The sequence below is a fragment of the Vulpes vulpes genome, chromosome 3 (genome assembly GCF_048418805.1).
Source record: "Vulpes vulpes isolate BD-2025 chromosome 3, VulVul3, whole genome shotgun sequence".
NCBI classification, from domain to species: Eukaryota; Metazoa; Chordata; class Mammalia; order Carnivora; family Canidae; genus Vulpes; species Vulpes vulpes.
The window spans coordinates 12,652,612-13,646,993 of record NC_132782.1 but is presented as its reverse complement, the minus strand read 5'-3'; the positions used below and the strand labels follow the sequence as shown (position 1 = coordinate 13,646,993).

General features: G+C 36.3%; 3 protein-coding genes, 1 long non-coding RNA gene and 3 pseudogenes across 7 annotated transcripts; 4 read left to right on the top strand and 3 right to left on the bottom strand.

The window, feature by feature from the left end:
• Positions 1-20,198: 20,198 nt before the first annotated feature.
• B3GALT1 (beta-1,3-galactosyltransferase 1) lies at positions 20,199-524,805 on the bottom strand. Of its 2 annotated transcripts, none has more exons than XM_072751846.1 (4): positions 524,533-524,805; positions 352,232-352,335; positions 58,275-58,400; positions 20,199-25,147 (listed from the first exon to the last, which is right to left on the bottom strand). In XM_072751846.1, the coding sequence occupies exon 4, from the start codon at positions 24,916-24,918 to the stop codon at positions 23,938-23,940; it is 981 nt and encodes a 326-aa protein (XP_072607947.1). In that variant the 5' UTR covers positions 24,919-25,147; positions 58,275-58,400; positions 352,232-352,335; positions 524,533-524,805; the 3' UTR covers positions 20,199-23,937. The 2 variants fall into 2 exon arrangements, with proteins under 2 accessions (XP_072607947.1, XP_072607948.1); XM_072751847.1 differs by lacking the exon at positions 524,533-524,805 and adding an exon at positions 523,176-523,547.
• On the top strand, positions 184,796-185,856 carry LOC140598179 (uncharacterized). The gene has a single exon (XM_072751845.1). It carries the CDS (start codon positions 184,848-184,850, stop codon positions 185,760-185,762), a length of 915 nt encoding a protein of 304 aa, XP_072607946.1. The 5' UTR covers positions 184,796-184,847; the 3' UTR covers positions 185,763-185,856.
• Positions 261,446-261,562, top strand: LOC112916602 (U2 spliceosomal RNA; annotated as a pseudogene).
• Positions 524,806-525,019: 214 nt separating the features above from the next.
• LOC112916442 (uncharacterized) lies at positions 525,020-532,187 on the top strand. Of its 2 annotated transcripts, none has more exons than XR_003234305.2 (3): positions 525,020-525,351; positions 525,699-525,763; positions 531,201-532,187. It is a non-coding gene; the product is annotated as an uncharacterized lncRNA (long non-coding RNA). The 2 variants fall into 2 exon arrangements; XR_012000305.1 differs by having other exon boundaries at positions 525,874-532,187.
• A 20,875-nt stretch (positions 532,188-553,062) lies between these two features.
• On the bottom strand, positions 553,063-906,711 carry XIRP2 (xin actin binding repeat containing 2). 2 transcript variants are annotated; one of them, XM_072751844.1, is made up of 11 exons: positions 906,541-906,711; positions 837,609-838,019; positions 654,908-655,061; positions 602,619-602,779; positions 597,159-597,296; positions 575,030-575,140; positions 574,580-574,652; positions 573,527-573,657; positions 563,409-572,889; positions 561,345-561,462; positions 553,063-554,962 (listed from the first exon to the last, which is right to left on the bottom strand). In XM_072751844.1, the coding sequence occupies exons 2-11, from the start codon at positions 837,999-838,001 to the stop codon at positions 553,456-553,458; spliced, it is 12,267 nt and encodes a 4,088-aa protein (XP_072607945.1). In that variant the 5' UTR covers positions 838,002-838,019; positions 906,541-906,711; the 3' UTR covers positions 553,063-553,455. The 2 variants fall into 2 exon arrangements, with proteins under 2 accessions (XP_072607945.1, XP_072607944.1); XM_072751843.1 differs by lacking the exons at positions 654,908-655,061; positions 837,609-838,019; positions 906,541-906,711 and adding an exon at positions 627,278-627,458 and having other exon boundaries at positions 561,345-561,478.
• LOC112916526 (cell division control protein 42 homolog pseudogene) lies at positions 648,666-649,242 on the bottom strand (annotated as a pseudogene).
• A 72,082-nt stretch (positions 906,712-978,793) lies between the features above and the next one.
• Positions 978,794-981,889, top strand: LOC140598407 (conserved oligomeric Golgi complex subunit 1 pseudogene; annotated as a pseudogene).
• Positions 981,890-994,382: the final 12,493 nt, after the last annotated feature.

The following is a 994,382-nucleotide window of genomic DNA, read 5'->3' as shown; positions in this document are numbered from 1 at the left end:
TCAGAGCAGCGGTGTCCACAATAGCCAAACTGTGGAAGGAGCCTCGGCGTCCATCGACAGACGAATGGATAAAGAAGCTGTGGTCTACGTACACACTGGAATATTCCTCGGCCATCAGAAACGACAAATACCCACCATATGCTTTGACGTGGATGGACCTGGAGGGTATGATGCTGAGTGAAGTAAGTCAATCGGAGAAGGACAATCATCATATGGTCTCATTCATTCGGGGAATATAAAAATTAGTGAAAGGGATTAAAGGGGAAAGGAGAGAAAATGAGTGGGGAATATCAGAAAGGGAAACAGAACATGAGAGACTCCTAACTCTGGGAAATGAACTAGGGGTGGTGGAAGGGGAGGAGGGCGGGGGGTGGGGGTAAATGGGTGACGGGCACTGAGGGGGGCACTTGACGGGATGAGCACTGGGTGTTATTCTGTATGTTGGCAAATTGAACACACTAGGCCCATCTGTATCTCCGCCCCTTCTCTTTCCTCCCCTCCCCGCACCCATCCACCCTGGTGGCCCTTCCCTCCTTATCCCTCTCCAAGGCACAGAATACTCTGCTAAAAACTGGCAAAAGTAGGAGAATCACTGCATGCTGGAAGATCAGTTCATGGCTGTGCCTCTTTTCACTTGTTTCTTCCTTTCTCCTGGCTTGAATACTCAATACCGATTCTCCATCAGTCATGAGGGGAGGCCCTGCCCCCTTGCTCCATGTCTCCTCTCTGTGCAGCTGCCCTGGTTGGCTGCCCCAGGGCCCACTGGTTCCAGACCTGGCCACCATCTGCTGTCCTCGTGATTTTGCCTGCACTTGCTTCTCTCTCTTCATCGTGGTCGGTGTGCCCAGGGTCCCAGTCCAACTGTGCATGGGGTGGAGACAAAGCCCTTACTCTTTGTCTCTCTGCTTCTCCCTTGTGGCTACTGGGCTATGGCAGCTGCTGTACTTGGGGCTTGTTTGCTTAAGCAACAGCACTTATGAGCGCCCTGGGTGGCTCAGTCAGTTAAGTGTCTGCCTTCGGCCCAGGTCTTGACCCCAGGGTCCTGGGATGGAGCCCCTGGTCATGCTCCCTGCTTGGCCAAGACCCTACCTCTCCTCCCTCTGTTATTCCCCCTGTTTGTGCTCTTTTTTTTTCTCTCTCTCTCTGTCAAATAAATAAATAAATAAATAAAATCTTTGAAAAAATACCCCACAGGATTTAGGAACAAATGTCCTTTAAAAATATTGTTCTGTTTCTTTTCTTCCTTTCTTTAGTTCGATTGTCAAATATACTTTTTACTGCTGTCTCTTTCTGCCTCCGGATCTGGTGGATGTTTCTTAGTTGTATTTTGCATGAAGTCAATTGACGTTTATTAGCTTAGAACAAGGTTGCAATGAACCCCTTTAGTTTTTACTTCCTAGGACCCGTTCATGCTCCGGCTGGAGACAGTTACCCAGTTTATGTCTGGGAAGCTGCCCTTTCCCTATCCTCCATTCATGTTCTTTGGGTTGAGCTCCCATCCTCTGGGGCAGGTGACTCAGGTCTGGGCAATCAGAGCACTGTTTTGTCCTGGCCACAGTGCTTGTTTCAGGGATCAGAAACCAATGATACCTTTTCTGGCACTGTTAAGGAATGTTCTTTTCCACTGGACTTGTGATGGGAGGATGTGATGTGGGACCTTCCTGCATCCATCTTCAGTCACAAGGGGACAGCATGCCTGAGAACAGAGCTGATATGCGGGGATGTGTTAAGCGATGGATGGAAAGATAACTGGAGAATAAGCTACATGGGGCAAAGTATCCCTGCAGCCAGCTCCACACTTGAACTTTTCTTTTTTAAGATTAAAAAAAAAAATTCATGAGAGACACAGAGAGAGAGGCAGAGACATAGGCAGGGGGAGAAGCAGGCTCCCTGCAGGGAGCCCCATGTGGGATTCGATCCTGGGATCCAAGGATCACGCCCTGAAGGTAGACGCTCAACCGATGAGCCACCCAGGTGTCCCTGAACTTTTCATTTAAACCTAGTAAACTCTCTCTTCTTAAGCCCATTTGAATGAGATTGTCTCTCACTTAAAATGGGAAAATGTGCCTACTAAAGAGAAGGAGTTCAGTTCCAAGATCTCTCCTTCAGTTTGCCAGAGTTTCCGTCATTCAGAGTTGGGGCCCATACCCAGTTCTTCATAAAATGGTGTTATGATTTCTTCAGATATTGTTCCTTGTGCTTTTATCTTCCCTAGGGTATTGCTAATGAGGCAGGATTTGAGTGTTCCTCTTTAGATCCATATTTTCAGACCAGACTGTGGCCTCTTCTATTTAGGCCTGGGATCCATGTTGAGTTAATTTTTGTGTACAGTGTGGAGTAACAGTCTAAAATCATTTTTGGGGCAGCCCGGGAGGCTCAGCGGTTTAGTCCCGCCTTCAGCCCAGGGTGTGATCCTGGAGACCTGGGATCGAGTCCCATGTCAGGTTCCCACATGGAGCCTACTTCTCCCTCTGCCTGTGCCTCTGCCTCTCCCGCCCCCCGCTCTATGTCTCTCATGAATGGATAAATAAAATATTTTTAAAAATTAAAAAAAAGATTAAAAGAAATAAAATAATTTTTGTTGCACGAGGGTATGCTACTGTGGCAGATCGTTTGTTTAAAAAGACTTTTCCTCCTATTGACTTGGCACTGATGTTGAATATTCATGGACCATAAATGTAAGGATTTTTGAACCTTCAGTTCCATTGGTATATGTTTCTATCCTTACACTAGTACCGCACCCATCATCTTGACTTGCTTTTTAGTAGGTTTGGGAATTGAATGATGTAAATTCTCTGGGTTTTTCCTTCACAATTATCTTGGCTACTCTGGGTTCTTTGCATTTCTGTATAAATCTTAGGATCAAATTGTCAGAAAAAAAAAAGCCTAGGGATTTGGAATATTGAATTTTCTAATCCATGTACATGGAATGTCTTTCCATTTATTTAGATCATCTTTATCTCAGTAATTCATTGTAGTTCTCGGGGTATAGAACTTGCACTTCTTTTGTTAAATTTATTCCTAAGTATTTCATTCTTTCTGATACCTCTGTAAATGAATTGTTTTTAAAATTCCATTTTTGAATTGTTCCAACCTTATATCTTCTAAACTTATTAAGAGAAGACAAAAAATGTATATAGGTTGTTAGTGGTCTTCATGTCTTTCTGTAGAATCTCCTTAACATCTGGTGCCATTTCCTGTCATCCGGAAGGGCTTTAGTATTCTTATAAGGAAGGACTGCTAGCAACATGTCTCAGTCTTTGTTTATCTAGACATGTTTTTATTTTGTCTTCATTTTTGAAGAAAAGTTTTGCTGGGCATAGATTTATTTACTGACTTTTTCTTTTCTTTCTTCTTTCTTTCTTTCTTTCTTTCTTTCTTTCTTCTTTCTTTCTTTCTTTTTTTTTTTTTTAATTTTGAATGTCACTGTAGTACTACCTTCTGGTCTCTACTGTTTCAGATGAGAAGTCAGCCATTAATAACACCGCTACTCCAAGAACTCCCTGTTGAGGTTCTGGATCATCTCTGGTCACAGTAACCCCCCCAAGTAGAATTGCAACTTCAGGCTACTGGAGCTCCTGACTGCCTTGGCAGAGCTGCTGATGACCAATAATGCTACTTTATTGATAGCATAAGGAAACATAGGTTTTCACTTTCTGCTCCAAATCAAGTCCATTCCCTCCAGCAGTAAAGCTCTTCTTTTCATGGCTACCCTCGCCCTGGCAAGGTTAACTCACTGACTGAGCTTGGGGGAGGAGAGGAATGAATGGGAATCACCCCAGGCAACGAAGACTCCCTTGTGTTCTTAAATAGAGTTCTAGCAGCTTTTTAATGAATAAACATTACTCAATGAGTTGTTTGCCTTAAGTCCATTACCAGAACCCTGAAATGGATGTTTATGAAAATTTGAGCCAGTTTTAGAGTTGTAATTTTGGGGAGAGGATTTGCCAACCTCTTCACTCTCCCACAGGCACTTGTTTGGTGATTTGAACTGCTACAATAATATGCACTTATACACATATTCTTATCTTTTATTTTCTTTGACCATTTTTAAATCAATAGGAAATGCCTGTTGGTCAAAATCTTTCTGTTGTAATTGTGTAAAAGCTTTAAAAATTTGGTAATTCTCTATAATCCACTCACCGTAACACTAATCATACTAAATGGAAAATTGCCTGATCAATGATCCTTAACCTTCACCGAACAGTAAGGTCCATTTTGGTAAGGGCTACGTCTTCTTTGTTCATCAGCTATATTCCTAGGACCGAGTACAACCTGATGTATTACAAGGTACTTAGATTTATTTATAAATATTTGCTAAGTAAACAAGTAAATGTCCCCTACTGTTCTTCATCTTATGTTGGTGACATTGTGCTGAGGTAACAGGGAAGGGTCTAGGAAATGTAGAAGTCATTTTAACTAGAATTCTATAGCTAAATAATTAGTCACTGGGGTCTTCTTTGTTTAGGAAAGCACTGCTCTGCCCTCAAAATGAGTGATCATTTAGCTTATTTTGGTGAACCCTACACTTGTTTTTGAAGGCACTTAGCAGGTAGCCTTGGTTTTAGGAAGAAAATATAACAGCATGGGAAAATTAGGACTTGGAATTTTGATTTGCCTCTGTCAATAATTGGTTGAATGTCATCTCTGGAAATCCATTTTCTCATTTAAAGTGAGAAACCTGGGCTATATTTTATTGGTTTGTGAACATGACTGAACAGAAGAATCACCCATTAAAATTGTCCCAACTTTAGAATTTCCAGGGTTAAGGTGTGGTAACCTATATTTTTAAAAGCTCCAATGGTAAGGGTTTTTTTGTTTGTTTGTTTGTTTGGTGTGTGTGTGTGTGTATGTGTGTGCTTGTAGTTACCTAAGCTGGCAAATGGATGGCATTTGAGAATCGCTGGATTCTCTGCAACTCTCTTCGGACTATGTACCCAGAGTGATCCCAAACCTCTGTAGGGAGGGGAAGTCTTTGAAGATGTAATTCACTCAGGCAGCAAAAGAAAAGACAGGTTCTGGCTTGTTTTTATGGAGTCATAAAAAAACTTTGGTTGCATGTGAAATGGGAATTGGATAAAGGGCGCTTGTATCTTTTTTGGCTACTTGACAATTGATATAGGTAGAGAACTGCTAATTATCTAATAAGTGAGGCTGGCAGGGTATTTTGATCACTTTTCCCTTTCTGAACCTGCAAGTGACTGTCTGCTACTATCTCTGTCATCTCTCATCCTTTAGGAAAGCAACCCTTCCCAGCATGAGTTTATTTTAAAATAAATTGAATAAGACTTTACAGGTAAAGAGGGTGCATTGGGCCCTGTGCACAGGTCTCTTTTTCTTGACCTATTCCACAGTCTGTTTTCCTGGGAATAAAATGAAATAAACTTTGAGAAAAGTGTGGCAGGTAACTGCCTTGACTATTAATGTTTTTGCTCAAGCATAAGCATTTGATTCCTTTTTATCTGTAAGAAATAAAGAGCTACCTAGGTCCCTAGGAGGAAAGCTGAGATCAATGTGATGGTCTAAAATGCTGTGCTCTCTGTGTTGCTAGAAGAGAATGCTTTCTTTAGATGCCAAAACCCAGTATTTGCTGAATTAGATTTTCACCAGGCAAACCTAAGTGTGTGGTAGAATGACTGCTCCCAAAAGTACCAGAGATATGCTCTGTTTAGGGAAGTACACAGCCTATATTTCCCTATCCATGGATCCTAGTGAACTGGGTGCTTTTTCTAAAAGGTAGAAATTCTATCTTGAAAGAAGAAAATAATAAATAATTTTAATATACAATTTCCCAGTGATTTTGTCTTCTTGGAACAAAACCACTTTGTTTGACAGAAATGTCTGATCGTGGTAGTCATGTTGATTAAATTGTAATATGTGCCCTAGCAGAAATGTAATCTATCTACTAAAAATAATATATACAAAGAGAAGAACAACATATAAAATGTTTATAGCTTTACATAGTAAAAATAAGATTCAAGAAAGTATGGAAAATAGTTAATATGGAGAAAGAAACAGGAAAATTATTTGAAGGAAATATATAGAGTAAATAACTGTATTAGAATAGTGGAATTTTTTTCTTTTTCATACTTTCTGTAAGGTGGTTTAAAAAATTAAAATATAATGATAGTTAATTAAAAATGAATGCTGGGGTGCCTGGGTGAATCAGTTGATTTGGTGTCCTACTCTCGGTTTTGGTTAAAGTCATCATCTCAGGGTCGTGAGCTCGAGCCCTGCATCAGGTTCTGCACTCCATGCAGTCTGAGATTCTTTCTCCCTTCCCTCTCCTTTTGCTTCTGCTTCTCTCCCTCTCTCTTAAGTAAATAAGTAAATAAATAAAATCTTTAAAAAATGAGTGCTAATTGAATGAAGATCATCTAATGGTCTGAGCCCCTCTTCCACTCTGAGTTCCATTTCCTCATATACCCCTTCAATCAAAAAACAAAACAAAACAAAACAAAACAAAAAACAAATGGAGGGAACAAGTGCTCATTTTTGGGAAAAAGAGTTAGGGGGCTAAGTTATCTCAAAAATATGGGTCTGACTGTCCCAGGTTTAGGTTATTTAGGGGTGATGGACCACTAACCTACATCTAGACTATTGTACTAAGTATGAGAGCATCTATATTACAAAGGGTGTTGACCACTTATGCTGGCAAGGAGGAACGCTGACAAATGAATGCTGAAAACATTGCTCCATCTGCTCCCTCAATCTTGCACTTAAGTAGCCATCTATACCTAACCCAATCTCCACTGCCACTACGTTGAATACCCCATTACCACTACAAACTCTGCTTCAGAACCTTTCGGTTACATCTATATTCCACAGCAGCTGCTTTCTAATACTATTCTTCAGCCAAATGAACTTTCAAGGCATTTTTCTCTTCTGTCTTTGCTCACACCATTCTATCTGGTGTGTCTGCACTCTTCTTTTTCTTTTTAAGATTTGATTTATTTATTTATTCATGAGAGACACACACACACACACAGAGGCAGAGACACAGGCAGAGGGAGAAGCCGGCTCCATGCAGGGAGCCCGATGTGGGACTCGATCCTGGGTCTCCAGGATCATGCCCCGGGCTGCAGGCGGCGCCAAACCCTTCTGCCCTGCACTCTTCTTTGATTAGCTTTTAGTCATCCTTCCTTATTTAGCTTAGATGTCACCTATTCTACAGCACTTACCACAAAGCCTCCACAGAGTGATGTGCTTTCTCAGCTATGCTTTTAATATATTCTTTTCATACCTCTGTTGCATTAATAATCACATTATATCATCAGGATTTACTTCCAATGTTTCTTCCCTCTGTACCTACACACTCAACTCGTCTGAGAGAGTAACCTTGCCTTATTAATTTTGGCATACCCCTACTTAGTAATTTTTGACACACATTGAATAACAATAAATATTTACTGAGTGAAAAAACAGCCATTTATCAGTTACTATATGAATGAGTGAATGAATCAATGAGCTGTCAACAATCCTTTTCCAGAATAGTAGAATAGGAACCTCTGCAAATCTGCTCCTCGATGAAAACAATGAGAATATTGGAAAAACTGTCAACTGTCACAATAAACTTTTTCAGAACTCTCTAAATAAACTAAAGGTTTACAACAATCTGAGGGTTTATTTAAGAAATATGATTGGATCTTTATAGGAACAGTGAGGTTTGTGGGATTATAATTTGCCAATTTCATCCACCTCTTCCTAACTCTGTAGTAGTATTGAAAAATGGCATCCATGGAAACCAGCAGCTTACAAGCCATGGGAAGAGATGTGATGGAATACTCTCAATACCCCATTACCAAAGAATTGTCACTGTTTAACCAGACAACTCACCGAGGGGCTCCATTTTTAGGGCTTGCCTTTATTGAACCTGACACAGTTCTCACTCTGTAAAAACAGTCCTAGCCACAGAGCATTTGTCCAATGCAATCAGTGGCAACTGTTTAACATTGCAGCTGCCTGAGACAATGTTACCAGTTGGGAATAATAAGAAACTGACCAAATTTTTATAATGAAAACCTGGAGATTGAGATATCCATAGGAGACTTTGAAAAGTTCTGGCATATTCCTGGAATTCTAAAGAGTCACACACATACCAGACTATGCACATACCCAGGAATGACCTAAGAAGGTCTGATGGTCATAATTCTGGCTAACTTGGAAGCTCTGTGTAAACAGGGAGTAAAGACTAGGGTGGAGTTGCAACTGCTTGTCAGAGCATTTAAAACATGCATGCTCCCACATCCCCCCTACACAGCCCCTCTACAAAGACTGGAAAACACACTGATTCAAGGCATTTAAAGACATCTCTATCCAGTTGCTAGCTGGTTGCTAACCTCACTGATTAGAGACTTCAGTGGCCACACATGATAAAGAATATAGATTTAATAAAATCACTCCAGGAAAGCCAGTAAACAAACAGTTAACAACCACCATAAGAGACAGCAGTAATAATAGACCCTGGGGAGGGGACAGAAATCGAATATCTGGAATTCACAAATTGTATTATTTAAAATGTCCAGTTTTCAACATAAAAAGAACAAAAAACAGGAAAGTATTTCCCATTTAGAGGAACAAAACAATCAATAGAAACTGTCCCTAAGGGATCCCTGGGTGGCGCAGTGGTTTGGCGCCTGCCTTTGGCCCAGGGCGCAATCCTGGAGACCCGGGATCGAATCCCACATCGGGCTCCCAGTGCATGGAGCCTGCTTCTCCCTCTGCCTGTGTCTCTGCCTCTCTCTCTCTCTCTCTGTGTGTGTGGCTATCATAAATAAATAAAAATTAAAAAAAAAAGAAAGAAACTGTCCCTAAGGAAGCCATGTTGAATTTACTAGATAAAGACTTTAAACTAGCTATGATAAATACATTGAAAAAACTAAAAGTAACTATATCTAAAAAAGGAAGCAAAAATATGGGAATAATGCTTCACCACATAGATAGTATTAATAGAGTAATTATGAATAAGAACCAAATAGAAATTGTTTTTAAGAGTACATGAAATATTTTCCAGGATAAGCAAAATACTTGGCTATTAAACACGAATTATATAAATTTAAAATAAATGAAATATTTCAAAGTATATTTGTCAACCACAATGCAGTTTAGTTGGAAACCAACAATAGAAAGATATTGAAAATCTTCAAATATTTGAAAATAAAATAATACTCTTTCAAATAATATAGGAGTCAAAGAAAAATCACAGAAGATGTTAAAAATATTTTGAACTAAATGAAAACAAAACCAAAGCATATCAAAATTTATGCAATACACCTAATGCAGTGATTTAAGAAAAATATGTAACCCACAGAAGCCCATATTTGAAAAGAAGGAAGGTGTAAAATAAATAATCCAACCTTCACCAAAACAACAACAACAGGCAACCAGCACCTTAAAAAGATAAAATGAAGCAAATAAACAAAACTAAACAATAAGCAGAAGGGTGGAAATAAACCAGACCAGGGTGGAAATCAATAAAATAGGGAAATAAAAGCAACAGGGGAAAAAAAATCAATGAAGCCAAACCTGATTCTTTGTAAAGATCAATAAAATTGATAAGCCTTTATTTAGATTGAGAAAAGAAAGAAGACACAAATTTCCAAAAACAAGAATAAAAGAAGGAACACCGCTATCAAGACTGCAGGAATTAAAAGGTATTGTAGGGAAGAATATGGAAAATTCAGGTAAAAGTGGTATATCCATAAAATAGAGTGTTTATCCAAGCACAAAAGAGTGAAGTTCTTGTATGTGCTACAACGTGGATGAACCTTGAAAGCATTACACTAAGCCAAAGAAGCCAAACACCAAAGGTAACATACTTTATAGTTGTATTTATGCAAAATGCCCAGAATAGGTAAATCCATAGAAATAGAAAACACAGTAGTAGTTTCCAGGGCCTGAAGGGAGGAGAATGGAATGTGACTGCTGATGGATATGGGGCCTCTTTTTGGGGTGATGTAACGTTTTGAAATTGAGTAGTATTGGTCAACATACAACTATGAGAATATACTGAAGGCCCTAAATTGTACATTTTAAAAGAACAAACTTTATTATACATGAATTATTTGTTTTTTTTTATGAATTATTTGTTAATAAAGAAAAAATGTACATGGCTGTAACAGAAAACTGATTGGGAAAATGATTTTCCCATACCTCCACCCCCCAAAAAAGATGCCCATGGTTTTCAATTTGCTTCTCTAGAGTTCATTTTCTGCACAGCACTCCAGATGGTTAAAACTTAACTCAAGCCATGTTATTGCCCTCCTCAAAACCCTTTGAAGGTTCTCCAAGTGTGATCTGTGGCCCATTTGGGATTCTTACTAACATTGTAGATTCCTAAACAAATTTCTTGTTAAAAATACAGATTGTTAAACGCTTATAATCTCTTTGTTAGAATCTTTGTTTTTCAAAAGTCTTCTCTTTCAGTTTTCACACGTGGTAAAATTTAAGAACCACCGAATTTGATGTCAATCTAAACTAATTTGGCTTCCAGGGATTTGTATGATTTGGTTCTCCCTCCCATTCCAGAATTATCTCTAATTCCACCTCCAGCTCACCATGCTTCATCCACATCAGGTATCTTTCATTTCCTTGTATGGTTCATAGACAATTTATAAGCAAATGGCCATGGCTGTGCTCCAGTAAAACTGTATTTATAAAACAGGTGGTGGGTCATATTTTGCTGACCTCTACTCTAATGAATAAAGATGTGATATTTCAAAAACAGGGCATAGAATAAATCACCTTCTGAAAAGTAGCCAAAAACTCAGTTTTAAATATTTGTATATTATTAGCTTGAAATTTGTCTCCTTTAATTAATTTAATTTAATATACACTCTGTGAGAGTAAAGATTGAGTTTACTTTGTTCAGTAGTATATTCCCTGCTCCTAGTGCAGTGCTCAGTATATATTTATTGAATTAATGAATGAGTTAAAGAACATATACTATCAGTACTATTGTAAGAATTGGCTCTAAAATTATGAACAAGGGGAAACTAGAGAGTATAAGGGCAAGGATTTTTTGAATGTTTTGTTTATTGCTATTTTCCCAGTGATAAGAACGGTCATGGTACATAATAGGTGCTCAATCAAAATTTGTTAAATAAATGCAAAACTGAGTGAATAAATGAATAAAGGTGGATGCAATCTTTGCCTTTATGGAACTCTGGGGGGAAATAGAGATAAATCAATGGATAATTACCATGAAGTAGGATGATCATCAGATTTAAAAAGACAGGGTACATTGAAAGCAAATAGAGTATAGCTCAGAGTTGGTGGAGAGGGGTGTCAAAGAAGGCTTTTAGAATGATGGTCTTCTGAGCTGAGGATGAAAGATTGGGAGCAATTATCCAGATGAAGAGGTGGAAAAATAGCAGAAGGAAGAGGGAGGAAGAGAGGCTCAAGCAGAGAGGATAACGTTAAAAAGCCCAGAGATAAGCGAGGGAATGTATGGAGTGTGGCCAGATCACAGAAAAGTGAGAAATAATGCTTGAGAGGAAAACAGGTTCTGGTAAACTTATTTCTAAAGGTATTTAACCTTCATTCTGCAGCCATGGGGAACCTTTGTGTTGGGATGAAATAATACGATCAGATCTGTGTTACAAAGATTACATAAGAAGAAGTTTAAGGAAAAAGAAAGGATGAAGGGACAAAATGATAATTATTTTCTAATAGCTAAATCCAGTGACCTGTCCAGGAAGGGAATCAGTGGCTTAGGAATGAATGAGCTCCCTGTATCTGGAGTTAAGTAAAGCAAAGTGGGATGAGCACTCATCTGAACTGAAATTTGTTGAATTAGGACATAGAAGCCTCTTCTGGCATCTTAGATTTTATGATTTATGACCTTTATCCTATCCATCTTAAAGGATGAAATAAATTAAAAGAAAACTTAGAATAGGGGAAAATTAATTATATTTTGAGATCTGTTTGAGACTTAGGAATTTTCCTTGAGGTAACAGAAAATTTAGTTAATTTAGTTATTTATTAAGTGCTTACTGAGTACCTTCTTTGTCTGACTCTGTTTTGGGTGTTGAACATACAATATGGACAGAGCAGACACCATCCCTGCCTTTATGGAGACTATGGTCTGGAGGGGGATGTAGATTAGAATCAAATAAAGCTGGTTCCCAGATTTCCAACTTGAACTAGAGCTAACAGGCCCAATTTTAGAGGTGGGAAAATTGGAAAGGACCAGATTTTGGGAGAAGATAAATAATGTCTGCAAAGTCTAAGGTTGGTAATCATTGTTTTTGATCCATTCTAAAGGAGCTCATCTACTCTTTAAACATGAAATGTAATGACCCAAGAAATCCTCTTCTTATAACAATAGATTGACAGTAGGTGGTATTTGTGACTTCAGCATTATATTTGGTGAAACTTCTATTTAGAGAGACTATATGGTCTAATCAAATGAATTTGTGAAGGATTTTGTATTATGAGGAGCCCTACCACTCTCATACTATGGTTGTCCATACCTGCATGCTTTTTTTTTTTTTTTTTTTTTTGGCATGCTTTTTTTTGAGTTACGAAGGGGCAATAAAGAATATCAATCACTAGCATTTGACTTGAGTCTTGAAGGTTGAGTAAAATGGAGGTATAAGGTGGGGAGATCACCCCAGACCACGGAGTAGCTACCTTGAAATAGGAGAGAAGACTTTATTTTTAATTTAAATTCAATTAGTCAAGAGGGGGGAAGACTTTAAACAAGCCCTTGTTGAACATTTCTGTAAAGTTTAGAAAAGTTAAGTGAGAGATGCCTTCACCCTAGTTGGGCAATTGCTGAATGGTCTGGAGATTTCAAACCATATCCAGTTGCCCATGCATACCTGTGAATACAGACTGGATATGGCTGCTGATTCAGGATAGGGGGCTGGGACAGGTTTGCTAGCTTATAGCTTTTCAGCAAATTTTATTGCCCATGGTGCAATCTGTTTTTCTTAATTTCATAGAAATATATTTTAATTCTAAATTATTAAAGCTATTTAGAGTTTTGTATAATTTTCCATTTGTTTGAAAAAATGAAAGTATCAGTGCATAATATAAGTGATATTACTGGTTTTGGGTTGGGGTTGGGGCTCAAACACAATTTACATTGCAATAAGAATGGATTTAGTATTTGAGAGACTTAAATGTACAGAACTACATACACGTTAGTACGTTTCTTTTCTGGTTAATAGACACTAATCAATCCTATTCTAATCCATTAGGTTTATTCATGAAAGAATAAAATGCTGATTCCATGGACCAAAAATGCTGGCTTGGAGATCATGGGATCACAAGTTCTTCTATAGTGAACTAGTTCCCACTAAATCATCCAGGGATTAGAAATTCTAAGAAGCATATCTTGATTTTAAACAGCAAGGAAGCTTGGGCTGTTAGGAATATTCAACAATCCACTCCTAAATGTGTAAACACTTGGTACTAACATTGTGTCTGATTTCTGGTTAGCCCTCAGGAAATACATACTGAATTAATAGTTGAATGAATGAATGAATGAATATGCCTCCATGGACTTCCATCAACATTCTACCATCTACCCAAGAGTAATAAAGCAAAATGATAGCTTTCTCAACTGAAATTGATCTTATAGTTTATCAGAAACCTCATGTGTATCTTTTAATTTTTCTTTTTTGAGTTTTATTTTAAGATTTTATTTATTTATTTATGAGAGACACACAGAGAAGCAGAGACATAGGCAGAGAGAGAAGCAGAGAGAGAAGCAGATTCCACGCAGGGAGCCTGATGTGGGACTCGATCCCAGGTCTCCAGGATCAACACCTGGGCCGAAGGCAGGTGCTCAACCACTGAGCCACCAGGCTTCCCTTGAGTTTGATTTTAAAGCTAGTCTTTAAAGCGAGGTTGCCTTAGGTTGTGCCTGTCTTCCAATGTGGAGAGAAGAGTATCTAATGATCGCTTTTTCCACTGAAAAGGTTTCACTTAATCCGCGCCTGTGGAAATCCAAGCAAGTCCAACCTCTGGGATTTAGTTATAACACACCTGCAAAACTTAATGTAAAAGACTGTAGCAATTCTGGTCCGGGTATCAGAGCCAACTGAGAATAATTATAAAGCTGAAGTAAGGAAAGGAAAAGAAACTAGCAAAAAAGGAACCTGATATACAAGAAAATGTGAATTGATAAATATCATCTTAGAAAAAAGCACAGAGGGGCAACCGGGGTGGCTCAGTGGTTTAGCGCCACCTTCAGCCCAGGGCGTGATCCTGGAGACCCAGGATTGAGGCCCAGTGTCAGGCTCCCTGCATGGAGCCTGCTTCTCCCTCTGCCTGTATCTCTGCCTCTCTCTCTCTCTCTCTCTCTCTCTCTCTTATGAATAAATAAATACAATATTTAAAAAAAAAAAAAAAGAAAGAAAAAAGCACAGATTGACAACTGCCTCTGCGGACTCCCCCTGTTTGAAACTTCTCTACTTAGAAAAAAATTTGATGAAAAGTGGCTTGAAATCTCTGATACCTAGATACTTTTCACAATGGCAAAAGCAAAGTAACGTTGGTCAACATAATCTGAAAACAGGTGTTTTCTTCATCTTCACCCCACTCTGAATTACTGTTCTCTGTTCTCTTACTTACTTTCCTTCCTTCCTGCTGCTCCTTGTTCACGGTCCGTTTCAGAAGTTCTTACTGTCTTTATTGCTGACTCTCTTCCTTTGTTGCTGGAGTCATTTTCTCCTTCTTCCATTTGCCCTGAAAATAAAAAAAGCATGTGCAAAGCCTTTGCAAAGTGTGCCTGTGTTCTTGTTGAAAAACATGTATTTCTTTTGTGGCTACATCTGATGTAGGTTACTTCTAGATTCAAAGTAGAGGTACAATCCTCCCTCTGAGGAACCTGTAGACAACCTTGCTCATGGCAGTTAGTTCCTGAATGAGGATTTCTGCCAGAAAAATCCAGTTCTCTTTGTTTTGCCATTTAATATTAAGTAATTCTGATAGGTGTTCTAAACTTTTTTTTTTTTTTTTTTTTTTTTACTTTTGCCTAGATTTTGAAATTGTTATATCAGCTATTTGTACAGTCTTTGGGCGGCAAATTTGGATTCTGGATCTCTTTTGTTTTGTGTTGACTTTCCAGACTTGTTTGTTACTTAAAGCGTGGACTGTCCATTTGGCCTTGGGTACACTGCTAATATGACCTTTAATGTGTATATACTTGAAAGCCAGAGTTTCCCCCTCTTTTGTTTTAAAAATTGTGAATGGTATGGAGAGCAGTAGGATATAATGGAAAAAGCATATGAACTCCAGTCAAAAGATCTGGGGACTGAATACTATCCGTCTGGTTATCAACTGACAATTTCTCCAGCTCCTATATTCCTCAACCTCAAAATGGTGCCAACAATATATGCTGGATTCCTCTACGGGAGGGACCCCCTAGTTTCTGATATCATGCCAAAAAAGCTTCCTTTCTCTCACCCTGATCATCGTTTCTCCTCAAGAGGTCAGATTACTTTTTTTTTTTTTTAATTTTTTTATTTGTTTATGATAGTCAGAGAGAGAGAGAGAGAGAGGCAGAGTCACAGGCAGAGGGAGAAGCAGGCTCCATGCACCGGGAGCCCGACGTGGGATTCGATCCCGGGTCTCCAGCATCGCGCCCTGGGCCAAAGGCAGGCGCCAAACCGCTGCGCCACCCAGGGATCCCAAGAGGTCAGATTACTAATCTGAATGGTCATATTCTATGATGATGATTAGTCACTTTTATGCCTATGGGGGAGGGTCACTATTTGTGGACAGATGACATATGGGTTTCTCTCTCTGCTGCTTTCCTTCTGTTTCTCTTGTGTCCATGATCTGGTAGCAGTTCTGTAGCCTGCCCATGCATCCTTCCACTCTCCTCTCTGTGGGCTATGAAGTCTTCCTACCTTAAGCTTGTGTGTGATTAGTGGAAAAGATGAAGCCATCTTTCTTTCACCAGGACCTAAACTATGAGTTCCAACTTGTGTTTTTTTGTTTTTTGTTTTTAGAGAGAGAGCAAGCAAGCGAGTGAGAGCATGAGGTGGGAGAGGGGCAAAGAGAGGAGAGGGAGAAGCGGGCTCCCTGCTGTTCAGGGAGTCTGATGTAGGCCTCAATTCCAGGATCCTGGGATCATGATCCCAGCCAAAGGCAGATCCTTAACTGACTAAGCCACCTAGGTGTCCTGAATGCCAACTTGATTTTAAGATAGAATCCTTTATTGGGCTAATAGGCACTGCGTCAGCAAAATAATAGTGTGATATTTTAAGTAGATTGTTTTGCCTCTCATTGTTTTTGTTTCTTGGGTGTGTATTGCTTCCTCTAGGACCTTAACCTTCTCCCATAAGGTCTTAGAGGGAATATATACGAGAAAGAAAAAGAGTTTTTAACCCAAGACGGCACTAGAAACTCAAACCTCACCTTAATCCTTCATACCTTTTAAGAAGTTTTTCTGAAGATTTAGAGGCAATATGTGAAAGCCTTTGGTATGGTCCATAATAGATGCTTAATGAATGCTAGTATCTCCATCGAGAATCTAGCCTTGAATCTCGATACAAGAGTATCAGCATGGTCGGAGAGCTTATCAGAAAATCAGAACCTTGGCTGTACCCTGAACTACTAATCTGCATTTTAACAAGATTCTCAGGTAATTACTAGGCACATTACAACCAGGGAAACATTGCTGTAGAGTGTATGTGTCCCTCATGCTGTTCCCTGTGCCCCCAGGCTCCTGTTTGCTCCCACAGCCCTGTTGCTTCCAGCTTGGATTGCCTGTAGGAACCGAGGAGCATATTGTTACAAATAGCATGCTTTCCAAGTTAACTCAGATACTTCTGTCAATAAAGTTTGAAGAGAAACCTGTAGTTGTGAAGTTCTCTTTTCCTAAAGGAAATGTGGAGTAGCATATGTTGAAGAGACCAACAGATGCAGAAATAGAGCTTGTCTGAGTGTGGTTTGAGACCAGTGTGGAGACAAATCCCCCAGTGCAGAGAGGGCTTGCCTTTTTAATGAGCTAGCCAGTGATGGATGCCTCTCCAGAGGATCCTTTGCTTCCAAGAGGGGAAGAAAGTATAATTGAACTTATAGATTGTTCTTTCTACTTTACAGAAATGTGTGTGTGAGCTCTGAAGAAGTTCTGTTAAAAGTTCCTCTTGAGCTGAGCTAGACTCTGAGAGAGAGGGGTTATAGATTTTTGACTTGCACCTTCCCACTACTATGCATTAGATTTGGATATTATCCAATCAATGGTGGTTTATTTTTAAATTCTGGAATTTTTACCTGTGTTTTCACATTAATTATTATTATTATTTTTTGTTTAACTATTTCCTTAAGCTTTTTTTTTTCCTTTTGTCTTCTACTCTCTTCCTTTCTGGTTTTTCCTTTTCTTTGTACTAAATTGTCAGAATAGGTTATCTGAAGAAACTTTTTCTAAACATTAAGCATTATATATGACGACTAGTGAATGAAATGCAAATCATGTAAAATAGAAGTTTGGAAAGAGATCAGTGCCTGCCAGGGACTGGAGAAAGGGGCTGATTATAAAGGGGCAAAAGAATTTGGGAGGTGATGGAACTGCTCTTTGTCTGGATTATGGTGGCAGGTCATCCCAAATGTATCATTTGTCAAAACTCATAGAACTGTACACTTAAAAGGGGTGAATGTTAAAGTGCTTAAATTATTACTCAAGCAAAGTGGTGGTGGTGGGGGTAGTTCTAATCTGAAAACAAATTATAATAATTACACAGGTCAGGGTGATGGGGGTTGGGGTATTTGTTCTTACTTTCAGAAGTAGCGGGCTGAGCTGGTTATAGACACATACTTTAGAGCCAGGGTGCCTGAGCTCACTCTGTAAGTCACATAATTCTCTGTTGCCTCAGTTTCCTAATCTATCAATTGAGATAACAGTAACACTATCTCATGGGGCTACTGTTAGGATTTAACAGCAGACCAGAGGAATGGACACTGAAAATTTAAGGCTTTGTAATGGGAGAAAGTCTCTGGTGTGTTCTTTTCCCTCACCTCTCTCTTGGTGAGGTTATCCTTGTCTCTGCTGAAAAATAGTCTTCATCACAAAACCCCCACACGTACCACTGTCCAGACTGCCATATCAAGCAGCCACTGCTGACTAAACGCTCTGGAATAAACCTTAGAGAATAAATCACCTTTCATGCCATGCTCCCCCCAGGTGAGGACTGAGGTCATTGCAAGAGGCATAACAAATAGTCGACATAATGTACCAAACTAATAGATTCTATGAGGAAAACTAAATGGAAAATTTTTCTTGAGTGCGAGGCACCTCTGGCTGAAGAGACAGTGGAGCTGGTGTTATTATAGATGTAGTTGAATCAATAATACTTTTTCATTCATTTCTTTTTCATTTCACAAAAATGCCTATTTTAACCAGCAAAGAGGTAAGGAGATATTATCAAGGGCAATTTTTCATGCTCACATGGATTATATTCTGGGACACATCGTTCTTCTAAATAGCCCCATTTTTTTTTTCCTCTCAGAAATGTATTCAATTCTCTTCCAGCATTGTGAATTTATCTGGAAAGCTTTGACAATCAATTAAGTAAATGAGAAAATAGAATGCTTGTAATTATGATAATCAAGCTATATGAAACCCACCCTCTTAGGTCTAATACCACACATCTTTAAGCAATATATTAATTAAGCTTTGGATAATTGTTACAATTAGAATCAAGTTTTTATAGTTTTTTAAAATCACCCAGAGAGAAAAAGGAAATATTTAAAAATATATGCAGCTGTTGGTTTTTGACACAATTCATCATCATGACTACATTGTCATTCTCCTGGCTGCATGGAAACAATTCCAGTACGCTTTATTGATGTGACTTCTCACTTACAATTGGAGGAAATTTGTACGTAACACCTTTGTCAGATGTCTCTCTGTTTCTCTAAGTCAAAGATTGGCAAATTTTTCCTGTTAAGGACCAAATGATAAATACTTCAAGCTTGTGGGCTAACAGGGAAAATTGAAGATATAGAAATGTACTGAAATAACAAGAAACAGATTTCCATAGTTTCTGTATTAATGAAATTAAAATATGATAAAATAAGCATGTATATAACAAGAAACAGATTTCCATAGTTTGTATTAAGGAAATTAAAATATAATAAAATAATAAGTATATATATATATGCAATACACATCCACTGAGAAGAGTAGAATTCTTATTGTGGGGAAAACATGTTGCTTAGTTGGGCTTCAATGTTAGTGTCTCCCCTCATGGAATCTTCGCAAATATTCACCCTGAAACCACCCTTAGCCTGTGGGCAGCAGGTTAGACGTGGTTTGCAGAAGGTAGTTTGCCCGCCCCCAGCAGCATTCTCCACTTTTGTGTGCCGAGAGTCACCTAACCGGCTTGTTAAAATATATTGGGAAGCCACACCCTCAAGTTTCTGGTAGGTTCCAAGAATTTGCATTTCTAACCAATTCCGACTCAGTGCTGATGCTTCTGGTCTAAGACTGTGCTTTTACAACATTGCTCGTGATGTTGGTCCTTCAAAAGAATCACTCTGAATATAAATCTATAGGTTTTATGTTTTCATTGTTAACTCATGTATTTGAGCTCACCTATTGGACTTAACTTTTTGAACTCTGAGGTACAGCAGTAGTAAATCTGGTTAAATTTCCATTAAAAAGTGAAGACCTATTTAAGCTAATACAGGGTTGATAACAGGAACTTTTGTCTCTTAAATAGCTATTAGTCTCTTGCTTACAAAGTCAGGCATCAGCAATCAGCATCTATTTGCCGTAAAGAATGCCTGAATAGCATTTTTCCAGTCTGAGCAAACTTTTAAAATAGTATGCCAACATTCTAAAGGATATATGTGGATGACTCATAAGAATGGCAGTTTTGCTTTGACCTTAATATGTCCTAATTCACCAACCGCATTATCAATATAATGCTCTCTGAATTGGAAGAAGTTGCCATGTTCAACCCATAGGATATAAAACAGAGGCTTTCCTGAGGCTGCCAAGGGGCAAGGGAGATATCCGTTTCCTAAATCTTGGAGCAGCCCATGATCTACTGGACCAAACCATCCCTAAGTTGACTGTTAAGCTGCAGTGGGGCTCTCGGGATGAGCTCTGAACGACGTGAGCTCTAATCAATGTTGAGGTTGTGGAGAAGGTTAATGATAACAGGGCATTGGCTAATTTTAATGATCACATTTCACCAAAGAGATTTTTTTTTTCATAAAAGAAGCAAACTGGAAAATATCTTCTCCTTCTGTTTATTTGTCCCAATGGTTTAAAAAAATCAGCTTTATGGAACCATAATCTTCCTTGTGACAGATGGGCTTATACATTGGCATCGTGCTTTCAATCGACAGTTTACAATTCAAGAGGAAGGTGAAGAAACTGAATGTAAAGACATCTTCAGCATCTATTTGTCATTTTTCAGTTTTATAACATTGATACAAAAAATAGTATTCTGATTAGCAGCTTGATTGGCAACCCATGTAACCCTAAATAGTACTACAAACCTGGAGAGTGCACTTTTACAGACAATTACGTTTGGCGAAATAGTATGTACAATTCTGACAAATAAATACATAAATAAACAATCATTCATATATAACGATATACCTAAATGTCAATTATCATCAACAAGCGTTTCTAGTAAATTACTTCTTTCATTCACAAGTTACTTTGTTGCTTATAAAAACTATCCTCACCTTTACAGAAGAAATGACATAATCAATTCCCCCCCCCACTAAACCCACATATTAGGAAAGGTAGAAAAGGAATCCCAGAAGCTTTATGTAAATGTTCCATTGTCTTTTGATAGAAGAGATTTTTGATTGAAAAACTTCTTTCTTAGCTTCTCTGTCAGGAGTTTGTTTCCCCTGTATCATCACACAAAGGGGTTTGGTTCTAGAATTTGATCCAAATCGAAAATGATCTTCATTTTTTGATTCTGGTTATTTAAAAATATGATATTATGTATTGAAACTGGCATTTGGTCCGATATAAGAAGACCCCAAAGCCTTGCAAACTAGCCAGCAAAGATCAAACTTTTTTCCAAAAATAAATTTTAAAAAGAAATTCTAAGAATACAGACACTAATTATTGATACATTTTGTTATCCAATGCATAATGAACAAAACAGGTCGGGGGACAATCAGAAGGTTTTTATAAAAATTATCTGAACGACTCCTGGTACAATACTGTCTGAAACATTATTTTATATAAGAGAAATGAAAATACATTTAAAAATGGCTTAAATAATTGAAACCATAGTTTGGCCAGTGTCATAAAATTAAGAAAAGTAGAAAATTAGAGCTTTTTTCCTGATCACGTGACTTAAACTTTTTTTTTTTTTGAACATTCAAAAAATGAAGGGCAAACATGCTTTTGGCTATTGAAACACTGGACAAATGGCTTTGCCTCACCAAGCTCCATGCAGAAGAAAATGTACATAACAAGCAGATTCTAACTATACGTACAGGGGAGAAGGAAAAAAATGCCTTTAAAATATATACATATGGTCTTTGATGAATATTTACATGTTTGTCACATGGGCACTACCTAGCATAAAAAAGTTAGGAAATAGTTCTTTAAGACATATGATTCTCCAATTTTTGCTCCTTTTAAAGATTAGGGCTCTATTTATAATGTACACACATACACACACACAAAACAATTCATAGATGTACATATGTGATGTTTATAATGTGCAATCCCTTGACACGAAGGTGGCTTGACTGAGCATCAGGTAAATGCAAGATGGTAGTTAGTATAAGACAGAGGCTTGATTCAGCTACGTGGTGGAATCGCGAACCAAGTACAGAGTCGTGAGACTTTTCCAATGACTGGAACTCACAGCAGTTGAGGGTTGGGGGTGAGAGAGGGGCTCACCTTGTGTTGATCCATCTCTCCCCAAGCTACCTAATGCTGTTTTCCAATCAAACTCGGCAGTCCAGCTGACTGTTTGATGAAGATGTATTGGAGGACAGGAAGGCCTGTCTCATATTGCATTCTTTTGGACTGGGGATAAGAGACCCAGTGTCGTCAAGAAATAGGCCATGACTTCATTTGTTCATTTTGTTTACTTGTTTGCTATCAACTTCTAGGGGGAGCTTCTAAAAGTTAGATTGAAAGAGATTAAAAGTTATATTCTTTCAGTTGCAGAGCTGTCTTTGAATGAAAACAAACAAGTTTTTTAATGAGCAGAAGCTGTGCAGTGTGTGGGTTTGCTGAATGCCTATTCTTCTGATAGAGGGGGACTAGCTCTACCGGCCCTCAAAGTTCTTATTGAGAATTCAGATCAATGTTTCCTGAGATCTAAGTTGATGGGATATTACACATTTTGCAAAGCATGTGATTCAATTATTGTAATTTACTTCCAACCAGAGGCTCCTCCCCAAGGAAAGGCAGCTGCCTTCACTTTCAGCACCCTGGGAAATCAAGGCAATGCACCGAAGTAAAAACTGATTCATTGAAACCAGAAGAAATGATAGAGAAATTGAAGCTTCTCCAAACACCTAAGATATCCAGGGAAAAAGTCAAAGTCTTAGGAGAATCGGATGCACGAATAGTTTGTATTCGATCTTTATTTTGGCATAAATTATATTTAAGGTGGATGTTACTACTACTGATGATCATGATTGTAATTAATTATTTTAGCATTTGGCATAACGCATGACATATTGCATTAGCACCTTTTAAACTAAGGATCTCAAAATACTTAGCAAATGCAATTTGCTCTCACAGCACCTGTGAGGTAGGTGTTTTTTCCATCTATTTTATAAATGAGAATACTGAAGCACAGCAAGGTTAAGATGCATGCCCACATGACCCAACAAGTGTGATGGTATCAAGAGAAACTGACCCCAAACTTCTCTACTCTTCCTTCCTGTGGACCTTAGTCACAGAGCTTCCAGAACACCTCCTAATAGCATTGCTGCTGGAGGTACTTGGATATTTCAGACGTTAGAATATTACTGTAGGGCTAAAGCACTCAATGACATTGGTACCCACTGAAAGATGATCTCACATGCTTTGCAAATATGTGGGAGGGGCATCTGATATGACTGCTAAGCTTGTTTATGTTAATTATGATGTATATGTAAATTTGCATCTTCTCCGTGTAATTTATTGTTTTTCTACCCTCCTGACTTTTTTTCTACACATGTGCCTTCCTGAGCCAGAAACTGTAAAATGCACTTAGCAACACCCTATGGAGGGAAGCAGGTGAGATTACATTTGGCAAAATCTCCTTGGAGGCACCAGGTAATGTTTGTTCTGAAAGAACAACAACAACAACAAAAAAGCCCCCAAAAACCCCTCTTGTTTATTTTGTTATGTAGCATTTTATATACATTCCACCGGATGACCAGTTTTAATCCTTGGATGAGCAAGCAGAGTTGTCTTCCAAACATACAGAATATTTGATTTTCAAGTTTAAATTTCGATTTATTTAGCTGTAGCCTCCCTGCCAGGCCTAAGTTCATTTCTTGGTGGAACCGCAAATACTGTACACATTACATGGCAATAGATGTAAAAATTCAATGTAACAGCACACACAATATTAATAATCACATTGAGTGTGTCTTCCTGACTGTGCATTATTTCTGAAAAAGAGTTATTTACTTTTATTTTTGCAGAGATGATATGAAGACATTACCGCGAGTCTCGGTTTCCCAGAACCAGATTTTTATCTCAGATGCACAGTATGTAAATCCTAGCAGTTGTTAGGATGTTGCTTTTTGAGATAAATGCAGTGCCTCAGGACCTGAGCATGAAATCTGGCCCTTCTAACTCATGTATTGTTTCTATGACCAGAGCCTAACACTTAGAAATTGGTAATCCAAGAAAGAAACTAGGAGAGGGAAGAAAAAACTTTACAAAACCCCTACGCCAGTTCATTTCCCCTGGTGACACCAGTAAAATACCAACACACTAGGCCCCATTTCTTAAAAAAGAAAAGAAGTGTATTTACATCGGTAAAAATCCTAACATCTGAGATGTTTCTTGCTTGACATGTCATTCCAGATTCTGTGCATTTCTTCTGGAGAGATCTGATGCACGGTGATAACTCGGCGATACCTACACAAACTGTAGGCCATTTTCCAGTGATTGAAGCCACTGTTCTGGAAAGGATGTATGCCCAGTTTTCGAAGACAGAGTCCCACGTATACATCTTCAAGGTGAAGCAGCCTTGTATGGAGTGAGGTCTTATAGATGAGCTCGGCTACATCAGCTGAAAAGATATAGCCAGTCCCCGAACAGAACGGTGGGTAGTTACTGTCAGGGTACAAATCCCTGGGCATGTACCACTTACTGCGGACGTCCCGGATCGGCCCTCCGTTGATGACATAGCCAGTAAAATACCTTCTTCTTGGCTTGGTGGAGGGTTTTAGTAGCTTATAAATCAGGTTGTCCATGTTGACAAAGATGTCACTGTCGGTTTTCATGACATACTTGGCTTTTGAACAAAAAGTGGCCACCCATCTCATTCCCATTAATGTTTTGAGGGTAAGGTTATGGTAGGAGTCGATGAAGTCCTCCACGATAATGTCGTGGAAGATCTGGCTCTCCTGCTCCACCATCTGATTCAGAACGGGATCGGCGTTCTTGCCCAGGAGGAAGAGAGTGGCTATCTTGATACCTTTGAAGTTGTTCTCGTCCCCCCACGTCTCTCGGATTGCCTGGCGGGCATCGAATTCTTTGTGGGTGGTGCTGATGAGGATAACCAGGAAAGGAATGCTTTTCTCACATTTGTTGGGCTCATTTATGAGGAATTCAAAAGAATGTGGGTTTATAGGTCGAGTTCTTATGTTGCCAAAGGTGAAGTTTTTCCTGGCAACTGTTAGGTGGCTGAATGGCTTGGAGCCAGTGTAGGAGGAAGTGGGACGAGTTATACTCAGATACCAGAGGGCGCTGGCCCAGCACACAACTGTCAAAACATATAGACAGGAGACCTTTGAAGCCATTGTCTTGAGAGCACGTCTATGCCAAACACCGAAGAATATGCCTTCTTGGCATTAGTTTGTTTTCATCTTGCAAAGGCAGCATATTACTGATAAATCTTAAAGTTCGATAAAGAAGCGTGAGTACGGGATTGTCCATGGGTCTTAGTGGCGGTCTGGCATCTCCGCATTCCCTCTACTTTCTTCCAAACCCGATGGAAGGTTCCATGTCTCATAAATCTTCCTCTAAACTCTGCAAAATCAATAAAGTACAGTTGTAATTCAGATTTATTTAGTCAGCTTACATCCTCAAATAAACAATAAGGGTGTTAGAATTACCCGCGATGACTAAAATCATAAATGTATTCATTCATTTCCACCACTACTGAAAACTTGCTGACACCGCCATCCTCCCTTTCCTCCCCTGGACAGAAGTGATTTATGTATATTTGTGCCAAATTAACAAGTCTTAGATTATAAACTCTAGAAGAACATGGAGTAAACTGAACATTGGTAATTAAAAAAGAGTTTCCCCTCTTCACAAAAGGACCTCTTTGCTGTAAAATACCTTCTGACACCACAGGCTTCTTTCAAGCACAGGGCCTCCTAGCTCTTCTCCACGCTTCTAAGTCTGAGCGTTTGTTCGCTCGATTCTGATGAAGTCGGTTCTCAACATCCCTCTGCTTTCTCTAGCCCTGAATTTGAAAACGTGTGCATGCACGCTGGAAAAATCTCTGCTCAAATGGTCTCTCTGGGCTCTGCCTTACAAGTAATTCCTTACTTTTTCTCACTTTTTCTTAATTTTGGCTCTCACACATGTTAGTCCCTAATTCTTAGTTTCCTAGGAGGCCTCAGATGAAGAAGGGCCTTACCCTCGGGCATGGACACCAGCACCCAAGTGTCTTTTCAGACAGCTGGCAGCATTCATTTTGGAGGCCATCTAAATGGCATCGCTTTTTGTGGTTTCCAACAATTCATCCTGATGTTCCTTTGATGAAATTAAGCTCGCCCCTTTCAATTCTTTTAAAGTAAACAGCAGGAATATAGTAAGAGACACAATTGAGCTTGGGGCCACAGATCCAATGAAGATGGACAGAACCCTTTAACTGGTGTTCAAATTAAAAAGCCGTTCTCCAGAACTCTAATCCTTTCTAGGACTTGAGCTGCTCTCATGCCAGTAAAAAAATTTATGCCAGGATACGACGTCCATTCATGTTAAAATTTGTCTCTTCCTTCCCAGTTAGAGCAAAATGTGGTATCCCTGGAAGCCAGAGATAGTAGGTAATGGGTAGCAACTTCAACAAAGTCTGCTTTAAAGAAAACTACGGGCTTGAACAGAGAGAGACTGTGTTGAAAAAACTTAACTGGGATTACAGATTGAATATCAGGCTTCCAACCCGATATTCATAATGAAATGAAGAGACACGATGGGCAATAGCAGAGATAATACACATCCTCTTGTCAAAGCCAAGAGCTGACTGTGAATATATGATCCATATGAGACCAGCAATAACTCAGTGTGGTTACGGTCCTAACTAAATGAATATTAGAATGGCTTCAAGCAGCATGACTCAAGGCATAGCCAGGCCTTCATCCAATCCATAATAAGTACTCTCAGTAATAAGCTCCAGTATCCTTGGCCCCTGAAGGAAATGTCCGCTCTAAGGTGCAGCATGGCTGATAAAAGGGACGTGATGTGCAACAAGCTTTGAAACTTTAAATAGCAAGCGAAATGAAGCGAGAAGCCAGCCATAGAGTTCAGAAAAGGGCTTCTCAACTTGGGATATACAGACAGCGGCTCCATTTGAATGCCAAAGGGATGTGAGTGAGTCTCAAGATGGTACTAGAAACCACATTTTCTCTGTCATTGTTCCAGATGCTTATAAGCCTATCATTAACCATCACCTTTGTCACTTTTCATACTTTCCTACTAAATTAGAAAGTCATCTTGTTACTAAGCTGGTGTACCGAAAGTGGTGACTGGAAGAGGCACCTCTCAGGTTCTCTTCTCGAGACCCTACTCACATGGGTGCATGTGAAGTATTGGAAAAATGGAAGTAGAGCCCATACTCCTCCTCGTCTAGGAGGAAAGACTTCATGGAAACAAAACAGAGAGATGAAAAATTTCATCAGGAGGCCACTGGAGTACACAGAAGATGAGAGCTGGTGGACAGGGCATGGGCGAAGCAGGTTGTGTGGGCAACTCCACAGGGTGCCATTCCTTTTTTTTTTTTTTTAAAGATTTTATTTATTTATTCACACAGAGAGAAGCAGAGACACAGGCAGAGGGAGAAGCAGATTCCATGCAGGGAGCCCAGTGTGGGACTTGGTCCTGAGACCCCAGGATCACGCCCTGGGCCAAAGGCAGACGTTCAACTGCTGAGCCACCCAGGCGCCCTGGAGTGCCCATTCCCATAGACTGTGGTGCGAATCGTACTCCCCCATCCCACCTGGAGTGAAACAATGAGGCTGCCTTGGGGAAGGTGCCATGCAAAAGTTTTCTAAGCTGAACCTTCAAGGGCAAGTAAGAATGATCTGGATGAGAGCCAGACATTTGAGGTAGAGGGATCAGCATATGCGAAGACAGGAAATGAGAAGCACGTGTGTGCCAGGACTACCAACAGTGGAGGAAGGGAAGAGGATGGGGTGCTGGGGAGGAGGGTGGTGATGGTGCAGTTTCCGGCTCTCGAGATAAGCCAGGGTGAGTGGTGCTCAGAAAGTGTTCTGAGCTGAATAGCTTGGCACCCATCTTTGCAATCCAAAGGGTGTTAAGGGAGGATTTCACCTTCACCAAATCCTGTCCACTGATTTTGGTGGCAATTTCTTTTTCCATATTCAGGATTTCTTTCTCCCATAGTTCTATGTCCCAGGGGAATAAGTGAAAAATTGTTTTCTCTGATACCTTTCTGTGTGGTTTTCTGGGGGAAAGGACTCCATAGCGAACAGGTACTGGGGGATTTAGAAAGAGCTAAACGAGGGAGAAATATAAGAGAAATAGGTGAGCACGTAAGTTTATGTATTCAGAAACACTTTTCATAGAAGAATGAGCATTCTCTCGTGGACAGCTAACAAACCCGACACTCCTTCCATTGTTATTACAGGTCTCACTTCAAAACGTGTGTAGTACGCCAGGCGCTGGTCCATGCACTGTGCGCTCCAGGGCCTGCATTTTAGAGAGCTTCACCTTACGGTGTTACAGGAGGGTATTGTCTCCATTTTACAGTTGAGAAGATGGAAAATCAAGAGATATTAAGTAGCATGCTCAGGATCACACAGCTAGGGAGTGAGTGACTAAGCGAGCCGTCATCTGGAGCTTCCCAAGGCCTGTGAGGACCGCACGGGCGGGCCCAGGGTGGCAGAGGAACACATGCTGCTACACTCCCCGCGAGCTGTACCTTTGTTGTCTTAGGTGTGTGTCCATTGCTGGAATTTTTGCCTGGTCCATTCTGGTTGGTTACCCACCGCAAGACACCAGTTCTTTGGGGCTCCCTGATCGTCAGAAAATGATGACTTGCAAAGAGCAGATTCAAGCTGGGGGCGGAGGAGAGCTGCAGCAGTTGAGGAGGTTCAGGGACACTTTGCAGTTCCCTTCCTCTGAAATCCTGAAACACGCACATGCACTCACACTCACACACAAACAATCACTCCTTCTACTGACTTTTTTTTTTCCCAGACACGAGGACAAAAGTAAGCACGGTACTATTACATCTCGGTCACCAGTAAATGCAAGCTATCACCAATAAAAACAGGATTTGAAATGGGAAAAAGAACCAGCCTAGAATCTGAAGCAAGGCCAAGGATAATGTGTAGCAATGGCGAGGGGCACCAAAAAACAGCCTTTGCGTGTACAGCAACACAGGTTTCTCAGGTGGCCAAACACAAAAAGTTGCCTCTGGAACACAAAGAGCAATGTGAGCAAAGATGAGAGAGAACAGTGGATGCTGCTTGTAACTCGAAAGCGTGATTTACGTATGCTGCTTGCAGTAGTCAGTGATGGGCCAGACATCCATGCTTTATTCCTTGAGTAATTCTAACTTGCTGTGTGGCTTTCTGTGCCTCGGTAGCCTTAAGGATGAAATAAGGGGAAAAATAACATCTCTATTATCTCTGGCGACATTACAGGTATTAGTGATCATCACCAGCCCTCTGGGTTTCTGGGGGAAATGCTGCTGTACAGGCAGATAGTATGATGTAAAGAACAGGTTCTAATGGGGATGAGGGGTTTCTGTCAGTTTATCAGTTCTTGATTTGGGGGTCCAGGGCACATAGGTCGATCGATTCTTCTAAATAGGATTGTGGTCAGTTTTTTGGTGTAGGGAATACACTACAGATTTCCTGCCAGAGAGTTCTGTTCTCTTTCTGGAAAACACAAAGGCAAAGGTCCACTAAAGAGCAAAGAAAATGTCAGCTGAAAAGTTCTAGGGAGGGAGCTGAATGTCACAAAGCAAAATCCTCTGGAGGGTTCTTTCCGTTTCATGAAATTTAAAAGAGTCCCATTTAACAGACTCGTTAATGTACTAAAATACAAAGTTGCTCACAGAGCATTTGTCATTCCTTTTAGCGGCCCGACTACAACCACAGATGCCTCCGATGACACATTCACTTGTCATCCATTAAATACAAATCCCTCCCAATAGAAATATTCCTCTCCTCCACTTGAAAGATTTCCTCCCCAGAGGCCGTCCTGGATTGCAGATTACCTTGTTCACAGAACCCTTCAGTAGCTAGCTATCCACCTTCACCTTTCAGCAAGTTAATGGGGCAAAATTTTCAATTTAAGGAGCGCAGGTTTCTCCCAGAAATCACATCGCACAATCTGGTATTTTGAGTCATTTATTTTTTAAAAGGCCCCTACATTTGCCCAAATTCTTTTCTCATACGTCTCAAAGTAAATCCAGCAGCAAGTGGGTAGAACCGTGTATAGTTTGGGTGTCAAGCTCACGTCCTTCTCCATCATGGTTCAGGCAAGTACAAGTCAGTACTGGCTTCCTACGCCCCAGTTGCCACTGGGTTGGCTTGGCAGTCATACCAGCTTTCCTCACCCATGGCCAAGGCTGCACAGGCCCCCTCTGCTCCCTGGTGTCACAAGGAATATAGTACCTCCAAGTTCTGATTGCTCTTGGATTTTCAAATCTACTTCATTTGTCCATCAGAGATGCCCTGAACGCCTGTGAGAGATACCAGGCACTGCTCTACAGTCTGGTAAGACAGATGGGGGCTTACTTTGTAGGAACTGTAGGGGGAAGATAAACGTACAATAAATGAATACAAAAATAATTTCAGGTAGCGATAAGTGATGTATGCAAGTTGGGCAATGGGATAGAGGCTGAGTCGAGGCGGGAAGGGAGCAACTGTAGATGAATTGGTCACTCTCTGAAGGGGTGACACTTAAGCCCTGTGATCTCCAGTCTAGTCATTGCATCTTTTACTAATGTTTTGGTTCTTTGCTTGCCTCCTTGGGATTAAAGCTTCATCGGGAGCATCTTTTGGTTTTTGATCTCTGCTCCTGTCTTGTCTTTGGGTAAATACCTACTGGTATAATTGCTGAATCATAGGGTAACCCTATTTTTAACTTTTTAAAGAACCGCCATACTGTTCTCCAGAGCGGCTGCACTGGTTGGCATTCCCAACAACCATGCAAGAGGGTTCCCCTTCCTCCACATCCTCATCAACGTCTGTTGTTCCTTGTATTGTTTCACAAATCTGAAGTCTGGAAGTCTGAGAAGATGTTGGCAGGGTGGTTCCTTCTAAGAGCTGTGCATGAGAATCTATTCCCTATTTTTCTACTTTTCTCCTAACTTCTGGTGATTTGCTGGCAATCTCTGGCACTCCTGGATTAAAGATGCATCAATTAGATCTCTGGATTCATGTTTAGACAGCATTTTCCCTTCCCTGTGGGTATCTGCGTATCCAATTTTCCCTTTTTATAAGGACAGAGTCAGATTAGATATGGGCCTACCCTAATGACTTCATTGCAATTTGATTACTTCTGTAAAGATCCTATTTCCAAAGAAGGTCCCATTGTGACGGATTGGGGGTTAGGACGTGAACATGTCTTTTGTGGGAGGAGGATACAATTTCATCCGTAACATCTACTTTCCTGGTTAGCAACAAAATGAAATACTTGGCTCCCCAATACTTCATTTCTTTACATTTTATTTTCTTGATTTGAGCAGGTTAAGTCTTGGATTTGGGGAAACCAAGTTTTAAAGGATGAAAAATTTGTAATTAGCATTCAAAGAAGAATGAAACATGAATGTGTACAGGGACACAAAGTATGGCTTATTTTTAGGTTGAAAAAAAACTAGTTCATTTTTTTTTTTTGTAAGACCACATGAAGAACATAACATGGCATAGTTTTATTTTTTAAAGATTTTATTTATTTATTCATGAGAAACACACACAGAGAGAGGCAAAGATGTAGGAAGAGGGAGAAGCAAGGTCCCCCTGGGAAGCCTGATTTGAGACTCGATCCCAGGACCTGGGGATCATGATCTTGGCCAAAGGCAAGATGCTCAACCACTGAACCACCCAGACATCAGGCGTGGCATAGGTTTAAACAGTCCTATGCCTCTGCCACTTTCTCTTTCCTTTGAGATATCTCTCTCCACCCACACAAAATTGGCCCTTCACTATTTGGGAAAGTTGAGGTAGGAGGGTGGCAATTTTCCCAAAGATTGGAGTCAACAATTCGCAAGACACTGACTTGGTTTGAGAATAAGGACGATTCTCCAGTGTCACCTCAAAACTACCAGCATTCCTATTATCCAGAAACAATTCTGAATATTCAGAGACCATATGGCACTACAAAAGTGGTGTGAACATTAAAATCCATGTAGTGACTTTAAAACGTGGTACAAACGACAAACCAGTTGAAAAAAAAGTAACCCAATCTTAACCAGTTGAGAGAGGAAAAAAAGGAAGACAGAAATTCAGAAAAATAAAATAAAGAAAAGAGAAGGCAGGGAGAGAAAGGCTAACCACTCATGTTTATGAAAAGCTCTTGTAATGGATGAGAAGCTCACTGTACAGCCCATCATGATATCGGGGAGGGGAAGAGAGATCCTGTCTGAAAAATGTTTTGATCTCAAATGACTTTCCTCAGAGCTGGTGTATGAGTGAAATCAAAGAATCTTCATTCTGTGGGGAAATACAAGAACTCAGACCGCAACAGAACTAATTGATAAACGAGCCCCAAAGGCCAGAGATTCTTCTCGGCTGCATTAATTTGGCGAATGGTTATCCTGATGCCCAACCCCCCCTTTCCTCTCGCTCTTGTAATTATGCTCTAAATAAGCACAGGAGAGGAAGAAATAAAGCATTATTAACACTAGATAATGGTCCTTGAAGGAAGAATTTCATAAACCATTATGTTATACAGCTTGCTAACTTATTATCGCTCCAAATCACAGAGGGCTGGCTTTCTCTCCTGGCCTTTCTTTGAAGTGAGCTGCCTTGGCTGTGGAAGGCACTGTGCCCCCAGAAGCTGAAATCCCTGAATGCTCATAGGAGTAAGCGTTCTGACTCCGCTGCCTCCGAAAGACAAAGAGCTAATTTGAGCCTTTAAAAAATTTAATTATGAATCCTTTCAGAGACCCCGTAATTGAACTCGCCCAACAGATCATTTGCAACACAGAAGTGGCGGAAAGCAAAAGGGGAATATTCATCATGATTGGGCAGTTGAAATCATTTCCCTCCCAAATCTGGAAGAGATGATTTGAACCTTTCTCCTTTTAGTTCAATACACCTTGAAATCTATTGAAAAGGTCTTTATAAATTCCTGCACTCAGAAGAATGGGGCCAACTTGAAAGAGGAGTGGGCAGGATGAGGATGTCTTTGTGTGGGCTTAGGGCTCTTGCTATTCTGAAAGCCACACTCTATTTCATTGCAGAAAAAGTGCACTTCAAATTAGCGGAGAAGATTATAGCTTTCTTCAAATCAATGTGTTGCCCTAGTTCTAGAATTCAGAGAATTTTTAAACATCGCTACAATCCTCTCAGGGAAAAATGAAAATGAGGATGTCTCATTATTTTAAATAAATGCTTGGCTTCCTTTGCAGTGATGGATATGGTGCCTTGACGGCCATATATGAGACACATTTTTAAAGATGGGCAGAGCTATCACTTATTTAATCATGGGAGCCTGGGAGCCTGGTGGTGTAGTCGGGCCGTGGGTAGGGCTTCTCTGCTGGGAAAGAAACGCCAGGATGTTTTATTACAGATGTGGAAGAGGATGAGAGGAAAGACATCCTACTCATAGAAACAGCAGCTGGGAGAACTTAAAAATGATGAGCTATGCGATACCAAAAAAGAGTATTCATTTGGCCCATTATTTTGGGGAGGGGAAGCCGATATAAACGGATCTTATTAGAAATCAGGAAGATGTTGGTGGGTTGCCATCTAAAATTTACAGCATCTAAGGAGATATTTCTTAGCCCATCACAGAGAGGTGCTATTTTAGGTCATATTTCAAAGAATGATATTAGTACCATGAGGGAACTGATGACATCATATGGAAAAGAACTTGCAATTTTTATTTTTCCTTTTGTTTCCTTTTCTAATGTCAATCCCCCTTTATACCATATCAATTTATCAATACATAATAGAAATAATTTTGTGTAGCTGCTGTCGATGGCAATTATCTCGTAGGCAATCTTAACGGCACTGGAAGAGCTGGATAAAACTTTCAGCTGTTTAGTCATCTGCTCTGGACTCTGTGCATCCCTCTACCTTTGTTTCTCCATCTATAAAATGAGAATGATAGCATCTGGACATACTTTGCAGGGTCACTATGGATCAGCTAAGATACCGTGTTTGAAAATACCTTGTAGGTTATATACCGCTACATGAATGAAGAATATTATCGTTATTAATATAAACACGATAAATAAAAGACAAATCTAGAGAGGATCACCTTTAAAATGTTTCACAAGCACCAGTCAATACATCTTTTTTTTTTTTAATTTTATTTATTTATGAGATACAGAGAGAGAGGGAGGCAGAGACACAGGCAGAGGGAGAAGCAGGCTCCATGCAGGGAGCCCGACGTGGGACTTGATCCCGGGGCTCCAGGATCATGCCCTGGGCTGAAGGCTGCGCTAAACCACTGAGCCACTTGGGCTGCCCCACCAGTCAATACATCTTGACTGGTACTAAAGCAGATTTCTTACTTGGCTGATACTCAAAAGGGGGAAAAAAAAAACTTGGCAGTTGACTGTTTTCATAAGAAGATTCAATTTCATTTTATAATGTGTATATTAAGAGGTTTTGCACTTCTGTGAGAAAGGGGTACACAAACTAGAGGAAATATTATGATTATTATCAACACTGATATGATGAAGAACTAGATTTTTTCTTTTTTTTTTTTTTTTTTTTGATTTTTTTCTAATATAACTTTAGAATATAAAAAAATCTACCAGATTTAGATGTCCCTCTGAGCAGCACTGACATAGTCATCATTAATGTTTTTTTTTTTTTAAGACTTTTTAAATTTATTCATGAGAGACATAGAGAGGCAGAGACATAGGCAAAGGGAGAAGCAGGCTGATGTAAGACTCGACCCTAGGACCCTGGGACCATGACCTGAGCCAAAGGCAGACGCTCAACCACTGAGCCATCCAGGCGTCCCTCATCATTAACATTCTGTGTACATACTAAGTCTGAAACGGCTATCCCATGATTATTTTGGAGATATTTAAGACAAAGCCAAGTCAAGATTTATCATTTTCCTTCATAGACTGGTCTAGGTTGTAACAGAACCTATCCGGAATATAATATTACACGGCATATGGTCATCTCATCACTTAGCCAAGAGACTTCTCAATTTCCACACTAGTATCAGCGTTGTGAATTGCTCTAGAAATGTACCCAAATGAAAGCCTGGGTGACAAGGAGTTTTGTTTGGCAGAGTAGCTTTATAACCACACCCTTTTGTTTCTGAAATCTGTGATCTTGCATATAATTTTCTCAAATTAGTACCTACTGGCTGGTCAGGTGAAAAATACTGCCCTTGGTTGCCATTCCCATCCTCGGTCACCCATGTTGGCTCTTCACAGTCCTTACCTCATTCAATCCCCAGCATCGCTCCCCACAAGCTATTCACCAAACACTTGCTCAGTTTCACCTCATCAGATACTATTTGGGGCTAGAGATTTACCCTCTTATACATCCCCCCCCTTTTTTTTTCACAACTTCCTTTTTGTTTAAGATTCTTATTTCTCCAATGGTTAGAGGCCCAGGCTGCCAGTGTTCATTCTCCTGGAGCCTTGAACTCTTCACCACAATCCACCTTACATAGCTCTTGAATCTGTTTGAGGCTACACTGGACTCCTCTAACTTGGATTCCACGGGCAGGGCTGAACGCCTCTGAGACTCCATTCTCGTTCCCGTGTCACTGCACCATTCCCCCTTCTCCACCGCATCAGCTCTCCGCAATCATCTGCCATCTTTATTCTGACTCCTGAGTCTTTACATTTTGTGGGGTAAGGTCTCATTGTCATAGAGACTGAGACAACTTGGTCTCCTGGACAAAGCACAGGATTGACTGTCAACAGAAAAAGATGCAAGTGGTAGTGCTGCCATGAAGGCTCTTTGGAGACATTTTCCTCCTCAAAAATTTCTTAGTTTCACAATTGCATTAACTTTCACTGACCAGAAATTCCTCACCCCTCCGTGATTCCTCAACCCACGTGATGGACGGCTCTTCTCTGCAGTATCTGGCATTTCCAGTCTTTCCATTCCCATTGGCTCTCTTGTCTCTGGAAGGGCTTTGAAAAATGATGGGAATAACAGTAACAAAACCTCTTCACGCTGGCATCGTTTTCAATTATTGTCATATTTTTCTCTTTCATTTCATATCCCGAGCCCCTAAAGAAGGGCTCTCTCATGCTTTTCTCTATTTCCCCACCTAGTAACTCTTGTGATCTATCCACATGGAACATGACACCATTCTGAGTAAAGCTGTGAGACCTGCCCTGACACACTTAGGCACCCTCTTCTTCCAACTCTTGCCCAGGGTTCCTCCTTACTGCATCCTCATGTTTCTCTGCTCACATTTCTGGTGGTCTTTGAGGTTTCTTCTCGTCACCCCTCCTCTTCCTGCTCTTCTCATTTTCCACACTGGGACTCAGCCCTCCCTCCAGTCTCATTAGCATGGAGAACTAGCTCTCTTGAAAAAGGCTTCTGCTGTCAGCTTTCTAGCAGCGTTCACTGGAAAGGTGGGTCAGGGACCCATGAACTTGCCATCCTTTCCCATTTTCAGCACAGTTCTCTCTCAGGGTAAAAATGTAAGTTTATACCAAAGCAGAAGGATATTTGCTTTTTCTTTTCCCTGTAGAAAATAGACGTCAGAACACATGTTTAAATCCAAGTTCTTAAGCTGGAAAGTTTGTATCAGAGGCAAACCCTAACAGGTGTAGAGGACAGGTTTGCTAATGACAGCACAAGGTAAAAAATGATTTTGTGCTTTTGTTCACCTAAACATACGAAAGTTCCACTCTTCTTTATGTTGGAGATGTTAGGCTGTTTCTGAAACTGTTAAAATGTTGTAAAGTCCCATTCAAAGCATATTTTTACTTGGCCCATTAGAGATAGGTTTCCGTGAAATTCTGAGGCTACTTTTAACTTTTAAGACTGCATTTTAATAGTCATTTTTTTCCAGTAATTCCTAAACAGATGGTACAGGTGACTTTTAAAAGAGATATCAAGCTATTTGCTTTCCCTTTCCCAATTATATTATTTGAAAACCATCAGACAGTTTGAGTTCTATAAAAGTAGAATTTAGGAAAGGTCTGTAAGTATAATTGGAAACAGGTCAGTTGTGGAAGGAAATAGACTTTTTTTTTTTTTCAAACACATAAGCCATAAAAATGTAAAACCATCAGAAATTAGAGGAAGAAAATCTTGTCATTATTCTCTATCATACCTCTACAGTCAAGAGTGTAGCTACTCCCATGATGAACCCCCACGTCTACAGCCTATGGACAAGGACATGAAAGGGGTCTTCAGAAGGTTCTTGGGGGGAAAAGATTGACTATAGGATGTGGGACTGAGGGGAGAGTAAATAAATTAATATTCTGGATTGCCTAAAAAAAAACAAGTGCAACCGTTTTTATGACTGGATAGACTAGCATAGCATTTCATTTTTCAAATTTGTTAAATCAAGATTATGACATTACTTATTTTGAAATAATGCTTTAAACAATAGTTTCTATTTAATACTATTTGCTAGGACTATATAAAATGCCTTACAAATCACTATTTGTACATGTAATTTATATATTTAGAGGACACATCATTGCTTCTCTGCCTCTACTCACACTTAGGATGTTCTCTATAATTTATGTAGAATCTCAGTAACAATTATAAGAAATAGGCATCCTTGTTCCCATTTTATAAAAGAGGAAACTGAGGCCCAAAGAGTAAACAACTTACCCCTGTGTCACACAGCTAGCGAGTGATTCAATCTGGATGCAGTGATGCCAGGTGGCTTAGTTGGTTAGGCCTCTGGCTCTTGATTTTGGCTCAGGTCATGATCTCAGGGTCCTAGGACTAAGCTCTGTGTCAGGCCTTATGCTCAGCAGGGAGTCTGCTTCTCTCTCTCTCCCTTTCCCTCTGTCCTTCCCCCAGCTGCCACATGTGATCTCTCTCTCTCTCTCTCTAAAATAAATCAAATAAATCTTTAAAAAAAAACCCCAAACATGGATATGAACTGTAATGTGGTTCTATATGCCACATCATACATACATTTCACTTTTTACATCAGTCAGATTAAAAAAATTTTTTTTCTCCTACTTCCAAGGAATAATGTGAACATAGGGAAAATGAACTCACAGCTGCTGTGCATCTCACCATGGCTCAAGGGTCTTTCTGGCCCTGAGATCTTTAGTTCCACAATGTAAATATGTAGTTATTGTTTTTTAATGAGAACTTGAGAAAGGATGAAGGATTCAACTCCATTCATAAAGCTACTCCCTTCACAATATTCAGATGTCTAGAAAACCATACCAGTAATGATTCTTAAAGCTCAAACAATTCTAGGTCAAAAGAAACAGTTGATCTTAAGGGATATTTTAACTCAGCTTTGAAGGTCAGATGAACTACTCATCTCTACCATAATAAAGCAGTCATTCTATCTTGGGCTGAGTATAAGACTTGGCATCTGAGGCTCTGGCACTTATTAGCTATGTGATTGGAGTCAAGTATAATTCTCCATTTAGGGAAGATTTGGTAGTTTAGCTATTTCAATCTATTTCTATTCCAATTCCCTTTTAGCTTTTCTTCCAGGAAAAGGGCCAGTTGTAAAAGAAGCTCAAGTCCAAAACTGAATTTCCCAGGTCCCTTTTACAACTTGGATAAAGGCATATGACCTAGTTTCCACCAATCAGATGCCTCTGGGCAAGACACAGATGATGGACTGAGCCACATAAGATGGCAGCTGCTTTCCAGTGATTTGGACTGACTGGAAAACACATGGAGTGACAAAGGTGTCTGGTATTGCTCGAACAGCTGTGATAGAATTTTCATTCTCCAGATGTGACATCATAGGTGTGAATAGAGGCAGTGGAAGCAATGCTGTGCCCCCTAAGACAGCTCCAACGAATTGTCAAGCACTGTTTGGGCTGCACTCTTCACGGCCAAGCTACTCTGGTTGGTTAGTAACCACATGGGGGTGTTGCCTCCCAGAGATTCCATGAGCTACTTAATGCCTTTCCATAAATTTCTTTCTCTTTTGCCTGGTAAAATGGCTTCTGTTTTTGGTAATTAAAAACCCCAAACCATACTATTCTCTCTACTTCTTTAGGTATAAAATGAAATGATGATAATCTAATTTTCAGGTTGGTTGTGAGATACATAGAAAGTGGCATACAAATTTGTTATTATAAATTGCTGGACATTTAAACATTGTTTGAGTGAACTACCTACCACCATAAAACGATGCATCCCTGCTATATTCATCTTGGAAAATGCTATATAGCATTGCCCATGTAAGGAGCAGCCTTTTGAATGAGGATCACATTTGAAAACTCTATTTTCTCTCTTAAAGCTATCTAAAAATGTATGGCATGTGTCTCTTGGTTGGATGTCACATGGCCCTGTTGTTGTGATCTTGCTCAGGACAAGATGCCCTGGATGACAACTGAATATCTCTTTTAGGAAACTCTTGTGTACCTTTTTTCTAGGTGAATTCACTGAAAACCATGCAGCCTTCATTTAAAAATAGGCCACCATAAATACACTCTCAAAAACTGCTGAAAATTCATTTGCTTTTTTTGTGATGTGTTAATTTTACCTATATAATTACACTCGGTATCATACAGGTGCCTACTCCTAAGTCTGAAGACATGCTGACAACTCATTATTCTCTGTTCTTTTTTTCTTTGGAAGGCAGGATTATTATTATTTTTTAAAATTTTCTTTATTTATTTGAGAAAGAGGGAAAGAGAGACTGCACACATGCAGAATGGGGAGGAGCAGAGGGAGAGAGAGAGTCTCAAGCAGAACCCTGCAGAACATGGAGCCCACAAGAGGGCTTGATCTCATGATCCCAACATCATGGGCTAAGCCAAAACCAAGAGCCAGATGCTTAACTGACTGAGCCACCCAGGAGCCCCTGGGAGGGAGGATTACTGAGAAGAACCAGTATGCTTTTGTTTGCATTTACTCATTCATTATATTTGACAATCCCATGATTAAAATTTATAAATGTTACAATAAACAAACTAAAATGCAAATTCACTACCTCTAAGGAGCTTAAAGTTATATTAACTATAATCTATGTGGAAAGAAATAAGGAACAGATAGAGTTACGGTACTATAACTGAAATAGTTCATTTTTGATGTAGATGATTGGGTTACCTTCATGTAAGAAACAAATTTTGACTTGGATCTCAAATTTTAAAAACCGAATAGATAAATCTCACTAGGAGAAAAATTGGTTTTGGGGAAGAGACATTCAATGGTAAGAGAAAAGCATCTGCAAAGAAACAAAGATGTTAAATTGATTTACTTGGGGAATAGGGAGCTGTTTGGTATGGCACGGTGTTGGATTAATGAGAGAATGTAGTTGAAATTAAGTAGGTAGAGGTAGTCGTTGCTCATGAACTCATTTTTTTTTCTCCACCACACTTTCATCATTTCTTCACTTTCAAAATACTTTGACAACTTTACCACTGATCACATTTTGGGTTGATTGTTTATGTCCTATGGAAAGACCCCTCAATCACTAGGCTGGTTTCCTCATTGTGTCTATTTGATAAACTGTAACCTATATAAGGACAAAGATTTTCCCTGACTTTATCACCATTTTTACTACTTTTATTATTATTTCTATCTTTATCACTATGTTTAAGTATAATAGCACGGTGCAGGAGATACTGTACTTGATAAACGAATAACTGTTTGAGTGAATAGTTTCCGGATAGATAGCCATCAACAGTTAATCTGTCATCCAATAAGATGGCATCAACAGGAGAACTTGTTGAGGGCTCTTGAGAGCTGAGATATCATAGATAAGTGGACTGTATTCCAAAGCAAGCATTTATGTGATGTGCTAGAAAGATACATCAAAAGGTGTTGTGTAGTCTGAGTGTAAATCTTCTCTCATGTCTGGCCATTTTTTTTTTTTTTTACTATGCCATTCATGGCAAACCTCTGTCTCTGATTGAATTCCTGAACTCATGACTTTGTTGTAATGATTCTAGATTAAAAATAATTTTTCTGGATAAAATATATATCTGTGAATGACAATAAACACACACACACAAACACACACGTGCAACTAGCCTGGCATTAATAAAAGAGAAATTCAGAAAACATAATAGAGAATCTGAACTTTTCTGGGGTGAATATTTTTAAAAATTTTCCACAAGTTGTCAACTGTCAAATCCTTGAATTACTCTTTCCTGAATGTCTTTCTGAACCAATTTTTTATACATTATCTGGCTTGCTGTTATGGTGGGTCATTTGTGATTACATCCATCTTGTCCAGTTACAGCAGTAACATGTGTAAATTGGATCTCTAAGGAGTGATAAAGTGATGCAAATAGTGCTTTTCACCTTGGGTTACCATAGCCACAGTCATTATTTGCAATAGCTACTGTACTGTGTTCTTCTATGAAATCTCCTAACAAGATGCTTTACCTCATGTCACTTCCAAGCTACTGATAAGAGTTTAAACATCGAAAAGTTTGGAGCCAGCATAACTTCACTGCTAAAAATGCCCTTCCAGGAAATTACCTTCAGAGCTATTATTAGGTTGGTTTTTGTATGCTTTGAGATCTTTACAGTGGCCATATGTTGCCAGATTCAATAGGCAAATATGCATTTTGGGGTAACAGGAAAGGGGCAAAGAATAACCTCTAATAACCAAAGTATTTTCAAGGCATGAAGTGCAATGGTAATAATGATCTCCTTGGTTCCTGGGTATGTGTCAGTCCCAGGAGACTATTAGAGAAGTGCCAATGCTTCTGGGTGCCTGGGGAGCTCTAGGGCACGGCTCTTGAAGCAATTGTCAGAAATCAGGATTATTATTTATCTTCCAGTTGGGTCTGAAAGCTAAACAAACAAGTAAAAGCCCAATAGGAGTAATGTATTCATGTGGTATGAAAGAGGTTTTTCAAAGTACTGCCTCGTCACCAGACTGTATTCCAATATACTTACTGCTTTGGGTTGTGAGATGCTAATGGGCAGAAACACTGGGTTAAATGAAATTTTCACATTAATTTACTGCAGGACTGCTCAGAGCCTTTAATATGATCTATTCCTTTGAGAATCTCAAGACAGACATAAAATGGTTCACTAAACTTTGTTTTTACTAAATGCTTTCTAGCAGCACAGTTCAAGATGCTGTGTGCTATCGGACAGTTAAGACGCTCTGTGACTTCCCTTTTGGGATTGTAAATGACTGTCATCACATTATTGTTACTGCATTTTTTGTTTCTTAAAAAAGAGGTCTAAACAAAGGCAGACTGGTCACAGACTTTTGGTTACTTTATGGGGTGAGCATAATCCTATTAGAGTATCTATTTTAAAAGATTCTTGTAAGCCTAGTATCTTATAACTCTTAATTTTTCTAACTTTTCTCTTTCTAACACTGTATTTTAAGGCCATATTGCTTTTGAGAAAGCTTTTGTTTTACTTGTACAAAAAAGATACATACTCAACACCCTCCCCCAAAAAGGTACATACACAAGACAGAAAATTTAGGGGATCAAAATAAACAAGAAAAGAAAACCCACCCATAATTCTATCAAGCAGACACAAGGACTGTTGACAAATAGATCTTTTCTTTATTCATATCTTATATTTTTTAATTATAAATATAGAATCGTGTTGTAATGACCTTTTCATGTGGGTTTTTTTTTTTAGCATCATCAACAGCTTTGTATGCCATTACCTATCCTCACTTTGCTTTCAATTACTACTGTATTTCATTTATGTAAATCATCCCTCCACTGCCAGATATTTTAGTCTAACAGATTTCCCGTGTTTCCCAATTTTTTTCTGTGAGCATTCTCAGAGACTCCAGGCATGTGAATATTAGAACAGATGACAGTGTTCTTATGTTCTTAACCGAGGTTCCATAAGCCCTGTCCTAGAAACTTCACATGTCTCAATTGTGGTGTCAGGGAACAGAGGCGCCAACAATGATCTGCTGACTGGAGTCCCTGAAACCATACTCATAGTGCTGCTGATAGACATAACTTCCCAACCTGGCTCATTAATCTGCAACTACAACTTATTCCCAGGCTGCTAATATTTCAGAGGAACAATACAAGCAATCAAAACCTGCAATTTATGGGTCAAATCCACAGAACAGTACTAAGTCAACCCTTCTGGCTCTTGGGATGAGAATAGTATAGCATCTGGGGGCTTTTATGAGGGCAGCACGAAACGGCTCCATGTTTTGTTTGAAGTCTTCCAGATTATTTATCCTGAAGCTCATTCTATAATGAATGCTCATATCACTTACACAACACACAGTATCGTCAGCACAATAAGGGCAGTTATTAAGAGGCCGAAATTAGCACAACCTGGTAGTCTGTCTGATGAGCCAACTCCAATCATGATTTCAGCTATCAAGTATTGAGGATACCTATCTGGAGATTGTCCATCAAAATTCTTCTGGGCATTAGGTCAGGTATGACATGAGGGAGCCTGGTGGACTAGATCTCTCTGGTCTAAGGAGAGCTCCACACCATGTTGTAAGGATTGAGATCTTGATTGTCATTCATCCTAGTTGCCCTTACTGTGAAGCATCTTGAAGTAATATTTCATAGAAAGGGAGTCAAATTGGACTAGAAAAACTTTGGCTATCTCTGTCAAATAATTGTGAAAAGCAAAACCAAAACAAAACCAAAAACCAAGAGGCAATTGTATTTTAAAGGAGATATGGCATAATATGGAAACATATTATAGTCATTAAAATGACTTTAATCTATTAGCCTTCCATCTTTATTTATTGTGGTTTACCATATTTTCCCCTCTCTCTGAGATACGCTATTGGCAGCAAATCGAGAATCTCAAAATCTATACTTACTGAAATGATTTGGATTTTTTTTTCTTGTATTTTTGTCTGGGGCATTTTACTTTCCTAATTAGGAACATGGCTTCAGTGGCTACTGGCTAAAAAGCATCCAGGTATTGCTTCTCACCCCCAGTTAGGAAAAAGGGGGAGGCTGGAACAGGCCTTTGAGCCTCATTAGACGGCTGATACATTTCATTTGTACATTTTGCAGAAGCTGCTCAGACAAGTGTGGCAATGCCACTGTGGCCAGGTTTGCTAATTGGGGAATGTGAAAGAATATCCATATAATCTCAATATCTTTGGGGAATTTGCCAAATTGGAGGTTTAATCCCATTGTTTTTCTTGTTTTTCTTATCCTAAAGGCACAGGAAGGCACTATCTCAAATTTCTGGTCTCCCTTCAGATACGAATGTGGCTCACAATGATCAGATGCCATATGTGAATGAACCACAAAAGCCAACCTTCCTTCTGATGGGTGAAGACCTAGAGCCTATCCATACTGAGTTATGAGACTGGATGGAGGAGATGGCTCCAGAGAGGCTTCCTAAAAAACCTTTAAATCTTGAAAAAACCTTTTATTTTGGGATGCCTGGGTAGCTTAGCAGTTGAACATCTGCCTTTGGCTCAGGTCATGCTCCCAGGGTCCTGGGATCAAGTCCCACATCGGGCTCCCCTCAGGGAGCGTGCTTTTCCTTCGGCCTGTTGTCTCTGCCTCTCTCTCTGTGCCTCTCATGAATAAATAAATAAAATCTTAAAATAAAAACATTGTCTTTTAAATATGAGAAATAGCAATGGATCAGGACAGAGGGCAGCTATACTTGTGGTGAGTACAGCATAATGTAGGAACTTGTTGAATCATGTGTTGTACACCTGAAACGAATGTAACACTGTGGAGCCACTTTTTAAAAACATGTTTTTAAAAAAAAGCTATTCGAGGTGGTTTTCAGTATTACACAGGCACGTTTATCAAGTTGTCATTCTCAGTGAAATGTGTGACAGCATGTAAGGCAGTAGCAGTTTCTGTGCTTGCCTGAAAAGGATGTCAGTGTTGATAAGCATGATTGGTGTACAAATGCCGTCACAGCACCTTATAAGGACAATGTCTGTAGAGTGATTAGCCATTTGTAACCAAAGTAAAAGAACTAGTGGAATCCAAAGCTAGAACTTGGGTCTCTGATCCCATTAAGAGACTTGTTATCTTCTGGAAAGAGAACACACTGTGCCTTTTAGACAAGCCAAGGTTAAGCTGATCTTTTTCTCCACCTTCCTATGAGACATGTACACTAAGAAGACAATTATTCAGACAGGGCTGGCTATTTTCTAAAGAAAAATCTAGACTTCGTTTGGGTACCATCGTTTTTGACTTCAAGTTTAGTTTTCTACTGGGGGCATGAATGTTTACACGGAACACAGTGCCATGCACTCAGCCTTCATACAAAGGTACAAAGTGGAGGCTCCTTTTAGTCCGAGTCGATTTAAAGATCCTATGACCCACAAGAATACCATTGCCCTGACCCAGTTCTTTTTTATTTTTGAATTCTGACCTGGGTTAGAGTGCTTCTGAAATGGAGATCAATATACCATATTTTGTTCAGAAAAGTTCTCTTTTTAGTTAATCATTACCACAGAATTAACCCTTCACTGATACAGAAGTCCAACATGGAGCTTGATTTTGTTAAAAATTCTGATTTAATCCTTACTCCTTACAGTTTTTTAAAAAAGATTTTATTTATTTATTTATGAGACACACAGAGAAAGAAGCAGAGACACAGGCAGAGGGAGAAGCAGGCTTGCAGGGACCCAATGTGGGACTTGATCTGGGACACCAGGATCATGCCCTGGGTGGAAGGCAGGTGCTGAACCTCTGAGCCATCCAGGTGTCCTCATCCCTACAGTTTTAAATTCAATGTTGGAAGTAGTCTTAAGAATCATCTACCCCAGGGATCAATCATAGCATTTTGGATACAGATGTTTCTTAGGAGCTATAGGAAGAGACTTTTTAGAATTTCCCTTGGGAGTTTGTACTAGGATCTGATCATATTCACTTAAAGGTATCATTTTTCATGTACAGATCTGCTATTCCTATAATTTCAGCACATATCTTCCAGTGTTACCCTGGGACTTGGTGGGAGACGGTCAAATCAATTTCTTTTATAGTATTTACATGAAGACAGATCAGAACTTTCAGCTTTCCTTTCTCCATATTAAGACATGTCCTTTTCAAAAAAAAAAAAAAAAAAAGACATGTCCTTTTCAATGGTGGCACAAAAAAGTTTATATCCCACATAGTCATTCCATTCATTGTTCCAGTGTCACCTTTCAATGAGCAAATCAGAAAATAGTGACCTTTGGGTATGGTTTTTACCTGACTCATTGGTGCTGACACATCGTCAGGATCTTTCTGAATTTTGTTTAAAGAACTGAATTTCTCTGAGAGCCTCAATGTTTGATCTGCAAGGGTCATTGGTCCTTCTATTTTTGTTTCTGTTAAATTAATTTCCTAGTCTGGGAGTTTTGAGCTCATAACCTCTGCAAGGAGACACAGCCATCTGCCATGTAGCTTAGCCTCTGAGCTGTGGGGCTTAGAGGAAGCTATATTTCAAGGACAAGGAAGCCAAGGAAGGAAAGGGGGACATGCTTATTTTCAGTTTTCACGGACAACAGTGGGAGTGAATCGAAACTCTGGCAGGAGACTGCGTTAGGTGCCAAACTGCGACCGTCATTTGCATAATGTGTAATCTAAGGTGTTGATTCATCTCTGATAGACGGGCATGTTTAGTGAGGGGAGGCAAAATTACACATCGCCCCTCTGCCTGCCCCTTAAGAAACCAATCACATTCCTTCTCTCCATCAACTCCGCAGAGGCAGAGACCTTTCTGCTCCACTGAACTTGCTTCTTGTCTCTACTTAGCAAATTGACTGATGGCACTGGCTCTTCCCCTGCCGCCACCTCTGATGCTGCTAAGTGCAGCTGCTCCCCCCCACTCCCACAAAGGAAAGAAACTGATGATGACGATGGTGACTGGTTGGTTTGGCGTGCGTTTTCTTAACTTCATTTTTGTAAAATTGCATCCCATCCCTTGATAGGACGTACCCTTTGAAGACTGTGGAGGAACATATAGCTTGCAGAGCAGTATGCTATTAAAATTGAACCGCGTTAATGTAATTGCAGAGTCACTTGATTTTAATATGCTGTTTCTTGAAGGTGGCTCTTTGGCACAGAATTTTGGTTTTAGAGACTGGACATATAACTGCATGTTTACGAGAAGCATCGAATGTCTTTTCCAACAAATGGATCCTGTCATTTTAATAAAATCCATAACATTAAGTAGTTAGTGCAATTTTTTCTCCCACTCTTGGTCCTCCCAGAGAATGTACTAAGCAACACCATTCCTATACAGTGGGCACAGCAGCAAAGTTAAGACAGTGTTGTAATTTCTATTTTAAAATACAGTGATCAGAAGGGAGACTCCCACAACTTTGACTTTTGCAATATTGTTTTTTTTAAAGATTTTATTTATTTGTTTGTTTGTTTATTTATTCACAAGAGACACAGAGGCAGAGACATAGGCGGAGGGAGAAGCAGGCTCCCCTTGGGGAGCCCGATGCAGAACTCAATCCCATGACCCTGGGATCGCCACCTGAGCTAAAGGCAGATGCTCAACCACCGAACCACCCAGGCGTCCCTGCAACATTGTCTTAGCTGATATTGTTTAGTACACTCTCTGGGAGGACCAAGTGTAGGACCTTTCTACATTCCTCTTACTATAAACTTTTCTTTTCTTTTTAAAAAACGATTTATTTATTTATTTTAGAAAGAGAGAGTGTGTATGCATGTGTGGTGGGGGTGGAGCAAAGGGTGAGAATCTCATGCATTCTCCCTGCTGCCCATGGAGCCCGAGGCTGGGGCCCAATCCCATGACTCTGTGGTCATGACCCGAGTCCAAATCAAGGGTTGGATGCCTAACCAGCTGAGGCACCCAGGTGCCCCACCATAAACTTTTTCTAAACATTAACATGGATGTTTGTTATAAACATCTTCTGACAACATTCTTTCCAATTCTCAATCATCCTCCTTTTTAGCAATGAAGAAACTGGAGCCTAGAGTACCTAAGAGATTTTTTCCCATTCTTTTTGGTCAAACCACATAAAACTTCCACCACCATGTAGCTTAAAAATAGTTGAACTCAGTTCTGCAGCTTCATATGGCTCAACCCAACAGCTACCGGGGAGATCCAGGATTCAACTGAGTCAGCCAGGGTCAAAGGCGGCCTTCCCTCCACCAACTGTGATGCTGCCTTATTTATTTATATTCTGTGTTGTTACGAGAACATAGCTTTGTATGTATTACATACTCAAAGTATGTGGCTAATAAATATCTATTGTTTGGCTTTTTAAAAAGTGGATTTAGAGGAAGCACCATAGAGCCATGTTTTGTAACCAGTCAGTATACTATTAGATCTCAGTTTTTATTATTTAAATCTGGGTGGTTATAAAGGACTGTCAGGGGCAGCCCTGGTGGCACAGCGGTTTACTGCTGCCTGCAGCCTGGGGTGTGATCCTGGAGACCCGGGATGGAGTCCCACATCAGGCTTCCTGTATGGAGTCCGCTTCTCCCTCTGCCTGTGTCTCTGCCTCTCTCTCTTTGTCTCTATGAATATATACAATCTTTAAAAAAAATTAAGGACTGTCAGATACTCTCTCTTGAATCATTAATTCCTGTACTCTCTACATATGGTACAAGTTTCCTAACATCCAAATAGTGTCCAAAGAGTGATGGGCTCTTCTCTGAACAGGTGAAATCTTGCATCTCTGAACTCTCTTTTTCCTGTGATTTCTCCTGCCAGCAAGGCTTAGCAATTTCACAGCTCTTATGAAATGACTGAGAAAGCACTTAGATAATTTGCCTTCAAAATATCCCTCCCCTTTCTTTCTCACTCTATTAACGTCTCCTTCCACACTTTAATCCCTTTCCCTACAGCACTTTATCTCTTCTAGAGATAATACTCTAATTTTTGGGCCACAGGTGTTTAGCTCAAATCCTTGTATTGACCATTTTAAGAACATATCTGCACATTTTGGAAGAACCCAGGTGTTTTTCATATTGAGTATGTCCAAAAGATATGAATTTTGAGAGCAAATCAATGACTGCACAATTTATAGTGTAATTACATAGTAATTACTCAATTTGCTGGTGAACACTGACTCTTCTCCATGGGTTTTAAACAGATGTCACAGCAGATGCACTTCATTTAAAGGAGAATTTCTATTAACTGCAGCAGTAGTTGGGCTTATTATTGTCAGTAGTGCTGAATTAAATTGGTAAGAGAGGGCACTGCTGAAAACTATTAGGGAATATGACTCAGGAGAAGGACAGGAATTGTCACACACGGGAGTCTTCCCATGAGTAAGTGCATCAAATATAGTGTCAGTTTTTCAAAGGATTGATGAATATTGGGCTTTAGGGTTATGTGACAGTTATCGATAGTAAAAACTGAATTTTGTACAGAATTTTCTAGTGTGCAAGCTTATTTCTACCCACGTTATCTCATTTGATTATCGCTGGAATTCAGGATGTAGGTACGAGTGTCCTGAGGCTCAGAGGTCACCCAGATTCTTACGGGTGTGTGTGTAGTGGAGCCCAAACCCATGCCCAGGCTGCCTGGCTCCCAAGCCACTTCTCTTTTCATCACACCATGCTGCCTCTTCAAGCCAAGAGTCAGTGCAGTCAACAAATCAATTAGGTGGTGCATGTGTCTTTAATCAAATTGACGTCTTGATTTGTTAATTTAAAATCAAAGCAATCGAATCTCTTGTTTGTGAAAATAAAGGTTAAGAAGCGCTTGTTTACTTTTCCTTCAAACCCTTGGTTTTAATGGTATATATTTTCAAACAGCTACAGTTTGAAAACAACTTTTTGTGCAACAAAGGAGACTGCTAGATGTGCACCAGCCTTTTCAACTAAATCCAGGTATATCTAGGAAAATCACTACCGGCAGCATCCTCTTCAGATGTGTAGAACAACGTACCCATATTGATACGGATGGTATAAAACTATGGGTAAGTTGGAAATCAACGAATATACAAACTCCTCAGTTGAAAGAAATCTTGATAGCATTTCACCGAAGGCTGGGAATCACTTGCATATGTTTATGCTCTTCCTTTCTGACCAAAATGTTTATTTATTTGCTTTTAAGTGACTTGAACCCTACTCCACCCCATTCCAGCTTCATATATATCCTCATCCAAATCTGGGCAGTGGTAGGTTTGGCTAAGGGCCTGCCCACTACTGACCCCTGCTCTCTGCTCTGTAAAAAAAGCCTGGCCTTGGTGAGGCTTGTCATTCAGGAGGCTGCTCAAGAGGCAAGGGCTCCAGAGAATTTCCTTTGGCTTAGTCCTTGACGGCATTTCCCTGGGACAAGACTTCCAGGTGGTGATTGATGAGAACAACAGAGAGAAAGGATCTGGTTGTTTGTCAACATGATTCCCACTCAAATGCAGAGCTTGGCTGGAAAAATCTTTTTCTTCATATAAAAAAAAATCATCAGCACTCTCTAGAGATTTCTTTCCCATATCCTCACCTCCCCAAAGACTCTGCAGGCCCTATCTAACCTGTAGCCCTTTCTCCTACCTTTCCCATTTTCTCACCTGAAGGAGCTGGCTGTCCTGCTGTGCTCTCTCCTTGCTCACCCCTCAACCACTCACCTCTTCCTTTCTCCTGCTTGGGATCTCTACCTCCCTTCAGAACACTTACTTCCTATATCTTCTCTTTCTATTTCCTGTTCTCTCTTGCCTTCCTCCCTCAAGGCTGAGGATGGTTCTCCCAGACCCACTCAGTCAATGGATGAGTCTCAGCTGGGGGACTGGTGGCCGTGAGGCTAGTGGAGAAGGAAACAGAGGAGGAGGAAAGGCAGCAAATGAGACTTGAGTAGAGTGGGGATGATGAAGGGGAGGTCAGAGGCCTCTGCAGCCTAAAAGTGAAACTAATCAAGTGGGGCAAGACTTGGCTCTTCTGTTCTGCTCCAACTTTATACATAACACTTTGTATATCTGTTACATTAGAAATCTAATATGAATGTGATATAAATAAATTAATATTAGAAATATTTTAATCAGGGCAGCCCAGGTGGCTCAGCGGTTTAGTGATGCCTTCAGCCCAGGGCGGGATCCTGGGGACCCGGGATCAAGTTCCACGTTGGGCTCCCTGCATGGAGCCTGCTTCTCCCTCTGCCTGTGTCTCTGCCTCTCTCTCTCTCTCACTCTTTCTCTCTCTCTCTCTCTCTCTCTGTGACTATCATAAAAAAAAAAAAAAAAAGGAAAGGTACAAGAAGCCATTTGTGGGATCTCATGTAGATTTTTTCAGTGTAGAAAGATTTGTTGACCATATCATATTATAGGGCATTTTCTAAATAAATGCCTTATTACTTTATGGTTTATGCTAATTCATTTGACCAACATCTATAGAGTACCCCCTACTTTCCTGCTCTGTCCTAGGTGTCAGGGAGCCAAAGATGTGTTACACATGTCACAGCCCAGTGAGAGAGCATGGCGCCTTGCACACAGCTGAATAAATATTTGCTGAAGCGACTGGAAAATATGTCCTTACTTAATCATACTCAGAGAGCTAAGAACAAGCTAGCCTAGGAGGAAAGGGAAGGGAGCAAGTACTCTGGATAGCCACATGTTTGCTGTCTGGAAAAGTCTTTATTGTGCTTTAAGATCTCTCTGTGCTATCTCTCCAGGGCTCAGTAGAATTTACTGAGAATACTTGCCCCCAAATCCCAGGACAGAGCACTGTGAGGTGGCCAACCCTAACCCCAACTCCTGCCCTTAGGACTTCTCTTTTTCACTCTTTTCAACCAAACATTGTATAATGTTCTGGTTTCCATCCTAGTCTGTTCAGTGGCTAAAGCACAGCTCAGGAAGGCCTTTGGTTATAGTGCATCCAAGGCCAGAAACAAACACAGCATCAGAAAAGCAAACTTGGGCAGCTGCCATGCAATGAAGGGAAACTGCCATTCTGTGGCCAGAGAGAGAGCAGGGGCGAGTGTCATTTGCAGAGAGCATGCCTGGCTCCCTGCTCCTCAGCCCTCCACTGTGCACAGCTGGACCTACTTAGCTCCATCTTGTTCATTCCATCTCAGCTCGGTGCCAGTCTAGGCCAGTCCACTTCCCTAAAGGCTCCTAAGGTCACAAGGCAAGTCAACCACAAAGTCCGCACTCAAACCCAGGCTATCTGACTCCCAGGTTCACACTGTAAACCACAATATAAGCTGTATTCCCAGCACCTAGTTCAGAACCTGGGAAATAGTCACTCTGTCTGGTTTTCCTTTTTACTTTCATGTTTTTGTGATGGTTAATTTTACAGGTCAACTTGGCTGGGCCCTGGTGCCCAGATATGTGATCAAACATTATGCTGGCTGTTCCTGTGAGGGTGTTTTAGATGAGATTTACATTTATGCCAGTGGACTTTGGGGAAAGCAGATTTGTCTGTAATGTGGTGGGGGATGGGACGGGGTAGGGCTCCTCCAACTAGATGAAAGCCTGAATAGAACAAAAGGTGCATCTTCCCTGAGCAAGAGGGAGTTCTCCAGCAGACAATTTCAGACTTCATCTGCACTGCCTGCTACTTCTGGTTTTCCGGTAGAATGCCTGGGGATTCCAACTGTAATTCTTTCCTGGGCCTACATCCTGCTGGCCTCCCCTCTTAGATTTCACTCACCAAGCTTATACAGTCCTTAAAATAAAATCCTCTTATATATACACCCCCCTTTTCCTTTCAGTCTAAGTTTTGCCTATTTTTTTTTTCTTGAGGAAGAGAAAGTGGTAGTGGGGGAAGGGCAGAGAGGGAGAGAGGGGATCTTAACCAGGCTCCACGCCCAGTGCAGAGCCCAATGTAGGGCCTAATTTCCCGACCCCGAGATCATGACCTGAGCAGAAATCAAGAGTCAGATGCTTAACCACTGAGGCACCCAGGTACCCCTTGCTTATTTCCTAAGCAAATTTTTCCTGCCCATGGCCTAAGGTGCTAGCCATATGCCAATAACTCTTAAATTTACACTCTAGCTCAGATATACTTATGAAACTCTGGTCCCAAATATCCAACCATATACTTGGCATGTGTTCTTGGATTTCTGAGGAGCATCTGACTGTTGCATGTATAAAGGTAAATTCATCATTTTGCAATCCTGATCCTCTTTCAGGGTTGCCTATCTCTCCCCAATGTTTCCACAACCAGGTGAAAGACCTGGAGCCATTCTGAACAGTGCTCTCTTCTTTATCTCACACCTAATCCATCACCAATTCCTGCCAGTGTCACTGCAGAAACTTCTCCTAGCTTTACTTCCCTCCATCCCCACTACTACTGCCTGACCTCTCTGTGCGTATTCTTAGTTTGGTCCTACAGTCTTTCCAGAGCGCATTCTCTGTTTCCCTTCAATCTTTTTTTTTCTTCATAGCCACAGTGATCTTTCTAAAAGACATAGCTGATCATGTCATTCTATGCTACAACCTGTTTGAAACCATTCAGTGACTTTCTACTGCACTTAGGAAGAGACTTAGATGACTACAACAAGGTGGTTCCCAAGGCTTAAATTATCTCATTCTGCAGTGTTTCCTCCTCGCTCTCTATATTCCTGCTACTCTTACTCTTTTTCAAGTCTTTATTTTTTTAAAAATATTTTATTTCCCGGGTCTCCAGGATCACGCCTTGGGCCAAAGGCAGGCGCCAAACCACTGAGCCACCCAGGGATCCCTCTTTTTCAAGTCTTTAAAAATGCTTCCTCACATCGCTGGTCCTTTGCACACACTGTTTGTATTTTTAAAAATGTGGAACATTATTCCCAGCCTCTCAACTCTCAGGTTAGGAGTCACTGTGAAGAGAAATTGTGTTCCATATACCTTTCCCTCAGTCTGCTCAGATTTTTTGTTATATAATCTTATATTATTTACCTAAACCAATACAAATAATAATAGCTAAGATTTATTGAATGTTTATCAAGTTCAAGTGTCAAGCATCATGCTTGACATTTTATTTAAATATTATGTAATTAAAAAGTACAAAAACTGAGAAGCAAGTAATATTCTTCTTCTTTTCTAAAGATGAAGAACCTGAGAACCTGGGTGGGAAGCTGAGTGCTTCTTCAGTAGTGTGAAGACTTGGTGGGTACTTGGTCTCCCACTGGACTGTGTACTTGGAGTGAGATGAGGCCAGGTCTGTTATTGATCAGCACTGTGAGAAGACTGCATGGCATATAGAATGCATTTCATTCTACACTCTAGTTACCTATGAGATAATTTATGAAAGTCCTTACAGTTGCTTGCAAATGAGAAAATGGCATCCCCAATGGTAGAGATGTTTCAGAGTACCCTCCACTCTTCATTTTGTTGACCATCTGCTCCATTTCTAAATAAGGCAGCTATTTAGTTTAATTTTTCTCACAGTGAAGGATGATTGTCTTTTGTCCCAGTCCTTCTAGGGCTTCTAAAACAGAGGGAGTCACACACACATAGACTCATGCTTACAAACATGCACACACTGTGTTAGGTAAGCCTATATAGCTGCTATAACAAATAAACCCTAAATATCTGAGCCTTATTGATAGTTATTTCTTATTTGTGTAATGACCTAATGGGGGTGTTCCCACTTGGCCAGATAGCTTTCCACCTGGTCATCTAGGAGCCTGGCTCCTCCCATCCTTGAGGGCCCCAGACAGCATCAGGGGAGATTAAGCAGGGAGAAGGCACACCTACTTCCTTAAAATCCTGGTCCCTAAATGAAGCACATCACTTCCATTCATATTCCATTGTGAGAAAGTCACCATGTGGTCATACCCAATTCTAAAGAAGAAAAGGAAATGCTGTATAGTTATATGCCCAGGAAGAAAAGAGAGAAAATATATCTGAGTGAGTCAGCAGCCATCTTCATCCTAGCTCCATCCCCATAATACAAAGCAGAAACATGCTTTAAGATTAGTACAAAGTGCCCTGGCAGATGGGAAGATGAGAGCTTAATATTAATTTTAATTTTAATGGTGAATATCATAAAGACCAGTGGGGAAGAGGATTTTGAGTGGATCTTAAAGGAAAGGTAAGTCCTTAATAGAAAGAGATCCTAATGGTTTTAACTGAGACCAGTGCCAAAAATGGTGATGTGAGAAGCCAGGATAGAATGGGGGTATGAGAGAAATATATGCCTGTGCCTTGGTCTCTGTGTATATAACTCAGAATCAAGTAGAAATTATTTTTTTAAAGATTTTTATTTATTCATAGACACAGAGAGAGAGAGGCAGAGACACAGGCAGAGGGAGAAGCAGGCTCCATGCAGGGAGCCCGATGTGGGACTCGATCCCGGGTCTCCAGGATCACACCCCAGGCTGCAGGCGGCGCCAAACCGCTGCACCAACAGGGCTGCCCAGAAATTATTTTAATAATCTCTTTTTCCTCGTTTTCCTCTACTCCTTCTATAAGTAATTAAATAACAAACAGAATTACCTCCCTCCACCATGAGGATCTTATCCCTAATGTGAAAATATGAAATAATTAGAGGGTGTGCTGTGTAAGAACTTTAATGTAATGGGAAACTTCTATTTTCAAGACTGTGCTAATTATACAGGATGAGGCTGAACAAAGGGAAGATGTACAATTAGCAGAGCACAACTTATTACAACCAGCTCCATTTAGAGGCTCTTCTGAATCTAGATATGTAATAATTGAAGAGTGATGCAGTATATATCTTTTAGAGCACAACTCTGGAGATCATAGAAATGCAAGGCTGGGCTACTTTGGACATGACTGTGGTGATGGTATAGGGAGACTTTCACACTCTAGTCTAAGTAGCAGAGAGGAAAGAGAAGGGTCTTTGGAGGGGAAAAACTCCCATCCCTTCCTTGGTCTTCACTCATTGGCTGGATGATTGTAACCTTTCAAGGCTACTTTCTCATGTATGGGGATAATACTACATATGAAAATACTTAGCACTGAGCCTATTTTAACGACCCTGTTTTTATTTTAGATCCATTTCCCTTCCTTTCTCCTGCTTTTCTTTTTCTTAAGCAGGATTTCATTCACCTCAATAAAAAAATCCTTAAGACTTTAAGAACTGTACAAGAATGACTCTAATATCAGCTGGATGTATTTCCTCTAAATCTACCAAACTTCAATAAAGGCAGTTATAATATCTGGGGCTCTATCTGAGCAGTGTCAAGGATAAAGAAATACCTTAGTTGTCAAATCCCAGGAGGGCTGACTCAGCTCTTCTTTTCTTCCAAAGAAGATAAACTGCATCTCCGGCAATTTGCTTTTTGCTAAGGGGTTTTTGTTTTGTTTTCGAACAAGATCTTCAGTGCAAAAGACAATCTCTCATACATATACATTAAAGGAGCTATGATGAGTCCCATGAAAGTTTGGGCTTTTCCCTAGATTCTGTTGCCAGAATATTAGAAATTGATATGAAAAGCTGAGAGCTTAAAAATCACACAATATTACATATGATTCAATTGCGAAATGCCGTGGGCTTCCCATCCCAGGCCTCAGCTCAGCCATGAATGGCCTATATACTCAAGTGCATCTTCCAACTGACTGAAAAGATAGAGGCCTCAGCTCCTGAGAGGGCATTAGGATTGCATTATCATATCAATAGCCCACATGCAAAGTTCTTGATAAAAAACGATCATAATCCAGAGGCAAGAGATAAACTATGAGAGTTTGATTTGTGTAAACAAATCAAAAGCATTTAAAGTCAGCTACTTAATCTATCTCCAAGCATTGCCAGGAATATAAATATCAGAACGGCTTTAGAGACAGAACAGGCAAGAGTTGAGAGAGTAGAAGGAACTCTAAAGATTATTTGCTACTTCTTCCTGACTTACTCTAATCCAGCCATATTGACCTTCTTTCAATTCTGTGAACTAGCCATGCTCAAAGCCTCTTGTCTTAAAGTCTCTATAAATCATCTTTCTGCCTCTTTAGAAATGCCTCTTGTAATAGTCAGGATTGTCCCCGTTAAGCTATGTTAACAAAAAGCTTCCATATCTCTGTGGCGTAAGAAATTAAAGTTTGTTGTTTGCTCATGCTACATGCTTGCTCATGCTACATGCATGTCCAGTGTGGGCTGGCTGAGGTGGCTTTGTTCTCTGGGGTCACACAAGTCCCAGGTGAAGGGAGCCACCACATCTTGGACCACATCCCTGGTCAGAATGCCACAGGGACAGGGACAGGGAGCTAGAGTAACATTAATTAGATGCTCCAGCATGGAAGAGACACATGCTGTTCCCAAGCACAAGTGATTGGCCAGACCAAACCCCATGACCCCTGGAATCTCCTGGGGAATGAGGCAATGCAATCATGTCACAGGCCTGGAAAGGGGAGGGACTGGGAGCAGCCCTCTAGCCTCCCACACCTGTCCTGACTACCTTCTAAAGTCAGGTCTAGCTCTTCACTGTCTGAGCATTCCTTTTATTTTTCCATAGTGCTTATCACAATTTGCAATTGTATTATTTGCTAATTTCCTGCTATTGTTCTAATCTTTTTCTTCCATTGAACTATAAGGCCCCTCAGAGGAAGGACCACAATGCGGGCTCATTCCATGGAAGAGTTCCCCTACATGGTCACTCTGCCTAGTATATTGAAATACCAGATATATTTGTCCTGAGTTTGGGGAATCCTTATGGTGTTAATGTCACATCTCTTAGTATCCTTTTTGGCTGTGTGCTGGTGCCTCTCACTCTTTATCAGAGGATCCTCTCCCTGCATTAACAGCCGAGGCTAAGGCTAAGACAAACTCCGTATTCCTTCAAATGCTGTTATGAAGCGAACTGGAAAACTATCCATTAAAATCTCATAGAAATCCCCAAAGGTGGTAAACCCCAACACACCCAGTGCCAATTGCTGTAAGTTTTGTAAATAATGAAAAGAAGAAAGGAATTCAGTGAACTGGCATTTTGTTGAATTTGCTTTAGGCAGATGACTTTGCAGGGAATAAGCTTAAAGCTACCCCCCACCCCCACTCACAGTATCTCATGGTCAAACTGAGGCTAGCATTTAGTCTGAAATCTAGTCTGAAATTCAGGCAGTCTGAAATCATGCACAAGGAAACTGTAATTATCATCCCAAAGCACAGAGGTGATGGTGGAAGAGAGAAAAGTATGATTCAAGTCTCCTGGTGCCAGTGTGGGGCTTCTTTCCCTGAGTCACATCCAGGAAGTCTGCAATCATTTCTATAGACTTATTAGCACTCTATTTAGGGCAATAAGCATGGAAAGGAATATTCTGAGTATTTGTCTTGAGTTTATCACTTTAAATAAAAATATTTTAACGATTACTTGTTATTTTGGACACTTTTTATAACTATTCCATCATTTTCTATATAAAAAGACTATTATTTTCAAGCGAAATAAGAAATAATTGAAGCACAATTGCCTGTGGGACAAGGTTATTTCGGCAAAGAAGTTTCAAGAATCAATTAGCTATAGCCTTGGAGAAATGGATTTTTAAATAGGCATTGTCTCAGGTCACCTAAGGCATATATTTAGTTCCCCGATGTTTCGTCTTAAAAGAGGCCACCACTAAAATCAGTCAAAGGTTTTGTAGGCACTTGTAAATATGAATTTTTTTAAAAAGGCCATTCTTTTTTTAGCTTTCATTTTTTTTTCTCCCAGATCATACAGGAACAGGGGTTACTTCATGGCTCATGGCAAGGGTAATCACATGGTAGAGCACATAAACAGAAACGAAAGCCCCAAACCACACTTTTCTCTCTCCTCATTAGTCCTTAGATGTTGATTTCTGCTTTTATAGAATTGCTGGTATTTTCCCCCAGGGATGGACTGCATAACTGAGCAATGCCTTCTCTTACCTGTTGGGCCAAGCCTGCTGTGGACCTCTTCTTAATGCAGGTGCAGGGCGCGAGGCATCGTCTCTGTTCGTCTGATTTGCGGGGAGTTGTGCCAGGAGAAGCTGCTGCTTAGCAAACCGCAGGATCCTGTGTAGATAGCCCGAGGGGAGAAAACTTTAGAAACGATGGAGATTAATCAGCCTCTGAGAAATGCAAACCAAGTTCTGCCCCTTAAAAGCCAAAAGGCTTGTATGTAGGCTCTAAGTACAATACACAGAATGGTGTCTGGGTGAGCACTGAACACAGGTGGATCACATGAGAAAAATATGAATAAATGAACAAAGGGAGGTTTAGAGCTGGTCCTAGGATGGCAGCCCAGACACCTACAAGCCCAGGCGAGTGGCACAGATGAGGGGCAGGCCGGGGGTGGGACAACAGGGAATGGCAGGGCTGTGGAAGGGTTCCGGGGGGGAGGCAGAAGGACTTCAGGGGGCCAGGGACTCAGCTACTTAGTGGCAGAGCTGGGGCTTGTGTGCTCAAGTATCTGACCTTTTGCTCACAACCTTTCACGTTCACGGTGACCCCTGAGACTGGCTGAATCTGAGCAGATCTTTAAATGACACACTGGAGGCCAGTTAGAAGCAGCCTTCAGTTGACCTGAGTCTTGGGTCCCAAGCTTTATATCAAGAGGCATAATTTTCTGTTCTCACCGTTCATGTCCTGGGATGAGGTCTGGGTAAAGCTGGGTGACTAAAATAGAATGGTCCCTCCTAGGAAATCATACTCTGATTGTAGGTGTGTTTGGGGTGGTGTTTAAGCGGTGTGGCCAGATGTGAAGAATGGCAGTGCTAGGGGTATGGGCAGAGGCATGAGGGGGTCCCCCCAATTCACCTGCTGGCTCCTGTTGCTGCTAAAAGGCTGCTCTGTCTACACAAGAGGCAATGTTGTGTGGCGGCTAAGCGTAGGGAATGGGCTGTAATACAGACTCAGCTGCTTACCGTGCCTTAAGCCCTCTAGGTCACATGTATAGAACAGTGATACCACTCCCTGAATCACAGAGGTGTACTGAGGTGTAAATGAATCAATACAGAGAAAATGCCTAGAGTGGTATTTGCACAAGGTAGGTGCTCAGTAAATGTTAGCATCTGTAACACATACGAACATTTCTTGAAGGCCTAACATGCACTAACTTGCCTACATTTATTATCCGTAAGCATCACCACAAGCCCCTTCATCTGATATTATTATCTTCATTTTAATAAAGAGTAAACCATGACCTTGAGAGACAGTCTCTGGTCTAACATCCCCCTGGTAGGTAGCAGAGCCAGTGTTTGGAACTAGGTCTAGCCATTTTTTTAACCCACCTCTCCAGTGCCTTGCCAGGTTCAACTGAAGATACTATGTAGATCTTTGAAGGGAAAGAAAGCCAGCTTTGGTCAAACACCAAAACCTTATTAAAGGAGTCCTAAAGCAACCAATCAAAAGCATTGGAATGCTTGATAAAATCTGCCTTATATAAAAACGTACTGTTTAGAATGGGAGTGTATCACATGGCTGGGAGTAAGACAGGAGAGTGTGTGGTCAATTGTTAGTGTGCATAAACTCTCATGCTTAACTTTAAAATGCTATGCCCTTAACAGATGAATAGTGGTAAACCTGGGGGCACTTGGCTGGTTCAGTCAGTAGAGCATGAGACTCTTGATCTCAGGGTCATGAGTTTGAGCCCCACCTTGGGGGTAGAAATTATATAAATAATAAAAAAAAAAAAAAAAAGAAATTATATAAATAAAACATAAGAAAAATAGTGATAAATCAAATTCCATGGAGGTAGCTCTTAGGAATTAAAACACATAGTGGGTATTGACATTGGGAAAATAACACCTGAAGATTTTACTTTAGCACCTTAAAAAAAATTCCTTATTTGTATAAAATGAATCTTTTTTTTAAATAAAGATTTTATTTATTTATTCATGAGATACACACACACACACACAGAGGCAGAGACACAGGCAGAAGGAGAAGCAGGCCCCATGCAGGAAGCCGACGTGGGACTCGATCCTGGGACTCCAGGATCACGTCTTGGCCCAAAGGAAGGCACTAAACCGCTGAGCCACCCAGGGATCCCCCAAATGAATATTTTCTGTACAGAAAAAGAATGGAATAAAACGTAAGTATTTACTGAAGTATATGAAGTGTTAATATGAAGCATCTTATATAAAACATTAGTGAAGAAAAGGAAGCAAGGAATAAATGAAATGAGCAGTTACTGACGGCTAACATGAGCCAGATCCAATGCCAGGTAACTTTGTATACAATTTAGCATTTACTGAGTGAAAAATGACCAAACCAGGTCCAAAATAGGTGTGGAAAATGTGTATATGGCCAACTCAATTTTCCACGGGCAGATATTTGCATTCATACATCTCAAGTCTTACTGGGATATAACTCTTTATCTTGACCACTTATTCTGTTTAGTTTTTTTTTTTTGGACATACACATAAAATATAAATATAATTAACTTTAGCCAAGCAAGGGCAGAGAGGGAAGCTGTCCATTCAACCAAAATATTAAATTATCATAGGTGCTAGGAAAATATAAATAGGAAACACATAGATGCAAATAGTCTTTAGGATGAATGTAACATTACCCTAAGGGATAAGATCTATTTTCAGCAATAATATAGAAAGTAGGAAAGTACTATACAAGGCAAGATGAAGAATATAAGCCACTTTCTTCCATCTGATTTCTAAAATATAATTTTAGTGTTTAAGTTTAGGCATAGCAACTTTACAGAATTTAAAAAGCATCCACATCCAAATGTTGGTTTTGGAATACAAAACAATATTTCAAAGTCAAATAGAAATGAATTTGTTCATTATCTACTCTTTTGGATAATTGCCATTATTGCTATTTCTCCTTGGGCAGATAATTGAAAATTGACTATACAAATTGTGTTTTTCTGGAGAAATTGCCTAGACTAAAAATTTGTCACTCACCTCTTAATCTAAGTTACAATTTTACCAGGCTTAAAAATATAGCTACGCTAGTATATTATTCTATTATATCTCATTAATATCTTCTCTTTTTTTTAGCTTTAAATGGCAAAAAAGAATTCTGGGGATGCTTGGCTGGCTCAGTGAGTAGAGTGTGCAACTCTCAGTCTCTTGTTCTGTGGACAAGTTGTGAGTTCAAGCCCCACAATGGGTGTGGAGCCTACTTAAAAAAAAAAAATAAAGAAAATTCTGTCCATGCCATTTTTGTCTGAAGAATCACATTTGCTTTGTATGTCTCCACATGAGAGTTAGCTAGCAAGTATTTTATGACAAAATAGGATAAAGTAGGTAGATACTATCTGGATATGGGGCTCTGTCTCCCCAGGTTTGCTGCAGCCCTCTTTGCAGCAATGAAGTGATTTGCACCGTGAATCTCTAATGTCAACATCTGGCCACATGTAATCCTGGTTTTTGCGTGGTCTGTCTGCAACCAAGGACTTGAATAAAGACTGACAGAAGAAAGTTGCCTATTAACTTACCAAGGTAATTTCTGTGAGTTGTTCGGGAACCAGCTGGAGGTAAGAGGTGATCTAATTAGTTAACGAATTTAGGAGACAGAACAGGGTTCTCACTCTCTAAGTTTCAATGATCATGAACTTAATTTTCCATTTCTCTTCTCACAGGCTGGATTTCTGGGAAACAGACCTTGAGACTCTGAGATATCTGTGCAGGAAGTTTAGTGGGGTGTATTCTGGGGACTAACACCCATGCCATGATGAGAAGGGAAGGAAGAAAGGGTGGGAGAGGTTGAGCTGTGATGCAGTCACGAGGAGGCCTGAGCCCACGGTGAGGCAGTGCTGGAGCAGGGATGGTTCCATGTGTGCCACCACCAGCTTGGATTACTGTAACTTCCGCAGGCTAGGTCTTCCCTATTCTACACAGAGTACTATTCTAACCCCAGGATTTCTAGCCCTGCTGCGTTGTCAGTGATCTTTTTTGTTGCCTTTCTGAAAGGGGCAATTGAGCTCCCTTAGAATCAGAACAAACCCTACGAGACACTATTCCCTGATATGACCGCCAGAGCCTAAGTGACAGAGTTGTCAAAGGAGCAAGCACTGACAATGATCCAACATCTGGGATAAAATACTTAGAAAAAACAAAACAAAACAACTGAAATGATTTGGTTTAAAAGTACTTCCATTTCTTTATACGTAAACATGGTCATTCATGCTAATAAAGTAGAATGATAAAAACTGTGGCATGTCTTTGTTTAATGAAGTCATTAAATATTTCTGGAGGCAGTTCAGGATGTGTACCATAAGGTGGGAAAAGACTTTAAGTGTATTAACCAAGCCACACGAAGAATTTCAATTAAAAGCATTCCAGCTTTTTAAAAATGGTTACTTTCTAGGAAAGATGAACTAAGCCAATTTCTGTTCGCAAATACCAACATCATTAGGAAACTCAGAGAGTAGTGTGAGAGACTTCACCATTGGCTGAGGTAGCAGAAAGTTTCAGGGGGACCATTCTGTACAAGGCTGCATATCTATTGAAATTTTTTCTTCTTCTAGAGTCCTTTACCAGAAAAAGATTAGGGAGACACAAGATTTGACAAGCAGAGACAGATTATACAGAAACTCTTCTCAGCTTTGCCCCTATATCCTACACTAAATCTTGTTGCCACAGATTTTGCAAAACACCACTTAGACATCTGATTTAGGAAAGAACAATAGACTTCAAATGGAGGAGAACTTGTCATGATTTTAGTGCATGAGGCTAGAATTTTGAAACTCAATAAGAAAAGTGTGGATGATTCAAAAATTCAGTGATTAAAAAGTGACTCAGTATCGACTATCTCTATTCCATCGTCTATCACACTTCTGTAACAGGCATCAAAGCAGAGAGGAAGTGAGGTTTCCGAAAACCGTTCTTTCACGACATAAAATCACTGGGCACACACTCCATCTTACACATCACAACTTAAGCACAGAGCCTTGTACTTGGTAGGAGCTCAGTCTCTCAATACCTTGATCTTAAAAAAAAAAAAAAAAACCTTGATCTTAGGTGAACTGATAAAATACAGCTATGGCCACACTATGGATTCTAGAATCAGCTTCTTAATTCCTCTCCTGTAATACCTACTGTTTCACTCAACAAAACTACTTTGAGTATTTTCTATTATTATGGTATTCTACTAGGAGCTGGAAATACAAAAGAACTCATATCCTTCTTGAGAAAGATAAAAAAAGTCAGATAACAAAGTATAGTAACAGAGATACTGAAGCATAGAAGATAGATGCTGAACAGCGTGTGGGTGTGTGTGCGCGCGCGTGTGCACGCATAGGCCTTGGTGTGTGATCAAATGCATTTTTCTTTTGATGACGTGTTCAGAATACTGAAAATTAAGAGCAATAGCTCTACTAGTTCTGACTGAAAAATATGAATGCAGTTAATGTTTCTGTTAATCAAACAGGGGATATTGTGAGGATAAAGGAATTTAGCACAGAGCCCCAAATTACATGGCCTGTTTTTTCTGATTTTAAGCTGAAATGCACGTGAGCCAGTCTTTTACCAGTTCAACAATATTTTTATTTTCCTTTTAAGAGCAATTCGCATACTAGGTCTTGGGTATTTAAAGAAGAATAAAGAAAATCCAAGTTTGTCTTCAAAGTCTTATTAAGTAAGAAATTCCAAAATTTGGCACACTATGAGCTTTTCAAAAGTTTGATATAACTTCATGATACTTTTCAGGAATCTCAAATGTCCTAGTGTATGTTTACTTTAAAAAGTTTAGCCTGTATAGATGAGTTGCTTCACAAATGATTCTGGTACAACATGAATTTACCTTTAAAAGAAGCAAACTGAGAAGAACGGAATAGATCCTTGTTTAAGTTTGGCTGTCAAACCTTTTAGCTACAGTGTTTTTCTCTGCCTTTATGGATGCCAAAGCTGATTCTGAAAATTAAGACCATTCCAAAGTTTACCCGCAAAGAAATTCTGCACAGCTTGCATACTGACTGAGTCAACTACTGCCTTGCTGGAGTTTTTCAGGTCATGCTCCACATATCTTGCAAATACTGTTATAATAAATCATGCCATGTAAGCTCATGGAATTTGAACATGATTGCTGGTTTTGAACATGACTGATTTGAACATGACTGCCTGCAGCCAGTTAGTTCCAGTGCGAACTGAGTGTGACCCATCTGTGGGTAGTTGCTTTGCTTTTTTCTTCTTTTTCTAGAGGCATTTTATTCTAGATCAGTCTTTTTAGGAATGGATATGGAATCTGTCACTAGAGATAATGGTTGAAAGAATAGGCCAGTTTCTGCACAAATACATCACCACTATTAAAAAAAAAACAGCAAACAAAACCAACAGTCTAAAATGCATGTTCTATAGACAATCAAAGCAGCAACAGCACCTCTTAATTCAAAGGGTAGCATCTTGACTTGACATGTCGGTGCAAAGTGATCTTCCTCCTGATTTAAGAGGTTCCCGACCATACCCAGGCACATGTAGTGCAGATGCCAGCAACCATATTGACCAGAGAGAGTCATGACAGAGAACCTATGGCAGCTTCTGCAGAGGGTGGGGACTTACAGAGAGGTCACTTTTGCTCTTAATGGATCATCCTGAATGGAGATTTCTATATTCTTTTTTTTTTTTTTAACTTTTTAACTTTTCATCTTTTTTTTAAATAATACATTTATTTTTTTATTGGTGTTCAATTTGCCAACATACAGAATAACACCCAGTGCTCATCCCGTCAAGTGCCCCCCTCAGTGCCCGTCACCCATTCACCCCCACCCCCCGCTCTCCTCCCCCCCCTTCCATCACCCCTAGTTCATTTCCCAGAGTTAGCAGTCTTTATGTTCTGTCTCCCTTTCTGATATTTCCCACACATTTCTTCTCCCTTCCCTTATATTCCCTTTCACTATTATTTATATTCCCGAAATGAATGAGAACATACAATGTTTGTCCTTCTCCGATTGACTTACTTCACTCAGCATAAGACCCTCCAGTTCCATCCACATTGAAGCAAATGGTGGGTATTTGTCGTTTCTAACGGCTGAGAGATTTCTATATCCTAAGATCAGCAAGACGTGCTGAAGTTGTGGCATGGCAAGCAACAGGTCTAGGGTGGGAGGAGTCATTTTTTTCTTCTGAAACATAAAGCTCTTCTCTTACCCTAGGTTTGCTGGGTACTTAGATGTGCAAAAACAAAACCAAAAAACACAAAAAGCCACACATCTGTTACTTCTAAATTGGGCACATTTTCCTCAGCAGACCTTCCAAAAGAATGAGGATTTAAACCCACCCCTGTGAAAGTGTCCACGCTTTGGCTAACTGGTAAAAGAAATCTGTTTAGAGATGTCAGGGAAACAGAACTCATGTTAAAAAACACAAGTCTTCTTATTTGGAAAACAAAAATAGGTGAAGCCTATAGACTAATGATCTCATAGAAAGACTAAATTTGAATGTCAGACACCTAAAGAATAGGTTCATAGGAGAAAGCTTACAATTTTCACTACAACTATGCTACATGAATGCGGTTTTATTCTAGTACTTTGATTAATGCTAGTTTTTTTTTAAGTTTTAATATCCATAATGCCCTGCTCCCTAAAGGTCCTGGAAGCCACCTACACCTCATGCCCTTGACAGCAATATCACCTGGGCTGCATACTGTTGTTCTTTTGCCTTGAACTTTGATATTTAGGCAGCCCACTCTGTCACTGAGAACAGGGTGGGCGAGCTACACCCTCATGTTTTCTTCTTGTGTTACTGTTTTTGCCCGATTTTCTTTTCAAGGAGGAAGCTGTACATTTTAACTGGACAGATAGAGGAAAAGAAACTATTTTTCTTCAAAGATAACAATCAACGACCTTTGGCAATATGTGCAGAGCTCTCTGGAATTCTATTTAAAAATTATCTGATAAACTGCCTTTGGATCTATGTGTTATTTTCTTTGTGTGGGGCAAGAAGTGGGACCTACTGAGCTTAGCAATTTTAGCTGGATGTTACTTAAACTGTAGGCAATAAACAAATATGTGCTGTGTAGTACACAGATAGCTGGAATGATCAATGTTACAGTTGAAAGTTACATGAAGAATCACCTGGTTCTCCCTGTATTCATTACACTTAGTGCAATAGTAGCTAGCCCCAACGATATGGTACCTTATGTAGTCCATCTATTCCTTCCATTAAACACCTCTCAGGGTGGTTCCTAAAAACCAATCCGTTCATTTTTCTCTTTCAATGAAAACTAAAAAAAAAATTTTGAGAAAAGTCACTAATCACGGCAACTGTGCATGTACTCCTTGTAATACATTTCCCCTGGAAAAGAATGGTAATAAGTACCAAAAGGACTTGTGAAATATGCCTTTAAGGCTTCATATGCTTTAAAGCAAAAAAGTTCTTTCACAGGCTAAATGCTTGCCTAGAACTGCCCACTACTCCAGGATCGTGACACATATGATGGAATGAGGGTGTAAACAGGTCACTCTGAGTGTACTTTTTTTCAAAAAAGGTATTCCTTGGGGGAGTTTTGGTTAAATGAACTGTATATGCTTTCATTTCTTAAGCGTTTGTGCAGGAAGCGAATGAAGCTAACTACACAGGTTTAACTCTGTGTAGTTAGCTACCTGCTAAAGGTCAAAGAGCTGAGTGAGCTGCCACAAAACCCCCCTCTCCTCACCCGGCCCCATACTCCCTGGACAAGGTCCTGCTAGGGGCACAGACATCAGCTCTTTGTCTTCTCTTCCTTACCTAGAAGATGCAGTACCTGAAATTATGCAGATTCAAACAACGTGTGTTCCAAAATCGATAGAGCTAAGTACATTGTGAGGTCTCTAGGATGAGAAAACACCACATATGCCCACACTATATCCCCACCACAGCAACCGTTTTTATTTTTGTAAAGCAATTATCAACTTATGTATAAGTGATTACAGTATTTGAGATCCAAGATCCTTGGAAAATCTGATGTTGCAATCAAAACGTAATTGAGCTATTTTGGAATAGAAAGCCTATTTGCTCTTCAAAACACATAAATATCTAAAAATTAAGTGATGACCCATTTAGAACAGTGTTGCTTCACTGCAATCTTTTAAGGATTTGTTTTAAATGAACTTCCCTGCTTGATGGAGTTTCTATAGTCTGATGCTGTTAGTTCCCAAACTGAGGGGTGTGTGTGTGTATGTGTGTGTGTGTGTGTGTGTGTGTGTGTTTGGGGTTGGTGGACACGTGGGCAGCAATGATGAATTAATTTCCTCATGTGATCTGATCTGAAAATCCATCTGCACACCAATCATTGCAGCCTAAATAAATCATGTCTTTTACATGTAGGTACTATTATTTTTTTCAAATGTGTACATATGACTCAGTGATGAGAAAAATGTGAGTTCATTTTAAAGTGTCGACTTCACTGTAGATTTTTGTTATTCCCATTTTTCAATCCGTGGATTATAAAGTCACAGCAATTACCTATGGGCAGTCACATTATAAATGTTAAGAAGTTCTTCTTCGGGGGGGATCCCTGGGTGGCTCAGCAGTTGAGTGCCTGCCTTCGGCCCAGGGTGTGATCCTGGAGTCTGGGGATCGAGTCCCACGTCAGGCTCCCTGCATGGAGAGGGAGCCTCTCCCTCTGCCTGTGTCTGCCTGTGTCTCTGTGTCTCTCATGAATAAATAAATCTTTTTTTAAAAAAAGAAGTTCTTCTTGGATTGGATGCACTGTAGTAATGTATTTCAAGAGTTGCTGATAAAATAGTTATAACAGGGACTTACTAGAGATAGCTAATATATGGGGATATGATAGATATAATTGAATTTCAACTATGAATGAGTCCCATTAGAAGAATCATTAAACCATTTGGTTATATTAAGTTTAAATGTTTAAACCTAACCCCCAAATCAAATAAGAAACAGTTAATAGCCATTACCTCTACGGACAGAAGTGGAATGGTGGGAGCAGACTGTGCAAAGGCAAAATTTACTCTATTCTCTATACCCCTAAATTGCTTCCATGGTTTACAACCGATATGGATTCAACTATTTATATTTTAAAAAATATTAAAAACATCCACACATAATAAGATTAGCAGTCTCTCTGAAACCCAGTGAGGTGCTGGCTCCTGTGTGCCTTTCATACACCCATTCTTTTCCATTAGGCTCGCATTAGAAGCCTGAGAATTTTTTCTCATTTTTCATCACTTGGGAGGCTTCTCCCAACTTGAGAGTCATGTTCATCAAGGTACTGGGCTGCATACTACATGAAGTCAGAGCTCACACTGAGGGCTACAGGGCAAGCTATGTCAATACATCCGTGTGTTTGCGGGCTACAGCACTACAGAAAATTCCCATCCAATGGTGTCTTATTGTACAACTGCCTATGGGTGCAGAGAGAAAAAGGATTATTGATGCTTGCCACCAAATGTGTTGGGATGCTCCTGGAAGAATTTATAAAATCTCACTTTGTCCTATACCAGGAGGAGACTACAACTGGCTACTCCATAGTGTCTTCTCATGATAACCCTATGAGAGCTGGTATTTGGTGTCAGGGACACACAAGGATCATGTGATATTTAATGCATGTAGACTCAAAAAGCGGTAGCAAATTCCATGCAACACTTGCTAATATGGCAAATTAATCTAAAATACTTTAAAGTCTGTCCAAAAAAATGCTGTCATGCTGAATTACCCCAGGTTAAGTATTGTCATGTTGCATTATGGCATGACATTCAGGTGGCTCATTGTAGCAAATAAAAACATTTATATCCTTTAGGGAGATTTCATGGAAAGCAGACTGTTATTTTTTTCTAAGAACTATAGTCCAATTTTAGAAATGCATATGTGAAATGGATAAAACATCACAAATATAAGATTCCAGGTTTTTTTTTTTAATGCGTAAGCTAGACCTTTAAATTTTAAGTAGAGTCTTGGGGAAGTGAATTATTTAAATCTAAGTTTCACATTTTCTCTTCTGTCACCCACGTCTACAATGACTTTCCTTACTCATTCAAAGGGAGGACAAACAAGACGGGGTGATTTTCCTAATTGATGGCTTTTTTGATTTAGGACCAATATATACCAACTGGTTTTGTTTTTACTATTGCCCTTAAGACTTAATCAGAGCCTCAGGCCCTGATCTTTGTAGAAGAGTATTGAAAAACATATAATATAACATAGTACAATATAATATATAGTATAATATAAATTATATATTATAGTTTTATTCTCTTTCCATTCTCTCCATAAGTCATATATATTTTAAGATATATAATTACATACATAATATTATTACATATCATTTTACACACACACACACACACACACACACATATATATAAAAGATCACATAATCTAATCATGCATTGCCAAGGAGCCAGCACACCAACTCCCTACTCATATGTTGGCTGTTTCACCTTTCACCCTTTAAATTTCTGTTATATAGAAATAACTTGCAATGAATATATGTGAGTGGCTCTTTTGAGTCAGCTTTTCATGTACGGTTTCTAAGTTCAGGTCCAGGGCATGCCTCCTTCCTGCAGATGCTCTCTCTAGACTCCAACACTCAAAGCTCGGTGAGCTGAGGGCCTCTAGATTAGGACATAAAAGGTGTGCACCCCAGTTCTTCCTGGTGTGTGAGGGCTCATCAGGCACAGGTCTCATTCACACAATTGCCCAAACCCATGCGCAAAGACAAGGATCAACAGATTCCTTTGTTCCTCAACAGAAGCCACTCTTTTGTGAGGGTGAAAAGAGGAGTTATTTAAAGTTGTTTCCAGAGGGTTTTTCAATATTAAGGAATAATTCCAAAGTTTCAAAGATAAGGGTTAGGCAGGGAAGCTGAGTTGCAGATGATACTTTTAGTGTATTTATTGCTTTCATTTTACTTGGGACTTTTACTTGCATATTTATACATTTTGTTTTGCTTTTCCTCCACTGAGAAAGTTTAGGGGAAGAGTTTGAATGAGAGTGGGGTGACAGTGGGTTCTGGGGGAGGATGATACAGGTGGTAGTTTTCCCTTCCTAAACATTTGATTTAATGGTTAAAAAAACAAAGGCTCTAGAGGTTGTTTAATCATGGGATTCCAAACTTTAGAAGGCGCCACCTAAGGGGCCCTGGGTGGCTCAGTGTGTTAAGTGTCTGCCTTCAGCTCAGGTCATGATCTTAGGGTCCTGGGATCCAGCCCGTGTCTGGCTCCCTGCTCAGCTGGGAGTCTGCCTCTACCTCTCCCTCTGTCCGAGCCCGCCCCACCTTGCTCATACTCTCAAATAAATAAACAAAATATTAAGAAAAAAAGAAGGCACCACACAAGAATGCTCACTGCTGACTATCCTTGGAGCTGCTTGCATGTCCCATTTTTACTCCTGGGATCCCTTTCTCAATGATTTTATGTACATGAAATCAAATAATGGGAAAAATTAGTTGGACTGAAATAGAGCTAATAATGAAATGCTATCATTCCCTCAGCACGCTATTTTTATGTTCATTCAACAAATGTCTAATGAGAATAGATATATGTCAGGCAGTATTCTTGGTACCTGGAATACATCAGTGCACAAAACAGATAAAAATCCCTCCTTTGGGGAAGCTTATTTTTTAGGGGAGGATCTAAATGTATATATACTTTGTGTGTGCGTGTATATACATACATATGTATGTATATAATTCATCAATAGAATTCATTTATTCATTTATTGAAATCAGACAGAAATTTTATTAAAACTAAGAACCTTTGTCTGTGGGTCTTGTACACATCTCATATTTCATAAAGTAATTAGATTGCCCTTTAACATTTGCTTTAAACTTTCCCCCTCATTTCTTAATGAGAATACAATCTCTTCACAGCTTGACAAGAGCAAGCACCAGACACAAGGAATATAAAACCACAAAGAAGCATTTAGACTGTTCTAGAAAGCTAAAAGCAGGTTCAAAACTAAAAGCAGGTGTAGTGATTTGGTTTGAAACAATTTTTCAAACTCTCTCTTTACATTTGATGGACAATCATTTTTAGCAAAAGCTACTGAAGTAAAAAAAACCCTCAAAATATTACATTAATTTTTCTTGGGTTTCTGAAACTGACGGCTTGTTTTCAAGAGTTGATTTTGATACATTTCATCAACATTGAGACAAATGCTTGGATGTAGGCTTCTTTTAATCTGATAATGACCCATTCACAGATGAAACGACTGGAGTCAAGATGCAGTATCAAGAACCATATTTAGGAAATGGTATCTATGGCAACATAAATTAAAGTGTATTCATTGAAATCATAGGATTTAGAAAGCACTTTGAAAAATGTCTTCACACAGGAAAGTCAATGAAGAGATGAAAACTCACTTGGCATTCAAAAATATTTATTGAAGCCCTACTATGGATCAGATATTGCATTATATATAGGAATGACTAAATCATGGGTTATATTCTCGAGAAATCAAAGCTAACAAGAGCAAAGTCAGAAATACGACGAACTAAGTATAACTCAGTATACGTCATAATGATGGGATATTTGAGGGGATGTAAAAAAGTTGACAAAACTGTCCTTCATTTCATGGCCTCTCAAAAATGTTCCTTAAGTCTTCCCCCTACCTTGCTAGAGAAAAACCTTTATTTTTACTAATGCCTACTTAATGTCTAGTGTAACGCACCATGTTCATTTCTGTTTTACCCTGTTTTCATATCTAATTACTATTTCCCTAATGAAGCCTTTCATATGTTTTAAAATTTGAAAAATTGTTATGCTAAAGTAAGAATATTTTAATTGTTGAATTTACTCATATGCTATCTCTTTCCAATAAAGATTTCAGGGACAGGGATCCCTGGGTGGCGCAGCGGTTTGGCACCTGCCTTCGGTGTGTTTACCGAAGTTAAAATCAAGTCCAGTAAAAGGAAAGGCCAAATATTAACACGACTTAGGGAAGGCAGCTCCAGAAGGAAGCGGATCATTATGATATGAACACATGCCACACATGCCTCAGGATATAAATATATGGATGGAGTAGGTATTCAACATTTCTCCTCAAACCATTTTTTCAGGGGACCACTGGGTGGCTCAGCAGTTTAGCGTCTGCCTTCGGCCCAGGGCCGAATCCTGGAGACCCGGGATTGAGTCCCACATCGGGCTCCCTTCATGGAGCCTGCTTCTCCCTCTGCCTGTGTCTCTGCCTCTCTCTCTCTCTCTCTCTCTCTGTGTCTCTCATGAATAAATAAATAAAATCTTTAAAAAAAAAACAACACTTTTTCACCCGGCAGTAGAGATATATGTGCATGGTTTTTGATTCAAGGGCAACTCTCTCTAAACAAAAAAACAAAACAAAAAAACAAAACAAAACAAAACAAAAAACAAAAAACCCCACCCAAACCAAAAAACCAAAACCAAACACCTTGTAAAACCTTGGAAACCTGGTTTTCTGTTTTTTTTTTTTTTTTAATATTTTATTTACTTATTTGAGAGAGAGGACAAATGGGGGAAGAGATAGAGAGACAAGCAAACTCAATGCCAGGCTCCATAGGGGCTCGGTCACAGGACCCTGAGATCATGACCTAAGCCGATGTCAGACACTTAACCAACTTAGCCACCCAGGTGCCCAAGAAAGCTGGTTTTCTATAATGCTAACTGATGGTGGATGGATGGTCTCCAAGCTTTGGAATTTAAGTCAACCAGTGGTAGGATTGCCAGTTTACTGTTAGAGGTGTGAAAACAAAGCAGCATAGATCTCTGCTTGTTCAGAATATGGGAGCACTGCATCCTAGCACAGAAATGAATGAAAAACAATCAGGATTTTCCTTAGATACAGTATTGGACTGATTCTAAGTCTTGGATAAAAATCCCAAATATTACCATAGAAAAGAAAAGCATTTAATGGAGGAGTTATTTTTAAGACAGATATAAAATAAGCAATTATTTTTGTTAATTCAGGCAAATAAAAGGGCCATTCTCCCCATAGAGCAATGATGACTCTAAGCAGGACAAGCAACCCACAGGCAAAAGAGAATTGTTCCAGGCTTTTTTTTTTTTCCTAATTAAAATTTCAAAGGGTGTATTGGTGTTATAATGGTCTTAGAATATTCTTCCCATATGTTTCTGTTCTAAAGCAATACATCGAATTGTTTCTACCTTTCCTTATCATTTTGGATTTCTTTTAATGATTTTTTAAAATTAAATTTTTTATTCTGAGGCGACTACATACAGTTTTAACTTTTAATAATTTTTTAATTCCCTTAACTACGCATCTGCTATATAGGTTCTTGGGAAAATACAAATCATAGTGTGCCAATGGAATTTTAATCTAAATAATCAAAAAGCCAAAGAAAGGAAGGCTGAGTTTCATAGTAGAAACCTATCTGGGCTGTCCCAGTGCTCACGGAGACTGCTTGGTAACCAGGTTACGACTCCTCCTTAATCCCTTATTCTTTGTTCAGAACGCATTGTTTTCGATCAGAAAGCAAGTACTTGAGTACCTGAGGCTCTGAAATTTATTTTACATCAATCCATATATAATTTCAAAGGTGGAAAAGGAAAGCTATTTCTTTTTTATCTTGATATTGGTAATTGGAGATCTGTGTGACTGTTTACCTTCCATCTTCCATGGAGGCAGTGAGATTAAAGTGAGGTGAGAAATAGCTTAGTCTTTGATCATTTGACTTTATGGAATTGGGTGACCAGGATGAAAGTCACCAGTTTATCACATTAGTGCATTCCAACTTAAACATTTTAAAAGCAGGGAATAAAAGGACTTGTTCAATAAGTAGCATGTTAGAAAAACAGGGACAATGAAGTTAATTTGACCTTTCAGTTACAACAAAGGGGTTTTACTCTTTTATGGATAAATTTTGAGGTGTAGGAAAATAACCAATACACAGCAAACAAAGCTTTCTGGTTTTTGTTTCTGTTTTTTTGTTTTTGTCTGTTGGTTCATCTAGAGAAGGGTCAAAATCCTAACCTATTAATAAACTGGATGCCTGCTAAATGAGGGAATTTTCACCATCTAGTTTGTTTATTAAATGCTCCGGTTAATGTTACACAAAGTACAACAAAGGAGCTGGCACTCTTGCTACGCTTTTTTACGCAATGGTGATTCAACAGAAAGAATTTTATTCTTTTACATTATGAACTAAGGCAACGTGTTCCAGAGAGTGTGTTTCTTTATTAAAAACATCAAATTCAACCAGACTTATTTGAATAAGACATATATTCATTAGACTCACCGTAAGGTTTTAGTTTATTCAATGATAATAAAGCTGAGAAATAATTGAGTTGGACTAGTGTTAATCACAGGAGAACACATTTTTGTTTCAAACAACATTAGCAATATTTCTAAGCAGTTAGAGACAGAGCTCCAGAATGTAGAAGGACCCAGAAGACTGGGGCTATAAGCTGCAGAAAGTGTGTAATATGCCTGCTGAAGTCTCCATCCTCCTAAAATACCTAGAGAAATTCAAAATTTCTCCTTTTTGGAAAAAATCCCATCTGAACAGTGGGCTGGTTTTGAAGTAAAAAGTGTATCAGTTGACAGGTACAGTTTCAGGTCAGGGAGGGAATAAACAGATTGTATTTAAAAAGGGAGGAGTTCAGGGGATTTATATAAAGATACAGTCTATAGAGCCTGTGAAATCCTCCCATTTGAAAAAGGGGCGAGTGACTCTCCATTATTCACATGTTTGCTAAGCCCCTAGGGCTAGCTACCATGCAGGTCAAACATCGCATTGGGGGCTGAATTTTTCATTTCTGAAAACAAAAATGATGCAATATGTCTGTTTTATCCTCTGAGTCTGCAAAAACATTGATCTCCCTCTCTCTCTCTCTCTTATTTGTATTTGGGAAATTCTACTTTGCACCTCGCTTTTACAGTCAGTCTTCCCCGACATGCCTTGCCTCCACAACTAGACTGGAAGAAAAGAAGCCAAATGAATCATCTTCCCTGTAGCAGACAAGGTTCATTCCTACCTGGTCCTCATTGTTTTCTGACTCTTCCTCAGAGACAGGATTTCGCTCTGGTCTGTACCCTTCCAGCGCTCCAGGAAGGGCAGACACCGGCCCCGGCTGAGTCATACTGACCTAAGCTGCTCAGTGGTGGCCTCGTTCCCTCTGTCAGTGATGGGGTTAGGCAGGGGCATTTGCCTCAGTTCTGGTCATGAGACTTGCCAGGAGGTCTGCTGAGGGTTTCTGGGAAACGTTCCTTCACTCTGAGAGAAAGGCATCTAGTGGTGTGTCCACGTGCCACGCTTGCACCTGCGAGCTAGCACTATACTGTGACTGTGAGCAGTATAGGGAGAGTGGAGAGATGGAAGGAAAGGGAATCTGGATTCTTTTAAAAAATTTTAAAAAAGATTTTACTTATTTATTTCAGAGAGAGAGAAATTATGAGCAGGAGGAGGGACAGAGGCAGAAGGAAGCCCCCATTGAGGACACTGGGATCATGACCTGACCCGAAGGCAGACTCAACCAACTGAGCCACCCAGGTATCCCAGGTGCCTTGATTCTGATGGACTTGGTTACTTGACCAGTCCTGGGCTTACCTGATGTACACACTTGTGGTTATTGGAGATAATAAATTCCCTGAAAGCTGATACGTCTGTATCCGCTACACAAGTGGGTAGTCAGCTTCATTTCTTTCCCTTCCACATCTTCCAATTCTATGACTATCCATCATCTCTCTATCCATCTATCTATCTACCCGTCGATCATCTAAATTCTGTCCTCCTCTCTTCGTTTTGTTCCTAAATATCTTTCTTGTGGGCTCTTATAATAATCTCTAGTTGACCTCTCTGTCTGCAGCCTTGGTCTCTGGAAACACCCCGGCAGACTGTCATCACTCTGATCTCTCTAGAAGGGAAACTAAATCCCATTATTCTTCCACTTAAATTCTTCAATAGTGTCCCACTACTAGGAATAGTGACTACAAGTCCAAACTATTTTCACATTTACAAGATGTTCTATATTCTGGTTCTCGACAAGTTTTCTATTCATTTCAGGTACTGTGCAACTGGCTCCTACTCATCCTTCAAGACCTAGCTAAAAAGAAAGAAAGTCCCCTCTGAGCTATTGCCGACCCTTCTGCCCCTTTGTGGCACCTCAGTCTTTTACAGGTGATTTAACCAATACAGTATTGGAATACAGTATTCCTTGCATTTGTTTGCATGTCTGTCTTCTTCAGTAAACCACAAACTTCTTGAAGCCAGGAGCTATGTCTTATTTTTCTGAATCTCTAATGCTCAATACAGTGATTTGTGCATACTAGGTACTTAATAAGTATATTGTGATTGATTCTAGAAAGAGGCCTATGGTGCAAAGCTGGGAAATTTAAACTCAGAAGAGCTTAAGTTTCAGTACAAGAAATGTATATAGTGTCTCTGCTGTCTTTACCTTGGGCTAATAATGACTATGTAACGATATGGGGGAGATCAATATTACAACCAGGATCCCATCAAAAAGATTAAATTATTTTTGTTGTTTTTCTTCCTTTTTTTTTTTGATTTGCATTTGTTTTGGAAAATCATTCAGGAAGTAGTGATAAGTGGTCTCTCAGAAGTCATAAATTGCTAAATAATGATCAAAGTATGAATTGTTCAATAGTTCAATCCATAAAGAAGTAGTTACTGCCTGTCCATTGCATGCTAAATTTTTAAAAATATTTTTTCTTTTTAGGAGCATCTCAAGTGATTGTCAATCTTTGTGAATTCTTTTGAGAAACACATAAATACAAGATCCAATGATCTAAAGGTCAAAAAATGTAATTTTTATCCTCATTTACAAGGAGAAAATATGATTTTGGTTAAGGGTGTATTCATATGTTCATAAAAATATGGCAGCCTTGATCCCTGCCCACTTTATGTGGAGATATTTTATGGCGTTTCCTGTAATTCACAAAATGGATTCCTTATAGGACCCTCTGGACACATGTGCTTTGCATTAGAGGTCTGATCAAATGATTATATTGACTGCAAAATCAAGTGGGGAAATAGAATTCTACCAAAATTCCTTCATGTTCACCCTTCAGAGACGGTCTGAGTAAATCCAGACAAGCAGACACATTGAAGCCAGATTTTGGATTTATAAGACTGCTCTGAGTTTGAGATCTGCCAAATTGTGACTTGGAAAAGCCACTCAGCTTTTTGAGAGTCCCATTTCTTTTCCACATGTAAAAATGACAGAACCACCTACATTAGGAATTTCTTTCAGTAAGATAAGAAATGAGAAAAAGGCACACAACCAGAGAAGATGCACTACTGGTTAAAACATGGTCCCCAGAGCAAAGCTGCCTGGATGTGAATCCTACTACTCACTGGCTGTGTGCCCTTTGTTGAATTCCCTACCCTCTCTGTGCTTTCATTTTTCCCACGTGTAAGTGGGGATGACAATAATGCCCACCTATAGGGTTGTCACGAGGATTAAATGTGCTAATGTTTGTAAAACACTTAGAACACTGACTGGCACCTAAGAAGTGCTAAGTGTTTAGCAGATACACAGTAAATTGTATTCATCTCCTGACACAGTTCTGGCAAATAAAAATCTAGAGTGGAGATCTTTGTATTTATGCCATATCTACATAAAAGGGCAAGTAGAAGAAAAAAATGTAATAATGTAACTAGGAGAAGAGGGAGGCACCTTGTTTAAGACCTTAATTAGGTCAATATGAACAGTAATTTCAAAGCTTTGGCTGGGCATTTTTGTAGTTGAGGGAACAGCCATTAAATTTTTTTTAAAAAAATCACTATTTTAAATAATTCCTGATAGAACAAGGATTGGCATAATTAGGAAAAGGAGGAGCAAGGGGTTGATGGAAGAAGCTAACCAGGCTTTGTACAACAACATTGACGTGAACCCCATTCTGAGGAGTGGTGGAAAAGATGGAATCTTTCAGGCAGAGAAATGCTTTGCTTCCTTTGTATTAATTTCAAAGTCCTACCTCTGAGTGCGTGTTTGGGAAGTATGCAGTTGTATGGATTACGGCTGTGCTGGGGATAGTAGTGAAGATGAGTGGTCCCACAGCTTTCTGTTTAAGATTCAGAATAGGAAAGCATGGTCCAGGCTTACCCAGGTGGAGAGATCTCGAAAGGAGCCTGACTCACAGTACTTATCCTGACCTAGCAGGCCAGTGGACAGAGACTATCCAAGTGTACTCTAATTGTCCTCACTGAGCTCCAGTGGAATGCTAGTCTAGACTGAACAACTCAGCTCTGGGGAAAGATTCCTTCAGAAAAAGGCACTAAAACCTCAAGTGGATAGAATTAGATTTCCCAAAAGGTGGGTTGAAATGTTCTTAGCAGATGTGCAAAAGTAGTGGTAGGCAAACCTGAGTTCTGCAGAGCAAGACTGGGAACTTGAGTGTATCTTCAAAGGGATTGCAGTGAAAGGATTAATTTCTTCTGGAGCTTTTATTGTAATAGAGGATAGTCTGATGAAGTATATTTTAAAGAAATCTCTGTCTCTTTTGTGATTTTCTTTACCTGCTGGTAAGCCACAGAGAAGTCTGAACTACTTCTTCATTCTTGCATGGTTGTGGTTACGTTGTGTAGAAAAAAAAGGAATAAGGTGAAGAAGTGGGCCTGTCCTACCTTCACCATTCTGTTTGCCTTTGTGTAGATTTGATAACATCATTTCAAGGTGCCTGAGACTATAGTTTCCACACTGTAACCACTAGACACAGAACAACTGCCTATCCAAGGTAGAGCTGGGAGCTGTGGGAGGAGCAGGGGATATAAAGAAGCATTGGAGAGGGATGGAAAACTCTGGAGGCATCTATGACATTTCTCTTCCCCAACATATACTAGAGGAAAGTATACTTCTGATGTTGAGGCAATATATTTATTATTACGCAATAGTAAATATGGCAGTTTGCTTTGACAATACCCTTTCAATAATAATGGTCATTATAAACTCAACACCCAAAAACAAATAATCCAATTAAAAATATGGGCAGAAGACACAAATAGACATTTTTCTATAGAAGACATCCGGATGGACAACAGACACAAGGAAAGATACTCAACATCACTAATCATCAGGGAAATGCAAACCAAAACCACACTGAGATATTGCTTCACACCTGTCAAAATGCCTGAAACAAAAAACACAAGAAATAACAAGTATTGGTGAGGATGTGAAGAAAAAGGAACCCTCACGCACTGTTGATGGGAATGCAAGCTGGTGTAGCACTTTAGACAACAGTATGGATGTTCCTCAAAAAAGTAAAATAGAATTATCATATAATCCAGTAATTTGACTACTGGATATTTACCCAAGTAATATGGAAACACTAATTTGAAAAGCTGTATGTACCCCTATGCTTATTGCAATATTACTTAGCAGTAGTCAAAATATGGAAGCAGCCCAGTTGGGATATAGGAATATATAAAGAAGATGTGGTATACACACACACTGGAGTATTTATTACTCAGTCATAAAATAGAATGAAATCTTGCCATTTGCAATGACATGGATAGATCTAAAGGGTATAATGCTAAGTGAAATAAGTCAGAGAAAGACAAAGATCATGATTTCACTCATTTGTGAAATTGAAGAAACAAAACAAAGAGGAAAAGAGACAAAAAACCAGACACTTAAATATAGAGAACAAACTGGTGGTTGCCAGATGGGAGGTGAGTGGGGGGCATGGATGAGATAGGGAGGGGGATTAAGAGTACACTTGTGATGAGCACTCTAATGAGTAATGCATAGAATTGTTGAATCACTATATGGTACACCAGAAACTAATATAACATTGTATGTTAACTATACTGGAATTAAAAAAATAATAATGATTATTGTTGTAATCATCATCATTATTATATTAGAATCTGTCATTATTGAGCTCTTATGTGCCAGGCATTGTGCTGAAGACTTTATTTACATTCTTTCATTAATCCTTAAAACAATCCTATAAAGCTGGGGCACCCAGGTGGCTCAGTGGTTGAACATCTGCCTTCAGCTCAGGTCATGATCTTGGGGTCCTGGGATCGAGTCCCACATCGAGTCCCCACAGGACTGAAATGGTCTGTGTCAGAAGAGCCCTGATATCATTTCAAGTCATTTGTACACTTAGACTCTGGCACTGACAAGGAAGCATTTGACCCTCAGGAGGAAATATATACAATAATATGATATGAGCTGGACTGGGTAGGATGTAGTCATAAAATACTAATTTTTCTCACTTTATTTCCCCCTATCTGTTCTATTGGTTCTCCCTTTCCCTCCCTTGATCTTTGTCTTGACTTCGTCCTATAGACTTTTTCATCACTGTGAGGCACTAGGAGAGCTTCATTTTCAAGTCATTGGAATATCAGGTGTCATCTAAATCAAAATTGCAAACGCTCATCCAATCTAAAGAAACTATTTTCCAGCTCAGGCCTGGCAGGTCATGGATGGCAGGGGTGGTGGCACGGCCTTTGGTTCACGGTGCTACATCACTCTCCTCTCCTTGGCACCCTGCTCACTGTACTCCCCCTTGGCTGCACAGGGGAGGGATGAGAGGAAGACAGCAAGGTCTCACCTGCATGGGGCTACTGGAAAACGGCATCAGTATTCTTTGCAGTGGCAGATGCTCAAATGCTGGCCCTGTGGCTCAGTGTCAAGTTGATGATTTCTTCAAGTCTCTGCCTATCACCCCATTCCTCAACACCTGGACCTCCTAGTACAGCACTCCTTACTGATAGAGGTGATTCCCTCTCCAGCTGACTTCCTCTCAGCTCCTGATCTTTGGGCTAAGAAGGCTGCCTGCTCTCAAAGAACCTCCTGGGAAAGATTCTTTAAAATGGCTCTAGCTGGGATCCCCGGGTGGCTCAGAGGTTTAGCGCCACCTTGGCCCAGGGTGTGATCCTGGAGACCCGGGATCGAGTCCCACATTGGGATCCCTGCATGGAACCTGCTTCTCCCTCTGCCTGTGTCTCTGCCTCTCTCTCTGTGTCTTTCGTGAACAAATAAATAAAATCTTAAAAAAAACTTATTTAAAAAAATGGCTCTAGCTAAGCAGTATTTAGCAACATGCCGTGTTCTGGAATAGGGATGGGGCAAGGGATCTCAGAATCAAGTTTTCTATACCTTGGCATGTTTTGCATGAAATATGATGGTACATGATTCCTAATGGGCTTTGAAGCCTCAGCAGAGACTCAAGACAAAAAAAAAGTGTCATTGCAAGAGAAATATAACTAGATATATAGGACCAGGAAGTTTTCATTTGATTTAGCTGGTAGAAACTACCTCCTAGTTTTAGCGTTAAAGTATTTTTTCTCACCTTCTCTATTCACTTTGCTCACTGAGAAAATAGGGACCTTGTTTGTTGCATTAATTTTCAACAGAGCTATCATTTTTAGTACCTCCTCTACGTGTATTTCTTGATAGAAGCCTCACAGCAGCCCTGTATGATGGGTGCTCTTCTATTCGCATGCCAGATGAGGACATGGGGGGCAGATGGCTGGCTGATGGTAACAGAATGGGGCAAACCGAGATTTCACTCCTTGCTCATTCCAAAGCCTGTGCTTTTCTCAATATTCTTCATTGCATAGTCCCAGCTGAATTTAGGTAGCATGGTGATGATGGCCTTCTGACTGGCCAAAATATGGACTGGCCAAGCCATAATTATGGCTCAATGATTTCTTAATTCTAGTTAATTAAAATGTAAAACCTGATTCTCAGCCTTACTTATACATTTGAATCATGAGGGGAGCTTAAAAAAAAAAGATATGCCTGAGACTAATCCCCAACCAATGAAAATAGAATCTCTGGGGCTGGAAATGGGCTTATATGCGTATTGTGCCCAAGCTCTCCAGGTGTTTCTAATTGTGGCCAGGGCTGAGAACCACCCATTTACACAAAGAGATAAGTGTATGTCTGGGTTGTAGGTGAGAATCATGGTCTTTAAGAAAGTAGACAGTAGGTTTGAAAAGGAAATATTAGTAGATACTTTATATATAATCAACAGGGAAGTTACAAAACAGTGCAAGCTTGATAGTTCAGTTATAAATACTCCATGTTCCCGTGGAATAGGAACTCTACAGTAATAGATGTGATGAAGAAATGAAGATACATTTACTTTATCTATTAGTGCTTGCCACTTAACTTATTTCAAGTTACCATTTAATTTACTGAAATACTTACAATCTGAGAGAAGACCAAAAACAGAGAAGGAAGATTTTTCTGGCGACAGTCTGAGATCATATTATTAAATAAGTGTTGAACAAGGTTAGGAAGAAGGCAGCCAACATAGAAAATGAGCAGGCGAGAGGCACCTGGGTGGCTCAGTGGGTTAAGCATCTGCCTTCAGCTCAGGTCATGATCCAGGGTCCTGGGATTGAGCCCCCCATTGGGCTCCCTGCTCAGTGGAATGCCTGCTTCTCCCTCTGCCACTCTCCCTGTTTGTGCACACACACTCTCTCTCTACCAAAACAAGAAATAAAATCTTAAAAAGAAAATGAGCAGGTTAACTACCAAAACACCATTCCTTTAAAGAGAATCAAATAATGCTGTGCAGCTTAATTACCATTTCCCCATTTGTTTATTACTATTCCATTTGATCCTTGTACATTCCCAGGAGGAAGTGATGCTATTACTCTTGTGTAACAGGTAAGGGTCCTGAGATTCTGTGTATGAACAACTTACCCAACGGCGGGGGGGCTAAAACCCAGGTTTCCTGGCTGCAAATTGTCCCTTTCCACTACTTCACACTGACGGGAATGATATGGATTCAACGAATCTTTCGTGATATCAAAGCCGATCCAAATTCACAGAGTGAGAGACAGACCTGCCATTTGCATCTGTGTTGATTTAATAGCTATAGTGATTCAGAAAAGCTGACTAGTGAGAATGATTGGAAATGAGCAGTGGAAATTGCTTTCAATGTAGCACCCATGAATCAATGGTTCTTGCTGATTTGAACAGTTGGGGAAAGTTTACTGATATGAAATCGGAAAAGCAGTTGTAGAAAAGCCCTAAGGGTGAACAGTGCTTTGTCAACGTTCACAGAGGGCTTTTGACTTCTCATTTAATTTCATGAAGAGTGAGCTGAGTGAAAAAGAATACTGCTCCCTAAAGCAGAACACCCCAGCAAGAAGGAATTTGGGGTTTGGCCACCAAATTCATAAGGAAATCCTTACATGAATAATTCTAGATCCAAGCACTCCTGTTAAATGCTCAGCAAAGCATGACATTCAATTATTTTATGCATTTTGTTCCAATTAGCTACTTGATTTATTCCAGCAATAGAAAATAAGATATTTCTAATAATATGACCTAGACCAGTGCATTATGGTGTCCATCACTAAAAATTACACTGTTTATTTAGAATTCAGAATTCACATGCCTTCTTAACTGCAACACAACTTGAATGCAATGTATGTGACCTCTTTCTAGAAAACCTAAAATGGGCTTTATCTATGGGGTTGCTGTGTCACTGTCACCTGAAATCTGAAAATAAGGGCTAGGGAGAGTAAAGGCTGCCCCTGGAATGACAAAAAGCCCTTTTTGTGATCTGCTTCTAAGCTGATTCTTTATATCAATCTATGCATCTGGCGGTTCTCTCTCTGTTCTATGCCCCATGATCCTGACCATCTTCCCATGAATTTCTCACTTGACCTTTTAGGTCAGATCTGGTCTTCTGACTCTGAATCCCCCTTCAGTTATGAAATTCTTAACTTTGACTTATATAATGACTATTTGAAATAGGTGACTATTACTGAAAGCAGAATTAGCACTTACTTTTAGGTAAGGCCAATTATATATTGTTTAAATGCATTGGCTTCTCTACAGCCACCAATTTATGTTGATCCTGTGATATAAGTCAGAAGTCCACATCTATGAATGGGCAGACTAATATATGTGGATGGTTTCAATGCTTTTTGAACTAACGTCTTTAAATATTGTATTTTAAAATATGCTTACTGTTTTATGTTTTAAAAAAGCCAACTTTAAAATACCATAAAAATACAAAGTCTTCATTCACTCTGAGTACTAATTATAACAAAAATGTGGTCTTTTTTGGTCTTATCATTGTACAGACATGGTTTTCATGTTGTCATAATAATATTTTGCCATATTATGCTTGGGATAGTGTGTGCTCTCCTTTTTAATATAGCACTGTTTTACATAGGCTTTCTAAATATTTATATAGTCCAGATATCCACCATTTTTGCCATAGACTTTATCATATTAAAGTTCTAAAGTTTGTTTAATCACACCCTAATTGTTGAGCATTTGGATTGTTTCCAGTTATGTGCTTAAGGTAGCTGTAAACATCTTTGCAGAAGAAGGCTTAAAAGATATTTTCTTTAGATAATACCCCAAGATGAGGATTCTAGCTCAAAGGGCACGATCATTTTATTTAGCTCTTGCAGTGCCAGAATGTGCTCTAAAAATAACATATTAATTAACAGTGCCACTGACAAGGTAAGAGGGCACCTCCATTCTTTTTTATCTTCATGAATGTTTATACTATCATGAAAAAAGTGACATGGCCTCAGATCCCTACCAAAAGAATAAAAAAGATTTTCTGCAGCCAAGTGCGCCCACAGGACTCCTCAGAGGCACACAGGTTTCCTTGCGGTTGGCCATCAATCTGCTGACCACTCGGCCTCGTGCCCTTGTTGGGTTTTACCTGACCTGCTGGAATTCAGTACTCTGAGCACAGCCTGGGAACAGAAGCCGGGAGCAATGGTTTGGAGTTTGTGAAGGAAACAAGCTAGATAAGGTGGCTTAGAATCCTCCCAGCTTCAAATCCCTCATGCCATCTATGTCCTACTCATTTACAGCTATCACTGCGGCTTCCTCCCCAGATCCACCTTCCTACTGTGGCCATCGCAAATTGTCATGCTTATTTCTGCTTTATGCAGTCATAAGCCCTGGCTTCTGCCAGAGGTTACTGGCCTAGAAAAACTGCTTTTAAATCTAATAATATGGGTGTTGTCCTCAAGACAAAGGAAGTTAATGACCACAGCAACTTTGCTGAATTCCACTTCACCTGACTACAGGACTTGGCATTTAAAACCAAGATTAGCTAGAAGGGCACATTGCCTCTTTGACCTCTATTCCTTCCTTGCCCAGAGTCGCTGGGGAGCCACGTGGACAGGATCAGAATTTCTTTCCCCTCTCCTCCACCCATGCTAAGTAGTCACCTTGTTCTTCCTTATTATTTGCTCTTAAAGGCATCAGCCCTCTTGGACAAGAAAAAAAACAATAAAACAAAAAACCAACCAACTAGCTTCATGATAAGAAAATGTGTGGAAAATGACTATACTTTTTTTTTTCTTTCAGATTCCAGAAAAATAACTGCTACTCTGCTGGTAGAAGCATCACATAGTGACTCAGAGTCAGGTGTTAGATGGAGGTGGGAAGGGAATAAAATGGATCTTGCACCTCATTTGGCTCAAGGAAATAATAATTGCATGGACTCTCAGCTTTATCGTCTTCTCCCTCCCCATCATCAGTTGTAGTTGACACAGAGATAAACAGGAAAATATTCCCTGACGGGCCATAAATATTGGGCAGTAACTTTTTCCTCCATATACTCCTGTTGAGTCTGATAATTAAACCTCATTGAGAGGGGTATTACATTTTATTTTTGTACTCTCTTTAATCTTTCTAAATATTTTTCCTTTTCTTCCAAACTTTACTTGTTTGGTATGAGATTGAGGGCATAACAGAAAGCAGAAGTGGTCAGGTTAAAATTGTCTACCTTATTCCCCCATGAGTGCAGAACTGCAGTATAAAGCCTACTTTCTTGTTCTCTGTTGACCCACCATAAACTAAACATCCCACCAGACTCTATGCCCATATGGGAGAATTCTCCAGTAATCAGATGAATCATGCAGTCAGAAGGTATGTCTAGCATTTAACCTAAAATGTTTATTTCTATAACATATTCTTATTACTCTCTCTTTATTCTTACTATTACAATAAATTCATGGCAATATATTTTTTAAAGATTTTATTTATTTATTTATTTATTCATGAGAGACACACAGAAAGAGAGCAGAGACATAGGCAGAGGCAGAGGGAGAAGCAGGCTCCATGCAGGAAGCCCGATGCGGGACTCAAACCTGGGTCTCCAGGATCACATCCTGGGCCGAAGGCAGACGCTCGACCGCTGAGCCACCCAGGCGTCCCACTTCATGGCAATATTACTATTGTTTTCAAAGGGACTTTGATAGATTACATAATTTTACTCATTCAATTTATAGAAGGTTTCAAAACAATTCCAGAATTTAAAAATTATATTTAGAAAAAAAATACTTGCATACTTCTCTACTGAGAATCTTAAAGTACACGCTCTGTTAAAATCATGTGGCCTCTAGGAGTTGAGAAGGGCGCATAATTCTTTTATTTATGGGGTAATTGAGATCACACACCACATTCATTTGGATAAGCAGATTTCTTCATTGTGTTGTTGTATTTAAAAGTCTAGAGCTGATCGTGTTTGTTTATTTTTTATTTTAAGTAGGCTCCTTGCCCAACGTGACCCTGAGCCCAAGAGTTGCATGCTCTACCAACTGAGCCATCCAGGTACCCCTAGAGTTGATAATGCTTAGAAAGGACTAGAAAAGGATGTTTAGAAAGGATTTTTGAAAGGTGGTATATGTTCACTATTTTGCTGGAATATTCAGAGTTGTGCCCCGTCTTATCAGACAAATGCTGACATTTCTTGACGTTTACTTAGAAGATGCCATGACTTGCCTCCTGGCCCTTTTGCTGGGTCTCGGAGTTCCCCATGTCTACACTCCTGGGCCTTTTAAATGAGCCATGCAGGATCCCTGGGTGGCTCAGCAGTTTAGCGCCTGCCTTTGGCTCAGGGCGTGATCCTGGAGACCCAGGATCGAGTCCCACATCGGGCTCCCTGCATGGAGCCTGCTTCTCCCTCTGCCTGTGTCTCTGCCTCTCTCTCTGTGTCTCTCATGAATGAATAAATAAAATCTTAAAAAAAAAAAAGAGCCATGCACATCTACCCAGACACATGTAGGGATGTCAAACAACATCACTAGGGGCATCACCCTTCCTCTTCAGAATTTCTCCCAGCCACCTTCACTTGCTTGTTCTGCTGGTGCTCTCTCATTGTGCCAGCTTCTTACTCAAGCCTGGAATCTGGGTTCCTATTCTCCACCCAGGCCCAGCATCATGTGGAAGTAAATTAACACTGGGGCTTGAGCTGAAATCTTTTAGATTTTTAAGATACTTTGTATTTTCATCTTCTTTTTTGGTTCCTGAAGCTTTGTGCACAGATCTTAACTTTCAGGGGAATGACAGTGTGCCTTATTAAATGGAGTGTTGTACTCATATGGGCAGACCTTAATTTGAAATAGAAACAAGAGACAAATCCCTAGCTTTAGGAAAGAGCTTTGTAAAGAAACTAAAAAGATTTTGCCAGAGGAGAGAGGGTGCCACTGTATCTTCCAGGAGGAGTCACTGCCTAAAACATTTTGAAAAATATTATTCTTTGCTTGATCCCTCAGATTGTCACACAGTGGTACTATTTCTTTAGCCCTAAATGTAATATTATAGAATCCTGAGCACCAGAAATACTAACACGGCCTTAGTAGGGCTTGTTTACATTCATTTATTACAGATGACTGACAAAGTTTCTTATGTTCATTTATTGAGGGCTCTTAAAATAAAAAACTTTTGTGTGTATAACTTTGATTTTTCCGAGACATTTTCTTCATTGACTATATGCTTGACCAGGTAGGCTCTGAGCTCATTCTGATATTGTATTCCTCTGATTCCAAATGTGTGTGTTTAATTTTTTAAATTGAGGTGAAATCCACATAACACAAAATTAACTGATTTGAAGCAAACTATTCAGTGGCACTTAGAACATGTAAGTGTGGGGGATCCCTGGGTGGCTCGGTGGTTTGGCGCCTGCCTTTGGCCCAGGGTGCGATGCTGGAGTCCCGGGATCTAGTCCCGTGTCGGGCTCCCTGCGTGGAGCCTGCTTCTCCCTCTGCCTGTGTCTCTGCCTCTCTCTCTCTTTCTATGTCTATCATGAATAAATAAATAAATCTTTAAAAAAAAAAAAAAAGAACATGTAAGTGTTGGGCAGACCCAGTGGCTCAGTGGTTTAGCGCCGCCTTCAGCCCAGGGTCTGATCCTGGAGACCTGGGATCGAGTCCCATGTCAGGCTCCCAGCATGGAGCCTGCTTCTCTCTCTGTATCTCTAGTAAATAAATAAAAAATCTTAAAAAAAAAAAGAACACGTAAGTGTTGTGCACCACCAACCCTACTGACTTCCAAAATATTTTCATCACTCCAAGAGGAAACCTGGTACCCATTAGACAGTCATTCTCCATTTCTCTTCCCTCCAGCCCAGAAACCAGCAATTGGCTTTCTGTTTCCATGGAATTACCTATTCTGGATATTACATATAAGTGGAATTCATACAAGATGTGACCATCTGTGTTTGGCTTCTTTCACTTAGCATAATGTTTCTGAGGCTCATCCACATTATAGCACGTGTCAGTACTTCATTTTCTCGTGTTTTTACTAGCATAAGACTCTAATTCTTCTTTCCAGACATGACTTGCAAAAATAAATGCAAAGATAATAATCCAAAGGGTCATGTTTCATATTTAACTTCTAGAAAGAAGTACTATGGAATACATAGGTTTACCCAAGATTGGTAGGATGCTTCCCTCCATCACATGGCATCCCCATTTTTTGGGACATTCTTGGTGTTACTGAGAGAAATGAATAGCCTACAGACTGTTGGAGATCTTCGACTTTGAAATTCTTTAATTTGAAAGAACCTCCTTTCATGGTCTTTAGCTCTGTGATTTACATATAAGAATAGAGCAGCTTTTGTGGGTAATGTTGCTGCCTTTTGGTATATTCTGCTCATGACCATACAGCGATACCTCCTACAGTCACTCAGGCTGCCTGTCCAGTAGAGCTAACACCTGCAGAGCTGAAATCAACTTAGAGTCTATCACTGAAACTTCAGCATGGATCACTTATCCGGTTTCAAAAAAAGTGGCATTTTGGTAGTGTCAGGAAACAATTCCAGGGGACAACTGTGCTTCCAAAATACAGCAATCTGGTCAATGAGTAGGGCTTTGCCAACAAAGTATGCATCTGTGAGAGTATGTCGAAATGGGCTAACAAAAAGATGTAAAAGAGTCCCTAGAAGCTTTATGAGCTGAGTACTGTTGCTGGAACTGAATGCCTAGTTGGAAGTGCTTGGCGATGGACAGCTGTGTATAGATGTCATCATAATAGCTGCCTTCTTTTTGTTAGCGAGTTCTTAAATTTTAGTGGACCTTGCAGAATACAAAATGCTTTTCTTAGAGCATGATTACTACAGTTGATTGTTGAAAGCAGCACTCTTAACCTTTTCGATGCCAATATACACATGGGAAGTAATATTTCAGCAGCACATTGGGGACAATGATCAAAGCTGATCATGTGTGGAGATGACTGGACCGGAGATTCTGGACATTCTGGGCCCCACGAGCCACCCGTAGGGCCAAAATTCAGCATCTCAGCACACCAGCCTGAAGACTCTAATCTAAAACATTGTGTGCAATGCAATATGGTCCATAAGTATTTGTCATTCAAGATTCTGTTAGTCACAGAAAATCTGTGTTTGCAAAAACTGCTTTGAAATCCTGATTCACTGTCTTGGGGTACTGTCTTGAATATGGTGGAGGTAAAAGAGCAAATATGAAGAAAATAAACTCTTGTGTTATTTTCCTGAACCTGTTTGAAACTTGCCTGAGATTTTTGAACCATGCAGCAAGATAGACCTTGGTAGTTAGCAATCAAATAATTTTCCTAACATTCACACTGTATTTTGGTAGAAAATTTTAAATGTTGAATGTTTTTAGGATATGTGATATTAAGAGAAAGGGACTACATATGTGGTAAATCTTTCAATAGTTTCCCACAATTCTCTGAACATGGATAGGACTCTATCATCCAGTGATTACTCTGAAATTAATAACAGTTATGGGTTTGAATGGCACTCCGAGAACAATACAATATGGGATGCTCCAGTTCTTACTGTTCTTTTTGATCGTTGTTTTCAAAACAGACATTCAGATTTGGCCTTGCCTGCTAAGCACTGAGCCACAGAGTCCCTGAAGGCCTGAAATGACCAGTGCCTACAAATTAGGGAGAGGTACTGACAGCCCCTCAGAAACGCAAACCAAGAGGTTTATATCGCAACAGTCATTCTCAGTGTAGTACCTTTGATCAATAAACACCAAAGAGTGAAAAAAATGCTTATTGATCAGAGCTAACTGCATCAGAAAAACAGGATATGACTATGGATGTATTTTATGCAAGGCAGAGCCTTCCGACAATAGAAAGAAAATGCACCTATATCATAGCAGGTATCTTAAAGAAATCTGTTGATCTTAAAATATTTACCAGCCTGAAACATTTCCTCTACCTTCCTGATGAGAGCCTGCCATTCCCTTCTCATCAGGCAGGTCATTAAATTCAGATTATTTGCACATGGCAAGCAATTCTGCGTGGCTCCAAATGCCTTTCTTCTGCTATGTGGCTTGTTTCAAAAGCTTGAAAAAAATGTGTAGATGGAGGGGACGGTGGAAGGATGGAGGGAGGAAGAGAAACATGAAGTGGACACGCTATCCAAATAGTTCACTTATGTCTGACATGAATAGATGAAAAAGTGAATGAATGAAAAAGGATTTCTGCCTCATAAACTCCTCTTAATGCTTACGATTGCCTGAAAGCCCAGAAAAGCGAATGTCAGATCTGGGGTGTGGACAGGGGTCTCCTAATTCTAAGGTCAGGGCCTTTCCTTTACTCCAGGTTAATTTGCATGGAGAGATGGTTGGGGGGAAAATGGTGTGGAGTGTTCCCCACAAAACACTCCCTCATATGGTCTCCATCTCAGATTCCCTCACCATTCACAGCGATGTTCACGTGACTGACATAAGTGCTCAAAGATGGGAGAGAGAGCAGCCAGGTTTGGAGGTGCCAAGAGTCAGCACAGGGGTCACAAAGGTCTCTGTGAAGGTCGTAGAACGTCTTAGATGCTTGTAATTGTGTCTGCGTGTGTGTGCATGTGGGGGCACACTTGCATAATTATCTATTTCTCTAGTTACCTAATAAATTTTCTGACACTCTTTTTGTACTCTGGTTTCTTTCATTTGATTACAGACCCCTGATGGGTAAAGACTCTGTTAATGGTCTCTCTTGGGTCTTTTGACAGAGCAAAAAGACTAGACTAGACTACTTACAGAGCTCTGTATGCGGCGAAAGCACATTTCCTATTATTGCCTGATTTACATAAAGACATTGCTGGTCATGCAAAGTAATTGGTTGTGTAGAAATTGGTAATACACGCAGTATTATTTCTTCACATATTTGTATACGGAGGCACCTGTTTAAGTTTCATGAGATCCCCATGAATAGCATTTAATTAAAAAATCCCAGTGTTGCACAATCTTATTGCAGTATAGACAGCAAGAAATTTGGGAAATCTTCAAAATATGCTACTTAAAAATTCTCTTTGTTACAACATTGCTTTTACCAGAGTTAGAGATCACCCACTGGAGGAGAGGTCCTTCCTAAAAATTTATGAAATAATTCTACCTAATAGTATATCTTACAGTCTTCCTTTGAATTTGGTTATCTTTCTACTTGTGTATTTTGATAATTTTAGACTTCATGCCACTTGTTTATATAAAGCTGGGGTTTCATAAGCTAATTAAAATAATTGTTTTATGATTCATATGTTGCAAATTTACCAGAGAAAATCCAGAAATTATAGAAAAGTGTAGGAAAGAAAGAAGTATCATCTATATAGTTCAGGGATATCCACTATGACTGTTTTGAGTGCTTTGCCCTACCGTCTGATTCCCATAAGCATAAGCACATACAATTTTTCTTTTTCTTCCTCTCTCAGTCTGTGTGGGCATGTGTCTATATACTTTCAAAAATACATTGCAATTAATTACACTCTTTATAGTTTCTGTTTTTATATAACATTTTACCCTAAGCATTTCATAATTTTTTGTAAACACACCTTTTACTGTATAAAAATATGACATCATTTATATGCATTAAAATTTAATTTCATAGTGTGCACATTTAACTAGCTTAAAATTTTTGTTTCCAATAACTAAATAATTTCCTTATTCACAAATGTTTGCATCTATATTTATCTTGCTTGTTATAAACTTCTAGAACACAGAATATTGGGTAAAAAGGCAGAAAGCCTTTTTAGAGAAGGTTAAATTACTACAAATTGTGCATGGGAATGATTATCCAAAGTAAACTCATCAGCATTAAACATTATCATTTAAAAATTAGTGCTTCTGCTTTGAGAGGCAAATGATAATATCCTATCGCTATTTTAATTTGCATTCCTTTGACTGTTAGTTTGATTTTTAATAAGTTTATTAATATAATTAAGAAAATCCAGTTCATTAGCTTAAGTTTTAAGAATAAACACAGGGAAGCTACAGAAGCCAGTATCCAAAGGATAGTGGTCTCTCCAGGTTCATACAGAAAGATAAAGCTTTGAGGTGCCTGGGGGCTCAGTCAGTTAAGTGTCTGCCTCATGATTTCAGCTTAGATCATGATCTCAGGGTCATGGGGTTGAGACCTGCATAGGGATCCCCACTCAGTGGGGGTCTGCTTGAGAGTCTCTCTCTCCCTCTGTCTCTGCCCTTTCCCTTGCTTGCGCTTGCTCTCTCAATAAATAAATAAAATCTTTAAAAAAAGAAAGATAAAAACTCTTAGAATGATAACAAAAAGGGAAAAATCGTTCTTCAATCTTACATGTTTTCAGTAACATTCTCATTTTGATATGGGTCATAGATGCTTTCCCAGGTAAAGACATAAGAAAGGGAGGGGGCTTTGGCTCCTTAATCAATATTTATTCTGATGCTCACTAACAGTAAATACTCAAATGATGATTACTATAGAATTGGGTCATACAGTTAGTTTATTGTAACATGGCATTCTTGAACCAAAGAGAAATTACCTTCTCAGTGACTATATCATCACCTGTTTAACAGCCAAAGGATACTTCAACAAGTAAGTGAGCATTAGATTGAAAAAGGTCCTGTAAGTTTGGGCACAGAGAGTATTCTTTCAAATACTTTGAAAAACTGGGACATCATTTCAGTTGGAATATCTGAAGCATGGATCTTTGATTTGAGCACTCAGAATAACAAGCTATCAGTTTAATCTTTCAATTAATGCATTAGCAATATATCCAAGTATGGAGTTTGGCCTCACCTTGTCTATGTCAGAAGAATAAGTATTCTCCAGATTCGTAGATGGCAGGAACGAATGACCTGTTAGCGTTGGTTATGCTTGTTCCCATGCTGTTTTACTTAGGAGCTAGCTAACAAGTATGCAACACAGAGATGAGAAATCAAAATACATGTGATTGAATGTGGCTCCACTACCTTTTGGAATTCTGTCCAGAAACACAAGTATAGTACTTGGGCAGCCTATGTGGAGTAAGAAATCTGTCAAAAGAGCCTAGAATTATGTGCTCACTGACTTTTGCAACATTAGCCTGGGGAGAGTAAGCTAGAATTTATGTTCTGACCACTACCACATAGGCAATGTCTTGCTTTGCTACAGTTAATTTTTTTCCTTCTATTTTTCACTTATCATTAGGCCAGCAGAAGGCCCCAAACCTAACATGCCTGCTACTTGTGACTTCTCTTCTTTTATGCATCTTTTATGAGGTGCCTTGTAGAGGTGATCTAGTTTATAGAAGACCATTTAGAAGTGCCAGTCATGGAGACAAATTCCTGAGCTATAAACATAACATTGTGAAAACAATAGGAAATTAGGGCAAAGGAAACTTGATGTTAATGTTTCCCTTAAAAAATAGTATACACAAACATATACATAGATGACAGGATATTTGTGTTTATACCTTGGAATATAATGTATGCATTATTAAAAGTTGCTTCTAAATTACCCAGTTCTAAAATTCATGCTCAGTATGCAAAACTATTGCTCTAAGAGCTAACAGATTGATTAATCAATTAATAATTAATCAATCCTAAAAATATTTGAGTTAATATTTGCTGATAGACCATTCATTCATTCATCAGCACAACAAACATTTACTGATTCTCTCCTCAAAGTAATACATTATGCCATGGTGAATAAGATAGGTGAATAAGGTATTTTCTTTTTCCTAAGAAGCACATAGAAATTTTTGATGACAGTTATTTAGAGGTTCCAGATCTTCCCTGCCTAACGGGTTAAGAGAATGTTTTCTTTTGGCTGGGGGGAAACTCTGCATTTAGGGAATTGGGAAACATTTGGGTAGCTCTATTAAATGATAATTACCTCTTGACAGGTATCCATAAAGTTTAATCAGTGTCACTGCATATATTTAGATGAGCTTGAAAAGAGTAACATACTTGGTATGTTATGCATTTGAAAGTGCTAAAATATTTAGGAGATTAATAAGGAAACATAAAACTGGAGTGACCTTTAATCTTGTAATTGGGAACTGAAATACATATGCACCTAATCAAAGGGCCCTGTGCTGCGTATCTAAAAGTCAGGAACATTACTGATTCATTGGGTCTCCAAAATAGAGACTGCATGTTTGAGAGAGCAACTCTACAAGCTATAGCCATGTAAGATAAGGTGATAATGTATAGCAAGCAGTTAAAAACAAGGCTTTCCAGGTACACAGGCTTGAGTTCAAATTCTGAGTCAGTCATTTATCAGTAGTGTGACCTGGCACTGGATCTCACCTAAACTTGCAATTTCCTTGTTCATAAAATGAGGAGAATGATAACACTCACTTCACAGAGTTGTTATGAGAATTAAATTAGATAATGTATAGAAAGCCTTAGGGACACTGCCTGGAATTGAGCAAGTGCTTAATTAATCGCAATATTGTCAGAAAAAAAAATATCAACATGATTTTCTTTTCAGGTCACGTCTCAAAATAACCACTTTAAGAGCACTTCAATATATTTCACTAGCCTGTGTTTCTCAATTATGCAATTTGGGACGTTACTGTGTAGCTCACCAATGAAGCAACATGATTATGCAGTTTACCAACTAGTGTCTGGGATTAAAAACTTCTTTTGGTTCCCTCAGTCAGCCATTAATGGGCTAGTGTAAATAGAAATATCCTTTTGCTTCAATAAAAATTTAATAATAAAATGTAGCATAACTTGCATTTGGTAAGTTATTAGTAATGACCTGATAAGCAACCCATGAGCAAAACCATATTTCTCCAGTTTGTATTTAATTATTAGTTAGTGAATCGATGACCAGGTTCTGATTAAGATTGCCTTGCCAAATTCCAGTATGCATGAGAGGGGACTCCCACATGAACACTGAACTCTAGAATTATCCTTGGGCATACTCCCCATCCCAATTTAGTCCCTTTTCATTCCCTCTGCTGTGTGCAGGACAACAGTTCTAAGGAGAGAACCTGTAGAAAATGGCCACACAAAACCATGTTAGTCATCTTTGCTGACAAGTCAAGCACACATGAAAGAATATATTTAAACAGCAGATAGGGAGGCGATTGATTCACAGCATGTAGCAGTTTCAATTTTTCAGCACTGGAGTCGCCTGGCTGTTAAACACATGCATATTCAGGACTGGATGGAAAAAGTAAAAAGGGAGAAAATAACTCTTCAAGAGTTTCCAATGTATGTCAGGTACCGTGAAGACACTTTCACATGGTGCCATACTTCATTCTCACACAAAATCTCAGAATGCATTATTAGCCCATATTTTTAAGTCAGGAAACCCTGCCCAAAGAACATAAGTAAAATGTCTGCCCCAGGTCATGGAGCCAGCAAGATGTGGAGCTGTAATGTGAATAAAGAGCTGACCACAAAGCCTATCCTTCTTGTACTATGCTACACTGAAGAATCATTTCACTTTTCTGAGAAGATTGATCAGTTCTTAATAAGTGTTTATTGAACACCTAGCTGCTGCCATGGGTGGGGCTAGGGCAAGGCCCGGTGATGTCACTGTGAGAAGCAGAGTTAGACTTCAAGGAGTTAACCATTTCTCTGATAGCTTAAATTTTCTATATCCATTTACAATACACAGAATTCACAGAGTACTTAATGGTCTCATTAAAAGGGGACACCAATGTAAAAAAAAAAACTATAAACCTTTTAGGGGAAAATACAAAAGAAAAACTTTGTGACCTTGGTTTAGGTAACAATTTCTTAGGTTTAGTACCAATAGCATGATCCATGAAAGAAAAAAGGTGATAAATTGGACTTTATCAATATATATAAATTGTGCTCTGAGAAAGACACTGCTAAAAGAATGAAAAGACCAGCTGCACTCAGGGAGAAATTTTCTGCCAGCCACACATCTGAGAAATGACTTGTATCAAGAATATCTAAAAAACTCTTAAAATGCAACAGCAACCCGATTAAAAAATGAACAAAAGATCTGAATGGACATTTTGCCGAAGAGGATATACAAATGGCAGCTAAGTACATGAAAGGATACTCAATCTCATTAGTCTTTAAGAAAACGAAGATTAAACTCACAATGAGCTATTGCTATCTACCTATTAGGATGGCTACAATAACACTAAATAAAACAAAAATGCAGACAAAACAACTGGCAATACCAAGCGAAGAGGAGAATATAGACCCACTGGAACTTTCATGCACTGCTGGTGTGGATGCAAAATGTTAACAGCCACTCTGATTAATTTGGTAAGATGATCCAGAAATTCCACTTCTAGATATTTCAGATGAAGTAAAAACCTATATTTGCAAAAACAAAAAACAGAAAACACCAAAAAACCCCTAACCTTGAATATATCATTCATACCTGGTCAAATCTGGCAACAACCCAACGTCCCTCAGCTAAGGAATAAACAAACGGTGGCACATTTATATAATGAAATACTACTCAGCAATAAAAAGGAATAAATAATTGATAAATGTGAGAATGCATATCAATACATATCATGTATAATGCATTTGGATGAATCTCAAATGCAATGTGCTAAGCAAAAGAAGACAGATTCAAAATGCTCTATGCTGTATAATTCCATTCATCTAGTATTCTGGAAATGAGAAAATTACAGAGACAGAGTAGTTCTGTTCTCTGTTAAGGATGGGGGGAGAGTTTAACTAAAAAGGGGGTAGCATAGTGGATTTTTTTGGTGACTAGGATGATGGAACTATCCCACGTCTAAATTGCGGTGGTGGTTATAATGACTTTATATTTGCCTAACCCCAAAAAACATAAACCAGAAAGTGAATCTTAATTGTACATAAATGTTTAAAATATGAAAATGAAAATTCAGAACAACAACAAAAGAGGCACTGGGATTTAGGAAGTTCAGCAAAAGACTATTCTTGTCTACCTAGCCTTGTAGGAGAGTGGAAGGCACCTGGATTTGGCTGCGCTCTTATTTCTTGCAGCAAACCACATCTTGTATGCTCCAGGATTTGTGCGGGCTAGAGTTACAGCTACAAGGTCTCAGAACTCAGAGGCCTCTGCCCTTACTGGGACTGGCCAGTAACTCCCCAGAGTTGCTGAACTGCCTGTTTATGGGCACCTGCTACCCCCAGCTAATTTGGTGCAGTTTCAAATACGTTTTTCTTTCTACTGCCACCTCGCTCGTTAATGGTAGATTCAATGGAAAAAATTATTGTATGAGTTAATTCTGTAAAATAGAGAAAATAAGGCAATTCTGGAAGTATATTATCTTTTTAAGATGACTAGCATTCTGTTAAGCAATAATTTCCTAAATGGAATAGCAAAGATAACAAGATTCTAATTTACAATTAAGACATTAGTAAAAACAAACAGGATTCTTCTAAGACACCTTGACTACTCTTATAATCTTCCCACAGTTGCCACCAAGCACAAACTTTGCAATTTCCAAATGTCTCTCATGTACTTCAGGCAATGTTAAGTACATTTTAAAGTAGGGAAATTTTGGGTGTCTGGTTGAGTTGTTGGTGACAACACCAAGAAAAGATGCCTTTATGAACTTTGTCAGAGGCAAATATCTACTTGACACATTGGGAATAACCTTTGTTTTTCCAACTGTCAGTCTGAATATCTAATATTTTAATTTATGTTCTGATATCTTTGAGAATAAATATGTTCCTGTCATCAAATAACTGCATCTACTTGGAGAGGAATTTGTAACTGCATAATTGTTCCCTATTGCCTAATCTGGAGTGCATATGCCATACGGGTGAGTGGGCTTTCGTCAGAAGGTAATGTCACAAATAGTAAACGGGGAGGGCTTTTTGCCCACCATATCGCAGACTGCAATGATTTTATTTTCTTTATGAAAAAAAAAAGAAAAAAAGAACTCTAGTTAGATGCAAATAAACCCAGTCCCACTGTTCAGAGTAGAGAAAGATTTTGGTTGTGGGGAAGCATGAAGTGAATATATGACTATGGTGTCTAGAAGTTTCTTCATATACTTATGAAGAAATGCCTTCCAAGTTAGAGCTGTAAAGATGTATCAACTTTTTTCACACAACTTTTTTCACACAATTCTCCTTTTGAGAAGATATTTTATAATAAAATTTACTTCATTACAGAAAAGTCTAACTACATTGTTTGCTTTTTTCCCCTCAACCTTGCAACTCAACAAATATTTGTGACTTTGCTACATGACTGAGGTTTCTAGAGAAAGTTTTATTTCCAAGTTTTTATCTTATTTCCTAGGAGTAATGAGTGGAAGCAACACTAGGAGAGTCATTCTTTGATGCTGGTTCCAACTTTAATTTCCCATTGATAGGTTTGTCAGACCCACTCACATGTACTTGCCTTCTCTGGATACAAATCAAGTAGGTAGAAAGAACTTTATTTTTGTAATTTAAAAAAAATTTTATTTTATTTATTTTTTTGGTAGAAAGAACTTTAGAGCATTAGGAACCTAAGGGGACCAAAACCACTTTGCATCTAGCCTGTGTGAGTGAGTGAATGTGTGTGTGTGTGTGTGTGTGTGTGTGTTTGTGTGTGTGTGTGTGAGGGGGATGATTATTTAAAATATCTTGTAATGTTTAGGAGAATTCTACTCAATAATCATCTCACTGCCTGTTATTGGACAGGGGGGCTAGCAAATGAGCTGGCACATAGGTAAAGGAAGTACGCTTTTACTTGGTTACAAAGGTGTTATTCACTTCTCAGGTAATATGTTAATAAATGGCAACAGAGTTTGAATGTTCCTAGAAGATCCTTAGCCACATTATGAGGTATCAAAGAGGTATAAACTTATTATGGTGCTACAAGCCTTCAGTAAACAATACATTTTGGACTAGAGAATCAATGTCCATGATTCATTGGTTCTGTCTTCATTCAGAGAAGGAAAGGCATTTTCTAAGATACATTACCTGAGTTTAAATTTAGAGTTTAGGAACACCTGGGTGGCTCAGTGGTTGAGCGTCTGCCTGCTTCTCCCTCTGCCTGTGTCCCTGCCTCTCTCTGTCTCTCATGAATAAATAAATAAATCTTTAAAATAAATAAATAATAAATAAATTAATAAATTAATTAATTTAGGGTTTAAAGCACTTTTCTGCATATGTACCACCTAATCAAATCTGGTATCCCGTTACATAGTCATGAAAATGTATTTGCTCCTTATACAAGTGGTATTTTTTGACTTGATACATCAGAGGCAAGCCAAGTAAGAAAGCCATTTGGCTAATGGGCACATTCTAGTTATCAATCCAATCGTTTAGAAATAACAGCTATTCTGAATTAACTTGGATCAAGAACAAGAGATTTATTGATCATTTCTATTTTCCCTCTAGGAACATGTCTTACGTTCTAACCAACCTTGACAGAACTTACACCTCTGGACTCCCACATTCTTTTGAACTCATAAATTTGCTATAGCTCCAAGCGGACCAAAAAGAGAGAACGTTCTCATTAAACTTTCTACTTAGGCTTCTGTTGCCTGTCAGTGTAACTGTTCATCTTCCACCCCCCCGCCCCCCAACACACACACAGCAGTGACTACACTCAGCCACCTCATAATTCCGTAATGAATCACGAATCATGAGGCCATCTAATTACAGACAGGAATCATGCTCACATTTTGCTGGATCTCCAGGGGGTGTTTTTAGGTACACATAGTCACAGTGATCAAAGGGTGATACGAAACTAAATCTGATGACCTCAGCACTGGATGGGATCCCAGTTCCTTTCAAAATGCCTGGGGGAAGGGTTTTCTGAAGTGGGTCAAGGTTCTGGCCTCCACATTATCTGGTGATGGTTCACTCAAAGGCAGGATACCCAAAGAGATCCCACACTTGCTTTCTCTGGCCTTTGTAAAGCATGGACTACTAAGCCTTCCTAATTCACCCCCAAGCGGTCAGTCTTGCACAGACCAAGATCCATTACTTATTTTACCTATTTTCATGTATCCATGTTTTAATAAATCTGGTGGTGAAGGAAACCAATATGAGGAGTCTTTCCTGATTTGCATTCATTATTCGCTCTGTTATGTTTTGGGCCCTTTAGGTAATTTGGAACAAATCAGGAAATAATTATTTTTCTTTTTTTTTAATCAAAAAGTATGTTTATCTAGGAATAGAATTATAAAACTCATTAAATCCTCAAAATGTGTTCATTTTACATATTTATAAAAGTGTATTCAAGATGCATAAATAAAAATGAATGCTTTTTTTTGTATTTATGCCAACCTAAATTAGAAATTTGTAAAACATTAACAAAGAACTATTTGGGGGCAGCCCCAGTGGTGCAGCAGTTTGGCGCTGCCTGTGGCCTGGGGTGTGATCCTAGAGATCCGGGATCGAGTCCCACGTCGGGTTTCCTGCATGGAGCCTGCTTCTCCCTCTGCCTGTGTCTCTGCCTCTCTCTCACTCTGAATAAATAAATAAATAAATACATCTTAAAAAAAGAAAAAAGAACTATTTGGGAGGACTAACCCAGTCACATCTTTGGGCTTCAGAAGGTATTGGCAATGCCTACACCTGAGTGTGGATGCCTTCCTCGGCTGTGCAGACAAGTATGCTTCTATTATTAGTCACTCTGTTTAGTGAAAAGCATGCACTATACTACATAATTGAAAGGGAGAAGCCAACTTGGAAGGACTGTAATCTACTTAGGGTTAATTTAGGAATATGATGATGGGACCTAATGCTAGTGAGGTTATTTGGAATTCAATGACTTGAGTAGACCAGGGTTTTGTAAAGGAAAGGGGCACTTAGGTTTAATGCAGGCTACAACACCATTTGGAACTCCGAAGCCTAAAAAAAGAGAATGTTTTCATTGCAGCATACCTTGCTGTTGAAAACTGAGGTAACTGTGTATATAATAAATGCAGGTATCTCTTCTCATGCACTTAAAAATGGAGTTTTTTCATTCCTTATCTTTTAAACACAGAGTGATTCCACTTCCCAAAGCATCTCCTCTACTTCATGTAATTTATTTTTGGTTGAGTTTTATTCCAAACTATTGGTCCTATATGAGAACTCATCAGCACTAGTTTCATTGTCTTCAAGGCTATGTTTGTACTCCTGTTTTCCTTTGTTCCTCTTAAGACTATTTAGTATTTTTCTTTAAGGGTTAGAGATGACTCCAGTGCCCAATAGTCTTTTATTTTTGAACACAAATACACTAGCTTCTATTTTCACACCTGAATAGTTTGCTAGAGTTCTCAGAATGACTCTGTTGGACATGGAGCTGGCTACTGAGAAGGAAAAACAAACCATAATTGGTCTCCTCTTTTGTCTCCACAGATGCTGTCCGGTGTTATGCTTGGTTCAAAATATGCAGTTGTTATACACATTCCAAAGTGTTTATTTACTTTTTTATTGACGACTTCATTAAATCAAAGGTGTTCCTTTATGGCCTTGTAATCCCTACTAAAAAAAAAAAAGCCAACTAAATATTGAAAGAAAACATTAGTTTCCCCAATCTTTATTCTTATGAATATATTCAGCATTTGCTTTTATAGTTCAAGACAGAGTCTGCATAGTTATCCACTTACAGTATTTTCAGAGTACCTAATATCATTCTATATACAACCTAGGTACTTGATAAGTGTTCATTGTTTTAAATGGTTTAAACCATAAACACAGCTTAATTATTATGAAATCTAGAGGTCACTTACAGAATATATATCAGTACTACTATGAAGAAAAAACGCATTTTATTAACAGATGTAATTTTACTACATGGCTGATGAGTTTTGGGTTAATTCCTAACCCTCTGGGCCAGAATGATAACAATTGTTTTAAAATCATAACTCTAACAGAGTTCTTTTTGTGCTCTAAAGCAAGCATTTTTGGCAAAAGATTAGTTTTTGCAGAAGAAAGAAATTTGCCTTTGGGATCATATTGGTTTTCTCACTATTTCAACCTTAACTTAGCTAAATTGAGCCACTTCTAAAATCCATCACATAAAATGTTCAACCTTAATTCTTCTCTAGCCTCTCAGGGAAAATTTGGTGGAGTTCTTTCTTCAAAAAGACCCTAGACATATCCCAAACTCTACGTGTGACGGGGTGTCAGCTCAATCAGCACATAAATAAATCATTAAGCAAGAAATAGCTGTCTTCTTAAATTTTACCTTTGCACTTCATTAGGCTTTCCTTGGTCCAGATTTCCTTTGTATTCACAAAACATTTTCTTTCTTTTAAAATGTCTTAAGACCTCCTATGGCATGTTTACCTGAATGGCAGGAGTAGAGGCCTGCTCCAGAGGAAGAAGACCCATTTTCTTTCTATCTATCTTTTTTTTTTTTAATTTCTGAAGTTATCTTCTCAGCATTGTTATAGGGATGGGCACGTTTGCTCTCAAAAGAGAATTGCAACTGCAAAGGAATTAGAGTAGGGAAAAAAATAGTTCTCTTTTGAAATATCATGTTCTTGGTCTAGCAATCTGAATTTTGTGAACTGATAAGTCATTGTACTAAGAACTATAAGGAATAAAAGTAATCCATTTTGAATCCAAAATAACAGGTTGGAAACTACTAGGTGGTGGTGAAGAGGGTGTTCACTTTTTAAAAAGTCACTTGTTAAACAGTACATATGTATTCTATGTATCTTTCTCTGGGTACTTTTTTTTTTAACTAGAAAAAGGGAAAAGAGATGTTGGAATCTGATCATTTCCTTTTCAAATCTGGGCTTCCTCATCCTCAAAGTTCCCAACTGATTTAAATAATTGATTGTGTGCCTACTATCTGTTCCAGGCATTGCAGTGGGGAATCATCACTGAACAAGAGGTAGATTGTTCAGAACGTGGATATTTAACAGATGTGAGAGTCTATAATATTTGACTCTGTCCTTAAATATGCATAGATTAAATGTCTTGGTTGACTGTATTTGTAGGAGTCAGAGATTTTTTTTAACCTATGGAGATGTTGGGGATGAGAGAGATTCAATTTCTTATCTCTATTTCCAGTTGTTGAACTTCATTGCTTTGGAAAGATTGAACCTCTGAACAGAAAACCAGAAGGAGGCTTAGGAAAAAGCAGGAGTTTCATGTGCCCTGGCCAGTTACAAATCTATGAGGTCCTGGTCCACTGCCCTGGGTTAATGCATCAGAGCTCTCTTAAAAAAAAAAAAAATTTGAGAGAGAGAGAGAGAGAGAGGGGAAGGGATTGGGTGGGGGGTTGGAGGGACAGAAGGAGAGGGAGAGAGAATCTTCAAGCAGACTCCCTGCTGAGTGGAGCCAGATGCAGGGCTCTCTCCCACCACCCTGAGATCACAATCCCAGCTGAAATGGAGAGTCCCACAATCAACTGAATGAACCATTCAGGTGTCCCCATATAAGAGCTTTTTCAAACAATCTCCACTCTTCTCACACTTCTGCTTCCCTTTAAATATCCAGTAAACAAATTTTTTAAAAAAGCCTTGATTTTAGAGTGTCACTGAACAATAGTCCAAGAATGAATAAAATAAAAATAATTACACACATAAAGAAAAGGACATGCTTTGAATCCACTGATTTGAAATGCTTCTTCCTGGGAACACCAGTCTAACCTGTAATTGTATTTCTAACTTTTATAAATGGATTCTTTTTTTCACGTGTGCCATTTCTCCAAGGATGGAGCATGGGGGTGGGGGATGGAGGTCTGGTAATGGCAGTGTTCTGAGGGAAATGATGCTTTGTGTTAATCCAACATCATCATCTGAAAATCTATCTTTTGCTGCAGAAGAAAAAAAAACTATCAAAATTCAAACTTGAATTTGTTTTGATTACTACAAAGAGGGTACTGATAACAGGCTAACCGATCCCGAGATGACCATTATTTAGCCATTTCACACTATTTTCTATTACTTTTTCACTTGGAAAAGTTATCTAGAGTCTTGGAACAATGTTGCCAAGAAATGCCCTGCTGATGAGAGGCTGCTCGCAGAGAGCTGAAGGTCAAATAGGCCCACATAATACTGATTTATAAAGCCCTATGCTGCATTCCAGGTCCAAATATGCTGTATCCCAAGCACTGTCTCCAGGTGCACACAATGGTATATAGAGTGAAAATATAAACACTGTAAACCCAAGTGTCAAAGATATGGATGACATCCTTTATCCTCTTTTTCTTCTCTTTGTAAAATGTTCAATTATTATCACATATTTCTTAAGCATCCTAATGCACCAATGATAGGAAATAAGAGCTATACTTATTAGGTTGCTTAAGAAACTACTAGAAAAGCCAGAGGCATGCAAGTGTCAACTGCTATTCTTTAGATCAGCCTATGTCTTAATAAATTCATAAGGTAAAATAAATCTGGTAATGAAAGATAATTTCCTTATGTCTGAAAGGAAGAGGATAAAAACTAGAAAAAGTTCACTGTTTCATTTGATCTCAGAACGAAAAGGGTGACTGTGATGCTGTGGCCTGATTTTTAGCAGGTCCTTCTTGTCATTTTAATGCATGACACTGTCCTTGACTACCCACTTGCTCAGCATGTTGCAGGTAGTAGGTTGGCCTGATTATTACGGAGGACAATTGCTGCTGTGATATCTAGTTTCTTCATTCATCAGAGCAATTCACTTTCCCATACCCAGGGCCCTTATACTCTCAGTGACTCACAAAAGTGTCACTGTCATTGTAATTCCAGGCATGGTGATATTATAAATTGCGGCCTCTAGTAAAAAATTAGTTTTCTTCATTTAGTATGAAATGGGATCCTTTACTTTAATCAGAAAGTTAAACAAGTATAAATTTTCCCCTTCTGGTCTAAAACAATCGCATAGCAGAAACAAATCTTTGTAGTTCTTACTTTTGTGTTTAATTCTTCATGTGAGGTAAACTAAATATGGTTGTATCCTTAAATGAACTCTCAAGTTCTTCTCTAATGACCTTCCTGGCTGTTAATTAGACTTTCAAACTAGTACCTTGGGTTGGACTCCAGTGATGATAGAAAAACTCGAGCTGAATAAATCCAAGAGCGCAGTCAGTCATGTATTTTTCATACTATGCTTTTCCCAGGAGCAGTTCAACTTAAGTAAACAAACCCTCGAAATGGTGTCTCAGTTATAATAACATCCTCACAGGCCTAGATGAACACAAAATCAATGCAAATCTATAGAAATTCTGCGCTCTCCCATTATAACGGGAGATGCATTTTGCAAGATAACAGAGTAGCTTATTACAGACAGGGCCACAGATGTCCCTTTGCGCACTGGCGTGCCTCAGTTTCTCCCTGCATGGTTGTCTCTTGCTCCCTGTCAGGATGGAGAGAAAAGATGCAGCAGCCCAGGACAGCACAGCAGGGTAAAGGTGCCCCCTGTACTCCTGGGCTGCAGCCATGGCCCTGCCAACTCGCTCTGAACAACTAGCTCCTGGCCACAGCTCCTCCGACCTCCACTTTCTCTTTTTTTGTTTTCCATGGTACTTTAGGGATACATTCATTTTAATATTTAGCTTGCATTAGAAAATCTATGGCTATTCTTCAGTAAGATCTCTAAGTATGCCAGGCACTATGCCAGGTGATTTACGTATCATAACATCATGCAAGTAAAGAATTACTACACCCACCCTGCAGTTCTCCACAGAGCACCAGGCTGTGTGGTGCTGAGCCATATTCCAAGGACATCTTTCCTTCCTTCTATACTCTCACTACAAAGTGGTACTTTAACAAACAAGGAAACCGAAGCCTGGGCAAGTTAAGGTTACTCAGATAGTAACAAACAGACAAACAACCATTCAAGCTGGCATCTAAAGCCCATACTCTTAGCCACTGTCATATGCTGCGGCTCTTAGGGGCACACATTCTGTCTTTGGCTACTAGTCTGTGGGCACCGTGGGAATGGGGACAGTGATTCTAGGCAATCATTGTCTCTCTTGTGTTTTGCACAATGTTGGAATTTAGCAGTTACATTATATGCATATTCTTATCTTTATGAAGAATCTATCATCTGCTATATGCCCAAAGCAAAAGCCCAACCCCCTCAGAATCAGTTGGCCATTTAGAAAACATTTTTGGGGGCTTATTCTTCTTTGTCGGAGAAAAGGTGCTGCGAGGCTTCTCTATCTCCAGACTAAAGCTTCTCTCTCTCCAGACTATCCACAAACACACTATGCTGAGGGGGACAGGTTTTGTTGCAGGTAACGCACTCACCCTGGGCCACTGCTGACTGAGCCCGGCCATCAGCCGGGTTATGGCTCTGGGAGATAAATCAATGTGAGAGCCCTATGGAGAGCCAGGAGTGGAGGCAGCCAAGTCAGTGAGGAGGGTAGGGTCACTGGGTGGCCCACCAGAGTTGCTGGAGTGTCCCCATCGAGGACCAGGAAGGGCCAGGGTGCAGAATGCTGAGTCTACCTCCTGGACTTCCATTGAATCCCCATCACTGTCTGAGAGCCTGCTGCTGAGTCAGGGAGGAGGGGGAGTAAAAAAAAATGGTAAAAACACATTATCTCAATCTTTAAGGAACTATGATCCAATGAGGCAGATGCAGGTGATTATAACCCAAGACTAAATATGCCTTGATGGGCTGGACTCTATATCAAAGGACTCTCTAAAAGGGGCTCCTGGGACATTGTCACATATTCTCATTACAGGTCTATATGACAAAGCTGGGGATGGGGTAAAAGGAGAGGAAGAGAAAGACAGTGGAACATGGGAAGACTAAAAAAGCAAAAACTTATTATAATTCTATTCCCATTTGAGTTCACATATTTGAGTAATTGCCTACAGTGCTAAGAGAACCTAACCTTTTTCTTAATTTCATGTTTAATAAAAACTATCTCTTAGTATATTTTGAGTGAGTTCAGTGCTCATTAGAGTGAGGGACAACTAGCAAATGAGTTATAGCACTGCATAACGAGGAGGGGCACTGTGCAATGTCTTCAGCCCTGAATTCACTCCTTTCCTTCATCCAAAGCTTTATAACATGCACCCTGGATGTCCCAGTGCTGGATCTGGCCCTCAGCTACAAAGTAAATAGGAAATCAAATCAAATCAACCACAGGCTTCCCTTTGTATAGACAAGACCTGCATAAGAAGGGGACCTTTTCTCTTTTTCAGACTGTGGTCAGTCCAGACCTAAAATTACAATGGAGAAGGCCATATCCTTCCAGAAACTTAACTGGTCATTTTTTTCCCAGCCCAAGACCAAGCTGCCTATAGGATGGAGGTCACCGAAAGACAGCTATGAGCAATTGTATATCTTGCCCTTCTAGATTTCCAGGGTCATAAGGGCTGCAGAACTGGCCTATAGTGTGGTATTTTGTCTGGATAGGTAGACCGGATGCTATCACACATAGTCCATTACTACCCTGAACTAAATGGCCACAAAAGCAGATTATGTCCCTGAACTTAATAACAGCTTACACTTCGTGAATGTTCATGGTGTGCCAGGCCCCTTGAAGGCATGTCTTCTTCTTTACCACTTCCTCTGAGGTAGTGGGTGATAATAACTATTATTAGTCCCATATTACAGATGAGGAGAGGGTTACTTGAGAAAACAAGTTACTTGTCCCAAACAACATGGTCAATGAGTGGTGAAGTGATGAGATTTGAACCCACTCATTTGGACTAGAGATGTTGCTCTATTTATTGCTTCAGTACACTGCTTCCCAGCATTAGAAAGAGTATTTTACTCTCTTTCAGAGAGAATGGAGTGAAACCAGAGTCCCTTCTATAGTAAGTGCCGGTAAACAGCTCGTTCTTTTGGCAGATTTCTACCCAGGCACCACGATTTTCTTGGATATCTGTATCACGTCTTTCTCTTTCCACCTCTGGAATTCTCCTGCAGTGATTATGTGTTTTTGTCTCTGCAGAGGTTCTCTGGTTGAAACTCATTGTCAGAGAGCAATGATGTGAAATGACTTCCTCTGCCTTCCAAAGCTTAGCCATTCACTAGATCAGTCCTCAAGCAAAGCAATGCATATTTCAAATTCCATCCCCTGAGTAGCCACAGTCTGCAGTTTTAGCCTGCTGAGCCAAATTAATTAGAGATGAATATCATAATAGGACAGCATTGATCGTAGCATATCACTGAGAAGTGCTGGTCTGTGTTAATTAACATGATTTGCCATCAGCACTCAGTATATTTATATACAATCAGCACGGGCATTTGTCCACATAGACCAATACATTCTTCAGTAGAACTCACCTCAGAAATGCTCCATGTGTTCAAATGTTTGTCCTACCTCTGCCCAACACACACACTGGTGGCCTAATTGCCTCTATTTGGCTGTTTCAAAACATAAAGGTGCAACCTTTGGAAAATCTGAATATTTGATAGTGGAGAAGTAGAAATTGTGGATATAAATGTGAGAAGCATCCTGGGAGATGGACTAAGAAAAGATTCCTTGGCAAGTCCAGCCTGCCTATAGAAAGAATCTGAGTACTTCTCTTATGTTCATGTAGTTCCAATATTGATGCTACACTTGCCATTTCCATGAATAGAGCTTTATTTAAAAAAAAAAAAAACAACTTAAATAGCCTCTTTTAAAAGGCAAATATCTCCTGAAAAGCTAGGGGTTTATAGGTCATTTATCTACTTCATCAAATTTGTCCAAATTTCTTTTCATTACATTTAATTCAGAAAAACTGAGTTTTGGGCTGCGACTTTTGGCTGGGGATGTCCGGGGAGGGTGGTGTGAATTTTGTAGCACTGGGTCATCCCCAAATGTAGGAAAGAGATACAATTCTTCCTTTCCTCCTCCTCCTCCTCTTCTAGAGAGCTTCATGGGGGCATCTTCCCTCTGCAACTCAGCTGGGTGATAATCCAGACCCAGCTTCAGCTCTGCCATAGATTCAAGAACCTTCTGTGAACTGGCTTGAGCAGTTAACCAATGCATGTAACACGGTTTCTAGAGGAAACTGCTTTGAATGTTGAACATCTAAGTTACGAACCAACCTTTGGAACAGAATCTATTTGAAATTGGGGACTCTCTGTGCCTGCCTCCAGGCTATATCTTCACCCTCCACCTCACGACACACTCATCAGACACTGACTGTTCAAGCATGGCAATCAACGCATGTCAAAACAGAAGGCCTGAATGCAGTACATGGCTCCGCACACAAAGCCAAAATATCTGGATGAACTGTAGACTAAGTAAGCTATTCAGATGTTTTAAAATAATTAGTGGGGGAGACAATACATTTGTGTGATTGACGTTTTTACCTTTTAATATATATATAACGTATTTTATATATATATATAAATATAAATATATATTTATATATATAAATACTATATATAGTATTGAGTAGCCCCAGTCATTGTAACTGTAGTCTTGCTTGCTAAAATGTGCCTTTATTCCTGAGAAGTTGGGAGTATTGAACTCAGTGGGTGCACTTAAGACTATAGGGGATTAGCTCTGTGTTGTCTTGTAAGATGTGGACTTGGTGTGGATCAGGTAAAGGGGAGCAAGGTGAGTGGCCTGGCTATATATATTCCTTTTTATCCTCTCCCTCCCTTTTGGCAATATACTCTGGATCGGAGGCTTGATCTCTGCTCTGATTTCAGCTATTTTAATCCTCTTAACTTTCTGTCCTCTTTCTTATATGTGTCCCGTGAAATCTGATTCAAAAGCAGGATGTACTCTATCGCAGTTCTTCCCAAAATACTATCAGGGCCACAAGCATAGGAACACATTGGATATTTAATGTGAATTCCGATTCATAGGCCTTCTTAGCTCTTGTGACTCAAAGTTTCTGGAGGCTACGTGCTGGGAATCTGACTTTTAAAGAAACTGTCTAGGTGAGTGTAGTGCAGACTTATGAGGATTGCTGCATTATAGCCTGTTCTGATTATTGTGGCTCACGAAACTTTCGCTCTTCAATTTTATTAATCTATAGAATCTAGAAATCAAAGTGATGGTGGAAAAGGTATAAATCGAAGTATCTAAGTGCTTCTGAAAATGGAATGTAAGCAAGTTAGGAACTTTATAACCTTTCATCGTAGATACTTGCTCTAGAATCTATTCTTAAGTATGTTGGGCATTTTTCTATCTGAAATCTGATTTCCATAGGAGATCAATAGGGGAATATTTACACTGCCAATATGGTAACCATTTATTATTTGATTTTTACAAAATCCTTGCCTCTAAGCACTTGGCATTCAAAACAAATCATTCCTTCATTAGCCATAATGATACTTTATTGCCTTTGTTCTGAAGTATTCATTTTATTTCCATTATCCCTATTGTATAAAGCAGGCACAAAACTAGCAAACACCAGTTTATCACAGTGGAAATTGAACAGAGAAGCTAAATAAATGCAATCTGAGGAGTTTCCCCTCAGATTAGCAACCAGAAGCGTTCATCTTCTCTAAGAGCCCCCAAATTAGTCTGTGGGGTGGCAGTTTGAGTTACGAATGTCTAGAATGTAGAGCTATAACTCTTCTAAAATCATTGATAAGCTTATTTATTTCTATTAAACCAATTACCAAGTGAGTTGTTTGGCATCAAAACAAACCACCCAATAAGTGAATTTTTTCCACATTTTCATGGGAGGGGTAGAGGAGAAATGTAGAGACTGTGGGGACAGAGTACACTTTAGAACCTCTGGAAAATGCTGGCTCAGTGGAAACACAGGTACTTCTAGGAATAAGAAAAGCTTCATGAAGGTGTTTTTAGTGTCTGAACTCAACTCACCAAGAAAATGGGAGGTTAAACAAGTTGCTTAAGGACCAGGAACCTCAAAGCTAGACCCAAATTTTACCCTGCATAGTTGGGTTTCACCTGTCAGTCAATGATTCTCATAGCCTGGCATGGCTTTAGACCAGTGGCCTGCACCCATGAGGAACCTGGGACTTGTTAGCAGTTTCTGTAAAGGGGTGTGGCTCTGGGTATTCCTCTAGTCTGGATGTGTGTGAATGGCCTTTGCTACTACTTAGTTTTCCCGTTTTTTTTTTTTTTCTTTAGTTAATTGAGTGCTGCTCCCACTCTTGTTTCAAACTCAAGTGTTCAGTTGGATTTAGGCTCTCAGTTTCCATGAAATGGCCCCTCTCTCCAATGCTCTGCATACAGAAGGACCTTCATCGATGCTGGTGGACTGTCTAGCATATGGTTAGTTTCCAGAATCAGGCTTGGGTGCATAGGATGGCAGATATTCTAACATGGCTCCAGACCCCACTTTTCACATGTAGAATTATCCTGGATACAATTAGCGCTTGTGTCTAGCTGTCTCATCTCTCCTGGCTCACTGAGGAAGCATCTCATTTATCTTATCTTAAATTCAGCAACTCTATTGTCAAATTGTGGCTCTCTGAATGTGGTTGCCAAAAAGTCATGTGACTATGAGGTCAGTCTTACAATTTCCAATTATTGTGAGATTCTGAAGTTTTTTTTTTTCCTTTTTAGAGTTTTGTTCAAAAGATGTTAATTTCTTAGAACTGAAATGCACTTCCCTTTCAGGCAAACCTGACTTACAGAAGCTGCCAATTGAGAAACTACAAGGTGGCTGTTATTCTCCATCGGTGACAAAGCCTGCAGTTTATTAAAGGACAAACAGACAATCTTTTTCTGGAAATAAACTTACACAAATGGTATACAAAGTCACATGGGTCTCCCCATGACTATAAAAGCAATATACTTTACATTTACACTGCCTTCACATGATTAATATCAAGCATTCTTCTTTACTTTTATCTGTAAGTACACTTAAATTCTTGTCATAAAAAGTAGAAATGTTTTATGAGTGTTTAAATATACACATAAAGCTTAAAAGTATTACTCTCTTTATTTTAAAAAATTTTCTTCAATACAATAACTCATCTCAACTTGAAAGGTCTACCAAACATAATACCTATTATGCTGTTCTTTGTTTCCACTTTTCATCCTGAAAATGCTTCCATTTCCAAGTAAAATCCTCACTGCATCTTTTAAAATCTTTTTACAATGTAAAAAGTCTTCAAGTGTTTTTTTAAAAAAAAGGTAGACAATATGACTGTGAGCAGCTAAGACTCTCATGGAACAATGCAGTGTGAGGCAGAGGGTCTGTTTTCCCTCGGAGGTATAAAACAGACTTCATAAAGAAACAGTCCATTTTTGGACCTTGTAGCTTTTGTCCAATGTAAGCATAAATGCCTACAGTCCTAATTTGGTCAGTAGCTGTCTAGGTCCTGGGTTTGGACAACCCCCTTCTCCAGCCTCTGCAGTGCTTTCTGCAGACATTTACCTGATCTTAGATCAGAAACTTGGTCACACACTCCTGTGGTGCCTTAATTAAATCTTGCAAAATACTCCAGGAATTACGTTGCTGAGAAGGACTTGGGTATCTAAAGTAGCTGCCCAATCACGTAAATTTCAACTTTTCTCAATATCTCATCAAGCATTCTTTGCTCCTTCCCTTGCCTGCACCCCCACTGGCTGCCCCAACAGCCCCACTCCCACAACATGGATATCTTTGATCAGTCCCTGACTGGTGCTTACCAAACAGTCCAATATACCTACTGGGATTTACTCTTTTCTCTGAACTGACTACTGCTGTCTACTAGGCTGCAGCGCCATTATATTGATGACCCCTACTTTCTCAAGCTCTTGGGTGGATCTTTGTCTGAATTGGACACACTGGCAAGAACAGTATTTGATCTGAACTCCTCCCCTGGTCAGCTTCCCTCCCCTTCTCTCACTTCAATGCACCCTACCCCACATTATTAACACCTGGGAAAACATACTCTGTCCAGGTCTCAGAGGGTCCTCTTTTGCCCTTTATTCAAGCACTTGTTGCCTGGGTCCCTACAAGCCTTGGCTAAGAGCTTGCCACTGTTAGGACACATTTTAAAGAACTTGTAAGTATCCAAGGGAACTCCGATACTTTCTCTGACTGGACAAGCAATGCAAATTTATGTGGTTGCTCATTCTGAAGTCATGTGCCAAAACATGATCCCCAGGGAGTTGGCACCCTATAGTAAATTACAGAACAAAGGTCCAGTAAATCCCATTCCCTGTTCTTGTGTGTGTGTGTGTGTGTGTGTGTGTTTGTGTGTGTGTATGTGTATTTTAAGATTTATTTATTTACTTGAGAGAGAGAGAGAGAGAGAGAGAGAGAGAAATAGAGACAGTAGGAACAGGAGGGGCAGAGGGAGAGGGAGAGAAAATCCCAAGTAGACTCCAAACTCACTGCTGAGCCAACATGGGGTTCCAGTCCAGGACCCTAGATTATGATCTGGCCTAAAACCAAGAGTTGGACACTTAACTGACTTTGACCCCCAGGTTCTCCCTCTTCCCTTTTTTGTAAATAAAGTTTTATTTATTTGTACACAACCATGATCATTGCTTATTAATTTACATGATGTTTATACCTGTTTTCCTCCTATATCAGCAGAGTTGAGTAGTTGTGACAGAGACCGTATAGTTCACAAAGCCAAAAATATTTGCTATTTGACCTTTTATTAAAAAAAAATTGCTAACCTCTGCGTTATGCTCATCCATTACCTCATCTCTGTGCTCGGATCCTAAATAGAGCTGTACTTGAGAGGCAAGTACTCATTACTCAGGAACCAACTTGGTTGATAGGGATGAAACCTGTTTTCAAATTAGTGACATCTGATGAAAAGCATTAGTATTTGTAGAGGACAAAAAGCCCTCACAAAGCTAAACTCAAAGACTTCTAGAAGAAATTACTTTAAAAAATGCAGCATAGAGAGAGGCAAACTTGAGATTAATTATTAACAATTATTGCAGCCCAAGAGGAACTCAGAAATCCTGATCCCACTCCTTAGCTGGTGCTCTCTTACCAGCTCATGTACTCTGACCACACCCTGCCGCTAGACAATTCATCCTGTTTTGGAAAGGGAATTAGCATTGATTTTCTCCCATTAAATAAAATATTACAAAGGCATGCTTATAACTGATTATATCACCAAGGCTTGCAAATAGACAAGATAAACATTTCTTTTTCTTGAGCTCATTTGCTAAATTGAACCTGATAGAGAGTAAAATTTCATGTAAATGAAAAAAGCAAAATTTCTCATGTAAATCAAATGACTAGATATGCTGACATTTCATTTCACAAAGGTTGTCTTTCTACAAGGTTACACGTGTGACTACTCAAATTTAAAATGGCTGAAGGAAAGGGTTTTACACTCTATTGTGCTAAGTTGTAATTTTTTCCTCTGCATTGATTAAAATAAAGGAGTTGTCGTGTCAATGGGCAGAGCCCGTTACATTGCTTTTACCGAACGCAAGGAGGTGTAAATACAAACTGTAAAGTAGAAGAGAAAGATCATGACTCACTGTCTGACAGCAAAGCTATTAAACATAATCAAAGACTCAGAGAGAACTCACGTTGCCTTTCAACACATTGCTAAAAAACCCTTTCTGCTGTAAAACTAGCATAAAATGTCACAATCCTGACACTGCTATTGGAGAAACTTGGTTTAAGGCATTTAAAACAACTTCAAGACTGCAAATGAAGGCGAGTTACTTACCAGAGGATAAGTCACACTGCATTTAGTCTGGACACAGGGCCCCTCAAGCTGTAATCAATAACTGTAAAAAGTTGATCTTTCAGGGCATTATAATCTGAAATTTTAGGACATGTATTGGTAATTAAAATATACAGTTTGTTGAATGAACTCAGGCTCACATATGCTCACAACAAGGTCAATATTTTCTTTTATTAAATACAAGGACAATGATTTATTCTCAGGAAGTCAGTTGGACCATGAGGTAAGGCACATGGTTCTATATTGAGAGGTGAAAATCCTGCGCATGGTGTAGGATTCCCAGATCTTGAATGAAAGGAACAGATGGGCAGGTGGATGGGACATGTAGGTGCAAGAGAACAGATATGACAATATACAAGTGCCCTGAGCACTACCTGAAGAGAGCCTACTTATTTTCTGCTCATCTATCTTTAAAGGTATGTGTCCTCAAAATCCACTTGTTACAGTACATCAGTTTGTGAAAATGACTGTGAACAAAAGGGCTTTTATGAGTTCTGTAGGAAGCTTAAACATGACAATTTAAAAGCTGAAGCTAGTCTTCTAAGGCCAGTCTCTGGCCAGCCTTGCAAAAATATATGCAATTTAGCTCTGTCTGGTTTACCAGTATTTTATTCATGCTCTTTGGACTTAAGGCTCTGAAGCACCAACTACTTTCACTTGACTCTCCATGTACACTCAGCATGGAACCTGGAACACACTATTTACTTAATAAATGCATGTGGCCTGGAGGACTGCAAGAAATAATTTTCATCACTTTTTGTTAAGCAATGTGAAAACACAAAGACAGAGATGGACCTATCCAAGGAAGACTGGCTTTGGTTGTCAATATCCACTCAACCTCTGACCCAGTAACTCTGACCTCAAACCGTTCTCCTGCATACTCCATAAAAGTCACAAACACTAACATTTATTGTAGGGTCTGATGTGACCAACTTATTAGAGAATTCAGGCTTCATACTCTGACTTCAATACCTGCCTCTAGCTCCTTGTAATTTGTTGTCCATGAAGTTTCTCCTTCTGAAATTCTGGATTGTGTAATTCCACACAGTGGGTTCACTTTGAATCTTCCCTTAGCCTTGGTACCTTCTGCTACCTCAGCTCAGAAAGTCTCTGCTTTCACATCTAACGCCTTGGCACCTCCTGACCACCAACCCTACTCTACTACGACAAGGAGGGAATCTGACCTGGAAGGAATAATCTCAGGAAGAACTTCAATAGATATTTTAATTTCTGTTTCCTTCCTTGAAGCCTTGTGGATCTTTGAGAATTTTTAGCAAAGGTAGGAGCAGAGACTCTTGTCTCAATGGTAAATACTCAGAATTTTCTAGTTAGTGCTCATGTTAGTGGGTAACTGATAGCTTTTCTTAGGTGATCTGCATGAAAGGAACTATCACTTCCAACTGCCAACCTTTATAGCAATGGCTCAACAGGTTACTTATCATGAAGGGGTTTAGCATTATCTATCTAGCACTCAGCATATACCATATTGTGCTTCATCTGTACTTTTGGAAGAGCTCACACATCACTGCCTACCTTGTGTTATATTTATTGTTTTATTTCCTTCTTGCAGTACTTTGGTAGGTAACTTAGGACAGCTCTTTTGTTTTTCTTACTCATTGTATTCCCCAGAACATAAGCAATGAAACTTGTACAAATAAGGACACTAGAAACGCCTACTAAAAGTAAGAAGAGAAAATGGGAGCATATGCAAACATATGCCATTCTAGTTTGGTGAAATGAACATTTAACTATTGGAATTAATGAGATTTTTGATTAGTTGTTGTGCCTATTTTAATAGTCATTATCAGAATTACTTATGTGTTCTAAAATCCTATTAAGACAAAAAATAACATCTACCCCCCTACATCTACCTACACTCTTTCACACTTTTGATCACCTACAAATTAATTTCTGTTGATGCTTCCCACTTTCTATTAAACTTGTCTAATGTGATCCCAAATGAAATTATAGTTTCCTGCTCTAGGTTCTTAGGGTTTTCATGTGGATGTTTTTTCTTTATTTAAATATATTATACTTGGTAATAAGGATGGGCAAAATGGGAATTAGTTGAGTTTCTCTTAAGCCTCTTCAACCTTTAGGTGTTCCTTCTCTGCCTGCAATGGCCTTCTACTGCTCTTTGGATGTTCTATGACCTCATTTAGTCCCAAATCTCAAACTATGTCTCTCTAGTTCTCCTTACAAAATATGTTCTTAGTCTAGTTCTGCTGGAAAGTTTCCACTATATGAATTAGTCATATGATGTTAATGAATGATAGCAGCTTAAGGCATTTTTTTGGCCCAGAGGGATTTGCATTTTGATAAGGGGCAATGCCCTAACCCAAAGGATGAAATTACTAATGGTAGAACTTAAAGTTTTCAGAGATAGCGTCAAGGGGTCAGAGAGCCTTCCAACCCCTATCATATTGGCTGCCAGCTCTAACAGTGCAGAGGACTTCCACTCCCACAATGCAGTCCCCTTTTATCACCATGAATAATCAAGAAATTATATTCTATGTAAGTCCCAACTGCTGACACTGGCAAATGCTGAACTTATTAAAAAGGGAAAAATGTCAACACAGTGGTTCCAAATAAGTTTTGGACTTGGTGGGGAGAGGAGGGGGAAGAAAGGAAAACAAGAAGGGAAAGAGAAAGGCAGGAAAGGAGAAGGACTGTCAACAATGAATGAAAGAAATATCTCTTTAATCTGAGTGTTACTATAATATATTACTAGATTTTTAACACACTTCTGAAATTAAATTGTAAGTATTAATCCAATTTTTTATGAAATAAAAAGAAGATTGATTTATAATCTGTGGGGAAAGGGAACTTAAAAGACACAATAGATTTGAGGGCCATTAAATGTAATGTGTTTAAATTTTAAAATGAATTTCATAACTGTAACTCTCTATCTTAAGCTAGTGTATAATAAGTAATACTAATTTTGACAAACAGGTGTCTCAAGGCTATTTACCCAATTGTTATTAATTGAAATGAATGACCAATTTGTCATTGCTAAGAATGGTGGAAAAGGAATTCTGTACTCACATATTTTTGAAGAAAGTAAGAAATGAATTTGCTCAATAGCAAGAGAATTCAGCTGTATTTGTTGAACACATGACTTTTTTTTTTATCTTTTTGGAAAACAAAAAATCACGCACTTGCAGAACATGGTGCTGGCCTTATGTGAGCTCAAGCATACATACCCTTTTAACAGATGTGGGTAGAGTCAGGAAAGGACTTGAAAGATGAACCCATATCACAGACATCAATGCAATGTGTTTTCAAATGTGTTACTGTGCTGACTCTTAAGTTTCCTTTTTTTAAAAAAATATTTTTTATTTAAATTCAATTTAATTAACATATACTGTATATTAGTTTCAGAGGTAAAATTTAGTGATTCGTCAATTGCATACAACACCTAGTGCTCTTTACTTCAAGTGCCTGCCTTGATGCCCATCACCCAGTTACCCTCTCCCCCTCACTCACCTTCCCTTTAGCAAACCTCAGTTTGTTTCCTGTAGTTAAGAGTCTCCTATGATTTGCCTCCCTCTCTGTTTTCATTTTATTTTTCCTTCCCTTCCTCTATGTTCATCTGTTTTGTTTCTTAAATTCCACATATGAGTGAAATCATATGGTATTTGTCTTTCTCTGACTGACTTGTTTTGCTTAGCACAACACCCTCTAGTTCCATCCACATCTTTGCAAAGGGCAAGATTTCATTCTTTTTGATGGCTGAGTAATACTTAAGTTTCTTAATTAAACCTTGAAACTTTATAAAGATGCCATTTTATTTATCTTTTAAAAAGAAAAATTAATGAAACAATTGGAAAGCTAGGAGTTACAACTTCTTCTAAGGTGAAAAATTTAGGTAATTGTGCAGCATGAGTTTTATAGAAATTCTAAGGCAAACAATAATAGTAATGGTTATTAATTTAAGTTACTTGGGAAAAAGTAATCTATTTCCTGTATCTCTGAAATAGTTCTACCATTTCTTCTTCTTCTTTTTTTTAAGATTTTAATTTTTTCACTTGAGACAGAGAGATACAGAGAGGGAGAGAAAGAAAGAGAGAGGGACATCAGGATCAGGAGGAGAGGCAGAGGGAGAAGGAGAAACGACTCCCTGCTGAGCTGGGAGCCTGATGCAGGGTTTGATCCCAGGTCCCGGAGATCACCACCTGAGCTAAAGGCAGACACTTAACCTTCTGAGGCAACCAGGCACTCCAGACTATCACTTCTTAAATGATCATTTGTTTTTCAATTTCTATCCATAAACAATTTTGAGATACTGCAGATTAGATGCAGATGAAGACTTAGATCTGATATAATTATATATACACAAGAAGATGGAAATTATTAGGGAGAATTTAAGAGACATGGAGAATAATATCAGAATATTAATCATATACATATACAATTGTAATTCAGAGATAATGGAGGTAATATGATAAACTCTTTTTGGTTGAAAAAATTTTCAAAATTGATGAAAAACATTACTGCACATATAAAGGAAGCACACAAATTGTCAACAGAATAAATATTTATAGATCTATACCTAGACAGATCCAGTGAAACTGCAGAACATCAAAGATAAAGAGAAGGTCCTTAACATAGTCAGAAGAAGACAGAACAACTATAAAGGATAAATATCTAACAGTAAGATTCTCAATAATAATGGAACCCATAAGCCAAGAGAATAAAATCTTCAAAGTGCTGAGAAAAAGAATTTTCGATATAAGTATAAAAACTACCTTTAAAAATGAGGATAAAGGGGATCCCTGGGTCGCTCAGCGGTTTAGCGCCTGCCTTCGGCCCAGGGCGTGATCCTGGAGTCCCGGGATTGAGTCCCACATCGGGCTCCCTTCATGGAGCCTGCTTCTCCCTCTGCCTGCATTTCTGCCTCTCTCTCTGTCTCTCATGAATAAATAAATAAAATCTTAAAAAAAGTGAGGATAAAATAGGCACATTTTCATTTAAAAACAAACAAAATAGAGTTTCTGATAATAGGTGATCATAAAGGGAATACTGAAGTTTTATACTCCTTAGAAGATGGCAAATGATCTCAAAGAGAGATTCAGAAATGCAAGGAGCAATGGTGAGAACAAACTGGTTAATAAGCAGATAAATCTAAATAAATAGTTTATATAAATAACCATAATCATCATTATGGTTAGCATACTGTTTAATATTAGACCTTACTAATATATTAATAAGTACGAATAAAGTATGAATGTTCTAAAATTTTTAGAACCACTAAAATAATATAAATAAAATAACTTCCAAACCAGTAGATGGAAAACAAGTAAGAAAAAAAAAACCTATCTTTTAATTCAAAACATAAAGGCTCAAAAGGAGAAGCAACAAAGAGGCACAGGAAAAGTGTAAAGCAAAATGATAAAAAAAAATTCAAGCATATTAGAACTACAATAAGTGTAAATGATCTAAGATTGTTACTAAAAATGGAGATATTAGATTAAATATGAAAACAAAACTAGTCATGTTCAGCCTATAAGAGGCATGCCCATAAGAAAACAGAATAAAAGGATGGAGAAGGCAGACCAGGTAAACATTAACCAAGAAAAGGCTTGGGAATATAAAATATTCCTTAGGATAAAAAGCCATAGGAAATAGGAAGGGTTACTACATAACGATAAAAAGGGTCAATGCACTACAGAGCTATCATAATAGTTGTAAACTTGTGTGTGCCTAATAAAATAACAAACAAAAATAAAAGGAAAACTAGAGCTGCAGTTCTAGTTAGTGCTAAGGTATTAGAATTACAAAGAGAAGTCTCTCATTGTAACAAAAGATTTCAATGCAATCCTTTAAATTATTAATAGATAAAGCTGATAAGAATATGAATATATAAAAGATTTGATAATACAATTTACAAGCTTTATTTATTTATGAAATCTTTATTTAAAAAATTTATTTAAATTAGTTAGTTAACACACAGTGTAATATTAGTTCCAGATGTACAATACAGTGATTCAACACTTCCATTCAACACCCAGAGACAAGCTTGATTGACTGAATTCTGTATACAACTAGTGATATTTCATTTTTATGAAGAAACATGGGATATTTATTTATTTATTTATTTATTTTAAGAGAGAGCAAGCAAGAATATGTGAGTGAGGCAGGGAGGTGCAGAGCGGAAGAGAGAAAGAATCTTAAGCAGGCTGCATCCCTATTGTGGAGCCTGATGAGGGGCTTGGTTACAATCCTGAGATCATGACTTGAGAGCCAAAGTCAAGAGTTGGGCACTTAATGGACTGAGCCACCCAGGTGCACCAAGAAACACGGAGCATTTAAAAAATTCACACACTAAGCCATAAGGCAAGTCTCAATTTTGGAAACTCATGCACATGGAGTTCTTTTTTCTAACTACGTGCACATGGACTTCTTTTTTCTAATTACAATTTAAATAAATTAGAAGATAATATAATCAAAAGAGTAATGAAAATCTCCATGTAGTTGAAAGTTAAGCACACACACAGGTGAATAACTAAAAAGTCAAGACTTTTTAATGAAAATTAAAATATTTAGAAGGAATGATAATATTATACTGAAATAGTACTCAAGAAAACTTTGCAACCTTATCAAATAAAGAAGTTAGGAAAACAGAGTAAGTTCCAAAAGGCAGAATAACAAAGATGGGCTTTTAAAAATAAGGAAAATAAGAAACAGATTAAAATAGCTGGTCAACAAAGCCAAAGTTGTTTCTTTGAAAAACCATTAAAATAGACAAACTGGTGGCCAGATTTATTAAGAGAAAAAGAGAGAAGATGCAAATAAAAAATATTTGGAAGTGTCTGTTCATGTCTTCTGCCCATTTCATGACTGGGTTGTTTGTTTCTTGGGTGTTGAGTCATATAACTTTTTATATATTTTGGACACTAATCCTTTATCAGATATATCATTTGCAAGTATCTTCTCCTATTTAGTAAGTTGTCTTTTATTTTTCTTAATTGTTTCTTTCTCTGTGCTTTTATCTTGATGTATTCCCAATTGTTTATTTTTGCTTTTGTTTCCCTTGCCTGAGGAGACATATCTAGAAAAAAGTTATTCTAGCCAATGTCAAAGAAGTTTCCACCTGTGCTCTCTTCTAGTATTTTTATGGTTTCAGGTCTCATATTTATGTCCTCAATCTATTTTGGATTTATTTTTGTGTACAGTGTAAGGAAGTGGGTCCAGTTTCATTCATTTGCATGTAGCTGCCCAAATTTTCCAGTACCATTAGTTGAAGAGACTATGTTTTTTGTATTGGATATTCTTGCCTCCTTTGTCAAAGAGTAATTGATTCTACAGTTGTGGGTTTATTTCTGGATTTTTTTTATTCTACTCAATTGATCTATGTGTCTTTTTGTGCCAGTACCATACTGTTTTGGTTATTGCAGATTTGTAATATAACTTGAAGTCTGGAATTATGATACCACCAGTTTTATTTTTCTTTTTCAAAATGGCTTTGGCAATTTTATATGTTTTGAATCAGTTTGGGGAAGAATATGTTTCCTGTCAGTTTTGTCTGAATTTCCAGGTTATTGCCATAATTTCTCTAAGTATCTTTGCATTATTTTTTAAGTCTCCAATGCGTCTATGGTTATGTCCTCATATATATTCCATACACTAAAGGAAGTAAGTCAGTCAAAGAAAGACAAATACCATATGATTTCACTCATATGTGGAATTTTTTTAAAAGATTTTATTCATCCATTCATCACACACACACACACACACACACACACACACACACACAGAGGTGCAGAGACACAGGCAGAGGGAGAAGCAGGCTCCATGAAGGGAGCCCGACGTGAGACTCAATCCCGGGTCTCCAGGATCAGGCCCTGGGCTGAAGGCGGTGCTAAACCGCTGAGCCACCAGGGCTGCCCCCTCATACGTGGAATTTAAAAAACAAAACAAATAAGCAAAGGGAAACAAAAGAAGAGAGAGAGGGAGAGAAACAAAGAAACAGACACTTACCTATAGAGACCAAATTGATGGTTATCAGAGGGGAGGTTGGTGGGGGAATAGGCTATCTAGGTGATGGGGATTAAAAATAGCACTTGTCATGATAAGCCCTGGGTTTTGTATGGAATTTTTGAATCACCATGTTGTACACCTGAAACTAATATAATACTGTATGTTAACTACACTGAAATTAATTAATTAATTAACTAATTAATTAGTAGAGCACATGTTGGGGGAGAGGGGCAGAAGGAGAGGGAAAGAGAGAGAAACTTTTTTTTTGGTATTTTTTTTTATTGGAGTTCAATTTGCCAACATATAGCATAACATCCAATACTCATCCCATCAAGTGTCCCCTCAGTGCCCGTCACACAGTCACCCCATTCCCCTGCCCACCTCCCTTTCCACTACCCCTTGTTCATTTCCCAGAGTTAGGAGTGAGAGAGACAATCTTAAACAAGTTCCACAGTCAGCTCCAGCCCAAGGTATAGCTCTATTTCATGATCCTGAGATTATGACCTGAGTCAAAATCAAGAGCTGGATGCTGAATTGACTGAGCCACCCAGAGGCCCCCAACTACACTGAAATTTTTTAAAAAAGGTGGCTCACAGAAACAGAAATCTTAAGTAAGAACTGACAAAACAAAGACAGCCTACTGAATGGTAGATGTTTGTAAATGTACATCTGACAAGGAGTTGATGTCCAAAATATATAAAAATGTATACAACTCAACCCCCAAATCCCCAAATAATTCCATTAAAATGAGCAGAGAACTTAACTAGATATTTTTCAAAGGAAGTCATACTGATAGCAAGCAAATACATGAGAATATGCTCAACATGGTCATTAGGGAAATACAAATAAAAAACACAAAGAAATATTACTTTGCTTCTGGCAGAGTGGCTAGAATCAGAAAGAAAGAAATCATAAGTGTCGGCAAAGATGTGGAGAAAAAAGAACCCTCATGCACTGTTGATGGCAATGTAAATTGTTATAAACATTGTGAAAAACAGTGGAGGTTCCTTAAAAAATTAAAACTATTAAAAAATTAAAAATTAAACCAGGTAATCCAGTAATTCCACTACTGAGTATTTACTGAAAGAAAACAAAACACTTATTCAAAAAGATATATGCATCCCTATGTTTATTGCAGTATTATTTATAACAGCCAAATTATGGAAGGAACACAAGGATCCACTGACAGAGGAATGGATAAAGAAGGTGTATTACACACACACACACACACACACACACACACACACAGAGGAATGTTATTTAGCTATGAAAAAGTGTGATCTTGTCATTTGTAACAACATGAATGGACCTAGAGGGTATATGCTAATTGAAATAACTTAGATAGAGAAAGACAAATATCATATGGTTTCACCTATCTGGTGAATCTGAAAAAGCAAAAGAAAACAAAGAACAGAAACAGAGCCATAAATAGAGAGAATAAACTGATGGTTGCCAGAGGTGCATAGGGTGGGAAGAATGACAAAATGGGTGAAAGGGAATGGTAGATATAGGCTTTCAATTATGGGATGAATAAGGCGCGGGAATAAAAGGCACAGCATAGGGAATATAATCAATATTATAATAATAGCATTGTATGGTAACAGATGGTAGTACACTTGTGGTGAGCACAGCATAACAAACAGACTTGTCAAGTCACTACGTTGTACATCTGAAACTAATATATGTAACATTGTATGTCATCTCTACTTTAACAAAAAATAAATAAAATATAGAAAATTAAAAATGTTTTATAGCTATGAAAATATTTCAATTGAAAAATGAGCAAAAGAACAGACAAGTCTTAAAAGAGACATAATCCCATATAAATATATTAAAAATGTTCAATTTCATTGGCAATCGGGGCGATACAGATTAACACTAAAATGCCAAACATTTTGTTGTTTCCTCGTTTTGCAGAAAGAAGTTTGACTCTACTAAATGCTATTGCTGCTCAATACTGGCCAGTGTCTAAATTGTTTTAGCAGCTTTAGGAAAAATATTGATACTATTTTATAAACTCGAACTTCAGAAACATAACTTTCAGGAATTCCTTTCCTAGGTATACCTGAGAAACTCTTGTTATGTGCATCAGAAGGCACTGCTTGTAATAAAAGATCTGGAATGTCCATTAGCAGAAGTATGGATAAATAAATTTGACATACTCACATTGGCATACTAGACAATGATGAAAATGAATGAAATATAGTTATAATAATGACTGCACACTGATACATCTAAAAATAATATTTGCATAAAAAGCAAGTAATGAAAACGATGTGTAGTATATAATTTTTATAAAGCTCAAAATCAAGGAAATCAAGCAATATATTGTTTAGGGATATAAACATGCTAAATATTTTTTTCTTTATAAATGGCTAAAAGTAATAAACAAAATTCATTATAGTAGAGAATTTTGAGCAGGAAGTAAAAGGCAGGCGAGAGGTGAAGCAAAGTACACAGGTAATGGTTTTAAGATTATTTTAATTATTTAAGTTGGATGATAGTTTCATAGCTATTAATCAAATCATTATTCATAACTTAGATATTTCAAATATTTTTTTGAATGTTCAAATATTATATACTATAAAATCATAACAGATTTATGTAATTTCTGTGGTCAACACTTACCTACCAAATAAAGTTCCAAGTAATTGGCATGACGTTCTAGATGCAACTTCTTTTTGCTATGTTCCGTCATCTTTCAGCAACGTCAGAACAGATTTCTTTCCCTCACATATACTGCCACATATGCTGCTGCTTTACTGTCCTTTAAGAGACGTACAATACATTTTCATACTCTTGTATCTTTTCTTAACCTGTTCCCTCAGCTCTCAATGCCTTCACTTTCTCCCTTGCTTAAACAAATTTTTCTCAGCTGTCAGGATCCAGCTCTTGCTCATCTCCCCAGTGAGGACTGACTGAAGAGTGTCCCTTTTCCCAACCATATTACCTGTACCTACATCGCAGTATAATCTGTATCCATCAGATAGGAAATAGCCAAGCTGTAATGGTAAAGCAACTGTCATACTACAATGGAAAAAAAAGACTACATTTAAAGCAATCTTGGAGCAAGCAATTCATCAGAAAGTAAGAGTATGAAGGCCTGATTGAGTACAAGGGCAGGACAGATTGCTGCCAGGATGGGAGATGTGCAGAACAGCGTCAGTGGACTAAACTACCTTTGTAGGAACATCTAGAGTCATTCAGAGTCATTACAGTCTGTTCTCGTAGCCACACCTGGCTGAGAGATGTCATCAGTTCCTCAGCAAAGACAAACCGGAGAGATATATATGAGCTCTCCACTTCATAGCATGAACATTTTGTAGCATATGATTTTCTTTACCCCTTACGTACCTTCATATAGTTTCAGTAAGTTCCTAAGTTGCCTTTATACAGTAGTGAATTAAACACTCCCTATTGCCAACATTATTATAATTAGATAGCTTTACTCCATTATTGCAATCAAGATTTTGGTTCCTATCAGTCAAAGAGCAGCATTCTTTGGAAGCCTTATTTCTGTAAAAGGTGAGCTTCAAGCTACAACAAGGTTGTTTTACTTAGGTGACTCATCAGTAGTCATTCAAGCACAGCATACAAGGTTTGGGGTCTGAAGAGAGTGGTCCCCCAGCAGGGAGGAGTATTTTATCACTGCACTGACATTATTTAGAATTGACAGTGCAGGGCAATCATAAAAAGACTAATGTTTGGTCAATTGTATTATTTTTAAATTCCCTTTAAACAATGCACCCCCTTACTTGTCTGCATCTGTGATGGACCACTCCTACTGTGTCACTACTTCTTGCTATTTACTTTCTGTTTCTCCTACCAGATTGTAACTTCTTTGAGGGTATGAAAGAGATCTTAATTACCTTTGGATTGTAAAAACCTAGCATTTAATAGATTCTTAACAGATGTTTGTCGAAGAATGGAATTTGACCTTGTTAGGATGTGCTTGGTGACAAGTACCCAAATACCCAACTTACACTGTTATTAACAATGAAGCAGATACAGTGACTCACGAGACAAACTTGGTTCGGTGACTCATCTACGTTGGGTCAAACACCCACTTTCTTTTTGCCTCTCCAGTCTACCTTCTGGAGTGTTAGATCACTCATACAGATACAAACTGGGTGCCAACAACTGCAGAGGCTACAGAAGTCCCCATCCACAACCGTGAGAAATAAAGAAGAGGAATTCCAGCAGCATCCTCACAAGAACAAGGAAGCTTCTATTCTCAGTCTTATTCTTCATTCTCACTCCTCTGGCCTGGGTCATGTTCTTAGTCCTCGATCAATGACTTCTAGAGCCAGGGGAGAACAGGGCTTCTCCCAGAGTTGGGAAGGAAAACTAGAATATTGTTCAGGTAAAGAGGAAAATGGAAATTGTGAAGCCATCACAGTGCCTGCCAAAAGAATAAAGTATAATTGGTTGTATAGTGGGTTGGAAGGCAGGTTTTGACTCGGAAAAAGGTTTCTTATATTGGCACAACCTAAAAATGATTAAATGTACATCAACTATTTCTTTTTTTTTAAATTTATTTATTTATGATAGTCACAGAGAGAGAGAGAGAGAGAGGCAGAGACACAGGTAGAGGGAGAAGCAGGCTCCATGCACCGGGAGCCCAACGTGGGACTCGATCCCGGGTCTCCAGGATCGCGCCCTGGGCCAAAGGCAGGCGCCAAACCGCTGCGCCACCCAGGGATCCCACATCAACTATTCCTAAAAAAAAATTATTGTTTACATGTTTGGTTATTTTACTAATGTCTTACTTTTCAGAGTATTTGCAGAGAGATCTTACCTGTATTGTGTTATTGCCATTCAGAGAAGTAACCAGGAAAGATATTTCTACTCTGGGCTCTTTTTGATCCAATTTACTATGTGGGCTACTCCTGTAATGCATTTAAAAAGTAACTGAAAACCTAAGGCTATTCATTATTATGCTGTAATAATACTGTTTTACTTGCCACATTTGACTTTGATTATGAGTAAGTCCACAATAGTTTTATTTAGTATTGTTTTGCATCCAAGTCAAGAATGGCAGACAGGCCAAAGGCATTTCACCATAAGGTGTTTTCACTAGTGTTCAAGAGCAGCGTATACTAACATTCCTGGAAAGAAACAGGCCAAAGAGCCCTGAGAATTTTATACTTATACATTATAATATATGCTTCACTTTTTGGCATGCAATTAAAGAAACTGTATGTACCATCCATCATTCCTGGTGCAAAAAGTGGACCTCTCAGAGAAGCTATTAAATGTATTCCATTTACCCTAATCTGAGAAGTACCAGACACATTGCTTTATAAGTTTTCCCAATAGAATTGCTTTTAACATACTATAGATTATAATAAAAAAGGCTGTCTCACCACTCATTCATTACTTTACTTCACAAATTTTTTAAAGCATTTTATTTATTTATTCATGACAGACACAGAGAGAGGCAGAGACACAGGCAGAGGGAAAAGCAGGCTCCCTATGGGGAGCCCGATATGGGACTTGATCCCAAGACTCCAGGATCACACCCTGAGCCGAAGGCAGATGCTCAACCACTGAGCCACCCAGGTATTCTTATTTCACAAATATTTAATAAACTCTTACTTTGGGCTAATCGTTGCAATGATGGGAGCTTATAGCTTGTGATATGGAGGCTGATAATAAACACATAAATATATACTGTTAGGGAAGAAAATCACCATGGAGAAAATAAGGTAGGCTAGACTTAAATATGTAGTTGAAGAAAATACAAATAATTTTCCCATACTTTTCTAAACATGAGAAATAAACCCATTTGGACCACAATCTTTCCAACTGCAGCTTACAGAAAGAGTTCTTAGTCTATCTCACTGTCTTCTCTCATGCTTTCCTTTTGTGGACCAAGAAAGCTAACACATCTTATGGATAGCTCTCTGATTTTTTATTTTAAAGGATTACTAAAATTTTCCATCACTACAAGCTCTCTTGTAAGTTATATCAGAGCTATATGTGAGTCATAAATTTAGAAATTACACTTGCTTAGGAAAAAAGTTAAAACAACAATTTAAAAATGTCTCCATTTGGTAAAGTACAATTTGGAATGATAGCTATTTTATCCTTCAACACACTTCCTCGATTGTTATAGCTTAGGCAGCAGAAAAGAAATAAATCCAACCAAGAGCAAGAAGGGCAGGACGAATGAAATCTGGACTGGAATTAGACATCATGAAACTGAAAATTAGGGCAGGCTGAGCTTAGGGAAATGGAATATTTCACACCTAACCATAAAGGAATGCCTGCTTACAATACAGTCTTAAGAGTTATACATTTCAATCCCAGAGCTTTTGAGGGAAACCTGGAAAGACAGTGAATGTCAGAACACGGAGAATATCAAGGATACATGGAGTTCAAAGGCAAATGTTTCTTGATTTCAAATATAGACACAAGCTGGTCTCACAATGGAAAGTACATAAGCAACAAGCCATTCAGAAGGGTGATTTTGACTTTTCTCTGAAACTTCTAGCTATTCTGAAAGGCTAAGAAATCTCAAGGTATTATTTGAAATCTTTTATTTCAAAGGTTTGAATTATAACCCTGTCTGGAGAGGGATTCTAAACTGTTTTGTGTTTGTGTATCTGTACATGTGTTTCACATAGAAGATATTAGGGGTATTTGAGATTGAAAGAAGACATAATATAAAAAGAACACCACTATAGTGACTTCTTCTTTAGGAAAATATCATTTGAGAAAATGTAAAGATGAAATTGACTCTGGCTTCAGGATATTTGTTGAATGGGATCTATCATTCTCATTGTATTCATCATTAAGACTGATTTTTTTGGGCTTTTTTTCCCCCCAACTAATCTCTATATCCAATGTGGGACTTGAATTCATGAGTCTGAGATCAATAATTGCATGCTCCACCAATTGAGCCAGCCAGGCAACCCAAGACTGATTTGACTGAATTTTAAAAATGGATTTGATTTTAACAATTAATTTGAATTTTTCATTCATTAACTTATATCCATATATAGTAGTATTTAACCAAGAAAGATTCCCTATCAATTAGGAATGTTGTCTAACTTGTTGATATTATTAATAATCTCTAAAACTTGAATTGGATTTTGTTCTTTTCAGACATTTTCTTATGAGTTATCCGATTATTTCTTGCCCGGATTTTCTTTTATTTTTTATTGTGGTAAAAAAGCAAATAACATAAAATTTACCATCTTTGCCATTTTTAAGTGGATAGTTGAATAGTTTCAAGTATATTCATATTTGTTGTGCAACAGATCTCTAGAACTTTTCATCTTGCAAAACTGAAACTCTATACCCATTGAATAACAACTCCCCCTCCCCTCCTACCTCCAGCCTCTGGCAACCACCATTCTACTTTCTAAGACTTTGACGACTGTAGATGCTACATACAACTGGAATTATGTAATATTTGCCTTTTTGTGACTGGTTTATTTCATTTAGTGTAATGTCCTCAAGTTTCATCCATGTTGTGGCATATGACAAGATTTTATTCTTTAAAAAAACTCTGAATAATAACGTATCATTGTATATATACCACATTTTGTTTTTCCATTCATCTATCAGTGGACATTTAGGTTGCTTTCACCTCTTGGCTATTGTGAATAATTACATGGCTTTTCTTACAACCCTGTCTATGTCATTTTAGAACTCAGATACAAGAGTTGAGAGCTGATACTACTGTCATCATAAATTCTTCTCTCTAGTCTTCTCTTTCTACTGGAGGCTACTTGAGATGAGCAGAGGGAACACAGGATCTCAGGCTTGGGAAACTTAGCACATTGTTTGGGGGTTTGTAATCACGAAGACTTTATGTATCAATTCATGGGTTCTCCAGGCTGGAAAAGGCATCCAGTTTAATCAATCGCCCTATATTTAAATTTCCTTTCCAAAAGTCCTGCCAAGTATTTTTCTGATCTATGCTACAAATTGCAATGATGGCATAAGTCTAAGGCATAACTACTGCCATTAGATTGCCCTAGTAGAAAATTCTTCCTCAGGCTAGACTGACATGCAGTTTCCATAAGCTCTACCCAACTATAGAGTGAGTGTTTGTGTCCCTCACCAAATTTATATGTTGAAACACTAATGATATGGTATTGGGAGGTGGGGTCACTGGGAGGTAATTAGGTCACAAGGATGAAGTCCCATGATGAAACTAGTGTCCTTATAAGAGGAAGAGAACTATTCCTCGGTTACCTGTCACGTGAGGATACAAGGAGAAGATGGCCAATAGCAAACCAAGAAGAGTGACTTCACCAAATACCAGTTCTGCTGGTGCTCTGATCTTGAACTTTCCAGCCCCCAGAACCACAGAAAATAAACATTTGTTCTTTAAACCACCTGGTCTATGGTATCCTGTTATAGCTGCCTGAAATGACTGAGGCATACTTCTTGGATTATCATAGAATCACAGAATGTCAAGAAACTTTGGAAATGACTCGTCTCCTCTGGGCCCCTCCATTCACAGGCTTATTTCACTTCCTTCAGGGCAAATCTTCAAATATCTGAACATAGGACCATACTCTTCCATTCTCCTGCCTAAACATTCCTGGCTCCTAAGATCCCCTTTTAGCTGAAGTGGTTGTGGGCCCTTTGCCCTTCAAGTTGCTCTTTTCTGAGCACACATCAATTGATCTGTATTTCCTTTAAACCCAGAAGTGAACAACACACAGCCCTTCCATGCTGACAGTGATCCACACCTTTGAACATGATCATCTGACCAGCTATGAATTCAATGAATACCGATTAAGAGCTCAGACTCTGTAGCAGAAAAGACTTTCTAGTTAAGTGACACAGGAAAACTAATCTCATTAAGCCATGGTTTCCTCATCCATTTAGTAGAGATTATATAGCACCAACTTCAATAACAGAATGCAAGGAAAGTACCTAGTACAGTGCTTGGCACACAGTAAATAATTAATCTAAGTTCTTGTAAATCCATTTCCACCTATTCAAAACTGATATTGTGAGAGACAATGAGATATAAAGAGTTAAAGCGGAAAATAATTACTAGAATAATATTTTTAAAAATCTGCATTACTTAGGATAGTTAGCAAAGGAAAGGGTAAGCATAAAAAATTGCTTTAACCCTATAAAAGGGATTTATTACAATGAGTTAATTGGTTTCATTCAATTTGGAGCCATAACATCTGGAATTTATTCTAGCTGAGTGCATGCAACCCTTTGAATTTATTAATCCAGTTCATCAGCAATCTGCTAATTTTGCATGAGCGATACAGTTAACCGGATGTGCTGACCCTGCAATTTTAAGACTGTTTTCTCTTCTCACCAGTACTACCTTGAACCCCTAATGGATTCTGAAGAAGGGGTCCTACATGTACTGCAGTGGTGACAAGATGTTGATGAACACTTTCTAGACATGCTGAATTACTACCTTTTGACATAAACCTTTTACTACTTGGGCTATATTAGCATGCTATTCACATTTTAACTAAAACAGAATCTCTATTTTTCTTAAGTATGGCACTAAAATATATTTTTGAAGCTGAATTTCCATTTCAAATGTCTCTAGAGACGTGGCTATACAGTGAAGAGTATGTGGACTTGGAGTTGGCTGTGAGGAATCGGAAGTCAGTTGGCTATGGTTCAAATCCTGGAGCTTTTACCCACTAGCTCTGTGACTTGAACAAATTATTTTAACTATGCTACCCTTTCAGCTCTTATCAATAAAATGTAAGTAGGAATATAGCTACTTCAGAGAGTTGTAAATGAAATAATGTATATGAAATGCTTCTACAGTATAAGGTCTGTCTCAATAAATGCTCCTTCTTGCTATTCTTCTTCTTCATCATCATCATAATCTGGATTCATAGATTACATTATCGTTTGCTAGGTGACCATTGGCGAGGTACTCAACTCTCTGATGTCTCCATTTTCTTAACTTTTTAAAAAGGTATAGTTGTAAGTACTTCATAGGATTATTGTAAGATTAAATAAAGTAATATATCTAAAGCACTCGGGACAGAGTAGAGGCTCAATGAATTTTCCTGTATTATTTCTTTCCCCTTCTGTTCCCAATCCTTTCTTCATTCTTCACTAATATATATCTGTATCTACATTGATTTATATTTGTAGTAATATATTTAGGAGAGATATATTTGTTTTCCTGCTTTTGCATAACTTGCTTTGAGCCAGGGGAAATGTTTCTCAAACATTATGCTACATATTACCAAATATAAGCAGTCTCTGCTCAGATGGCAAGGGCAGAAATAGATTGGAATTCACACTCTCATTGCTCTTGCTCTGTGGATGACCCATTGAGATGTTTAGCTGCTGTTGGGGCAAGAGGTCTCTAGACAGTCTATTGGAATTTCATCTGCCAAATGCTGGAGTTAGCAGAGACCAAGGAAATATATTAAAAAGGCATGGCTCCCAGAATTTACTGGCAAGTCCAAGGTAATAAAAAAGCAAAATTTGATATAACCAGGGGCTTTTCATACTATCATTTTTCACCTTTGCCGCATCCTCTCTAGCTGACCTAAGCTATTTCTCAGTAAGGTCTTAGAAATCAGAAAGGGGATTTAATGCCTTGCTTGAGCACATTTTTGCTTGGCCCAGTCTGATTTATATTTAAGATTGTATTCTTTTCTCCAAGGATAGTTGGAATATTACTGGAGTGATTGTTTAAAAATATAAAAACCATGAGCAAACTCAGTTACTTGAAGAGAGAATGAGAAGATGATGGTGGCAGAGGCAGCAAGGGGAAAGAAATAAAATACTGAACATACTAAAAATGAGAAGGGACAGAAAAGTGGCAATTAGCAATGAGGTACCCGCAAACAGTTGAGAATTAAGCAAAGAAAGATGGATGGAAAAACACACGTGAAAGAAAAAAACTGGAAGAATCGAAGATGCAAAAACAATATGCTAAAAAGAAATCAACTGACTCTGAGTACATCTTTCTGTTTCTTCTTTATGTTATCTGCTTAACAGAAAATGAGTCCAGGAAGTGGATTGTTAAAGAGAAGAAAATTTTAAAAGAAAAACCTTTCATAATTCATCCTCACTCTCGCGGATCCATGGTTGAGTATTTTTTAAGAGGGACCCTTGTGGCTATTGGGACTGTCTGCTACAGCTTTAGTGCTTTCAGGAACAAATGGATCATTCTGCTGGTTTCCTGGCCCAGGACTCACATGGTGCCTGGGACTCTCACTCATATAATTCACTTTTTGATGCTGTCTGAATAATCTCTGAAGTTTTCAACACATTCAGGCCATGTTGACAGCATCTGGAAAATTACTATTGCCTTAGAGCAATAATGGCCTGGAAATTGCTTTTAACTTGGTGTTACAGTAGCAGCCACAAGCAAAGAAACTTGTAAACTGGTAGGAAATGAGATCAAAGACCACGGCTACTTTTTTCCCCCTTTTATATCCTGGTTGGGTGGTAACTAATGATTGGATTGACTATATTTACTTCCTTAGTGATTGGCTCTAGAAAATATCATTGGGGAGTTAATTCTGCAGATCATTCCCTGGACTCATGTTTCTGAATCTTTGTAGCAAAATAATTTTTATAGACCCATAAAATAAGCCTCTCACATGTCAGCAAACCAGTGTGTGAAAGGTTGCCTGTGCACAAGGAGGAGAGGCATGTTGCTTAAGGACCTGAGCAGTCTGGCTCTTCTTTCTGATTCACTCTATCTTGAACTTCCACTGCCTGCTTCTTACTTCTCTGGCCTTGTAAACTGAGTAATATTAGGTTAAACCAAGAAATGGCAAAACTCCTGGTGCCTTCAAGTGAATTTAGTCCAATAATGTCACCATGTCAATGGCCTTTGCCTAGCACATTGGGGATGACAAGGTCTCATGGATTCTAGCAATCACCACAGAAATTCTCAAAAACCATTAGAAACATGATGAAACACCCACATTTGTGGAAATCTGCACCAAAGGTGAATGGCTCTGAAAACTAGTGAGTTAACAGAAGAATGCTATTCCTGAATTCTCATACTGACTTTACCAGCAAACAGCTTTGCATTCTTGGCAAGTCATTTGAAATCTCTCTGCTAGATGTAAAATGGGGAGAATATGCCCTACCGGATTGTCACAGCAATCAAATGGTATCTGATTGGGATGGTTTTAGAAAGTTAGGAACTAGTTGCACCTGGGTGGCTCAGTGATTGAGCATCTGCCTTTGGCTCAGGTCGTGATCCTGGGGTTCTGGGATCGAGTCCCAGATCATGCTCCCCTCGGGGAGCCTGCTTCTCCCTCTGTCTATGTCTCTGCCTCTTTCTCTATTTCTTTCATGAATAAATAAATAAAATTTGAAAAAATTAGAAACTATTTCAACAAATAAGGCACCAAGAGGTAGGTCACTATGATGGTTTCCAGCATACTGGAGCCAAACTGCCTGGATGGGAAACACCCATGATGTCATCCATCTAACTGAATGTGCAGGTGCCCATAGACTCCCCTCATGTGCCTGTCTCCGGAGATCCTGCTAATAAGAAAATCAGGTTCTCCTCCCACCCTACCAACAACTCTCCTAAAACTTCCCTTGCAGGCTTACAGATAAACCTCCTTATGGTGAGATCTAGCAGACTTTTAAGTACAGCTCTGCCACTTACGCTGTGTGTTCTTCCTTTGCTTTTCTTTCTTCTGGTATAAAATGGAAATAAAATAGTTTCCAATACTGGTAAGTACATGCCATTATAAATTCATCCAAACCCACAGAAGGTGCAGTATCAAGAATGAACCTTGGATTTTTGGATTTCTAAATTATGTGCCAATGTAGGTTCACCAGTTGCAACAAATAAACCACTCTGGTGGGGAACGTGGACAGTGGGGGAGGGTTTGTTTGTGGGGGGATGAGGATGTAGGGGGCATATCTGTGTACTTTCTGTTCACTCTTGTTGTGAATCTAAACCTGTTTTTAAAAGAAAAGCCTATTTAAAACCAGTATCTATTCCAAAAGGCATTATGAGGATTTAAAAGGGTAGCATAGCTAAGGAGCCTATACAATCCCCAACATCTAGTAAACATTCAAAAAGTGTTGGCTGCAGGACGCCTGGGTGGCTCGGTTGAGCGTCTGTCTTTGGCTCTGGTCATGAGCCCAGGGTCCTGGGATGGAGCTCTGTGCCTGGCTTCCTGCTCAGTGGGGAGTCTGCGTCTCCCTTTCCCTCTGTCCCTCCCCCTGCTCATGTGCTCTCTCTCTCTCTTTCTCTAACACATAAATAAAATCTTTAAAAAAAAAAGTGTTGATGCTGCCACAGCATAATTTTCATGAAACTCCCAGTGAATGTTCTTTGTTCCCTTTTTCCTTTCATTTCATTATCTTCAATGTAGGGCCATGACAGGATATCGTTATGCCAGCAGAGTACCAATACTATACGTGTAAGAGCAATATCTTCCATTAAAGGACATTTTGTTTTGTTCACATGAAGTAACTAATTCAACTGACTCATTCCTTTCCCTTCTCTATCACTTTCCCCTACTCTGTTCAGTTATGAGTGTGTCACCAAACTGACCATTACTTCAGTCCTATGCAGAGACACTGCGACGTCCAATGGAAGCCACCATCCTGCTGAAGTCACAGCCACACCACTATCAGATTTAGCAGTTTACACCCCACTAGCTTACTTCCAGGTGAAGTTCAATCCTTGCCAGTAGTAGATCTTACTGTGTGCTGGCTTCACTGCTGTGGAAAAGGCTCACTAGGACTTAATTCTGGCCATCTGCTAAAAGTTTAAAGCTGTAAGTATCTTCAGTGAGTACTGTGACTCCAAATAGGTTCAACTTCTAATTATCTCAGTGCTACTCACCACTTCTACTGATTGATTGATTGATTTTTTACTGTGGTGCCCCCAAATGAGAAGATTTGACACAAAGTTTACCATAACATTTTATAATATCAATAAAGTTATCCACATGTCCAATTTAGAATTTTATGCCTCGTAATATATTCTACTTTTTGTTACATTGGCTGTGTGGATTGCGTTTACAGAAATGTTCAGATCAGAAAATGTCTCTACCAATTAAAAGCTTTTTGCAGTTGTCTTAGAACAATGGGATCAGGTTTGACTTGAGCTTTCAGTTCTTGTTTTTGAACAAATTCATATAGGAAAACATTATATAAGTTGCAATACTGCGTATAAAACACTGCCCTTCCAAGTGAAAGTTTGCCAAGTAACTTTTGTGGGCTGATGAATGGGAAAAACAATATCTTGGGAGAAGACACTTGACAACTAGGGCAAAGGGGCCTGGAAACAAATCCACTTATGTGTAGAGAACCATCAAGCACTTCTGCTCTGCCTTTGAGGCATCAGCCCATGATCCAGTCTATAATCAGAAAAGAAAGTGGAACAGAACAAAAGAGGGGCCATTGACATGGAGGCCTTTCATTTTAAATCATGCTGTGGAAATGGGAGATGTCTGCAGTGAAATAGACTGGTTTCCATCATGCACAAGAGAGGGTGTCCTCAAATGGCCCTAGAAGAGTCAAACACACACTGGCAATGTGAAGAAGGAGGTATCAGGAGGAGACAGGATGGTAGTAATGGTGCAAAACAAAAGATGCTGGAGTTACAAGCTTACTTGAAACAGCAGCAACAATACCAGGCTTAAAAGTGAATTGTTCCAAGGCAGGACAGAAGGAAAGGGCCTGGTTAGCCTTGGACATTGGTGATCTTGGAGGCACAGGAGAGATGGAGGTTCTAAAAACTGTATGTGCAGAGAAATAAGAGTATGGCACACATAGTTGCTTTTCCACATATATTTCAGAAATAAGGGCAGCCCCGGTGGCTTAGCGGTTTAGCACCGCCTTCAGCCCAGGGTGTGATCCTGGAGTCCTGGGATCGAGTCCCACATCAGGCTCCCTGCATGGAGCCTGCTTCTCCCTCTGCCTGTCTCTGTCTCTCTTTCTGTGTCTCTAATAAATAAATATAATCTTAAAAAAAAAAGAAATAATGAGCACTGGGTGATGTATGTAAGTGTTGAATCACTAAATTGTACACCTGAAACTAATAATTACACCGTATGCTAACCAACTAGAATTTAAACAAAAACTTTAGAAAAATAAATGAAGTAAATGAAGCTGTGTGTAACCACAGTAGAACAATACTAGCTAATAATTATTGACAACCAGGCACCAAGTTTTTGATCATTTTACAGATGGAAAAACTGAATTCAGAGAGATTAAATATCTGCCTAATTTAATGCTGTTGGTCACTAGTGCAGCTAAAATTCAAACCTAAGGTTGATTACGGAACCAGACATCTTAATCCCTATGGTTTTGTGGTTAAGAATGTGCTCAATGGAGGGGCACCTGGGTAGCTCAGTGGTTGAGCATCTGCTTTTGGCTCAAGGTCATGATTCCAGGGTCCCACAGGGAGCTTGCATCTCCATCTGCCTATATCTCTGCCTCTCTCTGTGCATCTCTCATGAATAAAAAAATAAAATCTTTTTTTTTTTAAAGAATGTGCTCAATGGAGACATTTTTCCTAGGTTCAAGTCTCTATTCCACTACTTATTAGCTTGAGTGACTTACATAATTCCTTACAACTGTTTCCTCATCTACAAAATGGGGATGATACTGCTTGATATGACTGTGTACTCCCTCCCCAAATTCATCGTTGAAGCCTAATCCCCAATATGATGGTATCTGGAGGGAGGGCATCTGCAAGGTCATTAGATTTAGATTAGATCATTAGGTCAGAGCCCCAATGATAGGATTAGTGTCCTTATAAGAAGTAGAAGAGACCTCTCTCTGCCATGTGAAAATACCGCTAGAAGCCAGTTACTGTGAACCAGGAAGAGGGTCCTCACCAGGAACCCACCCGTACTGGCACTCTGTTCTCAGACTTTCAGCCTCCAGAACTGTGAGAAATAATTTGTCTTAGCCACCCAGTCTATACTACTACGTTATAGCATTCTGAGCTAAGACCCTAGTACTTTCTTTGTTGTGAGAATTAATTAACATAGTATTTGGAAAGCCCTGAGTATAGGGTAGGGCGCATCATAAGGAGTCAATGAACATAAGCTATTAAAATCTTTAAAAGCGCCAGCTACTTACTGCTTTTGTATGTATTGCTTTTATGTCAACGGGCATAAAATGACACATTTTGAGCAAAACCTACACTAGGAACACTAGGAACATCTTTCTAGACACTGAGCTTTATTCTCCTACCTATAAAATAATAACACACATTTGCTATCCATATTTTCTAGTGTGAAAACACACGGGCGGGCACTAGGTAGGCAGCACCATGTGATAGACAGGGCATGACATTTGGAGCCGAAAGGCCAGTTTCAATCACAACTCTGTTAGTAGTTGTGTAGCCTTTGACAAACTAGTCATATCTTCAAGTCTTAGTCTCTGCCTTGGAAAAAAGAGTTACAAATAATACCACCCTCTCAGGAGATTATGGGTTTGAAAGTATTTTGTAAACTGTAAAGTACTGTACAAATATTAATTATTATGTTAACACAGTGAGAAGGTTTGAGAAAAGCAAGAAAACAACACATTACTGGTGAAGTTTGAAGGGCTTTCTAATTTAGGAATTGTTGCAGATACCATTGAGAACTGAGACACACTGTACTAAATTTAGTTTAAAACAAACAAAAAATGAAATGTGATTCAACCTGGAAAAAATATAACTTCTGAATCTCTGAAACAGATTCACAGAAACCTAGAGAGCAGCACTGTGGCCGAGCGACCCAGTGGTTGTAGGAAGTCAGAAACCAGATTGGAGCTTTTACAATGTCATGCAGCATTTGAAAGGGCAGTTCTGTTTCAGGCTTTTATCAAGAGACAATGAGCTTCTTTCTTGCTTTTGGAGCTGGGACAACACTGGCCGAGCATCCTGGGCACTGCAGGTTAGCTATAAGGCCAGGTTGCCTCATCTACTACACACATACACACACACACACCCACACACCCCATGGGATTCTGACTAGGAAGGAGAAACAGATCTAATTGGAGAAGGAAGACTCAGGGAGGGCTTCACCACCTCCCACAGCATCACAGGCCAGCGCAATGTCCTTTAGCTCCTTTCATGGTTTCCCCACAGGGATTTTGTCCACTTCACTTTGGTTTTTTTTTTTTTTTTTGTCCACTTCACTTTGTACACGATTCCTTTGGATCTGTTTGAATCTGATCTGAGTATAAGTGTACAGAAAGCAGGTAGGAGAGAACTGAGAACACATTAGATAGGATAGAGGGGTATGGCGATTGACTAAAATAAATCATAACATTTGGTAAGGCAACATGTTGAAGAAGAAAACCAGACTTCATTTATTAAAGATTTTTAAAGATTTTTTTTTTAAAAAGCCTTAAATAATAGGCAGAGGGAGAAAATATATGGATCTGACAATTTTTACTCTCAGCAGAAGTTTCCATGGGTGGCCCTGGGGAGGTATGTCCCTGTCCATGATTCTAGGCTATCACTTTCCTCTCATACTTAGTGATACAGTGACTGAGCCAGTGCCCTCCATTTTTCCACAGCTCTTCCCTAATTCCTTAACATCATTCTTATGTTCACTATTTCCACCTGCCATTTCACAACAGAGAATGGGTAGTGGTAAGTATGTTAGAGTTTGCCTGTTGTTCAGTAGAAACCCTAGGGCATATTAAGAAGTAGGCAGTGTTAGCTTTCCTCCATCCTCCATTCATTATTCTTGTTACCTGTCATCATCTGCCCATTCAAGAAGGTCATCTCCTAGTGATTCTCAGGCAGCCGTCTGAGTGGGCAAGACTGACCTCCACTGACACTCACTCATGGTCCAGGCCTTCCCTTTCAATCTCTCCTCTCCCACTGTCACCCCTGCCAAGTCCCCTTCCTTGGGTCTTTCTAGTACATTAAAACTGATGGAACATGTCGATAGATAGGTATATATATCGTAACACATATGATATATGTGATATATATTATACATAAACACACATAGGTATATATCATTACATGTATGATATATATAATATATGTATGATAACATATTACAACACATATATATGGTGATAACGACTGATAATGACTTAAAGAGCCCCTGATCAATTCATTCACACAAAGAATACACTAGAAAGTTAAAATAAGGGTGAAAAAGAAAAACAAATAAGAAATTGAGAAAAAATGGTATTTTCAATTGCATATCAGTCCAAGGTATCTTCTTAATTGCTGTTAAGATACTTTATGGAATAAATGTTAAATATCTGAACTCCATTTCAGTACCAGGATATTTACTGCAAACCTCAATTACAGAAATATCAGAAACAAACTAAGTGTTCAATAAGAAGGGCAGAATTATAGACATTCACACAATAAAATAATGTGAAGCTATTGGAAATGATATTGTAAAATAATATTTAATTATATGGAAATGCCACATCACCTTAAGTCTAAGTTATACATGGTTTGCTTTTAGTATTTCTGAAATCAGAAAGTCTCTCACAACCAATCTTTTTTTTTTTTAAGATTTTATTTATTTATTCATGAGAGACACACAGAGAAAGGCAGAGACACAGGCAGAGGGAGAAGCAGGCTCCATGCAGGGAACCCAGTGCGGGATCTGACCCCGGGATCACGACCTGAACCAAAGGCAGATGCTCAACCACTGAGCCACCCAGGTGGCCCCTCTCACAACCAATCTTAAAACAATTACTAAGCAGATGAGTGAGTTGTGACTTAATATGTTGCCTTCGTGTGCAAATGTAGCTGCACATAAAAGAAAGGTTTCTGTCCATTCATATGTTACCTCTGAGTTATTTGTAATGGTAGGAACACATATGTCGAATTTTAACTTAAGTTTGCACTTCTAATTGTCTTTTAGTTGTCATTTTAATTGTCTTAAAATACATTTTGATATAGCTTTGACATGAAAAATATTGTGTATGCAGAAGATTGTATCTGTCACATGCCAGACAATGCAATTAACACACTAGAAATAGCCAAATCTCCAGGAATAGATTACAGGATTTTCAAAGCCAGGAGAGCTAGTGTGACTGATTCATACATCATGAAAGACTCTCATCCAGACACCAACATATCAAAAGTTTCTGGCTGACTTTCAAGAGAAGCTGTTTAACTTTCATCCATTTTTAATATAATTAAGCAAAACCCCCCAAATTGAATCTAGCACTTCCCCCCTATCCTCCTCCCAAAAGCCTTGTGAAGCTTTTCTGGCCCTTTGATTTGCCTTAAGATTTTAAAATCAACCCCACAGGTGGGAAAATGTCAAAATAGAGATCTTGTGTTATGAGAAGTGACATGCCCCTAGGAAGCAATGCAGAACTGTTGATGGGCAGTATGGCAAGCAAAAGCTTATACGTAGCGTAGACTGCAATTTCATTTTTTCCTTTTGGTAGGGTAATGTCTATAACTGTTATCCTATGCCTGTCCCACCACTTTATTTTGGAAATAGATAACTTTTTTTTTCTAGTTTCACAGATCTATAGGTGTTAAGAAAATGTGTCCCATGATGGAACATACCCAGACTTAGACATACTTGATTTATGTAACGAGATTTAGGGCTTCCAACCTAATGATATTTGGATGAGATTTTTGGCTTCAGTTGATACTGTAATAAGTTGAGATTTGGGAGGATGCTGGTAATGGGATGTACCATGCACATGGGATGGATGTGAATCTTTGGGAACCAGAAGATGGATTTGGCAGGGTGAAAAAAATGCCATTCCTCTCCAAAGATATGTTTTCTTTTGAATCCTCATAGCCTGTAAATATCTTATAGGGCAAACAACGTGATTAAATGAAGGATCTTGAGAATAGACATTTACCCTAGATTATCTGAGTGGGTCCTAAAGTCTAAACACAAGTATGCTTATGAGGAAGAAGTAAAGAGCGTTTTGAGATAGGCACACACTGTTGCAGTGGAGAAGGTGTTATGAAGATGGACACAGACACTGAAGTGATGCAACCACTACCCCAGGAGCATCTGCAGTGTCCATAAGCTAGAAGAGGCAATAAACAGTTTCAGCCTAGAGCCTCAGTAGAAAGAGCAGTCTTGACAAAATCTAGATTTTAGATTTCTGGCCTCTGGAACTGAGAAGCAATAAATTTCTGTTGTTTTAAGCAAGTTTGTGGTAATTTCTTTCAGCAGCCCCAGAAAACTGAAGCAGAAGACAGAGGCCTATAATAGTAAGGTGTGGCATTATCATGACTGATAAACTACAAAAGGTTAAAAATACACTATAGCATAATACTATTTTAGCTGAAAAGCAGTAGCTATTAACAAATGAATAAAGAAATAAAGAGATGTATCTAGAAGTCAATATGTCTTAGTCTGCTTGGGCTGCCATAACAAAATGCTATAGAATGGATGGGCTTCAACAGCAGAATTTTTTTTCTCTCACAGTTCTGAATGCTGAAAGTGCCAACATGATTGGGGTGTGGTGAGAGCTCTCTTCCTGGCTTGCAGTCTTCTTAACTGTGTCTTCACAGTGTGTAGAGAGAAAGAGTCTGACCTTTGTTCCTCTTCTTACAAAGACATCCATCCCATTAGGAAGGCCTTACTAGGGCAGCCCAGGTGGCTCAGTGGTTTAGCGCCACCTTCAGCCCAGGGCCTGATCCTGGAGACTGGGAATCGAGTCCCATGTCAGGCTCCCTGTGAGGAGCCTGCTTCTCCCTCTGCCTGTGTCTCTGCCTCTCTGAGTGTGTGTCTCTCATGAATAAATAAATTTTTTATTTTTAAAGGAAGGCCTTACTCTCATGACCTCATCTAAACCTAATTACCTCCAAAAGGCCCCACCTCCTAAGACCATCACATTGGGAGTTAGAGCTTCAATACATGAATTTTGGGTGGGCACAAAACATTCAGTCTATAATACTACCTATAACATGGTATTTCTGGTAACTGAGAGTTTAGGTGATACTTAAACATATTCTTCTAAATATATTTAAGGGGATACAAATATTTAACCCATTGTTGATATGAAAAGAACTCTTTCCCTTGGATTGATCATGTGGCCCATTTAGGCAAATATAATTCTCTCCAGCAAAGACCACAGGCAATTGTCTTAGAAAAAGACTTCATACCCCTAAAGAAGGGAAAGCATTTTTTTTCTATTGTTAAGGATGACAACTCTGGTTTTGATAGCTTTTCAAATGTTTTCAGGTAGTCCAAGAATCATTAGTGATAAGAGAATAGGACTTTGATGGGAGGGACTAAAGGGATGGAAATACGAATAGAGAGGAAGGTTAAGGAAAAAGAGTAAAGGGAGAAGGAGCCCAGTAAGTGGTATGATAATGGTTATTGCCAGCGGACAGCGCTGACCCAGTGTGGTAAAAGTGTGGTCAGTGCTTATAAAGGGACACTGTTTTAGGTTCCCATGGGCATTTTGGGTCAGGTCTAAATACCAGACTACAAGATCTTTGGGTGGGTACTTTACCACAGGAGTGGGAACCATGCTCATTAGGTACTAAAAGTCCCTACTCCTCCAACCATCCAACAATCTTATGAAACTCTTAGGCACTTGAAGAGTAAAGGGGACCTTCGGGTACTAGGGTGATGAAGACAACCTCTGACTGCTATCTATACTTGGCGGTTAAAATGAAGTCCTCAGCCTGGGATAGAGGATGCCTCTTTTAACATTTTTTTTTAATAGTGAATATGCAATACTTTAAAAATAAGAAAAATGAATACAAAAAAGAAAATAAAAGCCCTATAAATGAAGTAAAAGAAGACTCCATACATCTACGAAAAAACCATTTGTTTAATTTTAAAAGAAGAAGGAGGAAAACTGTTCAGTGGTATCATCTCATGGGTTAAAATACTAGCTGACTGGTCAAGTGAGGGCTTGGCTCACAATTCTCTGAGCCTTGGGACTGTGGAATTAGAAGAAGCTGATGAAGAAATGAAGTTAAAAAATGAACTCTAAAAGTGTGAACAAAAGCTGATGGAGATAATCACATCTAGGTCTCAAAGGACAAAGCTTAAATCCATCACTTGCAAAACTTTCCTTCATGGGGCTCTGTGGGGCTAATGGTATCTCGAAGCTCAAAGAAAGTCCAGATGTCTTGTGCTGGTCAATGAGCTTCTGGCCTGGAACAAACCACTCTGATTTAATTGCCTGTTATCTGGTACAGAGGAAGGGATTAGATGTTTATGATGACATGGCTTTGCACTTTCACTCATTCAGTTGGTTTGTAAAGAACATAAATTCTCCCTACCCTCAGTCAGAAGTGAGTGAGCATGTGACAAAGAAATGATAAAGTGCCTAAATCAAAGAGATATTAAAGGCCAGATGTCAAATGTTGCTTACATAAAAATAAAAATGAATTTAAGGATGCCTGAGGTTCTTTTAGATTCCATTCTGCAAGGTGTAAATGCGCTGAGTGCAGAGTCAGACAGACAAGGATGAAATTGCCTCTGCTACACACAATTTGTGCTAAACTGGATATGGTATTAACTTCTTTGAGTCCTTGATCTCTTGACTATAAATTGGGGGATAATGATACCTATCTCAAGGGAGTGTTGTGAATTCTAATTATACAAAGTATCTAAAGTATTTAATCCAGTGCCTTATATAAATCCAGTTACTATTGTTCTTTGATGTTATATCACCAATGTGAGCTTTGTCACACTACAAGTCTATAAGGGGGGATGCTTTGGGGCAAGGCAGGTTTCCCAGTTATCCTTAAATCGTTCTTACTTCTTACTCTTAGAGTGAGTCTTGGTCACTGCCCCATCATGTACCTGGGCCAATGGAGTTCAAGCCAGGAGCAGACACAGATGGGCAGATTCCTGACAAATATAAGGCTAGAGAAAAGAGGGAGATGAACATGTATGGCATAGGACTGGCAATATTAACTTGCAGTGTAAGGTCTCTGGGTATAAAAAATATAGGCACTATGTCAATAAATAATCATAGCAAATCTCACAAAGAAGCTTGGTGTTCCAGAAATACTTGGAAGCAGGGCAGATCTGAGCTGGCAAAGCAGGCCAAACAATGATGCCCTGAGATGAGCACTATGGATAGCTCCAAGGAAAGCCATTTCTTCTCTGAAAAGGAGGCAACTCAATTATTCAAACCATTTATATGAGGAAGCCAACATTTCTCTGCCTTAAAGAACCAAAATCTGTTAAGGCATATTTGATCCCCAACATCAGAGGAAATGTTTATCCATTCAATATTTCTAAATAGAGGTCAGCAATAGCTAATATCTGGGCAAAACTATTCAAAACTGGTTCTCCCTGTAGAGAAAAGGAGATCTGATGTGACCTTAATTGGTTTGACTAAGGTTGCTCAGCATTCTCAGAGATCCTAAACTAATTCATGGCTCTGTTAAGAAGGTCCTTGCCTCCCTTAACACTAATGCCATGTTGGAGTTTGGGTTAGTGGTGGGTCAACTGTAGAATGTTTCAACCATAAGAGGTCATAGGTGGGGATCCCTGGGTGGCGCAGCGGTTTGGCGCCTGCCTTTGGCCCAGGGCGCGATCCTGGAGACCCGGGATCGAATCCCACGTCGGGCTCCCGGTGCATGGAGCCTGCTTCTTCCTCTGCCTGTGTCTCTGCCCCTCTCTCTCTCTCTCTGTGACTATCATAAATTAAAAATAAATAAAAAAAATAAAAATAAAAAAAGAGGTCATAGGTGTGGGAAAGGGCTCCCAGGTGTATGTTCTAGGGCCATATTTATTCCAGTCCATTAGACAGTCTAGCCACACTACTGTTAAGAATCCATACAGGAGTAGATATAAATTCTGCTCTACTTCCTGTGTACCCCTGGGAATGTCTTTTGGTGCTTCCTGGTGTTTGTTTTCTTATCTGAAAGATAAAGAAATTGAACTATAATATCTTAGGGAAGATAAGAGGTTCCATTACAAAAGATAAAATAATTTTCGGTATTTGGCTTGAAATTATTAGTTCAGGGATTCAGGAATGCAAAAAATATTCCTGAGGAAAAAGAAAATAGCTGTAAAGGTATGTAGAATTGAGACTCAGGCAAGCACTCTAAGGCGGGCACACACACACACACACACACACACACACACACACTTAAGGAGATAAGGGAGTCAACGTGGTTGCAAAATACTATGGTGTCTTAGAACTGGAACAAGGGTGGAGTAACCCCTCAGATCTTCTAAACCAGGAATTGGCAGAAATAAGGGTTTACTTTTTAGTTTTGAATTGATAGTTGTTCTCCAAGTTTTGAGGCCTCCAGATAACAGAATGCAGGGTTTATTATATTGTCCATAATGTCTGAAGGGCAGTGGCTCAGACTACAGGAGGGAGCTATGGGGTAAAATGACCCTTTTGGAGCATGGAGGCTTTGGATTATAGGAACCCCTCCAATAAAGCAGTGTTTTGCTGATGGGCTTTTATGTTTCTCAGAAAAAGGAGTCTTATTGTCATTTCTGAATAATGATAGTGGGGCTCCTCAGTTGTCATGTTCTCCAAGTAATGGATGGAAGAAAGCCTTGCATTTTTTGGAACTGAGATTCTCAAAGTATTGTTCTTGGACCTCCATGTGTCTCTGCTACCATTTTTGGAGGCCTATAATATCCTTCCCTTTCCAACTACATATCCCCACAAAACCTGATTTTCTTCTTATACTTCAACCAAAATGATGGATCACAGCAGTTTGACTATAAAAGTAGATATGAGAGCCCTGTAGTTGTCTGTTGGGCCAGACAGTAACAAGATTTGCAAAAATACAAACTGCCAGTGTTCTTAATAATTATGTTTTGGAAAATATAGTTATTGTCTTTAAAAAACATTATTTTTAATACATAATTACTTCATTACATCTTAAAATTAATTAAACAAAAATGTAAATCTCCCAGTTTTAATCTCTAATATGGCAAATACTGGCAAAAATAACCCTATAATAAAAAAATTCTTTGGGAATCTTCAGTAATTCTTAAGAGTGCAAAGGGATGAAAATATTTGACAACTACTGTTGCAGGGGCATCAGGATTCAAGTTTTTCTGAAGTCTTTTAAAGATTTTATTGATTTATTTGAAAGAAAGAGAGCACAAGCGGGGTGGACAGAGGAGAGCATATTCCCTGCTGAGCAGGGAGCCTGACATGGGGCTTGATCTTAATCCCAGGACCCCGAGATCACCCAGGTGCCCCTGAATAGTCTTTTAATAATAGAGCAATACTGAGCAAAAACTTGGTTTCTGAGTTTGTATGAGATGTTATATTGTCTGGGAAATATAGAGGCTGCCCTCAGGACATTTAGAAGTTTACCTGGGTTGGATATGGCATGACACATGTGAGGTTGCCCCTTCATGGCTTTGAGTTTCTCCACTTTGTACTGGCTTTGAGCTTGATAGATAATACTAGTTGCCATTACATTATTCACTTAAACTTCTGCTTCTAGAATACCCCAGTGATGAAAGAAAGTGTTCTGCAACCAGGTATAATTGAACTGACTGAAGAAAAACTAAATATAAGTGCAAGGAAAATCTCTCTATTGATGTTGGTGAGAAATAATTCCATTTTAAAATATCATGTCTAGGGAACTGGTGGAAGTTTCATCACTTAGACAATATCAGATGCAAAAGTATCTCTCAATATTTTACTGTTTTATAGAAAACAGTAAACAATATTGCTAAGCTTTACCTTTGGAGCAAAAGGATTTATGACTGTGGGCAAACCTCAGTAAACTAGGCTAATTAAAATAGAGTCCAAACAAATTACATAAAAATACATTTAGAATGGAAATACTTTCAAATGAAGCACTAGAAGATGAAATTTTAATGTTCTGGAATATATGTCATATTCCCACCTAATATATAGTGAAATTTAAAAACGATATATATATCATTGGATTTACTTTAAAGAAAGCAAAAGTACTGCTTTGTGTTTTGGGCCAGTCATTTAGCCTCTAATTTTTTTTACATCTACTAAATAAGGAGAATGCATCAATAATCACCAGCTGTAACATTCATTCATATGTAGGCCATAAACCGAGTAGGTGTCACAAGCGTATTTTACTCTCTAAGGTAGTATAATGTGTCATCTGCTATTTTATATTTTTTTGTTTCTTCTATACACTGTTTTTACTATAAAGTTCAAAAGCAAAGTTCATCAAAATCTTAGATCAATTATCATAAAATAGTGAATGGTGACTCAGTTCAGTGACACTCAAGGCCATCTTCATAGAAAATTATGGTATTTCAGGCAGGAGTAGAATTTTTACCCTTTAAGAATTTAGATATTTCAATAAGATAATTTTGGATTCACTTGATTACTGGGTATTCTTTTTCCTTTATATGTTTTGCTGGTGGTGGGAGTGGGGTAGCAATCGAGGTGAAGGGAAGGAATAATCCTTGGGCCAGTTCAATGATTATTTTTTTGGTTCACTGAAATTTGTGTCACTTGATTCAGGAATTTCAGTTTTTACTACCTCTGGGTTTTATCCAATTCTAAACAACTTTTTCCTAAGTTTATGATTCCCAAGGCAGTGGAATAAAAATCATATCAAAGACAACACTAATTCAAAGTCATCAGCTTATAGCTTGTCTACCATGCTACTGCATTTTAAGTAACCCATTATTATGTAAAACTCTGGCTTTAGTGGCATTAGGAATATGCAGAAGTCATGAACTCTGTATGATTATAAAAAACTTGAATCTTCATTAAAGAACATAGAAAGCTAATTAAAAGCTAATTAAAGGGAATGAGGATTTTTGAATATCTGATATTCTCTACTTATTCAGTACATCTAGAAAGTTGCAAACTGGTCAATGTCAGGTAAGACACTAAAGTCTTTCTTTTGGGGGTAATTTCAGCATCTTGGCATTTGAGAAGAGGAGTCAACTGTTTATGTTACCTAATCCACTCAAATCGGGAGGAGGAAGGAATACTCAGTCTATAATGTATATCATAGATACGTTACCTTCAGAGTATCTGTGCAGGGAATTCTCTAACACAAGTGGAATTTATATTATAGGACATTCATACTATAGCCTACATCAAAGACTAAGATTACTATACAAAGATTCCAAGTAAACAAGTATTGGAACTACAATTAAGAATTTGAGAAGAGTAATTAGTTGACTCCTTTATCCTCTTTACACAAAATAGCTTTGTTTTTTAACAAAAGCAACAAAGAATACCAAAGCCAAGGGTAACATTCATGAAGAAGACAATCAAAATGAATGAAAAAGATAATATTTATCATTAAAGAAAGATCAGAGGCACATAAGCCTACCCCAAAAGAGGTCAGAAATTGAAAATAAAATAATACACTAATATGGCAAATGCCAGTCCCTGCCTGCTCTTCACTATAGGACTGGACTTCATCTGCCTGCAGGACCAGCCCTGCCCAGACTTAGAGCCATTGATTCATGCTTGATGGCCATTGTGTGTGTGTGGAGCTGAGTCTTGAGATGTGTCAGCCTAAGGTGGATCCCTGATATTGTACCTTGATTTCCTTTTCTGTTCTTTCCTGTTTTGAAAACTTGGTTTGAGCTCTGGCATTCTGCAAAACTATTTCATTTTCTCCTTTCTTCTCCATTTTAAGGTCTGATTCTTGTCCTACAAATTCCTAGTTGCTGCTGGATTCTTGTTCCCATAAGTTGCTTGTTCAGAAAACACACACTGTTCTACTTCTTTTTAAGACATATCTGTTGTTCTCTGACAGAGAAAAACTTCTAATTCTTTTGGTGCTATTTTCTGCTTCTATCTTTGTCTGTCTACAAGAGGAATTTCTATAATGGAGGATGATCAAAGGCAGTACAGACCACGAGACAGACAAACTCTCCCTTTTCTGTATTGCTTTAGCTGCTCACAAATTGTTTGCCTATCCTCTGCTTTAACTGCATGCAGACCTGCTAAATTCTTTCCTGTTGTCTTTAGCTCCTCTTGCTCCAACTAGAGGCTATGATCAGATACCAAAACTTCCTGGTTGCATTAAATAAATTGTCTGTAACTGTGTATTTGCTCTAGCACATAAACTAAATTGTCTGTAACAGAGTGTATTTTCAATGATGAATAACACCTGCACAGCATTTTCTGGTTGAAATGAGAGAGAGGAGGAGAGGGAGAGAGGGAAAGACAGAGAGGATGCCCAACAATAACAATAGCAAAATAAAACAGAAAGTTAATCCTACAGGATAAGATGGCTTACGTGAACACCTCAGTACATCCTCCAAGTGGATGATGTACCCTTTGCTCCTCTTCTCTAGGTAACTTTTAGAATAATATATTTATTCTCAGTGTATAAAGGGCAGGAACCTGCCACTCAGAAAGCCCTGTATATTTGGTCAAAGATTAATCAAACCAAAAGTTCAAGAATGGTAATAAGGAGGGTAGATGTGTAGCAGAAGAATTTTCTCTGGGAGAAAATTTAAATAATGCCACTCTTAATGCATTGTTTCCAAAGTCTGGTTTCAGCAGCATTGCATATACTTACTGGATAAATGAGCAAGGAAGCAAATGAGTAAATGGGATGAATTTACCAAGAGAGCCAAGAGCCAAGAATTCTTAGGAATTCCATGTCCTGTTCGTGGAATTTTTTCTTGGTGACTATACAACTGTTTAGCAGGTTTTTGTTCTGAACTCTCCAAATGGGATTCACTTCATGGATGCTTTACAAGTTGAATGAACCCTAATACTTTAATGCAAATGGTGTCTACTGATGGCGATTGAGTTTGGTATCATTTATAGTCATCTGAATAGAAGTTGAGAACAATTTCCAGTGTCCAGATGTTTGGCATAATAATTGAACGTTTACCCTCCATTCAGATGTTTTAGTTGGTAAGTACATAACATTCCCTCTGCCAGCAAAGACCAAATAAGTGAGTAAATTAATAGAACAGTCAATATAAAACTACAAAAATAAACAAGAACAAACATAAAACCAATTTTACTACAAAAAAACAATTTCTAAATAGCAAATGTTGAGATAAAACAAATACTATTTTTATCAAAATTATCTATCCTGCTACATCTCCAGAGTTACATTACCAAGAAAACCTACTTTAAAAAGTCACATTTTAAGTACAAGATGGAAAAAGGAAATAGGGAGCTAGAACTTTAGACATGGGATAACATTGCTGTTTTTCATGCATGAGTTTCAATCATGCAGTTGTATTGATAAATGTACCTTTGGGCAAAAATCAAGCAGAGAAATACAACTCATTTTGCCCAAGAGCAGTGGCTGCTTCTTCCCATTCACTAAGGAAATTATCACCAAGCCCGGGTTCTTAAGACTTTCTTATCATCTCTATCATCCAATACTCTGATAAAGACCCAAGCCTCTCAAACAAAGCAATGTTAAGTGAACAAATTTTTCTTCTGTAGGTAAGAGGTAGGGCCTAGGATTCTGTTATAACAGATGGTAATCACAGAAATGAATCCTATTTTCTATAGATTTGATAAGCTTATGGTAAATTATATCAACTTGAGTGCAAGAGAGGTACCTATAATCACTTAATGTTTATTATTACTGCTATAGCATATTAAGAACAAATTCACTGAATCTCCCTCTACATCAAACATATTATAAAAGTAATAACCAAAGTAGCAAAGCTTATTTATATGTCATTTAAAAACATCTCAACACACACACACGCATGCGCACACACACACACACACACACACACACACGACAAGAAGACCTAGAGAATGACTAAAATCAAATTAAATTATAGTCAGGTAGCCTGGGATAATTTCAAACTCTCTCTGAGTAGTAGGGCCTTGGTAGTCATATTGAAATGGCACTGTTTTACTTGGCTTTGATTGCTCTAACTAATGGTACTATTTTTAAAGTTGTTTTGTGTTTTGATAATTAATCAACTACTAGGATGACACTGCATCATACGTTACATAATTTAGTTTATACAGTCATCTGGAAGCTAGAATTCTTGTCTACATATTCTACATTTAAATTTCAGTGATTGCAAAAACTAACAAGGACATTCTAAAACAATGCTTGTTAAGAATACATTTGCCATATGCAGAAAGATATGAACATATTTTTATCACACCTTTGTTCTGGAGTACAAAGAACATAATTAATTGTTTCATGAGTCATGAGGAAGAGAGGAAACTGGGGATTTATTACTTTTTTGTTATTGATGAACCACTGTGGATAAATCCTATTTAAGAACTGTTAATTCACATCTGACACAACTCTTGAAAGAAAAAGACACTTAAGTCTTGTTGAGGAAATCATTTTCCCTTCCCTGACCTCTAGGATTTGGTCACAGCTTGATGTGTATCTTTGTTTTCTGCCCTCCCCCACTTGTGTACTCTATAACCCAAACAAATCCACGTACTTTGCATTTATTTTGTGCCTGCGCCTTCATCAGTCTGTGTTTTCTGTTGAAAAGACCTCCCCACTACTGGACAAATTCATTTAAAAATTGCAATAGGCCATACAAGAAGGGGGAAACATAATTACTAGCTAACATGTTAAAATGATCTCCCTAGTAATCGAATAATGGATTGAAAACAAGAATAAAATACCATTTTTCCCTATTAAGTTTCAAAGAGACAAATTGATAGGTTATCTCTTTGCTGATGAAGTTGAAGTGAATCTGGAACCCTCTTATATGGCTGGGAAAGGATTATTTTACCTTTGTAAAATAACTCAATATAGTATATTAAGAGTTATAAAAAATTTTTGGAAGCAGGGATCTGAAAATCCCACTTTTACAAATTTATTTTAAGGAAAGAAACCAGAGGAGCTGAAAAAAATCTTACCTGTGAAAGTGTCGACTTCAATATGTTTTGATATTGAAAAGAACTTGAATGTCAAATAATAGTGGAAATATTAATTAAATTATGGTAAAGCTATCTTATAGAATATTATGTTTGCAATCCAAAAGTGGTAATTATCAGGATGGTTATGGCAATAAAGAAAACACTTTTGATAAGTAAGTTTAACAGTTTTTAAAAGCTATATATACAATATGAATATCAATATATAAAATATGTACACATATGAAAACATGCTTGAAAGACATATAATGCAGATAATAGGTTTTTAAGGATGATGAAATTATGTCTGTTTTCTAGCACATTTTTCAAGCACTCTATAATATTCTCATGTCATTTTTTATAATAATTAGAATTTACTTTTAACTCCCAGTCCAAATAGACCTCTTCCAAGAAAACTTTTATAAAACCTTATTTACATCTTATTTTTGGAATTTAGATATATTCTTTCATTGTAATTATCAATTTCCTTGTATTAAGTTAAGAAGCTGCACATTAATTTGGGCTTAGAGTTTGTAAATGTAAAAAACTCTAATAAAAAACATTACTAGTAACTACTGTGGTGAAAATTTGAGGATGTATATACTCATTTTATATTCTGCTTAGGAGGGACAATAATTGCTATGTGACATCTGCAAAATTCGTGAGGCCTCCTTCTTTAATGACTAATTATTATTTAATATTTTCATATGGATATACTCTATTCAAAATGATCACTAATTTCACCTCTTGATATGGTTTTTTTTTCTATCAACAGCAGAGAAATTATTTACTGCAGTTATTTAAACAAAGTTGACTTTGAACACAATATTTTCCTAAATCTCTGCTACTAAAGATGGGGTCACTCTCAACACAGAGCAACCCTTTTCCTAGAATTGAAGTGGAGACAAATCTGTCCCTAACTCATGCAACCTTAATGGCTCAAAGAAATGCATATGCATATGATCTGGTTGAACAGGATTTGGAAAACAAAAGTGAAAGGGTCTTGTTTCAATTCTGTTTTCCCAAGTAAGCACAGGTATCCAATTTGCTAGAAATGTAGTCTAATATGGCTAGTGAATTTGTACTCAGGCACCTTTATTTTTTTTCTCAGGCACCTTTAGATTAAAAAGAATTACATAAAATGTCTAAGTGCAATTTATCTCAGGTATGTAAGGCTGATTCAACATTTGAACAGCAATTAATGTAATCCACATCGACAGCCTAAAAAAGAAAAATCTCATGATCATATCAATAGATCTTATCTATTGGATAAAATCCAACAGCATTCATAATAAAAACTGGAAACTAGTAATAGAAGCAAACTTCTTCAGCTTGATAAAGAAAATATGCAAAAAAAAATCTACAGCTAACATCATACTTAATGGTGAGAAATTTGAAGGTTTTTCATGAAGATCAGATGCAAGACAAAAATGTCCCTCTCACCACTCCTGTTCAACATTGTACTGGAAGTTCTAGCTGATACAATAAGAGAAGAAAAAAAAGTATACATATTTGAAAGGAAGAAATAAAATTATCTTTTTTTGCAGATGACATTATTATCTATACAGAAAATCTGAAAGAATTGACAAAAAAAAATCCTAGAACTTACAAGTGATTATATCAAAATTGCAGGATGTGAGATTACCATACAAAAATCAATTGCTTTCCTAATTACCAACAATGAACAAGTGGAATTTGAAATTAAAAACACTATACTGTTTACATTGGCACCATAAAAATAAAATCTTAGGTATAAATTTAACAAAATATGTATAAGATCTATATGAGGAAACTATAATACTCTGATCAACAGAATCCAAGAACTAAATAAATGAAGACACACACTCCATGTTCATAGATGGGAAGACAATACTGCCAAGATATCAGTTGTTCACAACTTGATCTATACATTCAGTGTAATTCCAAAGTTCCAGCAAGTTCTATGGGTACCAACGAAGGGATTCTAAAGATCCAAAAGAGACAATGCATTATAATATTGAAGAGAATGGATGCCTGACACTACTCAACTTCAAGACTTACTCTAAAGCTACAGTGACCAAGACAGTGTGATATTAACAGACGAATAGACAAATAGATCATGGAACAGAATAGAAAGTGAAGAAATAGACCCACATAAATATTGTCAACTGATCTTTGACAATGTGCAAAGGCTATACATTGGAGCAATCCTTTCAACAACATGATGTTTGTCCTTTCAACAAATGATGCTTGAACAACTGGACATCCACATGCAAAAAAATAAAATGTATTGAGACACAGACCTTACATCCTTCACGAAAATGAAATTGAGATGGATCATAGACCTAAATCTAAAATGCAAAACTATAAAACCTCTAGAAGATAATCTAGGTGACCTTGGGTATGGTGATGACTATTTAGGTACAACATCAAAGGCATAATCTATGAAAGAAATAATTGATAAGCTGGATTTCAAGAAAATTTAAAACTCCTGCTCTGCAAAAGATACTTTCAGAAGACTGAGAAGGCAAGCCATATAGACTGTGAGAAAATATCCCTCATCTGATAAGGGACCATTATCTAAAATATACAGAGAAACCTTAAAATCAATAATAAGAACAAACATCCTGATTTTTTTTAAAAAATGGACCAAAGGCCTTAACAGAAACCTCACCAAGAAGATATATACGTGGCAAATAAGAATATAAAAAGATGTTCTCATCATGTCATCAGGGAAAAGCAAATTAAAACAACAGCGAGATATATCACTCCACACTTATTAAGCGGCCAAAATCCAGAACACTGACAACACCAAATACTAGTGAGGATGTGGGGAACAACAGGAACTCTCAGTAATTGCAGATGGAAATGCAAAATGGCATAGCCGCTGTGGAAGACAGGCAGTTTCTTAGAAAACTAAACCTACTCTTAGCATACTATTTACCAGTTGCATTCCTTGGTATTTACCCAAAGGAGTTAAAAGTTATGTCCACACAGAAACCTCTATATGTATATTTATAGCAGCTATATTTATAACTGCCCAGACTTGGAAGCAACCAACATGTCCTTCAGCAGGTGAACGGATCAATAAACTCTAGTACATCCAGACAATGGGATATTACTCAGCACTGAAAGAAATGAGCTATCAAGCAACGAAAAGACATAGAGGAACCTTAAATGCATATTACTAAGTTGAAAGAAGCCAATCTGAAAAGGCTACATGTTGTATGATTCCAACTACAGGATAACTGAGAGGGCAAAACTATGGAGATGATGAAAAGATTCATTAGGGTAGGGGTAGGGGTAGGGGTGAATAGAGGGAGCACAGAGGATTTTTAGGGTAGTGAAACTACTCTATGCTGCCATAATAATGGATACGTATCATTTATATTTATTCAATCCCATAGCATGTACAACACCAAGAGTGAACCATAATGTAAACTATGGACTTTGAGTGATTATGATGTATCAACGTAGGTTTATCAGTTGTAAAAAAAAAACCCCAAAGTACCACTCTGGTGGGGGACATTGATAATGAGGCAGATCTGTGCAAGTGCAGGGGTGGGGACTATGAGAAATCTCTGTACCTCCCCCTTAATTTTGCTATGAACCTAAAACTTACCTAAAAAAAAATTAAGTCAATTTTTAAAAAAAAGCAAAAAAGAAAACTCATAAACTGAAGACTAAAGAAGCATTCTTTTAAGAATGAGCCAAGCTGAGGTTCATGCTTCTCAGAGGAAGTGCTGGCAAAAATCCTGTGTTGTGCCTGCAGTCTGTGGTAGGACTGGTTGTTGTGAAATTCTGAATGTGAGGTGCTACTTGTAGGTAGGTGGACTCTTTGGATTCCACATCATTTTTATTCCATTTCTTCATCTCATTTCTTAATTGCCTGTGTTGGTTTGTACTTTGGAAACATTTGGGAGGCATCATGGTTATTTACTTTTGCAGCATATTTGGAGGCTTTCTTTAAAATACACATTTTACACGTAGGTCAAATCAAGGAGACGAATCCATGTTTGGGATCCTATTTCCTTGATCTCTTTGTTTGCCCACTAGCCCATTATTAAAAGTTTGGATGAAAAGTTGGGAATTGAGGCACGATCAAAAGCCATAAATATTCAGAAAGGACTGTTTCTTAAAGGTTTAAAGGAAGGGAGAGATAAAAGCCAAAAATATAAAAATACACTGAACGTTGGGAAAAAGTTCTGTACAGAAGAGCTAATAGGTTTTTACATTATATTTCTAACCAAATGTTGAAAGTTTTAAAGATTATTATTTTCATTAACAAGATTTAGGCTACTTATTTAGATCTGGTGGTGACACAATTTCTTGTCACTCAGAAATTGTGTTAGTAGTTTAGGCTTAGGAAAAAATAGGAAGTAAATTCACTTCAGTCCTTAAATCAGAATACCATTTAGTGCTCCAAATCTCTTTCTCACACATTCTTATCTGTCTGTAAGCCTCTTTAGCGACTAAGAGGACTCTCATGTACCAGCTTTTTACCTGTACTGCCATTCATTCATTCATTCATTCATGTATTCATTCTCTTGTTATTTACTGAGCATTGATTGAACATCTCATACTGTAGGTGCTGGGATTACAATGATAAACCAAGCAGATATATAAAACCTAGAGATATCAAACGCTAAAATGATAAGAAAACAGAGATATGTGGCAGAGTGGACTAGGGTCTTGTTTAGATTGGACAACTGGGGAAGGCAGTTTGAGATGACATATAAATGAAGACGTGATTGACAAGTAAGTAGAGAAGAGGGACCTTGGGAGAACATTCCAAATAGAAGCAACATAGTATAAGGGCCGTAACATAGGAATAAACTGGGGGTATTCGAGGAAGAGAATAAAGGCAAGAATGGCTGGAGCACAGGATTGGGTGGAAGATGGATGGGAAGTGAGTTTGATAAGGGAGATGGGGGCCAGGTCACATAGGGACTTGTAGGCAGTGTGAGGCATTTGGATATTATTCTATAGGCAGCAGGAAAGGGTAGAAGGCTTCACATGTGGCCACCACAACCCGATGCTGCCATGTGGGGATGAGATGGAAGTAAGGAGAACAGCTTGGGGGGTTATTGCCTTAGCCCAAGTGACAGATGATGTTTTTGATTTGGGTGGCTGATCTCTGAAGAGTTGGGAAAAGGGTGTATGGACTTGCCTTGTGTTTTATTTTTTTAAAGAATTTTATTTACTTATTCATGAGAAACACACAGAGAGAGAAGAGGCAGAGACACAGGCAGAGGAGAAGTAGGCTCCATGCCAGAAGCCCGATGTAGGACTTGATCCCAGGACTCCAAGATCATGCCCTGGGCCGAAGGCAGGCGCTAAACTGCTGAGCCACCCAGGATCCCCAATCAGCCGTGTGTTTTAAAGACAGATTCATTAGGGCTTGCTGGTTGATTTGATGGGACGAGGGGTAAAGGAAGAGAAGATTCAAGAATGATCACATTAAATAGACTTTTAAAAAATCAGCAAAAATATTCCCAACTTAATGGGAAATAGCGAGCTGCACTTGAAGACATCCCAGGGAAGTGATATCTGGACTGCATTAGGCATATGCATTTCGTTTCAAACATTAATGCCCCCGGCGGTTGGTCTGCTGTCTGCTGAGGACCCTACACATATAACACTTAGAGCTCTGCAACCAGTCCTGAGAGGCGGCCGCGTAAGCTCCCAACAGAAACTCCCACAGCAGTTTCACCACCCGTGGGTAGCTTTGGTGCGCTGCTAGAAGTTAGGCTGCTTCCAATTTAAAATTTCTGTTAAAATCCTGCTGGGTCTATTCCAGGGATTTTGAATGTATAAGCTGTACACAATAAGTAAGTTACAGTAATAAAGATACTTGAGCTGTTTTTTATTGTTTCATACCTCTACTTAATTCCGGATTAAAAAAATTGTTTGATTTGGTTTAGTATTTATAGTCCTTCTGAAGTGACAGCAAGGCTAGTTCTTTTTGCTGGATTATTACGTCTAGCCTTTGCGCCTGGGACAAAACTATATATTTTCTTTAGAGGTACATAAACCCTAGTTGGAATGTTTCTCTTTATCCCAATAAGCATTTTTTTCCCTTACAGAATCAACTCCCCGGAGTAGAAAATACATATAATCTATACTTATGCACATATTCGTGTAACATATATTTGCCATTACTGAGCATATGGTCACACATTGCTTCGTGGTAAGTGATTTGGAGTATGATCTTATTTAATCCTCACAACGAGAAAGGGGTTTGTAGATTTATCCCATTTCACAAATGAGTTAATTGAACCTTGGCATGTGGTGGAACGAGGATTTCAGGCCAGTTCTGCTAAGACTCTTTGGCCCAGGCGCCTCCCTCTAAGGTGGGGTCCCCCAGCTGTTCCCAGTTACATCCTGCTGTGCAGCCATCACTATGCCTTTTATGCTATTTGAGGCTTCAGTCCTTCTAAACTTCTCAAATTATTCATAACTCTGCCCCGCTAAAATTTTCTATCAAATCTGACTACCTCTCCTTAAACAAATATTAACACAATTTTAGTATACACAAAACTCCAGTGACTTCTTGAGCCCTCTGGCACCAGTTAGAAGAGGGTATACGCTCCACCTGTGGCCTTTGGGAAAGGTTTCTTTCTCTCCCTAACCACCCGTCCTTCCCTCTCTTTCTCATCTTATCCAAAATTCAGCAGAAGTCCACAGGGCACAGAGCTCAGAATGTATTATCTGGTTATTAGTTTTTAATTTTCCTTGGAAAGTCTGAAGTGTTCTTGCAGACTCTGGGTTACATCTGGGCTTGTTATCCATCCTGCCTTTGGCACCACGCTGCTCTGGGCTGAGGCCAGCTCCTGGCAAGAACTTCCCCTTTTGTTTTTCAAGCACACATTACCAAGTACTTTGCCGTGTGGATTAGCAGCCTCCTTGCTTGGCTTGCTTTAAGGTCCGCTTCTTGGTCTCTGGGTCACAGCAGGGCATGAGGTGATGAGGAGCAAAAAAACCCAGAAAAGCATTTATCCTGAGATCCCCAGATCCCTCAATTCACAAGATTTCCTAATATCAGGTACGTACATATGTCTTTGATGCTCACACAACTGAATGTAGGAAAAAATATTATTTTAAAACAAAACAGTGAGCTTTGCTGCCTTCCAAGGGGGTAGAGGGAAGTAGTGGTACAGGTATCCCCTGCTGTTCGCAAGTCTGCATTACACTACTTTGCTTTTATGAAAGATGCACATGGGTACCTGTTTTTGGTAACTGAAAGAAATCCAAAGAGGATCTTTCCTTTTTTTTTTTTTTTTTTTTAAGGTGAAAAGTGAAAACAGCAGTCAGTGGTCAGGGGTCAGCATTTGTTTTGCAGAGAGTGGTTATAGAGTGAGTGTGCACCCTGAGCTGTGAGCAGGACTTTCTGGGACTCACACTCAGCCTCTCAGCACTGAACCCCCACAGTTCTGAATTGTGTCTATGAGCACTCGTGCTTTATCTCAATGTATTTTGTGCAGCTATTAGTGAGATGTGTCCTAAGGTATCAGAAAAACCTAGAGAGGTTATTTTTTGGGTCTTGGAATGCTTACAAAATTTTTCCCCTATAAATTAATGCTAAACACTTTGCACTGTTTGGGCTCATCTCAAAGATTTCTTTCTTTCTTTCTTTCTTTCTTTCTTTCTTTCTTTCTTTCTTTCTTTTAAAGATTTTATTTATTTATTCATGAGAGACACTGAAAGAGAGAGGCAGAGACACAGGCAGAGAGAGAAGCAGGCTCCATGCAGACAGCCTGATGTGGGACTCGATCCCGGGACTCCAGGATCACACCCTGGGCCAAAGGCAGGCACTAAACCACTGAGCCACCCAGGGATCCCCGATCTCAAAGGTTTCAAAGGCACACTGTACTTCTGGATAACAGGGGAAGCCTGGATTGTTTACATTACTCTGGAAAGAAACCTTTCTCTTTCCTTTCCTCTCATGGACATTGGTGAGGGAAGGAGAAACGAGAAATAGGGCACATCAATGAACTTTGTGTTTATAATAGGAAGCCTGGAGTTTAGTTTGGGGTCAGAGGCTGGAGGGGGTCACCTCGTTCTGCTTGAAGCAATAAGATATCTTCTTTTGTTTTGCTCCAGAAGAGAGAGCTATGCCATGTGGGGAGGATGACCTGAGTCGGCTGAACTGACATTTGAAGAGAATGTTTTAGTAAAGTGTATCTTGAAATGTCTCCTGTGATGTGCCTCCCTTCTACTGCCTCACACTTTTAGTGAAATCTTTCTGCATGTTTCATTTTTATCATATTTGGTTTGATTTGCTTTGCTCATTTGTGACAATCCAGGAAAGGATGGATGCTGTATCTAAGTGAGATATGGTACAGAGCAGGGACACTACGTGTGGGATGGTGAGAAAACTTGACAAATTCATAAACTTGACAAATTTAGGAGTCATGGGAATATAAAAATAGAGGTGACTATGAACAATGTAAGCCATCCTCTCCTCCACCAGAATTCCTGGCATGATTGAAAAGACTGTGAAGCCTTGACTAAACGTGATGTTTGTACCAACTGCACTTAGATCTCAATGGATGAGGTGCCTCAGCCGGTATCTCTAGAGGCCACTAACCAATGTAACAGTTACTTTAAAACTATAATGCAAATTTCATTGATTTTTGTCCGTTCTTGTAGTAGCAGAGTAATGCATCCCCCAAAGATGCCCACATCCTAACCCCTGGAATCTGTAAATATATTGGGTAACATAAGATGGCAAAGGAGATTTAAGGTTGCAGGTGCAATTAGGTTTGCTTATCAGTTGGCCTTAAAGTGGAGATTTTTCCTGGATTCTTTGGGTGGACTCAATGTAATAACAAGGGTCCTTAAATGTAGAAGAGGGGAACAGAAGCAAGGGGCAGGGAGAAGCTCTGAGAGCAGAAATCCATATCATTTCTGGTTTTCAGGATGGAGAAAGGGAGGCATATGCCAAGCCTTTGCCTCCCTTTCTCTAGGAAGAGAGGAAGAGCCTCTTCTCTAGGAAGAGGCTCTGGGAAGACTCTAGAAGATGGAAAAGCCAGGTAATGTTTTGTCCCCTGGAGTCTCCAGAAATGAACTCAGCCCTGCCAACATCTTGATTTTAGCTCAGTGGCACTCATGTTGGATTTCTAACCCTACAGAAAGGTGAGATAAATTTGTTATTTTCAGCCACTAAGTTTGTTATGGTAGCAAAAGTGTATCTGTATCAGTTATCTATTGCCAAATAATAAACCACCTAAAAATGTAGTGACTTAAACAACAATAATCATTTATTTTGCCTGTGAATTGGCAATTTGGCCAGGGCTCAATAGGGCAGTTTGTCTCAGTTTTATACAACATCAACTTGGTACTTCTTTTGAGGGATGGAAAGTCTACTTTCAAGATGGCTCATGCCCATGGCTGAATAAGTATCAGCTGTTAGGTGGGAGTCTGCTAGGAGCTCAGCTGGGGCTGCGGGCTCTGGAACTCATTCCCTTCCCACACGTGTCTCCACATGGGCTGTTTGGGCTTCCTCACAGTGTGATGCAAGATCAAGCATCCCAAGAGAACAAGGGAGAAGAACAAGGTGGAAGTGCACGACACTTTCATGACTGTGAGTGGGGGAAGTAACATCACTTCTCTCCTGCCACACTTATTTGCCTGCTCAGGCCCAACGGGAAGAGACACAGACTCACCTCTTTTCACAGAGGGCAAGTTTCTAGTAGTGCATGTGAGGCGGAAGACATTAGGGAAGCCATTTCTGCAAGACATGATGTGCAGGACTCACTTAGTGTGAAATCTCAGCCCTTGGTGCACTATCTCCCAAGATGATTTCTGGAAGATCACAGCACGTTTTCCATATATGTTTAAAATACGATTTGTATTTACTACCCGGTTTATTCTCCTTCTCTTGCTTCCAACCCTTGTTTCTTGGCATAGCTATGCCTTCTGGATAATGGGTGGTTTTTGTTATTCCCACTGCACTACTACTCTTGAGGAGCCAAATGCATATGTTAGGCTGTAACACCAGAGGGATGCCAGCTTCTGGTCTCTCTGCTTTGGTGTTCCAAATAGGACACTATTTTTTAAATATGCAAGTGGAGTGTAGCAAGTCAAGACCTAATTAAACTTGGAAATATATATGTTAGGCTTGTACTCACAACAACAGAATTACTATTCAGATAGCCTTTACTCAAAGTACACAATCCCACACAGTTTAGCTGATTGGCAATGACAAGGATTAAGGTCTGTTCTGTCTTCTTTACTAAAATATCTTTTTAAAGATTTTATTTATTCATGAGAGACACACAGAGAGAGGCAGAGACACGGGCAGAGGGAGAAACAGGCTCCGTGCAGGGGGAATCGATCCCAGGACCCCCGGGATCCCAGGATCCCAGGACCCCTGAGCCAAAGGCAGATAGATGCTCAACTACTGAGCCACCCAGGTTCCCCTGCTACAATAGCTTTATTTCTGTCTTTCCTATTCAGAAGACTAAGCTTGGCTGAATTATAGGTAACATAGGTAAAATGACAACTGTTAAAATTTCTATAATCTCTGCTTTTTTATAGCAAATAAAGTAGTTTCCATATGGAGATCCTATTCTTTATAATTGCCCCCTTTCTTCTGGGCCATTCCCCTTTTGAAACAAAAGCTACAAAATTTTTGCCCCAATCCCAAGTGACTTCAGCCACCTGACTGTCAGAGATGAGTAATGAATGTGTCCTCTTGCCTATAGTTAGTGCTGTCTGATAGATATTTAGTAGTGAGGAAAGGGCTCCATATTTGAGATATATGGTAGCCACTAGTCACATGTGGCTATTAGGCATTTGAAATGTGACTAGTGTGACTGAGCAACTGAAAATTTCATTTATTTTATTTAAAGGTAAATAGCCACATGTGGTTAGAGTTACCATACGTGGCTAGTATGACTCTAAAAGATGGTATCCTAGTGTGACTTCCAGGTCCTCAAGTTTCTGTAAGCTCCCTTACAGCTAAGGAAGGAGATTTGAAGAAATCAGAGCCCCAGTAAGATTCGGGAGCATGTAAAGCTTTTACATATGGTTATAATTCTAAGTGAGAAGTTCAACGAGACTCTGGTTTTATCCCTCAATAGTTTTATTTTATAAGGTTAGCTTCATTCACCAAAGACACAGTTATACCGATTATCTTGTGACCATGCATATAATGTCTACTTTTACTAGAAAGAGCATCCTGATTCTTCTCACAAAGCTCCTCAAATCTTGCTCTGACATTGGCAAAGTCTGCCTCAGGTTAGCATCACCTTTCTCCTAATTTTTCCAATAGCTTAGCAGAGTCCAAAAGAAGAGTTCTTCAGAGCTTAGAGCTGAGACAAATATTTATTTTGGATCAAGTATAGCTACCAATAAATTAACTATTGCAACCATAATGCTGTTTAACAAATAATTAAAAAAAAAAAACACCTCAGTGGCTTACAGCACAAACAAGTATAGATAGGTTGGCTGGGTTCAGCTGGTCAAGGCTAAGTATAGATGAGTTGCCTATAGGCTATAGGATAGGTTCAGGTCTGCTCTATGAATTTCAGGATATGTTCTCATAGAGATGTTAGAAGTTCAAGAGAAAAAGCCCAGCCTTGAGAGCACAAAGCTCAGATTACATAGGCTAATATCCCAATGGCCAAAAGCAAGTCACATAACCAAGCCAAGAGTTAAAAGGTGGGAGGTTTACTCACCCCACTATGAGGCCATGGAAAAGGTATGGATGTAAAACACTACTTATATGGGGGTGGAGAATTAAGACCATTAATTTAATTTACCACACTTATATTAGACTCAATCTCTCTTCCTCTTTCTCATTCTTGCTCTCTCTCCCCCTTCACACACACACATTTCTGTTAGTGATAACAAAATCAATGCTTTAAAAAAAACCCTTTTTATACCTGGAAAGGCAATGCTTTGGCTGCTGTCTTTTTTACTTCCATGTTGGGAAAGTTTTTTTAAATCACATTTCTATGGCAAATATATCAGCAAATTTAGTTATCTGGAAACCAGGTTCCTAATTGTGCCTATAATACCTTATTTGATATTCTAAATGTGGTGTGATAGAAGAATTAGTCTCAGCGCATCAGTTCTGTTACCTTTTCTCTTTTTCTTAAAGCCTTTGGTGTTCATTTAGTTAAAAGCAAACCGACTAATTTAGCACCCAATCTCTTTAGAGCTATCCCACTTGGAGCTCTATAGCATCTGTCTAAAATAATTCCAGCTTAGTCTAAACCTTCAAAGTTTTTAGAAGCCAAATCTTTAATGTTAATGATATATTATTATTTTGAAAAGTAGGTTAGAGAAAAAAGATAGATAGAATGATATTATTTATATTAATAAATATTTGTGTTTTTATGTGCTTAAAAGAGATCAGAAAGACTTGGTTACCTCTGGGGAGAGGTAGTGATGTCTCATTTTCACTTTAAACTTTACATGCTATTGTATGTTAGATTTTTATTCAATAAGCAGGTATTATTTTTATGACAAAAAGTTGTTAAAAATAAAAATCATATCATTGTACTTTAAATATTTTGACAGGCTGTCACAGTTGGCAGGACAGAAAGAAATTTCCTATTTCTATTATTTACATGTTTCTAATTTTGAGTTATCTTTTCAGAGGAGGAGAGAAAGAGAGGTGGGTCATTTTAAGGGGTCAGTAAGATCCTTTCAGGGTTCAGTATTTTGTATTGTTCTAGTTCCAGTTTTTCTTCAGTTTTTGATGTCTAAATATCTTACTCCAAAAAGATCTGTCCTTGTAGCCATCTCTAAGCACTGCAGAGCTCAGCTTCTCTTAAAGATAAATTACTTAAAGAGAAAGTGACCAAGAGTTTTTGTTTTCTTACGAAAGCTCTGTGGTCTCTGTAGCATCATCTTGTGTCACCTTAAAATGAATTGCAGCCAGGCAACAAATGTAATCTATTCTAACAGTAAAAGCTCCTTTTTGCATTGTTCAAACATTCCTGTTTTTACCTTAAAATAATCTTGATCCTTCAGTACCAACTCTCTAACAGAAACAAATACAAAACACAAATTTCCCAGGAGTGGGCTCTTCCTGGGTCACTTTAGCATGTGTCAAGATTTCATAAATCAAATTCATGGCCATTCAGGGAAGTTGGTCCCCCCACTCCTGCCATTTCTGGGTATCTAACGGTGTGGAGAATGGTCCAGCAGTTAGAGGAAACCCTTTGATATCCGAGTTTGAAACCTGGCTGTTTCCATTAGTACATTGCATAACCTCCGGCAAATCACAACTGCTTTATTATATATACTACTTTTGTAGATTTTTCTATGTTATTACAGAATATATATGTGATTGTGTAAAAGGGGGCAGAGAATTCCTTGTTTTTGACATGAAAATCCCTTTAAAACTGAAATTAGAAGGCTATAAATCATGTAACATTGTTTCAATTTTATTATAATGTACTTGAGGGAATGAATTTGATTTTCTAAAATATTTCAAAAGGAATAGCATCATTTTTCACTTTGCAGGGTTCTAGCTATATTGAATTACACATCACCACATAATGTTACCGAATTTTATTTTCATATTATATATTATCCCTCTGAAATCAATATCTGGAACATTTAATTCCTGTAAATGGGAATTTGCTTATTAAAAATGCATAGAATGTAAAACAAACTGATGACTATTTCATCTATATTGTGCAATACCTTCCCCTGCCCTTCAACATATATGCACATTATTTTAATCACACTCTCCCAGAAATTGAAGATGGAGGAATATTGCTTCATTGAGTAGATCATTTTTCAGAAAAAATAATGCAGAGAAAACATACAATATTTGGTGGATAAAAGATTGGAACTGACTTAGGCTTAACAAGTGAAATCTTTTCTCTTCTGCCCTGATTGCTTTTTCACAGTTGCTAGGTGAGTGACCAAGAAAGATTGTGGGCTTTTGGCATGATGGGGTAGTCAGTGGGCTAAGCATTCCTCAGGGAGCCACCAAGGGGGTGACAAGGCAGGGGGGCTTCTGGGATAAAAGAGGACTGAATTACACAGAGATTCTTAAAAGCCACTGCTATGGAATTCAGTTAAAGAACTGCAGGTCTGAATGTTATGAATGTATAATGTTTATTCTGCAAAGGATTCTGAAAGGTCTCAACTCCTTTAAAATATAGTCATAACACAGGCTAGTAGCTGACATGCCACATTTTAGTGGACATAATTTGAAATGGATGAGAAATTATCACAGGTGTTGGGTCCAAATGCAATGCAATAGTAAAGCACCAAAGCTCTCACAAAGGACTTGAGAGAGGCTTGAGGTGGTGTATTGATGCCTGCCAAATAGCATCTGTCCTTCAAATGCCTGGCTGAAACACTTTATGCCAAATTAAAAGTGTATCTGAATTTTAGTCAAAGAAAAAGATAGCCTTGTATACTGCCTGTTACTTGCAATGATCAGAACCCACAGATTTATATTCTAATTAATTTTTGATCCTGAACATCTGCTTTGGTAAAAAACGGAGGAACATAAAGAAGTCCTAAGATCTTAAAACTCTTTTCAGTCTAACAATGCTTAGGGGGAAAAATCAAGTTCAGGATATAACTTATTTTTATTGTTATGAAACCCAGCTTCCATTACTCTTAGGAAACTTTATGACCATAATAGATATCTTCATAGAAAGCTGCTACTTTTCTTAAGATGTTGCTGGCTTTGACTAGTATGTGCATCAGTGCTTAGCCTCTATTCATAGGCTATTGCACTGGAAGCCTTCAATTAGTTTCAACCACAGCAAGTGCCTAGTCGATTCCTGAGGAGCTCCTTCTTACTCACTGTCTCTGGAAGCCATACCTCTCATCCTCCCAAGAGCAAAGGTGAAGTGTTAGTGCTTTAGCATTGCTACATCCATGCCCCACCAGCCCCTGAACACTTCTGAATTTCCACTGAGTCCCAGTCTTGTTAGAATTCACTGCAGTAGGGGACCTTGCCAACCAGTGTGACACTTACTCGCTCCTCTCCCTAATGGTGGTTCCCTGTCTTGTTTGTTTGTTGCCATCCATAAAATAAAGACAACAACAGTGTTTCTCTCATAAGGTTGCTGGGAATATTACATTTATATAAGCACAAAGCACAAACTGTGGCACATGGTAAACATTCAAGAAGTTATTAATATGAAGGCAGGTGCTAGGATTTGATTCTAAGAAAAAACAATTTGAAGGATCACAGTGCTACACAGTATTTGGCTGCAGTTAGAGCTGCTTTCCTGAATTCTGTTTTACCACTTCAGTCGTTGTGCCTTCTAAAATTTATCATCATCTCCAAAAAAAAGATTATGTCAAAATGAGCAGTTAGACAACTGCATGTGAGGTCAATTGTTTTGCAAGGCATATGCAATCAAAAAGTTCTAAGTGTCTATTTACCAATAAAGAATGTTTTCACTGAAAAACAAACAGGTATATGGAACCCATGTGACTACAGGTGTCACACTTTCTTGGAGATACTTTCTTTGGAACTCCTCTTTATTCCTCCTGCTACCTCTGGGTGAACCCTTGGGATATCAGTGCTAAACTGGACCAGGCTTGGTTCCTAATTTAGCTGTAGATCACTGTCCTTTTTGTCTCTTTACTAAGAATCCATCATGCTTTTTGAACGCATGTGAGTTGTGACAATGGACAAGTATTCTACTAATTTATTCCCTATGTTTCTCTTTGAATAGATAAATTTTTATGACCCAAGTAAATTCTAGAAACTCATCCATTAAGAATTAGATGTTAAATCTTAGAAAAATGTGTATTCTTTTTCTAGCACATCAGTTCCCAAAGCTGTTACTTCAAAGAGATCATATCTTTTACATGGGTAATAATAAAGATATATTTTTGAATGAAGTGTAGTTATTTTTTCTAGGTTATTTCTAGAGTGATGACAAACTAAGAAAACAAAAAAATATAAATGATCAAAAAAACTAACCTTTCCCATATTAATTTTTATGCTGTCTAATGTAAGATTTGATAAGATATTAGGTAGTAGTAACTATATTAAACTCGAATAAACATTTGTCTAAAATACACTGGCTCATAATCTTGCCTAAGGTAAGTGTACTGACTGTTCCCTAATATTTTATTGATTATCAAGATGCTATAGTGACCAAAAGTAACTTTTGTGAAATTCAATCTTACTCATAAAGATATAGACATAGAGATTTTAGCGGATCAAATATGTTGTTGTAATGGTATATTTGAGGAATTTAGTTAATTTTTTGCAAAAGTTTCCATTTCACCTCTTTTAGTCATTTACTTTCCACCTAAAAACAGCTGGATCATATGCTGGTTAATTGTGGTTTTAGTTAATAGAATTTTTAAAAATTAGGAATAAAAACAAAAACAACAAAACATGTATGTATTATGCCCATCCTGGCAACAACTTTAGTAAGGCAATATTATACAAGTGATGCTTACAGATTTATCCTTATACATATATGACTCTATTAAATATTTTTTTAATTGTGTGAAAAATAAAAAAATAAATTTATCTTAATACCATTATAAACACAGGAAATGTTTACATCTAAGAGGGGAAAAAAATCCAGATCTTTGTATCTTTGTAAATTCACAATAAGTCTATGATATGGTATTTCTCTCATAACTGAAAATATTAGGGATTCCCTTTCCTCTTGGTGATTTTTTAAATATACAATAGAACAATTTAAAAATTATTTTAAAGCAAAGAAGAGTCCTTTTAAAAAGATTTCTTTACTCTTTATTTTCACTCTAAAAATTAAAGATGGATTCCCTTTGGTGTCAGAAATTCCACAAACTATCCTCAGATGATTTATTGTTTATTCAAAGACCAGTGGAGAGAGATATAACCATACTGAATGGACCTAAATTCCTGCCTTAGACCATGTTATGGGTCTACACAGTCAAAATTGCAAATGCCAAACCTCCAAAGGCCAAAAGATTTATTTAACATCAGTGTTTTCTTTGTTAGTTATTTTATTGTGAATAATCCTCCTTTAACATTTACATTCCAAGAAGATTTTTTTGGAGTGGTTTACCCTTGAATGAACTTGTTAAATCTTGTCCTTCATACAGCTTTCAGAAGCTCTAAAAATAATAGCTGTTTTACTTTATCTTTTCTTCTTAATCAGGAATGATGATTTGGTGTGGGGGAAAAAAAGGCCAGTAGACTGGTAGGCAGTGAACTCAGTGGTTCAATTTCTGCCCTTGCCTGGATTGGGTAGGTCCCTTGGCTTTGAATTGCTGAAGTAATTTGTAAAGTGAGGGACTTAGAAGGACATAATCTCTAATGTCCCATTTTTAAAATATCTCTTTTTAATCTAAATCCATTTACACACTAATGGATTGCAGAAAAGGAAGGAGATGACCTTAAAATAAGTGCTTTAAAAATCATTTTCCATTTTTTCCTCACTAACTTTATTTCTCAGAGTGTTTTTGAACCTGAAAGCATAGCTTAATGAGCCATAAATAAAATTCAAGCCGCAAAATTTCGAGTTGCTTATAAACAAAATATCCACAATGACCAAGATGTTTCAAAATACTTTCCTTATTTTCATAAAACTACTAATTTACAAAACCATATGGTTAAGTAATGTAACTAACTCCCTCTAAAACTGTGAAGCTAAGACCAGCTCAGAAGCTACAAAGCAGGAATAAACATGATCTTTTAAAAAATTCAGTTATGAAGTACAATCATGATAATACCAGCAAATAAATATATTTTCCATGCTCCATAATTTAAAAATTTTAAAGCTTTTCCCTAGAAGACAAAGCAAGACTTATGGCACAACGTAAGTGTTTCTGAAGTACATGGATTGATACAGATCAGTGACATATCAAATTTAAGTGGTAAAGTGGTGTCTTCCTAAGGACCACCAAGCTAACTTCCACTGGAGGGTGGGTGGGTTTGTTTTTCAGTGTCAATCTAATCAATGCCTTGACTTATCTCCTTCTTGAACCAGGCTCTTCTGGAAAAAATGTGGGGTACCTTGCCTCTCATATTCTATTATAACATCTGTAAATTCCTTGGTGGCAGGAATTACATTTTAATTTGAATGCCAAAGAGAACCTTTGTTAACCAGACAAGGAGATCAAATTGGACTCAGTGAAAAATGTACTATGAAAGATAGCAACTTGTTCTGTTATTGGGAAGAATCTGTCTGTGTAGGGGGCTTAGAGCAGTTCTCAAATAGGAAACCAGAGACAGTGGGTTACCTCACAGAGCAGGGACACAACTGTGATCGCCACGTAGCCATCACACTGAAGAGCGAACAACTGTCCTGGCCCAGATGTGGAGCTCTGTTGCTAGGAGGAAACCGTCAGTCAGTCCCTCACAATTGCATCGCCATTCAAGGCACAGTGTGCTTCCCCCAGCTGACCAACTCCTTGTTTACTCATCTCTATCAATCCTTTGATCATGACTTTGATGATCATATTTAAACTTTGCAAACTGGTATGTAATTGTTATAACTAACTTCATAATATACTTATTTCCATTTAATATGCTCAATTCGATTTGATCTAGGGCAATTCTCCAGTTTTTTAGAATCTCTCACACCTGAATCACTCAATTAAGGCAATATCTGTTGTGAGAGCAATGCACAGAACACCATCGTCAGCAGCAACAGTTGCTCAATATTATGAAGCCCTTACTGTGCTCAAAACACCATGCCAAGTGATTTATGTGCCTTATCTCATTTAATCCCAGTGTATGAGGAATCCCTATACCTGATTTTATAGTTTTTATAAAACAGAGACCCAGAGATATAAGTAAATCCCCACAGTTAACTCAGATTAGGTAACCATCATTGCCAAGATTCCTCATCTCTTGATAAAAGAGATGGACAAGTCTTCCTGAAAGTGTTAATGTCTATAAATGCCTGTTATACAACATTGCTTTTACTTATGTTCCCATTCACATCACGATGTTGATGTTTCTCAGTATTAAATAAAAGCCTATAATATGGATGATATTCTTGTCTCTTGATCCTAGATTGTTCAACATTGACCTTGATTATAAAAGTCTGACCAATTATTTTATTACATGTGGGGTTGTACAATGTGGGGAAAATCTATAGAACAAAAATATTACATGGTTTCTGTTTTTAGTTGAAAAGACAAATGTACATAGGAAACAATGGAAAATCTGTTTGACAACACGTTTGATCGCTGTACGTGTGAAACCTAATGTAAAGACAAGAGATTCTCTGAAGGCTGAGACACTCAGCAAGTTTCATTGAAGGAAGTAATACAACATAATCACCATAGTAACTATCATGTATTCAGCACCACCTACTACGTGTCAGATGCTGTGATGGGTGTTTTTTTTCATAATTGAAATATCTTTATATACAGTGAATTAGCATTATGGTAGGTATTTGGATATCACAGCTAAGGTAGGTATCTGGGATGCCCCAATCAAGGAGGTTCACTTAATCCAGTGGAGCCTATATCCTTGGTGTACTGACAGAAACACTAGTGACACAGCTTGAGGCTGTATTTCTGTATCAGACTGTGCAGGTTTGAGCAGATATGGCAAGAATGAAAACCCAGTCAAATCTCCTTGGATGGCTCTAGTAGAGCTGCTGGTGATCCATCTTGCTCTTGGATGCAACGAGGCCAAAGGTATGATATGTTTTTTATATGCACAGTCTTCTCACTAGCCTTGACAAGTAAATACCATTTTTCACATTTGCCAGTGAGACTAAGTAAGGTTAAATCATTTGTCTGAGGTCATATGACTAGTAAGAGGCAGAGCTGGCATTTGAATGTTGCTCTGTCCAACTCCAGAATATGCTAGGTTTTGAAATGTGTAAATAAAAGTGTGGGCAGAGACAATGTCTTATTCCTGATGTCCATTTTCTCCTTCTTTAGGAATAGAAACCTCAAATTGTAGTTGAGCATGTGGATACCAGTTAAGTTCTACTTTCCTTTGTCTCTTTGCAACAAGATATGGCTATGTATCTGTGGGGCATGAGCTAAGGGATGTGTGCAATTTCTTAAAAGAGTAAGTACGCAACCTTCACTTCCCCTGCATCCTTTCCCCTGGTTAGAATGTGGACATGATGGTGGGAGCTAGGGAAGCTATCTTAAGCAATGAATGAAAGCTGCATGTGGAGAATGGCTGGGAGGAAGAGAGGTTTCCAGCACCACCAGCATTGCAATATTAGCTCTGAAATCATGTTTTGTCATTATGTAAGAAAGAAATAGCTTTTTAAAAAAATAAGTCATATCATATCATACTTTAGTACTACAGGGCTCTGTATTTGAAAGAATTCATCTAGTGGGCCAACCAAGGATAAAAGGCAAAGCAGTGATGAACAGATGGGAAGAAAAATTAAAGCCAAAGGTGCATTTGATAAACAGAAGGAAATATTCTTTGACACATAAGGGGGTCAGGTTATGAAAGGGTTTCCTTGGTGGGGCTGAAAATATACATTTTAGGAAAAAGGAGCAATTGAAAGGCTTTGAGCAGGGCCTTGTATATTTATTAACCCATTAATACCTTTGTTCAGCAAATACATGTTGATTATAAATTCTTGTGATATAATAAAAACTTTTCTTAAAGATTAACCATTGATTAAATATAACCAATAATTAACTATTTGGGGGAATAACTAGTAATAGATAGCCAGGAAACAGGAATGAAAGGTAAGAGATTATTTAACAATCTAGATTCAAATTATATCTAGTAGGAGGTACACACGTTAGAAACTTTCACTGCAGAGTGAATTCAATTCAAGAATAAGAAAGAAGATGGCATATTATTGTAGTTTATAAGATAAGATGACTCTGACTTGGATAATCAAAGAACATATACTAGAAGAAACAATGCTTAATTTGGGACCTACACAGTGATTAGAAGTCAATGAAATGAGGAGAGAAGAATGATATGGGAGAGAATATTTTGAGCAGAGGTCATGAGATAGGTTGGCTCATTCTGAGCATGAAAGCAATTCAGTAGGGTCAGAATATAGAAAGTGTTGGGCAGAACTTGAAGAGCTTTCAGATGAAGTTCTCTAAATAAATTTAGAAAAAGAGAAACAGAGAATTAAGTTCCAACTTTTCAACAATAAAAATAGTTACTGATTAATAAGAGAGAGGAATAGATGGATGAGGTTGTATTAAAAAAATATTAAAAACACATACTGCCAATAATATGTAGTGGAAATGTCACTGGAGGATTTTTAGATCTAATATCTTAGAAGGTCTTACTGCTTTCATTTTTTGTCATCTTAGAGACCGACTCCACCATGGCTGATACCCTGGTGGAAAGAAAGGTCAGATGAGGTTCCAAAGATGTGAGTAAGGCCAACTTGGATATTCCAGTCTCAGCTGAGATCATAATGAATATAGCCATATAAGGAACACCAGCCAACATGACAGAAAGCAAAACAAAAACAAAAACAAAAAGCCCCCACACAACTTAGACCAGCTAATTATAATATTGGGAGAAAGAATAAATTGCTGTTTTAAGCCTCTGTGTTTTGGGGTGGTTTGTTACACAGCAGTAGCTAACTGATACAGTAGAAGAAACTAAAATCTAGGAGAAGTGGAGACAAATCAGAATCATGTATCTTATGGAATCAGAGGAAACACTTCATTTCAAGTAGAGACAATCTATAGTACTGAATATGGGAAAAAAATCAGACAGCATCTCACATTAGAAATTATAGGCATTCTCTGTGGTGTCAATTACCAAAGTCAAGTATCTGAACTTGTCATTACTGTAGTCAGTTTGTAAAAGGGGCATTTTCTTTTTTTCACCTACTGAATAAGCACTGCTGTGAGAATTCCTTTCTCCCAAATTATGATACTGTTTTTTTTTTTTAAATATTTAATGTATTTATTCATGAGAGACACACAGAGAGGCAGAGGCATAGGCAGAGGGAGAAGCAGGCTCCCTGCTGGGAGCTTGATGAGGGACTCGATCCCAGGACCCTGGGATCCCAACCTGGGAGCCAAAGGCAGACGCTCAACCACCGAGCCACCCAGGTGTCCCTATGACACTGTTTTCAAAAGAGAATATAAAAAAAAAAAAAAAAAGAGAGAATATAGATAGAGCATCCTATAGCAGACAGTCCTTCTCCTTATTTGCTACTCTTTATAAAGCTAGATGAAGCCTAGAGTTCTATTGATTTCCTGGTCTATTCAAGGTTGCTCAAGTTCACTCATAGTCTTCCACTAGGGTCTTAAATAAGGGATAAGCCCAAGGGTCTGCGCCTTTTAAGTATCAGGTTTCTGCTTCCTATACTTACAGACTATCCTGCTCATTAGCAGCTGGTGCAACATCTACTAATATCTTTTAGTTAGTTTGTTTCTATCTCCCACTGATTCAACTGGAGTCTGGCTCTTAAAAAAAAAAAAAAAAAAGCCTCTTGAAATGACTGAGATTAGATAAGCATTTATCCGTATTCTCTACAGGGTTTTGCACCAGGACCTTGGGCACTCTTGTGTTGTGAATTCTCATTTGGCTTTCCAACATCTCAATGCACCCACTGAGAGCCCCAGACAATTCCATCACGAGTTCAGCAACCCCTTATGTTGCTCTTGCTTCCCTAAGGGCTATAATTTCACTTATCGTGCTGCCAGTCTGCACCCTTGCAGACTTCCTTCCTCTTCTTGGCTCATCAAACTTGTTGGAAATTGGCCTGAATTGCATATCTAGGGAACCTGAAAGAAGAGCCCATTTCATCGGTTTTCTCTTGGATTACCCACAGGCTATGATGTCTTTACAAAGTTAAAATAGCAGAGCACAATTATTAAACAAAGCAAAGCAAAACAACAACAACAACAACAATAAAACTAAGATATTTTCTTTTAGTATCATTTATCCATAGTTATGTTATCAACTAGATGACACTTGGTATTTGATTTTTATGATTTGGGGTAATTTTAAAACTCTTGAAAAGCTCTATTATTTAAAAATTTTTACTAATCAGACCTATATCCAAGCCCATTAAAGTGAAAATATCTAAGTGCAAAGAAAGACATAATATTTAAACTACAGGACACTTACAAAGCTTGTACCAACTACATTCATAATAAACACACTTTGGTTCCCAAACCATCTTACTGGGAAGAAACAGAGGGGATTTTGCTCAGCTCCAAAATTTAAAAAAATGAGTCTGTATGCTCTTTTAATTGTAGAGTAATACATAGTCATATATACTAATATTCTGAGAATTATGCCATATGGATATGAAGCGAGGTAGGCTCTAAGTACATGATTAAGTAAATTACCCCAAAGACCATGGAACAAAAAGGCTCACAGACCAAAATATGATGCTTACATCACTCCAACCATTAAGTCATTGAAACGCATAGCAAACAGAAAGAGGCAAAAGATTTAGCAGGAGAAGTGGAAGTACAGCGGGAGGCTTCCGCCTGGATTCTGGGTTATATAACGTGATACGCTATCTTTCTGCTGCTGCTGTGGTCATGAAGAGCTAGGTGATGTTTGAGCAAGAGCTTGGCAGATGGAAGGTGTCTATACCAACGCACATGTGCTCTATAACAGAAGCAAGTAAACCTGGCCATAGTTAAAGGTTACCAATTAGCCTGATGAATGGCAATAGGATTTATTTGTCAGAATGTTTGGCATTAAAAGGTGGCTAACTTAATGCATCTGAATGTTGAGTGCCCCATATACCTCTTGTACATTTACCATATGATGCATATTAGATACTTAGTATATACATGCTTTACTTACTTTATCCATAACCAATTTGTCTCATAGGTAACTAACATCTATATCCATATCCACATCTGCTTGTTCGTTCCCTTTCCCTAACATAGTTTCTGAATTTTGCCTATGCCTTATAAGACACTAAGTGATTCAGTATCGCTGCTTAACCTATCCATCCCATTTTCTTGTCTTCCATAGCAGATTAAGTATTCTCAAATACAGGAAACACATACCACACAACATTTATTTAGCAAATATGTACTGAACACGTACTAGGTACTAGGCAAAATTCAAGTGCTGGTGATACAGCAGAGAACAAAACAAAAAATTCTGTTTAAGCAGAGAACAAAGAGACGACAACTTCTAATAAATTCTCAGTGCTCAAAACTTCTTATTCATGGTGATACTGCAATATATATCTAAATTTTTTTCTTGTAATGATCTTTATTTTCTTTGTATTAATTTTAACTGAATGTGGAAAAATACAAGTAAGTCGTTAGTTACATTGTGACCACCTTTGAAAACAAAGTGACTGACAGTTAAAATAAAATGTAACTTTTCAAAATGACCTGTAGGCAATATAGGAAAAGGTAAACTTGCAGATGGATGTGTAGCTGGGATTAGGAAAAAAGCCCCTCCCTCACATGGGAAGGATTAAATGGGCCATTCAGAGCCAGTTTAAATTCATTTTTTTAAAAAAGATTTTATTTATTCATTCATGAGAGACACACACACAGAGAGAGAGGCAGAGACACAGGCAGAGGGAGAAGCAGGCTCCATGCAGGGAGCCCGATGGGGGACTCGATCCCAGGTCTTCAGGATCACGCCCTGGACCGAAGGCAGACGCTAAACTGCTGAGCCACCCAGGGATCCCCCAGTTTAAATTCAATATACTTTGGAACAAAAGTGAAACTGATACAAATATAATGGTAAGCTCTGATTAGCTCTAAGGAAGAAATAAAATGAGACAGCAACATGGTCTTAGACCACCACAAGGACTTTAAAATTTAGCAGTAATTACTTTAAATGATACTATAACAGAAAGTTATTTATTAGGAAGTTTAAATATCAGTTTTCTACATTCAGGTGTTCTGGTATTTTGTGCTATTTTAAAGAACTGAAATTCTTATATTTTGGTTGGTATTGTTATTTCAGATCTTTAAAAAAAATCAGAAATCTGACTCATTTCTATCTTAAAATTCAACCAGTTTTAAAATGAGTAAAATTTTATATAAACAAGGTGCACCTGTTTAGGATGCATTCTTCCATACGTAAATAATTTCCAAAAGGAGAAGAATGATGAAAATTGACACAGCAAAGCTTCTACTGCACAAATAATTCTTGCTTTGGTTCAAAGACTTTCTGAAAAGTAGAATACCCATCTGTAAGTGATAAAACTAAAAGAAGATAAATTGGTAATATATTCTTTGAAACACAAATTGCAACTTTCACTCAATAAAAACATTTCAGCTTTTGGAGATAACAAAAAGATATTTTAAAAAGTCTTCAAAGGTATCAAATAAGGCACAGAATTGTTTGAAAATGAGAGTCAAAGGAAAATATTTGGAATTGGTTTATAATTATATCCTAATTTTCCCCAAAACCAAGGCTCAGAAAAACTTTTCTTGGAAGAGCTAAAAAATGTGTGCAAAAAAATATACTCAAAACTCACCTACCCAAAGAGGTAAAAGATCTATACTCTGAAAACTACAGAACACTTGTGAAAGAAATTGAAGGTAATACAAGGAAAGAAAAACATTCCATGCTCATAGATTGAAAGAACGGATATTGTTAAAATGTCTATATTACCCAAAACAATCTACCCACTTAATGCAATCCTTATCAAAATGCTACCAGCATTTTTCACAGTGCTAGACAAACAATTCCAAAATTTATATGGAAGCACAAAAGATCCTGAATAGCCAAGGCAATCCTAAAAAAGAAAAACAAAGCTGGAGGCACCACAATTCCAGACTTTAAGCTCTATTACAAAGTTGTAGTCATCAAGACGGTATGGTACTGGCATAAAAACAGACACATAGATCAATGGAACAGAATAGAAAACCCAGAAATGGAGCCTCAACTCTATGGTCCACTTATCTTTGACAAAGCAGGAAAGAATAGGCAATGAAAAAAAGACAGCCTCTTCAATAAATGGTGTTGGGAAAACTGGACAGCAACATACAGAAGAATGAAACTGGCCTACTTCTTAGACCATACACAAAAATAAATTCAAAATGTATTAAATACTTAAATGTGAAACAGGAACCATCAAAATCCTAGAGGAGAACACAGGCAGCCACCTCTTTGACCTTGGTCATATCAACTTCTTCCTAGACAGTTGCCAGAGGCAAAGGATACAAAAGCAAATGTAAACTATTTGGACTTCATCAAGATAAAAAGCTCCTGCACAGTGAAAGAAACAATCAAGAAAACTAAAAGGCAGCTTGTAGAATGGGAGAAGATTATTTGCGAATGACATATCTGAAAAAGGGTTAGTATCCAAAATCTATAAACAATTTGCCAAACTCAACACTCAAGAACAAATAATCCAGTTAAGAAATGAGCAGAAGATATGAACATTTCTCCAAAGGAGACATCCATATGGCTAAGGGACACAAGAAAAGATGCTCAACGTCACTCATCATCAGGGAAATAACAAATCAAACCATGATGAAATACCACCTCACACCTGTCAGAATGGCTAAGTTAACGACACAAGAAAAAAACAGGTGTTGGCAAGGATGTGGAGAAAGGGGGACCCTCATGCACTGTTGGTGGGAATGCCGACTGGTGCAGCCACTCTGGAAAACAGTGTGGAGGTCCCTCAAAATGTTAAAAATAGAGCTACCCTTCGATCCAGCAATTGTACTACTAGGTATTTACCCAAAGGATACAAAAATACTGAATTGAAGGGGTACATGCACCGCAATGTTTATAGCATTATCAACAATAGCCAAATTACAGAAAGAGCCCAAATGTCAATTGATTGATGAATGGGTAAAGAAAATGTGGTATTTATATACTATACTACACAATATCACATAGCCATCAAAAACATGGGTGAAGCTAGAATATGTTATACTAAGCAAAATAAGACCGAGAAAGACAAATGCCACAGGATTTCACTCATATGTGGAATTTAAGAAACAAAACAAGAGGAACACAGGGGAAGGGAAAAAAAAGAGAGGGAAGCAAACCATAAAAGACTTAATTGTAGAGAACAAACTGAGGGTGATAGGAGGAGAGGGTGGGGATGGGCTAAATGGGTGATAGTTATTAAGGTGGGAGACTTGCTCTGATGAGCCCTGGGTGTTATATGTAAGTGATAATCACTAAATTCTACCCCTGAAACAAACATTACACTATTAGTTACCTAACTAGAATGTAAATAAAAATTTGAAATAAAAGTCAACAATGACATCATTAATACTCTTTGTTTTTTAAGGATTTCACATTCTGAAAAATAAATATCTTACTTTCTTTTTAAAAATTATTGAACTTAATTCATTTTTACACTGTGGATAGTTTGTAATTTTTGAGCATTTTATTGTAATTACTTTTGCTTAGTAATTATTTTCACTGGAATGTTAATATATGCCTCCCATTCATATTTTGTGGTTAATTTTTATTTGATGCTTTATAATATTTATACATGTTCATATTTTGAGTGTACTAAATATATACTTCCACAGTTTTAAATTCTAAACACTTTTAAATGCAGTTTTGTCATTTTTCTCTTGTATCACATCATTGTGTATGAATCCCTCAATTCCTAGTTAACAGTTTAGATATTTCCAAATCTCCAAATTTGAGGATGGTACCAATACACAAACAGATAAATGCAGCTTTTGGGATGTTTGTATGAGAAGATGATCAAGAAGTTTAAATGTTCTAAAATTTTAATTTTCATTGGCTTATTACTAAACTCATGATCTTTCCTCACACCTGCTCCACCATTAGCCCTTTCTATCCATTGATAGCACCCAGATGCTTCCAATTGTTGAGAACAAAACTCCTGGCTTTGTCCTTGATGAAAGCGTTCCTTCCCTCTTGCTATACAATCATCAGTAGCAAATCCTGTTGACTTTACCGTCAAAACATATTCAGGCATAGACCACTTCTCATTAGCTTCTCTGCAGATGCCCTGGCCTAAGGTCTCCATCATATCATTCTGGATCACTCTGGTGTCCTTACAGCACCCAGGAACATCCTTTTTTAAAGATTATTTATTTATTCATGAGCGAGACACAAAGAAAGGCAGAGACATAGGCAGAGGGAGAAGCAGGCTCCCTGCGGGGATCCTGATGTGGGACTTGATCACAGGACCCTGGAATCATGATCTGAACCAAAGGCAGACACATACCACTGGGCCACCCAGGTGCCCCCTCAGGAACATTCCTTTAAATTTCAGATCCAATCACATCACTCCTCTGCACCAGACCTTCCTAGAGCTCCCCATAGCTTTTGGAGTCCAGATGTCCTTACAGGGAGATCAGCCCTCACCCCTTGCTCAAGACCGAAGAGGAGAGGGAAAGTCTACTGGATTTACTCATATTTTTGTTTACCACGTAGTTTCTTCCTAATGCTCCAAACTTCCTCCTTCTATTGTTACCTTTCTGCTTAGAGAACCCCCTGTAAGCAATTCTGTTTAAGTCAGGTCTGTTGGTGGCAAGTCTGCTCAGTTTTCCCTCATCTGAGAATGTCTTGGTTTCCTCTTCCTTCCTGAAGGATTTTTTTTTTTGCTGGATGTGGGATTCTGAGTTAATTTTTTTTCAGTACTTTAAAAATGTTGTACCACATACTTCTGGCTTCCATGGTTTCTATTAAGTCCCTGTCATTCAAAATGTTCCCCTCTTAAAAAGTAGGTATTTCTTGCCTTTTTTTTTTTTTTTGGTCTTTATTTTTGAAAAGTTTGACTGTGAAGGTTTTTAGTATAGGTTTCTCCTCTTTGGAGTTTGCTCTTGCTATGTTTATGGGGTGTGTGTGTGTGTGTGTGTGTGTGTTTGTGTTTTGGTCAAATTTAGGAAACTTTTGGCCACTTTTTCTTCTAATACTTTTCAGTACTGCCCTCTTTCTCTTCTCCTTCTTATACTCCAATGATATGGGTGTTAGATCTTTTGTATTAGTCCGACAGATCCCTGAGGACTAGTCATTTTTATTTTTCTTAGTCATTTTCCTCTAGGTTCAGAATGAGTAATTGCTATTGTTACATTTTTTTGGCTTATTGATTTTTTTCTCTTTTGCCTCCTCTATTTTTTCTAAGCCCATCTACTGAGGTTTTGAAATTTTAGTTATTCTACTTTTTTGTTCTAAAATAAACTGATTTTCCATTTGGTTTTTCTTTATATTTTCTATTTCTTTGCTGAGACTATTTTTTCCATTAGTTTTGTGTTCATAATTGCTTATTGAAGCAGTTTTGTGATGGCTGTGTTAAAACCTCCGGCAGAAAATTCTAACATTCTGTCAGATTTGTTTTGGCACCTATTGATTGTCTTTTAAAATTCAGTTTGATATCTCCTGGTCTGACAATGGTCCCTTGCTGGAGGCGCTTCTATTATGTCTTTTTTTTTCCATATAAGGGAATGAAGGTTCAGATGGGTCCCAAAACATACCTTTCAAAATAGGACTGGGAGCTGAAACTAGAATCTAAGTGTGTCTGATATCAAAGCCAGGCTCTTAAGCTCTCAAATTATAGACAAATATGTATAGTGCAATTCTATTTTTATAAGAAAAAATGTACAGCTAGATATGGATTTCTAGCATAGAGAAAATTTAAGAATAGACTTCAAAATTTTAGCTGGTATATTTAATGATTATAATATTTAAATGATTTCCATTTTAGTCTTTCTGTGTTTTAAATTATCCATAACCATCTCAATTTAATCACCTGTCCATTTTATGATTCTGAATAAAGTTCTGGATATCTTACATATTTGCTTAAATTAATTTAAAAATTGTGTTGTTCAGGCTTTATTTCTCATGTGACTAGTCACAAATTATGTGCTCTAAAAGCAACTCATTTAAATGTTAAAATAAAAAAAATTACTCTTTACTTTTAGACTCTTATTTGCAGGAAGTAGATTTAACACATTTTTGTTAAGGCAGAAAATTTGTTTTCTGTTTATTTTTTTCATATTCTTTAATATTAATTTTGTAGTTAAAGTTGTTTAAAATTTAAATCAGATTATTTTCAAACCAGCACTTTTTGGTAGTGAAAATAATTAAATTCCATGATCTCTCCATTCTCTCATCCTCTTCTTTTTTTTTCCTCTTCTACAGTCAGTATCTAAAGTAGCAACAAAAACCTTTGGAATGATAATATATTTTTGTCTAATAGACTTGAATGACATGGTATATTTTCACATCATGTTGCCATGACTACAAAACCCTTGAGCTCATCTTCATTTAAATATGTTCACTGTTAAATTAGAGATGTAGCTTAAGCAATTTGGGATACTCTATAATTTTTGTTTAAAACATTGGTTATATGGTAAGTCTTAAGTTCACTCTGTCAGTGAGAATAATGCTAGCATGTTGCTGCCTATAGAACACCTATTCTGTTTCATAATTCTTCCAACAGCAGTTAAAAAGAAAAGGCCAACACTTGTCTAGGAGAGATTTTCAAGTTCTGTCTAGGAATTTGCCACTCAGGTACAGAGCAAAATTTATGTATGTTGTGAAATAAATCAGAAAGCTTTTCCTAAATTCCAAGATGTCTGCACTGACATTGAGACTTCGCAAAAATACCCACAAGCCCACACCAGAATTGCTGAAAAACCTTCAAATGACAACAAAGGTCTTTCCATGACTGATTTAGAAGTGTTTGTCTAGATACAGCCCCCTTGAGCCCCTCTCTGTGTGAAGGTGTGGCTGTTGCACATTGCAGGGACTCCACACTGACTTGCTAGTCAGGGGTGAACTTTGCAGAGAAAATAAAGCAGTGGCCCTAAATGAAAAATAGTTAGCACCTGAAAATTTATATTTGGTTACCTCTTTTCCAGAAGCCCCACATATTAGAGAATGAAGATATGAATTTACTTTGTGTGAGTTTGTGTGCGTGTGTACGTGTGTGTGTGTGCACGTGTGCAGGCATGTCAGAATAAGCATGGTATCAGACAAGTACACAATTTTGCACACTCCAGATTGCTTAAGTACTATTTTTTAAAAACCTGACTAGCTTTGAGGACTTTAATGTCATTCAAATACTTTTCTTTTCAATTGAAAACAAAACCAAAATCTTTAAATAAGTAATAGTATAACAAAGAGAAAAAAATTGGTTTGACCTTGATACTCTTAGACTTGATCTTTAAAATGATATTTATTTAAATTTTATGGAATTAAAACAGCAACAAATATATCTAGATTCTTCAAATGGCTACTCACAAATTCATATGAAATACTAAGAATTACTAAATTTTCTAATATCATATTTTATCCTCTATTAAAAATCTATTAGGATGAGGCTTTGCCTAGGCAAAAAACACAAGATCAAATTCTAAATAAGGTGCAGCCGGCAGGGCGGCGAACTGTCTGGCCTGTAGCCTTCCTCCTTGGTTGAGGAAATGACCAACCAGTACAGTATTCTCTTCAAACAAGAACAAGCCCATGATGATGCCATTTGGTCGGTTGCCTGGGGGACAAACAAGAAAGAAAACTCTGAGACGGTGGTTACGGGGTCCCTGGATGACCTGGTGAAAGTCTGGAAGTGGTGTGATGAGAGACTGGACCTACAGTGGAGTCTAGAGGGACATCAACTGGGCGTGGTGTCTGTGGACATCAGCCATACGCTGCCCATCGCTGCATCCAGTTCTCTTGACGCTCATATTCGTCTCTGGGACTTGGATAATGGCAAACAGATAAAATCTATAGATGCAGGACCAGTGGATGCCTGGACTTTGGCCTTTTCTCCTGATTCCCAGTATCTGGCCACAGGAACTCATGTGGGGAAAGTGAACATTTTTGGTGTGGAAAGTGGGAAAAAGGAATATTCTCTGGACACGAGAGGAAAATTCATTCTTAGTATTGCATATAGCCCTGATGGGAAATATCTGGCCAGTGGAGCCATAGATGGGATCATCAATATTTTTGATATTGCAACTGGAAAACTGCACACGCTGGAAGGCCATGCTATGCCTATCCGTTCCCTGACATTCTCCCCGGATTCTCAGCTCCTGGTCACTGCATCAGATGATGGCTACATCAAGATCTATGATGTACAACATGCCAATTTGGCTGGCATGCTGAGTGGCCATGCATCATGGGTGCTGAATGTTGCATTTTGTCCTGACGACACCCACTTTGTGTCCAGTTCATCTGATAAAAGTGTGAAAGTTTGGGATGTTGGAACAAGAACCTGTGTTCACACCTTCTTCGATCACCAGGATCAGGTCTGGGGAGTAAAGTACAATGGAAATGGCTCAAAGATTGTGTCCGTGGGTGATGACCAGGAAATCCACGTCTATGATTGCCCCGTGTAAACACCAGAGTCTCGCAGGCTGGTGTGCAGGTCATGACATTCCGTACCTCTCTAGCTTTAACAAAACAGAGTGTTTATTGGAACAGAAGCTTAAATTTTGTAGATATGGTATCTGTTCATACTTTAACATAAAGTGTTCATAACACACAAAAAAAAATTCTAAATAACTATAAATCTATAATTCCCCATATATAATTGTGGATAAATGTATTGGAAGGGATGACATTCGGCGTATGTTTTTATTAGCAAACCTAATTCTGCATAAAGTATTAAGAGTTTTTATAAAAATGAGCTGTTCATAAATCCTAATGCACTGTCTAATCTTCCTACCTCCAGTTTCTTTCAAAATGGAATACTAAAAATAATTAACAAGTCAAAATAGAGAAAGAATCTAATAATCCAGAATTCTAATAATCCTTCACTTTGATTTCCAGGATCACAAACTGACAGTCACTACTTATTGCAAATGACCCCTGGTCTTATTTTGGTTTTCAGTAAAGCAAACCAATAACAAATAAATTAGAAGTGACCTTTTCGTTTAAGTGAAGCAGGTAGAGTAAAATATTTAACAGGTTTAAGAAAGCAAATAAAAGTGTGTGAACTTAGTTGGTTTAAATTTCCCTGAAACAGGGATCCCTGGGTGGTGCAGCGGTTTAGCGCCTGCCTTTGGGCCCAGGGCGCGATCCTGGAGACCCGGGATCGAGTCCCACGTCGGGCTCCCGGTGCGTGGAGTCTGCTTCTCCCGCTGCCTGTGTCTCCGCCTCTCTCTCTCTCTCTCTCTCTCTCTCTCTCTGTGTGACTATCATAAATAAATAAAAGGAAAAAAAAATTTCCCTGAAACAGTCCTTGTCTGCTTAGCCTTTTCTTCTGAGGGGAAAAATCAGCCTAAAAGCAGTAGTTTGGGGTTCCTGAGCATGTGACTACATTGCTTTGGAATTTTCCAGTGGTGTTCCACTGCATAGAATAAAATCCAAATTCTTTCTCTTGGCCCCCATCACTCTCTTTGACTCACATTCTACCTCTTGTGCATCATTTTCTATTTTCTAACCATAGCAGCCTATTTCCATCTTTCAAATATACTAAGCTTATTTCTGCCCCAGGGCCTTTGCATCTGCTTAGGATACTCTTCCTCAGGTCTTCACAGCTCTTAATTCAAATGATACCTTTCAAGTCTTTCCTGAGCTTCACTGTGAAAGTAGTCCCCTCAAATGCTCTGAAGATTATTTTAATAGTTTATTTAATTATGTGTTCGTTTTATGTTCAGTCTATTGTTTTCTGTTTAGTCTAACTAGAATAATGGACAAGTTTCTTTTAGAACCATGCCTAGATCTGTGTCTGACACATATGATGTGCTCAATAATATTTACAGACCGAGTGGCCTTCAGGTTACTTCAAAGGTGGGGTCTGTGACAGTCTAATTTTGTCTAAGAACTATCATTTGCATTTTACAACTCACAAAAATGTCCATGTACAATATCTCATTATATTCTTAGACCTTTATGCAATCTGAGGAAGTTAAGGTGAGGTGATATTGTCCTCCTTTCTATAGAGTAGGAAGTGGCCACTTTGTGACTCATATCCAGATTTCAGTGGTGTGGTTGATGCTGATATTGTGTCCTTCCCTGTCCTTCCTCCATTTTTCATGAGCCCCAGATGGCTGGGATGAAATGATGGGACTGGAATCATGCACCACAGCTGGCTGTCTGGACTCTGGTAGCCAGTCTCCCCACATTTGGCATCAGTCCTACCCGACCTGACCACTCAGCTATTGCTATCACCAGTAGGCACAAAGTCACCTTTTCTTCCTTCCGTATTAATTTTACTTCGTATAGAGGAAAATAAACGCTATTTGCTTAAAAGCCACAGGGTCTTTATTAGTGTTACAAAACATCATCATGAAAACTTCTATTATACCCTAGGAGAACAACAGAGGCTTATGTTGTAGAGGTATTTTCCCTGAAATATAAAGAGTTTCTTTTTGGAACTCATGGAATCTTTGGGTTAGAAGTTAGTTTTTGTAGGTGAGAAAATAAGCAGAAAGGCATAGTGATCTGTTAAAGATCACTTAGCTACTTAATAGTAGAGCTAGGACTGAATCTAGATGGTTGACCTTCCAGTTTACATGATTAATGCCTCTTTGGAAATTAAATCAGTAGTTTTGCAGAGCTTGAAAGAATGAAAAACAAGGAAAACAAGAAAAAAAGTAAGTAATCTGTAGGCTGTGATGATACCCAGTGATTTATATTGAGTAAATACATATAACATCGTTAATTTACTTGACAAATGTTTATTCCATGCCTATCTTATTGTAGGCTCTATGCTAGACACTAGGGGTATAATGAAGAATATGATAACATTTCTCTCTTCAAGAGCTCATGGTCAAGTGGGGAGACTAGCCAATATTAAATGTGCAATTTTGATACACAGCGTCAGGTGCTACGATAAACACAAGCACTTGGGAACACAGAGATGTGGCAGCTAAGAAGAGTAGTTCCTGGAGCATACTGTTTCCAAACTAAGATCTAAAGGATGAGAAAGAAATATGTGTACAGAGAGGGAAAATGTTCCAGGCAGAGAGGGACACGCATGTCAATACAGATGCATTCCCATCCAACATGACCAAAACACAAAAATAAAATAATCATTATCCTTATTCTTTTGTCATCTTTTGAACCACAGTTCTTTGTGAGGAATCACACATGGTACTCCAATACCTGGATTGCCTCGTATGTGTTTTTATCTAGACTATCACTTTATAACAGACTCAACATCCTGACAAAGTGGGTTATAGTGAGACCCCACTGGCTGGAAGTGCAGAGGGGCAGGGCTTTATGAATTTTGAAGAAGGCCAGATTCTCATTTATCTAGATCACTTGCACCTACCTTGGAAAATCTTTGGTGTCTACCTCCACTATGTAATTTAAAATGAACATATTAAGGTGGCATTGTGCCCGATAATATTAATACATTGTCACAATGAGCAACACAGTTTTATCCTTGGGCTAACTGCCTTAGGGCATTTAAGGATCTATGCCTTTGTAAATTGACAACCCTGAAAATTAAAATTGTTTTTCTTAAAATCTACATGTTTAGAACCATCTTGCCAATAATTATTATGAGTCATAAATTAGAATTTCCTCCTCTAAGGATAATCAAAAGTAGATGTTAATCAAAACAAAAGCTGAATGCTTTCTTTTATTCTTTGACCAACTGATGACTCATTTCAGATACCTGCCCAAATCTCACATGTTTCTGATTTTATCACCTCAGGCAGAATGATTTTGAGTATACATTTGTTTCTTTTCCTCATTTAAAAGTAATTATGGAGAGCCATCCATTTCCTAAGCATTCTGCTAGATACTAGGAACACGGTTTGGTTCTTATCTGTAAAGAATTTATAACAATAGGAAGAGACTGGAGGGAGAGTAGAAGTAGAGGAGCTGCCAGCAAGGATACTAGGAAAGAAGGCATCTGGGGCGAGAACTACTGAATCAGAATCTTTGGGAGGATCTGGCCTCAAGAATTTGCATTAAAGGAAAGAAACAAAAACCTCAGGTTATTCTCATACACATTCAAGTCTGAGAACTTTTGTTTTGGCAAGGGAAGGTCACTTAAGAGTTTTAAGCAAACAAGTAGGGTGAGAGGTTAAGTGTTTTAGGAGGTAGCTCTATGAAGCAGGGCAGGGCATTTGAATTTTGTAATGTAAATTGGATTATTTTGATTATGTGGCATCAACTATGGGAGGAAGGGTGGGATAATATACAGAGGAGAAATAAATTTAGGACTTGGATGAAGAATTAGTTTCACATGTTATTTAACAATTTTAATTAGTTGAAAGTTTCATATTTTACTTATTTTGTCTTTTTGCAAAAGCATATTCCATTTGATCAAAATGCCTTAGTTAAAAAATATCAAGTAATGAAGGTGATAATGAATTGGAGCGAGGCAAGCACAGAGACAGGGAGGGTGCAGTGATAGCTAAAGATAAAAAAGATGAAAACTATGGCAAGAGGAACAGGATGGGGAGAAGGGAGTGACATCACAACAAAGGAGAAATTAAAGGACTTGGTTTCCAGTTGGGTGGAAAAAACAAGAAGCAAATAGCTGTGACTTAAAAAAAAATTCATTATTTTGTAATTATTGGATATGGAACTGAGTCAATATGATTTACCTTGATGAGATCACTTTATGGAAGTGGTTCGATGGAAAATAGGCCAAAGAAAGTACAGCTTAGCATCATCCTTCACTGTTCTGAAAACAGCTGCACTGATGACAGTTTATGCATCATCTTTGGATTTAAGACTTGCTATTCGGCTTCCGGCCCCACCATGCTGTGCTGCAATGATGTCCTCATGCGCCCGCTTCTTGCACTGTGCTACGAGCACTTCATCAGTAGGATCCATGCTCTTCTACTGCTACCGTGACCCACACATAGTAGACCCTCCGAACTTGGTTTTAGAATACACAAACTGATTAGTTGTGGTGCTGATTGGAAGTAGCACTTTCTGGCTTAAAATAGCTTCCAGTGAACCCATAGTGGGTGCCTCTAGTCTTCAGCAAGGCCACCTTGTCCTCTGGCACTACTCTTATCCTGGAGAATCCAAATGAAAGGTGTTGCATTCAGTCACACAGAGAATTAGGATCCTGTGTGTCCTATCAGGGAATAGCTTGAGTCTGAGATCTCCTGTGTGAACCTTAGCAGATGGCTTTCCAGATGTTTTTCTTGGTTAACAGCTGCCATCGGTTTGACTTTGCAGAAATAACTGGGGTTTGTCCATAGTCTTTCAGATTAAAGTCTACAAAAATTTTGCATAAAAGAGTGAAAGTACTGCTACTTGCAAATGTTACAATTATTTAATAGAAATTTTAAGAAGTGGAATTTTGAAAGCTTTAGATTTGCTTTCAACTTTAGTTGCTAACCTCCCCTAGTTCATGACAATTCTAGAATGTTAGGGCTGAATAGGACCTGGAAGATGATTTACTCCAGTCCCTACCTTAGAAATGAGAAAACTCAGACCCAAAAAAGCTGGGTGACATGCATAAAGCCTGTGGCTCACTGGCAAAGAGGTTTAGAATCCAGCTTTTGTGGTAGTTTGCTTAATGTATAAGGATTCTGTTTTAGGTTTATTTTGACTAATTGCTTATTTTGCTCCCCCATTTATACCAATTGTCCATTTCTTCTTAAATTCCTTTTATTTCTTTGATGTCTCTCTTTATTTTCCCCATGATTTGTGGTTAATGGAGTTCAGTCAGATGGAGTAACCCTAATACAAACCACCAAATATTATTATTTTTTTCACCAAATATTATTATTTGTTATGTAGTAAACACCAAGTCTATTTCTATGTAAATCAATTGCGCTCATGATATATAATGAAACAGAGAAAGAAATTTCTATGGTCCCATGAAAATGTCTATCCACTGGGTTTCATCTTGAGTTAGTGAAAAGCTCTGTAGTTACTGTTTAATATCAATGGTACCGTGCTAAATCTTTCACATATGAGGTAAGTAAGGTTACCCTCCCTATACACTTAATAAATTGATGCTCAGAAGTATTAAATAATTTGCTTAAGTTGCACCACTAAAAAGTCAACTGATAGTCTGGAACAACAGCCCCTTATTTGGAAATTCCTGAGCAGCGCATGAGCTGCCATGTGAATCTTATCTCAGCAGGTTAACAAAATTCAGGGAATAGTGAGAGGGTTGGGAGGTATCTCACAAAAAAGATGGTTTCACAGACTATTTGAGTCATTAAAACAGAGACAGAGAAAAAAAATTGACTCAAAATCTCTGTTTTATCCAGCAGAAATTGCCAATGTAAAATACATTTTTGGGATGGTGGGAAAACACTGCATTTGGTGGCTGCAATTTCACTCCTTGAAAGCCAAATGCTGTGGTCAGGGTTCATATTTCTACAGCACGTGGCCCTCTCTCCAGCTGTGTGCTTGCCACAGTGCCGCTGTGTAGACCTCTTCTCATTTTCATTCCATTCCCTTCGTAACCTCATTTCTGGTTAAGCAGGCAGGGCTCTCTGCTTACGTCATAGCCTTCATTGTTGTGTTTGATGCTTTCAGGTTAAACAACAGCAACAACCATGCCATTATAAATTTTAAATTAATTACTTAGCTTTAGAATTTTTTTATAGGACTGAAAACATCCACAGAAGAATAAAAGCACTTTATTTCTATATATTAGATCAGATTTCTGCAAATATGTGCAGCCTACTTTGCACTGTATTTCATTTGACTTTATGCATTTTATTTTACCAGAAGTATAATGAGAAATACTTCTTAATGCTTTCAGTTCATAGAAAGAAGTAATTGCACACCAATAATGAGGGAAGATATGAGGAATGTCTCCAAGTCTGCGTTCTAGCTCTGCCCCTGACATTTTCTATGGCCTCGGTTTAGGTGAATTCCTTTAACTTCTGGAGCTATTTCACTCACTAAAAAAACATGTGAATCATAAATACCTAGTTCTTTCAGAATCTTTGACGTAAGAGGATATTGGAAAAATATTTAAACTACATAAAAACATGTAGGATAAAAATGGAGTGAATAGGCTTTTATTCCCCTCCCCCTTTAAAAATAGCCTCATCCTGTGACTTGAATGCTTTGGAGACCTGGTTATTTAGTTATTAAGCCATTAGAAAGGCTGCCTTCCCACCTGCTCCCATGCACTAGACAAACCACCATCAGATTTGGATGTGTGCTTATGAGTGCATGCAAAACACTATTCCCGCTACAACCCGACCTTCACTCCCCTGCCTCTCTCTCTCTCTCTCTCTCTCTCTCACTCTCTGTGTCTTGAAATCTTTACTTATGAATTTTAACACAAAATATCTGAACAGACTGACTTGTTGTGACTACCTTTTTACCTTTCAATCTCCTTAACTGGAGAAACAGAAATACCTTCTTCCTGAGATTTTTACAATCTGGCGACTCTAAATCACTTATGTTTATCTATAAACCTGTTCCTCGCATCGAAAAAAGGCTTAGCTTTTTACATGCTATTTCATTCACAAAATATTTAGGTAAAACTAATCCTTCATTTAAAGAATGTATTGAGGGATCCCTGGCTGGCACAGCGGTTTGGCGCCTGCCTTTGGCCCAGGGCGCGATCCTAGAGACCCGGGATCGAATCCCACGTCGGGCTCCCGGTGCATGGAACCTGCTTCTCCCTCTGCCTGTGTCTCTGCCTCTCTCTCTCTATCTGTGACTATCATAAAAAAATAAATAAATAAAAAATAAAGAATGTATTGGGATGAATTACCAGAGTGAGAAAAGAAAGCAATTAGCATTTAGAAAATGCCAGGTCCAAGGTTTCACCAAGGAACAGAGAAAAAAAAGGTAATTTAGACATTGATATGGTTTATTAAGTAGAAGGAACTCATATGTTTATGAATTAGCAGACAAATCTCAGCAAATACATTCTATCAGTAAAAGGAGACTAAAAAAGAAATATATGCTACTTGCCACAAGGGAAGTGATAAAGGATACTCAGTCTGATAGAAAGTTGAGATACTTTTAAAATACAGCCTCTTCCCTCAAAATAAATATGAAAGTTAAAAATAACTAACATTTACTGAGCATTTTGTATGAGCCACTCATTGAGTTAAGCATTTTAAAGATATTGAGCTAAGGACAATTATAATCCAGTTTTATAGGTGAGAAAATGGGTGCTCAGAGATGATAGGAAACTTTGTTCAGTGTCATCCAGCTAGTAAAAGGCAGAGCCAGCAGGTGCTGGAGCCCAGGACCCATAGTTGGAACTACTGGAAGATCTGAAATCTCAAGATCTGTAAAATTCTTAAAGAATTCTACAAAGGTGGGGCACCTGGGTGGCTGAGTTGGTTAAGGGTCCAATTCTCAGTTTTGGCTTAGGTCCTGATCTCAGAGTCCTGGGATCCAGTCCTGTGTTGGGCTCCATGCTAAGCATCCTCTTGAGATCCTCTCTCTCCTTCTTCTGCCCCTCCCACTCCCATTCTTTCTCTAAAATAAGTAAAATCTTAAAAAAAAATCTAAATAGGCCTCATTTAAGAAGACAGGTTGGGAAGAAGGAATGTAAATGAGTAAGTGGCTAAGTAAGAAGAATAAGTACAAAAAGGTTGGAAATGTTTAAAATGAAACTGATAAAAAAATTTAAAAATGAGTATTTAGAAAAAGAAAAATTCAATTATTCCTATGAATATATACCCCTATAAATATATTTTTATGAATTCCTATGAGTGAAAGTGTTCAGTAGGCACAAACTTCCACTTATAAATAAGTCATGGGACTTTAATGTACAGCATGGTGACTATAGTTAACAATGCTATGCTGTATATTTGAAAATTGTTAAGAGAGTAGATCTTAAAAGTCCTCAATCATGAGAAAGAAAATTGTAACTAAATATGAAGGGTGTTAACCAGATTTAACATCTATCCTGATCATTTCACAGTATATACATATATTGAATCAGTATATTGTATACTTGAAACTAATATAATGTTACATGTCAGTTATATCTCAATAAAAAAGTTTTCAAAAGATATAGAGATCCCCTCCCCCAAAAGAAACATATGGATTCCTTATTTTACTTAAAAAATTAAAAAAATATTTTTTAAGTAGGCTCCATGCCTAGCATGGAGCCAAGGCAGGGCTTGAACTCAAAACCCTGAGATGGAGAACTGAGCTGAGATAAAGACTTGGATGATTAATGGACTGGGCCACCCAGGTGCCCCAATTCCCTATTTTAGGAAAGGAAAAAAAACATTTAAGATAGCAACACAAAAACTACATATTACATGAAATACATTCCTTATTTAGTAAGGGTGTTTAATGTATTAACATAAAGTTTGTTCAGAAACAATTATAAATCTATTAATTGAGTTACTTTTAAATATTTTCACTTTCTACTACCATTTGAGCTGCATGCTACTGCACTGTGGTCTAACACTGTTAGGGAGCTGCCGGCGTAGAAGACAGCAAACGTAAGAAAAATAAATAAGGTGTGGCAATCTGATCAAGCTGACTTCCGAAATTCTGACTGTGGTGTTTCCACTTCCTGGTCGCAAACAACCCTGGAAAAGTTGTCTAGTTCTTCGGAGGGGCCTCAGTTTTCTCATCTGTAAAGTGGATGCATGATTACTCTCTCTATCATCAGGTTATAATGAGGAAGAGTTGTGTTAAAACGGGAAAGGGATCAGAAAAGCCCCTGGTACACTGCGAGCCATCAGCCAGTGTTAGCTGCCGTTACGACACCTGTGATGAGTGGCTGAACAAGTGGGGTGGGGACCTAGAGACCGGAGAGGCTGATTACCTCGTGGTGTGAAGGAAACATCTCAGATCATCTGATTGCGGTTATGAGCTGGGTGCTTGGACGCAGTGCCTGCCTGGCCCTTCCCTAGTTCTAACCCGAGCAGAACTGCTTTTCTGTCTTTCATACATTGTGTTTTCACCTAAGATTTTTATTTCAGGAGATGATCTGCTCCTTAAAAATTATTTGAATTTTATTTACTACTATTATTATTATTATTATTATTTTTTTTTTTTAAATTATTTGAATTTTCACAACAAGATCCACTGAAGCTTCTGATCAAGGAAGAAATATGATTGGATCTGAATTTTGGAATAACTTTGGGAATACTTCTTTAGTTATTTAGCAAAGATTACATCGCACAACGTAACAGAAACTGTTCTAAACCTTTTATAAATATTAATTGATGGAAGCTGGGGAGGAGGATACGAAAAAATCAGACAAGGGATTTCCCCCAAAACTCAGCACCTATAGTACCGAGAGCCCTCTTATATTCACCTTATAAACAAGCCCTTCACTATCAGTTCTTTTTGCTTCTTCTAAACTTAACGTTTTTTTCTTCATATAGTTGTGAGAACTTATAAAGAGTTTGGGGATAAAATTTTTTTCACTACTATGCATGTTGGACTTGTTAGGAATTATTCTGATAGACAGGAACTCACTATGGGCAGAGTTGAGGCTCTCCTAGGATTGGGGTGGGCCGGAGTGATGAATGATCACGTGCTACGATGAAAGCCAGGCATAGCTCTCCACACCACTGGTACCACTCGTTGGCAGGGAGGTGGGGGTGGTGTTCTGGAAATCTTTGCAGATGCTTTTGGTTGCCATGAAAACGAGGTGCTGCTGGCATTTAGTGGGTGGAGGCCTACGGATGCTAGACATGCTGCGATGTACAGAGTAGTTGCTCATCCTCCAAGGCTTTCATATATGCAAGAAAGTAAAACACTTGAGTATAACTGCAGAAGCCTGTAACCTGATGCTTTTACAAAAGGTAAAACACATAGTATTTTGGTATGGTTTTAATATATACTGAATTTATCAGGAATGGAACTACCGCATGTATGGAGGAGAGACTGTATCCTGTTCAGGTTTTTTATTTGCCAGGAGTTGTTCACTGTTTTGGAAAATAACATCACAAAGCAGTAACACTGCTCTTGGCATGAGTTTCTGATCTACTCACCTGAACAGTCAGCCTTTGTAGCTGCCACATTCACCAGGAGCCCATGGTGGGTCTACCCCGGGGCGGATGCAAGTGTTTGATTACTTCATTATGTCACCTGCTGAAGTTGTGCTTCAGGGCATTTATATATTTTTCCTTTAAATCTAGGGCATCGTATTTGTTTCTTTGAGATAGTCTGTGCAGATAGGTTATATTGAAATTTCTTTGAGGCAAATAAAGATGTCTCATAAAATATCTGCTATAAAAATGGAGCTTGGAGTATGACTGGGTTGAGAGTCAATGTGTCAAAGTAACACAAAAGCACTTCCAAACCACTCGGTTTCTCTTATTCTATAGTGGATAGGGAATCAATTTCATTTCTTGATTTGACTTTAACTTTTCCGAGCGGAGGCCACTTTTATTCACACGCTGTGGAAAGTGGAGGATGATAAAGCACTCGAAAAGCAAGAAGACCCTTGTATGTGTGCCACGCTGGGCCCCAGCCATCAACGTGCAGGGGATTCAACTGGCAGGTCCACACCACGGTCCTGGGTAAGATTTTTGAGGTTATTGTTTATGTGTAATTTGGGAAAACACACTTCCAGCATCAGCTCCATGCTAGCTGCTTGTCTTGATATGCAGCGAGAAGTAATTCAGGAAGTGATACATTATAACTCGTACAAAATATATTTTGTACACATACAATAACAAAAATGCAACTAGTCATTATATATCACATTTCCCAGCATGGAAAAATAGTCAAAACACACATTCTTCTAAAATACTGCTGTTCCTTAAAAAACAGAAATCTTGATTTTCTTCTCTGGTCTTTCATCTCTTTGGCCTAATATTTTCATCAACTTGTGCCAGTTTATCAATAATGCACTTGTCAGCATATCATTTACATATGTCCAAAGCAAGATGTTGTAGATTCTTTTGAGTCGACCTAAGTCTATATACTCTGAAAAAATTGACTCACCATGGACTATTTGGTTACTTCATGTGCTAGTTATTACTTGAAAAAAGCTTCTCCAGAGACTGCATCAAAATATTTTTTAGTCCAGATGTGGCCCCATGCTCATTAATCATTTTATATTATAAGTACATTTTTAAGTATTAATCTTTTGCTTAAACAAAATAAATGGAAACATTTATTAATTTTTTTTTGCAAAGAAAATAAAAGATGGTATCCATAATGGGATAGAAGGAAGGGAGAGGGAGAGGAAGAAACCATGCTTTCTACTCATTAACTTTCCACTCATAAACTAAGATAAATTCTTGCTTTATAACTCTAATGGGTATTTCTGAACAGCTTGTTGGCAGGCACCATCTTAACAAGTAGAAATATTTGATTCACAGTTCTAGAGGCCCTGAATATGAATGTAAATTTCTTTCCTCTTTTAACACCAATATTAGCTGTATCTAATATATACTAAATCCTGGTAATTGGTAGTTCACATAGATCCTGGGACCACTTATTGCTATTTACTGCAGCTGTATCTTTAATTAAAACAATAATTTCCATGAATAGATAGAACAGCAAAGCTTAATTCAGGACTAGTTAATACTAACTTCTAATTTACCTATTAGGATTAATCACGCAAAGCAAATGTTACAATAATCAGTCATTACTTTTTAATTTTTGTTCAGCAGTATAGTAAGGGGGACACATTTTCTGATTATTCAGAGGTCCTTAGAAAGGGTTCACCCCAAAAGTCCTTCCCAGATAGCTAACTAGATCATAATATCTAATTATATCCTAATTATATTCTAAATATCTATCTAGATAATTCTGAAGTAGATAATTCTTGTAACTATTTAGAATTCTAATTAGACAATTTGGTATCTTGAAAAAATGTTAGACCCTTTTTGGGTTCTCAATATAAGGATTTTTCTCTTGGTTTTATAAATTGGCATTTTCAAAATATTTATTCATTATGAGCAAGATAATATGCAAGGAGCTAATCTGGTTCAAGAGTATCCCTAAGTGCTGGGGTTATTGGGAGTAAATGGGAAGGACTACAGAATGTCATCTGATTAACAGCAGTTACTCTTTCTCAGGATCACAGAATCTACAAGTATTACTCTCATCTCCCATAAGAATTAGTATCAGTTCCTCTTACTTTAGGATCTAATTATTTTCTGCCTGTGATAGTACTTTTTCTATCTTTTAATTTTCTTTGTACCCCTCATTAAAATACAGTGCCTTATTTTACCATTTATGGGCCATAACAAGATAATTGAAAACCTACTTTTTCATTCATTTTCCTCTTGCCCTCTCATACTCTAAGCCATCACCTAGTCCATGAAGCATATTCTGAAGTCTTCCATTATAAAGGATCTTTTTCCCCTAGATGCTCCAGACATCCTCCCATGTCTCTTTACAGGAATCACCATATTTGATCTAGTTTTATAATTATGTATGTGTATTTCCCGACAGCTAACTGTTATGCTTCTGAGGGCCGGGCTACTTTTATTGAGTACCCTTATTAGAACCCCCACCGACCAGACACCTCTACACATGCACACACACATACACATATACACACACTCCTAGCCCATTCTCAATAGTATCTATTTGTCTTTTGACAAAGCTTCCTGAGAAATTTTAGGTTAAAAATTTTCAGATGTATTATTTAATTTGGAAAATTATAAAATATCAATTTCCATTATAAATTCATCAACAATATCAACACCATTTTTAGACTATTATATCCTCAGTAAGTTTTAGGACCTATAAATTAGAGTTTGAAATGTAAGCATGTGAGGACATACCAAAGAAAGTGTGACATTTGTATAGGCATGATTAGATGAGTAGATATCATTGGTTTCTTTATGTGCCAACAGCTTTCAAAATTCCACTGGGAACTTCAGGCACATCCACTCAGTGACATTTATGGCATGTGTTCTGATTGGTTGGTACCTAGGGCTTACTAGCTGTTAAGTATTTTGAACATTGCCACATATATATTGACTCTTGCTTCAGTGTCAAGTCATGGTGTCTCTTTCCCCACTCTGATGGCTGAGTGTATTACTGAGCAATATAGAGAAGAGACTAAGACTTAGTTTTCTCTGGAGGGCTGAGTTAAAGCAGCTTACAGTGACTCCAACACCAAGGAAGTTCATGAAAAGAACTCTCAGTTGAACAAATAGAACACGGAAAAGAATATGCTTGTAGAGAAGCTGAGCTTTGTGTAGTTCTGAGAAAATCAAAGTGGTGAGAATATGTTTGTTTGGGGGCTGTTACATTCTTCCACATATTTGACTGTCATTGTTTCAAGAATGTAGTTCCGAAATTTGTAAAATTTATTTTCAAACACTGTTTAAAAGTGAAAATGACATTTAATAATATAGAAGCCCTCCTTGAAAAGAAATGTTACATTTATACCATTTTTGTAAGGATACAGAAATGCACTCATAAACCTCCTTGGAACTTGCATTCTTCTTAAAATGGAGGGTTTTCAACAGAGAAACATGTAGAGAGTTTTAAAAATATATCTTTTTGACATTATCCCAAGAATTTTTTGAAATATTTATTTCTTTCACAGAATAAACAACATATTTCTTTTTCTTTTGAAGGCAATGGAAATGTGTAGAGTTTTATTCTAAAGTCATTATTAGAAAAAATCCTTAATACTTAAGAAATTATAAAGAAATGTGGAACACAATGTGGTAGTACAGTTTGTGTTAACTGACTGAACCACAGTGTGTCCAGAGGTTTGGTCAAACATTATTCTGGTGTGTCTGTGAAGGTATTTTTGGAGGAAAATAGCATTTTAACCTGTAGACTGGATAAAGCAGATCACCTCCCTAAAGTGAGAGGCCCTCTTCCAATCAGCTGAAGGTCTGAATAGATAAAAAAGGCCAACTCTCTCTCAAATAAAAGGGAAACCCCTTTTGCCGGATGGCTGGGACACTGATCTTTTCCTGCTTCTGGATTATAATACTAAATTAGTTATCCTCTCATAGTGTGTTTTTCAGTAAATAAAATATTAAAAGTATTAAATTTTAGATTCATCCCTTTTTCCTCACCTTGATTCAAGTGATAATAATCTAATCACTGGCATTCTCCACAAAAATTTATTTCCACTTTGGAAACATGATGATTTAAAAACCATCTAATATATTTCATATTTAATAATGAGAAATTCTTTGAATTATAAATTATTCCTTCCCATGACTAACTGCTGTTTTGTAAGGGTATAAGGATTAAAAACAGACCACATCAAATATAATTTGAAACTCCATTTTTCAATAAAACTTGAGTCTCAAGAAATCTTGAGACCTCATGGTCTTTGAATTTATATTTTGAAAGTAATTTTGATTTTCATATTGATTACTTATTTTTGTAATATAGATTTCAGAACCATACATATATCAACAACTTTACCAGGCTTTTGTGATATAGTAGGAGATTAAATAGTAAAAATCTTTTCCTTCATTGAATTTTGTTTTTGTTCTCAGGAGGAGTGGAGAATGCAAACAAGAACAAAAAGAAATTAATATATTAGAAAGACACATGCTCTGGGGAAAAATCAAAAAAGAGGAGAGGGAGAAGGGCAGTGGGATGGAGAAGGGTATGAGACAGCAAGTTTAAATAGTCCGAGAAACCTCACTGAAAAAGTGACATTAAAGCAGACTTGAAGGAAACGAGGGAGTGATGCATATAACATGCATGAATAGTCCTTGGGAAAGCACTGCAGGCAAAAAAGCCAGCAGGTACAAAATGCCTAAGATAGATCTGGTGATTTCAGAACACTGAGGAGGCCAATGTAACCGGAGTGGAGTGACCAAGGTGGAGGGGAAGAGAGTATGAAACCAGAGAGATGGGACCTTGCAGACCATTCTATGGCCTTAGCTTTTACCCCAAAGTAAGAGAGGGAGCCATCAAAGTGCTTTGCACAGAGGATTTACATTATTTCAATGATAGTTAACAGGATTGCTCTGTTATAGTGGAGAGAATAAACTTTAAGGGGTAATATGGAAGAAAGCAAGGAGACCAGTAAATGAACTATTGCAATAATTCACATGAGAGAGGATGCTATTCCATGTTAGTGCCATGGGAGCACTGATTGTTGCAGGTGTTGACATACTTGGCTTTTCATACTATGGCATTAGCATCAGTACTTTTCTTTGGCAAATTCTTGGAGATTTATTTCTATATGTGCAAAACGAATGCAGTTTTTGTTTTGACATATTTTTTAAGACAGTTATTTTATTTTTTAAAGATTTTATTTATTTATTTATTAATGAGAGACACACAGAGAGAGAGAGGCAGAGACACAGGCAGAGGGAGAAGCAGGCTCCCTGCAAGGGAGCCTGACATGGGACTCGATCCCAGGACTCCAGGATCAGGCCCTGGGCTGAAGGCGGTGCTAAACTGCTGAGCCACCTGGGCTGCCCAAGACAGTTGTTTTAAAAAGAAATCACAAGCAATCATGGCTGTGAGTACTGAATTCCTAAAGAATACTAAAGAATAAAGCCATTTATATACAAAAAGATGTACTTCTGGGGAAACACCTAGGTGACAAATATTTTCATGTGGATGGAAGCAAAACACTAATTAGGGTAGGAGTAGGGATCCCTGGGTGGCGCAGCGGTTTAGCGCCTGCCTTTGGCCCAGGGCATGGTCCTGGAGACCCGGGATCAAATCCCACATGGGGCTCCTGGTGCATGGAGCCTGCTTCTTCCTCTGTCTATGTCTCTGCCTCTCTCTCTCTCTCTGTGTGACTATCATATAAAAAAAATTAGAGTAGGAGTAGTTTTATTATAATAACATTTTCATTTGAATTATACTACAGTTTGTTATTTTTCTTTGTCTTCATTCTTTATGAAAAACTTTTAATTTTTTACTGCCTCTTAAAAATATATATAGGATCAAACAGTCTACAATGAATAACACTGAGTTGGTGTGCTTTTGGCTGTTTTATCACATATCTGAAAGTTTTGTTTTTTCCCCTCACAGAAATTGTGTGAGAGGGAGAGATGTCTATGCCATCATCCTGCCTGTCTTAAAACCCACCCTTGACACTAAATTATCTCATAGTGTAGCTTCATGCTGCAATTTTGAATCTATAAGCTGAAAGCATCAGCTTTTCTGGTTTATTTAATTCCTGGCTAGTTCATCCTTTGGTTTTACATTTGATCATTATAATTATATGGGTGTGAACCAATTCTGGAAATATCAGACCTTATCCTTCCAGGGCATCTCTAGCTTAAAAAAAGAGCAATGTAGAGCAATGGTTCTCAGCCAGGTCAATTTTGTGCCCCAGGGGTCCTTTGGCAATGTCAGGAGATATTTTTGATTGTTACTTTTGTAGAGAAGGTACTTCTAGCACCTAGTGGCTAAGAGTTCTGCTGAACATCTTACAGATCACTGGATAGCTCTTGTTGACATAGTCCCAAATGTCAGCAGCAGTGAGAAGGCTTGCTGGAGAAGAACAACTTAGAACCACTTGATCAAGGGGTGGATGGCATTCCAAGCAGACAAAACTCTCCATCGGTTTGAAGAAATCAGACTGTACAACTTGGTTCTCCTGAGGCTAGAGAGAGTTAATGCGCCTCCACAAGAGGCTTTTTCATAGAGTAACTCAAGCAGCAGTTCAGCACCTGCCATAGTATATTATAGAGATTGTTTTGGGTTTAATGAAACACAAAGAGCTATAAAAGCATCTTCAATAAAATACTAGTGAGATTTTGCACATTGTAATTGAGGGATAAGAGGGTGACAACATTGCTTCCCTGACTTAAAGGAATATTTTCCCACTTTTTCAATTAATTTCTTTAGTAGCCTCAGTGATGATGGTAAATGTCCATTCTGCATTGAGAATTTAAGCTCCATTGCCCGATGGAGAAAATCCAGAGATTACAGCCTACCTTCCATTCTTTTCCTTCCAGTTGATCAAACACACATCTGAAGGCTACAAATTGCATTAGCAGTGACAAACCATCAGGAACAATTCTTCAAAGGCTATTTATCAAATCTGTAAATGAATGGAGCAATCTAGGAAATTCTCCCTCATTATGTTATTTCATCAATGTTAGGTGTACATATTTTCACTTTTTAACCTTTCTGAAACAAAGTTTACCTGACGGTGCGAAGCGTTATGCAGTCACCGACTGTCAGCCAGGTAGCAGTCATGCATCAGTTATGTAAAAATCTTCTGATAAGATAATGTCACCATCAGTGTATCCTTTATGTAATAAAATAAGGCTGAGTCCCTAGAAGTCTGCTAACAGAGGCATAGCCCACACCTTCTGGCCACAGGGAAAGTCACATGCACAGTAAAAAGAGGATCCAGACTCTCACAAACTGTATTTTGAAAGATTCTTCATAGCTATTAATTCACACAGTTCCTCTATGAATTATTCTAGAAACAGTATGCAAGCAATTAGAATATGGAAAGCACTCCGGCTTCTGAGACCAGAAAAGCCAAATCACACTAATAGAATCTATTCTCAAGATACCTTTGGAATTGTAAAGAATGGCAAGTTTGTTCCTTTTACTGAATCTCACTTGAATGTATCTGAACTGTGTTAACATTGTTCTCTGACCTACTGGAGACAGGCCAGGTACCCTCCATGGTACCTACCATTACTCCCATAAAGTAGAGTACCACACAAGTAAGAGAGAAAACAAAACAACAATTAGACGCAGTTTCCTATAATAACTTCCAGGGTTTGCATCTTCGTTACGACTTAGGAATAGTTATAAGAAGAGAAAGGTCTAAATGCTCAAGTAACAAAATCTACTTCTCAAACAAGCTGCATCAACTTCAAATTTCCCTGTGGAAGAGCACTGCTATGTTTATGAAATGTCACTTGTCTTACAAATAAGAGGACCTTCTACCTGGAGATGGGCCAATGATATGGAGGGCAGTGGTATGCCAAGGGCTTTTTCCAAAAAAACAACTTTCTTGGGAAAGACCAGACTCAGAGCAAGATAGACTTTCTGAAACTGGGATAAAAATTAGAATTGGGTACCTCTTACTTCTGGAATTGAGAAACCATCACTATTAGTCATTATTCACAAGGAAGAGCAGCTGAGACTATGGTTCCAGGGTAGGACTGAATGTTTTCGTCCACTGTAGGAAGAAGGGAGGAGGTCATCTCTCTCTAAAGTGCCCAAAGACTTAGCTGTTGGTAAGTTATCAGCTCACTCATGTCTCCCTGTAAAAAAGCCCTTACATACACAATCCATGTCAGACTATAGAAGTATTTTTCACCTGGAGTGATTAAAATGCTCTCTGCAGAAACAATCCTCTGCCTTTACCGTAGGCAGGAAAGAGAGCAAGAAGACATAATTCCGGAACAAGTGCACTTTCCAGTATTTGCATCCCGGCCCTACAACTCACTGAAAACATTATTTTGCTTTACATTCCTCCCCGTCGCCCCCTTGTACAATTGTGCAAATGTCTAAGGAACCAAGGTCTTCTAAACAGTGCTGAAGAAATAAGAAGTAAAATAAATGTTTCACAATTGGTACCAGAAAATTTCTAATATACATAGTGTCAATTTTTAAAGTTTCCCTCATGGTTTATTTTGGTAAAATTTCAATAGTTTTATCTAGTATGATTTCAGTATTGAAATTTTTGTCTGACTCGTCACTTGCCAAAAGGGTTCTATTTACTTATCCATATTGAACTACCCTGTAGTACTTGCATTGCAACTTTGAGCCAAAGAACAACTGTTGACAATGGCCAAAAATTAAAATATTAAAAGAATAAATTATAAACAAAAAAGCACACAGAACTAGCCTAGGATACTTTTCTAATTAAAATTCTTATACCAGTTCCACAATTTCAACCATTTAGATACACCTCTTGTCCCCATATCTGATTGGTTCTTTTGTTCTTCTAGATTGCAATCAAGTTCTAAATCATAGAATTATAGATTTTTCAAATTGCTTAGCAAACAATTGAATAGTAGCGATAAAAATGAAATAAAATAAGAAAAATGACAAGTGAGTCTTATATCTACAACTCTGGGAGAAAATTTGTAAAGTTTACAAAATGAGTTAGAATTTGTTGCTCCTTAGCAACATTTTTCCAATATTATCATATATTCATAGAGTGGGTGGCCTTCCAGGATCATCTAGTTCAAACTTCCACCACATACAGGAATCTATGTAGCATCCAGTAACAGCAGCCATTCAGATTTTATTTAAATACCTCAAGTGTCTATACCTCTCTGTGGTAACTTTGCTTCATATTTCACAGAAGCAAATAGCAGGCAGGAATGCCTTATCTTGTGAAGATGAAATATAGTAGCCTATTCATACACTTTGCCAGTGATGTGCTGGTAAATGTTTAGCAAATGTTAGCCCATGAAAAATAAAACCCTTGATTTGTACCATACACTTATTCTTCTCGTATAAATACCAATGTCAGGTCCTGTGACAGTGGAGTTGCAAAGAGATGTGCATGATCTATTCTCCTTTCCTTTGTAACTTTGATGAGATTTTTGTGTAAAAGGCCAATCCCTCGACTTTAGTTCCATATCCAATTCTGTCTTACTTTCTCAAAACTTCATTTATAGCTAAACTTCTTTTCTCCTAAATCATCAATTTATTCATTCCTGGAGGAAAGTTACTATTAGCATCTAACATGGTGTGCATGATCAGAGCACTCATTTTTTTTTTAAATTTTAATTCAATAGCACTTATTACTATTTGCTAGCTTTCCTTGTATATTGTACATTTTTAATTGTATTTATATTCTATCTCCCTCAATTGGAATGGAAGCCTTACAAGTTCAGGGTCTTTTTTTTTTTTTAAACTCTTGTCCACAAGCTTATCTCCAGAGCCTAAAATAGTTCTAGGCACATCATACAAATTCAACAAATAGTTACCAGTTTCTGGGAACAACACGAAACTTCACCGTATAGCTTTTGGGTTTTTGATAGCACTTACTGTTAGAAATTTCCTCTTTACATTGGTGGGGATGAGCTGTCTCCTAATTCTACCTGGCGATCCCAGATGTGCACTGATTTATATTAAGACAAGAGAATCAAGTTTGTGTGCAGGTGAAGGATAGTGTATACATGGATCATCAATATACTTTAATCAATTACTTGTGGAAATTATATCAGCTTGAAAGTAATAAAATACATGCTTACTTATTCCTACATGGTCATATAAAGTATACCACATTAATTGAAATTGCTGTTTATTGGTAAACGTCCTGACCACCAAGGTTAAGGAAGGGTTCAAAAAACCTTGATAGTGTTCCTTGGTTATAACTCTTGATAAGTGAATTATAAGATATTTGTCCAAATTTAATGTATATTTTCACATTGCAGATAATATTTAAATGATAAAAATTTTACATAAATTCTAAGCAGATGGACTTTCTTAAACATTTTCGTAGCAGATGACTACATAACTCATCAAGATGAACTCTGCTCCCTTCTTGCTGTGGGCACATGCTGGTTTGCATCTTTCAGCATTGATATTTGGCTCTCAGGTGGTTGGGCAGGCTTCCCCACCCTAGTCACTTCTTACATATTAGTGACCTTCACGGTTTCTTCCCTGGGCTCTCTCCTTCTTTCTCTCTGCACACTCTTCCCTGTTGATCTCAGCCAGTCCTGAGATTTCAAAGATCAAAGCTGACAATTTCCCAGATTACTCTCCAGCCCAATGTCTGTTTTGAGCTTTGAAATATGCAGACTCCATTGTCCCATCCATCTCCATTCGAATATCCCAAACAGGTACCCAGCTGAACTACCTTCCTCCAATTATCTGTAAGCATGCTTCTATCTGCCAACTTTTTTCAAAGAATGAGACCACCCTCTATCCAGCTAAAAATAATTTTCTCCCATAACATAGACCTTTACCGTACTCATTCTGAGTTACCTCTTAACTCATGAGAGGGTTAGCTCCATCCTCTTCACTGTGGAATCTCCACCATGCAGCTCTGTACCTAACCAAATACAGGTTCTCAGTAAGCATTTATTAAAGTCTATTTTTCTCTAGGATATTAGAGAAAAGATCTATGGACATTTGGGCTTCCATCCTTCTCTAAAATCCAGACACTATATTTATTAAAGAAGTGCCAGTTTTGAGTATTTATTAAGTGAATGTGGTCAAATTCTGTATAGATTATACACTATAATCAGTTTTCCCTTTGCTGCACCAACAATAAGCTTTAGGATGGCTAATCCAGTATAAGTCACAACTTTCAAATATGCCAGTTCAATGCCTGAATGCCTTGTCATTATTCTCATTTTTGATGCCTTTTTCTTTCCAATTACATGCTTGAAGCAGAACACATGAAGTACAATTCTTTTTCCTTAATATCATAGTGGTTTAAATTTAGACTCCTTAGAATTTTAAGGGGGAATGCATATAGAAGAGGATTGAAAAAGTTGTTAATACTTCACAAGAAAATTCAACTCTTCTAAGTGCAATTCTAAAAGAAAATAAAACCAGACCCTGAAAATTTCTCTATTCTACAATGTGCTTTATACTTATATTTGTTGTGGTTACTTTTGCTCTTTGTCATAAGGTCTCCATGGATCCACTGTGTAATTAGAACTAAGGGCTGAACCATGGGCAAGACTTTTGAGTGATTAACTTCTCAAATTCAAACTGGGCTTCACTGTAACCTGGAGACGAAACCATTTGAATGGAGAAATTATGGGGAGGAGGAAGAGTGGTAAGTGTTTGTCAGTCTGAAGATCTTTATTGTTTTAGAAAATCTAACTTTCTTCCCTCACATAAATCTAGAGGGGATGAGAATAGAGGACAACTGCAGGGTTATCTAAGTCCACTAGAATGTCATTATGATATCTAAACTGACAGTGAAACTCACTGTCTGTGCTATCAGGGGGACAGGAGCTCCAGAATGGCTGCCCCAATGTAGGGAATCTTTCTAAAATGAGTAATATATTTATATGAATGAAAATGTTAATGGTGTGTGAGCATGGATATTTATACACTCAAGTATTTTCATTACTTTGCTGACATTTGATCAGATATTTAGAAGTCTTTTGAAGTGACTAACTCACAAACCTACATTGTCGATTTTCACAAGTAGTAGACAATATAAAATCAGTCTTAATAACAGCTTTGACAGGATTTAATAAAGCAGACAAAGAAAACTTGTAATTTGCACAGGCTAATTTACACATATGTATAACTGAGAAATGATTTTGGAAGATGTTAGCTTCCCATCTGTACCACGCAGAGAAAAAAAATGAAAAAAAAAAAGATTTACCAACTGTCAATAAACAATTTTAAATGCATTCTCATGTTCCCATCCCAAAATAAAAATTTCAGTGCCCAAAATATATTTTCTGAGCTCCCTTGCTAAGGTGGTATTTTATTTCCATGTGATTTTGTAACTTCTATACATGTGTCATAATATGTTGATTTTCAGGACCTAAATTATTATTTTTTAAGACTGAATAATCAAATTCAGTCAGGGGAGCTTGTGGTTGAGAAATAAGAGAGTGATTTGGCCAGGTCAAATGCATGTGATATTTCTTCAGCTCTACTTTTCTTCTGAATTTTTGAAATCTCACCTTCTTCTGTTGAGTTTATAATTTCTACATCCCTGAGTTATATTATGAAATCACAATGCACACCAGCCTGCCTTAGGCTTGAATGTTGAAATTTCTAGATTACAGAGCTAAATATTCTTTGTTAGTCTTCTTGCTTGCTTTAGACTCTAACTTAAAAATATGTGTAGTCAATCACTTGGTAGCATTCACATAGGATTTGTGTATCTCATTGAGTATGGTAAGGTTTTTTAGGATTATGTAAGTTTGAATAAGATATTAGCATAAATTTTGGGGCAAGAAATATAGTTCCAGATATATATGTCAGAATATTGTTTCCGAGAAAGGGAACCAAGTTCCTTTGCCCTCCTTTGTTCATGGCATTTGTTCACCATTCTACTATAGAGGCCTTCTCTATCTTCCCCAGACAATTAGAGGCACTAATTACTGATCTAGTAGGTAGTTACTTCGGGTTGAAGGAATATGAAAGATGTCATTATAAGACCTGAGAGTGAAAAAATAACAAAGTAGTAAGCTAAATAAGAAAAAAAAAAAGTTGGTCCAAGTAGAAGAGAAAAAATTCTGATGTAGACTTACAGAGTAAATTTTTAGCTGCCACTTCATTCCTGGACTGGGAGAGGTGGGACATAGAAAGACTAGCAAAGATTTCATAGGATCAGACCTCGGAGTTCAGCTTGAACAGCCTGCCAACAGAGCAAAAGCTGGTAATGAGATAGAAGACGGTTTGTTCTCAGTTTTATCTGACGAAGTTAATACAGCTAGTATTGTTATCAATTATTTCTTAAATGCCATGTAGTCTACATGAGTTATGAGTATTAATTCATTTAATCCTCACAAGAATCCTACAATAAGTACTATTATTAACTCCATTTTATGAAAAGGGAGGTGGAGGCACAAAAAGTGAGATGTCCAAGATCACACAAGCAGTAAGGGCTGAAACCAGGATGACAACCAGCCAACCTAACTCCAGAGACCATATTCTTGATTACCACTTACTGCCCATCCAAGTAATCCCCCAGCAGAAGTGCTACCCAAGAACTTGCCCACCAACCCCACAGACAAATGAGAAAGTGTTAAGTTGTATCTACCATCTGTAGATAATAGCTCCCATTTCAGTGGCCCAGGATAACCATTCATAAGCCTCCAAGAATGCATGGTGGGGAACTTGGATAGCTGGGGGGTGGGGGGGGTTCGGGGTGGTGATGAACTGGGCAAGGAGCCACTAGATGGAGCCAGTGGAGGAACTCCCACAAGGACACAGAAGTAGCGGCACACACATTTTGATTATGCAAATAGTTTTGATACTTTGATTCATGTAGTTTCAAGGACACTCAAGAATAGACCCCCAACACTGCATGCAAGCTCTGGGCAGCTACCGGGGACACCTATTAGGCTGAGCCTGTCTCCTGTGTCTCCTGTGAATCACCTGGTAGAGCACATGAGACACTGGGGAGGGAAGCTGAGCCTGCTGACTTCTAAAGCCTTTGTATTTCAGAAGCTTGATAATTCTGTAATTCCAGAGAGATATTGCTGTTCTTTCTGTAGTTTCTATCTTTTAATGTTGGCAGCTCAAACAGGTTCTGGGATGCTGAAGTAAAGCTACTTATTAAAAAATAATTAACAGTGAGATCACCACGAGCGAGGCTGGGTTTTAACAAAAGAGCTCATGGAATTTTCAGAGTTTTAAAATTGCTATATGGGAGCCTGAAGACTAAAATTAGCAACAATGAATAGAAAATGAGGCACAATGGTTAATGTCCACATTGGCCACAATTGAGTAACTGTCTGCTGTTTTGAATTCTAATCTGTTTAGACGTACTCATATTAAATACTTTTCAGGACATAAATATATACATAGTCACAGGGATTAAATGACTAGATTTTATTTTTGAAGCATAGTAGTCTTCTTCATATGCATTTACTATTATCACCACTTAATATATATAAACATTTTTTAAAGTCCCATTTACAGGCATTCTCTTCAATAAATAGAAGAGGTACTCTCGACAAATCCTTAGCATGTACGGACACCCAGCTATTAATGAACATGGTGAGGTTTGCCATTTTCTACACACAGACACATACACAGACATGTACATAAATACACATGTTCATACACAGATACACACATAAACTACTTCGCATTTTTATGATCTGACTTTTCAAGTGAAAAATGTATGGAAATATGGCACAAAGTGATGGAAGAGAGGCATACGTAGTATTAAATTTTATCAAGTACCTACTATGTGTAAGAAGTATGACATCCCTGGGGACAAAGATGAATGAGATGTGGGACTGATTCCCAAGAGCTTCTAGTATGGAGGGGGCAGAGGTAGGAGATGTGAAGGAGACGGATAAATACAACCAATATGTGATAAGGGCATCATCAGGTATATTGCATTTAGGCACAAATAAGCCACTTAAAAGGCCTCTGTCATGAAGGCATCCGCATCCAACATGAGACTTTTAACAGCAAAAGACCTGTTGGAACTTAACGAGGAGTACCAAGGGATTCATTTGTGATGACTGAATACATGCTTCAAAATAAAAGTAGCTGTCACTTATTGAATGCCTACTTGATATTCATTTTCTCTAATTCTCACAATCTTGGAAGCTTGTTTTACAGGCAAAAATCTAAGCTTCAGAGGGGTTCAGTGACTTACACAATGTCACAGCAGGAGAGTGGCAAAGCTGGAATTCAACGCTAGGTCTAGCCACAATTTCATACCACTAAAGCAAGAACAAGCTTGTCCAGCCTTGGCTCTGCTGATGTTCTTTTCTGTAGCCAGGGCCACTCTTTTCCCAGGGTGTCTGTTCTGAGACCAGCTGCTTCCTCATTTCTGCATTTTGAGCTGTTGGTAGATTATCTTACATTTGGCTGTGGAGTTTGTGTTGGGTAAAGACTGCATCAATGGCTTTACGGTTTTGCTTCTCCCCCAATATGCTCAGCAAAGTGTTGGCTTCCTACTTTCCTTGTTAACCCCTGGTGTGGCTCTTGTTGGTCTGGTTGATTCTGCAGCTTTCTGTCTATTGTGAGCATTCAGCATTCTCTGCTGGATCAGTAGCATTGGGCAGGCTGGGGCAAAGGGAAGGGATTTATTCTAGTCCCTTTGGCAAGAAGAATTGCTTCTTTGTTGAGGTTAGAGTTGCAAACAGATGCCCCTTTGTACAGTGTCATGATACTTCCTGGGTAACACCATTAAATGTTTCCTGGGCAGCAGAAGCTCTGGGGTCACTGCTGAATTACCATTTAACTTCCAGTGGTATGTGAGCCTCCAACTGTTTCGTTCAACTGCACTACTGCACTCTGCACGTGATAACAGTAGGATTCTCATGAACTGGATCTTTGACAAAAGGAATCATGACCTGAATCTTTGACAAAACAAGCCTGCTTTGTTCAAACTATGTACTTGAAGTACCACATAATATATGCATCATACATAGTAGGTGTTCAATAAATGCTTATTGAGTAATGAAGTTCGAGAAGCAGCTGGTGTTTGTGTTTGTGTATGTGTGTGTGTTTCAGCAGTGTTCCTCTTTCCCCTGGAAAAGCATAATAATCTATGCTGACTAATTAGACTAAAATAATTTAGGTGATCAGATTATAAGAGGTAACAGTTATATAGAGAAAGCAATACAGATATCGGTTATATCCGAAGATATTTTGGGGTAAGGGTAATACTATCCTAACTAAACATTGCCTCCTATCAGAGTGACTAATAATCACCAATAAAATGGCTATTTTACTCTTTCTTTCTCTCTTACACACACACAGACACACACACACATCCTTTCAGCTATGTGAAAACACATAGAAAGCTGATACACAATTTCCAGGAGAAGCAACATGACAAGAGGATGGGAGAAACTGTATTTTGAGTTCCCTAGCAAAAGTTCACTGGATAAAGTGTTAAGAGTATTCTCCTCACTTAGAGCCTCAGGGCAATTTACCTTTCTAGAAAAAAAAAAAAAACAGATCTAGTAAGGCTTTGAGAGGTCAAAGTTAACATGTTTTCCTTAGAAATTTTGTTTCAAAACGTAGGAACATATAATGAAGGGCACTCTATTACATGGAAGGTGGAGACATTTTCTTGTCTCATTTAGTTAGTTTTGGTGAGGAAGCTGGCTTAACACTAGTTACCACATTTCCATTTGGATTTACTTTCAAAAGGGGAATATTTTTCGTTTCAACTTTATTTAACCTCTGAAAATGGAAGGAAAAATAAAATGTGATTAAAAAAGGTAAGAGATCCAAGAAACATGGAAACTACCAAATTGGCTTAAGGAGAAATAAAAAATCTTAACAGACCTATAACAAATACAGAGATTGAATCAGTAATCAAAAACCTCCCAAGAAAGAAAAGCCCAGGATCAGATGCCTTCACTGGTAGATACAAGGGGAATGTATAAATTAGCATGGCTTAAAGATGAGGGAGATTATTTCATATGGTAAAGGATTTATATTGTATTCTAAGGAATGGGTAGGCATTGGTTACAGATGAGATGGTTAGAGGTATTACTTACAAGTAAGGAGCAAAATGAATTGGACATAGCAGGGAGGACAGATGAGACAGTGACAACTTTGTTAAGTGTAATAGTTTATGTTGTACAGGGAAAGAAATTAAGACTGGGTATGTAGCTTAGGACCAAACAAATGAAGTTCTTAAACAATGATGTGAAGAGTTGGACTATTACTCTAGATAGGATCTATTAGAGGATTGTGAACAAAGCTATATTAGAAAAGCAGATTTTTAGAAGATAAACTAAGATAAACTTAATTGTATTCACAATGAATAGAAAACATGGGAGAGCATAACAGAGAGATGACTGGTTGGGAGGTCTTTTTTTTTTTTTTAAGATTTTATTTATTTATTCATGAGAGATACACAGAGAGGCAGAGACACAGGCAGAGGGAGAAGCAGACTCCATGTAGGGAGCCCGATGTGGGACTCCAGGATCACACCCTGGGGCAAAGGCAGGCGCTCAACTGCTGAGCTACCTAGGGATCCCCTGGTTGGGAGGTTTTGATGATAATTCAGGCAGGATTATCATGGGGATAGGATGGTTGCACTGAGATTGAAAGAGAATGATTATATGGACATGGAAGCTTAGTGGCTAATAAGTATAAATGATGGATTCTAGCTGAAAATTTATTAGACGATTCCACAGTTTATAACATGAAAAACTAGAAGGATGGTGGAAACACTGTCAGAAATGGAGTGATTTCGGGAAAAAGAACCAGATCTGGGACATGAACAATGAGTGCAACTGGACAGTCAGAGTTTGAGATCCCAGGAGGATATCAGGGTGCAGATTTCCTGTAGGGCAAATATCCAGGACAAGATTTTAAGAGAGAATCCAGATTTGCAAGTCATTGCTTGACCACTTCTAGTACTCTCCCCAAAGGTTTCAGAGAGCTGTAGATAAATGACTTAAATAGTATTTTAAATCATTATTTAATAGAGGGACTTCTTTGCCTTCCCTGTTGCATTTTGTGTTCCAACTAGAATGAAGACAGAGATGTGCGATGAGATGCTGAGGAGTGCACCCAGCGAGTAAGCTGCTGCTTCTCTTGAATGATTCTCTTCCTGGGCTTCCCTTATTTCCTGTTCATGCTCAGCTCAGCTCAGTTCTAAGGACTTGGGGGAAGTCTTCTGTGTAAGATTGTGTTTGGTGCTGTGAGAAATATGATCTATGTAGGAAATAAAAACTCAAATGTATATAGTCTAGTTGAATTTTCAGGAAAATTTATGTGTAAATGTGTTTGTGATCCCCACTTGCCCCATTACTGAAGCTGTGTGGGGTGCCTTCATGTAGAACATTGCCACTTTCTCTCTGAGATGTACATTGAGTGTAGTTGAGAAGGTTCGTGTCCAATTGTAAGCTGGCTCATCTGGCAGAGGTCTTGAGAAAAATCTATTCTATTAAAGGCAGTTTTCCATGACATAAGGACACTGAGTGTCAAAAGCAACACAATAAGATCAACTAAACTAAGACAAATGAGCTGTACACTTATGCCTTCAAAGAGATTTCTAGAAAATTTCTCAAGACCCAGTGGCACAATAGGTTCTACTGAGTGAATCAAGACCAAAAAATCAAATTTTTATATTAAGCTCTTATCAATGATGAAAAAACACCCCATTCAAATCTGTTAATAAAATTCACCACCTTTTCACAATTCACTGTCAGAAAAGTGTTATATTTGGCTAACAAATGATCACTGACCAGCGTAATGTTATTCCTTCCTTTCCTTATCATTTTTATTTCTTTGTCTTCCTACAAGGCTGAGTGGGTCCTCACTCACCCTCAGTGAATGAATAGCTTTGAGAACTGTGCCAATTCAGATTTGTTTGTTGAATACATTTTTATAAGTATCTGATTTTCCACTGCTATGATTATAGGTTTAATTGGATCATGTGTTGATAGGTGACATTGAACTGGGAAACAAAGCAAAAAAAAAAAAAAACCCTAGAAAATAGGAACTCATGAAAAGGTAGCTTCAGTTGAGTCAGGAGCTATACTAGGGGGTTAGACAAACAGAAAGAGGTGGTCAGGGACAAGGAGCAGATGGAAGATAGTGTGGGAGGGGAACAGAGTAACAGTAAAATAGTTCTTTCTTGGTCCCCCCACTCTGGGAAAGAGCTCCTCTTTCAGAGCAAGAAAACTTAGATTCAGGCAAATGTGGCAGATACCTCAGATTCTGCTCATGAGAGACCAAAGAGTCTAAAGCAAGGATGCCTTCTGTTCCTTTACCCAACCTGCCTGGTCCACTTAGAACTCCTTACTCCTTGCAACCCTGTGGTGACTCTTCTTGATGTTGTTGTAGCTTCTCACAATATAACCTTTGAAATTTCATGCACTCTTTGTACCAAACCATATCTTTTCATCAAGCCTCAGGTGACTTTCTGTAATAGGAAGAAGTCAAAAGAGATCATCTCTAAGCTTTGTTCCAACCTTAACATTCCGTGATTTCAGAGAAGAAACAGAAAACTCTGCTAGGAAAGGAATCCAGGCAGATATAATTTACTCACAAGTCATTTCTGCATTTTCATTGATAGTTTTTGAAGCCATTCTCCTGACGGTAAATCACACAGATATTTCACAACTGCTATAAGCCCCCAATTATGAATTTTTGCTGGTAGTGGCCAAGAGTAGAACAAGTACAAACACTGCTAACACCACTGAAGCATTATGAAACTTGTTGACAACTTAGTTCTCAGTGTAGCAGTGCCTGCTGTTGCTGATAATGTCCGCAGCATTCCCCTTCTGAGCTCATAATTTGATAGTTAAATACTATATCTTGTCTGCATCACCCTGCTTCTCCAAAAAGCTGTTAGTGACTTTTTAGAGAAGAATGTATACAAAACATTGCTAAGAATTTTAAACATTATGTTTCATTATGGTAATTTCTTTCTTCCTTTTTCTTTTTTTCCTTTCCTTTCCTTTCCTTTCCTTTCCTTTCCTTTCCTTTCCTTTCTTTTCTCCTTCCTTCCTTCCTTCCTTCCTTCCTTCCTTCCTTCCTTCCTTCCTTCCCTCCTTCCTTCCTTCCTTCTTAGTACTGCTAGAAAAGATCTAGAAGAACCATGAAAAGATAAATCAGGGAGATGAGCATTCAGCGGTCCTTCTGCAGGCAGCCTTTCCTAAACAGCAATGGATGGCTGAGTCCAATTCAAGTCAGCCTCTTAAACCTTACTTGCTTCAATAGGAGTTTGCTTAATGATAACAAGAAGAGTGGATTATAGCAGAAGATAAAGAAAGCCATTGGCCTGGTGCTCTCTGTCGTTCTGTACTCAGAATAAATGGGAAACATATTGGAAAATATTCTGAAAGGGGAGTTTCAAACTTTCTTCAGCAAATACTGAGTTGCAATTAAGCACTTTAGGTGAACGTGGCTCTGAGTCTGAACATTGCTAAATCTTAGATAACAAAATCAATATGGTAAATTCTAGAAAGAAGGCTCCTGTGTGGAAGTGCAAAAATCTATTAGGAGTATATTAGTCAGAATAAAAGCCAGTGAAATGTTTTTTAAGATCAGCTCAATAGGTGATCCTCAAAGATTTCTTTTGGTTACTTGGGGTACAGGGTCTTCAGAGAATGATATAAGTCAAATTAATGGTGATACTCCTTTCAAGTCTAGAAAATAGTCTCTCCCTTTTATTTAACCAGATAAAAAAGGATTTTTATTTGTTTTCTACCAAGAACTTGTTCTCTCATCTGAAACATGTCAATTAAACTCATTCATACACATTCTTATTTTAGATCTTTCTGACTTTTCCAGGTTCACTCCAAAATTGCCATTGCAATGGCTGCCTATGCCTGCCAGTATCAAAACAAATAATCAACACAATAAAAAATAATGTTAGTTAGATTCAGGGGGCTATAGTGTCACTCAATCTCATTTGCTGGACCAAATCTGAAGAGCCCCTGAGCTAAATGGCCCAGACATTGTCCCAGGTAGGAGGAGCAAGGGAGAGAAAATGGTAGCCATTTTTACATTGTTTTGTATGGTATTTATTGATTCAAGAAACAAATGCAAAATTCTGAATAAAATGACATCAAAACTTAAAAAAAATAAAAATAATTATTGCTAACAATTCCAAACGCCACCTTCAGAACTGTCAACTCTGGACTCTGGTGGTTATTTTGTGCTCTTGTATCTTATTTTACACTTCAGTTTTAGGTTGTATTTTGTTCCTCTCTTCTCTTTTTCCCAAACAGATAATCCTGCCCAATTTATAGTCATTGGCAGTGGGTATACATGAAAGAGAGATGAAGGTAATGACAAGACAATTCAAAACAACTGCTTCAGTCTTCTAATTTACTTTGAACCAAGAACTATAACCAGAGATAACCACCCCCACCCCCCACCCCCGCTACTTTTATTCAACATAGTACTGGAAGTCCTAGCCACAGCACTCAGATAAGACAAATAAATAAAAGGCATCCAGACTGGTAAGGAAGAAGTAAAACTTTCACTATCTGAAAATGACATAATACCCTATATAGAACCATAGATAACTTCTATGATAATACAGACCAGTCTACACATGGCACCTGAGGTTCGTAGTATGTAAATATGTTGCCAGTTATCCATACCTTATAAACTTGTAAGCAGATAAAGTTCATTTCACATAAACCTCATGAAAGGGAAAATGTGCTATATTTGGAAGAGTTAGGTATGAGTGGGGATCTCTTCCATTTAGCATAATGATGGTGGGGAACAGGCTTATGGCATATTTGTATAAGACATGAGTAATTTGGCATCGTTGCTTTTTTCTTCCTTTCTCTTCTTCTGTCAACAGTTGCCTAGGTCAGCATTCCAAATTTAGGTTTCAGTATGATCACTCCAATTCTCCATTGGCAACTTTAATTTCATACTTTTTTCTTTCCTTGTCTCTATTATTTTACAAGAGAAGGGAGCATGACATTGCAAGTCATACCCATGCACCTCCCTGGCCAGCAAGGCCATAGATGGGTAATGTTATAAACCATGGATATCATGGATTTTGATCTAATCCCAATTATATTACATACCACTTATAAATGTGATTAATGGCAGCCAAAATAGAGATAATATACCAATAATATTTGAATCATCAACAAAGAGTTGCAGATAAGGGATGCCTCGGTGGCTTAGTGGTTGAGCATCTGCCTTTGACTCAGGGCGCGATCCTAGGTCCAGGGATTGAGTCCCACATTGGGCTCCCTGTGGGGAACCTGCTTCTCCCTCTCCCTCTCCCTCTGTCTCTCTCTCTCTCTGTGTCTCTCATGAATAAATAAAAATCTTTAAAAAAAGTAGCAGATAATCTCTGAATTTCATAATCTTAATGTAGATAAATCATTTCCCCTTAAATCTCAAAGACAGATTTAACGTACATTTGTTTCTATTTTCTTTGTAACTAAGAATTTTAGAAATGGTATATACACAAAACTTAGTAGCTGAAGAATTATTTTCATATGACCTAATCCATTCCATGTTTTATAAGACGTGTTTGAAATACACTGTAAGTAAATTGCAGCTCCAATCAAGTCTATAATGGAAGGGTTCTTATATCCTTATACATGACTATAGCCTTAGAGTCTCATGTGGAGAAATAACGCAGGATGAGCTCTTTGACAGCACTCATTTGATTATTCACTTTTCACGTTAATAGCATTCATTAATTTATGTGTTTTCATACTGATTTATTGCATGCCTAATGTGAGTGAATGTTTTAGGTGCTGAACGTATCACAGGAGCAAAAAATATGAAGCCCCTCTTCCTGTGGAGCTTCTATACTTGGGGAAAGTGACAGATAACAACCACCACCACAACTGCAGTGACAAACAGCTCAACAAATCAATATATAATAAATAAAAAGACAAATAAAACAGGGAGAGCCAGTACAATGTGATGAGTGCCATTTCAGATCAGGTGTCAAGAACAGCAGACACTTGAAAGAAGGTCTCAGGAAGGACAAGTTTGAGAGTCACTGAAAGAAGGTTTCTCTTTTGCTGAGCTATATTTACACCACACTAATCTAACAAGACAATCAGGAAATAATATTACATCAACTATGTAGTCTAATAGACATAATCCAGCAAGTGATTTGTCCTCTGAATTCTTCAATCTTTAAACCAGCTTTTTTATGGTACATGAATACAAAATAAGATATAGCCTTAGAGGGGATCCCTGGGTGGCTCAGCGGTTCAGCGCCTGCCTTTGGCCCAGGGCGTGATCCTGGAGTCCCGGGATCGAGTCCCGCGTCGGGCTCCTGGCATGGAGTCTGCTTCTCCCTCTGCCTGTGTCTCTGCCTCTCTCTCACTCTCTCTCATGAATAAATAAATAAAACCTTTAAAAAAATATAGCCTTAGATTCACTAGTTCTCAGGGCAAAATAAAATCCATAGGTAGAGTCTCTGATGGTGCATCACCTTTGGTGATTATCACTCTTTTTTTATTCTAGAATTCTGGCAGTAAGTGATAAATCCAGATAGTAGTTGGAAGCAGTGATTGCTGCTGAATTCTGTCTCCCGGAGTCTGTAGTGAGTAAGTAGCTGTCACATACCAGCAGGGATGTCAGCAAACTAGATGGTGCTCATAGCAATCATTCAACCAATAGAGATGTATTGAATGATTTGAACTTAAAAAAAAAAATCATTCTGCTGCTTTCTGGAGAATGGACCCTCTGGAGAAAGAGTCAAAATTGGAAAACAGAAGTGTGAAGGGAATCAGGAGTTCAAGTTGGAGATACCTGATAGATATGTTGAGAGGACACTTGGATTATGCATGCCTAGGGTTTAGGGACAAAGGCAGGGATGGTGACATGTCATGGTCAGGAGAGCAGAGAAGGCCTCTAAAACCAATGATTAGATATGATTACAATGGAGAGGGGCACACAGAAAAGAGAAGGAGGCCCAGTACCAAGCTCTAGAGCACTCCAATATTTGCAGATCTCACAAGGACAAGAAACCAGCAAAGAAAACCAAGGCTAGTCACAGCACAGGGAAACCAAGAGAATGTGATGTGAGGAAGGGCAAACCAAAGGAAGAAAGTGTTTCAAAAAGAAGAGAATGCCTATTTGTGACAAATACTGCTTCAAAAAAAGACTAGTAATTGTAGAGACTAATAATTTAACAGTAATCATCATCATACAAAAAGCTAATGTGTTTGTACCCTTATTATCTGCCAAAAATTAAGAGTTCAGATGGATTTTCCCATATAATCCTTACAATATCCCAGGCAATCCATCCTCAGTGGATTATCTCATACAATCAAACAAGGTGGATACTGATATTGTCATAATTTTACAAATGAGGAAACTGTGAAACAATATTAATAATAAATTAATAATATTAATGACAGAATATTAATAACCTAATTCCTGATTAGGAATTGATTTAGGAAGATGGAGACTGTTGATAGTCCTAAACAGACTTGTTTTGGTAGAGCAATGTATGCTCTGGACTGACTGGGGTGGTTTGAAGAGCAAGGGGCAATGAAAAGTAGAGACAGTAGATACACACACACATACAGCTGCTTGCCTAGCGCTTAGAATATTCAGTAGTTGATGGCTATTATTAAAATAGTGCCGATAACATTTTATTGCAATTATTCTTTCAGACAGCTGTCTTTTCACTGAACTGTGAGCACTCTTTGAGGGTACACCTTGTATTTTTTATCTCTGTATTTCAGTCCTCACTCCAATCTCTCCAATTTGTTAAGTTCAATTAATGTTGATTAGGGTTAGGATAAGGAAAAAGTTAATGGAGGAAATTCATTTTGGAATGGCTTCATAGGTAGAATTTGAACAGATAGAAAGGTCAAGTATAATATCACCAAAGATGCACAGGCTATTGCTGAGTTCAATATATAACATTTTATGAAATATCAGTCAATAATTTGTCCAAAATGTTCATTTGTGGGATGATATAGGTCTATCTAGATCAGAGGTCCAAAGCTCAAAAGCCTACAGAGACCATGCTGCAATGGAAATGAGTAGACTGAGCCAGCTGTAAACTTTGGAATAAGATTGGGGCACACCAGAGGGAAGCCAGAAAGCTGGAATTCTTATATATAATCTTCTCCATTTTGTAATGCAGGCAACTAATTCAATTTTTTTGATAATACTGTTAAGTGTAAAAAAAAAGACATCTATGGGGTGCAAATGGTCCAAGGGGCACTAATTTATGACTTTTTGGTCTGGACAATGTCAATCCAGCTAGTCAAGAGTTGATTCTTGGGGGAGGGAGGGGAAATCGATCAAAGAGTAAAACGAGTGAATTAAAGACCTTTTTGACATAATGTATCAGAATTTTATATAGCAGGATAGCTGCTAGTTTAAAAATAAAAGTTATAGGAGAAAAACATATATTTCAAGTCCTTCAATGAGAGTAGAAAAGAAAAGCATAGGCAACCTGCCATAATTAATATTTAAAGCAGATCTGCCTGAAAAATTGTGTGATCCAAGGAAAATCCAGATGCACGGGGATGGCTCTGAAGATCATGGTGTGGTATACAGTATAGTATATCTTTCTTCCACTTTGGGTGACAGCCTGAGGCAGCATTCACAGAAGTGGAGGGTGTGAGGTCATCTTTATCTAAGGGAAAAATATCTTCTACAGTTAGGTAAATATTTTATAACTGCTTGGCACATCTCCTAGCATACTGCTTAGATCAAAAGAATGTATCTACAGAGATATGTGGAACATTATATTATACAAAACTATTGCCTGTACAGTGCTGACAAATAATATTCTAATCCATCATTTAGTCTTAAATGATTTTCTTTAGCAAATCAAATTACACTGTCTCCTAGGTAACCTCAAAAGAAGTTTTCTTTCATTCTCTTTTACACATCACACCATTTCTCCTAATGGGGTCTTAGGGGTTTGATATCAAGAGAGTGTGGAACTAAAGTGTTAAACGCAGGGACCAGCTAATTCTTCAATGATTTGGATGTCAACTAAATTACTTCTTTTGATCAACAAGGCAGCAAAGTGCTTTGTTGTCCGGATCCATAGAATGATGTATCATTTATACACAGATAGATCGAAGAAAGATTACGTAACCTAAATTTTTTTAATGCAATATTGGATTTTTAGTGTATTGGTACATGACAATAAGTTAATAGGAAGCTGATTATCCATAATACTATCTATCCTTCTATCTAAATATACAGTAATTGTTTAATATATAGTTCCCAGATTGAATTGAGCCAATTACAGGACATGAGCAAATAAACATGGGATGTAAATTTACAGATTTTTTTAATGAATAATCGATATTTGAAGAAGTTACCAAAAGAATAGGCTTTCTTTCTTTAATGTGTTTATTTCAACTGAATAGTCTTTATACGTTTTTTACTTGAAAGTTAAAGATAAATTAGTTCGTTAAGCCTCAAAGTTTATTTATTTTTTTTTTTAATTTTTATTTATTTATGATAGTCACAGAGAGATAGAGAGAGAGGCAGAGACACAGGCAGAGGGAGAAGCAGGCTCCATGCACCGGGAGCCCGACGTGGGATTCGATCCCGGGTCTCCAGGATCGCGCCCTGGGCCAAAGGCAGGTGCCAAACCGCTGCGCCACCCAGGGATCCCAAGCCTCAAAGTTTAAATTAAAAATGAAAACTGATTACTAAAATACAGATCAATTCTCAAATCATAGATAAACAAGGTATTAGATACCTAGTAAAATACTGTGAAAATAATAAACTTTGCAACGTGACATTTCTTAGGACTAATATTATATACAATGGCCCATCAAGGTTTACACTATGTAGCTTTGTATCTTATCTCTCCCAGAGAAACTATTATGAGATAGAATACAGATACATATGGACTTCTTATTTGGGTTCCTGTGAATGCTTCTTGAGTCTAATCATTTTTAAGCATTGGTAAAACTTATGTCTTAATTAGAAATTTAAGCCTGCAAAATTATTAACTAAGCATACCCTTCTGCTCTCACCACAGTCAGGCCAATGGAATTAAAAAGCTCTAACTATAGAATGTGAGAACGGAGTTGTTATCAGGCCAGGAAATCGAAGGCCAAAAAGTAACTTGCGTAAGTTTCTACAGGTAATCAATAGGGGGGTTGCAACTAGAATCCTAGATTGGTGTTACTTTACCTTATTAACTTTCATAATTAAAAGAATGATATTCAAGAAACACCTGAGAACTATAAATAAGATTCTACTTTAATTTTTAAATTTGCTATATGGACATTAGCCCAACCATTCTTTTTAATGAAGGCACAAAAATATAAAATAAAATAATAAAACTTAATAGATCCAGTAATAATTTCAAATTATAGATCAAAAAGCAAATGTTTAGGATCTTACATCACTATTATTTTGGAAGATGTGTAAATTATTCTACACTCAGTTCTAACAACCATATTATGCCTTTGAGCCATGTAAGTATTTATCTCCTGCCTTTTTTCCTTCTCTCTTTGTCTTATGAGTCTTCAAACACAAATCTCGTTGCTTGGTACAGTGAAACATGAAACAAGACAGCTGCTGACTATGGAAAGCCAAAGAGCATGGCAGCTTGCTTTAAATAAGATCATTTAAAAATCAGTTTGCTTTAAGTTCATAAAATGTCATTTCATTAAAGTGTGTTTTCATTTATGAAATATGACTGCCATGCCAATGCTATTTTATTTGTGCAGTGAAGATATAAAAATGTCTCTTTATTATACAGCAGCACAAAACACATTTTATTTACATTTTGTTGAAATTTTTAGGAAATTATAGATCCCCATGGTTAGTTTTTAAATCAATTAAATAAAATCGTATGGGTTGCTCTATCCGTGTATCCACTTCGACAGCATATCTACAGGCCTGGAATTTACAGATATACTATTCACTGCCCTTATTCTCTATCCAAAGAAGTATTATATAGTGTCCAGTGCATGATAAATACTTGTCACAGGTTGTTTAGGAAGCAGTCTGTCTGATTCTGACTTCCTTCTTGGTTAGTCTTGCTGCTAAGATTACTGGCCCAATGACCATGGGTAGAGATTGTAGAGAGGAAGGTTTAGAGGAGGCATGCAGACCAGAATCAATGAAAAGGTGGAGGGTCTGATTACTTTGTGCATCAGTACGGTGGTGGTAGTGGCTGGGACTATCAGGGTACTGGCGACAGGAGAATCCCTAAAATGTTTCAGTCTCCTAAAAATTTTAGGCCCTTCTGTGCCACTCAAGCACTGTACACATCACAAACTAGAAAATGGAGAAGCAACAGAAATCCTTCTTGATTCAATATGTGAGTAGATGTCTGAGGACGTTTCCCATGTAATTCCTGCAGGCAGGGGAAGAGTCCAAATGTGTAACAAGATAGAATTGCTTGAGCACTAATCAATGAGGGTGGGTGAGAACAGTCCCAGTGGCATACTTCTGAAGAACCACCTTGCCACAGAGAATGTCTTCAATTTGGTATGAAGAGGGTCCCCTCTGCTTTCCGAGTGGGCTGGACTGAGCTTCTCCAATCTACTGCTCCAGAGGTGCCTGTTCCTGCCCTGTCACACTCCAAACAGACAGAAGAACTAGTGATGATGGAAGGTTAATACTGCCCTGAGAATCTTAATCCTTTCAGCTGCTGAAAAAGTTGTCTCAGTCTGCCTGTTACTTAATTCCATTCAATTTCTTTTTTGATCATTTTGGGAAAGGAAAGGCATAGGGTAGGAATATGTAAGCTCTGCTGACTCTAAACAAACTGAAGTTCAACTGAAACAGCCAAGAAAATATATCCCAAAAGGACTTTTAAAAGTTGCATGTTAATAGTGAAAATGACCATCCAAACAATGCATATTTTTAAAGGCAATTTGTAGAGAATAAAGAGCAAGTATTTGGATATTTCTTCTATTCAGATAAATGGCAAGTTTGTACTGCCAACAGTTTTTCTTCTTTGGGTCTCTGCATCCTGATCCAACCTTCATTTTCTTTATGGTTAAGTCATTATTTCCACTGGTACATTGCGAAGAAGCATTGTTTTCAGAAGATGGTACACAGACATACTCGAGGGAAGATTGTAATTCAGTGAAATACTATTTTGGTTAAATAGCTAAGAGTAATTACTTAAATTTTTTTGCCTGTGACTTTATTTAAATATTAAAAAATGTAGTTAAAACAATATGTGAATGTGGTAAAAATTCAAATGATATTAACAAAATAAAATGAAAAGTAAAATCTCCTTTCCTTTACCTCCAGTTCTAGTTCTTTTCTGTAAAATAACTTATGAGGTACAGCCTCTCATTTATTCTTCGAGAATTAGAAGAAAAAGAGGAAAGAGGGAAGGAAGGAGGGGAGAGAGGAAGAAAACAAGATACATACACCGGGATTATTCTGTACACTCCTTAGCATGTGGGTTTATTTGCTCTATAGTATACCTTGGAGCCCTTTCACTATTTAGATAATTTTTAAAAAGTTTTTGCTATGGGAATTTTATACAGAAGAGTATAAAGTTTGATATAATAAGCACCAAATTATCTCCATCAATTAAAATTGTTAACATTTTGCCCAATTTGCTTATTTCATCTTTCAATCACCTATCTCTATTTCTTTGCTGAATCATTTCAAAGTAAACTGTAGATATCCTTACACTTCATTCCCAACTGCTTCCGGACTCATCACTTAAAATGAAGAATATTGGGCAGCCAGGGTGGCTCAGCGGTATAGCGCCGTCTTCAGCCTAGGGTGTGATCCTGGAGACTCGGGATCGAGTCCCACGACGGGCTCCCTGCATGGAGCCTGCTTCTCCCTCTGCCTGTGTCTCTGCCTCTCTCTCTCTCTTTCTGTGTCTCTCATGAATAAATAAATAAATAAATCTTTAAAAATAAAATAAATAAAATAAAATAAAATAATAAAAAAAGGATATTATCCTGTATGGCATTCTTGTACAAACAAAATCAACAATAATTCTCACATATAATCCAATATCCAGTGATTACTAAAATATCTCCAATTAATAAATAAAATAAAATAAAATAATAAAAAAAGAATATTATCCTGTATGGCATTCTTGTACAAACAAAATCAACAATAATTCTCACATATAATCCAATATCCAGTGACTACTAAAATATCTCCAATTATTTCCCAAGTGCAATCACCAGATTTTTTTTTTGGGGGGGGGAGGGTGGACTTGTATTTAATTAAGAATCACATTTTGAATGTGGATGTCTAATCTTTTAAATCTCTTATAATCTAGAACAATGCCCTGCTCCACATTAAAAAAAGATTGACTCTATGAAGAGATCAAAATTGTTTGGTTGTTTCCTCAGGGTGTTCCTTGCTCCTCTACTCACTCATCCTCTTCATTAATTAATCAATATGCTTACATTTCACAAACTGCAATAAATGCATTTTATGCATTTAATCTCACTTAATCCATAAAACAATCTTAAGACATTAATAATACTACATCTATTTGATAAGAAAATGGGAGTTAGAGAGATTAACTCAATTCTCTAAGGTCACATAGCATTTGTGTTTTCTTCCCTGTTCTTTATATGTCTCACATAGTTTTGTCTAGTACTATACCAAAAAGACTTAATTTTACATAGAAGAAAAAGAGGCCCAGAGAGACCCAGTTGTATGATATGCCTAGTCATGTAATTATTTAGTACATAATTTTCAAATGTTAAAAGCATTTAATGAGCTGGTGTCACTAGGGAAGGTCAGCTGGATTCTCATAGGGTGGCATTACATTTGTAAATCTGCCAAGGTACAGAGCAGTGTTTACAAAGTGTGATATGCAAGGTAATTTCAGTCCGTGCATAAGTAATTTTTATATTTGCAGTTATTTATTTTTATGCATTTTAGAGAAATACTGTAACTAGTACACTGACCTCAAATATTTTTTAGCCTGAGGCTCAGTTAAAAACAAAGCTAAGTTAATTTAAAGTAAATGTAAAAGAAAAATGTTAGGAAAATAATGGGACAGAAGGTATACAGTTAGGGGAAAGACATCATGATGATGGAGAGGAATGACTCCAAAGAGGAGGTATCTTTTAGGATGAGGTCATATTAACCTAATTCATGTCTGAAACCAGAGTGTTAATGTATTAATTCATAGCGAGAAATAAAATAGTTGTGTATACTGAAATGCACATCCATCCACGTGACAAGTAAATTATCTGCCTGTAGGCAGAGCTCAAAATTAAAACAAGGAAAGTTATTTAAATGATTCTTAGGCTTAATAACTTCAGGTCAAATATGCCGAGTTTATTCTTCTTCAGAACGATGCTGGCCTTGACAAAGGGACCTTTACATTGAAGCTCCGCTGTTCAAAATTTCCTATTTCTTAGGTGTTACAAGATGACTGATTCTCTCTTCTGGATGATTAGATCTGTTCACGTTTACTGGACAGCCATACCTGGGAGGATATTTTGCCTTTCCAAGGAATCAGTAAATATCTCAGCTCTAATCCATCCCCTGTCGGATATACAAAGTAACTTAGAGGTTATACTTACTTCTCTTATGTCTAATTCATGGTAGGTTCCAAACACTAATAGCTGTTGCTAGCGATCATGGCCTTGACTGCTGGCTTCTTGTCTCCCTATCCTGTGAGTATTCTTCTATACTACTTAGCACTGAGTAATTTTCTCAGAATAACATTTCCCACACTAAAGAATCTGAAACCCACAAAATCCTTCATAGCAGGTCAGCATCTCACTCTGAACATACTTATAGTAATTAAAATATATCATAAGTAAAGTATAGGTTCTTACTGCATGTACTTAATACAGTGAAGATGGAAACACAGTAATTTGCTACCAAAGTTCCACAAAGCTTAAATAATTTGTTTCTGGCTATCTTTCCTTCTTCTACCTTTTGTTACATTTTCCTAATTCAGTAACAGAGGAAACAGGAGGATTTTGAGTGAATTCTTATCACTATTTATACTCAGTCAATGTATCTAAAAATGAAAGTTGTTAAATCTATTACCCAGTTTGTCCTTTATTTTTACCATTCTAGGTAAGTGCTGCTGGCTTGAAACCTCGAGGCCAGGTACATTCATCTTCAAAGGTTGGCCATATGTCCACCTACCTTCAGGGCAGGGATTAGAGACACATTTGGAGTTTGGATTGAATAGTACAGCAAGCCAAATTTCCAAAGAAGGAGAATAATTATAGAAGCAACTATCTCAAGTCTGTCCCCCAAAAGTTTTCCCTTACATATTTAAATGAAGTTAAGGTGGAATCAATATGTGTACTGACATGCCAGGGGCTATCTCTGCTAAAAGAGTTTTGGTGCATTCTCTCCAACTCACGACTGGATATCATGTTAGGAAAATCATTTGGGATAAAAATCCCAGTGCATACTGTTAAGAGAATAAAAAGTCATGCTGTGAAACTGGGAGAAAATATTTGTAAAACACATATATCATAAAAGACTGCTCACCAGAATATGTACACAACTATCTCAATAATAAGAACACAATCATCCCGATTTTTAAAAAGTGGGAGGAGCAAATAAGTTAAACAGAAACCTCACCAAAGAATGGATGCAGATGGAAAATAAGCACATAAAAAGTTCTTCAAAATTATTGGCCATTAGAGAAATACAAATTCAATTCACAAGATACCACCATACACCTATTAGAATCTCTCAATTAAAAATTTTGACCACGGCAACTTCTGGCAAGGATGCAGAGCAACTAAGATTTTCCTGGATTGCTAGTGGTGGGAACACAAAATAGTACAGCATGTCAATGGTTTGTAGTTTATGAGAAGTTGAGCATACACTTATTATATGACCCTGCTATTCCACCACTAGCTATTTAGCCAAGAGAAATGAAGATATATCTACACAAAACCTCTACATAAATGTTTACAATGGCTTTATTCACCATTGCCCCAAACAGGAAACAATTCAAATGTCATTAACTAGGGAAGGGATAAACAAATTGTGGTATCTCCACACACTGGTATACCACTCAATACTAAAAAGGATAAACTTGATATATAGAGCAACATAGATCAGTCTCAAGTGCATTATGCTCGAATAAAGAATCCAGACCCAAAAGGCTGCATATTATATGAAATTCCATTTTAATGGTCTTCTGGGAAAAGATAAAATGATAGGGAAAGAAATCAATTAGTGGTTGTCTGGACAGTGCAATGGAGGAAAGGAGGGGATTGATGATAAAAGACTAGGACAGAAATTTTTGGGGTGATGGAAATATTCCATATCTTGTCAAAACTCATAGAACTATACATTAAAAGGGGAAAACAATATTGTATAAAGTATACATAAAAAACTTGACAAATGCAAACACACATGCAGATACATACACGCATCACAGATATATATATATACTTGCCTTATTGAGGCCTGAACCTTACTGACTCCAAACCACAACTAGATCAACAGCATCTATGTCATTTTTGGCCTGAGATTTTATTATTTTCTGGTCTATGGGAGGGCTACTGTTTAGTGTTAGGAAAGGAATTCGGAAAATGTCACTAATACTTTAGGTTCTTTTTCTTGCCAAATGGATGAAAACTGAGGAGGTCCTACTAATTAAATGAATGTTTACTGAGGACCTACTACATTCTATGCTCTGCTTTAATGCTAGTTGGCAGAAGGAAACTGCAGACACAAACCTCTGCTTTCATTGGAAAAGATTTTTAGTTAGATTTTTAGTTATCATCTAGATAAAATAGGTTATATGTCAGATGGCCATAGTTTTGATGGAGGAAACAGAAAAAGCAGAGAAATGGTAGAGAAAACCAGTGGTATGAAAGGTGGGTGGGTATTGTAAAGTTAACCATGAAGTCATTAAATATACATGTGCTCTGTATACTATGCTGGACACTGATGAGGAAAAGCAAAGTCTTTGCCTTCCTGGATCATTCATCTAGGAGAGGAGCGATATTAACTAAATGCTGTATAAATGTGAAAACATTCACTGCAATAATTGCTTTTGAAGAAAATTGAAAGGATTCTATAATCAAATAAGTCTAGGGATGTTATATACCATATGCAACCCTTTCCACCCCTTCCTTATTAATATATTAACGTATTAAGAAGCCCAAGAGTCTCCCTAGTGACTATAAATGTTTAATGTATATATACCAAATGTATCTGTTTTGTGGAATAATTTGTCTATTAGCATCTTGCAGAATGCTCTATTGAAAGAGACACAGGAATAAATATTCATAGTATATTTTTTAAGTCTTCGAACTTTCTTCATTAAATGGTTATTAATAGAAAGATAGAGGGTAAGCCAAAACCACAAAGGAGGAAAAAAGTAGTTTTGTTCAGTATTTCCTGTTTTTTTGGTCTCTGAATAAGAGAGTGAATCAGGAATGAAAAAGAACTGTGTGCTTTCTCCAGATCTATTTCTCATAAAATCTGCCTGTTTGGCAACATTTTCAGCTTCCAAATATAATATTCATACACCAAACTTCTTGACATAGAACTATAAGGAAATACTGACTTTTAGCTACTCATTTTGTTGTGATGGCATATTGAGGGATGGAAGAAATGAGTTAATATATTGATACTATTGAATGCAAATGTTCTTATTGTGAGATAAAGAAGATTTAAATACTTAATGAGGGAAAGCAGAAGAGATCCATGTGGGTTTGGATTAGAATTAGAGCTATGATTATGAAATTATAATAAAAAAATTCTTGACATGGCTAGGGGCCACTGTCAGCCCTCCCAAAAAAGGGGGGTATTTACTAAAATATTTCTTATTCTACTCATGACCAGCTTTATGTTTCTTTTCAAGTTACCTTCTTTTTTCTTTTTCCTAACCCCATTGTTGTAGTTTCAGCTGAGCTGAAAATTGTTCCCTTCAAAACAAAATTGTTTTGGAGTTTTCAGCAACTACTGCCATGGCTTAGATTTTGAAATTTCTGAAGTGAAAAAAATTATAAAGGGGAAACTAGACCTTGATTTTTCTGTTATCTGGGTGGTTTCTAATTTATATGACCTGGCTTCAGAGAGAAAGCAAATATTATAAATATCTCTGTACTCATTGATTTCTATAGCCTCACCTTAATTTGTCACACCCAGAGATAATTTTGAAGTCCATAGGCAGCCACTATATAAGACAGAGAAATTAAATGCGAGAAGAAAATAAAATAAGTTTCCAAAGATTAAAAGGCTGAAAATTAATTATAAGCAAAATGCAGAGAAGCTATAGTTTGGAGTGAATCATGTCATACGGTTAATTATAACACAAATTTAAAGCTTTCCTTTGACATAGAAAATAGATATTAGTGGATTTTTCCTTTTGAACATAAAAATACAAATTGGTATATGGGTTGGTTTAGTTTAATGTTTAATATCCAATTTCTTTCTCTGATATTTAGGCTTTTGGGGTTTTTATTTTACTGATCAAATAATCATGTTATATAACAGTTATTTGCTTTATAGTGCTCCACTAAATATGATGTTTGATTAAAAAAAGTTTTAACCTAGTGTATGATATTTAAAAGCACTTCAAATAAGGGAATAACAAAGCTGTTACAAAAGGAATAAACTGGTGAAGGCCAGAATGATTGTTTCCAAGTGGGCACTGCCTCAAAGGTTAGCAATCCTTTTTTCTTTTGTGTCCTTTAAAGTTGCCCACTGGTCTGTACTTAAAAAACAAAATACACGACTTGAATTTGAATTGTTTGAAAGGAAAAGATGGAAGGTTTCATACTTTTCTATTTTACTAGCACTTTAGTGTGCAGTACTCCAAACTTTTTCTGAAGTTCAAGGCACCTCCATGACAAGTTATTTGTAGAAAATAAAATAAAATCTATATTCCTCATGATGCATGCCTGAGATTTATTCTTCAATTAGGCTTGGCCCTCTATTCCTTATGGAATGAAATTTGGCCCAAGGGAACAGTAAATACTTAAAGTTGATAGAAAATCACTAGCTGGTTGATCAGCTGGGATTGACCAATCTTTAGACAGCTATTCAGTAATTTTTTAATGAAATAGGTAATTATAGGTTATTTCCTACTAAGAAATACTAGATATTCCTCATGAACATTCTTCATAAGTAAACTAAAGCAAACAGGACTTTGCAAAAAAGAACCAATAAACTAAATAAACAGAAAAATACTTCTAAACCCCTAACTGAAAGAGAAAAACCCCTCCAAATCCCTTTTCCAACATGGCAAACTAAAGAGCTAACTCTGCTATTTAAAGCCATGTTTGAAAAGAGATTGGAAGTAAATAAACATATGGATTTAGTGAATGTAAATTCAAATGTTAGGGTTAGATGGACCTGGAGCCAAATTCCAGCTCTATTTCATAGCAGTTTGAACTTGAGCAAGGTACTCAAATTCAATTTTCTCACAAATAAAATGAAGATCACATCTATGTCATAAGATTGTTTTGTACATTGAATATAATAATACATAAGATGTTTAGCACAGTGCTGACACATGAGAGAATTGTTTTGATTTTCATTTTAATTATAACGAATATGATCGTTTGGTTGTAATTTCCTTTCTGGTTCTATACTGCACTGTCCTGAATTTCTTGGGAAAACCATAAGGAAGCATATTAAAGAAAGTTGAAGGTCCAGATCTTACTTTTGAGGAATTCCAACATCAGTGTGAGTGGGAAGGTGGTAATGGTCAGAGGTCAAAGATTAGAATTTCATTAATAAGTCTTTCTAGAAGACCTAGGTAAAAGATCTTGTTAGTGAGCATACTTCTATCTTAGCCCACCTGTCAACCATCTCCCATTATTCTATCCACTTTAACATTTTATTGGTAGACCTCACTATTCCTGGAAAACACTCTAGCCACTGTAGGCTCTGAGTTTGCTTAGACAAGTTTCTTTCTTTGGAATATTGTTGCCCCAGTTCATCACGACCTATCTAAATTATACGCTTATTTCAAGATTGAGGTCAAATGATCTTTCTCCACAAATACTTCCCAATACCATAGTACAGTATACATTTTTACTTCATTGGCGTTCATTTAGTATTTAATATCATGACTAAATCACTCCTACGTGTTATAGTTACCAGTATGCATGTCTTATCTTCCCTAAAACATTATGAGTTAGTAGATTCCTCTCCTATACCCAGTGAAAACTTCCTGTTACACAATAGTCACTGCTGGCATTCAATGATTGATGTTCAATTAATCAGAAATGATTGTATTTTCAAAGCAAATAGCTATATTGTTCCAGCAAGAGGAATGTTAATCATATATGTGAAAATATTTGGGAAGAATCAGAAGATATTATACTCTACTGTTTTATCTTGAATTCACTATTATAGTTCATACTCTATAGTTATATTTTGTGGATGATACATTATTTTGTTTTGGATCAGCTTTAACATTGATTGCCTTAGGTTCTACCCATGGCCAGATGCCTTTGAATGTCACCAGGGCACCACTGTTTAATATAGTGCTCTTGTACATTTTAATGTTGAATATTAAGCTTTGCAAGGAAAAAATTCCTTTAATTCACTGAATTCAAGATGCTATCAATTGTAAGATGAGTTTCTTTTCAGAGATATTAAAATGTGCAAATATATGCATCTTACAATGGATAAAGTGTGATACAATAAACTCCTTAATGGTGGTCCATATTAGGATGCTTTTGGTTGCAAGTTACACAATTCAAATCCAAATGAAGCAGAAATAATAATTAACTTCAGATAATGAAATTTCCTCTATAGGTGTGGTTAATTAAGTGGCTTTGAAGTGATATCACATACCCAGGTTCTTAACATAGTTCCTTAGGGCAATAGCTTTGGTCCTCTGCTTGAGCTGCAAGATAACTTACACATCTGGCACCACTGATACACTTAGGTCCACACGCACAGACATGTTGCTTTCCATACAGCTCTTTTTATCAGTGGGAAAACCTTTCTCAGAAGGTACCCTAGTAGCCTTCTTCTCATGGTTCTTTGGGCAGAGTTGAATCTCATGGCTTTTCCCACGTCAATCCCTGGCAGAGGGGATGAAATAACAATCATTGGCTAAAGTGGGTCAAGTTCCAAACCTCTGGTGCTGGTGATAGGATGGTCTTTCTGGAGAACATGGATGTGAGAAGAGCACATGTGTCACAATGAGCTGCTGCTAACAAGAACAAAGCAGGTATCTACTTGAGTAGGTGCCCATGGCAATCTATTTATGCCTCTGTTTATGTATATACTTCTAAAGCCAATTATTTGCTAAAGTAATATTCTGGCTGGATCGTTTAATCTTTATAACTGGAGCTCTTAGATTCTATTTGAAATAAAAAGAGGTCTCTGGTTGGTAGCAGAATGATTCATTGACAACTACTTTTTTTCTCAGAAACCCTTCTAGTCAAGTAAATTAAGTTCAAAAATTAACTAAATTGTTTGATAACTCATAAATATATAAGATATGGACACTCCATAAATGTCACAATTGTAGCTAGCATTCACTATTTTGCCCCAAATTCCAAACCTTCCACTGTGGAAAGAAAACCACCTTCAACTTGATAGTGAGGAGAGGGGGCTACCTTTTTGAGGCTCTCTAGATAATGATAAGGTAAAAAAAATTGCTTTAATAGGCTGGTTACTATGAATATTACAATTTGAAGAAGATGACATTCCCTAATGGAGAATGATTTGATAGCTGTTAAATATATGCCAAAAGAATAAATTAATTAAGCCTATGCTAATTAAAAAATGGTATCAACCACAGTCTTATGAAATGGTCAGTATTGGTAACATTCTTTGAAGGATTTTTAATTGTATCCTATTTAAATACTAAGTTAAATATTTAGTTAAATATTAAGCATGCATCTGATTAATTTATAACATAATAGCTATTATTATATAATGAGAAATTCTTTGAGCAAATGGGCAGCAGAGCCACGAGTATTTCTGGGCATCTAAAGAAGAGAAACTGACAAAGTTAAAAACAACCACCACCACCACCTTACCCTGGAATTTTACCTCCAGTCAGTCTTAGTCTCTCAAATTTGTCTCCTTATATCCATATCCACCAAAATCCCAGGACATGTCACCTTCCTTCATTTCCCACATTAGCCACTGAAATATTTCTTAATAGGGCTTCCTACTTCTACTCTTGTCCATTCTCTATACTCCATACTGCTGTCAGGGCAATCTTTTACACAGCTCTAGTCAATTCTCAGTATTTATAGCAGTTAAGACCTATAACATTGCTGTAAACACCGAGTTAGCAAATACTGAAGAACTGCTCGTAGAGGACATACAGGACTTGGTTACTCTATGCCTCTGGTCACAATATTTTCTGCTAATTTATCAACACATAACCTTGTCTAATGTGTGCTTCTATTTAAAGACCTCTTATTTAATATACATTGCTAGCTTTTTAACACTAAACGTATAGCTACAGTGATATGACTCATGCCTGAATGAAACTTACCTAACACATGTATGTTCTCCATAGGCACATGACAACCTTAGGAATACTATGATTATATATAAATATATAATTGATAATTATGATACGTACTAGAGATTAAATGAAAAAATGCTAAGAGGGTGTTCAATGGTGAGGGAATAGGGAAAACCAAAGATCTTGTGAAAATCATCAAAATCTAGGTGTGTGTTAAAAGCCACGGGAGAAGGTAGGTCCTAGATATGTAGGATAGAAAAAAATTAAAGCAAAAAAAAATTCTCAGAAGTACCCAAGGGAAGATGTTGCTAGGCCTCTAGCAATTGGATTGCATTATTCTAATACCATCTTGTTCTAAAACTCTGTGCACACACAGCACATGGACAGGAAGAAAAAAAATTTGATCTACTTATCTTTAAGCTGAATTTTCATTAATCCCGTCTCTTTTTTAAATAGAAATATCCTTGGTATATAGTAATAATGAAGATAACATCTACAATGAACCAAGTTCAAAGCCAGCTCTTTACATGCAATATATCTCACATGGCAATGCTGTCTTTCGGTTTGGTATTTTGAGATAGTGTTAGGTGCTGTACACATTGAATCATTCTACCATTTGAGTGAGGACTCTGGAGTTGAGAGGAGGTAAGTAATTTACTCCCAGCTTACATGGTCAGTAAAAGGTACGGCAGGGACAGGAATCCACCTCTTGCAAATATCACAACCCACAATCTTCAGTAATTGCCATAAATTATTAATCATCTGAAAATTGGGATGTGTGTGTTTACATGAGTGCTGAATTGCAGCTGTCAACATATCATCAAGAGTTATGAAATTGAGGTTTTAATAAAAGGTGTGACAGAGGAAGCATTTTTTAAAAAATATTTATTTATTTATGCATTTATTCAGAGAGAGAGAGAGAGAGAGAGAAGCAGAGACACAGGCAGAGGGAGAAGCAGGCTCCATGCAGGAAGCCCGACGTGGGACTCGATCCCGGGTCTCCAGGTGGCGCTAAATCGCTGCACCACCGGGACTGCCCAGAGGAAGCACTTATTAAACTATAGTTCAGTAGCTTTAAGTTAAAGGATTTAAACAAAATTGCAATGTTGAGAATTTGAAAATTAGTTCTAAAAGATATTATTATAAAAGTATTTTTAGAATGAGGACATCTACATAGGGTGTTCCCCCCACCTCATCTCAACTATTCATAAAATTTTATTTTTCCTGATATTAAACAATAAATATCTAATTTACATATAGGTACATTTCACTTGGCTCAGAATTAAGAGCCTACTCTATTTGAAATCATTGCTGGATCATTTACTGTAATGGAAAGGATAGCAAAAAAATTTTTCGACTGAAGCACTGTTGCATTTTAACATGAAAGATTTAAAAACAATTTTACTTATACATTTTTTAGTAGTAAAGGAAGGCAATTCTAAAACAACACTGGGGAAGTAGAAAATAAAAGAGGGACATTAGGACAGAAATTTTATCAGTTTGATCTTCACATGCTGATAAATGAAAGGTGAAAAATTAGAAAATATCTTAATAGATTCAGTGCTTGGGACTGAATTACTAAAATTTCCAAACTAAGGTCTATAAGACATGTCTGTTCATCTGTCCTATCCCATCCATCCATCCATCCATCCATCCATCCATCCATCCATCCCTTCTAAACTCTATCCTGTGATTTGACACTATGGAATTTGTGGAATTCTAATTGTTGTGCCATAGAAATTTCTACAAATAAAATTTTGCACATTTCTTTTCTCATTTAATTCATTGCGACTTTTCCCTGAGTACTTTCACTTAAGCATTATACTATCATAAAAATTTCAGTTGGTTTTCTGTTGGTATGTTATACTTTAAAACTATGAAGAGTGAAAGTTTGACTTCTTCCTTGACAATTTGGATGCCTTTTATTTGTTTTTGCTGCATGATTGCTGAGGCTAGAACTTCCAGGACTATGTTAAATAACAATGGTGAGAGTGGACATCCCTGTCTTGTTCCTGACTGTAGAGAAAAAGATCTCAGTTTCCCCCCACTGAGGATTCTATTAGCTGTGGGTTTTTCATACATGGCCTTTATGATGTTGAGATATGTTCCCTTTATTCTCAGTTTGTTGAGGGTTTGTATTAAGGATGGATGCTGTATTTTGTCAAATGCTTTTTCTGCATCCATTGAGAGGATCGTATGATTCTTATCCTTTCCTTTATTAATGTGGTGTATCACATTGATTTGCAAATATGGAACTACTCTTGCAGCCCAGGAATAAATCCCACTTGATGGTGGTGCATGATTCTTTTAACGCACTGTTGGATTCAATTTGCTAGTATTTTGTTGATAATTTTTGCATTCATGTTGACCAGGGATATTGGCCTGTTCTCTTTTCTCATGGGGTCCTTGTCTGGTTTTGGGATCAAGGTAATGCTGGCCTCGTATTATGAGTTAGGTAATTTTCCCTGCATTTCTATTTTTTGAACAGTTTCAGAAGAATAAGTATTAAGCTCTTTAATGTTTGGTAGAATTCCCCTGGGAAGCCATCTGCCCCTGGACTTCTGTATGTTGGAATATTTTTGATTATATATTCAATTTCTTTGCTGGTTACTGGCCTGTTCAAGTTTTCTATTTCTTCCTGTTTCAGTTATGGTAGTTTATATGTTTCTAGGAATTTATCTATTTCTCCCAGATTGCCCAATTTCTTGGTATATCATTTTTCATAATATGCTCTTATCATTGTATTTCTGTGGCATTGGTTGTGATCTCTCCTCTCTTGTTCATGATTTTATTTATTTGGGTCTCTTATTTCTTTTCTCTTTTTGGTAAGTCTGGCTAGGGGTTTACCAATTTTATTAATTATTTCAAAGAACCAGCTCCTGGTTTCATTATCTGTTCTATCATTTTGTTGTTGTTATTGTTTCTGTATTATTTATTTCTGCTCTAATCTTTATTACTTCCCTTCTTATACTGGCTTTAGGCTTTCTTTGTTGTTCTTTTTCTAACTCTTTTAGGTATAAGGTTAGACTGTGTTCTTGAACTTTTTCCTGTTTCTTGAGGTAGGCCTATATTGCTGTATACTTTCCTCCTATGACTGCTGTTGCTGCATCCCAAAGGTTTTGGACTGTTGTGTTTTCAGTGTCATTTTTTTTTCCATGTAATTTTTTTAGGGTTTCTTCTCTAATTTCCTGGTTGATCCATTTGTTCTTTAGTAGGACATTCTTTAACCTCCATTTATTTGTGGTCTTCTCAAATTTTTTCTTGTGGCTGACCTCAAGTTTCATAGCATTATGGTCAGAAAATATGCATGGTATGATCTCAATATTTTTGTACTTGTTGAGGGGATCCCTGGGTGGCGCAGCGGTTTGGCGCCTGCCTTTGGCCCAGGGCGCGATCCTGGAGACCCGGGATCGAATCCCACATCAGGCTCCCGGTGCATGGAGCCTGCTTCTCCCTCCGCCTGTGTCTCTGCCTCTCTCTCTCTCTCTCTCTGTGACTATCATAAAAAAAAAAAAAATTTTGTACTTGTTGAGGCCTGATTTGTGACCCAGTCTGAGATCTATTCTGGAGAATAAAAAAGAATGTGTATTCTGCTGCTTTAGGATGAAATATTACAAATATATCTGTTAAGTCTATCTGGTCCAGTGTGCCATTCAAAGTCATTGTTTATTTGTTGATTTTCTGCTTAGATCTGTCCATTGCTAAAAATGGGGGGTTAAGTCTCCTACTATTATTGCATTATTATCAATGAGTTTCTTCATGTTATTTATTTATTTATTTATTTGGGTAAATTTATTTGATAAATAAATTTATTTGATATAATGCTCCTTTATTTGCTATAATGCCCTTTTTCAGCTCTTATTGGAATCTTTGGTTTAAAATCTAGTTTGTCTAATATACATATGGATACTCCATCTTTCTTTTGATGCCCATTAGCATGATTCATTCTTCTCCATCCCGTTACTTCCCATCTGTGGGTGTCATTAGGTCTAAAATGAGTCTCTTATAGGCAGCATATAGATGGGTCTTGTTTATTTTATCCATTCTGACACCCTATGTCTTTTGATTGCTGCAGCTAATACATTTACATTCATAGTGATTAGTGATAGATATGAATTTAGTGCCATTGGTATTACTTGTTAAGTTGTTGTTTCTGGAGATTTTCTCTATTCCTTTCTTGTCACTTTTGGTCTTTCTCTCTCACTCAAAAAGTCCCCATTAATATTTCTTGCAGGTTGTGTTAGTGGTCACAAATTCATTTAGTGGTTTTTGTTTGGGAAACTCTTTGTATCTCCTATTCTGAATGACAGCCTTGGTGGATACCGTATTCTTGGATGTATATTTTTGCCATTCACCATGTTGAATATATCATGCCACTCTCTTCTGGCCTGCCAAGTTTCTGTGGAAATATCTGCTGCTAACCTTGTCTTCCCTTGTAAGTTAGGAACTGCTTTTCTTTTTGCTGCTTTTAGGATTTTTCTTTATCTTAATATTTTGCAAATTTAACTACGATAGGTCTTGATATTGTCTTGCTTTTGTTGATTTTGATCGGCCTGTGCCTCCTGAACTTGGATGTCTGTTTCTTTCCCTAGATGAGTTTTCAGCATGCTTTCCTCCAATAAACCTTCTGTTCCCTTTTCTCTTTCATCTTCTGAGACTCCTATGATACAAATGTTATTACACTTTATGGAGTCACTGAGTTTCCTAAGTCTGCATTTGTGATCCAATGTATTCTTTCCTCTCTTCTTTTCAGCTGCATTATTTTCCATAATTTTATCTTTTATAACACTGAGTCATTCTTCTGCATCTTCCTTCCTTGTGGCCATTACATTCAGTTCATTTTCATCTCAGTTATAGTATTTTTAATTTTAGTTTGACTAGTTTTTAGGTGTTTTATCTCTACAGTAAAGGACTACCTGGTGTCTTCTATGCTAGTCTCAAACCTAGCTAGTATCCTTACAACTGTTGCTTTAAATTTGGGATCAAAAATATTAATATTACTTATATCTCTTTCAATTAGCTCACTGGCTATGACCTTTTTTTCTTTCTTTTGGGATGAATTCCTCTGTCTTGGCATCTTGTCTAGGTTTCTGTCTTCTCTGTGTTAGGAAAGCCTGTTATGTTTCCTGTCTTGAGAGTAATGACTTTACAAAGAAGAGGTCATATATTGTCCAGGGACTGGCACTTCAGGAAGTGTCTCTGTTGTATGCTGTGTACACTCTGCTGCTGTGTTTTCGCTGCTCTTTCCCTCATGTCAGTCCTTGAAGAGTTTTTCCTCATCAGCAATGGGGAGTGTGTGGACCTAGGCCAGAGTGTGGTGAGTTTTAACTAGGTGTCCTCTGTTGTGCTTGTTAAGAGACATGATGGTATATCCACCAGAGCTGAAGCTTTGCAGTACATTATGGTGATAGATGTGGTGCAAGGGAAGGAGGTGCGGTGGGGAGGTTGTGCTGGTCTTTTGGGGGAGGGGCCACTGCTCTGACTCAGGCACACTTGCCCTAGAAAAGCAGCACCGGCAGAGTGCAGGGCCGTGGGGTATGGTGTAAGTAATTTAGGCCACCACTGTTGGCACTGTGCTGCTCAGTGAATCCAGGTTATGCTGAGGGGTAGGGGACAGAAAAGGCACCAGCCCTCTCCCTCATCCTAGAGAGGGTAGTTCACACCAACTGCTGTCCAGGAAGCAGCAGGGCTGCTGTCCAGGAAGTATCCCAGAAAGGCAAACAATCTCTCCTCATGTGTCTCAGGCTTCCCTCAGATTCCTGCCTTCACCAACTGTGTCTAGGCCATCTGCCCACCTGGCAGCACAGTGCACCTGTGTTCTATCCTAGGCGGCCTAGGATATTTATATTAAATACATTTATTTAATATTTATATTATATTAAATATATTTATATATGTTTATGTTTATTGGACCTGGTGTGGTGTGTATTTATGTGGTCCTCTGGGGAAGTGTCTTGCACTCTGGGACTGATGCAGATCTGTCCCAGAAGGGCAGTCACACCAAAGCACAAGCCGGTGGATTTTGGAGTAAAGCACAACAGGAGTCAGTGTCCGGGTTAGCTGCCCTCAACAGGTGTCTCTGCACTTATGCTGAAGGGCAGCGATGGTAATGGTGCCATTCACCTGGCTCTTTTGTTCTGAGAGACAATTCCACTTCTCCCAAATGTGCTCCAAGGAGGGGTAACCATTTCTCCCAATGTGTCCCAGAGTATCCTCAGATAGCACCATCTGCCTCAGGGCTGTCTTGCCTCCTTCTCCACAGGAGCACTGCAGTGTCCTCAAGGACGCCATACCTGCTATGCCACAGACCTCTACAACTCCAGTCTTTGAGCCCCACTGCTTGTAAAAATTCACGAAAATTAGCCCCTCTCATTTTCCCAGTCAATATCTTTGGGGAAATGTTTTCCTTATGAGATCCCCTGTATACTACTCTCTCTCTCACCTCTGTGACCAGGGATCCCTCCTCTATACAGCAATCCTTTTCTCCCCCAAATTACATCTCTGTACCTCCTCCTTTCCACAATATGGCCTCTTCTCTCCCTCTAGTTGTGCATTTTGTTCTCAGTCCTCAGACTGATTTCTTGGGCATTAGAATGTCTTTTGAGAGAAGAGGTAAGCCCAAGGTCCTCATACTATTTACCATCTTACCTGCGCTCTGCCCTCCAGTCTGGTAGTACTTAAGTGGGAGAGATTTCTTTTTCATCCTCTTTACTACTGATGGTGTGAGTAACATATGTAGGGAGGCAATGAATTTTTGTGTAATCAAGCATAGCCAAATTATTTTATAAATAATTTTATTAAGCATTTATTTGCTGGCATACTTAGGTTTTCCTCAGTGTACACTCATTTCATCTATAAACAGTAATTTTGGCAATTTTGCCTCTTATTTGCCACTTACACGTTTATCTATTATTGTTGTTTTATTTTATTTGCTAAAACTTTCAGAAAAATAATGAATGATAGTAATGTTAGGGAGACCTTGGTCTTTGCCTCACCTTTAAAGAACACTATTCCAATATTTATTTGTTTCTCAGTTTCTGGTAGATTATAATTTCAAGAAAAAATACCTTTATTCTTAATTTACCAAGAAATTTATTGGGAACAAATGTTGATATTTTTATAATTATTTTAAAATATCCATAATGATGTAAATTCCTAGAAACATATAACCTACTGATACCAAATCAGGAAGAAACAAAAAATATGAACAGACCAATTAGCATTGGTGAAATTGAAGCAGTAATTTAAAAAAAACTCCCCCAAAACAAAAGTCCAGGACGAGATAGCTTCAAAGGTGAATTCTATCAAACACTTAAAGAAGAATTAGTACCTATATTTCAAACTATTTCAAAAAATACAAGTGGAAAGAAAACTTCCAAGTTTCTTCTATAAGGCCAGTATTACCCTGATACCAAAACCAGATAAAATAAAATAAAAGAGGACTATAGGCCAAGATTTATCATGAATATAGATGCAAAAATCCTCAGCAAAATGTTAGCAAGCTGAATCCAAAAATACATTAAAGAAAATATACACCACTATCAAGTTGGATTTATTACTGGAATGCAATGGTGGTTCAATATTTACAAAACAATCAGTGTTATACATCACATCAATAAGAGAAAAGATAAAATCATATGATCATCTCATGAGATGCAGAAAAAAACATTGGTCCAAGTACAACATCAATTCATGATAAAAACCTACTCTCTGCAGAGTAGGTCTAGAAGGGACATACTCCAACGTAACAAAGGCCATATATGAAACACCCAGAAACAACATCATACACAATGGTGAAAAACTGAATGCCTCAGGTCAGGAATAAGACAAGGATGTCAATTCTTACCACTTTTATTCAACATGGTACTGGAAGTCCTAGCCACAGCAATTAGACAACATAAAGAAATAGAAAGCATCCACTACTTGCAGGTAACATAATAGTATATACAGAAAACCCTGAAGACTTTGCTAAAAAACATCTAGAACTGATAAAAGAATTCAGTAAAGTCCTAGGATACAAAATCAAAATACAGAAACCTGCTGCATTTTATACACCAATAATAAAGGAGGAGAAAGTGAAATTGAGAAAACAATCCTATTTACAATTACACCTAAAACAGACACATAGATCAAAAGAACAGGATGCCCAAAAATAAACTCATAATTATATGGCCAGTTAATCTAAAAAAATAAGGATAAATGAATATACAATGGAAAAAGATAGTCTCTTCCACATATGGTATTGGAAAAACTGGACAGCCCATATAAAATAATCAAACTAGCCACTTCCTTTTAACCATACACAAAAATAAAATCAAAATGGATTAAAGACTTAAATATGAAATCGGAAACCATAAAAATCCTTTAAGAGAGCACAAGCAGTAATTTTTCTGATATTAGCCATAGCAACATTTTTCTAGATGTGTCTCTGGAGGCAGGGGCAATGAAAGCAAAAACAGACTTTTGGAACTAGATCAAAATGAAAAGTTACTGCACAGTGAAGGAAAGACTCAACAAAGCTAAAAGGCTACCTAATGAATAGGAGAAGATATTTGCACATGACATATGTGATAAAGGGTTAGTATCCAAAATACATAAAGAACTAATGCAACCTAACACCTCAAACCAAATAATCCAATTAAAAAATAGGCAGAAGACATGAACAGCCATTTCTCCATAGGTCCAAAGAGGACCTATAGATGGCCAACAGATACATGAAAAGATGATCAAAAGTACTCATCATCAGCAGGGAAATGGAAATCAAAACTAGACCTGACAGAATGGCTAAAATAAAAACTCAAGAAACAATGAGTGTTGGTGAGGATGTGAAGAAAGAACTGTCCTGCACTATTGATAGAAATGCAAACTGGTGGAACCACTGTGGGAAAAAGTATTGAGGTTTCACAAAAAAATTAAAAATAGAACTACCCTATGATCCATTAATTGCACTACTGGATATTCACCCCCAAAATACAATAAAACACTAATTCAAAGGGATACATGCACCTCTGTGTTTACTGCTGCATTACTTACAACAAAACTATGAAAGTAACCCATTTCTATCCATAGATAAATGGATAAAGAAGGTGTGGCACAAATACACACACACACACACACACACACAGAGGAATATTATTCAGCCATAAAAAGAATGATATCTTCCCATTTGCAATGAAGTCAGTCAGAGAAAGACAAATACCATATGATCCCATTCATATGTGGAATTTAGGAACAAAATAAATGACCAAAGGAAAAAAAGAGAGAAAGAGAAAGTGAGAGAGAAACTGAGAAACAGATGCTTAACTGTAGAGGACACATTGATGATTACCAGAGGGGAGGTGGGGGGGGGGTGGGCACTGGATGAAATAGGGGATGGGAATTAAAAAGTACACTTATCATGATGAAAATAAAATAAAATAAAATAAATTTTTAAAGTTGAACATGAAGAATATGAAAAACCACAAAAATTTAAATTGTCCTTGATGCTTAATTATTTTTAAATTCATGTAAGACTTTTTTATATAGTAAATAGTTTGAAAGACAAAAATTATAGATAAGTTTTGCAATATCTTGACCTGTTTTTATCGTGCCTCCCACAAGTTAACACTACAAAAATTAGTTAATTGCCAATTATTGGTTCTATCAAATCTGGGCTTCCTTTCCAACATATCTGAAAAGATATCCTCAGAGGAAAAGAGTTTAAGAATGTTTGTAAAACATTTTTTCCTACAGAAGCAACATGTCTTCATTACTTTTAAAACTACAAATTAAAAAAAAGAGAAAGACAAAAGAAAAACAAAAGCTCCAATGCTCATAAACAGAAGATAATTACTAGTCAATATTTGCTATTTGTTTTTCACATATTTTCTTTCCTCTAATATGTGTATAAAATGCATTAAAACAGTTATAATTTAATATCCTGCTTTTAAAATAGGATTAAGAATAGGAGTTATGGGGATCCCTGGGTGGCGCAGTGGTTTAGCGCCACCCTTTGGCCCAGGGCGCGATCCTGCAGACCTGGGATCAAATCCCATGTCAGGCTCTCCGTGCATGGAGCCTGCTTCTCCCTCTGCCTGTGTCTCTGCCTCTCTCTCTCTCTCTCTCTCTCTCTCTCTCTCTCTGTGAGACTCTCATAAATAAATAAAAATTAAAAAAAAAAAGAATAGGAGTGTGTAACAAGTACAGACAGAAGGTTCAGGATTGTTTGTGTTGGAAAATCTTCATAAATTTTTCCACGATCCATTGTTAGAGTTTGGCATTATTATCAATACTGTTACTCCTTAATGCAAATAGGATTTAAAAATTTTTCCCATTGTATAATTCACACATAAGTATTACAAACTAATTGAAACATACCAAAAATTATTTAAGTTTTAAAAGCCAATGAAAATGATAATTTTTTCCTATCAGACTTGAAGACCTAAAGACAAGCTGGACGACTTACCTTGTGCAAAGCAATAGAGCCCAGTGGATTCAGTGTTTTACTGGGAATTACAACATAGAGGATTATCAGAGAACTGATTAGATTGCATTGTGAAATTCTATGCCGATTCATAATGCAAAAACATAGTGATCAAGCTGTAGTAGGAAGCACACTTCACCACTACAAGGAAAAAAAAAGACCCCAATATTGTCTTTTAAAACCATTTGACTCCTGGTTTCAGGCAAAGATTTTAAAAGGTTAATGTCTCATTTATTGCAAACATATTACCATAGGGAAGAAAATATTGAATTTTTAGGTCCACTATTCATAAATTAACTGTTCAATGATAAAAGCTTCAAACTAGATCATTCAAAGAAATTGGTAATTTTCTTAACTGCCCTTTAACAATGAAAGATGGATTTGCATACAGCTTTAGAATGAAGTAAGTTAATTCTTTTGTTTATCCACAGGCTATCACCACCCCCCTAAGAAAGTCCCACTGTTAATGATTATATATAAAGACATTTTTATCAGCCTTCTCCCAGTAATGTCAGGAACTAAAGCAATTCATCAACAGGCCACTAGTTTCCTTTTTCAAATTAAACAATCTGTTAGATATTCTTTTCCATCAGAGAAGAAATATGATGGATTCTATTTCCTGGACTGTAAACGATTTTTGAGTCTTCTTGTCTGAAATGTTTCTGCTTAAACCTGACAAGGGGGAAAAAAACCTTTCATAAGGCAAAGTCATCCTTAAGGTTAGAGTAGATGTGCTGCAGGAGCACAAGTCCAATTTCCTACTGTGGCAATGGAATATGAGAGAGAAGTAGCAGATGGATATTAGATGCTCATTTTGGAAACCATGAGTTTCAGACATTAAAAGATTAGGCTTTACTAGGTAAAGAAAATTGCTTCATGGTAAACTGCACATCTGTGATGCTGTTGTTAACTCATTTCCACAAAGCTTTCTCTTACTTGACCAAGATGAAACTGTGTGACCCAAGGGCACTCCTCTATCTCTGAATTTGCTTGGTACACTGAAATTCTCACAGAACCCCCTCTTACTGAGCACTGCAGGCCAGCTCATTTCTTAGCGACAAGTCCCTGGCAATGTCTATTTACACCATAAATTATTTATATATATATATGTATTTCTACAGAAACCAGCTATCTTTCCAGGGCCTTAATGCAAAAATGACTTTTCATGTGACTTTTCAACACTTTCATAAGTGAAACTCCAACATGCAGCCTGGATGTGGCCAGAAGGGGAATTCTGATAAAATGAAAGAAAATGATGAAGGGCCAGAAAGGACAGCTTGCTATAACTTAACAGGAATATGATATGTTATATCATAAAAAGCCCAGTTTTTTTTAAAACAAACATATTTTGAGACATTGTACATATGCCTAGGATTACCCTATATAGGCAAGGCAATAGGTAAGTTCTTATATGGTAAATTATCTGTCATAAAAATCAGATGCTTGAGGTCTCAGTAGTAGGCTTCCTTTTTTTAACCAAATGAACCAGGAAGACAATTTCCTAAAAACTTTTGCTCTGTGGTTGGCACTACGACCCTCGATATCTTACAGTTCCCTTGGTTTGTGACACAGATTTTGATCCCTAGATTCTGTCTTGGAATTAGATACAGTTTCCTCTTTGGTCCTCTTCTTAGCCACAGATACTTGTTCCAAACACAGGAGTCTGCTCTGTTGCTTCTATTTTGAAGTCTGGCCTGGTTCAGCATTAAACTTGTTAAAGAGGCAAGCAATTTGGAGTGATTACCACTACCAGGTGTGGTTTTTATTTCCCACCTGAAAACCTTGTGGTTATCAATATTTCACTATGGCCTGGAAATTCCTCCTTTGGGCAGGGGAATTTGTCAGTCTCAGAGGGCTATGTATTGACACATTTGAACAGTGATAGTATACATTTTGGAGCTGGTACAAGCACACAATTTTGACTATGAAATGGTAAATCTTTCCCTGGAAACAGAAATCCTCGAAAAGATGTGGAGATAGGCTTTTATAAAGAACATGCATTTTCCAATGTACACAGGAGAAGGCTCATTACAGCCTATCACAAGGACAAGCCCATCGATTTTAAATACAGTTGAAATTCTAATTATCTATACTCTGCCTAATTGTAATGAACCATGCAATATGTCAACCTTTATATGGTTAAATCTTTCCATATAAACAAAATACATCCATAGAAATAGGATTAATAGGTTAGTCTTTCTCATATGTAACCCTTACTCTAAATCATGAATTAACATTGAAAGATAGTATTGTCTCCTTATTTTTTTGTCCTCTTTGAGTAGAACCTCTTCCTTTCAGAAAAATACAATATTGTCTATTAAAAATATACATATTTTCAAAAGTTTAGCATCCCCCCAGCTTATGAAATAGTTCTCGCCTATCTTTAATTTGTCATTTCTCCTTCTCTTTTAACTTCACTATTTTGTTTGGCTGGTATTATCTCTTTCTAACATTGTGTGTCAACTATATTCAAAAATTATCAAATAAATAAACATAAGAAGAACAGTGCATGAGACAATGATGGACAATGAAGTACAGAAAGATGTGCGCTAGTGGCCTCTCAGAACATTCTTCCTATCTCTCACTAGAGAATAGTTGAAACTAAGCTATTTTCTTCTTGACTTGAACACAGAGTATATATTTGCCATTGGAAGTCATTTTAAATCAAAGGAGAACCAGCCTCAGCATGAGTATAATACTCTGGATGGCAGAGCAGAGAGCCCAGAAAAAATCTAGGACCTAGGCCATTATTGAGCCCCTGGACCCACTGCATCTTCACTCTGCTTCTTTATTGCTTAAATTGACTTGAGTTGCCTTTTCTGTTATTTGTCATCCAGAGGACCAAAACCAACACATTTTGATCTGTATATTACTAGCTGTAACAGTAAAAACTATTGCTTTGGTAAAGAGCCATCCAGTGGAAGCTAGGGCTTTACTTCCTTATAGTTTTCCTTTATTTTTTTTAAAAGATTTTATTTATTTATTTATTTATTCATGAGAGACACACAGAGAGAGGCAGAGGGAGATGCAAGCTCCCCGTGGGGATCCTGATGTGGGACTCAATCCCAGGACCCTGGGATCATGACCTGAGCTAAAGGCAGATGCTCAACCACGGAGTCACCAAGGCATCCCTATAGTTTTCCTTTAAATCTAAGTCACAAAAAACACAAAAGAGAATAGATTATTATTGGTCTCTATGTCTAAACAGCTTAAATATCTAAAATTACTTCTATGATCATGACAATTGGTCAGCTTCTTGTTAGGCTGACAACAACAAACTAGGCAGTAACCATTAAGTTATAAATATGTCATGGGTCCTTTTCTCAAGAAGCAACATCCAGGATGAGAATGGGCAACATATACATCAATAAGTATATATCTGTTGCTTTAGTGAACTGCTCTAAGATCTTTAGAAGCCAATCTCATCATAGAGTCTTTAAAGGGCTTTCACCAGGTACTTGAGACCAAATCCACGTAGACTACAGATGATTATTTTATATTTATGAAAGAGATTCTGGAATAATGGTATTGATGCAAAAGGGGCAGTTTTTAATCTCAAGATTATGGTCTTTTATATTTATTATTTTTAAAAGGTTTATTTATTTATTCGAGAGAGAGAGAGAGAGAGAGAGAGAGAGGCAGAGACACAGACAGAGGGAGAAGCAGGCTCCATCCAGAGAGCCTGATGCGGGACTCGATCCTAGGACTCTGGGATCACACACTGAGCCAAAGGCAGATGCTCACCCGTGAGCCACTAAGGCGTCCCAGTTATGGTCCTTTAAATCTACTTATATCATAGATATAGGCTGTGTTCATATTTAATATTCTTGGAGCCATTAGGACTATTTCAAATCCAGTATTCTGGGATGAAACCATTTCTTGTCTATCGATCTGAACACTGCTAAAACTCTTAAAGGCTTTAAATTCTAAGATACTAATTTTCAGACCATTTACTTAAGAGGCACCTTTATTCAACTAATTATCTTTCCTACTTACCTATCTTTTAATATGTAGGTATAATTATACATATACAAAAACTCCCTAATACAGGACTCTGCAGGGAATCAGAACATGTCATCCTCAAATATGCCACTCTGGCATATTGATTATTTTGAGCTCTTGGTGCTTGAGAAATAACAACTTTATGAAAGGCTCTCTGGGCTCTCTCTTTCTACCTGAAAGTAGGGTACAAATTTCCTATGAAGAATACACCCTCCCTGTACCAGGAAGAACAGTCTTATCACAAGAGATGGAAGTTGACACCAAGAAGAAGCTGTACAGACAAACCTACTAAAATACCCTTATTTTCCATTATTTCCCCCATTTTCCTATATAGAAATTTCTGTTCAATTTACTGCTCTAGCTCAAACTCCCTTTTCCACTGTCTTGTCACATCTCCACAACCTACTGTTCTTTGTTAAAATGGTATATAAACTCTCAAGCCTACTTGCTTCTTTGGGCATTCATTTCCTATACATGAAGGCTTCTATGTACATGTAAAAATGTTAACAAATACAATCTGCATGATTTGCTCCCATCAGCCTGTCTTGTGCCAGTCTAAATAGTAGGCCCAGTCACAGAACCTCAGACGGCAGAGGAAAAAAAAATATTCCCTCTACGATACCACTCATTCCAGCAAAACCATGGCTCTTTGTAAACCTAGAAGTTTCTCTTAAAAACTTGATGTTTCTATATTTCAAACCAAAACACTGGGAAAATTTATTTATGTAAATAAGAAATTCATTCTGGTCATTTGAGATTTAATGTAGTCTTCTAAATATCAGATTTTATTACTTGTTTTCTGTTACATTTGATATTTTCCATCATGCCAGTAGTATAAAGATTGGAAAGAACTTAAATATCTGATCAGCATCTCTTACAGTTTTATTTTCTATATTCCTTAATGCCAAGTGAATAGTTTAACAATAAAATTCACAGTAAACTCAAAATCAGAGATAGACATGTTAAGAATCTGGAAGGGAATATGTTATATAACTACTGACAGATTAAACATACACATTAAAATAAAATTTAGATATCTGAGTTATTAAAACACTAATTTAAAGGCAGAAGTTCAACCTCAAATACAAATTTCAACCTTCTAAGGTAATTAAGCCACCTTATGACTCTAATGTCAAATTAATTTAAATCTCAACAAATTATAAATTATGTTATAGGCCAAATATGCCAGATACTATGAAAAAAACACAAAACTTGAAATGCCTCCCACGTGGAAAAATAACTACCCAAATATCTAGTTACAAAGCAACTTCCTCTCCTCTTAGTTATCCATTTACATTTGTTTAATTTTGATGGATGAAAAGCCAGTGTTGTTAACTTCTCTTTCTTTTGTCTCAGGTAGTAGGTAATCATAATATTAACAATTTATATGTTTTGCTACACCTTATTTAATTTACATGGGCAGTTAGACATATCAGCATGTTGAAATGCCTTCTTTTCATAATTTTGTCTATGGGAACACTGTTGCATAAATCGTCTGCACTAGAGGTAGCCATGGGTGAAATGGCCTTTCTTATTAAATGTCACAAGATTTAATGTCACAGTATAATTGGGATGGAAGGATAATTGCACTAAGCTCAACATGTCTTTTTCTGCTAACACATTATTAATCCACAGGAGTGTTAAAATATGTTTAATAAAGGCCCCATTCACATGGAAATTGTTGGCACTTGCTAAAAATTACACTATTTCATTGCTCAGCCCTAAGAATTTCTAGTGGAATTCACAGCAAGTTTGATTTTCAAGAGAAATTATAATGGGAATCCACACTAAAAAAAAAAAGACCTTCAACATTTGTCCTTAAAGTATATTTTTTAAAGGATTAAAAATGGTCTTGTGCTTGAAACACTAATGCAGTCTAGTATTACATTGGCAGTGCCATAGTTCATGTTTCACAAGTGCTTTGAAAGAAGATGTTTGGATCTGTTCTTAGGTTTATTTCTTTTTATCCTGCCTACACACACACACACACACACACACACACACACACACACACACACCTGAGCACACAGCTAAGTTACATTGCTAACTACTAGCTTCCTTTGAAGGAAGGCAGGGTCATATGACTGAGCTCTAAGGAGTACAGGCAGAAGCCATGAAAACCTGTTCCACAATTCTATATGGTCTATTCTATCCTACATCCATGAAACAGAAGACCCAGGACAAGACTCCAAATCTGATGCTTGCTGAATATCCATACTGACTTATAAGCGAGAAAAAAAAAATTATACTGTGACATTTCTGAGACTACAGGACTGAGTGCAATGCAGTTAGACCATCCTGACTTTCTCCTTTCTTTCCTTATTCTTTCTTTTTTAAAAAAGATTTTATTTATTGATTCATGACAGACACACACAGAGAGGTAGAGACACAGGCAGAGGGAGAGCAGGTTCCCCAAGGGGAGCCTGATGTGGTACTCGATCCCAGGACCCCAGGGTCAGCCCTAAGCCAAAGGCAGACGCTCAAGCCCTGAGCCACCCAGGCATCACTCTTTCCTTATTCTTTCCTTTTGCCTTTTACAAAGGGTTAAACCTACCTACTGAAGAAAGAAAGAAAATCATCTTCTAATACTCCATGTTTTGTTATCATTCAGTCAACGACCTTAAGCTACTTTTTGGGCTTCACACTCTCAGTCATTAACCCAAGGATATATACTCAAGCATTTCATAAAATCATAATTTCGAAGACTTTTTACAGACAAACTCCTCCATCTCCATGCTTTCCTGTAGGATCTGTCCCCTCAATGCTACAGACTATATGAGAATTTTCATTGTTTTTAAAGGAACTTATGGTAAAAGATACTGTGTTATTATTCTAATCTGGCATTTGCAATACCATTCTTGGTAAAATTTACTTGTAAAAAGTCTAACCGCCCATAAATGTCATTTTAACACATTTGTATTTGTCTTACTTTCAATAGAGTATAATTCCTATAAGTGAGAATACCCTGTTTTCCCCAATCTTTCCTTTTCTAGGCTAAACTAAATCACATTGGCCTTTTAATCTTTCCTTACAAATGAATCTCAAAATTTCAAGCAGTTCTAACTTTTTTATATTTCTTTTTCATAACCCACAGTCACATAATTGATCTGTTTGGTGGAAAAGTAAACTGAAGCAGAAAAGAAATCCATCCACCCAGCTGTTTATACAGACAAAACTACTTCTGATTGCATGTACTTTTATTTTTTCAAATAGTTTTTATAGCCTAAAAGAACAGAATCTGAAATTGACATAATACTCAAGGAAAACTGTAATAAATGAGCTTAAGGGAATAATTTTTTATGGGTTTAAAGTGTTAGATGTCTATGCATATTTTACAGTACAATCCGTTTGGATTTAATTTAGTTGTAATAATAGTTATTTTCATTTCAGCTAGGCACATTCCCCACAGGTTTCTATCTATTAAATATATTTGATCAAGCTAGAACTGGACATGATTGAAAAACTTAGAGGCATATTTGCCCTAATCTATCTTTGTGACCATCCAAGTGGTAAGAACTCAACACACTCATTTATTTGTAAGAACCAGGAGAAGCAAAGTGAGCTAGAATAGAAAACTGTGCCATGGAAATTTTTAGACCATTTAATTAACATAGCTTTATAGGCTAAAAAAATCTTAATAATTTTAAGATAATAGGAATGGAGGAGGGAACTCAACCAACAGTTTAGGATTCACTAATAGAGCAATATAACTTACCTAAGAAATGCATAAGCAATTGTTATTGCCATACTCTTTCTCTGTGGCTTATTGGAGCTTTAGAGACAGATAGACTAGGATCAAAATTCTACTTCCTTCCTTTATTAGCTCTGTAATTTAATATTTCTGATCAACAAATTTCTAATCTGAAAAACAGGATAATGATATTTAACCTCCTCTGTGGTTCTGAGATTTATATAAAATGCCAAGGGATACAAGACTTACCACAGTCCCTGGAATATAGTAGGTGGTTGTGGTGAATTACAGATGGCTATCCACCCCTCACTACTCCTTCGCTACACACTTGGCCATCCAACAACATCCTCTTCCCACCCTGAATGTGGGCCTTTTCTGAGACTTGCTTTGATCAAAAGAAGGCAGTCATAATATTGCTATCTAACTTTCAAAGCTGGGCTTCAAGAGATATGCAGCTTTCCCTCTCATACTGGGGATGCTCCTACTTTGAACACAGCCACCAAGCCAGGAAAAGCTCAAGCCACAGACAAAAACCATGTAGAGAAGACCCAAGGCACTTGAGTTGACAGCCTCATGTCTGCTAATGGTCAGTAAGTACTACACACCAACCATGTGAGTGAGCCATCTAGGATCCTCTAGGCCATTTGGACCTCCAGATAACTACAGCCCTGGGCGATACTACATAGAAAAGGATAATCACCCAGCTGTGCTTAGTCAACCCATAGACTCAAGAGATGGTAGTTTTACTTTCTTAAGCCACAAAATTCTAAATTAAGCCACTAAGTTCTTAAGTTTTGGATAGTTTATTACATAGCAATAGATAGCCAACAGTGTGTACAACAAGCAATTGTTACTGTTTTTTTCCCAACGATGAGGGAAAATAGCATATACTGGTATTTCTTTGCTCTACTTATAGATTTCGAGGTCAATGTATTCTATATTGTCACTCAATATCAAAGCATTGGGGAAATAAAAAGTAGATGAATTGCCAAACATTTTTTTAAAAAAGGAAAATTTCACTTATACAAAAGACCTCTAGAAGGACTACTGTTTTTGTTCCATTGTAGTCTTCACTGTGGTGTGAATCCTCTCATTTTATCACATACCTGTGAGTTCTTAAATGACTATAAATTATAGGACAGAGACTATGTTTGTCCTAAAGTCAGATATCACAGCCTATTTAAAGGGTGCAGCTCTCACTCACTATTCTCTGCCTATGGCCTTCCAAGATTTACATTCTGTTTGCCTCTCTGCTCCTTGTCCCATCTACCTTTGTAGACATGACAGAGTCAGCATCTACTTTGCTTATCTGCCCCCATTTCTTACTTTTATAGACTTTCTGTACCTTCTTTATAGTTTTTAAACTTCTCCGTATGCTTACTATCTCTCTCCCTCCTGCACCCTTGACCTTGACTAGTTATCTCCCTACAGCTATTACATCTAATGGACACTACTTTTAGATTTCCAATCTTGGCCTTTCTTGTCCTACGCTGAATCATTATTGCTATGCCCAGTGAAGCACTAGACATGGTATTATCTTAATTGCAGGTATATAAATGCACAATGTCTTCTTTCCTCAGGATACAAATGAATGAAAATTATAGTAATCTACAAAACAAAATGGTTATGTGATTCTAGGTAAATTTCCTAATAGAGGTGATGGTATCAAAATATATAACTGCATATTCAGTGACAAGTCATATTCTTTGCTTTCAATATATAAGCAAGCTCCTAAATCCCTTGAAAGTTTCTACTTTCAGGGGTGCAAATTCTTGCCATCTTTGGTAGGTTTTGTCATCAAATATAACATGGGGGCAAAAAAAAAATAAAAAATAAAAAACATGAGAGCAACTGAGCAATCATTATGACATGATCAGTACATTAAAGTCATCCTGTTTTAAGGAGCCACCTTTCCTTTACCAAAAGAGGCCATGACTAATTTAGGAACAGAATATATATTGTGTATCTGCAATGTGAAGAAAATGCTTATTGTAGATTATGATATAAGATTTTACTATGAATAATACATTTTGTTCAGGAACTTTCCTCTTAAACATAGTAATTATTTTAATTATTTCTTCTCTGGCAATTTTTCAATTGAAATTTTCTCATTGTGTTGTTTTAATTGAGAGAACTCAAGCCACAGAAATGTGAAATTATTCAAAATTGCAGCAGTTTTCATTCTATGTGGATTTGAAAAAAAATTCTTTTAAAAACTTCATTTTGAAGAAATGTTTTACGTATTTACTCCTCAGCTATGTGTTTCTTGGCTGCCTTGATCTACCTCCATCTACATGGTGGCAGTACTTTGTATTTCATAAGAGTAGATATCCTAGTGAGGACAATTCATTCAGACTGCAAAGAAAACAGGGAGTTGAGTTGAGATCCTGAAAGCCAAAAGTAAAGATTGTGCTTAGAAACAACTGGCTATCAAATATGGACTTGAACAAGGAGGCAGAGAAAGCAATTCTAACAACTTGTTAGTAGCATGGATAGAAATATTTAGATGACTAGCATGTAGGGATCACAGGTATGGTGGGAGGGGCTTCCTAATGAGGTTCCTTTCATTTTTACCTTTGTGTAGTAATGTTTAATTTACAAAGAACTTCCATGTCCTTTATCTCATTCAGTTCTCACAACAAACACATGAGGGAGGCTGGCATTGTAATGTTTTTCCCTTTTTCACCTATGGGAAAGGAGGTTCCAAAAAGATTATAGATTTCCTAATATCATTAGCTTCCTTAGAAGGTAATCCAAGACAGCCAATAAGAGTTGTCGTTATCTGTGTCTTCTGACTGCTGGGCTCAGGTTCTTGACTGTATGATTCTGTGGCTCAAATTTTGAGATGCATAAAGTTGTAAGTAGTGATAGATAAAGACTGGAAATCACATGAAAGATCGTATCTGCCCGATGCTAAGGAAGAATTAGAATTGGTTAAGAGGATGTATGTTCAGTAAATACTTCTTTATTAAAATCTTTATGATGTATGCACTGAAAATTATACCTGTGTGGAATTCCTGTTTACTGTCATGAGAAAAGCTAAAGAAGCATTCTAAACAGGAAATCTGTGAATAGTATCATTTCATCTGATCATGCTAATTATTGACTACTGTGGTGACCTCACTCATGTGGGTGTGCTGCACAGCCAAACCAAAAGGATTCTTACTTAAGGAATATTATACAAGAGGTGCTATTTACCTTATCTGACCTACTTCGTGGAGCTGCCACCTCTAAAAATACATTTTTTTAAACTCAAGATTTTGTGAAGGCAACAAAAAAATTAAGATGAACAAATGATTACTATGGGCTGTGAATTTCAGTAAACGGTTAAATATAATTTGCATTTGCAACAAACTATAGGTAACATGTCAATGGTTAGAATAAGACTTTTCTCTAGAAATTATGGAAGCATTTAGCGAAATGTACTCAAAAGAAAAGATTTCTCATCAAGACCTAGTACTAGTATTATACTCTTACCCTTGACCATTGATCTATTTTCTGCTTGTTAGGAGCCTAGACGGGTCTATAGTAGAAGGCTATTTCCTTTATCAAGGCCTGTAACACAAATGGCAGATCATCCGGAAATCCTTTGTTTTCCAGTTTGCATTTATTTGAAAATAGAGTCTTAGCCGTATTTCTAAACTGGTTTTTCTTTCCATAAATATGCTTTACAAATTGCCCACGATTAGTTGTTGATGACTATGGAACTGCATTTGTGTGGCACTGCAGTTCTGTCTCTCTATATGCACTCTTTGCTGGGAGCTCATTTAGCTCTGAAAATGATAGCCATAGCCTCAGTCAGCTCAGCTGCTGGTTCTCCAATCTGCCTGATGTCTTTTACTTAGCTACTTCAGGGTCCGACGGCAGTGGGAAGGACTTTGTTAGTTCCTGGCTATTTTCAAGAAAATCAAATAACTTTCAGATCAGTCTGCAATAAAATATAATCTGTCCTGAATGCAGACACTCTATGCCAATGTTTTCAAATTGTGGTTAGAGATCTACAGGTACTAAAAACCGAATCAAATATGAATATGTGATTGAGATTTTTGTTTATAACTGGTAACTGAGTTTTGATGTAAGACATATTTTTAAATTTGGATCATGATTTTAAAAACTTTGAGGGCAGCCCCAGTGGCTCAGCAGTTTAACACCGCCTTCAGCCTAGGGTGTGATCCTGGAGACCCGGGATCAAGTCCCACATCAGGCTTCCTGCATGGAGCCTGCTTCTACCTGTGTCTGTGCCTCTCTCTCTCTCTCTGTCTCTCATGAATAAATAAAATCTTTAAAAATTAAAAAATTAAAACTTTGAAAATTACTCTCCTTTGTTATTTAATGTGTAATAGTACATATCCAACTATTGGCAGATGTTTCAGATTTTTAACTATTAAGCTTTTCATGCTTGCTGTTGGGTCATATCTATATTGAAGTGAATTGCTGAAACAATTACATAAGCGCTGTGAAGAAAAATCTTTCACTTGGTGTCACTGATCAAAGATGTCTCAATATGGGACAGCCTGGTATGTGGGAACACAGGCTTCTGAGCTGGTTGGCCTTTGTTTCTAATCTGTTTCTATAGCTCCTTAGCTGCAGGCCTTGGGTAAGTCACTTAGTTTCTTTGAGCCTCAGTCCCCTCACCTGCAATTTGGGAATATTCATCTCACATGGTTGTTTTAAGGATTAGAGAAATGCATGCAAAGCACCTAGCATAGTACCTGCACATAGAAAGTTCTCATCATATAGATACTATAATTCTAGCAGTGGAAGGATGGTTTATAAGAAGTGTTAAAGCAAGTTATGGAGATACTAGAGCAGTTTCAGGTTAAAGTAAATGTGACCATAGCAACTGATTTTAAAAATCTGAAATATTTAGGGGTGCCTGGGTTGCTCAATCAGTTAAGAATTTGACTCTTGGTTTTAGCTCTGGTAGTGCTCTTATGGGTTGTGGGATCGAACCCTCCTCAGGCTCTGCACTCAGTGGAGAGTCTGCTTGGGATTTTCTCCCTCTGCGTCTCCTCCCACTTGCTTTTACTCTCTTTCTCTCTCTCTCTTAAATAAACAAACAATCTTTAAAAAATCTGAAATATGTAAAGAATCAATACTTTCATCTGGAATTGAAACAAAGACTAAGTAATCTTCTCTATGACCTGAGAGTAAACTATAAAGAAGGATCTAGTCATCTTTCACAGAGGTCAAAACAAGATAATCTGACAATAAGAGAATCTAGTTAGATACAAAAATTAATTTTTTTTAAAAACTTAAAAGTGGCCAAATAATCTAGCAATTGCAATCCCAAGTATATAAATACTCAAGGAAAATGGAAACAGAAGTTGATGCAAAAACTTGTATATGAGTGGTTATACCAGCATTATTTATAATAGTTGAAAGTGGAAACAATATCTTTAGAATGAATAAACAATGGGTTAGATAAACAAAATGTCATGTATCTGTATAAAAGAATATCATATAACTATGAACAGAAATGAAATACTAAAATATGCTATCAATGAATCTAGATGAACCTTGAAAGTATTATGCTAGGTAAAAGAAATCATTACAAAAGGCCATGTATTATATGATTCCATTTATATGAAATGTTCAGAATAGGCTAGTCAGTAGAGATAAAAAATAGATTAGTGACTGCTTAGGGCCAGGGAGGCAGGGGGATTTGGGTAATATTGAAAGGGTATAGGTATCTTTTTCAGATCATGAAAAGGGTTGAAATCTGATTATGGTAATAGTTGCACAACTCTATGAATATATTATAAACTACTGAATATCCTTTAAATGGGTGAATTATATCATTTGTGAATTATATTCTAATAAAGTTGTAATATAGTGGCTAAACATTGGGAAAAGCCATAATAGCTATGAAGCCATAATACTTATGGGGTTGGGCTATCTCAGTAACATAGTGGCCATGGAGTTGTAAAGTGGGGTGGTAATGACTGATTCTGGAATGTTGCCATTATGGGGGGTATTTCTTAATTTTTTGCCAAACTTTATCCTATTTTGGTTTTGAAGATCATTTCAGTCTTGATCATACTGGTAGAATTTTCCTCCTTTAAGGATTTTTATTATTCTGAACTGGCTCTCTCAATACAGAGGAGAAATAAATAATGCATCGAGTAACACAAAAGTAGATTGGTAATGTATAACATCAAATGCTTGCAAAAGCATGCATCATATGGAGACACATTTCTGCTATATACAGATAAAAATGAGATAAATGTCCCATTTTTTTGCTTATTGCTGTCTTTTTCCATATCTATAATTAATGATCAACAACCAAGTGTTTAATACCCTGGATACAACTAACTTTCCCACAGAAATAACCTGTCAGAAATGGGGGGGGGAAAAAAACACGTGCAGTTGGTAGTGCATCAGAATTGTTTAATTCTGTAGCAATAACAATTTTAGCCATAAAGCAGTATACATTGTGATAAAGGATCTGATGTTAGTCTACGTTTATCTAAAGTTAGGAATATATAAGATATAAAATGAAATGTTCTACTACAAACTGACACATAGTTTGGTGATACACAACAAAAATATTTAATTTGGGGATATTCTTATGACATGTGGGAAAAAAACACCCACAAAATCACAGCTTTCTCCAACACATGCATCTCGAAAAATTGCCTGTCTCTTGCCACCTATGCTATGTGAAGTCTAATTTATAACAAAGCTTGTAATGGGCTCTTAAATGTGCTGTACAGATGGAGATTTTGATAATATCACTGGAAACCAAAAGCAGAAATGTGATCTGTCTGTTTTTTGGATTTGTTATCTTCATAAAATGGAATCTCATTATTTTTCATTTCTTTGATTATTTTATCTTCTATTATGGATGAGTTATACTCCAGACTCTAAAAGTCACACAAAACATAATGAAAAAGAATGAAATCCTATTCATCATAAAATATTATTAGTTATAATAATTTCTGAATCAGAGAGAACTGAATATTTTGCATCTAATAACTAGTATCGAGAGCAAATGCAGATACAGGCAACTTGGGGTAATAGTAAGAATTGTGAACTGAGGAATCTTAATTGTACCTGCTGTGCAGCTCACTCATCAAACCTCATTCTTCCCATTTGTAAAGAAAAGGCCAGTTGGACCATATGACCTTTATCTGTATAACATTTTTTTAAGCTTTGGCAGTTTATGATTCTTTGATATGGCACTGAATAGTCTGAAAGAATGGCAGAGAAGAGAATTGTATATCTTTCTCTACGACATCTAAATTAAGCCACCTTTATAACAAATACAGTTTATCTGCTAAGAGTTTTAAGCAATTATGATTTTAAGCCAATAAAAATAAAAAAATTGAAGCCAGTTCAGATATTGTTACAAGGGTGTCTAATGTATATGTAATAAACACTTAATCTAGTAAAGGAAACTCTATTCTATAAGACACACAATCCAGTAGACACACCATCTGAGAATGTGTTTAGGAAAAACAGTTGAGGGGCAGCCTGGGTGGCTCAGCGCCACCTTCAGTCCAGGGTGTGATCCTGGAGATCCAGGTTTGAGTCCCATGTCAGGCTCCCTGCATGGAGCCTGCTTGTCCCTCTGCCTATGTCTCTACCCCTCTCTCTCTCTCTCTTTCTATTTCTGTGTCTCTCATGAATAAATAAATAAAATCTTAAAAAAAAAAGGAAAAACAGTTGAGTTTAGTTCTTCAGGGTAGACCATTAATTATATTTGATCCTGTATCTGATTTTTGGTACAAAATTTTGCTTTTGAATCACTTCTCGGCCTTTTGGCTAAGATCAAGTGGAAATGTTGCTTTTAAAGCTTTTTTTGGAGTAGAATTTTCTCTTCATTTTATGAGTACTGTTCTTTATCAGTGATAAACCTCAATTCTGCATAACATCTGATTATGTGAGGCAATTTACATTGAATCTAAGCCAATCATATTGGCTATGTCTCCCTAACTTTGAAGAACTAATAGTTTAATTTAGAAAATTTCTTGAAGTATTAAAACAAATAAATACATTCTATAATATGTAGTATGTAAATTCAAATACATATACTCAAGAGTGTATATATATATGTATAATATATATGCATATATTTATATAGATATATATGAATATAAATATACATATATCTATATCTATATCTAGAGAGAGAGAGGAAGAACACACACAAAACCAGAATTGAGCATTTGAACATTAAGATAAACTACATCAATTGATTTACATTAATTTATTTGATTATTTCAGTTTGCCTCAAATTTTCAATAATGAAATAAATGTAATCTCAGTGTCAGTCTACATCCAAAATGAGAACTGTTAGAATTGGCTAGTTTGTATTGGCGGCTTTCAGTAAGCAGGACTATCTTAGATGCTAAATCTTAATATTACCTATTCTCTCATGTAAATGTCAAGAAATCTGATGAGATTTAAGTTTCTGAAGGTAGTCTGGGGAATGCTATTTGTTTGTTTGTTTGTTTGTTTATTGTGAATGCTAACTATTTGGACAGAGGCGAAATCGTTCTTAATATTCAAAGATAGCATTATTTGACTTTCATTTTTATGTTTTTCCCCCCACAGCAGAAAAGTGACCTCAACATTTACCCATAAAATGGATGCCTAGATTTGGGACCAAGTTTTTCCCCTGAATGAAACTACACAGCACTAGGGTTTAGCTTCAAAAATACCTCATTCTAGAACAGTAACAGACAATGCAAGGTAATGGCTTTACAAACCAGAGCTAATTCTGGTAAGACAGGTGATGTGTTAATATGGAAATTCCACACCTCCTTCATTTATTTAAGACAGAACCAGATCTTCCTCATTTGGTGGCACTATTTCACAGTGATTTTAAACCTTTTACCCATTTTGTCCCTAAGTGGCAGGGCATATTAGAGAACTAGAAGGATATTTTGTCCCATTAAAAACATGGCAGTGGACACATATTACCAACATTAGTAGATGATACTCTGGTCACTAAATCTAGAGTTTAGCTTTGCCACTCACTGCTTGCATGCACCTGAATAAGTCTTATGTTCTCTAATTCTTACTTTTACTATCCTTAAAATAAGGGATTTCAATGGACTCTCAAGTGCCTTCCATAACCAACTTGATATTTGACTTTCACAGCACACAAAATATTTCCACAAATCTTATGATATTTGTTTCACACAACTCTGTTGGTTATTTATGCCATTCCTATTTTATATATAATTACACTGAGGCCTCCCCACAAAAAACCTTGTAATAAATATGTCATCCAAATTTCTTTTAAAATTATTCAACTGCTGAGGGCACTAATGTGGTCATCTTAATGTATATTATTTAAATGTATAATGGTTTTCTACAACAGTCCTGTTTTATATTTTCATATTATATATCACAGGGGACAAAATTAAAGGGCAGAAAAATTAAGTGGATCTTAATATTACCAAAAATTCTATCATTTTTTGAAAGTTTACTATGTGGCATATACTACTGTGTTACATATTATTTTTAATTCAACTATCCCTGGACAAAATTAAAGGGCATAAAAATTAGGTGGATCTTAATATTACCAAGAATTCTATCATTTTTTTGAAAGTTTACTATGTGGCATATACTATTGTGTTACACATTATTTTTAATTCAACTATCCTTCAAGTGTATAGTAATATTATCTCTGTTTTGCTTATCTCTGTTTTGCAGATGAAAAAAATGAGACTTGGAATGTAGGTACATATTAATAGTTGTATAACAAGTAAATGGTAGAGCCATTTGGAACTTAGATAACAGTTACTCCCAAGATGGCGTTCTCTCAACTATAGCACATAGCCTCTCTTTCTCTTCTTTTTTCTTTAAATATTTATTTATTTTATTTGAGAGAGAGAGACAGAGAGATCAAATGGAGGGAAGGGCAGAGGGAGAGAGAAGAGAAGCAAATGCACAGGGCTAGATCCCATGACTCTGAGATCATGACCTGAGCAGAAATCAACAATTGGATGCTCAACCGACTGAGCCACCCAGGTGCCCCTATCCTGCCTCTTTCTTTCAATAAAATGAACAAGTATGTAAAAATGCAAATATATATATATATATATATATATATATATATATATATATATCCCAATGTTAAATCTAATAAGTATAGTTAAATAAGGCACTTAACATCCTAGGTACTCCCTGTAATAAGTGGCGTTCTCAGCAAATGACCTGTCATTCTCTGAGTTTAGGTTGTTCTCATTCCATTCCCCTCAATAGATGCTTAAGGCATTGCCCTAAAGTCTAAATACAATGAACACATTCACAAGATATCTATGCTTTTTTAAGCTAAAAGGGAAAAATTTAATTTCCCTCCTCAAGAGACCAAACTGCAAGTGCACAAACTAATTAACCATCACCAACTGACGTATTTTACACTGCTGAGGGAGATCAGGGAGTCTTGCACAATTATCTCTTCTAGGAGGGCTCCTAGGACCATTTCTTTCTCCTACAAAACAACAGTATTAGAATGTAAGAAGATAAAGTCAGAAGAATTGAAAAGCCTAAATCACTCTGGAATGAATGAGAATAACCATTACATGAATATACCAACACAGAAATGGACAAAACAGCCCTCTTAATCTCTCTCACTAGGTCTTTGATATTTTAAGACTGAGAAACTACTTTCATTTTTATTCTACCAAAATACATAAGCTTACATTTCAATTCACATAAGTATTGAATTGTGTGCTTGTTACATTTTGGTGGGATTAATGTTGGAAATTATCATTCTAAAGTGATTAATCTCTTTCCCTTTCCCTCACCGTGAAGTCATCAATGAAACACGTTGGCCAGTGCTAACAAGTTTCCGTGGTGTTTTGAGTTTGGGACTCAGTGATTTCCCTGTTTATTTTTTAAATGTAAAGCAGAATATTTTATTTTATTTTATTTTATTTTATTTTTTTTAAAAAATTTATTTATTTATGATAGTCACACACAAAGAGAGAGAGAGAGAGAGAGAGAGAGAGAGAGAGGGGCAGAGACATAGCAGGGAGAAGCAGGCTCCATGCACCGGGAGCCCGACGTGGGATTTGATCCCGGGTCTCCAGGATCGCGCCCTGGGCCAAAGGCAGGCGCCAAACCGCTGCGCCACCCAGGGATCCCAGAGCAGAATATTTTAATAAATTATGCACACAGGTGGATTAAGACACAATTTTTCAAAATATTCTTGGGCAATCTGAAGGCCTCATTTGCCTGTGATTTAACAGAATCATTTTTGCTTTTATAGTGTTTAAATCTAAGAAGAATAAAATGGCAAAATAGATTAATGAGAGCACATATGTTGTAGGTAGGTGGTCTGGAGCAGACAGCTATAAGTGTGACTTATTCTTAGACGATTTTACTCTACAATCTCTAGGGAGCTTTACAACCAGTTTTAGCTTCCTACTGTTGATCTTTCATTATCATCTCCATCATAACTTTTTCTTTGCCCCTCACACGTGGGCACCCTGTCCATCTGCCCACTATGTCCTTCTATCTTCCAACCTGCTGCATTCTCTCTTGAATGCCTAACTTCCAGCTCCACCATTAAAGTTCAGAGTAAGTAGCTGCCTACACCTTTGTCCATTATCCATGTTTTTCATGCAAATTTGTAAGGCAGAGCTATGAAAGCATAACAAGTTAAGTGGCAGCTTGATTTAAGAAAGTTTAAAAACAAACAAAAAAAATTTAAAAAAGAAAGAAAGTTTAAGAACCACTAGGGAAAAAAACTGTCTTGATATGACAACAAATCAGGTTCTTATGATATACATGAAATCATAGTTTGGTTATGCTATCAGGAAACATATACATTATTTTATTATATAGTCCTGTCATTTTAGTCTTCCAATTAGTCCAGAATATTATTTATAATGATCAAGTCCTGACTGAAAAGTAAATTATGGAAATATGCAATATATATCCAGTAAAAGCAAATAAATCTATGATTTATTGAGCACTATGTACCAAGGACTTGCTTTGCATCGACATGTCTAATGCTATCTGAGTGGGAAGTAGCAAAGTCTATGATGTTTGACATTTACACTCGATAGCCGCTGAAAGCAAAACCTTAATGTTTTCTTGCAGTTGTCCTGAAACATGAGTGTTATGCCATGGACTCCGCTGGGGGTACTTTATTTCAGCATCAGCTTTCTAAATATTAACATTTTAATTTCACATATATTTCTTCAAATAATGGGAGCACCATTTGGGTCATGTGGATTTTTAAAAATAGCTTGGTGTCAGGAAATTTGTAAAACTGTATTCATTGTAGTGACTAGTGAGTCACTTTAAATGGTCTAGAACAGTGGTTCTTAATCTATATAGTTACGAATTTCTTTGAGAATGTATTGAAAGCTTTTACTTATACTTTGAGGTCATTTCAAATGGGGTAAGATGGTTAGCAGTTATAAACACAATGCAAAAGATGTTTTAAAATAATCAAGGTAGGCAGTGGAGACAGAAAAGAAATAAAAATGGGAAGAATAATGAAGTTTAGGGTTGATGCACAAAATGTATACCTTAAAGCCCTGTAGATTTGTTGGAGGTAGACTCAAGTTTTGTCGCTGAGCTGTTTATTACTCAGAGCATTATGACTTTCAATGCTAATGAAATAAAAATAAAACCTCTCTACATTGTGCTATTAGAAAACTGTGTTTTATTGTATCTGTAATAAAAATTTTAAGTAGGTTACAATTATTTTTTCCCCAAAATAATATATAATTTTAATGCAATCTAATAAAAATCCCAGTGACTGGTACTAGTGTCAGGATAGGAAGACAGATTAATGGAATGAAATAAAAGGTTAGAAAGAGATCCAATTACATCAGAATTGTGTGATAAAATTGGGATTTTACGGTTGTGGGCAAAGTGTAGATTATTTAAGAAATAGTACTAGGAAAAGTAGATAGTTATTTTAAAAATAAAAAAAATTTGACCCCTACCTTATACTTTGTAACAATATATTTCAGGTTAAATTTTGAAATAAAATCATAAAACAATTATAAGTAATGTGCACTTTTATTAAAACTTGGGGTAAGGAAGGCTCTCCTAAGCATAACAGTGAAGGCCAAAACCATAAAAGACTGATAGAGGTCTAATTGCTTATAAATTTAAAACTTCTATATATCAAAAGCATAAAAAATATTTAGAAATTCAGAAAATATTTAGAAAATATTTAGAAAACATGTATATATGGGGATTCATATATAGATGCATATATATGTGTGTGTGCATATATACATATATACACAGAGATTACAACTGAAAGTGAGCTTACAAATTAGTAAGAATAATTTGAATAGCATAATAGGGAAAAAATGGCATAAAGAAACAATTCTTCCCAAAAGAAATTCAAATGTCAATAAACACATGGAAACATTCAACGACCACAGTAATCCAATAAAGGTAAATAAAATACTGAGATGCCAATAAATCTGATAAAAATGGAAAAATAACAATGACTGTAGCTATGGATCTTAGAAACTGGTGCTCTTACATGCTATTGTGGGAGTGTAAATTGGTTCAAAATTTCAACACAGCAATTTGACATTATATATAAAAAGCCTAAAATAGTATTTGTTCTAGGACATCTTTTAGCATTTAATACACATAATACTGGTCAATTATACAAATATATGTGGAGTCTACATTAGTATCTTTTTTCTTTTGGTTTCATGTACATAAAGGTTAATATTTGTTAGGAAAATTAAACAGGAAACATTTACCACAATGTTATCAGTAGTGATTGTGGGTTTTTGAGATCTCAGGTAATTTAAATTAATTTTCTATTTGCGCGCCCATGTTTTGACTACAGTCTCCAATTTGGAAACAAGAGGCATACATCCCTGGGTACAGTCCCGAGATGGTTATTTTCAGAAGCAGAGTGGGGTTCCTGAGCACATTTAATATGCACAGCAAAGAGCAAAGTGTGTTTAAAGAGGTGCAATGACTTCATCAGGATCAGTGAGCAAATTCTCATCAGTGCCAGTCAATTTCTAGTCCTCAAATATTTAACAGTGCTCTACACTTCCATCTAATGAGGCTTTGTGATACAACACGGGCAGCTATTCAGCTGACTCCACAATGGGACCTGAATTTTGTTTCCAAAGGGCAGTCAAAGAATTAGTAGAGATTCCCTCTTCAATTACACTCACAAGGTCATAGACTTTTTTCTAAGAAAACATAAACACACCACAGTACTAGACCAGAGAATTTGCAAATGGATTAATTGGTGGTAAACAGTTCAACATTAGTTACAGAAATTTAGGAATAAATTTTGATGATATAATTTAAATAGTCTTGTGGAGAAAATACAAATTCAGTATGTAGTGAGAGCAGACTTCATGTCCCATAGCTTCTGAAGTAAAGAAAATTTTGTTTTAATTAAGAAGAAGTCAACACCTTAGAAAATGCTTCAGATTCTGGAAGCACGTTGGAAGCTTTTCTACTGCACTATGCTAGGCCCAATAAATAAACAAGAGATGGCATTAGGTAGATTTTAAAATTTAGGTCAGGAGCTCCTACACTTACTGTGTGATACCCTGTGTACACATTCTGTGTACTTCAATTATCTGATTCATAAAGCAATAATAATAATAGCAATTCCATATGGGTTCTACAAAGATGAAATTAGTAAATGAGCATATTTAACATGTAGCATCTAAAAACAAGCTCTGTTTTAAAAGGTTGTGACAAATAAGTATCCCAAAAATAAAATATCAATGAAATGACAATATGTTTTATATATTTATTTTTTTAATAGATTATTTATTTACTTATTCATTCATTCATTCATTCATGAGAGACACAGGGAGAGACATAAGCAGAGAGAGAAGCATGCTCCATGCAGGGAGCCTGATGTTGGACTTGATCCCAGGACCCCAGGATCACACTCTGGGCCAAAGGCAGATGCTCAACTGTTTAGCCACCCAGGCGTCCCGACAGTATGTTTTATAAACTATAAACCAAAACATTTTGAATATTTAATATGCTCTGACATGGCAAGTTTCCGAAGCAGGCAGGAAAACATTTTGAAAAAAAAAAAAAAACATAGATAGAAACATAACAACTGGAGTTGCATAGCATATAATGTGGATTGATTAAGTGATAAAAATCTAATTGAATAATATCTAATTGAATAATATGAATACTCCAGGAATAGTAACTAAAACTTCTTAGAGAAGGTGGGGTGTAAAATACGCCCTAGAAAAAAAGTACGATTCATTTTGCTAGATAAAAGGTAGGGGTATGAGATATTTAAAATTTGTAGCGGAAGCAAACGAAATTTTATTATCCAATTTCGTATGTGATTTCCTTTTCTGACTCTTTTTTGTCCTCTTCTGTGGGAATCCACTTGTAATATAATTTTTTTTTTTTGTTACTGAATAGGTAGATCCCGTGTTTTTCTTCTTTAAAAGAACTTTAGAAAAATTTCAAGCATATACACAAGTAGAAGGATCATATAATGAAATCCCATCTTCCTTAACTCAGCTTCAAACTGGTTGTCAATATTCTGACATTCTTATTCCATGTTATGGCTTAATTAGCATATACTTTAAACACTAGACTCTTTCTTTATAACCAACTTTTTAAATTTTTTATCTTTTTAAAAGATTATTTATTTATTTATTCATTCATTCATTCATGAGAGACACAGAAAGAGAGAGGCAGAGACACAGGCAAAGAGAGAAGCAGGCTCCATGCAGGGAGTCTGATGTGGGACTTGATCCCGGGACCCCAGGATCACGCCCTGGGCTGACAGCGGTGCTAAACCGCTAAGCCACCGGGGCTGCCCCTATGACCAACATTTAATGTGTAGTTGAGGTAACTATAAAAATATGACTTTTTTTCATTATTGTGCAGTGCCCCAAAGGGGCCTTCTGGACTTTGCTCATCACTTCCTGGAATAAGGAAGGATTAAAGGATTTTGTTCAAAACAAATAGTCTCCCATAAGTTGAATAACACTTTTAAGCAAACTTTTAAAAAACTGAATAATATAAGTACAGAAAACCATGCAAATTGAAAGTATACAGCTGAACTGGTGAATACTCCAAGTGAGTATGTGTGTGTAACTATCACCCACTTCAAGAAATAGTCTACAACTTGGGTACTTCCCTTGTGCTGTCCCAGGCATCATCTTCCCCAATTTTCACCTCTCACCACAGATCAGTTTTGTTTTTGAGTTCTTGCATACATATATTATGCATTTTTTTGTGCCTCCTCAATGTGAACAACACTATGCTCAAGACAAACACCCATATTGGTTGTAGTATTACATATCCTTCTATGGTATGGATATACCAAAATTTATCTAGTCTATTATTGATGGATATTTGACTTGTTTCTACTTTTTAAAAATATTACATATAATGTAATAACTTCTTACATGTGTCTTTTGGGATTATTCATTGCTATTGGGTAAAAATCTACAAGTAGAATTACTGGGTCACACTGATAAATATTCAGTTTTGGTAGATTTGGCAAAAATAGGTTTTCCAAAGCAGATAAACTAAGTATATTTCTTAAATTTTAGCCACAGTCTGGTAGTTGTCTCTAATTTGAACTTAATTTTCAATTACCAAATAACCAAGGAAATAATGAGATGAGCATGTTTCTCTATGTTTACTAACCATTTGGATAGCCTCTTTTGTGAAGTGCTTAGTCAAACTGGTTGCCAATATTTAAAGGAATTTTCTATTATTTTTGTTTAATTTATTTACAGGACCTACTAAGATATTTAGGACACGAGTTCTCTGTACATTCTGAATATGGGCCCTAAACTCCAATTTCAGTTTGCTTACAACCATGACAATACCAAGAGCTGAGCTCAGCCTTTGAACTTAGTTATTGGCAAATTCCTCAGTGGAACAAGGGCTGAGGTCTCTCTTTCTTTTTCCCAGGAAGTTCTGGCATCACTGCTACCCTTAATTCCAATTTTCATCCCTGGCCTTATTAAAGTGCCAGTTTACCACATTCTCCTTGGCCTCTCAGCCCATGTCACTTAAGCAATGGCAAACGCTTTGGGTTGAAAGGCAGAATAAACTTCCAAGTTCACTTGAATGCATTTCCTTTTTCTGCTGGATCTTACAAATCCCACTGGCTGTCTTGTTTGCTCTCCAATACCTCAGACAACTTGGTATTTTAAAAAATCATTATTGTGTTATTGTAGCTCTTTTTAGAGAGATGGTTAGTTTGATACAAACTATTCTGTGATGTCTGAGAACTCACTCTAATGTAGAACTTAGAATCTGGATTTGTTTTTTAAATTTAAGCAGAATTTTGCATGTGAAAATACTTGGCAAGGTTGGAGGGGTGTTGCAGAAAATCCATGATTTTTAATCATTCTTAAAAACATGCGACTAAAAAATCTATTACTACTGTAATTTCTAGGAGCCCAAAAGAGGCTTAAAAATGTGGAGTATTGGCAGGAAGTAGAAAAAATAAGAATCCACTTTTGTGGATATTTAAAGTAACTCATCCAGATCCTACAAATTTCATGTATATGATCCATACTGTAGGGGTAGAAAACTTTCCTTTTATTAATTCTAGGTTCTTTGGCTAGTCTAATAATTAGATTGATTAAAGTAGATTAATAAGAGAAAAGCAAACACATGTTGTGTATATGGCAGCCCCATAAGAATATGAAATGCAGAAATCAGCCAGATGATTGAGGCTTCTGTAACATCTTGAGCCAAGGAAAGGGGTGGGAGTCTGGGAATCCAAAGAGAAGGAAAGCCATTCACAGGAGGGCAGAGGAGGCGTTTGGAAAACAAAATTGACCTATTATACAGGTAAGTTTCTTAGGTAAAAAAGGTATCTCTAGTAAGAGTTTTCTTCCCAGGACAGGCCCCCTTTCCAGTGTAAATTTAGGCAGGTGGGTGGTGGGAGAGTGGTGGAGAAGTAGTGTTTTTCCTGAATGTGCTGAGTTATAAATACATTCAGATCAAAATAATCTTTATGCCAAAGAACCATATTTTGGGGTAGCATACTCTACTCCCCTTCAATAATAAAAGAGTTCAGGGTATGCTGCCCTAAAATCTGCCACTCTGACATAAGGGTTATTTTGAGCTGGATACAATTTCAAAGAACCCAACATACACCCAAAAATTACTGACCTCCCTCTGTCTACCAGGAACAACAGGATGATTCTTCATTACCAGAGGAACCCCGGACTCAGACTACAGATGGCATCAGAATAATCAACATAACAAAACTTATTAACTAGCTGTTATCTTCCATTAGTTTCCTCACATATTTACCTTTTCAGTTTACCATCCCTTAGAGTGGAAACCCCTTTTCCTTTGTCTCATCACTTTTCTAAAAAATGTATGGTTCTTTGCTCCTATACTATAAAAGCCCCAAGTTCAAAGCCTTTGAGATACTCAGTACTGAGTTCTCCCACATGCATCTGTGATACACGTGTTAACAGACTGTGCTTGTTTTTCTCTTGTTCATCTGTCTTTCATCACCTTATTCTGAAGCCCCAGCTACTGAACTTAAGAAAGTATAGGAATTTTTTCCTCCCCTAATTTTGGCAAATAGATGAGATGCCTGGGACATCTCACTAACCCCAGAGGCTACAGTAAATCTTAGGACAACTGACCAAGCAAGTAAAAGGTAAGAATTCTTAGCAAAAATAAGCTTTTCTGATTTCTGTTTGTAGGATCCAGGCAAGAAAGGATGGTAACATTTCTCCTTTCCAAATTAAGTTTAAAAGCAAAAAACCTTTGTGTAAACTACTTCTTTGGGGATGGGGCATTTTGGTCAATTGCTATTGATCCGTTTCCTTTCAGGTAGTCATAATTTTCCTTTGCCTTTATCTTTTGTGGCATTTGTCATAAGGAGACTCATAGGGTAAAACACAAGCATAAATCCCATAAGCCTATTGTTTGAGCTGGCCTCATTGCCTGGTCAGTTTACAGTTCTCACCAGGCCAGAGCTTGTTTGGATGACAAACTTTGCTGTGGGTAACCAATTAAAAAAACCAGATGAGATTCTTCTTCTGTCTTGTTTTATGTCTTGAGAGTTTGGCTTGAATCCAGTGAAAGCATACTCTCCCTGATTCCTCTGCTTCCTGGGAGATATAGGTTCTTGGACCTGCATCTGCAGATGGCCATCTGTCAAGATGAGGACCTGAGATATGTCCCTACTGTCTGTGCCAGCTTTCAGGGGAATTTTTCCAAATAAGATGGTCTCAGCCCATAAGGACCTTTATCATCTTTTCCCTATGTTGCCTTGTCAGTGCTGGAAAAACCTCATGCCTCAATAGCCTACCAAGTATCATAGATTAATGGCTCGGTGATTGAGGCATCTCATTTTTGTGGGAGACTGAAGTTTTCTTACTATCTGGGGGTGAAGTCTGTTTTCTTTGATTATCTTTGGAAGTGACCTTTCTGGGTCATGGGGGCAGCATCATTGGCACCCACTCTAGGGACACCTCTTGTATCCATGTGAGCATTTATTCTAAGCTTGGAAAGTTGCTTCTGGGTCTTTCCATGAAAAGGCTTTCTGGTTTGTGTTGCAATTAGAATAGGTATACCTTTGGTGATCCGATGTGTTGAAGGCTTGACAATAGATCTTTGGTTTGAAAAAAATATATATTTGGAAAATATCTAAAAGGATTTTTAGAGAACTCCCATCCTAAACAAACCTCTTATTGGTACCTATTGGAAGATCACACTAAACATAAAGGAAAAGAAAGAGAGGGAAGAAACAGGAGAGTTCATTTCCTGGTTAACAAGATTAGAAAGTAGAGTTCAGATTTAGAACAAAAAATCGAGCATTGCAAAAGGCACTCAGGCAGTTGTAAGACAAGTACTGATAGCCAGGAAATAGCTTTAGTAAAGGTCCTGGGAATACACAGTAAACCTATGTTTACTGTCCCTTATTCTATAACCAGACTCCAACAACTTCAGGCCTTCTCATACAAAACTCTTGGCAAATATATTTTATATCTCCCACCACAAAGAATTCACTGGGCTGTCTACAGTTAAGGGAAAGAAAGACTTCAAAAACAATTGCCCTAGATTTTTGATAATAAGCAAATATGCCCCTGAACTCCTTTTTCTTATGACTTTTTGTTTAAAACATTACTAGTTTAATAAGACTCCGTTCTCCTTATGACAGAACACCATTGAAAACATTGGTTATATTACCAAGACTTTGACTGGAATTTCATATTTAAGAATGATGTTCATAGAATCAGATAGGAACAGACAGATTTAATAAAGTAAGATTTACTTTACAGAGCCAGTGCTTGCAGGGTCTCTTGAAAAAACTGGTCTCATACCTGACTTACAGGTTCTCAGACTTACAGGTGAGGAAGAAAGATCACTTCCTAGCAGGCCCACGAATCTTAAAATATTTTGGGGACCTCAAGAAGAGAGAAATTTGCTGAATCTATATGTATTAAAGGAAACGTCTGATAGCTACTTCTTAGTTTGACTTTCCAGCCTCAAGAGGCTTTTAAAAGTCGAGTCTGAGATTCCCTAATAAAAGTTCCAGTCAAGGAAAATAGTGTGGAGGTTCCTCAAAAAATTAAAAATAGAACCACCCTATGATCCAGTAACCATATGACTGGGCATTTCCCAATACAAAAACACTAATTTGAAAGGACATATGCACCCCTATATTTATAGCAGCATTATTTACAATAGCTAAATTATGGAAGCAGCCCAAGTGTCCACTGATGGGTGAATGGCTAAAGAATAGTCAGCCATAAAAAAGAATAAAATCTTACCATTTGCAACAATATGGGTGGTTGGGAATGTAATGCTAAGAGAAATAAATCAGTCAGAGAAAGACAAATACCATGCGATTTCATTCATGTGTGGAATTTAAGAAATAAAACAAATGAACAAAGGGAAAAAAATAGAGACAAACCTAGAAACAGATCCTTTACTATAGAGTACAAAAAGATCATTACCAGAAGTGAGGTGGGTGGGGGGACAGGTGAAATAGATGATGGGGATTAAAGAGTACACCAGTGATGAGCACTGAGTAATGTAGAGACTGCTGAATCACCGAAACTAATGTAACATGGTATGTTAACCATACTGGAATTAACATTAAAAACCTAGTAAAATAATATTTATTTAAAAATTTTCCAGTAAAGCAAACTTAAAATAAAAAGAACCTATATGGCCAATCACTAGTCTTGCTGCACTTTTTAAAAAAAAAAAGATTTTATTTATTTATTCATGAGAGACACAGAAAGAGAGGCAGAGACATAGGCAGAGGGAGAGGCAGGCTCCATGCAGGGAGAACGATGTGAGACTTGACCCCGGCACTCCGGGATCATGCCCTATGCCAAAAGCAGATGCTCAACTGCTGAGCCACCCAGGCATCCCTCTTGCTGCACTTTAAAAAAAAAAAAAAAGACTTTATTTATTTATTTGAGGGAAAGAAACAGAGAGAGACTATGAGTAAGGGGGAGGGTCAGAGGGAGAAGCAGACTCTCCACTCACCGGGGAGCCCCATGTGGGGCTTGATCCTGGTACCGTAAGATCATGACCTGAGCTGAAAGTGGACAACTAACCCACCCCCTTGCTGCACTTTTGTAAATAACCAGGCCAAGTTTAATGAAATTAGGCTCACAGCATAAACAAAGTAGTCTTACTTTGGTTATCTTTTATAGAAATGGGGGTGAGGTGATTGTAGGGAAAAATTCTCTGTTTCAATGGAAAATTATAACTTCTTATGTATGTTTAGTATCTTTGAATTATTTTCATCTCTTTGTAAACTGGATCTTGCATCTTTCTGCATTTTGTCAGTGATTAAGGTTTCCCATTATCTCTCATCCTTTTGGTTTAGTGTCACTGAGAACTAAAATCCGAATGCCCAGATCCTTATCTAAAAAAGCCCTGAAAGCTGAAGCTGGATGCATCCATGGTCTGCTCTGAACAACAGCCGTGACTGTGACACTGATGTATACGCCATCAGAAGAGACACTCAAACTACAAAACAGGAAATTCATTGGATCCCCACTATTTGTTTTCACTTTATCATCTAAGAATGTTTCAAGACTTTCATCTAGAAATCTTGATTCCCTGACTTCTGGATTCAAAAATTGAGTTTAGAGTTTGTTCTAACCATTAAACTTTGTTTTTATTTTCTTTCCACAGAAATGCCCCCTCATTAAATGCTTGAATGCTCACATCCTATCAAGGCCTCATTTAAGTGGGTGCCCTCTTCTCAACTGCACCACTGCCTCCAGAAATGAGACACAATTCTTTATCTGGACTGACCTATTCCCAGGACTGAGAGACTGTTCAGTAAGATATGGAGCAACGTACTTAGATTTGTTTTTTCTGCTTTTTCCAATCTTTGTTTTTTGGCTCCTTTACAGATCTCTTATCATACAACTTTTAACTCAGATCTCCCTCCCTAGCCACCAACATGATTTTTAATATACAAAGCTTCTTAAATTTTCAAATGGGGGAGTGAAGGGGTTTGGAGTATGCTACCCTCAAAATATGCCACTCTGACATAAGGGTTATTTTGAGCTAAAGGCAATGGAAAAGAAGCAGACACACGTTCTCTCTCTCTCTTTCTCTTTCTCTCTCTCTCTCTTCTTTCCTTCTCTACTAGAAAGGGAAGGGTGCTTTTTAATCATGGGAGATAACTCTAGGCTTTTATCAACTCAGAGACAACACTGAGTGGAATCTCCATAACAAACCTTACTAAAAAAACCCTTATCTTCCATTAGTTTCCCTATACATTTATCTTCCCACAGTTTGCCACCTCTAAGAGCTTAAGACCCCTATTCCTTTGTCTTGTCACTTCTTTAAAAATTTATTCTTTGTCTAGATATTATATAAATCCCAAGATCTAACCACCCTATTGGGTTACTCATCACTTAAGTCTTCCACTGCACGTATTAAGAAGATTCTGTTTTTCGTGTTAATCTTGTTTTTATCAGTCTAATTTCCAGAGATTTAGTTAGAGATTCTCACAGGGTAGAGGAAGAATTTCTTTCTCTCCTACAATTCCAAACATAATGTCTGAAGTATACTGACAGCAAGTTTTAAAACATTGAGAAATCCAAGATAATATTCACACTCTGGAAAAATGAGTAGTTTGAGGTACTGATATATAAGATGGATATTGAAAATAGAGTAAGGTGAAAGATATAATATTTGTAAATACATATTGGTGCATTGCGATTTATCCTTTAGAAAATATTCTTTTATCCTTCTAACATGTCAGAGAAGGGGCAACTATCTGATGCTTTTAACAAAAATAATGACCTTGACAAACAAGAGAGAGCAGGGAAAGAGAGGAAAAGGAGGATGAAAAAAAAAGAGAATAAATTTATTAAATTTCTTTAATATATCAACAAGAATGCCTAATCATGAAAGTGACAGATCATAGAATTTCTTCCTTAATGTAGAGAAGATGTTTCGTTTTCAAATACATCATGAAGCTTGGAGTCATATGATAGGAGGAGGAAATGGCATAGAGAAATAAAAGAAAAGCCTGCTCCTTGTCATTTAAGGGATAGTAAAAAAAAAAAAAAAGTAAAAAAAGTAAAAAAAGTGGAAAAAACAGTAATAAAGATAAAGATGGTAGAGTGTCAGACTCCTGAGCCCAAATCTTGCTTCTTTAGCTGAAGCTGCAAGTGTGCTATAGATATTTAAGGCAACATTGAGAGAAGAGGGATTCTTGTCTCTCTCCCTGATGGTGCTCTGAGAAAAGCACGTAGTGTGAAACACGTTCTTTCCAACGGGGAGCTGCTGCATTCCAGGGTGGGATGGAATGGCCAAGCATAGAGTATTCTCTAGCCTCAGTGCCCACATGGCAGGAATGCTGGTGGAAAACCCGTGGGCCACCTTGGTGAAAGTTCAACATGAATATGAGACAGGTTAGCCATCATCCCTGCGCCTTGATAAAGACAAGAGAAGTTAGACCAAAGACGTAGGAGGTTCTCCAAGTTCTACAGGAGGTCCTTGTAGAATGCCCAGAGATGGGCCTGCATCGGTCATTTGTTTGTATCCTCCTTCCTGCCAGTACAAACCCAAGGATTAGCAGGGTGCCTGGAGAATCTCTCCTGGCCAGTGTACAAGATCCTCTAACCCTTCAATAGCCCAAACACCATCTAAGGAAGGGTCAAAGTAAGGAGAGAAAATGAGGAAGCTAATTTTTTTTTTTTTAAGCAGGTAAATCTAGAGAAATTAAATCATTGGCTCAGGCTGTGTTTGGACTAACTTTAGTATGTCTGTACTTTCTACTACTTAGTATGTGGAGGCTAGTGAAATAGATAAGAGCTGTTTTATAAAATAATGGCATTACATTTGCATGGCACATCTGAATATACTGTGAGGCCACTGAAGTATTGACCACAAAGCCAGTTGCATAACATTTATTACTACTGCTAAAACATACCAAGTCTAAAAATGTATGGTAGGCAATGGCACTCAGTTTTCAGAACCATTTCAAAATTTTTTGCTTTGGGGTAAGTTTGGAGAGAATAAAATCTCAATGTTGGCTAAAAAGAGAGAAATCTAGCTGGGTTTCAAAATAATTAAACTGGTCAACCAGCTCTAAGATATTAACAGCTGCTATTTTAATCACTAATGAGATAGTCAGTTCCTATAAACCGGGAGATGGACCAAAAAACATGGGCTTGGTTTTCCTTTCATTTTAAATCAGTTCACTGGAGAAGGGCTATCCTCTATCTTAGTGCCGTCACTCTGCAAGCTGCTGATAACCTGTGGCAGACAGGGAACACTACTGTATCACCGTGACACATATACACAGAGGAGGAAGCACATTGAGTTTAATGGTTATTAACAAAAACAGACACAATGCAGACCTAAGAAATTATTTCTGGGCACTCTAATTTGCAGGACTCACCTGACTCCTAACAGATAAATACATAAATAGGAAGGGTAACTACCTTTTGGATATATTTGAAATGTGCTCCTCAAACATTTTACAAACTCCTTTATGGTTTTTCAAAAGCCATGTGTTCCTGAAATTAACATTCTGATCTAATGGATGTGACGTTGGTCTTGCAGTACAGTTCTCTGTCATTACTTTTTTATTCATTATTTTCACTTGATATAACTGCATGAATGGCACAGGAGACTTGGCAGGGCTCGAATAATAAAATACCCAGTTAACAAGAACTACGCAATGTAATGATGTCTAAATGTATCTCCTTTTAAAGCAACAGACAGTCCAGCAGAGATATTTTCGTCTGTTTCAGTTGTATTCAAGGCAAGTTTATTTTCCAGTGGGTTAAAAATCTCAAGGAAGAATAAGGGAACAATTATAAATTGTTGACTAAGTTAATAATAAAATAGTCAGTTGGAGAAGTATGATTCTAAGGATTACTAGCAATTTATCCCAGCGTTTCCAAGGCATATTTTCTTTAAATATTTTGTATGTACCTCTACTACAGCAAATAATATATTATATTGAAATTACTCATTACACAGCTGTTTCTATAGGTAAATGTAGGCATGTTTTGGACAGGGACAGTTTTTACAGTCTTATGATGATGCTGTCTGGCATTCAATCAATGCTATTGAATGATAACGAATGATATTTTACTCTGTTAGAATGGAAAACAACGAAAGTGAATCAAATTGGAATACTATTGCATAATTTTAAGAGCTTATTCAGATAAAAAGTTTTGGGATAAATAGAATATAGTATTTCCTAGGCTTGAGCCTAGAATGGGATTAATGGAGAAGAGTACAGTTTATAAAACATGATTTAAGAGGCCATTTTGATTTCCTCCCCATTTTTAAAATCAGATATCTCATAATAAAAACTGTAGTGAACATATCTACAGATCTTCCTCTGTAGTCCCTTGCAGTTTCCTCCCTTATTTTGCCTCATCATTACAAAGCTAGAACACTCCTGGAGAGGAAGACCTCTTACTCTACCTTCATCTAGGACTATTCATGCATGCTCAAAAAAATACTGCAGAAATTTGAAGGGAAAAATCCAATCTCTCCCCACCCGATTCCCTGGATATTAGGAAGCTTTTTTTTTTTTTTCCAGCTGAAATGAAACTAAGGTAATTGAAAAGTAAGAAACTTTGCAAAAGCTTATTACTATAGTGATGTAGAGACAGGCCCAATAATGAGTACTTTGTGTTTCTACGGGATGGTTGGTAGGGAGGCTGCCCCGGTTCTGGTCTCCCTGAGAAGTCAGATACAATTTTGCACTGGGGCCGCAGTGGTTTTCTCTTTGGGGTCCCAAAGCTAGGGAACAGCATAAGAAAAGGTAAGAGTGGAATCCGGCCTTTGAAGACTGAGAGAAGGAAGAAGGACAGAACAGGTAAGCGCCCAGTTGGATAAGAGAACTAAGGGGATGGAGACAGGGTTGGGTTAATGGGCTACTTTTAACAAGTGGGTTTTTAGAGGAATTAATGCAAAATATGTTTCTAAAAGCATTTTTGTTTCACCACCTAAAGAGATCACACATTTTAGTATCATACTTAATCTATGTAAAAGCAGAAACATATTTTAAAAGTTATCCTTTCATGAGCCCATCTGTGGCTTATCAGAGGACTTGCCTGACCGCAGAAGTAGATGCAGGATGATACTGAGGAACTACATCAAACTATTTTAATTTTATTCAACACTATTTTTCCCCAAATTGTGAAGATGCTGCAAAAATGAGCAAAATTTATGAAGTACTAATCTGTTATGTGCGACAGCCTAAATTTAGTTTTAAAAATTGAACTTCACTATTTTTCAATCACCTATATAAAGCCTAGGTACTTGAAAGAAAAAAAAATATACATTTAAAAAATCCTCTAGCCTCTGCCCTTCAGGAGTTGGTTTTCAACAATGTATTAGGTAAAGGCTAGGAACTTGAAAGGCAGAGATATAGCCCTCTAGGAGTGAGAGAGAGACAAAGAAAGCAACAATTATGATAAAATAGGATAAGCACTATGATAAAAGAAGCCCAAGGTATTGCAGCATCAGGGAAGAATGGCTTCCAATTCAGCTAAACTCCTTTTTTTTCTCAGCAATGTATTAAAATGCCAGTTACTACATCTTATATAAAAAGCTTCCTATTTTTGAGGATTTGAACGCAGAGGTTATTAATTCTCATTGAATGTCAGCATCCCTTGAGGACATTTTGAAAATATAGCTATGTTCAGACTCTCAGGTGAGGCAGAAATCTAGAGATTTCTAGAAATTTAATTGTTCTTGGGTCAAGACAGAGCATCAACACTTAAAGGAGAAAAAATAATCTGCCAACTGTTTTTGCTGTGCAGTTAAGGCTCAGAACCAGTTCCTTCTCCAGGTTTTCCTGATTATTATGCAAAATTTTAAAAGAGAATCATTGAGGGTTAGAGTTGCTTCCTATAAAATTTCATTTTAAGAGATGAACAGATTGAGGAGAGGGTCCTGAAACCAAAATTGGGGTCACGAGGTTAAACAAATTCAGGATAGGACATGTAACATTAACAGAGAAAGGCAACGTCATGCTGCAACTAAATTCATTCTCTGAAGACTTATTAGCAGGCAAAGAAAGTCAATGAGCAATGTAAAAAATGATTTAAGCCCTGCCACTGCCATTCTATCTGGGGGCAAGCTCTGTCAAAGACTATTTAGTGCTTCGCCCTAGTGCCACAAACTTATCACCATCTGTTCCTTTTGTACGTTCCTCTCGTTCTGCTGAAAGGAAATGCTTCCCACTATATTATTAGGTTTCCTATTATACACATCCCATACTGTGGTTTGAATATCAGAGTTTTGCAAGTAAAAAGCAGCATATTTGCCCTCCAAATGTCCTCACAACTCCCAGGACTTGTTAATTTCCAGAGCATCACTGATTTTCAACTTCTGGGATTTCCCTGAAACATGTGGAAATGGGAGAAAAGATTTTGCTGAAGCTCACAAGCATACCTACATTCTGACCCAGACTATTTTTGTTTCTACACCTCTGTCAGGACACCTGTTATGATTTTAAGAGAACTCTTATTAGAACATCTGTTTCAGTTGCTCTGTTCTCTGGAGAAAATACATTTATTAGAGAAGATATCTGTGTTTGATTTTCTTTTTTTTTCAGATTATTTATTTATTTATTCATAGAGATACAGAGAGAGAATGAGAGGCAGAGACACAGGCAGAGGGAGAAGCAGGCTCCATGCAGAGACCTGATGCAGGACTTGATCCAGGGTCTCCAGGATCACGCGCTGAGCCGCAGGCAGTGCTAAACCGCTGCGCCACCGGGGCTGCCCCTGTGCTTGATTTTCAAAGTTGAATTTTTTCTCCCACAAAATGTTGCAAGGAAAATTTTGAGTATATTGATGCAAATGGGGAAAATCCTGGCCTCATACTTATTTAGACATCATTCTGGTGGCACTCTAAAATTCAATTTCTCCTTAGAGAAGTAACACTAACAGAGAGAACACAGGTCTGGGGAACCCACAGTGTGGGCACAACCTATTGCCAGCATTGCATTTTGTTTTGTCCTTGGATAAAGTATAATTTTTCATTAACCAAGCTTCCACATCTATAATTGGGAAATTTTTCCTTTTATTCCACTGAGATGATTTGGGAGTCTTCTTGCCACAAAACTAGGCTAAATAATATTGGAATGGCCCCTTCCCTAACTCAGTGCTATGCTTTACAAGCATACAAGACTGATTGCTCACATGCCAATATGATGATGAGTACTCATAAACAGAAAAAAAATGATAAAATGTATTCACTAACATTTCTGTTGCTTAAGGTTTATGATAGATAATAAATCTCTGAATAGAATTATGTGAGATAGAGAAAACACTTGACTGCTTCATTTATGCAGGGTTTTTATATACTCATTTTCAAAGGACAATGTGAAAAGTGAAGTGTCTAATAAGGTTACAGGGGCAGATTTTTTGTTGTTGTTGTTCACTAGGAAACATCTTGTTTGACTTCTCTTAACATTTTTCGGTAGATTACTATGGGGATTCTAAATTAATTTTACTAATTAAGAATGCTCTTGAATGAAGTAACCTTCACCCGCTGCTTGATATTTCTCTCAAAACATTTCAGGACCTGTAGGAAATTCATTTCAATGTGTCTAATCCCGGAAGCCATATTTCAAATGAAAAAACATCCCTATGTTACATACAAATCAGAAATATGATTGAACTAAAAGAGGTACAGGTGAGTCAAGAAAAGAAATATATTCATTATTAAAGGCATCACAAAGCATAGATTAAGTGGTCAATTAATGCATATGGATTGATTAATTGAAAGCAATGCCTCATTGTTCCACCAATCTTAAACTTTAGCATATTATTCCATCACTTTATACAGATGTTGATGATCAGAATAACAATAAAGGTGTTTGTTTTAGTTGATTGATATACCATTATTAATCTAGTGTCATCTTTCCATTTTATAAATGAGATTCCTGACACACAAAGAAAGGACTTTTTTCAATGTAACTGAGATCCTGTTGGTATCAGTATTAGAATTCCAGTCCTTTGGTTGCAATTTTATTGTCTCCCTATCATACAGGTCCTTCTATGTACCAAGCATTTACTAAATATTGTGGTGGGGTAAGTAGGGTGCAGAAGGTGGTGAAAGTATATCATAAAAAGACAAAGGAAGAGATTTCATGATTTGTCCCTTGAGGTTATTAAGATTTCATATTCACTGGTAGCAAAGAGCCATCAGTTTCACAAGCTGTTTGTATGACTAAGTGGTTGCCTGTTCAAGAAGAGAGTACTGGGCAACCCAGGTGGCTCAGCGGTTTAGCACCACCTTCAGCCCGGGCCTGATCCTGGAGACCTGGGATCAAGTCCCACATCTGGCTCCCTGCATGGAGCCTGCTTCTCCCTCTGCCGGTGTCTCTGCCTCTCTCTCTCTCTCTGTCTCTCATGAATAAATAAATAAAATCTTAAAAAAAAAAAGAGAGAGAGAGAGTACTTAGTGTATGTGGAGAGGAAGAGGAAAGGGGAGAGCAGACACTGACATGGTGAAAATCCCACATACTTTAAGCCTGATGCTTCTGGGGACCAGGGATAATGATAGGAAAATCAAAAGTATGATTAGTTTGTTGTTGTTGCTCTCACCAGTAATTCCTCCTTATAAACTGTATGATTTAAGGATGGGTACCATTCATTATATAAGGACAGTAAGGGAATTTTTATTTATGGGGTTTAGGAATTTAAGAGACAATTATATATAGTTGAAGGGGTAACTGAAAAACAAAGAGATACACAGATGTATTTCAAATATACCCTAGAAATTAAAAATGTGAACTCCTATTTTTAAAATATTTGGGAAACCATTAGAGTCAAGTTATAATGATGATAATAATAATAATTAATTATTCCACTGGTTCACCCACCTTTGTTCTTTGCACATGGGAGATATAGATATAGATAATCTGCAATGAATGAGTTAATTGAGTAAACCTATAGGTTATAGATTATTTACGTAAAACTTCAATTAAGAGATGATTCGGAGATAGGCATTGTTGGTTTCATAAAAATGTATTTCAAAAGGCTTTCCACAATATGTGCCATGATATTCTCATACACAAGATAGGGAGGTGTGAGCAGAATGCTAATCTGGCTAAGCGGAGGCAAAGCTGGTTGAACTACTGTATAAAGAGTGTGAGATTAGTGGATCAGTTTCACCCTGGCAAGAAGACCTCTGTTGGTGTGCCAAAGAGCTCTGTACTCAGCCATGTCTTGCTGAACATTATTATGAATGACTTGTATGAAGATGTAAAGAAAATCCTGTCATATTTGCAGATATTATAGAGCTAAAATCTATAAAACAGCATTAGAGTCTTAAAGTAAATGGACAGGCTGGAATGAGGGGCTGAAACTAATAGGACAGGATTGGTGTTCCGGGAAAGTCCGTATCTAGACTCAAGACAAAATTATAGAGTCAGCCTTTCACCATCTAATCCTGGTGTAAAAGGAATAAAGTCAATAATAACAGTGACAATTTTTATTTTAGGCCTTCTAAGTGTTTCTATGGTACATTTGATGCTTAAAATGGGGCTATGAAATAGTTATTATCATTCCCATTTTATAGATGAGAAAAATGAAAGCAAAGAAGTAAAGCTGCTTTCCGTGAGTCATAGAACTGGAAAGCAGAGAGGAGGTCAGGATGGAGAGCACAAGCCATCTAACTCAAGATACACTGTAAATTTACACAGAAATTCTGCCCTTAGGTTTCAAAAACCAAATACAGAAGCACAGGTTGCTAGAGGAGACATTGTTTAAAGGTCCCTAAGTGAAAGATTTCTGTGACAGGGTTCAACATGAGGTATCAGTGTTGCCAGAATGGTTAATGGTACCTCTAGCGGCACTTGTGGAGAAATTTATCTAGATCAAGAGAAATAACATTCTTGTTCTTCCATATGGTGTCATCCTGCTTCAAATTCATTCATCATCTAATTTTATGCTCTCCACACTTCCTGCATTTATATTGACATTGATAAAGGTACTCAACTCATTAATGAAGAGACAATAACGTAAAACAAAATACAGCACAACTTGAGTGCAATACACAAAATTTGAGAAAATTTGAGCAGTTATTCAATTAATCGAGTTGAAGATCGTAATCTAGATAAAGTGAAATTGAAGCTTGTGAACTGGTCCATTCATTTCTTTTTCAATCATATTAACATACAAGTACCACACTGTCATTCGGATCAACTGGATGATCTGGGATGACCTTCATGTTTCCCTAACAACCTGACCTTCTTTCCACATTCACTTCATTTGATCATATATAGTTCCTGTTTTTTTTTTTTTTTTTCTTTTTAGTGGAATGCTACTGGTTCAATTATTCAATTAATGGGAACTGGACCTACATTTAGTTGGCTTCCAAATACTCTAATTATACTAGATTAACAATTTTATCAGTTTTAGATTTGAATTTTAAATTCAGACTAGATTTTTAAATTCTCTGCAATCTACTTTTTAAAGATATTTTTAAATGCTCAAATTGCCCTGGCAGACTTTTCATACAAAATTACGAGGTTAAAAAAAAATTACGAGGTACATAGCTCATATTTTATGACATCAAACTTAAATATGTATGCTTTCTTAATATTCTGAAGATTGAGGGAAACTTCAATTCTGTAAACAAAATAATTTTAGAAGCTAATTTAAAAAAGATTCTGGAAGAAGAGTAAAAAAATTGAAGGCTCAACCCTTCCAACAAGAAAGTTGTACTACAGTCTATTTTGCCACTCTTATATATCTTTATTTTTGTAAACTAATGACAAATTATTTATACAATAGGAAAAGAAAACTTAAATACAGTGTTAGATTACTCATAGTATGCACAGAAGCTTCCTCTCTTGAATCATGTCTCAAGTTGTTTACCTTCAGTCTTTGTTCCCTCCTGATAAGCCAACAGTCATGTTCAGTACACATCTTGCAGATATCGGAACTAGTTATTTTTGAGGCCCATTCATTTATATAATGAACTTCAGAAACTATACATTAAGCAGAAAAATTAAGTACAATAGTCTATTTTTAATCATGAAGACAATACTAATTATAATTCTCCAGATAAACATACATAATTATAGTAATTACAATTCAACAATAACTCACTGGTACTTACTATTATAAACTCATAAACTATTATTCAGTACCCTATAAAATTCAAAATCTAATTGAAAGTGCTAGTTTAGCATAATTCCCACAAGCCATCATTCTTTAATATTCTGGAATGAATGAGGTTTTGGTTGAGCTATTAATTGATACTGACAAGCAATAACCACTGGAATGAAACTGCAATTATGAGTGGCAATTAATCACATTTGCTGTCATCTCTGGTGTCAAACAAAATTCAATAATATTCTAAATAGTTTTTAAAAGTTTATACCTTTTATGTTTCAATTTACTTAATGGAAACCAAAAGCAGTTTCCTGGGATAATCAAGTGACACTCAAATTGTATTTATGTAAAATATGAATATTACATTTTCTTAGTTTAAGAAGCTTTTGTTTTCCTTCTGAAATTATTTTCAGCATTAATCTGTGTTTTTGCAGGCTAGGAAAATCTCCTTATGCTCCAACCCCTACCTGCATTATCCCAGCACATCTTTTTGACTCATAGATCACCTTTGGACATGGCCAAAATTGCACGTGTAGTGAAACTCCTGGGAGCAGGAACTTTAGTAAGCATCATTAAGAACTTGAGATCATTTGAGAGGGATCTTTTAGAAGGTTCAATTGATCAATGTCTCTTTGAATTGGGGAAAGGAGGTAGAAGGATTTAATTTCCTTTCCTTCATTTTTTTTTTCTAATTAACACGGCAACTAGCAATGTTCTTTCTCTGACCTATAGCATTCATACACAGCATCATTTACCCAAACCTGTCTGTTCAAAAGTCACTGGAGGGCTCCTTAGGCACTAATGCTGTGACCTTCGGATTGAAATATAGCAACGTATTTGTTCTAAACCAAGCAAGATCACCTATTAGATGACTACTTCAAGGATAATATTAGCAACAAAAGAGCCAATCCCAGATAAATGAAGCACTTTAGACAAAGTGGAGGTTGTGACCTTAACAGGCAATATCTACCAGATATTTAAGCAGATACACAGGCTTACTTCAATATTCATGAATCCCAATTCTTGTTTGCTCAGTGAGAAATGTCTACAAGGAAAAAGTCTTGTTTCGTTTTACATGCTTACAGTTTGTGGCAAGTTTAATGTACTGAGATAGTTAATCCTCAATAAACTAAGAAAAGAAATAAAGCATCTGTTCACTCTAAGCTCCAAATTTGAAAAATGTTTTCTGGAAGGGTCTTCCATAAAGCTGAAAATGCCAACAACTTAAAAATAAAAAAGGATTTATGTGCTATAATTAAAAACTTGAATAGACAGAGCAAAGTTACTTATTTAGAAATATTTCTAAATGCATAGCATTTATATATGTTTCAGAGAATGTTAGTAAAGTGAAGGGACTTACTAGCAAGCAGACACTTAGAGAAGAAAAGAACATTATACTAATTGCTGACACTTGCTAATAATGTAAATAGAATGACTTTCACTTTAATTATTCTGTTTTTTTCCCTTTACTTCTGTTTCTGCTAATTGCATTTATGCTCATTATTGACTTACAATAACATAAAGAGGTAATGGTCAAGACTTAGATTTCATGCTGTTCGAAAGCTGCCTCAATATAATATGACCTTTTCTTCCTTGGTATTTACGGTTCTGACACAGCTATGTTCTGGCATCTTTTTGTTTGTTTCTTTCAAAAGTTATTTAAGTTCTACTCTGATTTTGGATTCGTTTCTTTGTCTTCCTTTTTCCTGCTGTTTTCATAATAGTAGTTTTATAAAATTTCAAGTGTATAGAAAATTTCAAACTACTCAGTTAGCAGGTCAATTATTTTCAGTTGTCTATCGTACGTCTTGACTAACTCATATTGGTAGATTTTCTACAAAAAACCTTGTTTAAGTTCAGATGTGCAGCAAGAATAGTACTGAAATTCTTATTGTTAATTAGAATTGCAATTTGCTCTTGATCCTTGAAAAGTTAGGGTTAAAAAAAAATCTTGTTCCATAGCTTGGAACTTTGGTATCTGAACTGAAGCCTAATCTAAGTACATGCTCAAGGCCCATATGCTTCCAGAAGAAACTTTGCAGCACATCTTTGTGTTAGGTGCTCTGGTTAAGATCCAAGTAAGATTTCTCTTCTTTCCCACTTAAGCACCAATTATGTCTTTGTCTGACAGTTGCCCTTCAGTCAGAAACACAGAATTTTCACAATAGAATCTTCTATTTGCCCTCTCTAGGCCTATTAAATGCCTGCCAGCAAAAAGTGTTATTTAATAAATAGCGTTAAGGGAAATCCCGTTCCTATGTGATCTGAGCTCCAGTCTTGTGTCAAGTTACATGACTGGAAAGGTGCACATCTGAATGATATGTGATTCTCCCACTATAGAATCACTGATACAGAATTACACTTTCATGTTACTGCAGAGCAATTACAAAGCAGATACAAGAAATATTATGCCAAGAATTCTTTTGTGCTTTCTGTTGAAGCTCCTATCTGCTATGTTGTTTAATGTCTCCTATAAAAGTCTCTTTTCCTCCTATGGTGAATTTCTTTTACACTGTGATACCTAGGAGAAATGAATCTCTTGAAGAAATAGAATGCTTCCTTTCACGGGAATGAGAATTATGTAACTTAACATTTTCTAAAATAGTTTTAAAAGAAAATTATTGTGGAGGATGTTATTATGTATGAAAAGTGAAAAAGTCTATGCCTGTGAATCTAAATTTGTTTAACAATTGAACCAAGATTCAAAAATTGAAGAGGTTTCTTTTTTAACTGTAGGATGTCCTCAAGACTTTGATTTGCTAATATGTACTCTGAGTCTCTAACAGGGAGATTTAACAGCCACATATCCCAGCTCACTGAAACATATAACCCTTGTTTTCAGAGCACGATTAAAATCTTTCCACATAATTAAAGAACTAAAGAAAAATCTAAATGAATGCCATTTAGATTTGAATGCCAGGATCACACTTTCTTGCATTCCTTTTGACCTAACTGCTAAGAAGCAGAAAGCTAAATACACCACTCAATCACAATATCCAAAACACCGCTTTAGTTAATATAATTCCTCCATCACATTAAAAATTATAACGCTCTTATCATTATCCACTACAAAATCTTAGAAGCAATAAAGTATAAATGCATGAAACTTTAACATTTATAGCATTATTGAAAACACTGTGAAAAACATGCATAGGGACAGTGGTTTTCAAAAATCAGTTTACTCATCATCACTGTCACTATCATTTCACTTTATTTAAAATATGAAACTTCAAGAATGATCCCTTTGTTCAAGTGATAGGGGGAGCTTCATACATCCTTGAGATGGCCTTGGATTATTAAAACCAAATAAAAATTCCATGCATAATAAGAGACAACTCCTATATTTAAATCAAAGGGTTACATTCTTTGACCATTATTTAAAAAAATAATCAGGTATTATTGTATTGTCTATAGTCTTGCAGATTAATTCTAATTCTTATTTTTTTAAGTTGTAAAATACGGTTTCCTAATCATCAAAGCCACTATCCTAATATCAATTTAATATTAGCCACACTCTTCAGTTTAAAAAAAAAAATCAGATTTTATTCAAGGAAGGGGGCACCATTCCCCTTTAATTCAGGCTCTTTACAAGTACTATTTCAAATCTGTGTCCACATAAATCACCAAAGAGCTTGTTAAAAATGTAGATTCTATGGGTCATTTCCCAGAGACTCTGATCCAGAGTCCTGGAATCTCCATAGTTAACAAGTACCCCCAAGTGAGATGGTGGTTTATATTCAAAAAATTGCTTTTGAAGAGATTGCTGCCATGTGAGAGAAATTTTAGTTGTACTTAATTTCCTTTCCATTCCAAAAGGGCCTAGACACTAGTGTTACTTGGGAAAGGACTTAAAGTTCACTCAGTACTTCAGCACAGGAATGCCCGCCCTTCCTTCTAACTGCCAGTCCGTCCACACATAAGCAGTGCATTTAGTTCAGCCTGGACATATGAGTCTGGACCCAGCAATGTTGTTAACTAGTCGTGTGGCCCAACCAGCAAACCTCATAACTTTACTTCATGTCATTCAAATAGAAGACTGGATTACATCATTCCAAAAATCACAATCAGTTTCAAAGTTCTGGCAATCAGTAAACTTAGATTTTTCTTTTTTCTTTTCTTTCTATGTTATTTTTTCTAATCTGTAGGTTTTCAAAATGAGCTTTAAGGGTAGGTTTTATTACTGTTGTTTTGTTTTTGTTTTTGTTTTTTTTTTTCTGATAACCTGACTTGTCTTTTTCAGAATACCACACATTGTCTCCATTTTCTTTCAGAGATAAGACATAAAAAAATATAAAAAATTTGAGAACATTGTGACTTCATCTGGAACTCAGTATTACTCCTCTTGACCTCACTTGGTAAGTCCACTGGGCCAGACTAAAAGGTTTACAGTTCGAAGCAACAAACATAGCAATAACAACAAAGAATGTGATTGAATGTATTGAGAGTTTCCCCCCTTTTTTCTTGAACTGGCAAAGTAACTGAATGTAGGTACTGCTTTATAGTTTGCAAAAGATGTAGACTGAATATACAACTACTGTGAAAGTGACACCAGCAAATAAGGTTGATTCTTCCTTTCTTAGGATGAAATTTTAACACATGCTCTACTTGGCCTCCAGTCAAGCCAGTGATCTCTGTTTATGTGGAACAGAAAAGTCCATAATGATCCTTTGTTTTAAGTGAGTTAAATAAAGCAACACTTTGTCTTCTATACCATCTTTGAAGAAAAAACAACAAGCATCTGTCACCTGTGGGGTGAAGTGTTGTCCACAATCACCTTGATAATCAGTGTGGGGCTATGGCTAGAGCACAGGCTTCTCTGCTCCTGTGTTCTGTCCTCTAAACAAACAAAACAACAAAACAAAACAAAACACCCCAACAAACAAACAAAACAGGTGCCGCCCTGTGTCCTGACAAGTATTGGTTTGTTCTTGATATCCAAGATAAAATGTTTCTCTGTTTTACTAAAACTTTTAGACCTAAGCAATTTAGGTATTAAATAATACATATAAAATCTAACATTTCAAGCAGGTATAATAACTTCCATTCTGTAGCCACGTATTTTATTACTTTGCATTAAGATGACATGGTTTTAGGTGAGAAGGTAAAAATATCCGTAACTTCTTACTAGAAAAGGTGAAATTCTTGGCAACAAAGAATACTTGTTGATCAATATTTGTAATTCATATAAGTATACAATATAAGGTGTTTAAAATGTCTTCAATCCGTCTCCAAACTCACTTCATAATTGACTTTGGTATACAAATAAAATTAGAAAAAAGGGAGAAAAAAGTCGTGTATGTTATATAGAGAGCTAGCTTATACCACCACCGATTCTGGAAGTAGATTCTACATTATTCTACAATTAGAGTTATCTGCAATTTTTAGCCAAATGGCTCATTTTAAGGGATGAGCTCTAGAATATGCAGAACTGAACCTTGGCCTAATCCAAGAGCATATTTCCTCATTCCTCCCTAAGTGTCACCTGTAAAAGTGGCACACTATTACCTACAGAAACCTTATACCCAGTAAGGAGTAAATCAGTTTTGCCACAAGAGAACAATTATTCCTAAATGGCAGCCTGAAGAGAAGCATACCTATAATAACCATTCCTCACTGAAATTGCAGTATAGGAAAATGTCCCAAGTACGGGCATCATGGATTAGTGAAGATGAGGATGGCCAGTCTATTTACTGTCTGTTTCTGCAATGCTTTCATGATTATTCCCTCACTGTCTTCCCTCTAGACTTGAAGAAAGCAGTGAGATTTTTGAGTTTAAATATTTTGATCACAATAAAACCATTTTTATTAAAATAAAACTTTTAAAGACTGGAATTTATGAAAGATTCTAAAAAGACTTCCTTATGCTACTGTAATCTCCCCGTGGCATCCTTATATTACATTTTTAATATTTCCACTCGCATGCTTGACAATAATTGTTTCTAAAAAATTGTACTCCCCACAATCGTGCATTATAGATAGAAAAATTTAGAAGTAGAGCTTTTTCACATTAAAGAACTTTAAATGCTTTATTCAGTTCTTATAAGAATGGTTAGCTTCTTCTATTCCACTGCCTCATTTGTGCTAAATTTTAAGCATTGTGATTAAACCATATTCTTTTTATCTAACCTCTGAGTAGGTGAATCTTCCATAATTATTATTTAAAATATATTCTAGATTATGTTATTGAGCGCTTCCACATAGAGAGATTTTTCTTTTCATTACTTTTCCCTCAGATTACCAATGAAAATGTAAAAGCTGCATTGTATTATGTTATGAAAAATGGTGATTTACAAATAATTGGTATTTGGCCTTGGTCCCTTCCACACTGTCCCTGGGAACCATGGAATAATCCTTGGAGATTCCATCCTGTTGAATTAGTTCATATTTGACTGATGTCAATAACTAGAGAATGGCTCAACATGCATTCAAAGAGTCTGGTATTTCATTATCGTCACGGAGTCATTGTGCATGGTGGTATAATCAAAATCCATTCAGACTCAGATGATTATTCAATACACTTTCGAAGGATTCCTTTCTCCTTTCATCCTTTGTACATTTCCCAAGGAAATAGGATATATCAACACACCATATGGTAAATGGAATCAGTCATAGCACCACATTGTATCTTCTATCATATGCTATTTCACAATATGACATGCTCAAGTTCTTTTCTGATGAACACTGTAACTCCTAATATAGATTTGGCAATAGCTCTTGCTTCTTCCCCTTTCATAGTCATCCCTGTCATTGCTATTAGCCTATTTTTATGTCTGAATAAAAGCCTGTGTTTCTTCCTGAAATGCAGCTTTTTTATAACAGTGTATAAAAGTAAAATGTAAGCAAAAAGATGAAATAGCTCCAGATGTGGTAATTCAGTGACAAGTAGTTGAGCTATACACTGGTAAGAAGAAAAAAAAATGCCCATAAAAGATTGGATTTTACTTTATCCTAGAAACACATAGTGGAAACAACGGGGACTTTGCAGTTCTTTCATGGCTTATGACTCACTGTGTGACCTGGGGGGATGTTAGTTCTGAAATTAGAAAGATAAGAACACTCATTCCATGACACTGCAGTGAAATTTATGTAAGATCATGTGTGTAAAGTTCCCAAAGCACAGTGCCATGGCACAAAATGTAAGTGTGCTACACTCAATAGCTTTCTTGTTCTTATGCCTTCTACACTTCCTATGCTTCCTGAAGATTTCCCAGATAGATTGGATATAAAATGTGAATTTGAAAACTGAAGCCTACACATAAGTCTTTCATGTACTGTCATGGCATAGTTCAGTTAGTTGAAAGATAAGCCTGTCATACAAATAATCACTCAGCATGTTATGTTATTATCATGTCACCTATTTTAAGGTAGAAGATTCAGAAGATAGGCCTATGCTTCTTACCCTATGCTTCCTTGCCCTATACCATGCATGTAATTATTTAATAAAAGTTATATGATGAGTTGCATATTTTGTATGGTGACCAAATGACAGAACACGTAAAGAAATATTATTAAAGAACACAAGAAATTAGCTCAGGGTACTAAAGGTACAAAATACCTTTCAAGTAAGTCAAAGGAAAATTTGATTCTCAGTATAGTTTTACATTTTGATGAGGAGAAAATAGAGGATAGATCTAAAGTAATCTTCAAGCAAATAAATAAAATGTCTTCTATGAAAGATTTGCTGTGAGCTTCATGGATTAGCAATGAGAATCAAGTGTGAAATATAACTTTCTAAAATATTACATATTCTCATTTCATACACTCATTTTCTTCACATCAGCCTTATAATCTAAGGGGAGAGAAAAGGACAAAACTAAAGGTATGTATGTCAAGGGGGCAGACCACAGGAATATTATTTGCATTATATCGGTTCCTGAAAGTACTGGTTTTACAATTCTTAGTGTTATCTTGATCTGTTATCTAATCATTTAACACTCGGTTCATCCAGCCACTATGTCCTGAGCATGCCTTCAGTGAGCTGACACCAGGCCAGGTGCTTCTCTGTTTAAGGATATTGTCTTTCTTCTCAATCACTCTTACAGGTTTATTATGAACAGGGTGGCATGTTCCAATTATTTAACAACTTGTACCAAGTAGGAAATAACTATTTAGAAAGGATATTTCTTAAGCATTTACTACATATTAGGAATGATACTAAATGTTTATATACATTAGCGTCATGTATTCCCTTAACCAGCACAATGTAAGTACTACTCTTACTCCCATTTCAAACCGGAAAAAACTGAGATTCAGAGACATCACTTGCTCAAAGTCATATATTTGCAGGTAGAAGGGCCAGAACTAGAATCTAGGCCAGTGACATAGATCCCACAGAAGAAAATCTGTACTCTGGTGAGTCATGGTACAGCTTTTGCCTCATGGATGCCCTTATTTTTTGACATTTTTCCTGCACAGTTGTTGACTAAATGTACCATATAATTATGCCTCTCATATCTGTCCTTTTACCTTCTTTTCAATCACTAGGAAAAGTGATTGCAAAATTTGTTTTCTGAATTTCAGAAAATTGCATCAGCTTAAGTGTTCAGAAAAAATGCCTTGATGATTAAGAACTTCATATCCATAGTTATAGTTCCAAAATTATAAGTTTAAATTGGGCCTGAGGAAAAGATCTGCCAGGGAATTAGAGCAATTTAGGGCCAAGAAAGATGGAAGTCCTTATTATTTTATAGATGAGGATGGAAAGCCCAGAGGATTCTTAATTGTTCCCAGGGCCCAGTGTTAGCAGAGCCAAGAGAGGAATGTAAACATAGGACTCTACATGTTTTCTTGGAGGTACAGAAATAAAAGCAAAAAATGACCAGTAGTCAAGGGTTTCCTAAATCCAAGTTCTGCCACTAAATGGCTATGCTGTCTTTGGGTAGTCATTCATACTTTTTGGGTCTCAGTTTCCTAGGGTGAAAGAGCATCTTCTTATTTTTGCAATTTTAGTTTGTTTCTAACTCTAACATTTTATTATCCTGAGTTTCATTACATCATGATCAATTTTGTTACGTCAGAAAGACATTATTATTATTCATTCATGTTTCAGCCTACCACCATTCTACTTCCAAATGCAAATACTGCCCTCATTTGCTCTTTTGAGACAAAAGATTTTATGCTAAGATTTAAGTTTTGTTTTGGATTTGGTTATCCTTAAAGCCTTAAAAAATATCTACTAGATTAGCTTAAGAATTCTTTTCTGGGGGCACCCCCGGTGGTGCAGAGGTTTAGCACCGCCTGCATCCCGGGGTCAGATCCTGGAGACCCGGGATCGAGTCCCACGTCAGGCTCCCTGCATGGAGCCCGCTTCTCCCTCTGTCTGTGTCTCCGCCTCTCAGTCTCTCTCTCTGAATAAATAAATTAAAAAAAAAAAGAATTCTTTTCTGTATAAGGATTAAATATCTTAATAATGATGATACAATAAATATTTGATGATATATTTTGGTCACATAATGAGGGATAAAATAATACAATCCTGAAGATGTTTAACAACACATTCAAGTACTGAAGCCCTGATTAAGACTGCTTTTAAATAATAAGGAATCTAGATAAAGGTGACCAGTGGAGAAATTCAAGGACTTAAAACACATTTTAAAAACAGCAAAATGTGATATACCATATGACTAAAAAAGAAACTATCTTGCCTGGAAATCCAGGCCATTTTAATACTCTTTGTCCTTTTAACTGGCTTTCTCTTAAAAAAATTATTTCAGTAAGGGCTCATTAGTGTCCTTATAGAAGACCAAAGCCAACTAGAATAAGGGGACCTGGAAACACATTCCAAACTTTACTAAAATGCAACTTTAATATAAAAGAATTTTATTTTACAGTTGGACTATTTATAATATTGGTCCCAGAGGGCAGCCCCCATGGCGCAGCGATTTAGCACGCTTGCAGCCTGGGGTGTGATCCTGGAGACCCAGGATCGAGTCCCGTGTCAGGATCCCTGCATGGAGTCTGCTTCTTCCTCTGCCTGTGTCTCTGCCTCTCTCTCTCTCTCTCTCTCTCTGTGTGTGTGTGTGTCTCTCTCTCTCTGTGTCTCTACGAATAAATAAATAAAATCTTTAAAAAAAATAAATAATATTGGTCCCATGGATGAAAGAGTATTAATAATAGTAATAACAACATACACTTAAATTGTGTATATTGTGTGACAAATACTGTTCTAATATATATATGTATATATATATGCATACACATTAAATTTCATGTTGTACATTTATTTTACTGTTTATCTGCTTTATAGTAGTCCTACTGAGTAGTTTACAAGTTTTAAAAAGATATTTTACTTTTATATTCTAAATAAGTAGTTTTATTTAATTTCATTAAAACTGATAAATGTAAGGTTGTACATTTCTGGGTTTCTTAATGTTTATATGAAAATATCTTTGTCTAAACGGTTGTGCTTGCTATGTACCATAGAATCTAGAAATGTCAGAACTAAAAAGGAAATTGGTAATCACGTATTCGAGGAGTCACCAGTACACATGAAACGAGCATTTTACAACTGAGATAATGCAGGTTCAAAGATGTGAAAGACTTCCAAGGTCATCCAATTAGTTAGGGGTAAAGTCAGATCTAGTTCTTTTTGCTTCCAGCACTAAGAACTTTCTACTACAAGCAAAATCCATGTAGCTACAAACTTAGCAGTAACTAGCAATAAAGATAAAGTTCTAAGAAGAAAAAAGAGCCTTCTTACTACAAGTTTTAAAACCCTAGGACATGATAGAAATGTTCCATAGTCTATTTAAAATACAGGGAAAAGAAGCACTTTCAAATAAAATAGTAAAGTTTTAATATAAGGACACAGCTTAGGGAGTTGAGAACCCTTCTCCAGTGTCCCTTCCAGCGTATCCTCAAACCTGCTCATAGGGGAGGCACAGAATTACTTCTCATATATCCAAGTCATGATATGTATCTCATATATCTGTCCAAGTCACCCCTGATCTTAGTAGGGCCACTGTTAGCTCATATGGTGCTTTGAGTAAATTTAGGAAAAATTTCTTCCTCTGGATGGTTAAATTAGAAAAAGATACCTCATATGGGTAATCTGTAGCCCCTCAGGCACAAGATGGCTTTGTGCCAAGAAAAATGTATCCTCTTCCAGGAGTGTGCAGATGTCCCCAGAGCACACTGCTTAGAGAGTCAACCAATGGCTCTTCATCTCCCCCTGCTTTTATGGGATACAATACACAAACTACACAACTCTGTGTAATGGTCTTGCTCTTGGGCCTGCTGTCTGTCTCATGAATTCCCTTGGAGATTAAAATGAAATGTTGTGGTTGTAGAGCCCTCCACTGAATGCCTCTTATCACTTTGTCTTCTAAGTCTGAGAATGTGTTCCTCAACTTCTTGTTTAAAGGCAACATCTCCACCAATGCCTTCTATCTCATCTCCTTCTAACTCAATCAAACGGCATATTTTTGGCTTATCTATTTTCACCTTTTTCTGTATCCTGACTCCTTTACCATTTATAATTATTCTAGCTAGCTGATCACTAAAACTTTCCTTTTCCTCCTGGGCACACACATAGACCACATTTCCCAGCCTTGCTTAAGGTCAGGTATGCTTTATGACTAAGATCTGGCAAATGGGCAGGTGGATGAAAACAAAGAAGCTGCATGTGGGCCTAGCCTACAACACTTCTCATACAATCGATCATGTTCTCCATTGTTTGTCAAGTAAAGACGATTCAGTAGTTCTGTGGGTTTTGGGAGATAGTATGGTCATTACACCAAAGAAACTTGGTCCCTAAATAACTGCAGAATGGACTACTCATGCCAACCCTCACCGGACTGTAATGGAAGTGAATACATTTTGGGGGGTTAAGTCACCGAGATTCGGCAGTTGTTTTTCACCGTAGGCCACTGAATTCCACTACAAAATGTACCGCTTTCCATTTGTCAGGCTCTACTGAAGAATCAGACCATCACTACAGGCAGCTATCCTTTATGTGGTACAGGAAATTCAATGATACCATGCCTTCTCACTCTACTTTCAAAGACTTCAAGCCTTTAGGATAATGAAAAGTAACTTCAGCTTACCCAAACATGTGAGAACATCAGTAATTCCCACCCTTCCATGCTGATATTGTAAAACTAACTCAGCCTTTTGGGTTTGACACACCTTCTCTATGATTGAAAAAGGACACAGGGAATTTGGTTATTTTTAGTCATACTACTACAGGGTATTCTTGAAAGAAAAGTAAGTTTCCAGAGACCTCCTGCATTTTAGATCACAAAATCCAGTATGTCTGCTTTAAACTCTATAAATTTCCCTCCAAGTACTCAGGCTCTCATTTAAATGATAATAAATGTCATTAATCATTTTTTTGAAAATGTATGCATAATACAAAATTACCTCATTATCTGAGATTAACTTGCATATTCCTTTTGTTTTCTCCCACTCCCTTAGTGGATCTTAATGCAAGGAGATGACAAGGATGTTTACTTTTGAGATTAGAACCACCTGTTATATTTAATTTCAAGTTGGTGGTAGGATTAGTAGGCTCAAAGCAAAGTAGAAAATGGAAGGAAATATTACTATTGATCATCAAAGACTAGAGTAGAAAATTAAGACCTGAAACCTTAAAAAAAAATATTATGGTGAATATATCAAATTGCAAGGTAGGTCTAGCACAGTTGTTCACCAGAGTGAAGAATAAGAGCATAGAGTATTTTTGAAGTACTTTTTCCTTGGAATTATTTCTGTTTTAGAAACTTAACATAAACACTAAAAGGGAAAATGGAATTATGAGCTTTTAACAATATTTTTGAGGCTAAAATCAGGTTAAGAGAAGGAGGCAAATTTCCTAAGCTTTTTATATCATACAGATTCATATTCTCTGACTATATAAAATACTAACTGATTGATGCTTAGGTCAACTACAAGGTCCAGGAAAACATTTGGTCCCACAGACCACATGGTACTGAGATACAGAACCCCAGTGACAAAATGGCATCACGAGCAAGGAGAGAAGCTGGGTTCTGCCTTCCAGTGACAACCCCACACTAGGGGAGTGAAGTATGCTTGTTATGTATAGGTAAGTCACTTTTGCCACCATCCCAAGGATATAGTTGAGAGTAGAACATAACAAGGGAAAAAGGGTAATTATTTGCTAATTTGAAGGAATTATCTATTAGTGATTTTAGTGGCTAGCTGCTAACTGGCAGGGACACCATTTAAGTATGGTACTGCATTTCAGGCAGCAGGAAAACTGGTATGGACACCATTTAAGTGAAGAGCATAAAGTGATTTGTTAATTTAAGGCAGCAACATGCAGTGGAGAGTCTATGTTCTGAAGGCCATGGTTGGTTCTAGTTCAATCTCTTTTAAGATGAGCATTCTAGGAAGGTTATTATGCAGGTTATGAACTCCTTTGATTCTGTTTCTAGTTTTGGAAAATAGGATACTAATACCTCCCTCACAACTTGGTGAGCTATACACACACACACTGCTGGTTTTAACTATTATAAATAACTACACTGATAACAAACATCAATAATTCACTTAACATAGCTCTCTAAGTATTTACTGAGAGGCTTGTACATTTTCAGTACTGAGTTGGAAACTATAAGTGATTCTAAGAAGTGGTTGGACCTTAGTCTCAAGGAGATTACAACTGTTTGGGGAGTAAAGATATACTCATAAAGCAATAAATATTAATACACAATCATATGTTATTAAAAGTGAGTGTGGGGATCCCTGGGTGGCACAGCGGTTTGGCGCCTGCCTTTGGCCCAGGGAGCGATCCTGGAGACCCGGGATCGAATCCCACGTCGGGCTCCCGGTGCATGGAGCCTGCTTCTCCCTCTGCCTGTGTCTCTGCCTCTCTCTCTCTCTCTCTCTCTCTGTGACTATCATAAGTAAATAAAAATTAAAAAAAAATAAAAAAATAAAAAAATAAAAGTGAGTGTGTTTTTTAGGTGATGAATAATAGAAAATGAGAGGTAGGCCTTGAACTGGGTGAAATATATTCCTGAACAGGAGAATATTAGTTATTAAATAGTTTAATAGTATAGTTTAATACTTATAGTTTATAGTTATTGAATATTAAATATTAGTTAAGAAGCAAAAGACAAAAAAAGAAAGCATCCATTCAAGTTAAGTCCTTTGAGATTTACCTTAATTCTAGGAATTTAGTTGGATAGGTTTTGCTGCATATGACAGAAAACCAAAATAAGAGTGATTTAATTTCTGATTTAAGACAAAAAAATATCTCCCTTTCTCTCTCTCCCCCACTTCCCTCATCCCTTCCCCACACATCTGGAAAGACAATCCCAGGCTAGCATAGCATCGTCTCAGAGTCAGACTTCAAGTTCTTTCTATCTTGATGCATCCCCTTGCATGGTACTGCATTTCAGGCAGCAGGAAGGAGGGGAGGGTGGAGAAGGGCTCACTTCACCTCTTTTAAGAAGACATTCTGGGCAAAGAAAAAAAAAAAGATATTCTGGGCACCTGGGTGGTCCAGTCAGTTAAGCATCTGCTTTCGGTTCAGGTCATGATCCCGGCCCACAAGGGGCTCCCTGCTCAGTGGGGAGCCTGCTTCTTTCTCTCTCTGCAACTCCTCTTGCTTGTCCTTTTGCTCTTTCTCTCAAATAAATAAATAAAATCTTTGAGAAAGAAGAAAAAAAGAAGACATTCTAGATATGAACTATATTTCCTTTCACTTCTCATTTTCAGAACTTATTCTTATGGCCATATTGAGACATAAGGCTCTGGAAACTGGATTCTAAGCATTTATTAGAGAAAAAAGAAAGGGCATAGATGGTAGAGTAGGGAGTAGTAGGGACAATGAACCTCTAGTAGGCTTGGTTTCTTTTCATTTTCCTCCTCTAGTCAGAAAACTAACACTCCTAGAAAAGAGTGGGCAGAAAGAGAGTAGAACTATATTCCCTTTCCAGCACTTTCACTAACTAGGTAAGGGTGGTGCCTCTCTCTCCACTTCCTTTCTCAGCTGTAAAATGAAAGTGAGGTCTTGTAACTGATCTGAAACTCTCTAGATCTATCATGGGTAAAATCAGACTGATGGAGCTGGAACTGGTGACTTTACAAATGAGGAAATGTTCAAGAGTTTAACACTTAAAAGATTAGATTAGGTTGCTGAACTAGAAAAAGGTTTATAGTCCCAGAGTCATGAAAGAAGGGGTTTCCTTCTGCAGCGATTTTGGTTCTGGTACAGAGAACCAATGGAAATTCTCATTTAGAGGTTGCTGATTTGATGCTTCATGAGCCTCAGCAAGCACAAAATTTCATGCAGCAAAGTCTGCTGGATCTGATTCTTTTTGGCAGGCAGCTGGAGGAAAAAGGGGAAAGAAGTTAGAGAACCTTAATTCCTGTCCTGATGTGGTCACTCACTACCACTGGGACTTTCAGCCAATCATCTAATATCTTTAGGTCTCAGTTTTACTAACAGCATCATCTTTGTAGATATCCCAACAAAATAACGTAAAGACCCAAAGATCTCTCACCTTCCTACTCAGTGATTTGACAAAGATGTTAATGTACAGATATACAAGTTAGGCTGCCTATGTAGAAAAAAAGGACCCCAAATAATCCGATGAAACACATGGCTGCTCTCCAAGTGGAAGGTTCCAGGAAAAGCCGGATGGCATCCAAGGTAGAGCAACTCTATATGGCACTGAGACCAGGGATGTGCAGCAGTGGTGGGATCAAGCCAGTATAGCTAAGAGCCCTGCTTTCTGAGCAAGTGAAGGATTTTTTCCAGTAGCCTATGTGTCCAGCTTATGGAGGCTGAAGAGCACAATCCAGGAGGTGATGCTGAATGCTGGAGAGCAGCTGGGGACCATGGGGGCATGGGAGTGAGGGAAGGGGAAAAGGAACATGAAGAATGAGGATACATCTTGACCTTGAAGAGGTTTGGCTCAATGCAGAAACAATGGTGAAAGGACATTTATTTTCTAGTGCTAAGAATGCATCATGCTCCCCCAGGTTGGTGTTTTGAGAAGATGTTAAATGGTACCATAGGAGAAAATATGGGTGGCAAGAAAATTTAAGGTCAAAAAAATTATAGCAGTGTTATGGAGAGGGATATTCTATATTAAGCAAGAATCTATCACTGTACATGGCTGACACATCTGGATGCCAGAATTATATGAGAGCTGAATCAGAAGTTCTTTTTCAATTTCCTATGAGTAGTGAAGGATAAACTTTAACCCAAAGAGAGGTCTGGCCATTGCTCTTTGCTTCTAGAAGGTGATATCTAGGGCCCTGGGATATCCTGCCTAATAGGAGTGTCTTTGTTTGCCTGGGGACTTTGGTCACCAGTCTAGCAACATGATATGTGATGAGGCTTAGAAACCACCATATCAGGGAATCCCTGGGTGGCTCAGCAGTTTGGCGCCTGCCTTTGGCCCGGGGCGCGATCCTGGGGTCCCAGGATCGAATCCCGTGTCGGGCTCCCGGCATGGAGCCTGCTTCTCCCTCCTCCTGTGTGTGTCTCTGCCTCTCTCTCTCTCTCTCTCTCTCTCTCCCTCTCTCTCTGTGTCTATCATAAATAAATCAATCTTGAAAAAAAAAAAGAAAAGAAACCACCGTATCAGTTTTGACCTCTGGAAGAACTAGAAACTAAAGTTATTATCCCTAATTTCCAGGAGGGGGTAGAAACTAGAGGTCAGCCATGTGGGCAGTCTGTGATTGAGTCCCAGCAGAAACTCCAGATACCAAAGGCTGCACTGAGCTTCCCTGGTTGGCAATACTCCTTGAGTTACTGAGTCTCGATGTTGAGTTGTTCATCATAGCTGGAAGAAGGCCATCCATTACTCCTCAGGAGAAGATAAGTGTTTTGTGCTCCAAGAAAGAAGAAGCAGCTTTGTGTTTCAACCCTGCCCTGGCTTTGCTATGTCTCTTTCTTTTGGTGGTTTTAACTTCTATCCTTTTACTATAATGATAAAACTAATTTTAACTGTAGCAATTTTTTTTTGAGCTCTATAAGTCATTCGAGTGAATTACGGAAGCCAGGGGAGTCCACAGGGATCCCAAACTTGTAGCCAGCTGGTCTGGGTAAAGGGAGGGTGGCCCTGAAGACTTCTGAATTTACGACTGGTGTCTGAGATAAGGGCAGTCTTGTGGAGGGCTGTGCCCTCAGACTTGCTGTTTGCCAAACTCACTGCAGTTGGTGTCAGATGTCTTCTGTCAATTTGGCAATCTGTGGCCTGTACCCTTAACTTTGAATGTGAATAACTCTGGATACCCCTCCTCTAAAATCTCCTTCCCCTCTTGGGTCAGCTGGATCCTTCAGATTGACATTGGCCATTCAAAATCCATTGTCCTTCTCTTGTTATTTTTAAGGGTAGCCAATGTACTTATCTGGGCCAGGTACTGGATCAAATTTGGTCAAAGTCAATCATGACAATTTTGTGTTCTGCTCTCCCTTTAATATATGAGTCTCCATGTGACCCAGTTCTGACTATTGAGCCCTAAAAAGATTTCTGCTGGGGGTGCTGGTATTCTGGAGGAATAGCAGGAAAAAGCAGGAAGTTTTTGCCTTCCTGATGAGAGAATGCATATAGCTTTTCTCCTGTTGCTGGTTTGTCTGCCTTGAATGTGACATAATGCCTAGCGGGTGGACCATAAGGCTACATAAACCTACAAGACTAGGAGAGTTAGATTGAGCCTGGAGCACTATTAATACGTTTAAGCCACGGCAGCTACCTATTTCAGGACTTCCTGCTATATAAGAAAAATACACTCATACTTGTTTATAGCCTGTATGTATCTGCTTCTCTGTTGTTTGTAGCCAAATGCATTTATGATAGGTACAAAGAAAGAAGAAAGAGGTCAACCTCCATGTTCAAAGTCATAGGTGTGCCAAGGCTCCCATGACTTCCATCCCAACACCTTCCTCCATACTCCTTTATGCCCTGTTTTGTCCCTTATGAATCATAATGAGCTTAATTTCTACATACTATTCTATATAGTAAATGAAATAGCCTTCTAATTAGAGAAAGTTAAAATCATATACAGCTCAATGTTCCATTATCAGACCCTTAAAACATTAAACTGAATGATCAATTTGCTTTTCTAATAATCTTTATTTTATTTTTTTAATATATCTTTTCCCCTTGACTTTCACCAACTCCCAATCTCAGTGTCACAGTGATTTTGATATGTGGTGCATAATCATGTCATAACCATTCATGTTAAAACTACTTTATTATAATCCCATCCATCAAAGCATTAATACTTTTAAAGAACTTCAAAAAGTTTATTGATATGATCTCAGCTGACTAAAAGCATCTATGTCGCCCTTGTTCAAAATAAATTTATTTCTTGCTTGATTTAAAATAAACGTTAAATTCACTTTTTTTCTAAGTAAATACTAAGTAGACTTTTTCGACCATATTGTTTATTTACAAAAACCAGCATCTGAGTTCTGGAGGATAATTCCCATAAATAAAAACTCTCTGTTATTGACCAAGCTGAGAGCATAATTAGTATATATTTTCCCTCTAAAATGTCTGAACTGAATAATGACTAATAAATCAATCACTTCTGAGTCTCTCTAATCTCTTAATGTTTAATTAGGAAACATTAAGACTATTTCCAGTGAGAAAGTACATTTTCTACGAGACTTCTATGAAACTATTTCCAGTGAGAAAGTACATTTTCACAACAAGAACTTTATTTTTTTAAAAAGATTTTATTTACTTATTTGAGAAATAGAGTGCACCAGCAAGGTAAGAGGCAGAGGAGAAAGCCCACTTCCCCATGAGCAGGGAAACCCACACAGGGCTTGATCCCAGGATCCAGAGATCATGATCTGAGCCAAAGGCAGAGGCTTAACTGACTGAACAATCCAGGCGCTCCTGCACACTGAGAACTTGAAGCTCCCCTTTCAAAATGTTTTACTCTGGAATATTTTTCTAAATGTATGGTGTGAAAATTATGACAGTATACATGTGAAGAATGTCACTGTCAGTCTCAGAACCTACCTTTCTTTCCTTTCATCTTAGAAAACAAAAAGCCTTAGTATCAAATCATATATAGATCTCTAGAATAGTACAGGACTAAAAAGACTTTGCCTACCCTATATAATCCATGCATTTTTTAAAAACAAGATACAAAAAGCAGAATTCCACTTTGCAGAGTTGATTTTCCATCAACATCCTGGTCACATCTTTAAGAATAAAGTACGTTTATACAAGTAGACCAGTGATTACTAGATTCATTTAAAATACTCTTCTATTCCTTTGTAAAAAGCATTCTGCTGAATTTATATCTCATCTTATGGCATAAAAACAAGTAAAGGCTTCTAAATCACTATATATAGTTTTGTCCATAAGGAAGAAACTATGCCAGTGCTTTTTCCTTCTTCCAAATATGGAGATATTCAGGTGGAAAAGATAGACCCTGACTTGCCCACATTTTAACAGAACAAGCGTACAGCAAAACCACCATCTGGGTTCCCCATCACAGTTATATGGTTCGTAGGATACCTCACAGCAGAATTACTTCTTAAGGCTTATTTTAAATCTTGAAACTTATCTTAGGAAATTGAATACAACTGAGTTAAATTGTTGAAAACGCAAAAAGAATAGAGATAAATTATGAAAGGGCAGATCCTTCCCTTTTTCTTTTATCAGAGTAGGTAGAAAAATTATCTCACATCATTTATACAGGATTATCAGTGAAATACATTTGTCTCACATTTTAAAGGGGTATAGAGGCAAATGTAAAGAGTTTCAATAAAAGCAGTATAAAACAGTTAACAGTTTGGGTTTAAACATTAGTTCAGAAGAACTTATAATTTTTTCAAAGATTTTATTTATTTATTAATGAGAGACAGAAGAGACAGAGAGAGAGAGAGAGAGGCAGAGACACAGGCAGAGGGAGAAGCAGGCTCCATGTAAGAAGCCTGACATGGGACTCGATTCCGGGTCTCCAGGATCAGGCCCTGGGCTGAAGATGGCGCTAAATCGCTGAGCCACCTGGGCTGCCCAAGAACTTAATAATTTAAAATGAAAAATTTAATGTTTTTTTTCCAAAATATCCCTCTAAGTTCAGTGTCATTTTGTTAATATTGCCATTAAGTAACGGAGCTCAAGTAGCTCCTTCGGGGACATCAGTCAGCAAACAGATTCAGGAACAAAAGCCTCATGTTGTGACCTCTAAACCCAATTCCATTTCCAGTAGATGATTTGTCTTTTGGGGTAATAGGTCATATTTGAGAGATTAACCACTATGGAAATTCAAAGCATAGGTTAATTAGGAATAACAAGCTACATAATTATGCCTTATGGAGCCACAACTAGAAGTATGATAAGCTGGGAGACAGTCATGGAGAATGATATCATCATCACATGTAAAAACCTCATAGACCCTCAATAAATGTTCTGTAGGACTATTGCAGCGATTGTAGAAATATCTGTCCATAGGGATAGAAAGGAAGTAGAGAATTGAGGCGATTTCTGATTAGTTCAGGCTTTTCCAAACATCCAAACGGAAACATCTAGATTATGCTAAAAACACCTGAGTTACTTCAAATCTTTGTCTACTTCACTATCTGTAGTAGGTTTAAATCCTTTGTGAGACATTGTAAAATGCCTCTAAGAAAGAGGTATTTTATATTCCAACAGGGAAAAGGCCACCCACACTTTTATAAATTTGAGCTACCTAAAAAGTGTTTTTAATTTTCATTTGATAATTGCTTATATGTAACTTGGTTGCTATAAAATAAATTAGTATTTAGAGATTAGGAGGAGAATGGAATGAAAGAAAAGGGTTGAGCAAGCAGCAGCATCTTTAATCAAAATAAGTCAGAAAAAAAAAAAAGAAAAAAAATAAGTCAGAAAAGCTAAGAAGTCTATCCTCTTGATCATCTAATCAGTGTCAAATCGGAAAGGGCAATACAGCTTTTTTTCTACCTTAAAGGGAGGAGTGCAGGTAAGAATGCAAAATGAGTACCCTGTGTGAAAATCAAGGCCTTGGAATTTACTCTTTAGTAAAAAAGCGCATGCATGAAGTCTCTCTAAAAAATAACTTATTAAGTATAAAAAAAATGCTACCATTTGGCAAGAACAAATAATTCTGTTTTAAAATAATTTCAGAATTTTACCCAAACAAAGCATAACTAATGCTTTTATTTGGGGTTATTTTAATGACTGATTTGCATGTGCCAAAACTGAAAAGTAATCATTTCAATGATTTTATATGAATATCCACTGTTGCCATTCAGTTGGCAACCTTGTTTGAATGAGATCATGTCATAGTCTCAATCTCTCTGCCTCCTCTTTCGAAAGGTTTGAGAAGGAAAATAATTTAATTTTTCAGAATTAGATGTAATGGGGAGTAAGAAAAATCTAAGAGCAGATTTAATGGTATGTTAGAAATGACAGACATGTGAGTTGAAACATACTTATCCCCCAAAGACAACCGAAAGCATAAGGACAATAAAGCAACCACAAAACCCAGATTGGTTAGTTTAACACCAGTTGGCATCTCTAAAATGCAATAGGAAGTCAGCATCTGATGTTCAGCATAATTTAAATTAAAAAGGCATGCTACCTAGTTTCAATACTTAAAAGAAAACTGATGAGGGACGCCTGGGTGGCTCAGTGGTTGAGTGTTGGCCTTCGGCTCGGGGCATGATCCTCGAGACCCAGGATCAAGTCTGGTATCGGGATCCTTGTGGGGGGGCCTGCTTCTCCCTCTGCCTGTGTCTCTGCCGCTCTCTGTGTGTCTCATGAATAAATAAATAAAATCTTTAAAAAAAAAAAAAAGAAAAGAAAACCGATGAACATGAGGCTAAATACCAGAAAGAATGCTCAGGCACCAAATAAGTAGCCTAGAGCAGCACTTCTCAAACATTAACCTGCATATGAATCATCTAGAGATTTTGTTACAATATTGATTCTGACTCAATAGGTCTGAGGTGGGGCCTCAAATTTTTGTATCTCTAATAAGCATTCCAAGAAAGAAGTATGCTGCTGGTTTAGAAACCCTTTGGAGTAGAAGGGCACTATTACATATAGTAGGAACAGGTACAGGTGCTTTTTGGGCTCATGAGTTGAAAAGCATTGAGGCAATCTGGGCAACTTCTGACCTAAACAGTTCTCTTTCTTACTGAAATCATCCTAGGGTGACTGGACCACCACTAAACAAATACAAAATCAGCAGGATTCTCTTGGAAGTGAAAAAGTTGACTAGTGTTCTACCAAACACAGGACTGGGGAAACGACCATTTTGTAATTGCTTTGGACTGATTTGTTTCAGTGGATTTAACTTGTTCCTAATAAATAAAGTCTGAGTCAGGGCAGCCCAGGTGGCTCAGTGGTTTAGTGCCGCCTTCAGCCCAGGGCCTGATCCTGGGGACCTGGGATCAAGTCCCACGCCGGGCTCCCTGCATGGAGCCTGCTTCTCCCTCTGCCTGTGTCTCTAACTCTCTCTCTCTGTGTCTCTCATGAATAAATAAATAAAATCTTAAAAAAAAAAGTCTGAGTCATATTCAATATGCCCTTTCTTCTGTACGGAAAAGAGTTTTTTTTAACAGTTGGAAGAAGGGAAATTCATTATTAACTTAAGTATGATCCAAGGTTTGAAAAATGGAAAAGAATTAGAGGATTTCCAAAAAGTTGTTTGAATTTAATTTAATTTAAAATTGTATCTGGGGTGCCTGGGTGGCTCGGTTGGTTAAGTGTCCAACTTGGTTTCAGCTCAGGTCATGATCTCAGGATCCTGACACTGAGCCCCATAGCAGGCTCCCTGCTCAGTGGGGAGTCTACTTAGGATTCTCTCTCTCCCCCTTTGCCCCTCCCTCTGCTGTCTCTCTCTCTCATCTCTCTCTCTCTCTTTAAATTAAATAAAATATTTAAAGAAATAAAATTATATCTGATTTTCTATTTTTATTCATATTTTGTGTAAAACAAATTATATTATCTTTGTTTCCATTTACCTTGATCACCTCAGAAATAAAGATGTAAAAAACAGAATGAAGGCTAGTTTTGGTTCACTATGAACAGAGTTATATAAGAAGAGAATGGGTACAGTTTTGGCAGTGATCTCACCATAATTCAATTTCTGCATGCTTATATGACCTACAGTTTACATTATAATGTCAAAGAATAATCAGCACTATCCTCCTGTCTTTACACAAAATATATCAGTACCATAAATCATATCAGATTGAGATTCAAAATACATTACTTTGTTTAAAGAGGGCAACCTATCCTTGCAAAGTAATGCATTGTTGTGATTTATTTGGGATAATGAATAATTTTTGTCTAACTTTTGCTGGGTGTGTACCTGACTACTTGGGGACATTACTAATATCTGCATATATATATATATATTTTTGTCCTTGGAGGGCTTATTCATCTGCTTTGTATTGCAGCACAAAGATTTTTTTTTCATTGATAAAGCTAACTTTGGTCTTGCCTAAATCTTTTTTAAATAGAAAAAGGAATGACTATATTCTACTTAAGCTCTTTTTAAGAATTCCAATCATGTTTATACTATTGGGGAAAGAATAGAGGCTGCCATAATTTATGTGGACTTAAGGAGATTAACCTACTTTCGTTACTCTTATTGGACTGCTTTCATTTGTCATTAATTTTTAGCGTACTGCCTTTAACAATTAACAACAACAACAAAAAAAGACAAAAAAAAAAACACCCACACCTAAACAGTATACTTATCTTTTCACCATTTTTACATTAACAATTATAAACTAAGTAAATTAGATCCGTTGCCTTTGGAATCTTTTTAACAATAATAAGGCAGTGAGTTGGAGTACAAGAAACATTTGTCACATAGATTTTGAGGTACATTTGGTCTGGTGAATAAACTAATTTTTCTTCTGTCTAATATCAATTTTGTTATCTATCAGTGCTCTAGAAGCAGGTATAGATTTTTCATGAAAGCTAAGAAAACTCGGTTAAGTATTTTTAAGAAGTTCCTGCTAAAAATCTCTTTAGTTTCATATTTAGTTCAGCAGTTTCTATGATTTACATAATGTTCTAAAATACTATTCGGGTTATACAAGGATGAACTGAAGTTATTTTCTTTTCTCATTTTTCATGTTGGTGAGCGTAGAAACCCAGTTTAGAAATAATCAAAGCTGCCTTCTGTGAACAGTGTGGTAAGATCACTGCTCCATCCAGGGTGACTCAAGGGGAAGGTACTCAGTAATGTGTTAGTCTTAAGCAGTCAACTCTGCTACAGAGGAGCAAAAGAGCGAGACAGCACTTACAGACGCGAAAGTGGCGCCCTTCATGTATTCTCACCAATACTGCAGGTTTGATGTCCTCAACCATCCTACTATTTGCAAGACTGTAAAAACATACATATGTTTTTAAAATATATGTATTTATACATGTATATGCACAAAACATACATATATGTGGTTATACACACTTTAAAAACATCTAGATATGTTTTCATATGCATACATATACCTGTGTGGTTTACTCAGCTATGCCAAATCTTTTTATTTATGTTTTTTTAAATCTTTTGTTTGTTAGCAATCCAGTATACAGATACAGCATAAATCTTTGTATATCTGAGTTTATATGACATGGAATTAGAGAAAGTATTTGCAAAGGCAAGAAGCTGGGAGCATAGCTGACTTCAGAATATGCATCCAGAAATTGAAAGAAAAATGTTTGGCAGGGGCTTCCAACTGCTAGAAATCGTAGATTTTCGATTACTTTGGACCTCAAATAGGTGCAGAAGCAGGGAAACAGTTTAGATAGGTGGCGAGAAGAGGTCAGAAAGGTCAGAAAGATCAGAATTTGCTGATACTTGGAAATGGGGTGGGGTGGGGGCCTGGAGAGGGAAGGAGGAATTTGCTAGACTGATGTTTTGGCTTCAATCACTCGCTGGATCATTGTTCCATTTACAGAAATGGGGGCAAGGGTAATTGAAGGAAGAATATACATAATTAACTACCATCTCCTTAGATTTTAAGTCTTTTTTTGGATTGGATCCCTTCCGACTATATCTTCATCAGTTCTCTCAGAGACAGATTGCATATATAGATACAATTTTTTCTCTATCTTGTTGGTCAGTAAGTCAGCCTTCAGTTACTTGCAACAGGGATCTGGGACTTTTTTCACTCTTTTAGAAACCCAAGTTTAGCAAGAAACAGGCAGATCAAATTTACCTCCCAAAACATGGTGTCAGAGTGTTGAGGCAAAAGAGCAGCTAAAACTCTCATTTTTCCTGCAACTTGACTCGGCCAGTTTCTACTTCCTCAGTCCTTGCATTAGGGTGGCAGGGAGGAAGGACCTGGGTGTACTGGTTCCTAAAGGACCCTTAACTCTTCTGGACTCTTCTGGGAACAAATATTGTATAAAAGGGACCAGAGATGTTTTGGTTTTTCTTGCACATCTTCTTTTCTCTTGTTCTTCCGCTCAACACAAAAACATATCCTTGTCTCTAACAGTATAATTGCTTTCTTGAGGACTGAGGCATTGGGAGGAAGGGAAGGGTGTTCAAATACACGGTGGAAGATTTTATAGAGCACTGATGAATAAGATTGTGTGTGTGTGTATTTATCTATCTATCTATATAGATACACACAAATTACTTTAGGACATTGATTAATTACTTTAGGATAAAATGTTTTGCAGGATGCTTTATGAAAACCAGACTTTCTTTTGAAAATTTTATTTATTTATTTGAGAGAGAGAGCACACATGGGGCATGGCAGAGGTAGAGTAAGAGGGACAAGCAGACTCTGCACTGAGTGTGGAGCCCAGCTCAGGGCTCAATCCCAGGACCCTGAGATTATGACCTGAGCCAAAATCTAGAGTTGGATGCTTAACTGCCTGAGCCACCCATATTCCCCATAAATTATGTCCTTTTAAATGACAAATACCTCAGTTGATGTGATGCCTTTTGAGAATATTTTTATTTCTGGGGTGCCTAGATGGCTCAGTTGGTTAGGCGCTGGACTCTTGGTATTGGCTCAGGTCATGATCTCATGGGTCATGAGATCAAGCCCATGTCTGGCTCCACACTCAGCAGGGAGTCTGCCTGAAAGATTCTCTCCTTCTGCCCCTCTTACACTATATCAATCAATCAATCAATCAATCCTTTTTTAAAAAGAATATTTTATTATTATGTATATCACTCTTTTTCTCTTATCTTCTTTCCCTCCCTCCTTCCCTAATTTCATTCTTTCCTCTTACCTTTCTTCTTCCTTTTCTCCTCTTTTCCTCCTATCCTTCCTTCCTTCCTTCCTTCCTTCCTTCCTTTCATCCTTCCTTCTTTTCTAACATTTTAGAAACTGGGTATCTGGAATGAATTGCAATATCTAATTGTAATACTGTTACACTGAACGAATTTTGTCGAGTGAGACACTTTTGAAACTAGACTTTTGACCTTGTATACTATTAAATGCAAAATATACTTTGACTCATAATGGCTCTTATTATTCTATTCTGTATAATAATAAAGTTGTCTAAGAGAAATGACATAAACAGCATCTTTCTTTTAATATAAAGAAAAATTACCTAATCTAATTGCTGTAAAAACATAATTTATGCCAAAATTTATTCCTGTGAAGTAACATAACACTGGTTATATTGGGGGGATAACAAGGGATGTATCTCCTTCAAATCCCTATGCCTTTTATTTTGTTTTTGCCTTCTTCCCAGACTACACAAATTCAAAGGATAGAGCCACCTCTTTCTAGTAAAATATGCTATCCCTAAATTAATTCAGTCAACTGACCAAACTCAATTTTTCCTGATTCCACATCCCCTCCTCTAATGTCTTCCTGGAATTATATTGCAGGTTGCATGTCATAGCTTCGAAGACTAGATGGCCATGGTTTCCCCACAGTGGGCAGCTGCACTATGTAAGGTGGAGACTAGAGAACTCAAGGAAGCACCATTTTCATTACATTTCTAGAGATGTATAGAATTCAACTTGTGCAGCCATGCTCTGTGGCCTGAGAGCCAATAAATCCCTACCACAAATAGAAGTCTCCTCCAACACAAAATATATCTATAATTCTAATTTCCTGCTTTGACTCTTTATACCCTATAGCTACTTAATCTGGGAAAGTTGAGTCATCTTTTTTCCCCTTCTTCCTAAGTGTTTCCTTGATGATGTGTGCGATAGAACCTACAATAAAATAATAGCATGGTTTTGTGAAAGATCATAGTCCTTGGAGTCAGACTTGGGTTTGAATCTGGTTCTACCAATTGCTAGCTTTTTTTTTTTCTTTTAAGATTTTATTTATTTATTCATGAGAGACAGAGAGAGAGAGAGAGACAGAGACAGAGACAGAGAGAGAGGTAGAGACACAGGCAGAGGGAGAAGCAGGCTCCATGCAGGGAGCCTGACTTGGGACTTGATTCTTGATCTCCAGGGTCACACCCTGGGCTGAAGGCAGCACTAAACTGCTGAGCCACCTGGGCTGCCCCAATTGCTAGCCTTATAGTAACAAGTATCTATGCTCCCTGAATTTCTTCTTTTGTAATATGAGGATAACAAAACTTTCCCCTCGGAACCACTGTATGTCTTAAGTGTACACAGTGCTTAACACAGAATATCATAAATCCTTAGGAAATACTAATTTCCTGCTTCCTCACATTTGCCAGTTCGGATTTGATTACTTAAATTGTGGGAGAATGAAGTACTAATAACACATCACAAATTACCCTCAAGATCACCCAATTTAACTGTAGCTGTGTCCCCCAAATATAAATATCTACATACACATATATTTTCTCTGTGTGTTTGTGTCATAGGTGGCTTAACAGAGACACTGAGAGGGTCCTTAAGGTAGCTCATGAGTCAGCTCAATTACTACTTTGGGGTCTCTCTTTGAACCATTCCCTATAATATTCATTCCATTTATACCTTTTCAATTTAGAAAAAGATTTTTAATTTTACAATAGCTTATAAGTTTTTTTTAAATTAAAAACGCACACCTTCATAAATATTTCCAAATAATATATTTAAACACCTAAAAACAAGGCAAATCCTGAACAAATTCCTTTCTATTCTCTAATCCTGGAATTAGAATTTCTCTGATTCCATGAAGATAATTTCATTATCTTCACTTTTACTTTCTCCCCAGAACATAATCTCTTTATTTTTAAAAAGAACACTAACATAGGCATTTTATATATAAGCATAACATACATGTGAATATAAATGCTATTTTAATTTTCCTATTTTTTATTTTCCTAAATAAATGAATGGGAAATTTGTGTGTGTTTGTGTTTATAGGTGAGAACATAGTGAATTAAGAAAATATAGGAAGTGTGGACAAAGAAACAAACTTTACTTGATTTGAAACAACAGACAAAAAAAGATTTAACATATAAAATAAACCTAAGTAGATCAGTATTGCCTATAAATAAATGATTCATGATATTTTATTTAGAAAAGGTTTGAATACATCCTAAACGGGATATTTTTTAAGTGATTATCTAGCGCTTGGCCTTAAACATTTCTTTACCATTTTGTGATGTTAAGTTAAACTGTTAGCAGAAAAATGAAGTAGATCATGGACTAGTTAGTTTTGTTCTGACTGTAGAAACTGTTTACTAAAGAATGTAAATACTAGAGCCCAAATAGTAAGTTAACATATTTTATGAAAAGGTCCCCAAAGAAGAAACACAAATGGCTAATAAACATGAGAAAGTGTTCAATATCAATAGTAAGCAAAAATATACAAATTAAAATAACAATGAAATTCAATCAGCAATTTAAAATAAAATTATGAGGAATGCATGAGAGCAAAACATTCACTTACTTGTAGGAAGTTAAGTTTTCATTTAATTTTTTAAAACTTTTTTAAAGAAGGTAAGATTTTAGAACATTTGCTCCACATTCTTCTTTATAAAAAAATAACTTATCCCAAAAAGGTAATTCAAAAGTTTTGTGCAAAAAAGCATTAAACTGAATGTTAGAAGTAACCAAAATATTCACAATAAGTAAATGGCTAGGTAAATTTAACATATGTTGATATATTATAAGATATTATGGTATGATTATGAAAATTAGACATTTGTAAGAAATGGACATAGCTTATAATATTAATAAAAACTATGATACATAATTAGAGTATAATTAATATTATACTCATTAGCATATTAAAATATGCATAGAAGGAAGCTAGGAAGTGCAAAAATATTCGTAACAATCCTATCTAGATGGTACTTTACCTTTACCTTTACCTTTGGGGGGTGCTTTACCCTTTTGGGGGGAATTTTTTGTTTTTACCTTTTTTTTTTACAGCAACATATATTACTCTTATTTTAGTGCATTTTTTTATTTATTGGGAAGTAAGCCATGCACTATTTGAAGAAAAAATAATTGCATTACATTTTCTATCTCGGAAATATGCCTTTGTGACTGGCTTCAATAATGCAGTCCCCAAAGAGCAGCCCTATTCTCACTGTTGGCTTAAATCTTCATATCTGATAGCAGATCATTTATTTGGTTCTTAACACATTATGGAAAAATAAAAATAAAATGACTGAATTATAATGAGGTTCTAACCTCTCCTTAATCTTTTTCAAGGTAACATAGAAAGTGACCATCAATTTCCAGACATGACCTTTCTTTCTGCTCTGACCCCCTTGATTTTCCCTGTCATCTCTATCCCAATTTACCCCCAAACATTTATGTTGAGTACCTCACAAGCCAAATAGAAGAGCTGTTATTTAAAGCTGTAACACGACATTGAGATCAACTATTTTTTTGATGTCCAAAACATTGGGATTATTGTTTTAAAGTTAATGTTCATTTGCTATATGAACTTTTGGTGTCTGTGTTTTTAATAGGAGAAGGAAACACAGTATATAAAGCTGAACTACAAAAATAACTAAATGAATAAAAACAGATGTCATGATAAAAACCTTAAAGTACTTAAAATGGCTAAAAAATTCTTTCTTGTTCACATATGATTAATTCAACAACATTTGAGCATTAGCGTTTCCTACTATGTATCCCTACACTGAATATGCAGGCTAATCTGCTTATGCATTTTGTATGCAGAATTAATTTTCTATTTTTCTAGGAGATCTTCCCCCAAAAAAGAGTTTAAACTTTTGTGATCAAATCTGATTTAACTTAAATAATAGATGTTCAATTGAAAGAATAATTAAATATTGGAAAAGGTTTCCCATCAAGGTTGTAAAACACTGGAAGAGCAGTAAGAATGAGACAAACATTCAATAAAGATGGACGGTTGCCTGAGTGCTATGCAGGCTAGAGGGTGGTAGCTGATTCAGATGAGCTTTTGGGTTTTCCTCCACCCTTGTTCTTACAATTTTAGGAGCTGTTTCATAGTCTCACTTAAAACTAACATCAAATAGCAAGGAAAATGGGTCAGTCTACTAAAAAATTAAAATTTTATTTGAGGAATTATTATAGCAGCATGTATATAATACATCTGTACAGAGGCCATTCATCCTTTCATCCTTTACTCTAGAAGATGTTTAGTAGGCCCATTTGGGTGCCAAGCACTGATCTAGGAGTTGGGAAATCATAGAACTCCTATGTCCTCACAAAATATATATTTTAGTGGAGAAAACATACAAAAAAATATAAACAAAATTCATAATAACCAGGTACTGTTAATAAACAAAACTGAACCCAGACAAGAGACAGAGAAAGACATGAGCACCACTGTAGTTAGCACTGTGTAGTAGAGAGGGGGCTGTACCTATGTCGAGGGGATATCTGCACAGATACCTGTATAATATGTGACGGAGCAAGCTATGCAAATATCTGAAGGAAGACAGTTCTAAGCACACAAAACAGCAAAATCAATGTCACAGAGACTAGATGGGCTTTTGTGGACAAGGGAGAGTGGAGGCAGAAGCCAAGAGGGACTAGATCAAAGAAACTGTCATGGGGCACAGCAAAGATTTCGGATAGCATAGACTCCACCCGAGAGCAAAGAGGAGGAGACTGCCATAATCTGTTCTATGATTTAAAAGAATTGCTTTGGCCACTATATGAAGCACAGACTTGGGAGTTTGAGAGGACACAGGGTGACTGTATGAGAGGCTACTGAAATAATCCAGGTGAGAAACAGTGGTGACTCATCCCAGAGTAGTAGCAACAAAATAGAAGGAGAAGTATTTGGATTCTAGATATATTTTAAGGTATAACCAAACAATTTATCAAAAGATCAGCTGAGAAAAAGGAAGTCAGGGAAGATTCCAAGTTCTGGCTTGAGCTACTAGAAGGATAGAGCTGCTACCAACTGAGATGGGGGCAGCTATTAGTGGTGCTCATTTGGAAGGAGGGAGATCCTTCCAAATGAGTTGAGTTTTGAATCATGAACTGAGTTTAGGTCGTCTATTAGATGTCAAGGAAGCAAATGTGAAGGCTGTGGCTTCTGTAGATGTTTGAGTTAGAAGTATCAATTTGAGGCTTGTCAGCGTATAGATAGTATTTTAAGATATTTTAAGACAAGGAAATCACCTAGCAAGTAACTGCAGATATAGATGGAACCAAAGGTTTACCCTTGATATGCCAGCATTTAGAGTTAGGGAGATGAGGGGAAAAAAAATCCTGGTAATAAAAATGAAGAAGGAGCAGCTTGGGAAATAGGAGCAGATTGAACACTGCTCTATGATATGGGTTTCCTGGAGACTACTGCAGACATTGATTAAAGCGGTTTCAATGGAAGGTAGGAAAGAAAATCCAACTGAAATGGGATCAAGACATAAAGGCAGATAACAGGGAGGCAGACAACTCTTTGTAAGGGTTTTCCTGTAAAAGGAGTCAGAGAAGACAGAAGTACATTGAGTCAGGAGCACAAGACTGGAAACAGGAGACTTCATAGGAATCCTAGAACTTTATGTTTAGAAAACAAAAACAAAACATAACAAAAGATAGTCCAACAATTACTGCCTTTTGATGGAATAAATTTTCTCTTTTGTACTCTGCTTTTGTTCCACAGACCTGCATTAACGAAAGAAGAATTAACAACAAAAGAACTCCACAAAGTATGTAGTTCTATTTCATGTAGTTCATCTCATATAAGAGTATTTGGTCAAAGATATTTGATGTGTGAAAAAACTCAGGCACAGAGAGAGTAAGCGACTCGTCTACTGGCATACGACTATGAGCAGCAAGTAGAATTCCATGTAGTGGGGGGATCCCTGGGTGGCTCAGCAGTTTAGCACCTGCCTTCAGCCCAGGGCCTGATCCTGGGGTCCTGGCATCGAGTCCTACATCAGGCTCCCTGCATGGAGCCTGCTTCTCCCTCTGCCTGTGTCTCTGCCTCTGTGTGTGTGTGTGTGTGTGTGTGTGTGTGTGTGTCTGTCTGTCTGTGTCTCTCATAAATAAATAAATAAAATCTTAAAAAAAAAAAGAATTCCATGTAGGTTGTCTGACTATAGTGTATACACTCTTGACAGAAATCAATGTTGTCTCTGAGAAAGAGTGAACAGGGTTCCTCCCAGCTGATTATGGAGAGTGCCGTGAAAGACAGCAGCAGGGCAATGTGATAGTGGATGACAAGAAGGAGAAGAGGCACCATTAGACTGTGGCCAGAGACTCCAGAGGCACAAAACAGATCTAAGGATAAAAAAGAGCCAAATACATAGGGGCTAAGGGTAAAGTTCTCCAGATAGAAGAAATGCAAATGCACAGCCCTAATACAGGAAAAAAAAAAAAACTGATGTCTTGGAGTAGAGCGAGGCCAGCTCCGGGAACTTGCAGAACAGTGATAGTGCAGTGAGGGCTGGAATGAATGGGGTTAGAGAGAAGGATAAGGGCTGGATCCTGTCTGGCCTCATGGACCACAGCAAGCAGTGTGTCTCATGTCCTAAGCACAGCTGAAAGATCACATTTACTTCTTGGTGCTGGCAGCAACAAAGCTCAAAGCCAAATGTCTGGCCCACCATTCCATGGTATATAGTATTTTACAACATGCTTTTTCTTTTTCTAACTTCCTACCTGACTTAATCTTAAACTCATCCAGTTTCCTCTTCAACTTAAAATAAAAAAAGAACAATTTTTTGAATTCTTTTCTTTTTAAAAACAATTCTGGGAATAACTTACACACACACACATCTTTAAAAATATTCTTTTTCTGGTTTGAGTGGGCAGACTTCAGGTTCTAAACTTGGTATTGCCACTACATATGCAGCTAATCCTGAAAGCCACTTGACCTTATAATGTCTAGATTTCTTCAATTATTAGATGAAAAACCACAACAAGGATAGGCAGGGGATAGGATGGGTGTTTGAATGAAAACTAGTTTTTAAATTATATGCAAATGAACACTATTACAATTATTATTGTGTTATAAAGCATTATGGAATATGAGGTTAAATCAATTTTGTTTGAATGAATACACCTGTAGTTTGGAAATAAAGTTCTATTATTTACGGTTTTGTGAAAAGGAAGTCAATTAGTTTGCCAGTTGAACTCATCTGAATAAATGAATCTTTTTATTACTAAATGATAAAATATGATCTTCAGTTTTAGTTTGAAAAGTCATCAAAAATTTATCATTCTTTTTCTACTCTTATAAAGTGAAGGTGTAAATCAAAAAATGAAGACTTACTAACATCAAATATAGCAAATATTTAATATCCTTAATATGAAGAAAAAGGATTAAAATCAACCAAACACTGAAGCTCTTGTAGGAAAAAGTGATAAAATGTATACTAGACTTTTTCAAGATCATAACAGTGAGAGTATTGTGAGATGGACACCTTTTAAAAACCATTAGTATGATTGCAAATCGAAATTTTTGAAGGAATAAAATCTTGTAGGCTGTATCAAAGGACATAAATCTTTCATACAGTTGACCACAGCAATTTCACACTTGGGAATTTCTCCCAAAGAAATCAGAAATAGAAAAGTAAAAAGAATGTGAATATCAAATCATAGGATATGATTAAATAAATTATGATAAATTCATAAGATGTGATAAAATTCAATGTAAAGGAAATATTTTAGAAGTATTCAAATGATCTTTGCTTACCATTGATTAGAAATTTTATAATTTAATAAAGAACATCTGAATGTATATTCAAAGAAAATTTTTGGAAAGAACTACAATAAAATATTAATAATGACTACCTGTAGGTGGTAGAAATATTGGTAACTGGTATTCTATTTTATTTTCTAAAATATTAATAAATACCATAAATTGTTGCCAAAATAACAAAGCTTATACCCTTCATGTAAAAAAGTAGGTATTTCTTTATTTTGTATTAACTACATTTGAAAATCTATTATAGTTATGGAATGAAAACTGTGGAAGATATGTCTGTAATATGTATTAAGATACTTGTCAAACAAGAAATCTCCCACTGGTTCACCACAGCTTAGTCCTGTTATAATAAAAATTCAGTGCCATAACAGGCATAGGACCTGTGCTATAAAGTAGAGTAACTGCATTACGTGATTGAGGAGCAACTAATTTACAGAAGATGCTGTGGTTGGCCCTGAGAATTAAGTAATTATGTGTAGAAGAAAATTTTACAAATGAAGACTGTCAGATGTTTTCCCCGTAGAAATGAAACTATCTCATTACATGCTTTGAGTTAGGTTGGTTATAACGTTGGTAGAAGGTTTCTTTAAAATAGCTTTGCAGAAATTTATTCTCTTACTAGGATATATTCTTATAGGAACAGAGTCAGTAAAAAACAAAATACAAATCAGCCAAATACCAGTTCTCACATACATAAGTGAAATTTTTGGACACATATATGAAAATACAAGATTTGGGTATACAGAAGAAGTGATAACATCCTTTTATATTATTCAGTTTGAAAAAAATATGATAAGCTCAACCATTTCAGAGGATTGTGCATAAATTTATCCCCTAAGTGGAAAAAAATAAGTTAAGAAAAAGTTTTATCCAGCAGGCATACAAGATTGCTATACTCACCTTCATAAAACAAAAGCATTTGCATCGAGATATATATATATCCCAATTAGAAACTGGAAAAACATTTGAAACTCATATAATGGACCAAAGGCTGGCTAATTTCCTTAATGTAAAAAGTAATTACAAATGGATAAGAATTAGTAATAACTCAATTTTCAAATGCACAAAGAATATAACAGGCACTCAAAAGAAAAGCAAAATCAAAGGTTTCTTAAACATATGAAAAGATTTTCAATCTCACGGATAATATTAAAAATGCAAATCAGAACTACAGCAACAATTCTAGTTGGTAAATTTCTTTCTCATATGGATATAGGTTAATAATTTTGAAACTGCTTTAGATGTATACTGGGGTTGAACAAATAAGTAAACAGATGGTGGGTAGTGAGAGCCAGAATATTCACACTGTCAGAGGGGAAGTAATAGATAAACAAGAAAGGAAGACTTGAACGAACCCTTCACTGCCAGATTAGAGCTGGAAACATGAACATAAATTCATGTTTAACTTAATAGATGTACAGACAGATAGATAAAGAAATAATCATAGATATATGAATATACATATATTACCTAATTTGGTCCACTCAGAGAGCCCTGAAGCATTGATACGCCAATAACAACAAATATACTCTGTGACTAGACCTTCAGTTTTAGACAGTATCTTCTATTGAAGGAACCAAACTACCTGGAAAAATTACTGTTTCGAGGCTGGGGCAAGGAAAATACAAGATGATCCCGGAGCATCTTGTATCAGAAAATAAGAATGTGCTCAATTAACAAAAGATTGGGGCTATGTCAAACGGACCCAGGAGCCAAACTGAAAAAGCTCCCCATGGCTAAATCTGGAACAATTTGAGTTAAAAAGTAAATAATGTAGTGCTGGATTACATTCCAAAGTACGATTGGCCTAAAGTGTCATAGAGGACAACTTGGCAACATATGTCAACTGAAAATGCACCTACTAGTTTACTTAGGAATTCTAATAAGCTATACTTTGTACATGTGGGAAATGGCACATGCACATGAAAACTCACTGCAGCATTTTTGATAATATCCAATGTTTGCAAATATCCCATATATTAATCAACATGGACTAGAATACTACATAGCTGTTTAAAAAATGACATGACGTGGGCAGCTCGGGTGGCTCAACGGTTTAGAGTCTGCCTTCGGCCCAGGGTGTGATCCTGGAGACCCGGGATCAAGTCCCGCGTCGGGCTCCCTGCATGGAGCCTGCTTCTCCCTCTGCCTGTGTCTCTGCCTCTCTGTCTCTCTCTCTGTCTCTCATGAATAAATAAAATTTTTTTTAAAATGACATCACTTTATATATACTGATATAAAACGTTGTTTTGGAGAACTTTTTATGTCTAGCGGAACAAATGCAAGGTGCAGTAGTGTGTCTAATTTCAGATTCTAAAAATATGTTTAAGTTTCATTTGAAAGAAACTTTAAAAAAATTGCTAATTGGTAATATATTTTCATTTGTGAATTTAAAACACAAGAACACTGGTGAATTGGGTAATCTTTCCTCCTTGATCAAATATGTCTTTGGATAGTAATTACGTACTTTTAATGGAGTATGTTTTTCATCACAAGAGAGCAAAACTGGGAGTAAAAGAAACAAACCTGGGAAATATGATTGATTATGGAAAACAATTTGTGCATTTTGTTTGCCTTCTCAAAGAATCTTAACAGATTTTCAGACCTGTCCTCCAAGAGGCTGAATATACTTAATGACCCTACTCTTTAGTAAAAGTACCAAAAGTTTGTCTCATAAACGTTAGATTGCTCTTTCCTTTTTAGAAATCTTGTGGTAGAAGTCACATTATAATCCGTCATTTTTGTGGTACAATGACCATGTTAATAACATTTAATATATCTCGGCCAACATTTTAACAATTTCACCTTTTAAAATCTTCATACATGTATCTCATGTGGATAATTTATCCATATTCAATGATTTACAAAAATCTAATATTACTTTGTGGTTAGGATAGAGCTTTCTAAATAAGTGTATGGTTTTGGTGCAATGAAATAAATATACCTGAATTACATGTTATTTAAAACATAAATTGGCCTAGAAATAAAGGAGGGAATGGAAAGCAGATTCTAGGAATTATATAAAATTCTAACAATTGATGATTTTATTTTTTTAATATATTTATTTATTTATTCATGAGAGATCCAGAGAGCGGGGTAGGGACACAGGCAGAGGGAGAAGCAGGCTCCATGTAGAAGCCTGATGCAGGACTCGATCCCAGGTCTCCAGGAACACACCCTGGGCTGAAAGTAGTGCTAAACCACTGAGCCACCCCGGCTGCCCACAACTGATTATTTTAAAAGGTAACAGTAGATATGGTAAGTAAGACCATGAGGAATTGGGTGCCCGTATATTCTGCTGGGGGCAGGATAAATTGGGTAATTTAGAGGGGAGAGAAAAAATTTGATTTGTGAAAAAAGACTTGAAAATATTCAAACTGTTTACTCTACAACCTCAGTCTTAAGACTATCTAAAGAACCAAGGTAGACTATTTCGTCTACATTGGCCAGATTTGTAGACAAAAATGTTCACTAAAGCGTAATTTCTAGTAATGAAAAATAAGAACAACCATAAATCCTAAGGTTTGGATACTAATTAAATTATAGTATATACCTAAGAGGAACTGAATAGTTATTAAAGTAGTGTATTTGAAGAACATCTGATAGAAAAATGGGGAAAAAAAAAAACACTCTGGATTTGCATGTATATTTGATTCTATTTTTTCATACTGATACTTTTTTTGTATAAAAGGAAATAGTTGTGTTTATTGGGCTGAGATTATGAATACTTCATATATCCATTTTATCTGAAATTCTATATATTTTCCAAATTCCCTACAATGACCACATATTTCTGTTAAAATAAAGCTAGAGAGTTTTAACTTAAAAATAAAATAATTGCAAGTTAATTTAATATATTCATAACAAGCCTAAAATGAGGTTAGGTTTTTCGATTTTATCATTAATACCCCCAACAGCTGGCTCATACACAGAAAGCATATGGCACATATAAAATATACTCACAATATCCATGTTGATTAGCTAAGATTTGCCATATCAGAAACAAACAGGATAAAATAACATTCACTATAAGTACTTATCTTACTATCTGTATCTAGTGAAAATATAAATATTTTTCAAGTTGGTATTACTCAGTTTGATAGAAGATATACAGCAATTAAAGAATAATTTTTAATAATTGTTCTAGCAGGGGATCATTTCTGAATTATTCTCTTCATTCTGGAGCTCTGATCTGTGTTCGGTATTTCCACTGATGCTAAGTGATTTCCAATAGTGTGGAGCTAAAGGAGAAATCAGCTGAGTCCACACTCCATTGAAGTGTCCATTTAAATAATAATATATATCCTTATGTAAAATGATAATGCTATTGTCCAGTTAACAAGCTATGTGCACTAAATTATTTTAAGTTTTACTATGTGTGTTTTTTTTTTAGCCCAAACTTGCTTTGCCATGAATCTTTTACAACTCATAACTTGTTCTCCTTTCATAAGAATTCACTGGGGATCAAAATTCTGGCCTTTGAATAGCTTTTTTCCACATAAGACTAATTGCCTATATGGGAATCAAACCTGCAATTTTAATCTCATTAGCACCATATTCTAACCAATTTAGCTGATTCCTATTTACGTATTCAAAAACCAGCAAATGGAAAATTATTTTCTTAAGCTTAATGTAAATTCATACTACTCATTTTATCCTTTCCAGCAAAAGGCTTGTAATAATGAAAGATGCTGAATTTATTAGACCCTTTCACATGCAGTTTAGAGTCTTACAAGAAATAAAGGTACAAATTGATTTAAAGAATACTGAATGAGAAAAGAAAAATCTTTGGGAAATTAGAACAAAATGTGACAGAGATGAAGCAAGTAAGTACTGAGTATTGAATATTTGCTTTCTCTAAGAGGTAACAGTAAATCAAATGATTGCTAATAGTTCAGCATTCAGAATGCCCATAGCAACCTGGGAACCGTTTTCATGTTTCACCTCTGTTTGAAAGATGGGTGTCTGTTATATTCAGATGAAAATCCAGAACAAAATCTCATGATTTGCAGTCCATCAGTCAATTTTTCACTTTCTACTTGTCAGCATTTCCTGGTGTGTCAACATGGTACTATGCACTTGAAAGAAAGAGTTAATGCCTGTTTTGTCTTTTCTAACAGATGTAAACTTTCTCCCTGCCCTAGGAACTTATCTTTTCCTGCAAAGTCACTTAGGATCAAAGTTCTACTGAAGGGGGAGCACTTTGTATCCTCTGACCAGTAAGTCCAATAGCAAGGAGAGTTCCCAGAGACTTGGATCAAATGAGATTATATTGGTATAATAAGATAGTTTTTATAGACTTGAGTGCCACACAATTGGAGGTATGGTTCATAAAATTAGAGATAACGATTTTCTCCTAAGATTGTTTGGGACTATGCAATAGACTAACATTTTGAAATGCCTGCATTGCTTATGTAAACCCAGCATCGAGGTATTTGTAGAATTATTCATAAATCTTTGTTAAGTAATGTAGAGTGGATAATGATGGTAAATGGCAGAAGCTTGTATCCACTACAAAACTAGTTTAAAGTTTCATTTTTAGTTGCCTGGTGACTGTTGACTCTTTAGAGAAACTTCCAGTTCACCTTAATTAAATTAGATAATGTAATTCATGGGTTGTTTCTGGACCACTGCTCTTCGTACTATAACGGAAATCAATGAAAAAGTAAGAGGCTTACTTATAAAAAAAGAAAATAAAAAGTGCATATAAAACTTCAGAAAAGCAGTTCTTGATTATATGGGCAGTATACTAACTGGCGAGAATTGTTAACAGTAGAAATTACTTCAGTATAAAATCTGCAGTTTATTTAACTCTTTCTAGACTGATAACTGTTTTACTTTGAGAAGATTTTCTTATAACTCCTATGAGCAAATAGTATCTCCTTTAGAAAACACAAAATCTTACTCTGTAGGTGACCTAGGGTTGCTGCTGCTAATCTGTTAGCTCTGAAAGGAAGGCACCTTCTGCATATTGTGTAATTTTATTTCTCTGTTAAGTGCCAGAAAAAAATATCAATAATAACATCTTAAAGTAGAAAGTGCTAATGTCATGTTTTAATAAAAACAAAAGAAAGAAAAAAAAAGAAAGAAAGAATATTCTTCTTTGTCTCCACTTTACAAAAACAATTATTCAATTATTTATCAAGCCCCTAATACATATTGGCTCCTGTCCTATTAGTGGTACACAGATTTTTAAAAATCTAAAACAATTTCTCCTTCAAAGTATTTATGATCTTGTAGCATAGACCGTCAATACATTTTATATGTATAAATACATTTGGGTGTGTCTGACGGGCTCAGTCAGAGAAGCATGCAACTCTTGATCTGGGCCCTGAGTTTGAGCCCCACATTAGGTGTAGAGATCACTAAAATAATAATAATAATAATAAAGAAACTTAAATAAACAAAGAAATAAATACATAGATGGCATCCAAGACAAGCAGGTAACCCATATGAGGAGTGGTCACAGGGTTGAAAAATGATATAAAGAGCAGGAGAAAGTTATAGACAAAGGAATGCTCAGAAACTATGATCAGTGTGCCTGCAGTATAACTATACGTAGGCTTGATAAAACTGTGATAGAAAAATAATTTTAAAAAATAACAGCAATAACAAAATAATAATAGATGAAGTTATATAGTTTCTCCTTCATGCCAGGCACTGTTCTAATCATTTTACATACGCTACCTCATTCAATGTCCTCAATAATACCTTCTCATTAACAGTACTATTACTTCCAACATTTCACAAATGAGAAAACATAGGCCCACAGAGACAAAATGACTTGCCACACGTGAGCCAGCTACCTAATTATTGAACTGGAATTTAAGCCTACTCTGACGCTTTGGCCAGAATTCAAGATTAGAGTGGTAAGCATGGCCTTGGATAGCACAGTAAAGTTTGAAACTAGTTCTGAAAGTAATTGGAATCACTAAAAAATTTTAAGCAGAAAAATGTTTAAAAACCAGACTTATGTATTAGAGAAATTTCTCAGGCAGAAGTGTTGAGGATGACTTAAAAAGAAGCAAGACACCATCAGAGCAGTCATTAAGGAAGTTCTTGCGTCAGTCCAAACAAGAAATAAGGGCCTGACAGAAGGCAGAAGTTTGACAACAAATGTCCCCTGACGATAGAAAAAGTTCTATTGGATTTTCTTGAGCATAAGAAATAGAATCTTCTAGCTCTGTCTAGAGTCAGAGGCAGTTATATAAGGTGGTCATAACAACCTAAGTAGGGCGAAAGGGAAAAACCATAAATGGGCAAATATGACTAAAATTAAAGGTAAATAGAAGTTAAAGTCCATTCTGCCTAAGTTTTGCTTCAGAATAGAAATTGCTAGAGTATATTAAATACATACATAGGCAAGCCTTGAAAATTTATGTGGTTTGTCTTGTGACCTAAAAAGGTTGGTTTTTAAAAGTCACTTGTTTGATTAGAATATTCTTTAACCATATAACATAAACGTTACTTTATAATTAAAAAAAAAAACCTTGATTGCCCAGAAAGACTGAGAAGACTCACTAGATAAATGTGTCCTAAAGAACATCCAAAATCCAAGCCAATTATATCATAAATTTTAGAATAAAATTTTTAGGCGATCTTGCTTTAATGACAGGTTTAATTTCCCTGGGAAAAAAGTGATTGAAGGTTATAAGATCAAAAACAAAGCTAACAGAAATATTATACCCCAACGAACAATAATGGAAGTGGCTTCACATCCTGTAGAAAGATAAAACAATGAAGAGCTTCACATCATCCTTGAGACATTAATCTGTTTGCAGAGACACTTTTGAGCATTTTGGTTTATGCTTCACTATCATCTGATTGCTCATCTGATGCTTAAGCAGTAGGACTGTGTTAGCCAACACCATTCAGTGGCACATTGCTAAGAATTCTTTTGTAAACTCCAACATATGTGAGCACCTTCTCCATCTCAAGTGTGTTTCTTTTAGGATGCTTGATTGGCCTTACACATACTGAAGGAAATAGTAACACCTGAAGTAGATATGTACATCAACTCTAGAGGCATCTAGCCAAAAATCTATGTATCTTCTTACCTTCAGAGGAAAATTTCTCTCGTATCTTTAGATTTTCCAAGCTATATTAGGTTGGCTCAGGCTGAAGACATTATTTTTGTCCTCAGTATTATTTTGATTGCTAAATGTAATATCATTAAAAGGGATAACTTAAAATGCCTGAGTGAATGACAATATTAAAAATAGTAAATCAGTTACTAAATTATCAAAATATTCATGTTTACCTTTAAAAATAAACTCTTGGTATATTTCAAGTTAAAAATACAAATCACAATGATGATAATGTTAGCAAGATGATGATAATTAAAACATTATAGCAGTTTACATTTATTAACCAGGCTACTAATTTACATTTCACCTTTTCTTCACAAAGGTGAAGAAACTACCTTATGGAGTAGATATGATTATTATTCCCATGTTATGGATGAAAAGACCATGGCTTGGAAAGTTTCAGTAATTTTACCCACATGTCCAGGGGGGAGCTAGGGTTTAGCTGTTTTTTAAAAGTCTCCATTATTAATTATTATTCTATATGGTCAACATTATTTGACATCGAATAAAAATAGTACTAGATTAAACTTTACCACATAAAATAACAGATATTCTGCTTTCCAGTTATATTTATTATAGCTCAGCCTGAAATTTGCTCATTTATACTCAGCTCTGTGAAGCTGGTGCTGGGACTCAGAACTTTATTTCTCCTTTGCCCCATGGCTTCCAATTAGATTTTTTCAATAGGACACATTAAAGAGAGATGGGAAGGCAGAAAGAAAAGAGAAAAACAGCCCTTGTTCCCATTTCCTACAGGGAGCTGTTACGGGCTGACAATCCTCTAATGTTCAAAAATAAATATTTTTTAAAACTGCCATGATTTTGCTCATTCAGTTACATTTATTTTTTTCTTTTGCGAAATTGTTGAACTGATATCCTTTTTAAAATGTGGTTAAAATCTCTTTAAAAAATAGCTAATAAAGTAAATAGGAATTTTGAAATTTTTCTCAAAGTTTAAAATAAACCATGTATAGTAGGGAAGCACAGGTATATGAATTCATAGTAGCAGTAGAATTAAGATGGAAGAAAAAACTGTATATTTGTAAGCTAACAATGCCTTTTTATTCTTTTTCCTAATAAAAATGAACTCTTGATGATAGACATTTCCAATATAGACAAAGATAAAAAAAAGATTATTATAATGAACCTATCCATTAAATATAATCTAGTTTCAGCAAGTTTGTTAAGTTTGGTTCATCTAACACACTTCTTTTTATTTTACTAACTTCGCCTTTTTTCTGAAGCTTTTTTATCCCAGAAACCATGAAATTTCACTTGAGATCTTTCAATATGTATCTCTAAAAAGATCACTTTTTAAAACTACAGTAGCTCTAATAAAATTAATCATAATTTCTTAATGTTTTCTAATATCCAGTTCACGTTCAAGTTTCCAGTGTCTCAAGATGTCTCCTGCTGTTGATTTGTTCAAATCAAGACTCAAATACAGCCTACGCTTGCATTTGTAACTAACTGCTCCTCCATCCATTTCCTTCTTTCTGTACCAGGTGGTAGAAAGTACAATTTGAAATAGAAGCTGTGATAACAGGATTTCGGTTTTTCACCATTAAATGTGATGAAAAAACGAGGTCATTTATCCTTTAAATTTCCTGTTATTCTAAATACTGCTGATTACTTCTTCATGTGTCATTTAACTTGCTCCTGGATCTCCTAAATTTTCTGTGAACTGGTAGTTAGAGCTGAAGATTTGAATAGATTCCACTTATTTATTTATTTATTTTTAGCAAGAAAATGCTATAGATGGTCTGTGAATTCTTCCAAACATTTAAAGAAGAAATCATAGCAATTGTACTCAATTTTTCTCCATTGAATATAAGTACACTTAAAAATTAAATGTAAATATGTACATTTATATAAATAACATATACAGATTTATAGGAATACAGTTTCACATTTATATTATATCCATAAAATATTATTTGTGTTTATATAATAAGTATAAACCAAAGTGGGTTTATTCTAGGCATGCATTTTCTGTTTAACTTTTGAGAATTATGTAATGTATTTTACCACATTGATAGAATAAAGAAGAAAAACATGATTATCTCAATGAATACATAAAACTTTTGATAAAATTCAAAATTCATGATAACTCATAGAACATTAGGAATATGAAGAATAACCTATCAGCAATAAAATGTCTACAAAACCATCTATAACAAACATCATTTTTAATAACTGAAATATTAAAATCTTTTCACCTAATAGGAATAAGAAAAAGATTCTTGCTGTCATACCTTCTATTTCCAATTGCACTTTTAATTCAAACTGTGTCATCAGTTTAACAACTTGCCCTCTATCTTGCTTCTTTTATCCACATAGTACCCATCATTTCCTAACATATCTTACGTTTATTTTTACATCTCCATATTGTCAAAAAGTGAGCTTCGCAATGGAAAGGGCTTTGTCCTTTGTGTTTAGCGCTGTATCCCTTTGCTATACCAAGATGGGTGCTTAGTAAGAAATGTATTTTGAGTGAGTAAAAGTAATAAGTTAAAAAGCGTACACTTTATTACTATTCAAGTCCGTGTTATTAGTTGTCCTTATGTTTTTCATGTAATTCACCATTTCCCTCTTTTCAGGTAACTTTTTCCTCAATATATGATTTATGTTAGAAAATTTAGAAAGTACAGAAAAGTTGTAAAAGGAAAACCTATCACTCAGCAAAAATTATTTGCTAACATTTGGAAGACTCTGCCGATTAAAAAGAACTACGCAAAAATATATTTTGGTCTATCTAAAATCATGTAGATTCTAAATCTATTGTACTTATTTTTATTTTCCATACACTTATTCATTATTTTAATGGGTGAATGAACATAATATTTAACTATTTTCTATCATTTATTGTTTGTAATGTCTTCCTATTAAAATAACACTACAATATTCTTCTGCATTTCTATAATTATCCTACACAGCAAATTACTTAAACTGAATTTTCTGAATATTATTTATTTTTGCCTTCTCATGAAAGCCAATCACAGTGTTAACAGAAAAAGAGTAGACCTTTAAATTTGAGATAATTTAAAATCCTGAAAACTAGCTGGTATTTATCTTCACGGTTGCTGTATAATAGTATACAATATCTAATGCTGAGGTACCTCCAACTAATACCAGGATATGGATTTTAGGCTAGACTTATATCCACGCCAATTCAATGTTCTATGCCATTTCAGGAAATGATTACCACTAAATAAATAAGACCAGCTAAACAATAGCAGACAATCTATGGGCTTGGCACAGAATTAAGAAACTTCATTATAATTCAAGTATAGCTTCCAAATTCTGAGAGTATTTTAACTTCTTCATGATTGGTAGCAATTAATCTGTTATGGGATTGTAGCCACTGCATATTAATCTAGGGAGCCAGAAAATCCTAGTGATGATGATACAGTAATTCTTTAGCTTGATGGTTATTGCTAAGTTTCTGTTCTTTTTTTTAAAAGATTATATTTATTTATTCATAAAAGACGGAGAAAGAGAGGCAGAGACACAGGCAGAGAGAGAAGCAGGCTCCATGCAGAGAGCCCAATGTGGGACTCGATCCCCGGACCCAGGGATCATGCCCTGAGCCAAAGGCAGATGCTCAACCGCTGAGCCACCCAGATGTCCCTCTGTTCTTTTTCATTAACTCAGCAACATGTATTTATTGAACAACGAATATGGGAAAAGCACCTTGACTTCAAGGATTTAAAGATAAACTATCCCAGAATATAGAACAATTGTGTAAATTGAATTTATGTACAAAATTATGAAAACAAAGTGCATTTGAAATTTTAACACAAGGAAGGCAATCACAACCTTGTAAATGTCACCAAACAGATGGGCATCCAGAATACAGAATGTTATTAGGGGATTTGTATGATTTCTAAAATTGGAATTGAGATAAAAAATTACCCTGGAGTGAAGTGGTTAGGGATATAAAGACCTACTAGGCTTTTTAAGAAGAGAAATTGGAGGAGAGGAGCTTTTCTTGGAAGTGAGATAACTTAGAGTACATTAGGGGAAAAGTAAATGAACTACTTTGGCCAAAGCATAGAATTTGTGTCGGGAAGTAGTGGGTGACATGCTGTAAATGGAGGTTGGAGATCACATTGACTATAAAGAGTTTTTAAAGCTAAGCTACTATATTTTGACATTATCACATAAAATACATCAGCTATTGGAAGCTTTAAAGAGTCTAACATAATAAAACTTAGCAGGAGGCTTTTTCACTTTTTTGCAGGTGTTCAAGAACCAGCAGTAGCCTGAGTGGCAGTCAAGTGAAGGGAAACCTCATGGCAGGTAGATACTTTGCAGATTTTGATTTGAAGTCTATAGCCCATGAATTTCTCACAAATAATCACCCATGAACACCCATCAGATCTATTCACTGCTTGTAAATACTTTTGTAATAGTTGAATCAATCCATAAGGTTGGTAAGAAGAATTGTGAGGAAAAACTTAGAAAGTTTTAGTGGGCAGTATGTCAATAATCTTAACTTTAAAGTATCATAAAATAATCTATATGTCATAAAGTAGTAATTAAAATCCTATGCAATTACATTTATCTCCCTCGGTTTTGTCCGGTTCTGTCCAGGAAATACCTAATAAATATATACCTAGAACACGAAGGTTGCTTTACCTTTAGCTTTCTCCTGGAGATTCATGGCCTCTCTGACTATGTTAAGCCATGCTGTTATATACATCTTGTTCTTCTCTTTATGGTGTTTCTCAAAATGGCATCTATGGATAGATAGGTGATGTGTTGTTTAGTATATATCTCCCCTATTAAATTGTAAGCCTTTACCACTTGTTCACTGCCTAACAACAACAAAAAAAGACATTCAGTAAATGTTCCTTGAATGAATGAATAAACCACCTATGGTCCCCTGTCTTACGCATCAATAGTAAGAAGAATGGAATGTACAAGTGATATAAGACACGTTTATTTCACCAAGACACTTAAAACTTCAAAAGATTTAACACTTTAAGAGTTTAGAGAGGAAATGAGACTCTAGAGTCTTGCCATAAATGTCATATGTAATTCATTCATGTACTCGTCTCAAGCCAACACTACTTTGAAGGCTAAATGCCAACAAATAAGCAAGCACTTCAAGGTAAAGTCCAAGGTACATAATTACTGCAAGAGTTGCACACTAGTGGCTCAACCTCATTGATATTCTTTTACTGCTGCAGATGAGTGAATTAATATTTCTGAGAGCTGTCTTTAGGGGCAAAAGTTTTCCAAATTTGGAAAACATCGAATTAATTTTATATTTACATTACAACTAGGAAGAAGCTATAAACTATTCCATAAATGTCTAAAACCTTGGTTTTGTCTTATAAGCAAAAGTATTAGTTTTTTTTAATTTTCATTTATTGCTTTAAAGTTTGAACTTCAAGGTAAAATCAGGAAAATATTTTTAACACATTAAAGAGCTTGATTGAAAAAAACTGAAAACTTGACATTTGAAAACTAGAAACAGCTGCTATTGGCTGCCTTATGTATTAATTTTACTAAAACATAGTATAATTATAACTATAAAGTAATATTAATGTAAATATTTTTGAGTTAAAAGATGTTATATTTGTTTTCATTTATTATTTAAAAGATATATTATGAGAAAAAATAGTTAAAAATATCCACTTTAAGATGTTTTCTAAAGCCCATTTTCATTTATTTCTATGACATAGTACCTTAGAACATTAGTAGTTAAAAGGACAATAATTTTATAATCACTGTATTTTAATTTATTAAAATATATCATAAAGTTCTTTAAATGTCAATGGCTCTTTAAATGTCCATTTTTAAAAGATGTCCCATTACTCTACTTTAGGAATTAGCAGCAAATTCATGGAATAGTTCCACTATCCCAGATAGTACGATAGACCTACCAACAGTAAAGGATTGGGGTTCAAACAATCAACTATTATTAAAGATCTTAGAATTACCTCATTGGGATCAATCTCTTCCTATGAATCATTACTCAAAAGATTTTTCTTTATTTTTTTTAAGATTTTATTTATTTATTCATGAGATACACAGAGAGAGGGAGAGAGAGGCAGAGACACAAGCAAAGAAAGAAGCAGGCTCCATGCAGGGAGCCTGACGTGGGACTCGATCCAGGGTCTCCAGGATCACGCCCTGAGCTGGAGGCAGCGCCAAACAGCTGAGCCACCCAGGGATCCCTCAAAAGATCTTTCTACTCTTAATCCAGAAATAAGTTAGAATCAGCAAGTGAATCGAAAGTTCCAATAACATCATCCAAGGGATGTCAGCCATATTCATCTTTAAATCCATGTACTAGCAATGTATTAAAGAATTATTAATGCTCACAAAAATTAAGCTGTGGATAAACACTCTTCCATTTATAACAAGCACAATATGGGCATTTTCCTCCTTTTAAAAAGTTGTCTGGAGTCCTAGTGTGACACAGAACTTCTTAAATGCTTGCAGTTACTCTAGTGATGGATATAGTCAGATCCTCATCAGATATGGTAAAGTCAAGAGAAGATTCTACGGGTCATAACACAAATAAAGAGCAAGAGAATTTTCTCCAAAGATCCCAACAATGGCACCCCTTGGGATTTTTTTCCAATTAGCTATCATTTAAAGTAGAGAAATAGGGATCCCTGGGTGGCGCAGCGGTTTGGCGCCTGCCTTTGGCCCAGGGCGCGATCCTGGAGACCCGGGATCGAATCCCACATCAGGCTCCCGGTGCATGGAGCCTGCTTCTCCCTCCGCCTGTGTCTCTGCCTCTCTCTCCCTCTCTGTGACTATCATAAATAAATAAAAAATTAAAAAAAAAAAAAAAAATAAAGTAGAGAAATAAAACTGGGGCACGGTGAAGCCATATTTTAGAAGTGCCACTGAAGAAGGTCAACATGCAATTTTCAGGTCGTTATTTAACAAGCATTTTAACAATTTCTGAAGAACTGTCCTTGCCTTCTATTCTGTATAACTGATGGTTTGGTAATAAACCCATCAAATTCTCAATCTGTTAAATTAAGATTGACAGAGGCTGCAAAGGCCTTTGCAAAACTGTATCTTCTATCCTGAGAGTTCTTACAGGCTTTTAGCAGAACTACTGAATTGTTCCTGTGAGGCTATTGTGACATTAAGTGGATGTTTTCCTCAGAAAAATTCAGATGCAAGAAGGTGAAATGATATTTCCAAAGCAGCAAAAACCATCGCTAGTGTCAAACCATAAACTTAAAATATAATCAAATATCTTCCTCTGTTCAGAACTCAAATTCTTCCATCTGAGCTTGTTTCTGAGTTTGTATTTTGGACTATTTCTCTTACAAACACACAAACACACACACATCCTGTCTCTTTCTGTCTCTCTGTCACTCTCTTTCTCTCCTCCTCTTACTCCCTCCCCACAATCCACAAGATTTTACTTTAACTATTCTAGTAGAAGACAGATAAATGAATTTTACTTTAATTACTCTAGTAGAAGGCAGATAAATGAATATAACTAGAGTATCTCCAGGTTCTAATCCAGCCTTGCATTCTTACATGGTTCACTTATTTCTTCCACTCAAATGTTCTTTTGCTGCTCTTTGCTGCAGAAGGGAAAACATAATTTCTTTCATCTTTTAATGTAGTGCTTTGGAATGTTTTGGTAAAACCTTATTTTCTCCTTACTCCTGTTAAAATAAAAAACAAATGAAGACCAACCTTGAAAATTCTTCGATCAGACAAAAACCAGTTAGTCATACAAGCAAAGCTTCATTTATCTTAGTTCACAGGACTAACCTGATCTGGGGCATTTCTTGCTTATACCCCTGGAAATCATAAGCAAAACTTGAACTGTTTCTCAAAGTTGGTATGAGGTTACCACTGAGCAATTCCCTATTGTTTAAGAAAATTTTAATATTATAACCAATCACTGTGAAGAATAAACAGTCTCTGCTTCCTCACTATATAAATTGCTTTATAACAATATATCCCTGAGCCTCATTCCTTATTTGGGTTGAGGGCTTCCGGTTTGCAAATATGTCTTTTTGGTGTATATATAATAAACTTGTACGAATTACTATTTTATTATTAAAATAATACTATAAATACTATTTATTATATTATTTATTTTATTACTATGGTTCATTGGTTCTACTTTTGTTATTTCTCAACTTTTGACATTCCATGGCATCAGAAGTGGGATCCAGAGGAGGCGCCTGAAGACTCCAAGGCCTGTAAGCAAACAGGTGCTGGTACCCACAGAGCTCACTGAGCAACTTGTTTTCTTGCCAAACCTGGAATTTGAGAATAAGTCTTTCTTGTATCCAAGCTCTGTTTTCTTTGTATTTTGGGCTTGTGAATAACTTGTGCATTAAGCATCTTGTGCATAACTGTATTTTGTTTAGTGAAGCTTCTGGTCCCCTTCTGTTCAAAAGTGACTCCCTGTGTTTTGGAACAGTTGTTGGAAAACAGGACTCCTCGTAACTAAGATGTCTTAGGGAATCTAAAGGCAAAGATGGGTTTGACCTGGTCTATGGACCAGGATCTTGTGCCTTTTAAGAAAATGTATGATCTTCTGAAACTGTACTGGCCAAATTAGAGAAACTTTAACTTAGAAAGTCTACCGTCGGGGGCACCCTCAAAAGATTCCAAACCTCTTGGAGACAATGGAGTGCATTCTTTGATCGGTATTTAGAAGTCCTAACAGACCAGATTGCTCTGAAAATAGCTTTAAAAAGACCCTGGCAACATAGAAATGAAAAATCTTTAGTAAAAACTCTTTGGCCCTCTGAACAGGTAACTGTAGCTATGTCTACCTGATGTATGTTGTAAATATATGATATTTTTCTACCTCTGAATGATATTGCCAAAATTAATTTATAAAGAGATCTATTTAGTTGGCATAAAGAAAAATAAGCACTTTTATAAATTAAGTATTCCTAAGACTCAGAATTATAGAAATTAACTCAAACATTTTTCAAGTTCTTTTTTTTACATAAAGATTTTATTTATTTATGAGAGACACAGAGAGACAGACAGAGAGACAGAGACAGAGAGACAGAGAGGCAGAGACACAGGCAGAGGGAGAAGTGCTCCATGCAGGGAGCCTGATGTAGGACTTGATCCTGGGTCTCCAGGGTCACGCCCGGGGCCGAAGGTGGTGCTAATACCAATATACCAATATACCAATATACCAATAAAATCTTTATTTTTTTAAGATTTTATTTATTTATTCATGAGAGACAGAGAGAGAGAGAGAGAGAGAGAGAGAGAGAGGCAGAGACACAGGCAGAGGGAGAAGCAGGCTCCCTGAGGAGAGGCAAATGTGGAATTTCATCCCAGGACCCTGAGATCACGACCTGAGCCAAAGGCAGACACTCAACCACTGAGCCACTCAGACGTCCCTCCTTTTGACTTTTTAATTTTTTTAGAGGGACAAAAGATACTTGGGCCTAATAATAAATAATGTTTTATGCCACACTGAAATATTTATTATGAGGAAGACTCTATTTTCAGAAATTATGAAATGTAAATTATAAAGTTGTCAGTCCACAATTGCTTACTTCTCAGTGTTCACTAAGGATTCTAAGAGTTAAGAATTTTATTTAATATATGTAATTAAAACTACTGAAAATAATAAGGGTGAAAGCAAATGACTGTGAAAAGTGGGTTAGGTGAATTGGGGGTTAAGGAGAGATATGAAGGTCACAGAATTTCTTTGGTTTTTGTTTTTTTGTAAAGGAAAAAAAATAATTTTGTCCTAAAGTAATATAAATTGTTCTAGAATAAGAAAGGAAAAAGGACAAAAGCTGGATGGATACAGAAAACCGTAGGTTTGTGAAAAAGAAATCTTCACAAAGAAATATACGTGTAGTCAAGCTAATACGAGAATGGATTCAAGTTAAAAAGGTAAAAAAGAAAAGAGGAGTTATAATATCAAAAGTATACTGGGACAAAATTATAATTTGCTTTTCTTTCTGTTATGATGACGAAGTTTATCTTAAATCATCAATCTGCTCTTAATGAGAAATTGTAAACAAACAGTTTTCTTTACCTTTAATGTAATCTTCCTAGGAAACAAAGCTTCTGTGCCTTATGAAAATAATTTCCTGTGCTTCATGTTGCTTTATCAGGTCTTCAATTCCTTGAAGAAAAACATGGAGTCTTCTCCATTAAAAGAGCGAAGTTCTACAGTTGTACATTCTAGTTGTATAACTATGTAACTTTGTTTTCAACCTTTAACATCTTTTAATTTCACTCTGGTTGAATGGAAAACAATGTATTGTCTCACAAAGACCTATGATCCTATTTGATAAGCATTTTACATCTTTCGATGTTTAAAAAAATCTTTTTACACAAACTTCGTCAAATCAAATCTGAATGAAATAAAAAAGAAGTTTATTTAAACTTATTTGATATATTAAATTGGATGAAGGAATATTGTCAAATAATAAGTAATGTTTAACTTTCTTAGATCATATATATATAATTTAAGGGACGCCTGGGTGGCTCCATGGTTGAACGTCTGCCATAAGCTCAGGGTTGTGATCCCAGAGTCTAGGAATCAAGTCCCTTATTGGGCTCTCTGCATGGAGCCTCCTTCTCCCTCTCCCTATGTCTCAGCCTCTCTTTCTCTGTCTCTCATGAGTGAGTAAATAAAATCTTTAAAATAAAATAAAATAAGTAATTTAAAATTATTTGGAATTCTTTTAAAAATTTGGTTTTATGAGTCACAATTCTAGCTATTACCTTAAAATATTGTAAATCACAGAAAAAAAAAACAAACTTACTGATCAATTGCATTATTTTCGTGTGTGTATGTGTGTGTGTGTGTGTGTGTGTGAGAGAGAGAGAGAGAGAGAGAGAGAGCTCTCACTAGATCTTTAACAACACAGTTCTTTAAAAGTCCCTTATCACTCACAATGAGTCATTGTTTTACTTCTCTGAATGCATTTACAATCAACTATTTGGCAAACCTCCTTCATCCTCAAGATTCATAGAAAAGACCCTAACAAGAACTCTAAATTACAGGTTTATGATAAGTTTAAGGTCATAACACGGAACAGGTAAGAATTTCTAAAATTCTAATGAAAATCTAATTGATTCATAAAGTTTCTAACCCAAGATGAAGCAAGAATCATACAACATTGACAAAACTGATGAAAATGATTATAAATTTGATGACTTCATTTAAAGTATTGCTAGTTCTTTAATATTTTGTTTCCAGATTTCTAGATTGGTTAAGTATATTCTTTGCAACAAAGATTGAAACACATCTTTTTCTCCCTGCCTGATTCCTCCAAAATTCAGAAACTCTTATTAATTATTCTTATTTTTCATGACAGTAGATACAATTGCATAAGTTCATTCAATATGAATCTCTTTTCTTGTAACAGGACACAATTGGACAAATCCTTGGCTTGGCTTCCTAGCCTTGAGAGGCTTTTGAAATCTAATCTGAGATACCCTATGAAAAGTTCTAGCAAAGTACATTTAAAAGAACTATATGGTCAATCGCACTATTTTTGCTTCCCTTATGCAAATAGCCAGGCCAAGTTTATTGAAATCAGATGTAATTTACAAACAAGTTAGTCTTACTATGGTTATCTTTGATAGATATTAGGGATAATTATAGAGAGAAAAATTATATTTTAGTAATATAATAGTATATTACTAAAATAGCATGGATATCATATTCTTGTGCTGTTCTTAAGGTTTTGTTTTCTACTTATAAACTGGACTGGATACTCAATTCTTTCAGTTCCCTCTAATATTTGGCTAGAATTTTTCACACTAACATTTCCAGTTTTCTCACATTCTTCTGATTTGGAATCACTATGAAACTAAAACTGTCTTTTTCTTGAAGCCACTCAAGCTAAAGCAGGACAACTTGATATAAACTTCTGAGAAACTACCATAAGGGCTGAGGTGTGGCCAACCTTCACGTCCATTACTGTGTGGACACTCAGAAAGATCACCAGAGACGTTCACACTACAAACCAGGAAAATCTGTCTAGAAATAGACATAACTGGCTGTTCTCACAACAGGCTGCTCTCCAAACTCAGAAACTGTATTTATAAACTACTCAAACTATTGAGCTTTTTCCATAAATATGCCTCTCATTAAATAACCTGTTTGCTCATCTCATATATAGGCCTAATTTAGGTGGAAGCTCACCTGGAACACAATCTCCTAAAATTAAGCATCTTTAGTATTCACCTTGTCCTAAGTAAGCATGAGGATGCTTACTAATACATTACCTTGTGCCCCGGCAAATAACTTTTAAAACATTATAACCTACTCAAGACATTTAATTGGTTAAACCTTATCTCATGAGATGCTGTCCTCTGGTGAATTTTTAAATCATTTGCTCTTTTTCCTCCTTATAGTCACCATACAGACCTCTCTAGGTGCATTGTATCACCTTGAGGGTTTTAAATGCCTGTTGGTAGCCACTGACTTGTCAAATGGTATCCATCAGGATCAGACAAATAGATCAAATCAACAATAACCACATAAATAATGAAGCAGGTGACTACAAGGCCCTCAGGCACGATGAATGCAAACACTGAATGTGTGATTCTTCACTCTGATTACATCGATGGTAGGTAATAACAGAGAATAATGCTATACTACTTGATCATACTCTCAGCCTGCTGAGAGAATAACCAAAAGGGGGAATGGTTAAAAAGAAACAAACAATAACAACAATAACAACAACAACAACAACCAAACAGAGATCAATCTTGTCTTGAAGATTTCCTGAACAGACAAAACTAGTTAGTCATATAGGTACAGCTTCATTTAGCTTATTTCACAAAACTAACCTGACCTGGGTCATTTCTTCCTAATATTTCAGGAAATCATAAGTAAACCTTAAACTGTTTTTCAAAGTTGGTATGTGGTAACCACTGGCCAATTCCCTATTGTCTAAGAAAATTCTATTATTATAACCAATCACTGTGAGGAATAAACAGTCCTCACTATATAAAATGCTTTCTAACAATATTCCCCTGAGCCTCATGTCATGTTTTGGTTTGAGGGCTCCCAGTCTGCAGACTGTCTTTTTTGTATGTGCACAATAAACTCGTATTCATTATGACTTTAGAAATACATTGGTTTTACTTCTGTTATTTCTGAACTTTTGACACTCTGTTTCTATAAAGCATTTATGTGTTTGGAGATATTATAGGATTAAAAAACTATGCATTATAATATAAAAATTAAGAATTCTGTTATTGATACAATTACAATAATTCAAATAAAAAGCTTTAGGAAAACTTTTATTTCTAAGTAACCACTTACAGTGTTGTTGCCAGATTTGCAGTCAAATACAGCAATTCAACTCTCTTCCTCTTAACAAAATATGCCATTTTTTTTCTTCAGTAAAGATTTCTTTTTACTGCTAAATCCTTGAGACTCATAATACCAAATATACTAGATTACTATCTTACTATTACTCTGACTGATGTTTTTCTCTTCCAAGAAATGAAACCAATGATGCTACCCTTTAAAAAATCATTTCTAGGACAACGCCTTCAAGGACAAAATGGTGATTTTTATCACAGAATATAAAATCTAGATTTTAAGATTTTTCTCATGTGAAATATAATGATGGAAGCATCAAACAGTACATGAGAAAAGCAATATGCAACTAGTGTAGTTACAATTTTTTGTTTGTTAACCAATTTAGCCAAATTAATTGTGGAGTTAAGAAAGAAAAAGGCAGGTTAATTAAAAGCAATGAGAATCTCATCATGTTGCAATTTTGGGAACTATATAATTCCTTTGCTATAAAACGCTAGCAAAAGCATATACAAAAATGCAACTATCAGGGATGCTGGGTGGCTCAGCAGTTGAGCGTCTCCCTTTGGTTCAGGGTGTGATCCTGGAGTCCGGGATCGAGTCCCACATCGGGCTCCTTGCAGGAAGCCAGCTTCTACCTCTGCCTGTGTCTCTGCCTCTCTCTGTGTGTCTCTCATGAATAAATAAATAAAATCTTTTTTTTTTAAATGCAACTACCAAATCAAGAAATTACCCATAAAATTTCTCAGGTCTTTCATACAGATCTAAGCAGGCTGATTTGTAATTATTTCCTTTTATTTTTACAGATTTTATTTGAGAGAGAGAGAGAGAGAGAGAGAGAGAGAGAGAGAGAGAGAGAGAAACAAGCAGTGGGGAAGGCAAAGAGGGAGAGAAAGAGAGAGAAGCAGATTCCGCTGAGCAGGAAGCCTGGCATGGGGCTCCATCCAGGGATCAGAAATTATGACCTGAGCCAGAGGCAGATGCTTAACTGAGCCACTCATGCGCTCTGAGAGTTGGTAAATTTTTTAAATGGAGATGCAACTTTCCTTCCCTGTTTAAAATGTAAATACCCTTGGGACAAGTAACACACTTAAATTCATATGATGTTATAAAAGACTGAGAGTGGATCATTTTCTGAGCAGATTTTAATAGGTGCAAGGTGATGGGAATCTGGAAGAAAAGAGGCAAGAAGAGAATAAGGGCAAAGGGATTGGCCTTAAATATAAATATGATCTTCAGAAGTTTCCTTAGTGTCAATCCCGAAATTCCAAATAACTTACACCACCTATCACATCAACTTGAACACACTTTCCGTGTTTTCCAGAGTAAAAGTCCATCTCTTTTCTTACATTAAAAGATGTTTCTCCATTCTTTAAATGGCTAATCTCCCACTGCTTTCAAAGCACTTTTTCTGAGAAGCTCACTACATGACATAAAAAAATGTCTTAAAGAATGAATTCTAGGTCATAGCACAGGAAGCAGGAAGCATGGCTGCCTGTACCACTTTTATAAATCCCTGACTTCTGTACATTTTTTATTAACATTCTAACATAAATGTATTGAATTATTACTTATTGCTGTATCTTACTGTTCATAATCTTTTTAAAAAAATTCCAATAAGGGAGCTATTGAAAAGGCTACCAAATATTGACAGGCTCCACTTTTAACCCTAGGATAAGCATATGTTTCTGTTGGCCTTTTAAAACCAGAACATCACTGCATCCTAGAAAAAGACTTGATGCATTAATAAAATACAAGCTTTGGTGAAGACCTGAGGAAAACTACTCAGGTCAGAGAATTTCCGCAAATTGAGCAATGCTGCAACATCTCCCCACCAAAGGATGTGGAGACTTCAATTCTCTAACATGTCAATACTGTGCCTAGTTATGAAATCAGAGCAGATGGGAAGAGCAAAGGGGAAGGGGAAATTGCATACGTCCTTAGTTGGAAGCCTAACACATTTCATTTTACTCTTTCTAACTTGTCAACACTTTCTACCAAAGATAGACTTCAGAACATTATTAAAATGTCTTTAATGGATTGCTGAAAATCAACTCTAGGCAACTACCAATTCTTTAACAGCACAGATTCCCCATTGTTCCTGGTATAGGAAAAATGATCAGTTAAGTGTTTTGAAATCCCGTGTTCTTAATTAACAGAGACTGCTCTCTCTTGGGTCAATGGCCTTCATAATTTCAACACCGCTTCTCTCAATCCCATTGGGTTGTTTTTTGTTGTTGTTGTTCCTGCAGTCTGTATTCTCTGTAATCTTTTTGCACCATTCAGTACCTGGGCATCCCCTTTTCTTGGCCAAGCCCTCTTTCTACAACTCTAAGGACAGATTAGATCCTGTTTTTTTTTTTTTTTTTTTCCTGACTTCTATCTCCTTCATTTTCTCTCACAGACTTCAACTGCAGGCATGGTCCAAGGCTGACTCCCTAATTCACTCTTCTATTTCTTTTGTCCTTTTGAAATTCAACCCATTTTGGCCTGAGGCAGAACTGCAAAGGAAGAAGATCCTTCCTAGTAGCAGAATCCTTTTTTTCAGTAGTTGGTGAGGGGTACATCTGAGCATCCTGCCTTGGGATACATTTTAAATTCAAAACGTTTGGCTATTAGTGACACATCCCCACTTTAGGGTCCTTGCCCTTCCTTTTCCTTCCTCCTGAAAGGCTCTTCCCTCAGGGTACTGTTTCACTCCCACCTTCCTCAAACCTCTGCTCCTCAGAGGCTTCCCCTGACCATCCAATGTAACAGTGCAGACTCCTGCCCTTCCCTGCCTTACTCTGCTCAAAGTTTTCTTTTTCTGTAACATCTAAGATTTCCAATATATATAGTATATTATTTATTATATTTATTAGTTATTGCTACTTATGTTTGTCTTCCTGACATACATATGCTCCATTTTGTTCACTGATGTCCCAGTGGCCTCGAACAGTGATTGGCACTTAGTAGGTGATTAATCAGTATTACTCTAATTGAGTTGAAAAACTTTGCTGTTATCTGCCTTCTTTTTCTTTACACTGCCAACAGCCTGGTCCAGGTTTCTTCTCATGGTAATTAGCTAATTAGCATGCTAATTGTGTTTCCTGTTCTTCCTCTCTTTAATCCATCTTCTTTACTGTTGGCTGATTTTCTCCCTCAAAACTCACATTTATCCTCTCATTATCCTTCTCAGAATCCTTCACTGTAAGGCCAAGTATAAATTCCTTAGTGTAAGACTTGATGCCCTGCTCAGTACCAGTCATGTCCAGCCTCACCCATGCCCTTTCCTCAGTGGACTCTAGTCAAGCTGCTATTAGCTTTTTTCTTTTAAGAAATAATTGTTGACCTCCTACTCATAGGTCCCATGTGGCATAAAATGAATTTACGGTCAGTTTAGGCAACATACGCTAGAAGGATATAAGCTTAAACAATAGCATTTGTATTAAAGAAGAAATTAAGTTGACAGAAGAAAGACACTTGGCTGACTCGGGTGTATGAGGTCCCCATCACTGAAATGACTCTCAACTGCACCTTTCATGTTCTGGGAAAGCAAACCATATCTATTGGTAAACGTTCAACTTCATCTTACTCTGTGATTAATTCTCTTTTAACAGCCATAATCCCTTAAACATAAGTAACAAAAATTTTGTCTTTGCACAAATATTCTGATGTGCCTTTCCTCACCTTAAGAAACACTGATTTATAGGCTTCACATGCCTTCCCATCCTGGAGTGCTGAAAAGCCTCTTCAAGCAGGAGTCAGCCCTTGCCTCAAAACCAAGATCCAGCTTGGGAGGAAAAGCCTGAATGGGCCCTGGGCCTCTCGGGGGAAAGGATGCAGAGATTGGATTGATGAAAGAGCTGGCATTCTCAAATGGGCCAACTGTGTTACTGACACCTCCAAGTGTCTCACAGTGTCATCACTCTGCATCTTAACATGAAGGTTGCTAAGATGATGACAGTTCTGCAGCATTTACTCTATCTCTGCCACCAACGCTTACAAGGTTCTTGTTCAAGAAGTCCTCCCATGTGAGACAGAACATAAAGACTCCTAACTCGGGGAAACGAACTAGGGGTGGTGGAAGGGGGGAGGAGGGCGGGTGTTGGAGGGGAATGGGTGACGGGCACTGAGGTGGACACTTGACGGGATGAGCACTGGGTGTTTTTCTGTATGTTGGTAAATTGAACACCAATAAAAATTAATTAAAAAAAAAAAGATGAATGGAAAAAAAAAAGAAAAAAAAAAGAAAAATAAAAATGGGACCTAAATAAATAATTAAATTTAAAAAAAAAAAAAAAAAGAAGTCCTCCCATGTAATCCTCTTCATGTTATTCTTCCTCTCCTCTAAACTTCTACTTTATTTACTATGTTATATACATGAAACATTCTAGAATTTGACATTATTTTGACTTGCATTTTTTGGTGATACATTGATCACTGCAGAAATTCTTGAAGACATAATTGTCTTTCCCGTAACAGTGGTCACCAACCTTTGCTAATCAATAAGGCCATCAATACAGTACTCAAAAAATTCAGAATCCAAAGCTAAACTCAGATCTGCATAAACGTGATTACTTGTCCAGAACCTAAGGAATCCATGTTTTCAAAAAGTCCCCCATACAATTCTAATAACTGGCCAAGTGGGGGTATCACTGCTTTAGCTTTAGAGTTTACCTGGAGCTTATTAATAACGTAATTTCAAAATACCTTTTTACTTAAAAATTATTTACTTTTTTGTTTTTTGATTTTTATTGTTGTTGTTATCTTGTCTTAGATATTTCTTTGAGGGAAGCATACCGCACTTCTACTCAACTAAAAGAAACATTTTTACGGTCCAGAGGTTTTTGTTTTGTTTTGTTTGGGTTTTTTTTGTCACTTATCAAGCCATGGATTCATAGGGAATGGATTCCAGCAGCTCAGGTTTCTTTCCATTGGTTCTTACAAAGTGTGCTTCTCTGGAGGGAGCAGGCTGGCACTTTAGTTGAACCCAAGTACGTTTCTCCTTGGCTTCCTTCTTTTTCTAATCATTTTCCTTCTGATTACTCAGGAAGCTCTCTAGACAGAGGGCTTTATATGCTCAGTAGATATGTTAATTCTCTTGACTAGAATCTTGCCCTTAACTTGTTTGTTTACAATGCCAACAATATGCAGTGTAACACTATAGACTCTTCGAGTCTTGCCATGGTAACATTTGTAGGGTATTCCTTTTTGAACAGTGCCATTCCCTTGATATCTAAAATATCACCTTTCTTTTTTTTTTTTTAAGATTTATTTATTTATTCATGAGAGACAGAGAGAGAGAGACAGACAGAGAGAAAGAGACAGAGACATAGAGGGAGAAGCAGGCTCCCTGCCAGGAGACCGATGAGGAATTCGATCTGGGATCTCAGAATCACACCCTGAGCTGAAGCCAGATGCTCAACCACTGAGCAACCCAGGCGTCCCTATAATACCACCTTTCTTGCAGATTGGCATGTATACAGCCAAAGGAAGCAACCCTATGTTTCCTAAAAGACCTAGAGCATATATATCAGGATAGACACCTCCCTTTGTATTGGTTATTTCAGTAAATTACTAGAAGATGGTGGGTCTGGCCAAAAGTAAAAAAATTATTTATTTTAAATAATATTATTTAATAATATTTTAAATTATTATTTACTCCTAACTATTAAAAATAAAAATTCATGACCAAAGCATCTGATTCCAGATATTATTGGATTCTAGTATTTGATTTTGTGACTAGCATATAATACCTAAGAAAATTTTAGAATTCAAAACACATGAAATATATATACAAACATATATTATGCATAAACAGTCATATCCTTTCTCATTTTTCTTTTTATATCACATATGTTAGATACTTTCTAAATAACATCATTCTTTAAAGCAGTGAAAATTATATTACATTGGGATAGTGATACTAATTAACTTAGTCACTTTTGGGCTTCTTGGGTATTTATCCTTTCCCCTATAATTACAGATATCATAACTTATATCTTTGAAATAAATAATTTGTTGAATATTGATATAATTGTACTATATTTTATCTATTTAGAAAATATTTATTCTATTAACAAAATATGTATTTCATTCTTTCTAAAAATGTTCTAATCTTGGACATAGTTTTTGTGCTGGTGTCTCTGATTAGTTTGCTCTCATTTTCAGACTTGTAGGACAATCCTCCTTCAACCACACCAGTGTAAGGGGCCATGAAATTAATCTTGCTGGCACATTCTTTTGGTTCCTATATTTGGGCTGATCTCTCTACCACCCTCTTCTCAGGGGGTACTTTCTAACATCAACCACACAACAGGGAGGAAAATTGTAAATGGTACAGATCAGCATTCTTTAAAGCACAGCCCACAGGTCCTTGTAACAGAATAACCTGGAGTGCTTGTTAAGAGTGAAAAATCACTGATCCTTCAAATTACTCAGATACTGTGGTGTGACGCCTAAGAGAATAAAATTTAAACAAAGACTCATGGTAATTTTTATGCATGCCAGTGTTTAGAAAATCAGGTTTCCATGTACTACAATGTCAATGAATCTGCAATCTAGTTTTAAAGTTGAGCCTAATTTAGGGGTGCCTGGATGGCTCAGTCAGTGAAGCATCTGCCTTGGGCTCAGGTCATGATCCCAGGGTCCTAAGATGAGCCCTGCATCTGGCTCCCTGTTCAGTGGGGCTTTCTCTTCATCAGCCCCTCCCCCTGCTCATGTTCTCTCTCTCTCGGTCAGCTCTCTCTCTCTCAAATAAATAAAATCTTAAAAAAAAAAAAGTTTAGTCCAATTTAAGGTACATCCTAGGTTTAAGATCCATTTTATTCTATTTCTCTATAAAATTTGTATATATATTTAATCTTTGTCACTAATACAACACAATTCTTCCCTTCTCCCCTAACCCTCCTCCACTAAAGTGTATTATTTTTAGAAAGTAAGAACATGTCTACTTTATCTGCACATTTCTGTCATCGTTAAGATTCTGCTTTGCACTTAGAAACTGCTCATGTATATTAGTCATTTAATTTTTTAAACAGATCCATGCTCTGTTTAATAGCTTACACTTGAACATTACACAAAATTATTTAGATGATTTAAAGAGATCTTCCTCTTTTGTTAAATCATAATGCCTGCCTGTTGTCTTTAGGACTTTGTTAATAGATTTCTATAGTATTTGTTAGAAACACATCTATATAATACCATTATACATGTTCACTAAAATTCTACTAGGTGTCCGGTGACAAAGACTGTGTCCTGGACCAAAGCCCTTCTCAACTAAGCTCTGATTTTGGTTTCTCTCTTTGGCCTGCTTAGTCCATTTTTAGCAAGAATACTGCGGAGTTCACTTAGTGAGACCCCTCTTCCCTTGGTATTTGATGATCCTTGATATTAGATCAAATTTATCCTCCATCCTCTGTATCTTAGCCCCCTGGCCTGCCTTCAGTGAGAATCCTATGGTTCAGTCTAGTGAGAATTTCCCTTGCCTCAGCAATTTTCTATCCTCTAATCCTCACTCTAATCCTTGGCTCTAGATCCCTCCTTCTCCTGGTTATATTAGGAATGGAAAAAAAAAAAGAGGAATGGAGCCCCATCTCTGTCCCCTTTGCAAAACTCCACTCTCCTTACTTTAACAAGTATTGTGAAGATTATTTCTTTGACACAGGCATTGTGCTATGTTTTAAAGACAGAGTTACGGAAGGAGTAGTCCTTGTACTTGAGAAGGTCACCCTCCAGACTGGGAGTTTATCTCCTCAGATTTTTTTCTAAAGATTTTATTTATTTATTCATGAGAGATACAGAGAGAAAGAGAGGCACAGACACATGCAGAGGGAGAAGCAGGCCCCATGCAGGGAGCCTCATATGGGACCCGATCCCAAGTCTCCAGGACCAAACCCTGGGCTGAAGGCGGCGCCAAACCGCTGAGCCACCCGGGCTGCCCTTATCTCCTCAGATGTATTTACAAAGCCATATAATCAAATCTGAAGCATAAACATGCATCATGCCCACAGAAAAATTATTGTAACTTGGAAGGACAACGAGGAATTTCTTCCTATAGCTATATCTACATGGGGGGACTTAACGGAATGAAAAATCTAGGAATGCCTAATTTGAAATGGCTTACTCATGCCAGAAAGCTAGCTTTATATTAACATCAAGCACAGTCTGTTATAGTATCAGGATCTATAGAATACTCATACTTCATTTTTAGAAACAAAAATATCTTTGATTTACTCTGTATATTTTCATTTCAATGGTATATTATTAGAAAAGTCTTTGCCTATGATCTCTTTTAAGAAAAATAGAAAATAGTAGACATACAGATACACAGATACACATAAATATACACTTGAGTGTACATACACTTTCATCTCATAAAAATACATTATCACAGTGGATGTTACCATGGGAAAACCCATATTATTAATCATTTTCATCACCAAATGAAAACACTAAATACTAAAGAAATTTTTAGGGGCTAAGTGTTCAGAATATTCTGGGCAATCACGATCTCTCTTGTGATACATCGTATTAAAAACCTAAGACAATAAGAAAACACTACTCATCTATTAGAATAACATTCAAACGTTGACAATACCAAATTCTGGTAAGGATGTAAGGCAACAAGAGCTCTTGTTCATTGGGAATGCAAAATGACACAGCCATTTTGAAAAGCAGTGTGGAGATTTTGTCACAAAATTAAAGGAGCTCATACCAATATGATCCAGTAATCACACTCCTTGAAATATACCCAAATAAGTTGAAAACTTATGTCCATGCAGAAGTTTGCAGAGAACTGTTTAGAGCAGCATTTTTTTTCATAATTGTCAAACTTGGAGGAAACCAAGATGTCCTTCAATAAAAAATGGATAAACAAACTACGGTACATTCATACAATGGAATGCTATTCAGCAAAAAAGGAAACGAGCTATCTAGCCACAAAAAGACAAAGCTAAGTGAAACATTGCTAAGTGGAAAAAGCCAGTCTGAAATGGCTGTCTTCTGTATGATTGCAATTATATGACAGTCTTGAAAAGTCAAAATTCTGGAGGTAGTAAAAGGATCAGAAGTTGCCAGGGTTTTAGGGAGGGAAGGGAAGGACAAATAGGGAAAGTACATGAAATTATGGGCGTGGTCAAAATATTCTGTATTTTCCATTTTATGCCCTATATAGTACTAGATGATACACTCACTATATGATACAGCAACAATGGAAATACGTCATTATACATTTTTCAAAATCCAAAGAATGGACAATGAAAAGAGTAAATTCACACAGGTAATGAACTTTAATTCATAATAATGTACCTACCAATACTTGTTCATTAATTATAACAATGCACCATATTAATACAAGACGTTACTAATAGGGGGAATTATGTGTTTTGGGGAAGGATATGTAGGAATTCTCTATAGTTTCCAATTAATTTTTCTGTAAACCTAAAACTACTCTAAAAAAATTGTTAACTAAAATTAAAAACAAAACAAAACAGCAAAGCCAAAGACACTAAAGGTTTTAAAAACAAACCAAACCAAACCAAGGCAAAAATCCTGGTAAGATAAGACAACTTCTAATATTGTGACTAAACAGTATTTTATGCCAGTCTTTCATGGTGACAGAACTGGGCATCTCATCCCTGTTGTTACCACTTTATTCTTGAAGTCATAATTATGTTGGTACCTGTGATAACATTGGAATAAGGAACAGAAGAAATACCAGAGAGTATCCATGTCCCATTAGCCTGAAACCTATAATTCTACAATATTCAGTCTGAGTTTGAATCAGCCTCCCAATCTGTTGAACATTTGTTTTTCTTTTTAAATAATAACTAAGACAGCTAACAACCTTACTCAACCTAAACCAAATACTGAAGTGAGACCTGAACTATGCACATCTCAGACTATGGGGAGCCTTCGTGACTGTTAAGGCAGATTTTTGTCAACTTCCCCAGAGCCCTAGGACAACAAGGCGCCTTGCCGGAATTGAAATGTACCTGTGGATTCTCTAGGGGAGAGATTCTTTATTATTGTACTAACAGAAAGGATGAAGAAACTATTTTAGGTTCAATTTTCTTGATATAAAGTCAGGGATATTGGTCAATCTTTATTTAGATCAAGTTAACTTCATATGAAAATTGGGGACCCAGAGTTTTGTTTTGTTTTTTCTGTAAAAGAAACTCCTCTAAACCCAGATTCCAGTCATTGAGATGCAGACAAAGCTGGGGACACTTTAGTGTTTTCAAAAAGGATAGAGCTCCCCCAAATAACGGTTTACAGACGTACTGAGATTCAAACCCTTCGGCCCTGGAGCTGTTCTGGGTCTGATGACCAGGGCCAGCAGTCTCTGGTAGTAAGCAGCCTCTGCAGTCTATCGCAGAAGTATTGTCCTTTTCTATGTGGGCATGATAAGAAAAAGGCTGAGAAGCACCTGACAAGAGAATCTCTGCTGATAGTGTTTTAATCCAAAATTGTTAGATTGGTGTTTTGCAATTCCCATTGTTTCTACATGACATCCTATTTCAAACATAACGATGATACCTGCCCAAGGAATTTTTTCTGAACATATTTCACACAAAAGGCTGTAAGGCACGAGCTACTACAAAGCTATAAACAAATTCAGAGCACCCTACTACTTCTGTGAATACCGACTCATTTCACCATACAATTTCATTAATTTTCAAAGACAACAAAACCAAAAGTAGGAATCATCTCTTACCCTATAAGGAAAACTTCTGAACTTGTCTCAGGGTAAAGTGTCAGGGTCTTTGCACACTCCCTCCACTCCGGGATTAAGCAGTTCTTGAAGTGTCTCTACCGGGTCTGAGGGGGAAGAAAAATACATTAAAAATAACCTTGGTACGCTTCAGCTAATATTAACATTCTTTTTCAAGTTGTTCAGATTCTTTTTTTGCCATTTCATGAAATTGCCACATATCTTGCCTCAAGCCATCTTGTACAAACTAATCAGCATTTACAGAACACTTAACTTGAAGAAGGAATTCTCTTCCTCTCAAATCATTTATAATCTCCCCCTCATCCAGCTTTGAATGAATGGAGTCTTTCCTTGTTATAACATCATATTTACTACTTTTCATGATTATTTACTTCCTTTCCCTAGATCACGATTTTATTCCTTGATCTTGTTAGTAATAGCAAACGTTTCTGCAAAAGAAGTTGAAAATTGTTAGGCTTAGCTAGTCCTGTCTGAGGCTTTGCTAAAGCTGTTTCATTGCTCTACTCTGATGAAATAAACTAACACATTTTGGTCCCTAATCTCCTATGCCTAATTTTTTTCTGACCTAAAGATCTCTACCAGAGCCCTAAGTATTCCATCACGTCTGTAACAATACTGACCTGAGCCAGTGAAAAAGTGCTCTCTGCCAGTATGTTCTATAAGATAGCCTTCCATCACCACAAAGTTTCAGTCATTTTTTTTTTTTTTTGGAATGAGCAAAGAAAATAAGCCGTCTCTGGCAGTTGATCATGGACTGCTCTAATTCGATGAATCCATTTTCTACAGGCTTCAGTTGGCAAGCCTCTTTCCACTGCCTGCAAACTGACTACAGTTCTTTGCAAACCTCCTTTGCAATTCTACTCAAACACCATCCTCTACGCCACAAAGAGCTATATATTACTGAAAATACATCTTAAAGAAGACTTTTAGTGGAAATACCTAATTTTGGAGCTCTTTCTTAACCTCTCCCATTTGTTACCCATACGTATGTTTACCCATAGAACTGTCTCGAGGATAAGTGAAACCAATGGTGTAGTGCTGTGTAAAGCTCAGAGAAGTCAGGAAGACAGGCTGCATTCCCACCCCTAAAATATGCCTCTCTTGATCAGCTTGATTTGTCAATCTGTGTAGAGAGGCCCACAGTTACAATAATATAAGTTTGATGGTACTTCTGAACTCTACTTCTAAGAATCTTATTCTGTATATCACTGAAATTCTTTTTCAAAAAGATTTTATTTATTTATTGAGAGGGAGAGAGAGTGTGTGAAAGCATAAGCAGGGGTAGTGGCAGGCAGAGGGAGAGGGAGAAGCAGGCTCCACGCTGAGCAGGGAGTCGGACATGGGGCTCCATCCCAGGACCCTGGAATCATGACCTGAGCTGAAGGCAGATGCTTGACCTATTGAGCCACCCAGGCACCCCTATCTTCGAAATTCTTAAAGAGCAAATGGTTAGAGAATGGGAAAAGCAGGACAATAAATCCTCCAAGTAAGAGGCATACAGCAGCTTTTTAAAATAGCACAGCCCTTCCTTATTAATCTTATTATTACAGACAAAACAAGTGCATACTTTATTCAGTTATAGTTATATTTATATGAAGCTCCAGAAAAGGCAAAAAAGAGGTTATGATGATAATCAAAACAGTGTTGTGAGAGATTAACTGGAAAATGGTATGAGAGCACTTTCTGGGATAATGGAAAAGTTCTCTATTTCTTCTTAAGATTTTATTGGGGGGGGGGAGAGCAAAGGGAGAGGGACAAGCAGTCTCTGCACTGAGTGCAGAGCCCAAAGTGGGGCTCGCTCTCACAACCCTGAGATCATGACCTGAGCCCACACTGAGAGTCAACTGACTGAGCCACCCAGGGGCTTCAAAAATTCTGTATCTTGATTGAGATAGTTGCTTATGTAAGTAGACACATTTGAAAAAACTCCATGGACCTGTGCCCATAAAATCTACATTTTATTGTAAATTATATTATAAGTAAATACCTTAATAAAAAAATAAAAAACAAAGGGACTCAAAGAGACCTCTCAGTTTTGGAGTGATTTTCAGAAAGCACCTACTTTGTAGGAAGGAGTCTTCACCTCCTTCCTGGCCAGTGAAAAGTAATTCTTCATTCTTTCATTTATGGATCTACTTAACAAAGATTTATTACACATAAATATATCCAGAGTTAGCACAATGGCAGCATGCTAGAAAAAATGATGGTTAGCAAAAGAGATACAGCCTCTATTGTAGAGCTTAGAGTCTGGTGGAGGAAAAGAGACAATTAAAATGGACAAAAGAAAGAGTTATGGCTGCAGCACTGAGAGAAGGTCCATGTTTTAAGTAAGAACTTGCATCAAAACAGAATGAACTATTTTATGCTAAACCCCAAGCTAAGCTGAGCTGAAAATATTGGTGTTCACTCAGTCATTAAAAGCTGTTAGAGTAATCAGACTAAAGCAAACTAAATAATGTTTTTCTATTAAACCAAGCCTAAATATTCTCTAAATTGACTGAATCAAAACATCAAAATATTTTTCATGTCAAATTTCATTTGGACATTAAAGTCTTTTTTTAAAACTGAATTTAGGTCTTCCACACCCTACGGCAGCTTATACATACAGCTGTCCATGAGGACAACATGGTGTTAAATGACCCTCTTTCCCATGAGCAAATCCCAGCTGGGAAGACAGGTGCATCTACTTCTGGTGACTCTGCTGCCAAGGAGGGATTTGCAGGCTCTCCCAACAACAGCATTATGCATACTCACCATAAATCCAAGCTTGTGATAGGTACAGTATTTGATATACAAAGTATAACCACGAGCAAACTATAACTATAAGCATTCCAACATAAAGTACTTTTAGGTAAATGCCACTCCCTTATCACCACCCCTGACCACACTTTTAAATGAAGTCCCTCTGTGGGAATCCAATTTTTTTAAAGATTTTATTTATTTATTCATGAGAGGCACAGAGAGAGAGAGCCAGAGACACAGGCAGAGAGAGAAGCAGGCTCCATGCAGGGAGCCCAATGGGACTCCAGGATCACGCCCTGGCCTGAAGGCAGGTGCTCAGCTGCTGGGCACCCAGGCATCCCGACAATCAAATTTTTAAAGCATATGAAAATTTTCCTTTGTCTAACTAGTATAAAAAAATCATCTTGTTCCTTTTTATGGTTTTTTTTTTTTTTAGATTTTCTTTATTTATTCATGAGAGACACAGAACGAAAGGCAGAGACATAGGCGGCAGACAGAGAAGCAGGCTCAAATGCAGGGATGTGGGACTCGATCCTGAAACTCCAGGATCACACGGTGAGCCGAAGGCAGGCACTCAACCACTGAGCCACCCAGGCGTCCCTATGGTTTTCTAACCTAGTTGTCCAAAATTCTTTCCAAAATGAGAGAAGTCATTTATAAAATCAAAAAGATGAAATAATATAATTTAAAAAACAAATAAATAAAACATGAACCATATAATTATTGAATTTCCAAGCCTTCTAAAGAAGACTATTTTTGTTATTGATTTGTGAAACTATCTAGAAGAAAACCAACATGATTTTTTAAAGATTGCTTTAAGAGGAAACATGCTAGAAATAGTATTTAAAAAATTAGCCTTTGAATGAGAAGTGTACTTTAAACCAAGACCATGATGGATAATGGATGATTTGTATTTAATTACACAGACATCCATAACCTCTTACTTCTACCATCTTTCCCAGGCTCTGACCAGTTTAGGGTTTCAGTTACATTCTCCTGGCAGCACCAAGAATGGCCACTAAAATTCTAAAGTAACTGGAACTCTAATTAATTTTCTCAAACATGAGACCCATTCCATATATCCACAGAAAATATTGTCAGATTGTAAGTTCAAACTGTCAAATGACACTTTTATTATTTTCTAACTCTGGTCAGTGACAAATTCAAAAGAAATCCTCTACTGGTAATTAGGAATTACAGTTCCTGTTTATGTAGTTTTAACATATTTAATATTTAAGAAATGTGTATATTTTGACCAAGTAATGCATTTTTTAAATCCCATGTTTTATTTTTATCCCCCAACCAAATAGCTTGATGATTAGAATAGTTAACACAATGGAACATTTTCCTAGCATTTTACTTTAATTTTTCCTTCTCTAATTTTCACTCTACCAATCTCACTTTAGCTTGGTTGCTATTCTTTCTTTCTGCCAATGTAAATATCAGCTCCCTGTGTTCCCAGTTCCTTAGTCATTCTTTGATATTCACTGGTATTTTAAGAAATACTTTAAAGAAAGAAAGATGGTGTTGAGTTTGGGAGATTTGAGGAACCTTATATATAATATATATACTGGCACTCAAGACTTTCTCAATCTCAATCCATTAGATATATAATTGTGGTGCAAAATTCTAGATGATTTTTAAATGATTTTTTGTATTGTCACAGCCTCCTTCCTCATTAACTCTCAAAGAGATGTCACAGCATGGCATTCTGTTTGTTGGCTTGTATCTGATAAGACAAGACTTTCATGTGTTCTTAGAGCAAATTTTAAACATCTCCAGACTCAATGGACTTATTAAATACTGAAATCTATATAATAACACTGAAATATTTTGAAAGAGGAAATAGAATCTTTGGAATTAGTGATTAGAACTGAATTATTCTAGCAGTTAAATTTTAGGAATTAGCTTTATTGTATATGCATACCTTAGACAAATTCGAAGGTATTTATTTAGCTGCTAGTATGTGCCAGTCAACATGCAAGTCACTATAGGTACGTGAATAAACTTGGCCCTTCTACAGCAATTCACAGTTTAACGATGGTAAGAACACATAAACAGATAAAAAGATAATTTAATACCATTTGGCAAGCATTGTGACAAATGCATACACAGCCCTATGAAAAAAATGTTAAGTTGGACACTCAGTTTCCCAGATGAAGTGGGAAGGACTAGGATGTGTTCCATAAATAGTGACTGAGATTCTAACTCTGGGGCAACATGTGTCATCTAAGTCCTTAAGATATTATCCTAATTATTATTACAGATCTCATTAAATATACATTTGGTTTTGCCCTGTTTTTCATCTAATAACTTTTTCTTTAATATTTAAAGTGCGATTAGTTCAGGGAGAATTTTCTCGTTTCATAAAACACACATACCTATAGGCTTATTGTGATATTTAATGAAATATATAAAATACTTAATGCAGTACCTGGTATGTGGTAATTGTTCTCCCTGGAAGGAAGGAAGGAAGGAAGGAAGGAAGGAAGGAAGGAAGGAAGGAAAAGAAGAAATGAGAAGAAGAGAAAGAAAATTCAATCATTCTTATTGAAAAAAATTGGCTTACCATTGTAACTCTGCCTCTGGACAAAATTTTCACATATAAAAGATCTGGGGTTAGTTATCAGAATTCCTCATCCTTTAAAAGTCACTCCGTTGATCCAAACAGATTGCTTGGTGTTTATATTTGAATGGAGAGCTACAAATTCCTTTAAGACTAAGGGCTTGATGGGGCATTCATCTGTAGCTAGAAATCATTTCTCAAGAGGGATAGCTGAGCTGAGGAGATCTCTAAGATTTCCATAGAGATCCAAGGAGGTTCTATAGGGTCTGTATATTCTTCTTAATTATACTGGCTGGACAAATTGTTAAATGGACCAAAGGAAGACTTAGCATCTTTTATGGAAAGGAGACATTATCTAGCATACACTTCTTGGCTGATTCTTTTGGAGGGCAATTTGAATTATTTTATAAAGCTGTAAATTATAGATTACTGAGAACAATTAAAATGATACTTATCCAAAGATGTGCAATTCCATTTAGTGGAGGGAAAACTTCCCCCAAGGAGAAAAGGCCAGTTTTACATCTATTTGTAGATTCAACATTCCTGACCCAACTGTGTATATGTGGCATTTTGAATTCCCAATTGAGAGAGTTCATAACATCTTATTAATTTCCTCATTAATAATTGAATGAACGAATCACCTTTCTGACACTTGTATAATAGTTTTGACTTCGCCCTTTTAAAAAATTATCCTTTAACAATTTTTTTATGTTTGTGTTTTTATTTCCCACAATAATTAAAGAAATAACCTAAGTGGTTTTTGGGTCTTCTAGACCTGTATTTTACAGCCACATATTCATATGAACCTAGTGTTCATGTTTGTAAATACATGGTACCAGGAATTATTAATAAAAACAGAGTTAGAGAAAAAGACAATGAAGATACTATCCCAAAAGAGTTTCCCCAAGCAAAATATTAGAAGAATATTAGAAGAATATTTTACTGCACACCATATTGTCATACTAGATACAAGAACCTGTATGTAACAAGCCAATGCCATTTTCACGTAGTGAACAAATATTTCATTTTAACCAAACATTTCCTGCTACGTTAAAAACCAATATTGTGAAATTGAATTTCTCATATTTGTAGATTTGTTTGTGTTTTATTTGTAATTATGTTTCGTAAAAGATATAGGCATAAATACCTTATATTTAAATAACAATTTAATAAAAATGATTTAATATCTGAGGCACAAAGAGAAGATTTTTGTCCTTGTTTTTGCTTTTCCCTTAAAAAGACACTATATATTATGCAGGTTTAGGAAAAACTGACCTAAAATATTGTGGAAAATGTGTGTTTCAAATTTTGCATTTGTGGAAACGTATTTTCTAAAAGATAAAGTTCTGGTGTCCTGAAATAGTTAATTTATTTAAATTTCATGATCATCTTTAATTCATCCGGATTTCCCATCAGATGATGTACTAAAAGAATAAAGAAGGCTTAAGAAAAATGTCATTGTTTAAAAACAAACCAAAAAAAACCCCACCTAGTCCTTTGAAAGCTCACTTGTATAGCTGCAAAATACCATTAATCTTTTCAGGTTTTGATATATTATAAATTTCAGTTTGGAAACATTAGAAATTAGATAGACAATAGCCAATCTCATTAGACTATGAGATAATTTTACTAGTAAAGGACTGCAAAGAGAGATGAATTTATATTGTATCCAATTTTAAACCCAAGAAGAAAGGAAATATAAAAAATTTCCGTTGTTTAAATTTATGAGTCATTTCCTAGTCTTCTAAAAACTAGTTGCATCTTGAGAAATGATAGGCATTAAGTGGGAAGTAAGTTTTAATTATTTAGAAAACACCTTTCTGCATATTATTCATTTAAAAGAGCCTTCTTTTTTAGAAATCAGTCTTAAAATTGTGTACTTGAGTCAACTCTTTTGGGGATCTAACAGTACTCTCTGTAGTGGTGAAGGAAATGCCAAATACAATTAACTCCACCACCAGAGACAACAAGTGAAGATTCAGGTGTGGCTTTGAATACCTTGGAAAGGTAGGGTTTGGGAGGTTCTACACAGTGGGATGTAAGTTTGAAGATTTTTGATGTCCACTTGGTGACTGAGAAATTCCCAGCGTTTAGTAGATTAGCATTTAGTAGAACATGTCCATTGTTTTTCATTTATTTATCCCCAGTTCCTGGCATATAGTAGTAAGGAATTAGGACAGTTGGAAGAAAGGCAGGCACGGACAAGCTTCCCAACCCCCAAGAGGAAACCACCCTTAAAAGGATTCTACACCAGGCTGGAAGGAGCCCTTCACCCTTCCCATGAGAACAACTAGGTTGACCAGTCTGTAGACAAAAACTTGATTGGGTGGCAGCTCACACCAAAGAGCCCATACAAAACCCCCTAGATTTAAATGCCAAATTGGCAACCCTCTTGGGTCCTCTCCCTCTTCCGGAGCTTTGTACTTTTGCTCAAAAACTTGGCTTTGCTGCCCACCACTCTGGTCTACCTCTTCATTCTTCAAAGCAGTGTAACCAAGAACTTTAGGCACTAAAGAAAAAGAAATTCTGCAACAGTAGGCATTCCATATATGAATTGATGTTTATAGCTAGAAGTATTCAACCAAGACATCATGCTCATGTTCAAAGATTTTTAAAAACAGTCTGTGATGATATATGCTGCTCATAAACATTATATATATAATATGCATATATGTCATAATATGTGTATATATAAAACACACACTCATATATACATATATATGGCACATTTGTTGCTTTGTTTTTGTTTTACCTTATGGAGCTAGTACACTTATTTTATTTCATTGTGACTATCCTTCTGTAGTAGGGTACTTTGCTATTAAACTAAGTGTTGATTTTTTTCAATTTCTTTTAGTTCTATTTTTCTACTATATTTAAGTAGCAAAGAATACTTTCTCTATGCCTCAGGGTAGGGTTGATTCAGAGAGAACAAAGAATCACATTTTTGGCCTTTGAACTATTAATTTGACCTTTGTAAGTCAACAGTGCAGACAACAGTCTTTAAAACCAAGGCTTTGAATTGCAAGTACCAGCAGCTTGAAAGGAAAAAAAAAAAAAAAAAAAAAAGCACAATCCAAAAGCTTGGATTTAAATATCAAGAGTCAAATCCTAGAGGACTTGGAGTTAAGAGTTTAGGTCTTGGAAAGAGTAGGAAAAAAAATAAGTGATGCCATAGGAGCAATTTTTCTATAAAACAGAGAAGTGATACCAATAAAAATCCCTTTTGGACTAGAAAAGGAGAATAAGAAAATATAGCTGGCCTATTCCCTGAACCTATATTAGAATTGAAATTCTAGAGTTCGGTGACAAATATTTAGTGACTCTTGCACTGGTGACTCCCCCACATCTACTCTAGAAATTGAGAAAGAAACAAACTTGGTAGTTACCCGTCACCAAACTAGTCAGCTGTAGTAGGTAGAAATGTCACCTAAGCAGATCTAGATAAAGAGGCGCCCTGGGACCCCTGGGTAGCTCAGTGGGTTAAGACTCTGACTCTTGGTTTTGGCTCATGTCATATGATCTCATAGGTCATGGAATCCTCACCCACCCTCCCACCCCGTCCCTCTCCATGTGGGCACTGTGCTCAGCACTCAACAAGGAATCTACTTAAAATATTAATGGATATTTTTTAATAAATAACTGAAAAATAAGTTAAACATTGCCAATACACATCTGGATAATAATAATAAATGTTAACATTATTGAGCATTTGGTTGGTACTAAACATTTGCCTGCACCACCTTATTTAATCCTCACCTATATAGTAGTATCATTATTCTTATTTAACAGAGTAGGTAGTAGGAAATTGTGGCTTGTGGAGGGAAAAGATGATCTGCCCAAGGTCCCAGAGCTAGCAAGTAGCAGATCTGGGATTTAAAGATATACAATCTGAAATGCTGCAACACTGAATATTAATTTAAAAAGCTGTTTTTGAATACTGGAAGCAATTTTGGAAAGTTGGTTCCACATGACTTTTTGCTTTTATTTGTTGTTTACAGTTTTTATTTTAGTGCCCTCACTTAGCCATCATAGCATTGTAGATCTCGAGCAGGGACACTTTATGGATCATCTAGTTCAGTCACCTATAACAAATGATGGAATCGACTCACTCAAGGGCAGAAAGCAAACCAGTAACTCTTGCTTTAGGAAAAACCTCTTTCTCTCTCCTCTTTTCCCTTGGATTTTTTTTTTTTACTGACCCATTTTAGTAATTGTCAAAAAGAGTTGCAAAGGTGAAGGGTAGTGTATTTAGGATCATAAAGGATGAGGACAATGAGATCAGTCAATGAAGGCTGAAGTTAGAACTGGTAAAGCAAACTCCTTTGCGTAAATACAAAACTACAGACAGTATCTAAAGCTATGCTTTTAAAGAGCTTGCTAAATCCATCCATCGTAAAGGAATTCTTTATAAAGGCATGCACCTCACTATCTCAGACCTCTAAGTTATTTTATTGCAAAGCAGACTTTCCTATTTTGAAGATCTATTTTGTATATACTCGATTTTAATGTTCTAGGCATAATACCCAAAATGTAAAAAAAATATCATTTCTGTTTGAAACAATAGACTTTCCATATGCCATTCACACACTGTTAGTATTTTCTAGTCTGTCATTCAAAATGTGTTTTTGTTGTTTACTTTTCAATCAGCTTACTGAAAAGGCATGGGTGGACAAATAGAGGTACTCAAAACTGATGATTCAATGGACTGTGTATGAGGAGAAACAATATCTTTAAAACGTTGAATAGGGTTCACAACCATCTATTTTTTAAAACTATTAGACACCAAAGCACATTGACAAATGGGTCTAATAGTTTCTCTGCAGTGGTCATCACAGAAGAATTGGTAATGCACTCTATTATTTTGTTAGACATGCACTTCTGGTGACATTATAGTGCCCATAAAATGGTCTGATAACTTACAATCGGGATAAAACTAAAGTAATACATTATAGACTTCATAAAAATGTTTCTCTGGAACTTACTCTCACATTATTATAGGATCTCACTGCATCATCTTTCCTTTCTTCTGTCTAATCATCTCATTTCATTTTTCTTAAGAAAGAACGATTACAACGATTTTTCATGTAAAGACTCAGGCACCATTATTGTATATGGTCAACATTGCATGGCCCGCAGCAACAAATGTGAAGGCCAAGGATGTCATTTTATCCTACACCTCTAGCTCTACTCGCTGACATGACTTTTTAAGCACCTTTAATTTATGTCCTTCCTTCCCTTTTTCCAAAAGGCTAACCCGTCAACCTCCTTCCCACGTATGAGGTTTAAATCATCCCAACATTTAAAAGCACATATGCTCATAAGTGGGAGAACTCTTAAACATAAAAAGCATTCGCCAGTGTCTTAGCTTTTGCTCCTCCTCTTGAGTTATGCATTAGGATTCTTTGATGAGTCCTAAAGCTTGAATAATTAATGAAAACATGGATGTGATCAAACAGTTTGAAAGTAATTGGCCAATCTGCTCCTTTTATCTTTTGCAGACAGAATTATTTACGGAACTACAATACTTACTTAAGAGAGGCTTTCTAAAAATCAGAAGAAAGTCTTTTTTTTTTTTTTTCTTTTCTTCATGTTTGGCCATCTCCCTTTATCTTTTTTCTCTTTCTTTGTTGCTGCATCTTCATTAATTTCCTTCTTTTTTCATGATTCCATTTCATCAATTAGCATTAAACATGGATTATAGATCATGAAATAAATTGCTCCATGTTGCTCCAAAAATTAAGGAAGCCATTATCTCAGTGAGAGCATACAATTTGGAATTTCAAAATTTTGTTTTGAGTGGGATATATATGTTTTTTATTGAGGGAGCAGATTTTTGCATAGAATGTTTTATTAGGATACTACAACCCTAAAAAGTTCACAGAACTTCAAAACTGTTCATATTATTCTCTCCTTAAAGGAAAACCCAAAAAGCTGTCAAAGTTTAATAGGACAAGAAGGACAGTGTTGTGCATCTTGCTTTTGTAAGCCTGCAGGTGCCAGAATTGAAATGTGACTTGAGGCCACAACCTTATGGGCCAGATATGATATTATCTGAACTCCAGACCATAAAAACAATACATTCTTATAACTGTGTCCACTGACATTAGAAAAATGCTCAATACTGATGCTGGCTGTGCCTAAGGTAAATACCTAGAGCTGCTAACTTGGATTCTAAACTACTGGCCACATTAGAAGCAAACAAACTGCATAAATGTCAGTAGTCTTTCCGATTTATTTACTGTTATGGTTGCTAGGGGTTAAATTGTGTTCACCCAGAATTCATCGGTTAAAATCCTAACTTCCAGCATTTCAGAATCTAATCCTACTGGGAAATAGGGTTGTTGTTGATATGATTTGTTAAGATGAGATTGCACTGGGGTAGGGTGGGCCCTTAATGCAAAATAATCGGTGACCTTATAAAATGGGAAAATTTGGACACAAACAAATAGAAGACCATGTGAAGATGAAGGCAGAGATCAGGGTGATGCAGCAGAAGCCAAGGAACAAAGGATTGCCAGCCAACCCCCAGAAGCTGTAAGAGAGGCATGGAACAGATTCTTCTTCACAACCTTCCGAAGCAATCAACTCCACCAGCATCTTGATCTCTGCCTCCAGAACTGAGACAACAGATTTCTGTTATTGGAGCCATTTGATTTGTGGCTCAAACACTGCTAGAGAAGCCTTAGCAAATTAATACAGTTGTTGAATAAGAAGATATATAAAATCTGATTGATATTTACAATGCATAGCATGTATATTTATTTGTGATTATGAGGAAATAAAATTTTCCATCATCCAGTAATTATATCTGAATTGGCAATTCAAAACTTTTAGAATCATTTTAGAATCACATTTATGTACTCCTTTGGAGAGCAAACCTCATAATGAATAATTTAGATTTTAACATCTGGGTCAAAATCACATCAAATTCTAGGCGTCTACCAAACAGTGACAACAAGAACCTACAATGTAGCTTCAAGAACTGATTAAAGTACTGTTGATGGCTATTTCAACTTGTGCCCCATATTTTGTAGCTGAGGTCGGCTAGGAGTAGATCCAGGTTTCTATGCAGCCTACATCTCACACAACTTTGGGATCCCTAATTAAGAAAAGAAGACAGGATTACAAGTTAAAAATTAGATCATATAAAATGAGCCCATGTAAGTGACAAGCCCTGAAGCTTAGCCTTGATTAATTTCACCTGAAATCCACTTCTGCTGATAAGATAATGATAATAGAGCCCAGAAACAATACAACCAGTTTCACAGGGATGAAGTAATGCTTATATCAACACAATTTTGCTAGCTTGTAACCGTGAAATAGAAGTGGAAACTACAGGGAAGGATAGACAATGATGCTGGAAGATACTACAAACGTCCTACATAGATCAATCCAGTCTAATTTTAGGTCACCATTTTTCGACAGACAACTGTACTGTATAGATGATGAGTAAAACTGTCAATGAAAAGTCAGTTCAGTTAGCTGCCACCTTGGCAGTCTAATGCTAACAGTGAGTCAAAATAGCTATTGAAGTATGAACGAATTGGCTAATTAGAAAATTTTCATATTCAAGTGGTGTAAAACACAGCTTCATATACCTATATCTCCATCCTGTTACATTCCATTTCCCTCTGTACAATATTCAGTACCAAGCTTTTAACTATGAGCTCAAGAACCTATGCTATGGCATGTGTTTATGCCCATGTCCATTGTGGTTTCTCTTTCTGGTTATCTTCTCTGTCTTCCCAGTAAATGTCTTCTTACCTTTCTGCCTCCTGCCTCCTATGTGGTTTAGCCCTAGAGTTGAAATCAAGAGTTGGACATTCAACCAACTGAGCCACCCAGGTGTAGCCCCCTTTCACTATCAATTCATTAGCGTTCCTTTTCTTTTTCCCCCAAATCTCTGTATCTTTAACGTATTATACTTATGTTTAAATCTATTTCTGCCAAGGATTATAAATTTCTTAAATCAGGGACTCAGTGCTTAGCACAGTGATAGGCACATAATACATTTTCAGGTAATGTTTATAAGAAACTAAAATACGTACACATATTTTAAAATATTTTATTTATCTATTCGAAAGAGAGAAAAAGAAGGAGAGGGAGAAGCAGACTCCCCACTGAGAAGGACCACAATGTGGGACTTGATCCCATGACTCCAGGATCATGATCTGAGCCGAAGGTGGATGCTTAACTGACTGAGTCACTCAGGTGCCCCGAAAGTAAAATATCTACATATTACTCCCAATGTGTCTATTCCTTGGGGTCATGTTTCTTTACAACAGGATAACTGGAAATGAGGCATGCTATTTTTTAGAGTGACTGGCATATAATAGTTACTCAATAAATGCTAATTGACTAAAGGAATGAATTACAAGATTTGGGTTTCTGAATAATTAAACTGCAAATAGACGTTTTGGTCCTAAGTAGAACTTTGAAGATTTCTGAACACAGAATGTGCCTGACATAGATTTCTTAATTAACAGAAAATGACTTAACTATCCTTCATTTTTTTCACAAAAATTAGAAAGGACATTTAGACCTCCCTAACACATATATATAGCAATTTGCCACAAAGAATTCCAAACAAATGGAAATACTGACATCACTGCAGGGAGTTGCCATTTTTCACCATGTTTCACTTAATATTTGACAGTTCTGTTCCTTTGATGCTACCAGATAAAGACTACTTCAGTTACAAAAATGAAGAGTGAGGAAGAGCAAACAGTGGGCAGAGGGAAGAACAAGCCAAAAGGCTTTGAAATAGGAGGTGCTTGGAAAATTCAGGGAAGAGTAAGGATACTTAAATGTTTCACAGAAAATAGAGAAGGTTTGGTAGACTGGGATAGATCTGTGTAGGATCTTTCAGACTATGATAAAAGGTTTGAATTTTATCCTAAAGTTTAGTGGGAAGTCACTGAGGTTCAGCAGGGTGTGAGACAGCAAGCTGAATTCAGTGGACCCAAAGGATAAAGACTATAGTGAGATTAGATTTTATGGGAAACACTGGATTAGATCCATGAGTTAGAAGGGTGCTCAGATGGGTTGGAAAGGTCCAATATACTTGGGGTCAAGAGTCTTTGGCAGAGATTACTGTTCGCTCATGTTAATAACTTCCACCTCCAACTCTTACTCCACACCCTCCCAAATGCACACACTGATTAGCAGGACTGAGTAACCGAAAATATGTGTATGTATGAATTCTGACTTGAAGTCCCATGGCAGCATCTTATCAGCATCAACATATAAAGATTGCCTAATTTGTATATCCTATAAAATCTACAGCCAGATGTGCAGGAACAGCAGAGTCAAATATGCACTAATTATATTTATACAGTGAAAACATACTGAAACACACACTGAAACACTAAGCACTCTGAAATTAGGTGGCTAGGATATAGCCAATCATAGCAAGGAAACAAACAGCAAAACCACTAGGAGGACTAGTTACAAAAACAATGGAGTTTATAACCTACCATGGAGTTTAGTAACCCTGAGCTTTCATGGTCTTCTAGCACTCTCTCCTACTACAGTGGTTCATACAATCCAACTACTCTTCCAGCAGATGGCGGAAGGCTCTGGGCCTCTCTGAAAGCCCTCACACTGGTTATTAACCATAGTTTTGCCTAGCTAGCCACCATGAAACAAAGACCATTCATAGCTTTATGGTGACCATGTAAGGCACCTATCAAGGGTTTAAAGTATTATGAACTTTTACTATCACTTCAAATAGAGTATGTGTATATTAATAGCAACATTAATTCTAAATATACTAGGTAACACTACCCTGGAAAGCCTTTTGTAATACTGAATAATGCTGTAAGTGATTTGGAAAGACTACCTCTGGTCAGTTTCCATGTGCCACCTTGAAACCAGTTCACCGTAGGTGTTAGACACTCTATGGTTTTGATAGTGATCTATCCAAACTCTGTATCAGCTGGATTTCCCCAAAGCTCATTAGTTTCTGATGGGGCTGCCAAAATCTCAGTTTCTACATCTGCTCTCTTAAATCGTCAACTCCAAAACCCATCTTTCATTTTCAATGGGAGTAATTTAGAAGATGAGGTTTGATATATTGATTTTTTTTTTCCTTCTCAGCTAACTTCGAAGGGATAAAACTATTCCCTCTATGAAAGGATAATTTGTATATAGGAATATGTCTCCTACCAAATCTTAGTTCTATTTATGTGGCATAAATGAACCAAATATCAATTTTTTTTTCAAAATGCGCAGACATTTAATATGTGCTAATTAATTAGCAGGTCCTCTTCAGAAATAACAATTCCCACAGGCTTTTTCAGGAAAGAAACCTAAACAAGAAAGGGTCTCTCACTGTGTTTACCCAACATTCTGCTTATCTATTTTTAGCAGATTCTTCCTCACTTTTCCCTATTGGACAGGATCAAGGAACTGAAACTACATTATAATGAATCTCTTCAATCAGCCTGCTCTTTCCTCCCTATATAAAGGATAACAAAATATCAAGCTGCCAAAAGCCACAAAGCCTATTTTCTACGTAGAATAATGAGTCCTTAGGACAGAGGCTCTGAATGCTCCCTTACAATAGCTAAATGAAATTGATCAAGCTATATGGAAAAGTAGGTACATATTTTATTTTTAATTGTACATTTCCTCAATGCTTTTCAACATTCTTTAAATAGAATAAGCTCTTAAAAACTGGTCTACTATATCTCACAAAGTAAAACCAAAAGACAGGTGAATATAATCTTATGTAATATGGTAAAGACTTCCACATGGGCTAAATGGAACATGATACTGTGCAGTCAGTAGTGCAGGAGTGGACTGCAGAAAAATTGTGGGTGGGGGGCAACCTCAACTCATAAAGTGAGTTACAATCCCTTCCCTCTCCTTGTTTACAACTGTGATTTAGATATCAGCATTTAAAAAAAAAAAAAAAGAAAATGGAATACTTAGTAACTTAATACTTAACACTATAATAAGTATTTAAAATCCAAATCTTTACAACATTTCAATAAATTGCACTGGATTTATGTCTATATCTACATATTATTTACTATTAAAAATGAGGATACTAAGACTAAAATCTATTTCTCAATAAAAGAAAAGGGAGAAAGAACACATTTAGACTATTTCTATTTAATATTTAATTGCTAGGATCCAGAAAAATGAGTTAACCAATTTTTACTATTTCTTGGATTAATCAGAAGGAAATGATCAGTGGGTCCATTCTCAGGAATGACTGACTACATCAGTGAATTTAGCAGACATTCTTGGTATTATGAAACTAATGGTATCAAATAAACTCCCTTTGGGAGAGAGCAGGAGTCAAATAGAGAGACACTGGGTTTGAAGTTGGAAGATGTACTGCTGAGCCCTTCATTCTGGAACTCATGAATATACATCAGGATTATGGTTCAGAGGAAAGCTACTGTGATGGGAGTTTATTTTTGCAAGTGGACAAAATGAACATTCAGAAAAAAAAATAACAATTTAATTCTTAAGGATCAACACTGTGGGAAGACAATCATTTGTTGCAAATCTCACAGAAATAATTTTATATAATTTGCTATTATTAATAAGGAAATACTTGACAGTTTGCATACGTTTTTGAGATATAAAAGGCTGGTCAATTTTTAATGCTAACAATAGTTTTTTCTTACATGTTATGAATTTTTAATGATTATACATATTAATTAAAATCATGTGTTATCTAAAAATATGAATGATAACTAGAAACTGCTTTCCAGTCTAGTTTGATGTTTCTAGAAAGACTACTACAGTTTGATAGTATGTTATCAAAGTCTCTTTACTCTATATAGATAATATTTTTAACTTTTTCTATTATACCATGATTACAAGTATCTATAGTGACTGAAGATGCATTTTATTAGGATTTAGAATGTGTTCTTATCATGGACACATTTGTTCGGATGTACTGCTTCATGCTTAAATACATCTATGTACTGGTTTATATAAACTTAGTACAAAAGAAGAAAATCACTTTAACTCTAAACATGAAATTTCAAATTTCCATAGTTCAAATTTGGTTTGTTTCCCCAAGTTAATATCTATTTAATAAATACATACCAAATATGCAATAAATATATACCAAATATAAATGCACATTAATATTTATTAAATATATATTAAATGAGCACATATGAAATATTCTGACACTATTAAAATATTTTAGAAGCATCAACTTATATAATTCTCAAAACAATCCCCTAAGAGAGATAATATTATCTCCATTTCACAGATGAGAAACTGAAGCACAGAAAAGTAAGTCATGCAAAGTTACTTGGCTGGTTTGAGCTTTTACACTTTGGTAGGCTGGCTCCAGAGTCCACAATTGTAACTATGATACCATGCTACTTCTCAGATACCACTAAGTAGTTTGTCTTTCAGATTTGGCTTCTACAATTCTCTCAGTTGTAGAAGGAGTGTTTCTGGCTATTTTAGGAATAGCAGCACCACACTCATTCTACAACTAAGAGATATGGATCTCCTCACATCACCCTTTACCTCTTTCTTACAAACAGATAATCATTATTCTGGTTTCTAACACCAGTGATTAGTTTAACTGTTCCTTAACTTTATGTATGGATTTGTCATATATATCTACCTAACATCTATTTATTTGTATCTCTTGTTGCTCCAGTATCCTCTTCATTTTTATTCCTATTCCAATGCATGAATACATCCATTCCACTATGTGAACACATTAAAAAAATATCATACTGGGACACCTAGGTGGCTCAGTGGTTGAACATCTGCTTTCGGTTCAGGGCATGATCCTGGGATCCCGGAATGAGTCCCACGTCAGGCTCCCTGCATGGAGCCTGCTTCTCCCTCTGCCTATGTCTCTGCCTCTCTCTCTCTCTCTCTCTCTCTCTCTCTCTCTCTCTGTGTTTCTCATGAATAAATAAATAAAATCTTTTTTAAAAAATTGGCTTCAGGGTCCAGAGATCTTGCGAAATTCACTTACTAATCTAGTAATTTTTCTGTAGAATATTATGTCCTATTTTTATATATACCCCATGTCCCCTTTTTTTCTAATCTCTTCACATTCATTTCTTTTCACTTTATTCACTGGGCAGTTTCTGTAGTACAATATTAGATGGAAGCATTTATACTGCTATCCTTGCCTTGTTCTTGATCTTAAGGGATAAATATTAAACATCTAATTATTAAACATAATGTCAGAAATACTTTGTCAGACTGGGAAATCTCATTACTAGTTTCACAGTTTTATTTTTTAATTCTGAAGAAATGATGATTTTTATCAAATTCCTTTTCTGGGGATCCCTGGGTGGCTCAGCAGGTTTGGCGCCTGCCTTTGGCCCAGGGCGTGATCCTGGAGTCCCGGGATCGAGTCCCACATCGGGCTCCCTGCATGGAGCCTGCTTCTCCCTCTGCCTGTGTCTCTGCCTCTCTCTCTCTGTGTCTCTAATGAATAAATAAGTAAAATCTTTAAAAAAAAATTCCTTTTCTGTATTTATTGAGATGAACATTTCTTCCTTTTATTTTGTAAATGTGCTAAGTTATATTGATTTAATTTTCAAATCTTGCATCATAGGAATAAACCCAACTTGATCAATTGTGTTATTCTTTTTATATATTATAGAATTTGGTTTGCTAGTTTTTTGAGTAAGAGTTTTTGCATTTATGTTATAAGAAACAGTAGTCTGTAATTATCTTTTCTTTTAATGTCCCTGTTAGATTTTGTTTTTGTTTTTGTTTTCCCTGTTAGATTTTAATTAGATTTGATTACAAAAGCATCTTATAGTCTATGCTTAAAAGCAATTTATGTTGACAATTATTTATCATAGGCCTAATAATACTATGTCCTTTAACTTATGAAAATCAGTAGTCTACAGAATCTTCCTAGATAGGCATCATTCCAGAAGGCTAAGGTCTTTCACAATTCATTGCCCTTGAATCCTCCAATGAACAAGAAAAAGCATCACTACCTCTTCCTCTCGGGCCCCTTATATTTTATGTATCTTCTAAGCACTTATCACCAATTAACATATTATATGTGTATTTGTTTAGATGTTTATTAAATGTCTTTTTGCCCACTGGACTTCAAAATGCATGAAGTATGTCTTTTATTTTTCCCAATGCTATAAACAGTGTCTAGCACAAACCAGACAACATATATTTGTTTAAAAAATGGAAACATCAGGGCAGCCCGGGTGGCTCAGCGGTTTAGCGCCACCTTCAGCCCAGGGCGTGATCCTGGAAGCCCACGATCAGTCCCACATCAGGCTCCCTGCATGGAGCCTGCTTCTCCCTCTGCCTGTATCTCTGAGTCTTTCTCTCTGTGTGTGTCTCATGAATAAATAAATAAAATCTTAAAAAAAAAAGAATGGATACATACTATAATCTTTAGATTGTTTATATATATATGTATATATATACACTATATATTTTTACATATAATTTTATATATTTTTTTTTAATTTTTTTTTAATTTTTTATTTATTTATGATAGTCACAGAGAGAGAGAGAGAGAGAGAGAGAGGCAGAGACACAGGCAGAGGGAGAAGCAGGCTCCATGCACCGGGAGCCCGATGTGGGATTCGATCCCGGGTCTCCAGGATCGCGCCCTGGGCCAAAGGCAGGCGCCAAACCGCTGCGCCACCCAGGGATCCCCATAATTTTATATATTTTTAAATTTCATATATTTTTATATAATTATATATATATATAATGTATCCAGTTTATACAATGTGTGCTAAATTAATTTTCTTGTTTTTCTTCTAGTTGTGGAAAATAAATATTTTTTTTAAATTTTTTTAAATTTTTATTTATTTATGATAGGCACACAGTGAGAGAGAGAGAGAGAGGCAGAGACACAGGCAGAGGGAGAAGCAGGCTCCATGCACCGGGAGCCTGATGTGGGATTCGATCCCGGGTCTCCAGGATCGCGCCCTGGGCCAAAGGCAGGCGCTAAACCGCTGCGCCACCCAGGGATCCCCGAAAATAAATATTTTTGACAAAAATACAAATGCTACACAACATGGCATTTTGAGTTAAAAGCCAATTTATTAATCTTCTCATTATCTTTATCTTGGAATGGCCTTCTGCCCCCATCCTTTACAAGAAACACAACCCTGTCAGTCATATGTCATCATGTCAAAACTCTGGCTGACAGGGCAAAACAAAGACTCAACAGCTAACAGCTTATAACATGGGGTTTATGAACATGCAGGAATAATAACAAAGAAATAAATAGTCTTCTTTTGAGAATCTTCATGTGACATTCTTGGTCTTTACTATTTGCTCTGCTAGGTAATGTTAGAGCTCAACTTGGTTGCTGAGGACTATGAGTTATCAAAAGCAATGTCTGCGAAAGGCCCTACATGAAGTAGTAAGCCAAGAGAATACCTGGATTTCTGTATTTTTTCTTTTTATTATTTTTTCCAGAGAATAAAGCATAGTTGTAGGTTAGCTCAGATAAAGATACATTATATTGATGAGGCCTTGAGTGGGCCAGTGGGTTTTACTCCTTTCCTTGCTAAGTATGCTGCCCTTCCCTTCAATTCTGCCTCTCTGTCTCCAGAATATGAATATTGTCTCTCCCTATTGGTCATTAGATTGGCTAATGGGAACTGTAAATGAATTTGCGTCCATCCAAAGGCCTACTGCCACAGCACAGTGGGATCATTTTTTTAATATAAAGGAACATGATAGTAGTTGATAATTACACAAATAAGGTGCATAGCTTGCTAAGACCAAGTTAACAGTATTTAAAAATTTTTAAAAAGCCATCCTACTTAAGATATTTATAAATAACATGCATGTCTTTAATATATGCTGCATATATCCATATATGATTATCAAATTTATTCTTTTTTTTTGATATCTTAGCATCCATTTCTTTTCTTAAAAACAAAACAAAAACCACACATTTCTTTGAACATATCAATGAAACTAGAGCCATAAGTAACATTTCCTTGGAGGAATTCATTGAAGTATAAATCTTCCCTGATTTACAATGGGGTTACATCCTAACAAACCCTTTGGAAATATGAAATATTGTAAGCCAAAACGCATATTGCTAGCCTGGGAAGAAATCAAAATTCAAAGAACAGTTTCTACTGAATGTGTATTATTTTTGCACTATCATAATGTCAAAAAATTGTTACATCAAATCACATGAAGTTGGGGACCATCTGTATTTCAGTCTGACTCTAAGGGATGGGGTTGCATTTATAGGAAGGTAGGCTTTCTGAAGATCGCACGCTGAGGTGTGATTGAGAGCAACGTGTTTTCTTGCCTTGAAGCAAAACCTATGACTGACTTTAGAAGCAGCAGATGATATTTCTGCAGGCAATGTCATTGAGCTTTTTTTTTTTCACAAAGGTCATTCCGAGAAAGGCCCTTGGAGAGGGAAAGAAATAGCCTCAGCGAAAAGGGGGGGGGGGGGGCGGGGGGAATCCAGTCATATCTTCACTCAATTGTCCTCTTTTCCTTTAGGTGATGTGAAGTTATGTTTTATCATTCACTGCTATTCTATTGTATAATTTGATCTAAATTCTTGGGGAATGTTTTAGATAATTAAAAATAATGTACATTTGTTTTTAAGAGTTCTTTTTGAAGTATACTTGAATAGACAGATCTTTGGTCATGTTATGAACACTTTATGCCACATTAAAAACACACACAAGGGGATCCCTGGGTGGCGCAGCGGTTTGGCGCCTGCCTTTGGCCCAGGGCGCGATCCTGGAGACCTGGGATTGAATCCCACATCAGGCTCCCGGTGCATGGAGCCTGCTTCTCCCTCTGCTTATGTCTCTGCCTCTCTCTCTCTCTCTGTGACTATCATAAATAAATAAAAATTTAAAAAAATTTAAAAAAATAAAAACACACACAAAGTTTCAATGGACTTATTTCCTCTCTTAAATACTTTCCTCTTTCTCAATACTTAATTAATATTTCTTAAATTCTTTTCTCTTCACCTTCCAGAACGGAAAGAAAATCTTAGATTCATACAAAGGACTAAAATAGAATAGTTAGCAGGTACCTCCTAAATAATTGTAAGAATATGTAGTCTGGAAAATATAAAGTGTCTACCTATCTATGCTTAAAAGACTTTCCCTTTGAAAAACCATTTGTATACTTTAAAATAGTATCTTATTTATGTCAACACATAAAGGATTGAGCAAAATGACCACTATGCCAATTCAAATTTGAAAAATGTTCTTGGGATCACTTATGCTGTGAATAATATATGAATGAAAAGCAGAATGTTGACTTTACATTATATCATTGTAAATTCAATTTATTTCACTTGGCACCTCATGTCTGTTAGATCATCTATTTCCTGCAATGATTCCCTGTGTCAATATTTCCATTCATATCCATGTCAGATATTTGGAAGTGGGTCTTAGGAAAAATTAGGTAGCTGAAGGTTGTTCAACTAGTAATCAAAAAAGCTGAGTTTCTAATTTAAGATTATCTGACTCCAGCCCTTACTGCTCACAGGCACTATCTCGTGTTGCCTTACTCTATATTAGATGAATTCTGATTCTGCTACACAGATAAGGACTGGACACTATCAGCACTCAAAAAATTATTTTTCCTAGAAAGAGATTGGATTATATTTTTCGTCTTATTTGGAATGTCACAGAACTTTCAGATGATCCAATAAAATCTGTGGCAGGAAATGGCAAATTTAACTTCTTACAAGAAGAAATTACTCTAAATAATTCTTCTAAATAATATAAAGAAAAATGATGGGACACCTGGGTGGCACAGTTGGTTAAGCATCTGACTCTTGGTCTTGGCTCAGATTGTAATCTCAGGGTCATGAGATCAAACCCAGGGAAGGCTCTGTGCTCAGCGCAGAGTCTGCTTAGGACTCTCTCTCCATCTCCCCATGCCCCACCCCTGCCCAATAAATAAATCAATAAATATGTTTTTTTAAATGATATCTTCATTGAGGCCAAGAACTTGCATTTCTGTTGTCTTTATTTTCAGGTTATCTCCTTTAAGAGATAGCTGAAGCAGTGCAATAGTGCATTTAATGATTACCACTTGATCCTTTGGGATTTTCAAATCATTATTTTAATCTTTTAAAAAAATCACACAGGATTCTTGGTTTCAAGTATTAAGTTCCTTATATAAATCATTTAACTATGTTTCAGAAAGCCTTTTTTTTTGTTTTTCTTAGAAATTATATTAAAGATTAAAATGGAATAATTACGTTTCTCAGACCTGAGTAGGGCAGAGTCTTAAAGAATGGCGCACCCCAAAGTTCAGCGTGTCGTAGCTCTTGCTCAGGTCCTCTAGGTAAGGTCTTGACAAACACATAAACTGTAGTTCTAAAATGTTACATCCAATCTTACAAATGCTTTCTGTCTTCATAGTAAACTTTCAATGAATGACTATAAATTTCTTGGTTTTTACTTCCTAAGGAGCTCAAATCAAACTTATTCTATTCTCATACTTACTCATATATTTGGTCCACACTTACCATCTTCATATCACTATTGGGTTATATTTAGAGAACTTCCAAAACTCTAAATTCCATTTTTACATAATCTTAAGGGCACTGAAGTCCATCAGTATTAGAGTTTTTGTTGGTAGACTTTTGAAACGTTTAATCATTTCTATATCTGAGATGGCAGAGTAATGATTGTGGATGCAGATTTTCAACCCAAACTTTCTGGATGCTGGTCCTTAAACTATACGACCACGGGATAATTTTCTTTCTACTACCTAAAGTTTGTGGTAAGAATTACATGAATAACCCATGTAAAATACTTGGAATGGTGCTAGTATTATTAAACACTAAATAATGATACTAATATATTATTAATATTATTGGTGGGAGCTGATTGTATAGACCCATGTGTAGAACCTTACACTTCTTTCTAATAAATTTTAAAAGGCACAGAATACTACTATGTTCCTGATGCTGGTAGAGGTTACAGAGGACAAAAAAAGTATAAAATTTTGTTCTCATGGATCTTAAAATTTAATGAAGGTAAGATGGTATTGAGAGAAAAATGGCTTTCTAATTCTGCCAGAAAGAAAATATGTATAATAGATACCAGAAAAAGAAAAAGTAAATAAACTAGGGCAAGTCATTAGGAATGATTTTGCAAAGAAGATAGGACTTAAGTTGTGCCTTAAGGGAAAGGCTTATGATGTTTTCCAGCAGCTTAAGTGGAAATTAAATTTCATTCACAAATAAATTTGCATTCATTTTATTATTAATATGCTCAAAAAAACTCTGAGGACAAGTGCTACAGAAAAAACTTACATGGCAATTATCCTCTTGTCATATTTGAAATTTTGTTCCCCGAATAAGGTTCTTCCTTTGATAACCTTTACATGAAATACTAGAGATAATATGTAGGTAGAATGGATTTAATTAGTATTTGTTTATTTTACATACTATATCATCATGAGCTTAAAGATTACTAAGAGAAAAGCCTATATTAAAGAAATCCTTAGAATGGTGAACATGATCCAGCCAACTGCACTTATATTATTATTATTCCTGTCTCTGCACTGAAATTAATGACACAAAATTACACCAATCTTTGGATATCAGATGGTTTTCAACTCCTTTCTTCCCTTCAGTGCCCAAATCCAATTCATCAGGTATATTAGTTTGAAGATGGATACAGTTGCCAATTTTTACAGAGAAAATAATTTGATTATGGAAAAGAGGAGTGGATGGAAATCAGATTTTCTTCTTTTAATACAGAAATTTAGGTAGTCCAGAGAAAGAATAAAGGCTTTGAAATGGCTTATTACATTTGCCATTTTCTCTCAACATTTTGAGTCAGCAGAAAGCATGGGGAATGGCCTAAACCACTGGCTTTCAAACTTTCTGACATGGTCTAATTGTGTGCTTGAGCTGGCTCATACCAACTCATGAGAGCTGATTATTAACTTTTCAGCACTGTTGTTAAAGTTGGCCATTATTAAACATTACATTATATAACTTAATATCAAATACATGTTAAAAATAAAGGTAATAAATACTTGAAACTGAGCAATTTCTAATTACTACATTTTACTATGTGCTCTTGAGGCTATTTATATATACCTTTATGATTGAAATATATCATAATGTCGGTACATCTTGTCCACATCTACCTTCAGTGGAGATGCACTGATAGCCTAACATCTGCTATAGGCAGGTGGCGCATATAATAATTACACTATGCAAACTGACAAACTGTAAACCAGAACACTTTGCCCCTAGACAGTTATTAAATATCTTATATTACAACCTGGTAGCATACACATATTTATACATATACATATATATGTGAATCAAAATTTCACATTGCTGTACTCTACTTTCTACTATTTTATTCTATTAAATCTAATACATTAAAGGTGCACCTGGGTGGCTCAGTCAGTTAAGCGCCCAGCTCTTGATTCTGACTCAGGTCATGATCTCAGTGTCACGATCTTAAGGTCGTGAGATGGAGCCCTGCATCAGGGTCCATGCTGCTTAAGATTCTCTCTCCCTCCCTCTTCCTCTTACTCTCCTCTCTCTCAATCGATTTAAAAAAATACATCATGATTAAATAAAGTAACTTTTATAATTACCTATAAGGATCACAATCCAAAGCATGAAAAATAAACTAATCAAAATAAAAAAAAATGTATCTCCCTTAAAATATACTCCAAGAGTTTTGGCTCAGGTCATAATCTCCTGGGTCATGGGACTGAGGCCTGAAACAGGCACTGCACTCAGAGGGTAGTCTGCTTAAAGATTCTCTCCCTTTGTGCCTCCTCATACTTGTGTTCTCTCTCTAAAATAATAAATAAACCTTTAAAATATATATATACTCCAAGAAATGATATTTTACAACTTTAATAATAACGTACAGCTTTTGAGAATTTTTCCCTATCAAATAAATATACTTTATATGCTTTGTGTGTGGTTGATTTTATGGCTAGATATATAATACATTTCATATCTCTCCTATAATTAGCTATGTAGTTTGATGGCTTGACTTCAACTCTAGATATAGACTCTGATTAGTCAAAAACAATGGTTCTCAAGTCTTAGTGTGCACACAATTTCCTAGAGGGATCAATAAAATACAGATTGCTTGGGCACTTCCTCAGAGCTTCTAATTCAGTTGATCAAGAATTAGCCCCTGGAAATTACGTTTCTAATAAATTCTCTGGTGCTACTGACGCTACTTGTTCAGGGACCATATTTTGAAAAGTACGGGACTTAGTTATTCTGGGTAACCGCCTTCCATTTGCCCAGTGATTCATTCAAGATGGGCAGCTTACACCGGGTCACTCCCCTGGTAACAAGTATTTGCTCAAGGAATAGGTGAATAATCGATATCAGACCAAAGACATGTCAGGGGAGATTTGATTATGGCTCCTGGGATAGCAACTTCAATTATGGACTAAATTTTGAAAGTCACTCTCTCTGCCTTTGATTTACTTAAAAAGGTGAAACAACTATAGTAGCCCACTTGTAAAGAGACTGATGATGAAACCAACACACAGAGAAGACAGAGCCACAGAAGAACAGAGAAATGAATTGGCTTCCTGAACCACCTCTGAATTTTTTTCTGTTAATAGAGACCCCTCCAGAACTCTCAATACTGTTTAAGCTGCTTTGAGTTGAATTTTCTTTTCTTTACCATGAAAACCATCTTAATTAATATATCTATACCCTTGGTGAAGCAAAGTATTCAAAGACCCCTAAGAAGATACCTAAAATCATTATGCGTTTTATAATAACCTCTATGAACTGACCTATTGCTTTGGGGATCCTTCATAAATGGATGCAAAACCGACATTTTGTCTTGCTGCCATTAAGGAAAAGTGTTCAATGCATTCCAATCAGGACCTTGCATTTTGCATTACAAACAACAAAGTCAACTGGAATAACTGAAGACCCTTGAATAAAAGAAAATGTAAGTGTTTTATACTCTAACAAACCAACTTAACCCTGATTTTTGCAATGTTGATTTCTTAAGATTTGTCCTGTCCTCTGCATTTACGATATTCGTTTGAGGGGGAAAAATGCTTCCAGACTGGACATAAAATTGGAAATTCTGTGAGTTTTGTTTTCCACTGAGATATCTAATGGGGTTGTATTTGATGAGTCAGCTCTGCAGTCTGACTTTCTTCCAATGGTTTAGTATGAAAATGTCTTTCTTTGACAAAATGCATTTGTCTCTTAGCCTTCTCTTTCATTAATTTCCATGTTTTTAGACTGGGGGTTAGCAAACTTCAGCCCATAGCCCAAATAGTCTTCTCCCAATCCAGACCTTGCCTTTTTACTTTCTTTATGATATATTTTGATGAATCATTTAAATATAGTCCTATTTATCTTTTTTTTTTATCCTTTAATCATTAGTCTTTTGTTTCCTACTTAAGAAATCATTGTTTAGTCCATGGTCAGGAAGATTTTTTTTTTAAGATTTTATTTATTTATCAATGATAGACACAGAGAGAGAGAGAGAGAGAGAGAGAGAGAGACAGGCAGAGACACAGGCAGAGGGAGAAGAAGGCTCCATGCAGGGAGCCTGATGCGGGACTTGATCCCGAGTCTCCAGGATCACGCCCCAGGGCAAAGGCAGGGGCTAAACCGCTGAGCCACCCAGGGATCCCCAGGAAGATTTTTAAATGTTTTCTTCTTCAAATTTTATTGTTTTACTTACTAGATATAGATCTGAAATGATCTGTAGTTCATTTCTATGTACGGTATGAGTTAGGGGTCCGTTTGATTTCTCTTATATCCGGTTGACAATTTATTGAAAAGATCAGGTTTTTTCTATTATACTATATGGTCCCTTTGCCATAAATCAGGTGATCATATATGTATTGGTTGGATCACATTTTAAGGGAACGGTTTAAGAATAATTCTATGATTCTATAGATATTTATTAAGATTATATACCATTTACAGTGATCCATTAAGAATAAAGTACTGAATTTTGCCTTAAGATGATGGAGCAGGGCACCTGGGTGGCTCAGTCAGTTAAGCATCTGCATATGACTCAGGTCATGATCCCAGCATCCTGAGATCAAGCCTGCATCTGGATCCTTGCTCAGTGTGGAACCTGCTTCTGCCTCTCCCTCTGCCTACCATTCCCCCTGCTTGTGCTCTCTCTCTTTCTATCAAATAAATAAATAAATAAAATCATAAAAAGGATGATGGAGCAATGGCATTTTTATTTTTCTCTCCTATCTTAAAACCTATCAAAATCAACAAATATATATATATTATATAAATAAAATAAAGAGTTTGTTTCATCCTCCAAATGATATATTTTTCTAAATCTAGTGAAACTTACCTTTAAATCTGGGAAAACACTGAAAGCTAACCTTGATTCAGTTAGAATTTTCCCTAAAGGTGAATGTCATCATTCTTAGAGGTCCAACATATGAGCATATTTTTTAATATGGGGAAACATAAGGCATAGGAAAACTGTGGAATGTCCCATACTTGGAAACCTGGAATGTCCCATACATGGAAACCCAGGTGGGTTTTAATTAAAATAAGTTTTGATTTGCAAATGTTGAACTTAGTTCATAAAATTCTTGCGAGTGGAGTCAATAAGTTGAAATAAAGCCTTGGTATTTTGAAACACCTTCTCCAAGGGAAGATTTCCCTGACTCCTTGAGGGACTTTATTTGGTTTTAGGTATAGGGATGCACAACCAGCAGGCCCCTGTATATGTTGCTGGATCTCGGGGGTGGATGAAGCCTGAACATTGCCTAGAACATATCAGGCAATCAATGTATGTATGTTAAAGCAATTGTTTATAGCTCAGTAAAAACTAACGTTTATTAACCTTGATTTTCTCATGTGAAAACCTGGTATTACAGTACCAACCGCCATCTCGCTTCAGAGGGATGCTCTGAGTAGCAAATGAGATAACAGATGGGACTGTTTATTACTATAAAATCCTATTCAAAGGGGTTATTGTTTCTAACATTGCTTTCCTCTCTTAGCATATTCAGTTTTCCAGGAGAACAAGGTTGACACTTAAATAAGCAGATGATATTTACATGAAGCATAAGTCCAAACCACATCTCTCTGCTGTAACAACTATATTTGAGAAATTGGTTTCTGAACTTTTAAAGTGTTTTTCCTTCCATATAGCTCCTTAGATTCCTTTTTCTTTTGTTTTTGTGGGGGTGTTTTGTTTTGAAATGATGATGTTGATTTTAGGTCTCAGGGCCTATTAGCAGGTAATGGGAGGACCTGGGAAGGGCTGAAATGGAAGTGGCTATCTGTGATAGCTAATTTTATGTGTCAACCTGAGTGGATCATGAGGTGCCCAAATATTTTCCTGAACATTATTTCTGGGTGTTTCTGTGAGGCTATTTCTAGATGAGATTATTATTTCAACCTGGACTGAGTACAGCAGATTGCCTTCCCTCATATAGGTGGGCATAATTCAATCCATTGAGAACTTGAATAGAAAAAAAAAAAAAAGGTAGAGAAAGGGAGAATTCACTTTCTCAGCCTGACTGCTTGAGCTGTGCCATCAATCTTCTGTCCTGTGACTGGGACTTACAGCCTCTTCTCTCCTGTTTCTCAGGTCTTCAGATATGGACTGAACCACTCCACTGACTTTCCTGGACCTTCTGCTTGAGATAGCAGATCATGAGACCCTTTAGCTTCCATAATCATCAAATGAGCCAATTTCTTAATATATATACCTTTACTATGCCAAAAACAACCAACGCAGCATACATATATAGAATGCCGGCCACTTTCCAGCCCACATTCAGACTTCACCTATACTCTCAGATGATCGATATATTTTAGTTTTGTTGATTTTGATAGACCTCAAGATAAGGTAACAAAATGGTGCACCTCGGTGGCTCAGTTGGCTGAGCAGGCTGAGTCCTCATTTCAGCTAAGGACATGACCTCAGGTCCTGTGATTGAGCCCCATATCGGGCACCATGCTCAGTGGGGACTCTGCTTGATTCTGTCTCTGCATCTTCCCTCACTCATATGCTCTCCTTCTGTCAAGTAAATAAATAAATCTTTAAAAAAAAAAAAGAAGAAGAAGATAAGGGAACAAAATAACAATGCCATCATTCCATCATATGTGTATATTATTGGTTCTGTTCTCTGGAGAAACCTCATTAATACACGATCCATTCTGGGCTGTATTGCCAAATGCTATAGCTTCTCCAGAAAGTCAGGATGGATATCCCATGCCAAGTTAATATTCTACTTGCAGATCCTTGGCTTTGTAATTTACACACATACACATAATATTCCTGTTATTACTATATTCTGATAGCTGTGGCTCACCTGCAGTTGTATGTCAAGAATATACAAATCACAAAGACAGATACAAAAATCTTAGATAATTTTGGATAAGTACCTGGTGTGGGTAAGTAAAACTCTAACCATGTAAGATTCTAGTCTAGACTACTTTTTAAAAATCTATGATTTGTATGCCAAACAAGTAGAAGTTGAAGCTCATTTAAAGTCAAGGTAAATTACAGCTGTTACTTCAACTGATACATCAGTCCTATCATTCTGACAGAGATGAAAATTCAATTAGTCTGACAGAACTTCACAAAGAAATTCTGATTATTACCTCTTTCCTTTTACATGTCTTCAAAATGATATGTTGTTAAAACTTCCATTGAGTTTAATGGTAGTAAAAGTTTACCCTCTCCCAAAAAGAATAATTCTTGGTCAACCATTTTCCCACTTAAAATAGAAAGTCAAACACTCCACTGGCACTTATCCAGTGTTTAGGTTAAAGTGCCTTTGTAAGAATGTGCCTTTGTACATATCATTTCAATTTTATGTTAAACACTTTTCCTAAATGACAGAAAAATATAGTACTGTTCTATGACCCTAAACCAAAATGTCACCTTCTCAATCTATTTCAGCTTTGTCTTCAAATATTATAGCTTTTGCATCAACTTGGTGAAAATTAGCAGAATATATACATTGCATTTCATATGTTTATCTAATTGATTCTGTACAAAAGATTGGAAATATAAAGTCAGCAGGGGTGTCCAACAGTTGGAAATAAGGCTTACTCTCTAAAGTAGAAACCCAAAAAGAAGGAAATAGAAAACACCACCCTAAGTCATGAACTATGAAGTGAGCCATGGAGGTGATGTTGGAATGACTAAGAATTTTGGGAGCTGGAAAGATATGACTAAGTAAACAGAAATAAGCAAATAAAGTGAAGTCTTTGTGAGAGATAATATTAAAAATATGTTTGAAAGAACGAAGGAAAATAACAGAGTTGGGATGGTCTACCTTAGTACAGAAACTGGGAGCTCAGAATGCAAGAATACAGTAATTGGAAAGGCCACCAAAGGGTCTATTTGTTCACCCCTCTCTCTCTCAAGTATATACTCTCATGAGAGCTACCTAACTGACTTGATGAGGCTACCTGCTCAGGTTATTTAACCCCTCCTTTATGATTTCTACATTCCCCAGGTGAGCCACCAACTTCATTTTAGCTCCCTATGTAGACATTTCTTCAGGAAAGAGTGTGCTGATAAACTAATATTGGTATTTGATCTACTTGGCATTAAAATTCACAATATGAATCAGTGATCCTCAATGTGGTTCAATATTAGAATCACCTGGGGAATTGTAACTATGGATGTCAGTACCATTCCAGACCACTTAAATTAGAATTCCTTGGAATTGGGTTCAAGCATTGACATTCTTTTCTTTTAGAGAGAGAAAGAACACAAGTGGAGGGTGGGGTGGGGCAGAGGGAGAGAGAGAATCTTAAGCAGACTCCACATCCAGCATGGAGCCTAATGCAGGGCTTAATCTCACAACCCTGAGATCATGACCTGAACCAAAATTATCAGTCAGACACTTAACCAACTGAGCCACCCAGGTATTCCCAAGTATTGACATTCTATATGTGAACCTCATAGCACTCAGAGTTAAGAACCAGAGCAATAATTAAACTGGCAATTTGTCTTACACATCAGTCTCTTATCTCTTTGGTTTTTGTGTGTTGTCTTTTCATGATCAAACTCTATGGACTGGAAAACTGAGATTCTGTATGTGCAAAGCTGAAGACCGCTCTCTAGACTTCTTTCTACTCAAGGAGTGGTTTTATGAATCAGCAGCATTGGCATTATCTGGGAGCTCTTCAAGAAATTCAGAATCTCAGGGAAGACCTAAAACTTATTGAATCATAATTTAGTTGACTCTTTTTCCTATTTAAGCTTGAGAAGCACTGTCCTTTAATGGTTCTTCAAAGTATAATTCTTATACCTGTATATCTGAATAATGCCACAAATGTACATTTCTGAGCCCCACTCAGACTGAATACAGTAAGCCCTGACTCTGCAGCTAGGCAGCGTTCCACTGTGACTACTTTGTCACCTCTTTCTCTTTCATCATCAATATTTCAAATACTCCTGAGAGACACAAATAACCATGATCATGAATTGTTTACAAAATATGAACCATTTAAAATTAATCACCTAGTCCAAAAATACTAGAAGAGTGGCAATTCTCTCTTTGATAAATCTATGCTGTTATTCAGCCACTTAGAAACCAACATGGCAATAAAAGTAGTTGCTAAAAAGGAATAGGAAAAATATTTTTAAAAAATATTTTACATCTAAAAAATTTGTCATTGAGTTATGGTTATTCATGCAGCTGGCAGAGGCTCTATTTAGAAGAAAATAAACCATCCAGCATTCATGTGGAATTGGTCATTCTACCACGCATTCTGAATAATGTATGAAGGATCCAGGGAAGATTAATTTGAATGGAAGAATATTCTGAATAACTTTCACTTTTTAGCTCACATCAAAATTGAAAACAATATTACGGCTAAATCATTCATTCGTTTTTGTTTACATTTTGAAGGTTGCATGGCTGGGAGTCTCTTCAAGGAAAAAGATGACATATTTTAGAAATTACCCAGTGCACATTCATTTTTCTTTCTTCTTTATTAGAGAACAAGTCCCTAAATGGTCATGTTTTTGTAGAGCAAGGGAATAACAGACCTTTCTATTATTTAAGGGAAACATTAAAGATAGAAACCACCTGGTTATCATATCAATAGGAGTCTCTGATCCTGACCCACAAAGTACCTCAGAAAGTAAAAGCTACTACTGGAGAATGATTTGAAAACAAGCTTTTCAGATATGATTGCCCCCAAAACACAACTGCTTGATAACAGAATAACTGTGTTTAAGATGGTATGCTATGACCATTTCCTAGTAGAATTCACACCTTAAATCATATCTTGAATGCTTGTTTATTTTACTAAAGTGTAAGATGCAGATATACTGCCATTATTTGTTAGTAGTATCAAAATAATCACATTGATTCTCTCCCCTTATATACCCTGGCAACCTCCTTTGTTTGAGTAGGAGGAAAGCATCTGACTGAATATTTTGATCTGGAATTCAGGAAGCAAAGGCAATGCAGCTGATATTCTTCCTGAGTATTTCTGCTTCTGAATGTGTTATCTTGGCAGATTTTCAACATATCTCCTCAGTAAAAGTTAACAAATGTGAGAATGACAAGTCATAAATAACAAAACATCTTACTTCAACTATTTGCAAGTAAAATAATTTGGAAGACTATCAGAATCACAACTGTCCCAAATGATGATTCTGTAAACATTACACACCACCTTACATTAATCTAAAGATATATATGCTTTTGATAATCAAGATATTCAAATCCAATAATTTGGGTTACTAAAACCAGAAGGGCATCTGTATATTTGTTCTTTCCAATCTCCCCTGGAGTGTTAAAATATAAATGAAAGTAAGAACAAATCCAGTATACTAATGATTACCAAGGAAGACTGCCATCAAATCAATTCCCAAGAATTTCTGAAAGATAACATGTGTGATATAAGATTGGTGGAAAAACCATGCAACATTTAAGAAATCACAATACTATAAAAATGGAACTGTCAAAAAGTTAGTTTTTAAAGACCCTTATTATAAATACAAGATGAGGCAGGAGTTAGGGGCACGAACTAGGAGCAGTGGACCCATTAATAAAAGTGCTGTACAAATAGGTTTAATTCCCCTGTGCTCAAAATTGCTGGCTTCAGAGTCTGATCCAGCCGAAAATGAAAGAACAGCCCTCTGCCTAAACAATATAACAATCTGCCACCAGAAATTTATATTCTGGGTGCTAGGAACAAAGTCAAAAGTGGAGTCATGCTCCAGGCAACTTTTGGATCTCTTCATGAACCTTGAAATTCAACTACGTAGAGCATATCACACTAGAATCTATTCGACCAAATACATCCCAATCCAAACCATGACAACCAGGGATCCTATAATCATAATCTCCATGCACTATTCTTAGGCCATTAGAAATAAATAATCTAGACTTCATCCTTCATAATATCAATGATCAATCATATTCAATTAGAATTCTCAAAAATTAATCATGATCATTGTTTTTAAAGGATCAATAAGAAGGTTGAATAAAACTGGTTATGGCTGGAAGGGAAAGAATAGAAAAAAAGCAAAACAAAAGTTTACATTAGGGCTCTGGGAAGCTGAAACAGGAAATTCTGTCAGAATACAATGCAAAGGGAAAGGGAAAAAAATAAATTATAAAAGAAAAGCTATGAGATACGGATAATCGATTAAGATATCTAATAACTAGGCAACACTGTCAGGACCCCTCTCATGTCTGAGAGCTTTCCCTATCTTAATAAACTTCTATCCCTTTACTCACACACACACACACACACACACACACAAAAAGATATCGAATAACTACCAAATGATCATTCCAGAAGGAGATAACAGAGATAATGGAGAAGAAAACAATCAAAAAAATAAAGACTAATATTAAAAAAAGAAGAAAATATCTAGATGCAACAAAGTTAAATTAAGAACTGAATTAAAATATCATTAAAACCATATAGAAATGAAAAAAATATGTTCTTTCCATAAGGAAAAAAAATCATACTTTTAACCTAAAACATGAAATTTTAGAAGAAAACAGAGCTGTATCTATAAGGTATGAGAAATGATGAAACAAATGTCAACTCTTATGATCAGTGCTTTGAATTCATATTTATAGCCATATTGTAATTAAAACCTCAAAATATTATGATTCATAGGCTTTTAATAGTTTTTCTTGCTAATGTCTGTCAAAATAACAAAACAAAACAAAAATCCAAAAGATTGGGTAGCCTGGGTAGCTCAGCAGTTTGGTGTGATCCTGGGGACCCGGATCAAGTCCCACGTCAGGCTCCCCACATGGAGCCTGCTTCTCCCTCTGCCTCTCTTTCTCTCTCATGCTAAATTAAAAAAAAAAACCTTTAAAGAAAAATCCAAGAGATAAGAGAAAGGTAAGCTAAGATAAAGTAAAATCTACATTTAATCCCAAATAATTATTTATATTGTAGCTATGAAACATACTGCTTTTATTAAAAAAGGATTCATAATGGGAAAAAAAAGTAGAACATATTGCAACTAAAATTGTGAACAACTGCTACAAAATCTGAAAAGCTAATAGAGAAGAAAAGGAAATACATAAAGAATTTACTAAATATCTTTTCTCATTCACAGGAGAGGTTACTGATTAGATGTGTTCATTGATAACCAAATATATATTTAATATATATTTAAATATGTCTATTAAAAGCCTAAGGGTAGTTTTTACTACTAAATGAACTAGAATATAATGGTAGAAATAAGACATACCTGTAATTTTAAATATTAATTCGCATATTGGGGAAAATGTATATACGCCCAAATCCAACAATCTAAAACAAAATAACATAAATCTGAAAAGAAGGAAATGCAAAGTAACATATTAGGGAAATATTAATAGAAAAATAACAGAGTTGGTAATATTGATATGAAAATTAGAATTGAAAGAAATTAAAGTGGTCTAAGATGACATAATTAACAAAAGCCTTTACACACCAAACAATACAGCTTTAAAGTATAGAAAGAAAAACTTGTTAGTGTAGAAGAAAATTGACAAAACAGTTATATTGAATTTCACACTACTATCTCAGTTATCAGAATATAAAAGCAAAACCTATTTAGGATGTAAAGGATTTGAATAAGAAAATGAACAATGTTGATATATATGTATATGTATAATGCACATATCTATTATATATAATATAACATATATATAATGTGTATTATAAGGTACATGCATATTTACGAATATATATAAAATGTGTATGGTACATTCAAAAGGCAGAATAAAAGGGCAAAATAAGACTTTGTTTTTTCATGATTGCTTCTGAAAATTCACTCTTGGGGGCTAGGTCTTCCTTTGTCCTTGGACAAAGAATCAGGCAGATTCATCTCTCATTTGCTCAATTTTAGATACTACAAAGTCCTTCCGTGTGGATCTGCTTCAAGGAGAAAGAGGGGCATAGTGATTCCTACTCAGTTGCTCCGCTTGAAGCTACTCTCTCTTTCTCTCTGCACCAATTCACTGTATTGCCAATACCCTTTGAAGTTTGAAAGGTGGTAGAGACTAATAAGCAGAGAATAGCTCCTAAACTAAAAGATTTGTAAGCTGGAGTCTGTTCTCTCTTAGCTTGGTATTTGTAATGTGCTGACTTGCACTTTTCAGTGTGCTTTGTGGATTCCATGAAGGATATGCATTGCTTGGAATGTCTTGCTGAAATTCTTTGATGCAGTTCTCAGGGTGCTGGTGATCTTTCCAACCCCATTACCACCACTGCACATTTGGGTTCTCAATAGTCTGAGCCCATCTGGGAAGATATCTTTTGGTATTTTACCAAATGCCAGGTGTACTTTTAGGAATAATCCCAATAAGACAATGCCACACAACTCTCTCTGTGCATATATCGATAGGAAACATGCAATTTTAATCAATCTTAGAGAAAGCAGTTATTCTTGAAATCACAGTCTTCTAGTGGGCTGTTGCAAGTGACTTCCATTTCTTGCCCTTTAGTTCTTTCAGGTATCTGAATGATCTCTTGACAACTCCTCTCAATCTACTTGAGGTTAGACAAGGAGCATCTCCCTCCCCATCATGCTGCATGTGGGGATATGCCATAGCATTTCAACAACTTTTTACAAAGACATTTTCTCTCCAATCTCTAATTTCCTTTCATCTTCTCTATCTTCTATTACAAATGGTCAATCAGCCAAGTAAGGCGTGTATAGGTAGGTTAGCAATTTACTTTAGAACATGGGAGAAATTGTCACTTGTTTTCTACCCTGCCATTTTGGCCTCACTACAAACCACTACTAACATCCCATTAAACAACCTGTTTCACAGTGAGTTGGCATTAGGGACAACAGGTCCACCCTTATAGACTATAATTTTCCAGTGTCTATTATGAATCAGATATCAGCAATAAAGATACGAATTTCTCTAGCTCAGGTCATGGAAATTGTTTACCATGAGAATCAAGGCAATCTGGGATTCAACTTGGCATACAATATCCTTGAAGAAGAAATAGCTAAGCATTCTGGGACTTAGCTGTGGCTGAGAAATGTGTGGCACTAGGAAAGTCTCCATTGCCTCCATCATTTCAAGTGTTAAGGAAGAAGGGCAAAAGCTACTTGAACAAATGGACCAGACCTACTTCCAAACCCTACAATGTTACTTGGGTAATGAGTTCATAAACAACATGTGGTTCTCTCAGTTCAAGATCTCTCAGTTCAAGATCTATCCTCATAGAATCGGCCTTAATCCACAAGCATCTCGCTGATTTTGAGAACATCATATGAGGACTTTGGATATCTGAATGGGGACATAAATTTTAAAACTAATCTAGACAGTGATTTTTCGCCTACAATTGCAAGTTAACAGATTCAAATGGAAAATTTGTGCTTACTGCTTCTAGCAGAATGCCCTACCCACGCAGGCAGCTTAACTTGAGGACAATTCAAATAGGAAGCACTGGAATTAGTATTCATAGACCTTTGTGCTTAACTAGGGAATATATACTTGCAATGGCTGAACACTTTATCTTTTAGGCCCAATTTATCCCACCCAAGATGAGAAGGCACAAACAAATGCTCACTTATCACTATATGAGCCAGTGATTCAGGGGAGGGTTCCCAGAACCCCTTGGTGTGTAAACTCCTCCATCTAGTGGGAGTTCAGAATCCAGAAACTTCTAGTCCTCACTAAGAGAAACCCTCAATAAGAGATTAATGAAAATCCCTAAATATCCTGGGGATACATTCCCCAAGAGAAAAGAAGATAGATACAGTGTTCCTCCATAATCCCACCAGAACCACGCCATTATTTCCTCCCATTTTTCATACTGGGAACATACCTCTGCTGTCTTTTATTACTATATATCCACAGAAACCATCATGCAGCTAACCTCAGGGACACGTTTCAGGAATAATACTTCCAACTAACAATGTAGTAGTTAGGATAGTTAGCCAATAGTACTGAAATAGAGTGTCTGCTCTTGAATTGGAGACTGCAAGGTAAAAGCAAGATGAATGATGACTAGAAGCCCCACTGTATCTCATATTAAGGTGTTGCAGATTTTACCTGTATGCGAAGTAAAAGATGACAGTGGATTACATTCATTAACCAAATATTTATTGGGTAAATGCACTGTTGGAGATATAACAATGTAGTCTGTATTCCAGTGGAGGGAGATATATAAAAAGCAACTATATTAAATAAATAGCAAATAAATATGTAGATAACACATAAATATGCAGTGTTCTGGGTGGTGATTAAAAGCAATGAGCAAAATTAAATCAGGATAGAAGGATGGGTAGGTGTTATTTTTATTTTTATTTTGGCAAAGGAAGAACTCCTAAATTAGGACACATGTTAGTAGAGACCTATAAGTAATGACAGCACATCCTACATGTGTCTGGGGAAAGAAGAGTATAGCAGAGAGGGACTGGTATAGGCAAATTCCAGGGGTTAGACTCTTCTTGGCAGGGTGAAGAAAGGGCAAGGCCAGTGTGAGTATAGCAATTAGCAAAAGGAGAAAAGAAGTAGAAGTCAGATAAGTCATTAGGGGCCAGATGGTGTAAGTCATTGTAGGCCTTATTTGAGCACCTTGAATGTTATTTTGAGTCAGATGAAGGTTTTGAGCAGAGAAGTAAAATGACATGAGTTATTTTCAAAAGGATTATTCTGATCCTGTAGAATACAGAGGGTCAAATGTTGGGCAGGGAGATTAGTTAGGTATTATTGCAGGAGTCAAGTGGAATCATGACAGTGGCTTGGACTAAGGAAGCCCGTGTGTGTGTGTGTGTTTGTGTGTGTGTGTGTGTAAGGCAAAGATGGAAGAAGACAGAGACCAAAATGGAAAAATAAAGCAATTCATACCCATCAAACAGAGACTACCTATTCTTTTCCAAGTAATTATGAGACATTTATAAAAATAAATCATTTGGTAAGATAGCAATTCAAATGCAATCAATTCTAAAAAGTAGAATGGAAACAGGCAACATTCTTCAATCACAATGAAATTAAACTAAATATTAACCATGACAGACTAGACAACAAATCTAACCCACTGGAAATATTTTAAAGTCTCTATAACTTTTAGCTTATTACCTGACAGTCTTTATTAAACTAGGATCCATGTAGTGAGTCTTTTTGTGTGCCCAGGCAAAGAGTAAGAATACAACACTGCGAGGCTTATCTTTCTAAAATATATGTTTTATTACATTTTTTTTCCTCCTGAGTCCAAGGCTTCTTATGATTTCTCCCCACAACCTATCTTTCAATATTTTAAAAATCTCACACTGAGGGTATATTATTTCTAAAGTAAAAGGGTAAAAACTACAGTTGGAGTTCACACCAGAATATTCACCCTGGGAAGAAAATAACCCTTCAGAGTCAAAGCGAAGTGAGTGGAGTCAGAGGATCCTGAGCTCACTTAGGTGTCCATCCAATGGACACACTGAGGCAACAACTACATCTATCGCAATGACCTGAAAACTGGCAAAACAGATCTTCCACAGCTGGTCAAAGAGAAAAGGCCACATCAAAAAGGAGGAAGGGCAAAGATGTGGTCAGTAACCAAACCCCAGGTATAACCAACCACAAAGTGAAGAAAGAAGATCAGACCCCACACAAGGCATCTCTGGGCCTGGGGACCTGCACTGGGAAGATAAATCCTTATAATGTATGAAACCGAATCCTCACCCTTGAAGAGACAGCATGCTACATAACTTGGCTAAAGACACAGCACAGAAACAGCAATCTGTAAAGTACCTGGAGTATACTTTAAGGAGATTTATTTATGAATCTTAGATTGTAAGCTGCAAGGGCAGCGATCTGCAGGAAATTTCTCTGGGAACAAAAGTGCTCATGAGTACCATTTTTTTTGTCCTTCCCCAGCCAAATATTCAGAAGCTTGTGGGAGCTAGTTCTACTATGCTCCATCTACCCTGTTAAAATGGTGTTCCCTGCCCCAGCATTCCCCTGCATCTGCCCCTTTCAATCTACCTGCCATGACAGACACCCTTCCAAAGTGGCTCCTGCCCAACCACACCCAGCAGGTAGCCCTAGACAGGACCAGCGGCCCTCCAAAAGGGGCCTGCCTTTAGGATGCCTCACAGGAGTCCTTGACAGGGAGGGAGATAACCCCACACACAGAGCACTGGCATATCTTGCAGCTAGGCCTCTTCACTGGATGCTCAGGGAGCAAGCCCTGCCCTTGGGTGCACTTGTAGCTGTCACAAACACTAACTAGACAGCTAGGCTGAGTACTGGCCCCAACCACAAGCAAGCCTATGGTGGCTGCAGCCATGCCTTTCAATAGCGAACCCTGGCCAGTGGATCTAGGAAGGCAAAGGGGGTTACTACGGCCAGTTGGGCTAAAGGCCAGCCCCACTCACCAGTGTGCCTACAACAATGGGGCTCAGCCACAATGAGAGGGTATATGCAGCCCACACAGGGGACACATCTGGAGCACCTGGTTCTGATAATCAGGAGGATTACACTACAGGGCACAACAAAACCTCTTCTACTCAAGGTTAGTACTTTAAGACCAGGACAAATGGCTGATCTATCTAATACACAGAAAGAAACACAGAGAACTAGACAAAGGAATATGTCCCAAATGAAAGAATAAGACAAAAACGTACACAGACAATCAAAATGAAATGGAGATAAGTAATATACCTAATAAAGAGTTCAAAGAAATGGTCTTAAAGATACTCACTTGGCTTGAGAAGAGTAAATGAATTCAGTGATAACTTCAACCAAAAGACAGAATATAAAAATAACCAGCTGGAGCTGAAGAATACAGTAACTGAAATGAAAAATACACTAGAGGGAATCGGTAGAGGATTAGAGGATGCAGAAATATGGGTCAGTGATTTGGAAGACAGGGTAGTGGAATGCATCCAAGCTGAACAGCAATAAGAAAAAAAGAATTATAAAAAAGAGGGACGCCTGGGTGGCTCAGCGGTTGAGTGTCTGCCTTCCGCGCAGGGCATGATCCTGGAGTGCCAGGATCGAGTCCCACATCGGGCTCCTTGTAGGGAGCCTGCTTCTCCCTCTGCCTATATCTCTGCCTCTCTCTCTGTGTCTCTCATAAATAAATAAAATCTTAAAAAAAAGAAGGATAGGATAAAGGAACTATGAAATATCAAGCATAGTAACACTTCACTATAGGGATCCCAGACAAAGATAGAAAGAAGGATGTAAGACTTATTTAAAGAAGTAATAGCTTAAAACTCCCCTAATCTGGGGAATAAAACAGACATCCAGGTCCAGGAAATACAAAGAGACCCAAACAAGATGAACCCAAGGAGGTCCAGAACAATAATAGAATAATAGTTCAAATTTCAATAATTAATGATAAAGAGATCGTCTTAAAAGCATCAAGAGAAAACAGTAATATACAAGGAAAACACCAATGAAGCTATCTTGCAGGCTAAAAGGTAGTGGCACGATATAGCTGAAGTACTAAAAGGGGGAAAAAAATCCAAGAAACAAAAAACCTTGCAACCAAGAGTATTCTTCCCACAAGGTTATAATTCAATTGAAGGAGAGCTACAGTTTTCACAGACAAACAAAAGTGAAAGGAGTTCATCATCATGAAACCAGCCTTATAACATTTGTTAAAAGGACTTCTTTAAGTGGGAAGAAAAGGCCATAACTAGAAGTAAGAAAATTATGAAAGGAAAAACTTCACTACTAAAAGTAAACTTATAGTAATGGTAGTAGAGTACTCACTTATAAAGGCATTATGGAAGTTAAACATAAAAATAGTAACATCAATTATATCTATAAAATTAGTCAACAGATACATAAAATAAAAAGATGTAAAAAAAGGACATCATATACATTAAACACGGAGGGGAACCAAAAATTTAGTGCTTTTAGAATGTGTTTGAACTTAAGTGGCCATCAACTTAATATAGACTGCTATACCCCAATGTTCATAGCAGCAATGTCCACAAAAGCCAAACTGTGGAAGGAGCCTCAATGTCCATCGACAGGCAAGTGAATAAAGAAGATATGGTCTATATATACAATGGAATATTACTCAGCCATTAGGACAAATATTCACCATTTGCTTTGACGTGGGTGGAACTGGAGGGTATTATGCTGAGTGAAGTAAGTCAATCAGAAAGGACAATAATTACATGGTTTCACTCATAGAGGGAATATAAAAAATAATGAAAGGGATTATAGGAGAAAGGAGGGGAAATGAGTGGGAAAAATTAGAGAGGATGACAAAATATGAGAGACTCCTAATTCTGGGAAACAAACAAAGGGTAGTGGAAGGGGAGGCAGGCAGGGGGATGGGGTGACTGGGTGATGGGCACTGAGGAGGGCACTTGATGGGATGAGCACTGGGTGTTATACTATATGTTGGCAAATCTAACTTCAATAAAAATTTTTTAATTAAAAAAAGAAATGCACTGTAAAAAATATAGACTGCTATACACATAGGTTGTTATGTATTACCCATGGTAACTATAAATAATAACTAAGATACACCAAAAAAAAATAAAGAGAAAGGAATCCAAGCATAACATTGATGAGAGCCACCAAACCACAGGGAAGAGAGCAAGAAAAGAAGAAAGGAAAAGAGGAGAACAGAAATAACCAGAAAACAGTTAATAAAATGGCAATTAAGTACTACTTATCAATAATTACTTCAAAGGTAAATGGACTGCATGCTCCAAACAAAAGATATAAGGTAGCTGAATGGACAAAAACAATAAGAAAAACAGACCAATATGTATGTTCCCTATAAGAGACTTCAGACCTAAGGACACATATAGACTGGAAGGGAAGACAGAAAATATTCCATGCAAATGAAAGCAACAGAAACCAAACAAACCCAAAAAACCAAAAACAAACAAAACAAAAAACATGCCAGGATAAAAATACTTATATCAGACAAAAGAGACTTTAAAACGAAGACTGTAGCAAGAGACACAAGAAGGGCATATATATATGATAAAGGGATCAATCCAACAAGAGCATATAATAATTGTCAATATTTATACATCCAACACAGAAGCACCTAAATACTAATGCAAATATAAATAAACATAAAGGACATATTGACAGTAATACAATAGTAGTAAGGCATTTTATCACCTCACTTATATCAATGGCTAGGTTGTCCACACAGAAAATCAACAGGGAAACAATGGCTTTGAATGACACATTAGATCATATGGACTTAACAGATAGATACAGAACATTCCATCCCGGAACGGACAGAATGTACATTCTTTTCAAATGCACATAGAACAGTCTCCCGGATGGATTACGTTACGACAAAACAAGTCTCAGTAAATTTAAGAATATTAAAATCATATCAAACATCTTTTCAGATCACAACAGTACAAAATTAGAAATCAATTACAAGAAAAAATTGGAAGAAACACAAATACATGGAGGTTAAACAACATGCTACTAAATAACCAATGGGTCAACAAAGAGGAAATCAGAACATATATGGAGACAAATGAAAATGGAAACACACTAATCCAAAATCTTTGGGATTAAAAGTAATCTTTGGGATTAACAGTAAAAGCAGTTCTAAGAGGTGAATTCATAGAGTTACAAGCCTAGCCCAAGAAACAAGAAAAATCTCAAGTAAGCAGTCTAACCTTATGGCTAAACAAACTAGGAAAAGAATAAACAAAACTCAAAGTTTGAAGAAAAAAATAATAAAAATTAAAGATAAAAAAATAGAGACTAAAAAAATAGAAAAAAATAATGAAGCCATGAGCTGATTATTTGAAAAAATAAATGAAATAGATAAGCATTTAGACAGATTCATTTAAAGATAGAGAGAGAAGCCTCAAATAAAATCAGGAATAAAGAAGTAGAAATGACAAGCAACATCAAAGAGATACAAAGAAGTATGAGAGGTTATTACAAAAAAATTATATGCCAACAAACTGGACAGCTTAGAAAAATTGATAAATTCCTAGAACACAATTTTCCAAAACTAAATTAGAAAGAAAATTCGAACAGACAAATTACTAGTAATAAAATGAATCAATAATCAAAAATCTCCCCACAAACAAAAGTTCAGGGCCAAATGGCTTCACATTAAATTCAACCATGCATTTTATTTATTTTTTTTTTTAAGATTTTATTTATTTATTCATGAGAGACATTGAGAGAGAGAGAGAGGCAGAGACACAGGCAGAGGGAGAAGCAGGCTCCATGCAGGGAGCTCAACACGGGACTAGATCCTGGGTCTCCAGGGTCAGGCCCTGGCTGAAGGTGGCGCTAAACCGCTGAGCCACCAGGGCTGCCCCCAACTACGCATTTTAAAAAGAGTTAAACTCTATTCTTTTTAAACTATTCCAAAATAGGAGAGGAAGGAAAATTTCTAAATTCATTCTATGAGGCCAGCATTACCCTGACACCAGAACTAGACAAAGACACTACAAAAAAAGAAAACTAATAGGCCGATGTCCCTGATAAACAGATGTAAAAATTATCAACAAAACACTGGCAAACTAAATTCAATAGTACATTAAAAGGATCATTCTTTACAATCAAGGGGGATTTATTCCAGGGACGCAAGGATGGCTTAATATTCACAAATCAAGGTGATAACATCATATTAGAAAAGATAAAAATCATACAATCATCTAAATAGATGCAGAGAAAGCATTTGATAAAATACAACTCTGTTTAGGATACAACAAAGTGAGGTTAGAAGGAACATAACTCCAACATAATAAAGGCCATACATAATAAATCCATAGCTAATATCATACTCAGTGGTTATCTACTGTCACCATTTACATTCAACATAGTACTGGAAGTGTTAGCTCCAGCAATCAAACAAAAAAAGAAGGCATTTAAATTGGTAAGGAAGAAGTCAGAGTTTCACTATTTGTAGATGACATGATAGTATTTATAGAAAACCCTAAAGACTCCATGAAAATTATTAGAATAAATCAATTTGGTGAAATTGTAGTATACAAAATTAATACACAAAATCTGTTGTTTTCATACACTAATAACAGAGCAGTGGAAGAGAAATTAAGAAAAAAAATCTCATTTACAATTGTACCAAAAGAATAAAATATTTAGGAATAAGTTTAAGCAAGGAAGTGAAAAAACCTATACTCTGAAAACCATGAGAGTAAAGGAAGAAATTAAAGATGACACACACAAAAATGGAAAGATAGACTGTGCTCAAAGAATGGAATAATGTTAAATATTAAATTGTTAAATTGTCCATTATACCCAAAGCAATTGCTATCAGAATACCAATAACGTTTTTCACAGAAGCATAACAAATAATCTTAAAATCTGCATAGTACCACAAGACTCCAACTAGCCAAAGAAGAGCAAAGCCGGAGTTATCAGAGTCTCAGATTTCAAAGCGTACTACAAAGTTATAGTAATCAAAACAGTATGATACTGGCACAAAAAGAGACACGTAAATCAACAGCTCAGGATAGAAAGTCCAGAAATAAATCCATGTTTAAATGGCAATTAATACATGACAAAGGAAGCAAGAATATTCAATGAGGAAAAGATAATCTCTTCAACAAATAGTACTGTAAAAACTGGTCAGCTACACGGGAAAGAATAAAACTGGACCACTTTTTCCACCATAGGCAAATATAAACTCAAAATAGATTAAAGACCTAAATGTGAGACCATGAACCCTTAAAAGAAAACATAGGTGGTGATCCCTTAGACATCAGCCTTAGTCATACATTTAAGGATAGGTCTCCTTAAGGCAAGGGAAACAAAAGCAAAAATAAACTACTGGAATTAACCAAAATAAAAACTCCCACTTTCGCTGAATGACTTATTATTGAAAAAAAATGTAGGATAAAGATAGGTATTCTAGGAAATGTTGAGTCCAGAATTGGGTCAGTAATAAACAACTAAATAAATCCTCTTCAGTATATTTGTACTTGTGATTAATATTAGGCAAAAGTTTTTTAAAATGCCTTTTAAAAAAGCATATATCTCTTAAAATTGCTTTCAGTTTCTTAAACTTTGCTTTTCTAATTATCCACTTTAAGCATTAAGGAGAAACATGTTGACTATCTACTTCAAAAGAAAAACTCAGTTTTCTATGGTTTTATTGAAATCATTTAGGATTACAGACTCAGACATTATGTATCTTTGATTTTAAGAATGAGTCATGACATTTTCATTCGACTTTGTAAGGCAAATTTGTAATTTTAAGGCATAATCCTTTTTCATTCCCAGTTCTGTATCACAACATTTCCAGTTTGAGATTTTTTATTTTCATAGATTTTGTTGTTTGCTTACATTTTGTGCAAAGTACATGGATGATAAATTTAGAATTTTAAATCACAGTGTATTCTCTCCAACTCTACAGGATGGAGAAGTAACTATTTCCTCAACAAATAAATTATAAGGAAAAAAGAATGGGAGGAGACATTTACAAATTAAATTATACTTTAGAGACTAAGCCAAACAATTTCTGAATGTATTTGGGATCCTGATTTGAATAAGACAAAAGTAAATATATAAAATTGGGGAAGACTGATACACTGTTTGGCTATTAAATGATATTACAAAGGTACTTTTTAGATATGGTAATGATTTATAGGTGTGATTTTGAAAAAGAGTGTACTACTATTTTAGAGATATGTAAATGATGAATTTATGAACAAAGTGATACAATATCTTAGAATTGCTTCCAAAATTGGGGAAGGGGGGATGGGTAGAGATACAAATGAAACCAGGTCAGCATGAGTTGATAAATGTTGATCATCAACTGGGGGATGGATGGGTACATATGGGTTTATTATACAAATTTGCCGACTTGTGTATATATTTGAAAATTTCCATAATGGAACAAGAAGAAAAAAAGGCTAGCTATTGTTTACTCTTTTCTACAAATGTAGAAGACAGATCTGACTATACTGTTGCCTTGGCAAGAAAAGTGTTATTTATTCACTATTTCTTGCTGGAATGCTTGTTGGATTCTTTTTGCTTAAATTTCAATAGCTTTGCTATATCCATGTCTAGTTTTTTAAAACTAATTCTATAAATTTTGTTAACTATCAAATGATATCTTTAGCTCTGAAATATCTTCTCTTTTGTGTTTTAGTCCCATTTTTAATGTTCTGATTTCTTCAGCAATTCTATGCTGTTTTCCACATCACTCAACTTTCTTCTGCTCAGTTAAATTATTGTTTTTATTATTATTGTCCACATTCTGAGATCTATAACACTTGTCCAGTTGCCCGTTGATAATTTCTGCTCTTAATTAGTTTTAAAACATTAAAAAATTCTCCTATAACTTCATAACCTACTCCCTTTCTATTACTGATCTCTCTCTTCAGACTTCTGCTTGCCTCTCAGATGGCTTCATTTTAATAATTTCTCTTCTCTTACCTTTTATTTCTCACCTAATACAGGCAATGTTTTCTTCTTTTGTCAAAGGGACAAAGCAAATAGAATATGAAATTTCTTGCTGTATGTATAACATCTTTTTTCAAGAATATGGTTTTGGATGCTTATAGCAAGCAGCTTTATTCATGATTGGCATAACCTGGAATCAACCAAGAATGTTCTTCCATAGATGACTGGATAAATAGACTGTGGTACAACCAGACAATAAAATATTATCCAGCTCTAAAAATAAGTAAGCTATCAAGTCAAGAAAATATATGGAAGAAATTTAAATGTATATTACTAAGTGAAAGAAGCCAATCTGAAAAGGCTACACACTATATGGTTCCAACTTTATGACATTCTGGAAGAAGCAAAACTAAGGAGACAGTAAAAGATCAGTGGTTGCCAGGAGATGCAGGGGTATGGGAGTGATGGATGGACACAACACAGAGGATTTTTAAGGCAGTGGAGATACTCTGTGCGATACCATAATGATGGATACATGCCACTCACTATAGATTTCTTCAAACCCGCAAAAGGTGCAATACTAAGAGTAAATCGTAATGTAAACTATAGTCTTTGGGTGGTAATGACGTGTTATTGTAGGTTCACTGAATGTCACAAAGGTACTACTCTGGTGATGAGTGTTGTTAATGGGACAGACTATGCATGTGTGGAGACAGGATTTATTTGGGAAATCTCTATGCTTTCTGTTCAATTTTGCTGCCTTAAAAAATGAAGTCTATTTATTTCATTTTTCTTCCTTCTGCAACTTGAACACTTTGGGCTCAATTTTATTATAAAGTCTTTTCATAGGCCTCTCTTTGAATTTTCTTATTTTTCGAAGATGGCAAGGCCATCTATGTCTAATATTTCTCCACAGAAACAGGGCAGGGAATTCAGGCTTCCTCATTTTCCACTTGCATGCTGTTAGAGAAATTCTTTTTTTTTTTTCAAGATTTTACTTATTTATTTGAGAGAGAGAGAGAGAGAAGGAGAGAGAGAGAGAGCTCATGCATGAGTAGGGGGAGGGGCAGAGGGAGAAAATCTCAAGTAAACTCTGTGTTGAGCACAGAACTAGATCCAGGGCTCAATCTCACAAACCTGAGATTATGACCTGAGCCAAAACCAAGGGTAAATGTTCAACTGACAGAACCATCTAGGCACCCTGTAGAGAAGCTCCTTTAAAGCTCAAACTGGAGGGCAGGCTGCTACTGTGTTAACATAGTGTGTAAGAAGGGGGGGCCACTAAGGCTATGAGTGATCTCAGCAGGCTAACTTCATCTCTGCATGCTTTCTCTTCGGTTTTTAAAGAAGCTTTTAGGTCAGTAGCTAGATTTGTTGAGACCCAGCCTTCTTTCAGGTGCACCAACAGTCTTATTTTTCTGGACCAATCTTATTCACTTGTCAGTCAACAGAGCCTCCCACTTTTTATCAGGATACCACTATCCCAGATCAACAGGTCTTAAAACTGCGATTGAATTTCATCTTGGAAGTGACTGGAGTGTTCTGCTAATTTACTGCAGTCATGGTTACTGCAGCTTTTCCCTTCCTTTTATCTTTTTGAGTCCCTGGCTCCAGTGCCATTATGTCACATGGGATATGGGACCCCTGTGACTCAATAGGGCCCTACATGGGGTTTGACTGGTCAGTTTCTCAGTTTACTTCTCCAAATCCAGGAAGGGTTATATCCTCCAGGATATCAACTGCATACTTCCTATGAGACAATCCTCTTTAGAGCTAGTGACTTACAAATAGATTAATTCATGCTCCACCCACACTGATTCTGGCAGAAAATATTTAAAGTTAGTGGTAGTTTTCTTTATTTCTTAGTTTCCAGTGTTGTTGCAGATTTCCCCCCATTTTGATATTTTCTAGATATTTTTCTTAAAATATAAAGGGATACTTCTCCCCCTCCCCGCAAAATTCTCAAGCAATCATCTTTTCCAGAAAGAGTGGCCACATTTCAGATAATTTTAAGTGCTCTGAAAAAGCAGTGTTTTTTACTCATCTTTTCTTAATCTTTTCTTATCCTTGAAACTGCTTCTGACTGATTTCAATGCAAACACCTCTACCACAATAAATAGAAAGTTGCCACTGATATGTTTTTATTATCTCAAAGTAAGAGAAGTCTCAATAGACCACTAAGCATGATGTTCAATTATTGTCAGAAAAAAATAACTTAAGAATTAGTATTCTAAAAGCAAAAAAACAAAAAACAAAAACAGAAAAAAACCCTCTATTTGAGGAAGATGTCTTCTAACACTAAATTGTCTAGTAAACATAACATCTTTTGGAAGGTTAGCTCACTTAGCTACTCAGAGATGCATTTTTGCACCTTAATTAGTCTTGCTGAATTCATCAAGAATTTATATTACTTTAATATTAAAATTCTCATGAGTCTGTTAATGAAAATTTCCTGTTAGGTGATTGGTAACGCCGCTTTGAAATTTTGCCAGGTCTAAAATTATCAGAGCAATGTTACATGGAAAAAAATTTGAGGGTCTTTATTTTTCCACTTGTTTATGTCGTTTTCTGATGAACATATTTACCTCAACCATTTACTCTTTCACCTTCGTCTTTGTGAAGGTGAAATGATTATCTCTTCAACTACAGCATTTACCATTTTCATTTTCATTGTAGATAATTAACTTTTTTTTTTCATTTTCATGGTAGATGATTAATTATACTATCCACACAACTGACTATCAAAGCACATAGGTTTTCTCTAGGCAGTAGTATAAAGAACATGACAGTTTTCATGCCAAAAAATTCTCTGTTGTCCGAATATTATCAACATTGCAATTGTAAGAAATAACTTGGAAGGTTGCCTAAAGGATAAGCAGTTCATTAATTCCTCCTAATATCATAAATTTTATCCTTGCATTAATTAGTTAGACCACCAAAAAGCTGCACACTTATACTACATTCTCTTAGATCGTCACTGAAGTGCTTCCTCTGAACTAAATTTTAGGGGTTTGCCATCACTTTGCTCCAAGGAAAACAGCATTAACAATAACAGGGATTATTTTGATGTTGACATTATTTTCCTTGAGACTGGTACTCCTACAATCTTCCCTTAGCAACTCTCTGCCTTTATCCAGTTGGCATCAACTCAATCCTTCCATATGTTCAGATCAAAAACTAAGGGGCCATCTCTGCCTCCTCTTTTCCTTTGATATTCCACATGTAATCCTTCATCACATTTTGTTCCCTCTACTCACACACAAAAAATCCAGATGATGACTAGTTTACATCATCTCCCCTGCCACCATCATGATGCAAGCTATGATAACTACTCACCTGGATAAATGCAAAAGCCTCCTGACAGAGAGTCAAATGACCTATTAAAATGTAAGTCAGACCACATCACATCTCTTCTCCAATTCTCCAGTAACGCCATCACATGCAGAAAGCAACAAGGCATTTACCAGGTTCTTCTCGGCCTGGCCCTCATTAACTCCCTGACCTCCTCTGCTGTCGCTCTCCTCATTCCTTTGCTTCAGACAAACCAGTCCCCTTATGAGTGCTAATAACACTTATAACAGCCATTCTAACTTCAGGTCCAACGATACCTGTTAAGAAAAGATGAGTAAAGAACTAGTCAAACACAAACAGCCATTCTGCTCTCGTTGTCTGGCATGTCTTCCTTCACATATACTCATGCCTTTTCACTAACCCACTAGGAGAGGACTCTAACTTGAACTTTATTTAAAACTGAGCCCATCCACACTTCCCTTTGGCACTGTTTACCCTCATTCCTACCTTACCCCTGCACTTATGGTCTCCTGTCATGCTGTGCATTTTACTTAAATATTTTGACCGTTGTCTGGCTCCTCCAAATTTACTTTGAACTCTCAGTAAGCAGGGATTTTGATCTGCTCTGTCCACTATTACATCCCCAGTGTCTAGAATGGTGCCTTACATATAGCAAGCATTCAATAAACATGTGTTGAATAAGTGATTATAGAGAATAATGACAATATTAGAAGCTAACATAAATTGCCTTTTTCATATCAGCCAGGCAACATCTTTATAGGAATTATTTATGCTCACAATCTTATAAACTGGGTGCTGGTTTCCTCTATGGGAGGAAACTATGGCCTTCCAAAGGAAAAACTTAACTGAGTGGGAGTGGAAGAGCTGAAATCCAAACCTAGCCTAGGCCTAGGAAACTATGGCCTTCCTAAGGAAAAACTTAACATAAGTGGGAGTGGAAGAGCTGAAATCCAAACCTAGCCTCTTTCTCCTCTAAGTCTCAACTTTCTTAATCACAACATCAGACTTGCTTTCATCAGAAACACATATGACAACTGATGTGGGTGTGCATATGTGTGTGTGGAGGACACTGTTCACCATTTGAGAGAGTTTCTGTTATGTAGATCCATGGAAGAAATCTCTCTCAGGCCTCAGGAACAGGCTATGTTGCTCTAGATACTCAGCTCTTTTTTCATTTTTTAGACACTGTGAAGTATCTGTTTGTTTCCATTTGAGTTCTTGACTGGGAAATTCAGAAATTTTGAGCTAAGTTTTAGCATGCAATATTGGGTGCTAATCTTCATCTTGGCTTTCTACTACTTTCTAAAAGTCCCCATTCCAATTTCCCTTATTATGTATTTTACCTTTTACAGTGTATACCATTTGTATAAATTCCCCTAAATGCCCTTTGGAATGAGATGGCATGGAGAGAAATACATATATTTATAAATTAAATCAAAGAGTTGAGTTCTCACACCAAATTGCTTTGACCTCGTATACAACTGTCTATTCTTCAGTTTTCCTTTAGAGTTATGTTCTCAGCTTTATATCAGGTGAGATACTAAAAGGAACAGCCATGAAAGAAAAATAGCATGCACGTATTTCTTGCTTCTGTTTTCCAGATGCCTATCACCTTAAAAGAAGGCAAAGGACCTTACAGAAAAGGGATAAAGAAGGAAGAAGACTTTTGTGATTAAAGAAGGTAGGGAATGAGGGAAACCAGAGAATGACCAATGTAAACAAGAGCAACAGAGATGCACTCTGCTTCTGACATTTTTGCAAACTTCAGTTCGTGGATCTACATATATGTAAGTTGCTTCACACTCCTTTTGGAACCAAGCACAGTCCACACTAACCAATCAACCCAAAAAAGAATGAATACAGAAACAAAGAAGAAAACATGCAAATAAAGTGATATAAATGAAAGATAAAAAATTCAGAGTTAGAAGAATATTATGGTCAAGATTTGAAGTATAATCCTTAAATGAGATTCAGATAATCGTTTTATTGAATATCCTGAAGGCTGAATTAAAATCTGTTCTATCAAATTTCTCTTTCCTGCAAGATACATTCATTACACATCTTAATGCAGTTGTGAGGGATAACCAATAGTTTAATGTGAAGTACTTTATTAGTCTAAGTCCTTGGTAAATAGTTGTTACTATTATTAATTATGTATTTTCAGTTCTGTACTCTGAATTTGAAACATGATCTCCAGGCCTTACTTCCCTTTATTTCTTTTCTTTTCTTTTTTTTTTTAACTTTAAAAACTGGCCAACAGCACATGAGGAACTGAATAATAATGATCACTTCATGTTCTCAATTAACGTGCATTTTACCGTTAACATCATCAAAAAAATATTGTTCACCTATATGGGTAGAACAAGCATATTTTGCAAACTCATTATAGCCCTTTTTAGTGCCTTTCCAGCTCTACTTCCAGCATAATTCTGGGATGTTATGTCTGAAATCTAAACCACTTCTATTAAGCGGGAAGTAATTCCCTGAATGCAGGTTTACAGATAGAATCTGCTTTTCCCACTGGTTCTATCAGGATAAGCTTTCTTTGGTCCTTGTGCTCTTGTAGGGATGAGAGATTGGAAAATTTAATTACTATGGTACTGCCCACTTACTGGTGCCCATAATTCTCTTTAAAGAAAATTAATATCTACTGTCTTATACAATACTTCCAAAATATCCTAATGATTTTTAGTTTGTAAAAACAAACAAACAAACAAACTTTGGAATAAATACTCTCAGGCAGTTTACAGTGCCTTTTTAAAATTTAGTTTTCTTTAGATAAAGATTAATTAATGTTGTGTGAAGACTTTATAAAGACTTCCAACGTGCTTAAATTTTTAAGCCTAAACTCTTTTATTTATTTATAGAAACTCTAGAGGAGCTATTGCAGTGGAAAGTGGCATTTTTGTTTATAGTTTCCATGGTATGTGCCTTTTATAAATGTTAACATTTATAATGTCATATATTCTTTGAGATTCAAAAGAAAGTCAAAATTCACACTAAAAAAGAAAAAGCTAAATTCTTCAGGTTAAGGTCAATCTGTAACCTCTTAAAATTTTTTTGATATAATTTTCAATTTTAAGAAGTAGTTAAGAAAGCAGATTTGTAGAGTCTAATCTCAATTAATTCCAACCTTATGTTCTTAGTCTAATGGGCTTTCAAGAACTTCTGCATCAATCTCAATCTTTCAACCAAACCTCTACCTGAACCTTCTTTGCATAAAAACACTAATGATTTATTTTGCACAGAATTTAGCTCATACTAGGGTCAGTTAATACTATTAAGCCATGGCACCATCTTATTCACACTACTGCAGCTGAATACAGACAGGAGAAAGTTGGAAAAAGGAGAAGTATTATGACAGGAATAATCAATGGCCTGAAAGAGAAGAAACGTGAAATCAGACCAGAATAGAGGAATGAGCATTTTTCCCTTAACTTTATTGACTGGAGAGAAATTTAAGGATAACTTGTTGCGGTATTAGAGAAAAACAAGGCTGGCACTTCTGAGATTTACCTAAACTTAGCCACGTCCCTTTGGTCTCAATGGCTTTATCTAGATAGTGACATAAAGGGTTGGACTACTTGACTGTTGACATTAATATTTTATGATTCCAAAATTAAAGGTGGTCACGATGACTTGAGAAGCATAGAATTGGTTATCAGGGGAAAATTACTAGGGATCTGATATTAGTGATATATTGTAATTAGCAATACCATATTGTTTATTTGGAAGTTGCTAAGAGATAAGATCTTAAAAGTTCTCATCACACACAAAAATGGTAACTATGTGAGGTGAGGAGTGCCTCAGCTAAATTTAATGTGGTAAACATTTTGCAACACACACATATAGCAAATCATTATATTGTATACCTTAAACTTATACATTGTTGTATGTCAGTTATATCAAAATAAAGGTGAGTGGAAATGATATTTTTTGCCAACAGCTCCTTGCACAAGGAGTTCATGATCTATATATTGTCCAACTGTTTTAATGGTAAATATAAGCTGGACTGAACCTTCTACCTCTTTTACCTTTTTATTGTGAAATATATTTAGAGAAGAGTACATAAAACCTTCACAGAGAGTTTAATCAATATTTATGAAGTGAGGTATAACAATCAATCAGGTCAAGAAACAACATCATTATATTCAGATGCCCTCCCCAGCCCATGCAGATTTTTCTAATCACTGCTCTTTCTTTCCTATCTAGGTAACCATTATCCTGACTTTATAACACTGATTTCCTTACCTTAGTCATGTTACTCCTATTTACTTTATCTCAACATAGTTTAGTTTTGCCTACCTTTGAGTTCTGTACAAATGGAATTGTATTTTGTGTTTCTTTGTGATTTTCAGGATTTTTAATTTAAAAAATTTTTTGAGAGAAATAGAAGTGGGAGCAGAGAGACAGAATCTTAAGCAGACTTTGTGTTCAGTGCAGAGCCCACTGTGGGGCTCAATCTCAGGACACTGAAATAATGACTTGAGCTGAAATCAAGAGTCAGACACATAACCAACTGAGCCATCCAGGCACCCCTTGATTTTCAATTTTATTCAACGTAATGGTTAGAAATTTGCACCATGGCAGATTTTTTATTTTAATTGTTGCGTAGTATTCTATCATATGACTATACTACATTTTTTTTTTTATCCATTCCACTAGTAAAGGACTTTTAGGTTGAATCCATTTTGAGGATACATTAAAGAATAATACTATAAACATAATACATATTTATTACATAGCATATAACCATGCATTTCTCTAGGAGATATATAAATATCTCTAAGAGTGGAATACAGGGTCACAGGATATGCATATCTTCTTTTTTTATTTTCTGCATATCTTCAACTTAACTAGATAATGCTACCCCATTTTGCGAAGCGGCTTGGCCAACTTACATAATTATCAGCAGTGCGTGAGCATCCCTGATAGTTTTGTCAACATATAATTGTGTAAATTCATCATGTTACTTTATTATACTCATTCACTCATCCACCCATCATTCGTTCAATAATTTTCAAGATTTTCTATGTCTTAGTGTGCTAGGCACTGGGAACATGAAGATAAATACAAGAGACACTTTGTCCATTCTAAACTGAAATAATGATAAATCCAGGATTCCAATTTCCATCAACACTCAGTGGGTCAACAAACTATGAACATTATTTTTCAGGGAAGATCCTACTGCAGAGGTAAAGGACTTAGTGCATGTATCATCCTGGTTATGATTAGAGAGCATATTCAATAGCACTTCCAGTTGCTTCACTTTTATTCTCTTGGTTTGATATGTGCATTTTATTTGAGGACTACTTTTCTTTCATGTCACAAGAAATTATTCCTATATTGTTGCTTTGGAGGTTATAGGTTACATGTCTTAACTTGACAAATTACTTATAGAATAAAGAAAAGGTGCCTCAAAGCAGCAACAAATGGTATATCATGCTTCATGTCAGAATAATATTTAATCAGTTCAGTTCTTAAATAGGAACTCTTATTTCATTTAAATTCAATGGACACACTTTTCTGAGTGCCTCTGTTTTTGCACATGCATCTACTATGCTCATAATTACAAAATTAGTGCATTTAAATCATGTACAAAGTCACTGAATCATTATACGTTTGGTACTCAGATACAAATGTACAAATGTGCATAAACGCAGAAAGAAAACGAAGAAGAAGCTGAGAAAATGTGGCCTGGGATAGCAAGTAAAAGACTGCAGCATAGCAATTCTCTTATTCCCACCCCAATTTGCCAGAGGAGTTAATTTTGGTGACCCAAGTCTGGCAGTGGTCCACACAGCATGCAATTGGAGAATTATAGGTCATCTGTGGACGTATGAAAAATTGATTCTTCTCAAGTATATTATTTGATATTATTCTTAATCCTTTAAAAGTCATATGGATAAAAAAATAAAAGTCATATGATTTGGAGATAAATGTTTCTTTTAAATAGGTGTGCTTCTTTTTCCTTTGGTGGGATTCATTTTTAAATATTCTTTGGGGGGCACTTAAACCTATGCAGAATCTCTTGATCATTTTATGCATCTTGTCACGGCATTACTTCAAAAAATATGAAAAAAGTATGGATCACATACAAATTAACCATCAAAGCAGTTGTAGCCTTCACATATAGTTTAACGTGCAAATGGCAACTGCCAACAGAATGTGTAAAGCTCACAGTTTTGGATTTGCACTCGATACAGGACACAAACAGCAGGGTTCTCTCTGCCATGGACAAATGAAGACTGCTGACTTTGTCAAATGCTCATCATCCAGAGCAGTTGCCAGTACTGTTTACAGTCACAAATACAAATTATTTACTACAGCATATTAAGTAATAGGGTAGATTTATAGTAGCAGGAGAGGCTGATAAAACCACTGGCAAGATGTAGCTTGTAGAAGTAAACAAATTAACCAGAAGGAGCAGCTGGGGAAAGAAGTGCAGGCATATGTGTGTGCATTTGGTTAAAATGCAATGTTGACTTCAAAATTATGGGAAAAGAATCCTCTTCCTTCTCCTATGCTCACCCCAAGGCACAGAATCTAAACAGGATACTTTCAAATTTCACTGTCTGTCTGCCGCTGGAAATCAGGTGTAGTATATGTAAGTCGTCTATTATTGCTGTAAGTCTACAATCCTTCATAACAACCCCCATGGCTATAAAAGGGAATGGCTGTTACAAAAGTGTGTATTTTCATTGTCAGCTACAGAAAAATGAGCAAGGGATGAGAGAGCCCTAGGACTTACAGACTTGCCTCAATCTAAATATGGCTTGCTAACTATTTTTGCTTTATCATTTTGGAAATCACTACACACACGCGTAGAGAACACTTCTGAAAGTTTCAAGTTTAAAAAAAAAGGCTCTTTCTTGGGTTACATAATTTTAATTATGTCTTCCTTCTGGCATTTTAGCAGGTGGCATTTCAGTGATCAATGAAGCTCTGGCATCTGCGCTTCCTTGTATTTTATGCTAGTCCGCCAGTCCACTGATCTAGAATTACATTATTGTCACCATCATTTTTAGATGCCTGTAAAAACCAGGTCTTCTGGCACCTTTCCTCGTTTTTTTAGCATGAGGGTTATCCCAAATTCTCTTATATTTTATTCTTAAGGAAGCATTTTTTTTTTGTTCCAAAATTATTTTTCTTTACCTCTTTGGCTCCTTTTATGACCCTTACATTTACATGGCAAGTGTAGGACGCAAGACAGACTGGACTAGACACATCAAAACCAAAGACATATTACACACTTAATAAATTGAGGTTGAATGATTAAGGATGCCAAATGTGCCTGGGAATGTGGCATCTGGACATCTCCTATCATTCCCATCCTGCATAATGACACTTTGTATATGCCTTTGACTTTGGTGTAGTGCTTAAAGTGTCTCAGGTCTCCCACCTCATCTTATCTTCACAGTATTCTTGTGAGCTAGGCAGGAAAGGCATTTATTCAATCTTTATTGAATATCTTTTTGTGCCAGGCACTGTTCTTGGCACTAAGAATAGCAAAATAAGTAAGTGATACTTCCCTGTTTAAAAGGAAGAGGGATGGGATCCCTGGGTGGTGCAGCGGTTTGGCGCCTGCCTTTGGCCCAGGGCGCGATCCTGGAGACCCGGGATCAAATCCCACGTCAGGCTCCCGGTGCACGGAGCCTGCTTCTCCCTCTGCCTATGTCTTTGCCTCTCTCTCTCTCTGTGTGACTATCATAAATAAATTTTTTAAAAATTAAAAAAAAAATAAAAGGAAGAGGGATATCATTCTAGAAGTTATCATCACCAATCTGCAAATGTGGAAACGTAAGTTCTAAGAATTAATGATTAACTCCTAGTAAGATGTTGATTCCCAGGTTACTTCTAACACCTTTTTGGACTGGTGCTAATTACTGCAAAGAATGATAATGACAAACCCTGAACAGAAATATCCAGTTTGTTAATCTGAATAGAAGTTCTCAGCTTGTGCTCGATAATATAAAATGTGGGCTTTTAATAGGCTTTTTTCAAGGATTTCAAAATTTTAATTGCACTGGGAAGAAATACTTTTGTTATATGTATCAGATTTATTGCATAAAGTGGTCCTACAGAGTTGTGAACAGAAAGCAAATAGAATCTTTTTCACTAAGTCCCCTTCAGACAATCACTATAACATTTTTCTTCCTTTCTTCTTCTTTTTAAAGTTGTTTTCTGGTATTTCAAGGATTAATCCAGTTTAATGTAATCATTCATTCAGTTGAAAATTTTTCTTTCTCCCAGCTGAAGCCTGGAATCAACACCCCCATATGAACAGGGGCTACAGCCAATTTCTTTCAAATCTTCACATCTGGCTCTTCTAGGCTTTTCTCCCATTCACAGTGCTGCCTCTTGATTCATCAGGTTGGAGTGGGGAGACAAAGGAGAAACAAAAAAGAATAGAGATCTCACTTGACTGGTCTATGCATAACCTAATATTGGGGCCCTATGGATTTTGATGTACAAATCCTGGTTTGTTTGTTGTTTTCCCCTTCTGGGATGTTTCTGAGGGATGTGCAGATTCCTATTGTTAGAGGTCTTCTGGTTGCAATTCTCTGACATGGGCAAGTCTCTTCTGGATAACGATCCTGTGTCTTTCCTCAGTTCCGTTTTGTAGTAGTTTATCTCCCTCACATTAGTAACTCTTTTTTTTTAAATATTTTTATTTATTTATGATAGTCACAGAGAGAGAGAGAGAGAGGCAGAGACACAGGCAGAGGGAGAAGCAGGCTCCATGTACCGGGAGCCCGATGTGGGATTGGATCCCGGGTCTCCAGGATCGCGCCCTGGGCCAAAGGCAGGCGCCAAACCGCTGCGCCACCCAGAGATCCCTCTCCCTCACATTAGTTCCAAGTAAATCATCTCATCCTCAAAGGTGATCAACCTCATGACTCTTGGATGGAGTCTACTTCAAGATGCCTTAAGCCTGGGTCCCTTCTGTGGAGTCCATATCAGGCTCATGTGAAAAATGCACCTTTGTCCTGCCAAGCTCTGGAAGGAGAGGGCATTCCCAGAATGGTGTTCTTGGCTCTGCTCTCAAAGCTGAGCTGTCCTGCCCACCTTCAGCCACTGACCTTTTACAGTTTTTATAGACATGAATCAGACACCCATAAACTCAGCCTCCAATGTCCATGAGACTTAAGTGAAGCATGCCCAAGGTCTCTTTGTAATTTTCCCTGATTTGGCATAAAGTGAAGGAGGAAGACCCTTTTTCCTCTTCACCGAAGATGGGAAATGCTACAATATCCCATCTAGCTTGTCTCTGATGAAATTCTACTTATCACACTTTATCACCATGTAAGCCAAATGGAGGTTGTTCTTGGTTGGCTCTAACTGCCATTAACAAAGTACTACAAATCAAGTAGCTTAAACAACAAGCTCTCCCTCTCCCTCTCCTCCCCTCCCTTCCCCTCCAATCCCCTCCTCTCTCTCTCACTCACTCTCTCTCTCTCTCTCTTTCTTTCTTTTTAGAGGAGGATCCACACCCAATGTGGGCCTTGAACTAAAGACCATATCGAGAGTCACATGGTCTATAACTGAGCCAGCCAGGCACCCCCAGATTTGGTTCTTAGTGAGGGTCTTCTAACTGGCTTGCAGATGGGCTGTCCCCTTGCTGTGTCCTCACATGAGGTCATGAAGTGGGGAGTGGGGGGCAGGAGGACAGAGAGAGAGATAGAAAAGAAGAAAGAGGGGAATCCCTGGGTGGCTCAGCAGCTTAGCGCCTGCCTTTGCCCAGGGCGTGATCCTGGAGTCCCGGGATTGAGTCCCACATCGGGCTCCCGGGATGGAGCCTGCTTCTCCCTCCTCCTGTGTCTCTGCCTCTCTCTCTCTCTCAATCTCTCTCTCTCTCTCTCTCTCATAAATAAATAAATAAATCTTAAAAGAAAAGAAGAAGAGAAAGAGAGCATACCTCCTTATGTCTCTTGGGTCACTAATCCCATCATGAGGGCTCCACCTTTATAATCTAATTACTGTCCAGAGGTTCGATCTTTCAAACCATCACACTGATGTTAGGGCTTCACTGTCTGAGTTTTGGAGGAACACAATTCAGTCCATAGCAGAGGTTGATGTGGCAACTGTTATCAAACTATCTTTTGGTCACTTGAATAACTGCATTTAAAATATAGGAACTTCAGTAGGGGTGGGGGTATTTAGACTCATATTTAAAAGTTTTGTGAATTCCTCCAATGTACTGAGACAGGAAGAATAATATTTGAACACTCTTTTAAATATATGAATGCTTAAAAAACTAACCTCTTTATTTGTAGAGCTTGTCTTTTCTTTTAAATAGTAATATTTGTCTCCTGTTTGCATTTGCTTTATTGTTTTGCATTCTCTAGCCTTTTCACATCTATAAAAATCATTTAGCTCTAGAATAAATGGCCTGTCCAATAAAACTTTTTGCGATGATGAAAAATTCTGCCCTGTGCAATATGGTAGCCAATATCTATCTTTGACTATAGAGCATATGCAATATGGCTAATGGCAATTAGAGATCTGAATTTCTAATTAAATTAAATTAAGTTAAAAAGTTAACTTTAAATTTAAATAGCCACATACATTTAGTTAGGATCTACCATGTCAGATAGATAGTATAGTGCCAAATGACTAAAATTTTGATTTCTACTTTTTTTGCCTTGTATAGCAATATCCAGAATGACATCCCACTTACAATGCATATTTTTCTACTCAGTAAATAAATACTGAATGGCTCTGTTATTTCATCATTTCACATAGCCAAATTTAAAACTTAAATATAGGGATCCCTGGGTGGCGCAGCGGTTTGGCGCCTGCCTTTGGCCCAGGGCGCGATCCTGGAGACCTGGGATCGAATCCCACGTCAGGCTCCCGGTGCATGGAGCCTGCTTCTCCCTCTCTCTCTCTCTCTCCCTGTGACTATCATAAATAAAAAAAAAAAAATTAAAACTTAAATATATCTAGTTGGTGATATTAGAAAAAGCCACTTACTTGCAATAATATTCCAGTACAAAATGATGTCCCTTCCTATTTGCTACCACAACTATGCCTATGCCCTTCTCTACTTTATGCAATAAAGTAATTTTGGAAGGTAGGACTTAACATAGTGTGCATCCTTAATTCTTCAAAGAAGAAGTTTTAGAGCAATGACTACATATGATCTGAGAATGAATGCTTCTATAAAAAGGATAAAATGGTTCATAGGGTTCCCAAGGCCAATCATCATGGAAAAGATTGATCGAGATGGCCATGCTAGGCATCAGTTAGTTTATATCTATTTCAAAACACACTAAGGATATAAAGGACATATTTAAGTCATGTAGTGCTCTCTACTCTTCTGGAATTAATCCCTGTGTGCAATGAAATTTTTTGCTTTATGGATCTGTCCTTGTTTCTCACAACATACAATGTCTTTATACAAATAAAACCATACCACTTCTGATAACTGTACTTTATATTTAACTAGATACTTCTGAGATTTACTAGGAGCCACCATGTTACTTTTGGTTAATCTAGAAAATTTACAGTATTTCTGCATTTTACTTTTTGTAGTTACCATTTGTTAGTTTGCTAAAACATCCAGTTTCTATCCATTGTTCACCCACTTAAGTAGAATATCATTGACATTGAACTTCAGTGGGTATGCCATGAGCACACTCTAGGATTTTTCTGGGTACTAATTCTGTCATTTGAAACAATGGGTGGCACAGAAGTAATACTGATGCCAATGCATAGAAGTCATATGTGAATTCCGAATCATTTCTAAAACTCCAACAGCCTTTCATACTACTACAAAAACCTTCATTTGTTCTAGAACTTCACTTTGGAGTTATGCTCTAAGGGATAGAGGGAAAACAGATATCAATTTTCTGGGACTAATCCTATAAGAGACAACCCATAAAGCCGATATTTAATAGTCTTTTAAATCCTCAGAACAAATTCTAAAGGAAAAAATATGTTTTGCTTCTTGACACAAACTATTCTGATTATAATAGTGGTTTTAAGCCACTGTGGTAACTTCATATCATGTAGTATTATTGGAATCTGCTGGGAAAAAACATTATTAGCAGACTCATTGCTTTTGACACAATCAGGTCCACAGGACTGTTTCAGACTAAGAATGGTGAATAAAGTCAACAGCCACAGAAAATCGAAATACAATTATCAATTTATATTTTCAGAGTTGAAGAGACTATCAGATACACCTTGGTGCATTAAAGCACTGTAACTCATGTATGATTTAAAATTCTTCATTCCTTGAATATGAATGATTATATGAATAAAAGCATTCTGTCCCAGCTTCTCCCTAAAGACTATCCCAGCTGTTTTATTTTGTATCAGTCTTTTACACTTTTCAGAATCTTACAGTACTTGTTGCTACTACCTGATTTGGCAATTTAATGTCTTCTAGTATCATCTCTTCCACAAACGGTGCCTATGGACAAAAGACACGTCTCAAACATGTTCTATATTTTTCATAGTACCTAGCATGATGCTAGGAATAGAAGGCATTAATAAATGTTTGTTTGTTTGTAAGTATAATGACAACCATTTGGGGTAGGGAGAAACTAGATTTAAAGATTGCCATATTTTACTGGCAGTGATTAAGCACTAACACCTCATTTACTCAGTTAAGGTGACCTGTGCTTTAAATAAGTTTGCAATGGTCTTTTGGTGTGATCATATCTGAAGGCACAGTTGCTCCCTAAAGGTTAAGTCTGGGGCTTATTTATAATAAGTCCAGTATTTGATAAGACTATGAATCTCTTTTTCTTTTAGATATATTTTTCTGAGCTAGAGTCAAGTTGTTGTGTTTTTTTAATTTTTTCCATTTCATTGTAGTATCCCTAAACCAGAGGGTACAGAGTCTCCTTCCTAATTTTTTTCTGGAAAAGTAAGAAAATTGTTTAACACACAGAACCATCTTAATCCCATAGTGAAAGGCAAACATAGCACCCAGGAGTTAGGTGGAATCTATGCTACTTATCAAAAGCAAACACAGTACTCTCCAATGGAATAAGAGCTACCACAACAACTTCACCCCTCAGCCAAGCATCCTGCATCTGTTCACTCAGATGGGTAGAAAAGACAGAAGGCAAAAGAAAGAAATAAATTTGAAAAATATTTCAGCTATAATCTTTGGTAAAATAACAGTTCTGTTTATGAGGAAGGTTGGGGAATCACTACAAAATACAAACTCTAATCCATAATCGCCTGTATTGTCATTGGGGTCTATGGAAGCCCTGAAATACCATTTAAGGTAGTGGAAGATAATGGAAAATTTTCTATGGCACTGAGGCAATTGGCTTCTCTTCTGGTAAGTTCCTTTCAACACCACAGAAAAAAAAAACATTAGTTTTCCTATTTCACCATCCTTTTCCCATACTCATGTCTCACACCCCTACCTCTGCTCCCCTCAACGTATTGAGGATAACATTAGGCTTTGCAACAAGCCATTTTCCCAAGGTAAGTCATTGTTTTTTAACCCACACCCAAGAAGAGAAAGCGAAAGAAAGTAGGAGTAGTCAGAAACTTAATTCACAGACACCTGGAGATCTGAGTTTTCTGGAAGTGCTTAAGAAGCATGGGGACTGAGAGCTGTGTTCCACTATGGGAGTCAGTGGCACAATGGAAATAAATATAAGTGATTTCTAAAATTGCTTTCAATCAAAGCAGCATAAAGTGACCACGTGATGGAGGTTCAAAATGGAAATAAATCACATGTAACCTCTAAGTGAATATTAAACTATGTCCAAATCTGTCATTTTCAAGATCAAAGAAACTCTTAAATTGCCGAACACAATAGAACTTTTTCAACACACACAAAAAAATGGTGCTTAACATCATAAATGTGTCAGATTACTGTTGTAATACATTGAACTAATTGTGCCATGAAATTCATATTGTACAATTTCTGGAACAAGATCTGCACAATGTTTACTATAGCATCCAAGTCACCACCATAATAGGAAAGCTATTTTTTTAAGATTTTATTTATTTATTCATGAAAGAGAGAGAGATAGAGGCAGAGACATAGGCAGAGGGAGAAGCAGGCTCCCCACTGATACGAGACTCGATCCCAGACTCCAGGATCACGCCCTGAACCAAAGGTAGATGCTCAACCACTGAGCCATCCAGGTGGTTTTCCCAGAAAACTGTCAACTTTAACAGAAAATGTTAGCATTTGTTTAAGTAATTAATACTTTCAACAACCATGATACTTTGTGATTTATTGGGCCTCATGAGTTAAATAAAATCATGAAACTATTCACTTATGGACCAACCACTATTCCTGAGGTCACCTCTCAATGGTGGACCACTGAATCCTAGTGATACTCTAGGAAAACTCTTATAATACTACATAGTTTTTTAACTAATTCTTAAAAGAACACAAGTCTTGACTTGGCAATTGACTATGTAAATTTATCCAAGTGACATAACTCTCATAAGTAGTTTCTAATCTATGAAAGAGGGGATAAAATACATCTATCTCACTGAGTTCATTATAAAATTAAATGAGATAATGCATTTAAGACATGTAATAAACACTAAGTGAACATGGATCTCCTCCTCATTTGAAAAGGACCAAATTTATATTTGCAAATGTCTGTTAAAAAATGAAAACAGAAGTTTGGAGTGTGCATATACCTCATATTCCTAACTCCTGTGGCTGCTAAGATTGTTACACAATATTTGTGAGAGCCTGATAAAAATGAAAGTATATCTGAATGAATCCATGACACTGTCTACTTACTAGTGGAGTTAAAAGGGGTTGTTGATTAGTGGTTTTCAACAGTGATTACAGGGGCCATTACCCTAAGTACATAAGAGTATGTGTTTATTTCAAACGTAATGAATATTTAACATTAACTTATCTTTTTAAAATTTCAAAGTTCATATAAATGGTTTTTGTGGAGAAAGCCCACTTTACTTTTCTGCATTGAAATTGAAGATTTGACATCTTTAATTTACTGCGGATCTTATAAAAAGTACTGAACCAAGAAGAGGACACATGGTTAATTATGTGTCACTTTAGAAGAAATATAACACACAGTGAACAGAAATGACTTCCATAAAGTATACATTTTTACCTAATTGATTACTCGCACCTTATAAATTAGAGCTAATTAGCAAAGAGATATTTCTGCGTCTTAGAGTGGTTAGTTACATTGTTTGGCCAGAATTACAGAATTACAGAATTACAGGGTCAAGTTCTAAGCTCAAGTCTTCTTGATTCAAACTTTCTATTCATTCTATTGACTGTGCTCTCTTAAGAATTAGTGAGAAGAAATGAGTGGCATTCAAGGTTTTCATGAAAATTGCTAGTACTAATATTGACCCAAGATTGAGCATAAAGAAATTGTCTTTATTGTCTGTGTTACCTATTTGAAAAGGTTTTTCACTGAAAATGTGAATCTCTCCCTTTTTCTTTAGTTCCCTTATTTATTAATAAGCTTTATATTTAATCTATAGCATGAGGTATTATGAAATTAATTTGTAGAGCCAATTTTGAAAAATTCGTGTTAATAAAAATATTTTAAGACATGTACAACAGGAATACTGACTGACCAAAATAGATATTGACAATATACAATAAAAACAGAATGAATAACAACTTTATTATCTATCAATAAAAACTTTACTTATTCCAATTTTAAGTAGTGTTAACCAATTCCTAAAGTCAATGAGTTCTATGTAATGCAATAACCTATTAGGTAAATAAGATAAAATTTTAAAATGGTGTTGCAAAATGAGAAACCAATGTTAAGTACAATGCTTAGGAATCAGTAGTAAGTTATTCTCATTCTTCTTTCATCGAAACTATTCCCTAACCTGAATGACTTCCATTAACCACAACTTTGATTAGAAAGGAGGAGGTTGGCTGTATCTTTCCTACTCTATCAGATTATCCATATAGGGATGCCTAGGTGGCTCAGCAGTTGAGGGTCTGCCTTTGGCTCAGGGCATGATCCCAGAGTCCCGGGGTCGACTCCAACATCGGGCTTCCTGCATGGAGCCTGCTTCTCCCTCTACCTATGTCTCTGCCTCTCTGTGTGTCTCTCATGAATAAATAAATAAAACCTTTCTAAAAAAGAATATTCATATAGATTTGTTTTTATTAAAAGAAACGTAAAAAGCAAAACCATTTTAATATTTAATACTTTTTTTCTTCATTTGTTTCTTTTGAAACCATTTCCAAAGATTAAAATAACTTATTGTGCTTGGAATAGAGGCTGGTTAAAGAAATATAAAAGATTGATTGTTGAGACATTCCTGTTATAAGTTTTTTTAATATTTTATTTTATTTTAACTTTTATTATCTATGATAGTCACACAGAGAGAGAGAGAAAGGCAGAGACACAGGCAGAGGGAGAAGCAGGCTCCATGCACCGGGAGCCTGACGTGGGATTCGATCCCAGGTCTCCAGGATTGTGCCCTGGGCCAAAGGCAGGCGTCAAACTGCTGCGCCACCCAGGGATCTCTCCTGTTATAAGTTTTATACCTGAATGCTGTTCAATCATTCTCGGAACCATTTCCTGCTGGAAGTGTGCTGCAATAAATACCTGAATAAAAATGATCTTGGTAATGCACTAGAGCAGAGAAGTAAACTGAAGACCTAAAAGAAATATGTCTGCCATTTTTTAAAAAGGACTAGAGAATAGATGTGTGGATATTAACATTTTTGATCATCAGCTACAATAAGAAATACACCTCACATCTTGATCCAACATGCACATACATCAAGATTAAATCACCAAACAATAATACTTTCCCTCAACTATTAAAGTGGTTATATTATTAGAAGATATTGATATGTTAAATACAATAATAGGGGTAAATAAACTGAACATAGTTCTTAAATTTATGGCATCTACAATAATAAAGTTAGAATGCATAATTCTTAAACCAAAAAAAAAAAATTCCAACAACTTGAGCTATTCTAAGAAAGCAAAAGTGAATCAAAATGAAACAAAATGATACATAAAATTAAAAATATGGATAAGAAAACAGGGCAAAATCCTAATAAAACAACAACTACAATACAAGCACAGAACATGAAACAAAAGGGCATAGAAACTATGAAATTAACAGTATGGACAAAAATATATCAGGTAAATATGAGCCCAAAGAAACCTCCAGTAATACTAACACTTGGAAGCACAAAACTTAAGGCAAAAAAATAATAATAATAAAATAAAGAGTACAAAGAAAGATGTTATATACTTTATAAAATGAGCAATAAATGGACAAGATATATTTACCATATCCAACAACAAATACGCATCCAACAACAAATCTTCTATATAAAGGATTAACTGACAAAATAAGAGGAAGATAAATAAAAAATCTAGACTATTTTGTCATACTCCTCAGAAAATGTAGATTATACCAAAAAAATGCAGTTATGCAGAAAACCTCAACAGCAACAAAAAAATCATTGCTAGGCTTGAGCCATCAGACATATATATGAGACTGTCTCTCAAATAAGAATACACAATCTGTTTAAGCACACGTAAACACTTACAAAATTTGACATTTATTACGTCAAAAGAATGCCTCAGTAAATTTCAAAGGATCAACATAATACTGACTATAATGTATAATTTTTTCTCATTCTCATTTATTTCCCCCCCTCTATCCTTCCTTCCTTCTATCCCTCCCTCCCTCCCTCTCTCTGGCTCTATCTTTCACTCCACTCTATCTGTTTCATTGTGGCACCATCTACATACAGAAAAGTGCAGAAATCATAATTGTACACTCAATCAATGTTCACAGAACGAACAAATCAGTATAACCAGTATTACCAAAATCCAAAAAGCTTTTTTTATACTCTTCTAGATGCTATCCCTCTTTAAGGGATAACCTGATTTCTAATAGTGGAATCATATAATATGTACTCTTTTTTGTAGGATGTCATTTGTTCATCATTATGCTGTGAGTTTCATCCAGTTAGTAGCTTTCTTATTTTCTCTTTTATTTTCTTTTCATATTTTTAAGGTATTCAAATATATTGCAATATATTTATGGACATTCCAATTCTAAAGATATTTCCAGTTCTAGAGCTTCCACAAAATAAATCTGTACATGTCTTCTAGTGAGGAAATGTACACATCTCTTTTGGTTCTAGATAGGTTATAGGTATACATATATTAAAGGTTATGGGAACACATATATTAAATTAGGTTATAAGGTATACATATATTAAACTTCAGTAAAAAACACTAAACAGTGTTCCAAAATCATTGTATTGATTTACATTCTCATTTCCAATGTATGAGATTATTAATTGTTTTGCATCCTTGCCAACTTGGTATGGTTTTTCTCTTTTAGAGTAGTCATTTGGTGAGTATGGTATTTTGTTACAAGTTCAATTTTTATTTCTATAATGAAATTTAGTGTTTTCATATTTCTATTGATCATTTGGATATCCTCTTACAAAGTGCTCATTCAAGATTTTTCCTCATTTCTATATTTAATTGTCTATGTTTTCATTATTGATTTTTAGAAATTCTTTATATATTCTGGATACAAGGTTTTTGCAAATAAAAGTATTGTGAATATGTCCTCCAATTCTATGGATGGGTTTTTCCACTAATTGATACTATTTGATGAACAGAAATTTGTAGTTAAAATGTGACTTTGTTAACTCTATTTTTCTTCATTTTTTTTCTACATGGTCAGTGCTATTTATGTGCTATTTAATTAATCTTTGCTAACACCATTTCATGAAAAGATCCCCTTGTGAATTTTTTAGAAAGCCTTACTATTTTGCCTTTCACATTATTTCTACAATCTATCTGGATTTTTTTTTAAGATTTTATTTATTTATTCATTGAGACAGAGAGAGAGAGGCAGAGACACAGGCAGAGGGAGAAGCAGACTCCATGCAGGGAGCCTGACATGGGACTCGATCCCAGGACTCCAGGCCCTGGGCCGAAGGCGGTGCTAAACCGCTGCACCACTGGGGCTGCACCTCTATCTTGATTTTTAAAAAATATAGTCAATATACTTTTTTTAAAAAAATCTACCTTTTCTGAAATTAGGTCATAACTTTAAACATTACCTTCAGTATTGAAGCAAATACTGCATAGTACCACCACTGTAAAATAACTTAAAAAAAATAGCTTAAACTTAGAAATGTTTTCATAGAATTCAATGTTCTTTAAACAGTGATATACTAAAGTGTACAGGACTAGAAATCAGGTGATCTTTCATCTACCAAAGTGGTCAAAATGGAAGCAAATCAGTTTTGGGACATCATTCTTCTTAGCCATAATGTAGATTTTGATCCAGGTCCCTCCCTATAGATCTTTCCTTCCAATTCTAACTTTTTTCTCTCCTAGAATATCTTTATGCCATTTTGCTCATTTAAAGGCAAGAAATTGCACTGAGTACCCATTTTATTGTATTGTATTGTATTTAAAGATTTTATCCATTTATTCTTGACAGACACTGAGAGAGAGACACACAAACAAGAGACACAGGCAGAGGGAGAAGCAGGCTCCATGCAGGGAGCCTGATGTGGGACTCGATCCCGAGGCTTCAGAATCACACCCTGGGCCAAAGGCAGGCGTTAAACCGCTGAGCCACCCAGGAATCCCCCACTGACTCTTTAAAATAATTTCAATTATGTTAAAACTTAACAAAATAGGAGTATTTCCCCAAATACCATCCATGTTACACAACAGCTGCTTTATTTTGCAATATTTCTTTCTACTCTTTTCCTTTCTTTCTACTTACTCATCCATACCTGTTTACATACTTCATTTATTCAATCATAGTTTTTTAATATGACTCCACTACTCGAGTCTTTAAAGTGTATAATTCACCACTGCTGTCTTGAGCTTCCCTGGATAATAGTCATATTTGTTTATTTCATGATCTTTATGGGGAAGTTCAATTTAAATTACAGTCAAAAGCAAAATAAGATTCAAATAAATAAGACTGAATCAAACCACACAATATATTTAATGTCTTACTTTTCACATAAAAAGAGAAGGCATGGGGAATAATGATTAAGTAATACTATAGCTTCAAATATACATACATGCGAAAAAAAATCCTTAGATAATATAACGAAGACAGGTTCTCTTTATTTTGATTTCATCTTGCATTTAACATGAACCTGCAAATAATGTCCTTATAAGGAATAATACTTCCCACTTTTGACCCATTTTGACTTAATAATAACACCCCAGGAAACTAGACTCATTATAATTAAAAAATTATTACTATAATAAGAATAGTATTTGAAAAATAATTATTGCACTGTAATAGTTAAAATTAACAACCCTCAGAAACTCAATATTCTTTAAACATTCCTAATGTAATAAATTGGATATATAGGATTATGAATTGTCATTTTAAGTGATAGTAATTATTTAATAACGCTGATATAGAATAAAATATTTGCTCCCAATATTACTTTAGTATAAAGCTACTTTATACTTTTAGATATTCAAATAACTGCATTTGTAAACTGCCCCCATAAGAAATGTCTAGAGTTCTTATTCCATAAAAACTATTGTAGTAATACGATGCTTACATATCATGGCTAAAATGGCACAGTCATGAAATGCAGTCACACAAAGGGTCAACTTTCCTGTGTAAGGAGCACAAATGTGTCTTTAGGAATAGTGGGCACAAAATGATTAAAACACTGACTTATTGACATTCAGGGGTTTTTCCCCCCTTTGCTCATAACAGCAAAAATGAGTTTGTAAATTACCTGTATACGTAACACACATGGTTTGAAAGCTGCTCTTTAGCTGCCACAACCCAGTGGAAATAAAAGGACAGCAATTAAACAAGCATCCTAATTATCATAAACTCTGAGGAATACATGAACAGAGTGCCAGGAGGCATTCATTCATTTTCATGCCAGAATGTGCTTTATTTAAGCATAGTGCAAATCACCAAAGCATTTGAAATCTATGCTAAGGTAAGACATTCTTGTTAATGGAGATGTCTTTAAGCAAACTACACTGAGTGAAGAATGACTGTGCCATCTAGCATCAATTTTCACTATGAAAAGAAGACTTATATTATAGTGAACATACTGACTGTGATGCATCTTCACAATTTCAAAATAATTAGTCAAGTTGGGCATATCAGCCAAAAAATACTAGGCAAACCAGTTGTATTACAGTGAAGAAACAAAACAATAAAACAGAACAACCTATTAATTAACTGAAATTTTCTCTATTTTAATACTTGAATAATCGCTAATCTCAAAGTAGTCTATTTTATTTTTGTCAACTCTGTGACAAAGTACTTTCTTATATTGCCCTAAAACCTTTCATTTATATCCATCTGTCCTTGCCTCTTAAGACCAAGGGGGGAAAAAAAATCTAGTCACCTTTTATGAACAGACCTTAACATTTATATATTTATAAAATAAATTATATCTTCATGTTACATTCTCCTCTTCTCAAGGTAATAGTCAACCATTCCTCATCAACCTGGTTTCAGGTCCTTTTTGCATAGACTTGTCTCCTGTATGAGTATGTATGTTCAGTTTGTCTACAATAATGTGTGATATTCCAGTCAGGCCATTCTAGAACAGGTTGAGCAGGGTTTCTACATGCTGGTTCTAGCTACTCTTCTAGCTGGCCATTATGAAATTATGTTGGCCACATCATAAGATTGATCACATCACTCTCTGGCCTCCTACTGATTCAACCAAAGCCATAGTTGTGCAAATCACTGAGTCCTTTTTATTTTATTTTTTTAACATACTCTATTTAGCCACATCATTCATGCTTATTTAGAGTCAAATGTAATGAAGGGTAGGAGGTCGTTCCATTATTCCATATTGTGTTTGTTAGAATATTTTTCATTTTAACTGAAATTCCTAATACCTTCAAAGTATCTTCCAAAATCTCATGCTATGGAAATGTGGCTAACTTTGGTGTAGAGGACACTTTTAGGCAACAGGTTTGAACAGAGACCTGGGTAAGGTAAACCACAGGGACCAACAGGCTGAATGCAAACAGGCCCTTTAGGCAATTCACCTCAAAATATCCCTAAGCCCCACTTGACCAATAGTCTACTTTATAACCAGGTACATTTTTACCAAAAAAGGAAAATTCCATGTGTTCTCATACCTCTTCACTTCCCTCATTAACAGCAGCCCCTGCCACTACCTCCAGGTGTTAGGAGTTTGTTGGACAGCTAGGTATCAGAGCCAGGGTCCCCAAAAAGAAAATATGGAGTCAGGTCAGCTAAAATAGAACATCACTAACATCCTGTTTTGCAGCTTAGACAGGAGCACACTAACATTCTGCTTTGTAGCCTTTGCAGAAAGGACTTCTGCAAAATGTCCTAAAATAATACAATTAACCACAAAGCATTTGTCCCCATCACCGGCAAGGAATAGTTAGAACATAAGCCCCCAGATGTCAGCAAAAAAGACCAACAACATGTGGACATTAACCTAATAATAGGTAGACAGACATGTGACCAAAGCCCTGACTGGCATGACTCAGCATACTCTGATTGCTGAAGATAGTTCCAACAAAAGAGTTCATAAAAACCCCTACACTTAGAAGCTCCAAGGACAACCCTCTTAGGTCCCCCTCCTTTCCTGGGAACTTTATACTATTGCTCAATTGGCTTTGCTGCCCACTACTCTTCGTCTGGTCTACCTCTTCATTCTTCCAAGTGGCGTTACCAAGAACTGCAGGCACTAAGGGGACAAAAATCCTGTTAACACTGGCAGACAGTCTCTCCTTTACTGTCCTGCTGGATGCTCCCTTGCAGCCTATTCAATAAACTTCTATTTCCTTTGTTCTGCCTTGGATGTCTTCTTTCATTACCTGCACCACCCCGTATTTGGATCTTCAGAAATCTGACTTTATGACCCCGATGTGTTGGCCAGCTTTAACATCATGACAACTTCCACTTTTCAAATGGGTCTGTCACATCCAGTGGCATAATGGCCAAGAACCAGATGGCCTCATTTTTAATTCAGGTTCTGCTGCTTATTAGTTGTGAGAAGTTAAACTCTTGATTTCTTATTTCTTTATGTGTACAATGAAAATGATATTAATATCTACCACATAGGTTTTTTTGTGAAGATTCATTCAATTAAAATATACAAGTCACTAAGAAACATTCTAGTTCATAGCAAGCCTTAGTGGGTGTTTACCTATTAATTTGCAGCCCATTTGTCAGAATTAAGGCCAGAATAGTGGTCCAATTATGTATTTATCAGATAGTAGTTTTTCAGAAATTATTATGTTCATGAATCACCTTCCTTAAATGCATATTTCCAGGTTCCATCTGATTTGCTGCTTCTTTTGGCATTTTTTAAAAAGTAGGACATATAGTCACATAAGACAATCGGGACAAATATTTTTTGTTATACTTCTAAATTTTCAAGTTGGTGATTTTCTATTCATAAATATCAAACACAAGCATGGTTCTTTAGGACTTTTTTCTAGAAATTAAAATTATTTTACCATATTAATGATAAAATCAATTAGTAAGCATTTTAACAATTCCTTCCATTTAGTTCCCCTAATGAAATTGCTTATGTGTATTTTTATTCTTTAACTCTTAATCCTTACTCAAATTTATGCTGTCAGAATTTCTTAAAAGCCAGTTTATTCTTAACTTCCACTCAGAACTTTTTGCTTCCAAATTAGTGGCTCTCTCAAGCCATTTATTGCAACAACTCATTCATTTCCATTTAGTTCACTGCTTTTTTTTTTAAGATTTTATTTATTTATTCATGAGAGACACAGAGAGAGAGAGGCAGAGACACAGGCAGAGGGAGAAGCAGGCTCCATGCAGGGAGCCCAACGTGGACTCGATCCCGGGTCTCCAGGATCATGCCCTGGGCTGAAGGCGGCACTAAACCTCTAAGCCACCGACTGCCCTAGTTCATTGTTTTTTTTTTTTTTTTTTTTTTTTAAAGATTTATTTATTTATTTATTTATTTATTTATGATAGAGAGAGAGAGGCAGAGACACAGGCAGAGGAAGAAGCAGGCTCCACACCAGGAGCCTGATGCAGGACTCGATCCTGGAACTCCAAGATCGCTCCCTGGGCCAAAGGCAGGCGCCAAACCACTGAGCCACCCAGGAATCCCCTTGTTCATTGCTTTTAATGAGATTCTACTCCAGGTACAAAATTCAAGCCCAAATAATCTTCCTTCACAGAATTTTCCAAAACTCATTCAAATTTGTCCTTAATACTACATCCCAAGAAGTATTAACCCATGGAAAACACATTATTAAAATGTAACTTTTTCCCCTTCTCAGTTTTGGTTAAGGTCTAAAGGTCACAGGTGATGCCTGCTGGCAAAAAGAATTCTGAGTGTGATCATCAAGACTGCTGAAATGGAGAGTCTTTATTTAAAGAGAACTGGGCAAGCAGTCCATCTTCTGAGGCAGAAGGGCCAAGGAGCTGTTATCCTCTAACCTTAAGCAAAAGCAACAGAGAATTCCAAGGAATCACTCAGAGAGTTTGACTTGCATGCCCTGCAGTTCTGGGTGCAGTGGATAGTGAGAGGGTCATTGTTGAAAGAATCCTGCTAATGAAGGCAGACTGCCAAGTCAGGAGGACCCCAATGGTAAGATCTTGGATTGAAGTGGTAGTTCAGGAGAAGTCTAGCAAAGGAAGGGCAAGGCCCTCTCAAGGCAGTTGCAGTTCACAAAAGTTGCCATGAGAGAGTCAATTTTACACATCTGCTAAATCAGAGAATACAACGTCATCCTTCCCTTGCTTTCTCCTAACTCCAGTTGGGCTAAAAACAGGTTATCCTGATGAGAAAAGAGGAACAAGGAAAAAAATGGGAGACTAATTTTATTTTTTAAAGGATTTTACTTATTTATTCATTAGAGACACACAGAGAGAGGCAGAGACACAGGCAGGGGGAGAAGCAGGCTCCTCACAGGGAGCCTGATGTGGGACTCGATCCCAGGAGCCAGGATCACACCCTGAGCCTAAGGCAGACACTCAACCACTGAGCCACCCAGGCGTCCCAGGAGACTAATTTTAAAGTTTAAAATTCTTTATGCTATCTGTACCAAGTAATTTTGATTATTTAATCAAGACTTCGTAATTTAAAGTGACTCTTGGTTTGGCCTGGGTTTTTCCAGTGATGGGAACATACTGTCCCTCATCAAGCTGATTTAAGGGGACAGTGGAAGACAAAAATAATGGTAATTTCTAACTATATCCTATGAGACTTGCCTACTCAAACTGATTACATATGTATGCATGGGGAAAAAAAACTCTGAAAAATAGACTGAAGCAAAATAAAATTCTCACTCTATATTAGTCACTGGCAAGTCTGCTAGAAGTCCTAGCTATTGGATTGAGTATGAGAATTTCCTATTTAATTCAGGTCTATGGAAGTTTAGGTTGCACTTTCTGTTTCCTGACTGTGATGGCAATCTTTTGGGATAAATTTCCTACACAAAGCCAGATTTTCTAGTAGGATCCTCATCCAATTAAGCTATTGAAAATGTGCATCCTGTTCAGTTCAAGATGGCCAAATTACTACACAAACTTCCCTCCAGGCCTTTCCAAATCCCACTGAATTGACAGTGAAGTTACATAAAGAGTATAAATCTACCAACAGTGAAGAAAATAGAATTGAAAGAGATATCTTTAGTGAATGAGTTTATAACAAATTTCTGAAAATGGTGTATCTCCAGGGTCTAGTCAAGGTACAGGATGCTTTCCCTGATCCCATTTTAAACCCTAATAGAGATTCAGTTGAAAAGTCAAATTAAAAGTGAATAGATATGTTGCTGATGGATAAAACATAATGATAAAATTTATATCAAAATGTAAAAGGAGACAGTATACATGAACAAAATCTAGAAATAAAGACTTCATACAGGAGCTCAGACATCTCACTAAAAAGATTTAAAGAAAATGACAAAAGAAACAGAGGGGTAGAACCTCCAAAAATTACACAGCACTACAGAAAGTAAGTTGAAATAGCTTACCTACTTGTGAGCACAAAAGATGAGGCAAGTCCTGTTCTAATACATATTTATGAAATTTCACAACTCCAAGGAGAAAGAGAAAAATCCAAAACTTACAAAGACTAAAAATTAGATCTCCTCTAATAGAATAAAAATCATTTTGATATCTGACTTCTGATGAGCACAAATAAATGTTAAATAATATTAGACTGACATGTTCAATTTTAAGGGAAAATGATTTTGGATAGATAATCTTATGTCCAATAGAGTTATTAATCAAGGATAAACCACAGAGATACTTTCTGACATGCAATTATCAAACTTATTTCTTTACTTTTCACTTCTCTTCTGAGAAGCTAAATTGAACATATATTCTAGAAAAATGAGGTCTAAACAAGATAGTCTAAGGTATAAAATCCCAGAGACAAGTGTTTCTAAGTAAGAACAGCTAAAAGAAGTCTCATAATGACAACTGTGAAGTATGCGTAGAAAACAAATAATTCATTGTAGAACAGAAGATCAAGGATTATGGGAGGGATCTCACTGTGAGGAAAGAGAATCTCTATATAGTATAATTGAAAAAATTTGTAGAATAAAAGACTACACTGCTTCTATGAACTAGCAAAAACAAAGGCAATAAAAAAATCTCAGGAAAAACTGAAAGCAAAACAATGAATGTTAAAATATGAAATAATTACATCACAATTTTAAACAATTGAAAGTAAAAGAAAATAGAATGAAGAGAGGAAAAAGGAATGAATATGAACCCATTTGGCCTTGATGCTAGAAATATGTACTTTCAAGTGTCATTACATTAGTCTCACTTTGCTTCCTTTATAACTTAGAGAAGAAAAAAAAAGAAGCCTAAAGTTTGTTTTATATAATTCATTTATACTTATGTTATAAATTAACAACTATTCTGACTTCTAAGAAACAGAAGACAATTAATACATTCTAAGAAACACCAGGTACTTGTCCTAAAGATAATTACTGATGAGGGGCTTTTAACTCCAATTACTAGAATGTCCATTCCTGCTGGCCCATGTGTTTCTAGAATTTCAGAGCGCTGTGGCTTACTGGGTTCTGTAATGCACCTACTGAAACCATCTGCACAATTGTTATTCAGCTCATCTCAGTTAAATGAAAAGATTGACCTGTGATGGCTGTACAGAATGCAGTTTGCCCCATCTAGAGTTGCTCAAACTTCTGGGAGCTATGACCCTATTGATTGATAACAGTCAGTAAATCTTAGTGTATGAAGGTCTGTGTTGGCAGATGTCACCTTGACATTAGCTATACTGGCTTCAGAATAAAAATCCCTGAAGACAGAGCTCCAGTATGGAAATGCAACACCTATTATAGGACACAGGCTGTTGTAGATGAAAACTCAGTTTTCTTGTTTTGTAGCCACAACCATTGGTTTGACTCTCTATATGTAGTGGGCACCTAATATATGCCTGAACAAGTAGGAGGAGAGATAAGTTAAATAAATGATTGAGGAAACAATATTCTGACCAGTTAGTTTAGTCAGACCTATAAGCTTAGTGAACATTTCTCTCATGAATATCCTTAGTGAGTATTCCTTGCTTGAGTGGTTAGCATTTAAAATGTATATTGAAGTTTATTTTTCATAACACTGTAAAGTGCAACAATTGCTTTGTTCTCCATTTTGTCACTCTTCCAAATCTATAAAATACATGTAAGATTTATACCTGGCGTACATTAAACATTCAGTAAAGATTAGCTATTAACTATTTTAATTTTTATGAGTTAGAGAATAACAGAGAGAGATATAGAAATAAAGATTGAGATAGAGATAGAGCAATATAGCACTAGCAACAGAAGGAAGGAGGAGGAAGGGAGAGAGAAGAGAGACTGGAAAGGCAAAAATCAAAAATCGAATGTATCTCTCATTATCTAACAATTTATAACTGCTAAGCCTGGACTAACAGTGTGAAGATCTAAAACTTTTGGTCATTCCTTAGAACCAAATCATTCAACTGTGCAACTACTACTAACCTGAACTGACTTTGATGGTCTCTTTAAAGATTGAACCATAAACGTTCAAATTAGTGAATAAAATACATTATTTAAAGTTATAAACCAGTGGACTAGATTTCAAACACAGAAGTAAATCACAATGTCCCTGTTACTACTTTGTGTGGCAATAAAGATTAATTACTCCACAAAACTCAAGGTGCAAGAGATATCATATCACTTTGATTTTGCACAAATCAACGCTAGGGCTGAAGCCATACAACTAATTTAACAGTAAGTCCAATATCTTCTTGCCTTCTTTCTTAGATTGTGAGATATGGAGATACAGAGATATGGAGCTGTATCCTAGTTGTATTTTACCTTTTTCTCTATGATTACACCACCTAGAAAATGGGGTAGAGGACATTCTGATCATTGATCTGCTGTCTTTAATTGATGAAGATATTCTTGGATGGAATAAGTCTAAGTACTTTCCACCCATGGGAAAACAAATACTAGAATATGAGAACACAAAAGCATGCAGGGGAAAACAACTTTTCATTCTCTAGGCGATAAATCTAAAAGGTCAAGAAAAGATAAGACAGCAAACATTTCTCAACTTGTTACATATGCAATATGAAATATTTGAGTAGATAATGATCATCACCACCCCAATTCTTTTCCATCCCCTTTTTTAAGTGTCCAAAAGTCCGTTTCATTTGAGTGCTGGTCAATACAATTAGGGAGCCAGTAAGAATAGGATGTTTCAAGAAGTTTTGAAACCATATTAATGACATTTCAATACAGTGCCTTCTGAAATCAGAAGGGAAGGTTTTACCCTCACATCTTTAATAACTTGAGAATCATTTAAAAAGTTTTTCATATTTGCCCCCAGAAAATGTGCTCAGCATTTTAGATTCAACTTTGATTTGTGCTTTTAAGTAGTAAAAGGAAGGCAAGGGATAGAAGGACAAAGTAGAAAGGAAAAGAAAAAGGGAGAGAGGGAGGGAAAAAAGGAGGAAGAAAAAGAGATGAGTGAAAAAAGAAGGAAATTCAACAATCTAAAAGATGATTAATGATACAACAACCAGGGATGCCTGGGTGGCTCAGTGGGTGAGTCTCTGTCTGGCTTCAGCTCAGGTCATGATCCTGGGGTCTTGGGATTGAGTCCCACGTCAGTCTCCCCTTGGGGAGTCTGCTTCTCCCTCTGCCTATGCCTCTGCCTCTCAATCTGTGTCTCTCATGAAAAAATAAATAATCTTTTAAAAAAGGATACAACAACCAGATTTCACCTAGCATTGTAATAAATACAAATCCTATTCTAAAAACCATAATGCCTTTTAAAAAGGGTACGATTTCAAAGTCATTTTTGGAAGTCTTGGATTTGAAGACTTGGCACATTCTGATTAAAATCGTTTTCATTCGGGGATCCCTGGGTGGCTCAGCAGTGCCTGTCTTTGGCCCAGGGTGTGATCCTGGAGACCTGGAATCGAGTCCTGCGTCGGGCTCCCTGCATGGAGCCTGCTTCTCCCTCTGCCTGTGTCTCTGCCTCTCTTTCTCTCTCTCTCTCTGTGTCTATCATGGATAAATAAATAAAATCTTAAAAAAAAAAAAAGATTGTTTTCATTCAAACTTTACTCTGGCTTCATATCATTAACAAATATGAAAACTCTTTATTTTAAAAAGTCCTATAAGATCATCATAATAATAATCATAAAGATGCTGTTGAGGACTTTGTTCACTGCACTGAAACGAGCCACTTTTATTAGGACCTAGTTGTATTTTACCTTTTTGTCCATATATACTAAATCATGTAAGTAATGGTATCACTTTTTTTGCACTACTTTTTAGAAAGGTCACAGCCGTATCTGTGACCCTTATTGGGCAGGTCCTGGACTTCTTGTACACCCATGTTTTACACATCTCAGCAAGCTTGTTCTTGTGTCCTTATGCTTTGGCCCAAAGAAATAGTGTATTATTGCAAATACAATATCACTGAGAAAAAAGTTAACTTATATCACATATATAATTTAAAAATCACAAGTATGATTTATATAAAAGTTTGCTTTCACAAGCTTAAAACTAAAAAAACATAAATATATATATGGTTATATGGTGAATATGTATACACACACACACACACAAATGGCTTATATACATATACAATATATAGAACACATTCCTCCCAGCCCAATATTGGCTTTTTTTATTAAAAGGAAAGACTATCCAGAAACTGTTTCAACCTGGAGCAACTTGTTTTTTGGAAATTTTTAGATAGTAAAGATTTTAGACTACTTAATGAAATAAATTCTTTGTTCCTCTAAAGACTCATTTCATTCCAACACATAGAGCACAGCAAAAAAAAAATGTGTTGGGGGGGATCCCTGGGTGGCTCAGTGGTTTAGCACCTGCCTTTGGCCCAGGGCACGATCCTGGAGTCCCGGGATCGAGTCCCACATCAGGCTCCCTGCTTGGAGCTTGCTTCTCCCTCTGCCTCTGTCTCTGCCTCTCTCTCTCTCTCCTCTCTGTGTATTCTCATGAATAAATAAATAAAATCTTTAAAAAACATGTGTTGGAGAATAAAATTTATAATGATATACTGGCTTTTAGGATGACTAATCTTAAGATGAAGAAACTTCTGGATTCATAATAATCAACTCTGTTTCCATTCAACTGTTTTCCATGAGAAATTCAAATCAAATTATGCTAAATAGCAATTAGTTATAAACTCTTCAGAGGAATTATTTGGTTTTATTTCCAGTAAAAGCCAAGTCTTCATAAAAGCCATTAATTAGTGTATCTTTTGTCTCAGCAGGGAAACTAAGAATTGAAGCTCTTGAACTTCATTTAACCTTCAAAAGTCTCTGTGGGCTCAACTTGAAATGCTCTAGAGGAGTTGGGGTTGGCGACAGGAGAGAAAATATCCAGGAAAACCAAAATAAAAATGTTTTTTGATGCTGTTTTTGGACACTAGTGAAAACATCCTTGCTAAACTGTAAAATTCCTCTTCTTTATGACCCAGTAATGTGTGCAGCAAACATTCCTGACTGACTTCATGTTCAACTCCCACGCCCATTACAAAATTTTATTTTTTTATTTGAATTTTTTCAGGATCCCTGGGTGGCGCAGCGGTTTGGCACCTGCCTTTGGCCCAGGGCACGATCCTGGAGACCCGGGATCGAATCCCACATCGGGCTCCCAGTGCATGGAGCCTGCTTCTCCCTCTGCCTGTGTCTCTGCCTCTCTCTTTCTCTCTCTGTGACTATCATAAATAAATAAAATAAATAAATAAATAAATAAATAAATAAATAAATAAATAAATAAATTTTTTCAAGAAGTGTGAATTTAATGTTCAAGGAATCATCAGTTTTGTACCAGAATCTGATATAAAGTAGTTTCACATGGACCCGCAGTATTAGACTCCTATTGCTACTATACGAAATTACTACACGGTAGCTTAAACAACATGAATTTATTATCTTTGAAATCTGGAGGTCAGAAGTCTGAAGTCAATTTCATGGGCTAAAATTCAGCTGTTAGCAGGGCTGCATTCTTTCTGGAGGCTCTAGGCAGGAGGAATTGGTTTCTTTGCTTTTCCCAGATTCTTATTACCACTTGTATTCCTTGGCTTATAGCTACTTTCTACAGCTTTAAAACATATTATTCTAATCTCTAACTCCATCATCACCTCATTTTCTCCTCTAACTGTGACTCCTCCTGTGCCTCTGTTATATGGACACTTGTGGTTATATCAGGCTGCCTAGATAATCTAGGAAAATCTCTTAATCTCAAAATCCTTATCTTTATTACTCCCAAAAGTTCCTTTTGCCTTATAAAGTAACCATCACAAGTTTCAGGGACTAGGACATGGGCATATTTGACATCATTCAGTCCACTATAGCCCATCCTCTTGTCCCTAAAGATTCACATCTATGCACATGCAAAACACATTCACCCCATCCTAATATCCCCTGGAGTCTAAACAAATTAACATCAACTCAAAGTAAAAAATCTCACCTAAATTCCATCAGGTCAAAAGTCCCAAATCTCATCATCTAAATAATCTAAATCAGGTATGGATGAGACTGGGTATGAGCAATTCTGGGCCAAAATTCCTCTCTATCCGCAGACCTGTGAAATTAGAGAATAAGCAATCTCCTCCCAAAATAAAATAGTCAGTATAGGATAATAGTTGTAGGCATTCCCATTCCAAAGGAAGAAGATGGAAGGAAGACAGGAATAATTGGTCCTAAGAAAAGTCAAATTCAACGGTAAACTCCATTAGGCTTCAATGTCTAGGAGTAATCCTCTGCGGTTTACACTTCTGCTCTCTGGGATCTTACTCCACCCCTAAACCACCTCATTCCTAATTTCCATGGTCAATAAATAGGGAGTATTTGGTGGAAATTATCTATTTTCAAAATTAGAAGGAAAATATTTATTTTGCCTAGCACTTAGTAATGAAATGCTGAAAATAATGATTTTTTTAAAAAATGCATAATGCACAAAAGTGTCCCCATATCAAATTGCTCCTAGCAAAAAGATACTTCAAAGTATCCTCAAAATAAAGAGAGAGAGAGAGAGACCCTTGCTTCAGTAGGGTTGCATTAAAGCTGTAGTATCAAAACATCAAGTACACATCTGGAGTAGCATGTAAAAAATTTCTGTCGCTACAGTTATCTATACTATTTCAGAAATACAGCAGGGCCGCCTACGTGACTCAATGGTGGAGCATCTGCCTTCAGCTCAGGTCGTGATCCCAGGGTCCTGGGATCGAGTCCTGCATTGGGTTCCTGCAGGGAACCTGCTTTTCCCTCTGCCTATGTCTGTTCTTCTCTCTGTGTCTCTCATGAATGGGTAAATAAAATGTTTTTGTTTTTGTTTTTGTTTTTAATGAAAGAAAGAAATACAGCAGAGTACACCCTGCACAATGAGATATTTCATTAGGGCAGTTTTGTTTCTGAACTAAATGCAGAGATTACTTTGGGATAATCTGGCTTCTGTAATAACAGATAAAATTTAGAACAGCCAAACCTCTTCTATATAAGACACTGAAAACAAAGTATATTTGACTTAAAACTATGAATTGTTAAATCAGTAGACAAACTAGTGAGTTCTAAATTCTTCCTGACCCCACATTTTTGTTAGATACAACTTCAACGGAAATTTTTATAATTCAGAGTTAGATGGAAGATTCATTGTTAAAAGGTAAACACTAAGCTAACAATTTATTTTGCTATTTACTAACTTCACAGCTAAAACTGAATACGAAGAATGGCTTGTTTTAGAAAAGAATTCTAACTAGAACAAAGTCCATGATGTCTCTGGAATGTGAGCCATCTCTAACTCTAATTCAACTAGCTAGCTCCAATAATGGAGGGGGAAATTTAGCCATATAACATATACAGAGTAATAATTTATAAAAAGCAAATTATTCTACTGAAATATAATGATAAAGGACAATATAGTTCACTCTACATCCAATTTAGAATAAATTAGAATAAAGTCAGACAAGTGGTTTAGGGATCTAAAACATGAGGCATGTTCTGGTCCATTTATTGCCTTAAACTCTGCCTTTTTAATGAAAATTAAGAGGTGACATGGGGGGGATCCCTGGGTGGCTCAGTGGTTTGGCGCCTGCCTTTGGCCCAGGGTGTGATCCTGGAGTCCCTGGATCGAGTCCCACATCAGGCTCCCTGCATGGAGCCTGCTTCTCCTTCTCCCTCTGCCTGTGTCTCTGCCTCTCTCTCTCTCTCTGTGTCTCATGAATAAATAAATAAAAATCTTAAAAAAAAAAAAAGAGGTGACATAGGTAGGCTTGCAGTTGAAAAATTTACCATATTATGTGGAAAGATTTTGTTGAGATGACCTCAAATTGTTACATTTTGAAAGCAGGGCATCTTTACTGAGATAGAATAATCCCTAATTTCAAAAAGAGAAATGTAGAAAGTTAAATCATTTTCATATCATGCATCTTTTTAAAATTCTTATACAGTAGCATTGTTTTTAAGAAAAGAAGTAAAAACTGTGTAGATTGACCTTTGGTTGTTTTGTTTTCTGCTACATCTTCGTTTCATAATACGTTTCAGTCAGGAGAGAAACATACAACAGATCCGTGGTACCTTTAATGTCCTCCTCCAACTCCAGATCCCCACTCTTGGTACCCATAATCTCCCTGCCCTTGAACATCCTGGGGTTGCCCAAATCTAAGTCTGTTTTAATAAAACTTGGTGCTTAGAACGTTTCTACTAGGTCACAGATATGAGTAAACAAACAAAACACGCACAAAAAAAAATCACTAACAGAAATACTTATTAATGATTCACGTTCAGCTCAGAAATGTATGGCTTTTTCAGAAGTGTTCCTTCTAAAAGAGAGTGTATTATGATATATCCATCAATATCATATAGATTAAAAATTGCTTCTGGCATGTCTGATTTTTGTTGAATTAAAAGAAAAAATAATATACTGAGTCAAATAAATATACTAAAATGCGGCCTGTTACCTCTAAGTTTTAATGGTCTTTTGTACTATTTTATGTTACTTTCCCAAAAAAAACCTAAAGCTTTCAAAGATAGGGTAGCTCCTTAAAAATAGTTATTGACCAAGTAATTTCAATTATATCCTACTTGATTTGAAAAATGATTCAACTTTAAAACAGCAATAACGTATCTCAACATAATTAATATCTATAATGATTCTGTTCGTTACGATCTTTCCTACCACAGATAATACTAAAGCCCCAACAATTGAAATTGTATTGTTTCTACCCAGAGTTGTGGATCAAAATTGCCTGGAGCAATTCAAAATATAATGGTTTACACTCTTGTGCCAGTGAGTTGACATTCTAAACAAGATAGCTGAAACAAGCAAGTCAGCAGGCTGAAAAGAAGTATACATCCTTTAAGTGAAAGCCCACCATATTTGGGGGATTTAGGCAGGGCAGGGGGAGTCTTGGCCTTTTTTCAGTTTTTTCCATATTCTCAACCCTTTTGTCCTTGAGAAAAAGCTTCCTAAATTAGATAGTTGTTAAAATTTTTCTAGAGGTAATTTGAAAGAAAAACTTGCTGAACACAGAGAGATTTCTGGTCTAGTTTACTTGCAGGATCCAAGAGAAGAAGAGAAGAATAAGATCACAAGAAAATAACAACAGCAGTTGGCCTGGACAGTGCAAACGGCACAGAAGAGTATCACACGTGTGAAGCTGATGGAGAATATGGGGTTCTACAGAGACCAGCAAGTCAAGTGGGATGATAAGGTTGTAGGATAGAGTCAATATTTAGTTACTTTTAAAATGTATGCACTTGCTAATCAGATTCATTCTCACCTTATTCAAAGTGGACTCGCAGTTACAGTCACAGGATTCAACAGGTATTTACTGCAGGATTTCATTATCCTAGGCTCTGCTTTAGGAGCCCGAGATCAAAAGTTGAGAAAGTAGAAAACATGCCTTTCTTATAGAAATTATAGTCCATGTACAGTAGGGTAGAAAGTAAATTTAAAAACTGAAATTGGGGCAGCCTGGGTGGCTCAGTGGTTTAGCGCCGCCTTCAGCCCAGGGCGTGATCCTGGAGACCCAAGGATCAACTCCCACATGGGGCTCTTTGCATGGAGCCTGCTTCTCCCTAGCCTGTATCTCTGCCTCTCTCTCTCTCTCTCTCTCTCTCTCTCTGTCTCATGAATAAATAAATAAAATATTTTTTAAAAACTGGAATTGAAAGGTGTAAGGGGGGATAATTTCTCATAGACAATGAGCCTAAAAAATGTAATGGTAGTTGGGAGGACAATGCTCATGTCACTGATCCTCTAAAACAGGAGACTTTGAAGGCTTACATTTGCCATAAAAAATCTGTTAGATCAGGTTAATCCAGACTCAGCCTTAGCAAAATTACACCTACCTAATGAAAGCTATCATTAAAGCAACCAGCAGTGGGTGGAAGAGCATTCATTATTCTTTCATCAGTTATTCCCATGATTCACACAAGTGTTCTTCATCAACTGATTTATTAGGCCTAAAATCCAATATTATAAAGTAATTCTAAGTCTTATCAAAGCAGTGGAACTGTTATGTAAAAGTTTCTGAATAATAAGTGGGCTATAATAAAGAAATAAGAAACAAGTTCCAGGGAGCTCACAACGTTAAAAAATAATCATAATACAGTAACCATGGAAGTATAAATAAAATTGCCACATAAATGTACTGTTATCCAGTTCACTCACTCATCTGCATAGTATTGCTGTATTCTGAGAAGACATAACTTCTATGATATAGCAAAACTACCTAGCCATGCTGATGATAGTGGATAATAGGACAAAGAGTATAATCTCCGTCTCTAAGAGGCCATCGACCAGATTCCTTCGCATTATATCCATATTCCTCCCCCCTTTAATAATTCGAGGTGACAGAGGTGAGAAATTAGGCCTAAATGCACATTCTGTAGCATATTTCAGAATGAATATAGATCTGTTTCATTCTCCTTTATCTAGAGTCCTTTAAAATGAGAATAATGGTCAAGAGGCAACATAGTTTAAAAAATTAATAAAAAGACTTTGGACATCCTCTTTGTTAATGGTTGTTAAAGCAGGAGGGAAGATCAATGAATATCTTAAATTAAACATAAATAGATGAGCAAGTGGATTCTCAAACTCATTCATTTAGATATTTACTAAATGCTTTTACCACTTCAGAAACAGATTCTTTCCTCACAGAAATAATAGCATGGCTCACATCCTAGCAGGGAATACATTAAATACATAATTACAAGTGTCATGAATGACACTGAACAAGGATCTTAAATAGAAGATTTCTGCATTTTGTCCAGAACCTGTGTAGGGAGGCAGAGGGAGGGAGGGAGGGAGGGAGAGAGAGAGAGAGAGAGAGAGAGAGAACATAATCAGAATTTCCAGAAAAATACGGAGATAAAGAGAAGGTAGTCATATGTTTCGTTTGAAAAAACTCCAAAGATGATGCATTTCAAATGAAAACCTCTGCTTGGAGCCTAGATCAAAGTCTGAGAGCTTTAAAGAGAGCCTTCTCCCAATTATATCTGGTGTCCCATCTCCACTAACAAAGGGGGAAGTATGAGAGGAAAGAAGTAAATTATTTTGGTAGGTGACAATGAGTTCATTTTATTGGTGTATCACTATTAGCAATTTCCAGAAGTGGCAAGATATGGATCATGTTCATTGGGAGCAATTTTTGTTCAGCTACTGACTCATTTCTTCTGTATCTCTCTAGCCTCCCAGACTTAAATCAACCATTTAGTCCAACCTGCACACCAGTCAAGCTCCAGTCTTAAGGATAAATCCAAGCTGAAGCAGCAAGTATTTGAGAAGTCTTCCTCGTATCTTCTACTGGGGCTTGGAGGCTATCGGAGTACAGCAATGACTTAGTCCTAGGGTCCTACTTAACAGCCCATTTCCTCCACAATAGTTCAGTGTATATATCTGGGCTTCCGCCTTGATCCCTCGTTAATATTACTGGTGTCCCCAACCAGGATCTCTTCCCTTGCAGTTGTTCTCTTGATAACTCACCTAGTCTTTGTCTTTTCCTAGGTAGCTGGAGTTGGCTTGCCTTTTACAGCACTGACGTCTATTAAGATTCTTTCGTAAAGAAGCAAATTTCCTACAACTACCATGCAACTCCAGTTGCATGTACAATCACCTAGACATTCCCATTTCTGGTTCTTATTCATGCATGAGATATTTATGTTGCCCCTTATTGTATCTTGAAGTCTTTGACCTCATTCAAGGTAGCATCAGCAAGCTGATTAATCCACACAATCTACAGCAGACACTCTTGATGGTGGTTCTTCTCATTTTAGGGTAGCTGCTTCCTACAGGCATGACTGTTATTCAAACTGACAGTGAAAAAATAAAATAGCACGAAGTCACTGAAAATCACCTGGGCCCCATCAGTGGTTGTTCATTGACTTTTTTCCCCTCTGCTTTTTGCTGAATAAAACTACTAAGGTCTATACATCTGAATTTGTTCTCTGACTTGCAAACAGAAGAATTAGAATGCTTAACAGACAAAATCTCAAATTCTTTGTACTCAGTGCTTATGTGCTAGGAAAAAATAATTTAAGACTTGTCTTCACCATCAAAAATATTCATGGGCACACCAGAATCACAGAATTAAGTCTATGACAAGATGTTCTTATATAATATATTGGCTCTCTCTGTAACCAGATTGTGATTCTTCCTGCCAGCCAAAAAGCTGATATATTCTTGGAAATGTCTCTTACAGAATTGTTTTTTTTTTTCAAGATAATTTACACTCTAGGAAATTATTTTGTCCACAACAGAAACAGATGCATTCCCCCTTAAGGGACAAGACCCCCCTGTCTTTCTCTTATATTTACAGACATCAAATTTGCCAAATAATAGTTTATGGTTTTATTAGAGAGATGGCTCTCTCTGTTTCTATGGGAAGTATTGCTATTGTATTCTTGTTATAGAACAGAAGTTCTCAAGGCTGGCTGCACATTAAATCACCTGCAGAGTTTTAAAAAAAAAAATCTTTGTAATGCCTCTGCCATAACCGCTCCCTCCCAAGGACTTTGATTTAAATGACCTGGGAGGGGCCCAGGCAGTGTGGGCTTTTGTTTTTTGGTTTTTGGTTTTTTCAAAGCTCCCCGGGCAATTTTATTGTGCAGCCAAGAGTGGGAACCATGGCTACAGAGTCAGTTTGTCTCTGTCTTCTCTTGTTATTGAGCACTTGCTATTGAGTTACCTCGACAAAATATTGATCACTGATATTTTCACTTTCTAATTCTGGATATTACCTTCAAGTCTGTCTAGGATGGTCACAATAAACTTGAGTGGGGCCCAGAGGAGAGTCAGCTGCAGTGTGACCATCATCCTTCTACTCCTAAATTCCAGGAGCCTTCCTAGAGATTTCCTTGGTCTCTCTTTGTCTAATGCTTTGGAACAGATGGGTTGTCTTAACCAAAATTTTGCTATTTTTATTTTGTTTGAGGATTTAAGAGAAGACTCTCCTCTCATATTGCACAAAAGTCTTAAGTGGCAATCTTAAATCCTAACAAGTATAGTTTATTCCACCTTCCTCAGTGAATTACTTAGCACCAAGTTCATTCTTCCTTTATTTTGTGATATCTATTTACCTCATCATCTTGCATCTCCTAATAAATGCAGGATTCAGTATTCTAATGCCTCAGAAGTTCTCCTCAATCTAAAATGTTCCCTTTAAAAAATTATATTCAATGCTGGTGACAGAAAAGCTATCTTTTTGCCCAAGGTCACTATTCAAAATATTCAATATTTGTTTTATATTTTTATTCAAGTTTTGCTCTTTAGGAAATGCCATTGGTGATGTAATAGGTGGCATCCCATTAAGTTACATATGCTCCTTTCAAATATGCTTTAATGCTGTAATGAAATTAATTGAATTCTGAAAAACAATGCTCTGTATTCTGACAGCTGCAGAAAAAAATAAGGCATTATTAGCCTTTTGGGGAAGGGTTAGTAGTGGAGCTTTACACTACCCTTCTTTTTTTTCCTTTTACAAATAAAGTGTCTATAGTGCTATATGGCTTAGAGTTATTTAACCTAAATTAATGTATGTAAATTAACACATTCTATGATTTAACTAGTAAACAGGTGTATTTAAAAATGAAATGTGCAGGTTTAGTAGCAACTTAAATTGGATCAGTCTCTCCCTGAAAATTTTTAAGATAAGCCTAGTAGTTGCTAAAGTAAGGAGATCATATTGAGTTAAATGGCTTGGTTTTTTTCTACCATCATAATTTCCTTTTGTAATGCCTTTTAGTCTTTTTTTGACTAGAGGGAAAGAGACTCAACTAATTTCTACATTTTGCTGTTGAATGTATAGTAGAGAAAACCCCATGAGATTTCATATGATGAGATAACCTCTCGCCTCCTCTACAAGGCCCTATCCAGATCCAATTTTACAATTTTGAAGTTTCATTATATTACTCTACTTAATTAATATAACATCTGATTTTATTAGATTTTTCCCAACAGACAAAATCAAATGGTTCCTTTAATGGGATAATAAAACTAATCTAATTTTACATGTATATTTCCATTTATTTTAGCAATCTTAAGTCCAAGATTAGGAATGGCTTATTGTTGTCCAAAATGTTAATGAGGATAACAGCAGCCCATATCTCTTAAGACCCTTTCCTACCAAAGGTAAATAAATGCAATAATAGAAAGTGCATTCGACTGGCAATGAGGATTCTCACATTCTAATCATAGTTTCCAAGGCAAGTTACCTCACTTCACTGGTCCTTAGTTTCCTTATCTGTGAAATGAGACGGTTATACTATCAGTGGACTATGAAGCTCCAAGGGAATCAAGGAAGTCACACAAGGCCCAGAGGAAGTGAAAGGCAGTTATGTGGCCCTCACTTCATCCAAGTGATCTCTTATATCTATTTTATAATCAGGACTACCTCTGTTAGGAAAGAAAAGAAAAATTTCAGTTTCCAAAACTAGTTTGAAACACTATTAAAATAAAAATTGGCCAAGATCCTATTTAATTCCCGAAGTAGAAGAATACTTTATAATAGTATCTAAGCTCCTAGGTCATACGTCTAAGCTTTTGTACTAGAAATTTGAATTTACATGTCAGACAGTGATACAGTATTGGATTTTCATATAAGAGGATGAACAGTTAAGGCTGTGTAAGACTAGTAACATGGTTTGAGACCATCACCTCCTATTTATAATCCAGTATAAGTGCATTGCAATTACTCGAAAAGCTTCTGGAAAAAAAATTCAATGTCTGGCAACATTGCAGGTGTACTGAGTTAGAATCTGAGAGAAATGGGAAATGTGTCATGATGTGTATCTGGAAACCTTTTCCCAAGTTATCTTGCTGCTCACCCTCAATTAAGAACCATTATTTGTACTGTTGTTTTATGTGTTTTCATTTCTTAGTTTTCTATTTGATTTCCTGCTATAAAATTAATACTACCATTAGTAGTAATTTAATTAACTGGTTCTTGAAAGCAGAATTTTCATTTGATATTCTTTTAAAGAACTTTCTGCATAAAGAGTTAGCAGTACAATCTTACACAAACTGGCCTGCCCAGGCAACCAGAAAGCTTTCAAAACCCAGCTGAACTTTATTAGCAACTTCTAAGGAACAACAGTGCAAGGTTTCTGCTGACGAAAAGATAACCGGACTTCCCACCGTGTACCTACTTCAATTCCAGTCTATGTCAATTAGCAGAAGCCACTAAGGGCTTAGAGTCTCCTTGCAGAGGACTAACTTGTTTCAACTTAGCAGCCCCATCCTACAAGACAAAATAAGAAAGGAGAGAACTAAGAAACTGAGTATTTGTTTTACCTGGAATATGGTCCCCAAGAATATAAACGAACATTTATAAACAGTCCTCCTTCCAATCATTTCTGTGTCTGTGGGATGGTAAATTTGGGACATGGGCTCTTTTATTAAAGGTCATCTTCCAAGAAATTTGAGCTCAAGCTGCAAAGTGCAATGTTGTTGCAGGCAACAAGTTGTTCCAAGCTTGTGCTAGTGGTGTCCACCAAGCAACTATTTTGATGAAAGCAAAGGCTGTGGTTTTGTGGTCTCATTTTCAATGTCAATTACGTTATTTCCTAGGATTGTGACCTTTGCACTCTTCCACAACCTCTCTGCCATGAGAAAGGTGGAATTTGGGCACCATCTTAACATATGAGTTGGAAATTGATAGGTATTAGAGAGGAAAGAACATCTGGGACAGCACGGATGAACAGAGTAAAGGTGCCTGCTCTTCAGGAGTATGACAGGTGAGCAGTGCTTTAAAGTTCTGGCTCTGAGACCTCAAGGATCCCAAGTTGGGGTCCTGCTTCCTAGCTTTTAGTGAGCTTTCTCAATTCTCAATTTTCTCCTCCACATCACCACCAAGCTTGACTGTGTTGACGATGAACTGAGTAGACTCATGTTCTCAGGACAGTGCTTGGCATGTGGTAAGACGTTACTGCTGGGGGAATGGTGGTGATGATACTGAGAATATCAATATCAATGCTGATGGATCTAGAGGAAGATGAGGCTACAAAACTAAAAAGAAGACCAGCCACCTCCTTTGAGGAACTTTTGGGCCAGACAAAGAAGACTGGGCTTTTGGTTCCCAGAAACTGGTGAGATGGAGGTTTTACATATGTGTGAGAGGCGTGAGGCACAGATGATGGCTTGGATGAGAGGAGAGGAAGGAAAGACCAGTTGCTTAGAGGAGTACTGACCAGAAGCTATGGCAAGACTGCAGGAAAGAGATGTGAGGGCTGGCCCTAGAGCAGCAGGAGTGCTCCCTGTGAAAGTGACGATGGACACTTAAAGGAACATGTGACTGGCAGCATGTGGGAGGGAAGAGAGACAGAGCAGAAGTTTCTAGGTTGGGCAGCTGCCTAGGTAATGATTTCTGATAGGTAAATTAGGCCAGATAGGAGTGTGTGTGTGTGAGTGTGAGTGTGTGTGTGTGTGTGTGTGTGTGTGATGAGTGGGTGGGAGGCAAGAATGGGTTTCAAAAAATGAGTCTAGAATTTAAACGGCCCCAGCTTCCTACAGGATCCCCTGAGGCATCCCCATGAGAGAGCATACATGTTTACCACATGTTAGTTTATTCAAGGAAAACTGCAATGTGTCCATAAACAAGATTTATCAAGCACGTATTATTCAGGGAGGAAGATGCTTTCCAGTACTGTTCCCAAATCTTTAAGGATCCAGAAGAAAAAGATCATCAGACAGTACCATTTTATTAATACTGTGCATCATGATGTTTTCAAACTATTCCAAATTCATTATCTAAGTCAAGCTCTGCCACATTCCATCCAGTAAAGGGATCAGGTTTTGTTGCAACTACTTTAAAACTAAAATGGAAAGGTTTGTTGGAGTCCAAGTACTGGTTACCAAAGGAACTGGTGCTCTTTACGTTAATACATACTGTTTCTATAGCCATAGCTATATATTTAACATATATATATAAGGTTGTATACATAAATATTTTGGTTTCAAGATTTTATTTATTTATTCATGAGATACAGAGAGAGAGGCAGAGACAGAGGCAGAGGCAGAGGAAGAAGCAGTCTCCATGCAAGGGAGCCCGATGTGGGACTCGATCCTGGGACTCCAGGATCACGCCCTGGGCCAAAGGCAGGCGTTAAACCGCTAGCCACCAAGGTGTCCCAATATTTTGTATTTTAAATGTATAACAGTTACTTTAAAAAGCAGTGTAGTAATGTCATAATATATTCTAAAACACACAATAAAAACTTAGCCATAAAATGCAAAACTTTAATTATAAAACTTAAAACCTGAGAGAAGTTGCATTAGAAAATGTATAGGAAAACTCTGCCAAAGTCAATGACTGAGGCTTTATACTGCAAAAGGCCATGAAGTGCTTAGCTCCCCAATACTGAAGACACAACCAGCAGAAGAGAACTATGGACATTTATGCCACCAAGACAAAATATCTGGATACTCATTCATTTGTTCTGAAAAAAATTATTGTGCATTTACAATGTGTTTCATACTATATTATATGGTGTTTCAGAGCTGAAAAATATGCTCCCTGATCCCAGTAGAGTGGAAGAGTCAGAAAAGTACACGAGAAATTATTATTGCAATACCATGCATTACATGTTATGATGGAGGAAATTCAGAGGAATGGTTCCTAATGTGGGCTCTGGAGTGAAGGCAGGCCCGCAGAGGAAGTGATCTGAGCCTGAAGGATGTGCAGGAATCAACCAGGATAAAAGCTGGGCAAGTATATTATTAAACAGTGGGACCTGTCAAAGCCTACTTCCCATTCTTTGGAGGCTTCCTACTTTCTGGACAGATCTCTGATTTGAACTCTCATATTGACTTACTTTGGAACATCTTTCTTGAATAGCTGCTCCTTCTATCATTAGAAATTACTTAAAAGTAAACCATAGTTTCTCCTGTCCTCTGGTGGCAAACCTTGGTAAAGAGGTTACCAAATGAATTCTGGTCTAAATAAAGTCCTGCACATAGAATTACAAACTGCTAGAACTAGAAGGGAATTGAATCCAACCCTTTTAGTGTAATATATAAGGAATCTAGGAATTTAGAAGGTGTTTATAAATAAGGTATGGCGTATAGCACCTAAGATTGAGGTAGAAGCATCCTTCCTGATGACGTTATTAAAAGTCATATTTGGCATGCATGCAAACTCAGGCATGACTCACTACATATGCCCTCTCCACCTGCCACCCCCACTCTTCCTTCACTACACCTGCAAAGAAGGTTGGCTAGGTTTCCATATACTATATTCATCAAGTTTGATTTCTAGGTATGGCTGTTACTGTAGTTTCTTTAGCCTATTCTATTTCTAACAGGGGTTGCTTTTAAAACTGCTGAGTTCCACTCTAAGGTAAAAACCCTGATTAACTCTTGAATGATCCTCATCTAGGAGTCCTTGATAAATATTTGAGGTGATGGGAGGGAAGGAAAAAAGAAAGAAGGAAAGGATACAGGGAAAGAGGAAGGAACGTATCTCAAATGCAATTTTTAACCATAAGCAATATCTTTAATAAAAGAAAAAAAGTAATGGAGAGTTAGTGGAGAGGTTAAGAAAGTGTTCGTTAAAATTTTTTAGGGAAGAAAAAGAAGGGAGAAAAACTCATGCAGAGGATAGAATGGAAATGAGAAGAGCCAAAGTTATGATTAGACCAATTCTAAATAATAGCAATGACGTTTTGTTTTGCCATGTGGGAGAAAAATATTTAATGGTGGAATCACTGACATTACCTAAGTGTGACAGTGTGATTTAGAAGCGACTTAGTAAGCTTGTAAATGGAGATAGGAGGAAATGACATCCTGCAACTAAAACAAATAGCCTCAATTTAGGCCCAATACCTTATTCCTGCCACTGTTGCTACAACTAGCCACCTTTGGCTCACACCATCAACCTCCAATAAAACACAGTTGGCAGCACTGGTTACTGAGGTAATAGGCTATGCCTAACATATTTGATCCAAATTTAAAAGGATCCTGCTGTCTACATCATCAGAGTAAGAAAGATAAATTGATCAAAATGTTAGGTAAATAAACCATTAAATGAGATGTTGGTTGCCAATTCTGCAGCCTCAACACCACAAAGGCTTTTACACGATCCTTAAAACAACAGTCCCTCTCTAGCTAACAGTGGGTACCACCTGCTTCCTGTAGGTTCCTGCTGTATAACGCCTAATGTATGTTCATAAAGTTGGCAATAGTAAATCAGAATTTTCATGGTACAAATTCAGCACAGGCTCTGAAAGCTTCTCTCAAATCTGGGGTCAGAAGTATAACACACCATGTGAGTATCAGCACATTGGTTCTCAGCTCTGGCCGCACATTACAATCACCAAAAACTTCCAAATTATACTGATATCCTTAGGCTCCTCACTCCATCGATTCTGGTCAGGGATGAAATGTGAGCACTGGTGTTTTTAAAGGCTCCAAAGTGATACTAACATGCAGCCAGCATTGAAAATCATTGGCTTAGATATTTCTAATAAATCAGAGTCCAATTTGGAAAAAAATATGCCAAAACAAAAGCATTTAGAAGTCAACACTTGAGTGCTAAATTTGTCATTTTGCTTCCTCAAACCATGATTATATTAATCTCCTTTTATGAAGTATCTGTTCAAGTCTTTTACCCCTTTTTTTATTTGCCTGTTTGTTTGTTCTTGGTGATTTATAGGAATTATTTATATATTCTGGATACCAGTCAATCCTTTGATGTATGTATTGAGTTCTTTGTCTGATATATATATATATATATATATTGAAAATATTTCTCTTCCAGCCTGTGGCTTACATTTTCAATTTTTCCTTTCTGGTGTCTTTCAAGGAGCAGGTGAAGTCCAATTTATCAATTATATTCTTATTTGTTTTGTGCTTTACGTCCTATATATTCCAATGTTTTAAATACACTCTTCTATATTTTCTTCTAGAAGCTTCAAATTAGTCAGCTTTTAAATTTAGGTTTATCATCCATCTTGAATTAATTTTTGCAAATGATGGGTAGCAGAGTTGGGTCTTCTTTTCTCCCAATTTACAATTTATCCAATTGTTTAGAACTTTTTCTTGAAATGGATGTTCTTTTTTCAATGGAATTACCTTGGAACTTTTTCAAATATTGAGTGGACATAAATAGACATAAGTCTATTTCTGCGTTCTACATTATATTCCATTGATGTATTTGTCTAACCTTACGCTAATACCACTCTGTCTTAATTATCATACCTTTAAGTAAATCTTGCAATCAGGTAGTATAATCTATAACTTTCTTCTTCTGCAAAATTGTTTTGGCTAACCTAAGTCAGGTCATTAGTTTTTCCAAATAAACTTTAGACTTACAAATTTCTACAAAAAAATCTGCTAAGATTATGACTCGGATTGTGTTGAATCTGTAACTTAACTTGGAAGGAAATGACATCTTAACACTTGCCAGTCTGTTAATCCAAGGACATAATATATCTTTCTACTTATTTAGGTCTTCCTTAATTTCTTTAGTGATGTTCCATAACTTTTAGTTTATAACCTTTTCACATATTTTGCTAATTTTTTTCTAAGTATGTTTTGCATTTATATTACTGTCAGCACCTTTTAAATCTTCTTCTAGGGATCCCTGGTGGCTCAGAGGTTTAGCGCCTGCCTTCGGCCCAGGGTGTGATCCTGGAGACCTGGGATCCAGTCCCACATCTGGCTACCTGCAGGGAGCCTGCTTCTGTCTCTGCCTCTCTCTCTCTCTCTCTCTCTCTCTCTCTCTCTATCTCTGTATCTCTCATGAATGAATAAATAAAATCTTAAAAATAAGTAAATAAATTTTCATCTTCTAATTGTTTGATACATAGAAATACTGATTTTTGTCCATTTACTTATTAACCTGATCTCCCTAAATTAATTAAATTTAAAAGTTATTCTTTAGACTCTAAGATATTCCAAGTAAATAATTATGGTTTTGTTACTTGTTTATTTTCAATCTGTAAGCCTTTTATTATTATTTCTTCCCTTATTTTATTGGCTTGAGCCTCCAAAAAAGAAGTGGTAAAAGTGAGTTTCTTTGCTTTGTCCCCAATCTTAGGAAAATCATTTAAAATTTCACCATTTTATATGTTAGTTATAGGTTTTCATTGATTCCCTTTTGTAAGATTAAGGACACCTTTATCTATTCTGTTTTCTGGAAGTTTTTGTTTTTAAACCGTAAGTGGGTATTGAATTCGGTAAAATACTTTTAATCCATTTATTGAAATGATCATATATATTTTCTTTTTTATTCTACAAATACAGTTAGCTATAGCAAGTTATTTTGAATGCTAAATTAGCTTTCCATTTCTAGGATAAATCCCACTTAGCCATAATGTTTTACTTTTTTATGTAATGTTGGATTCAATTTGCTAAGATTTTGTGAAGGGTTTTTCCATCTATGTTCATGAGGGATATTGGCTTATAATTTTCCTTTCTTTTAATGACTTCATCATGGCTTGCTTTGAGACCTACTCTGTCCTCATAAAAAAAGGTGAAAGAGTTCTGTAAACTTGATATTCTTTCTTTCTTTAAATGTGGAAGAGAGGGACGCCTGCGTGGCTCAGCAGTTGAGCATCTGCCTTAGGCTCAATGTGTGATCCCAGGGCCCTGGGATCGAATCTCACGTCTGACTCCCTGCATGGAGCCTGCTCCTCCCTCTGCCTGTGTCTCTGCCTCTCTCTCTCTCTCTCTCTGTGTGTGTCTTTCATGAATAAATAAAAATTTTTTTAAAAATGTGGAAGAGAATTAAACAATGAAATTATTCAGACTTTATAGGAATATTCTTTATCATAAAATTAATTTTCAATACATATAGTTTTATTATTTTTTCAACATTTTATCACGTATTTTAATCAGTTTTTATAGACTCAATTTTGAAAAAAAATTTCAAGTATATTTACATTTAAAGGCTAGATTGTCAAATCCGTTTATGTTAGCAAATGTTTTAAAGTTTCTAATTTTCCAAAAATTTCCCCTCTGATTAGAAATTTTAGAACATGGCAAAAATATTTTATTTCTTCTATTAGAGATTCAGAATTAAGCCAAAAGAACGTGTAAAAGGCACTTATTTCTCTTCTTAAAATATGTGTAATTTAGCAATTCATAATTTCTATCCTCTTTTCAGTTTTCTAATTTATGAAATGAAGGAATTGGATTAAGTAATCTCTAAGAATTCACCCAGCTACACATCCTATTAATTCCAAATTATGCTATTACTTTCTTCAGATAAGGCGTTAAATGTTTTACCTAAAGGTTGAATAAATTTAGCCTGTCAATAATCTTAATTAAATCTATTTTTGAGAGTTTCTAAATTATTTCAGAAGAACGTTTTAGGTAATTTGGGACTTTATTATTTTATGGGAGTAGAAAGTCAGTATTATCGATTTAATCACATTGCTATTAAAAGCCAAACATCATCAAGATCTAAATGTTGCCCTTTTAGAAATATATACTCTTTAGTACAAATATTTCTTTTAAATTTTGAAAAAATTAAAGATGTCTAACATAAAGACTTAAGAATTTTGCGATTTATTATGTTACCATTCAATAAATATTTCTTAGCACTTACAATGTACAAAGCACCGAAGATATAGGAGTGAACAGAAATATACAAAAAAAAACCTCATAAAGCAAACATTCCTGTAATGTAAATGAGGAAAATGAGACCAGTGAATTAGCTCAGACATTCTTGATTCACAGAAATATTGCCAAGCCCTTTCCACTGATCACTATGCCTCCTTTTTTTTTTTTTTTCTGCTTCTATTACATTACTGCAGACTCACTGATAAGGGTATTCAGCATACAGAATTGAAATTTTGTAACTTATGGTTGATGATACAATTTCATTAGAGCTTCATGAAATTGATCGATTAGGTAATTCTTTTACTTAAAATAATAATAAACACCACAGGGATAGAAGTCAACCCAAATACTTAGAATATGATCAATTATATCTACCTGTGTTTTCTACTCCCTAACTCCACTTCAATGCCCTGAACCAGAAGTAGCCAATCTTTAATTCCTCCAGTAAACTAATCTTCCCATCTTAGAAGCACCAAAACAGAGCCCGAGTGGGTGTATTCTCTACTGGAGGGCCAGCTCTATTTTCATTTTCTTCCCACAGGGCCTGGCTAGCACTGGGCTGGCACAGAGTGTGTTTCGTTAATGTTTGCTGAATGAAGCTATTACAGGAACTCATGGTTCTGTCATTCAGTCCCTGTAGACATCACCATCAGATATATGCCTCTGCAAGAAATATGCTTAACAAAATGAACAATCATGAGCACAGTCTCAGCAATTAAATGCATACAATCTTGGCCTTTTAAGAGACTGGAATCTAAAGTCCCATGTATATACAGTAATAAGGTGTTCTCATAATCATTGTAAAGTTTATTAAAACTTCATAATGAAAGCAATGGGAATGGACTAACATTTGTATAGCAATCAAAACCTGCTTCACATTTAATTACAGTTAACTTCAAATATCACTGCATCCATTTTTTTAAAAAAACAAAACAAAATAAAAAACAACAACATAAAACCCATAGAGGATTACCAAGTCTTACTAATGGAACTAAGTCTTCTGGTCTACTTTGTAAACTTGTACAATTTAAAAAAAAATCTTTAGTATCTTCCAAAAATGAAGAAATAAATTTTAAAAACTGCTATGAAAGATATTTTTATCTGTGCTAAATTTCACTTTGCTCCAGTGTGATCCTAAGAAATTCTAAAAATTTTATTTTTAATTATAACTACTATTATATTTAATATTACATATTCCTTTCCTAGTTAGCTACAGCACATACAATATCGAAACTAAAAGCAATTCTGTTCCAGACCTACAAAATCACCCTAGCCTCATTTCCTCCACTTAATATACTCTAATCTATGCTTGGGTGGCTAAAACAAAATTGAGTATTACTATCACTACCTTTGTAAAGTATATATTTTTACTCAACTGTTTCACAGCTCAGTTGATTTGGTAGTGAACAGATATAAAATATTTTCCAATTCCTAGTTTACTCAATGCAATACCTCAAACTTTAATCCTATCTGTTATCATTAAAAATAAAACATCAATGCTACCACTTTTTCCTTTTTTTTTTTTTTTTTTTTGTAGAGGAAGGAGAGCAGACATCACACTCTCTAGTCCTTCAAGGATTCCAACTTCCCACTTCTGCTGTTTCTTTCTTTTTTATTATTTTTTTTATTTATTTATGATAGTCACACAGAGAGAGAGAGAGAGAGAGAGAGAGAGAGGCAGAGACACAGGCAGAGGGAGAATCAGGCTCCGTGCACCGGGAGCCCGACGTGGGATTCGATCCCGGATCTCCAGGACCGCGCCCTGGGCCAAAGGCAGGCGCCAAACCGCTGCGCCACCCAGGGATCCCCCTACCACTTTTTCCTAAAGGCATTTTCATCTTTCATACAACTAGTAAATACAAATACTGCAAACACTATCACTCCTGGGAACTTTTGATTTTGCTTTCCCCACACTGTGGTTCAAAGTCACAGAATATCGACTCCTCACTCTTCCCCACTATTCTGAATATGGAACTAGTAAAAGGCAAGGCCTCCAAAACATTAGCACCCAGCACCATCCAAAATATCATCACATGGAAGTCCCACTGTGTGCAAAGCTAAAGACATACAAAAACAGTCTGCTCCCTCTCCCATTCTAAGGTACTGAGTACACATTTGTACACAGACACACACGAGAAGATAGGAGTTTTATCCATCCAATACAAAAAATATCTTATTACTTTGAGTTAAAAAAGTAAATTTTGTGATTTAAAAAAGTTAAGATAATTCCTTATACATAATTACCTTGCTGATTAAATTCTTCACTTTAAAAACTGCCTCTTTACATCCCATCTACTATGTGAAGAATACTGATGGAGTAAGGAGCACCTGAGTGGATCAGTGGGTTAAGCCTCTGACTGGTGATTTCAGCCCAGCCCAGGTATCGCATGGGTTGTAGGATGGATGCCCTTGTGGGGCTCCACACTCGCAAGGAGCCTGCTTGAACATTCTCATGCTCTTCCCCTCCCCACCTCAAATAAATAATCTCTCTCTTTTTTTTTTTTAAAGACTACTGATGGGGTTGGGGAAAGCAATAAATAATGGGCATACTAAAATACTGCAACATTTTTCACTGGGGCTGACGAGAGACCTGCATTCTTAAGATTCAAAACAGCAAGGATTCGCAGTGGGCCTAGCAATAGTGAAGCAAGACAGTGAGGATAACATTTATTTGAACATACGCAAGGTTAAATTTGGAGACTTAATTGTGAGTCATATAAAGTCTTAATTAACACTTCCTAATCAGATGTTTCAGGTAAACGTGATTCCTCTCAGCAAACTGCTTAAATAGTGAGCCACAGAAGTGCCAGACCTTTCCAGAATTGGAAAATGAGGATGGTCTGAACCAAGCGCGCCAAGTACGAGCTAGGAATTTTACTTTACTTCCATAATTTCTGCATAACCATGAAGTGATCAGAGCGGTCTCAGCTAATCCTGCCATCTCGGGAATAGGGGTAAAGCACATGGAAATCACGGTGTGGTGACAGTGGGATTCAAGGCTTCAACAATTTAAACACAACCCTCAGGATTTATTTATGTTTCACCACAAATAATGACTCAACAGACTTTTATTTTTCTTAATAGCTTCTGGACTTAAATTGCCTAACACTGTGAATCAAAGCAATAAGGAAAAAAGATTGGGCCGAAACTTCAAGACAACCAAGGATGAAACTAGTATGAATTTGAGCACTCTGGTCACACACTCCAGAAGACAATTTTTCCCTGAAATTAGTTTTTTTTCTTGGCTCCAGGTTAACTGCTTCCAGAATCTTCCCATTTTCTGGTATAGATTACTTGAGATGAAGGTGTCATACTTTCTCATTCTTAGAAAAAAAAAGTGTTCCTGATAGCTCTTTGGTCCTCTTGCTTTTAGTCTGGCTGCTAAAGGAAGGAGCATTCACAGCAGTGCTACAGTTTAGTGTTAACTAGCAGATTTTTTTTTTCCTGCTCACAAGACTAGTAGAAGAATAAATGGCAAAATTCTTGCCTTTGCAGTCCTGTTAGATTTGATTTGCTATGCCTTGAAACACTCTAGAGATTCTTATTTATGATTTAAAGAATGACTAGACCACTGTAAAGGGATGTTAGCAAGGGAGACATAGCATTTGATAAATATCCCGTGAAGGAGGCTAGTTTTACTCAGGGGAGAGGAGGGTGGATTTTTAATCAGTTGGCAAATAAATGTTCAAATTCTTGATCAGACTCCTTCATGGCCAGTTTATATGTTTAACTGGAAAGAACTTCACTGCCTTTCCCACACATAAAGTTAATGACAATAATTGACATTTCAATTCTTAATAAAATTGCAAGTTCCTCTTGCTGAAGAGAGCCAAATACAATAACGAACAAACCTAGATCTCACCTCTAAGATATCTATATTATTAGCTTATTCTTCAAAAATGTGTTCTCTATAAGCCGTAAGTGATTTCTCCAAAATAGCACAGTAATAGAAATGAGAAGCTATCTTCCTGGCTCTAAATCCAATAAATGTTGAACACTCTCCCAAAGAAGATCCAAAACTAAGCAATGGGTAATCCATCACATCCTCACTAAAAAATCTAATTGAAGGCAGATTACCAAACTGCTAAAAGGAAAAAAAATAGTTGAGATATATTACACTGGGATCCTTTTCAAATTACAGTGGATTCTTTTATCTGGCATAGTTTAGGAGGTAAAGGATATTTCCCATTAACTAAAATTTATTTTTGTAAATAACTGATTTGGAAGTCTTTCAAAAATGTATACAATGTCTTTGTTTTTCTTAAGTAGAATATTCTAAACTCTATGTAATGTAATAGTCAGCTATATTGGTGGCTTCCAATGGACCACACCTCCCATACGTTATGCACTACATAGTCTCTTCCCTTGAGTCTGGACTAGCCCTGTGACTGATTTTAACCAACACAATGTGGCAAACATGAAACTGTCAGTTCTAGGCCTAAGACTTAAGAAGTCTGGCGGCTTCTGCTTTTGTGCTATAGAGGAAGCCAGACACCTTAAAGAAGTCCAATTGTCTGGAGCCTCAAGGAGAGCCCAAGTTGAGGAGGTCTGAAGACCCTGACAGTCCCAAGCTGAGCTTCCAGCCAGTAGCCAAAAAACAACCTGCTAGACATGAGTGAACCACCTTATAAGGGCTCTTCCTCAGCTGAGCTGAACCAGCAGATATCCCATAGAACAGAGATGAGCTACCCCTAGTGTCATGCCTGAATTATAGACATATGAGCAAAGAAATGATTGCTATTGTTCTAAGCCACTATGTTTTATGATAACAGACAACAAACACTGCAGTCAATCTTTTCTTAATGGCTCATGGTCATCATATTTTTTGAAGAGCACAACAAGCAGGTATCAGAAGATCTGGATTCTTATTCTAGGTCTACTGCTTATGGTCTTGTGGCTTGGCTATTCATATTCTCAATTTCCACATGTATAAATCCTGACTATCCCACAGAATTATTGTACAAAATGAATGACAAACACACCACAGTGCTTTCAAAACTATTCTACACATCTGAATCTATTCGCTGTTAGCATGCTTAAGTCTCAATTCTAATTTTTTATTTATTATAATCTACGTAAAAGAGTTGGAGCCTATACAAAATTTTGGAACCAAAGAGGTAGCAATTTTTTTTTTTGCATCCATATACTTGATTTTGTATATGATTTCAAGTTGGTGAGCCAGAGTCCTAAACAAGGTGTTGCTCTACTTGTACACAGAATGGGCCGATTTTCATTTTAAAGAAGCAATTGTGAAGTGTTTCAAAATTATTGGTATCTCAAAAATGTTTCTCGAACTTTATAATGTGTCTTTGATAAGACGTTTCCCAATATTGTTCTCTGCAAGCAATTCCGCTCTTTCTTCGGATGCTTTCCAAAAGAAACAAGAGAGTCTTACATATATGCAGCCTTTGGCCAATTACTTAATCATTCTGAGATTCAGTTTCATTCTACATAAATTGAGGATAACTGTTTCTTCCTTACTGTTTTGTATAAGCACTTATTATTAGAGGCACTACAAAGCCATCCAATAGATGGTAGTCAATAATTATTGTCACTATTATCACTCTAATTTCTTTTGTATGCCATATTAGAAGGTATGCCTCATTTTTATGATTTAGAGACTTTAGGGCAATCTGGTTTTTTTTTTATAGCCCTCCTCTGAAGAAATAAAATAAAGCAAGAGATTCAAAATTGAAAAAACAAGGCAGATTTTTTTTTCCTCCCTGAGAATTTGGCAAAAGGCATTTTATGTGTGTGTGTGCGCGCGTGCATCTCATACTATGAATATGAGCTCCCTAAAGAAAGAGATACAATTTTCTTGTATCTTCTTTTCGGCATCTTGCAAACTAGGGGTGATTAAGAAAAATATCATTATGATAGCAGCGGCAGCGACAACAATAAGAACAGATATGCAAAAGCCTGTGCCTCTGATCCTTTCACAGTGCAGTAAGCTTTTCATATTTTAGTGAGAATAAATGAAACATAACATGAAGTCTTATGCCTAGTTTTTGAAGCCAGATTTCCTGGCAGCTTTACCAAATGCTTCAGACTGAAAGGGCAAGAGGAACATAATTCTTTCTGATCTTTTCTCACTCTAAGACTGTTCTTAGACTTTAGTTCCTAATCTATGATGGGAGGTGTACAGAGATGCTAGATGCCGGTCTCTGATTCCAACTCCTCAACTGTAATTCATTCTCTGAAGCCCCCGAAATTATCTGTCGTCAATGAAGTTCAAAGCTCCTCTGGAGTCTGTTACTGAGCTAATATCAAAGGCCAGATACAGTGTAATATTCATCAGAAAAGCTAATTCATATAGCTCACATTTCACTTTTTTGTTCCATTTCAAGCATTTAGAGTCCAAGGAAAATTCTCCACCCACTAACGAGGCAACTTTAAAAAGTACTCTAAGGCCATCTAGATTGTCCATCAAAGTAACACCCAGTGCTCCCAGAAATAACTGTCGGTTTTAAAAGGATCTGGTGCATCTTTTGATTTTGCCTCATGTAGCAATATACATGGTATATGAGGTGGATGCGACCAAGTAAAGAAAATGAAGATATGAGCTATGTCAACACCTACACTAAACATAAAGCACAACTGCTGTCCAAGGGTGCATGTGTATAAAAACAGTAAGAGAGCATCCAGCTATGAATGGTCTAGTCTTTAGACCCATGCAAACCACACCTCAGCATCCCTCCTAGTCACCTTGGTGAAAAAGAATGGCGCACATGCCACAAATGGAGTTGGGTTGATGTGCCTTCAGTTTTCATAGAAGCCAAAATGATGTACTCACTCAATATTTATTTTTTCTTTTCACAAAAGAATGGTGAGAATGTACCAGATACTAACATGCTGGGAGTGAGAAATGAAAATCCTGCCCACAAAAACTAAATAAATAAATAACTTGACAGTAATAAACGCATAGGACAGAGAGGAAAGGTTATGGAGAGAATGGGTGGGGTAAATGTACTTTAATTTCATTCCACATTTATTTAGTTCTTCTTGTGAGGCAGGCAATCATATATCCCAGGAAAGAAATTAGATCACTCCTTGCAAAATAATAGAAAGTGGGGGTAAGGAATACATCCAACTTTAGATGGACTTAAGGTTTAGCAAGTAAAGTGTGGGGCTTGAGGAGAGAGAAAGAGGAGCTGAAAACCTAAGAAATCATATGACCAATGGGGACTTTTTTTTTTTTTTGTGAAACTGAAGGAAAGGCCACCTTCTAACAGTAGAGAACTCTAAGACAGGGCTTGAGGGAAGAAAAGAAAATGAGACAAGTGTGAAAATCTTGAGTTACGAATGAGTAAAATCTGAGGGCTCAGGCAACAATGGGCAGGATACACTTCAGAGACACGCGTCAAAAGTCATGGTGAATGCCATCTTCTTTGTGAGCAGGAACCATGCCTTATTCATCTTGCTAGGATGAGTACACATTTTGAACTCTTCATTCAGTACCCCTTTTCAGTACGCATTAACTATTTTATTGAAAAAAGAGTGAAAAAAAGAAGAAAGTGAAGAAAAAGAAAAGATACGGGGGATGCTCTCTGAAGGGTAAGATCAAGAGACAGGTAAGGAAGGCCCAGCAGAATGGGGAGGCTAGGCCTCCACAGGGAGAGACAATGCAAGGTTGAAGACGGGGTGGGGATGTGAAAACCTGGAGAGATAACAAATGAATAGGAGAAAGAGGAAATGAGGTAATGAACTGTTAAAGACCTTATACTAGAGATCTGGGTAGGGTTGCTCATTTTAAAACAGGAAAACTGGGAAATGGGAGAACAAAAGACACAGGATAATGAAGTGAAAACGAGAGGATGTCCTGGAGTAGCCAGACATCAACGTGTGCAGAAAGGCAGGTGTGGAGAAAAGCGGAAAAGCACAGAAAAAGAGGTGAAGATATAGATATATTTTATGGCACTAATTACATTCTATTCATATTCTTATATATCATACATCTTTCTCAATCAGTGCGTGTCTAAAGATTTTTTAAAATCAAAACTGGAAAAATGGTTATTTGGAGGATTTATAATATGTAGCTTCAAAACAGTGGAATATATATTTTTTATAAAAAAAAATCCCTGCCACAGTGACAGGTAATTTTCTTAGAATCTAAAACTCTGATTTGGGATAGAGAAGGTTTTAGAATGAAAAACAAAGGACGGAGAAAAACAAGGAAACAGGATAAGTGTTGATTGGTGCTGGTTGTCAGCTTGTTGACAAGAAGGAAACAGATGAATAGTCACCAAGAATGCTAAGCAGTAAAGGCTCTGACAAAGGAAAAGCAGGGAGTTTTTTTCTTTCGATTCGTCCTTTTGTATTTTTGTTCATGGATCACAGTCTGCAGTGTGTGTAGAGGCACTACCGCTGCCAGTACCCTGCTTAACACCTGACTTCCATCTCTGTTCCATTTGCATTGCACTGCATTCTGCTGTGCATTGTCAGTTTTTGCTGGATCACTTGATTCTTTCCTTAATGAAGATTTCTCTCTGTATCATTCAGGAGAGATGATTCATTGAGAATTTTCTCGCTCTTATGGTACAACTGGTCATACACTCCCCACCATAAGTGGCATCTTCATTTATGCAGATCAGTGGTTTTCAAGCTTAAATATGCATCAGGATCTCCAAGCCCCATCTGCAATGTGTGATTCAGTAGATCTGAAGGGAGGTCCAGGATTTGCATTTCTAATAAGTTGCATGGTGATGCTGATGCTGCTGGCCCTGGGGCGCATTTGGGGAACCACTGGTGTAGATCCTTCCTACTAAAAAAGATTTTCTTGAAAGACTTACTCCTACATCTAGAATGACAGCAAGTGAACGTAAGGTCCTTTGATTAGCAGCAATGTTCTCTACTCATATCATTAATTGAAAAGAATGCTTAAAATACTGCTTTTAGTAGCAAAATAATGGCTTACTACATACCTATTTATATCTGGAAGAACATAACAGTTCCTAATTCTGTTCCTAAGTAGAGATTCTGTACACCAAAGTATGTAAAAACCAGCATTTTGCACTTCATATACGCTTCCTTGTATGCAACCCTCTAAAATTCCAGTTGATTTTAGCTTAAAAGGGAAAAGTGTATATAGTAGATATAAATCACTGAATGTTTTTAACTTTTATTTTCTGTTGTCTATAATTATAAAAAAAAAAAAAGCAGATATACATGGAGAAGGTATAAACCTTCATGGAAATTTGAAAGACAATTTTAAGTGCTTCTTTATGGCAGTACTTGATTATTATTATAACTCATTTCAAGATATAAGTCTCTATCTTTGGGATCCCTGGGTGGCACAGCGGTTTGGCGCCTGCCTTTGGCCCAGGGCGCGATCCTGGAGACCCGGGATCGAATCCCACATCGGGCTCCCAGTGCATGGAGCCTGCTTCTCCCTCTGCCTGTGTCTCTGCCCCTCCCTCTCTCTCTCTCTCTCTATCATAAATAAATAAAAATTTAAAAAAAAAAGTCTCTATCTTTTTTCCCTAATAAAATTTTAATACGAATACTACCACTTCTGATGCTTTCCAGTTGCGGTAAGGGTTGCTTCTTTTTTTCCTCATGGAAATTAGCAAAGTAATGTTTGACAAGGCAAATGTTATAAAAGACAAAAGACAAAAGTTACAAACCAAAACATATATTTCTCAAGATGGATGTAGTCGAACTGTTTGGGGGTAGGGAGTGTGGGGTGGGGGAATTGTGTGTGTGCGAGTGGTATTCCTGGATGGGCAAAAAAGAAAGAAGTGCTAAATGTCAAACTTAGGCTATATTTATCCCATTGTCCGTTATCAGGAGACACCGTTCATAATCAACAGCTTAGTTGTGCTCTATAGCCAGTACCGTGATGTTCTCAAAAAGTAGTCTGTAGATCTTATGTATCAGAATCAGCCAGGATGTATGTAAACAACATATAAGTACACTGCATCAGGAATAGACATTTTAAAACTGCTAAAACTCTAAGTTTGTACCCTAAAATTTCAGAATTACTTAACTTGTGGGTAATGGCAGAGAAGATTTACAGTAGGTATTGCAGAAGGGCACAGCATGACACTAGTATTTTGTATTTTGGGAGGGTGTTAAATACAAATTCAAAAGATTGAGTTTTTGCCTTCACATATTCTAAAATCTGTCATACAGACCCAGGATGCATTTAAAGGTGACACTAAAAGCATTAACAACAGAACTTTTTGAGCTACTTTATTTCATTTACGAGGATGTTGTTTTTAATAGATCTTTGCATATAAAGTATGAATTACAAATATATGGCTGTTGCTAAAACAATCATTACTTTAGTTAATAAGAATTGTCATGTCTAATTTACTAAAAATTAGCAACCCATATGAGTAAAATTCATTAAAATCCTGTCACATAATAGTATATAGTGTTAATGATTCAGGTACCATATCAAAGTAAAGGTTTGTTAATGTATGATTTAGTGACTAAAAGGTTTGACAATTTCAAATTGAGCCTTTTGTAAAATTCTCAAGGTATTTAACTGAAAAGAAGTTTACCAACCTGCTCCACAAACTCAGCTAACTAAATTAAGATTAGCTTAGGTTAGATTTTCTTAGCTTTATTTACAATTAGAAGACTCTAATGAAAAAATCTGCATATAATGTTTCCAAAACAAAACAACAAAATCCACCAAGCAGAATGTGCCTGAGCATTGTGCCAGCTTAATCCACTCATATGCCTCTAACAAACAGTCTATAAAAATAAGTCCTACTTCAACACCATTCATTAAAATTACCCAGAACTCCTCCTTCCTCAATCCCTTTTTAAATTGTACTCCTCATACAGGCTTCTATCTCTAGGACTCTGGGTTTATGAACTTATCTTGGTTCCCCTGCCTTGACCTTGGTTTCTTTCTAAACTAATGGTTCAGGCTCAATTTCTGACCATCTTAGCCCTGGTTCCCAGCATTCATCTAAGTGATCAGTATAACTGTAGATTTTGCTCCATTTTTTGTAAACAACAACAACAACACAGTAATTTTAGTATCAAATAAGTGCAAGGGACGCCTGGGTGGCTCAGTGGTTTGGTGTCTGCCTTTGGCCCAAGAAAAGATCCTGGAGACTAGGAATTGAGTCCCACATCAGGCTCCCTTGCCTAGGGCCTACTTCTCTTTCTGCCTGTGCCTCCTCCTCTCTTTCTGTGTCTCTCATGAATAAATAAAGTCTTTTAAATAAATAAATAAATAAATGATAAATAATAAATAATAAATAATAAATAAATTCTATTCAAAAATCACATCTTGAAGATTTAACCAAACTGAACCAATTACTTATTTTATCATATATTTAAAATGCTCTTAGTTTGATACCCCATAAAGTCTGCAGATGTTAAAAATCTATCCCAGATTCAAATTAGTTAATAGTTTTTCCTATCATTTATATTGCAGTTTAAAAAGATGAATGTGCAATGTTTTATTAAAATGCTACGAACTGTGTCCAAACAGATATAAGGAAATGTTGAAATAGGTTCCATGTAGGAGAATGTATGGCTTTTATTTTCCAAATAGCAACTTCAATAAATTAAAGTGCTCAATATTGTACCAGCCAGGTGTCAGAAATGAATAGTGAACCTGTCAGCAGAAATGTTTTCAATTTCTTAAGCACCATCTTGGTCACTGACAGAATTGATTGGCTTTTTGACACAAAGTTGTAGTGGCAGAGATTAAAAAAAAGAAGAAAATTCTTCTTTAACAAACTACCGAAGTGACAAACTGTATCCAAATGTAATTCAATATACCCAGAGTTCTATTTTAGAGTGAAGCTAAGATAAATACCAGCACTATAATATTTTGGCACTTTAAATAATAATAATAATAGTAGTAGTAGTAGTAATAGTAATAGTAATAATACTGATGTGAATCTCCAAAAGAAATGTATGTTTAAAAATTAATTAAATGTGGGAAGCCTGGGTGGCTCAGTGGTTGAGTGTCTGCCTTTGGTTGAGTGTGATCCCAGGATCCAGAATCGAGTCCCATACCGGGCTCCTTGCAGGGGAGCCTATTCCTCCCTCAGCCTGTGTCTCTCCCTCTCTCTCTCTCTCTCTCTCTCTATGTCTCTCATGAATAAATAAATAAAATCTAAAAAAAAAAAAATTTATTAAATGTTTGGGATTTTTTTAGCCCACACATTTTTCTCCTGGATTTGGAACATTAATTAAACATTCTGTACCTATTCTACTTCAATTTCTTTTATCATAAAAGAAATGCAAGTTATTTGAATAGGTACAGAATGTTTAAGTCTCTCCTAACTCTGGGAAACGAACTAGGGGTGGTGGAAGGGGAGGAGGGCAGGGGGTGGGGGGGAATGGGTGACGGGCACTGAGGGGGACACTTGACGGGATGAGCACTGGGTGTTTTTCTGTATGTTGGTAAATTGAACACCAATAAAAATTAATTTATTAAAAAAAAAGAATAAGTCTCAAGATAAATCTAAAATAGTATTAAATATAAATATGGTTGTATATTTATTACAGTTTTTATATAACTTGTCTGCAAAGTTATAGAAAGCACTAGAAGAGTAATTCTGTATACACATATATTCACAGGTATATATTCATGATCATAATATGTATACATGCATACAACTTGAACTGGGAATATTATTTATGATACTCATGTTAAACATAAGGTTAATGATGTATCTACTTTGTTGTTTTCTATCTTTATGATTTCCTTACTTGGATTTAAATAATGAATCCAATTTAGAGTTATTTCTTGTGTGACTATAAGTGAACTGAAATCCCATTCTAATAATCCTTGCTTATACAAGTTATTTGGAAACTAGCAATAAGTTACAGTCTAAATATATGTATTTAGGGCATATACATGTCTGTAAATTTTATTAAATCCAACATTTAGCAATTACCTTAGAACCAAGGTTTAAGCAAATCTATTTAAAAAGTCTGAAATTCTAGACCATATTAAATAAATTATATTTTTTAGATTATCAAAAATTTCATTTTACAAAATGATCCAAACCCAGCTTTCTTTAAATTTAAAACTCCCAATAATATGTAGTAGTTTACTATACCACTACCTATTCACAGTGTTGCAGACACAGGAATTTAAAATTAGAATAATGGAAGCAAGAGGTATAATTTAGCAATTATATTAATATACTTTTATCTACTAGGAAAAATAATACACCTATGCTACAACTTCAAGATGATACTTTTTAAAAATCAAATAAAAAAAAAAAGTAAAATGTATCACTCTAATCTAAATCCTCATCCATCTTTCATTCTCCAAATTTTGGCCAAAGATATCTGTATGCACTGAGGGTCTATTTTATTTTCACCACTTGGCACAGTCAGTATAAAAACAAAGTAAGAACAGGTACTGAGATATGTGCACAATATCTCCATTTCAGACACCACTGTTCATAATGTATTATAAATGAGGTATCGACCTTACCACTAAACCGAGAACAATTCCTACAGTGAGCAGGGGAGACGAGTTAAGGGTAGTAACCTCCTTGCTGCAGGAGATATAACCAATCTTGGGCTTCACACTCCACTAGTTTTGCTTAGTTTCTCATTTTTCCTCAGAAAACCTGATATACTCAGTTTCTATAAACATTACTGTGACACACCTGGAAACACTATACTGTATGAATCATTCTCAGTACTAGGGCTTGTTTGTTTGTTTTTTTTAATTTTTTATTTATTTATGATAGTCACAGAGACAGAGAGAGAGAGAGAGAGAGAGAGGCAGAGACACAGGCAGAGAGAGAAGCAGGCTCCATGCACCGGGATGCCTGATGTGGGATTCGATCCTGGGTCTCCAGGATCGCGCCCTGGGCCAAAGGCAGGCGCCAAACCGCTGCGCCACCCAGGGATCCCCAGTACTAGGGTTTGATCTCTTTCTTCCATATTGAAAACAAAAATACTCTCCCACTTACATGACCAAACTTGCATGTCTCAGTACATTTACCATGATTGAGGCTTTTGGAAGAAAAGGGAAGCTGTGAATGTTTCTTTTTCTACATTTTATTACATTAAAAATGTCGATCTTGGGTATCTGGGGTCTAATACAAATATTCAAACATTGCACCCACTTTAAACTCAGTGGTTGAGAAAATCATTCGGTCTAAAAAGCACAACACACCAAAAAGACATCATTATAAGGAAAAAGTGTTCTGAAGTTCAGGAATGTAAAAAACAAGGACAGGGACTAGTTTTAATATTTTCTATGAAAGATATATTCTAGGCTAACAATAAACAATAGTTACAGTGAACAATAAACAATATGAACAATAAATCTAGGAGTATACATATAATGGCATCACGTCTTAACATCACATGTAGCTCAGAAAGTAAAAGACTGGTATTTCCAGACAATATTCTCTATTTATTGACCCTATAAAGTTGTTAAATATAATACACAGGTATGCGTTTGGTAGTTACTCATCAAATTTGACTTTGTAAGCTATGATGACTCAGCGTCCCATAAAGGAGCACCTAGTCCATTCAGCCCTTACTTCCTCACCCATGTAATACAATCTTAATCAATCCAGTTTCTACTTTTAGATCATTTGTAATTTGCAAATTACTTGTAAGCTCCGGTAGCATTTAAAAGTCCTTGAGTTAGTCACCTACAAGTTTAAACTGGAAATTCATCATCATCCTGAGACATATTTGAAAACAGAGGAGGTAAACAAACACTTATCAACGACTTTCTATATAACAATTTCATCTATTCTCCTATATATTTTTTATTTCATTTTTTTTCCTAAATCAAGTCCAGTTTATTTAAACTATTTTTTTTTAATTTCAAACCCCCATAAACACAGCCTTTGTTGGGCCAGCACTGATGGATTTGGTAAGACTTTATGGAGAAGATAAGACTTGAGGTTAGCCACAGAGGATGCAAGGAAATAAGACACTTTAGAAAGAGGAAGAGAGAAAGGTATTGAATAAGCAAAAGCATGGCATGTTCTAGTGAACCAATTTGCTAGGAATCAGTGATTGGTATAATGTCCTAATGAAAGATAAAGATGAAAAACAAGGTTAGAATTAAAGTGGGCAGGCAGATAGTAAATGTGGTACAGGCAATTCAAGACAATTGAAGGATTGTGAAGCAGGGAATAACTTGCATGGAATATCATGATAAACTGAAGTATAAAGCCCTGTTAATGGGCTCTTAATAAATGGAATAGTAGGTTATAAGGGTTTTAGTCTGAACAGTGCAAAGGAAATAGAGCAAAAAGGACAGACACGAAAGACTTAACAAAGGGAAAAACTACCATACTCTTATATTACTATGAGAGGGAAGAAAATAAGAAAATTTGGCAATAACTTGAAGAGGCTTTAGCTATTTTAGAGAGAGGATGGCACTGTGGCTTGATGACAAGTCAGGAAAAGATGTATACAAAACTGAGAGTTACGACGCAACTTGGCAACTTGGACAAGGCACTGTTGTGGAATGTGCCAAAGAGCTGACGTATAGGTCATGGGAGCTTCCTCATGACTTTTTGCATCCTGACACAGTATGCGAAGATGGTAGCATCTCTCCAAAGCAAGGAAAATACTAGAAAACTGTATTTGTATCCATATTTCATGGCTTCATGCATTAAATTAGGTCTGTAAGATTTCACCATTAGGTGATGTACTATATTTATGGTTATATCATCCTTTATTATCACAAGAAATAAAAGGAGGCTTGATATTCCATCACTCAAAACTGCAACCTAAATGTCTTTGCCAAACCTCTAGGAGGTGTCAGATATACAACAAACAACCTACCTATTAGGCAGGTATTGGGCATTCCAATCGACTCAGCCAGGAACAATACAATAAGAAAACAGGGAATTGAAAAATCATGCAAGTCTCCTAAACTGATATATTTCAATATGATTTCAGAATTTAAAATACATTTTATACTATAAATTATTTATTTGATGTACTCAGATTTTACAATGATACAAGCTGCAGTAAGAAAAAAAAATATTATCCTTCATGATGCTTATATTTGCTATTAGCTGAGCTGTATATATAAGTTGAATGGATAAGATACCCTAAGACCTTAGAAAATACCTTACCTAGCAACATTTGAGCAATGGTACAAAAATAGCTGAACACGACCAAACAGCCATTTATCTACCTGAAAAAGTGATCACTGGAAAAAAACAGTATTAAGTTTTAAGTTTCAACTTCAAGCAATATTTGAGAAAGCTGTGAAGCAATAAGTCACAGGTCAGCCAACTCGCAGAACAACTTGAGTTTCAGTAGATACTACTGAACGAATTATCGTCTCTACATTTGGAACCTTTCTCAAGAATCTTACACCTAAAATACACTGCCTCAGGACCTTAGATCACCTCAAATTAAATTCTAAGAAATACCTGTTTCCTAGTCATCTCATATATAATCAGTTATCTTCCCCAATTGAGAGAGGAAAGAAAGGAGGAGGAACTACTTTTACATTTACTTTTATTATCATTTGAGTGAAATCCTAGCCCCATTTATTGTCATAGCTTGATCCAGAGTGATAAACCAATGAAAATCTGACATACTTATGCTACTTGTATTACAGAGATACAATCTCTGTTATTTCTGGTCCCTCACTCTTAACATTTTCCCACAAGGCTTTTTTTTTTTTCAATCTCCATTATCAATAAACACTTGACACACCAAAATCCAATGGGTTTATTATTTACAGTATTATGCCCCATTATCAAATTATTATAATGACTGTTGTTATCCTAGGATTCATTATCCCAGAAAATGGAAGATGTCTGCTCAATAGTGGTTTTCCTTTTGAGACTGTCGGGTAATCTATCACTTTCAGACATTCTTTTGGACTCTATGCCAGTTTACTGAGTGCGACCACTAGTGTTTATCATTCCATTAGTCCTTCCTCTTTTTTGGAATGGTTGGTACTTTTCCTGAATTATCTCACATACTCCCGGTCTACTTACACAAACTCTAAAGACATGTCTATGCCAAATAGAGAAACAAATTACCCATATATTTCTTTAAAAATGATAATGTAGAGAAGCAAATAGCAATGGACATTTAAAATAACTCAAGAAGAACCTTCTTGTTTCATAGTATTGGGAGATTTTACCACTCACGTCTAGTCATAGCTAGTATTACGTAACCATATAGGTTTGTTAGCTGTGTTAAAGGTGAATAGCAGATAGAGCAGTTGTTGTTTATGTCTTTGTACCTATGTAAGTGAATGTAAATAATACTTTTAAAGAATGGAAGGGGGCACGGAAAGTAAGGAAGAAAGCAAAGTGGGTCATTTCATATTCCTCAAAGTTTTCAGTACTCCTGACTACCATCTTACTTTTTTTTTTTTTTTATAAGATTTTATTTGGGCAGCCCAGGTGGCTCAGCGGTTTAGAGCTGCCTTGAGCCCAGGGTGTGCTCCTGGAGACCCGGGATCAAGTCCCACATCAGGCTCCCTGCATGGAGCCTGCTTCTTCCTGTGTCTGTGCCTTTCTCTCTGTGTGTGTGTGTCTCTCATGAATAAATAAATAAAATCTTTTTAAAAAGGAGATTTTATTTATTTATTCAAGAGAGACAGACAGAGAGGCAGAGACACAGGCAGAGGGAAAAGCAGGCTCTCTACAGAGAGCCAGATGCGGGACTGGATCCCAGGATCTCAGGATCACAACCTGAGCCAAAGGTAGACCTCCCAGAGCAACCCAGGTGCCCCACCATCTTATTTTCTTTTACCAGCATGTCCCTCATTACATGTGCAAAATCCAGAAATATAAAAATATTCCTGAATCCTAAGTAAACGTTCCATCTTGACCATTCCTACACACACACTTGTGTACTTTAGTGGTTTTGCCACACCAATCACTTTTCACAAGGCCAAGCCCACATTCCAAGGCAAAATTACTTTTTATTATACATGCCATAAATAATAATGAATGCAAAACCACACAGGTTGATTTTTACTGTCACGAGATCTATTTCATTTTTGCTCTAGGAGAAACTACATAAACATCATATTTATCTATAACAACATGGAGAAATAACAGCCTCTACAAAACATCTCCAGTATGACAAGAAAACTTAAAAATGATATTGGTTCACTAAGTGGCCAGGCTATGCCCCAGGCTAAAATGTATGAATGCAGACAAGGTTAAAAGTGCCACTCATGAGGATCCGTGGGTGGCTCAGTGGTTTGGCATTTGCCTTTGACCCAGGGAGTGATCCTGGAGTCCTGGGATCGAGTTCCACACTGGGCTCCCTGCATGGTGCCTGCTTGTGTCTCTGCCTCTCTCTCTCTCTCCTGTGTGTCTCTCATGAATAAATAAAATCTTAAAAAAAAATTCCACGCAGGAAAGAGATCAGTGCATGCTTTGAGATCCTTGAAGAGAGACAACATACATACCAGGTTCATACCAGGTGTACAGTGAATATTTATGGCAAGAGAATACACAAGATCCAGCTCCTTGCAATACACTGATCCCCTCTGCCTGGCTTCACTCTGCAGCCGATGTGGGCAATGCAGCTGTATGTAACCCAATTCATGCTATAGCAGAAGAGCCCCAACCCTGACCCTGTGGGCCCTGAAACACAAAAAAGCTGGGGGCATGCCCAAGGTTGATAGCAGCATATATAGCTAGGCCATTCCAAGAAAAGTTTCCATGTGCCAGATACAGAGGAAACAGGGATGTGTGTACTGGCTCTGCTCTAAGCCTTTTGCATGCAGTGTGATTTGTGAGCTTGCCAGCATATGCTTTATTGAGCGCAAAGTTCTTCTTGGGAACACAGAAGAGGTGTCCAGCTGAGCTTGGATCCTTCCCACACTGATAAAAACCACTTTTGAAAAAGACTGCAAACAAGTATTATCATCAATTATAATACTTATATTTTATAAGCAATCCAGAGATTAAAAGTCCCTTTGCTTATATAATCACAGTTGATCTTCTCCACAACCCACAGAATAGGCTGGCCATGTTCAATAATCCTCATTTTCAAATGAAGAATAAACTGTAATTTAAAGAGGTTTAGGAATCTACCAAAAAGCCCACTGTAAATGAGTGGTGGAATTACTTAACATTATGATTCTGGTCAATTTGGCATGCATTTAATATCTTTTTCAACTACCATGTTTTACTAAAGGTTTAAAAGATTGGAAATGATAATGCTTTGTTATCTCTGTGAAAATGCTGATTAGTCTTTATTGGCAATTATAACTATGAAGATATATTTAAAGTTCTTTGTATTGATATCAGACCTTTTATAAAAAGGACTCTATGATTGGGGTTTTATTTTTATATTTAATTCATGGAATACACTGATCGGAATTACGGTTTAATTGTAAACTTCAGTTCTTAAATATTATTTATAGAGGGACATGAAAAGAGTTTTAAAGATAAACTGCTACAGATATGGATATGATCCATTAAAAAATAACATAAGATGTTACAGGCTGATTCTTTGTAGAACACTAAGTATATAGTCATCTATCCAACACTTATCACTTAGTATATTTCAATACCTGTATCATGAACTGAAAACTTTGAATTATGACTAGTTCAACAAATACGTATGATGTGCCTACTAGAGGTAAAGCCCTCTACCCACTTACTACAGGGACACAAGGATTAATCAAGCATTGATCCCACATTCCTTTTTAATTAAAAAATTTTTATTTAAATTCAATTAATTAACATATACTATATTTTAGTTTCAGAGGCAGAGTTTAGTAATTCATCAGTTGCATATTAACACCCAATGATCATTACATAAACTGCCCTCCTTAATGCCCATCATCTAGTTACTCCATTCCCCTCCTCCCCTCCAGCAACCCTTAGTTTGTTTCCTATAGTTAAGAGTCTCCTGTGGTTTGTCTTCCTCTCTGATTTTATTTTGTTTCTTAAATTCCACATAACAGTAAAATCTTATGATAATTGTCCTTTTCTGACTTATTTGGCTTAGCATAATACCCTCTAGTTCCATTCATGTCATGCAAATGGTAAGATTTCAATTCTTTTGATAGCTGAGTAATATTACATAGTGTATATATATGTATGTGTGTATATATATATATATATATATATATATATATATATATACTTCTTTTTTCCATTTGATCTCACTTTCAAGGAGCTTTTACTAAATAATAATAAAGATGACATATATGTAATATGATCATATTATGATACAGAAAGAGCGATATCATTAAACCCTGTATAGAAAAATAATAGTAAGAGTTAGAAGGACAGCAATATTTTTAGTAAGGGAATCTGGGAAGGCTTCCTGGAATGAGACTTTGAGAAAACTCTTTTAGAATGAATGAAATGTGAACATACTGAGTAGGATGGAAATGCTTTATATCCTGGATGAATAAAAAATAATTTGTGAAGTCAGAAAGTGGAGTTCAAAAAAAAAAAAAAGTGGAGTTCAGCCTACATATTAAAAAGAAGAGGTTTCATAGAAGGTAAGTTCAGAGCAGAAGGAAACAGTTCATAGAAGGCTTTGAATGATGAACAAAAAAGTTTGCATTTAGATAATTAATATGGTTAAGCATCTGAGGTTCTAGCAGTTGCTTCAGTTTTCTGGCAATTCTTAAGTCCTAGGATCCTCATAATAAAATTTGTCTTGGGCAGTCCCAGTGGCTCAGCGGTTTAGCACCACCTTCAGCCCAGGGCCTGATCCTAGAGATCAGGGACCGAGTCCCACATCAGGCTCCCTGCATGGAGCCTACTTCTCCCTCTGCCTGTGTCTCTGCCTCTCTCTCTCTGTCTCTCTCATGAATAAATAAATAAAATCTTTTTAAAAAATAAATAAAATAAAATTTGTCTTATTAAATTCTATGTATGAAGATATTTAATGAAATTAAAGGTAGTAGTATCCATTAAAAGTATTTAAAAATATGGGGCATCTGGGTGGCTCAGTCAGTTAAGTACCTGCCTTCAGCTCAGATCATGATCTTGGGATCCTGGGATCCTGGGATAGAGCCCTGTGTCTGGCTCCCTGCTCAGTGGGGGTCTGCTTCTCCCTTTTCCTCCCCTACTTGTGCTTAATCTCTCTTCCTAACTCTTGCTCTGTCTCAAGTAAATAAATAAAACCTTTTAAAAATATGTAAAGAAATAAACTTATTACCAAAACATTGCCTCAGTATAACTTCACGTTTCATATAATTTGGAAAAAAAATACAAAAATTATTGAAAAAACATCAAGAAAAAAAACAACTAAATGTATGTGTGAATGTCAATATGACTTAAAACTTGTATTAAGTGTACTGGAGTATTTGTCTTAAAAATAATTACTGTTTCTGGTAATAATAAGAGTTAATCTTGTCTGAATATTTATGTCAGGTGTTATACAAAATTTTGGTTTACATGTACTATCTTTGATCATCATTGAGCTCTGTCATTTGGGAATTGCTACTACTACTTATAGAAGATGAAACAGATTCAGAAATGGCCAAGATCACACAGTAAAATAAGTTTTGGACATGGGACGGTTACCCAGATCAGCCAAACTGCAAAGCTAGTAGTGGTGCATTTTTTTTTTTTTTTTTTTTACCATCTTAAACACCAAACTAGTATCTCTAAAAGTAAACTTGATCTATGAAGATATAATACATTTTGGTTTTCCAGATACTAATTCAATTTTTCTAGGATAAAAAATAAGGGAACTGTTTTCCTATTTTCTTCTTTTACTTCATCACAGAAATAAATGGTATTTTTAAGGAAAAGCAACAAGCCCAGTGGATACTGAACCAAAGACAAGACTGAATGACTGATTCTGCAGGAATTCATTCTATTCACACATTTATATAAACTCTACTAATACTAATGTTTAAAAATGTCAAGTCAATTTCAAGTATAATCACTTCTCATGAATCCCAGTCCCACAGAGCTTGAAGGGTGATACAGAACACATAAAATTTAATTTCCTATATATATATTTTTTTTAAAAACTGCCTATGCACAACCTCAAATACAGAACTTAGAAACCGGTTGGGAAGATGATCTGATAATCAGAAGGATAACACTGGTGAGATTCCAGAGAGCTTTCTCCACCTCTTCTATCTTGTGAGGACACAGAAGAGGAGAGTTGTCCAGGAACCACTAGACACTGAATCTTCTAGCACCCTGACTTTGGATTTCCTAGCCTCCAGAATTTTGAGAAAGAAAATTTCTATTGTTAATTAGCCATTCAATCTATGTTATTTTTGTTTATAGCTGTTTAATGACTAAGACATTAGGACAAATGACAGTCAGGATGGCTACACTGTCTAAATTGCAACTGGACGACCCCAAAGGGCTCTGACTTACTCCTGGTTGTGATTTAAATATTCAAGACCTCCCTAAACCAGCAATTTCGATGCAAAAATTGAATAACTATACTCTTTTTTATAATATATTTTCTTACAACAGAAGAGATTTAGAATTTTATTTTATTTATTTATTTATTTTTTAGAATTTTATTTTAAGTAACTTAAAATTTCATTTCAGTCTCAATGTTTAAGGAAAGGTCTTTTGGTTAAACCATAGGGCACGATGGAAAAATTTTATTTTAAAAATTATATTACATTACTACTTTCTTATTAAAATTGATAACCACCTTATTATTGAAGTTAATATAAATATTTCACTGAACTTAAACTTCATATTATAGCTTAATTTTTTCAGGTTTTTCCAAGTAAAATATTGAGGTTTTTATTCCTTTTCCACCCATACTTATTGTTCAAATATGATTTTGCAGGTAACCTCTAAAGTAATAAATTTTTAACCTCTCATACATTCATTTTAATCAATTTTGATATGATATTTCTATGTCTTCCACTAAGGTTTCGCTAAAATGCTCATAGTTAATCTAGTAAGATTTGATTCTACTTAACAGGAAATAATAGTTCCACAGAAGAATGAAGCACTTACCAAGACCCAGAAGTCTTTCACTTAATATCAAAGCCTATTTTTTTTTCTTTTTTAGATTTGTCATCCAGAGGATCAAAACATTTCTTTTCTTTTTCTATCAGCATGATACACCTAGATAGATTCACATCCCCAAGGAGAGTTTGTCAATTGTCATTGCATTCACCTACCCAAAGCCCCAAGTTTAATTTAATTTCAGAGTATGGTTGATTAGTATGAGAAGGAAGGAAAAAAGAGGTTGATTATAGGCACGTGATCAAAATAAAATACCAGTGCAATAAGATACTAAATGAACTGAAATGATACATAATAGTTCCTCAATTATGCTGCTTTTCTTGTCCCTTCTCTTCATTTTAGAAGTGAAGATGATATTTTGGGGGAAGTGAGTAGATAAGTTTCTTTTTTCCCTCCAGCTTTATTGAGATATAATTGACACCTAATATTGTTTAAATCTAAAGTGTACAGCATGTTGATCTGATAAATTTTTAATTGCAAAATGATTACCAAACAAGGTTCTTTTGGAAATACAGGAGCAGACTATGGCTCAAGACTTCATCTTATTTTTACAGGTTAAATCCTTATTTATTTCAATTACATCACAATTTCCTCCTGTTACATTATTTTAATTATTAATCATAGTCATCAATTGTAATTTATGTATTACTTTTCTAATGATTTTAAAATTTAAGAAAGAGAGAGAAATAACTGGTGGAGATGAGAAAATGACCACCCAAAAGCCATCCAATCTTCTCTCTCATCCCCTTCCTCTATTCTAGAGGCAAGATTTAAACCTGTGATCCAGCTCTGGAAGTGGTATGTAATTAAAAATCATGGGGTATATGTGAGGTGGGGGGGCTTGGGCAGTTGTTTCCTAAAGTATATCCTCTTTTATCCTTTGCTATTTAGCTTCTGGCATCTTCCCCTTTCTAATCCAACCTAAAAAAGAGAACTGAAACCTGAAGACACAGAAGGCATCATGCAATCATAATGAAAAAGCCATACCGTATACTTATAAGCCACACTTTTTTTCTCTTTCCTTTCATCACCAATAGAACATAATGGAATTAATTCAAAATTGGAGTTCCTGGGGATGCCTAGGTGGCTCAGCAGTTTAGCGCCTACCTTCCGCCCAGAGCGTGATCCTGCAGTCCTGGGATCAAGTCCCATGTCGGGCTCACTGCAGGGAGCCTGCTTCTCCCTCTGCCTATGTCTCTGCCTCTCTCTGTGTGTCTCTCATGAATAAATAAATAAATAAATTTTTAAAAATTGGAGCTCCTGGTTAATGAATGTGATAACAATAGACAAACTTTCTTAGGGTATATGAACCATTAACATACACAGATGAAGAGCAGAGCACCATCCTAAGTAGTAGAAGGGAAAAACAAGATTTCTCTCCCTACCATCACAGAAATGGCTAACCAAGAGATGGAAGGAACGTGGTTCCCTCTAGTATCCTTGAGCCATCATGCCAGTCCTAGAATGCTTAAAATGAGTTAATGTTTATTTAAGGCACCATTCACTGTTTTTCTAATGTTTGTAGCTATAGATATTCCCTTGGTGTTTCAAATTGCAAAATTCAGAAAGAAAAAATATTCAAACTGTCAAATTATGTTTATTTACCATCGATTATATCACTTGACTGCTTTATAATAAAAATCCTCCTAAACTGAATTTCAACAAAGGAAGTCAATCACACGTTTTTAAAAACATGGATATATTAGATCCAAATCTATTTAATGTCATAAAGTAAGTTTGCTCTTTTGTTCCTTCCCTGAGTATTGATTTCATTTTTCACTTAACCTGCTTCACACTTAAAAGTTTTATGATTCAAACATTATCAGATAAAAGATCTAAAAAATATAAAGCTACTTCTTACCACTACACAAGTTTCAAATTTATAATATTCATTGACATTCAATCCGGTAGGCAGGACAAAGAACTTCTTTCAATAAAGAAAAGATTAATAAATCCTGAATGCTACCTTGAGGTGACACACGTTTGGACCACTTTAAGAGTTCATTTGCTTTTGTCATTATTTCTCCTTTGAGAAAATTCTAAGAACCCAGAAGCATCATTTTTAAGATAATGAAAAAGAAAGTAGTAAAAGCAGGTGTTAAGTACTATGATAATAGACACAGAAAATGGTGTCCCATGACCAATCCAATCATTTACGGACAGTAACATGCCAGGCTATGTACAGCTGGAAATGGAATTATAGTTAAAGAAATAGGAAACTCAGAAAGGGGATTACATGAGAAGAAAGCAAACAAAATAAATAGAGAATGTGACATAAATTCATTTCTACCAGTAATTTACAAGTTTTTCTTTTGATAAATTCCATCTCATATTGGGAAATACTAACTCCAAGACCTTTCTTCTCTTTTTAGACATTTTAAGATGTATCTTTTTTGTTGTTGTTGTTAATATCTGTTTCATTTCATTCACTTTAATTCTCATGGAGACTTAGATTTTTAAAAACCTTAACAATTCTTTATTACTTACAGCAATATCTTTCAGATGTTTTTAAAAACTCTGATTTTTTTTTTTTTTTTTTGCCATTTTGTCTATTACGTGACTCTTTTTGTGGTCACTATCATGATTGTATTTTTTTTTTTTTTATGATAGTCACAGAGAGAGAGAGAGAGGCAGAGACACAGGCAGAGGGAGAAGCAGGCTCCATGCACCGGGAGCCTGACGTGGGATTCGATCCCGGGTCTCCAGGATCGCGCCCTGGGCCAAAGGCAGGCGCTAAACGGCTGCGCCACCCAGGGATCCCCTCATGATTGTATTTTTAATTTCCATTTCCAGTAAATTTTGTTTGCATACTAGACATTGCATATTTTTTAAAAAAAGATGGTAGAGGCTTCAGCTGATGACATTTTCAACTAAAGAAGTTTTACTCTTTCTTCTGCTGGACAGATGGGGTGGGTGTAAGCTGATAATGCAGTTTAGGAGAGAATAATGTCAGGTGAGGAGGCTACTTTGGTTAAGACCCAGGCTACTTCTGGTTTCCTTCGTTCTTACAGGATGGTCTTTCATGATGCTGCTTGGAAATCTTTGTGAATTTTGTCCCTTCAGCACTAAAAGACTGCAAACATTTCACCTTTTTGTAAGACTTCTATGACTTAGCTGTTTAGCTCCTGCCTTGCAACGCTTCAGGTTTTGACAAATGTCTTGAGGGAGACTGCATGTGGTTTTGAGGTTCCTTAAGTCCCTGATTTTGTAACATCAGCGCTGCTCCATTGTTAAAAGCTGTGTGTGTGTGTGTGTGTGTGTGTGTGTGTGTGTGTGTGTGTCCTACAGCAGTGGTCTTCCTTCCAGATAACCCTCAGGATAAAGAGGTTGAGGAAGGAGATCATCAAAGCCAATTTGCCATTCCCTTAAGTGCTTTCAACTCTCACCTGCTATTCCCATGCACCTCTCCTTGCCTCCACCCTTGGTAAATCTTTATTTCCCAAATATACGCAAATATAAGGAACTCATGCTAGTTTTACAAAGTTTTTGCCCAAAGGCCCTCTAGCTCCAGAATTCAGTAAATGACAGAATTGGAAACTATACATGTGTTTTTGAGACTTCCCAAATTCCACTTTTGTTAGTCCAGCTGGTAAAAAGTTCTGCTAGATTGTTGCTTTCTAGCAGTGACCTTCGTCTGAGTCTCACCCATATTTGCAATTTGTAGCCTCCGCGGAGGTCCAGTAACTGCCCCTAGGGACCACTGCAGATCCACAACTCACTACTGAAAGGTTCTCCCTGTCTCTGATTTTATTCTTTTTGGTTCTCATTGCTTCTACTGCTGTCTAATGCCTTTAAATATACATGTTTTTGTAATTAATTGGCTTCTCCATTTGTTTTAGTGAGTTTTTGCCTACTATAAATTATTTTATCCTTCTTAGAAATGGAAGGCTCCTGTTCTTTTGAATTTCCATTATGTAGTTGAAACTCTCATTTGCTTATAGAGTATTTTAAGACTAGCTAGACACACAGAGAATCCTCCACCCGGCTTAAGAAGTAAAGTACCTCTTCCTAACTTAATAAATACTGCCGGTACAATAGAAGGTCCGTGTATATAATTCCTTCCCCAAAATATTCATCATAATGAATTTAATATTTATCCTTCTCATGCACATCTTCATGACTTTTATTTACACTCACCCACAACCACATCCACACACCACGAAACCCCCACACATATGCATTCAAATGCGTTAATTTACTTAGCATTTTTGTAAGTTTCTAAAGTTTACATAGTTGGTATCATACATTAATTTACCTTGTGCAATTGGCTTTTTAAAAAATTCAACATTCCTGGGCAGCCCTGGTGGCTCAGTGATTTAGCGCCACCTTCGGCCCAGGGATTGATCCTGGAAACCCAGGATCCAGTCCCACATCGGGCTTCCTGCATGGAGCCTGCTTCTCCCTCTGCCTGTGTCTCTGCCTCTGTGTGTGTGTCTCTCTCTCATAAATAAATAAATAAAAATCTTTTTAAAAATTTCAACACTCTTATCTTGAAATTTAATAGTGTCGATTCAAGTAGTTTTTGCTATATGCTTTCACTGAACATTTGATTTTTTTTTGCTTCTTTTGTCACTGAAATCAATACAGTTATGAAAATCTTTACGCAGTTCCTCCTTTCACACATGTAAAAATTTCTCTGGAGTTCATACCTAAAAGGACAATTGCTGGTCAGATGTTATGTACATCATCAAATTGTGCAAATTGCTCTCTAAGGTGAAAATATTAAACACCATTCACATTTTATAGGAGTTTCTGTTCTTCTACAACCTCACTAATACATTATTTGGCCTTTAGAGTTTTGCCAATGGTGGCATGAACAGGCATCTCATTTTGCTATTTTTAAAATCCATATATTCTTATTTATTGAAGGAATTTTTTTGTATGCTCAATATTAGTGGTTTTTTATTATGTGTATTGCAAAACCTTTTTTCAATCTGTGGTTTTGTTTTTTTTTACTTTATTAGGTCTTTTTTAATGTATAGATATTTAAAACTTCAATGTATTAGCTTAAATGCTTGTTTTATTTATTTGGGGTTTTAATTCACCTACAGTATCTGAAAAAGATATGAAATAACTATCCAATTTTATTTTTTTTTCATATGTGTATTCAATGCATTCAGCACTCCGTCACTGATTTGCAATGTTGCTTTATCAGCTACTAACTTTTCCAGGTATGCATGTGTTATTTTTTCAATGCCTATTCAAATCTATTCATAGTTGTTCTCATACATACATTTATTTTCAAAATTTAGTTGCCTATTCATGGCATTTTTCCTCTTGCACAAATTTTTAGTAATAGCTTTCTTAATCTAGATAGGTAAGGTTCTGCTTTATAAGCAAAAAAATCGCCACAAAATTTTAGTGGCTTAAAAAAAGGTGCTTTCCTCCAACTGATGAATCAGGAATCTAGCCTACTTCATCTGTAAGTTCATGGCCATCTAAGTGGCTTCAAGGCCACCTGGATGCATATGATTTCCTCTCATGTTCCATTGACTAGTGCTAATCATCTGGCTAAGCGAACTGTGTGTAAAGTTGGGAAATGCAGAGGTGCAGTTTCTGCTATGTGCATAAACATTTATTGCAAGTCTATTATAATTTTAATTCCATTTCATCTATTCATAAATGCATAAATTTTAGGACAATTGATTCTTTAAGTTAAAACTTTACTTACTTAGAGCAGTTTATAGGTATACACCAAAATTGAGGGAAAAGTATAGAGATTACCCATATACTCCCTCCCCCTACACATGCATAGTTTCCATAATGATAATTAAGACTATCAACATCCACTACCAGAGTAGTATTTTTGTTACAATTAATGAACCACATTGACATATCATAATCATCCAAAATCCAGAGTTAACATTATATTTCACTCTTGGTGCTTGTTATACATTTTATGGTTTTACACAAATATGTAACATACATTGATCATTATTGTATTATATGGAATATTTTCACTGCTCTAAAAATCCTCTATATTCTATCAAGTGTAAGGTTTGTGTATTGTCTCACTTATTGACTATGGATGTCCAGCTGTTCCAATACCATTTGTTGAAAAGACTACATTTGCCCTATTGTGTTGCCTTTTTTGTTTGTTTGTTTTGGTTTGGTGTTTTGTTGTTGTTGTTTGGGTTTTGTTAGGTTTTTGTTTTGTTTTGTTTTTGTCAAAGATCATTTGACCATATTTCTGTAGGTTTATTTCTGGGCTTTCTAATTTTTTCCATTGACCTATTTGTCTACTCTTTTGCTAACACCACACTGTCTTGATTTTTGCCGCTTCATAGTAAATCTCAAAGTCAGGTAGTGTCAGTCCTCCAACTTTTTTCTTCTTTAATATTATATTGACTGTTCTAGATCTCTCTGCCTCTCCATACAAACTTTAGAATCAGTTGCTGATATTCACAAAATATCCTGCTGGTATTTTGATTGGAATTGCATTGAATCTATAGATTAATTTTGGTAGAACTGAATCTTTACGATATTGAGTTTTTCTATGCATGGACATAGAATATTTCTCTATTAGTTCTTCGATTTCATTCGTCAGCATTTTGGAGGTTTCCTCATATATGAAACTATTCCTCACTTATTTTGTTAGACTTATACCTTAGAATTTCATTTTAGGGATGCTAATGTAAATGATAATGTGTTTTTAATTTCAAATTCCACTTGGTCATTGCTGGTACACAGGAAAGCAACTGACTTTTGTATGTTAACCCTGTATTCTATCACCTTGCTATAATCATTTACTAGTTCCAGGAGTTTTTAGCCAATTATTTTGGATTTTTTATATAGGTGATTATGTTATCCACAAATACAATTTTATTTCTTCCTTCCCATCTGTGTACTTTTTGTTTCTTTTTCTTGTCTTATTGCATTAGCTAGAACTTTCAATTTAATGTTGAAAAGGAGTGGTTAAAGAAACATAACTGATATCTATTGTTGAATATTTATACTTATAAATGCAGTATTATCCTCTAATTTATTTAGATTCTCTTTAGAAAACTTCCCACTTATAGAGAAGTGGAATTGACTACCCTGCTATAGAGCCATGTGAGAATAGGATGACTTAATTTTGCCCATTGGTGCATTCCCTCCACAAACTTTGATAGTCCATCTAATATCTGGCTGGCTCTGTGTGTCACGACCAAATACCAGGATGACTAAAAACCTGTTTACTCTAGCTTAACACTTTGGATAACTCCTATATATTTTCAGTTGTGATCTAAGAAATAACAGATTCTATCTGCTGTGTATAGCCATGTTGGCCTTATACATTTTTCCTAAAATGAAAAATCAAGTTCCTTCCTTCAAAAAATCAAGTTCTTTCCTTTAAAAATATCTTGAAAATTTGCAATTTTATCACCTTTCAGTCCATAATATTCAGTGTTTCTCTTATTCACAGAGGAAAATGCAACCAGAGTTGTTAGACCCATTGTCAGCTTAGATTTCAGAGTTTTTCCCATATGGCAGTGAAAAGAAGGCAGTATGCACTTGAGAAAGCCTCCTCTAATTGGTTTCTGGGAATCCAGAGAATTGGTCCAATGAGAATAATAACACTTATTATCTCTGATTAGTAGTAACATGAGAAAATAAATGCATATGAATGATTGTTTCTATTAACAGACTATTTTTCATGCTTTTTACATAGTAAGTGCTAAACAGCCATCAAATGGAAAGGTATATTTAGTTTTACATGGCTGTAAGTATGTAAAGTTCAGAATTTAAATACAGATATCCCATGCAGCAACTGTGCACTAACAAAATTGTTTCTAGGAATAAATGAGTCAAAGAGAGGACATCTGAAACTAAAGGAGGTACATTCTTTGTTATTTTTTAAATTGTTAGGATGACAGCAAATGAATACTCAAGTCTATTTCAGCAGCCTGAAAGAATTAATTATATACCCCAAATGCTAAAGTTATTGCTAGAAAATAAATTATACAGGAAACCCAGCTGGTCAGATGCTTCTTCACAAAGCATGTGTATTTTGGGAAAAGTTTTATTGTGGTGTGTGTGCATGTATGATGTGTGCATATGTGGAGTGTGTGTCTGTCTGTTTGTGTATGCTTGAGGAGTGTAGTAAAGAAATGGATGATAGATGGATATTCTTTCTCCAGGATAATTTTATATACTTCAAACCTCACAGCATATTATCTATAGCCCCTGGTAAGCACCTGCATTATAGGAAGCCACAAAAGTGATATCCTTTGACTTTCCTTTGATGGAGTATATTTTTCAGTGAAAATTAAAGAACAAGTTCACCTCTAACTATAGTTTTGAACCAGCCCTCATGTAATACTAGTATTATTCAACATTCTGATCCTGCTCCAACCAGCCCTAGCTTTTCTACATCCTAAATCCTACCCATGGAAAAGGGACAGGGAATTAAAGAGGGATGTAAACCTTGGAAAGTTAGAGAAGAGTTGTAGAAATCCTGTAGTTCCCATCTAGCCAAACTGGATGAGAAAGGGATTTCCAGGCAGATTCTATGCCCAGTCATGGCTACAAGCTGAGGTTATAATCAGCTGTGCCAAATACAGGACAAATTTCAAGATATGGACCCCTTGAGAGAAAGATTTAGAACTTTTAAAATTAATTGTAGGACTTTTATTGATTTAAGAAAAACAAAAATTGGGCAGCCTGGACGGCTCAGCAGTTTAACGCCACCTTCAGCCCAGGGCATGATCCTGGAGACCAGGGATCCAGTCCCATGTCAGGCTCCCTGCATGGAGCCTGCTTCTCCCTCTGCTTGTGTCTCTGCCTCTCTCTCTCTGTGTATCTCTCATGAATAAATAAGTAAAAAATCTTAAAAAAAAAGAAAAACTAAAATTACTAAATAGCCTGACCCACCAGTTTAGAGACTTGATGGCAGACTGATAAAAAAAAAATTAAAAAAAAAAACAGGAATCATTAATAAGTATCTATATTTTAAAGGAGATAAAGAATAGACCTGGAAAAAGAGACATCCGACTTCACTTCTATACCCATAAAAAAGACGAGGACAAATACAGCACCATGTACTTAGAAAAGAATAAAATGAAGAAAAATCATCACCTGCCTTGATAGACTAATCCAACCCACTCTTTTTAAAAAAATATATATATTTTTTATTTATTTATTCATGAGAGACACAGAGATAGAGAGAGAGAGGCAGAGGCACAGGCAGAGGGAGAAGCAGGCTCCATGCAGGGAGCCCAACATGGGACTCAATCCTGGGTCTCCAGGATCACGCCCTGGGCTGAAGGCGGCGCTAAACCACTGAGCCACCAGGCTGCCCAATCCAACCCACTCTTATGTAGGAATGCCCTAGTGGACCTCACACTGTGCTCACAGTACAGCAGCGGCTACACCTTCCAAAGATTAATCTGAATGCCAACTAATTACTTAGTATGATCAACATCTTTACTGATGACCATTAGAGCAAGTGCATTCCAGATGGTAAGCTTCTCTCTCTGGGCAAACCCTGAAAGACTCACCAAGAATGACCCCAATGCCTACCCTCTTAAAGGGTAGGGGAAAATGTATATGATTTTTAAGGATTCCATTTCATGTTCACTTTAACAGTGGTCTTTGATGACCTAAAACAGTAGGATCCAGGTTGACATGTAAAAATTGACTTCAATCTGTGAGTCACTGTAGGCATTAAGGTTTAGAAATAGAGTAAACTTTACAGGGTACCTACCAACATGATATTAGCTAACAGGCCACTGTCCAGCAAATATAAATGAGGCAAAAACAAGCAATAATACATGAAAAATATTTGGGTTTGCCATTTGTTTTTTTTTTAACAAAAGTTTTAAATTCTCTCCCAACAATATAGTCATCAATAAACTAACAAAGAAGTGAGAATTTGTCTCCCAACAATATAGTCATCAATAAACTAACAAAGAAGTGAGAATTGAGCTGAGCAACTCTGGCTAAAATCCCAAATTTCCCTAGGACCTCAATTTCTCATCTCTAAAGTGAAGGTGTTAAATTATTAGGTGATCTCTAAAAATCAATGCAGCACAAAAACCTTATGGTTTTTGAAGGTAAACTGGAATTATATCCTTCCCATTATGCCTATCAAAATTTGTAAGTAACTGTAGGCTAAGTGGAGAATGTCTCTCAGTAGTTATTTTTTAAGATGCTGAGCTGGAGAAGGTGGATAGTATAATAAAAGTGATTATCCTTATACAAATAAGTAAGACTGTTTGTTATATTAAATGAATAGATAGCCAAAAATATATCTGTGGTCATCAGAAAGACAGATAAACCAATTCACTTTTTAGAATAAAGTAAGCTGTGCTCCTATCTTTTTTTTTTTTTTTCCTATTGAGAGATTTTGGAGAAAACAGACCACAAACTAAGAGGTAAAGAGAAGTAACTTAGGCTTTTAAAGAGAATGGAGCTTCACCTAGAGATCCACATATGTGTACAAAGCCAGAAGTTACACCTAAAGTTGAAACATAAAAGAGGAAAGAAAGCTTGAATATCCTAGCAAGAGAGCAACAGTAGCAGAGCTTCAGCAGGAAATTGGAGAATTAAAGCCAGAACATGAATGAAAGACAAATACTTTAAAAATAAAGAAAATTACAGAATGCAATCACCTGGAACTTAAGAGAAAACAGACCTAAGAAAATTATTTTGCCACAAAGAAGTAATCTCATATCTATAACATAGTTCTTAAGAGATGATTCCTGAGTTAGTCTGTGCAAATAAACTTTTGGTTATGCTACAGTATTCCCATTTTTTTTCTTGAGAGAGACGGAGAGCAAGCACAAGTTGAGGGGGAGGGGCAGAGGGAGAGAGAGAGAAAGAAGAATCTTAAGCAGTTTCAAGCTCAGCCAGGAGCCTGACAGGGGGCTCGATCCCAAATCAAGAGTTGGACACTTAACCAACTGAGCCAACCAGGCTCCCCTAAAGTATTCCCAATTGTTCAAATATCTCTATATTCACCTTCTTCACCATATTTCATCTCCTTTTGCAAATAAAATTTAAACATCCTCATAAAGAAATATACCCTAAAATACTATCTTTTTCCGGAAGGAAGAGAAACTATACTATCATCTTTCACTTAAGGATTGCAAGCTTCTTTTTATTGCCCATTTCACTTTCCTATTCCATCCATAAGTATCTATGTAACAGTACAAAATGTTTCAGTGTTATTATATATATATAGTATCTATATAGCCCCAAACTTGGTTCAAAGCTGGCTTCAGAGGGAATGATAAACCTGAATGAATCAGCTCATGACCTCCTTTAAAACTAACTTCAGAAATGACTGCTTCATGCTTCATCAACTGTCTTTAACATAATGAATTATAAAGCATGGTTAAATCACCTTGCAGGGACTATTTAAAAGCGAATGGAGTCCCTTTACTTTCCAACTTATTATTCCTCTTTGAGGAAGATTAGGAGAAGATACCAGATGGTTAGTTGTCCATCCATACTAATCTTAAAGGCAGTCAAACGTCAAATGATCCATACTATCATTAAGTTCTTTTGTGCATAGTGTGTAAGTCATTTTTGAGGGTCACTAGTAGACTAATCATTGTAAGTAGGTAAAATAGTTGTTGAATTGCACTGTATTATATTTATTATCCAATATAACTAGGGTCATACACTAAACTATATCCAATTATAATATAATAATTGATACTAATTGACATAAGTAATAGAATAAAAATAAGCACCTGAATAAAAGTTTTAGTAAGCTATCTGGAAAGTAAGAAAATGAGATAAAGTGCAATGCTCTCACACTGCAAAGATAAAAAAAAAAAATAAAGCTCCTTAAACCTAAATAGCAAGATTTCTCAGTGCCACCAAACACAACTTTGAGAAAAGAGGTTGTTTTTAGTTTTTAAAATGTGTTCTTACCCTTGCATTCCCAGTAACTTCATAGTTTGAGCTAACCTAGTTAAATTCTCTGAAATACTGCAATAACGTAAATCACTTCCCTTTGTACTAACTCTCATCTAGTGCTTTCTATAAGCCACCAACCAATTATTTCTCATAGCATTGTCCAGTTCCAAATCTTGAGTTGCATATACTGTTACCAATAGAATATACCTATAGGTCCAAGGCATTCCTTTGCAGGATCATTCTATGTAGGTAGGTAGAAATTCATAATCCAGTTTTAGTAAAGCCTCAATCACGAACTCGGTATCTGAACTTAAGGAAGGCATGTTAGGACAATCTAACATTGATCTTCAGAATGTAAAATTCTGAATCTGTACAACACTTAGGTAGGAAGCAGTTGGAGATCTGAGGATTGCATTCATTCCTAAATAGAATTTTGACCAATTCTCCTGGTTTTAGCCCTGCTTTACACTTACTTCAAAAGGTACCTATTAGCACCAAATAAAGCCTTTGGGAGATGTAGGAAGTAAGCTATGTGGTTTCTTGGCCCTCTGTGCAATTACCCTAGGATTTAACTTTTTTAATACTGCTAGGTTAGCTATCACGTGTCCATCCACATTTCAGTTTCCAAGATTATGTTGCTATTGTCTCCTCTTCTGTTTTCTGTCCTTGTGGGTTCATATCTTTTTAAAAGTTACCCTTATTATCACTTTAACAGAATTTCCAAAGAGTGAAATAAAATGCACATGTCCAATTTGACATCATTACTCAGGATCAAATTTTCTTAACCTTGTTTCAGAAAAGGTCTGCTGTGAGGGCTAATTTCAGCAGACCTGTAATTGGCCTGAGTTGGGTTACTAAAATAAGAAATGTACCTGCACAGCAATGACACTGGGTTAAGGCATGAAATGTACTGATTAATAGTGTTGCTTTATAACCACAGGTCCAGAGACTTTGGGGGAGGTTTGTAACAGCTTGTCAGCATTGTTTCTTGGTAATAGTGAGATTGATGATTTGCATTTGGTCTCTGTGAGACCCTTACAGGGTCTGCTGTTGGGGCTGGTTATGTAACATAAATCTGTCTACATGACCAGCAGAGTCAACTGGACTAAGACTCCATCTGGGGTTCTTGGCTCTAAGGAATTTTGCGTACATCTCCGTGGTTCCTGATCTGTATAGTCTTTATTAAAGAACAATTGGAGCTAGCACCTGCCTTTTCTTGAGCACCTGCCGGGAAACAGCCTTTGGATGTGATCTTTTCCTTAATTAAATAATGTTCCTATATTCCATCATTTTTTCTGCAATAAACTGTAGACTGTATGCATTTTTATTTTGAATTCTGTGACTCTTCTTAAACAATCTACTACTATTTAACTGCCTACTGTTAGTGTAACAGGTAATCACATAATTGTACATTTTCACAGTATTGCTTCAGTAACTTCTGCACAACAAATTAGTATGTTATATTTACTAGGCAAAAATCATTCCTTTTGGCGTTAGGTCCTAATAAATAAAACAAAAGCCTTAGGTATGAGTAAATCAAAACATGCCATTAATTAATCCCAAGACAAACACAGACTTAAGAAACAAAAAAAAATAAAAAATAAAAAATAAAAACCAGTACCAGGCAGCAAAATTAAGCACATTTTTGGTGCCATGTGGACAAGGTATAAATAATTGGTTACTCATAATTATCATCCTAATACTCCATCATCTATTATGAAGTAATGTGCCTTGTACTGTGAACTTACTCTCATGAACTAAAGCAGTCAGAATATATAAAGAATTCCACAGATACAGATTTTCCATCAACATACCTGAAAATGTTTAACTGAACTGCTATTGTTAATGTCAGCAGTGAAGCTAATAGAAAGGAAAAGGAATCATAGGTGCAATAATTCTGGCCCATATTCATAGGAATTTCCAAGCCTCCAATAATCATTTGAATTGCATTTTGAATCAAGGTTAGTGTTCACTCTAAGGCTGGATCCTAGTGCATTTCTAGCCAGAACAGTGTCACCAAATCTTGCACTTGCTGAATGAAACACTAATCAACCACAGTTACATATAAGTCACGGAAGCAATGAGCCACTGTGGAGATTATTGGTGGCCAGGATTGCTTCTATCAAGCTCCCACTATCAACACTATATCGTTGACCATATTTCAAAAAGGAAATCCAGCAACTGAGCCAATGTTAAATTCTGGACATAAAGTATAACTTTGGAGCACTAGGTCTGAGATGTCACAGGCAAAGGACAAGTACAACTTTTCACATAAAACAAGAGAACCCTAGAGTTTTTGAACATCTACCAAATGTGAAGCACTGAACTAAGAGTTTTATACCCAAAACCTGAAGAGATGGGACGCCTGGGTGGCTCAGCGGTTGAGCATCTGCCTTTGGCCCAGGGTGTGGTCCCAAAGTCCCAGAATCAAGTCCCAGATTGGGCTCCCTGCCCTCTGCCTCTCTCTGTCTCTCTCATGAATAAATAAAAATCTTAAAAAAAAAACCCGATGAGAAAAATACTATTATTCCCATTTTATGGATGAAAAAACTGAGGCTCAGTTTTATGAATGAGAAAACATAGAGCTTAAGTAATGGGCTGATATTCCCAATGTCTGAAATGTCATAAGCAGAATCTGAACATGTGTGCATCACTATAATGCACTTTCTGCTGCATCACAGTATCTCCTTAAAAAGTTCTATTACTCTTCCATTCTGTATGTGCTCACAGTTAATATTCCCTCTGCATTTTCTAACTTTTATGTAGCTGTCTACCTTGCTCAGTTATTGAGTTTCTTAATAATCTGACATTTCAGCGAAGTAGCCATTCATTCATTCATTTAATCATACATGCATTAAATAAACAGTTACTGAGTACCAACCTATCCAAAGTGACAGAAAAAAATTCAGTTATATGTACAAATAAGAATACAGAAACCTCGGGCAAGGGATTTTCCAGAATAAAAACCAATTTGCATTTAAGATATATTTTATCACCTAAAATGAATCTTTCACATATCCAACATACATGCCACACAGCATTTTAAACCTTATTTACTCACACTCTTAAATTTCTTTCCTTTGCTAAATCATGACCTTTATAACTTCAACTGATGAACAAATATTTCAAGCTACTGAACAGTGGGACTACCTGCCTGTCTGCTTTGCATGGCTGTGCTCTCACATAAAATATACTTTTGTCTATACAACAATGGTTGTTTGAACAATCATAATAATGTTTTATTGCACTTTGCCTTTATTTTATAAAAAGTGATCAGAAAATAGAAAAGGAAGGCATTGTTTTAGAGATAATACAATTGAGACAAAATGAAAATGGTTAGTCATGCCAAAAGTGATGAATCCTAAGCTGATTGGCTCTGTTTTCAATTGTGAGGGAAACCAGTACGATCCAAAATCATAGAAAAGAACTGCCAGACTGCTATCACTGAAGATTTTGTCTGAAAGCCTCCATTTACTGATAGACAAAATAAATAAGCATTTTAAATTATAAGCTTAAAAATAAAAATTCAGAAGCTCATCAGTAATGTGGATTCAGAGAGTGCATTACAGTCCCATAGAACTACAGCTATACAGTTATTATAGGCTCCTCAACCAAGAAAAGAAAACTTGGAAGTTCACATTTTTTTGACAAATTTTTCAAGGAGGTTGATGAGCCATTTTTGCCCCCATACCAACTCTTTTTGCTTCCAGGCCCAATTCCAATGTAGAGGAGGGAGTTTTTCACACACACACACACACACACACACACACACACAATACCAAGCAATTCTCAGATACCCTGCTGGTGTCCAAGAATTCAACCCACTTCTGACACTACTTACCATGAGGTAGCACCAGATTCTACAGGTTAAGGGCTCAGTCCTACAATGGACCCCCACCCCACCCCCATTTCAGATGCTAGTCACAAGCATCAGGCTGTTCCCTGTACTTCTGACCCACTGGCTATATACATTAGAAGTTCCCGGGACATCCTCCTTAGGTTCTTTTAATTTGCTAGAGTGGCTCACAAAACTCAAGGAAACATGTTTAGCTGTTTATTAAAGGATATGATAAAGGACATGAATCAACAGCCAGACAGAGGTACACAGAGCAAGATGTGGGGAAAGGGTGTGCCCCCTCCTCCCCCTGTGCCTTCCCCTGCACCTTCCTGCACCCCCTCTCTACTCCTCCTGCACCTCCACATGTTCATCAACCTGGAAGCTCTCTGAATTCAGTCCACTTGGTTTCTTATGGAGGCTTCATGCATAGTCATGATTGACCAAGTTAGTTATTGCCCACTGAAGGATCCAATCTCCCCCCTCTACCCTTCCTACAGGTAGCAGGTGGCACTGAAACTTCTAACTTTCTAGTCATATGGTTGGTCCTCCAAGCAACCAGTCTCCAACCTTAGTTGGAGTCCAAAAATTACCTTCCTTAGTAATAAAACATCCATGTCATCTTTATAGCTCTGAAGCATTTTTCCAGAACTGTGGATGAAGACCAAATACATATCTATGTATATATCATTACATATCATTATATTGCAGCCATCGAAGTGAGCAGAATCTCTTATTCCTTCCCTTGCAAAATCATCATTAAATACTTCTCAATATCCAGCTAACCTGAGTTTTCCAAAATGCCATTCAAGTAAGCTGTGAAATTATCTAGGTAAGTTAGAGGAAAAATATTGCACATTCATGCATTTAGAGAAGTAGTTTAGGTAAATTGTCCTTTTAGAGATAAATTTGTCTACATTTAGGGTATAATCTTGTTTTTAATTTTTTAAAAAGGTTATAGACCACACATCATAAGAATTATTTATGTAATAATTATAGATTTTTATCTCTTTTTTAACTTTCTGGGAATGAAATCTCATTTGTGAGATTCTACTGTTTTTTCAGATATTCAACGATCAAATACATTTTCAGGGGTGTTTTTATTGGAAGGTAGGGGACAGCTTATATCAGGATAAAGCCTTTAAAAATATTTTGGGGTTGGGGATCCCTGGATGGCTCAGTGGTTTAGCGCCTGCCTTCGGCCCAGAGTGCGATCCTGAGATCATGGGATCGAGTCCCACATCAGGCTCCCTGAATGGAGCCTGCTTCTCCCTCTGCCTGTGCCTCTGCCTCTCTCTGTGTGTGTGCCTCTCATGAATGAATAAATAAAATCTTTAAAAATAAGTAAGTAAAAAATAAAAATATGTTGGGGAAGAACTTTTCATAGAAATTAGTTATAATTTAGCAATAAGCATTTCTCCTTGTAGAAATTAGGCAATACATTTAACCATTAAATTGATGTTTATTTGTTCAAAATAACCAGATTCTAACTTTCTGGAAATATATGTTTTATTTCATATATGTAATAGACCAAGACAAAGTCTCACTTTTAGTACCTCACCAGAACAACTAGGACATTGGCTGGATTCTTAGAGCCATTCAAAAATTAATATTTTAAAAATTAGATGCCCCTGCCTCAGAAATTGTTCATCTCTCAAATGAAATAGCCCTGTAATCTTTCCCTCTCAATATTAGTGCTTTTTTATTAAAAACCTTATAAATATTAGATAGCACATATCTTTGAACTTATTAAATACATTAAGTTATCCCCAGATAGCTAAATCTAATGGGATTTATTATAGGTCTTTGTTACACTGGAGCCTTTGAAAGACATGCCCAGTTTTTATGGAATGTTTTATGCAGCCATTTCTTTTTAAGAGCAAACATCTCAGGATACAGAGTGTATTTCTATGCACTAGGGTGGAGAGAAAGTTATTAATTAGACTTAGATTTTTTTTAGTATAATACAAAAAAATTTAATTTGAAATGATTCAATTTAATTTTTTAAAAAATAAGAAGGATAGTAGTATCAATTTCCTTGCTATTTATTTTGTTCTAAAAGGGTGTTTCTTTTATTGTTTTCAAATCTATTACAATAAAATAGTTAATAGCTTTGCATGTCATTCCTCTCACAGAAAATGCAATCTTATAAAATGGCATTTTATCATCCTTTAACGATGTAAATGCTTCCATAATAATATGGAAGGGGGAAAAAATCACCATTTCTCTAGAAGCACAAGGACACGATTTTAGTTTTTCCATTTTTGGTCTGCTATTTTTTCAACCTCCTGCCACCTAGTCAATATTAACATGTATATAAAAGCTGTGAAACTATTATATTATATAAAAAATGTAGCAGAGTAATACATTTTAATTATTTGGAATACCATATTTTGAGTCAGATGCTCTAAGTAAGATATGGCAGAGAGAGAGAGAGGGAAGGAAGGAAGGAAGGAAGGAAGGAAGGAAGGAAGGAAGGAAGGAAGGAAGGAATTAAATGTCCTGACACTTTGAGGTATTTATAGACCACACAGCCATGGGAAAGTGCCTGGTTATGAGGTAGATACTTAAATATTAACATAGTGAAAGAATGATTAACCAAATTAAAATATTACTTCTGGGAACGCCTGGGTAGCTCAGTGGTTGAGCATCTGCCTTCAGCTCAGGTCGGGATCCCAGGGTCCTGGGATCCACTTCCTCATCAGGCTCCCAGCAGGGAGCCTACTTCTCCTTCTGCCTGTGTCTCTAGCCTGTCTCTCATGAATAAATAAAATCTTTTTTCTAAATAAGTAAATAAATAAATCACTTCTGTCATTTAAAGAACTGAAAGTAGAATAGAACAGAAGCTACAAAAGAAACTGAGACTGAGGAACCAAATCCTGGGAAGAAAACCAGGATACTGCAATGTCTTAAATACCAAAGAAGAGTCTCAGTCAGGAAGGAGTGGCCAAAGGTATTGAATGATGCCAAGATTTCAAGCAAATGGACCAACTGCCCTTCATATTTAGCCCCTTGAATTTTAATGGTACCCACACTGAAAGGTCTTCTCAGGTGAGTGGTAACTACAAAAGCTGGACTATAATTGGTTGAGATGTACGCAGGAATTGGGAAAATGTACTCAAGTTAACATTATCATATTGACACATTTATAAATGGAGGGAGAAAGGGTAGCTGTTAAAATGGGACATAGGATATACCAGCACTTTGTTTCTGTTCTTGTTTTAAAGATAGAAAGAAAATCTTTAAACATACAATGAGAAGCATCAATAAAGAGGTAGGTAAGATTCCTGATAAAATATGAAGGAAAAATCTTGACAACAAAGTGGAAGGATACCTCTACCCTGACCTTGTTAAATGATCAATGATTTGGTGGAAATGCGGGTATCTCAGTAAATGTGGTGTCTGGATATTGAAAAGATCCTCTGTTCCCAACTCTGATTTTCCCTGTGTATTGACAAGGAATGTTAAAGGTGAGAATGCTGGGGAGATAGGATTCAATGCTGTATAGGTAGATTATATAAGAGAAAAAATAAACATCATACATAGTAAATATTTAGCTTCATGGTTTAATATAGCTAATATAAGTTTGTATGCTAAAACCAATAACTTTATATATACTAGAATTTTTTCAAGGTGATTTTCAGAGTTCTTTTTCTCTTTTCTCTTCTCTTTTTATTTTTTCTCCTTCTTCTCCTTCTTCTTCTTCTAGTATTCTCCAAATCTAGCGTGGAGTATGACACAGGGCTTAAACTCATGACCCTGAAATTGAGACCTGAGCTGAGATCAAGAGTAAGACACTTAACCAACTGAGTCACCCAGGCACTCTTGAGATTTTTTTCTGTAATAGGTTTATAAGTACTAACTTTTTAGTATTTATTCACTTCACTTCAGTAATTATCCTTTCTTTGTTTTTTCTTTAACTTTATAAGTATTGTATATATAAATGGTGTTACCTAACATCGTATGATGCTAGGTAAACCTCATAGGTTTACCATCACAGAAAATCTCATATTTAAAAACAATGTATCAAAAATAGGGGATCCCTGGGTGGCTCAGCAGTTTAGCGCCTGCCTTTGACCCAGGGCGTGATCCTGGAGTCCTGGGATCAAGTCCCACGTCGGGCTCCCGGCATGGAGCCTGCTTCTCCCTCTGCCTGTGTCTCTGCCTCTCTATGTCTATCATGAATAAATAAATAAAATCTTTAAAAAAATAAAATAAAATAAAAAACACTCCTGCTCCCCTTGCATGTGTGTTCTCTAATAAATAATGTCCTTAAAAAAATAAGAAGAAATACAGGTAGACGGTCAACAGATGCGTGAAAAAGTGCTCAACATCACTAATTATTAGGGAAATGCAAATCAAAACCATAATAAGATATTACCCCACACCTGTTAGCATGGCATCAAAAGATAAGAAACAAAAGTATTTGCAAGGAAGTGAGGGAAAAGGAACTCTTGTGCACTGTTGCACAAGGAATATAAATTGGTATAGTCACCATGGAAGTTCCTCAAAAAATTAAAAATAGAACTACCAAATGATCTAGTAATCTCACTTAGGTATATATCTAAAGGAAATGAAAACAGGATATCAAAGAGTAATCTTCACTCTCATGTTTACTGCAGCATTATTTGTAATAGTCATGATATGGAACCAACTTATGTGCCTGTCAACAGATGAATGGATAAAGAAGATGTGGTATATACACACACACACACACACACACACACAAATCTTATCCAGCCATGAGAAAGAAGAAAATCCTGTCATTTGCGATAATATGGATGGTCCCTGATGCCATTGTGCTAAATGAAATAAGTCAGACAGAAAAAGACAAATAATGTTTGATATTACTTATACACAGAATCTAAAAAAAAGTAAATTCATAGAAAGTAGAATGGTGGTTACCATTCAAACAGAAAGTAGAATGGTAGAAAGTAGAATGGTGGTTACCATGGGCAATAGAAAGATGTTGCTCAAAGGGTACAAACCTCCAGTTAGAAGGTGAGTAAGTTCTGAGAGGCTAATGCACAGTATTTGATTATAGATAACAGTATTGTGCTCTATACTTGAAAGTTGCTGGAGAGAGACATAATGAAGGTTTTGGCTAACACTCTAGTGGTAATCATATCGCAATATGTAAGTATATCAAATCACAGAGCATACACCTTAAAGTTACACAATGTTATACATCAATTATATTTCAAAAAACTCGGAAAGAAAAAAACGAATGACCAAGTGAGTTAGAAGACAAGCCACAGACTGGGAGACAATATTGGCAAAAGACACATCTGATAAGGAACTGTTGTCCAAAATATTCAAAGAACTCTTTTAACTCCAAAATATTCAAAGAACTCTCAACTCCACAATAACAAACCACCTGATTAAAAAATGGGCCAAAGACCTTCACTGACACCCCACCAAAAAAGATACACAGATTCCAAATAAGTACATGAAGAGATTCTCCACATATATCTCATCAGGAAAATGCAAATTAAAACAAAGCTGAAATGCCATCATATTCTATTAGAGTGGCCAAAATCCAGAACACTGGTACTAAATGTTGGTGAAGGTGTGGAGAAACACAAACTCTCACTCATTGCTGGTGGAAATGCAAAATGCCACTCGGAAGCAGTTTGGTGGTATGTTTCAAAACTAAGCATATCTTACCATATGATCCAGCAATCACACTCCTTGGTATTTAACCAAAGTAGATGACAACTTATATCCATACAAAAGTCTGCACACAGATGTTTATCACAGTTCTATTCATAACTGCCAAATCTTGAAAGCAAGCCAAGATATCCTTCAGTGGGTGAATTAATAAACTGTGGTACAGCCAGACAATGGAATATTATTCAGTACTAAAAAGAAATGAGCTCTCGGGCAGCCCCGGTGGCCCAGCGGTTTGACGCCACCTGCAGCCTGGGGTGTGATCCTGGACACCCGGGATCGAGTCTCACGTCGGGCTCCCTGCATGGAGCCTGCTTCTCCGTTTGCCTGTGTCTCTGCCTCTCTCTCTGTGTGTGTCTATGAATAAATAAATAAAATCTTTAAAAAAAAAGAAAAAGAAATGAGCTCTCAAGCTATGAAAAGGCACGGAGGAAACTTAAATGCATATCACTAAGTGAAAGAAGCCAATCTGATAAAGGTAACATACTGTATGATTTCAACTATATGCCATTCCAGAAAAGGGAATACTATAGAGACAATAAAAAGATCAGTGATTGTAGGAAGAAGGGTCATAAGAGATGAATAGGCAAAGCACAGAGGATGTGGGGGACAGTGAAAAGATTCCATATAATATAAAATGATGGCTATATATCATTATAAACTTATACAAAGATACAATACCAAGAGTGGGCCATAATGTAAAGTATAGATTTTTGGATGATTATGATGTGTAGGTTTATCCTTGGTTTGTAAGTACCATTTTGGTGAATGATGTTGATAATGGAGAAGCCTATGCCTATGTGGAGAAGGGGGCAGGGGATATGTGGGAGACCTATTTACCATTCTCTCAATTTTGTTTTACACCTAAAACTACTCTAAAAACAAAGTATTTTTTAAAAAGTGACTTAATTTGGCTTGGTTAATTTTATTCTCCTATTTTAGCTTTTTCTCTATTTTTAATGCATACTACTTCTTTGACTTGGGTTTTTCTTTTCAATCTTTTTAATGATTTCCTTTCTGCCCTGATTACCAAATTTCCTTTAAAAATATGACTATTTTTCATTGCTTAGGATATTTGAGAGTAAGGGCTCTATTTTATTGTGATTCATGGATAAAACTTGGGTATCTTCCTTTTAACCTAAAAAGTGGGTACTAGATGAACATTTTTCTTCAAGAACCATTATACAGCTACAGGCATTGTAGCTTCTGAATTGCTTGATTCTCATTTATCCATTTAAATGTTTTCAATTGATCTTTTTAAAAACATATTGTTTTCTAAAAATACAGCTACATAATCTCAGTTTATAATCTATACAGGAAACATTACTTAAAATGCCTTGAAAATGTTTTTATGCTCATATGTATTGGATGAAGGCATTCTGAAGAGAGAAAAAACAAAGAGATGATAGTGGAAAGTGGATTTCACTCTTTAACATGGGCATGGCAAAGTCCAGCTTTAGGTTGAACCTGAAGGGCTACAACTAGAGCAACAGAGGCAGAGTTTTCAAAAATAACCGAGGGTGTTGACTGCATAAATAGGGAAACAGTCAAAAAATTCATAATACCAGAATGTTCTTCAGTCTCACTGTAACAGGCAAGTTTTATTGTGTTTCTAAAAGAAAGCAAGCCAAAGGGTACAAACTTTCAGTTATAAGATAAATAAGGATCTAATGTAGAGCATGGTGACTCATAGTTAATAATACCATATTGTATACTTGAAACTTGCAAAGAGAACAGATCTTAAGTGTTCTCACTGCATACACACCAAAAAAGGTATCAATGTGAGAATGTAATGTGATAGATGTGTTAATTAACTTGATGGTGGTAATCATTTCACAATGTATACATATATTAAATCATTATGTTGTACATCCTTACAAAAGGGCAAGCAAGATAGAATACCACCATAGGACTCTACTAGATCTGGATTCAAATTGGAATTTGATCACTTCCAAGGTATGGAATATAAAGCATACAAGTAACCAAGTCACTTAACTACAGAGCCACACTGTTTTCATCTGAAAATGGAGCTAACGTATCTGCCACCCAGCTTGTTGGGATCAAATGGGTAACAGGACTGAGCACCCAGGAAACATCTGGCGGCATTGGTTATAATTACTACTCATTAGCAGACTTCTGTGTATGATCAAGTAACTATACTTGATGAATTGCCAACATCATATGTACTATGACTTGCTATGCCCCTCTTTTAAATGACAAGGAGATACTTTTCTTTATTTGAACTAAAGAGAATGCGCTCTTTTTTTGTCCCTCATGTAAAAAAGTAATTAGGCCAGGGCCGTGTTATCCTTGTAAAAGAATTCTTAGAAAGTTCAACATATGACATAGAGATTCTCTATGCTTTCCAATTTTCTCATTACAGTGGCCACTGTTTCAAGAAATCTATTATTACTTGCATCTCTGCCACAGGTAGAGATTTGATAAGTGAAAACCATCTTGGTTTGGGTGCATCCGTGCATGAGTTCCATCTCCAGACGATTAGGTGAGAAGACACCACCCTAAGCTTCCTGGAAAGAAACCTCAACCCTCAGGAAAGGAAGTTACAAAAGGGAAACTATAGTGAGGAAAACATGACAGGTTGAGATAGTCCCCATTATAGCTTAGAGGTGTTTGCATGCAGACCTGCCAACTGTAGAAATGAGATCAGGGTCTTGGAAGACTCATGGCAAGCTTCACCCCTCATGTGCTCAAAACAGACATCCTGAGCAAAAAAGAGTTCAACCTTCAGTTTGCCCTGGCTGTTATTATTCCTTACAAAGAGTCCTAAAACCCATCACAAAGCAAGGTGATGGCTTCTAATGTTGAATTCCTCATGCCAGTTTGACCCTTAGATGGACACCTCTGGAAGTCATCCTCCTTCACAGCTATAAATAGAAGTGGCTCAAGCTCCTCTGAGAGCAAAGGTGGCAGAGAAGGTGTTCTTGACATCAAGTGTACCCTGCAGGCTACACACTAGACCCTCCGGGCTGCCCAGGGACCCATGGTCCCATTTGCAGCTGTTTTCTGTGGCTGATTTTCGGCTTGTCAGAAAGACTTTCCTCAGCCTCTGCGCACACCGGAGTCTATCTGCCACGGCAGCTGAGCATGTCTCCCAGAGAGGCTGGCGGAAAGCCCAGGTTCCTTAGGGAATCCAGGAAGTTGGAGAAGGAATTTTTTTCCTCTCCTTAGACAGGAGTGCAGTTGGCTTGCATTTCTGAACCCAAATTGAATATAATTAAGATCAACAAATGCTAAACTAAAGAATTATAAAATCTTACTGAACATTTAAAAAAGATAACATAACCTTTTAGAGCAAATAATTGCATAAATGCAAGCTGTATTTTTTCCCCCTTCCCAAACTTCAAATTTCTTAACAGGATAAGGGCCTAATTGGAGAGAAGAAACTGGTTAGAAACTGGGCTCACTGATTTGTCCCATTAAAAATAATAATAAGGAAAAAAATAAAAATAAAAATAAAAATAAAAATAAAAATAAATAATAATAAGGAAATCTTATTTTATATCTAAATTTGCTTAGGAAATGAAACTTCAGTGAATGTCTGCTACTATTTGGGTTTCAGCAGGACTTCTTTAAAATGTAAACATCAGGATATTAAAATTACAAAAGAATCAAACACATACAATAATAATTTTGGAATTGAATATAGTTAATCAACCAATTTTGAGTATATCTGCAAGATTTTATCAGGTTTTATTTAGCTTCCAGTAATGAGTTTTAAGTTTTCACATTGGAACTGAGTCTATTTGCAAGGTGAAAACTCATCTTCCAGAAATTCTGAAAGTTTTCCCATTTTTAAATGGGATAATCTCAGAATTTAGAAATCTGCAGTTTAGAAGAAATCCTATCATCTTCCTTGTAACAAGTAGCAGCAACCATCTACATTACAATCATAAGACATATCGATTTCTTTTACTATTATTGCTATGACAAAAGCTATCCTTAATTATCTGATTTTTTATTGTTTAAAGGGAATGTGCAAATATGCTGGATTGTAAATGTGAAATGTATATCCATCACAAATTGTGATGATGTTACTCAAGAAGAACATAATGCTTTCTTTTGGAAATTTAAATAAGAGGGCAGGTTTCCTTATCATAGTTTTATATAGTTCATCAGACCACATTGGTCTGGGTGCTCAAGGGGTTCACATCCTTTAAATGTGTCCTCAAGTCACTCCCAGCAACAATGTGTACTGTGATGGAAGAGTTAAAGTACCCTGGCTTTTTCTTCTCTATGCCCGCAAGGAACTGGAGTTGAGTCCCATTAGCAAATGCTTTGGGACTTTACAGCTTGATTTGTCCACTCATTCGTCTGTTCAACTGCTATCCCGGGTAGCTGAGCTGATTATTCAGACTCTCTAACATCTCTGGAATGTTCATTTCTGTTTGGATCAATACTGGAATAGCCCACATATTTCAGTCTATCCTCTGACACAGACACATTATTTAGGTAGCCTTCTAAATGCTTATGTTGCTTCACAGAGAAATAATTAGAGCTCTTCTCTTGTCTATTCCTCTCATCCTAAGATACCCACCACACTCAAATCCTTAGTGGCTTGGGGAAGTGGAATAGTTATCAAGTCTCAGAGGAATGACATAAACTAGGAATTGGTAAAATAATCAAATAAGCAAAAAACTTGACCAGTGTCTCCCTTCAGTACTTGTGTTATAATTTTTCCCTTATTAGTGTCCACAGAATTTTATGGAAGGTACTTAATGGTAGTTTGGATTCCCTCAGAATTAGACCCTGTGAGGAGAGTCTGAGTACTCGAATGTATCTGGGAGCTGATCTCAGTAAGCACCAATAAAGAAGTGCAGAAATGAGATAAAGATGGGTGGAGGCCAATAAAGGTATGTAGCTGAATAGGTTACTACTTTAGCCAACTGTCTTGCTAGGGAACACTGGGAGATAAAAAGTCCTCAGACTTTTCCTACCTGGCAAACAAGAAGCTGGGAACTTACCTCCAGCTTGAACATGTTATTCCCTGAGGATGCTCCTGGGGACAATAGTCTCTGGGCATGCCCAACCTGCCCTGCATGAGGTCTGAAGAGCCCTCAGCTAGAGAGACCCAAGACTTGCAGTGATGGCATGTGTTAGTATGGCTAATGCTGAGTGCGTTATGGGCAGAAATAAAATAAAGGGGGGGTACAACTCTTCTTTACATAGCAAGTGTGATGTAAAATTATTTTAAGTTATACTTTAAAGGATTTAACAAGACTGCTTTTTATGTAATAATTGTTCTTCAATTGCCAATGATGGGCTAGACTAAAGCACTGTCTATGCAAGAATTCTATGGCAAAGGTTTTGCGAATCTAATGCCCATTCCCATTGAGGTTTTTTGCTATTCTTGTTATACATTTTTACACTTAGGTATGCATAAAGCATTCCTTACCATTTCCTCCCAAAAACAGAAAAGCTCTAAAGAGGCCGGTATGGAATCTTTTGTACCAAATACCCAAAGCTCTCCCACCCTCCCAACCATCTCTATCAGTTTTCAAATTCTTGGTAAAAGCAGAACTGTGCTAAAAATTCAGCAGGATTTTTTTTCTTTTTATTGGCAAGGCCTGGTTAAAAGTGAAAGAAAATCCTAGTCAATTGTTTTATATTTATTCCATGCTATTAGGAATTATGGACTAGGTATTGAAAAACCTATAAAAACTTGTAGTTTATTAATAGGCAAAAATAAATATATTGTTAAATATGATACAGCACATAGAAATGCTTCAAAACACACCCTATTTTATCTGGCCAAGTGAAGCATTTCCCTACCATGTGGAAATAAAACTATCATTACATTTTCAAAAGATCTTCTCTCAGCATAAACCTTGGGAGTAAACAGAAAGGCTGTGAGGTCAGGTCTGCAAAGAGTTAATTCTGCTCAACTCACTGAGCTAAAATGGGATTATGTCTGGCAATGGAAGGATGGGGGGGGGATATTTTGAAATTTCATGGCAATTATAAAGTATTACATTAGTCTGAGGTTTCAAGTTACAACTATTTCATCCTCCTAAAACTTTCCTGAGGTAAGGTGCTGCTTCCTTCTAAATAGAAAATTTGGTGAGCACTGAAGATTTACCTGCCAGCCCTGAAAAAAAAAGAAACCAGAAGGTAGGGGATAATGAAGGTAGCTGCTATGTGCATTCTATCTCTGTTGCGGAAAAATCAAATATCATGTCATAGGCCACTGGGTAATGCACTCTCAAAGAATCCCATCTAAGACTGAAAAAGTTCAGTGTTTCTCACTGACATATTAACAGAACTTAACAAGTCTGTATAAAAAAAATCCTCACTTCATTTTGTATCTAGATTGGCAACTATTCTAGGAGCCTTTGCACAGTAGGTGGATTTATACTTAGTCACTAGGATATTAAACAAGGACTTTTAAATAGGAGTTGACATGCAGCAAAAAAGCATGGTTTATTACTCTGTAGCTTATATGTTATTATGTAGAACAAGCTCTTCATTTTCAAAAGGTCAACTAATATTTCAATTAAGTTTCAAGATTCAACGGATATATCACTATTACCACTCAACAGAGTTCTTGCTAAATATGCATGTTTTATTTTAATAATATTTAAGAGATATAATTTATTAAGTATTCTTGTTCTGGAGATATTTTGCAATCTAATGGACACACTGAACTGAGTCATGAAACAGCTCTCTCTAATTAGAAATAGGTAGTCAATATGTAACAACCCATTTATGTAAATTTAAGAGTTTTATTAGATTTAAGATTTTAATTTAAGATTATATATCCACATAATTTATGCAAAACATCTCTTATAACCTTTATTTATAAGAAATGGAAGATCCTGAATCTTAGAAGGCTTTAAAGTACAAAATAGAAGTATTACTTTGTCAATTCCACCTCAATTTAAAAATGAAATAAAAATTACAATTTAAAAAGACAAATATATCGCTATTAGTAGTCCTGGATATATTTCATACGATAAAATAAATCTGTAGTTTGATTCCACACAATTTGATAAAACCATGAATGACACATCAACTCCTGACACAAACTGTGTCTTTACTAGAAGAGCTAGTGAACATATGTGACCAGAGGAACACTTGTTAAAGAACACACTGGCAACATACCAATTAGCTTGTAATGTTCATACAAGTGAAAGTAAAATTGTATATGCTAGTCACAGTGACAGACTGAGTCTGGTGCTAGTAGGAAGCCAGGTTAAATTATTAGGACACGGGCAGCCCAGGTGGCTCAGCGGTTTAGGACCACCTTCAGTCCAGGGCCTGATCCTGGAGACCGGGGATCGAGTTCCACGTCAGGCTCCCTGCATGGAGCCTGCCTGCTTCTCCCTCTGCCTGTGTCTCTGCCTCTCTCTCTGTCTCTCTAATGAATAAATAAATAAAATCCTTTAAAAAATATTATTAGGGCAAAGACACCATCTGAACAATTTTCTCTCCCCACCAGGGACTCAAAAGTCTTCAGCATCTAGGCCAATTTTTCCAAAACTTTTTAAAAACTTTTATTCTTCCACATTTTAAATCTCGAAACCAATGTCAAGCAGCATTTATACATACTGGGTAGGGAGTATTTTTAAAGGTTCACTGCTAAGCTCAGTTCAAAAGCATATCAGGCTAATATTGTTGACAGCAATTTTTTTTGAAGGATTAAGACCCTCCAATCTCCCAACCAGCCATGCTCATAATAGGATATGATCTTACTGAGGATTTTAACCTAATGACAAAGCCATATTATTCTTAGTGGGTGCAGCATGAGAAGAGATACTCTCAACATACTTCAGGACTTAAAATATGCAATTAAAAGATACAAGGGCACTCTTATTTTGTCGAAGGGAAGCACTGGCAAAGAAAATCTAAGTGACTACAAGTGACCTGGGCTTTGACAAGTATGCAAAAAAAATATTTTTTGTTAAGTAGATTAACTTGCTCTGCATCCATCAAATATCAGTTATGTCAACGGTCACCTGATAATTACCAACAAATCAATTATTTTCTCAAAGGATGATTGAGGGAAATAACTCTAGAGATTTGTTTTCACAGAGAGACAAGCCCAAATTGGGAAATTCCATATGACAGCATCCAAATGCTGGACTATACAGACAACTGTTCTCTCTCTCCCCCTGCCTTAACCAGGGCAACAAACAAATCGAATCCTTTGCATTGGAAGGGAACTTTATCTGACGTCTTACACTAGGGTTATCAAAAGACCAGAGTTCGTAGAGTCCTTTTAGACTGGGAGATACAGCCTGAATTGAGACCCTAAAAATATCTTTAATCTTTCCAAATACAGATATCTATTTATGTTTAAATTAAAATCTTTATAGTAAATCATTTAATATGTTGATCACAGTCCAGAACAGTCTGTCAATTATTTGGGTAGGGTAATATTATTTAAATCATTGAGTCATTTACTGAAAGAAGGTGTGGAAATTGAGATAATGGACTTCAAAATCTGCCTTTCTCTATAAAAAGTAGAGAACAGGCAGACAAGAATACATAGCAACTTATTCTGAGGGGACAGTTAGTTTAGTCAGATCTCCATATAAATGGCAAAGTGACGGTATACTGGCTTTTCCAGAAATGAGGAGGAAAATCAAGGACACAAGAAATCCAAAATACTGTAGCATTTAGCAAGTTAATTACAAGATCATTATATTGTAACTCTGCTTAATGAAATTGAATATACTTTGAGGGAGTGAGGGAGAAAGACAAATTCTTTTTTTTCACCATATCATTATTCTTAATGTCCAACGTTTATAATATGAGGGCCAGAGCTTTCTCTCCAACTCCAGTTTATAAATTTTCGATCGGCTTGTGAGGCCAATAGGGATACTTCTTATCTAATTTGGTTTCTGGGAAGACTTCATTCAGGTCCTCAATGATCGTCTGAACAAATGGAATCATGCTCTTCATCTTCTCCAGCTCTTTTTTATATTCTTCAATCCTGGCCTTTGAGAGAGACAAAAACTCAGCACAGCTTTTCACATCTTTTTCCTCAGCATCCACCTGGACAGTATATTTATCCTTTGGCACAGGAACCTTCAGGGCATTAAACTTCTCAAAGTCATCTACCAAGCCAGCCTTTGCTACACTGGCCTTGTAGCAAGCCCAGTTGATAGCAGGTAGTTTCTCAGGAGGAGTAGCCAACCTGTAGGTAGGCGTCTCATTCCAGGATTTCAGGGAGTTGGCAATGGCCTTCTGGTTTCGGGGTATGATCTCCCCGAAAGGTACCAGTCAATGGTTTTTAGAGCAAATTTTCGCCTGGCCATCTTGAGATCCTTCACCGACCCCAGCAGCCCACAGTCCATAGCCGGAAGAAAGACAAATTCTATTTGACTGTCTGTATGCCAGACAGAAGAAAACCACAACAGAACTGTAGTAATAGCTTAACGGCACATTTTTAGGTCTGTGCTTTGTAGTACTTTTAAACTAACCTGTGTATGCCTGTTATACAAATGAAGTCTTATGTTTTATTACAAAGAATTTTTCCAGCTTTATTGGGGTATAACTGACATATAACACTGTATAAATTTAAGGTACAGCATGTTGATTTGATTCATGGGCATACTGCAAAACATGGTTACCACAATAAAACTAGTTAACACTTTTAATAGCTTATGTAGTCGCCTTGCGTAATGAGGAGTGAGAACATGTACGATCGAGTCTCTTAGCATCTTTCAAGTATACAGTCCAGTATCGTTAACTTTAGTGGGCCTACATCTCCAGAACTTATTGATCATAGAACTGGATGTTTGCCCCTGTTATTTCACCTTTGCACAGATTTTCAAGTATGGGTGTTTTTTTTTCCTTTTTCCTTTTTTAGTGGTATTACAGGCTGCATCTGATAACTTAGATATCTTAGAACTGGTGGGCCTAGTATTTCTTTCCAACTTTTCATTTACACATAATTTTAAAGCTACAAAAAATTTCTAAGTGTAAAATACATAGAACATCCATATAATCTCTCCTTGATTCAATATTATTAACATTTTGCCCTTGCTTTACCATTCTATTTATAAAAACATATAATACATATAAATATCTGTATATAAATATTTTGTTAACTTTTTATAAATATGATATATAATACAATTCTTCCCTGAACAATTTGAGAATAAGTTATACATAACACTACTCATAAAATCTTTAGTGTTTAGTTTCTAAGAATATTATCTTATATAACACAAGACAACTACCAATAAGTTAACATCATTCTAATACTACAATGACTGAATGTGTCCCTCCAAAATTTGTATCTTGAAATCCCAATCCCAATGTGATGGCATTTTGAGATGTGTTTTTTTTTTGGGAAGTAATTAGGTCATGAGCTTTATGAACAGGATTAGTGTCCTTATAAGGAGAGTTCATAGAGCTTGCTAGCTCTTTCCACCATGTGAGGATACAATGAAAAGTCAGCAGCCTCCACCTTAGAAGAGGTGTCTCAGCAGAACTCAACCACGATGGCAGAAATCTCAGACTTCTAGCCTCCAGAAGAACTGGGAGAAGTAAATTTTTGTTGTTTATAAGTCCCCCCTTCTCTGTTACTTTGTTATAACAGCCCAAATTGACTAAAACAAATATCCTTATCTAGTCCTCCAACCAATACTCTCTTTTATGAATTGAGACAATAATGCCACTTTCTTTTCAAACATTTATTTATTTGTGTGTGTGTGTGTGTGTGTGTGAGAGAGAGAGAGAGAGAGAGAGAGAGAGAGAGAGAGAGCAGGGTGAGGGGCAAAGGAAGAGGGAGAGAAATTCTCCAGCAGACTCCCTGCCAAGTGCAAAATCCGATGCAGGACTCGATCCCAGGACCCTGAGTCAAAATCAAGAGTCGGAAAAAAAAAAAAAAAAAAAACAAAATCAAGAGTCGGACACTTAACCAACTTATGTCCCAATAATGTAACTTTTTGCCATGTTATTCTCTTTGGTACAGAATCTAATTTAGGATCATGCATAGCATTTAGTTGTCATGACTCTTTGGTCTCCTTTAATTTGGGACATTTCCAGATCCTTTGTATTTTATGACACGGACATATTTGAATAACATAGTCTTGCTTTCCCTCTTTTAAATAGAATAATGTCATTAAGGTTTATCTATTGTTTCTCAATGATTAAAGTTAAACATTCTGAACCATACTATTACATAAATGATACTGTCTCCTCAGAACATATCAACAGGTACGTGATGACCATTGGCCCTTCACTGATAATATTAATTCTGATGACTTGGTTAATGTGTATCTGGTTTGAATGTATACTGAATATTACATATGAAAAATTATTCCCTAAAACATTTCAAGCCTAAGATGATATTTCCTTCAGAGAAGATTTTCACTTTCTTTTGCCAGACATTCAGGATGTTAGCCAGCATGAACCACCTTAATCTGATTTCAAAGTTTGTGGTTTTGCAGGCTACCCATGTAACATGCACGTGGACTGCAAGTTGATGCAAAGACAAGTTTGCTTCCAGCAACTTACTCCTAAGGTTCAGCTTTTTAAAAGTCCAGTCCCAAAGGAGGGATAGTTACTTAGTGAATCCCTCTATGGAGATTCTTGGATTCTGTCCAGTCCCACAAGATCACCAAGACCACAATTCAGTCTCTCAGATGTTTTTCTTTGGGATGATAAAAATATGTTCGAATGGTAGATGCCTATCTCTCCCAGATTTCAGCACTGTAATCATTCTTGACCTTTGTTACTTTTAAGAAGGTTTTAATTTTCTTTCAAATTTCATGTAATTTTTGTTGGTGGTAGAAAGGGTGATTCAAATTAATCTGGAAATTATGTTTAACAGAAAATGATCTGTCCATTGGTATCTAATGGCCAAGGGCAATTTTTGCATTTACCCAAATGATAATCAGGTTTGTTCTGTTGTTCCCTTGGACTCTGTACTTCTCTTCTCACAAAAATTAACCCAGAAATACAGAATGTCATCTTCCAAGAAATTCAGAAATCTGAAGTTTATTCGAAGTAATTCAAATTAAGTGGATGTAATTTATTTTTGTATCCTCAACATCTTTTGTTAGGGTTGTGATCAGTCCTTATATGTAGCTCCAGAGAAGAAATGTAGAGGCATGTGGGTCAGCGCTCTCTTCTCCTGATCACATTGATCCAGTCACGTTACCCAAATTGTGACCTCTCCCAGAGTTATGCAAGAAGAGCTTCATCCATTTCTGGCATCTTTAATTTGGAGATTGCCAGCTGTGTGGTGAGGAGGTGGGAGTGTGAGGTGTGACAAGGAGAGAGATAAACTGCCTAAGAATGAAACCAAGCATAATACAATGATTCAGGGTGATAGAATAGGTCCGTATCATTGGTTGAAACCTCTGATCCCGATAAAACTGAATTTACCCCTTGGGTCACTTAGTGATACAAACCAGTAAATTTTTCTAAGCTATTTTGTTTTGTTTTTGTTGTTGTTGTTGTTGTTGTTTTAATTTTTATTTATTTATTATAGTCACACAGAGAGAGAGAGAGAGAGAGGCAGAGACAGAGACACAGGCAGAGGGAGAAGCAGGCTCCATGCACCGGGAGCCCGACATGGGATTCGATCCCGGGTCTCCAGGATCGCGCCCTGGGCCAAAGGCAGGAGCTAAACCGCTGCGCCACCCAGGGATCCCCTCTAAGCTATTTTGAATTGGAATTCTATCTCTTGCAACTCATCCAAACTGATTAAAACGTTCTAAATTTTAGGTACACAATAAAATTCTATGTATAGAGTACATCTCCTCTCAGAACTTGCAGGTCCAGTGAGTAAAAGCCAAGTGAGGAGAAGAAGGCATATAAAATGATGAACTGTGTAGTAGGAATCAAATCTAAATGGCAAATAAGTTGGAAATGCTAACAGCACATTTAATTTTCACATAGCCAAATCTTTTAGTATTTTTATTATTGATAAGTTGCCTTAGGAAAAATAAAATGCACCCTCATGATAAGTGTACAATACTGTTCCCTAATAAGTCCACAGCACCTTGGTTTCTGCCATTATCCTTATAGAACATGTAGAATCAACAGTGAGACATTAGTAAAGAAAATAATTTATATTCAGAAGTGCTTGCACATAGCTGAGGTGTTTCTATTACCTGTTTCCAAGACCACCATTCTCTCTCTCTCTCTAGATGTCTGAAATAGTCTCGAAATCATTTTCTACCGGGCTTTTTTCCTATTGTCAACTCTACACCTGGCAGCCAGAAACACATCAACCCATATTCCCAGTCAAAACCTTCCAACTATTGATGCTTCAAACTCTATAACCCTGCCTACAGCCTACAGAAGGCTCATTCTCCTCACCTCTCCAATCTCACATCCTACCATTCTTTCCTCCTCATTCTTTCCAGTAGAACTAGGTTGACTGAAGTGTCTCTGACACACCAGGCTCATTGCTTCCATAACATCTGCCTGGAGGATTCTTCCCCAGACAGTAACATGGCAATGGTCCTTCCTTTAATTCAGGTCTCTGCTTCTGAAAAACCACATCTTCTGAAAAACCTTTCTCAATCACCCTACCTAAAACTTGCAGCCCATTCTTCCATCAGTGTCTATACTCTTCCTCTGCTTTTGTTTTTACTATTTTTTAAGATTTTATTTACTTATTGAGAAAGAGAGAGAGAGAGAGAGAACACAGCAAGCAAGGGGAGGAGCAAAGGGAGAAGCAGACTCTTGGCTGAGTGCAAGGAGCCCAAGGTGGTGCTTGGCAGGCCTTGGGGGTCTGGATCCCATGACTCTGAGATCATGACCTAAGCCCATGACCTGAGCTGAAATCAAGAGTCAGAGACTTAACTGACTGAGCCACCAGGTGCTCCTGCTTTTGTTTTTTCTTAGCACTCATACTACCTGATGTGCTGTTATATTACTTACATGTTTGTTGCCTCTCTCCTCCTTCTCCTGCCCTGCCCCCTATCCTAGTCATATTACCTCCCTCCCAACTAAAATGTAAATTCCATGAGAATAGAGTCTTTTATTCACTGCTGCATTCTCAGTCCTTAAAACAGTACCTAGCACATAATAGGGGCTAAAAGAATTATGGTTGAATATATAACTATAATTGAGGCTAAATATTTTTTAATTATTTTTTAAGCTAGGCAATAAATAAATAAGTATTCTTCAAGGAAGATATTGGCTCACCAGTGCAAATATAAGTTGCTCATTGAAAATAATGCATCCTACTGAAAAAAATTAAATCATAAACAATGTTGCACATTGCTAAAAGGAAATAGTTTGCTTTTGATGTCTGCACAGAAAATCTTTTATATATTCTTGTTTACTGTTTCTGTGGTATGCACATGACATTTCAGTTAAAACTAATACTTATTGCATGTGTATAATATCCAAATATTCATTAATCCACTAGTTATTAGTTCAGTTGAATTGCAGTTCATGCTTGTTTTGGACAACAGCATTTTCTGAAAAACAAAATGTGAGTAAAATATATAAATAGGAAAAAGAATCTATAAGCCTTTTTCTAATTACAGTATACCTATTTGAAAATGAAAATATAACACTAACTTTGCTGTATATATATTTTTCAAATTAAATTTTTCAAAATCATCACCTTAAACTTTTTTACAAGTTACTGTTATGTTTTCACTCTTCATTGTTAATCAATTGGGCTCTTGGAATTATAATGTGACTTGAAGGCATAAAACAACATAGATATAGATATTGAGTATTTTCTAACTCACTAGATGACCAAGATTAGAAAGGACCCTAAATAATTTTTTGAAGAGGCAGGTCCATGTCACTATGAACACTAGAACATATAATTGTGCACATGACATATACTATATCTGCCACATGCAAAAAGTGGTTCATAAATACAAAGTAATACCCAAGAAGTGAGTATATAATTCTAAGGTACATAAACTCTAAGTTTCCATCTTTCTTAGGTTCATATATTATCTATTTCTTCATTCTGAGAAATTCTGAAATCTCACTATTTGAAAAGAAAGCAAAGCAAATGCAAGGAAAGAAAAACTGAGTAATAATAATTAATGCTGAATCCAACCTTTCTGTTCTGGAGCATCTAGTATCTAATATAGACCAAGTTACATTTAATAGTCTTCAGTCATAAGCTATGAGAAGTTAAGTTTCTTGAAATACAACGTTAATGTATGTAGTTTAAAAAAAAAGTCATGATTGTGATTCATGGCCCCTTGGATGTTAAGCTAGGTCCTGCTGGGTAAATTACTTTTGCAACAGGTAAAGCTGCATATATAAATATGACAATGAATATGACATTAAAAGAGCTAGGGAACACAGCTAAGTATAAGTTCTCAGTTCAAATAGTTAATCATTGAGTTTCTGAATACTGAAATCATTGCTTTAGATAATTTGGGATATTTTTCAGAATTTTATATACATGAAATATTTCATCATAAATATTTGTCAAGCCACTGATGGAACAATATAGTTTTCAAATCCTATCTCAAATATAGGGGGAAATTAAGTAGAGGATGTCATTTTCCTATCACCACCTAAAAAAGGGAAATAAACTATCACCCTACAATGACGCTTAAAAAAAAAACCCAAATACTAGTAATACACTCAACTCCTCACTCCCATTCTCACCCATCCCCCTCAAAAACAAAAGGTTTGGTTAGCAGCCAAATCTCTTAATTTCATTTTCAAACTGACTACTTCTCACTGGAGGATTTTTCAGATTTGATTTTAAAATATCCCTTATTTCATTTCCTCGTTTTAAATTGAAATGTAAGATAATAAAACAGCATAGTAAACCATCTGAGAAAGAACACGAATAAAACAGAAATTATAGCCAAAGTTGGAGGAAGATAGCATTGTCTTTCCATTTATTAGACTACCCTGGGCCTGTTTACTTGAAATCTCCTTTCTAGTGATATAGAGAGATACAGATATGCATACATACATACATACACACATGCATATTTTATAAATTTCACCTCCTTTATTGAGTTTGTTCAGCAGAGTAGAAAAAGTTGAAAATTCAATCACTCTATGCTAAAAGCCAATAAACAAAAGTAGTAAACTTTTTGAGGCTCCCATGTTGGATTCTTGCCTCCATCAAAAACTCACTTTTGAGTCTTAGAAATGTTACCTAACCTGTATCTTGGTCTTAGTTTCAACATCTATAAAATGGAAATGTTAATGACATCTACTGCCTAAGGTTTTGCTAAGTATTAAAAGTCATATTATGCCCATAAAATGATTAACAATTCTGTAACTAACACATAGTAACACTCCCAAAATTATTTACTATTACTATTATTCTCAATGAAAAGCTCAATGAGACAAGAACTATTGTCCCTTTTACTAAAATGATATTTTGGGACTCCTGGGTGGCTCAGTGGTTGAACATCTGCCTTCACCTCAGTGTGTGGTCCCGGAGGCCGAGGATGGAGTCCCACATCGGGATCCTCTAAAGGAGCCTGCTTCTCCTTATGTCTTTGCCTTTCTCTCTGTGTCTTTCATGAATAAATAAATAAAATCTTTTTAAAAAATAAGATAAATAAAATGATATTTTAACTATATTTTCCTACTTTTTTATGTCACCCTTACTCCTAGTTACAGACTGGAAATTTAGTTCTAAATGTAATTTTATTTTTCTTTTTTTTTTTTTTTAATAAATTTTTATTTATTTATTATAGTCACAGAGAGAGAGAGAGAGAGGCAGAGACACAGGCAGAGGGAGAGACGCAGGCTCCATGCACCGGGAGCCTGACGTGGGATTCGATCCCGGGTCTCCAGGATCGCGCCCTAGGCCAAAGGCAGGCGCCAAACCGCTGCGCCACCCAGGGATCCCTATTTTTCTTTTTATAAATGTAATTTTAAATGAATATGTTTTTAGACCCTAAAAAGTTGTTGAAGGTCTTTTTAATAAAGATACTCACAACCTGAAGCTATCACCTGGTTGATGAGAAATTTGGAATAGCTGAAAGTAAAATCTCTGAGTTTCACTAGGAAAAGGAGAGGGAAGGGGTGATCTTGGCAGTGATATAGCTAAAATCTATAGTGAAGGGTGGTTTTGGCACTTATAAGCAAATCCGAATGTATTCTTTAAAATTTGACCAAGTCTCAGATGGTAGTCCTGGCAGGTCATGGATGGAGCACTGTCAAAAGCAAGTCCTTTAGAAAGCATTTCCACCATGACTTCAAAATGTCCCATGACTCACTGGCCCACCATCTCAGAAAATAACATCTTTATTATGAAGAAATTCAAAATCGTTACCCTGACAGGAAAGATAAGTACATAGAACTGTAAAACAGTGCTTCAAACATGAGATGACACTCTTCTCCTTGCAGTCTCCTTGAAATTAACTGTGAGCTTAATACTTTGAAGATAATGCGATAATCAACTGGGCAAAGATAACAAGATAGTCTATGATATAAAATGCACTTCAATAAAGAGAGATAATGCCACCACATTCATTTTCCAAAGAGCTAGTGGGGAAAAAAAACATACTTCACATTATCCCTTCCTACTTCATTTCAACTTAACAAATTAACTCATATGCAAAAAAAAAAGGGGAGGCGGGATATTTTTCTCATATTTTAGCTATTTGCTTTTTCTTAAAGATATACAACTGTCATGGGCAATATTATCTAGTGCCCATCTATTCCACAGGGTATGCCTATATGTCTGATATATTTGTTATGTCATTAATTTTTCCTGCATATACTTTAATGAAGAATGTAGAATTTAATAAAGAATTAGGAGACAGTCTGATTTGGCTTACAGTGTTTGAGAAGGAGAAAGACTGGCATGATAGAAGCTTGGTGAGCAGAGGGAAGAATGTTAGGAGATTAAGTCTAAGATGTAGGCAAAAGGCATGTTCAGGACTGTCCAAATTATCAGAATTTTTCTTCCAAAGAGAAAAAATATCTATCACAAAGAATGAGACTGAAAGGAAGTACAGTGATTATGGTATCTTTTGATATATAGAAGGGAGAGAGCACTTGTAAAGAAAACATGTATTACACTGCACACTCCAGGATAAACTCACCTGTATATAAAAGATTAAAAATCTCACATCACTGAATAGTGGTAAAGAAGTTAGCTATCAAAAGCTATGATTTATATACAGTGCAAAACATCAAAGACAAAAGGGAAAAATATGTTTTTCTTTTTTTTTTTTCATTTAAAGTGTAAAATATTCTAGAAAACTGGGGATAAAAAGGGAAAGACTACCTATTTTCCCACCATTTTATAACATTTATAATTTCAGGGTTGTTATGTGTAGGTTTTATATAGCTATAGAACTAGTATGTAATTTTGTACCATGTTTTCCCCAAGAAACATTATAGCATATGTATTTTTATTTTATTATAATTCTCATATGTACTCTTAATTGTTGTATGTTATCCTCAACTGTACATGCCTAAATGTATTATTGGCCATTTGAGTTGCTTTTGATTTTATATTTTACATAATACATCCATCAACATCTTCAAACATAAGACCTTTTCCATATTTTGTACTATTTCCTTAGGATAGATTCCCAGAAGGAATATTAATGGATCAGACAGTATGAATATTTTTGTAGTTTTTTCCCTATATGCTGCCAAATTGCTTTTCAAAAGGGCTGTGCCAATTTTAATTGCAACGAATGATTTCTGAAAGCACCAGATTCACTGCATCCTTGCCAACATGGGACATGATTATTTTTAATATTGTCATTTAGTAGATGAATAGCAAGTGCTCACATTGCTCATATAATTTATTAGTCTAGTAGGCCAGAGGATAGGAAAAGAGAATTTTTGAAATTAAGGAACAATGTGACAAAATCTCCCTGTTTTAGTAGCTATCTTTGTGGTCAAGACGGTTAAGCAGATGCTGGAAGATCACCAAACAAGATTAGTTCACAATAAATTGCATACCTACAAAGCACGCCGATAGGTAAGTGTAAACCTGGGCAGGAGTCTCTAGGGAAAAGTCATGAATTGAAATCTTTGGTCCAGTCTAATTCAGCAGTATTAATCATGCAACTGAAGACAAGGAAAGCAAGAAAATTAAATGAAAACAAATACACATACACTTTCAAAGGGAACAAACACACATATATCTGAATCCAGTGACTCCATGTCTAGGACCTAACAGATTCTTGCACATGTGATATAAATACAAGAGTATTTATGACATTGGTTGTGTTAGCCAGAATATTTAAAAAAAAATAAAATTGTTCCTTAGGAGGCCACTGTTTAATAATAAATAAATTATGGTAGTTTCAAGAAATGCAGTATCATGGAGCTTAAAAATGAATGAGGAAACTATTTATCTACTTTGACAGTCATTCAAGGTTGTTGAGTTTAAAAGGTAGGAAGCAAAGTATGTATATAAAATGTCACCATTTGTATAAAAATTGAGAAAAGGTAAAAGCCTTTAAAAGGTTAGTGTTTGCATATGCTTGGCAATCCCTGAAAAGATACTAAGAAACAAATAAAAGAGGTTATCTATTTGGGGGGGGATGAGGACTAGGGGAGATAGAAATAGGGGAGAGAGAATTTTTACTGTGTATTTTTTGAACCATGTGTATATTATCCATTTGAAAATCCTATACATTATTCTAACAAAAGAAGATAATAACAACAGAATTGGCTCTAATCTACACCCTGGAACGGAACTAGCTATCAGATTGTACATTCCATGAACCACAAGAAGGCTATGGCTATTAGAGGGAACCAATGATCAGCCAATTTTCTTTTTCCTTTTCTGTTCTTTCCCAGTTATTGTATTAAAGTATAATTCATGAGATCATCAAAATCATTCTGTACAGAACTCAGTCAATATGCCAGAGTAAACTGCGACCCCAAAATGTATTATAATAATAACTTACTTATGCTTTTAGGAAAATTCCACTCATTGCTATCCCTAGACCTGTTCTTTAGCATGTATAATTTCTGAGTTGTAGGTATGAACCAAAAAGAAAAAAATTCAGACATTCGACTACATTTGCTTTCTGGTTTAAATAAGGAAGCATGGTTTTCTGTCCTATGATAATGAAATGTAATAGAATCTTGAATTGTACTTAATAAATAACTAGACCAGGCTATCATTTATCTTCTTCTCTTTTTTTTTTTTTTTGTAGTTTAAATGAGTTTTTTTTATAAATTTATTTTTTATTGGTGTTCAATTTGCCAACATGTAGAATAACACCCAGTGTTCATCCCATCAAGTGCCCCCCTCAGTGCCCGTCACCCAGTCATTTATCTTAAGATACACTAGCGCATATTACCTCAATTTAAGCATGAGTTAATGAGAATTAGCAAGGAAACTGATGGGATAGACACACATATCTATATATGTAATCATTTCTATTTTTTTTTACTTCTTTTGCCAATAAAAATTCTTCATCTGAACCATAAAATGCAAATACATTCCCAATACTATTGTACTAAGTCCAAAATGACTCTTGACTTTCAAAGTAGGAAACTTAGCTGAACCTTACTTACAATAACTTACAATGTGGAAAAAGGAATATTGTACATTAGCTCTTTTCCTTTCAAAATTAAGTGTATCAGTCCAATGTTTTACTTCTAACATAGTTGCCTGGAAGCCCAAAGCTACTATCATTTCTCTAATTATTCTTTTGTTTATTTTAGTATAGATTTTTGTGTGATTATTAAAGCAGTGCCTGCTCCTGGCAAAAACATATTTTTCTATGCTTAAAAGTAAAACTCCCATAATCCCAGTATCCCCCCCAAAACAAATGTTAATATCTTATTCAAGCTTTTTCATATATGTAAATGTCAGTTCTTCCTGCATAATAAATTTTGCATTCTGTGGTTTTTCACTATTATTTCATCAACATTTTTCCAAAGTTACTACCAACCGTTCAAAATCATCATTCAATGGCATAAACCATAATTTAACCATTCTTCTCTTTATGGGCCAAATATTATTTTTACCATCAATCTATTACAAATGGCATTTAAAGAACACTGTATTTCTGATTAACGACATGGCATTAATTCCTAGAAGTGGTATTACTAAAACAAAAGGAATATTTTTAAGGCTTCGATACTTACACTGGAAATCTGTTGCTTTTCACCTGCCCAGTATCCTTTTTCCCTTCTACTGGTAACAATGCCTTGATTTTCCTTTGAATGTGTTCTTGATAGGACTCCCTAGTGATTCACTGACTAAACTGTAGGCATGAAATGTGAACTAGGTCATACTTCTCATTCCAGGAATTTCATTCTGGAGCAAAGTGACACACGGACAGGAAAGAATCGATGCTGATTCATCCCAGGGATGGTACCCGGGATTCCATCACCTTCTTCCATGACCTCTGTAGCTATTCCATTTCCTCTCCTTTTCTTTTGATTTTGTAAGCTACAAAATACCTTCCCTTGTTTTTTATCTTATTCCTTAAGTTAGTCACAAGTAATTTCTGTAGCATGTAACAAGAATTCTGTAAACACTAATGGATAGCCTTACCAGAAATTTAGGAGAATCTGCAGTTTACCTTCATCTTCATCATCTACATCAACTTTTTTTTTTTTAATGAATCAACCTTCTCTTGTAATCTTTGCTATTTTGATGAGCTAAAAAGTACTGCCATTTAAAAAATGTGTTCCTTTTCTTTTTATCCTTAGTTAAAACTAGAGATGCTTATTACCCTTATATATTTCTGGGTTTTGTAGATTATTTTTCCCATTTTCTACTGGTATACTTTTAAGTTTTTACTAGCCACTAACAATACCTATTGCTCCCTAATTATTGTTCAAGACACTGGGAAGAATGATGAATATAAACCTCTTTTTCAAGAAGTTTTCAGGTATGAAAGGAATGGATATAAACTGGGAATCACATTTTGAGATAAGTCCACTAGCAGAAGAAAATACTGAAAGGTTTCTGTAACAGTGAATATGAAACTGCCATTAGCAATTTCTGGTGAAAATATTTCCTTGATTTACTTTTGGCATTCCTGACTTAAACGGTCAAATTTTATAAGGTCATATCTTCATATGTGTCCCATTATATTTGTGTTTATAAAGTATCTATTTTCTTCTAACTTGATTCAGAGTTTCTATTAACTCTTTGTTTCATCTGACATTTATTTTGGAATACATTATGAAATAGGAAGTGTATATTCTTGACAAATAATTACTCAGTTTCCCCAGCACCATATATTTTCCCACAGACTTGTAATTATTACATATGATACTTTATTCTCATATATCTTAGAGTTTGTGTCTAGGGTTCTCTCACTTTCTTATTTGTCTATATATTCCTATACTGTGTTAATTACTGACATTTTTAATATTTTTATTTGATAGCTCAACTTTATCTCAATGCTTTATTTATTTAAACAGTTTTTTGGCTGTTATAACCTATTTGCTATTCCATAGGAGCTTTAGAATCTCCAAATTTTGCAGCACTCTCTTTGGATCTTAATTTGGATTGTCTAGATATGCGAAAGTCTATATATGTGTATGCATGTACGTAATGCTATCACCATTTTACCTGACACAGAAAACTAAAGTAGTGATGGGCTATGGTGGGAACTCACCAGCCCTCTGACTGGCATAGACAGATGTACAGTGGAATCTATTAGTTCATATACCCTATTCATAAAGCCTACCCACATAGCACTGTGTACAACTAGTGTAATTTTTCTCGTGTACTAGCATTTAAATTACAGCTTATTGTTTACAATCAAACTCTACCTCTGGCAATTGTTTCTGACTAAGTGCTAAGGGCCCTGAGGAAATCACCCACAAATGTTACTGTCCCACAAGGAATTGAATTGGCTCTGACGTCACCTATATATGCCATGAAAATATTTCATTGTCCAAAACCAAACAAAATGCTAACTGCCATAACTCAAAACCAAGTACAGTTTTATAACTACATGATTTATACCATCTCTTCAGTTGCAAATTTGCATTTTAGGACAATGAAGTATCTCTTCCAACCACTGTGTGAGCTGTTTTCTGATGGAATCTAGCAGGAGGGTTTTCTTATTCTTTTTCTTCTTGGATCAGAAAAGTACTAGTTCTTTAAGGTCTCCTCACTATCCATACAGGTTCCTCTTTCTGCCTGCTTTTTGTGTTTTATATATTTACGTATTTTTAAAGATTTGTTCATTCATGAGAGAGAGAGAGAGAGAGGCAGAGACATAGGCAGAGGGAGAAGCAGGCTCCCTGCAGGGAGCCCAATGCAGGACTCAATCCCAGGACCCCAGGATCACAACCTGAGCTGAAGGTAGACACTCAACCACTGAGCCACCCAGGTGCCCCTGGGTTTTTGTTTTAATCTAACTTAAAGCAGTAGCTTTTAAGCTTAACAATTTTTTTCCTTACTATGGAATATTCAAAAATGAAAAAGCTTACAAACAATTTGGTATTTCTTGGAGTCCCTAAAGCTCACCTATTGATCACTTTGAAGCCAACAGACCTTTGGAAATGAAAAAAAAATCCTGTTAGAGACATAAATATTTAAAAGGAATTCAATGGACACAACAGCTGAATTGAGTACAAATATTTTACATGCAAACTTACTCCCAGCCCTATAAATCTTAGATGACATCTCTAAATGCATCCCAATTTATCATTTTCTTGACCCTAACATAATATTAATACAATTGCAGTATTATGTCAGATATTAAAATACTTAGATGTACAAATTGGTAGATGTAGTCATTCTTCTTAACATTACTATTTCACAAAATGTAGAGCTGTTTAATGGGCAACTGGCATGGAGTTAACTTACACACTTAGTAGTTGACACACAGTGTTTCTAGATCTGGCTCTACTTTCAACGGACTTTGGGCAATTATCAACTTCCTGGAGTAAAGTTCTTCCTTTCTCATAGGAGAGGTTGGGTTAATAACCTGGATTCTTCCCAGGTCTAAATATCTAATTCCTACTTAGCTCTCATCCAACATTTTCATAATCAGCCAGAGCTGACTTTGTATGCAAGGTATGATTACTACTGGTTGGTTTACTTGCTTTTTTTTAACACACTATTTCCCTAAAGTCTTGCATTTTGAGCAGAACAAAGAAAAACCAGGCAAAAAAGGTAAAGGCTTAAACTGGTAGTATATACATTTTTGAATCTAGATAAATAAAATATTGAGATAGTATTATCAGAAGACTTTTTCCCATCTCCTAAAGCTAGACTGTATAGCAGCAATCTTGAAGATTTTTCTTAAATGATGGAAATCCACTCAGAAATGACTGTTAGCCTTGTGTTAGTACTAATATCTTGTTATAACAGAACTTGTGAATAAGTTGGCAGTAGTTCATTACGTAGTATGGCTTCTTGCGTATACAATTTCATCCTTCCTCTAATATGAAAATATTGTTCACAAACCAGTTTTTGAAAGTAAGATTCCTGACTTTCTTCACATGAGGGTAAAAATAAAAATAACAAATCTTTGGAGCTGTACGCTCAAGACCCTGAAGAAAACAATTACATGGAAAGCACTGAAAGTGAAACTGGACTTATAATTACACGCTTTTATGCATAAAAGAACCTGGGAAAACATCACAAAGTTTTATCTGTAATTGGGCTTACTGGATAACCAAATTGATTTTGAATTAAAGACAAAGTTATTTTGAAATTTTTGAAATATTTCGGCATTTTTTCATTAGAGAGTCGGATCATGAATCTTTTTTCTGAAGCATCAACTTTAGGGAAACTTTGACCTCAGATGCTTGGATTTTTGATCAACTTTCACAGATGTACATGAACATGTCACTCTCGATGTAGAAGAAGCAGAAGGCTTCTCATTAAAATTATGCTTTTGGATCTTTACTACTTCTAATTCACTCTTCTCCTTTAAATGAGGTTACGTAGATTTGACCTTGATTGTCACAAATGCCTTTTAAGATGTTAATTTGAAACAAATTTGTTAAAGGATAATATTTCCCATTTTAGTTCCACCAAAAAAAAAAAAAAGTTTGATTTTAAAGAATTTTTAAAAGGCAGATATTCTGTTATTTTATTGCTTAATCATCTTTGAATCCCTCTCTTACCTTCAACCCTTATCTTAGATAGTGATATTGTTCATATATATATTGCCTCAGGAGTGACACGTATTAGATTATCAACATGATTACTTTCCAGTTCTTAGATTAATTTGAGTATATTTGTGTGGGTGTGTGGATAGGTGTATATTTACTGGAAAGAAAATGAGATGCAAAGAGACCGGGCCATTGCATGGAGATTTAGAAAACAAAGGTCAGTAGGAGAGATAAATATTCTATACACTCTCCACTTACGTTTTTTGTTTATGATCTATTTCACCCCTATAGAATATAAGCTCCATGGGGGCAAGGGTCTTTGATTTAATCTCTGATATAGTCAAAACAACTAGAACAGTGTCTTTGCACATAGCAGGGACCCGCATAATTTGTTAAATTTTATGTGAATTATAATTATATTATATTATTATAATTAATTAATAATGGATTATTTAGGCAGACGAGCTTTGCCTTATAAAGTACCTTCATCATTCAGGATAGGTGGCTGAACTTGTTTCTAATGCAGGGTGGTTGCATTCCTCTTGAGAGACTTTCCAGTATACGGGTGTATGTGCGACACAGAGAGAGAAAGCAATGAATTTCTGACGTACTAAACTGGCTGAGGTTTCTCATTCTCCTAAATGTGCTAGTTTCCAATTAAAAACTGGCTCTGTCATTACTTAAATGAAAACAAATTACTATTAATAAAATTAAATAAGCCTCACTATCTTACCTAATAACGTAGAAACTCCAATCAGGACTATTTGACAAATTAAATGTTTATTTAATAAGGTCATAGTATTTTTGCACTGCTATTTATAGTAAACGTGATCTTTTTAGAAAAGTTATTCAGCGTTGAAATGAAAATCTGGCACAGGTCAAAAAGTGAATTTAGTGGCCTAGAGTCTTGACAAGTTGACATTTACTTGAGTTACTAAAATCCGTGTAGAAAATATGGCAGTCTGAGCCCATGGGCTGCCCTGCAGCAAAACAAGTCAAAACTGAAGTGAATTTGCAGAACTGGCAAAACTTGAATTGCTTGTGTGAACTAAGTGGCTAGCACTATCTATTACCTCCTTTAAGCCTCTGCTCTTCCGCCACACACATACACACACCCTGCATCATTTCTGCTTTTAGTCAAACACAGACCTTGCTGCTTTATCCTAATATTTATGTTCTTTGATGCATTTCTCTACATTTGATTATATTATGCCCTCACGGTTTTACAAATGTATTTATTTTTTTTAAACCCTCCCCAAATAAAAGATCCACAGGCTAAAAATGCCCACACTCTCCTTAAAATGAGTACAAAAGCTGTGTTTCTGTCTAAAGACTTGTGGCTTTCCCCAGTACCTAACGCAGTGGCTTTACAAGATGTTACTTGACAGCAATGTGAAAAACCACTTTCTTAGCTAAGTGGTTAAAATCTTCTGTAAAAGTTCCACTTTTGTTACCGATAACTTGATCTTAACTTCATTTTAAGATGATTCATAATTCATAGTCCTATTTCCTCCATACCAACCTATAAAGGAAAATGATTTTTACCAACTCGTAGCATTGCATAAACGGAACACAAAACTAAAATCAACTGCTTAACGTGTTTGGTAACCTTAATAAAATCCCAAAAGTTACAATGACTAAAACATAGCAATGTTAAAAAAAAAAAAAAATACCACCTGGCAACAGGTAAATTTTATATTGAAACACAACAATCGCAAGCTATGCTCTTTAATCATATCAGAAATCTGGACTTTTAAGCCACATGTGATGACTACTAGGGGAAAAAAAAAAAAAAAAAAAAACATTTACTACCGATTTTCTACTAGCCCAACTGCACAGTATAAGCATTCGGCTGTATAAGAGCATTAAAAATTCCATTTACCCGTTCATGAATTAAGCGATGAAAAATGTGCAACCATCGTCGGACACAAAACTAACATCACTGCTAGCTGACCAGCAAGTTCTTCATCTGCCCCAGAATGATCTACATTGCGAAGCTGGGAGAAAATGGAGCGTTTACAATTAAAAACGTGAAAGATGCTGACATTTTGGACAGCTCCCTCCTGATTTTTTTTTTTTTTTTTTTTTTTTTTTTTCCCCTCTCCCCAACCGGCTTTCTGGATTAGGTGTCAGCTTCCTCCCTCCTGCCTTCCCAAATCAGAAACGAGCCCGGCCGCCGGGCGTCTGCGGTCTGGGTTTCAGCTGTCGTGCAGCGCGTGCAGCTCCCAGGGGAGGAAGGGCTCGGCTCGGGTCCGGCCCGCGACCTGGGGGGGGCCCGGCTCCCCGGAGCCCGGCGGGCAGGCTGGGAGCGGCCCCTCCGGCGGCGCCGCAGGTCCCGGGCACGGTCCCACCGAGGCCCCCGGGGGCTCCGGCCGCGCCCGCAGCTCCCGCCGACACCAAGTTTGCGCGCCCGGGACGGGGATGGAGACGCCGGCCGGCGGGGCTCCTCGGGCCCGGCCGCAGCGCAGAGACCCGCCCTCCGCAGGGGTGCGCGGCGCGGGGCCCTCGCAGCGGCTACGCGGGGAGCAGAGTCCATCCAGCAAGGCACAGAAGCAGCGTCGGCGCCGGGGGAGGCCGGGCACGTAGCCCCCCGCACTTTGCGCCCCGCGCGCCCGGGTCGCCCCGACCGCAGCCCGCCCAACTTTCCCGGAGCCCCGGGCCGCCCGCGCGGGCGCTGCGCTGCCGGGGGCGCCGCAGGCCGGGTCCGACCCCGGGGGGGGCGGGGGGCGGCGGGGACCGGGACCGCACCCGCACCGCACCCGCGCGCGCCCCGCCCCGCGAGCCGGCCCCGCTCCAGCCCAAGTCTGCGCGCCCCGAAAGTGCCGCGAGCCTCCCAGCAGGAGCGGACAGGACCGAGCGCCGCCCCCGCCCGCGCCCGCGCCCGCGCCCTCCGGCCGCCGCTCTCCTCCTCCCTCAAGTCCCCGCGCGCGGCGGGACTTTGGGGAGCCCCGGGGAACGCGCCCGGCCCCCCGCGCGCCGGGTGCGCGGCGCCTCCGTCCCCTCGCGGCGGGAAAGTTGCGCCCGCGCGGCCCCCGGCGAGCCCCGGCGGACCTCCGGGGGCGCCTCCGCGGGGCTGCCCCGCCGGCCGCCCGGCCCCCGCGGCCCCGCGCCCGCCTCCGCGCACACAAAGCCGCCCCCGCGCCGGCAAAGTCCGGGGACCCGGGGGCCGACGCGCCAGCCGGAGCCGGTCCCGGGCACCGCGGCCAGGGCGCCCCCGCCGCCCCCGGGGCGGATCTTACCCGCGGGACGCGCCGGCTCCCGCCGCTCAGCTGGCCCGCGGGCCACGGGGACGCCGCAGCCGGGGTCCCGGAGACGCTGCTGCTCCGCTGCCGCTGCCCGGAGCCCCGGCGCCAGCATCACTTCTCCGCCGCCTCCGCCTCCCGAGCTCCGCTCCCGGCCGCGCGCAGGACCCGCAGCCCCGGCGGCGCGGCGGGCTGGGCAGCAGCGGAGGCGGCGGCGCCCGCACGAGCTCGCCCGGCTGCACCGGCTCGAGCAGCCGCCGCGGCAGCCGGAGCCCCCGAGCCCGGCGGCGCTTCCCCGGCGAGGCTCGGGCCTCGGAGACTGACGGCGCCCGGCAGCCAATCGGCGCGCCGCCCCGCGCGGCGGGGGAGGCCAATCAGGGCGCAAGGCCCAAGGCCCGCCTCCGCCCTCGCTCCGCGGGCTGGTTTCCGGGAGCGGCGGCGCTGCCGCGGGGTCCGGGCGGGGGGCGCGCGGGGCGGGCGGGGGAGGGACGCGCCCCGGGGCGGCGGCCGCGCGCAGGAGCCCCACGCGCCCCGGACCGCGCCCGCCCTGCCCTTCGGCGGCTCTGGGGCCGCCACGCCTCGCGGGGCGCAGCCGGGAGGGGCGCCGACCCCGGGCGCGCGCAGGCCCGCCCCAAAGTTGCAGGTGCGCGGCCCCCCCGGCTCTCCCACCTGCGCCCCGCGCCGGGCGCACTCCGGGAGCTACGGCTCCAGAAGCCACGCGCAGAGATGCTTTGAGCAGGCCGTCTAGCTGCTTGGGGCGTCTTTTTTTTCTTTTTTTCCCCGTTTTTCTTTGGAAAACCACTGCCGAGCGATCCGGTAGGTGTGTGTGTGTGTGTGTGAGCGACACAGACACCGGGTAAGTGATGTCATTTACGTTCAGCCACGCGACAGAAAAAGACCACGGAGGAGGCAAACTTTGCGCATCACTCTCTGCCCCCCCCCCACCCCCCAAGCTGGAAGGATCTGCCTTTGTGAAGAAGCATTTCAGTGCCCTCCGTGCAAATGCATCAGAATGGTCCAGGGCCCTCAGTCTGTAAAGCTATGTTGCAGTTGAAAAGGAAAAAAAAAAAAAAAAAAAAAGGTGACTTAAGTTCTACAAGAAGACTTTAGTATGCGTGGGTCTTTCCCCAGGTGACCGGTTCTGTCCTCTGCTCTCTCACAAGGTTGCTGTGAAGGTCAAAAACCAAGTGTGTGAATCGGCTGCATGATTGACAAATCGTTGGAATCAGTAAGTATTAGTTATGCTGCTGCTGCTGCTGCTAATTATATTTTAAGTGATCCCTTTTTTTTTTTTTTTGGCAATAATCACTCCCTTTCTTTATCTACCTTCTTTTTAAGATAACTCAATGAGTCCTGTGGTCCCCAAAATAAACCCTGCCTAAATTTTATGAGCCCTGGAAGCAAAATTCCATTGCAGAGTAGAGTGGTGAATTGCCATCTCGTCGTAAGCCAAAACGTGCGCACATCAGCACCATTCTTCCCAACTTTCCTGTGCCCCTTCCTCCCACCTTCAGTCATTTGACCAATCCAGTTTGGGGGCTAGACCATTTCTAGCTATGCTGGAACCAACTATGCTGAAAGAAGTAGTGATAAGTTTATCTTTTAGGCTAAACCAGAAATATGTACCACATCACTTTGAATTTTTAATCAAGAGAAGGTTTTTAGTTGCCATTGTTTAGGGTTTTTATAATTATTTGTTGTTTAGTATTTATTTTTGCTGTTATTGTGTAATTTAGAATCAGCCCCTTCAACAACTACATGAGGTGATTAATAATGCAATGAAGTTTAACTCTGGTAGAAAAAGAAAAAAAACAAATGTTTTTTTTTTTTTAAGCTTCATGGGGAAAAGAGTGGATATTTGAAAAAAGTAGAAATATTGGGATGACTGGGTGGTTCAGTGGTTGAGCATCTGTCTTTGGTTCAGGGCATAATCCTGGAGTCCCGGGGATGGAGTCCCACACCAGGCTTCTTGCAGGGAGCCTGCTTCTCCCTCTGCCTATGTCTCTGTCTCTGTGTGTGTGTATGTATGTCTCTCATGAATAAACAAATAAAATCTTAGAAATATTAAAAATTATTAAAATTGGAAATTGTAATGACAATTTAGATCTCTGATAGAAGATAAGTTTAGGATTATCTTCCAGCAAAAGATTAATCTTGACTAAAGAATGTTAAATATGAAGATGTTACCAAACTCTAGAACATTGTATGCTACTTAGAAACTCTGGGATGTGCATATACAAATATTTACATAATTTTTCTAGCCACTTCTCCATGCCATGACAAGTATATTATATTTCAGGCATACTGTTTCTTCATGTTATCTTGTATTTTGCAATATAAATCCTGAAAATATAGGAGTTCTACATACCATATTCCTTAATGATTAAGATAATGAAATGACTCTCCAAAGAAGACGTACACATGACCAACAAGCCTATGAAAAATTGCTCCACATCACTTGCCATCAGGGAAATATAAATCAAAACCACAATAAGATACCACTTTACACTGTTGAGATTGGCTAAAATTAACAAGACAGGAAACAACAAATGTTGGTGAGGATGTAGAGAGGGGAACCCTCTTGTGCTGTTGGTGGAAATGCAAGTTGGTGTAGCCACTCTGGAAGACAGTGTGGAGGTTCTTCAAGAAGCTAAAAATAGAGCTACCCCATGACCCAGCAATTGCGCTACTGGGTATTGACCCCAAAGATACAAATGTAATGAAACATTGGGACACTTGCACCTCAGTGTTCAGAGCAGCAGTGTCCACAATAGCCAAACTGAGGAAGGAACCACGATGACCTTTGACGGATGAATGGATAAGGAAGATGTGAGATAAATATATATAGATATATATGTGATTGATATTATATATATATATATACACACACAATAGAATATTACTCAGTCATCGGAAAGGACGAATACTTACCATTTGTTTCAATGTGGATGGAACTGGAGGGTATTATGATGAGTGAAATAAGTCAATCGGAGAAAGACAATTATCATATGGTTTCACCATATGTGGAATATAAAAAATAGTGAAAGGGACTATAAGGGAAAGGAGGGAAACCCAGTGGGAAAAAATTAGAGAGGAAAACAAACCATAAGAGACTCCTAACCCTGGGAAACAAACATAGGGTTTTACAGAAGGGGAGGTAGGTGGGGGAATGGAGTAACTGAGTGACGGGGACTAAGGAGGACACTTGATGGAATGAGCACTAGATGTTACATGTTGGCAAATTGAATTTAAATAAAATATTTTTAAAATGATAATGAAATGACTATCTTACGAAGCAAAAAAGTTAAAATGAACAGCATACAGATATAAAAGTAATATCTCATAACACTAGTGCTATAAATAAGCAGCTCTGAGCAAAACAGACCTGCACAATTAACACAATTAACAACCTACTACCGGGATCCCTGGGTGGCGCAGCGGTTTGGCACCGGCCTTTGGCCCAGGGCGCGATCCTGGAGACCCGGGATCGAATCCCACGTCGGGCTCCCGGTGCATGGAGCCTGCTTCTCCCTCTGCCTGTGTCTCTGCCTCTCTCTCTCTCTGTGTGTGTGTGACTATCATAAATAAATAAAAATTAAAAAAAAAAAAACTACCATTGAAAACCATGAAATATTTCAAATGAATAAAGATAAAAAAAATAAGAAAAACTTATTAAAGTAGCTAAAAGATTGCATGCTGATGCCAGTTTATATATTACTATGAATTTCATGGGATGTATTGGTTAGAAAGTCTAGTGTTGGGCAGCCCAGGTGGCTCAGTGGGTTAGCACCGCTTTCAGCCCAGGGCCTGATCCTGGAGACCTGGGATCAAGTCCCACGTCGGGCTCCCTGCATGGAGCCTGATTCTCCCTCTGCCTGTGTCTCTGCCTCTCTCTCTGCCTGTCTCTGTGTGTCTTTCATGAATAAATAAAATCTTTAAAAAAAAGTCTAGTGTTATTTAATTACATGACTATTTAATTAGCTAATTATGTTGAATTAAATGATGTTTCCTTTTTTGGGGGGCCTGCTTACGTATATCAGTTTTTCTCCCCATAATGGGAGAACTCACTCATCTTGTTAGTGGAGGAGGAGAAATTTGTTTGGGCACTCCTTAAGTCAATAACTACTTGCCTAATTTTGGAAAATACATAAAATAATTTTATATTAATTGGTGCTAAAATCTATGTTTATCAATAATAGAAACTACTTCATTGGAGTGAGTTCTGACAAGAGTTAGATCTAGCATGCAGAGAACTAAATAAAGAGGAAAGAAATCAGTCTAGTTCCAGTTCTGATTATGACTGGGTGAGTGATTGCAAGTCACTTAAACTTCCCCAGCATTCCATATCTGTAAAATAGAGATTAACAACAAAATCAGACCTATAGCTGCTTTTCTAGATGTGAGGATTAATTTATAATTGTAACTGCAAACCACAATGTAGCTTGTTGCAGAAAAGCCCTTCCCAAAGGTAGAGCACTGGACTTTAAAGATGCTACTATCCTCTCTCTAATGGGACTGAGTTTGATTCTCATGATGGCCTGTTTGTCGTGGATATATGATACCTTTTTCTACAATAAACGTATTAAGTTCCAAAGAGGTTCTTTTACCAATTTTGTGATAAATTGACTATCAGGTACATTCATTTATTTGTTAATGTTGTCCAGCAGGAATGTTTTTCCCATGGTTCCTTCACTATGCCACTTCCAATATGGTTGGAAGTTTAAAGGCTGGCCACTTAATTTAAATGAAGGACAACCCATTTCATTTAATATTAGAGGTCAGTTGAGCCTGGGATAAAATCTATCTCCCCAAATAATATCATTAATTAGGTAACTTAAGCCACATAAAGCCTGTTTTCATATTTAAAATTCTAAAACATCTATAACAATAGATATTGCTCATGTTTATGTTAAAAGATTACTATTTAAGTGTTTGGTGTTAAAAGATTGAAGCAAAATTAAGATACAAAAACCACTAGAATGGAATTGAATTCTATTTAGCTCATCACAACAAGTATTTTGTTTTAAATATACTTTATACCAGGACCAGTGTGTTCACTCTCTCTCACATGCACACACATATGCATACATAAATGGAATAAAGTCACTCATCAAAATTTTATAGGGAACAAGACTCCAAACCAAGCAAATGTTCCGATTCCTAACCCAATACTCTTCTCCCTGTATAATACCTTTCTCCTGAGATTTGAGAATTATCAATAGAGAGGGTGTCTTTGAAACTAAGAGAATGTAAAAAGATATTTGAGGATAAAATGTAGACAAAGCAGCAAGCGTAGAAGACCATTAATAATTATGAGAAAGTGTTTGTTTCGTTGTTATTGTTGCTGTTTTCGTTGGGAGTGATGGCAAAATTTAATCTGAAATCTAGGAAGATAATTAAAAGTAATTTGGTATCATGGAATCCAAGAAAAGATAAATTTGCTAAAAGAATGAAAGTTGAGGGATCCCTCGGTGGCTCAGTGGTTTGGCGCCTGCCTTGGCCCACGGTGGGATCCTGGAGCCCCAGGATTGAGTCCCACATCGGGCTCCCGGCATGGAACCTGCTTTTCCCTCTGCCTGAGTCTCTGACTCTCTCTCGCTCTCTCTTTCTTTTCTGTCTTTCATGAATAAATAAATAAATTTTTTTAAAAAAGACTGAAAGTTGAATATATCAACCTAAGTACTGAAAACACATCATGGATTAATTGAAATCTTTGGTTTCTTTTAAAAGGACAGTTCCGGCAGGGTGATTAGGATGAAAACCATTTGATCCACACAGAATGAGGAAAGGGTAGTTCCAGTGGGTATATTTCTAATATATTAGGAAAAATTATGTGATTTTAAGTTCAGTATTTTGAAATAGAGGTGGAGTCCATTTATACAAAAGGTTGTGTAAAGAAATGTGATCGACAAAATCTTAAATTATTGAGCCTGTATTGTTATTATTAAAATAATTTGCAAATATGCAGCCCTTTCGTGGGTACATATGTTGTAGAAATCAAACCATTACCAAAATTGAAGAAAAGATATTTAAATACCCTACAGATTCCATCTTCAATTATTAGGATTTTAAAGTAAATTATTTGCCTGAATAAGAGAATCCAACCTCTTTTAATAATGAGTTTCCTTTCTCCCCGTTAGCCTTAATCATTAAAGAGCAGCTGTATATTACACTGGTCTATTATGCAATAGAAAAGTGGAAAGGAGACTGGTGTGTGTGTGTGTGTGTGTGTGTGTGTGTGTGTGTGTGTATTGGGGGAGGCAATGGCAGGTGGGTAGGAGAGGAGCAGTAGGAGCTGAGAAGAATAAAAAGGAGAGGAGGAATAGAGTTTTGAAGCATTTGCGTAGCACTTCTCCCTGGCTTCGTTAATCGATGCTTCTTTCAGAAGCCACTTAAAGCAGAGGATGGTAAAAAATTAATTTTAAGAAATTAATGGCTCCTACATTACCACAACACAATGCTATTTAGGTGCCTAGTATAGTGCAAGGAGCTCAATAAATGTTTGATCAAGGAAAAAATGAATGTATAAATGTTGCATGGGGTTATTTTTAGGGAGGAAGGGAGGGGTTGCTGAAACAAACTGGTAACACTTAACATGGTTCTTGTAATTATGACTATTTTAAGTTTACACAAATGAAATCTTAACATGTCATTTTATTTTGCAGGATTTCCCAGGGCTTCTGGTCAGCTTACACAATAGAATGTGTCCTCTCCTTACACTGAATCTTCATTTTCCCTTAGCATCCCAGTCCCTCCCCATCAGGCTTTTAACTAATTCTCCAGGTGTTTTAAGGTGATTAGGAAGTGTGCCTGGAGAAGGATCCTATCTGCTTGGGAGAAGAGTGCTAATAAAAGGTCAAAGCTGAGTTCCTAGGGACTGTGACTGCTGAAGCTAATAGCATGAATCATCATTAGCTCTTACGGATGCCAAGTCATGCAAGTCTGTGAAGTTCATACAGAAAGAGAAATTTCGATCAATAGGACTTTATGCTACCATGCAGCTTGATAATTACTTTCTAGAAATTAAGTTTGTAAAGCTTTTTTTCTTTCTTAAAAAATATTCTTCGTTCTGAAAGCCTGCCTTAGTCTTTGTAACTACAGTGCAAGATAAACCAAAGTGTCTTCCTTTAGCAACCTTTTTTAAAAAAATGTTGCATTACTATGGAGGTTGGCTGCATGCATACTTTATATTCAGTAACCTTTGGTGTGTATTTAACAGTGGGATAATATCTCATACCAGGACTGATATTTTAAATCCACTTCTCTGCCTGTCTGTCTACAATGCTAAGTCACAAGCATATTTCAATATTCTGTTTGCAGTCTGTTAGTGTACTGGCTGTTGACCTGGTAATTCTAGGGGTAGGTAGGCCATGTTGTTATGTTGGTAAGTGAAGCGTGCAAACCATCCCTACTTCTGTTCTACTGTATGTTGATAACACAGAGACCCATGAGCACAATGGAACACCTTTGCATTCACTGGGAAAAATATAATACACTTGCACATCTCAGTGTCAAAATACCCAAGAAAAGGGCAGCCCAGGTTGTTCAGCGGTTTAGTGCTGCCTTCAGCCCAGGGTCTGATCCTGGAGACCTGGAATCGAGTCCCACGTCAGGCTCCCTGCATGGAGCCTGCTTCTCCCTCTGCCTGTGTCTCTGCCTCTCACTGTGTGTGTCTTTAACGAATAAATAAATAAAATCTTTAAAAAAAATAACCAAGAAAATATTTTATGCCCTTACTATGTCATGAATCTTTAAGGCTTTAAAATGAACCAGGGAGGTGAGAGCATGTTTATGAGCCTAACACCACAGAATGTAAGTTACTTTGCATATAGCTGTAGTCATGCCCATTTGCCTTTAGCTACCAGCAGAAAGGACTTTTACCTGTGATGAAAGAAAAGAAGTGGATGTAAATTTAAGTGATAGAAAAATCTAATTTCCTTATTAGCATTCATTTAATCATAAAGTGAAACTCTGCTTTCGCATTTCAAAACTTTCTTAAAATCTAGCTTACATAAATATTAGAAATCTTATAGTCTAGATTTTTATGTCCCAGTCTTACAATCCTTTCTAAAATACTTACAGCTCTATTCCTCTAGAGATGATTTTTCTCAACCAAAGAACCTGAATCCTTAACAATTTATGTGAATGTCTCTGAATAAAAAACTCAATTTAAAAAACATAATAATGGCTTCTATTTTTGTATCCTTCAGTGCTTTAAATGAGATTTTACGTGTATACTCTGTATTCAATTTTTTTCGTCATTACACTCACCAGTTAGACATATCTAGTACTTGACTTGAGGACTTCATTCTTAGAGAAGCAATTCTGATTATATATCAAGGACTTTTCAACTGAGACATTAATTATAAATATTTATACCCTGGACATTGCAAAACATGGCTGCACAGGGTAAGAGACTTCAGATTCCCAAAATGATATACATTTGTAACATCTCTTTTAGGCTTTAGGTACTCTAGAAATATGTTATATTAGATATACTGTTAATACATCTAAGAAAGATAGATGACAACATATTTTACTTTACTTGTATTTAACTATCTCCCCCTACTGCCTCCTGGGTGGTCAACTCTCATAAAGCCACTGACCTGTGATTTTTAAGTCTGTAGTGTAAATCTCCCTGAATAAATCCAGTGCTAAGCCACATGCCATCTTAAACCCTTCTAACAGCACCCAGGGTTACATCCTCTGGTCAAGTATACCAAGGATACTGTAACAGGACAGCCCATTAGATGCTATATAAAGTCCCAAGCATTTGTAGCAACTTGGAAATCCCTTAACAGAACATTTAAGTCAAGTACTTTAATGTAACTGATTAGCGTCTTTTTAGTCTTTGAAAGAAATGTTATGTCTGAGAATTAAACAGGAGACCCTGGAATCTAAAAGCAACAGATCGAATTTGAACAGGAAGATAATTTCCAACAGCTGGTATTGGCACTAGACCATAGATCCTTTTTGTTGGGCTTTAGCCTCTGGGGGAAGAACATCATGATTTTCTGAAGAGTAATAGGATAATTGCATGAAACACAATTTTAGATCAGCTAAAAGAAGAAAAGAAAGACCAGAAAATGTGCAAGTATCATTCTTTGCTTGACTTTTAATGAGAAACTAATGAAAATTAACCATAAATTCATTACTCTGTTATATCTATATTCACTGGAAGGGAGTGGCTAGTATACAATGATATAAACACAAATAAGATATAGATTTTTATGGGGGTTTTTGGACATTAACTAAGTAACGGTGGTATGAGAAGACAAATGCTAGTTTTGGTTAACAAAGGAAAATGTATTTAACAAAAGCAGTTTGGATCATTTTGGAAAACTAAACCACAAAACCTCATCCATCCCATGCATGCTTTCATTTATATCAAGTGGGTAATAGCAGGGAAGTTTAGAGTGTTTTGCTTTCTAAGAAATAGAATGAAGTAATTAAGAATGGGGAATTTTAGGGGCGCAACAACTAACAGAAAGTTGAAATTCTAGGTCTTCTTATGGGATGTGTGACCTGGGCACATTACTCATATCTTTGTGCCTTAGTTTCCTCACTTATGTAAAATAGGGATAATAATAATATCTTATTCTTAGAGGGACTTTGAAATTTAAATGAGATAATAGATTCTGAGAGCTTAGTATCTGAAAGATAACTGATCAATATATATTAGCTACATAAATATTTGTCATTATTGTTAATCAGATCCCCAACATGATACATTTGTAACATCTTTTTTATTGTCAAACCAGCATTATTATTATAAAATTGTGGTGATTGACTTGCCTCAACTTCCAACCATTCTTTCAAATATCGATCTAGTCTTACAGCTTTTGCTCATGCTTTTCCCATTAAAGCCCATATGTTTCTACATTGCATGTGAATTTCAGGAGCTATTTCAATTTCTTTCTTTCTTTTTTTCTTCTGGGAAGTCTTTCCTAAAGTATTTGTTAGGATAGCTATCCTGCAACAGATAAACCTCAATATATCAAAAGTTTACTATAATAGAAATTTATTTCTTACTCATTCTCATTCTATTGGTATAAGGAAGAGGAGAAACAAAGGGATTTGCTCCACACAGTGCCTTTCATTTTCAACACATAGTTTTCAAAAGCTGTCTATGATTCTGGGAGTCAACATGCAGATTAAAGTTGTAATATGAGGTAGGAAGGATTATTCAGGTGTAGCACCTGCCATTTCCATAAACATTTTATTGGCCAAAATTTAATGGTATGGCCATATCAATTGCAAGGGAGCCTGAGAAAGGCAATCTAACTATGTACCCAGAGGAAAAATAAATGCTTTTATTAAACAGTTCATCAGTTTCTCCCACAGGTTACCCTTTTATAGTTTTACTCAAGCCTCACTATGATCAGAAAAATAAACTAATTCCCAACCCGATACCATGTCTGGCTCAAAAGCAAGTTATATGTGTGCTGCATGTTCTTCTCATAAACTATCAATCAGAAGACTAGTTATCTACTGTCCCCAAACCCAGTGAACAACGGCACACTTTAAACTACTTTAGAAATGAGAATAATGGGAGATACTGAGGGGACATTCATTGACAGCAATCAAGAAAACTTTATTGTAGGTTTTGTGAAGGTCTACATATTACAATGGCTAAAATCCCCAAACCAACAGCTGGTGAGAATCTGGTATAACAGGAGCTCTCATTCATTACTGGTGGGAATATGGAATGGTTCAACTACTTTGGAAGACAGTTTGGTGAGTTTCTTACAAAGGTAAACATTGCTATGCTTTGTTAGATGATATTTATAAACCACATCATCAACAGTTATGCTCATTGGTATCTACCCAACTATTTTGAAAAGTTATGCTCACACATGTTTAGGCCTACATACAAATGTTGATAGTAACTTTATTTATAATCACAAAAATTGAAAGCAACCAAGATGTCCTTCAATAGATGAATGAATAAGCAAACTACAGTAACCCATATAATGGAATATTATTTAGAGAGGAAAAGTAAAAGTAATGAGCTATCAAGATATATAAAGACACGGATGAATCTTTAATGCATAATGCCAAAGGAAAGAAGCCAATCTTGAAAAGTTAAAATACAGTGTTATTTCATTTACATGATATCCTAGAAAAGATGAAATGATGGAGATATTAGACAGATAAGTGCTTGCTAGAGGTTCAAGGTGGGCGATGCAGAATAAGTGAAGTGCAGGGAAATTTTAGGTTGGTGAAACTATTTTATGTGACATTACAATGGTGGATACATGACAGGATGATTATTAAAACTCATAGAATTTTCTTAAGGTTTAATTTAAATTCTAGTTAGCTAATATACAGTGTAATATTAGTTTCAAATATACAACATAGTGATTCAACACTAATCTAGTGCTCATCGCAAGTGCCCTCCTTACTCCCCATCACCTTTAAAAGGTGCTCCTATCTCCTATCCCCATACCTACCTACCCTCTGGTAACCATTAATTTGTTCTCTAAAAACTTGTAGAACTTTATAACAGAAAGAGCAAAACTTAATATATTAAACTAGAAGGAAATAATTTAGGGGGGTGATGAATCCCAGGATGAAAGTTATATAAATATATACTTGGAAATAGCAATTACCTCTTGATTATGAAATTACATTGACTTTTAAAGAAAGTTATTTTAATTATATCAAAATGGGGGTAATGGGCACCATTATATAAATTCCAAATCCTGTTCAAGGCATTTCTTGGCTTATACAACTTCCACTACTCAAAATTCAGGCTTGCAGAGACTTCTTCCAACCTCATCATTACTAAAGTATAATGCCTTGAACACCTTCCTCACCAAGATCAACACTCTCAAAGTAAGTTTCCACAATTAGAGCCACTGCACACCTCTCTCACTTCTGTCTATGTCTTCAAAAATCACAAATCAGGAAATGGTGTTCTTCCTACAAGTTGTTCCTTCCAACTGTCACTACTTAAGGCCATCATCACATAGCTACCAAGTAAATTCGTACCAAGCTCCTAACTTGCTTTTGGTGCAGAGCAGCAAATAGCTGTTGCCAAGGTCATCCACGCTTTCCTTGGCACCGGAGCTGCTGGATGTCTCCCTGCTCTGATCCTCCCAGACTGCCCCGCAGTTAGGACAGGAAGGATCCTCACTTCATTTTATTTTATTTTATTTTCCTCACTTCATTTTAAATGCCCTCTCACCTTAGAGTATAGAATTCACTTTATTTCTCTTTTATTTTGCTCTTATCTCTTAAAAATGATGCCAATTTTTGGATTGAAATATTACAACACACCCCTATTCTACTAAGGGATTTATTGCTCCAGAGTTGTTTGTCAAACACATCTTCAAGACCAAAATATTTTTGAGTAATTCTTTCATTTTTTGAGTCTATTTTTAGAAAACTATCAAGGAAAAAAGATCTGCCTTACTGGTGTACCTACATCCTTTTCTTTTGTTAGTTTTGTTTTGAAGTGATTATGAATACTACCATCAGGGTTTCCGTCAACAAAATCTAGAAAATGAGATATGAAGGAGGTGCCATCTTTTTGGAATGTGAAAAAGGCAATCTATAGAATATTCCATTTTCTACTCTCCTAGCAAGTACTCAATGCTTTCACATCCTTTCATTTCCAAACATTTTTTTTTTTTTGGCAGGTATGTCTAGTACTATCACTGTCCTTAGGCTACAGCTGAAACTAGAAACCCACGACAGACTCTCTCTGGTTTCCAGACATGTTTGCTTTGGTCGTTCAGTATCTTAAAACCCTTTAAATACTGACCCCTAACATTTGGGAGATTTAACATAGAAATTCCAATTTCTGGCTTATCTGTTTTTTTAAAGAGGGCTGTCTATCCACACTGTCCACATTCTCCAAAACAACAGTAGCCTTGTACTAAGAAGAAGCTGCCCCTTCTAATAAGCTAAGCACACTCCAGTTTGACACAGGGTTTGCTGCTCCCTTATGCTAGTCATGGAAGGTGAATGTTAGTTAGTACTCATTACTGAGCTTACATTTTCAAATCAGCCCTCATCATATTTAGAAGTTCCTGCTTGATCTCATGGGGATTTGTGTTTGCTACCCCTGACTTTACATTTTCAGACCTTTAGGAGACAAGCAGTGTACCAAGTCTATACCAAGTTTCTATGTCCTGTGTCTCCTAGGCTAGTCTGTGCTTCAGTTGTAAATCCAAAATTTGAAAGAGATAGAAATGTGTTCAACTTCTGCAGTTTCATCTAAAATGAGAAATGTATTTAGGAAAAATATAATGATGGACCACCAACTACCTAAATTACCTTTTTTTTCTGCAAAATGAAAAATGTCTGGTGAATCCGGGAATTTTTCTTTATTTTTTTTTTTACTCACAAGGAAAAGTTATAGAGTAGTGGAAAAAATCCTAGATTTATACTTAGAAAACAAGCAAGTGGTATTCACTAGCTGTGTATCTTTGGGCAAGTCACTAAACACATGTACGAACTTATCTATAAAATGCATACAATATCTTCCCTATCTCTCAAAGAATTCTTTCAAGGCTCAGGTAGGATTATGAGGCTGAACATGCCTTAAAAACATGAAGCTCTTAATGTAAAGCATTGTTTTAAAATGAAAAACAGACTCTCAAATGTAAATGAATGAATGAAATTTAGGCATTTGTCTATTTTTTATTGCTTTTTGACTGCATTAGGCAGAATAATGTCCTCCCTAGAGATAAACACGTTATCCTCAGCCCCTGTGACATGGCTAAAAAGACTTTGCACATGTGAGATGTTGAGATGGTGTGATTATCCTGGATTGCTATTATGCTGACCTACATGAGCCAAGGATTGTATGAGGCTTCTAAAAGCTGGAAAGGGCAAGGAAACAGATTCTATCCTAGAACCGCTAGAAGGAACTCTCTCCTGTAGATATCTTCATCTGGGGATTTCTGACCTCCAGAAATGTAAGAATATAAATTTGTCTTGTTTTAAGCCACAAAGTTTGTGGTTATTTATTAGACAAGCAATAGAAAACTAATGCATCTTCACAATATTCAGAGTCTAAATATTTAAAATGAAAGGGAAGCATGCCACAAGCAATATCGTATTTCCTGTATTATATTATTTGGAAATTTGATTACTCTTGCTTTAATCCTGGTCCCACATGCCTTGGGCACATTTACCTCAGCACACTTGTTCTTTATCCGATTATCCTATTCCAATTTTCACGATCAACATCATGTTCCAGAGGCATTATTTTCCCTCTCCAGTATTTTATCTAACTCTCCTCTTCTTGGTATCTAAATATTTCCCAAAATATTGCTTCTTATTTTGTTAAAGTGAAACCAGAACAATAATCTCTGAAAGCTTTTGGGTTACTCATATTCTTTTTGACTTATGTTACTTGTTGAACATTTATTTCCATGGTTCTCTTCTATATAGTTGTGGTTGTTTATTAGTTTGTCAGCATCAAACATTGTCTTAAGTCCTGAGCTCATAGGTACTACATACAAAATTCAATCATTTATTTTGAAAACTAAACACACTGTCATGCTCATGCACAATTCTGATGTTTTCAATTCATCAGTCTTCATATATTCTGTGTAAGCAATTTCAGCCATATCCATATTTATTTTGTGTGGATGAAACCCAAGTCAGTGCCTCTGATCTTTAGCCTTTAGCTGCTTATATTCTTATAACTGAGAATACAGACATGATAAAGACACATTTTCACAGCCTCAAGATGTTCGACAATTTGTAGTATTTCCAAGCACAAAGGAAATAGGAAGTATAGGCACCTGAGTCAGTCTAGGCTACTGAGAAGGATGTTTTCAAAATGACATATGATGATTGAACTGATCTTGAGAGTCACACATGAGATATGAGTTAATCTACAGAAAGGGTCTTCAGGGAGAAAAGACGGCAATAGGAAAAGAGAGATAGAGAATGAGGGAGAAGGAGCGAGATATGAAACAATAATGGAGAACAAAATTAAGGATGATCATGAGATTGCTGAATTGAGTCTGTGGCCATCCCACTCATTTAACACATCACAATATGTAGACATACAAACATACACAAAAGGGCAATGTTTGTGGAGAACCTCAGCCTGCTGTATTTAAGGTCTTTGTGGAAGAGCAAAGAGCAAACAAATTAAAAACAAATAGCCAGGGCTCAAGAGGAAGGTCCAGACTCCAGAGCTAGGGACATAGCAATGGGATTATTCACATGAGGTGAATATATGGAATATATAATGACAGAAGGAAAGAGGGCTAAAAAGAAAAGCCTAAATTCCAAAGAAAGATACTGGTGAAGCTGCCATGGCAAATGCAAAGAATGAACCACTAGAGTCGGAAAAGAACCAGGAAAGATGTGTATCAGTGAAGCTAAGGTTGAAGATGGTTTCAAGGAGGGTGTAGTCAACAGTGTCAGATATTGCAGCAAATTGAAGTGAATTGAACGAGCCCTCCTATATCAGGGGCTATTTTTGAAGTAACCAGATCTGGGAAGAGTTTGAGGGTCCCCAGTTGGGGGACCAGGTCAGTGACCCCTGGGTGAAGGAAAGATCTCCAACACAAAGCAGGAGGTAAAAACCAAAGACCATGAAAAGCACCAAGATCCCAAATACTGGAAACAATGAAAAACATTGTCACGTCCAGGAAGGTCAATAAAGGGTATGAAAATATAGTCATAGAGCCAGGAGGACAAAGAAAAGTGCTCTTAGGACCTGGAGACAGAGCGGTATTGAAGTGTCAAGGATCAGAGACAGATTGAAAGTGGTCTTTAGGCTCCATAATGAAGATGTCACTAGTAAGAATTGAATGATTCCAGGTTATAGTTGGCTGAACAATCTATCAAAGATGAGAATCAACTGCAACTTCCTTGTTTTCAGGAAGCTTCATTGTGAAAGAGAGGAGACACATTGGAGCTAATGGAGTATGCATAATTAGAAAGTGTGGTTTGGGGATCCCTGGGTGGCGCAGCGGTTTAGCGCCTGCCTTTGGCCCAGGGCGCGATCCTGGAGAGCAGGGATGGAATCCCACGTCGGGCTCCCGGTGCATGGAGCCTGCTTATGTCTCTGCCTCTCTCTCTCTCTCGTGTGACTATCATAAACAAACAAATAAATAAATAAATAAATGTGTGGTTTTCCTTGAAGACAGTAGTGTTCAGGATATGGAAAAACAGACAGGTAGAAGTTCTAGGAAATAGGAAATATAATTATGGAGCAAGATCTCTGAAGAGGAGGCGGCAAAAGGATGAAATCCAGAAGAGGGGAGGCAAGTTCAACAATAATTTAGTTTCTGAGATTTCTGATATTGGGGAAAAAAGAAAAAGAAACTTGTAGTTCCTGTATTTTGCCCACAATAATGATGAAATGAAGTAAAATTTAAGTGTAGTATGAAAGCCGTGTTGCACCATTTAGAGAAGTTTATGCACAACACATTTATACCTATACATATAGTGCAACACATTTTTCAAAAGTCTAAGCTCATTTAGGATGACAGATCAACAGTTTATTTTTAAAATCAGCTTAGAAAAAGTCAACTCTATAATAAGGTGACACCTGAGTCTATTAATTATATATCCTATTTAGTGCATCATGAGTCACTTATTTATTTGATGGGGACAAATAAACAGCTCCTCTTTCATAGGCAGAATTTGTTCCTTTGTGTTACCTAAATTCTTTCACCCTATTACTCAGTGGGTGCTAGTAATTTCATATCCAATAGAATTGAATTAACTTGTTATTTAATATGTTTGAAGTGTAGTTCAACAATTACAATTCAAATAGGCTTTAGAAAACACCTGTGTCTGATTAAACATCTAAGCCAGGTTTTCCTATAAATATAATTGCATTTCAACACTTGAAAGAAAAAATAATTTATCCATTTATATATTAACACTATCTATATTCTGCTCCACGCACCCAGGTTCTAAGGGACCACTTTCTTTTTCTCTTATCAAGAACAGAATATGAATCATCTTTTGACACAGAGGAAGGCCTGGATTGAAAGTAAAGACCACACCGGCCAAAGCATCCCTAGATTTTTGCATCCATAAGCTTAAATAGGCACCCAATTTGAGTAAATGTGAGAAAAAAATAGGGAACACACAAAACAGAGAGAGAAAACTGTAGGGCTAAATTAACTTGTCTTAGATGGCCAGGTACCAAGAAGTATTTTTGCAAGAGGTGGGGGCAGAGCCATAGCATTTGGTGGCAACCACAGTAACACGTTATGTGCTGCATGGCTGTCATATACCACAGCCTGCCTCCCAAAATGTGGAGTTTCCCATAATCTTCTCCAGCAAAAAAAGCAGAGGTCACAGCTAACACAAAGCAGTAGATACTGCCGATACCAAACCATTTGTGTTTGGATTTAGAATGCATTTTGCCCAGCATATTTATCTAAAAACACTAATGATCCACTTGTGGAAATTGTCCCTTTTTCCCTCAGAATCTGGAGTTAGAGCTATAGCTTTGGCAATCCATTGGTAATCTGTAGTCTCACCATTTTTCTGCTTTCCACATTCTCGTAGATTTAGCAGCAAGTCTCCAGTCTCTGGCGTGGCATCTTGAAAAACTTCCGCAAGTGACTGAGAATAGTAACCAAGTCAGTCGTATCCACAGAACTATCACCTAGGCTTTCAGCTTGTCCTAAATTCTCAAAGCTGAATCCTGTTATTGTAGCTTCTCGCCCACCTTGTGTCTCCCACCTGGGCAGCCTCCTTATCCTTCTATGGTTGAGGGCTGCTTTGAGCTCTCAGGTGTTGCATGGGTCTTCAAGGTTGATTGAAATCCACCAGCCTACATTCCTAAGTTCTGTGATGTAAAGTGCCTGCCTGCTTGGTCTCCACTTTGCCTGATGCTAACTCCTGAGTCTGAGTACTGCTGTACTTTTGGGAGTTCCTTGAGCTGATTGTTCAATCTCCCAGGTATTGCCTACAAGTTGGCTTTAACTTAGATTCATTAATACATATAAAAATATCTATGGAGACTTTCTAAATGAAAGGCTTAAGCCATACAAGTACAAATCTTAAAGAATAATATTTTAAAAAAAGAATAATAAAAAGATACCAAAAACCAGATGTGGTTGGGTGCCTGAAAGTCTTGATTTTTTAAAAAAAAGATTATTTATTTATGAGAGACACAGAGAGAGAGAGGCAGAGACATAGGCAGAGGGAGAAGCAGGCTCCATGCAGGGAGCCTGATGTGAGACTCAATCCTGGGTCTCTAGGATCACACCCTGGGCTGAAGGCGGTGGTAAACCACTGAGCCACCGGGGCTGCCCTTGATTTTCTTTTCTTAAGATTTATTTACTTATTTTGGAGAGAGAGCGTGAGTGATACAATGGGTGGAGCAGAGGGAGAGAGAGAGAGAATCTCAAGTAGACTCCACACTGAGCCCCCAGGGCTCGATCTCACAACCGACAGTGCTATCATGACCTGACCCAAGCCAAAACCAAAAGTCGGACACTTAACCACCTAAGCCAGCTCCCCAGTTGTCCCAGGTCTGGATTTCCTTTTATCTCATTGTGGCAGAGGTTCAGTTATATGCATATTTTAATTTTCCTCCTGGGCCTCAGATTGGCTCCATTTCGCAGGCTCCTGTACAGGTAGGTGTGGCCATGCCACTAGTTCTGGACAATGAAGTAGAGGCGAAAGTGACATACCCCACTGACAGGCCCAGTCCACAGAAACCTCCCTCTTGTGAGCCTCATTCTCTTCTCCCTCCCTGCCCACCAGTCAAGGGGATTCCAGGGCCTCAGAGGAACACAGAACCACAACCTGGAAGGACTGAATTTTTGAAGGAGTTTATGGAGCAGAGTCCTCACCAACCCACTATGGATTGTGATATAGCAGGAGTTAAAAATTTCTTGTCTTAAACTATTGAGATTTCAGGGTTTATCAGTTACACCTGGGGTTACTGACTGTTACCATTATATCTAAAGCCTTTCTTTGCTTCTAAGTTTTCAGTGCTAGAATCTAAACCAATCCATTTACTGATCCTCACTGATGGAGCACCAGTTATGCTGTTAAGCCCTTTACTTTTCCTCCATCTCTTCATTATCACCTTCATTTAAATGAAAAACAAACAAACAAACAAACAAAAAATATCCTTTAAGCTATTTCTCTGGATAATTTTCTCCCTACTACTTCCCACATATCTCTACTTCTCAAATCTCCCAGATTAATTTAGGCTCACTGATTTTTGGCCAGTGTCCCCATGTTGTCTCACAGCTTACTGTGATCTGCCACTTTCTAAGTGGGTAACCATGGGAAAGTAGTTAAAGCCATTCAAGATGTAAGTTCTTGGGATGCCTGGGTGGCTCAGCGGTTGAGCATCTGCCTTTGGCTCAGGTAGTGATCCTGGGGTCCTGGGATCGAGTTCTGCATCGGGCTCCCTGCATGGAGCCTGCTTCTCCCTCTACCTATGTCTCTGCCTCTCTCTCTCTCTCTGTCCCTCATGAATAAATAATATTTAAGACATGAGTTCTTTACCTAGAGATGACGACATCTCAGAACTATGTTGTCAAACCAAATGAACATCAGTTACCTTGATTATAAAATCATGGTAGTAAGAGGCATTTCATATACTTTAATATGAGTAAGTATCAAATAGATATCAATATTTTGAAAACCTGAACTTTGGCAAAATACAGGCATTCTTTATAAGTTTTTCTTTCCTTCTTTTTTATCCCCTTGCCCTATATTATTACCAATGTTTGGAGACAAAGGACTGAAGATGTTTCTGCAAAGTGCTGTCATTTGCTGCCCACAGGAACCTCTGACATTCACTCATTCCTTCATTTGTCAAGTATTCATCGAGTACCCATCAGTTACTCCCCTAAGGAAGACAGAAGCAGGATGCCAGAGCTAATGAAAAAAAAGCTGGAAAAGCTGATGGGGGAGGAAGTGGCTACATACCCTGAGGGCAGGAGGGAGATGAAAGGGAGGACCTTGGGGGAAAATCTTCCGCTGGATCTTAGTTGAAGATTGCATTGAAAGCAGAAGCTGCCCAAATCCAGGGTATGCCATTTACACTCACAACTCTCTTCCTCCTGCCTTGGAATAAAAATATCAGTGGAAATTATTCTGTAAATGTGGCCATTATGTTTTACTTCTGCTGATATTGAAGTTCGTTCCTATTCCCCGAGGACACAGGGAAAGGTAGAAGGGAGGCAGTGGTCTGGGCAGGTTGGAGACGCCTGCCTGGAATTTAATATTTTCTGTAGGCAGTCTCTTCATGGGTAATTGAAAGTGGGCTCTTTGAAATGCTAGTGATTTAATACTTTTCTTATGAATTAAAAAGTAGGCACATGCTCTGCCTTTATTCTTTATAAAGTAGCCATTTAAACATCTTCCAGTGTTGGAAGTGTTACTAGCTTCAATATTTCAGAACTTTGAAAATTAAAAGGTTTAGTATTTAGGGCAAATAGTCCTTGTCCTGTTTCACATAACCAGGCCTGAACCATTAAAGTCCTGACATTTCCTGGCACAGGCACAAATGCTGCCACGTTTTACAGCCACACGGAGAGTGAGGTAATCACTAGCAGCAGAGGCATTGATGTCTTTCTCTAAGTTATTCACAATCTTCAGGTCCCACATGTGCGGATTCCTACCTGACATCTCCTCTCTGCCACATTCAATTGCTTTTGTTAATTTCATCGATTTTAAAAAGAGCAGTTCTGCTTTCTGCTTGCCTTTAAGGTAGGCGGCCGGATTGATGTATTTCCTTCACTTCCATTCCCTGCGGTTGGTGACACTTTCAATAAATAATCTTATTTTTTTGTTCTCTACTTTGCATTATAAATGTCTTTGGAATGTACAGGCGTAGGCACCTGGCTGCACTCATGGTGTGATATAAACGTGCACCTGTGTGTCTATGTACAAACATATATATGCACGTAGATACACTCACACAGGAAAAATACAATGTGCACATACCTTATAAATATGTAACTTCAGTATGATATAAAAATTCATATAGTCAGGCACATTACTGGCTCATACTTATATGTACAGATGTGAACATTTCATGTACATATTTTTACAATCACAATGAAGTGTTGGGAAGCCAGAAGGATGTAGAAAAGCCATATTTGATGAGTCTTTTGGTCAATTAGGACTAATATCAGTCCCTGTCTCCTCACTTAAAAGCTGGGAAACTTGGTAAACTCAGTCAAATAATTTAACTCCCTAAGGACAAACATTATATGGTCTCATTCATTTGGGGAATATAAAAAATAGTGAAAGGGAATAAAGGGGAAAGGAGAAAAAATGAGTGGGAAATATCAGAAAGGGAGACAGAACATGAAAGACTCCTAACTCTGGGAAACGAACTAGGGGTGGTGGAAGGGGAGGTGGGCAGGGCGTGGGGGTGACTGGGTGACGGGCACTGAGGGGGGCACTTGATGGGATGAGCACTGGGTGTTATTCTATATGTTGGCAAATTGAACACCAATAAAAATAAATTTATAAAAAAAATAATCTGCATATTCTTCACCAGGGTTAATAAAATCTTACCTCTTATCATACCCCTGAGGTATTTGTAAGTATTAAATAAGATCAAGGACCACAGTGTTCATCCTTGCTGTGAGCTTGAAACGCAGAAAAAGAAGAATGTTACCTGCTACTGGTTTATATTATTTTTGTACAGACATGCATAGCCATTCTCTAATTAATGGTAATTGGTTCCCTGCCTGTCTATAATTTCTGGTTAATTAATGGTTAATCCAGACCTCCGTGTTTTAAAAATTCTTGCTAAAAATCTTCCCAAACCAGTGGACTCTACAGGTTTTCTAAGTTTATTAAAATGATCAACATGTTAAGTTTCTAAATATACCGAAATTGTTTTATGCACAAAATCTAATAAATTATGATTTTTTTCAGCCAAATCATGAGTATAACCTTAATTAATAGATGTTTCATGTAGTCATAGGACATATACATGTCTATGCATGCACATAAATGTACATATATGCTGAAGATGTATGCATGTACATAGTACAATCATATACAATGATAAATGCAAAAGCATAAAGATAAACCAGAGAATAATAATTAAATGCATGATAGCAATATCATGATACTTTCATAGTATTAAATACTTTAATAATACTTACTTTATTAATACTTTAATAATAATTAAATCCATGATAGCAATATCATGATACTTTCATAAAGACTGCTTGGGTGGAGGATAGGATATGGGACTTCAAATAATAACTCCTTTTCATGTCTTTGTGTCATAATACTTGAACCTGTAATCTTGGGCAACTCAGTATCTACAAATCTTGCTTCTACCTACTCAGCCTACATGTTCTATAAAAATGACTATACATTATGTCATATATATAACATATTATATATATATTATTATATAAAATTTAACTTCTAATACATGGGAAAATGTACATTTTAAGACTAATAGAGACTTCATGTCTATGTATCTGTATGTGTGTACTTATATGAATGAATTTGTATAACCTTAGATACTGGATTCATTTCCATAAACTTTAAGATAATAAACATGTTTTCCTGTAACATCTGCCTAACCCTATTTGTAACAAATGAAATCTACCCATGCAGCCATTGTTCTAGACTTCTACCCAGGGGTGTCATTGGCGTCTAGACATGCAATTTGGAAGCATAACTGCAGCTCTTTTGAAAGTATTATTTTTACATGTTATAAACATTATCTGTGCTTGATACTTAGCATATACTCAAAAATCACTCCAGAAGATATCCTTATCAATTTTCACATGTGATTTCATGTACAATGGCTCAAATTTTAGATTTGTACAGTGATTGACTATTCAAATAAAATTTATCAAATGCCTACCATATCCTAAACTTTTTGCTAGGAATTGGAGAAATCTGGAAGATAGAATCAGATCCAGTTTCTATCTTTATAAAATTCCCAGTCAGTAGGTGGGGTGGTGCAGGATAGAGTGCCATCGGCACTGATCAAATAACTTAACAAAAACATGTACAATTGCAAATGTGTTATGTTTTAAGAAGAAAAGATGAGAGAAATATTTAAGTAGTAAAAATCAGCTGGACTTCGTGAAACATTTTAGTTGTGAATGGATGAAAGAAATAAGGATATAAACTATGACTCTTCATTTTATGGTTTTAGTAACTGGATGGATAATGGTGTCTGAGATATGTACTACTAGAAGAGTACCAAGGTTGAGGTTGAAGGTGAGGAGCGAGTGATGCTCTGATTTTGATGTGTTGGATTTAAGGTGCCATTGAAACATCCAAGCCAAACTATCAAGTAGGCAGTTATCTATATGATTCTAACATTTAGAGAACTCAGGGAAGGTGGCATACGTTTGGAGTCATTGGTATTATGAAGATAATTGAAGCCTTGGGCATGTATAAAATTACTAGGAATAGTATAGATGAGGAAATAAAAGAGATTAGCAAAACATTTTGAGAAACTGTAAATGGTTATAAGAAATTATGCAAACAAATGTGCATTTGTTTATACACTATATCAACAACAACAAAAATCAATGCAGGTATTATGAATATCACAACTGGTAACATAAATGTTATACATTTGATAATAAATATTTATCCAACTAATGTTATTAACTTATGACAAATATGTATTCAGAGTTGATGATTTTGATGGCATTAAAATTGAACATGTTGGTTTGCTAAAATCAGCCTGAATAGCACTGAAAACTGCTGATATTAATGTTTTCATAATTTGGACATTAACTATTAAATACATACTTACACACTAACATTCACACATACAAACGTATGCACTTAGAGTATGAAATGTAGAAATTAAGACTTAAAGAGATCAGTTAATGAGCTAAGGCAGAGCATTTACTAATTTTTTTTCAGTATTTGTCCTTAGACATTGCCAGCATTGTGTTTTATATATCATCTCAGTTACAAAGTCACTGAAATTTTTATTGAACAATAAATATTTTCGGTTAGATGAATTCAGGAAATAAACTAATTTGAAATTGGCTTTTTAATTAATTTGAGGAGATTTCTATATAGGCAAATAATAATAATATAGAAAGGTATGTTCAACAGAAATATCCTTTCACCAGTCTGTCCTTCTCCTAAAAGAAATGGTTTAATGGGGATGAAAGGAATATCATGATAATTAATAAATAAACATCTGCCGCCATCTTATAAAACATGCAGTAAATTAGAGGGTGGACACAGTAGTAGTCATTACCAATTACTTCCTCTTTGAACCTTTTAAATCATCATTCATCAAAAACAGGTTAACTTAAAATGATAATGAGATGGATGGATCCAAGCACAGCTGGACACCTTCCCTTTGTTCCTGAAAAGAATCTGTGCTTGGTAAAGAACACGCTGGCAAGCTCACAAATCACGTTGCCTGCAAAAAGCTCAGAGCAAAACCAGTACATTCCTGTTTCCTCAGTATCTGGCACATGTAAACTTTTCTTGGAAATGCTTAGCTAAAGTGCATAAATGGCTCTTAGGCACTCCCCCAGATTTCTGTATTTTAGATCTCACAAGATCAGGGTTAGGGTCCAACTACAGGATGAAGTGGGATGCCTGTGGCCATAATGTCCACTTTGGCTGTTGAATGGATCCACCAGCCTTGGAGAATTACAAAGGGCTGGATTCTGTGTACAGTGTCTTCTTGCTATAAGTAAACACTACACCACCAAAGCCTTCCAGCGCTCTCTCTCACTCTGATTCTTTGAAACAAGACTTGCTCTATTTGAAGGAGGCAGAAGTAATGGTATGCCAACATCTCTCTTTCTTTTCTTTTACTTCTGCCTTCACCATGAGGAGGACATGCTCAAAATAGCTCACTGGTCACAATACTATGGATGAAAAATAATCTAATACAGAGCTATTCTAGCCAATGTGACCCAACCAAGCACAGCCTAGAACACAATTCTCCACAGACTTGCTGATGCTTGGGTGAGGCCAACCAAGACCAGCAGGAACACCCAGTTGAGCTGGAGAGAGGTGTCTCCATTGTTTTTGAACAAAAGTGTGGATACTTACCCTTAATAGATAGGAACATGTTGCTTCTATAGGCTCAGAAGGCTCAGAGGATTTTGAGGTTCCAACATTTTTGTTGAAAACTTATTTCCACTCACATTCTGGATCCCATTCTTTTCCAAACAAGTCCCTGACTCTGGCAAAAACTTTGATTTCCATGGGGCTCAGGTACTTTTACAATTACATTACATTTAGTCTTTAATTGTTGATTCACACTTTCAACTTTTTTGTTAATTTTTTCCCTAAAGTGATAGGGGTTAGCAATGGGCATTCAATTCAATGTCTCCTCCATGTCTCAAGTATTTGATACATGGTACCAGCTACGCATTCGCCTCAACCATTATAGGCATCCTAGTTTACCACTGCTGAGAATTCTTACAATTGTACAGCCATCTTGTGCCCCTTATCAACTGGCAGCAAATAGAGCAGCTCTAAAAGATCATCCCAGTGACTACTTTCTTGGGCCACTCCCAGCATCAGGTTGTCCAGGTTGGCTTCTCAAAGATGTAAATTCTGAGACAGAGATTAATGTAGAGGATGTCTACCAGGGTGCGCTCTCGATTTCAAGGGAAAGGAAGGGACATAAACAAAGCTAGTTTGGACATAAGGAAAAGTTCAATGGTGACAGAGGCTCAGTGGAGGCCTCAGCCAACCTTCCTGGGATATTTGACACTTCTAAGTGGAGTTTGCCTTTACTGATCACTTATTGAACACAGTCCATATGGGGGAAGTGGCTCTCTTCAGCTAAAGTGATCTTGGTAGGGGGCTGAAATTTGAGGGTTTTCTGTGGGCAGCACCTCTGGTATTTGGGAAGTAACTCCTTATCCCTGAAGGAGGATCTTGATTGTGCATTATGGAGTCTTCAACCACATAATTAAAGTAAATTATGACTATAGCAAAATGAAGACAGTTTAGTTTTTAAACTGGACATTTCTCACCTATTTATTTACTATTATTCTGAAGTCTTCTAATTTAAGAGAATCCTTTGTGGCTATATATTTTCCTGCGTTGATTCCCTCTATAGACAGAAGTATCCACTTTGATTAGTTTTGTTTGAATGCTTCTTTTTCTAGTCTGAGAGATTATATGGAAGATGCCATTGTTTATCTTTTTTAAAAAAAAGTCACTCTGCCAACAAATACCAAGGGCTCCATAATATTTGTTGAGTTGCTGTTGACTGGATGATGTCAGGCTTTCTATCTACTAGTTTACTTTCCACAAAAAGGCAGTATATCAAAAGATAATGACCACACCATAGACATTCTACTACCATTATTTTTCCTCTACCATTTGAATACCTAAAGTTTTAAAATTTCTTATGATATTTTAGGGGAAATATTTACAGCAAATGGACCTTGTTAAATAGATTGAATTAGCCTTTCCAAAAGACTCTATCAAAGCTGAGATTAAGTTACTTTTATATTTATCTAAAAATATTTTTAGTCTTCTATTAGAGTTAATTTCCAGGGGATTGAGGCTCTGCACTCATCAGCACCTCTCATATGCTCTCAAAGCTCTTATTTTGAATCTGAGTATCATACCATGGCCTATTTCTGATCTCCATGTAAATTCGATTTTTCTAAAATAAGATTTTACATTACTGTTAATATGTGCAGATTTCAAAACTTACATTAGATTTGGTTCTCAATAACATTTTCAGAGAGAGAAGGAGAGAGAAAAAAGTTTTGCACTTCTCTTTCACTTCAACATCTATGGTTATCTTTCTCTAAGTTCATTTTCTTGGCAACGGGAAAATTTTCTACCCCTCAGTTGGATAGTACCAGTAGTCAGTAACTATCAAAACACAGTAGAGAAACTATTCTTCTTCTATCTTCCAGTTCCTTAAAAAATTGATGTGCCTTTAGAAATTACTCTAGAGATGTTTATAGAAAATTGTTAGTTTGGGGAAAAATATGCCAGATGCACATGTTGGTTGCACATTAGGGAATGGGTGGTATGTTTGCATTCTGTAATTTTATTGCACTGTTGGAAAACTATTGTTCTAATCCAAAAAATGCGCTGCCCAGAGCCCCAAATATGTCACAAGGATTGATTGTGTGGAAGCTGCAAAAGACAATTCAGCACAATTTTCTGGGGGATAAAACATTTTTACAAGATTCATTGGAAGGCCCAGTCTCAAATAAATAATGCAAAGCCCCTTACATGCCAAGATCTGCCATGACACCGCCTCCTCTAGTAAAGCATTTGGTCTATCATGGGCCCATTTGGACCCAGGAAATTATCTTCCTGGAAATAATATTTTTATAGCATAAATATAGATGGCACAGTTCTGTATTAAATCCCAAGTGAAAAATAATTGAGAAATTGTTTCAGAATATTAACAAACATCTGTTAAAAAAAAAAAAAAAAAAAAACAACCTGAAGGTAAAATGTGGTTTCTTGCTGTTATGGGCTGAATTGTGTTGTCCTAAAGGTAATATGTTGACGTCTGAACCAGTATATCTTAGAACAACTATATTTGGAGATGGAGTCTTTAAAGAAGTAACTAAAATAAAAAGAGGTCACTAAGGTGAGCCCTAATCCAGTATGACTGGTATCCATTATAAGAGGAAGAACTCTGGACTCAGACCCATACAGAAGGAAGACCAGGTGCAGAGAGAAGCTGACCATCTAAAAGTCACGTAACTGGGCTTCAGAAGAAACTGACCTGCCAACTTGATCTTGGAATTCTAGCCTCCAGAATTATGAGAACTTTGTTTTTTGTTATGGCAGCCCTAATAAACTAGTAATGTAAGTCTTAGATCTATCTGGTTGAGAACATACTAGCAAGAATTTGTTATACTTTCTAAGGAGAAATAGTTTTCACCATTACATTGCATTTTCATACGTAAAGTCGGTGGTCTGTGTTTATGTAGGAGAATAGGGGATAAGGCCTGTTTTCACATATGTATACTCCAAATTAGTGTGAAGCCACTCGTTTATATTCAGATTATATTTTCCTCTCAGAATCATCAAATGTATTTGCAAGAGGGTAAAATCAGCAGAAAATTCAGAAGACAGATTTTGCAAAGACTGTTTTGTAATAGAAAAACCATCAAACCATCCATCAAATATGATTTAGAAAAACCTGACAAAATGTAGTAATAATATGCCTTGTATATTTATTGATTACATATGGTAAGCAACAAAAATGCAATGTGCATAATTTAAGTAACTTCTAAAATCTTTGTCATTCAGTTGATTTCTGAGAATGGACTCCACATTTTTTGAAGAAAAATTGATATTTTTCATTAAATGTTTATAAACATATTCCATGATAGTCTAGTATAGGTAATTATTAAAAAACATAATAATCCTCCTATCTTTAATAATACGGAGCAAACAAGAAATGACAATTTTATATTTTCTAATAATACTGTGGCTTTGATTTAGTATTTTTTCTCCAAGATTATTAGCATGCACGTGTGTGTTTGCATAATGTGCTTGTGTGTTAAATACTTGCCCCTTAAAGACAGTTCCCAAATTATGGAAAACACATATACTTAAAATGTCAATATATTTGGAAAAAAAGTTACAGAAGTATTTTGATTTGTACCCCAGGTGATTTAATTTTATTTCAGCAGAAATTATAGAGAAGGTATAAGACATTGTGATACAGATCAGCAGTACAGAATCTTGCCAGTGATGTTATCCGACATGTTGAAAAACAGACCGATATACTGAAGTGCCATTTGACAGGAAAACAGAGCCATATTTTTCATTTTTTCATTCCATTCAGAATAAAAGTAGATTCAAACCGATTATGGAAAACATTGTATAGCTTAATACATGGAAAATCCGTTGTGATAGACATGAAATTTCTGAGCATCAAGTTTACAAGTTCGACAAAATGTTATCAAAATCTCTAGTCTTATTTTGGAACATCAATGTTTCTCAGTGCCCGAGTGTGGACTACAAGTGGCCCTCTAGGATGTTTTACTCAGTGTCACTGTAGCACCTGTTCCTCTTAATTTGCTCTTCCACAGTGAGTTGTTCAGACTGGACCTCCACTCTGGGAAATGAAGGTTTAGCTGCACATTCACTGCTCTGGGCATCAAAACTCATATTCCCATTACTGTGGGCTGTTCCTATTGCTTCACCATGCCAATGTTTGACATCCTTCCCCAATTCCCTTAAATACAAACATGGCATAGTTTTAATTTGATCTACAGAATCGATGAAGTCATGTTCGAAAATGTTCTCATTCTTTTTGGAAAAAGCAGCAATTTTCATGGTGTTGGAAAAGAAGAAGTGTAGATTTTTGTTATTCGCGTGGTTTCTTTTGACGTTCAAGATATTTGTATCAGAAGAAGCCATAGACCTTTCCTCCTTTCCTCTTAACCCACCACGGAGGCCCGATTTGGGAGCAGACTGCAGGGTACTGCCAGCAGTGGCCCTGTCAGCCTGTTTACCGAGAGCCATAGCTAGTACATTCCTTGAATATGGCTTTTCAGATTCAAATATACCAAGTAACTCTGAAATTCTAGATGCATTTTCTAAACTTTCAATTTGATATTCACTTGCGGTGTAGTTTGCTTCACTTGACAGTGGTAATAGATTAGGAAATTCTAAAATAGATGTCTTCTGCCTGAAATTATTCAGACACGAGACAGCTACATAATTGTTATTATTATTCTTATTCAAATTCTCTTTACGATTTTCTGGCACCACCTCATCACCAGTGTTAGTAACCTGTAAAACTTCGGCACCATCAGGTTCATTAGTTTTTCCATTTTTCTCCTTCTCAGCACTCTGCACAACCACATTATTGTTGTCGTTAAGATCCATTTCACTTTTCCTTTTATTCTTTGTATCTTCAGCCTCATTCAGCTTATCTTGCACATTCTTATTTCCCTCCTTCTTCTCATCTTTTCTTGCTTCGTACATTTCCATTTCTTTGGTTCCTGTAGCATCCGCTTTCTGACATATATGGATGGACTGCAGATATGGCTGCAGGGAAGAAATGTTATCTTGCTCTTGTCCTTTATTTTCCAGAGTTTTAATGTGTTCTACTAGTGATTCACTTTTGAATTCAGCGGATGTAGCAACTGTTGTTTCTGGTGGCCATTTAGGTTTACTCATTTTGAGCTCTTCCTCAAGGAGGAAGGTTTTCTTAGGCATCTCTCTGGAAGGGGGCCAAATGATTTTTAATTTTCCCCTCTCCCTGAATTTTCTCAAATCATCTCTTTGCCCTCTACTGTTAACAACATCTAAATGTTTATTAGGATCTGCAAGTATGGCGGTGTTTTCTGCACTATTTTTACACATATTTGTTTTTTCGTTAGGAGTAAAGTCCACTGAGCTGCTTTGATTTTTGCAATTCCATTGATCTTTATGCTGTTTGTGCCCAAAACCTTCATCATAATTTCCTTTAGATTTGAAAAGTTGGCTAAAGTGAGGTTTACAATATATTTGTCCGTGAAGTGATGCGTAATTTCCCAAACTGCCAAAAAGAAAAAAAAAAAAGAAAAAATGTTTAACATTCCGTATATATACTGCAAATTCTTAGGGAATTAGGTTATTAATTATTTCAAGAATGAGTCAGAGATTCAGTGCAATTAACTTAACTGGCAATAGGGATATGCTTATTAATTGAACATTCTTGTTAGATAATAGTTATTGCTAATACCCCACATGATACATGTCTTATAGTATTTAGAATTTCATACTTTATGCCAAGTGTTGGTATGATAGGTATTTTAGTATAATGCATGTGTAGTTATAGTGCAAAATGATAGGACTAAATCTTTGGTAACTATGATTTATGTAAGGGGGCCTAGGATTTTTAAAAAATCCTGAATAGCACACACACATAAATCAACTATTTAAATTTCCTTGTTAAGTAGGTTTTGAATGAATTAGAAAGCTTGCCTATGCAATTGTTTATTTGGCCTCTTTGGGGATATTAACAAGTAGAGTGTCTGTTAAATTTAAAATCAAATTTAATCAAAGGCATCATTTTTTAATATCTGAATCTCTGCATACAAACAGATCCACCAATCACATAGCAAAACTTAAAACCAATGGATAACATTTATAACAAAACTAAGAGACAAGGTATCCTCACCAACCCCCAAAACACAAGAAGGTAAGAACAAACCAACAGTTATAGTGGCATCTGTATGAGTGATAGCAGAAGGAGCAAGGAAGGTGTCTAATTGTCCAGAAAATATAAGACCACAGGATAGCCAGCCAGTATTTCCTGGAAAGTATCACATGTCAACCAGAGAATAATAGCTGAAATGGGGAAGGGTTTTACTGTCTCCATTAGCCAGTGACTACAAGGGCCCTGTGGTAGGAAAGTCTGAAGAGGACAGAGAAGTCAAACTCTCAAAACTGAACAATCAAGATCCCTTTTTAGGACAAGACTTAATACTGACAAAAAAAAAATTTGAGAGTGGTATCAAAATGTCATTGGATAATGATGACAGCTATGAAAGAGAAGGTCTTGACTAACATGGGGGAGAGGACTCAAGATAGGAAATCCAGAAATCAAGCCATTACAGTTTTTTGGACAGTATATGAAAACTGGAAGAGGTAGCTCTGTGAAGTTTGGGAAAGCCTGTCTGAATTTTGCCTCCTTCTAAGATTTGGGAAAACTAATGCCTTAAAAAAATAAGCAACAGAAAAGTACTGAGGCCAAATATTATATAAAGTCATTATAAGAAAAAAGAGTAAGGAGCATTTTTAATATCCCTATAGACAATGAAAACATGCTAGAGAAACATGTTCTCAACATCAAAATTTTAAAAATGGTCTAAAAGACATTAAAACATGATAAAGGGACTTGAAAGAACAACATGAATTGTAATTAGAAAATATCATAAAGGAGATGCTAGAAATCAGGAAAAAAACAGAAGTAAAAGAAAAAATGAGTCATAAAAACTAAACTAAAAGAAATACAAGAGTAAATAAACACACTAGAAAGTATGTTAGAAAAGAAATAAGGGAATGAAAATTTACAATCAGAAATGAAAAAGGAGAAGGATTTGAGAGAAAGACAAATATTAAAGCTAGGCACAAAATATCCATGTACAGATAACAAGAGATCTTGAAGTAAAAAAGAAAGCAATGAAATAGGTTAAATACTAAAAAGCTGTAATTTAAGGAAACTTTCCTGATATAAAGAGGTAAGAAGCTGCATGTTGAAAGAACACACTAGGCAACTGACACTGTTGACACAATGACCAACATCAAGAACTATTCTGGTAAAATTACTGGACTTTATTTTTATTTTTTATTTTTTTGGACTTTAAATAAAAAGAAAAAAATCCTTTGTGTTTATCTAAAAAGAAAATAAAAGAGTGCATATGATTGAGAAGGGAAATAAAATTAGTTTATTATCAGTCATTTCCAATACTTTGTGCCAAAAGAAAACAGAATAATACATTTAAGATAGTTAATAAAAGAAAGTGTAAGTCAAAGATTTTACTTTCAACACAACAGACTCCATTATCAAGCTCATAGAATAGACGTTTCTGAGGGAGGTACTAGAAAATAAGCTTGCATAACCAGAAAGGCTACAGAAACATCAACATAAAGGTTGGTGGCAAGCATTCTATATACTGTTACCTATAAACTAAGATGAGATGAGAACAATGAGGGAGATGATGTGACATGTAATGGCTGTGGACTATGACACCAAAGATATAGCACAATTTTAAAAAGGGGGTGTGGATGAGTGGGGAGCAAATGCCATTTTTTTAAGTTTTCATTATCAAATTAGGGGGGCTGATAGTTTTGCTATTCTAAAACTATTGTCCAAATGAATATGGGATATTTTAATTCTTGTATCTATCTCCTTTGTCTTTGAGAACTAGAAGTCCTGAAGTGAAGGTCCATATGGAGACAGACCTGGCATGGAGAAGAGGCAAAGGCAAGAGCAATGCAGTTCTCGATTCAATTTGGAACTATTCCTGCAAATTCATGATATATTTTTTTCTTTGTATATAAATATTTGCTAGCTCTTACCACTAATAAAGTCTCAAAATAGTGACCAACCCAGTAAAAAGAGAATTGAGGTTATAGTCTTAAAATGCCATTTCTCACATAAAGAAAGCAAGGCTTAGGGAAATGACTGATTCCAGGTTCATGGGAAGTAAATGCACCAAATGAGCATGGAACATCTAGTCCCATCAGACAATGAGGAGACTATCAAAGATTACTCAGGTCTTGCCAAAAGGAATCAGGAAACAACCAGAAGAGGCCAAGACTAGAATAACTTGAACTTCAGTAGTGATAACAGCATCTGATTAAAACCAATCAAATAGGGAATCGCTGGGTGGCTCAGTGGTTTAGCGCCTGCCTTTGGCCCAGGGCATGATCCTGGAGACCAGGGGTTGAGTCCCATGTCAGGCTCCCTGCATGGGGCCTACTTCTCCCTCTGCCTGCGTCTCTGCCTCTCTCTCAACTCTGTGTCTTTCATGAATAAATAAATAAAATCTTAAAAAAAAACTCAAATATATGTAAACCTATGAGTTTTATTTTATTTTATTTTATTAAAGATTTGTTTGTTTGTTTATTTATTTATTTATTTATTTATTTATTTATTTATTTATTTATTTATTATAGACAGAGAGAGAGAGAGAGAGAGAGAGAGAGAGAGAGAGAGGCAGAGACACTGGAGGAGGGAGAAGCAGGCTCCATGCCGGGAGCCCGATGTGGGACTGGATCCCGGGACTCCAGGATCGCGCCTTGGGCCAAAGGCAGGTGCTAAACTGCTCTGCCTCCCAAGGATCCCCCACCTATGAGTTTATAATTCAAATATTTTATAATTGGTTACCTCTAGGCTATGATAAGGAACGATTTCATTACACTGTTATATAAATAAATGATACATTGGCAAAGCAAGTACATAAAGGGAAAAAGCTATGCATTTATTTTCCCTTTCCCCCACCAACTGCACTACCAGGTAACCAAAGAGTAGATGAAGGGAAGCATCTTCTGTAAAAGTATTCAAACTAATAATGAAAAAGTAAAAAGAAAATGGGAATATCAACATTTTGCAAACATCAATGAATGGATATAGATATATAAGATATATATATAGATATATATATAAGATATATAGATAGATAAGCTTCAATATCTGCTATGATCACAAAACCAGAGGCAGCCAGACACTATGTGCTTATTCTCTTCTTGCCAACATTCCCTATGTTCTTGCAAAAGGTATCAAATCTTAGTTTACACTACTTTCTAGGTTCAGCTGACAGTCGGAAATGCAGGGGAGAAAAGGAGTATGTGAACTGCACGACTAGTGTGCAATCAGCAAATCCAGACTCTGGAAAATTCTACACGTCAGATATCTTGGGCTCTTCACAAATAAATTGCAAGGAATGAAGGAAATGGACAGAAACTCTATAGATTTAAAAGAGATGTTAAAGTTGAAAAAACTGAGCAAAACTATAGTATCTAGGAGAGCATATTTGGATTTAAAAAAAAAACTATAAAAATGCAAGGAAGGAATGATGAAAAAGAATGCTGTTTACTCAGAGAGAGAGATAACTGGAGTTTGGGCACATGGAAGGAGCTTCTGAAAGGGCTGGCAATGTTTACTTCTTGAACTTGGTACTGGTTACAACGTGTTCACTTCATAATCATTCATTAAGCCATACAGTTGCTATTTTGTTTTTCTATAGTTGTGGCTTTTGGTACAATGATTTTTAAAAAATATCAGTCGTTAAATATTTTCGAGTCCTTACTAAACGTCAGGCTTTACTAGGTATTGACAGTCAAACATTAACACATTTCCTACAGCTGGAAAACAATTACATTAGACAGTGTTAAGTATGAGGCAAGCACAGGGGATGCTCTGGGAGCACACAGGAGGGACGCCGGATCCATATGTGGGGCTCAACACAGGTTTCTTGATAGACATGAAGTCTCAGTTGAGGTCTGAAGAATACTGGCACATTAGTCTGGTGGAGAGGCCTGGGGAAAACTCCTATAAGGTGCGGAAATGACACTTGGGACCAGTTAGATATGAGAAAGATAATGATTTTGTGCAACTGAAAGAAGTGAAGTCTTCATGAAAACTAACATGTAATGGGAGGAAGAAGTGTTGGGAAAGGAGCTGGACAAGATTCTAAATTGCCTGTTAATTCATAGTAAGATGCTAATATGACTTTGATAGAGGAAACCATATGTCTCAAACAAGGAAATGACCTCAGATTTACATTTTAGAAATATCATTTTCACTACATCATGGAACATGGCATTGGGGCAAGTTGTTTTAGTGGTGATGGAGGTAAGAGGTGGTGGAAGCAGGGAGACTAACTTGCTAGAAATACTATTGCATTAGTGCAGATAGGAGGACACTTGGTGGGTACCTGGTCTGTGGGGATGGAAAAAAGCATACAGTTCAAGAGGCTTTTATGGGACCTCCATTATGGGACATGGTCATTGCTTGGGCATAGGGAATGAAGAAGAGGAAAGAGCCAAAGGTAACTTCATGTTCAGTCATTGAGCTAATGCTAATGTCTTTTATTGAGAGAGTATCATACAGATCATGAAGTCAAGGAAGGAATTTTGGTAGAGAGAAGATAATGGGACATATTGAATTTGGTGTACTTATGAGAAATATAATTGGAGATAAATATTAATAATTGAGATATAAGCATCTGAAAGAGGACAGAACTGGGCTACTGAACAGATTTCAGAGTTATTCCTCATAGATAATGATCCACTCCATCATGGGAGTGGATGCGATTAAACCATATATATAAAGAATACAAACAGTGATGAAAATAGACGTCCATAACAGAATTCTAGGGAACATTTCAATGATGGACAGAGAAAGAATCACCCACATAGGAGTCTGAGAAGGAACACCCAGAAGGTAGCAGGAAACCATTATACTCTGGTGTCATGGAAACCAAAGGAAAAAAATGTTGCAACAAGGGGTGTTTGACATTGTCTATCAAAGCCAGGAAAGATATAATCTGATACACACTAGATTTAGCAAAAATAATTACAATTTCAGCATCTCAGATTATAGCTACACCAAATGCCACACTCATTAAAATTCATTTGTAACTGTGTTGATATGGTGCTTCTGTTGCACTAGAAGGGGAGGGAAACAGTATATCTTACCTGACACTGACAATACTCTACAATTATTATGATTTTTACTTAGATGAAACACCCAAACCTAGGTAAACTCCAGCCCACCATCTGATTTTGTATGTGAAGTTTTATTGGAATACACTTGGGCCTCTCCGTTTACAGCCACACTTGTTTGTTTAGTTATCTGTGGATGCTTTTACACTCAACTAGAAGCTGACTAGTGACAAACAGTATGGCTTATAAAGTTGAAAAGGTTTACTATCTGGCCCTTTACAGCAAAAGTTTACTGAATCCTGATCTAAAAATTTAGATTTTAGGGGTGCCTGGCTGGCTCGGTCTGTAGAGTGTGCAGTTCTTGATCTCAGGTTTTGGTTTTTTTTTTTTCTTCAGGGTTTTGAGTCTAAGTCCCACATTGGGCTTACTTCAAGTAAGGTCAAAAATAGAATCTAGACTTTAGATAAAGTAAGAACTTAAAAACCCTGACTTGCATAGCACTTCTTGATTTTTCTTATCTCTGTGATCTCCAGGTTTGGACAAAAGGGAACTTTCTGGATTTGATCAGGAAAGCAATATTTCAAAAGGAAAAAGGTCATGACTATCCTGAGAAAAACATAACAGAACCTGACCACATCCCCTTTTATAGTTGTTTTAAACTCATGGCAACAAGATCTAGAAAAATCCATAGCTTCTTTTGTACATGTATGTGTACTTGTACAATATCCTCCAATATTTGTGTCACAGCCCACAAAACATTTTACCTCAGTTTACTGTTGCAGTGGTGGCATCGGAAGCAGGATTTATGAAAACTCTGCTTGTCTGCTACTAGGCACTCCATTGGATAAACAGTCTTTTGACAAAGTATACATATTTCCTTGTCTTGGGGTAGCAGCTTCTAAAAATAAAAATTTGCAGAAGTTAATATGATACTATCTTCAATCCCATTGTAAAACCCAAACAAACAACAGCCTATAGACTGCTATGCAGTTAAGAAAAAGCTCTAAGACCATTGTCCTAATGTTGCTTCTCTGGACATGAGCCTACCATCAGGTTTGAGGGTCTGGTACAATCAATATCCAACGTTTTCATTTTTTAAAGCATTCTGGAGAGATTTTTTTCAGAGTATCTACATACTTGTTAAAGCTGAGGATATTGTATTCGTTTAAATATTTCCTTGATGACTTAGTGTTGACTCTGTGACATTGTTTCTTAACGTTAATACAGTGAGACTCCTGAATACATCCTGAGATGTTCAAGGCCATTTCTCCTCCGTCTAAATGGCTTTTTTGGACTCTCATGTTTGCCTTTTATACTTTTCCTACCTCTTCCCTTGCTTTAGAGTATCGATAGCCACATGCTGCTGAGCTCAGGTGAATGCAGGCTCCTATAAATCACAGTAGTTATATTGCTAACCAGTGTTTAGATGGTGGTTCAAAGCTGACATAGAATTTTTACCTCATTATTTTGATCCTTACCACAATCCCACGACACTAACAAATTAAGCTTTCATATTAGTTCTGTATAAAAGCATATATGCTCAGTGTTCTTTTTATAAATGAGTATGTACTTTAGGCCTCTGATGCTTGATTTGAACTACTAAGAGATCTCCTTTGTATTTTTTTGTTTGTTTTTGGTTCTAGTAGGACGCATATTTCCAATATAAATACTGGGTGGTTTTTGTTTCTGCATTTTCTGTATGCTTTTAGTTATCTTAACAGAAACTGAGCATTTGAAATTAATCAGACAGCTTTGCTTGATTATGCCAGAAGCAAGCACATTAAGAAATCATATTAATCTGATAAACTAGATACATATGTTACAAATATGATAGAGGCATAATTATTAGTTTCAGCAGTTTTTATTTTCGAGCTTGATATTTCTTTCAATCTGTTTAGAAGGATGGACTATGCTAATGGTGCACATTAATTATGTCAAATCCTTTTATAGTAAAGCCTCATTAATTATAAAAGGTAGGGAAATATAAAGAAATAAAATGTTCTCTGATGTTAAAAAATAAGTACTAAGTTTGTGTGTTTTGAATCTTCCTCCTTCTAAACATATAATCAGATTTTTAAAATGTATTGTCCACGTTCACCTGTGAATGAGGCCAACCAAGCTATCATTTGGAGTTTAAGAAAGGTAAAATAAAATTAGTTTATAGGAAAAAAAAACAAAAACAAAACCAGTGGCATTAGAGAATGCTAACTCCACCCAGGTTAATAACAATAATTAAATGTACAAATGGTCCAATTCCATACTGGTACTTTTGTCAAAGATATCAATCAATAAAAATCATTAAGGCACATATGAAGGGTGTAAATTGTTCCTTAGATCATTACCAGGCTGTATTGAATTCAAATGCGAACATAATTTAAGTCAGTTAAAAATACGTCAATAGTAGGTCAATAGATATTATCTAATGTTGTCTTGAGCAAGTGGATAAAACATGAACTTTTAATAAAAGTCTTAATAATGGGCATGCCACTTTTAATAAATACACAGTTATCACACAATCATTAATACTATTACGAGAACAGTTATTCTCTCTGCCTCTTTACCCAAAGTCCTATTTACCTTGACAAATACAGGTCTCAATAACCTACAGGAGGGCAGTTGTTATTTTCACACAGGGCAGGTGAGTCCTACGTTAGACGCTGTTGTAAAAAGCAAGCGGTGGGAGCAAGCGCCGTCGAGCGAAGGCCACCCTGGGCCTGGGAAGCTGTTAGCTTTGGGTTATTTTCAAACACTCCTCCAACCGCAGGTCGCCCCAGCTGGGCCCGTGGCCTGTAAGCGGGTTAGTCCGCACACCCTGCAGGCTCAGTTACCGCGTCTCCATGCAGATGCCTCTGCCAGGTGGAAGGTGGCTCTGGTCGCGGTGGCCGCAGCATCTGCAAATCCCAGGCTCTGAAACACGTCTTCGCTCTCCTGCCACGCCTTCTGCAACTTGCTCCTGAGCTCTTTCGGAGAGTCGGCGAGATCCAAGCTGTGGCCCGCGAGCACGTCCTCATAGGTCGGAGGGGCGTGCTTGAAGTCCAGGCCGCATCCCGCGGCCCCGGGGCTGCGCGAGGCGGACGGCCCGACGGACGGCCCCGCGGACGGCCCCGCGGACGGTCCCGCGGACGGCCCCGCCGACGGCCCCGCCGACGGCCCCACCGACGGCCCGCCCGCCCGCCGCTCGCGCGCCTCCGCCCCGGGGAGCTGCCCCCGTGGGGACCGCGCCGCGGGGCCGCTCCCCTGCAGCTCCCGGGGGCCACCGCAGGGGAAGCCTGCAAATCTCGTATTTTCTAGGGACGTCCATCCAAATTCCTCCTGACAGAACGAGAGGCTTTCTTGCTGAATATCGTGGTCGGCTTCTCCGTTTGTGTCAAGTCTCCCGCCAGCCTCCCACTCCCGGAGCCACCCGTGCGCCTCCCGCCCGAGGTCACCCGCGGGCCGCCCGGACGCCCGGCCCGCGCACTGCGCCTCCGCCTCCAGGTGGACGCAGGCGGCCCTGTCCTCCCCGCGCCTGACTTGCCCCTGCGCTCCCGCGGAGGCTCCTCCGAAGGCCACGCTGATGGGGATGGTGATGCTGGGCGCCGAGGCCCTGGCGCGGGTCTCTATCTTAATCTGGCGCCGGAGCGAGGCGGGAGAGGGGATGATCTCGGACCTGCGCTCTGCCCTGGCGGCCGGGGCTGCTGCCGGACACGGGGCGGCCCCTGCCGCTAACCTGGCGGTGGCGTCTCGGAGCTTGGCCAGCTGCTCCGAGTGACCCCCGGGGGCCGGGGCCGGGGCTGGGGCCGGGGCTGGGGGCGCGGCGCTGGCTGCACCTGGCGCGGGGGGCTCGGCCGAGCCGTGCGCCTTAGGGCCCCGGGGCAGCTGGTCCCCGGGGGGGCTGCGCGGGCGCCGGGCGCTGGACTCGATGGTTATGAAAGCTGGGGACCTAGGGCGAGTCTTCAGGGAGCCCGCGGGGCCCCGGCCGTGGTCTGCTGGGCCGTCGGGATGCGCGGGCACGTGGGGCTGAGCTGCAGGCACGTGGGACTCAGCTGCGGGCACGTGGGGCTGAGCTGCGGGCACGTGGGACTCAGCTGCGGGCACGTGGAGCTGAGCTGCGGGCACGTGGAGCTGAGCTGCGGGCACGTGGGGCTGAGCTGCGGGCACGTGGGACTCAGCTGCGGGCACGTGGAGCTGAGCTGCGGGCACGTGGGACTCAGCTGCGGGCACGTGGGACTCAGCTGCGGGCACGTGGAGCTGAGCTGCGGGCACGTGGGACTCAGCTGCGGGCACGTGGGACTCAGCTGCGGGCACGTGGGACTCAACTGCGGGCACGTGGAGCTGAGCTGCGGGCACGTGGGACTCAACTGCAGGCACGTGGGACTCAACTGCAGGCACGTGGGACTCAGCTGCGGGCACGTGGGGCTGAGCTGCAGCCGCGTCTCTCCACGACGACGTACCCCGAAGGCCCGGGGGTTGGCTCCCCTGCTCCTCTGCCCTGGAGGACACCATGGCCCCCTGGATGGTGCTCTCACAGGACACGAGCATACCCTCCACTTGAGTTTTAATATGCCTTACTTCTTCCCTGATTTTTTCTAGATTGTTCTCCGCAGCAATGCAAACGCCACACCGCCTCTTTTCTTCACTTAGGAGCCACCCTGGCATGACCTTTAACAGCGTCTGAAAGGCTTCAAGGCCACCTTTACCAGGCTCCGCCTCCAACTGTTGTACCCGAGACAAAATCTGTCGCAGTTCTTCACGTTTTCTCAAGGATTCCAGTACATTGATAGCACGTTTTCCATCATCCTGCTGGGATTCTTTCGCGGAGGAAAATAAAGACTTGTTGGCTGTGATCTCTTGCTTTGAATCTTTACTAAGAGAAAAGACTTGTTTTTGTTGTATGCTCTTGACCTCAAGACATTTTTCTTCTTGCAGATTATTAGAGGGCTGAGGCGCTGTTTTACGTTCCACTTGACTTTCAGAAGTCTGTGTTTGCTGAAAATTCCACGTTTGTGAATCAAGATGTACATCAGTGACCTTTTGCTTGACTACCTTCTGTGCTGATTTATTCAAATGTCCTTGTTTTCTTTCAACCCTTGGTCTCTCTTCCTCTGGACCCATCGCTGCTGGTTCCTGGTCTGTTCTTTCACTTCCTGGAGGCTTCCCACTCGTAGATTCTCTAAATTCTCTTTGCTTCTCAGGAACGATTCGCAGTTTACTTTCATGGCTTTTCCCTGGGGGGTCTGTAGGCAATGTTATTGTCACTCTTCTCTCCTTCTTGGGCAGTTGATAATATTTTCCAGCTGCCGATTGCTTATGACTGTATTCGGTGCTCGCTTCAGTTTTCTCGGTTTTCTGGTATTGTTCCTTGCTACCGGCTTGATCGTCACAGTCGGGTTGCTTTTTACAGCTTTCATCCGTGCGGTCCGTTTCATTGCATTTGTGATCTGCAGTTGGAAGCTTGATCGTTTTGACTTTGAAACTTGGAGACACTGGTTTTCTTGGGGGCAAGGGCAGCTGCTCCTCCAGACACTCGTGTTGTGTTTGCTGGGTACTGTCCCGGGAGCTCCGTAGGACTTCCGCTTTCATCACAGCCTTGTCTTCTGAGGCTGCTGAAACATGTTGGAGCCCCTTGGCGGGGGCTGTCACTGGTGCTGTGGTAGAAAGCTGGACATCAGTACACACTCCTGGCACTTGAGAATGACTTTGAGGGTTTGGGTTTGGTTGAACCAAAGTGACCCCTGACTCCTTTCCAGGTAGGGGAGCCTCCTCCTCTGTTTTCTGCAGCACTGACCTGTTTTGATTTGCGCTTTCTGTGTTGACTGTGTGGTAGCAAGAACTCTCATGTTTCTGTCTTTCGAGCTCTTCTCTTTGTTGTCTGTACTTTTCCTCAGCAATCATTAAAGGGGTCTTAAATTTTCTCATATAAGGTTTTGGACTTTGTGGTCCTGAACCTGCTGAGAATGAATGAGATTTTAGAAGAGGCGCCACTGTTTTTTCCCTGGGTAGTGAAGTTTCTGGAACTGTCTGTGAGAGAGACCTCATAGAGTCCATAGATAATTGTTTTCTTTCATCAAGACTTCTTCTAGATGTGCTCTGTTTCACCTCAGTGTGTTCACTGCTAGTCACCATTACTACTCTTTTCTGATCCGTTGAGGGAGTAATTTTACATTCCACATCTGGCAGGAAATTTTCCAGTTCAACTGGGGAACTGTGATTCTTTTTGTCTTCTCTCTGTTTGGGAAATTTGGGTTTGGGGAGTGTGGGAGGTGGCAAAAGTACTCCTGATTTTCCTTTCAGGACTTTAGCCTGAGAATGAGTTTGCTGCAAACTGAAGGCTTCTTCCTGGGAATGTTGTATGAAGGTCCCAGTGTGCTTTTCTTGAACAGAGGAGGAAAGGAGATGTGCTGGTTTACGAGATGGAGTTGGAGGGGGAAGAGGTGTTGGAAACACTGATAGACAATCTCTTTCAGACTTCTCATCTTCTGGTGGTGGAGGAAGAGGGAGGCCTGGGAAACTTTCAAATTCAGCCTTTATCATCTCTGGGGACAGCGATGAAGGAAAAACATTTTTTTCAGGCAGCATCATTAAAGGAGGTGGAGGAGGAAGAGGAAATTCAATTTCGGATGATGCATTAGAAGGTGGAGGAGGAGGTGGAGACGGAGGTGGAAGAGAGCACTCACTTTCCTCTACATTATTTTCAGGGTTACAGTTGGTTGAGTTCAAGGACCTTTCCATGGCCATTTTTAAGTCTGCGGAAGTATTTGTCTTCATGAGAAAGTCCTGGCTCCTCAGATGAACGTCAGCCTGCTTTTTGTCAGTTGCTTTAAATTTACTGTGGCTTTTGGGGGAGATTTTCACTTCTGTTGTATTTGCTGTGTCTTGCTCCATAGGCAGAGTCGGTTGAGGGTTCATGTTCTTTTTCTTCATATCTTTATGAGAACATTGTATTTCTTGCTTTAACAAGGTTTGCTTCTGGAAGTCCTCTGAAACTTCATAAGTCTTCCCAACTGTCTTCTTGACTGGCCCCTGTGTTGGAATGGGTCTAGGGCTTTGTGTATCTGTTGGTATTTTCAGGTTTGGGGTACTTTTAGGACTCTTTACAGAGAAAGACTCAGTCTTCTGGTGGTCATTCCTCGCTTTGCAAGTTTGAGTCTGTTGCCTTCCCACTCTTCTGTCGATAGATTGAGTAGAGTGAAAGACAGCATCCTTCTGTTCTCTCACAGTCTCTGATTCCTCAGTTTTTAGATATTCCTTAGCTGACACAGTTGAGGTCAACTGTCTGCTCATATGCTCATCACTACGATGCTGCTCTGTTGTGGTATCAATCCGGACACCCATTTTGTCCCCCGATTCCAACACATTTTTAATAGCGTTGTGGTGTGAATTAGATAGTCTTCTAAGGCTTTTCTCAAGAGCATCATTGTTTTGTTCACGATCTATGACAATCTTTACAGTGCCTTTGGGGGCCTTTGGAAGAGTGACTTCAGTTCTTTCTTCTATTAAATTCCCGTGACAGGATTTGCCTGTGGTTTGATCTGCTCCCCCTTGCCACCTGGCCACTGGCTCAAATGGTCCTGGTCTTGGCTGAAGAACACTTTTTGTGTCCCTCTGGACAGCCAGCTGATGAATCATTTTCTGCTCTTCTGAAGATCCTCCCATCACACTTTTCACATCTTCTTTCATTACACCTTTTTTCTCCACCTCTTTGAAAGCTCTCTGGGCTTCTTTCAGATTCCTTAATGATATTTCAAGGTCATCTCGGATAAGCTCCTTTTTCAGAATTTCCGTTCTTGTGCTTGCAGTCTTTTCAAGGCACTCAATAGCTTTCTCGATGTCACCAGGGATGGCATTGGGCTGTTTAGATTCTCTCCACTGGTGGCTTGATTCCCTAAGTGACTTGAGTGTGGTCAGCATGTCACCTTTTATAGTTTCTTCTGTTTTAGCCACTGTTTTCTGATTTATGGCCTGGCTGAGGGAATTTAGGGTTGATTGCAAATCACCTTTGATAATTTCTTCTTTGGGTGTCTTGCAAAATGTAGTTTGAGGCTCTGTCATAAAAACCTTAACTGTGTTCTGCACATCTCCTGGGATGATGTCAGCCTCGTTAACAGTACGTCCCACCTGAGACTGCCTTTTCTTTAGTAAGAGTTTTGTGCCCTCCACATCGCCACCAATTATTTCTTCCTCTCCTTCTTGTTTCCTAGCTGTCAGTGTTTCATTTGACCCTTCCTGGAGTTGTTTAAGATAATCCAAAGCTCCAGTCTCTATGCATGTTGTGAAAAACTGAACATTTCCCCTCTCAGAAGCATCGATTTTCACCCTTTCGGATATCTTATTGTTCGATATGGAAGACAGCAAATTGTGAATGGTACGTTTTACGTCACCCCCTATTACTTCTTCACGCTTAATTGTGTCACCAGTGTTTTCATGAAGAAGACAATAGATAGTCATATTAACATCTCCTCTTTCATCTTCCTGAATTAAGATGCCTTTCTTTACAGACCTGTCCTCAGAGAACAGGTTTTTTATTGCTTGTTGGACATCACCACTCACTATTTCTTCTTTTTCAGCATGAAATTCTGTTGATCGGTTTAATAATTGAGTTTTGGTCAAATTCACGTTGCCCTTCTCTTCTTCACTAACCCAAATCTCCCTTCTTGTGCAGTCTCTTTTTGAAAGTAGATTCATTATTATATTTCTGAGATCAACCCTGATAATTTCTTCTTTCTGTATCTCAGGAGATGCTTGATTCATTAACTTGTATTTTGCCATTCGAACATCCCCAACTTCACCAGCTTCAATGATGATTCCAGGAGCCTCAATGACTTTTTGAGAGTAGAGTTCTTCTAATGTTTCCTTAATGCTCTTGCCAATAATTTCTACCTTCTCTACTCTACTTTCATTGAATTCATGAAGGGGTGTGGTTTCAAAGAGCCATGTAGTTGTCTTGACATCAGAAGGAGGGATTTCCTCCTTGATGACTTTTGTGGTGCTTTCCTCGGCTTCCCTAATAGAATCCAAAGTTTGATTTTCAAAAAGCCATACCGCCTGCTTAACATCACCTTTCTGCATATCTTCCTGGGTAACTGTTTTGATATTTTCATATTCTGACCCTTCTCCTCTCAGCTCATCTATGGTGTGGGTTTCAAATAGCCAAGTGGATGTTTTAACGTTGCCCTTTTGTATTTCACTGACACTTACTGTTCTTACATAAGTATTCTTACCACTGTTTTCAGACTCAAAAAATTGTCTACCTGCCTTTACATCCCCACCTTGAATATAGTCCACAGTGGGCACAGCATCACGTGATTCTTCTGAAATCTGATCCAGTGGCTGGGTTTCAAATCTGTATCTGACAGAACTAACATCTCCCTTCTGAATGTCTTCTTGTGTGACAGATTTAATAACATATACAGTCTCTGACCGATTAATTGAGTCTAGTGGTTTTGTTTCAAAAAGCCACCTCGTTCCTCGTACATCTCCATGAATCACCTCTTCTTTTTTAACTGTTGTCACTTCATGATAATACCCTTCTCGATCTTGAATTGCATAGAGTGGCTGGGTTTCAAAGAGCATTCTGTAGCTTTTTACGTCACCCTTCATTACTTCTTCAGTAATTGTTTTCTTGGTGCTGATACAGTCAGATTCTTCTTTAATCTCATCTAAAGAAAAAGTCTCAAAAATAAAGCACCCCTTTCTTACATCCCCACCTTGTACGTCTGTCACTGTCTTAACTAATTTGTCACCTTCGTGGTTCTCTTTTATCATATCAATTGGTTGGTTTTCAAAAAGCCACCTACAATTTAAAACATTGCCTTTCTGAATATCTTCAGTCTTTAGGGCTTTGATCTTTTTCAAAACTTCCTCTGAACTGGAACTTATGGAATCTAAAGGTTGGTTTTCAAATTTATGCCTCATGCTGGAGACATCTCCAGCTTGGATATCCATTTCCACGGCCTTGATTTCTTTTCCTTCCTCTCCTTGTATGCTGTCCAAATTTTCTGTCTCAAAAAGAAAACATGCCGTACGAACATCCCCACCTTGGATCTCCTCCTGTTTTACAGTTTGCAATTTGGTGGTTGCTTCAGAGTCATCCTTTATGGTATCAAGTGGCTTAGTTTCAAAGAGCCAGGTACAGGCTTTGACATCTCCCTTGTGAATTTCTTCACTGCCAGTCGTTAATGAAACTTTTTCATAAAGAGACTCCATTGGTTGGGTTTCAAAAAGCCACCTGCAAGTTTTGACATCCCCTTTAACAATATCTGTCACTTGTTCTTTACTTTCTACTTCTTCCATATTACTAAAATATTTAATCGAATCAAGAGGTTGGGTTTCAAATAGCCATTTAGCAGATTTCACATTTCCGGTCTGTATTTCTTGAGCAGATATTCCTCTGATTATCTGGAATTTATGAATGCTTTCATCAAACTGGTCAATGGGCCTTGTTTCAAAAAGCCACCTACAACTTCTTACATCACCTCTTAGGATTTCTTCTTGCTGCACTGTCTTGACTTGATGATATTTTCCAAGGTGATCTTGAATGGCATAAAGTGGTGTTGTTTCAAAAAGTGATTTGTTTAACTCTACAGCCCCTCTTGTGACTCCTTCCACCTCTATTTTATGTGATGCATCGAACTTAATTAAATTGTTTGATTCAAAGATATGTGTGAAATTCTTTACATTTCCTCTGTCAACTTCTTCAAGTTTCACTGTTCGTATGTACTCTTTTTTATCTTCTCTAATGTCTTCCAGAGGTTGGGTTTCGAAAATCCATTTTTGGTGTCTAACATCTCCCTTTTCTTCCTCAGAGGCAGTGATTTTTTGAAGTTTTCCTACATCAGGACTATCTTTTAAAGCCTCTATCGGAAGTGTTTCAAATAGATGCTTAGTAGTTTGTACATCACCCCCTATTATCTCTTCAGATCTTAGAGGCTCTGCATCAGGAACATCTTTTAGAATGTCTAATGGCTGCGTTTCAAACATCCAACACTTTCTGGAGACATCTGTACCTATGATTGTTTCCTTTTCAATGATGACCTCTTCTGACTCTTCTTTGATTTTTTCCAAAGGTTGAGTTTCAAATAACCACTTTGCCCTACTCACCCCACCTTTGACATTTTCTTCCATGGATATTCCTCGGACAACTTTAATTTCTGTGATATCCTTGTTAATTGTGTCCAAGGGTTGTGTTTCAAACATCCAACGTGCTGTTCTTACATCTCCCTTTTCAACATCTTCTCTGTGAACAGTTTTAATTTCTAGCATTTGACCTAAGCCATCTCTAATAACATATAATGGTTGAGTTTCAAAACATTTTATACTTCTCTTAACATTTCCCTTAATTTCTTTGAGCTCAGACCTGAGTTGCAGTAGGTGAACTTCATCCACTGAATGAAGCTGTCCAAGCTGATCCAGATGTTGAGTTTCAAACATATATCTCACAGTCTTGACATCCCCACCAGTTATGTCCTTTGTGGCAGTTACCATTGATTCTTCTTGATGCATTTTATTCATTGAGTCTAATGGCTTTGTCTCAAACATCCACCGGGCAGTGCGGACATCTCCTCTGGCTAGCTCAGGAATTTTCTCAGCATTTTCTTCAGTGCCAGAAGAATGATCCCCCAGAGTATCTATGGGCTGAGTTTCAAACATCCACGTGGTATATTTCACATCACCACCAGCAATAATTTCTTGACCAGCAATGCCCTTATTGATGTTATCTTCATCTGGAGAGCCATTGTTGATGGAATCTAAAGGCTGATTCTCAAAGATCCATCTCATGGACTGCACCTCCCCCTTCAGAATTTCATCCCACTCCAAGTGTTCTCTTTCTGAGTTCAGAGTTTTTTGAGAACTGTCATTTGTATTTTCAAAAACATACCGGGCTTGTTGCACATCTGCTGAAACTGAGCTCCCTGAGTTCACTTGGCTAGAGACAATTTCAGAAACCTCACTGATATAATCTTTTTCTAAGTTTTTTCTTAACTCAGGATGCATGTGTTTATATAAACGGTTTAATTCATACAGATTTCTTTGCTTAGAATATAATTCTTTCGGTACTAGTGGTATTCTAGGAGGGTTGGGGAATTCAGGGGACTGGGAAAATGCTGTCACATCTACTGGAGTTTGAAATATATCAGGTGGGGGAGGAGGAAATTCTTCTGTCTTTCCCATAGGAGTCGCATTAACTTGTACCAGAGTTGAGGAAGAGGCACTGTGGTCACTATGTTTTGTGCTTGATGTTTCCTTCCTCTGGCTGGTCGATGTGCAGGAAGTGGAAGAGGTACTCACAACTGATGATGGTTTTAAAGTCTCTTCATATTCACTTATGATCTTTAAGGGAAAGAAAGTCAAAGCTTATAAAAACGGGTATAGTGGTGAAGACTTCCTAGGTGCTGCCCCTCACCTGTCCACCTGCTATGACATCTCCTTTGGAAATAACAGGTAATAGACTCCTTTGAGAGACCTATCTGGGAGCAATATTTAGTGTTTGTTACTATCTTTCTTATAATTCATTGCACTTTCAGAGTTATATTCCCCATTCAATACATCAACAGCTCAGTACTTTAACATTTTCACATAATCTTGATTGTTCTTCCTCCTTTACTTAATATGCTATGCTGAGTAATCTAGAGGGAAGCAATAAAAGTCTTAAAGTACTTTTGAGGGTTGTTTTGTTTTCCTTGGAATTTTAAGCAGAGTATCTGACATTTAAAATTGACTTTATTATTTTATCTAATGCTAGCTATTAAACTTTAGAGCACATATAATTTTTTCATTTTTTTCTTATGAGAAAAGTTCTAACTCCACTGCTTTTCTCATGTAGAATAATATCCTCCTTATGGAACAGAAAAGTACTGGCTCAGGATTTAGTTGGAAAACCACATCAAACATTCAATAATTTGAAAATGCTACGCATTTATATCTGGCTTTTCACTTAAAATGTTTCTATGTAGAGAAATTGTCTTACTTTAATCTGCTTGGCTGGGGTCATCTCTTTGTCAGAATAAAGGACCTTTTCCTGGGCAGACTTTTCAAACTGCTCTTTTAAAAACTTAGCTGAAACCTTCGGGATTTCTTCATCCTCAGCTGTATCAATGACTGCAAACAGAAAAGAATACCAGGGATGTTATGTAACGAATAACCATGATGCTTGAGAAGGAAACTAATGCTATGGGAAACTTCTCACAATATATGTTAAATAAAAAGGTTCAAGGTACAAATGTATATATATGACACTCTTTCGTTATGTAAGTTAGTATATGTCAAGAAATATTGGAAGAACCATGGGGGGTCATAGTGATGGGATTGTTGTTTAATTGTATATATTTCCCAAGTTTTCCACAAGCATGTTTTATTTTCATGCTTAGGAAAAATAAAAGTTATAAAACAAGAAAGGAACAGCAGAAGAACAGAAAAGGAAGACCTACTTCCTTTAGGAAAACCAAAAGAAAACCAAAATACAGATAGGGTCAAGTAATGATAGGGTCGCAATTGGCTTAAATCTTCTCTTTTAGCTCTTCAAGGCAACAAAGCTTCTCATTCCCCTTTTATAGTCAAGACAACCTGTATGGGTCTTATGCAAACTCTCACAGATTTGTCTGTAGTTTAATCTCATATCTTTAGGTTGAAAACTGTGTATAGAAATGTTTAAATCTGTTATTAAAAGAAATACAATCTAGGAAACATTTCTGTTCTCAGAGAGCTTGTTAAACATTAAGTTTTATTCTAGGTCCCTACGGCAAAAAGCAATTCAGAGGTGGCTGGTGTATCACCTTCTAGGCTTTTAGGATGAATTCATAAGGCTGATGGGCAGTGAACTATTTTAGAAGCTTATTGCATCCATTACCACACACAGAACGTAATTATATATAGAAATACTACTCTGTTCCCTTTGGGACCATGAGTCACAGTTACTAAATTTACTTAGTGGGAGGGATTGTGCTTTGGAAGGCTTCCATTCAAACACAGATATATCAGCAAGAAAAAGGTATATTGGGGTCAAATAATAACAGATTCTCACCTGTTTCTTGAACATACTGATGGAACTGAGAAGCTTGGCTTCTTTCCTCAGTGTGTTTTTCAAGATGAGAGGCCTATGTTTTAAACAAACAGTTGTCTTTAAGAAGTCAGTTATTTTAGTATTATACATATATTTTTCATTTCACAATGATTTTCATTCAGGACTCCAACAAACACTAAGAGATGCTAATTGAACTTCTATCCCTTATTTTAATGCATGGGCTCACGCTATAACAGAATATATATGAATTAACATCTAAAATGCACTCATATTTTTATGGTGCTCATCTTATTTTTCAAAGAACATCAGTTCCAAAGTGAGGAAATAGACACTGATATGTATTGATAGTAAACACATAAAGGACATTTAAAGCATTTGCTTACAATGAGGTCAGAATTTCCACACAGCTCTGTAAACTGTTTGGAAAGTATTGTCTTTTTAAGTAGTTACCATTTCTGTTCCAAGAACATCACTTTTGTGTGCTTTGGAAGCTTCTTGTTCAATTCTTTCCATTTCCTGGCTGCTTCTGGAAATGTCGACCTGACTGCTGTGGATTACCTCCTGAAAATAAATGAATGAAGAAATATACAATGTTTTAAGAAAAGTCTGAAAATTTTAACTGTTTTATTAATGCAATCTTAGTGACAGAGACTTCTGAAAAAAGTTAAAGTTTCTCAGTGTATTAGTTTTCTTGGCCGCTATAACAAATTATCACAAACTTAGTGGCTTGTAACTGCACAAACTTAATAGTTTACAGTTCTGTAGGTCAGAAACCCTGACTGAGGGTGTTGACAGGTATTAGAAGGTATGTAATCTTTCTGCAGCCTCTAGGGGAGAATCTATTCCCTTGCCTTTTGCAATTCTAGAGACTGCCCATTTTCCTTGGCTCATGGCCGCACTCTTCTATCAAGCTGAAGTTTTCTCACACTGCCATCTCTGATTCTCTCTTCCAATTCCCTGCTCCATTTATAAGGAAGCTTGTGATTACATCAGACCAATCTGGATAATCCAGGATTCCCTGTCAGAAGGTCAGCTGATTAGTAGCTACAATACTATTTGCAATCTTAATTCTCCTTCGCCATGTAACTTACATACTCACAGATTCTGGGAATTAGGACATAGATATCTTCAGGAGCTATTATTCAATCTATTACCCTTAGTAAGCTACAATATGAGAAAGATGAACATCAAAAGGAAAATGTAAGTCTTGATGAAAAAGAAATATATTTTGTTGTTTATAAGCCAACTTTTCATGTTATAGAAAGACATTCCAGTCTTCAAGTTGGCCACCTAGTTTGATAACACATCCAGAGTTCAAATGAAGACTATAGGGGAGCCTGGATGGCTCAGTTGGTTAAGCATCTGCCTTCAGTTCAGGTCATGATCCCAGGGTCCTGGGATCAAGCTTCACAACTGGCTCATCATTCTGTGGGAAGCCTGCTTCTCCCTCTGCCTCCTTCTCCTTCTGCCTGCCACTCCCTCTGCCGGTGCGCGCTCTCTCTCTCTCTCTCTCTCTCCCCCTCTCTCAAATAAAATAAATAAAATCTTTAAAACAAAATTAAACCAAAACAAAACAAATGAAGACTATAACCATTAAGTGTAACCAATATAAGACCATATTATGTTAGTGTGTATCTCTCTCTCTCCACACATGGGGCTACTTTTGATTTTGGTTAATTGATTTAGGTGACCCTGGCTGAACTGAATGCTTTGAAGACCCTGTTTATTTTGGTGATCCAGTCCTGCTCTTCCTATAGGATGTGATCTGATACAAATATATGATTGATTGGTTGGTTGGTTGATATGATGAGTCAGTTGGCATATTACTAAAAATCTTAACATCAAAAACTGAGGATGTGAAGAGATTACTCTTTAAGAACACATGAATTTGAAGTCGTTTGAAGTTGGGAGTTCACTTTTATCTTGATATCTACTTGACCATCAAACACTATTTTTGAGATCTGATTTTTAAAAAATTTGTCTTTGTAGAGAATAGTCAGGTGAACAAAGATCCATTATTATTCATCAAATAGGAGCACTGTTTCTGTTTTACAGAAAGTTAAATAGTTTGACTATTTAAGAGTTTGACTATTTGAAAGTTTAAAATTAATTGAGACCTTGACTTGTTTTTTTGTTTTTGTTTTTTTTGCTAGTGGACTTGTAGTGTGTGGCTTTTTCCTCCTAAGGTTATTTGGTATACAGGGTAAAACTTCTGATTAACCAAGAGGCAGTAGACATCTACTTAGAGATAGATATACAGTATGGTCTGATCTTATACTTTTCTAGGAAGGAGAATTAAGAAGAAAAGTTGACATCTTCCTAAAAGTTCTACAGAGAATTGAAGGCAAAATGTATGTTTATACTTTAGAATGTAGATTATATTTTATTGGATGTATTAGTTACCCAGATATCCTTTTACAATGTATACACATATCAAATCATCATGATATATATTTTAAATATTTTATAATGTTAACTATACCTTAACCAAGCTGAAAAAAATGTAGATTGTATCTCATTAAACTGAAGACCAGTATAATCTTTTTCTCTGAAGCAGAATGGTTTTCTAGACTGAGTTAATAATCCAGATATATAAAATAATACTTAATAAGATGCTTGACACACGATTTGTGCTAAGAAAAAGTTTACTTAATGAGTGGATGACTAAAATAGCAAACTTCCATTAAAAATGATTTTCATTTGATCTTCTATTTGCCAGGGAAGGTCCTAGAAATGGGATGGAACAATGAGCGAGCCAGCCATGGACTTTACTTTCTCAAGAGGGAGTATAGAAAATAAATAATCCATATCCTTTCCTTTAAGTTCAAATAATCAAAATCTGATTTAATAGGAAGCGTTACATAATCAAGTTTTATTTGAGGATATCAGTAACATTAGGCTGTAGGGAACAATAACAATCACTGAAGACTACAAATAGAGAAAAAGCATGAGCACAAATAACAACTCTTTCCGTGACAACTGTTTACAACTGTGACAGTTTTTCCATCTATAAAGATATGATGGAAATATTTTCTGATATGATACTTTCTTATGATACTGATTAAACAAACAATGAAAGAGCTAAGGACAGTGTGAACCTATCCCACTTTACCAAGATCCTTATTGAAGGGTACCACGATCATTACCATGGAATCATACCTCTACTTAGAATTCCATGTGACAAGCTATGGTGCAGACACATGCTTATTTGGCTCAGTTGGTGTTTTTAAATTTGGAACTAATTAATACCTACAAAAATCAAAATTCCTCCCTGCTTTTGTAAACTTGGAAGATTTGACCACACTGGGTTCATATTCCAACATGTGAGTTGCTTGCCGGAACAAAGTAGTGACCAAACTTTTTAGTTGGGACACATACTTTTCAGTCGGTCACTGTTCCCATCATTCACAAATAAGTAACAAATAAGTGGACATGTTTTAAAAAACCTGCCTATAGAAATTTTGGTTTCTTATACATGCTGCTAACCATCAGGCTGAAAGAACAGAGTTAGTGATTTGAATCTGTATGTTGAGAAAGACAAATGCAAACATTGGGAGTAACAAACATTAAGTAAATGTATTTTTGACATATTTTGAAAGTTATCATTTTCTGGGCACACTATACTGAATATGTATCTACTTGAGTAAAAACAATCCATGCCTGTCGGATCTAAATATATTTTCTTGTAGGAGATGACACAGCATAAACAGTACGAGGGTACATAAATTTCGTTTAGAGTTGTAAGTTTCTACTTATGTGCTACTACTAAATAGAACTGTAATTGCTACATTATTTTGGTATGTAAGTGTCAATGCATCAATTTTACTGCCCCCAGGTTGCTGTAATTTATATAAAATCTGTCTTAAAATATGCCAAGATTTTATTTCTGTCATTATTGTGTTTCATATTTTGCAACTAGTTTTGTTTGGATTTTAAATCAGACTTTCATTCTTCTCAATTATTGGTGTCTACAAAGTACAGGGATAGGTAAAAGGATGGATCAGGATAATGCTTAGGAGAAATCAAATTATACGAATAAAATGTAATAAAGAATTCTGGCAAGAACACCATCCATAAATTCACTCAAAACAATTAATAAAATTGGTTCTTGAATATTAAATTCATATATAGTTCTGGCTGCAAGAGTCAAAATGCAGTTTCGTTCACAAGTTGCATCAACCAGGAGTCAGAAACAGGGACTTTGTACTAACTTTCTCCTCTATTAGGTATGTCATAATCTTGGGTAAGTCATTAAATCACACTTAAACTTTTTTTTTTATCTCATTCATCCATTTATAAAAGGAAAAACAGATGATATGTGTGCTCTAATATTGGAATCTAAAGGAAAGAATGTGGCACGATTAAAAGTAATACGATGTTTGTATAGCTCTCACCAATCTGATGTCAGTGCATAAATTAGGCAATCTATCCTTGATATATACTTCTAAGGAGATTTCTCCAGCACAGGAAAGACTTCACATTCTACTTACCCAATTTGCCATTGTTATTATCATTATAGGAGAAGGCATTGTATATTTCTACCGATAAAAATTCAAACTTATTCTAGCACAATGAGTAATGAAAGAATAGGACCAACTTTTTTATGGTGACCCACTATTAGTGTGACTCTTAGAAGTATACCCAATAGGAAAAAAATGTCATAAAATAGTAGAATAGTACATGATAACTGTTTCACTAGAGTGGAAAAACAGTTCATGCTCAATGCCAATAATTCAGCTGTTTTACCTATCACTAATCTCATTTTTAATAAAACTAGAAATAGTTATGATGCTATTTGCTTCTTTGTCAAACAGACATAAATAATACCAAAAATGTGCTATTTATGTTAGCAAAACTGTCAGCAGATTCAAAGTTTGAAAAAATAAGTTCTTTCTTTTAAGTGATGAACAATGATTTCTGGTTAATATATTGTGTTTCTCTAGATTTGGTTATATTCAAATTCAAACATGTTTGTTTTGCCATTGGTTTTCCTTATTTTTTAAACATTTAAAAAAATAATTTACAGTATAAAGTTTGATTTTCCTAGGGTTTAAACTTCAGGTTAAGGTTTTTTACATCACTATGGACTTTTTAAGTCATGGCTCAAAAGTTATTTTCTGATTGAAACCTTTCCTAACTTTTCTATAGAAAGTTACCTTTCCCTGCTTTTTGTTGTTGTTGTTGTATCACCATCCTGTCAGAACACATCTTTATTTAAACCTCTTTAACTGAACTCATGCATCCTCAAATCTCAGTGTTTAGCATCCTGGCAGATAGTTGATGACTCCTCCCCGCCACCCCACCCCCAGCCTTAAATATCAAGGAGTAAGTGCATGGGCAAATTTTTTCCAAGAGGGTGAAAATTTTGTGATTTTAAATCTAGTTTAAAAATTGAAATTCTAAAATGTTTCCACATAATCCTATGGTTTTGTTTTTTAGTCTTTTAGCTAACAATCTTTGATACTAAACATTTCATAATTGGTCAGTGGAATTATTGAAGATAATGTGTATAACAATAATGTGTTGATCACTTTACAAAGTGTTCTCTGAAAGAGGCCTCTTGACAACATTGCAAGGGGGCAGAACATCTATGGATGAATATGGGCAGTGCTGTGATGCTAGGAGTAATTGGCATCATCACAGGGAGGAGAAGGCTGAGCCAAGAAACCAAAAAATGCACAAAGACAACAAATATATACAAAGGGAAAAAAAAACCTTTCAAAATAAAAAAATATATTTCCAATAGCCTTTCTATAAAAAGATCTTCATGGTGCTGGGGCACCTGAGTGTCTCAGTTGATTAAGTGTCTGACTTTAGCTCAAGTCATAATCCCAGGGTCCTGGGATGGAGCCCCAAGGCTGGTTCCCTACTCAATGGGAAATCCGCTTCTTCCTCTTCCCCTGCCCCTCCCCTCTGCTCATGCTCTTTCTCTATCTCAAGCAAATAAATAAAACCTTAAAAAAAAAAAAAGATCTTCATGGTGCTAAACAGACTAGTTTGTATTTTTTTAAGTGAATTAGTATTCATTGAGTTGAAATTGAAGTGTTGTCAAGCATCATCTAGAAACAGCAGAATGCATTGAGCAGAATTACTATGACATGAAGAAATTAAATTGATATATTTATGATGACAATGAAAGACAATACTTTATCCTAACTTTTAGTTTACACAAATAGGGAAAGATATCAAGGGAGAAAGGAATCAAGGCAATAACTCACTATACTCGGAAATGAAGCCTCCAATTTTATTCAGCTCAATAGTAAAGCTATGAGCACGTACTAGTTGGATTGTCGGATCCAAAGAGACTGATGATGCAAAACATTGAACAACATTTTAAAAGGCAAGGTAGTGACATTTTCCTTTGAAATCATTGCATCCCTAAACATGAGTGATCTTATATAGATTCACCTATGCATTTATTCAACCAACAGCTCCTGAATACCAACCATCTCCATCACATTGTGTTAGGCATGTCCCTGTTGTTTTAACAAAAGTTTCTATAATTATATCTCAGTCCACTTAAATGCCTATCAATCATCTATCTATCCATCTGTCTATCTCTGTATCTGTGCAATATATAAAATTATATACATATATATTTAATGGAAGAAAAAAGTTCAGCTTGAAATTCTCTTAAGGCAAGATTTGTAATAAATACAGGTACATGAATTTTATGTAGCTTCACTACATAAATATCTGGGAGAAATATTATCATTCAATTAATTTAAACTTTTTTTCACTGAAAATAATTATGCTTTGGTCACATTTAGCTACAAAGAACAAAACTTATCTTTTCTAATAAAAAATATTTAATTTAAACATGGAAATATTTTTTGCTTCAAAAAGGTTTTTGAATAAGAAACATCAGCTTTAGCGGCTAGAACTCTGACTGTCCTCTTCTTTCCCCAAAATTTTATTTATAGAGCCATAACCCTGCGTCCAGAAATGCTGAAGATTCATAAAAAGAACATATAAAAGATGCACTCTCAACTGCACCATCAAACATATTAGTTATATAAATAACAATATTTATTTGACAAACTAAAAAAGCAGGACACATAGAAACATTCAATTTGCAGTAAAGGATGCCCTCTAGAAGTTTTATGTAGATGCATCTTAAAGATTGACATATGTATGCAATATTTCAATCCAACAGAGACATAAAGCATCTTAAAACCAAAGTGGCATGGGGATATAAACAAACATAAAAGTATAATAAAAGAGGCTAAAACTTAGAGTCTCAAGGAACAGTGATATTATAAATAAAAGGCTTGCAAGAAGAATGAAAATATTTTAAAGAAAAAGAAAGCCAGAGGCTACATGTATCTTATGTTAATTAATGCAAACCAAAATAGAGAAACAGAAGAATCCTACGTCTTCATTACCACCCTTCCCTCACCAATATCCACTAGATTTATAAGCCCTGACAATTCTATGTTTAATTATCTCTCAAGTCAATGCCCTCCTTACACTAAACTTCTGACCCATGTAAGCCCATATGTATTTAATCTATTTCAGTAGTCTCCTAACTTTTCTTCTTCCATCTAAACTTGACCCCCTTTATTTCAATACGACCAGAAAAATCTTTCCTGCAGATCTATTCATCTTCCTCTGTTAAGTTTCTACAGTGGCTCCTGATTGCCTTAGAATAAAATAACAGTTCTTTAACATATAGAACTTTCTTATTATCAGGGCTTTGCCTACATCTCCAGCTTCATGCCTCAGTTGTGCCTCACTATATTCACAAATATACTATTTTATCTTTTGTATAAGGCGTTCCTTTTGCCTAGAATGCAATTCTAAATTCATGAAAAATTATTTCAAATCTTAGCTCAGCATTCTCTGCTCTCATATGTCTTCCTTGACCATCTTTCATTCAGAGTAAAGTTTAGCACTAACTTGTGTGCCAACAAACCTCATTTATATTTTCTATCATAGAATAATTGTACTTTAATTATTTGTTATATGTCTATTTCTCTGATATAGTGAGCTCCTTGAGGGCAAAATAACATACTCATCATTGAATTTTTGTGCCTGACATCTGGTGGGTGCTTGATGACTATCAGCTGAATAAAAAAAAATATATAAGGCACAAACTCCAGTCATCCACTTGAGTTAGGATCACTTCTGCTCACTTTCTTTGGGCAAGTTACTCAGTCCTTCAATGTGTTCATGTCTTATCCTCTCCCGCCCCCACAATAAAAAGGACCAACCAGGAAATAATAACAGTGTCTATCTCAGAAGGTTATTATGAGGAAGAAGTAAGTTAATATAAGTGAATACCTGGCTCATAAGTACTATATTAGTGTTTGCTATCTTTACTTAACAGATATTCAATGCACACTTACTTTGTGTCAACTATTCACCCAGTAAACGAGGCCAGAAAAAAAATAGATGGGATGAGAGTAGATTGTCTATGGCTCTACGAATTTTACCATTGAAGTTTACCATGAATTTTTCATTATAGAACTAAGGCCAGAAACTAAAGAAGAACAAGTTCTAATACATACATTTTTTTTTTTTTTTGCACCAGAGAATTAGTAGATTTGGGGGGGTTATTCAAAGAGAGAGAAGCAAAAAGGTGTCCGTGCATATTGTGTCTCTTCCAAATCGCTCTGGCTGCTTGCACATGGGAAGACTCTACAGAGGCATGGACAGAGAGTGACTTTGTGATCACTTGTTTACTTTTTCTATGGTTCATCTTTCTTGTACTAATACCTAGTGAAGAGTCACTCCATAGTGATTTAATCTACAATTACGCATTTTCCCCCATACTCTTTCCTAAAAATCATGTTGTATGACTATCATTTAGAAAGTATATTAAGAATGTTAAGATTTGGGGCACCTGGGTGGCTCAGTCAGTTAAGCATCTGCCTTGGGCTCAGGTCATAATCCTAGCATCCTAGGATCAAACCCCTCATTGAGCCCTGCATGAAGCCCTGCATGAAGCCCTGCATCAGGCTGAGCAGGGAGCCTGCTTCTCCCTCTCCTCCCCGCTTGTACTCTCTCTTGATATTTCTCTCTTTTTCAAATAAATAAAATCTTTGAAATAAAAAGAATGTTAAGATTTGTATATTACATATTTCTAAATTTAGTGACAATTCCCGGTTTCCAGCAGCAGTGTCTGAGTGATTTAAACAGGAAAGGTAATTTGTGAAAGAGACACTGGGCAACAGAGGTGGGGAGTGGAATTCATGGAATCTCCAGAGGTTTTGTGGCCATTGACAGAGCTGAATAATGCTGCTGAACCATCTGGTGAATGCACCCATGCTGCTGACATTGAACACCAGACACATTCATTGCTGAAGCTATCAATACTATATAATGGATGTTGCTTCTAGAATAGTTATTTCTTGAAATTAGATGTTGCTAATCTGACATCAACCATAATTAAGATTAATTCCACAAAGGCCTTGCTTCTCATGTCATTTCATTATTTCTTTATATATATAAAATCTGAGTTGGGGGTGTCTGATTGGTACGATCTAGTTCATAGTTCTGGGTCTTAGTTCATAGTTCAGGGAGTCTTAGGAGAATAAGTGTATGGTGTTTGCAGCTTCTCTTAGTGGAAGCTGGTTCTCCCTCACTAGGCACAGGAGTTCTGAAGTATAGAAGCAGTTTCAAATATCATAAAGGATAAAAAGTGCCCATTTACCTCTGCTAAAAAAGTATTATTCATGAACATGAGGTCTTCTTAACCAAATGGAAACCAGCTAAAAATATAAGTAAAGGTGTTTATTTTTGACAACAGATGACATAGTAGAAACCAATGTTCATGTCTTATAATGTAATTGATTCAGGCCTATTTCTTGGCAATATATATTCCACGTGACATTGCAAGTACATGTAGAATGACTCTGAGACAGTACAATTTGCCTGCTAAGAGGTCAGAAAGAGTTCCTGCTATATAAGCCTCCTTCCTTCTTTTACTGTCCCTCTGAATCTCTATGGCCATGGGTCTTGTTCACTGAGAGGAATGACATTTTAAATCTTTATGTAAAACCCAAACAGAAGGAAGAAGCACAGTAAAATAGATTTGGCTCTGATGCAAGCATTTTAGGGTTATTGGGGGCAAACAAGGCAGTATAATTATCAATTATGGCTACAGATGAATTATTCTGATTACTCGGGTTTTCTTCAAAATAAGGAAAAATGGGGAAAGATAAAAGGGTAACTAGTTGCAGTTTCACTGGTGAATGTATCTACTAGCAACATGGGGAATGAAAAGAGATTGAAGTGGCAGACAGGAAGATTAGATTATGGCTGGAGTTTGTCATCAATTCAAGTGAGACATCAGGTAAATAAGTCACAACTAACTTCAGTCTCACTTAGAATCCTCATTTGTAATCTGCTGGAACAGAGAGTGGGGAAGCACTGAAGGAGACAGATATGAAGGGCTACCACAGACTGAGTATTTTACACATCAGGAAGTGTACCAGGCTGTTCACACTTGTATAATGTCTAATTTCTTTAAAACTCTACCATTCTTAAATTCTATATGTTGATTACACATAAAAGGGATGGAAGGAAGAATAATATGCAAGATTTTAAAAACATCAAACATATACCATGAATATAATATTTTAATAAGAATTCAATCACCCAGTTATTTTGAACTAATGTTTTTAACACCTAAAAGCAGTAAGTGATGTATTTAATGTGCACTTATTATGTGTTTAGAGTGTATTTAAAGTAGGGACAAGAGAAAAGGAGGGCCATTATCCTCAATCAGTTAAATATGCTGAAGAATAGCACAATTCTGAAATGCCTTTAAAGAATCCAAAAACTAATCACGTGCAGTAATATTGTGCATTATCCCTTAAAAAAACACTGGGTCTGTTGCTACAATATCCTTTTCACCACTATAGTAGGTAACTATACATTTTTCTTTCTTTTAGGGCTGGTGATTCAGTGAAACATCTTTTCTCTCAAGATAATATTGGTCATCAAGTGCAAAGTTTTGACAAATACAAAATACCAATGACAGAAGTTCAAGGAGTCTCGAAATTGAAAAGAGGTTGTTACTAAAAAGGACCAAGGACTATGTGCTTTAAGTACATGCTTAAATAGTTTCATTTTACATAAAAAATATCAACAGTTAATAAAAAATTGAGCCATTTAACTCCTACAGATTTATAGAAAAGAAATCTGATGAAATAAAATTAAAGGACATACTCTCTATTATGGATTCCCTCCCCATTGAGCTTATCAATACCAGTGTACTGTAAAAGACAGAAAACCTACCCGCTTACTGGAGGCTTATATCTGAAGATCAGGTTTGTTCTTTAAGGATGGATCAGAGCAGATGAGTTTCAAACAGGCATTGATAAAAAGGAATGATAGGTCTTTAAAACTTACTACAAGTTTAGTGGTCTATGAAATACTGAAAGATAAATATTTGATCACATATCTCAAGATTATATGAAGAGGGATTATACTGAGCGCAAGTGCCAGACACAGAGCCCATGATTATTAAATGATTTAAACCTGCATTTTGTGTGAAAAGATATTGTCTGTCTCACCACTATTTTTATAGGAACAAGTTAACATATTTGCATTTAATTCTGATAATAGAAAAAGTAGTTCTGTATGTATCCATAATTCTCTCATGCATAGTTTTTTTCACACTCTCTCCTCCCTGCAAATGATTCCTTCTTTTCTTTGTCTATCTTCTGTACCCTGACTTGATGGTATACTTTGTCATTATCATCATTTCCCCTTGTAATGAAAAAGGTCTAGAAAAATAAGGAGATGAAGGAAAAGGAGTTGAGGGGGGAAAAAAAGGAAAATACATTTTTTGATCCTCCAAAAGAAAAAAAAAACAAAGACAATATAATTTTGGGGGAACTTTTGATATTTTTAGAATTATGGCACAAAATATTTCTGATAAAAGACTCACAAACTGAACCCCAGCCTAAAGTACTGACTTCATCAAAGTTCCCCCAATGTCCCCAAAATGTTTCTGAACACCATGTGATATGATGAATTCTAGTATTCAATCTTTTTAATCTGTACTCTGAAGATAAAGAATGAATTTCAAATGCCATAGCAGGATGAGGTCTTTAGCACTCTTGGTATTTCCCCCAGGGTAAGGAAGATAGATTGAGAGCTTGGCTCCCCCTGTTGGTGTCAATCTGGTGGCTGGTATACAATGTGCCCCACAAATGATGGGGTAGGATATGAAGTAGCCTCATCTGGTTTCTAAAGAGATGAATAATAACTTGCTTCTTACCATGGTAGATGACTCTGAGCAGAGACAGAGAAAGAATAAGCACAAGAAAAGGCTGTTAGAAGAAGATGTAACCTTATTCCATGTGCTATGGTCTTGAGATCTGCATAGAAGCTGGAAAAAATAAATTTCCCAAGCAATATCCCAGACAGTATCCCTGCAACAGCATGGCATTGAGGACAGAATGTTTTAATGTTTCTTCCTTTTCTCAGGCCTTGTATTTTCCCAGTTTTTTTGGGTGGAGGGGAATGGGGGTTATGATAATTTATTTGTAATTATACAAAGTAATAAATTAAATGAACATGTAAAAGAATAAACAAATATGTCTCAATCTAATCATTTTCAACGACCCAAGAGGATGGGTTTATTTTGAGAAATAGTAGGCCCAGAAGTAGAAAGAGATAATAATATCTTATGTGAAATGCTTAGAGAAAATACCCATTTTCATAAAAGTAACTGTGGAAAAAACATTTTGTAGCTTCTACTAAGTTCTACAAGCGTAATGATCCTATAATGTTAAGGTTTCTTTTCTTTTCTTTTTTTAAGGTTTCTTTTGTTATAATTTTCCTTGCTCCTCAAAAACTAGCAAAGCCTATGAATTTAAAATTCCATAGCTTGCCATTCTAATAATTCAAAACTAAAGCAAGTGTAGTATAACGTATTGTTTCTATATTTAAGAATTCTATTAAGTATAATTATACAAAGAGCATATTTCTATTTTTAAACTAATATGAGACTTCAAATTGAAGGAGGGGCTACACAAATGCATTCCTTCTTCCAGCTTTCCCTCCTTGTCTACTACCTCCCATATAAAATGATATAAAATTCCATCATGCTAAAATATCTGTTTTACATTTTCATCAACATCAGATGCTTTTGGGAATCACTGGTAACATGAAACTACGGGCCGTACTTTTGTGTTTTGTAGGAAAGGGTCTGGGTGACACTCTCTCAACAACTCTGGGCCCTGAGATAAGAACAAACAATACCACTCCTTTTCCCCTAAAGCAATCCCAATTCATTTTACTTGAAAGTAGTGAAGGGTGTATCTGTAAGTGCACTTGTCTTCTGCAAATGAAATTGAAAATGGGTTCTATAAGAACAAATAGGTTTACAGAAGCAGAACACCCACAATATCATTAAGAAGAAAAGCCGTGGTAGTGGTACTCCAATAATTGGGGTAAACATTGCTTCTACAAATTCTATTTTGGAGAATGAGTAAGATGAATCATAGAAAGAAAAGCAACTGATTCAGGATTTTTTGAAATCACTTGAATCTGTGCCTGCAACTCAGTCTTACTTACGGGTTTTTGTACTAACGACTGAGGTTCCAACAGCCTGAGAAATAGTGCCAGGGCACCCTTTCTATGATAACATTTCTAATCCTCCCCCAAGTCACCAGGCAGATTAGCTCATTTAGTTATTAAGAACAGAGTAAAGGAACCCAGGCTTAATGCACACACTGGATGGACTGCACACCTCACCAAGAAGACAGTTTCCACAAAGGACCAAGGCAAACATCTTGCCAACGTCTTCAGAGTGTGAGGGTAGAATGAGTTTCCCTTGATAATGATGCACTGCAGATTCTCACAGTGCTGCAGCAGGGGAGGGAGGAGTGAATCCCTCAATGTGCTCATATACCAAGAGTTTCTGTGGAGAGAAGGTGAAATTGGAAGTTGCAAAGGGACCATGACTAAGACTTTATGGTCACACCTCAGCGGGCAGTTAGCAATTACCATCAACTTCATTCAGGAAGAGCCGACGTTGAGAGTCATAGTGTGTGGCTCCCAAATAATGCTATTGATGTCAGTAGATCACAGACCTTAGTCCTAATTTTACTTTGTGGGCAGACCTTATGTCTTAGGGAAAGAACACACGTTGGTTTCATTATGTTAAGAGCCAAATGGCTAGGAGAAGGTTTGCTACATTATTTAATAAAGTTGATCACTGACTGACATTTGTTATATTCACCATAATGTCCTAAGCTCTTGCTTCGTCTGGTTTACACAGTTCCTGTTCTATTCTTTGGTTGCAAATGTAGTCATATCAAGAGAAATGCCAATAAAAACAGAAAGGCTTCGCTATCAGACTGCAGAAGAATGAACTGGGTGGAGGAGAAACCTCGGTGAGAAACTAAGAGGCAGATTAACTTAGTTGATCTGGAATGTTCATTGCTATACATCAGAATCACCCAGAATGTTGAACCATTCCCTGATCCCTGCCCACACACCAGAACAATTTAATCAGGATCACCTAGGCTGTCCAGGGAGGTCCAGGGTACTAACTTACATTTGAAGGTTCAACCTGAGGACCTAGTGACTCAGGTGACCCGAGTTCCCTCAGAGAATCCATGTCTCAGCCTAACAGGGAGACTGGGTTGATTCTAAATCCTTATCTCGTCAGAGAAGAGGTAGGAGGGGATGGATGAGTCAAGGGCACTGAAAAGATGTCCTCTTTAGGTTCCAGATGATGTAGAAACCAGTAGACAGAGGACTCACTGAAGACCCATGACCATTATATTTCTGTACCCCCAAACATGGACGCCTTGAATGGAAGCATGTAGTAGGGGTTTCATGAGGAGTGTGGGGTGCACTTCTAAATGATTCAGGCCAACGTGGGCCTTAAAGAAAGCAGGGTTTGTTGGGGCCTGAAGGAAAAGCCTTTCTTTTCTTTCCTTTCCTTTCCTTTTCTTTTCTTTTCTTTTCTTTTCTTTCTTTTCTTTTCTTCTTTTCTTTTCTTTCTTTTCTTTTCTTTTTTCTTTTCTTTCTTTCTTTCTTCTTTCTTTCTTTCTTTCTTTCTTTCTTTCTTTCTTTCTTTCTTTCTTTTCTTTCTTTCTTTCTTTCTTTCTTTCTTTCTTTCTTTCTTTCTTTCTTTCTTTCTTTCTTTCTTTCTTCCTGAGAAATACAAGTTCTTATGGAGTTCAATTTGTGTTTTCACTTTTGTTTTCATTATAGTTGGTGCAAGTAGTACTAACTGCAGTTAATTTACCTTGCAACTTGAGCAAGGACTTTTTAAAATTTTTAAATTTTTTTTCAAAATAGAATTCTTTTCGATTTGATTTCTCTAGAAAAAAAAAAAAGTACGGGCTTCCCCAAGACCTACAGAGCTATAGAAAGGTGGACATGGATAGGAAGAGAAGAGACACAGATGGAGATTCAGTTGATGGGCAGCTCACCTGTGGCAAGGCAGCTGGTGGCCAGGGCACAGGTGTGGAAAGCAGTAATGAAACGGCCAAGTGTGAACATACAGAGATAGTTTTGAATGCAAAAGCAGAAGTGAAAACGTCTGTTTATCAAGTGTGCATCTACAAACCCACAACTGGACCAAAGTTTGCATTTCTACTTCTTGCTGAATTGAAAAGGACACTGAGTTATTAGTGCAGAGCAAAGCTGGTTTGCTGTATGGCATCAGGAACTCGGATGCTTTGGCTAATAAATAACTCCAGGGAAGTGAACTCTGCTTAAACCAGCTTGTACAGGTCTGGCTGTTAGTGCGATACACACCTCAGTTGGTTGAGGCCATTGTTTTATTGTTTGCTTTATTTAGCTAACTCTTGGTCTTCTGATTCTGAGTCAGCATTCAAAAATTAATCTTATTGTGTTCTTCTCATTGCCAAAGCTCACTCAGCAATAGGCACCGAGACAGAGCTGTAGAAGGTAGTTTAAATGGTTTGGCCAGTGGGAAACGTATGCCCATTCACTGGCCTATCTGGAATATGGTCAGGATGATTCCCTGGCTGGTGTCAGGAAAAGAAATGGTTCTCTGGCAAAGAGGGGCCCTTATTTCTTAGTATTTGTACATATTAGCATTGTATGTTGGCAAAACACTTGATATATATTATTCAGACAATTGGAAGAATGTATTTTAACTTCATTGCGTTGAAGCACAAACCAGAAAATGTCACAAGGAAGGTTCTACACCTTACACATGTTTTTCTCTCCTTTCCACACATCAGCTAAAATAAGCCGAGAAGCCACAGCACTTGTAGAGATGGAAAAAATCAACACGGCCTCAACTCTTTCTCTTTTCCTCATTTATTCAAGCAGCGTAGGCCTTTTTTCTCTCTTGCCGGATTCAATTCATATATTAATTATATTTTCCTCTCAGTACATCGTGTCACAATACTGTGAATAAAGCAGTCTTCAAAAGCAAATGCTATGTTACTCATTTGCTCCCTCTTGAAAAACAGGCTTTTATTCATAACGGCATCCCAGGGCCGCAGAGTACCTGCGCAAAGGACCTTCTATACATATTCCTCTCTTTGGCTTTCCCAGAGGTCCCCCTCATCTTGTCATTTTCTAGAGTTAAGCATTTTTTCTTCAAAAGGAGACCTGCTATTATAATGTTTTAAATATGCACCAAAGTTACTGACTGCTCCAGAACAACAGATGCCCAAAGCATTCAGAGGGATGTTAATTTAAACTAATCTTTAATTACTTAATGAGCTCCTAGGAAATTATTCTGTCTCCAAGGGCCAAAGAACTGGGGAAAAAAAATAAAGTTGAGGTGTGTGAGGTGTGAGGCATAGAACAGTGTTATCCTTCTTTGTCTTTTTAGATATACATAAAATGTTTATGAATCATATTCTCCTTTGAGAATAATTACCACTTGATTATGCTCTCTTAGCTTTAGTGGCAATACTGCTGATGATAATGGCTGGTGTTTACTGAACACTTCTGTATATGCCAGGCATTTTAGTAAGAATTTTACATAGATCCTCTTATTTTATTCTTAAAACAGATCTGTTACTTCATCCTCGTTTTACAGAGATGAGGTGGTTAATTAACTCAGAGGATTATAATCCGGGGTGCCTGGCTTTGGAGCCAGCAGGCCTAACCATCATTTCCTGTTTGAGTGAGGTTACTTTAAGGTGTAAGAGTCATTTAAAAGTAGTATACAAATTAAAAGATGAAATGAGACACACTTTTGATCACAGCCTTACGCGTTAATAGAGATCTGGGTTCAGTTGGGGCTGCCAAAGAAATCTATGCCCTTGAAAAATTATATACACGGCAGAAAGCTAAAGGTAGGTTTAAAGCACTTACATGAGAAATGCTTTGCACTTGTGGACATTTCACTGATAAAAAAAAATAGGTTTAGTCTGCTAGAAAATAATTATGGGTCACCTTTAAAGAGTCTGAAACACACAGATGTCAGATTATATCTGTCACAAGCTGTCAAAAATGTTTTCTATCAACCAAAAATTGTCTAGGGATTGTTTCAGATCCACATAATTTTACCCAGTGCTAATGTTTACATTAGGATTTTTGAAACAGCAGATATATGCAGAAGGATACATACTGTCTTGCAGCTTCCCCTTGGTCCACGTGAGAGGTGGCTGCAGGGAGCGAAGGTCAGGAATGCTTCAGGCTCTTGACATGGATTCAGCGCAGCCATTTTCACATAAAAGCAATTACCTAAGCACTGTATTGCACTGATTACTTCCAATTTTTTTGGAGCTCCATCTACTCTTTCCTACTTAAGCCACTTAGAGAACAAAAACAAAAACAACAAAAAGAAAAAACCCAAACCAAACCAAGCAACCCCAGAAAAGTATAGGCTTCCAGGACTTCAAAATTAATAAGTAAAGAGCTTCTCAGTACTGCATAAGCATGGGGGAAAGAAAGCAAAGATATTCATATGAGAAGATGAAAGTCAAGCCCTGAGTGTGAAAATACGGCACAGAAAGAAATGTCTTAGACTGCTAATGGGTCCAAGCCTTATTTTGGGGGTGAAGGGGAATGCTGTAAAATTAGATTGCAGTGACACTGCACGACTTTGTAAATCTACTAAACAGCCATGAATTGCCCACTTAAGATGGGCGATATTTATGGTATGCAAATTATATCTCAATAAAGGTGTTACAAGAAGAAAGAAGAAAAAGAAAGTCTTGAAAAAACAGAAACCGTAGAATAGGCAAGTGAAAATGAACTCAGAAAAGAGATGATGGCAGTTTCCCATCAATAACACATTTATTTTAATACCTTCTGCATGTACTTCAAGGCACCCTTTTAAGAATGCGGGAATAGATTAAATAAAGTTTCCCCAACACATTCTTTTAAGAAGCTGACCCCTTGCCCTGTGCCTCACTCACACAAGGGCTCTGATGGTCCAGAGTGGCTCCTTTTTCTAATTTACATAAGGATGCTCCACAGGCTAGCAGTGATGCTAACAGGCAGAACCAGGAAGCATGACAAGTCTAGAATATATAAATAAGACATTATCTCAGAATTTAAGTGTCTGGCATAAATGAGAGTTCCTATATATTATATCTCCTTTTTTTTTCCTATTTTAGAAACTTTTTGAATAAAAGATAGTCTGATATAATAGTTGGATCAATCAGCAGACAGAGGGATCTTTAACCCGAGAGATAGCTTAATTTTCAAAACTTGTCTAGCCCTGTAGCTGATCTTCCAGACAAATGATTACCAGATAGCTAATTATCCTGAAACATCTGACTTCAGTATATTAGAAAAGAAACAGGCAGATTGAACTTAATTATTACACCTTACAAGATTATTACTAATTGTGACATTAAATATTGTCAGAAATCCAAAACAAATGTTCTTTCTTTTAACTCTAATTAAACTTGATTTTCAAATTAATATTAATTTTTATATGTTAACAAAATAAGGTTTTTTTCTGGCCAGGGGCAGACTTAGCAGAGAAATAAGTCTCAAGTACTTTGAACAAGCAAAGACTGAAAACACCATCTGGGTGGACAACAGCTTAGGTAAGACAAAATTAACTTTCTGCCTCTACCTTTAAATGTCCTCAATCCCTGCTGATAAGAAAAGCAATTTTTAGAATGCATTTAATAGCTTGAAAATTTTAAGTGAGTATCTAAGACATGATTTTTTCTACGTTTTCCCCTTTATAACCAGATATGACATGTATCTCAAATTTCTAATAAGGATTATAAATTAGTTATTTCATTTTCTAAGGTATGGATGACTTTTTTACTTTCATCTTCCCCGAGACTTCAGCATGCAGTTCAGTAAAAGATATTTACTAGTTTATTCTAACATGTTTCCTTTATATATTATTTATATTACATGGCATTATGACCTAGGTTTGGTCATTCCTCATGGAATTATTGGATATTATTAGCATGTCTAAAGGTACATAATGAAACTGAAGTTCAGAGAGGTCACTAAAGGCCTGGAGTCCTGCAGATATTCAGACTTCTAGTGCATGGTTTTATTTATTACACTCACATGCATTAATATTTCATGTTCCAGAGTAGGGACTACAGCTTATAATAGATTATATTTGGAAGGAGCTTATAGCAAGTACGTGTGTGTGTGTGTGTGTGTGTGTGTGTGTGTGTGTATAACATTCATATGTTGCTGCTGTTTGGTTTTACTTTTACCCAGTATTCATTTATTCTCCCTTGAAAACTGAATGCTGAGAACTTCCACTTAGGTCAACAGGTACAGAGGCTTCACCCAATCAGTGTCCCCCAGTTGAGAAATTAGTTCTAGGAAGAACATCAGTGTTCCATTTACAGCCAATTAGATGCAGTAAGGTTTGTTCCCGAAACTTCTGGGAAAAGGATCTCACTTTTTCTCTGCATCTTTTTACTATGAACTGGGGGAAACCTGGGTGAGAATGGGACCAGCCCAGAGGAAGTGAGGTAAAAAAAAAAAAGAAATATGTTCAAGGTAATACTTGTTTTATTTTATTTATTTATTATTATTATTTTTTTCTGAAACACCACACTGTGTAGTGCTTACAATGGGCCAAGCACAGTCTCAAGCACTTTACAAATATAATTCATTTAATCCTCTTAACCTTATGAGGTGGGTACTATTATAATATTGACTTTATAATTGAGGAAACTGAGGCACAAATAGGTTAAGAAACTTGCCTAATGTCACACAACTAATAGATGAAGGAGTAGGGATCTGGACATAAGTGATCTGGCTCCAGTTTCTGTGCTCTTAGCTATTATGCTATGGACATAAGTTGAGTCCTTACATTAGCAGTAAGGATATACATACTTAACAATGGATTCTCAAAGAAAAAAAAAAAGAGAAAAAAAGAAAGAAAGGAAGGAAGAAAGAAAGAAAGAATCTGCCAATTTCTCTAGTATAAATATCGTTGATATGGCTGACTTTAAGCTATTAACATGACATTATCTGGTTTACAATATTCCTAAAAATTTAATAATCAGAGAGTTGGTACAAGCCAGATGCTCTAGTACACCACTGGAGCTGACACCAAATTTCCCTTCCACAAGACTGCATTTTTTTTTTTTTAAATTTTTATTTATTTATGATAGTCACGCAAAGAGAGAGAGGCAGAGACATAGGCAGAGGGAGAAGCAGGCTCCATGCACCGGGAGCCCGACGTGGGATTCGATCCCAGGTCTCCAGGATCGCGCCCTGGGCCAAAGGCAGGCGCCAAACCGCTGTGCCACCCAGAGTTCCCAAGACTGCATTTTTTTTGTGAATCTATAATGTTCCTTTTGGCTTAAGCCACTTTTGGTTGGGCTTTCCATCTCTTGCAATATTAAGGAGTCCTAAACTGACTTCAAGTTTCATGGATAATGAACTACCTTCATGGAAACTGCTCTTTGTCATATTAGAGCCCTCATTATTAACCTTATGAGATGGGCAAATCCCTCATCAGTTGCCCCATCTTAATCAGAAACGGAGGGTTGAGGGGTATTGAATTCGGTCTCTGTGGCACTGACTACATAATTTGCCAGACCTAGTGAAAAATGAGAATGCTAGACCCAGGCCTCTTGTTGCAAAATTATTAAAAATTTCAAGATGAGGGACGCCTGGATGGCTCAGCGGTTGAGCATCTGTCTTTGGCTCAGGGTATGATCCTGGGGTCCTGGGATCAACTCCCACATCCGGCTTCCTGCATGGGGCCTGCTTCTCCCTCTGCCTGTCTTTGCCTCTCTCTTTCTGTGTCTTTCATGAATGAATAAATAAAATATATATATTTTTAAATTTCAAGATGATGACAGCAAAGCACAAGCCAAGTACCGTGCCCTTTCAGAATGGGGCCCTGAGTGACTACCCAGGGCCATGTGCCCTGAAGGTGACCCCGTGTCGGTGTCACTTAACTGGTAAGCTGCAGAGGCGCCCTCTGATCTCAGATCTACAAGACCCATAGCCTAAAACTCTATTACAATGTTTTCCAGAAACATAAGCCATGTGTTCATACATACCTGTCTGCATGGAATTTGTTACTTATTAATGATAACTAACTACATTTTGTATTGTTGACTAATTTCAAGTAAACACACAGTTGACTCATTTAAAGACTCTTATGTTGCAACAGCTATATATTAAACCACAAGTATATCCAATCCTAATTACTTATTTACATTTTGTTTCCTTCAGGCAAAGTTAGAACATATCTTACCATAAATTCATCGAGCTATTTATATTGCACAATTTTTACTTTTCAGACAAAGCCAGAAATGGAAAACAAATACTATTTCACATATCAGATTTTTAATCATTCTGATATACTTTCCCCATTTCTCCCCCATCCATATTATGCACACACAATTGCCTTAATTTTTAAAACTTAGGTAACTCCAAATATCCTAGGGATTTTTCTTAAAAACTGACCAAACAAAAAACCACCTTTTATCTTCCACAACCAAATTGTAAAAGTACTCCACTTACTCTCTTCCTCATGGAAAACATGGACCTAAATACAGCTGTGTACAGTGCAATTACTATTTTTCAGAGTGCCGAGCTCAGTCTAATGGGTTTTATTACTGAGATTCTCACATTCAAAAATCATTATAACCCATGACAATATTTGGTGATATATATAATGGAGGAATGAAATGGGGGAAAATCTTTTATATAAGATAAAACGCAGAAGTTACATTATGCAATTTTATGCAACATCTGGGTTCTACTACTCAATTTTTGATGATTTTAAAGAAAACAGAAAACTCACCACAATGATCAGCTAAATAATGCTTCACAGTTAATCTATACAAACAACCAGCACAGAGGTTATCATGAATTATAGCCTAGAAGCAGAGGCTCAATATAAATGTGGCTCTCAACATTTCTATTTACCTGTTGACTAACCGAGGCTATTTAATTTTCATTTATGCTTGAAACATTAGAAGCTGAGAAGAAAAATATTCCAGCATGGTTCCCTAGAAATATGACAAAATGCTCCAAGTAATAAGTTAATCAATACATTGGTATGCTTTAAAGATGATTTTCTAAAGCATCTTAAAATTACAATATTTGTTAATGAGTAATGAAAATAAATGTACCACCGAATAGGGGGCTTTCTGAATTGGCACTGAAATGAGAACACTTATACCACACGTGATTTATCCATTACCTGCAGTAGCATTACCTGTTCAGATCTTTTCTCGTGCTGGTATTGGTACTGAGACAAGGTATTACAGGAAGAAGCAATTTTGTCCTTTTCAAATTGTTTCTTCACTCTGGCCAAACCACCAGGCACTGTGCACATTCTGGATTCCTCCATTATCTAAGACAATTTAAGGAAAAGGAAAATTCAGCTTTATATCTGCTCAAGATGGGATTTACAAGCTATTATGCTTTATAGTTGACAATTATTGATGGGTGGTATATTAAAAAATATGAACATATGCAATTATTTCAGTAGGCCTTTACAGAAAACCTTAATAAAAAATAATCTCTCCATGTTGTTTTCTCATTTATCAGTCTTTGATATAAAGTCAGGAAGAGCTTCAAAATATTGAGTTAATTCTTATCTCAGATAGGTTTTGTTTTGTTTTTAAATTTTTATTTATTTATGATAGTCACACACACAGAGAGAGAGAGAGAGAGAGAGGCAGAGACATAGGCAGAGGGAGAAGCAGGCTCCATGCACCAGGAGCCTGACATGGGATTCGATCCCAGGTCTCCAGGATCGCACCCTGGGCCAAAGGCAGGCGCTAAACCACTGCGCCACCCAGGGATCCCCTCAGATAGGTTTTGATATTTAGAGATTAAACCTGTAGAATCTATTTCACTAATAATACACACAAACTAGTAGAAATTAGAATAATGGACTCAATTTTAACCCGCAGTAAGGTTGTCATTAAAATTCCAAATGTCTACATAAGCAACACATTATTAAGAAAGAATATTAAAAACATTTGACTCATTTCAAAATGTACTTGAATCACTAAAGATGAATAAAATAAGCCCCTCTTATATGAAAATGTCAATATCAGTAATAGTAACAACTACTTAATACTAGAGCTGAGTGATTTCTGTGTGTTTACATGTATCTTGTCATTTGACGTTTCTCCATATTCTGTGAGATATGGACATTTACTCTCATTTTAAAATGAGGAAATTGAGGTTTGGGCAAGTAAGGCAAGTTATTAAGTTCTCATTGCTGGGTGTGAGTAGGAGCTGGAATTTGAACCAGGATCTGTCTTCATGATTGCTTCTGCCTTAATCACTAGTATGAAAGGACAAGCAAAGCAACAACCACTCCAGGGTTGGCATACCCCAGGACTTAGATTAGAAGGTTTAAGGTTAGAAGCATTCTAGGCTATTGTTGGCATTTTGGAGAACAGAAAGCCTGATTCAATAGGCTTCATTTGGAGCAACTTGAAAAGCCCGAGGAGCCTGGTCAGATCTTATGCCCCTGTGGGAAGTGCAGTAACGTAAGGACTTTGGTTTGATGATTCAACACTCTCCCCAGCCCAGCAGGCACTCAAGCCCAGATGGGATGACAACTCTCAAGCAAACAGGCCTCATGCCAACCAGCCCTCCTCCAGGAAGCTTCTAGGACCGCTTAAAACTGGGAAGAGATTCAGCAACCCTTCAAATCGCAGGAGGTCTCCTGAGGTCTGGCCCAGTCCTGACATAACCCTGAAGCCTTGAGACCTGAAGGTAACTGGATGGCCGTGAGCCGAAGTTCCCCTATCATGGATAGGAAACTCCTGGGATCATGAAATCATTACCCAGCATATAGTTTCTCAAACAGATCCTAAAAATACAACTATGATCTTGGGGTTTCCCATATTCTAAAATACTGGAGAATGAATTAATACTCCAGATTATCTGAAGTACTAGCAAACTCAAGTGGATGTTTTTCCAAATTCATAACCTTTCCACAATTCCATGCACTGTCCGATATTTATAAGTATGAATATTTGCTTCATGAGAAGAAGGGATGAGAATGTACACTTATATGGTTTAGATATATATACCATCAAATCTTGCAACAAATTTCAAAAGGAAATCCTGGTCAGTTACTGCCATTTGATATGTGTTAAAGTCATGAGAAAGTGTGGCATCTATTTTGAAATTTAGGATAAAGAAGGGAAAGGGTGAATTAAGGCCACAAGATTTCTTGTACCCTCCCCTAACATTTAATGTACATAAATGGCGTTCCTCGATTGATCATATGTAGATAACATGTGAGTACTAAATTATGGAAATTAAGGCAATTATTAAGAAGCCTACTCTTTGTAACAACTATAAACAATGTCCAAATCACGTGCAAATTAATCTAGCAAGCCTCAGTAATTATGGCAATGACTAAATACTTTCCTAGTAAGTGCATTTTCACAAAAATATCAGTTCCTAGACCAAATATGTTGCTTCTCATCTACCAATCTACCAAGTGAACAAAAAAACCAAATATACCCACTCCTTCCCTTTAGCATTGTGCTTTGGAATCAGACCATATGGCATATGCAAAAATGCATATAGTTAATTATTTTTACCAGTACTGCTGCTATTACACCCTTATGGCTGTGCACCCACTGTGCACCCACTGAAGTGAGGAAGTCCTTTGAGCTGTAGTTTCATGGTGGTGATAGAGTGTCTTTATTCAGCGCAGCTTGTAAATGGAGATTTACATATGTGGGATGGCAGGACTTGCTCAAGGAGCAGCCTGTGGTCACGAGCTGGAGTGATGTTTCCTTGCTCAGATGGAGGGCTTGTCTGTGACTTTGCCTTGTTTTGCCCCATGTGCTATACATTTCAACCCATGTTATTGTAAATGACCATATAATGGGTTGCTTTGTGTTAAGCGTTTTTATATTTATCGCTATTTAATGTTTTTTATTCTTGGACTCAGAAATAAGATTTGAAATCTAATGGTATGCCCATAATAATTAAGTCATTTTATTTTTATTTTTATATTTTTTAAAGATTTTATTTATTTATTCATGAGAGACACACAGAGAGAGGGAGAGGCAGAGACACAGGCAGAGGGAGAAGCAGGCTCCATGCAGGGAGCCTGACGTGGGACGCGATCCCGGGTCTCCAGGATCACACCCTGGGCCAAAGGCGGTGCTAAACCGCTCAGCCACCCGGACTGCCCAAGTCATTTTATTAACAAGTTAATTTAAATACTTAACACAGGACCAACTTAATATTAAATTATTTTGATAATAAGGTAATTATATTACACAGTTATCTACTTTCATTATAAAGAACTGTCCTTGGGTCCTTGGGCATAGGAGAAATAACATAATTTGAGGAGTTGACCAAATAGTGATTCTAATCCCCAGTTCTAACACTTAAAACCTTGGACTAGAGTTCAAGTTTCATTTCTTATTAAACTGAGAATAACACTATGTTTTCCACATATTCCTTGTGTTAAAAAAGATAACGGAAATAAAATCGCCAGCACAATCTGGCATCTTAATTTACTGCTTAACAAATGTTACCTCCTCCTTTTCTAGGACGCTCCTGCAGACCACTGCCTTTCCATGGGCATGACTTTTATTTAGGTTCAACCAAATGCCATCCGGCTGAGGCTAGGACCAGGAGAAACTGATCTCAATGCAACTGAAATATAATGGATTCAATTTGGGGCCAAATCAGAGACCTCCAGATTTTACATGTAAAATACTGGGGTTATTTGTGTAAATAGAAATGTTGTCAAAGGCAGTTTCCATGATTTCATAATCGAATAGACATTTGATGCATCTGACCAGATAAGGCAGTGAGGCAGTTATTTTGCTTTTCTTTAGACATTAACCAGGATTTCTTGGAGATAATATATGTGCTCTTCCTCCCCTCTCACACAATATTAACTTAGGGCTAAACCAAATAATAAGGCATTTGTTGGGCCACAGATGCTTTCTTGTATGAGAGAGGAGGCAGCTGAATTCAGTAAAAAAGAGGACAGGAGTCCAGAGACCAGGAATTTAGGCTGGCTTTGTCAGTAATGCATGATCTGTAAGTCACTTCCCCTCAGTTTGTTTTGCCTGCAAATGGGCAGGAGAAGAGAAAGATTACTAAATTCCTTATATGTAGGTTATCTTCATAATAGTGTTAACATTTTGTTTTTGTATTATATAGTGGGGATAATTTAGTTTTCTTAGGGCCCAATTTAAATATTTTCTTTTTAGCACATTATAAATAAAATTTTGTCATATGGGGATACCTGGGTGGCTCAGCGGTTAAGTGTCTGTCTTTGGCTCAGGTCATTATCCGGGGGTCCGGGGATCGAGTCCCACATTGGGTTCCTTGCAAGGAGCCTGCTTCTCTCTCTGCCTGTGTCTCTGCCTCTCTTTCTCTATGTCTTTCATGAACAAATCAATGAAATCTTAAAAAAAAAAATTGTCTTATGGTGTATTCTCCTACTGCCTGAAAAAGTCAAAGTGTTCCTATATTTAAAAAACTGTGTACTAAATAACCCATCTCTTGCTCTGTACTTTCAAAATCTGTTTCCCCAAGAATCTTTTCTCCAATTTAAAACACTACTTTGTAGTAAAGTTCCTTAATGATCCAGCAGGGGGTGCTATCTAAGAAGACTGGCAGGAGGCGCTGAAGTGATACTATTTATTTTGGAAGAGAGCTAGCTACTTCTGTGATTTCTGTACATTCATTCAAAATCCACGCTGCATCTAAAATGGATTTTAATGACTATGTAAAAACTTAAATGTCATTTGGAATTACAATATTGTTAATGAGTTTGGCACAGTCAGCCTTGTCTCTAAATAATTTGTAAAGAAGAATGTTAAGAGTAGCTATTTTAGAACACCACCCTTCTTGACTATTCTTTCCCTCTCTTTCTCTTTTGGTTAAATGAACAACTTTGCTAATTTGGAGATTATAATTATAAAAGAGTATCCTTATATTCCATTAAGCTATAAAGCTGCTACTAATAAAATGACTCATCAAACCCTGTGGATTGAAGGCCACAGATGATGGAACCCAACAAATTCTTTTGAATATGACTTTATTATGCTTTGGCTCTAAAAATTGGTGGTCCTACTGAATCCTGCTGTTTCCTATAATCATAATTGGTTTAGCAGAGTGCCTACATTGCTAATCTCCCTCATTTCTATGTTGATTAAGCTACTCCTAATGGATTTAGTGCATACAGAGAAATGAGAAAAGCAAAAAAAAAAAAAAAAATTATACTGCCAGTGAATTTAAATGAACTATACATGAGACCAAAGAGGGCGGCATGCAGACCCACATTATTAAAATCTGAAATTAATTCCCAACCTTCCTGAGGAGAATAGCTATAGGTTAAATGATAATGATGGCAATAATAACACATTTATACCCTGCCTTATGGTTTCCACGTAAATTGTCTCTTTGACTTCCCCCTTAGACCCTCTGTGGTAGATGGCTATTCCCATTTTTCAGTTAAGCAAACTGAAGCTCAGAGAGGGGTTCAGATAGTAGCCCAAGATCACACAGAGAATAAGTTGCAGTGCTGAAGCTTCAACTCACATCCTCTGACTTTGATTCATGCTATGTCTGTGCTTTCTGTACTTTATCGCCCTGCCCAGTGTATTGCAGTGGAAGGAGGGTGTGTGAAGGGCAGACCGAAAGCCCAGAACCACCAGGAGCAGCTTACATTGGCGGAGAAGCTGCGGCAGTCACCCCTGGAAACAGCTGCCTGGTACCTCGCCATCCGCTCCTTCAAGGACACCGCTTCCTGGAGGTCTGACACGGCCTCGCTCTGTGCTGCACCCTCCTCTGCAGATCCGCTCGCAGGCTTATTAGGGCCAACAGTCACTGAAAACAAACGTAGCATGCTCAGATATGTGTTTCAGGCTTTGAAAAGAAAATAGCATCAGCTTATGAACAGTAAAGGCATTTTAAATATCTGCTCTCATAAAACAGACTGCAACATTTCACAGCACTGGGTTTTCAATGTCCCACAGTCACTCTCTTTTCTTCAAGCTTTCAAGCAAAGCTACAAAATGCCTGTATAGGAGCATATGCTCATGTGAATGCCAAGCAAAAATACCGTCTCCACTCCTACTCCTATGATTTTTTTGATGAAAAATAGTTATTAAGAGCTCCATGATGTTAATAATGAACTTTCCTGAGGCACCGGGGGTTGAATTTAGGTTAAATGCTGTGAGAGCACTATCTCCTTTACTTTTCTAACAACCTCATGAGGTAGGTGCTATTCTTTTCTGAAATTTATAGATAAGACCATAGAGAGTCAAGAATGGTTAGAAAACTTTCCCATGATCACACAATTAATTAGAGACAGATTTGATAGGTGGACTAAATCGTAAGCAAGTCTAAAAATTGCTCTTTGGTTCTCTCTCCACCTCTTAACACTCGAGGAGATAGGTGTAGCTAAAATAAATGATTGCCATGAGAATTATAGACTGTGGCTTTATTCACAGAGACATGTGTTACATGAGAAAGAAATAATAGTACCGTTAGAAAAAGCTTTGTCAGTCACTCATTTCAGATGGCCTGATATTTTCCCATTTAAGCCATCTACCTGACAAAAATACAGGGTAATAGGAATTACATGTTTGGAAACAGAGTGAAAGACTGACTGACTGATCACAGGATAACAGTTGTTAGAAACAGAAAGGTCTTAAAGATCATATAGTCTAACCTAATCTAGCCAGCTCCTTTTAGGCATATGGAAACATGCCTAAATGTTCCCTTATGTGAAAGGAAGACAAGGGTTCTCCATGGTTTAGTTCTCTTTAGACCAGAGCTGGTCTCAAAACCAGATTTCTTATTTGATCTAGTATTCTTTGCTATTATCACTTTGCCTGATGGTTTACTATTCACTCTTAAAGAAATCTAATTCCGAAATCATTGCAAGGGCTCCTTCTGGGACCAATCAGTGTATGGTACATATCTACATATAGATACATACATGCATACATGTATATTCAGAGCTCATTCATACACCCCCTGCCTTTCACTTTAGTACTCGTAGTTTCGGGAACTCATAGAATAGGGCTCTTCCATGTATTTGTTATTTGGATTGGCTTGATTTAACCACTGTAAACCAAGGCCCAAACAATCTCAAGTGACAGATAACCAAGCTCTTTCCTTCCCTTTCCTCTTTTTCCTATCTCCTCCCCCAGCTCCTACACTGAACCATTGTTTTCTATTTTTAGTTTTCTTATTAAATATTTTACTTATTTATTTATGAGAGACACGCACAGAGACGGGGAGACATAGGCAGAGGAGAAGCAGGCTCCCTATGGGAACCCCGGATCATGACCTGAGCCAAAGGCAGATGCTCAACCAGTGAGCCACACAGGTACCCTGATTTTTAGTTTCTTTTAAGTTTATATATAAAATAGCAGATAAGAACAACTTTTGTGACCCAGAAAAAAATTAAAAATCAATTTTTTGGCTCCCTGTGTGTGTGGTTTTCCATAGGAACTCTTCTTTTTTAATTTTTTTTTTTTATTTATGATAGTCACACACAGAGAGAGAGAGAGAGGCAGAGACACAGGCAGAGGGAGAAGCAGGTTCCATGCACCGGGAGCCCGACGTGGGATTCAATCCTGGGTCTCCAGGATCGCGCCCTGGGCCAAAGGCAGGCGCTAAACTGCTGTGCCACCAAGGGATCCCCCATAGGAACTTCTTATTCAAATAAACATTTTCACATATTTCGATTAAAATTGTATTTATTTTTCTTACTTAACATGCTCTCAAAAAACCCCACAAAATGTACAGGAATACAAAGTTGTGATATATACATGCTATGATTGTACAACATTGACTTGTTCATAATAAGTGTCAGTTATTTTTGAAATTCACCTGTCATTCAAAACCTCATATCCATACAAAAGTACATTCCTCCAGTTGATTTTGATAAAAGACATTCTCACATACCACTGCAAGTCTTTCACATGATAAAGAAAATATATCTCTGTTTTACCCTGTGGGCTATCTATCTTTACAGATGGATTCAGTTTCTATTCAATTGTACTATTACTTTTTTGTGAGTGATCACTACATAGATTTTATTGGACATGATTCTCTAAAGTTTCTCCACATTAAAATATAAATTTCATTTTGTATATCATTCATGAAAAGACGTCATTTTCTTATTTATCTTAACAGAAAGTCAGCAGTTTATTTTTGCTAAAATTTGCAGTGGTATTTATTTTTAAAATATTTGATTTTTATCATTTTTCATCCTACTGGGAATTGCCCAAGATTAATGGTCAGGAAATCAATGTTTGGATTATTAAGAGATTTGGATTCTATCACCTTGTGGGCTTTCATTTTGGACAAAGAAAAGACATTATATTTTAATTTCTCTCTCCTTCCCATCAATAAGTTTGCCTACACAGGTAGTCATAAAGTAGAAAACTTACCTTGAGTTAACAAGATGCGTCCATATTGGTTTCCTAGCCTTCTAAACCAATGTCAATCCATTGCTTCACCTGATAAACAAGGTGATGTTTCTTGCCCAGTGTACTATAAGGTGATGTATCTATCTGCTCCTACCTTGATGCTGATGACACCTGATATAACTTTTTAGTTGATAAGACAGCCTCCCCCTTCCTTAAGATTTATTTATTTAGGAGAGAGAATGGGGAGAGGCAGAGGGAGAGAGAGAATCTCGAGCAGACTCCATGCTGAGTGTGGAGTCTTACTTCGGACCTGATTTCATGACCCTGAGATCATGACCTAAGTCAAAACCAAGAGTCAGATGCTCAACCAACTGTGCCACTCAGGAAGGAAGCTCTAGAAAGTCCCTTTCTTAGGGATAGGTGGAGAAGGAGACAGGGACATTGGTCCCCTGACCTGGTACTGTGCTATTTCAGAAGGCTTGACTGATACTGAGGTTGGAGAACAGTGGGAAATGAGTTTAGGTGACATAGAAGAACAAGTAAAGATGCTCTTGTCACAAAATACCTATGGAAAAATAGGGAAAATTTTGCATACCTGTAAGTATGGAAATCAGACTGTGAAAGAACATGCCATAAGTCTAACGTGGTCTGTGAAAAAGGGAAAAATGAACTTTTTGAATTATTATTTCTGTTAGAAAACATTATAAATATTATTGCAAGATTTTGTACTAGAACTGATTTGTCTCTGGGGTTTAGGGACAAGTCATTGTGTAAGTAAGTAAATTAAAATCCAAAGACGTTCAGTGAATTCTCCCAAATCTCTAAAGTTAATGGCATAGCTGGACATAGATTCCATTGTACCCTAAATATAAAATGTTTTCTTTTGTTTTCTGATGAGAAAATAATTGCTAATCCACCCAAAATATTCATTCTTTGCTTAACAGAAGAAATCCTATAAACCAGAAAGAACATGTAAGGAAGCATTTTGAAAGAAAATAAAATACTAAAAAATATAATCTGTTATCATGAAAATGATTACATATTAAGGGTAAGAATGTCTTTTAAAAGAAGAATTCTGAAGTTCTTAGGGAAAAGATTTTTTTTTTTAATTTTTATTTACTTATGATAGTCAAAGAGAGAGAGAGGCAGAGACACAGGCAGAGGGAGAAGCAGGCTCCATGCACCGGGAGCCCGACGTGGGATTTGATCCCGGGTCTCCAGGATCGCGCCCTGGGCCAAAGGCAGGCGCCAAACCGCTGCGCCACCCAGGGATCCCGGGAAAAGATTTATATTATTATTTTTTGTAATATACCACAGATAGCTCTAAATTATGTCTACTTCTATATACTTATGTTTGCGTGTATATACATATATATATGGATGTTAAGTGTATGTATATGTTTCTATTTTCTTAAATCATGAGAGATTGTGTGACTACAGATCTACCCTCTTGAGTTCAAAATATATTCTTTTTTTCTGTAGTTTTTGAAAAGTAACTAAATCAATCAATAAAATTTGCCCAGTTATAAAACTCATTATGCCTTCCTGAATTTTACTTTTAATGGAGAGTCCATGTTTAAGGAATTTTTAAAAAGCAAAGTAGTACAATATAAGATAGAATGCTCTTCCTTTCCTGACCAATTATTCACATGCCTGTAGTCAGTCACAGAAGGACTGCATGAATAGTCACCCTTCTGTGTTTCTGTGGAGTAAAATAATAGCTCTAAGAAGTCAGATATAGAAAACAATGAGGAATAGTCAATGTAATTAATGCACTCTGGGATTTTCTAATTTCACAACTTCTATTATCAAGGAAAGAATTCTTAGAAATATGCACAGATTAATATTAACAGACATTTCAAAAGAATTCATTATGAGCCATTCTTCTAACTAGCTGTTCAGGAAATTTTAAATTTGGAATTCAGCGGTTTATAAAAGGATATGTTCTTACAACATTGACAAATAACAAATCCATCTTCATTTCCTATTAAACAAATAATTGTCTAGAAATCTGAAGTAATAAATTGTATATATGATCCTAAGGTCTTCATAGAGTAAGAATTTGGAAGTAAAGTTCACTGGTTTGATACCATAGGGCTGGGATCAGTGAGTTGCTCAAAAATACAGTTAGAGTTAGAAAAATGTCTATTCAGAAAAATACCCAGTGTGGCACAGTTCACAAAGTCAAATGCTCTGTAATGATCTTATTTATAAAGCAAGATTCCATCTCAACACATTTTCTAAATGTAAATATTTCTAACTTTCAAAATCTAGGAACTGTAGCAGTAGATAAAGATTTATAGACAGGATGACCATCTAACAATATTATAATGGATATAACTGGGTGAAAGGTAGATATTAAACACCAGTGCTTCAAAACTGTCTTAGATTTTTGTGAATTTTTTTTCTCTTTTGCCTATCCAATATGGATTATGTGGAAGTAATTAAAGTGAAGTAAAAGGTATTTTGACCTCTGCATTTCATTGACAACCACTTGCTTGTTGCAAACCTGATATTAGCTGTGTCTGATTTTACAACAGGCACCTGGCCGAGGTAAAAATCAGAGGAAAGAAAGCTGTCAGAGATGAGAAAAGAACTAGGGGTATTAATGTTTATAGAAGAGTTAAAATACACACTGAAGGCAGTAAAGAGAATAATATATGCTGTGGAAGAGAACATCACTAACATCAACAGTAATGTGAAAGGAAATTTCAGAGAACAGAGCACAAAATCCAAACTGTAAGTTGATAGCATTGCAGTGAGAGGCTGGGTGGGGATGGGGAGAGGCAGAACAAATAAGATATATTAGAAGAAAAATTGCTGAAAATAAAATTTAGGCATAGATTTAAAATATTATCATAATCTAGAAGTAAAATTAAAATTGAAACACCGATGTAGCAGTAAATCCTTGTAAAACTTGAATACAAGGAGAGAGAAAAATTCTGCAATTATCTAGATATATGAAGAGTTTCTGCAGTGAGGAAACAAAATTCAGACATCCTTAGATGTCTTCTTTATAACACTGAATACTAAAAGGAATCAGAAAATTGGTTACTGGTTACTGGAGTTTTAGTTCTGTGAGCTAGAGTCTGTATGAATCCAAGTTGGTACTTGTGTGAGAAGACGGTCCATGTAACAAAAGTCAGCTGAAAAGAAAACAAAGGGCCTTAACATATAATACCTAAGCAAGAAGGTAGAAATAAGATCAGATGTAGCAGTCATAAGAATAAACAGAGGTCAAACTCCACACTGAAAGACAAACAAATAAATCCAACCATATGCAACCTCCAAGAAATAAATCTAAAGCAAGACACAACATTTAAAAAGAAAGCGTTGGGTAAAAATGTAATAGGCAAATATAAAATGAAGAAAAGTCATCATGGCTATATTCTTTTCATGCAAAATATCATTAAAGACAAAGAAAGTGTACTAAATGAGATAGAGGGCCATCAGCAGTTGGAAGATGCTAATTGACCAAGAAGCTGTAACACTGTAGGCCTCTACATGAGGATTAGCACAGTACAGAAACATAGAAACACCATCAATAACCAGAAAAATGAGAACTTTATGGGAATCTAATTGCTGTGGGTGCCATTCACATATCTCCCTCCATCTTTACCACATAAAATTTCAAAAGGAAATAATTCACATTATATAATTAAGACGGCTTCTTTAATATATTTCTTCATTATCATTAAACAACTCTTGGTTTATCTACAGCAAGAACACGACACATTCACTCTGCTCCTGAGTTTTCAGTCTAGTTGGAAAGAAAGACAGGCACTTATAACCCAAGAGTTAATGGGTTTGCACCAGCTGGGTTGGGAGTCTACAGGGGAGGATATAATCCACTCTGGCGTGTCACCAAGCAGGTGTCAGGAAAAGCATCCTGAGAAGCAGAACATCTGTACTGGAACATGAAGGAGGTGGCCACATGAGTTTGTGGAAGACCAATGGCATGAGACAGCAGCGTTACCTATGAGTCATGTTGGGGAAGTTGGGTAATGATTTTGTGGAAAACATGCAATGGTTCCTCACCTCATGGCATGTTACAGAGTATTAGATGGAGTAGAGAGCTCAATGTTTTTTAAAATGATGAAAAATCTTCAGAGAAGTAGAAAATTATTTCAGTTGGACTTTCTAAGCATAAAAAAGCATAAAGTAAAATATCTTCTCAAGTAAAAATATAATAGCAAATATATATGAAGTGTTTTCTATGTGTCAGACATTAATCCATTTAGTGCTCTCAACTACCCTATGAGGTAGAGACTATTTTTATTTTTTATCTCCATTTTACAGATAAGGAAATGGAGACACAGAAAGGTCACAAAACTTGCTCAAGGAGAAGTGCCTGGTGAGGTTTTGAGCTGGAAGGGAAAGCCACACAGGCTGGCTCAGGTTCTGTGACTTTCAAAGTCAGTGCTGCTTCTCAAGGAATGCACATGTCCAAAACCCAAATAATCACTTCCCAGTAAGTAGACAAAGGAAACTTCAAACAACAAAGAGATGCCTTTTTCTGTTGTGACCTGACTCATGTTGTATATACAATAAAAACATAAAAAATAGTCCTAGATAGCTAACTCAGCTATCTTATGACTCAAAAGAAATTCTAAGGTTTAATAGTAACTTGAAGTCTTGAGCAAATAAAGAGAATTTAATGATTTTTTTCTTTCAAATTTTCTAAAGTCAATCCAAGAAATCTTTATTTAGTCCCAACTAAGAGCCAGGCAGAAAGCTGGCATGCCATGCGGAAGCCCACAAAGCTGACGCAAACACAGATATCAGCTTCAAGCAGGCGAATGCACTTTCAGTGACACATCCATAGCCTTGCTATTGCATTTCGGATGCATTATAAAGAAGTAAACTGCTTAGTACTCAGGGAAATTGATTTAGAACTCAATTGGGCGAGTGATGGACTAAATTCCATCAAATCTAAATATATGATCTATAACCCAGTTCAGATCTGTGAACAGGATATCATACCGATGGACATAGCATTGGCTCACAGCCATTAGCATGAATAAGTTTTCTATAATTCTTAATATCTGCATATCCCTCAGCTAATAATAAAATTCATCTCTCTTAAACATTCAGAATGCTGCTGCCAAGTCAAATTTATAATCACATTTTTAAAAAAGATTTTTATTTGTTTATTTTAGAGAGAGAGAGAGAGAGAGAGAGAGAGAGAGAGCAGGGGGAAAGACAGAGGGAGAAAGAGAGACAGAATTTCAAGTAGGCTCCGTGCCGAGTGCAGAGCCAGATGAGGGGCTCAACCTCAGGACCCTGAGATCATGACCTGAGCCAAAATCAAGACTCAGACATTTAACCAACTGAGTCACACAGGCACCTCAATTTGTAATCAATTTGAGTTTTATATATTTTAATTCATTTGAATATTATAAAACCAAGAAATAGATGGAAAATAAAATGAAAGAGTAAGTATATAACACAATCTCACATTAATTTACAGTTCTTAAAAACAAAAAAACAGAGAGAGGAAGGGCAAAGAGTAAACTGAATGAAAGTGTATGCCATGACAGCACAAAAACTGTACTGTGGCATCCATCCAGCATATGGGCAGAATGAACCAGATTCAATCTTTTAACCTCCTTATAGTCTTATTCCCTCCAAATGCTCTACGTTGTTGTATGTACACTTTTCACTTTCCTCAAAATCCATTTGTTCATCTGATTACCATGCTTTATACCTTAACAAAAATAGATAATCTCTCAGGCTAATAAAAAGAATTAGTTCTTGCCTCCTTACCAACTCTTCCCTAACCAGTACTCTCCCAGTTCACCAGATACTGGAAGAGATCTTATATTTCTAGTTGCCTGTTAGAGGAAGAAGACAAAATTCAGCAATTTTGTAAGCAAAATATTGGTCCTCCAAAGATGTTTACATCCTTAGCCTCAGAATCCGTGAATGCATTATTCTTGTTGGCAAAAGAGACTTTGTAGGTGTGATTAAGTTACTGGTTTTGAGGTAGGGAGATAATTCTGGATTATCCAGGTGGGTTCCACGTAGTAGTCTCAAGGATGTTCATAAATGAAAAAGAGAGGCAGGAGAGCCACAGTTGAAAGGAGAGATGAAGACAGAAGCAGAGATAGGGGTGAAGGTGAGGGAGTGGGAGGGCAGTGCAGATTCTATATTATTGGCTTTGAAAGTAGAGGAAAGGTCCCGCGAATTAATGAATGCAGGCAGCTTCTAGAGGCTGGAAAATGCAAGAAAGCAAGATTTACCCCTGGAACTTCTGGAAAGCGCTTGGCCCAGCCAGCACCTTGATTTTAGTCCCGTGAAACCCCTTTTGGATTTTGGATCTACAGAACAGCAATATAACAAATTTGTGCCATTGTAAACTACTGCTTTTATGGTAATTTGCTACAGCAGCAATAGGAAACAAATGCAAACATCTCATGTACACCCACATGCACTGCCCAAGTCAGATATCACCACAGGGTGGATTCTTTCTAAATCATATTAGTTCCAGTTCTCCCAAATCACAGCGATTGATATATACAAAGCACCTTGTGATAGAAACATCCTTAAAGTTATTCCTTATGCCCCCCCCCCCCACCAAAATATCCATCTTCTTATAGATAAGACTAGGTTTAAATGTCCATTGAGATTTTAAGCTCTCTGGGTAAGAGACCTGCCATCTCTAATTGTAATGACATATTGTCATATAGACTCGTCCTGTTTTCTGCAGCTCCTATCACCTCACAAAAGTACTTCTTGTACTAAAGCAGTTATGAATGAATAGAATTTAGTCAGAAATTAGATAATTATCAGTATAGTAATATTTCCAGCTTGGGAATATTTGGAAATTTAATCATATTGCTATTAAATATTTTTAAATTAATTGTTCAGTTTAGTTAAAGAATTGCTCAGTTACAAAAATCAATAACTGAATAGAATGACTTAAATTTCTTTGAAATGGTCAAATAAATTAGAACCATTAAATGCCTATCGATGGTGCATATTTTTACAACATAAGTCTCTTGTTAGACATTCCCCTAGCATAATCAAATTTATATTGCATTATAACAAGGATAACTGTCTATTAATGAATATTGATTATGTGTTAAGTATTTTACGTATACTCTGATTCATCTACATTTACATCTAATTTTTACAGCAACCATATCTGATAGGTGGTATTTCCACTTAACTGATGAAGAAAGTGACACTCAAAAGATAAAATCATATAATAAGTGGCTGAGTCCAGAATTGAGTTCAGGTATTTCTGAGCTACTTATTCAACTCTATCTACACAGTCTCTTATGTGAATATTTTTAATTGAGATATAACATTTTATTAGAAAGAGCATTTTTAATTGAGGCTTATGAATCCTCCTTTCTGCTTCCTAAACATCTATAGACAAATCCTTTCTAAACATTTATTTTAGTGCATGTAGGCATATGTCAAAGGGAAACCAATAAAGTTGAATATCTGTGACTCTAATTGGCTCTTTTTACATCCTCATAAGTTTGAGTTTAGAATTAGAAATGAAAGCAAATTCTTCAATTATATTCCCTTGGTCACTTCAGAGATCAAACTGGAGACAGGTTTAGGTATCCATTCAAGCAAGTAGAGATAGGGACTTACTCTAAGGGAAGAGAAATGCAAAGCAAGGATCACTGCCCAAATTTTCTATTGATCTATTCCGCTCCAACATGGGAATTGGTATCGGGCTCTCATCACAGTATCCTCTTTGTTTAAATCTGCATCTGAGATATACAGTAAAGGTATTTGGTAAACTCTCTTCTTAAGGCTTTAGTCATGCATTCAATAAATATCCACTGCCCATCTACTGTGGGCCAAGCACAGTGCTCAAGGCTGGGCATGAATTATATTCAGCCCTACTCTACTTGAAGAGAGAAGAAAAAAAAACCACCAGAGAGATCCTGAAGAAATACAGTATTCTAAGAAGCGTTGATCTGGCCTTATCTCTAAAAACAGAAATACAACAGGTTGCATCATTTCAGCATGCTGACTTCTGAATAAAACCAGCTTCCAGATGGCTGGTCCTGCTAAGGAAGTTGGCTTGTCTGAAGATACACCAAATGCGGCCCTCCTAAGGAGGAGACTCTTGAGGAACTTGGTGGCATACACACCATATTCCCACCCCCTCCAAACCACATTTATTTATATCAAGATGGAATAAATTAAGATGGATCAAGCCAAATCCTATTTAGTGGGGTTACCTACCTACCTACATTGCGGGTAACCTACCATGAGGCTCCATTTCCCTTCAGGTTTCTCCCACTTAACCCAGGCAGTGAGTGAGTCGCTCTCTGGCAATGCTTCTATTTGTATGACGTTACTTTTTAGTGTATCCTTGAGTTTCTTGCCCCCCAGCCCTGCCCCAACTTCTGTCACTTTCCACCAAAAAGCAAGTCCCTCCAGCCCAGGGTAGAGCTAAGTTAATTTTGTAAACCTGTTCTACTCTGGGCTCTGTCTTGGGCTCTCATCCATCAGGAGGCAGACCCACATGCAGATTAAACACCCACTCTGGACCCAGCAAACCCACTATTTAACCTATTTCTGGCACTCATTTTTTACTTTAAGCAAATTGTTTAACCTTTCTAAGCCTCTTTCTTCTTCCCTGTATCATGAGCATGATAACAGAACCTGTGACTGCCTGAAGGGAATCTTATAAAAGTAGAGTTTACATAATATCTTGCACATAGTAATAATAAATACTCACTAGCTTCCACTCTATGTGTTATTATATCTCCTAAGTGTGATCATGCAGATAATCTGAATCAATACAAGTCAGAGGATAAGAAAGGTTATGAAATTTCTCAAGGCTTAAAGTTGTAAGTGAAAAGGATAGGGCTTGACTCTGATCCACCTAAACCTAAAGCCTTCTGTAAGGATATTCCATTCCTCCTTATAAATCAGATATCTACCATGTTTCCTGAAACAAGGAGAACACAATAGGTCATGAAGGAATGGATAACTACACGTTGAGAGTGAGGCAAAGAAGTTGGCATATCCTACTCATATGACTACAGAGATGAGGAAAATCTATAAGGAGAAGAAATTACTAACTCAATGTATGTGATATTCAAAGTGCCAAGACTGAATATTGATGTATATTTGAATACTGATGAATCACCATCTTTTCACCAGTGAGCAATGAAGTTGTACTCTGAAAATGTAAAGTTCATAGAAATCACCCTAGTATATCACATGATAGGGACAGATTGATTCTATTTTCCCCCAAAAAACATTCCTCATATTTCTCTCTCTTCTATGCAATGTAGGTAAAATCATGAAACTATCACTCAGTTATTTAACATTTTTCATTTCCTTATGCAGCCTCTGAGCAGTGGTCATGGCACAGCAAACCCTGGTCTGGACCAGCCAGGTGGCAAGGATGGGGTCACTCTCTACATCTCTGCTGCCCCGTGGCTGCCTACCACAGGCAAGGAGAAGGGTCCTAGATTTCCTCATTGGGATCCATTCCAGAGTTGCTCTGCTAGGTACCTACGCGTTGCTAAGTACTTCTCCTAAATACCTCCACCAAGTACCATTCTTTAAGTGTTAAATAACCTCTAAGTAGAACTGTCGCTATATTGATTTAGTTTGAATATAGAATTTCTTCCTCTTTGAGTATTCCTTCTATTTAAATTGAATCCCGTCTTTTTCTTCTCAGTCTCTATTCCAGAAAACCCCAAATTTCATATCATTCTACATTATTCCATGTCTCTGTGAGTTGCTACGTTTTTGATATAACTTCTTTTCCTCACTCCTTATTTCCTCAAGTACTCCTTCTTTATTCCTACTGCTTTATTACTGCTTTTTCTTTGCCCAAACTCCCTATGACTGTCCCGTTTCCAAATCTCCTTCATGCCTGGCTCAGTTACTACTGGGCAGTGCCTTTGTGACAAGAATGCCACCTTCTTTCTGTTGTTGGTGTTTTGTTTCGTTTTGTTCTGTTTTGTTGGCTGGAACTTGAGAAATGGCAAGCAAATATAATCACTTCTCAACCACAGAGAGAGAGAGAGTCCTCAAACTCGGTCTGTGATTAGCAGCAAACGTTACCTTGGAAAGGCCGTGCAGGAACAGACTAGTTAAAACGTCCACCAGCACCTCTAAAACCATCAGGACTTCCAGACTACACAAAAGTGACTTTATCCTGGGGTCAAAGCAATTTGTTGATAGATGGAGATGACTCATGCACACTAGCTTAGAGTCTATCTTTCCTGAAAATGGTCTGCTTCTTTTTTTCTCTCAGAGGCTTTGTAAAAATCCATACAAAGCTAGTTCATGTGCCCTTAACTGTCCTGTTTAGTTCTGAGTATGCTGTTGGGCACTCAACAGGTCAAACATGAGCAACAGTAATATCATGGGGGATGATGACGCTTTCATAATCTGCAGCTTCGAGAAACATCTCCCTGATATACCCACCTTTAAGTTGTTTGCATGTAGCAGAGGCAGGCAGTTTAATTACTTCTCAACTATCATTTTAAATCATTTCTGTGTCAGCTGCATTCTGGATCAGCCAGAGGTTTCTGCATCTGTTTTAAGGGATTCCCTATACTTTAACCTCTTTCCAACTTTCACCCCTCTCCTTAGGTTAGCATGTGACAAAGGATATTAAAAGAAAGTCCAAATCATAAAATTCTGACTCCAACTTAGGCAATTGATGCTGTGGCAGCTTTTCTCCTACTGATCACCCTTTTTCTTTGAGTAGTAAAATATATTTCAGCCTTTTGTCTTCCAGAAATTTGGTCTCTGAATCTATACAAACTCTTTTCAGTGACCTTAAGTCTTTGTCTAAAGTGCTTTTTCTGCCCAAGTCTACAAACAACAGATCCTTTGATATACTTTTTTTCTTTTGAACTTAATGGGTGATAGGCTTGATCAAAGAAGGGAACCCACACTAATTCTACACTTTCTTTACTGAATATTATTTGTAAAACCTAAGCAATGGAGGGAAAAGAGAGAATGCTGAAATAACGTAACATATTGCTCATTATGACTCTTCTGGAAGTGAATTGACTCTCAGAGAGTCATGTGCTTAGAAAAATTCCACCTAAGAAAATGAACACTGTAAAAAGGATATGGTCTTTAATCATTGGATCTCGAGGAGGAAGACAAAAGGGCTAATGTTCAGTAGAGTGTTAAGAATCCATGTAGGATACCGTCTTCCTCACCAAAGCTATAGGTTCTTCTAATGTGCTCTAAAATGAAAGGTAATCGGCATCTTGTTCAAACATTTGTACTATCCCAGATGCTTTCTGGCTCCTGTCCCCATAATTGTTAGGGACACCAGAAAATGCTCTATAGATTTTGAACAGTCTTTTAAATAGGGAAGAGGGGTGTTTATAAGTTAAAGTGTAATAATTTTAAAGTATCACAACTCGGAATCAGTCAGGTTCTGGGTCATTCTCCCTCTCACCATTAAGGTGCCCTCCACGTCCTTTGCATATAAATGCAGACTGTAACTTCAAAAGAACAAGATGATGTCAGTTTCCTAATGATACGCCTGTACTAGGAACGGTCCAAAGAGCGGACGTAATTTAATAGTCTGCCCTGCTTAAGATACACATGAAGAACATAGTTAGTCAGTCTCATCATCCCTTAATTTATTTATACTTATTTATCTTTACAAATTTGGCACTGGCATTTGTTTCCTTTCTCTCAGATTCAAAACCTAGTCCTGTAAGTGTGCCATCAGTTTATGCTGCTTATTTCTCTCCTGTTTTTTAAAGGGTGAAGTGTAAAAATCACCCTTTAAATGTTATTCAGATTAAAAACTTGCTCTTTCCACGCACATGAAGGCAGTGACATCTGTGAACAACAAAGAATTTAATTAAAACTTGCAAACAAAAGTTTTCCTAGACCAATGGTATTTAAACTCAAGTGTAAGAGAAGGTGAGAGGAGGGAAGTTGAGGGGAGTGAAATGTAAAAAAGCAATTCAAAATTTAGAAATTGGGCTTTATTGTAAAATTCCACATGAAGCTTTAAAATAGAGTCACTTCCCCACACTATTCCTTTTAGGCACCAAAAAGCCTTGGGCAGATGGACAAGTCATTTCAACTTAGTTTGGCCTGTTGCTGTATTAGGACAACTCACCTGGAAGGGGGAACTCAGACTGTAAAGTAAGCATCTCTTTGGTTGTCTTCATTAGTTTTTAAATTTTAGACACAGAATGACAACTGCAGGTTATCACCCACTAGCGAGGAGCTCAGCATCTGTTTCCATCTTTTAATTCTTACGGTTGCCTACATGGGCGTACCTATCATGATTTCAGTCAGAGAATCTGTTAGCTTCATCGACTTATATACATTGTGAACATGGAAGGATGGGTACCACATGGTGGCCAGAAATGTTCCTTATGTGCCCTTCCTTTGGGGTAGGAGGAATATAAAGCATTTCTAAGGATGATGTTTGTGCTTTCCCTAACAAGGAGCAGTGGGATCTATCCTAACATTTTTGTAGAAGTGGCTATTAAATTTTTATTATTATCTGAAGCCAAAATTCTTAGATTTTGAAGAAGCAGATGGACAGTTGAGATGAAGACAACCAACTTCACAGGTATGTAGTGTCTGACATCATGACCGATACATGGTAGACCATCAGTAGGCATTTACCAAATGAATTTGTCTTGAAATCATAGTGCAAGATTCAATGCCCATCTTTCGATGGTTCCTATTGAGAGATTTTGTTGCTTTCTCTCTCCTACTTCTTTTTAAAGAGTAGAAAACAAGTTCCAAATTCTGCAACAGAAGTTATTTAAGCAGCCCGGAGATGTGAAAGTTGGGATTAAAGCTTCCAGGAGGGAGCAAAAATAAACTTCTTGCCTGTGAACCTGTGAGTCTCCCACAATGAAATCCAGCTCATCACCAAAAATGCTCCGCAGGACACCGCATGAGCAAGTGAAAATGAGAACGGCACAAAAATGTTTGCTTGGGAAGTGAAACCAGTCAACTTCAGGCTTTCAGCCAAATTAAATTTCTGCCAGAAATTCTCCTGTTATTACATATCTGCAGAAAGCAATTAGTAAAGTATTGTAGCTAAAAAATTCCAGATACATTCATGTCTCCATCACAGTTCAGTCCAGAAGAAAATAATAGCCTCCCCGCGCAGTGGGCCAAGCACAAGAGTATAGGCAGGACATGCAAACAAAAATGATATACACGCATTTTTCCTTGGAGGACCATCTAATGACAAGCAGTATCCCGTTTGTTTTGTGAGAGCTAGGAGGAGGGCCTCAGTAGGTTTTCTGGGGGTCCCAGTGCCCTTCTGAACTGGCAGCTTGCCAAGGAAAGCAGATGTGACAGCAAGCTCTAGGTCCCACTCAGCAGCAGCGCAGGGCCTGAGGAAAATGTCATAAACCTCACCAAGCCTGACACTTGTCATTACAGAAAGTATCTCAGAAGAAGGAGGAATTAAAAATGTTGATGCTTCCCAGCATTCTGCATTGTTCTTTATAAAATCTCAAACCTGAGTACGGAGTTGGTGAGTAGCTTAGACCAGATACAAGTAACACTCATCTATCATGACCAGTCTCCTGAAAAATTCCTGACGCCCAACCATGTGTCGTCTCCTGGGCTCCATCCCTAGTCTTCTGATTTTGTCTTACCATACACGCTCCATCAGCTCTCGGCTTCATCTCTATTACACCCAGTGCATACCTCTGGTGACTATTTTAGCCCAAATTTTACATTGCCAAGCCTTTTAAAATCCAACATAGCCTTTCTTAAAAAGTATTACAGACAGACTTGTTCCCATTCTCATATTTTCCAGTTGTATCTTAGTGTAGAGAACATCTGGATTGTTAGGAATAATGGTGAATGTGATGAGAAGTTAGTATATATGTATTATACTATATATTATTTATAGAGAGAGGCAGCCTCGGGATGGAAACAAAAATTGTAAGCAACAGGAAAATGTTGAATTGGTTTTTGGTGAGGTGAATTTAGCTCAAGAACGTGTGGACAAATGAAACGGGGGAGGGGGAGTCAAAGGAAGCTGTATTGTTGAAGCTGACAATGGGATTGTGGCTGAATGAGCATTAGGCCTAGCACGGTTCCTTTAAGCTATTCCTGAAGCCTGGAGTCAGGAGCCCTCAACTCCAGGCCTCCAACACTCCTGAATTGTTCTTGGCTTAGTTTGAAATGCACGCCCAAGTCCAGCACGGGCTCCAATCCTATCTTGTTTTTAGTCCTCCTTACTTTTGACCTTGCCATTTATTTTCCTGTTTATAGCTTAGCATCATCCCTCAAATATGATGCATTGCACCATTCATTGGCTCATGATCTTTCACTCTTAGTTTTTAAAGATTTATTTATTTATTAGAGATAAAGAGAGAGAGTGCATGCATGAGGGGGAAGATCAGAGGGAGAGAGAATCTCAATCAGACTCCTCCCTGAGCAGGGAGCCCAACACAGGGCTCCATTTCATGACCCTGCGATCATGACCTAAGCTGAAATTGAGAGTTGGATGCTTAACCCACTGTTCCACCCAGGCCCCCCAGCCTTTTGTTTTCTTTTCAGGTGTTGGATTCTTCTTTGCCTTTGCTGCTCAGATTCCCTTGATAAAGAGTCTGTTCCCTAAAGTCCCATTTTTTAGTGCCTCTCTCCTGCGTGAGTGTTCTCCTTCCATCTTCACTCAGACACTGCAAGTGGATCCAAGATCCGGAGCCATGAGGCAAAGAAAAGCAGAGAGGTGGGTGGGCAGGATGTATTGAGGATGGGAAGATTATGCTGAGGGTCAAGATCAGTTTTAGCGGAAAATAAAGAAAACCATGGTCTATATTTCAAGAGTCTAAGAATTAAGTCAAGGTAATAGCAAAGTCCAATAAGTGGCTGGGAGCAGCTCCATCAGAAAGGAGACGGTGTCATTAGGGTTGAAGGTAGTTGAAAAGTTTGATTTCTTGAAGTAATGTGATGTTGACATCGAGAATAACAGGAAGGTTGTTAGTTTCAAGAGTAGGAATTATTATAACAGAATGAGGGCTCTTAATAGCTTTCTACAACTCCAGAGAGGACAGAAATTTAATTTGAGCTGAGAAGTGCATCTCTGCAAGGTAAGGATGTCTTTAACAACAGAGCAATAACTCAGGTAGCTGATTTTCTCTCTTAAACAGTTTTTGGGGTGGTGGGTTTTTTTTTTTTTTAATGTTCAGCATCTAGGAAAACTTGGTACTTTATTTTCTTATCTTGCTTTCTAGGAAAGAGATAATGGTTCTTGTGTTGTGCTAGCCTCATGTATTACATAATAATAAAAATGACAGTAATAGCAAGAGCTTATTGACATTACTTACCAGGTGCTATTGTTTTAGTCATTTTATAAATATGAATTTATTTAATCCTCAGAACAAATCTATGAGAAAGATATTAATAGTACCTCCATTTTTAGATGAGGAAACAGACACAGAGATATTAAATAATTTACCTGAAGTCATCCAACTGGTAAGTGTAAGAGCCAAAATTCAAACCCAGGCAGTTTGTTCCAAAGTCTTTGTTCAACTTACTAGGGTTCACCTGAAAGTATTTTCTAATTTCGCAATAAAGTGTTATCTGGGGTTCATTTGGAACCTCTTCTGGCTCTAGGAGATGGTGTTTTGTGATTCTGGTAAACTGAGGGCACTGCATACAACTTAAGGATAATATCAGTTTTAGGGGTAAGGAATTTATTCCAGAGGTCTTTCATAGAAATGAGATTTAAAAAAAAAAAAAAGCAGGAGGAAAGACAAGGAGAGAGAACATTCTACATCATTTGAGAAATATTGCTGATGATAGGAACTATCCAGATTGATCAAAATGTAAAGATGATATAAATAATGAAATTTTATACATCAGCTCCTAGAGCTTTAAAAATAAATCTATCCATGGAAGAACAATCCTGCAGAAAATGTTTATGTTCATTATTATTATTGCTGTTGTTATAAAAATGTAGTTTGGCACTTTCTCAATACAAATGTTCACAAAATATTGTGTCAGGTTCTTCACACAATGTTATCCAAAGAATAAAAAGAAAAGTCATTCTGGATGATATTGTGGTTACTGGTTTTTGTCTAAAGATCACTCTTTATTTGAACATCCAAAGGCACTTGGAGAGTGTAAAAGAAATGGAGGGGCAGCCCCGGTGGCCCAGCGATTTAGTGCCGCCTTCAGCCCAGGGCGTGATCCTGGGGACCTGGGATTGAGTCCCATGTCCGGCTCCCTGTGGGGAGCCTGCTTCTCCCTCTGCCTGTGTCTCTGCCTTCCCCTCTGTGTCTCTCATGAATAAATAAATAAAATCGTAAAAAAAAAAAGAAATGGAAAACAATACGGAGGCACCAGTGACACCAGACTTTACAGAAGATAATATACACATACAAATACATATATGTATGTATATATGTGTGTATGTATACATATATGCATATATATGAGCATAATGGAATGTAATGGAAAGAAATGGTAATAGCATAATATAATGAATAGTCAAGAAGCTGGGACCAGTTGGGTTGAAATGGTGAGGTAAATTAAAGAGGTGAACATTGAAGTCTGAGGTGATTTACTGCTTCTATTTGAAGGTGGAGTATTAGATTAAATAGTAGTTTTGAGTTGATAACCACAATAACTGGACTGGATCTTTCCAGGAAAAGAAAAAAAGAAATCATAACTTAAGTACAAACACCTGCCCTCCTTTCAAATTTCATTTCCCTGATATTTTATAGAGTAAAAGTCGGGACCATTGTCCAGCTCTGGATGACAGATGGGTGGTGCATCCTAAAATTATTCCCACTCCAGAATCAGTCAGTCACTGAAGTGGACATGCACTAATACAGTTACATTCCTAAAAAATATATGTTTTTGAGTCCTCTGGGACTCAGGGGGCTAGCATAGTCTCTACTGGAGAAGGTAGGGTGGTAATGAGATTCTGTGCCCACTCTGAGCATCCTGGGATGGTTCAGAAGACAGGAGGGACTGAGCAAGCTGCTGCTTGCCAGCAGTTCTTCCTTTGGCCTCCCCAGCTCTCACCCCTGCGTTTCAATTGAAAACTTGTGGCTGGGCTTCACCCTTGCAGCAAAACAGCAGACTTTCACCCTATACAGAACTCAGGAAAATGGCTTGGGATCCAAGAGAAGCAGACACAGCAAATTTTAAATAGAGCTTCTAGCTGGAACTGACAACCTTTAATAACATGAATCAACTCACTTTTTTCTTGTCTCTTTCCCAGAAATATTCCAACTTAGCAATACAACACTTGTGTGGAGAGCCAAAAATTCTAACTTACAAAACATGCACATTAAAAGGTGATCCCTAGCTTTACAAAAAGATTTTTCATTGTTTCCCTGGACAGGGAATTATTTACTGTGTTACCTATGAACCTCAAATTATTTGACAAAAAGGCTTACTAGCTAGATAAGGTAAAACTAAATTCTTGCTATGACAATATTGACTAAAAACAAAGTTATCATCAACAACAGAGTAGTGATAAAGGCACCCATAAAGTTGTAATGTAATTTAATGGGGAAATGTGACTCTACTTATCAAAATTTAATATAGTTAAAAAACCCTGTCACTTTATATTGTAAATTCTACCTACATTTTATTACAATGCAATTAAGTTCCTATGAGTTAAATAATTAAGTTAAATGATATTTAAACATTAGTTTATATACAGTGCACATTTACTGGACTTTAAATGAAGAACACTGAGAACATGTCTGGAAATTATTTATTTATTTATTTATTTATTTATTTGGAAACCATTTATAATGCTGGACTTTGCTTGTAAAATTAATGGTGATAGTTTTTTTTTTTTTTTTTGGTTTTCAATGTTAGTAACTACCAAGTTAATGCATTTAGAAATACACATGCTGATATATTCAGATTCTTTAGGAAGATGCTATTGGATCTTTTACAAACAGAGAAATTTCCCAGAATAAATTCTTTTAGTATCATATTTATTTTAAATCATGTGTATGCCTGGAGCAATTTGGCAATTACTTACTTTTGAACAGTCAGATATATCTAAAGTGTTCAGTTCCCCAAGCAGCAGGATATATCCTGCATACAATTAGAAAAATGTAGAAGACAAACTACTCAAAGGTCTGCCAAAAAGAGCAATGAAAAACCATGTGCCAATGAGATGACCATGGGGGATGGGGAAAGAGCTCGTCTAACACAGAAGGTGAGCAAACTGGAATGCTTAGTAAAATTCAAAAAATAAAACAATCATCATATTCTGAATTTTAACTGAATTGTATGTGGATATCTCCTTTTCCACATTTTTTTTTCTCACAATTTTAAGAGAATGAGAAATACAAAAGAAAAAGCAACAAAAACCTACTACTGGAAAAAAAGGACTTTATCAAGGTGTACCTCGAAAACATATGGCAAGTCATGGGAGTGGAATGGGATTGGGTTGATGTTATGGCATGAAGCTTTGTAGAATGACATATAGCACTGAAACACAAGTCAAGAGAGTTAGCTTCTAGTTCTCTGTGTTTAATAAGAGTTACTACTTAATGTTCCTTTGCCTCAGTGTTCTTATCTAGAACTTAAAACTGCCAAACTAAATAGTCACTGAGGTTCTTTGTGTTATCTGTGGAATAAATTCCTCTTATCCTTGGCAATATTTTAAGAAGTACAGTTACTCTACCAGGAATTTGGATTACCTACTGTATTGCTCACTGGCAGATAATTTTTATGCCATCATTTAGGCTCACAAAATGTCATTAAATATAGCCACAGCATCATCTGTTGTATCTAAACTAATGTGAATAATTTGTTGAATTTGCTGATTTTCAACATTTTTAAGAAAATAAAATCTTTGCTTTTTTTGTTGCCCAATTGTTATTGTCCTCTGGCTTTTACTAATTTTACTGTACAAGTCAAATATACGCAGGTTAGTTAAATTTGTAAGAGATGGAGTCCAATGATGAGGAAAGTAAATCGTATGAAAGTTTTACTCTGGAGTTCACAGGTAGCATTTCAAAGGAGAAGAGACTTTGTGAACATATGTGATATAATAAAAAATAAATATTTGGTCTTTGTCTCTGGCTCCTGGCAAACAGCTCCTACAACTCGCAGAATCTCTTGATTGGTAGTGTCTTTAGTATACTAATAAGATGATTCCTGGTCTCTTGTGCGGGTTGAGGGGGAATGGAAATGGCTTGAGGATGGGTGTTGACTGCCACAATAAAACAACTTAATGATTAAAGAGTTAGGACATTCAACCCACTTCCCACCTTTGAGAGGGGTGAAGGGCTAGAGGTTGAATCCAATAACCAATAGACAGTGATTTAGTCAATCATCCTCTGTAATGGAATCTTGATGAAAGCCCAAAACAAAAGGTTTGGTGAACTTCTAGGACAGTGAACACATTGATGGGCATGGAGCCCAGACAGTGTGGAGCTCTGTGCTACTCTCCATTCTCCCTTGTCCTATGCATCTCTTCTATTCAGCTATACCTGAGTTAGTGGCTGAGATGGGGGCAATCTGTGGGGTCTGTTCTGACTCTGGGAATCAGTATAAAAATTGAATTAAATTGTATACCCAGTTGGTTTTGGAGAATTGGAGAATTAGTTGGTGCCGGAAAACACCACACATTTGTTGTCAGGAAACAACAACAATACAACATATCACACCATCATATAAAGATCATGAGTCTATATGGCATAAATCAGTGTTCTAAAAAAGTTTTCCGAATCAGAAAGAGCTGAAGTTACCCACCATTCTGTGAGGAATGAGCCTGTAATTTGAATGAGGAAGTGTCTGCTTCAGAAGCAAAACAAACAAACAAAAAACAAATTAGAATTTAATTAAATTTCAAACTGTAACTTGAATGCTTCTCAAGATGGGAAGCAAATAAAAAGGACAATGTAATGTCAATTAAGTACTGTCCCCCAAAGATTGTTCAATCAAAAATGTTGGAATTACACTGCCTGGCACTGCTCTATAAATTACTGAATCTAGACATGACTCCTAGCTATGAAACAGGTCTTATAAAACAGTCACTCAGTGGGGCACCTGGGTGGCTCAGTGGTTGAGCGTCTGCCTTGGGCTCAGGGTGTGATCCTGGGGTCCTGGGATCGAGTCCCACATTAGGCATGATCCTGGCATGGATCGAGTCCCTCATTGGGCTCCCCACAGGGAGCCTGCTTCTCCGTCTGCCTATGTCTCTGCCTCTCTCTGTGTGTCTCATGAATAAATAAATACAATCTTTAAAAAAAAAGGTCTCTCAGTGACCAGGGTTGTGTGTCTGTGTATGGGAAAGACAGAGCAGAGAGGAAATAGTTCCCAGGATCAAGCTTAGTAGGAGAGTCCAACCCCAAATCCCCTCATCATAAGCAATATTTTACCAAAGGAATAAAAAGAATACTGACGTGTATTAGTTGTTCAATTGTGGTAAATGTGAGAGAAGAACAGGGATGCTGGCCGACTACTGACAGCCATCAGTGGTAGACAACTACAAATGACCTCTGAACTCTGTGGGCTTTTTACCCAAAAATAAACCAGAGGAAAGGCAACCAACCCTCTCTTCCTCTATAATCACAGAAGACTTGAGGCCTGGGCTAACATTTTTACATGAACATCTTTTGAATTAAAGCCCTCTGCGATCATTAAAGAATGTCTACTTTTATTTTTCAAGTGGTTGAAGGAAGCTGTGTCTTAAAGATGCCCAACACCGGATGAAAGCAGAAACATTCACTCCAAACTCTGGACTACACTTTCCCCAAACAGCTGGCACTTTGCCATATTTGCAGACATCCGAAATGCTGACTCTAAAAAAATGGGACTAGTTGTTCATTTACATATTAATAGTAAGAAGGTAAAATATTCAAAGATTAGGCAGAGAGGTAGAGAAATATTTAAGCATAGAATTCAAGACTCCTTCATTCCTGATCCAATATTTTGCCACTGAATGGTAGTATCTTTAAAGCTCAAAACAGGTGCTCTTTCATATTAAAATTCATGGCTCTGAATGTAGCTGAGGTAAATATTTTACTCGTCCTTTGGCACTTGCACATGAAATTTTAAAATAATTTAAACAACCTACAGCTCGTCAGTGACCAAATGGAGCTCTGGTAAAAATAAATATCTTTCAGTTCAGCACCAGCTGGCTATATTTAAACCCTGTATTATGTAATCTTAAAGTGTCCTTTCTTTTAGTTGGTGCCTTAAGATATTCTGTTATAATGCCTGTCCCAAATTGCTTCAGTCTCTAACATCTAAACACTTAAGGCACAACAGGACCAAATTAAAGTGTTCACAGGCAATCGAAGACAGAAAAAAATCCATTTGAAACAGTATATAGGCCATGATACCTTTAAAGTAAAATCTCAGTCTTCTCTCTTTAAGTTTGTAGTTACTATAATTAGGACTGGCAGATCCAACTGGCAGTGCTTTTCTTAATTCTGCAAAACATCTAAGAACCTGATTCTTTAATCCTTACTCCAGTAATACTCCCAAAGGAGAGGAGACTGTGGCTGGGGCAAGATGTACAAAATCAAACTCAGGCTGGAGAAAGAATAATTCTCAATACATTCCTCTGAGCAAGCTGCAACAGTTGAAGATATTTTAAATTCTTCCCCCCTCCCCGAATTCAAAGTAACACAATTTATATTTTTTAGCAAATTCATTGTATATTTTATTAATTTATGGTCATAGATACACTAATTTTTTTAGTTTTCTTGTTTAGCTCTAGGTTGAAGTATAATTTTCACTCATGACTTTTTAGCTTTAAGTTTGATTCATTATTCTTCAACACTAAATATGAAACACTCTAACCCTTTGGCAGGGATTAAGCCTTACACTTAAAATAAAGTTGTGCTAAGTATTGTCATAAAAACAAAATCTGACCAGATATTTTCTTTTATAACAATTGCAATTTGACCTATGGTCTTCATCAATCTCAAGCAATCAATAAGAACATATCACAACCCAGGAAGTGGGTAGGTATCAATGACTATATCACACATACCTTTTGTAATAGTTAGACCAAACTCCAAGTTTGTGAAAATATCATATATCTTTACAGTCCTTCACAGACGAGCTTCCTCCCTTGTTTTGTGGACAGCAAATTTCCCAGTCCCCTGAAAGCAATCGGGAAGTGGAGGCCGGCTCCACTGAAGGGTCTATCAAGCAAGTAGATGGGACGGCTGAATTTATTTTAGCCCTGCGTCTAAAGGATGCAACTTGGCACCTATTTTTAGGAACTGAGCTCTGTATAGGTGGGGCCTGAGTCAACTACTCTTTTCAGAAGTGTGTCTCTGAGGGCACTCTGCCTCATAGTGCCCTCAGTAATGTATGCATGGCTTTAACACATGTGCAGTCAATCAAACCCCTTTTTGCAGCCACAACCATCAAGCCAATTCTCAACTTCGAAACAAAGCCTAAACAATAGCACCGATAAGGAAAAGGACGTATTAATGGCTTTAAATCATTCCCATTTTTTAATGACTTCAATCTTTTAAGAATCAAAAATATGAAGATAAATCATGTGGAAGAAATTCTAAACGTATTCTGGTAGAATTCGGATCCTCAGGAAGAGGTAGCATTATTTTTACTTAGAACATGGTCTTAGGTATGGAACATGTTTCTGTGCTTTCTGAGGCTTCACATACAAGGCAAAACGCTATTGTAGTGTTGGTATAAGTAAAGAAAGTGCTCTTTGGTTAAGAAAGTGAGGAAAGAAGGGGTAAGAAGGAGTTCTAGCATAAATCATTTGGCATGGGGAAGAGCAGTCAGGGAAAGGAGTCACCTCACATGCTCCTGAGATAATAATATTAAATGTCCTTTGCTGCCACCCTACTTACTCAGCATGACCTGACCTGGAAGAAAGTAGAACTCACCAAGAATTGCTATTTAGCTCCACAATGCCAAGACCTAACACATCCTAAGTAAATATAAAACCACCAGCCTCCCCTATGTTTCCTCTCCCCTAGTATTTTCTTTGTGTAGTGTTACATATGTGTATACTAATGGCCTCACAGCAAATGCAAATAAAGAGGAAATTACCCTTTGACTGAAGGGAAACACTTGACATACGTATATACTGTTTATTTTGTACAGAATGTTTACAAGTGAGCTATCTCCCGTATCATTTACTAAGAAAGACCAGATATACCTTATAATTTTTCATGTACAATATTGATTTCTATTAAAAGTAGGTCAAGGAGTGATATCCCTGCTGATTAACTCCAAGAAAAGCCTTCTAAAATGGTGTTCGTGTATACTCCCCGAGATCTTGGAGGGCCAGGAGCCAGTCTAATCTCCTTATTTTAAAGTTGTGCTCTGCTTGTGTGGTAGCCACTAGCCACACGTGGCCATTTACATTTTAATTGATTACAATTAAATAAAATTAAAAATCCAGTCCTCATTGTGGCATTTGAAGCCACATTTGAAGTACTCAATCACCATATGTGACTAGGGGTTATGCATCCGTGCATATATAGAACTTTTCTATTATTACAGAAAATTCCAGAGACAATGCTGATTTAGACCACAGGATTTCAGCACAGCTTTCCTGGTAACTAAACTCTGTGACCTGGCAAGTTTCCTATGCTGTGAAAGCTTCACTGTGAAGTTTCCTATGCTGTGAAAGCTTCATCTGTGAACACATGACAAAGTCTATCTACTTTAAATGGTTGCTGTGAAGAGTAAATAAAATAATATATACGGGCGCCTGGGTGGCTCAGTCCCTTAAGCGTCTTGCCTTCAGTTCTGGGTCTGGTAGTGATCTCAGGATTCTAGGATCTAGCCCGCTCTGCAGGGAGCTGGCTTCTCCCTCTCCCTCTGCTGCTCTGTTGTTTGTGCTCATTCTTGCTCTTTCTCTATCTCAAATAAGCAAGTAAAATCTTAAAAAAAATTATATATATATATATAATATTCATTTCAGTCTAAATGTAGGACAAAATATTTATTTAAAAATGATTATCGGATTACTTTGCTATATATTTAAATGGCACTAGGTCAAAAATAAAATAAAATAAGATAAAATAAAAATATAAAATGGCACTAGATCTAAAATCACAATAGTTCGATTGCAGTTGAGGAGACGGCTCTTACAATGTGTATGCAGTCAGCTTCACTCTCACTTTTGCATACAGATGCTAATGATGCTTATGGTGGTTTTATTCTTCCCATATATTATTAATTACTCAAAGACATAACTGATAGCTTCATTTTTTCTTCTTATTCAAAACAGCCTGCTTTCTCATTGCACTGTGTGTTAGATTTCTTCAACTGGTTCTTTAATTTTACTTAGGTTAACCTTTCTTCAAACCTCCTTGTTGTTACCCTTTCAGGAAAGAAATATATTTGATTTAAATACATATAGATAAATAAAATTGTATTTTCATATTCTTCTCATTACACATTTTCCGATGCTTATAATCATCAAAAACTTCAATGATTACACATTGTTAAGAGGAAAAAAAATGGATAGGAAAAGAAAACTTGGTGAAACATCATGATATAGTTGGTAACGGATTAAGAGCAATACGTGTCAGTATATATGCACTATAGTAGCTTGCATAAATTAATTAACTTAAAATCAAGCAAAAATTTGTAGTTATAGAATTAATTAGCTATCATACAATTTGGTTTACTCATTTTAGTCCTGAAGACAATGAAAATATCAGCACTTAGATTCTTTCCATTTATTATTTTAGTTGTTTCAGACACTGATTTTCATTCTTCATTTGAAAACAATCTAATCAATTGTTATAAAATTACTATGAAAGTAAGATGGATGGATAGGTGGGTAGGTGGATGGATAAATGGGTAAATGGATTATGAGATAGATATATAGGTAGATATATAGATGATAGATAGACAGGTAGAAAGATTTATAAGGTGATTCCTTGCATCAAAAATCTTAGAAAGTTGAAGTGGAAAATTTTGCTCTCCCCCCAATACACAAATATACGTTAAACTATCTTCACAGTGACTGGTAGTTATACCTATTAAAACCTGTATTGTACTCAACTGAAACCTACGTAAATAAGACTATTGCTTCTGGTGAAATGGAGTAGTTAGCATCAAACCAATGCTCCCACTGAAAAGCAATTTAAAAAGCTGGATCAATTGCAAATATATATATATATATATATTTGATATATATCAATTACATATATATCAATATATATATAATATCATCAGGGATCAATAAAGGCAAAAACTTTCCAAATATGAGCTGAGGATCTGAGGTGACCCTGGAAGTTATTTGTTGATTCTGGGTGTAGCCAGATGCCGAGAATCCATGCTGAGCCCAGGAAGAGCACTGCTGCAGGGGAACAGGAAAACACAACTTTTGACAATTTCACTGGACTAGAATGACAAGATTGGAGAGTAGTGGGACTTCAAATTCATTTTTCTTTCCAAGATATTTGCTAAGTTCCAACATTTCACAGGATAGCAGGTATAATCATAAGCCCAAACACAGAAAAAAAAAATGGAATAACCCACATGTTCATGATACTTAGGAAATAAGATCTACTAGGAGAACAAGACAGTTCAAAGTCCTCCAGGGAAAGGAGAAATGACTAAAATAATCTGCAATAACTGCTTTGTCCCTGGAGGTGCTTAATAGTGTGGAATTAGCTAGAGGCAGAATGAGGATCCTGTCACCACCCTGGAAGATGGGAGACAGATGAAACAGCAAAGATTTTGGAACTTGATCAGGCTTGGGGTGATAAAATTGGTGGCTTGAGTACACTCAAATGCAGCCAGTCTCCCACCTCAAGACATTTATCAAATTCTGAAGCTTCACAGGGTGTGAGGCTAAATATCCAAGCTGAAGACTTCTGAAAAGTAGAACAAAAATAGTATCTGACAGATTCTCAATGAAACCCTAAATTAAGGTAGTCAGCCTCTTCCCCCTTCTACTCTATCTGCCTCACAGAGGAAAGGCTGAACCTCTCTGCTGAAAATAATATCATCTGGGAATTTTTCATCTTTGTTTTTGAAAACACAATGCCTGATTTTCCATTTAAAAAATTGTCACTAGTAACTGAGAGAGAGAGAAAAAAAACAGGGAAAGGAAGCAGATGTTGTAGGTATTTGAGCTTGCAGATAAGAACTTTAAAATAATAATGACTGATACATTTCAGAAAATAAAGGAAATAACATACAAAGTATATGAAGAGATGGGCAATTTTATAATAAAATTCCAAAGGTACTGAAATGGACATTCTGGAATTGAACAATACAATTATTAGACATTAAGAACTCAATGGAAAGTTTTGAAGTCCCACTATTCTCCAATCTTGTTATTCTAGTCCAGTGCAATTGCCAAAAGTTGTCAATGGAGACAGCAAAGGACAAGATTGGTAATCTGGAATATGGTTGGGTAAGGAATAGGAAGATTTGATTTGGATATTTTATATTGAATACCAAAAGTGCTCACTAGATTTTCTGCAGCAATATAAGATTGCTGGATCATACAGCTACAGTCCATAAAAATCTAAGTATTTTTTTCATATGTTACTGAAAATCTACATCAACAGTTTCTTATATTTGTTTAGTTGATGCCTACGTGAAGGGCAGTAGTATCCCCCCCCCCCCCCCCCTTATTTTGGCTTGCTTGGGCCATCCCTTAGAGTTGCCTGTCTTCACAGCAGGTGTCTTATCTAAGTCTGTGATAAAGTATATTGAATAGAATGGAGCCAATAATATACATAAAGTCAGACCGACTACTCCTAAAGACCTCCCCCTGAGGGAAAACTCATACATGAGTTTAGGTCTACTCACAGGTCTGCATTTCTAGGTGTTCTTGATAACCTGAAATAAGACATATCTGGTTAAGGGATTTTGAAATTCTATGTGCTTCTTTACTAGGTCATCAGTCATCTTGAATTTGTTCCCTTTTCTGCTTTTGCTGGCACTACCATTTGTGGCTGAAAGCCTATTCTTCTTGACACAAAAGATAAGAAATCAACTAGGAATTCATTTGGTTCACTTTGTTTTCTTGTTCATTAATATTAAGGCTTTCCAAGAAAAGCTAATGAATCTTTTTATTTTAATTTTCCCTTAACAATAACATCTATACTTTATAAAGGAACTCTGCCAGGGGTTTAAGTAGGTGAGTTACATCTGGTTTCTTTATTAGTCACAGTAACCCCAACATGGTGTAATCCCCATTTCATATGCGGAAGTTGAGGATGATTACAGTAGATTGGCTCTGGCAAGGCCTTTATTGTGCGTGGTAACAAAGTGAGCGATGAGCGGACACTCTAGAGATGAGAAGAATGGAAGAGTGAGGGCTTTAAAGTTGGGAGAACTATACTTCAGCCATCTGACATGTGATCCCTGGACCAATGGAGTCAATCTAACATCTTTTGAAGAACAAAAGTTCTAGAATTTTTAGAATGAAAGAAATTAAATATATAAATACTCAAATTCTACATTATTGTCTAAGCCTACCAGTTAGGGTTGAGCAATCTGCTTCGGACACTGCTGGTGGCATGAACCATTCAGCTGTCATGAAAACAGAATTAGAGTATTAGTAACTGAATTGTAGTTGAATTTAACTGTATTTTTCACCTGTTCTAGTGTAATTCTATTAAAACCATGTCATTCTATTAAGGACACATGAATGAGGCCTTCAGGCATATATGACTCATATTTAAATCATATCTCAAAGTCTTTTGTAGGGTGATCATGTGATTTAGCACACAAACTGGGTGCTTTTGAGAGTGAAAGGAGCACTATTAATAATCAGGCTAGTACAACAGCACAATCTGGGACAGTCCAGGTAAAATAGGGATTTGGAATCATCTGACAATAAACCAAATGTGGACTATCTTGATTCACCATTGATGTCCACATGCAGGGACATTTCTAGTGACCTGGCTTCCAGCATAAAAAAGAGAAAAAGTTCTTTCCAAGGTACTTCAGTGTGTGGATAACTCCTATCTTTTAAACATAATTTGGGTTAAACTTGTCCATTATAACAGAGACTGGAGTGAATTAAAGAGTTCCAGGGAATCTATAAAATTTGTTTTTTTAAAAAAAGATAAGTTATAGGGAACTAACTGGTAAAAAAAAATTGACAGAGTACTAGACATTCCTGACAGACTTCTTATTGAATTTTAATTAAAATAAGAATAAGAAAATAAGTAAATGAGAAAAAGTAGTGCAAAATAGCATGAATTGCTAATAATTGGAGATAATTTGTGTGTTTTATATTTGTCTAAGAGAGAAAATGAACACAAAGAAGAAAATGAGGAAGAGAGAGGAAAGAAGAGGAGAAAGGGGAGGAAGAGAAAAATATGCTGAAGTTTTTACAGAATTTCCAATGGTGGTTATCACTGTGACCAAACATGAATCTCTTTTGGATGACACACTGTGTAGAGCACCCACTGAATCAGAAGGGAACACATAGCTTTCCCAGATAACAGAAAAAGACTTTGACTCATGTTGCTATGATCAAAACTATGAGGTCTTCCCTCAGTACCATGTGAGATACCATCCGGACCAAGCCAAGCTATAGTCCTAAGTCATCTCCACTCCTACCCCTCTCAGTATGTGCCTAGCCATGCACCACATCTCTCAGAGCAGAAGGAAGAGGATGAAGTGGGCCCTTAGGTTCTTAAGGAAGCACTTTAGAGACGTATGGTGGAAAGCTGTACAACTTTTTAGTGCTTTGTACTGTACAAATGATAGCTTACACATTTTACCTGAAAACCTACGTCAATCCTGTAAGGTATGAGGTAGAAGTTTCAAGCTCTACTCAGCAAATTTGGATAGGGCCAAAAATTAAAGACTTCAGATGTAGTTCAGAAGAAAAAAGTAAAAAAAAAATGGGAGAAATTATAAGAGCCAAGTGTTCAGTGATGGTAAAAAAAAAAAAAAAAGGAAGAAAAAAAGAAAAAAGTGCCTGTCTTATCTGAAAGAAATGCCACGCTTACATCAATGACAACACAATGCAAGTTAAGTAAATAAGTCAAGATATCATAAAGAGGCACTGCTGGAGGATGGTAAGGGGCACTGATTTGAGGCAAACTGATAACATAGCCTTTAAAATTATTTCATTTTTGAAGTAGCTGAAAAATTTACATGTAATATTCTTGATGAGTTCAAAAAGATTCAGGAAGAGAAGCTTCTACAAAACTGTTAGAGGTGTTATTCAAGAGAGAATAGGGTGAAATAATGGGAAAAAAGAAGGCTAAAACGGGTTGTAAGAAAATGCAAAATTTAAGAGAAAGGTTAAAATAGAATTTGAGATAGTAAAGAGCACTTATGAAAAAAATTAATTCAGCGTATTGAATTTATTCAATATGGGGAAAAACTTGAGAAATTTTTCCATAATGCAGGAACAAATCAAAACATAAAAACGATGGCCTGGATAATGATGGATATGAAGGACTGAGATATGATCAAAGAAACAGAACTGTTTCAAAGGAAGAAAGGGAACAAGAGCAAGGACATATACAATTAAACTTAAAAGAAAAATTTTTCAAGCTGAAGAAGGATCTGAGAGGATAAAACCAAAGGTGCATCATGACACCTGGATATGCTCTTATAAAGTTTTGAATTTTAAAGATAAAAAATAAATAATAAAAAAGACAAGCTGGTCTCAAAGTTCTTCAAAGACATTATATACTGTGATAGAGTAGAATATTGCTTATAAGGCATTTTTGTTTTGTTTGTTTTCATGATGGACATCAATGAGAATGAAGAATTCTCTTTATAGACGAGATTCTGTTATTTATGTATGAAGAATTAGAGGCATATTTTTCAATATATAAAAAAAATTCTCAGATAAAGAAAATGATTATTATAGCCACTCTGGGGAAGAAACTAAGATGTGTTATCTACAAGCCTTTTGCATGCGAGTGCAAAAGATGATTCAAAATTAAGAATAGAAGAATAGAAAAATTTTTGTATAAAAATGCTTATTGAGTGCCTGGGTGGCTCAGTAGATTAAGTGTCTTCTTCAGCTTGGGTTATGTTCCCTGGGTCCTGAGATCGAGTCCAGCATCGGGGTCCCCACTCAGCAGTGGGTCTGCTTCTTCCTCTGCCTCTCTGCCCTGCTTGTGAGTTTCTCTCTCTCTCTCTGTCATGCTCTCAGATAAATAAAACTTTAAAAAATGCTTATCATTTGAATTAAAACCAAATATTATAAATAATATTATTTATAATTATATAATATAAATATATAATATTTAATGTATAATATATAAAATTATAATATAAATATATAATTATCAGTTACAAAACTGAATATAAATGTAAAAACACTTTAAAAATGTGTATGGAAAAGAATATATTTTAGATATTCATGACATTTATCTTATCTCAATAATGCAGTAATTCAGGGCTCTAATCACAACTTAAAATAGATTCTGTAAATGTCGAAAGTGAAGAAAAGCGAGGAAAATAAAATGAGTTAATTTTTTTGGAGTTTAATGAACTTAAACATTCATACATTCATTCATTGAGTGAATAAGTCATCAAATATTTATGGAGCACCTGCATGTCAAGTTCTGTGCTAGATATAGTGTTAATAATATAAAAAAATTCCATGGGACCAAGTAAATATACAAATATATATAAAGTGGGATCAGTTTATGAGGGAGAAGAAATCAGTGGTACAGGAAGAGTAAACACTTTAATTTGAGTAGTCAGGATAAGCACCTTAAGGTGTTGCCCAAATTTAAAATTTCATTAGAAGAATAAATACAAAAAAAAAAAAGAACGAGGCAGAAAAATTTGATAAACCAATATGGCATACTAGCTTTAACAAAAATTATAATTTACAAAGTTATGTTAATTCAAGTGTGGCGAAATTAGCATTGAAATCACCATTCCTTTTAGCAGAATAAAAATAATCATTCTGAATTAAATGACAGTGCTTAGTAAATTAAAAAAAAAAAAAAAAAAGGTGTTATTTCCCAGAGTTTGGAAACTCAATTAAATAATTGTGTAAAAAAAAAATATTTCAAAAGCTTACCTTACACTTCAAAACATATTCTAAGCTAATAAAATACTTAAGTGTAAGTGCAATAAATAACAATAACAAATAGATGTGCTTTTTTTCAAAGTTATATATAGTCAACATTTCACACATTTCACAACATTTCTCCTAAGAGTATGCATAAAATAAAAACTTTCTCCTAGCCCAGACACACAATGCTTTTTCATATGCAAAGGAGACTGCTGTTAAATTTTTCACGTATCTCGAAATGTTCTCTGTATATAACTGCATACATATGTGTTTATTTGTGCATAAAACACATGTATACATATATGTCTCTATATAAAACCACACTTTTCATTTTTTTTACAAATGGGAAAATTATATACCCAATCATCCACATTTGCTTTTTCTTTTTACTGAAGAATGATGCAAATCCATTTCCATTACCAAAGCAAATAAAGTTATTCACCATAATTAAACATTTAAAAGTCTTAGTTATTTACCATTTCAATAACTGAAGAAACATACTTGAAAATATTCAATACCCACTCATGACTAAAATCTTGCAATTAAGAATAAAAGGAAACTTTAAACTTCACAAACAGCATGTGCAGAAAATCCTCTAGGTAATAGCACATTTCATGATAAAAAGTGAATACTTTATATTTATTAAGAATGAGATGGGGGCACCTGGCTGGCTCAGTCGGTAGAGCATGTGTCTCTTGGTAATGGGGTTATGAGTTCAACCCTTACACTGGTGTACAGCTTACTTAAAAAAAAAAAGCCAAAAATGTCTCCTCTTGCCCCTTTATTTTGGCATCATACTGGAGCGTCCTGCCAGTATAATAGGACAAGAAAAGAAATATGAGACATAATGAGAAAGGAAGAAGTACAACCATCAGTATCCACAGACAACAAGAGTATATATTTGAAAAATCCAAAAAATTACTATACCTAGTAGAAGCACAATCAAATACCACCACACATCTACTAGAATATAGAATATACCACAACACATTGAGTAGAACACCATTTTTAAAAAACGAATATTTCTATATGCTTACATGTGTGTACAAGCACAGAGAGAGAAAAAAAACTAGGAGGAAATACCCCTGTTTCTAAGTAGGAATATCAATAATTTTTAAATTTTCTTTAAATTTTCTATCTTAATAGAAAATCATACTGGATTTATAACAATAACAAAACAATAAACCCCGTTTACTTTTTTTCAAATAAGAAACATGCTGTCATTTGTCATCAGACAACATGTTTCTATATTTAGATGAACTTTTCGCAGTCGGATATCTTTTATGTCTTATTTTTCTGTTGTCTATATTCATAAGAAACAACTAGACTGTTTATAAAATTATTAATAATCTCCTCACCCCCAAACCTGCACATGTTATTCTACTATTTTCTAGCGTTTTATAGGTTGGAGAAATACTCTGGACAGCTTAGCTTTTGTTGTTTTGTATATGACTGATTTTCTTTCCAGGATGCTTGTATATTTTTATTCTTTATCCTAGATCTTTAAGATTTTTTTAATGGAAGAAGTAACTCAATATTATACAATAATAACAACAGTAGCCTACAAATGAACATTACATATATGCCAATTAAATTCCAACACATTTCAAACATCCTCCAATATATTCCTAAGAAATATATTAAAAAAGTCCACCTTTTTGTTTTTTGGTTGTTTTTGTTTATTTTGGAATGAAGAAGCAGAGATACAGGGAGGTTAAATATTTTTCCCAACCCACTTTCCTGAACTCCAACAGTCAGAAATTAGATCCAAGCAATCTGGTGCCAAAATTCAATGCTTTCAATTGCCAGGTTGTAAGGTTTACTCTTTATAGCAAAACATTTACTCTCGAAATTCCTCATCTTTTAGAAATAATTACATAAAATATGTTTTTAAATGACTTCACCCATGACATAAGAATAAAATAGGCATCCCTATAGTGCAGTTGTTATCAATAAATGATGTGATACAATTCATCTCAATGTTCTTGATAGACCAGTGTGCCATTTATCATTCTATTCCTCTAAGCTGCAGATCCACCCTCTGTGGCTCTGCTCGGGATCCTGGAACATTTCTCCCTTGCCAGCTGGCAAGATGGTAAGTTTCATCAGTGGAGGACCCTGGAGGGATCCTGAAGGAGAAACTGTGGTTGGTTTCTGCTCATCATCTCTACTGGCAGGCTCCTGTAGAGCTCTGTGGCCAGCAGCAAATGGCACCTCTCCATGGGACCTCTCTCTGCACCCTAGAAGCTGATTTCCCAGCCAGTTTCTCAGTGTAGCCTCTCAGTGAATTTTTTTGCCTGCTATTCCTTAGTCTTCTTTATCCCTTTGTACCCAATCTCCTGTTACTCCCATTTCCTGTTACAGCTAATGATTCTTTAAACTTTCCCTTTTTGAGTTACTGTATGTTTCTTGTCTCCTCATTGAATTCTTACTGAAAAAAAAAAGCCTTAAGTACTACAAAATATAAGTGGCTTTTTTCTGTTGAGTATCATGTATATGTATTTGTGATCATCTCCAAACTTCCAAAATTTCCAGTTTCAGTAATCTCATTTATACACTAGAAGTAATAACACATATCTTAAAGGATAGAAGTAGATAAACACAAATGTTTATAAAAAATACTTGACATATTGTGAAAACAAAATAGAAATGTAAGTTATTATGACTACATAGTAAGCTCTGTGAGGGTGGGTCATTTCTATCCTTCTATTCCTGGGTACCCACTGCCTTTCACAGAGCTTGGTACACTGTGGGTGCTCACTAAATGTTTTGATGAGCATATGTATAGACACATGTTTATACATATGGAGTCTATTTTACTCCATTTCATGTTTGTTAAGTCTATTTGAACTGAATTTCAAAAATGTCACATAAACAAGTCAAGCGCTTTCAACTTTGCAAAAGGTAAATAATATATCACAAAGATATATCTAATATTCTTCAAATATATCCCCGAATCTTCTGGAATCTTGCCTCAAACATATTTGTTGTAATAAACAAGGACAGAAAATCTGCAACAAACTATGTTATCAAAGAGACTAAAACTTTGGTGCACTATTTAATTAGCTATTTTCAGGTACATTTTGTGAGGTTATTTATTCTTTGTCACCTGATAAGATACATATAATTGATTATAATTCTCCTTTTGTATTCTGTAAGTGCAAAGGTTCTGATGGCAAACTTTATATTATGGCATAATTTGAATATTGCTTAAAGCATTTATTAAGTGGATAAATAACTTCATAATTGATGCCCTTTATTTTCAGGGAGAAGAGAAATGACTTTCATAAATTGTTTTGCACTCTCAATAGTCTCTCTTACAACATTTTCACCAAAAAGCCTAGACAGATATCAAACTAAAATATGCCATTATGGCCAAGAGGTAGCTGTACAATTTTTCCTTCTTGCATCAGTACATGGGCTTGTATACACATCTACTATTTGTTCCTCCTATTGCAACATTTTTTTTTTCTTAATGAGCTCCAGCAACTTGTCAAGGAAATTTCATTGTTTTTGTTTTTTCCCTAAGAGTGTAGAATTAGCAACACTTTACAAGCTGTTTTGATTGTAGGGAGGAAAGGAAGGCCAGGATTCTGGATTCCAAACACTTTTAAAAATAATTTAAAAATGCTTATTTTTAGTGGACTTCCCTGGTGTGTGTGTGTGTGTGTGTGTGTGTGTGTGTGTGTGCACGCGTGCGCGTGGTGTTTCTAAAAAGAAAGGGGACAAAGGAAAACATCTGAGCCATTATATGTGTGTATTTATACAGTATAATATATGTATAGACATTTTCCTTTTGCTTCAGATAAATGAAGAACAATATCTGTATAAAGTAGATACTGACTTTGTGACATAACAGCATTGCAGTGAGTGTAGGATCTAATGCTATCCCAAGCAAGAATAATGAATTAAGCCAAAAATATGTCCAAAGCACATATTTGCCTAATGAAATATATAATAGGATAGATAAACGAATGAATGAATGAAGTTGAGTTTTTGAGGCACAGATTTAGCAATACATAACTAGAAACATTGGGCTCTCTCATGAATTGACCACTTTTTTCAAGAATGTCATAAACTGCTTTGTGTGTCTATTAGAACGTTTGTTTCCATTCTTCACTGCACTTAGTGTATTTTGTTATTGTAAATAACAAAGCTTAGTAAACATTTCTAAGTAACATTTGATTTGTTTATATTGAGAATTGACAGAATGTGTAAGAATGGCCTATCATGGGCATTTTCACTGTGAATTGAAAAAAATAAGCAAGAAGAAATAAAACTCTTAACAAAAATCCAGTGGGTCATGGAAGACAGAAATCAGAACAGCCGGTGTCATTTTCTTTGAAGCTTTAACTGAGCACTGTCTGTTTCGTCATCCGTTTTTATTGACTAACTAAATAGCTAGTCATGCTTTGCTTCAATTATCATTTTAGATTGATAGGTCAGTTTCTCTTACTCAAGTCTCATTTTTAAAAAAAAAACCAATAATATTCTATTGACACGTCATAAAAATGTGGATATTGGCAGCTCTGACACAAAGTTTTTTCAGAGCTCATCATTTAAGTTGATGTATTAGAAGCAAAATCCATAGCTGATCACCTTACCCCAAAATGGGAAATCACATATTCACACAAACAACATTCTTTGCCTGTCTGCTAGGCACTGAGTATGCAAGTACAACTTGTCTTGCGCTTGATGAACTTACAGTTGTTTATGGATTCAAAGAACTTGGAAACAAAAATCTTACAGAGAGACTTTAAAATAGTTCACTCTGATTATAAATATATCTTTTATAGGTTTTATAGAGTGCACTTTCCCTAGCTGGCAAACAAAACCTGTGTTTTAAATTTCTACTAAAACTAGTGCCACTTTGAGTTCTATGCAGCATACTTCTCATGTAATATTCCAAGTAATACCCACAACATGTCCAAGAGATACCATTATTAACTTTATTATCTTAAAGTAATATCTTAAAACTAAAGCCAAGAGTAGTTAAGTAACTTACCTAAGACTGCACAATTTTTATGTGCCAAATACAGGATTTTTAAGCTGGACTTGCCTATCACCAAAGTATATATTTCATCAATTTTATCACATGAGTCTGTCTGTATATGAAAGAGTACACTCTCACAAATTACAGCTATGTTCAATGATTTTCAGCATTTCAAAACTATTAAGTAATGTATTTTGGATCTATATTCCACAAAGGGCACATATTTTTTTATTGGAGTTCAATTTGCCAACATATAGCATAACACCCAGTGCTCATCCCATCAAGTGCCCCCCTCAGTGCCCGTCACCCAGTCACCCCCGCCCCCCACCCACCTCCCCTTCCACCACCACTTTTTCTTTTCCCAGAGTTAGGAGTCTCTCATGTTCTGTCTCCCTTTCTGATATTTCCCACTCATTTTTTCTCCTTTCCCTTTTATTCCCTTTCACTATTTTTTATATTCCCCAAATGAATGAGACCATATGTTTGTCCTTCTCCGATTGACTTATTTCACTCAGCATAATACCCTCCAGTTCCATCCACGTTGAAGCAAATGGTGGGTATTTGTAGTTTCTAATGGCTGAGTAATATTACAAAGGGCACACATTGATATGTAATTGTGAATAATACAGACAAAGAAATCATAACAACGTGTAGAACACGTAGGACCATCACAGGGACATATGTAGAGCCTGACTCTGCATTCGAAGGAGGGGTTGCATTTGAGGGAGCATCAAAAGGAGACATCTGGGATCATTTTATCTGTCACTCTAATGCCAGTGGCTCAGAACACCAACTTCCCTTTAAGCTATCTAGCATTTTCTGTTTTGTAGAATCCTGTACTTCTCAAAGTGATTGCATAGGGGTACATCAAAGAGGTGAACAATTTTCCACAGACTCATGTCTCTTATTGAAATAGCTATTCACATATCTAGAGGTGAGGTTTCTCTTAGACTGTCTTTGCAGTCCTGATTAATGATAGTTTGACTTGTCTTCTTGCACTTCAAGTCCAAGATATTTTGGGTATAGAAGACATATCAAATCTATTGTTGTGAGGAAGTAAACAATTATAAATACAAAAATGAAGAGTGTAAAAGACATACGCAGTAATACCAGCTGGATTGAAAAAGTAAGCTTGAGCTGAATGAAATGAAAGTACATGGTTGGAACAGTCCTGCCACAGAAAGAAGTGTCAGGCACAGGAGCTCACTTCAGGAATTGCTGTAAATTGATTTACAAATACGGCAACAGGAAAAGAGAATTGATACCACTTCTACAATCACCTGACAGCCTACTAACACATAAACAATTCAGAAAATATCTTGCCAGATTCAAGAGCTAATTCTATTGAAATTCAGTTAGAAGTCAATCGGAGAAGGACAAGCAGTGTATGTTCTCATTCATTTGGGGAATATAAATAATAGTGAAAGGGAATATAAAGGAAGGGAGAAGAAATGTTGGGAAATATCAGGAAGGGAGACAGAACACAAAGACTCCTAACTCGGGGAAACGAACTAGGGGTGGTGGAAGGGGGGAGGAGGGCGGGTGTTGGAGGGGAATGGGTGACGGGCACTGAGGTGGACACTTGACGGGATGAGCACTGGGTGTTTTTCTGTATGTTGGTAAATTGAACACCAATAAAAATTAATTTAAAAAAAAAAAAACACTAAGAACAAAAAAAAAAAAAAAAAGAAATTGAATTTTAAATTACATTTAAATGATTCCTTTGTCCTTAATACTCTTATAGCCGCTCAGGGCATCCAGTTTTCTTCCTTTATTCCCACAGTTCATAATTGTCTATTTTGCTATGGGATTATATATTTACTATCTACGTTATCCACCGGAATGAAAGTCCCATTTGGGAAGGAAACATATTTTTATTCACCAGGGTATAGCTGGTGCCTGGTTTCCAGGGTACCCTATGAATTTGTTGCTTGAATAAATGAATATTAATTTTATAGATATATTAGCATTTATCTCTATATTTTTGTGCACATGTCCCTCATCTCCTAAAGAGGAGCTCCTTGAGAGCAAGACTATAATCCTAACTTGTATTTGTGTCTTCTCGGTCTAGCCTAAAGAGATACTCAACCAGTTAGTGCTAAGTGAATTAATCCTACCCAGATGTTGCAATATCGCTTCACTGACATAAACAACTCCAACATAAAACTTCCTCAAATGACTATACTGGAGAGAGGGAAGATCCAAGGATTTACTTCAGAATAGTGTTCCCTATTGCTGTCCAAAGAAAGTTTTCGTTGATTTGAATTTTTACAGTACTTTTCTGTATTTATGTGTCATAAATTGTTAGTTATTTCCATGCTGACTGGCCTGTACCCAAAACTTGAAACTTTGATCTCACTCCAGTCCAACTCCAGCCTCTCTCCAGACACAGGCTAGATATTGGTACAGATGAGAATTCAGTGGTATTTCCCTTAGCAAACAAATATCCAAGACAATACAATTTAGCATATTAGACCAGAGTGCAAGAAATCACTCAGGAAGTTTCTTAAAATGCACTGCTATTCAGAGAGTCTAAATCAATGAGAGTAAGCTACATTTGCTCTAAACTGTTAAGTTGCACAAAGAAATCTGAATGTTAATAAACATGCTAGGAGGGTGATTTGAGAACCTTTGGGCCAGATCATAAGACTTGAGAGTTTAAAGAGGATGTTTTATGCATCCTTGCATTGCCAGGGCCTATGTCTGACACATAATTGGTGTTTATATCCTTCCTTAAAATGTAGATGTCTATGCCCCCTAGAGAATATGGTTTTTTTTTTTCATGATATATTTTCTTTTGTTAAACTTCTGCCCTGGAATTCAGTTCCTATTATTTCTTGTCCTATGCTTTGGCTTGACCTCAATAGAAATTCAACCTCTTGGCTTATATTTAATGAGAACCTTCTTTATGGCATTAGCAACTCCCAATATCACTTAAGATATCTGAATTGTTTAATAGTCAGTTGAAACACAAAAAACTTAGACAAAGTCCTATAGCCACTACCCATCCAAATTTCCTAGTGATAAATAAATAAATATTGAATTAACTCCTTTACAAACTAGTAAAAGAATCTACATTTTGTTCTTCAGATAATCCAATGTTCATAAATTAAGCTGTATTCAAAAATATTTTTTCAAGTTATATGATTTTATATTACCTCTCCTAAAATACTTTCTTCACTACTATTTTTAAAATTGCAAATCTGTAAAAATCTTCCATAACATTGAACAGAAATTGAAATAATGGTCTCTAAAAATATGTGCAAACAACAAAAGGCCAGTTTCACCACCCAAGTGACCATGATGGTTTTTGTTGATGTTGCTATTATAAAATTTAAACTTAACTTTTTTACAGCTTTTTACAGTTCTTAAGCACATAGGTATGGAGCCTAAAAATTTTTACTATAGTACTACAGAAATTTTAGTATCTTTTTAAAAATATTTTATTTATTTATTCATGAAAGACCCACAGAGAGAGAGAGATAGAGACACAGGCAGAGGGAAAGCAGGCTCCATGTGGGGAGACTGATGGGAGACTCGATCCTGGGACTCCAGGATCACATCCTGAGCCAAAGGCAGATGCTCAACTGCTGAGCCACCAAGGCATCCAAAAATTTTAGTATCTTAACTTCACTTAATCAGAAAGTTGCAATACAGTTAGAGATTTTTCTATTTTAAAATTTGTTAGTAATACATGAACAATGCTTTCTTGCTATAAAATCTAATAGCGTAACAACCTGATACATCTTAGAAAGCTTTCTATGTCAGTATCAAGTGAACTATCCCATTTATCTCAATCCTATGTAATATTCTGTCGTACAGATGAACCATAATTTATTTAATAATTCCCCTATTGATAGGCATATAAGTTATACCTAATATTATTTTATAAAATCAATACTATAATAAATATCCTCCACCATTGATGGTTGTACTCATGCGTAGGGTTTATTTTACATCAATAGATAAAAGTTGACATGGAATTTTTTGGTTGATATTTTGAATTTTATTTAACACTATGAAGTTGTCTCTCCAAGAGATCATACCATTTCTTTACTGCAACATATGAGAGGGTCTATTTCTTTATATATCCTACAAATGCAAATTGTTACACAACTTTTGTTTCATTTTGATGAAAAATATTCTTATATTAATTTTATTTTCTCATTTATTTGCAATGCTCTTTACATTTTCATATGCTTATTATTCATTTACAGTTTTGCTTTGGTTCACACACTTTTCTCCAATTTTAAATTTGATTATCTCTTCTTTGTATATGCTTCCTACATATTCTGGACATTGACATTTTGTTGGTTATATTTGCTACAGTATTTTCTTTCTTTTTTTTTAACAAGTTAATATATTCTTCATAGAACAGAAGTTTAGTATTTTTGTGATATCAATCTCATATTTTCTCTTTCTGGTTTCTGTTTTTGGTGTTTCTTATGAATTCCTTTCCCTCTCTGAAAGCTTAATGAAGATAACTTCTACATTTTTCTAAGATTTATTAGGGTTTTGAGTTTTATGTCTGGCACTTTAAAACATCTGGAAGAGATTGTGTGTATAATAAAACACAGGGTTTTTAAATCTATTTATTCATTTTTACAGACAATTATCCAAGTACTAGTTTACTGCTAGTCTATCCATTTTCAACTAACTTGAATGCTAAATGTTTGGCAAAATAAATTCCACAGGATACGAGTTCCCTTCTGGAATCTCTAATTCATATCTGATGTCTATATAGGTAGAGTCCTGCCTTATTATACTTATTGGCCCCTGCGTAGCCTTATTTCTTATCTATATTGTGATTTTTGATTGTGAACTCATGTTCATTGGAACTTTATCTTCGGGATTTTATTGAGGCCCCAATTGAAGGTACATTCCTCCAGAGAGGATTCAGATTTTGCTTCTAAGCCATTTACCAAATTAGATCTATTAGAAATTAATATTAAAATTCCTAGTTTCCTGTCTGTAACATAAATAAAAGTAATGGGCTACATGTTCTGATACCATTTCCCATAGTGCAGTATGTCAGCCTTAGGAAAAGAGAATGAAGATATTTAAGCAATGAGTCAAAAGCACTGTGAATTAATGGTATAAAATAGGTTTGGAAGTAGTGTATCAAATTCTTCCCTGATATTTATGAAAAGTAATGGTCCTACCCAGTCACTGGAGAATGATTACATATCCCCTAATAAATCTGGAACTATCTAGAATGTTAAATGCTAAAATATTAGACCAAATAAACTATTAAACAGAGTTTGGCAAGAAAGGATTTTTTAAAAAACAAATGGAACAACTAGTTCTTTGTCTTATGCAATACAAAGCCTGCAATATTCTTTAAGACCTTCTGAGACCCTCTGGATGGGACTTTGTGTACTCTTCTAATTGAGGCCTCATATATTATTTCATCAGTTTGATGTTGCAAATAAAGAATCCTAACCGTGACATGCAGAATTTATTCATAGAACATTATTTTAGCCCCATCCCCATATTTATAGATGTGGAAAAAGAGTCAAATATAGAAACATGTAGCTCTTCCCAAAGAGAAAGTTTCATGTGCTATTATTATTTGTGTTTCACATTTATTATTAATAAGTTGTTATTCTTATAATTCATCATGGACACTATATATTTTAAAGGGCATGTGAAGCCACATTAACAGGAATAAGAAGTTATGATTATATGTTAAATATTTATAATTAATTTTGATTTCAAGTAAATAAGGTATTTCTAATATTAAATGTCCATAAAATTTGAACAGAGAAAATGCAGATTTTTAATGAAAGTATTTGGCTCAAAATCTGAAAATATAATTACATTATAAAATTCATATACCTTGAAAAATGGATTTAAAAAAATAATTGTTAATCAGGGAATATGCTTGGTCGCTTCCCACCCCCACCACCCCCCCCCGCCCCTTCCCATTTCTGGGGATATCTAGAATTTAGGATTGCCCTAGAATGTTAGTTTTCTATCATGGTGAAAAACAGTCAAATACTCCACTGCTTCAATTTTGTAAATATTTTAAAAACATGTCAATGAACATTTTAATCACCTCTGAAAGCACAAAAGTCAAGTGTTCCCTTTTCATTTAAACCTGACATCCTTTTTAATCTAGAAGCTGAGTGTAATTAACCTGAATTGTTTTACTCCTAACTTAGAATCTAGAGCTTTCTCTTGCCCAACCTCATGGGGATAAAAAGACATTTATTGAATTGGTAAGGTTCAAACATATAAAAACATCCTTATTTCCTCCCAGATTCCTTACTTTCAATGCTTCTTCATGATTTTGCTAGATCTACCTGGAACTTTCACCCTTCCTGTCAGTAAACATTTGCTGAATTTATGGATATTGCTACTACTTCCTCTCTGTTTTTATTTCTGATACCAAAAAATAGCTCTTTAATAACTGGATTCTAGATACTTCTCAGAAGCTTCGTAGAACTACTTTATTGTTTTTTTCCACTCTCTTCTCACTTTTTTCCCTCCATTCCTATTTCTGTATCCCTTTGTCTCTTTCTCTTTTTCCCCGTATCTCCTCTCCCCCCCCCCACTGTTGCTTCTTTTCTTCTTTCTTTCTTCCCTTTCATTAAAAATAATTGCCTCAAAGTAATGTATTCTTAGTCATGTGCTAATACTTAGTGAGTTTTTTGTCTTTAAACCCAACTAGGATTGCCTCACCAACACCTGTCACCAAACTTGTCCAGTATGGACCTACTGCATTCATAAACCTCTAACGTTGCCTTTATTTTGGAACACTGATGGTCATATGAGCGGTGCCAACCTGGATAAACACATTGAATCATAAACTCAGTTTAAGATGTGGGGTTCTTGTGTTTCACCTTTGTGCTAACATTCTAATTTCAAACCTATTAGGTAATTCTCAAGTCCCTTTCCCTCGAGTAACCAATTCCTTGTTTGGCTTCCATGTATGGACTCCAAGACTTCAGCCAGCCCCATGAGTCTGCCTGGACTCCTTGCCTCCTATATGGATCTGTCCTTTGGAGGCCAGAATAGAACAACAAATACACCAAATGTGCATTTGCATTTGCATTTCGCTTTGCACTGGCGACAGCAGTAAGGTATAAGCGTTTTATTGATGTGTATCTTTCCTCTGCTTTAAGTAACTGCACAGACTAGCCATATAGTTTCTCCAATCATGGGAAAGATCACTCAGGGAGGATTCTGCTCCAAATCTTCCTGAATATATTTATCTTGAGTTATCTTGAGCACATCAAAAACATAATTTTGTATGCTTTTAAGAAGGAAGGAAAAGAGAAAATAGTTTATTCAAGTCTTAGCTTAAATGTCACCTTTTTGTTGTGGCTGATCATAACCATTTTTTTTCAGAAACGAATTTTAATATTTACTTTAACATTGCTTTTAGTACGATGCTGACACTGGCTGTGTGGAAAGGGTTCTGGAGAGATGTTCATAGCAGCACACACCTGTGGCTCTTCTTTGGTTCTGGAGGCTTCAGGGCGGCCAATATTGCTTTGTCAAAGCCATTCTTTAGGCCTTTCCTTGTGAATGCAGAACACTCCACATACTTGACCACCTTCAGGTCACTGGCCAGCTTTTCAGCAGTCTCTGGAGTGATAGACTTCTGTTTGTTCTTGGCGAGTTCCTCAGTAGTAGAGGGGTCATCTCGGAGATCAATTTGGGTCCCAACAAGCAAGAAAGGAGCTTTGGACAGTGGTGAGTTATCTCAGGCACCCACTTTTCTTTCACATTTTCAAATGAGAATGGAGAGACACTGAAAAACAGACTAGAAATACATCTGTTTGTGGACAACTCAGCGGTTGTAATCTGTCATAATCCTCTTGCCCTGCAGTATCAAAAAGTCCAAGGGTGTATGGCTCTCCACCAATCATAGTCATGGCTGCATACTTGTCACAGTCAGCACATACTCAGATGGAAATTTGTTTGTTGAGTAGGATATCAGGAGACATGTTTTACCAATGGCACCATCGCCCACAACGAACGTGATTGTCTGCATTGCTGAAACAGTTTTGTATCCACTTTAAATATTTCAAATTCGATGATGACCTCAGCTTCTCCACCGGGGCGCTAGAAGCACTCTGATCATAACCATTTTAATAAAAAATGAAAACCTCCATCATGCTCCATCCCCTCTATCATAGTCTGTATTTTCCATAGAACTTATTACCTTTTGGTGTGTAATTTACTTCTACAGCATTTTTATTGTATATGGTTATGTTATAATACAGGCTGCACAAGAGCAGGGTCTTTCTTTTCTTTCTTTTCTCTTTGTCTGTTTTATTCATTGCTGTCCCCAAGCACTTAGACTAGTGCCTGGCAGATTTAGGCCCTAAATAAATATTTACTGATTGAATGAATAAGTGGATAAGTGAAAATACCACATCAAAAATGTGCTCTAGGAATAGATACACATTCTGACTCTATAATCAGAATATTTAAAATAACAGTTCTTTCCAGATGTAATGAGATAAAATGAATGAATGAGTTTCAAGAGGGATATTTATATTTGTTGTTCTCTTTCTTTGATGCCATCATGTTTTAAAATTAAGTATGACCATACACAAGCTCAAAATGAGTTCCTGGGATTTTGATTATTAATCACTGGAAATTTTCCAGCATTCCAAGGTGCTGATTTATTGCCTCCATGTGAGAGACCTCATGAATAGACCTTTCATTACAATTTCCTCAGAATAGCAAACTCCCAGCTGCCCCTTCCAGTAGAGACCATGATTTAACTCTGGAATTTGTTTTGACTCACTGACTATAAAAGCACCGAAAGGAACATGTGGGAATCATTGAAAAACTGCAGGTAAAACCCACTTTAAGAAAAAGAGGGGGAAATGGCCTATCTGAGTAAACAGATGGAACATACCAAATACTTATATGACAAAAAGGATTCTTCATTTTGTACAGGGTGTTATCTTAGGATTATTTTGTTCTGCTTCCCTGACATTTTTACTAATGATGACATTTTTACTAATGAAAAGTCTCTTATGTGAATTAAAATAACATGTCTGTTTTATAGGAGATTGTCTGGGGGCATGAAATAAGGTATGGATGGGTAAGGAAACAAGTCTGGAGGCAGAAGCCTGTGTTAGGAGTCTTGAGTCCATCATGGTGTTTGTCCAGAGACTAGGTTTAAAGCTTTGGCTGAGTCTCATTAGACAGAACAAGCCAGTCAGAGCAGAACAAATGGTGCTGATGGCCTTCACTGGAGTTGCTCTGTGACTAAATGTCTGATTTATTTATGTTTCCAAACGAAGCCCTTTTTTATTAAAGGAATAGTTGTTAATTTTAAGGTATCCTGTATTGCACTTTACTTAACTTTGTTGACTTTAGGTATTTAGAAAATGGTTTGCTTCCTGATCTGAGAGGATTCATTTTCCCAAGAAAATTAAGCCCTAGAAAAGATGTTATGGAAAAATGCATAGCCTCACAGGAGATATTTCTGTTCTAATGATAAAAACATTGTTTTTCAGTATACTGAAAAGGGAACACAGGTGAAATTCTATTTTCTTTATTTTAGCATTAGGAAATACTACAGAGAGGGGACCGTCACTAGCTCTTGAAGGCAATCTTTTTAATATATGGATTGCTATTGATTTATTTTACAAACATGGATTATTTTTACATTTATCCACATACATTTTAATTACGGTAAATTTGCAGAGAAAGGGTAACATAAAATGAACAAGTAGCATCTGAGTCCCTTCCTATGACAAGGGTAGGTAAATTCTTTGGAGAAATGGCATCTTCTAAGACTAGACTGTCCAAAACAATGACTATTTATACTTAAATTAATTAGGATTCAACAACATCAACATGTTGCTTGGTCACACTAGCCATTTTCTTTTTCTTTTTATTTTTTTTAAAGATTTTATTTATTTATTCATGAGAGATAGAGAGAGAGAGAGGCAGAGACACAGGCAGAGGTAGAAGCAGGCTCTATGCAAGGAGCCTGACATGGGACTCGATCCCTGGTCTTCAGGATCAGGCCCTGGGCTGAAGGCAGGCACTAAACCAGTTAGCCACCCGGGCTGCCCATACTAGCCATTTTCTAAGTGCCTAATAACCATCAGTGTGTTAGTGGTTAGTGGTTAGCACATTGGACAGCAGACTTATGGAGCACTTTTATCATACAGAAAGCTTTTCTCTGAAATGTCTCTAAAATGATTTTAAATGAAAAAATAAGATACATAAACAACAATAACTCACACACAAATACATATATTGCACATACATCAATATTCCAGAAACACTGATGACTGAAAGTATCCCACCACTTAACGGGTAGTAGAAGATTAAAAAAAGAAAAATCAGAACCCTCAGTTTGATTTGTAAAATCTGTCAGAGAAGATGAATGGCCATTATAACAATAAAGAATGAATCTGCTTTAATGGAGCAGAATAAAAAGAGAAATACAGCAGGTAATTTCTAAGGTTTATTACAAAAGCCTTGAAAGAGCGACGTTGGATGTATATTTTATCTGTTAGCATTTTACATGTTGATGACTTAGAAGATTAATATTAAAATTATGGTTTAGGGACTACAAGTGAAAAGCAGGTAATTGTCATATTTAAACATTTAAACTTGATGAACATTACCCAGTCACCTGTGCTACTTGAAGCATCCTTTGATCCAGAATTTTTCTGCAGAAAAAATAATTTTTTTACTCTACATACAGGTAGATCAAACTGAAGTAGATCAAACCATGTAAATCAGTATCTAAGACTCCCAATGTTCACTCTCCAACTTACTGGTTTTAAAATATCTAAAGGAAATTTCACAGATAAGATTTTATATCACTGTGGTACAGTTAATCAAGTCACTTATATGAGTTTGTTTTTTTCTCTTGTATCTATTGCATCACCCAGACTTGTCAAATTATGGATTTGTCATGCTTGACATTTAATTTCAAATGAGCCAAGTCTTCCTAGAATCATTGGAACAGCTAACAATTAGACTACATCCCAAAGAAAATGTGAAAGGAATGCACCAACATGCAGATGAAGGACTATGATTTATTCAGCACAAATACATCAGTAAAGAAAGCAGAGCAAACCTAATAAAGGGTGGTGAAAGAAGCAATTAAACACACCCTGAGAGTAGATGGATCATCAAGCATAGAGAGAAGTCTGGGGGGACCCCAGTGCTTTTCTGTGCAGCACTTGAGAATAAGGCGCAGGCACTAATCCAACAGCCATTGCTATTCTCGAGTCCTGAGATGTATCCTCTGATCGATCTGCATTGATTTTACTAAATTCTAAGAATACAGGTCATTAGGTAGCTACATTGTAATGATCTATTGAAGTTTCTTTCTAAGATTCTACTGTTTATGAAAGAGCTATAAATTAATACTGGCTTCAAGTATGAAACTCTCAAGGCTACTTAAGGTGTTTAGTCTGTGAGCCACCAGTTACTCACATAATCCTACACCCTGACATCTTTGTTACCACATTTTATTCAGACACACAGGTTTATCTTCTTGGAATAAATTCTCTTTGCAGCAGAGTAGCAACATCAATGTACTCTTTAGTGTGTAGGTTTTGTCACGCTCATACAAAGCCTGTCAAAACTAACTATAACTATTAAAAGGGCTCATCCTTGTCCTACCTACGATAGAAATTTGGGGCACCATAGAAGAGTTGAAAGGATCCCAGGATGAAGGAAGTTCCTTTCTTTTACAAGCAGTGACATAGAAATTACAGTTTTTGTGCATTGTACAGATAAAAGTTAGCTTCCATGTTCACCCCCCAGTGCAGTTTACCCACCCTGTGTTTTCCAGTTTAATCCTTGATATTTTCAGTATACCTGGAAATTTAAAACTGAGGTCACTCTTAAATTTAAGTCATATCCTGATATTCAAATAAAGAGGCTTTTGAAAATGTTTGTGTGGGAACCTAACAAAGCACAAGAGAGAAGTGAGGAAGGACAAGCCAAGGTGTTTATCTCATGTAACACTGGTCAGTTTGCCAACCTCATCTTTGCCTCCCTATGCAAAGATCTCTGCAGGCCAGCATCATCTGAACATAAATCATTCCTAAACCTTTCCCTTTTTGGCCTCTGCTAATCTTATTCTATTGCATTCAGCCAAGTGCTCATAAAGTTGAATCATAAGCCCGAAATATGTGGGGTAAATTCCTCAAGGCTGATAAGTAATCATATGAGGATATCAATTGGGTATACACAAATGAACTGAAAATGAAAACTAGAAATTGAGATCCCAAATTACCTGTCTTTAGAAATCCATGTCCATCCAGTTCATCATTAGCAAACTCCCCTTTATTCTTTCCGCACAAACCTTTCACTCCAAATTATAATACGTAGTCAACTGGAATCAGAATGGGCTGGACTATACATAAATAATTCAGAAGTGTATAAAGTTTCTCAAACTATAATGAGCACATGAATTATCTGAGGATCTTGTTAAAATGCAGATTCTGGTTTGATGGGACTGGTTGGACCTAAAGTTCTGCATTTCTAATATGCCTCCAGGTGATGTTGATACTCTGAGTCACAGATGACACTTTGGTGGTTTTTTTTAAAAATATTTTGTTCATTTATTTATTTGAGAGAGAGAGATAGAAAAAGAGAGAGAGTATGAGCTGGGGGGGAAGGGCAGAGACAGAAGGAGAAGCAGGGTTCCCAAATTGGGCTTGACCCCATCCTGGGATCATGACCTGAACCAAAGGTAGTCATTTAACCAACTGAGCCACCCAGGTACTCCCACACATGGCACATTGAATAGCAAAGTTTTAAAGTAGAACATTATTGGCTTTACCAAATTATGAACTGCCAGCTATATTCCACACTGTTCATCTTGACTGGCAACTTGACAGTTTGGTATATACTCAAATGACATCCTAAAAATTGTACTAATTATGGCCTTTAACAAATATCACAAATACTATAATATGCATTACTGGGCTAAAATGAAAAAAACAAAATGTGACTAATCAGAAATGATAAATGATATCTGTATTTTCCAATAAATTATTTATATTTTGCACTTCTGTCATAGTTGAAATGATATCTGTATTTTCCAATAAATTATTTATATTTTGCACTTCTGTCATAGTTGAAAATTATATTAATAGTGCAATTTCTAACATATGAGCTATTAACTTTTTGATGACATTTGTAAAACATTAATCAAATTTATGAGGTTTTCTCCTAAATTATGACACTCTCATGTCACTTTTTATTCCAAATTCATTAAGCACATTTAGTTTAATTGTCTGAAAAAAGAGATGCTGAAGGCACTTTTAATTTTTTAAAAAATTTTTCCATTGACAGGTACTTATATTTTATCCTTTTATTTTCCCACAAAGAAACAAATATATTTCCTTTTTTTTTTCACAAAAGGAAAAGTCAGATGATGGTCAAATGCATTGTTCAAAGAGCCTAATACTGAAAGTGCTTATTGTACTAGTTTAGAATCAATTAAAATATATTTTGTTTAGTTTTAAAACTTAAAGTAAATATAATAGAGATAGAAGTATTTAAATAAACCTCTATTTTTCCTAAATTGTGCTTCTTGAGCTATATTTTCTCATATTTTTCTTCTTAATTTTTAAAACAATACTTAAATATTTTCTTATTAACCACTAATGTTGTACAATATATGATCCCAGGAAATCACATCAAAATATTGTGCCAACCTTCAAAGATGTGGCTGTGACCAGTTTCAGGTGACATCTTGTCAAAAGATGTTTCCTTGCCTTTCTTGTCTGAATCATGCACAGAATCATCGGACTGGCTCCCAGGGTGACTCTTAAATGTTGGTGAACATAAACTTCTCTCAATTTCTACTTCCTGTTAAAAGACATTAAAGGGATGCATGTTACAAGCTATCAGTGGGAAACAGATGTGGTTTTCAGGGGGTTTAGAAGGCAGGAATGAAAGAGAAGGGGGGGTTCCTATGAGTAATGTTTTCCAATATGCTTCGGGTAAAATTTTGATAACTTAGCCAAGAATTGCAAACACATATCTGACACTTAGTTTACTTTTCTGCCACTAGTTCCACTTCTGAATTAGCTTTTCTTTCACGTGGCTTTTTTTGCTCTCATAAAAGAAAGAAAGTGGAAATAAGGGTCACAATACAATGTAATATATGTTAATAGATGCAACTTCCTAAGACACGAGAAATGTCCATGAGGGACTTCAAAAAAGTAGCAATATATTGACATTATATGCTTAAGACAGAAGGAAATGAGGTGTTTTTTTTAATGCCATGCTCATCTTGTCATGACAATCTTAGTAATTACAGAGCTCCCAAATTACAAACCTATTCAGCCACCATATAGTAAGTATAGTTTGGCAATTCATAAAGATCGTGAAATTACTTCTTTGAAATAATGATTTAAATAACGATAAAAGCTTCCCAAAAGAAAAAAAGGATAAAGGGAATTTCAAATAAAGGGAGTCTAGTGCTCCTTATTTTATAGATTAAGTAATAGAATCTAATATAACAAATCATGTCAATCAGACTAGTCATTTTAAATAAAAAATTATAAAAAGCTAGTAAATGAGTTAAGACAGCTTAAAAAGCAAAAGTATATTTTTTTAAAAATCAAGTAGTATATTGAAAATTAATAGCTACTCATAAATTTTAGATTTTTGTATATTGAGTTATATTTTCTAAGCAACAGTAATTCAAACAATGATGTAATTAATTGCTCTTCACTTTCATTACATTATAATCATGTAATGAATTGCTCTTCATGTCATTGCTCTGGAATGAACGAGTTCAGTTTGAGAGACAGCTAAAAACTCAAACTTTTCTTAGAATAGATACACTTTCTATGTCTATGATAGGATGAAAGGCAAAGCTTTTAGAAAAATAACCTCTTAGGATGCTTATGTTTTCTAATTTTCACATCCATTTAAATATATATTATCATATATATGTATAAATACACAATTAGAAAATAGTGGTATGCATTTAATCATCTCATCTTCAAATACCCTCCAAATACATTACATATACTATCCTCATTACTGTGAACCTGAACTGGAACTAAAAACATTTACAGGAGAAAAACAGAGGAAAAGGAGTTCCTATTTTTTCAGGGCACTGCCCTTAACATTTGTGCTTGGAACTATTATAAAGAACCCAAATGTTCATAATAATAGTGATGTTGATGTTGTTGAGACACAGTTTAAGACATGCCTGGCATGTGGGTATGAGTTTCTTAGCTGGTGAACATGCAGAGTCCTCACCTCAGTTCATTCTGGTATCCTCTCCCACTGTCTAGTAAAGTGATTTCTATGAAATGGATGCAGTATTCATTTGCTCTTGTTTCAGCAATTTAACCCAACTCCTAGCATCAGCAAAAATAAAATGAGATAAATAAAGAGAAAATGAAGATGCCTGAAAAGTAGTGATTCCTGCTCAGAAATTTTTCGTTTTGACAAAGGGCGGAATGCTAAATATGGTCCATGGACTCAACTGATGACATGGAAAGATCACTTCTCTGTTTCATATAGAAACATGGTAATGTGATTTAGTAAAATCGTTCAAGCAAATATCTCAGCCAGTGATGACACTAACTTATGCTATATTGGTGTTCTCAACTTCAAATTCACAAATACCAAGAGTACATCATATACTGAGGTGGTAAAAGACTTCACAGTCAACATATGAATGCAGTAGATCTGCTTCCAAGCCTTGACCTCCTTCAGATCCAAGTCATTCTGTGGCAAGTTCCTTAGAATAAATACTTTAAGTCAAGTGGGAGGGAGGGTTTTTTTTATAGGGACATAAAAGATCTTAGATAAGGTTGAACTGAGCTGTCTCTAATCACAGCAGTGATCTGCTTTAATCTCTTTTAATCTGTTTTATGCACTGTTTCCATAAAAGATTTACTTTAAGTAAGAATCTACAGGCTTAAACAAATGCACAAAATACCAGTGTGGAGGGAAAATATGCAGCACTTGAAGATGAGAAACTTGGATTCAAGCCCTCCATTTAGGAAGATGTGTGGCCTTATTTTGGTTCCTTGATATATCTAAGACTAAGTTTTCTCTGATGCTATATAAAGAGATTTAGTCACTAAATATCTAACATTTAACAACCGACCATTTGTGGTACAATTTTATTTGAAATAAAATTTAAAAAAATAAAAAGTTGTATTCATCTTTTGTAGTTTCCATTCTAGTATGTGAGGCAGTAATACAGAACATAAATCAATGTAAATATGCAACTATGTACAGATCAGAAAAGAGACATATAAATGCTGAGTGTCTAAAATGGGGGTACTAACCTACTGAGAAAGGTCATGCGAAACTCCCCCGGGGAAAAGATCTGCAGGAGATATTTGAAGGAGAAATGGGGCTTAACTAAGTGAAGAGCTTTTCAGGTAGAGTGAACACGTGCAAATGTCCTGGGCTGTGACGAAGCTCAGTGGATAGAACTGAGATTGAAGCAAGGAGCCTGAGAGAGAATAATATGCTGGATGGTTTGCAAGGGTAGGTAGAAGCTAGAATATGATCAGGAGGAACTATTGTGGTCCTAATCAAATGGGAAATTATTGAAGAATTTTAAGCAAGCGTGTGTTTGTGTGCGTACAATCACACGCACACAGGACATAATTAAGTCTGCAGTGTGAAAAGCTCAGGGTACCTCCAGAATAGGTTTTTTTCAACATTGGCAATCGTTGATATGTTGAACTAAATACTCTTTTTTATGGGGGACTATTCTATGCATTGTAGAATATTTAATAGTATTTCTTGTTTCTACTCACTAGATGCCAGTAGCACTAACCCCTGCAGTCATGACTATCAAAAGTGTGTTCAGATTATTGTCAAATCTTATGCAGGAAGCAAAATCACCCCTGTTTGAGGGACACAGTTCTAGAGTAGGATAGACCGGAGGAAAGTCAAAATATACATGGGAAGACTAATGCTCCAAGCAAGCAATGTCCATCTTGGACAGAGTGGTGATGGAGACAGAGAGAAGTGAACTAAGTTGAAAGTTATGATGCAAAACTGACAAGATTAGCTACCAGACTGAGTCTGAGGAGAGAGAATTTCATTTTTCTTTCTGGCAAATACAACGAAAGGGATTGTAGTAAACAATGTCAAAGCACCAGAGGAAGGCTGGTTTGGGACACAAGGCAGATCAAGAGTTGGGCATCAAGATGTCCAAACAGCATCTGGATGTGTAGCCCTGAAGCTTAGAGGAGAGGTCCTACCAGAGTAAGCAATTTGACTCTCTGTCTCTTCGTGGTAATGAAAACAAAGGATGTGGATGAATTTGCTTTGAGAGTGATAAAAAACAAGTCCAGAACCAATCCCTGATAAATACTGACTTTAATTTTATGATAGAAAAGCAAAAGGAGACAAGAAGAAAGAAGAAAATCAGAAGGAAAGGATATCCTTTCCTGAGAGGGGCAAGGAGAGAAACCCAAAGCATAGATGGATATATAACCCAAAGATAGAGAACATAAGGCATTTCCATTGTCACTGAGGGGAAGGAAAGTGCCATTAATGTGGATATAGATAATCTGTATGTTTGGTAGCCTCAAGATAAGTACACTCCAATCTGACATTATCTGTTTTCTCTGATAGGATGTGAGATCTAATGAAAGTGGGAGGAGTATTTGAAAGGAGTAAAGGAGTGCCTGGGTGGCTCAGTAGGTTAAATGTCTACCTTCAGTTCAGGTCATGATTCTGGGGTCCTGATATTGAGCCCTGAGTTGGGCTCCCTGCTCAGTGTGGAATCTGCTTCTCCCTCTGCCACCCTCCCTGCTCTTGCTCTCTCTCAAATAAATAAATAAAATCTTTTCTTAAAAAAAGAAAAGAATAAAGAAAGTTTAATTTCATTGCTGTGGAGAATGGGGAAGTGAGATGAGCAGACAAAGATGACCACGGCTAATGCAGCACTGGGAACCCATTTAGGGTTGGTGATATTAAATTTACAGGGCTACACATAGATCCTGTTGAGTGACTTTGAAAAATCTCCACAGTTCTACTTCAGGTGATGAAAAAGTGGAGAACTGACTTCAGCCAGTAGAGGTTTTATGAGGAGAAAAGAAAAAGAAAATATGTGTTGTAGGGTAGGCTAAGGTCATGTGGAAGGGCAGGCACAAGAGAATGTAGGTTACTGTTAAGACAATTAAGAGAGTGACGGGAATGATACACCATGGAATGTATGATGGATTAAAAGGGAAGTGAGTAAAGAAAGGGTGGATTGGAATACAGAAAAAAAGATCAACAGACTGGAATCTTAGTGAATTTAAAGACTGTTTGTACTGTGAATACTTGGCAGAGCAAATTGGAAAGAGAGGAGACCACGATGTCTGCTTTAGTGATTTGAAAAGTAGAACAGCTACATCGACAAGGATCTGGTGTGACCACTAAAATGAAAGCAGAAGGGGTAGAGGAGAAAGTCACTAAATAGGAGAAAAGCTAAAAACTCAGAGGCTATGCTGGTGTCTCAGGATAATGGAAGGTCCTGTAAGGCAGAGAAAGACTGTTAAGTGTCAACACTTGGTAAACAAGAGAAACTTAGCCAAAGTGTAATAAATAACGTGATGAAGGGAGCATGGGAGTACACATGACTGGCATGAGCCTCATATGAGTCAGGTTTTTAACAGGAGAGTGGGAGAGAAATGCTTAGAAAGAACAGAGGTTTCAAATTACAAGATGATTCAGGGATAGTGGTGTTTTCAGGGATAGCCATGATTTTTTTAGGGCATGAAGGTAAAGGAAACATTTAGGAGAATTTGAGGGTACTGAGGAGGTTGTTGATTATAAAGAAGTAATACCAGAAGCACTGGTGGAAGCTCTGGCATAAATAATATCTAAATAAGTAAAATCTCTCTATAACGTCTATAACCTTTTCTAGCTTTAAGACACCTTGAAACCAGGAAAATATGGAAAACTTAAGCTTATAAGACAATGAGATAATTTTCCTTTGTTATTTATGTGCATTTATATCTTTAATATAATGTGTAGTCATACTCTTAGAAGATAAATTATATATTTTTCTATAATATGAGAATGGAACAACCTTTAATCATGAACTAACATTTACTTCACAGGAGCTCATGGAGCTATGAAGGATCATCTAAAATGCTCAGAACATTTTACCAGGCATCTCAAAATAAAATGGTTTGCCTTATTACCTTCTATTTTTTTCATCTTAGTATGGATCCATGGGTTGAAGAGGTCACTGAGGAGGGAGGGGATGAAAGATGAGCATAGACTAATAAAATGAAAATGTTTGGACTTGTCTGTATTTAAAATGCTGAGCTAGCTCATGTATATTCCCAGATTCAGTGGGTTCTTGCCTTTAGAGATATAAAAATGTTGAAATAGGCAAATGTAGGTAGTTTTATGACTACATAAAGAGAAAGGGAAATTACCAAAATACAAGATACAAGAAAAGAGATCTCTTCATAATGGATTCTGTTGCATTTAGGGAAAAGGAGGACCTCAGTCATGGCTTGAACAACGCATGAATGAACAAGAAGATTGTTTCATATTCCCTTCTTCCCAGCCCCTTTCCTAGAAGACTTTACTTCTTCCCTCTTTGTACTAAAAGTATCCCTTTCTTCATAATCCAATGCAGTGTAGCCTTTTCTGTGAAGCTCTTTCAATCATTTCATTCTATACTCATCTTTTGTTTATTCAAAAAAAATTTTTTTTAACATTTAATATGTCTCGAGCACTGTCCTAGGCACTGTGAATACAAAGATAAGGTGCAGGTTGAGTCCTCAAGAAGCTCATAGTCTAGTGGAAGAGAAAGATACACCAATTGAGCCTTATAGCACAAAAAAGAATGTGTAGTAAAAAGGAAACATAGGCATCCTGAACATACAGAAGGAGGATTTCTGGGTCAGAGAAAGCTTCCTGAGAAGGTTATACCAGAGCTGAATCATGGACTAGAGTTGAACTCCCTTCTCTAGTAACAGGAAACTTTGAACGCGAGTTAAATAGGGGTGACAAGATTAGATTTGTACTTTAGATAAGTATATTTGTCAGCTACATGAAAAATATATACTAATAGGATAAGATGGCAACATTGTGCAGAATAAGTATAGTAAGGAATTTATTAAAATTTCCAACTAAGAGACAGAATAAGCCCACAACTGAATACTGAGAAGGGGAGGAGAGAGAGAGAGCACATTAAAAACCATGTGAGGATAAATAATTCTGTAGGATAAAATAAATAATTTGTAGGATAGAGTACTGTGTAAGAGTAGAAGACGTCCAGCATAACTAACTCTTTGATGGTTCTATGAAATTAATAAAACAAGATGAATCTCTTCCTCAAAACAATTAGTGCCCAGAGACATGAAGGCCAATTTCAGGCTCCCTTCTGGACCCATCACAGGTGATCTAGGAGGGATCCTGGGACATCAAGCATATGCCACACTCTCAGTTTTGAGGCAGTACTACTCTGGATGGAAGCCACAGAGGGAGTCTCACGAACATATCCTCTGTTCCGCCCAATACACATTTCACACATGAAAGTGGAACTTTCTCATGGAAACATTGATAAGGAACAACAGAGTTATCTTAGTTTAAAAATGATGCCTGGGTTTCATTGTTGAAGGTCTGGCAGTGAATGAAACTTTTGACATGTTGCATATGAGTTTTCTATGAGACATTGAGATGAAGATACCCAGGAGGCAGTTAGATTTCTCAAAAGAGAAGTCTGTGCTAGAGTGAAAGATTTAGGACTCATTAGCAATAAGGTGATAGTTACAATAGTAAAAGTCTATTAAATTACCCAATTAGAGCATGTAAAATAAGTGCAGAGAGCTGAAAAAGGAGCTCAGTGGCATTCGGGGGACAGGCAAAGGAAAAGTATCTGGGGAGGCAAGAAAGGAAGAATAATCAGAAGTAAGGCCACTTTCCCACACAGTGCCTCTGCGTGAATTAGTAGAAAGATGCCTCTTCCTCGAGACACTTTACTCCATCTGTCAGAAAGTTGTCACAATACACTGGTTTTGTTAGATCAGAACATGTTACTGCCACCTGCTGACAGACTGTTCTAATAGATACGCCACTGTGCCTTATTTTTGAGGCACACCTGTTTCTTGGATGTGTGACCTTGGGTAGCTTACAATCTGCTCATCTATATATGTACACTCTTCAAGGAAGAGTAAAAGCCATGAACACCAAGCAAGTAGGGCATTTTAATTAAATGCAGCAGGAAGTTTAGAGAAAAATAATCAATGGACAATATCCTCTGGTTTGGGCCGTTATGAGGTGACCTAGGTAAAAACCATAGAAGGAAGACTTGTAGTAGTTGGTTTAGAAAGGACTGATAATGAACAGAGGCAATGGTATAAATTCCTATCCTAATCCTTTTGAATTTTAATAATAACAGCAAAACAATATTAGCTAAAGTATTGAATACCCATTTCATATTAGACACTGTTTTAAGAAGCACTTTGCATGTGTTACACTCATGTGATGGTCATTTCAACTCTATGAGAAGGTCCTATTATCCCCATTTTAAAGCTGATGAAACTCAGGCTCTTAGAAGGGGATGGACAAGGGCACAGAGGTGAGGGTGATACAGAGATGTGTAGGCAGTGGGGAGAAGATCAGTGCTTTGATACTCAATGGTCTTTCTCGTCTCTTATAAATCTCTTAATGAGTTAGGTGAGAAAAGGCACTAAAATTCCATCAGAAAAATGAACACAACTACTGTTTACCCTAGTTCACAGTACTGTTATAGGAATTGCTGTAAATCAACAACAGTAGTCCTCATCCACACGTTCATGTGCAATGTAACTCTCTTCTCCCCTGCCAAAAGTTAGCCTATTTCTTTATGTCTCTGAGTCAGGGTGGTCCTTGTGGAAGCTTTCTCCAATAAATGCAGCAGGTGTGCTGACAAATGACTACCATGGAGTAAAAGCCCTAGAGGATGAGATGAGATGAGATGAGATGAGATGAGATGAGATGAGAAGAGAGAGAGCAAGCAGCACATGCTGATATGTAAATGAAGAATCTTTGCAGCTTCCAGCCAAGTCTCTTGGACTGCTCCTTTTCAGAAACAATCACTGTGCTTCGAAAAGCTCAAGCTACTTGGAGGGATCATTTGTGGGTGCTCCATTCAATGGCCCCAGTTGATTCCCAGGTGAAAGGAGCATTAAGTACCTGCAGTGTGTGTGAGCCACCTTGGCTGTTTAGTCCTGTAGAGCCTTCAGATAACTATGACCCCAGCCCATGTTAGATAGAAACTGCAGGAAAGGTTCCCGGCAAGAACTGCCCAACTGAGTCAAGTTAACCCACACAACCAGGAGAAATACAAATAAATTGTATTAGGTCACCAAATTTTGAGAGTGGTTTGTTATACAGTAATAAAAAGTAAGAAAATACTATCCTTACATGCTATATATCCTATTGTTCAGCTTCTGTGGCCCTCATTTTTCTACTCAGACATAAGAAAATGGAGAAAAAATACTCTTTGAAGAAATCATAAAGTTTAAACCTTTATTTTTTTTTAAGATTTATTTCTTTATTTAAAAGAGAGAGAGAGAGAGCAAGCATAGGGGGAGGAGGAGAGGGAGCGGACTCTCTGCTGTGTGCAGAGCCAACCTCAGGGGCTCAATCCCAGGACTCTCAGATCATGACCTGAGCTGAAATCAAAAGTTCGCCACTTAACTGACTGAGTCACCCCAGGTGCCCCAAGGCAGGCATTTCTTGAATGTTATTGTGGCAAGTGCTCTGCTCTACATACATCCTTTTTATTTAATACTTCTAAAAATACCATGAGGCAGTTACCTCTATTTTACAGTGAAGAACCTAAGGTTAGAGAGCTTAAGTAACTTGCCCAAGGCCACACAGTAGAAAATGATAACCCTAGTTCTCAGATGCTGGCCTGACTCGTAAGTCGATATTTTTCATTACCATATCAGCCAGTCTTGCTAGTATAATTTATTTATTTATCTAGTGTAATTTGTCCTGGAAACTGAAGTGATGTGGTTAGAATTAGATGACAGGCAAAATATCAGTTCCTTAACAGCTATAAGCATGTCCTCCTCCTCATACCTCCCAGCATTATGCCTTATACACAATGGGCATTTAAGAAATGTTGAGCTGAATCTTCAAAATCTCATATTTTATATTTGAATGGCATCCAGGAACAGAAGCAAAGGAAATAGGCAAATACAATAATTGGACAGGGAGATCATGATTGTCACAACATGATCACTCTCTAAGCACATGCCACCCAAGAACAGTCAAAAGGAACCATGTGGCTTGCTCCCTCATTTTAACCACACTTGATAAAGAATTTTGATGTTGGAGTTATGAGCTGGGTTTACTGGCCTGCCTGATTTCCCATTAACTTCTCAATAACTTGGCATTTAGAACCTTTTATCCTGTCTCCACCAAATCCCACTGGTGTGAGGGACCATACTCTGGCTGTTCTCAAAGACCGCCTGGTGTTTCCTGAATCATCTTTGCACTTTCGCCTCCTCCTGTGCTCCTAAGTGCTTGTCTAAAGAGCACTCTCCACTGACCCCACTTGCCATATTTTTCTACAGAAACGACCACTGTCTTTTCACATGAAGTTCAAGTGCCACTTGCTTTGGGAAGCCTTCCCCTAATGCCGCAGCTAAAAGTAAACAATCCCTCCCATGTCAAAACTCCTCAAGCATTTGCAGTCTCCTCAGTGCCTTTTGCCCATTCTGGTTTGTATGCTAGTCATTTTTGACACATCTTGTTTTTCCCATTACACTGTCAGCTCATTAAGGACATGCTTTATTCATCTTTATAGCCCACATGGAATCTAACACATTGCTTTCCTTGAACACGGCAGATACTTACTAAATGTTCGTTGAATGGACTCAGATAACTTGGATTTTATATTCATTCACATAAAGCGCTCAGAAGAAAATACAATCTAAAAATGTCCAAAGATGGAGAAGATATGTCTCATAGAGTGAAAGGGGCAGACATAAAGAAAATAGGCTAACTCCCTTGGGTAGAGAGGGAAAACAAAATTTATGCATGACAAACCAAAACTTTACTGTCAATACTTTTAAATATCCCTTCAGATAGAACCAAGCACCTGAAATGCAAAATAACTTTACCATAATTTTTAAAGCTTTAAACAAACAAAAATTCATGATATATAATAGAAGCTAAAATTGTTGTCTATAAATGAGAAAATATGCATTTTTCCAAAGCATTATAAAACAATTCCTTTTCTTTAAAAAAAAAAAGGTTCATCAGTTCTCATGATATTTCCATTACCCCTACTGATTCGGCTGCACCCTTACTGGATGAACTTAACAAAACAACAATCAAAGTAGTTGCACATGCATATGAATGCATATTTATCCCACCATGTCTATTCTGCATTGGTTTTAAGGCTCATATGTGATATAAGGTATTCAGGCCCTAGATTCTGAGACAAAGCCACAGGCAAAGGTACCCTAGCTATTTTATAACCTTCTGATCAAAGTGAGATACGGTCTTACAGTGCTGAATTTTTCAAATACATTCCCACTGTGACTGGGCCTGCATTCTAGTCAACTTTATTAAATTTTGACAGATTTTTAGGTCCTCAGGTGAAATGTACAAGATCTATCTGGCCCTTGACAAGCCAGCACAATTTAAGGCACAAAGCCCCATAGAATTTCCTGGCATAACGACCTAAAGCAAAAAAGCTATAAATGCGTAAATAGCATTGACCATCAAGGTCATTCTATGTTCTATTTTGTGTTACACTTAATTTCTTGTCATTTAATTCTAGATTCACCACTTAAGGCCATTCTTAAACTCGATTTTGTTTCCAGAATAATGTAAAGACATCCTGAGTTATATCATTCTGGCATATTATCCCTAAACCTGAGATGTGCACTAAAATTCCATCCCCAACACCCCCGCCCCTTCATTCTGCAGGACTCCTAACATTGGATGCCACAGGCCTCAGGAACAAGGCTATGTCTCTTCTTTTACCTTTCCCTCTTAGGAAAGGGGATTAGGGATGGAGAAGGCTACATTATGAAATGTTCTCAAAATAAAAGACAGTTTCTTGAATTTCTGTAGATTATCTAGTGTGATGCACCAATCAATCCTTACCATATTGTCAAAGAATTTGATAGATATGTTATTTTAAAAAGAGCCTTTAGCTCACAAATGCAGCTAGTGGGCAGCTAAAGACTCAGGAGAACTCAGCCACAGGGACCTCTGATCTCCACTGAGGCAGAATCAGGTGTTTCCAGATGATGCTCTCTGTTTTGCCTGTTCTAGAGGGGCCAGTGAGCCTGGACATCCAGGCCAACACTGTCACACAAACATCACTTCTGGGCCTGGAACGATGTCACTAGTAACTGTGGGTAATCCCTCAACCTTTCGGATTCCTGTTATGGTATTTCTCTACAGAATGAGCCTGTTCGTCCTCGCTTCTAGAATGTGCAGATGGGTTAAAACAATAAAGCACATGTCACCTGTGAAACCTTGTATTGTGCCGTATATGGTTAGATGTCATTTTCTCTATTTTCCATGTGGAGGATATTAAATGCAGAGGTGTTATAATTATAGTCCTGGCTCATATCCCAATTTTGGTTAGGTCTAAAATGATAACTTATATGTCCTAACTTTTTAAAGAAAATATTCTGCATATGTGCATACATCGTTATTTAATATTCTCAGAAGAAGGACTCTTCAGGGGATGGAAAAGGTGATTCAAGTCATGTGTGTATGTTCCCTAATTTCTTAAGATTAATTGATCTCAGTTAGAAGCTGGTCATGTACTGATCATTTTTCTATTTGCTCCTGACCTAACAGAAAGAATGCTGCAGAACTGAAAGAGGTATGTTTCCAAATTCAATAAAGTTTCCCATGTACAAAAATAAAACAAGTTGCTATTTGAGCTTTGAGTGGCCAAGCATATCATTATGTTCTTTTGTTTTTCACTTTTTCAGAGACCATGTTCATCTGACTTGCCAGAGAAAGCCTGTGCCATTTTATGCTCTGGGAGAACTGAACACAAATTCCCCATGAGATGCAGATTTTTACTGCTATGTGCCCTTATTTTCATGCTGGCATCACATTTAGGCAGTTAATTTTCCATATAAAGCAGAAATAATGCCTTCTTTCCCTTCTCAGTCAAGAATAAAATTCTGCAACTTGCCCTACTCACTCCCATTTTCTTAAATAGGGCCCTAAAGTATTTTATTATTATCTTTATTAGTTGGAGACTATATCCAGGCTTGAAATAATTCTAATGAAAAGAAAACTTCTATTAAAATATTCTAACTAGTTTCAATTGACCATATTACTGGCAATGGAAAAAATCCCTAATGGCTAAACCTTTTAAAGCTAATCTGCTTTAACACATTTTAAAACTGATGTGCCATTTGAGATATAGGTGTTAGCATGCAAAGTGTTTTCTTTTCCTATCTTACATTCGTTATTTCATTTTCCCTTAACTTTTTGAAAATGAGATAACCTAATGATATTCCCTAGAGTTGCATGAATGAGTTAAAAAGAAATTTCTGTATTCAAACTATCATACTAAAGATATGCAAAAGAATAAAGTGAGAAAGGTATATTTGTTTGGATGGTGATCTAACAATTCTCACATTGAATCAACTATGTTTACCTGAGGAGTGCAAAATTCTTGACAGGTGGAAGATTCACATAATAGTGCCAAATTGCTGAGTTGGGTGACATGTTGGAAAATGTCTGGAAGTTAATCAGACCTGGGTTTATTTTATTTATTTATTTATTTTTTCAGACCTGGGTTTATATCCCAAGTTCACCACTTTCCAACTTGAGAAAATTACTTCACTCTGTAAGCTTCTGTTTCTTCATCTGTAAAACTCTGACAATATTACTCACTTTGGAGTGATACTAAATATGGCATTTGGTAGAGTAAGCATTCAACACCTGGTGGCCACTCCATAGATTTTTCAATACAAAATTGTAACAATCATCCATGAAATGCTAAGAAAGAAATTAAGTCTTCCGAATTCAAAGAGACACCAAAGAGATTTCTTGAGGAGTATATTTGATTTCTGGCTGTGAACTCTCTTCTAGACACTAAATTGAATATCCAAGAAAAATGTGATATTTGTAAGGTATAAATATTTAGACTCATGAACTAATCTGCCATGTTGAGATTTTGTTAAGAAAAGAGCCCGAGACACATGCTTTTAGGAAACTTTTGGCTGTCCCTGTTTTATAGAAGACAGAGTCTTCTAATTACCAAAAAAAAAAAAAAAAAAATAGATGGGTTTTTGTCTTCTTTCATCTCTCGTCATGAGCAATGGGAACTGAAACATATCATATACTCCCTTTAACTCTTTTTCTTTACTAAAATGAGGGCAATGATAATCATTACCTGCTGCAGTAATAATGAGAATAATTACTTAAAAACAATGCTTATAAAACGCCTTACTTGCCTTGGAGGCAGTGTACTCTCATACAAAGTTAGAATTGTATCGAATCAAGGCATAGAGATTTTGAGACTCATGAAGGTATTGTGCACTCTAACATAGTTATTTGCTGTTCTTAGGAAACATAACACTCAACACCATAGAGGAACAGATGGCAGAGAAAGCTTTCTGAAGTCCTTCCCTCCTTGGGGACTGCGCTCTCTGCTAGAAATAACAATGTGGAGCTCAAGAAAGCCAGATATGGCCCCTGAGAGAAAGGGTTCATGGAGTGGCACTGAAGAAGTGCAGAAAGGACCTCATCTTCTCTAAAGCTTTTCCTGAGAGAATTCCTGTTTCTGCATTACTGGACTACAGATGGTCACAAAATGTCAAGGGAAATCAGCCCCACAGCGGCTGAGGTAAATCCTTTTAAAGGCTCAGTAGAAAGTGAAAAGCACACTAGCACTCAGTGATTTCTCATTTCCTAGAAACTCATTTTATAAATCCCCATGAACAACACAACAAGCTATTTTAAATATAGTAACACAGAAGGGGAGGCTGTAAGTGGATTATCCATATCACATCTTTATGATGCTGAAAGGGAACACAGTGCTCTTATAGGCCAATTAGATCAGCACTTTGCATGCGTGACAGACTGATGTTTAACATTTACAGCAATGTGGGAGAGAAGCAGAAACAAAATCGTCCTATAAATAAACTACTGAACTTTAGCATGTGCCATATTAAGAAATTTTCAATCTTCTTAACTCTGAACCTGTGTGCTTTGAATTATAATGATTTCTGTAGACTTTGCAACAGTTGTGGGCATCATAACCATAATGTATTTTGTTCATTCAGCAAATGTTATTGAGCACCTAACAAATGCCAGAACTTTGTCAAATATTCAGATTTTACAGAGATAAATAGTTAAGGGCTTGTCCTTCAAGAGCTCCCACTCTGGCAGAAGCACCTATAGGCTGGCACAATGGTTCTCAGACACAGTAAGTCATAAGTGTTGAACTCTGCAAGTGGGCCACATATACTCCCTCTTCATTTTGTCTCATGGTGATCCCCTTAGTATTTTATTCCTGTTTTTTTGGCATTTCAAAGCATCATCTTAATTAAGAAAGAGTGCAAGTCCAAAGACTGCAGTAGAAAACCATGAGTTTTACTTAGGAAAAAGCATCATTGTTATGACTACCATCTATCATGTGCATTTAGAAATTAGGCCATGGAGACTACTTAGTCTCACATCAAGAGCTGAAACAGTCATTTATCAGTGGGTTGTTGCTTTCAAAACTGGCTCTTATTTAAGAAATTACATTTGCTGGGTGCCTGGCTGGCTCAGTCAATAGAGCATGTGACTCTTAATCTCAGGGTCACGAGTTCAAGCCCCACATTGAGCATGGAGCCTACTTTAAAGAAATTGGGGTGCCTGGGTGGCTCAGTGGTTGAGCGTCTGCCTTTGGTTCAGGTTGTGATCCTGGTGTCCTAGGATCAAGTCCCATGTCAGGCTCCTGCAGGAAGCCTGCATTTCCCTTTGCCTATGTCTCTGCCTCTCTCTGTGTCTCTCATGAATAAACAAAATCTTATAAAAAATTAAAATTTAATTTCTGGGACCCTTGGATGCCTCAGCAATTGAGCATCTGCCTTTGGCTCAGGGCCTGATCCTGGGGACCCGGGATCGGGTCCCACATCGGTCTCCCTGCGTGGAGCTTGCCTCTCCTCCCTCTGCTTGTGTCTCTGCCTCTCTCTCTCTCTCTTTCTCTCTCTGTGTCTCTCATGAATAAATAAATAAAATCTTTAAAAAAATTTATAAAATAGTTAATTTCTTAACAAAAAAGAAAAAAAAGAAGTCACTTTTGTAAATGGAGAACACCCAAAAAGCTAAGTTAAATTGCTAAATTTAACAACTAATATTCTATGAAGACCATTAAATTTATCCTAATATTTTCTTTCTGTCCATGCACATAGGAAATAACAAAGAAAACTGACTGCATTTAACCCAATTAAAATTTTGCTCCATTTCAGAAATTATATTTGCTTCTGAGTTGAAGTAAAACAGTCATGATTTTTTTCTTCCATATCTATGAACTTGCATCAAGTCCACCCTTACTCCTTCTCCATAGAACAAGACCTGTCATCCTTTTCTCTAAGGCTAATTCTCTCATTTATAACCCTATTTACACACCTTCTGCCACTGTTCATATTTGGCTTTTGTTGGGACTCTACGCTATACGAATTAAATCAGAATCCCTCGGTATGGGACCAGGGTTTAAATAATTTTTAAAACTTTTCCAGGAGATTGTAGTGTGCAGCCAAAGTGAGAACACTGTCCTCTTATTATTTTGGGCATCTTGCTCTATGGTTGTCCAGCATTTCTATTGTATCTTGTCAGAAATATTATCTAGAAGGCAAAATCAGTGTGGAATGTATTTAATCCACTTCATACATTTACTATTCATCAAAAGTCTAAAGACAAAGATTTAGAGAAGACACATCTCAATGTGTATATTTTTGTTGGATAGAGATGCAAATAATTTCTGGCTAGTAGAACTGATAACCCCAGTGATTTATGGTTTGTTAGACATAAACAAGTTTTACATCTCACCTAGTAATCTTATCCTAACTATTTTTGTTGTATTGCTTATAAATATCTTAGTGTTTGGAGGTGCAGGAACAGGTCATAATATCTCATTGCTGCCTTCATTAATTAATGAGTTATATAAAAATCTTTGGCTTTATGTTTTCATTTATGTTATGATTTTATCTTTATGAAAATTATATTTCAAATACTTATAACTTCTCTCCATTTTTTAGATCCTTCCCAAAGAACATTCCACAATGCCAATATTGATCTAATGTTAAAAATTAAGTAATAAAACGAACTCTTAAAAAGGAAGAACTCCCTATCTTACTTCTCCTCTGCAAAAGCCCTTGAAAGGATTGTCTACTGTCACTACCTCCCCTTCATTACTTCTCACTTGCACCTCAATTCACCCCAATTCAGCCTCTGCTTCTACTGATTTATTGTATTGATCTTGCTGTGGTGTCAATCTCATCAGTATCCTCCTTGTTGTTTAAATCAATGGACACATCTCAGTCTTTAACTCGCTTAACACTCTGGGATCTTTCCTCCTCTTGAAATTATCTTCCTCCCTAGGATTTTCTGACATTTTACTCTTGATTTTTCTCCTACCTCTCTGGCCATTCTGATTTCTTTCTCATTCTGTCATAGTTCTCTTCTCTCTAAGTATATAGATAATCTCATCTTCATGATTTCCATCTATATATTTGTAACTCCCTATCAACCTTGCTGATATCAGAAGGATCAAAAAGAAATACTATATGTTCATCTTTCCATACATAATATGACAGTTTAAATGAATGGGACTACCTCCTTGAAATTCACTAACTACCCAACCTACCCAAAATATATAATTTTCTTAATTCTGTAATTACTAAGAAAATTGAATATGTAGCCTAAAAATCCTCCTAAAGAAACATCTAGGGGATCCCTGGGTGGCTCAGCAGTTTAGCGTGGCCTTCAGCCCAGGGTGTGACCCTGGAGACCCAGGATCGAGTCTTGACAGGCTCCCTGCATGGAGCCTGCTTCTCCCTCCGCCTGTGTCTCTGCCACTTTCTCTCTGTGTCTCTAATGAATGAATAAATAAAATCTTAAAACAAAGAGGGGGCACTTCCTTAACTTGACAAAAAGCATCTATGAAAAACACTAACATGACGCTTAATGGTGAACAAAGCAGTGATGTCTATTCTTACCGGTCTGATTCAAGATAATATAGTACCAGATAATATAGTACTAGAGGTTATAGCCAATGCCAATGCCAAATAAAGGAAATAGAAGCATACACCCTGGAAAGGAAAAAAATAACACTATTCCTATTTGCAGATGACATTGTTGTCTACTTTAGAAAATACCAATTTACACACCAAAACAACTCCCTAGAATTAAAAAGTGAGTTCAGCAAAGTCACAGGATATAAAACACACACACACACAAACACTGAATTTCTTTCGTTCCTTCTTTTTTTAAGATTTTAGTTATTTATTCATGAGAGATACAGTGAGAGAGAGAGAGAAAGAGAGAGAGGCCTGATGTGGGGTTCTATCCCAGGACTCCAGGATCATGCCCTGAGCCAAAGGCAGATGCTTAACTGCTGAGCCACCCAAGAGTACCACTGAATTTCTTTATACTAACAATGAACACTTGGACAGTGAAATTTAAAAAAAGAATATAATTTATAATTATTCAAAATGAAATATTTAGGTTCAAGATGTTCAAAAATGAAATATTTAGGTGTAAATATAACAAACAATGTACAAGATTTAGATACTAAAAACTACAAAACACTGATGAAAGAACTAAAAGAATATCTAAATAAATGGAGAGACATATTGTGTTCAGGATTTAGAAGACAGCCAAGATGCCAATTCTGCTTAAATTAATAGACAGGTTTAAAAAATTCCTATAAAAACAAGAGCTATGTTTTGGTAGATACAGTCAAGTTTATTCCAAAATAGAGAAATCAAAGAAACTGGAATAGCTAAAATAATTTTGTAAAAAAATAAATAAAGGAGAGGAATCGACCTGATTTTAAGAATTATTATATAGCTATAGTAATCAAGACAGGTAGGCACATAGATTTATGAAACAGAGTATACAACTTAAAAAAAAAAGCCCATAAAAATAAGCCCACCAATTTTTGACAAAGGTACAAAAGCAATTCAATGGAGGAAGCATAGCTTTTAGCTTTTTCATCAATTACTGGATCTGAACATCAATAGGCAAAAAAAAACAAAAAACAAAAAACAAAAAAACAACAACAAATGAACAAGTAATGAAAAACCTCAAGGTGTCTAAACCCTACAGCTTACACAAAAATTAAATAAAAATGAATCATGCGCTTAAGTGCAAAATGTACGAACTACAAAACACTTAGATTATAAACATAGAGGAAATTCCTTAGGATCTAGAATTAGGTGAAGAGTTCTTAGAGTTGACACAAAATAATGAACCACAAAATAAAATTGATAAGTTAGACTACGTTAACATTAAACATTTTGCTCAGCTAGAGACCTTGTGGAGAGGGTGAAAAGATAACAGACTGGGAGAAAGTATTTGCAAATCACATGTCAAGTGGCTGGTATACAATATATAAAGACCTCTTAAATTCAACAGCAAAAAAAACAAACAAACAAACAAACAAAAAACAACAAAAAAACAACAACAAAAAAAAACACCCAAAATTCAGTGTGAAAATGGGCAAAAGTCACAAAGAGATATTTCACCTCAGAAAATATACAGATGGTAATAAGCACATGAAAAGATGTTCATTATTAGCCATCAGAGAAATATAAACTAAAACTCAGTAATTATCACAACACTCTATCAGAATGGCTAAAAAAATGGTATTAATACCAAAAGGGCAGGCAAGGATGTAGAGAAGCTGGATCATTTATACATTGTTAGTGGGAATGTATAATGGTGCAGCAATTTTCATAAGCATTTGGCAGTTTTTTAAAAAAACCTCTGCGTGAAACTACCATACAATCCAACATGTGTACTTTTGAGTATTTATCCTAAAAAATTAAAATTTCTGTTTATGTAAGAATCTGTACATGCATGTTCACAGCACCTGTCATTTGTAATAGCCCATAACTATAACTAACACACATCCTTAACTTGTGAGTGGTTAAACAAACAGGTGGATCCATACCATGTAATACTTTTCAGCCATAAAAAGAAACATATATTCAACAACTTGGATGGCTCACCAGAAAGTTATGCTGAATGAAAAAAAGCCAATTGTAGAAGGTTACAAACTGCATGACTCCTCTATAGACATTCCTGAAATGAGAAGATTATAGAAATGGAGAACAGATAAGTGTTAGTCAAGGATTGAGGAGGTAAAAGTAGGTGTAACTGTGAAAGAAAATAGGACAGATCAATGCGGTGAAGGTGACATTCTGTATCTTGTATCAATATGAATACCCTGGTGTGATATCATACTAGAGTTTTTGCAAGATGTCATTGTTGGGGGAAACACAGTAAAGGGTGCACAGGATCTCTATTACTTCTTACAACTGCGTGTAAACCTACAATTTTCTCAAAATGAAGCTTAATGAAAAATGAATTTACTAACTCATTTGGTAATTAGTTATTAATTAAATGTAGATTTTTACGAAGAGTCTGGTTTGCCTCCTCTCTTTTCCCTTTGATCATTTTATTTCTTAAATTCCACATATGAGTGAAATCATATGGTATTTGTCTTTCTCTGACTTATTTCATGTAGCATAATACTTTCTAGTTCCATTCATGTTGTTGATACATACATATCTATATATCACCTCTTCTTTTTCCCTTCATCAGTTAGTGTACACTTGAGTTGTTTCCATAATTTGGCTATTGGAGATAATGCTGCTGTAAACATCAGGGTGCATGCATCTCTTCGAATTAGTGGTTATGTGTTCTTGGTGTAAATACCTAGTAATGCAATTGCTGGATCATGGAATAGTTCTATTTTTAACTGTTTGAGGAATCTATACGCTGTTTTCCAGAGTGACTGCACCAGTTTGCATTCCCACCAACAGTGAAATGGTGGTTCCTTTTCTCTACTTCCCCGCCAATACCTGTTGTGTCTACTGTTGTTGATTTTAGCCATTCTGACGGGTGTGAGATGATATCTCATTGTCATTTTGATTTGTGTTTCCCTGATGATGAGCAATGTTGAGCATCTTTTCATGTCTGTTAGCCATCTGGATGTCTTTTTCGGAAAAATTGTCTGTTCATGTCTCCTGCACTTACTCATTTTGGGGGGCGTGGAGTTTCATAAGTTTCTTATATAGTTGAATACTAGCTTCTTACCAGATATGTCAGGTGTAATTATCTTTGCCCTTTCTGTAGGTTGCCTTTTAGTTTTCTTGATAATTTCCTTCACAGCGTAGAAAGTTTTTATTTTGATGTAGCCCCAATAGTTTATTTTTGGGCTTTTCTTTTTCTTGTCTCAGGAGACATACCTAGAAAGAAGTTGCTATGGCCCAGGTCAAAGATGTTACTGCCTGTTGCCCCTCTAGGATTTTAATGGTTTTCTGCCTCACATTTAGTTCTTTAACCCACTTTGAATTTATTTTTATGGTTGGTATGAGAAAGTGGTCCAGTTTCATTTTTTTTTGAATGCTGCTGTCCAGTTTTCCCAGCACCATTTGTTGAAGAGACTGTCTTTTCCGCATTCTTTCCTGCTTTGTTAAATGACCATATAGTTATGGATTCCTTTCTGCATTTTCTGTTCCGTCCTATTGATCTATGCACCTGTACCATACTGTCTTGATCACTACAGCTTTGTAATATAACTTGAAACCCAGAAGTGTGATGCCTCCAACTTTGCTTTTTCTTTTTCAAGGCTGTTTTGCCTATTCTGGTATTCTTTTATTAATGTGATGTATCACATTGATTGATTTTCAAATTGAACCACTCTTGCATCCCAGGAGCAAATCTCACTTGATCATGGTGAATGATTCTTTTCATGTATTCCTGGATTCAGTTTGCTGGCATTTTTTCAGAAGGTTTGCATCCACGTTCATCAGAGATATCGGCCTGTCGTTCAAGTCTTTATCAGGTTTTGGTATCAGGGTAATGCTGGTTTTCTTTCCATTTATGTTTTTTTTTGAATAGTTTGGGAAGCATCGGTATCAGCTCTTCTTCAAATGTTTGGTAGAATTCGCCTGCAAAGCCATCTGGCCCTGGCCTTTTGTGTGTGTTGGGAGTTTTTTGATTACTGACTGCTGATTTCCAGTCTATTCAAGTTTTCTATTTGTTCCTATTTCAATTTTTGTAGCTTATATGTCTGTAGGAATTGATCCATTTCTTTTAGGTTGTCCAATTTCTTGATGTGTAGTTTTTCATAATATTCTTTTATGATTGTTTGTATTTCTGTGGTGTTGGTTGTTATGCCTCCTCTCTCATTTGTGATTTTATCTACTTTGGGTCTTTTCTCTTTCCTTTTTGATAAGTCTGGCTAGAAGTTTATCAATTTTATTATTTTTTTCAAAGAATCAGCTCCTGGTTTTATTGATCTGTTCTATTGATTTTTTTTTTAGCTCTTGTATCACTTATTTCTGCCCTAATCTTTACTAATTCCTTCTGATGGCTTTAGGCTTCTTTGTTTCTTGTTCTTTTTCTACCTCCCTAAGGTGTAAGGTTAGGTTGTGTTTTTGAGATTTTTCTTGCTTCTTGAGGTAAGCCTGTATTACTATCTACTTCCCTCTTAGGACTGCTTTTGCTGCATCCCAAAGTTTGGGACTGTTATGTTCTTATTTTCATTTCTTTCCATGTATTTTTTAATTTCTTCTTTGATTTCCTGGTTGACCTACTCACTGTTTAGTAGAATGTTGTTTAATCTCCATGCATTTGTGGTCTTTCAGCATTAACTATAGAGAACAAACTGATTGTTACCAGAAGGGAGGTAGATGGTGAGGGGAGGGGAGACCAGTAAAATAGGTGACAGGGATTAAAGAATGCAATTGCTGGGATGAGTATGGGGTGTTTTGTGAAAGTGCTGATTCACTATATTGTACACCTGAAACTAATATTACACTGTATGTTAATTAACTGGAATTTAGATGAAAACTTAAAAAACAAAGAATAAAACATAACAATATGATAAATTTGAAATAACACAAGTATGGATCATGTATTACTCATCAAATATATTTTGCTAATTAAAATAATTTAATTTTTAAAGATGTAGATTTAGCTATTCAAATCTAGTAATTGAATACTTACTTCATAGATCAGTATAGCAAAAAATATTTGTTGAGGAACTTGGTTTTACATTTAGTAAACATTTATATTGGTGATTTCATCATTTGGAGTAGCGGTTTGTGAGCTAAAGGTAGGAGCAGAATAAGGATAATTGAACATCATAAAGAGGTAATGTGAGTGACCAAGAAAGCCATTTGAAAGTAGCTGTGATGATATAAATCCATCATAACTATGGTTGAGTCAACTGACTTAAGTCATACATATACCTAACACTACTAGTGATAGTAAAAACTCAATTTAAAATAGGAAGAAATAAAATAAGCAACACTAAAATAAAACTACAAAAACACAATATTTAACCAGCAGTTACTTATTTGGAAACTGCAATTATTAAGAACTCAGAAAGGCACATAAAAACAAATATTTCTAGGAAGCCAAGAAATGTCACTAAGTTCAAACAATAAAGTACAAGCATTTGATTCAGGTCATTACTTTATTCATTTAATTTTACTTCAGAAAAAAATTTCAAATAGCTTGGTTATTTGATGTGTTAGAAGTGGAAAATTAGAATCTGTGAAAGTATATAAATGTAAATTGAGAACACTCTGCAAGCTTAGTGGCTCTATGGGGGTAAGGAATCAAATTGTTATGTAGAGTTGGTAAAAGTGTGAAGGGGAACTTGTAATTTTTATTCTATATGCGCTGGTACTTTTTTAACTTTTTGCCAGTGTGTTTTTTTTTTCCCACTAATTTTAAAATGAATAAAGTGGAAAATAATAATGAAACCTAAAAAATACTCATAAATTCTATTGCAAAAAGTAAGATGATTATTCCAATCAGGTAAAAATACTAAAACCTTCATGAGAAAATCCATGAGAATAAAAGACAAAAACTTCTTGTTAAGAATTAATCATAGGAGAGGGTCAGTTCATGTGAGCTGGTGTGCTGGTAGCTTAGATTTTGTTCTCAAGCAAAATCCAAACGAATACTTTGTAAGAGAAATTCTAAAGAAGCCCTAACAATAACTATAACATTCAAGGTTTCACTAGGAGTGTCAGCTGAATCCTTTTTCCAACAAGAGGAATACAGATTAGGGCAGAAAAACAATTTGTGCTGGTAATAATGCAGTTGCTTTATCAAGTCTAGTGATAAGAGTAGCTACATTTAAAATTAGCTATATTTTGGCCTTGGCATTTATTTTTTTTTTCTATAAAGTGTAGTCATAAGCATGAGTTTTTATATGGCTGGGCAAGGACACAGCTCATGTTTGACACCATTTAGTTAAAAGTGTTTTCTGACAAATGAATTTCTGTATTTCCTTAGGTATAACTACTTTATGAAAGGTTTCTGTAGAACCAAAATATAAAGAGTAATCTGTTTTTCTACTCTGTAATAACATCTGGTCAAATAACAGCTTTCTTGTAGCCCAGAGCATTCTGTAATATTGGCTAAGTCTGTTTTCTGGCTTTGGGCAACATAAATTCCTGGAAGCAACAGTGACTTTCTAAATCTCAAGATTTGTTGGAAAAGCCTGTTTGGGTAAGAAATATAGAAAGATTTTACTGTGCAAATCCAGAAGAGGCCAATACCACAGAGCAACAGCAAAGAAAAAAGAAAAGCTAAAGCAAGTTTTGTCTGTGATAGACCATTATCCTCTTCAGAGAGCATAGCTAATGATTTTCAATTTGGAAAAGAAAAAAAAAGCCAATTCTCCCAAGTACTGTGCCAGAATAAGATACAATTCTTTCTTTGAAAGTAATAATAATAAAAAGTTAATCTGGTAGACTGCAGTAGGCAAAATCCAATGGGCTTTATTCTTTTTATTTATAGGAATTAATCTTTTGTCTGACAGGCCAGTTATTTTATATATATATATATATATATATATATATATATATATATATATATATATTCAAGTGGTAAAGAATAAGACCTGAATCTCAAAGGGAAAAATTATTCACTTCGAAACCAAACAGTGGTAGAAACAAAATCTACTTAAACAAAGTCTACTATATCCTGTAGAGAGACAAGAATTCGAGGTGGGAGGAATGTGACAGTGTACATGAAGTTCAAATGCAGAGGGGGTGTGTAATAAAAACTGAGTTGATGGTCTCAGTATATATAACAAATTTATTCTATCTAAAAACTTGATATTGTCACCATTTTAAATGCTAGATTTATTTTTTGAAAGATTTTATTTATTTACTCATGAGAGTCACAGAGGGAGGCAGAGACATAGGTGGAGAGAGAGCCTGATGAGGAACTTGATCCTAGGACCCCAGGATTATACCCTAAACTAAAGCCAGATGCTCAACCACTGAGCCACCCAGGCATCCCTTAAATGCTAGATTTATAATGAAACTCTTCATAGTAATATATCTAGGTTAATGATAGAGTAAGTGTAGTTTTCACACATAGCACGTTTTCAAGCTTTAACTATAATTCTTAGTTGTCTTGAAGCTAATTGCTTCTTTATAATGTTTATTTGCATGTTAAGTTGTTTATATGCATACCAGTGTGCATACTTTTGCAGTTATTTCTGACAGAAAGTGGTTCCCACATAGTCATGTTAAGGTTGTAAAGATGGCCAAAGAAAAAGAATGAGCTCAAGCTCAGAGGATTCTTTTCTTTAGGGTTCTGATTATTTCATTCCATCATCCACATTTTGTAGTGCCCCTCCGTCTCACTGCTCTGTTTCCACATTCTCTAGCTTGCTCCCTGTGAATTGGTGTCCTCAATAATCCAATCAAGTAGTTATTAACCAAGGTTCAACAAGCTCTCCATTACTTCCCTACTTGAGCAATTAAACCCTTTAGCTGAGATCACTAATGAGTACTAGGGCAACCTGGACACAGACTGTGAAATTCATCTTGACCAGATAAGCACTCATTTTTTACTTCCAGAAATGCTGATACCATCCCCTCTATTCATGTCCTAGAAACACATCAACTCCTCTACTTCCCAGTCTTCTCCCCAACAATAACCCAAGTTTAAAAAGATGCACATTGGGGAGGTTTAATAAACAGTTTTTGGATGGATGGATGGATGGATGGATGGATGAATGTGTTATGTTTTATATAATCATATTTTGAGAACTCTTCAGTTGTGTCATTAATTTTTTTTGGTTGAAATTACCTTGAGTACTTCAATAACAAATTTTGAAAAAGTGTATGAGTAAAAGGTAAGTCTTTCTTCTACCACAGAGCTCAGAAACTACTCTCAAATACTTTTCTACTCATAGCCAATGCATATAAAAGTATGTATATATGTACTCAAATAATTTTGCCATATTTTGCAAATAAGATTACACTCTTCACACAGTCCTGTATTTTAATTTTTATTTAACAATAAATCTTGTAAATTATTTTTTTATTTATTCATGAGAGACAGAGAGAGAGAGAGAGGCAGAGACACAGACAGAGGAGAAGCAGGCCCCATGCAGGGAGCCCAATGTGGGACTCAAGCCTGGGACTCCAGGATTATGCCCTGGGCCGAAGGCAGGTACCAAGCCACTGAGCCACCCAGGGATCCCCTCTTGTAAATTATTTATATCATCACATATAGACCCTCTTCATTTTTTTCACAACTAGATAGTATTGCAATGTATGAAATACATAATCGTTTTAAATTGTATATGTACCATAACTTATTTTTCTTGCAAGGAATGAGGAGATGTATTAAAACATGATGCTATCCAGGACATGGAAGGAGGGAATTAATAATGATGGAAGGAGTAAGGGGAGGGTAGAAGTCTGAAGATCAAAGGACACACACAGACCTGACAAGAGGGAGCTCTTTGATTTCACACAACCAGTATTTCCTGAGTGATTATTGCAGGCAAGATGCTGACTTGCTTTTAATCTAGAAAGACAAATGACAGTTCGGCACAACATATGCTCAGTCCCAGGTGAGTGATTATAGACTGTAATTGCTAAAGGAGTCTGCTGAAAATATTAACACTACATGTAGCTTTCTTCTGAAGCCAAGGGAAAGTACTAGTTTTTAGTGGTCTGTGTCCATGGGGGACAGTTTGGGCTACTAAATGGGAGAGGATCTTCTCAGGATAATAATCTAGACAGGCTAGCATGTCACATATGGTTCAATAATTTCCATGCAACTATTACATTTTTTATCATTCATATAAATTCTGAACTTTAGAGATTTTATGCACCTTGATAAAATAGGAAATTTGAAAAAATTCTAAAGAAGTGAATGTTCCCAAAGAACTTTATACCAGTTAACCATCCTAGCCATAGCCAGATGTCTTTGTACAATATTTCATAATTTATATGTTTGTAAACACATATCTGATTTTGCAATTTTTTCCTCCTATTTGACATGTGGTATAGTGGGAAAATCATAGTTTGAGGGATCAAATAAGCCTGGGTTCATATCTCAATTCAACTATTCACTGGTTGAATCATATCTGTGAAGATTCTCCTGATCTCAGTTCTCAATATTGTTGTGAGGAGTAAATGAGGTCATCTGTACAAGAATTTTGTTGAGTTAAAAACATAAAACACGGGTGTTATGCTAAATGTTGGCAAATTGAACTCCAATAAAAAATTTAAAAAAATAAAAAAACATAAAACACACATATGCATTGATAGATATATATATCAATGCATGTAAATTTATATATGCAATTATCAAATATATTTTACATAAATTATTTATATTTCATTAGTATTGTTTAATATAGTATTTTATAATATGGCATCACAAACTAATATAACTAATTTTATATATATTACATCATTATTTCCAAGAGTTTAAGTCAAAAAACTGTGATACAAGTTAAAGCTAGTATACTATAGAATAAGGAATTAATTTTCAATTTTAGAACTACTTGCACAAATATCTTCTGCTTTAACATCCATTGTACAATCATGTTATTATGAGATTAATAAAACATTTAATTCTGGTTACTTTTCCAGGCAATATGTATATCAGATTTTGAAAAAAATTTGCTGTTATAGTCTTTTTATACTTCAATTAAAATTCACTATTCTTCAGTAAAATTCACTATTCTTCACTTTCCAGATAAGTATCTGGCTTGTAATTTGCTTAAGTCACTCTCTACAACTCACAAGTAATCATCAACATAATAATCATTTTATAACTATGTTTTTTCTTACAGCCAATCCCTGGATAAACCACAATGGGGCCAAGGCATTGGCATATTTAATTGTGTAATCTGTACATGATGTAGTCAAGAAGCCCAAAAAGCTATTAAAGATAATTGGCAAGAATTATTATAGTGCCCAAGAAATGCTGCTCTATTGGGAATGGTTTTTAGATTCAACATAGAAACTAAATTCAGAATGCAATCCAGGGACAGATCACAGTCAACTGCAATGCCACATAGGGAAAAATACCTTTCCTCAAAAAGTATATTATTTGGCAGAATGTCTTTTATAAACTGTTTTGGTTTTAGTGTTACTATTGTGCAGTTCTTTGTGATTAAGATTAGAATGTGCTTGAGACATAAGAGTGCAATAATAAGGTCTTTCTTCAAGCATAAAAATACCACTTGCAGATGGAGAGATTAAGAAAACTCTGCTATTGTTATTGAAACCCATGATACTAAAAAGTAAGCATATAATATTATAGGATATGAACCATGTGGTACTCAAGAATAAAGAATGTACAAACAGAATGTGGTAATGAAGAGCATAACATGCAGAAGAGGCCATCACTGAGATGTTCTAATCCAGAATTTACTTTCAATGATGGTAGACTAGCTGAAAAGCTGGACAAATATTTAAAAGTTTTTGAAGGCATTGGAAAACTTTAAAAGTAGTGTAGATATATAGAGCTAAGATCCAAGAAAAGGGAACCCAGAAAGATGAGCCATACATTTGAGGCTTCTTGTCTCTTAGAGTTAGCTGCTGCTGATACTACGAAAGGTGGTAGAGAGACAAAGAAGTTGAGCAGGGCTGCAGGCAAACTGTGGAGGCCACAATAACAAGTAATGTGGGTTTGGATTTCCTCAAGGAGGGATGATTTAGTAAATGTTCCAGGCTTTGAGATTGAATCTTGAAGTACTAGAAGCTAAAAGGAAGGATAAACTGACAATTGACTAACACTAAAAAGGAAAAATAATCGGTTTCAAATTATCTCAATCTCTGATTGGGTCGTGATGATCTGGGATGTCTAATATCCATAGTAGCCTTCTGGATATAATTATTAATTGTTTCTGGAAAAAAACTTCAATAATCATAGTCTACAAGTTTTCATATGCCATGTCTACACTGTCACAAATAACCAGGAACATGAGAATATAAAGTCAGAACACCAAAAGAGCAACAGACAATAGAAACAACAGAAAACTTAAAGTTATCAGATACAGAATTTAAACCATGGTTTAACATGTTCAAGGAACAAAAAGACAATTTGAAGAATTTCAAGAGAAAATAAATATTTTTAAAAAGAGCCTAATGGAAATTCTAGAAGAAGAAAAAATATAATACCTAACTTAAAATTTTTCATATAATAGTTTAAGTGATATGAGTGTTATTAGAGTTGAAGAGGGAATTAGTGGATAATAAATCAGAAAAAAAATATGCATTGAAATACAAATAGAAGCAAGGAAACAAAATATAGATAAGAACATATGAGATATAGAGGATACTTTGAAAAGGTCTATTATAAGTAGGTGGAGTCTCAGAAAGGGATGGAAGAAGGAAGCAAAGCTTAAAGACATACTTGACTAAAAATTTCCCCAACTGAAAAGATAACAAATTATAGGTATAAACATTTCCATGAAGCCAAGAATTATAAGGAAAATGAGTCTAAGGAAACATCATAAAAAGATGACTGAAAGTCAAAGACAAAGAAGAAGCATTCTGGATCACATTCAAAGAGCAGCAATAAGTTTGTTAACTTTTCATGAGGAACCATAGCAGCCATCCAGCAATGAAATCCTATCTAGTGTCACAGACATTTTATCTCAGCGTACTGATGATATCATGTCTTATCCAGCAAAATATCACTTTAATATGATGGTGAAATAAAGACATTTTCAAACAAGTAGAAATTGAGAGTATATATCCTCACCAGCCACTGATCAAACAAAATACCATAACGTGTTTTTTAGACAGATGGCAAGTGATCCCTGATAGAAGTTTGAAGAAACAGAAAGCAATATTTTGAAAAAAAAAATATTGGAGTGATATGAATTGCTTAAAATAAAATATAGTGTGTTAATAGAGTTAGATGCATAGAGAATCCATATCATAACAGCATATTAATTGCAAATGGAGCAAATGAAGTTAAAGTATTCTAAAATATTTGCATTGTTTGAGAAGGAGGGTAACTACTAATTCATATTACATTTAGACAAGAATATTCATTATATAGTCAGGAGAGCTAATCTCAAAGTGTTACCCACAGGTTGAAGGAGCACCCAAGACCTTTCAGCGGGTCTATAAAGACAATATTATTTTTATAAAAATTATTTTTATAACAAGATGTTATTTGCCATTTTTACTCAGCTGGCATTTGATTTGATTGTGTAGAAACCATGATCAGTAAAATTGCTGGCTTCTTAGCTCATATCAAGGCAGTAATGTCAAACTGTACTAGTCTTTATTGTACTTTTCTATCCTGGGGGTCAGCTTTTTTTTTTTTTCCTGCAAAGGTCAAGATAGGAAATGTTTTACACTTTCTGGGCCATGCAGTCTCTGTCTTGATTGCTAAACACTGCAGTTAAAGAGCAAATTCCTCAGCAGATGACTTGCAAATAAATGGGCATGGCTGTATTCCCATAAGAAATTATTTTTTTAAAAAAAATCTGGGTTAGGTTTGACCTATGGACTATAGTTTACTGACCTCTGTTCTATGACACATTTGTGGTAAAAGCAACACACACACATATTTATTTAAGAACGTCCCTTCTTGAAGCAGTAGAAACTACTGATTTTGTTAAAGCCTGACATTTGAGTATACATATTTTTAGTATTCTTTGTGGCATAACGGGAAGTAAGCATAAAACATTTTGCCTACAGCTAAAGTAGGATGATTGTCTGGAGGAAAAGTACTTAGGTGATTATATCGTTTGCGAGATGAACTAATTGCTTCTTCTGGAATACCATTGCTACTTGAAAAAACAATTAATGGATGAGCTACAGCTATTTAGATTTAGAAATTTGATAGACTAGCCAATGAGACATAAAGGGATGTCTTATAATGGGTTTTTGGGAAAAATTCTTTGCTATCAAAAAAGACCCCCTAAAGGTTGCTCTTCCTCCACTGGACATTATCCTGTCTGCATGTGATGCCCAGAACTGTGATAACCATTTTGTAAGGTAAAAAGTGGCTTACCTGAAGACAAAGCCAATCGTATCCTAAGTGACATACTGCTAATATACTGAGTTGATAGGATCGTAGTACAAGGGTTACTACTTGACTTCTATCAGGTCATTAATTTATCCATTTATTTATCAAGCATATATTGAATGCTAATTATATACTAGGCACAGAGGAAAATGGCAGAGTCCCTCAACTCCTAGAAATTCTAATACAAAGGACAGAGAACGAACTTGTAATTAGATATATGAGGAGAATTCAGAGTGCTATGGAAGTGTGACCTAGTCTGGGATGAAGGGAATGCATTTCTGAGGGAATGTATACTGTAAACTAAACCTGAATGAGGAGCAAGAGTTGATTAGGATAAAGGATAGGAAAAGGTTTCCTTTCTGGAAACCAACACACTTAAATTATGAAAGAGCAGGGAACACATGCTAGGAAGTTAAGGAAAGCCTATATGCCTTTAGCAAAAAGAACAGGAGGCAGCCATGGAGGCTGAAGAAGTGATTGGTCACTCTACAATCCTGGAATATTATGGACTGAATTAGAGATTTTTATCTTTATCCCAAAAGATAGACAGATTTATTGATGGTTTAAAGCTGGATCTTGACATGGTTCAATTAGAATTTTAAAAAGATCTTTCTGGAGAAGAGCTGAGATGGTAGTCTAGTAGAAGGGACTCTTTGAGTGGAAAGGAAAGACCAAAGGTGACAAAGACAAGAAAGAAAGGGAGAAAATGCCCGGAGAAAATGCCCAGAGACAATACCAAAACAAGTAATATAATGGCACTAAATACATATCTATCAATAATTACTCTGAATGTAAATGGACTAAATGCTTCATTTAAAAGACATAGGGTGTCAGAATAGATTAAGAAATCAAGACCCATCTATGTGCTATCTACAAAAGACTCACTTTAGACCTAAAGACACCTGCAGGTTAGAAGTGAGGGGATGAAGAAATATTTATCATGCTAATGGAGATCAAAGGAAACCTGGAATAGCATGCTTATATTGGACAAACTAGACTTGAAACCAAAGACTGTAACAAGAAGTGAAGAAGGACAGTATATCATAATAAATGGGAAAATCCAACAAGAAGATCTAACAATTGTAAATATTTATGTATCCAACACAGGAGTACTCATATGTACATACAAAACAATTAATAATACACATAAAGGAACTCATTGATAATAATACAAGAATAGTAGAAGACTATCCTTATTCTATTTAAACACTCCACTTGCCTCTATGGACAGATTTTTTTTTTCTTAGATTTCATTTATTTATTCATGAGAGACACAAAGGGAGAGAGAGGCAGAGACACAGGCAGAGGGAAAGCAGGCTCCATGCAGGGAGCCTGATGTGGGACTCAATCCCAGGACCCCAGGATCAACCCTGGGCCAAACAGGTGCTAAACCACTGAGCCACCCAGGGATCCCTATGGACAGATCTTGTAAACAGAAAATCAACAAGGAAACAATCACTTTGAATGACAAAGTGGACCAGATGGACTTGATAGATATATTCAGAAAAGTCCATCTAAAGCAGTAGAAAATACATTCTTTTCAAGTACACAAGGGACACCAGAATATATCACATACTAGGTAAAAAATCAGACCTCAACATGTACAAAAAGATGGAGATCAATCCATGCATATCTTCTCCCCACAACACTGTGAAGCTTGAAGTCAACCACAAGAAAAATTAAGAAAGACCACATATACACGGAGGTTAAACAACATGGTACTAAACAATGAATGGGTCAACCAGGAAATCAAAGAAGAAATTAAAAAATACATGGAAAGATGAAAATGAGAACACAACTGGTCCCAAACCTTTGGGATGCAGCAAAAGCAGTCCTCAGAGGGAAGCAATACAGGCTTACCTCAAGAAGCAAGAAAAATCTCAAATATACAACCTAAACTTACACCTTAAGGAGCTAGAAAAAGAACAAGAAACAAAGAAGCCTAAAGCCATCAGAAAGAAGGAATTAATAAAGATTAGGGCAGAAATAAGTGATACAAGAGCTAAAAAAATCAATAGAACAGATCAATAAAACCAGGAGCTGATTCTTTGAAAAAATTAATAAAATTGATAAACTTCTAGCCAGACTGATCAAAAAGAAAAGACCCAAAGTAAATAAAATCACAAATGAGAGAGGAGGCATAACAACCAATACCATAGAAATACAATCATAAAAGAATATTATGAAAAACTATACATCAAGAAATTGGACAACCTTGAAGAAATGGACAATTCCTACAATCATATAAATTACAAAAACTTGGGACACCTGGGTGGCTCAGCAGTTGCACATCTGCCTTCGGCTCAGGGTGTAATCCCGGGATTGAGTCCCACATCGGGCTCCTCACAGGGAGCCTGCTTCTCCCTCTGTGTCTCTGCCTCTCTCTCTGCGTCTCTCATGAATGAATGAATAAATGAATAAATAAATAAATAAAGTCTTTAAAAAATAAACTACAAAAACTGAAACAGGAAAAAATAGAAAACTTGAATAGACTGGAAATCAGCAGTCAGTAATCAAAAAACTCCCAACACACACACAAAAGGCCAGGGCCAGATGGCTTTGCAGGCAAATTCTATCAAACATTTGAAGAAGAGCTGATACCGATGCTTCCCAAACTATTCCAAAAAACACAAATGGAAAGAAAACCAGCATTATCCTGATACCAAAACCTGATAAAGACTTGAATGACAGGCCGATATCTCTGATGAACGTGGATGCAAACCTTCTGAAAAAATACCAGCAAACTGAATCCAGGAATACATGAAAAGAATCATTCACCGTGATCAAGTGAGATTTGCTCCTGGGATGCAAGAGTGGTTCAATTTGAAAATCAATCAATGTGATATACCACATTAATAAAAGAATACCAGAATGGGCAAAACAGCCCTGAAAAAGAAAAGCAAAGTTGGAGGCATCACACTTCTGGATTTCAAGTTATATTACAAAGCTGTAGTGATCAAGACAGTATGGTACAGGTGCATAGATCAATAGGACAGAACAGAAAATGCAGAAAGGAATCCATAATTATATGGTCAATTAACCTTTGACAAAGCAGGAAAGAATGCGGAAAAGACAGTCTCTTCAACAAATGGTGCTGGGAAAACTGGACAGCAACATCCAACCCTAACCCTAAACCTAAGCATAACACAGACCCTAATTTCATCCCTCTGGAGAAATCTCTGAACGAGAGTACAATAAGCACATATCCTCATCCTCGCCCTAACACTAACCCTACCCTTACTCTGGCCCTAAGCCAAACCCTAACACTACATGTGAGGGAAAAAAAATGACTTGGTATAAATATGCAATGGAATATCACCCAGTCATAAAAATGAATGAAATCCTACCATTTGCAAAGACTTCAGGGAGCTAGAGAGTATATTCTAAGTGAAATAAGTTAGTCAGAGAAAGACAAATACTATGATTTTATTCATATGTGGAATTTAAGAAACAAAACAAATGAGCAAATGGAAAATAAGAGAGAGGCAAACCAGGAAAAGTCTTGACTATAGAGAACACAATGACAGTTACCAGAGCAGAGGTAGGTGGGGGGATGGATTAAACAGGTGATAAGGATTAAGGAGTGCACCTCTGATGAGTGTTGGATGTTGTAAGGAAGTATTATATCGCTATATCACACACTAGAATCTAATATTACACTATATGTTAACTAAGTGGAATTAAAATAAAAACTTTGAAATGAAGATATTTCAGGCCATAGTGTGGAAAATGGATCTGAGCTTGAATCCAGGACCTCAGTAAAAAGGCAGGAGAGAGATAAAATGCTTCACTAGCGCAATGGTAGTGGTGTTGAAACATGGAAATGTAACCTAGGTTACATTTCAGTGAATGGGTGAATGTGAGGTTTAAGCAAACACCCAAAGGATGCCTAAGAGATGGGTGCATTAAAGAATAGAAGGAATTTTGACAGACTTCCTTTTTTCAGGGTTGAGGCAGGGAGAGAGCCCATGTAAAATGTTGTAGAACAAGTCCCAGATCAAAATTTCTATAATTTTTGCCTAATTTCCCACTTTGTCTGATAGTTCTATATATCCCAGATTTTGCCCATCTAAACTTCCTATTATTTCCAAAGGAAAATTTTAAGATCTCTATTGCCAGAATGTAATAGTGCCCAATGAAATATTTTCACATGAGTTACATAATTTTATAAACTCTTATGTGATTATATTTAATTGGTTAAGATACATGGTTCAATTGGTATAACTGCATGATTCCACTACTCCAATTTTTTTTTTAGACTTTATTTAACTCATTCATGAGAGATACAGAGAGAGACACAGAGACACAGGCAGAAGGAGAAGCAGACTCCCTGCAGGGAACTTGATGTAGGAGTTGATTCCGGGACCCCATGATCACTCCCTGAGCTGAAGGCAGATACTCAACCACTGAGCCATCCAAGTGTCTCTACTCCTAAATATTCTTTCTCACAGAAGACACCAAACTTGAAATCCTCTGAGTGTTTTTTAAAGATTTAAAAGGAAAGCATATGCCAAAGACAATTATACATTTTTGTGTGTTTGTTCTACCAAGTCTTGAATCGTTTTATTCCAGTCATAATAGACTGGAATATTTAAATAATTTTTGACTTTTAACTCAGTAGTTAGAGGTTTATCACTAAATGTATCCCTGAAACTAATATTATGTTATATTAACTAACTGGAATTTAAGTAAAATTTTGAAGAAAAAAAAAAAGAGGCAAAACTTCATTTTAGATAAATAATGAAAGATAACAGATTTTCAGAAATTGAAAACACTTTATGTAAGAATAGTCTCCAGTTCATCTATTTTCATAATAAAAGATAATTTCTTATGGAAAGTAACCATGTAATATATATTTTGATTCCTTCTAGTGGGAAGGAATGAAGATTCTTTGGCTCCTTTGGAAGCTATAACAGTATGAAATGATCTATGTAGTTACTTCATTTAGAAATACATGTGTCAATTTAAAAAAGTAGGCTTAAGAGAATTCCTCCATTATTTCTTGGTCAAATCACTTCATTTTATTATTTTTTAAAATATTTTATTTACTTCAGCGAGAGAGAGAGAGACAGAGTGGGGAGGAGGCAGAGGGAGAAGCAGACTCCCTGCTGAGCAGAGAGACTGACAGGGCTGGACCCTAGGACCCTGAGAGCTGAAGGCAGACACTTAACCGACTGAGCCACCCAGGCAGCCTTTTTTTATTTTTTAGAAGAGGAATTAGATTGAATCAGAAAGTTATTACATATTATTTTTCCAAAACCTTCAAAGTTTTCATATCTAATATTTTGGAAAATATAAGATATTTCCTTAGTGCAATCTTAAACATCACATTTATTAAACTTCTGTATAAATTTGCCTAACAAAACAAAACAAAACTGTGATCATGGAAATGCTATATTTCTCTCCAGAAATGGTTCTTTTCATGTAAGAAAAGGTTCCTTTGGAATACAAATTTACAGACAGAAATGCTCTTATTCCAGAACTCAGAAGCACAAACTAATATTCACAAAGTAAAATAATTCGTGACTTATTCAGTCAAAAATATATACTTATTTTCAAACTCCTCAAATGAGATTGGGATATTTCCATCTCTCTTCCTTCTATCTCTTTGCTCTATTTCATCCTCTAGAGAGTGAGTGGGACTGACTTTACTTCTGGGCATTCCTTATCATAATAAGGCTTTCACCCTTCATCATCATGCATTGCCGCACATGTTATCTCATTGGTTTCTTGCCCTTTGGACTCTCGGCATCAATTTCTGCTACCTCTCCTTCCAAGTCCATAACCACAGTAGCTACCATAGCAGTATCAGCAAATGTCCCGGGTCTCTGAATCTTAAGTGTCCTGTTTTATCTCTGGAATTTTGCTTTGTTTGAGGATTTATTCTGAAATTTCTTACTATCTGATCAGTTCTTTGAAGGGCTCATAGAAAAATTCTTACTTTCGTCTTCCTGCATCTTTATTTCAGAGTTAGTCTAAATAACCAGGGTAATCATCACAGCAAACAATACCATAGTCAAAGTCAAATCATTTTTTGATTTTTTTTTAATGCTACTCCTTGAGTCCAAGTCACTATTTTATCTTGTCTGAATATTGGAATACCTCCTAACTGGTCACTGTTTTTATTGTTCTTAGACACCAATAGTCTACCTTCAATAGCTCAACCAAAATAATCTTGCAAAAACCTGAAACAGAGGGTTACGTTTCTGCTCAAAATCTTCCACAGCTTCCCATTTCACTCTGGGTAGCAGCCAGACCCTTAAAAGCAGCCTATAGGTCTTTCTCTGACATTCTTAACAGGCCCTGGTGTTGGGGTCTTACTCCCTTGCTATTCTGGGTGGCTGAACCCCTGTTTCCGTGGGTTTCCATATAGCTTACTTCTCTATGTATTTCAGATACCTATTCAGATGTATTTCAGTGGCTTGGCTGCCCTATCTAAAATCACAGTCTACCCCTCACCTCTGCAGCTGTGTCCTTACTATTCATTATTCTTTTTCTCTAACACTTAGGGCATAATCTGTATGTATTTATTTATGTTCTCTCACCTGAAAATCAGCTGTGAAATGGAGAAAATTTTCCTTTTTTTCTTTTAACTCTTCCATCTTCAGTGTCTAAACTAGCACCTGATACATAATTGCACCCAATAATTTTTTTGGAATAAATGATCCATTATAGACACCAATAAATCATGACAATTAGTGTAATATGAGATAAGTATACTTTTCCATTAAAATGATTGTAATACCAGTTTTTAAGTGTAATCTGGTGGAGCTCACCTAACTGTTCACTGTCACAAAGGCTCTCTCTCCTTCATTAAATAAATATATAATTATTTTCTTTCTTTTCTTTCCCCACAGTAATGCAGAAAAACAACACAAAAACAAATAAATAATCATAGTAGTTGTTACCTTAACATGGACAAATACTTTCTTGGTATCTCTTCCCTGCAAAATGAATACACCTGTATATCCAATGCTTATGAACACAGTGAATCCTCCATTTCAAAAATGATTTTCGCAATTTGAACATGTAATCAATTCACCTAGACTGAAGCCTAACACATTTATTGTGAAAAGGCAAAGAGAGAATATTTCTAAGGCTTACAAACTATAATTAAGGAAGAAGATACTGTCCTTGTTTTTCTTTAATAAAATTTCTTCCCTCTCCAGTCTGCACTCATTTTCCTGTGTATCAACTGTCTGTCTTTTTTTTCTTGATTCATTTTTTCAAGTTCATTTTTCCTCTTCTATGGGCTTCCTCTTACATATAATAGACAATGTTTTCTGAACATTCATCATGTATTTTATAACAGTTTACTCACTTCCCTCTGTTGTGTTATTTTAACTTCAACAGTAACTGAAAGGCTTTCAGCTTGAAGTGTCAGCATTAAAATAAAAGATTGAGTATCCTCTAAGACGGAAATTGTCTGGATGTCATATAAATCACTTCTAAATTTCTCTGGCAATGTTACCTTAACTTTCACCTATCATTTGAATACCTAATAATTTAAGATCATTTACATTTCAGAAAAATAGAAGCTAGAGAAGTGAGCCACCATTTTCTATCATAATTAGTACACATCTGTTGCTCACTCTCATGATACCATCCTCCGTGCATGATGAAGGTTATACTCCAGGAACCCACTTTCCCTTCAAAGGGAACTCCAATAAAGAAGTGCCTGTTCTGCAGGATTGGAGAAGGAAGCACTCATTAGACCTTGGTGAAAGACAAGTCTTACTAAGAGAGAAAAGAGGATTCTTAAATCTCTCCTAAAATATTGGCTCTGGATGTAAATGATGTACAAAAAAATGGACAGAGAAAATAAAACCCAGAGACACCAAAAAGCAAACTTTTAACAATCTAATAAAATTGTCCCTTGTTAAGAAATGGTAATACCTCAATGGAGCAGCTGTGAAACTGTTAAAAATGATGTGCCTCCATGAGAGTTAACTGTCATTCCAGATGTGGGGGAAAGGGCTAGATTGTAAAAAGCAAATAACTCTCCAAACCTTTTCTTGATATTGTTTGCCTGGGTTTAGAAGTCTACTAAATAGAAAATAGTTGTTTTTTCATGCCACATTTAAAACCACTCTTTCCTTCCTCCCTCCACCGTCTGCCCTTCCATCCTTTCTTTCTTCCCACCTCTGTTTTACTTCTGCTCCTTCCTTCTCTTACAAAAAAAAAAAAAAAATACAGTACCATTAGGGACCAGACAGTGTTCTAAGTACTACAGAGACAAAAATGATTAACAGGATTTATACTGAGAAAACAAACAAACCAGCACTCATACAAGTACACATTGTAGATATGAAACTGGGAACAAACGTGAAGATAAGTCATCCAATCCTCATTTTACAGATGATGATTTTGACCATCTTAGAAGTAGATGTCAGGGATCACTTTTCTAATTAAATGGTGAAAACATGGTGCTAGAAAGTTGGATTTCTGATGCCTGGTCCAGTTCATTTTCTCTTAAAGAATGTTGACTTTCAGAGAGAACAAACAGCCAAGTGAAAGTTTAAAGTAAAGAAAAAAATTTAAATGCTAAACTGAACTATACTATTAAAAATTTAAACTTGGGATCCCTGGGTGGCGCAGCGGTTTGGCACCTGCCTTTGGCCCAGGGCGCGATCCTGGAGACCCAGGATCAAGTCCCACGTCGGGCTCCCGGTGCATGGAGCCTGCTTCTCCCTCTGCCTGTGTCTCTGCCTCTCTCTCTCTCTCTCTCTGACTATCATAAATAAATAAAATAAAAAATAATGTAAACTTGCTGGGGTGTCTGGGTCGCTCAGTTGGTTAACTGTCTGACTTCAGCACAGGTCATGATCTAAGGGTCCTGGAATGGAGTCCCACATTGGGCTCCCTGCTCAGCAGAGAGTCTGCTTCTCCCTCTCCCTCTGCCCCTCCCTCCCACTCATGTGTTCTCTCTCTGCCTCTGAAATAAATAAAATCTTAAAAACAAACAAACCTTAAACTTGCTTTGACATTCAAAGATGAAGTTATAAATCAAAGATGTTTACTATTTAAGTCTGCATATATTTTTCATGCTTAACATCAAGGGCACTATTTAGTTTCAGAAATAATAAATGGAAAACTGGCCCTAGTAATTAGGGTCACATATACAGGACAGTATTCCATAGTTATGAGAACAGAGAGCTTTTGACTGATACATTCAAGGAAACTCTTTAAATTTAATTTATCAATTTGTTCTTTACTCAAGCCTCTAATTTTACCAGTAGGTTTAGACAGGTAGACATTTGCTACAAAAGAAGGATTGAATCTTAATGAATGCATTAAATAAATAATGAATGTGATGACACTTACATCTGGTTGCCAGGCAGGCCTTGAAGGCTCAATGCAAAGACTGAAATGAAGTTAAGTGGCAGATCTTGTAAAGTTGGTTGAAAGGACACAGTAGATTATTGGACATACCACTAACCTACTGCAGGATTCTCTTACAAAGCAGGAACATGGATCCTATACAGATAAAAATTTACTTGTTTAATAATGTTTTCACTATATAATAAAGGACAAATTAAATAGTTTTTTATATTACAAAGGAATTTATTCACATTTTAAAAAATGGATATCTTTCGGGCATTTAAGTACTGCTTTACTATTTGTTAGAGCAAATATTGGACATAAAAAACCTTAAAGATCAAAGGTCAACTTTCACAGATAATTGAAGATGATTCACAGAAAAAGATAGGCCAATTTCAGATGAAAATTTAAAGTTGAGACATTCAACTAATGACCATTTAACGTGTGTTTAAATGAATTGTTGTAATGATCTTCAGTTCCTCTTTAAAATCATTATTTTCGCTTACTGAATGAGTCATGATTTTTGAAATTTTAAGAATCTTTTTACTTTTTGTTAACCAATAGAATAAGACTAAACTGGAAAATGCACATTGCTTTAAAAATCCATATTTAAAATTATGCATAAAAATACAATTATGCTATGAAATGTTGTAAATACACTCTATGCATAGTATGTAGCCCTCTGTGTGTTGTGACTTAGGAGGCTAGGGAAGATTCTTTAAAGCTCTCAAAAAATTTCTTATCTACTTTGTAGGATAGAAAAATTTAACTTGAACATTATATTTTTATATAAAAAATGATGTTTACAATGTAAATATTGATTATAAAGGTGACTCAATAATAAATCAGATTAGTGTTTAAGTCTGATAAATACTCATTTGAGGGAAGCTTCCAATTTGGGAGAACATATAGTTCAAATGAAGTATATTTATTGAGTGCCTGGCACTTTACTTGGGTTGAGGATATAGAATAATACATAATGTCTATATTTACTGAATAGTAGGACATAGAAATTGTCAAATTAAAGAAGTATAATCAGTGCTATGACAAAGAGAATCAGAGTACAAGAGGATCCTACAGCAGAGTGATCTGACCTAGACTGAAAAACAAAGCCCACCTTATGTAAAGAAAAAGTAGAATCCAGCTGGCAGAAAGTGGGGGAAAGAGCAGTCCAGTCAAAGATTACGTTTATTAATTTAACGTGTTCAATTTTTTCCCTCATATTATGTAAAGCATATGAAATCACTTTTTTCTATGTACATTTTCCCATAAAATAATGCATATATGAACAATCACTTGAGAGGTAAAGTATAAGTTTCTATAAATAGGAACAATTATGCATGTATGTATATTATGTATTTATACATACACAGAAACACTCCTACCATACAAATATGCACACAGATCTGTATACATATGCCTATATATATATGTACATATATATACATATCTCCACATATATCCATATTACAGATTTAAAAATATTTACCCTATTGTGCTGCTATATTAAATAACCATTATTTTAAATACTGTACTCTATGTGTGGGATCTAATAGTTCACTGCTAAGTTCATGTTAACAACTTCTGAGTATAATACCTCACATATTTATAAGCACAGTCTCTGATCGAATGTGATGTCGGTAGTGACCACATTTATTCCCTGTCTGGGCTCTTGATTCTCCACCTGTGTACCTATACCCCGAGATGGCTGATGCTCTGTTTTCTCATGGAAGATATGCCACACTTATCAGATACTGATACCAGTAATGTGCCACATTCTCAGGAGATCCCCTATATGAAGGCCCACTGGCTTTCAGCAGACATAAAGTTAATAACACTCTCTCTTCTTATTTCTCTCTTTTTTTCCCTTCTTATTTCTCATGTTGTGCTGCCTTACATAGTTTAATAGATGTTTTTTTCTTGCAGATAAGAACAGGTGACAAAATGAGCCAGAAGATAAATCTGTGAGAGACCCCACCCTATATTTAGAATTTCCTTTATTCTAAATAAACACACACACACCTTAGGCTTCTCTTGAAATTCTTTTATCTGTGACATATTATTTCTCATGATGGACACCTTTTGGTGGAGATAGTTTTCCAGAAAAATGTTTCTATTTTATTATTTTATTAATTCATAAAATTTTTTAGACAAAATGTTGCCCTTCACATTGGTTTAATAGCCAAAATTCATTTATATTCTGTTAACCCAATCCTGGTTAATACTTGGAATCATATTTGTTCATACTACATTATTTTAATTTGACTCCTTCCCTAATAAGTCACTATTGGTGACTTTCTATATCATGACAGAGAACTAATAACCCATATGTTAAGTGAACAGGTTTTGGACAAATTCAGACAAAATTTGGTAAAAACCCTCATCCTGGCACTTGTTAGATGTTTGATCTTGGACAAACTAGTTGCTTTTTTCAAGCCTCAGTTACAAAATGAGTGTGATAGAGGTACTCATCTCATGATTTTGCTGTGAATTTTAAATGAGATATAATCCAAACAAATGCTCAATGCAATGATGTCAACATAGCAAATTTCCAAGAAGCAACAGTTATGCTATTGCATATTGTTGTTTCTTTAAGATATTTTCCTCCTTCTGAATCAATTTAACAAAAGGGCATCAAGATGAACTTGTTCTTCAAAGAAAAATGCCCAATCATGGTATGGATAAAGTAACTTTCTGTGAACCTACTTTGCTCCAATTTAAGTCTTTAAAAGTCTTAATGGCAGACTTTCCACCAGCAGATATGTTGTCTGCCCCTATAATAAAAACTCATAAAAGAAAAGAGCAGATAAAATGATGATAAGGAAGGCTATTTTTATTGAATGATAAGACCTGGGGTCCTATGGACATTTTAAAGAACAATGTATCTGAATTTAAACTACAACTATATTCAGTCATTAAATTCAGAATATGTCAAAGATAAAGATTTCAATTTCAATAGCCTGTTCAGTTACTAAAATTCATTTAGATATCAGATTTTCTGTTTATGTGGTTCTATGTGGCTAACCTGAAGGTCAGTGAGCTAAAAATGTGATGCCTTTACCAGGAAAAAAAAAAAAACCAACTAATAAAAGAATTATCTGAAAGTGAACTTTCCTAGATTAGGAGGTCATCAAAAGAAAGGCCAAAGAGTGTCAAAGCACTAAATAAAGGCTACTCAACTAAGATCATCAAATATTTATTGAGTTCCTGCTATGTGTAAAGCTCTGAGCTGTAAGACACTGGGATAATCCAAATACAAGCAAGACTCAGTCTGTAACTTCAAGGAGCATATGACTATGGAGAGGAGTTAAGTAGATATGACTTCTATAGGCAAAGATTCAGAGAAGTTAGACTAATGAATTCCAGTCAACAATATTGAGAGATTATATGGAGTATTCAGCAAGTTAGGACTGAATCATTATATAGATTACATATATACTGCATACACATAGTAGATATGTAGAGATATGATTATAATACAGGTTGAGGTCAGAATGCAGAAGGCTAAGCTAATATCAGTAAGGTACCACATTCTCAGGAATTTTTTTTCTTAAATATTTCTTAAATATTAAATCTTAAATTTCTTTGTTCCCAAAGAGATAGTGTAGCTCATGGCAGGGCAGCACTCCTTCCTAGAAAAGCTAGGAAAGCAAAATAAAATACAGAAATCATCTATTTGAAGTGGAGAATCACAGAAGCAGTGAAAAATAGAGGGGCTAAGATGACAAAGAGGGAACCACCTAGAGAACCCCATCCTAGGTATGCCAATTCTGGGAATGAGCAGGAAACTGAAACTCCAGATTGAAGTTTGGTGGGAATTCTTGCGGAAGGCCACTGTGGGGTGGAGGGTTGGGAGTGGACACCAGAGGCTTGGGAGGCTTCAAGCATAGGGTCATTTTTGCCCTCAGGATATTTTCCAAATATTGAGATGCATAGGGTAGGAGATTAAAAATTTGAACAAGAAGCCTCAGGAAAGCAGAATGAAAATGTTAGAATTCTGACAAGACGGTGATTAGAGGTAGGACACAGTAAAGGGAGGGATTTGCAGATTATACCATGTTCTTAATAAAAAATGCTGAAGGGCCATGGTTACAGCTGTGGTAGAGAGAACATTATCAGGCTTTTGACCACCTTCAATGCAGGAGTGTCCCTGCTTATATTATGGTGATCAATCACCATTCTATGTGCCAGCCAGAAGGAAGGCTGTATTATGGAAGATAAGATTCTCTAGAGCAAGGCAATAAAATAATATTTTGTAACAGTATTTCATGCCAAAATGTTTTACGAACAATTGCTAAATATGAATTACAACTTCTACATAAGAAGGATAAAGAATTCTTTTCATATATATATTCAAGATTAAAATTTTAAAATATCTATGTAAGGTATTATGGATATTGGTAGAAGACCATGGTTGAAAAGTTACATTATTCAATCTATTGAAGGTAACAGTTATGTATTACATGAATGTGCAGTTATGGACTTCTGAACATTATTATTTACTTACTAGTCTATAATGATTTTGGATAGTCCTCTATACATGTATATTATATGGTCATTAACAACATGGATACTATTATTTGGCTGACTTTGTACCAAAGCATGATAAAAGAGACACTGTATTCTCAGTACTGTTCTGAAGTCACATGAGGTATTAACAAGCAAGTTTCCAACACATTACTTACTATTGTGCAGTTAAAATTTGTTTACAAAATATGATTTGCTGCCTCAATATATATTATACAGAAGCTTTTTCAGATGTACAGAAGCTTTTTCAGAGGGGGCGGCAGAGGGAGAAGGAAGCTCCTTTCAGGGAGTCTGATGCAGGACTTGATCCCAAGATCACACCCTGTGCTGAAGGCAGAAGCTCAACCACTCAGCCACCCGGTGTCCCTGCTCAACCCTACTTTTACCTTTGACCTTGATCTAGACTGTCTTCCTGAAAAAAAATCTAATCCTGATAGTAATCTATTACTTATTAACTGCCACCTCATTTCTTCCCTCTCCTTTAACTCTATTATCAGAAGGATGTTTATACCTGTACCACTGGCATCCTATTTCCTAGTTTGTAGTTTTCATCTCCTAAAGTCCAGCCTTTTAAGACTTTACAGCATTGAGCTAGTGCCAATCACCATGGGGTTGGCACACTGTGGCCACTGAGACAAATCTGCTATGGGCAGTTTTTATACATCCCACAAGCTAAAGTGTTTTTCATTTGTAAAAGGTTGTTACCAAAAATAAAGGAAAGAAAAAGAAAAAAATATGAGATAGAGGCTGTATATGGCCTTCAGAACCTAAAATAATTGCTACCCCTTTCTCTGGAGCCTCTACAATTATTTATACATACTATTTGTCACTCAATTAAATAAAATTATTCTTGTAAAATAAAGGACCACAGGACTGAAAGCCAATAGAGAAAATATGCATTTGGAATAGATATAAAGATGATTCAGATACTGATTTTAGCTGACAGAGATTTTAAAATTACTATGATTAATATGGTGAAGTCAGAGAAAAAGGTGGAAACATAGAAAGTGAGCTGGAGGTTTTCATCAGAGAGAAAGTAATGGAAATTCTGCAGATGAAAATCTCCATCAAGAAAATTGTTGGTAAGTGACATATTAAAAAAGGATTAGTAAAGTGTAATACAGGATATTAGAAAATATGCTTATGGAGTCATAAAGAGAAAAAAGGAAAAATGTAGAAAAGCGTTTAAGACACATAGAGTAGAATTATTATAATTAAAATAACTTGAATTGGAGTCTCCTACTGAGTAAAGAGAATTAGCAGAAGCAAACTTCAAGAAAGAATAGCTGAGAATTTTTCAAAACTTAGGAAAGCAGTGGAGCTCTAGAGAACACAAAAAAGAGAGTTCCAGCAATGTGAAGAAAGAGTCTCTCAAGGCTTTGGCTGAGTTATGATATGTATATGAATAGAGAAAACTAAAAAAAGCCCTTGTAAAAGAATAGGACAACTTCCAGACATTAAAATAGCATTTGTAAATATCTTCATAGTGTCAAAATAATTATTATACGTATATCTGTATTTTTAAGAAGGTACAGAAAAACATGAGCATAAGAAAGAGAAAAAGGAAGAAAAACTGGAAGTATTGAGTATAAAAATACAACATATAAAATTAAAAATACACTGATTGGGATTAACAGAAAACTAATCATTGTGGAATAAAAGATCAGTGAACTTGAAGTCATAGTAATAGAAAATGCTGAAAACAAAGCATGGAGGAAAAAAAAAGACAAAAATTACACAAACAGGCCATCAAAGAACCAAGAGATACTATCAAGTGATCAAAAATACTGTTAACTGAAGTTCCAGGAAAGAACATAGAGAAGGGAGGCAAAACATATAGTTGAAGAAATAATAACTGAGAAATGTCCAAACTTGTGAAACTAATTAATTAGTTAATTAATTTTTTATTTTAGAGAGAGAGAAAGGGGAAGGAGCAGAACGAGAGAGAGAATCTTAAGCAGACTCCATACCCCATGCACAGTTCCCAAGTGGGACTTTATCTCATCACCTTGAAATCATGACCTGAATCAAAATTAAGTCAGAGACTTAAACAACTGAACCCCCCAAACTCCCCTAAATTTGTGAAATTGATTATTCCATAGATTCAGTTCAAGAAATTCAGTGACTCCTAGGAAAATCAAGATAATAAAACTACCCTAAAGTATATCTTAATCAAATTGCTTAAAACTTAAGTTAATTAAGAAAAAAAAAAGCAGAGGTAAAAAGACACATTATATAGAGAGCAAAAACAAGAATTATCACAGATTTTTCATTAGAAATTATGCATGTGAAAGGAGAATGGAAGGACATCGTTAATATACTGAAGGGAAACAAGCATAATACACACACACACACAACTGTTAACCTTGAATTCCTTAGTCAGTGAAAAATTCTTTCAGAAATAAAGAAAAATAAAGATTTAGGATCCAAACAAAAGCCAAGAAAATGTATCCCTGTAGACATGCATGACAAAATTATTAGAGAAAGTTCTTTGGATGGGAAAAAAATAACACATAGAAATTTGAATATACACAAAGAATTAAACTGAATCAGAAATGGTAAACATGTAGGTAAACATTAAAAAATTTTTCTTCCTTTGAATTATTATTTTAAAGATTTTATTTATTTAGTCATGAGACACAGAGAGAGAAAGAGAAAGAGAGAGAGATAGAGAGAGAGGCAGAGACAGGTAGAGGGAGAAGTGGGCTCCCTGCAGGGAGACCGATGGGGGACTCGATCCCTGGACTCTGGGATCATGCTCTGAGCCGAAGGCAGGTGCTCATCCAGTGAGTCACTCAGGCATCCCTCCTTTATTTTATTTTTTAAAAGTTAATTTATATGACACTGGATATGGCACTGATTTCTGGGATATGACACCAAAAGCACAGGCAACAAAAGAAGCACAGATAAATTGAGCTACATCAGAATAAAAACTCCTTTCCATCAAAGGACACAATCAACAGAGTGAAAAGATAATTCAGAGAATGAGAGAAAACATTTTGGAATCACATATCTGACAAGGGATTAATATCCAGTATATTCAGAAAACTGCTAAAACTCAACAACAAAAAGATAAACAACCTAATTAAAACATGAGCAAAATACTTCTTTCAATATAAAAATGGCTAATAAGCATGTGAAAAGATGTTCAACATCACTAATCATTAGGGGAATCTAAATCAAAATCACAATGGGATATCAATTTACACCCATTAGATTGGCTAATATAAAACAACAACAATAAAATTATAAATTTTGGCAAGGATGTGAAGAAACTGGAACACTTGTGCACTGTTGGTAGAAAGGTAAAATGGTGTGGCTGCTATGGAAAACAGTATACTGATTCCTTAACACTTAAAAAAATATAATTACCATTAAATCTAGCAAATCCTCACTTGGTTATATACTTCCCAGAAGTTAAAGGTGTCTAATAGATATTTGTACACTTAGGTTCATAACAGTGTCACTGAGCATAGTCAAAAGGTGGAAGCAACCCAAATGACTATTAACAGGCAAATGGGTAAACAAAATGTGGCATATGCATTATTCAGCCTTAAATGGACAGGAGATTCTGACAAATGCTATAACATAGATAACTCTTGAGAACCTCATGCTAAGCAAAATATGCCAGTCAAAGAAAGACAAATACTGTGTGATTGCACTTATATGAGATACCTAGAGTAGTCAAATTCATGGAGATAGAAAGTAAAATGGTGATTGCTGGGACTGAGGGAAGAATTAGGGGATTTGTTGTTTAATGGATACAGAGTTTTAGTTTTGCAAGATGAAAATGTTCTGGAGATTGGTTGCATAATAACATAAATACACTTAATACTATTAAGCTGTATACTTAAAAAATGCCTAAGAAGATAAAATTTATGTTATGTGCATTATAGCACAATTAAAAATAAAATTAATGAAGGTGGTAAGAGTGATGGTATTTAAGGGTGCAAATTAATATTGAGTAGCAAATAAGCCAAAAATATCTAATGCACAGTATAATATAGACAATAATATTGTGCAATTATATAATGTGATAAATATCACTATATCAGAAATCCTATTAGAATATATAAATCAAAGTAACAAGCTGCACACATTATACTTACACAATGTTATACATCAAATTTATTCAATAAAAATTTGTAAAAATTAAATTAAAAGATCATTTACTGTTCAAAACAATAATAGTAATGTCTTTGGAGTTTCGATTATGCACAGAAGTAATATGCATAACAATCACACAGAGGACAGGAGGAACAGAATAGATGTATATTGCTATAAGATTCTTATGCAACATATAATGTGGTATAACTATTTGAATGAAAATTGTAATAAGTTGGAGAGATATATTGTAACTTCTAGAGCAACCACCATAAAACAAAGTTAGCAAACATGGAACTAAAAAAAAATCTTTTCAAAAAGCAAGGGGAAAGGAAAAAAAAAGAGCAAATAGGAAAAATGGAAATAAATAGGCTGATCATATATTTAAATATTTAAATTTAATCAAATCAATAATTATACCAAATATAATTGTCTAGATATTGTATTTAAAAGATAAAATGTCAGGAGTGCCTCAATGGTACAGTTGGTTGGGTGACTGATTTGTTTAGTTGGTGATCTCAGGGTCCTGAGATCGATCCCCATGTTGGGGCTCTGTGCTCAGCAAAGAGACTGCCTGAGATTCTCTCTTCCTCTCTCTTCCCTTCCCCTTTACTCTTTCTGTTTCAAACAAACAAATGAACGAACAAACAAATCTTTAAAAGGTAAAAAGTCAACTGAATTAAAAAAGCAAGACTAGAGATACACTATCTACAATAAGCCCACTTAAAATAGATACATAGATTAGAAGTAGAATAATGGTTAAATATAAACTTAGAAAATACAAATTTTAAAATAGCTGAAGTGTTATATGACTGATATATTAATATAAGTCAAAGTCAATTTTAAAATAAGGAGTATTATTAGGAATAAAGTGAAACATTTCATAATTAAAAGGGTGTCAATTTGTCAAGACAATGATCTTAAATGTGTATATGCCTTTTAATGGAGTTTCTAAATATATGAAATAAAAACAGACCTGAAAGAAGAAACAGATAAATAATATCACATTCACACACACACAAACACACACACACACATACACACACCCCACAGGTATATTGGGAGGTTCAACATATGTTTTCCTATAACTGATTGAACAAGTACAAAGAAAATCAGTAAGAATACAAATACTTGGATAATAATCCGTTTCACCAAATTGACATTTATAGTCAGAAGAGTACATATTCTTTTCATTTGTATATACAACTTCTCCAAAGATGTACTATATCATAGATCATTAACCAGGTTTCAATATACATATGGATTGAAATTATATAAAACATACCCTCTGAACAAAAATGAAACTGGAGATCAATAACAAAACTATTTTTTGAAAATACTCAAGTATTTAGGAATTAATAAGCTTTTAAATAAAAAATTCACAAGAAGAATTTGAAAATACTTTGAAGATGGTAATAAAAATCTTTAAAGGATATTGCCAAAGAAGTGCTTGGAGGGAAACTTAGAGTAAATAACAGTTATATCATAAAAAAGAAAGGTCTCAAATCAATATTTGAAGCTTCTACCTAGAAACTAGAAACTTATATAAAATATCTATAAATTTTCATTTTAAGCGAAATGACAAAATAATGAAGAACAAAAATTAAAAAAATGAAAACCAGAAAATCAATAAAAATCAATAAATCCAAAAGCTGGCTCTTTAAAAAGATCAATAAAGTTGATAGGTTGATAGTCCAGACTGATGAAGAAAAAAAGAGGAAAGGCACCAATTATAAATATCAGAATGAAAGGGGGATATCACTCTTTTAGGCACTAAAAGCATTACACAGGAATTTTATGAGCAGCCTTAGCCCCACAAACTCAACAAGTTAGATAAAATGTGCAGTTCAGTGACGAAATGTCAGCTACTACCAGACTCACCCAAGAGGAAAAGATAACCTAAATAACCTTATACCTATTAAATATATAGACACCATAGTAAAAACTTTTCCACAGAGAAAACCTGAGGCCCAGGTATCTTCACTAGCAAGTTCCATCAAACATTTCAGGCAGAAATATCAATTTTACACAATCTTCTCCAGAAATAGAAGAGAAGGCAATAATCTCTAACTCATTTTATGATAGCTATATTACCTGTTATCAAAACCAGACAATAACAAAGCAAGAATACTATAATACAATGGCCTTCATGAACAGGAAAACAAATACATAAGACTCTTTTTTTAAAATTTTAATTTTTTTTACAAATAAATAACACTCCTTAACAAAATAGAAAAATAATAATACAAGGTGACTAGCAGGTTTATTACAGTGAGGCTAAGTTGATTTAACAGCGTGGTGTGCTGTTGTACGCGTAACAACGGGCTCTAGAGGGAGGGAAAAAGAAAAACCAGTTTGCACCATTTGTCAATTTCCTTGGTGTAACTCTTACTGTGGTCAATTTTCTTCTAACTATTGCTGTTTATCTTACTGAATGCAGAATTCGAAGAGAGTTGCACAATCAGCATACCACTGTTTTAACATTTAAAAAGCAATTCAAATAATTTATTAACAGACTATAAAATCTTAAAAACATACAGAGATTTCTTTAAAAACTGAGTATATTAGTTTCTTAGGGCTGTCAGAACAAATTACCACAAACTTGGATGGTTCAAAACAACAAAGATGTGTTGTTTCACAGTTCGGTAAGCTAGAAATCCAAAATCAAGTTGTTGGTAGGGCACACTTTCTCTGGAGCCTCTAAGGGAAACTTTTCTTTGTCCTTTGCTACCTTTTGGACATTGCTAACAATCCATGGTTTGTCTCTGCTTCCACCTTTAATGGCATTCCTTGCATCTGTCTGTCTTTTCTTATAAGGACAATAATCATATTGGATTAGGGCCCATGTATACACAGTATAAACTCATCTTAACTTGATTATATCTGCAAAGACCCTATTTGCAAATGATGTCACATCCACACATTCTGGGGGTTACAATTTCAACAGATCTTTTGGGGGACACAACTCAATCCATAATACTGAGCCAACATGGGCAGGTGGTAGCTACACAAAACCTCCCACTAACATCACTTACACAAATGCTTTCACTCTAAGATTTTAAAAATAGGTAGTTTTCTGGTCACACCACTTTTATACAACATTATACTGGAGGTTCAAACTTGTGCAATAAGGCAAAATAAAGCAATGAAGGAAATACAGATTAGAAAAAAGTAATAAAATTTTGTTTACAGATAACCTGATTGTCCATGTAGAAAATTTTAAGTTGTTATAAATTAGCTATTAAAGCTAATTTATAAATTTAATATTGTCACAAGTATGATCAGTATACAAAAGTCAATTGTATTTCTATATACTGGCAACAAAGGATTGGAACTTGACATGAAAGAATTTAATTTTCAATTATATAAAACATTAAATAATTGGAGATAAATTTAATAATATATGTTCATTATTGTATGTTTTAAACTGCAACATATTGCTGATAAAGAACACCATAATAAGTGGAGAGAAGGCATGAACATAGATGAGAAGGCTTAGCATAGTTCAGATGTAAATTCTTCACAAAGTGATCTAAAAATTTTTTTTTTTAATTTTTATTTATTTATGATAGTCACAGAGAGAGAGCGAGAGAGAGAGGCAGAGGGAGAAGCAGGCTCCATGCACCGGGAGCCCGACGTGGGATTCGATCCCGGGTATCCAGGATCGTGCCCGGGCCAAAGGCAGGCGCCAAACCGCTGCGCCACCCAGGGATCCCGATCTAAAAATTTAATGTAATTCCAACCAAGATTCTTTCATGTTTTTTTCTAAAATTTATATGAAATTGGAAAGAATCTGAATAATCAAGACAAATTTGAAAAAGAAGAAAAATTAATTTTGAAGGACTTATACTATCTGATTTTAAGAGTTACTAGAACTCTAAAGCAATTAAGATAATGTTAAATTATTTCCCTGATGATGAAATCAAAACCACGACAAGATACCACCTCACACCTTTCAGAATGGCTAAAATCAACAACACAAGAAATATCAGGTGTTAATGAGGATGTGGATAAAGGGGAACCTTCTTGTGCTCTTGGTGGGAATGCAAACTGGTGCAGCCACTCTGGAAAAGAATGTGGAGTTTCCTCAAAAAAGTCAAAAATAGAATTACCCTATGATCCAGCAATTGCACCAGTAGGTATTTACCCAAAGGATACAAAAATACAGATTCAAAGAGGTATATGTTCTGTGATGTTGATAGCAGCATTATCAACAGTAGCTGAACTATAGAAAGAGCCCAAATGTCCACTGACTGAAATGAATGGATGAAGAAGATGTGGTATATATACAGACACTGGAATATTATTCATTTATCAAAAAGAATGAAATATTACCATTTTCAATGATGTGGATAGAGCTAGAGTGTATTATGCTAAGCAAAACAAGTCAGTCAGAGAAAGACAAATACCATATGGTTTCACTCAGATGCAGAATTTAAGAAACAAAACAGATGAGCATATGGGAGGTGGGAGAAAAGAGAGAGGGAAACAAACCATAAAAGACTCTTAATGATAGAGAACAAACTGAGGGGTGATGGAGGGAGGTGGATGGGAGATGGGCTGGATGGGTGACGGTATTGAGGAGGTATTGTTATGATGAGCACTGGTTGTTGTATGTAAGCAATGAATCACTGAATTCTGCTCCTGAAACCAATATTGTACTGTATGGTAACTAATTAGAGTTTAAATTAAATTTTTTTAAAGAGTTTTAAATTAGCGTGATGATATATAGATCAATGAAAAGGGAATAGATTCCATAATAGACCCACACATATCAATGATTTTTTAAAAGTTCCAAGGAATTAGTTGGGGAATTTCAACAAATGGTCCTTGGTCAATTGGATATTTATATGCAAAGAATGAAAGTCAATCCTTCCTTTACGCTCTATATACCAAAAATATTTCAAATGAATCATAAACACAAAAGCTAAAAGAGTAAAACTTATAGGAGGAAAGTTATGGGGGGAAATACTTTCCCAATTTGTAGGTTAGTTGTCAGTGGGAAGGAAATATTTACAGAAAGAATTTGCTTTAGATGTAGGATACAGAGGCATGAACATAGTACTCCCACTAAATTGCCATACTAAGGAGGCGTGATGGGGATTTTAGTGTTATTTTCTGATGGATGGATGTTGCCTTTTCTTCTTTTTCCTTATACCTTATACCCCACCTCATAAATGTTCCATATATATGAAATTACATAGCATTTCTAGTTTTCTCCCCCCAGTCATATTTTTGTTTTCACATATCTATTACTGCGTAACAAGTCATCCAAAAACTTAGCTGTTTATAAAACAAGCACCTATTTACTCAAATTTTTGCATTTTTGAAAGAATTTGGTATATCTGATTGTCTCAGCTTCATGTGACATTGGCTGGGACTGCTAATGTGGGCCTATTCAGCTGGCACTCAGCTGAGATAGAAATATTCGAGATGCCCACCCATTCTTCAGGGCTTCTATCTGTGTATTCTCTTATGATTTGACACCCACAGCAGGATGCTAATAAATGCTTCCCACGTGGCAATCAGGTTAGCTGTTGTAAACTTCTGTGTGTACCAGGCTTGCTGATGGCTTATTGACAAAAGCAAGTCACATAGGCAAGGCCAGATTCAGTGTTGGAGAAGAATATACTAGATGTGTATTTAGGAGATGCATTTCATTGGGGGTCTCAAATATAACAATATGTCATACAACTAGGAGCTGAGAATAGACAGCTCTCTTTTATCAGACTTCCACTGCTAGTACTGGTTATTTTATTTGGGTTTTGAGAATGTGGAGAGAAATTTCCCTGAAAATTTCTCCAAAAGTTGATTCTGCTAATCTTATTGTTCTTTCTTGTATTATAATTTTTCTAACGTGATTGTTTCCTTTGCAGAGATATTTTCTAAGCCTATTGTGAGCAGTTTTCACAAGTCAATCTAAACTTAATTATAGCTAAATATTCTAATGATATCTACCAACTTTTAAGCTTACAATTATTTTTCTTTTTTGTGAATAATTTATTGTTACTTTCCTCCACCCCCAAAAATCTTTTCTACCCAAAGAACTGGGATTTATGGTTGTAAGTAGCCACACAGTCTCTGTCCACTATGGATGGTGAAGAGATGATTCTTATTGGTTCCATCTTTGAATCTTTTCTATTAAACTGTCAACTTCTCCCATTCTCAATATACTCACGAGTTTTACCTTCCAATATTCTTACCTTTCTGTATCTCACATTCACTCCAGAGGCTGTTTACATGACTTGCTTTGGTCATGGAGGTATTGACAACCATGATTCAAGCAGAACTATATTTATTTTCACACACTGGGAGTTATCCTCTTGGAATGTTCCCTCATGGAACTCACCAGCCATGCTACAAAGGCTATTCTGCTGGAGAAAGGTCACATTGAGGGGCCCTGGTGGACGAGATCTCATGTCAAGGAGACTTCATGTCAAGGAGAACCAAGACATGCCAGCAGGATATCCTGCTGAATGTAGCCATGTGTTTGTTTCCAGCCTGGGCCATTTGGATCAGAAGATCTGACCAGTCAACCCCAGAATCACAAGAAATAACAAATCACCGTTTTAAGCCACTAAATTTTGGGATGTTTTGTTATGCGGCAATAAATAACTGAAACATGCACAAAGGAAACCCTATCCTTAGACAAATTGGGGTACTCATGTTTCCCATAAGTTTTCATTCCACTCTTGTTTTTACTTCCTTCTAGAATGTGCCTATTGAAACCCTATACATCCATCAAGATGTTGAGATATTAAGTATTGAACAAAGTGATAAAGGTATCCTGTGTTTCTAATACATTTTCGCTTATCTTTCTTTACTTCTCACCAAGCAGAAAATCCCCCAGGATTTATGGTTGTCTCTATTTTCATTAACCATCTGGAACTATAATACTGTATCATTATTTTAAACCCAAGCAACTGTAAACTGTCAACATACTAAGAAAACTGCTATTGTGGTTGACTAAAGCTGTTTAGGAGTTCATTTTCTTCTTCAGCTATCTGGCTCCTATAATAAGTGGAAAATGGACCTAATGATAATGTTACAGCAATCATGTTTTGAATGCTTGCTGCACTATGTTAAGACCTATGTAATCCAAGTGCCTCAAATCTCAGCATTCTGTGCTTCCTGAAGGTGGTCATCATCTAAAAACTACCATACTATTCTCCTGTTCTGGCTCCACTTATTTATGTCTCTGCTCACAAATCTACCTGGTGAAATCTCATAGTGTTATTTCTCATCATAAAAATTGCAATCCATACTAACATTACAGTCTCTTTATATCTCCAAAGGTTGGGGCTCCCTGGTTTGAGATGCAAGAGGATGGTTGAGAAAAATAGCATCCTAAACAATTTTTTCCCATGCTTATTATTTGGGTCCTGAAACAAGTCAGCTTGTACAGGGGGTCTCATAGATGATAAAAGTAATTATGACAATAATAATTAGATATTTTTGATCACTGGCTGATCACTTTACTTTTTTAAAAATCTATAGTGTCCTTTAATGCACCCAGCATCCCCATGAGCAGTACCACTATCATCACCAGTTCACAGACAGGAATGAAGACTTATAAAGGCTAAACTGCTGAAAATTAAACAAGTTTCCAAGAAATTACATCAGTTTTTATCTGTCACTCCTCTAATCATAGAAGCACAAATTCAGTTCAAGGAGCTTGACGGATGTCCTATTCCATTCCATTTGCACACTCAGGTCTGACTGCCATCAGGCACTTTCAACCCATCCCCAATTCCATCTCCTCAATTTTGTAACCAAAGATCCCTTATAAAAGAATAAAAACAAATATGGGGGAAAGCAGGATGTGGAGGAGTTACCTAACCTGTGTATTCAACTTAGCCCAAAATGGACACCTGCACTGTCTTGCTACTTTAACAAATAGAGCATATATGATTGTTAGCCTTGTTCCTATTTGATAGTTGAAGAAACTAACACTCAGTAATGTTAAGCAATGTGCCCATGCTCACAAAAGTATCATGTGGTTATGAGTAGAGTAATTAGAAGTGGAGACTGAGCTCATGTTTGTCATAATGTCTCTTGGAGAAGGCATTAGGGAAAGGGAAATATAAAGAAAACAGTTTACATAAACTGAGGATTTCCTATATTTATTCTAAGTAAAATTTCACATTTCTTGCTATTTAAACAGAAGGACTTTCAATAACTAGAGTTATGTGTTGAGACTTTCAACATAGAGAGAGATACCATGCAGAAATGACAAGAAACCACTTAAATCAATCAGCAGAAATGTATCCATAAAAGAAAAAGTAATTTCACATTTATGTTCCAATATTGATTTTATAATTTCAAACTTCTAGCAGGAAATGAGAGGAATACCTTCTTATTTTCCCTCAGTGACTGAGAAGCTCAACCCAGCAACAAATGCTGTATGTGCTCAGTTTCCTCAGTAAGTGCCACCCTAGCTGCTGTTTACTTCTCATATGAAAATACTTCTATTCCATGTGAGGTTTATGCTTTAAGGACAACTGGCTTAATTTTTATTATATACTTATTAAGGAACATCTTAACTTTTTAAAATGAAAATTAATGAGGAAGGAAATAAATTAAGATGAAGTAGCCCCAGAGGGGGCTGGCACTTAAAAGGTATTTACTGAACCTGGTATATTTATAAAGAAAGGCCTGTGGTATACTACTAATTATGAAATTAGGTTTTATTTAAGTTTGCGAATGTTTGTACATTAATGCATTTCATATAAAATTGAATCCTAGAACACACAGTTCAAGGTAGCAGATAAAATTTTATTCTATTCCTTTAAAAATACATAAATGAAGAAGAAGATGGTACCAACCTATTCTGAGATCAGGTTGTAATTTTCAGATTATATCACTTACCCTTTTTTAAAATTTTTATTAAAAGCATTCTTTACTTTCCCAATATATTCTTTCATATACAAGGCTAATATTGTTCTGTTCATTTACTTGGGTTTCTTACAATTGAGTGAAGGAAGCATATTCAGAGATGAGGCTACATTATCATTTCATTGTTTTGGCCAGGAGGGATACAATGGTCTGAATGGTTGTGTCCCTCCCAAATTTCATCAGTTGGAATCCTAACTCCCATTGTGATGGTACTTTGAGAAGTGGTCAGATCATGAAAATTGAGCCACTCTGAAATGGATTAATGCTCCTATAAATAGGACCCAGAGCATTTTCTTGGCCTCTTTCTACCTTGTGAGAATATGATGAGAAGTTAGCAATTAGAAACCAGAAGTTTTTCAATAGAACTTGAGATTGCTGGCACCCTGTTTTCGGACTTCTACCTCCAGAAATGCGTGAAGTAAATTTCTCTTGCTCATAAGCTACCTAGATTATGGTCCATTGTTATTGCACCCCAAACTAAGACAAAGCATATGTTTTAGAATCATTGATGAGAAAGGCTTTTATTTCTGATAATCTCCAGCAAATAACACTTAAATTCTCTCATATTTATTCCACTAGCATAGAATTTGTAGATTATAATTGTATTAGATGAAGTGATCCACACCATATCCTTGATGAAAAATACCTTCTTGTAAGGAATTGCCTCCTTCATTAACCTACACACACAAAACTTCAATGTTTTACTTTGAGAAGGATAATCGCTAGCTGGTGAGAAGCAGTTAGATTGAATTACTCCATATCTGTTCTTGAATCTTATTTTCTCTACCCTCACTTAGACCACTTAATCTTCAGATATAAACTGCCATATATATATGTTATATATATAACAATTATTATTCAAGCATGGTTACAGAATCTTTCTGTTGTTCCTAGCATGGTATAAAAAGGAAAGAATTTTCGACATTTTTACAAAACAATAAGGTACAATATAAAAAGAACATGAAAATAGAAAGTATCTGAAGCTTATATGGGTTTCTGATTCTACCGTAACTAGTATGCCTTCAGTTTACAGCAGATGCACGAGTCAGTCTAGCTAAGCTTAGACATTAAAAGAACTCTATGGCCACCTCAGACCGAAATTCTGATCCATAGACTTGTGAGTTAAATAAACAGCTGTTTTAAGAACCAACATTTGAAATTTTCTTATGTAATAAAAACTAATGTATCATGTTTCAAAATAATCTATTTCAATTCAGAAGGTAAATTCAAGTGTCAATATTATCTTTTAGGTTCCGTGAGCACATGGATGAGAGACAGAGGCAGACAGACAGACACACACACACATACACACACACACACACACACAGAGGAGCAAAGGCAGAGAGAGACAAAATTGAAGTGAATTTTCATTTTCAGTTGAGCCTGGAAAATCACATACATTATCTTGCCAGTAAAGGTTAATTCAAGTATGGTAAATCAACAGTAAGATAAAACACGATCCTCATCACTACTGACTTAAAAACACATTATCACTAGACAGTTGGTTTTATTATCTTAAAACTATTTTTGGTAAAGCATTAAGCAAAGATATTAAATGCGTTCTATCAAAGAAAAGATCATTAATGATCAAAAACTGCAAAGCATCTATTGTAGTTGGTGTGAAAAATCAACTGTTGAAAATAGAGGTGTAATAAGGATATTTCTGTTCATTTTGCATTTTTTAGTTGAAATTGCGTTAAAAACTACACTAGTAAATTTTTAAGGCAATCAATACAAAATATCATGTTGGCCAACTGGTCAGATATCTAGAGGTCATCATACCTTTACCATTACATGTTTAATGACCCTATTATTATACAGAATTAGAGTAAAATATGATGAATTATCAAAATTTGTATGAAATACTACTACCTAATAAAACAAGAAAATATTTAGGTACAAAACTTTTTTCTTTCTTTCTCACTTTGCATAGAACAGTGGGATTTATATCTGAGGTCAGAATTTAACACTTGGTTCCCTGATACATAGAAGGTATCATCCTACTTTTTATACTCATGTCATCATTGGCTCTGTGCATGATGCTTACATAGAAAGATTAATAAAACAATCTACATTGGGCCCTGTTCTCCTAAAAATTGGATTCTTAAAAAAATATCAACAAGGAAAAACCCAAATGTTAAATGATACAATTGAAACATAATTGGACATTCTATTTTGTCAAATGAAGAAAAAATAAGCTTATACCAAACATACAATATGTATATACATATGTGAACACACACACACATAAAAACAAATAATACACATGTAAATACAGGCATGCAAGTGCCACCAGTGTTTTTAATCTTTTAATGTGCTCCATATCATATTGGAGACATGGATTTCCTTGCTTATATCTATAGAGTAAAAGGTATGTTTTAGAAAAAAATTAGAAAATAAAACACAGAATTCATGAATTCGCATGAAAAAATAGTGATAATATAAACACAACAATGACTGATGGAGACAAGAGATAGATGAATGTGTGACAGAGCATGCCCCTAGAGTAGAAATATCATGAGCAGCATCTTTCTGAGCCACTGAAAAATTACCCTCCCTGGCCTGGGTGTTCCACACAAGATCTCAATGTTTAAATATAAGGACCAATGCATTAACAGAAGAAAGGTTGGTCTGATTTTTAGACACTAGAAAAACATGGAATTTAATAAATGGGCATTAAAAGGAGAAAATTTTTAAAAATAAAATCAATTAATTAATATGTAGTATATTATTACATCCAGACATAAAGTTTAGTGAGTCATCAGTTGTATATAACACTCAGTGCTCATTACATCAAGAGCCCTCCTTAATGCCAATTACCCAGTTACCCCATCCTTTCCCACCTCCCCTCCAGCAACCTTCAGTTTGTTTCCTATAGTTAAGAGTCTCTTATGGTTTGTCTCCCTCTCTGATTTCATCTTATTTTTCCTTCCTTATGTTTATCTGTTTTGTTTCTTAAATTCCACATATTAGTGAAATCATTTCTTTCTCTGACTTATGTCACTTAGCATAATACCCTCTTTCCATCCATTCCATCTCTGAATATATCTGTGAAATCCACCTGGTTCAGTGTGTCATTCAAAGCTCTTGCTTTCTTGTTGGTCTTCTGCTTAGATGATCTGTCCGTTACTGTGAGTGCAGTGTTAATGTCCTCTAATATTATTGTGCTATTATCAATGGGTCTCTTTACTTCTGTTATTAATTGATTTATATAATTGGCTACTCCCAAGTTAGGGGCATATTTACAATTGTTAGATCTTCTTATCGAGAGACTCTTTTATTGTGATATAATGTAGTTCTTCATCTCTTATTACAGTATTTGGTTTAAAATCTAGTTTGTATGATATGAGGACTGTTACTCCAGCTTTCTTTTGATGTCCATTAGTACGATAAATGGTTCTCTACCCTCTCACTTTCATTCTGGAGGTTTCTTTGAGTCTAATATGAGTCTCTCATAGACAACATTTTGATGGGTCTCAATTTTTTATCCAATCTGATACCTTGTGTCTTTTGATTGGAGCATTTATTCCATTTACATTCAGAGTCATTATTAATACATATGTATTTATTGCCATTGTCTTACATGTAAAGTTGCTGTTTCTATAGATTGTTTGTATTCCTTTCTGGCCTTTGTTTCTTTTGAGCTCTCTCTTTGCTCAAAGGATCCCCTTTAATATTTCTTGCAGGGCCAGTTTAGTGTTCATGAATTCTTACAGTTCTTTTTTGTCCTGGTAACTCTTTTTCTCTGAATAACAGCCTATCTTTGAATGTCATTCTATTCTGAATGACAGCCCTGCTGGATAAAGAGTTCTTGGCTGCATATTTTTCCCATTTAGCACATTGAATATATTATGCCAGTCCTTTCTGGCCTGCCAGGTCTCTGTGGACAGGTCTGTTACCAGCCTTATGTTTACACCTTTTCGGATAAGGACCTCTTGTCCCAAGCTGCTTTCAGGATTTTCTCTTTAATCTGTGAAATTTGCAAGCTTCACTATTATAAGTTGAGGTGTTGGGCCTATTTTTATTGATTTTGAGGTGGGTTCTCTGTGCCTTCTAGACTTGAATTCATGTTTCCTTGCCTATATTAAAAAGTTTTCAGCTATAATTTGTTCGAATGACCCCTCTCCATCTCTCTCCCTCCTCTCCTCTTCTGGGGCATCTATTACTTGACAATTATTTCACTTTATAGTATTGCTGATTTCTTGAATTCTCCCTTCATGATCCAGTAGTTGTTTTTCTCTCTTTGCTCAACCTCCTTATTCTCCATCATTTTGTCTTTTATATCACTGACTCTCTTTTGCTTCATTTATTCTGGCATTTCGAGCCTCCATTTTTTTACTGCATCTCAGTAATAGCATTTTAAATTTCAGCCTGGATTTTAGTTCTTTTATTTCTATTGTAAAGGATTCTCTACTATCTTCTATAATTTTTTTCAAGTCCACCTAGTATCTTTATAATTGTTGTTTTGAATCCTAGTTCCAACATCTTACTTATATCCATATTGATTAAATCCCTGCCAGGAAATAGTACTGCCTCTTTTCTTCTTTCTCTTACCATTATCTGGAAAAGAGTAAATGAAAGAAAGAGAAAATACAAAAAATAGTAATAACAACACAAGAAAAATACAAACAAAACAAATCAGAAGAAAACAGGAAAAAAATAAGAAAAAGCTAAACAAGAAATAAAACAGAACAAAACAATAAAGGAGACCCTGGGTGTATTTCGGTTTGTTTGTTAAAAGAAACTAGATCCCAAAATAGGAAAGAAATATTTGATACAAAGGAAATATATATATATATATATATATATATATATATATACATATATATATACTAAATATATATAAAATATAAAATATATATATATATATAAAGTAAAATAAAATGCACTGAAAGAAACCAAAAATTAAAAATATATATAACATATACATAAAAATTAAAAAATTATTTAAAAAGAATTGATAAAATAAGAAATTGGCTGAAAAACAAACAACTGAAAGACTAATGAGTAATTTAAAACCCATCAGTGCTATGTACTGTTTCCCCCAAGAGCTGAAGTTTTGCAGATCTCTACGATGGGTAAACTTGGTGTTTGCCAGTTGTTCCTGTTGGCCTTCTGAGGGAGGGGCCTGTTGCACTGAGTGTCAGGTGTCCCTGTGGGGACAGAATTGCACCCCCCCTTGCCAGGGGGCGGGGCTCAGTGTAATCAGCTCCAGATTGCTGTGTGCTTTCAGCACCAATGAGGGGGATGAAAATGGAGACACTCCGATCTCTAGCCCTGGAGCTGAAAGCTCATGCACCCCACTCTTCAGTGTGCCCTCCAAGAAAAGCAGTCACTCTTGTTTCCCTGGTTTCTGTCCTAACTCTGTGCTCCCCAGCGCGTGACAGTGTGTTTTTCATCTCAGGCATGCAAATCTATTTCCAGTCTCCAAACTTTAGGGACTCCTGTGGCGCAGACTGCTGCCATTCCTGGGGGTGGGGTGTCTCTCCACAGTTCTGCTTGCTGGGCCCTTGCTCCAAGCGTGGTTGCCCAACTGTGGGGTAGTTTGGGTTAATGGCAACACCGAGCAGAATGCTGGCTTCCCCTCTCCTGTGCTGGAAATTGTGCCACACTCAAGCATCCCTGTTCTGTCGGGGACCCTGGGGATCCTGAGAGGACACTGTCCCACCTGGGAGTCCACTGTGCTTTGCCATCTGAGCGCCTTTAAGCCAGGGGCGTCCCAACTGTAGCTGACATCTAAAGGTTCAACTCTGTCCAGTAGCCTGTGTAAGAGCTCCCTCTCCTCTGCAGTTCATCTTCCAACATATCCTTCCAGATTCATGTCTGGGCACCTCCTACCTTGCAAAAAGTGGTCGCTTTTCTATTTGTAGAACTGCAGCAATTCTTTTCTCAGATCTCCCATTGATTTCACAGGTGTTGCAAATGATTTGATACTATTTAGCTGAATTCCAGGACCAGATAAAATTAGGGTCTTCTACTCCTCTGCCATCTTAATTCCTCATCAAGGAGAAATTGTATATTAGGTGTTTTAAGAAGACAAGCTCCACCCAATATTTCATCTCAGGTAATCAGGTTACTTGGGTGTCAGAGGAGAAATAATGATTTTGTCTTTTGGGTCTCACAAAACAATGAATCTAATGTTTCCACTAAACTGGAAACTAATGTTTCCACTAACACTGGAAGTGTTTACACTTTCCATCTTAAAATGGCATTTGGTTAGAGTATTTGGTTCTATAGTGATATATGTGTCTTCTTTGAATTTGTCCCAATTTATTCTAACTTCCTTTTCAGCCCTACTATCTGTAAATAAATGAGTATCATTTTACAAATTAAAAAGGACTACTAGATAGATTTATGGAAGAAAATCATTAGGTATTTTATACCAAATGTGATCTTGTAGACTAAGTGGTTCAAATTAGCACTTCTGTATTATGAATAGAATCAGATGTTGAGTGAACCACTTTTATTATGCTGTGAATTAATGGTATAAAAGCTATCTTCATTCCTACCCTATCATGGGCATCGCCCTATTAAGACGAAGCAATGTATTAAATAAAATTAAACTTCATAAACTGATAGATTTTAATTGTATTAGAGTTTAGATATCATCTCTCCTTTGCTTAAAAATTGTCCATATAAATTTCTACATAATAACAGCTTAATATAAAAGAAACTAAATATTGGTAATTTTGTTGTAAAATATAAACAGCAGTTACTTTGGGTTTCAATTTTCTTATTCATATAAAAGAAGAAAAAAGCATTTACTCTCCAAGGTTATTTTGAGGTTGAAATCTGTTAGTACATTGTGCTATAATTTTTTTTTCTACTAGAATGTAATATCCTTGAGGGTAGGATTTATGTCTTATCTTTTTTCTGAAATGTATTTATATTGTTAGCTTATGGCAGTCATTCTAGTTTTCATTTCTCAGCAATAAAATAACAAACCCAAAGTTTTTGTCTTAAAGAGATAATAAAATAGATGAAATCACATTCGTAATAAGTACTATGAAGTCAAATTCACAGTAAGAAGATGCAATGGCAGCTTTTCAAGAAATGGATGCTCACTTGATCAAATGTAATGTCACCATTTGCTTATTAATGGTAAGTTCAGTTACAGAAAGACTATATAATTCATTTAATGATTCATACAGTCATCACTTAGAATTTCTTCAAAGGTTTTTGACAAAGCTTCTTATGTAGGTCATCTTTATGCGCATTAAACTATTTTATTCTGAAGTGCTTTGGCCAAATAGGTAGAAATAGACCATAATATAACATGCCCATAATAATACAACACCATGATTTATCCACATATTAACATTTTGCTGTATTTTCTTAAGGTTTTAAAAATAGGTATGTTGTCTTAAAATGGAAACATTAAAAAATGTTAAGTAAAAGAAGAAAATTATTAAAGGATATGTAAACTAAAAACTTAAAATAACACAATAAAATAGTTGATCATATTTAATTGATCTAACCATGCATTTGTGTATGTGTTGAAAATCATTGTTTTTTTTTAGTGTCCACTATGTTCAAGTTACTTTTATAAGTACTGTAAACAATAAAAAACATAATCCACAGTGTCTGTTACTAAAAATTTTATAATAAATGAAGGTAGATGACACATACACATACACATACATTAATGGCAAGGCAATTTAGAAAAACAAATATGTGCTTAAAGACCCAAGTGTCTTACAGTTTCAGGATCTGATGGATTGTTTCTAGCTTAGTAGTGTGAGATCAGAAGGCTTCATGAAATTCTCACACTACCTGGAAGAAGAGGTGAGATTTTGGTTGGCATTTAAATATCTGGAAAGTGCACATATGAGGATGAAGGGCAATGGCCAGTATGAGGATAAAGGGCAATGACTCTAAGAGAAGAAGGCCCTAGGTGTTTTCCATGAACAGAGAGGAGTGGGGTTTAGTTGGTGCCTGGAGTGCCTGAAGAAGAACTATGGGAATTTAGAAAAACCTAAGAACTTTATGTATGTATTACAAAAGTTTAAATTCTTGGATGGAATGTTTAAATTCACTACAGTAGACACTTGAGCATCATTTCAGTGGTGCTGTGCATCTCTTTTAGGCCTCCTCCCCGCTGTCCGACAAGGCAGCCAGAGCAATTATACAAGAAATGTGCTGGCAGATGCTCAATATTTACAGTGTCAGTCTTGAACTTTTACACTTTGCCCACTTACATCTGCTTGTTGTGATTTTCTTCTTTTTCTATTTCACCTTCTCCTTAACCCTTATGGTTCCACTAATATCTGATTTTACCAGATTCTAACCTTTGGTTCAATTCTCTTAGTTTCCCAAAAGTTTTCTCTTTGGTGATAAGATCTCTCTGGTGATAAGATCTTTGAGAAACAGGACTTCTTTTCCCTTAGATTGTTCTCTCTAGCACTTCCTACTTGGTAATAGCAGGTCCGGTGTATATCTTTCATCGTAATAACCCTATGCCAAAGTGGCATTTCATTTACCTGATTTTGTCTTATGGTGACTCTCCCGGTATACAATCCCTTGTCATACTCTAGATTCACTTGGATAATGAATTTGGTTTCATTTGGATAATGAAATAGATAAACAATGAAACTATATTTATACTACTTACATCTCCCAAATGTGTATTAATTAGAGCTCCTGTTTTCACAGATTTCAAATGACCATCATATAAATCTGCAACAACAAAGTAGTCTGGAGAGATTTGCAGATTTAGACTGAATCACTGCTGAAGTCCTACCTATATCACTGGAGTATTCTTGCCCATATGCAACAGCTGAAAGGTAACTTGTACTTCAAAACAACAGCTCAGGTTTGTGGCAATTACTCCATCATTAGTCATGTTAGGAGCAATAAAAAAAAAAGCCAAAAATCTAGCAAATTGGCAACCAGCTTTGAAAGTGAAAGAAAACCATTCTGCATATATAAGACAGATGCTGTTTAAATTTCAAGTATTGAAGTGGAAATAAAAGGTTCCATATAACCATAATGTGTGGCACCTCAGCTAGTATCCAAAACTCATTCCTGAAATAGTTTCTTCCAAATCAAAGCCCGAGGGAATGTGAAATTTTAAATCCTTCATCTTGTAAATAGTCATAGCTGAGAGAAAACAAAGACTACTGTGTTCATCATGGACTCCTGGCAGGAAACTTTCTACCACATAATTTCCATTACCACTTTTACTTTATCTCGTACTATCATTTTTTCATTTATCTTCTAATTCTGGTTTTTCTCTTTCTTTAAAATGAATTGATACTTGAAAAGAATTAGTGTTTTCCAAAATGTGTCCAGCAAAAATACCAGATATAAAAGCAAAAGCTAATTCAAACATTCTATTTTTAAATTGTGGGTGTGAAAAGATAACTCTGTGCTAAATATTTTCAATAGATGGACACAGAAGATACACATTTAGGATTCATGAAAGGGTTTTAACAGATTGAGAACTGAGGAAAGAGTGAGTTGAACAGTGCATTTCTTAATTATGTGATTTTTCTGTGTAAAGTCTCCATTATTTGTAAAATATATCCGTGAAATACATAGCAATGATGGTTTTCATTTGTTAGTAAAAAAAAATACAGGCAAAAAATTTAAAACAAAAACAAGTTGAAAAATCAAGAGACACTTCAATTTCTGGCCAAAATGGCAAAGTTTGCACCAGGCCAATAATGACATTGAGAACAACTAACCAATACCAGTAAAAAATAAGTCGGTTTGAAGACATCTTAGAGTCACAGATCAAAAGAGCCAGAAATAGAGAAAAAAAAATGAGAGAGGGAGAGAGACAAAGTGTGTGTGTGTGTGTGTGCGTGTTTGTATTTAGAAAGTAACTCACTAACGTAAGCCCAAAGCTTTGCATACTAATTTTTCCTTCCACACATTTGCCTACTTTTTGTTTAGGACAGAAAGCTAAGAAGCTGGACAGAGGAAAGCAACTAAGAAGAGGCTGAGAGACCTGCAGGGTTTCAGCAATCTCATAATACTGGGGAGGAAAAAAACCAGAATTCAGACATATGAAAACAGCCAGAATTTCAGGCAAGGTCATGGAGAAAAAGAATAGGCACACAGAAATAAGACTCTTCCAGTTTGCTCCTCAATATAGAAAAGTGGGATATAATCTGGAGTACAGAAAATACAAATAAATTTCAGAAAAAAGTCAGACATATCAATTAGAGTGAATATGTATATGACTCATAATTAGGCCATCTAGGGAGGTGAGAAGGTATGGATTAGAAACAAGATTTGAGGAGAAATTGGTAAGAATTTCACCAAGATTAAACACACACACACAGAGACACATACACACATATAAAACCAAAAAGAAGAAATCTAGACCCTCAAAACTGGTATTAATCAAAGAAAACCATACCTATGAGTATCAGAGTAAAAATACTTAAAAACAAAGGCAAAGGTCCAAAATAAACTAGAAAAAAGAAAAGTTAAATAAAGGATTATCATTAGGTTTATTAGTGATCTCTCAACAGAACGATGGAAACTAGATAGCAATGAAATAGTATCTCTACTCAGTGATTAGAGAAAGTAATTGCCACTCTAAATTTAATATACGGAGAAAATATTATTCAATACTAAAAGCAACTGAAAAATATCTCCAGACACACTCCCTTTCCCCTACCCAAACCCTAAGAATTTGTCACCACCAGTTAACACCAAAAGTGATACTAAGAATCCTTCAGGAAGAAGAAAGACTATTGTAGACAGAAATATGAGAATGTAGGCAAATAGAAAAAGAATTTAAAAAAAGTGTCTGAGGGGGAAAAAAATGTTAAATGATTACATCAATAAAAAAGTGACTTGTGAGGTTTGAAATTTCAGAAAGGGAGACAGAACATGAGAGACTCCTAACTCTGGGAAATGAACTAGGGGTGGTGGAAGGGGAGGTGGGCGGGGGGTGGGGGTGACTGGGTGACGGGCACTGAGGTGGGCACTTGACGGGATGAGCACTGGGTGTTATTCTATATGTTGGCAAATCGAACACCAATAAAAAATAAATTTATAAAAAAATACTAAAAATAAAAAAAAATAGAATCAGAGGGGAGAGGGGGGACTTTCCAAAATATTTTATTATTACTAAATATATACTTTTTATATTTGAACAGCATTTTAAAAAGCAATTTCAGATGACATATTTGTTCTCTATAAAGATCAAATCTTGCCTTGAAAAAAATACATGTTAAAAACATATTAAAAATAATAAATAAATAAAAATGAACAAAATAAAATAAAAATATTCATTTATAAAAATAAATAAAAGTTTATTCCAGAAATTAAATGGTGACTTAGCATTCAAATAATAATGAGGTTGATTAAATTCATGATTTAAAAAGGAAAATTTTATGATAAAATGCCAACCTCTGGAGCATCCTAGTGGCTCAGTTGGTTAGGCAGCCAATTCTTGATTTCAGTTCAGGTCAAGATCTCAGGATCATGAGATCAAGCCCCACTTGGGGCTCTGCACTGGGCATGGAGCCTGCTTAAGATTCTCTTTTTCTCTCTCCCTCTGCCCCTCCCCGTCCTAAAAAAATATTCAATTTCCATTTAATGATAAAAAGTCTTAACAAGATTGAATGACCAAGTACTTACTTATGATTAGTAAGTGATAAGGACTTATGATTACTTAGTAAAAACCTATAGCAAACATCACACTTAATGGTGAAATATTTAAAGCCTTCCTCTTGAGATCAAGAATGAGACAAGAATGCCAGTTATTACTGCCATACAGTGCTGTACTAGAGGTTTTGGTCAGTGCTTTAGGCAAGAAAAAAATGTGTGAGGATGGAACAAAAAAACTAATTTTTCATAGACACATAATTGTACAAAAAATTTTTAATCTGTAGATTAATTAGAATTTAGCAAGTGTCTTGAATATGCAAAATATACCCCTCAAATCATAGTACATAATAAAAATTTCCAAAAAAATTACAAGAAGAAATTTAAATAAATATCATTTACAATAACATTAAAATGTTAAATACCGGGCAGCCCAGATGGAGACCAGGATTCAAGTCCCACATCGGGCTCCCTGCATGGAGCCTGCTTCTCCCTCTGCCTGTGCCTGTGCCTCTCTCTTTCTGGTCTCTCATGAATAAATAAATAAAAATCTTTAAAAAAATGTTAAATACCTAGCAATAATTCTAGCAAAAGATGTGGAAGATGGAGAAAACTGTTAGATTTTATTACAAAAAATTAAAGACCCAAATAAAGAAGATATATACCATGTTCTTAATATGGAAGATTCAATATTATAAAGATGTATATTCTCACCAAATTGATTTAGATTGAATGCAATAACCGAAAACACTCTCAGGAGCACACGTCTGTGTATAAGGTGGAGAGAGATAGAGAAGTTATTTGTCTTTTATTATAATCACTATGTATTTAGGTATTTTGTTACACCACAATAGATAACTAACATGGCAATCTAATTCAAATTTTACCACCTAATATTTGTGTGAATCTGGATAAATCATGTAAATTCTCTGATCCTTCATTATTTATAAAATGAGTTATCTCAAGTCTTCTTCAGATCTAAAATCATTGTGAGTTTTAGATAAATGTTTCAAATTTATGAGGAATTATTCAGCTGAATTTATGGTCCTTATGTATTATTGAGACATTTTTCTCTCTAAGCTTTTGTTTTTTAAACATCTTAAAATGCCTTTGTAGGCAGGTAGGTCATATAAGAAATTACTCTGTTTCAGTACTTATTTGTCTGCTTTTTATTGTCTTAATTCTGTCTTCAGAATTAAGGTCATCAGTGTTTCAAATTTTCTATATTCAAAGTAATATAGACTAAAGCAAGGTCATCAGTGTTTCAAATGTTCTATATTCAAAGTAAATATACTGCACAGCATAGTGTCCTCACTGAAATAATTCAAGGATTTATTTTTCTAAGATGATGTATTTACTATAATGATCAAGGTTTCCATTTGTTTATTCTATGCCCCAGACACTTTGGCTTACAAAAAAAATTCCATTTCTGGAACTAGTATTTAATCAGAGCTTAAGACCTGCTAATTTTATAATTTAAAAGAGGTAAATTAGTGTCTTCCATAAAATTTTTACATTCACAGTCATAACATTAAGCAATATTATAAATCTATCATTATGATAAAATAAAATTTTATTTTTTAGAGAGAGTTTGAGTGGGGAAAGGCAGAGGAAGAGGGAGAGAGAGAATTTGGAGCAGGCTCCACCACCCAATGCTGGGCTCCATCTCACCACCCTGAGATCATGACCTGAGCCAAAATCAAAGAGTCTGTTGCTTAACTGACTGTGCTATCCAGGTGCCAGTAAAATATTAAGGTAGGTTTCATTTGGTACATAGGGATAGAAAAGTTAAACTAACCTTAAACAACTATTAAACAAAAGAATTCTTCGAGTCAGGATGAATTTTTAAGTTTGTATTTATGAATTCCTATAAATTCACTCTGCCTCATTGCCTTCATTACTGAAACTTGTAGGAGTAATCATATTCACAATAGTTAAAATATGCTTTTGCATTCGCATAGACTTATCAAAATAAATGTCTGGCAAATCAGAGCTGACATTACCCATAAGCAAGTGGTGATTTGCCACCGTCAGCTCTGTTTTGTAGTTATTAATGTTGAAAATTTTGTTGAATTATTTTCCAGTTGTACTAGTTTATTTAATTCTATTGATATTTTAGGTAGATGTACATATCATCAGAAAAGAGTTTTTCATTTCCTTTCTAATTTTTACCCTTCAGATTTACTTTTCTTTGTAACAATATTGATTTAAATCTGTAATATTATGTTAAATAGCAGTTGAAGTAGTAGATGTCCTTATTTTTTCCTGTTACAGGGATTTGATTTAATATTTTTTTTCATTAAGTACTGAGTTTCTTCATTAATTATAAAATTTCTTCGTGTTCAGTTTGCTGACTTTTAAAAATGCGAAATAGGTGTTGAACATTATACAATGCCTTTAAAAATGCATTGAGATGATCATATGATTATCTCCTTTCAGTGTATATCATTGCTATATATAGCAATCCATTTTATAGAACATACCACACTTTATCATATCATTAACTTACTAATAATTATTTGATTGTTACTATTGTTACTATTACAGAGGGTGCTGTAGTTAGCAATGATGTATATAACTTTTTTTTTTTTTTTGGCTTATGTGTGAGAGTTTTTGGTGCATATATACCTGACGTGAAATTGTTCAGTTATAAGTTATGAGCTTCTTCAAACTGAATATACAGTATCAAATTATTCTCCAATATGTTGCTACAACTTAAAATTAGCCAAACATATAAAGAAGAATATAATGCAAATGTTTATACTTTTTTGTAGCTCCCATTACCAGCAAGGAAAGGCAAAAATAATCAGTATGATGTTGCCCAAGATAGTCTTCCCTCCTGTACCAACCTTGGCTTTCACCATCTCTACTCCTCCCCTTTGTCACATTCTCCCCATATCACATTTTTTGTCTCTTCTTTCATATTACTTTGTTAGAATCCCCTTACTGCAACCATCTAGCCATAGGAATGAAAAGTTATCTTTAACTCCCTCTAGACAGATTTGTTCTTTTCTCTACAATTTACTTTTGACCTTGCTTCACAATTATTTGCTTCCTTGACCTTGTTTCCTCTTATACCTGAATTCTGAGGTTCTATATCTTTTTAATGTGTGTTTTCCTAGCAATGACTTGCGATGTTGGCATAGAGCAAATACTGTTGAATAAATGAGCAGACAACTGAATAAATGAATGGAGAGAGAGAGAAAAATTAGAGGGCTTTCTAAACAAGGACAGTAAAACCACTGAGACAAATGTATTTTTATCACAAAGGCGGGACTTGCCAAAGTTAAATTTGTTTTTGCTCTTTAGAATTGTCTTTATTTTGTGACAAGCCCTTCTTCTGTTGAATGTAGGAGCATTTGGGTGTGCATGTATATTCCATATTGAGTTTTTGTCAAGATCAAATTGAATAATATAGCGAGTGTTTCTTGGATAAGTATCACATAAAAGTGATTCAAGGAATTAATATTTTTGTACTGAAAATAAATTTTGTTAGGAAAATTTGGTGTGTTCAACTATTTTGATCCCATTATGAATAGAAATTTGATTGAATATGCCAGTACTTTTTTTTTTTTTTTGGTTTGGTTTTGTTTTTTAGTGATTTGACTAAAATGAGTAGCTCCACATAGATTTATTCTGTGCCTATACATAACCAAACACACAATTCTTAAATCCTTATCAATGCTTTAATATTCTGGGTTTTACAACCAGACTGGTCAAAGCTTCCAAGGTCATGAGGATCATGCCACTAATAATTATCTCTAAATCAATGAGATTACATTTCAGGTACATTAGTATGAATATAATGAAGACACTTATTTTAAAAAATAAATAATACACATTAGCATTTATTATTCTAGGCTTACTATTTGTACAATGGAAAATGAAAGAAAAGCAAGAAAGGGAATTTTCCCATTAACTTTATAAACTATTCCAATTACAGATAAAAAATAAAAACTAAGATTGCTCTGAATAGAATTTCTTGGTCAAGAGCTTAATCTTTTTTTTTTTTTTTTTTTTTTTTATGATAGTCGCACAGAGAGAGAGAGAGAGAGAGAGAGAGGCAGAAACACAGGCCGAGGGAGAAGCAGGCTCCATGCACCGGGAGCCCGATGTGGGATTCGATCCTGGGTCTCCAGGATCGCGCCCTGGGCCAAAGGCAGGCGCCAAACCGCTGCGCCACCCAGGGATCCCAAGAGCTTAATCTTAATATATAGGATACTGTTATATCCATTATTCATGGACTTTAATGGTCATTTAATGAACTATAATCTGTATGGATACTAATTGGAACAAGATGAAAATAAAGTATGTTATAAAAAGTTTGTACTTACATGTAAGATTTATATTAAAATCTTGACTATGAGATTTTAGATCTGCTTTGAAAAGTTCTTCAAGCACTGAAAACTACTGTGGGGTCATGAATATATTAGATGTGAATACGTTATTAACATTTCATTTTTATCCTATATTTTGGACCTTCTGTAAGTTTCAAAATTGAAAAGGAAATAAAATGATTAAACAAAATACGTCCAGGCAGCCTGGTGGGTCAGCGGTTTGGCATCTGCCTTCAGCTCAGGGCGTGACCTTGGAGACACAGGATCAAGTCCCACATTGGGGTCCCTGCATGGAGCCCGCTTCTCCCTCTGCCTGTGTCTCTGCCTCTCTTTCTCTGTGTCTCTCATGAATGAACGAATAAAATTAAAAAAAACAAAAAGACAAAAAAAAACCCCAAAATAAGTAAAAATATAATTAAGAAAGTTGATACCAGGGGAATCCTGGGTGGCTCAGTGGTTTAGCAACTGCCTTCAGCCCAGGGTGTGATCCTGGAGTCCCAGGATTGCGTCCCACATCAGGTTCCCTACATGGAGCCTGCTTCTCCCTCTGCCAGTGTCTCTAATGAATAAACAAATAAAATCTTTAAAAGTAAAAAAAAAAGAGAGTTGATACCAATTTTACAGATTTTTTTTATATAACTAATGAATCATTCTTATAATGACAATTTTTGAAAGAAAATTGTCCAGCAAATTTTAGGAATCACCAATAAAAAAAGGGATAGGGAGCTTGAAAGTAATATTCCAAAAGTGAGAGCTTTAATGAAGTTCAATATTGTTACTAACAAATTTTCAACTACCATAATATAATAAAAATAATATACTTTGGGAGCAGAGATATCAGAATATAATTAGTAAATAGTTATATCACCATAGAACTTTCCTGCAAAAATCACTGAAGTCATTGACTAAAGAACTACATTGCAAATAGAATGATATAGCATAACATTCAAACGTTTTAGCAGTAAGATGATTTATTCAAACAAGATCTTGTAAAGAATCACACTATAAAACATACATAAAAGCATGGCTTCTCTGGAATGATAAGTGTCAAAATAATTTTATGTGAGAATCATCTAGGAAGTTTTGAAAGCATGTAAAGCACAGTTGCTCACAATTAAAAATAACGGGGGTACTTTGGGGGCGCTGGCTCAGCACAGTCTGCTTGAGATTCTCTCTCACCCTCTTTTTCTGCCCCTCCCCCTGTTCGCTCTCACTTTCTTTTTTCTTTCAAATAAATAAATAAAATCTTTAAAAATAATAATAATAATAATCCTTCTAAGTGATTCTAACACATGTAGTTGGGGTGAGAGAACCAGAGTTCTGGAAGAATTAGGGGGTGATTTGGAGACACATTCACTTGGACCACCCCTGTCAATATAAGAATCCAAGAAATAGACTTTGTTTTTTTTTTTTTTTTTTTTTTTTTTAAGAAATAGACTTTGAAGACCACTGGAATAGTAGATTGGTTCTACTTAACAATAAAAAATAAATTAAAAAATAAATTTATTATTAAAAAAATAAAAAATAAAATAAATAAAAATAAAAAATAAATGATATTTATTATATTTTATAAAATATTTTATAAATTTATAAATATAAATATTTATAATAAAAATATTAAAACATTTTATAAATATTTTATAAATAATACATGTTACTTAGTCCTTTGAGCAGAAGAGGGTGTGATGAATATTGAATATATCAGGCAGAGACAAAACAGTAATTATGAAATAGGAAAGAAGTCTACCAGATATTGAGAAAAATTCCTTCATTTGAAGAAGTTAAGAAGAGATAAAGCCATCAATGAATTTACAATTTGTATTGTCTAGCATGAGACACCTTGGAATTACACATTGCCAAGTTGCCTTGAGTCCTACTCTCAAAAATCATAATTATAAAGAACTTTCCAGTTAGAATACATATACACAATTTATATAAGATGCAGTATTATATATATTATATAACATATTGAATGTATAGTAATATATATAATACACTTAATACACATATATATACACACATATGTAAGTTCATTTTAGAAAGAGTAAATAACAATCTATCGCTTTTGATAAGGGCAATGTGCTAATAGGTTATTATGCATCTTTCATTTATTATTTAAATGTTATGTTTAAATATTATTGAATATAATATGTTAAATATTATATAAACATATTTTTAGCTATTATTTAAGTAACTAAAAGCTTTGTTAATGAACTTTTTGCCTGGTAGAGGAAATAGAAATGAAGATTTAGTATTAATTTTTAGGATCACATTCTTTCATCCTAATGAGATGAAAGAGAAATCTTTTCACTTTTAATTTTGGTTGAATACAATCTATGTGAAAATTGCAACAAATCCTCTAATATAGATGGCAATAATTTCATCAGTGGACACACTTTGATTATGCTTCAAAGAATAAGTGATATTAGTATCTATTCCCTAAAAGCTAATAATGAATTTTTAGTGAACCACACATGTGTTTTTAAAACTAGAAAATAAAAATACCAGCGTCAAAAAAAAAAAAATCATCCCACTACAAATAGAAACACTTAGCTTGGCCATACAAATGACTGCTATAAAATGTATCTAATTTTTATGTATTAATAAAAATGTGATATTTTTCTCAGATGGGGAAGTGTAATAACTTTAGGAATTCATAACCCCTGAAGTATATAACTCATTTCCTGATATTTTTGCCAAATGTCTTATTAATAAAAATTTAAGGTTATGGAAATCTTTTTAAAATTAAATTTGCTTTAATCAATAGAAAAAATCTTCTGACTACATTGCCACTTCTCAGTAAAAAAAAAAAAAAAAGAAAGAAAGAAAGAAAAGAAAGAAAAAGAATGCAAACACTGCAAATCTGAGTTTAATTCAAGACTGAAGGTCTTAACCCTGGCTGGCTAATTGGGCATGTTTGACATTTGCTTTATTGCCTTGTTCTTTTTCACTTTGAATTTCTTCTTTAATGAAGACAAAATTCTTGACAACCACACTGCCCTAGAGATTAGATTTGTAGCAAAGAGGTCAAGTTCCTCTATATTTATATTTCTCCTAAATTCTCATTCTTTTTAATAACATTATCCATTCCTTACCCTCTCCGTGGTAATTTATGTCACCTGCTAACCTCTGTCATTCATGGTATTATTATTGGGGTCACTCTTTCTTGTAATCAGAGTGCATATTTTGTTATTAGTTTAAAATATAACCTCTTTTTAATAGGTTGCCTCTCAGATGTTGGTAACAGCAGGGACTGAATGGTGCCTTGAGGAGTTATCTACTTCTTAAATAACTTCAAAGTTTTAAGTCTAAACCATCTCAGGGAGTTGAAAATATTTCATTGTTTACAGAGAGATTTTAGGGTTTCCTTGGTACTTTGTCTTCATCACTGTGGTATTCAGGTTTTTCAACATCTAACCTAAGTAGACCTCCTTTGGTCTCTTGTGCATGCATTTATTCATTCAGCAAATACTTGTTTAGCATTTACCACATCCTAAGAACTGTGCTTGACTGTAAGAATGCAAAGATTAAAAAAGAAAAAAAAATCCCTACCTGCCAGGTGCTCATATTAAAGATCAAAGCAAGCAGACTTTGGTGTACACTGGGGTCCCAGGGGATGTATGAAAGTTTTGCATGTTATAAAGAAACAGAGAAAGGGAAGGGAAGTGAGAAGCAAAATTTCCCCAGTGGAAATAAACACTAAGCCAAATTCTGAATTATTGGTAAATGTCAGCAAGTGGTGGGGAATGTGCTTCATATCTCTGATGGGCAGGAAAATACACTGTTCACGTCTCCTACTGCAGGGATCATAGCTGACTGACAGCCCCAGCTGGACTCATGACTCTATTTACATAGAAGCCATTCTTTTCTTGGCCTCCTCAAAGCTCAAAACTGAGAGTCGTGGGGAACTTGTTCAGGCCTATTCTGGGGGCATGTGTGATTCTTATAATGAATGACTTTGGCTCCACATCTTTTGGCCCAATGAAGCCTTCTTAGAATTGTGCCAAAGACAGAATATTCATTACAAGTCTTTCTTTCTTCTCTCTCTCTCTCTCTCTCCAAGGCAGACTTCTTACCATGTACTGAATGGTTTCTCTCTCATTTCTTCCTTCCCTTTAATCTTTCATATTTGTTACCCTCAAACGATCTCTTTCATAACTAATCCTGTTCTGGAGACTGCCTAGAAAATCTGAATGAACATAGGTGGTCCTGAGAGTGGTCCAAGGAAAGTGGGGTTTGAGGACTGGCTCACTTGTTGCTTGGTAAATGAAGAGAACACCATCCTGAGTGATATTTGGATAGGTTAACCCTTGGTAAATGTGGTGGTCTAACTGAGATGATTTCACCTACAGGTAACTAGGGAAAATGTCCTGGTACAGGGGAAGCCCCATGAAGGTGGAAAGATTAAAACATTTAAAAAATATGGAAGCAACAGTTCCTCCTTCCTGAGAGTTGGCTGGTTGTTGCTATACTGCATTGACTTCTTGCAAAGGGATAATGAGAAACTGAGGAATGTTAGCAAGCAGTAACAAATTACGTTAAGGGCTAGAGGTTCTCTTTGGTAGGTTACAAAGAGTGTTTTGTCTTCTGAAGTAGAACAGTGGACCCAGCTGGGGCAATAACTCATGACTTGATATTTAGATTCATAGAGTTCCATAGATGTCCAAATGTTCAAACAAGGCAGGTCCTTTATGCTGAATTCACAGCTCTGGTTAGGATGGGCTGGGGGCAGCTGGATTAATGAATGCCCCTGAGGATGCTGGCAGTGAAGAATCCCTGAACTACCCCAGTTTGCAAGGGAGGCTCACCTCTTCCTTGTAAGGGGTAGGGCGTCTGCTGTGCTAGAAGATGCTATAAAGACTTACCCCTTTCAAGACAACAAGTACATCCTTCAGGAGCTGTACCCATTTCCTCCCCGGGCTACCACGTGGATGACTAGAGCTAAATCCTAATATCATCCAGGTGAAGGAATACTTATGGGAGGAAAGATAGAACACACTGAAGGAAATATGAGCATTAGCTAGCACTGGGATTGAATTTTGAACACATCTCATCAATGGGGTGAGATGTAGGGTTAAGTAATCAAGAACTTATTCACTTGCGGGCAGTTTCTAGGGGGCACAGGATTTAACACCTTGGTGTTACTCTAGGGGATGATGCAAATTTTCTGCTTGGGTGGCTGTTACAGGCCAGAAGAAGTTATTCCCCATGCTGAGCAAAGTAGCAATTCCTGAGTTGCGCTGGCAAATGGTAGAGGAATGAGCAGAAGTAAGGGACTTGAGCATATACTCAAATAAATATATTGTATAAGGTCAGAAGACCCACCAGGGGATTAGGTTCTACAGGAAGGCCCAGAGAACACAGCATGTACCAGGACCATTGAGAGTGCACTGGAGAGAGAGAATGCACCAGAATCATTAGGGAGCTTAGTGGTGACTTTTCTCTGTAGGCCAGGGATGATGCTAGGAAAGGCAGTCACAGCCTGTTGACCATGTGGTTTGCCAGCCTGTTGGAACCACCACCACCTAATAGGCTGGCAACCCAAAGTCATGCTTCCTTTGTCTTACTCCCAGCCAGTGACTGACTATGATATGGGTGCCGGTGCACTTTCCTTTGGGAGGGTCATGGACTCCTTTAATGGTAAGTTTGGTTCCAGGACTCCCCATTAGCTTGGCTGAAACCTGCTTTAACTATGTTGCAGGCTGGAAATCTTGCTCATTTGTCCTTCCCTACTGCTCTCCTTTCACAGATGCCAGACCGGAATGCCCTCCTTGCCTACTACATCTGCTTCCTCCCCTTCATTCATTACAGGCATTTCCTCCAATAAACATCTTCTCATATAATTCTACCTGGAAAGTTGCTTCTTAGAGGAATAAAGAAGCAAAAGCACAACTTGTTTGAATCAATCAATGTTTTCTCTGACTGTAACACTGAGTAAAAATGGAAATGTAGGAGAGTATGAATTTTAAAGAGATGTGGCAAAATGGTGGAAAGTGGCTGAATTATGATATATTTTTTTTTGTCTTGCCACACTGCAGAGTTCTTTGTTTAGGGGACTAGGGAGCCATCAAAGGGGAATGCTGGATAAGATTTGTATTTTATTAGCTTCACTCAGCTTTGTCAAGAAAGGAACATAAGGTGTACTTGATTTAGCAAAGAGGATAGACTACATCTAGTAAAACTGACTGTTGGAATGGAGAGTAATGGACGACGTTAAAAGAGATTATATGATAATCAACAAAGACTGGTTTGATTGATTACAGACTGAGTATGATAAAGAGGAAATTGACAAGGATAAATTATAGATTCACTTGAACAAAGGGTAGGGAAGATAGTGAACACAGAGTCTTGGAATAGAACATAAAAGGCACCAGATTTCATGAGTTTGGGTGCAAAGGGAAAACATAAGTAGTGTTACCTGTTGGATATATGGATTGAAGGTCAGGAGAGAGAAAATCAGTAGAACAAAGATATAGTAAATGTTAACATATATAATAAACTTTCTCAAAGTGGTTAAGATTGCCTAGGGTGGCTATCCAGAATAAAAAAAGAAGATTGCTGAGAAATGGAACAAATTATATCATCATTTCCACTTATACACACACACACACACACACACACACACACACACAATACGACTGACACTAGAATATTGAAGACAGCTCAAAGTAGGGGGAAATGGCATCCTCCACTAATTTATATGGGTTGACTAGCAATAATATGTACTTAAAAAATTGCTACAAAGATTTTCACACTATGTCTAGTAAACTACACAATTGTGGATATCAATCGAAAGGAAAAGAGAAGATTATTCAGATTTGAATCTACATTGAATTTAGTTTATGAGGTGGTGTCTGGTTCCTTATGACCAACTTAAGTATGGACTCGGGATTTCTGTGAAAGAATTCCTTTCCACAGGAAAAGAGGCCAGCTGTGTTGTGACTAAACCTGTATGAATGTTTTAATCTAAAGGAGACTCATGGATGCGCAAAATTATGGTTGAATTGGACAATCTACACAAGTAGGTGAGATTAGGTGGCAATAAATATGCTCTATTGCTGTCGCGTTAAAGAGCAGGAGGTTTAGAGTGATGTCTAAGTCCAGCTCCACTACTTATTAGCCATGTAACACTGAGCAAATGATTTAACCTCTATAAGTCTCTGTTTTTCTAACTATAAAAGAGGACTAAACATTTGGCACAGAAAATGGCACACCATAAATGGCTAAAGAATGTTAGTTATTATTGTTACTATTACATCATTCAGTCTGATCAACCTTTCATGGGTCCGTTTCTTCTGAAGATATTTCCTCTCTTTGGCTCTGGGAAATTAATTTGTATAATGTCCTTCCCTTTGTTTCACTATGTGCTTTTTGACCTTCTGTTGGTCTGATGTTCTATTGGATTGTTCTGTGTCTCATATTTCCTTTTATATTTTCTACCTTGTTGATTTTTTGCTCTTTGCTCTGAAAGATTCTTTTTTTTTTTTTTTTTGCTCTGAAAGATTCTATCACATTTTATCCTCCAATCCTTTCACAGATTTTTAAAATATGTAATCATATTTCAATGTCTAAGAGCTTTATTTTTCTGTAATCTTTGCTTTTTATAGAATCATATTCCCGTTATATGGAAGCAATATTTTCTTGATTTTTCTCTGTGTTCTGTCTAGATTTTTTTGTATCTAGCTAGCTAGCTTGCTAGCTATTGACACAGTCCTTGAAACATCTGTTTCTTCTCAGTTTCGATGGTCTTTCATTTATTTTGGCCTTATTTAAATTTACTGGTTTTCGTCAGATATCTGGTGATCCTTGACTATCTCTTTTGTTTTTGCTAGCATGCATAGGTCTTCCTTTTCCCTAAAAGGAGAAGCCTGAACGAACTAGCAGTGGACAAGAAATAGTAAATCAATTTAAAAAAAGAGAAAGAGAGAGAGAATGAAAAGAGTTATTGTATCTATATAAATCTCAACAACAGATAATTACTAAAAATCGTTACTGCTGAATTAATTGTAAGCAAGGTAATGATAAAACTGCTTAAATGCTGAACTTCTAGACTTATTTGCATTGTTTATTTCACAAGTGTCTTAAGTTCTCCTACCCCCTTAAGAAAACTGATACTAGCTATTTCATCAATATCTCACAGTATGGTAGGATAAGATTAGTAAGTGTAACTCACCTTGTACCTAAGTGAAAAGATTGTGTCAAAATGTACACTTATAAGTGTAAAGCTAAAGTGAAATATGTAAGATATCCAGGTATCATTTCTGGGGTTTCTGATTATAAGTAATTTTTTGTTCTACTGACTAAATACGAATAGTATCACATTAGGAGAGTGTACTAAATGGCAGACAGATTGTCTTTTAACAAATATAAAAAGGAATAGTGTTGCAGTTACCATATTTATGTATATTTTCACAAATGTACTCTTTATATTATTTTAGGGTTTCCTGTATAATCAATTTATTTAGTATAAATTTTTTAATATGAGGAAGATACATTTTTTAAATAAGTATCTGCTATACAAAGGGAAATCCACTAACCAGAACTATTATAATCACCTGGAAGCTTGTTAGAAATGTAGACTTTAAGCCCCTCCCAGACCTACTGAATAAGAATCTGCATTTTAACAAGGTCCCCCAGGTGATTCTTACACTCATTAAAGTCTTCACCAGCAGATAGGAAAGAGGATCAAGTTGTGAGTCATTATTCCTCATTCTAGAACTGGTTATTCCTTTTGATATGACATATTCATAAAAAAAAGTTAAGGGAAGAACAATGGGCAGCATTTCATTTCATATATTTGCATGAAAACTCATGTACTTGGGAACAGACATGCACTGGAAAACTAGTGAAAATAAAGGCAAAGAGAAAATAACTAGCTTGGTCATATTAGAAATGACAATATTGAATCAGGGATAAGATATACTAATGGTGGATATTTTAACTAGGCAGACAGTTTCTGGATGATTCAGTATAAAAGCAGGAGGGCTGATAAATCTTTCACTTTAATTGATGGCAATGTCGATTTTACCACTGAGAAGGAAGAACAAGTGACAAGAAATTTTACTACTGTTGTCCTAATTTTCACCATAATGGAAAAGCCAACTGATGAATTGGAAATAATAGGATGTTGGAGAAGCAGTTAGCTCTTTTGGTCTGTGATAACAAGGGAAATCAAGGCATAGCCAGACTGACAGGCTAGATTAGGGGAAGTAAATTTCAAAAAAAAAAAAAATTGACAGAATGTTGGATATGATCCCTTAGCCTGAGTCTCTAAAAGAAATGTGGTCAGAAGAGAAGCATTCCATAAAGAATTCACTTACAATTCCAATGAAGAAAAAAGAGAAATGTAGCTGAAAGAACCATTGGAGCTGAATGGTAAGCTTCACAAGGATATAGACAGACTTGAGAAAATATGAGGAATAAACACATGGATTATTTATTTCAGAATAATGACAGGCAAGTTCAAACCTAGAAAGATTTAGGCCAATAGGTGTAGACTATATTGTGGAGATTTTGGTATAATCTTCTTAGCCACGAGGAGGAAACCAAATTACTCAAATCTTATTTTCTCTCTTTTCACTTGTATTAAAATGATTTGCTCACATTTGTTTCCCTCACTAAACTGAGGACTGAAACCTAGTCTGACTCATTTTATATTACCAAAATACGGTATGAAGTAAAAGCTCATTAAAGTAGAAACTCATTCAACTCTGTTAAATAGATGAAAAGAAGAATAAACATTGGTAACGGGGAATTATAACAACTGCTATTATAAGAGAGAAGTTATCTCTTAAAATATTATTATATGTATTTTAAAAAGCTGTGATGATGATGACCAAATAATCTTTTCATAATTTTGTAAAATTCTAAATTAGGCAAAAAGGAGTTTCCCCTGAACTCAGAGAGGAGGAACAGTAAGCACAGTACCCTGCTCGTCTTATATTTGAATGGTGTTACTTGGACACAGTTAAAATATCAGAATATGCCAAGGTACATTACTAATTATGTACTTCTTTAATTTCATGTTGGTTATGCTTAGTTTTCAGTTTTCACAATCATATATGTAAACAACTTATTGTTTACTTTCGCTTATTTGTGTGATGTAAATAAAATTCACATTATGCATAAATTCCAACCCTGTTCCCTTCCATAGCTACCCACTTCTCAGAGTTTCTTCTGTAACCATTCATAGGTTCTCAAAATATTGCTACACAAATATGAATCTACATTTTTATTCATTTCCTCTTTTTTTTATACAAATAGGAACATAGTATATACAATTAGTAAACATAATCACTTCCAACTTCTGTTTGGGTAATCTGTCCACATACCTACATAAAGAGATTTCTGTTTCTACTTTTTTTTTTTACAGAGAGAAAGAGAAAAGAGAACATGAACATGGGGAAAGGGTGTAGTGGAGAGGAAGAGAGAGAGAGGGAGGGAGAGAATCTTAAGCAGGCTCTACAATTCAGCACAGAGCCCTATGCAGGGCTCAATCTCACAACCTTGAGATCATGATCTGAGCTGAAATCAAGAGTCTGACATTTAACTGTTTAAGCCACACAAGGTGCCCCTGCACTTTTTATTATGGAAACTTTCAAAACAAACACAGGTATGAAGAGTAATATAAATGAATTTCGGCACTAATCATCAGTATTCTGCTACTCTTGCTTCATCTATTCCTCATTTCTATTTTTTTCTTGTAGTATTTTATTTTATTTTAAAGATTTTATTTATTTATTTATTCATGAGAGAGAGAGAGGCAGAGACACAGGCAGAGGGAGAAGCAGGTTCCTTGCAGGCAGGGAGCCTGATGTGGGGGACTTGATCCTGGGACTCCAGGATCACGCTCTGGGCCGAAGGCAGGCACTAAACGTCTGAGCCGCCCAGGAACCACTTGGGTGTATTTTTAAATGGATCTCACTTATTTCATTTCATCAATTAATACTTTGGTATATATCTCTAACAGATAAAGGTATTTATTTGCATAACCACAATGCCACTATCATACTCAGCTAAATCAATAATAGCTCATTTATATAACCAAAAACTCAGATTGTGTTCAAGTCATTCCCCATCTTTGCTCAAAATCTATTTTGACAATTAGTTTATTTGAATCACTATTCAATCACTATTCAAATAAGTCTGTAGATTGCATTTGGTTGATATGTCTCAAAGTCTCTCTTAATCTATAACATTTCTTTCTCTTTTTTCCTCTCTGACCTCTCTACCCCTCTGTTTTTTTTTTTTTAATTGAAGGATCATTGTCTTATAGAATTTTCCATATTCAGATGTGATTGACTGTAACCTCCTGGTATTTAACATGGTCCTTTTCCTACTCTATTTCCTGTAAAGGAATAGTTAGAACTGGAGGCTTTATTTACTAAGTGCTTTATTAGATTCAAGTGTAATTATTTACAAGCATCCTTCATAAGTGATTCTATCTTCTTCCTGATGCATCTCAGCAGGATGCATGTATCACGGGATAGTTACACTTGGAGTAATTAATCAGCATGTTTAGGTGGTATTAGCCTGGCTCATTCAGTATAAAATTCCCCTTCAAGTCTTCCTTAATGCTGTGAGCAGTCATTGATGATTGTTGCCTAGATCTAATATCTCATACTGAATTGCTAAATGATAATTTAATAATTCTATCATCCTTCTTTCGTTAGTTTGCTCTAATTTTTTGATAAAGAACTTTTACTCACCAACTTTTGGGGGACTGTGAAATATCTACAGGAAAGACAGGATATTGATCATATTTTTGGAATAATAAATTGGTTTTCCAGCATCCTGTAATAGTGACTGATGGGATATTTTTAAAATCATTTTGAACTCATAAATTTTAATATATTTAATATATTTTAATTTGTGTAATCATAATTCCTTTGAAACTTTAATTGCCCTGTATTTCATCATTCAGTTGCATTGCTTTTTTTAAACTGATGAATACTACTCTGTTACATGGATACACCATAATTTATCTAACTAATCCTCTATTGCTGGGCATCTAGGTTATTTCTGATCTTTTGCCATAACATAATACCATAATAAATAACCATATATAAGTTGTTTCACACATGTATGAATATATATTAAGGATAAATTTCCCAAAGTGGAATTATACACATTTAAAATTTTGTACCAGAAGCCCTAGCCATAGCAGTCAGACAACAAAAAGAAATAAAGGACATCCAAATTGGTAAGGAAGAAGTAAAAGTTCTGTTATTTGCAGATAACATTATACTGTATAGAGAAAATCTGGAATACTCCACTAAAAAAACTATTAAAATTGATAAACAAATTTAGTGAAGTCATAGAATACAAAATCAATTTGAAAAAAATTATTGTAATGAAGCAGCAGGAAAAATTAAGAAAATAATCCTATTTATAATTGCAGTAAAAATAATAAGATACCCAGGAATAAATCTAAACAAGGAGGTGAAAACTATAAAACACTGATGAAAGCTGAAGATGACACAAGACATGGAAAGACATTCCATTCTCATGGATTGGAAGAACAAATATTATTAAAATGTCTATACTAGCCAAAGCAATCTACAAACTCAATGCAATGCCTATCAAAATACCATCAACCTTTTCCACAGAGTTGTAACAAAAAAGTGGAACAGAAAAGAACCCTAATAGTCAGAGGAATGTTGTAAAGAAAACCAAAGCTGGTGGCATCACAATTCTGGACTCCAAGCTCTATTGTAAAGCTGTGATCAAGACAGCATGGTACCAGCACAAAGCAGTCACATAGATCAGTGGAACAGAATACAGAACCCAGATATGGACCCTCAACTCTATGGTCAACTAATCTTCAAAAAAGCATGAAAGAATATCCAATGGATAAAAAGTCAGTCTCTTCAACAAATCATGCTGGGAAAATTGGATAGCCACATGCAGAAGAATGAAACTACCATTTTCTTACACCATACACAAAGATAAACTCAAAATGGATATAAGACCTAAATGTGAGACAGGAACCCATCAAAATCCTAGGGAAGAACACAGGCAATCCCTTCAACTTTGGCCATGCAACTTCTTGATACACATCTCCAAAGGCAAGAGAAACAAAAGCAAAAATGAACAACTGGGACTTCATCAAGTTAAAAAGCTCTGCACAGCAAAGGAAACAACCAACAAAATAAAAAGCAAGCTATGGAATGGGAGATGATATTTACAAATGATGTATCAGATAAAGGGCTAGTATCCAAGATCTATAAAGAACTCATCAAACTCAACACCCCAAAATACAAATAATCCAATCAAGAAGTGGGCAGAAGACATGAACAGACATCCCTCCAGAGAAGTCATACAAATGGCCAATAGACACATGAAAAAGTGCTCCACATTACTTGGCATCAGGGAAATACAAATCAAAACCACAATGAGATACCACCTCACACCAGTCAGAATGGCTAAAATGAACAAGTCAGGAAACAATAAATGTTGGTGCAGATGCAGAGAAAGGGGGATCCTCTTATACAGTTAGTGGGAATGTACAGCCATTCTGGAAAATTACTCAACCATGATAAAGAATTAAATCTTGCCATTTGCAATGACATGGATGGAGAAAGTATATAATGCTAAGTGAAACAAGTCAGAGAAAGACAAATACCATATGATTTCACTTATATGTGGAATTTAAGAAACAAAACAAACCAGCAAAGGGAAAAAAAAAAGAGAGAGAGAGAAAGAGAGACAAACCAAGAAGTAGACTTGTAACTATAGAGAACAAACTGATGGCTACCAGAGGGGACGTGCGTGGACAGGGAGATGGATAAAATAGTTGATGTGGATTAAGGAGTGCATCTGTTGTGATGAGCACTGAGTGATGTAGGGAACTGTTGAATCCCTTTGTTGTACACCTGAAATTAATATAATCCTGTATGTTAACTTTATTGGAATAAAAATAAAAATAAAATTTTGTTAAACATTGTCCAGTATAGGGGTTGTACAGACTTGCAGTTCTGTGAACAATTCATGAGAATGCATATTTTCTTGTAGCTGAGCCAAGAGACTACATTATCAAACTTTAGGTGTTCCTCTCTACCTCTAATTCAATAGGTAAAAATAGTTATCAAAATATAATATACAAATTCAATTTTCCTATGAGTCAGTTTGGGCGTTTTTTCTATAGGTTTGACTTAATTGAAAATACTTGTATTTCCTTTTCTGTGAATGAGGTATTTATATACTTTGTTCATTTTTTAATATTATTTTATTTTATAAATCTCTAGGTCCCTTTCAAAAATAAAAAGAGATAATCTCTTGATATCTGTTGACATTTTAAAAATTATATTTGATTTTGCTTAGGTGTTTTACAAAATGTAAATTTTTTGTTTTCATCTAGTTGATTTTTATGGCTTCTGAATTTTTAATTATGAAGATTTTTCTATTTCATGTTTATAAAGGAATTCTTCATATTTTCTCCTAGAATTTTTATGATTTTTTAAACATTTATGTTGTCTATTTGCTTGGAATTCATCCTGTGTATTGTATGAGGTAAGGGTTTGATTTACATTTTTGAAGATAGCTATGTAGATGTCCAAATAGTATTTCCTAAATAGTTCATTTTCTCCTCATAAATTTATTTTCACGGTAGGTTCCCGGATATTTTGGTATTTATTTCTATGCTTTTAGTCAGTTCTATTTTCTTGTTTGTCTAATCATTCACAACCACTACACTGAAGAGTTTTTGTGGCCACCATAATATTTTAATATGTGTAGAACAAACCTTTTAACTCGCCTTTTTTTTACTTTCAGGGTTTTTTGTTTTCTTTATTTTTTTAATGTCAACTTTAGAATCAGCTTATTTAGCCACAAAAGAGTTAGTGTTTTACAGTAACTGGGTTAATCTTTAAATTACCTTAATAAACTGATATTTTTTTACCACGTGCAGTCTTCCTTTCCAAAGTGCAGTGTCATTCCTTTTCAAATGTTCTTTTGAAATGTTTAAAATTCTTCATATAAGACATGTAATAGTGTTAGGTATTCCTAGACATCCTACCTTGTTTCTATTGTAAAAGATATTTTTTTCTATTATATTTTTTACTTGGATGTGGCATGTCTATCACAATATTTATATTAATTTTGGACCATGTTACCTTATCAAGTTATTATTTTTTTTGCTCATTTACATCTTTACATGAGTTAGGTTTTCTTATGTACGTTAGGGTAGCAGAGACAGTCTAGTCTTATTGCTTTGTTTCTTTTTACAACCCAGTGGATCTTCTCCTCTGCTGCCACCTAGAGAACTTCCTGAATATACTACTTTTCTGGGTGATTATTTAGGTATTGCCACCTCCTCAAAACCAAACTTGGTTCACAGAGGCTTCTGTTGCCTTACTAATTCATTACCACATTTGTGTACCAGTGTTCAAAACAAAATGCATAACGTATATTTTTCATGCTTCATCTTCCTTTTTTTTTTTTTTTTTTTTTTTTTTTTTTTTTTTTTTTTTTTAGGAAAAATACTTTTGCTGAGATGGACTGCTCCTAGGCTATCTCATCATTCTCCATGGCTCTCCATTTTTTCCCCATAGGACTTCTGCTTACTCTTCACTGATGTTGGCAGTTTTTACATGTGTTTTGGAGGCTTTAATTACATGCGTCTTCCACTTTTATCCAAAATGAAAATTAAGGCTTTATTTTTTTTTTAATTTTTCTTGTTGCATTTCGATATTTCCAAGAAAAAGAGAAAGTATTAACTAATGCCACAATTTTATAGCAGAATTCTACCAAATGCCACTATTAACCTCTCTCGGAAACTGTGAAATGAGGATAAAGAGAAAAAAAGATGAGATTGTCTGTCACAAATTTTAAAGGGTCTGAGATTTGACCTACGCACAAACTGGTAAGTTAGCCTGCCATAGGGTCATGCATGGTGCCAGAAGACATGAATTTCCTGGGGTCAGAGACCAAAAAAAAAAAAAAAAAAAAAAAAAGCTTATTACAGCAAAAGATGTATACAGATGCATGTTTATATCAATTTCTTGAGCCTCATTTCCAACAAGGGTGATGCACAAAGGCCTACATGGATACCTGTGCACACAGTAAGTTATGTTACACAAGAGGAACTCTAAGAAATTCACTACCTTATTACACCAGTAAGTACGCATGCTCTTTGTCCCAGAGGACATTACCTCATCCTTAAAAGTTGTTTGCTGAAAACACAATCCTAAGATATTACCCAAGTAAAAGCATTAGGACCCTACATTCTTACATTCCCAGCTTTAGCAAGATGTGTAGAAGAGATCCAGGGAGGAGGGTATCTCAACATCGTCATTTTTGTATTCAAAACATAGAGGAAGCAAATTTTGTTAAAAGCCAAAAAATGTAAACAATGCCATCCTAGGTAGAGTTATATATTGTATAATTAAAATATATTTTGTGAGCACTCAAAAAAAAAAAAAAACAGACTACTGAAGAAATGAGTTCACTAAGGTAAACTATATTGAGTTTCCTCTCAGAAAAAGTTTTATTTTTTGCAGAGCAAAGAAATTTGGCAGGCATAATACATTTGAATTTTAGAAGATTTCCTTATGGAAAATTGAACAGTATATAATGGCAGATTTTACCTAACTTAATGAGAGTAAGATTATTATAAAAAGTGATATTTAATTCAACAATTTAACCCTGGAGGGAGGTTGATTGTGAGCATACCTGTGACCAACAAAAATTGATTCTTCTTTTAGTTACATTATAAGTAGTATCTAAAATGGAATAGTTGAAATACTGTTGTATTATGACACTATTTTATGACTTTATTACAAATTCATACTATCATGTCTCACTCATCATAGTTTTGAGAGTCACATGAAGCATAGAACCATAGAGATTGGTTTAGTATTTTCATATGAAAAGCTCTTGAAGGAACTAAGCTTAGTTTCCATCAAAAATAAAACAGACAATAAAGAGAATTTTAGGTCTATTTTGGAAGAAAAAATTAAGGTTGTTCTATTTGGTCACTAAGGGTTGAGACTGGGTCTACAGGTAAAAGATAATGAGCTGACAAGTTTGAATTCAACATAAAGAAAAAAAAATCTAGAACATGTCCAATGATGGAATGGCATTTCAGATAAAGTAAATTCAATCCAAGGATGGCTCCTGGCTCTATGGGTTCTTAAGTTTTTGCAATTTGGGGGCCACCTTAAAAAAAAACAAGCAGAAACACACAACTGGAATATAAAATAGGTACAGAAGTAATCATTTATTCAGAATGAGAAAATATCTGACAAAGTACACATTTCCAAAAGATGTCAAGTGTCACAAACATCATAAAATCCAAAAAGTTACCTAATATTTTAATTAGTTAAGTGCCTGATATACTTCTATAAAATTCTCTACACTATATATTCTCCCAATCTTTTTTTGGATAATACTGTTTAGAAAGATAACAGTTCTTTCTCTGGCAAGGTTGGCTAATTTATCTGAAAACTATAATTTAGAAATGTTTCTTTCAGCTTCATATCTCAGTCACTGTAATGCTATATTACTTTCCAACTCAGATTTCTGAGTCTGTGACTACAGCACTTCTAATCCCATATGAGCTCCTAGTCTTTAGCACAGTTTCCAGGTGGATCTTTAACTTAGGTTTAAAAAAAAAATCAACCTTTTTAGATGTAATTAGATGCTTCTAGTAACACATAAATTATTGCCAAAATCTTTGAAGACTCAAAATATCCACAAATTAAAGAAAGTGTTATTTTTAATAAAACATTGCTGTTCATTTTAAGTAATGTTTTAGGTCATTTTCCTTTGGTGTATTATATCTAATTACTTTAATTCTGTAATCCATAGAAGTCTTATTTATTGTTTCTATAGATTATCATGCTACTTTTCTAGATTAGTGAAAGATGAACAGCTTTAAAGAAAACATGTCACAGAAGAAAAAAAAAGATTAGAGTATGAGAAGAATGAGAAAGGTAAAGCACATAAGACAAATCCTTATGGTGGCCAGAATATTATTCAAAGAAGGAAAAGTATTACAAACAGAAAGAAATTTACTGATGAGTTAGAATTTTAACAGTGCTTTCAATTCACCCAAAGAATCTTTAATCCAGCAACTGACAGAAAAACTATGTATTTTTTTCTGGGATGCTTGGTCTCCTCTGCACCCAAAGGAATGTACATATTCAGCTCAGCTCTGGCTGTGAATAACACAGTATCATTTTCCATCTTAGAAGGGGCTGTCTTGTGCACCAGCTAGCTCAACACCCCATGGTAATAGCGTGTAGTATTGCTTAAAAGCAGGAATGATATACACGCTTTCCACAAAAGAATTCTCCTCATTTGTAAGTGACAAGGGTCTTTAAAAAAAATAGTGCAGTTCATATACAAGATTTTAGTTTACTTTTCCCACTTGGGCAATTCCAGAATTTCTTCCCTCCTTTTGTCAAATCATTTGGATCTTCTATACCTCCTGTTCTTTTTTTTCATGGAATTGTGTGTTCCTTTACCATCGACACCATCCTTATGACTCCCAGAGGAAAAAAAAAATCTTGACAGCTTCTAATATCACATACAGTTTATGGAAACCAAATGTAGCAAGCGTCTCAGCATTTTTATTTCCAGATATCTTACAACTCCCCAAAATGTTTTTCTGTGACTTTTTAACACAACATCATCCCGATGGATTGACTCATTCATTCATTCATTCATTCATTCATTCATTCATTCAAAAGTAACATCGAACATCTAAAACATACCAAGCACAGCATTATGGTTCTGGAATACAGTGAGAAATAAAATTAACACAGTACCTAGCCTCGTGAATTTTACATTCTTAAGAATGTCTTCTGCTATGGGCAGAATTGTGCCTCCTCTACCCAAATTCATACATTGAAACCCTAATTTCCAGGACCTCAGAACATTACTATATTTGGAGACGGGGACCATTAAAGGGGTGATGAAGTTAAAATGAGCCATGAGGGTGCACTAATACAATCTGACTGGGTGTCCTTAAAAGAAGATAAAATTTGGCTGCATAGAGAGACACTAAGATTGTGTATACACAAAGGAAAAACCATGTGAAATCACAGTGAGAAGGTGACCATCTGCAAGCCAAGGAGAGGGCCCTAGAATAAACCAAACTTGCCAGTATCTTGATCTTGGACTTCCAGCTGCCAGAAGTATGAGAAAATAAGTTTGTTTTTTAACCTCCCCTTCCAGTGATATTTTGTTATGATAGCCATAGAAAACCGATGAATCCAACCTTAAATCATCACAAAAATACTTTAAAGTTACAATTGAGACAAGAGTTATGGTTCTGATGTGGCATGCACAAGACTAAGTAGATTTGGAACAATACTACCACTCTCGTATATACACTAAACTCAAAGCTAGAGGGGTGTCAAGAATTTTTAAGCTGATTCTAGTCTTGGCTCAGCGAATAGTAGTGTAATTGGTCAGTTCTTTCCAGAAGGTCATTTTTCCTGGCATTATATAATACCCGACCAGTACTTTCCAGAAACCCCTCTTTGTCTTTTTCTCCTCTATCAAAAAATTTAATTCATTCCACCCTATGCTAAGTTCTGGATAAACTGATGGCAGCTACATAACTTCTCCTACTGAGTAATTCCTGTAACTAGAGATTACTTATGGGGTCAGTCATTCTACAACCTTCTCTTTGAATAATGCCCAAATCTTTATAATTGTTCTAGAAATGCATAATTATTCTAAATGATTCTCAGTTGTTCTAAATAATTCTCAATATTTTCATCACCCAGTAATTCACCAGGTGACCTTAATTTCTTTGCATCTCAGTTTCCTCATCTGTGCATGATAGACTTGAGAACTACAGTACTATCTCAAATGTTCCCTCCAGCTGGATCATTGCAGGACTTCCCTGGTAGTGACTGCAGTGACCAAGGAGATAGAAGATAGGACCTTGCCCCAGGCTAAAGAGTAGAAAAACGGAAAGAGCTCCAAAATTGGTTCAAAGCTGTTATCTTGAAATGTATCATACCAAAAGAGTTATAATAAAAATATTCATTCCCATGGTACTTTATTTTTATTTTAAAGTATTTTGGTTGCTTTCTTTTTGAATTTATCATTTCTTGCCAATAGATACTTAGACTGTCTGCTATATAGGAATCCTATAGATGTCAGGCAAGATAACAAGAGTCACTTCAATTCACTTGAGGAACACACTGGTACATTGTATCGGATGTTATTTATAAATGGAGATTACACATGGAGAGCTAATGTCAGCATCTTCAATTCTCCTATATTGGTGAGAATCTATACATTTTATTCTGGATGATGAACATTTTTCTTTTATAATTTGCACTGTATTTCTATCAAGCCTGAGGCCTAATATCTTGCCATTACAAATTTTTTAGCTACATTTGCATGCAGAAAATCAAATTCACTAATAGAATTTCTTGAAAATAGCAGTTATTTAAAATTTATTGACTTTTTCTGAAATCAAATGGCTCTGCCACTATTACTGTGATGAACTCAGGAAAGGTACTAAACTTCTCTTGCCCTCAGATTCCACATCTCTACATCTCATAGGGCTAAATGAAAATCAATGGCCACATGTACATAAATGCAGCCCCAAAAGATGACTGAGATATAATAAGCAATTAATAAATGATGGGGGCCTCTGCCTTTTTACATGGCTTATAATATCCTCATGGAGAAAAGATTTGGTTTTCCTTATAATGCTTCACAAATCAAAACATCCCATGGACTTTTAACTTTTTTTTTTTACATAACCTTTGAAATGGAAAGATTTAACAGCTTTATTAGAATAACGAACATAGAAATTATTTCATGCCCTGACAAGAAAATCATAACTAAACACCTTCCAACAACAAAAAGGGACATCTTAATTTAGGCACTTCTATGACAGTAATCAAATGTTTTGCAATTTATTTATTTCAGTTTTCAATTTAAATGAAGGTGTTATAACAGAAACACAATTTATTAAGACAAAGTCCAAAAAAGTGCTAAAATATATTTTGTATTTTTTACTTTATTTTATTTTATCTTATTTATTTTTTATTTTTTGTTTTTTTATTTTTTACTTTCAATTGTAGATTCAACTGGAGTTATTTGTTTAAATATAAAGCACATTATTTTATTTACCACCTGAAAACCTCCAACAGCTTTCCATTGCCTTGAGGATATAACATTTAGAAATTCTCTTAAAGTCCTTTGTCTGATGTCATTCTACGCCACTTTCTTTGGGAGTAAACTCTTCCAACTACTCCAAAATATTCATTTAATAGATACCCAACCATACCCAACAACATCCTAGCCCCCAATTTTTTGTACTTCTTCATCCTTCATTAAATTGAGCTTCTGCTGTCTATATCTGAAATACCTCTCACTGCCTCTCTCCACACAAAGGATAAAGTGCATTGTGCACTTTATAAATCAGTTCAAATGGCACCTCTCCTTTGAAGTTTCCTGACTGCCCCCACCCCACCCCTTGAAAACCATTTTTTAGTTGCCTCTGTACTTCCCAGTGTTATTCCTTTAGCATTTTTCAGTTATCTCTTTACAGACCTTAATTCATCATTCTGTACTTAGGTTTTTAATATTTCTATATTCTATCTTAATGAAGGGAATTCTTAAAGGGAAATGATGTTTTTTCATCATTTCTCTCTATCTATCCCAGTCCTCCCCAAGGGTTTGTTGACTGAATAGAGGAGATTCATTTGTGTTTAATGTTCACCTGCAACCAATGAATATTACATCTTTTTTTAATTTTTAAATTATATCTCTATTTTCTTCTCTTTCTAGTGTAGACATGTTTTTTGTCTCTTGGTATTTCACTTTAAAATTATTTGTTTATTTTATGAATTATTCAATAAGAGAAAGATAATAAATAATGGTTTTGAGAAATATGCAAATATGACTAGTGACTTTTGTTTTTTAAGTTTCATAAACTACCAGTTAATATGCCATAAGCATTTGACAATCCAAGCATCAAATGGGAAGCACATGTCTTGAAATACATTAACACCACATTTATTACATTTGAATATTTAAAGGGCTATTCACCAGATAAAGATACCAGTATCATATAGTTTTGCTCACATAATCCATTAATTAATTTTTGATTCATTCAACAAATATTTAGTGAAATTACTATATGCAAGACATTAGATCTGATGTTCAGGGAAATATTTCTTACTCTCAAAGAATTTAAATTCTAGGAAGATATGGCATTGCATATAAATAAGCCATTGATAAATGACATGAAGAATAATGAGATACAATAAAAGTTCAAAGTGAGGAAAGATAATTTCCTTTTAGAAATAGAGAAGAAAATTTTTGTATATGTGCTGCCGAAGCAAGCACAAGAAGAAAAGTTTTGAATTGTACCTTGACATTAATAGTGTCTGGACATGTGATCATAGATAATTATCTATCTTTCAACCTTCCGACATTTGTCTGTTTTAAATTCTAGGTGGAGAAAAATGCATAGATGTTTAAAAACTACCATAACCACTTTAGACGTACTTAAATCACAGTAAGAATAACATTATGACTGACATGAGGATGGTAATAACTATATGTATACCAAATGTTGAGTCAAAGCCTGATTTGTCTAATTATTATTATGACTAGATTTTTAAAAAATTTATTTATTTATGATAGTCACAGAGAGAGAGAGAGAGAGAGAGAGAGAGAGAGAGGCAGAGGGCTCCATGCACCGGGAGCCCGACGTGGGATTCGATCCCGGGTCTCCAGGATCGCGCCCTGGGCCAAAGGCAGGCGCCAAACCGCTGCACCACCCAGGGATCCCCTATGACTAGATTTTTAACAGATTTATCGAGGCTTATGACTGACTCTCCTTTCTAGTTGAGGCTATTCAGTTATTTTTTCCTGGATATTTTAGATAACTGGAATCTGACAAAAATCTCAGGAAAATAATGTCATATAGCCATCTAATTATATTTGGGCCATATTCAACCTGAAAAAAGTCATGTAAACCTTTTAGGAATTATTTGCATTTGCTCTCTAAAAAATCATGTCATTTTGCAAATAATTAGTCTTACTTTAGTGAGGAAGTAATAATTTTTCAAATAATATTGTATTTCAAGTAAAAAATATTTAAAATAAAGTAGTTTGAATTAAATAATATTTTTTACTATGGCTGGTTGACATAGAAAATAAAATGAAGAAAAGAAGAATGTCAATTAAAATGTTGCATAACATCTTAGGAATACCAAGGGGAATGGACATATTCTCCATTGATCTCTCATAGGGTTCTTTTAGCTAGTATTATATTCAGGAAATTATAAAGTTTCAAGAAGATGATGATTCCTACAGACATAATAAACCAAAGCAGAGCAAACATATAGATTTCTGAAAATAAAAAAATATATATGTTTCTATACTAGGGACACTTAGAAAATCCCAGGTTTTGCAGGACACATTTCATTTCTGTTTTAAAGAGTTGACTAATAACAGGCTATTTGAAATAGAAAAACATTTTATTGGTAAAATTTTCATTGATAATATTAACTAGGTGACCACCAGATTGTGGCATTATTCCCAATACCATATATTTTTGTAGTTTTATAGCTGATATTATACAAATAATGATAATTCTAAATTCAGAGCATAAGATTTACTGTATGTAGAAATGGTGAAAAAAGATATATTGAGAATATTGTTTATTATAAAGATAACTGTATTGAAACAAGGTGGTAACTGCTTATCAAATATGATCCCTAACCCTTAGCCCAGTTGCTAGAATTTTTCTGAATCAGTAAAGTTTCTTTTCATTGTGTCCTTCTAGATATTACTCAGAAAAGTGAGATATGGGTGTGCATTCATGGGGGACACAGGTTATAACATTTATGGAGGAAATGTAGAGTTGACATTGTTATTGATGATATTCTTTTGGCATTTTATAGTGCTTTGTGTAGGAGTTATTTACCCAATAGGAACAGAAAGCAAAGTGTAGGGTATCTGCAAAACTAATTCATCTACCCCACTAAAATATTTTTTTAATTCACTCGTAATTTTAAGAAAATATTGAATTAATCACTACAGAAAACAATTAGAACTTGTCTAGATTTTCTTATACCCATTTCATTCTTTACTACTACTGCTTTTTGAATAAAATATAGGACTGAGATAATAATTTTTTGAGTGCTAGACTATCAAAGACAATTAGAATTATGTCAAAGGACACAATAATCAATATGAAGATGTTCCCAATGTCCAACTTTGAGACAACTGTAACTTAATTCAAGAAAGTAACTACAAATGATTGAAACACATATTTGTGTAAATTCACAAGTCTTTAATGTACTAAAATCCAAAAAAATAGAAACAAACAAAAAAGCAGCTGGTGAACTTATTAGTTAGTTGTTGCCACAAAAATACTGCATAAAAACCACACACAAACTTAGTGGAATAAAATAATAGTTATTTATTCTTTTCTGCATATATGAGGCTGGAGAGGTTAATTGATCTAGGTTAGGTTTAGCTGGGCTTAGTTCCAAGTTGCAGGTTGGATTAGAGTTTTTACATCTTTCTCAGCCTCCATGGGTGGGTAGGTTTTTTTAGAGCATGTTCTTCTCATGGTTAAGACATGCAAAAAAGAAAGTGCAACCACACAAATGTATTTCATGCCTTTGCTTGTTTCATATTTGCTAATATCCCATTGGCCAAAAGAAACCACATAGTCGGATTCAAAGTCAAGGGGTCATAAGATATGTTTTGCTTTGACTGGGAGAATCTGCAAAGTCACATAGCAAAAAGCATGAGAAAAAAAAAAAAAACCAAAGGCCAATAAAAAATTAGGGCCAGTAATTATATCTATTATACTGAAAATTTCAGGATGCTAAGAAAATAACTTTTTTTGGAAAAAATAGTAAATAAAGAGAATGAACCAAATCTATTCAGCTTTCTTATAGAAACTATACCTCTGGGTAAACAGATAGCTGAGGGGATGGGTCTCGTTATACTCAATTTTCAACCCTTTAAGAATTCATAAATCTAAATATCTGTGGTCATTAACATAACAAAAAGATATATGTTTCTCTTCTCAGAAAAAAAAATAGCACTTATGAAATGGTCATAAAACAAATAAGCAAATAAACAAAAAAAATCAAACTCGATTAACCAAACTTTAGACCCAATTACTAATTTGAAGGACATTGAGGAATCAGAAGAACTTAGGGATACAACTGCAAAAGATGCAGCTAGGGAAACTGCAGGAAAACTGTCTAAGTTTCTTCAACAGATAATTTTTAAAAGAGAGTAAAAGTATCTTATGAAACCCACTAATAATCAAAACATGGGGACTTTTTTCTCACCTTTAATAAGAAACGGAAATTGATATTTCTCTAACATGTTCCCTAATATTTCCCAGCAAATATTATTTTTAGCTTTTCAAAACTGAAATACTTTCATATTTATAACAGGAACCCAGTGGGCAACTTAAGTTTTACACTATTATCAGGGTTGGGTTTTTTGTAAGCACACATTTCAGATGGGAATTAATTACCCCCAGACATTTGTCTACTTTATACCAAACATTCTACTTTAGGTTAATGTAAAATCGTTTACAGCTCTACTTGAAATCTCTATACGACAAATATTTTTTCTTAAAATTAATTTCCTTCCAGCTACCAGGAAGAGAATAATAATTTTAAGAACAGTACTAAATTCTAAGAAAATTGTCACCTTTCCATATAGAATCACACCAGAATGACTTGAAATGTCTTGAATTTTCAGTTGCCTATGGTTGGAAAATAAAAATACTGTTACAACATAATTATCTCTTACACAAGTTTATAAAATGGAGTGGAGGGATGGGGTAATTGGGTGATGGACATTAAGGAGGGCATGTGATGTAATGAGCACTGGGTATTATATAAGACTGATGAATCACTGAACTCTACCTCTGAAACTAATAACACATTATGTTAATTAATTGAATTTAAGTTGGGATCCCTGGGTGGCGCAGCGGTTTGGCGCCTGCCTTTGGCCCAGGGCGCGATCCTGGAGACCCGGGATCGAATCCCACGTTGGGCTCCCAGTGCATGGAGCCTGCTTCTCCCTCTGCCTGTGTCTCTGCCTCTCTCTCTCTCTGTGTGTGACTATCATAAATAAATAAAAATTAAAAAAAAATATATTTAATTGAATTTAAATTAAAAAAATCAAAATGAATACTGCATCTGAAACAAATGATATAGTATATGTTGGCTGATTGATTTCATTTTTTTATTTTTTAAAGATTTATTTATTTATTCATGAGGCAGAGACAAAGGCAGGGAAAGAAGCAGGCTCCTTGCAGGGAGCCCAATGTGGGACTTAATCCCTGGACCCAGGATTACGCCCTGAGCCAAAGGCAGACACTACCGCTGAGCCACCCAGGCATCCTGGCTGATTGAATTTAAATTATTTTAAAAGTGCTTTATGTTTCCATATAAGACTGCAGATTTTAATTGACTGGGGTAACAGTTTAAAATACTAGATTAGATAGAAATAGAAGTAGCCCTTGAATGAACTGTAAAAGTATATAAAAATATATAATCAGAAGGTCTTCCAACATTAAATTTACAAGTAGAATTATATATAAGAACTTGCATATACATTGTCTATACATGGGCAATGGTGTCTGCTTTTGGCCACATTAAAAGAAACCAGTAGCTAAACACAGCCAATAATGGGCTTTCATTCTTCATTTTCCTTTTTTCAAATATCTTCTTTATTTCTTAAATTACAAAGTCTTAGGGTATCTAATTTTACTTTTGTAACATTTTATTTATTCTGGTCAGTTCTTTTTTTTAATAATTAGCTTTTGCTCTGCTTATTATATTTTTGTTTCTATTTTCTGATTTTATTCCAGCCATTATTTAAACTTCATTTTTTTCTGAAAATATTTATATATAAATATATGTGCTATATGTAATTATTTCTCTTTCTTCCTCAGAAATAGCTACATTCCATCTCTTTTTATCTGAAAATAAATTAGTATCCATCTTCCTTCTTTCTTCCCAAATTATTTTATCATTTTGCATTATTTGTGTTGACCACACCTTGGCTATATTTGAAGCTATATTTATGATAATTAGTAAGGTAACTCTATAATTCCATACTTAATATAAGTGTCAATATTGACATCACTGCTTTACGTTATCAATCTCCTGCTAGGCTAGAAAAGTTCCTAAGTAGTTTCTCCACTAAGGGTGCAAAGTTGTAGTTTCTAGATATGCTTGTACTTTAAAATATATTTCTGCTGTCTTGACAACTTGGCTGGGTATAAAAACCTTGGGTCTTAAACTATTCACCCCAAAGCATTTTACATTTTCTCTTCTAGTATATGTTTCAGAGAATTCTGAGGCCACTTGATTTTTCTTAAGTTAGCCTATTTTTATATCTGCCTGAATGATGGAGAGGCCTTGGTGATTTGGGCACTAACTCCTCACATGCTTTCTTTTCAGACAGAATTCCACCTTTTATGAGTCTTAGTAGAAGAAAAGCATCATTCTCTCCTTGTGGAAGCTGTACATCCAGATCTTTCCTCTCTCTTCTCCTTAAAAAGTGGAATTCCTGCCTTTTTACCAAGTCTGGTTCTGCAGCATTTTTTCAAGTTCTACAAACTGCATGATAGAATTTAAAAATGTTGTCTTTTCTCTCAGCTAGAGAGAATTTCTTTTGTATACAACTAAGAGACTAACACATTGAGAACTTTTTCCTTTCCCTTTATATATATATATATTTTTGTTGTTGCTGAATATAAATATAACATGTATATATGTGTATATGTAAATTTATAAATTTATAAATTTACTTTATTTTTGTTTTCAGATACCTCATCCTAAATTGAGGAGATTTTAAAGGTTATAGCCATATTACAGAAATAGGGCACTGCCTCTCTCTACCCAGGTTCAAACTGGTTTAGAGATGTCTTAGCATTCAACACTCAAAGATATTTGCTAGTTCTGAGATCTAGCTTTCAAAATGAAGTATACATTAGGCAAATCATGAATAAACCCTATTGAGTAAACTCACCTTTGTATATTTTGTATATTTTCTTCTCTTCATTAGGTGAAGCCATTCTCTCAAATACCAAATAAAATGTAACACATATTTCGTACTTTAAAAGTAATAGTCTTCTATATTTTGTCCAATGTTGCCAGACTCCAAGCAACAAATAGCATCAATGCTTTTGGAGACTGCTTATGAGAGGGCAATTGCTATGCTCTGACCTACACAAAGACCATGGCCTACTACCAGATACAGGTAAGTTAACAATTTATTGTTTGTTTGTTTTTTCCCTAGGAGTCCCTGTTTATGCCTACCTACTTTATCTAATATTGACAGCTTCCATTTTCACTCTAAAAATGCTCTCATTTAGATGATGCACCAGGTCCAGAGCCAGTATGCACAGTGTCCAAGCCCAGTTTCACAAGATAGTTAATAACAGTATCACCAAAAATAGGCAATTCCCAGAGACACTGTTCCTCTACAGCTTCTATCATCACAGCAGCCAACTAAACCTCCCACTGACACAAATACTGTATTCAGTATTAATTTCTGTGATCAGCATTGGTTTCTGGCCAACTGGAATTTTTTAATCAAGGAGTCAATTGAATTATAAAAAACATAATATAACAACAACAAAAAAAACTTTTCCTATTTCAGGGAAAAATCCATTCTAAAGCATTATAATGGCCACTAGTTTCCCTGCTTATTAGTATTTTCTGGTTTCTGATTCTGCTGTCCTGTGACTAAAAAAATTTACAGTAACAAAAATTATTTAAATTGGGCTTTCTCAGCAAGCCTCATGAATCACTCTTCACCCTAACTCTAAATATTGTAGGGGAGCCAATTTTGCCACTGCAAGATATGTCTCTTTAGCACACTGATTATTGTAAGCTGGATTAAAAAAAAAAACTGCAGACATAAGAAAAGCTCTGAAAACCAATATAAGAGACATTTTGTAGGAGACATTTACATGTATAAGGGAAATAGCCATTTGTTAGACTGTCTCCCTTAGTGCCAGGAGGAGAGGAATGACTCTAAATCTCCAGAAGCAGTTATTAGTGGAGGGGCATGGACTTAAATCTACATAACAACCTTACCCTTGTTTCCTGCACTTTCCTGGTAACCTCTCATAACTGACTCCCTGTGCCAACATCTTTTGTTTTTAGCTGGAAATGGTACTTAACATTATAGCTTACTTTATTTCAGTGAATTACTCTGTTTTCCTGGGTCTCTCCCATGTATACAACAGGTATACATGTTACCAAACTTTGACTTTTTTTCTATTAATCCATCTCATATCAATTTAATTCTGAGACCAAGAAGAAGAGTTTTGAAGGGTAGAGAAACATTTTTCCTCCCCAATACTATTAATATTTCAAGTTCAGTGTTCTAAGGAGGGTTGATTATTTCACTGATATACTTTTATTATAATGGTGGTCTATTAGGTGATTTTTAAATTGACCATACACTTCTATAATCTAATGTAATCTACCATGTAGTAAAAAGAAATGCCTGAAATTTGGGAATATTTATATGACTGTCTTCCTTAGTATCGAGGGGAACTCGAATTCCCCCCTATATGTATGATGAGGGAACAGAGGACTATCTGAGGACAAAGCACATTGACAAGTCCTTGAAACAGGGAGAGTGACGTTCCTCCACAGACTCAACTGCCTCAAAGTTCATACTTTGCTAAGGGCAGAGGGCAATCTTAGCCTAATCCCCAAGAGCCTGTAAGTCTACTTTAACATATAAAAATTCCTTTAGAAATTTCCTTTATCTCTAAACCCCCAAGATACATGTTGGGAATCATCCTCCAAGCACATGGCCCACTGATACACATCTGAAGGGTCTCATGACTCAGGTTTTATTAGATGGCAATAAGTGATCTTTCCCCAGCTAACGCTAGACCCCTCAAGACCCTGGAAACCTAGCTTCAAAAATTCCTTAGAGAGTACTCTATCTTCAAACCCCTCCCAACTTCCAGGTATATAATCAGCCACCCCTCACAGGCCCAGGGCAACAGCTCTTCCTGCCCACGGGTCCTGTCCCTGTGCTTTAATTAAACCACCATTTTACACCAAAGATGTCTCAAGAATTCTTTCTTGGTCGTCAGCTCCAGACCTCACCTATATTCCAAAACTTCATTATGTACATGTTCTGGATTAGTTATGTTGTAATTGTGAAGGTAGGGGTGGGGAGAGTTGCATTTTGAAAGTAGTATATGTTCACAAACCACACTAAAATATTTTCAATGTTTAAAACTTACAATTAAATATTTTCAAAACACTTTTTGTGTCCAACTCCTTCCAATTCCATAAAGCATATGACTTTGCCTGAGGAAGCATATATAGCACTTGAGTGGGACTCATATATATTTAGAGTTGCTACTGCAAACGTGTTATGTCCAGAGTTTAGCAAAAGAATTCATAGGTTTTTACTTTGAGTCTGTAATGAAAAGTAGTCATGTTTTGTGTGTGTATGTGTATATGTGCATGTATAGGTTTTGTTAAGTACTTTTTATACTACGACAAGTTAAATATATAATTTAAAATCTAGAACAGATGCCTATTTTTTCAAAAATTCACTGAAATGTAAGAATCTTTAAATCAATTTTAAATAAAAAATTTAGAGATTTTAAAGTTTGTCTTCTAAATATTAACTATCTTCATATTTTAACTTTTAAGTTAATTTTATAGGACAGAGTTTAGAGTCACATGCACTTGATGTGTAAGATGAAGGAATTACAAGTAATTCATTAAGGCATTTATGACATTCACAATGACACACATTTTCCTTCTCCCTATTTCTCAAGTTGAAACTCTTTTATGTGACCCAACAGAAATAAAACTCTAAATCAAAAAGTCTTCCAGTAACTTCTGGTAACTGAACTTCATACAGAAATTCATGTTGTGCAAGTCATGCATTTTTGGAAAGTTACCTCAAAATGTCATTTCTGAGTAATTTACATTTATGAAGGGACAAGGACTGAAAAAGAAATTCATTAAATGAAACCTACTCCCTATCTGAATGAGATATTGAACCAGATTGTCTTAGCAACTAACCTACTTCCTGATTTAGACTTTTGTGTGTAGTTTTTTAGACTCCATGAGTTATTAATTTGCTCTCAAGGAATAAGTTCACACCAGAGCATATTACATATTTATAAGCTGAGGATCTTTAAGTTAATAAAAAAAATTTTAATGCCTATAAGGTACAAGACACAGTTCAAAGACTGATGCAAGAAATAAGATAAAGAATGTAGTAAAAATAATAGGCATTTCAGAAAACTAGAAATTATTCAAAATCCTGTGAAAATAATTCTCATATTCTTAAGACCTATCAGTGCTGAATGTATTACAATCATCACCAAAGATGTAGAGATGATTCTATATTTTGGGTAAGCAGACATCCTCCTTCTTAGTGGAAACAAAGCAAAGCAAACTTACCTTTATTCATTTTTCTGTCATATCTAGGAGTTTTCAGTTTAGATATGTTTTTATTTAAATTTAGTTATATTTTTATTTAAGGCCTTTCTATTAAGGTATAAATGTTATTTAGAACAGATATTATTTTTTTCTTGAAGTAATTTAATTAGTTTTTGGGAATGAGAAAAGGCAAAGGTAATTCTCAAATGCAGATGGAGACCAGAATTGCAGACTGAATGAGTTCCTAAATTTGAGAGGTGAGTCTGTGTGTGTGTGTATGTGTGTGCAGTGCCTTTCTGTGAATTGATGGTAAGAAGGGGTGCCAAAATAAGAATACCAATGCATCCTTTTGGCTTAAGCTGACTATAATCTTATTGCATTACACTAGATACCTGGAATTCTGAAATATGCTAAAAATCTATTTCCTAAGATAAATTTTAGAATATTGCTTAGATTGACAAATTTTATAAGTTTGTAACCTGGGCTTGGTTTACTCTCTCTAGAATTTGAATCATTTTCTGTCTTTTTTTTCTTCTTTAAAGTTATGGCTTTTATAAAGCAGAATAGATTTTAACTTTTTCAGTTGTATTGAGGTATAATTGACAAGAAAGTATATTTCAAATATACAATGTGATTATTTGATATATGTATACATTGTGAGGTGATTACCACAGTTAATCTTACTAACATATCCATCTTCTTTTCTCCTAGGTCATTTACACATTCACTTATTTCTCTTCAAGTAATTTCTGCATTTCTACTATGTACCAGGCACTTTCCTAGGAATGGAGATATGGAAATAATAAGATTTAGCTCTTGAATAAGACTCAAGGAGTTTACAACTTAGTGGGGGAGCCTGAGACATAAAGTAATTGTATATCATTGTGACTGATCCCTTAACCATACCGTTCAAGCAGTAATAAAAAGTGTGGTGGGGAGAAGAGGTGGAGAAAAGGGGACACATTAAGGAGATTAGTTATTAGAAGGTGATGAGTGAAAGTAAAGGTTGAATCAAGTTAATCAAGTTAGGCTGGTGAAGACAGGGGGAAGTAAACCTCAGTAATGTAGAAGCATTACATTCTTTTTTTTTTTTAAGACTTTATTTATTTATTCATGAGAGACACACACACACACAGAGAGAGAGAGAGAGAGAGAGAGAGAGGTAGAGACACAGGCAGAGAAGAAGCAAGCTCCATCCAGGAAGCCCAATGTGGGACTCATTCCCAGGACTCCAGGATCATGCCCTGGGCTGAAGGCAGGCACTAAACCACTGAGCCACCCAGGGATCCCCAAAGCACTATGTTATGAGATAGGAAATAGCATTTGATGGCTTGGCATGAGGACTAAAGCAATTTCCTTCAAGGAACAGCCAAGGGCAAAGAATTTTCCTAAATTCTCAATCACCTACAAATTTCATATCAGCCTAAAAGGTCAGTTACGTGGTATATTTGCTAAGAAACTTATATTTGAAAATCACTTTCACAACAAAACTGTTCTATGGTAACTGTTTTTATCACCTTTTAAAAGAAATCTCCAAATTATAAGGATGGAGAAACTAATCTTGCGCTAATTTTACAATCAACTCAGAAGAGACTTTCTCATTCTTTTAAAGGTTAACAGCAATAGAAGAAATATTATCAAGAATCTGGTAGATGTGACAAATTTCACAGAAAAAGATTTTTATTGATCATGCATCTTTAAGGCTACATCACAATTGATTATCAATTCTAATTGATTCTGGCCAACATTTCTTGAAAATATATCCAGCAATTTTGAGAGGCAGCACTTATGATAAAGCATCACTTAGAGCACCGATGTTTTTGCCTTAAAAATTAAATAAAACTCAACCTACAAACTATATATCAAATAGTCATTTCTAACATTGTGCATAGAGTAGCCATTTCCTAGAATCAATCAATAGAGTTTTGTTTTTAAAAAATCAAAGCACACATCTTGTCATTTGTAAATTTTTATTTCGTAATATTTATAGACTTAGAAAAAAGTTGCAAATATAGTACAAAATTCCTGTAAACCAGTTTCAACCAGTTTTCTCTGTTGACAGTATCATTTATATGACTGAAACCAGGAAATTAACAGTGATGCACCAGTAACCAATCTACAGATCTTACTCAGATTTTAACAGTTTTCTCATTAAGGCTCTTTTCCTTGTCCAGGATCCAATCTAGCATCTCACATTGTACTTAGTAGTTACGTCGCTATGTTTCCTCCAATCTGTGACAGTTCCTCAATCTTTCCATGTCTTTTGAGACTTAGTACTTTTGAAGAATATTGGCAGTATCTTGTAGTATGTCCCTCAGGTTGGGTTTGTGTGATGTGTTCTCGTTATTAGATTGAATTATATGTATAATTGGCAAGAATATTGCAGAGGCGATGTGGTGTCCTTTTCAGTGTACCATAGCAGGAAGCATGTGATGTTCATGTCTCATTACTACTGAGTAGTTATTCTCTTTCCTTTTGCAGTTAAAGAGTATCTTATGAGAAGATGCCTTGAGACTAAGCAAAACAGTATTTTTCATCATACTTTTGTTTACAAGCCCCAGAATCCATTGATGGTTTTTGCCCGCCACAATTGTGAAGTTTATCTAATGGTTGTTTTATATTTCTACCATGCTTTCTATATAAATTAATTGGAATTGTACTGTATGGAGGCATGTATTCCTTCCCATTTTTATATTCAGTTACTTATATTAATATGAACTCATACATGGATATTTGGTTTATTATATTGGCTATAACCTGTTAATATTGGTACTTATTTTGTTGTTCATGTTGCCTTCTGTTTGGTCATTGGGAACTCCTTCAGATAAAACCCTATATCCTTTATAGATTCCTCCATCCTTTTTTGAGTACTTCATTACTCTCTGGCACATCAAAATGTTCTAAGAACATGTATTTTTCCCTTCCCAATCCTTGAAACGAGCCATTTCTACAAGATGCCCTGATTCCTTTAATTGGATAATGAGTTTCAGAAATCAAGATCTGGGTGCTAGTAAAAATGTATACTTTTGAAAAGTTTTATAAAGATTCATTATGTTTAAAGTTTATTATATTATTAACTGATAATGTTGCCATTATTCAGGAATGCTATGGATAACCTAACCTTATTGAGCACATAATTAATACCATTTTCTTAATATCTATCCCAGGTTATCTCATTGTGTAAATAGATGTTGGCAATCCTAGACTTCTATGCAGAGATATCCTGTGGATGGTTGTCAGTGGTTGCCAAGCTGCTTGCTATTTTCTTGGTTTTCCTATTAAAGTTTAGACAATCTTTATCTTGTTGTCATCTACCTTCCCTGAGGCTTTCAAATCAAGATTGGTCTATCTTTGGGTCTTTTTTCTTAACTTTCTCCATACCAAGTCCAACCTCTTAAGCAGACATTGTATTTGTGCTGTCTCCTGACTACTCAGAACTAACACAGAGGTGCGTCAGGTTAGCTTATGTTGCCTTGCAGGGGTCTCTATTAAAATATCTTTTTTCTTCTCTCTGCCCCAGTTAAAACTCCTGAACCCTCAGAATTGCTGATAGGGGCTAGATGTTGAGCGGAAAGTAATGGATTTAAACATGGAAAGTAATGAATAATAAACGTGGTTGTCCTAGGATGAATATCACTGACATTTACCCTCCATTCAGATTTTCAAGTTTTATTTGATGTCTAAATGATACTGTTAACTCAGTGAATTCCAAGGTTAGTAATACAGCAAAGTAAAACATTTTGGGAATTATGGAATATATTTTGGACAATATAATTCCTACAAAATCCTCAAAATGCATAAAACTATCTCTAGATAATCTTACTTATTTTTCAATATGTGAAAAGAAAGGTCAAAATCAATAGAACATATTTATGGTGTACAGCCTCTGGCATAAGCTCGTTTATCTAAATGTGTGCATTATGATGCCATTTCACTGTACAAAAAAGTTAAAGTAATGAAATACAAAGAATTACACTTTTGACATGTATATCCCAATCCTGGATAAGTGACTGACAACAAAATGAACATCATGTAATATGTGAATATTTCATATTGAACTTTTCAGTTGAAATGAGCATTGATATTTTATGCACACTTGAAAGAACTACAAATATCTTATGAAAGTCCTCTATCAAGTAGCAACATCAGTGACATAGGCATTTTGAGATACTGGCTATGTTGATCAAGGTCTGACAACACTAGAAGAATATTTTCAAAACCACAGAGACTATTAGAATGCCTCATTTGGGAGGAATCTCAAAGCATTCCTTTGGCCATTCCAAAGTGAATGATTGAAAAAAAAACACCTAGTAAATGTAAACATATGAAATGTGAAATTGTGTCCCTTAGTCTCAAATACAGATACAGACATTGCCAATAAAGCTGGACGGCATGTAGGTCATGCATGAGTTCTTTCCCTGGTGCAGCCTGGTGCTTTGCCCCTCTCCTCCTGCCCTTATAGAAGTGATGGGTATGGTTTCCCAGCTCCACCAAAGCTCTACTCTGCCAATATTGGTCATATTTTTTCTCCTTCCACAGGACTAGATCATTTGATCTTAGAAATATGATGCTTCTCTTGGGTGGGGACTGAACCCTGAAGAGTATTATCACTGTTGTTTTCAGAACTGAGTGATCAGAAATTCTTAACATCACTTTGCATTTAGACTAATACTAACATTAATTGTTAGAAAGATTCTGAAGTAAAGGTAATAAAGTAATTATGCAATTTAAAAAAGTACTCATAAATAAAATATTTTGGCAGTGCTAGCTAGTAAGTGAAAAACAACTAAATGTTTGAGCAGATACACATGGTACAGGTTCTTGTAACTATATAGATTTATTATTTCTTATCTCTCTCTCTCTTTTTGACCTGCCTGTTAGCTGGGGTCACTTAGTTGTGTTTGTAATTGGTTTAATTGCTATTCTAATTGATTTCCATTTTTAATGAAGACAAAAGGGGAAAATAATTATAGCATGTGTTTAGTATTAATCCAACCAGTATGAAGGACCAAATTTCGTGCAAAATGTGAAAATAAAGAATTATATAATATATTGAACAAAAGGAGTTCTGAAGGGTACAAGGCACATATGCAAATAATTACAACTTAATGATAAGCAGTAAAGAATAAGTGAAATTATGAGAGCGCTAGGATTGTGAGGTTACATAGGGCAAGGCAAGTAAGTAGAACTGATTTCAAAGAGAAAGTGAAGTTTGAGTTGAGTCTGAATAGCTCGCTAGTACATGAGTGATTGGCCTCAGCCTAATTCTCTCACCTCAATGTCATAATTCTTGTTTGAGTTGCAGAAACTCAACTCTGATATATTTCATGAAACAATTTTATTCAATACTTTACATGGATCTTTGACATGTGTCTTTATAATCGTAGAACATTTTACTTTGTTTAAAACAGAATTCCCTCATACATCAACCTCAGTATCCTCTGCATTGTTTCAAATACAGTGAATTTAAAAAATATGTTACTGATGCTCAAATACTAAAAAAAAAAAAAATCTTTAGGATAACATCTGTGAAATGGAAATTTTTTTCTGTCAATTTGTATTTGTGATCCCTATATTTTAACTTATAGTATCGGACCATACTTGGCTGTAGAGGAAAGTGCAGAAATGGGGCTATGTTTGTTAACTTCATTTTGGAAGAGAGATGATAATATTTATTGAAATAACAACTCGTAGAGAAGAGGATAGGGACTTCTTCATCTGATCATAATTAATACTAGCATAGCCATCTGCCATATGCAATTATAAATGTGTACAAAATATATAATCAATACAATCAATTATTGGCACTCTACAGTATGTGGTATCATGCTGCACTATCTGTAAAAAGAAAATTTATGAGTTGAGCTCCCTATGTCCATCCTGGCTCTTTGTCTTGGGACAATATACATGATTCTCCACAAAGAAGAGAGAATTTGGAGTGAATCTCATCAAATTTAGGGAGACTGGTACACAGTTTGGTATTCCCACAGAAAAAGCATTAAAGTCAAAAGTACAGAAATTCAAAGGGACCAGCTACCAACTGACTACCAGCTAGAATAAAAATTGACAGTCTTCAGAAGAAGACAACAGAATTAAGTCTTACAGTATACAAAAATGTCTAATTATATAAATTATTAGATATACAATAAATGGATAAATAAGAAATACATACATACATATCTAAAGATGGCCTGAATGTTGGATTTAACTGACAAAAAATTTAAAGCGACTACTGAAAGTATGATCAAGTTCTTAAAGTGAAGTAAAGTCTTAATGAATGACAAGAAAAGGAATTTCAGAATAGAAATGGAATCTATAAAAACAACTAACGGTAAATTTTTGAACAGAAAATTCCAACAAATGATATAAAATTTTTCCAGATAGTTTTAAAACTCATGGTGGAAATAGAAGAAAAGGTTAGTAAACTTAGATCAGTAGAATTATTTAATCTGAAAAACTGAGAGAAAAAATTGAAATAAAAAATAAATAACCATGGGCAAATAGCTCTGATTGAATCAAACTCCCCAAAGATAACAAATATAAGCTCTGGATAAATACAAATACAAAACAAAACAAATTAACAATAACACTACCAACAAACCCAACTGAAGGCTCTAGAGAGTGACTCAAAACAGACAGAAACTTGAGGTAAGTTGGCACTTAGCAGATGGAATAGAAACCTGGGTTAGTTTCACATTTTAATGGCTGCTAGTGAGACTGAAAATACTAATCTGTGCTGTTCAGGAAGACTAAAACTCTGATGGAAAATTTACAGTTTTGTTGTCTTGCAAACTAAAGGTTAGCCACTGGAAAAGGAAAAGAAAGATGATATACAGCTGTTGGAGTTACCAGAATTTTTATTTTTATTTTTTTTGAGAGATAAAGCATACTAAGGGTGGGGAAGGAGAGGACAGAAAGAAAGGGAAAGAGAGAGAGAATCTTAGGCAGACTGCATGCTCTGTGCAGAGCCCCACGTGGGCCTTGATCTCAAGACACTGAGATCATGACCTAAGCTGAAGTTGAAAGTGGAATTCTTAACTGACTGAGCCATCCAAGTACCCAGGAATTAGCAAAGATTTTAAAGCAGCTATTTTAATTGTGTCCAAAAACTGAAAGGAAATAATTTTGTAAATACTGAAATGATAGTATACACAAACTAAAATCTTGAGGGAGGAATGAAGAGTCCCAGAAATGGTACACACATGGGGATATAAGTATATATATATATATATACTTCTCTTAATTTCCTTACGAAGAAAATTACTGTTTAAAAAATTTTAAAAAGAGTAACACTGTAAGATGGGAACTATGACATGTAGAAACAAAGGGTGAAACAACAATAGCACAGAGAAGGGGAGGGCATATGCGCAGTTACACTATCATAAACTTCTTATATTTATGAAGTGTGACATGTGCTGTGGGAAGTGGAAGGTAGTGTGATATTAATTCTAGCTTGATGATTTTAAGTTTTCATCAGTTAGGGCTACTATAACAGAGTGCCACAAACAGGATGGTTTACAAAACAGAAATTTATTTATTACATTTCTGGAAGCTGGAAATCTGAGATCAGGGTGAAAGCATGGTTGGGTTCTGGTAAGAACTGTTTTCTGGGTTGCAGACTGGAAATTTCTTTTATCCTCATCGGGCAGAAAGAGCTAGCTATAGCTCTCCAGCCTCTTTCTTCTAAGGGCACTAATCCTATTCATGAAGTCTCACACTTATGACGTAATTACTTCCCAAAGACCCCCCCCCCCCACTTCTAAATACCTTCACACCGGGATTAGAATTTCAATATATGAGTTTGAGGTGGGGGGGGGGTAAACATTCAGTCCATTGTAAAGTCCATTTTATACTCCAGCAAACCCTAAAAACATATCTTAAAGAACTATAGCTAAAAGTTTTTTGAGAAAAAAACTAATAATAGAAAATGTTTATTATTACCCTCCACCAAAGAGGCATCAAAGGAGCAACCAATTAAGTAGGATACAGAATACATAAATTTAGGCCAAAAACACAGAATGTGAGAGTGGATGAAATGCCAAACAGCTGGAGAAGTTGGCCGTGGATAAAACAGACTTGTCTTTGTATCCTTTGAAACAATAACTGTAACAAGGAGATAAGAACAATGATAGCACTGGGACACCGATTTGTCTTATGTGATGGAAACCATATCATTATTGCAAATAGGGACCCAGTGGGATTGGAAGGTACTTATATACTTAGATGAAGTGAGATCATTTTTAACCCAAACAGTTGTAAATGGGAGAAAACAAAAGTGGTATTTACATAACGATCTAGGAAAATCTCTTTCATACTTAGCAATGTCCTCATCATTGTAAAGTGGGGCTTTCAAAACAACAACTGGGTTATATCAGAAGATCAAGAAAATTGCTTCTCTCAGGACAGGTTAAGGAATGCAGGTTGCCTGCTAAAGAGAAAACAATAGATCCCTTAACTGCCTATACTATTTGAGGAGCTATATAACGAAACGATTAACCCCTTTTCCTTCATTTCTAAGAGAACTGAATATAAATTACTAGGCTTATATTGTGGCAAGAGACTTCATTTAGCCATTAGAATGTTTTTCTTCGAGTTTCCATTCCAAATTATTGAAGATGACTACCAAAGAATATCTGTGTTGGAGTGTTTAAGGCTCTGTCTACAATAATCATGGAAAGATACTTCTGCATATACATTGAAATGCATAGATATTAAGTGTATAATTCACAGGTTCTAATAAAAACACAGCCCAATGCAACCACCAGTTATGACTTAGGACATCTCTTACATTTCTATCACTCTAGAAAACTCATTCTTTTTTTTTAATATTTATTTACTTATGATAGACACAGAGAGAGAGAGAGGCAGAGACACAGGAGGAGGGAGAAGCAGGCTCCATGCCAGGAGCCTGGTACAGGACTCGATCCCGGGACTCCAGGATCGAGCGCCCTGGGCCAAAGGCAGGTGCTAAACCACTGAGCCACCCAGGGATCCCCTAGAAAACTCATTCTTAAAATCTATTCTTATCCCACAAGGCAACAACAACAGTTCTGATTTCTATCACCATAGATTTATTTTGCCTATCCTTAAATTTCATATGAAAGGGTGTGCATTCTTTGTTATCTTCTGTGGTTTAGGGTAAGAATTATATGGTTTATTCATGTTGCTGTATGCATTAATACTTTGTTTTTATTGCTGGTAGCATTCAATTATATGGATGTACCACCAATTGCTTATCCATTCTCTTTTTGATGCATATTTGGGTTATTCCCAGTCTGAGATTCTTAAATTTTTTTTTTATTATTATTATTTATTTATGATAGTCATACAGAGAGAGAGAGAGAGAGAGAGGCAGAGACATAGGCAGAGGGAGAAGCAGGCTCCATGCACCGGGAGCCTGACGTGGGATTCGATCCCGGGTCTCCAGGATCGTGCCCTGGGCCAAAGGCAGGGGCCAAACCGCCGCGCCACCCAGGGATCCCCCAGTCTGAGATTCTTCATTGAAGCTTCCATTAACCTCCCAACGGTCATAGGTTTTTATTTATCTTGTGTAAATACCTGGGAGTGAAATTCCTGTTTCATAGTGAAAAAAAAAAAGGTTAACTTTGTGCATGTCAGCGATTAAGTAGCTGTATCTCCAGCAACATTTAGTATTATCGATCATATTAATTTTAGTTATTCTAGTAAGTACATAGTGGCATCTCAATATTTTGGTATCTCATAGTTTTAAATTGGACTTCCCTGATTAATAATGGTGAACGTATTTTTGTAAGTATGTGTTCAGATCTTAGACAAAGTCTTAATGAGTTGTTTTTGCTTAAATTATTGATTTATAAAAGTCCTTTTTATATTCTCTAGTCCTAGGTCAGCTTCATGTATTTGTGTCTGTTGTTTGACTTCTATCTCACCTATACCAATGCAGAGAAAAAAAAGAAAAACCTGGACTTAATCAAAATTAAGAACTGCTTTTCTGGGGCACCTGGGTGGCTCAGTGGTTGAGCATCTGCCTTCAGCTCACGTCATGTCAGGATCCCCAGGGTCCTGGGATCAAGACCACATCGGGCTCCCCGCAGGAAGTCTGTTTCTCCCTCTGTCTATGTCTCTGCCTCGCTCTCTGTGTCTCTCATGAATAAATAAATAAATAAAATCTTAAAAAAAAAAAACCTGCTGCTTTTCAAAAGGCAAAGGAAAAAAAAAGCAAGTCACTGACTGAGGAGAAACTTGGCAAGTCACTGATTTAAGAAAAAGTTTGTATCAAGAATATGCAAAGAACTCTCAAAGTTCAATAAGAAAACAACTTAATTCAAAAATGGGCAAATGGGGATTCCTGGGTGGCGCAGCGGTTTGGCGCCTGCCTTTGGCCCAGGGCGCGATCCTGGAGACCCGGGATCGAATCCCACATCGGGCTCCCAGTGCATGGAGCCTGCTTCTCCCTCTGCCTGCGTCTCTGCCCCTCTCTCTCTCTGTGTGTGACTGTCATAAAAAAAAAAAAAAATGGGCAAATGACTTGAACAAATATTTTGCCAAAGAAAATATACAAATGGCAAAGGAGCACATGAAAAGATGCTCAACATCTTTAATCATCAGGGAAATTAGACACCTATTAGAATGTCAAAGATTTAAAGGACGGACCATACCAAGTGTTGGCAAGGCTGTGGAGGAAGTGGGATGCTCATAAACCGCTGGTGGGAATGTAAATTAGACATACTTAAAGTTTTATTTATGGAAGGGTTAACACAAATAGAATCCTATATATATAATAGATATGAAGGATTCATATTTTCTTGTACTTTTGAATCAGTTCGGGTAAGTTAGGTACGTAAGGAATTTGTCATTTTATCAAAATTATCAAATTTATTGATAAAATATTTCTTACGATATACTGTTACAGTCTTTACAATATCATCAGATCTGTAATAATGTGTTCTGTCATTCTTGATATTGTGTATTCTCTCCTTTTTTCCCCCTTGATCAATTGTGTTAAGTTTCATCAAATTTATTAATATTTTCAAAAAAGTACTTTTTTGCCTGTTAACTTTGTTTGCATGTTTTCTCTTTCATTGGTATTTGTCTTAGTTGTAGAATTTCCTACCTGCTACTCACTTTTGTTTTAAATTGTTCATGTTATTCTAGGGTTTTGGTGGTACATTAATTTACTTTCAATGTTTCTTCTCTTTTAACATAAAAGTTTAAAGCCTATTGTTCCCTCAAAAGCTATATTATTTACATCTCGCAACTTTTCATATGTATGTTTCTGTTTTCATTCAGGTTGAAAAAATATTTTATTTTCTCTTGTGAAAATAGAAATTTTCTATTTGGCATTACTTTGGCATTCTAAATCGCATTGTTTACTAACTTAAATCAGCTGGGTCACAGAACATGTTCTAGTGGATTTCAGTTTTAAACATTATTTATATTTACGTTTTGCCTACCTATATGGTCTATCGTAGAGAACATACCACACACACTCCTTAAGAATATTTATCCTGTGCATGGTGCCTTGTTCCACAAACATCAATTAGGTTAAGTTGTTCAGCAGTGTTTAATCTTCTTAGGCCCTAATTTTTTTTTCTAGTTTTTCATCAGTTTCAGAGAAAAATGTATTAAAATCTGTGAGCATTGTGAATCTATTTCTTCTTTTAAGTCTGTCAGTCTCTCCTTGACATTTTAGGTACATAGATATTTATGATTATTATGACTTACTCAGGTATTGACCGTTCATCATTATGAAACCGTACTTTTGACTTCTGGAAACACTTCTTGTCTTGAAGCTCTGTCTGATAGTAATATAATTATACCAACTGTCTTGTGTCTAGTGTTTGCATGGTGAACCTTTTTAGTACTTTTACTTTCAACCTATGTTTTCTATTTTAAGATATGATTCAGTTGGACAGTATGTTGTTGATGCTTGCTTTTTTATTTATCTACTTTGACTTCCTGCTTTTTTGTAATGCTTAACCCATTTACACTTGATGTTATTATTGATATATTTGGATGTGGGTGTACCATATTTGCAATATTTTTGGATTTGTCTAATCTGTTCTTCCTTTGTTAGTCCTATACCACTTTATTTTGATCTAATCAAATTTAAACAGTATGTTTTAATTCTTTTTAGCCTTACCTCTTTAACTATTTTACGTTCTATTTAGCAACAGTGCTGCTGTTTACAGTATTTATCCTTATCTCAGTCTATCCAGGGTTAGTTTACCATTGTACCACTTTGTATAAAATATAGGAAGCTTGCTCCACATAATTCCACATATATATATATATATATAAACATATATATATACATATGTTTTTTTAAACCCTGCACTATAAGATTTTATTTTTTTCTTTTATTATTTTTTTAAGAAAAAGAAAAATTAACTGTCCTGCATTTAATCCACATATTATCATTTCTAATGTTTTTCTTTCCTCTCTCTAGAGCAGAGTTTCTTCTTGGCATCATTTTTCTTCATCCTGAAGGATTTCCTTTATTATTTCTTCAGTAGGAGTCTTCCACAAATACTGTCCTCAAAACCTCAAACCAGTAGGATGGCAGAGTTTTTCTTGCAGCTGGCCAACCTGTGCTGAGCAGACCGGGGAGTAATCTCAGGGTAAAAGCCATATAAATGCAGAGTGCATCCAACACATATTCTTTTTCTCAGTGGAAAAATATCTTCCAGTTTCTGCCTACATTTGTTGCTCTGAGTGTCCTTTACATAGTTGTCTTTCATAATTTATCCTAAGTTCATAAGTCTTATCTGGGATAGATTTGTCTGCTCTGAAGCCCTCTGCCATCACTGACGCTAGTACTCCTTCATTTGCTCAATTTTAAAATTCAGTTTTGTAATATGATGAGCATCTGTGTTACAAATAACCATTACCTATAAATATATCCAAAACGTAGTAGATAATTAATGGAATCAACCCTCTGTACACAAAAATGCATTTTTGAGAGTATTTATTATAAGATGAACATGCAGCTACAATTCATCTTTGGTTAAATGCTCATGGATTATAGGACAAATCATTTTATCTCTCTCAGCCTTTGTTTCTTTTCTATAAGGGGTTTCGACAAAATGATTTCATGTCTGACAAGCTAGGTACAAAGGTTAGACATGCTGTCGTATTTTCATCCTGTCCATGGAAAATAACTGGGAGAATGAAGGTTTGTCTTCAATGGCACGAAAGACCTAGGGCACCACTTCCTATGCTTTAATGGAAAGTTCTTAGAATGCAGATTTTGTTCAGTTTTCTCAGGTAGGGACTGAGACTCTGCAGTGCTCTGAGGGGTCCATATGATATTGAAACTACTGCGTGTGGGACACACCTCAGTGAGAATCTGCAGTAGAGAGTAGCACTGCATAGATTTTGGATCTTTTATCCAGAGATTCCTGGGTGTGCATCCTGCCTTGTGACTGTATTGCTAGGTGACTTTGGGCAAGTAAATGTACTATCTCAGCTTTATATACTCAAAATATCGAATAATTACACCTACTTGGCAAAACTGTTGCCACACTTATATCTTCAATGTTTGTAAAGTACTTGGAATAAAGCCTAAACACACACACACACACACACACACAAAACAATAACAGAAGCTCTTGCTAGTTGAACAGAAGATCTTGTTATGCTTAGAGAAAATCTATTTCCCAAGATTTTCTAATAAGGAAACAGCACACTTCCATATAAGCAGTTCCTTCTTACTTAATACTTCTTTCTTAAAATACTCTATTCCCTGTCAAATTCAAAAATCATGTCTCTCTTTTCTAAAGAAATTTTTTATTTGCCAAGCTATGAAAAACTTACTGAAAAGGAAAATGGCCTACAAAATGCAAGTGATATGAAACAATTAAGCCAGATTCAGACAGTCCTTTAAAGAATTCACTAGAAAAAGGTAAGTTAAAGTAAAACAAGAAGTTGCGAAAAGCCCTTTTGGAACATGAAACGTGCTTTCAAAATTCACGTCACGTCAGACAAGTCGATGTTAAATTTAGGAAGCATTATTAAGGTATCTGGAACATGAAATATTTGATTTACAAAAATTGCCACTCTTCTTCTGACAAGCCAGCTTTTATCCCTCCCCCTTATCACTAGCTACACTTTAAGTCTGGATGACAATAAAGTAGAATAAAGATTAAAACAGTCCCCTGGAGACAGCTGTTCTTATGCTTCCCACTCACAATAAGGGTGCCAGATCTGGATACGCAAAAAGCTCTTTTGACTGTATAAATTCTTTATATTCTCTGTCAGGAATACTTGTTTGCTTTAATAGTTAAAGTTCAAGATGCCTTCACTTTACTACAATCTCTATTTTTTATTCAAAGGGATATTTTATGGGTGGGACCTGCAGAAAGTGAACTACGGTTTAACACACACTATCCAGTTTCCCACGAAAATGCATTGTTTTCCTCTTTATTCCTAAATAGTATCTTTTCCTCAGCAAAATGTGATCCAGTAACAGGTATAGATCCTTATTAGTTTAAGCCAGTCAGTAACTGGTTGCTGCTTCTCCATTGACATCAGTGAGCTGCTCATTATTCAGATGCTTATGGAAATCATTTACCAGGCATGTACTTGAAAAAAGAATTGTTGTATAAGTCGGTTTGAGTGGCTATAACAAATTATGAGAGACTGGGAGGCTTCAACAGCTAACATTTATTTCTCACAGTTGGGGAGGTTGGGAGGTCCAAGGTTCTGGCAGATTCAGTGTCTGTCAAGTGCCTTCTTCCTCATTTGGAGACAATCTTCTTGCTATAATCTCACATGGCAGAGACAAACTCTTCCTCTTCTTTTGAGATCACTAATCCCATCAATGGGGCTCTAGCCCTCCTGACTTGATCTAAAATCAATCCCCTGTTAAGAGCCCCACCCGCTTCCAAATATCATCCTTGCACAGGGGCCTAGGGTGTTAACATGTGAATGTAGGTAATTACCTTCAGTCCATAGCAAGTGTCCACTTTACATCCATTTTTATTATGTATTTTTCTGTTACTTGTATTTAGAAGTGGCAAAATACTAATTATGGGCACTCCTTTGTACAGAAGCAATGCCCTTCACCCAAGTCGTTAACTATTTTCGCAATACTATGTATATATACCATTTTGTTTAAATACTGCCTCTCTTAGAGTCTGATAATTAAAAATGAGTTTCCTAAGGATAGCTGAGATAGCTACGAAAGATTTTTCATTAAGTTTTCTAACACAGTCCTATATTCACTCTTGCAGGTCAACATATGATTTTGTAGAATGACTTAGAAAAGCCATTGCAAAATGGCCGTTTTGAAAAAAAAAAAAGTCATACTATTAACATAGTCTTATACATTTTAAAGGGACTAATTTTGTCCAGCAAGTAAAAGTTAAATCACAAGCTTGTGTAAGAAAGTGGGTGACTAGGAAGTCTAAGATATCAGAAATAATGAATGTCTTAATGAAACAAAATATTTGCATTTTAAAAATCTCCCCAAATTAATATCAGAGCCCAATAAATTGCTTAAATTTACACCTTTAAATTAAATTATCTTTATCTCCTAGAAGCAACTGGATTTTTCATATCAGTTTCACTTATTCAACAAACACTTAGTGAGTGCCTACAATGAATCAGGCAGTATATTATGTTCTAAAAAACAATTAGCAATATCACCCACAGTTCCTGCCCTGGGTGTAGCATATATTCCAGGACAAGACAGAGACTGATTGAAACTATAAAACAAAGTAATATTACAATTGTATTAAATGCTATGAGGTAGATATTTACTATTAAGAGAACATGTGATAATGGAAAAATAATCTCAACAGAACATACTCCCCTTATGTTCCCTTTTAGTTCCTTGCTCATTCAGGCTATTGAATTTAGATGGCCATGGCATTGCCCCAACACTTATATTAAATGATCTATCTTCTCCCTAGAAACTGAGATGACACTTTACCATATACTTGTATATGTATTTGGTTCCATTTCTAGGCTTTGTACTCAGTTTCATTTCTCCATTCATGAACTATTTTAATTAGTAAGGCCTTGTGTTTTAGTACTATATTTATTTTAAAAATAAACTTCAGAATCAGTTTTGTAATCTATCAAAGGAGAGCACTATTGATATTTTTATTGAGATCGCTTTTATATGTTATCTTAAAAGAACTGACATCTTCCCCAAATTAAATATTCCTGTCTAAGATCGTGATATGTCTTTTCATTTATTCATATCTTCTATCAGGTTCCTCAGGTGAGCTTTCATTTACTGAGACTATAATCATCGTATTATAAGCCAATAAAGTCTAGAAGTGAGAATAGTTCACCACGTTATTTCAGAAAAAAAGTGACTAGAGGATGAAATACTACCCCCACCTGTCATATTATTACTCTGTCAATTACCAACATTTAACTGAGTTCAACTAGAAAAGAAACAACAACAACAACAACAACAGAAACCCCAAAATGCAACAAGAAGTTTTCTGGCCATGAAATGACATTTTAGACATGCGTAACGATCAGGCAAAATTACAGTGATTTCCTTACACAAGGAAGAAGTAAAGGAAAATAAATGCATCTTATCACAATATCCTAAAACATAAACCTAGTCATTTTAGATTATTCATGTCTCCCCCATCAGGACCTCTTCAGACCCTAAAGACAGTTATCAAAAAGTAACAGTGAACAACCTATAAGTATGTATATATACAGTATGCAAAGAATTTTATGTAAAATATAGATGTTTTTCATAACATAAGTTTCTAAAATCTGCCATTTACAGTACTCCTATAATATTCAGGTTCATGTTATCCATGAACATTTCACATTATCTCAGTAGACAGTGTCCCTTTCCATTATCTAGAACCAGAAATGAAAAGTTAAAATGATCCAAATGCTAATAGTTCATGAAACTGACCTACAGGGTTTTTTACTTTTAATTCTCTGTCCTGAATGTGTACAAATGTTTCTTGGAAGAGGTTTTAAGAGTACAGGGAGAGTTGCTGCTTATTTAAACAATTTTAATGAAGGACTAACCTTTTACATTTAACATTTGTTCCCTTCATTTGCTTTCTGGCAGCAGTTCATACTTTCTCTTTTTTCTCCCAAAGGACATAGCATAATGAACATACACGAGATTATTTAAATGAATGGTTTTAATGAGTTCTTTGAATAGATTCTTTAAAAAGCAAGCATGAAATTGCTTTCCCAGTTGGGATACTTTAAAATATTTTTAGAAAATTCATATATAAAGCCTTAAAATTCTAACCATTTTTAAAGAAATAATAATTGAAAGGGTTTTTTTTTTCTAACGTGATTTATTTTCACTCATACTGCAGAAGACATTACAAAACCCAGTAGGATTTTGAATTATTTTAATGGATTATCACATTTCATATTAATAAATAGTTACTTGTTAAATTTAAAGGCTGCAGCTTTTTTATACTACTTTCATGCGTGGAAATATGTAAACTCTGCAGTTGGTCAATATTGGCTAGACATAAGTAAGTTTACTTTATATAGTGAACATTGTGCTGTGCTGCACCTTCAACCCCTTTGAAATTTTGCTCAAGTTGTCAGAGTCTTAAGTTTGGATGAAATTGATCCCATCCCCTTGCCACTGTGATTGTTTCAGATTGGCATATACCTCATTTGTTCTCATCAAAGTGATGTTCAAACTTCTGCTCAATGATTTTATTCAATCCAGGAATTAAATGGGATTGAGGAAAAGAATAGGTCCAGGAACTTCTGGAAACTTAAGCCACCATGAGCATTAAGGATAAAGCAGACACATGGAGCAGGGTGTAGTTGAGAGATTACAGAATCAAAGTTTGATAAAGCTCTTCGTGACACTGGCTGTGGCCTCAAACTTTTCTGTTGTGTGAGGAAATAAATTCTCTTTATTATTTAAAATCCCCTGCAATTAAGAATATGGAAACCAAGAGTGACATAAACTGCCTTTGGCAAGTATCATTGCCTTAATTTTGAAACCATTTATCCATTTGAAAGCATAAATTATTTGATTGCCTCTGCTTGGATTCAAACTATTCAGATAGCTTAGACCCTTAAAGCTGACATTTAAAAAATTAAACTACCTTGTTAATAACTATTCATTTGGGGAATATAAATAATAGTGAAAGGGAATATAAGGGAAGGGAGAAGAAATGTGTGGGAAATATCAGAAAGGGAGATAGAACATAAAGACTCCTAACTCTGGGAAACGAACTAGGGGTGGTGGAAGGGGAGGAGGGTGGGGGGTGGGGGTGAATGGGTGACGGGCACTGAGGGGGGCACTTGACAGGATGAGCACTGGGTGTTATTCTGTATGTTGGTAAATTGAACACCAATAAAAAATAAATTTATTAAAAAAAAGAAAAAAATAACTAAAAGCCATATGTTGATCAGTCTTACGTTATTATTGTAACACCTTGTGTGTTCTGTTTCTGTCAAAAATATTCACACATGCTATTGTACTAGCTTCTGTAAAAAAATTAGAAATCATTAAAATCAAATTTCTCATCACTAGTGTCATATACACATACTTGGAAAATAGAGAACATCTAATATAAAATAATATGGTGACAAAATAGTTTCCAGATTATTTCTTCTTCCGTAAAAAGACTTTATGACATGACTGGTAAGTTTCCTTCCTGCTTTAATGTCCTGATTCTATGGCAAATGAAGTATGAGGGGCTTGAGGGGAAGTGGTTGAGGTATGCAGCACATAGAGATTATCAGGAAAGCTGGAATCCTCTTGTTCTTTATAAACTGGTTATCGTTTTTCTAATTTATATTCTTAAAGAACAGATGCAGTGCCTGATTTCTATTTCTATATATTTTTCACAAAATATTCTATGATGATAATATTTAATATTTTGTGATTAGATATTCTTTATTAAGTGTCTTTACATATTCAATTATATGCATAAAAAACACTGATTTGATGTTAAAGACTTTAAAAACTTAGAATCTCAAAGCTTCAGAACTTGAAAGTTTTTCTCATATCGGGAGAAGTCTTCCAGCATGTTTTCCATGTTGTGCCTCTTTGGGAATTTCTTTGTTAGTGAAAGATTCGTTAGTACCTAAGAAGCTCATTCTACTTCCATATAGTTCTTACAGTTAGTACCTCCATCTACATATTTAGTTAATATATATTTCTTGGAGCTCTAGAAACTAACTCATTTAACATACAGTAGCTAAATATATTCTTTTTAAAAGATTTTTATTTATTTATATGAGAGCAAGATCGAGAGCAAGAGAGAGAGTGCATGTGCAGGGGGAGGGACAGAGGGAAAGGATGAAGCAGACACCCCACAGAGCAGGGAGCCAGACTTGGGACTTCATCGCAGGAGTCGGGAATCATTACCCGAGCTGAAGGCAGATGGCTAACCAACTCAGCCACCTAGGCACCCAACAAATATATTCTTCTGGAAATTATGCTATACTTATTATCAGATTGTGCTTATTTCTGTCAGACTTTCTTAAAACACAGAATCATTTATATAAAGTGCAATGGCTTATGACCAAATAAGAGTTTCAGCAGTGTAGAAATAGTGACTTAAAAAATCACCACTTTTTAAAATCATGTAAATAAAATTCTTTTCTACTTCCTATTATAGTTATATGGGGCATGATTAAATGGTAAAACTATTTTAGTCACAATCCTAGTAAGAATATTTAATATGGTCATTAGTAGAAAATTGCATGCTTAAACATGTTATGTGTGAGAATAAGACTTCTGCTCTCCTTGCATAGGATAAAGGGGTCTCTCTTTGCCATCTATTTCTTCATATCAGCTTTCTGATCATGTAGTACCCAATGTGTTAAAGGAAGCAATAAAAGTATTCCTTCAGCACTCTTTCAGAGAAGCCTCAACTACTTAGTGCTGAAAAACAGGATCAATATCTAAATCGATATGATTTAGCAATATGTCATTTGTGCTTTATGGGCTTTACATGTAACAACTGGTTCATCAAAGCTGCTTTGAATTAATTTCATATAATTCAAGAAACATTAGTTCCCCAACTAAAGGAGACTTCAAATTTGTGAAAGTGTTGTGTTCTTCCTTAACTCGGGGAAAGTTTGACTCTTAAGTGTGGGTCTGTCTTGTATGAAAAACTTGCTACAGGGTTTCTGCAAATGCTTTATTATTTTTTAATGGTTTCTTAACTAGTGTGATGAAATGAGTTTTTTCTTTTTTTTCCCACTACCCTATTTATCAAGCTCCTGTAACTAAATAAGGCAAGGCAATGGAATTTTGTTTAACTCAAAGCTGGAAAGTAGAGAGACATATAGTACAGTAATATATTGACTATAAATAAGGTTTCTCAAACTTTGGATTATATACAAATCACATGAGGACTTTAGTACATTTGAGATGGCCCTAAGATTCTAACAGGATTGTAGGTATTGCTGACACTGCCAGTACAAACACCATCCATTACACTATATGCTAATTAGAATATACACAAACTGTAGCTTGACTTTGTTTGCAATTGCTCTTATTGTCTATAATTTACTCTGATATCAGAACATTATGAGAGCGTTTACTCTCTTCTATCACCTACCTTCATGATCTCAAGCTATAGATCTGCTCTTTATAGTAGCAGAATTAGATGGAGCAAATAAAGAACATTAACCCATTCAAAATGTTGGCTAAAAGTGGAGTGGAACTATGAAATGGAGGAAAAACAAAGGATTAAAAGTACCAAAAAGTCAGATGTGGGGAGGGGGAAGAAAGAAAGTAAAAAGGGTATACGTATTGGCAGAGGTCCCTATGGAACAACATGACCTTATCGTCTGATATCTGAATGTATGACCAAATCTAAGGTCAAGGATACACCCCTGAACCTCTGCTACGCTCTACAAAGTATAATATAGGGCTTGTAAGTAAAGAACTGGATGAATAAATCTCACTGTTAGAAGGATATTTCTCTTATAAAATGTGCCTCATCTCCCTTAAGTACCATACTCCTGTGGTTATGCCAGTTTTAAAATGTACTTCAGCAAAAATACTCAAATCTGCAAATACCAAATATTAATAAATCAGAGATCTCAAATCCATTCATCTGTGATGCTATTAAACTGTTTGTGTAGAATTCAAAATAATGTAATTTCTGGGGACACAGTAGCATTTTATACAAATCTATCATTGTTGAGTATCTATGAAGCCTTGTATATCCCTTTATCTTTACTGTTGATATTTTATAAAAAGTTTAACCTATTCATTTATGCCTGTGTGAAATTATATGGGTAAATAAACTACTGGAATATAAGTGAGAGATATTTAATGATAAGCAAGAATCAGACATATTCTGCTATAATCACTGTGCAATGATAAGCTAGTTTATAATGGAATACTGTAAGTATATAATATAGAATACTATTCTTGCCAGATTGGTAGACAGATGGATAGATAGATCTATATATATACCATCAATGATATTTGGTGAATGACTGACGTACTTCCTGACCTGCAACACCGACATCAACATAGTAAATATATAGACATAGATATTTAGAAAGATCTAGATCTATCTATATTTATCTACCCATATCCATATTAATACCTATCTTCTATCTATCTATCTATCTATCTATCTATCTATCTATCTATCTATCTATCATCTATCTATCTATCAACAAAAGTGATGTTGGTGATACAAGTGAGGAGGTATTTTACTAAATATTACTGACTCTGTCTTCTAAGCACATGTTAGAATTGCTTCTTATATATGACTAGTTGAGTCATAGAATTGCTTCTTATATATGACTGGTTGAGTCATATGACTGAGCTGTAAGTAGAAGTGATATTCATCAACTTTGAGTTACAGTACTTAGTGACTTATGTAGGATTCTCTCTCCTGTTCCTTCCCTCTGATGGTGAACTGACAATGATCAGGCTGGTTTCTGCTCTGACAGACCATGTCTCTTAAGGACTACAATGTGCAGAACCTCCCAAGTGACCAAGGGTAGATATATAGCATGAGTGTGAGCATGAACAAAACCCAAATGTTCTGCTTACAAGTCCTGTTTGTTGCTGTGACATAATTAAGGTGCATGATTTAGGTGGGCAAGATGTGGATCAGTAAAGGCTACTCAATGCCATCGAGGTCATAATGACTGCCTGAGGCAAACTTAACTCAAAATATTGTTCAACATTCCTGAAATGTATATAAAAGCTAAATATATACATACAAACACAGCTAAATCAGAGGCGACCAAAGTATTCACTTTTTCCAATCAATTCATGAAGATGGACATGTGAGAAATAGACTGATATTTCTAGGGCCACAAGTATGTAGCCACTTAGGTACAAATGGTAAAAGGAGATCAAGACCAAATTTCTTGTCAATTGACTTGTCAATGTGTTTTAGCGGGTGTTACTTTTTTATTAAGTCATTTAAAAATTTCAGGGCACCTAGGTAGCTGAGTCAGTCAGTCAAGTCTGACTCTTAATTTTGGCTCAGATCATGATCTCAGGGTCCTGAGATAGAGCCCTGTGATCAGGCTTCACACTCAGCGGGGAGTTTGTTTCTCTCCCTCTCCTCCTGCCCCTCCCCTTCCATGCTTTCTCTCTTTCTCTCTATAAAATAAATAAATAAATCTTTAAAAAAAAAAAAACCAGTAATTTAAAAATCTTTATTTGTGGTAATCAAATTAAAAATATTTTAAGGTGATAGCATTAATATCACATATTCATATTTGAATTTATAGAACTGACATTTCTGGGATCCCTGGGTGGCGCAGCGGTTTAGCGCCTGTCTTTGGCCCAGGGCGCGATCCTGGAGACCCGGGATCCTGGTGCATGGAGCCTGCTTCTCCCTCTGCCTATGTCTCTGCCTCTCTCTCTCTCTCTATGTGACTATCATAAATAAAAAAACTGACATTTCTTTAAAGAAAAGTATAGTTTAGATGGCCTTATCATTATATCAAACACAATTTCGACTTTTTAACTTTCACTGATTGTAATATCTTTCTATATTACTTTATGAGAAACACAATTCGCTTATACATAAACAGAATGACAATACGGTCAATGCGATTAAATATTTGGAATAGTTAAAAATAAATAAATAAATAAATAAATAAATAAATAAATAAATAAATAAAATTTGGAATAGCTAACATTATCATTTTAAATGATATTGATCTAAAGCAGCTGTGTAGTAACAAATTCAAGCTCCAATTAATTTTTATACATATGTGTAGAGACAGCATATCTGTAGAATCAAATTATAATGCCTAACACAATGACCACTCTTACTCTAACCTATTTATGTCCTCTAACAAGAATATATCAGCTATCTTTACTTCCTTTCCTTCAGTTTCCATATCCCCTTCATCTGCAAGTCCTGTCAGATCTACTTTAAAAACATATTCTGACTCCAACCATTTCTCGTCATCTCTTCACCTGGACGATTATAACTGCCTCCTAACTTTGTTGTTTCCATTTTCCTTAGATTAGCCATAATCATCATAAACTTCCTCTGCCTAAAAGTTCTCAGGGACTTTCCACTTTTTAAAAAATAAAGTAAAAAAATCCTTACCATTGATTATAAAATCCTACATGATGTAGATCTTGCTTACCTCTCTGACTTCTTTTTTGTTCCATAAGTATTCTCCTTTGCTATGCTTTAGCTTGGCTGGCCTTCCTTCTAGGAGGTTCATAAAACCATCCCACATCTACCTTAGTTCTTTGTGATAACTTGTTTCTCTACTTGAAATTCTCTTAACCAAAATCTGCATTGATGACTCATTTATCTTTGAGACATCTGTTCGAATATTTCATCCTTAGACATGCCATGTCTGATCATCCTTTGAAAAACATCCTTTCCTCCCCCATATCTTTATTCTTCCTAACGCAAATACATTTTTTATTCCGGTTATTAATGTTTGTTGCTACCTATTTAAAATTATCTTATTTACCCTTTTTATCTACCATTCCCTGAATATATAACTCTATGGAAATGAAAGCCTTGTCATTTGTCAATTTCCTGCAGCTTGAATGAATGAATGAATGACTAAGAGGACGAATGGAAAAAATGTTGAAATGAACTATAAATAACCAAAGAGGTATTCAGTCCTAGTTTGGCGCTCTGTTGCTTATAAATTATTTAACAATTTTATTTATCCTTTTTTTTATACATTTTTATTTTTGAGCAGTTGGCATTATATTAGAATATTAAGATGTGAGAAAGAAAATTGGCCTGACTGGCTCTGAGACAGGAATTTGGAGATTGCTTTAATTTACAACTCCTTCTAAAAAATAATGAATATTCTTGATAAAGTGAGCAAAATTTAGTGGAATTTAATCAGATTAACAATCCTATTTAGGAGGCAAGAATATACAATATTAAAAGTCTCTTCCATAAATGATGCTAGGAAAACTGGAGAGCTGTATTGAAAAGAGTGAAACTGGAACACTTTCTTACATCACACACAAAAATAATTTCAAAATGGATTGAAGACCTACATGTGAGACTGAAACCATAAAATTCCTAAAAGAAAACATAGGGAGTAATCTCCAGAACACTGGTCTTAGCAACATAATTATGGATATGTCAAGGGAAACGAAAGCAAAAGCAAACCTTTAGGACTATATCAAATTAAAAAGCTTTTGCCCAGCAAAGAAATCATCTACAAAACAAAAAGTTAACCTATCGAATGAGAGAAGATATTTGCAAATGATATATCTGATAAAGGGTTAATATCCAAATATATAAAGAACATCAAAAAACCGCAAATAATCTATTGATTAAGATGGGCAGAGGACCTGAATAGACATTCTTCTAAAGGAGACATCCAGGTGGCCAACAGACACAAGAAAAGATGCTCGATATCACTCATAATCAGGGAAATGCAAATCAAAACCACAATGAGATATCACCTCACACCTATCAGATTGGCTAATATTAAAAAGACAAGAAATAACATGTTGGCAAGGATGTAGAGAATAAGGAACCCTCATGCATTGTTAGTGGGAATGTAAAATGGTGCAGCCACTGTGGAAAGCAGTATAGAGGATCCTCAAAAAATTAAAGATAGAAATACCATATGATACAACAATTCTACTTTGGATATTTACCTGAAGAAAATGAAAACACTAATTTAAAAAGATACATACATCTCTATATTTATTGAAGCATTTATTTATATTAATTAAAATATGGAAGCAACTGCAAGTATCCATAAATAGATGAATAGTTAAGAAGATGTGCAATATATATGATATATGCAAAAGCTGTAACATATGCAGGATATGCAAAATATATATATATAATGGACTATTACTTAGCCATAAAAAAGAATGAGATTTTGCCATTTGAGACATGGGTAACCTAGTGCTAAGTGAAATAAGTCCGACAGAGAAAGACAAATATATACAATTTTACTTATATGTGAAATCTAAAAAACAAAGCAAAGCAAACCAACTAAACAAACAGAAACAGATTCATTAATACAGAGAATAACCTGGTGGTTCCAGAGGGGAGGGGGACAGAGGAAGGACAAAATAGGTGAAGGGGATTAACAGGTACAAACTTCCAGTTATAAAATAAGTCACAGAAATAAAAAGTACAGAATAGGGAATACAGTCAATAAAATTTTTAAAATGCTGTATGGTAACAGATGGCGACTACACCTACTATGATGAGCACTGAGTAATGTATAGAATTGTTGAATCACTAAGTTGTACACCTGAAACTAACCTAACACTGCATGTCAACTATATTCCAATAAAAATAATAAATAGGAGGCTCTTAAAAATTCCATTTAGTAAGTTAGAGTAACTCCCCTTTGCATAAATTACTGACCTTGGATCATCCCTGTGACAAATTAATTAACTTTAACAAAGTGTGCCTTTATTGTATCACCATTTCTCTTTATATAGTCCAAGAAAAATCTTTGCATTGCTTCTTCCAAATTGTTTTTGCTTTTGAAGCAAGTCTGGAGTAAATTTTGAACATGATTATAATCGATTGCTTTAAGAACTTCCTGTTACAGATTTATGAGGTATTGTTGCTGACTCTCCAAATAATTTAGATTTAATACTAAAAATAAACAGTCCTAATGAGGTAAATTTTCCCTGAGCATATCCTAAAGCAATACAATGTTACCCTTCTGTAAGCTTTTGTATGGACTACACACTGCTCTATAGATAACAGTATCTGTGGTTTTGCTCATGCAGTTCCCTAGCCCTAGATGGATTTGCCATCCCACTTTTGCATGCTTAGAACATCTTTAATGTCAAAGGCATAGTCCAAGATCTATGTATTTCAAGAAATCTCCTTTGGATCTTCTAGAAATCTTTGATTTCAACAATGGCAATTCATGCTGTTTGGATGACTTATGGAAATACGTGAATATTTGAACTTTTTAAGTCTTTGAAAGATTAGTGGGTGACAGGAGCTAGGGATACTAAACATACTATTCTGCCCAAGATTCTGATAGCATTCCCATAAAGAAACTGAAAAAAAAAATTCATCCTTTTTAAAACTCCTCTTACCATTCACTGACCCGCTTTTAGCCTCCAGTTACCCTTTAGGTACATATTCCAATCCTATACTAAGGATTCCTTGACTGACTTCTGGATTTTTCCCTGATTCATCCTTATTTTCCCCACCAGGCAAGTGCTCAATGAATGTCTTTTTTTGAAAAAGTAGATGATCGTATGTATTTTAATGTGTTCCATTAGCTACAGTACATTCACATTAATTAACGAATCCAAAAACAGTAAAATTAATGGTAGAAATTTCAGGAATGCTGATCTGGAGTTCTGCTCCACGGAAGAAAAGCAGAGAAGATATTTTGAGGGAGATGGGGAAGAAGATGCCCATCTGGTGCACTATAAATAGAAACTTTTCTAGGTAGGCTCAATATCTCTTTCCAATCACTTACTTCTGAAGCTTGTATAGTAAAATTATCATAACTATTGCTGACAAAATGGGGGGGGGAGAAAAGAAACATATGTGATCGAGATTATTGCTACATTTTCTTAGTGCATACAGAACATTTCATTTCATTTCTTTGTTTTCTAAAAAGAATACAAAATAAATAAACAGATATATTAGCTGTTTGAAGGCTAATTCAGCTGTCATGTTATTCCTGATTTTTTTCTCTTTTTTAAGTATATGATTATGCAAACTTGGATTTATTAAGACAATTTAAAGCAACCCCATGGCCCTGAAATGTACTGGATATCAATTCAGAAGTCTTCAAGTAATATTCTGAAGATTTCATTTGATGACATCCTAGTGAATTTAGATGAAGCATGTTTCAGTGCTCTCTGCAATATCTCCTTTTGATGCTGGGCAGGTCACTTTCTGTCCAAGGGAAGAAACATTCTAAATGATAATTAATACACAATAACACCATCATTGTTTTTAATGGCTTTGATCCTGTCACACAGAAGTGAGGGTTAACTTTGCTCTCTGCAAAATATTCTACTCTTATCTGCAAGTTTGCTGGCAAATCCATGTGATACCATACAGAGCCCCAGAGAGGGAGACTGAGCGGGGCACTTTATATTAACAGCACTCTTCATATTCATGTTATGCTAATTAAGCCAGCAGAGCAATCTGATGCAATGATGGTACTTAAGCTGAGCTTTCTAATAGCAATACTATGCCTCAAAGGGCACAAGTCAGTGTCCTGCCAATGAGTTTAATCCATGCTTGGAAAAGTAAAAGGTCAGGCTACAATGTGCCAGTAAGTGCTTCAAAATAGGAAGCTTGAATGAAACCCAATTCTAGTCTCTCTAATAAAGTCCTTATAAAAGCCCCTGACTTGACTTTCATTATCAAGTCTTTTGAAAATATTAAATATGCTCATGTCTGCTTCCATTGGGATATTGATCCCAATTCTCCGATTTATAAGTGTGTGCAAACTGCCTCAGTCTCAAAGTAAGCTATAGTCCCATACTAAGTGTATCCCCAATAAAACATGCTGTTTTTAACCTGAGATTCATGAAGATGTCTCAAGCAAATCCTTATAAACTTGTCCTCTTCAGAAATTCTAAACATCTCTTTGCAAAATCCCTTGCATTTGTGAAAACAGCCAGTAACATGGTCATCAAAGCAGAGGGTTGCAAAAGTGGGTCCAAGCTGATCTTGGTGGGAGACCCAGGATCCTTAATTTTGAAACATTTATGTGCACTTGTCACAAATCCAGCTTTTCTCACTAAATGATACATTGACGTGTTCCCCCTTTTCCGCCTTCCCTCCCCTTTCTTCTTGTTAGCTACTTGCTCTGTGGGCACTAGATGAGCCAACAAATTTTGTTGTTGGCCTTTTCTATTCGTTTTTTTTTGTTTGTTTCTTTTCTCTTGTCATTCAACTAACATATCTGCTTTCCACCAACAGCTGAATTTTCCAACGTTGCCGTTTCCTTAAAAACAGCCCCATTTTTAGCGCAATGTACTCACGACATATAGATATTCTGCAGAACAAAATGGATTTTTTTGTGTTAATAACCTCATTTTTTAAATAGTAAGTCTAGCAACACCGAAACATTCTCAAATTACAGACCGTGAGACATGAAACTGGCAGGGTAAAAATAAATGAAGCGCGATTATAATTGTGATTTAAAATTATTTTTAATTTACTCAATTATGCTTTCCTATTTTCCTAAGCCTCAGCTACAATTCATCTCCATTTCCTCAAAGCGACTGTGTTTATCAGTTCCACTAGGTCAGTTTCATGTTTAATAGACCTTGCTTGGAATCACAGAGATGCTCCTGGAACTGCATCCTGTGAAATAGAAGATGTTTAACCCTGGAGCCTCATTGTCTTCAATGCAATAATTTGTGGGCAAACTATCAAAAGCACCATAAGGGTGTCAAAGTCCAACCTCAAGAAATGAACAGCAGGGAAATGAGCCCTCCTGCACTGAAACTTCAGGGCAGTCAGGAAGATTTCTGTATCCAAAAGCATAACTAATCATCATAAATGGTCTTTAAAAAACTGCCAGCGTTTCTCTCTAACTTGTTGCCTATGCACTGTTTTCCTCGCTTTTCGATTTTCCATCCAGAATGAAGGAAATATTTCATCACGTTCCCTTTCCCCTGCATTTCTAAAACCAGACACATACTGTAAGTATACAGCTTCTGAGAAGCAATTAGAGTTAATGGGATTAAAAATCTAATCACACTACTGCTCTTGGCTTGTATCTGCAGAGTAAAGCTTAGCATTGCAAATGCACAAAAATGAATTATTACACTAGTCCGTAGAAGGTCTCCATAGCCCTTGCTTTATCAGGCTCTCTCCAGGGGCAACTTTCATGGTGTGATTTATTTCTTACAACAGGGACATTTGCACTTTCTTGCTTTTAAATTGCTTTTGATATACGTTAAAGACAATGGAGAGAAAAGACACCAGGGTGGTACAACCAGCACTAAAATACATTAAAAAATTAGCAGGAGTCCAGAGTGAAGACAATCACCATGGAGACTCCCCACTTTCTTTCAGGAAGGTTTCTACTTTAGGAAGTTGAAAGAATCAGAGATGTTCCTGATAAAGCATTATGGAAAGTGGAACAGTCACTGTAAAAGGCAGAGGGGCCTGTGCTGGAGTCCTCCTGACCTTCTGTGACAAAGAGGGGATTGGAATAGGTGTCCTCTAAAATCCTTTTTGCCATTGAAATTTCATGAGCATTTGATGTGAATGAAAGGCTGGTAATAGATTTATCGTGAAGATAATTTAATTTTTAAGATACCAGAACAAGAAGAGAAAGACATGACAAGAAGCAATTACACCATGGAAAGATGGATGGCTTATTCTTGATACTCTTCTGTCCAATAAAATACAATAATAATGATAATGATAATAATAATAATAATTCTAACATATATTGAACAATTCCAACTCCATGGCCCTATCCTGAGCATTTTCTATATATTCTCATTTACTTTCACAACTCTATGAGCAGCTATTTATTATTATTATTATTATTATTATTATTATTATTATTATTTATTTTTTGGCACAGAGAGAAATTAAGGCATAAGACTGTTTAGTAATTCAACAAGGTGACACAATACAGTGCTAGGGCCAAGACTGGAATATAGGCAATATGACTCCGGATTCCAGCTGTTAACTGCCATGTATAAGTGAGAATATTTGCTTGAAAATCACCAGTCTGATTTTGTTCTTATGCAGAGAATTCTCAAACGCCCTTCAAAAAGTTAAAATTCTATTCGCAAAGAAAAATAAAACCTGTCCTCACTTTCTCTTTCTATTAAATCTGAGTGCTTTCCTTGTGCCATTGAGTCTGCTTATATATATATATATATATATATATATATATATATATATATACACACATTTATATATAATGTATACAATTCCTCAAGGTTTTTTAATTACCGCCCCCCACGACTGTCTGGCATGCATCTAGCCAACTTACTCATAGTCAGTGGGTCTTGTCTGTCAGTATATTCCTGGGGAACACCCAGAGAGCAAACTGAAATTTTTTATTATTTTAATCCAAGAAGAACACAATTTGCAAAGTCTCCCATATTTTAAGGGCAAATATAAACAACTCTTAGATTCCAAGACTGCCAATCATATTGGATTCTTAAGATTTTCCCTCTTCATTAGTTTGCAATTATACTCAACTATCATCAACACTCAGCAAGTAGCTAGCAATCACATCCAGAGAAGGATGTATCACAGGAAGTTCCTAACAGTTTCAAAAGGAAATCAGCTGTATGTAATACAGAATATTTATTGTAGTCATATCTTATGTGAAGTTAGATTATAAAGCCAATGATTAATGTGAATATCAGCTAAACAAAAAATTGTTCCAAAAGAGAACTTAAATCACTCAAACGGGTTGGCTACATGGTTTGTTTAAACAGAGCTGTCTTTTGATAGGGCCTGTATATTTAGTGTTTCCTCCATGCAGGACTAGACCACAATTCTTGTGCTGAGCAGAAGTTTCAACACTTCACTTATACATACAGTGAAAAAAAAAAAGTCATACCCAACCTCACATCCTTGCAAAACTGTGTATAGATTTGCAAGCACAAAATATACATTTTATGAAGCAATCATGAAATTCATAGAAACAAAGATAATTGTTAGTGTTAAGCCCTAGGTTAGTCCGTCTATTGAATCATAAATGTAAATTAATGTGTATTTGCCCTGGGACATAGTATAAAATGAAACTTTTCAGGTTCTAGCAAATAAAACAACAATATAAAATGAAATAAAATGATATTTTTTATCTTGGATGTTGATGTCTGAAGAAAATTATTTTAACCAAAGGACAAAGAAAAGGTAGACATAAATTTTGGGAAGAACATTTTTCTACATTTTTCCCTTGTTCAATTTTAATAAAGAATAACTTTTCCAAAATGATAATTTTATTAAGAACATAAAATGTTAATATCCTTTGAATACCATTAAGGGAAATCTCCAAATAAAGGGAAAAATCATCAATAAATATGGTACTCAACAAAACGAAAATATGTGTGATTCATGATACCTATCTTGGATCAAATATTATACAATACTCCAGCACAAAGCTTTTAAAAACAGGTATCATTGTATAAAAGTCTTATAATAAAGTGAAATTACAAAATGATTAATGTGTAAATATCATTAGTTACCTATTCAGTTCTATTCTAACCTTTGTTCAATTAAAAGAACTCCAATTTCTAAAGAGTAATAATACAACTAGATTCAAAATAAACATTTGCTAGACTGCTGTGCAACCAGAGCTAGTTATGTGATACATTTCTGGCCATTGTGATGAAAGAGGAAGTCAACAGGAGGATCTTCTAAAGATCCTATACTTTTAAAATGTATACTTTTAAAAAGGGATGGAATCTATCTGTATTTTTTCTGCGCTTGGTCTTTCCATTTCTTCCTGCAGCATCATTCTACACATAGAGCAGCCATCCTGTAACCATGAAACAATGTCTAAGAACAAAATCTACCTGGTAAGAATAGCTAACTAAAGAGAAGGAGCCTGGGTTCCTGATAGCTATTTACCTGGACTTCTATTTTTATGTGAAAACAAAACAAAGAAAAACAAAACAAAAAAAAAACTAGTATGTTTAAATCACTCTTTCTCAGGTTTTCTAGGGATTTGTTACTTGGATCTGAATGCAATCTACAACTTTTATATATATCGGTATAATTAAAATCATGTTTTGCCTTTTAAAAAAATGAAGGAAGAATGAGGGAAAGACCAATTGACGTCACCATGCAAGAATTAGGACTGAAGAAGGAAGGAAAAAAAGAAGGAAAAGAGGAAGGAGAAAGACAGTAGGGAGGGAAGGAAGTGAACATTAGAGAGACTATAAGAATGCCTCATGAATGTGCTGTAGTAGAAAGAAGCCATGTGTGATTCGGAATAAGGGTCTTTTGAGGAGGTAATGGACCAGAAGCAGTGACCCTGAGTCCTCATCTCAGAATCTATTGGCTTCAGAACTGATGGAACATTCTACTTCCTTTCCTAAGGCAAGGCTAGACTTACAAAGTCCAAAAGTGACAATTGCAATTTTTTGTTGCTACTTTAATTTGATCAAATCCAAAAATTCAGACATGTTTATATGCCTGATCATCATAGGAATATCCAATAAGATGACACCTCCAAGAAATCTTCTATATTCCTGTTAATATGGTATTGAATCTTCTCTTGAGGTAGCAATAGCATTAACCAGGCTCTGCAAGTGGCAATCTGATATACACTGTACATTTGCCATTGAGAGTATCCAATAAAAAAATGTTAGCTCCTATAAAATCATGCATGTGTTACTTGATGTAGCTCTATCAATATCTGTAATCATAATAATGTCTATGAAAATACTTAAATAATTTTAAAATTGAATTTGACATTATCCATATCTATACAATATAACTGAGGTAGTCATAATGAAATCAGAGCCTTTCTTAATCATTTATTACCACAATCTACACTGACTGTGAAGATAGTGGAGAGTATAAAATTACAGCCCTTTATAACAATTGCTGAAACACTGCTATTGTCCAAAATTCAAGTTTTATTTGAAATGAGACTTTAGAATCAAATTCATGGATAGTCTGAATAAAAAACACAGAGTAAAGTTGAATATAAATGGCTCTTTCTTATTTTAAAATATGACAAACTGACCAAATGCTACAGCAGAAAACTAAACCTTTAGAAGACTAACGATTTATTAGTTAAGAATTCATGTGGGAATATTAATATTAATCACCAAAGAGAATTGGTGTTCATGGTGATAGAAAGCTATTTTCTGGATGTGGAGAGGTGTGAAATCTGTATAATTCTAGACATATTTGTCCTAATTGCAAAAATCCCAGAAGAATGTACTTTCTTATGTCTCCGTGAGGTATTCCTTAAATCTATTGCTTAATGAAGTTAAATACTGGCGTGTAAAAACCTCAGCTCTTCAGATAGTACCTAAATTAAAATGTGTTATAATGTGAATTTTATAAATTTTAACATGAGTGAACATTAACAGTTAAAGAGGTTCAGTATGAAAGAAAGATAAGAGTTTTAAAAAATATAAGGGATTGGCAGGAAATGGAGACTTTATAAATGGTTTAGTGGTGTCTTCTTGTATAACAATGAATTACAAACTGCAAATAATATTTAACTATTTTTAAAAATTACGTTTCCATAAAACTAGGTCTGGAGGCCCATATCCTACACACTCAGAAACAGCTTAGGTTCAAAACTTCATTTTTCCAAGTTAGGGAATAAAATAAACTAGACAGTTTAACTTCTCAAATTAGACCATCGATACCCAAAACATGTCTCAATTCAAGTTCTAGAGAACATAATGAACATTTCTGTGTTGTGGGAGACATCATTTCATAAAACCACTTTTTAAAAAAAAAATGAGACTCAAGTTTCTCTCCTACACCTCTCCCCGCCCCCCCCTCCCTTTCTCTCTCTCTCTCTCTGAAGAAGCAGAAAGATAAAGGACAGTCTGGGGCTTGAAACACTCTGAGGGCTCAGGTAGGAAAGGAGGAGAGGTGGCCTCTCCTTACTGCAATCCCCCAGGCCTGGGAATCATGTGCTGGGATGATTCAGCTACAGCCTCTCAGCTGCTGCAGCTTCCAAAAATACAGTTGGGGTGAGAATCTTTTACAAGTAACAATCCTTAGTAATGATCTCAATGACAATGGCAGTGCCTTACATCTTTCTATTTTTTCATTTAATCCATCCAACAATCTGAGAGGGTGGAAAGCATTAACTCCATCTTAAAAATAATAGCTAAACTTGATGAGGTGCTGTGGTATTTTATCCACATATATAGTTGCCCACATTTTCTCCCATTCTTATATGAGCATGACATTCCTCTTATCAAGAGGCCAAGTCTATTATGCTTTCCCCCAGTGACTTGCATTTACCAGCTGAATGCAGCAGAAGTGAAGCTATGCCAATTTAGCCTTAGTCCTGCTCTTTAGTCTCTCGGAACGCAGTTGTCATGTTGTTTGGAAGTCCAGGATACCTTGCAAGAGAGAGAGGTCATGTGGAAAAGTAGGATAAGATATCCATGAGGGAGGGGCAGTAGGGGAAAGAATCAGACGAGCCATCTGACCGACAGTACCAATTACCACGGATGTAGGAGAGGACTTCTGGGACCTTCCAGCACAGCTCATCAGCAGCGGAATACAACTGCATGAGTGATCCCAGGTGACATATGTGGAGTATAAGAACAGCTCAGCCAACTTCAGAATCAGGAAAAATGCTAAATTGTTTTGTGCCATTAAATTTTGGGGGCAGTTTTGTTATGCAGCAATAGAAAACTGATAAATGTGCTTACACTTTTGAAGGTTCCTTAATCACCTCATTTAATCCACACAATCCAATTTGGTAGACAATGTTAATGTCCTCATGTGATGGATGAGGAAACTGAAGTCCCTAAAGATAAAGTGGCTTTCCTAATGTCTTGCTGCCAAGTGGTGGAACCTGAGTAAAAAGCATGATCTTATGATCAATCCCTGCCTCTTATGTGAGAATAGTGAGGCTCAGGGAAGGGAAGCAGCTCACAGTGGGATCAGGTGTCAAGTCTGCCTAGGGCAAAGAATGTGGTCTTTTGGGGTGTGACAAGCAGTTCAGTGTTGCTGCAGCTTAGAATTCATGGGCAAAATTTGCAGATGAGAGTAGAAAAGTAGGTTGGAGCTACACTGAAAGTCCCATTCATCATACTTTAACGTCTGCTCCAATGACTCGTAAACCCTAGTCAATAATAGAATTTTGCCTAATCCATGACAAATGACAAAAAAACACAAAAGTGTAACATATTCATATGTGACATGTTCATTTTAATCCCTTCAAAAGGACTCTCCATTTTTAACAATGTCCTTCCTAGTTAAAAAAAATACACTTTCTTTTGTGAAATAATGGAGAAAACAGAGCTGTACTTGTTTTCTTAATGTTACTACTTGGCAAAAATGTGTGTGTATGTGTGTGTGTGTGTGTGTGTGTGTGTGTGTGTGTGTGTGTTTACTGCCCTGTGAAATCTAAAAATCTAGAAGCCACAACTACAGAACTACAGACAGGGAGCTTTGGAAGATAACATGATAATTTTGTTAAAGAATCAAACGTAATTAATTAGGACATTGTAAATGCTTAAATATGTAGATGTTTTGCTTAAAACTGTTTGTGTAGTAATAATCACTCACAGTGGCAGTTATCTTCCATTTTGGACTCTTTCCTTTGTTGTTATATTCCTGTTTATTCATGCCTTTTTGGAATGTGTTTGGGAACAAAGAAAGGAGAGACTAAAAAAAAAAAAAAATCTAAGCACCGTTTTTAGCTCTTCCTAGCATCCCTGGTTATACCAAGAGTACTGCTGAGTGTATACAATTAATTGCTCATTTATTGATGAAATGACTTTTTAAAGAGGGAGTTTTGTATTATCTATACATTTTAATAATCATTAATATCTCTGGCCTTTAAAATGATTGGACAGCTTCCACTGTATACAACAGAAAGATAAAATATTACAGCTCTAAAGTGCTTTAGGAAATCGTTCCAAACTGAACTAAACAAAAAGAATGGAGGCAACAAGCTTTTATTTTAGCACTCAGTTTTAATTTATGAAATTCAATGATGGGCAGTAATTTAGAGAAATTGCTTGTAGTGTAAAGCATGCTTTTTCTATCTTCAAATCAGTTGAAAAAATATTTTAATACAATTTAGATTTCATTCTACAAAAGCTCCCTGTAATTATGCTTCCACTAATTAAGGCTTTTATAGTTTGGGTTTAATTCAGCCTTCAACCTATTTTTCCATCATTTTTTTTTTATCTGTGAGCTGTCAAAAGTAACAACTGTACTCTCATTTTTCCTTGTATAAAAGTCAGAAACTACTCCCAAGACCTCACCACAATTAAATACACAAATGGAAAGGCAGATATTATAATGGGAAGCAAATTAGTTTTTGCCTCAGTGACAACAAGTACTTGAGATTCTATGAAGATTCTTCAAATAGCAAAACAACCAGGGAGGGCACTTTAGTTGCTGAATAAACAAATACTACATGCAGATATTCTAATCAAGAACATTGCCAAATACTACCTTTAGCATTTGGCTTGCATTTCTAATTTAAATTCTTCAATGTGGAGTAACATCTTGGAATTTTAAGGGACTGCTAGCCACCAGCTTTGTAAACTATTTGTAGGTAATTAACCATTATTTGTGCTGATGACATATCCTTTTTTATCCAAATGTGAAGTCTGTTGTTCAGTTTCTACTTCTTAAAAGACATTAAGTTGGAAAAGATGAGTAAAATGGAAATGTAAAGAAAAGCATGAATTTGATACTGAGCCATCCAGATTCTTAAAGTACACATCTCAGAAGAAGTAATTTTATAGTTTTAAGGTCAGTGAAGAAACTATAGAAATGTCATTGGTATAAACACAATGTATAACACATTTTATATGAAATTTAAGAAGATATGCCAGACTTATACCATCCTTGATTGATGACCTGGTCCTAGTATCATGAATATGTATATTCTTTTTGTAGCAATATTAGTCGTACTTGCTGATCGATTGTCTAACATGAACACAATTACAAATAAATTTAACCAACTGGAAACACGGTTCATAAAATTTAACAGCATAAAGTGCAACATGGTATTGACATAGAGATATAAAACCAAGGTAATGAAAGAATGTCTTGAACGAAGTGAGGGAAAACAACAACAACAACAACAAAATAAAGCAAAATTCCCCAAAGTTATAAATGCTGAAGTCCATTTCGTAGCAGCAATGCAAAAGAACAAGATGAAGCCAACCTCGAATAGTCAATCATGACCAGTTCATTATTTGCCCCATGCAAGTTTCCTTTAATGCCTTTAACACTATAAGGTACATTTCATAAATATTTTCCTCATTTTAAGGATTAGGGGAAAAAAGGCATAGAGAATTTAAGTTGCTTAAGTACATAGAGCAAGTGGGAGGAGATAGATTTTGAACCAAAGCACTTTGCTCCAAAGCCTGTAATCTCAAAACACTATAATCTGTAAAATAATAATGCATTTCAAAATTGGAAATAAAGCAAACTGGTAAGTATTTGATTTGTTAATATCATGCTAGAGAACTTGTTAATAAACCTGTTTAATGCTCATTAACTCTCTTGGAGGATGTAATTATATTTTACTAACAAGGGTCCAGGTGTTTCACCTGCCTTTGCCGTTAGAAGTTAATCCAAAAACAAAACGAAACAAAAACCGATTAGGTATGATTTTAGAGTTGGAGGATTAGTAGGAGAGATAACTCCAAAAATTTTCATTTTATCCCTTAGCAGGATAACAACCAGTTTTGTATTTAACAATCTTGCATTGATATTTCTTTCCTTACCGACTAAGCAAAACTATGCTTTTCAAACACTCTTGGAACCCACTCTCTTGTCTTGTTGTTGGTGTCCTAATTAATTAGATCAATCTCTCACATGTGGTCATATCTACTTTTCTTTTTTAATGTTTTTTTCCAACTTTCTCTTGGCAGCTTAGAGTATGGAAAGTTTGAAATAAAGAGGCATCATGGTGTAGTAGTAAAAGTGTACAGATATTGGAATTAGAAAAACTTTGGAACAAGTGCTGATAAGGCAAACATGTAACCCCTCTAGGCCTCAATATCATTATCTATGAAATGAGGGTAATAATTCTTAGCACATAAGAATTGTTGAAAGGATTATAAAGAATAACATACCTGAGGTAACAAAACTGCAGTTAGCCCATTCTCTCTAAAATTTTCAGCTCTTTTCCCTTCATGCTGAGATAGTCAGATGAAACTTATAACTGTCCTGCCATCACAGGACAGTCTTTTTTTTTATATAAAGATTTTATTTACTTATTCATGAGAGGCACAGAGAGAGAGGGAGGGACACAGGCAGGAAGAGAAGCAGGCTTCCTCCAAGGAGCCCGATGCGGAACTCCATCCCAGATCCCAGGATCACGCACACCCTAAGCCAGAGGCAGACACTCAACAGCTGAGCCACTCAGGCATCCCCACATGATAGTCTTTCAAACAACACATTTAAATAAGCATGTGTTGGGGGAGTGGGGACAGATTTGAAAAATGTAAAAATATAGAAAAGTAACCAAATGAACATAAATGTCAAAGTTAATAAATATGATAAAAATTAAAACATTTTTTCTTTTTGAAAATAAGATTCTGTTTTCCAGTATATGAAGAAGTTTCATACCAAAGAACTATATTATATATTTTACATTTGAAGAAGTACTTAAATAAGGGAGTTCATATTCCAAAATTGTCTTCCAAAGGATTGGTTTTAAAGTATTGTGTGCCAAACACTGTTTTAGACTTTGACAAAAGCAAATGATTTTTTCCCCTAGAAAATTCATAAATGCTGCCCACAAATCCCAGGCCAAGAGCCCTTATTTTGAAGGAACTATAAAAAATGAGGTGATAATCATTGCCAAAAGTCAGAAATGCTCTAGATGTCACCTATTTTATAATTAAAATTAAGATGATATTTGCATTTGACATTTTCCTTTGAAATATATCCATTGCTTTATCTATATCTATTTAATGATAGATTCTTGTTTTAATAAAGAATATAGAAACGGGCCAATGGAAGCAAGGCATCTAGCACACCTTTCAGTGTTGTTACTAGGTTCTATGAGGATGCTGTGCTTTCATTGTTTTTGAGCTATGTTACAACTTTATAAGTTTGAGATAAGTGATAGCACTAAAAATGAATTTTCCCATAGATACAAATTATATTTAGTGGAAACTGGTAATTGTTCTTTGACTATTGACCTATTTTGCAGTTTTGCATGTGTTTGTAAATTAAGTACTTTCTATCTATCAACATGTGGTACAGGGAAGGGAGAAGAAATGTGGGAAATATCAGGAAGGGAGACAGAACATAAAGACTCCTAACTCTGGGAAACGAACTAGGGGTGGTGGAAGGGGTGGAGGGTAGGGGGTGGGGGTGAATGGGTGACGGGCACTGAGGGGGGCACTTGACGGGGGGAGCACTGGGTGTTATTCTGTATGTTGGCAAATTGAACACCAATAAAAATAAATTTATTATAAAAAAAAGGAAACATCAAAAAAATTAAATAAATAAATTCTTCTTTGCACTAGCTGTAACATTTTACTGATTCGTTCTTCAATTAATGAATTAAAGAAAATCCTTGGCACATATTTCTTTTATATTTTATGAAAAATCATGATTTTCACCCTTTCTGGAAAGTCATTCCTCAGGTATCAATCTATAACCATAAATATTTATGAGTTTGTATATTTATAAAAACTTCTCAGATCTTTGGGTAAAGTGATGTTTTATGAAGAGGAACCAAATATACCCTGTCACTTCACATATCACTGCTCTCTATCTGGTTGTATTCATAACTCCGTTGAGGTGTAGAAGCCTAAGTCAAAATAGCAGCCATCCAGGCTACCCATAAAAACTTCTCCAATCAGAGCAATAAAGCATTGCAGTGAAAGGAAAAGGAGATTCCCACTGTCTAGGGGAACTATGGAAAAAGATAATCAAATAGATGATTTGTCTGGTTAGTAGCTTAAGGACAAAATGCTCTTAGAACTAAGTCCAAGTCCTTGTTTCCAGTATCAGTCTTTCCTGGAACAGTACAGACCATTCTAAGTTTAACCACAATAATCAAAAAACTTGTTCAAGGTCTTCCATTTAAAAAAAAACCATAAATATATTTAATAGTTCTAGGAATCATATCATCATTTTTATATTACCCTGTGAGCAAACACTGGATGAAGAGTTTCTCAATTGCAGAAGATTTGACAGAAATCTTAGCAAAGATAACCAAAGTTTAAAGAGCTACATGTGTTTTAAGGTGACATGTACCAAGGTGGCTAATGAAATTCACTGGGTGGTGACAACATTCACTTTCTTTCTGACCCTTTGGGTGCTCTGGCTCTCCAAGAGTTACATTTAGTGGAGTGGTGCCATGCTACGTCCTACAGAGGCTCTAGACCTTCTAACTTTTGGAGAACTTAGTCCTTTTTATACCAAACCTACTAAAATCCCCCTGAATATAAGTTGAGTTACAGCAGTCTTTCCAATATGTTACTTTTATAAACATTTAATTAGATATTTACATATTTTGACTTTATTTTTTTCCCTAACCTCTTAGGACTTTTCACCAACCTTAAAAAGCTCATAGATCCTAAATCATGTAACCAAAATAGCTAATTCTTAAAAGGTTCTTTAATGGATTTGGAAACCCATGTAAGACACAGAGTCCTATCATTATGCTTTCTTAGGGATGACAACATTCACTGAATAAAAACAGAGCAAAACCACTTACCTTTTGCAAGTGGAAGTTAGAGGGGGATTGTGGAGCTGTTTTGCTTTTGTCTGTATAATTCTCCTGCCTTGGGTACTTTGCTTTACTCCAAATTATGGAAGTGAGTGGATGACCCAGGTCCAAACAATTTTTTACCACCAGGGGTCAGTAATCTGAGCCTGCCGGAGGTTAGGGTCTTTGCCAATGTAAGTGGGAGAGGATATACTCAATATAATGACAGAAGCAGAAACAGGCACAGTTGACTACAAGAACCATGGGAGTCCTGCTGTTAAGTCTTTCTTTGGTGGCAGCTCCCACAATATTTCCTAGGGTCTACCTCAGGACCCAGCAGCATTTGAGTCATCCTAGTCTGATGACTCAGTATATGTTTTTTGCAACCCAGTGGTATGGGATCAAATCCCAGCTCTGCTGCTTATTAGCTGCTGTGCCCTTCTCCCTTTCACTAATGTCTCTATGGCTTGATTTCTTCAACACTAAAATGATAGTGATGATGATGATGATGACGATGATAGTAACAGCTAGGTCATAGAGGTTTTTGTGAAACTCAAATGAGTTAAAATAAAGCACTTAGAATCATGTTTAGCATATACTGAATAAGTGTTAATTGTGTTTTTTAATCGGATTGCTTTTTTTGGTATTGAGCTGTATAACCTCTTTATATACTTTGGATATTAACCTCTTATTAAATATATCATTTGCAAACATCTTCCCTCATTTAGTAGATTGTCTCTTTGTTTTGTTGATGGTTTCCTTGCTTTCTATCTGATGTAGCCCCAATAGTTTATTTTTGCTTTTGTTTCCCTCACTTTAGGAGACATATTTAGTGCTAATACTGTTCTTGATCCCAGTTATATAAACAAATAAACTGTTTTTTTCTTAAGCTACTTTGAGTCAGGTTGCTGTAACGTGCAATTGATATAGCCATGATTATTAAAGGCACCTCTTGGTCCCTCGTCTCCTATTACATGGATATTAACTCCCACAACCTCTCTTAAAAAGCATCTGTTTCGGGATCCCTGGGTGGCGCAGCGGTTTGGCGCCTGCCTTTGGCCCAGGGCCCGATCTTGGAGACCCGGGATCGAATCCCACATCGGGCTCCCCGTGCACGGAGCCTGCTTCTCCCTCTGCCTGTGTCTCTGGCTCTGTCTCTCCTTCTGTCTCTCAAGAATAAAAAAAAAATCTTTAAAAAAAATAATAAAAAGCATCTGTTTCTGAGGAGAAATGCAACATAGTGAGTAGCCCAGATTTCAGAATGGCTATGGTGCTGTCATCTCTTGTCACTGGCCCAGCCATGAAGTATTCTTTTTTAAGATTCCTAATGACCACCTCAAATTAACTTCTCCAAGGTAACTTTTAGATAGGAGATAACAACTATTTGCTTTGGAGATTTGGCCAAATACACACACACACAAAAAATCATAATTGTTTTCTATATTTTGAAGGAAATATATATGAACTAATGATAGTTTTTAAAAATACATATACCTTAAATGAAATAATCATTAACGATACACAAGAGAGAAAATTAAAACATACCGAAATCAATAAACTGAAAGATTCAAGCAAAGAAAATGTAAGGATTAAAATGTGGTTTAAAAAAATTAGTAAATTTCATGCCAACCTTAATTGTACCAATTATTCATTTTTTTGGTTGGAAAAAAATTCAGAAGTTCAAAGAGAAAAGGATGCCATTATCCATATTTCACTTCTCATTATTTGCCATTTTACCCAATTATATGCATCAAGGCATTTGGTGTCTAAGGATTCCTGCTCAGGAATATTTCTAAACTGGATATAATTGAACTGGACATGAAATCAAGCCCCGTATGGAAAATGAATCTGTACTCTAGAGACAAATCACCTTGATTAAAAAAAAACCCAGGCTAAAGATCACATCAGGGACCCAGCTCATCTCTTGGAGTATCAGAGGAAAGAGTAAAAAGAGAGACTAAAAGGGAAGACTTTCAAAAATTCTAATTTGAATTTCTTTCATATAGGACATTCAGCATTTTGATAGGCCTGGAGAGGGCCAGTCATATGCCTACCACCAGCCAGTCACTGTGACAACCAAGCTCTTTCTTTTGGCTAGAAAGTGGGGCTATGCCTGCCCCACTCCAGAAGTAGGGTGGTACTCTAATTTTTTTTTATTTTTTTATTTATGATAGTCACACACACAGAGAGAGAGGCACAGAGACACAGGCGGAGGGAGAAGCAGGCTCCATGCACCAGGAGCCCGACGTGGGATTCGATCCCGGGTCTCCAGGATCGCACCCTGGGCCAAAGGCAGGCGCCAAACTGCTGCACCACCCAGGGATCCCCAAGGGTGGTACTCTATACACCTTTACATGAACTGAAATAGAAGGATGTTGTTTGCTATAAGAAGTCAAATATACATAGGACAGATGGTCACATGATGAAGAAAACCTCTGAAGGCCCACTATTGCAAAGAATCAATATTTTTGCCTGATCGTAAGAAGGCAGTAATATTTCCAAGTAGGCTCTAAAGTGAGAGCAAAAGAGTCCTCTGATCAGAGCAGGGACAGAATATAGAGAGAGCAGAACCATTTCATGAAAGTCCCCAAAAGTATTTCACCTTTGGCTGCTCTTTTAAGTTTTTACATATTGAGTTACTACATTTAAAATTAAAAATAAATTATCTATCATTTATATTATATTTCCTTTTTAAAAAGATTTTATTATTTATTCATGAGAGACACAGAGACAGAGAGAGAGAGAGAGAGAGAGAGACACACACACACACACACAGAGGCAGAGACACAGGCAGAGGGAGAAGCAGGCTCCATGCAGAAAGCCTGATGTGGGACTCCATCCCAGGACCCTAGGATAAGGCCTGGAGCCAAAGGCAGATGCTCAACCGCTAAGCCACTTAGGCATCCCCTTTCTTTTACTTTTTAAAATAAATTAGGAAAAAATGATATAAATACATATGAATTACCTTATTAGTCCTATGGTAAAGATCTGTAGTTGGTATGTGTTCGTGATTTTTCTCCCGTGAATTCTGAAGAAAAAAATGTTTTCTTTCTGAATAGCTAACAATGTTTCTTGTAGAATTATTTCAATTAAAATATTTAATTGTTCCGATACCCATTTATTTGTATTTTATTATTTTGAATTCACATTTAATAAAAGCATGATTTAATTCACCTTTCCTTAGATATTATTCTGAATGATTCACATATATTTTGATGTTTTTCCTTACTAACACAAGAGTCACTATTTGAAAATTTCAATTTACTTGGTAATATTTTGATGTTGTTAATTATTTTTAACACTATGTCAGCAATATGATTGATGCTGTAGAGCTTTAACATTCAAAACAGCCCCTCTTGAAGACATTTATTTTGCTTTTTAAAAATACCTGACACTGATATACCTTTTCTAAAGAGAAAAATTCTGAAAAGTAGGTTTTCAATGAAAAGACTTATCTTGAAAATAATAATTTTAACACTTCCTGTCTCCTCTTAGGAATTGTTTACCAGTACCAGTTTATGAAATATGCATAATCACAATGGTCTTTAAATAATACATGGAATTTTATGCTTGTGGCTATATTGCACAATATTTTTATGGAAAGAGCATGATGAACAATCTTGGACGTGGCAGCTTATTTCAGTTCTGGCTCTACCACTTACTAGGTGCATGTCCTTGGACTGACTATAATTGCAAAGGGCCTCATTTTGCTTATATGTAAAATGGAAAGAATAATACTAGGCAAGACATTTTAATACCTAACTGAAGATTTTCATAAAAATAAAGTGAGACAATATCTGTGAAAGCATGCTGTATATCTTTAAGATCTATACAAATTGAAGGCTATATTGTTGTAGGCATCTTTGCAGGACTCCTAAAGTTATGTTTGCTGTAGAATTCCAAAATGCAACAGGGCCAATGGCTTTTTAAAGCCTGAACTGGGTCATGATGGCTTCATGTAAAATGGAAGTGGCAGCAAGAGGAATCTGGCTTTGCCACCTTCATGGGGCTTTCTAGCAACTTCAGAAACTTTGCTAGGGCATGGGTACTTCTAAGAGTTTTGTAGCAACACTGGTTGCCTCATTTGCTGGTACAGTTACAGCGAGTTAAGGAAGGTAGTGGGCCCTGACTTTTGAAGAGAATAATTATTTTCTTTCTGGAAATTTTCAGAATTGACTGGAAGGAATTTGAAGGGTTAGAAATTCACAGAGAAAATTGAGAGTACAACCAGAGAAATATATTTTATTGCTGTTCCTTTATTATATCTTTATCATAAGACTAGTGTCCTATAATTAGTGGTATCCTAGAAAGACTTGTATCAACAGGGGATCATATTTGGCAACATTCTCTACTCAAATAAAATATATAATTATTCTGACATAACCTAAGTGTGTTTTTATGATTTTCTCTTTTATAGAATATTTGTTCTGTTGATAATTTCTTTTTCAGATATCTTTTAGTTTGGGATGCAAGATATACATGTAGAAAAGTTTTGAAAATATAGGCATAAAGAAAATATAAAAATCTCTGAAAAAGTGCTGTTGTTAGTATTTTTTAAAGATTTATTTATTTATGAGAGACAGAGAAAGGCAGAGATACAGGCAGAGGGAGAAGCAGGCTCCCCACAGGGAGCCTGATGCAGGATTCAACCCAAGGACCCTGGGATCACAACCTGAGCAAAGGCAGGTGCTCAACCACTGAGCCACCCAGGTGCTCCTATTGTTAGCATTATTATACTATTTTTTCTAATCCATCTGTGTAGCAATCTATTTCTGTCATTTATCTATTAATCTATTGGCTTATTAACCAATTTTGCATAGCTAAAATATATTTTAGATATAATTTTTGATGCTGCACTTCCTTCTTATTATATAATCACCATTTCCCCACATCATAGACTCATATCCTGAAAAAAAAAATAGTTGCTGCTACCACCAAATAGATATTTCTTAACATTTTACTTACATCAATAGATAGATCAGCCAGACAGATCAAGAAGGAAATATCAGCCTTAAATTACACATCAGAAGACCAGATGGACTTAGCATGTATTTATAGTATATTCCATCCAAAACCAAGACAACACACATTCTTCTTAAGTACACCTGGAATATTTTCTGATATAGATCATATGTTAGGTCACAAAACAGGTCTTAATAAATGTAAAAGGAATAAAGTCATATGAAGCATCTATATTACCACAAAGGTATGAAGCTATAAATTAATTACATGAATAAAACTGAGATTAAACAACAGGTCACTAAACAATCAATGAGTAAAAGAATAAATGAAAAGAGAAATAAAAGGGACACTGGGGTGGATCAGTGGTTGAGTGGCTGCCTTTGGCTTGGGTTGTGATCTCAGGGTCCTAGGATTGAGTCCTGCATCAGGCTCCCTACAGGGAGCCTGCTCTTCCCTCCGCTTATGTCTCTGCCTCTCTCTCTGTGTCTCATGAAAAATAAATAAATATTAAAAAAGAGAGAGAGAAAGAAAAAATATCTTGAGATAAATGACAATGGGAAAGCAACATAACAAAATTTATAGGAGGTAGCAAACATAGTTCTAAGAGGGAAGTTCATAGCTAAAAACACCTACCTCAAGAAACAAGAGAAGTTTCAAACTAACTTAAAACCTCAAAGAATAGAAAAATAAGAACAAATGAAGCCTAAAAATAGTAGAAAGAAATATTAGAGCAGGAATAAATGAAATAGAGGCCAAAACGACAACAGAATTCACCAGTGAAGCAGTCTGGTCCTGGATTTCTGTTTGTTGGGAGAAAAAACAGACTCTTATGGAATGTAACATAGTCATGGGAATGAAATCTTTCATTTTTGCTATACTCTACTGATTAGAAGCAAAGCACAAGTCCTGCCCTTACTTAAGGGCTTGACTACTAGAAGGCAGAGACTACTGAGAATCATCTTAAGATGGTTTCCCACCCTTCTGTGATTTTCATAATTTCTACAGCAAACATGTATTATGTTTATAATAAGAGAAAAAATAAAAATTTCCATTTTTAACAAAGGGACCATATTTTTAAAATGAAATTGAAACAACTGAATATGATAATGAAATTTTAAAAAATACCATTCACAAATATCTCCAGAAATACAAAGAAAAGGATCATTCAAAGATGAAAAATTCAATAACTAAAATTAAAAATACACTTAAAAAAATACACTTAATCGATGGTAGAATGAGAAGCAGAAGAATGAACCAGTGACCTGAAGGGCAGAGTAATGGAAAATAATAAAGCTGGACAGGAGAGAGGAAAAATAATAATAAAAAATGAATATAGATTAAGGGACCCCAAAAATACCATCAAGCATATTAACATTAACATTATAGGGAGGTACATAGAGTCCCCAAGAAAATCAACCCAAGGAGTTCCATGACAAGATGCATCTAAATTAAAATGGCAAAAAATAGTGGTAGAGACTTTTAAAGGCAGTAAAAGAAAACACAATACAAGGGAAATCCTATAGGACTATCATCTGATTTTTCAACATAACTTTGCAGGCCATAAGGAAGTAGTATAATATATTAAAAGCACTAAAAGTAAAAAACAGAAAAACCAAAACCACCTGCAACCAAGAATACTCTAACCAGCAAGGCTATTACTAGAATGGGAGAGATAAAGTTTCACAGACAAACAAAAGGTAAAGGAATTCATCACCACTAAACCAGCCCTACAAGAAATGTTAAAGGGGATTCTTTGAGTGGAAAGATAAGATCATAAGCAGGAGTAAGAAAAGTTGGAAGCACAAAAGTAGTAAAATTAATTACATCTGTAAAAATCATTCAAGGGATTCACAAAATAAAAGGTTGTAAAGTATAACACTAAATGCCTAAAATATGGTGGGTGTGGGAGGAGAAGAGTAAAAATTTAATGCTTTTAGAATAGGTTCAAACTTAAGCAACCATCAACTTAATATAGACTGCTATACGCATAAGATGTTATGTATAAACATAATGGTAACTACAAATAAAAACAGTAATAGGCAAAAAATAAATGAAGAGGAATCCAAGTATATCACTAAAGAAAGCCAGCAAACCAGGAGAGAGGAGAGCAAGGGATGAAAGAACAGAGTAGAACTATAGAAACAACCACAAAACAAGTAACAAATGGCAATAAGTACATATCTATGAATTCAGAATAGAATGTAAATGGACTAAACACTCCAATCAAAAGACATCATGTGACAACATGGATAAAAAAGCAAGACCGATCTACATGTTGCCTATAAGAGACTCATTCCACATGCAGATTGAAAGGGAAGGAAGGGAAAGCATTTATCATGAAAATGGACATGAATAGAAAGGTGGGGTATCGATGCTTGTATCAAACATAATAACATTTAAACCAAAGACTGTAACAAGAGACAAAGGACACTAAAGAATCATAAAGGGAAAAATCCAACAAGAAGATAAAACAATTTTAAGTATTTATGCATCCAACATGGGGGCATCCAAATACATAAAGCAGTTAATAACAAACATAAAGGAATTAATAGACAGTAATACAATAATAGTAGGGCACTTTAATATCCCATTTATATCAGTAGATAGATCATCCAAACAAAAAAGCAATAAGAAAATATTGTCATGTGAATGACACACTGGATTAAATGTATCTGATATATTCAGAACACTGCATCCTAAAATGATGGAATACACATTCTTTTCAAGTGCACATGGAAATTTCTCCAGAATAAATCACATTTTAGGCCACAAAAGAAGTCTCAAGCAGTTGGTTAAGCACCTGCCTTTGGCTCAGGTCATGATGTCAGGGTCCTGGGATCCAGCCCTGCATTGGGGTCGCTGCTCAGTGGGGAGTCTGCTTCTCCCTCTCTCTCTATTCCTCCCCACTGCTCATGGTCTCTCTCTCTTTCTCAAATAAATAAATAAAATCTTTTAAAAAAAGAAGTTTCAACAACTTCAAAAAGACTGTAGTCATACAATACATCTTTTCTGACCACAATGCAATGAAACTAGAAATCAACCACAAGTAAAAATCTGGAAAGAGCACAAAAACATGGAGGTTAAATAACATGATACTAAACAGTGAATGAGGGATGCCTGGATGACTCAGTCAGTTAAGCCTCTGCCTTTGGCTCCGGTCACGATCTCAGGGTTCTGGGATTGAGCCCCACACAAGGCGCCCTGCTCAGCAGAGTGTCAACTTCTCTTTTTCTCTCCCTCTGCCCCTCCCCACCACTCATTCACTCCGTCTCTCAAATTAAAAAATAAATAATGAATGAGTCAACTAAGAAATTTGAAGAAGAAATAAAAAACATGGAGACAAACGAAAATGAAAATACAATCATCCAAAATAGCAACAAAAGCAGTTCTAAGAGCAAAGTTTATAGCAATCCAAGCCTACCTCAAGAAGCAAGAAAAATCTCAAAAAAAAGCAATTTAATCTTACACTTAAACAAGCTAGAAAACGGATAATCAAAACCTAAAACCAGTAGAAGGAAGGAAATAATAAACATTAGAGCAGAAATAAACAAAATGGAAACAAATAAACAGCAAATAGATCAGTAAAACAAGGAGCTGGTTCTTTGAAAAGATCAACAAAATTGATAAACCTTTAGGCAGACTCATAAAAAAAAAAAGAAAAAAAGAGAGAGAAACAGAGAGAGGATGTAAATAAATAAAATCAGAAATGAAAGCAGAGAGGGGCACCTGGATGGCTCAGTTGGTTGAGCATCTAACTCTTGGTTTTGGCTCAAGTCATGATCTCAAGGCCATGAGGTCAAGCCCCCCACCTCAGGCTTCTCGGGAATTCTGCTTGAGATTCTCTCTCCCTCTGCCCATCCCTCCAAATGTGCATGTACTCCTGTGCTCCCTCTCTCTTGCTCTTTCTCTCAAATAAATAAATAGATCTTAAAAAAAGAAAAAAGAAATGAAAGTGGAGAAATAACTAACATGATAGAAGATGTTAAGAGAATATTATGAAAAGTTAAATGCCAACAAGCTGGACAACCTAAAATAAATGGATAAATTCCCAGAAACATTAACCTTCCAAAACTGAATCAGAAAGAAATGGAAAACTTGAACAGACTTATTACCAGAAATGATATTAAATTAGTTATCAAAAAACTCCCAATAAACAAAGGTCCAAGACCAGAAAGCTTCACAGGTGAATTTTCTCAAACATATAAAGAAGAGATAATACCTACTATTCTGAAACTATTCTAAACATAAGAGGAAGGAAACCTTCCAAATTCATTCTGATTCCAGCATTAAGAGATGAACAGACATTTCTCTAAAGAAGATGCACAAATGGGCAATAAACACATGAAAAGATGTTCAACATCACTAATGGGCAGGGAAATGCAAATCAAAACCACAATGAAATATTACTTCACACCTGCTAGCATAGCTAAAATAAAAAACACAAGAACTACAAGTATTGGTGAAGATGTGGAGAAAAAGGAACCCTCTGGCACTGTTGGTGATAATGCAAATTGATGCAGCCATTCTGGGAAGCTAATATAAAGGTTTCTCAAAAAATAAAAATTGTATTACTATATGATCCAGTAATTCCACTTCCAAGTATTTACCCAAAGAATACAAAAACACTAATTTGAAAAGAATTATGGACCCATCCTTATTGCAGTATTATTTACAATAGCCAAATTATTGAAGCAATCCAAGTGTCCATCAATGGATAAAGAAGATATGGTATATTTATACTATAGAATAATAGTCAGCCATTAAAACAGAATGGAATCTTGCCATTTGCAAAAACATGGATGAATCCACAGGGTATAGTAAAATAAGTCAGAGAAAAACAAATACCATAGATTTCACTCATATGTGGAATATAAGAAATTAAACAAACAAAGAAAAAAAGAGACAAACCAAAAAACAGACTCTTAACAATAGTTATTAGAGAGGAGATGGGGGGTGGAGAATGTATGAAATAGGTGAAGGGGATTAAGAATACACTTAATGTGATGAACATTGAGGAGTGTATGGAATCGTTGAATCATTATATTGTATACTTGAAACTAATACAACACTGTACATTAATTATACTGGAATTAAAATGTAAAAATAAAATAAGGGCACCTGTAGCTCAGTCAATTGAGTGACTGATTCTTGGTTTTGGCTCAGGTTATAATGTCATGAGTCATAGGATCAAACCCCATGTCAGGCTCTGCACTGGTGGGCAGTCTGCTTGAAGATTCTCTCTCTCTACCCCTACCTCCCCACTCTAATGGATAAATCTTTGAAAAAAATAAAATAAATAATAAATGAATAACTAAAGATGTTTTATGTTAATCAATTGAAAGATTCAATATTTTAGATACCAATTGCCCCTAAATTTATAGTTTTAATGTATATCAATTAAGATCCCAGAAAGGGTGTATGTATAAGATCTCAGAAAAGGTGTATCTGTAAGTTAATAAAATGTAAGTTATAAACTTAAATGCACACACAAAAATAATAGTATAGCCAAGATAATTTTGAAGAAGATGAATTTGGTTGGGGAAGTTTATTAATTTCTAATATTTATTATAAATCTACAATAATGATGTTCGTGTGATGTTGGTGTATAGATAAACAAATATACAATAAGAATTGGAATAGTGATTCCAAAAATTGATCCACATATAGAGGATAACTTTATTTTTAACCACTGTGCTACAATACTTTAGTGTGTCTTAGGGTCAGAATGGCTCTTTCAAGCAATGACTCTATAACAAATAGATATCCATATGGAAAAAAAAAAGTCTTGACCTCTACCTCAAACCATACACAAAAAATTAATTCAAATTGAACCATGGATCTAAAAGTGAAAATAAGGGGATCCCTGGGTAGCTCAGTGGTTTGGTGCCTGACTTTGGCCCAGGGCGTGGTCCTGGAGCCCCGGGATCAAGTCCCACATTGGGCTCCCTGCGTGGAGCCTGCTTCTCCCTCTCTCTCTCTCTCTCTCTCTCTCTCTCTCTTTCTCTTTCTCTCTCTCTCTGTCTCTCATGAATAAATAAAATCTTTAAAAAAATAAAAGTGAAAATAATAAAGCTTCTAGAAGAAAATATATCATCATAATATTAGAGTAGTCAAATATTTCTGAAACAGAAAAGTAAGCATTTACAGATTAACCTTCATTAAAATAAAGCCCTTCTGATGAGCAAAAGTCATCATTAAGAATGCAAATATGCAAGACACAGAGAAATGGTAATCTGACAAATGACTTGTCTAGCATACATTAAAAAAATCCTACACAGCAAGAAAAATACAAAAACACAATTTAAAATGATAGCAAGAAGACATTAAGCCACCAATATATAAAATATCTATATGGCGGATAAACATTGAAAAGTTGGTCAACATCAACAGTCACCAGGGAACTGCAAATAAAACCATAATTAGAGCACTGCATATCCACAGGAATGACTAACACTAAAAAAACTGACAGACATAAATAATGGCAAGGATATTAAATAACTAAACTCTCATGTGTTGATAGTGGAAATGTAAATTAGTTCAATTACTTAGGAGAACTATTTGGTTAAATCTATTAAAGATAAATATAAGCCAGCAATTGTGCCAGCAGTTCCATTCCTCTCCAAGAGAAACAATGCGTATATCTACTCAAATTCATGTGTAAAAATATTCATAGCAGTTTTATTCAAAACTTAATAGTCAAAAAGTGAAAACAACTCATATGTACACCAGCAGAAGACTGAATAAACAAACTGCACAATACTTCTACAACTCAGCAATAAAAACACACAAACTACTATTATACACAGCAGCATGGGCAAAGCTCAGAAAAATTTTGTTGAGGGAAAAAAGTCAGACACAAAAGAATACATATTGTGTGATTCCATTTATATGAAGTTTAATAACATGGAAATCTAATCTATTTAGATAGAAATCAGAAGAGTTATTAACCCTGAGGAGAGTGTTATTGGCTGCTAAGGAGCATAAGGGAAACTCCTGAGGTGAAATCTTGGTCTGAGAGATGCTTAAACGGGTGAATGGAAACATACATGTGTAAAAATCAACCAAGAGGTATACCTGAATTTGTAAACTTTACTGTACATAGTTTAACTATGTAAAGATAAGAGGCGCACACACCAATGGTAAAACCTTGTCCATTCACGTCTGTCTCCAAATCTCACAGCATTACAATAAGTACCAGGATCTTCGCTTAGTCTTCATATTAGTATTTAATCTCATTTGACCTGAGTTACTCCTATTTCTTTTTTCAAAGTCATCTTTTTCAACATTCTACTAGTTTCTGAACTTCTAGTTAGTGGATATTTAATCAAACCCAGACCAGTAAACTCACTGAGTTTATGACGTGGTACTATGATTTGCCTTTCCCTTCTTCGCAAAGAAACATTGCACCATATTTTGATCCTGGCTGTGTCCTACCACCCAAATCCATTCTGGCTTCTAGAACTAGGAATCATCTTGTCCATTCCTTCTACTTAACCCCCAAAATTGAGGTTTTAGAACAGAGGTAACCAGTACAAAGTAACACAGCTATCTACTCTTAAATCCACAACTCATTCCAACTTGCCTCTTTTTGAAAGGAAGTTTCCGAGATAATTCAACTTTATTTATAATGTCTGGACTGGAGGGAAAGAGAGCCACAGTAGTATAAGAAAAGCAGAACTTCTACAGAAATTTTGGAGGATCATCATTTTAGAGTTATGGAAACCGACATCTGGAAGTTAAAATGAATTGCTAATATCATCAGTAAGTTTTATTAGTGTTCGTCAAAAAGTATTCAGATACTATTTTTCCATGTTTTTAATTCAAATGGATTTATACAAATAACAAAAACAGTAGGTTAAAAAAAGGTTATCTTCATGGAAGCAAGTATCTTTATTTCAAAATGATTTCAGGGATCCCTGGGTGGCGCAGCGGTTTGGCGTCTGCCTTTGGCCCAGGGCGCGATCCTGGAGACCCGGGATCGAATCCCACATCAGGCTCCTGGTGCATGGAGCCTGCTTCTCCCTCTGCCTGTGTCTCTGCCTCTCTCTCTTTCTCTCTGTATGACTATCATAAATAAATAAAATTAAAAAAAAACAAAATGATTTCAATATTGGCATGTATCAACCATTAAACTCCCCCTGCAACAATTTATTGCACACCCATTATGTACCTTCCATGAACTTACTGAAATACATGCTATAAATAGAGATCCAAGACATCTACAATTTACTTTCATTCTCAGGAGTAATATAATATTCATAAGGTCAATAAAAGGAAAAGCTCTTTTGTGATCAATACCCTGTTTCAGGAGGGTTGCTTATTATGTGTAAGGAAGGAAGGGAATCTGGCCAGCTAAACACCAGATTCAGGACTAGTGGGTAAATGGCATGTTTGATGTTGTGGTCAGAAGATTTCTCATACTTCTGAAATATGCCCTATGAGAAATTGATGGATGCCATTATGCATCAAGTTAAAAATAGGTGGAAGCACCTTATATTAATCATAATCTTGATCTTACCCATATTGCTGATATCATCCAGATCTAGAAAATATCCATTAGCAACATACACAAAATAGAATCTATGATGCCAGCTTGGAAACAATGTTCTGAAGAATAAGGAACGTGGATCTGAAGGAAAATACATATTGGTGATTCTCAATCTTATCTACACATTGTCATCATTTGGGCATTGTTAAATTATAATAATTCTCAATAATAATATCCCAACGACTAATTATTCTAATTTAATTGAGCTTGAAGACAAGATATTTCTATATACTTAAAATTTTTCAGAGTGCCTACCTAGGTGGTACAGTTGTTTAAGGTCCAACTCTTGGTTTTAGCCTAAGTCGTGATCTCAGGGTTGAACCCCACTTTGCTCAGCATGAAGTCTGCTTAAGACTTTCTCTCCCTCTCCCTCTGCCCCTTCCTTCTGCTCTCTCTCAAATAAATAAATAAATAAATAAATAAATAAATAAATACATAAATAAATCTTTAAAATTTTCCTATACTACCACTGAGAATCATTTATTCATGTGAAAATAATGAATACAGATTTTTAAATAACTAAGGAAATCATCTGAAGTAAGAGACAAAATATAAGAGAAGAAACAATGAGGCAGCCCAGGTGGCTCAGCGGTTTAGTGCCACCTTCAGCCCAGGGCGTGATCTTGGAGACTCGGGATCGAGTCCCATGTTGGGCTCCCTGCATGGAGCCTGCTTCTTCCTCTGCCTGTGTCTCTGCCTCTCTCTCTCTCTCTCTCTCTCTCTCTGTATCTCTGTCTCTTGTGAATAAATAAATAAAAATCTTTTAAAAAAAGAAGAAACAGTATGTCTTCCAACATGCTCAAGCACACCATTTCTTTCTAGAAATCAGTATGAATGCAAGACATTAAATAACAAAGATATGATGATAAATTTTGATTTAAAAAATGACAACTATAGAATAAAACAGTGAAGAACACCTAAAAGAGCACTGGTTTTTAGGAAGAAGTAGCCAGAAATATTCTTCAATAGTATTTCAAAAATACTATTATTACCATAAGCTAATAATACTATAGTAAAATACTAGAGAGACACGGTCACTATCATACTCCAATAATAACACAATCTCCAATAAAGAACACCTGCCAATCAAAAAGAGAAGCAAATAGGGGCTAATTGAAGTTTTTTACTAGTTCCTTTTTTTTTTTCGACTAGTTCTTCAAAGGTACCTTAGAAAGTCAAATTTAAATTTCTAAGATAATCTTTGCATGCCAGAATTCTTATCAATGTAACTGGAAGTAGGGTATTGAGGATAGCAAATAATCAGGAAAAGATCTGCAAAATGCTATATTACTAAGGACAATAGCTCTCACTTCTCAAGCAGGTATATTCCAGTGGAAAATATGTCTTATCTGATCCACTTATAGACATAAAGAGCAGTAGTTCTCAAATGTTAGCAGACATCACAATCAGCTGGAGGGTTTATTAAAACAGATTGCTGGGATGCCTGGGTGGCTCAGCGGTTGAGCATCTGCCTTTGGCCCAGGGCTTGATCCCGGGGTCCCTGGATCGAGTCCCACATCAGGCTCCCTGCATGGAGCCTGCTTCTCCCTCTGCCTGTGTCTCTGCCTCTCTCTCTCTGTCTCTGTGTGTGTCTCTCATGAATGAATAAATAAAATCTTAAAAAAAAAACAACCAGATTGCTTCCCCAGAGTTCCTGATTTAGGAGATTATGGATAGGGTCCCCCACTTTGCATTTCTAATAAGTACCTACATGATGCTGAAATTGCTGATTGGGGTATTACTCTTGGAGAATCACTGATACAGAGTATTTACAATGGCCTGATGAATATTTCTAGTATTTGAGAACTGGAACAACTTTCTTCACTGTCTGTCACACCGAATAACTTCCACTATACTAGCTCCACAATTCTAAGGAACTTGTGGTAAGATAATAAAATAGTCCACGGGTGATGCGCCTTTGGACATTCACTTCATGCTGACCATCCAGTGAAGCCCTCCTTCATGAATAGACCTACTGAGCATAACCATATTTGGCTGGAAGATGAGAGGTGAGGAATGTTTACTAGCATTCTATTTTGTCAGCTGTTTCAATTTCTCATGCAAATAGGATAAATGAGTTAAACTTTGGAGAAGCAGAGTCTTCAAAAGGTCTTTTGATTCTATGAGGGAACTGGGACCAAGGACATCCAAACTTTTAAACGATGGAAGGGATCTTAGGTTAACTTCTCTCACAGTGGTTTTCCCGCCTCTGGGATTGGCTCCACATTAGAGGAATGGATTCCTGATAGCCATGCTAGTATTGGACTCTCCCCCTCACCACATTTTAAATGCAGTGGATATATTTAACCAAAGCCAGACCAAGGATGTTTCCTAGACTTTTAAGTGAAACTATGAATCAGTATTTCTTGGTGGAAGATGTTGTAAAATATAAAACTCAGCTGCTGAGTAAAGGAGGCTGTGTTTCCCAGCATGATGATCATGATGAATGGGATAGATGTCATATTCACCAGCATGTGGTGAAAGAAGGTTCACACTGATAAAGAATTGAACTGACATTACCAGAGAAGAAAAATATATGGATAGAAAAAGGAGAGAAAATGAGAGAGAAGGAGACCTGGCAAAGTTCAGTGAGCTCTTTAGAGTAGTTTATAATGTTCAACTGTATATTTTGCCATTGTATTAGTGTAACATTTCTCCATGTACCAAATTTGCTTGGATTTTTTTTTTTTGGCTAGTTGTTATTAACTGCATTTAATTTGAGAGACTCTTGTTATAAGCTTATAAGTCAAGAGGATGCTGCTTGAAAAAAGAAAGCCATTGTAGTTAAAACTCTTAAGGATAGTGAGAAGAAGGTAACAGAAAGAGGATAAATGGAGTAGCAGATGTGTATTCCTATTTCCTCCAACTAGGATTACTGCTGTGGGTGAGGGTAAGATATGTGAGAGAAAACCCAAGGGCAGAAGGCCTTTTCTTGATCCATATTTAAAGGCATATAAGAATAATTTTGTATAGTGTATTGTGTACCAACTTGTTGCCTATCAAACAAGTTAAGGAGCATAACAGTATGGGCAGTGACAGGAGGGTTTTAGCTAGAACTCCTAAACTTCCCTTAGTTCCAATGGGATACAGATATTTAGTTGAAAGCCAGTGAAATTACCCATTGTACCTACTGAAATGAGAAAAACATGACCGTTTCCTAGATATTGGGGTTCTGGCTCTAGAGTCTCAACAAAAGAGACTCAGGTATCTGTAATCAATACAATCTGAGGGGTAAAGTGGACTCAAGAAGAGAGATATGGCTATTGCTTCCCTTGAGCATTATTTTGGCCAACAGTATGTAGTGCAAAGTGGCCAAACACAGTGTATGGCATCAGAGGCCAGTAGGCCACACTTCAATTAGAGAAAATGGGGCTGTTTTCCTGGAGAACAGAGAAGCAGGCACAATAAATTGTTCCTCTCCCTGTAGAGTAGACACGATCTTGAAAAAAAGTTGAGAAAGGAACTGAAGAATTAAAAAATGAGAACACAGAGAATTTTATTCTCCAGAGAGACACTGCTTATATTATTAAAGCAGGTGAGGTTTTAACAAATAGATCTAAAATTAACTTGTCTCATCCTCAGCCTACCACCCTCCCCAATAACCAGTAGATAGGGATTTGGGATAAAGATTACATCAGTTCTAGAGACTTAAAGGAGATACATTTTTCTCTGCACGTGTGAATGTAAAGTGACCAGAAATCAAACCATTGTTGTTTTGTCCCTAACTAATTTGATGGTTTATGATAAGTTTCAAATGATCTTTAGTATTGTTTAATTTAAATCATAGATTGTTACAATAATCCAATTAATCCTTTTGTGTAAGGCTCGGTCTCTTCTGGATAAGATGCTCGATTTCATTAGCTCCTTCTCTTTTTCACTTTGATAATATTAAGTGTACAGGGAAGGATGTATCTCACAAAATCTCCTGTCAGAGCAGAATCCTTAGGCACAATATGCCTTGGCTACTCTGGTCACTGGGCCAGATCCCCTGACCATCTGAGATTGGTGTAATCCAAATCCATGTCCTTCTTAAGAGTTCAGTGGTGCTTATAGTTGATGACACTTGAGTTTGGCTCCCTATACCTCCCTCCATTACTTCATGCCACCTTCTCTCCATATTTTTGTAACCTATCTTTGAATATCAGAAGGTGGATTTTTAAAAAGCTGTTTTTTAAAGCTCTTGAAAATTTCTACTTTCCTCAATAGCGAAATGAAAGCTAGGGTTCAACTAGTGAAAAGATAATATATTAGAAAAGATAAAAATAAAAAAGACATGTGTGGTTTAAAATGTAATTTTTATTTTATTATTATGGTAGGTGGAATAATGGATTCCAAATCCATGTGCTAATCCTTAGAACCCATGAATATGTTAGAGTACATGGCAGAGGGAAATCAAGGCTGCAGGTGGAATTAAGGTTGCTAATGAGATGAAGATACAGAGACTATCCTGGGTAATCTGGGATGTCTCAATGTAATCAAGAGTTCTTAAAAGTGGAAAGGTGGACAGAAGAGGAGGTCAGAATGATGTTATATGAAAGAGGCTCAACCTACTATTGCTAGCTTTAAAGATGAAGGAAAGGGCCATAAGTTCAGGAATATAGGCTGCCTCTAGAGGCCAAAAATGGCAAAGAAACTTCCTTAGAGGAGCCAATAAGAAATGTAGCCCTGTGAACACTTTGGTTTTTGTCCCAATAGGAATCATGTAGGACTTCTGACCTCTAGAACTGTGATATAGTATTTTCTTATTGTTTAAGCCACCAATTTTTAAGGTAATTTGTTAGAGTAGCAATAAGAAACTAATACTACTATTGAAATTGGGAATTGGCTTGATAAACCTAAAGTGATGCTCATCTTCAACATCAGTTGCCGCTGCCTTCCCCAACTATTACTACTCTGATCATTTCCATAATTATTAATTGTAAGCCTTAGATTTAAGTTCTTTAGCAGTGAAGAGAAACACAAAACTAAAATATTAGTTTTCCGATTTGAAAATAACTATAGAAAAATAATACAGTTGGAGCACATTTCAAACTAATGGTAAATATGAATCTTTTAAAGTTATATTCTCAACTCAGTGACCCATGTTCCTCTTTGCCTCCCATTACCAGGAACAACTGAGAGCTAACTATTTAAAATAAACAATATTCTCAAGGTTTCGAGCTATTGCTGACTGTATTATGTCTGGTGCACTCTGCCTGCTGGGTCAGTGGACAGCTGCTGTTTTATTTATTTGTAGACTCCTGGGCTACATTTTAAGCATGAAAAACACTGTAAAAGGCTGATGTTTCTACTGTTCTGTAGTCTGTCCACTGAGTAAATTCTTAGACAATGAGATTGTATTTCTTTGTCAGGAAGTAAACATTCACGATAATTCATGTCAGGAGAAAATTCTGCACAAAGCTTGAATAGTAAAATGATGCCATCTGAAAATGTGACTCTGTTCTGTCAAATGCAACACTAGTGTTAATGTAGATTTAGAAGACAAAGAGTTGCCACTAAGTAAGAGGATTTTGTTATGTAAGGCAGATAGATCTGGATATATGTTATAAAAGCAAAGATTGTTATAATTGGCCTCTTGCTCCTTCTGAATGCCACAATAAAATAGACACTAGTGCTCAAAGACTCTTTTTAATAACAATTATGAAAACGATAGCTGGCAGCAGATTAGAATGGTAGTTCTTTTAAATCAAGACAGATAGCCTTCCACATTTTAGGTGGGAATGGATGCATAGATTATTGTTCTGGCCAGATTTCAAAAAATGATAGATTATTTACAGTTGTCACAATAATGGAGAAAGGTAGGTAGGATAGGACAGGAAAAATATTTTATGAAGAAACTTGAGAATTGTCTGTCAATATGAAACGAGCGAATACATCACCCCTCCAAATAAATGGGATAATAGAAGAGTGCTTCAGAAAACCAAATAAGCTCAGGCAATTATCCTTCAAATCTAATATATATAATTGTCAAAGGCACAGGATTGCTTCAAAATGGATTGGTTTATTCAACAAACATCAACTGCATGCTTGCCCTGTGCCTTTCACCCTGCTAGACACTGGAGACACCAAGATAAATGTTGACATGGTCTTTAACCATGAGAAAGCTGGGGGAGGTATCAGACATATGCATAAATATTTTTGGTATGAACATGAAGATATGTATTTATTTAAAGATAGTTGTAGGGGATCCCTGGGTGGCTCAGCAGTTTAGCACCTGCCTTTGGCCCAGGGTGTGATCCTGGAGACCCCGGATCGATTCCCGCGTTGGGCTCCCAGCATGGAGCCTGCTTCTCCCTCTGCTTGTGTCTCTGCCTCTCTCTCTCTCTCTCTCTCTCTCTCTCTATGTCTATCATGAATAAATAAATAAAATCTTAAAAAAAATAAAAATAGTTGTAGAAAGTGAGTTGAGCTGGTTATTGTGCTCAGAGGATCTATTAAATCCTAATTGATGAGAAATTAAAATTATCCCATAAACTAAAAAGCAAAATAAATTTGGTGTCCTTTCTTAAAAATATGTTATTTATTCATGAGAGACAGAAAGATAGAGAGGCAGAGACATAGGCAGAGGGAGAAGCAGGCTTCCTGCAGGAGCCCAATGTGGGACTCAATCCCAGGACCCCAGGATCACACCCTGAGTGAAGGCAGATGCTCATGCACTGAGCCACCCAGTTGTCCCTGGTATCCTTTTTGATCACAGTTCCCAGAATATACCAAGCAATGGAAAAGATATTCCTGAATGCATGTCTGGTCATCTGGTAATTACAGAAGCTTGAAGAATGTGTAATCTAAAGGAGTCAAATTCTAACTTAGAAAGAGAATTAAAAAAAAAAAAAGAATTAAATGGCTCAGTGAAAACTGTATAAACCTTTTATACTAAAGTATTAAATGCCTAATATCAAGTCATCCCTCAGATGTTTCACAGAACAATACTGAATGTAGGCTGACAGCTGTCTAACTGTAGAATTAACAAGATTTTTGATAAATATAGCTACTACCTATTATATGTGAAAGTATAACCTATAATCCTTTTAATATAGTGAAAAATACACATAGTAGAGCAGGTCTAACAGGTATTGACAAGTAGAAAAGAGGAGAGAAAAGCCTAATGCTATTATAGTTGTAACAATACTTAATATTAAAAAACAGACTGTAAGCTTCATTTTCTGATCAAGAGACAAAATCTAAACTCTGTTTTTGCCTTTGCTTTAGGGATGCAATAAATCAGCATTTAAATGTTAGCTCTATGGAAGTCTCAATAATTTCTGAATTTAAATGGTTCATTTAAATCTTGCTGTGAAACTATTACCCCACCACTCTTGAACTTGGCACCATAAATCACAATTTAGATCAAAAGTGATCTATAGATTCAGTGAGATCTCTATCAAAATTTCAATGTCATTTTTCATAAAAATAAAAAAATAGAATTTGTATGGATCCTCAAAAGGCCTCAAATAACCAAAGCAATTTTGAGAAAGAAGAACAAAACTGGAGGCATCACAGTTCTTGATTTTAAACTATATTACAAAGTCATAGTAATCAAAATAGTATGGTACTGCCATAAAAAAAGAATAGAAAACCTCAAAATAATCCCATGTGCACATAGTCAATTAATTTTTGACAAAGAACCAAGAATATACATTGGGGAAAGAAGAGTCTCTTCAATAAGCAGTGTTGGGAAAATTGGATTGTGATGTGCAAAAGAATGAAACTGGACCTTTCTCTTACACAGAAATCTACTCAAAAGGGATTAAAGGCTTGAACTTGAGGCCTGAAACCATAAAACACCTTGAAGAAAATCTGGGGAGTAAGCTCCTTGACATAGGTTTTGCGGTGATATTTTGGATTTGGCATCAAAAGCAAAGCAAACAAAAGCAAAAGTAAACAAGTGGGACCACATCAAACTAAAAAGTTTCTGCTCAGCAAAGGAAACTGTCAACACAATGAAAAGACAATCCACTGCATGGGTGAAAATATTTGCAAACCACAAATCTGAACAGGGTTAATATCTAAAGTATACAAGGAACTCACACAACTCCGTAGCAAAAACAAAAAACAAAACAAAAAAAAAACAACCCAATTAAAAACATAGGCAAAGGAACTTGAATAGATATCTTTCCAAAGAAGGCATGCAAATGGCCAACAAACACATGAAAAGTGCTCAACATCACTAATCATGAGAAATCATCAGAAAAATGCAAATCAAAACCACAATGAAACATCACCTTAAAAAAAAAAAAGAAATATCACCTTACATCTGACAGGATGGTTATTATCAAAAAGACAAGACAACCAATGCTGGCAAGGATGTGGAAGAGAGGGAACTGTTTGTTATATGTTGGTGGAAATGTAAACTAGTGCAACTACTATGGACAACAGGATTGAGGTTCCTCTGGAAGTTAAAAATAGAATTACCATATGATCCAGCAATCTCCATTCTGGAGATTCTCATATATACCCAAAGGAAGTAAAACCATTACTTGGAAAAAGTATCTCTACTACCTTGTTCTTAATTGCATCTTTTTCACAATGGCCAAGGTATGGAAACAATCCAAGTGTCCACCAATGGATAATGAAACAAGAAAATATGGCATGTAAAATTATTCACCTTTAAAGGAAGGAAATTCTGTTACCTGTGTTGAGGGCATTTATGCTAAGTGAAATATGCCAGACAAATACAAATATTCCATGATATCACTTAGAAGTAGAATCTTACAAAAAAAACCCCACGCCTTATAGTATAAAGTGGTTGTGAGGGGCTAGGCTTGGAGAAAATAGGTTGAGAATAGTACAAGTGTATAAACTTTCAGTTCTAAAATGAATAAGGTCTAAGGATCTAACATTTGACATGGTGACTGTAGTTGAAAACAGGGTATTGTATAATTGAAATCTGCTGAGCGTAGAACGTAAATATTCTCTTACATACACAAAGGGTAAATATGTGACGTGATGGATGTGTTAATTAACTTGATGGGAGGGATCCTTTCACAATATACACATATATCAAATGAAGTTGTATACTTCAAGTATTTTAAAGTTTTGTTTATCGGTAAAGCTGGAAAAAATTATCTCACAGCTGGATGCTGAGAAAGAGTTGGGTATGTGTGGGCTGGTTGGGGTGGGTTGGAAGAAAGGTTATGTTCTGTTACTTGGCATCTTACAAAAAAGGGTTCAAGCAGCAGAAACACTTAGGAAGTCTCTTATCCTTCAATGCTGGTCCTTAATCTGCATGTAAGGATAGAGAAGACAATTGTCATGGGAAGGAAGAGGCTGTGTGCAAGCATAATCAGTCAAAAACACAAACAAAAACTAGTATACATATGCTTACGAGATGAGTTTTAACTGAAAAATAATTTTTTTTCACAAAGAGTAGCAGTAAAAAAGACAAAAATGACACAACTGGTGCCTATCTATGTAAATAAAGCTGCTACTAGGCCTTGGTTTGAAGCCTAGCCAGAAAAAGCAAAGCCTCAAAAGGGACATATTATGTCAGCACCACAGGGTGCTAACAGTTCTGAAAAGTATGAACTACACTCAAAAAAGATAATAAAAAATGCTGGATGGAACCCACAGTTGTCAAATGCTCTACCTTTCTAACCCAAGTGTTTATTACACTTGGACAAAAAACAGTCAATGATATTTGTCTCTGTCATTGTTGCCGACACTCCCAAGTGAGTGTACTAATGTATTCCTGATATTTCTAACAACAACAAAGCATAAAACCACAAAACAACAATTTTTTAAACATCTGCAAAGAAAGATACTCAAATGTGTTGGCTGACCTATCCAACACAGACTCCTTAATTAATGACCACCCTCTTTTGGAGGGAGGGATGTTTCAGAGCATCTGTCTTTCCTTATTCAGATCATGCCCTTGTCATGTGTAGGTTTAGCCCTGACTCCTCCTAAGTCACTCAGGAATATCTCAACCTCACCTCCTACTGCTAAGTTGTGTCCTGAGCCCTCAAGATTAGACGCAGCCTGTCATTTCCCACAGTAACAAATGGAGAATATTCTATGTTGCTTCAAAGGGCAAAACCTTACTGAAAATTGCGGATGGACTCAGAAGACACATTCTCCTCAACATGAGGATTAACCTTCTAAGTAAGAGAGCCATTTGACAATAGAAAGAACTGGTTTACAGAAGCATGAACTCTTTGAAACTGGAAGTATTTAAAGGAAAGCTAGGCTGCCATCAGTCTGAGATATAATACAGATTTCAACCTTGGGAGGGAATTTGACTCAGTAGCATCAGAGGGCAGTTTTATCCTTTAAGATTCTTATCATTCTATGTCAGTCACTTTAATTACCATATTTTTATGGAAACGGATTGTCTCTGGTTTTTAATGATTAGCTATTTTGGAACCACATTTCCTAGTTAAAAGGCAGTATAATCTTCTCATGCTGGGAGAAGACTTTTTAGTAATGTTCATATTGGAATTGGAATAATTTCTTTGGAAGAATGTATGCTTTTTAATTTCTACATTTGGAAAAGCATCTCTCAGTAGAAAATGATGAATGAGAAAGATCTCATTAGATATATTCTATTGAGGCATTTCTGAGCAATATGCCAAAAAACTCCACGGAGAACTCTGGCAAAATATGTTGCTATGGAGAAGGTGTTTATAGTAAACTGATTTTAACTTTGCACTTACTTTTACCTTTCAAGCATTAAAAGCCATTTGGTATAGATTTATTTCTGCTTATACAGCATCTGTACTCTAGCTACCACTTCTAAGTTATTATTAGTGGCATTACAAGAAAATAGGATCTGTGCTTTCTGTCTTCATTTCCATCCCATTATTCTCTTAGAAATGATAGGAATGTTACCTACATTTTTTTTTCATTTAGCAGCAAAGAAACTCAGATGCTGAACATCCTTGGAGACCAAAACTTTGGCTTTATTCACCGATGAAGAATAAGAAAGAAATATGATGATTCAACACAACTATATCTATGAATGTTTCACTTTGAGTATTAGAAATCATTTTACTTAGGTATATATATTATAAACCTTGTTTCCTTTCCCAAAAAACATATACACAGAAACAAAACCCAGAAAGAAAGTAGCTGGTTTTCTAGTTGGTTTATTTATGGTGTATGTGGTAGGAGCAGCATATATTTATTATTTATTCTGAGTCTTGCAGCTGTTGAGTTTATCTTCTTCTGTTTTATGCAGAAATCCTCAAATATCATTGAAAAGGGAAATTTGGACAATAGCATGAGATAAAGCTTTTTACTAGCCAAAAAAATCTTTCAACTCCATGGTGGCCTATACAAAAGGGTTCTCAACACCTGAGAGCCTTTATAAGCTCACCACTGCACTTTTAATGCAGGGCTGCCCCAAGATGCACAATGTAGTTTTAGATTTTCTCTATGGCTGAAATATTTTATAATTTAAAAAGAGTAGGTAGTAACTGATTAGTACTTAACATTTTCTAGAGTAGAAAAAACAGGTCAAATGACAATCCCAGTACATTATGAAAGAGCTTCCTGAGCTGGCAGTGGTGGTGCATTGGGTGTAGGTGGGCTTCGTGAGGTAGGCCCTACCATGAGTCTATGCAACATAGAGATAAAAGCACCTTCTAGCTGCATATTCACTAATAATGCACCAAAAAATGGAATAACTATGAATCATCAGACAGTTTACCCTTTGGGAAGCTGATAGACACAGCTTGATGTCAAAGTAACATCAGACTTCAGACCTAGAGAAGCTGGCCCATGGCCAGTGACAAAATTGCTTAGGCTGGAATAACCATATGCAAAGGACAGAGGACATTAGGTTATCAAATCCCTGCCATCAAATGAGCAGAAGGAACACAACTACAAGCAGTGTAGGCTAAAAAAATTGCTATAAGGTTATCTTGAAGCTGAGTCCTAAGGATGGAATGCTAATGCATATGACCTGGATGATAGACAGTGAAAGAGTCAGCTCATTTTAACAGGAGTTTTTCATCCACCTATTTCTAAGGTACTTAATGAAAACCCATCCTGTGCTTAGCACTCTGGTAAAAACCATGGAGAGGGAAAGAAAAGAAAGACCAATGAACCTAGCTATAGGCCTAAAGGGGCCCAAGATAGCACCACTGGACAAATGTCTGCATGAAATCAAGAGCCGGGAGGAAGTCAATTTTTTAAAAATTTTTCATTGAATAAGAAAATCCAACAAACAAACTTGAGAAGCTTCTTTTGGGTCATATGCAGGCTTACAACTAGTCCCAAAAGCATGCTCAGTATTCATGGCAAATAAATCACTGTAAGCAGATTCATGTTGCATTACCCTCTCCATCCCTTGGCACTGCAGCCTGGATAGGTTCCAACAATACAGTCTCTGAGCATTTAGGAGCAAAATGAAAAAGAAGGTTACGCATCCTCCACCTGAGGCATGACTATGAAGTGGGAAAGCAGAGATTAAGACGGGAACAATAGGAAGAACTCTAGAACAATTAGAAACTACTAGGAGCTTTTCAGATGGAGAGGTTGGAATGCCACAGAGTAGCCCCTAGAGCACACTGCCCAACAGAATTTTCTCCCATGATGGAAATGCTTTGTATCATGCTGTCTAACACAGTAACTGCTAGCCAGATATAGCTATTAAGAATTTTAAATAGGGCTAGTGTGACAAAGAAAATGCATTTTTAATTTAACTGTAATTAATTAAGATGTAATCTAAAGTGAACGCATGTAGCTAGTGACTGTAATAGACAATGCAGTATTGTCAAATAGAATGTATATATATAACATATATAAGTATATGATACGGTACACAAGTCCACAGCTGTGGGAATTAGAAGAGCTGTGACTATGTTGCTGAGATCAAGCCTCTACAAAAGGAGTTTACTCTAGATGGACTAAGATACTACAAAAGGTCTTTTGCGTTCCTGGACCTAATTCTAACATGTGTGCATGTGGATTTTTTTTTGGACACCAGTTGGGTATCCTGTAATTCAACTCAATTCTCACACTATCTACCTAGAGATAGCATCAGATCCCATAGGTTAAGGGTTCAATCCATAAGAATGTCCCCCCTGCCCCCTGACCCCCACCCCCATTTCAGATGCCAATCACTGAAGAGCAGAGTTCAAATACATCTCAGTAAAAACACAATTGCTGTTTGCTGTTCCTGTTTATATAAATCATTTTAGAGACAATGATCCCACAACTTTTCAATTTTACTTTTGAATGTGAAGTTTTTAAAAGCCGCTGTGTGTGTGTGTGTGTGTGTGTGTGCATGAGAGAGAGCTGTCTCTCAGACAGACAGAGAGAAAGAGAGACAGAGAATATCTGTAGAACTCCTGGCTTTTGTTTTTGCTTTTATTTTGTACAGCTTGAATTTCCTTTCTTATGAGAATTTCAAAAATATTTCAAGACACAAGGAAAAAATTTGCTCCTAACATTTAAAAATAAAGGTAAATGAAAAAGAGATCAGATCTTAAATTATGAAATCATCTTGATCAGAAATAGAAATATTTTATATCATCTTTATCATTAATAAAAAATTCTGACATCTAATCAAAGTTGAAATCAGAACATTTTGATTAATTTAAATTGTGCTCCTGACATGTTTTCACAAACAAGGGGAAGGGGAAGAGAACTGCATGCATTATGATGCATTACCATGCTTTAGAGCAATTTGTCTCATAGCATCCAATAAATGGCTTACATTGACATAAAACAAGTTAGTACACTATTAAGTACCATAAATCATCATATTTGGTAGTTGGTATAGATGAGAAACATTAATGGAGCTTGAATTTGTTTCAGGTGTTTGAAACTCACTGCATTCACTCTCCACTACACATTAAACAGACAAAGAAATATCTTTCCAAATAAGAAAATGCATTAACTATTTGGTTTCCATGAGTGCTAAGCAGGTGCTAAAATAAGGGTAGATTTCCATCTCTAAAAGTTGGTTGATCTCCAAGAATAGAGTATCATGCTACAAATCCTGAATTTCAACTCTGACAAAAGTTTCCAGACTTCTAAGTTCAGATGAAAGGCCTTGTCTGAGAAATAATAAAGGGCAATTATATTAAAGAAGTTATTACTACATCAATCCCGAGGCTTGATTCACAGTGAGAAAGACCAGAAAGGAGAGCCTATGGAGTTAAGGAAGCCAAAAGGTCTAGTCCAAAATAGAAGGAACCCTTCCTCCCCCCCACACAGAAAATTTCCTAAGCAATTGGAAAATCCATCAAAAGACAATATCCTCTGAAAAGGATTTTCATCCTTTTTGGAGGGGCTCGTTTTGGAGAGCATTTTGAAGGGGCTCATAATGTATTATAGAGATTGAAGCTTGCTGCCAAATCAGCACCAAAAGAGCAATAGATAACTATAGGTCCTGGAATTCGAGTTCAAGACAAGAGATAATTTGAGTTCCTTGAACTTGAGGCAATGACTTGCAAGGAATGTAAGTCAAGATAAAACCAAGGCACGTGATATGATGAGCATTGGGTATTATGCGCAACTGATAAATTACTGAACACTACATCTGAAAAGAATGATGTATTATATGTTGGCTAAATGAACTTAAACAAAATTTTTTTTAAAAAAAGAACTTTGACTACATTAAAAACAAGACAAAGGACTCTACCCCTGAAAATGTAGTGAAACTCAGTGAGTAGAAAAATGATATAAATCTAATACAGATCTAACTATAAGGCTGCCCATATACTCAACTTCTGACTACTGATTAGGCTTCTTAAATTTTCCTTGCTAGGAAAACAATTACTTGCAGAAATCCTGAGATTCTAGGCAGCGAGAAATGGCTGAAACATTCAAGGTTTTAGAAGTATAGATCTGTGAAGCTAAGAATTACATTCTATAAGGGGATATAAGAATAATAATCTGTAAGGTTTGGAGAAATTCAAGCAAAAGAGACCATGGTCCTCCACTCCACAGTGCTAAGGCTTCAACAAAGATCAAAACAGTTATTTAACATTTTATTTTGAAATAACTTTAGACCTACTGAAATGTTGCAATACTACAGGGAATCCCATATACCAATCGTTCAGCTTTCTTTAATGTTAATATCTTAAACATAGTACAATTTTGAAACCAGGAAATAATCAGACCTTATTAGAATTTTACCTACTTTCCCACTAACACCTTCTTTGGTGGTCCAACTTTTAATGGACGAGTTTATCTTCACTTTCGTTATGTCTGTTAGGTCACCTCCAATCTGTGGTAGTATCTCAGTATTTTTGTGACAAGGCCTTCCACTTTTGAAGAGTCATGGCCAGCTGTTTTATAGGATGCCCTCTACATGGATTTATCTGATGTTTTTTTCATGATTAAATTGAGATTACATAATTTTGATGAAGATACCACAGGGTGATGCTTTGCCTTTCACAGTATATCACAACAGGAGGTACATGATATCAAGATGTCTTATTACTGGTAACATCTAACTTTGATCTCTTAGTTAAGTTGGTTTCTTCTAGGTTTTTCCACAGTAAGTGGAAATTTTTCTCTTAGGGTATTGCCAAAGGAATTCCTACATTGGATAGCCTTTGGATTGCTGGTAGACTTTCAGTGACTGGGACATCATCTCCATGGCCTCTGGTGGGGTCAAAAGCTCTAAACAAAGTCCCAAATTCTCCCTACTTAATCACCCTTCTCAATGCACTTTATCAACTCCTTTTATTTATTTTCCCCTTTAGTGTATCCTTATGGTAAGAGGATTCTCCAAAAGAACCTGGTCGAGTATAAAAATCAGCAATGGGAGAACAGGGAATGGCAAAAAGAGTCATACATGGGACTCCTTGAATTAATTCAGCCAATAAGTAGAAATGTTGGAAAAATATCTGGGGAAGATAGGATAGGCAAAAAAGTGGGTTCACAATAGAAGCAGCAGGGTTGGCAGCAATATTCCCTTAACACTAGGGTGAAAACTCTCATTCGTCATCCAAGTAAAATGTCAAAGAATGCCCATCCATGACCTGACAGTAGGTTTCCCAGATGAAGGTGAGTCAATATTGTTTATCATTCCGTGGTTACTGGCACCCTATTCTTTAACAATGTCATATTGTGACTGCATATATCACTGTGAGACACGAATGAATTGAGATGGCAATTTCTTCTGGAAGTCTTTAAGGCCATGCAAATGTGTTCAGTTGGGAATTTTACCAGCAGATCACAGAGCTGTTTCATTTTTGTTTTGCTTTTTATCCCAGCTAACATAAAGTACTGGACAACAGGCAGTAAAATAGTAAACATATAAATGGATGAAAAGAACCAGCAAAGAGCACTAATATTTAAAACGAAAACAAATTACACCTCCAAGAAAAAAAACTGCATAAAATGAAACACCACCATCCTTGTGGTGACTTTGAAGTTTGTTCTGTATGTGTGTGTGAATATAAATACAATAAACACTTTTATAACATGTAAACCTCATCTCTCTTGGATTTGGATTTGGAGTCCCTAAATGCCAGTGACTTTTTTTATTAAGTGGAAAGGACAATGAAGGTGGCAATGTATCTCTGTTTAGGGTTTTAAAAAAGCTTTGAAAACTATAATTTAACAGATTATAGTCCTTTGTCTCATCATCTCAAAATGGGGTTATAATTCATGTTGGAAAGGTTCATTAGCATTTGCTCCACTGAATATTCAATGAAGCTCTGCTACGTGAGGTCTGTGTAAAAGACTAAGGTGTTGTCAGATGTGAAATAAAAACTTACTTGCCCCAAGCACCTTTCCATTTTTACAAACCATAGAGTGTAATCCTCTGCCGTGGTAGGTGAGAAAACAGAAGTCACTGAGATTAAATATTTTCCCCAAGGCATCATACTAAGTTACAGAAGTGATACCAGAGAAGACGAAATAGAAGAAATACCCATTTCATACCCATTTGGTGCTACAATGGTACAATTTCTTAAATTTTATTTGCTGCTATCCCTTAAACATCTCTTCTCCTTCAGGTGTTATATAACTTTATCCTCACAAAAATCTTGTGCTGTATTAATTTCCTCATTTTATAGATGTGAAAATTAAGGATTAATGAGGTGAAATAACTCACTCAAGTTTATATGATGAAGTAGCTGAGCCAAGGCTTTCAACTGATGCTTTGTCACCAAATATTATGTTCTTATATCCTATGCAGAAATTAAAATTATGATTCCATATATTCCTCTAATAAAAAAAGTAATGATCTTTCTCATTAAACTATTTACTTCAGTTCTACAAAAAAAAAACCTACTTGCCCATTTTTCAGGCAAAGAAAAAGTATGTTATTCCTTCAAAGACCTTTAAAATTTTTCCCACAGGGAAAAAATATTTAGCTATTTTTTTTAGTTTGGTGGACAGATTTTTCAGTAATAATTTCCAAGACTGTAATAACCTCTGTCCTGTTCAATGCTTTTACAAAATACATCATGCTTAACAGAAATTATCTCAGGAACACTGATGAGAGAGGAGGGCAGAAGATGGAGAGTCAGAAGGCTGTGACAGGTAACTGCCTGAAAAGAAACTCCTGCTCTGAGATTAGAGATAAATTAATCCCATAGTCCCCACATGTCTGGGTTTAGGGAGCAAATGAAACTTTAAGCGTCTAGTAGAGTGATTTTGTAGTAGAAGCCAACTGCAATCATGATTCATCTGTACTTTTAAAGGTCTGATTTTATGCAGAACTGAAAGTAGGAAACGACAAACTGGTCATTAAATGAAAAACCAGAGGCTTTGATTATTGGAGGGAATGAAAATAACAGATTTTGGAAACTATACCATATTTAATTATTTATATCCTGGTTAATCATTGATGCATATGTAGGCCCATAGTCTCTTAGCCATGTGTCTTCATATTCTCATCCAAGCTTTCAATTATATAACAGATTGAACCAATGTATTATGAGACAGCACAACTAAAATACAGTGATTGTGTTTCTTTTTTTTTCTTTTCTTTTTTTTTATTGAGTCCAGCTCATGTATGAATGGTCTTTGTCAACCTGATGGCTTAAGTAAAAGAAATAGTCTCTCTTTGGGCATTAGGTAAATCCAATCTGATTGAACAAGTAAGTGCGGTTTTTGAGAAAGATAACTGTGCATTAAAAACACAGGTGGGTCATTTAAATAACTACTGTGAAAATCAGATCCTTTACCATTTGGAGTCTAAAGATATGAATAGAAAGAGGCAAAATTAATTAATTGAATCAAGAAACACCTGATTCACTGTGAGATCATAGTAGGGCTGAAGTGATCCTTCAAGGGATCCTTTAAGTGGTCTCACTGTCCCAGTTCTGTGGGCAGCAACTGTGAGCTTGAAAGAAAGAAGGAGGAACTTACACCATCTTGTTCCACTCCAAGTTAGTCTAAATGCTGCTCCGATTCAGAACTGACTGGGTGGAGTTCAACTGATTTTATTTAAAAATTGCACATACATTCCACATAAACTAGCCGTAGAAGTAATAGGAATCAAAACAAGTGTGTCCCACAAACTTTTTAATGTATTTGTTCCTTTATAATATTCTCTCTCTTTCTCTATCTCCTTTTTTTTGTCAAACTCCCTCTCCTTCTGATAAATTCACTCTTTTAGGGGACTGTGTGTTCCTATCAAATACAGATCGTCCCAAACCAAGAGTTAGTGATGTTCCTGATTATTTAACATTACAAGCATTCATCTTATCAACTGCAAATAGAAGGAAGTCAAAGATCTGATCTTGAAATATGGGGTTATGTTCATCAGGGAAGAACAGAAGAAAAGTCTAAAATCACATATTACCCAATAATTTTTTTAACAATGTTTGAATAGCCTATAAAATAACTGTAGCAGTTTCCTAATGGTTCTATAACAAATTACCACCAACTTAGTGGCTTAAAATAACACATTAATTATCTTATAGTTCTGAAGATCACAGTCTGAAATCAGTTTCATTGCACTAAAGTTGAGGTGTCCGTAGGGCTACAATCCTAACAGATGCTCTAGAGGGCACCCGGTTTCCTGGCCTTTTCCAGTGTAGAGGCTGCCTACCCTGCTTGAGTTGTGGCCCTGCATCCCTTCCACCTCTCTTCTGATATTATAACTCCTTCTCTGACTTTCACTCTGACATTCCTGTCTCCCTCTTACAAAGACCCCATTTTCATGTGGGATAATTCAGAAAAATCTTTGCATCCCAAGTTCCTCAACTTAATCACATTTTTTAAAGTCCCTTTTGCCATATCAGGTAAAACATTCACTGGTTCTGGGGATTAAGAGACATGGACATCTTTAGGAGGCCAGTATTCTGGCTTGGACAATAACTATCATCGATCTAGTGGATAAGCCTAAGAGAGTTTTGTCTACAGGTAGTTGTCAAAATGGATCATTTTGTGTTAGACTCTCCTCCTGATGTTTGCATTAATGAGTGACATATTAAAACATTCTGATACTTGAAAGTATTTAAATAAACTTGCCAGTGGTAGATTGTGTGGAAGTACCTACAATTCTTTCTCTCCTTATATGCATTTACCTTTGCAGTGTGAGGTTGTAGTTCCCCTCATCAAATCTATTTTAGCACATTATTAATCTGGTTTATTTTGTGACTATCTTGACAAATAGAATATAGAGAAGTGAGGTGTAAGTTCTGAGCATAGGCCTCTAGAGGCCTTATGCAATTTTACTTTCTTTTTTGAAACTCCTATGGCATGTACATAAATCTGGACAACCTACTGAAGGAGAGACTACGTGTGGCAGAACTAAGTTGTCCCAGCTCTGTAGACATCCTAGAAGAGTCAGAGTCCAGGTGACTTGGCAGCTGACTATAGATGCAGGAGTGAAACCAGATTAAGCTTCCCAGCTCACCAGAGACTTGTAAGCAATAATAAGTGCTTACTGTTTAAAGCTGCTAATGTTGGGATAGTTTGTTACGTGTAAATGCTAACTGATACATTGCCTTATATAATAATTTATTTCTTAGTGTTGTAAGTGGGTATGCCATTCTTTTCAAAATTTATGATCTTAAAATTCTTATGGTTCTTTGAAAATCTTTTAAAATCATGTTCTATATCATTTATTTGGGATAATGCCTGTGTGAATTTATGTCTACGTGAATTACAGTCTGCCTCATGAGCATAAAAACCTTCAGTTTAAAAAATCATTCTAAGTTACTTTTCCAGAGTGTTTTAGAAATAATTACAAAAGGTTATGTCTCTCTCTTATTAATTTTCTACTGAAATAATATTGGGATAATTTTTTTTAAAAAAAGCTCTGGAATACACTGAATATTAGGGGGTAGTGGTGTTGATATCATCCTTCTCTAATGAGCTTGAGTACATATAGAAAATAACATTGACTCTTGTGGTTTCTTTCCTCAATTAACAATTTTTTTTCTAAGCAAAACTATTCTTAAATAAACATATTTTAATAAATACAAGCATATATCAGAGATATTGCTGGTTTGGTTCTAGACCACTGCAACAAAATGAGTATTTCAATAAAGCAAGTCAAATGAATTTTTTTGTTCCCTAGTGCATATAAAAGTTATATTTACACCATACTATAGTCTTCTAATTGTGCAGCAGCATTATGTCTAAAAAACCTTAATTAAAAATATCTTAAAAATACTTTCTTGCTAAAAAACACTAACCATCATCTCAGCAAGTTGTAATCACTGACTGTAGATCACCATAACAAATACAGTAATAATGAAAAACTTTGCATTATTTCAAAAATTACCGAAATGTGATTTAGAGAGCAAATGCTGTTGGAAAAATGGTGCTGATAGACTTGCTTGATGCAGGGTTGCCACCAACCTTCAATTTGTAAAAAAAAAAAAAAAAAAAAAAAAAAAAAAAAAAAAAAAGCAATATCTGCAAAGTGTAGTAAAGTGAAGGACAATAAAACAAGGATATACTGAAAAGATGGATTTTTAATTTTGCTGAAGATGCTTTGAACAAATATATGTGTGTGTGCATCTGCAAATATATATGTATATAAAAATATTCCACACTTTAAAAAATTCTACAATTCTACATTGAACCTCAATAATTGTATAAAATTTTTCTTAAAAAGTACCTATTGCTAAAGAGCATCCTTCTACAGCAACACTGAAACACAGTTTATTATTATTGAGATGATTTACTAAATTGCAAGAGTCATATCTGAAATAATTTTCTGTCCTTGCTTTTAATATCACAAATATTGAGTACCTTCCCCACATCACCAATACTCAGTAGAGCTTCTGTAAATATTTTTGCATATTTGTGCAAATAAAAATTACCTCATTATTATTTAATAATAACAAAATATTGATAAGAAAGAAAAAGTTCTGTAGAAACAAATGGTTAGGGCAGCCCTGTGGCCCAGCGGTTTAGCGCCTGCCTTTGGCCCAGGGTGTGACCCTGGAGACCCAGGATGGAGTCCCATGTCAGTTTCCCTGCATGGAGCCTGCTTCTCTCTTTGCCTGTGTCTCTGCCTCTCTCTCTCTCTCTCTCTCTCTGTGTCTGTCACGAATAAGTAAATAAAATCTTTTTTTAAAAAAAGAAACAAATGGTTAAGTTGTATATAATTATCGTCCTTTGGTGTGAAATATACAATTTCAAACTGAGTTGAATTAGGATTCTTTTCACATGCCTAATGACATACAAAACACTTCATTAGAAGAAAGCAAGCTAATTCTTCACTGGCTTCTCATTTTTCTTTTCTCCTTGTCCTAGAAGTCATATGAAATCTAGATAGATTTTTGTAAGCATTCATAATACTCATTTATGTAAACTGATCCTAAAAATCATGTGTATCTGCTGTAGACGATAATTTCTAAATGCATGATCCATGTTTCATACATTTAAAGAAATAACATTTTATGACATAGTACAATAGAATACCTCTAATTCAGTGTGTTAAATACACTAACCAAATTTCATTTTTACTGCCTAAATGTTGGTTTTATGTTTCTTTCCATAATTATTTTTATGGACATTAGATTCAAAATCACACACCATACCAATAGTAACAATCTCCCATGTCAAACAGAAACCCTTATTAATGCTTCATATTTTTACTACACTGAAGCAGCTATCCCTACTCCAGATGAGGCTAAGTTATGTTACATAATTTATAAGGATTATTTTTTCTACTTTTGGCCATTTCTTTAGTCAATTATCTTAAGTAAATGTTCAAAATTATTAAACTATATTCAACAGATATTCAATAGAAACACTTTTTATGGCTTTACTTTCCTTAATATATAAAAAAATGATATTGTAGATATCTATGTTAAGTGTATCCCAATCTCTAGATATCCTACTAAAAGATATCATAAAACTACAAACAAAAAGGATTGTGGTAGTAGAATAAAAAGGAAAGAAAGAAAGTTCTCAAATTACGGATTGGCAAGTGGTTATATTTTTAAGAAACCCTCTAGTTTCAACATTACCTCACTCATAAATGTAACTTCATATTCCTTATTCTCATTAAATCAAGTTGAGTTATTTGAGGTACAAGCATGGTCTCATTGTAAATACTAAATATGTCTCAATAGGAAAACTGGGAGCAAGTATTAGCAAAATAATTTATTCTGAAAAAATCTCTGTTTTTGTTAATCCTCTGAATGCTAACTATTCACTAAGAGTAGAACTGCACCTTCTTGACGAGTGTCACTAGATAAAAAATATTAACAAAGCATGGAATTTGCTTCCCATTGGAAAACCTGAGATCATTTACTAACTCTTTATTAAATTAAACTATAATTTCTTACACGGGGGCCCTAATGAGCTCAATAAATTCAAGCAATTCCAGTTTAAACAGTAGCTGCTTTTAATTGAAAACAGAAGTATAAATGTGGTCCTCATTAATAATGTTATTAATCATGTATCCTGCATTTGATTAAATGTTCCCTTTAGATAATACACATGTTTTATATGTGACATGATAGTACACCCAAATCACTGTAGCATTATCATCATCTACTACAAAATATTCCAGACTCTATGCCTAGTAGTTTACATATATTATCAATAATCCTCACAATATCCCTATAAAGCAGCAGATTAAGACATTTGCATTCTCAAGGTTAAGTGTCATGCAGTTATAGAAGTAAATGGCAGGTTTTAGGATTAAAATCTAGTTCACTGTGGTTCCAAAGCTCTACTTGTTCCATTTCACCATTGGAACTGATAAATCCTCACTGAGGTCTAACTAAATGCAGCACCATTTGTTAGATGTCTGAAGTACAAAAAGTGCTAAGAAATTGTCCCTGCCTCTAGGGAACTTGCAAGCTAGTCATGGAAACAAGGGACATACAAAAGGAAACAGCCGATCAGAGCTGTTTTTGTGGGACTGAAAGGAGGTTGAGTCCCTGCTGGAACAGCCCATAGAGGAAGTCAATGATAGAGGACGCCACATTTCACCCAGTGTTACACAGTTGCTTCAGGACATCTGCCTAGATAGAGTACAGGTGAGGGGAAACCACACACACACACACACACACACACACACACACACACACACACACTACATGCTTAGAAATAAGTGGCAGGTTAGGCAAGCTGCCTAGTTTGTCAACTGTAAATTTCCATTCTCAATTCTTACCTTTTGGCAGTACTCAGCTGGTCTGTTTCCACTCCTAGGAGCCTCAAACACACTTCTGAGCTCATCAAGGGCAATGGAGAAGTGCTCAATCCTGCGCCGACCAGTCAAGGAATCCTCCTTTAGTACTTCGGGCCTGCCATATTCCCTAGAGTTGTCGCACTTGTCCTCAGGGCCCTTCCCAGAAGGCTCGGAGTTCAACATCTCTTCTTTACTAGGGGGATCTGCAGGTCCAGGTGCTGATACAACCTCTCCTTTGTGTTTAAGTAATTTATTTTCTGGAGGCTGAAAGAGCCTGCAACGACTGCCCCCAGGGCAACACTCACTTTTCTGGTAATCACTGGATTCCCATTTCTGCCTCAGGAGGATCAGAGAGCCCTTCTGTATTGGAAACATGGGTGGCTCCAGGTCGTCCTGCAAAATCAAAAGTATCTTTGATCAAAGAGACATTCAGTCCTGTGAGTCATTTTCAAAATGAGTGCCAGCTCTTGGGGTTTGTGTTACCGTGTAGCAATCCAGCTTTGCTGTATAATTTCTGGCTCTTGACTTGACCCTACAAAGTATGTCATTTAACTTAGATTATGGAGAGGACTGATTTGTACAGCCATGGACATTTGAAAATAGAGACAAAAACTAGGAAGATATGATTTTATTTCCTTTTCTATGTAATATCACACAACAATTTACCTAATGGTTCATTCATTGTTTAGTATGTTCTGAGAAAAGAGCAATTTAACAAGCTTAACAAGCTTTAACGTGAAATAAAGAGGTTCATTTCCTGTCTCTAGTTCAGGACTTCTTTTGAAATTACTGGTTTTTGCAAATGTCTTACTTTATAAGTAACAGACTAATAGCTTACAGTCATTAAGTTCTCGTTATAAGGCAACCCTTTGATAACAATTTTATGTGTATATCTCATTTTAATCTTAACATCATCACGATGAGTACGTTGCTACTCTGATTATTCTTTTCCAGGTGAGGAAACTTAAACGTATTTTGCCCAGGGTTCTGAGTGGTAGAGTCTGGATTTGAAATGCATCTGCGTGATTCCAGAACTTGCCCTCCTAACCACTGGAACCTAATGTCTCTTTTGTACTTCTGGCATCCAATTCACATCCATTGTGAACCAGATTAGAATTTCACCTTGTTTTAGAGTTCTGTGATAAATGGGAAAAAAATCAAATGACAAAATATACCCTTCCCAGAAACAAACCTACACACACAAACACAAATCACAGACAACAAGAATTACACACAAGCATCATTTTTTTGTCATAAAAATAGCTACTTTCTATTCTAACGTAGAGATTCCACACTACAAATTTGGGGCTTTAAAAAAATAAAAATTTAAAACAAACAAATAAATAAATTTTGCTCTTGAAGGATGATGTATTTTCCTGGAAAAGTATTAGCAGAGTGGGTATGATAAACAATCTCACTTAGATTAAGGCCTGGAAGTATCTCAAAAGGTCACCTAATACAATGGCTCCGGACTTCTTTGACTGCAAACCATATTACAAAACACATTCTATGCATTGGTACTCAGCATACATACAACATAAATAAATAAGAAACAGATTTTTGTTTTCATGAAATACTTTTTAATACTTTCTTTTAGTATGCGAACTGCCTGGTGATGTTTTCTACTCTGATATCCTTCACTAAAAACAAAACAAAACAAAACAAAAAACAAAAAACAACTTGCTACCCACTAAATTGATTTAATGGTCTACCAATGATTCATGGACTGCTGACTAGCTCTACTTACAGCAGGAGTTTAAGCCCAGGTTGGGTTTTACTAACAGTGAGAGTTTGCAAAAGCTTCATTTCTCAAATGGATTTAGAAACATTATGGCTTTATTTTGAAAAATACATTAGATAATGCATATAAAACTTCCAATGACTATTAGACACCCCTCCCCCAATAGCTCTTAATCCCACTCTGTGCCCCAGCTCTTGCTAAAACATCATTTGAATCACTCAAATATTTATGCTACACATAAGCGTCCTAGATAGCAGTGCTTGGACGAAGGACGAGGGTATTTTAAGCCTCAAATCCGTCGATTGAACAGACTGGAAAATTTGGCTTTAATAATATTACTAATTAATAACTTTGGATTAGTCACTTATTATAGAAAGTCTCAAAAAACAGTAGCACCCAACAAAACCTGAATTTTTTGGAAAGCTGATCAGCATATGCTGAGAATCTAATCAACATATGCCGGAAATGTCTGTGACTCACGTGTAAATGGACTTCAGAAAAGATTTTATTAACAAGGGAATGACTGAGACATTGTCACAGCTGGTAATAGTGACCTCGTGAGGTTATTTAATGAAATAATTGTTCCTGAGCCAACCTTGCAAAATTAAGAACAGAAAGCTAGGGGAAAAAAAAAAACACTGCCAAGTAGAGGAGGAAAACCATTTATTTTCTCCTCTAGAAAAAAGAAATCCTAATATTTAAAACTGATTTGGAATTTCTGATTCTAGATGAAGATGGAATAGACATACTTTTCTTTATTCTTCTTACTATATATATGGCTAAAACTCATGGAAACTATATATAAAACCGACGGAAGAGGACTTTGAATGATAGAAGGCAGACTGCCTCGATACTTTAAGATTTGAGGAACAATATGGTGGTGAATTCCCTGGGTTTTCTTTCAGTCTTATATAGCCAAAACTTGTTGCTGGAAGAGACAGTAACCCAAAGACTTCTTATGGGAACAAATAAATTTCCCCAAGAAAAACCTCTCTAGCCAAAGAAACAGGCAACTCAGCATGATAAAAAAAAATTTTTCGACCATGATGTCCATACCCCAGGTAAATTCTGAACTATTATCATTCATGATATATGTTTATGTGTGAGGTTTTCTCACCAATTGTCCAACTTTCTGATCTCTAAGTAGGTGTCCTATGACTAACATTTGGCATTAACACAGATTCCAAATATGAAGGTCTCAATCCTAAGACTGCTCACACTTCAGAGACCAATCAAAAGTCCCAGGTTACCATCTGTACTTCTGACCAATTGGCTATCAGTTGGAGGTTCCCATGATCCCTCTACTCAGGTTGGATAAATTGTTAAAACGACTCACAGAATTTAGGATGGAACTTCACGTATATTTACCTGTACATTATAAGGGATGCAACTCAGGTATAGTCAAATGGAAGTGATGCAAAGGTAATGAATGAGGTGGGTGGTACAGAGCTCCCATGTCCTCTCTGAGAGCATCACTCAAAGCACCCTGCTGTGTTCTGAAGCTCTGTGTTGTTTAGGGGATATTATGGAGGTTTCATTATAGACGCGATTGATTAAATCATTGGCCATTGGCAATTAACTCAATCTCTAGCTCCTTTCTCCTCCTCAGAGGTCAGGGGGTGTGGTTAAAAGTTCTAACTCTCTAACCATCTTTGTGTCTTTTTGGTGAATAATCCCTATCATGAAGCTATTTAGGACCCCAGCTACCAGTCATTTCATAATCATACAAAAGATACTCATCACTCCAGAGATTCCAAGAGTTTTAGGAGCTATGTGCCAGGAACTAGAGACAAAGCTCATTATATATTTATCATAAACACCCTGAAAAATGCCAATTTTGTTCCTTGTTGTCACCTCTTCCTCCTACACAATAATGGTGTCAGAGAAGAGTGAGGAGCCAGGATTTTCATCCCCATATCATGATAATGAGATCTCACTCTAAGGTATCAGTGAAGGTCTTGTGAAGATCATGTAGTTCTGTACCACCTAGGGATAATGAGATATTTCTCCTTTTCCCCTTCCCTGCTTATATCAGAGAGCACAGAGCTCACAGCTACAACTTTCACCATCATCCACGGTTGGTAAGGTTTCTCTTCCAACAATGGTGTCAGTGGAACCCACAAGGAGAGCAATAATTGCCAGAGTTGGGGGTAGGGAGTTGAAGCCAGGGTGATATCAATGAAATCCCTCTACCGCCTAACAGTAATGGATCACTCTTCTCCTGGCAGTCAAAGGGGACTGGGGAAACTGGACTTCTACTCCTTCTTGAAAATAATAAAGCTGCTTTTCCTTTCATCTTCTGAAACAGATATAAGTAAAATCCAAAGTTTGTAACACAATTGCCCAAATGTCCAAGATATAACTGAACACCACTGGTTGTACCAAGAGCCAGGAAAACCTTATGTGAAGGAGAAAAACAATCAATAGACACCAGCACAGAGATGACTCAGATATTTGGAAACTTCTGAAAGAATTTTAAAATAGTCATCATAAAATTGCTTCAATGAGCTATTACAATCCTGCAATCTTTTTAACAATGGAAAAGTACTAGCAAACAGAAGATATAAAGAATAATGAAATGGAAATGTTACAATTGAGATCTATCCATAACCAATAAAAAATTCACTGGATGGTCTCAGAAGGATGGAAAGGGCAAAAGGAAAAAGGTCAATGAATATGAAGATAGAATGTTAGAAGTTACCCAATGTAAACAACATAACAAAAATACAATGAAAAAAGAAAAAAGAATAGAACCTTAAGAAACAGAGATCATAACAAAAGTTCTAATATTTATGTCACTGAGGTTCCAGAAGAAAAGAAGACAGATGATGGTACTGAAAAACTAGTCAAATCATGCCTGGAAATTCCCCAAATTTAGTCAAAGACATGATTAAAAAAGCTGAGCTAACCTCCAAGACACATCAAAATCCAATTTCAGAAAACAAAATTAAAATAAAAAAAAAGAAAAACAGAAAAAACTTGAAGGCAGTAAGAAAGAAATGACACAGTACGTTAGGGGAAATCAATTTAAATGACAGTGAATGTCTTATCAGAAATCACGGAGGCCAGGAGGAAGAGTCACAATATTTTTCATGTGTTAAAAAATAATAACTACCAACCCCAAATTCTATTTCTACCAAAAATATCCTTCTAGGAATGAAAGAAAAGTGATGAATTCAGCTGAAGAAAAACTAAAAGAATTTGTTGCCACCAAATTTACCCTAAAAGAACATTTAAAGGAGTTCTTGAAATACAAAGGAAATTAGAAAATAATTTTGGAACATCAGGAAGAAAGAACAATAAGAAGATAAAAAGTCACGTATAAATACATTGGTGTGTCTCCTCCTAAGTTTCCTTAGGAAACTGATGGTTGAAGCAAAAAGTACAACATTGTTTGATATGGTGCCCAGTATATATAGAGGAGTTATTTAAACAATTATACTATAAATTAGGGAGGGTAAAGGAACAAAAGAGGTAAGGTTTCTACACTTCACTCCAACTGACACCAACAAACTGTGATACATTATACAACATGATACCTAAATAAATCACTAAAAAAAAAAATCTTTCATGTATGTGATATGTTAAAAAAACAAACAGATAAATCAAAATGGATCATAAGAAATACTCAAGTAACTCACAGAAGTCATAGAAAAGGAGAGAAACAAATAAAACCCAGAAAAAAAGAAAGATAAAACAAACAGAAATGTCAGAGTTGAGCCTGTAATATTACATGACAGCTAAATGATCTAAAAACACCAATGAAAAGCTAGAGATTGCAGAGAACCTAAAAACCATTATCCAAGTATATATGAAAGGGTGTCGTGCTGACTGGAAAAAGCCAACCTCAGAAGGTCACATACTGCATGATTGCCTTTACATGACATTCTTGAAATGACAAATCATAGATATGCAGAACAGGTTAGTGATTGCCAGGGGCTGTGGGGCAGGCTAGATATGACTAGGAAGGGGTAGCACAAGGGAGATCTTTGGGGGAAGAAGGTTGGAAAAGTTCTGATCTCTGTCGCTATGACTATAAAGAATTAGGAATGAACAACTACAATAAAAGGAGAACAATCTACAGAGGATAAAATGGCATAAAACTATGGATACACATGTGTCAATGTCAATATCCTAATTTTGATAATATAGTATAGAGTCATGTCACGATCGAAGGAGACTAACTAGTGTTCATCAGATCACTCGGCACAGCCTTGGCAACTTCTGTGAATCTAGAATTATTTAAAAATAAAATGTTAAAAATCAAATAAACAAGTGATGTGACAGTCACTCCTCCAGGTTCTATTCTACTTAGAGGGCAGCGGGAGAAGCCCAGACAGTAGTACCAGCACACCTGTTGTGCAGTGACACAGGATAGTGAGCCATGCTGCTGCAGAGACCACCATTAAGTGACATCTCTGTGTCAGTCGTCGATTTATTGCCTCTCAGCTCCCCCAGTGTAGTCTTCAAAATATGCTCCTTGATAAAATACTATTTCTCCTCTAAAGTGCATGCAATATTTAGCTTTCTCAGTAGGGGGTGCTGGAGGGTCAGTGCAGGAGGAAGAGGTTTTCTGCAATTTCCTGCAAGGGTGGGTGTCAGGGGTTGTATGATGTGAGAACATCCCCCAGAGCCTGCTCAGTCAAGGGATAGAATGCCACCCTATGATCTTCCAGCCTTGGTCTGGAGCTAAGCTTTTCATAGCTCTCTCAAACAAATCTGGAAGCTGCCAGAAGACAGTGGTTGATTCTGCAAGCCTGCCTGTGGCCCAGGAGATGAAACACAGATCTGCTGTGCCCTCTGCCAGCCTCCACATAGCCCCTGTGCTCTGAATGCCGCTTGCCATGATAGGTGCTATGATTCCCGGTGCATGGCCTTGCCACCAGGTGCTGCTCACCTATTCAGCGTGCACCCTGGAGGGCGGCCTCCTGCTTGCCTAGAAATTCCAGAGTCACTCCAACCTGTCTAAACCAGCAAGCTGTTCTGCTCTCCAGGGGCTGAGGCACACCTTCTCCAAAGTCAGAACCCTTTATAAATTTGCCCCTCTTTGGTTACTCTTCCTCAGTCCTAGGATGCCATAAAATGTTTTCTTACGCCTTATGGTTACACTTTATTGTAGTGGTTATTTCTTTACATTAAATTTCTCCTGTTTAATCTGTCATGTGGATTGTATTTCCTGATCGGACCCACACTGCTATAACCCTCTTGCTTAATAAGAGAGGTTTACTATCTAATTCCAACAGGTCAGAGGATACCTGTTTTTAGTATTGTCATGATAACGCATGCCGCTGTTTCCCTTATTACCAAGTGTCCTGGTGTGTGATGTGTGCTTGGTAGTAACCCTCTTTCCTATACTTCCTCGGGAATGACAACCAACCTGACAGAGGGCAGCATTTTCCCAGAGGTGTCCCATCGAACTCTACTCCTCCATGATGTCCTTCAGAAAACATCACAGCAAGAATGATCTAGACAAACGAAATTTTAAAACACAATATCCATCCCCTGCTGAAGAGAACTACAATGTGAACTTCCTCATTAGAAGCTGGGGAAAGTCTTTTTTTTTTAATTTTTTTTATTTATTTATGATAGTCACACAGAGAGAGAGATAGAGAGGCAGAGACACAGGCAGAGGGAGAAGCAGGCTCCATGCGGGGAGCCCCATGTGGGACTCGATCCCGGTACCCCAGGATCACACCCTGAGCCAAAGGCAGCTGCGCTTAACTACTGAGACACCCAGGGATCCCTGGGGAAAGTCTTTCAGGGAAAAAAGAAGCCCAAGTAATTCAGTGTTGCTGTAAACTCATCTAATGAGAGAATCTTTTATCACAACTTGCCCTTAACATCCTCTGGTGTCTTCCATCAGAGTCATTTTGAGAAACGTTAACATAAAGCAAAAATCACTATAAAAGGCAAGCCTCAGATTCTATGTGCGTGTATATAGAATTTGACAAGTTTTTATTTTTATTTTTTGACAAGTTTTTAAAAGGTGTTTGTTAATTATATTTAACAACATTTTTATATTTTAATTTTATTAAAAAAAAATCTGGCATCTGTGAAAGGCCACATGATAAGCTGAAACAGTTATATATAAAATGAGAAGACTTTGCTGGCATTCGGGGAATTGTATAGTAAGTCAGAGTCTGAATATATATGAGCCAAGGGAGATAACTGTATATTTTATAAAACAAGAGTCATTTAATTAAAAAAAAAAAAAACTAAGTAAATAAAGATGCCAAGGGGCTACACAGGTGATCTCCCTGTGAAGATGCTGCAAAGGTCACCAATTTGGTACAGCATCTTCTTTCACACTCAATGAGACAGACATTGATTCCTGGAGGATCTACTGTTCACCCACCCAGAGGCCTGCTGCCACCATGGACGCCACCCAGGTGAGCAGTGCTCAAGAACAACTTGAATTCAAGAATTCTTGTCTTAAAAAAAAAAAAAAAAAAGAATTCTTGTCTTCGCTTTTCTCTGTCAAGTGAGTGTCTGCTCTAAGTTGGGATATCACTACGTCAAATCATTGAGACCGAGGTAGGATAAAACTGAAAAATGTCCACAGAAACTATGGGATTAATTGATGACTTAAAAAAGAAAAAAAAGCATCAGGGCATAACACAACCACTGTTGGCATTTCCCTGGAAACGCATGCTGTTTTGCACGGTCACAAATGGCTCATGAAACATTTTGGTGTGACCAAAGTAAATGAACTCTGCATTTCTCCTCGCTTAGGGGACAGTTTTGGTAACACAAGCGGTTTGCATAAAAGATTCTCCTCCATCATTCTCTCTCTCTAGGATTTAATCCCTCTGTTTCTTTCTTTTTATTTTAATCCCTCTGTTTCATGCATTCCTTATTTCCTCTCCTCCCACAGGACCTTTGCAAATCCTCTTCCTTCTGCCTCAGTACTCTTTCCTGTCCTGTTCCACTATCTCCTAATGCTAATGACTCACTCAGAGAAGCATTCCCAACTTATCAAAGATGTTATAGCTTACTATTTAATAAATATCCAGGGCGATTTTGAGGAAGGCGATCTGAAATCAATACTATGAGAAACACTAATAAAGAGAGCAATTGTTTGCATGGACTGACAGAAACAAAATCTGACTGAGATTTTGTACGTATGTATGAACGGATACTCACATGAGGATTGCAGGGCCTTTAGAGCCTGTCGCTCCAGGTGATCTGCTAGCTCTTGGGAAAGAGTATCAGGTGTGCAGAGGGAAACATTTTCAGATAGGGGGGAAAAAAAGGCTTCTCTAAAACTAAGTTGTCAATGTATTAAAAAACCGGATTCTCTCAAAACTGTTCTTATATGTTGTGATCTCTGTAATTCTAAGAATTACTTCTTGCCTCTATTATTGTAACAGTCAGCTTATTTCTAATCAGAATAATAATATAAGGTCTGTGGCCCATGTCATAAAACAACAAGAACAACAACGATCTTGCCTGTCAAACTCACCAATGTGTTCAAAGAAAAATTAAGTCTTTGAGTAACTCTTGGTGCAAAAGAAAAATTACCAAATGCTTTTGTGTTCTACTGAAATTCCCTCAAGTCAAATTTTAAACAAGCTTTGTAAATAGTCTCATATGGTTGATTTATTAAGACTACTTGTAAATCATAAGTCTTGTTTCTTGTATTTGAAGACATGCTTTGGCATACTTTTCTAAGAGTGTTTCAAGTTTAAAGCAGAGTTATTTGTCAACTTGAAACACATTCCCAAATAGACGAAATAGGATTATTACAGATGATAGCAAGTGAAAAGTTTTAAATAGCCTGATATGTGGCAAGAGTAACTAAAGTGCTGACACCTTTGGACTACATTTCCAAAAAGGGAAATTTATCCTAAAGTAAAACTTTAACAGAAGAACATTCCTTATATGCAAATGTCCCATGCAGCATTTTTATAGTCACTAAAAAAAAAAAGGAAAACCCTAAAATTCAAAGCAAGAGTGCTTTATTCCATTAGAGTCACACAATGAAGTTATGTAGCCATCTGAACTAGTAAATATGAAGAACACATAGAAATGTTAAAATAAATTTACAGTAGAACATTAAGCACAGAAATGCACAGAAGAGAATGTATTTCATTATTTCCAATTGCATGCATGTGTTTAAGAACTGGGAGCATTTTAAAAAATGAAAATAATCGTGTTTATGTCCCAGGACTTGAGGCAACTGGCTTTTCCACACCTTGAAAGAAAAAAAATACTGTCTTCAGAAGCATTAAACTGTATATTTACCACCTTTTGTGGAAGAAAAACATGATGCCTTTTACTACAATTATGGTGTTTTTGCAATATTTTTAAATTTCTCACCCATTACTCTAATATTTATAGCATCAAATTCCAATATTCTCAGTTTTCACTAAGCAGAGAATGACCATTGAGGGTAATTTAAGCCCAAGAGTCAGTTTACTGCAGTCATCTCTGTTTTAAATTACAGCACTACTGAACCCTCCCCAGAATCAGCATGTGATCCCTTTTTCCCTCTGGTGGTTTATATATAAATATACACATATACATCACTTATGATATAATACCTGAGACTGACTGCCAGTGATGTCATTTTTATTGTTTCCTTTGCTCTAAAATCAAGTAACTAGCAAAAGTTATTTCAGAAAAGAACACAAACAGCTCTAAAACTTGAAGTCTCCTCAACGTACTCCCTGTAGGGATCCGGATGGCAAGCCTTTGGCCAGATGAAGGGCAAGTGGAGTTCTTCAGGGGTTTACTTAATGCTATTTCACACTTAGCTGATCATTTACTATTTATTTTGAAGTTCTGAAAGCATAGCAGACTGCAGAGGGTCTAGGACGCATGACAGAGCTGTTCTGGACAATCATTTCAATCATAAATCAATTTATTTTTTTGTGTGAAAAATCACCAGATGCCTGTCTCCATTTGCATTATTTCTATTGGTTTCTACATGTTCTCTCTTCCCAACACCCACCATCCTCTTAAACATTGCATCTCAAAAATGAGAGCATCTCCTGAAAACCCTTTAAACATGACTATAATATATATATAATTAATGTATATATTATATATATGTATATATATATATAATCAGATAAAATTTAGCAATTTTCACCAACTACAGTTAGGAAACTTTTTTGTTAATCAGAATGAATCCTCTATCGACTTAAGAATAAAAGAAACATCAGAGTGGAATAAAAATGTATTGTGGGACAGAAGTGTTTTTAGTGGGCTTCTCATCTCTAGTAACTACAGCTATATGCCCGGAAGGGAAAAATATTTTGAAATATAATGCTAGCCTCCTTTAAAACAGTAGCTAATGATCCCAACAAGATGACAGAACATAAAAAGATTGTGGGGCGAATCAGCATCTGAAAGCTGCAGTTTCAAACTACAAAACAAAAGGTTTCCAAGAACCTGCCAAATTTGTGCTGTCACTGAGCCAGATTCCCTGCCAAGGAAATCCTCAGTCTTGCAACCACAGAAAGCAAGTTAAGGTTAGGGAAATCATCAAACTAGCACCTTCACAGAAGAGTAAGTATCCCAAGTGTTACATTTACGACACTGATACTAGTGTGACTTAATTTATTTTTCTGTTTTGGTTACTTTTTCAATCACTGAGCATTTAGTATTTTTGTTGTGATTAAAAAATATTCTCAAACAACACTCCTTTCTTCTTCAGAGAAAAAAAATCCTAAAAGTAATGGCTAAAAATGTTTGTAAAAGAAAAAAAAAATTAATTGATCTTTGTGGGAAGAGACATTTTAATTAGTTTTGGCAGATAGTTGCTGAACATCTATCTACCTGATAAGAATGTGAAAAAAAATGAGTCAAGAGTTTCAAAGGGATGGCATTTTCAATATTAAAAAAAAAAAAACAAAACTAACTAAAGCTTTAATATTAAATGTTGCCAATTCCATTAATTTCTCTGGCTATTTTAGCCTCATCAAAACAGATTTTCAATTAGTTTTCCTTCTGAAAATGTACCCAAAATTAGTACATTACTTAATTTGCCACTAATAAGATACATGCATAATTCATAAACATGAAGAAAAAGATAGGAATAATGCATTTGTTTATTTTTCTTTCTTTTATCTCCTCATCTACATTTATTAAGCGATCTGACAAAGCACCTTGCTAAGACAAGTTGTTAAAAGAATTTATGAAGCTGTATATTTACAATAAGCTTTTCTTACCGCCATGTCCTTTTCTGTCAAGTTCCTGTCCTGTGACTCAGCTACCACAGTTACATATCCATTAAAGGAAAACACAAATTTAACAGTTCTTTAACTCACTGATCTCATCTAACTAATGAACATCAAGCATGATGGACATACGTTGCTAGATAGCGGTTACAAGACACCAAATCTCTCATAGCTAGCTCTGGGAGCTACATTATTTAGTAAGTCATGCAAGAGAGAAGTGCACTTTCGACCATAACCCCTGCTTGTGCAAGGTACTCAGCTTACAGGGTTTACCAGGTGAAGGCTGACTGAAATGGCTTTTGTTTACAAATTCTATAGAACAAAAACCCACACTCAAAGGACTGATCTTGCAGCACCCCAGGAAACTGCAGGATGTGAATTATTACTATGTAATAAAAGAAGATATTCATTAAATGTTTTATGGATTATCCCAAGCAGGTTGGGTACCAGACAATATTTGTTATTTAGCACAAAGCTTGTGTTCTGTTACACAGGTAAGCCTCTACCACTCTCATGTACAGAACACATCTGCAGGGAAACAATCATCCAAAACCTGTTCTTGTGACGTTTAAAATATGAATCTCAATGCTAATAACAAATAGAAAAGCAAACTTTTAGAGTTAACCATAGGAATTTGCCAAAGAATTAGAAAGACTAAGTCCTGCCTTCAAGGATTTACAGTCTGGTCAAAAGCACTGCTTCTTACTTAGCTTTATTGCACACCAGCATCACCTGAGATGCTGTTACCACTGTAGATTCCCATGGCCCTGATTGGGGAGTTCAAGATTCAACAGGTCTGGAATGTGGCCTGGGAATCGGACTTCTTTCAAGTGCCACAAGTGATTCTGATACCTGAAGCCCAAATTTTAAAAATACTCTGCTGGGACACCTGGGTGGCTCAGTCGGTTGAGCTTCCGACTCTTGATTCCAGCTCAGGTTGTGATCTCAGGGTCTGTGCTCAGCCAGAGGTCTGCCTGGGATTCTCTTCCTCACCCTCTGCCCCACCCCCTGCTTACATACCCATGTGCTCTCTCTTTCTCTAAAAGAAATAAATTTTTAAAAATACTGCCTCAACAGAAAATATCAATGAACTGAAGAAAATACAACAGTATTCATTAGTTCAATAAATGCTTATAATAGCTTACTATGGAAGAGGTACTATGCTAAGTACTTATAATACATTTATAAAAATAACTTATAAAAACAGAAAATAAGTGTTAGTGAGGCTATGAACAAATTGGAACCCTTGTGTATTGCTGGAGGTATATAAAAGGTTTAGTTGTACTGAAAGACAGCATGTTGTCCCTCCCCCTTGCCCCAAAATTAAATGTACAACTACCATGTGATCCAACAATTCCACTTCAGGTATATACCTGACAGAACTGGAAGCAGGAACTCAAACACATATTTTTCTTCCTCTGTCCACAGCAGCATATTCACAACAGTCAAAAGGTGGAAGCAGACCAAGTATCCATCATTGAATAAATGGATAAACAAAATGTGGTACATACACACAATGGTATTTCATTCAGCCTTAAAAAGGAAGGAAATTTGGCACATGCTATTACATGGCTGCAACTTGAGTGTGTTACACTAAGTGAAATAAGCCGTCATAAAAGGATAAATATTATATAACTTATATGAGATAACTAGAATATTCCTATTCACAGAGATAGAATACTGAATAGTCATTACCAGGGGCTGAGAGGGGGAGGAGTTAGTGTTTAATGGGCCCAGAGTTTCAGTTTGGGATGATGAAACAATTCTGGAGATGGATGGTGGTGATGCCTGCACAATAATGTGAACGTATTTTTTTAAAAAAAATGTTAAGTAGGCTCCATGCCCAGTGTGGAGTCCAAACACAGACTTGAAATCAAAACCCTGAGAGCAGGACCTGAGTCGGGATCAAGAGTTGGATGCTTAACTGACTCAGCCACCTGGGTACCCCAATGTGAATGTACTTAATGCATACTTAAGTATGCTTTACTCAAATATGCATACTTAAAAATGGATTAAATGATAAATTTTACATGTATATCTTATTATAATAAAAAAGTCATTGAAAATCATGCTAAGAGTAATCATAAAGTGTAAAAAGTACACTTGAAAATGTATTGTGATAAAATAAAATAGGCTTCTTGGTGAAAAGAATTTTTGTATGTAGTCCTGAAGGCAGAGGGGACCCAATCCCTAGTGCTTCCACCATCATGACAACCACCCTCCAACACAAACACACACAAATCAAGGGGCAATGGAAACTTGGTAATTCATGATATAATACAAATATTAGGCCATCTCAGACATGTAGAATCAGATATTACTTAAATTCTATAAATGAGGGCACAAATGAATATAAAAAGAACATAGGCAAGCAACAACAAAATCAAAATCCCTTTCTCATTGAGTAAGCAAAGAGAAAAGGAACAGAGCAATAAGGATGGGTAATGATACAGACATGCTGCGTATGGAGTAGTAGCAAAAATCAGGGACTCAGGGCTCAGAGAATGTGACCCTATATTTTGTATTAGGCCACTAGAGCCTTGAGTTTTAGTTTCCTTGGGGATAAAATGTAACTCGTAATACTTTCCTTGACCTGAGATAGTTGTCTATATCACTTCAAAGAAAAAATATATAGAACTTCAAAAGTTTTACACCAGATCAGAATAATGTCTTTATGCTGTACCAGACATTCCATAGAGATTTGAGTACAACATTAAAACCAATCAAATATATTTGGAATTTTCCTTAAAGTTTATCATTTTTTGAATTTATAAAACTAGATTAATTTTGAATTTTTTTGTGAAGATAAATTATCTGTTAAGGATGGATTTGATTTTTAGAAACAGTTCAAGTAAAAGAATTAAAATGGGATTAGTTGAGGGGTGTCTGGATGGCTCAGTGGTTGAGCATCTGCCTTTGGCTCAGATGGTGATCCTGGCATCCTGGGATCGAGTCCAACGTTGGGCTCCCTGCAGGGAGCCTGCTTCTCCCTCTGCCTGTGTCTCTGCCTCCTTTTCTATGTCTCTCATGAATAAATAAATAACGTCTTAATTTTTTAAAATGGGATTAGGTAGTTTATTATGTTTTCAGGAAACTTCCAGAAATGCTGAAATGAATACCAGCTATCCAGAGTGGCAAATGCACATCTGAAGATACTATCACTTGGTCTCTCAGTGTCTTGGTTTCTTTATACTTATGTAAATTGGATGGTCCTTTCAGAGTTTTGGGTTCAAAGAATATGCCCAGTCTATCCCTGAATGACATGGTGATGGTAGAAAGTTTATAAATTCTCCACCTTCACATTTTCAGGAAACCCTCAGCCTTAGAGATGAGTCAAAACACTCAAGGTCCCACTTTGGGGAATCGATTCAGGTGGTGAAGGTCCATAATCAAGTGTTCCTAATAGAAGAAGTCATAAAGCATCCATAGTCAAATATCCCTGATGGCTTCTCAGGATGAGGTTGCAGTCAGTCTTTGCACTTTCAGGAAAGTGTATCTCCTCTATTCCTGTGGGCGAAGCTGTCCACAATGGTTTGAACTGGAGCTCACAATGGTTTGATCCGGAGCTCAATTACAGGTACACAGTCCTCTGCTCTGTCCAATGCATTGGAAGCTCATGCTCATTTGCAGCAATGCTTTGGAGGGATGTCATTCTCAAGAATTATTTTCATTAAAACATGGCCCCCAGAACAACTATGTTTACATACAGAGCCACTTCCCACAGCAAATCCCAACCTATGGCTGTTGGGTCAGGACTGGTTTTAGCAAGATTATCCCAAAGATTTCCTTTCCCATAGGGAGTCCCTATATTTAGAGGTATACCAATTTAAAAAAAAAGAATTTTTTTTTCAAATGTAAATGGGACCACTCACCTTGAATTACAGATTCTATTGACATAGCTCTTAGACATTTCCAAGGTTCTTACTTGCTGAGGGAGAATGCTCTCCATGAACTCTTAACCTACACTATAGTGAACGTGGCCACTTCTCTAGCTAATAAGAAAAGCAGGTTGAATGTGCAGCAGGACACACCTCTAGTTAGATTTGCCTTGACCTACTCAATAAAAGAGTATATCAGGCTATATCAGTAACTTACAGACTATGTTCTGTGTGTCCTGTGGAGGGACCTGTGAGATCTGGAGAAGAGGAATATCAATGGTGAAGATAGTGGCCTCTGCACAACAAGACAGCATGGCATGTCTGTAAAGAAGAAAGAGTCCTAGCAAATGAGGGAGCCCTTCATGTTTTGCTGGGAAAACACAAAAAAACCCTTTCAATTATATTTTATGAGAACCTCTTTCAGCCCTATTGAAGATTGCTAACTTAGATTTTTTTTTTAAATTTTTTATTTATTTATGATAGTCACAGAGAGAGAGAGAGAGGCAGAGACACAGGCAGAGGGAGAAGCAGGCTCCATGCACCGGGAGCCTGATGTGGGATTCGATCCCAGGTCTCCAGGATCGCGCCCTGGGCCAAAGGCAGGCGCCAAACCGCTGCGCCACCCAGGGATCCCGAAGATTGCTAACTTAGAATGGTGAGGTAAACGTTTCCCTCTGTGCTGAGTATCCTGAGCTCTGGTCTATTCCAGCTGGGTTTTGCCAGGCTTCCCTTTCCTCCCACAAGATTGTCTTAATCTATAAGAGAAGCTAAAGTTCTGATATGTTTAGAGTGTGATGGTCTTCAGTCTAGCTGATGAGCATCCCACTCTGTCTGCCTGCAATTTGAACCATAGTAAACAATAGAGTCTTATTTTGAGTCTCTTATCTTTTTTTTTTTTCTGAAATAGGTCAGGGTGCTTATAATAGTATATATTTATATTTATATATGTATTCATATGTATATATGAATTAATTTTTAAAATCATATTAAAATATTTCTGTATTTATATATCTGAGTATATATACATATGTATATATATATATATATATATATATATATATATATGAAATTATTGTACTTCTTAACATTTGGGAATCCATTGACATTTCACGTGATTGCAAATTACAGAAATTCCCACCTCAGTGGCTTAAACAGAAAACCATATGATGGTACTTCACACAAAAATGAATTCAGAAGTAGTCCAGGAAAGGTTGTGCCAGCAGCCTTCCCTCCTCACCCTGAGCATGTGGCCTCCATCCTTAAGTTCACAGGAAAGCTGCCACGCTCCTAAAAATTGCAACTATATTCTAAGAAAAAAGAAAGTGGAAAAGCCAAAGCTTTCTCTGAGTGAGGCTATTTTCTGTTCATTTCCTCCTCAGAAACCCCTGACGACCTCACAGTGGGCAGAACTGTGTCCCACAGTCAGATCCATCTACAAGGGAATCTGGGAAGCTAAGCCTTTTTCTTGGGCACACTGTCACCTCAAATAAAATTGTGTTTCTCTTAGAAAGACAAATAAGACTGTGCAGTCTTGAAGCAGTATCTGTCACAATGTTTTAGTATAAATACATTTACGACGCTATAATTCTATGCTTTTTTATTTAAAATAGAAGGAAAACAAAATAGTGTCCTGTCAGAAGTATCTAAAGAGAAGTTTGCTTGTGTAGGAAAACTATGGGAGAGAGAATGTTTTCGTAGGAAAATCTTACTTTTATTCTAGATGCTCTAATTTTGTAGATGTTCCCTCTTGGCTGCTTAGTGGCCTATTGGATCACTCCAAGTAATCTTGACTTCCTGGGCACACAGGTAGACAGATTGAATTCTAGAGGAATTTGTCTGCATTGTGTTCTATTGGAATCAGATTCTGCTCATCATTTTGAAACTAATAAATTAATCTGCTGCAAATGCATAAATGGGTGCTATTAAGTTAGCTATTATCGTTTTTTTTTTTTTCCTACAGATTTCTGGAGATAGGTTTTAACACAAAGACTGTGAATTTGAAACTGGGTGTGACACTTGTGAGTTATATGACTGAAATCTACATTTACCATCACTGAACCTTGGGTTCCATGTGTATAAAAATGAACATAATATTTAACTCAAAGTCATTTGTGAGGGTTTGAGACATTGGCATTATTATGGAGTGATCAAATACAGAGTCCACATTCAGACTGACTGGCTTCAAGCTCCTACTCAACTACCAGTATTTACATGACATTAAATGTCTTACAGGATTGCAGGGTTCTTGTCTCATGGAGCCAAAGAATGAATCTCATGGACTCAGTACTGTGAAGAGAAGTGAAAGTTTATTAAGTGAAGGTGCGAACAGAAAGGAAAGAGAAAGCTCTCTAGAGTGAAAGGGGTCGCAAATGGGTTGCCACTGAGGGGTTTTAGGGCCAGTCTTTTATTGAAAACTTGACTAGGGGGATGCCTGGGTGGCTCAGTGGTTGAGCATCTGCCTTTGGCTCAGGTCGTGATCCTGGGGTCCTGGGATTGAGTCCCACATTGAATTCCCCAAGGGGAGCCCACTTCTCCTTCTGCCTATGTCTCTGCCTCTCTCTCTGTGTCTCTCATGAATAAACAAATAAAATCTTTTACAAAAGGAACAAAAGAAAGAAAGAAAACTTGACCATGGAGCTTGTGGCCTTGGGATTCTTGTGCTGTCTTGGTTAGAGCAATACTATCGATAACATATACCCTTAATAACTTACTTTTTTGAGGTTTGGTCATTTTCTGTGATTACACTGTAGCTGCCAAAGAAAAATACCCCTAACATCCAGGGCCAAGTGGTCTGGTCTAACCCCTTATCTCTTTTTCACTCTGGCTCAGTGCTTTTGCCTGCCAGGAAGTTTCAGAGCCTAGTCAGGAGCTCCCTTCATCTCCCTGCCAATACATTATCCCTTTCTGTACTCAGATGTATTATTTAAATACCTAAGCATTAGTTTCCTCATCTAAAAATTGAGATGATAATAATATCTCCCAACAGAACTCTTGTGAGATGAATAAAGTAAGTGTAATCATGTTTATTAAAGAACATAATATCTGGTATGGAAAAGTGTTCAGTGAATGTTAGCTTTTATCAGTAGTATTTGAGTGTAGTGATTGGCATCCAAAAAGTGCTTAAAAATATCAGTCATCTTCTTCTACAAACTATAGAGGGCCACAGTCTTTGAGATAATTTAATTTTATATATTTTAAGCTAGATGTTATTTTGAATTTATTAAAAGTTTTTCTCCTCAGAGGCTGTAATCACAAAATCTAATAAACCATGTGACTTTTATTCCATTTTTCTAATAGATGTTATTCTAGTGTGGAGATTTTCACATATATTGTTACAATGATATATTATTCAGGACAATGTTGCCTGTTTTTTTTTTCTTTTTTTCTTTTGATTTGGCTTGGTTTTTTGGATAAGTGAATCAAATGACAGAAATACATTGTATCATAGTATCTTAAATCTTACATGTTTAATCAATGAATTTTATTACATAAAAAGGACTGTAAATTTATATAAACAGATGCAGTTTAGCCAGTCTTCAAACTTATTGCTTAAAGACTGAAGTAAGACTTATTTGAAAGCTTAAAATATAGGATAGTTATGATATATGGAAAAGATACAGGGGGTAGTAAAAGGATTCTATTTTAAGACTAATTTATAAACTGGTTACATTGAACTTTAAGTTCTGGTGACTTAAAACATTTTTTTTCAAGAATTTGCCAAAGTCAATGAAGAGCAATTAACAGCTCAACATCTTAGTTTAAAAAGGACTTGGGGTTTCAACTATATTGGAAAGACTAAATGCAGTTCTTATCTTAGTGTTTCTTTTTCCCACCCTTGGGAAGAAAAAAAAACTGACTAAAAATGATCAACCTGTCATCATCACTACTTCCTTGGAAACATACTGAAACATATCATCAAAAAATCAATTTGCAAGTACCTAGAAAATCAAGAGTACTGGGTAAAATCTGCTTGGCACGGTAAAAAAATAAATCCTGTCAAATCAACTTAATTTCCATCTATGACACAGTGACAAGAACAGTAGCTGCAGACAACTTGACAGACAAAATATATCCTGACTTTTGGTCAGAATGTAGAGGCAGTTCCACATAATATATAGAGAAGATACAGTTTGGGCATCACTTCATCTTTTTAAGGTCCTATTAACCACTGTGCTTAATATATCTGGAAAAGATACTCAATTGGAATATTGACAAGTAAAGTAATTAGTTAGATAAAAAGTTGCTAAAGTTCCAGATCAAACTATCATAGGGTTGATTCTGGTAGCTTTCTTACTTAAAAATGTTAATGTTAAAATACATCAGTGTACATAGGTAGAATTAAAACCAAGCAGGAATCATCATCACTTCACTGCTTCTTTTTAAAAAGTCACACTTTTTGCAACCACCATGCCTTTCCTCCTAACTTCATTCATGCCTTTAATAAATTATAAAGGTCAAACTAAAGATTCACAACTGGACTTGGTACCCAGAATGATAATGTCTATGTAGTGTTGGAATGGGATCATTCTTTGAGCTTCTGGGTTTAAAAGAGAGTAGTTTAATGGCATGGAACCAGAAGTGTCACTGAATCACTGCTTCTGCCCAGATGCATTTTTACATGTGATCCCCAGAGTTTCTTTCCACCAAGAAGGGTTAAATGCATCTGTCTCATCTCCAAAGACTCAGGACATTTAACAAAACAAAAACAGCATGCTCAAACCAGAGAACAAGTCCTACTTTTGTGAAACATTAGTAGTTCCTAAGAAGTAACTCAGAAATCTATGTATTAAAATGTCAATACAAGCCACTTTATAAAAGTATTAAGGTGAATTTTGATAAATATTGATTCTAAAGTGAATTTTGAGGAATCATATTAGCAGATATTATTTAGTAACAGTGTTAAAGGATCTGATTTCAGTACATCATCAGCCAAGCCTAGACAATTTAAGTTCCTGAGTGGACACAAATAAACATAGCAAGGCTTGAAAGAGTAGTGCATACTAGGCCAGCAATAGAGTGTTTCCTTAGACGTAGACTTGAAAATAATTTTCATCTTATATACCAACTCTAATTTGTAGTGGCTAGACTTACTATAAAGAGTGTTATGATCAGCAAGTGAACCAGAAGTACACCGATTCTTTGATTTGATTGGGTGGGAGACTCTGCCTTCTTCCTATAATGAGTAAGTTTATATCAGAGCCTAACTATAGTATTTATATTTGTACAATAAATCCAGAGGAAGTAATAATTCTTGAATATCAATTTATTCACTCTCAACTAGGCATTTGTGTCTTCAGTTAAAGAATTTCTTCAGGTACTATTGGGCATATCTGATTTGTGTAAACCAACCTGGATGCTAAAGTCCATATTCTAATATGCAAAATGTGCAACCAGGACCTTTTAGAGAACTGTGTTTTAACAAGACTAATTTTGGTTGGGCTGTGATAATTTATTTAATCTAAACAATTATTTATGCCTGAACTTCTATATCTATGATGAGCCCTCAGAGTGGGCTGGAATGTTATTTAAAAAGATTCACTTTGGGGCACCTGGGTGGCTCAGTGGTTGAGCATCTGCCTTTGGCTCAGGTCATGATCCCAGGTCATGGGATAGAATCCTGCATCAGGCTCCTGTGGGGAGCCTGCTTCTCCCTCTGCCTATGTCTCTGCATCTCTTTCTCTCTCTCTCTGTCTGTAATGAATAAATATATAAAATCTTTAAAAAAAGATTCACTTTTATTAATTCATTCACTTGACACAAATTAACTGATACTCAGTTACGTGCTAAAAAAAAGTTATCGGGATCCCTGGGTGGCGCAGCGGTTCGGCGCGTGCCTTTGGCCCAGGGAGCGATCCTGGAGACCCGGAATCGAATCCCACATCGGGCTCCCGGTGCATGGAGCCTACTTCTCCCTCTGCCTGTGTCTCTGCCTCTCTCTCTCTCTCTCTGTGACTATCATAAATAAATAATAATAAAAAAAATAAAAAAAATCAGATATTGGATTAAAACCCATGCTGTCTTAGTCCAGGATCTCATAGTCTAGGGAGAAATTCCAATGAATTAATCTTTAACTTAATTCATTGATATTAATTCAGAGTGCTCTGGCAGTGGTGCTATAGAAGTACAGAATGGGGAATTTGCATTAGTCTGATTTTAAAAATTATTTCTTGCATCAACCACAAATATCCCTGTAATTCCCCCCCAATGAGCATGTTCTAAGCCTTAGGGCCATTACAGAACAAGTCTAATCCTTCTTCCACATGAGAAACCTTTAAAAATTTAACCTAAATCATATTCTATCCAAGCAACCATCCCCAAATGTATCTTACTGGAAATGGTCTTAATTCTCCTAAACATCTCAGCTATAACCTGTCCATCACCTATAACCAGAATTAATCATGCATTCTCTTAGCATTAGATAGATAAATCATTTATCTCTCTTCCTTTCTCCTAAGACTTAGAAATCTTTAAAAAAAGTTAATATTTTGATTCATTTGTGGTCGTCTGCACATTTTGCACAGGGCCAAAATCAATAGATTTTAATTGAACATAAAGGAAAGAATTTCAATGTCTAGCAAGCAAATATAGAATACCAGGGACTTTTTACAAGTATAGAGGATTACAGTGGCTAGTAAGATTCTTAGAGATAAATGACATTTTGAAATCTTAGGAATTCCTTCTTTTGCAAAGGTCATGTTTTTTACGAGAGTCCTTTTCTGACTAACTGTAACATAAAGAAGTGGTATTCAAAATATTTAACAACTAATATCACATTCCTTAATATTGAAGCAAGATCTTGGAAGCCCTGACTGTATTTTGGAAAGTTGTGGGAGTCTGAGGAAGAACCAGAGGTTATTTAAAAACAATTTCAAAATTATTTCAATGCTTTAAAAATCATTAAGACAATAATAGTGCACAGTGGCTAAATAACAGCCTCTGAAACACAGACTTTTAGCATTAGAAGTTTTAACAGAAACCCTATAATAGCCTTGATGTTTCTTGCAGCATAACTAAACTTCAGACAAATTTCTTATTGACTCTAGGTCTCTAATCTTCCATTTCTTAAGCGCATTTACTTTGGAAAACTTGCAATTATAAATTATTTGTCCGTCCCTCTGACTCTTAAACCTTTTCTCAGACTTTTGCCAGTTTTACAACCCAGGAATGTTGGTTTCTCAAGGACCTAGAAGCCATCCCTTTAAAACAATCATCAAGAAAGGTAGTACTCCTATTTCTGTGGGAGGGTGGTACCCTAAATTCAATAATCGCCTATTGGTAAACACAGATGGTCTAATCACACTGACCAATGTCTCCACTAATGGCCCCACCTCTACCCTGTACTTTTCAACTAGCTCATGCCTGTGCCTAAAACTCTTCCTATCTTTTGTTTCATGGAAATTAAGCCCAATCTCTCCTGCTATTGCAATGTTGGTTTTTTTTTTTAAGAATTTATTTATTTATTTATTTATTTATTTATTCATTCATTCATTCATTCATTCACGACACCGAGAGAGGCAGAGAGAGGGAGAAAGAGACTCCCTGCAAAGGGCCTGCTGGGGGACCAGATACCCAGACCGGGACCATGCCCTGAGCTGAAGGCAGATGCCCAACCTCTGGGCCACCCAGACATCCCTGCAATGGTCTTGAATACAATTTTCCTTATTGTTTAACTTTTCCAGTGCAATTTTCTTTGACAGAACCTGTATCTTCAAAACCTTGACCTTTCTAAGACACCATACTCCTTACAGTTGGTAGTTGGAGTTTCCATATAAGCAAAAGGAGAAAGAAAGATAGTCATCACTTTTCTGGTCCACCATAATATAAATAATACTCCATGGAAACTTCTTTTTAGAAATTTGAGGTCAAACTTCAGTATGCCTAAGAATTTCTCAGGCTGCTTTTAGACAACATAGATTATCAAGTTCTGACTCAGTAGATCTGAGGTAGGACCAAAAATATGTATTTAATATGCATCAAATGAGCCCTGTTCTATAAAGTCTGCTCTAGATTGTAAGTTTGACAAGGAACAGGGTTATTTCTATCTTGGTCACCATTCTATTCCCAGTATAGCATCTAGCATTCCATAAATACTTGTTGAGTACATGACTGTTTTTGCTTGAATCTTTTCCAATATAGATACATATTTTCCTTCATGGAAGTCTGATGCATAGCGCCAGAATTTTACATATAATCTGCTTCATAAATTTGTAAATGCCAGAAGAAATTTTTTTGGTAGAAAATAATAAATGCCCTAATAATAACAGTAGTATCTTGATTTAATTACAGTTTGCAAAGAAGTTTTGCTCATATTTTCTCATTAGATGCTCATAGCCACCCTTTTAAGAAAACATTATCTTCCAATTATGCAGATGAGAACACTGAGTTTCAGAAAGAATTAGAGGTTGCCAATTATAATACAAATAACAGATGACAGACAAGAATAGGGCATAATTCTTTTGACTCTTAATATAGGGTCATAGAAAAAGTTTGGCAAAAAACTCTTATTAAATCCTGTATTCTATTACTTTAGATCTATGAATGTTTAAAAATTAAAAAAGCATTTATTTTAGATGGTTTATTAACAGGGTCATATTTTGCACCTTATTCTTTGAATGAAAGTTATAAATTTAAAATTATATTGAAAATAGGCTTCGCTTAAATAAATTTATTTAGCATGTATTTCTAAGCTTTCTAATTTCCTTAGAAGTGTAACTCCTAATTTTTATTTTATTTTTATTGTTATCTCCTTGTTATCTTTTGAACCAGACATCAAAGGGAAAAATATGAAAAAAAAATTACTTCCCATTGCCCTAGGTACTGTAAAAAGGTTCTAAGGCTTAAAAAATACAGAGTTGAATCTAACTGATATTGTAGGTTGAATAAAGTAAAAACTGAATCTACTTTATCCTAATTAAGAATCTAAAAGATTTTTGGAAACACTCAAGTTATTCTTTATTCTCCTTTAGTATTGTATATCCATTAGCAATATTTTCCTAATGGATACACTTAATAACAATTTTATTTTCTAATAACTATCACATTATGTTGTATAATTTTTTTTTCAGATTTTATTTACTTGTTTATTTGTGAGAAGAAAGAAAGAGAGTGAGAGAGAAAGAGCAAGAGCAAGGTGGGGAAAGGGCCAGAGGGAGACAGAGAAGCAGACTCCCAATGAGCAGGGACCTTGATGCAGGGTTTGATCCCAGGACCTTGAGATCATGACCTGAACTGAGGGCAGATGCTTAACCAAATGAGCCACCCAGGTGCCCCTATGTTGTACAAAATTTACATTTAGACAATCTATAAAGTGGTTCCATATTTTAGTGGAGGAACAGATATTAGGAGTGTATATGATACTTTGATTTTTATTAACTCATTTCAGAGAATAGTCAAATATACTTCTGAGATTCCAACATAAACATTCTATGGAGGGCTTAAATATCTTCTGTATCTATTCCTGCATGTAGCCACTTTATAAAACTTTTTTGCATAATTTCTAAACTTATGAATATTGCACATAATATTATTGAAATATGTGCAAACATAGGCCTCAAGAGAAACATGAAAGCTATAGATGAAGTGGGGAGAAATCCTTCACAAAACTGGAACCAAAGGCAATCTTCTCAGCACCTTAGTGATATCAAATAGGGAGTAAGATTTTATTTTACTAATAAAATGCCCCCTTTGTATGGCTTTCAACCAAGTATGCTGAAGTTTGATTCTAAAAATGTCCTCTCATGTTTTTCTTCTCCTGCATTTCTAGCTGAGCTCACTGAAAAGGCAGTGTAGCCCCCTGTCTACAGTTACTTGGGCATTTTCTCATTGGCCCTCCATAATTTGGATTCCAGTCTATAGTACTCTATGGACACTTCATAATCTTTATCTTATTGAAGCTCTTAGTTCTCAAAGTTTCCTACTTCATTGCTTTTCTTAAAACTATGAGAACTGTTTTGTGATAAGACCTAATTGCTTTTATTTTGAAAACTGACCTGTAAATTACCAAGCATTTGAATCATTCACACTAATTACTAAGCAGTGGAAAGTATCTATGCTTAAAATAAATGTATTCATAAATAGCCCTGATGTGAAGAACAGGATGGTCTCTACCAATTTCTCTGGGAAGTCTCTGCATTGGAAGGATCAACATGGAGTTGGCATGACTTTGTGATAGATCAGCATTCTTTCAAACTTTTTTGACAACTTTACTTGTTTATTATATTTATACTGTATATACTCACTCTGAAAAACTGCTTTTAGTTGGCTGTGGAGGAGGGTAAGGGGTCTTGCTTAAAATATTTTAAAGAACACACCCCGCCCAACCTCCGTCTCCCTGCATTGCACCCCTAGAGGCCCAAAAGCTTCTGGACATCCAGTCTAAGACTAGTAGCTCAGTGCAAATGCTGATAACACTGCATGTACACCGTGTCCAGCCATCCTGCACACAGAGGCCAAAAGCCTCCCATACTACCACCACCACCACCACCACCATCACCATTACCACCCACTGATGCTACCGAGCACAGCACCTAGGCAATCACTAGTCTGTGAGGGATCCACTTAGGACTAGTCATTCATGGCAAATTTTGCTAACATCATCACCTTACCTCCAAGCCCTTCTGTGGTCAAACTCTCAGAGCTGGCCTGCCTGGGTCTCTCCAACACCACAGAGAACAAGCACATCCCACAACAGGCAGAGTCACTGCGCACTTCAGAACTGAAAGGAAACACGACTCAGACACAATAACAGGATGGAAGCAACACACAAAGGAGACTCCTTTGAAGTGTCAGGTTCTGGTGAATAGGGCACACTGCACTGCAGTGCACTACAGGGTCTCTTCTTCATAAAACCACTACTTTCAAGAACAGATGTAGGTGACTTCCCTAACACAGAGAAACAGACACAGAGAGGTAGACAAAATGAAGAGACAGAGAAATATGTCCCAAATGAAAGAACAAGACAAAATCAAAACAGGAGATTTAAGTGAAAGAGAAGTAAGTAATACACCTGGTACAGGTATTAAAGTAATGATCATAAAGATACTCAGCTGGATTTCAGAAAAGGAAAGAAGATAATAGTGAGATGTATAACAAATAAATAAAAAATAATGTATCAGAGACAAGGAACTAAATAAATGAAATTAAAAATACAGTAGATGGAATAAATAGGATAGGCTACAGGAAGCAGAGGCACCTTATCAGTGACCCCGGGGGGGACAGAGTAATAGAAAGCAATCAAGCTGAACAAGAGACAAACACACACCACATAATTAGAGTAAACTTAGAGAATTCAATGACTTCATCAAGCATAGTAACATTCACATTCTAGGGATCCCTAAAGAAGAGAGAGAAAAGAGGGGCAGAAATTTTTTTTTAAAGAAATAGTGTCTGAAAACTCCCTGAATCTGGGAAGGGAAGCAGGTCTAGATTCAAGAGACAGAGAGATCCCAGAAAAAATTCAACTGAAGGAGGTCCACACCAAGACACATAGTAATTAAAATGGAAAAAAGTGATAAAGAATTTTAAAAGTTGCAAGAGGAAAAAAAGACAGTTACATGCAAAGGAAACCCCATAAGGTTATGGACTGCTTTTTCAGTGAAAATTTTGCAGGCCAGATTGGGGACCGGGGGCGGGGTGGTGGTGCATGATGTATTCCAAGTGCTGAAAGGGACAAATATGCAGCAAGAATACTCTATCCAGCAAGGCTGTCATTCAGAATAGAAGATGACATACAGAGTTTCCCACACAAACAAAAGTTAAAAAAATTCATGATCACAGTCTTACAAGAAATGTTAAGGAGGACTCTGTGAGTAGAAAACAAAGACCATTAAGTAAGAATAAGAAAAATAGGACCTACAAAAGAAAAAAGTTTAACTATAAAAATAGGTCAAGAAAAGCACAAAATAAAAGGATGTACGATATGATATAAAATATCTGATAATATCAGAGTTGACTTGAATTGTAGGACACCTGGCTGGTATCAGAGAATTTCTTGTTGGGGTGGGGGAAATTACTCCTCTCCACATATTCAAATTAGGTCCAGTATCCCAAAAGAATTACATATACAACAGAGATTTTTTAAAATTAGAGAATAATATGACAAAGCCACAAAAATTCCTAGAAAACATGTTACCAAATGTGATACGTATAAATATACATATGCATAAGTAATTTATGTTTATATATAATATGCAAATATATATTATATCTACAGCCATCTCTGTGTTTGTGTACAAAACTGATACCTATATATAAACCCAATATCATATTGGTTCTATTTGTCTGGAGAACTCTCTAATGCTAATATTAATGTTAATACTAATACTAATGCCTTCCAGATAGAAAGGAGACATTCCTGAGTGCTGTTGAAAAATTAGGTAAAATAAAACCACAAAAGTTACCATTTAGACTTTGCCTGACTTAAATGCCATTGTGGTCTGTGCCAAGAGCAGTGTTGGTAAAGTGCTAGAGGGGGCTGAAGATAAAAATGAAAGTGAGTAAATGGAGATGGTGCCTTTAGATGACTTCTTCCCTGTGGTATTTATTCAACACCTATTTGTTTATTCAGTAAAGCTTTTGCTTGAGAAGGGTAAGACCACATATTTATATCCTATACAATGACTATGACTTCAATTGAGCAGTAGACGCCAATATTTCTTCTACTGTTCTTTCTTAAACTGTTACATGACTTTTGTCCAGAACAATGAACTATATTGACAATTGACAGAAAGGCAATCCAAGGTTTGGATAGGGGTAAAGGAGGGAAACTTGTATAAGACACATACAATTTGCCTTGGAAAGAGTATAGAAACCATTATCTGCTATGGTAGGCTGAATAAAGGTCTCTAAAGACACTCCTGTCCTAATTACCAAAATTGGTTAATGTTACCTTATTGGGACTTTGCCAATGTAATCAAGAATCTTGAAATAGAAATATTTTTTCTTGGTTACATGGGTGGGTCCTAAATAGGTATCATAAGAAGGAAGCACAAGAAGACTTTACCAGAGAGGAAAAGGCAAAGTGAAGATGGAGAAGAGGGAGGTTTAAAGAGGTGCTGCTGGCCTTGAAGATTAAGGGATGCAAGGAAAGCAGCTCTAGGGCTGGGCAAGTCAAGGAAATAGATTTTTCCCGAGAACGTGTAAAGGAGAGCAGTCCTGTCTTTTAGTTCTCTAAAATTCATTTTGCACTTTCTCCAGACTATAAGTTATAAATAAATAAATTTCGGTCATTTTAAGACATGAAGTTTATGGTAATTTGCTTCAGCAGCAATACCGATACACTCTCTTGCCTGGTAAGAGTTCACAGTGTGGAAGACTTAAAACAAGACCTGATTGATGATGTGGCAGGTTGAGGGGAATTTTTTAGTAATATTCATCTAGAGCTTTGATAGTCTGAGGAGTCTGGATATTATGCTGTGAGTCAAAAAGGAGACTAATAGCTTTTCAAGGAGAATTAATGCTAAAGAACATTCTAGGACATATTTTTCTGATAGTAGAAAGAAAAAAAGAATGAAAAGAATGATCATGGAAGCTTTGGTGGGTGGCTGGGTGAATCCATGTGTGACATGATAAGGATTTAGATTGTAGTAGACGAAGTTTTAAATGACTCAACAATGTTTAAAACATGAGACTAGAAGGATAGTGCTCTTGGTAGAATTGGTAATTATAGGGGGATCGTGTGTGTGGGGGCTGTTATGGTGGGGAAGACCAAATGATCCAAGAGTTTTTTTTGCATTCCAATGGAAAGGTTCATTAGAAACAGAAATCTGAAGTCACTATTTTGATGAATAAATTAAGGCTACCGATGGATCTCTCTCAACGGATAAAGCACAGAGAGCAGATGAGCTGTGTAAGAGTAAAGAAACGAAGGTTGAAAAGTTGATGTAGAAGGTGAGAGGTGAGAGAAGGAACTAAAGATAAAGAATAGCTTCGGGAATATCACTTATAGCAGAAAGGTTTTCAGCTGTATGATTTCTACTCTAGTCTAACAGCCTGAATACATACCAGATTTCATAGGGTAAGGAACAGACAGGTGAGAAGAAAGAAACAGGTTAAATCTGTATGTTTCCTCTTTATGATTTTTCCCCATTTAGGTCATAGATAGCTTTAAGACTTCTTAGCTGCAGGAACTCCACACGTGATGGTCTGACGTATTTCCTTCTCCAAGCAGGGCCTCTGGATTACTTTTATTGATGATGAACTTTAGGGCATGGCTCAGTCAATATTGTGAGCTATAATATTGGTGTTTCATGGTCCTAGTCTTATCATCTGTGTCTTGGGACCCCAAAGGATTTATGCATTTTTTCTGGTTTCCTTTATTCAAACCATTAGGCAGAAATTATTATTAAGGCTGCGTTGCTTCTCCTTTATTTTTGCATTTTATTTGGAACAAGGCACTTGTTGAGGTTAATTTCAGGCATTACTATGCAGACTGTGATAAAAGATTTAGTTTCCTTCATTTCATCTTTCCATTGTCTTTGTTTTCTGTTCTCCTTTTCTTCCTTCCTAATGGTAGAAAGAAATAATACCCCAACTTGCTAAAACAACACTTCATGTTTGGCCATATTAGGCAGTTCTACGAAGGTTAATTTCAGATCTTCTGGAGTCAACAGAAGATGGAATGATGCTTCATTGACCATCATTCCATCTACCAAGATAACAATTTCATTTTAATTGTGAAACTGCCAGTTTTGAGTAAGGTGCAAAATGAATCACCATGTAGTTTAATGCATTTTTGCATTCTTCTGCTTGAGCAAAAATAGAACAACAGATGGCCATAAATTCAGGAAAGCTTAATGAATTGGCAAGTTATGACAAAGTAACTTGGAAGGGAGTAACTTAAGTGTCTATTAACAAAGGAGGAAAAATCTTCAAACATAATTTTGGAAAATATAACAAGTTATGATTTATGACTTCTGTTTTCTTTAAATTATTATTTCCTTGATGTGATTAAGAAAATCAGATGCAGATGAGTATAACTCTTTTAAAAAAAATTAAAGTGTCGTGAATTTTGACCAAAACTGTCGGTATTCAGTTAAACTCCTGAACTCTCCAGTTTCACCTCTCCAGTTCTCCTAAAAAGTTCAAATTCTCTAATAAACCTAAGACCTTCAGGGAGTACCTCTGAGGCAGAAGATGAATTTTCCAGGATGGTACTGATCATATAAATTCCCTATTGAAGTGTGCACTATATCCTAAATGTTTATGAAGCATAATAATTTTACATGTAAATGCCAAGGACATAGAAAAGAAGATGAAAGAGCATCCTTTGAAGATTGGGGGATTTGTGGGTAGTGGGTATTCTGCTCTTTTACCATATATTTTTGTAAAATTGCACTAAATAGGTATAGTATGTATTAACAGACCTCAGTGAATGCATCCTGAAACTGGAAAATAATATATATGATAGTTCTTTAAAATTTTCTTAAAATTCAGGGATCCCTGGGTGGCTCAGTGGTTGAGTGCCTGCCTTTGGCCCAGAGTATGATCCTGGAGTCCCGGGATCAAGTCCCACATCGGGCTCCCTGCATGCAGCCTGCTTCTTCCTCTGCCTGTGGCTCTGCCTCTCTCTGTGTGTCTCTCATGACTAAATAAAATCTTAAAAAAAAAATTTGTTTTCTTAATTTTTTTAAAAAATTTTAATTCCAGTATAGTTAACTTAGTGTTAGTTTCAGGTGTACAATACAGTGAGTAAATAATTCCATACATCACCCAGTGCTCATCACCAGAACACTCCTTAATTTCCATCACCTATTTCACCCACCCCCAACCACCTCGCCATGGTAACCATCAGTTTGTTCTCTACGGTTAAGAGTCTGTTCCTTCATTTGTGTGTGCATATGCCTCTCTCTTTTCCTTTACTCATTTTTATTTGTTTCTTAAATTCCACATGAGTGAAACCATATTGTATCTGTCTTTCTCTGACTTATTTCACTTAGCATGATTCTTTCTAGCTCCATCCATGTCACTGAAAACGGCAAGATTTAATGGTTTCTTATGGCCGAATAATATTCCTTTGCATATACTTACCACTCCTTCCTTATTCATTCATCTAGTGATAGAACTTGGGTTGCTTCCATAATTTGGCAACTGTAGGGCAGCCCAGGTGGCTCAGCAGTTTAGCGCCGCCTTCAGCCCAGGTGTGATCCTGAAGACCCAGGATCAAGTCCCAAGTCAGGCTCCCTGCAGTGAGCCTGCTTCTCCCTCTCCCTGTGTCTCAGCCTCTCTCTCTCTCTCTCTCTCTGTGTCTCTCATGAATAAATAAATAAAATCTTTTTTAAAATTGGCAATTGTACGTAATGGTTCTATAAACATAGGGGTGCATATATCCCTTTGAAGTAGTGTTTTTGTATTTGGGGGGTAAATACCCAATAATGTGATTGCTGGATCATAGGGTAGTTCTATTTTTAACTTTTTGAGGACCCTCCATATTTTTTTTCCAGAGAGGCTGCACCAGTTTGCATTCCCACTAACAGTATAAGAGGGTTCCTTTTTCTCCACATACTTGCCAACACCTGTTGTTTCCTCTATTTTTTTACTTTAGCTATTCTGACAGGCGTGAGGTGACAGCTCCTTGTAGTTTTGATTTGCATTTCCCTGATGATGAGTGATGTTGAGCATCTTTTCATATATGTCTGTTGCCCATCTGGATGTCTTCCTTAGAGAAATGTCTGTTTATGTCTTCTGTCCACTTTTTAATTGGATTATTTGCTTTCTGGGGTGTTGAGTTTTATAAGTTGCTTATATATTTAAAAACTAACTCTTACTGGATATGTTGTTTGCAAGTATCCTCTACCATTCAGTAGGTTGCTTTTTAGTTTTGCTGGTTGTTTCCATCACTGTGCAGAAACTTCTAATTTTGATGTAGTTCCAATAGTTTATGTTTGCTTTTGTTTCCCTTCCCTCAGGAGACCTTTCTAGAAAAAAATATTGCTGTGGCTGATGTCAGAGACATTACTGCCTGTGATGTCTTCTAAGATTTTTATGGTTTTAAGTCTCACCTTTAGACCTTTAATCCATTTTGAGTTTATTTTGGTATATGGTGTGAGAAAGTTCCATCTTTTGCACATAGCTCCAGTTTTCCCAATGCCATTTGTTGAAGAGACTGTTTTTTTCCCATTGGACAGTCCTTCCTGTTTTGTCGAAGATTAATGGACTACATAATTGTGGGTTTACTTCTGGGTTTTGTGTTCTGTTCCATTGATCTATATGTCTGTTTTTGTGCCAGTGTCACACTGTTTTGTTTACTATAGCTTTGTAATATAACTTGAAGTTTGGAGTTGTGATACCTCCAGCTTTGCTTTGCTCTTCAAAATTTGCTCTGGCCACTTGGGGTCTTCTGTGATTCCACACAAGTTTTAGGAATTTTTGTTCTTGTTCTGTGAAAAATCCTCCTAACGTTTTGATAGGGGTTGCATTAAATCTATAGACTGCTTTGGTTAGTATAGACATTTTAACAATATTTGTCCTTCCAGTTCATGAGCACAGAATGTCTATTTCTTTGTCTCATCTTCAATTTCTTTCAGCAATGTTTTATAGTTTTCAGAGTACAGTTCTTTCGCCTCTTTGACCAGGTTTATTCCTAGGTATGCTATGATTTTTGGCACAATTGTATCCTGTGACTTTGCTGAATTCGTTTATCATCTTTAGCAGTTTTCTGGTGGAGTCTTTAGGGTTTTCTCCATATAGTATCATATCATCTGAGAATAGTGAAAGTTTTACTTCTTCCTTACCAATTTGGCTGCTTTTTATTTCTTTTATTGCTGTGGCTAGGACTTGAATAAAAGTGAGAGTGGACAACCTGGTCTTCCTCCTGACATTAGGGGGGAAAGCTCTCAGTCTTCCCTACTGAGTATGATATTCACTGTGGATTTTTCATATAAGGCCTTTATTATGTTGAGGTATGTTCCCTCTACACTTACTTTGTTGTGAGCTTTTATCATGAATGGTTGTTATACTTTGTCAAAAGCTTTTCCTGTATCTATTGATATGATCATACGGGTTACATCCTAAAAATAAATCCCACTTGATCATGGTGAATGACTATCTCAGTATCTTTAACTTACATCTGCAAAATTCTTTATGTCATATAAATTAATATATTCATAGGTCTGGGGATCAAAACTTGAACATTTTGGGGGGTGGGGACATTATTCTGGCTACCACACCAAATACAGCTGATTTTTAAAAGATCAATTTGACAATCTTCATTTTTAATTGATATTTTCTCCATTTAGTTAGAGAAACTTGATATTTGGGGTCTTATATCTGTCACCTTACATCATTGATTCTCTTCCTGTTTCTATTTCTTCCTTTTCTCTTATTTTCAATTTTGTTATTATCTTATTCCATTTGTTATCTATTGTATTAGGATTTATGAATCTTTATGCCAGAAATAAACATTTTCACTATAAGGAGGGAAAGCTAGTACAATTAACTAATCACTTAAAGAAAAATAGAAGTACCATTAGGGTTAGAGCTAAGTGGAAATATGAAGTACATATTTAAAGTAAACCAAGTGTTTATTTTGTTCTTCTATATGCTGATAGGATCTAGGAGCAGTGTTAACCCAGCAACATGAACCTACTGTGCAACCTCAGGTCTTCAATTATGACTTCTAATACAATTCTCAAATAAAAGGATCCAAAGTGCTTTCAAGGAATAGAATTTTCATATCTGTGTCAGTAAAGATACCAGATAAGTTTAGGATATATTAGTACACCCCCAATAAAGCAAACTTTCACAGATTAATAGCATCATTTCAAGAGGACACAAGAACCCTAATAAACTAGTGACAGTACTGAAATAAGTTCAAGTTTTCTTGTATAGATCTATTATTTCTAGCATGCATTGTAATAAGCATATGTGAACAATTTACTTTGTTTTAGAGTCATTCATAACTCACCCTGCATGGCTACAGAAGTATTTACTTGATGTATGATTTGTTGCAATTTATTTCAATTCAAGGTGTATCATTTCAACAGATGACAGTTCCATATTTTCCAAAAGTGCCATTTTTAGGTGTTGATATTTAGGTTCTGGTAGAGTAGTAGAAATCAGTTCTATTGGTCTACTTTATGAAATGTAGAGAAAAGAAAAATTAGCAATTTAATCTCTAAAGCCCTGTGTAAGTGTTTCATTTAGCCACCATCTGGTTTATCTGCCATGGTTAAATGCATGGTTATGTGCTTAAGATTCATATGTATGACTTCAGGCTGGGCAAAATAATTCTGTGCTCTATGCTCAGTTTCAAGTAATACTAAAATCTACATGTTTTCACATATTCAATTAAATTTTAACTTTGCAAAATCCTGTTCTGCTATATTATTTTATTAATCTTCTTCACTTTAATAAGCTTAAAGTCATTTTCTTTTTTATGAAACATAATATTCTCTTACAACCTTAATATATTTTGTTTTGCATTATTTTGTCTAGGCTTAGAAATGTATATATCCAGTTTCTAGTTAGCGTTATCACTTAGTACCACTGAATTTCTTTTTTGTGTGTGTTACATGAGGAATTTGAGGAAGATATCCAGTATCTTAGAATTCTCTATTACTCTTCAATTAATATCCATGCAAAAAGTTCTTTGAAAATTTGTCTGAGATACTCACATCTCAAAATTCTTAATATATAAAATAGGAATTTTTTAAGTATAGAAAGTCTAATGAAGCATTCTATATATGCATTACTAAAATAACATGATTAAATTTCCTAGTCAACTAAAATATTAGAAAAAAAAAGAATTCATTAAGAACAAAGTAACTTAAAATTTTTTAAAAGAACAAAGTAATTAATTCATGAAAATATTATCTAAAAAAATGTGTAAGATTTGTAACTTGAAACTTTCCTAAATATCTAAAACACAGATTTTTCTATAGAATCATAAAAATTTAGATTATCTAGTTCATTAAAAAGTTAATAGAGGGACCCCTGGGTGGCTCAGCAGTTTAGCGCCTGCCTTCGGCCCAGGGCGTGATCCTGGAGACCTGGGATCGAGTCCCACATCGGGCTCCCTGCATGGAACCTGCTTCTCCCTCTGCCTCTCTCTCTCTGTGTCTCTCATGAGTAAATAAATAAAATCTTTAAAAAAATTAATAGAAAATACTAGATTTTATAATTGTTACACAGTTTAATAACCACACTTTCTCTATTAATGACTATGTTCTACTTTACGTTTCCATAGAAGTTCAGCTATTAATTTCAGTGCACAAATCTAAATTACTCAGAAGGAAAGGATGCCATGCCACCAACTGACAATTCTGTTTGAGGTAACTGCATTCATCAATACAGAATAAAGCTATAGAGTTATTCCTTTTAAAATTTATTTTAAACATCACATTTCTTAGTTTTAGAATACTTTACCTCTTTTTTTGAGACTACACTAACATTCCTCTTTAAATAAAATCCTTATTTAAAAAAGAATTAGCAAACATTGAAATTATTAAATAATTTTTTAAGACATTGAGCTTTAGGCAGCTAAGCCTCTTATTTCCTACCTGTGTTTTTTTCAAGAATATATGAGTTGATTTATGAGCTTGACACTACCTAAAAAGAAATAATTACTGGTTTACAAATAGGTAATTTTCAGTTACATTGTTCAGAGTCATTCTGCCCTTGTAGCTAGGAATGTACACTGCATCAAATTATCAGACTCAAGTTTCTGTTTTGTTTTTTACTTTTATAATAAAATCAGTGTTTACAATAAAGTATATTTTAAGCTTTTGCTTATTTGTAGGTCTCATCCCATATAACCAGTTTGAGACCCTAAGGTATATGAATATATTTCAAGGTGCATTAAATTTATATAATGTGGTTTTATGAGTTATAGTAACCAGAGCTCCTTTTCAACAGAACAGATCTTTTTCAAAATAAAGATTATCTAATATGTAAAAACAGAGTTGTCTATAGGTACTCATAATTGAAATCTCAGTGTCCACTCAAAGTTTCTTGATAGACTAGGGTTCCTAATTTAAAGTTATGTGTCCTCTGCCTTCTTGTGTCTTGTCTAGACTTATTATAGAATAATATAGAGTTATTCCAGTTTGATCAATTTCCAATACTTGAATGTCTTGTTCTTAAGAGCTAAATGGTCTCCTGGGTGTTTTGAGTTCTCTATTTTCAGAAACTGCCTGTCACAAAGCTCAAGGCCTTTGGTGATGGTGCCTCAAAGGCTGTCTTATTCTAGGGCAATCTGAGTGGTTCCTGGCACTCCCAGAAGCAGGAATGCCAGGAGCATGTGAAAACGTGAGACATAAGGGACTTACTATCTACAGAAAGCAAGGAAGAGGAAGAACTTGACCATCTAGAAAATTATTATCTCCTGATAGGAGGAAAGACCAGCATAGAGCTTCAGAAGTTCACACTCACATACAGAAGTGATGAATGAATAATCAGGAGGGTTTTTTCTACCTACATAAAAATGCCACTCCTCTAGTTTTAACATTAACATTTTTATGTAGTTTTGTAATTTCTTCTGATTATTTGAGTGTTAAAATTCGCTTTCCCACACATGTTATTAAGTTAATTGGCTAGAAAGGGTTTCTTCCACATCTCAGGGATTTCTCAGAATTATCAGGAGGAAACAATAATTTTGAATCATATCAATATTAAACTTTACAGATTGGGAGCCATAAATGTTTACTGTTTTTTAAAAAGGAGAAGAATGTTCCTTCTGTTCTTGAAACAAGGAAATACTTATGGTGGATTGTTCTAAATTTGAGATAAAAACAAGCACTTGATACTTTCATAGCATCTTATAGTAAAGATAAAGAACTGCAGAGGTATGACATAGAAGCTAAACAAAGATTTAAGTATGATTCCTAAATAAAAAAAAAAGTCATTTGAACTTAAACAGTTTGGGGCCACAGCCTACAATGTCACTCTCAGAGAGTGGAGGGCAGAGAGGGGAGAGGAGCCAAAAGAAAAGACTAATTTACCCACATGTGGTTCTCATCTTGCTGACTCATTCTATCATTTTTGAGTTCCATGCCAAAATAATATTAAATTGTTACTAAATGCTAAAGACTGCATTGTTGCTGAAAATAAAACCATAGATTAAGAATTTACAATGAGGGATCCCTGGGTGGCGCAGTGGTTTGGCGCCTGCCTTTGGCCCAGGGCGAAATCCTGGAGACCCGGGATCAAATCCCACGTTGGGCTCCCGGTGCATGGAGCCTGCTTCTCCCTCTGCCTGTGTCTCTGCCTCTCTCTCTGTCTCTGTGTGTGACTATCATAAATAAATAAAGAAACAAATATTAAAAAAAAAAGAATTTACAATGAGATTGTCATTTGATTTTTAAAATATAATGCAGGAAGAAACTAATGACTACATTAATTATCTACTGCTACCTAACAATATTACCATAAACTTAGCAACTTAAATAATACATGTTCATGATCTCAAAGTTTCTGTGGGCATGGTTTAGCAGAGGCGTCTGCTGCAGAGTCCCACAAAACTACAATCAATGTTATCAGCTGAGGTTGCTGGTACCAAGCACTATACTACTAGAGATTTAAATATGAAAAAGCCACATAGATAGAACCCATTCCTCTATGGATTTTATAACACAATGGTGTTATACACAGAGACAGGTGATTTAATTATATTTGTTACTTAGGATATACAAGAGCTGAGATTTGGTGACTGGATGTGAAGGGCAAGTTAAGGGGGCCAGGCAAGAAAGCCACCTGGGTTTTAACTTAAGTAAACTATGTGGCGTCTGTGCCATGCAGTGATGTTTAATACACAAGAGTAACAACTGTCAACAATTCATCTATAAATATACTTTCCTAGAATGAGATAATTATGCTTTATTAATTCCACATGGTCTGCTTTCCATTATACATTTACATATAAATAAATATGTACAGGCATTGTAAACATCTCTACCAAAGAAAGACCTCATTTCCTCTAGCTTATCCTTAATTAGCAATGTCATTCCCCGGACTTGGTTGATTGAGCCAAGAGTAGCTATCCAACCCCAGAGGAACCAATCCATAAAGTAATCTGAATTAATCAGATTCCCTTTTGAGAATTTGAACTAAGATACATAATAAGTTGCTAGCTGAGGTAATGGTAGATCATTAGAGTAAAGGTCCTTGAACTCCTACAGCTGAGCTCCCTAGAGCTTCATGTTTTCCAGACATGCCGAAACCCAGTTGCTTTTTTCTTTAAGTTTTAAAAATATTCATTAAAAAAAAAAATCTCTTTATCTTGGGCTCAATTAAGTGGCTTTTGTTGCCTTCAGACATTTTTTTTTTCCTGGCTAAAACATTTTGAAGGTTGTTGATGTCTACTGAGAAATCAAGAGATATATTTTTAAAATTTAATTTAAAAAATCATAGATTATATATTTAAAGCCATATAGAGTACAAAGACCTCTATATATGATATCATTTATTAAATAATTAAGCTCTAATAATTACCTGTTATTTATAGATAAGGAAATTTTTTTAAGATGTATTTTTATTTATTTATGAGAGAGAAAGAGAGGCAGAGACACAGGCAGAGGGAGAAGCAGGCTCCCTGCCGGGAGCCCGACGCGGGACTCGATCCCCGGACTCCAGGATCGCGCCCTGGGCCAAAGGCAGGCGCGAAACCGCTAAGCCACCCAGGGATCCCCGATAAGGAAACTTTTTAACAAACCTCAATGTCTTCAAGATACTTTATGCAAAATAACACTGGGAGTGTTGTCAAAGGCTTCTTCATTTTCTTACCCTCCTTTTCAATTCAGTCATCTGATCTAATGAAACGGAAGAGTAGAAAAAATCCACAGATGAAACTAGAGATTGTTTGGAATGCACAGGAGAACTGGGTCTTGATACATTAGGAACCTAAGAATTAGGAATCATAGTGAATCTCTGAGCATTCACTATGAGAAATGGCAAGCAGAGCTCAAGGAATAAATTTTAGATTCCATGTCAGATGAGTTGTTTCTACCTGAATTTAAAAACAGAAAGACCATCTAGATTAAGAATCCATATTTGCTATGTCGGATTTTTTCTTTTATGGGTCTTTTGTATATTCCAATATTTTCATTAACAATGAATTTGAATATCTTGGTTTTCTAATCAAAGCTCAGAATTATAAAGGAAGAGTTCTGAGGTTCTTTTATGGCTCCAGAGCACCCACAATGGGGGCTTAATTAATACTTGTTGGCTTTTTGATTGTTGTTTGGTACTATGTTCATAGGGAAAAAAAATCCCCTATTAAATGTGGAAGAAACCATATATTTTCCCAGAACACAAAGCAAGCACAATATTATAATCAGATATCACTGAACAAGGTATGTGACCAGATTATGAACACGGCATTTCAAACCCTGGAGGACACTGAAGAGGCCAAGAATGCTCATTTTTTATCTTACCTTTTCCTCAGGGGTTATACAAAATTAAGGTGATTTTTCTCCATCAAATATGATCTGTCACTTTGAACTATATTGAAATTTTAGGGAATGCCCTAGAAAATGGTATGTACCATATTTGTACATCTTTGTATCTTATTAAGATAACAGGATCTAGAAATTGGTCATTTATAAAACCATATATTGATGCAAAATTCCTTTTTTTTCTACAAAATATAATATTGTTTTATTTAGGACCTATTGATGGACACATTCTGGCTTCTAGACACTCTGCTAAGAATAAATCTGCTGTGGAGGACAAGACACAAAACCTGACTTCAAGGAGCCAACAATTTACTTTAAATTGTAATATGCTTAAAATAGGAAAAAAATCTATGTGGAAACTGTTTTAAATGACTTGTGCCAAATCAATGACTCCATTTCTTCTGGCATTTTTTCAAAAGTTTTATTTATTTGAGAGAGAGAGAGTATGAGTGGGAGAGAGAGGAAGAAGAATCTGAAGTAGACCTCATGCTGAGCTCAGAGTCAGATGTAGGGCTCCATCCCACAACAGTGAGATCATGACCTGAGCTGAAACTAAGAGATGCTTAACTGACTGAGCCACCCAGGTGCTTCTCCTCTGGCATTGTTATGATGGACTATTGTATTCCAGAATAAGCAAATGACCTCCCTCCCCTTAAACATTTTAAACATGTTTAAAAACATGTTTTTAAAAAACATGTTTCCTTGTTTTATTAAGAAGGCACTGGTATTAAATATTTTAAAATATGAATATACCGTAAATTTTTAAATCCAGTGATAACTAATTTCATAATTTAGAATCTGAATTACTTCCTCAGTACTGAAAATATTACTTTCCTTAAGAGAAATGTGCCAGAAGACCTAAGGAAAAGTGCTTTGGAGTAGGCGGGACTAGATAAGATACTTTTCAGTGTGCTCCCTCATCAGGTAATTTTATTCAGTCAGAGAGCAAGAGAGAGAAGTTGGATTGGCACATTAAAGAATGATCCACCAGATTAACAAATATGAGTTCCCTTGAAAATCAACTTTGGCATGTAAATATTACCAGAAATCAAAAACACCAGTAAGCCTAAATTCAAATGGATCACATAGTATCACAATTTCTCTAAATGTCACAGTTTTCTCCCAGTTTTGCATTGCTTAAAGTCACTTTCATCAGTTGATTAAAACAGTGTTCAGTTTATACTCAAGTATTAAATAAAGATAATGAGGGTTCCTGGGTGGTTCAGTCGGTTAAGCAGTCTGCTTGCTGCTCAGGTCATGATCCCGGGGTCCTGGGATTGAGTCCTGACATCGAGCTCCCTGCTCAGTGGGGAGTCTGCTTCTCCTTCTGCTTCCCCATCCCTCACCACAAAAATAAATAAATAAAATCTTTAAAAAACAAAATACAGATATTGAGTACATTAGAATTGCTTTTCTCCCCATGATTCATAGTGTCAAGTGCCTTGGAGAAGATCTTACAATCTTTGAGTTTTAGGTCAAATTCCTGGCAGTTTACTTCTGATACAGGTTAATTTGTCTTTCTCCTCCTTTTTCAAAAGTAGACATTGACAATATGATTTACAACTCCAACCCCACCTAAATCCTTCAATCTGAACTGTTTCCTTTGTCTGAAACATTCTCTTTATCTGAAATATTTCTTAGTGTAATCATTTAAACTACACCTGCTCTACTGGCTCCTGTCACTTCGCTTACAAAGAAACCTACCTCATTTTCTTTTTCAATTTTGCACTAAAGAAACAATAGTTCCCAATTTTAAAAATGTCTGTTCATTCATACATAATAAATCTGCCTCAGAAGGCTTCTCTTTAGTGTCAACCATGAAAGTTTTTCTTGCCTGTTTTTTCAGTCAATAAAATGATTACTAGAAACACATCGTTCAAAACATCTCCTGGAGTTAAAAACCACACATTTGAAAATTCCAGCCAAATGTCATCTGTCCAACATGTTTTTACATATTTTTAGTTGCTGAAGAATTATACTAGCCAAAAGAATGAATTATTTCTAAAGCAGGAAAGAGAACAGTGAACGTATGTTGGAAAAAAAAATCAGCTTCCTAGGAGGTTTCTTAGCTCTTAGTGAAATACAGCACTTGAAAACAATACTATATGGAACAACTTTTTTATTAGCTTTTTTTCCTATTCACCAAATACCAGGAATTGGTATAACTTCACACCAGAAGAGTTAACATATATTAAATCATCCGGTGACTATAAACATGCATTGAATTTCCAGGACTATTGCTCTTTTTTTCAAATTTTGCTCATATGAGCTAGCATATTTAGGTTTGCTATTTCTCCTTCCTAGAAAACAGAAAATTGATATAAATGGTGTGTTTTCCCCTGTGTCTCCAAATAATTTGCACTGTTTATAACAAATTATATAAGCATCTTGTGATTCTTTTCCAAATTCTCAATTCATAAAGAAACATACTCCAATTAATTACTGAAGCCACATGCAGTGTATATATAAATATGTACCGTTTGCCAGTTTTGTTTGTAGTGTGGTTCCTTGAAAATGTCTGAGACTTTAGGCTGAAAACCAAGATTGAGAAAAATATACCAGATTTGTCAGGCTTTCTATGCAGTGTCTTTATATAGTTGGCACTTCTAAGCCAACTAATGTAGTTACATCATGTAAACCACACCTGCTTTCCTGACCACCCTTATACATTTATTTGCTGTAAGGTATTCATTTTGCTTCTTAATATACTCTGTACTCTGATCCCTTTACTTTAATCCAACACCAGTCTTCCTTTTTCAGGTCACAGTTACGAATACATGCAATTCCTCTCAAATACAGTGACTATTGGTACAGGTTTTCAGGCACTATACTAGGAATCATGAATGAATTCGGCTGAATGAATTACTTAAGTTTTCCCTTTGTTATTTTCTACCTTACAAAATGGGGGAAATAGGCAATATTAGGTTGAAAAACTGATGAAGCGGTTGGGCAAATCCCATCCACAGATACTTGATAGTTTTGTGTGCCATATATTTTTTCCTAATGTGAGTTTTCATTCTTTAAAATAAGGAAATTTTTTCCTTAGGTTATCATAGAATCTAATCTATTCTTTTACAGCAAGTTCAGTTCACACATTAACAGCCTGCCTGCTCCCTGTAGGCATCTAAGTTTGCAATTCTGAGCTAGAAGAGGTCTAAGGTTCCATAGAGCCATTGGAAGGTAATAAACTGAAGGATTTTTTTTTACAGTACATTCAATTTCATTACTGATTCGTTATTAAACATTAGACCATGAAACCAAGATATTAGGACATTAAATGTGGACAAACAATACAAGTACCATTAGCCTACAGGGAAAGCAATGAATGATCTCATTTAATTTGTGGGAAGTTGGATAGCAGAAATTCTGCAAATGAAATTAAGTGCTATGCCTCATTGAATGAGCTCAGAGCTCTCCAAGGGGAGATCTGAGTTCCAGTATACAAATAACAGACAGTGTCTTTAATTTAGTTGTAATTTTGAAATGGTTAGTTGGCAAAAGATATTGAAAAGAAGACTGTGAATGATCCAACCTTGCAGGAAGCGGACAAGTGCCCATGTCAATGAAGCTCTCAAGGTTTTCAACTAAAATGAAAGTATGTTAGATTTTTATTTGTACTGTCCATTGATCAAATAATTTTCAGTTTTCCAACTCATTCTCATACCCCCTTCAAAGAAGCTGGATCTGAATTTTGGTCAGCTTCTTAATTAGACCTTTCCTCTCAGCAAGTTCAATGATCATTTTTATAACTACTTTAATCATTATTTGACATTTTCTGCTCTATCATCACTTGGGCACATTTGTTGATTTCTGTGAATCATAAATTCTGGGATACACTGAAATGTCTGCCACTTTAATTTAGCTTATTTTGAAAATCTATCTTAAAAATGTATGCAAATGAAAGGAAGATTTAGATGTAGAGGTTGTATATGGAGCAAAGTGAAGGCAGAGTTTGGCACTGCAGGTAAAAACTGTAGTGTACTGCATGCATCCTTCAGCATAATTACTCTCTGATAAAACCATTATAGAGAGCAGATGTTTTATTTTGTACAGACTTTTTATTAAAGACATCTACAAGTTTCTTCAAATATTTAATCTATAATTTAAGGCATGGCAACTAACTCAACCCTATAGCAGCAGAGATTTTCTAATTTCTCTTTTTGTTTTTAAGAATTTGTCAGGAAATAATCTTATTTTCATCCACCACTCAGCTCTCGTTTATTGGATAAACCACTAAGTGCAGAAACAGAAGATCTGATTTTGAATCCTGACTCTGATACTCAATAGTTCAACATTTTCTTTAAAAAATCTCTTTCCCTCAATAACCGCCCATTTTCACATCAGGTCAATGGGGATAAAATACCTACCCCATTGAGTTGTTAAAATAACAGGTATGAAAGAATTTTGCAAATGGTTGATCACAATTTTAGGCATTAGGTACTATTAATTTCTGTTAGAAATTAAATTGAGATTTAGCAAATGTTTAAATGTCACTTGACTATGTTAACTGGACTCATTTCTATTAGCTCAAATAACCTAATTAATTACAATAAGGCAAGAAATAAAGTTATTCTTCTAGATACAAGTAACTAAGAGATAACGTTTCTAGACAAGCTGATGGTGGGACCATTTCAAGCTCTTCTAGTAACCTCATTGTGTCCAACTTCCAAAGAAATGGCTAATGATCCTAAAGTTCACTTTTAAAACAAACTAATTAATACTGTTCTAATAAAATTTTGATATATGTAATTATTTTTTTTTCAAAAAGCTTGACATGACAACAAAGTAAAATGGCATACATCATTCAGCTTGCCTAGAAAATCCCTAACAGTATGTTTTTAATTAAAATATAATCCACATACAATGAATTGCATAGAACTGAAGCGTGGAAGTTGATTAGATTTCCAAATGCATACGATCATGTAACCCACATCTTATAAAAACAGAAAATGTTTCCGTTTCCATTACTTCAGAAAGCTCCACACGTCTTCCTCCAGTCAATATTCCCATATATAACCACAGTGATTATTTTCATTATAATAGATGATTTTACTTCTTTGAACTTCATAAAAGCAGAACCATTAATATGTACCTTTGGAACCTTAAGGGAAGAATCCACTTCTAAGGTCATTTAGGTTGCAGGCATAATCCAGTCTATTGTATGTGTAAGACTGAGGTTCTATTTCCTTGCTGGCTCTCAGAAGACATGGTTCCAAGTTCTTAGAGAACGCCCACATTCCTTGCTATATGGTCTGATCCGTTGTCAAAATGGAGACTCTCCCTTATGTTAAATTACTCTCATGCTTCAAATATGTCTCACAAACAAGAGCCCTGTCCTTACTTAAGGGCTCACCAGATCCACTAAGGATAATCTCTCTTTTAAGAACAACTGATTTGGGATCTTAATTACATTTGTGAAATTCCTTCACTGCAGCACTGAGATTAGGGTTTCATTTAATGACTGGGAGAAAGTGCAAATACACTCAATGAGTAGAATCTAAGATCTCAGAATCTGGCCTATGTATTAATTGACCTTGTATTCAGCAATGTCACTATATTCACATTTTGGTTCTGATAATTGCCTTATAGATTTCTTTATGTAAACAGTCAAATAGTGATAATTTTACTTCTTACCTATCTTTATATCCTTTCTTTCTTTCTCTTGTTTTATTGAATTGGTCATGACTTAAGTTCATTGTTGATAAAAGTGGAAATGAATATGCTTACCTTTTCTAAGCTGGAGTATTTTATCATGAAGCATATGCAACATATAATCAAATCATTTTTGAATGACAGCTTATAATTATATATTCGATTTCTTTAATAGCTATAGTTAGCTAGATTTTCTACTTATTTTCTTAGTTCTGGCTGTGATCAGATAAATACTCTTTAATGTTGTTTTTTTTTTCTGAAATGTGTTGAGACCTATTCTATAGCTTACTACATGTTCTATATCATGACTACTCTATGTGTTTTTTAACAGAATATTTATTCTTCTCTACAGGATATCTATTGTTGTCACAGTGTTCTATAAATATCAAATAGATCAAATAAGTCAAAGTAGTTGGCAATGTCACTGAAATTTTTTATAATTTATTTTTTCATGTTTTGTGGAGTCATTCTATCAATTATTGGCAATACAGGGGCATAAATATCTCTAACTATCATTATAAATTTTTCCATTTCTACCTTTAAATCTGTCCGTTTTTTACCTCATATACTTTGAATATTTTTTATTTAACCATATAAACATTTATGATTTTATTGTCTTCCTGACTAATTTTTAGCACCATCAAATATAGCCTTAATCACTGGGAATATAACATATCTTCAAGTCTACTTTATTTGATATTAACATAACCACACTGTCCTTCTTATGTTGTTTGCATGTTATATCTATTTTCATATTTTTATTTCAACCTCTCTTAATCTTTATTTTTTAAAAATTTTATTTATTTATTTGAGAAAGAAAATGAACAAGAGAGAGAGAGAGAGCACAAGCAAGGGGAGGAGCAGAGGAAGAAGGAAAAGCAGACTTCCTGCTGAGCAGGGAGCCCAACACCGAGCTCCATCCCAGACTCCAGGATCATGACCTGCGCTGAAGGCAGACACTTAACCCATTGAGCCACCCACTCATCCTTAATCTTTATTTAAGATTTTATTTCTTTGAGACAGACAGACAGAGAGTGGAAGAGTAGGGAGCAGAGGAGAGAAGCAGAGGAAAAGGGAGAAGGAGAGAATTTCCAGCAAACTCCACACTGAGCACAGAGCATGACATAGGGCTTAATCTCACAACCCTGAGATCATGACCTGAGCTGAAACCAAGAGTTGGATGCTTAACTGACAAAGTCACCTAGGTGCCACTCAATCTCTCTCTTATCTTTAAATTTAAAGTGCATTTCATGTAGACAGCATATATTTAGGTCTTGCTTTTTATAATTTTTCTCTATATATTTCTATAACCATCCTACCTCTCCATTTTTTGTGCTGTTGATTTCATATATTTTATATCTACATATGTTATAAACCCCACAATCCAATGTTATAATTTTTATCATTAAGCAACGGCATCCTGTTTTAGCATTTTAAAAAAATCACTACTTCTGCTCTGCTTATTTTTCTTAACTACTAGGCATAATTTTAAAATAAATTTTCTACTTCTCCTTTAAAAGAGAGTATATAGACTTTTTCTTTTTAAAATTTTGCCTTTCTCCTCAGCCACCAGGATATTCTTAACTTCTCATGACTTTTTAATCATAGATTAAAAAAGAATTTTAAAATCTGGTTATATTTAAGTAAAGGGGAAGTTAAAAAATAATATTGAGGATCTATATATCTGACAAAGGAAGTAAAAAAATTTAAGTGTTCAATAAGGCTCTGTTCTCCAAAAAGGGTAGGAAGGCACACCTTAGAATAAATGGAAAATGTGTTAAAATTAATAACCGTAAATGTCTTCTAAAATTCATAGGGACTAGACACTAGAATATCTACTTTTCTAGTTAATAGTTATTACTCAAATATGATTTCACCTAACCCCATATATTATGTTCAGAGATGTGAATGATGACTCTATCCAACTAGAAAAATATTTTCCCAATTCCCACAACACTACCAATTTTATCTATGTAAATACTATTTGTTCTAGTTGATCGCACTGAACCAGTATTAATTTATTATGAAAAAAATTTATTATGAGAAATAATTATAATAAGTCTTTCTAATCTAAAAGATAACCTTGAATATACTTTTAGGCATAAAGGCTAAATAGTTTTCCCCACTTTTCCAATAAGTTGAGAATACTAGAGAGGTGTGATTATTAAAAAAATAAAACAAAAAACACACCCTCTTGAGGTTCTCTCTTACCCACAGAGAGAATTGTTGGAAAAAATTTTAATGGTATTCCCTAAGAAAATATCTTTTGCTCTCTAAGATGTATTCATAATTTCTTTAGAATCATGTGCCACCTGCCTACATTGGTTCAACATTTGTATGTGAGTGACACCTGTCTAACATCTGGAATATATAGATATATATATATATATCAGGATTAACTAGGTCTCTTTGCTAATTGTTCAACCAACTTCTTCCTTATTGCTATTTAATAAATCATTACTACTGCCTAAGTTGTGTAAGACTCCATTATAGCATCCTTTTTTTACACTATGCTAAGCCATCCCCACATGTACATGCATATGCACACATGTACACACAAACATACCTCAATTCTAGTCATTCTGAGAAGTATAAATTACAACCATCTAATAAATATTTATTTGTAAGGTTTATATAAGTTACAGTAAAAACAAAGGTCTGATTTCAAAGGTAGACAACAGTTATGTTTTAGGGACATAAGTAAACACTCAATAATTAGTTTTGGCCGGTGATTTACATACTCTTCCAATCATCACATTATCCCTTAAAATAGTATTAGTATCTCTGCTTTATAAACTAAGGAATTTAAATCTAGAATATTTATTTCACTGAGCCCAAATCACAAAGTTAGTAAGTGCCAAATTCAAGAAACATTATCTTAAAAATTATTTAATGAGAGCATGGTTTTGAAAGCACATTTTGTGGAGCACAAGTTTCTTAATGACATAACACTTATAGATAGGCTGGGATCCCTTTTGCTTACCTTCTTACAATGCTGGAGTGCGTCAATGGCTCATCTTAATTATAATAAATAAATCATTTATTATTGTCTCCCTCCCTTGCTGTATTATAAATTTCATGAGAAAACTGTACATCCTGTTGTGTTTCAGCTTTTAGAATGGTGCTTGGCATTATAAGTCCTTGATGTATTTGTTAGATAAATAATTGAATGATTATGCAGCAAGTCTCTAATAAAGGGAAATATTTCCTAGCATATGTCACAATTTTCACAGTTGAGATAATGCTAGGTTATAATTGTGTAAATTGGACCTCACATAAAAGAATGTGTGTGATCACAATCAAGTGTTAGTTTGATCTCACCATTTAGTTTTCACTAACATTTCATCTGAAGTTTTTGGGAAGTAATGACAGTTGCTATTGACTGCTTAGGGTTTGTGGAATAGAAGTTAATGCCTCTAATCAGCACAGTATCATGGAAAATAGTTTTGTTGGGTCTCTCAAGAATAAGTAGCCACATGTTATATGCCATCATGATTATATAATGATTATCTTAGCTAAAGATTATGTTCAGACCTCTGGTGCATGTGAAATTGTGCTCAATATATCTCATTTAGTCCTCACGACAAATATAATACTATATTATATGTCCCATTAATTCATCCATTTTGCAGATACAGACACTAAAGCTTAGACAGGATATTAACAGGATAGTGACTGTAGGCTAGTCTTTAAATCCATGCTGCCTGCCTGAAGAGAGGGATCCTAGCTACTACCTGGTACCATCATTAACCAGCATAAGATTCCATAGTGTACTAAATTCTGTGAATTATTTCTCACTAATAATATTGAAAAATAGATTGCCTCAGAAGAAAAGGGTTAATTTTAAGAAAACAAAGATTGAAACTTTTCCCTTAGCTTAAAGGAAGAGACTGGCCATATGCTGCTATATTTAGGGTATCCCTTTCCAAAATAGGTAATATGAACTATCGCAATGGTTAAACATTTTGTTGTCTGACCTCTGAAGTATCAGACAGTAGTGTTGGCATCTTAATGATATACAATAAGGAATTACACTAGAAAGTGGTGTTAAAGGGAAAAATTAAAACCTCCTTATTTTATTAAATTCATCTTCTCTTTGAATTTTCCCAAGAGTGATGGATTTCCTCCATAACACTCTAAATTTAGTTGAAAGTTTGAGTAAAGTAACAGAATAAAATCATGTCTTCCTCTCACCTCAAAGAGTAATCCTTGGGTGGAGCAATGTACAACAATTACATTCAAAATGTATTATGAGAAAAGTCTCAGAAAAAAAGTCTCAGATCTAACACTCAAGTGCTGAGAAACAATAACATTTTTTTTCTCTGTGCTATGCAACCTGTAATAGAAAAAGTCATTAGAACTAATAAAACTGACAGAAAACATTTTTTTTTTTTGCACCATAAATATCTCAGGGCTTGGTGTATGGCCTGGGAAGGGATGGAAATTTAGGGAAGAGCAAGAGTAGGGAGAGAAAGTGGAGGAAGGTGTCATCTTCTTAGCATTTTATATCTTTATAACTGACACAAAATTGCACATTCTTAAAGCAGGCAATTTGATAAATTTTAACACATGGACTTGCCCATGAAATAATCTGAACAATCTAGATAATGAACATAACCATCGCCATCAAAAAAATCCCTCATCCCCTCAGGTTCCATCAGGTAACTTTCATTCCATATCATTTTTCTGAGGCTCATCTGATAGTTCATTCCTTTTTATTGCTGAGTGGTATTCCGTTGTATGTATTTTCCACAATTTGTTTATCTACTTATTGCTGGTGGACATTTGGATTATTTCAAGTTTGAGCTACTGGAAATGAAATTACTATGAACATTTGTATGTTAAGGCTTTGTATGGACACATGATTTCACTTCCCTTGGGTGACTATCTAGAAGTGGAATGGCTAGGTCACGGAGGTATTTATTTAACTTTTTTTCTAATTAATAGGTTTTGGGGGGCAGTTTTAAGTTTACCTTAAAAACTTGAGTGAAATGTACAAACTTCCATACACACCTACCAGCCCCTCCAGTTTTCCCTGTTTTCAACAGCTTGTATTACTGTAGCCTATTTGTTACAACTGGTGAGCCAATATCGATGCATTATTGTTAATTAAAGTCCATGGTTTACATTAGGCTTCACTCCTTGTATCGTACATTCTATGGGTTTTCACCAATGTATGATGGCATGTATCCACCATTATAGTATCATATAGAGTAACAGTTTTGCTGCCCTAAAAATCCCCTGTGCTTTACCTACTCATCTCTTTTGAATGCATTTTTAAAAATTGACAAAGAAACATTCCAAATGTTAGAGGATCTATTCCCTTTCTGAAGCAGAAAGAAGCAGAGAGCAGGAAGAGGGCAGAGATGAAAGAGATGGAGTTAAAGTAGTTCCAGTGACCATCCCTTGCTGAGAGAACTGCAAATTGCAAAGCAACTAATGTCTCTTTTTTTCCTTTTTAAAACAGAATGGAAAAGTGAGGGTTAAAAAAAACTGAACATTATTCAGACAATGCTGACTGGGCAGGACTCAAGTACAGAATTTGCTACTCCTCTTAGGAAATACACCATCAGGAAAACTGGGACACAGGGATCATTTTTAAATGAACAATTAACATTTTAGAAGCCCAGCTCACCAGGGTGCACTGCTGGAATATAATAATATTTTACAAAGAAATAAATTAGCTAAAATGGCCTTTAACAGATTGTTCTATAATGGAGAGCACCAGAGCCTGCATTTTACCCTCTGAAATTCTAGCTCAGGCCATTTTCAAAGATCAGAACATGGAACGAGACAGAATCGGATTTGAGTGTAAGAGTTATGTCTTCATGGGATGTTCTGAGACATGCTGGGACAACCTCTGCTTTCCAAAATACCTCCTCCCTTGGCTTGTCACATTGCTTTCATACCATCTGAGAGGGGAAGGGCTGTGAGCTAATTTGCAGATGTTTCATGTTACTGTAGCTGCTTCTTTATATGCCCTTTTAGTATCACTCAGTTTGTTCCATCATTTCTTAGCAGAGGACACGGATTGGAGAAAAGGGAAGAAGGCCCAAAACAACATAATTTTAGACCACTGGGAATTTCTGACATGATCCGTTTGGTGGAAAAAAGCTTATGGCAACCAGAGAGCAAGCAGTATGAGGGCGTTAGGTACCCCGGAGTCAGGTAAAGAGGGTCTCTAGCAGTGGAAGAAGCAAGCCAAAGGGAAAATAAGAAAGCTGTAAACAACACACTGCATCTGTCCTATCCTAGGCATAAGACTCCCACCAGGTTCAATTTTAATCTGCCCAGAAGAAAGATAAAGGAAGGTAAAAGGGTAAATTTGTCAACAATCTTCCAATGAATCCAACTCACCAGCGTTCGTCTCTGTTTCTACCCCGACATGTTCTCCTCCTAAATATATCACATATTTCCAGAAAAGTGGGGAAAAGCAGGAGGAGCTGATAGAGTATAATTAAGTTGTTTGTTAGCTGACGCTGACCATGCCTTGCCCACACCTTTCTGATCTTTCAATGTAATTGACACTGTTAGTGTCTTCATCTGCGTCTGTGGGTTTTTTTTTTCTTCCTGTAAAAGCAAATATCAAGTAATTAACATGCTTCTTCCTCCTACTTAGCACTCCTCACAGTCAATGACTACCTGACTCCTTGGATGGGATAGTTTTGAGGCAACTGTTCTGCATGTTTCCCAGGATTTTCCCATGGGTTCTAAGCTCCTCTAGCCCCCTAAGGGAGCTGGCCCAGTAGAACACCCTTTATCCACTTCCTCCCCTTTCGAGGACCACATCCACATCTCTCTACAAGTTACGTGTGTTTCCCAAATAGGTTATTGTTCACTCAAATCTCTCTAATTCTATTCCTAGAATAGAAATCAGATAGTGAACAAAGAAGAAATTATTGTGTTACTAACATCTGGGAGTAATTAAAGATAATTTTTTCTTTTCTTGGTAAGATCCATTTATTAGGGTTACCTTTTTCTTTTCCTTTCTTTTTTCTTTTAGATTTGTACTTATTCATTCATGAGAGACATAGAGAGAGGCAGAAACATGGGCAGAGGGAGAAGCAGGCTCTTTCCAGGAGAGCCTATGTGGGACTCAGTCCCAGGACCCCAGGATCACAACTTGAGCCAAAGGACACTCAACTACCGAGCCATCCAGGTATCCCTAGGGTTACCTTTTTCAGGAAATATGGAACCAAGGCTTCAGTTAGATTAAACAGACATTTTAGGAGTAGTTATTATATGGCAGACATTTTACTAGGTTTGTTAGCATGTTGTTTTCTTCCTATAGCCTAATTACAGTCTAATTGCACTGGCAGCTATCATTTTCATCCATTCAATTCATAGCCTTTGTTTCTCTAGGTTTCAACAATCATGAGATAAAAGACAATATTACAGTAATACCCAATATAGAATATTTTCTGGTTATGTTTAGATTATTGGGTAGACTTCCAAAGCCCCCTTCTGAAAATACCTATACCAAAGCAAAAATATAGGAGGGAGGGTTAACCTTGATTGTTTTCACAGAGTATCTTAATCATGTAGCATATGCCATTTACATCTCCCTCTACCCTAGTTTTGCTTCCTGAAACATCTGTTGTCCAGATTATTGATTAAAGTCAAAGTGGCTTATTTCTGCTACCCTGTATCAGTGATGCTTTGAAAGTAACAGAATACTTGGTTCACAGTAGCTCAACACCAATGGCGCTGAATTATCTCCTATAACAAAAAGTTTGGCAGTCAACAATTTCAGAACTGATGCAGTAGCTTGATGCTATCTTCAAGGACCTTTTTTTTTTTTTTCCTGGTCTGCCCAACTCAGTGTGTTGAAGTATTATTTCTCATGGTTACAGAATGCCTGCTAGAGCACCTCATACTACAACATTTTAAGTGGTAAAGAAAGGAAAGAAACACTCAGTCAAAAAGGTGCTTTTCCTTGTTTTATTAGAGAGAACAATTTTTGCATAAATATAAGAAAAGTTCTCTTTTTGTCACATGCACTAGAACTGGATCGAGTAGCCACATCAACTACTTGCTAATAGAATATACAGATTGACTTAGGCCATTCATGATTTATCTTCCTAGCTTGGACAGAACTCAAATAAAAAAAATAGGTATTCTGCTGACAAATACAACAAAGGGATGGTTGATAGATGTAATGAATGCTGTTGTCTGCCATGCTCTATAGTACCCCTTGATGTCTACTAAAGTGCTTCTCTGCAAAAAGCCAGCACCATGATCTTGGTTAATGAGAATTCCTCTCTCTTTACTCTTTTAACCACTTTACTGAAGTATGACTGACACACAAAAATGCTATACATATTTAATGTACACAACTTGAGTTTGGAGAGAAGTATACCTCCATGAAACCAGGAATACAATCTACACTATAAACATATCCATTAACTCCCCAAATTCCCTCCTGCCTTCTTTATTATCATTATTATTACATTATTATTATTGTTATAAAAACATGTAACATAAGATTTACCCTCCTAAAGTAGACAATACAGTATTAACTCTAGACTCTATGCTGTGCAGATCTTTAAGATTTATTCATCTTGCATAACTGAAATATTGTATCTCCTGATCAGTACCTCCCATCTCATCTTCCCCTCAGGTCCCCAGAATCATCATTCTATTCTCTGTCCTATGAGCCTGATTGCTTTAGCTTCCTTATATAAGTGGCATCACATAGGATTTGTCATTTACTTTTGGATTGCTCTTTTAAGCATTGTAAAGTTGTGCATCACTTATTTATAATGTCTTACAGATTTTGGGGGGGAGCAAAATTCTTTCTATTTTCAGTCCTCTTAAACAGAGTAGCCCATGGTGATGAGTTGAAGGATCAAGAACCTTAATCTCCGTATTATGATCCTTCTTGTGATCAATATGGAGACACTATTACTGACCCATGCCTGTATATCTGCCTCCTTCTACACCTGGGATTTCTTCCTTTCTCACACCATCCCCCCAAGACTATATGAAACAGACCCCCTGGTGATACCATAGTCTCCAAAGAAATATCTGATTCCTAGAGTGAATACAATTTTTACTGCATATGAGACCCTCATATACACACATCCACCTAGATTTTACCTGTCTGTTTTTCTTATGTGTCTACCTCTTCTCTTTCAGGATTCTTAATCTACTCATATAACTTTATTTCTTATCAGAGTTATGAAGATAAAAGTTGAAAAGAGTAAAATTTTTTAGTCTCTGCTTTCCTGGCCTGAATTACCTTCAATTTTTCCTAAGACTCATATTTATTGTTTAAGTCAGAGGTAGAAAAACAAAAGATGAAAAACAAAGGCTAAGCTTCTGAAGACACCAAATTCAGCCAATAGGCTCAGTGAGGCATCATTTATCCTGTAACCATAATAAGATATTCAAGTGCAAAGGCTTCTTCTAATTTATGTTTATTTCTGTCCTAGATTCATTTTAAGTGCATAAATAAGAATGGAAACTGCATAACTTTTCTTTAATTATCTGCAAGGTGATTAAGTCTATAAAATAAGGTATGATGACATCTTCCAGATTGGCATGGCATTATTAATTCTAGAAATCTTTTCCAATGGCCCATCTTTCGCCTCCCAAAAGTTGACCTTGTCTGCAGAATTCTTTATTATACACTGTCTTCCTTGACAATCACATTTAGCACCACTAGGACATCTATATGCTGATGACTGCTAAATCTTTATTTCCAGCCTAGCCTAGATGTCTCTTTTGTTTTTTTTTTAATTTTTATTTATTTTTATTTTTTTTAGATGTCTGAGTCTGAACCAGCTATAAGACATTTTTTTCTTTATTATTCTATAGGTACTTTAATCACAGATCCAAAATTGGACGTATCTTCTTTGCTAAACCTGCTCCCATTATTGCTATCTTTATTTCAGGGCATTAAACCATGGAGCCACCCAATCTTTCAAATCAAGAATCTTAAAAGTTATATTTGATTCCCTCCTTCCTTAAATCTCCCACTTTGACAAGTCAATAATAGTCCTACAATATTAACTCCTAGCTATGTGCTGGTTTCTGTTCACCTACCTCCAAACTCTTACCCTAGTTAAAATCACCATCTGTTTTCACTTTGAAATTATTATATTATCTTTAAAATATTTTTTACTTTATTTAAATTCACTTAATCAACATATATTATTAGTTTCAGAGGTAGAGTCATGATTCATCAGTTGAATATAACAACCAGTAATCATTACATCATGTACCTCCCTTAATTTCCATCACCTAGTTACCCCATCTCCTCACCCCTCTCCCCTCCAGTGACCCTCATTTTGTTTCATATGATTAAGAGTCTCTTATGGTTTGTCTCCCTCTCTGATTTTGTCTTGTTTTATTTTTCCCTCCCTTCCCCTATGCTCCTCCGTTTTGTTCTTTAATTCAACATATGAGTGAAATCATATGATTATTGTGTGTCTTTGACTGACTTAGTTCACTTAGCATAATGGATGAAACTAGAGGGTATTATGCTAAGCAAAATTACTATGTCATCTTAAAAGTGATATTTTATCTACCAATAAGTCTAATCTCCTATGTTCCAATCTATACTCTGTAACACAGCCAGAGATTTTCTAATTATGTTTAAGACATAATTCTGCCCTGCTTCCTTACAACAATCAATTCTTCCCTTTACTCAGAAGATGAGCCCCAACTCTCAGTATGCTAACAAGTTTCCTTACTTATTATACCTCATTCTTATCGCACTTCATACCCCACTTTGGTACCACTTTCCAGAAATACCAAAATACTCAGGATGCTATGAATTGTCTACTTTGTTCCTTTTGCAGATGTTGCTATCATTCTCCATACTTCAGCATTCCCATATAATGGCTAGCTTGAGACCTTTAATGACACTTTCTCTCATCTACTTAATTAAGAAAACTTCATCTCCTCATTGCCATCACTGTAGTCAGTATACCTCTCTAATACAGGCCTTGGTTTTCTGGGTCTTCCTTCCTTTTAGACTGAATATTTCTTGGGGCAACAGAGAGTGTATTATTTACCTAGGGATACTCCAGGCAATATCCTACTAGCACAAGTAGGATCTCAGTAAAATAGTTGTTGAATGGATGGATAAACATGGATTATACATTTTCCCAACTACATTTAGTTTCTTGTTCTCTTCCTAAATTATTATGGATAATTTACACTCCTTTCCAGGTCTATATGCTTATATTCTCATGCTTATTCCAAACAGATTTTGGAGAGCATTACCTTGAAAACAAATCTGTAATCTATTTAAAGAAAACAAGGATAGGAAAAGGAAAGAATAAAGTAAAGAAAGGAAATGGACCTCTCATGCCTTGGTGTTTATACGGCTCTGGAGGAACTGAGCTCAGATCTTCACATTGCCTCTACACTTTTATACTGTAACAAGTCTCCACATATCAAAGTTGACATTTTTCTGACTCTATAATTTTCACTGATAATGCTTTATGTTAAAACAGATATACTTTCCAGGAAATGAAAATTACAAATTTGGGTTCATAAACTTGACTCCAAAATTTTTATATCCTTTGTGGAAATAATGCCAGTAAACATTTTAACTCCCTGTACTGTATGTACTACTTGAATGTATGATAAACTGAAAAAAAAAGTAGCTCCAAAGATATTTAACATTGATTTCAGTTTGTGAACCTCCAGATTGTTCTAGGCATGATTGTGAGCATTGTGAATTTGCTGGGGATGCTAAGCGCTGAAGCCAAGGGGATGAAGAAAGAGGAGTTTCTGAAGGAAGCTAAGACTTGTCAAATTCCTTCTTCTAGAAGGGATTAGGTCAACAAATTGTATTACTTGGAATTATGGCTGGAAAGAGGAATTTTTAAGTTTTAGAGCTTCAAATTCAGAAGTATATGCAGGGGAGAGGTGAATGACAAGCACCTTTAATTAATTAAAAAGAGGATTCAAACTTGCTGCTTAAATTCAAAATATAAGGTGTCCAAAGCAGTTACAGAGAATCAGGACATAAAGTGGAGAAATTAAAATCCAGAGGGACAAGTACAAGAAGAACTAGTGTCAAATCAGTCTCAATGTAGGATACCTGCCTCTGGTTTGATGTGTGCAGTTACCTCAAGCATGTCAGGTGTGATATTATATGTGGCTAAAATATTTACACTTAAAGGCAAGAGATAAGATAAACAGGGATTTGTATTCCCTTACTCTTTCTTCATTACTCTTCCAGCCTGGATCACTGGTTAGGAAATAGTACAAAAATACAGTCAGGCCTGGAAGGAAAAGTCTGTGATTAACAATAATAAAATAGAGATTTAATATTTCCCAGGCTCTTGAGAGTAAATCTTTTTAATGTTCTGGGAAACAGAATGCCAAGATCTTACCTGATAGAATAATAGTTCACCAAACTCATTCTTGTAGTGTCTATTCAAAAATGACCTCAATCCAATAATGTCACCCAGCCCCTACAATTGGAGAGGAAAGATTTAATAATTTTAAATCCTTTCGAGATATTCCAGAACCTTCCCTAAGGTCTTAGAAACTCTTCTTTCCTGTAACCCCTGCATAGACCAGCTCCACCCATTACCATGTAAGTACTGAAGACTTTATAGAAGGCAGTCTGGGGCCAGAAACTTAAGAAAACTGACATCAAATAGGATTTCTTTTCCTATAAAACTATAGCTCAGGGTTTGGCAAATATTAGATAATAAAGGTTTTTGAAGCAACTTAAATCCTTTGAATTTGTGAAGAAATGAATTTTATATAATCTGTGGACTAAGTTTATGTACCATTTTGACAATGAGACAAAGGGGAGTTCTTAGAATAATAAAACCAAGAGACAAGTGTAGGATTAGAATGAGCCAATACCAAATGCTGAAAAGGGAATTAGCACAGAAGAAATGCAATTTCATAGGATTTGTAGAAAAGCTTTACCATCAGCAATCAAAGGTCTACTGTGGGAGGAACTCGATATTTCACATGGTTGTGACAGCTGCTGTAGAAGCAGAGTAAATTTATGGAGTTTTCCTTTAGGAAGAAAAAGATAGAAAGCAGATTTTTAAAAGCCATATGGGCAAACTATAGCCCAGAAGCTTCGATTTGAAAGCGATCAGTTCATCCCAGACAATAACGCATAATGGGGACATAACCCGGACTAAGTGTTCTGATCTCAGGCCTGCACTAATGAGCTATACAACCTCAGACAAGTCTCCTGACAGCCTGTGTCTTGGCATTCACATCTGCAGGAGGAGGAGGCCACATTAAATGATTCCTGCGGTTCTTCCTTGTTCTGTGATTCAGTGAAATGCTAAAGAATCTAGGAGAAAATACATTTCAGACTGCCTCTAACTTTGTACAAATAAACCAAAAAAGCCATGGTTTAGATAATATAATAGAGACAACATTCTATCTGGATACTTTCTCAGCCTCATCCCCAACCCTGCATATAATCTAAGCAAGAATGTACTTGAAAAGTAACAGCGTGTTCAGTTGCCAGCATGAGTTGCATATTGGTTGACAGAGTCATCTTTCCTGTTTTGAGTGAGAAAATTTGAGAGGGTCATAAAAGAACTCTATTCAAGGAAGGTCAAAAAAAAGGCAGAGCACATTATTACTCTAAACATGGCTTAAAATAGAGCTACACTGGTACCATTTCTAACAAAATGCTTATGTATCCACAAAAATAGTTCTGAAAGATTCCAGTTTCTTTTGGGGACAGAGGGCAGGAAAAGAAATAGGGTAGTTTTTACTTTTTTCATGTATCTTAACCATGTGAAATTAGTAGGCAATATTTCTAGAGTCCCACACAAACATCATAAAGATGCATAGAGAAGAGATCAGTTGTGGCCCTTGCATGTTGCAGTAACTTGTGGGTATTTGTGGTGCATGTCCTCCATCTGACCAAGAGATGCAAACAGAAAAAGAGATGGGGCCCCCCAACTCACCCCCAGTCCACATTCTTGGTTACTTTTCGAAACATTCCCTAAGTAGAGAGCATTAGGTAAAGCTAACCTCTTCTGATATGTTCCCCAATGTCTTCAAGATCAAGAGAAAAAGAGTTTGGTAAAGTGTTGAGTGACCATAAGGTCATTAACTTTGAAGATAAGGACCATATTGCTCATACTTTCAGATGTATTCAAGCTTCACAGGCTGATTTACTAACAGAACCTCGTGAAATGTTTCTGTCACAAACTGGCAAACCATACAGTTTCAAGAAGTAATACCCCCATGACCAAACTGTCCTGGCAGCCTATGCCCACCTATGATTTTTTTAAATGCTTTTTTATTCCCAGTAAGCCAGTGTGAAAGGCAATATGGCCCAAAAATGGACTCTAATATTATAAAGTAACCAGCTCACATTTACTTGTTTTGGCAGTTTGGCAGGACAGGACCCCTGCTTCAATGAACTATCTGCAACAACAAAATTAAGGATGGGAGACACTCCAGGAAGGAAGAATATGGGGAAGATTCATCTTAGATTATTTACTTTTTAAATATATTGTGCCAAAGACAACACTGTGGGGGAGTTGGCTGCCCAACAGATTGTGTTTAAAAACATGGAGGTGTCCTAACAGAAAATAATGGAAAACAATAGTAGAGTGAAATGAAGAATTACACACCTGCACAAGTTCCCAACCTTCATTAGCATCATTTATCAAAATAAAACACGGTAGCTTCAGTGTGCTAAGAAAAATTGAGTGTTGCTTCCCAGCTTTGTTCACCCCCACTGAAAAATATTAGGCTATTTGCAAACCATGTTTCTTTTTGTTAATGCGAAACTGTACAAATCTGCATCCCTAGGAAGATAAAATGTTTCACTATGGTGAGTGACAAACATCCCTGGATTTAGCGTGACAACTAACACAAAGTAACAGCCTGCCCTGCAGAAAGCTGCAAAAACAAGCCCACTCTGAGAAGCAGTCAAGGGTGTCTATTTTCTGTTTTTTATTCCATTTTCTTACATTGTGCAATGTAAAGAGCCAATTACCCAATGCTTTATGAAGACTATATAAGTGCGCTAATTAGATGGTCTAGTTATCTGAGGGATTCTGAGTTCACCCTTATCTAGGTTCAGATAAAGAAAGGAAAATTGGAGTCATCAGATCATAGAACCAAAAGCGAATAAAACACATTTTTATACAAACACAAATAATAATAACTCCCACCGACTAATTTCTGGTGTCGCTGTTTAGTAGGCTGTTGAATCACTAAACAAAACACAGAATTTGCAAAATAATATTTAATCAGAAAATAAATAATGTGATGTTATAAGAATGCTTCCTCATAGAGCATTCAAGTAGAATTCTCTCTGTAATTCAACACGTTTCAAATGACAGGACTTGCATTGTATTCCTTAGGGCATGAATCCACCAACACAGAGATCTCATTACAGCATCACAAAATGTTTTCTGATATCCAATTCCATCCCTCTTTTTTAAGGCTCCCTGGACTACCTTAAATATACCTGGTCTCCTACTGGAGTTCAGGTTTCCCTGGAGCCAGGGTAATTCTAAGAGTTACCTGATGCTCTCTTCTAGGCCTCCTGCTCCCCTGACCTTACCCCGCCCTCTATGCTGCTCAGCCTGTAACTGACCATGTCAGACAGACCTTTCCTTTCCTGGGTTCCTTTCTTGCTCTACTGTCCTTACTTGCCCCCTCCCCAGGTCTCTCTCTCTCTCTTTTTTTTTTTACTTCAACCTTAGGGTATCCTTTACCTCTTCTCCTCCATGCTTTTCAAGACATATGTGTTTTTCATGATGTTTCCGACTATATACTTTCTTTACCATCTGTAAGGAATGATGAATTAAATTTCCCCTGTAGTTCTGACCATACCAAACTATAGTTTTAAAATTTAATCTGTTGATTTTCCTGTTAAAGAAGCAGTCTCAGAATTTCAAGTCTGACAATAATTCAGCTACCAGATATTCACAGTTAAGATGGAAAAAAATGAAACGACACTGCATTTTTTCCAAGTCAATGCTTTTTTTTTTTTTTAAGCTTTAGGTACAATTACTATGACCAAGAGATAGTTGACTTATATGACTTGGAGGTGAAATTATTTATTCTCCTTCGTTTTGTGAGCTTGTTTTAAAGTCTTTGACCTAGCTCCCAAGTGATTATGCTAGTAACTGCCTGCTCTTAGAAACACAGGTGAGGGTGTTGTAAAGAGATATTTGGCTTGAACATGAAATTTCCAATGGATTCCCTAACCTTCCAGAAATATGCTACTCATATCTTTTCTTATAGGGTATAATTTTTCCATAGAGAATGCAAATTTTATGAATTCCTCAATCACCCAATATCCCTTATAGGTAAAGAAAGTACTCTTTAAGATTTTATTTATTCATGAGAGACACAGAAAGGGAGGCAAAGACACAGGCAGAGGGAGGAGCAGGGAGCCCAATGTGGGACTCAGTCCTGGGACTCTGGGATCACACTCTGAGCCAAAGGTAGACGTTCAACTGCAGAGCCACCCAGGTATCCCGGAAATTAATCTTCACTATCCTTCTCCATCTTTTGTCTGTCAGGTGCTTATTTAAAAGCTTTTATATGCTTGGTCTTACTTAATCATCACACATCCTGTAATAGAAATGTCATATCCCCATTTTCTCACATGAGGAAACTAAAGTTGAGAGAAGTAAGTTTATTTGCCCAAAGTCACACCAAGAGTATGTGACAGAGGGTCCTCTTATGTGTTGACTAATAAATACCAACCTGAATCAAAATATTTACTTGTCAAAAACGAAGACTTTGAGTCTTAACAATATGTAGTATATCAAGTGTGAGAAGTGTATTATTCAAAAACCTCATCCAGTTCTGCTCCTTTTTTCTTTCATATAACTAGATAATAGGTATATCTTTTTATTCTTCTCTGTCACCAACCATATAAGTTATCTGGAATAGTCAATAATTTATGAGACTTACATCTTTTGCATATGTTCAGATAGTTTCAGAGAGTCTTCTCTTGCTTAAGAATCAATATTATGAAAGATCCTTTTCATCTACTGATTAAAAAGACAAATTGGATTAAATTAAATTTTTATCCATTGACATTGGTTCAACAGTTTATGACATGTTCTTTCATGTTAAAAGAACTACTTCAGTCTAAGAAACATTTTTTTCATTTCTTAACAACTGAAAATTCTGTTTTAATAATTTTACCAAGTTCATCTCACTAATCGAATAAGGAAAAAAAGGGTTTCCTTTTTTCTGGCTTCCTTATTGTCATGTATTTTTCTCTTCATTTATGCACATGTTTTTTTGCATATGACACCTGTCGTTTGCAAATTACTTTGGCATGTGATCAGGTATGGAAGACATACACATTTTCAAATAATTTGCACATTTTATAAAAGGAAAAATTTACTCTTTAAAAACTATTCTGATATAATGTCAAATAACTGTAAAGCAATTGCTTCAAACATTAAAGATTTTATTTATTTATTCATGAGAGACGCAGAAAGAGAGAGGCAGAGACACAGGCAGAGGGAGAAGCAGGCTCCATGCAGGAAGCTTGATGCGGGACTCAATCCCAGGATTCCGGGACCACGCCCTGAGTCAAAGGCAGATGCTCAACTGCTGAGCCACCGAGGTGTCCCACTTCAAATATTTCTAAAAACATGTAGTTTGGCAGAATAAACTATTAAATATCCTTGAAAATAATTGCTACATTATTTATTCATTTTGTTTTTCTTTGCTTTATAGGAGATGCCTTGGAAGAAATTTAAACTAGATTTTTAAAGCTATATATGAAAATGCACACACACAAATATTCAATTTTTAAAATTTTAAGTGAAATAATGAGTAGAATTGATAATGAATTTTTCACCTCAAATATAAGGCTTTCTTAGAAATAATGCACCTAATGCCTGTTAAAATCTATGAATGCTTATACGAAAAAGAAATACTTAGGAATAAACTTAACCAAAGCAGTAAAAGATCTTACACCCAAAACTATAAAACATTGATGAAAGAAATTAACTGAAGGAGACACAAACACATGGAGAGATATCCCATGGTCATGGATAGGAAGAATCTTGTTAAAATGTGCATAAAGGAATCTACAAATTCAATAGAATTCCTACCAAAAGATCAATAGCATTTTTCACAAAGCTAAAACAAATAATACTAAAATTTGCATGGAACCACAAAAGACCCTGAATGGCTAAAGCAATCCCAAGGAAGAAGCACAAAGCTGCAGGCGTATCACAATCCCAGATTTCGAGATACACTACAAAGCTGTAGTAACACAAACAGAATGGTACTAGCCCAAAAATAAACATGCAGATCGATGGAACAGAATAAAAACCCCAGAAATAAACCCATGATTTATATGGACAATCAATATATGACAAAGAGGCCATATACAATGGGGAAAAGACAGTTGTTTCAATAAAAGGTGCTGGGAAATTGACATCTGCATGCAAAGAATGAAAGTGGACCACTTTTTCATATCACATAGAAAAATAAACTCAAAAGGGATGAAAAACCTAAATGTGAGACCTGAAGCCATAGCACAGGCAGATATTTCTTTGACATTGGCTGTAGCAACATTTTTCTAGATATGTCTCCCAAGGCAAGGGAAACAAAAGCAAAAATAAACTATTGGTAATACATTAAAATTAAAAGCTTCTACACAGCAAAGGAAATCATAAACAAACAAAAAAACAGCCTACTGGATGGAGAAGACATTTGCAAATGATCTATCCAATAAGGAGTTAATATCCAAATATATAAATAACTTATGCAACTCGACACCAAAAAAACACTCTAATTTAAAGAAATGTACAGGGGACCTGAAGACATACAGATGGCCAACAGACAGGTGGAAAGATGCTCAACATCACTCATCATCAGGGAAATGCAAATCCAAGCCACAATGAAATATCACCTGATACCTGTCAGATTGGCTAAAATCAAAATGAGAAGAAATAACAAGTGGTAAGAATGTAGAGAAAGAGAAACCCTCATGCCCTGTTGGTGGGAATGTAAATTGGTAGAGCCACTCTGGAAATCAGTATGGAGCTTCCTCAAAAATTTAAAAATGGAAATAGCATGTGATATATAGCATATAGCAGGGATGCTATAATTCCACTACTGAGTATTTACTCAAAGAAAATGAAAACACTAATTTGAAAGATATATGTACCCCTATGTTTATTGCAACATTATTTACAATAGCCAGACACAGAAGCAACCTCATTGTTCATCAATAGAAGAGAGAAAAAAAATGGCACGCACACACACACATACACACACACACACACAATGGAATATTATACAGTTATTTTTAAAAAATGAGATTGTGTCATTTGAAAGAACATAGATGAACCTATAGAGGGTATATTGCTAAGTGGAATCAGTCAGACTGAGAAAGACAAATATGATTCCACTCATAAGAAAAGTAAAACAAAATGAATAAACAAAAAGCAGAATCAGACATGTAAATACAGAGAACAAACTAATGGTTGCCAAGGGCAGGCGAATGGAGAGTTGGGCAAAATGGGGGAAGGAAGAGGGACTTACAGGCTTCCAGTTATAGAGTGAATTAGTCACAGGAATAAAAGGCACAGCATGAGAAATATAGTCAAGGATACTGTAATGGCAAAGTAACAGGGCAGATGGTAGCTACACTGTGGTGAGCATAGCATAATGCATATTGTAAAGTCATTAAGTTGTACACCTGAAACTAATATAGCAATGTGCGTCAACTATACTTAAAAAATCCTATTTACAATATTATATTGAAAGTTGAGGGTAATCTTAAAATTTTTTGATTTAAGTAATACTGAGTTCTGAATTGAAATTCATATTTCCATTTCATAGAAATACATGGTTTTTATTCTTTAGCAGTTTCTGAAGCCAGAACAGTTGGATTAAGAGTGCAATGAAATTTAGCATTGAAATAAAAAACAAAGTGAGAAAAAGTGGAGATTGCCATCATTGCATTATGTTCAATTAAGCAAGGCAATTTAGTTGAACATATATATTCCTATGTATCATCATACTTTTAGAGACTATGACCTTGAACATTTTAACAGTTCTGAAATTTGCAGATATTCTGGCATAGATCATTATAACATAGATCCATTTGCTTCAAGTAATTCCAGTCATTTATTCACAAGAAATTAAAGAAATTTTCATTTAACTTAACTTTTTCTTATGCAAATGGTATAATTTTGTCTGCTATGGGAACCGGAAGAGACAGACAACTATTCTTCTGCTTTTATATCATTTTGTATTTTTCCTTGGAAGAGCTGACCATTTCCTACCATATATTTGAAATGTCTAAAACACTGATTTGGAAAAGGCTGTAAACATGACACCAATTTCAGCAAAAATATTAACTCTTCTGTAGTTTGGGAAAATGTGCATTAGAAAATCGGAATTTGGGCAGCCCCGGTGGCTCAGCGGTTTAGCACCTGCCTTCTACCCAGGTCCTGATCCTGGAGACCAGGGATCGAGTCCCACGTTGGGCTCCCTGCATGGAACCTGCTTCTCCCTCTGCCTGTGTCTCTGCCTCTCTCTCTCTCTATGTCTCTCACGAATAAATAAATAAAATCTTAAAAAAAAAAAGAAAATCTGAATTTTTAAAATAGATATAACAATTTAAGAAGCAACCCTCATATTTTCCTTTTTAACACAGATAAGTGGTAGTTATTTGTATTGAATTATAAAATATTAATTTGGTTAAAAATGTAATGAAAATTTATGACATTCTTTTAACAAAAGTATAATGTTCTGTGAAAAGTAAAACAAGTAGTGGTTTGATTTCTTTTTTAGTAGTTGTTTAGTTTTTAAAGCATTTCCTTATATATTTCCTTAGAAAACTCTTTTTACGACCTTGAAGATATATCAACTCTTCATATCACTCTCCATTACATTATTCATAGAAAGCAATTATTAAGATAGTTAATATGGAGCCTGTGGGTGGCTCAGTCAGTTAAGCACCTGACTCCTGATTTCAGTGCTGCTCATGATCTCAGGGTCATGAGATCAAATTCCACGCTGGGCATGGAGCCTGCTTAAGATTCTCTCCATCTGCTTCCTCCCTTACACATGTGCATGTGTGCTCTTTCTATTTTTTTATTAAATATTTTATTTATTCATGAGAGACAGAGAGAGAGAGAGGCAGAGGCACAGGAAGAAGGAGAAGCAGGCTCCCTGCAGGGAGTCCCATGTGGGACTTGATCTCAGGACCCCGGGATCACAATCTGAGCCAAAGGCAGATGCTCAACCGCTGAGCCACCCAGGCATCCCCGTGCTCTCTCTCAAAACCAAACCAAACGAACCAAAAAATTCTCTCTCAAAGAAAAAAATAAACATTTAACATGAGTTCCACCAGACATTTTTAGGACATATATAATAGTTCTTTGTATGATGCTGCAATTTTTTTCAAAAGTAAAATCATATTAAATATACTTGCATTTTTAAGTAACAATATATAGTAGACATTTTACATATGTGCACATAAAAATAGATCTTTTTAAAGGTACATTGACATTTTGGGCGTAGGGCTCATATAAGTAAACAATATATTTAAAATTTTTCTTTGCTGTATTTTTAAAAAGCCACATTAATTTTTACCCATTTTAGCAGTTTCTCTTATTATTGTCATAATACTTGGTTGTTTCTTTGGACTTTTGACTCCTACAATATATGAAAATAGTAACTTTCCCACCTTTGTAATATTTATACTATTTTTTCTCACATTTATTAAATTGCCTAGTATTTGTAGAACGAGGTGAAATCGATTTTTATGAGTGGCCTGTGTTTGGTCCTGATTTTTTTTAAGATTTTATTTATTTATTCATGAGAGACACACACAGAGAGAGAGAGGGGCGGGGGGCAGAGACATGGGGCGAGGGAGAAGCAGGCTCCATGCAGGGAGCCCGATGCGGGACTCGATCCTGAGTCTCCAGGATCAGGCCCTGGGCTGAAGGCGGTGCTAAACCGCTGAGCCACCCGGGCTGCTCTGGTCCTGATTTTAATAAGAGTAATTGACACCTTTGCTATTAACAATGTACTGGTATTGGTTTCAGGAAATCTCTTACTCTAACTCTAAATCTCACCCTAGCCCTGATACTTATCCTTAGCTTAAACCTTAATTATGTTCAGAATTTTTCTACCTAGTTCTGGTTTTGCAAGAGTCTATTTGTTTTAAAATCAGAAGAAAAAAAAAGAAAAATCAGGAGTACAGGGCAGCCCGGGTGGCTCAGCGGTTCAGCGCTGCCTTTAGCCTGGGGTGTGATCCTGGAGACCCGGGATCGAGTCCTGCCTCCGGCTCCCTGCATGGAGCCTGCTCCTCCCTCTGCCTGTGCCTCTCATAAGTATATAAATAAAATCTTTAATAAAACAAAATAAAATCAGGAGTACACCTTACGTATCCTATTTTTTTTATTGAAATTATTTTTGGAGAATTTTTAAAAGTTATTTAATTGTAATTCACTTTCCTCCTTGATAAAACAGCTGTGTTTGGATCTTCTATGTATCCAACCTCAGAGTGGATTCTCCTTGACACCTTTCTACTCTTCAGGAGCCCTGTTTCTTCCAACATGCACCGATTTTATTCCCTGAAAATAACAACTTTAAATAGGTGGATAGGTCCCCAGACTGGCTGGCAGAAATCTACTTTGCCAGTGATACAAAGATGTAACTAGATTACTAATAGTATGATTTCAGCTCGTTACTGTAGTTAGAACTCATAAATTTAAGCTCTAGACAGATCCCAGCTGTTCTTTTGGCACATGTGAGTGTTAGCAATATGGAGGGTCAATATATTTCCAACATTTCTTAGAACTCAGCAGGATTTTAAATTAATAATGCCTGTCTTCTAACCAGTCACCAAAGCCATAGCTGTCCCGCCTGCCCAGCAGGCCTATGTCATTCCTGGCCCCATGGGTCTAAGAGCTTCCCTAATGCTTTCAGCGTCCTGACATACCACAGGATCTGTCCATCTGCCAACCCTTCTCATCAACACTGCCCTCATCCTCGCCACTATCAACTCTACCTTAGACAAATGCTATTGTATTTCCACTCTTGACCTTTTAATTTCCCCTCTATTCATTTCCTTACAGCAGCCAGAAGGATATCAATAAAACATACCTCAGATCACATCACTTTCTCTTGCAAAACTTCAAATGGTTTTCACTCGTATAAAGGATAAAACATCACATTTTACCATGATCTACAAGGTCCTTCAGGACCGACCTACCTCACCATCCTCAGTTGATAAAACTTACAACACTGAAGCCTGTCTGTACTTCCCTTGTTTTTGACAATCTTGCCAGCATTTTCTGACTCTGGAACGGTTCGACCTGTTATTATCTTCATGTGGGAGGCCCTTCTCCTGACTCATTGTCTGGATAATTCCATCTCCGGGTCTCAGTTTCAATGACACTTTCTTAAAGAAATCTTCCCTCATTCCTTAAGCTAAATTCCTACCACCTATTATGTATCTCAGTGCACAAGATTATTTTTCTTTCCCTATTACATATAACAATTGCATATTTCTAATAATTCCCTTATATAAAATCATATGAGTTTTTTCCTCTCTGTATTTTAAGGATCTATGTATAGAAAGGTATGGTGTTCAATAGGTATTGTCAAAATTAGAGAGTAATGAATAAATTAACGGATGAAATGAATATATTTCACTAGCACTAAAGATTTGTCTCATCTGCATTTGACAACTCTGGTCACCATCCAGAAAGTGTGTGGCATCATTATTCCTCACCTTGTTCTTTGTCTCAAATCCAGTCTCAAGGAACATCCATTTTTAGCTTATGATTTTGGACTCTCAACCGTATTTGAGACAAGGCTGACATACATCCACCAGCCTTTTAAGGCCATGGCTATGGCCTACTAAATTTCTCACATCTGCCTTTGCCTCCATTCAACCAAGATCCAGATGCAGAAATTCCTACTCAACAATAACTTTTGTTACCAGCCTATATTTTGAGTATATATTATCCTATTAATGATCTAAGGTCTTTCTTTACTCAGTAATCCTCCACATCCTTTGGTATATACCTTACTATATATAGAAGTTAAAGAAAGCATTTTAAAATTCTTACATGTGTGTGGAGTTTTAAAAAGTAATTAGTATTTTAATTCAGTCTTTCCACCTCTAAAAAGTATGGCAGCTATGCAAGTCTGAAGAGATGATTATCTCTTCATATAAAAATGTTCTCTTTTGGTGATCCAGTCAGAACATCCTAATGACATACTGAGATCTCTATACAGAAGACTAACAATAATGAAAGGAACAAAATGTAAAACACTACATTTTACCTGATCTTCATAAAGAATCAGCAATAATTAAATTTAGGAAATAAGTAGGGTTTGGAAGGTAGGCTGTGCATTCTTGACATGATTTGAATTGATTTATCCTCCCCTACTGGGCTTTTATCTTTGAAATTGATGATCTAGATGATGCCCAGGATAGGCCATATAATCCAGATTTGAGTGAGTCAGCCACAAAGCCAGACAAAAGCATTTATCTTGCTTAAAAATCACTGAGTCCTTTCTTTCTTTTCAATCAACTTCTAGGATGAAAATGTTATATTTTAATTTAAATGAATACTGAGAACTATCTGCTATAGAAGATCAAGGTGACACTTGTCCAGACACTTGGCACATCAAAAAACAGTAGGAGAGTAGATTCAATGACAATAATCCCACCTGCATTAAGTACTTCCTGAACTATTTATGATGTCATATTCTAAAAGCATTTCAGTAAATTATTTCTCTCTTTAGAGGCTTACCCAGGTAAGCATTAAAAACTTTCTTTAGTGTCTGTATATTTTTTCAGGAAGCTATTCCCTCATACAAAGTTCATTCTTTCTATTTCCTAACATATTCTCATCAGCCGATATGGCCATTATACATATTAATATACATACATACACATATGTGTTATATATATACATAATATTAAAATACAATATACAGAAAAAATTTCCAGGAGGATTTCCATTCTTTTAACATTTCCTTTGTAAACTTTTTGTTACGTTTGAAAAACTACATTAGTGTCTTTATCAACATGTATCCTTTTTAGAAAAATTAAAAACCAGAAGAGCTTAAAAAACCAGAATTACAGTAGATTCTTAAAGTAAATAAATTTAAATCTGTGTTTATGACAACTCCTAGTTTTGAAAGTGACATAGATAAACTGGTCATTCTCTTGAGACATACATTTGAATTGTATACACTCTGAGGGCAGGGAGCAGGAAGCAGATCTCTCAGCTGGTAACTGAGACCAGAAGACTTCATCACATATCCATTTCAACAAGACTTTGTTGTTCTCTATTTCATGATGCATATCTAGTGAACTCTATTGAAGTTATAAGTCTTCGCTAGTGGTGAGAAATAATCCCTAAGAAAAACTGGCTAGTAGTGCTACTTGTGGAAATGAGAGAGCAAAAAGGCCAAAAATAGTGAATGTTCTTACCAGAAAATATGAGTTTGGAAGAAAGCTAAGAATATAATTTATGTGACTTAAATATAATTCATTGTTCTTGAACATGAATTCCATGCCAAGTACTGTTCAACATAAAATAGATATAATGATGACTAAAATGGACATGTGGGCTGACCACGTGAAGCATACAGTCTAGCAATGAACTCTGTGCCTTAAACTGTAATGTATTCATGTGTTGCATATACGCATTTCTTTTTTTTTAAGATTTTATTTATTCGCAAGAGACACACAGAAAGAGAGAGAGGCGGAGACACAGGCAGAGGAAGATGCAGGGTCCATGCAGGGAGCCTGACATGGGACTCGATCCCGGGTCTCCAGGATCATGCCCTGGGCTGAAGGTGGCGCTAAACTGCTGAGCCACAGGGCTGCCCTATATATATGCATTTCTTTACTTATTTCAACAAGGCAACTTTTATATAACTTTTAGTATCTGTCATATATTTTTTTAAAACTTGGTACATCTAACTCATTTAATCCTTCAACCTTGCATTTTCCTTCTCTGGAAAATGAGTGGTGTGGTTGAGCAACTTGCTGAAGATCACACAACAAATACATGGTGGAGCCAGGCTGTGAACCTCAGCAATCTGGCTTTAACTATTTCCTCTTCTAAGAAAACTGAGACAAGGGACACTTGGTTGGCTCAGCAGTTGAGCCTCTGCCTTTGGCTCAGGGCATGATCCAGGCAGGATCGATCCCGGGCTCCCTGAGAGGAGTCTGCTTCTCCCTCTGTGTCTCTGCCTCTCTGTGTGTCTCTCATGAATAAATAAATAAAATCTTTAAAAAAAATAAAGAAAGAAACCTGAGACAAGGTGAGAAATTGTAATGGTTAAAGCCATGGCTCCAGATGGCGGGGTGGGGGAAGAGGTGCAAAAGATTTAGACAAAATGGAAAAGATAATCAACTCTTTTCATAAACATGTGTAAAAGAAAAAAAATGTGATTCATTTGAGTACTGATTCACAGGAAATTTTTTGATAGGAAACAGACAAAAAGGCAGTAGCTTTATAACTGATTGGCTTAATCAGTTTTCTCTGAAAACAGTAAGAACAAGTTTTCCTCTGTAAGTTAAAGTTACAGATTGGAACACTTCTGCTAACCATGTTATTGCAGAAATGTTCCTCTCAAGCTGAACAAGAATATGGAGGAGGATGTTTATAAGCTAAAGAATGTACAAAGCACAGGCAACATAGGCTTATGAGGAAGAAAATGACTTCATAAACATGTGTTTCGAAGGAAGAGAAAACCTGAGACATTAGAGAGCAGGAGCTAATGATTGACTACACTATCTCATAGGATAGGCCAATGCTGCACAATCAGTGATTGAGCCAGGCTACTTCTAGTGATTTTATAAACCCTACAAATGAAGAAGCAGGAATAAGAACCTCTGATGTTACAGTTAGCTATTTAATAAAAAGTTTGGGTCATGGTTCAACTCTTTATAGAGTTGTAGAACCTCCTTGAAAAAAGAAATATCTTTCCCAGAAATCTGAATCATCATGAACATCCTGGATCTTACATAAAGTCTACTGTTTTTGTATCTGAATATTCATTTTATATACCTTTCTTTGATATGGTTGTAGCCCTCATCTTTCCAATGAGATGATTATAAATCATTTCATGGTATATAAGATGTATTATTACTTCCACCAGAAAAATCAGGATAAAGATCCCAACAGAAATGTGAGCTTATGCTGGAGAGAGTAAAAATTTGACCAGGTAATGACCACTAACAATAAAATAAGAAAAAAAGTCAGAAATGGCAAAGAATTCCATTAAGGGCATTGAAGAAGGAGGAAATTACAAATCTTTTCCAAAGGACTTATTTCCACAGAAAAGAAAGTGAAGCTTGTCATGTTTTATAGAAAATAGGTGGCAAACGTGGCTAAATTGATATAGGAAGGCTGACTGATGAGATTTGCAACAATAGCAATTGATTTATATTTGTCTATCAGTCAGGGATTAGCCAGAACAATAGAAACTATTCTGCATCTTTTAATCAAAAATTGCCACTAAAAATAGTTAACTGAAGTATAATGCCCATCCATAAAATATACATAATTTTACAGCTCAATGAATTTTCTTAGTATAAACATGCCCATGTCCTATGACACAGATTTAAAAATAGGACATCATCAGTATCTCAAAAGCTCACATCATGCTCTATTTTTGTCACTTCTTTACCTAAGGATATCTATGTAAGATTTATAGCGTAATTGGAAGGGTTGAGAAACAAGGGGCATTGAGGCCACTTCTAGCCTTCAGGAAATCGGTAAATATAGAGAACAGAGGGATGTCACCATAAATGATCTCAGCTTTTTACAGCACTAAATTGGGTGTCTTGGAAAGAAATCTGTCTTGCCACATGCCTTTGGCCAAACTTCTGTCCACGGTTACCACCAGAAAATAATGGCTTCTCTTCTGCCTTCCAAATATTTTGCTACTGACTTTAACTGGTTGAACATTTCTTCATGAGAATTTTACAAAGGTAGAGATGGTACTGGGCATCAACTGAAAGTATCTGATCTAGTCTGTTCTACCAGTTTAGCTTCTGAGCTTCCATACATACACTACTGTGTATATCTAAATTACCACATCACAACAGGGTGTTATCAATCATCATATAAATGGGGATGAAAATGGCAAAAAAGAAGTTTAATAAATAATGCCATCCATTTTTAGCTGGTACTTATTTATTGATCAGTCACAATCATCCAATGATATTATGTAACTTCAATACCAATATAACAGCTTGGATAAACTATTGAAGGAAGGAAGGAGAGAGAAGGAAAGAAAGGAAGAGAGGGGGAGAGAGGCAGAGAGAGATACAGATAGATGAAGAATAAATTATTGGTGATAGATATGTTTAGCTATTATTGTTCTTGTTTTTATAAATAACCAATGCCACCATAAACACCTTACAAATGCCTTATGTCTGCCACTACCTGTGGTATGTTCCTTTCCTCCAGTAAGAATACAACTATTAATGGTTCTCATTTCTTGGGGGAATAAAATCTTCTTTCATCAGGTCTGAGATGCTTGTGCCCCTGCCTTTATGAGATTACTATAGTTCTCCACTAACAATTACACTGGAAAGAGAAACAATAAGAGATCCCTGAAAAAAATCTCTTGATTCTAGACATACTCTAGGGGGACATACTCTCCTTGTCGTATAGCAGAAACCACAATTCTCCTTGATGGTTGGGATTCAGCATCCCAGGCAGTATAGTAGTCCCTCTTTGTTATTGGTTCACGGTCAGAAGGTACTTAATATGGCCAGATGGAAGCCTCAATTTCCAATGCAATTTGGTGACAGTTGTGTCTCCCATAAAAGCATAGCTCCCTTGGACAACCAAGTCCAAAGAGGTATACAAAACCAACAATTAATACAAGTTCTTTCACTTCCCCACTGTTTCCAGGACACACACTTTCTTTGGGCCATGGGATAAATGTCTTCACTTGTTTATACAGGGCATATGTTAAAATTCATATATCACCACACAAGCGCTAAGGCTTTGTCATTGCCCAGTTTTGTCATAATTGAATATGCAATAGTCATTTCACCATTCTCTCAGTTTTTTTGTTTCTGCATGATGAGGACATGATGGGATCAATGAATGTGAGCATCTTATCCCACTTATTCTTCTTTCAAATTAATTATAGCAAAGTCTTAATCAAAATCACACCAGATTATTCTGAAGAAATGGACAAGGTGATTCTAAAATACATATGGACATGCCATTTTAAAAAGAATTTGTGGGCAGCCCGGGTGGCTCAGTGGTTTAGCACTGCCTTCGGCCCAGGGCCTGATCCTGGAGACCTGGGATCAAGTCCCACGTCGGGCTCCCTGCATGGAGCGTGCTTCTCCCTCTGCCTGTGTCTCTGCCTCTCTCTCTGCTCCCTCTCTATGTCTCTCATGAATAAATAAATAAAATCTGGGCAGCCCAGGTGGCTCAGTGTTTAGCACCGCCTTCAGCCCAGGGCATGATCCTGTAGACCGGGGATCGAGTCCAATGTCGGGCTCCCCACAGGAAGCCTGCTTCTCCCTCTGTCTCTGCCTCTCTCTCGGTCTCTCATGAATAAATAAATAAAATCTTTAATAAATAAATAAATAAATAAATAAATAAATAAATAAATAAAATCTAAAAAAAAAAAAGAATTTGTATTTCAAAACTTACCATAAAGTTATAGTAATCAAGATAGTGTGGTTTTGATAAAAATACATACAAGTCAATGAAAAGGAATAGAAAAATCAGAAATATCCCTAGGTCTATATATTGTAAGTTAATTTTTGGCAAAGAAGCCAGGGTAATTCAATAAGGGAAAGAAAGTATTTTTTTTTAATTTTTAAAAATTTTTTTAATTGGAGTTCAATTTGCCAACATATAGCATAACACCCAGTGCTCATTTTGTCAAGTGCCACCCTTCAGTGCCCATCACCCAGTCACCCAACCCCAGCCCACCTCCATTGCCACAACCCCGTGTTTGTTTCCCAGAGTTAGGAGTCTCTCATGTTCTGTCTCCCTCACTGATATTTCCCACTCATTTCTCTCCTTTCCCCTTTAATCCCTGTCACTATATTTTATATTCCCCAAATGAATGAGACCATATAATGTTTGTCCTTCTCTGATTGACTTATTTCACTCAGCATAATACCCTCCAGTTCCATCCACGTCAAAGCAAATGGTGGGTATTAGTCATTTCTAATGGCTGAGTAATATTCCATTGTATATACAGACCACATCTGGAAAGAAAGTATTTTTGATAAAAGATGCTAGAACAACTGGAGTAAAATTCTACTCCTCATTTCTCACTGTAAACAATAACTAACATATATTTATGTTCTATAAATATATGGTCTAACATGAAAGCTATAATTATAAAATATATTTTAAAACTAAATAAATAAAATATATTTTATACAAGAAACATGAAATCTTTGCAACTTTAGCATAGGTAAAAATTTCTTTACAAAGTAAAAACCTAAAAAGATACAATTTACCTCATAAAAATTAAAAACTTAATTCTCTGAAAGATAACATTACTAAAATGAAAATGCAAGCCATAGGCTGAGAGAAAATATTTGCAATATACATATCTGTAAATGGAACTCCATCCAGAATATATGAAGAACTCTTACAATTGCAGGCTAACAACCCAATTTTTAAAATGGGCAAACGAATACACAATTCACAAAAAAATGAAGAATAGCCAATAAGCACACCAAAAGATGCTCAGTATCATCAGTCATTAGGGGATTGTTAAGTAACAACATGATAAAATATTATCTCATACCTACTAGAATGGCTAATGTTAAAAATATTGATGAAATCAGTTGTTGATGAAAATTTGTAACAACTGGACCTGGCCTTGCTTTATATGTAGAAGTACAAAAATAGTACCACTTTGTGGGAAAAGTTTTGGCAGTTCATTGTAAGTTAAACATGCCCTTATCTTGAACTTAGCAATGCCAAGTATATATACTACACAAGAGAAAAAATATATATGTCTACAAAACGCATAAAAATATGTTCACTGCAGGGGATCCCTGGGTGGCTCAGCAGTTTGGCGCCTGCCTTTGGCCCAGGGCGCGGTCCTGGAGTCCCGGGATCTAGTCTCGCGTCGGGCTCCCGGCATGGAGCTTGCTTTGCCTTCTGCCTGTGTCTCTGCCTCTCTCTCTCTCTCTCTCTCTCTCTGTGACTATAATACATATATAAATAAAGAAAAAAATTAAAAAAATATATATATATATAAATGTTCACTGCAGTCTCATTCATAAGAGCCAAAAACACTGGAAATAACTTAATTACTTGTTATTTGGGGAATGGATAAACAAACTGCAGAGTATCTACACAATGGATTCCTACTCAGCAAACATAAACTAATGAATTACTGACACATTTCACAATGTGGATGAATCTCAAAAAATCCATTACACTTAATGTAAAGAACCAAAGGGCTATATACTGTGATTCCATTTATATACAACTCTAGAAAAGGCAAATGCAATATATAGTCAGAGCAAGCAGAGAAGTGTATGCCCAGGGCCAAGGTGGAGGGTGGAGTTTGGGAAGGACAAATGGGGCCCTTTGGGAGTGATGGAAGTGGTCTAGAAATTAATTGTGGTACTGGTTAAAAAGGCATATGCATTTGTATAAACTAATTAAAATATACATTTAAAATGCATTCTATGGTATACAAACTAAAAATATAGTTGATTTTAAAAATTGGTTCTTGATCAGAAGCAATATTTGAGCTGTAGTATTATGTAATATATACATAGATGAGATTCAACATGATGATGCACAAGGCCTTCAGGAAATCCATGAGTGTGGTACTGGAATAGGCACCTGGGAAAAAAAGTCAAGTCCATATCCAAACTGAGTGTCCAGGAGATTGGGAAAAGGATAAGCAGAAAGACTCAAAACCACACATGATCCTGTAGGAACTGAATTTATGATACTACTTAAGAAAGAGCCTATCATTTACAAATATATTATATCCCTCATTTTTTTTCAACGTCTTAATTTTGGTGAGGTTTTTGCTAAGGGCCATAAAAATATCTGGAGGAACTTTCTCAATTGTTGTAAACTGATTTTATCCTACTAAGCAAAACACGTTCTCATCATTGTCATACATACAATAGATATTATTGCCCAAACAATGCAGCTTCATTTGTCATTATCCCTTTAATTTGACAGGTTCAGTTAAGATCTAAGTTAATGTGGGATCCCTGGGTGGCGCAGCGGTTTGGCTCCTGCCTTTGGTGCAGGGCGCGATCCTGGAGACCCGGGATTGAATCCCATGTTGGGCTCCCAATGCATGGGGTCTGCTTCTCCCTCTGCCTGTGTCTCTGCCTCTCTCTCTCTCTGTGTGACTATCATAAATAAATAAACAAATTAAAAAAGAAGATCTAAGTCAATGCTATTAAGGAAAAAAAGTAATTGTCACATGATACGGAATTGCAGTAAAAAATTAATAGTTTTATAAATGTATTTGTTACTATGCAATGTAAATTATCAAAGGCAAAACATCACTTAAAATAGTCAGTTATATTTTATTGAATGTTTATGAGAAATTATGTTAAAATTGCATTATTGATTTGGGAATTCACAAATATCTTGGTATGTATCCTGTGTGAATATAGTGGGTGGTATCTTATACTTTGGCATTGAGTCTCACTGGATTAAAGACTGTTAGCCAAATGTTACTTTTGGTACCCACAGCCTGAGGTGAATGCATGCAAACTGATTCTGTGTTCAGCCACTTCTAATTTTCACTGACATCCCTATAAAGTGTATTTTGGGTTTTTTTTTTATTTATTCATTAAGCAAAACCTTATTTTCTACTAAAGCATCACATGAAGTTTCACTACTTTGTGAACTATATTTTATACTAATGTTTATTTTAATGTTGGAATATTGTAACCTATAAAGAAATATCATAACAAGAGAGTTTGAAAAGGAGTTAAAAACATGTTTATATATGATATGTCCAAATTATGTCACCAGATTCATATCAAAGGTAATTTTTTCAAACTACAAATAATTTATATCAAGCAATTTAGAATAGAAAACATTAGAGTTGAGGATGATTTCATACATGAGCTATTTTAGTCATTCAGAAAACTGAGGACTAGATGAATTAAATAACCTATAAAAGCTGTGCTGTTCCCAGGCCTGAAAACTTTGATTTAATCCAATGCCAGCTTTCCACTCAAAATTTGCATCTAAACACACTGAAAATGGGGAGTAAATATAAATACATAAAATCCTGTCAACACATATAATTCAGGATATAAACATTTTTCTTCCACGCATCTTTTGCAATACCTAAGTGACTTTTTCTGAGCTTTTACTTGTCTATAGGCTCATATATATCTATCTCTTTATGGCAGACTACTCCAAGAAGCCCTTTTAATCAAAAATAGTTTTTTCTTTTTATTTATTTTTTTTAAAGACTTATTTATTTGAGGAAGAGAGCACAGTGCATCCATGTGAGTCAGAGGGGGTGGTGGGCAGAGGTAGAGAATTTTCAAACAGACTCCGTGCTAAGCATGGAGTCCAACCTGGGTCTCAATACCACAACCCGAGATCAGATCTGAACATAAACCAAGAGACAGAGGCTTAACCAACTGAGCCACCCAGGGGTCCCTCAAGATAGTTTTTAAAAATACTTTTAGATTTTCAGGAAAAGAGAAAGAGAGAGAGAGACAGAGACAGAGACAGAGAGAGACAAAGAAAATAGCATAGATATACCCTTGCACGCTTACATGTATTATGAACATCTTAATATTAGTATGGTATACTTCTTACAGGGAATGAACAAAGGTTGATACATTTTTATTAACTAAAGTACATGGTTTATTCAAAATTCCATAATTTTTAACAATATCCTCTTTTCTATTCCAGGATTACACCCAGGATACCACAATTACATGTCATGTCTCCTTGGGTTCCTCTTGGTTGTGATAGTTTCTCAGATTTTCCTTATTTTTGATGACCTTATCAGTTTTGAGGTGTATCGGTCAGATACTGTAGGATGTTTTTCTCATAATTAAGCTGGGGTTATGGGTTTTGAGGAGAAAGATCAGAGAGCTAAAATGACATTTTCATTATACCTTATCAAGAATATAAGCAATAAATATGATTTATGACTGTTGATGTTGACCTTGATCACTTGACTGGGGTAGTGATTATCAGAATTCTCCATTTATAAAGTTACTCTTTTTTCCTCCTTTTTATACCATCCATTTTGGAAAGAAGTTGCTATGCACAATTATATTTAAGAACTAGAGAGTTATTCTTCCCCTCCTTTAGGTCAAAGTATCTGCATAAATTATTTAGAATAAGATATTTGTCTCTTCTCCCCCATTTATTAATTTACTCAATAACTCATTTGTTAGGTATGGACTCATTCATTCCTTATGTTGGGTTATAATCAAACATTATTTAGCTGCTCGATTTGTTCTACATCAAGTTTGAGACCATTTTTGGTTGGCTCTTGTGCCCCTTTGACTACACCCATCAGTGAATGTTTTGTTTTATTTTGCTTTTAACACAAAGTGCTCCAGGCTCATTTGTAATTTCCTTGCCCTAGTCCTAGAATCAGCCAGTTCTCCAAGTTCTGGTTCTTTTCATTGGAGAAGGGGATAAGAAACCAGTATCTGGGTGCTCATTGAGCCCAGAGGCCTAGGTGAAATCAGGGTTTCAGTGCATTTAGTCCTGCCATGGTGATATTTGTGAAGCAGTGCAAATATATTATGAAAGATGATCAGTAGTAGTTTTTTGATATGTTGCTCTATCTTAATTGAAGATTTTCTCTTACATTTTCTGAGTTGAGACATGATACAATTACATTTTATATGGAAGCTGTGTATTAAGTGTATCAAAAGCAATATTGTGATTCCCCAGTGACTTCCTCCCATTCTTTTGTTTTGTTAATACTTCTTTGCTCGCTTGAGTTTATCAAATGCTCCCTTTACTTCCAGGTCCCACGAATTTGGTAAATAAAATACAATGAAAGGTCAATAGCCTCTTACCTGAGTTCAGGCTCCTGGGCACTCTACTTAATTGAAATGGAATCAGCAACATTTTAGTTTTTGTATCTTCTAGGTATTCTAGAATATATTCATCTGAAAAATGTATTTTATGATTTTGTGAAATTGACCCTCACCAGAATGATTTTAAGAAAGAGCGATGAGTTTTCTGGGAGAGGAAAGGGAGTCTGGGAAAATGGCACACTACACACTACACACCTCAAGGAGGGTTTTCATATATGTCAAAAGAAAAACAGTAGAAATTTCTGCTCCAATGTGTGAGCTAAATTCTTTTAAAATACTAGATTATGTGCCTATTTTGTACCGGTACCATACTGTTTTCATCATTACAGCTTTGTAGTATAACTTGAAGTCCGAAATTGTGATGTCTCCAGCTTTGCTTTTCTTTTTCAAGGTTGCTTTGGCTATTCGGGTTCTTTTGTGGTTCCATACAAATTTTAGGATTGCTCTGTGAAAAATAGAAAACTCTGAAAGGAAATGCATTAAATTTGCAGATTGCTTTGGGTAGTATAGAAATTTTAATGATATTTGTTCTTCCAATCCATGAGCACGGAATGTTTTTCCATTTGTTTGTGTCCTCTTCAATTTCTTTCACTGGTGTTTTACATTTTTCAGAGTATAAGTCTTTCACCTCTGGTTAGGTTTATTCAAGATATGTTATTATTTTCAGTACAATTACCAATGGGATTGATGACTTAATTTCTTTCTGCTGCTTCATTATTGATGTATCGAAATGCAACAAATTTCTGTACATTGATTTTTCATCCTGCAACTTTACTGAATGGACATTTACTTTGTCAAATGATTTTTCTGTGTCCACTGAAATGATCATAAGGCTCTTATCCTTTCTTTTATTAATGTGGTATATTACAACGATTGATTTACACATATTGAACCACACTTGCAATACAGGAATAAATCCACTTGATTGTGGTGAATGATTTTTTTAAAATGTATTTTTGGATTTGGTTTGCTCATATTTTATTGAGAATATCTGCATCCATGTTCATCAGGGATATGGGCTTATAGTTCTCTTTTTTAGTGGAGACTTTATTTGATTTTGGTATCAGGGTAATGCTGTCTTCTTAGAACGACTTTGGAAGCTTTCTTCCTTTTCTATTTTTGGAATAGTTTGAAAAGAATAGGTATTAATTCTTCTTTAAATGTTTGAGAGACACATAAAACAATGGCACTGAATAGGAAACAACTATATGGTCATTTAACTTTCAACAAAGCAAGAAAGAATATCCAATGGGAAAAAAGACAGTCTCTTCAACAAAGTGTTGGAAACTGGACAGCCACATCCAAAAAAGTGAAATTGTACCACTATTTCACACCATACAAAAAATAAATTCAAGATGGGTTAAAGACCTAAATGTAAGACATGAAACCATAAATATCCTAAAAAAGAGAACAGTCAGTAACCTCTTTGACATCATAGCAATTTCTTCTTAGATAGGTCTCCTGAGACATGGAAAACAAAAGCAAAAACAAACTTTTGGGACTTCATTAAAATAAAAATCTTCTACACAATGAAGAAAACAATCAACAAAACTAAGAGGCAACCTATGGAATGGGAGAAGGTATTTGCAAATTACATATTTGATAAAGGATTAGGATCCAAAATATATAAAGAATTTATCAATCTCAACACCTCCAAAATAAATAATCCAATAAAAAAGGGGCAGAAGACATGGACATTTTTTCCAAAAAAGACATCCAGATGGCCAATACACACATGAAACAATGCTCATCAGGGAAATACAAATCAAAATGACAATGAGATATCACTTCACACTTGTCAGAATGGTCAAAATCAAAAGCACAAGAAATGATGAGTGTTGGTGACAATGTGGAGAAAGAGGATCCCTCTTGCACTGTTGGTAGGAATGCAAACTGGGTGGATCCATTCTGAAAAACAATCTGGAGGTTTCTCAAATAGTTAAGAATAAAACTACCCTACAATCCATCAATTGCACTACTAGGTATTTACCAAAAGAACACAAAAATACTAGTTCAAAGGGATATTTGCACCCCAATGTTTATTGCAACATTATGGAAATGGCCAAAAATGAATAGCCAAATTATGGAAACAGCCCTAGTGTCATCAACTGATGAATGGATAGAGAAGATGTGGTATATACATACAAACACACACACACACACACACACACACACACACTGGAATATTAAGCAGCCATAAAAATGAAATCTTGCCATTTGTAGTGATGTGTTTGGAGTTACAGTGTATCAAACTAAGTGAAATAGGTCAGTCAGAGAAAGACAAATACCATATGATTGTACTCATATATTGAATTTAAGAAACAAAACAAACCAACAAAGGGGGAAAAAAGAGAGAGAGGCAAACAAAGAAACAGACTCTTAACTATAGAGAACAAACTGATGGTAACCAGATGGGAGGTGGATGGAAGGGAGGGATAAAGTATGTGATAGGATTTAAGGAGGGCACTTTTAGTAATGAGCACTGGGTGTTATAGGGATAAAGTGCTGACCCTCTATATTGTACAACTAAAACTAATATTTTACTGTATGTTAGCTAATTGGACTTTGGATAAAAACTTTAAAAAATTAAATAAAGTGTTAGATTATGGATTTTCCCAGGAGATTTCCTACTTGAAGAATGAAAATAATAAAAACAATCTCTAATGAGGGCTTACAATCAACTTTCACAATACTAGAACTACAAATATTTTCATCTTTACTATAAAAAGGTGAATAGTATTCAATGTTAAATTATTTGTTCTTGGGGCACCTGGCTGGCTCAGTTGGTGGAGCATGCCACTCTTGATCTTGGGGTCATAAATTAAAGCTTCATTTTGGACATAGAGATTATTTTTTTAAAGAAGTTAAAACAAAATATTCATTCTTCTTTCATGTTTATGTGAAATTATTCATGTTTGTAATCTATTCAGTGTATTATTCTGGCCTTTCATCCCTCCTTTACATGCTAAACCTGTTCAATGCACTTAAATCACCAGATAGCTACAAAAACATAGTTCCAACAGAGGTATATCAGTGTTGTTCTTTTAAAGTAAAGGCTTATAGGAAAAATACTAAGATGAAATTTTATTTTTAATTTAATTTACTTTAAAATTGATATTCTTTTTCAGATGTATTTTCTAAGAACAAACTTAAATGCTATAGGTATTTTAAATATAGCAGACTACTAATTTCATTTTGAAGTGATTTAATTCCTAAAAAGAAATAATACCCATAGTGTAATTATTGACACTGTGTTACTTACATATATATGTATATGTCTATTAACCTATCCATCAATTCATTTATCATCTATCAATTAACTACATATATTATTGGAAAAAGTATATATCCACATGCATTCCAAATGTAATTCTTTTTTTAACCATCCCCTAAAATACAATTAATTAGGATATTTTGTTTTTTGTAATCCTGATGGTGTCACAGCCTAGAGTTACTTAATAGGATAAACACTTTTTAGATTTTTTTTACCAAAATGAATTCTGAGATATAATATAGTCTACTTCTGATTTCATCAATGTTTACTTGGTTGTCCTTAGTCAGTAACTAACTATAATTTTATCTTAGTATCCTCAATCTGATATCAGAGAATTGGTCTAGGTGATGTTTGATTTCTTAGAGTACTAGCATTCTATGATCAGATTTGGTTCTTTGATTCTATTCTTTCCATGAAGAATCAAAGAAAAGGAGATAATTAACAAATAATTATTTCATGTCCTTTCAAACTTATGCAATGTTTCATAACAATTTTCTTCACAAACAGTATAAACATGCATGACCAAGAATAAGAACCAACTGCAAAATTATGCCTTTCATTGAAAAGGTTTAGGCTTTTCCTTCAGTCCATGCAATAACTTAGGAAACAGTTATTTTTGTAAGGAAAAATGAACCTATCTTTTGTCTAACTTATTCCATTCATGTTTCTGGAAATAGCATTCCTTAATATTTTAGAAGCAATCAATAGCCGATGATACCTCTTAGCTACTCTACTCCAGAGAATCAACTTTATCTTCATTTTATGCAGAGTCAATGCTCTATTTAACTCTAAATTATTTATTATGTACCATTCGGGATGTAGAGGAAGCCGTGTTTTAGAAAATGAGGGTCATGTAAAATAAATTAATTCTAAATTATTATTCATGTATGTCTCGCATAGGCTTTGGATTTAGTCTGAGGTACCACCGAGCAGCAAATAAAACCAAGTGCTTCTTTGGAGTAAACTTTCTAAGCAGATTTTTGAACCTGAGACACAAGAATGTGACTACACTAGCCTCTGCCAGATTGTAGGTGCACCTATAAACAAGGAGACTTTTGTGTTTGATCAAGGTAAAACAGACCATTGACTATATTCTGATTGTGATCATGAAACTTAACATGGTGCTTGAAACACAGCCAACACTCAAAACATGAATGAATGCACACAAAATGAATAAATGATTGAATCACTTCACAATCCTTGGTTAGACATTGCTTTGTAATGTTACCACCTTTGATAGATATAAGACATATTAGTATCTACATGGAATTCAAAGCTTCATTTCTGTTATTACCATTTTGTTTGGTTAGCCGTGTTCTTAACCACATTGGCAAAATTTTTTGAACTTCCTCAAGGCAATGTGCTATGTCGTCATACACTTTAATTATAAAACCATCTCTGTAGCAAAAGAAACTATTACTAATTTTTTTAGAATTTCTCTGAAACTCTGTAAAAATTCCTCTAAAATTTTCCTTCAGCATTCTAGAAACAAAGTTATAGAAATAATGTATGCCAGAGGAAGTCAGGATCAGAATTATGCTTTTTCCAAGGTATCCATGGATTAAATAGCCTGCTGACTACAGAGAGCAAGCACAACACCCTGTCTTTCAAAATACAAGAGAATTTGATTCAGTTGCAAAGTAACAGATCTAAAAACAAATCCTCATCAAGCTTCCCATATATACAAAACTAGGAAGTCGGCGTTATTACAATACTATTCTCTAAAGTAGAGACTTGTTTGAATTTCAACATTTTTTACCCTACGGTCCTTTTTCACTTCCAGGATTCCAAGACTGAAATTGCTTTTCGTCATTATCTTGTCATAGAATCCTCCAATCTGTATGGTTTCTCAGTCTTTCCTGGTTTTTAGAAACTTGACCGTTCTGAAGAACATTGGTTAGATATTTTGTGAAGTGACTTTCATTTGAATGTATCTCTTATTTTCTCATGATTAGAATGGAGTTACTGGTTTCAGAGAATACCACAGAAGTGAAGGCCTTTCTCATCGCATCAGAGTATCAGATGCTGGGATCCCTGGGTGGCACAGAAGTTTAGCACCTGCCTTTGGCCTAGGGCGCGATCCTGGAATCCCGGGATCGAATCCCACGTCGGGCTCCCTGCATGGAGCCTGCTTCTCCCTCTGCCTGTGTCTCTGCCTCTCTCTCTCTCTCTCTCTGTGTGACTATCATTAAAAAAAAAAAAAAGAGTCAGAGTATCAGATGCTAATGTAACTTTTCTGTAGTGATTTTAACCTTGAGAACTAAGGTGATATCTCCAGGTTTACTCACCACACATTTATCATTTTTCTCCTTCTCCTTTGGGAGATAGTTCCTAGGTCTAGTTCTCACTCATCGAGAAGAAAAATCATTTCCTCCTCTTTGAAGAACTATCTAGTTCTATTTTTTATATTCCTCTGTAAGGAATACGTGTCTTCTCCCCATTTATACTCACTTATTCATTCGTTTATCTCACTATGTACTAATCAATATTTGTCTTATTCTTTGGGTAATTTCTTTTTATCATTATTATTTTTATTGAAGTTCAATTTGCCATCATATAGTATGACACCCAATGCTCATCCCATCAAGTGCCCCCCTCAGTGCCCATCACTCAGTCACCCCATCCCCCTGCCCACCTCCCCTTCCACTACACCTTGTTCATTTCCCAGAGTTAGGAGTCTCTCACGGTTTGTCCCCTTTCTGATATTTCCCACTCATTTTCCCTACTTTCCCCTATAATTCCTTTCACTATTTCTTATCTTCCCCACATGAGTGAAACCATATAATGATTGTCCTCCTCCGATTGACTTACTTCACTCAGCATAATATCCTCCAGTTCCATCCACGTCAAAGCAAATGGTGGGTATTCATCCTTTATGACGGCTGAGTAATATTCCATTGTGTATATAGACCACATCTTATCCACTCCTCTGTTGATGGATGTCGAAGCTCCTTCCACAGTTTGGCTACTGTGGACATTGCTGCTATAAACACTGGGGTGCAGGTGTCCTGGCGTTTCACTGCATCTATATATTTGGGGTAAATACCCAGTAATGCAATTGCTGAGTCATAAGGTAGCTCTATGTTTAACTCTTTGAGGAACCTCCACACAGTTTTCCAGAGTGGCTGCACCAGTTCACCTTCCCACCAACAGTGCAGGAGGGTTCCCCTTGCTCCACATCCTCTCCAACATTTGTTGTTTCCTGTCTTGTTAATTTTCCCCATTCTCACTGGTGTGAGGTGGTATCTCATCGTGGTTTTGATTTGTATTTCCCTGATGGCAGGTGATGCAGAGCATTTTCTCATGTGCTTGTTGGCCATGTCTATGTCTTCTTTGAGTAATTTCAATATTATCATTATTTATTCCTTTTTTAACATTATTTATTCTCTTGATGGCTTCCTTAATTTCTGTCACTATAAGATGGTTCCAGGCTCATGTTGTATTTTCCTTGACCCAGGGCTAGTACCAGCAATTCCTCCCAGGAGCTCTGTTTCTTTTTATTAGAGGATGATATTTAGAAACCAAAAACTGAGTTCTGAGTATGTGCATTCCTACTGGGTGTCACTGATTCTTGCACAAGAGAATTAGATATTTGCAGAATGTATTTAAGAAAATTTTCGGGCTGCCCTGGTGGCTCAGTGGTTTAGCACTGCCTTCAGCCCAGGGCGGGATCTTGAAGACCCAGGATTGAGTCCCATGTCGGGCTCCCTGCATGGAGCCTGCTTCTTGTTCTGCCTGTGTCTCTGCCTCTCTCTCTCTATGTCTCTCATGAATAAATAAATAAAATCTTTAAAAAAAAAAGAAAATTTTCAGGAAAGAATATAGAATTACCATTAGTAAATAATTCTAGATGTATAACAATGATAACCAGCATAGAAATTTGACTTTATATTTTTCAAAGTGTTAATTTCTTGGTCCCATTGCTCCATGGACATCGACAGATTCAGACTGTTATGTAGGTATTTTCTTTTTTTTTTTTTTAAGATTTATTTATTTATTCATTCAGAGAGAGTGAAGAGAGAGGCAGAGACACAGGCAGAGGGAGAAGCAGGCTCCATGCAGGAAGCCCGATGTGGGACTCGATCCTGGGTCTCCAGGATCACACCCCGGGCTGCAGGCGGCGCTGAACCACTGTGCCACCGGGGCTGCCCTGTAGGTATTTTCTTACAACAAATCACTTTTCATGATTCCTATTTATCTCAAATGTGGCTGGTTAAAAACAATTCATTATGTCCAACATCACTACCCTTTTCACTAATGGCATTTAAGAGAGAAATCAAAAGTAAAACTTTATATGTACTTACCAAGTTCTGCACAGTTTACCATCTAAATATTTTTAATATATGTACGACTTTCTCTTCTTAAACTTGGCCCACACGTTTCCCAATTTTTGCAGTGACAATTGCAAAATACCCCCCCCTCACCACTGCTACCACCACCAACTGGCCTCCTTCTTCTAGACTTGAAAGCTTTAAATATGCTCTTCATACTGTGGCTAGAGTGATCACTATAAACCAAAGATGTAACTTTCTTATTCCTCTGCCGTAATTAATTTATAACTCTCATCCCTCCACCACCAGCCACTAGTCCATCATTGTCACAACTGGATACAGAAGTTTGGCACCAAAGGTCTTTAATCTCTTAGCCCTGCCTATTTTTCTAGTCCCCCTATGCCCACTGCTTTGCCTTTATATTCTGGCACTATACATTTTTTCCCTAAATGCATTACCTATTTTATGTTTACATAATTTGGTTAATGCAGAAACACTCTTCGCATCTTTCACCCCAGCCTGTTTATTCAGACTTGAGCTTAATTCCAGCATCATTTCCTCCCAAAAACTTTCTTCAAGTCCCTACATTGGGTAAATATCCTTCCTGCTGGGCTCTCCAACTCTCAGGCCACGCATCTTTCATATCAATTACCATGTTGTATTAAAATGATCTGATTATATGTCTGCTTCCCTTACTAAACTATGACTCCCTTAGGGCAGAGGACATGTTTCCATTCTTCATCTTTATGACCTTAGTGCCTGGCACAACTCTTGCCCATTGAAGGCGTTCAATAAGCATTTTACACAACCGAGGAAAAGGAAAATCTAATTTCAAATCCACTTTCTGACACTTAAAAAGCTTAGTATTCCCATTATGCCATTTTTATCTTCTGTCAGTAAGATTATACCAGATGATTTGTCAAATAGAAAAATATTATTGAAATAATTACAAAAGGTGTACAATGCTTCTACTTGATACACTGGCTTTCCATTGGTTTGTAAGGGGCAGTCACCTATTCTGTTCAGTAGGATGACTATAGCTGAAGTTTTTGCAAATATAAAGAGATTGGGATTTAAGTCTTTCATTCTCAACCCATATAACTTTGACCGGTTCACTTATTCATTTTTTAATAGTTGATGGGACTGAAGATAAATATAGTAAATCGACCCTTGAACAACACAAAGGTTAGGGGCCCTGACCCCCATGCAGATGAAAATCTATATATGACTTTTGAGCCACTAAACACTCAACTACTAAGATTCTATTGTTGACCAAAAGCCTTACCAATAATATAAATAGTCAATTAACATGTTTTGTATGTTACATATGTTATACATGGTAGCAAATAATAGTGGTTTCCAGATTTGAACCTGTCTCCAGAGCACTCACATTGCTATTTTTTTTTCTCTGCTGAATGTCAGGATAACAAGTTCAAATATCTCACAGTGATCTTCACATTTCTTTATTTAGTGTGTGAGGCCGGGTAGGTCTTTATTCTTGAATGTCAAAGTAACTACATTGGAACTTCCAGGGAAGATGCCAGAACAGTAGGATCCTAAGCTCAGCTCACTCCACAGATAAAACCAGGTAATGCATGCATATCAATGTAAACAACCCAGAAATGACCTGAACACTGGAAGAACAGACTCTCCGTAGCTAATTGTAGAGAAAAGGCCGCACAAAAGAGGGTAGGTAGGGTGGAGAAAGGTGGACAGGAGCCACACAAAACCTGAAGACTGTCCACTGGAGGGAAGGATGTCACAGCAGTGAAAGGAAAGAAAGAGAGACCCTCACCCCAGGCACCCCAGGCATGGGAAAACTGCACAAGGGTGACAAATCTTTACATTTGGCCTTGAAAACAAGGTCCAACTTCAAGAGTTCATAATCAGTGGGGCTTAAAACTTGGAACTTTAAAAATCAGTGGGCTTGGCTCTGGGAATGCTGAGAGGGCAAGAGGAAGCTGAGCTCCTGCCTTTAATGAGACAGCACAATGAACAGTCCCACTGAGATACAGAATAGAAGCAACAGTTTGAAAAATACCTGATGTATACTGGAGGGAGGTTTGTTTAGTAATTTCTGAGTGTGTACTAGAGGGGCAGGAATCTTGGGTCTTCTCCAAGAACAAAAAAAGCTGGCAATCACCGTTTCCCTCCCCTCCCCCTGGCTAGATACACAGAAACCTGTGAGAACCAATGCAGTGCCAAAACTCACCACCTAGATTGCTAACAGCACACCCCACCTCCATGCACTTCTGTGGATCTGCCCCATAGAACCCTGTGGGCCTCCACAGTAGTCTTTCCAGGCAACAGCAGGTCCCCTCTCACAGCACAGATCTTGTAGGCACCACACACCCCCATGTTTTCCTGCAGACCTGAATCGTCTAATACACTCTTGGCCAGAGCCCATCCATAGTGGTGCCACAAACCTAGCAATGGCCAAGCAGTCCCAACAGAAGCCAGCACCACACCAAAATAACTCCTGCTCAAGGGAGAGGGGAAGATAACCACTCACCCCCCCCATGCACTGCAATCCCAGCAATGAGTGGGGGACAGACAACAGACTGACTGCAGACCCCACTAACCAATGAAAGCTTCTCAGAGAACAAAACAGAACAAAACAAAAAAAGTGCCTAAAGTTCCATGTTACCACATCCCTGGCAAACACTTGTTCTGACTCAACTAAAGCCCAAGGCAGCTTGAGACTGACTTACTAACACTACAGGGACCAAACCCTGCCACCAACAGGCAAAGCCACTACAGATGACTGGATTAAAGGCAAAAGCGGTTCAGCTACAAGAGTAATGTATACAAAACACACATAGGAGACACCCCTGAAGTGTGAGGTTCTGGTGAACAGGGATATTGCACTGCAGGGCAATATAGAACCCCTTCTTTATAAGGCCACTACTTTCAAGAGCAGGAGACATTTCTGACTTTGCTAACATGTAGAAGCAAATATAGAGACTTAAATAAAATGAGGGGACAGAGGAATATATCCCAAATGAAAGAACAGGACAAAAATCACAGCAAGAAAGCTTAAAAAAAAGGATATTAATAAGAGGTGGTATATTTACATATATAATGGAGTATTAATCAGCCATAAAATGAAATCTTGCCAATTGCAACAACATGGATAGAGCTAGAGAATATAATGCTAAGTGAAATATCACTCAGAGAAATACAAATACCATATGATTTCACTCATATGTGGAATGTAAGAAACAAAAGGAAAAAAAGAAAGGCAGAACAAGAAACACTCTTAAATATAGAAAACAAACTAATGGTTAGCAGAGGGGAGGTGGGTAAGAGGATGGGTATAATAGGTGATAGGGGTTAAGGAGTGCACTTGCGATGAGCACCGGGTGACATATGGAATTGGTGTTATATTGTACATTTGAAACTACTATTACACTGTATGTCAACTTTACTAGAATTAAAATAAAATAATAATAAATTTACTAAATTGCTTCTGTATGGGCACCTTCCTGGCATTTTGCTGACACTGAACTAGAACACATTTATTTTGCATGTGATTATTGTGTTAACATGAAACTACCTGGAACTTCCCTTTGCATCTTTAGTAAGTGGACATTAATGTCCACTTACACTTCAAACCTAGAAGATCATAAGTATCAAAGTCTCCTAAGTTGTACCAACTGGAAAATATGTACTTTATGAGGATAACATTATTTAATGATACTGTATTCTCAGTTAAATGTCTCAAAGGACTATAAATTCGAGCCCTGTACCACACTAGATGTATAATATTGTAAAAGTTGTCTTCTGTAGAAGTTTCTAAACAATGCTCTTGATTTATGGACAACTTTGTGAAAAGAGAATATTCATATTCCCAACAATTTGATGAGTAAAACATTATAACTAAAACATGAAGAAAGTCTATGTTAAGAAATTATAACTACATAATTATCAGTCAATAGAGAGCCTAATTCAATGTTAGACAAAAAAATGTAAGATTTCTAGGCTCTGAAAATTCTCTAGTGAACCATTTAAGAAAATGAAGCAGGGAGACTGTAGATCCATAGGTGAAACTGACAAGAAGGCGGCATTGGAAAAATAAAATTACAAAAGTGAACTTAAAGAATATTCGTCATAGTTAACCATTGGACAAAATGTATTTTTAAGTTGCATGAAATTATCGCAGCCAATCTAAAGAACATGTAAAATGCCATATTTTATCATTTGTGCGTTCTTTTTTTCCAAATGATGATTGATCATCTTCTCTTAGAGCAACATGTGATTGTACATATCTGATATCAATATTCTTACAAAGTAAGACAAATGATGATTTAAAAAACACACACATATAACTCATTAAATTTTGGTGACAATTGGAGGTGGACGTGTAAGTGTTTATTTTAACTTTTTAAAAAAACACTTTTCAAATAGGTGAAATGAATTCTACTTATGGAAAGAGGAATGGTGTTATGTCTACTTAGTTGAATGTGACCCTACAGACAATTGCTAATAGCTGACTGTTTCTGGATAATGATTAACTTCCAATATAACACTTTACTCCAGAACCCAGAACAAACCAAAGTGGAACTTGGGCCCAGGTTGGCAAGGGGGGAGAGAAGTTTTTCATGGTAGGTCAGGAAGACCAAACAATATAGTTCCATCTAGGTAGCTCAAACAATCTGACCATTATACACATATTCAATCAAGATAATTCTGCTAATGAGACATTAATTAGAATTTAATCTAGTGATTGGGCTAATCAGCTAATTTGCAGAATAAGACATTGACTAAAGGCACTAACGCATTCAACAGTTTTGCCTGATACCTCATCTACAGGTCATGAGAGATGCAGTGGACACCTCAAACAGCGAGAGGGGCCCTGCCAAGCTCCTTCTGGGGAACCTCACTCAGCATCTCAGCAAGCAGCAGCCATAGTTTCAGACTATGTTTGTGAGCATCTGTGGTTTATCTTGATTTATTTTGTGTATCTATCTATTGGCAAGATATTCCTAAAGTATCAGAAAGGCTTAACATAGGTTATTTTCTGGGTCTGAGAGCATTCAAAAATTTTCTGTATCACTTAATGGTAATTGCTTCTTTGTTTCCGCCATTTCAGCTTACAGAAGTGTTCATAGGAACATGCTGCTTTCAGAGAGCAAGAGAAGCCTGTCCCATAAGTGATTGTTTCGTGGACTTCTGTGTGCTCTTGAAGTTTATGGAGATGAAAGATCTCACAGTAAGTTTCAAACAGAAATTAAGTATAATGCTCAAAACCCTTATATATCACTAATAAGAAAGAAGTCACAATCCAAGACAGCACAGAGGGCATTACCTTCCAAAGGAAGTTTGTTTTATAGGAAAAAAAAAAAAACAAAGAAACAAAAAACATATTTTTTGGTTAACTTGTGAAATGGTTTCTAGCGGTAATATATATGAAGATCTAGTTTACTCTAAACTTGGCATTCCTTTTATAGTTGATTTCCTAATTATTCATTGGATTTCAGAAACTTGAGAATAAACCAGAATCAGCTGAGATAAATAGGAGTTAAGAAAAACAGGGGATAGATACAGGGCTAAGTGTGACCTGGGAGATCACAGAAAGAGGCAGGTGATAAGACTGGTGTATGTAATCAAGAAAGAGGTTACGATTAATGAAAGTACAATAATTACAAGGGAGTTCACCTGTAACAGAACAACAAATCAATAGTGAACACTAACAGTCATTTCCAGGATCCTCATATTTATAACTCAGCCCAAGCCAGTTCTAGCACATGGCCAATCTAGAAGTGGATCTTAGTAGAACACAGGTTAACATGGGTAGTTATGAGAAAGCCAGAAAAAGTCATAAAGAAAAGTCATAAAGAAAAACAGTCTAGGGACACCTGGGTGGCTCAGTCGTTGAGCGTCTGCCTTCAGCTCAGGCTGTGATCCCGGGGTCTTGGGATCAAGTCCCATATCCGGCTCCCTGCAGGAAGCCTGCTTCTCCCTCTGCCTATGTCTCTGCCTCTGTGTGTGTGTGTGTGTGTGTGTGTGTGTGTGTGTCTCATGAATAAATAAATAAAATCTTTAAAAAAGGAAAGAAAAACAGTCTGAACTTACGGGTTCTAAACTTATTAAGAGTTTCCTTTAGGTAGAACTTCTAGATATTTAGAGCACAATGTAAGAGAACTTAATGATCATGAATTGTCCTATTCTGTGCAAATAGTGATATGTACTGTATACTACTAAATTTTTTGAAAATCAATACTCTCTGAGTGACATACACAGGATATGCTGGTTAATTTATGTGCCAAATTGATGGGATCACTGAGCATCCAGATGTTTGGTCAAACCTATTCTCAGTATTTCTATAAGGGTGTTTTTAGAGGAGTTTAACATTTAAATTGACAGATTACATAAAAGGAGATCACCCTCCTTAATGTGGGTGGGCTCCATCCAATCAGTTGAAAGCCTGAACAGAATAAAAAAGCTGACCTTCCCCCAGGTGAGAGAGAATTCCTCCTGTCTGACTGCCTCAAAGCTAGGACATTGCTTCTTTCTGCCTTCAGACTCAAACTGAAATGCTAGCTCTTCCTGGGTCTCAAGACTGCTGGCCTTTGGGCTAGAACTATACCATTGGATCTCCTGGTTCTCAAGCCTTTGGGTTCAAACTAGAACTACACCATTGGCTCCCCCAGGTATACAGCTTGTTAATCATATTACCAAGTCCTTATGACAAATCTCCACTTATATATAATTCTATTGGTTGTTTTTTTTATGGAAAACCCTGACTACTACACAGAATAAGTTAACCAGGGTAGATGGCCATGTTAGGTAACTTTGTGCTAATTAAAAAATAAAAATAAAAAATAAAAGTTACAAACAATTCTTGGAAATATAATGGCTTCCCTGGCTGTGATAGTTTCTCAGATTTTTCCAGAATTTTGATGACCCTGGCAGTTTTGAGAAGTTTTGGTCAGGTATATAACAGAATGTTCCCATACTGAAATTTGTCTTATCTGTTCTCTTGATATGACTGGAGTTACAGGTTTGGGGGAAGAACACAGAAGCAAAGAATCATTCTCATTACATAAAGGTACATGCTATCAACAAAATTTGACTGTTGATATTGACTTTAAAATTATTTGGCTGAGGTAATATTTGTCAAGATTCTCCACTGTGAAGTTAGTTACTTTTTCCCCCTTTCCATATTGTACCCTTTGCAAGGCAGTCACTATCCGCAACCTACACTTAAGGAGTACAGAGTTATGCTCCCCCCTCCTTCAACGTGGGTATCTCCAAAAATTATTAGGAATTTTCTGCATTGGATATTTGTCTTTTCACCCCCTTTTGGTTATTTAGTCATTCATTAACTTCTATCAGTATGCATTCATGGATATTTATATTTTAGATAATAATCCAATACTGCTTAATTTACTTTGCTACTTTGTGAAGATTTTGTTTTCTTTGCTTGTTTTTAGCATTGCTTTAATTTCTGGTACCACAAGAAGCTTTAGACTCTTCTTAAAAGTTTCTTGCCTCAGTCCTAAAATCAGTCATTTCACCAAGGAGCCTTTAAATGCTATTTTATCTGGTTATAATAGTTCTAGTTCCTATTTCTTTATGGGGGGAGAGGGAGGGGTGTGCCATGGGATTTTATTGGTACCATATTAATTTTCTATATTTTAAGTTTCACCTTCATCTGGGTCATTAGGTTTAGGTGTATCTAGTGAAAATAACAACTAGGTAGATTTGTTTTTTTCTAATTGTAGAATGCCTCTTTATCAGGTAAAAATATTCAACTTGTATTATATACATTTATTTATATGTCTTCACTTACCTTTAATTTTGATTTGCTTTTTCAGTTCATATTCCCTTCTATATTTCATTCCTTTTATTGAATTAAACAAATTTTATTTCCTTTTCTCCACTCCTTATTTATATACTTAAACCAAATTTGAAGTTTTTAATGGTTACTCTGAAATTTTTAGCAGGTATACTTGTCATAATGAAGTCTATAATTAATATCTCTCCCTTCTTTCTATATAATTACAGACATTAATATAGTATCATCTAAATTTGGTCACATTTGTACTTTTTATATTATGTTGTCTTATATTTAAATTTTACTTATGTTAGCAACTTGGGTTAGATTGGCAGTAATCTCTTGTTCTTTTGAAAAACTCTGGGCATACTAGTGGTCACTACCTTGACAATAACAACCACATATCCTATTCAAACCATAATTTGAGAAAGCAGTGTAAGTTGGGAAGGGAGGAAAAAATTTAAAGCATTTACATGTGCACATGAAAAAATTTAAAGCACATATACAGGAATATGAAAAAGACAGCTCATTGGAAAGATTCAAGCAGTTGGAATAATCATTCACCATATTACTAGCAAGTGAAGTAAGAATTTGTTTCCTTAAATGCAGTAATCAAACTGTTATTTATGCTACCTTTATCTTAATATTGATCATTCTACTAAAGAAATAGGTGTGATTTTTGTTTTTTTGGAGGAATTGTAAAGTGAAAGGGCCTTCAAGAAGACTATTTCTACAGATACATAAGATGTTTAGCTGTACAACATGTGAAAAATGTGCATCTTTGACATAGACAAATTTGAAATTCTTCTCTTGTCATAGATACACAGGTGCCTGAGACTTTATTACCAACTCTTTAGAAACAATCAGAGGAATGTGAGAAAAATAAAACTACAGAGGTGAAAAAAAAAAGTATGAGAATTACATAGAGCTTCCAACTAGCTTTAAATTTTTAGCTTAGCAAACAACTTGATTATTGACTAAGGTTAGCAGAAATGAAAAACATATTTGAGGACTCAAGTCAAGAAGATAAATATGCTATACCCATCTGGCAGGCAAGCAGTGTTTTCTTGTGGAATAGGGGAACCATCTCTAGATAGAAGATTGGGTTTATTCAGAGTTACACAATCAACTGCAGAGACTTAAGGAGAAGGAAATAGAATTGAGTAAAATCTCCCTGCAATTATTTTACAGGTCACTACTTTGAATCTAATATTGGAAAAGTTTAGTTTTTTTTAAATAAATTAGAAAATTAAGAGCAAAGTCAAACACAAATGCTAACAACAACAGTTTTTGTGGTAAACCGACCACCATGATCCCACCTTTGTGTAATCCCCTTGTGTCTGACCAATGCCTGTGACTTGCTTCTTACCAAATGCAAAAATGTAATGAATGTTGCATTCTTCATGCCACTGTCTCTCTCTCTCTCTCTCTCTCTAGCTTAGAAGCAGCAAGCTACCAATCATACAGCTGTAAGGTTATGAAATCTGTCAATAACTTGAGGGAGCTTAAAAACAGATCGTCCCCATTTGAGTCTCCAGGTAGGAACCCAGTACTGGCCAACACCTTAGTTGCAGACTTGCAGAGGACTCCCACTAAGTCATGCCTGGACTCCTGAGCCATGAAAACCATAAGATAATAAGTATATGTTGTTTAAGCCTGGCAAGTTTGTGGTAATTTTGTTATTTAGCAATAGAAAAATAACACACCTACTTATATTAAGTTATTCATTCATTTATTCAATCTGTACATGCTTAGGCACTGGGCTGAGTCCAGTGCTAAACCAAGGTTTACAGCCTAATGGGTCAGACATTCACTATACTGTGCAAGAATTTGGAGGAAATACAGAATTCTGTTGGAGCTATGGAAGGCTTTCTGGAAAAAAAAAAAGAATGTTATATAATATAAAATTTGAAGTATAAATTTTTTAGGTGAAAAGAATGTGAAAAGAAGAGAATTCATGCAATTCTCAGGATGAAACTGAAAATAGATCAGCCTATCAGTTTAGGGGTGTGTGTGTGTGTGTGTGTGTGTGTGTGTGTGTGTTTAGTAAAAGTGGGAGGTAGCAAAAGATTGAAAAAAGAAGCACATTTATGCAGGTTTATTCTTGTAAAACATGTTACAGAGTTTGGGACGTACCCTAATAAACTGCTGTTTTCCTTCGATGTGTGAATCTATGGTATTTTGTCTTCACTTTGTTAAAGTTTCTGGATCGTGAAAGACACAGCAGTGTTGTTTTTTTTTTTTTTCTTTTCATCATCATTCTGGCCTCAGTTCACTCCATCTCCAACTTTCTTATATGAAGTAAACACTGTGATAGTTGGTTGGAGTAAATGACTAAGAGAGCATTGCAGAACCTGCCTCTCATATCAAGGCTGTTGTGTACAGCCATGTGAGTTGAAATATTAAGAACTCCAGAGGATTTCAGTCACATAGAGCAATGTTTCTCAAACACCAGTATGCATAAGAATTACCCAGGGATCTTTTTAAAGTGCAGGTTCCAATTTGGTAAGTCTGGGAAGCGCCTCAGAGTCTGAATTTCTAACAGGATCTGAGGTGATGCTGATGCAACTTGCAATTGCACAGAAATAAATCATAATGTAAATCACAATTTACATAGAATATAAATCATAATGAGTCCTCGGGACTTGGTTAGTTACAACTAATAGAGCAGTCGGGGCATCATGAATTTCAGAAATCTCAAGTGTTAGGTTAGGGCTATGTGGTAAGACTCAATTAATTATAGTTAGAGATTTTTTAAATATGAAGGGGTTTTTTGAGCTCTTTTGAATAAAAAATTGTTTTAATGTGCCCAATTCCAGTTCCTTAGGCTATGTACTGTGATTAAAATAGAGTTAAGGGCTTTGTGAGCATTTCATATCTAGTTCAGTACTGAGCCACTACCAGCTCTGAAATCCTAGACAGAACTCTCTGACGGGAAAATTGAGTTGTCTTTGAATTTGTGAATATGTAGACAGGGAAGGTTATCTCTGGTGATGAACAAGAAAAATGTATATCCCCACTATCCCTCCCTATACAAACCAAGGGCACATGCCCTTCTGTTACTGACCCTCTCCACTCCTGCCCCAGGTGGGCTCTCAGATCAGCCCCACACTCCCAAAATCACTCTCCAGACTCAGTTCTCCATTATTTCATGGCCTTGTTCTCTATTAAGCCTATACTGATGAATGAAAATATATCTCAACAAATCATCGGGATACTTTGTCAAAGCTTCGTTTCACCAGAGAGCAGTTCTGAAGTGGAAATTTGCACGCAGGAAGTTTTTATGGAAAGTGCTATTGAAATCAATGGCTGTGAGAATGTGAAGACAACAAGACTGAGCTGAGGAAAAAGTGAGGTTGTGATGAAGTCACAACAGAGCTGCTGCCTTGGGGAGCTATGGCACTGGGAGAGTCCCAAAGCATTGCCTCCAATGGAGGCAATAGGGCCAGCTCGCTCTATCCCCACATAAAATAGTCATTGTATTTAGACTGCCACTGGACAGTGGTGATGCCACTGGATTTTACATGATGCAGCTCTTTTCTGCCCAAACATCAGGAGGGAATACTCAGCTGCCAGCCATCAGCCATCAGCATTCCCAGCAGCTGGGTGGGGAGAGGAGACAGGGGAGGCCTCTAGTCCTTAGGGAAGGATTATATAAACTTCATAAGGGGGTATCTACCATCACCCCTTCTTAAATAATTTGTGTTTTAAGAACCTTAAATGCCCTAAAACAAGAAAGCAAAAGAGCAAGTAATGCAGCCATTTCATGCTCTATGACAGAAGTCATTTAGGATATGAAAGTTTCTCATACCATCCAGGGCAATGCTTCAAAACCTACCTTAGTGAAGGACCATGGTGTTTTCTCCATGTTATTTTAAATCTATCATAAATAGATACATGGTCTTATCACACGTGACCAGGACACAGTCTGCATCAGGAGAGTTGGGCAACATCTGAATTATGTAACTCTTCAACGAGATAGGTCACACACTTAAGTGTTGTAGCAATGCCAAGTCACTACAAACATCTGTCAAAATTACTCTCCATTTTTGTACTTATAAAGGACTATAATAGTTCACTGAGGAGCACTGGTTTTGTGCACTATTCAGATCCACACACTGTAGTTTTTGAAACCCAGTTTCAGGTGGTCACCTGGTGTCTTTCTTTAAAAGAATTAAAACCAATCTAAAGAACAAACAATCACAACAATAAAAACTACAGCAGTAATACCATCAATTATTGTTTTGCTTGGAAAAATAGATATGTAAGATTTTTTTTTTTTTGTTTCTCACCTTGCTTTCAGGGCTCAAGTGAATTTAAGTTCACCTGCTTTTAAGTCTAAGGTTTTTTCTAGGTTATTTTAACCTCCATCTCTTATTAGGAAAGGACATTTGTCAGTCAATGCCCCTGTTTCATGCAGGTAATGTTCCTTTAGCTGCTTTTTAAAATTTTTAGCCCCTTTCATACTTATGGGACATTTTCAGACCCCCACTGTGCTGTTTCTGAATCAAACACTGACAGAAAAGGTCTGTGTTCAAAGCCTATGCCTGCTGAATTTGAGTCAGCCTCCTGTCACAGTGTCATTCTAAAGTTTAAGCTGCTGGAAGTTCAAAAAGATGTGAAAAAAGAGCTAGACAGGACACTTATATGAGTAGTGGAGCTCCTATTAGGTCTTCTGAATACCAGAACTGCTCTGACAATCCACTTGGACTTGAGCTGAGAGGCAATATTTTTCTTACGTGCTGGGAAGCAGCTGCCCACCACAGGCAGAACTTCTTAGAAAGTATAGCTTTTACTTTAGCCATTAGATTCCAAAAATAGCATGTCCTTAATAGACACTCTTCTATTCCCTCCTATTCACAAACACACACAAAAAAAATACAATTCTGTTTTTGCTTTGGACTCTGATAATCAAAACACCAAAACAGAGACTCTGTAATAACTAACTGATGTCCAGAAACATAAACCCTTCTAGATTAGGGGAAAGATTCCTGGAAATCCCTAACATGTCCAAGCCTAGACCATGGGGAAGAGCTTCTGATAAAAAAGAATATGTCTACTCAATACTAAATAGGGATCCCCTAAATTGGGGGGGAGGAAAATTAGCAGTAGAGCTGCACTATACTTGTAAGATGGTTAAACATACTCTTATATCATGAACTAGTAACTGTTAGTGTGGGTGTCATACACATTTAAATACAACAGACTTGATCTTGAAAAACAAAACAAGGGCTGTTACAAATCAACTAAAAAATATATCTCAAGGCATCATCGCCATCATTATAATCATTGTATGAGCTTTTACCATGTGCCAATTACTATCCAAAATGTTTGCACTTTAAATCATCTAAGCTTCTGAATAAACCTATGATATAGGTAGGTTTTGGCATGATTACCATATATATCATAGGCCACACGTATATCTTCAATATTGGGGAAAATGTTGGGCTTCTGGGTGGCTCAGTTGGTTAAGTGTCTGACTAGCTAGGTCCCGATCTCAGAATCCTGGGGTGAAGACCCATGTCAGGCTCCCTGCTCAGCAGAGTTTGCTTCTTCCTCTCCCTCTGCCCTTCCCCCTGGTTTTCTCTTTCTTTCTCAAATAAATGAATAAAATCTTGTAAAAAAAATGTTATTGAGAACTATATTGGTTTCTCATTAAAAATCAACTAATTAGATGATTAAGTTATTCAGCATTAAAATAAGAATTTGCCGGGCAGCCCCAGTGGTGCAGTGCTTTAGCGCCGCCTTCAGTCCAGGGTATGATCCTGGAGACCCAGGATCCAGTCTTAGGTCGGGCTCCCTGCAGGATGCCTGCTTCTCCCTCTGTCTGTGTCTCTGCCTCTCTCTCTCTCTTTGTCTCTCTCTCTCTCTGTCTCTCTCTCTCTCTGTCTCTCTCTCTCTAGGAATAAACAAATAAAAATCTTTAAAAAATAAAATAAAATAAGAATTTGCCTTATATTGAGGGAACTTCAAAGAAAGAGGAATGTCTTTTAAGCCGAAGTACTGGTGTAAGATGTACTGATGGCATTTGCTTTAGCTTCAGCATCAGCCAGACAGCAACATATGATGAATTCTGTTCAGATTCTGCACATACATAGTCTTGGCCTTTCTAACGAAAAACATCAGTAAATTGCATGCTGTGAGCTTCTCACTGTAACTTTCAGGTATGCTTGGAAAAATTTAGCAAACCATTGTTACGAATATGTTTTCTGAAGTTGATTAAAGAAATAGTCACTTTCATTTCTAGAATATGTAGCCATCCTATAGGAATTACTGGTACAGATTTCTCATTCTATATATAGACCAAGGTAAAAAAAAAAACCAAAAAACAAGTCTTATTATTCAGGTATCTAAATGCAGAGGATAGAATATAATGACCCTTTTTAGACCTCTCCTTTCATTCTTTTCTCTTTGGTCCCCTTTTTTTCTGTCCTATATCTAAGTAATTCTCAATAAATCCACCCCTAAGAACTCAATTTCAGGTTTTAGAGAGCAATGTACGGTTTCATTCTATAGTGATCAAAAATGAGGGAGGTAGAGTTTCATTTTCAATCCACTTGACCTAATTTTTTTTTTCAGATTTATAGTGTCAAAGTGTCTCTAGAATCACACTCTAATGCTGAAACTCGGGGGCTTATACAGTTCTTTTTTCTTCTTATGCATGCCCAGCACCATCTGAAGAAGCAGGAATCCTGATGCTTCCCTTGGGACCACCAGAACTACTACAACTAAGCTTATGCAGGAGCTTCAGATTCAAGAATGAATCAAACTGAAGCACCATCCACTGGAAGGTGATTGAGTTATACCAGTGTACTGAATTCTTTATCAGAACAATATGATCACAAGACAAGGAATAAAAATCTAATTGCTTCTATATTTACTTCAGATATTGCACCTAAAACTCCTATTCATCTTTAGAAACGTGCAGTAGAAACGCAGTAAAAGATAGCAGTAATTTTCAGGCTGAAAACCATCTTTAGGAATGGATTTTCCTGTCTATGTTGTTACATGTGCCAATGGGTTCTACTGGATGAATGGATTCACTGATTTAACTGTAATTTGCTTCCCTGATCATTCATTCAATAGATTCTGGGCTAGTCAACATAATTCAAGGTACTCTGATAAACATGAAGGCCAATAAAATGGATCTATAATTTCACTATTAGGTGTTAAATTACATGGTATATGTGCAAAGCACAAGAGAAGAATGGATAAAGGAATTATGGGTGTAATGATAAATTCATTGAGTAGTATTTGGGTTAGTCCTTAGAAATAGGATTTTATTAAACAAAATAAAGGGAAGAAAGGAGTATGAGAATATATTTTTTTTAATTTTATTTATTTATGATAGTCACACAGAGAGAGAGAGAGAGAGAGACAGAGACACAGGCAGAGGGAGAAGCAGGCTCCATGCACCGGGAGCCGATGTGGGATTCGATCCCGGGTCTCTAGGATCGCGCCCTGGGCCAAAGGCAGGCACCAAACCGTTGCGCCACCCAGGGATCCCGGAGTATGAGAATATTGAACAAGTTACATAATCAAACATTTCTGAATTAGAATCTAAACCTTTCTAATTCTAAAATCAGAAGATGTTAATATTCAAAGTTTTAAAAAAATCTGATTCTAAAATTTGGAAGTTATGCTCCCTCTAGTTGAAAAATATGAGAGACTGAGTTAAGTGAAGTCTGGACATATCATGATGTCCACTTGAGACATATTAGACAACCTTTATTAAACATCTACAATGTGATATGTGTATGTGTGTGTGTGTGTGTGTGTGTGCGCATGTAGGGAGGGAAGGAGGGAAAGAGAGAGAGATTCATTTGAACATACCCATACTTAAAGCATAAATACAAACAAAATACACGGAAGTCCACATAGCATGGTTGTATAACCTAAAATTATTTATACAAACATTAACACATGTTTTTACATACATCAACATGTTTCAGGAAAAATTTAAAAAAACAAAACAGCAAACCCAAACTCCTGATAATGCTATTATCTTTGGGAAGATAAACTAGTAATTCATAGGAATGGAAAAATAGGTTTCCAACTTTATACTCTGTTGCACTAATTGCTTTGGGTGATATGTGCATATATTGCTTTTATAATTAAAAATCTAGTCTGAAATTAGATACTAACATTTGCACAATAACAAAAATATACAAAAATATGTTGTTTTCAAAGATCACATGGTAATGCACTTTAAAGTATCAGTGGAAATCATTTTAAGTTAATTTCCTGTGCAATTTGAAAATGATCCAGTCATGAGAGTTCCAAAATGATCTAGTTGAGAGTCTTTCTCATCCTGTTCAATTCCCCTTTCTCTGGGAACATTTGCCACATGGCCATGACTTATGGCAATGCAACTTCTAGGCTTCAGCAGGAAAGAATGATTTCCATTTGCTTTCTTTTATGATTATGAGTTCCTGGAGAGTTACAAAGTGCAGAATGAAGGGGAAGTATTCTGTTTGACAGGAGTTAGTAGTAATAAGCTGTCATCCTTTAAAAGGAATTCAGTAAATATTTCTTTAGAGCAGCTTCTCTAATAACTTCCACAGTAGTAGAAAGCAACATGATGCCCCAACTTACTGCTATCCGTCAACCAAGTGACAATAGGTCTGACAGTTAAAGATAGGCCTTTCCCACTAACCCAGAGAATTAAAGAAATCGTTCATTGATTTCTTCTATTCTATTCTACAGAAGGCTTGAACTCCCTGACTATATATATATATATATATATATATATATATATATATATATTCTATAGACATTCAGTGTGCAAAGCTATTTGGATAAATTTTCAGTTTATAAATATTACTGTGCTTTCAAGTATCTTTTTCATTTTCTCCCTCTGTCATAATACTGGGCAATGAGAATATTTTCTTTGAGACTAAAGCAAGTTATAAATATACAGGACTGATTACTGCCCCGAAGTTGGGATGTATTTCATTAAAGTCAAACTCAAGGAGAGTTTAACAAATCATAAATTTGAATAATACACACCATTTATAGTAAATTTCAGTTGGATTTACATAAAAGGACAATAAAAACTATTTGAAAGGATGTCTCATTTTCTCAATTTTCATCAAAATAAAATAAAGGCCTGTAGACATTTAACTTCCTTATCTTAATTAGAAGGGGTTGGAGTAAAAAAGTACATTAAATAATATATTCTGTCATTCTGATCTGAGCAAATATAAGGAAATGATTCCCCATGCTTCTAATTATTGTTTTAAATAATTAACACTATACAGAAGACCACAGTAATTTACTTCACTACATACATTTAGCACCATTCAACTTTTCAGATTTCACTTGTTTGGCACGCTTTGTATTTGTCAGCTTTGAGATCAGGGATGAGGGTTAAAAGCATTTCAAATTGTCATAAGATTGAATGAATTCTGTGCCAAAAAAAAATGACCAACTTAGTGAGCTGCCCAAAGTTGCACTTGAAGGGAAAAATGTACTATTTCTGAAAAAGAAAAGTAATGGAAAAATATAAGCAGTGAAGTTCCTTTACCAGTAATGCTACCTCACTGAGCAGTCAGCTACGTATGCTTTGAATAAAAATCATCACTTTTTCTATTATCTGTAGGGTTTTTTTTAAAATAGAGAACACACCACAGCTTAAAACTATGTGAATCTGGGATCCCTGGGTGGCGCAGCGGTTTGGCGCCTGGCTTTGGCCCGGGGCGCGATCCTGGAGACCCGGGATCGAATCCCACATCGGGCTCCCGGTGCATGGAGCCTGCGTCTCACTCTGCCTGGGTCTCTGCCTCTCTCTCTCTCTCTCTCTCTCTGTGACTATCATAAAAAAAAAAAAAAAACTATGTGAATCCGTTTTTCCTTATTTAAAGGACTATTTTGAAGAACATAATTAAACATTTTTAAAAAATGGTTAATGTGCAACAGCAACAAACTAATAATCCAATTTAAAAATGGACAGAGGAACTGAATAGGGTGTTACCTAAGAAGATATACAGATGGTCACCAGACACATGCAAAGACGCTCAACATCATTAATCATCAGAGAAATGCAAATTAAAACCACAATGAGATATCACCTTAGACCTGTCAGAATGACTAGAATCCAAAATATATGAAATAACAAGTGTTAGTGAGGGGATGTAGGGAAAGAGAAATGCTCATGTGTTTTTGGTAGGAATGTAATTGGGGCAGCACCGTAGAAAACATTATGGAGGTTCCTCAAATATTTAAAAATAAAAATACCATATGATCCAGGAATTCCACAAATAAGTATTTACCTAAAGAAAGCAAAAATATGAAATCAAAAAGATATACATCCCCCTATGTTTACTACAGAATTATTTATAATCACAAAGATATGGAAACAACCCAAGTGTCCATTGATGAATGAATAAGAAAGAGGTGGTTTACACACACACACACACACACACACACACACACAAACACAAATGAATAGTACTCAGCCATAAAAAAGGATGAGATCTTGTCATTTGCAGGAACATAGGAGCACCTAGAGGGTATTATACTAAGTGAAATAAATCACACGAGACAAATACCATACGATTTCACATATATGTGGAATCTAAAAGAACAAATGAATAAAACAAAAAGCAGAAACAGACCCATAAATACAGAGAAATGGGGAGGAAGACAATGAAGAGTTTGGACAGAATAGACAAAGGGGAGTTGGAAATATAGGCTTCCAGATATAGATTAAGTCATGGGGATATAAAGTACAGTATAAGGAATATAGTCAATGATATTATAATACTGTTGTATGGTGAAAAATGGTTAGCTATGGTGACCATAGCATAATGTATAGACTTGTTGAATCACTATGTTGTATACTTGAAACTAATATCAACTACATTTCAATAAAAAATACTTAATTGTTCTAAATAATGCTGACCACTTAAAATTCTCTATCAAGTTAGTGTTTCCAAGTAGAAGGATTAAGCATACAAAACTGTGTCAAGTTTGTAAGTGTCAAAGGTAACATCAACTCTTGAAAATTTCCAAAGGAAAGTAATGAGCATAAAGCTGAGCCAATTTAGACATACATATATTAGACATACATCTATTTTGTTCTCATTGCAATTATTCATGATATACACAGAAAACCCATATTTCAAGGAACATTATGTCTTTCTGGGGATTTTGGAGACATAAGCTTAAAAATATGTGAGCAATCATCTTTTCTTCCCTTTAGATGAAAAATTAATTTGAGGCATACTCAAATAATTCAAAAGTGATGAAATCAATTTCACTCCAACTTTTAAAAGAAAGAAAATGCCCTTTACAAAGAGGCATAGAAAAATTTTGATCAAAAGTACATTTTAATGGTATAAACAGTACAGGGTAGAAGCAATAGTGTAAAATAGTTAACAATTTCCTGAAGCTACCTTTTGAATAAATAGGTACTACTTTCCTATTGATTTGAGGGCAGATTTATAGATAAATTAATGACATAAACATTGGTCTATGAGCTCAAATGAGTGAACTTGCATCTTCGACAGATCAGTTTGGAGTTTTTTAAAAATTTTTAATCAATAGCAGTAAACAGATGCCCCTAGAAAATTATTGGAAATTTACTTTGAGACCTACAAATAAAAAATGGGCACATCACTACTACATACCAATGGCAAATACTATAGTGCCTTTGCATTAAAATACAAAGATGCATTGTTGATACGATGCAGTATCTCACTCTATAATGTTAGAACAGGAAGGAGTGGCCTAGATGAACCAATCCATTACGTTCATTGCAGAATGAGGAAGCTCCAGTCCTATAAGGTAAGGTGACCTGTCTATGTCACCCAGTCAGTGCTAAACCTGGCCAGAGAGTACAGATATCCTAATCATTGCAGCAGCACTCTTTCCACTTAAATTAGTTAGTATAATGCTAATAGCTGAATTGCAAAGATCCCAAAAATGCAAGGTACAAAAACAACAGGAGTTAATTTATGGCTCATGCAACAGACCTGGGTAGATGCACCCTGTCAGTGGAAGATCTCTCATTAACAAAATTATTCTGGTACCTAAGCTGCCTACAGCTCTGAGGCCTTCTTCTCTTCCCTTTTCCTTTTCCTTTTCCTTCTTCTTCTCTTTTTCCTTTTCCTTTTCCTTTTCCTTCTTTTCCTTTTCTTTCTTTCTTTCTTTCTTCCTTTTTTTCTTTTTCTTTTCTTTTTTCTTTTCTTTTTTTTCTTTTCTTTCTGGCTCTTTAATAAATGGCTCCCAAAGTTGTCTGGGAAAGTCATCTCCCTCCTAATTGGCTGGAAGAAGAAGTAGCATATAGGAGAACACTGAAGAGAAGTGTTTTGGGGAACATTGGCCAGAAATAACAATCATTACTTTTGATGGCATTCCACTGGCTAGCACCTAGTACCTTGACAATAAGAGAAGCTCAGGAATGTAGTCTATTTGCCTACAAGAAAAAAAAGCAAATTTTGGTGAAAATTGAGTAGTCTTTACTTCATGGTAAATGGCATTAATCTGCATGGGTAATTTAGAAAAGGCACCCTGCATCCCAGCCCTGAGTTTTGTAAATCAAAGAGGTAACTGGGTAAATGAAGAAACATCTATTAATCTCTACCACTATACTTTACTACTTTATGGTATGTGGCCCTAATCTGTAAGAGTGCTTTAGTAAAGGGCACCCTGCATCCTAGCCTTGAAATTTATATCAAAAAGATTCTGGGTGGCTGCTCCATAGTTATCTTCTCATGGTCAAGTCACTGGTGATATCACTAACAGCAGCTTCTCCTGCGTGCCCAGTTTGGATTTAGAAGCTCACTCTTCTTTCTGTGCTGACCTTCACATCTATCTCCTCTTGTAGTTTAACACACAAACACTAGGGGAAAGAAAATGTTATGTCCACTTTAAAAATGAAGTAACTATTTTATTCAGAATGGACATCTATTTATATGACGTGCATACATTTTACAAATGAAAACATACATTGGACACCAATTGACCTAGGATGACAGGAGCATTTAATTTGAAATTCAAATTTCAAGCTTCTTTGTGAATGATTTTTTTAATTCATGACTTATTATTTTTTTTACTTACATACTTACTTATTTTAAGTAGGCTCAATAACCAACATGGGGCTTGAACACAGGACCCTGAGATTAAGAGTTGTATGTTCTACTGACTGTTGAGCCAACCAGGCACCCCTATTAATGACTTTTCTTTTTACAAATGGTCAATTTATGTAGACAAAATGGATAAACTGATTAATATTTACATATTAGGACACATACTTTTAAACATATACATTTTTATATGTTAAAAGCAAAAAGATATGAGAGAAAACAAAGAAATAAAGGCTTAGTTTTGAATTTTTAAATGCTAAAACAGAAATATTAAAAGAACTCAAACCATAGGCAATAGATTTGGAAGAACCACATAAACTTAAGAAAAGGATATCACATGGAGAGTATAAACTAAATCCCCTGTTTTAAACAAGGGAGGTGGGGAGGAGGAGATAGCATGGATGTCCCTGAAGGAGGGGCTCTGGACTCTGCTCCCTGGGTCAAGTACAAGTAATGTGAAAAGTATAAACAATAGCAAGTGACCTGTCTATGTGTTTCATTTTAGCCTTTCTGTTTTGGGTGTAAATGTATCTCACTGTCATTTTAATTTGCATCTTACTGATGAATAATGATGTTCACGCCAATTTCAAATATTATGTGGTGATTTACATATTCTATTTTGGGAAATACCTTTTAAAGACTTTTGCTCATTTTTTAAACTCTTTTTTTTCTTATTAATCTGTAGGAGTTTTTTTCTTTCAGTTTTACTGAAATATAATTGACAAACAACATTGTGTAAGTATATAGCACAATAATTTGATTTACAGATATTGCAAAATGGTTACCATTTTAAATTTAGTTACCATCTATCATCTCATGTAGATGCAAAAAAAAATATTACCCCCTTGTGATGAGCACTTTTAGAATCCACCTTCTTAGTAACTTTTAAAAATGCCATACAGCAGTGTTACTATTAGAGTTGTCATGTTGTACATTATATCCCTACTATTTATACTGGAAGTTTGTACCTTTTGAACATTTCCATCCAATGTAGCATTTTTTTAATGGCATCCCTGTTTTTTTCTATTTTCTTTAAGAAATAACTTTATTCAACATAATATAGGCTGTATGTAAAAACCCACAGCTAACATTAGATTTAATGGCGGATAACAGAGAGCTTTTCTCCTAAGATAAGGAATAAGACAAGAACATCCATTCTCACCACTTTTATTCAATATAATAATGGAAGTCCTAGACAGAGCAATCAGACAAGAAAAGGCACTCAAGTTGGTTAAAAAAAAAAAGGAAGGAAAACTCTATTTGGAGATGATATGATAATATATAAAGAAAACTCAGAAGATTCCACACACAAAAAAAATACTGGAACTGATAAATGAACTCAGTAATGTCACAGGATCAAAATCAATCCGCAGAAATCCGTTGCATTTCTATACACTAATAATGAAGTACAGAAAGATAAGTTAAGAAAACAGTCCCACATACAGTTGTGACAAAAATAATAAAATACCTAGGAGTAAACTTGGCCAAGGAGGTGGAAGACCTGTACTCCGAAAACTGTAATACACTCATGACAGAAACTAAAATGACACACAAACAAATGGAAAGATATTCCATGCTCATGGATTGGGAGAATAAATATTGTTAAAATGTCTATATTATCCAAAGCAAGCTACAGATTTAATGTAATCTCTATCAAAATACCTATAGTAGTTTTCACAGAACCAGAACAAATAATTCTAAAATTTGTATGGAACCACAAAAGGCCCAAAGGGGTCAAAGCAATCTTGAAAAAGAATATCAGGGATGCCTGGGTGGCTCAGCAGTTGAGCACTTGCCTTTGGCTCAGGTTCTGATCCCAGAGTCTCAGGATAGAGTCCCACATAGGACTCCCTGCATGGAGTCTGCTTCTCCATCTGCCTCTGTCTCTGCCTCTGCCTCTCTCTGGCTGTTTGTCATGAATAAATAAATAAAATCTTTATAAAAAAAGAATAACAAATCTGGAGGCATAATTCCCAGATTTCAAAATATATATATAAACGTGAAGTAATCAAAACAGTATGGTACTGGCACAAAAACAGGCACATAGATCAATGACATGGAATAAGAGTCTAGAAATAAACTCATAATTATATGATTAATCTACAACAAAGAAGGCAAGAAAATATAATGGGAAAAAGTCTCTTCAACAGTTTGTGGGTGGGAAAACTGGATATCTACATGCAAAAGAATAAAATGGGACCACTTTCCTACAGCATATACAAAAATAAACTAAAAATTGATTAAAGACCTTAATGTGAGATCTGAAAGCATAAAAATCCTAAAAGAGAGCACAGGCAGTAATATCTCTGACATCAGCTGTAACATTTTTTTAGATAGATCTTTTGAGGCAATGGAAATAAAATGAAAAAAATAGAACAGAAGACCAAAGGAACCATTGTGACTAAATCAAAATAAAAAGCTTTTGCAAAGCAAACAGAATAAGCAAAAACAATCAACAAAACTAAAAGACATTCTACTGAGTGGATAAGATATTTGCCAATGGTATATCTGATAAGCAGTCACTATCCAAAATATATATAGAACTTATAAACTCAACACCAAGAAAACTCCAAATAATACAATTAAAAATGGACAGAAGACATGAACAGACATTTCTCCAAAGAAGACATATTAACAGCCAACAGGCACATGAAAAGATGCTTAACATCACTCATCATCAAGGAAATGTAGAGCAAAACCACAATGAGTGCTAAAAACAAACAAACAAACAAACAAACAAACAAACAAACAAACTAACTAGTGCTGTCAAGGATGTGGAGATAAAGAAACCCTCAAGTACTGTTGCTGGGAATGCAAACTGGTGTGGTCACTATGGATAACAGTATGGAGATTCTTCAAAAATAAAAAAAATAGAATTAATATATGATTTAGTAATTCCACTACTGGGTATTTACCCAAAGAATAAAAACACTAATTTGAAAATATATATGTACCCCTCTGTTTATTTCAGCACCATTTCCAATAGCCAAGATATGGAAGCAACCCGAGTGACCCTCAATAGATGAATGGATAAAGATGTGGTAGAGAAATAGATAGATAATGGAATATTAGCCATAAAAGAGAATGAAATCTTGCTATTTGCAACAAAAATGGCTGTATCTAGGCAGTAAATGCTATGTGAAATAAGTCAGTCAGAAGAGAACAAGGATCACATGATTTCGCCCATTTACGCAACATAAGAAACAAATGAACAAAGGCAAAGAAACAAACAACAACAACAAAACAGACTATTAAATATAGAGAACTGATGATTGCCAGACAAGAGGCGGGTAGAGCCATGAGGGAAATAGGTGAAGGGAATTAAGAATAAACTCATCCTAATCAGCACTGAGTAATGTATAGAATTGTTGAATCACTACAATACACCTGAAATTTAACACTATGTTAAAAAATATATATCTGCTTCTCTCAAGTAATAAAGACATTGTCTTATTTTTTATAGGATGTTATTATTTCATCTTTCAAATAAAAGTAGCTAATCTCAAATTTTCATATAGTGTGAGGAAAGGGTTAATGCTTATTATTTTCTATGTAGTTACTTGACTCCTTAGGGGTCTTACTAATGTTTTTAAAAAGAACATTTCTTCTACGCTGAATTGAGTTGCTGAACCTCTATGTGACTGTGTATGTGGAAGTCTCTTTTTAGACTCTCTTGTTTTATTCTGCTTGCACCAATGTCAGACTCTCTAAATCACTGTAATTCTACAGGAAGTCTTGCAATCTAAAAGGGCAAGTATTTCAACTATCTCCTCGTTTTCCTCTCCCTTCTCTTCCTTTAAGATTGTCTTAGCTATTCCATCTATATTTCCATATAAAAATATTCCATGATATGATAATATTCCACAATGAATTTTCACTTATTTCCTATCTAAAATTTCAGATAAATTTTAGACTGAATTGGCCAATTTCAATAAGAACCCTGTGATTTTGACTGTGAATACATCATCCCCTGAAACCTCAAACTCTATCATTTTGTTTTAAGGGGCAAATTGAATCATATCTAGGTAGGAAATCCTTCACATACAACTTTGATTCTTAAACACCAGGAAACAATGGGAGTTAGGGCTCTGCCATTAAGAAGCCCTCAAGCACAGGGCTTCCTAATTGTCAGAACTCAGTAAGTCCCAATAAGTAAGCTGGCTCTGATTTTGGGACTCCAAGTTTCCAACTGTCATGTGAGCTCCACCTAATTCTCAAATCTCACAGGTCTCTCTTTACTTCCAGTAGGGTCTCTTGAAGCACAGATTTTGGTCTGTACCCTGACAAACAGCAACAGGATAGAAAATGGCCAGCAATCATCTGCTCACCTCACAAAGACCTTCTTTCAGAGTAAGAGTTCATCATTGCTTCCTCAACTTTCATATCTTAAAAAATATTATTTTTGTAATATAGCTAGCCGTTTTTAAGCTTTTTTTAAAAATATTTTATTTATTTATTCATGAGAGACAGAGAGAGAAAGGCAGAGACATAGGCAGAGGGAGAGAGAGGCAGGCTCTCTATGGGGAGCCAGATGCGGGACTCCATCCAAGGATCCCAAAATCATGACCTGAGCCAAAGGCAGATGCTCAACCATTGAGCCACCTAGGTGACCCTAGCCTTTTTTACTTTTGCAGCAGGAATACTGGCTTGATGAAATCTACCTCATTCAAGTCAAAAATGGACAAATTGGGGACCAATTTGAGTCAAATTTTAAAACAAAAACTCTGAAAATCTTTCAAAACCATATTTCTTCCTTATAAGAGAAATTGTCCTCAGAAAGCTCCTCAGAAATTTAGACTTATAGGAGATATGACATCATCTATCAGAGTTGTATATATTTATATACTTTATAGGTCAGATTATCATACACTCAAAAAGCTATTATGTCCCAGGCACAACAAAAATAAATAATAAAGTGAGGAAACAAAAAGTGAATTGGGTTTGAGGTCAATCTCTGGGTGAGAAACAGATGATATTTTGAGCCCATACCCCTGACTTTCAACTGTAGCCTCAATATTTCTCATATAAATTCACCTATACTTCTGATTTATATAGTGCCCAGCTAGGCATATGAGAAATAAAGAGGCATTTTATAGGACTAACTCATAGAATAATGTTTAATAAATATTTGAGGGTGTACTAGGCATTGTTCCATATAATCTGAAAAATGAGAAAAGTATATAATGTGTAGTCTGATATAGCTGGTTATAGGTTAGATGAAGAGACTAGATGAACACACATGAGAAGAAAAATAATTTAACAGTATACTAAAGCAGTGGATGATATTGATAATTGACATATTTTTATTATTGCTTTGCACTATCAGATTATTAATTCTAGATGACTGTCACTGTCCTTTCATCTTGAGGAAATCTTAACTATAACAAGGGCTCCTTTTTCCTGATAATTCTTTGGCAGATTATCAACAAATATCCACATAAACTCAGAAAATTGTGAGTTTTAGTAGATTTAAGATGTTTATTTTCGATTTATGTTCTTAAATCATTTCCAGAGATTTTAAATAGTTTTTTTTCTTTTTTATTTTCTTATTGTAGGTCAGTTTCATGGGAGAGCAAGTCTATGGAGCCCTTCAGTTTGTCATGCTGGAAGTGAAACTCTGCACATTCTCTATTTTTAGCACTTAAGAACTTTGGGCTCTGCTTAATTAATACATAAAAAGTACATTATGGGACACCTGGATGGTTCAGTCAGTTAAGTGTCTGACTCTTGATTTTTGGCTCACATTGCAGTCTCATGAGATTGAGCCCCTTGTCACGTTCCATGCTCAGTGGGGAGTCTGTTTAAGATTATTTCTCTCCCTGTTCTCTGCCCCTCCCCCTACTCTTCTGCTCTCTAAAAAAAAATAAATAAATCTTTTTTTAAAAGTATATTATGGAGGTCATTTCTTCACTTGCTACAAGCAAAGGAATTAAAGATCAATATTTCCAATAAAATGGAGGCATTTTTTGGTCATTTTCCAGTAGTAGCAGTTCTTTCTCTAAATAAATATACTTTATACTTCCCTCCTTGGCTCTAGCTCAGGACACAGCTGATAAAGCAATGGTGATGAAGCTAGTGAGAGCCAACGGTCTATGCTTCCCTTTGACTCATAATTTTTTAAGTAACAAAATTTCCCTGGAATATTTATATTTCACACATCAGGCACATCAAGACATGTTGTCAGTTCCCATTTTAATTACTTTTCTAATTGGTTTTCATTTTAAATCCTACCATAAACCCCCTTCCTGCCACCTGCTTATTCACAGTAGAATGGGGAGAGAATGGGGAGACACAGACAGTAGGCAGAAATTATGGTTCAAATAAATTCTTTTTAATCTTAAGCATTCAAGAATATGCTACAAATGAGAATTCTGCCTTCACTACTGGAGGGCATGAAATAATATAATCAATAGATAGCATGAACTCTTTGTCATCTAAATCAGTTTGTGTTTTACATATGAAATTCTAGACACGTAGGCATAAAACTTGCCAATTTAAGTGTCTCCAGTATGCTCAAATACCATAGGTTCTAGTCTATTTTGTATACTACTAACAATGTGAGATACACTTTTCAGAATTCTACATAGTGTGATTTTCTGTCTCCTTGTCACATAATACGCAGAAGTATTTGTTTAAAATTCCAATTTTATTCCTATTCAAGTCATTATCTTTAGAGATTGAGAACATAATGATGCATTTTTAACGAGCCCTCCAGGTGATTTCAATGCACACTGAAGTTTGAGAGCCAGTCACTCTGTACTTGGTTTTCTGTGAGAGGCTCACTGACCTGCTATTCTGGAGGAGCTAATGCTGTGTGACAGGAAGAATGTTGGGATGGACATCAGGAAGAGGCTGCTCTGCCACTCAGGAGCTGATGATGGCCGAGTGGCTTGTTCTTTCTGGGTGCGGTCTCTTCATTTATAAATGGGAGGAACATTTCAGTTCGCTTCTTAGGCTAATGTGAATATCAGGCAAGACAGATCAATTCAGCAAAACCACTTTGCAAAATGGAACACTCTTTACAAACAAAGGGGATATAAGATAGAGGTTTTCTTGTTTGTTATGTTTTTATTCTTTTGTTTTTGTTTATTAAGTTTTTATTTAAATTCCAGTTAACAGGGGCAGCCCGGGTGGCTCAGCGGTTTAGCACCTGCCTTCAGCCCAGGGCCTGATCCTGGAGACCCAGGATCGAGTCCCACATCGGGCTCCCTGCATGGAGCCTGCTTCTCCCTCTGCCTTTGTCTCTGCCTCTCTCTCTCTCTCTCTCTCTCTCTCTCTTTTCTCATGATTAAATAAATCTTAAAAAAAATAAAAATAAAAAAATAAATTCCAGTTAACATGTAGTATGATATAGCTTCAGGTATACAATATAGTGATTCAACACTTCCATACAACACATGATGTTTATGTCAACAAGTGCACTCCTTAATCCCCATCACCCATTTCACCTCCCACTTGCCCCTGTAACCATCAGTTTTTTTCTCTATAGTTAGCAGTGTTTCTTGGTCTGCCTCTATTTTTTTCCTTTCATTTTGTTTCTTAAGCTTCACATGAATGTAATCATATGCTATTTGTTCTTCTCTGACTGACTTCACTTAGCATAACACTCTCTAGCTCCACTTATGTCATTGCAGATGGCAAGATTTCATTCTTTTTTATGGCTGAGTAATATTCTATTGTGTCTATACACCATATCTTCTTTATCCATTCATCAGTCGGTGCCTACTTGGGCTGGTTCTATAATTTGGCTATTGTAGATAATGCTGCTATAAACATAAGAGTACATGTATTAGTACTTTTATATTTTGGGGGTAAATACCTAGTAGTACAATTGCTGGGTCATAGGGTTACCTCTAAGATCTATTTTACAACTTTACTAGCATAGAAAGCAAAAAAATATATATTTTAGAAAAATATCATTAGAGGAAAAAAGAAGGATGTATGAGAAAGCCTGCTTTGAGTTATTTTCAACAGGTGATTCAGGAGCTAGAAAATGTTGTACATACATCACATTATGTCCAAACCTTACATTTTGATGGGCACCTTAAATTTGGTGATCAGAATAAGTTATGGGTGACATGCAATGATTAATAATGAGGATATTAATTATATTTCTTGAATTATGGCACCTATATTTAGTTCCCAAAGAATAGAATGACGGTCACAACTTGTGATATTTATCAAAGTGACACCAAAGTCACAATATATGGATTTACTCTTCACCTACTGAAATTTATAGACTTTGATTAAGTCATGTGATAATACATGCAGGACATCCTGGATCTACTGTATATCAAAAGGACAACACTGCTGACAGCTTCCCCTTGAAACATCTGCAAGTGACCAAATTCCAGAGAGCATATGTCTGAGAATGGTACCAATGACATACTGTTAATGGATGAATCACTTATCTGCCAAAAGTCCTCCACCTCTCTACTAACATTCTGTTCCCATTAGAAGTCACTGCTTATTTTTATTCAAGGATAGAAGGACATTTACATTAGCTAGAGTTTTTCTTGTACAACATCTGAAGCCCATGTTAAGAACAATCAATCTAGAAATTTACAGGGGAAACTATCATCATGACTATCATTGGATGGGGAGGGAAGGAACTGATGTATATCCTTAGTAATACAGCTAGAACAAGTGTGTCAAGTTTCAGGTTTTCCATAATCTTGTTTCTTTTGTGTATGTTTCTCGGTATGGCTAATTTAATCACATTGATACATATACAACATTTAAAACAGAATTACTGTTTAGAAAGGGACCACTGAGGGATCCCTGGGTGGCGCAGCGGTTTGGCGCCTGCCTTTGGCCCAGGGCGCGATCCTGGAGACCCTGGATCGAATCCCACATCAGGCTCCCGGTGCATGAAGCCTGCTTCTCCCTCTGCCTGTGTCTCTGCCTCTCTCTCTCTCTCTCTGTGACTATCATAAATAAATAAAAAAATTAAAAAAAAAAAAGAAAGGGACCACTGAAATAATATACCTAAAGGACTCAAACTCAAATATCTTTAGAATAATCAGCTAAGGTAAGTGGAGAGAGACTGATGGTTTCTGCATGAAGAGACAGTTAGATTCACATATAAGAAAAACAGATGACTGCTCTGTCAATTCTGATTCACTTGCCTCTCATTTCTGAGGAAAGAAACACACCCATAAAAATCATGCAGCTTTTTAGTAGCAGGGCCCAGATTACAACCCAATTCTACTAGTGTATTCAATTTTGGTTTGATTCATAATCAAAGTTAAGGCTATTTTAACACACCTGTTATAATTTATACATTTCCTAACCCCAATTTGCCAGACAGAAGATTTATACATTTTACTTTAAAGCATCCAATTTATGACTTCCATTCCTTTAGATATCTTAGTAGCATAATTCTGACTATCCTAAAGTTCTTTTAATGATTGATTTATATCACTAATTTATATAATACTTTTTTCTTCTTTTCTTAACTGTGCTTATCATGACATTCTATATTTTATGTCTACAACTATACTCTCTTTCAATAAGAAGTATACCTCTACATACTTGTATAGACACTTAAATTGTTTTCTTATACCTCTAGGGCCTAGGTGGCCAATAGATACATTTTATATTCAGGTTAGACAGTGACATTTTTTTTTGCAGTGTCATGATACTTAATGGATTATTAGCCAACAAAATTGTGGGATTTTATTGTAATGGATTCTTGAACAGAAACTAGGAATCCAGATGGCTGGTATATTTAATAGGCAATATGGGAAAAGAAAGTAGGTGAGGAGAGCTGCCTCAAAAAATATTAAACAACTTTTAAAGCTTTTTGACATACTGGAAATACTGCTTACACATTGCAAAATGCTTTTATATGTTAAATACCACTAACAAATGGGTAAAGCTCATAAGCATATGTTCTCACTTTAAACAGGGGACATAACACACATAAATGCAAGGTCCTAAATAAATTATGAATTTATAACCAGATGCTATAAGGGTAGATAAAAATATGCTCTCCAAAAGCTAATAGCAAGCTCATTAAGGACAGAGTCACCTTCTGCTCTTCTAATAGTTTTATTGTAAATGAACACCACAGAAAACAGATATTGTGAACAAAGCAGGCACAATTTAAAAGAGTGAAATTAAAAACAGAAAGGAAAGACAATTTGAGAAACTTACTCTTAATGACTTCTGTATTTAGATGCCAAAAAGTAAAAATCCATTTATTAAACCATGACCAAAGCCAATATTTTATAAACTAAAAAGGTTGAAATATTTTCTTTTCAGGCCACTTATTGCAGGTAATACTTAGTTCATAATAATAAGTAAAGATTTATATTTATTTAGAGTACCCATGCCTTTTAAAGGTTGATATTTCTAGAGAAAAATAGATATTTGTGAGTAATGGAAGGGAAGAAGGGGGAAGGAGATGTTGAATTCACCAAGTGTCAAGTACCAATGGAAATGCTGAAATTCAAAAATAAATAATTTGGAGGGAAGCTTGGCTGGAGGATGCATTTTAAAATACCTACTGAAAATGATATCTAAAACAAGGAGGGTAAATAGGTAACTAAGGAAGAAAATGTAAAGAAAGAAGAACTAAAGCTCTGACTTTGTCTCAGTTTTGGACTCAGAATAGAAGACCTTGAAGAAGAGAAAGGAACATGGCTTTAAGAGAAAAGAAAATTAAAGGTTAATATTGTTTTATTAAAGCCACAAAATGGTTTGATTTTAAGAAGAGCTAGAGATGCAAACAGAATGGACTACCCATACTCCTGAGTCATAGCTTCCTCCCCTACTGAGAGACAGAAATGCCCAAAGGTTGCCCTCAGTTCAAGCAAAATTTGGTCAATGGGCAATTAGATGGTTGCCTGCTTTACAGTAATTTCAGGGGACTAGGGGAAATGAAATTCAGATTTCAAGGGCTTATTTATTTACTTTTTATTATTATTTTTTGTAAATAGCCAAAAAAAGCTTTTATTTTTATCTACTTTTTTAATGTTTCAAAATTTTACTTAAATTTTGGTTAGTTAACATTTAGTGTAATGTTAGTTTCAGGAGAATTTAATAATTCATCACTTACATATAACACTCAATGTTCATCACAACTGCACTCCTTAAAACTTATTATCCATTTAGCCCATCCCCCAGCGACCTCCCTCCATCAACCCTCTGTTCTCTATTGTTAAGAGTCTCTTTCACAGGCTTATTTAAAAAGTGAGTGGATGGGCAATGAAAATTTCTGATGGAATCAACTTTATCAGGGATTTTCAAAATATTCTCAGCATATAAAATGTTACAAATATTTGCACACATTTATTTAATCTGCAGGATTGGCTATTCCAGATATAATTATAGCTATCTTTTTATTTTTCATGAAGTTCTTATCCTTATATTAAACTTAAAGGATAAAATGTTACTATTAATCACTAAGACATTCCTGAAACTGCTTTGATCTTAACATTAACTGGGAAAGACCAGTGAGTAAAGAATGAGCAAGAAACTGTAGCAATGAAATCACCCATGATAACTAGAAAAATCAGAGTAACCTCTTTCCAAGCAAGAGAGCTCTGCCTCTGCTCTCTGTATATGATTACACTTATAGTTTAAACGAGAAATATTTAAATAACAACTAAAAGAAAGTATCTGTAGGAATATTAATAAGAGTACAGTATCACTTGTGCCAAACTATTTAGAGAAATAAAGAGGGAATGAACCCACCAATACGATATAACATTTATGAACCTGCATACAATAATATTTTCTAGAAAGAGATAAACCATATACTGATAAAATAACAAAAAGAAAAAATCTATACTGATAGTGTATGAATGTAATATACTTTTATCAGAAACATATAAACACAAACTTAATATGAATAGAAATGTAAAAAACATAATGAATTGATTATATGTGAATGTACTATATGTGTATTTATAAGAACCCTATATCCTAAAGAGAAAATACATATTTTAAAAATACAGAATACAACATATGGAACATGTACAAAATTTTTATCAGGTACTAGGTCTCAAAAGAACTTTTTTTTCATTGTCATGTTGGACCCCATTCTGTAACTAAATGAAATATAACTTCCTTACAGTTATGTATGTTTATGTGACTGAGTTCTTGCAAATACAATGGAGTGCAAGTGACAAGTACAACTTCTATATCCATTACTACAAGGGAGTTATTTGCCTTAGATATGCTTTCTTTCTTCTTTTCTATAAGGGGGACTTCAGATAGGCATCAACTAGCTTTCACTCTGCAGATAAGGAAAGTACCCAGGAGAAAGTAGAACAACAAAGAAAGAAGCCTGGTTACCTGAATGACCTTGTGGAGCAGAGCTGTCCTACTGGCCTGGACAAGGCAGATTGTTAAGTGAGACAGAAACACACTCTATCCTATTTAAGCCACTCGATCTTTATTATAGCAACTTAGAATTGATGTTAAAAATATGTTCCAAAGGATTTAAAACCTCTGGGAATCTGCAGCTCTTTTCCAATGAATGAAGACATGTTTATATAGGATTTCAATCAGTTTGGTATGATAAAACATCCCATGCTCTCTCATTAACACATGCACTCAATTGCTGCCAAGTTGATGTCAGGACTATCTAAATCCTTTTATCTACACTACATTGTTCTCTATTTTCAGCTTTCCCACAATTTAAGATTGCATTCAAATGTTTAATGAAACTGTTGTTTCAAACAAAGGCTAACATTTTGCATATCATAAAAATTATGTGTATATATAATAAAACTGCCAAAAGGATCAGAGATTCTACAAAGCATTTAGATTAGTAGGCAGTTTCATGCATTTCTACCTTAAATAAAAACTCTTAAGTTTAAGAGTTTTTTTCTGAGTAGACATAATAAACTGCAACCTTGGCTTATAAAAAATATAAAACACTGAGGTGGACACTTGACGGGATGAGCACTGGGTGTTTTTCTGTATGTTGGTAAATTGAACACCAATAAAAATTAATTAAAAAAAAATAAATAAAAAAATAAAAAAAAAATAAAAAATATAAAACATTATTTGACAAGTAATTGTTGATAAATTATTCCTGAATGCTGTTTATATTTATTTAAAAATATTTTTAAAGAGGTCAGGGGAAAGGAATATGGTGATGGCAGAGGGAAAAAAAGAGGAAAGGAATAATAAATATTGATAAATAGATTTTAATCTGACTTTCTTTACTAAAAAATATTTGCCGAATTGCCAAACAAAAATATATTTCTAAATATTTCTAATTACCAAATTTACCATTTGATGAATATTTAGTAAATGATAAATTTACAAATACTTTAATTACTGAAAGATTTCTATTTTTGTTTAAATGTCACCATGCTATACATTATATCCCCATGACTATAGCAAATACTTTTGTCTACTTGTTTAATGTAACAAGGGATACAGAAGTTGTACTTGTCACTTGCACTCCCTTTTATTCACAAGAACTGAGTCACATAAACACACATGAGGGCTGGCTCATTGCGACCTTATTTATTATGCCTATTTAAGTATTCCTTTAGAAGAGACTATTGTTATGGACGTGTGTTGTAAGACTAGTATTTAGTACTCCAAACACATTTCAAAATAATCAACATGTAATATAAACTTAATGGGACCTATTTTTTGGCCTTTGTCCTTCTTTATTATGTCCTCCTTGGGAAGATTTGAAATTCTTCCCAAATAAATTTTTCTATTGCTATACTGCATACAGTCAAAATCAAGGTAGGAAAATAGAAGCCAAAACAGCTATTTTTTTTAAATTTTTTTTTATTTATTTATGATAGTCACAGAGAGAGAGAGAGGCAGAGTCACAAGCAGAGGGAGAAGCAGGCTCCATGCACCAGGAGCCCGACGTGGGATTCGATCCCGGGTCTCCAGAATCACGCCCTGGGCCAAAGGCAGGCGCCAAACCGCTGCGCCACCGAGGGGTCCCTAAAACAGCTATTTTTAAAAAGAGAATTTTACATAGAGAATTAGTTAAGCTGATATTAGAAAGCCAAGGGAACAAATACTGAGATGAAAAGAGGTAACAATTGCAAGAACTGGCTAGTAGAATTAAGGCTCAAAGACCAAAGGGAAGAAGTAGATAATCAGAAGCTAGCAGTTTGGAGGAACTAGAACCAAAGATCTAGAACCAAAGCCTCTGAGAAGCAGACACTGTAGGCCTAATGTTAATATCTCTGGAACCTGAAAGAGGACTCTTGTGCACCTAGGCCCAGACCCTGAGGGAGGGAGGTCAGCTGGTTGATGCTGGCATTGCTGCCAAGGCTGCCTCTAAGAGTAAAGAAACTGGGAACTAGAAGCGCCTGCTGTTGCCCAAGGTAGAGGGCCAAAGCTGGAGCAATGCCAACAAAACAGCACTCCAACAGGAAGGGGAAATCTCTTTCTCCCTTCCTATCTTCTGCACTTGTTTCAGTGTTCCTATTGGCAGAACCTAAAGGGAACCAGTTGGCAAGGAAAACATGGTTGGCGGTGTACCCTCCTAGTGTCAAAATGCTGAGTGTGAAAGGTGAGTTCATAGCTGAGAAACAACAGCTTAAGCAAAGTAACAAAGTTATATTTTTAAGATGATGAATAAAACGTAAACATTCCATAATAAATTTACTATTTTACTATGAAATTGAAATCCTTGTCACATAATTTTATTGTACTGCATTTAGCTTTTGTTATTGGTAAACGTGCATTTCAGTGGGGAAGAGAAAGGACAAATTCTTGAAAGGTGAGTGAAAATGAAATAATAAGCACAAAAATTTAAGACTATCACTGAAAGAAGAAAATATTTTACTTTCATTTCAATTGTGTTTAGTGCAAGCAAAATTTTAACAGACCAATTAATGTAGATGAGAAGGAATTAGAGACTAAAGGATATCTGTATGTGTGCTAATGAATAACCGCCACACACCAAATGAGAAAGATAGACTAAAAGAAGACTAAGTGGTGAATGAGGACACTAATGAGTGGCAGCTGTGTAACATTTTTCATGATTTCCCTACTTTCCTACATGAAGCAGAAATCCCTGGCTCTAATCAAGGTGTGTTCCGGATTAGAATCATTTTAAGGCTCTAGTGAGTGAGATCTGTTTCAAGCTCAGCCTTTTCAGTGTTAGGAAGGGCTCAGATCCTTGCTGGTCATTGGCCAGAAACATAAGTTCTTGGCTAAGTGGGTATCCCCTAGGGCAGCTTGAAATAATAAGAAATATATACATTGGTATTTGCCTACTGGTTCCTGACATAGAGCTCCTAAAATCCTTATAAATAGAACCGCTAGGAGAATCTTTTGTCCTGACATATAGTCTTTGACCCCAGTTCCTGACACAGGATTTCCAAGATCTTTGTAATTACATTAGTGATAGGTCCATCTGACACCAAACTCCTAAGCCCTTGAATTTCCTGAGTGATAGAAATGGTTTGGGGCTGCCTGGGTGGCTCATTTGGTTAAGCAGCTGCCTTTGGCTCAGGTCATCACCCTAGAGTCCCTGGATTAAACCCTGAGTCTGGGCTCCCTGCTTAGTGGGAGTCTGCTTCTTCCTCTCCTTCTGCCCCTCTCCCTGCTCCTGCTCTTTCTCTCTCTCTCTCTCTTGCTCATCTCTCTCAAATAAGTAAATAAAATCTTGAAAAAAATGGGTTTTGTTCTGAAGGGTGAGTCTTGGTAGGCTCCTACATGGGAACTAGACACCACAAAGACCCATCCATGGTTAAAAGTTTGTGAATTTCAGTCTCACCTCCCAGTCTCTGGAGAGGAGAGAGGGCTGGGGGGTAAGGGTTAGTTTTGTGGAACTGAGTCTTTAACCTGTAGGGTCTGTGCAAAATTCAGTTAGGGTCAGAATCGAACTGAATTATAAGACACTGAGTTGGTATTACAGAAAACTGCTTGGTATGGGAACCCTATACAACCTGCCCCCCCAAAAACCCACATCTGGTGTCAGCAATGTTGCAAGGAAGGTAGTAGTGTAAGACTAAAAGAGAAGGATCCCTGGGTGGCTCAGCGGTTTAGTGCCACTTTCCACTCAGACTGTTAAAGACACTTTAACAGACTGTTAAATTAAAAAATGGCAGATCCTGGAGACCCAGGATCAAGTCCCACATTGGGCTCCCTGCATGGAGCCTGCTTCTCCCTCTGCCTGTGTCTCTTCCTCTCTCTCTCTCTCTCTCTCTGTTACTCATGAATAAATAAATAAAATCTTAAAAAAAAGACTAAAAGAGAAACACAAAAGGAGTATTTTTCCTATACAGCAGCTCATAGCATAGCACGTCACCAAGATGCATGCCACAGTTCTCTCTGTGACCTTAGCTCAGAAATGACCACCCATCTCTTCTACTGCATTCTATTCTCTCCAACGAAATTCACTAAATCCAGCCCCTGCTCAAGGAAAAAGATAATACATGGCCATGAATACAAGAAGTCAGGGATCACTGGGAACTGCCACAGATGCTTCAATACTGAAAACAACAGAGTGGTCTGTGTTCTAGGTTCTGACAGGTTCATACAAAAAGGGTTGATATAAAATTTTTGAAGACTATGGAATCTTCTATTTGAACTATTTTTTTAATAGGCCTGTCAATATATTTAAATAAGGTAGAATATCAAATCAGGAACAAACACAAGTGTATGCCTCAGAGCCATTTTCAATTTCATATTGATTCTTCCCCAAAGCTATAGTTCTGTGGGCTTATGGTGATTGGTTTAGTAGATCAATACTGTTATGTGACAATAATGACCATTTTTTTACCTTTAAGGCTTTTCTCTTAAGAGTACAAGTTGGCTGCCACAACTCCAGGCATCACACCTTAGTTCAAGACGGAAAGAAAGGAGAAGGAATTGCCCTGCAAGCAATTCTCCTTGCTTGGGAGAAGGAAACCTCAGAATCTCTGTAGCAGATTCTGCTTACATTGCAATATTCCTCCAGAGAAGAAATAAAGAGATGAAAAACACTGACAAGTTTAGACTGATCATAATTTGACTCCCAGGGCTGGAAAAAAAGGAGTACATCTCTGTCTTTTGAAATTTCAGGTCTTAGCAGATCAGATGGTGAGAAATGGCTTTTGGATATATAACGAACAATCTGCCACACATACAGCCAGTAATACCAAGTGTCTCCCCCTGTTTTGCATATTTTAAATTCAAAGAAATTGTTAATATTCTAATTTATTTCTACCCTCTATTTTATATTAAATTATTAGCTGTAGAAAATAAATGAAGCCAGATAAAGTCAGATGAATCAGGAGCCTTACGGCAATAAATAATAGTGAAAGGGAATATAAAGGAAGGGAGAAGAAATGTGTGGGAAATATCGGGAAGGGAGACAGAACATAAAGACTCCTAACTCTGGGAAATGAACTAGGGGTGGTGGAAGGGGAGGAGGGCAGGGGGTGGGGGGAATGGATGACCGGGTACTGAGGGGGACACTTGACGGGATGAGCACTGGGTGTTTTTCTGTATATTGGTAAATTGAACACCAATAAAAATTAATTTATTAAATAAAAATAAAAATAAAAATAAAAAATAAATTAAAAAAAATAAAATAAACGAGCTTTAATTTTTGAGTTGTTAATTTGTCTTACTTTTAAACAAAAATATCTTAGAACAATATGAAACTACAGAAGCTTTATACATGAGATGTTAATAGTAAAACTTTTGTTTGTTTGTTTACAAAGAAATCTTTATCTTCTAGAAAATCTGTTATCTGATCTATTACTCCAGTCTTCTTTTCTTTAAAAAGGTCTCCATTTAATATTTTAAAGTCTTATTTAATTTTAGACAGAGGACTATAAGGTTGTTATTGTTTTAATATGCAATGATGTGAATTGATGCTTAAGGTTACTTAATGTATCTGCAATGATAGGGAATTTAGACTTTTTAAAACTTAAAAATGACATTGTAGAGACAGAATATTGCAACAGACTGTTAAATTAAAAAATGGCAAAAACTATATTCAGAAACCTATAATATGATAAAGTTTATATTTCAAATTCATGGTCAAAACATTCATGGTTTAATAAATGTTATTAGGGTGATTTGACAGTCATCATATTTTACACAAAATATTTTCATAAGAAATATGGAGAAATAAAAAATAGGAAAAAACATGAGAGCATTTCTTTAAGCTATGAAATGAACAAAATTTTTATGGCTAGAAAGATCAGAAACTCCAATATATAAATCAAGCATTCTACACTGCAACACACATAGAAAGAAAAGTATCAGTAATTACATAGCATAAGGCTATGTAATATAGGAAATACTCCTTTAACAATTAAAAAACTGATTAAGAAAAAGTAAAAAATATACAGAGGACATGAGAACAACCTATGTAGAAGTAAATTCAAGTAGTCTGCAAGTATCTGAAAAAATGGTCTATCTCATTCATGAAAAAGATAATGAAAATAAAACTGATAATACTATTTTCTCCTATAAGATTAGCAAGGAACAAAATGATTGAGAATAGAACGGTAAAATGCACATGAATGCCCTGATGTCTGTAAGCTCGTTAATAACTTTCAGAAAATACTTAAGAAACAAATAATAACTGTATCTAGAGAGGAGAACAGAATGGCTATTGGGAAACATTTTGCTGCAAACTCATGTTATTTCTAATTCGAACTGCCATTTAAAAATAATTAATTTAAAATTTAAAGACTACTCCAAAATGTTGCAACTAATTGCAATGTAATTGAAAAATCTACCACTATCATGTAATTATATAAAATATTACCTAACAACTCTTTCTCAAACATACCAGACCAAATGCCAACTTCCAACTGCCAGAGAGTTTCCTGCTTATTGAAGGAGTTTCCTGATTTGTCTGCCTGTGCAATAGGTCAGAAGTACCTATAAATTAGTGCTCGATAGGAACAGTACCTAACCAATAACTGACAGAAGTGAATATATAAATAAGGTTGACCATCCCTTGGGTAAGATATCTGAGCCATGTGTCCACTGCTGGCTCACAGTTTCTCCAATGGGCTTAAACTCAAATTAGATGATTGAAATTATTTGGGATTAGACCCAAGTAGTTCCAAAGTACACAGGTAAGTTTCAACAACAAACTGGCCAAGAAACTCAAGTGATAAACCTCTATTGTACTACGGATCCACAGGTCTCCTTCAGGTCACACCTTTGCTTTTAGGGACTTTCCTTAACAGCTGAGCAAGAAATAAAATTACCAATGTCTTGTTCAGGATGGGCTGCCTCCTTATGTTGGAGTGAATAAAAAAATTATTGCTGCTTAAATCTAAATCTATAAACACATGTGTATTTCATAACACATGAGTGTTGACTTGGCATAGAGAGAGAAGTCGATGGGAATACAGAGGCCGAAGAAATCCTGAAAAGGATTTGACTAGTTGGTCAAGGCCCTGGAAAATCTAAGTTGTAAAATCAGAGAAAAATGTGTTGGGAACTAAGCATATCGGTGGATTTATGAGTGTGGGAACAAAGTCTGCAAATTTTATATTGCCGCTTAGTGCCCATTAGAGACATCCACCTCCGCCACAGAGGAAACACATAACAACCAGATAGAGAAGGTCCTCTGAAAAGCAGCCAACCTCCTCCTCAGCCCTTCATCCCTAGATTATATGATAGGCCTATAACTGATAGGCCCAAAAGAGTAGGAATTGACACTATGCATGGGCTCCAAAGCATGGGCTTCTTCTCAACTATAACATACTAGGACAGGACCCAATGTCTTCGATAGGATAATAAATCATGAGTCATGGGAGAATTCCACATATCAACAAACCTTGTTTACATAGCCCTTATTCGGACCCCTTTAATATCCTATACTACTTTGCCCCACAGCAGGCTGATGCTTCCCAATTCCTACTGATACCTATTAATCAGATCCTTCAGATCTTTTGGTAAAACAAACAAACAAACAAACACTTATTCCCCTAACAGGAATAGTAATTTCTGTGGGTGACCACAAACTAGCTGGAGTAACTGAACCAAACCAGGCCCAGACTTGCATCCCTCATTCACTTAAAAGGTTCAGGAGCCTAAAGGGTGAATAGTTGGTAGACGCTTGAGAAAGGGCTTGAGCAATGGTTCTCAGGGCTCGCTTGTACGTGATCGCCCACATAACACAATAGATACAACTTATTCTGACCTGGTCATAAATGTAAGTAAGGGTCTGTGCTGTCCTTGTTGGTCTGTTTACCATACCTAATATTCCTTTGAAGTATGCACATCTGGAGCAACAAGCTTATCTATTTACCAAGGTCTTCTGGCACCTGTGAGTCTGTCTTGCATGCTGAGAAAGGGGAACTTTGGAGGGTTTCACAAACCTGCTAAAAATAAACACCTTCTTGGCTTTGTTTTGCTCATGCTATAAAATGTTGTAAAACCTTGAATAAAGCTGGCACTGCTTGGACATCATCCACTGTGTCCCTCCTGTCCCTATCTCTTTACTTTTCTTTTCCTCATCCCCTTATCCTCAGGACCCTGATCGTGTTGCCGCAGCGCGCACAACAAATTTCCTGCAAGTAATACCATGATACGTTACCCTTGTTATTGACTTAAAGGCAATGATAACATAAAGAAGATTCAGTATTTACGTACAATGTGATATTCTTAGCCATAAAAAAAAAAAAAAAAGAGATGAGCTCTTGCCACTTGCAACAACATGGATGGACCTAGAGGATATTATGCTAAGTGAAATGAGTTAGACAAATACCATATGATTTTACTTGTATGTGGAATCTAAAAAACAAAACAAAAGAATGAGCAAACAAACAACAAGCACAAACAGACCCATAAAACAGAGAACAAATGGAGCGTTGCTAGAAGGGAAGGTAGGGAGGGGATGGGCAAATTAGTGAAGTAGAATGGAAGCTACAGGCTTCCAGATATAGAATGAATAAGTCATGGGGATAAAAGGTACAACATACAGAATATGTACTAGTGTATGGTGACAGATGGTAAATGCACTTGTGAGTATAGCATAATATAACGTTGCACATCAACTATACTTTGATAAAAAGATAAATAAAAATATAAAAGCAATGAGAAAAATAATCCATTGATCAAAAAAGAATCGTCAGAAAGCAGGAAATATTCTGTAGAAAATAATATAAACAAAATAGAAAAATATGTGGGATGTAGTTCAAGCAGAACTTACAGGGAAATTTGTAACTTTAGAAATCTATATATGAAAGGAAAGATTAACAATAAATTATCAAAGTTACAACTTAAGAAGCTACATTTAAAAAAAAAACTAAACCCATATTAAGTAGGAATAAGTAACAAATATAAGAGTTGAAATAAATAAATACAAAGTAAATGTTAGATTTATGTAAGTCAAAATCTGGTTCTCTGGAAAGATTAATAAAATAGATAAGCATCTAAGCAAAGCAAAGCAAATCAAGAAATAAGGTATTAACACAAAATACCAATAACAATAATAAAAATTGTGTTATCATTAGAATCTATAATAGTTAAAAAGGACTACCATAAAGAGTATTATGCCTACATTCAAAAATTCAAAAGAACAATTCCTTAAAAAAACTATTAAAACTGACTCAAAATAAAATCATCAAAATCACATTCTACCTATAAAAATAATCAGATTCATAGCTAAAAACCCAACCTCAACAAAAGCTCTAGTGGCAGAGATTTGCATTGGTCAATTTGTCAGACATTAAGAAAAAAATCACACCAATCTGACAAAACCTCTGTTAGACAACTGACTAGAGGGGGGACACTCCAATCATTGTATAATGTGAGCACAATCCTGACAGCAAAATTTGATCAAGATGTTACAGGAAAATTATAGGCCAACAGCCCTTTTAAACATACATGTAGGGCAGCCTGGGTGGCTCAGTGGTTTAGCACTGCCTTCGGCCCAGGGCGTGATCCTGGAGACCCGGGATCGAGCCCCACGTCGGGCTCCCTGCATGGAGCCAGCTTCTCCCTCTGCCTGTGTCTCTGCATAGTTCTCTCTCTCTCTCTCTCTAATTCTGTCTCTCATGAATAAATAAATAAAATCTTAAAAACAAACTCTCTGATCTCTCCACTCTATCCTCCAATATTAGGAACAAAAATAAACATACATGTAAATATTAGAAAATCAAATGGAGAGCTAAATAATGGGAAAATGCATTGTGATCAACTAGGAATTAAGTGAAAATCAATAATGTAATTTAACCACATTTAAAGAATAAAGGAGAAAACTCACGGTCAGCTTAATAAATAAAGAGAAAGCCTCCGGCAAAATTCAACATCCATGCATTAAAAGTTCTCAGGAGACATGGAAAATAAGAGAATGTCCTTAATTTGACAGGGCAGTTACAAAAAACCTACAGCTGATATTACGCTTGGTGGTAAAACTGAATGATTATTCTGTAAGATCAGGATGTATGCAAGGTTGTCCACTCTAACTTCTTATAGGTATTGTACTCAGGGTTTTAGGCAGTGAAATATAGCAACAACAATGGGAAAAAAGGAATAAATCTGTCTAGATTCACAGACAGCACACTTGTTTCACAGAAAGTCCTAAAGGCCTACAGGAAAAATCCTAGAATAAGTAAAATAAGCATGATCATAGGCTATGGAGCCAATATACAATAATCTATTGCATTTCTTTATACTATGAAATTGAAATTTTAAAATGATACTATTTATGATAGTATCATAAAACATGACATTTCTTTAAAAATGACATTTCTAGGAATAGATTTAATAAAAGATATTTAAGATTCTGAGTCTAGGGCAGCCCAGGTGGCTCAGCGGTTTAGGGCTGCCTTCAGCCCAGGATCAGCCCAGCATGGAGCCTACTTCTCCCTCTGCCTGTGTCTCTGCCTCTCTCTCTGTCTCTCAAAAAATAAAAAAAAAAAATCTTAAAAAAAAAGATTGAGTCTAAAAAACACAAAATATTACTGACAAAAATTAGAGACAATTTAAATAAACATAACTATATCACATTCTAAATTAAACAATTCTATACTATTAAGATGTTTACTCTCCCCAGATTGATCTATAGATTCATTTTAATATTAATCACAAGTCTCACTAGGTATTTTTTGTACAAATTGACAAGATGATTTGATAATTTATATGAAAATCCAAAGGACCTAGAATAGCCTTAACAATTTTTAAATGTATTTTTATTTTTTCTTCAAGTTGTTTATATAGAAGTCAAATCAGTAAGATAAGTTACGTCTGTATAAATGGGGAACAATATATATAAGTGGCGTTTCCAAAATTGTGTTTTGTGGAACACCAGTACCTTCAAGATGCCAGTATGAGTTCTGTGATCTAACAAAATTAGTGAAATATTGCAAGCAAAATGCTCACCTTGAAGGTTTTAACATTTTATAGTCTGAGTGATTGTAAAGCAAATATAGCTATTTAGGTTTACTTAACATATTGTTTCTAAAACTTTTTAAACTAGGACCATTCTAAAAAACTTTATCCTTCAATTGAATATCTTCTAACATCTTTACCTGTGTGCAACACAGTGTGGGAAACACACACTAGCATTTTCTCTTCAGCACCCTTTGTAGAGGAGGAATAAAAGCAGATGTTTCCCATAATAAAAAGAGACAGAAAAGTTATTTCATTACAAAAAATATAATAGTAAAATTGTACATAATATTATATTTAGAAAGTCTATCCTATTTTATATATGGCTTCCATTTAAATGAATATATTATACATAATTGCCATTTCAATATTTCTCAGAAATTCTTTTATGTGAAAGAGCTTATACCAATAATTCAGGATAACAGAGAATTTGTAGAGTTTCTACATTATCAATGTATACTTATTAAGTATGCCCTTTCTGTTAGTTTATTTTGTGTTCATATTTAATCATAGATTCTTTGCAGGCCCAGAATATGTCTCCTATGTCTTTTGTATTAAAAAACCCACTAAATACAATAAAGTGCTACACATGTATTCACTGAGAGTTCTGCATTTTTAAGCAATATCTAATAGAATAGCAATATTTAGATTAAATATCTCTAGGTTTCCTAGTTTTTTTAAAACAGGACTTACAATGATTGTTCTATTTGTTACTTCATATATTTAATTTAAAATATACATATATCTGCATTTAAGTTTTTGAGATTATTCCTAGCTAGTTGGTTGTATTACTTACTGGATTTCATATTGCTACTTAACAATCATTCTGATTCATTCATTTCATTAGAAACAATTTAACATTTTGCTTGTAGTACCTGTTTATGTATATCAACAAAACCTATTTGTTCAGATAAATGCACTGAATTAACTGCTAACGAAATGGGTTATAATCTTAGCTAGAAGGACATACTCTACACATCTACATTTAAAACAGTATATACTAATCCTGCCACCTCAAATCCATTTAAATATGTCCACTCGAGTGATTGAGATAAATGACTTGAAGACACAATATAGTACACTGGATCAATAAACCAGGCTTTGACTATAAATAATGGAAAGCACTCATGAAATAATGGAATATTCATATAAGCAAATGGAAAATGTCATTGATCAAAATCAGAAATATTACACGGGAAGATGGTGAGATTCCTGACCAACTTATATACCTAAAAGCATACTAATATCCCCAAACCATTTTATTTAAAAAGATGTCAAAATCTATTACTATAAGAGTATCTAATTTTCAGTTATATAATTTATCTAATACTAAACAGGAGACTGGCCAAATAAAGACAACTAGAATAGATATGTAAATAATTATAAGAAGGATACATATTTTACATGTACTAATTTCAGAAAAGAGATGGTTAATAAAACATCTTTATTGAAAGGAGCAGCTATTAAATCAAATAATCTAGCTAGATCTGGGTGTATCAACAAATACATTTCAAAGCATAATGAGTGAAAACAGGAAGAATAGGTTTATTGAACATTGATAATTTTACGATTTTGTTTATGTAAATACAAAAAAAAATCCCGTTTTCTGGGATGATTAACTTCAGAAAGAAAAGAGAAGTATCTTATAGGAAATGGGTTTAGTGGTGTATCTACACTGTCCAATTTATTTGAAAGAGATGTAGGATGGAGAGAAGGAGAGAGAGAGAGGGACAAAAAGTTCTAAAGCAAAATAAGCAAACAGAAAGTGCACTTAATATCATTCATAACCAAATAATCCATAATCTCAATGTAGGTTTTCTAATATTCCCTTAAGTATTTAGAGATGAGAGGAGAAAATGAAGAGGTGAAATTTTGGAGTTTACTACTATCAATCCACCTGTGCTTATGCAGTGAGGAAAAAAGTGGCTTCAGAGAAGCGCATCTATTCATAATGATGCTCTGTCCCCTGAGTGCCACAGCATTAATTAATGCTTAAAGGAACATACTTGGTAATGTTCCTTGGGAATGGCAGCTGTACAGTAAGTCTTAAAAATTTAAAAATTTTCCTTTATTGCATGCTGTTAAGACCAGTTTGTGTTAATTAAATTGAAGGAGAGACTTCAACAATACATTAAAAGCCTTATACACCATGATCAAGTGGGACTTATTCTAGGGTTACAAAAATGATTCAATATCCATAATCAATCAACATGATACACTCCATTATCAAAATGGAGAATAAAAATCATAATATCATCTCAACAGATACAGAAGAAGCACTGGACAAAACTCAGTATCCATGTATGATAAACACTCTCAACAAAGTGGATGGAGAAGGAACATATAAAGATCACACTTATATGATCAATTAATCTATAACAAATGAGGGAAGAACATAAAATGGGGAAAGACAGTCTCTTCAATAAATGGTGCTGGGAAAGCTGCACAGCTATATGCAAAAGAATGAAACTGGACCACTATCTTACATTACTTACAAAAATAAACTCAAAGTGGTTTAAAGACTTAAATATAAGACCTGAAAACAAAACTCCTAAAGGAAAACACAGATGATGAACTCTTGGACACTGGTCTTAGCAATATATTTTTTATCTCTCTCATTAGGACAGAGCAACAAAAACAACAATAAATAATTGAAATTACATCAAAATTAAAAAAAAAGTTTGCATGGTAAAGAAAACCATCAACAAAATGCGAAGTAAAAATTCAGTAAGTTTACTGAATGAGAGAAGACAGTTGCAAATGATATGTTTGATATCTGATACAGGGTCAATATCCAAAAAAAAATTATAGAATTCATATGACTCAACACAAAAAAACAAATAATCCAATTAAAAATGGGCAGAGCACCTGAATAGATGTTTTTCTAAAGATGATATACAGATGGTCAGCAGACATATGAAAAGATGCTCAACATCACTAATCGTCAGAAAAATGCAACTAAAAACCATAATGAGATATCACTTCACACCACTCAGAATGAATAGTATCAAAAAGATAAGAAATAACAAGTGTTGGGAAGCATGTGGGGAAAAGGGAACTCTTGCACCCTATTAGAGGGAATGTAAATGGGTGTAGTCACTATGGAAAACTATAGATGTTGAGGCAATTCCTTAAAAATTAAAAGAAATATCATACAATCCAGCAATTCCACTTCTGGATATTTAATATTATAACAACTTTGTGTAATGACAGACAGTAAATTTATTGCGGTGGTCATTTCAGTATGTATGTAAATGTTGAATGGCTATGCTGTACACCTGAAATTAATACAATATTGTATGTCAACTACACTTCAAAAAAAAAACTTGAAGGAATGAAATCATACCTACTTTATTTACAATCTCAATTTTCTGTATCCATTTACAAGAGACAGTAACTTCTCCCTTCCTCATCATCTTCAAAAGAAGTGCAAACCAAATAAATGCCTACAGGGACAGAGTTATTTGGAGGTATCTTTTAGAATGTAAGACATCTATAGCATATATTGTCAATGACCATTCATAATTCCTTGGTAGTCAGCATTCACACTGACAAGGTCTTGCTCCAAGCCGGGGGACTCTGAAAATTTTCTCTGGAATATGTGGGAGGTAGTCTTATTATCTACACTTTACATTTGAAATACTGTTGACCTGATTGGGTTGGTAATTCTTTTTAAGACAAGTTTAATACTTTTGTTTTGAAGTATAACAGAATTTTTTAAATATAGGAATATTTTTCAAGTAGCGACCCATATCAAATTTAACTACTATTCACTTTTGCATTATCCCCATCCTCCCCTCCACACTTCCCACCCTCCTTCCAAGAATGCAAATTGCTTTCCTACACCATTCTCCCCTTATGTCTTATCTGAACAAGTTACAATGATACATGCGTAAGTATCCCCAGCATCTAGAGGTACTATACAACTAAATTGGGCTAATGAGGCTGTACCAAAGGTTTGCTGTATCTCTATAAAGGATGAAGACATGTCTACAATCTCTATCTCCTGCTACTGGTTTAGAATGCAAAAACAACTGCTAAAGCTCCAGCAACCATTCTGGATTACAAATTGATGTAAGAATTTTGAGATGGTTGAGAGGAAAATTAAGTAGCTGGGTGCCTGATGACATCATGATATCACCATACTAGCCCTAGTAACTTAACTCTATCACACAATAGATAAATCAACTTCTACCTTCTTTAAAGTAAAATAATGAGGATTTTTTGGGGGGTCACATATAGTGGAATATAACTCTGTTTGTTATCTATTGAAATTATATAACTTTATGAATATGTTTCCAGTAGAAATTATTAGGAGACCACAGGATGTGAAGCTCACTTGATTACCTCCTTCAATTCCAATCTAATTGACTCCTGTTCAGAAGTTTCCATAGGCTCTATGCTTATGATTTAATCTACCATTCTCTTAAACTTTATGTACATAGAGTAAATGTAGTTTGTCCTGTGTACTTTTATTATTTGAGGAAAAGGATAACATACTTTTTTTGCAACTCATTTTTTCACTCCACAATTTTCTAAAGATGTTTCCACATTGATGTATAAGATATAGTTTATTTTTATTTTAAATTTAAAAAAAATATTTGTGTAGACATATTTCATTACATCTCTACCAATGGGCATATACAGTTTCTAATATTTCACTCTCACACACCAGTCCAAAATGAACATGTTTGAATCCACCTCTTTCAGAATATGACTCAATATATTCTAGAGTTGATTCCTAGATATACAGGTACAGGCCATAAAAATTGTACATTTTCAATTCCCATAGTTGTTCCAGGTGGTCTCATCTCATAAAGAAAGGTACAGTTAACAGCATTTTTATACAACAAGGACAATCTTGATTATCTTTATAGGTTCATTCCTAGGAGGAATTCCTAGGTAGGTCTGGCTTTTTACTCATATCTATACACACTTACTAAAACCAACCTTGAAAAATTTAAAAATAGTGAATATAATCCTCTGGTTTCCTATCTTGTATTTGCGTGGTGAGAAGGATGATGGAGGAAAATAAGAAAGATTAAGGGGACCAACAGCCAAGGGAAATTTAATAGTAACAAAATAAAATAATCAGTATGCTGAAAACAACATTTTCCCTGCTTTCCATTACTCGCCAATTGATGGGCAGAGAAAGATAAATGGCAATGTGAAAAAGATAAGATTTTCTCTGAATAATAATTCCTCTCTGTCCCATGGCACCTTCTATTTGACTTTTGTTCAAAGGTCTCAGAGTTGTATATCTACAGATAAGCTTTAGTTTAAAAATTCAAAAAATAAGGTTCTGTGAGGCTTGTTCAAAGGCTTTATGAAGGCCAGTGGAGCCCCTGATTATAAATCTATCACATACATTCACCTTAATAAACCCCCTCCATCTTAGAAATTGTGACCATGTGCCCTTAAACAGTCAGCAATGTCTAAAACGCTTACTCCCTTCAAAGTTACATTTTAAATGTTAATTTATGGGGAGAAGAGCTCTGCTGAATTATCATTTACAATATGTCAATCTCTTACTTTGAAGTCCGGGAATGATGTTTGTAAACAGTGAAAACTCAGCTTTATTTTTTTGCAATCATTTAGCTTTCAAAATGCATCAAAATATACCTCAAAGACAGAAAAATCAAATTATAATCTTTGACATGTTTTTCAAAGATGAATGTTTTCTTATAAGACACTTTTTTGCATAGCTTCCCTTGGATCTTAATGACATAATTTAAAATTATAATACATTTCCCCAATATAGGAGAAGGTTCATTTTAAATATGAAATCAACTTTAAAATACTTTCTCAGTATTTCTCCTGTTAATTAGAGAAATAGCAAGCAATTATTCAATAGTATAACTAATTATTTATATTTCAAAAATATATATGCATCCTAAAGTTAATGTATTATTTTATGACTCCTTTTAAAATTTTCAAAATAACCAACTTAATATCACAAAGTGATTGCCATCAGATTAAAAGTCTCCTGTAGAAAGCTAAGAGTTTCTTTTACAACAGCACCATTTCCCATTAATATTAGTTTTAAAACAAGTGGAATTATTGACAAATTTAAAAAAAAATAGTTCTATACACTTACCAAGGTCGCAATAGTCAAACAAAAATAGACTGCTAATGTTTTACATTATGATTAGTTCAATGCTGGCTTATGTAATTGAAAGGTGTCTTACTGGCTGGCGCTGTATGAAAAATGATTACTGTAGTAACTCAGGCTTTCTATTAAAGGTAAGTGTGTGGGCCAGTTCTAAAATAGATTCTAACAATTCAATTTCTATACACCTTATTTATACTTGAAGTTAGTCAGCATCCTCAAAAATATAGCCATTCTGAAAAATTTATTAACTAGGACTTAGATTACCACCATGAGGAAATAATAGTCACTTGATGCAAATAAGACTAGTGGGCTTTTTTCCTGCACTTAGACACAATATCATACATCAAACACAAAATGTTAATTCAGATTCCTTTGACAAATGATAAAATGCTTAAGTGATTATGTACATTAATCCATTTATCTAACTTGTTTGCCATTATGTGTTTCATCATCATCCATAATACATTTGACAAGTAATCCTCTTCTGATTTGATAGAAAGAAATTTGGGAAGCTAAACTAGTTTTATTTAACAGCAACAGAAATCAGCGTGAAGGATATCATGTCCTTTCCAAGCTTGTGAAACCAGGAGGCCTGGTCTGCAAAACTTGATGATTTGGCATCCTCAAATCATGCATAATAAATTACATTGGAGTACAGTACATCCCTAAACATTTTTCACAGTGCCTTCTAACCTTTCCTTTGTTGGGAGTCTGTTTCCAATGAACTAAAAAATTCTCTTAGAAAATATCTCAAAGTTACTTTTTAAAACACAGTATCTGGTATCTTTTAATAGTTGTTTTCATAACAGCAGATGTACAAACATTCAGTGAAATGCATGCTCAAGGTTGGTGTTTTCTCCTTTTCAAAGAAGAAGAGAAAAGGAGGTTCAAAAAGAAAATGCAACATTTTGAAGTTGTTATCTCTATTCACTATTCAGCATCCTACAGTTTTTCCTAAAGGACTATTCTATAAATCATTTTTAGATGTAATCAAAATAACTTCATACAGACCTCTCAAGCCAGTACTTTGACAAGACTAGTCAAGAAATAGATGTGGGAGCATCTACCAATTGCCTGCACTGTATTAGACACTCTGTAGAATATAGAGAAATAGACGTCCCTGCCTTAGTACTGTATTTCTTCTCACCGTAAATTACCTCTCCAAGTAGGTCTAGACAACTGATAATTATCCATTCCATCTGGATTATTTAAGTCTCTACAATTTAAATATTTTGAGGAGATATAAGTGAGCCATATTTCTTACAATATTAAAAGGACCTTCAGTTGTACTGGTGCCCTCTTTACAACACATTAAAGGAAATGGTTATTTCTATCAACTTGATAATTAAACAAAAAGTCTGTTTTCACAGTTTACATGATAGTGTTGTTATTAAACAACCTTTGTTTCTTAATCACCATGTTTGCAAAGGAGCATTGACTACAAATATTGACTTCTGCTTATTTAAGACTTTATTGGATATGGTTTCTTTCTTTGCCATGTCAGCAAGATGAAGGAATAGTTATGGCTTTTCTCGTCCCAATTACAACCTGGTAACCTAAATCATTCCCCTGTTTCATCTTTATGTTATCTGTCTTATCCTAGAGCATGCAAAGAGATATACACTGCACAAAATAGATTACTGTATTTACAGGAGCTCACACACAATTTAGAATGGCTTGCACAATCCAAGCCATTATCCGTAAGGTGTGTTATACTGGCTTTCCAATTTACCTCCATTTTGCAGGTAGTCAAATACTAAGCTGAAAAAGAGCCAAAGTCTTGGATTTTTTTTCCCTATTCTACTTTTTTTTCCCACAGAAAGGTAAAGGCTAGGTAGAAGTTAAAAAAAGGGGGGGGGGGGCGCTGTAGAATATAGGAAAGCCCAGCAAGAAATTAGTCTGCATTTCTATACCTTTATTAAAGTTTTTTCTCCATTATTGTCTATTTCTCATTTATTTCTGCATCTGAAAATTAGAAGACACAAAATTGACGTAGCATGTCCAACTGATTAATGTTGTAAATAGTAGGTAAAGACTATATGTATAAGCTGGAGATAAATTGGATTTTCATTTTCAAAGAATGATTGTATCCAGTGTCTTCTTTGGAGACTAGCAACAGACTTCAACTCTAATTAACTAAACATGAGATACATGAAAAAGGTATAAAGTGGTTCACAGAGGAAGGAGAAGCTAAAGGACTATGACATAGAAATGACAGGAAAAAGAGCTATTTAGATTTGAGGATTCAAGAGCAAGAAATAAAGACCATCTCTTTAGGGCAGAACTCTGTAAACACAGAAATTCCAACTCTTTTCACATTTTTTTTGTTTGTAATCACTGTTCAATGTTAAAGCTCCTGGAAGCACGCCCCATGGCCAATCTTAAATCACAGGTCTAACCCTTAGCCAGGGGATATGGATTATTTTTGTAGATGGTGTCATGAATACTGTGTCTAATGAGGAAGAGAGAATTTCCCCAGATTCTGGATCTGCTGCTAGATGACGGGAATGGATGTTCAGGTGGCCGAACCGATTTCTATGAAAATTAATAATAGATCTTTGAGTAAAATTCATACTTTCACACTTATTGTAACAGAAAATACTGATTTATGTTAGTTTATTATAGAAATGACTTTTATTAGTAAATGAATTTAGCTCAATAAAGAGTCAATACAGTGTATGCACACACACACACTCACAGAACAGCCTTTTGTATATAATGATCTATTTTGCTCTACCCTGTAGATATGACCTTGTATAGTTTACAGAAAGAAAAAAGTAGATTCAAAGAGAGGGGATATTGTTATGGTTAAACAGATAAACAGGGACAGAGACCAGAACTCAACCTTTCTTGGTTTTGTTTTAAATGTTTAAGTGTCCTATGGGTTTATCAGTTTCATTTTGTATTATAAAAATGAGAAGGACTCAAATCCAATAAATATATTTTTTAAAGATTTTATTTATTTATTCATGAGAGACACACAGAGAGAAAGAGGCAGAGACACAGGCAGAGGGAGAAGCAGGCTCCATGCAGGGAGCCAGACGTGGGACTTGATCCCGGATCTCCAGGATCACACCCCAGGCCAAAGGCAGCACTAAACCGCTGAGCTACCCAGGCTGCCCTCCAATCAATATTTTTATGTAATAACTTCTTTCCTTTTCTATAAAGGTGTTTCAAATAATTTTACTTTCCTAATCAATGATGATGTTACATAATTTGCTAGCCTACTTATGAATATTTACTTAAGGTTGGACTGTAACACATATAATCCTGTTATTCTAACATCCCAAACTTGTATTTTCTTTTCTAATAAAAAGACTTTTTCCATTAATTTGTATTATGGCACTTTAAAAAAATAATTTAGCTTCTCCCTTCCCCCATGTTGTATCTGTAATTTTTAATCAAATGTATTATTATGAACTCTGCTGAAATTAATTGTAATTTTTGCCAGTGTCTATATTTGTCTTCCCCTATTTTAGTTTAGGTGTGCATGAGACAAAGAAATAGAGAATGTTTTCTATTTATAATCCTTACACAAACCATAGGATTTGCATACACTCTTACTGCTGCTTATTGGCGGTGTTTTGGGTTTTTGGTTTTTTTTTTGGATTTGTTCTTTCTCTTGCTCTCAAACCCTTTTTGTTTTTTCTTCATTTAAGTCTTAATTTGGGCAGGGGATTTTGAGAGTGTTTTCACAGATTTAACTTGGCCAGATTTAAATTAAAGTTCAACTGGTTCAAGAGCATGTTGAAGCTGGGAGCTATGCTCAGAAGGTACCTCAAATGGTGTGGTGAGAAGAAACAGCAGGAACTACAATGCTTCAATAATCTGGGAGATGCTCTTTCTTCCCTGACCTCTCACTGCACTGTTTATCTGGTAAGAATAATGCAGGTCTTCCTCTGGGAATTGGTTTTCGTTTGCTCATATATTCTGCTATATATTGTGGCAGGTAGTTTTTGAACATACAAAAACTTAATACCAAAGGCCTATAAAACCATTCAAAGGCAACTGATGCCAAAATTTACATATTTGACTCGTGTCTCTTAAAAAATTAATATGTTAAGTACATTGTAAATAATGGTCCCATTCCATTCTGGTGTAGGAGAGATGTCAGGGTTCAAAGCTGATGGCCAAGAAAGAATTCTTGAGACGTCTCTGGTGCAAAAAGGTGGTTTTCTTAAAGCATGGGGACAGGACCTGTGGGCAGTAAGGAGTCACTCCCAGGGTCATTAGGAGTGGCCCAGTAGACACGTCCAAGTTGGGAGGGTGTTAGGGATGGTGTAAGTCTCTAAGGAATTTTGGAAACATGGTTTGCAGCATCCTCAGGGAGCTACCTATTGTTAGGAAATGCCATTTATTACCGTTTAGTAAAAACTCAGTCATGAGACCCTTCAGATGTCTATCAGTGGGTCATATGCTTGGAGGATAATTGTCAACATATGTCTTGGAAGGTGGAGATAAAGGAAGTTTCCAAAGAAATTTTTCTATGTTGAAGCAGACTTACAGGATCCTGGGGGTCGGGCTAGGATTGCCTTTTGCCCTTAGCAAAGTACTAACATCCAGGCAGCTGACTCCTAGAGGAATGCCACTTTGCCTGCTTCTAGGACTGGTCAGTGGGCCACAGGTAGTAAGGAAATTGAATGGTCTTTCTTCTGCCTTTGTTTCCCACATCACATTCCTTCATGTGTGTGCATATGTGTGTGCACATATGAGCTCCGCATCTGGAGCTCAGCAGTTGAGGTTTTGGCTCACGGATTCACCCAGTCGTTACTTTTAGATGATGCCGGCTCAGTTCTGGCCACAGCCACGAGCTGGGTGGGATGAACTAGAAATTCAAGAGGAAGTGAAGTCTGGCAGCAGCGTCACGTCCACAATCCGACTCCCTATACAGCCATCCTGGTACATCCAGTCCTTCCTGTCTAGCCTCTGCCAGGAAATTAATCGGGATGGAGGTCATGCTTTGTGCTTTGCCAGAAGTGACACTGCAAGAGATGCTGAAAAGCTGTCCGGTCCAAGTGGTGGCAGCCTATGAGAAACTTGCAGAAGAAAAGCATGTGAAGAAAGAAGGTGCCTTCCAGATGACCCAGAATCGGGCCCTGCAACTGCTCTTTGATTTGCTTTATCTCAACATTGTTCTGTTTTGATTTATTCCTGCAGCAAACAGGACTCCAGAATTGAGAAAGTGGCTGACTATCTGGGAGCAACGAACTTCTGTTCTATTTGGATTGGTCACTGGGACAGAAAATCCTTTCAATCCCATGAGCTGCACACTCAACTCCCAAGAACCCCATAACATACTGCCCCTGGCGTCGAGTCAGATCGGGTTTGGACTTCTTCCACTGAGCATAACAAGTACCTGAAAGGCCAAATCAACCAGCAGAAGTATGGAGACAAAAGCCCAGGTTGTCCCCCCAGCACTCTCCCGAGCAGGTGACCCAATGCATCCTGGCTCCTTGTTCAGACAGCTGGTCGGTGAGGAAGAAGACGCATCTACGCCTTCATTATTCAAGCTAGGTTGGCTCTCTAGTGTGACTAAATAACATGGGAATGTATCCGTCTCTCTCTAAATAAATACTACATCATTTCTTCTAAAAAATAAAAAAATAAAAACAAAAACTTATTACTGATGGCTCCCAGCTAAGCCTGCTAGGGACTCCCGAGAGCTGGTACATGGCATACACGCATGCATACACACACACACACACACACACACACAGACAAATATTCCTATATTTATATAATGTAGTCTATATGTTTATAATGTTAGGTAAACTTGATTTCATGGCCCTGGGCAGCTCTTTCTACCCACAGGTCCGTCCCAAACACTTCAAGAAAATCACCTTTGCACCAGAGGCATCTCAAAATTCTTTCTTGCCCATCAGCTTCGAACCCTAACATCTCTACTTCATCAGAACGGAGTGATTATTTGCAGTGTACTTAACATATTTTTTTAGAGACACAAGGCAATATGTAAATTTTAGCCTCAGTTATCTTTAAATGGTTAGAGACATGCCTTTTATATGAAGGTTTTTTGTAAGTTTGAAGCCAGTGGCACGGGTGGTGAAATAATTCACCCAAGACAAAACAGAAGAGATAGAAGTTTGTTGAATACAGTGCAAAGGAGCAGCGAGCAGGACAGCAAAGTAGAGACTGTCTGCCAGGAGTGGTGGGGGCTGGGGGGTAGAGCTGTATTTATGGGGAAAGTAAGGAGGTCTGGGAACAAATGGAATTCTCCTTTTTGGAAAGTCAGTAGCTGGGCATGCTGTTACAGAATGAAATAAAAATACAAGTTCCTTTTCTATAATGTAATCTTCATGGAGGTAATATTATATCTACACATTATTGTAGCCCTTTATGTCTGGCACAATGGACTTGAACATTTTAATCAATGAAATAAATAGTGATTATACGACTGCTTAGTGAAAAGAGTCCATTTTTACTTTTTCTTCAGAGTTAAGCTTTTGCTATCTGGGGATTTTTGTTCTTCTTAGGTTAAATCTAATAAGTCGAGACGAATTTTTCTTTATAAAATATTGCAGCTAAATTCTTCTCAGTCTTTATGAGGTCTATGAAATATTACAGCATATTCAATTCCTAAATACACAAGATCTTCTTTAATGATCTTTAATTTCTATCAACTGCTTATAATGTAGTATTCAGTCATTTTGTTTGCCTGTTCAGCTGAGTCTGCTACCCTCTGCTTAGAATTGTCACTCATTCTACAAGTTTGATTAAACATATATTCCCAATAAAAACCAAATTAAAAAGGATTAAAATCACAAATGCAGATCAATTTCTCTAAAATTGAAAAAGGGAGGAAACTTTTTTTCTTGGTCTTCCTGCCTTTATAATATTGAGAATGTTTTCTTTTCATTTTTAATTTTGCATAAGAACTGCCTATTAACCATCCTGTGGTTGTATTACTCCCTCCACATCCACTCCCACTTTTGTTATTTACATTTCTATATCCTTCTTTAGTGATTAAGTTGTCTTTCCATTTCAGAGTCATGGCAATCTGGGCCTAGAGATATTAGCATCTTGCTATTTTACTTTCTTTCCCATGTTCTTAATGCTAAGAATGAAAGCAAATATTTGAAAAAGCAGATGGGGTGATAAAGCAAGAGGAAAGAGGTAGGTAGAAGTTATAGGTACTGAATTTTGACATAATATGCACAGCCTTTGGCCTGAGATTTAAAGAGGTCTTACCACTGAGGTATCTTACAACTAATGTTCTCCAAATTTATTTTTTTAAATATCCTAACTGATTTCCTGGCCCCCCCCCCCCCCATTTTTATAGAATTCTTAATAGCACAATCCTCCAGTTTGGTTAAGTAAAATTCTAACCCCTCCAGGTGTTAAAAATTATTCCCCTTTCTAGAAAAGATTATTCTTACACCCCATCCCATAAAAATTTAATATTACATACAGAAATGCTTTGATAACTGTAAAACAATCTATTCAATTTTCTACTGGCTTTCCAGAAATTTGTATAGGTTTTTTTTTTTAAACTTTTGCATTGCCTGAAATATCAGAAGCATCTGTGTTTACTTGTAACAATTGAATGAAATCTGATTTTGAGGCTTCTCTTCTACCCCATGTAAAAATCTGTAGCTTAACGATGGTTCTACTTAAAATACTGTATTATGGGATCCCTGGGTGGCGCAGCAGTTTAGCGCCTGCCTTTGGCCCAGGGTGCGATCCTGGAGACCCGGGATCGAATCCCACTTCGGGCTCCTGGTGCTTGGAGCCTGCTTCTCCCTCTGCCTATGTCTCTGCCTCTCTCTCTCTCTCTCTGTGACTATCATAAATAAATAAAAATTTTAAAAAATACTGTATTATATCCTTGTAAGTTGCTAAAAGATTAGATCCTAAATGTTCTCGCCACAAAAAAAGAAACAGCAATTACATAATGTGACAGAGGTGGTAGTTAATGCTATATGGTGATGGTTTTGTGACATATAAATGTATCTAATCAACATATTGTACCCTTAAGTATACCCAATGTTATGTGTCAATTATATCCCAATAAAACTAGAAAAAATATATATAATTTAAAAAAAGGCAAAACCATATAGCTGATAACAAAGGGTCATAGCAATGAAGAACTGGACACGTATAAGGGAAGAAAGCAGTTGGGAATGATATGGGAATGAGAATACCTGGTATGTCCAGGGGTTCTCAATCAGATGTATGAGCTATCTGTAGAAAAATCAAAGGTTTGTTGGTAATAATTAATGCTCCTGGTATTTAGTACCCAGGGTCCAGTGACAAAACACCTGTTGTAATGCCTAAAACAGTTCTACACACTGAGGAACTGTCCAGTCCAAAAATGGGACTGTGCCTGATAGGGCATTTGATAAAAGAGCTTGGTTAGAAGGGGTAAAGAAAGGAGTTTGTACTGTATTCGGTATAAGAACAATATGAATAGTCATCTACCCCTCCCCAGATATTTGCAGAGGGAAAGGAGAATGTTCATTAACACATGCAAGTCACTCTAAAGCTACATGGTAGCCTCTTAATTTGATGAACAACAGAAACCGTAGGAACAGCCCCTATCTGTAGAAAGATAGCACAGTGGCACACACAGGAGGGGGTAGGGGGAAGACCACCTCCAAATTCCCATAAATTCGGGTTTCTAGGATTATTAGTTCCCCAAAAGTAACATGGAACCCCATCCAATTTATCACCTCCCAGGAGCCTGTCCAGAGACAGGAAGAGACCAAGGCTTTGCTTGGTACTGTGGGGCTGAATTGTCTATAAGAATGGTATGGAACTACAACCCTCTCTAGTGAGACCTATAAAATTCCTAGGGACCCAGATCAGTCCTATAAGATCATCTCATGTGCCATTTAAAATATTTCATATAAGAGCATTTATGTCCAGAGCCAAGCACAGTTATCAACCACTGCATGGTTAATAGCGCGTAAGGGTGCGGCTATTAACATGGTGACAGAAGACAAGAGGACTCTTTGAGACAATTACTAAAAAAAAAAAAATTGCAGAAGTGGATTTTCCCTTCCATTTCCAACTAAGTAAGCCTAACTTTCCTAACCTTCATGATCCCTTCCTCCCTATTACTTCTGAGTAACAGTACAAGGCAATGCTGTGAAATTAGAAATGAGATCTGGACATGCAAAAGCAATAATGCCAAAGAAGGGGAAAATAATCAAAAAGGGAATTGTGGTTAGTAATTGAACAGAAATACTTGAATTTGATAGACTATTTACCCCAAAGAAATATGAAAGCATGTTTCAAGTGTTCTGTTGCTATAATGGAATAGGAATGCATGAAGGAAATTAAGAGTAAGCTATATTGGAAAATTAGATTACTTATTTCCTATCTTGTTTTATTTTTATGGTTAAGTAACTGATAAAGCATTTATTAAACACCCACTATGTTTAAGGTCCTACTCTAGTTCCTCAAAGACAGACTAAGAAAAATATACAAAGATTCACAAAGCAATGGTAACTTAAAGGAAAACCCCTGGATATAAGGGCCAAATTCTATCCCTGCCCTGCCCCTTATTAGTCCTGTAGCTCCGGATGATCCTTGATGTTCTTGTGTCTCATTTTCCTCCATTCTAATTTAAAGAAGAACAGGATTTGGATGACCTCTAATTGGACTGTTGTAAGATTCCACTGAGATGTGTAAACATGTAAGGGATCATTATTCTCACTGTTCTTGAAGAATTTGTAGCACAACAGTAGTATCTAAACACAAGAAGGCATCTTAGAAAAATTCTAATCCATTTAATAAAGGAGAAAAAATCAAGGGTGAATCACAGATTATATATACTAGATTAATTAAACATATTAGACAGTATTATTTTTTCATGTTCAACATTTCTGGCTATAAATTCTGTCAGTTTCTAAGCAATTTTTATTTTCTTTTAGGGAAAAAAAGAGGACAATTAAATAATTTATCCCTGGGACACTCTAGAATATTTTACCTTTCAAATTAACATATCCTAGAAATAAATTTGTGTTCAATTGCACTATTCTAGTACCATATGCATACATATTGTTTCTTATACTAAAGTTAAATATACAAAGGTGCAAATATACATACCTTTTGTTATTCTCTTTTAAATGACCATATACACATACTAATTGCTACTCTTACCTCTGAGCTATCAACAATCCGTTATGCATCATCTCACCCTCTACAACGACCCTATAAGGCATAGTATTCCTTTTGTTGTTAATATTGTAATAATTTTCATTTTATCAAAAGATAACTGAGGCTTAGTGATGTTTATTATCTTATTTCAATTTAAAAAGCTCATAAATGAAAAGGCCAGGTTTAGAACTCAGCTCAACTCTCCTTTTAAGCCTGACACAATCCTACTTCTCTTTGATTCCCCAGTAGCTTTGATCTATTCTGCTCTCAAATCTATAAAAGCACTCCACATTCTTTGACAAAACTGGGAGGGATGCAAAAGTAACATCAAATATAAATATATATTCAAGGAAAGAAACAGAAACCTGATAAATTAGTGCCAAAGTCACCAAATTCTGAAGGCTGCCAGTTCAGCTAGGAAGTCAGAATACAGATGGCCTATTTATTATGAGAGAACTACTGAAATATGCAAGTAAGAGCTATTAACATTGTGTTTGTCTCATTTATTGATACGAATCATAAAATGCCAGTATCCAAAACACAGAAAACTTAAAGAACAAGCAATCCATATACTATTATCCCATTTTAGTTGTACAGATTGTATATTACCAGAACCTTGCTTCATTTACCTGTAATTTATATTTAAAATAAGGTTGTTAGGATTCAGTTCCTGTCAGTTACCGCACCATTTCCTTTATTTTTTCCCCTCAGAGACTGAAAGCATTATACAAAATAAAGTTATCTTCGGATTGTGCTAGAATGTATACAAGATTGCAGGTGGCAATTCAATATATTATTCATCAAGTTCTTAAATAATTACTCTTTTTCATTGATCTTTACCCAATTCTCTTCAGCATCTCTTTGGAATTAAGGAATATGGTTTGAAAATGTTTTCTAGAGAGCCAAGATCAACAATTTCTAGTTATAAAACAGATGTACATATACTGTTCTCTGGAAATAGGTTTTGTAATACATTCATTTTTATGAATAATTTAAAACTTTCACTCGTTTTGTTTCTCTTTGCAGAATATTTTTTTTCCTTTGCATAGACACAAAGATGACCGTGATTTGCTTTCCATAAATTCTCAGCACATTTCAGGTATTGTCTTTGAAACATATGTCTCATCTAGCTTCTTCTCTACATAGTATTTTTACAAACTGAACAATGTGCCACCTTGAAAACCCTGAACAAAGCACCTTGTATGATTTACTAGTGCTGATTCTTCGAGCTCACTACAACTGGCCAAAATAAAAAACTATTGTGTTTGATTCTAACTCAGATAATGAACAGGTGACATCTAATAATTCATTTATTCTTTATAGCACTTATTAGAGTTTATCGCAGCAAGATACTTCTAGAATTACATTCTTTTCCTAGGACCATTTTCCTTGAATTTTGGTTTCTCCTATAAGCCCAACAAAATGCAGCAGTCTCATGAAAAGAAATTAATTATAAACATATTGCTGTTCTTCAGATACTTTTCAATTCTGAATCATTTTCTCTAAGGTTACTTGTCTCCTCTCTGTTATTAATTTTATCAGTATGCAAATTACATTTTAAGTCATGTCTTTCATAGTCTAAACTTCACAACTTTGCCCTATGTGACTATTGTCAAATGTTTCCATAAGCCAGAACTTTCTTGTGAAATCTTAACATCAGTTCCTTTGTTTCACCCTAACTATGACTTAGAGAACTGTATAGATGCTAAGCCTTTATTTGGGGAGTAGGCAATAATGAGTTTTAGAGTTGCTCTTACCCATAAATTGTAGTAATTTATTACTTTGCTCTTTTTCCATAGTTAATTTATCTTATACTCTGGTTTCTTGTAACATTATTTCACAATGATATTTCAGTAATATAAATACATCTATAATAGCAAATATCTATTACTTCCTTATTGAAGTCCTTCTTAACAACAGAATGGAAGACATTACTGGAATGTGAGAAGACATCACACCTATTTTGTTCTATGGTGAGGTTCACCATGGTAACTGAGGTAGCAAGATAAATCAATAAGGAAAATTGACGCGAGGATTAGGTTTCAGGCAAAAGTATGCTGCAGATGAAGAATGTCAGAATCATTGAAGTTGAGCTAAATAATCTGAAACGAGTTACAAACTGATCTGGTCTTGAATACAGTCTACCACAATATCTTATATATAGGGAATATTCAATACCTTTGTTGAGTGGGCTTTGCAACAAACTCCACAAATAAAGAAGCTGTGTATTAAAGTTTACTTATAATTTCTGAGTATTCAGTTCTTTTTTTTTTAAAGCTTTCATATTTTGCTGGTTTTTGGTTTAACTTATTTATTCACGAGAGGCACAGAGAGAGAGGCAGAGATAGGCAGAGGGAGAAGCAGGCTCCATGCAGGGAGCCCGGGGCGGGACTTGATCCCGGATCCCCAGGATCACACCCCGGGCTGCAGGCAGCGCTAAACCGCTGCACCACCAGGGCTGCCCAGTATTCAGTTCTTAACGCTAATTTGCTGATATTACTTGCACCATAGTCAACAATAAATGATTTCAATACTATGAACTCCTGAGCTCATAGTAGGACATTCTACCAAGTATTTTCCTTCATGTTTCAAATCTTATTAAAGGCCAGTTTAGAAGGACTTGAATCAACTTTTTTTTTATTTCATTGAAATAGGATTATACAAATTTTCCCTCAAAACTCCATATTTTGTGTTTTCATTGTTTCTGTAAAATAATTTTTATATATTTTATTTATTTATTCATGAGAGACACAGAGACATAGGCAGAGGGAAAAGTAGGCTCCTCTCGGGAAGCCTAATGTGGGACTCAATCCCAGGACCTCGGGATCATGCCCTGAGCTTAAAGCAGATGCTTAACCACTGAGTCACGCAGGTACCCCTGTAAAATAAATTTTTAAGAGAAGTTTTTCAACCCTTCTTACTGTACTCATTGTGGGTCATAAATAACAATTTATCATTTATAATTCCAGTATCTCTTTCTATATACTTCCTCATGATTCTCATAGCAAAAGAATCAATGCAAACATAATGGCAAAAATTGAAAACTAGTTAAGCTATTTCATTGCAAAATGAGATAAATGAAGTGGTAATGCTAATCAAATAAGCTGAGAAATTAGGCTCTTATTTCTTAAATGAATATTTAATTTTATAATTGTTTTAGATTTGCATAAACGTTGCAAAGATAGCACAGAGTTCCCTTATACCTCTCATCCATTTTCCCATATTGTTAATATTTTATATTACATAGCACACTTGCCAGAACCAGGAAACCAGTGTTAGCAAATAACTTTTAACTAAACAGTAGATGTAATTTGGATTTCACTAGCTTTTCTATTGAAATATCCCCTCCCCCCACACCTAGAAGATAAAGGATCCCATCCAGAATGTTACATTCTATTTAGTCATCATATCTCCTTAGCCTCATCTGATCTGAGACAGTTTCCTAGTCACCATTTTTTTATGACACTGACAATTTTAAGGGTTATTATTCAATTATTTTGTAGAATGCTCTCAATTTGGGTTTTTGTGATGTTTTCTTCATGATTAGAATGGTATTATGGATTTGGAAGAAGAATATATCACAGAGGTGAAATGCTCTTCTCATCCTATCATATCAGTGGTACATGGTATCAACATGAGTTATCACTGGTAATGTTAACCTTGATCACTTAGTTCACATAGTGTTTTCCAGGTTTTTCCATAAAGGTAATCCTTATTTCCATACCTTATTTCCAGGTTTTTCCATAAAGGTAATCCTTATTTCCATACTCTATTTCTTGGAAAAAAAGGTACCAAATATAGCCCATACTCAAGGACACAGGGGGTTAAGTTCTAAATACTGGTAGAGGCAGTAGCTTAAGTGTTTTGGAATTCTTCCACAAGATTGATCTCTTCTCCCTCATTTAACTATGAATCCTGGTTTTCACGGAGCAAAATACTAATCTGGCAAAGTGAGGTGAAAGAGAAGAACATTTTCAGATAACTGTCCTTTAAGGAAAGAAGAGACCTTAGAAAGTGTGTTTTCTCCTTTGAAATTCTCAACAGGTACAAAAAAGATTTGGAAACTAGATTCTAACATTTTATAATAATACCATAGGTAAAAAAGAAAAAAAAGAGGACAGGACATTAAGATCACCATCACAGTTCTTAAACATTCATGCATATACCAACTATGGCCTTTAAGTATTTTTACAGAAGGATAAAAGACCTTACATGTCAAAATACTTCAAAAATATTGTATTTTCAGGTCAATTTCTCTATGAAAAATGTCAACACTCAGTCATCCATCAGCTTCCAGGAACATCTGGTATGCACCCTAATGCACACTGTTGAGTACTTGATCTTCCCTCTACAAACGTTTGCCAAGACAGACTGCTTAACTATCCTTATCTATTCCAAACTCCACATCCTTTAGAGGATTTACTGTGTTCACAGTCCTATCTCAAACTCCAAAATGTCATCTAACATTATCTCAGAACCAAGTGGAACACACATAAGACAGAGGATATCAAATACTTCATTTACTTCTAGATCAGTTATAGAACCAAATAAGGCAAAGCTTTCTATTTCTTTGATACCTACATTTTTAGAGGAAAAACGGTTGGGAGAGAATTAGTAGTGGAAAACAAAGCATCAATTATGCATGCTGGTCTCTCATTTTACAGACTCAGGAAACACTAAGAAAGACTCAGTAGAATTGAGATTAGAAAACAGCTCCCACTTCTTACAACCCACAATTCTTAAGCAAAATAAATGTGTTAAAGAAAAAACAAGACTTTTACTATATCAAACATTTTGAGCACTACAATAGGCAATGTTTTATCAGCCACTATGAGAATTTGTCCAATTAGTGAAGCAGAAGAAAAAATAATTTATGTACTTTAGTGATGTTTGCAAATGTTTTCAATTGTCTTTTAGTTCAAAAGAACTGGGGATTAAATTAAATGGTGGCTAGCAGCCTGAAAGTATTTAACACTGTACAAAGTTAGAAAATCGCAGATTCAAGATACCTGCCTGAAGAGGAACAAATTCAGTATAATAATGATTATTATACTCAGCCCTTTGCTTCAAGTCAGGTTCAGCTACTTTGACTTTATTTTTGCACTACATATTTATTGTGTAATAAAATAAATTTTCATTTACATATTTCCCCAAAACTTCCTCACTGGAGTGAATGTTCTTTTCTCTTTCTCCTATCAAGTAATCATATTCAGTCAACAGCGAAAGACATCAGGAAACTCAACTTCTCAACCTCAAAGACCTTCAGCAAGAATTAAAGGTTATGCATTAATTCCAGGAGAGGCAAATTGATTTTAAGGTCTTTATTAACCAGGTGAAAAAGGAAATGCATTATTCTTGATGACAAATGCATAATGGTTTAGGATCTCATCCTACAGGATGCTTTGGGCATTCTTCCACAGAATTACACAAACTGAAAAATTTTACTCCTATTTATTCATCAGTCACAAAAAATCATTATTCAACCAAATGAGAATTTAAACACGTAATTTAGGTTTAACCTTTAAGGTCCCTCTGCCTTTTTTCTTGTAGTCTTGTTATTAAGTTACAGGGTTTTTAGACACATTTATAACTTAGCTCTAAGATGGTCTTCATATCTTTATGGGCATGGTATAGATTTCTTTTTTTTATATTTTATTTATTTATTCATGAGAGACACAGAGAGATGCAGAGAGAGAGGCAGAGACACAAGCAGAGGGAGAAGCAGGCTCCATGCAGGGACTCCATCCCAATCCCAGGTCTCCAGGATCATGCCCTGGGCTGAGGGTGGTGCTAAACTGCTGAGCCACCCAGGATACCCATGGTATAGATTTCAATGTCAGAAATACTGAGCAAGATTTTGATACATGCAGAAAACGAAAAAGGTCCATGCAGGTGCAACTGAGTGAGGCAAGGAACCATGCAGCAGTTCACAGTTGAAAGCCAGGGAACTGTGTCCCTATGGAAGAGAGAACACATTCTATGGAAGATAAAAGGAAGGGATGAGGACAAAATGCCAAGCCTATAAAATTATCAGGGCTGTAGCCAGTTCCATTTAAATCCCCTGCCCTCGTTCAACTGCCTGCACTTGAGGGAGGCTGGGGAAAGAAAAAGAGATTGAGGAAGAGTTGAGGGAACAGGTTCTAGTCAGAAAATACCAGAGAGGCAATTTAGCAAAAAGTACTCTGTTCTTATCTTGGCTGATCTAATAAAAAATAGAACAGTCAAAAAAAGGCAGCATATGTAGCACTGAATAGGAATGAATGTTAACAGGCATTTAACCATCAGAGACCTATCACCCCAAAAGGCTTGCAGACTGCATCTACTATTTCTTTAGTCCTTTGTCTAAGAGAAATGCCACCCATACACTAAAGAGTGAGTTTGGTGAGAAATCCCTGGCCATCATTCATTCAGCAAAACATTTCCAAGTCTCTTTGCATCTTAGGTAGGTGGAAATGAGGATATAAGCATAGCAGCATCCACCATTCACTCTGGTCAGTGGCTTAGAGCTTCATCTTGGCATCACCAAATGAACTGAAACAAAAAGCCAAATGAATCATCTGACTGCATTTTAAACACACTGTACTATCCTAAGTGGAAACTGTTTAGGTTAAACTGCTCTCCCAATGTTATCTTCAAGGAATACATAAATCTATTTTCCTCCTGTGCTTGAAATTGATTAATGTTGAAATATAGTCATTCATCTTCAAGACTGAGTATACTTAGAAACCGAAAGCTTTTTAAGTTAAGATTCAAAACTTAATGGGGGGTGTTTTCTGCTCTAACGGTGTATCCAATTGTCCCGGCTATAGCTTTATCATCATCAAAACTGTCTATACTTGAGTGAATATTGTACAAAGAAAGTTAGCCACTTGCATAGTTTCTGCCTTCAAGAGATGGTAAAATAGAAACAATAGAAATTGTGCATGTGAACACATTACTGTGGTAATTCAAACAACACACTATGTGTCAGTTATTTCAAAGCCACTCAAGAATACACATTTGTATCATTCACAGACTTTTCCAAAGTTTTGCACATTTTCTCCATTCTAGTTATCAACACATATCTCCACAGAACCACCCATGCTAGAAACCTGAGACTAATTCTAGACTTTCCTCCTTTAATCTCTTATATTCATATTAATTTTGCCCTATTGACCTTACTGTCTAAAAATTATTTTGATCAATTTCAACTTCTATTTCTATTGTCCTGGTCCATGCCCTTATTTCTGTCCTGGAGTTCTTTAATAACTTTCTACTTTGTCCAGCTCCCTACACTCGTACAACCAGGGCAATATATCTAAAATAGATAATAAAAAACATCTAAAATAAATAATAAAATCCTCCAATGGTACACCATTACCTAGACAGTGAAGCCCAAACAGCTTTCATGGAAAATCATCCTTGCTGCTCCCTAGCTTGCCTCTCCTGTCACCACCTTTCCACCCGAACCAAGAACTCCAGCTATACTAAACTCTCTGCACTGTCTTAAATGTTCCACATTTTTCTCCCTCTCATCTTTAACTCTACCTTCTCAGAAGCATTTCAATGTAACTCCAGGGAACACCTTATATGCTCTCTTAAATAATTGTTCCTGCACCTCCTTCATCACATACTACATTCTGATAATCAGATGTTCTCATGGCTGTCTCTGTCTCCTGCTTTGTTCTGTTTATCTTTGTATCTACACATAATTGGTACCTAATTAATATCCGATGGATGAATAGAGAGTGAAAAAAATGGATGGATGAATCTTGCCTGGCTACGTAATAGGAAATACTTTTTGGTTAAATATTCTAATTAATAGGATTTTTTATTAGAATTCAAAGGAACACTGGAAAATATTACTTATTTATAAGTCTAATAGCATGGAATTATTAAATATCTATTAATTAAATAAATACTGGTAAATAGTCAAAGAACTCTCCATCAAACTGGCACAGCATCTGGTTCTAAATGTTTATTTAAATG

Excerpts from the sequence above, each read along its gene's own strand:
- B3GALT1 (XM_072751846.1), bottom strand. The coding sequence starts at position 24,918 with ATGGCTTCAAAGGTCTCCTGTCTATATGTTTTGACAGTTGTGTGCTGG.
- LOC140598179 (XM_072751845.1), top strand. The coding sequence starts at position 184,848 with ATGACCAACCAGTACAGTATTCTCTTCAAACAAGAACAAGCCCATGAT.
- XIRP2 (XM_072751844.1), bottom strand. The coding sequence starts at position 838,001 with ATGTTTCCAATACAGAAGGGCTCTCTGATCCTCCTGAGGCAGAAATGG. Across the intron at positions 572,890-573,526 it reads CCCCAGCCAAGCAGATTAAA|ATCATAAGTGAATATGAAGA; the intron begins GTAAGACAATTT and ends TTTCCCTTAAAG. Across the intron at positions 554,963-561,344 it reads CACTGCAACAGTAAACTGAG|TTTGGGAAATTACGCATCAC; the intron begins GTAAAATGTTTT and ends TCTTTTTGGCAG.